This window comes from Ambystoma mexicanum, chromosome 4p (assembly GCF_040938575.1).
Source record: "Ambystoma mexicanum isolate Mex_15411 chromosome 4p, UKY_AmexF1_1, whole genome shotgun sequence".
Taxonomy (NCBI): domain Eukaryota; kingdom Metazoa; phylum Chordata; class Amphibia; order Caudata; family Ambystomatidae; genus Ambystoma; species Ambystoma mexicanum.
Genome location: NC_090927.1, coordinates 277,598,265 through 278,448,159, shown reverse-complemented (window position 1 = coordinate 278,448,159; position 849,895 = coordinate 277,598,265). Strand labels below are relative to the sequence as shown.

Here is an 849,895-nt window from a genome sequence, read left to right as displayed (position 1 = left end):
TTTCCTGCACGCTATTACCTTGTGGTGTTAACATGCAATGCAGCGTGCTAGCGAGATTTCGGCTGGGATTTCCAGCAGTAGCATTATTTGGGTAGAGCCGTATTAGCATTAACGCCAGTAATGTGTGTGTGTCTGCCGATTTGTGATACTGTGGTTTCTGTGCAACTAGTCATGACGGTAATGCTATTAACGCTTGACGTTAATAACGCCCAGATACTGCACAACTCACGATGAGGCCCGTTGTCTATTTGAAACCCCAAGAACTCGATGATGGGACAGAATAAACTTGAACATCCTACATTGTTGGTGGAAATACAGGTCCTGCAGGAGGATGAGAGGCAAGTAAACATGTTTGGAGCTCTTAGACTCACTCTAGGACATCATCATGCTGTCTAGTGAAATGATCATCTGCGCCCCATTGCCTCTGTGATTGGCTACCACAAGAATCAAAGGTTTCATAAAGCACTAAGCAGGGAAGGAAAGTACAAAGGGAATACTCGCAAATTCCCTGTACTGACTCGCAGAAACCTCCTGTGGGAAGTATCTACTCAAACTACTGTCTGCTCCCTATAAATCCAGATGCACTTACCAGTCCCCATCTTCCAAAATGCTCATGAGCACGTGACTGCCTCCAAATGCAACACCTGGTATGATTCTGACCTGTCCTCTCTGAAATGCAAGTGCAGAGTTGCTGGGCGGATGTGGCGGGCAACAGGCAAATCCTCTGACAGACTGGCCTGCCGCCTGCTCCAAAGGCATTACAGACTCTCCATCCGCTTGAAGAAGAGGACCCATATCCAAGCCTGAACCTCTGGGGCCACTAACAACAAGGCCAAACCATTTAAAATCTGGAACTAGCCAATCCTACTACAGTCTCCACTTCTCCCCTGCCATCCCTGACCCTTTGTACTTGACTGACCTCTCACTTCTTAACCAAAACTCAGGACATACTCTCCTCTACACCCCTCCCAGTTCCCTCCCCAGCTCTCAGGACTACCTTGGCCCTACTCTCCATGTTCCTCCCACTGTCCTCTTTCTCACCCATATCACCTGATGAAGTCTCTATACAAGTCCTCTCTATGAAAGTCTCCTCCAAACAGATGCTCCCCTGCTCCTCCAGAACTATCAAGGACAGGATTGACTGCCTTGTGCCACTACCCCTCAAGCATCCTCTCCTCATAAAAACCTCTGCTGGCTCCTCCTGCCCATCTCCACTACTCCTTTCCTGGGCAAACTCCTGCAAGAGCTGGTAATCTCCTAACTGATCCAACACAATTAATCTTTTGGTTCTCTCCATGACCACCAGTCTGGTTTCAGAGCAGCCAGAGGCATGGAAACTGCTCTACTGAACAACTGTGATTACTTGCTTTCAAATATAGATTCCCACTCTCCATCCATTCTTATCCTTTTGGATCTTTCCTCTGCCTTCGACACGCTCAACCATGCTACCCTGACAAATTGGCTCTGTGACACCCTTGGCATCACAGGCCTGGCACTGGACTGGTTTGACTCATTCCTCTCTGACCGAACTTCCAAGGTCCAACTGGGACCTTTTCTCTCCCCTATCACACTCTCCACCTGTGACATCCCTCAAGGCTCTATCCTCTTGCTGTGGCTTTTGAACATCTACCTCGCCCCCTTTGACCCACTGATCTCCTCCTTCTCTCCTCGCTTCCAGTGTTATGCAGACGACGCGCGTCTCTCCTTCAAGCTTCCCTCTACTGCCTCTTCTTCCTCCTCTCTCATCCCGACTGTCTGACTGCTAACCAGGTGTGCTGCCAATGATCTCTGCCTTCATGCTAGTAAGACTGAGATCCTTCTCATTGGGACCCTCATTGGGACCGCAGCTCCCTCCTTCACTCCTAACCTCTTGCTGTCCTCTATGGGTCCCCTGCCCTTATGAGGAAAAAAGACCTTAGTGTCCTCTTTCACTCCTCTCTCTCTCCTTCGATCCTCACATTGCAGACCTTCCAAGAAGTCTCACTATTAACGGCACCTCCTCAGAGGTATTCTCACTTCCCTCACATTCCCCCAGAAACTCAATGTCAGCAGAGCTCTGGTTCTCTCTAGGGTGGACTACTGCAAAAGCCATTTCCTCAAACTTCCTTTATCCCCCCTTTACACCCCTCAACCAATCCAGAATGGGAATGTTAGACTTATCCTTGGCCTCAAGCCCAGGGACCGCATCTCTCCAGCCCTAAGATCTCTACACTGTCTCCCGGTTGCGGCTAGGATCAAGTTCAAGACCCTCTACATCATCCACAAGGCTTTCTGGGGCCTGGTACCCTGCTACATCCAACTCCCTCTCCCTAAATACTTCCCTACAATAGTAATTTGGTCTTATAGCTCCAACTCCCTGCAGATCACACGCTTCTCTGAGCAAAGAGTGGTGGTAGATCTCTCTCCTCTGCAGAAGCCTCCTTCTGTAAGGGTCTCCCTGCCCCTCTCATGCTTGATCCGGATCTCCTTTAGTTCCGGAAGCGCCTCAAGCCCCGCCTCTTCTCTTTTTCCTTCCCTTTCCCCCTCCCCTGCTAGCACCCCTGTCTGCCACAGTGACTGGCTGCCATGTTCCCTCTGAGTTATACAGGGCACCAGGCACCCCTTGCCCACTCCACCCCCTCCTCACACTTAAAATGTGGACCCTCACCACCTGCAGACCATGCAATCCCTGGCACTTGCCCTCTTGGCATCCACTTAGCACTCGCCTAGCTCCTATGGCCCTCATCCCCCCATCCTCCACCCCCTTCTTTCACTTGCACTCCCTCCTCTTTACCCTGCACATCCCCTCCCTCCCTAGCAATTTGCATTCTCGCAGACTTGCACTTCCCTCCCCCTCGCCCTTGCACTTCTCTTTGAGAGAGAGGTAGGATAGGTGATAGTGTAGCAATTAGAATAGATATGAGAGAAGGAGAGCGCAATGGTAGCAAAGGGGTGGGGGGGAATGGACAGAAGAATGCACAAGGAAGTCAGGAGTCAGGGGTATAGGCAATGAAAGTAACAGTAGAAAGACCTCAACATTTTAAAAAAGCAGCAGTGTCTACGGAAAGTATTTGGATTTGACTTGCAAATAAAGGTCAAAAGCCTAACATTTGCTCACAGTCAGTAGAATTCAAAACACCTATATTTGAGTTTCAAGACAAAAGGCACAATTCCTAACATTTGAGCACAGCCAGTAGATTTCAAAACACCAAGATTTGACTTTCAAAATAAAAGTAAACATTCTAACATTTTAACACACAAGTGGGATTCAAAACACCTAGATTTGACTTTCAAATTAAAGGTAAAAATTGTAACATTTGAGCACAGCCATTTGTGAAAACCCTAACATTTGAACCCAGTCAGTAGAATTCAAAACACCAAGATATGACTTTGAAAATAAACGTAGAGGTAGTAGTCCTAACAGTTGAACAGAACCTGTAGAACCAAGCTGACTCTTTCGAATAAAGTGAAAATGCCACAGACATTAAACAAAACAAGCAATTTGTTGAGCAGTACATAGATCGACATTTTGTAGGCCACATTAATAGGTTACAGGCTGAGGTTAGGCAGGTAGTAGATTAAAGCAGAGTATGGGATTACAGAAGTAGAGATACATGGGGTGAAAAAAGTAGCATATTGACCAGTAGAAGTTAAAAAGATTAGTGCAGGCCAGTGTGAAACAGAGTAAGACAAGACCAACCAGGGGACATATAGAATGGAGAGGTCGGTAGCAAAGTATCTTGTAAAGTCAGTGGTTCAGCGCAGGTAGGTGGTAGTTACAAGTCACGCATAGTAAATAGTGCAGGGAGAAGTCAGGAAAGTCTGGCAGCATTTTAAAACTCGGTGAAGTTGGGGCCATGCACCTAGCAGCAGTGGGGTGGTGATCGCTTGGCAGAGAACAATTAAGGTGAGGATCTGAGGCAAGCCGGGTGACCAGGACACTGAATCCTTGGTGAATGCAATAAGGGAACTGCTACAATCACTGGGGAGAAAGTTGGGTGCCCAGATGCAGCACTCACCTGCTAGCCAGAATATGGTTGTAGTGAACAGCAAAGGATGAAACTCTTCAAGAGGCATCAGTACAGCAGGCAGGGCAGAGGGCGGGCGAATAGGGTGAGCAAAAAGTTGGGGCGGCCCAGGTGCCATGGCCGGACAGGCCAGACAGAGGTGAAACAGGGCCTTAAGTGCGGGTCTTGAGGAGGGGGCCGGCTTCACCAGCCGGCATTCCCTCGATTGGTCTAAGGAATGAAATGCAGCCAATCAGGGTCACATGCAGGCTCCGGGGCACACAAGTGAGGCAATTCACTGACAACAAAGGCAGCCATATTCATGTGGATAATGCAGATCGAAATGCATCATCAGCCCAAGTGGGCTTAACTGGAACTGTAAGCTCAACGGCATCCCATGATCTGCAGAAAAAGGCGGGCAATGAGGATTGCGTGCAGCCACAGTCCCCGGCCTGCACATAGAAAAGAAATCTATGGCCCCTCCCCCATGTGCCCCAAATGAGCCAAATGAGGCCAGTGTACAGAAAAATATATATATTTATTTAAATTATCAGTTTAATGAAAATTGCACTAAAATTAAACATACCACTTTCTCCGTGGTAGTTTGTTACTGTTAAACACACTTTTTATACATTTGACTTTTGTCTCAAAAACCTGGAACACAGGCTTAATAGACTGCTCAAAACTCTTCTCCCATGAACCCAGTTGTATGTTGAATTTCTATAATAATAATATGGCACAATACTAGACCTTAATCTTTAATGTTTCTTACTGTGAGTTTTAGTGTTCAAACATAGGCTCAATTTTCATTTTATGAAAACTAGTTCACATTCAATGCTTGATACATGGGGTCCCCTGAACACTCAAAATGCTAGCAGTTTAAAATTACAGATTTGTAAAATACATGTGGCAATTAGAACTCTGTTTCCTTTTCACCCAAAAGTAATACCAACATTTTTCTGCTATGAGGGTCACTTACCCACTCTCAGAAGAGAGTGTAAAATGTTCAATGGAGAATTTCACTAGTTTCACTTTGTTAAACTCTTCTCCCCCAGCACCAACATCTGTGCAGCAGTGATTTGCAACACCTCTCTGTTTAAAAGCCAGGTCCAGAGAGTGGGGATAGTCTAGAAGTTTTGTTTTTCAGACCCCCACCTCACTTAAAGGCCTGTGTTGGGGAAGTAGGACAGTAGGACAGTAAACTTAGTGGGATTCCCACGAGTAGGTAGCACATGCTTGACTCATTGTTTACTGGCACATGTTGGCACATGCGTGACTCATTGTTTATTGGCCCATGTTGCCATCCGAAATGTTAACTTTCCACTAGGGATTTTAACACGGCCACATGCCCGCCTCTATCCTGCTTCTCACTCTAACATGTTTAGTATATACCTTGACTGTATATTTTTTCATACGATTTGTCTCCTCTAAGATGTACCCTTTCCTGTGGAAAGTTAATGTGTAACCTTTATAACCATTTTGTTTAAAATATGCGCCCAGAAGACTCAGGGCAAGGTGCGCAATACAAATAAACAAATACAAATACAAATAAATGAGCAGATGATTATTATTATTTTTTTAGACACGTATATCTTTTATTTAAAAGTGATTTTTGGGAATGAGTTTCAGTGGGGTATTTCATTTGGGGACAAGTATCTTTTGAATTGAAAGGCAAGGTTTGGTGGTGGAACAAACACCTTTTTGTTTTAAAGGCAAGAATTGGGGATGGTGCCAATTATAAACTTCATTTTGTATATCTTTTGTTTAAAAACAAGTTTTGTTAAGAGGTATCAGTAGGGCATTTTGCTTTAGGGAAGGGCACCGCTTTTCATTGGAGAAGTCAGGGATGAACAGGAAAAATCAATGCACCCCAATTAGTTTAAATTACTATCTTGTATCTTCCCACTTGGAGTGCAGGTGGATTTTTGAATTCTTCTAAACTCCCCCCTGCGTCAATCTATTTGGGAGCTATTTAAATTAATATACAGTCTAAAATGCTAAGGGTCTACACAATCCCCCCTCCCACTAATGGAAGAGAAACCACTGAGGAAAGGGAATAGGTGAATTAAATAAATCCCCATGCTGACATTTTGTTGGACAATCTACTTTTGGAAATCTTTCGGCTTGGGACTCATGGAGACTGAGCAGTGCTTTGCTTTTAGAGAAAACAGGATTCTGGCCAGCACTTCAGTCAATAGGATCCCATCACAATGCTCCCTCTCTTACTCCAGGTAAGTATCACAGTCTCTGTTTTCTAGGCTCTCCAGCGATGGAAATCTCCAGCCCTCTTCCAATATTTCCACCCAGATGAGGTTTCAGCAGAACTCCTTTGGTGATTTCTGGGAGCTGTACCCCTTTTTCCATAGTCCAAGACCTTTTTACTCTCTAAGCCCCTCCCATTGAAAGTGAATATTAGGTGGTGCTAACTTATGATCTCACAACCAGGATTGGACATTTACATTTCTCTCCACCCCCCAAGTCCAGCCCTTCACCAAGAATTGGTTCAGGAGTCTAGAACTGAAATATTGCAACTCCCCTTTGAGATTCACATGTTTTTCCCATGTACAATTTATGCCAAAAAGTCTCAACATTTTGTAATTTGCCAATTAATGCCATGATATATAGATATTAATATTCCTCTCCTCATGACGGAGCAGTGCATCTTACTTATATTTTGTCACCCTATTGCACAAGCGTGCTATGATTTTCTGCCCTTTTCATAAAAAGTATGATAGCTATGAACATGCAATTTCATCTCCAGATACCTAATTTTATGACCCACTAGCGGGCCAATTCTTAAATTCAGGTCATTATTGGAGCCAGGAACACATTTTAGCTTGCTTTTGCAATTCCATAAATCACATGTGGATAATTTTATTTCAACAAAATCGCCTTGAAATTAAAATGACATATGAATGCGTGCAGTGTGACTTATCGTAATGGGAAATCTACAGCATGTATATAAATCCAAAACCCCATTGCTCCATGGAAGTTTCATTTCTCTGCAAGCATGTGAACAGAGACACTTGGGATGAATGTTGGTTTAAGGCCGGGGTCAAAGCCATTAGTCTTTTGTTCTTTGAAAGTTGATGGGCTTTACAGATCCTTATCATGCAGCAGACAGTTCACTTCTGCCCTGGAATGCCTAGAGGCCATGCTGACATCTGGCATTTTCTCCTGCAATCTGCAGTTGGCCACAGTTTTCATCTAAATCCTTTTATTTCTAAGCATTTTTCTCATTTAGGGCAGGGTCTGTGTTGATCTGGCCCTGTGGCAAATGTTTTGGGTGCACATCAGCTCACAGAGATTTCCCTTACCGATAAGGAGCCAGGCAGGTCTTGAAAATATGCCCAACAACAAGATACAGGGCCTGTCTCTGGCCTAAATGAGATTTACATGTGACCTATAAAAACAAAATAGCATTTTTCAATTGTTGCTGGTATTTTGCATGTGAAGCATATTAGACATAACATGCAGATGACATTTGGAATATGTGCTTTTATGTATTGATAATGTCCTCTTTTAATTTTTATGTAATGATGAATTGTTTTTATACTTTTATTGTCTAATTGTAAAGTGTCAAAGTTTTTTTGTAACTAAATAATGTTTTAATAAAAAAAATGTTATTAGACATTTTAATACATGGCATCTTGATACCAGACCGAGTCTTATTCCTGATACATTTATTTAGCAGAGGACATTTTTTTCTCATGCCTTGATTTAAAACTGCAAAACACACATGCACGGCTATTTTAGTTTCAGTATTTCAAAACCCTGCTTTCCATTTAGAAGTGGCCTTTGATTTTTGCTTGCAAATGTGAATTAAAGGCTGCTTTTTTCAGTTGGACCTTTCCCTTTGTAATAAAACATATGCCTTTTGATTTCCAGTCCTTGGCCATTCACATAGTATTTCCATTTTATCACACATCTTCCTTGTGTTACTTGCAGAAACACACACAGTCTGCATTACTAGACCAATTTCTTTGTGTGGAAGTTATTTTGAATCAGGTCATTTTTCAGTTCAGTCATTATAACCTTTCAGTTATATTTGTTTGGGCTGCGATTACACCCCATAACCCATTCCACGGGCTGGAAAGGGTGGTAACGGCCCAGGCCCGAGTTAAGGACCTCAGGTTTGAGAATGTTAATAATGAAGAATTAGGGCACATTTAAACATAATGGATCATACATAATGAGCTACAGGTTAAAGTGTGCCTCTGCTGTGGAGGTTAGCTTAGTAACAATTTTTCTCCCAAAAGGTTTGTTGAAATGAAGTTTATCCATAGTCAAAATAACAACAGTTATACTAACAATACCATGTCTCTCCTCAGTGTGAAACAGCATGATTACCCTCCTTGTGAGCACCATCTACTGTATGGAAATAATTCAACCAAGCAGCTCCTTCTGGGACCAAGCCTACAAACAAAACTTCTCCATCGACCCCAAGTATGATGTAAGGCATTTATATGTTTCAATGTTTCATGGAGATTAGTTTATAAAAGTTAAATTAATATATATTTACTTTCATGAGGCTGTGGGGTCAAGTAAAAGAAAAGGTGTTCTGTGCTTGCATAGGAGACATGTAAGTAAATACTACATTTCCATTCTGTGGACATGGAGACTCCCTGCTTTGGAGCAGTGCAAATGCCAAATTAAAGAGCAAAGGGGAGCATTAAGGATGGGACTGCCACTGTTGCAAATTCAACAATGACTGACAGAGGGATTTGTGTGTGACTGAGGAAGTCTATAGACTCATTCCTGTATATCTGATCTCCCTGTCGGATACCAGGTGCATGGGAATATGGATGCTGCCATGGGTCTTTTAGAATTCTCTGGCAAAACAGTGGCTGTCACTGAAAATACACTGACTGACCCATCATGGGTAGAGGACTTTAACTTCAGCCCTCTTGCATGTGGGATCTTTGAGACAATGCATACGTGTTAGAAATGCACCCAGCACTTAAGCAATACATGGAAAGACTGATTGCCATGTATGTAAAATAATCCGTTCTTTCTTGGTATCTGCATCCCAAATCTGCAGTGTACACCTTTGCCCACTTCCATATGATCACTATTTTCTCAACGTTGTAGAAAGCATTTTAACTGGGAAAGCATGAGTAAAAAAAGTTGGAGATCTTGCACGACCCCAATACAGCTAGCACACTGATTGTCAATACTCAATTTCTTCAGGTTGCCTGCCAAGGGAGTTTATGAAAGCTGGCCAGGTTAAACAAGGTCTTTGTTGTCACCTGATCAGAATTCTCAGGTAAGGTTGTTGGAGAGGATCTGCCATGTAGATGCCACTCCATGGGGGATATCCAATTCTCTCCAGTGCAATCTCCGTAGATCGTGTGTTCTTTTGCCTCTGTCTTTTGTTTAAGATGGCCAAGCTTACTAATAGGGATAATTGTCCTAGCCAATTGGGCTCCATCAGACTTTCGTATCCAAACTCTGCAATTCAGGTTACGGTTCCCTCTTGAACTTAGACGGATCAGACGTTTAAAGATGCTCCTTCCACACTATATCAATTAAGTTTAATTATCTGAAGTTGACGTTTTCCAGGCATACTTGGATGGACTATCACGCACACTATTCAAGATCTTTTCGATATCTACTTCCAGTGCTTCATTAGGGAAGCCTTGTGGAGAAAAAGCAGGAGAAAGTGCACATAGCAGTATTATCACCTGCTGCATCCAACTCCCATATTTCGGCCCCATATGCCCCAGTACCCACATATTTTACCAAGAAGACTGACTCGGCCATGGTAATGTATGGCTCCCATGTTATAGTTTTGGGCAGCTTAATCCCTAGGTATGGAAACACATTCCCTTGCTCGAGGGCCTTATGCAGAAACATTGTGTGTGATTTGCACTTCACTCTAGTAACCCCAAGCACCATATCTTTTGATTTAGCAATGTTGATCACCAGACTTTCTTCTTTACAGTATGCTTCCATAGCCATGAGTTGGGCCTGAATGGACTTTGGTGTGCTTGCTAGGACAGGGGTCTACAAACTTTGTCTCTCCAGTTGTTTTGCACTACAACTCCCATCATCCCTAGCCAGCATAGCCTATGGTTAGTGATCATGGAGGTGGTAGTCCAAGACATTTGTCGAGCCAAAGGTTGCAGACCCCTGAGCTAGAAGAACTGAATCATCTGCATAAAGAAGCAGCGGAATTTTGCGATCCTTCACACTTGGGACGTCCTACGAGGCTAAGAGCACATTCTCCGCCATATCATTTATGCAAAGACTGAACAACATTTGCGCCAAAGGGCAACCTTGTTTTACTCCTGGTGTTGTGGGAAATATACTGGAAGGGTTCCCTTGAGTTCCAAACCTGACTTGCAAGGTGGTGTTGGAATATGAGTTTCGAATTAAGGCTGAGCAGACAAAGGTCCATCCCCGTAGCACTTAATTTTGACCACATCCTTTACCTGTCTAGGAGGTCAAATGCTGAAGGACGGTCAAGAAACGCTGCACATAAGGGACTTTGTTCACTGATGAGCGCTTATGGATGGTTTGATACAAGACGAAGATCCAGGACTGGATCCTCCCTTGACTGCAGACATCAGATCTTTATTCAGGGTCCCCCAACCCCAGCCCTGTAAAGAGAGTATTCGAGTTTCAACCTGGAGTGCATGCATTTCACCTGCCTCCAAGTGTCCTGTGAAGGCTGACTGGTGTGATTTGCCCTGAAAAGTCCTGTATCCTGTATAGAGAGGTCCCACCTGTGGGGTAAAAACAGAATGTGAAGTATAATATGATGTGTGCACCTAGGAACTTCTGGTAGTAGCGCCTGGCCTGAATGAGTTGGAAACCGTTTTGAATTGATGCATGTTAAAGTGAAAAAAGAAATGTATTTGCTGCACGTTTTATATTCTGTCAAATTAGCACTATTACAATTGTATACTACTTACATGCTATGAACCTAAGGCGGTTTATAATGATTGTCCCTCCTACTTGATTACAAGGACAGGCCTAAAAGACAATTATGTTACTTCCCTTGCCCAGGCAAGTTGTAGCCACTAGCTTTGCATTCGAACATGGCTACCCGGGTTAAAATGGAACACACATCGGCCTAATGAATAGGGTAGTTTCGCTTTCATGAGATCAAAGAAATGTCCACTCACTTGTATTGAAAGCTAAGTATACGACCTAGTTAGACTCTCGGAAGAGGGAGCTTTACGGTAAAGGGGTCTTTCTGTGTCTTTTGTGATTGTCTCTTGCAGCACTGTGGAGTAAAAGTTCTCCTGAATTTGGACTGACCCAAGGCTGTGTTTCATTTAAACAACACATAAAATCACCCATTTCGAGGCCACAACACCTCCCCTCACACTTGGAATGTTTCTATTTATTTATTTATCTATGCATCCATTTATTTGGCCTTTGCAGATGCACCTTTGAGAGCAAGCTGCTTTAAAGCACAAAGCGCAAGGTCGCGGAAGCGAAGGGAAGAGGGACTCTGTTGTGTGTTGTGATCAGTAATTCTGGTGTGGCATGCTGGTGCTAGGTGCTTGAATGATGGCACACATCTTGCTGTGGCATGATGAGAGGATGTCACGTGCAGCCTCTGCTCAGTGTTCTGCGGTTGGGGTGAGTCTAGAGAGTATTATGGATTTTCCGTTGGTTTTCTCTGTCAAAATGTAAATTCAGGACTTTGCTTATCTGGAACTAAAGAGGAATAAAAACGTACTACCTTTTCAGGCTGTTTTTGCACTTTCCCCTGGTCATTTTCCTTTACTGTTGTATATTGGTAGAAGAATACATGAGTTTGGTATTTATAACACGATTCACTCTAGCAACCCAAGTTGAGGTTAAATCACCTTTTTTTCAGATTGGTATATATTTACACTTTTTTTTGGAAACAGATTAACATGTCTCAATTAGCAGCACCTTTCAAATTGGACTTTTCAATTAATGTATTTATTTTGAAGTCTTCTAAAAGGGCTAGCATTTGTATTCTTTGTTGGAGTTGTAGGAGCGAAGCACAATGAAGAGTTTGAATCATTCTCTCTTTCGTAAAAGCCCCATTATTGAAGTTGAGAACAAAGGCATTCACGCCAAGCGGATAATAGTTTAATTGTATCAAGCTGTAGGCCAGCAAAACTAGAATAGAATGTGGACGACAGAGCAAGCGTTGGGCTGCGCCCGTCCTGGAGGACAAACCCATAGGAGCCAGGTTAGATGGTTAGAGCTGCCAAAATGCTGGGTCTACATTTAGGGCGGTAGCGCCCCCCATTTGAATTGCCAGACGGCTGGAAAATAGAGAACCTAAATCTATCAGAATTAGGCCAATTTATGTGGTCCTCGAGAGAGGGAAGGGAGGTGTGCTGCGGGCAGCGAGCCAGTAAGGGGGAGCGAGGAGCAGAACACCTGTGGGATGTTTTTACCCATGCATCCAAGCCCTACCATAAAACTGTGCAGTACTGGCATGGAAAACATCATGATGGCCAGAACTCCCCAGAGAGTGCACAGGGAAAACATGAATAATAGGCTGCCACCCATTTTTGCCTATGTTGTGAGCACAGGAGGGCACTGCCTAAAACCACCATTGGGCTACACACAAAGTAGCCTGAAACCATTGGGAATGGCAATGCTGATTGCCAAAAAGCAACTCAGAACTGTGGGGAATTCATTTTCTTAATCCCAAAAATGGTTGCAATACCGGTACTCACCACTATCAGAAAGCCGGCATTTTAAAACCACCAGACTTTTGTGTAAAACTGAACAAATGAAACAAAACCAGGCCAAGGAAAGACTTGCTAAGAGGTGGATACAATGTAAAACTATATTCTGAAATGACTTGAAGGAAGTAATTATTTAATGTATATGTAAAAATTGTAAGTTTGATTTAAACTGGGAACAAAAAGTGACATTTAGCTGAAACCTGGCTTAATGAAACTGGATTCTGCCTGGCAACTACCCCCGACAGGAGTAGAAACCTGCTCAGCCACTCTTCCCAGGCCTGGCTGCATCCAGCTGCCCCTGCCAAAAGGAGCTCACACCTCCCTGATTGAATTAAGGGAGGGGACCTGCAGAATGCAGGAGGTTGAACAAAGCCTTGTCCTGGACTCAGGCAAATGTTATATTGGGGGGGCCGTAAAGTGGCTTCCTCTTGGGAAAACTGGGAGGGGCAGTGCCTCTCCTAGCAGCTGAGCTTGGGGGAAGTGTATAAACCAGTTATTCCACCCTGTGATGTGGGAAGCCACACCCCTTTTTGACCAGGGCATAATTTTAAAAAGATAGATAACTGTTAGGCGGAAACCTGTGCAGTTCCCTCTGGGACCACTGCAAAAGATTTAGGACTACAGGTGTTTGGCAGTAAACCCACTTGGTAGCAGTCTGCACCACACAGATTCACTGTTGGTAGCTGTGGCTGAGCAGTCAGACTTCTCTCAAGAAGAGTTAAGCAGTATGTGGAGTATACAAGATAGGGCAATTCTTCACAGTAAGACAAGCAAACACGCAACGAGGCTCAGTGTAAAGATATTAAGGTATTTATTTATAACGAAACATCTATCAAAAACACTATGGCACTATCACGGCAAACAAATCAAACACAATTACTCTACGAATGAGAAACGATCAATCCCCCTAGCAATATTTCGACAAGTCTAGGTTTTACCGGCACCACTTATTTACAGACAGAGGTGTATGCCTCAACCTAGATGGCACTCTAATATTAGTTAGGACGGGAGAGAAAAATAGGCAGGTTCTGGAAGCAACACAGTTCAATACTTCACGGGAAAAAAATGCAAGGCAAGAAGGTAAGAATCACAATAGACCATAAAGTTCAGAGGCCAGGCCCACTCGAAGAGAGGCAAGGCGATATGTCCCAAAAGTCTCTAGTGGAAATGCGTTTGAGTCTTTGCGGCAAATTGTTATCGGCAGATTGAACCAGTTCAGAACAATACGGGAGAAAGCTTGGAGGCGAACCAACAGAAAGGAGAGGAAGTGGTGAGTCGGTTCCGCAGGGCTCCACCGGAGGTGTCGTCGTGCAGGTCGGCTCAGCGTTACCCTCGTCAGATTCTTAGGTCCTGTGGCGACTTCTTAAAGATCCAGTCCCAAAAGCCCTGCTTTTATGCAGAAATCCCCATTCATTCAGCCTAGCTGTCAATCAACACTTGCTAAGTGGTAAGCGGGGAGGGTCACCACTTGGGCCAATCACTCCAGAGTGCGACCGGAGTTGGCAAGGCAACTCGGTCCAGGGTGCCTAAACCCCCTCCCACACCCCTGTGGTAACCCAGACAGAATGGCACCACTTTGGAGGGTCTCTGTCCAGAGCCCGCCAAAAGTGGAACAAAGGGCTCAACCTTTGGTTTAGGAGTCACAGAGACGAACACAGACGCCATTTTAAAAACCGAGTTCTGGCAGAAAATACCATCCGATAAACTTATTTACGATAAGTAGACCGGTGGCACGTTAGAGATTAACGAGAAAAAGTATCAATCTCCAACAATGGGACGAATCCCATAGGGTCATGTTCGGGGTCAAACATAACAAGTAGTTTCCACTGCCACCAGCCAAAAATCGACGAGGGGGGACGGGACAGTGCCCCCTCGAGTAACAGATCCAGGAGTAATCGAATTACCCCTACTAGTACGTCCACAATAAAATGGTTTGTACTAGTTCTGTTAGTAAATTTAGGTCTAGTAAAGCCAATGGTGACTTTACATGCCCGGGGAGACAGTAGTCAGTCCCTGGGTATGGAGTCTATGGTGGGTGTCCGCTAGGACGCCCCGGTGCTACGGCACATAGGGTGCGGTGTAACACACATAGAAAAACATATGAGACCCTATGTAGTAAAAGACCCCATAGCCCATAGAACACATGGACATTCAAAGGAATTACACACATACATGTCCAAGAGCGGGAGAAAAGAGTCCCACTCTTGGCCGGATGGAAAAAAACAAACTCCAGAAATCCAGCAAAGCTGCTGGGGGACTCACTAGGTTAGGAAATTCAGCCTAAACAGAGAATTCTCCCTAACAATAACTCATAGTGCGGACTGGTCAAAATTATATAAATAATCCCATTATTCTTATGATTTTTCGGTGCACATTCTAAGAGGGGTTAGGACCCTGTGGTATGTTGCTGGGGATAGTAGCGGAAAAAAGGTTGTTACTCCAAATGTCTGCATGTTAAAAATCTGACACTTTATCATCTGTAACCCATATCCCTGGTGCACATTTGTGTAAAATCTGGAAAGGTTTAGAGGTCTTTATCTGGATGAAAAGGGGAGAATTCTGTCATCAGTGGACACGACATCGTACAAAGACAGGGATCGGATGGTTTGGTGCTACAGAAAATATGTTAACTGGACCTATAATATTAGAAACATGGTACATAGATAAATATGTATTTGGGTCAGAAATAGATTTGTGTGCAAATTGACCAGGGGAGGATCCTCTGACCCATAAACAGACCTCATCATGATGACAATCCATTTCCTTCCCCCAATCATGGGAGAGGGGAGAATTGGGCCAATGACAAGTAGAGAGGGGCAGGCTCAGTTATGCCACGCACACACCCACTTCCAAAACACATAAAAAGAGACTGCTGGGACAGGTAGAGACATTCAATTCCATTTGCTGCGGAGCATGCTGACCGACGACTTCACATCCAGAGATCCAACACTTAGACTTTCAAGCTAAACATAGACTACAGAACTTTGAACCTAGAAGGCCCACTGCAAGCAAAAGTATTCTCAGCAGGCCTTCAGAATCCAGCAAACCTAAACAAACTATTCAACAGCCGGGCGAGCTGTTTGAATTTTTGCCAAGAATTTTTGCAAGAACCTGTAGCAGTATCCAGAAAGCAGTGCTCTATCCGGAACCCGAGAGAACCACAAACCAGACCGTTGTGAGCAGATCCGGTGCTTGACAGACCCAGAGAGCAGAGCTGACCCAGATAGCCGGGACTTCAGAACCACCCGCCGGAAGTCCCGTCCAACCTGACCAGACCGTGACGAGGCCTACTTGAAATTGATATTGTGAGTACCTAGCAGAACTGTGCAGAACCAATCTCTTAGTTAAAATAATCTAATCCAAACTATTTTAACCTAAGTAGAACAGCCTCCTAGAAATCATGTCATCTGTCATTTTTAAAGCTGCACAACTGTCACCTGTCAATTCTGTCAATTCTGCAGCTGCAAGCTGTCACCTGTCATTTTGAGTTTACTTGTTTACTTTAAATCCGAAAATCTACCTTTATTAAATCGTCCGTATCTCTTGAACCGTTTGGGCTAGGAACGAAATTTAACTTTCATCTGAAAGCTTAGAATCCTACTCCCTATACTTGTTCCGTAATCGCGAGACACGCACTTACGAAATTTACCGTGATTTGCGATTTGGCTTAATTTCTCCACTTGTCAAAATAGCAGCTCCATTCTTTATTTTGTTAAAATCCGTTTGCAACTTGGTAATAACTCATAGAGCATTGCTAAAGTGAACCTGAACTAATACCAACACGCATCTCCCACTCACCCTGAATCTCTAGAGGGAATTAAAATCAGTTGCCACATTTTCCCATCCATTGCCATCACATTTAAAAAGCATTTTGGGCCTGTGTTTCCTCTAAGCTTGCTGGGGGGAACTGAATTTCGTATTGTATTTGATTGCATTCCTGAGAACTGTGTGCTCCTCTTTCCATCTCCTTCCATTTCTTACATTGCATAGGGGAGGGGGGTGAATTGCCAGAGAAAAAGTGATTATCTTATCTTTTGCTAAAATCATATCAAGTATTTCTGTACTGCATTTTATTCCTCATTGCATTTCCTTGAAACCATAAAGCATTTTCAGCTACCTCATCCTCTATACTACTCCTAAGTTATCAAGTGTACCACTGTAACATTACCCATTGTGGATCCACATCATATGTCTCAGTGTACTATCAGATATTAATATATTATAAACGTGTGATAGATATATATTGTTGAATTGTCCAAATAAACCTTTTAATTTGCAAAACAAACCTACTTCTTGGCTCAGTGGGGTCAGGGGGATTCTAAGAGGGGGGTGTTATACAAGGGTTGTCATCCAGAGTACTGAACTGAACATAAAAATACATCTATAAGGGTTTTCCTCAGCATCCCAGACTAGGCAATGACTTAGCTGTAGTGTTGATTGAATATCGCTTACACACCCCATGATTTGTGATATGAAGAGCAAGAGGTGATGCTAACGTATCTAGTCCTGCAACAGGGAGGCATGGCTGGGGCGCCTGCGTGTCTGGTGTCTGGTTTCAACAGAGGCGCATTATCACTTCAAAGGACAAATTTGACCTCAAAGTGGTCCACTGAACTCATGCTAACGACCAGGTGCACACCTGGTGATTAGGCCAATGGGGAGGGCAACGTCTAAAGGTAATTTGCCCATCCAGTAGCTGGTAAGCAAGGTGATGGACTAGGTGAGACATGTGTTTAGGGGCTCGGGTAGATTTGGATGAGGCCAATTGGCCAAGGGACCATAAGGGACAATGGCTTTCTTTAAATCCTTGTACTTGCTTTGAACTAACAGAGCGCTCCATATCAGTTTGGTTCTACGGGACCTTCTGTCACCTTTTTTATTTTTGTATACAAAATAAATATTGTTTTCCTTGTAAAGAGGTGCACTGAGCCTTTTTCCTTAGAGGAGTTAGGTCTTCCGCTGCTAAGCCATATTATCGGGGCCTATATTTTTCATGTTCGACTTCTTAGTAATGGGAAACTATGCATGTATTTCTATTTACATTCATCTTCTTACCCCAGTATATCTGGGAGAGGTTTTAAATATCCTTCAAATGGATTTCCAGCCAGAGATGTGAGATTCAATTTGATCAAAATATTACGTTTTCCCACTTCAGCTGTGATGTAAAATAGCAGCGAATTAGGAATAGTGTCAAGCTTGTTTTCCACACCCTTGTTCCTGTAGTGAGCAGCCTACAGTCTTTAAGTTAGTACAGCGAGAACTCTTTTTGGGATGTGGGCTGATTCTTAGATCTCTAGAGGTTAGGTAGACAAACATTACCTTGTTTGGCTCACCTTTTGTAGATTTGACGACCAGTCACAGTATACATGAAAAGTCAACAAAGCCAATGAAGAAAAATGTCCTGTTACTTGTCTTTTATTGTAAATTTTATGATGATGTGATTTTACATGTATGAATGTATTTAATAACATCTGAATAATAATGGTGGGGATAGAGCACCCAGAAGTATTTGAAAAGACAATAAAAGTAGGTATAATCCAGTGAAAAGAACTGGATTTCAATGAAAAAACAAAAACTAAAAACTGCTACTTTTGGTCAAATATTTCAATTGTGCAGTTTACAAAATGAACATAAACCCAAATTCATGGACATATAACATAAAGCACAACAACAATGCTTGAACTGTGCACTGTTCAGATGGTATTATCGTCGACACAACAGTGTTTCGGCCTAGGAGAGAGCTGGAAGGTGCAGCTTTGTGAGCAGGCCTTCATCAGGACGTGTGATGGAATGAATGGTTGTCCCGGGGTCTCTATCTATAAATAACAAATGGAGTGTGATGAGTGAACTGGTGACCTCGAATATAAAATGATCTTTCAAAAAGCTCCCTACGGATGCTTCATTAAAAAAGAAAGGAAAGCTCCAAACAAGTGGAGCCTGATTCTTACCGAAGACTTATCCAGTACAGGGGTAAGCGAAAATATCCATCATGGGTATAGATATCTGGATGGCAATAAATGCGCCATTGTGGAAACAAGTGTGTACCTGTAACGACATGAGAGGATCTATAAGGGTTCTGTGCAGATCCTGGTTCCATGCATAAATAATTGGAAACATAGGTAAAGTCTTACCTCAGGCGGTAAGTGGTGTCATCTATGGTGGTAATAGTGGAGACACCCACTGTGGATAGCGACTGCTAACCCAGATTGTCCATATGTGACAAAAACCTGTGTGAGACAAGCGCATATAGGTAAGGCTACTATGTGGCTGAGGCACGTGTCAGAAATGAGCAGAAAGTAACAAATCTCGGTTAAAAAGTCCAAGCCTCGCCACAGGTACACGGACTGGGAGGCGTACAAGACTTACCCAGAGTTGTGACACGAACGAAGCATATTATGTGACACTTACTTGCATTAATCAAGGCGTTCATCTGGGCTGCACGGCGCGGCGTCTCTTGGCGGGAGAGCTGCCAAGAAAATGAAACCGTAGCCATGACAACGCCGGGTAAACATACCGGTGGCTAGTCCTGATTGGGTAAGCGGTGACACTCCCCTGTTAGCGCGTCATCCGACGTACAACAAATCGATGGCTGCCACGGGCAACAGGGGGGCGGGCCCGAAGGCCGTATTGGCCTGAAGCACGAGAGATGATGAAGAAAAGTGCTGCAGGACGAGAGCAGTGCATGCTGATCGCATGTAGACTGCAGGGCTAAATTGTATCCGGCATCACGAAAAAAAAGTCGGAATCTGCCCGAATGACAGGTGTACATATGTGCTGTCGCAAAGCGCTATAAGCGCGTGTTGTGTTAACCAGCTGTGTGTAAAGAACAGCCAGATAGTCAAAAAAGGAAGTGTCAGCTAATCTACTACACGTGTATGATGGAGTAAAAAATAAAAAATACTAAATACGTGGACCAAGCTGTTATGTTAATAGTGTGCCCCCTGTTGGACGCGGTTTTATACGGGCATCTAACATCTTATATAAGCATGTTAGAGAAACATATGCTGGGGTGTAGAACCCTGTGATCCTTGATTGATAATATGTGTATACTAAATGGTACGTACTTTTTGTCAAACATTATACCTATGCAGATTAAGAGCACATATATAGAGAGCATTAGATGTTTTGTCACAATCTCTACACCATAGATCACAGGGCACAAAGCGCTTTCAATGGCAAAAGTGAACAAAAGATTCAAAACAACGACACGGTTGCAGAATCATGTTGGGTTGGACAACTGCGTGCTAGAAAACAAGTGTGCATTAATCCTCAATACATTTGTAGCGGTATACATTTTTCATTTTTTTTTCAGTCCCCAGGAGGACCAGTGACTGACACGTATGCGGACAGATATTCTCTCAGACTGCCATTCAAACCTTATCCAGTGAAGGTCGTTATGGATACAGGTGCTTCAACATTGGCCATGGACCCAAATACCCTGATGGATGATGTTGACTAATGCAGAGAAAACCAATGTGCTGACGTCATTAGAGACACCTCGACATAGCCCTGCTAGTCACTAAGTACACTCAGAGCCATGCACAAAGTTACACAAACACACACATGAATAAATGAAGAACATGCTGACACAGTTCTGTGGATAGAAGACAGATACATATACATACTGCATTAGCTAAGTGCAGCAACGCTGAACGCAAGGCAATGAAGAGATGCAGTGCAAGCTTGCAGATGCTTATCGAAACTAACCTTATGGAACTAGAGGATCACAAAAGGAACCTGGAAAGACCAAATATGACTAACCTAGGGAAAACATAGCATGGTATAGATATGTAGACATCATAGTATAAGTATAATGAGGATCACATAAGGCCACAAGCCGCAGGACGAGAGATGAGGGAAAGCAGAACCAGGCTGCACAGAACAGCAGTCCAGGGCTTGCAGCCATGGTCAGAGAAAAGCAACATATTCCAGACCTAAATTAACAAGGGGTAATCTGGTAAAAAGAGAATAAATCCTCATTAATTGCAGACCAGGAGAGCTCTATTTCATGGTCCTCAACCACGTGATGCGGCCGAGCTAGAAAATGGTTATTCACCCGCGCTGGGAAGACAAACAGTTCTCAGCAACACAGACATGAAGTGACACATAAACTTGTAAACAACGTTGTAACAGTGAGAGCTTTCTCACAGGCAAAAGTGGTACTGCTAACAGATACATTGGGAACACATTGTCCTTCTCATCACCTTGAAGAGGTGCACAGAGCGCTGAGAACAGAGATGGGCCTGGGGAGACTAGTTACAGACAGTCAGGGGACAGAAATCAAGGGGTGGATGGCAGTGGGCAAGGGCCTGATGGTCATCCTGCAACCCTACAACAGTGTAATAGATAGTTTATTGGGGTAGGGGCAGGCCAGCCACCTGACATCAGAGGGCTAATTAATAAGATCCATAGGGGTAATCTATGCAGTATACCACTACGATCAGCCAACCAGAAAGTGGGATAGGTTTTTCAGGGAGAGGCTCATGTTGTGATATGATATGATATGATATGATATGGCATTTATAACGCGTCTGTACACAAGTGTTTCAAGGCGCGACGAGGCAAGGGAGGGGGAACAAGGTAAAACAGACAACGATCTACCACCAACTTGTTGCTTGGAGAAGCGACTGACCCTGAGGGAGTTAGAGGCGGATGAGCGAAGCGCTAGAGAGGGAAGATATTTAGGAAGAGAGAGTTGAAGGTATTGCGGCCCCAAGCCCCAGAAGGCCTTGTGGACAATGCAGAGGGTGTTGAACTTAATCCTCGCAGCCACTGGGAGCCAGTGCAGAGATTTCAGTCCTGGAGAGATACGATGCCTGGGCTTGAGGCTAAGGATAAGTCTCACAGTTCTGTTCTGGATAAGTTGCAGAGGGCAGAGAGAAGAGGCAGGCAGATTTAGATAGAGGCTGTTACAATAGTCCAGCCTATTGAGAACCAGGGCTCTGGAGACATTGAGCTTCTGGGGGAAAGAGAGGAAAGGAAGAATACCTTTGAGGAGGTGCAGCTGGTAGTGTGACTTCTTAGAGACATCAGAGATGTGAGGAGAGAAGGAGAGTGTGGAGTCGAAGATGACCCCAAGGTTTTTGGCGTTGCAGGTGGGAGTAGGAAGAGGGCCAAGAGAGGCCGGCCAGAGAGATGCAGGGAAGGAGGGGGTAGGTGTGCCCATGAGTAGAATCTCAGTCTTACTGGCATTAAGGCAGAGGACATTGGCGGCACACCACTCCTGGATGGCAGACAGACAGTCAGAGATGAGGGAAGGAGAGGAGGAGGCAGAGGGCAGCCTGAAAATGAGCTGGGTATCATCCGCATAGCACTGAAAGTTGGGGCAGAGAGAGGCGATGCAGTGGGCAAGGAGTGCCAGGTATTGGTTGAACAGCTAGGGAGAGAGGGAGAGAGGTTAGACCCTTTGGGGACACCACAGGTAGAGAAAAAGATATCGGAGAGAAAGGACCGAAGTTGGACCTGGGAGGGTCGGTCGAAGAGGAAAGAAGTCAGCCACGCCAGTGCCTGACCAGTGATACCCAGGTTGAGCAGGATGGCATGGTTGACAGTGTCAAAGGCAGAAGAGAGATCAAGCAAGATGAGAACGCAAGGGGTGTTGGAATCAAGAATGGAGAGCAGGTCTTCACAGATGTTCAGGAGAGCAGTTTCCCTGCTTCTGGCAGCTCTGAAGCCAGACTGATGGTCATGAAGACAGCCAACAGATTCAGTGTGGAGATTAAGCTGGGAGATGGCAAGTTTCTCCAGGAGCTTACCAAGGAAGGGAGTGATGGAGATAGGGCGATAGTTTGCCGGGCAGGAGGGGTCGGCAGAGGGTTTCTTAAGAAGAGGGTGCACAAGGGAGTGCTTCAGGGGGGATGGGAAGACTCCAGTGGCAGAGGAGTGATTGCAGAAATCAGCCAGGGCAGGAGCCAGGGAGTCGATGTGGCCCTTGATAGTTTTGGAGGAACAGGGTTGAACCTGTTTCGACGAGATTTTCATAGATCGGACTTGTCTAGAAACCTCATCTGTAGAGAAATGGGGAAAGGAAGAGAAGATAGGAGGGGGGTTAGCTGCAGAAGGGCCAGTGGAAGAGCAGGAAATGGAAGGAGGGGGGGATAGGAGGAGAGTGAGGACAGGATGTCCTGACTTTTAGAAATGAAGTGAGAAGCCAGTGCCGTGCAGAGGGCCTGGGAAGGTACAGGAGAGGTAGAGACTGTGTCTGGATTGGCAAGTTTCTTGCAGATTTTAAAGAGTTCAGCCGAGTTGTTGGATGCCGCAGAGATGCGGGCTTGGATATGGGCTCTCTTCTTGGTTAGGACAGAGAGCCGGTATTGCCTTTGGAGCAGGAGGCAGGCCAGTTTGTCAGAGGGTGTACATGGAGCGAGCCTTTTCCTCTCAGCCACTCTGCACTTGCGTTTTAGGGTGGCGAGGTCTGAGTCGTACCATGAGTTGCACTTGGCCTTGGGCTTCAGGCAGATTCTCATGACAGGGGCAAGGATATCAAGGATATCAAGGGTATCAGATATAGCAGAGTGGAGCATACAGAGGACTGTGTCAGGGTGAGAGCCAACCAAAGGTGGAGGAGGGGGAGAGAAAGTGGCGGCGAAAGCCTCAACTGACAAGCGCTTCATGGGTCGGATGACCGAGAAGGTGGTTGGCAGGGATGGAAGTGGCTTGGCCTGAGGGGTAGGGAGGGTGAGGTGGGAGGAGAGGAGAAAGTGATCACTCCAGGAGAGAGCAGTGGAGAAAGGGACAGAGAGGGGAAGGTCTCATGAAACCAGAACATCCAGAGTGTGCCCTGCAGAGTGAGTCGGGCCAGAGGGGAGAATGGTGAGTGAGAGAGAGTCGCAAAGGTCACAAAAAAGTACTGAGGGAGGACAGGAGGCATCCAGGTGGATGTTGAAATCTCCAAGGAGGAGTTGAGTGGTTGAGTCCAGGAGTGAGGGGGAGAGGTCCACCCACTCAGAGAGGAAGGAGTAGAATTGACCAGGTGGCCGACAGATAGTCGCCACAGTAAGGGAATGGCTGGGGAGAGAGAGAGCCTGCAGACGAGACATTCGAAAGAGGAGTAGGACTGCATAGGAATGACAGAGGTGGGAATCCACTCTGGGAAGATCAGGGCTACACCTCCTCCAGAACGGTTGGACCTGGGTGCGGAGAGGATCTTGTAGCTGTCTGGTAGGAGCATGTCAAAGCAGGTGGTAGAACTGGCAGTGAACCATGTCTCGGTCAGACCAAGGACATCGAGGTCGAGTTCCTCCAGAAACCGGCAGATATCAGAGGAGTGTTTGACAGCAGAGCGAGAGTTAAGAGTGGCAATATGGCGGAGATTGCCAGCCTTGAAGGACTTCCGGGGAGGGGTACAGGTCTGAGGTATGACTTTCGGAGGTGTAGAAGGAGCCCGAGATGGAGCAGAGAGGGAAGGAGAAGGCAAGGTAGCGGAGGAGGAGATAGAATGGGGGGCGAGGTTGCCAAGGAAAGAGGAGAGGGGACTGCAGGAGAGGAAAGGAAATTGATGAGGTGCGGGAAGCATCTATCAAAGAGGTGAAGGTTAGCCTGAGGGCCTTGGACCAAGACTGTCCCATTTGAGTAAATATTAATGATGACCTTGGAGGAATGGAAGGAGGCCAGGAGGGCGTCCCAACGGGTGCCACCATTAATGGGAGAGGAGTTGAAAGGAGAGAGCACAGAGACCATATGAAGGGTCCATAGGTCTGGCGAAGAAACGACAAAGAGGATGTTGGTGAGAGTTTCCTTAGCGGAGGCACTGGTGTACGTGTCAGTGATAGGGAGGCCTGGGTTGGAGACCAGGATGTCCTTTTTAAACATCTTCCTACCAGATTTCGTGAGGAGGGCAGGATAGTCAATAGAGAAGCAGTTAGAGAAGATAGGGAGACAAAGAGCACCATGGAGTAGGTGGGGGAGGAGAGAGGTAAAGGTACTAGAGCAGGACTCTAGAGTAGACAGACGTGACAGTGAGAGGCACGCAGGTTGCGCAATAGGACAAGATGTCGACAATCAGGATTAAGGAGTTTACGTAATGCCCATTAAAGGACAGGAGCGAATACACAGCAAGATTTGAGGATCCTGAATAGAGGGAGGAAGGCCTAGGTTTCACAAAGCTATTTTAAATACAGAACAGTGCATATTATAACATGAGAAAAGCACAGTTAGATTTAAGAATCCTGAATAGAGGGAGGAAGGCCTAGGTTTTCAGAGCAATTTTAAAGTACAGAGCAGTGCATATTATACCATGAGAAAAACACAGCTAGAATTGAGAATCCTGAATAGAGGGAGGAAGGCCTAGGTTTCCCAAAGCAATTTTAAATACAGAACAGTGCATATTATAACATGAGAAAACACAGGGGCATATTATAACATGAGAAAACACAGCTAGAATTGAGAATCCTGAATAGAGGGAGGAAGGCCTAGGTTTCACAAAGCAATTTTAAATACAGAACCGTGCATATTATAACATGAGAAAACACAGGTGTATATTATAACATGAGAAAACACAGCTAGAATTGAGAATCCTGAATAGAGGGAGGAAGGCCTAGGTTTCACAGGCAGTTTTAAATACAGGACAATGCATATTATAACATGAGAAAACACAGCTAGAATTGAGAATCCTGAATAGAGGGAGGAAGGCCTAGGTTTCACAAAGCAATTTTAAATACAGAACAGTGCATATTATAACATGAGAAAACACAGGTGCATATTATAACATGAGAAAACACAGCTAGAATTGAGAATCCTGAATAGAGGGAGGAAGGCCTAGGTTTCACAAAGCAATTTTAAATACAGAACAGTGCATATTATACCATGAGAGACACAGCTAGAATTGAGAGACCTGAATAGAGTTTCTCAGAGCAGTTGTATAAGTACTGATATGCACTTTTTACATAAATGCAATGAGAAAGATGTTACTAGTCATGCTTACTAGAGTTTAAAATGTGTCTAAATATATGCCAGGGAATCATGCATAAAGAATCAATCCGATAGAAGGTTAAAAGGCTAATGTTAGCATAATAGAACAACCAAATTTGTTCTAGGTGGGATTTAACCCTGGAACTACCGTGATACACTTCAACTAAAAACTAATTCCCGGAAATAAGGAAAGGGAGATTCGCATTACATTCAATAAGGGTAAGAAAACAAATTTACATGCTTTTCTGACAGCCAAAAATTGTTAGGTCCATGCCATCCCATACTTACTTCTTTTTCTTTTTCGGATTGCACAAATTTAATTTTAAAAAACTAACATAGTCACTGTAATGGATTTATTTTTAACCATTTGAGGTAACTAAGAGGTGCTGCACTTTTAGGTGTTCATGCAATTTGAGAATGCTAAAAGGATATACTACACAGCCTAAGTCACTATTCTAACTACTAAATGTGTTACAAAATATGCTAAAATGCTATTTCATATGTTATATTTTGTGTTTTGTTTTATTACATGTTACGCTTGCATTCAGCCCGGATTTGAAAAAGGTGCCAATGAAACGCCGAAACACGTGTCATCCATATGGGCAGAACATATGTCAAATAAATTAAGAAAATATACTTGAAGAAACTTGACTACATGCTTTTATTCATTACCATTAGAAATTTGGCGCAAAGAGGTGTAGGCACAAACAAACTACTGCTTACTTCACAAACAGAGCTGAGGGACTCTATGTCTCCGTGTTGACCTACATCCTTGCGACACAAGAATAAAATAATAAAATAAGAAAACCATTGCCAACCTTAATAGCACTAACATACGGGTCGCGAGAGTACACCTTATGAGATCCCCACTCAAGAAGTTCCTCACTCAGTAGATAAGTACTGATGTGGTCAATTTTCAAACAACAAACATTAGATGGCACCATCTATAGGCGCAGGGTAGACAGAAAGGGAGGTGTCAGGCAACAGGCGTCCTCTACGGACACGGATGGGGACTGGAGGCAGGCAGGAAGGGCCACGCATGGGCGAGGGGCACCCGCGGCAAGAAACAAAAGAAACACACAAATCACAGATCCTGAAAGGGGCTCACCAGATGGGGGATGCAGGTGTTGCAGTCACCCGCTCAGCCGCCGTGAAAGTGGCGAGCGTGGTGACCGGCACAGTGGCTCACACAGCCCCAGGAACAGAGAACCAATCAGGAGGGGGGTGGGCGGGATGGGAGGCAGGCGGGAAGGAGGGGGGTGAGAGAGGGAGAGAAGAACAAGGAAGGGACTGGAGGCAGGTGGGAAGGCCCACGCACTGGCGAGAGGCACCCGCGGCAAGAAACAAAAGAAACAAACAAGTCACAGATCCTGAAAGGGGCTCACCAGATGGGGGATGCAGGTGCTGCAGTCACCCGCTCAGCCGCCGTGAAAGTGGCGAGTGTGGTGACTGGCACACGGGCTCACACAGCCCCAGGAACAGAGAACCAATCAGGAGGGGGGTGGGGGGGGATGGGAAAGTGACATTACTTTGCAACAAAAAGGCCTGACACGGGTTTGGTAGCGGTGATTCTGAAGATTTGTTAATGTCCTGTATGATCCTTGTTGGTTTTTGTAATAAACGACAGTTCTTACTTGCCCTGGGATGAGTCCTCCGTTTATTCTGGGGTGGGTTGTTAGGCCCTTGGAGCTGAACGCGTAAGATCATAGTAACCCCCAGACCTCTGGCATAACATACCACTCCAGCACACTCGTACAAAATGAGTCAACAGAGTGACTTGTAGATCAAGGTCCCAGAGTAGTTCATCAATAAGATGGAGAAATGTGAAATAACAAAAATGACTTCAATGACGTTGGCTGTATGATATGATATGGTATGATATGATGATATGATATAGCATTTATAACGCGCCTATATACAAGTGTTTCAAGGTGCGATGAGGCAAGAAGACAAAACCAAAACAAGAACAAAGTAGTTGGCGAATGAGAACCTAGAGGAAGGATGAGTGCAACAGAACCCACAGCAGTACAGAATAGGACAGGGTAGTCAGTGAGGCGAATACAAAAACAACAGAAAACCAACACAGGAGAAACGGCGAAAGCAGGCCTACATGAGGGAGGAATATAAGGAGAAATTAGGCAGTGTAAGCAAAAACAGCGAAAGCAGACATAGATGAGGGAAGAATAAAGGAGAAATACAGGCAGTGTAAGCAAAACAGGGCACTCAGTGAGGAGAAACAACAGCAATGAAGAGAGATGGACTAAATAGGCAATGATACGGCAAAAACAGGACAGTAGGACAATCAGTGATCAGGGCAATCCAGGCAGAGCAGAGGGCGCATGGGAGCAGGGGAGTGAGGGGTGGGGTGCAAGGAATTAAGCTGAACACGCGTTCGGGGAGCAGGAGGAAGTTGCGAGACACGCGGTTAGGGAGTTGCGAGGAACCGCGCAGTCATGGATTGAGAGTGACCACACGGGCAGTGCGAGGCAATGCGTGGACACATGGTCAGGGAAGGCACGGAAGTTGCGAGGACACGCAATGAGGGAGATGCGAGGAACCACGCAGTCAAGGATTGCGAGGGACCATGCGGAGAAGTGCAAGGCAGGGAATTGCGAGGAGGTTACAGGGACACACGATAGGGGGAGTTGTGAAAAACCACGCAATCGAGGATTGCAACGGAACCACACGGGCTAGGGCGTAAGGCAAACATGGGTCGCACAATCAGTGGATCGCGGGAGGAACGGAGGACATGTAATCAGGGGAGTTGCGAGGAATCACACAATCAAGGATTGCGAGGCACCACGTGAGCTGGGAGTGAGGCAAGCGCAGAGCACACGGTCAGACGAACGCATAGGGGTGACATGGACACGCAATCAAGGAATTTTGAGGGACCAGGCGAGCTACAGCGCATGCACAGCGGCAACGGGCAACGCACAGGGGGAGTGTGAGAGTTTGCGCAGTTGATGGGGGCGAGAACGTGTGTGAAGCGTGGGTGGAGGGTTTACCTTCGCAAACTACCAACATTCCCCATAAATATGAAATTAACACAATATGTGACACACTAAAGGAAATTCAGATCAAAGATGTCAACGATGAGTTCTTTGTACTTTTAATATTGTATTTACAAAGCAATGCTTTAGATCTGAGGAAACCCTTTATCAACAAGAAAGACGATGCTCCATGGCTTCATGCGTAGCACCAAGTTATGCAAATCTACTTACGGCATATTTTGAGGAGCAACACACAACAGCACACGTGTTGGGGTTGAATTTCTTTATCTGCTATCAATGCGTGATGATGTATGCATTGCATAGCCTGACATTAATGATAGATTTGATGAATTCTGCATTTAAATCGACCAGATTTGTGGTACAATCAAATCCAAAGCTTCAGAACCTGACGAAGTAAGATTTCTTGACAACACAGTAAGGACTGAGCATGCAAGGCGCCTGTTTGATGCCTGCATGGAATTGACTGGCAGACATAGACTACAGGAAGCAAGCAGTGTTCATCCAAATACTGTAATCAGAATTTGATTTAGGTTGTGAGAGAAGGATAATAAGAAGAAGATGTTGACATACACACAGAAATAATTGCACAAACTTTTCAAGAAAGTGAGTATAAAGTGGCTATGGTAATGGGTAGCATTACAAACTCAAAAATCATGACAGGAGACCAATTACGGACCATTAAAACCAACATAAGCTCATATTTGTAAGCCAATTTAGCATAAAGCATAAAATGTTGAAAAGGAAAATAAGCTAATATTGTATGTTACCTATCAGAATGAAGATAAATGCAGAGCTTTATTTCTGAGTCTGCCAGAATTTGCTTAATAGAGAGGCAGCAATTTACATGATCCTTTGGAATCACAGACACCAACATAAATCCCAAGAAGCAGCAATAGCACCACAGAGGATGGGCAAGTTCAATGCTTGGTGAGCACAAGTGGATACAACGTCGCCAAAGGGACATGTATATAGCTAATTGAGGAAGTGGAAAATCGATAATGCTCCGACATTAGACCACATATCTGACAGAATAGGCAGTGTATTGCATCAAATGCCCAGGGGGGCGCAATGAAGCATGCCGGACTGGGCTAGCCTATGTTGGAGAGCTCGCAAGGGCAGGGGATTTGTCCACAGGACAACATAAAACCCACATCCGAAAGAACGAACCAAAATCACAATTGGCCAGATACTTCATTGAGAATGGACACGCGCTGGAATGATTCAGATTACATCTACTTGAGAAACTGATAAGTGAAAGACTGGGAGCGTGAACATGAAAAATAAGAGACCTGTCCTGGATACATGTTCAAAAGACGTTGCAATACAATGGCTCTAATTATCAGTTTGATACCTCGTATCTCATATTTTATATGAGCACTCAGGACCTTCATGTCAAAGATGGTTGTTTCCCATAACAGAAGGTATTTCCAGGGACATCAGCACTGCAAGTCCTTGGCAATCTGCGGTTACCCCTAGGTGTACAGTATTAAAAGGGCGGACTTGATGAAAGAAAATATGCTCATCCCAGAAAAGTCAATGAAGCCCTTCACTATCATTCTGATCATTCAAATGCAATATTTCAAACACCTCCAAAATAAGTAAGCTGGGGGTGAAAATGCATAGTGTAGCATGGCTGATGACCAAAGAGTAACACGTTTCCTGTTGTAGTGCTGTCTTGTATGTAGGAGAAACAGAAAGACTACAATACAAATATGCTCCGGATGTCAAGAGACACGACAGATTTGAAACAGTGGCTACATCCAGGGTGATGTAGGCTAAATGCAAGCAGTCCAACCTGGCACGAGTGTGAAAGAAACGAGCATACTAATTAATGTTTGCCTGAGGCCCTCCACATTGGCCACACTGAGGGGGCTGGATCATTTAACACCAGCAGAAAGTAGTCCTATCTGAATTTGAGTGGCACAGAAATGGGGGGGTGTCAAAATATATGCGGAACTAACACAATTTTTTCCAGAATGTAATGTGTGGCTGTCAATTTACAATGGGCAGTCATCATTTGCTGTTAAAGAGTTAAATGGAGAATACACGTAGAACCGATGTGTAAGGCACAAGGCCTGTGCTGCAGTCACTGCAGTTAAACCACTCTTGTACACTATTCCGTTCAAAATGCATGGGGAGCATTAGTAGGCGGCATATATGGCACAACATCATTAAATGCATCACTGCTTATGTACTCGATGGCAATTCAGTCCGAAAGTGTGCATAACTGCACATACTGTGCAATTTAGTGTTCCTACAACCAGCACCAGCAAGTCTTTGACCATGATTTGTCATCTCTATTCTCAACAACGTTCGACCTCACAAACAGACACAGCACTTCTACTTCCAATGAGGGATACCAGGTGATGAGGGATTCTCAGTCTAACTCAATGCCAGATTTCCTGATCTGCAAAGCCACTATGCATACAAGCTATTCCCACTTGGCAGGGCCATAATATTAGGGAAGTATACGATACGTGTTGACATGCCTAGAATTATTTCAATCTATGTTCCAATTGCCAGTGAATGGGGATTTGTGGGGAGAAGCATACCATTGTGTGTGACCACATTCCAGATGATGTCCTCATATACTCACCATTTCATTCATTATCCATTGCTCAATAGTGTAGTGTGACTGAGGTAAAAATCACGTTATTAACCCCAGTGCAAGACTCCGATTTTATGTCCTTTTCAAAGGTTACCTAATCATTCATGTTACCCAAATTACTATCCCCGGCCATAATAAAGCCACAAGGAAGGACCTACAAACCTGTTCATATGTATAACCCAAATGCTGAGGCCATGTGGGAATCACAATGTGTACACATGCTGTGACTATGTTACTTTTTCCATCCCGGCACTGTAGGGGGCTTTTGAATCCCCAATTTCTCTTATTTGTCTTGGAACCCACATTTGTGAACTCAAGACTTAATACACACTGTAGGATTTAATCTGAGGCCCCAACAAACAGAACTGAAGGGCCCACTGGAAAAATGACTGGCCCACCTTCATAAAAAGACCCCCACCTGGAAAATGGGCATATTAAGGCAGACTGGGGGGGTTTCAGCAAGCAACTCAAGGACGTTCTATATGAAAAAGGCCTATCTGTCATTACAAATGGAAACGCAGCCTTTTACGTCACAGTGACAGAAGAAATTCAAAGGCCCTTTCACATGAAAAGCAAGATTTGCAAACTATGAAATGAAAATGGCTTTACATGTGCGTTTACAGTTTTAAAAGCAAGACATGAGAAACATGTTCCCCTGCTAACATAAAGATGTCAGGGAAAAGACTTAGGGCCCGATTCAAAGAACATTTTTCAATGGGATTGAGTCATCATAAAATGCTTCTGTGAATCAGGCCCTTAATATGGGTTGACAAGATGTAATGTATATTATGCTTTAATTGCAAAATACTGGCAACAAATACTGGCAACAAGGGAAAAGAAAAGACCACTTTGTTTCCAGGGATCACACTAAAATTTCATTTAGGTCTGAGGAAGACCCTTTTGCTTGTTGTGGGCAGACTTCACAAAGGACTCTCCTACTGCAAGCCTGGCTTTTGCATCATAGCGATTTACAACTACAAGTGTGGCTTTCTAAGTGTGTTGAAAACAAACTTTCCACAGAACGGTTGTCTCTGAAGGCTCATTTCCTTGAATGGCAAATGGCCTAGCCAGTGCATGACTGGAATGTGGGAGGAGCAGCAATGAAGAGAAGCTAAACTCTAATAAAATAGAAGAAAATTGAAGGTTTTTCAGATTAAAATGGTGGTCCACTTCAGATAACAGAACAGGATGCCAGATGGCAGCAGAGCCTTGTGACATCACAGGCCCTGCCTAGCTCATGATCTGCTGTGGGAGATCTCTGTGTAGCTGATGTCGCCCAAGCATGTACAACTGGCAGCCTATCAACTTCAAACAACAAAGAGGCTAATAAAAAAACAGTTCAGGAAGCTCTGTTCACATGCTGCCAGGAATGACAAATGGCCTAGAGGAAGGGGAGCTCACATTTGCATAACATGAAGATTTTCTATTGGAAGAAGGACTATCATATCTTCTTAATTTTTCTCAGCAACCAAGAGTCATACTGCATTCATTTATGTGTAATTGTTAAGATGAATTCCAGGCAATTTTGTTGAAATAAAATGAATCCACCTGTGACTTAGGGAATTGTAATGGCAAGCTAAAATGCGTTCCTGGCTGCTCTGAACTTGTCCCATATTTAAGATTTGGCAAACTGGTGGAGGGCAAAATTAGGCACTTGGTGAGTAAATTGCATGGTCATAACTTTCATGCTTTTTATATAAACATGGAAAATTGTCACACACCCGTACAACATGGTGCAGACGTACACGGCGGTCGTTTTATTAAATTCCACATAATAAGCTGAAGTGGAAATATATATATATATATATATATATATATATATATATATATATTTCTAATGGCAGTTACTAGTAAATTATGAAGTTTGCCACATAACTACTTTTTGCCAAAAAGTTGACATTAAAAAAGGGGTTTTCTAATGGGAGTTGCCATATTTCTGTTCTAGACTCTTAAACTAATCCGTAGAGTGAGGTTGGATTTGGGGGAGAGAGAAGGGTAACTGTCCAATCCTGGTTGCGAGAATTCTTGCAGGGCATCACCCAATATTGAAATCTGGATGGTGCCATCACTGATATATAAAGTGGATGCACTATGAGAGAAGGAGAGAGCTGCTAAAAATTACCATCTGACAACCTCAAGGAAACACCAAAGGAAGGTTGCTGAAATTGTACTGGGTGGAGCTGTCTATTGCTGGGGAGGCCTACAAGTTGACTGGGACCTATGGTGAAGAACTGGAGACCATCCTTGAGAGTGGAGTGACCAGACCCCTGCCCAGTCCTCCAAGAGGGTCCTGAAATGCAGCTAGCTTTCCTGACCTTTAAAGAGAGGTTTCAATGTGAGTAGAATTGAGCCCTTTGAAATCCTTTCCCTTTATAGTGGGAGGAGGGAGGGCAGAACTGTGTAGATCCTTAGCCTATTTAAGTAAAAATATTAATTTCATTGATTCCCCTTGGCACACTGTGATTTTTGTTAAAATTTGAAATTAACAAAGCTCGCTCCCAGTGTGCACTAAAAACGATGAGCTTTTATGTAACTGGATAATCCTATTTTTCATATGAACCCTGACTTCTTCTAGGATGAGGGGTGCCTTTGTCCCTAAACTAAAAAAATCATCCCCATTTTACCATTGAACTTCCCCTACTCAGGCCTTTAAGTGGAGGGGGAAAGCAAAATTCTCAAATCATCCCAATTTTCTGTCCAACTTCCCCAACACAAGCGTTTAAGTCGAGGGGGTTCTGAAATCCAAAATTCCCAAATTATCCCAATTTTTCTGTCCAACTAATCCAACACAGGCCTTTAAGTGGAGGGGGGTCTGAAATCCAAAATTCCTAAATCATCCCAATGTTTCTGTCCGACTTCCCCAAATCAGACCAAATTACGGGGGTGTCTGAAAAACAAACTGCTAAATAACCCTGTGTTTATTTTAAAGCAAAAGTGTGGGTGAAGTAATAATTTCCATAAGCATTTGAAAAAATCTGTAAACCAAACTGCTAGCCTTTTAAGCGTGCAAGAATATCGAAATTGCACAGCATTGCATATGTAAACTGATTTTGTTCATTGACCAATGTTAATTATTTCTCGAAGTGAAATCTCTAGAAAGTAAAGTATGATGATTGCATTTCTCCCAGCCCACTTGTGTGATTTATGTAACAGGAAAACAGGAATTTTAATTGTGTGCCACAAAGAAGGTGGCATGTGTAGTTTAGTGTGATCTCTATTAATTATAATTCAAATTAATACAAATATATTTCCTGTACACCGGCCTGGTTCTTGGCTCATGGGAACTCAGGGTGAGATCCAATGGGTATGAGATGAGTCGGAAATAGGGATGAACAAATAACTGATATCAAACAGTTTGTTGTGTGACACCTTGTTTGGGGAGGGAAGGAACGCTCCTGGTTGAGGGCGGGCTCTCATTAAACCATTACAACACACATAAATTCAACAGTTTTTATGCACTATTTTGCCCCATGTAGCATGAGTAATGAAAACCAGTGAACACTCCTCGCTGAAGCACCTCACATCTCTTTCAATCAATCTAATTGTTATGTTTTGTAATGTAATGTAATGTAATGGAAGTGATCTTGTATAGCACCCTTCTGCCATGTTGGTGGCCTCACTGTGCGTAGCTCTGTACAAAAGAATGTGGGGTCAATGGTGGAACAGAGAGAGAGACCTGTGGTCTTGAAGGGAGCAGCATGGAAGTACCAAGTTACTCTGTGCCATTCAGCTTTCTTTGGGTCAGGGAGAGAAGCTTGGGAGTATGTTTTCTTTTAAAGGAATTGCCGAGATGGGAAAAGACAAAAGGGGTTCTTTATGAATACCAGACAGGCTTCCGCCATGGCTCAACCACAACCCACAATATCAGATTGTTTGATAGGTTTAAAAAAGGGGCCATAGGGAAAGATCATCACTATACTGATGTATGTCAACTTTAAGCCAGCATTGAACCACGTTGATCGTGAGTTACTGTGGCAAAAGTTGTGTTGAAGATGGTATCCCCAGATCAGTTAGTCTATGCAATGCAGCTCCTACATATGAACACTACTTGTGCCTGGACAATTGAGGTGGAATGTCGGGATTGATTTATATAAAACAGGAGAGTCAAGCAAGCTTGTGTGCTGGCTCCCCTGCTGTTTAATCTTTACCTCAAATCTTGGCCGTTTGCATAAACCTGATCATGCTGTAAGACCTCACCATTAACCTATGCACTGTTTCTGATATATGTAATGCTATGTTATTGAATAGGTTTCTGATATATGTATTTGCACTTGCACGTTCTGAACACTTACAAGGCATAGTAGGTTCATCTTCCCCTGCCCACTGTCTCTTATTTTGTTTTATTTAATGAATGTAATTATTTATCATTGGTGTATTACATTGTCTTTCATTCCCTGCCCCTCCCTGTTGCCCGGTGGGGGCTTTGAAACAGTATTTTCTTGCAGTATAAGCGCCTAACAAATAAATAAAATAAATGTAATGCTATTCTTTTGAATATGTACCCAACCTGCACCCGGGCCCTATGTAACTGGTTTCCACAAGCACCCTGATGCCTGAGGGTTTGTGTGCGCTATACAAATGTAAAATAAATAAAACTAAACTAATATTTGATTTGAGTTCTAAAAATCAAATTACTATTGTTATTAGAATTTTCAAATTTTAAATACATTCCATAAGAAAATCGCTTCTTATGAAGGATCTAATAACCAATCAAATTTCATTCAATTTAAAATCCAAATCACATTTCAAATTTCATCTCTTAAATTTCATCAACAGTGTCCCATTTGCTTTCCAAGTAATAAATACATTAACAAGTATGTTAAAATTCATATAAAAATCAGTTTGATTTGTTAGATATCAAACTGTCAGATTATCAAATTTGCAACACTTCCCAGGGCATCTTCAACCATTGGCCCTTCCCAACATCTCTCACTTATCAATTTACAGTTATCAATAAAGTGCAAAATGCAGTGAGTCCATGTCCAAAACGTCTCTGACTTGATCATGTCATATTTATATACAAATGTGTCTAGCGTGCTCACGTAGAGGAGCAGGTGATGTCATCCCTAGTGCCTTCCCCCTCGCTGCAGTTATACTGGAAGAACAGCAAGAGAGCACATTCTGTCACGCCAAGTATCATCCCAATACTGCACCGCAGATATGAGAGACGCTATGAACTCAGTCTGCCGTATTGAATGTACCCTCTCACTGAAGTGGTGGAAGGATGTTGACATATAACATTGGACATAGAAGAGCTGTAAGTGCACACTGAAAACTGCAAAGTGACATCATAAGGGGAAGACACAGATATGCAGATACTTAAAGAATGAAGGTGCAATTGAAGTAACAGAGTAATCGAGTGTAAACAGTTGAAGAAATCGTCTATGTTGAAAAGATGAGTGAAAAGATGAGTGAGATGAAACTCAACAAATGTACATATGCAAAAATGCAAGGTAGATGGGACGTTTAGAAGATTGCTGCAATTAAAGCTATAACATGTATAGAGCGGCCATGATGAAAAGATTGACGTCGGATCATGTTGAAACTACCTCATATCTGTTTTACGAAGACCAAGCATGATACAGCAGGACATAACTGGAAAGTACAACGGGAGTTACCCAGGATAAGCTGAGAATAAAGGACGCATTTCTCTTAGATTAAGCAGAAGCAAAAACATCTGCAAGTACCAAGCATTGGACAATTAAAGATGTGAACAGCATATGTAAGGTGGAACGACCAAATCTCCAGAGGCCAAGAGGAGTAATAGCACTGAGCACAATTAAATCAAATAGCAGTAAACAAAAGGATGAAATTGACAATTTTGTGGTGTACCCTGACTCCCTACAAAGTCCCAGGGAAGAAAACCATCAGCAAGGTCAACTACAAAGGAGAAGCCTTGGCTTGTGGCCTAACTGATGAGAGATGGTAGGTTCATTGACCAAAGTGGGCAGTGGACTGACGTTTTTCTCTCACTGCACCTACGTTTTGTTTTGTTTGGGTGCTGCTATAGCGAGCCGAATGTCCAACGTGTGGAGACTATGCCAACCAATTATGAGTCGTTATGGAGCAGCATGCTATATAAACTGTTACAAAAGCCAATCTGTTGTTTGTATGTTGCTATAATCAGTATTATAAATTTTTGGGGTAGTTTGAGGCATGCTTACTTGATAAGGGGCAGCTGATTATGTTATTAACTATAAGTATATATGTTCCCTTAACCAGTCCCTCTCCTCAATAGGTTTTGTTGTTTGCCATATAGGACAACATTATAGCTGACTTACATTGAAGTATAAAGTCTTTGCATAATCAAATATTAGACGAGAGTGAGTGAGCTGCATTTCGTATGATCACCAGATGACCCTTGTTTGGGGCTGAGATAATTTATTATGGTTATTCCATTTGGCGCATATGATACACTCCAGGTGCAAGTGCACACTCATGTATACCGATCCCAGCATCCTACATTCGGTAAGCACGTGCTTTGCTGATTCTGGATGATTGAAAAGCTTACACAATCGACAAAACCTCCTTTCCAACGGTATACCAAGTTGTGTCCCTCGAAGTGTTAATAAGGGGAGCTGGCTTGTATGCAGCCGCAACATAAAATGTATTACAGCGGGGCTTTGGCTTAGTAATAAATACCAATGTGTTTTCATATATTGGTGGGATACCTGTGCCACTGCACTGTAGTTGTGTAGTTTGGATAGATATAAATAATTTTTATTCCAATTCCACAAATGTGCCTTTCTATTCAATTAGTCTTTAATTGCCTCGAAAGGTGTCCAAAATGCAGGCTCTGGCACCCGATTTATGGTTCTAAATAAAAATCCAGATATAATACTTCAAAGTTTTGCCCTCACCCAACCACTTCAGAATCAGAGTTCCAACGCAATTCCTTCAGTAAAGGACTATGCCCTGTGAGTGCAGGAGGTCGAAAAGAGGCTTTGTGAAGATGTTGTAAAGCCTCAGTGAGAGACACGACCCTTGGGGAACTCCACAATTTATCGAGGAGGGCACTGCTCAAGCGTTTACAGAGAATACTTTCATTACTCTGCCTTCTAGGAAGGATGTTATCCATGATGCTGCTTCTAATGAAAAGGCAGCTGCAGAGTTGAGGTGGTGGCATAGTATGTTCTGGTTGACTAAGCCGAACGTTGCAGAAAGGTCTAGTAGGAGCAGGACGGTGGGCTTTCCCTCGTCCCTGATCTCATCCATCTGGTTGTTAAGGTCTAGGAGCGCTGACTCCATGCCGTGGCCTGGGCGGAACCCCGACTGGCAGACTCCTAAAATGTGGTTTGACTCTAGATTACGTTGGATCTGGACATAAGCTGCTCTGTCGGGTATTTTTAGTAGGAATGCAACTGTGGTGATGGGCCTATAGTTATTGGGTAGGATTGGGTCAAGAGAGGTTTTTATTAGTAGGGGTTGAACCCAGGCTTCTTTAAGGCTTGATGGTACAAGGCCTGTTGTGAAGGAGGCATTGATGAATGCCGTCATGAGCGGTGTCAGAGCTTCCGCACAGTCTTTCATGAGGGGGGCTGGGCAGACATTCCCTTTGCACCTCGAGGACTTTAGGCTTTTCAGGATATGCAGAGTATCCGGAATGGCTATTTTGTTGAAGCTAAACAGAGAGTTGTTGGGGATGTCGGTAAGTGAAATGGTTGGCTATGGTATCCTGGCAGGAGTGTTTAAGGCTAGTTTGTTTGGCGAGTATTATTTTCTGCAGCATGTCAATTATTTGCAGCAAAGCATTCTGTATGCTGGTGCACTAGGCAGAGACTTTATTCTGGATGAAGACTTGTGGTACTGGAGCTTCCAGCTCTCTGAAGATGGTGAAAAGTTCTCTCGAGTCCTGATGATAATTTGTTTGTATTGTTTAGACAGGTGGTGAACTTCTGTCTGAGTGCAGCGGTAGGGGTGTTTTTCCAGCTAGATTCTGCAGGTCATTTTGTAATTCTGAGATCTGAGAGCACCTGGGTATACCAAGAGTTAGCATGAGCTACAGGTGTTTCTTTTTTGGGGACTAGAGGGGTAATAGAGTCAACAGCAACAGTTAATGTCCTGGTATAGAGATCAGCTAGGATCTGTGGATCTGAGACGTTCAGAAATTCACGGTTGAGGGCATTAAGGAAAGGGAGGAGATTCTCTTTGGTGAGTTTCTTGGAGCTGTGAGCCAATGACGGCAGTAGCCACTTGGCGGCGGGTTTGGTGTGCACATCAAGAGGGATCGAGAAGGCGATGATGTGGTGATCTGACAAGAACATGAAGTGTTAGACTTATTTGAAATATGGCAATTGAGGTCTGTTAGCCAGTCTAGAGCGTGCCTTTTAGTGTATGTAGGGTTTCTGATGCGTTGACAAAAGCCTAGGGAGGTTAGTGAATTAGATAGTGAGGTGGCATGTAGGTCAGTATGGTCATTAAGGCTGAGATTTACATTTCCCCAGAGGGTCACTTATGAGGAGAGCTTTATATTGTGACCTAGTGTCTGGAGTAGGTCTTCCTCGAAGGTATTGATGGCACCAGGTGGGCGATAGACGACATGGATTCTAATGGTGTTGGGGAGGTGACGGTCAGTTTTAGAGAGAGGATGTCCAGGATTCATTGAACGAAGTATTGAGTTGCCTAATGTGTATGTCGTCTTTGGTTATGAAGGCGGTTCATCCTCCTCTGGAGTTAGGTCTGTCACCCCTAAAGATGTTGTAGCCTGCAGGCATGGCAAGGGATATGGGCCGGGCCTGAGACTGTGTGTTGGCCAGTTTCTGTGATAGTGTCATGATGCCTACCCCCGGAGCATCAGGCCAGGCCCAGCACCCCTGGAAGCAGGCATCATGCCCTCGGGTAAAAGCCCAGTGGCCCCTTATAGGGACTCTTTGGACTCAGTCCTGGCGCCTTTGGCGCCAGGCTCATGTTGGACATCAGTCCTGGCGCCATAGGCGCCAGGCTCATAAAGGGAGGTGTTTTGTGCACTTACCTGATGCAGACCATGCTGCATGCTTCAGGCCTCCCTGAGACCTGAAAGGGACTATTTTTTCATAGGGACTATTTTTTCACTCGGGCGTGGCCAGGGAAGGATACATACCTAGTTGGGGAGGGATACATACCTGGGACTTCTTTGGAGGCTATTTAAGCCACGCCCAGACAGCAGCTCATGCTTCGCGTTGTTCTGCTTCCTGCAGCTTAACGCTCACCGTGTCTGCTCCTGCTCCTGGACTACAGCCACGCCCGTCTTGAACCTGGAAGACCTGCAAGGAAGGAAGAGAAGAGAAAGGTGAAAACCAAGGATTATTTCAAGCTTCTTACCTGCATCCGGAATCTTCTCGCCAGCATCCCTGAAGGAAGACTTCAATTTAAAAGCATTGCGTTGCTCGCTGCAGCGCCATGCTTCACTCACCTGTCCTGTCCTCGAGACATCTCCCGGCTCCATCGCGGCTGTCAGCATCGGACGCCACATCTCTGCACCTAGGGCAGAGAGGAAGAAACAAAAGGTGAGCAGAAGGACACACAGAAGGAAAGCCTGATTAACAGCCATAATACTTACTGGCTTTTCTTCCACATTTCAGGTATCGTACCCCGGCCCCTATGGGGAAAGGACTTGAGACATTTCAGAGGAATGATAAGGACATCTAGAGGGATCGCCCTCATTACTACTCACCTCAGCAGGTTAACCCCTCGACGCATCGCCTTCATTCTGCACCTGAAATAAAGGACAGATCACAGGTGAGAAACACAGCATAAAGGGGGCCTCACTTGAACTTTGAACTTTCATACTTACGGCGCATCGCTCAGGAAAGTCAAGTGGATTTTGCCAGCGCCATTCTGAAAACCAGTGAAGTAACTGGCGAACGCGCGCCCCTGCATCAGAAGCAGGATGGAGAGTTCAACCTTCCAAACCATAAGGTGAGCTTAAACCGGGTTTGGAGGAATAGAGAGGAACGGAGGGGGAAAGGGGGGAGCTAGCACACCATTCTGCAGACTGTTAATCCCCTTTCTCATCTGTAGAAGGATATTCCTACGGACCAAGGAAGCACGATTTGGAGGTCCTGTCCAATCGGTGTTCCGGGTCCTGCGCATCACGCTAGAAGAGGCCGCAGTAATCCAGACTAGATCAGCGCCCCCGTGGGAACCAGGTGGGCGTTACAGAACGCGAAGCCTCCCTACAAATTCCCACCCAGGCGCTATGGAAACTTCTGAGACTGACCAACTGGCCCAACTACTGGGGGAATTACGGGCCGAGGTACACGCCGCTCGTCAAGAGACTAATGCCCTCAGAAGAGAAGTGATTGTAACAAGGGAAAGGACTGATGACCTGGCTAGACAGCTTTTGCAAGGTCAAGCTGGACAAACTCCTTTACCCGGTTCCTGGGGGAACCCCACTCCTGTGGTTTCCAGTAACCCTGTGCTGATTAATCTACCTGCAAACATGCCGCTGGCCCCACCCGAACGCTTTGCTGGGGACCCCAAACGATTTGCCGTATTCATGAATCAGTGTCATTTGCACTTCCTATGCAGACCCGGGGCCTTCCCTAATGATCAGACCAAGGTAGCCTTTGTGTTGTCATATCTCAGCAGCTGTGCTGCCGATTGGTCAGTCCCACTGGTAACTCAAGATGACCCGATTCTTCGTGATTTTCAAGGATTTCAAACAAGCATGGAAAGGTTATTTGCTCGACATTCCCAGGGACAGGCTCTGGATGACGAACTTCTATCTCTGCGACAGGGCAATCAAGACCTTCTATCCTACATTGCAACCTTCAATAGACTAATTGTGGAAACTGGTTGGCCAGAGGATAAAAGAATCACGTTATTCTATCGAGGTCTACGCGGAGAACTTAAAGATGTCCTGGCACAAGTTGTAAATCCGCCCCAAGAATGCACTGAATATATAGACTTAGTCGTCCAGTTGGATCACAGGCTGCAAAACAGAAAAGCAGATCGGTCCAAGTTTGAAACCCGGGTGTGGGCCAAAACCCACGCTAACCCCAAGGGGGCTGATGCCTCGCAGCCTATGCAATTCGGAGGAGTTAAAGGACCCCTAACTCAAAAAGAACGGGAAAGAAGACGACAGATGCAATTATGCCTTTATTGTGGGTCCCCAGGACACTTTCTACGAGATTGCCCGGTTAAGCCGCCCAAGAAGGTGGTAGGAGCCGATGATAAAATCCATGGAAACTCTGTATCGGGAAACGACCACGCCCGGCAAGCGTAGGGGTCCGCTTGCCGAGCTTGAAAACTAACTCTCAGACCTCGCATTTCATTGTGCCAATGGTCCTCATAGATCCGGAACAGCCAAAACGGTTGCATGCTATAAAGGCATACATCAATAGCGGGGCTATAGGAAACTATGTGGATCGAGATTTGGTCTCTAGGATAAACCTCCCTCTGCGTCCTAAAACCAGCAAAGATGTCATCACCACTGTAGATGGAACCGAAATTGCCTCTGGACCGGTTACACATTCCACAGCTGAGGTGACACTTGTAGGTCCGGATGGCCATCGGGAGGCAGTTGTGTTTGATGTGATCAAGGCTCCACAGTTTCAGCTTATTCTCGGAGTCCCTTGGTTAGAGACACATAATCCTCAAATTGATTGGCGAGCGAAGAGAATAACCTTCCCGGATTGTGCACAAACCTGCTACCCAGAAAATCCAAAGATTAATCTAGCATCAGTAACCTTTGTCCCCGTGCAACTACCTCCAGAGTACCAAGACTTTCAGGACGTCTTCCAAAAGGAACAGGCCAACACGTTACCTCCCCACAGATCGTACGATTGCCAAATCGATCTGGTGCCCGGTGCACAACCCCCTTGTAGCAGGATTTATGCCCTTACTGAACCTGAGAATCTGCATTTGAGACAATATTTAGATCAATACCTCGCCAATGGTTTCATTCGCCCGTCAAAGTCCCTGGCATCTTCAGCTTTGTTCTTCGTGCCTAAAAAAGAGGGCGACCTTAGGACTTGTATCGATTACCGCGCATTGAACCAGATAACTGTTAAAAATAGTTACCCTCCGCCTCTGATCCCTGAACTCCTTGACCAGGTGAAGGACGCTTGCATATACACCAAGTTAGATCTCCGGGGGGCTTATCATCTGGTACGAGTAAAAGAAGACGACGAATGGAAAAAGGCCTTCCATACAAAATATGGACTATTCGAATACCAGGTGATGCCTTTCGGGTTGTGCAACGCGCCTGCTGCCTTCCAATTCTTCATGAATGATGTACTTCGGGAACTCATTGGTGACTGTGTTATCGTGTATATCGATGACATTCTTGTGTACTCCTCTTCGGAATCTGATCACAGAAAACATGTCAGGGCCGTCCTAGAGAAACTGCGCAAGCACAAACTGTTTGCCAAGCTGGAAAAATGTGTTTTCCATACCACCGAGGTTGAGTTTCTCAGATTCATCCTGACACCTAAAGGGGTCCGAATGGATTCACGGAAAGTGGATGCTATCCTCAAATGGCCATCACCTAGTTCAGTGAAAAGTGTCCAAAGCATGCTTGGTTTTGCCAACTTTTATCGCAGGTTTATCCCAGAGTTTTCACGTGTGGTGCAACCCATCACTGCACTCCTGCGAAAAAATAAACATTTTGAATGGACCGAGGAAGCCGAACAGGCCTTTCAGGAGTTGAAAGCTAAGTTCACGTCCGCACCTATTTTGAAGGACCCTCGTCCTGATCTCCCATATATAGTCGAAACCGACGCGTCCAGCTTAGCCATGGGAGCTGTCCTGTCTCAGAGAGACCCTGAAACCAACCAACTGCACCCTGTAGCATTTTGGTCCAGAAAGTTCTCACCGCCGGAGATAAATTATGCGATTACCGATAAGGAACTATTAGCCATTAAGTCTGCCTTTAAGGCTTGGCGGCATTATCTCCTCGGCGCCCGGCATACCATCACCGTGATCACTGATCACCGAAATTTACAATATTTAAAAACTGCCAAGGCCCAATCGTCTTGACAGCTCCGATGGGCTTTGTTCTTTGCTGAGTTCGATTTTGTAATCACCTACCGCCCCGGTTCTAAGAATGGTAAGGCGGACGCTCTATCCCGAATTGGAATGGAAGAAATGGACACAAACTCAGAACCTGTGCCGATAATTCCCGAACAAAGAATTTTGGGAATAACCACTTTACAAACCTTTGAAGACATTCAAACACGAGGGGGAATTACGGGCAGGATTGGATCAAAAAGGGGTCTAACTTTTCAGTCAAGGATGGCTTACCTTTCTTCCAAGGACGCTTATTTTTGCCAGAAAAGGAATTGCAAGAACTGGTTATTTCCCGTCATCATGACACCCTGATGGAAGGACATCCTGGCATTGCCAAAACTGAGGAAAAGGTTAGACGACAATTCTGGTGGCCTTCATGGCGAAAGGATATTAAATCTTTCGTGATGTCCTGTGGAGTTTGTGCCCAAAACAAAGGTCAAAAGACAAGACCCGCCGGTCTTCTTCAGCCCTTAGACATTCCACCAGCACCTTGGCACACCCTGTCACTAGATTTTATCACGGACCTGCCCTCTTGTAATGGTTACAATACTATTCTGGTCGTGATGGATTTATTTTCCAAAATGGCCCACTTTATTCCGTTGAAAGGATTACCTTCAGCCTTTGTTCTTGCCAAGGAATTCCTCGAGAATATCATCCGTTTGCATGGATTCCCATCCATACTAGTCTCCGATCGGGGAAGCCAGTTTATTTCTCATTTTTGGAAAAAGTGTTGTCAGCTGGCACAAATCGACGTAAGACTCTCGACCAGCCACCACCCACAGACCGATGGTCAGACGGAGAGAACGAACCAGACCCTTGAACAATTTCTACGATGTATGTTGCACCAAACGGAGGGTAATTGGAAGGATATTCTGTGGGTGGCTGAATATGCTTATAATAACTCGATACACTCTGGAACGGGTCAAAGCCCCTTTTTTAACCTATATGGGCATCACCCTCGTACTTCAGACTTGGACTCACCTTCGAGCCTTGAAATGCCCGCAGTGGATCATTTGCATTCTACGATAACTCAAGCCTTCAAGGATGCAACTGCACATTCGCAACATGCGAAAGAGAAATACAAAAAGAATGCGGATCTACATCGAAAGGAGGCGCCTCCATACCAAATTGGGGATCAAGTATGGTTGGCTACCAAACACTTATCGCTCAAGGGACCTCGAACTTTTAATCCAAGGTATTTAGGCCCTTACTCAATCAAAGCTATAATTAACCCAGTAGCAGTCAAGCTCGATCTACCAGCCAACATGCGGATTCACCCCGTTTTTCATGTGTCACTTTTGAAACCAGTACAACCAGGAACCAGATTAATAAAGCTACCAGACCCAATCCTGATAGATGGAGAGCCAGAATTCGAAGTAAAGAACATTTTGGATTCCAAAATCTTAAAATCAAAGCTTTTCTATCTAATTGATTGGAAAGGGTACGGGCTTCAGGAAAGGTCTTGGGAACCCAGTGATCACGTACATGCACCTCGGCTGGTAAAAAGGTTCCATCGGAATTTCCCAAACAAACCGAAACCTCCAGAAGGAACGACCTTGGGAGGGGCCTTGGGGGGGAGTGCTGTCATGATGCCTACCCCCGGAGCATCAGGCCAGGCCCAGCACCCCTGGAAGCAGGCATCATGCCCTCGGGTAAAAGCCCAGCGGCCCCTTATAGGGACTCTTTGGACTCAGTCCTGGCGCCTTTGGCGCCAGGCTCATGTTGGACATCAGTCCTGGCGCCATAGGCGCCAGGCTCATAAAGGGAGGTGTTTTGTGCACTTACCTGATCAGACCATGCTGCATGCTTCAGGCCTCCCTGAGACCTGAAAGGGACTATTTTTTCATAGGGACTATTTTTTCACTCTGGCGTGGCCAGGGAAGGATACATACCTAGTTGGGGAAGGATACATACCTGGGACTTCTTTGGAGGCTATTTAAGCCATGCCCAGACAGCAGCTCATGCTTCGCGTTGTTCTGCTTCCTGCAGCTTAACGCTCACCGTGTCTGCTCCTGCTCCTGGACTACAGCCATGCCCGTCTTGAACCTGGAAGACCTGCAAGGAAGGAAGAGAAGAGAAAGGTGAAAACCAAGGATTATTTCAAGCTTCTTACCTGCATCCGGAATCTTCTCGCCAGCATCCCTGAAGGAAGACTTCAATTTAAAAGCATTGCGTTGCTCGCTGCAGCGCCACGCTTCACTCACCTGTCCTGTCCTCGAGACATCTCCCGGCTCCATCGCAGCTGTCAGCATCGGATGCCACATCTCTGCACCTAGGGGAGAGAGGAAGACACAAAAGGTCAGCAGAAGGACACACAGAAGGAAAGCCTGATTAACAGCCATAATACTTACTGGCTTTTCTTCCACATTTCGTGTCGGCGCCGCCCCATTGGCAGGTACCGTACCCCGGCCCCTATGGGGAAAGGACTAGAGACATTTCAGAGGAATGATAAGGACATCTAGAGGGATTGCCCTCATTACTACTCACCTCGGCAGGTTAATCCCTCGACGCATCGCCTTCATTCTGCACTTGAAATAAAGGACAGATCACAGGTGAGAAACACAGCATAAAGGGGGCCTCACTTGAACTTTGAACTTTCATACTTACGGCGCATCGCTCAGGAAAGTCAAGTGGATTTTGCCAGCGCCATTCTGAAAACCAGTGAAGTAACTGGACGAACGCGCGCCCCTGCACCAGAAGCAGGATGGAGAGTTCAACCTTCCAAACCATAAGGTGAGCTTAAACCGGGTTTGGAGGAATAGAGAGGAACGGAGGGGGAAAGGGGGGAGCTAGCACACCATTCTGCAGACTGTTAATCCCCTTTCTCATCTGTAGAAGAATATTCCTACGGGCCAAGGAAGCACGATTTGGAGGTCCTGTCCAATCGGTGTTCCGGGTCCTGCGCATCACGCTAGAAGAGGCCGCAGTAATCCAGACTAGATCAGCGCCCCCGTGGGAACCAGGTGGGCGTTACAGATAGCTAGGGCATCTAGATTGTGAACTGTCAAAAGGTTGTGGAGGTCAAGTGCATGGGCGAGGTGTGAGCGTGCATTGATCAAGGCCAGATTGAGAGCTGGTTTAGCGGGGTTGTTAGTCCCTAAGTCTGTTTTGGGCAAGGCCAGAGTAATAGGGGCAAAGGAGTTGGGGATCATATTAGAGGCTGCAATGGCTTTGTTCAGTGGGTATACCTTGGGCATGGTTGGAGCATGAGGGGTAGTGTCTATGCAAGTTGGGATAGCATCCATATACGTAGTAGTTGGATATATGTTGGCATTGTTGAGAGGAGAAGTGCAGGGCATAGTTGTAGGAGTGGTGGCATTGGCAGCCGAGCTGTTGCCGATAGGAGTGGTGTTGTGATGGGTAGGGGGAGCGGCTGCACACATACCAGTATTAGTGGCAGTAGCAGTGGTATACATATCAACATTTGTGGCAGTATAATAGAGAGTAGGGTCACAACTGCAGGGGTAACAGTATTGGTGGCAGTAGCAATAGAACACATATCAACCCTTGCAGCAGCATCATAGTGAGTAAGGGAAGCAGCTGCACAAATAGGAGTATTGGTGGCAGTAGCAGCAGTATACATATAATCATTTGTGGCAGTATCATAGTGAGTAGGGGGCATGGCTGCAGGTGCAACAGTATTGGTGGCAGTACCAATAGAACACATATAAACATTTGTGGCAGTATACAAGTGAGTAAGGGGCGCAGCTGCACATATGGGAGTATTGGTGTCAGTAGCAGCAGTATACATATCATCATGTGTGGCAGTATCATAGTGAGTAGGGGGCACGGCTGCAGGCATAATAGTATTGGTGGCAGTAGCAATAGAGCACATATCAACATTTGTGGCAGTATCATAGTGAGTAGGGGGAGCATCTGCACACATAACAGTATTGGTAGAAATATCAGCGTATACATAGCAACGTTTGCGGCCATATCATAATGGGTGACGTGAGCATTGATACACATAGTAGTTGGGGGCAGTATAACATGCCAATGGAGAGAGGGCATCACACGTGGTGGTAGTCGGTTACAAGAAGAAGCCCCCTCGAAGAGCAGGACCCCAGGCAACAAAGACTTCCCCTGTAGCACATGGAAGCCCTCGAGGAGTCCAAAATGGCGGCCGCCGATTCAGCCAAGCAACTGCGGTACCAGCAAGCTCCTCTGCACTGCCGCCAAGCCCATTGGCTGAACCCTGCAACTTATGGTCAGGAAGCTCTCAGCGGGGAGGCGCAGCCGGCCAACATCCAACACCAGCATATAAGGCCATTCTCTGCATCAGCCTGCCTCACTACAAAAAGAAGCTCCCTCAAAGAGCAGGACCCCCAGCAACAAAGACTTCACCTGCAGCACATGGAAGTGCTTGGGAGTCTAAGATGGCCACCACCATTTCAGCCAAGCAACTTCCAAGCTCCTGTACACTACCTCCAAGCACATTGGCTGCATCCTGCAATGTATGGCCTGAAATCCCCCAGAAGGGAGGCGCAGTCGACCGATGTCCAAGGTCAGCATATAAGGTGGTTTTCTGCTTCAGCCTGCCTCACTACAATAAGAATCCCCCTCGAAGAGCAGGACCCCCAGCAACAAAGAATTCCCCTGCAGCACATGGAAATGCTTGTGGAGTCCAAGAGGGTTGCCGCAGTTTCAGCCAAGCAACTGCCATACCAGCAAGCTCCTCTGCACTGCCTCCAAGACTATTGGGTGCACCCTTCAACTTATGGCCAGGAAGCCCCCAGCCGGGAGGCGCAGCCAACTGATGTCCAAGGCCGGCACATAAGGCTGTTTTTCTACCTCAGTCTACCTCACTACAAGAAGAAGCCCCCTCGAAGGGCAGGACCCCCAGCAACAAAGACTTCCCCTGCAGCACATGGAAATGCTCGGGGAGTCCAAGAAGGCTGCCACCATTTCAGCCAAGCAACTACTGTACCAGCAAGCTTCTCTGCACTGCCCCCATGTCCATTGGCTGCACATGCAACTTATAGTCAGGAAGTCCCCTGCCGGGAGGCGCAGCCGGCCAACATCCAAGGCCGGCATATAAGGCCGTTTTCTGCCTCAGCCTGCCTCGGCCTGGATCGCCGATCCCATGACATTCCCGCATGTGCACAGGTCGTGCCTCACGACCAACAGGAGCACCTGAGGAAAGGTAAGGCTCATCCCTCTTGCAAGGCTGTGAATGCCCTGTCGGATAAGCCTATACGCACAACACATTCCAAGCCTACCCATGTAATCCACCTTCTTGTCGCACTCTGCATCCCACTGCCAGCCCCCACAACCTTCCTCCCACCTTTCGGCATGGCACTTGCAGCAGAGACCCCTTAACTAAATCTGACTCTGTACCTTCCCGTTGCACCTAGAAGAAACCCTCCAACTCCGGCTGTGCTTCCTGCGCATATAGGAATCTGCTCTAATCTGCTGACCAGCGAAACCATGAAACAAACCAGATACCAAAAAACTTGCCAGTCGCCCAAAGATCTCATCTCAGTGAAGCACACAACCTCTTGCTACACTCATATCCCCTCGACACATGTCAGAAACTGCAATCTGCGCCGAAGGACACGCAACAACCTTGTTCCACTCAGCCATTCATCCTTAAGTGCCGCAAACTCCCACCTGAGCCCATATCAACAGCTCCTCGCTGCGTCAGCAACCTAATCTGTGCCTCCTCAACTCTGCCGCTTCAACCGCAGCCACAAGTCTACTTCATGGAACCCCCATGCAACTACGAACAACAGCACCGTCAAGCAGTTCACCCAGCACAACACAAGTGCACCCCCTTGCAAAGCATCAGCACCTATGCCCAATGTTGACTCTGAACCCACTTTGACGACTGAGCCTATTTGTCATGCAACTCACAAGAATATTACCACTGTCTCTGTATAGATAAAATATGTGACTTAGCAGTTCGCGCTGGACTGACCCTTTTGGGGGAGTGGGAGGACAAGCCTGATTTGCATATGGTCTTCCCCCTTCTGTAATGGCGTGGCAGGCTGAAAAATGATGGTCTGGGGGTTGCCCAGTGCTGTGCCCGTGGTTATGATTTATTCAAAACCTTCTAGCCATCAACGTTTGGTTTTGTACAAGTGACCTAACCAGTTTCTTGGGCCCAAAAATGGCACTGAGGGGCAATTATGGGTCAATAGTACTTTCTTGGCAGTTCATCGGCATTGAATCAGGCCTTTAGCTGTTATGCGATTGGGTTGTGCTCAGTTTGGGTGCAGTAAATCATGTTGGTCCAAGCAGCAAGCTAGTGCCAATTCGGTTCAGAATCTGTAGCTCAGAGCGGCTTGAGGGCAGTGTTTGGCGATGCAAGTCAGAAAGCTCACCAGGATTGGTTCAGAGTGGAGCTGATTTGAGACTTGGAGTAACCGCTGGGTAGGTTTGATGCATGATGCTCCAGCATCGTGTGTCGAAGGGTCAGCGATGGATTGAATCAGTGATCTTGATGTTCCTGTGTGCAGTTCATTGAAGTAGCCGTTCACTGAAGTGTGGTTCAAAGTGAATCAGAGAAGAAGTGGGAGAATACTTCTTTTAAAGGCAAAAGGACACAGGTGATTGGACTAAAGGAAGCCTGCTGTAGTGATCCAGTCCCTGTCCTGGAAAAAATTAGACTTTGCCTTCTGACATCATACTCAAAGTGCTTTGTGTTATAGGAAGTAGAGGGGACACAAAGGATGAGAGATATAGAAAGAAAATAAGATGGTGGAACCTTCTTTCAACTGGTCAGAACTCCCCCTGTCTACACTACCTCTGCCCCTTCCCTTGTCAATAGCATCAAAGGTCCTTTTTTCTTAAGCAGCACCCTGGTGTGAGGCTAGTCTTTTTGGGACAAGAGTACCCTTTGATTCCTGTTTCCCAGGCCAGGTTCTGCTGGTAGGCTGGCTCACTGGAGATGGTGTTACCAATTCCCCAAAGGATCAAAAAGAGAGGCATAATCATCCACTCTCCTACCCTGTCAATTGGCAGGGCCAAATGGACTGCCCAGAATGCACATAAACCTTGCACAGCAGAGCTCACACTGCTGACACATATATGATAGTATATGAATGTGGCTGTAATATGTATGAGAGATGCTGGCCACCTTACCTCAGGTATGGCATATATTTAAAGTGTACAACTTTCACCACTCTAATAGTTATGTAGTTTGTGAACAGAGGTGCACATCTTCAATGCAGCCCTGAGCTGCAGTGACTCACCTGTCACCTGAACCTGCTCTGTGTCACGACAGAGCAGGCGCTGCAGACCTGGATACTGATTTAGCAGGGAATATATGTACACTATGCTTTTGGCATGGAGTTTGTAGAGAGGGGGTTCTGGTCATCAGATAACCCTCTCTGAGAGCGAATTACCTCCATAATTTTATTTTAAAAATGAAATCTACGGCTTTTACACACTTGGCAGATGACAATTCCACCTCTGCCTCTTCATCAAGATCGCTATATAGGCCAGTATCTCCATCCTCTCACCATGCCATTTTCTTAAGGTGACCAGAAGTCCCAGTTTTGTCAGGACTGTCCTGGAATTTGGCCCTCTGCCCAAGAGTTTTTTTTAAAATTTAAAACCCCATCTCAGTTTTGGGGAAAGGGAGGATGACAGTCCCAGTTTTTAAATGAACATTATTAGATTTCCAGAATTTTGTCATAGTTGGATTTCAAGGTCTAGGTCTACAGTAATAATGTTTTATAGAGTTTACCTACAAAAAAAAAACAAATTACATAATAAAGCCACATGACAGCATGTAAATCCTTACAGCAGCATGTTAAGCCAGAAGAATATCATTGTGGCTTTAATTTCCACATCCTGAATGGTAAACTGTAAGTCCCAGAATGCAAGATAATGCCAGCCTGAAAAATCAAATTAACCCCACGGTACTTTCAGTGATTTAATACATGTAATAAAAGAAGTTGTGTAATAAAGAAAGATAGATATGCAGATTCTTTGTCACACACGTAGAGCTCGCTGTTATTCATGATGTTGAAAACATTTGATAAGTGACTTAAAGAAACTTTATTTTTTGCTAGTAGACATCGTGGATGTAAACAAATCTTTAAATGGGTGCTTTGTGTTGCTCACTTTAAGTATCACAGATTTGCAAGGTAGCTGGTGCTTTGCGAGCTCTTTGAGTTGGAAATGTTCCATCGTGCATATGAAAGGCTCTGCCACTGATGAAAGAAATGTGTTAAAACCTGAAAAACCTAACAACCTGCAGAGCCATGGACGCGGTGTGTGTGTCTGCCAAGCTGTGACTTGCGAAAATGGCAGTGCTTGAATGTCGGCCCTGAGCCGATTCAATATTTGGCTCAAGAGAAAGAAAAACCATCAAGGACGCATTTTAACTAAAGGTACACTCTGTAAAAAATGAAAAGAACTAATGATATGGCATTCTAATGATTTATATTACACTTCCATCTCTGGTTATAGCCCTTTATGGTGAGCCACGACATCTTAGCAGGATGGTGGACAGGGGAGGTCAACTGGAACAGGTGGTGCTTTATGCCACACACCTATTGAAGCACTGCAAAAGTAGGTATTAAAAAAGTCCCAAAAGAAATATGCCCCCCCGTCGTAGTGCTGTCGGTAAGAGATTAACAATGCACAGAGGATTGTATTCCATGCTATGGAATAACTGTGATGAAAATACTACTGGCCAGCAGGGGTTCCATGTAATAATGTACCTGCAAAAATGTCGCCTGGCAAAAAAGTCACCCAAAAATTGCAATTTTTTGCAGGGACATTATTACATTGAACATGCAGGAGGGACCCCTCCTTTACTTAATCTAAGAGAAATATGTCATGCGTATGTAGCTTATCCTCTTTGACTCCCCTTGTGCCTTGCAGTTACCTCTTGATCCCAAGCCAAACAGATATTCTTTTTTCTTCACACAAAGCTGTTTATCTAATGCCTGTCAGCTTTGCAGCTCTCTCTTGAAGGCTTCTTGCTTATTATTTATACAGAGTCGACGTTCATCTTTTCATCATGGCCACTTTACTCACGTCATATTTTCTCCTGCAGCAAGCTTCTACATGTCTCAATTACCTTGCTGTTCTGCGTATATACATTTTCTGATTCTCTTCTTACGTATCTTTTTAGTATATTTGATTTCTTCATAATTGCATTCATGTTTCTCTTGTTACTTCAGATACATCTCCATTCCTTAAGTATTTGCATATCGTTTCAGTGTGCCCTCATGTCTTCTCTTCATGACATCACTTTACTATGGTCTGATTTCACTTATAGTTCTTCGATCTCCAGTGGTGGATGAAGACATCCTTCCACTATGTCAGTGTGAGGGTACATTTGGTATGGTTATCTGAGTGCATAACGTCTCTCATATCTTCGATGCAGTATTGGGAGGATGCCTGTTGTCACACACAACGCCTTTTTGTTATTCTTTCAGTGTGATGGGGGTGAGAGGGCGGGCACTGGAGATGATGTGTACATCTTCCTCTCTACATTCCCCCCTTGAGTCGAGTCCTCAACCACCTTCTCAATCGTCTTCACCTTTTCTCCACACTTTGATTTCTTCTTCGTACTCCTTAGGTTACCTGCATTCTTTATGTCCTCATCCACACTCCAGGTCATATGTCAAAACTCCCCAGTCGGTTGACAGAATACCCAACATCCTACGTAGGTCTTATTATTTTAGGGTAATAAAACTTTGTTCCTGGGGGTGCCAAGGGAGTTCCTTTTAGGTGCTCAAAGTTGTGTCTTCAGTCTGTATATGCTCGCTAGTCTCAGCATTCACATTGATCATTATCTTCATCCCAATAGCTTTCTTTGCTGTCTTCTTGCATAGTCTATGATTATTCGTATAAGACAGAATCCTAGCAATAATAACACTAGTATTGCTCCAAGCAGCTTGAAAGCATTTGCCAGCCAGGCTGGAACCCATAAAAACAGGGTTGAAAACTAATCCTCATCTTCAGTCTTGTGGGGTTAACAGCATAATTATTGCCCCTTCAGGGTTCCATTTTCTCCATCATGGGCTGGTGTGTCTGTGCAACAGGAAAGCGCGATCTTAGCGTACACTCCCCTTCCAGTGCTATAATCAAGTCCAACATGTACCTGTTCTGGAGGGTCATGAGTCTGACAGCTCTAATTTCTTTTCGAATCAAATGAAATCCTTTTATTGTCGTGTTTATTGTTCATAACAGCTCCCACCTGGTTATTTGTTCACTGCAGTCTGAATTACTGGCATGAATATAGCTGTAAATATCACTGCCATTTTACTGAACAGTTTATGCTCAGCTGAAATATGATAAGCTTCTATAGATTTTGCTAAGAAATAGTTCTCTCTCTTCAGCAGAAGGAGGTTAAGCAGCCTCTTCTTTCTTTGGTGTGTATCCATTATCAGAAAGTCTTCAATATGTAGATCACTTTGGGGAATCACCAATGTAGGAACATGCAGACCAATTTAGAGCATATTCCTCCCCAATTTCTTTTCAGCTGCATAGAAGCTCTGGATCCACATGTCCAATAATGGTCCATTAGCACAGCAGTTCCTCCATTCATTCATGGTACGTCAATTGTCTGCTTGCATTCCTTGTTTTCTCCAACTTTAGTCAGGCCACTGTTCCTGAAGCACACTGTGGCATTCTTCATTTGTGGTATGGATACATGTCCTGCTTCATTTTTGACCCATTTTAATAACTTTGCATACTTGGTCCATGATTTCAGACATTCATCATTCAGTACTTGCACTATCTGTACCGGTGCTGTCATCAATAGATTTGTTGCTACAGGCTAGCATTCCGTCTTCCCATCCTTTGCTGGTTGCTACTCATCCATATACTAATAATTGAGGTATTTCCCAACATCTTGGCAATCCTGCCGTTTCCCATGTGTCTGCACAACCCAGTCTCTTTGGTTCAACAATCCTTATCTGGTCTCTAGTCACACCACTGAGGGAAAACATGAGCATTTTGCCTTTCCAGTATGGGTCTTTTTCCATTTGCTGCGTTTTAATGCATTCATCTTCATGTTGGAATAACTTTCTTGACCTCTATCACGGGTGCCCATTTTCATTCAAATTGTCCTCTCATTGTGCACGCTGCTAGATGGCTGAGGCACCTCACATCATGTACAGGTATTTCCCTTGCAATAAATGTTCTGGCTGTGCTCATGGCATAAGGGATGAGAGATCACATGTAGCAGCTCTCATCTGACGTTCCCCTCCCCACCTCCTTCATGTGCTGATACCGCATGTTATTCTTTAAATGGGCTGAAATATCAAGATATGCATTTATATCCTAATGATCTTCTCCAGCATCCCTCTTACGTCGGGTCATTTGTTTAGAAAAATCAAGGAAAATATTACTGTGCTTTTGTTTGGGATAAAAATAGATGTCTCATTGCCTAACACGTCATCTGCATTATTAATCATTATTTGATAAAATGCTATGATAAGTAAGAAAAGACAAATCATTGTACAAAATGAGGTTACAAGAAGTATTCCAAAGAAATATATCGATCTTCTTGCTGGCAGATATTCCCTCATAATTTGGAAAATTCCCATTCTTTAATTCAAAGTCATTTGCTGTCACTTTTATAAACCACACTTTTTTTTGTCAGAAATTGTAAAATGATCGCAATAATGATACTGAAAATAATAGGACTGTTTTTAGGATTTCCAAAGAATGTAACAACACCAATGTGTCATCTTACTAAAGCCAGGTAAGACTGCACTATGTAAGTGAATACAGCATACAAGGATGTGTGCAAGGTTATTGTTATAGGCAACATAAAGTGTAGTGTGCTCTTCTTGTTTGTATTCGATCTCCAACACAATGTCTCTTTTTATCTGTCTAGAATTGTTCTGGAGCTGCTGCAAAAGTCATTCATCCTTTGCCCTTAGACTTGGGAATTTTAAAGGTTCAAAGTGTCTTTATTTGGACAAGTCTTTGTTTTGGTTCTTGGTAGCCGATCTTGTTGTCATACATTGAGCTTCATCTCTTGCTTCACTGTCAACGAGTGCAGGAGGGATCAGGTTCTCTCCTTTATTTGGATCTATGTCATTCAGATGCAGCTAGGCTCTTCTTTCTACAGGTTTTACTGCAATGGGAGTGACCCACTCTATTAGGTATGGTCCTTCAAAGCAAAGCTTGTTCCAAGTCCGTACAAAACTTCTTACAAGCACTAGGACCCCTGGACATAAAATAGGGTTTTTTGGCAGGTCACTGGGATCATCTGTTTGGCTGTCTTCTTCAATCTTCTTCGACCCTTCCCTACAATGATTTTTGATCTCTTGAGAAATGAAAGAAACAATAGCAGTCATATTTGTTAAATAATCATGCTTCTCATCAATTAATGTTTTTGCTACACTGTGGGCATCAGTTCCTATTTGAGTGGGAGGAGCAAGAGGTACTCTCATACAGTGTCCAACACCAACTCATGAGGAGTTAGGTGGTGATCTGAGCCAGGCTGATTCTTAAGTGCAAAAAAAGCAAGGGGTAGGCAATGTGGCCATCCCTTCTTCAAAGATATCTTGATTTTTGTTTTCCTTTCTTTAAGGAGTCCCTATAATCTCTCACAAAAACCATTCACCTGTGGGCTATAGGCAGATGAAAAAATGTGCTTTATACCTAATGAAAGAGTTATCTGTTCAAATAGTTCATTTACAAAATGCAGCCCATTATCAGACCGCAGGACTTCGCACACACACCCCACCTAGGAAACACCTCACATATGAGAAACTTGGCAGCACATGCGGCATCGGGGTGCGTGCATGGACCTGCCTCAATCCATCTGCAAAAGCGACATTCTACCACTAAAATATACCCATAACGGTTGCATGTTTGCAACATATCCACACAATCTAAATGTAGATGCTGAAAGGGACAAATAGGTCTGTGGATTGCTCCTCTCACTGTTCTCAAAGTGTGCCCTGCTGTGAATTCTGGCATACAATGCAGTTCAAAATAAACGGTGCCACGTGTTAAAATAAATTTGGTTTGGCAATCATGGCAGCAATATTTGCTAATTGTGTGCGTGAGATAGTGAAGATGCTCCAGCGCCACCTTCAATAATGCTCGAGGCATAATTGGCTTTCCAGTGCTAACTTGTCACCATAGAGCCTCAGAACACCCCTGTCTCTTATATAAATCCTGCTCTTCTTGAGGGGCACGACCTTGTAACTTAACTAACTGTACAATGGATAACATATTAAAACCTTCCTTCACCATCATCCATCGTCGTGACATTTGCGTAACACTTTCTACTTCAAAATCAGAAAAGTTTGGGAAATATGCTGCCCTTTTGGCTTCAGAATTTGTTACCGCAAGAAATCATGTCTGCCCTCTTAGTATGGGCTGCGCACTTCACCACAGCGATAGCCAATGGGAGCATTAGTGCCTTAAAGAGTTTATCCAATAGAGACACATGTTGCACTGGTGTGCCGTCTGTGCGGAGGAAGCCCCTGCTTTTCCAGCGGGAGAATCCTGCGTACAGTTGACGTCACATAGGCGGAGTCAGAGTACACTGTCACTTCCTCATCCTCCTATCTCTGGAGTGCGTTGATAAGTGCCACTCATTATGTAGCCTGTGCTGACCAATGTGAAGGCAGTCTGGCAATTGTCACTACTGCCGTTCCCGTATGCATTTCTCTCATCGTTTGATCAATTTTCAAAGAACCGTCAATGAATAGAATTTCCCCCCTTCCGAGACCATTTTCTCTAACATGGGGAATAGCATCATAGAAATCAGTATACGTTGTGCAATCGTGTACATACAAAAAATAGTCCATAGGTGCCCCGCTGCGAGAACGAACACGGCCCATTGACCTGTTCTTTGGGAAGGTACCCACTCGAGAGACCGCAGCCACACTTTAGCTCACTGTACCTTTCACAGATGGGAAATATCTATTTGCATATGAGTCTTTGTCCCACCCATATGGGCAGTCCAGCACCGAAATGAGTATTAGTGTGCCCCGTGCCCCTCTCAAGAACCCCACATGACATGCCATTGTATAATTAGTTCTTTTGAAAAGGTGGCATTCTGTCCCAGTGAGTTGTCTTTCAGGCGAAAGCACAATGCCCGGGGCATATCTATTAGGAATAAAAGTACCACACGCCTTTTGATACTGGTGCCCAGTCCGTTAAAATTCCACGTGAGTAGAGAACCACTCCCTCATGTGACATCCCTCCCCCTAATGTATAATGAAAATTGTCTTAGCCCGATTCCCTTCTTCTCCCTAGAACCCATCAGACCCCGGTTCCATACCTCTTCCCTCACTGCACTAAGATGCACTAAGCGAGACTGTCAACTGAAACCATCTTTAAGCCCCCCCTCTCAAGGAAAAAACCTCCCATTTAACATGCTGCACAAAGAAAGCCCCCCATATCCCACCCGGTGCTTACCCCCACCGTGAAGCATCTGTTGCCCAAACATTGTACCAAACTTGCAAAACAAAGTCATTCATATGTGGGGTGTCTGTTGTCGCTGCACCTGTTAGCCTCCATACGTGGTTTGCAGCCACCTGTGATCATTTCCCTGTTTTCGTCTTGTCTGTTCAGGAGCTGGAACTGTCCCAGCTACAAATCATACATTGTTCGCTCTGTCCAACAGCTGCACTGCAGGCGTGGGCTGTTCCACCGGGTGTGATTCGAATCGGACTGGGGACTGGCCTTGATCGGGTCCTCACCATGGTCACCCTGTTGGCAGCCATGGTATAGGCAACGACAGAATTTGATTCTCTAAAGGTGTGTGGTACCATCGTGGTACACCTTAAATTGTGCTGGGAAGAATAGGGCATATTTAATATCCAGCGATTGCAGCTTTTTCTTGATTGAGTCAAATGATTGGCATGCCTTTTGGACTTCCGTAGTGTAGTCTGGAAAAAATATGATTCGGTAGCCATTGTATGTGATGGGACCGTTGGCCTGTGCCATCTGCAGTATGGCGTCCCAGTCACGAAAAATCAGGAGTTGTGCGATTATCGTGCACAGCAGTGCCCCGGAACAGGCAGATCAGTCGGGATCCTGTCGGCCCGCTGTACTGAAAAGAATTTTGACGGTTTGTTTGGAGCAAACAGTTCTGCCAGCCACTGCTCCAGGAATAGCTCCATGCTTGGCCCCTCTTCCTTCTGCAGCACACTAAGGATACATATGCTATCACAGTGGGCCTTTCCTTCACTATCCTCCACTATGGTTTCCAAGTGCATAAGTTTCTGAGTGACCTCTGCTAGTTGTTCCTCCAGCTGCTTAATTGCATCTTCTAAGTCTGAGATCTGTTGTTCCATATCCCCAAATCTCGAGGCCAAATTTCTTAGCTCTTGCTACATGAAGAACACATCTGTGGAGAGGCCATCTATCTTCTCCTCAACAGATGATCTGGACTTCCCTATGGCTCCCATGATGTCACTGAGAGAGATCAGAGGGTCTTGCAACCCCTCTCCCATGCCCACCATCCCTGGGGTGTGAGTCGAGGAGCACTGGGGGTTCCCGCCGTATATTAGTCCATCTTGCTCTGTAGCACCAATTTTTTAGCTTTGTCTATGACCATTATGTTGCACAAGGTCCGTCTTGGGGGTGGTCGCTCTGTCACCCCGCTCACTCACACCCGGTCCTGGTGGCATGTGTATTGTACTCGTGTGCTCCAGTTCACAGGTTCGGAGATCTAGAAACTGTGGGGACCCTTCCCAGCTCCAGCCTCCAGTCTTTGGTTTTGTCCAGCATGGTAGCAGCTGGCTTTCCGACCCTGCTTCCAATGGCGTCGGCTTGGGAACTGCAAATGGGGTCCTCTCCTCCAATCCCTCACACATCTCCTGTGCCACAGGTGCCCTGGGTGTGCTAGTTCATGGGCTGTCTCAATCACTCTGCCTCTCTCCGCCCCAGCGAAGGTCCATGTGTGCTGGTCTTGGTTCTCAACTCTTGCTCTATGAGGGGTCCAACTTAACAGCCGAGAGTGTACGCTGTTGGACTCACCTGTTGCTATCCTTACATGCACAGGGCACAAGTCCTTGATTGTGGGAGCAGGCAGCCTATGTAGCCACTCTCTGCCAATTAATGGGCATGTAGCAGGTCCTGGTGTGGCAGATATGCACCACTCAACCCCGTGGCATAAAGCCCAACATGTCAGACCATGGTGTTGCCCAACGCGCCTCCAGTCCCCACTCACTCCGATGCCAAAGTCAGCAGGAAGTCCCTCGTGGCACTGTCGCCGGCCCCTACAATCTCCCTCTGTTCCACAGGGCACCAGGCCTCCTGCCGTGATGCTCCTGCCCTCTGTCACTTCCAGAGGCCCGGTCAGCATGCCGGCAGCCAAGTGAGATAAAGCGTGCCCCCCTGCTCCCACTTGCTGCGTGCCACCGGCTGCGTCTCTTGGTGGGCCCGCCACCAATGCTCACTGAGGGTGCATCGGGTCCACTTCACTCTCCGGGTCTGCCCCGGCTGCACCAACTCAGTCGGTGCCGTTGCGCCTACTTGCCTAAAGGCCGTGCGCAGGGTGGGTGAGCCCCGATGTGCAAGCTGGCCTCCGTTAGCCCAGGGGGGCCGCCTGGTGTGGAGCCCACTGGAATCTGCTTGCGGATACTGTGAGCCGCCTGCGGCTCCATCGGCAGGCAATCCTCAGACCAAGATGGCGCCGTCTTCTACACTCACTCCGATCAAGCAGTGGATAAGAGGTTTACTGACACTGATTTTGTTCGGGGTTGAAGCAAACAGTGTTTGCCGTTTCCCACCACCAGTAATGTAGAAATCCCCTTGCAATTTGTAGAGAAGGAGCCAAGTACCCCCACCGCAAGCATCGTGCCCATGTTGCCTATATGCTGGGAACAAGAATGTGAAATACGTACAGTGCCAATGAAGATACCAATACCAAGGAGAATCCTGGAAGCAAGGAGGTTCCCATTGAGAAAGCCATACCTGCATACACGATAATATGATGCTCATTTGAATGAAATCCCAGAAGAAGTGGGAGAAGTGAGGGAAAGGGAACAGTGGTGACGTCACACAAAACAGGGCTGATGCACCCAGAAGAGATTCAGAGGCAAGAGAACATAAACATTCTATAAGGGGTTAAGAAAGTATTGAAGATAAACAACATTTCGGGATCGAGATGAAGATGCTTATGCTACATAAATGATGAAGACATTAAGTCATTTTACACGTGTACAGATGCAAAGAAAAACAAGTAGACAAAGTTGTGTATTTGATGACGTTCATAGTGACCTATTTGAGGGGAGGGCTTAATTGCCCCTCTTGATACTAGAGACCCTATAACTTTCTTAGACCAGTATGGAACTTATACCTAGATGGTCCCTGAGACCCAATCACTTTCTCCAGTAAGTTTTTGTAGTATTCCACAGACGATGACATCAGCAATTATGAGTTTTTGCTATTTAAGATGCTTTTTTATAAGATTTGTTGAGAGAACACCATCGAACGTCCGTTGATGTGCGTTGTAACTCCCTGTTTTAGACAATTGCAAATAAAACAGCTTTGATTTGCCAACTTCCCGAGTTAGTTTGATTATTGATGTTTGAGTATCTTCTGCATCCCCATCCATCTCAAAGTATTTCTACTTTGTCTTAAAGGGCTGGGTAGAGCACCCCAGTTCAGATTTGTCGGGCAACCAGGATTTAATTTGCAGGATGTCAGTGGCCACCTTGGAGCAGAGGATGCTCAAGTCCTCATTCGCTTACTGCACATCAGTGCCCCAACTGGTGTTCATGTTGAACTGACAAATTAGTAACAAAGATTTGTAATCCTTTGGAAACAGTTGGTAAAGAGATACCTATCAAACAGCACATTGTTTATGAGGACTACTTTTGCCAGTAGTAAAATATTCAGATCTAAGTGAATATGACATTGTTCTGGCTTTTTATATATGGTGAAATATTGATAGAGGAGAGCACTCAAATTATCTCAAAACAAGTGTTCTGCTCTTTATATGTATACATCGGTGTCCAGCCAAAGGATTGAAAACAAAAGGATCGAATTCAATAGTTGAGAGTCAAAATCACCGGAAAAAAAAGGTCGAATACATTTTTTAAAATGTATTTTTTTTTTGGTTTCCGTTTAGGAAAAAAAAGTGTTTTTTATACCAAAAACAGGGGTTTGCGTGGGGGACCCCCCCCCAAAAAAATTGTTTTAAAAATTGACCTTTTTTTCCCCGGTCCTTTTGACTCTAAACTTTTACATTTCGATCCTTTGCATTTGATCCTTTCACCTATAACCGTATACATCATTATGAATAGCTGTGAGGTTGTTTGAGACAAAGTAGCATAGTGGAGATAAACATATAATAATCAGAAAGAAAGAGGGATAGCGCAGGATTAGATATAACATATCTACAATTTTCAATAAATGTAATTGAGTTCCCATGTTTCATTTGTTTCTCTTTATTCCTATCAATGTAACCTCTTTATTGAAAGCATATAATCCAGAAAATAACTGATTAGCAAAAGAACAGGGAACAAATGTACAGAAGGATGTTTCACATGCAAAACTAGTGCTACTCAAAGTAGCGGGCTTCACAAATGCAAAAAGTTAGGTTGAAATGAACAGAATCGATCTAGCAATTTCCAATTAATGTTCTGAATAACATCCATTGCAATCTCTTTTTGGTTGGAGGACGTTCAAGTGGTAACTTTTAAACGTTCCCTGCAACTACAATAACATGTATTAATGGTAGCACTCAATTTAATCGAGAAAAATTGTCCATATGGACGTTTTGTTCGATTTGGGTGTTACTGTTTTGGTGGCGGGGGCGAAAATACCAAACATGAGGAGTGGGTGTTGCGGGGGTGTCGCCCACTCCCCATGTTCGGAATGTTGGGGGTTGGGAGTGCGGGGGTCTCCCCCGCATCGTTAACAATGGCGGTGGGGGACAAAAACTGCTCAGACCCCTGTTTTTAATGAACGGTCAAAACGGAGGCCCAAGCAGTTACACTGCGGGCAATCCACCCGCAAACAAAATGTTCGCGATCAGACACACAGATCCGTATTAATGGCTTCTGTCTGCTAGTGCAAGGAACAAGTGAGATAAGCGGTCTCCATCTATCAACTCCCCCTACCCTCCTCATCAGAGGCCAAAAGAGGGACACTCTCCCAGAGAGGTTGATAGAGCTGATCAATAGGATTGGAGCAGAGGTATGACTTATTGGACCGCAGTCTATGTGCTAACAATAATTCAGACACATAATAAGAGCACAAATCCAGTTCTTTTTCCTCTGTTGTGGCTTTATAAAATGTTGAAATTCAGAAAATTACCAAACAGTTGCATTATACTGTACTACTTTACAGTGGCTTATACTTGAACATGGATAAAATACTTTTAATTAGCGACCTTGCACACATTAAATAGCTTTTCTAATAATAAGCTTCAATTACACATTTGTTGCAGGCTGGCCAGCACACAGTCTGATGAGGAAACATTGAATGTTTCTCTCACAATCCTTGGCAGTTAGGAGCCTGTTATCTGAACAAAAGTTCACTTCAAAAATGAGAATCCGCGTAAAATATAGACATTGAATTACTTTAAAAAAACAAACATATTTCTATCACACATTCTGAATTTCAACAATGTAGCTCTGCATTTCATCATCCACTTTTTAACAAAGCTTTGAATTTTAACTAGGGCCGAGGGTGTGAGACTCATGGGTGAGCCTCAAGCTGTGTCTATTAGATGTCAGTATTATAACGCAAAAAGCACATGCTAGCCAATTTGAATTTAACCCAGGTTTTATCATTTGGAGCACACCACAGCAATAGACTAAATGCAACGAAATAAAATCGACATGCTAATTCTACTAATACTCTAGGACCCAATAACCTACTCCTCGACTATTATTCAATGCAATTTAGTGCAAAACATTAGTGCAGTGGGGCAAAGTGACCCATTTCATAGAATGTAAAGATATTTGAACTGCGCAAAGCCAACTGGAAATGTAAAAAATGTGGAAGTAGATTTGTTTTGCAGTGAATATGTGACTGGGTTGAGATGCAAGTTTATTTATTCAAACTGACTCCATTGTTCATATATGAAAAAGGAGGAAGAGCACCAGATGAATGTAACATTTTCTCTTCAGTGCTGAAGTTTGAATCTCGGTCAAAGGCACAAAGGAAATCACATGCTATTTAATGGGCTGGTTTGTCAAGGGGAGGTTCTTTGAATGACACATGAGTTTTAGAAAAAAGCTTGAAGCAGAAAGGGCTGGGTCATTCACTCGCTCACTGACAAGCAGAAAGACTGAGAGGGTGTTGGTTCCTGGGCAGGCCGAGTTCCTGTTCTCTTGCCAGCAGTGCTGCAGGTTGACTTTCTTGTGGGCTATCTGTCTCTTTCCTGGGTTGGCAGTCATCAGAAGAGCTGCAGTCTCGAGCACCCTTATCTATGGTGGACTCTGAGTGTGGCACGCAGAAAGTCTGGGGAAGAACTTTGTGGGTTACTTCCAGGCTGAGTCGGAGAATATCGCCAGCTGGATCTAAGTATAATATAATAATTATTATAATAATATAATAATTATGCATTAATTGAGGAGCATTTTAAAGGGGATGTTTGATACTAGGTAACATAGGTTAAATAAGTTCTTTCATTTCTAGGCACTGCATAATAACATTTGTGTATGTAAAACTGTGTTCATATTTCTCCAATTTGTGCTGCGATAAAATTCTGAGTGAGTGGTTCTGCCAGTATTGTTGCAAAGTTCAAGGCCAATGACAGGCAGAACTCTGGACATTATCGCAGATAGAACATTGAAATCCATTGCAGGAAAAGCTTTCCTTATGTTTGAATTACAACGTGGGTGCACATGTCATTTTGTGTAACTTGCATATTTCTAGTTTCTAAGAAAGAATAACAACTCGAAAAAAAGGTCATTTAGTCTCACTATAATTTGTTTTACTCTGAGAGGCTGAATGAATGTTTTGTATTTCATTTGCATGGTTAATGTATTCTGGGATGCAAGCCACAAGGGCATAAAAGAATGGTATTGTAGATAAGAGGCCACAGGAGGGGATGAGTTAATTATTTATAGTGTACTAAATCCAGTACTTGTTTACCATTAGTGACCCTGGTAAAATAATTTTTAGGTAGTGTTCTGAAGTTAGTCTCACCACTAAATAAAATCATCCAATAAGTTTACCACAATATATTACCAAGAGCTAACAAAATACCACAATACCAAAATACCACAAAATACCACCAGATACTAAATATAGCCCGAAAAGATCTCTAACACATGTATGAAAGCTTGAAATGTGTCTTAATCTGTCCAAAACCTTAGCACTTAACTGCAGGAGTGGGCGGAGAAAACAATGTTTTCCTATGGGAATGTAGGATGAACATTTATTTATTTCATTTCTATAGCACACATACAACCCATGGGCATTGAGACATTGTTACAGGTACAGATTCTGATCATGATTTTGTAAAACATTACCAAGGGTAACACAGCTACATATTAACACAGGTACATATTAACCAAGTGACATTATCACACAGTGAGGTAGTGTAACATGGTTAGTTTTCTTAGTTTTCTGGCAGGTCAGATTGGGGGACATGGGGAGTTATGGGTTACGAGATGAGCTGAGTTTTGAGCGCTTTGTGGAAGACCCAGTAGGATTTTTCCCCTCAGGGAGTGGGGAGGGGGCAGTTACACAGTTGCAAAGTTAAGCAGCTAGGTAGGGGAAACTTGAGCCACCGGCTTAGCATCTCTTTACTTTGGGCACAAATAGGTGATCAGTGTAGGGTGTCCTGGTGGGTCTTGAGAAGTGAGTTTTGGTATTTTTTGGGAGAGGTATGCGACTGTCTTGCAAAGGCATTTATGGGCAATGGATAGAGTTTTGAAGGTGAGGCGCTCCTGGATGGGGAGCCAATGTAAGTCTCTTCTTGCTCAGGAGATATTTTCTCGTTTAGGGACATTAAGGGCTACTCTGAGGGCGTTAGTTTGGATGACTGTGAGTTTGTGGATGGTATCAGAGGTGGTGTCTATGAATAGAGCATTGCAATAATCAATCCTGGACCCAATGATTGCATGGGCAATGGTTAGACAACTGTTGTTAGAGAGGAAGAGTCTGGCCGCATTTAGGACATTCATCGCATAGGCTGCTGAGGAGGCAATTGCGCTTACCTGTCTGGACATAGTGAGTGAGGCGTTGAGGTAAACCCCTAGAGTATTTACTCTGTTTGAGACGGGAACTGAGCAATTGTCAATCAGGAAGGCGGTGTATTGGTTGTTGAGATTTTTTAGGGCATTCAGTGGGCCGACAATTAAGATATCAGTTTTGTCGCTGTTAAGGTAAAGATGGTTGGCTGCCATCCAGGCCTGTATTATGGAATAGATATTGTTGAGGGTGTTGGAATCATCTGCGTAGTTGCCTGAGAGTGGGATTTTGATTTGGGTGTCGTCAGTATAGTTGGTGTAGGCTATGTTGAGTGTGTCCAGGATGTTAAATAGGGGTCTGGTAAAGATGTTGTATAGGGTCGGGGAGAAGCATGACCCTTGCGATATTCCAAATGGGATGGGGGAAGGTGAGGCGTTAGTGATCTCTGAGAAGACCCTCATGACTCGTCCTTCCAGGCAGGATGCGATCCAGGGGCTGGCTGGTGGGGAGAAATTGGCATAGGTGGTGAGGAGGTGGCGAAGGATTTGGTGGTTGACCAGGTCGAATGCCGCTGATAAGTCTAGGAGGAAGGGCAGGGTTGCCCTCATCCCTAATCTCATCTCGCTGATTTTTTAGATTTAGAAGGGCCGATTCAGTGCCGTGGCTGGGGCAGGAACCCAATTGCCACATCCCCAGGATTTTGTTGTCCTCAAGGAACTGCTGAACCTGCAGGTAGGCTGCCCGATCTAGTATTTTTAGTAAGAAGGGGACAGTGGTGATTGGCCTATAGTTGGAGGGAATAGCTGGGTCTAAGGATGTTTTTTAGGAGTGGGAGGACCCACGCTTCTTTGAGGCTGGCTGGGACAGTGCTTTTTGGGAAGGAGGCGTTTATGAAGGCCGTGATGAAGGTGGCTAGTATCTCAACCCAGTCTTTGATGAGGGGCATACATCGCCTTTGCATTTTGAGGGTTTCAGACTTTTAATTAACTTTATGACTTCTGTTTCTGATAGGTCTCTGAAGAAGAACTGGGGGGGGAAGGGAAGGGGGGTGTGAAGCTAGAGCTTGTGGCTTTGGGGTCTTTGTGGAATTTGGCTTGTTGTAAGAGGATTTTCTTGTTAAGGGTGTCAATTTTAGCTAATAATGCTGCTTGGATGTCCGAGCACCAAGTTTCATCTTTAGTGATGGAAGAGAGGGCTGAGACTGGAGATTACAGTTCCATGAAGACGGTAAAGATCTATTTGGTGTCTGAATTACCACTGCTAATTCTGGTATCGAAGGATTTCGATTTTGCAGTGATTATGGTGGATTTATAAAGTTTGGAGATTCTGGTGAAGTCTTCTTTCAAGGTGTCAATGGGATTCTCTAGCTAGGTTAGCTGCACTTGCCATTTCTGATTGCATAGTTTTAGCAGGTGTGGGTAAACCAGGAGTTGCAATGTCTGATGGATTTGGTTTTGTGTGGAACTAGGGGTCCATGAAGTTCACTGCTTTCAAAAGGGTTGAGGTGTATATGTCCACTAAAGACTTGGGGTCAGTGGTGAATGGGTGCTGGAGGCATGGGTGTCGAGCAGAGATAGGATGTTATCTGTGGTGAGCTTTCGGGAGCTGTGCGTAACTGCAGGAAGTAGTGGATTGGGTACAATTTTGGGTTTTTTGGGCTGTGGGATAGAGAAGTGGATGATGTGGTGGTCTGACCACGAGCATGGGGTGATGGTGCTGGTAGAAACCTCACAGTTATGGTCGGAAATCCAGTCTAGAGTGCGTCCTTTCATGTGTGTGGGTTAAGTGATGCACTGACTGAAGCCTAGGGTATCAAGGGCTTTAGATAGCGACGTGGCTCGGGGGTCATTAGGGTCATGAATGCCCAGATTTAGGTCTCCTAGTAAGATCATTCTGGAGGAGGCTTTTAAGTTATCCTGAAGGATGTAGAGTAGGTTTGCCTCAAAGTTCTGTGAAGGGCCGGGTGGGCGGTATATAAGATGGATGGTGATGGAGCAAGTGGGTGAGGGTGGGAGTTTAAGAGATAAGAGGTCTGTGTTGCCATCGATGGAGGTGTTAATCTGTCTAAATGGAAGGGAGTCCCCAGCTATCAGGCCGAACCCACCTTCCCTGGAGGTGGGCTTGTCATTCCAGAAGATAGTATATCCAGTGGGGATGGCTAGGGATAGGGCAGGGCTAGAGGGCTCATGTAGCCAGGACTCAGAGATGGCAAGTGCATCAAGGTTGTGTTTGGTGATGAGATCATTTATATATAGTGCATGGGCAGGTAAGGAGCGAGCATTGATGAGGGCGCAAGTCAGGAGGGGCCAAATGACAGTGGTCAGAGCAAATTAGTCAATGGGGGTGACCTCTTTATGAGGGAGTTGGAGAATTGGGATGGGAGGTGACTGGTATCTAGGTGAGGCGTGGTTTGGAAGGCTACTGTGTGGTGTGGCCTCCCCATTTCTCTTGTTGAGATAATCATTGGAGTCTGCAAATGTTTGGGGCTTATTAGGTAGGGAGATGATGGAAGTCGTGCATCCTATATGTGGGCTTAGAGTTGACTTTTTAGTTGCCTTTGGTGGTCAGGGCGGCATACTATAGTTGGGATTTGCCCAGTGGATAGGGTTATGGCTGCCTGCCGAGCATGAGAAAGTTGAGGTAATTCCAACGGTAGAGCTATGGGAACAATTGATAATATTTATGGAGGGCAGCTGTGCACTTGCCTTGGGGTTTATGGAGGCAGTAGGTGGGTTGGAGATCACCACGTGAGTACTGGATGAGGCCACATTAGTGCGTATCCTGAGGCAACGGTTCCTCATTACTGTAGTTTGTGGCAGTGTCATCGTTAGGTTGAGGCAGGACCAGGAGCACAGTTTGTAATTCCTGAGAATTAACTTGCTGCCTGATGCTCTCCTGAGCAGACGTTGGCGAGGCGGGAGGCAGAGAGGTGGAGTGTGGGGCGGGCTTTTGGTGCTTGCAAAGGCATCGAGCTGCCTGCTTGTTTGCTCCTGTGGCCATTGCCTTGTGCCATGGAATGGGGAGGCTGATTGCAATATGCGCGCGTAGGGCAGAGGAGGTGGCATTATTGCGGATGCAACGGGGAGCGGATTGGCAGTGTTCGGCTTCGCCAAGTGAACCTGCATTCGGGTCCATGTGACCGTTGCATTGAGGTTTCGCTCCATGCGCATGCACACACCAATCGGATTGTGGGGGATGTACTTCCATTAGTGGAACTGGCGTGCGGTCCCCGGACTCCTTGCACTTTCCTACTGAAGCACTGGGAGGATGAGTTTCGTGTGGAATCCCTGCGGGCACCATGGGGGCAAAGGTATCACGCCAGATATTGCTTTAAGTGCAGGATATGTTTCTTGTCAGATGTGTGGCCACATTCCATGCAGCGTTCAGAATGCATATTTCTGCAGCCTTGGGTTGCAGTACATGACGGATCTCATGCTTCAGCAAGGCTGACTGGGCATCGTGGACTGGGCTGACACGACTTGCAGCTGACTTAAGGAAGGTGGAAGGGGGTGGCAGAGGGATAATAGCTGAACAATGGAGACGAATGATACGCTTTACAAGAGTTGAATTAATCTGTTCCATACATTGCAGATCATCTTTACAGTTCATGTAAACCTTAGCCTTACCTCCCTTTCAGCAGATGGGGATTAGTGTGAGATGTGCAGCATGTGTAGAATCGCGCTCGAATCGGCATACTCTCACTTAGCACTTAAGGGGTTAAGGTTTAAGAAAGCATTTGCCTGCTGAGCAGTCCCTCCATTTCACCAAATCTGTGAATCCATGTCCACTTACCCCATCTCCTCCCCATCAAACTAGAGGAGGCAAGGCTCTACACATTTATTTATTTTGTTTTGTATTTTATTGTTTAAAGCATGGACCTAGCTCGAGAGCAGCGGAGCACTCTACAGAGTGTGGGTAGCCGGCATTTGGGATGCATAGTACTGTGAGGTCCATGCGTCCGTAGGTGCGTCCATTGGAATTAGTCCTGGATCAGGTGTTGTTGAAAGATCCATGTTTCAATGTCTCTCACTCTTTAACCTTTCAGGCCAGAACACCAGCAGATACAGTGCTCTTTAGCTCTCTCTGGCCGCACTGATAAGTTCTTGTATCTCTTACATCAGTGGCCTGCAATGATATTGAAGAGCTTTCCGTATAAGCAAGTTCTCCCAAGAAGCCAATATGGGTTGGAAAACTTCTGCCACATCTTGCACTCTCCGACATTTTATGACTCACCCCCAGCCTTATTGACGTAGAAAGGAGAGCCCATTTGTTATCAGTGTTCTTATTTCCAAATATCCACTCCTCCTATCAATTTCACCAACACAGGATTGCCCGCTCAATATGTCCCATACAAAGAGTCCTCACACCTATCGTTCTATACTCCCTCTGACAGATGGACCATAGAGCAACTGGAGCCATCTACCCAACATAAGGTTCCTCTGAGGGGCCTTTTACAGGTGGGCATGTCACTCTGTCTGGCATATAACTGACTACCTTTTGCCGTCCTGGTCTCCAATACCGTGGGTGATTTCTATTTAATCAGGGATGCTGTAAGACAATCTTTAATCACGTTCTCTTTTGCAATCTGCATTCCATACATGCCTCTTTGAGGGGTTACTTTGCATGCAAATGAGAAGGCAAAGCATTCGGCAGTAGCCAAATAGCAAGAAATGAATCGGCCGTACCCAAATAGCTTTTCTTCACAGGCGGAATTTGACTTAATAATTATTTGAAGTAGATGTTTAGTACACCCATAGTCCCCACCCAAAAAGCTGGGCCATGTGTGTGAGCTGTGATGCAGATCGTCACCAGCTCCTATCATGGAAAAGATTCATGTTACTTTAATGGCGCATTTTAGCAGAAAAACCACTAATATATTTACAAATGGCAATGAGAACTACTGTAAATTGTTAATGTTTTAGCAGAGTGAGTGAGTGAGTGAGTGAGTGAGTGAGTGAGTGATCTCTGTGTTAAAGAACTCCCTCTGTGGTGATGGGCAGTACACGAGTATTTGCAGGGAAAAAGGTCAGGTGCAGCTTTGTCAATCTTGAAAGGAATACGACTTCTCAATAGAATACCGTCCAGATATTCCTCAAATGGCAATACTGGGCACCTGAGCAGTAAGAGAAGAGTCCACAATAAGATATGTGCATGCAACTCACACAACTAAGCTAGTTAAGGCTGTTGGCTTTTAATCCATCCAGTAAAAGACATATTTCTATGCATGGAAACATGACAATGTTCGCCCAATTACCAATAAGCTTTTTCCATACCTTGGACAGAAACTGGTTCCCGTGAGCAGGAGGAAATGTGAGCAGATGTTTACTTTACTTTTATACTTTAATTTATTTATAATGCGCAACCATGAACCCTTAGGCGTGAGATCTGCACATGCGTGCCCAGCACAAACACACAGAAAGCGGGAGTGCACATTTTGGGTAGAAAAGGATATATGTGATTAAATCAGAAAGAAAATGAGTAAATGGCCTTATTAGGAAATTATGCTTCTTGATATTTTGTATACAGTTTTATCAACCCTCTAACGTGTGTTTTATTTCCGATCAAACTGTCATGTTGAATGTATCATTGTTGGAAGTCATCAACAGTCTTCTCTTTCTGGTAGGCAATGGATGATGACCACCTCAGAAGCAAGAGGGCGCTGGCAGGTAAGATCACGCGCAGTCTCCCACCAACGTCTTAAAAAGCCTAGTTAGATTTCATGCATCTACACCCCTCCCCCCACGATTTCCATTTTGATGACGCATATTTAATCCATCAAATTTCACATATTACTATACTACCTACCAAGATCCATTGATTGACAAGACGTTGGCATTAAATGCAACACTCATTGCATGGGTCAAAATACTTTACCGCTGGCCCATTCTGCAATACCTTGGCAATATCTTCCCGATATCTTGGCTGTAGGACAACAGTGCATGTGAGTCAATCAGTAGTAATGGTATGCCTCAGGAAGGTCTTACTGTTTCAGAGAGTGTATGCAATGGATTTTCTGGTGCAATGTATAATGCATCGAAATGACGGCCACCAATGGAAAAAAGAACCTACGTCATACTGCGTCACTCTTATACCCCCACCTCCTACACTTACTGCTGTCATTGTACTCAGGCATATTATGTGCACCAAAGATCCACCAACTCATTAAAGGATATAAATATAAGCTATACAAAGGATTTATTAAAAGACATCCATTTGGAATGCTTTCATAGAACTGTTTCAGAACACTTTTTTCAAGTAAAATTATAATTAAGTAATACATATCTCCATTGCTGTTTTATTTACATATTCACAAAATACACAACAAGCAAATGATTGGACTTAAATGTATGACTTTCTGAGTTAATGCTAATTGATTTTCACACTTCGAGATTACTTCTTAATTCTGTTTTCACTTGTATTATTTCAATCTTTCTAGTCAGTTTATGATATGTTTATGATATGATGTGATATAGCATTTATAACGCACCTATACATATGTGTTTCAAGGTGCGACGAGGCAAGGGAGGGGAACAAAGGGATGACGGATAACGATCCTACTTGGCCAGGTGTCATTCAAATCTTGCAAGTGCGTGGGAAGGAGGCAGCAACAGTTAAATACATAGGAATAAATAATAACAATAAGTAAATGCCAGCATGTGGCAAGTGCATGGGTAAGTGCAGACATCAGGTGTCAAGAGCTGGAAGGGAGACTGTAGGGATACAGAAACAGTCCCCAAGTGCGGGGGTTGCCAGGTGGGCAGTGCAGGTGTGTGACGCTTGGCGCGGGAGAGACCTGGGCCTGCGGTCAGAGGGCATCCAGATAGCCAGTGCCTTACCGCTTACAGGCAGAAGGTCAGGAGAGGTGAAGAAAAAGCAGAAGCAAAGAGAAAGGTTTTGAGGTGCTTCCGGAATGGGAGATGGTTCTCCTCAAGTTTAAGGGGGGCAGGGAGGCTGTTCCAGAGGGAGGCCCCAGCCGAAGAAAGAGATCTACCACCAACTTGTTGCTTGGAGAAGCGACTGACCCTGAGGGAGTTGGAGGTGGATGAGCAAAGAGCTCCAGAAGGAAGATATCTGGGAAGAGAGAGTTGAAGGTATTGAGGCCCAAGACATCAGACGGCCTTGTGGACGATGCAGAGGGTTTTAAACTTAATCCTCGCAGCCACTTGTAGCCAGTGCAGAGATTTCAATCCTGGAGAGATACGATCCTTCGGCTTGAGGCCAAGGACAAGTCTTGCAGTCCTGTTCTGGATAAGTTGCAGAGGGTGGAGAGTAGAAGCAGGCAGAGACAGTGAGCTTCTGGATGAAGGAGAGGAAAGGAAGAATACCTCTGTGGAGGTGCAGCTGGTAGTGTGACTTCTTAGAGACGTCAGAGATGTGGGGAGAGAAGGAGAGTGTGGAGTCCAGAGGTTTTTAGCCTTGCAGGTGGGAGTAGGCAGAGGACCAAGCGAGGCTGGCCAGAGAGCTACAGGAAAGGAGGGAATGGGTGTACCGATGAGGAGAATCTCAGTCTTACTGGCACTAAGGCAGAGGTCATTGGCGGCACACCACTCCTGGATAGCAGACAGACAGAGATGAAGGAAGGAGAGGAGGAGGCCAAGGGTAGCCTGAAAATGAGTTCAGTGTCATCCGCATAACACTGAAAGTTGGGGCAGAGAGCAGCGATGCGGTGGGCAAGGAGTGCCAGGTATTTGATGAACAGCCAGGGAGAGAGGTTGACCCCTGGGGGACACCACATGTAGAGAAAAAGATAACAGAGAGGAAGGACCCAAGTTGGACTTGGGAGGGTCGGTTGGAGAGGAAAGAGGTCAGCCATGCCAGAGCCTGACCAGTGATACCCAGGTTATTACGGAGATGGTTGAGCAGGATGGCATGGTTGACAGTGTCAAAGGCAGAAGAGAGATCCAGCAGGATGAGGACGCAAGGGGTGCTAGAGTCAAAGTTGGAGAGCAGGTCTTCACAGATTTTCAGGAGAGCAAATACCATGCTTCTGGAAGCTCTGAAGCTAGACTGATGGTCGTGAAGACAACCAACAGATTCAGTGTGGAGATTAAGCTGGGAGATGGCCAGTTCCTCCAGGAGCTTGCCCAGGAAGGGAGTGATAGATATTGGGCGATAGTTAGCCAGGCAGGAGGGGTCGGCAGAGGGTTTCTTAAGAAGAGGGTGCACAAGGAAGTGCTTCAGGGGGGATGGGAAGACTTCAGTAGTGAAGGAGTGATTGCAGAAATCTGCCACAGCAGGAGCAAGGGAGTTGATTTGATAGTTTTGGAGGGGCAGGGGTGAAACTGTTTTGAAGAGACTTTCATAGATCAGACTTGTCTAAAAACCTCGTCAGCGGAGAACAGAGGAAAGGCAGAGAAGGAGGGAGGAGAGGTGGCTGCAGAAGGGCCAGATGAAGAGCAGGGAGTAGGGGGAGGGAGAGGAGAGGAAAAAGAGAGGACAGGATGTCCTGAGTTTTTGAGATGAAGTGAGATGCCAGTGCAGTGCAGAGGGCCTGGGAAGGGACGGAGAGGTAGCGACTGCGGCAGGATTGGCCAGTTCCTTGAAGATTTTAAAGAGTTCAGTTGAGTTGTTAGATGCCGCCGAGACGCGGGCTTGGATATGAGCTCTCTTCTTGGTTAGGACAGAGAGCCGGTATTGCCTTTGCAGCAGGCCAGTTTGTCAGAGGATGTACATGATGAACGGCATTTCCTTTCGGCCACTCTGCACTTGCGTTTTAGGGTGACGAGGTCTGAGTCGTACCAGGAGTTGCACTTGGTTTTGGGTTTCAGGCGAATTCTCATGACAGGGGCAAGGATATCAAGAGTATCAGAGATAGCAGAGTGGAGCCTGGAGAGGGCTGTGTCAGGGTGAGAGTAATTTGCAATATAAGGGGGTAATGTGACCCTCTTTTTTATGAGGGGGGCCTAAGTCATGAGGGGATTGGCTATTTGAGAAAAAAGGGGACTTAGGCAACCCCACCTGTCTGACACTGGCCGGGAATGGATCCAGAGCACTTTTAACAGATCACTGCAAGTTGTCTGTACATAAGAGAACACCCAATATGCATGTAGCACAATTACAATTTTTATTCATGTTATTCAAAAATAGCATAACACAGCTATCAACAAAACCTTTTGCTTGTCCGTAGTTACCGGGGATATTCAGTGTTTAAAGCATCTCAACAAAACCTCATCCATAATTCTTTGCATTCACTTCTTTGCAGTGTGGGTTAGTAAATGTAGTGACTTAGAATGTGGTCTGTTTGACCTCACATCTGTCTAGTCTAGGGTGAGAGTCAGCCAAAGGGGGAGAGGGAGGTGTGAAGGTGGCAGGGAAAGCCTCAACTGACACGCGCTTCATGGGTCGGATGACCGAGAAGGTGGGAGGCAGTGATGGAATGGCTTGGCCTGAGGAGTGGGAGGGTGAGATGGGAGGAGAGGAAACAGTGATCACTCCAAGACAGAGGAGTGGTGCGAGGGATAGAAAGGGGAATGTCTGAGGAGATCAGAACATCCAGAGTATGCCCTGCAGAGTGAGTGGGCCAGAGGTAAGAATAGTGAGTGAGATAGAGTCACAGAGGTTGCGAAATAGTCCAGAGGGAGGACAGGAGGCATCCAGGTGGATGTTGAGTTCTCCAAGAAGGATGAGTTGAGTGGTTGAGTCCAGGAGTGAGGAGGAGATGTCTGCCCACTCAGAGAGGAAGGAGATCTGACCAGGTGGCCGATAGATAGTAGCCACAGAAAGGGAATGGCAAGGGGAGAGAGAGAGCCTGCAGACGAGCCATTCAAAAGAGGAGTAGGCCTGCATAGAAGTGACAGAGGCAGGAATCCACTCTGGGAAGATCAGGGCTACATCCCCACCAGATCGGTTGGACCTGGGCGCGGAGAGGATCTTGTAACCATCAGGTAGGAGTGTGTCAAAGCTAGTGACAGAGCTGGCCATGAACCATGTCTCGGTGAGACCAAGGACATCGAGGACAAGTTCTTCCAGGAGGCGGCAGATATCAGAGGAGTGTTTAAAAGCAGAGCAAGAGTTTAGAGTGACAAAATGGAGAAGGTTGCCATCCTTAAAGGACTTCCGGGGAGGGGTACAGGTCAGAGGTACGCCCTTTGGAGGTGAAGAGGGAGCCCGAGAGGGGGCAAAGAGGGAAGGAGAAGGCAAGGTAGCCAAGCGGGAGGTAGAGGGGGGAGGCGAGGTGGTCAGTGAAAGGGAAGGGGGGACAGCAGGAGAAGAAAGGAAGTTGATGAGGTGCTGGAAGCATCTATCAAAGAGGTGAAGGTTGGCCTGAGGGCCTTGGACCAAGACTGTCCCATTAGAGTAAACATTAATGATGATCTTAGAGGAGTGGAAAGAGGCCAGGAGGGCGTCCCAGCTGGTGCCACCATTAGTGGGAGAAGAGGAGAAAGGAGAGAGTACAGAGACTATGTGAAGGGTCCATAGGTCTGGTGAAGGAATGATAAAGAGGATGTTGGTGAGAGTTTCCTTGGAGGAGGCACTGGTGTAGGTGTCAGCGATAGGGAGGCCTGGGTTGGAGACCAGGATGTCCTTTTTAAACTTCTACCTACCAGATTTAGTGAGGAGAGCAGGATAGTCTATAGAGAAGCAGTTAGAAAAGATAGGAGAGACAGAGAGCACCATAGAGTAGGTGGGAGAGGAGGGAGGTGGAAGGGAGAGGGGAGACACTAGAGTAGGCAGACAAGACAGCGAGAGGCAGGTAAGGTGAGCAACAGGACAATCTTAGGCAGGAAAGAAAACACACCTAAGTTTGAGAATCCTGAATAGAGGGCAGAAGGCCCAGTTTACACTATGCAATTGCTACATGGTACGGATACAGTCAAATTACAAACAACAGGGGGTGGAGGACCGCTTGTAGGTTCCAGGTGGTTGAGCAAGGTAATCAGAAGAAAGGTGTCTGGCAACTGGCGTCACCTGCGGACACCTGCAGACACTTACAAGGAGCCGCCAAGTAGGAGCTGCCCTTTGCCTAGGGGACCTTAGCCGTGGGACTGCCGGGCAGAGGCTGCCCAGGGAAAGTCAGAGATAAGGAAAAGGAGGCCAATCATTTGGGAGGAGGGCAGGAAGGAGGGACAGATGCCGGAGGAGGGAGGCCGGGACAGAAAAGGAGACACGAGAGGGCACAGCAAACAAACAATTCAACACAATATCCCTCAAAACAATGCAATCACAAAGCCCTGGAGGGCAGCAATTTACTTATGAGCACAGTTCGGTTGCGCTGCACTCACCTCGCTCGTCCGAGTTGGAAAAAGTTTAGTGCATTGCTGTGTATCCCTTGTGATTTTTAGTGTAATGCTGGCATCGTTATAGGTGCAATGCAAGTTGCATCTGATTATTTGCTGATGCAAATACCAATTAACTTTAAAAGCACCAGCGCAGGTCTGCAACCAGAGCCAATATATTTCAATATGTTTCCTGTTAAAGGAGCAGGCATTGCATTGTAAAATCCACTGCATCGGAATTGGGTTACAATTTAAAGAAACAGTCAAGCATTGCCTGCTTCAGAGTGAAGTTCCTGCCCCTTCTGCCCAAAGAACCTGTGTCCATTCCCACAAAACAATACTGTGAAGCTCTTCGCACTTTCTTCAAGACTGGCTTCTAGTCACGCACATTCTATCTGTGGCACAGGTGACAGGTGTACATCCTGTGTAGGTTTATGGGGGTCACCAGCAATTGGTATGAAGGGGCATCTATGTCTTTCATTGCCTCCTTCCTTGTAAATTGTTCAATTATTGGTCCTTTTCTATCCAATAGTGTGCCCCTAAACATGGGAGTCCAACATGGGGCCACACGTGACCTAAATGATCAACCAATACAATCTTCCTTTTCAAATCAGTTCATGACACTCAACTGAGGGGACAAGTATTGGGACTTGAACAGTCTTTAGGGTCCACAGTGCCAGGTGGGCAAGGTAACAAGTGTGCCTCGGATTGGCTTCTAGTCCTCAGTGTCAGTTACCTTAGTTGTTTAGTTTGCCTGGTGATTTGATGGCACCCGGTTGGGCTCTTTTACTGTAATGTATATTTGAAATGGTACCGAGCCTGGACCTTTCAGGAGCCGCAGTGCGACAAATAGATGGCTGGGAGGGCAAAATCTGTTTTTGCAAGTGAGCAGGTGGATACCCTTCAGCGGGGTAATCTAGAGCAAAGTGTGGACTGGAGGAGCATGAACTCAGCAGATGGCAAGCAATGCTGGTCGGTGTTAGCTGAGGGGCTGTTTTCACAGCAGGCTGCCAGTGTTCAAATGCTGATTCGGGTTTCTTAGGGGTGCTGGGCTTCAGCAACAATCAGATGTGCCCTCCTTGTTCAGATAACAATCTGGAATTCTGCTTTAAATATTCTTATAAACAGTATTGCTTTCTGCTATTCTTATTCTGACAGTCTGGGCAAACTTTACAAGCTACAGGACTTATGCTCCAAAGAGGCAGTCAAGCTCCATTGTTTTAGGCGGGTAACCCTAGTATTTCTCAGGCATGTAAGGGAAGGGTATTCAGAATGGAAGGAAGTTTGAGCATTGCTCATACCATTTACAGATACATTCAAAGGTGCAGGATTGGTGGGTTCCAAGTCTCCTGTCAGGGATGAGTGGGGGCACCTAAAACCTGTGGTGTCCTCATTCTCTGCATCAGTTGAAGGATGTTATGGTCTTGGCAGAGTCACTGGGTGGAAGGCACATGCCATACTGCCATAGCCAAAATGACGGAAGCCATCTTTGCTGCCTTTGAGATCAAAGAGCCTGGCCTGCGTGTCTCAATTCTTGCTTTACTCACCCCCTGCTTTACAGGCTCTCAACGTCTGTTGTGGTTCAGCCCAATCCCTCTCTTGATAACGAAGGACATTCTTTCTGGCTAAGAAAGGCTCTTCTTGGGTTGCACTACGTGAAAATGGCAAAAACGTCTCTTGCAAAACAAATATTCTTTCAATGCATTTTTGCACCTGAGCAATGCTTGCTTTGATGCTGATACAGAACATCGCGTAGCGTGGGTGCAGAAGGATGCCAAAACATGCCTGCGGTTGCTTGTTGTCTTGTGTGGAAGAGATGTGGCCTAGCATCCCGCCTGTTCAAAACCACAAGCAGCCACACATTTCCGGCCGCATTGGGCATCATCTGTCCTGTTCACCTTGGATCTCTAGCCATGGCAAGTTCGGGCCCACACCTGGGCATTCATGCCCCATTTGGGGTGACCTTAGCAAAACAGAAAAAAGAATACTGGAAGTTTTGAATGAGTCATAAACTCTGGCATTTCTTTGGGCATGTGGGCCTAAGCCTATGTTATCCCCGTTTTCAGTCGCATGGTCTCAGTTTCCCAGAGCAATGCCAGAGGTTATGTATGATTCATTCAAAAGCTTCCAGCCATCACTCTCCTCTTTTGACATGTGGACCAATGACAATGAACCACATAACAGTAATGCCACCTTTGTATGTGCCACACCAGGGTAGATTGCTCCTGCTTCTAAGCCCTGAAATAGTCAGTGTTATCATCAACCATGTTCATGGTACTTAACATGTCGACCCGGATGGAGAGTGAGCTGATTTGGCCTGCCTGCATTTAAATACAAGTCTTTTGAACTTAATGCTGATGTCTGAGACAAGTGGAGGACTGGCTGAGCGATCAGACCATCTTGCCCCAATATATATATATATATATGTTAGATTCCGGAAGGAATAATACATTGATGGGTGCTGGCTTCATTTAGGAATAATCATAATTAATGAAGACTACTTAACAAGAGTTATTATGGAGGAGACTCTAACTGTACCAGGCGTGCTTGTTTGTACATGTGGAAACATCTGTGTATATTCACCAGCCATCCCAAAGCTTTTTTGAGGATACTTTGAATGCTTTATGCGGGTAAACATAGTTCAACCCTATTCATAAGGGGTGACGGTAATTGTCAAGCTTCAGGTTCTAGCACTATAGTAACACCCATTGAAAAGAGTCAGGGTGGCAAAAGACCCTGATTTGGAGTTTATAGGTGAATGACGGGCATTTGCAAATGTATTTAAGCCTATCCTATAGTGCACTCCCATGTCTACTTTTGAAAGCACTTTTTTAAGCGCCCACCCATTTGGGAACAACATTTTAGAGAGCATAATTAGCCCTGGGAATAATCCCCCATTTTATACATAACCTTTTCTACTCCCTGTTATGTTTTCAAAACAATGATTAGGTCCCCAGAGCTCCAGTCTCAAAATATCCATGATAGAGTTGGCGTCACTGCACTTCAGAATTGAAAGATATATGTCTGTTGATTATAGTGTAGATACTTTGTGGTAAAAACTCCTATGGCCTTTATTTTGAAAATAAACCAGATATTTGGAAGGATTAACTACCAAATGCCTTGTAAGAGAAGCCACATGGATGGGTGATTTCTGGGGCAATTTACGATATCTTTACCAGTCTGTTGCTGTCCTCGAAGTATCAAGTGGTGAGTACTTCAATGGTTAAAACCAATACAAATGAAAGTGCCCCTTTAAAGGCTACAGTACAGGCTAAGTGTGTGAGTCTTTTCTTTCTACTGGAGGAGCACCAGTCTTGTAGATATGTTTGTAGGAGGACTTGGCTATCCTACTAAGAAGCAGTGCTTGAGTGACTTTGCTGGGAACCTGCTCACCAAGTTTCAAAATATGTTCAGGGATGCGTGAGTCAAGTAATGATAGCTGGTACCGCATGACATAGTTAATCGAGTTAAAATATGTGTGTGTGTGAGTGAGAGAGAGTGATGTGTGTGTGTTTGTGTGTCCTACAGGCACAGGTTCAAGCCTCAGAAGTGCCAACTTGTCCCGTCACCCTACCTCTGTTAATAAATTGTGTTTCATTACATTGGTTAATAACAATAGGAAATATTCCAGTGCTTAGAAGCGGGAGGAATCTGTCGTGAAGTACTAACCTATTCTAATGTTATACATGTATGAAGTGGCAATAGCTTGGAGTGCATAGTCGTACTGATGATGGTGCTTTCAGGTCAGCGATTGAAGAGGTAAAAGATATCGGATGCCTGTTTACACCCGACAGTGATCACTATCAAAATGGCGTCTCACCAAAAACAACATGCAATGCAAAGTTTGCATTCAATTGGGGGGAGAGTTCACAGAAACAAGATTCAAAAACGTGCAGGGCCAGACGTTGTAACTGCTTAAACAGCAACACAAATGTAGACTAATGCAGTGAAACTTGCACACTTTCATTTGTCAGAAACTCTTTTAGCAAAGGTTGTCTCCCCTATTCGGATGTATGACAGGACAAAGCGGACACAATACCTCGTATCTTGGTGTTTAAAGTATCTACTCACATAACACTGTGGAAACGCCCGTTGGCTTTGTCTGCCCGTCCTGTTTAGTTTTTGCAGTACCCCTCTCCCCTCTCCCTCATTGTTTCCTCAAATCCCTTGAAAGGTGCTCATGGCCTCTCTTTCACAACACAGCCCAGGCCAGGTACTTTGTCTCCCTTCTCCCCCCACCTCTGATGCTACCAACATTCACTAGGAATTACGTGGTTGCCCCCATGTCATTCCATGGAGGAAAACCACTTTTCAATGTTTGCTGAAAGCTATGATTATTTGTGTTGCAGTAGTCTTTGTGGGTGGGTTGCAAATGTTTCTACAGAAGGAAGACTCATGGTGAGTGATTTTACATCGGTCTGCAGCCACCTTAGCGCCAACATTAAGAAGTGGTCCATACGCCCCAGATGTAACTCCAGGATATGGAATGATAAAGAACCGGGCACTGGAGGTCTCAAAATCTGACACACATTTGGAGACAATGGAACTGTCAGCCAAAACAACTAAAATGGTGGAACTAGGCAACAGAAGCAAAAAAATATCCTAACTTTTTAATTTTGATAGTTAAGATTTGGAAAACTGCTGTACTGAGGCTAGCTAAACAGGCCAGCATGTACATGTTATGTTATTATGCTATGTTATGATATGTTATGTTATGTGGTGTGCTACAGAAGAGACGGAACAGACGAATATGTTCAAATCCTGAGCCTAAAAAATGTTTAAGAGAAAGGTTTTAAGCTGTTTATGGAAAGACAGTAAATTGGGCTCTCTGTGAACATTGTGGTGTATAATATACCAGATCTTGATCGATTGAACCGTAAAGGAGCACCCCCACCCCCCCCCCCCCCACCCTGCTTTCTTTCCTTTGTCTGGGAATAGTTCTCCGCCTGTCCTGATTAGACCACAGCGAGCGTGATGACGCGTGTAGGCTCAATTTAGTGAAGAGGGGATTGGCATTGGGATATTGAAAGCTTTTAAAAGCCAGACACATGATTTTAAGTAAGATCCGTATGTTCATAGTTAGCCAATGCAAGGAGCGCACAGCTGGGGTGGTGTGATCAGATTGCTTGTATCTCAATAGAATTCTGGCTGAAGTGTTTTGAACTCTCAGCAGCCAGGAGATTATAAATGTAGGGAGTCCCAGATAGTTACTGTTGTTAAAATCCAGGTGAGAGGATACCAAGGAGTTTATAGGGGAAAATAAGTAGAGGGGGGAGATTTTTATTTTTTCTAATCATGAAGAAACACATTTGTGTGACTGCTGCCACTTGGTTGTTCAAGGTTAGTTTGCGGTCCAAGATGATACTTAAGTTCTTGACCCGTGGTTTCGGGTCACGGCATTTCCCAAATGTGATTGTAAAACAGGACCATGTCGAGGAATTTGGTTTCACATGTATTATCAGAATTTCGATCTTATCTGGGTTTAATTTAAAACAACTGCGATCCATCCAGCATTTGACTAATAGCAAACAGCCTCTTATCTTGGCCGAGAGATTATCACCCCCCTCTTTAAGATCAACTAGAATCTGCATATAATTGGTGTAGTTGAAAAAATGTACTCCTGATTGATGTAATATTTACCTTTTATTTATTTAATTGTTTTTTTATACCACGCCTAATACCATACCTGAGTTTGGCTTCTATGCGCGGATCCGGAATTCAAACCTCTGTTGCTCTGCGTGGTCTTGCTTCCAAGAACAGCGTGTTACCCCTGTGCTATTATCCCTTCACCTCCATTAATAGTCGTGAATATAGATTAAAAAGGGCAGGTGACAAAGCCAATCCCTGAAGGACCCTGCATCCCAACCAACGGAAGGGACTTAGAGAAATATGGACCTAACTGTATTTGTTGGTAATGGTCTACCAGGAAGGACAAGACCCATTGCAGGGCATCTCCTTGAATTCCCAAGTTATGAAGCATCCAGAGGAAGATTTGATGCCATGTCGAATGGCACGGACAGGTCGAGCAAAATCATTGCACCAGTTTACTCTCTATCTGCTTTCCCTCTTAAATGATTCAGAATAGAGGTAATAATTAGAGGTAATAATTAGCTCTGTGCTGGGCAGTGGTCTAAAACCTAACTGGGCATTGTCTAGTATATCTGTTGTTTCCGTAAAGTTTTGGATCTGGGTTACCACTACCCTCTCCTTTGCTGACAGTGCTATTCCAGACTCTATCTGCATCTGCATGGCAAATGATTGGTGCAATTATCAAGTCAATGTTGTTCTGACTCTTTCAAAACCCAACATGAAGCAACACTATAGGACACACACTAAGACATTGCTGCTAAAGACACCAATTATGCATTCTTGCTTGATATATGTTTTAATTGAATGTTGGAATATAACTGTGATAATGTCTTCCGTGTTACACCCGCAGCCTCTGAAAATATGTATCGCTATGTATACTACAGTGACCTGCTCCTGGATGGATCGTCTGCTGCTCTGGCAGCAAGTTACCTTCAAAACATATCTTCACTACCCGTCAACTTCACCGTCAAAGGAGTCACGTCCTTCCTGAGTATCACAAGTGTTGAAGTCACCACAAGTAAGTATTACACTCTATGCTCCCTAGGTACTCCACTTTCTGATTCCTAAGTACTGCACTCTCTGATCCCTAAGTACTCCACTCTCTGATCCCTAAGTACTGCACTCTCTGATCTCTAAGTACTCCACTCTCTGATCCACTCTCTGATCCCTGAGTACTCCACTCTCGGATCTCTAAGTACTCCACTCGGTGATCCCTAAGTACTCCACTCTCTGATCCCTAAGTACTCCACTCTCGGATCCCTAAGTACTCCACTCTCTGATCCCTAAGTACTGCACTTTTGGATCCCTAAGTACTCCACTCTCTGATCCCTAAGTACTGCACTCTTGTATCCCTAAGTACTCCACTCTCTGATCCCTTAGTACTACACTCTTGGATCCCTAAGTACTCCACTCTGTGATCCCTAAGTACTTTGCTCTATGATCCCTACATGTTCCACTCTATGTTCACTAACTACTCCCGTCTATGGTGCCTAGTGCTCTCTGTTGGTTCTTTGTCTTGCTCCTAATTCTCCTTTCCATCTTGGGGGCATGCTTCATCAATCCATCGATGACTGTATTTGGAATACAACCACAGAACTACTCCTAGAAGGGAATTCACTTTGAAAAGGCAATGTGAAATACTTAAATTCTTTTCTTTTCTTTTCATATTATTTTTCTGGCTGTATGAATGCATTCAGCACTACAAGACTCATTGTTACATGTGTAAATATTGGATTCAAGGGCAGGCACATCAAAGACTTTAGCACGTCTAGAAAATAAGGAAATAAATACTAGTGGAGTATTCACCAACACTAATCATATCATCTTTCCGACCTTGCCTTGCCTTAAGCTGTTGCCCTGGTCCAAGTAGACAAGGACTGCTTCAGGTCTTCGCATCTAGATCCATCTAGAATACTTATTCTTATAAGACGGTAGTTACAACTATTAGACCCCACTAAACATTGTCCTTTCATTGGTCCATCTGCCTAATCTAATAATTCCTGCTCAACCCTAGTTTAGGCTGAGAGCCAGCCAGCTGATCATTATTAGAACAGCGCCTACGTGTGGCTGCTCTTCCTAGTTCAGGGAGCATGATCCTTGCAGCACTCACATGCCTCCAGTTTACTAGCCACAGATAAGTGATTAGATTGGCGGGCTATTGATGCAAGATCGCTGTGACCGCTCATCTTTTTAAACAAAATGTTTCTATTTATATTTGTTTTGGGGGAGATGGGAGACAGCACAGAAACAATTCAGTCAAGAACGGAGAGCACAGGTTGTGTACACTTTCCACAACAAATGCTGTGCATATGCAGGATTGCTGTACACTGTTTGGGACTACAAAGGTGAGGCGCCCAAGTCCCAGCCTCTGTTTAAAGTAACACTACGTATTTATACAATGTGGGTCTGTAGGCTCTGTGATAGGTCTATTGCGTGTATTCTATGAAAGGAAGCCAAGTGGCCACATAGGAGTGGTACCTCCCTTCCGTCAGGGCCGTAATCTTTCCTAATGCAAGCATTTGCCACAGTTTTCCCCACCACATGCTCAGGACTGGGCCGGTGGCAGTTTTCCAGTTCCGAGCCAGGGCAATTTTAGCTGCGAGCAAGAGGTGGGTCAGAAATGTTGCCCTGCCGCCTGTCAGGAGGTAAAGGCCCTTGCCACTATCCCCCAATAAAACTATCCGTGGGTCCAAGGGAGAGTCAATAGTTAGCAAGGTCCAAATATGGGAACAAACCTCCTTCCAATAGGAATGCACTTTAGGGCATTGCCACCACATGTGGTAGTAAGTTCTGCTCTCCTGGCAGCCCCTCCAACGGGTTTCGGGATAAGAAGAGGCCATTCGGTAGAGCCTTTCAGCGGAGTAGTACCATTGGCAATAGAGTTTCAATTGGAATTCTTTGTCTGCAGTGCACCTGGAGAATTTATGGTTTCGCTCCCATATATGTCGCCATTAGTCCTCCCCAATTTCCTTTCCTATATCCCTCTCCCACCCCACCATGCAGGTCAAGTGGTTTTCTGGGTCGAAGCAGTCCAACAGAGCGTAGAGGCCCGAGGTCCGTCAGTTGGTCGTGCCTGCCAGATATGTGAGCTCCAGCACGTTCAGAGTTCTATTAGCCCTTTGTCGGACCAATGGGTGGGACCCCCAGTGTCTCAATTGTAGGTACCTGAACCTTCCCCCCTCCCTGCACTCTTCAAGCATCAATGGGGACCCTTCATTGTATAGTTGTTGTAATTCCCTCAGCCCTCCTGTTGTCCTTGCGGCAAATGCCAGTGATTGCTTGCCTGGTGAGAATTCAGGGTTTTGGAACACAGGTGATAATGGTCCCAGTCCCACCCGGGTACCCCAGCATTTCATTGCTATGTTCCAGCATTTGAGTGTATGCAGGGTCGACTGTAGGAGCTCTGGTTGAAGCTGGCTGCTGTTTATTCTAACAAATGGTAATTGTCTTAGTGGTATAGGTGACGCTGCCTGTTCTGTTTGTGCCCACCCTGAGGTTTCCCCGGATTGGCTCCATGTGAAGGTGTGCGTAAATTGTGAAGCGAGGTAGTAGCGATAGAGGTCCGGGACCCCTAGACCTCACAGGCATTCCTTGCGCATCAAGACCTTCCTAGCCACTCTCGGTCTGTGGTGTTGCCAGATATAGGTTAATATTTTCCCCCGTAATTCATGTCATTTTGTGAGTGGCCAAGAAATAATAGAGGAGCCTGGGTATTATGGTAATTTTAATGGCTGTAATACGCCTGAGCCATGGCGTCGTTTGCTTGTGCCACCTCTTCCACCTCTGATTTCACCTTGGCAAATAGCGAGGGGAAATTGGCAGGAAACATCGCTTTGGTAGAGCTGGGAATGGTAACCCCCAGATACTTGATATATTGGTCTTGTTTCTATGTGATTGGGCATAGTTTCGCCAGGACGTTCGTGTCAGGTCAAACGATTTGGTGTAGTTCACCATAAAACCTGAGGCTTGCCCAAAGTGTAGTAGCTCGCTCATTAAAGCTGGGATCGACCTCTGCACCTCTGTGAGGGTAAGCAACACATATCGTCAGCATATAAAGATATTTGGTGCCGCCTGTCCTTACAACATATCCCTCGGATGTCCAGGTAAGTGCGCATCCAGGCCGCTTGGGGCTCCATCGAGGGGGTGAATAAGAAAGAAGAAAGTGGGCATCCCTGCTTCGTGCATCTGCCTATGTGGATGAATGAGGTGGTCCCCCCGTTCACCCGAATGCGAATTGTGGGGGCTGCATAAATGGCTGCGATCATTTGGCAAAATTGTGAGCTAGGCCCAACCTCTGGAGGACCTCTTTGAGGTAGGACTAGTCCAGTTGGTCAAATGCCTTATTTGTATTTGTATTTGTATTTTATTTATTTGTAAAGCAATCACGGCCAAGCCCTGGGGCAACTGGGTGCTGTAAAAGTACATGTTTCACAATCAATCAATGCTGTAAAGAAAAGGTAATACATGTTATAGGATATATGATAGTAGGTGAGGGGAAAAGGCACAGATGGGTGAGTTACATAATCACATATATACAGACACTATACATGTTACTATTCTAGGAACAGATATTGTACAATTTACAATGACAGTGAGGAAACATTCTGAAAGTGACTAGGCATGTTTTATGGGGTGGGTGGGTTGAGGTCTTGCTCGGTGAGCGAAGCCTTGACCTTATTTCTGAAGAGAGAGAAGGAGGGTTCTTCTCTTATGGACATGGGAAGTGCATTCCATTTTTTTGCAGCAAGAACTGGGAAACTAGCTCCACCAGCTCGTTGTTGGTTAAATCGTGTGATAACAACGCAATGTGTATGCACTGCTCTGCTAAGTCGCAAAGGTAAGTGGCGTGCAAAGGTGTCGCAGAGGTAGCTGGGTGCTTGGTTATTAAGGCATTTGTGAGTGAGTGAGAGCGATTTAAGGTCTATTCTTTGATATTGAGCCATTTGATATTCTGTCTAGCTGCAATGATGTGCTGTTTTCTTGGTATATTACATGCAGATCGGACAGTGTTATTTTGCATGGCTTGCATTTTGTTAATATTTTGTTGGGAAGTTCCTAAGTAGAGCGCATTGCAATAGTCAAGCTTGGCAAGTACTAATGCTCTTGCTACGGAGATACAGTTAGAAGTAGTCAAGTAAGGTCGACACACTGTGATGAGCTTGCAAATATACTCTGTGGATGATGCTAGGACACTGTTTTGTCTTGTGAGTGATAGTGCTGAATCAATGTAGATTCCTAATGTTTTGACGTCATTTGCTACTTTAATGATATTATTGTCAATGTTGAAGGATTTGAAGAGGGATCCTAATTTGTCCAGTTTTTGTGAGGAGCCGATAAGGAGTAACTCGTTTTGTCATCGTTTAGGCATAAACCGTGCTTAGCCATCCAAATTTGAATAGTGCTGTAAATATCATTGAGAGATTTACTGTCTGCAGCGTAGTCACCAGTGATAGGGATGAGTATCTGGGTGTCGTCTGCATAATTAGTCTATTTGACACCCAGATAAACAAGTATATCAAATAGAGGTTTGGTGAATACGTTGTAGAGAGTAGGGGACACACATGATCCCATGATTATGAGCATCGAGGGTCAGGAGGTTGGCCCCAGTTTTGGCAATGGCTGCTATTTCTACTAGGTTGAGAGCCTTTCTAATATTGACCTGAGTGGAGCGCCACCAGATGAAGCCAGTCTGATCTGTGTATATCAATGCGGACAATGCAGCATTAGCCTGGTGGCAAGGATCTTGGAGTACACTTTGGCATCCAGGTTGATGAGAGAAATGGAGCGATATGAATCAAGCTGGCAGGGGTCTTTATGTAGCCTCAGGAGAAGTATAGTGGAGGTCTCGGGCATCGTTGGTGTAAGCGTGCCTGTCTCGAAAAAATAATTTTACAACCGGGTCAGCTGGGGGGCAAATAACTCACAGTTGTCCTTTTAAAGGTTGGCGGTGAAGCCATGGCTGTGCTTTTCAGGGATTTGATGGCCACTGTGACCTCCTCACGCATTATGGGCTCTTCCATTTGTGTGAGTAGGGCCAGGGCCAGGGTGGCAAAAGTAATCAGTTCTAGATAGGAGGTCACAGTGTCTGGGCTTAGAGGGAAAGCTGCTGTCCCTTTCGTGTTATATGTGTGTACCCACTGTAATTTGTCCACCTCTGTGAGGAGGGATACACCGTCATTGTTTATTGTGTGCATATTATTGCAGGCCTTGTGTTTAGCCAATTTGTTTACTAGTATTTTGTTGGCTTTGTTCCTCCTAGTGTAATAGAATTGTTTGACCCTGAGGAGGGCCTAGATGGTGTGTTCCACCAGGTGGGCGGTAAGTTTGGCTCTCGTGATGTTCAAGAGGCAGCCATCCCTGCAGGAACCCGACTGTTTGTGTGTGGCCTCTCGCTGGTGCCCCTCCTTCCAGTGTTTGTCATCCCCGGGCCCTAGCCCGTGTGAAGGAAGAAGTAAGGCTCATGATCTCCCCCCTAAACGTCGCTTTCATGGCATCCCATACTATGGCCAGGGGCATGTCTCCGGTGAGATTGTGTTCAGAGTATGTGGTGATGGTCGAGCCTATCTCCCGTCGTATTAGCTTGTCCTTCAGTAACGGGCCATAGAACGTCCAAGGTTCACGGGACAGCAGGAACAAGCCGGTTATTGAAAGGGCGAGCAAAACTGGCGAATGATTGGAAGTGGAGATCACATGAATGGTGCTCTCCAGAATGCAAGGGGACACGGAGGTTGAGACCAATAGCAAGTCGATACACAAATAACCCTGGTGGAGGTGTGAGTAGTGAATGTCATTTCTAGCCGATGGGTTCCTAAACCTCCAGATATCCACCAGTCGCAACTTGTGCAAGAGACGCATCAGTGCCAGGGAGTTCCTGAAGTCTGTCCCAGATGCCGGAAGCGTTTTATCTACTTTGGGGTTCGGAGCTACATTGAGATCCGACCTATAATTAAAGTGCCTTGGATGAAAGTTTGTACTTTGCCCAGGAGATATTCCAAGAACAAGTTCTTCTTGTCGTTGTGAGCATACATTGCGACGAACGTGAATACGTTGCCTAATAGGGTGCCTTTAACCCCCAGGAACCTCCATTCGGGGTCCTGCAGGGTCCCAGATCATGCAAAGGGAGTAGCTTTGTTAAACAGTAAGGCCATGACCCACCTGTTTCCTCCACTTGTCGGGAAGTGTCCGGGTGTGAAATGACCATGGGTCAGCCTCCCCTCGTCCTCTTTCAGTAAATGGGTCTCCTGCAGAAACACTACTGCGGGGGAGAGAACACCCAGTCTTGACAACACTAATTTGTGCTTAATGGACGAGTTTAGGCCCTGGACATTCCAGTAGAACAATGGTCTGTGTACTTTCCTATGGGTCTTGTGTTAGCCATTGGGTATTTTGCGTGGGGACTGCAGACTGCAAACTGATCCATTTGTGACCCTTTTGTATCCCATCCCCAGCCTCCACCCTAACCCAACAAACATAACCCAACTATCCCCAACAAACATTATCCGCATCCAATACCAGCCAATAAGTGGCCTAAGAATCAGGTCGGGGGGGACCAATAACAAGGAGTAGCCTGTGGCATAGATTGAGTATTGACCAGGATCTTTTCCACAAGTGTAGCCGACGGCCCTCGCTCACAGGGGAGCACTGCTGCAGTGTTACAGAGCTGTGCATATGTTGACTAGGGTCGTCCGAGCCCAGACATTTCACTGGCGTCTCTGATCTCTGTGTCATCCGCAGGCTTTCGAGTCCTTCTTCCTCCTCCTGCTCATGCCTACTCTGGTCCACGGTCCCAACCTGGCTACCGGCCTGAATGGTGGGTCCGCTCAGGGGTCTGACCAGGAGTGGTTCTGGTAGTTGAAGTGGAGGGTAGTAGGGAATCCCGAACGGCAGCGCACTTCTCTTTCTCTCAGCCATTCTGTCAGTGGCCGCAGTGCCTTGCGTTTGAACAAAGTGATGCCCCCAAGTCCTGGTAAAGCAACAGGGTGTTGTCCCTGAAGCGGATTTCTCCAGCTTGCCTGGTACAGGTCAGGATCATCTCCTTTGCCTTGTAAAAGTGCACTCTTTTGAGAACCTCCTGTGCTAGAGCTTGCCGTTAAGAAATTGCCAGACGGATTTGATGTGTTTTTTCTAATTCTATTGGCTTATTCGCTGGGGTGTGGAGGATTTGCTGGAAAAGGGGTGTGTGTTGCTTCTAATTCGGGCTCAGGGAGGCCAGCAGGGACCCTTCTGATGCAAATGTTGTTTTGCCAGGATCGATTTTCAAGGAAGGCTACTTTGTCCTTCATTGCTTCCTTGCATTGGTCCCATTCACTGGTTTCATATGATTGTTTGCAGAGGATTGTTTCTATCTCCTCTACCCTCTGCTCGGTCATTGTCAGGTGTTTGTCTATGACCGATCCCTTTCACACCATTTCTGCCAGACTGTGCAGTCATGGAGCCAAACCCACCCCCCCTCCATGGATCTGAGCCACTGCTGTGGCTTCTTTTTCCCCCCTGTCTTGTGTTTGCAGCAACGTTGCAATGTCTGCCAATTTGGAGGTTTTGCTAGATTTTGCCATGCTATATGGGGTGGTGACGGGCCGCTGGTGACCCTATGATTTAAGTTTGCTGTGATGTGGTCCCTTCTGTTGCTAGCGGGGCCACTGGCAGTTAGTGGGGGCTTTGACCGTGTCCCAGGGGCCACTGTTTAGTGATGTATCGCCAATGTGGAGGTCCTAGTTGTAGAGCGGGCCCAGGCTGTTGGGGCATCTCTGAGATAGCGGCCCGGCCCTCTCTGAGGCAAGGAAGGACACCATGTGGGGCGCTAGGAGCAATGTTGGGGCACCGGAGGCTCCCATGATCTGAGCGAGTTCCTTGCTTCAGGGATCTTGGGAGCTTCGCAGCAGGCAGGTCAGTTGTTCAGCATATCTCGGGTCAGGAGCTCCAAAATCAGGGCTGCAACTCGCTCACCTCATGAGACGTACTGAGCCTCCGCAGTGAGTGGGTGTTGTACTGCAGGCGGGACAGCTGCCGGGCGTTGTACAGCGGGCGGGAGAGTGCTGGTGCAGCTGGACCCTCCAGGCCGCCCAGGTTGGGTGCTCTCTTCTTCGCCTCGTCCTGTACAAGGCGGCGGAGCACCGGAGCCTCAAATGGCTCCCCTCACAGGATGCTGCTCCAGATGTTCTCATGGAGCTGTATCTAGATGCTCAACCCATACACGTGCAGGTCCCACTGGGCTTGTAGAGTGGCGGTGGCCATCTATGCTGGGAGCTTGGTGTTGTGTGTCTAGAAGCCCCTGACTTCGGCCTCGCGCCTTGTGTTGGGTGCGGTGTGAACCCCAAATGGGGGCTCCCCTTAGGTTCTGGAGGATTACCCCCACTTCCGGCTCAAGTTTCAGGATGAATTCGGGTCTCCTGCATGCTCGTAGCAGGCTATTTCTCCTCGATCGGTTGGGAGCTCACAGGCAGCCATGTCTTTACATCGGGTGCCAAGCCAAGCCCCCCGCCCAGGACCGCTCATCTTTATGCAGAGGCCCCGCTGGCCTTGTAGATTGTTAATCAACAAGAGGCTCTATTCAAGAGTTTCACACCAACACCCATTGTGGTTTCTGGCAATAAATACATGCCTTGAAAAAGACCCATGTCTGGTCGAAACACCTGTTGGCTGAACTGTACAATCAAAATCAACATGATATAAAATGACAAGACGCTTCTGAATTTCTTACAAGGTTAGATAAGAATATCCAGTAAAAACTCTTCAGTGACCCAGCACCATTGGGACAAAAGTTCTCACCCAACCTTGTCCAAATCATTTTTCGAGATGCAAGGGCACAGTCTCACAAGAACCTAGTCACTGACAGCATGGTCCCACATATTATCCAGTGGTCAGCACTGTGATCTACGCATTCTAGTGCTCTACCATACCCTCTTCCTGAGCGATGGTGTATTTAACTGTCGATGGTGAAATCGTGATAGTTGTCATTCAAGTTCATGAGGGTGTTTCTGGTAACACAGAAAATCTGGATGGTGATTGACTACCAGTGTCTCCTGTGCTGGGAAGGTCAATGGTGATCGGAGAGTAACATGAGTCCATAAATGGCCCTACACAACCCAGGAAATCCCTGCACTTTTCTAGTGCCTAAATGCCCATTATAGGGCACAGCGTTCAGTTTATGAATGTATTTAGAGATTCATAAACCACTGCATATCCCTTGTCAGCAACCTCTGAGTGCTTTGGGCAGGGAGCCTTGACAGCGCGGGAGCAACAGGAATCTAGAGGATGTGTGATTGCCAACAGCAGCCAAAGTTAAATGTCATTGTAGAGTTTGACCACTTGAATTGGAAAGAAGTGCTTTGGGGAGGAAGTCAATTAATAAGCCAGACTTGGCCAATTGATCAAATGTATGAAAGGTGACATCAGCGGGAACAAGAACGATCATCACAGACACAGCAGTACGTTGAGAGGAATAGTAGGCCCATAAGTGACATATCCATAGACTTAGTGGATGTGGTCTGTCTTAAGTACACACCTGAACTTGATGAAGGTAGTTAAAGAGGGAAGAGCCATTTATATGAAAGATCTATCATAATATTTCTTGCACTCAGGGGAAGGAGGTTCATGCTTGCCGGTCTCAAGGGGCGTGAAGGTTGATAGGGTGGAAAGAGATTTTAAGGTAAACTGGTTTACGACCATGGAGGGCTTTGGGGACCAATCTTGAAATTGATTCTTCCTTTCTTGAGGAGCCAATGAAGGCCTTTTAGTGTGGGTGTGATATGGGCATTGAACACAAGGCTGGAGAAAAAACTTGCATTACGATTTGGGCATTTTGGCATTTCTTGTTTTTTCTGGAAGACTATTGACAAAGATCTGTTTAGGGTAGAATTTTTCATTTGTGGACTGCTGGGTTTTAACACATGTGGGCAAGAATCTGCATGTTATTTTTTATTTTAAAGCACACCATAACTGGTTTCGATACATTTTTATTAAACGGCTTGAATTATTTTTCTGCAACAAATTAGGAGCTGTTTTTTTTGCTTTTTTTAATCCAAACAGATTCTAAACTAATTACATGGGTCAACAAATGGAACATCTCTTACATTATATTATGCTATCCATGTGTACCCTTTACTCTGCAAGCTGGTATTATTTAATGTACATGTGCTTAATACATGTAATATTTACACCATGTAACCTTTATAACTAGTCCTGTTTGGGAGTCATGCCTTTTGCCCTCACTTACATTTTAATGGCTGGTGAAAGTTAGACAGTCAGGCTATGCGGTGCCAATCGGTGTGATTGTAGATAAGATTTTTGGTAAGTTCACAGTTTTAGATTCTCATTTATTAGATTCTGCTGAGAGATCGCGTCAAATTAAGATTTTGCATAGGACGTATTGGACACCTGAGCGGTTGATGAAAAGAGGAATGAATGACAACTCTGAATGCTGGGCATGTGTACATGAGATGGGCACCTTTGAACATATGTTGTGGGAATGTTCAAGAGTGAGAGGTATGTGGTTTGAATTTGGTCGGATTTGTGAGAAGGTTCTTGATGAAAGGGTTCAAATGGATTTTAAGACTGTTGTGCTGGGCAGTGATGAGGATCTGGATGAACTGAGTACTTCCCAGAAAAAATGGTTCTTTTGGGGTGCAATGGTGGGAAAGAGGTTGATTTTGAGAAATTGGAAAACATCGGCTCCTGTTACAATTGAGATGTGGATTGCAGAGATGCATATTTTAGCAGATATGGAAAGAGTTCTGTGTCAAAGGGAAAAGAAAATTGCACTATTCAGCAAGATCTGGGGTAAATTTCTTTTATTGTATTAGGTCTGATTTTATATAGGATGTGACTCTTTGGGATGGGATGTTTTTATATATAGTTTGATGTTTTTTAATTTTTGTTGGTGTTGCTTATTGTGTGTTGTTCTGTTATTATTCATGTATCACTATAATGAAAAATTTGAAAATAAAATTAACAAAAAAAAGATTCTCATTTGGTCATTAGTGGTCTCCACATAGCTTTCGAAAAATAGTTTTATGAACATTTTTTTTAAAATGTGTTTATTTATAAAATTTCACATATAGATAAACAAGTAAATCAATCAGAACAATTAATACAGCACTGTAAAATATACACAAAACAGCAGAACATTATATATTCATAACCAGCAAGAAATTAGTAAATATTCAGAAAGTCATCCCAAACCTTTCCATGCAATCTCAACTTCCCTTGCCTCTTAAAAACCACCTTTTCCAAGGACGCAAGGGCAGACATCCCCTCAATCCAATCTTCGAGAACTAGTGCATTCCGTGATTTCCAACCCCTCAAAACCAACTTCTTGTCCAGACTAGCACCACGGAGCAGAAACATTTTCCGTGACACAGAGAGATCCTCCAGCAACTCTCCCCCTCCCAAGATCAACGTCATAAAATCCAATTCAACATCCAGATTCAAAACACGCAAACAGACACAACAAACATCATGCCAGAAACCCCTTACACGCACACATTCCCACAGCAGATGTTCCAAACTTCCCAGACCATTCCCACAACACCAGCAATCATCCGAGTCCACCAACCCCCTTTTAAACATCAGTTCCGGACTCCAAAAAACTCTATTGAGGATCGTTATCTGTCTTGACCGTTCCACCAAATCGATAGCACATATTTTAACATTCGCACACATATTCAACCACATCTTGGGTGAAATCTGACACCCCAATCTCCTTCACCATTCATCTCTCAAGTCAGAATTCTCCTTATAAGCAGACACAATACAGTTGTATATCCTGCTAGCAATTGAACAACCACCTGGCTCCCTTTCTTTAAGAAAGAGATTAACCATTGAACTTCCTTGTTCTGCCACATCACCTATGCATCTTTTCAATTTTCTGAAATCATCAGATCTGAAATTGTCAATGTGAAACTTTGCTCGCAACTCACGCTCTCCAATCCACTCTCCATCCCCTAGGACATCATAAATCAGGAGAACTCCACCCAGAAACCAATCCTGCCAGAATAAATACTTACCCCCAACAGAAATCAACGGATTCAACCAAATGGATGCATGAATGGTCTTTGAAGCAACCAATCCCAACAATTCATGAACATGTCTCCACGTTTCTCTCAGAAAAACTGTCAAAGGCGATTTCTTACACAATTTGTTCGTTGCCGTGAGAATTGCCCTTGGAGGAAGCGGTCCCAACATACTTGCCTCAGCAATTACCCATTTATCAGGCAGATCCATCAAAAAAGGTACAATAAAATGACTTGAAAAGGCAAAATGATATGCCCTGAAGTTCGGTACCCCCAGGCCCCGTTTTTCCACTGGTAACTGAAGTTTCCATAATTTGCTTATTATCCCATAGAAAGGACTGCAACAAACCATCAATTTTCTTCCAATAATGGCCAATTCTCACCGGAAGCATACCTAGAAAGTAATTTATTTTCGGAGCTGCATTCATCTTTAGAGCGTTCACCTTGCCCCATAGGGACAAATGAAGCAAAGACCACCTCAAAATGCTCATTTTCAAATCACTATATACCTCATTCATGTTGACCACAACCATCTCATCTACCAGCGGGGTCAGCCACATACCCAGATATTTTAGTTTCGTTTCACACCACTGAAACCCAAGTCCAGTAATCATATTCTTATCACAGTATCCTGAAATCGGCAACACCTCAGATTTAGACCAATTGACCTTAAATCCTGCCACCGCATGAAATCTATCTAAAACATCCAGCAGGGCCGGAAGGGACACTGTTAAATTCTGTAATTATAATAGCAGATCATTCGCATAAAACTACAACTTTTGATTGGCACCATGAAAACTTAGACCCTGGATTCCCATGTCACACCTCAAGGCAATCGCTAATGGTTCCATGGCTAAAACAAATATCAGGGGGGATAAAGGACATCCCTGTCTTGTACCCCTCTGTAGTACAAAAGAGTTTGACAATTGGCCATTAGTTCTGACAGCGACAGTCGGACAAGCATAAAGCAAGGTAATCCATGAAATAAATTCCTCTCCCAAATTCATAGCACGCAATACTGAAAAAAGATAGTTCCAATCAACGCGATCAAATGCTTTCTCCACATCCAAAGAAAACACTGCCACATCATCCTCCATATCATGTGCATGTGTCATCAACAACAATAAGTTCCTAATATTATTAGATGTTCTCCAGCCGTGAACGAAGCCTGACTGATCAGTGTGCACCAACTTCACAAGAAGAGTCTGCAAACGCAGGGCCAATAATTTCACCAGAATCTTATTATCTGTATTAATCAAACTGATCAGACGATAGTTCGAATTCAAGCAACCATCCTTATCCTTTCTAAGAAAAACCGATATAATGGCATGACCAGTAGAAGCAGGAAGCAAACCCCCCACCCTAGACTCCATGAACACATCTCGCAGAAGTTCCACCGCTGAATCAGGCAAGATTTTATAAAATTCAGCAGGCAGCCCATCCGAACCAGGAGACTTGCCCGAGTTCAGTTTCCCAATCGCAGATTTCATTTCATCCACAGTCATAGCCTCTCCCAGTCTGGCTTTCTCCAAATCACTCACTCTAGGTATCTCCAACCCTTCCAAAAATGACTCATTTAATCCATTGACACCCAACTCATTCTGATACAGCTTCATATAATATTCCTTAAATGTCTCATTAATCAGTTTTGGATCACAAGTCACCTGGCCTTTCTCTCTTTTAATAGAAGTGATAGATCTTTCTGATTGCTGCTGTCTTAATCTATAGGCAAGCCAGCGATCGCATTTTTCACCATATTCAAAATAAGAACATTTCATTTTGAACAAATCTTTTTCAGACCTCGTTTTCAAAGTCTCATTCAACTCCCTCTGCAGCTCCCTAAGTGTTCTCCTTTTCTCCAGATTTACGGAATCATTTATCAAATCCTTTGAAAGCTGCTTAATACGTTGTTCCAAATACAAACTTTTTTTCTCCAAACATTTCCTCTTGCTACGTGACAAACCCAGAATCAAGCCCCGCATTGTACATTTAAATGCCTCCCAGACTGTTCCAACACCAATTCCATCAGTCCTATTTTCCACAACAAACTGATCAGCCTCAGATATGATTTTTTCCACAATCTTCTCATCCTGAAGAATTGAGGTGTTCATTCTCCAACAAAATGATCTGGAAGTATCAAACTGCAAACCCATTTTCATAAACACAGGTGCATGGTCAGTGACAGCAATACAGCCAATCTCACAGCTTGCCAGATTCAAGGTTGCTGAACCAGCTGTGAGAAACATATCTATATGAGAATGTGCACCATGAGAGCTAGAATAAAACGTGTATTCTCTCAAATCAGAATGATGTAATCTCCAACAGTCTTCCAAGGCAAATTCAGAGACCAGTGAGTTAAAAGAACAAAATGTCAGATCCCTTCTGCGAACAGCACAGGATCCACTACGATCTTTGACATTATCCATAACCAAATTAAAATCTCCCCCCAGAATAATATTCCGGCAAGCTAAATCCTGCAACATTTGAGCAACTGTTCCAAAGAATGAACCATCATCCACTGAGGGAGCATAAACATTGCAAAGAATAGTTTGAACCCCCTGAACCTCCACCAAGAGTGCAATGACCCTACCCTCCTTATCAGAGCGAGAGTTTAAGACTTTAATCGGGGCATTCTTCCGTATCAGAATAGCGACCCCTCTACTCCTGGATGAATAGCACGAGACAAAAAACTCCCCAATCCACTTTTTGCGTAACATAGTAACTTCATCCAATAATAAATGGGTCTCTTGAAGAAAATAAACATCAATGGGCATATCATTCAAACAATTAAAAATCGTTTGCCTTTTGAGTGGATTGTTTAGACCATTTATATTCCAAGAGGAAACAGATAACTGGTCACCCCCCCCAAATGGCACTGCAAGGGAAAGAAGAAGAAGACAACGAAAAACCAGGTCAAAAATTCTGTGCTCACAAAAAACAAACACCCGCCCCCACCCCCACCTGCAGAAGTATGAATCCAACGTCAACAAGAACTAACAAACCCCAAGCCACCCCCGGTACCCCTCCCAATCACGTATACAACATCCCCAACCAGAAAACACCAAAAGAGCTTGTGCATGACTTTAAAAAGTAACAAAGGCACATGTCATTGACACACAACCTGAATCAAATCCAAAGCATCCCAAATGGAAATGCAATAGGTAAAAATAAAATCCAAATAAAATGTGCATACCCAACTCATTGCAGACCAAAGTCAAAACATCAACACTAGAAAACCTGGGAATAAAAATGCCATCCCCCCAATATGTCATTACCTTTCTAAAACAGCAACAGAAAAAGCAAATGACAGTGCAGCAGTTATTAAGTGGTCAATCTCCATGATGCAAATCTCCGGCCCTGACCACACATTAGCATGTTGGTCATAACCAAAATGACATGGCTGTATAAACTGACCAATATACAAATTTACAATAAGTAAAAGTGCCCTCCATTCACAAATTTTGCGCATATAACGTGCAAAATACCCTTCACGAAGCAGAGCTGGAATGGAAACATCGTAGTCGTAATGCATGGCATGAAATATCATGATATAAAAGCAGCATATGTCTGTATGTCACATGCAGGTTTTACACCAGGGTGTCCCATTCCTTCACTCCCTCCCTCCTTTACTCAGACATAAAAGTTGGAAGAGGAGGCCCAGATACAGAAAATCCAAGAATCTTCATGACGACTCCAGGAAAGCAACTCCACATCGGAGCCCATGCAGTACCGTGAAAACAATTCCCAGATCAGACACCCAGTTACGATCCCGCAAGATGTCCAGTTGACCAAACATTGCAAACGCAGGCCCCTGGCAAACAACAAAGGCACTACATAGACAGCTGCATCTGAGGCTGCCTGCCCCGATTGACCGAACCGAAATCTGCAGCAGATGCATCATCATCAGCCGGATGGGGGCGAGGCATAGTCAGGCCATTACTATCACTCAAAGCCTGCACAAGTCTGGGCTCAGCAGCATCACACCAAGTCTGCCGACATACCTTGCGTGATCACACTAATAGCCCAACGGATGGTGAGATCAACATCAGCCGCCTCTAGAGGTCCGATCCCACATGCCGTGCCGCATTAGGAAGGAGGGGCACTGCCGAAATCCAGTCTTCCAGCTCTTCCACGTCTCGGTCGCGGTGCCCCTCTTCACAATCCGACATCCGTATCACAGAGCTATGATGCAGCACACAGTGAGACGCAATGACACGTGTCAAGAAAAGAAGTAAGGTCCTTTCCTTCAAAACACTGCATCAAGAAGGGAATCCAAACTGAGCCGTATGCCAGCATCGATTCCAAGTAAACTTTTAAATTCAACTGAATCTCGTACTCGGTGCCATTTTGTTGTTGTAAATCCAATGAGATTGGAAATGGACTTTAAACTGCGGGAGAGAAATGTCAGATTGGTAGGAGTGGAAGAAGATCCTGCAGTTGAGAATCTGATTTCAGCGGTTACTGGGATTTTTAAAGAATGTTTTGGTTTAATAAGGAAGAGGATATTGACCACGTTTATAGGATTGGTAAGCAACCAGGCTCGAGGCCTAGGCACATCATGGTGTTCTTTGTTCTGGCCAGGAAGAAGGAGGGTTTTCTGCTTGCTGCTCGGTCTAAGGGGTCTGCCTTCAATAAGGGAAAGCCTATTTTTGTCTTCCCAGATTACCCTAAAGAAGTCATAGTAGCTAGAAAGAGCTTTAAAGGTGTAAAAGACGTGGCAAAGTCCCTGAAAGTGAAGACTCTACTGAATAGATATAATTCTATGACTTTGATGCTGCCTGAGGGAGAGAGAGTTACTTCAGATCCCAAAGAGGCTTTCTCTTGGCTGGAAACATTGCGGGATAAAACTAACACAATTGCTGATAACATTAGCTTTCCCCTTCTTTTTCATAATCTTATTTTATGAACATTTTTTGTGATAACCTAAATTGTAACTAAGGCAAATGGCTCATGCATATGTTTTTGAAGCATAGCCACTGATATGTGCTTTACATGAATGTGGTTTGTTAACTCAGTGGAGTTCACGTGGACATCTTACTGGATGAAATACAAAAGCAACAGCACAATGACTGTGTGCAGAGTGCTTTAGCTTTGGGTGAGTAGCTTCTTTTCAACTTATCTACTCTAGTTTCGGGTATTGCAAACCAATCGAGAAAAAGGTACAGGGACCATTTCTCCCTATTAATGTAGATACACAAAAATCCTTTTGACACTTTTTTCAGAATGGAGGTCTTATTCTGTTAACAGCGCAATATATTTATGTTTTGGTTTAGTGTGTAACGTCACAGATGGCATCAAGACCTGCGAGTGCAATGATGGCTTCTTCTGGAACATCTCGGTGTGCTTCTTCTACCCGTCTTGCAACTTCACCGCTCCCTGTGCCTGTGTTGTGGTAACCGATGACAGCATACCTATTTGCGAGGAACCTTTTTCTGGTCCTATAAACCCAGGTAGGTATCATAAGCTTGCATGCTGTATTACAAGGCTTTCCAAGCTATGTGAAACATATCTCTTTGCTGGCTGGCTGCTGTGTGATCGCTAAATTCTTAGCAGAGGACTGGCACTGACGTTCTCTCAAAGAACAATTAGCAGTCACATTGGTTTTCATGGTGTTCATATCGATGAAAGTCTTGTGCAAGACACATGGTTAAGCTTGATAAACAGCAGAGCGAACAAGAAAAGCAAAAACCGGAAATTAGTAGGAAAAGGAATCACTGAATTGAAACAAGAGGAAACTATTGCCTTGTATGTCCTATGAGGCTCTGAGGAATTACAATTAGACTTAGGGATGAAAAGCTTCAATTAGCGACTTATGAAAGAAGATCCAAATGGACGACTTGACTAATGATACTCAGTGAAACACTAGTCTGTTCAGGTTCTTAAGGGGGAATGGGTGAAGGGAAGGTCACTCATATTCCCATGAGGCAAAGTATTCAATAATATTTGATTTTACAGTTCAGTTAAAGAATAGCAGCTGTTTGTTATGGTTTCAGAATCTATTTAATCATCTACTTAGTAGATAGGCACATTTTATATTTTTTACCAGGTGCTTTATTGTAATCTGTGTGATCAGAAGATTATTCATTTGCAAGTGTTTTTTTTTTTATGTAAATATGAAAGGTTGGCCAGATCTTTGTCCTAGCTTTGAAAATGAATATACAGATAACCTAAACCTGCCCAGCATGTACCTTCCCCTTATTGGTCTGTAAGCTAATTCAACGGGTTGAGCGCTTGCTACTGCAATCTATTTGTGATGTGTAGGTCACAGGTTCGAATCCTGGCATGGTCAACTCAGCCTTTGATCCTTCCAAGGTCGATAAATGAGTAGCAACTCTGTTTGGTTGATATTGTATGTACAGCATGTAGGCGTAAACCCTATATTAACACCACATCATTATCACTACACCATGATTTCTATTAACTTTCGTTAGAGCATGTTTTAGGATTTACTGTAAAATTATTTTAGTCTCTTACCTTGTCCTGTGTCAGGCAACAGCAGCCCATCAAGACCTTATTTGATTCTTTGCATTTTTACTGGTGTAGTTTTACTCTCCCATTATAAATTCAGCACTAAAAGTCATAGGGCTTCATCACGAGTTGGCGGTAGCCCTTGAATGCGGCGGTAATGCTATTACTGCCGCATTTAAGGGTCCGCCCAAACATTAGCTGGCAGCATTTACCCCCAGCTTTAAGCTGGGGGTAAAGGTGCGTGAAAAATGCTGATTTTCGGCACAATTACTGTGGGGTAATACAACCGGTGGTAATTGTGCCCGGAAATTCCCCATTGGGTCCATTACCCATTACAGTCCAACCCTTGATCCAGCACTAATAGCGCCGGACGGGTGGTCGGTAATGCAAATACAGTTGGGCAGTATCCCAGTGGGGATACCGCCCAACTCGTGATGAGGCCAAAAGAATGCAAAGCAACAGCGACGGGTGCAGCAGCATAATCTGCATTTTTTTTCTACTTTAAAAGAATGATGCATAATATATTTGTAGCAATGAAACATACATTTTTGTCAATGCTGGAAAAAACAAAAAAGTTGTGAGAGAAGAGTTTCAGAAGGAATGGGGAATCACTGACAAACAGCGATATTGAAAACAATGAGAACTCTTGAAAAACACCACCAGAATCAGAAAAACAAGACTGAAAACGGGAAACCTTAATAACAATGTAAGTTGAAGTTTTATTTTGGACTCATAGCTTCAAAATTAAAAAAAAAGACTAGTCCAAAAATATTGTGGTCCAATAGTTTTGTAACCGATTGCAGAGCTTGCATACGTAAATTCTCTATGCCCTCATTTTTGGATACTTAAAACTCCAAACTCAATTTGGTGCAAGTGATGTGATGGGCAAGTACTTCTCATCACTTGCAACAAATAAGTTGCGCCCATGTTCATGGCCATCCGAATATGTGCTTCATTGATGCCCCCGTAATTTGCGCAAATAAGAGGTGGCTTCTGCGCATTTGAATGCGCATCCAGGATTCAGGAATGGGATGCACTTTGCGATGTGCACACAGCCCCACCTGTTCGGAACAGATTGGGCCATGAATCATTGCTGTCCTGCTTGCACTTCGAGGCCAAAAATGGGAACAGAATATATATATTTTTTAAAATAAATTATTTTTGTCAACATTTCAAAATGGCCTCATTCCGAGTTGGGCGCAAAGGGATTAACGGCACCGGTAAGGACACTGGTGCCGGTAATCCCTTTGCGTCCTATTCTGAGTTCCCTTAGCGGGTCCCTTCCTTAACGCCTGGTCTGACCAGGTGTTAAGGACAGGACCCGTTAAGGGACTTTAGAGCTAATAACGTTACCGCAAATTGCGGTACCGTTATTAGCCACTTCCCCATTCCCATTAAGCCCTATGGGGGCTGAAATGGGAATGGGGAATGTATTTTTTAATGGGGATTTACCGGTCCCTCCAAGGTCGGAATGGACCGGTAAGTCCCCTTTGAACCAGGTCGGACTTGGTACCGGTATGGGAGGTAGTCATGGCGCAAATAGTGCTATGACTACCTCCATACTCGGAATGAGGCCCAGTCTCTTTAAAGGCCCATTTCTGTGAAATACGCTCCCAGCAATCCCATGGGTGATCAGAGCCTGCCAAGCCTTAAAGTTGGCAGAGCGCTCACAGCACTGATCTATGCAACAAGCTCGGCAATGCTTCTTTTGCACTGATGCGTAGACCACTAAAAATACTTAGGGTAACTTTGTGAACAAGGTGAGGGGCACATATCTCAAGTTGCTCAAGTAAAACAACCGCTTCTGCACTTTTGTTTTTACTTGTGGCACTTTTTGAGGATCTTTCCGTAGCATTTGCTCTCAACCCACATGAGTGTTTTCTAGAGGGGGAAGGGTACAGGTGAAAAACCAGATTCTACTGTTGCAATGTACTTCACGAAATAAGAGGATGATTCTTTTCAAAACAAAAAGAATGACTCATTCAGGGTAATTTATGGAATGAAAGTGCGCTAAAAAGGGGGGCGCAAGCGTGAAAATTGCAGTGCACGCGTGCGAAAGCCACGCACGCAGCCATTTTTTGATTCATGGAAGACACTGCGCGTGGCTTACCTGAGATCAGCGCTGAATCCGCGTGTGGCGCACACATAATTGCGACATCCCGAAGGCTGTGCGCGAGATGGCTAGAGTAGGCGCACACTGGGAAGCACACACACCTAAAAAGGGGGTGGAACACGCGGAATGGGGAACAACACGTGAAAATGTAGGTGTTACGGGGGAAGTACCGCTGCAAAATCCTCGCAACGCCCACACTCGTGCTAACAACACGTATTCATGGAATCGAACAGGGAAAACCTGTACGCCACAAAAGGCGCGCTAATCCGGAAACACGTACGCCAGGAGGAAGCAGGCGAAAACGGCCCTGCCCCGCATAAAAGTGCGCGCAAACAACAAATAAGCTCATACGCTATGATGAATATACTGTTCCTCGCAGCAGTGGTCGTAGGACACCGCAGGAGGAGGATAGCCAGGCCCCACATTTTTTTCTCCAGGACCAGCCTTTTTGGGATACCTGATGACCAGGTCTATGGCAGGTACAGGTTTCCACCCGATATCATCCTAGAACTGGTTGCGGAGTGGGAGGATTACCTCACATAACCCACCCTGTGCTCCCAAGCACTGAGCCCCTATGGAAAAGGTGCTCAACGTACTGCACTTCTTGGCTACTGGGTCATTTCAGCGGACAAGTGCCATAGTGGGGGGCGTCTCACAGGCCACCCAGTCATGCTGCCTACACCAGGTGTTGGCAATCATGACTGCACGCCCCTCAGTCCGCAGGCACATATACATGCCCAGAACACCCGCAGAAAGGCAGGCAGTGGTCCAGGACTTTTACGGGGTGGCACACTTCCCTAAAGTGCTAGTGCCATTGATTGCACCCATGTGGCTCTACGTCCTCCTAGGGCCACTGAGCACATCTATCAAAACCGCAAGCACTAGGATTCCATCAACGTGCAGGTTGTATGTGATGGCAAGGGAATCATCACCTCTTTATATGCCAACTATCCGGGGTCCAGTCATGATAGTTTTATATTCAGAATGTCACCCCTAAGCCGGGACCTGGAAGCTGGGAGGCATGGCGACACATGGCTCATTGGTGAGTAGAAATGCCTCTGCACATGCATGCATGTCAGACACTGACAAATGGCAAAACCCAACTAATGACAACCATTATCACCTCCCCATGGGGACAGTGCCTACCCTCTGAGCACCTAAATGATGACGCCAATACAGAACCCCACCACACCACCCGAGGTAAGACACAACGCAGCCCATATTGCAACTCGGGGCATAGTGGAGCACACATACGGAGTGCTGAAGTCACATTTCTGCTCCCTTGACCACTCTGGTGGCCAGCTGCTATCTGCACCCCCAGTAGCGTGCAGGATCATAGTGGCAGCATGTGGACATGGTGGTGCTCCCACATCCCCAACCACATGCACGCCTCTGTGCATGGGAGGGGTAAAAGTACGTGGTGAGGCAGCCCGTACCCGGCTTGTGGCAACTTTTTTCACCTAAAATCCCACCCCTGCGGAGAGCACACAGGCCTGGCACATACCAGCTGACAATTGATGATGACAAAAGGGACAGTCAACTGTCACAACCATACCAACCTGAGATTGTTTTCCTGGAAGTGCTACATTGTGTGCATCCCTAGCTACCTAAACAGACCCAATGCTGTGTCAGTAAAAGGCACACATTCATGCTGCATGAAGGACTACCCCCCTTGAAAAACAGCACACCAAATACTGGTATGTCACCCAACCACTCCCAAACCCCATCTCAGCCGCCCAAGACACCATGGCATGGCATGCAATGTCAAAGCAACCAGATTAATGCCCAACACATGACACAAGTGTCACAAAGTGCACCGTCACAAATGGAAACAGGCCACAGACAATTCCCTCTCATCTATGAAAAAGAAACAGCACACATGAACAAATACTTACCAGCAAGACAAAACATGAATACAGGACCCAACAGTGGCAACATCTGACAGTAACCTATCACAATAGTGCAAGTGTCACAACCTGACAAAGGCAGCACATCGACCCCTTCCATCTCCAGTGTGTTGCTGGTAGGTAAATGTGGCAGGGTACTGCATAAAACATGAAATGCATCTGCAATGGAGATGGGAAAGTTAAGACATGAAGAAGCTACATGCAAATATGCATAATGGGCAGTATGCAATACAATATACAAATCAACCATGCAGTGGACAAATCATCAGCAATCCCCACTAGGGGTGTATACACAGTTTGGACTACAGACTGGCCACACAACTGATGGAAGCCCAATGCCTCTGTGTAAGTTACTGCCACACGTTGCCTCCCTTGCGAGCCCATGGAAAGGGGATGCAGGGGTGGCAAATGTGTCTGGACCCCAAGCTTCAAACACAAACACAAGACAAGCCTGCATGGGCCCAGCTGGAACACACAGTGGATACCTACGGGTGTCACACAAAGCAACACACTGTAACTTGAATGTACAATAGAAAAAGGAATAATCAACAAAAAATGAAAATAAATAAAAATAAAAATGGAAAATAAAAATGAAAAATGGTCATGGGTCGACCAGGGAGGGGACCACCCAGGAGGGAGGAGGTGCAGGGTGTACCCCAAAACCTACATGCGTGGATGATGAGAAAAAGAACAAAAACCTCCACGGGCTCATGGCCTGCGCGGCTACCCGATAGTGAGAGAACTGCCGTTGCTGTCGTCACCCTCTGGTGCTACATTAGAAGGTGTGCGTGGTATGGGAGGCAGACCATGCAAAGCCCTGGCATGCCCCTCCATGGCAGAAAGCATGCAGGTCTGAAAGGTTTAGTTCTGCAGGATGATGGTCTGGAGATCCCCATGCAGCACCTTACTTGTAGCACAGACTTCTGCCCGCATGGCCTCACGTGAAGGCCGGATATCCTCACGGGTTGCCTGGAGCTCAGCTGAGATTGTGCGTGTTAGCTGCTCCAGCTGCTGTTCTGACCTTGTACTCTGGGACACCTCAAGTGCACCCACAGTGGCTCTGAGGGAGCTGTTTTCTATCCCCAGGGCATCCCTATGGGCCTGTGCCTCTACAGATATGGCTGTGCGCAGAGCCTCCAGTTTAGCCTGTTGGTCCCTGTTGGCAGCCAACATGTCCTCCCTGTGTGAGCGGCACGTGGACTCCGTTGCCTGCTGCTGGAGCTCCACCTGCCTTTCTGGGGGGAGAATGGAAGTGGCCACCCTATCCATGGCATGAGCCATCATCTCACACAATGCCCCCTGTTTTACTGCAATTGCATAAATGGAGTTCTCCCACACAGTATTGCCCAGTGGCGCAAGGCCCCAGCGTTGTCGGACATGACACCTTTTGCCCCAAGGTGATGTGCACCTTCCTGTGCTGGCATTGCCTGAGGCTGCAGAAATGCATTCCTCCTTTTATATGCTGCCTGTTACACTCACCGAATATCCCCGGGGGCGTCTGGAAGGCTCTGAGATCTGGAACCCTGGATGCGTAGTTGCCCAGTGCTGAATAATGAATCTTAGTTATCTGTAGGGTGAGCCATCCGTCCTGCGTTTCTTGTGCAGGGGCGCTTGATGTTTGTTGGGGAGCTGCCCGAGTTGCTTCGCTGGTGCAGTACGCCTTCCTTGGGCCCAGGCCTGCTGTGAGCCCGAATCTGCTGGTAGGCAGGTAGGTTTGTTGATTGTAAGTCTTTGTCCTTTTTATGGTGGGAATTCGTTAATGTCTTTATCTCCTTCTTTTCAGGTGCAAAGGTCTTGATGCTGGCGTGCCGGATGGAGAGGCATGTTTCTTGGTAAGAGAAAGTGTGAAGCGCAGCGCCTTTATTGTCTTTTAAAGCTAACCTTCGTTTTCTTCTTCTTCTCCTCACAGGCCGCTGTGGTGCTGCGAGTGGATGAGAGCACGATGAAAAACAGGCCCCTGGAATCCATTAAGGTAGGTACAGCACTGTTCGGTTGTTTAATATTGAAAGCGAACCTGAATATGTCTCTTTTCCTTTGCAGATGTTGCTGTGGTGCTCCAGATGGAAATGTGGCGTAGCGTGATGGAATTCAGGTAAGACTGATGGAATTCGATGTTTTGGAAGCATGCGTTCTAATATTGATTTTCCCTTTCTCGTTGCAGGTCGCAATGTTCGAACAGCAGCTATGGTAGTGGTTCGCCGGAAGTCCTTAAGCTAGTACTCACAGGTGAGTGATGTTTCTTCTTCTCTCGGTTTCCACAGATTGCAGCCCTGTTGAGATGCTGAGTGCTGGATGGTGTTTTCTCAGGTAAAACATAATAGTCTTGTTCTTGTTCTTGCAGGATTACAGGAAGATGTTGAAGACCAGGAGCTGGACACGGTGGGCGTCACGCTGCTGGTTGCAGAATAACATGAAGCGTGTTCTGCAGTCAGGGTGTGGTTTATATTTTGTCCCAGGTAAAGTAGTACCAGGGAAAGTAGTTCCAGGCCTGCCACACCCAAAACACTAGACCGCATGGCTTGGTTCTTAGAACTAGACTGTGTGGATGCTTCCATGTTGGATTTAAAGGCCCGTGTACATAAATGGGACCTAGTTTGAACAGCCCTTCCTTCCTACATATGAGCCTGGTGCCAAAGGCTCCAGGACTGGCTCCAGGAGCCCTTTTGCAGTAGTTTTAAGGCCCTGAGGGTTCAGGTGGGAGCCTGCTTGTGGCACAACTTGTGCCCCCTCACAGTGGTCATGACAGCACTCCCCACCAAGGCCCCTCTCATGGTATCCTTCCTGTCTGGTCTGGGTTTCGTGGGGTTATCCAGGTGAAACCTCTTAATCAGACGTGGTGCCTGAATATGTTCACTTGGTTCCCAAGTTCTGTCTTGAGGCCCGTACCCTTTCCAGTCCACTAAAAAGTATAGCTTAGATCTGGTACGTTTTGAATCCAGGATGTTTTTAACTTCAAATTCAGGCTCTCCATCAACTAGCACAGGTTTTGGTGGTGTTAAGACTCGGGTTCCTGGTTGTACAGGTTTTACAAGTGACACATGGAACACTGGATGAATTTGCATGCTTGATGGTAAGGCTAACTTACCGGATTTATCACCGATTCGATGGTATAGGGTCCTAGATATCTTGGACGAAAGGTCCGAGTACCTTTTATGGGAACATGTTTTGATGCCAACCAGACTTCGTCTCCAACTTGGTAATCGGGAGGTGTCTTTCGATGCCGGTCCGAGAATTTATTTTTGTCTGTCTTTGGCTTGCAGTAAATGTTCATTTGCCCTTTTGAAGGCTTGGGTTATGCTTTTGTATAGAGCCTTTACCGGTGGCATTTCCAAGGTCGTGGGGGAGTCTAGTTCAGAGGTACATGGATGTCTTCCGTATATTGTGTATAACAGGCTTTGTCCCGTACTGGTGTGTATGGAGTTATTGTATGCGTATTCCGCTATCCATAACAAGTCTTTCCAATTCTCTTCCACTTGATGCAGCATGCAATGTAGATACTGTTCTAATGTCTGGTTTGTTCTTTCTGTTTGTCCATCCGTTTGTGGGTGATGGCTAGTGGATAATCGAATATCGATTTGTGCCATGGTACAACATTTCCTCCAAATGTTGGATACAAATTCGCTTCCACAATCTGAGATTAGGACTGAGGGGAAACCATGCAGTTTTATAATCTGTTCAAGAAATACTTTTGCCAGACCGGTAGCGTTAGGAAGTCCTTTGAATGGAATGAAATGTGCCATTTTAGAGAACAGGTCTACAACCACCAGAATGGTATTAAAAACTTTACGGCGAGGTAAATCTGTAATCAAATCAAGAGACAGAGTATGCCAGGGAGCCGGTGGAATATCCAGTCATTCTAGGAGACCAGCTGTTTTCTGTTTTTGTGATTTATTCTGTGCACATATCCCACAGGATAGATCGAATCGAGCAATGTCCTTACGCCAGGTTGGCCACAAATAATTCTGTTTAACCTTGGCTAGAGTCTTAGCAATTCTGGGATGGCCTTCGATCAGGGAATCGTGATAACCAGACATGACCAATTCTTGCAGATCTTTACTTGGTAGATATAGTTGTTCTCTGAAGTAGGGTAATCCATCCAGAACCGTGTGATGTTCATTTTGGGAATTCCATTTCTGCAAGATCACAGGGTTCATTAAGGTTTGAATGTTATCTTGAAGTTCACCCAGAGTCAATGTGGTGGTGAGTCCCAGTAGTTTATCACTTGGGATGATGGCAACGGGGTCCAGGTTACTGTTCGTTTTCTCTTCAACACCCATACGAGACAAGGCATCGGCCTTCCCATTCCGAACTCCCGGTTGGTATGTTATTACGTAATCGTATTCTGCGAAGAATAGAGCCCACCGCAACTGTCGTGATGATTGGGCTTTTGCTGACTTTAGGTATTGAAGGTTTCGGTGACCTGTGATTACTGTGATGGTATGTCTGGCACCTAATAGATACTGCTGCCAGGCTTTGAAGGCTGATTTTATTGCCAACAATTCTTTGTCTGTAATTTCATAGTTAAGTTCTGGTGGTGAGAATGTACGTGACCAAAAGGGCACAGGGTGTAATTGGCCTGTCTCTGGATCTCTTTGAGAGAGAACTGCTCCCATAGCTACGCTGGAAGCATCAGTTTCCACTACATAGGGGAGATCAGGGCGAGGATGTCGTAAAAATTGGTGCAGAGGTGAATATTTTCTTGAGTTCTTGAAAGGCCTGTTCCGCCTCTTCAGTCCATTGGATTTTTTTGTTTTTTCTCAGTAGTGATGTGATTGTGTGGACTATCTGTGAGAAATCTGGAAGAAATCGGCAATAAAAAGTCGCAAAACGAGCATGCTTTGGGTTTCTTTAAGTGAAGAAGGTGACGGCCAATTAAGGATGACATCTACTTTGTGTAAATCCATCTTGACTCCCCTTGGTGATAGAACAAAACCAAGGAACTCAACTTCGGTGACATGTAAGGAGCATTTCTCAAGTTTAGCGTACAGTTTGTGCTGGCAAAGTTTTGCAAGGACTGAGCGAACATGTTCCACATGATCTCTTTCAGAGGGGGAATACACCAGGATGTCGTCAATATAGGCCATGGCACAGACATCTAGTAATTCCCGTAATACATCATTCATGAAGTATGAGAGCGCTGCGGGAGCGTTGCACAGCCCAAAAGGCATTACCTAATATTCATACAGGCCCTACTTGGTGCGAAACACGGTTTTCCATTCATCCCCTTTCTTGACACTTACAAGGTGGTATGCTCCTCTGAGGTCTAATTTGGTGTAGATTCGGGCATCCTGGACTTGGGCCAACAGTTCCAGGATAAGAGGCAACGGGTAGCAGTTTTTTGCTGTGATTTGATTAAGTGCGCGGTAATCGATGCAAGTCCTCAAATCTCCTTCCTTATTGGGTACGAAGAATAAGGATGAGGCTGCCGGTGACTTTGACGGGCGGATAAACCCATTAGCCAGGTATTGATCCAGATAGGATTTCAAGTGGAGATTTTTGGTTTCTGTAAGTGCATAAATTCAATCACAAGGAACCTGTGTGCCAGGTATCAGGTCGATATGACAGTCATAGGGCCTATGTGGCGGTAATGTGTTAGCCTGTTTCTTCTGAAAAACATCTTGTTAATCCTGTTTTATTTTTAGACAGGTGTCCTTTGGTTCCGCGATCCCCGATGCTATTCCTTGAACAGATTTCAGGTTTGGCTGTGGTATAGATTTCGGGTAGCAAGCGTGGGCACATTCGTCGGAAAAGGTCAGTCTCTTTGAACGCCAGTCTATGTGGGGATTGTGAGTTACTAACCATGGCATTGCTAAGATCAACCGGAACTGAGGAGCTTTGATGAGGTCAAACGTGATTGCTTCTTGATGTCCATCCTGACACAGAAGGGTTAATTCTGTTTTGCATTGGGTTACTGGTCCCGAAGCAATTTCTGTACCGTCAACAGTGGTTGGTTTTGTGCATAAGAGAAGTCCCATTTCTGTTGCCAGATCTCGATCTATGTAATTACCAACTGCTCCGCTGTCTATATATGCCTTTATGGCATGCATCCGTGATGGTCATTGGTGATTGATCAAGGTTACTGGTAGGGCGAAATGTGAGGTCTGTGACTTATCCTTCTTGCTCGACAAGCGGACCTCTACGCTTGCCGGACCTGGTAGTTTTCTGATTCCTTTCCATCATCTTCTTTCTCTGTAGCGCCTACCACCTTCCTTGGAGGTTTCACTGGGCATTCTTTGAGGTATTGACCCGATTTACCACAGTGTAGGCATAACTGTAGCTGTCTCCTCTTGTCTCTTTCAACCTTGGTTAAAGGGGGTCGTACTCCTCCAATCTGCATGGGTTCTGTGGTATGTTCTGATTGACGTTGAACATTATCTTTTGAACGTACATGGCACGATTTTCGAGTCTACTTCGGTCTGTTCTTCAATCCTTTAATCTGTGGTCCAACTAAACTACCAGGTTGATAAACTCTGCATAGTCTTTTGGTGGATCTACCACTTGAGCAAGGACATACTTTAGGTCTCCTTATAGCCCCGATAAAACAACATGGTTCTTTTCTTTTATGGCCACCCCGCTTCTACAACCAGTCTATTAAAGGTGGCAATATAAGTCAGCAAATCTTGATTCCCTTAGCGGCGGGACAGGAGTTCGTTATTAAGAGCTTGTCCATGCAAGAGTCGAGCAAATTACTTTTCCATCTCCTGTTGAAAACACCTGAAGTTCTGCAGCAATAGGTCATCCCGGCTCACTAAAGGTACCGACCAGTCTGCGGCACTTCCACTCAAATATGATAACATGAAGGCCACCCTCGCCTGGTCGTTTGGGAAAGCCCCAGGCCTACAAAGAAAATGGAGGCAGCACTGGTTCATGAATGTTGCGTATCTTCTTGGGTCTCCATGAAACCGTTCTGGTGGTGCCAGGGGTACTGCTCCCGGCAACGTTATCTGTACTGGATTGACTGATGATGGTGTAGTGACAGATTGGGTGAATCTGGGCAATGGAGCCTGCCCCACCTGTGTTTGTAGTAGCTGTTTGCTTAGTTCATCAGTACAGTCTTTTGTGACTATTAACTCTCATTTTAAGGCATCGGTTTCCTGCCTGGCTGCATGTACCTTGGCATGTAATTGTCCCAAAAGCTGGGCTAACTGATCAGTTTCAGATGTCTCCATGACGCCCAGTTGGATAAAGTTTAAAGGCTTTGTGTTCTGTTACGCTCACCTGATATCCCCGAGGGCGTCTGCAATGCTCTGAGATCTAGAACGCTGGATGATTAGTTGCCCAGTGCTGAATAATGAATCTTAGTTATCTGTAGGGTGAGCTATCTGTCCTGGGTTTCTTGTGCAGGGGCGCTTGACGTTTGTTGGCGAGCTGCCCGAGTTGCTTCACTGGTGCAGTACGCCTTCCTTGGGCCCAGGCTTGCTGTGACCCCAAATATGCTGGTAGGCAGGTAGGTTTGTTAATTGTAAGCCTTTGTTCTTTTTATGGTGAGAATTTGTTAATGTCTTTATCTCCTTCTTTTCAGATGCAAATGTCTTGATGCTGGCGTGCCAGATGGAGAGGCACGTTTCTAGGTAAGTGAAAGCGCGAAGCGCAGCGCCTTTATTGTCTTTTAAATCTAACCTGTGTTTTCTTCTTCTTCTCCTCACAGGCCGCTGTGGTGCTGCGAGTGGATGAGAGCACGATGAAATACAGGCCCCCGGAATCCGCTAAGGTAAGTACAGCGCTGTGCTGTAGTTTAATATTGAAAGCAAACCTTAATATATCTCTTTTCCTTTGCAGCTGTTGCTGTGGTGCTCCGGATGGAAGCGTGGCGTAGCGCGATGGAATTCAGGTAAGACTGATGGAATTCGATGTTTTGGAATATCTAATATTGTTTTTCCCTTTCTCATTAATGCAGGTCGCAATGTTCGAACAGCAGCTATGGTAGCGGTTCGCCGGAAGTCCTTAAGCTAGTACTCACAGGTGAGTGATGTTTCTTCTCTCGGTTTCCACAGATTGCAGCCCAGTTGAGATGCTTAGTGCTGGCGGTGTTTTCTCAGGTAAGACAGAATAATCTTGTTCTTGTTCTTGCAGGATTACAGGAAGATGCTGAAGACCAGGAGCTGGACATGGTTAGCGTCACGCTGCTGGTTGCAGAATAACACAAAGTGTGTTCTGCAGTCAGGGTGTGGTTTATATAGCCCAGGTAAAGTAGTACCAGGGAAAGTAGTTCCAGGCCTGCCACACCCAAAACACTAGACAGCATGGCTTGGTTCTTAGAACTAGACTGTGTGGGTGCTTCCATGTTGGATTTAAAGGCCCATGTACATACATGGGACCTAGTTTGAACAGCCCTTCCTTCCTACATATGCCCCTGGTGCCAAAGGCACCAGGACTGGCTCCAGGAGCCCTTTTGCAGTGGTTTTAAGGCCCTCAGGGTTCTGGTGGGATCCTGCTTGTGGCACAACTTGTGCCCCCTCACAATGGTCATGACACTGCGCCAGGAACAGGGGCAAATATTGGGGAGTGTGACCCTGCATCTGTAACCGCCACAGGCGGACATTCCAACTTTGAATGGGCCATTGAGGGGTCTACCCCCAGTGCAGGTGCGTTGGACAGAACAGCATCCTTGCCGGAAACACTCACCTATGACGGGACATTTGTCTCAATGTCTGATTCAGCACCTGTGCCATAGAGGTCATCAGAGGTGTACCCAGGGACACCCGTGGACAGGATGGTCTGTAGGACTAATGGATTTTTGTGCACCACCACCCCACATCCTCCAGTGGTGCTTGGTTGGGGCTCTGAGTACTCCTGCCCCCCCACCATCTCCTCCTCCTCCACAGCATCTAGTGCCTCATCACCTGTATAAAAAGAAAAGTAATGAAGACACACATGAACAGCATAGCCGACACACATAGGCATCACAATCTACACATCCAATACATTAATGAGACATGTCACACATGACACTAACTCTGGTACGCATGCAGTGGCAATGAAGTGGAAGGGGGCCCTGAAAGCAGACACTGATGACTCCAAAATGGAAAAGCAGCACGTGTGCTGCATGGTGCATAGCACCTGCATCACACATTGGCCTGTGAGTGGCATGGACAATCCACAAACATGACACATGCCAGCACACAGATGGCACGTAGCATAGCCATGCCAGAACTGACAAGGACACCCAGATGGTCGTAAATCACTACTGTCCCCCATCCATGTGAGACGCACATCATCAAATAGAACATGCAAAAGAGTGTGACAAAACACACATGTGTCACACGCTGCAACAACGCCAATGTGTTCAAATACAGTGATGGGAGGCACATGGATACAACAATGGTAGGTCACTTGGACATGACACAAGTCAATTGTCATGTTGAACATTCTAACAGGGCTTACAAGTGATCAAGTGCGCTGCATGTGTAATTGCACAGCAGTCATTCAGCCTGATTGATGAAATCATTTGCATAAAAAGTGAATATATGTGGAGCTTTGTGGGGGGAAAATCCCTGTCTGAAGTATGGTGATTTTGGGGCAGAACGGCACACAAATGTGCGTTTATCATGCAAACGATTACATCAATCAGGCAGCATGAATAGAAAAACTGTATTAAGAATGTTGTGGCATGATGCCAGTTCAAGGGCAAGTGTAGTCATAATGTGCAAAGTGTTTTCAGTGGTCAGTAGGGATACTGTGAAACCCAAACCCAAGGGTGGGTGATGGCTTGGAGGCACTACGTGGGTCACATATAGCAGTCATGACTACACAGCTTGACCTGGCACTCAAACAGAACGCATCACCCAAGCAACATACACATGGTCTGGACACACACGCATGGGCACTCACCAGACATTGTCTCAAGATCTGGTAGGTCTCCCACGCCTTGGATCTGATCCTCTGCGATGAACCCTCCAGAGATTGTTTCATGTTCTGTGAGTTCATCCTCCTCTGGTGGAGACCCACTGCCAGTCACCAGAGTAGAGGCGTAATTGGAAGCCAGCTTGTTTTTTGCTTGGCGTTTGAGGTCATTCCAACAGTTTGAGCAATCATCAGCTGTGCGCTTCACAAATCCCAGGGAACTAATCTGGTCCGCGATGCACTGCCAGTGGGCCCTACGCTGAGCAGTCATAGTCTTGCACCCTGCCGTCACCAGCATGTCGCGGCCATGTGCCGACACGTAGCCCCCAAGTGCGTCTACTTCCACATCATTGAAACTCTGCTTCCTTGACATGCCGGAGGGGTGAGCCATGTCTGGGGTCCCAGCCTGTTCCGCAAGAGCATGCTTCTTCCTCTTGAGAGGTGGGGCGGACCCTGAGTGGCTTACATCGCTCTGGTCTGTAGGGGCTGAAGCGCAGGTGGACTGGCCACTGGAAGCAGGCAATGTCACGATGACCAAATGTCTCACTGCAGGCATTGGCTGCTGGGTGCTGTTGCCAGGACCAAGCGGCACAACTGCCTTGGTGTGATGGTCTGGGACCAACACTGTCCCGGCTGGGTGACTCAGAGCTGGGGTGTATTGAACTGCAGCATACCCTGCAGCCTCCTCACCCTGGCTACTCGGGGCAGCATAGCAATCAAGCGAAAATGGACCAGTAGAACGGGATGACACTCAACTACTTCAATACATATCACATTTTAATCAATAAAACATAACAAAAACAATATATGTATCCTAAAAATCAGTAAAAAGACAATCAATTAATTCCTTCAATCACAACCACATACACAACTCATTCATACATTCATCTGTAAAAAAACATATGTAATTTCTAGACCAGTGTGTACTGATAATGTTGCCACACAAATTATTTCAATTATCACATTTGTCAGTGACCCAGTCCATAGTATCAGGTGTCGTCTTGCATCCGGTATTATATTTATCCAGATGGTTCACACAAAAAGATGCTTTGTTTTTGTTATGTGTTTATTGATTAAAATTTGATATGTATTGAAGTAGTTGAGTGTCATCCCGTTCTACTGGTCCATTTTCGCTTGATTGCTATGTACTATACCTGAAGGATCAGGGATTTGAGTGCAGGTCTACCCCTTTATTTACAATTTACTTGGGGCAGCATCCAGGTGGCCTGGTGACAGCAACTTTCACCGCCACACGTGGCTTGGACTTCGTGACACTGAAGTCGGCCTGTGAGTCATCCCGTGCCAGTTCGGTGACCAATCCGGTCTGGGTTAGCAGGGCCTGAGCTGGGATGGTGTCAGCTGCATCTCCCTGACCCATTGGGGGGCCTAAGTGTCCCTGAATGGTCCTGGACACACTGCCCTCTTGGGCCACCCTGCCCATGTTGGCCACCACTGCCACCCTGGCCACCCTGCTCATCCTGGCCACATCCCCTACCGCGCCCACCTCTTGGAGGTCAGCCACCTTTGCCTCCCTTACTACTTGGTCGCCTCCCAACTATGGCACTGATGTTCTTGTGCGAATGGGAGGTGCAGAGAACAATTGTCCTGGGCAATTGGGGTGAAGGGGGCAGCAGGGTACTAGATGGAATACGTGCTCTTGCAAGGCTGTCTGTGACCCCTGGGGGGAAATGACAGGACACACAATGCTCAGACACCCCAAATAAAAAAAATGTGCACGCGACTCCTCGGTAGCCCACGGGAGTGGAATGAAGGACCCGCAGTATGCTGTGGCACCCAGAAACACAGAAAATGCATTAGCGTGGTACACACAAGCTTCAATGACCTCTGAATGGGCACACGAACACAGGGGCAACCACAGTGGAAAAATATGTGCTCGCCTCACTGTCTGCCTGGAAAAAAGAACTGAAAAAGACGTGCGTGGGCGCATTGGCAACAACCCCGCCAAAAGAAGAATTGAGCTCAGTCTCAGTAAACAAGGAGTACGCACTGCAATCGTTGTGAAGTAATCGCTTGTGAACCGACAAGAAGTACGGGGATCACCCGCTTGCTCTCCACAAAAAGCACGTACAAGAAAATGGTGTCCTACGTGGACCTTTAACCCCTTCCCACAGAAACTCCCATGCGTGCCACGTCACTTAAGCGCTAACGCGCTAAGAACCTTCCTCGAATTACACGCATTCACACGCGGACGTGCTGTTTTTGCACGTGTGGATTCACTATGCACCCGTGCCGAGGGAAACGCCTGCGCGCGTCACGTCACTTATGCACTTACACGCTAAGGCCCTTTCCTCGGATTACACGCTGACATGCTGTTTTTTCATGTGCTAAATCACTCTGCATTAAGCTAGCTACGCGACAACACATGGAAGACCACGCTCCTGCCCAGAAGGCCATTTTCCTGCCTCTCAGAACCCCGAGCTGCCTCCCACGAGACTGCTGCTGCCTGCCTGCCTGCTGGCCACAGGCCCTGCTATTTGGTGCCTGCACATCAGTCCAGTTGCTGCGACCACCCCTGCTGGAACAGAAAACTCCTGACTGCAGTTCCATCGCTCCACAGCCCAGCACCAGGACCCAGTTACCCACCCACATCTGCCTCGGGGGTTGCCATGTTGGGTCACACTCCATCTGGGACAAGTGGCGACCCCTCAGCAGAGAGGCAGAGGGCTGCCAGATTCAGTGCAGGAGAAGTGGGCATCATGGTGGAGCAAGTCCTGGTGCATTATGATGCCCTCTTCGGACGTCCACGCGCCGACAAGGATGGACGAAGAGGCTCTGCATGGACATCATGGGTGCCATCAATGCACAGGGGGTGGCAACCCGCGACCTCCAACACGTCCATAAGTGCTGGGAGGACTTCAGGTCTAGGACCCTCAGGAAGGCCCGGCGCCTCTTGGACGCAGCGGATGCAGTGGGGTGCCGGGTCCACCTTACCAACGACCAAATGAGAGTCCTGGAACACATTCGCCCAGCGCTTCACCTCCAAGTCCTCGAGAGGCAGACCCGTCTGGAGTCGAGCGGTAAGTGTCCATGCGTACTCATTGGATGCAGTGCATGTTGAGGTGTGCCAGGAGTGTGCAGCTTGGACATATGTCTGAAATGGCCCATGTATTTATGTGTATGCGCAGGGACATGACAGTGCTGCATGTGAGTCCAGTCATGTGTGATACACAGCACTGGTGTATGTGTTCCAAAGCATGAGGCACAACTGCATGTGGAGATGCACACATGTTAGCATTTCTGTGTATGTACTATGCCATGGTTGGGGTGTGACACCTGGATGCTGGTTCCACCTTCATGTACGTGCACGGGGTACGTGTGTGTGTGTGTGTTTGACATGTGTGTGACTGTGATACGCCATGGATGCATGTGACACAGACACGTAGGTACCCGATTGGCAGATGTGACATAGTTGACGATGATTGCACTGTGACAGGTGGCGGAGATGTACAGATGCATGGCTGTTTGGTGGCATGTGTGCATGTGTTCCGCTCTCCCATGTTGCTAGTGACATCATGCCAACCTACGGATGTTCATGCAGTTGTTTGTGTATGGATGCTGCTGCCTGCTGCATGATTCCTGTTAATTTGTGCTTGTGTGTGGGTTTAAATGATATAAGTAGTGAGTGTGATGCCATCTGTGAAGTTTGACACTGCCACTCATGTGCACTGTCATGTGTGTAACAGACCATTGTACAGTGCCCTGATGCCTGTGTTCTGTCTCTCCCTGTCTGCAGCGTCGACTGATGAAGAGGGCGGAGATGGTGCTGTGGAGCACAAGGGCAGGGATCACACCGCCAGCCGGAGATGCGAGGCCCAGCTCCCCTCCCATGTACTGATATCTTCCGGGAGTGAGGAGTCTGGTGCTGTGTCCATGGCCGCAGCTGCCAAAGGCAGTTCCAAGAGGCGGAGTTTGGAGGTGGACTCCTCAGCAGCAGTAGGGGCATCTGAGCCCCCACAGGGGCCTACGGAGGAAGGTGGCACGGAGTCATCCAGGTTGGTGGGGGGGTTTGGTTGAGGAGGAGGCCATGGAAGCCCCACACACGGTGCCTGGAAGGGGGGATTCCACTGGTGCTAGTGGTGCAGTCTAGGGGCAGGGACAGGAGGCAGCACAGGCAGCCGCGGAGGTGCCTGTGTGTAATCCTGTCCCCGATCCGGTGACTGCATCATCTGGCACAAGCAGGGATGCCTCCGTCCAGACCCGTTTTCAGAGAGGGGATGCGCAAACAACAACTTGCCTTCCTCTCCCTGCGGACGTGGCAATCTGTGACCGGATTGAGCCTGTCCTAGCTGGTGTGCCGTTACTCCAACATGGTATTCGGGATGACGTGCAGGGTTCTCATCTGGACAATGCATGTCATTTTGAATACCTGTTTGGTCGGGTCGACCTACTAGGACAGGTCAGGTCGTCAGCACTGGGTTCATCCGTGTGCTGGATCTTCTATGCGCCAGTCATCCTCTGTGCCATCTTTCCACCCAAGTATCACCTGGGCCCCCTGTGGAGCTGCCCCTGAGCCAGCGGCCATGCTGGTAGAGGACACATCCCTGCCACAGTCGGGAGTCGGAGGTCCATCATGGGTGGCCACCCCACCAACTGGACCCCAGCAAATGGAGGATGTGCAGGCATCAACAAGCAGGCAGCAGCAGGAAGAGTGTGGGAGCAATCATGGATCAGCGCCATCAACATCCCGGGGGCAGGCATCATCCGGCGGGCAGGAGGACCCAGGATTGAGAGTGTCTTTGGTGTGGCAGCGGTTGGGCCAGCAAATAGATGCGGAGCGGCGGCGGGCAGAGAGGGCATGGCTCACAATGGCCAGGGCGGAGAACTCCATGCACCGGGCTTTGAGGAGGGCTGAGTGCCTTGAGGCAACTCGCAGGGAGTTGGAGGAGGCCATGGCTGCATCCCTGGGAGACCTCGAGGCCAGGGAACTGGCCTGCCTCCGGAACATCGACAAGGAGTTCAATGATGCCCTGGCCCGGGACATCAATAAGTGAGCCGTCAGACTAGCCCGCCGCCGTTGTATATAGTTATTTAGGTTTAGGTTTCATTTGGTTTTTATTATGATTTGGAGTCCACTGACTTCGCGCCACTTTTTGTATATAGTTGTATTTTGGATAGGGTTTTTGGTAGGTTTCCTTTTGTTTTCGGATAATGGACCCTTCAGGCTTTTGTTTACAATATTTCTGGACATGTACATACTTTCTTTCTTTAATGTTCACATGGAGTAATGTTTTTTTGTGCTTTTCAACTTAGGATTTCTTTCTATGGACTTTGGGTGTTTGTACTGGGGGTGGGAGGGGTGGTATTTGGGTTGGCATTAGGGCCATAGGTCTGTATAGTTATGGCGTGGTGTTTGGGGGGACATGATTCGAGGCCTGCTCGTAGGTTGCCATCAATGGGGGCGGGGTGGAGGGACATGTGTCGGGGCCTGCTGGCAGGTTGCCATCAATGGTGGTGGGGTCGAGGGACATAATTCGGGGCCTACTGGCAGGTTGCCGTCAATGGGGTTGGGGTGGAGGGACATGTGTCGGGGCCTGCTGGCAGGTTGCCGTCAATGGGGGTCGGGTGGAGGGACATGTGTCGGGGCCTGCTGGCAGGTGCCCATCACTGGTGGGGGGACATGAGTGGGGGCCTACTGGCAGGTGCCCATCACTGGTGGGGGGACTTGTGTCGGGGCTCACAAGTGCATGGTGCCATGTGGGCTACCTGCGGGGCATGTGCAGGGGTGATGGGCTGCCTGCAGGGCATGGGCAGGGGTGATGGGCTGTCTGCAGGGCATGGTCAAGGGTGTAGGGGGGGCCTGTGGTGTGGGCTGCCTGTGGGGCATGGGGAGGGCACACACTGCCAAATCGCATGTTATTCTCACTGGTGTACCCCAGAATACACGTACCCGGCTTGCCCCAGCGAAATCACGTGAAATGTTCATTCGCGCCACCCGGAATACACGTACCCCATTCACCCCAGCGAAATCACGTCTATAGCTCACTCGCGTATCCCGGAATACATGTACCCCACTCGCCCCAGTGACATCACGTGAAATGCTCACTCGTGCCCCCCGTAATACACGTACCCCGTTGGCCCAAGCAAAATCGCGTGTATAGCTCACTCGCGTACACCGGAATACATGTACCCCGCTCGCCCCAGTGACAATGCATGAAATGCTCACTCGCACCCCCCCGGAATACACGTACCTCGCTCGCCCAAGCAAAATCGCGTGTATAGCTCACTCGCGTACCCTGGAATACACCTACTCCGCTCGCCCCAGCGAAATCGCGTGTATAGCTCACTCACATACCCCTGAATACACGTACCCCACTCGCCCCAGCGACATCGCATTAAATGCTCACTCGCGCCCCCAGAATACACGTACCCCGTTGGCCCAAGCGAAATTGCGTGTTTAGCTCACTTGCGTACCCCGGAATACACGTACCCGGCTCTCCCCAGTGACACTACGTGAAATGCTCACTTGCGCCCCTCGGAATACACGTACCCTGCTTGCCCCAGTGAAATCGCGTATATAGTTCACTCACATACCCCAGAATACACGTACCCCGCTCGCCCCAGCGAAATCACGTGTATAGCTCACTCACGTATCCCGGAATACATGCACCCCGCTCGCCCCAGCAACATCACGTGAAATGCTCACTCGCGGCCCCCGGAATACATGTACCCCGCTTGCACCGTCGAAATCGCGTGTATAGCTCACTTGCGTAGCCCGGAATACACGTACCCCGCTCGCCGCAGTGAAATTGCGTGTTTAGCTCACTCGCGTACCCCTTGATTCGCACACCAGAGTGATGAGGACCCACATTCACCCCTGCAGGCAGCCCACACTACGGGCCCCCCACTACACTCCTGAGCATGCCCCACAGGCAGCCCATCACTCCTGACCATGCCCTGGAGGCAGCCCATCACCCCTGACCATGACCCGCAGGCAGCCCACACTACAGGGGGCCACCCTACATCCCTGGGCATGCCCTGCAGCCAGCAAATCACCCCAGACCAAGACCCGCAGGCAGCCCACACCACAGGGGACCACCTTACACCTCTGGGCATGCCCCGCAGGCAGCCCATCTCCCCAGACCATGATCCGCAGGCAGCCCATCATCCCGGACCATGCCCTACAGGCAGCTCATCACCCCGACCATGCCCTGCAGGCAGCCCACACCACAGGTGACCAGCCTACACCCCTGACCATGATCCGCAGTCAGCCCACACCACAGGGGACCACCCTACACCCCTGGACATGCCCTGCAGGCAGCCCATCACCCCAGACCACAGGCAGAGTAGGCCTATTCAAGGGGGTGCGCAAGTTGATTTCCACACGTTTTGGCTGCCACGAGTGGGGAACGCGTATCGAAGGGAGTGCGCGGGGAGATTTTCACACATTTTGGCTGCCGCGAGTGTGGTACCCGTATTCAAAGTGGTGCGCGAGTACATCTTCATGTGCTTTGGCTGCTGCTAGCGGGGTACGTGCATTCAAGGGGGGGCGCGAGTACATTTCCACGCGTTTTGGCTGCCGCGAGTGAGGTACGTGTAGTTTTTCACGTGATTACTGATTACAATGTAGCGGGCCTGTAAGCTAGTCCAGGGTTAGCATGGCCCTTTGCGCTGTATTGAGGATTTCAATGGCTTTTCCTTGCGCAAGGGGAGTTCTTGAGGGTGTAACTGGCGCTGGGGGATGTTCGCTACACCACGGCTCTAAATGGCTTGGGAAATCCATGAATATGTGGTGCGCCAGAATGCTGTTTAGTGCACATGGCTGGCGCACGCTGGCGCACGCTCCCTCTCGGCACTGCCCCCGTGCGCTGGTTCTGCGCTAAATTCTATGAATTACCCCCATTATGTCTTAATGATTATAGGGCCAAGCACTTGCTCACTTTAAGCACTAAGCGCAGTCCTCCATGTTGTACAAAACATGGACTTAGTTGAGTGCTTTAAAGAGAGTGAGTGCTTAAGAGTCTTTTTTGTCTCTCCATCAAGTCAACAGAACATAAAAGGGTTTATCTAACTTCCGAGTCTGAAAATCATGGCATAAACCCATAAAATGCTGCATAAAAGGAGACAGGAAGTTAAAGACTAACATAAATGGTTCAGTGCTTAAAATATGAATTCCTCTTGAGAGAAATATTCTTTTTAGAAAACAAATGTACTTTGATTGTGAGCAAGTCATCAACAAGACATGAAATAAGGGCATGTATGATGCGACTTTTCCGACATATGGCAACCGATAACCAGTTTGTCAATACCTACACAGCTTAAGGGAACACTCACATCTATCCGGTGCCGCTGCATCAACGCAATGTAAGATAACATGGACGCTGGTTATTTGCCACTGAATCAGTACCCCAGAGGTATAGAGCCATTAAATGAGCCTGGAAGTCCCCCTGAACGCCTCCAAGCTGCCGTTGCTGAGACACTGTTTCAGATGCCTTAGCATACAATAACAATGTTGTTTTCATTGTGATTGGTTTCTCTTCATATTCAAAAATTATACAAAAATACATCTTGTACTAAAATACATAAATACTTTCTTATCAATTCTATTAAAAGAGAAAAAAAAGAGAAAACAAAACAAAGTCAAAAAAGAATAACAATATTACATGTCATTGCAGCATACCAGATCCCTAATTCATCCTGTGTCATCTGGAGGATCCATCCTCAACTACTTTAATATAATGTACACCAATTAGCAAGCAGCAAAGCTCAAGGACCCTATGAACCTGCCATCAGTGTGTAAGTCCAGCATAGTGAGGTGTCCCTATAGATGATGATTTCCAGACAGATGCCCAGGATGACACACCTGTGAAGTGGGTTCATCTTAAGACCATACCATCCTTTCACATTTATCAGGGTGTTCCGAAAACGTTATCAATTGAAGATGCTTCAACTTCTAAATTCTGAAAATGTGGGCTAGTGCTTTACAGCTCTGTCCTGTCTTTGCAACCAATTCTGCAATACACTGTCAGGTACAGAACCCTCAGACCACTATTTTCCACAGACGGTTTTGGAATGTCTGAGCGACTCCTCAAACATTGACAATTGCATATGAGATCAGACAGCGATTTGCAGCCTGGAAAAATCTCCCCCGAGTGGCATATGGCATATAGTATATGGTTTAACCTATCTAGCTGTATTCACTCCTAGCTTGACGTCCACATTTTATTATATTTCAATACATTGATATAGATTTCACTAGAACCTCCCAAAAATGAGTATCTATTATGCATGAGGGATCATGTGTGCCCAGGGGGAATATCCTCAGCTAAAACTAGTTAACTTAAAGGCCAGATACCTCTCCAAACTGATTCCCGATTTCTAAGTGTCTAGCAGGTCTCTCTCTGGGTCCATCAAGTAAGGACTATGATGATATTATCATAAAGTGTAATGGTGTATCCAGTGGCTTGCACTGTCTCTCCTGATCCTGACTTTCCTTTCGGATTCACTGAGCCAAAGGCGCCATCACTACACCAAACAATAGTGGCGGGCTGAGCCATGTAACAAGAGACATAGGTAGTGCGGCCCTTTACTGTTCACCCTCTTCAACATTTGACAATTACTGTCAATGTTTGCCACCTGGGAAAGGCTTTCAAGGTTATCAATTTCCTAATGTAAGGCCCAAACCCCAAGTGTATCAATAGTTAGTATATCGATAATGAACAATCAAAGGCCTTCTCATGATTTATTGTGGCCACCCGAGCCCTTTAATTTGTGTCAAACAAACACAAAAATGCCACATATTTCCTGATGTTTCGACTAATAGAATGGCCAAGAAATGAAGCACACCTGGTCTAAGTGGGCTAATTGCCTCATCAGTGGGAAAGTGGCTAGGCGACTATTTCAGCCTGACTCTTATAGTCCAGGTTTCTGAGAGACAATTGTCTGTGTGAGCGGTACAGGGCTGAGCACTTCCCAGTTTTTGGCAGTGTTACAATTCAAGCCTTGTGTAAAGAGGGGGGAATGCCCCCCCCCAACAATTGCTTCCTCAAACACATTTGCTCTACATGCTCCAGCATGACTCATCAAAGGGCTTTGAAAATTCAACCACATCACCCTGACTCACATTGACATTCACTAGCTTCTGCTGCAAGAATGCATCACCTGTAAATCCTGCTGCATCGACTACAAAGAGGTCACCCGCAAGTCCCTAAAATGCCTTGCTGAGAAGCTCAGCACCTCTGGAGTCCTATGATCCATCAGAAGTAAGGACATGTGTAGACTTGAACTTCTTAGGTGCAGGGAGGAAATAACCTAAAGACAGGCCTTCTTTGTCTATCCCTCCAGACTCTGGAACCTCCTCACTATCAACACTCAAACTGCCCCTTCACTTCAACATTTTAGGAAAGTGTTCAAGACTCTCCTCTTAAAGAAATGGCTCCTCTCTAACACTTAGGTCCAGACAGACTCCACTCCCTACCTAACCTGAGACTGGGAGATCTGCCCCCCCTGTTTCCTCCCCTGGTTGCTTGTTGTACCCTTTCTAAGTAGCCCGTCCTTCCTCTGCCCCATTGTTAGCTCCTTGCTCCCTTGTATCTCTACTTCCCACCCCTTCTACTATGCCCTATGACTTGTAAAGCGCTCAGATGCTTCACAAAGCTATGCCCGCTTTCTATAAATAAATAACCTATTAATAATATTAATAAAAATACTTTTAAGATTCTGGAGGGCAGTGTTATGATATGATAGGATAGTTAATTTATATAGCGCCTATACACAATGTGTTTCAAAGCGCTTGAGAATGTTGGAACCATATCTTCTATGCCTAATATTGCTATGCCTATGCCTTCAGGCATGGGGCATTCCCTGATTGGATTTCTCCTATCACAACCATTATCTGTATCCCTGTGGCATTCTTCTCTAGCATCTGCTGCCCCTCCCATCTGAGTTTAATCAAATGAACCTCCTTCAGATATATAAGGATTTCATCAAAGCAAATTCCCCGGTTTTCAATTTCTTTTAGTACTCATCAAAAGTTGTAAGAAGGTTGCATCTGCTGTGGGTACGAGTTTTGTATAGCCTCAACACAGCTATCCATATCCTCACCCTCTTCCTCAACGAACCATGCCAACGCCCCAACCAGGGTTCTCACCCTTTGCATTTCTCCTCACCATGACAGCTTTTGCCATAGATTTATTTTCTTGTTGGGATACATGATCACACTTCTAGTTCAACTCTCTACATGTATCATGTATCCCTCTGTTTTCTGTTCCCTCATATGCGTGTTTAGCTATGTCTATGTCCCCTACAAACTTTGTTCTGCTAAGTATTGGCTTTTCCACAAACACGCACTTAAAACATTTTCCATGTCAGGTATAGAGATGGTGTCAAAGAACATCGTATCTATCCTTTCAACATGTTCCTCAATGTCAAGGTCCCATCTGGTTTAAATCTGCACTTTTGGTTGGACTCTGTCTATCTAATTTAAATACAATCTCAACAACACTATGATTAGATTGCATGTATGGAAGGTAGGTGCAAGGTAGACACAGACTTACTTTACATGTAACTTAGATAAACATATGCCTGATAATGGGCACCTTCCCATAGAACAGGTTCTTTGGTCGTGTTTGTTCTCAGTAGAGGGGCTAACAGACCTTTCTGTGCATTTGTATGTGAACGGTGTGGCCTAAATAAAGTAAACCTGATCTGATGAATGCAAATTGGCCACCTTGAATGCACTAAATGTGTCTCTTGCTTCATCACAGCTTTCGTGCATTATCTAGTTATATGCCGTCACCCGGCACTGATCTACCACATTATTAGGTCCATGCACATTGCACATGATTTATTTTACTGGGTCAAATTCATTACCTGTAGTTACCATATCAACTAATTTTCAGTCAGAACATTTGTGATAAATTGGCTTCTGCCCATCATGACTACAAGGAGGAGCAGAGGCTAGAGCACCTGCTCAACTCTCACACTGCTGCTAACCAAGGCCAACACAACTATAAAGTTAAAACGGACAGTTAAGAGATAACCTCACCTTTTGTGGTAATGTGGGCCCTGGGATGTAGAAGTACAGCAGTCGTTTAGTGGTAGAGCAGGTGCTGCAGACTAGGATACTGATACAGCAGGGCACAGGTACACACTATGCCTTTGGCATGAAGCTTATGAAATGGGAATCAAATCAGCAGATTACCCTTTCAGAGAATGAATTACCCACATGATTTTATTAATTAATAAACACCAAAAAAGCCAGCGATTTCACACCCTTGCCAGATGGCAATTCTTAACACGCCCTCGGCCCAAAAAAGTTCAGAACCACCTATCTAAGACCCAAGCTCATCCTCAAGGTGAGAAAATAACCAGTTGGCGTTTTCATTAGCATGTTGAAGTCTAAGCTTAGTATTGTAACTCTTTGTAGAGAGATGTCCCAATGTCCAAGCTCTAGACTTGTCGCGACCATGGGTCAGATTTTTTTTAACCCGATCATCACCTTTGAAGACAGGTAATGGACTGATCAGCAACATCTAGGCTCAGCTGTACTGAGTCCACTCAAATTCTAGTTTCATGTGTGCCTGTCTGTCTTTTATTTCCATGCCCGTTGTCTGGGAGTTCTGGAACGGGGCCTGCTTAAGCCAGTTTTCCATTGCTCGAAAGTTTTTTGGCAGCCAGAGGCTGTTGAGGTTTCTGTGGTGTCTACACCACCACAGATATGACATAGGGTCCCCTGACAGTTATAAGATCTTGTGGGGATTCCACCTGAGAGAATTAACTTTCCTCTCACGAGACCACCCAACTGCAGGAAGTGTATTTAAAAGGGTCTGTAGTGCCTCTCCTGTCCTATGACTACCTAGACAGGGCTGGACTGAGCACACAGTTTCCATCTCTGAATCCACCTAGGGATTACAGAAATTATCTGACAAGCTGTCAGATGCCCCAGCCACTTCTAATTTGCTATCCGGTATGTCAGAAACCAAGTCCGTTGGGGCACTCTTGGGGCCTGGGTGAACAACCAACTCCTGGCTCTGCGCCGACCCAGAATTCTTGGGATCCTTGTCTTTGTACTTCGCCTGTTACCTTTTTTTAGGAGTGTTCAGGACCTGTGCCCTGCACCTGCTCTGCTGTCTGCCTCAACAGACTCGCCAGAGTGGGACAGTCCCTCTGTTCCTGGCAAAAACCAACCTAACCTGGGCCTTTCCTGAAGACAATTCCTGCAGCTCTGGCAGGCCCTTCAGGTCTGAAGCTTCCATGACCGCGCTCTCAGGTATCTACTCTATGCTTATAGACAACCCTGAGATCACTAAATCCTGTGCTAAGTCCATGGTCACCACAGTGGCCTCAGAGTCCTCTCAGGCGACTTCAGGACTAGACTGCGAGCTACCAGTGAGTGAGACCAGTCTCTTGCACTTTCCAGCTGAGAGACCTTCTGTATGTGGAACTGGCCAGGGCTTTCACTCTCCACCTGTTCCCCTTGATGGAGTGGTTCAGGACCTCTGCGCTGAACATGCTCTGTGGTCTGCCTCAACAGACCTGCTCTAGTGCAACAGACCTGCTGTTCCAGGCAACAGTCAGCCTGACATGGGGTTTTGTACGATCGGACCGAAAAAAAGGTCCGACCGTACAAAACGGCCGAAAAATGCTACCACCAAAGGTTCGAACACCAAAAGCTCGAACCTTTGGTGGTAGCATTGCAGGTAAGTAAAAAAGAAAAAGGCTGCAGGGGTGTCCCCCGCAACACCCCGCTCACTATACTGTGTGGCATAGTGAGCGGGGTGTTGCGGGGGACACCCCCAGAGCACACCTGCAAACAAAAAAAATGAAACAAAACGGGGGCTGCCGGGGTGTCCCCCACAACACCCCGCTCACTATACTTTACAGTATAGTGAGCAGGGGTCGCGGGAGAAACTTCTGCAGCCCATGTAGTATGTAAGTGTGTTCGCATGACAAAGGTGCAAACTTTTGGTAGTTCGCACGTTTCTCATGCGAACATTCCGGCCGTGGCAAAATCTGCTGCGGTCGGATCACTTAGAATCTGACCTGGGACTCCAGCTGGCGACAACTCACGCAGTCCTGCAATATCCTTCAGGCTAAAAAATACCCTACCTGTCATCTCAGGTTTCCCCTCTTGCACTAATAGTAGGCAACCCTGCGATCAGTGAACCTAGTGCTAATACAATAGTCACCTCAGTGGCCACCAGGCCCTTTCTCGCAAGAGTAGGTGCCTAAAGGGACTTCAGTGCCTCGTGGACAGGGAGCTACCGGGGACACCAGTCCCTTGCGCTCTCTGGTTGAGGTAGCCTCAGGGCTGCTTCCCTCAACTGCTTCCTCATGTGCTGCTACAAAAGCTTATCTCTATTGACTGCCATGACTATCACTGGGTCAGGGAGGCTATTACTCAACAGACACCCTAGTGGAATATAGTTCTTAACTGCAACACAGTGCAGGGAGGTATTTATCCTCCAACTAAGCTATAGGTTTCCAAGGGGCAGTACAGCTATCAAACTCTCTCCCCTGCAGGCTCGGTCTTTAGGTAGACTGCCCCGCCTTCAGCATTCGCCTGACAGCTGTGACAGCAGCAGTGGGACACTTTTCCTTATTTCTGGCGACATGGTCAGACATATTTGACCTTGGCAGAAAATGGGGCGCCCTGAAAGGACCTGGTAACGTTCCCACTCAGAGTTAGGGAACCTTCTGTCACTCTCTGGCCTAGTGAGACTTGACTGATGGGGGCCTCCCTTTCAAGGAGACCATCAGCCACAAAACTCTGCTTAAGTTTCCCCTTGCAGGCAGGATTCCCCTCCCTATATGTCATATCTCCACACTGCAAACAACATCGGTTTGTGGAGGGTGGAGGAGCTTCAGTGCTAGATTTGAACTTGACGCAAAAATGAACGGAAAGAATATGTACTCTTTCCAACACTGGGGCAACGTTTGCCCCAGTGCTGGTTGCACATGCGTCAGTTCAAAGCTTCGATAATATCACTTGGCATAGGAAGAAAACAGCAATCGACTTGGTTTATGTGTTTAACATAAAGTACTCCAGCCATTGGCCCTGAACATGTCTGCTTCACTGTATAAATCAATTATGTTAACTACTACGCCCCACTCCGAATGTATCTCCATTTATGAATCCCCTTGAATTGTATCAGTCGCGTGCAGTGTGTTCACAGATAGCGCCTACCAATTACATATAGATAAATGGGAACATAGTATATGACAGGTTTGCGGCTTGAAAAGGGGCGTGTGAACCAATCACATGATAGATATGTTACGTTATGTTAAAAATATGCTCACGCGTAGGCATCTTGGCGCTAACATTAACCAGCAGTATAATAACTTGCCGTAATGAATTAATGAATTGTAAATTAATTGCAATGTTTTTTTGGGTTGTGTACATTGATCGAAAGTTTGATGGATTTATTTTCCGAATAAACTATTTGCACTACAAAAATGGCTATAAACGAAACCATGACAGTTTTGCACGGGCTCTCTTCGCATGTGTATGTCTATGTAGCGTGTTCGTGTTCCTTACCTTGAAGATTGATGGAGCCCCTTTCTGATTTTTCCTTACAGTTAACATGACAGGCTATTTTATCCTTAATCAGACTTATACGACGTTTCTGGCCGATGGCAAGAGTGAGCAGTACAAGGACCTGCAGTTTAATGTTACAGGAGCTGTAAGTATTTTTTTTTTTTCTTTTTTTTTAAAACCTTTATTTTTGATTTTTTTTTGGAACACAAAACAACTACACACCCACATTAGGGTGGATTTAACTCTGCGCCATGTCCCACTTCCCCCCATCCTCTCCTCCCCCCCGTCTCCCCGCTCAATTTTGTGACTCCTTTGGTTGTGCTGTCTTGTTCCGGTTACTTGAGACATGTGGACGGTGCTGCTAGCTCTGTGTCTTCACAGCTGGACTGTTCCTGTGCGGGAGGTGTCTACTCGAAAGTCAGGTGTCTCCTCAGCTTCATTTAGCAGGAATAGTACCAATGGGCCCCAGATGTCAGGTGGGCGGGCATGTAAGGGTAGTGATTTGATAAAGTCCGTTTCCACATCCTGGCAGTAAAGAATGTCCCTGCGCCAGGCGGAGAATGTTGGAGGGGGGCCGCGACCCCAGGCCATGGCCACTCTCCTGCGGGCAAGTGTCAACAGGAGTCCTGCCAATTTCCTTTACGGGGCAGAGAGTAAATTTGTCATACCAAGTAAGGCTGCAGTTTGGCTCGGCTGTATCTCCTCTCCAACTATTGCCGCTGTCGTCTCTAAGACTTGGCTCCAGAAAGGTGTTATATCGGGGCAATCCCATGGGAGGTGGACGAAGTCTGCTGGTTGTGTCCCACATCTCTCGCAGTTCGCAGCCGCCTCAGGGTGGTGCCTGTTAGCTTTTGCTGGTGTGTGATAGGTCTGGTGGAGGAAGTTGAAATGAATAAGTTTAAGGCGAGAGTTGAGAGCTATTCTTTGTGTCTGTTTCAGGATGTAGGTCCAGTCTTCGTCTGGAATAGTTCTGTGGAGGGACCTTTCCCATCTGGTCTTTGCCCGGATAAGGTTAGGTGTCGTATCTATAATGATGGATTTGTAGATTTGCGACACCAACCTGCCCTCGCCTTGCGCCTGTATGGCATTGTGTAGCAGTTGCCAGGTTGGGGATTGTCGGGGGAAGTCCGGCATGAGAGCTTGTAAAGTGTACCGGGTCCTGAAATATAGGAATACGTCAAGAGCGGTGTTGCCGCCTTTCAATTTTGCTTGCTGTGGTGTTAAAAAGCCGTTCTCTGTGAAGAGGTCTCCTAGGGTCTTTATTCGTAATTTGTCAACCCACTGATGAAATACTTTCTCAGATGTCAGTGGAACCCCAGGGATGAACTTGACGGGCAATAGGGGAGAGTATTGTGTTTGTACCCCATATTTTTGAGCTAGTCTCTTCCAGACTTTGTACGTTGAGAGCATTGCATTCATGGTGTAGTTGGGAACGGGAATTTGGCTGAAGACGACTGCTGTTAACAGGTTTGGTGTAGCCAGGGCTCGCTCCACCTGCACGTGAGGTCTGATTGTATGGGTGGCAGTGCACATCTTCCTGGTAGAGCCCCTTCTGGTTTTCAGTGTGGGCAACATGCCGCATTCTGTATGTTGGGTAAGTGAGGGCTCGCATCAGCATCCAGGCTTAGCTACATGGTATGAAATCTTCTAGGTTACCTTCTGATTTTGGGAATTTGTGATATCCTACGCAAACTCCCCAATCCTGAAAAAAACGCTGCTGATGTTCCCAGAAATTCTGCTGACCGAATAGTCATCGTTGTGTCTCAAGCATGTTTTTAGAGCGAGAAGGAGATGGTCATTTCTGTGTGCCTTTGCGCTCGACATGCACAAATATGCTAAGCTGTCCTCTTTCCCTTCCCTGCTAATCACCCCACTGTTGCTGGGACCAGTGGCCTGATCCTCATGAATCTCACAGGATCTCAGGCCCTTCCCCCGGTCAATACTAGCACCCCTCTGCCCACTGCACTGCCCTGGGGGCCCCTGCTTGGCAGCTCCACATCCCACCCTTGAGAGTCACCTGTAATATCACTTAGCCTGAGGTTCTCCTCCTTGGCTCCCCTTAGCACTTCTCTTCCGGGCGCTCCTCCAGCGCTTGTCCGCTCCTATGCTCCTCCTTCCACCCCCATCTCCTGCACTTCCCCTCAGTGCACTTGCGCGGCCGAATGCCACGAGGCCTAGTAGGACCACAACTGTATATTACTGTTTTTGCTGTTGTTATTATTTCCCCTGTTCCCTTCCCATTTAGCCTCGCAGCACTTTGAAACACTGTTCTGTTGTATAAAGCGCCTTAGAAATGTTCAATAAATAAATAAATGAATGGCCAAAACTTGAGCATAGCCCTGAAAGTGTGTGGGCTTTTTTTAAACCACTCTTGAGCACAGTTCTTTGAGTCTTGATACCGGTGTAGGGGAGACATTTTTCATTTCTACAGCTATTGTTGTCACTGGCTGTCGGATATGTTGTAAAAGGTGCTGTTCTCCTTTAAGAGAAACGTTAATGACTGAAGCACACATGCATGCATTCACCAATTGCTGGGCGAGAGAGTCAGCTGAGGGAACAGAAAAAAGGAGGCTTGGTGAACATGCAAGAGCTTTGCAGTAAAATAAATAAATAAATACATGGGGCTTTTATATGGCACTTCATGCGGTAGTCCAGCCTCAAAGCACGGAATCGGGTATCATATTACATACAAATTGTTATAGTGACATAATAATAACTGTTATTAGCTCTTTGTTGTCTGTGGTGAGCCTTGGTCCTTTCTGGCTGATCATGGATAAAAAGCAGAACTAAGCACTGACTATGAGTGTTTTAAACTGCGACAGACTTGCCAGGTGCTTGGACAGTCAGTCGATAGGTAGGTCCTCCCATAAGAATGCAGGAATGACGAACCGGGGGAAGAGGGAAGGGTCAGCATTATAGAGGGGTGCAAGTTGACAAACCAGAGGCTTCCAATATTGGTAGAATCACCTAGTCCAATCCTGCAGGTGCTGGAGCCAGACAAATCACAAAGAGACACTGGTAGGAAGAGACCTGCAACAGCAAACACAAATAAGAACAAGCAGTGCCTAGAAGCTACACTGCCCTGCTGAAGGGATGGCGTGTGCCTCTTACATAAAGAGCAGTCCTTTTGTCGTCTCTTGCAAAGGAATTGTTTGGGTGTGTCTGGTAGGAGCTGTGGGAGCAGTGTAAGATTGCTCTGCTGTTGTGTTGATGCATGCAAATCGCAATGAAATAGGCGCTGTGTGTGGGGAAGCTTCTACGTGCATTTGACATGTTGTCGTTTTGAATCTGGCCTGGGTGTACCCTGAAGTGGACATGCATCCTATGTATCTGGTTGAGGCCTGTCACTGTGAACGTTATTGGGCCTCATTATAACACAGTAAAGTGCTGGTAATAATGTTAACCAGCACTTTTTGTGGACCAGCCAACTACAAGTTGCTGGTAGGGATGGAGGATTTACCTCCAGCTAAATGCTGGGGTTACATCTGATGCCTACCGGCAGAAAACGGCCAATATTACCAGCACAGTAATACTGTTGCCGGTAATACCATCAAAATACCCCCATGGAGTCCTATGGGACGCCATGGAAAGGGGATTAACAGTTTAACCGGCACTTGTAATCTGCTGCTAATACTGACAAAGTGCCGGTAATGGTACTAGAGTTTGCCAGTGTCCCGGCAAACTTGTAATTAAGCCCGTTATTGTCTTGTGGTGTGGTCCGTTGGATAGTGTTTGTTTTAGGGTTGGGTGTTTGTTTGTGGTGACCCTGGCCAGTTTCTGCAATGTCAGGTTTGTACCTAGCGGTGACACTGGTTGTTTTTGATGTTAAGTGTTATGGTGAAATGTGATGTCAGTTAGGGTAGAAGGCTGAGAAGGTTTATCATCAAACATGAGCAAAACATCACACGTTTTTTAAATCAAGAAACAGACAATAATAGAGGTTTGTGGCCTAGGGTCTGTGTAATGCAGGCATGGAGCAACACACAAATCTGGATTAAAAATAGGCAGAAATCGATACGCTAAATATAGAAAAGCATAAAAAGGCGTACAAATCGGAAACAAGCATTCAAAGCTATAGCAAGGCAGCAGCATATGATATGATAAGTCATTCATAACGCGCCTGTACATAGGCGTATCTAGGCGCGACAAGACAAGGGAGGGAGGACAAGACAAACGATCTTACTAGGCCTTGCGTCATTCAGATCGTGCAAGTGCGAGAACGAGAAGTGCAAGGGGAAAGGAGGGTGCAAGGGGGATGGGAAAGCAGGCCAGCAATGCTCTGAGTAAGTGCAGCCAGGGCAGCGCGGCTGTGGGTAGTACAAGGAGAACAAAGGACTGTAGGGTTACAGTTATAGCCCCTAAGGGCGTGGTAGGCCCGGAGGCAGTGCAAGGGTGACTGATCAAGAAAGAGCCTGGTACCCAGTGAGTTTAAGATCCTAACATACAAGTCAGTTCTCCTCCTCACAGTATGAAAGAATCTAGTCTGCCAAAGTGTCAGGCGATTTCTTTCTTACTCAGACTATATTTTAGAATTGCATTAAGCTTAAGGTGATTTAAAATCTGTTTAGATCATTCCAAACCCCCAAAGCCATTTTGAGAATAAAGTGTAGTGCGCTATTACCGCAAAAATAAAGTTACAATTATTCTCCAGTTTATTAAGGTGGTAGTCAATTGACCTATGAGGCTGAATGCAGAGTCATCGAGTTGTGCACACCCGAAAAATGCAGGCTAGAAAAATAAATAACACCCCCTTCTTTCAATAGCTTCTTCGCCACGCTTTCTCACTTTGCCACTGTGACACTCCTTTTCCCTCTCTGTCTCTCTCTCATCTCTGAAAAACGGATCCATTCCACACCACGTGCAACAAAACAAGGATCGAACAATGGAAAATGAGGAGGATAATATGGTACTATGCTTGTTGCCTTAGGTGAAGAGGTAAGGATCCTAAGAGGCATGAACAGTTTGATTTAGAGAATGAGCTCTTGAGCTCTCTGGGGTATGAAGACCCCCACACTCTCATGTCATCATTCCCCATTCCTTAGCACACGGTGGGCAGGCTGAGAGCCATCGCCAAACTCATTCAAATGTGTTGTCGAGCTGATGAGATGAGGAGCAGGAAAGATAAAATGTGGAGTGAAGATTTCTCAAAGTGTCCCAGTAATCATGGTGCATAACAGACCCCTTAGGCCAGGGATCATTGGCCTAAGGGGGTTGTCGCGGCTGCAGGAAGGCAAAGCGAGGAATGCTAGAACAGAGTCGCGCCACTCTCATGTGAAATGCACAGTACTCCCCCAGGGTTTAGAGCGGAGAGCACTCATAGACGCAGTGAGTGTGTCGCTCAATGCCATGGTTGTCAAACAATCCCATCAGATCTAACCCAGGCTCACTCTGTTCACTCATACACCAAAATATTTACACGTGGCATCATTATCCCAATCACGCTGCAGGGAGAAGCGGCTACAACCCCTCCATTTTGTAAAGAGCATCCTCCTGTGCAAGCAGGATGTCGTTCTAGATGACTTTCAGGCACAGTTCGGAGGTGTTCTCTGCCTGAGAGAGGAAGAAGTCTGCTTGCACATCCATCCACCCAGAAGTTGAAGCCGCAAAACCTCTACATCCCCCTTCTTAGAAGTCAGGTAGAAGATGGAGAAGGAAGCAGGAAACAGGTAATTACTGAAAAGATGGTGGAGAAGGACAGGATATGTGTCAATACGAGGCTCAGAAATGAAACCGTTAAATGTGTACACCCACAATGGATAATGTGGCATAATGGCACACAAGGGTTTGTCAAGCTTGATCGTCAAGCTTGATCGTAGCTGAATACAAGACCACCTTCTTTGCATACATAGGGATACAAACATATAAAAGATTCAGCGTTTGGGTATTTTTAGCTACCGAATGTGAGTAGAAACCGATCAGAAAGGAGATGTCAGTAGCATGCGAATCTTCACAACCACCAAATGACAACACCATGAACGGTTGTTAGGCAGAATCACATGCAGTACCCTTTGGGACCACTACATGCAATTAGGACTACAAGTGTCAGTACAATTTCACCTTTGGTACAAGCCTATATTACACAGTATTGTGGCGGTAGTAGATGAGCAGCCAGACTTATCTCAAGAGTAAAGTGAGCAGTACAAGGGATTACACAAAGGACCAACAATTACAGTGATTCAAATAACCAGTTACTCAAAGTTTCTTGGTAAAAGAATATACATTTATTTACACAGTCGTTTGGAAAACATTACACTAGCAAGAGCAGCTCAATATCATATACTAATATACTACAAATACACAACCAATAAGTTACTGAACAAGTTCAGCTTCCCTGAAGTGGGAGCAAAATGGCACTTCAGTTATTTTTTAAAGGGGTAAAAAGACAAGGTTAAAAGAAATCAAGGCACAAATGCTTTCATAGGCAGGGCAAAGGGTTTCAGTTCACTACAACCAGCAATTCAATTCAATAGGCTGGGCCAAAATCAATGGTTCAGAGTCTTGTATAGGATAGCACAGTTCTGGTAGTAAACGGTTAAGTCTTTGCCACAGATCTTAGAAGAATTTGGTCAGACGAAAAGTTAGATGTTGGTTTAAGGAAGGGCAAGCCTTCAAAGTCGGGGAAGTTTCCCAAACTTTCACAGCGGCCGAAAAGATTTCCTGACCGCGTTTGCAGAGTACCCTTAAAGTGAAGAAGAGCTGTAGCTGAGGCAGTTGTTCCTGGCAGTTCCTCCATGTCTCGCTGTTCCTGGGCTTCAGTCGTGGGGACAAGAAGGAGGACATCGGAAGGTTCCTGCACTGCCCAGGGAAGAGGCCACAAGCTTGGCAAAACGTTGGTTTAAGATGTGGGTGTCTTAAAGACCACAAAATGGTATCCTTCCCACTGGCTATCTGGTTTTCCACAGCACTCTGCAGAAAATTCGACCAGTATGGGGACGGTGTCCAGGTGGCTTACGAGTTGGTTGTTCCCACCAAACTCAAGAGAAGAAGTTAACCTTGAAGGGCTTCTGGAGGGCTTGAGAGGACGTTCCTTGGAGGAGCTCCCGATGATCCGATCCTGATCCTGATCCTGAGAAGAAGTGACGGTTTTTGGCGGATTTTCGAGCCCACGGTGCATCTAAAGGCGTATGAAAGTGGGGGGCACACGGTGCGTGCCCTCCCCAATGGCGAGACTGCATATTCACGGAACTAGACCCCGAAGAAGGTGTAGTTCGCGCAAAGGAAGGGGAGCACCCAAGATGGCCGCCTGAGGACAAAGGGCCATAAAAGGTCCGACGAGTTGAGGAAGACAAGGTTGGTCAGAACGTGGGCGAGCCCAACCAGATAGACGGGCCGTATGCGCCTCGGGCTGAAAGCAAGAACATAAGGGCGAGCCCCCACTGCAGAGGCCAAGGATCGTGGTGGGCTAGCAGAGTGAATCCAGGTTCAGCGACACCTCGCTGCGAAGGGGCTGGCGAGCGAACCCCATGAGGATACAGCTGGGCGCGTGGGCCCAACCGACGCAACAGGATGTCCTCCAAGGTGGTGCGTTCCCGGATCAAACAGCCCACGATGGAGACCTATGATAGGTCGCCCTCGGGCGTGGAAGGGGGCAAGAGCAAAGAAACCCCTGCGGCGGCGGGGTTTTATCCAGGAGGTACTATCCAGGAGGTGCTGGCAGCAATTGCCGACCTGAAGGTGGCCTGGGAGACGAAGCTGGGCCTGGCCATGAAAGAGTTGCAAGAGGGCCTAAACCTCAAGATAGGAGCGGTCTGAACAGAAGTGAACCTGTTGCGCCAGGATGTGAGAACGATCGCGGAGCGCACAGGGGAACTGGAGAAGGAGTTGGCCCCGACAGTGGAGGCTTGCAATACACATGCCAAGGAACTACATGCCCTCGTGCAACGAGTGGGCAAATTGGAGGACAGAGCAGAGCAGGCGGAGGGGCGCGCCAGGCGCAATAACATTTGCATAGTGGAGGTACCGGAGGGAATGGAAGGATCGAACCCCACGGATTTTGTTGAAAACATGCTTTTGCAGGAGATTACAGGCAGAGAGCTGACCAAGGGGTTCGCGGTCAAAAGGGCGCACAGGGCCCTGACCAGGAGACCGGCCCCAGGAGCCCCCCCGCGGCCGCTGATTACAAAGATCTTGAACTATCGTGACTGCAAGAAGATTCTCAAATTTTTCCGGAAAGGGGGCACGATAGAAAGGGGGTCAGCGAATATAACAGCGTATCCGGATTACACGCTGCTCGTACAACGGAGTCGAATGAACTTTGGAACGGTTAAGAGGAGGCTCAGAGAAGCTACATGTTGCTTTACCCCGCCAGGTTAAAGGTGTTTCATAAGAACAGATCCCTCTTCTTTGAGACGCCGAGCGAAGCGATGGAATGGTTGGATATGCAAGGCCGACCCCAGGAATTGGATGCCCAGACAAAAGCGGATGGAGATAAGTAGCACGTTGCAGAGGCACCCGTGAGGCCATAGCTATGACATTGGGACTGGAATATAGTTTGATATTGTGCTTGTGTGGGGGAAGTCACGGCATCTGCCGGCGGTGTTCCGTTGAATTCACTTCTCCTAAATAGATGACTGGGAGCTCCTGGGGAGCAACCTCTGCACCCGATAGTAGTATATTTAGTTAGGTCACTGTTAGATTGGAGACACCCCCCGGGGTCCTTGTTCTTGGTCACGAGACAGGTCCAGACGTGGGTAGGTCTGAGATCCAGGGATGGAGCTGGGCTATTGTTGGGGGTTGGCGGGGAGAGAGGGGGGAGTTGTGTGCAGTGGTGTGAGGTTGGGGAAGGGGGGAGGGGGACACGGTTCGTCAACAGTAGGGAAAGAGCCAGGAAACGACCCTACATGGGGAACATTATGGGGAGAGATGGGATGGAGATAGACCGACCAGATGGCATCGGGTAATCTTAGAATTGTGACCTGGAATGTACGGGGCCTCAACAGCTACCTTAAACGTAACAAAGTGATGTTGTATTTAAAGAGGATGCGCGCAGACATAGCCTTGCTGCAAGAGACCTACCTCACTAGGGAAAGGCTGGAGGTGGTCGGGAGGAAATGGAAGGGCACTGTTGTGGGGGCGGCGTACTCGGCGTATGCCAGAGGGGTTGTCACCTGGGTGGCGCCCCATGTGCTGTTCCGAGTGCTTAATTCTATGGTGGACCCGGAGGGTAGAATGGTGGTGGTAACAGGTCTCTTGGAAAATAGAGAAGTACACATCATAAATTTGTACGCCCCCAATAACGATACATCGGCTTACTTTAGGATCCTCTACGGTAAACTTGGCCCCCTGGCGGGGGGCACGGTAGTGTGGGGGGGACTTTAACTGTACCGTAGACCTCAGAATGGATAGGTCCAAGGATAGGGCAGGAAAAACGGCACCGGTGGCTAAAGCGCTGAGTACCTTACTGAAAGACCTAGGCCTAGAGGATGCGTGGAGAAGGCTGCACCCCACGGATAGACAGTACTCACACTACAGAGCGCCACATGATTTGTACACAAGGTTAGACTACATGTTTGTAACAGCCGGGATAGTGAGAGAAATAGAAGAGCGGAATACAAAGCCCGAGTGTTGTCGGACCACTCGCCCTTGGTGGTAGACTGGAGACACCAGCCCCCACGACCGCAGATCCCTACATGGAGACTTAGGACCGAGGCTCTGCAGGATGCAGGGTTTTCGGGAGGGCCTGAGGGATGCCATTGAAGAATATTTTGATACAAATACGGGAAGCGTAAGCTCTGTGGGCACATTGTGGGAAGCGTTTAAGGTGGTGGTGTGGGGGGAAGCTATTTCCCAAAGTAAGGGGCTACGGGGGGGTCGAAAGGGAGCTCCGGGAGGCGGAAAGGGAGCTAGAGGAGCTCACGCATTGCGTGAGCACCGCTCATGATAACAGAACCAGAGCAGAGGAGCGACAATTGTCCTGCAGCGCACTCTGGGACAGACTGTGCAGACTCATCTACAGGAAATATACGGAGAGGATACATGTAGGGGGCGACAAGCCGGGCAGATTGCTGGCTTGGCTGTACAAGAGTGAGACCCCCCGCTCGGTGATTAGTGAGATTCAGGGCGAAGGAGGTAGCATATGCAACACCCAGAAAGAGGTAAATGAGGAATTCCTTACGTTTTACAGACACTTGTATGAGGACACAGGGGAGGATATGGGTCAAGACATACTGGACACATTGGGGGACATTGAACTGCCCACCTTAGATGATCTAGAATGTTCTGAGTTGGACGCACCCGTCACCTCGAATGAGCTGGAGGTAGTGATTTGGAACTTGCTCACTTGCAAGGCGCCGGGTTCGGATGGGCTGTCCAGCGAGTTCTACAAAACATACCAGCAAGAGTTGCTCCAGCCACTGCTTGCCACCTTTAACGAGGCCTATGAGAAGGGAGAACTCCCGTTGTCCCTCCGTGAGGCTGTAATCATCCCACTCCTGAAACCAGGCAAGCCGGCCGTGGAGCGCGGGTCTTACAGACCGTTGTCCATGCTCAACCAGGACAGCAAAATACTCACGGCGGTGCTGGCTAATAGACTGAAGAGGGTGATTAAGAAATTGATACATCCAGATCAGACGGGATATGTTCCGGGTAGGAACATCACCGATAACCACAGGAGGCTACACCATGTCATAGACCAAACTGAGGAAGACACGGGCGAGCTGGCTATAGTGTCGCTAGACGCGGTCAAGGCCTTCGACTCGGTACGATGGCCCTGGCTGAAAGCGGTCCTGAAAGGGTACGGAGTGGGACCTGGATAGCTCAGATGGGCCCAGTTGTTTGACAGCACCCCCATGGCGAGGGTCAAGACAGGGTCCACGGTCTCAGATTCTTGGCAACTAGGCAGGGGGACCAGACAGGGATGTCCCTGGTCACCTATGCTATATATACTGGCATTGGAGCCGCTGGCAATATGCCTGCGACAACAATATGGGGAGGTGGGCATAAACACGGTCAGTGGTGAGCATCTGATATCATTATATGCGGACGATATGCTCCTTTATTTGCGCTATTCTGAAGAAAACCTACAGTACGTCCTAGAAGTGATAGAACGGTACGCCATTCTCTCGGGGATAACGGTGAACCCTGGAAAGTCCAGCCTGTTCCCTTTGGGCAGATATAGGAATGTCCCGGTGCAGAGGCTGCCTGTTCTGCCAATACCGTGGCAGCCCGTAACATTTAGGTATTTGGGAATAAACATTTACCACAAGATCGAGACAGAACACAAGCACAACACGGAAAAGGCGATAGAGGGGATTAAGAACAGTATGGTATTTTGGTCCAGATTGCCCCTGACCATGATGGGGAGGGCGGCCTTGCTCAAGATGGTGGTCCTGCCTAGACTCTTGCACTTCTTTATAAACGTCCCGTTTCTGATACCCAGGAGCCTATTCACGAAACTCCACAGCGTGTGTAGGGGTTTTGAGTGGGGCAGCTCTAGGAATAGGCTGGCTCTGTGGAAGCTCCAGAACCCGTGTAACAGGGGGGGGATAGGCCTGCCTAACTTCGAACTCTATTATCTGGCGGGGCAGCTGCAGTACGTGGCCAGGTGGCTCTCGACTTAAGACTCGGCGGAAGCCAGGCTCCTGCGCGAAGATACAGCCCCATACTTTCTGATGGAAGTGGTGTGGTTGGGCAGAGATAAACTGGTGGGCAAGGGGCAGCTACTGAGGTTGGGATGGGAGATCTGGCACAGGACATGGAAGATTGGGGGGGACTCGGAACCATACTCCCAGCAGGCCCCTTTGGCGGCGCTGTGCGGGAGCGACTCTCAACTACTTGAATCGGTCCGCAGATACTGGGAACAGGTAGGCCTAGCCCCCCTCGGGGACATATGGCAGGAAGGGGAGGCGGTGGACTTTCAGCGGCTGCAGGAAGAGACGGGAGTACATGGTGGCCAATATATAACCTATACTAGGCTGGTGAAAAAGACTAGAGAAAGATGGCCTGAGACAATGCTCGCGGAGGATCCAGATGCCTCCCTGGAAACCATGTATGATGTATCGGAGGGCGGGCACGAAATATCGAGGATATATGAACTCCTGCGAGTAAGGGCAGGGAAGGAGTTGCTCCAATTGAGATGAGATTGGGAGGAGGAGGTGGGAGGACCCATGACGGATGGGCAGTGGGAACGGGCCCAGAGGTACCATAAAAAGGTGTCCCGTAACGCGAGATTCCAACAGCTTCAATTGTATGTTACCCATAGGGCTTATTTAACCCCCGGGAAGATTGCAAAGTTCGGGGGATCAGCTATGCAGCAATGCCCCAGGTGTTGGGAGGTGAACGCGGGACTGCTGCACATGTTTTGGGCTTGCCCGGAGGTGCATAGACTTTGGGATGAGGTCAAGATGAAACTGGCTGGCGGGGGGGTGGTGCTGGATATGGAATCGGCCTGGTCATGCATGCTTGGACTGTTCCCTAGTCCCCGGCATTTGAAACACATGAGCAAGATGAAGGACCTGGCCTATGTCTTGGCCAAACGTAGGATTGCCATGGGCTGGAAGGCAGCCCACAGACCTAGGGTGGAGTTATGGTGGACAGACCTCTTGAGGTGGGCGGAAGCTGAATCCGTAGTCTGGTTTGAAGCAGTCACCAGGGGGGGCGAAGAAGAAATAGGGCCCTTGCTGGCCTGGCGGCAATTGGTGGCCTCGTTGACAAACCCTCACCAGGGTGACAACGAAACGGAGGACCCGGTTGATGGCTGTCTAGGTAGCGTGCCACCCAATGATGTTCCCGTAAAAAACTTGTGAGAACCGGCTCTAGTTTAAAGGGGGAGGGGGGAGTTGGGGAGTTCAAAAATGTGTTGGAATATGATGCTTTCCATGTTTTGAAACAGTTGTAATGTGTTTGTTTGACCTTAAAAAATAAAATAAAAATATTTCGTTCCAGTGGTCGACTCTGCTTTCCAAGTCCCAGAAGCCTGCGTTTAAACAGTTTTCCCCCATTCATTGCAGCCTGGCTGTCACTCAAACAGCAGGGTGGCTGTCCTTGCAGGACAGCCAGCTGGCCAATCACACCAGAGTGCATTCGGGTGTCCTACGAGACTAAACACAGGGAGTTTCGGACACCTCCCTCACATCCTTTCCACCCCAGACACGCAGGTGCCAGAGGAGGGCTTCAGCACTGAAGCCTGCCAAAGGCCAACAAACAAAGGGACCAAACCTGGTTTGGCACGCAGAGTTGGACACTAGAAGGACCTTTCCTAAAAGAAATGGTGAAAAAAGATGACCAGAGTCTGTCTTTACTGATCAGATATCTTGCATCGAAAGACCCTGCATAACTCATTGACTCTCTTATCAAAAATCTCTAGCCCCACTAATGAGGAACTAATGTACCAAAGAAGGGGGTTCCATGATGCAATTAATTTTTTCACTAAATTGCACATGCATGTATATTTTGTTTTTGTTATTGAACTCAATTTGAAGTATTATTCGTTTTGAGCTGTTTGTTTATGTTGTAAATAGATGAAACTTGTCTGTATTACCTGTTTATAACTTGTATAAAAATCTGCTGATGTCTTTTACTTTTTAAAATACATTTCTTATCAACTTTTCATTTAAATGTTGTATTGTTTTGTTGAACTGTTTAGAACCAACCTCCTGAGTGGGTGGTAAAGATTGATTGAGCTGCTGATTCATTTTTCGGATTGCTAAAATTAAGCAACCCACTTCTGTTCCAAATAGCCCGAGATATCAGGCCAAAGAATTGTTTTGTCCTGCTTTTCTTGAATCTCTGTGGTTATAGTTACAACAGCGAGGGTACTCTTCTAGTTTTTATTGTCTTTACAGATAGGTCTTGGGCACCATATTGGAAAACATGGCTGACCCGAATTTTAGCTACCGGTGTTCGCGGTCGGGAAATAGCATGGTAGTTTGTTTAAAACCACTACCAGCTATTTAAAGTAGGAAAGGGTAACATCTGACTGTTGCATGAGTGTTCAGACTCAGGGGATGCTAGGCAAACCCTCCAGCACTCTATAGTAAGATAGTGTGTGCTGGGTCTGTATACTTAAAAAGACTAGTAAAGTCAATTTAACTTTACATGCTCTGGGAGACAGTAGTCAGTCCCAGAGAAGGTATTTAATCCTTGGGGAGTTTAAAAGACACCCCTGTGCCACTGCGCTGTGTGACACGTAAGAAAAAGATGATGCCTATTGAGTTGTTTAAAAACTCCATAACCAAAGAACGCAAAAGTAAAACACACATCAAAATGAAAAGTTCAAAGTCCCAAAATATAGCAAAAGAGCTGGAGGGCTCTAAGGTAGAGGGAATTTAGCACTTCGGTGAGAATTCTCCCCAACAACGGTTGTCTGCCAAACTGAAGTAGTTCCAAGATAATGGACTGAAAATTCCTCACAAAAGACATGCAAGACCAATGTGATCATGTATTCCCAGGAGACCCAAATAATGTACCATGACATGAAGTAAACCTCAACTCCATTTTCCTGCGGATAGTCGCATCGGGGATGTTTCTATTGAAGATTGTCACCCTCGTGCATCCACTGGGGAATCTGTTAAAAGATTATGTGACAGGGCACTGGAAAGATGCCACCAGCAGAAGAAACTGAACTGGTGGTGAACGTTGGGCCAGGTGAACCGGGGCAGAACTGATGCAAAGAGAGATTACTGGTGAACTGCAGTCAATTCTATACGCAGCAGAGTGCTCGGCCTAATGGAGAAGCTTATCTCCTATATAGAATAGAAGGCCATCATCATTCTGTGTAGTTCTAGAAATGTTCCCTATATCTCGTTGGCCCCCCTTTGGAGCGACCCTTCTTCTCTGAAGTTGACCTTGATGACTATTCTCTTCCTCAGAAGTGTTAAAGGGGGTGAAGGTACATTGCCATCTTCGTCTGGAGCTTTATGAATAGGCCTTGTTGTCTGTTCTTGCACCATGTGTGAGGAGACCATGATTTTGTCCATTCTGTCCTTTTATTAAGTGCTATTTGATTCAAATATATTGGGTGCTACTACTCTGCTCCGCCTCTGGAGACTCGGTTGATCCGTCTTGCAAATGCTTTCTGCATCTTCAATTGTCCAACACTTGACAATCACAATTATTCACTCCTTTACTTAATCTGAGAGAAACATGTCCTGCATATGTATCTTATCCTCTTTGAATCCTTTTGTGCCTTGCAGTTGCTTCTTGCTGTGACATCCTTGATTGTGAGCCAAACAAATATCCTTTGTTCTTGCAGAACTCTGTATTCCAGCGCCTGTCAGCTCTGCAACCTTGGTCTTTCTCCTCCTGAGGTTTCTCACTTACTAATATACAATGCCGACATTCATTTTCTCAACATGACTGCTTTACTTGCGTTATATTTCCACCTTTAGCAAGCTGTTGGGTGTCCTGACCCACGTTTGAGCTATCATGCTGCAACATTTGCAGCATGATAGGCTTAGAAAATCCAAGATGGCCAAAAAGCCCCCATGTGCGCCAGAATCCAGGAGAACCACGCAGTTTGTGCGCACACAAAAAGGGTTGCCTAATTTGCCACCCATTTTTGCCGATGTTATGGGCACAGAAGGGCACTGCCTAAAACCACCATTGGGCTACACACAGTAGCCTGAAACCATTGCAAAAGGTGCAATGCTGATTGCCAAAAGCAACCCACAACTATTGGGAATTCATTCCTTCAACGGGCACAAAATTATTTTACTGCAGAACCACACCAGTGCCATGTGCTGAACCTGGATAATATACTTCCATGTAAAATCTCTTGTTTGGAATGCATTCATTCAAGACTGATCCAAAAAATGGACGCAGTACCGATAAATACCTCAAGGCGGCGCTAGCGGTCTAAACTCTGACAGGGAAACTGCATGTCAGGAATTGCAGGAGAGGCCTTTACATCAAAGGCTGGGAGTTAATTAAAATCTTAACCACATGCTGTTCCAAGAAGACAATCTGTTTTAATTAACAGGCCAAAAGGCTGGGAACCCTTCTCACCTCAGGAAGCCCAGGAAACCACATGGTCATACTAACCAAATGCAAAGTGGCTCTCTGGTCTGCTGACCTCAGCCTCCCAGAGACCACACAATAGGCTCTTGCACTTGAATAGAATATGCTGATGTTGACTGTTGACTGTACACAAAGAGCTCCCAGCAGAAGAGACATGTGATCACTGACCCACCCAAATCTTGGAGGTGGACTCCAACACTCTGAGAACTGAATTGAAAGCAAAATATATATTTTACAGAAACACTGATAACTCTTGGTAACCGGATGACAGAAATGTGAAATGTGGGGAACCTTAAAATGAACACTTTGCCTACAATTCAAGCCCAAATTCCAATTTGTGTGATGTTCTGGGGCATAACCCCGCCATTTATTGACACCACAGACACTGTATTTAAGCTAGACAAATGGAAAGTTACTGAGATATGTGTAGTAGGGGGGTGTATATGTGTATCAATTTTAATGAAAAACCAATGTTGCATAACCCACTAAAAAGCGCAAAATATTGCCATTTCTGGATGCAAGCTCTTAGAAACATCAGAGTTTGAGCAGAGTATACCTCATGTGATATGTGATGGGTGCATGTAATTTCAAACCACTGTGTATCTATGAAATATGTATTTGGGTCAAATATAGATTTGTGTGGAAACTGACCAGGGGAGGATCCTCTGACCCATAAAACCTACAGCATCACTCTGACTCACATTTCCTTCCCCCAATCATGGGAGAGGGGAGAATTGGGACAATGACAAGTAGAGAGGGGCAGGCTTAGCTAGGCCCAGGCACACACCCATTTTCAAAACACATAAAAAGAGACTGCTGGGATAGGTAGGGACATTCAAAATCCAGTTGCTGCAGAGCGTTTTGCCGGACCACACAACATCCAGAAGATACCAGTTCCAGACTGACTCCAGCTACCTACTCCAGAACCTAGAACTTATACTTTAGAACCTAAATCGGAGGCCTAAAACCACAAGCTGAGTTCTCTGCAGCAGGCCTCAAATCACTGCAAGCTACTCACAGCCGGGTGAGCTGCTTGAATCCCTTGCCAAGAACTTTTGCCAGGACCAGAGCAGAGATCCACGAGCCGTGCAGAGACCGCTGTATCCGGACAGACCAGACCAGTGCCAGACCCGACCAGACCAGACCGTGCAGAACCGCAGACCCAGAGACCAGATCGCTGTGAAGTGCCGCTAGCCTGATTGATCAGATCGTGACGAGACCCAGACCTTCCAAATATATTGTGAGTACAGCTAGGACGGGGCAAAACTAAATCTCTTAGTTTAAAGTAATATAATACAATCTATTTAAACTAAGTAGAACTGCCTCCTAACTGTCACCTGTCATTTGTAAAGCTGCACCACTGTCATTTGTCAATTCTGCAGCTGCAAAGCTGTCACCTGTCATTTTGAGTTTACTTTAAATCCGAAAAACTACCTTTATTTAATCGTCCGTATCTCTGGAACCGTTTGGGCTACGAACTTGGTTTATCTTTCCTCTGAAAGCTTAGAATCTCAGCTTTCCAGCAAGCCTAGAATCGACTTGCTACTCCTTTTGCCGTAATCACGATTCACGCACTCGCGAATTTTACCGCAATTTGCGATTTGGTTAAAAATCCAGCCACGTTTAACCATCAGCAGTCATTTCTTTCCTTGCTAAAAATTCGTTTGCCTCTTAATCACATCTCTGAATCATTGCTAAAGTGAGTCTGCACTCATCCCAAGTATCTCCCACTCACCCTGAACCTCCTAAAGGGAATTAAAAGCATTTTCAGCATATTTCTCACTTCATTGACACCACATTCAAAGCACTTGGGCCTGTGTTTTAAAACTCATACCGGTTTCCTCTAAGCTTGCTGGGGGGAACTGAATTTCGTATTGTATTTGATTGCATTCCTGAGAACTGTGTCCTCCTCTTTCCATCTCCTTCCATTTCTTACATTGCATAGGGGAGGGTGTGAATTGCCAGAGAAAAAGTGATTATCTTATCTTTTGCTAAAATCATATCAAGTATTTCTGTACTGCATTTTATTCCTCATTGCTTTTCCCTTGAAATCATAAAAGTATTTTTGCTACTTTATCCATCCTATACTAACTCCTCATTGATTTTAAAGAAGTGTGCTCGTGCCAGATTACCCATTATTGATCAACATCATATGTCTAAGTGTACTATCAGATATTAATTTATTATAAAGTGTGATATATATATATATATATTGTTGAAAACCTTTTAAACTTGTAAAACAGAACTACTTCTTGGCTCAGTGGGGTCAGTGGGATTCTAAGAGAGGGGTGTTATATAGGGGTAGTCATCCAGAACTCATGAACTGGACATAAAGATATATCAATTAGGGTTTCCATTCAGTATCCCAGACTAGGCATTGACTTAGCTGTAGTGTTGAATTGAATCCTCTTACAAAGTGGGGGCTCGTCCGGGATATTCTGGGTTAGATTTACCATTTGTGCAGATTAATACAGTGTGCCATTGACCAGATACACATATCCGGTCGGGTCACCACGCTGTGTTACGCTGTAAAGCACTCCTCAAAGGAACGCTCTAAGGAAACGGTCTGTTTTGCAAAAATAAAATACAAACTTCTGTAAGTCAGGAAGGAAGTCAAATTCCAGAATGACAACACTGGTAGACATCAAAATAGCCAGAGAGCACGTCTTACATAAGCTATTTGTGAGAGGTGAGTGGACTCATCAGGACCAAACGGTCTGGTTGCAGGCAATCGCGCAACAGGTCACTGAAACAGGGTCAGATATATGGGGAGATCAGGGTCCCCTACATGTGGCCCTGAGTGAACTATATATGGCTCCTAAAGCCAAAGATGAACATAATAATATTGCCAGGATAGCGGCATATTTGTATCTATGTATGAGAGCCATGCAGGACAAATGTGCTGAAGGCCAAGATCTGGCAAATAGGCAACAGATGGCGTTAGAGAAGGCCCAATCTGATCTGGACTCTTCTGAGCAGAGGCTGCTCAGGAGCCAGGAGTCAGAAAAGGACAGCAGACAGTACATCACTAAAATAAAGGAGGATATGGATGTGCTGCAACAGGAAAAGGCGGACCAGGATACCAGATTTCTGGCCTTGCAGAAGGAGTACCAAGAAGGTTTGGACTCCCTACTGCAGAGCCAGAAAAAGCTGGAGCAACAGTTAGACTTCAATAGGGCATGTGCTGAGCAGGTAGTCACCCTGCAAAGCCACCTAGATAGGGAGAAGGCAGAGAGCAATAAACTGATTTTGAAAGACCGGGATACCCAGGCAGAGTTTGACCAGGAGCGCCAGAAAGCTGGTGCCTTCCAAAGGCAAAGGGACGACCTGGCGGCACAGATGCAGGCTCTTAGTCAGGAAAGGGATACCTTAGGCCAGGAAGTATGCCACTTAAAAAGGAAAATGGAAGAAAATCACTTGGCCCTCCAGAGACTGGGTGACCTCCAAAAAGAACATCAGAACTTGTTAGAGCACACCAGGAGGGTGGAGGATGCTCTGGCAAGTAAGGAGCAGGCCAATAGGGACACAGCTCAGGAGGTAACCCTCCTGCAGCAAAGACTGGCCCAGTACTCCAGGACCAATCAGGAGGCACAGAGAGAGAATCAGGCTCTCTGCCAGCACAATGATAGGCTCCAGCAACAGGGAGCCATGCAGGAGAGACTGATAGAGTCTAGTAAGGCCTTAACTGAGGAACTGAAAGCGCAGGCTCTTGCATTGCAACAGGAAGCAGTGGCGGATAGAGATGAGGTTCGCTGGGAAAGAGAAACTCCTGAGCATAACCTCAGGAGCCCTAGTACCAGAGGCCTTCATCTCTCTCAGTCCCTGGACTCTGCCACCCCCATGTCCCCTCGCGCACATGAGCCCAGGGCCACGGGGATGGCAGATTACTATCCAGCTAGAAGTATGGGGCTCATAGGCCAGTACCTCCCAGGAATGGATGGGCGGGTATCCGGGTATGGGCACCCAAACACAGTGCAATTTAGTGGGGAACCCCAGGAGAGTAGGCCCATTAAGGGCATCCTGAAAACCTCTGCCCAGTTAGGTCAGTGGGGGGGTACCCATCAAATCCTGGCAGCAAGGAGGGGTCTGAAGACTCCTCTGAGCATTACAGGACACAGGAGACCAGGTCCCCACATTCTGCCAGCCATTCCCTGGCTCGCAGAATCTGGGAAAACTTGGAAGATCAGACGGGCACCTCTGGGAGCAGTGCTTCTGAGTCAGAGGATGAATGGACCAGGGTTACCTGAACCAAAAAGGCCCATAAGGCAAGAAGGGCCTTGCTTAAGGACCCATTGAAGCAAATAAAGGCAATCAGGAGTGTCATCACTCCTTATCATAAGAACGCCAAGTATTCCGTTTGGGAGCACTTGGAGATCTATGAGCAAATGATGGAGACTTTCCATTTGAAGGACAGCAGTAGCTGCATCCAGTACGTCAAATCGACATTCTCCCCAGAATACTCCAGTTTCTTTGCGGGGCTGGAGGACCAAAATCATTTAAGATGGTCCACCTATAAGGCGGCCATCTTGAAACATTTTTCTGTTAACAGAAATGCTCAAGAGGCTCGCAAGGCAGCCTACAATTTGCAATGTGGGGAGGATCAGGCCCCACAAGAGTTTGTGCAAGAATTGAAACGTGCTTTTGCGCAGACCACCAGAAGGGTGCGCACGGATAGCAGAGAATTTATCAATACGTTTTTCCATGCCTTACCTAAATACATAATGACCCAGCTCGTGAGAGATTGTCATGAGAAAAGATCTTTAGACTGGGTCATTGAACAGGCTACCCGGATCTATGAGGTGCAGAAGCCTATCGAAAATAAAAATAACGCGCCGAAAAACCCCAAAACCAACAGCACCCCTGCTGCTGCCAAGGTGGCAGAGGTAAAGGTTGCCCCCGTTTTAGATTTGGAGATGGGGGGGCCTAAAAACCTGCCTGCACCAAATAATGCACAGCCCAGAAGGCCCTCGGCCCAGTCACAGACAGGGAGTCGAGGAGGTAGTCCCACAAATGGGGTCCCCCGTTCCCCTGACTATGTAAGTCCCCGCTATAAGGGAAACGGACCAATCCTGGGTTATGTGTGGACTCCTCCAGCCCAAGGAGGGGGAATCCAGCCAAGCACCTAACCCAGGGAACTTCCCTCCCAACTTCCCACAGGAGGCCAGAAATTCTACAAATCCTGGGCAGAACTTTTTCCCCAGGTATCCACCCAATTTCCCGCCCCAAAATCATCCATCCTTCTTTCCCCAATTCCCTGAGCCCAGAAAACCCAATCCGGGAGAGGGGAGGCCAAGGGTGGAGGGGAACCAAAATCTTCCCAACCAGGGGTACCACCAGAGAAGGGATAGGTACCCTTCCCGGGATCAGCCCAGGGGAGAAAATAGAGCCCTGTATCAGCCTGAGCGGGTTTCACAACTTGAGCGCCAGGTCCAAAATATGGCACGGGATCTGGGTCACATACTGAGGGCTCAACAAAACCCTCAGATGAGCATGCCACCGCAGAATGCCCCAAACTCTGGACCTGGTGCTCCAGAAGAATGACGGGGGCAGCACCCCGATAACCCACCGGTTCCCAGGGAGGAGGCACAAGGGGAAGGGGGGTGTAAAGCCTTGGAGGAAGCTTCCTTCCCAACTTGTAAACAGCCCCTGGAAAACCAGGAACCAGAAACAAAATCTCCTACCCCTGAAAGTCTGCCACCCAAGGAGCAGAGAGGCGGTAGGAGAAACAAAGGACCCAAACAGACCCACTTTGTGTAGGAGGTACAGGTCTTCCAATTTGAGGGAGAGGGATCCTCAGAAGATCCTGGGAAAAGGATCTTCTCCTTCAGAGATGGGGGAACTCCTCCCAAGGAAAAATGGGTCCCAAGGGATGTCAATTCAGACTGGGGAGATATGGAGACTGAGCTACGGCCGCCCATCATCTCATCCCAGAACCCACAATACCGAAATCCCCTGGTTCAAACCCATCCTGATGACTGCCTCCAAAAAGGGCGGGGCGGCCCAGAACCGGAACCAGGGGAACCCACAATGGCTCTGATCTCCAGTTGCCAACTTTTTCTTTCAGATTCCCAAGGCTCTCCACAGAATTCTGCCCAAATCTCTTCGCTAGCAATGTCCAAAACCAGAATATTAGCCCACCAGTTGTCCAAAAATGTGCATTATCTGTGCCCCCTTGAGGAGAAGGAGGGAAGATACTATGCCCCGGTACAAGTACAGGGGCAGGGTACAATTTTGGCACTGGTGGACACTGGATCCCAAGCTACCCTTCTGTCCAAAAGGGCCTTTGATGAACTAAATGCAGGAAGGGGGGAGAATTACCGTATTCCTCTCACCTCTCTTCCTGGACAACTGCAGAACTTTGACGGGAAGGAAATTCATGTCGAGGGGACTGCAGATTTGGACATCAAAATTGGGCGACACAAGGTGAAACACCAGGTCATAGTAGTGACTCCAGAGGGGACCCCTTGTTTAATAAGGAATGACCTCCTGAGAAGGTTGTCACCCATAATAGATTGTGTAAACAAGGTCCCCTGGACCCAGACTAGCCGACCAATAAAATTAAAACAGAGTGGCAACCATGTTAGTTTAAACGGCACCTGCCACATAGTTGAACAAAAATCTGACCAAGTAGAATTTCACTTCCAGAACAACCAAACTCCAGACGTGACAGTAATAGCAGTAGGACAACAGACTGGTGATGGGGGGTCCTCTCTATTTCTGAAAATCAACCTTCCTTCCAGTTTAAGGTGGTATTCCACACTGGAAGGAAAAACCCTGAAATTCTTTACTAATCCACAATCAGAAACTCCCACTCTTATCGTCCAGAAAGATGTGAAATCAGCTCAGAGCCTGGCTGATATTCAGCAAATTGGAGAGCAGTTGTTCATCCCTGTCCAGTTAAATGATGGGAAGGACTCTGTTCTCGCTCGAGTGTGTGTGAACAACGGTAAGAGCTTCATCAGCGAAGCCATGTTCCGCCAACTCCCAAAAGATCCAGCCATTCCCACATTCAAACTGATAGACAAATGGGAAATGGACCTGGAAGCACCTAATTCCAAACATCTCCTGCCAAGCAGGTGTATGCTCAAAATCTCCATTGGCAACAAGAGCATAGTCCGTAATTGTTGGGTCGTGCGAGACGTCACTGCCGCCTTTTACTTAGGCAGTGACATTCTCAATCGCTTTGCCATTAGTTTGGACCTAATAAACTTCAAAGCTTGGTCCCGATTAGCGGATAATCCCATGGGCTTTGATGATCCAGAAAAAGCATTTAGGTCAGCTCAATTGCTACCTTATGCAGTTGAAATTCAGATCAAAGAGGAAGTCACCATCCCAGAAAGGACCCGACAATTCTCCCTGGAAGTGAAAGTTAAAAGAGGACAACAATTGCAAAACCCTGATGCTTATATTCATCTAAATGCTTCTCTCCAACAGCAAGGGTTAGGGGTAAACCCAACACCATTAGTCAACATAGAACATGACACCATTCTAATAGAGGTGGATAACAGCGACTTAAAGAGTATTACTCTAGCCGCAGGCACCATTATTGGAATGGCGGTTGATGACCGACATTTTTCCATTGATCTAGGAAATGAACTGTTAGGACCAATCCCCAAGGACTGTTTTGACGGTGACAGTGATGACAATACAACACCAGACAGGATTTTTACCCGGCATGGGGGGAACTTCCTGGTGTACACTTCCTTCCCCTATGGTAAGGAAGATGTGACTTGTGAGTTCAGGAGGGATGAGGTGATTTTCCAGGTCCATGAGGGTTGCCTTTCCCACCTGAGGCCTCCAGTCCAAATCAGCACTCTGACCAGGGACTTCTGCACCCAGCTGGAAGAGGCCGCTGAGATAGCCAAACCAGAAGTCTTTCCAGGCTTCAGGCAGATGGTGGAAGAGAGAGTCAACCTAGCTGATGCCTGTGTGACTCTGGAGCAAAAGCAAAAGTTGATACAAGTTTTCTTGGATTTCCAAGATCTCTTTGCGGTAGACTCATATGACTGTGGTCGCACCGACATCCACACAACAACAATTCCCACGGACCCTGGAATGACTCCAGTGTTTGTGAAGCAGTATCGTTTGCCTCTCGCATCCATGCAGTCCCTTACTGAAATAATTAAGAACCTGGATTCCCGGGGAATAATCTGTCCAGTTCACAGCACCTTCAATAACACGGTGCTGGCAATATTGAAGCCAAACGGCCAGTGGAGACTCTGCGCCGGCCTCAGGGAGCTCAACAAACGGGTCCATACTTCCCGATGGCCTCTGCCCTACATTGACCAAGGGCTGGCCCAGATTCAGGGGTCACAGGTATTCACAGCAATAGACCTGACCAATGGATACTGGACTGTGCCTGTCAGTAGGGAGGACCAATACAAACTGGCTTTTACCTTTGGGGGCCAGCAGTACACATGGACCCGGACTCCCTTCGGATACGTCAACTCCGGCAATGAATTCAATATTTTCCTACATAAGGCCATGCCCGACCTGGGTGCGAGGGGTAACCTGGCTTATGTAGATGATGTCCTCATCAAAAGTTCATCTGTGGAGGAACACATGGTGGAGATCCGTTATGTTCTGACACAGTTGAGGGCCGCCGGAGCAAAAGTTTCCTTTCAGAAAGCACAGTGGTGTAGAACCCGTGTTAATTTCTTGGGGCATGAGATTACTCCTCAGGGTCTCTGTTCCCAAGAAAAGAAAGTGGAAGCACTCCAGAAACTCAAAGACCCCACAACTCTGCGGGAACTAAGGAGCGTCCTTGGACTGACTAATTACAGCAGAAAGTTCATTGAAGGCTACGCAGAGATCACTAGACCCCTGATTCATCTCTTGAAGGGGGGTGTCAAGTGGGAATGGTGTCCAGAACAATCCGAGGTGGTAAGACAACTCAAAAGAAGCCTCTGACAAGCGCCTTGCCTAACTTACCCTGTCAGAAACAAGGAGTTCTTCCTGGAGACGGGGTTCTCTAATACGTGCTTGACGGCAGTATTATACCAAAAGCATGACAAGGTCAATAAAGTAATCTCCTATGCGAGCAAAACTTTATCCTCTGTGGAGGAAAAATTCAACGATTGTGAGAAGGCAGTCCTGGCAACGGTGTGGGCATTGAAGAATTACCGCCCGTTTATCCAGGGGGAACACATCATAGTGGAGACTCCACACCAGCCTCTGCAATATCTCCAAAGTGACAGAATCTGGGCCGGAAATGTGAGTAATTCCCGAATTACTTCCTGGATTCTGTCAATGCAAGGCTTTCCTGTGGAGGTCAGATATGGCCAAAACAAGAAGAGTCCCCTCGCGCAAGGTCTGGCTGACTTGCATGATTGTGCCAGAGAAAACTGTCTCGAGGACGAAAGTCTAAAAATCAATGACAACATGGAGGCATACCTTAATTCCCCACACAAAGTCTTTGAAGAAGACAAGTGTGAGGGAATGCCCACTGTCTATGTGGATGGATGATCTTACCATGTTGACAACGACAGGGAGAAAGAACTGGTGGCTGGCGTAGGGAATGCATGGGTGAAGGAGTTCCCAGAACCCTCCGCTGGATACAAAATTGGTCCCCGAAGTAGTCAGGTGGCAGAATTGATGGCTGTGCATCAGGCCATCCTCACTGCTGTCCAGCATCAACTCCACGAACTGGTCATAATCACAGATTCGGATTATGTACGGAACGGGTTCGTGGAGCACCTGGTTAATTGGAAAACCAGAGGCATGTTATGTGCTAATAACAAACCATTGAAACATGGGAAGTTAATCCAAAACATTGATGATCTGGTCACATCGAATGGGATGACCATCTACTGGAAAAAGATCAAGGGTCATTCCAAAGTAGAGGGACCAGACAAAACTGGAAATGACTTAGTTGATCAGCTAGCCAAAACCGGGGCCATCCAAGGGGATCTAATCAAAATAGAGTCCCTGTTGGGGGAAATCCAGGTCACTGCTATCACTAGGTCCCAGACAAATGCTCACAATGATCTTTCAACTGCCCAATGGAGCAAGGAGACCCCTGATGCTGATTTGATTACAGCTCAGAAGGGGGATCCAATTATTGGTAAGTTTTACTAACACCTTGAGGACCCTGAGAACTTTCCCCTGATGGATATCGATTACATTGGGAAAGAGGACCTAAGAGTGTTGATGAAATGTCCAAAAAATGTTCCGGATCCAAGACGGTTTGTTGGTAAGGAAATCCAAAGCTGGCCACGATCAGTGGGTAGTTCCTACCTCATTCCGAAGCCTGATGTTAAGTCACGCCCATGATGCGGCCATCCCCCGTGATAGGGGCTTTCACACAACACTGGAAATCTTAAGAGAGGTTGCATACTGGCCACACATGGGGCAGGACCTTGACCAATACTTGAAGGGCTGTCTTGTGTGTGCACAATTTCAGCCATCATCCCTCACGCACCGTGCACCCCTCCAAAAGAGGGGGATGACACTGCCATGGTCAGATTTGCAAATCGACTTTGTAGGCCCTGTAATCCGCTCATCTAGAGGAAACAAGTACATGTTGACCGTTACATGCTTGTTTACCAAGTGGGTGGAATGTCTCCCAGCTCCAAATTGCAAGGCAGAAACAGCAGCTGCCCTGATGATTAACCACATCTTTTCCCGTTTTGGTCTACCTCAAAGGATTGAGTCAGACAGGGGTAGCCACTTCACCAGTGAAGTAATGACAAAGATGTGGGAGATACTGGGGGTCAAAAGGAAGTTACATATTGCTTACCGGCCAGCTTCTTCTGGGGCAGTAGAGAGATATAACCGAACCATTGTGAGCATATTAAAGAAGTTTGTGACAGATTCTGGGCCAAGTTGGGATATCCGATTACCTCTGGTCCTAATGGCCATCAGATCTACCCCTTCATCTGCAACCAAAATGTCACCATTTGAGTTGATGACTGGACGCAAGATGGTGCTTCCCCAGCATTTGCTCTACAGAACCCAAGAGCAAACGTTGATAAATGCCTCCACAACTCATGAGTATGTGGAGAATTTAAGGAAACACCTTCAGCATGCTTTTGCCTATGCTCAGCGGAATCTAGAAAGATCAGCCGAGAGCATGAAGACCCACTATGATTTAAAAACTACACGAAAGGAATATAAGGTGGGTGATCGGGCCTAACTATATAATTTCCAAAGGAACCAGGCCAAACAGCGAAAATTCTTGCCTACATGGAAGGGACCGTTTGAAATTATAGACAAGATCTCCCCTGTGGCCTACAAGATCCGCATCCCCAAAGGCGGTTTGGCAGAGGGGGAAGTCAAGTGGGTCCACATAAACCAGTTGAAGTGTTGCCATCCCAGGCACACTTTGCAGCAACTGGAGGAGCCCTCTGCAATCCGAGAGGGTACCACTCCAGAGTAATTCAATTCCAACCCTAAAAGATCCTACATATAGCCTATCAAATTCTGTGTTTCTCAAGTTTATGTGTTCCTGTCTCTTAATTAAAAAAAATGTGCATGTTCATATCTGTTCAGTTCTAAAATATATATGCCACCCCACTATATCAATGGTGGGGGAGAAATGTCCATGAATAGGTATTGCCGCTCTTCCTTTGTCGTCCTAGGAGAAAGAAAACCTGAAGACTGGCCAAGGAGGATGATCCGGAGACCAGGAGCAGAGACCCGAGGGGCCCAGTGTACCACCCAATCCTCCCATCAGGACCAGCAAGGAGAACTGATTGATTGACTGGAGGGAGGAAAAGATGCTGAACTGTGCCATTGCAGAATTGGAAGAAGATTATGCAGACATACCAGTGCGTGGGTCAAAACCTTCTGTGCACTCGACTCCCCATCGACTCAAATTCAAAGTGCAGTCGCGTGGGGGGCCTTGTTGGGTGTCCTGACCCACGTTTGAGCTATCATGCTGCAACATTTGGTGCTGTGGGCTTAGAAAATCCAAGATGGCCAAAAAGCCCCCATGTGCGCCAGAATCCAGGAGAACCACGCAGTTTGTGCACACACCAAAAGGGTTGCCTAACTTGCCACCCATTTTTGCCGATGTTATGGGCACAGAAGGGCATTGCCTAAAACCACCATTGGGCTACACACAGTAGCCTGAAACCATTGCAAAAGGGGCAATGCTGATTGCCAAAAGCAACCCACAACTATTGGGAATCCATTCCTTCAATGGGCACAAAATTATTTTACTGCAGAACCACACCAGTGCCATGTGCTGAACCTGGATAATATACTTACATGTAAAATCTCTTGTTTGGAATGCATTCATTCAAGACTGATCCAAAAAATGGACGCAGTACCGATAAATACCTCAAGGCGGCGCTAGCGGTCTAAACTCTGACAGGGAAACTGCATGCCAGGAGTTGCAGGAGAGGCCTTTACATCAAAGGCTGGGAGTTAATTAAAATCTTAACCACATGCTGTTCCCAGAAGACAATCTGATTTAATTAACAGGCCAAAAGGCTGGGAACCCTTCTCACCTCAGGAAGCCCAGGAAACCACATGGTCATACTAACCAAATGCAAAGTGGCTCTCTGGTCTGCTGACCTCAGCCTCCCAGAGACCACACAAAAGGCTCTTGCACTTGAATAGAATATGCTGATGTTGACTGTTGACTGTACACAAAGAGCTCCCAGCAGAAGAGACATGTGATCACTGACCCACCCAAGTCTTGGAGGCGGACTCCAACACTCTGACAACTGAATTGAAAGCAAAATATATATTTTACAGAAACACTGATAACTCTTGGTAACCGGATGACAGAAATGTGAAATGTGGGGAACCTTAAAATGGAAACTTTGCCTACAATTCAAGACCAAACTCCAATTTGTGTGATGTTCTGGGGCAAAACCCTGCCATTTATTGACACCACAGACACTGTATTTAAGCTAGACAAATGGAAAGTTACTGAGATATGTGTAGTAGGGGGGGTGTATATGTGTATCAATTTTAATGAAAAACCAATGTTGCATAACCCACTAAAAAGCGCAAAATATTGCCATTTCTGGATGCAAGCTCTTAGAAACATCAGAGTTTGAACAGAGTATACCTCGTGTGATATGTGATGAGTGCATGTAATTTCAAACCACTGTGCATCTATGAAATATGTATTTGGGTCAAATATAGATTTGTGTGGAAACTGACCAGGGGAGGATCCTCTGACCCATAAAACCTACAGCATCACTCTGACTCACATTTCCTTCCCCCAATCATGGGACAGGGGAGAATCTGGCCAATGGCAAGTAGAGAGGGGCAGGCTTAGCTAGGCCCAGGCACACACCCATTTTCAAAACACATAAAAAGAGACTGCTGGGACAGGTAGGGACATTCAAAATCCAGTTGCTGCGGAGCGTTTTTGCCGGACCACACAACATCCAGAAGATACCAGTTCCAGACTGACTCCAGCTACGTACTCCAGAACCTAGAAGTTATACTTTGGAACCTAAATCAGAGGCCTAAAACCACTAGCTGAGTTCTCTGCAGCAGGCCTCAAATCACTGCAAGCTACTCACAGCCGGGTGAGCTGCTTGAATCCCTTGCCAAGAACTTTTGCCAGGACCAGTGCAGAGATCCAGGAGCCGTGCAGAGACCGCTGTATCCGGACAGACCAGACCAGTGCCAGACCCGACCAGACCGTGCAGAACCGCAGACCCAGAGACCAGAACGCTGTGAAGTGCCGCTAGCCTGATTGATCAGATCCGTGACGAGACCCAGACCTTCCAAATATATTGTGAGTACAGCTAGAACGGGGCAAAACCAAATCTCTTAGTTTAAAGTAATATAATTCAATCTATTTAACCTAAGTAGAACTGCCTCCTAACTGTCACCTGTCATTTGTAAAGCTGCACCACTGTCATTTGTCAATTCTGCAGCTGCAAAGCTGTCACCTGTCATTTTGAGTTTACTTTAAATCCGAAAAACTACCTTTATTTAATCGTCCGTATCTCTGGAACCGTTTGGGCTACGAACTTGGTTTAACTTTCCTCTGAAAGCTTAGAATCCCAGCTTTCCAGCAAGCCTAGAATCGACTTGCTACTCCTTTTGCCGACATCATGATTCACGCACTCGCAAATGTTACCGCGATTTGCGATTTGGTTAATAATCCAGCCACGTGTAACCATCAGCAGTCATTTCTTTCCTTGCTAAAAATTAATTTGCCTCTTAATCACCATCTCTGAATCATTGCTAAAGTGAGCCTGCACTCATCCCAAGTATCTCTCACTCACCCTGAACCTCCTAAAGGGAATTAAAAGCATTTTCAGCATATTTCTCACTTCATTGCCACCACATTCAAAGCACTTGGGCCTGTGTTTTACAACTCATACCGGTTTCCTCTAAGCTTGCTGGGGGGGAACTGAATTTCGTATTGTATTTGATTGCATTCCTGAGAACTGTGTGCTCCTCTTTCCATCTCCTTCCATTTCTTCCATTGCATAGGGGAGGGGGTGAATTGCCAGAGAAAAAGTGATTATCTTATATTTTGCTAAAATCATATCAAGTATTTCTGTACTGCATTTTATTCCTCATTGCTTTTCCCTTGAAATCATAAAAGTATTTTTGCTACTTTATCCATCCTATACTAACTCCTCATTGATTGTAAAGAAGTGTGCTTGTGCCAGATTACCCATTGTTGATCAACATCATATGTCTAAGTGTACTATCAGATATTAATTTATTATAAAGTGTGATATATATATATATATTCTTTAAATTCTCAAATAAACCTTTTAAACTTGCAAAACAGAACTACTTCTTGGCTCAGTGGGGTCAGGGGGATTCTAAGAGAGGGGTGTTATATAGGGGTAGTCATCCAGAACTCATGAACTGGACATAAAGATATATCAATAAGGGTTTCCATTCAGTATCCCAGACTAGGCATTGACTTAGCTGTAGTGTTGAATTGAATCCTCTTACAAAGCCTCGGCGTTGTCTTGTCTAACTTGTGCTTCTGCGTTTATACATCTACTGCATCTCTCATTACTTATTTTCTAAGTGTATATGATTTTCTCCATGGTTGCATGTATGTTTACTTTGTCACTTCAGTCACATCTTCACTCCAGATATTCAAACTTCAGCTTTAGTGCGTCCACGGATCTTCTCTTCTTCATGACGTCACTTCACACCTGTCAAACATTACTCATATTCTTGTATATCCAGTGATGTTTGCAGACTCATGTCTACTGCATCAGTTTCAGGATACATTTGGTACGGTTGTCTGAGTGCATAATGTCTCTCATACCTTTGATGTGGTATTGGGATGATACCCGGTGTCATGCCCAGTGTTTTCTTGTTGTTCTTCCAGTATGATGGAGGTGAGGGAAGAATAGTCAATGGTTTAGTCATACAACCTGCGCACCTCCTGATGGAGGTTAGGGGCGGGTTCTATAAACAACGTGTACATCTGCCTCTCCACACTACAGAGGATTTTCATTGTTTCCAAGGGCACAGGTTGAGGATGGAACAGGAGTTTTGTTTCCGCCTCCCTTTTGCCTTCACCTTAAAAAGCAAATTGGTTTTACGCAAGCATGAGATTTTCATGGCATTTGCCTGCTTTTTGCACCAGATAAAAGCAAGTGGATTCCAAATGAAATCAATGTGAACACCACCTGCCATACATGGCAGGTGTCATCTTCTCTGTTTGCACTCTGAGTGCAAAAGAGAAACGTAAAGAGGTTTCTTCTGTCTCATTACACTTGTTTGCACATAAGTGCAAACTTAAGGAGTCCCTGATGGGCAATTTACGCAAAGGAGCAAAATGAGCCCCACAGTGTTTGTAAATGTAAGAACTAGTACTGAATCTGATGATTTGCGAATGTATTTTCTAATTGCCCATACAACTGCCTTTCCTTTGTCCTTGAAATGACGCAGCTAAACCTCTACTTGTGTTTTTTACAGCTCATCAAAGGCTATGCAGGAAATAGCCAGCTCATGAACGTAACTATTCTTGGCTTCCGGTGAGCAAAGCATAAACACATTGGATTTTATCAATGTCCAACCATCTCCAAAATGTAGAATGCTGTGTTCATTTCTCTGCTGTCATTTATTTCCCACCTCTGAACAGAGCACACGAGAGAGGGACGGTGGCGGACTACTCACTGCTGCTCAGAGCACCTATCTCCATCGCCCTTTTCCAGGCAAGCCAGGACGCCGCCTACGCACTACTCCCTAATGTGCTGGAAACCAAGGCAACCACAGCAGGTAAAGCTCTAACATCTCATAGTCCATTACAATTGCTACCACACATTCCATGATCATTGAATGATGTGCACATCTTAAGTGCTTGGGGTTTCAATATCTTCAACAACAGGGCGATTGCTGCATGAGAGCAATTGGGTTAGGTGTGCAAGGAGTTCAGACACAGAATAATTAAACAGAATCATGCCCAAGTGATTTGGAAAGTGTCAAAAGTGTTGAGGCTTCCGTTCGAAAATATATTTCTATTAAATTAATACTTTTGGAGAACAACCTTCTCAATAATATCTCGTGCATTAATACTGACTTTGTATTAAAAACTGGCGCTATGTTATTTGCCTCCATTTTTTTTCAGGCCCTGATTATGGGACGCATTACAAGTTTGGCAGTGCAGTACATTTTTGGTGGTAACAACATACCACTTTTTTAGTGGTAACAGAATCACCACCAACTTTACCACACTGCTGAACTGCAAAATTGGAGTTGGACGATTTACCTCCACCTTTTAGCTGGAGATAAATCCTCCACTTTGCATCCAAAAACTGGTGATTTATTGCAGCAGAATTACCACTTGTGATAAATCCGATTAACACCACCTTACCACCACCTGGAATCCTGTGGTAAATCTGCAGGACCCAGTAGTGATACCAGTGAAGGAGTTTAATGAGTTGCTAGCTCAACAGGAGGTAATACCCCCAGCATGTGCAGAGAGTTGTTGAAGGAAATAACACCAATGGAATTAGCCCTGAAGATAATTCCTTAAGTTCCAACGAAGTCCTGTGGGACTTGAGAAGAGGGATAAAATGCAGCTCATCCTCGGGTGAAAATTCCACATTTACTGGTAGACTATGCACCTGTATGTCTATTTGGAGGAATTACCACAGATAATAACTCCATCATTTTTCCTCCTTTTCTGCTGTTTTCTAACTTTCTTTCTCCCCTTTTCAATTGCTCCCCTTTTCTATTTTTATCACCCTTCTTTTATTCCTTTTGCAACATGTCATTTTATTATCTGTCCTTTTGTTTTCTTTAGCCTATGTCCTTTATTTGGGAGAAGGGGCACCCCGTACCCATATACTGCCACTCCCTCAACTTCACCAAACCCACATTTGTTTCATTCCCCTTCCACTGGATTTGTTAGAGTCACTTATCTGAGCACAAGATACATTTTAGAGGCATATTTTCACGATAGCATGTTGCAGAGGTTGCACGGGGCAAGTAAATTGGGTACATGAAGAAATTAAGAAATCAAAGCGTTAAAGTCTGGTGGGATTATTTTAAATGACGCACAAACAGTGAAATAGTGGTATTTGAAAGGTTTTATGATAGTGACCATGTTTTAACATTGGTGTATGCCTATGGAGTTAAAAGTGAGGGCTCAGCATTGGCACTGCGCCTCATGGTGTGAGGGCATATCTCATTTTGAAGATTCTGGTGGATTCCGCCCACTTTGGGTGTATAGGGTGTCCAGAGGCAGTAATCAGCACTAGTGATTTTCGAATGACTTAGTTGGCCATATTTTAATGGCAGGCAGATGCAATGGTGAGCACCATGGTTTCAGTATCGCATCCATACAATGCCCTTATTTAAGAAGAAGACACCTTATCTCACTATGTACATTGATTCCTTGATTAGATGTTTTCCTGGCTTTTCACGAGTTTAGGGTACTCTCGTGGGTAATACCCATCATTCACCATAACACTGGCATGGAAGTAGTTTGCAATTTCAAAACCGGTTTGAATTCCAAGACTATGGGTCTCATTACACGGATGGCTATTAGCACATTGGTCCATGCTGGTAAAATACCGGCACCGCCATGGTGGAAAGGGGAATTACTGCCCTATTCCAAGGTTGGTGGGGCAGTAATTCCCCCTTCCCCCATTGCCCTTCCCCATTCCCATTTTTGCCCCATAGGGCTCTATGGGAATGGGGAAGGTGCTAATTATGGCACCGCAAATTGCGGTACCGTAATTAGCTCCCTTGTCCCTTTGCGGGTTGGTTTTTAACGCCTGCAAAAAGCAGGCGTTAAATTCCCCAACCCGCAAAGGGAACTCGTAGTAAGGGGTAAGGATTTACCGGTACCGGTAAAATACCGATACCGGTAAACCCTTACCGCCTACCGTGTAATGAGGCCCTATGTCTAAAGAAATGCCCAGTACGTCCCAGGGCAGCGAAAAAAAGGAATCAAGATACCTCAGATCTTAGAGTTGAAAATGATGTGTTATGGTTATGGCTAGCTATGGGTCTTGCTGATGCTACATTGTTGATACCCCAAATATACATGTGATTTGCAAGGCTTGCCAATTCCAATGACTAGGTAGAAGATCAAGATCTTGCAGCTAATGTGGACTCACTTAAGCACATTGCTGCTCATCATGCACTTCCCCAGTTTGCCGTCGTCTCATCGTTGATGACAAGAGCAAAGGTTGACCTGAACAAACAAGTAATACTATCCGTTCCCAGTTTCAGTCTTCTCGTGCTAGCCTGCGACCATATGTGGATAAACCATAATAGTAGGGCTAGTCATAAAGGAACACCTGCTTTGGAGACCACTGTAGACATTTGCGGTTGATGGCCCCTGCGACATGGACGGCTTCACAGAGGGACTAATCTGCATCTGATGAAGTAGAGGACTACTTGGTCCAGTTTAGGAAGGTTGCAGGAATCAGGCACGATGCCTTAGCAATGGTTCTATCAAGCTGTCCCCCACATTTGGCAAAGGGTCTGACAAAGAACTATCTTGCTTCTTGAGGTAGCATCCCAGATACTATATGAACTGTGTCCTAGCGATGCATCTTCAGAGGTCCATGATTCCTGGTAATGGCTCATGCATCTGCATCTGTGTGGCACATGCATGTGCTAAGGAGAACAGGCGCCCAATTCCCAGAATATTTAAGCTTGTATCTTTTTCATACAGTATGGATGGGGCATGCCTGGGCCAAAACGTCATACTGGCCATTCAGGAAACAACTCAAAACGATACTGTTCAACTGAAACCATTCCTCTATCATCACTATCTGACACTCTCCCTCACCCCTTTCCTCATCCCTCGACCACTTTCTGTAACCACTGCCTGGATACCTATGGGTTTTGCGTGCTTTACAAATGCAAAGATAAATAAATAAATAAATAAATAAATAAATAAATAAATAAATAAATAAGAGTCCCTTGCTTTGAGAGATTTACATTGGCAATAGAACTAGGGGAGTGGACAGAGGCTTGACACGCATTGCTGATCTCCCACAGTACAATATCCTGCAGGCAGCAAACAAGACCTCTTGAAGTACTCTCAGTTCACCTCTTAATAGTCTATGACTATACACCAGCAGTGGGGAAAAGCCATACAACACTGGAAATGAGCTAAAGACAAACTAATGTCAAAACCATGGGATCTGCACAATTATTGGAAATGTAGACCCGTTGGTTATTTTAAAAGGTCAGCGATGAAGAGCTGAGAAATCAGGATGAAATAATGTCAAACTCTTTATTAAAGAAATTTAAAAAATGAAGTGCGAAAAATAACCCAGTGATGAAACATTATTTCATAACTATTTTTTAATATAGACTCAGTAGCTAAAAGGAGGTCAATGTATACAGAAGTCTGAGATATTAGCAAACCATTCTCCTAATACAAACCAACATGTTAGGGCAATGATCAGCCCACTGCAAGATGCCTTAACATATAATATTGAGGCACCTGCTCTCAGTTGTGTTGGGTAATAATTTTCTCTCTTTCAAGTCTTGTGGGGATTAAAGAAAATGCACTTTAGCTTTAAATGTGATGAAAACAATTGCACTTCAACTCCTCAGAAAAACATCTCCAGCAAATCAGGCATGTGCACATTCGAAATTATTCCAATCTTGGGACTAAGTGGATGGGTTTGAATGCTTTCATATGCCTTGGAAATGTCCCAGCACTGGCGGGGATGCTGTCATTGTCTGGCGGGATTGTTGTCAGTCTCCAGCACCTTTGAGATGATGTTTCCCGGGAAATCACTGCTGGTCTTCACAACGGACCTCAGACCATCAAATTCTTCTATACCCAGCTTCTTGAGGATCAGGTGGCTTTGCTTCCAGAAACTGCAACTTTGCCTCCATTTTCCTGAGCTTAAACAGCAAGGCTGGCTAGGGCCTCCAAGCAGCAATGGTACTAGATAACATTTCAAAACCTGTAGTGCAACAAGCAAGTAAGTGATTCTTAGCAGAGAGCGGGAGTTTACAAATATCTTCAGAAGGCAGTTACAGTTATGTATTTACAATAAGGCCAACTAGGCCCAGGCATATGGCGTTAGATTGCCACTGGAAACATATTTATATAGCAGTTTATTTAATTTTACCTGCCATTTTTAAAAATTAAAGTTAGTTTTGTTTCTTGGAATCTGGCTGATCCACAAGAAAGTGTGAGTGATTTCAAGCTGTTAGCAGTCACTGCACTCTGACTACTTTATATTTTTGCTGGTCAAACTTGTATATGATATGATATGATATGATATGATATGTCATTTATAACGCGCCTATACACAAGTGTTTCAAGGCGCGACGGGGCTAGGGAGGGGGAACAAAGGGAAGACAGACACCGATCTTACTAGGCCAGGTGTCATTCAGATCGCGCAAGGAAAGGGGGAAAGGGAAAAGTGCGTGGGGGAAGGGAGAGGGGAAGTGCAGTACATGGGGTAGTAGAATAAATAAGATGAATAATAAGCGGCCATCTGGTGGCAAGTGCAAGTTAAGTGCAGACATAGGTGCTGGTAGGGGGACTGTAGGGATACAGAAAACAGTCCCCAGGTGCAGGGGTTGCCAGGGAGGCAGTGCAGGTGTGCAACTGGCGAGGCCTGGGCCCGAGATCAGAAAGGGTGGCCAGGTAACCAGTGCCGTTTCAGCCAGGAATTCAGCAGGGGAGAGGGGGAGAGAAAGCAGAAGCAAAGAGGAAGGTTTTGAGGTGCTTCCGGAACCGGAGATGTTCTCCTCAAGTTTCAGGGAGGCAGGAAGGCTGTTCCAGAGCGAGGTCCCTGCCGAAGGGAGAGATCTACAACCAACTCGTTGCTTGGAGAAGAGACTGACCCTGATGGAATTGGAGGCGGATGAGCGAAGAGCTCGAGAAGGAAGATATTTAGGAAGAGAGAGTTGAAGGTAATGCGGCCCCAGGCCCCAGAAGGCTGTGTGGACAATGCAGATGGTTTTGAACTTAATCCTCGCAGCCACTGGGAGCCAGTGCAGAGATTTCAGTCCTGGAGAGATACAATCCCTGGGCCTGAGGCCAAGAACAAGTCTTGCAGTCCTGTTCTGGATAAGTAGCAGAGGGCGGAGAGTAGAGGTAGGCAGATTCAGAAAGAGGCTGTTACAATAGTCCAGCCTAGAGAGAACCAGGGCTCTGGAGATAATGATCTTCTTGGGGAAGGAGAGGAAAGGAAGAACACCTCTGAGGATATGCAGTTGGTAGTGTGACTTCTTATAGACGTCAGAGATGTGAGAAGAGAAGGATAGTGTGGAGTCGAAGATGACCCCAAGGTTTTTAGCCATGCAGGTGGGAGCAGGAAGGGGGCCAAGAGAGGCCCTCTTCCTAGATATTTACAGAAGCTTTATTGTTAAAGGGACCTTTGATTAAAAATCATTTTTTTTTAAAGAAATGTGTACCAAACCCAGCATGCATTAGGTATTCAGTGAATCAGTCATACAACTCTCACATACATACCTGACAGATATACACCTCTTTGGTCATTATGTTCCTAGAATGCTCCTTTATATGCAAAACAGCCAGAACCTCATTGGTTTAATTGGTGCCACTCCCCATTATCATTAGAGTTCTTAATAAACAACATACATACACTGTGTTATGCAATCACTTTTATGTTCAAATACACATTACATGCATTTTTTATACCATTGAAAAATGAGGGGTTTTCCTCCAGAAAAGTAAAGGTTAAAAATGATTAATCATTTTACAATATTAAACGCATGCCTATGCTTAATACAAGCACAGAGATTCCACAGGTGGACACTACAATGATGTTCAGAAGCAGGCACTACTTCTGCTCCCCGGCCCCCACACTGCAGAGGCCTGTTGATGCCCATATGGTGCAAACAGGAAATAGATTGTACAGAAGTTAAAATGGCAAAGAGTAAATCTAAATGTGCAAGTGCATCAAGAAGCCTGTGAAATGATACCCAAAGCCATAGAAGGATGAGAGAGAAAATAACTGTGTGCTAAAGGTACACACTGTTTCACAGGTGTAAAGAAGAAAGGTCTGAGGTGCCCCGTCAAGATATCCATTCAGCCACCTTTACCGAAGCTGCCCAGGCAAATGGCACCCCTGCTGGGTTCATCATGTGTCTTTGATGGCATTCAGCTGCTCTCTCAGTACCACCAGTAGAACTGAAAAGAATGCCACACAATGCATAACAGTTACGTTTATAAGTAACCTTTACATTAATTAGATTTAAAAAAAAAATATGATTTTTCCTGTAAAGCAGTTCTTTAAACAGCAGAAAGTCTAAATCCATAGACCACAAATCTCAAAATGTTCCGTTTTATTTTAGAGTCTAACCAATTCTAAGAGTTAACAAAACTTTAAAATGACCTCAAACGTAACCTGGCAAGACAAATAGCCTAAACCACACACAGAAAGGTAACATTGTGCTGGAAAGCCTGACACGTTAGTTTCCCTTTGGGGTGTTGGCTATTTTGTTGAATGGCACAAACAACAATGATGTCAAAAGTATCTTGCACTTAATTTGTTATAAAATCTGACAGCACCGCACAGCTACGAGGAATGCTGTTTCTTCCGACCCATGAATGCTCAGGGTCGCCCTTATCCATTACTCCACCGTGAGAATGCACAGCCAAATGTTCCAAGAACCGCCTGCAACTGTCTTTACTCCACTGAGGTGTTTATGCCACGCAGAGTTTACCAATTCCACTCGTGATTTTGCCATCTATCTTTGGCGTTCCAGCCCAAGGGATTGGATATACATGGGCTGCAGCAAGTAGGAACTTGCCTTGTCTTCTTTATGCCCCCTGCTAACACCAAAGCTGTAACCACCCAGAAGAAGATTTAGTTCTTTATTAAATCAACATTTTCTAAGATACACCTGAACCATGTGCACATATTTCATGATTTGATGTGAGTCATTTATAATGCACCTGTACACAAGGGTTTCTAGTAGCAATATGTGTAAAATATAACATTTACCAAGACTACATGTAGAAATGTAGTTATGTTGCCAGAAGCAATCATATTACAGACCAATCTAGGTACTCCTCATGGGTTTACAGCAGGAGAAAGCAGATATTAGTATTAAAAAAAAATTCCTTCTTTCCAATCCTCCCTCACTTGTGTCCAGTTGGCAGACAGCTTATGTTCTGCTCGCTGCCTCTAAAAGAAGTAGGCAGTTGGCCTCAGCAACTACCTCTAATACACTCAACTGACTGCAGAACACACTGCCATCACCAAACTTGGGCGGCAGAGACATGAAAACACTCTTTCAACTACCATTGCATAGTAGATAGCAGGTTTAACTTGGGATTAGAAATCCCTTCAGCCTTAAAAAGTTCCTTATGTTGTTACCCTCAAGGTGTATCCAAATGATGGCAGGCACACCGAGGGGCATTATGTTATGGAAGGCAAGTAAGGCTACAGTAACTGCCCAATGGTAAATTACCTTAACACTTACACGGTAGGCGGTAAGGGTTTACCGGTACCAGTATTTTACCGGTACCGGTAAACCCTTACCGCCTTACTACGAGGTCCCTTTGCGGGTTGGGGAATTAAATGCCTGCTTTTTGCAGGCGTTAAAAATCATCCCGCAAAGGGACCAGGGAGCTAATTACGGTACCGCAATTTGCAGTGCCGTAATTAGCACCTTCCCCATTCCCATTATGCCCTATGGGGCAAAAATGGGGAAGGGCAATGGGGGAATGGGGAATTACCGCCCCACCAACCTTGGAATAGGGCGGTAATTACCCTTTCCACTAAGGCGGTGCCAGTAGTCCACCGCCATCCGTGTAATGAGGCCCTTAGTCCACACATATTCTGTTACAACAAGAACTTTAAACACTTTACAATTGGGTGGCAGTCATGGGATGACCGCCTTCCTAAGAGAAACCTCCTCTCTGGTGCACTACTTCCAGTTAAGAGAATTAAAGTAACTTGGCAGAGAGCCCTCCTTGCTGCGATAAGTCCAACTACCAGAAAGGCAGACCCATTCTCTCCCATCAGTCTGGGCAATTGATTACCAGAGCAGCAGCTTCAGGTGGGAACTTTTCCAGATGGCACAAATACACTGGGGACTAGAGCAGAGACGCAGCATTTCTACTATTGCTCACACCATTTAGCAACACGTTTGTAAATGTCTAACTCAAAAGAAACAGTTCTATAACTTTAAGTCATTCTTCTGAGGATAGTTGGGCAAACTGCTACCAAGATCCTTGTTAGCTATAATGTGCAAGCACAGGTGGTTGGTGGGGGGGGCTGTAGGCATCACAAGCTGCTGCTATGCAGCTAGCAGAACAAATATTAAATAATAATCTAAGCTCCCCCATGACTACTGACTTACTCTATGTGTGCTTTTTAAAACAAATTGCTCCTTTACACCTAGATGGCTGCTTCATTAGACTGTAACAGAGCCAAGCGATGGGTACAACTATAGCACCTTGGGGAAAAGGCAGGTATGTTTAGCTTGCTCGTTGCCACCTGCTCTTGGCTGGTCCAAGCAATGCAGGCACATTATCAATGTTTGTTTATCAGGTTTATTCAACGGGAATATGGGCATTTAACACGAGCCAAAGACCTGGGATCTAATTGTGAGGAATTGCCATCTGGCAAGGGAACAGAGCCCTGGCTTGTTTTTATGTTTGACAATACATAAAATCATGTGGGTAAATCCATCTCCAAAAGTGTAATCTGCTAACCAGATTCCCCTTTTTGTCAACTCCATGCCAAAAGCATAATGTTCTTGAGCCCTGCTGCATCAGTATCCTGCTCTGCAGCGCCTACTCTATGCATGGCATGGAGCAGGTTCAAAAGTCACAAGATACCCACTTGACAACGGCAGGGACAGCCAAGCCTCTGCAGCACTGGGGCAGCATTTAAGATATGCCCCCCGTGTACCAAAACTACAATAATCATAAGTAACTCATGCTGGTGGCAGGGTTAACTCTAAAATAAAGCTATGCTTGAGTTTAGGCATAGTGCACAGCAATACTCATGATCATGGCTGCCACATCCCAATTGATTTAGCACATGTTTCAGCTCCTGTGAGTCAGCCCTGCTGTGGAAGGCGATGTGTATTCTGGTCAGCCGGGTGGAGACTGACAAATATCATGACAGAAATCTGGAGGACCGGGCCTCTTCTTTGATCTCTTGGTGAGGACAGGTACAACCCTCTGGCAGAAACAGCCTCACAGCAGGCAGCTGTCCTGGGCCTGGGCATCAAAGGGGCACACCCTTTCAAAAGGAGCAACCCCACACCAGGGTCCCGCATCTCTAAAGCCTTTGTTCTTAGTGAGAAGGGAGGAGGGCTGGGTAAGAAAAGGCAGGAGTGCTCTGGTTAATGGAAGGAGGCTTCCCTCTGCTTCTCTTTCTCTTTCCTGTCCCCTCCACTTCCTCTGGAGCAAAGCACCATGGGTGTGACATCAGATGGGAAAAGTCCACTCCTTCAGAGAGCAGGGATTGGACCACTAAGGTTGGTTAGCTTAAAGCCATTAACTGGGGGCTTTTGTCTTTAAAAGAAGGGGTCTCCAACCTCTTTGACAGATTCTCGCAGATCCTCTCGGATCCTCTCAAGACCTGGAAGAACTCACTGGACTTCCTTTGGGAAAGTTGTACTTTCCAAAGCCTTTAGCCTGTGTTGAAGAAAGAGGCAACAAAGGCAGAAGGTAGATATGTCCACTAACCACTCACAGGGCACATCAGGAGTGGCCTATGATGTGGACCAGAACCTCTACTCGTCAACTCTTCAATGTAATCTCCTAACACTGAGAGAGGAAATCCTGAATGGTATCATCCTGAATGGTATCATCCTGTCCTCGAGTTCCTCCGAGTGGGCATCATAGCAGCCGGAGGGCCAGACCAGCCAAAACTCCCTATTCTACCATACCGAACTGGTTGCTCCGTGTTCACCACATTATAACATCTTGATTGGACATTCCCTTTATTTTGGACAGTATTACTGCATGGTTTGGGTCACTACTAGTTCACCTTCACAGCATTCATAAGAGCATAGCCTTCCCTGAGCCCATGTTGCCGCAAAAGGTGAAGGAGGTACATCTCTTGACTTCCCCTGTTTGACCATTAGGATTGCACTGCGTTTTGGTTTGCAGAAGTGTAAGGGTTGAGTGGGACTCATACTTGTACTCCAGTGGAGTGGATTCCAATTTGTCACACTAATCAAAAATATTCAATACCATCCCATTAATTATGAGGGATTTCAATTGAGCAGGAATGAGGCAAAATAACAGGGGATTTGCTGTAAAATAGTCTTGTGGAATGATTTTGGAGTTGCTGAGCATTATAAATTGGCCAAGTGTAGATCTGGGTAAATCTCCTTAGCTATGAATCCACCAGCAAATCCCCACGGGTTCAAACGCTGGATTCAGCTGCATCTATCAGTGGTTACAGGTCAATTGATGGTCGTACAAGAATTCAGATAATCGCACAAGTGTTCGGGTACTCACATGAAATTTTGGACAAACTTTTGATGTTATGGTGTGATGTGGGTACTTGTGCGAGGATTCAAGTGAGTGCTTAGCCTATAAAGGAATAATGAACTTCCTATTTCCTTTGTAAGTAGAGTTTGGCTGCAGGTAAAGGAGGCAGGGTTGGCCCAGACAATCTGGAATGTTAGAATGGAGATTAGTCAGGAATTTATTGTGTTGCCAAGTTGATGCATTGTGTATTGTGTGTGCTGTGTGTTTTGTATGTTTTGTGAAACCTTTGTTATTTTGGCTGATAACCTTTATTTTTCTTATAGGTTTAAAGTTACAGATGTATTTTACCTACTGGGTGCTCTACTCCAAATGTATGATATAGTTAGGGTTTTGCAGTCACCAGTACTTCAATCAAATACTGCATCTGCCCAGTATAAGTCAATAATGGAGAAAGGGTTGAAGAAACACTCCTCCAACACATTTTTTCTTCTTTCCTTTTTTTCTTCTTTCTTTCTTTTTTTCAATTAATTGCATAATTAATAATACTGATACCACCATCCAAACTGCCAGTAAAACCTGTACCGGTATTACCAGCCCCGCAGATAGCATCGCCGCTGGAATGGAAAGGCTGTCATTGGCAATTTTAAAAACACAATCTACCCTGAATCCCCCAGTTCCTGCAGCCATCTAGTCCCAGAAGTGCTGCTAAAACATGTCCCAGCAAAAAAAGTCCCAAGCACCAGATCTCCGGCTCTGCAAGAGTAGATTTTCAGAGGCAGAGCTCATTGCATTGAAGATGCTGTGATACAGCATTTTGACAAACCTTTTGGGAGTAAGCACAGGAAGACCAGCATGCTGAGGAACAATGCCATATGGGCAGATGCCATGACGGCTGTGGGAACTGTCCCCCGCAGTACCAGGGACTGCCATAAATGGTAAAGGCAAGGGGCCATACCCTCATTGCAAAGCACAGGAGGGAGTGGGCCGTCACCGGAGGAGGCACAGTGGACCCCTCTGACTCATGCCCTGGGAGGAGTTGGCCAGCAGCATCCTTCACATGGGGGCATTGAGGGAATAGGGAGCACAGAGGCTGGAGCAGGGACACAAGGTGATGGCGGAAAGTCCAACTACATGTACATGTCCATGTGGTCCCCAAGTGCATGCATCCACCAGCATAGATGCACAGAATGGACATGGGAAATGAACCGACACATGGCAGACACAGCAAATGGCCAGGAGGGCACACACGTGTGAGGGGATGCAGGTAAACGTACCATAGTACGCGCAATGTAGCCGAAATATGCATGCATGCACATGGACACATGATAAGCATCCACCTCCTGTGCCATCAGGGGAATCTTCAGAGGAGTCATAATCCATAGAAGCTGTGGGTATCCAGAGTCACATGCAAGTGGGATAGACATAGGTGTACATCATGGTGATCTGTGGAAGCATTGGCAGTAACAGCAGCACCACAACTGACAGTCCATGCATGTAGTGGGATGTGTGATGTTGCATTCTGGTACCTGTAGTCCATTGTGTGGGGCTGGCTTATTGAGTAGCATTTCGTGGCCATTCACTGATGAATTGTGGGCCATACCCTACTCCTGTGGGTAGCTGCCTTTCATGTGTTGGGTGTGCACATGGGTCCTGCATGAATTGGGCATTGTTAGGGCTGCAATCTTTATGTGTGTGTGTTCCCCCGCATTTCATGACACCTGTACAGCAAGGTTAGTGTGATGGTACATGTACTCACCCAATATCCATGTCCATTGGCCCCTATGTCCGTCTATATATGCTGGCAGTGTGCTGTGCCGAAAGACCATTGCATCATGGGTTGATCCGGGGAACCAGGCACAGCAGTGGGTGATCGTGAGGTCGGACTGACAGGTGACCTGGACATTTAGTGAATGGAACTGCTTCCAGTTGCAGTAGACTTCATCCGAGGCCTGGGGTGCCACCAGTTTTACATGCATGCAATCCAGGGATATCACCACATTGGGCATGCAGGCAATGGCATTAAACCATGCCTTTGTGCCTTTCACCTGTGCCAGGGTGGTGGAAAGTGCTGCCCCACATGGCCCAGGAGTGCGTCCGGCACCTAACCACACCCTCTGGAGAACTCAGGCTTTCGAAATGCCATGCAGCTGGCTCACTGTGGGTTCGGAAGTGCCTGTGCCAAGGAAATGCAGGTCCATCACCAGCTTTAACAGTGCTGGTGTGGCTGTCCCGATGCGGATCCTGCTCCCTGTGTCTTCTGGGATCAGGTTGAGGAGATCTGCAATGCTCTCTCTGTTGAGGTGGTACAGGGTGAGGATTTGCATTTCAGTGAGGGTCCATGGTGTGGCCCTTACACGAAGTATTGGCGCATGCCTTGTGTGGTATCTCCTCCTCGGAATGCTTTTCCTCCTCCTCTCCACTGCCTCTTGTTCCCTGTGGTGGTATTGCAGCCCCTGCAGCTGCACGTTGGCCTGGAGCAGCTGCATGTCAATGCTGACTGCGATCAGTGGCAGCATGGTGGTGTGTTTGGGGAAGGTGTGGGCCTTTTGTACTCTTTCAGGGTGTGTTAGGTGCACCTGGGTGTATTGGGTGCACCTCTCGTCTCATTTCCCACACCTGTATGCATTTACCACCTGCTTGCAGGTGTAGGTATCTCTGGCTTGCTTTTGCTGGTAATACCAGCAAATATCAGCCAGTTTTACCGGCAAATTGAATCTCATGATATGCCGGTGATTCTATTGTGCCAATATTACCAGAGCAGTTTTCCAGCCCATCTGGTATTTTTGTTGCCAGTATTACCGGCGCCAGTAATTCCAGATGAGTTGATGCTGACGCTGCTAATTCTGGCAACGGTGTTCCGACAAACTCGTACTTGGCTGGTCCAGTAAAAGTGCTGTTAAACGGTATTACCGGCCAACTTGTAATGAGGCGCAAATGCCTTTTAGTGGCCACGAAAAATAATAGTTGCAAAGAATAAATCTAATAATTCTTGGTAGGCAGGATATTACATTCAGTGGCTGTATGTGACGGTCCTTTTTTAGTTGCAGGGCCAAATTCTTGTGACAAGTTGTGAAGTTATGCATAATAATTCTTAGAATTCTTTTGAAGCCGCAGAGAGCATTCAGTATGTGTAAATGTGTGGGATTTCTTTTAACAGCCATACAAAACACTAGTTTCAGAGAAAAGTAGTATATTCTTCTTAGTAGGCAACAGATAATACTCAGTAGCTGTAAATGAGTGTGTTGTCATTTTGTGGTCATACCTAACATTAGTTAGTAGCTGCAGAGAAATAGTCTTATAATGGTGGCAATCAGGAGACAAATATTTTCAGTGGCTATAAGTGACTGCCCCATACTGTCACAGAGTGCACTGAATGTGGAGCACAAGACAAGACTAGGCTAGTGCCAAACTACAGAGTTTTTACTATAGCAATTGCTGCACATTTTGGGTTGTACAGGGTTGGTAATGGCCCGCCAGCCCAGGCATAGGTAGGCTTGAGGAAAGAGAGGGCCTCTGTGAGGGCACTGGGCGGTTAGTACCCCTTTACACCTTTGAATGCAGGGTGATAGCTATTTGCAGCCTTCAGCTTCCTCCAGGGTATGAATAGTTTTGAGTGTTTTGTCCTTTTCTAGTTCCATGGCTGGCTGGCGCATACAGTGATTGGTCAGGGCAGGTGGAGGTTGAAGCACAGGGCAAGCAGGTAAGTGCATGGATGTGGGTATTCAGGATCCCATTGAGGTCATGATGACGGACGAGATGAGACACTGTTCAGGGGAGCAGATATGGAGGGACCAGGGGAACATCTTTAAAAATAAGACTGGATATGAGGGATCAGCTCTCAGGTCCAGTTAACACAGGAAATGGTCTTAAACAGGGCTGTCCACTTGTGCCAGCCCAGTTTAACTTATTTATTTTTGACTTAAAAGAAACTTTAAAGAATGTCAGGAGCTTTCCACCTAGTATTAATGGTGACACTATACTGCAGTATGAGCACAACTTAGTCCTAATTGATCAAACACTGGTTGGGATGCAACGCCAACTAAGCGCCCTACAGGACTAAGTTGACCTAAATGGCCTGAAGATCAACACCTCTAAATCAGGGATATTAATTTTGCAGTCAGCAGGTAGGAAATAAAAGTGTTAGAAGCTCCTTGCACCTTAATAACGAGACCCTTATAAGAGTTGATTCCTTTGTCTATCTTGGGATGTGTTTAAACATCAGTCAGAATGATGGCCCTAGGGAAGCAATTCTGTGAGCAAAAGTTTAAAACCTGGCAGCCCAAGGACGGGCACTACTGAAAAATGATGGTGGGTTATCGCTTTCGTCTGTCATCTCTTTCTATCGCAAGGTCATTCCTATATTAAATTATGGTGCAGAGGCCTTTTTTTGCTTTCCCTGGAAGATTATGGTTGGTTCTCGAGGGCATCGTTTGGAAAATGGTCTTCAATATTCTCAAATGTTTTCTAGTTCAGGTTTTAAGATTGGTGCTTGGTGTAATCTTATTGTATGCGATGTTCGTATGGAAAAGCCTGGCTCTATACCGCAAATGTATATTGCCCGAACCAATAAGAGGCTTATGTATGATAAAAAGTGCTTTTGTAGAATGAGTACATTCTGGTAGAGTTGAAGAGAGTCTGCTGTGCAATTTCGGGAAACTTAGGCACTTCTGAGGATCTAAGGAGACTTTAGTGTCAAACCTGGCAGCCGTAAAAAAAGACATAAATTATGGAGGCAACATTGGATAGAGACGAAATCGAAGAGACATCAATATAAGTAGTAGACACAATCCTATCTAGAAAGAAGGCAATATAATACCCTCCCTAAATATCTGTCCAAGTTCCCAAATAGTCATTATCGCGCAGATTACATATGATTTCATATAAATCTTTATCCTACTAAGGAAATGCTAGTAGTACGAAATGGACATGGTGATAATGACTCCACATGCAGACTCTGTAAAATTAAGGACGGTAAGGCAACTCTTAAACAGCTTTTATTGTTCTGCACCATATTAATAGAATATGTCTAGATTTTTAGGGATGTTTTTTGGTGAATCTAGTTCGTTATCAGTGGACGAGTGGTGGTTCGCTTTCATGTGTGGGGAGTGGATGTCTTTCATTTTTTTTAAAAAGAAGCTTGGAGCAATTTAACCTGAACCAGCTGTGCACGCTATTGAATTAGCAAATGATTGTTTATGCAAAAGTAGGATGTGCAGATAATGCTGCGGGTGGTCGTCCAATGAAGGACCCTATGTCCCAAGTGTCCTCAGTAACTATGAATATAACAGGTACACAACCACACTGTGCTAGAGAGCCACAATTGGGTGTGAAAAAAACGATATTTAATCTGAGAAAAACCGCCGACACGTGTTTTGACCTCATGGTCTTCCTCTGGCAAAATTCGTATTGGTAGCACCCATCCGTTGAGTAGAAAAGTGTTTGAATTATTTGATTAACTTTTGGGATTGTTCAAATGAATTTGGGGAGAAGAGGAAAATGTATTTTGCTTTTGTACTTAAGTATTTTGTATTTTTATTGTATTGGTCTTAAGTTGTATTCATGGTGAAAGATTTATTTTAAGCCAACCACCAATACAAAAATACAGAGTCTTTTACAGAGTCCAAATGGTTGCCGTAGTCAGATCTTGCTTGTGTGTCCACTCCATGACCCTCCGTTGGGTCCAGCAACCACTGTTGGTTTCCATGTTCCGGTAGGAGAATTTGTCACATATCTCCCCCTCTACCTTGTAATGCTTCCTATATTCTGGGTGCATGCATACCACTTAAGTGTTCCAAGGACCTCCCCCTTTAGGAGCATTTTTGGGTGATGCTTGGGTCTGGGTGGCAGACCCTACTTGCCTATGAGATGTCTCTTAAGGTTTTATTAGCCACCCTCTATTCCTGTTATCAACTATGCCTTGGACGTTGACGCAATAATTTGGCCTAACCAGGTTCATACTCTCTTGTGCCTGCCTATTTATAGAGGGGAGAGGATGTTGCCTACCTTGTCAGGAAGTCCATAGGTCACTCAAGGTCTAGTGGAAGAATCCCATCCAACCAGCCAGAACAGTACCCTTTCTATAGAGTTCCTGGATCTGAGCCCCCTTGAACCATTCTCAAAGTGGGCAGGATTGTCCCAAGGATGACCGATCTGGTAGGCCATACAGCATTGAACGTTCAACTGCATGATCTCCTTATGGGGTGTGGCAGCAAATCCAGACCTTTGGGTAAATGTCCTAATCACCATGGACACAAATGATGAGTCCAACTTTTCTGGGATAGACCTCCTGAGATTTCACCAAGTCCACTATAATTGCCAAATGCGTGTAGTCCCTTGAGCAGTCCCTTGAGTAGTCCTTCTTGTTGTTGTTGTTGTTCTTCTTCTTCTTCTTCTTCTTCTTCTTCTTCTTCTTCTTCTTCTTCTTCTTCTTCTTCTTCTTCTTCTTCTTCTTCTTCTTCTTCTTCTTCTTCTTCTTCTTCTTCTTCCTCTTCTTCTTCTTTTCCTCAGGAGTAGCATCATACTACTGGTGATTCTGGCAGATTGGTTTACGGTTATCTTGTCTCTGGTAGTGAAGCACATTTCAGCCTATTGGTATTGGATGAGAACAGATAATTCTTCCTCATTACCAAGGTATCTCTGGCTTTGCTGGTTCTCCCTTCCAGTGTACTGGAATCCATGGACTGAAGGCAAGTTGTTTCCACACTGTTATCATTGCATGGTTTCTACTAACATACATTTGTCATTTTCTGTAGGGAGGGCCCCTCTTTTACAGCGTCTTTTCCCACAGCACCTTATCAAAGACTAATCCCAATGGAAACACAGACTAATGAAGAGACTGCAACACTCAGTACTGGGCTACTGTTAAAAGACACCAGTCCAAATGTTAGCTACCCCCACCCTGTACAGTGCTGCACTACTCTTGAGCTAGGTCTGCGCTTTAAACAATAGAAATAAAATAAATAATGAGGAGCCATCTGTCATAATGGTTGCAACTGACATCCAGGGTCAGGTCGGTCATGCCCTTAGATTCCACAATTTCACCTTTGGAGACACTTTTCCTCTTACCACATCCTAAGAGGAAGAAGAAGAAGGGGAACAGCCTCGTAGGGCTTCAGCCCATAAAATATGAAATCTAAGTCGAATAAAAGCAGCAGCGGCTCAAGAAAATGTTTGTGATCGCTGTCTTTACCGGCGATTGTTTCACCTTGTGTGGGGACCACCCGGTCATGTCAACAAATAAGAAAAAGAAATCCAAGTAGAACACAAACAAAATCAAGAAAAACAAAACTTCTACGATAACAAAAACTACTGTCTCTGCAGTGGGGGCATCTTACATTTCCTATGGAGAGGAAACACTTCCCTACAAACAGCTGGGGTGGAAGAAAGGATTGAGGCTGTTTCATTTGATGAGGATCTGATGAATATGTCTATTTATGATTCAGGTATGTGCTCCTTGCAGATTGTACACAATTGTTTGTGGGCCAGCCTCCTCCATCACTGCATTGGGGATGAGCAAGTGGAGGCATTGTAGACCTAGCCTTGCCTCGAATAAGAACTCAATCAAGACTTTGGGGGAGGAGATCAGGTCTGCTGAGTCTGATCTGTTTTTCATTGGGATGGAAAGCATTTTTAAATCTGCCCAAGTACCTGTCTTAAATCATGGTAACATTTTGAAATTGCTTCACTCAGTACCCTACTTAAGAAATATTGTTTTAGACGACATTGATCTAGTCTAGTTTATAAATGAGAATCATACCGACTTAGTGATGATTTATTTAAAGTCTAAATTGGTTATGGACATGATTCTAGAATCCATTACTCTCTTGAAAATGGATTTTGTTTTATTTATACAATCAAACTTACCGGACTAGTGCATGAAGCCTTGGGCAGTCAGTCATGGTTTAGACAATCTTAACTGTACTGATTCTTTGATAGTGTTTTGTAACACTGACCAAGTCAGTAAAACACTAATTCGCCTTAATCAAGGCCCTGCTGTTCAACCACAACCTCCTGAAGGCTGGGCCTAGTTGTCCAGTACCTTGGTTGTGAACAACAATCAAAAACGTAAACCTCTTTTTGCCTTTAATACTTGTTTGGACACCATACATATATGTTCCTGGAACAGCATGGTTTTCACACACCTACCGAGGGTGGACCATCAAAGTCCTAACCTTAATCATTTTGATATTATCTTATTACAGGAGGTCTGTATGAGGGATGCTTGTTTTATTTATGGCTATTCTACTTTTCTACAACTGCCTTTAAACGACCAAGGACGAGACCCTTTAGTGGGCTTTTGATAGCAATTAGCAATAGACTGCCTTGTTTGGCACAAGTCCTCCATAATGAGATTCCGGGCATGCTGGTTTTAAGGGATGCCAGCTCCGTCCAATATCTCTGGGAGGAGCTACTTATTATTCATTTGTATTTGAATCCTTCTTCCTCTGGGTGCGAGAAACTCCTGGTGAACCTCTCTAAAATGTTCATGAACTGGAGTAATGTTCCAGGTAGTGGTCATGTTTTGATACCCGGGGACTTAAATTCTTCATATGTGAGGAGCTGTGATGTTTTGGATAAGCCTTGTGACATTCTACATAGTCCCTCTGCAACCAATGGTCATGGGAATATTAGTATATTGATGTTGACGAGGCCAGAAAATCCCAGATAGGCACAGAGGTGTCGAACGTAGTCCAAATCAGACAAAGTGCAAGACAAAACCCAGCTTTATTTGCATCGAGACAAAGCCGGGACAGCATAAAAGTATTAAAATCTTGCTGCTCTCAACATGTTAATCAAAACCAATTGCTTAAGTATTAAAAACATGTCATCAATAATGTCACAATATGACATCAGTTCACAAAACGTATGGGGAAAGGGGATATGTTAGTGGGTTTGGCTACAAATAGATGCCATAGGGGTTAAACATTTCATTGGGTTACAAGTATCTGATGGCTCCACCGGGAACCACTCCTATACTGATAAAGGTTAAAATACATAAACTCTATGACAAGTAGCTGGTTGGCGTAATATTTTATGGGTGGGGTGACACCAAAGATTTTGATAGGTTGGCTCCTTGCTAACCAACCTTGGACACTTGACAGGTCATCAAGATATGAGCCAAGCGTAGAGTGCAGGAACGAGGCCCATGGATTGCTCTTCTTCATATTAAAGGTTACCATCCCTCATTCTCATGCCACGAGACCAGGCAATTCATTTGTACTTGGCCTTGTGTGTGTCACGACCCTCGCCCAAAACCCCCTCTGGCAAACCCATTGGCCAGGTGGAGTCAGGACTCGGGCCTCTAAAGCCTGGCATCCTCTTCAAAAGCCCTCCTGGGGCCAGTCCTGGCACCTATGGTGCCAGGCTCATACACCATGAACAACAATGTGCCTGGGAACTACTTTATTGTATTGTCAGCCAACATGGAGGCATCCACATAGCTTGGTTCCTAAGAACCAAGCTATGCGGTCTAGTGTTTTGGGTGTGGCAGGCCTGGAACTACTTTTCCTGGTACTACTTTACCTGGGCTATATAAACCACACCCTGACTGCAGAACATGCTTCGTGTTACTTTGCAGCTTGCAACGTGACGCTCACCGCGTCCAGCTATTCCCTTGAACCTCGGAGAAGCAGAACCTGCAAGGAGACAAAAGGAACATCATTAGCAGCAGCATTTTACCTGCAGTCTTCATCTTTAAACACTCGCAGCTACTGAGAACAGAGTCTGCACGCCTCACGGACAGAACAACCTGAAAGAGGAAGGTAGAGGCAACATTAAAGAAAGCTGTAGAGATATTTACAAATTACGAACTGCTCCTCAAAAGGCTTACCTGGCTGGTCGCCTCTCGGCTGGCATCACTCCGGACATTCCACTCGCGCTGAAGAACACCACGACCTACAAGGAAGGAAAACACAGGTTAGCAAAGGCATGACTTCTCAGCGCTGCGCATAGCGCTTACTTACCGCATCATAGCGCTCTTAGTGCGCCATCATTTACCAGCGGGACTCAACCATGCCAGTTCGCTGCGCTGAAGCTCTGCATACCTAAGGGAGAAAAAAGAGACATTTTAAACAAAAAAAGGCATGCAGGATAGCAACAAAACTAAAGAACAGCAATAAGACCTACCTGAACAATATCAGACGGGCTGGCATCAGTGAAGTAACTGGACCGCACTCGCCCATGAAAGACAACGCGCCCCTGCAAAGAAGGCAGGACGGAGAGCACGCCTAATACTACCACAAGGTGAGGAGAGAGCGCCAGAGGGACTGAAAGCATACGGGGGTGGAAAGAGGATACTTACCCCAGTCGGTCAGTCTTGAACACAGTCCTCCTGTATTTTCAGGCAGAACATTCCCCGCAGACCACGTCAGGGCAAAGCTGAGAAGCATACCAGTGAGTAACCCAGCTGGGTGGCGTCCCTGTGAATACCAGGTGAGCATAACAGAGTGGCACCTGTGTCTGCGTGAGTACTACAGGTGTCCTATCTATGTTCACTTCTAATGAATTGCCAGTTTTCTCTGTGTATGGGTCACGTGTTAAGAGACCATGGGCCTCACATGACTGTCTGGAAGTAAGGATGCTGGTAGCAATGTACCGGCACCCTTTCCGGACTGCCACACTCAGACTATGCGGGTGGGGGCCGTTACGCCTGGCAGGTCTGACCTGCCGGGCGCAATGACCCCTAACTGCAGAGTTTCACTGAAGCATCCGCACTGTTAGGAACGGTGCCAGTGCTTCCGTGAACCCATTCCGGTGGAATCCTATGGGACTCCATGGGATTCGGGACTTCCCGAATCTGCTGCCTGATATCCCGGCCCGTAATGTGGCACCGGGATATCAGGCAACAGATTCAGTGTTATTAGGACAGCGGCAAACCGCCAGTAGCACCAGTGGGTTACTGCTGTCCTCATAATGAGGCCCATGTATGAAATTGAATAACCTTCTATTTACGGAGGTTTTAGCTAATATTAAGGTGTGCGTTGTGTTTTCTCTAACCACCTGTGACACTTTTGAGTTATTCTTCATGAAGCCTTATGGCTTATTGTTTTAATGCACCTGGCTAACAAAGTCTGGTTGTGCTCTTATAAAACCTTAATTAATGTGGGAGTATACTGCTTACATTATGGGAATTGTTACCTCATGCCTTTGTTCCGCTGTCCCAATCCTGCTTTATTTCTCTCTAACCTTGGCACTAGTTGCGAGCCACTGTCTGAGCTCTGCACATATATATGTGTTTTTGTGGATTCAGCCTTTTGAGCTTTTCCAGGAAGCTTCGAGGGCTTTGCTATTTCTGAGACATGGTGTGGCTTCAATCTTTAAAAAGATGACTGCCCATTATACTCTTGTTTCCCTGTTAGCGAGCTCTATTTGCGTGTTGTTCATGTTGCATTTACCTTATACATTGGTCATGTTACTGTTCTTCATGCCTGTGGATGCTTATGTTAGGTTTCTTCACGTCTAAATCCATATTCTATCTATTATACGTGTTCTTCATGTTGAGTGCATGTTTGCATCGTGTCTAATGAATGCGCTTTTAGTGTTAAAATGTTAGTTTAAGTGCTTTTGTCATCTTCTGCTTACATTGTCCCCAAGCCCTGCTGTACCAGTGGGGGATAAGGGAGGAAAGGCCATCTCAGGGAATAATGTCTCTCGCCTTTGCAGTGTTGGTGCGAGGAAGGGGCAGAAGCTATGGATGACGTATTCATCTGCCTCCCAACACTGCAGAATTATAATCTCATCCCTCTAAATGGAAATGTACAGGGTGATGTCCCGGGTAACATAATCTTGAACCTTCCATAATTTGTCTGTGGGTATCTGACACCGTTTTTCATTCCTGTGTTTGTTTCCTAATTATTAATACAGATCGAGGTGGCAATAATGTTTTATCTGGGGCTTTTAGGCTTTAGCTGATAAGGTCTTATTGATATATGGGCCCAGTTGATGTTAAGACTAATGTATCCAGAAACTGCTTGTCTTGGACTTCTAAGGATATTCAAATATTTAATAGACTTTTGTTTGAAAGTACTGAGTTTCTTCCCAGGGTTCCACAACTTCCTTTTTTATCTTTGGAAGAACACCCAGACACTGTTTTTGGTACAGCAAAAAATGCTGTATTCATCTTTTTGTTTCGTCTTTAAAATCAATTTTAGGCACAAGTTCTCTTATGATTCAGCGACTGTTTCTATGCAAAAAAGAACTAAACAACAATTTGCAAGCTCTTAAATGAAACCGGGTGGGGTCCAAAAGACACTTTTTACTACAGAGGTATATGAATTGGGTGAAAGCCCACAGAGCTTTGATGTTGCATAGGTATAGAGTGCATATGCTCAATATTCTGGTGAAGCAACAGACCCATTCCTTTTGGAATCTGGTGAGTACACATTGAGGGCCCGATTCATGGAATTATTTGCACAGAAAATAGCGTGCTTGTGTGCCAAACTGCGCACAAACCCGCATTCGTCGATTCATGGAATCGAATGCGCTGTACTTTTCCAGAACTTGCGTGGAGTTGGTGCAGGGCCGGCACGTCACTGCGAGCCATCGAGTGCCTTGCGTGAGACACCACGCAGACCATGGGTGAGGCCTGCATAGAGGGCGGAGTAGAGGGTGGAACATGGAAAATGGGTAAGAACATGCAAAAAAGTGGGCGTTATGAGGGATGGCCCGCAGGCAGTCCCTCACACAACCACAATTGAACGGCACGTATTCATGGAATCGAGCGCACAACCTCTTGGCAGGGATGTGGCCACTCAAGTCCTTCATTCTATCGGCCACCCGAAGGCGGGCGTAAGTACACTTGCACATAGGAATCGCAGCACAAAGGTGGGTTTGCATATAAGATTTAGGGGTGCGTGTACACAACAGGTGTTCCGATTTTACTTAGGGGTGCGCGTAAGCAGTATAGCGGGGTGCAGGAACGGTGTACGGGGGTTCGCATGCAGATTATCTCAGTGTAGACCTAGTTATGATTTTTCATGCGCATGTTGTCGGGGTGCCAGCAACAGCTACCGGTGACCCTGTGTAGGGTCCCCGAGTTGCAGGCCTGCTCGCGGGGGTCCCCACGCAGTGTTTGAAGGGTGTGTGTATTCGCACCCAGGGGAGCGCACAAAGCTAGCTGTTCTGGCAGTTTATGCTTTGCTTGTGGGCTTGTGGGCGTGTTGGGGCGTTCTATCTGCAACTTGCGAATATGGTTACTTTGCACAGTGAAGTCCATGAATACGCAGGGCGTGCATTTTTTATTCTGTGTGCACGCTTGTGCAGTGTCCTTCTCGGCGCAAGGCCCTTGCAGGATTTCTACACGCATTTCCATGAAATGGGTTCATAATCTGTCAACATTCTTCTCATCTTAATACCATTTATGAATTAGTTTGGATTCATCTTTTTGGAAAATGATATGCCAGTAAACACGAGAAGGACAAATTGGATGATATTATCATTCTGATTCAGAAGCTAAAACATTCCTGTGCAGCAGGTCTGAATGGTTTACCTAATGTGGCCCTAAAGTATAGTCCGATTAAGTGGGCCTCAATTTTTTATGCTCTGTTCTCGACTGTCCTTGTGAACAAAGCTACACCTAGATCGTTTTTATCATCCTATAACCCTGCTGGAGACTTGTTCTAAAATCTTCTCTCCTTGGTTCTGAGGCAACTGGATGCCTGGGCACTCGAAGTAGGAAGATTTGATATATATCATTCTGGTTTTCAAAAAAAGGTGGGTACTGGCCTCAAAGGTCCTGTAATATCCCTCTTAATCCAACAATCCACCATAAAGTGACAACCCTTGTATATATTATTTGTCGACCTTTCTAACACTTTGACAATGTTAAGAGATCCACGTTACGGAATAAACTTGCTAGTTGGGGTTTGACTGAATCTTTGTAAGATGTGGTGGTTAGTCTGCATAATAAATCCTGCCTGAAAATATAGCTGCATATGCTGAGGACTATGTCTGGTACAGTTCACACCTTTGATGGTCTTCGGTAGCGGTGTGTATTAGCACAACATTAATTCAACTTTTACTTCTCCGATTTGAGTCCTCACATCCAGAAAGCCAATTCTTTTCCTCCCAAATTTGGCTCATTCTCTCAGCAATGTATCGCTTGTGCTGTTGTCATAGTGCTTTTCAATCAAACCCTGATTGGATTACAAAGATCCATTGATGTGTTTGAGGATTTCTGTAATAATAACGATTTAAGAATAAACAAAGCCAAAACTAAGGTCTTAATATCAACGACACGAAAGTCCTCATCGTTTTGCTGATACCTTGGTAAGACTAGCTTAGATCTTGTTAAAGAGTTTATATATTTGGGTTTTCAGATCTCGTCAACGCAAACTCTGGAAAACACATGTAAAAAATGATGATTGAAAGTTCAGATGTTTGCAGCACAGATGATAAGGCGTGACCGTAAATGTGGCCGTTAATCTGCGTTGCCATTGATTCAATATTATAAAACCAAGCTGGTGCCTTCTTTGCTTACTGGTACTGACATTTTATATCTGAAGGATTCCCCTGGCAACAAGTTTGAAGGCCTCTATGGAGGTGAGCATTGGCCTTATCGGGCTCCAGGCTAGAGGTGGGAATCAGCTTTGAGTTAGGATTCACCTCCTTAAGTGCAAAAATTCAATTGCAAAAATGTATTATTGCAGAAGATAAGGGTCTCTTCTGTGGACTCTTTGTTTTCCTGTGAATAAATAAATACAAAATCAAGATGATCAGATTTGAATTTTTTTAGTAAAGCCTGGATCAGAAAATTGTGCCCTCTTAATTTTGAAATCCCAACATAGCAGCTTTAGAGATGACTGTTTTTGATTCTACAACATCATCGGGAGCGCTAACATGACACCACACGGTCTTTAATCTCCAGTGGAATCTCAGCAGGTGGCATCACACACATTTGAGATTATGTGAAAAAACATCACTAAACATTCATTTTCGCAGAGGAAATTGAAGGACGTGGATTACAACAAATCCTATGATAAGTATACAAATAATATATACCTTCAGATTCTGACAGCCATAAATAGAATGCAACCTGCGCAGACCCTTGAATGACTACCGCGCAGACGATCACTGCGCGTCAAATGTCTGTCCATCGACTCCATGCCTGTTACTGTGTCATGAGCATGGTGTGCAAAAACTCCCGTATCACTGCTGCCCGGGACCCAGTGCTGCATAGGATATAGGAGGGGTCGCAATTGTAACCAGCTAGCGATACCTACATGATGCCCACGCTCTGACCAATCGGGGGCACATCTAGACTCCACTTCCCCCATGAGTGGAGTTGCTTTATTGGTTAAAATGCATTATTTCCACACTTGCTGTTCTTCATGTAAATAAAAAGGGAATGCAAGAGTGTGACGAGTGGAATGCTGATATTCTTGAGTGTATGTTGCTAGTATGTATGTACGTATGCAGAAATGTGTGTATGTATGTGTGGGTTTTATAAAGTTCAAACCCAGCTGGGAGGCAACAGAGTGATTTACATAAGGAAGTGCACCCAGGGGTTACAAGTAAGGGTGCAGAGTAGCAGAGGATGGATGCAGGGGTTCCAGAACCAGAGTTAAGCAGAGCGAAGGAGCTGCATTAAAGAGCTCAGAATCAGCGTCTTTTTAGGGATCATTTATTGCATGGTTTGAAGACTGCACTCTTGATGTACTTTATTGGCTGGGTCAAACCAATTAAAGCACCAATTCATACCAAATTAAGAGGCCATAGCTATTCAGTTGAAGAAAAAATGCAACCTATTTCCTAGGTCGTGCTCAATGTCTCTAATTGCTACTTAAGTCTACGTTGAGTCTTGTTTGGTGCTTTCGAACTGCTCTCATATATTATATTACAAGGAGTGAGCCGAGCATGTTCAGTGTGTTGACGTCGGAATTGTGCAGCTTGAGAAAACCTAACACATTTGCATCACGCTGTAGGTTATCTTCAATGACAGTTGTACTCTTTATTGCAGAACTGTCTTCTGTCCAATCTGAGGACAATGTAGTGAAGTACCATCAGAGGTTTGTCTTGCAATGTCAAATTGATGGGCCTGGGGCGATGGTTACCTGGCTGCTGAAAACCAACACAACGACCAATTCCATTTCCAATTTCGGAAATGCGCAAATAACATTGGCTTCTACGTCAAATCGAACCAATTCCAATCTCACCATCTTAAGAGCAGATCAACTGTGGGAAGGTAAGTCACGCCCAAGAGGACATGGGCTTCTCAGTAGACCTTGATGGAAAGAGTAGACATCTCCCCAACATCACAGACATGTTGTCGGACAATGTTCAGTTATTTACTCATACACATTTAGAACATTCCACAGTGTATTTGCTTTTTCGAAACGGGACACATTTTCTTGTGCGTTTCAGAGTGTTTTTGTCAGATTTGAATGGAAAATGTATCATTTTAAGATGTCAACATTAGAGTAAAGTTGCATACAGTGGGCCTCATTATGAGCTTGCCGGTACAGTAACAACGGTATCGGTAAGCTTGCCGGTACCATTGTTACGGACCAGCAAACTACGAGGTCTGCTTGCGGGTGACTTTACGCCTGCCAGGTCTGACCTGGCGGGCGGACCGGCACCCGCGAGCAGCCCATGTCGGATGCACCGGCACTATTCACGAATGGTGCCGGTGCATCCGGCCTCCCCATTCCCATTCAGTGCAATGGGAATGGGGACTAATTTTTTCTGGTACCCGCAAATGGACAATTACCGGGTCCGGCAGAGCCTTAATGACCCGGTAATTGGCCATTCCCGGGTGCCGGGAAAAAAATGATACTAGCAGTAGTCATGCCGGTAAAACCAGCATGGCTACCACCGGTCTCATAATAAGGCCCAATGGGTCAATTCACAAAGACGCTAGACTGGGTTACTCTGACCTGTCCTTGATTTCCCCCTGGAGATGGATATGCTAAAGCTACTCAGTGTAGCTTCTTCTGCCATCCATGCATCTGTCCTTTGAATTGATGTTAGTTATATGCTAGATGTTATTCAGAATAGAGTATACGTTCTTTCACATTCACAGACTGGGACACCTTAGAGTGATGTTCGACCCCATTGGCTTTGCTTGCTGTTTTACACAGTGACTGAACTTAAAGTATCTTACTTTGCCTAAAGGATAAACTTTGAGGCACGGGTAAGACATACTTTATCTAACAACTGGGACTATTACCTAGAAGTCCCTATTAGAAACAGTAAATAACACCTGTCTGCAGACATTGGGCCCCATTACACGGTACGCGGTAAACCATGGTGCTGTTAGCACCATGGTTGCCGCCGGTACCATACCAGTACCACCATGGAGGAAAGGGGAATTACCACCCCATTCAAAGGTTGGCGGGGCGGTAATTCCCCCTTCCTCCATGGCCCTTCCTCATTCCCATTTTTGCCCCATAGGGCTCAATGGGAATGGGGAAGGAGCTAATTACGGTACAGCAAATTGCGGTACCGTAATTAGCACCAAGGTCCCTTTGCGGGTCCCAACTTTAACGACCGGTCTACACCAGCCGTTAAGGTCGGGTCCCGCAAAGGGACCTCGTAGTAAGTTGGTAAGGGTTTACCGGTACCTGTGCCCTTACCGGTACCGGTAAACCCTTACCACCTACCGTGTAATGAGGCCCATTGTAAATGGCAGGGATTAACAAAGGCGGTTATTACCAACTTTGTTATAAGGTACTAAACCTCAGGCAGGTCACATTGCCTGTAAAAGCCATATTTTGATCCTGTTGAACATTTTTACATCTTTCCAAACCCAACAAGTGTGTTTAAATGAAAGAAAATGTCTTCTATTTTCATTCATTACCTTGCCTTGATCCTATTTTATTGGAGCAATGGGCCTCATTCCACGTTTGGCGGTATTCCCACAGTATTTCCATGGAAAATCCATGAAACATACCAGCACATGTGCCATTGAATTACCCGCTGGATCATGAGTGGCGGCATGGCAGTGTTGATCAATATTGTTACAATTAAGAGGACTGATTTGTGGATTTTACGAATGTACTGTGGACAATAGTGCCACCTGCAGTAAATCCACTGCTTTATGGTCTGGAAGTGGAGGGTGTATTTAAAGGCAAAACTCCTAGTTTGGCAGTGTGATAAAAATGGCAGCATCTGTGTTACCTCCAAAAGGAATGGGGGTAATGAAACCAGCAATTCTTTACCGCCTCATCAAACTTGTAATTGGGCCATGTGCCGTTTGACTCCACAGCCATGATTTTCCTTTTTCCAAAGGCTCTGCCTCTTGCCCATAGGGGATTACCACCTATGCGTATCTCTGTCATCTCTCCCTACCCCTACTGCCATCCTTTTTTCTTTGCCTTTAATTCTAAAACTTAACTTTTTGTTATAAATGAGCTTTGCTCATTTCCAGACAGTTTTGTTCAGGAAATAAAAATGCATATTTTATCTATAAGCTGTTTGCATTGTGCCTGTTGTTCCTCTCACTTCCTACCTTAATTTTTATGAACCATGGTTTACTTTAAAGGTCCGGTAGTGCCTGTGAGAAGATTACCCTGAGTTCAATTGTGGTGGACACTAAGATGTTGTGCGGCATAAAGCCTTTGAGTCCATGCCAACTCATTCCTCTCAGAACGATGCCTCATTCCTATTAGCCTAAAGAACTAGCACTGAGATGAGCAGAGTGGGACCACTTAACAAAGAATGTATTGTAAATAATCTGTGCGTTGCGTGTGTGAGGATGGGTGGAGTGTTAGTTCTGTTGACTGGGTGTTTTTAATTTGTGAATGTGTTGCATGTAATGGAAGAAGTGGTGTTGTGTCTGGTTTGCCTGTCCTGGTGGCCATCATGCATCAGAAATGGTTGGTTATCTAGTGAATAACCGCTGAATGATTTGCATGAATATTCAATGTGTATGTCAGCTGAGGGCTGATCTAAAATAATTGAGATGGGTGGTGGGTATCTCCTGTTCTTATGTAACTTAAGACACAACTAGTAACTACGAGTCACCCCTGTGAGCACAGTACCCTTAAGTAAAACATACTTAAAGTAACTTCCTTGTAAAGTTGCCCTACTGTGACCAAGACATTAGTAGTCAAACATTGTTGAAGTACCTCAACATCAAATGAGTGCCAACATAGCTTTTTAGTTACAGTATGTTCTCTCCTTATCTGCATTTTAAGACATTTTATCATGACTGCAAGGGACAGTATGGAGGATAGTATCCTACACAGGAGGCTTACTCCTATCATCTCTTAGTGAGGCAATGTTGCACAAGCAATTTACATTTGTAAATCTAAATGACGGGCCATTCAATGAGCTTCCCTGTCTGTATGTTTATTTTTACCTTTACACCATTCTTTTTTATCTATGTTTGATGTTCATGTAAAATCCTATTTTTCTTGTTCTACCAATGCACGCTGACATAGTGCTAATTGGAAGTACAGATTACAGCAAGAGTCCGTTGCTTCTTGAATCACGGCTTTTAGTCTAGTGTCTGCCTTGCACTAAGAATGTAGCACCAGTTAGAAATAGTGTCAGTGCTACTGTCAGGCATATTGCTTTTCTTGGATCGATCGTAGATTGATGTGTAGCACTGCGGATGGCTAACACCATAAAGACTGCGTTCCTACAAGATCCTTTGGAGTTTGTGCCGATTACAAATATTGATGGAGAGGCCTTGCAGATGTTCCAGAGTCCTAAATGAACACTGCAATATTGTTAGGCCTCAGAATTAGAACACATTAGAGCAAGTTAGCAAAGTTAGCACAAACAAGTAGCCATATCTTCCACATGAGAAATCATCTGCCATGTAAGAGATTAAAGCATCAAGCACAAATCAAGATTTTAGAGTTCATAGGGGTGTTTTTTGAAGATGGAGTTATACTTGTCATTAGCTTTCCACCCACAAGCAAAAGGACATGCCGAAAGAACCAATTAGATGTCCAAACACTAGTTTCAATGGTCATCAAAATCAGGACTCCATCACAACCAGTTACAGGGATTGCCTACATTAAGGCTTCACAAGTGGCTATTGGGATCTCATTATTCTTTTGTTTGGATCTCTTGTTGCTCATTAGTACAGCAGCACAACAATGTACCTCATACGTGTACTTTTGAATATTTGCAGATTATGAGAAAGAGTTATTCAGAAGTATGCAGATGCTATGGAAAAACCAGTAGCACAGTCCTTAGACTTTGTGGATTCCAGAATCCCAAAGGAATTACATTGTGGCTATGAATATGGATATATCTTACCATTGGTGGGTCCACTCTATCTTTCATGTCCCCCTGTTAAAATCTGCTGATAACTCTCCAACTAATTTTCCCCCGCTCAGTGGGGATGGATGGAACTCAAGTGGCTGACATACAAAAAACAATTAATTCACAAGTCTGCAGGAGATTTCCATATTTACTTTATTGGGTGACATTATTTTATACATGGTGAATGAGTTATCTGTGCAAATGGCCTTACCAGCGAGTTGTCGGTTGACTGAATAAAGTTGCCTATGACACATTGGGCCTCATTATAAGTATGGTGGTACAGTAACAATGGCGCCGGTAGTGCTACCGGCGCTGTTGCTACCGTACCGCCATACTACAAGTTGTGCTTGCGGGTCTCGCTCTGCCCGCCAGGTCGGACCTGGAGGGCAGTGCGGCACCCGCGAGCGCAACTCGTGGATGCACCGGCACTGTTATGACCGGTGCCGGTGCATCCAAGCTCCCCATTCCCATTCAGCCCTATAGGGCCGAATGGGGATGGGGAGTCCCTTATCACCGGCACCCGCGAATGGGCAATAACCGGGTCCGCCTAATTCACCATGACCCGGTAATTGCCCATTCGCGGGTGCCGGATCCAGATTCGAGTTTGGGGGTAGCCTTGCCGGTTTTACCAGCAAGGCTACCTCCAACCTCGTAATGAGGCCCAACTTTTAGGACAACTACGTGCGCTATAAAACAGAGCTTTGCCATCAAAATCAACTAATGTCTATTTGAAAAGTTTGCATGTTCCCTCGACCCCGCTGATATCTCAACTACCACTGTTCTTTTTCAAATGCTGAGTGATGAAATGTGTTTTGGGCAAATAAGGCATTTTGGTTACCTGTTATCTACCAGGGGTTTTTACTTTACTCAAGAAAATTGTGGCAGTGGAACCCATTCTTTATCAGTTGGATAGTAAATGTAAGGACACATGTTTACTGGGGTGATTGACCCTTTTGGGAAACTGTTCATATTACTGTATGCAGTTATATCTACAGGGTCATAATCGATCTGTAATGTCATCTATGATAATCAAAAAAATGTAAAGTTACTCAAACCAAAAGATTGGGTGAACACTACATGACTTAGGCTATTGGCAATATTTGCTTGGGATTTTAATGCAATAGTGCACTTGGAGGAAGCCTCACTGCCTGATTCTACTTATTTGTGAAGATGATTGATACCCAAGACCTATTAAATTATCTCAGAGAAGAGCAGCTGCGCTTTCTAAGTCGAAAACATTAATAGTGAATGTTGGTGACGTTGAAATCATAGTCCAATTGAAGAGCAGCAACAATCCCACTATACTAGCTGGCTTTTCCATAGTATAGGTAACAATCCAGAACCTACAGTGGACAGCTGGCGCGGCAGCACTTGTTAATAACCACAGAAGGACTGCACTCGGATGAACTTTGAAGGAAGCTGCCATCAATGTTTTACCCCATGGCTGATCACATGAGTCGCATACTAGAATCAGAGACTCATCCTTCCAATAATGGTTAAACGACATTCCATGCCAGAGACTGAGAAACTGTTCTGGCACTTTATGAACACACTTGACATTACCAAGTAGAATGTAGAACTGCTAAGGTTTGCTTGTCAATCCTGCATGGGTGTATGAGGTGGGGAGCAGAGGGCACCAATTTGTAGCACAGTTATAGTTAATTATGGACAAAAAGATGAAAAGTAATCAGTTATGGAATAAATTAGGTTTTGCATTTGCAAAAAAGAGATATTGGGCCTCATTCCAAGTGTGGCAGTCCGGGAACAAGGGTGCCGGTAAGCTTACCGGCACCCTTGTTTCCCGAGACTGCCACACTACGAGTCTGCCTGCGGGGGCTGCTGCGCCCAACAGGTCTGACCCTGCCGGGCGCATCGGTCCCGGCAGTCATAGTTGCCATGGAAGCACTGGCACCATCAGCCACGGTGCTGGTGCTTCCGAGTCCCCATTCTTATGGAGTGATCTGGGACTCCATGGGAATGTGGACTTGCAAAATGCGGCACCTGACTTCCCGCGCCGCCTGGACTTGTAATGTCCGGGTGGCACCAGGAAGTCAGGCACCGGATTCAGTGTTACGGGGTTGGCGGCAACCCGCCTACAGCCAACATCGTAATGAGGGACATTTTTTCTATCCGTTTATACAGTAGCTCAAAAGCTCACATTTTCTGTAAAGATGTACTTGCGAATGAAAGATTTTGGCAAACAATTTTTCTATTGTGCACAATTCTAATGTAGATGCCATACCCTGCAGCGTTCACTTCTGTATAAACATGCCTGTCCTATTTGGCAATGGACGATGTGACTTTTTTTACTCGAGACACACACATTTCTCACCTAAATTGTGGTGGGAAAGTTAGCAAGGGGGCGCAGCGAGGGAGTTCGAAACAACCAAGAAGAGTTTTAGGGGGTTCAGCCAACATGATCATTTTTTATAAAATGGGATGCATTTTATAGCACACTTTTTTGCGAAGACAGGGCAAGAAAGACATACAATTTACAATTGGCCTGATAAGGGAACACATGAAAAACCCAGAGGCCACCGTGACATCTGGTCATCCAGAGTATTCAGGAGCTTGATAAAACACATGTTAATGCTGACTTTGCTGAAAATTGACACTGTAAAACATAATTGCATACTGTTGGTTGCTTCAGGTTTAGTCCATGCCATATATTGCATTCACTGACCCGTACTGCCCTATTTTGTTCACCCTGACCCAGTTCTGCCTCACTGTAGTTCTCACTGCCACAGTTGTAATGTAATTGGTTATTTTTATCGCGCGTAATACCCAGAGGTTTCTAAGCGCAGAGCTGGGGATTGAACCTGTGTTACTCCGCAGCGTCTTGGTTTCAAGGCGAGCATTGCCCCTGAGCTATCCTCTCGAGACATGAATTCCATCTCATGTTTCTCCATTGTCATTTGAGCCACAATCGGCCTCATTAGAAGTTTGGTTATAGCTGTGCCCTTATTAAGGGCATGGCTACCGTCAAACTCGGTACCGGCCCCGGCACCCGCGAATGGGCCATTACCAGCCCATTACGAGATGAATGGGCCGGTAATTGCCCATTACCAGGTGCCAGTATGGCCAAGCTCCCGATCCCCATTCTGCCCTAACGTGCTGGTGCAATCACAAGTTCTGCTCACGGGTGCCGGTCTGCACGCCTGGTCAGACCACGTGTGCAGTCCGGAACCGGCAAGCAGAACTCGTAATGTGGCGGAGAGGTAACAACGGCGCTGGTAGCACTACCGGCGCCATTGTTGCCTTTCCGCCACATTCGTAATGAGGCCCAATGTGTCTCTATCTCGTTGCCCCCAAAACATGTTCTTTTGCACCTCGCTACCTGTAAAGGATATCCGTCTCATTTTTGCTTTAGCTCATCAGCTTTGAGAGAGACATGTGGGCGGTACAGGTTAAATAAATAAACAAATATGTATATATTTCTAAAAACAGAACAAAGGTGCTTTGCTGCAAGTGATATTATTATGGGAACCTACAAAACCACAATTTTTATAAACCACCTTTTCAAACATGGCAATTAGTAAGCCCATGTTTTTTTACAGAAATGGTGCAGGCTGGTCTTTACAATGTACACATGTTTCAATAGACTGCTTTCTGAAATGGAGAATGTGTTGTATTAGTTAGTAGCTGATATAACCGATGTTTCCCAGGCTTTCATTCCCTCATAGGTACAGGTAACTAAATGCAAAATGTGGTGCAGATTGGTGAAACAGTGTGCAATTGTATAAAGAACAACGCTTTGCCAACCCACAAACCCACAAAGGCATTTTGGCTTTTGCTGAAATCCGGGGAAGGTGGTGGGGTGACCAGATGGCATGTAGCCAGTGATGTCCATAGGGTCCTAGCAGTTGGCTCTGCAAAATGTGGTGCAGATTGGTGAAACAAAGTGGAATTGTATAGGGAACATACGCAAAAACACAAACCCATAAATCCACACCAGAAGCGTGTCCCTTGCAGTAAGTACCTTTGCATTTTTCCATGTGCAACTATAAGAGCTCAATACATGAGATTTAAACTGAATCATTATCACACAAATGAACGCTGGGGTAATTGGGTTAATAAACTTTATTTAATGCAAGATGTGAAATGTCGATTTCCCGGTTGTCAAGAGTCTCTGGAGACACTGAAACATCTGATTTTGGAATGTCAACATTTTAACTCAGTACGTTCTATGTCTTTAATGAAATTTGTAACAGTTGATGTTGAAGAGTCCAAAGAAAACTTGTGGAAAAGGCTGATGAATTGTAATTATTATCCGATAATATTTGCATTAGGACACCTCCTAAGGACTATTGAAAAGGAGTTGGCCCTGTATGCCTGTTGTTAGTTAATGTATTGGATATGTTAAGAATTTTGATACAAAAGCTAAAATAATGATTTTTTATGAATCTTTAGTGTTATGAAAAGGATATGAACAGTTTTAATTTTGTAAATAGATAATGGATTTATCAATGGAAATATGAGTTTTTGGAAAGGTTTTACTAACCAAACACAATAAACCTAACAGGTGACTGTACAAACTTTAGTGTAGATTGTTGAATAGGTGTTGAATTGTATGGGGAACATACGTGAAGCTGCAAACGTACACATTTCAACTTTTGTGCTGAAATCCAGGGGAAGGGCAGGGTTGTCCAGATGTCATGTAGCCTGTAGTATCCGGAGGATCCTAACATGTGAGTGTGCAAAATTTGGCGCAGATTGGTGAACCGGTGTGGAATTGTATAGGGAACATACGTGAAGACACAAACACACACATTTTCACTTTTATATATAGAGGTTTTCTATTGGCAACATGGCTAACAGGGTTAAACCTTTCTGGGCGATGGCATTTCTTAAGAGTGCCTTGATCCACTTCACAGTAGCAAAATATCACTCCGCCTCTGCAGTTCTCATGGGGTAAGGAGAGCCCTCAATAACTTCATAGTCTATATACTTTGCAAATTGTTATTAATAAACAACTTTAACAGAGCAATAGTGTCAGCAGGAACTGTAATTATGGCCTTACGTTATTGTGACCTCAGTGAATAATCTTTCTTTCTTTAGTATGGGGAAACGCTGCAGAGTTTTCTCTGTCCTCCAGAAGGGTATTCCCCCAAAATACTGTAAAAAAAAGCTGAATGTGCAATTACTGCACATTCGGCTTGTGAAAAAAGGCCCATAATGCCTAACATGGCAAACAGAGGTTGTGGGGGTGTCCCCCGCTCCCTTGTTTGGCATTATGGGCTTCAGGGGTTGCCGAGATGTCACCAGGGTCCATGCCATAGGAAGCAGGGAAAAAAAAGAAAAAGGGACCCTGCAGCGTCAACTCCGGCCCACGTTAGTGGGAGGAAACTGACGCTGCAGGGGAGTGTCGGCGGCACACTGCTGTGTGTGCCGCAGACAATGGTAAGTGGGGGGAGAACGGGTAATCGGGATGGCGGAAAGTGATCTACGTGATTAATGTGCAAGGGGATCTTTCCATTCAATGTACCCTGTAATAAAATGACGCTCCCTAAAAGACCTGTACATGCGAAGTGTTCAATGATGCCCTTTGCATCTCGTGTCAACGTCTCAATTGCAGTTTGGTAGTTTGCAAACACTTATTCGCTGACAGCCCTGAATTCAAATTGACAATTGTATCCACCACGTTATTGAGCGCTTGAAAAAGTTTACAGTACCCTTTTGTGTGTAAACTGTATCCATGTCTTACTCCTATAGTTGGCTATTCAGTATGTGCACCCGGGGTATTATATCATAACATAAAGAACCAAAGAAAGGGAACTGTGTCATCGAGTGGTTGGACATACTCAGATGCAGGGTCACCTTTCTGACAGGTTTTATTGCTGTGCAAGCATTTGATTGCATCTTCTCTGCACACATAGTTGACAGCAATAGTTCTAATGTTGAAGTTCCAGCGAGTTGGTGCCCAAGATGTGAGTCTCCTCACCACTACTCACTGGGGAAATGGAGTCCTTCTGAGAGAATGGGAAAACAATGTGGGCCATCTAAATATCTCAGGAATTAAGACTCCGGTTACTTTTGACACAGCTTGCTGCATTCCCAGATTGAGTTGGTGGGCATGCATGTAATGTGCATGTGGATACAAATCCCTAATTCTTTCTTAAGACTCCCACCTGATGCTTCCGTATTACACTGGCTTCATCGTATCCACTGTGCCAAATTTCTCTTCTTTCTCACAACGCTCTGGGAAAGCATGGTACATTTCTTCCCTTAAAGTTGTGACATTTGTGTCAGCAGTCATTACAACCAACATGCCTTTCAACTACTGGGCCAAATGGCTGCGGTGTGTGGGATGTTTCAAAAACTGTGCAGTACTGGCATTGAAAACATCATGATGGCCAGAGCTTCCCAGAAAATGCCCAGGGAAATGCATGAAGAATAGGCTGCCACCCATTTTTGCCAATGTTATGGGCACAGAAGGGCACTGCCTAAAACCCCATTGGACTACCCACAAAGTAGCCTGAAACCATTGGGAATGGCAATGCTGATTGCCAAGAGCAACCTAGAATTGTGGGGAATTCATTTTCTTAAATCCCAAAAATGGGTGCATTACCAGTACTCACCAATATCAGAAAGCCTGCGTTTTAAAACAACACCAGACTTTTTTTATTTTGTGTAAAACTGAATAAATGAACCCAAAGCAGGCCAAAGAAAGACTTACTGAGGGGTGGATACAATGTAAAGTTATATTCTGAAGTGACTTGAAGGTTTATAACAAGACTGGCTGAGCTGTGGATTTCAGCAGTTTAAGTAAATTTGGACTGAAAGACACTAAAAATCTAAATGTTTAAAAGAAATGAGTGACCTACTTTTGAGTGTCACATAGGTTGCAATTGTTTAAATGTCATAGTTTTAAACTTAGAATCAGCATTCTAGCTGCATATGTAAAAATGGTTAGTTTTATTTGAATGCAGAAAACTGGGTAACTAAAAGTGACATTAGCTGGGGCCTGGCTTAAGGAACTGAATTCTGCCCACCAGCTACCCCCGACAGGAGATGAGACTTGCACAACAGCTGTGTTCCCAGGCCTAGCTGCCTTTTGCTGTTCCCACCAAAAGGGATATGACACTTCTCTGATTGAATTACCTGGGCTCTGCAGGAAATTGAACAAAGCCCTGTCCTGACTCAGGCAAATGTTTTATTGGTGGGAGTCGTAAATGTGGCTTCCTCCTGGAAGGAAAGGGGAGGAGCACTACATGTGAGAGCAAGCTGGCTTGGCAGAACTGGAAAAACTAGAAATTCAACCTTGTGCTGGGGGGAAACCACACCCCTTTGGGGCCAGAACATAACTCTAAAAAGATGGATCATTCATAGAGCGGACTTGTGAAAATTTTATAAATGATACCATAATTCTTGTGATTTTTCTGCCCACATTTTAAGAGGTTTTTAGAACCGGTGGTATGATCTGGGGGCAAGCTAGCAGTTAAGAGGGTATTACTTAAAATGTATGCATGTTACAAATCTGACACTTCATCAATTAATGTCCATACTCCTTGCGCACATGTGTGTAAATTTGGGTTAATGTCTGATATTGCAAAACCAGTTAAAAAGTGCAAATGTTGCCATTTCTCAATGCAAGCTCTCAGGAAGAGCAGATTTGGACAGGGTATACCTCCTGTGATATGTGATGGGTGCATGTAATTTTAAACAAATGTGTACCTGTGCCAATATGTCTTTTGGGTCAAAATATAGATTGTGTGTAATTTTACAGGGGTGGGTTCTCTGTATCATAAACAGACCTCATCATGATGACACTTCATTTCATTCCCCCAATCAAGGGGAAGAGGATGAAGTGGCCAATGACAAGTGGAGAGGGGTAGGGTCTAGAAAGCTAGCCTCTCCACCCACTTTCAAAACACATAAAAGCAGACAGTCAGGACAGATAGGGACATTCAATTCCATTTGCTGCAACGCGCTCTGCCGGACCACACAACATCCAGAAGATACTAGATTCAACACTTAGACTTTAAAACTCCAAAGAACTTGATTCAGAACTCAAAGCAAGGGCCTAAACCCACAAACTGAGAACTCTTCTCAGTGGGCCTCAGCATCCAGCAAACCTAACAGCGATAGCAGAATCCAGGAGCCGTGCAGATCAGCGCTGGGTCCAGAGAAAGCTGTGCAGAAAGATCCAGAAGCAGTGCTGTAACCAGAGAAAGCAGAGCAGTATCCAGAACCAGAGGCAGAGCAGAGCTGACCCAGACTGCTGTTCGCAGAACCAGAGAGCTGACCCAGAACGCTGTGCTCAGAGACCGTCCGTGGCAAGTGAAGAAAACCTGACCAGATCCGTGGCGAGGCCCATTCTATTTCTAAATATATTGTGAGTACCTAGCAGAACTGTGCAGAACCAATCTCTTAGTTAAAATAATATAATTCAATCTATTTTAATCTAACCAGAACTGTCTCCTAATTGTCACCTGTCATTTGCAAAGCTGTCACCTGTCATTTCTAGTTGCTAGCTGTAACTTGTCACTTTGAACTTTTAAAATTTGAAATCTGAAAAACGACCTTTACCATTTCGCTCATATCTCCGTGACCGTTTGTCTTAGAGACTTGCAGTAACTTTCCTCTGAACGCTGGGAATCTTGGCTTTTCAACGAACATAGAACCCGCATTCCTATTCCCTATACTTTTGCCGCAATCGCGAATAACGCACTCGCGAATTTTACCGCGATTTGCAAATTTCTCCACGTGTGAAAACAGCAGCTTCCTTGCTTTCATTTGCCAAAAATTCGTTTAACCTGCCAATCATTCCTAGAACATTGCTAAAGTAAGCCTGAACTTATTTAAACCAACTAATCCTCAACCTGAACCTCCAGAGGGAATTAAAATCATTTTAGCACATTTTCCAATATATTGCTATCACATTTTAAAGCATTTTGAGCCTGTGTAAAACCCAAATCTTTTCTCCTCTAAGTTTTCTGGGAAACTGGAACTCTGTATTACATTGTGATTGTATACCTGAACTGTGTGCTCTTCCTTCCATCTCCTTACATTGTATAGGGGGGGGGGGTGAATTGCCACAAAGGGAAAGTGATTACATTGTCTTTTGTGAAACCATATCAGTTTATCTTCTATACTGCATTTCATTCATTCAACCTTGCATTTCCTTGAACCCTATAAAGCATTCTCTACCACATTATTCTTCTGTCCCTATTTACCAGTGTGCTACCTTATCCATTTCATGTCAAATCCTTAGTGATTATAAAGAAGTGGGCTAGTGCCAGATTCTCCGTTGTTAATCTTTATCATATCAGATTAAGTATGATATTCAATTATTAATTTATTATAAAGTGTGATATATATATATATATATATATATATATATATATATATATATATATATTGTTTAAATTCTCAAATAAACCTTTTAACTTGCAAAACAGAACTACTTCTTGGCTCAGTGGGGTCAGGGGGATTCCAAGAGAGGGGTGTTATATAGGGGTAGTCATCCAGAACGCATGAACTGGACATAAAGATATATCAATAAGGGTTTCCATTCAGTATCCCAGACTAGGCATTGACTTAGCTGTAGTGTTGAATTGAATCCTCTTACAGGTGTGTGGTATGAAATGCACTTAACATAGCATTCCCAGCCTTATAACAATGGATGCACACAGACTAGATAGATTTACACATGACATGTTTCTTGATTTTTTCAAAACTCGCATGTTTGTCTATGCTGTATCACCACCAAGAAGTAGTCAGTCAATCAATGTTTATTTTGTATAAACCATTAACATCCATCATAGAAAAACAATTGAATACATATTATAAAAAGAGAAAATACCAACAAATAAAAAGAAAATACATGTTATCAAAAGTTAAAAAAGAAATTTCATAAAACAGAGTCCCACCACACAATACCTATCTTCCCCCCATAGACTCTTTCACAAATGACACAAGATCACACCAAAAAAAACACATCTATTGAATTAATTATTCAAATCATTGCTTCTGCACCATTACTCACTTTATTCTTTATAAAGTGTGATTTTAACCATTTTTTTCTTCGTCCGATATTATCCTTACACTCACCCCAACCCACATGGGCTTTTCATGTCTGTGCGCAGCCATGGGGTCCTGGAACACATTGGTAGAACATTTTACGTTATAATAAGGATTATTCTTCTGCACTCCTGCAATGTCACCTTTGTGATAAGATTTCTATCAATTCTTCAGTCACAGTTCTCCCTATACAGTTTAATTGTTGACAGTTTTGACAAATGCCCCTGCGAGCGCTCCCACTCCTCTTTCTTGGCGTAACACACAACCATGCTCCTTCTTTGCCCTTTAGATACAGTGCGTAAATAGTTTAAATCACCTATATCCCATCTTTATTGCACAGCTATCCCCTCTGTGGGCCATGTGTATTTACCTCCTAGAGGGGAACTTGTCATTTCTATCAGCGCATTATTTATGGTTGTAGTGTCTATATGAATTTTCAGAAATTTCTGAAGGAAACGACTACGTGCCTGGCATGCCATACTGAGAACACCATCTCTCGGTGCAGTGCTGCCCCAGGTGTCGCTGGTGAAAGCCCAGCCACTTTCCTCAAGAAAACATCCTGCGCCACCTCCAATTTTGTGCAAGTCGCATATCCCCACAGCTCACGTCCATATAGTACAGCCATTTTGGTCTTACGGTTCAGTACTTTGGAGCCCCTTCAACTTACTTCCAACTGCTTGACTGCCTGATTTCAAATCAGGGGCAGTCCATCGACTATTCTTTGAAAAGATTATCCCAAGGTATCTGTAGGAGGTGACCTCCTCTATTCTTTCCTGATTGATGCTCCACTTCCCCCTGTCGTTTGCCTCTACCGAAGGTTATAATTTTTGTTTTTGACAGTTTTAGCGACAGTTTAAGGTTTTTAAAGAACTGCTCAGCGTACTGTAAGCTTTGCTGCAGACCCCCCTCTGTGAGATCAATCAATGCCGTATCATCAGCTATAAGACACTCCTTTTAGCTTCGCTGGAATTACCTTAGCGGACGACTCATGCGGATTAAAGCCATATAGAAACAGGGCAAATACGAATGAGCCCAGCGGGCAACCCTGTCAGACTCCTCTCTTTGTAACAATTTCCCTTGAGTATTTGTTCCCACCCACACCCTGGATTGCTGCCGAGGTATTACCATTACCAACTGGATCATCTGCAGCAGTCCCCGAGGACCCCTATTTTGGCTAGTTTTTCCCATAGCATACTCATATCAACTAAGTTGAAAGCTTTAGCCAGATCGAGAAATGCTACATATAACTTTCCCCCTCGTATCCTTGTATATTTTTCTATAATGGTCGGCAGCACACAGCACTGGTCCAATGCCGAATATCCCTTCCTGAATCCCACTTGGTTATCTGGCATTTTCCCCTGCTCTATGGCGGACTCTAATAGGCGGGCCACGCAGCATTCTGTAAAGATTTTGCTTGCAATATCAGGAAGGGAGATCGGCCGGTAGCAGCGCGGGATCCATTACTTTACCCTTTTTGAAAATTGGTACAAGGAGCCTTCTCTTCCATGAACTTGAGCATTTCTGTGCGATCACTATTTCATTAAAGACTTTTGTCAGGGCTTGCGCACATCATTCCGCTTTCCACAGAAAAACTTCTGGTGTCAGTGCATCCGGGCCGGCCACTTTATTTCTTTTTAGCTGTGGAATATAGACCCGGATTTCCTCTTGACTGACTGTTAATTTTTCAGCTGGGCTTTGCCCTAAATAGTTTACACCACTTTTATCTACAATTGGATCGTTAAGTATTCCTTCAAAATGTGCAACCCATCTTTCTGCAGGAATAGAGCCAGTATCCCCATTTTCGTTTTCCCCGAATCCTTTTGCCACCAATCTCAAGAATGCCTTCACATTATTTTCTTACACTATGTAGGTGGTTCCATTGTTTCTCTATGAATCAATATTTGTTATCCCTAAACAGTTTTTTATACCCGCATTTTTGTTAATTGAGGGCAGTTGCCTGGCTATTGCCCCCACCTACAGCCTGAGTTAGTCTCCTTTTTGCATCCCTATACTGTGTATCAAACCAGGTTGCGTCTTATGACTTTCTCTTTTCCGCGCCATGCTCTTTTCCCACAGGCTTTGCCAGTCTAGCCCTCATAAACTAGATAATGTCTCCATACTGTGTGACAATCTTTCCCTGATCGGACTCATTGACCATTTTCATTATCAGCCCTTGCATCTCTTGTCCCTGGAAAAGGTCTTCCAACTCTGCTCTCTCCACTTTCCTTATACTGTTGTGCATAACCATCTCGATCTTAGGCTGTGAGACCTCCTCCCTTGCCTCTTTTCTTTGCCACACTACCACAATGGGGTTGTGGTCGCTCTAAGGTCTTTCTACAATTTCAAATGATCTTACTTTATTAAATGAAAGTGCTTCTACTACTGCATAATCTATAATTGATTGTCTGCCCCTGACTCAAATGTGAATTTTGGATGTATATTTCCCATGCATCTGCCGTTCAGCTCGAATAGTAGGAGAGAATGCATCAAGTGTGCAATCACATTTCCCCTTGCATCATTTATGCGATTTAAAAAAATCCTTTTTCGGAAATCCCCCATCAGTCTTCTATCTATGTCCCCTCAAGCATTGCCCATGCGTTGTCCCCAACATTGCATTCAGGTCCCCTATTAAAAACAGTGTTCCCGCCGGCACTGATTCAATCACCGATCTTATGGGGCATTCTTTCCCAAACATTATTGCCTCCTGGGCTTTTGGCGGGATGTAAACATATATATTGGATAGGCTCTGATTTTCCTTTTGTGTTGCTGCGGCAATGTCAATATACAGGGCTTACTCATTTGCCTGCCTGCACTTTACAGCCAGCCCTATCGATTGGTTTGTATCATTATGGCTAACCCTTTTCTCCACCTGCCTTTCTGTGATTTGCATGCATTTACTGCATAAATATTGAATGCGGGGTAGAGTTCCTCCAGCAGACTTGGGTTCTCTAGCCAAGTTTCCTGGAGGCAGATTATATCGTATTCACCTAACCACTGAATCCACCCCACATCATGGGCCTTGTTCTTTACCCTCGCTACATCCCAGCTCATTATCCTCAACTGTTTTTCCTTCCATATTTTGTCTTCTGCTCTTTTATGTATGGGATCTCTTGTTTCATTCGCATTCTGGCGCAGACATTCCCCCATTCCCCACCCGCCGCACAGCCTTATGGATGACCTGGCTGTACGTATACAGCGGTATACCATCTCCGACGCATGTTGTGATATTAGGGCCTGACCGGGGTTCTCCCTTAAGAGCCTCTCTAATTCCCTCCTAGAACAGTCTAACAGGGACAGTTTGGAACCTATAGCTCGTTGCCTAATGCTGGGATCCTCCGTCTTACCCTGAGTTTCAGGGGGACCATTTAACGTACTGTACAAAGTATCATGAATTTGACATACTTTGGCTTGGTTATCCTAATTTACCAATTTCCTTCTTAGTGCTAGGGCTTCCTTGCAGTTTAATATGCACAATCTAACGAAAGGGTTTAGTAAACAGAGGCGAATACTACACCCTCCAGAATACATGCAGTCAGGCAGTATCCTTTCAGCAGAGAAAATGTTACATGAGATATCGTTCACATCAATTATTGCGGACAGTTCTTTCACTAGAGTTCTTTTGTACGAGTTCTTGTTGCCGTGCGTTCTTTCCATGAACGTGCATACCAAATTCATCTTTGTCCATTCCTCTAGGGGGTCGGCCTTTACACCTTCCTGGTCTGATAGAACTCCCTTATACTTCCTGTGCTCCACCACTGGTTGCCTTGTGTCGTTTCTTCACGGGCATTTCTGTCGTCGTAATAGTTCATCCATCTCTTTCCTCCAGTTTTTACATGACACTTCACTCGCCCCCCTCTTTTACAGTCTCAGTGTAGTCCTCTCTGTTTTTTAGTATGTCCTGTATTTGCCCTTCCGGGTGGTACTGCCTTAGTACTGCATGCACCTTGGGGGAACTGGGAAAACCAAACAAGACATTTCTAGACGTGTTCCGAGTCAGTGCCTCAATTTTACTATACCAGAGTGCAGCAAAATAGCTGGTATAATTCTTGCCACCCTTTCTTTCTTATTGTTCAGTTTTGAATGCGGTCTAATCAGGTCCTAAAGGTTTCCCCTGAAGTGGATCTTTGTGTGTTCGTCCCAAGAATGGCATCAACAGCATTTTGTCAACTGCATTAATTTTTCCAACTTCCAACCAGGGGATTTAACTACACAACTAAGGTTGTGAAGCACTCGTAGCGAAGATCGTTCCCTTTTGCTGTGTTATGTGGCATGCAGGGTTCAGAGGCTGCAGCAGGGTTCCCTCTGGGACATGCCTGTTGATGAGCAAAATAAAACATAAGCTTCAAGGGTTACCGACAGCAAGCACTGCATTGGTTATTGAAATATTATAAATATTATATAACTTAATGAACATAACACTCACAGTGTACTATTTGTACAAAACACAGCTAGGTAAATTATGTTACAAACCTTGAAAGATGCTGAACACATTGTCTGCACCACATTAATTAAGATGTATACGATTTGACCGTGGCAGAATTCTTTGTGGCCGAATTGACCGTGGTAAATTCGCCCGCAAAAACAATTTTGCCGTGGCCATAACCGCCCAAACTTTAACCCCCTCATGGCCCCAATACATCATCCACCCACCCCCTACTTACCTTTTGATGTCCGGTTTTCTTCTGACCCTGCAGCGTCCGTTTCGTCCCTTCTACGCGGGTCAGATCCAAAACTGCAGGGTCCCATTTTCATCTTTTTTCTTTTTTTTTTGTCCCCTGTCTCAAAACCTCCAAAAGCGAGTGAGGGACACCCGTGTTATCCCCAACGGCCATCACTATCAAACATGAGGAGCCAGAGACACCCCTACAGCCCCCAGTCCACATGTTTGGTAGTGATGAACCATTTGATCATTTTGAATCGATCGACTGGTACTGGCCGAATTCGGCCAGATGTACCAAACGATCAGTTCAAAACGATCAAATTGGGTAAATCCATTAATAACACCAAAAAAGCAAGAAACAGGTGTTGGGTTGCTGTTGCTTGGTATCAGTGTTCATATGAGAAATGCCTGATTGTCGGTGCTGATATGCTTTTGTGAGCAGGACCTGGACGATATGCATGTGGAGTATTGAAATCTGGCAAAGGAGTGGAAGCCCTGGGTCTTTTGACTTTTATTAATGTTAAAATGATGTGAGTAATCCATCTCAGGAAGGGTGCTCTGCTAAACAGCCCACCCTTTCTCTTAACCGGATGCTAAAAGCATAGTGCACACCTGTGCCCTACTGTATCAGCCTCTTGATCTGCACTCCCTGCTCTCCAGTGACACAGAAAGGGTTCAGTGGTCACAGGTGCCCTATTTGATAGCTGCAGATTACAGTAAGCTCACTGCAGACAGAGGTTGCATTTGTATCTGCATATCTGACCCAAAACCATAATAATTATGATACACTACCTCCCGGTGACAGCGTAATGTTGAAATATAAGCCATACCTGGTTTTCGGTATGGTAGCTGGCAGTTCACATAATTATTAAAGCCACATCTGATTTGTAGCATACACATGCCAACACAGTGAGCCCAGACCAGCTATGGAAGGGTTGTGTGTCTTCTAGTCAGATTGCCTGTCTCTGCTCAGCCAGCAGGACAATAGGCAAGAAGACTCTGACTCTCTCTGATCCTTTGTGAGGTCAGGTAACACCTCTCTTGAGCCAGTCAGATCCCAAAAGGAGCCTGCAGGGAAATACGCTATAAAGTGGCACACCCTACACAAAATAAAGAGCCTCACACCAGCGTGTTGCATATCAAAGAGCCTTTGCAGTTGCATGCTTGGGAAGGCGGTGTGATTAGACAGTCAGATGGAGCAGAATTGAATGGAGAAAGGATTTTGCCTTCTTCATTTTCTATAGAATTCTCTTTCCGTCCTGTTCCCTACACACCCTGCACTGTAAAGCACTTTGGGCATGGTGCAAGAAGGGACAAGTCACTTCTCATTACATAGATTGGACCACTTGAATTTGGCTTGCATTTACCCAATCATGGGTGGCCTTTTGCCTTTATAAGGAAGAGGTTTCACACGCCTTCCTAGATTCATTTTGGACCTGCGGGCACTATAGGAATAATTTGTTTGGAACTCGTAGGGTGCGCAGTCCTTTCCAAAGTCCCCCAGGTGTGAGGTGAACAAATGTGTTCAAGGAAGAGGCAACCTCTATTCCCTACCCATTGCAATGGCACATTGGGGGTGAACTGCTGTTGGACCAAGCCTTGCCACTCTGCCTATTGCACTGGTACCCAGGACCCCACTGGAGCTGAAGGACTCCTGCAGGTAACTTCCAGCCTTTTCTGTGGGGGAGTGAAGAGAACGAGGACTAATCTTGGCCCTGAGCCCCTGGATTCGGACTCGGAGCAACAGAAGCAAAACAGCTGGTTTACTGCATTCCACAGCATTTTACCATGAGTGTCAAACGTTTTTGTATAACTATGAACCACCAGGACCAGCAGTGCTGCTTTTAGCACTTCTTCGAACCTCTTTGAATCACTGTTGCTACATTCTTCGGACCAGTTCCATGTTTCATCACACCAGCTCAGCGTGTCACCAGCTCCCGCTCGAATAAGAAGTTTCACTGCTGAGGCCTTCAAACCGCTGTACAACCAACAGTGCCGCGAAACACAAGCATCTTCATCATCAAACCAAGCTCAACTGTCAGATTGGCCCTAGTGGCCTCATTGATCCACAGCATTCAAATGTTCCATCAAACCACACTGAACTTCATCTCGACGCAGACCCGACACCGACTCCCCATGTGGATCACTGCGGCTCGCCACATCAGAAACTGGTTCGATTCGCCGCTTGCACAATGTTGATAAGCCTGGTTCAATGTCGTTAAACTCCAAGAACTGAAAACGTTTCTGTTGAGAGGCTGCATCCCTCTTGGTCCACTTTCGGGTCCCTAGTGAATGTTAATCCACCGATTTGCACCTTTTGCAACAAGACATAGGGCCTCATTACACGGAAGGTCATAATCCATGGTGCTGTTAGCACCATGGTTGCCGCCGGTACCATGCCGGTACCACCATGGAGGAAAGGGGAATTACCACCCCTTTCCAAGGTTGGCGGGGCGGCAATTCCCCCTTCCTCCATGGTCCTTCCCCATTCCCATTTTTGCCCCATAGGGCATAATGAGAATGGGGAAGGAGCTAATTACGGTACCGCAAATTGCGGTACCGTAATTAGCACCAAGGTCCCTTTACGGGTCCCAACTTTAACGGCTGGTCCACACCAGCCGTTAAGGTCGGGTCCCGCAAAGGGACCTCGTAGTAAGGCAGTAAGGGTTTACCGGTACCAGTGCCCTTACCGGTACCGGTAAACCCTTACCTCCTACCATGTAATGAGGCCCATATACTTTTCTGTGGCATTGTTTTCGATTAATTGCCTTTCACCCCGGCTGCATTGCCCAGAGTTCTTGCATCACCTTCATTTAACATATTCTGTGTTCTTTCCTCAAGGTTGGTTTGTTATAATGTTTGTATATACAGTTGTTATTGCATATTGGTGTGCTTAATTAAAGTAGATAAATTTGTGTAGAACCTTGATTGGATATTCCTTTATTTTGGATTGCTGTACTAGTGCTGAATGGGCTGCTAGTGTAATCACATCCTCTCCCCTCTTATGAGTATAGCCTGCCCTCGGCCCACATCACCGCTATAGGTGATGGAGGTATATCTCTTGACTGTCCCTGTTTCACCTTTATGATTGGGATCAGTGTTGGTTTGTAGCAGTGTGAGGGCTGAGCAGCTGGTTCAACCACTACTCATTGTTGTACTCCTGCAGGGCAGTAGTCATTTCGTCACACTGCAAATAGATACTTCTTCTGTCTGGTAAGGCAAACATGATTCCATACCGTCTTGAGTGCGCACCATTCCTTGTAACATATTGGGCCTAGTTTGCTCTTAAAGGAAGAGCACTGTCCTCACATTTTTAGCAAATGTATCATAAACAAATTGAATGTAGAGTTCCTACCGTCTGTTACCAACATAACTTCTGAAAATAAATGTTGGGTAAAAATTACAAAACCTTTTGTCTCTGCTATGCCACTGTATAACTCATGTTATATATGGAGTAACCATTAACCTATACATGTGTTTTTTCTTTTACTAGCAAAAACTGTGACGACTGAATCACTTTTAGGTTGTTTGTTTTTAAGTTTTTTTTAAGGGAGATTTAAGCGCCTAGATGCTTTTGAGTTATGTGCGCTATATAAATGTCAATTTTTAAAAACAAAAAAAATACATGAGTTGCTCAGGATCAAGCACACATTGGTAAAGCACCTAATAACTATCATATCCCTTCCCAGCTCTAGGTGCACGACAAGATTACAAATATTAGTGAATCTTGGGCATTTAAGAATTAAAATAACGCACATGTTTTGAAGGGTTGACTTGCAGAATATAGAAATCACATGATAAATGAAATCTGTCCCCAAACGAGTAGATTAAACGTGTTTTTTTTCAGAAAAGGAGAAAGTATGCCTGCAGCTTTATTTTCCCCATTCAAAATGAAAGACTGCATGTATCAAAATGCAAAGATGAATTCCTGATAGACAAGCATTTCCCTGATTGAAATTGGAATGTACATCTTTTGTGATCAAAAGAACTCCGTGGCTTTTGCAGAAATACATTCTGTCTAAAGAAATGTTTTACAGCCGTGTGACTTTATTAAATAATATTCTGAAACTATGCTTGCAGTGCCGGTGGAGGCAGGACGCAAAAACTTTTCAAAGTCTTTCCAGTTGTATTTACCTACAACCAGTTATGTCTTCCAATGCACTCTTGCAGTGAAGCATCAAAAGCCATGCAGGTCAACATAAAATGACGTCAGAGCGAAAAAGTCACAGAACAGCGTGCGCACCATTTGCATTGTGCTGTGACATCACACATACACAGTAATAGCAATGGGCACGCAAAGTATCTTCAGGCTGGTCTGTGTGTTCAGTGTGCTTGACGCTCTCGCCTGCTCCACTGTCACCACCTGGCCCTCAATCTGTGCTAAATGCAACCGATCCAAACATGTTGGACTTTAAGTGAGCCGGGGCCATGCCGGGCCCCCTCGGTCCCACACAACATTGGCGGGAGGCATTATCCCGCCGCGGCTGCAGCAGCAACGGGAGATGCGTCCACCATTTTAATGTCAGGCGAGCTGACAGAAGTGCCAGCCAGGCACAGCGTTGCTGTGACTGGCTGGCACTTCCGTCAGTCACTGTAACTTCCTTTGGTGACCCCTGGGATCACCAAAGGAAGTTACAGTCCCTTTGTTTCCCCAGGTCGCCGAGGCGTCTTTCACACTCTGCGAACCTGGGGATTCCTGTGTTTCTGTCTTTATAAAAGATGGGTTGAAAAGTAAACAATTCAATCCATCTTTTATAAAGGTTTGCTGACGGACAAAGGCGCCTCGGGCTTTGTCCGTCGGGAAAGCTTTATAAAAGATGGCTTGAATTGTGTACTTTTCAAGCCATCTTTTATAAACAGAGAAATCTTTAAAAAAAGATGGTTTGAAAAGTACACAAACCATAAGGCACGCACACAAATATATAAATGTTATATATCTGTGTGTATACCTTACTGTGGTTTGTGTACTTTTCAAGGCTTCTTGAAGTACACAAACCATAGTAAGGCACTAAAACAAATATATAAATGTAGGCACTTTTATATTTATGTGCGTACGTTACTATGGCTTGTGTACTTTTCAAGCCATCTTTTATAAACATATTTCTATGTTATTAAAAGATGATTTTCATACTACACAAACCATAGTAAGGTAAGCATACAAATATATAAATGCTTACATGCATTTATATATTTATTTGCGTGCCTTACTATGGTTTGTGTACTTTGTTAGGCCACGCCCATCCCACAAGCCACGCCCCCAAACGAGCCCCCAACCACCCCCCCAGTTCTTACCCCACTTAAAGCCCTGGTTGTACTTGAGAACATCCTGCTAAGCACCGAGAGGAGGCCCTCATTCCCCTGCCCAGCCCTCACAGTGCAATGTTACATTATGATCGTACTGACAAATGATCGTACACTTTTTAAATTGCCCCTATGTATATACAGTTGCTTATTTGGGCGCGTGTGGGCTGTGCAGTACAGTGGGGAATTGGGAATGTTCAGCGCTGGTACAGCCACTTCCGGTCCAGCCTGGAGTAGAGCTTGACAACGGGTTGTGGTGGAGATCAATGAGCAAGATTGCAGCCAAGCCTCGGCAGTGGACTCGACGCTAGCCCGTGGCTGCATTACATATGTATTCTTATTGATTTGTTGAATAAACCACTCAAGTCAAAATTGTTCAAACGAAGGTAGACCAAGAAGACACATAATTATAATAATTCACTCAGCGCTACACACTCATAGGTCTTAAAGCGCTCAAATAACAGACGACATTATTAGCCCAAAGAGCGGCACTCAATTTATCTAACTTGGAAGGACAAAAGGCCGAGCTGACTTTGCCAGGATTTGAACCTGCCACAGCAGGCTGCACACCGATATCAGGGGCGAGATGTATTGATTTCTTGGAAAATATTTTACCTAATGGAGATTTTACCAAATCTATTTCACCGAAAAACCGAAACACGAAATTTACTTTTTACTTTTTCTACTTTTTTTTTTTACTTAATACGGGGGAGACTCCCTGCAGCCCCCTCTCACCCTCCCTACCCTAACTTATACCCTTACCCTGCACCTCACCTATTATGCACCATACATATACCACTTTACCTACCATTTTTGTGAAATAAATTTGGTGAAATCTCATTAGGTAAAATTGTATGCAATGTATACGCACTGTGCTATCTAACCGCCATATTTCTATAATGTTTTACTTGGTTAAATGAAATACGCATCTGGCAGGAAGTCCTCCTTATTTTCACTGCCAATCTTTGGAGTGCTTAGAAGTAGGCTGTGTACTATATAGACACCCCATCATGAGGCACAATATAAGATCTGGACACATGGTCACAAGCACACTATTTATAAACCCTGAATGAATGACTGGATCAAAGGCCGGTTTATCTTCTGTCCATAGTTGGTTTTCACAAGTATTTTGTACCGCAGTCCCTATAGCCCCTAATATCATTCCCATGTTTCCTCTCTGAGTTCATTGAATAAATTGCATTCTCTTTATTATGATTATTAGGGTATTTATAGAGTGTGGACCGAGCTTCGGGAAGCAACAGAGTATTTATAGAGTGTGGACCAAGCTTCAGGAAGCAACGGAGCACTTTACAATCATAGGGGGAAGAAAACAGTGAGGAAAGCGGAGCAGAAGGGAGCAGGAAACTAACAGGGGAGGGTGGACAATTGGAAGCATGGGGGGGGAGACAGTGGGGGGCAGATCACCGAGTCGTGGGCAGGGTGTGTGGACGTAGATGTAAAGGAGGACCCATTCCTTGAAGTGGAAGATCTTAAGCTCTTTCCTGAACTGTAAACGTGATGGGGCAGATCGGATGTTGACAGGGAGGAGGTTCCAGAGTCTTGGAGCACAGACAGAGAAGGCCTGTCTTCTGGTTCTTTCCTTCCAGCACTGTAATCATTTTTAGGCACGTGCTGGCTTTTGTCCCATGATTTATTTTTCCTGGCAGATTTTAGCCCGAAAAGATTTTCCTTTGATTGCATTAGAAACTACAAGCGCCCAGCCCACTGTTGCTGATACAATAACAGGTGATAACGTGTGCCTTGCCCTTTTAGCCCATTTTCGCTGCTGCAATTTTTGAATGCAAGCAATTATACGTGATAAATATGCTTACACCACAATTCAACTATCTGCAGGGAGAGCTGCTACCACTTTGTATGTAGCCACATTCCTCGCATCATGCAGTCTGTCACTAGAGTGAGTAGTGATAACCAGTGCCTGCAGAACATGGTCTCAGCCTCATCTGAACAGCGCTTGAGTGGGTCCTTCATGTCTTTACCAGATCAGAATCATCACCATGTCTCAAACCAGAAATTAAATGAAGCGCTTTATTTGCACCAACAATATTAACTTAAAGCACTATCCATAGAAATCCTTAAAAACAACACAGTTAAAAGCAGGAAAATTCAATGTGCAACTTAATGTACTCTCTGAATGCAACTTTGATAAGACAGGGAGGGTCCTATAGTGTTCATTTGTTGACGTCAGAGCACACGTGCTGTCCTAAACACAAGCATAAATACACATTTAATACCAGCTTTGTCCATGTGGATTAAGACAGCGAGACATAACTCCTGAGTTCCTGTCCTCGTGAGAAAATACTGCGATCAAGGGCTCAAACCACCTAGCAGGGGAAAATGTGTTCTCCTGGATGAAGACAAGGAGGGAACTGAGAGGGTGTGGGTTTGATTATCGGGGACCCAAACTGTGTCCCTATTTTATCTATTTATTCAGCATTTTTTTAAAGCGCTTTAAAGCAGGCATCGAGGCGCTGTTACAGGAATTGTTTTTTTTTTTAGTTGTGTAACTGTTTTTTTTGTCTTAGTTGCGCAAGCTAAGCGCGGACCCGGGGATCGAACCTGTGTTGCTTCCAAGGCGAGCATGTTGCCGCGGAGCTATCCTCCCCTATCAGTGAAGTCTTACCTGGGCACATCTTTTTCACGCATGAAGGCCACCTTGAAACTGTAAAATGGCCATTGGATGTCTACTGATGTTAGTCCCTTCAGCCCATCCACTTTTCATACAGCATGCCGTGCATGTTAGGACTGTGAAAGTAGGTGCCAAGCTGGGAAAGGTACTTTTTAGGCAAATCATAGCCTTGGATGTGTATGCACACATGTCTTGCTAAATGACATACATTCCATTTCACATACCAAACTGCTGTGACATCAACTGCGGGAGCACGTGCCCGGTTGCATCTATGTGTGTAAGTGGTCTCAGGTCTGCGTGAATGGTTAATACATGTCCCACTGCTTATCTCTGCTACTAGGATTTCCTCGCTTTGTTTCAGGCAGCAGGACAGTGGAGCGAAGTGAGCGTCTGTGCCATCAATCTCGTTGCTGCGCAGACACTAATGACATTTTGTTTTCAACGTCTTGGCTCGTTACTCGGTCAGAAATGTTCTGAGTCTCATAGGTTATGTGCGAGTCTACACCTGTCATTTTTAGGTGGCCGCATTGCCGGAGACGGAGGGCAGCGCCCTGGCAACCACAGAGAGGAACCACCACTGAGTGAACTATCTCTCTACTGCGCTTAGGAATTAGCAACTGGGTTATAACGATTCAAACAAGAAAAACCTGCATATACCTAGATGACTCCTAAAGAATGATTCAATGCTGAGCAGGTGCACACATCGAAACCCCTGCGTACTGTAGAGGTGCAGGTAGACGCTATCTTGCCAGATCCCACCCCCTCACTGCCGTCATACTGGAACAGTCAGACAAGAGCAATAAATGGGACCTCCTGCATCGTTGCCATACTGCATTGAGAATATGAGAGTCGGTATGCACTCTGACAGCCATACAGACAGGTGGAAAATGTTAGACCGGCAACATGCTGACTGCCTTGCCTTGCCTTGCCTGTGATAGCATCGGCCCTGTCCCTGGGCCCTGTACACTGTCTGCAGCATGCAACCGGCTAGCGCCAGCAGCAGAGAGACCAGGCGGCGCAGCGCTGTGAAGTATGGGGGGTCAGGGCTGCGTCATGCTGCTCACGAGTGGCATCATGGACGTGGGCACAGCATAATGGGCATGGGTGTGGCAGCGGCGTGTGGTTGTGGCAGGGAGCGAACGCTGGCAACTGTGCCTTACGGAACAAGCACTGCAAGTGCCCCTCTTGCTCTGTCTACTGTGCGTCGGTCGTCGGACTCGATACTCAGGGATGCGGATGAACCAACGCTGGTCTTGTCTGGCTCTGAACATGAAGAAAGCAGATTGATTCAGGTGAGCAGTGACAACTGGGCCGACCGGAGCAGACATGATTAGATTATGCAATGAAATAAAGGTTTAGACGCGTGACCTGCGTTCTCTTAAAATTTATCATAATTTCTTGCAAGAACATACATGAGGTGCAATGAAAACACCAGACAATGGAGCACAAATATACATAACTGGGCTCAGCAATGCCCCATGACCACCCAATGAGGATTGTTCTGCATGTACACTATGGTGCCTTGCATGCACTGCAGTATAGCCTGGCACGCCATAAGCCCTTTCCCCACGTTCTTGTGAGTAGGATGGCCTCAATACAGGCTATGTGTCCCTACCAGTGCCACAGTGCCCTATCGTACATATGTCTTTCAGAATTATAGCATTTCTGACATGTCCCTGTATATCTACAGATGTCTGCCTGGCCCTGGATGGACACAATCCTTGCATTTCGATCGGCAACCTTTTTACAGAACTTGTTTGTAGCCCTAATTTGTTTTTGGATGAGTGACTCTAGCAGAGACTATAGTTGCAAAATGGACCTCAATTTTCACATGCATTCGCGATGCGTTTATTTGCAGTCTGGTCTTTGTGCAAAGCATGGGTGGATGGGTGACAAGTATAAACCCAGAGAAAATAGACTGTGATCAGTGGGGGCAACACCATTGAGCTGATCGGCTCTAACCACCCCCCACAAATATTGGGCTATGTTCTCTGGTTCTGGCTGACCTACAGAGCCTTGACAAGACAGAACAGAAAACAGACATTAAACGGCGCCTGGGCTTCCCTGTTAACAAAGGGAAGGCCCGGCAATTACTAACCTAAAAGGTTTTACCGTCAGCACCTGCATTCATATGCGTACATTTTTGGGCAATTGAAATTGTGATGTGGGGTTAGCACTTACATGCCAGGGGAGTGATTGGAAGGGTAGAGAGGGGACAGGGGACCACACCTTCTCACAGCAGTCCTTAAGTGGGCGCTTTCAGAGGTAACAGGCAGAGTTTGCAACTTTTGACACTGAAACTTCATCAGAATAGTCTCATTGGAATGTGTAAAGAAGTACAAAGTCACATGCATTCCTAGATATATGTGTGATTTATATGGCTGCGTCATCAAAGCCATTATGTATCATACATGATGGCTTTGGTGACCCAGACACATGTTTTATGGTTTATCAATAGCTGGCCCACCACTACTGCTCCTGTGTTTCTTGGGTTTATGGAAGGTTTTGGAGAATCACTCACTGTTTTTCACTATTTTAGGTGTTTTAAAAATAAGAGACATATTGCAAAGTATTGTTGAATTTATACATATCATAGTAAGTAAATATTGGGACAAGTTCAGTACTTTGTACCAGGTAGTGCTGCTTATGTGCTTACAGGTGTCTAGTATGTATTACTAAAATAGTTTTCCTACTGTCTGTATTGCCTATATATAATTTACAGAAAGGATTAGATCCAGATGCCTCAGTATTACATTTGTTGTTGCTATAGTATCGTTGACTTGTTTAATGAACCTGTATTTATGAAACACAGAGGCTTTAATGTGACTTCTGAAACCGAACACTGTGAGTGGACGTGAGGGCGAGGAAAGAGCAACGGGATCCATCCACAGCAGAAGACATGAGCAATGTGTTAGGTGGAGGTAATGGGTTTGCAACAATCGTTAACAAAATGAGGACGGTTGGTTGAGAACTGTTCGGATCTGGAGTGGGGGCGGACAATCTGACAGTTTGCCCACGGTGGCAAAATTCCTTGCACCGGCCCTGCATACAGAATGTACCCTTGCACTGAAAGTGTGGAAGGATGTTGCATAGAAGAATGTTACATGGAAGGATGTCGCTTGCCAAGATGTCAAAATGCATCAATGAATACTATGGACGGACGTTAAAGTGAGATCTGGCGAGGACAAAGTGATGTCATAAAGAAGATATATGAACCTATGCTAAAACAATATGAAAATACTGTGAAGTATTGATGTAAATGAAGCACTAAGAGTAACGTGTTCCTAAAGCTAAAGTAATCATGGATCTAAAGGACATGAAGTAACTTACTGACCAAGAACTGTAAATGCGCAGTAACACATGGTAGAAAGAAAACATATAGAAGGTTGCTATAAGTGAATATATAATGGTGCAAGGATGGCCATAGTAGGAAAATGGATGATGGCTCACGTTGAACTTCACCAAGCTACCACAGAGACAGGCCGAGACTGTAGAATCAGGAGGCATGGAAAAACAGCTCCTTGTTCAGAGCTGACGATGGGTCAAGGTTGGCCCAGAAGTAAGGATGCCATTTCTAAAGGATAAGCACAGAGCATATACTGAGTACATGGATAAGCCATGAATGTGGAACATTTTTCATAGATGAAGGGAGAAGAAAACATCTATGAGAGCCAAACTGCTGGTCAATTAAAAGCATACAAAGTTCATGTGAGATAGAGTGAGCAAATCTCTAAAGGCTAAGGGGAGCAACAACACTCTGCATGATTAAATCAAACAGCAGTGAATAGAAGGCTGAAAAGGACAAATTCGTGGTCTCTTCACACGTGACTCAGAAGTCGAAAACAAAGGCTATTTTTTAGAACCTTAAGCTAAGATAGTGGTGTGCTAACACTCCCTTGAATTTTCCAGGACAGTGAGCTGGCAACAAGGTCAACTACAAATGGAAGACATTGGCTGATTGGGAAAATGGAGAGTAGTCTGATGAGATTCAAACACTTAAGTTTCATTTCACGTGTGTGCTGCTAAATGAGCCAAAAGTCCAAGGTTGGGATAGTATGCCAAACAAGCAGTGGGGCTGAGGGACAACCTAATGTGCAATGTAGTATAGACTGATCTACTAGTGTTTTGTTCACTATAATCAGTACTACACATATTTAGAGGTAGTTCAAGATGTGCCCTACAGATAAGTGGTAGCCAATGATGTACTAATCCTTACATGTTCTATACGAAGATATGTTCCCTTAAACCAACCCCTTCCCTAGATAGGTTTTGTATTTTGTAACCTAGAATGACATCATAGATGACGCATATTGAGGTATAAGACCTCCATGCAATCAAGCTGATGTGTGAGCATGCATGCATCAGTCCGATGTCTGTCAGTTTGTCCTGCTTTATTACATTAATTATAAAGTATTACTTTGCCATATTCTTTGAATCTGTCCGATTATTTGGTCCGAGATCCTTAATGTAATTCCATCTAGCACAAACAGACACTTCAAGGTGCTAGAGCACAGTACTGAGAATGGCTCATTCATCTTACTAGATTCTAAAGACAACTACATTCTGGAATGGTGTAGGAATAGTCCCAACTGACAAATAAATAATGGCTGGGACCATTCTGTAAACAATCTTCCAATTTCCCTCCAGCACCCAATAGGAACAGTATTTAACAAGTTGTATTAAGCTTTGGCTCATGGAAACCTATGCATATTCTGTAATGGCATTGGCAGCCTGCAACAACATAGAGGATGTCCTTGATTATTAAGAAATATACTGAAATAAAAGAAACATATCAGAGAATTGCTTCCAGGTTCACTGCAGTTCCTGGTGCACTCCGAGTTACTCTCCCAGACCCCTTAATTATGTGTGTACATTTAGTTCCATTCTTCCAGTATAATATAATACCTTTCTTCTTTATTTACTTCCAAGGAAACCTCTGAATGAATCCCAGACCAAAATTCCCTGGGAGGCAGCCCGCTGCGCCATTTATTCAGCTTACCTGATTAGTTTGTGTCAGTTTAGCTCCTGTGTGTTAAGGAATTGGTAAGTGGATCAATACATGTTATGTTACATTGTGTTAAGGTTTTTTTAAACTGCCAAAACACCACCATAGCAGTCTCAGAATTCTTGACTTGTCTGGAAAATGTGGCGTATCATGGCCTCTCTCAGGGTATCCAGACTGTAGTCTGTGGAAGGAATAGGAAGAACAGGGCCAGATGAGAGGATGGTAAAGTGGGTCATGAATTACAGAACATAGGTGAGGAATGTGGGGAGGAGAGGGATTGTTATCGTATTGATGCATGTGCATCCTTTGGTCAACACTGTGTCAATTATGAAGAATGTATAATACTTATACTTAGATTTCATTGTAACTGAATTAAATATGGGGGCAGTGTCAAGCAATCTCTATCTCTTCTCTCTGTATATAAAGCAGAAAATCAGTTAGTTTTGTTCCTTATACAGTTCCACACCCTTCCACGTATCTGCACCACATTTTCATAGTTACCTGTTAGGACCCTCCAGACATTACTGTCTACATTACATTTGGACACCCCACCCTTCCCACAGATTTCAGCCCCTTCACACATGAGACGGTCTCCTGAAATCGTCGCAACATCAATGTGGTCGTTGAAAGAACTGACAAAGCTCATTTTAAGCATGTCGATGCAAGGAACAAAACTCAAAATTTCCCTATGGAAACTCAAAAAACACATTTCAAGGCCCTTGGCTGCACTGTTTTCTGAGATATTTCCACCTCAATGCACTGCATGGAGCCAGGGTGAGGCAGCATATTGGGAGAGCATACAGAACGTCCCAATATGCTGCAGCACGCCAATTCTCGTCTCCTCTCCACGTCTGCTCTGGGATATGTCAGCCAGCCACATGTGCCCATTCTCAGTGCAATTTACTTTGGAATGGAAAGCACATCAAATGATAAGCGACTCAGAACAGCGGCCTACAGGATCATTGATTTCCAATAATTGATGAGAGTGTTATCATGTCTGTCTACAGAACCTGTGCAGAGTACGGGTACTTTTGCTAATATTTGTATAATGTTCTTACGGTGTTTGGTTGCATGATGGGCTCAAGAAGAGCTCAAACTACCTGATTGTATTTTGTTTTTTATTGTGTTTTATATATCGCCTCAACCCAAAGCGCTGTACAATTTAAAAACAAAGTACGGTACAAAAATAATGGTAAGTACACTTTAAAATATCACTGCTGGTAATCAGGGGCTATGTAGGAGATGAGTTTTCAAAGAGAGACGGAAAAGAGAATAAACAGTGATAGAGCAAATGGAGAGTGGGAGAGCATTCCAATGTAAAGGAGCAAGAAGACGGGGAACATTCAGTCTAAACTTTAGAGACAGGAAGAACGGAGAGTGTAGAAATATAAAAGTGAAGCTAGATAGTCAGGTGCAAGCTGGTAGAGGGATTTGAAGACTAAGCAAAGAAAGTGAAATTTGAGTTGAGAGTGAAAAGGTAACCAGCCAGTGAGGCAAGTGAGGAGGAGATAGAATCTCGATGAGCGAGAAGACAGAGTAGACAAACAGAGGAATTATAGATTGATTTCAAGAGAGCAAGATGAGAACACAGGAGACCAAAAAGAGTGTTAGAGCAGTAGAAGAGTTGTGAAAAGATTAAGGAAGAAATAAGAAGTTTAGTAGCTTGTAAAGTGAGGAAAGGACAAACTCTACGGATATTATAAAGATGGAAATGACAGGAACGAGAGGTAAGATAGATATGGTGAGCAAAAAAAAGATTAGAATCAAAGTAGAGGCCAATATTACAAGCTGCGGTAGAAATAGTAAGACTAGCTGGAGGAAACAATATGAAAGGAGGTGGTGGGTGAGGGGAAAGAGTGTTAGCAGGGAAGAATAAAACCTCAGTCTTCCCTGCATTTCGAGTGAGGAAGTGGGAGGCCATCCAAAATTTGATAGCAGAAAGACAGGCTGTAAGAGTGTGGTGGATTTCAGGAGTGAAGGACGTGAAGGATAGAAAACGTTGTGTATCATCGGCGTAGAAGTGATAAGAGAGACCAAAAGAAGAGATTATGGTTTAGAGTAGTGAAGTATAGAGAGAGAAGAGAAAATGACCCAAGTCTGATCCTTGGGGAACTCTGTGCTTAAGAGGGAAATGTGAGGAGATCTGGCCAGCCCAGGAGACAGAGAAAGCTCTATTAGAAAGCTAGGAGGAGAACCAGGAGAGAACAGAGCTCCTAAGTCCAAAGGAAGAAAGATATTCCAAGAGCAAGGAATGATCCACTGTGTCAAAGGCAGCAGATGAGTCGAGCAGAATAAGAAAAGAGGAATGTTTAAAATAGCAAGCTGAGAAAGGGAGTTAAGTACTCAGATCAGAGCAGTCTCACTAGAGTGACGAGGACGGAAACCAGACTGAAAACGAGGAAGAAGAGATAGATAAGTGACAAAACGTTGAAATCAGAGAGTACACAAGATGATCTAAGATTTTAGAAAGGTAGGGTAAGAAGGAGATGGGATGGAAATTTGAAACAATAAGAGGATTAGCTGTGGGCTTTTTCAAGATAGGGATAATAGTTGCATGTTTGAAGGCGCTAGGAAAAACAGAGTGCTGAGACAGATATCAAAGAAATAGACAAGATACGGTATAAGAAGGGGATAAACCTTGGGATTGAGAGCAGCTGGAATAGGATCAGCAGTAGGAGTAGCAGTGGGATGAGCTTTAGCTAACAGAAGTAGCACATCAGAGTTGGAAACTGGAGAGAGGCTAGAGATGAGAGCAGATGTAGTAGAAGGGGGTGAGAATACTGTGGTTGGGGAAAGAGAGTTTAGAATGTGTTGACGCAGAGAATGAACTTTACAGGAAAAGAAGTAAGTGAATTCAGTTGCGGACAAAGTAGAATTGATAGAGTGAACAGGGAGAGAGGAGCCATGCAAGAGTTTGAAAAAGACTTCTTGATTGGCAATTGGGTGTGAAGAAGGTCAGAGAAATAGTCACGTTTAGCGGATATAAGACAGTTATCGTAGAGGGCATGATAGGAGAAATAGGCAGAGCGATTGGATGAAGATCTTGTTTTGAGCAAATGCCTTTCCAGCCTACCGAGAAGACGTCGCAAAGTGCGGAGATGAGGGGAAAGCCAGGGTTGAGAGAGTTTATGAGTGGGCTGGAAAGCAGACAGAGGGTAAGTTTGATCAAGACCAAGAGAGAGGGATGATGAGAGAGCAAAAAGGTTCAATGAGGAGGAAAGGATAGTAGTGCACGTGTCATAAAAAAGTGAGGAGTTGAAACTGCGTAGATCACACTGAAAAAATGTTTTTGGTGGAAGAATAGTACGCGAGATCTAGGGAATAGAGGACAGAAGTGAAACAGAAAGTTGGACGGGTAAATGTATTTGACTCAGTTTGTTGTGTAAATACGACCGTTAATCAGATCTGCAATGGTAATTCCTGGAGAACTACCAAGTCTGTTGAAGTTGTGATGTTTTTGAAGGACATAAGGGGAGCAATGGGTGTGCTGGTCTTTCAATAGCATTCAATGTGGTGTTGCAAGCCTGGTGTTCAGGTGAGAAGGTCATGCTTCATGGCTAAGGCGCCTCATTAGGGCTGTCATTCTGGGTGGTGCTACACAATGGGAATGAGTGGGATAAAGCGGAAGGTTAATGTATTCCTGTGTCGTCAGGTGGGAATGATGGAAGATTGACATTCATGTTGCCGTTTCCTTCAGGATGATCCCACTGCATAACGACTCCATATTTATATCGTGTGAAATTGAAGATTGGCCTATAGTAGTGAATGCATAAGAGCATAACGTTAGATATTGTGCTCTGAACTGTGCTGTGATGTTCAAATGAAGCCAGCAGGCCCCTTTCTGAGATCCTACCTCGATGTGCTGCTGAACCATATAATATTTCACCTGTAATTGTATACACATGAGCACACGTCCTGTTCATCCAACCGTGTAAACAATTAAAGCAGCCAATTAGTGCCTATGCCACGGGACATTTTGTCTGAAATATTTAAGCACTTGAGCACTTTGTCTCAGCACTGGTCAGATGTTTAGTGCCTTACTCAGTGTCATGGTGTCATTGTGAAAATCATGTGTCATAGTTGCTACCTGGGCGTATTTACAGCAAACTATGGGGTCAGTATGGGTTTGACAGTAAACATGGTGGTAATTCCGTAATATCGATGTGCTCGGCGGAATTTCCCCGTATTATAAGCCCTTGGCGGGGTACCACTCAACCTGGCAATAATGGTACTGTGGATCATAAAATGTTTCTCAGCATTCATTTAATTTCAATCTTTATTACATCACATTTCTCCATTAACCAAATGAACACTGAAACATTACACTGAAAACCTAAAAACTACACTCGAAACACTATAAACCCAATCAAATATTAAAACCTGGCATTATGAAATAAATGTAACCGCATCGAAAGAGCCTCCTTCACAAATTCTTATAAAACATACATAACATTTATATCATCACTATTTATTATAAACAATAGTGCATCCCGATAAGCTCTAATATATGAAGGTTTGAACATTTCCTATGCAGATCATTTTGACAAAACAGTAGAAAATGACACACATGCTCAACAGTCCCGGTTTTACAAAAACATTTCTTGTCAGAGGCCTTTCTCTTTGATCTGTGATGTTCTACCAGGTCATTGGCACCGATCTTCTGCACTCTGCAGATTTTACGGCGCATGTTTTGCCTCTCTGCATCGTTTTTGCACACACCTTTTCAGGGACAGCAAGGTGCTCACTTGTTGTCTGCGTAACTCGTGATCCTGTGAAGGTGCTCAATGTTTTTGAGGTGAGACAGAGTGGTGAACTGAGTAGTGTCCACAATGTGTATCTCCCAGCTAGCCAGTAATATAAGGCCTTTCCTATACCAAACATATTCATTGACCACCGGGACTATTTCCCCGATTTCGTTGGTCATGCTGGGATTTTTTTTCCGAATAGCCCAGGTAGGCCTTTAGAAAATAATAAGCAAACCTCAATTTCGCCTGGTATGCTATGCTTGGAATCCCCAGTTCTAATCGAAGCACCTTTTTAGGGGTACTTTGCTTTGTGGAATGCTATGCTTGGAATGCCCAGTTCTAATCGAAGCACGCTTTTAGGGGTACTTTGTGGAATGCTATGCTTGGAATGCCCATTTCTAATCGAAGCATGCTTTTAGGGGAACTTTGTGGAATGCTATGCTTGGAATCCCCAGTTCTAATCGAAGCAAGCTTTTAGGGGTACTTTCTGCAATGCTATGCTGGGACCCAGCATTCCTGGGAATGCCCAGTTCTAATCGAAGCATGTTTTAGGGGTACTTTGTGGAATGCTATGCTTGGAATGCCCAGTTCTAATCGAAGCACGCTTTTAGGGGTACTTTGTTGAATGCTATGCTTGGAATGCCCAGTTCTAATCGAAGCATGCTTTTAGGGGAACTTTGTGGAATGCTATGCTTGGAATCCCCAGTTCTAATCGAAGCAAGCTTTTAGGGGTACTTTCTGCAATGCTATGCTGGGACCCAGCATTCCTGGGAATGCCCAGTTCTAATCGAAGCATGTTTTTAGGGGTACTTTGTGGAATGCTATGCTTGGAATGCCCAGTTCTAATCGAAGCACGCTTTTAGGGGTACTTTGTGGAATGCTATGCTTGGAATGCCCAGTTCTAATCGAAGCACGTTTTTAGGGGTACTTTGTGGAATGCTATGCTTGGAATGCCCAGTTCTAATCGAAGCACGCTTTTAGGGGTACTTTGTGGAATGCTATGCTTGGAATGCCCAGTTCTAATCGAAGCACGCTTTTAGGGGTACTTTGTGGAATGCTATGCTTGGAATGCCCAGTTCTAATCGAAGCATGCTTTTAGGGGAACTTTGTGGAATGCTATGCTTGGAATCCCCAGTTCTAATCGAAGCAAGCTTTTAGGGGTACTTTCTGCAATGCTATGCTTGGAATCCCCAGTTCTAATCGAAGCAAGGTTTTAGGGGTACTTTTTGCAATGCTATGCTGGGACCCAGCATTCCTGGGAATGCCCAGTTCTAATCGAAGCATGTTTTTAGGGGTACTTTGTGGAATGCTATGCTTGGAATCCCCAGTTCTAATCGAAGCAAGCTTTTAGGGGTACTTTCTGCAATGCTATGCTGGGACCCAGCATTCCTGGGAATGCCCAGTTCTAATCGAAGCATGCTTTTAGGGGAACTTTGTGGAATGCTATGCTTGGAATCCCCAGTTCTAATTGAAGCACGCTTTTAAGGGTACTTTCTGCAATGCTATGCTGGGACCCAGCATTCCTGGGAATGCCCAGTTCTAATCGAAGCATGTTTTTAGGGGTACTTTGTGGAATGCTATGTTTGGAATCCCCAGTTCTAATCGAAGCACGCTTTTAAGGGTACTTTCTGCAATGCTATGCTGGGACCCAGCATTCCTGGGAATGCCCAGTTCTAATCGAAGCATGTTTTTAGGGGTACTTTGTGGAATGCTATGCTTGGAATCCCCAGTTCTAATCGAAGCAGGCTTTTAGGGGTACTTTCTGCAATGCTATGCTGGGACCCAGCATTCCTGGGAATGCCCAGTTCTAATCAAAGCATGTTTTTAGTGGTACTTTGTGGAATGCTATGCTTGGAATCCCCAGTTCTAATCGAAGCACGCTTTTAGGGGTACTTGGTGGAAGGCCTAATAGATTTTTTCAAATCTTATTTAGAATCCCCTCAATCTGGGAGCAGTTGGAGAAGCCCCAGATCTCACTTCCTTATAGCAAGTCAGTGCATAGCGTGGTCCTATAAACAATGAGGCATTTGTCAAGAGGACGCGCACCTTACATGTGACAAAATCTAAGGAGACCCCCCTAACCTAGCTGCCACTTTCATAGTGATCATTTTCATGTGCCTTGTCCATTTCCAATTTTGTGCAAGAAGTAAGCCGGGAGAGCAGTAGGACTCAACCTCCTCGATGTGAGCCCCTCTTAAGAACTATGAGTAACACGTTCTCACTGCACAAACAGCACTACTTTAGTTTTATCCATGTTCAACGTTAAGCCATGCCCGCTGACGTATTCCTCTTTATAGGTAAGTCCTCGTTGCAGTCCTCCAGGTGTCAAATCTAATGAAGCTGTATCATCAGCGCATAAAAGAGCCACAAAATCAATGCTATGCAATGGTATGGGATTAGCCATTATGCCTGAATGAGAGGGGGCAAAATCTGAAAGGAATACTAAAAATAACAGCTAGGTTAACGTGCAGCCTTGCGTCACCCCTTCCTCGCTAAACCCAATATATCTAGCGCTCAAACCCCTGCCTGTATTGGCATCCACCCGATGTTCATCAAAGACAATCCCCTGAAAATGGGGACATTTGGGCCTCATTAATTCCTCCCGATATCCATCCATCCCCCCGGCACCAGCTTCCAGAATAATCTGCAATCGTGTGTATACAGTGCCATCTCTAGCCGACCCACTGTTTGGTTTCATAATCCATTCTTTTCTTTTTCAATCATTTTTTGTTATCCTTCTTCAAGCTGAACAAAAGCCTTGCCGGAGTGACCCCCACATTAACTGCCTCATGCATTACATATTTCATAATTCGACACCCCTTCCCATTTTTAAATTAGGGCAATGATTAATACTGCTTAAAGAGCTACCCTTTGACTGAATATTTTCCATGAGGGAGTCGCACCCCTTGACCACTGTTGTACTGTCAGAGTCGGTGGACAGAACGAAGGCTGCATTTCTTAAAATTTCTGCAGACTGTATAATTCCCTCAATTTCCTCTTCGCCCATTCTTTTTAGGGGTATCTTGTTATTCCTGTTAGTTGTCATTTGCAATGTAGGATTTTTAGAAAGCAGATATTGGACTTTCACTGTGTGGGGAAGATGCTCACTGTACACATGGTTTATTATCGAAAAATTAGTCACTTGAGGAAACAATCAAAAATCGACTATGCAGTATTCTATAATTGAGGATGACCTTCCTCTTATGTATGTCTCGGCAGCTTACCGTCGGGGCATCTTCAGTTAAGCTCAATCAGAGCGTGTGCTTTCATAAATCGATGTAACATCCGCCCTCTACAATTCAATCTAAAATTAAGTGATGATTCACTCGTCAGGATCTGACAAGATTCTGCCAAGAGTTCTCCCTTGTCAAAAATGTCTGGCATAACACTCAGTGTGGCATTTAGGTCACCCAGGATTATAATATTCTCTCCTGGTTCCAGTTTTACCAAGTGTTCTAACATCTTCACCTGATCATGTTTAATAGAACAGCTGCTTTTTGCTGGAAGATAGACATTAGCAATTCTAAAGCTTGTGGTTCCATCCGAACCACCCAACATTATTACAATTACCTGCTCCGAATCAACTGGGAGCCTAGCTATTTTGAACGGTAAAGAGGCGCAAGCCCAGGTAATCAGTCTCCCACTCGAGTGACCCCTTACATTCTTTTGGACCAAATTTGCAAAGGCTAAGTACCCGTTTAAGGAGAGTACATCAGTGGCCCATGTTTCCTGTAGACAACTAACTTCAAACTGTGTGATATAAAACAACCACACCCCATCAGCAGTTTGTCTCAAAGCCCTGCGATATTCTAAGACTGGTGGTTTATAAAAGTAGGACAATGACCTGTCAGAGGGGTTACCAATGTGTGGGGTGAATGTACATACAGCTAAGTACAGTATCAAGAGCTTGTCTGGAGGGGGTGTAGCCTTGATCTTCCCGGAGTGGATTCCTGCCTCTGTCATTCCTATGCAGGCCTACTCCTCTTTCGAATGCCTTGTCTGCAGGCTCTCTCTCTCTCTCCTGCCCACTCTCTTACCATGGCTACTATCTATCGGCCACCTGATCAGACCACTCCTTCCTCTCTGAGTGGGCGGACGTCTCCTACTCCCCTCCTGGCCTCGACCCTTCAACTCCTCCTTCTTGGAGACTTCAACATACAGCTGGATTCTGCCTGTCCCTCCTCTGGATCGTGCAAACACATTTAATTGACTGATGTGCGGTTTCAAAAGTTATAGGCCCCCTTTGTAAGTATCAAAAAGTGCACTGACACATTGCGCAATAACCAAATGTACATTACTACTGCACCATTTTACAAAAGAATTAATGAAATAATTCACATGTAATAATAAAATGCACACATACACATAGGAAATGCATACAATGCAATATGGCTGCACAAAAACATTGCATCAATACAATCATCTTGCTACACACAGATCATGATTGTAACCATCTCCCCCCTCTGACAAATCCAAGCTTCTTGTACTAATCCTAGCTAAGTTGACAACATTGTAAATAAAAAGAAATCAAACTAACATTAAAGGTCACTCCCCATATTTCAGAGGAAACAGTCAGTTCATGTTACAAAGGTATACAAAAATACTGCAAACCCACTATGTAGTTACTTCAATTTGTATTTACGTATACTTCTACAACAATCCACTCACTCACAAACAAAACAGCCTCAAATTAAAAAGAAAACATCAAGTGCCTTCATTCATAAATGAGTAAATAAGTGTGGAAAAAGCTGTTACAAATGTAAGGTTACTATCTATAAATTATTGACGTATATAAACATTCGGAATTCCAAAGTTACGTTTTCACCTACTAAAAACAATAAACATAAAATCAAATAAAACCAACATTAAAACCAACATTGTTGGAACCTTACACCACCCTCACAAATTACAAATAAAAAAGTAACATAAGCAAATAGGTATCGTTACAAAGAACTCCAACAACAAAATACATTCAAAAACATACAATTAACGATTAAATTCAAATAGTATTATTATTATTATAATTATTATTATTATTATGTTATTCATTGAGTGCAGACCTAGCTTCGGTAATCAAGGGAGTGCTTTACAAATCATAGAGGGAAGGACACACGAGGGAAGCAGAGATACAAAGGAGCAGGAAGCTAACAAAGGGTGAGGCGGAGGACAGGCAATTTGGCAGCAAGGGATCTACAAGCAACCGGGGGGAAACAGTGCAGAGCAGATCAGCCAGTTTTAGGTAGGAGGTGTGGACCTAGGTGTTAAGGGGGAGTCATTCCTTGAAGAGGAGGGTCTTGAACTCCTTCCTGAAATCTAGAAGGGAGGGGGCGGGTCTGGTGTTGACAGAGAGGAGGTTCCAGAGTCTTGGGGCATAGACAGAGAAGGCCTGTCTTCTGCTTATTTCCTTTCTGTACTGGCAGAGTGCAGGTCTGCACATGTCATTACTTCTGGTGGAGCATAGGCCTCCTGAGATGCTGAGCTTCTTATTCAGGTAGCTTGGGGATTTCAGGGCGACAGCCTTATAGATGATGCAGTGAGCTATGAAGATGATACGTGCTGGCAGTGGGAGCCAGTGCATTTGCATATGGGTCAGGATGATGTGGTCTAATTTGTGGGGTCTAATTTGTGGGGTCTTTGGATGAGTTGTGATGCAATATCCTGAAATCACAGACGTATGATCACACCTTATCTTAAAGGACCTCAATACATACTAGAACAATTATTACATCACTAGCTTAAAAAAGTAAGCTTCACTACTGTCCTCATACCATACTTCAAAACAAACAACTACCACTAACATGCAAAGTGCAAACAAACACACACATAATTTAAATCCTCTAGAATAATCCTCCAAGGAGACCTGAACCTTGGCCTCAATAATCCGTCTGACTTGTATGCATCCAATGTAGCCAATCCACTCAGTGCCATGGGCTTCCGATACTGTGTCCAGAACCCCACACATAACAAGGACCGCACAGTAGACTGGATAGCTGACCTCAATTGCCAGATAACCATCCTAGACAATACACCTTTTCTCCTGTCGGGCCACCACATACTCTCATTCACCACTTCGCTCCCTTGAGCACACCACTCATGCTCGTTCCTCGCTGCCCCCTGCCTGGACACGTAGCTCTCGTATTCCCACTAAAGAGAGCATTGCTCCCCTACTGCATGCCCTCCAATCCCAACACCTGCACTCTAATTACCCCTCCGCACTTGCTGACCACTATACAAGTACCCTCACCTCAGCTGTGAACATAGTGGCCCCACTAGCCCTGGAAAATTTAAAACAGCTAAACATTCCAACTCCTGGTTCACCACTGAACTCATGGAGCTAGGCAAAATTAAATGCCTGGTCAAAGCCATTTAGAGAAAAACACCTATAGACTCCATAAAATTAAAATTTGCTGTGGCAGCCAAACAATATAGATTAGCTATCATAGCAGCCAAAGCTACTACTTACAATCACAGAATCGCCAACGGCAAATCAAACACCAGAGAGATTTTCACAATCATGAGGGAACTAGAAACCCCAGCAACCTCCCCACCCCCCACAATCAAAGATGATGCCTGGTGTTCTTCAATACAAACAGCTATGACCGATAAGAGTGAAACCGTACACCAAAAAATCACCCTCAAGATATCCCTACTGAAACCCTTGGCCATGATGAAGCCCACTGCTCTCCACTAAGTAAACACCCACAAATCCAACCAACTCCCTCTGTTTTACCTCAGCCCCATTTCCGAATCTGAGGCAGCCTCCATCCTAAAAGGACTAAAACTCTCTAGGTCTAGAGGCGACATCTGCCCTGCCTCAGTTATTAAAGACGGTGCAAACAAATTCATCCCTTTCATCACAAAATGTATCAATGCCTCTTTTTCCTCTGGCCTGGTCTCAGATAACCTCAAAGAAGCCTAGGTACTTTCTTTGATTAAAAAACCCTCACTCGATCCGGTCGCCCCCAACAACTACCAACCCATCACCACTGTCCCCTTCCTCCTACAAATCCTGGACAGAGTCGCCTATATCCAGATCTAACAAGTCCTGGAAACCCACCACATCTTGGGTGTTCATCAGTTTGGCTTCAGACCTGGTCATGGCATGGAATCAGCACTAGTTGATCTTAAAAACCAGCTTGATGAGATCAGGGATCAGTGGAAATATGCCCTCCTCATGTATGTATGTATGTATGTATGTATGTATGTATATAGTCTTGTATAGCGCCGGAAGCCCGCAGGCATCAGGGCGCTTGACATAAAACAATACAACCTAAGGTTTAATGGCTAACACTAATCCTATGCTGCTAGGACAAAACTGATTTTCCTTTTCTGCAAATTCACCTAACCAGATGTGTCTTCAAACCTTTCCTATAACAGAGAATATTTTCTTCTAGTCTCAACTTAATTGGGAGACTATTCCATTACTGAGCCGCCAATACGACAAAATATCTGCCCCGGCCTGCCTTTAATTTCTGTTTTGGTACTGTAAGAAGCCCTTTTCCTACTGAGCGCAGATGTCTCTGAGGAGTGTAGGGCACAAATTGATTCTTTAGGTATTGGGGGGAGTGACCGAACAGGCACTTGTGAACTATGGTCATAGCTTTAAAGTTCACCCTCTCCTCCACCTTGCCAATGCAAGGCTCTCCTTGCCATGGTCACATGGTCATTACTCTCAAGTCCCTTCACATTTTCAATGATTTGGCATCTTGCCATATCTTTCTTGGTGGCTTCTAACAGTAATGCATTGCCATAGTCCAATATGGATAAAACCATTGCCCTAGCGACTGTGGCTATATTAGCCTCATTCAGATCGAATGGCCCTCATCAGGTGTAGATAATATGCCATATTTCTTTTGTAGGTAGTTAACTTGCGCCACTGAGCTGACTGAGTGATTGACCATCATTCCTAGGGTCTTAACCTGATTAGATACTTGGATTTTTGCTTCATTTATGGAAAAAGTCTTATACTCATCTCATAGCTTGGCTTTGGTCTGATTAGTTCCAAAAATAAAGAGTTCTGTTTTGGAATCATTGAGACATATCCAATTCTGCTGCATCCATAATTCTCTTTTGCTGTACACTCTTGCTATCTTCTCACTATCCCTGATGTAATTACCCTCTAGTTCAATGATTAGCTGCGTGTCATTGGTGTAGTTTGTAAAAGCATGCTGATCTCATCTAACACATTGCATAAGCTTCTCATATATACATTAAATAGCAGTGGCAAGAGGCTGGCTCCCTGAGGAACTGCAAATATTATTGATATAGCCTCGGAGACCAGGTCCCCCCAATGCACTCTTGCTTGGCGCTCTGTTAGGAATGAAAGAAGCCAGTCCAGTGCTGCCGCAGAGCATCCTGCTGTGCGTTTCATCGCATTTACCAGTATTTGATGATGTACCAAATCAAATGCCGCCCTGAGGTCCAGCAGTATTAGCATACCTGCTTTGCCCTTATCAATTAAATCCAACATGTGGCTTTGAAACATAGCAGTTTCTGTGCTATGAACAGCCAGAAAGCCAGATTGCCAGATTGTTGTTTATGTAGTGAGTCTAAATTTTCTATGTCTTTTTGTAATTGACATGTTGCGATTTTATCCTGAATTTTAAGGATGAAATTTGAGTTTGTAATGGGGCAGAGATTGCCAGAATCCTTAGGGTCAAGGCCTGCCTTTTTAACTAAGGGCGTGATGGTCACTTTTTAAAAATCTTTTGGTACTGAACCTTCTCTAAATGAGGAATTGACTATTTTCACAAAGATTGGGGCAAACAGTTCTTTATTCTCCAGGATGATTTTGGAGGGTAAAATATTTTCTGCGCATGAGGTGGGTTTCATGTGTTTGAATACATCTATCATTTCTGAAACGGAGATTGTGGTAAAGTTGAACAAGTCTAACCCAGTCTGTTTAGCACTATCTTTTCCTGGTGCTGATGTACCTGCATGTACTCTAGCCTTAATTAAGTTTTGCCTTGCCTTTAATTTTTTGGCTGCAAAGGCGTTTTGCACTGCATCACAGTCTTCTTTTGTAGGTGTAAAGGGAGGCGTAAGGGATTTGGGTTTCTCGTCATTTTTTAGGATTTCGAATATCTTACTTGTGGCCTAAGCTGCTAATTCAATTTCCTTATTATAGAAGTTGGCTTTGGCCTCTCTTATACCATCTCAGTATTTTTTGTTAGCGAACTTCCAATTGTCCTTGTTTTCCTTGGAATGGCGCTGTTGCCATTTTCTTTCAAGATTTCTTTTTTCTATTTTAAGTTTATCCAGTTCACTGTCGAACCATTTCTGGTGTTTGCACTCTTTCCTAACGTTGTTGGTTTTCAATGGTGCTACTCGTTCCACCAAAGCTTGGATTTTAGTTGTGTATTTATTTCACATAGTTTCAAAGCTATCATTATCCTGTACAGATGACAGGATATCATCTAAGCAGGTTTGTAGTTGTTACGTTTTCAGATTTTTAAAGTTCCTGCTCACTACTTTGATATGTGGATTGTGATGTTGTTTATTGGTCTCCAACAATACTTCAAAGGATACCATAAAATGGTTGCTCCATATGCATGGCTCTGTGGTTATTAGCTTAAACTGGAAGTTTTGCGTTAGAACCCAGTCCAATTGGTTTCCTTGAGGTGTAGTAGGCTCCTGATTGACTATACCGAAATCTAAGTTTTTTAATGTATTTTCCAGAGCAATGGCGTCTTTGTCTTTGGCATTCCCTCTCCAATAATTGAAATCTCCCATAAGTAAAGTAGATGAGTTCCTGCTCTTGGATCTCTCAGCTGCCTTCGACCTAGTCAACCACCAGATCCTCTGCCAATATCTCACCACCATCGCACATTTCTCGCAGTAAGCCACCGGCTGGATGACTTCCTTGCTCCAAGGCTGATCCATGAAAGTATTCGCAGAGAACCGCAATGCCTTACCGGCCCCCATAACCTGCAGAGTTCCCGAGGGATCCTGTGTATCTCCAATATCTCCAACCATCTACAACATCTTCACTATACCCCTCTTTGACTTACTTGATTCAATTGGCATCTCCTACACAAACTATGCTAATGACACTCAAATTCTCCTACCACTGTCTGGCAACTACACGGAAGACTCCTTAGCCCTGAACAATGTCTATTCCACTATTCAAACATGGATTGCCACCCATCTCCTCTGTCTTAATTACAACAAGACAGAGCTCCTTCTGGTGGGTCCGCCTTCTGGGATCAAGAAGCTGAATCCCCAATACACATCCTTCTGCATTGATCGCATCCAAATTCCTGTATCTGCATCAGTAAAACACTTGGTGTGCACCCTGACACCACACACTCCCTCACCCGCCAAGTGAATGCCATCGCCTCATCCTCGGCACACACTACCAAACTGATTAACTCAGTTAGGCCCTTCCTCTCCCAAGACACCTGCCTATTGCTCGTGACATCATAGGATCAAGACTGGATTACTGCTATGCCCTATTTGCTGGCACTTCTTTCCGGAACATTGCAAACTTTGGGTGATCCAGAACAATGCCATTTGAGCGGCGCTCAACATCCCAAGACGCGAGCATATCTCTGCTGTCAGGAAAAATGCCCACTGGCTCACAATCAGAGAGTGCATTATCTTCAAGTCCCTGTCAATCACGCACATGTGCCTATCTAATTCAGCCCCAGCCTACCTATCCCAGAAAATCATCAGCGATCAGTCTAGCAGACCCTGCAGAGCAGCTCACTAACTATTGCAACCAAACTACAAAAGAGCTAAATCTGGAGATGCCAGCTTCCCAACCTGCACAGCTAAACAGTGGAACTCGCTCCACTCTGCCCTGAGATCAGAGAATTCAGACTGGACCATCAAGAGAACCCTATAAACGTGACTATTTGCATAACTACTGACATTGGTTGATGAACTTCTTTTCTCTCTTCTCTTTTATCCTGAGAACTGATTTATGAATGTGCAACCGGTTTGCAACAGCGCCTTGATGCCCCAGGGTTTAATGCGCTTTAAAAATGAAAAAAATAATAATAATAAATTAACTGTTTATAACAAAAAGCTTTTACACCAAATTCAATTAGAAGCTCATTAAAATTGCAAACACATCCTGATAAAGGGTGCAAATATGAAACATATAATATAACCAAAATAAAATGGTGGAGAGGTTGGTGCATTAATCAGAAACACATTGTATTGAAATATGCTCTGTGAATGTCAGTGCAATGACTTTTTTAGTGGTTAACATTTCTTATTATTTCGTTCATTTATTTTTTGAGCAACACACAATTGTATTTATTTGAGTTTAAACAGTTCTTTTTAATTCTTCGCTTTATTATACTGTAGGTCTGTCTTTGAACGACAGAGTGATCTGACATAATGTATCTCCATCTACTCTTTACATGTCATAATATAATTTGAATTCATGTTGAGAATTACTTAAGGTATAAAAAAATTAAAAATGTATGTTGTTCTCAAAAAAGTAAGATGAAACAAAATTAAAGCACAAACTCATTAACACTGGAGGAAAATCATTGTAAATTGTAGAAACATAAAGCATAAACTACATACAATTTTTAGATGCTTTAAAAATGTTAAACTATTGAAAAAATATAAAGTCTTTATAATAGAAACAGGAGTTTTAATAGTTCCTGGGGTTCTGGAAATGTATGCAAAACATGTCATTTTATGATGTTATTGTTTTATTTTGTTTACACATTCTTTTAATTTCAAAGAACTTTTACTTGAATTTCGTGGCACTTTTTTAAAATAAATGTTTTACAATTTTTTTTAAGTTTCCAAAGATCTGTAGCAATATATTTCAATATTTAAAATATTTTTACATCTACAATAATGTTTTGTGCTTGTAATTTTAAAAGGATTTCACTAAAACGTCCAGTCATGCGTACCCATTTGTTTTTTTTTTATTTAAAGTTTATGCCTTCATATAAAGCATTAGAGAAATGAACATATGAACTTTGCACACCTCAAGTTGTAAGGCTCATTAGTGCTTAAGCACAAAGCAGCGGTTATGCTTGCCATTGGTCAAGAACGCACATCACTGACAATTGATGAAACGCTAGCAGAATGAAACTCACCACAACGCCTCCCAGTGGAGGTGGAGGTGTATCGTAACCCCGTAAGCAATGCTGCTTGGAATGAAATCTTAAAAGTGTGACGAATTCCTAGGTATCATGACTAGTTTTGATGGGGAAGCCCCTTTCCCCAAGGCCAGGGAGGTGAGGCTGCTACCGGATAATCCCCCTGGGGGTGGTACTAAGAGGGAGGATCTCATGGGGAGCAAAGCCCCCATTGAGAGTGGTGATAATCCTGGGAAAACGCAGTACACCTTTGACCCTCCCACCTCTCCTTATCAACCCTCTCCTACCACCCTATCAGGTACCCCATGTATCCTTCCCAAGTAGGGTTTACTGGGAAGGAAAAAAATCCATAAAGTGTGTTACGGCAATACAGGGACGAGGAAGAGGCCAAGAGTAACGAAGATTAATGATGCAAACCAAAGCTCACACTCTAGTCTCTCAAGTGATCAGATTGGCCAGCTGTCGCTCAAAACGAGCGAGGGAAGGGAACAATGGCGTCTTCATCTTGGTACAGACTGAGAGCTTGGCAAACTAAGTGCAGAGGGAGATGGTGTTGTCAGAGGAGCACGTCCGTGAGAACCCAGCAAAGTTTACCAAAGACAAAGAAATACTCTCGCTGCTAACTGGGGGTGCTGGAGCACAGAGAAACCAGTGTAGAACTGCTGAAGAGAACTGTGGGAGATCGGAGAAGGGATCCAGAGAAGGCACAGAAGATCCCGGGAGACCCAGAAATAACAGGAGGACAATGACCAAGACCCTGAAGATACTAGGGTGGCTAAACCTGGGGTTGGCGAGACCCAGAGGGTGCAAGAAACATTAAGAAAAGTATGGACTGACCTATGTGAATATTCACCAAGACAAAGTGCCGAGGTGAAGGGGGTCTGGGACCCACACTGGGGGACTACATACAAACAGCACTAAAGAAGAATGCGTACCGTATATATGAAAGTTGAACACATAGACCTTGGCAGGAGAGTAAACCAAGGCTGTGGGTCGGAGTGAATGCAGATAAAGAGATCTGTTAGAGTAAATGTATTGTGTACCCCACTTGGCAGGAGAGTGGATCAAGTGGGTACAGTAAGCAGGGTCTGGGAGCTGTTGCAAATAGGAGGGAGATCCAAATTCTTCCTCCTTATTGTAGTATATGGTAGCCGGGTGTGCTCAAAAGGGTCTGGGACCCACAACACAGCTTGGAAAAGAGTGTCCAGGTTGTTCCTATTGTGAGAAACCCAGGGGTATGCTCCCATGTGGACCACAAGAATCCTCTATACAGGTGCCCATGGCACAGCCATCACCTTTGGATCCAGACCTTGGTGGTGGACCAGCGCGGGAGTATCACTTGGGTAGAGGAATCTGGAGTTGCATCAAGGAGGGTACCCTGGGCGAGACACAATATCCCTACGTCTCAAGAAGTGAGGAAGGTGAAGTCACGGGGGCTTTTGTGGGGTATTGTCAACCAGACCCTGTCTTACCCCTTGACCTCCCCTCCAAAGGAAGGAAGATTAAGAAAACAAACCTTTCCTTTCATTCCTGACCGTCTTTCCCAAACAATTTACTAAGACAGGAACAACTACCCATTCATTTCAGTTACCCTTATACTCCCCATCAGAGGAAGTTAGGAACACCACTCCTTTTCTATCATACACAAAACTGAAGCCCTGAGGTGTGAACAGTGCCTACCTATTATCAAAGACACAACTCCCCCTGCCCTCTTCCATTTAACACAGGACGAGGAAGAGGTGACTAGGAAGGATGATGTTTTCCTATAAGAACAACCTGATCCAAGTAAGGGAAACCGACTTTAGAAAAAAACAATGTTCCACTAACGAGGGTCAGGCCAGCCGAGCCCAGAACTCACACCACAGGTGTATAAAAGGTGGAGTTCCTGGCAGAACAACAAGCAGCAGTTGGGAGAACTGAAGGGAGGCTGTGTGGCTGAGTCCAGTAGGGTAACCCTTCTCAATCCCAGCCCCACATGCTACCTGGGCAAAATCAGAGCAGGACAACAGAACGCTGACCTGGTGTGGGTGGAGACTTATAGCGTAGCGAGGGAGACAGAGCAAAGGAGGGCTGCTCCCAGCAGGCCAGGTCCTGGCCAGTGATGCTTCCCCTTGGGCAGATGCTGGTCTCCAGAGAGCCAGAGGGGCAGGCGGTGAGACCCTGACCTCAGTCCACAGATCATGAGTTGCTGTCTGCTAGTGCTCGCCACCTGGCTCAGTGAAAGGGAAAAGCAACCCAGCGGCGTGTGAGGGGCTGAAGCAGGACAGAGATAAAAGTGGATATTATAAGTTGAAAGCGGAAAGAAGAAAAGGAAGTATTGCATTCTGGGAGATGTAGTGAACTATACATCGAAGTGGTCCTGTGGAGGTATTTGCAAAACCATTGCACAGTCAAAAGTATTCTATAGGGAAAATTGTGTAGGGGAAGGTCACCGCCCAGCCGAGGGAGACATGCAGTGCAGTCGAAAGAAGTGTGATTGAAGGTGTGAGCCCGACCCGAAGTGTAATAAGCTTGGGGAAGGGAGCTCCTGCAAGTAACGTGAGCCTTTTTGTTGTGAAAGGTCTGAGCCCGACAGAGGGGGACCACCATGAGCTTTTGTTTGAAGAGGTCTAAGCTCGACAGAGGGGGACAGTGTGATCTTAATGGTGTGCTGTGAATCCTGAAGAAAAGGAACATGGTTGAACTTTCAAAGGAACTTTGTTTTTGTACACATCCAAGGCACCCTGCAAGAAAGAGACTTTGTTTTGGAAAGAGACTTTATTGTGAAAAGGCCTGGGTTGTGCCCTGAGCTGAATCCTCGAGCCGAAGAAGCTTATGTGTTCTAAAGCCCAAGTGTGTCGCCTTGTCCTTTGCTGAAAACGTTGGGAAGGGACACTTGTTGCTCAACTATCCTGATATACAATTTCTGAACACTATTTTCTTTACATTTACATGTTCCCCGCACATATTTGTTATTATAGCGTAAGGGCAGGGAATAGGTTGTTAGTATAGGACATTTTCTGTTGACGGACACTACTAGGACTGTGTTATTTATTAGTTGCTGCTTGATCGTGCTCCCATCCTTAGAGATGCAACCTCATTGTTCAATAAACACCCATGAACATTGAATCTCTCGTGTCTGTCTCCACTTGTGATACCATGGCCTTCATTACGAGTTCGGCCGGTAGCCATGCCGCTATGGGCGGCATGGCTGCCGCCGAAATCGCATCTGTGTCCGGGTCCTCGGAATGAGTACTTACCGGGCAATTCCGAGTTCGGATGGCCCGGTAATTCCTCCCTCAAGGACCCGGACACGGTCCTTCCCCATTCCCATTCAGCCCCCATAGGGCTGAATGGGAATGGGAGAGGGAGCAAACAACGGGCCATAACGAGATGGCCCGTTGTTTACTCCCTCTTCCCCTCGCGGGACCCGGTAAGCACGCCTGGTTTTCCCAAGCGTGCTTAACGTGTCCCGCGAAGGGACCTCGTAATGTGGCGGAACGGGTTGAACGGCGCCGTCACCTTTTACGGCGCCATTTAACCCGTTCTGCCAGGGTCGTAATGAGGCCTCATGCCTCCCTTGTACCATACATCACTGCTCCGGGAAGCCAGATTAACTCAATAGGGTCTGGGACCCATTACTTTTTGACCAAGAGAAGAAAGACATTTTATGAACCCTAAAGAGAATCAAACGGAAGGGAAACAACCCCATTTGAACTTTGTGGAACTTTATTTGTCTGGAGCACCTTTTTTTAACTTTAATAGAGAACTACAAAACAGGACTGTAGGTTGCCAGCCGAAAGACATTTTCCCTTTTCACTTTATATTAAGTTCAGTTTCCGATGGATAGGTTTGGATTTGGGCACAGCACAGTGTACTTTACTTTGGACATTCTGACACGGGTTATTTTGTTAGCTATTTTTGTTGAGACAGGGGATCCCCTCCTAGACATACGGTTAGCTAGTATTTTCTCCAAAAACCCTGTTTTGGTTATTAATAAAAGTCTTTGCCCATCAACATGCCACCCTTGTGTCGAGTCCTACTCCTACACCCTCATATATGGTGTCAGAGTGGGATCTGTCCTGGTTCATACAAATCAAGGAACCCTAAAGTTTACCAAACTCTGGACTTAAGCCTCTACCCCCAACTGTGGTTACCAGAGAGTCCATCAGCTTTGACCTTCGTAGTAGTGAAGAATAGCAAAATAAAAGAGGGGATGACTGGAAGGTTTAGAATCAATCTTAACCCCTGGCATTGCTCTGGGCAACCCTCCAGACCATCCTTTTTTGCCTGCCAAGCCCTTATAAAAAGGGGAATGACCATATGCAAATCAGTTTTGGTCCCACCTTAAAAGGGACAGTCCAGGGCGAATTGCAAGGTCACATCCCTCCTGCAGAAGACCACAACCCTCCCATACATTTTTCAACCTCATTGGACCTCCTCAGTGAGGAGTAGCTTTTGTCTCTAGGCCCAGGGTGCACGAGACCCACATCTGGGCATACCTTTCCCACTCAAAAGACAGCCAAAAGACATTTTCCCTTTTCACCCTATATTAAGTTTAGTTTTTGAGGGATAGGTTAGGCTTTGGAGACAGGATGGTGTACTTTACTTTGGACATTCTGACATGGACAGTTTTGTTAACTACTTTTGTTGAGGCATGGGAACCACACAGAGAGGCAGAACTTGCTAGGATTTCCTCCAAAAACCCTGTTTTTGCTATTAATAAAAGTCTTTGCCCATCAACATGCCACCCTTGTGTCCGAGTATTACTCCTACACCCTCACACCACATATACTAACCAAGCCTTGGCCCCTTTTTATCCATTTTTAAATGTGCATCCATACAGACATGATCCTCTCGTATAGGCTGGTGTTCTGTATGCAAATGGATGACAAGCAGATTCCCCTCTGTTTTCGTGTGTGTTCTGGCATCTAAGAAGACATATTGACTGGCTGCATTGTGAGGGTCAGTGACTTGATATTGCATAGTTGGTTAAAGCTGAATCTTTCAAACTCTGACCGGATCTTCTTTGGAGGCTTCACAGGCCTGTGGACCGCAGAGCTATTACATAAATACGGATGTGCTGCTCCGAGCCTTTCCATCAGGTGAGGAGCCTGGGGTTAAGCCAAGGGTGTCCGGGGGAATACTTTATGGTACTGCTTCTTTGACTGAATTAGCTACTGCCATGAGTTGCTGATTTGTTGATTGCTCTTGGATGCCTTGTGTCATGCCACCTCACAGTGAATCTGGTTTGCTGATACTGTGAACAAAATAAAATAAAACAAGCTAAACTTAAATGAAACTAGTATAGGGAATGCCCTATGAAACTGTTTCACTCTATTCTTTTTAGCTCTCCTGTGCCAATAAAGAAGAGGCCCAGGTATATGCAAATATGTCGCCACCTCCATTCCCAAAACAAAAAGTCTTGACTAAATCGCCAGACACACCATTCTTCTGCACAGGAACACAAGTAAACCTAGATATGTTTCAGCTTTCAGGGCCCTCATCACTGAAGGGCAGTTTAAGTTATTCACTGTTGCAGTCAGGGTTCAGGCAGCGGCATGGGAAGGAAACGGCCCTGCTCAACATAAATTCCAGACTGCTTAAAATCATGGACAGAGGGCAAACTGCTATACTCGGCTCCTTGCCTTATCCACGGCTTTTGACCTGGTGGACCACAAGCTGTTGGTCACCAGGCTAAAGGATGTGGCGGGGTTCTCGGAAAATGCCACCCTCTGGATTAGTTCTTTTTTGAATAACAGTTGGTGTAGCGTGTGTAGCAAGGAGGCAGAAGCTGAACCGTCACTTCTGGATTATGAAGTGCCACATGGGGCTTGTTCATACCACGCCCGTTATAATATTTTTACGGTTCCCTTCTTCGAGCTTCTGGAAGAAAACAAAATTGGCTACACTACCTATGCGGATGACACGCAGTGTGTCATCCCACTGTCTGGCAAGAGGATGAAGAGTCAGTTAACAGAATATACAAGTTTATTCAAACCTGGGTGGTAAATAATGGCTTGGCTCTAAATAAAGAGAAGACAGAACTGATGATGATAGGCACAGGATGTGACATTAAAATTAAAGATAAAGTGAAGACGCTAGGAGTCTCCTTGGATAAGAACTTGAATATGCAGGCCCATGTGGGCAGCTTGGTCATCGACCGCCTATCACATTAAATTGTTAGCACAGAATTGCCTTCACATCTCCCAAATCAGTTGTGAAATACTACCCAGAGCCATCATAGCGTCAAAAATTGACTACTGCAGTAGCCTGCTTGTGGGCATTGCAAATTCAGACAGCGCTAGAATGCAAACTGTGCAAAATATCACTATTACAGTGATTGTGGGGCTCAAGAGAAGGGACCATGTGTCTGAAACCAGATGTAGTCTGCACTGGCTTCCAGTCGAGGCCAGAATTCAATTTCGCCTTCTCCTGATCACACACAAATGCCTGACTGGGATTAGTCCCTATACAACTAAACAACTCAAGATAACTGCGTGTAAACTTATGCACGTGCAGAAATGCACTTTCCTACTCGCAGCTCCGAGAGCTTGGAATGCCATCCCGCCCGATCTTAGTGCAATCGGCGCCACTCCAATATTTAGAAAAAATGTAAAGACCTGTCTGTTTAGGTGATGTTGAAGGGATTGCTCCCTCCTTCCTCTGGGCTGTTTCGTATTTCTGATAGCCCCACTGTTTGTACTACATGGTACTTGTTGTCTGCGCCGTAAGCCTCCAGGCCATTTGGTGCGCTATATAAATATTTTATAGTAAAATAAAAATGCTTCCCCAGGTGCAGGACCTCCAACATATACTGCACCTTTTATTTGGGCACCATTTATGTTTTAGAAAAGTCAGGCCAGGAACACTATGAGCAACTTTTACTCCGGGGTGTAAGGTAAATGGGAGGTGTAAAAGCCTTACGTAAGGCTTGCATGCCTTCCATTCATGCCACGCCCCATTTTCCTCAATTTATATGGCAGAGAGGAGGGAGTGGAACGCACCTTGCATTTTCTCTGCTCCCTTCCTCTCTCCGCCATACAAATACTTAAGCATTGATTTGAGCTCTGGTGCGTTGTTTAATAGTGATCCACTATACTCTGCATAATTCATCATCTCTAGGTTCTATAAATAAGGTATTTATTTTAATTTTATTTATTTTACATTTTTAAAGCGCTCACACAGCCCGCGGGCATCGAGGCACTGTTCCAGGAATGTTTTTTTTTTTTGTTTAATTTAGTTGCGTAATTGTTTTTGTCTTAGTTGCGTATTTATAATGCGCTTAAACACCTAGAGGTTTCTAAGCACAGACCGGGGGGTCGAACCTGTGTTGCTTTGTGTCGTCTTGCTTCCAAGGCGTGCACATTGCCGCTGAGCTATCATCCCGCCGATTTACGTGGTGTATATGATGGGTCGGTAGTTTCTATTTTTTTCGTAAGCTTTTATCGTTGGGATTTTATATTCTAATGCTCTGCATTGTTTCATAGTGATGAACTATGGAAAAGAGCGTGTTTTAAATACATTTTTGAAAATGTTGATAACACATGGATATATATTTTGTCAGTTGATGTCTTTCTATTGTGCTGTGTTAAAGCTTTTTAAACTATATGCACAGCAAAAAAATAAAAATAAAAATATGCCTGCATTTGTGCCGGCATGAAAATGTTTGGGATCCGAGCAAAAAGCAGGCAGACTCCATAGGGATCCATTGTAAATGCTGCCAGACCTATATACATGGCAGGCAGCGTTTACTCAATTTGCAAGGCGGAGTGCACAACTTGTGAAACACAACCACTGGCGTAACAGGGGCCCCCGCAGCCCTCGCGGGGTGGGGGGCCCCGCTAGCACATGTCCTGGGAGGGGGCCCCACCTGAAAAAAATGAAAAACAAATATTTTTTTTTCAAAATCTTTTTTTTTAATTTCTTTTTTAAATCACTTTGCCTTCAAAAAAAATTATTTCTGTAACAGAAATAATGTCTTTATGAAGTCAGAGTGACTTCAAAAAGAAACAATCAGCCTCATTCCAAGTTTGGCTGTAGCCTTGCCGGTAAAACCGCCAGGCTGCCACCGAACTTGTGCTTTTTTCCAGCATCCGCGAATGGGCAATTACCGGGTCATTACGGCCCCGCTGGACCTGGTAATTGCCATTTGCGGGCAGCGGAAAAAAATGCTCCCCATTCCCATTTGATCCCCATAGGGTTCAATGGGAATGAGGAGATCGGATGCTTCATTTGCAAAGTGGAATAACACTTATAATACTGTGCTTCGTTTTGAGGTAGATTATGTATAATGGCGCTTGCCGCACTATTCTTCTACTTAGCATTGCAAGCTGCATTGTTTTCTTAGCTTTCTTGCGGTTCCAAGCATATGTACAGGTGTTAGCTGGTTGAATATCTTCATCCTGTTTACAACTTAAGCTTCTTTGTATTTCAACATTGTTCTCCCCTTTTCGGTTCATGATATCCTTATTCATGGCGTTTCGTCTCTGAGTGTCATTCTCGTGTTGTCATTTCTTCTATTTCTACGTCAGTCCGGGTCCTCGTGACATCACCATTCCTCTTCCATGAAGACCTTTTTGGTTTCTTCCGGGACTGTACTTAGGTAATCTTCATTTCGTCTCATTTGCTGGTCAGGTTTCTTTAATGGATACCTTACTGTCCTTAGTTTTCTTGGTATTGGTACTTCAATAGGTGTTGCTCTCTTAATAGGTACTGGGCAGAGCCCTACTGTGGCTCTCTGCTGATTTATCTGCTCATCATACGCCACATATTTTGGTCTGAACGTTCCTGGTACTTCAAAATGGATGATTGGAGTGCAGGCTTTTTTTTTTTTTTATTTTTGTTTATTTGTTTTGGTAGCAAAAATAAATTTACACCTTTACAAATTATACATAACACATATAACACATATAAAATCTCATAATACAAACGTTAACACACAAATAATTATACAGCCAAGCAATACTAAAATCAATATCTCATTAAAACATTACCTAATGCATCAACAAGAATCCTCAAAGTCGCCAACTCATAGAATCACAAAGTCACATAACCATCGCTGCATCGCCGAGTCACCACCTCGCAGAGTCACGATGATACAGAATCACAGAGTCACAGAAAAGATCAGTGGGACTAAATAGCAAACCTAACCCGTCCTAACCTACCCAACCTGGTGGTGGTACTAGGGCATCACAAGCCTCCAGCAATATAGTGGCAAAAACCACTATTCATCGAGTATGCAAAATCTCACAGATATAAAAGTTTACCCACTCCAGAAGGTCCTATTGAGTGGCGTCAGATGTTCTTCGATTATTGCAACGAGTCTAACGGTTGCTAATATAATAGAGTTGGAATTTCCCTGCATACATCGCAGCCATACTAGATGACATTCAAACAGGGAAAACGAAGAAAGGTACTCAACCAAGCAGCGTTGTCTCTGCCTGGAAAAAAAGTTACAGTACATGAAAAGATGAGGCAGGGTTTCAGGCTCAGATGAAATTAGACAAAATCTGCAACCCTCCCATTTTGCCAGTGTCCTATAGCCATTCCAATTTCTAATGCGAGCACCCGTCTGGATAAGATCCATACGGAAACGCATATAATGCCTTCTTGCTCCTTTGTCTGGAAAAGCTAGAATGTAAGGCAGCCGAGGTGCGACTGCATGTCTAAAAGAGGCATATGTAGTGAAGGACGGGTAGCGTCCAATACGATCGCAATTTTGGGCCCAAGAATTTTTAAAAAAACGCCTTTTGACTTTGGCAGGGTTATTTACCAGGTCATTCTGCGTCATATTCAGAGAGATTAAAACCGCTTGTATCTTATCTTTCACGCTAGTGATCGAACTGGGACACTTTCCGGCTATCATTTCCTGGAAATCCTCATAGAGTGAGTTAGGGGGAGGGGAAATCATTTTGGAGAAGGCAGATACCATCCGCCAAGTTAGTCTGTCTTCTAGTGGATATAGGCCCAATTCATGAATGATTAAAGCATTCGGTAAGTAACCGGGCAACCCCAAGATGTTCTTCCAAAGTTTACCCTGTAAGATGTTTAAAAGGGGCCCCAAATTCAACAAGCAGGTGTCTAATGCATAGAGAAGGATGGGCTCTATCTTCATGGTGTAATATTGTATCAGAGGCAAAAGAGAGTAACGACAATATTTGATGAAGATGATTCTCATTTGGGCCAAAAGGGGATTAAACTTTGCCATCAATACGGAACGCCACTTATTAACTGACATTCCATTCGATATATGGTAGCCCAAATACTTAATCTCATCTTTTCTCAAGATCACGTGAGCATTTATGGTAAAGTTGAATCTCGGAGGCTTTTTTTTGGCAGAGAAGACCAGTATATGCGATTTAATTGAATTAATAGTCATGTTGTTAAGCTTACAATAGTCTCCAAACAGATTTAATTTGTTTTGGAGTCCAAACGGCACTCTGTCAAATAATATGATGTCGTCGGCAAAAGCTAGCCAATGAAGCCGCATAGAACCCAGTGTAACCGGAAAAGAGTTGGAACCCTGCCAGATCTCCTCGACGTCGGCAAGGTAAAGATTAAAGTGCAGGCTTTATTTGGGACCTCCTCTACACTCTGAGTTAAGTAAGCGTACAAACATTAAGGGCCAGCTAGTCCAAATTTTGTCATAGGCCGTAGCTGCATTCTATTGTGAGTGGATGGATAGCCGTGCCTGTGGCAGGTGGCCACCGAAGTGGCGCAATTTAACATACCAAGAACACAGATGGAGCTTATTTTTGATGTCCCTGTGTTGTCAGAAAGTCTGTGGAAAAAAGTCCAGCTACCCTCGTAGACTCTTCTAGGAACTATGAGGGGCTGGGGGACTTCATGGTGAGCCCCTGTCCACTGTAAATGTCAGCACTGCAACTGCACAGAACATATTAATGCTGACTGTCTCTATTATATATGCCAATGTTTTTTCACACAGTCTGTGCCCACACACAGTCTTTGCCCAGACATATGCCAGTAATAGTGGCATTACCACTGTAAATCCATTTCATGATGATGCCCAGAATACATATCAACATGCCACTATATTCACAGATGTGTTATTTTTAAATGTACATTGTCAATGTGGTTTTGCCAGTGTCCTTGCTCCAGTGTCCTTCCTCTCTCCGGTCAAAGGCTCCAATCTGTCAACACCAATGAAGCAGTCAGCTAAGGCTACAGTGGGGGGCCCAGAGGGAGGGAGATGTAAAAAATAATTAAAGCACTAGAGATGTCATGTCCAAGGTGTGGGTTCAGGGGATGGTTGCTTGAGGCATTTACAAAAGGTATATGAATAAATATAAGAGATCAGAGCTAATATGCCACCACAATCACTGAACACCTCCGGGCTCCAGGCCCAGTGAAAGTACAAGGCCAGGTTATCTGGGAAGGTCAGGGGGCATGTCAAGAAGTTCCAATGACTTTAATGCCATGCTTGGGTTGCATGAATTGTAGTTTGCAAAATGTTTGAGACCTTCCTGACTGCAATGCCAATGAAAGTCAGGGGCTACGTGAGCAGTGGAGGTGGGCACACTGCAACCAGGGGGGCAATTGCTGCCCATAATCCACTATCCCTGCCAGTGCTCCTCCAATAGGCCTTACACATCAATTTTAAGAAGAAATAAAACAACGCCTACCCCCAGAGGTTAACAATGCGTAAACACTTCTCTTGCTGGTGCATGGTGCATGTCCAGCTGCATTGTGCCATGCTCCCATGTACACCTGACTGGCTCTACATGTGGAGAGTCTTTGAGGAGTCAGTGGGTCATCAGAAGGGAGTCCCCAAGCAATTGACTACACATTGTTGGCCCTGAATTTGTGCCATTGACTGGATTAACCTAACATTGCATAATGTAGCAGGACAACGAATAAAAGCCCTCAATTAATTATTTAATTAATGATTTGAATGGATATGAAAAAATAATACAAACGTATTTGATATTTCCAAAGTAACAAATGTTGCCTGTAGTTTTTGGGTGGGCAAGGTATGACAACCAACACCACTTCTAAATCATTCTTCCACCCAACTTAGCCACAACACATCTCGACACACGACTCCAACACCGAAACAACATGTTAACAGAATAAAGGTGGGTCACCCCAAAACGAATGTGTCTACAGTAAATGTCCCTAAACACCAGCCCACTGCAGATATACGACGTAACTGTCCAAAATCTCTGTGGACACGCTTCTGCCAGGCAACACAAACAGCCACACAAACAAATCACAATACCAAGCCGGAGTGCACACTATGCACTGCTCCAGATAACTTGCAAAATACCTAAAATTAACTTCCACACAGAGACCTACCTTCTCAGATCTGGTACACTGGAATAAAACAACATTGCTCTGTTCCTTCGACTTCTACATCAGTGATCCACCCTACCTCTTGCGCTTGCAGATGGTGAGGTGCCAATAGACCATGAAATGGACAAAGTCCTGCTAACATAATTCACTCTTTCTTCTGTGGGGCAGAGCTCTGCCTGGCTCAGGCTACTCAAGTAGCCGTAGCAGAGGAGGAATTAAATGTTGTTTACGGTGCAATTATTCTGCTATGCTCAAAATCTGTGGTGCCCTGGCTGACTGATGGGAGTTCATATCATCTCACCAAATCAAGTGATATAAAATGAGCCAGCGCCAGAGCGACAATAACACAGTTCTATGAGACAGCCAAAGGGGTCACTAGCAGAGAAATATGAGAAGACACAATTTTTCTTCTAAAACATTATATTTGCTCCATTGAATGGAAGCCTTTTAAAAATAAATCATTTTTAGGGACTCCCAATGTTTGCAGATAAGACACAAAATTACATCATTATTTCAGGATCATACACGTTGGTTAAGTAGTGAAGCCAATACTTTACACTGCTCTGCAAGGTAGGCACCTCACCACATACCTTTTTTCAAGAACCACAATACCTTTGTATAGAGAATGCTTGCAAAGTACACACATTACAAAGTGAAGTAACATAACCATGTACAAATCCTTCTAGAAATATGTTAAACGAAAAGAGAACACGTGTAGCTTTATTTTCCACATCCTGAATAGAAGAATACAAGTGAAAAGTATTACAAGCATGAAAATTCTCCTTTGTTTTACACCACTATAAGTTTCGCACTTAGACACGTAATATAGTGATTGTTTAGTACACACATGCAAATTGTTTTCATGCAAGTGCCAAGAAAATGTACATTCTCACAAAACAACTAATTTTTTGCGGGTCAAAATAGCAGGCATCATGTATATACTCTAAAACTTACAAAAGGTATTTTACTTTGTGAATCGCTTTAATTGATTTGAAAGAAGACGCATATTTGCTAAGTAACTCTCCTGCGGCCTTTCAGATGGAAATGCACCATTATTTCACATGATATAAAAGGCTGTGCTGATAAGAGAGAGGTGTCAACTACGTCATTGCACGGCCCTTGGTAAGGTGCCTGCTGCGCAGCAGTGACCGGGACTCTGTGTTTCTTCGGCCTGTCTGCATGAATACTCTGAAGGCAGCAAGGTCCTCCACAGCTGGGGTGGGGAGGTGCAGCGATTCTAAAACACAATGGAACTCATTTTGTCGAAGTCTTTTACGCCTTCCATTCCCATCACAACCCATTTATCCTCAATTTGTATGGGGGAGGAGGGTCGAAACACAAGTTGTGTTCAGTGGCGTAACACAAAATGTGGGGGCCCCCTGCAAGCCACGCTGAGGGAGCCCCCCCATCTCGGCAACAAATCACAGTCGTGCCACACTCTGGGTCGGCCTAGATTGTCACGCTTGCACAATACGCATGAACGTGCTGCTGAAGGGTATGCCACACACTGTACTAGGAGAAAGATATAAATATGTGTTTTAATGCAATATACAGCACGCTTTCTGAGAATAATTGGCCAAAAAGCCAGAGTGTTTGCAATTGTTTTGTAGGGTAACACCAATCCAATATATGCAAGTCACCAATGGTGCACAGGAACATTAATGCTTTGCTATTAAAAATTCCATGCCACATTGAAAACATGTCCCACTGGCTGCACAATGTAGACCAGTGTAGACGCGTTATGAAATTACAGTAAGCATGCCAGGCCACATTTATACAGACCTAGACTGGATGCACAAAATTGCCTGTCGAAGCAGTAACACTCATCAAGAAGAGAGCACACATTGAAGCCCGGGTCTCTGCTGCCTCGAACAACACGGCCAAACTCTTTAAAATCTTCATGGAACTGGTCAATCCTGTTGTGGTCTCCACCTCTCCGGTTCTCTCCCAGGCCCTCTGTATGGCTCTGGCCTCTCACTTCTCAGCTAAAACTCAGGACATCCTGTCCACTATCTTCTCTTCCTCTCCCTCTTCCTCTCTCAGCACCCCTTTGGCCATCTGTACCTCTCCTGCTCCTTTCTCCTCTTTCTCTCTGACAACACCTGACACGGTTTCTAGACAAGTCCGATTAATGAAAGTGTCGTCCAAACAGGTGCTCCCCTGCTCCTCCAGAATCATCAAGGGCCATATTGACACCCTCGCTGCACCTTGGCCAATTTCTGTAATCACTCTTTCACCACTGTAACGTTCCCCTCTCCCCTTAAGCACTCCCTTGTGCACCCACTCCTCAAGAAGCAGTCTGCCGATCCTACCTGTCCGGCAAACTATCGCCCAATCTCCATCATACCTGTCCTGGGAAAACTCTTGGAAAAAAGCTGGCCATCTCCCAGCTTACTCTCCACGTTGAATCTGTTGGTTGTCTCCATGACCATAAGTCTAGCTCCAGAGCTGCCAGAGGCACGGAAACATCTCTCCTGAATACCTGTGAAGATCTGCTCTCTAACCTTGATTCCAGCATTCCTTCTGTCCTAATCCTCCGTGATCTTTCCTCGACTTTCGACACAGTCAACCACGCCATCCTGATCAATCGACTACGTGAGAACCTGGGCATCACGGATCAGGGTCTGGAGTGGCTGACCTCATTCCTCTTGGAGTGCCCCTCCCAGGTCCAACTTGGTCCCTTTTTTTCCATCACCTCTCTCTCTCTTCCTGTGGCATTCCCCAGGGCTCTATGCTCTCGCCCTGGTTTTTCAACCTCTAGTTGGCCCCTTTGGCCAACCTGATCTCTACCTTCTCCTCTAACTTTCAGTGCTATGCGAATGGCACTCAGCTTTCCTTCAGGCTCCTCTCATCTCTTGCTCTTTCCTGACTGTCTCTCCGTGATTCAGGATTGGTGGACCTCCAATGATATCGACATTAGTGCCATTAAGATGTGATCCTTCTCATTGGGACCCCTGCCCCTGCTTTCACTCTCTCACTCTGGCCATCCACCTTGGGCCCTCTTCCTTTGCCTTCCTGCGAGGCAAAAAACCTTTTGTCATCTTCGACTCTACTCTCTCTTTCTCTTCTCACATCTCGGACGTCACCAAAAGGTCCCACTACCTACTAGCTGCTCCTCCTCAAAGGAACTCTTCCCTTTCTCACTTTCCCCCAGAAGCTCACTGTCTCCAGAGCCCTGTTTCTCTCTAGGCTGGACTATTGCAACAGCCTCTTTCTCAAGCTGCCTTCCTCTACTCTCCGCCCTCTGCAACTTATCCAGAACAGTACAGCGAGACTTGTCCTTGGCCACAAGCCCAGGGATCATATCTCTACAGCCCTGAAATCTCTCCACTGGCTCTCGGTGGTTGCAAGAATAAAGTTCAAGGCCCTTTACATTGTCCACAAGGCTTTCTGGGGTCGGGCCCACACTACAACCAACGCTCTCTTCCAAAATACCTTTTTTCTCTAGCCCCTCCACCGCCTACCTCCAACTCTCTAAGGGCTAGATGCTTCTTCAGGCAGAAAGTGAGGGTGGTAGATCTCTCTCCTCTGCAGATGCCTCCCTCTGGAATGGCCTCCCTGCCCATCTCAAACTTTAGCGGACCACCTGATGCCCGGAAGCAGCTCAAAACTTTCCTCTTCTCCTCTGCTTTTGCTCTCTCCCTCCCCTGCTGACCTACCTGACCTACCTGTCTGCTGTACCGACTGGTTGCTTGGCTACCCTCAGAGTCTCACTGAGTCAAGACTCTTTCTTGATCAGTCACCCTTGCACTGCCGATGGCCTACCATGCACATAGGGACTGTAACTGTAACCCTACAGTCCCTTGTTCTCCTTGCACTACCCAGAGCTGCACTGTCCTGGCTGCACTTACTCAGAGCATTACAGCCCTGTTTTCCCCGCCCTTCTTCCTTGCACTCCCCCCTCCCTTTCCCCTTGCATTTCTCATTCTCGCACTTGCACGATTTGAATGACACAAGGCCTAGTAAGATCATTTGTCTTGTCACTCCCTCTATCTTCACTCCATTGCTTGTCGCGCCAAGAATCACTTGTGTACAGGCGTGTTATAATACACTTCTATCATATCATTTTATCATTTTATCACAGATGCTCAAACAAACATACAATGCTGCAGTAAGAAATGGCTAGACTGGCAGCACCCAAATGCCAATCTAGCCGGGTAATTACACTTAGCAGGACTGCTTTACCAGAAATGCGCAGTTAAAATAAAGTCATACCAAATTGAGGAATAACTAGACTGGCTGCACCAAAATGCCCCTCTAGCCACTAATACCACATATCATGCCTGCTTAGCCTGGACATGGACAACTATTATGATATATCGCACAATCCCACCTCCCACACATGCCCTCTCCCTCCCATGCCCTACCCCAACCTCCAAAATCAGCTCCTTGGCCCAGAATTACCTTAACGTCCCTCCTCCTTGTCCTACGTTTGAGGCTCCTGGCCTCATAGGTAAGTACTGGGATGAGAAAGAGTGGGATTAGGAGTAATGAAGATACGGGTAGCTAAGTCAGGCATTGCCTCCATGTACCTCTACCTCATCCCAGTGCTTGTGTATGAGGCAAGTACTGCCTCATACACAATTACAGGGACAAGGAAGAATAGGGCTAGGAGTAATGACAATTACCAATAAGTAATTAAGGCATTAAACACAAGTAGGGTCTTAAAAATATTCAGTTGACTGGGCTGCAGCACTCGCCCCCAGTAATTTTGGGCTATGTTGACTCACCCTGGCTGACCTTCAGAGCAGTTGCCGGACAGAACAGGACACCAATGTTAAACGGCACCTGGGTTAACAAGGGCCCAGCAATTACTAACGTAAAGCATTTCACTGTTAGTACCTACATTCAAATGCCAAATCTTTTAGGCAATTGAAATTGTGATGTGTGTTTAGCACTTTCATGGCAGGGAAGTGATTGAAGTGTAGAAAGGGAACAGGAGACCGTTCATTCTCACAAACCGTTCATAAGTGGGTGCTTTCACACTTAAAGGAGAGAGTTAACTGCTTGTAACATTGAAGCTGCACTAGAATAGTCTCATTAAAATGCGTAAAGAAGTTAGATGCCCCCACACAAAAAAGTTTGCCTCCCCCACCACCCGTGAAGTTAGCGCCTCCCCCAACATTTGAAGCATCAGCCCCCTGAAATGTAGGTTTTGTTGCACCCCTGAGCAGAAGCACAAACACCATTCACCATATACACGCATGCATATACACGCATGCACAACAGCCATCCTTACATTTAAGTGTGCACTCTTTCACCATGCAGGCACACCCAGGCACCCACCCATACATTTCACCGTACACACACACACGCACACCCAGTCACCCATACATTTGTGTGCACCCTTTCACCATACACTCACAGACACCAGTCATGGGGTTGAGGGGAGCCCTATTACTTCAAAAAGAAATTGGGCCTCAGTATAAGTTTGCCGGTCCGGTAACAACGGTACCGGTAACCTTGCCGGTACTGTTGTTACCAGACCAGCAAACTATGAGATCTGCGCGAGGGTGCCTTCCCGCCCGCCAGGTCTGACCTGATGGCTGTACCGGCACCCGTGAGCAGAGCATGTCGGGTGCACCGGCACCATTATGAATGGTACCTATTAAGAGAGCAAAAAGAAGCACAGTATTATAAGTGTTATTCCACTTTGCAAATGAAGCAGAATCAACCCAGGTTACTAATGGCCGAATGAGCAGAGATTCATATTCTAGCAAAACGGGAAGAGACGCTGAATCGAAACTCGGCAGATGCAACTCGTGCCAGGAGAGCCAAGATCATAACAATAGAAGGAACAAACAGTAGCTACATATAATTGAAACTTAAGAACAGAATATCCTGTCTCTGAAAGGTCAAGATAAGGAGGCGTAGGCAGGTGGCAAGCTGAATAAGAATCAAATGCACAAATTGAGAGAACCTAGAAAAAATCCACGGTGTGGGAAGCACGTGACCAGCCGAGCGAGGAGAAGCACGGGTTCACACCTACGCCTGGCATCCACTCAGGCAGAGATATCAGAACTTCCCCAGACAGAAGATGTAGTTTCGAGGCCAATTGACCATAGTTGCTGAAGCGATGCTTGATTGTAACCTTAATTGGAGAAAGGCTGGGTAACTAGGGGGCACCCTGCACCTGGCTGACCATTCTGCGTGCTGCTAAGCAAAGTGGAAATGTATGCATGGGGTTGGTGCCAACCCAATCACAATGGACCAAATAATCTAGGGTCCTATAGTTAGTAGAAACAATGGGACGTCATACTTTTAGTGACGTCTACAGTAGTCATTTAATTTAATTTAATTTATTTACATTTATAAAGCGCTCACACAGCCCGCAGGCATCGAGGCGCTGTTACAGGAATTGTTAGTTTTTCTTAGTTGTGCAATTGTGTTTTTTTCTTTGTCTTAGTTACGTATTTATAACGCGCTTAAACACTCAGAGGTTTCTAAGCGCGGACCCGGGGATTGAACCTGTTGTAGCTTTGTGTCGTCTTGCTTCCAAGACGCGCACGCTGCCGCTGTGCTATCCTCCCGTCATCTTTGAAGGAAGGGCTTAGACACCCACCTGACAGTATTTACCCAATCCCCTCACTCCGTTACCATATACAGATATAGTACCTATATTAAAGTTACCTTTTCCTAACCAATAGAATTGCATATTAACTTTTGTGTGTTATACGTCAATTATGATGAGTTTTTAGTATAAATGCTACGATTTTTATGACGTTTATTGGAGTTGAAGCGAGAAGGACGATCGCATCACTGCTGATTTCCATGACCCCCCGTTTTTTGTACTTGTCATTAAACGGACTCCCTTTGCCAAACCATTGAGTTGTCCTTATTGATTGGTGTTGGAGTAATAAATCTGCACCCCCATCCATCTCAAGGGTGCAGCTATCTCATCTTAAAATACTTCGGAGTAAACCTCGGCTGTTTGGGCAGGCCGGGGGTCTCCGGAGTACACTTGGTAGCAGAGATTGATGGTTTATCGATTATCGACTATTGATTAGAAAAAGACACCCATTGGCCGTCGACATAAAGTAACTCTGGGACTTTGGCAATATCACAAGTGTTTTGCCATTCGGCTGAGTAGACCGTGAAGCTCCCCGTAGACAGTGGTAGTGTAAGAAAAACTGCAGACCAGGGCCTGAAGGAACCCGTGTTCTCAGCGCTATTCCTTCCCATTCCTACGGGCAGCTGAGCAGGTGAAAAGACAAAGAAGGCGGTAACAAAGGCGGTGATTCCGAGGGTCCAGAGAAGAAATATGAGAACGGTGAGTAAAAAAGATTGAATGTTTTGGCAAAAGTGCATGCTTTAGAACAAGTTAAGAGAAAAGGTAACGGAGGGAGGTGGAAAAAAACAAAATATAGTTAGAAGTAGAGAAGAATGTATATATATATATATATATATGTATAAGGGGATAATGACTCAAGAATAATTAAGTAAATAAAGGTTACCGGGAGGACACACGAGAAGAGAGAGGTTACCGGGGAGGACACTCGAGAAGTGAGAGGATTTGCCTTATTCCTTCGCTTTTAATACAAGCGGCTAGAAGGAACGTGTACCCAGAGTCCCAGCTAAAGGGGGAACGATTAGACTACCACGACAGTTAAAGACGTTGTGAAAGGGGTACATTTAGACTCCATGAAGGGATAATGATTAGAAGCAGAGATACTTGTGACCAGCTGGTGTTCGTTTTTAGTCTGTTAAGCGTCTGTCTTACATGTTTTTTGTTGTGACGTCATACATCGAAAACATTTCTTGGAGAAAACTGATTTTAAATTTTATGCGATTCAATTGCTGTGTTTGGTGCTCGCTCATATTGTTGGAACTGTTTAAGCCACACGAAAGTGTTGACATGTGTTATGCAAGAGGAAAGGGAACAGATTTGAGCATGGAGGACATTGACACACTTATGCAAACAGTTGCCGAAACACGCACCCAAACTGAAGAAATACAGTACAGAACGGGTTAAAAGAACCGCCCACAAGATGTTTATGCCATGGCCACAGGGTGGGTCCTTATCTAAAGCCGCTTGCAACACAAGACGACATATTTGCATGCCACGTACACGGGCAAAAAGTTAGACAAACGCCTAGCTATTTTAGAGCTTTGGAAAATGTATGAACAGGGAAAGGAAGAGGAGCCGCCAATAGATTGGATACTTAATATATGCTCAGAGGGGGGTGAGACGCCTATTGCACCACCCAACCCATCCGAAACAAAGGATGAAGAAAGTAAAGACGAGGAATTATACTTGCTGAGAGAACTTAAACCAGCCACGGGGTATGGCAACCCTTCGTATGAGTCACCTACACCAACTAGTGATGAAAATCAAGGGAAAAATATTACCTCCACAGTCCCAAGGGACAAGTAGAGACGCGATGACGAAAGAAGGGATCAAGCACAGACAAGCGCTTCTCTCGACAAAGAGAGAGAAGGGAAGAGATTGAAGGGAAACGAAGATAGAACTGATGAGATAGCATTCGCAAAAAAAATGGATTGGAGGACAAATTTTATTGAAAATTGATTTTAAACGGCATTGATAATGTAAAACAAAAGGAAAGGATAGAGGATGTACAGAGAAAGGGAAAAGAGAAGGAGTTGAGAGACAAAAAAATAAGAAAGAAAGACAGACAAAGGCGAGAACAGCTATATCGTGAAGAGCAAGAAAGACAGCTCGATCGCAAACAAAGAGCAGCAAATTATCATGACAGACAGGAAAAGCAAATGTCAGAAGAAGAACAAAAAATACGAGAGAAAAGAATAAAGAGAAGAAGAGATGAGGAAATTCAAAGGGCAGATGAACGTAGAAATGAAAAGAAAATGGAAGAACAAAGAGTAAGAGAAGAGGTGAGGAAGCGCAGAGAATTAGATGATGACATAGAAAGTAAGCAGAGACAGAGGGCACGTGATCTTTAATATCTGGGGAGAGATGTTAGAAATCTCGCTCCAGTAGTAGATTGGGAAGACATAGAAGAATGTTTTCCTGCGTACCAATCAGCACCAGGCACGTCTAGGGCGAATATGGAAGATGACTTCGACACTAGAAGCATCGGAGAAACGATTGATAAAATGTATGATGAAATAGGGCTGGAACAAATACCCTGAGGGGAGGGGGAAGACGAGCGCCTAGAGAGCACCCAGCTCTACGACACTGAGGATGTCACCCGAAGTAGTGGAAATAGGGAACTATCCCTGGATATATTAGAAATCAGTAGAAACAATGAAGATACAAGAAGTTGTACGAATTGGGGGCAGACAATGTCTGACTCGGAAAGGGAGGACTCCCAAGAGAGAAAGTAATAAGATGGTTAGACACTAGTAAGTATATACCAATGGCATCAGAATCAGGGACACAGTTAGATCAGCATGAAGAAGTATCACACGGTCTGAGAGGTGTGTCTTCACCGCCCTACGTGGACAAACTTAGGTCCCTACAGACAGGCGATGATGAGGGTATACTACCCCTGCCATAGATAGAAGAACCATAAGGGAAGAGAGAGAGAGAGCTATACATTCCAGTTTCCGTTGCTCGAGAAAGGGGGGGTAAGACCACAATATATTCCATGGCCACACATGGATTGAGAAAAACAAGTTTACAATGCTGACATCGGGAGCCGGAAAGTGGATACATGAGTTAGAAAAAATGACAGGAGGGAACACATTAGCTATAGGGGATATCAAAGGTCTCCTAATTGCCATACTTGGTGAGAGAGCAGACGATGTGTGGGCACGAGCAGGCTACCCTGGTGTAACCACAATTAATACCGTGCATGACGGAGCTCCATTTAACAATTGTAGAGCCGCAGTATGGAAAGTGCTTCGAGTGCTATACCCAGAAACTTCAGATATGGGAGCTATAATGACACAGAAAATTAAGGAGTCTGAGGATCCGTTAATTTATATACAGAATTTTCAAGACGCATGGGTGCTCGAGACTCATGAATCTTGGACGAAACCTATACCTGTGTTCTACCATATATTGTGCCAAGGGTTGCCAGAGCCGGTGCAGAAACAGCTCAAGAAATTGGTGGGAATTGAGGCCAAGCCTTGGGCGGAAATACAGCTGACCATCGCACACTATTGCAGATTGCTGCAAGAAAAGAATCGCAAAAAGGAAGCTGCACATAAGGGGGAGGAAGCGAAATTGGTGCAGAAGAAATGGTCAAAATATCCTCTTAAGGGAGCCCTGATAACTAGCGCAGCTGAATCAAGCATGCAACAGGTGAATAATCCACAGCAGAATAATCAGGGCAATACAGGGTTTTAGGGGAAGAGGATGGCAGAGCAATCAGGGAAGTTTCCAAAATAATCCAGGAGGTTTTCAAAATATGCCAAATGGTACTCAACATATTTCAAACGGGCAAATGATCCGACCACTGCCAGTATGTTGGCTGTGTGGAATGACAGGGCACTTAGCTCGCACATGCAGAAACTAAGACATGATGCAGAATGGCCAAGGAACAGGAGCAGGCATGGCGAATCCACCTGCAGTTTTACAGCAGGGTAGTGCACAGAATCGCACGCTGCAACACCAAGCACCAGGAGCACAACAAGGCGTGCAAACTCAGAGCATGGGGAATTTTCCACAAGGACAATCCCAACAGGAACCGGTGCAACTATCACAGACGATGAGCACAGGGCAGACTACGAACCCTGGAATGGGAAGTAACAATGTTAATGGGGGAAATCCACCAGCACACAGTGGGCCAAATTTGTATATGGACTAGGACAGCTCACTGGGACCCCTGATGTGTTCTATCCTATCAGTGACACCAGACCCTCACAGGGAACCTGGGGTGGATGTCGTTATAGGGGATAAAGAATATTCCTTCCTAGTTGACACGGGTGCAACACGCTCGTGCATACGTGAAGGCAAGTTTTCCTTGTCCGACAAGGCCATAAATACTCAGAGTTTTACAGGAGCTACAAGTCGTGTTCCCTTCACAAATGCACTTCCAGTCTCCCACAGGAGAATGTGAAATGAGTGTGCCTTTACTATATTCGCGTCAGACCCCAGTAAACATTTTGGGTCGAGATTTAATGACAAAGTTAAACATGACAATCTCGTTCACGGAGGAGGGTATAATATGTTCAGCTCCAGGAATGCACTATTCAAATGTATGCGAAATGATCAGAGCATACGCAGGATACACAGCTATGAGGGCTATACAATTAGAGCCAGAAATATTTGCATATGGTATGCGTGTGCTTATGGCAGGATTGCCAGGCCTTGCAGACAGAATCATGAGAACCCCTAATGAATTCCTATTCAGGCCAAGAATACCGATGCATGAGGAAAAGGGACAAGTATTTCCCTTGATGATACACACAGCTGCAATACGAGGGAGGATGGTCTTGATTGACGGTTATGATGACGAGGGCCGACAATGGTGCGCAGTAATTGCCATTGAAGAAGCATATCGATTGACTGACATCACTAATGACGGTCTGTTTGAAGAACAAGCAGATATGGGAGAGACACTGGTGGAAGTGGGTCTCACCTTTTGGGTAAAAATTATCAAAAGAGAAGTACCTCAGAGAATGATGTTGGCACAAAACCATCCTGAATATTTTGATGACGACATGGCCCAAGTGCGTGTTTCCATATGGACCACAGGACCATATAACGTAGGCCTTTTGAAGGGGGTTGGAGAAGTGAAGATTAAATTGAAACCAGGAGCAATACTACCAAAAGCCCGACAAAATCCCATGTCCAGAGAGGCAGATGAGGGGATTTTTAAGACAATTTCTGCAATTATAGAACAGGGCATTTTAGTGACGTCAGAGTCGTCATGCAATACCGCAGTTTATCTGATCAAAAAATCAAAGGGAGGGTCTTGGAGGCTGATTCAAGATCTAAGGCCAATCAATTATATTGTTGAGGCCGAGTTCCCTCTAGTCCCAAACCCGTCTACAATTCTATATAATATACACGTTAAAGTAAAATATTTCACGGTGATTGACTAGAAAAATGCATTTTTCTCAATCCCGTTGCACTGTGACTCACAAGATCTGACGTCATTCTCATTCAGACAGATACGTCTGAAAAGCACTAGACTACCCCAGGGGTATTATGAGTCTCCATCTTGTGGGATGTATTGACCCACTCTGCTATACTATGCGGCCTCACTCTCCTATCTATGGCGCGAGAAACAGCAAAATGGCGGCAAAACCCTTGTGCTCGCCAAAACCTCCAAAACCGCATTTCAACACACACAAAGATGGCTGCACTACCTGCCACCCATGGTGCATGTGTGGTGGAACAGAGCACACGATGCAGAAAAAGTGCCAGTGGGCTCCATAACAAGTAGACATAGAGTGCAGAGGGAACAGCAGCGCTTTGCAAGTGAAACTCCAAAATTTGCCTGTAAATGACAATTACTTTGCTGCTGAAACTTCAAAATGCCTGTACATAACACTTTTCAAACACTCAAAATCTTGCTTGGCGCTAAAATTCAGTTAATCTAATGAAGCACAGTGAATTTACAAGGTCCTGAAATGTTAAGAGCAAAACATTTTCTCAGCAAAACTGGATTGCCTGTGAATGACAATTCCTGTCAAAAATCTATGTGCAGCCACACTGGGCTACCTGTGAGTGACAGCCCCTGTCAAATGGGCTCTCCTGATTAAACTGTAAAGTTGTCTAAAACTAAAGATCGGCCTGATTAGCAAATATAAAAGGACTTTTGCTGAAAGGAACACGGATCTCAGTTGTTTTGATCCCACAGGTTTAAATCTAAGAATGTAATGTATCTATGTCATCTGATACAACAAGTTTGTTTTAGGCTGACTGGGCCTGCAAGAGGTTGAAAAACAGGTTTCCACCCAATTGGAGGGCCTTCCTCTCAGCAGATGCTCTATGTCACATGATAATTGTGGGGTAGGCCAGACACTTGTCTGCAGCCAAGGACTGAACAATGGCTGATTCTCCAGGCCAGGAAATGGATGTGTGAAAAGGTCATAAACTAGGCTTGCAGAAGGAAATCCCAAAGGTGGGGGCTGCTCCTTGAAGGAAATCCCAAAGGTGGGGGCTGCTCCTTGACTCCAGAGACAGACAAAAGGATGACCATTTGCTGCTAAGAATATGTAATGAACATTTTTCTAGAGCATTATAACTCGCTATCCGAAGTGGTGAAAAATCTAAAAAGGGCAGATTTGTTAGTCTAATTTTGGGCCCTACATTTCAAAACGTGGTGGAACTGTGTAGCATATTCTGAACAGGAATGGCAATATATGTGGTTTTATGTGAACTGTATTCATGCTAGAATTGTTAAACTTTGCACACACATTCCTATAGTAAATACGCATATTTGTGGAAATTTGGAGAAAGTTTGGAAAATGCTTTCATGGCGAAATGGAAAAAATTCTGCAGAAAGGCGAAACAAGGTCTCACAGCTCTGGAATTTTGATGAACAGATACTCCATAAAATATGTAATCCTTGTATGTGATTTTCATAGTTGTGATTTGTGCGCCCTGAGGCCCGCGGGCATGCTGGCACGTTACAAAAATTTAAATAAATAAATAAATAGAGGTTACAAATGTATTTAGGACAAAAGTTTGATTTTGATACTAGTGACTAAGGGAGGTTTCTAAGGATTGTAAAAATCAAACCCTAAACTTGACATCATCTGGCTTTGATCCAATCACTCGGATGCAAGGTGGAGATGAGGCTCTGATCCAATCCCAGTTCACAGGGGCAAGTTTAGTTAAGCAGGCCCATACACCCATTTTTGTGATGTCATTTGAAAGAATAAATAGAGACAGCTGGCAACAAATAGACACACTCTCTCTTCTGATTCCAGCGAATCACTTTGTTCCAGCATTCAACAGCCGGGCTTCCGCATCCTTCCAGACCCAGATGCCAATGACCAGGCCAAGCAGTAGCTCAACCATTTTCAGCTAGGCCTCATCCTTAACTAATCCTTACAACTCAGTGAAGTGTTTGTGGTGTAGGGAAGCATCCTGAAACTATCTGGCTTGCTACCATAATGCTTGCCTGATGAACTCACAATCCCGCTGATCTGAAATATCCAGAAACAAGAAGTGTAGTTCCGATGACCGGCCTAGCCGATCCTAGCTGATGTGCTGTCCTTCCTTGATAGACCCGATCCATTGACCAGAATCTTGACAGGCCTAAAATCGTAACTCCCAGTGGATTGTGAGTCTTAAAAGGACGCTAGAGAGCATTGTATTCCTTGCTTTATCTTGTTCCACCCCAATTTCTGAACTATCCATACTTTCATAACCAGTAACAGTGTCAAAATGTTAGTGCTATCTTATTCTGTCTAATTGCTAAAGCGTCATTTTCATAGTCATCTTTATTTGTGTAACTCTCATCCAAAAATCCCACTTCGAGTGTTTGGACTGGTTCCGCCGGGGAAGGCGCTGGGGATATGTTACTGAAGTCATGAATCAGTCTCAGAGCTTCGTCCCAACCTGGTTGTCTAGCCTGCATGCTCTAGTCTTGAGTAAAAGCATGACCCATATTTTCTGATTTTAAACTGAATTTCTTGTCCAAATTCATGTCTTTATTTTTGAAAAACACCTCTCACTAAAACCTCTATAACTCCCTCAGTTTTAAATATAGAAACAAAATTTCATCCCACTGATACCTAACATCCTTAGCTACATTCACAACCCACAAATCGCATAGTAAAAGTTTGCCACAAATTTACATTTTGCTACAGTTTTACACGTGTGAATTGTCTTTAAATTATTTTCCACTTTGCTTGGAGATTTCAAATGTTTTCATTTGATTAAATAATTGCTTTTGCTTGCTCGCATCTGTTCAAACAAGCTCCCGTAGAATTTTATAACAATTTAAGCATTTTTGACCACATTTAGTGTTTTTGCTCAGCCAGTTTCAAAGCCATCCTGACAGTTGAAAAGTCAAATCTGTTTTTCTTTTGTGTTTAAGGGGGGAAGGTGGGAGTGATATTCTGTTTGGTCTGTATTATTTCTGAGTACCTGCTCTCTCCTCAAATCTATTTAAATTACCTATTGGTGGGTTGAGGGGTGTAACAGGGGGAACCTCTAACCATAGCGCTATCTGTTCCAAACCAACCCAAAAGTATCCTTTTCTGTATGGCATTCTTTTTGTGTTCATTACCTGATTCCCAGTGTATTAAAGATGTTATTCAGTGTTCTGTCACCCATTGGTGATTGTTGTTACCTATTAAAATACATTGTGATTTAAATTCGAAACAAATAAAAAAATATTTACCGTTCCAAAATAGCCTGATTCCAGGTTCAGTGTGACCGGGGGGGGGGTATTTTGAGAAGGGTGTGATATAAATGGTATATCATTCAGAATACTGAACTTATAGACAAAAATAAATAAGGGTTTCATTTGCACCCTTCATGCTGGGCAAGACTTGGGTGTGTGCCTGATTGAAATTCCTTACAATCTATTTTTAACAGAGTCCTGCAGATTGACTTGTGCACTATTGCACTAAAAAGTGTCATCCTGCAATACGTGGATGACATCTTAATTTGCAGCACCACAGAAGAGCAATACAGGTACGATTCTGTTCAGCTATTGACTATACTGGCTGAGAAAGGTTATAAGGTTGACAAGGAACAGTTACAATATTGCCAACAAGAAGTTCTGTACATAGGCCAGCTGATCTCACAAGAAGGAAAGAGAGTGACCCCGGAAAGGGCTGAAGCCATGCTGAACACGGCTAAGCCACACACGATAAAACAGATGGCAAGCTTTCTAGGCCTATGCAACTACGTTAGGGCATGGGTCTTCGACTATAGCTCTTACACCAAGGCTTTACTTCTGGCTCGAAAGAAGGCCCAAGTGACGAAAGAAAAGATTGAATGGTCTGAGACCATGGAGAAAGGATTTGCTGAACTCAAAAGAGCTATTTGCACAGCACCAGTTCTAGGGATCCCCAATTTTGCAGATGAATTTTACCTGTTTTCACACACGAATGGCAGCGCTATGAGAACCACATTGGTGTACAAGCCCCTGGCACACTACAGTGGAAATTTGGACCCAATAATGAAAGGTCATTTCCTGTGCGAACAAAGTTTAGCTGCCGCAGCGTTCGCCATAGAGAAGGCTACAACCATTGTGATGGGATGCTCCATGACGCTGTACGTCGAGCACTCACTATTTGCCATTCTAGAGAAACCAAAGGGCACATTGACATCTGAGAGAGCTTCTGCTTATGAAGTGATCATATCAAATCCATTGATTAAGTTAGTCTGATGCAAGATAGTGAACACAGATATGTTCATAGCTGAGCCAGTCACTGAAGGAGAGCCAATACATGACTGTGCGAACTATGAAGAATTCTATGATGAAATCTCCAGGGTGAAAGCAAATGCCTTGGCAGGAGGAGAGATCATCTTCATTGACGGGTCTTCGAGGATCGATCAAATTGACGGACAAAGATATGCTGGCGTTGCTGTGGTGAAGCATACAGCGAATGGAGAATTTCGAGTGCTTATTAGTGCACGAATACCATCTCATTATTCAGCACAGGTTGCAGAATTATTGGCGTTGATACGCCAATATCAACGCCATTGAGAATCACGCAGACCAGGAAGTAACTGTGTATAGTGACTCCGCCTATGTGACAGCAACAGTGCATGCAGGCTTAGTGCGTTGGAAAAGGAGGGGCTACATCCAAGCGGATAGCACGCCAGTGCAGCACGCAGCCTTATTGGACAGACTCATTAAGGCACTACAGCTATCAGTGGGCATAGCAGTTGTGAAATGTGCCGCCCACATGAAGAGGACAGATTTTATCTCACACGGAAATCAAGCAGCAGACACGGACACCAAGCGTATGACATCCAAAAGTGAAACGATCATGGAAGTGGAAGTTATCCATGCCAACGAGCGATTGATGGTCACACGAACCGCACCTGAAAGTTACAGTAATTTGGGGCAAACACAGCTAATGGAACTCCAAGGGGAGGCACCACAGGAAGAGAAAAATATCGAGGGTGTTCTTTAAAACCCTCTGACAGCTTTTGGCAACAAGACAGCACTGGTATACCAGTAATGCCTGTAGCCCTATTAAAGATAGCGCTGGAGCAGTTACATTATCCAGCACATATGACAAGAGAGAATCTAGCAGCAACTCTCACTGAAGACTGGTTCATGCCAAATTTAGCTGAGCAGGTTGCATCATTCTTTATAGTGAACGGTATAATCTGTGAGCAATTCACAGCTGGGCACACATTAAAAGTAATAAGAGGAGTCATCCCAAGGCCAAATGGGCCTTTTCAGCACTTGCATGTCGATTACGTCGATATGATTCAAGTACGTAACGGGTACAGATACTTTATTGTTGTGGTGTGTCCATTATCTAGATGGATTGAGGCAGGTCCACGTACACACCCAGACTCTACCTGTGCAGCCACATTTTTTGTGAGAGAGGTGTTCCCCAGTTGGGGGGTGTGTGAAGTCATGAGATCAGATAACGGAGCTCATTTTGTATACGAGACATTTGAACAATTTAGCTTGCTGCTTGGTATAAAGCACAAGTTCTCATCAGCTATCATCAACAAGGTAATGGAATCTGTGAGAAGTTCAACGGGTTGTTAAAGGAAAGGATAGCCAAGTTGAAGCTGACTCTAAGAAAGGGATGGTTGCACTGCCTACCTTTGGCACTATATGCACTTCGGAACCAACCCGGTTCTGACCATCATCTTACGCCACATAAGATAGCCACAGGAAGAAGAATGAGAACTCCCTTGACACCCCGAGATAGAGCTAGATGTGATGCCCAGTCAACAGGAGAAGTTTTAGGGTCTGAGATGCAAAACTATCTGAACTGCATGACATCTTGCCTTACTGTAATTTCAGACCAGCTGCGGCGACGACGAAAGGGGTGCAGGGCAGCACGGAACACAGAAGGAGATACTACTACAGACACAGCTCAAGGACTTTGTGTACCATCCGTTTTCCCTGGAGACACCGTTCTTGTGAGGAATCATACAAGGAAAAAGTGGGAGGAGCCAAGATTTAACGGTCCCTTCATGGTGGAGGACTGTACCCCATCCGCAGTGAAAATACAAGGCAGGAGAGCTTGGATTTGTGTCGGCGATATCAAACCCTACATCAGAGAAGGCCCCCTGCCTGCACCCCAACGAGAAGAATCGACGAGCTATGGGTAAGAACCACAGCACATGCAGACGAGATCCATGACAAGGAAGCAGGACGCATGACCAGCCCAACAAAGACAAAGAACGTTTTGCAAATTGTGGCTTAAAATTGGACACTTCCTCTAAGCTAAATAGGGGGATAAGGACATAAAAATGGACACTCTCTGCATCCTAGTTGCCGGGTGAAGAAGAAAACTGCACGCATAAGCCACAACACAGTCTGTTGACTTTGAACTTTGGACTGAGGCAAACTTGAGCCTTGATGAAAAAAGAATATGCCAAATTTTGACCCAGCACACTTACATTGGAAGAAAACACAGTATCCCGACTCATTCCACACAGAGACCCTATTCAGAATCACGTATGGTGTCCCGCAGTAGCGACATCACCAAGGAGGTGGTCACCTATTTTGATCTAGTGCTAAGATCATACCCGTCATTGTTAGGGAGGCTCACCAATGTCAATGACTTTCTTCAAGATCCTGAAAACGAAAAGACAATAAGAAGACTGCTTACTGTCATTGCCGAACAATTTCTCTTACTTCCTGAGTACAGTGAGAAAGAACCAAATGTCCCAAACACAGATGGAAATAAATGAGCTTATCAGCACATTGTTCTTTCGCATAATCGAAGATTGTCCTACTCTTGTCGGAAGAACAACAGACACACTCACATTTCTTCGAGACCCAGCAAATACAGAACATTTAAGCCAACTTTTAAATAAAATCATGATCCTAGACGCACTCCACGTGACCGGACAGTGCAGACAGTGTTTACATCAAGGAGAGAACATATAATCATGAACCTCAGCAAGACAGGACGAATGTCCCTGTCACCAGAGGACATCAGATTGGCTCTCAACGTCCTCTTTCGCCTAGTCAATGACTTTTCAGAGCTAGTGGGGAGACTGATCAATGTTGACGTCCTCAAATTCATCAGCGATCCAGCTTATGTGGCACAGATGGGAATGCTCTTGCATGGAATTGTGCTCCAAGTAGAACTCTCTAACCATCAGCAGAACTAACTGAGGAGATTCTAAAAGCCTTCCGCCGAGGGACAGATCGAGGAAGCAGTGTAAAGGTCTTCACTTATTGCATTTGTTGTTATTTTGTCCTTATTTCTTCATACTGATCAGCATATAATATGTCCTCAGGACTGAAGCATATCCAAAGAGTGGACTGGGAGCTTACTTACTTTGAACATGCACAGTAAAAGGACTTACTGAAGTGTTAATTAATTTTATTTTTTCCATAGTCTAGCAGAGGAACTGTATCCTGAAATAAGAGACAATACATCACCTGCAAGAAGGGGGACACTCGTGGAACACTTGAGACCCTTAACCACAGAGTCCTAAAGACAATATTGTGTAAAGGAATACAATAAAACATTGACATTTGGTGAATGATCGAGAAGGGGATCCACAGCAGCAATCTGCTCCTCCAGCAGGAGGAGAGACAACCACGCTTCTCTGGAAGTAAATGCTGCCGCCTCATATACAGGGGCATAATGTATTTGTGTATCATATTCATCATTCTTTTACTGTCATTAACAATCAGAACTGCATTTTTTTATAGGTGCACAAAGCATTCCATTTCCAGTGCACCCACCTAATGATGCACGCATGAAACCCACAAAAGCACCCAGACCTTACATAGTAATTCCAGTCCCTAGAAGATCTGACGGAGGAATGAATGAACTTTAAACAGATGTGATTAATAATGACACACACACACTTGTGGTAACAAACAAACAGAAAAGCCGGAGACAGGGTCAGCAAAGAATGAATGAAGAAAGGTTACTGACAACCACACGCACGCAAACACGGAATGCACATGAAACAGGCCTAGTGTCAATGACTGCAGAACCACAAACCAAAACAGTAGAGAAGAAGAAACTTCCTGCCAAAAGAAACTCCACAGCAGATGTTGTGAAAAAACAAGGAGAGATAGGAAGAAAGCCAACAGAAGCAGTCATATCAGAAACCCTTCAGAAATCAAGAGCCAACTCAGAGGAGCTCTCTGCGCAAACACAACTGATAGTAGACTCATTATGGCCATTCATAGCCAAAGCAAGAAAAACACAAGAGGAACTGAAGAATAAAACTGCAGAGACTGTATTGCCAAACATATATGTTTCAACACAGAAGACAAGTACCAGTTCCACAGTACAACCATATATTAGACCAATGCAAGAATGGATACGAACATTTCTAGCCCGACAGAAAAGGATGTATGAAGAGAAGGAAAAAGCTGCCAGACTCTTATCCACTCAAATGGCGCAGATGAGGAAGCCTGCACTATGGCCCGGGATACCTGAAGATCCTCCAGCAAGAAAGAGCCATACAGATGCATTTAGGGATGTAGTTATAGCAAACTACAGGAGAACACTAAGAATCAAAAGAAGCATGCGTGGAGATGACAATGAACTAAACGACTACCTCGACAGCACAGCACATTTGGAAAACAACATTTGGTACCAGCATATGAAAGAAGTTGGAAGACGAAATTCAGAAGGGGAATGCTTTGTTTGTGCACTCCTACCATACAGCATGGGGAAATCTAAGATCTTCGTAGCTGTAGAAATAGATATCCAGACATCACATTGTCTGTCACACGTAGCAATGTGCAAGACCAGAGGCCAGTTCATGGGTAGTGATGCCTCATTAATTTGGGCAACTGAAACAGCCTATGCCGATGCAGATGATTATGTTCAAGACATAAAGACAAGAAACAGAGCTCATACCAGGAATCATGTGATCAGGTACGAGAAGCCTGCAGTTAAGGGAGCAGGAATAAGATGGGAAGTGAAGCTGAGACTAAGGGCCTCATTACACGGAAGGCGGTGATCCAGGGTGCTATTAGCACCCTGGACCATGCCGGTAAATTACCGGCACCGCCTTGGCGGTAAGGGGATTTACCGCCCCATTCCAAGGTCGGTGGGGCGGTAAATCCCCCTTCCGCCATTGCCCTTCCCCATTCCCATTTCTGCCCCATAGGGCTCTATGGGAATGGGGAAGGCGCTAATTACGGCACCGCAATTTTGCGGTGCCGTAATTAGCTCCGAGGTCCCTTAGCGGGTTGGTTTTTAACGCCTGCAAAAAGCAGGCGTTAAAGCACCAACCCGCTAAGGGACCTCGTAGTACGGCGGTAAGGGTTAACGGTCACCGTTGCCATTAACGGTGACCGTTAACTCTTGCCGCCGTCCGTGTAATGAGGCCCTAAATGTCCAAGGAAAAACTCCAGAGGAAGCTCCAAAGTGGAAGAATAGAGCCCAAAGGCAGATTTGGGGGACAGTGCTTTCACCAGATGGGTGGGAAAAATGAGTGGTGATTTGCAGAGCCTGGGTGAGCACTGGACTCTACAAAGGAACTCTTGACATCCTGCAGAATGGCTGCCAGCCATTGTGGCTGAAACTTGCAAAGCTATTGACATGGGTCAAAGACAGAGGAGGATCCTTGCAGATAGTGCCACTACAAAGCCCAAAATTCTGCTTCAGGAATAATGGTACTAGAAAGATTGGAGAAAATAAAACTGTGGATGAGTTTTTGACGCTCCAGGAATGGTGCATGGAACTGCAGTAATTATGGCTCATCATTGGGCATGCAAATCCAAGGCATACATCAGACTGCCAAGAGACTGGGGAGGTATATGCACAATACTGAATGTGCACATTCCAGCATTAGTGATACAGAACAGTGACCTGAATATTGACAGTTTCCCAAGAGCAGATGCTCACCTGAGGAAGAACCGATCTGTGGAACTGATAACTCGGATGAAGAGAGAGAATTACTTCTCTACTAAATCGGAAGAAGCATTTCATGCAATCCCATATGAACACAGGCTGTTCAGCCTCACCTCATCAGTGTTCACAACGATTTTTATGCCAAGAATCCAAGTCGGAGTAAATACTAAATGGTTGCATATAACCAGATGGGAGTTACTGCAGACCATCAAAACAACCATAAAAGGATTCAATGCGATTAAGGAAGAGTTAAGAGCCATCCGACTGATGACTCTTCAGAACAGATAAGTCCTTGACATGATCACTGCCATGGATGGAGGAGTTTGTGCAAAAATTGGAGAATCATGTTGCACATTTACACCATCTCACGATGAGGAAAATGGAACCTTAACTGAAGCCATAGGGATGCTAACAAACCTGCAGAACCAGATGATCAATGAAACAGATGAAGTTGATGATTATAGCTGGTTTGGATCACTGTTTTCATGGGTTCCACAATGGATGGCAGATGCATTCAAGTTCTTGGAAGCCCTGCTAGTGATGATATTGCTAGGATTTTGTGTTATCAAGATAATAATCTCGTAATGCCAGAAGAATGCGAAGAAAGCCATAGGGATGAAGATCATGATTGATGTCAAGCCAGGATGGAAGCCCAAAGACCTGACTGATGAAGAAATAAGAGACTTTGTGAAGGCCAGTATTTACGCACCAGAAGGAACAAAGTTTCCCTATCCCAGGAAGCACTGAAATTATGTGGGAAGATGGGTTTACTGCAGCCCAAATGGACAATGCCAACTAATGACATGGAATAAAGACGAACATGTAAGGACAGCCGCAAGCCTGAAAGGAGTAATAAAAATATGGACTCCAAAGAGACACTTCTTCAAACCATCATGTACAGACCCCGAAGATGAAGAAGGAATGAACCCAGGCGATGGAGTGAAGATAAATACAAAGGAATCTAGTAAGTTAAATCGAAAGACGGAGGTGAAAGTGGTTGATGAATCGCCCAGAGGGGGGAGTGTAGAGGAGTTCTCAAATAAAGCCTGCACTCCAGTCGCCCATTTTGAAGTACCAGGAGCCTTCACACCAAAATATGACGTATGATGAGCAGATAAATCAGCAGAGAGTCACAGTAGGGCTCTGCCCAGTACCTATTAAGAGAGCAACACCTATTGAAATACCGATACCAAGAAAACCATGGACAGTAAGGTATCCATTAAGGAAACCTTACCAGCAAATGAGACGAAATGAAGTACAGTCCCGGAAGAAACCAAAAAGGTCTTAATGCAAGACGAATGGTGATGTCACAAGGACCCGGACTGATGTACAAATAGAAGAAATGACAACCCGAGAATGACACTCAGACGAAACGCCATGAATAAGGATATCATGAACCTAAAAGGGGAGAACGATGTTGAAATACAAAGAAGCTTAAATTGTAAACAGGATGAAGATATTCAACCAGCTAACACTGGTACAACTGCAAGAAAGCTAAGAAAACAATGCGGCTTGCAATGCTAAGTAGAAGAATAGTGCGGCAAGCGCCATTATACATAATATACCTCAAAACGAAGCACAGTATTATAAGTGTTATTCCACTTTGCAAATGAAGCAGAATCAAAAGGCTGAATGTGCAGAGATTCATATTCTAGCAAAACGAGAAGAGACGGTTGAATCGAAACTCGGCAGATGCAACTCGTGCCAGGAGAGCCAAGGTCATACCAATAGAAGGAACAAAGAGTAGCTACATATAATTGAAACTTAAGAAAAGAATATCCTGTCTCTGAAACGTCAATATAAGGAGGCGTAGGCAGGTGGCAAGCTGAATAAGAATCAAATGCACAAATTGAAAGAACCTAGAGCCGAGCGCAGAGAAGCACGGGTTCACACCTAGGCCAGGAAGAGATATTAGATCTTTCCCAGACAGAAGATGCAGTTTTGAGGCCAACCACAGTAAAATAATTGACACATAGTTGCTGAAGTGTTAATTGATTGTAACCATAATTGGAGAAAGGCGGGATAACTATGGGGCACCCTGCACCTGGCTGGCCATTCTGCGTGCTGCTAAGCAAAGTGGAAATGTATGCATGGGGTTAGTGCCAACCCAATCACAATGGACCAAATAATCTAGGGTCCTATAGTTAGGAGAACCAATGGGACGTTGTACTTTTAGTGACGTCTACAGTAGTCATCTTTGAAGGAAGGGCTTAGACGCCCACCTGACAGTATTTACCTAATCCCCTCACTCAGTTACCATATAAGATATAGTACCTATATTACAGTTACCTTTTCCTAGCCAATAGATTTGCATATTAACTTTTGAGTATTATACATCAATTATGACGAGTTTTCAGTATAAATGCTATGATTTTTATGAAGTTCATTGGAGTTGAAGCAAGAAGGACGATCGCATCACTACTGACTTCCATGACTCCCTGTTTTTTGTACTTGTCATTAAACAGACTCCCTTTGCCAAACCATTGAGTTGTCCTTATTGATTGGTGTTGGAGTAATAGATCTGCACCCCCATCCATCTCAAGGGTGCAGCTATCTCGTCTTAAAGTACTTCGGAGCAAACCATGGCTCCATGGGCCGGCCGGGGGTCTCAGGAGTACAAGATTACCCACCAACACCCCTGACATCAGTATGAAGCAAAGACCTAAGAGAAATCCGGAGAAGCTGGACACATAGCAAGTCTCTAGCACTTACGCCATCTCCTGACCCCTCTCAGCACCCATCCACATGCCTGACCTTCGTGGGTTGCTTCTACTGGAGCCTAGCCAGCCCTGCTAATCCTTATCTTGGGCAAATGTGCACACGTATTCTAATCCTGGTCCCTGATCTCCAACACTCTGGACTTCGGTCCACTAAGGGCGTTCTCACTACCAGCGCTTTGCGACTATAATAATGGTAAAAGGTGCTAGATGGCATAAATCATAGCTATCGGCACCATGAACATGTGCTTCACAGTGGCAGTGCATGGCATATATTTTAAAAGTGTTTCAAGGTGTCAATCAGGGTCACAGACCAAGGGGCAGAAAAGAAGCCTGAGAAGGGCCAACAAGGGATGGGATTTCCCCCAACAGTTGTTGAACTTTACGAGAAGCCTGATCAAGGCCAGAGAAGGGAGATATTCCCAAATCTTCAAGGTCAGAAGATTCTAGAACTGTCTTTTGGGCCGGGAGAGACCCAACTTTCATTTTAGTTTAAACTTAGATGTGAGGGACAGAGTTAGGATTCGGACATTGAACATTGGGACTTTTGCTTTGAACACTCTGGCATTAGCTATTTCAGTTCAGGCAGGGAAACCCGTCCTAGAGTAGGGGTAAAATAGGGGTTTCCTTTCCATTCTACACTTGAATAAAAGTTTCTAATAATCCGTGTCAGAGTCTTACTTCTGCACCCTTACAGCCTTTAAAATCAGGTGTGTGGCACACTTTATCTCCGCCCACAAATGGTAGTAGATCACACGCTCAAATGTCATGACCTCGCTGTGATGCTGCACCTTTCAAGATTGTTGCGAATCACCAGTGAAGTACATCACCGTATTGTAATGCCTACACATTATTTTATTTGTCCCATGTTCACCTGCTCATGAAGAGAAACCATGCTCTGCTCCAGTGCTTTCCTATTCACAGAGATAGCGCCATCATTCCATGGAGATCTCAGGCACTCTATGATCTCTATGTCCTTCGTAGATCCTCATATCTACGAAATATTGTTAATCAAATTGACAAGAGCACTGATGAGAGTATATCACACCCTTTTCTTATTTATGATCAACATGTTTTAGAAGTATTTTTGATGTGTTGTATAACTTGTCTAAATAATTCTTTATACCACCCAGGAACGTATGTTTGCCAGTTTTATCTTGGCTCAGTGGTACATGAAGACAAGAAAGATATACAAGTTGTGCTACTGCCCGCTGAAATAATACGATCCCCAATTCAGCAAAGTGTTAGGAGCAAAAATGGGTCCCTCTTATTGGAATGCTGCATCCAAGATGATGGCGAAAGTTATACCGTCGATTGGTCATATGCCAGTGAAAAGAAACCAGCAGTACAAGGTTAGTCAAATATGTTTTAACGTTCAATATGACCTTGTTGCATTCTTGTCTATTTTTCATTGAGCATTTTTACTGCATAATTGTGTTTGGAATCCCTGGCAACCCTTTGAGTATTGACGCGTCTACGCCCATGATCACTTGCTTATCCTCGCATGTAGAGAAAGTAAATACTTTGAGCCCAGCTGACATTGATGCATTGCACTGCTTAGATCTTCTTCTCTGTATGTTTTCATCAGACAGTCTACTCAAGTGAATTACTATAATGCTGTATGCACGCAATCGCATTATAGCCAGTGTATGTGCATGCCCAATCCCTGTTTGCCCATTGGCAGACACTGTGCATGCACATAGGTGCCATAAGGCAACCCCAGCTAGAAGCAGTCACACTTAAGTAACATTAGTGAGCCTAACTCTAGGCCGTGTCCCTCTGATTGTTTGTAATCTTTTCACTACAAAAGCTTATGACATTTCTTTACACAAAACAGCTCATCTATTTCTATGAAATAGGTGTTTTTTTGTTTTGGGATGGGGAAAACTGTGCTAGTGTTTCCAGCAATTGGTATGTTACAAGCAGAGAGAAAATGATAGGAGAAATCCCATGAAGGAAGCCTAGAGCACAAATGACCACTTCTTCCTGTCTCCATCTGTCTGATTCAGTGAAGAGTAGGCTCCTTGTTTACACTTCAATCTAAAAGCATTTTTCCGCTGATGCATCTAGTATGGTATACATTTGCTTGAAACAGTCCTTGAATTCTACCCTCGACAACCGCTTCCTGGTTCCCAAGATCATCAATTGTTGCTTCTACATGCCCGACTGCTTCCGCACCGTTGCATCATGGACACCCACAAACTACATCACCAGTCTCTTGGAAATGTCCATAATGCAGATAGTCCGGAGCTTGCTGCCCACCACATCTTTGCCTTGAAGAGAAAAAATCGTATCTGATCACTTGGGCTTTGAAATCATTCAGCTGGCATCCAATGAAACAACACATTGATTTTCAGACTCTCATGGTCATGCACCCTTTCATCCGACAACCTCTGACGTCTACTTCCCATAACTTGCTGGTCTGGCACCATCAAAATATGCACGTTGCAGGGTAAGAACGCTACATTAAGACTCCTCCCTGTGGAACTCACTACTGCCACATGTTTGCTTCGTATACGACCGCATAAAGTTCCATAGTGCGCTAGAGACAGAATGAAGTGAACTAGGACACATTCGTACGAGAACGAGAACCGAAGCTTGGGATTTAACCCGTGACTTGAAACACAAGACAGAGATAAAAACGAGAACAAGTAACATTGGCCCTGATTTGAGAAAGACGGAGAACCCGTCGAAACACGTGTTACCACAGAGGGCACTGTTGTGATAATAAAAACTCCCAATAACTACATTGGGAAACGGAGAAAGGAGTGTTATGTGATTTTTGCACTCTCAGAAAGACGCGGGCGCATGGGCTTAATGCTCAAGTAACTGTCACATTTTTATATTCCTGAATTCGTTTTCATCCGTTCTCTCCTTTTCATGAGCTTTTTAAACATATCTCTCTAGGGCAAACCTAAGTCAAGAAACACGTTTTATTCGGTATACACCATTAACACTACAACATGACACTCTAACCTATATAGTAAAATATGTATACAAATACAGAAAACTTCAACAAAAACTCTAAACCTTGTTCAAAATGTCTCTTTTACAAATGTTAAAACATTGTACATACACTCCTCATCAATAGAATGCATAAATAAAAGCATAGCGCCAGTACAGGATCTGTTACAGTTCTTAAGAAAATGTGGCTTAAGCCATCCTCTTCTTAGGTCATATAAAACTTGCAAATCAATAAAAAATGTAAAGGATTCTCGTCCTTACCGAGCCCACAAGTGTATTGCCTTTGTGTGCCCTTCCAGCTTGTTCTAGTCTTCACAAGGAGGGGATTTAATCTGATCACGAGGACAACCCTCCTGTACCCTTGTGATCTCATTTTAGTTACAAGGTTCGGTGTTGTTACATTGGTACAGGCCTCAGTATAGAGCCTTAGAGATGGCAACTTCATAATGAGCAAGTGGGTACTTTGCTAATCTTCCTGTGCAGCCCTCTTCTTAAGCAACCTTTTCCATTGCCATTTTGTCATGGCGCTAAGGGTCTCTACCTCAGTTAACTTCTTCAAATGATACCATTGATTCTTTCCTTGTGCAGGAGATAATTATAGGCATTCCCTATATTGGGATTTGTTGAGGAATCCAACTGCACTTTAAGAAAGAACTGTACAAATCAGTTCCATGCCTGGCAGCTTGTAGTAGACACACCTAATTCACGTCGTAGTGCATCTCCAGGTGTTGCCAGCGATAATCCTACATGTTTCCTTAAAGCCATATTTTGTATGACCTCAAGCCGTGTGCCGTAGGGAAACCCCCATAGCTCGCTTCTCCCGTGTAACATTGCCATGTGAGTGTTAAGCTTTGACACTGAGAGGCATTTATGCATCGTAAAGATGAAAAGGGGTGGAGACCTTAAAGCTCAGCCTTCTTCACCGTCAGCTTTCCATGCATGTTCCAGCTGCCGTCTTGCCAGAACTCCTGCCCCAAAGACTTGTAAAGGTTAACTACCTCTATTTCATTTTCATGAATGACCTATTTACCCAGTGTCCTACCTTTTCCAAAGACCACCATCTTTGTTTTTGATACATTTAATTTCAGACCGTGGTCCCTGAAAAATGCACCTCCATATACAAGACTCGGCTGAAGACCCACTTCTGTGAGATCATGGTGTTGTCAGCGTAGAGGAAGACTCTAAACTTGGTCCCATTTAATTGGGCGGAATAACCTTAACTGAATCCTCCTGTGGGTTAAAATCCAATAACAATAAAGTAAATCAAAATGGGCATACGGTGACCCCTCTAGTATTACAGAGATCCTCTGAATATTCATTTGCCGTTCTAGAAGTGTCTACATGTACTCACTGAATTAGCTGCAGGGACGACCATTTGATCTAATTTCTTCAATAGCAGATTCCTATCAATCAAATCAGAGGTCTTAGATAGGTCAAGAAAAGCTGCACATGCCTTACTGCCTCTGATCTTAGTATATTTCTTCACTATGGTATCCAACAGCAGGCATTGATCTAGTGTGGAGAATCCCTTTCTAAAACTAGCTAAGCTGTCTGGTAAGACGTTATTTTCTAAAGCCCAGTTCTGCAGCCTCGTTGTCAAGCAGCCTGAATATATCTTACTCGGGACGTCTAATAATGATATTGGTCGATATCAGTGGGGATCAGCTAAAGCACCCTTTTTTAAAGAAAGGAACTAGCAAACTCCTCTTCCATGATACTGGGTATTCATCTCCTGGAGTTACTGCATTAAAAATGTGCTTTAACACTGGGGCCCACCAATCATAAAACCATATATATAATTCAGGCCTTACCCCATCAGGGCCTGCAGCTTTGCCAATTTTCATCTCCAGGATGTGGATGACAATTTTGTTCTGTGTGAAATACATCTTTTCAAGGGTACTCAATTCTTTGGTTTTATTCTTGGAGACCTCAGGTTCTGCCTTAAACAGGGCCTCTTCAAAATGTGCTATCCACACTGATGTTTGATATGGAGCCTGGGTCTCCTTCACCTTTTTCCTCAAACCCTCTTGATACCACCCTTCAGAAGGAACGCGTTAACACTACTCTCCTATATTTCCCCGTCCAGCTTGTTGCATTGTTTTTCAGTGAATTGTTGCTTCTTGTCCTTTAACAGTTTCTTATATATGGCCCAAATATGAACAGTGATGTTTTCTTTCATGGCTTACGTCGTAAACTGTTGTCTATGGGAAATACGAGAGATTTGTTGATTTGTGGTGACTTTAATCTGGTGGTTGATCTAGCTCTAGATAGGAGTTGCTAAATGGGCAGGGATGGTAGGAAAAGAGACAGGGATTCCCTACACTTGTTTATGGATGATTTTGGATTGTCTGATGTTTGAAGGTTGAAGAACCCGTGTGGGAGGGAATACACATTTCACTCCAGTGCACATGATATATATTCTCGTTTAGACATCATGTTGACGAGTGGTGCGGTGACTCAGAACGTGGAGAATTTTGTGATTGACTCTATCGTGATTTCTGACCACGCACCTATCATGTTAGATATGTCTCTTAATTATGCCTCTATTAGATCCACGGTTTGGAAGTTCAACACTATGATTATGAAAGAGGAAGGTTTGAGGGAAGTGTTGGTGAAAGAAGCTGAGGAGTATATTAGAACTAACATGAATGGTGAGGTGGGAACCAACACAGTGTGGGAGGCATTCAAATGTGTGATGCGTGGTGTGGCAATGAAATTGTCTGGAATTCATAAGAGGAAGAATGTTGAGGAAACTGAGAAGTTGAAAAATTCAGTTAAGGTTCTGGAGAAGGGGATAATGTGTAGATTTGATGCAGTGATTTCAACCAAGTTACTCAAAATGAAATATGATTTGAACAAGATTTTGAGTGAAAAAGCAGAGTTCATGATGTTTAGAACCAAATGCAGGTATTATGAGGGAGGTGAAAAGTGTGGCAGGCTACTGGCCCATAGACTGAAACAGAGGGAGGCGAAAAGAACAATTAAAGCTATTAACGGCAGGCAAGGTGTGACCAGAGACCCAGTTGAAATGAATGCCGTATTCAGGAACTTCTATAAAGACTTGTATAGTGAACAATCTCTAATAGAATCAGACCGGATGAAGCAATTTTTTGAGTCTATGGACTTAAGACACTTGTCGCATACAGAGAAAAATATTCTGGAATCAGAGATCTCTCTTGATGACGTGAAAAAGCCTGTTTGGAGGCTTAGTTTTGGGAAGAGTCCTGGCCCGGACGGATTCCCGATCGAATTCTATCGAGGGATGCTGGAAGAGGTATTGGACCTGGGATATTTAAAGATAGTAAACTGAAGGGTTTGCTACCAGCAACTTTGAGACATGCCACAATATCACTTTTTCATAAACAAGGTCATCCTGAGCTGGATGCTAGTAGTTATAGGCTGATCAGCCTGTTGAATTGCGATTCTAAAATTCTGTCAAAGATCCTGGCGAGCAGGTTGGAAACGATGCTTCCTAGAATAATTCATCCTAACCAGGCTGGTTTCATTAAAGGAAGGCACTCCTCTGTCAACATGAGAAAGCTGCTGCTTACTCTGGAAGTATGTCAAAAGAACGAGTTGGAGGCTGTTGCCTTGTCTCTGGACGCCGAGAAGGCATTTGACCCTGTGAGATGGTGTTTTATGATGAATACCATGGAGAGGATGAATTTTGGTCCTGAGTTTTTAAGCTGGATTCAATTGTTGTATACAAACCAGACTGCGGAGGTCAACACAAATGGGGTTATATCGGAAAGTTTTGAACTGCAACGAGGGACTAGGCAAGGCTGTCCTTTATCTCCTCTGCTGTTTATAATATCCATTGAACCTTTGGCAGAGGTGATTAGATCTAATGACAAGATAGTGGGCGTCAATTACAATGGAGTATGCCAGAAACTATGGCTGTATGCCGATGATTTACTGTTGGTCATCCAGGAACTTGTGTCTTCTCTTCCAGTAGTGATGGTCTTGATTGAAGATTTCGGCCTGTTGTCAAATTATAAAGTCAACTGGACCAAATTGGAGGCTCTACCAGGTTCACACTTGACTAATTGTAGAGAACTTGTGAACATAGGTTTCAGATGGTGTCTGACACAAATGAAGTACTTGGGAATTTGGATCTCCGGGAACCTGAGGACCATGATGGACCTGAATTTGGATATAATTCTGCAAAAATTAAGATTGGAATTGGACCGTTGGAGTGAGCTTGGCCTATCCATTGGCAGGAAAATGAATGCTATTGAGATGATTTTAGCTCCAAAGTTAAATTACATTCTGAATAAGATCTCCCTTGTAAACGGATTTGGAAAAAGATTTCAAGTATTCTGCAGACCTTTTTATGGAGTAAGAAAACACTGAGATTAAAAATATGGAAGTTGCAGCTGCAAGAGGACAGAGGGGGATTGAATGTCCCAAATTTTGAACTATATCATCAAGCATTTTCCTTGAGGCATGCCCTGCCCTTTTTGGAAGATATGGAAGATGAATGGGCCGTGGCTGAGGCAAAGGGTGCTGGCCCCTTGCGCCCTGGGGCTCTCCTTTCCACTGTCACGAGAGATCGGGAAAACGTTTCTGTTCTAACAAGTTTCCTTAGAACCAACGGAGATCATATGAACAGTCTGCCGGGTTTATGCCTGGTAAGAAGGGTATGTCATCAATCTGGTTGAACCCGGATATCAAACTGAACAATAAGACCTTGTTCTGGCCAGAGTGGTTCGCAGAAGAGATTGTTAAAGTCGAAGATCTTTTTGATGGCACCACTTGGAAAACATTTTGGATTTTGAAACTAGAGTTTGATTTACCTACAGGTACTTATGACGAATACAGAAAGTTAAGGAGAGCAGTGAACATTCAATCTTTGGTTATCTCCGATTTGGCTCTAACTATTCAAAAGATTGGCAGAAGTGATCATTCAGCATCTAAAATGTATAAAATGTTGATTGGTTTCACTAATGCTAATGCGGAGCTCCAGGACAAAAGGTCTTGCTATCTGAGAGAAGAGATGACTGCAGAGAGGCGGAGTGACTTATGTAGGAATATTAAAAGAATTTCCCTGAATGTTGGAGAGAGATCCAGACAAGTAATGCTCTTGAATAGAGTTTTCTGGACACCAGTAAGACTTAAGGAATGACATTCAACAGAGTCAGACAGCTGTTGGGATGTGGTCACTTTCGTGGCACTATGGAACATATGCTCTGGGAGTGTCACAGGGTGAGGAATTTCTGGTCGGATGTGACAAGTTTGATGAAAAAGGTTGTCAATGCAGATTTGGAATTTGACATTGAGACTCTAGTCCTTGGGGAATCCACCATGCTGGACAATTTAGGGAAACGTCAGATTATATAGATTTTACGTGGGGCCATGATGGTGAAAAAAATGATCCTGAGAAATTGGAAATCAGATGTTCACCCGACCTTGAACGTGTGGATGGAGGAGATGTATCGCACAAGCAATATTGAAAATGTGATATATTCTGTGAAAGGGGAAGGACGTATTTTTGATAAAATATGGAAGGTTTTTTGGATAAGGGCTAGTAAGTCATTGGAGCTTCCTGTGTCGAGTTAACCCGTATTCAGATAAGTAGACATGCATGTTTCAATTTACTCATCATATTTATTTATTTATATTAAAATAGCGCGCAAGCAGCCCACGGGCATTGAGGCGCTGTTACTTGCAGAAAACTTAGTTACACAGGTACAGGCATAGTGGCGGTTGTTGATACATTATGAATACTACAGAACATCCTACTGGTGTTACAGACATTGCAATTGGTCATTGTGTTACAATTTATGCATTGGGTCATGTGGTGAGTATTCATGATAATGTGCGGGGCCTTATGTGAAGAGCATAGTTTTCATAGCATTGCGGAAGGTGGTGAGGTAGGCCTCACCTCGGATCGTGGGGGTTAGAGCGTTCCAGTGAATGGGTGCATGATAAGGGAAGCTGGATCCGCCTGCTATGGCTTTTTTTACTAGTGGCACAGAGAGCATGTTGGTATACGGTGATCTAGTTGGCCTGGTGGTGGAGACGGGGTGGATTCTTTTTGAGTGGTAGGCAGGAGCGTTGAGGTGAATGCACTTGTGGGACAGTGTCAGAGCTTTAAAGATGATCCTTTCCTTGATTGGGAGCCAATGCCTTGGGCTGCCTGGAGAGCATTGTTTTGCATGACTTGTAGTCTCTCTAGGTTTTTATTGAAGGTTCCTAGAAAGAGTACATTGCAGTAGTCTAGCCTAGAGCCGTTGATGGCTCTGGCTATGTTGGTGCAATTCTTTTTGGAGAGAAAGGGTCTGACTTCATTGATAAGTTTAGCATGATATGCAGCTGCAGAGGCTATTGCATTGACTTGTCTGTCCATGTATAGGCTAGAATCCAGGTAGACTCCAAGAGTTTTGACAGAATCTGAGACAGGAATTTTGATGGTGTCGATGATGAAGTGGCTAAATTGTGAGTCTTGTTTTTTTAAGCAAGTCGGGACAACCTACCAGGAGGAGTTCAGTCTTGTCGGAGTTGAGGCATAGTCCATTGTCTGCCATCCAGGCTTGGATGGTGTTGTAGAGGTTGTTGAGGGTCAGGGAGTCGGTGTCATAGTTTCCAGTGAGGGTGAGGGGGATCTGTGTATCGTTGGCGTAGTTGGTGTAGGAGATGCCCATAGCGTTGAGTAGGAGGAAGAGGGGTCTACAACGTGTGAAAATGTTGTAAAGGGTAGGGGAGAGGCAAGAGCCTTGGGGCACACCGCAGAGTATGATGGTTGGTGAGACGGAGGCTAGGTCGGAGAATACTTGCATGGTTCTGTCTTGTAAGAAGGAGGTGAGCTGTGGCCTCTGGGGAAAAGTTGGCAGTGGAGGAAAGGTGGTGGCAGAGGATGTCATGATCTACGAGGTCGAAGGCCGCAGATAAGTCAAGGAGTAGGAGAAGTGCTGGTTTACGCGTGTCTCTAGCATCGTCCATCTGGTTTTTCAGGTCAAGAAGGGCGGTTTCAGTCCAGTGTCTGGGGCAGAAACCAGATTGGCGCAGTGCAAGGGGTTTGTTTTCTTCAATGAAGTGTTGAACCTGCAGGTAGGCTGCTTTGTCCAGTATTTTGAGGAGGAATGGGACAGTGGTGATGGGTCTGTAGTTGTTAGGGGAGGTGGGGTCGAGTGTTGGTTTTTTTAGGAGGGGGGGGACCCAGGCTTCCTTGAGGGAGGTGGGGACTTTTCCTGTGGTAAAGGAGGCATTAACGAAGGCTGTAAGGAAGGGTGCTAGCGCTTCAATGCAGTCTTTGATAATGGGGGCCGGGCATGCATCCCCTTTGCAATTTGAGGGTTTGATGTTCCTCATTATGTTGATGATGTCTTTTTCCTGAATTGGTTTGAAGGAGAAAGGTTGGGGAGGGTCCGGGGCAGGTGGTGGGACAGGGATATGTTTATTAGGAAGGGCTTGTTTGGTGGCTAGTATTTTGTTTTTGAGGAGGCTTAACTTGGTTTGCATGCCCTTTTGTATGTCATCACACCATGGTTTGTCTTTGGTGAAATTCTGGGGGGTGAGAGTGGGTGTCTCGAGTTCCCTAAAAATGGCGAAGATTTCTTTTGTGCTAGATTGAGCTTCCGAGATTCTGGATTCAAAAGATTTGGCCTTTGCTTGGGTGATTGCCTTTTTGTATTTGATGGATTGAGCTTTAAAGATCATTTTAGCCTTGTCAGTGTGGAATGTTTGCCACTGTGTGAGTGCCACCTTTTTCTCATTGCGGAGAGTAAGGAGGTCCTGGATGAAACATGAGTTAGAGTGGGTAGTGGGTTTAGATTTGCGGGGTTTGAGAGGGGCAATGGAGTTGATAGCTGCTTTGATGGCAGCTATCAAGTGTTTCTGGGTCTGAGGAGAAAGGTGGTCTGAAGGCTGGGCCTTGGAGGAAGGGCAGTAGCCTTTCCTTTGTGAGCTGGCGGGAGCTTCTGGCGAGGCAGGGTGGGAGGGGTTGGGGCGGGGTGGTAGCGGGGGCGCTAGTGGTGAGGATGCTAAATGTGATGATGTGGTGGTCAGACCATGGGGTGGGAGTGTTACCGGTGATGATGAGTGGGCAGTTATGCTGTGCGATCCAATCCAGGGTTCTGCCCTGGGTGTGAGTTGGGCTAAAGATGGTGTTCTTGTAGCCCAGAGCCTTGAGCGCTGAGTCAAGGGAATTGGCTGCTAGGTCCTTGCTATCCAGGAGACCTAGGTTGACATCCCCAAGGAGAATGGCTTTAGACTGTTTTTTGAGGTTGTCAGAGAGGAGGTGAATGAAAGAGGCTTGAAAGTCTCCTGTTGGGCCTGGAGGGGGGTAGACAGTGTGCATAGTAATGGTGCAGTGAGGAGAGAGGGTTAATTTGACTTGGAGGTAGTCGCTGTTGTTGTGCATGGATTTCTCTACCTTTCTGATTGAGAGGCAATCTCTGGCAATAATTGCTACACCTCCACCTTTAGAGGGGCGATCTTGCCTACTGATAGAGTACCCAGGGGGTAGGGTGAGGGAGAGTGCAGGGCCTCATGCAACCAGGTTTCTGGATCACTATAAAGTCGAGGTCATGGGTGGTTAGGAGGTCGTGGATGTCTAGAGCATGAGCATTGACTGACCTGGCGTTAATCATGGCGCATTTCAGATGGGGTTCAGAGGCGTCTCAGTGGAGGTGAATGGGGGGGTGAGGTGGAGGGCATGGTTGTGCTGTGGGAGTTGCACACCACAGATTTTACACTGGGGGGCTCATTTCCAGTGGTGGTGGGCACATGTGAAATAGCATTTGGCATAATAGCATTCAAAATAGTGGTAGAAGAATTGCACATCACATATTTTACACTGGGGGGCTCATTTTTAGTGGGGGTGGGCACATGTGAAATAGCATTTGGCATAATAGCATTCAAAATAGTGGTAGAAGAATTGCACATCACAGATTTTACACTGGGGGCTCATTTTCAGTGGTGGTGGGCACATGTGAAATAACATTTGGCATAATAGCTTGTAAAATAGTGGTAGAAGAATTGCACATCACAGAATTTACACTGGAGGGTCCATTTTAAGTGGTGGTGGACAGCTGTGGAGTCATACTCAGTATGGATGCGGTACGTTTGTAAGTGCGGTCAAATACTCAATTAGCCGCTATATTGGCAGTCCTTGTGATGGCTGTGGGCTTGGAGGTTGGGCGGAGAAGTCTGGCCTTGTAGGCAGATAGAGCAGGTTGCACGGTACGTGAGCATAGCCTGGTATTACGGGTGCTCGTGGGAATGGGCTGTGATCTAACAGTGGCTTGCATAGTACGGGCACGTAGTCTAAAGCGCCTTGCGGTACAGCATGGGTTAGCAAGTAGATTGCAATGGTTGTGCTTCTTACCTTCCAGAAGCGGCATAGGTTTGGGGTAGACATTAGATGAGATTGCACATATGGCTGGTGGTGCATCCATGGAAATGGGGGCCATTTTGTATCATGTCTTTTGCTTCTTGGTTTGTTGCTATGCCAATGTTTTCTAGAAGGTTGTTTTCAGGTCAATGTTTTGAATTGCTATTGCTTTTTGACTTTTGCATCACACCATTTCTGCCCCCCCCCCCTTTTTTTTCCAATATATTTTTCATTATTATTGTATGGATAATTGTCTATTGTATCTCTTTGGTACATTGATTTCTTCTGTTAATATTTAATTAATTGGTTTATAAAGAAAAAAAAACAGTTTCTTATATTGTTTTTTTTTCATGTAACCTTTTGGGTTACCCTCCGTCGACTCAGAGTTGAGCACCCATTTGGCATGCCTACAGTCTGCATCATCTTTCCCTTTGCGTCCATGTGGAGCTGCTGAAGAGAGCAGCAATTTGTCATGATCAAAGCCCAAAGGCTGCTCGCAGGAGAGACTAGTCCTATCCGGGTCATAACCCTCAGAAGATTAGCACATAGCTGGTGCGTTTCACCGTCCTGGAGAATACTTGACAGCTGTTTTGGTTAGACCTGGAACCTGCTTTTGTTATAATGATCAATACATATTTCGAAGTTTGAGTGCTTATGTTTTACTACCAGCCCTGGAAGGGTACTCCGTGCCAACGTTACCAGGCCCTTCCTCCAGCGCCCCTGTAGTGGCCTTTCTGCATTTATCGAGGATACCTCAAACCCGTTAAAAAGTTCCCTTAGAATGCAGTCATCCTCCAACCATGTCTCCTGAAAACAAATAACAAAAGTGAATAGCCATTGGATCCACCTATTCGCAAAGCCAACTTGCACACTACATCTTCCACATCTTCCACAGAACATGCAAACAGACAGGTTCCGAAGTGTTGAAAAGACTTTGCAGATTATGTCATTCACTGCCAAAGTGAGTGCTCTCATAAGTCTTCACAAGAGTTATATTTATTTATTTATTTGTTGTGTATTTATATTGTGCATATACAGCAAATGTGACATTCGGATTGTGCATGTGCAGAACAGGAAGTCCAGGGGAAGAGGGCAGAAGTGCATGTCCGAGCGGAAAGTGCTAGGAGAGAAAGGAAGTGCAGGTCGGAGTGGAGAGCGCGCAAGTGCTAGGGGGAAGAGGCATGGGGGAAGAGGGCCCCTGGGCTAAGCGAATGCTCAGGGGAAGCCAGGTGGACAAGTGCCGGGAGAATGCAAAAGTGCAGGGGAGTGAAGTCCACAAGCAAGTGCTAGGATGGAGCTGAAGGGCACAAGGTGATGCAGGCCAAGCCAGGCTAGTGTAGGTGAGGGACCCCTGGAGGCCGAGTGCAGGTTAGGCAGTGGGGGGTTCGATGGGGTAGAAGTGCTGGTGTAGACTGGGTGAGGAGGGCCTTGTGCCCTTTAAGAATAAGAAGGAACCAGGCAGCCAGTCACAATGCGTCAGAGGGAGGATATTAGCAGGGGAGAGGGAGAGTGAAGGAAGAAGAGAAAAAGAGGGTCTTGCTTCCGTGAGTACGGGCCTTGAAAGCACAGATAAGATTCAGGTTCCTCCAGCCTTGGAGCGTGTCAGGCAGCAGTGCTGAACCTTGATTGAGGAGATGCTTCGCCCTGCTAATACTGCCTGCATCTGTCACAGGAGGTGCCGTATTTGTACAGCTATGGCTCTCATTATAGCGCACTGCCTTATTGTCTGCTGCGCTCTGTTGCACGTCAACACTTTCCAAATCATATCCTTATGGCCCACTGGGTTGTTTAGGGCTTTCCGTACCACTAGTACCATTCTCCACATGCTCCAGAGTCTGACAGGTATCCGCTTTATCCTGTATGGATACGTTTAGATGCTTGGGTACCCCAGTTGAACTCTTTCCACACTCCTTTGGTGAGTTAGAGTCTTGCTTTCATCAGTATCATGATGAACTACCCTTAATTCTGGAAATTTCGCCTTCATCATTGGCACGGTCAGGCATACTCCACCAACCATTGTTGTTTCACCTCTCTGGTCTGTATTCCAGTCAGATTGAGACTCCTGTAATCCCAGCAGAACACCCGACAGCCGCTCAATAATTCGATGCACTCATTCAGCAGCGATTCATCCCTACCCCTGAGCACTTTCAGGGCCTGTTTATCATGTTTCAAGTCCCTGAACATGTCATCTACTCTTGCTGCCCAGGCAGGAACTGAGCCAGAAATGTCCCCCTCTATATATCTTTGAGATCTACTGTCATCCATTATTCCAGAGTTTTGAGGGGACAGTAAATGCCGACTTGAGGCATATTCTGTCCTCCCTTCTTGTGCACCTGAAAGAGAGGCAATATCTTCCTGTTGTATTCATATTCCTATTGTTAATGTTCATGGGGCTCCCTGACTGCGTCTGCATAGAATGTTTGTGTGGAATGCTATTTGGATTGTTGGGGGATTCGGAGTGATCGTTGAGAGAGGCATGAGGAGTGGATGTATGCAGTCGCAGTGCGGAGCGCCGGGTTTATTACTTACTTGAAAATAAAGCATTTTCTATGACTCCCCAGCCTCCGTATATGCTTCATTTTGGCGACGAGGATGCCCGGCATCCCACGAGAACCCACTTTGAAGAGAGAGCTGGAGCTCCGAACGGACCGCATCCGCGTTAGTTTGTGCTGAGAGAAGGAGGGCATCCCATAAGCATTCAAAGCCATTTGTCAAAGGCAAGTGTTCCCGGGTAAATAAGGGAAGTTTCGATCGAAAGTGCGATCGCTTCCAGTCATACGCGTGCAGCATCGCGTGTATTAGATTAAAGGACCTTTTGTTGGCTCGCGCTCACGTGATCGTGAGCATTTTCAGGACCAGGATCAGCATCGCGCTTCATAAGAGTAAAGGACCCTCCAGCGCTCACGTGATCGCGCACTTTGTGGACCAGGAAGTCTGGGGAGGACGAGGATTAGGCACCTTCATCCTCGTCCCAGTACTTGAAAAAAAAACATTTTTTTTCTTTCCTCTTCTCCCTATATGAAGATTGAAAAAGGGATGCCCACATAAAGATTATCAAAGATTTGCAAGACAGTGTCTTAGTAACTCCACACCTCCACACTTGCACAACTGTGGAGAGGCCATTTGGATTACTAGAATGCAGGGCAAGTATTCAGCCTCCAGCAAGTTTTTTGCCGACTCCAGGACAACCAGCAGTTGTCTGGTCAGAGTGGAAGGAGTTTTGGTTAAACTATGTTCAACCTGTGGAACATGAAGAACTCACATCCCGCAAGAAGAAGCTGCTTTTGTTGCATGCCCTTGGATTAGAGGGTCAGAAGAAGTATAGAGAACTTCCAGAATTGACGAGAGATGAAGCTGGAGATGCTGACGAACATGACAAGGCCATAAAACAATTGGACAAGTACTATGCCCCGGAAACTAATGTGGCTAAAAATAGATATACATTTTACACCAGAGTGCAAAAAGAAACGAGAGTATTGAGGAATAATTTTCAGCATTGAGGGTCTTATCGCGGACCTGTCAATTCGGCAATGGCATCACCCTTGATGAATTAATACAAGATCAGATAATTATTCACTAAAAAGATAATATAGTTCAAGACAGACTGTGGATGGTTGGCAATCCATCACTACCGGAGACTATAGCCATTGCTAAGCGGGTGGAGCATAGTCAATTATGCTCCAAGGAGATGAAAGACAAGAAAGAAGAAGCTGTACAGAGCATGCAACGCCACACTACCAAGGTAGTACAGGAACAAGAGGAACAAGGCCAGGTTAATGCACTGCGATCCAAAGACAAGATGGAAGCCACTCCAGGAAAGAACAATAAAGCAAAAAATCCAGAGTACAGAGGAAGTTCAAATAAAGGTCAAGGAAGAAATTGGTCAAAGAATGAACCTCGTACACAGTATGATCAAAGATTTCAGAATGCCCAACCAAGAGATGGTAACAGATGTTATAACTGTGGCATAATTGGTCATTATGCGAATGCAAAACAGTGTCTGGCACTGGGACAGAAATGTGGAAATTGTGGCATAAAAGGTCATTTTGCAGTTGTTTGTAGAAAGAAGAAGAAAGTTTCTGTCATCATGGATGAAGAGGAAGAGTCAGAGGAAGAAAGGGTGTTCTTCATACATGAACCTGTGGAAGGAGAATTTAAGTACCCGAGTTGCGTGGTGGTTCTAGATAATTGGAAGCTTAGAGTGAACGTGGATAGTTGTTCACCATGGACAATTATTACTAAGAAAACATGGCAGAACCTTATGACACGTGGTCTCAAAAGCGAGTTCATTTCACCAGACATTAGAAATCCGGGTGGATTTGAAGGATCTAAGATCAAAATGATTGGGTGGTTTTCTTGTATCATTCAATTTAAAGACAGACGAGCCCAGGTTAAAGTTTATGTGGCAGAAAAAGGTGTGAACATCATAGGATGGAGAGACCAAGCTGGTTTGAGAATCAGGTTAGATCCATGTACGGAAGAACAGATTCTGCTGGTAAATAGTAGTCAACAACGAAGAAAGGAAGTGTCAGCGGAGAAAAATAAAGTTAAGTCAAAGTTGGGCTTATTAAAGGATTTTGCGCAGAGAATTTGCCTCAAGAAAGGAGCTGTACCTGTTAGACGCACAAAGTCTAGACCGGTTCAATTTGCCATTGCTGACAAAGTTGAGCAGGAGTTGACATTGTTGGAATCTGAAGGTGTTATAGAAAAAATTGAGTCTTCCGAATGGGTGAGCCCCATTGTTGTGGCACTGAAGAAAAATGGCAAACTCAGGATTTGCGTGGATTTGAGGGATGTCAACAAGAACATAATAACTGATATTTTCCTTCTTCCCATTATTTCTGAAATGTTGAATTGTATTGGAAATGCGGATGTGTTTTCTACGTTAGATCTCTCAAAAGCCTATCATCAAATTTCACTTAATGAGGATTGCAGAGACATTACAGCTTTTATTACGCCACATGGTCTGTATAGATATAAACGCATGCCGTTTGGTTTAGCATCCGCGGCAGCCGTATTCCAAAGGGTTATGATGCATGTTCTTAAGGGTTTAAGTGGGATCTTTGTGTATCAAGATGATATTATTGTGTTTGGAAAAGGAATGGAAGAACATGATAACAGGTTGAAAGATGTGTTGAGAAGATTAGAAGATGTTGGTTTGAAAATTGAGCAAAGCAAGTGTAAAATTGGAGTTGATGAAGTAGAATATTTAGGACATAGTGTAAATGGCAAGGGGTACTAACCAAAAAGGGATGCAATGGAAGCCATTAAGGAGTCTCCTAATCCAAAGAACAAAGATGACTTGAGATTATTCTTGGGGTTATGCGAGTATTATAATAGGTTTGTTAAAAACTTTGCGAGTGTCACAGAGCCGCTGAGAAAATTGTTGAAAAAAGATGCTAAGTTTGTGTGGAATGATGATTGCGATAAGGCGGTAGGTTGCATAAAAACAGAAATATGTAATTCTTTGGAGTTAGGAGGGTTTGAGTTTGGTAGGATGACTAAGATCACAGTGGATGCCAGCGGGAATGGTTTGGGAGCAGTTTTATCACAGATAGATGAAGATGCCAATGAGAGAATAATCAGTCATGCCTCAAGAGCCATTTCAGATGCAGAGAGTAGATATTCAGTAATTGAAAAGGAATTACTGGCTTGTTCTTGGGCGGTGAATTATTTCAGGAAATATTTGTGGGGAACAAAATTTGTGATTCAGAAGGACCATAAACCATTGATTGAAGTCCTTACGGTCAAAGGAATGTGCAAGGCCTCGCCGAGATTGGCAAGACTTAGTCTTAAACTGCAAGATTACAACTTTGTAGTGAAGTACGTGCCTGGAAAAAGGAATGTTGTTGCTGATTTTCTATCAAAATTACCATTGGGAAGTGGCCAGACAATGGTGGAGATGGATGATGAGATGGTAGCTGTGGTGTTTGAGGTCACGTCCAGGGATACCAGGATTGGGGAGTTGAGCAAAGATATTGAACTGTTGCAAATCAATGAATACATGAAATCTGGATGGCCTGAAAAGAAGGCAGTTAGCGAAGCATGTTTGAGATTCTGGGAGGTGAGAGATGAATTGTCAATAGAGGATGGATTTCTAGTGAGGGGGGAAAAACTAATTCCCCCACGTAAATTATATGATGAACTTATTGAAAAAGCACACCAGGGTCATCCTGGCATTATGGCCACAAAGAACAATGTGAGATTGAAATACTGCTGGCCAGGTATGGATCTGATGATAGAGAGAGCGGTTAGAAATTGCTGGCCATGTCAGAACAGTGACAAGAGTTGTAGAGTTGTCAAGTCTAAACCTATTAGCATTTGTAAGGGTGAAGCACCTTGGGAAATGGTAGGGATTGATATTGTTAGGCCATATCCAAAGTTGATTGGTGAGAAGAAGTTCTTGATAGTGTTGGTTGATTACTACTCAGGGTGGCCTGAAGTCAAGGCAGTGAGTAAAATTGATAGTCAAGAGATAATAAAATTTATTATGCAAATTTGCAGGAGGGAAGGATTTCCCAAAATAGTCATTAGTGACAATGGAGTTCAATTTAAAAGTAGAGAAGTGAGAGATTTTGCAAAGAGATCGGGAATTGAATGGAGGTTTTCAGCTTTATATCATCCACATACCAACGGATTAGTGGAGAGGTATAACCGTGTTATTGTGGAGGCGGTAGAGTTGGCTTTGAGTAATAATGTATCAGTGGATGAGGTTCTCAAGGAGAGGATATGGAGTAGTAGGATGTCTGTTAAGAGGGGAATGGATGTCTCTCCATTTGAATTAATGAGGGGAAGAGCTCCTAATACTTTTCTTAATCCAGAATGGGTTAATCACAGGAAAGCTTTACATAGTGGAAATCATAGTTTGGTCAGACATCGGGTTAAGAGTAGTTTCCCCACAGGAGAGCCCAAGCTGAAAATCGTACCAGGAGATTTTGTGCGAATTAAGTTTGGTAGAAACGTGAGAAAGGGTGACCCTAAATACAGCAGTCCGGTTGAGGTGGTACAAGTGTTCAGAAGAGCTGTTGGAGTTGCTGGTGGAGCTGTGTGGAATTGGGATAGGGTCAGTAAATGGATGTGGAAAGGGAAGCATGGAAGAGTTGGGAAATTTGGAAGTGAGAGAAGAGCGACAGATTTGTTTGGCGATGATCACATTCAGTATGAGTTGGAGGATGTGAATGGGGAGATAGTCAGACCAGCTCGAGAAGCAAATATCTCTCAAAGTGATGATGTTCCTGAACATAGTTTTGTGCGTAATACAAGAGAAAGACGATTACCGTTTTGGACCAGAGATTATGTTATGCAAAGTTGAATTCTAAATTTTTTGTTGTTTCCTGCTGACTAATATTATAGTAATTTCATTTGGTTTCCAGACTGTGTATATAGTTAGTTATCGCTGTCATGTATAATTATAAAGGTAACTTGTTTGCTTTTCAATATTTAAAGGAGGGGGGTGATGTTGTATTCATATTCCTATTGTTAATGTTCATGGGGCTCCCTGACTGTGTCTGCATAGAATGTTTGTGTGGAATGCTATTTGGATTGTTGGGGGATTTGGAGTGACCGTTGAGAGAGGCTTGAGGAGTGGATGTATGCGGTCGCAGTGCGGGGCGCCGGGTTTATTACTTACTTGAAAATAAAGCATTTTCTACGACTCCACAGCCTCCGTATATACTTCACTTCCCTAGTGGATAGAGGCGGGGTAGTCACCCTGTCAACTCCAGGGGCCACATGGTCCGTAACATTGACCATAGCTCTAGGGATGCCCCATGTGGCCATCCTGCCCGTAATTATTAAGTTAACAACAGGGATGGCTGCTAACGTTACTATTGGCACAATATTGTATTGGCCCACTACCCCCTGGCTGATGTTAATAGGACAGAGCTGCTGTTCCGCATGGCCCCTGGCATATCCCCGCACTCACAAAAGAGAGGCAGGCTCCCGGGTATCTGTTGCCTTCTGACAGTTCTCATCATATAGACAGTCAATGGTTGTATGTGATATTTACGCATTTTAAAGGCCGAACACAAAACAGACCGAATTTTTTTCAGCCGATATTATGTGGCCTTTAAAATTCTGAAATATGACATTTTCAATCTAAGCCCCTCCCCTCCATGACGACGATCCCTCCCCCACCCTCTATCAGTGGATTTCTTGAAAATTGGGGGGTTGCACCACAAAACCCCCACTTTCATCACCCACCACCCTCTTCCAGCCTAACACATTGCCCCTCCTCTCCCATGCAGTCACACACTCTCTCACACACACACACAAACAAGACAAAAAACACACTTACCTTGCTCCTGCAACTTCCCTTGTCTGGCCGCGCCTGTCAGCAACTGCGCACACTCGTGTGCGGCAGCGGCATGACTGATTGATTTAAAAAGACCATTTGGAGCGGTCTCTGAGCGGTCTTTCTAAATCGGGCTTTAATGTTTTCGTTTAGTGCCTCAAGTAACGATCTTTCATATGGAGTGTCCTGGGATACGACAACAGGCTCTGCATTTGCTGAGGATTTGTTCCTTAATCCATTGCTGTCCACAGCTGCACCATGTATAACAGGCTCTGAGTGAGAAGCCTGTATAATGCCTGTGTTCTTCATAGCGGCTTCCGTCCGCTCAGTTGGGCTCGCTGCGTTCTCCATATAAGCTAATAGGTTTCCATCCCCTATATCTTTGGAGTTCATATTGGATGCAGGACCAATATTTGTGTGACTGCACTCTACTGGGTCCAAGTTAGGGTTAAGGTCATTGTTAGAATTCTAGATCTCCCCACCTGTTTTATAATACTTCTCCAACATCTTCTGGCTCCTCAGTGCCCACTTAATTGTTGATTGCGTGTATTTATTTTTTCGTAACATGCATATTGGACAACTGTGTAGGTGGCTTAGTTCTCCTAACCCTTGCAACAGAGGCCCTCTTTGTTTCAGTTGGCAGTGCCAGCTGTGCCAGATTGTGTTGGCCTTATTAAACTGTTCCTACTTAACACCGTTTACTTTCACTGGTTACAAGTGAAAACGTACCTGGCAAAATGGAGGGCGGAAGTATGTTATTAGGACCTAAAGCCGTCGGTCACGTACTAGTGTTCAGATGGCCACCCCAAGTCAGCTCAAGTGGATACATTAACAGCCAGAACTCGCCCCCACTGCCACCACAGTCCTTATTTCATAACATCAGCAGCAAGACGAACCAAGTGGTTAATGACTGGTATTTCCACAGGCTGGGCCAAGCTGTGTTTACTAAAAGACAGCAGAGCGCTCTAATGCAGCGGGGCCAGCCAGGCCGCCTGATGCATAACGCCCAGACCAGGTCAAACCCCAGACACCCAGTGCTGTCTATTGCCTCCAGCTCTGCACAACAAGAGGCCAGAGGAACATCCGAGCCCTAGGTCCTCCCTTATACTGTCGACCAACACTGACACCAGCTCCTATGCAAAACATGCACATCCCTGTGGAACAGCCAGGGGTGTTGTTAGGTCTGGAAAAGATCAAGGGCTAAGCTAATGTCGGGATTGGTGGGACTCGGGGCTAGCTATAGCCTTTTGGTTGTAGCCCCTGAGCTTCTATCCGGGGCTACAACCAAAAGGCCCGGGGCTATAGCGCCCTCAGCCCCCCCTAGCAACGCCTCTGGGAACAGCCAGTACTCCTTTTCAAAAAGCGGGTTGGCAATCCTGGAAAATTTGGGAAGTTGGCGACAAAGCACAGGGCACTGCCCCAAGCAGCACTGAGCAGCTCCACTGTTTCCCAGACCGTCCATAGACCAAAAACTCACCCCCAAGCCTAATGCATTGCCGGTCTTGTGGTGCACTCCGCTCATTCCGCTTTGTTCACCGGTGCAGAAACACCATGTCGTCTCCCACACTGTACTTGCTGTACTCACAGGGGTCTGATCCAAGGAAAGGACCTCACACGACGTACTACTTCGTGGCAAGCAGCACTGATTCACTCCTGCGCGGCCGCTTCCAACACCATCAGCAAGCTTATCATGGTGCTTGAAAGGAAAATCAGATTTTTGTTCCTGCTCCTTCACCTCATGACTGTCAAACAGCTACTATTCATTATCCTCATTTTCTTCCCCTCACTTCTTCCACTCATATACATGACATTTTTCCTCATTAACCTCGCTGATCACATTTCTTCTCTTGCCGTTTCCCACTCATTCTGTTTTCTTACCTTTTACGCGAATAAAATCCTTCAACACTGGGTTTTTCCTTTTCCTTCTCCTTGCTTATGCTTTTTCTCCTCTCCATTCCATTTTAACCCTGCTATCCGTCTGCTTCTGTACCCTTCTGATATTCTCACCCTCTTTTGCTGCTCTTCGATAACTCTGCTTACCTGCTCTTCTTCAGTTTCTTCTGGATGGTATTTAAGTGTGTTCATGGTCTTGCAGTATCTCATTATTCCTCTCGTTTCCATGTACTCTTCTAGCTGCACTCCTTGCGGTTCCACTCTTTCCTTATTGGCTGCCTCATGTCCCCACTGTGCCCAGTCCCACTTAAGCTCATTTTATCCCTTGTGCCCCTGATTGATGGAATGGTCCTGCTTCCCCATTTACGTGTTTTCCCCACACGTTCTTCCTTCCGCTTCTCTTCTGTTATTCCCCAGTATGAAAAATGCATCATAATTGTGTTTGCTTGTATTTTTTATGTATTTGTTACCGCTTATTTGCAATCCTCTGCACAGCACATCATTACAACACTCTATAAATTAAAATAAATACCCCACTTGACAAAAAGTACTGCTTCATTTATGTCATTTTATTTTTAATTAAAGAATAATTGTATGCCATTTTCTTCCATAATATCTTCCAACACAGTTTCATCTACAATATTTTCCACTACATCCATCTGTACCCTCCTAGGGAAAAAAGTGATGGGAGACAAGTTCTGTGTGTGGATACTTAATACTTAATACAAGATATGTTGTAAAATGGAGTATAAACTGCAGAAAATGTAATGATTGCATGTTTTAGCACAAAGCTTGCAATGGGGTTGCTTAGCGCATATACATTTCTAAATCTCCCTTTGACAATACATTGGAACAAAGGTGTTTTTCAGAGGGAGTAGGTGGCCTCTTTTTTGCTAAAGAAAAACCAACTCTCAACCCCACTGAATCAAGGAAGAGGATCAGTCCGATGGCTGCATAAATTCGCTGAATGAGCAGGATTACGATACTCATCGCGAGGACCCACAGTGAAGAATTGATTGATATCTGAATTGTTGTAACTTTTTGCACAACTTACTTTCCCTCCTCAAAGCAGTGGGTTAGATTGGTTGCAATTCACATCAGGGTGGTACTTCACGGAGAACACATTCCACAGTACAGAAGGACCTTACGAGTTAAGTGAGTACATTTAGAATTAGTGGAGTGCAAGATCCGATCCAGTGAGAGGGAATGAAAATAAATCAGGGATAGTTGCAATGGGAGAGGGGGAAGGGGACTCTAGCCAATGTTTTGGCTCAAGAGGGGGACGGTCAGAGGTCTGAGTCCACGGCCACCGTCTAGATCCAATTATGCTGGTATTTGGTGTGTCAGGGGCTCAGCTTTGCAGGTGGTCACCCTGCTAGAGGTTTTAAGACTTGACAGAGGTTCGCTGGGTACACTTTCAGAAATGTAGCAGGTGCACCACACATAACTTCTCATCACATGATGTATCGATCAGATTCCCCAAGCCTCAATTAAACATACATATAAAACAATATTCTACCACCAATAAGAGAAATCATTCTCCCTGAAAACCTGGAGTATCATACTGGGCTTGCTTGCATAGAGCAATGCGCGTCAACTAATGGGGCCTTTCTATTCGTGTTTTGGTTGCAGGTCCAAGGACCGATCTGAAGTGTTATCAGTTGGCCACTCCAGCTCCAGAGGATGATACAATTTACACTTGCAGATTTACAAATCCATGCGACCAGGAGAAAACGCACTCCATCCCCATTGCAGTCATAAAAGGTACGGCTTGCTTTTTAAGAGAATCTCATTAAGAGTTCAGCGTTTCAAAGATCTGCAAGGTCCCCATGTGGTCAGCATCTACTGTATTTTCTTCACAACCGATGTCAAACGTTTATATGATTTTAATTTTCTCCACAAGCAGTTTTGTTTTGGGTTGTTCAAGGTTTACATTTTGAACAGACTGTATGCATATCATCTGAAAATTAGGTTAATTAGATTAAATAAAAATCAGAAAAAAATGAGGACTTGACATAAGAGTATTGAGACATAACACATAACATGAATTTTGAGTAAAGTAAATTGAAAGATCTATTAGTGAATGAAAACACAACATGTTTGTCAAGGGTATGGTACATGTTCCTATCAGCCATCACATCGGCGTCAATGCAAACATAGTGCAAGTCTGTGTGCACTGAAGCACTTTACATACACACACGTGGTTGCATAATTCTGCCCATCGTGCTTTGGCATGACAGCCTTGGGGTGCCTTCTCAGTGGTCGTGCTAGCGAAAGACCCAGGAGCATTTTAAAAGCATTAAAATAGAAGCCTTGCATGAAAAGGGAAATGCAGTGTGTGGATAAGGGTATTGGGAATACCTGGAAATGTGCTGCAGATCTCTGAGGTATCAAATTGCAAAATGTCCAACACGCCGAAACCAGTGTACTTTGTTTTGGCCAAATGAGACTCAGCAGCAGTAAAAAAAAACACTGTTCTCTTAACTAAACATTAAATCACTCCTCAATATATTCTGGAGCTGTGAACATCTATGCCAGGGGTCTGCAACATTTCACTCTCAAGATGTTGTTGAATTGAACTCTCATAAGTCCTAGCCAGCGTAGTCACTGGTGAGAGATCATTGGAGTCCTAGTCCAAAACAACTACAGATCTGCAGGTTTCAGACCCCTGATCTATACCCATATAATACATGAATGTAAATGCAAAGTGCTTTGTTTAGATCATTTAATGGTAATGTAACCTTTTTATATTTATTTCAAGACAAGTTTTGCGAACGTGATGAAAATGGCTGGGACATCACAAAAGCTGGGATCTCGTCAACCATAAACTGTCCAAGTGACAAAATTGGAAACATGACAAGGAATTGCTCATCAAATGGTGTGTGGCTGCAGATTGTTGATAACTGCATAAGCAAACAACTGAAAGCAGCGTTGGATAATGTAGCCGTGAGTATAGATTATGTACTTTCCTCACTGATGCTGGTCGTAAAGTTTTGTCATGTACACCTCATCATGTATTTCTGGATTTCAAGGATTTGTAGTGTTAGAAAGAAGATGGAATTGCAATGTTCCAGAAAACATAAATCAAGGACTCTCATCAGATACAAGCAATCTTTAGCAGGGGTAGGCAAAATGCAGCACTCCAATCCATTTAGGCAACGACTCCTCTACATTGACTATACTGGCAAGTTCTGATAGGAGTTCAAGGCCAAACTATCTAAAGGGCTGAAAGTTGTTCACCACTGTTCCACGGTGTCCAGCCATAGAACAAGCAGGTACAAGTTAACCTGGATTACTTCAGTGTCAGGACCCTGTCATCTTGCCAGCAAGGACTATTCCCAAAAGGCATGTGGAGTCCAGTTATTAGGTGTTTATGTGCCTGAACTATTCAAGTGTCCTGAGACCAATCAACAAACCTCCAGTGTAAATGTTGAATTCAATGCAATTCCGGAATCCACTTCTGGGTTTTGCAGAACCGCAATGGTGCACTGTGGTCCCAACCTTTGTGAAATTTGGAACATGGACATGAGCAAGGCCTGTTATAGATTTAGGTTTCATTCTTGCTTGCACCTCCACTGTGCATGGCTCTTGCTGCTTCTCAGTGTGCTTCCTGTGTAAAGTACAGAACCAAACTTCAGTCCATAAACCGTTTCTGTCTCCGCAACCTTGCCTTGCCTCAACCCATGCAAAGGGCACAGTCAGGAAGCAGAGTACTATTTGCCTGAAGCTCTCTCAACAGGAATTGTTTTCCCCTGTGAGCAGCATGCCTTTAAAAACCCAGATATTGACCCTCTTTGTTTGCTTGTTCTGTTTTGTTTACAGAGCCAACAGCACTCCATTCCAACCTGAGGCCTGTATCACCAACTCCTTTTTAGTTTGGGCTATTAGGTGGCGCTGTAAGCGCTACCTTAAAAGCCAAAACTATTGTAATTAACATAAGAGCTTCAAATATGGGCTTTGGAAGTGGGCCTGTAATGCTTTTTCAATAGAGACGACATTTGAGGAGGGATACACAGTTGTAATCCCACCCATTCCCTGCCCCTAGCCAATGTAATGCCTATGGCTAATCTCACCCATTCCTGCCCATCTCTGAATTCTTTGATTTTGAGTGGGCTCTACCATGGAGGCAGCCATCTGGATGACTGTCTCTAAGGAAGCTCTCTGGAAACAAGCCAGCCATCTTTGAATGGTAAATATACCATGCATCTTCCAAACAAAATGATACATTTTCAGACAATTACTACATTTTTTCCATTTATATTTTGATTTATATGTAGAGCGAATTTCAAATATATGTAAGATATGATTTCACAAAAATACTAATAAATGTTAAATTTCAAATATATGTAAGATACAATTTCACAAGAACACTAATTAATGTTAAAAAATGTATTAACCCTCCTTTTAACTTATAAAAATATTTCTTGTGTTTCTTTTCTTTTTACAAGCATACATCCTGATTTAAAACTGCACATTTGTTTTTCACTGGCAAAGCATGGATAAGCAGGGGGAGGCTTTGAGTGGTGCTCGATGTCCATGGAAGCTGCCCAAAGCTTTGTCTCCTTGCGCAGGGTTCACAGAGGGATCCCCTCTTGTTTTCAGTCCCTCCTCTCCCTGGATTCTACCATGCAATTGCAGAGGAAAGCAGTTCCCTTTAATGAAGGTCACAACAAAACGATGGACTAGACCTTCGTGCACCTCTGTGCACTATAGAACTCGCTTGAAGCAGGCGCACAGCAGAAGTTAATCCGAGCACAGGGGAAAGCAGCTCACTTTAATGAAGCTCACAATGAAACAATTCCCACATCACCGTGCACCAGTGAACTAACTCTAGGCAGGCGTACAGCAAAGTTAAACCGGCTGACAACGCCTGCTCCTCCCCTCTCTCCCTGATCCACTGTAGCACAAAGAAAGGGTTCCTTCCCGAAACCAGCAAAAACAGCACGCGGCTCCTGTAGGCTTCTGGGAGGCTCTGTGTCTGCAGACAGGTAGGTGAAAGCTGCTTACGACGACCAAATGCATCCCACACGTGTTGGTTGCTGACTATGAGCACCTGTCTACTCACTATCAGACCTGTGTGTTTTGAGGGGATGAGGGCAAGACCGTTAAAGTGCCAGCATGAGAAGGTGGCAGGCAAGTGAAAGGCAGGCTGCTGTCATGCATTGTGTATATGTCAGCCAATACCTGGGTGGCGTGAGCTATATTTTTTTAAAGTGCTGGTGTTTTGGAGACAGTGTACCTTATGGGGCGTGCCATGGACTTCAAGATTCTATTGAATCTTCAAGATAGATTTTATCTATGTTTTTAGGGTGCGTTTTCATGGAAATGTCCTCACAGTGTCACTCTTGTGGCTAGTACGATTTGGCAGAAAGGGTGAGAAAGACATAATTAAAAATCTCATTACTAGGTCGACAGGATGACATCCCAATGGAATGCCACGCTCGAGTCCAAAGCATTAATGTAACGCGCAATTGCATTCTGGAAATTGGAGTCTGAGTTTAACTTCATTTTGAACAAATGGTACTTGTTTCGTAAGTTATGGTGATTTTTTCACAGATCGTCATTGCCAGTTCAGAATTTGAGCTGTGCCAACCTTATGTCACGGAAATGACTTGGATTCTTGTTTTTTCTTCCTTTCTTTAAAATAAAAGCTATTTTGCAAAGTGATACATTACCACACAACATGATGTAAAGACTTGTCACATTTGTCAAAGTGCCTGTATGTGCACTCATTTCCTTTGTAGCATTTTAAAAATACAATTTCACCAGATAACTCGGGCATTCTCAGTAAATATTCTGTATGTGTCCCTGTCAGCATTTAAGATAATTAAACCAACTAATGCTGGGCTTGTTACTGCCTTCTCTGTGCTGCAGCACACAAACATACCCATTGTTTCTGCCGCTCTCGTGCCATACATTCGCATTGCAGCGTCTTTGTCATGTGGACTCAGGTCCCTTCCTGATCACTGGCAATGTAGCAGAACATGAAAGGACGATCATTTTCAGCAAAATGAGCCAACTTATTATCAGAGCAAACAAGGACTGATATTGGGCCTCATCACGAGTTGGCCAGTACCGCGGCAGTAATACAGCTGGGACACCGCCCAATGGTACTAGCGCTACCAAATCTTGGTCTGGCACAATCACAAGATGGTGCTCAGGAGCTCCATTACAGTCGGCGGTAATTGTGCCAAAAAACAACCTGAAACTTGCCATTTATACCTCCAGCAAAAAGCTTAAGTAAAATTGCAATTTTCGACCCAACTCGTAATTTGGTCAACCCTTAAATGCAGAGGTAATATCGTTCCTGCTGCATGTAAAGACTCAGGCCAAATTCGTGATGAGGCACATTGTCTTTATACGAAGCTGATTAATCGACAACAAAATGTCTGCACTTTCAGCAAATGGCTCAAACCACCGTAATGAAGATGCTGTTTATTATTGTAACCATGTAACGTTCAAAGAGACTGCAACATTCGCCCAGCCAAAAAGCAGGGCAGGAACCAATGGCGGACTGGTCTATAGAGAAGTCTGGAGATTTCCTGTTGGGCCGCTGCACCATCATGAGCCCTTTTACTAACAGCACTGAGAATTCTTTAGTTTGGGCTATTAGGTCTTGTTCTGTTATGAGGCCCGGTTTACAAGCTCTATTCCCACCTTGAAACATTAGCAAAATTGTTCTATAGCTTGAAGACTGTTCTTGTAGAATTCTTGCGTGAGTCACAATAATACGGGTCCCTGGTGTACCAGGCAGCACTACTTATAGGTTTGCAGTTTAGACATATCACAAGTTCTGTTCTTTGTTGCTATAAGAAATACCCAAGTTACAATTTTCCAGATATTACAATAATATTCTGTTTTCCCTTAGTTGTTATGAATATCCTTGCTACAAGATAGATTGCTATCAGTTTCTAGTGTTGGTGCCAAAATGTAGTGTAGGGTTCCCTATTCATTACAGTTAGTTCCAGATGGAGAAATAGCTACGCTGTTTAAACCTGTTTCCTGCTTGTTATTGTTATCGATGCCTGCCTGTGCCTTCTTTTGTCTTGTATGTCCAGCCCCTGATTAAGGTTCCATTGGCCCATTCAATGGCTCCAACATCCATGCCCGCTTTTCCTTAGAACTCTGTTGGATTCCTTCTTAGCTTAATTAGACCATTCCAATCAATGTTCTCTTATCATTTGTATCTGTTTCCGTTTGCTGCCTACCTTTTAGCAAGGGTGCCAGTAAGTAGGAGCTTCATAGTGCCCTGTGTACATGGACAGCCATAGCTCTCTCTCTGTGTAAGGATGTTGGGTCACTGTGCAAGAGCAACGGCTGCAATGCAATTTGGTGATCTCTCTGCAAGTTCGATGTGTTCACATTCATTCAACCAAACCTGTAATTTCTTCCTTGGGGGTTTGCCTCATGAGCTCTTCATCCAGGCGTTCACTTGTTCAATTGTGTTTGGCTTTTGTTCTAGCAAGATTGTGTGTGCCGCCTCTTTGTGTGCTCTTTACACTGCAGGTTTCAGCCAGCTCCAGTTGCATACTCTAGTCTGGTTCTTATCTCAGTCCAGTTCTGTGGGGCACAAATACAGCCCAAGTGTTTGAAAGGCCACGCAAGGCCCCTATTGGGTGAGAGAAATAGGCTGCTATGAGATTTATTGGAAAACGAGGCCCAGCCAAAACTTTTGTTTTCAAACATGAGGCCTACTGAAGGACAAAAAAAGAAATGGGCCTACTTCAAGTGAAGGAGAAGGTGCCCAAAAGCTTAAAATGATTGTGCACGCCTGGTGCATGGAAAAATAAGATACCTGCGGCTGGGAATGATATTATCCTAAATACATGGAAAGCTACACTTTCTACTTAAAGAGACAGCTAGCAGCATGTGCAATATCCTTATGCAACATGAGACTGTGATTCAGGAATCCGGTTGAAACCGAATCTATGCCATTTTACACGAGGGAAAAGAGCGTTTATTTTCAACAGCCTAAATGGCATTTAAATGGAAGGGCTTATTTCATTTTTCATAATTGAACACTGGTGCTCTCTGTGAACTGGCCTATTTGGTGAATTTCTGAATGTACCTCAGGATTAATATTGTGGAAGCAAAAACTATATGTTATAAACAACAGGTTTGAATGTAATTTACTATGCAACTGGTTGAGCACAATGCTGTGCAAAATGTCGAAAGGTAAAAACCTTTGGTTGATCTAAAGCTGTACTTTCAAAAGCTTGGATGCAGAGGGGCTTTTCCACTGAAACGAAAATGTGACCCATGACCTGTTGTTTTGGGCTCTGTAGCAGAAAGATGTCTGGTTTTCAATTTAAAGAGAAAAAATACAAAGAAATGATGGAGGAGAGATTTCAACTATGGTGATGCAGATAACCCGGCTTGCAATGATGACCTTAAGGTCAGGTCTTCCCATAAAATGCGCATTAAGCCTCAAACAACGTCCTTTGAAGCTCTTGAGGAGAGCTAGAATAAACATGGGCTAAAAGTCACATGCCCTGTTAGTGCATTTGTACTCGAAATCTAGAAATGTTGGGGGCTATGAAAGTGAGTGAGGCTTGTGAGGCAGAGGTTTAATTAAAAGAAGAATACATTTTGTTCCATAAAGAGGGCAACGTACATGCCACAAAGCTTGTTCCGGACGTTTATTAAAGGTGACAGAAATCTCCTTTGAACCATCCTAAAATGATTTATGTGAGATAAACATAGCAGAAGTTATTAAGAAAAATGTGATTCTGGCTTTCCCATGATTCCAAGAAATTTGAAAGTTGGTGTGAGGTGAAGGACAAAATTAACGTTTGATGAAGTGTCATATTTGTCACTAGTACGGTCCACGAGGAAATGAGGAAATTAAGAAAAACTGTAGCTCCGCCCAGGAAGGGCGTGCTGACTTCCAATTAGCATCATCTGATACGACCTTAAAATGTAGTTCATAAAAATATATACATATATGCAATTATCTGAAAAATGAGGGCAGTTGCCATGCTGATAGATTAAAAAGAGCTGAAAAATGTAACTTCACCTGTCATTTTAGAATGACGTATCATTCTCCTCACTGAGTTTACATAATGCACCCCTCTCAATTTCTGATCCTATTAGCAGCCATAGGATCAAGATTTGTGGATTTGTGGGAAATTATGATGATGTAGGAGTGTCACGCTCCTATAAGAAGGCAATTTTGCATTAGAACTGGGCTTTTTGTGAATTATTCCAGGAGAGAGTTGCTGCTGGACTCTTGTGAGGAACAACTAGCAGAGAGGACTCAATTCTTGTGTTGGAGACAGTGGATGGGAAATAGAAAAGCTAGCTGGGAACCACACCAGAGGTGCAGAAGGAGTCTGGGTGTAGGAGAAAATCCTTGACTGCAAGCCCTTGACCAGACCTGTGCTGTCCTCGGAGGAGCCCTGCTGTTTTCCCTGACCAAAGCCTCCCATGTAAGTAGATATCCCAAAGCCATCAATTGTGTGGGAAGTCACCTGCCTTTATCCCTTTTCATTGGTGGGTCAATAAGCCTTTCGCACAATTTATTAAATTCATTCAAAGTAAATATCCCTTTGAAAACCACCCTCTCTGTTGAAATTGCAGTGTTTTTGTAGCAGCCATCCTTAAACGTTCCATTAAAGTGTGGGGAGCGGGGACTTTGTGTAGATCCTTAGCACATTTGATTAAAGTAGATCAATTAATTCCCATACAGTAATTCACAGGATGAGTGTTAGAATTTGAAACTAACAAAAGCTCATGCCCAGTGTGTTAGAGCCGGTATTGCCCAGTGACGTCATTTCACGAAAATGCCAGGGGTAGCGGAAGTGACATCATACGACCCTTGAACTGACCCCACGCCAAAGTGATATCACGGGAAGCGATGGAACACAACCTCTCACCCCTTGACAAAACAGGAAGTGGCATCACATAGCATTGTTCCTAAGTACAGTACGAAAAATATGGTTACAATATCACTAAAATACAATATATATTTCATACAAGAATGGATCGCCATATGTATTGTTAAGATCAATGTGTATAGGCCCATATTACCATATTACTGTGAATCCAAGCAGACGTCCATGTCCAAATGATAGCAATGTTTTATTAGATAGCACTTACGCTTAAGCGCTTTATATAGAACAAATATACCTACAATATCACCTGTGTTGGTACTTATTTATCGACCTCAGAAGGATGAAATGCTGAGTTGAGCTGTTTAAGAACAGACTTAATCAGTGACTCACCCCATGAAGTGTGCCTGAAATAAACCTTTTATGAGTCTAGCAATTATTGTATAGAATTCCAGAAAGACACATTATTTGGTATTCCTATTGTTTCTTATTTAGGGTCACTGCTGAAAGGGTTAGAACTGTAGAACCCCTATTCAATTTGTGCCCTTTTTTTAAGAGGCCTGAACAAGAAAGCCATTCACTCCAGAAGCAAAGAGCCACATGGAGCTGGCCACAGCCCAGGAGCTTGCATTTTTTTTTTTTACTTTTTCTTCTAGGGGTAGCAAGGACGACCCCAGGGAAACCAAGGGAGACCTTAGGGGTCGCAGTTGCTACCTCTGGTGACCCCTAAATGACATCCCTGGTATAGCCTACAACGACTTGGGTGACTGTTTCTGAAATCCTTGACTTCCACATAGAAATGGTGGGGGGTGGGGTGTCCATAATCCCAAAAAGAGATAATCCACAAAACACCTACTTTTAAGTCAATGTGGAGGGTGCAGACAGGTATTCATCTCATCTGTATGTGTGTTGAAAAACGAAATTCCCCTTTCATTTAAAATCAGAATTACAAAGTATTGTTCTCATCCGTATGTGTGTTACAAAACGAAATTTCCCCTATTGTTCCCATTTTTCTCAGACCCCAAAATACCAAGCCGTGCCTTTTATTTTCATGTGTGTTCAAAAACGAGTTCCATTTGAGTCCCTTTTTCCCAACCTTGCCCTTAAATAAAAAGCTAAAAAACGATTTTTCCCATTGAATTCCCTTCACAAATAGCACCTTTTTAAATCAGCAGTAAAACAGTGTTTCCATTGTGCCCTGCACCTTGCCTTTCAATCAAAGGGGTCATATTAAATTGAGGCCTGGAGCGTGGGGGTTTATGGAAGAAAAGTATTGTTTCAAATTAAGTCATTTCTGTGGATTTTGTATTGTATTGCAAATGTTTTTATTGGTTAAAGTGAAATGAAATCTGTTGTAAGTGGTTATTGCAGGCTTTGCAATTTCATCTGTGTTGTTTGAAGGATAGACCTATTGTTGCGCTATTGGGTGTTGACACAGCATTGGTGGCTGATGTTAGTCCGTTTGTCAAACCTTGATTAAATAAATAAATAAATACATATTCTTACTATACACCAGCCTGGTTCCTAGTCCATACAAGGTATTTTTTGGGGTTGGGTGTGAGATGGGTTGGAGGTTCACCAAATTGAATCTGAAATAAAAGCGCTTTATTGTGCGCCACCTTGCTTGAGGGGAAAGGCACTCCCTGAGTTGAGTGTGACTGCATAATAAACCGCGACAGTCCAGAAGGTATTGTTCAGTCTTGTGATATTATCGTACCCCTGGCTTACTGCTCTGCCAGTAGTGACTGTTGTGTAGTATATGCCAAACCATCACCCTTCCCAAATTCGTGTGTGGAGGCCTCTCTCACCTTGCTTTGACCCAATGGTACTGCCTCTCATTATGCAATACCTGGGTCTTCACACAACAGATCCAGAGACTGAAAAACCACAGCCAAGACCCTTTTATGTGGGATGCCATTAGCACGGAATAGAGGACCAGGCATTATCCAGACGTCAAATAACAATGTATCTCTTCCAGGGCTACTATGAAAGGTCTGCCAATGATCAGCCCTACAGTGCCAAGAAACCATGTTTATGGCCTTCATGTGCTTTACAAATAGGATAACACACCTTAAGAAGAGTAAAACTATGCGATGAAAAAGCCTTTAGCAATTATTTGCTTTTTTAATATTCATGTAAAAGTTGCAGTGGGGGATACATATAATGAATGTACCTTGGTATTTATAGGTTAGGTAAATTCATATATTTTGAACACTATATTTAGATAACAAAAAACGAATGTTATTCCATGTATGAGATAAGTACACACATTGAAACTCCTCCCAGGCAATATTCACCTTGCATATGCCCTGCACATATTAAATTGTCTCTTTGTGTTCAGTGACAGCTATTTGTTATAGCCTAGTGCCTAGTTTCGCTCTAGCGCTTAGCTTTACATCTGGCTAGATGAGCTGTGTATATGTGTGTGAGAGTAGTGGAGCTTGGAGTGTTGGTGTGAGGCCTGGAACAGAGGGAGCATGAGGGTTCCAGGGACAACGGTTGGGGACAGGCAGGGAGAGAGCCAGAGCAGGTAGAAGCATATTTCCTGTTCTCCAGTCTCACTTTCCTAATTTGAACTGTAACATTAAAGATGTTTACCTTTTTCTACATGCCTGGCTCTGGAGTGGTTCCAGTGTGTCTTGCCTAAGTTAATGCCACTCCAAGATACATCATTTTGGCGACGAGCACTTTAAGAACCCAGTGGAAGGTGTGAAAGGGGATGTGTGATGGAGATGGAGACTCAAGGAGAAGAACAACTGTGGCCTCACACGAGATGTCAATCCATGTAGGGAGTGGAGTCCATGGAAGTAAAGCAGAGGCCATAACAAGTGAAATCCAGAAATGTCTGTGCTGCTTGAGGACAGGTATAAGTCTTGCACTATGGGGGGAACATGAGGCTGGAGCAGAGTACCCATGCAGGCAGCCAGAAAATGAGAGTACACACTGCCAGTGTACATATGAAGCAACGGGCAGCAGCAGAGGCCGTGAGCGAGCTGTGGCGTCAGGCTGGAACGCAGTGATTAGACCCGGCGCCATAATCTCCTTGTCTGTGTTCGGAGAAAGGGAGATTAAAGGAAAGGCCATTAGAACATGCGCACGTTACGTGATGACATTCACGGAACTGGCGAACATTTGCATCTGGGAATGGAATCATGAAGATGTCCTCGGGCTGCGTTATGAAAGTTCACTTCGTGCGATACTAGCATCCAAGAATGAAGACGAACGTAAAGTGAGAGGAAGCAGCAGAAGAGGCAATAAGCGGTGACTGTGAACCGGAATATTAAGAGAAGTTTGTAGTACATTTAATTTGAGGTATGCACGTATTAAGGAACTAAGCGGCCGTGTCAGCATCAATGTTTAAAGGATTATGGTAATGCTTTTATGTGTTTTCCGGGATGTTGAGTGAAGCAGTGAATTAAAGACATGCTGGCATCCGGCGCAGTTCTTGTCATTGCGGCGCACCAGCTTAATGAGGACTAACATTCTATAATTATTTGAAGATGAACTGCAATAGTGCAGGAAGCAGCAAATATATAAGAATCATTTTTGAAGGAGATTTGGCTGAACAACGTGGTATTGGAATATTTTAGTGTTTTAAACTTACACGCTTAATAATAAATAATAATACGTTTTCAGGAGGATGTTAATACAGTGCGCTGCAGTGCAAGTAAACACATGGGGCCAATAGTGAATTTAGAAGCAGTTTTTATGAGAGCAATGCTGAGTGTGCAGGGTTGTTGCAGAATAAATACAGTTTGCAGGTATTATTTTTGAAACAATGTATGAGTAATGTCGTGGGACATGGATATTGATTCAGATAACATGGGGTCAGATTCAAAGTATATGATGCAGAGTATGAGTGCAGTGTGTGCTGTCTTGAAATGATGTTTAAATGCAGTCAATGCATTATTTAAATGATACATGCACATATTTTAATTGATCCTGTATGGCATGAATAATGTTGAACTCTTAGATGATGATGCGCAGGGTTTTGAAATTGGATGAAAAGTTTTTCTTAAATGAGGATAATTGGTTTTTAAAGGTGAAATGTCCACAGAATTATTTTTTAAATGCAGTTGCACATATATTTCTTAAATTAGGAATGTTTTTTGAAATGATGACTGTACAAAGAGTTAATTCGGATGTTTTAAAAATGTAATGTTATGTTAGTTTTGCACACACGTTCAGAATGGTGCTTGATCACCACCATGTCTGTGAGTGCTGTTCATCCTTTGAACATATGTATATATGTGTGAGAGTAGTGGAGCTTGGAGTGTTAGTGTGAGGCCTGGGACAGAGGGAGCATGAGGGTTCCAGGAACGACGGTTGGGGACAGGCAGGGAGAGAGCCAGAGCAGGTAGAAGCATATTTCCTGTTCTCCAGTCTCACTTTCCTACTTTGAACTGTAACATTAAAGATGTTTACCTTTTTCTACATGCCTGGCTCTGGAGTGGTTCCTGTGTGTCCTGCCTAAGTTAATGCCACTCCAAGATACATCACTCTTGTTATTTGCCAAACTCATGGGGTTTTACTTTGATATATGTTGGAAACAGGAACACATGCAGGGAATGATCCAGCCTCAGGAGAAATGTCATTCCCCCTCACTCCTCCTGCCTACATTTTGACTTATTAAATGTTTTATGGCGAAAGCCCCCCTCCAGCCCCACCCCCAATCCCCTGCTGCTGGAGTCACCCTAATCAGCTGCCGAGGTTTGCGCTACTGTGGCACTGCCCCTGGTTAGCTGACACTGCCAGTATTGAAACCTTTAGCCGGGAGGTTTCACCTATCCTCTGCAGAAGGTGTTTCATGCTGCTGAGCTGATCTCTCGTCCCTGAAGAGATTCCTTGTGCCCACAGCAGGCCCAGAGTGGTGCTGCCTTTGACACTGCTGAAGTACTGCATCTGGCGCCAGTCGCCGGGCCTACTCTCCACAGCGTTTCCCCACCATCTCAGGATGCTGCCAATCTTCTTCATGAGACCTCAAAGGGGGTCTCTGCTAAATCGGTGGCCAAGGGCTCTTCTAAAGCGGCTGAGGAGAGGAGGATCAGATCACCATCATGGCGGGTCCGCTCAGTGCCATATGATCCATTAGGCCAAGTAAGCACCGGCCTATGGGCCCCACTCCGTTTAGGGGCCCAGCGACGATGGATCAGAATAAAGTGGTGCAGAAATTAAAAATGTATTAGGAGATTATTTTGCGGGGGGGTGGGGCCATCCACAGGGGTTAAACCGGCTCTGGCTCCACTCTATCTACCATTGTGGCCTCACCCAAAATCTTTAATTGTTGTAACATAATTCTTGTACTGCTGCATTATTAACTTATAGTTAATGCTAGTGCTCTAGACTCGTTCCTGTTTTTGCCATCAGTGGCCTGCTTTTCGGATGGAATCAATACATTCTTTTAACTAGTGGATTTTCCAATTTGTGTTCACATTTCTGGCTTCAATCTCTAGGTGAGTCGCCTCATTACCTTTCCTTAAAGCTGATGCGGGTGGCGTAGGTAGGAACCAACCGAAGAGCATGGCTCCATGATTGCTCCTAGTTTACCCTGCCGTCGAGGGGAATTTTAGCAGCATACAATGCAAAATCAGCTGTGAAAATATACCTACTGCAGCATGAACATCTGCTGCCCCCGAATCGCCGGATCTAAAGATATGTAAACCGGCTCCCTCAGCGATATCGGCCTCTGAAATCTGCGCCCAGCTGGCGAAGCAAAATTCAAGATGGCGATCGGCCAGTCTGGACAGTCACGGCCACTGAGGGGGAGGGGCCATGCTCTCCTTCGTGGCCCGAGCTGGCACTGATCTGCTCGACTGGGGCTGCGGGCTGAACACGGACTGCCGAGCCCACGGCTGTTGGAGGAGGGCCGCTGCCTGTGCTGATTCGCCCACGCAGCTGACAAGCACCCGGTGCCGGAAGCCTCCCGGTGCCACGCCAGCTGAGGCCCGCTGAAGCCCGTCGGGCAGAGGAGTCTTTGGAACCCCGGCGCCCCATGGGGGGGCCTCCCTGATACCGCCCCTGCTGGAACTTCGGACCGGCCCCTCCTGCCGGAACCTCAGACTTGCGATGTGGGGCGATCGGGGGCAGTGCCCCCAGGAGGATTTTCTCCATTCCTAACCTGCGAGGTCTGACCAGGCGGACCTGGGAGCGCGGCGTACCGCTCTGCGGCTCCCAGGGGCCTGGCCTGAGTCTCCATCAACTGCGGGCATGCCCCTAAGTTCCTCGACACACCGTGGCACGGAGCTGCCCCGTGGGTCACGGCGGGGTGGCAGAGGGGGCGGGGAGCCCCGCACTCATAAACCCAGCCATTCAACCCTCGCGGTGAGCGCCGGGGGGAAATTCCAGACGGGCAAAGCACAGCAAACCCATAAGCGCCATCATCACACGCACCCCCGGCGCTAAGAACGGGGAACCATATTCTAGCGACACCCGGTGCCGGACCGGAGGGGTGGCATCCTACACCAACCACAAAGCAACAGCATCCGGAGCTGGGCTAGAGGTACAGTGGCCCTTATCCAACGGGCCCAACGGGGGATCTGGTGCGTCACCACATCGTCACACCAGCGCACCGTGAGGTCACATAGGGGGCGCCGCGACAGGGGACTTCATCAGGGGCAAGTCGTTAGTGCAACTCATGAGCATAATCCACCCAGGAAGCACCACCCTGCGGACCCCAGCGGCGGCACACGGGGCACGCAACCCACACTAACAGTAAACAGTCGCGCCTGGGGTGGAAACCTCAGGGATCAAGCTTGGTGCACGCAGCAACCAGCACCAGCCCCTTCCCAAGCGCCCCGTCCTTTGAACACAAGGCGACAAGCTCACTACAGCCACTTCCACCCCCTGCCGGCACCACCATGTCAAAAAGTAGCAAAGCGTCAAAACAAGCGGACATTGCAGCAATGATGCTCGCCCCCAATCAGAGCAAAGCAGGAAAATCTAACCAAGCGCCGATGCTCGGATGCTTATCATGGCAAAGGATCGCAAAACAAGAAACAAGTTATAACACAGAACTTTATCCAAAAATTGGGATAAAAAGGCAAACCCTGAAAAAATAAAATAACCATCAAGTTTATTTGTTCATCTATTTTGAGCCTGTCAAAATTAGCTGGATATATGCTAAAATCACAAGAATGCAAATACATTTCCTCTCCTGATGAACCATTGTTAGCAACAATGGGGAAACACGTGTTGAGAGAGATATAGTTAGGCACAGATAATCAGTTTAACAAAAATAATTTTTCTTGAAGAAGCTACTAAACTATAGGGGTGGAGTTAACACCTAATATCAAGTTGTATCAAGGATTGAAATGGTATGAAGTAAACACAAAACTGGAACAATTTTTGTTTGAATGTTCTTTAATCTATTGTGCAAAATAAAAACAAAATTGAATTGACTCACCTTGAACATATTCTTTGAATAAGGTTGGCGCATTTGAGTAACTTTTCCAAACTTCTTTTTTTACTCAAGCGCCGAGTGAGACGACCGGCAGCGCCCGCACCACGGAAGAGCCGCAGGTTGAACACTTTGCCACCAAATCAGATCTGAAAGATCTCCTGCTGGTACTCAACAATGAGATCCAGAAGGGCACAGACGAGGTAACCACGAAAATAGCCTTGATCGATAAGAGAGTGGAGGAAGTGGAAAAACGCACTGAGGAGGTTGCAAATAGCTTGTGCGACAACACATATGAATTGGACCGCGGCCTGAACAGGATAGCAGCCCTAGAGGCAAGATGCGAGGCGCTCGAATCCAAGCAAGAGGACCCGGAGAATAGGTCCCGCCGGAATAACATACGCCTCTGCGGGATCCCCACCACAATAACCGACGACAAGCTCGAAGGCTTCACCAAAGACCTGTTCAGATTCATAATAACTCTACCGGATAGCGCTCCTCTAGAAATCGACAGGGTCCACCGCACAGCACCAAGGAAAGGATCATCCTCCCCTCCGGACGTCATCGCCCAGATCCACTTTTTCAAGGTCAAGGAGGAGATAATGAGAGAGGCCAGATCCTCAAAACAGATCATTTTCAGAGGTGCCAACACTGCACTGTATCAGGACCTGGCGAGCACGACCCTCCAGAAATGGAGAGCCCTCCGCAAACTAACGGAATGGCTGCAAACACGGAAAATTCAATATCGCTGGAGCCATCCAACAGCCCTAAGCTTCGAATGGGAAGGAACCTGCAAGCTGATCCGCAACCCAAAGGAGGCAGACCGTTTTCTAGGAAAAGGATCCACCGACGGGGACTCCGAGCCAACGGCGCACTCCCAATCACAGCCCGGCTCGCCATCGCCCAACCGCTGGTCACGTGCCGGCAGGCGCTGCAGCCCATGGAGCCCCTGGAAGCAGCAGGACCCGAACTGACCGAGGGGCCCTAATGCTCCGCCCGCTTGCGATGTGGAAGGTTAGTGTGTCACCCCCCGGAATACCGCTGGGACACATGAGCACCGACACCGCAACGGATCCCCCCCTTCTCATTCGGGTGAGAGAGGTAGGGACCTCTGATACCCACGGGGATATTCGTATGATCGCAGCTAAGGACACAATCCCACACCAACCACTATCTACTCCGGCCATGAGCCCAATACGCCTCAACTCAGTAGTTTCTCGCTATCGTTACAAAGCACATCTCTCGGCGGCGGGGTTGACTAGTAAACCCACGGATGAGCTTTATGGTCTCATCCCAACAGTTCTTGGGGTGTAGGGGGGGTTGTTCAAGGGCCGGGGAACAGTTTGGAAGCCCAATTGCCCCAGTTAACAGTTATAGTCCCACACATAGAGATCGGCAACAACGGCACATCAACACATATGCACGGGAACCCCACTAAGGCCCCCCCGCTACTGCGCAGCACTACTCGCACATAACTAGGCACTCCCTCATAATCAATGGGCCCGGACAACATTAGAGGGGTTCTGATCCTGACCTGGAACGTCCAAGGTCTTAACTCACTGAGGAAGCGCAAATCTGTGGAGAATAGACTAGCATCGCTAAGTGGGGACATAGTGATTCTCCAGGAAACGCACCTTTTGCCAAGCAATGAGCACCAAATCAAATTCAAGCGTTTCAAGCAAGGCTTCTTCGCCTCCAGCAGGGAGAAAAAGATGGGGGTGGCAATCCTGCTAAGCGATACATTTCCTCTGACCAACCCCACAGTCAAAAAAGACCCAGCCGGCAGCTCCTCATACGTGGACACATTGCCGAACAGCCAATTACAATCGCGGGGATCTACGTCCCCAATGCAAACCAGGACAATTTCATCCTGGAGCTACTCCCCCTGTTGCTAACTTTCACCACAGGATACCTCCTCATTGGGGGAGACTTTAATGCTGTCCCAGATCCCGTAAGGGATAAATCACTGCCCCTGTCTAATCCAGATATCACCCGGGGTCTGGCGCTAGCCAACCTACTAAGATAGTCGGGCGCAGCGGACATTTGGAGGGTAGCTAACCCAGAGACCCGCGATTACACATATTACTCAAACGCACATGGGGGCATTCCCGAATCAACCTCTTACTAGCCACCAGCACTCTATTCCCCTGCTTTAGCAACATTGGACCATACATGCATGGTATCCGACCATGCGCCAGTTTCGGCGGACCTTTCAATTCTGGGGGGTCCCGACCCTCCTCCCAGATTCTGGAAGCTTAATGATACCCTCTTGCTGGATCAGGCGATAAGGGGGCAGGCGGGAAGACGCCCTGGTCAATTATTTTAAGGAAAACCAGAACCCCGAAGTCACAAAAGGGCTACAGTGGGAGGCTATGAAACCGGTAATAAGGGGGGTGTTCATCAGCGCAGCCGCCGAGCAAGTTAGAATTTCCAAGCTCCACACGCAAGCTTTAGAATCAAGGGTCTCCACGTTAGAAAAGGAATTAAAGGCCCAATACTCCAGAAAGGCTGGCAGGGAGCTAAAAAACGCCAGAAGGACGCTAGAGATGCACTGGGCCCTCGGCACCACAAAGGCCTTGGCGTATACAAAACCATTCTATTATCAGAAAGGCAACAAGGCAAACCGGCTGCTAGAATACAAATTACAAAAGACACACAATAGGAATAACATCACAAATCTTAAAGGGCCGGATGGGAAGAACAAATTCACTACTCCAGACATAATAGAAACTATGGTAACCCATCACAAGTCGATCATGCAAGGGCCGCCCTCATCCCCGGAGAAAAGGCCCCAGCAGAAACACTATCATCATTTCGCGCCCCAGCCACTACTGCCTCCCTCGACTCCTTAGAGGCTCCGATTACTACGGAGGAAATCCTAGACGCCATAAAATCACTAAAGAACACTGCCCCAGGCCCTGATGGGGTGACGACCAAGTTTTACAAAACATTTGCACGCGTCCTAATCCGTCAGCTATCACTGTTGTTCAACTCCTTGCTGACTAATAGGAAGATAACAAACTCTATGGCCGAGTCAACCACCATCCTACTTCAGAAACCGGGGAAGGACCCTGAGCAGGCGGCCTCATATAGGCCAATAGCACTGATGAACACCGAGGGGAAAATCTATTCCAAAGTGTTAGCAACCAGACTGGGCAGGTTCCTCCCCGAGTTAATACACAAAGATCAAACAGGCTTTATCCCGGGCAGAGGGACATACGACAATATCAGACGAACACTGAACATTATCGAATCTCCGAACAGAAAGGGGACTCCGCTGCTAATCATCTGCATCAACGCACATAAAGTGTTTGACCTAATAAATTGGGACTACATCGGGAGCACCTTAACCCGCATGGGACTGGGTCCTAACTTGATAACCTGGGCTACGGCAATTTACGCGTCCCCCTCAACACAACTCTGAGTCAATGGCAGGAAATCGGAACCCATCCCCATATCCAGAGGTACTCGCCAGGGGTGCCCTCTGTCCCCTCTAGTTTTCCCCTGTCCATGGAGCCGTTCACCGAGAGGATTCGCCTAAATCCAAGCATCAGGGGGGTCACTGTGGGTGGGACAGAGTACACTCTACGCAGACAATGTCCTCCTAACCATCACTGACCCGGACACATCGCTGCAGCCCCTGCTTGAGGAACTAGAGTCATTCGGAGAAATCTCTGGATTCAGAGTGAACTATGATAAGTCCTCAGCATTACCGATCAACTTACCAAGGCGTCAGAGAGACACTCTGAGCCCCGAACTCCCCATCCCAGTCCCAGACCCCGTATGGGATAAATCACTGCCCCTGTCTAATCCAGATATCACCCGGGGTCTGGCGTTAGCCAAGCTACTAAGAGAGTCGGGAGCAGTGGACATTTGGAGGGTAGCTAACCCAGAGACCCGGGGTTACACATATTACTCAAACGCCACACGGGGGCATTCCCGAATCGACCTCTTATTAGCCACCAACACTCTATTCCCCTGCTTTAGCAACATTGGAATCCATACATGCATGGTATCCGACCACGTGCCAGTTTCGGCGGACCTTTCAATTCTAGGGGGCCCCGACCCTCCTCCCAGATTCTGGAAGCTTAATGATACCCTCTTGCTGGATCAGGCGATAAGGGGGCAGGCGGAAGACGTCCTGGTCAATTATTTTAAGGAAAACCAGAACCCCGAAGTCACAATAGGGCTACTGTGGGAGGCTATGAAACCGGTAATAAGGAGGGTAATCATCAGCACAGCCGCCGAGCAAGTTAGAATTTTTAAGCTTCACACGCAAGCTTTAGAATCAAGGGTCTCCATGTTAGAAAAGGAATTAAAGGCCCAATACTCCAGAAAGGCGGACAGGGAGCCAAAAAAAAGCCAGAAGGGCGCTAGAGATGCACTGGGCCGACCGCACCGCAAAGGCCTTTGCGTATACAAAACAATTCTATTATCAGAAAGGCAACAAGGCAAACCGGCTGCTAGCATACAAATTACAAAAGACACACAATAGGAGGAACATCACAAATCTTAAAGGGCCGGATGGGAAGAACAAATTCACTACTCGAGACATAATAGAAACCGTGGTAATCCATCACAAGTCGATCATGCAAGGGTCACCCTCATCCCCGGAGAAAAGGGCCCAGCAGAAACACTATCATCATTTCGCGCCCCAGCCACTACTGCCTCCCTCGACTCCTTAGAGGCTCCGATTACTACAGAGGAAATCCTAGACGCCATAAAATCACTAAAGAACACTGCTGCAAGCCCTGATGGGCTGACGACCAAGTTTTACAAAACATTCTCACGCATCCTAATCCCTCAACTATCACTGTTGTTCAACTCCTTCCTGACTAATAGGAAGATAACAAACTCTATGGCCGAGTCAACCACCATCCTACTTCAGAAACCGGGGAAGGATCCTGAGCAGGCGGCCTCATACAGGCCAATAGCACTGATGAACACCGAGGGGAAAATCTATTCCAAAGTGTTAGCAACCAGACTGGGAAGGTTCCTCCCCGAGTTAATACACAAAGATCAAACGGGCTTTATCCCGCTCAGAGGGACATACGACAATATCAGACGAACACTGAACATTATCGAATCTGCGAACAGAAAGGGGACTCCGCTGCTAATCATCTGCCTCAATGCACATAAAGTGTTTGACCTAGTAAATTGGCACTACATCGGGAGCACCTTAACCAGTATGGGACTGGGTCCTAACTTTATAACCTGGGCTATGGCAATTTACGCGTCCCCCTCAACACAACTCCGAGTCAATGGCAGGAAATCGGAACCCATCCCCATATCCAGAGGTACTCGCCAGGGGTGCCCTCTGTCCCCTTCTAGTGTTCGCCCTGTCCATGGAGCCGTTCGCCGAGAGGATTCGCCTAAATCCAAGCATCAGGGGGGTCACCGTGGGCGGGACAGAGTACAAAGTGGCACTCTACGCAGATGATATCCTCCTAACCATCACTGACCCGGACACATCGCTGCAGCCCATGCTTGAGGAACTAGAGTCATTGGGGGAACTCTCTGGATTCAGAGTGAACTACGATAAGTCCTCAGCATTACCGATCAACTTACCAAGGCGTCAGAGAGACACTCTGAGCCCCGAACTCCCCATCCCATGGGCCAATGCCACATTGGAATACCTGGGGGTCCAGATCCCTAAAACTAGCGCCCTATTCGAAAAATATAATTTTCCGCAGTTATTTAAATGCTCCTCACGGACCTGAAACAGTGGAACAAAAAGGAGATCTCTTGGCTGGGCCAAGCGGCAGCGGTGAAAATGAACTTGCTCCCCAGAGTGTTATATGGTTACCAGTCAATTGGTCGAAAACATTTGGTCGACAGGACAATTGGTCGACACCATTTGGTCGAATGCCAAATGGTCGAATTTTTTTTTTTTTTTTTACCCCTTTTTTTTTTTTTTTTTGGGGGGTCCCCCCCCCCCCCAACCCCCTTTTTTTCTTTTTTTTTTTTTTTTTTCCCCCACACGAAAACCCACAAAACACATATATAAAAAAAAAAAAAATTCGACCATTTGGCATTCGACCAAATGGTGTCGACCAAATTGCAGTCGACCAGTTTGTTGTCGACCAATTGACCGGACACCTGTTATATCACTGCCACGCACTCCCAACCCGTATCCCAGAGTAGGACCTAATTTCCTTGCAGCGGGAAGTTATGAAATGTATCTGGGGCGGAATAAGACCTTGCATCGCAAAGAAAATAATGACCCAGAGTCGCCGACTGGGCGGGCTGGGGATCCCGGATATTACTAGATACAAGCGAGCGGCCCAACTCGCGCATGCCTTTGCCTGGACACGCACCGAAGATCGTCCGTGCTGGCTGCAGCTGGAAGAGGCATGGTGCAAGACTCCCCTGCCCGACTTGCCGCATATACAGTCCTGGCAATCCTCCTCCACCACAAATCCGCTACCAGCAATATGCAACACGGTTGCCAGCTGGAAGGCCGCAGCCGGGAAAATGGGGAACCAAAAGTTCACTAGGCCCACTGACACCAATCTGGGGCAACCCAGGCTTCTCCCCTGGCCTCTGCAAACGCAGCTTCGCCAAGTGGAGGGAAGGTGGTCTCTACAGGATCTTGGACTTTCTGGAGGAGGGCCAGCCCCTCTCGTTTGCGGACAGCAAGGTGAGGTTTAACATCCCTGAGGAGGAAAGGTTCCGCTACTCGCAGATCTGCCACTGGATTTCTCAGCGCATTGTCAAAGAGCGCGGCTGCAGGGCTTAACGCCCCTAGAACTCACACTGCCATCCTCCCCTCCCAGGGTCAAGATATCCGCTCTTTATAAACTTTTGGAAAAGACTAACCCAGAGTCGAAGGAACGATACATACTGAACTGGGAGAGGGACCTGGGTGCCCCCTAGAGCCAGAAACGTGGAGCAGTATATGGGCAAGGCTGCACAAAAGTACCCAGTGCATTACCAACAGGGAAGGTGGATATAAGGTGTGCTACAGGTATACTATCACGCCAGTTCAACTGTTCAAATCGGGTGTAAACTCATCACCGAACTGCTGGAGGGGCTCTCTACAAAAGGGATCACTATTCCATCTCCTATGGGACTGCCCAAAGCAGCACACTACTGGAAAGGGGTGCTGAACCACGTCCAAGCAATCATGGGCCTTAACATCCCGTGGGACCCCCGAATCATCCTGCTGGGGGACACGGGGGACGGTGAGCTGGCACTTTCGGGGGAACATGGCCCGTCTGTGCACACAATTGCTAACAGCAGCCAAGATAGCGCTCGCCTGTCTTTGGAAGCACCCCGAGGGCCCCACTATTCCAATATGGTGGGCCAAGTGTTGGGACATCGTCATAGCGGAAAGGATTACAGCACTTCGTATGGGCAATCTCAATACCTTCCGGAACACCTGGGCCCCATTCATGGCGTATGCAGAACGCTATCCAGCTCTCACGCAAATGCCCCCTACCACCCGCTGGCTAGACTGAACTATAAACTGACGCACCTTCCCCGAGCCAGGCCCCTCCCTGCTGGTCTCCTGATCCCGCGGACTAGCAACGCATAGAACGAACTATGTGATAACGTATGATTTTTTTTCACCACTGCAATGAATTGTGCCATCTTAAGCCTTTGCCAATACTGATGTCTATTGTTTATTTGTTGTCTTTTTGGTTGAAAATAAACTATCCATGTTGGAAAAAAAAAAGCTGATGCGGATCATAACGTCTATAGTTATCGCGGCTTGACTCAGGCCCATACCATTCCATAGACAGTATTGTCTTCAATGTAACTAACAAGTGCCTGACTGATATTTCCTTCGTCGACTCGGTTTCTTAGAAGAAAATCATTCCTCTGCTGAGTCTTTAACTCTTTTCTCACCCCACCCCACAGATTCTGTTCCATTCATACTGTCACATGGCCAGATAGAACTTTACATTCTGCCTTCACTTGGCTTGACTTGCACCACTGTAAAACATCAAATCAGAACATAATTTGAGAGTATCCTTTATAAAAGTGGGAGTTTTGACTCATCCAGGTGTGGCGGGTGCCAAACGTCCATTAGAGCGACATTTTCTAAACCTGTTAACTACAGTGAGAGGGCCTGTGCAGAGTACATTTATCCTTGGGTCTGACGTTTATATCCTAGGGTGAAGCACTGAATTAAAGTCTCCTCTCGTGATCAATCACACGCCTCATTTCTGACCAGGTGAACAATTCAAGTTAGGCATAGGTGTTAACAGTTGGACGTCCTGGTTTGCCAGGGGCAACTCGATTTACTCTGCGCATCACGTTACTTTGCCCCGCAAATTCCATGAAGACGTGGAGCCTGCAAAGAAAACTTTCCACGCTGCAACTTACAAAGTTGTTTTGGGCGCAAGGGATTTTGCAGGATTTCTGCGCACTTTCTGTGAATCCGGCCCTAAATGGATTTGCTCAATCTCTAGAAGTGTTGAAATATTAGCTTCTCTAGCACCTGGTAATGAAGGAGTTAAAGCAGATCACCTACCGCATGAATTACAGCAATAGCAGCAGCAAAGGCTCTAGAGCACTAGAGCAGGCTGCCATTCCCCCAGCAACGACCTTCCCAAAATCAGCATTATTTAGCCCCCAAATATCAGCTTGAAAAGTGACCATTTATCACATTTCCACACTTTTGTCTCTGAACACCAGCTTGCATTGTTTCCAAATAAACATGTTTTTCTACCAAATACCAGATTGCCAAATAGATTAATTATTTTAATTATTAGCAGAAAGGTTAGGATGCTTTAGAACAACAACACATGTTCCCAAATCAGTAATGCCCCCACAGGAACTAAGGAGGTGGACGTAATCCCACCCCTGACACCAAGGACTGCAGTGATTCTACATTACCTACGCAGGAGTCGAGATCGCAGAGGAATGCCCCAGACCAAGGAGACGGCACATGCATGTTCGTTCCTGTAGGACGGAGCCAATTCCATGAGTTATTCAGATTCCGGGATCTATTTACTTTAATTTTATTTTTATTGGACATTTGTATGGTGCCTATACATAGGTGTTTCCAGGTGCCATAAGACAAGAGGGGGGCTAGGAGGGAACATGGGAAATGAAAGAATAGAGCAACAAAGAAACGAAGGAACGGTTATATTGGCCTTGTGACAATCCTACAGTGCAAGTGCATGACAATGTGATAAGTGCAAGGGTATAGGGGGTAGAGGGAGAAGTGCACAGTGGGGTATCCACACGGGTGGGGACAGGCAAAGTGCTGGTCAGGCCAAGGCATCAAGTGCCAGGGAAAAGAGGGTGAGAGGAGAGGAAGAGTGCAGTGGACATGGAGGACTAAGTTGGGATAGTCTGGAAAAGAGAGCCCGAGGGCAAGTGCTGGCAAAGGATGCTGGATGGGACTGGTGGGGGGGTGGTCTGGCCCCTGTATGACTAGGAAGGGACCAGGCCCCAGTTTCAGCGACAGGTGGAGAGTTTAGCAAGGGAGGGAGAGAGGGAAGGAAGAGGAGAAAAAGGAAGGTCTTTAGAAGTTTCTGGAATTTAAGAAGATCCGGCTCAAGTCTGAGGCGTGGAGGAAGGCTGTTCCAGAGGGAGGCGCCAGCCGAGGAAAGGGATCTACCTCCCATTCTCTGCTTGGAGCAACGTTTGACCTGCACAAAGTTGGAGCCAGAAGACAGAAGGATTCTAGCTGGGAGGTATTTCGGGAGAGAGAGCTGGATGTAGAGAGGTCCCAGGTCCCAGATATCCTTGTGGATGATGCATAGGGTTTTGGATTTGATCCTTGCAGTCACCGGGTACCAGTGGAGATATTTTAGGGCTGGAGAGATTCGGCCCCTGGGCTTGAGGCCATTACAAGGCTATAACCATGAAATTGAGTGCAAGAACCTACCTTGCCGTCTCTTCAGGAGCGCCTAAGCATGCAGGTCCCAGGACCGTTCACACCTGCCACTTTGAGATTAGAACCTAATCCTTAGTACACGGGCTATCAAGATATCTTTTTTCACAGCTGCAAGAAACGGTGACTTGCTGTGGCTGGAGATGGGTTCTGAGAAACCAATGGATAAGAACTAGAATGGTTATGCGATTTCTAGTCTCTAAAACAAAGTATGTCCTTGCTGCTAAAAGAAAAGTAATGAGAATGCAGTAACACTCGTCTATACTAGAAAACTCGATATTTCTGCACACAGAGATGTCAAGGACATAGAGCAAAGGACGAAAACCAAAGAAAGCTGTTTCAATTAAAGGTTTATGAAAGACTGTCAAATACCAAGTAGTTTTTGGCTGGCATTGAAGGAAGCTGATTGGCTCACAAGGAAACAATGGGTACCACTGCGAGTCACTAAATGGCAACATGCTGTTCTATTACTACTAGCCTGTCATAAAGTCGTTTCCCAACTAATAGATTTGCTGTCAAATTATCAAACGGAATACCACAGTTCGCGTGGTCTTTTATGGTAAGGAACAATTCTTCTCACCGCAATAAGAGTTGATTATCATTGTTTTCAGGTGTTGGTCACAGTTACGATATACAGAAGTATTTGTCATTACACCCAGGAATTCCCCGGGAATAGTAGAAACTGTAAGGATGTTCTTCTTTGGGTTGAGTGTTGCCTGTTACACAGTGAATGGGGAACCTTCACAATGGACATCTTGGATGACGTATTGGCATAGAATGACTGTTAAATATCCATGATCTTTTTACAAGATATATTAATATGCTGTTTTTTACACAGATTCTGCAACAGGGTCTGGGAAGTTCACAAGAAAGGGTACCCCAAATTATCGGTGCAATCTCTACATCCAACTCATCACCAATAACTAATGGTGCAGAAGTGAACGCAATGGTGAAAATTTTGGGGAAAATCTCAGACGTGTCTTCCACTGGAAACAATACATTTGGCACGAACGTTGTGAAAGTAAGTTTAATGGCATGTGTTTGTCCTTCAAATGAATACATAAAAAAACAACACATCATTAGATACTAGGCACTGTGGACAACGTGAAACATTACCTGAAAACGTCATTCTGATTCTGATGACGGTGGGTGAATCGCTGGAAAGAGTGTAATTGATTGCGTGTCCACATGGAAGTGATCTTTCCAGCATTGCTGATCCGTCTCCATACATGACAGGGGAGGATCAGACATTTCCAGCTGGTCTGGATGGCAAGGTGCGGAAACCTGGATGGATTCCCTTGTTCTTGTTCCCGGCCCCATGTGCATTTGTTGTATCCGCTGTGCTATTTTAGAACATTGTGGATTTCTTTATTTTTATTTATTTATTTATTTTGGTTGTTTTAAGTTTTTATTCCATTTCAACATTACAAAGTTCAAACATCACAAGTGAGCCATACATTACCTAAGCAAATAATTAACAGCATATATAAAAAATAAATCAACAGATGCAGGAACTAAAGAAAAAAGAAAAGAAACCAAGAGGATAGAAGAAAGAAAGTCAGAAACCAGGAAAGGACAGAAAACCAGAAAACTATTGGTTAGCCAAAGGTCAACAATGCAGAATCAACGAAATAGTGAACCAAAAAATTACAGGCATAAATAAACATTTCTCAAACAACATTGTGGATTTCAACGGATCGCCTCAGATATTTCCTGATGCAAGAAAAACAGGCAGTTAGGGAACATCATGCAGTTTTACATGGATTTGGTCGGGGATCCCCACCGACATCAAACATTTCAAGAGGACCCTGCATGGGAACCTCAGAAGCTGAGAAAAAGCACAAAAAGCCTTTTTTGTGGCTTTTTCACTGTATCCACAGCTATTGTAAAAAGGGTGGGATGGTTTTGCACCCTTATATTTGCTGCACAGCTGGTTTTAATACATGAGCACTGAATAAAGATCCTCGATTGATAATGAACTGCCCACTGCAAGACATGCATAGAAGCATGCAGAAGTTAATTTGCAGTCTGTCATATTAGACTTTGGGCCTGGTTACAAGTTGTGTGGAATGCGTTTAACGGCACCGGTAATGGTGCCGGCGCTGTTAAACGCATTCTGCACTATTATGAGGTTCCCTCGCGGACCCGATGTGGATGTCTGGTTTTACCAGACGCCCAGAGCGGATCCCGCGAGGGGACCAGGGAGCTAACAACGGGCCGGTCGTAATCGGCCCGTTGTTAGCTCCCGCACCCATTCCCATTGAGCCCTATGGGGGCTCAAATGGGAATGGGGAAGGTCCAGGCCCGGGTTCCCTGAAGGAGGAATTACCAGGCCCTCCAAACTTGGAATGGCCCGGTAATTCCCCATTCAGGAAACCCAGACCCGGACCCAATTTTGAAGGAAGCCATGGCGCTAGTAGCGCCATGGCTACCTCCAAAGTTGTAATGAGGCCCCTTATCACAGTAAACACAAAAAGGCATGGATGGATAGCTATGAAACCCTCATACCAGCTCAGACCTCCTCTGGGTGACCATATACAAATCTATTTTGACCCTTCCCCAAAAAAGACCAGTACCAACTGCAGGTCTAAACACCTCTCCGCGCGAACACAAGTAACCCAATGGTTGCGATTGAGTCAGTGGATAGCACAGAGGCAATGCGCTGGTTTTGACAGCAAGACCACGCAGAGCAACAGAGGTTTGAATAACGGATTTGCGCTTAGAAACCAGACTCAAGTACGGTATTAGGCGCATTATAAAAAAAATTAAATAAATAAAATTCAAAGATTTTAATCCGCCATTGTTTTCCATCCCATAAACATCTAAATGTTGACTTGGGCAGAGAAGGACTGGAGAGTGCAAAAAAGGCAGGAATGAAAATCTTTTAAAAAGTAAGGTTTACCTATATATGTATTTTCAAGTCTGGAAATATCTGAATATTTTTTCCATCTAAGGGAAACACTCTGCTTCTTGGGAAGAGTGCAAATCATGACATTGTGCACTGTCACTGGAAACAATAGTTTTAAGCTTAAGGACTCAGCATAAGGGAACATTTGGAAGCTACTAGCCAATGGTGGACGGTGTCCCAGTCTTGTGGAGGTAAGGACCAATTGCCGGGTTGCTGAGGATCTGAGGTAATACTTTGGTAATGGCTGGCATCAGTTCAAGGGGCTAGCATATGGTTTTGTTAAGAATGAGTAGTCTATTCCCGAAATGAAATGGGCCGCTGGTAGTGTAAGCCTGTCTGCCAAGCCGTGCTGGTAAAACAAGAGAATGTGAACATCTACATCCCAGTGTTGATTAAGGTGCATCAGGTAAAGAATGAGGGGCCAGAAGAAAGGGCCCATGTAATTGAGGAGCATGGCAGCAGTCAGGTTTATGAGACACTGCACAGACTCCTGCATCCTTAAATCCGATAGAGGTCAACCAGACTAAGGGGGTCATTACGACTTTGGAGGTAGCCATGGTGCTATTGGCACCATGGCTGCCTCGAAACCCATGTCCAGGTCCGGGTAGACAGAATGGGGACTTACCGGGTCATTCCGACCTTGGAGGACCTGGTAGGTCCCCATTCTGGATACCATTCCCCATTCCCATTTGAGCCCCTACAGGGCTCAATGGGAATGGAGAAGGAGCTAATAACGGCCCCGCAAATAGCGGGCCCGTTATTAGCTCCATGGTCCCCAGCTGTTCCTGGTGCAACCCGCTAAGGGACCTGGGAATGTAGCGGTAGGGGGTTAACAGCACCGGCATCCTTACCGGTGCCGTTACCCCCTACCGTCTTACTCGGAATGAGGCCCTAAGTCACATGACAGGCTGACTCAGCATCTGTCTTGGAAGACTATCACAGGAACATGCTTGTCAGGGAAGGCTATGACCAGTTCTCTGTGTGGGGACAAAATGATCCATCAGTGAGTACAAGAAAAGGAAGTTATAAGGGAACATTGCCCACTCAGATGAAAGCAATAAGAAGTCTGTGGTAGAGCTGGAGGAGCCAGAGTCGGCTCAAACTTAGAGCCAAATGCTTGACTCTGGCTCGGCTAGAGTTGCTTTGTGAAAGAAGAGCCCAACTGGAGCCACACCAAGCATGACCTCATCCACGTTTAAAGTTTAAAGTGTCTCTACCACCCAGTACCAGTGAAAAGAAGTGCATGGAATCATCTACTTGCACAGACTACTTTGTTTATCTCTAGCTACGAATTGCATGTTTGGTGGAAACTAAAGATACAATGAGAGCATGTGTGGGTTGAAACCTGCAACCAGAACAACTGGCTTCCACGTGTGACCAATATGTGCCATCCTGGGCAAATCAATGTACTTAAATGGGTCATATTTCCTTTGGCTGCCACAATTGGGATCGCTCATAAATGATTCTGTTAAATGTGCACTACAAAGAAATCTGCACTCATATATAATATATGAAACTACAGTGTTGTGTGAAGAGTCGTACGGTTCCCTCACTGAAACCTTGCCTAAAGACTCCTCCCAGGTGGTCCGGGAAAGCCAGAAGCTTTCTGATCCTGACCGTGAGGGTGGTTGGTGTACTGCAGGAGGATCACCTGGGAGGAGAGAAGGCCCAGGGTGGTGAGTAGATCCCGTGGGGTGACACACTGTATTTGTCCTGTGACAAGGAAAACCTTTTCAAGTTTCCTAAACAGGTAATGGCTAATTGTCATCGTGGTGTCCCTGACATACATATGGAATATGGGGTACCGGACACAAGTATTATACAATCTGAGAAAGCCTTATCAATAGCAAGATCCTTTAAAGTTATTCAGGATACATACCTTTCTTATTCCCAAAGGTATAATGTAAAGGAATCTGGAAATGTTGCCTTCAATGTATTGTCTTCCCCTGTACCAGCCAATTCAGAAGGTTTACTTTTAAATAACCTTAAGGAAAGTAAACCTACCCTTAAAATTAAAAAGCAATCTAAGAGAATAAAATTTGTTGTTGGGGACTTCATGTCCCATAATACAATAAGTACTGGGACGAGAAATAGGGCTGAAGAAGTATGTTGTCAGCACAGTCAGGCCATTGAGCCTAACAGGCAAAACCTTAAGGCACCTGAGAGGCATAAAAAGCCCCCTAAGGTGCAGGCAATGGACAGAAGGAGAGGAAGGAGCTGGAATTGTAACTGGAGTGCATGCAGCAGTAGCAGAAGAAGTAGAAAGAATAAGGCACAGAGCTGGCAAACCAAGCAGAAGTGGGAGACCCACAGGCACACCAGGAACGTGGATACAGCAGATTTCACCTGCTTGCTCTGAGAGGGTGCTGATCCCCCAAACTCTGAAGTGCAGAGGCTGCGCAGCAGAAGATCTGCAGAGAGGCTGTCTTTCCCCATATGAGCCTGATTGCTGTATTTGCTGGAAAAGAAATGTGTCGAAGACCGAAGCGAGGAGCTGTAGGCAAGTCGGAGGTCTCAGGAGTGAGCGGGGCTCCTACACCGAGTGGCCATATCAGAGACACCTGATCATAGGAAGGGTGTGGTTCCCTGAAGAGCCAGAAGTAGTAGAAGTTTTTACCCGAAGTGATGGAACTCAAGCAACCTGCAGAACAACAATACCAGAAGCCAGTGAGTTAAACCAGGCATACTGATTCCTTGTGCGAACACTGCTGGCAACAGTATCCAGTCTGTGTTTCACTTGCATAAGAAGTAGAAGCAAGCTGAAGTTGGTTGATGGATTCGCTGACAAGGGAACAATGGAAGTAGCACTCGCTTCTGAATGGAAAGGTTTTCTTTTCCTCATGTAGAAGCTGAATGTTGCCGGAACACCGTTGTTAAACCCATAAAGTCTTTAAACTTTGTGAAGGAGTGGTCGCATGTACCTAGTTTTGTTTCCTAGGCGCGAGTGAACATTACAGGTTGCGTGTCTTTCATTAAGCAGAACGACAGTTATGAAATACCATTGTTAAACACTTAAAGCTTTGAAACTCCATGAAGAAGCGGTCGTGTGTGCCTAGTTTCATTTTCAAAGTGCAGAGTGAACTTCACCTCGGTATTGAAACAAACAATCATTGTTACAAGAAGTCAAGTGTTTAATTACCAAACGCCATAAGTGCAGTCGCGCTGTTGGCAGATCCTTTCAACCTTCTGCCTCAGCTGAGTGGAACATGCTTCCAAAGGGCCTGAACCTTTACCCCAATTTTCTTAATTTAGGAAACAGCTGACAACATTTCTTGTAAGAGAGTATTTCGCTTAATTATTATGCACCTCACTTGAGTCTGATTTCTTGATGATGGGTCCTTTGCCTCGCTACTCTTGTGTGCTTTGTCTGTTCTTTTAATGTCCTTTGCGTTAGCGCTTTGACTCCCATGGCCTTAAGCGCTCTACAAATAAATGAATAAATAAATACAAATATATACATAAATAATGCTTGACCGCCATAAGCGCATACTCTGATTTTGCTGTGAGCATCTGGTTGAGTTCAAATGTCATATGAAACACCATCCCGGGGGTACTTTCACTTCTATTGATTCAGCGTTCCATCTTTTGTGCTATGCACTTTTTTTGTCTCTTTTATTCTTGCGCGAGTCAGAGCTGATTACTCTTTCACTCACATAAACGTTCAAGGGTTTCCATGTCATGTGGGCACCAGTCACAGAACCAGTATTTGTCTCCAAGAATTATAGGTTTCTTACAGAATGTGCCCACCGTTTATTTCTTGATTAAACTTATATTGAACCTACATATACAGTTGTTTCCTGAACTATTTGACATCCTGAAATGGAAAAGGTTCTGACAATGTAACACGTTATGATTGAGACTCTTTTAGCTGAAGTTGTTTCAAGAGTGAAGAAACAAGGAAGACCTCTAAACTAGAGAAGGTGTAATCCCGCTCGTAATCTTTAATGGGTTGATGATTATCCATCTGTAGTGCACTCCTAAGGGTTCCATGTCATTTCATCGCCTGCAATGTCATCCCCTGTCATTTTAACGTGCACATTCCATCGAAAATGCTCATACCCCCCTCCCACACTTATTTTTGGCTATTGCCTACCCACCTAAACCCTTATCTGCCCTTTCCCACCCCCCCTAAAATATTTCAATGAACATATTTGCTGTAATATGCACGTTAAAATGCTATTCTAGGGGATGAAAATGCAGCCGATAAAAGGACGGTGTAGCCTCCTAAGTGCCAGTTTACCTTAAAGTGTCCTTTCTATAGCATCTGAGTGCAGTGACATAACTGATCTATCCAAGGACCTGCCTTTTGTCAGTGTACATGTCCCAAAGGTCAATCCCGTCACCCACCATCACTGGACACCGTCTCTGTTTCTCTTCCTGATGTCTTGCTTTGTAGGCATAATTGTGCCTTACCCATGAGTTCCAGGCATAAGCGTAGCTTATCGTAAACTTTGAGCTGGAGCCAATTGGGGTTGACATACCTAATTTTCACAGCTTGTGTCACAAGGGCCTTTTCACCTTCCTGCCATTCTTTGTTGAGCTCTTCTCTATCCGCAGCCTCTTTGCTCTTGCCCTCCTCCTACCCCGCCTCATGCCACACCACTTGCGCATTCATCCTCACTTTGTGATCTCCACCCCCTCAAATTGGGACCTCCCCACCTTCCTGTCCAAGGGTCCTGAGCTCTTCCCTCTCCACAGCCTCTCTGCTCCTCCACAGTGTTTGCCTCTCCTTACCACCACTCCATGTGTTTGTTGCACCTCCCTCTGTGGCTTCCACTCCTTCAAATGGTGGTGTAAGATACCCTATGCCCTTGCCAGTCATGCCTTTTCAAACCACCCTGCTCTTGCTAGCTACCAACTTAAAGACTTCTGTACCTTCTCCTGATGTTCTATTCAGGCTCCTCATGATAACCTCCTCCAACCTCCTCCTGGTGTTCCTTAACCTCCTCGTACTGATACTCAACGAAAGCCTCCTTCAGATGTTCTAGATACTACTTAATATCCGCCTGCAATGTCATCCCCTGTCATTTTAACGTGCACATTCCATCGAAAATGCTCATACCCCCCTCCCACACTTATTTTTGGCTATTGCCTACCCGCCTAAACCCTTATCTGCCCTTTCCCACCCCCCCCATCCTCCAGATGTTCTAGATACTCCTTAATATCCACCTGCAATGTCATCCCCTGTTATTTTAACGTGCACATTCCATCGAAAATTCTCATATCCCCCTCCCACACTTATTTTTGGCTATTGCCTACCCGCCTAAACCCTTATCTGCCCTTTCCCACCCCCCCTAAAATATTTCAATGAACATATTTGCTGTAATATGCACGTTAAAATGCTATGCCAGGGGATAGCATTTTCCTTAACCTCCTCGTACTGATACTCAACGAAAGCCTCCTTCAGATGTTCTAGATACTCCTTAATATCCGCCTGCAATGTCATCCCCTGTCATTTTAACGTGCACATTCCATCGAAAATGCTCATACCCCCCTCCCACACTTATTTTTGGCTATTGCCTACCCGCCTAAACCCTTATCTGCCCTTTCCCACCCCCCCTAAAATATTTCAATGACCATATTTGCTGTAATATGCACGTTAAAATGCTATGCCAGGGGATGAAAATGCAGCCGATAAAAGGACGGTGTAGCCTCCTAAGTGCCAGTTTACCTTAAAGTGTCCTTTCTATAGCATCTGAGTGCAGTGACATAACTGATCTATCCAAGGACCTGCCTTTTGTCAGTGTACATGTCCCAAAGGTGTAACATTGGAACAGTTGGCGTTTGGGATTCTTTGAGAAAATTGTCTCAAAGACCAGGATTTTCTTATAGAAAATAATGGCCCGTCCACTAACTTTCTTGTTAACCAAATGTGAGTTTCTTGTATAAAAAAAAATACATATGGCTTATTTAATTGGGCCATTTAAAAACGTTCTTTTTTTATAATGGACTGATGATGAAAATGAAATGTTACAAAGTCTGACATCTTTTGAACAAAAAGCGTGCTGTCTTTAAATGTTAAATTCCCCGTGTAATTTAAAGGATACTCAAATACTCATAAGTGAAGAAAAAGAATTACAAAACAGGTTTTATTTAGCACAAACACATCTCACTACCAGTCAACAATCAAAACATAGCAGTCTCTTCTCTACATTTTCACAATTTGTTGACTCCTGTTATGGTTCAAAGGGGGTTTGGTCAAACCCGTCACCCACCATCACTGGACAACGTCTCTGTTTCTCTTCCTGATGTCTTGCTTTGTAGGCATAACTGTGCCTTACCCATGAGTTCCACGCATAAGCGTAGCTTATCGTAAACTTTGAGCTGGAGCCAATTGGGGTTGACATACCTAATTTTCACGGGTGGTGTCACAAGGGCCTTTTCACCTTCCTGCCATTCTTTGTTGAGCTCTTCTCTATCCGCAGCCTCTTTGCTCTTGCCCTCCTCCTACCCCGCCTCATGCCACACCACTTGCGCATTCATCCTCACTTTGTGATCTCCACCCCCTCAAATTGGGACCTCCCCACCTTCCTGTCCAAGGGTCATGAGCTCTTCCCTCTCCACAGCCTCTCTGCTCCTCCACAGTGTTTGCCTCTCCTTACCACCACTCCATGTGTTTGTTGCACCTCCCTCTGTGGCTTCCACTCCTTCAAATGGGGGTGTAAGATACCCTATGCCCTTGCCAGTCATGCCTTTTCAAACCACCCTGCTCTTGCTAGCTACCAACTTAAAGACTTCTGTACCTTCTCCTGATGTTCTATTCAGGCTCCTCATGATAACCTCCTCCAACCTCCTCCTGGTGTTCCTTAACCTCCTCGTACTGATACTCAACGAAAGCCTCCTTCAGATGTTCCTTAATATCCTACTGATATTCAACTCTCCATCCTCCAGATGGTCCTTAACCTCTCCCACCTGATACTCAAACACAACCTCCCCTAGATACTCCTTAATATCCTCCTGATACTCAAATCTAACTTCCTCAAGATGTTCTTTAACACCTCCTAATACTCAACTACATCCTTCTTCAGATGTTTGTTTACACCCTCTACCCGATACTCATTCTCTCCCTCCCATCTGAAGCCTTCTGCCCTCCAAACCCCCTTCTCTCTATACTACCAACACACTCCAAACTCCTGCCACAACTTCCACCCCCAAACACCCACAGGCCTACATCCCAAAATGGGCTTTTCATACTGACGTTTTTCCATCTCATGGGCCATATTCTGGAAATTATCCTGAAGGTATGTTTGTACACTGACAATGAGACTCATTGCAACCATGCAAGTCCAGTAGCCATTATTACCGGACCGGCATAGTTAAAGTTGGCAGGACGGGTGCCTTTCCGCAAGCCAGGTCTGACCTGTGGGCGAAAAGGCACCCGCTCGCAGACTTTGACGGTACTACCGGCACCATTATGAATGGTGACGTTGCTACAGTCTTCCCATTGAGTCCTATGGGACCGGCAGGGCTGTAATGCCCGGTTGATTACCCATTGCCAGGCACCGGAAGAAATACACAACTCCATTTTAACCGGCACAGCTACCGGCAGAGTTGTAATGAGGCCCACTGATTTGTTATTGGTCATCAATATTTGTTCAGTTTGTCTACGGTCTATAGAATATATGTGTGCAGTCCCTTCTGCCAGCGTGTGCTGGGGTGTTAAAAGCCAACTCCACCACTTTGGATTGACGAATTAAATTGAAAACGCATGTGCGGCTGCCTGCCAAGCTCCTGCGGGGGGCCATGTCTGCTTTGGCTCCTGCCTCAGCTGCAGCAGGGACTGGGTGTTCGTCTTCTCTGATTAAGTAAGTGCGGGAAAAGTGTTCAGCTGCAGTAAACTCTATACAGGATCAGTGATGGCTGTGATTTTGGTACTGTGATCCTTATCTGCAGAATGGATCTATTGAAAGGGCTGGTGTTGTTTCTGTGCTGCATGTGACTTTCTCTTGCACGATGGTGGGTAGTAAGTGCATATGATAACTGACTCGTCCCCATACCTGCCCCAAGAAAATCCTCCACCAAATGGTGAGCCAAGGGCACCTTACACAGGTCTACCTGTGGGCTCGTCTGGTCGGGAGCTCCAGCTGGTTCTGTTTTTAGAGTTCTCCTTCAGGGTTACTTCTAAACCTAAAGTGAGGAAGGTAAGACACACTGATGGTGGTTTTGGAAAAGATAAAATTGATTGCAGGAGATCCGCTGAAGAGTGTTGGCCTTTCAAACTCGGACTGAAGTGGGATCAGGAACGCATTTCTAATCCAGTCTGACATCATTTCAGCGGATATGTGTAGAATACAAATGTTTCCGCTAACGATTACTTTAATATGAAAGAAGTACAAACACCTCACAACAGTAAGTGGGTCATTGTGAAACATGCTGATTGCTTGCAGGGAACCACCAATGATGACACTTACATGTTGCTGGCCCCCGGCATAAAAAGTGGAGCATAACTGTGGAGAGTAAATGGAGGTGAAACTGCCTTCACTTTTCACTTTTCCTCTCAATTGCGAGAGATATTACGGCTCCCACAAATGAAGCTCTGCAGGCAGCGTTCTATAATGGATTTCTATGGAATCCACATGGTCTTCAGCAGGTGCAAGCCTAAGGCGTATCCCATACCTGCATGAAAATGTCACGAGATTTTCATGCAGGCGTGAAAGCGATCAATGCCAATGGAATGCGCCTGCAATTGCACTTGCTCAATAGCGGGTCGATTCCATTGGAGTCCATTCCAAAATTTGCGGCATCGTCTTCTTTCGCTCAAAGCAGAGATTAAAACTGAAGGCATTGGGCCTCATTCCGAGGTTGGAGGTAAGGTACAAACCATGCCGGTAATGATTTACCGGCATGGATTTCCGCTCCATGCCATTCCGACCCTTCAGACCGTAAATTACGGCACCGTAAACAACAATGCCGTAATTTACGGTCATGGGTCGCGCGCGCACACCACCATGGCGTAATCAACGGCATGGCGTAAACCGGAGCTGATCGCAAGTAAGGAGCACACGTAAATAACGGTCTCCTTAAGGCCGTAAAGTACCTTACCGGCATGGAGTACATACAGGAATCTCAGAGAAGGAGTTAAGAACACTGAGCAGTGGTTTCCACAGCCACAGGTGCACACAATCAGCACAGGTGTAGCCAATGGAGTCTGGCACAGCACAAAATGAGCATACCCACACACCACACCCTCTTCCACACCAAGATGATACCAATAGTAGTGGCACAACTGGAGCTGGAGGCCTTGCTTGCAAGGCAGTAACAACAACAACCACAGCCCCAACCACAGAGGACACACAGGAGGAGACGGAGGGTGAGACAGGCCCAGCATGCACCACCAGTGCATCCACCGTTACCACGCCGGCAGCCCCCAATCCCTCGCATCTGAGCCACCTCCTTCAACCTAACACCACATCAGATCCACACCCTGTACCGGCTTGACCATGACACCATCACCACCATAGTGGACCTGATACATGACGACATAGTGAGTTTCATAGAATAAAGCTCTGCCATCCCCCCTCCACTGAAGGTAGTGACTGTGCTCCACTTCCTTGCCACAGGCACCTACCGGCACACAGTGGGGCACATGCATGGTATATCACAACCCTTATTTACCCGGATACTGAACCAAGTGCTGGATGCCCTCCTCAAGCACACAAGGGACTACATATACCAACCACGGACTCCCCAGGATGCAAATGTTGCCTTCCATGCACTGTGAGACATCAAATGACACCTGCGCAATGATCAATGTCCACTCCGTTTTACATTATGAACAACCAGTGTATTGAATAATTGTCATGAAACGTGTACAACAAAAGCTCCACCAATCTCCCCCTCCCCCCAACTCGCAAACACACCCTCACTCCCCTCCCCCTCACCCACAACAACCCCAGAATAGTGCCATAAGGCCAACATAGGCCACATGTGTGTGCCAGCATGTTCAAGGCGTGCCCCCAGAGCCAGGGGGATCCATGTTGGGCCGGCGCAATGTACGCAATGAGCGTCGGAGCGGGCTGGTCTGGGTGGAGGAGCACTGTGACGGTGTGTCCTCCCGCTGGGGCTGTCGTGTGGGAGGTGCAGCTTCCAGGGCATCCGCGATGCGTCCCAGGACCGCACACAACCTATTGCTGCTGTCAGTGACCGCCTGACGCATCTGCCTTAGCTCATCCACCCACTCCACCCTGGCCTGGCGGGTGTCCTCCATGAACACATTGATGAGGTCCGTCAGCTGATGTGCACGTGGTTCATCAATGTATGTAGGTACATTCCTGGCGGGTCTTGGGCCTACCTGCCCTGGCATGGCCTCAACTGGTGGAATAGGTCCAGGATCTGCCGGAGCACTACGGCCAGGTGTTTCCTGCTCCACAGAGTCACTGCTTGATGGCAGGGGGACATTGGTGGGCTCCGGGGTGTGGACTGTGGGGTAAAAGTCCTCCTCAGTGGCACCACAGATCGATAAGGGGCTGTCCAAATTCTCCTGGGTGGCCGTAGCTGCCAACTCCCCAGCAATGCTTGATTCTGCGGACCTTGGGGTGTCTAATGTGGCAGGTGCCGAGGCAGGGAGGGATTGTGGTGGTGCATCCTCCACTGGCGTTTGTGATGCCTGGGTTGTTTTCTTATTCCGTGCTGGAATGCTCCGGGACCGGCCTCTGCACGTGGAGGTGGATGGACGGGTCGTCTGGGTATCCCCGCTGTCATGATCGGTGCCTGTGGGGGTAGAGGAGAGGGACAACATGAGTGATTGTATGATGCGCTAATTGCATAGATCGCTGCATTCACATTTCTGTAATTTGGGGTTTGTGGCCCTCTGGGCGTTGCAACAGTACTAGTACATATGAAGGTGAATTGAATGTATGCATGTGTACGCATGTGTCGGAGTGACTCATCCTGCCATAGTAATGTGCAGTCTGGCTCACACACTGCCGAACCTGATACACAATGTGCATGATGGAATGTGCAAGTTACTGCACTATGGCTGATGTGTGTTATGTACTTGCACTTGGCCCTTGATTGCGTTGCAGTTGACTCTGCATTAGTTGGATGGGGGGGTGGCTACATGACAAGGTGCCTTTTATGGCCCTTTGGGGAGTCTACATCATGCAATTGCCATTGGCAGTGTTGACTTTGGACACTCACCTCCATCGGCAGACGACGTTGCCCCGCAGTCCATTTCACCGATGCCCTCTATGCATTCCGTGCCAATCATTGCGGCGCATGTCTCCTCCCATGGCTCAAGTCGCACAGGGGAACTTGGGCCCCCTCCAGTCTGCATGGCCTGACTCCTGTTGGCAGTGAGGAGTCCCCGCACCCGCACCCGCAAGTCATCCCACCGATTGCGGCAGTCCTTGGGGGTGCGAGGGGTGGAGCCTACAGCGCTCACCCTTTGGGCGGTTTCTGCCCAGATGTTCTTTTTGCGGATAGTGGACTCCCTCCGCATGTCGGGGCTGAACACCACGTCAGCGTGTTCTGCCAGGTAGTCCACCATGACCTGGAGCTCATCAGGGCAGAATCGCTTCTTGCGGAGCCGGTCCGCAGACTTCTTAGGTGCTTTAGGCATAGTTCCTGGGTTCCTGATGCTTTCCCCAACTTCGGATTGCTCCCAAGGGTGCTGCCTGATGAGGATGGCAATGGATTGTGTTTTTAAAGATGGCCGCCGCGCTCCTTCCCGTTCCTGTGCGATGACGTAATTTCCGGTTCCGTTGTTTTGCGGTGACCGTAATTTACGGGATCCGTATATTACGGTCCCCGTTATTTACTGTCGCTGCTGCTTCCATGGCGGTGTTGTAATGTACGTGTCGCAGCAGGCCGGTAGGGGTTTTTCGGGGGGTTTTGCGGCATGCCGCTAGGTACTTTTCCGGCATGGCGAAAAGGAATGGGACGCAATTAGCGGTCTGTCACCTTGCCGGAGTCGTACTTTCCGCCATGCCGGAAACGACCAGTACTTACCTCCAACCTCGGAATGAGGCCCACTGTCTGCAAATTACACATTGCTGGTGGTGTTATATAAGGGATTCTTTTAGAATCCGACTGCTTTTGAGGAGCTGTAAATGTGAAGCGCGGTGTTGAGCTTGCATGGAAATGTCATGCATGTGTAAAAAGCACGTGCTCCGACAAGAAGGAGGAGGAAAGCAAAGTGGAGATGCACGCTGTGATTTGTTGCCCTTCTACGCTTGGAACGAGCTGGAAAATAGGGCATGGTATTTAATCCAGTCTTAAAAGGAATATACCTCGATTTTACACCTCCATTTATTATCGCAAATAACCCCACGCGTCTGCTGATGTACGCGTGTTGATTCAATCACTTCCGCCTCTTCAAGATGGAAAATGAATGCGCCCACTTGTTAGACAACAAGACCTCATTCCATTTACAACTTGCAGCACTCAGGACCATGGCGCAGCACTCAGGACCATGGCGCAGCACTCAGGACCATGGCGCGGCACTCAGGTCCATGGCACAGCACTCAGGACCATGGCGCGGCACTCAGGACCATGGCGCAGCACTCAGGACCATGGCGCGGCACTCAGGACCATGGCGCAGCACTCAGGACCATGACGCAGCACTCAGGACCATGACGCAGCTGTAACTACTAATTTCTGTTCAAGCTCCATGATAAGACGTCAGTCTTGCAAATTCGGCTCTGCCTGTGAGCATATGGCATCAACTGGAAATCTGGTCACTCTTGAGCCAAAGAAATGTCAATACCCTCCAGTATGGTTACCAACATGTGGCAACTGATGAGCAACAGCTGGCAAAACCACTCTGGCCTGTGAACAGTACTGACGAGATGGCCCACGCTATCTCAATCAAGTGCAAGGGCAGAGATGCCAACTCCTTCCAAGTCACTGGTGGCGAGATACAACCTTTTATGACATCATTATATAGGCCATCATTACTTCATTAGGGCATGGCATTTGTTACTTTCGTTCAGCTCAGGGGCAACTCGTTTGTCTTGGAAGCAAGACAAAGCAGAGCAGACCGAATCCCGGTCCTGCACTTACAGACTGGTCTCTAGTTGGAAGTGCTTTACAAAAGCTTAATTAATTAATTACACAGTATGTTACAATCTATAGGACATCATTCTATAGGATGGAAGTTTTCTCCCCCAATTACTGACCCATGGAATTTTCCCCACATGTCAGAGATATACGACTTGCAGTCTGGGTGCTGACTTAAGATGGTTGCTTCCCAACTTGGGATTTTCCCATTGCATTTCTCAGATGGATGTTGTGTATTCCAGGTGGACCATTTACAGGCTGGTGGGATGACGGTTGTCTCGACTTATTTTCCCTTCTTTGACGTTTCCATTGCAGTAGATATCTTGAAACCTTCTGGATGGGTCTGAAGGCCCTGGATCTCCTGCTCCCTGTAGGAGATCATCCCCCTTGTGCATGCTGACTGTGTAATCGCGATCTTCGAAAGGATGAAGACCATTCCTTTTAGGATGTTCTGAAACTGGGGATATGAGCCCTATTTTAGGAAATGTCATGTTTCAATAATCTCCACTTTGCCACCGGACTCAGTTATTATACTGGATTTAGATAGCTAGATCTATATTATCTCCTTATCTCTATTATGTTAATAAGCATAATATATAGTTCACAAAGACCCTGCAGCTACTCTGAACTGTGCTATGTGATTTAGAACGAGAATAGGGGACAAACTATGACCGTCATCTAGAGCAGGCACTTTCAGCCTTGCGAGGATATGCAGTTCCTATTTTCACTGCTAAGAAGGTCTTCTTTCCCAATTGACTTTACAATGCATCCAACTCCATCATGGAAATCTATTGCGCTGTGCAAGTTCTCTCCTCACCAGATTTGACGGTTACTCCTATTATTCCCTTGCAGCTTCTCTGTGGTTTCCTAGATTTGTTTTTTTCAAGCATAAATCTTCACTTCTTTGAAGACATAGGTGCTTACGAACTAATACTCCCCCATTTTTGTTCTAGAGCAAATCCATCCCATCGCTCAGGTTTAAGTTTCATCATTTTCCGGCGTCACTATCACGGAAACTCATGTCTTATTACACCAGGCAAACAGTCTGGTTCACCATTAGATACATAGCCGGCTAATATATTTAAACTGATTCCTCCCTCCATGCCTTCCGTAAAAATCTCAAAACCTCCTTCCTGAACTAACCCCCTCCATCCCTCGCCATTTTCTCTCATGCCCCCACTGCTCCCAACTGCCACTGTATACTGTAATGTAATTTTTTTATTGTATACTATTATGTAATGTCATAAAGTGCAAATGATAATTGTAGAACACTATAACTAAGATTGCTCATTCGCTGTAACAAGTGCCACAATGCTTGGGGCTGCTGTGCGCTATACAAATATGAATTAAATAAATAAATACATATGGCATAAAATCAAACTCTATAAATGATTCTTTAATCATGGCCAGAGGCCCTGTGGAATTTAAAAAACAAATCGTTGCTGTCTTTTAAAAGTAAGCACACCTGAACCCAGCAGAATCTAGCAGTTTCTGTTCTAGTTCTCAACTTCCTTTTCCTGTTAAAATCCTGTAATGAGTGGTGGCCACAGCTTTATCAGTACCGCGACTGTCTTGTGTAGTCCATGACAAGCCGCTGATTGCGCAAGAGTAGTCTTGACTTTACTCAACCTTATGACCGCTTTTGACACCGTTGACCATGAACTGCTTGCCCCTCATCTCTCTAATCTCGGGGTGGGCAGCTTGGCGCTAACATGGGTCCACTCTTTCCTTTCAGACGGTTCCCAAGCTGTATTTCAGACTCATTTTTGTTCAGGCTGCTCCTCCCTGGTCTGTGGTGTCCCAGAGGGGTCAGTATTGTCTCCTTTACTATTCAACATGTATGTTACCCCTTTGGCCCTTCTAGTTGAATGCTTTGGATTCAATTGTTTAGTGTCCGATGATGGAAACCAGATTCCGTTGCAAATGGACGGGGGCTAGCAGGTACATGCAGTTGTCACCAGGCAGTTGGTGCCTGCACATGTTGTCACCGCCTTAAGATGAATGGCTTAAAAGCAGACATCTGACTCCATACCATCATCTGCAGCTATCGTTCTCAGCATTCTGGCCCATGCATCCAATCCTGCTCCTAGCTGTAAAGTGAGTAACATCTGACTCCACCTTACTGCTGCCTGCTCATATTACACCTGCAGTCCAGGTATGTTCTTTTCCATATTCTCACCTTGTGTTGTGTTCTTCCTTTTCTGTCCTTCTCAGCAAAAGTTACAGTTATCAGCAATGTCATTTCTAGTCTTCTTGACAAGTGCACCTATATTGTTGGTCCTTTTCGAATAAGTCATGCATCTGCTTCTAGAAAGTGGTTTAGATGATAATAGGCATTCACCCAAGTCACCATGCTGCGCGAGCCAATACGGCTTTCGATCGGTTGCCGATAGATAAGCATTTGTTTTTTTATTTTATTTTTTACATTTGTGGACCGCTCAAACCCGAGGTATCATGGCATTTGTACAGTTAACATTTGTTATGTTATGTTATTTGGCATTTATATAGCGCTCTATGTATCATTGGTATGACCTAAAAGCGCTGGTAGGTTGAACGCCCTCGGGAACCGTAGTTCTGGTCAGTAGAGAGAGATAGTGTCTTAGGGTGCGTGGGTGCACCAGATAAGTGTGCAGCTGGTGTAATTGCCGGGTGGAAGCTGTGTTCTAGTGTTTAGGTGTGGTGCTGGAGGTGTCAGTTGGATGTGTGCAGTATGGTGGGTAGATATCCAGACTGGGCTCTAGCTGCATTAGGCCTGAAGGACGCACATGTGAGCAACTATGCCGGAATGTGCTCGGCTAGCTGCGTTTTATTAGGGTGAAGAGGTGTTGATGAGGTCGTATTCATATGTGGACAGCTAGGCCGAATTAATCAGGGGTATAGCTGTGTTCTAGTTGAGTGATGGTGTATAGAAGAGAGTAGTGTTGTGATGTGGTGGTTATCTTTAGAGCGCCCGAGAATAGGCACGTGAACAGGTGAACAGGATGGTGGGAACATAGCGACAAACAGACACTTAGAGACAGGGGCGATATGGGTATATAGGGGCGGTTCAGATATATAGCATATATAGGGTGGATACAGATATATATCGACAGTATGGGGAACAGGGGGCAGGGTGCACAGTGATACACGTGTGGGCCGAATTCCATGGAATTCTGCTCATTCCATCTGCCTTATTCATTCTGTCCACTCTATCTATTCCATCCACTCTAACCATACCATCTATTCCACCTATTCCATCCACTCTATCCATTCCATCTATTCTATCCACTCTACCCATTCCATCTATTCCATCCACTTTATCAATTCCATCTATTCCATCTACTCTATCCATTCTGTCCATTCCAGCATCTCCGTCCATTCCGTCCTATCCTATTTGGGAAAGAGTACATGAAAGCAGCAAGCAGCAAGACGCAAGTAGTATGGATTAGTCGTAGTCGTATTTGCTGAACAGCCAGGTTTTAACAAGTGTTCTGAAAGTCAGGTAGGCACATTCATTTCTGATGTTAGGTAGAATGATTTGATATGATAGGTTATTTATAACACACTTAATACCCAGAGGTTTCTAAGCGCGGACCCTGGGATCGAACCTGTGTTGCTTCTTGTCGTCTTGCTTCCAAGGCGAGCGCCTTGCCCCTGAGCTATCCTCCCGAGTTCCAGAGTGAGGGGGCAGAGACCACGAAGGTTGCGCCTCCCATTATTTTGCTGTGGAATCTGGGAGTGAAGAGACAGAGGAAGGAGGATGATTGGAGAGGGCGCACATGGCATATTGAGACAATACAGCTGTTGAGATAGAGGGGGACCTCTTTGTAGTTGCATCTGTGTGCGAAAGTCCACATTTTAAATTCAAAGCAGGTTTGGATGGGGAGCCAGTGTACCTTGCGTCTGGGGCCGAGATGTTATCTGAGGGCCGTAGACCCAGAGCAGCCCAGAGGGCTTTGTTTTGCAGCAGTTGTAGTTTCACAATGTTTTTTTAAGGAAGAATGTGGACCTGTCTGTAACATCCTGGGGAAATTGAACACATAGGGGATTTTTTTGTGTTAATGATTTACTATCCTTTCTGTCCTTTCTGTCAACCCTCGATATATCAATCCCAGAATTGGTGCGAATGCTGTATAGGTTTTGCTAGGTTGCATGTTCTAAGATAAATACAGCAAAAGGTTAAACTATAGGCATGTCAAAAAGGTTCCCTTGGACACTGCATAGCTAAGGACAAGACAAACATAATAAATCCTAATGTTGCACCGTTCTTTGATAAAAAAAATGATACTAATTTTTTGTAAAATGGTCTCTCTTGAATCTCTGATTGTGAGTTGAAGTAAGTGTGGTGGTGTGTGTGTATGTCTGTCTGTCTGTCGGTCTAAATGGGGGACTATGGTTTGTCTAATTGTTTTATTTTCTAGCAGGCAGTTATACGACATTACATTGCCATTCCTGTTTACACCCAGTCTCATCCTCTCTGTCTATGACTACCAATCACTGTCTGCGTATAATGAGAGTTCCAAAGAACATAACTACGACTAGAAGGACATGAACCTTTCTTGTGACGAAGCTAGGCTTGGCAAGAAATATATCCTGTTGATATGATATGATATGATATGATAGGTTATTTATAACGCGCTTAATACCCAGAGGTTTCTAAGCGCAGACCCAAGTATCAGACCTGTGGTGCTCTGTGTTGTCTTGCTTCCAAGGCGAGCATGTTGCCCCTGAGCTATCCTCCCGAGAAACCGGTATTTGTGGAAATACACTGATTAGAACTGCTCAGACAAAATATTCTGATCAATGTATTATTCAATAGACATCTGAACGAAATCTCACGTATGGAATGGTTTGAGTCTCCTGTTTTTCTATTTGCATTATATAAAACATAATTTGCTTAGTGAGGAATTCTAACCAATAAAACCTGAAGTGGGAACCAACTTATAGGCCTGAGCAAGTTGAGGGCCGTTAACAAGGCACCTCACACTGTCAGCAACCGGTACAGACCCCGCTGAGAGGTTTGTAGCCATTAGTATTTGAGAGAGGTGGAGGAAAGTTGGACAGAGCATTGTGAAGGTGCGGGCAAAAAGATCGAGCTATGCATTCACGGCACCAGGAAGTCCAATCACATGACAGGCAGTATTATTGCTGCAGAGCAGGGCCACATTAATAAGAGCAGGGAAATTGGTTGTATAAGGATGCAGGCAAACCAGCGAGAAGGGAAGGCAGCATGCTGGTGACATGCTCTAAGGAGCACCAGCTGACCACAGAAATGTGAAGAATGTGGAATGCCTGAGCCTTAGCAGTAGGTAAGGCTCCCAAACCAAACAATCAGGATGGCTTATGGTCATAAGAGAATGCTAAAATAAGATATAGGCAATTGGATGGCCTACTGGACGTAAAAGCCATTGGAGATAATTTCTAGCTTCAACCCAGTCCTGATAAGAGTATAGTTTTTCTTTAAAAAAAGACTGTAGGAGAAAAAGAGTTAGGGAATCTACAACTAAGTGAGGAGAACTAATGTGTGCAAGTTATAGATGACTTGAAAATAGAGTTGGAAATAGAGGTGGTATATGATGTCTAGACATGATTGAATGGGCAACACTTTCAATATCAATTGACCTGTTTGGGAGTTACCTAAAGCACACATTAGAGGCATGTCATATGAGAAAAAATATTTCGTTTCAAGTTCTAGATACTATTGGATTTGCTTCATGAATAATTATAATCCTTCTCATCAAGTTTCTATTGATGGAAATGTTCATGCTATGATGAATCTTGATAATTCAAAAAATAGATGGTTTCTAAAAATCAGAGCAATCACCAAAAGGAGGAAATCTAAAAAGCGACATTGGAGATGTGGCTCGGAGACATGGTCAAACGGTTGGCTTTAGTGGTTTTAACAGAGAAATGCAGAAATACATTAGGAAAGTATGATTTTATCTGAAAGAGGTGAATTTTAGACATTTCATTTATTGGTGTGGGATCTTGAATAATCTCTTTATTGCTGTGTTACCTCCGGCACTTTGCTTGGTGAATCAATGTTGAGACTTTTTTTAACTGTTTTTCCCCAATGTAAAGGTATGGGCCCTCAATCCGAGTTTGGAGGTAACCATGGCTGCCTCCAAAATCGCTCCAACTCCGGCCTGGTGAATGGAGTAATTACCGGTCCATTCCGAGGTCGGCGGGACCGGTAATTCCCCATTCACCAGGGTCATTCCCCATTCCCATTTGAGGGAAGGGGGAAGGCGGCGATAACGGTACCGCAAATTGCGATACCGTTATTGACCCTGGTATCCCTTTGCGGGTCTCGTCCTTAACGCCTGCTAAAACCAGGCGTTAAGGACGGACCGGCAAAGGAAACTCGTAGTAGGGTGGTAAGGGATTACCGGCACTGGTCTCATTAACGGTGCCCGGTATCCCTTACCGCCCTACTCGGAATGCGGGCCATGGTGTTTAACGAATTATAACTTACCCAGAATTGGTCAATGCAGATCAGTTTAGCTGAGCCCTGAACAATCTTCTAGCTCATGAAGCACAAACACACAATCCTCACATTATCTCTGGGCAAAGTGAAGAATAATATTTTGGTGGTTTGTGTCACTATTATTATCCACATGTGGTACTCGGTTTTGTTGATTTTGTGGGAATAGCGGTGGGTGGGCTGAGTCGGCTGACTCGGGAATCAAGTATATGATGCACTGCAATGCTTACACTACCCCATCCCTCCCAGGGATACATATGTAATTTGGAATAAAAGTTTAAATGATTTCATAAAAGATTTATATATTGCCAAATTTACTTCAATTGATTATATTCAACTACTGCCAATTCATCAGGAATTGGGATTTGGTTTCTTTATGTTACAAAAAGGAAAAAAAGAGAGTTTTCAACTATGTACCAATTTGTCAATCAATTTCAAAGAAGTCAGGGGGCATAAGTACGAACGAATGAATATTACTAAAATTCTAGTAATGAGCAAAATGCTTTCGAGAATAGGAGAGATCTGAAGACCTGTGACATGGAGGAACCCATGAGAGGTCCCTTGAGGAAGGAGTGAGAAACCTTCCTAACATGCCAGTAGTTTGATTAGAAGCAAATGCCACAGAACAGACTAGGGTTGAGCTCCTAATGTTTAAGCACCATGGTGCATACTATGGTAGGTTTCCATCAGCGCAGTGCAATTAGGCAGGGTAATTGGAGCAAGGCAAAACCTAGGCAGGGTAATTGGAGCAAGGTACAACTGCCCTGATGCAACAGTGCTTTGAAGCAATACCTATTTAAACCCAGACAATTTTATCCCATGGGCAATTGCCATGCAAAACTGAACTTGCATCAATGAAAGATTTCTGTATTAAGGCCCCCATGTAAGAGGGTACAACAGCCTTGTGTGAAGGCACTGTGACGGCAACTCCAGAACACTCTGCCATAATGTGGAAGTTTATTTTTTGGACTTGGAAGACGATTGCTCTGTATATTAAAGAGAGAACCAAAAACCTTTTGAAACCAGCTGAAAAGTCCTTTCCCAACGTATTGGCCACACTATTTTATTTTACCATCATAAACCTTCTTCAACCAATTGGCATCTTCCTTGTTTGATCTCACACCATCCAGCTCCCGCAATGCTGAGGAAATCAACAACTGTGTGACTACCACAAAGTCGACCAAACAACTCCTGTCCAACCCATGCAAGACGTCTTTTTTCATGTCTATGCTGCAATCAGGCGTTTTTTGCCTCGACGAACAACTTGCCCTTTTAAAGATATCAATGTTATTGACCCTGAGAGAAAACATTTATAAGAAAATATGAGGGTGCAATTTGACATTTCGTGAACATGCAGTTCTTTCAAATAAATGAACACAATGCTTGTCTCTGTAATGATTTCCCACATGTGTGTTTGAAGCACTGAGCACTGAATTACGCCAATTAGTTCAGTCAGGAAGTATTACCAATCTTTGGCAGTTGAGCCTCGATATCATTCTGATGGGCATCGGTCTTCTCTAAAGAATATGAAATTATCGGTCCCTTTCACTTGTTTTGCGCCCTGAGGCCCAAAAAACGAATAAATAAATAATGTTTTCATATGGAATAGAATATTTGGAGCTCCATCACATGATATATTGGAGAACAAATTTGCTTTTTTAGATCTGCTCATTTATCCGTGCCCGCATTTATCATAGTGCATACAAACATGGGTGTGTGGAAGCCACTTGGTTTCCAGAACTTTCTTCCTTTCATGAATTTAAATATTGGTCACTGAAACAATTAATTCTTAATGCAATCATTTTCTGTTTTTCAGAATTTTCTTTCTGTTGCGGGGGAAATCACTGGTAGCAGTTATGCATCTACCTTATCCAACGGACAAGGGCCTCCGGCATCCGGCATGCTGAAGTCTGTGGAAACGTTCAGCCAGCTACTGAAAACAGACAACCAGACCTTCGATATCGAGCTGCCAAGCATCCAGCTGAAAGGTTCTTCCTTTGACACTGGGTGTGATCTGAGTGCATACCAGAAGACGTTCAACATGAATCTTACTGTCAGCATGTTCATCGATGAGGGCACAATTGCCAATCTCTCCAATCAAGGTAACCTCACCATAACCAGCGTGGCGTATGCCACGATGGGCAACCTTCTACCCATGAACCCGGGAAAATTTGAGAATTCACAGATGAACAGCATTGTCCAATCCACGTCCATTAAAATAAACAACTTGAATACTAACATTAGTGATTTTGGTGGGATAAATATGACTTTCAGCATCAATAGCACACATGCAAGAATGGTGCAGCACTGTGTTTTCTGGGACTTCAGCCTTCCACCTGCTGGAGTTGGAGGATGGTCTGATGCAGGATGCGTGGGGTGGTCAGACGAGAATTTCACATACTGCACTTGCAATCATCTGACGTCCTTTGCCGTGCTGATGTCGATAAACCCAGAGCCTTTGTTCCTAGTCGATGAGATCACATATGCCGGCCTGGGAGTTTCCATCGTTTCGCTTTTTATCTGTCTTACTATGGAGTGGCTTGTGTGGAAGTATGTGGCCAGAAGTAACATTTCCTATTTCCGCCACACGGCTCTGGTGAACATTGCATTTTCACTGCTCTGCGCAGACATCTGTTTCCTGGCGGCGTCATTTCCTTCGGTTAAAGGCAGGAAGTTCATCTGCCTGTCCATCACGTTCCTAAACCATTTCTTCTACTTGTCGCTCTTCTTCTGGACTCTTTGCCAGAGCATGATGCTCCTCCACCAGTTGGTTTTCGTCTTTCACCATCTTCGGAAGAAAGTCTTTCTCTCGCTCTCCTTCTGCTTGGGCTACGTCTTCCCAGCGGGAATTTCTGCTGGCACCTTTTTATATTTCTACCCAAGGGACAGGTACACCCACCAGTCAATCTGTTGGTTGAACCCAGACAGCGGGGCTATCCTCACATTTGCCATCCCAGCTGGTTCCATCATTGTCATCAATTTCCTAACCCTGATCGTGGTCATCTCCAAACTGATGAGGCCCTCGGTTTCAGATGCCAGCCACAGTGAGGACAAAGAAACGGCTAAAAGTATTATGAAAGCGATCCTGGTCCTTACTCCTGTTTTTGGTTTAACCTGGGTTTTTGGATTTGCTTTGCTAAAGGATCTGGATCCGTTGACAAAAAAAGTTTTTACCTATGGATTTGCAGGGATGAATGCGTTCCAGGTACTGCATCTTAGGTGACTAGATCACTCGAGAAAATCTGTATGAATGTCATACTTAAATGAATGGATGAACACATGAATGGATAAGTAACTTTACAAATGAATGCATGGGTTGAGGCATTTATGAATCAGTGTGAGAAGTGTCTGACCGACCAGTCTAATATGGTAAACCTCTACTATCTGAATAAGCTTAAGATGTATACATTACTGAAGTAGAGACCTGTTTCCTTGATAACTTTCTATGTTCTCTTCCCAAGGGTTTCTTCATATTGGTGACCACATGCTTTACAGAGAAAAAGGTATGTTTGGTAGCAAGAGTATTTTCTAATTCTTGAAGATGATAATGTCTGGCACAAATAAAAGCTGTCCAGTTCTTTAGTGGGCCAGTTGTTTTTGGGAACATTTCTAAATTGGGGTAAAAAAGGCATGTCTTAAGCAAGGGCACTTCACCTGAGAAAAATGTGAAAAATACGAAACAAGAGATTTTACATCATGTTAATGTGAAAGAAGTTGGAAATGCTGATACTGATATAGTGAATATTTGTTCCAGGTTAAAAACAAAAACATAATTTCTCTAATTTTATATTGAGACAGGAGCTTTACTATTCTTTCAGGAGATTCTGACCTCCTACAATAGTGTTTGTCTGCTAACTGGCCAATAGGGGTACTAACACATGTTCCTAATACTTTGGGAGAGCTAGCAGGTGTCCTATCAGCCTAATATCTATCCTCGTATCACAAGAAGCCTAATATCTATCTTCCTATCACAAGAAGCCAGAGAAGATTGACCAATCAGAGGCACTTAGTGTCTCATTTCAGAAAGGGGTGGAAATACTATCGCTGGTGGTAAGTAGTACATACCACTCCCGTTAGACGAACAGCAATTTCAGAAGGCATCCATTTTGCTACAATGGAACAACTGCTCTGCTGTGTTACTGCCCATTTACCACCAAATTACCACCACTAGTAAAAAAGAGCCACCAACCATGTCCTTCAAAACAAAATATGGCATCTACAAATAGTGGTATTTAACACCAAAAATAATATCATACCTGGCATGGTCATAAAGGTTGTCTTATCACTTAGATGGCAATGTCGGATGATATTTCAGATCTTATTTTAGCTAACAACCTCTTAGCCGTCACGAAAAGCTGGATGTACGCAGCTGCAGAACCATCCCTCTCAATTGCCATCCCGACAACTACAATATCTTCTGCATGAACAGACTGATCCCTAAAGGAGGAGATGTAGCCATCATATCTAAGAACCACCTGGCTATTAGAGAAGTGCCCAATCAAGTATTCCACTCTCTCTATAAGATTATCCCTATCCCTATCCAGTACCAAAACACTAGCCATCCATACCATCTACAGACCACCCTGTCCCTCGCTATTCTCCTCTCAAATGACACTAAACCATCGTCCAGAATCATCCTCATGGGAGACATAAACCTAGGCTTAAACGACCCATCGGATAACAACGCGATGACTCTAGCCAACTCTAACGGAGCACTGGGGTCAACCCACCACATCACAGGCCCCACACACAACAAAGGTTGCATGCTAGACTGGCTGGCCGATTTGAATTGCAAACCCTAATCATCTCCCCCTCCCCATGCCTGTGGTCTGACCATAACATCATCTCGTTCACTATACCCAAAAACATCCAAACTTGCGTTGCATTGCAAGCTGCACCTACCTCCTTTTCCAGAAACACTTGCATCATCAGTCCCATTGCTGCAACCCTTACTAAACTACCAACACTCAGTCAGCGACCCTGTGTCCATGGTAGAACTCTACAACCAAACACTCCACCTAGCCATCAATAAGATAGTGTAGATTGTTCTGTCGGGATCTATGTTGGTACAACCTCTTCTGTTGGCGACCTCAGTTTAAATGTTTTAGGCATTTCAGCCGTGTCGCATCTTTTGTGGCACTTGTAGGAGGAAGCAATCCCCTACCTCCTTGGTTAGACACAAAAACGAAATGATCTGCCACAAGTTGTTTCAAAAACACAAAAAAGCCCTTTATTCCTTGTTAAAACAAAAAAGCCTTTTATTCCTTGTTTACACGTGTTTCGGCTACTCAAGAGCCTTTTTCAAAACAAATAGGGCATTAACCAAAAACTAATCATATTCTGTGTACAATATTGTTTAAGGATATTCATATGTTGAACCCCACAGAAAAACAAGAACAAACAGAGGATTGTTTCACATAATTATGGAGAATAAACATTAGAATTGTATTTCACCAAAAGACATTTGTCAGTCATTACAAACAAACATAACATAAAACAGAGAGAAGAAAAAATAAAATGAAAGAAAAATAAAAATACATGAAAATAACAAACAGAGAAACAAAGAAAAATGTTTTAGCATAATTATTCTTAAATGGTCCTCGTTTACACTATTTATTCCTAGTTCAAAAACTTCTTTTATCGTAATTCTCCTTAGTCCTTTTTTATGTCTTGTATTGTAATAGACATTACATTATTCAGTCTGGATTAAAAGCATCTTCCATTTGACACTGTCCATTTGTGCACTAGTATAAGCAAATAATTAAAGAAAAACAAACAAACTCTCTTACCTGTCTTTGTATCTCTCATAAATCCCGGGTAAATCCCTATAGTCAAGAAAATGCAAAATAGATTTGCAATCTAGTTGTATACTCATCATTGAACCATTTATACACACTTTTTTTTGGCATCTTACATCATGTGCTCATAATACTCCCCTCCTTTTGGTTTTTGCCAGTACATCATGAAAGGGAGATGGACGGTCCTCTTTAATATTACATGCGCATAGTTTTTAAATAAGGTGAGTAACCTAAAATGTGCCTTGTTTTTATGCAATCCTAAGGTCATATTTTTAAATATACCTGTTTCTTCCATCTTTCCACGTTAGTTTAGTGTAATCCCGTATTGTGTGCTCCGCATTAAATACTCATCGTTATTATTAAATATAATTATTTAGTGCATCCCTCCACGTTAGTTTCGGGCATTCCAGCGTTTTGTGCCTAGTCAGTAACTAACAGATGATCCGTGTGTCCCCTTACGCATACTCTGGAGCTCGTATGCGGGCATAGAAAAACATCTCCTCTCCCCCATTCAGAAAACACACGCTGTCTGCTTACCTCGAGCTTGTTTCAATCCAGTCTCCTCGCGTCGGCCTCACACAGTAATGGCCCGTCGCGAGGATCTTCCATGTAATCTATAATGTCACCATGGTTACAGAGGCCATCCTTCCTCTGTTTCTACATCCGTTTTCATGGCGGCCATATTGGAATGGTTTAAAACTTACGACCATCCATTCAAAATCACATTATTATTCCTTGTTCACGACAATGTGCATTTTTCATATGTCGGCCATCAATCGAGTGCAAATATGATATTTTGAATACCTAATTTCTAAAATGAAACCCATTTTAAAATTCTCATGAATTAGACATTTCTTAACAGTCAAAAACCATATTAGTGTTCTAATCCTTCGTATACACTCATTTTATTCCCCAATATTACCATGCTATGTCGGATCATTTGTATGCCATATAGTCTCATTGGTGCATCCTAGAAAAAACACATTAGTCTTCTATGTGTCAGAAATAATTCTGAATAAAACAAAAATATATATTGGTGCCAAATGTACCCTACTAAAATCCACATCCACTTTATACTTAAACTCATTCAGGTCGAGGTTTCCCTCCCAAGAAAAAATAGTTATATGTTATATAGTTATGTATCATTATGTTCAGATACTCCGCTTTCAGATTACCCATCCATACATTATTTTCTATTTTGTAAAGGTAACTATGAAGTCAATATCTGATAGGAAAGCATCTATATTTTGCCCTTCCCACTCACTACCAGAGTACTAGGAGTACAGATATACATATTTGTGATTTTCCACACAATAACATCATGATCAGATGACACACATTGGGGTTAGTTACCCCCACAATAAGGTCATATTCAGATGATACACATTTTATAGTTTTTTGTCCGTTTAGGTTCATAGAAAATGTCCCATTTCATTATCATGATTCAAACCAAATTCTATTGTCCTGAATTTACATATCAATCTTGCTTCCATCTGTCTCAGCTTTTCTTCCAGGTTTCCACCTCTTTTTCCCATTTTTACTTTCTGTAGTCCAATAAAGCTTAGAGTCTTTTTATCTTCCATCTGGTGTTTGAGCCGCCAGTGTTGGGCCAGTGGTAGTGATGCATCCTGGCTTCCAATTGTTGAAAAATGTTCCCTTATGCGAGTCCTTGTTTCCCTAATCGTGCTTCCAATGTAAATCTTTTTGCAGGAACATATTATTGCATATACATTGTATTTTGAGCGGCAGTTTATATTCTCTTTCATTTTCATTTTTGTTCACCTTGATTCCACAATTTGAGTTGCCACTTCATGTGCAAACTGGCACATGGTACATGTGCCACATTTTCGGAAACCAGACACCCTTGTATCCAACCATGTTCTGGTGGGTTCAGGATTCACATCTGGTAGGAGTGAAGGGCTCAAAGTCATTTCAGTGTTTAGCCTTACGGTATGTCATTTTGGGCCTCTCACCAATATCAATAAGATAGCTCCGCTGAAGACACGCGAACCCAGACAGCAAGCCCACCTAAACTCCTGGTTCACCGCTAATCTCAAAGCCTTATGTGCCACCAAGTGAGCCGCTGAGACCCAGTTGATAAAGTCCTCGACAGCCGCCAACAAAGAACACTCCCTCTCAACAGCCAAGTCATACAAACAAGCCATCCTCCTAGCCAAAAGCTCAACCTATAACGAGAGTATACAAAATGCAAACTTTGTCCCAAGAGAACTCTTCTCCATCCTGTGAGAACTCGAATCACCCATTGCTCCCCCTGATAATTGCCTTAAAGATGCCACCTTGTGCTCCAATATCCAAATGTCACTACTGGATAATATTGCTCTCCTCCAAACCAAAATCGAGGAGAATAACACAAATAAACTATCAGGAACAGAAATACGGTCCACACCTTGTCCTCCACCTCCACTCTCCCTCCTCCCCTTCGACTTTCACTGAGTCTCTATGCTAGAAGTCACCAAAATAATCAGAAGCCTGAAACCTTCTAAATGCTAAGGCACTATTTGCCCAGCCCCCGAGCCCCCATCATCAAGGACTGTGAGGTGGAGCTTGCCCCCTTCATCGCATCACTCATTAACAACCCCTTTTCTTCAGGCAATATCCCCACCAACCTCAAAGATGCGTGGGTCCTCCCACTACTAATGAAGCCCACACTAGACCCGAAAATTCCCACTAACTACTGCCCCATTACAACAGTGCCCTTCCTACTCAAACTAGACAGAGCAGCTTATCTTCAAATTCAAAAGTACCTGAAATCCAACAACTTCCTTGGTCTACGGCAATCCGGTTTCTGACTAGGACACGAAACCAAATCAGCACTCTTGGACCTGAAAATTCAAATGGATGAAATCATAGGCAAAGGGAACCTATCCATCCTCCTCTTACTCGACCTCTCTGCAGCTTTTGACTTAGTGGAGCATAAAATACTATGCCACCATCCTGCTACAGCAACCTACTTTTCCTCCAAAGCCACAACCTGGATAGAATCCTTACTGTCCAACCGAACAATGAAGGTCTTCTCCAAGACCGCCATGGCCCCACCAGGGTTAGTCACCTGTGGAGTCCCTCAAAGCTTCTGTATCTTCCCTACACTGTATAACATTGTAAAAAAGCCTCTCTTCGACCTACTGGATGAACAGGGTGTTTCCTACACTACGTGGATGACACCCAAATCCTCCTGCCCATCTCTGGCAACTACAATGGCGACAACAATGCTCAGAGCATAATATACCAAACAACGATGAGAAGACAGAGCTACTCCTTGTAGGAACTCAAAACCGACTTAATAAACTACATAAGGACTACAAGTCCTTCACCATAGATGGTAACCATATCCCAGTCTCCAAAAAATTACAAACTTTGTGGGTCTACCTGGACTCTTTGCTCTCTCTAACAAGAGATATGAACACAATTGCCTCCACAGAAGCATCCACAACAAAATGTATCAATGCCTGCAGGCCCTGCCTCACCGCCGAGAGCTGCATCACGACAGCCAGAAGATTGATTCTCTCCAAAATGTATTACTGTAATGCCCTCTTTGCAGGTTTAACCACCCACAATATCAAAAAACTCCAAGCAATACAGAACAATGGCCTAATAGCAGCCTGAACATACCCAAAAAAGAACACATCCTGCCTGCCAGAAGGGCAGCCCACTGACTGTCGGTTCGAGATCGTATTGTGTTTAAAACCCTTTCACTAACACATACATACCTGGCCAAAACAGCTCCTCTATACCTTTCCAACAAATTCATTAGACTTACTAGAACAGCCCAATGCCACCTCTTCTCCAACCCCAGATTCAAACAAAAAAAGTCTGGTGGCCGAAGCATCACAGTGGTAGCACCTTAACACTGGAGCACACTCCCGCTAGCACTAAGATCAGAGTCATCCCTTTGGTCCTTTCCAAAAAACCTCAAGACATGGCTATTCACACAAGACCAATGGGATATCACCTTGAGTGTACACCAACGCTCATCTTATCTGGGCACTCTCCCATATAACCAGCCACCAGATCAATGTTTAATGTTTGCAATTATCTGACCGTTTGCTGTGATATTATGTCCTTGATGTATATAGCGCACAGAGGCCCCCGGGCTAGGAGCGCTCTACAAATGCTAAATAAATAAACAAATACATGTAAATTGTGTCTTATGTGCTGTTATGCAATGAACATCAATCATAAGGAAGTTCTTTAATGTGCAATCGGCCATACACCCAGCACCAGGAATTAAGATGTGTTTTTGCCAATGTTGTTTTGTATGCAATTAAGAAGTGGAAATGGGAGGGCCCGTGGAACACATTATCTTCACTTGTTATATGTGAAAGGGCATCTAGTGTACACAGGTATACTCTTCTGGATAGAGAATTTTTAAATGTGCTATTAATCAAGAATGTAAATATTGGACATTCCTATTTGTTTTCTAGGTCAGAGATGCTTTCAGCAAACGAATGGGATCTACGGTAGGTTTTAATCCTTATTCTGTTTTCATTGTTTCCAATAAGCAGCCTCGGGGTTTTCTACATCTATTTAATGGCTTTCACAGATTACATGGTCAATTGTCCGATCCTTAAATACACATGTCTTTGCTAGACCCACCATTCTGCCGTCAGTTGATGGTATGAGAAAGCCAAAAGTCACAAAAAGAAGAAAATACACGTGATTGCATATCTTCCATCCCAAACGGTAGCCCCTGAAAAATTGGCTCGTTTTAGGGTCACTGGCCCTCATTATGAGTGTGCCGTTCTGGGAAAAATGCTGGTAAAACATCTGGTAATACCGGATCCAGCATTTGCCCCAGACAACACCCTCCGACTTTGCCAGTAGGGGCAGTGAACTGCGGCAGGCCTGACCTGCCAGGAGTTCAGGCCGCTACCAGCAAAGAATTGCCCCTATCACTGGCACTGCTACTACCAGTGCCAGTGATAGGGGCAAGCCCATTCCATGGAGTCCTATAACACGTAAGATCGCATATGTCTGGAGCATTATTCCTCCATGAAATATTTACTTGGGAAAGGGGCACTTGCCCAGTGTTATAATACTGATTATAGGTACGATTTGCACAAATAGGGCATTTGCCCACTTATGATTTGGTTGCTGCCGTTTTGCTCGTAGCCCTTGGCTTGGAAGTACTTGCCCTATGTGGGGGCGTGTGTCTAGTAGCGGCCATCTGAGCTGCTTTTAGTCATCAAATGATGAATAGGCACACTTGTACACATATGTTACACATCGATTGTTATTTAATAATAATTTTTAAACTAGCAGTTTCGTGCGTCCTCACTGTCGAGTTTTCATTACGATAGTCATTAAATGTGTTTAGTGATTTCCTAGCACGAAACTTTCACATAACTTGCTATTATACGTACCTTACTCATAGGTTTTTGACCATTCCAATATGGAGGTCATTGCATTGGAAAGATATCACCACTCTTACTCGTAGCGGTCACATGACCGTTGTGCACGTGATGAGACTCGAGTGGGGACGCTCTGGGACTGCCTTTTTTTTTTAACTCTATGATGTGCTTGCCGCATTTGGATTTTATAGGTCTGAGGATTTCTGAGCATTCAGGCGGAACGCGTGACTTTCTTCCACCCGTGGGGTGAGTGCTTTGTGCAACCTTACGTCTGTCACAGGGATGAATGATTTCATCTCTGTTTTTTGTAATGTGCTGTATTATGCAATAATAAACATGACATTTTAAATAGCTAGGTTTTGTGTGCTGGAGTACTTTTATACATGCCCACTGGGTGGTTTTTTGCAGTGTTACAACCGCGCAGGGGCTTGTGTGTTTTTTTCATATATATATATATATATATATATATGTGTGGGGGTAGACACCCACCCCCCCACCTTACACCTATACATTTTTATTAACTTTACTCCCTCCCCACATATACATTTGCGAATAAACAGGGGTCAGATTTTTGGTGGTAGGACTTTTCTACTTAGGTAATTTCGTCCTAACCCCCCGTAATATCACAGTAACACAGTGATATTGGGCGCCAGTAACGTTAAGGCGAGTCTGCTGGTAACCTGCCAGTACTGGCAGACTCGTAATGAGGGCAACTCTCTGGAGCTGGATAGCAGGGGCCGGATTACAGACACCTTGCATCCCTGAAAAAGTGCACGGATTAGCAGTAGGGAAAAGTTTACCCTAGTGCCAAAAACACTGGGGCCATATTAGAAAAACCTTATTGCCCTTGGGCAGAAAACTATTTTTTTAATGCATTAGTGCAGCAGGGCATTGTTGCCCCAGCGCTAATACGGAAAATTAGCACTAGTGCAAACCTGGAGAAAAAATCAATTGGAAGTATATGGTTTTTGGGGGGGCGCTGTTGCGCACTGAGAAGATGGCCGCTTAGACCCGAAGCTCCCGCGCCGCCTTCACATCCTGCGCTGATAAATCCGTCCTTGGGCTGGCTGAATCGCTGTAGATTGGTGTACCGGTTGCGGCCGGGCTCGGGCGTCATCTGTGAAAATTTGAGCCCCCGGCGGCGCTGCGTTTACGAGCTCTGCCCCTGCAGAGTTCCACCGGCGCGAGCGGCGCTTCCGAGCCGAATCCTGGTTCCAGGTGAACTTACTCGACAGTCGAGGCTGCAGGGCTCTGAGGGCCGCTGCTGGGCGGGGCTTTCTCCTTGGCGCCGGATTCCGTATCCTTCTGTGAGGATGCTCTGGAGACTCGCCGCGGCGCTGGATGGCCTACCCTTCCCCGGTCCTGGCTTTGACCCGACGCTATCTGCTGGACCACCTCTCCTGATTCTGGTATTGTCCGACTCTCGCTGGTGCTTGATCCTGACGCTGCCAATCCGGCGAAGTAAGCTGTTGCCGTGTGCGGAACCCCGCCGGCGCCGCTGGGTCCGTAACCCCCCGGGCTTTTAATCCCCCCTTTGGACGAGGGCCCCCCCTGCTGCACCACCTGCCCCTCCGAGCCCCTCCGCTTGTCTGCGCGGCTGGGTGCCGGCTACACGACATACGCGGACCGCTGGGCCCACGCTCCTCTCTTTTTATTTGGGACAGAGTCTGCTCCCTGTGGGGTGGGCCGCGACCCTACTGAGATCCGTTGCCAGGTCCAATACACGTACAGTGAAGACACAACAATGGGGGAGTCTGGTAAGTCAAACAGAGCCACCAAGACCCCTGGGGGCAAGAAGAAGGGCCCCATTGACACATTTACCAATACGGCTATCCAAACTGTGGCAACTTGCACGCAGCCAGATGAGGAAGAACAGATCGAAAGGGATGTGTTGGACAGGGAGGATAAACTGGCCACGCTAGTTCAGAACGGATTTTTGGCAGTGAATACTAAACTGGACGAGATAGTAGCTACCATAGGCTCACTGAAGGCCAGGATCGATAAGGAGAGTGCGCGGGTCACCGAGGCTGAAGGCAGGATAAGTGCTAATGAGGATACTATTGGGCACCACAGCCGTGATATATCTTATATTAAAGACACGATGAGCAAGCTCCAGAGCAAGTGTGAGGACCTCGAATCCAGCTCCAGAAGAAACAATGTCCGCGTTGTAGGTGAGGCCGAATCCTTCGGCAAGGGCCAGATGGAGAAACACATGGAAGAACTGTTTAAATCCTTATTTGGGCCTGAGGCACTGTCTGAACACTTCCTTGTTGAGAGGGCGCACCGTACCACGGTCCTGGCTTTGACCCGACGCTATCTGCTGGACCACCTCTCCTGATTCTGGTATTATCCGACTCTCGCTGGTGCTTGATCCTGATGCTGCCAATCCGGCGAAGTAAGCTGTTGCCGGGTGCGGAACCCCGCCGGCACCGCTGGGTCCGTAACCCCCCAGACTCTTAATCCCCCCTTCGGACATGGGCCCCCCCCCCTGCTGCACCACCTGCCCCTCCGAGCCCCTCCGCTTGTCTGCACGGCTGGTGCCGGCTACACGACATACGCGGACCGCTGGGCCCACGCTCCTCTCTTTTCATTTGGGACACTGAGTCTGCTCCCTGTGGGGTGGGCCGCGACCCTACTGAGATCCGTTGCCAGGTCCAATACACGTACAGTGAAGACACAACAATGGGGGAGTCTGGTAAGTCAAACAGAGCCACCAAGACCCCTCAGGGCAAGAAGAAGGGCCCCATTGACACATTTACCAATACGGCTATCCAAACTGTGGCAACTTGCACGCAGCCAGATGAGGAAGAACAGATCGAAAGGGATGTGTTGGACAGGGAGGATAAACTGGCCACGCTAGTTCAGAACGGATTTTTGGCGGTGAATACTAAACTGGATGAGATAGTAGCTACCATAGGCTCATTGAAGGCCAGGATCGATAAGGAGAGTGCTCGGGTCACCGAGGCTGAAGGCAGGATAAGTGCTAATGAGGATACTATTGGGCACCACAGCCGTGATATATCTTATATTAAAGACACGATGAGCAAGCTCCAGAGCAAGTGTGAGGACCTCGAATCCAGGTCCAGAAGAAACAATGTCCGTGTTGTAGGTGTGGCCGAATCCTTCGGCAAGGGCCAGATGGAGAAACACATGGAAGAACTGTTTAAATCCTTATTTGGGCCTGAGGCACTGTCTGAACACTTCCTTGTTGAGAGTGCGCACCGTACCCTTGCCCCGGCACCCAAGCCGGGGGCACCACCACAAAGCATAATTGCTCGTCTGCTGAACTACAGAGACAGGGACACAATCCTCCGTTTGGCTAGAGAGGCCGGCACATTGCATTACGAGGGAAACCGTATACATATCTATCCTGACTTTTCCGCCTCTGTCCAGGCTAGCACACGGTCATATGAACCGGTAAAGAGACTCCTTAGAGAACGGCAGATCAAGTACGCCTTGATGTTCCTGGCCAAAATGAGAATCCAACATGCTGGAAGGTCGCACTTTTTTGAGAACCCTTCTGAAGCACTATCCTACATCGAATCTTCTATACCCCTCCCTCCGAGGGGGGAGCGACCTGCCCCGAACAATAGACCCCGGCCGGCGGACTAGGAATCACATATTTTCATGATTTGGCATTCAGTGGCTTTTTGGCCTTTGTGATGGGAGATAACAGTCAGCCATCTCCTGTGTGAGGTGGCGCTGGTGGCCGGGATGGCGGTCATGTGAGGCAACATGGCTACCCCGGGAGTATTCCACAAGTTTGGGATTGGTCACTGTCGAGTTGGGGTAGACGGTGAGGGTGGTGGGCGGGGTGGAATGGGGAATGTTGGGGACTGTTTTCTTCGAACCCCACGGTTTGTGGTTGGATGGTTACCCAGCTGCATGGGTCTTTGTTGCTGGAAAGTTTTGTTGGAAAATGGTCATAAGTTACGGTTGAAACAAGTGGTCTGGAGAGCACTGGCATGGTCCATTATGCCTGACTTGACATCTGAGGGTCTTGGGTTATTATCCTCACAATCGTTTTGCAAGGTTCTGCTCACGCTTTGAGGGTTAAACTTGTAACATGGAATGTGAGGGGTCTAAATAATCGTTTGAAGGCCAAGAAGGTGGGAAACTACATGGTCAGGCATGGGGCTCAGATTATTATGCTGCAGGAAACCCATACTGTTGGTTCTGATAATGATTTACTGTTGCCTGGCTGGGGCAAGTCCAGGTTCTGTACCAACTACTCATCCCAGCCCAGGGGGGTCGCTACGCTTATACACCCGAATCTTGGGCTCCGACTCGAAGGCCATAAACTGGACCCTCAGGGTAGGTATGTTCTGGTCTGGGGCATGATCGCTGGTCAGCAGATATTGTTGGTCAACACATATGGGCCGAACATCGATGACCCTGCCTTTTATACGGATGTATACCAACAGATCTCTGCAATAGATAGTCCTAATATAATCTGGGGAGGGGATTTTAATATTGCTATGAACCCGGGACTGGATAGATCCAGCACGATTATTAGAGCGCCAACCAGGGCTGCCCTCACTATGCAAAGTATCCTTTAGCAGCTCTCCCTAGAGGATGCCTGGCGTGTCCTCCACCCGACTACGAGGGGATACACGTACTATTCATCGGTTCATGATTCCGAGTCCAGAATCGACTACTGGTTTGTCTCCCCCTCCTTGATCGCAGGAACACAGGCATGTGAAATACTGGTTCGCATGATGTCTGACCATGCCCCTATAACACTGGAGGTCACTTATCATAACTGCCCTAGACCCTCCAGGAGATGGAGGATGCCTGGGGGCTTGCTTAGGGACCCCGGGTGGTGGAGGCACTGCACACAGAGATTTCTGAGTTCCTCGAGATTAACATTGACTCAGTCGATAAATGCTCCACTGTGTGGGAATCCTTCAAGGTTTGGGTCAGGGGTACGCTACTTTCCAAATCTGTGGGTCTTCCTAAGGGAGTGCGGGCTGAACTAGCCCTGACTGAAGGCAAACTGAAAGTTCTGGAGGACACTTATGCTCGCACCCATGACAAAGCCTTGTTAGCTGACATACAACAACATCTCCAAGAATTTAACAAACTAGCCTCCAGGGAAGTGCAGTTCATTGCCGCACCAATCCGAGCCCGAAGATATGGCGAGGGCAACAAGGCGGGTAGGACACTCTCTAATCTACTCAAACAGGACAGGCGCACTAATCAAATTACCAGCATACAGAAACCCAACGGTGCGGTTTTGGTTAACGAGAACGAAATTAATGCTGGGTTCGCTGGGTTCTACGAACAATTGTACAAAAATAGAGACACTAAGTCGGCTACTGAGATAGGGGCATACCTTGCGGCATTGTCGATGCCGAAACTCCAAGAAGAGACCCGCCTGACACTGGACCAACCTATCACTGCAGATGAGATCTCTGAGGCGATTAAAGATTTAACTTCTAATAAAGCTCCAGGGTTAGACGGCCTGGGTGCAGAATTCTACAAGGAATACAGCGCTGAGCTTGTTCCATTGTTGCTGCGGGTCTGGGAAGAATCCCTTGAATGTAATATATTGCCTACATCCATGAGAGAGGCGTTGATAACTGCTCTCCCTAAACCTCGCCGCCCTCCACAGGATATCCTATAGACCGCTATCTCTTATTAATATGGACGCCAAAATATTCGCCAAGGTGCTGGCCAACAGGCTTTTGCCGGCGGTTCCGACACTCGTTCACCCGGATCAGAATGGGTTTGTCCCCGCTAGATCTACTGCGCTTAACGTGCGTAGGCTATTTGGCATAATGGCCCAGATTGACCCGGGAAGAAACGCTGTGGCTGTCTCATTAAATGCTGAAAAGGCCTTCGATTCTGTGTCCTGGGCCTACTTACTAGCAGTACTTGAGGCATTTGGGATAGGCCCGAACTTCATCAGGTACGTGAAGTTGCTTTACACAAAGCCCGGGGCCCGGGTCCTAACCAACAAGGCAGTTTCAGATATGTTTCTTCTGGGACGGGGCACTAGGCAGGGCTGCCCGTTTTCACCTATACTATTTGCCCTAACAATAGAACCAATGGCAATAGCGGTCAGACTCTGACATTCCAACAGGGGCATTAACCTAAAGGGGGCGGTTTGAGGGTGCATGGATCACCAAGAATTGGGGTGCATGAGACACCCTGATATTTGTTAGTGTAAGAATGCCCCCAGATTTGTGGGAGCAGAGAACACACTGGGAAATGGGGGTGCAGATGACATCCCAAGGTTTGAGGATTCAGGGGACACTCAAGGGTTAGCAGTGCAGAGGATACTGCAAGATTTGGCGGTGTATCAGACACCTCGGTTTGAGGGTGCAGGGAACAAACCAAAATTTGGGGTGCAGAGGTCACCCAAGGTTTGTGGTTTCAGGCGTCACATTAAGGCTTGAATGTAAATGATACCCTCACATTTGGTGGTGCAAGGATGCGTCAAGATTTGAGGATGCAGGCATCCTCCTAACATTTAGCATTGCATGGGATACCATGAGGTTTGGGGGTGCAAAGAATACACCAAGGTTTGGGAATGCAGGGGTCATGCAAACACGTCATGACACCCTGAGAGTTGGCAGTATAAGGGACGTCTGAGATTTGATTGTGATCGGGATATCCCATGGTTTGAAGTGCAGGCATCACCCTGAGTGTTGATAGTGTTGGCGACCCCTGCAATTTGAGAATGCAGGGGAGCCCCAGAGATTTGGTGATTCCAGAACCACTCCAAAAGCTGCAAGAAGGAAAAGAAAGTAGAAGATCTTGGAGTGGAGACATCCATACAGAAACTAAGGAACCTTAATAAACTAAGGTAGAGGAGGTGTAGGTTTGGCTGGACCAGAAGGAGAGGTCAGATATTGCGAGAGAAGGGAAAATTAGAGTTTGGCCAGGGAAAGCTGACCTATTACAGGGTCCTCATATGGGGGAGATTAGAGGGAATGTCGATTTACCCAGAAGGGTTGAGTGGGCACAGATTTATATATCAATAGTTTAAAATTGGTTCTTATGCTCTTGGGTGGTTATTTGCTCCGGTCGCCAGATTTCGCCCCATTTGCAATGTGGGGTGATTCATTCTAGTCGCCAAGTGTTTGTCTGGGTTGGGTATCCAAGGCAGCTGGAAGTACCTATGTGGGAATCCACTCAATTCTGTGGCAGTCTTTATAGGTATAGGTAAATAACGAATTATCAAATTGTTTGGACATTTTCATAAAAGGTAGTCTATATTCTACACGTAGTTCAGAAATTGGCTTGTTGCAAATGATGTCCTATGCATTTTGGTCAACTTTGACCATCTTCAGGGACTGTATCAAAAAATATGGGAAAACATATACAAAAACCATATTAAGACTAATCATTACATACAACTGTGATAGTTTTGCTTTGTTCCATGCTAGGTTGATTCTGCCTTTGATATTTACCATTGGTATTTTGCCAGGCTTCTTACTTCTTCATCTGGTATTTACCAAACTGTAACATGCATATGGTCAGGTATCCTCAATTCATCTGTAATACATTTATAAATTCACTAGTGTTACAGACTCTTTCAAACTCTTAAGTTGTACTAATATAGTCACCGTGTCATTGTTAAAAAAATAATAACAGTGAGGGTCATACCTTAATCTGCAAAAGTAAAGGGTTTTCCAAAAATCCAAAACAGGACCTGTTGTCAAAAAAATATATGTTTGTATTGTACATAAAGTACCCCCATATTTGATTCAAAGTTCAAAAAAATCCACAATGTCAAAGATTCTCTTCAACAAGAGTTAAGGCTTACCTTTTTTCTTATGATATCTGTCAGCAGGACACCAGACTTGCAGCGATGCGCGTGTCTGTGTGTCCTGCTTGTTTATATATGTTCAAAATGTCACTGCTCTGTCATTACTTGGGTCTCTCTCCAGAAACCTATCGCGGCATGGGATTGGCTGTCAGGAGCATGATAACTTATATGTGTACATATACATGTTATTCTACTGGTTCCATGTCAGGTGGCTGGCCTTTTCCATCACTGTTCCATCCCTGATCTACTAACTGTAACATTGTTGCAGAGTTATGGACTTACCATTGGTTTTTGCCCGTTGCTACCCACCCCTATGGTACTAAACTGTGAGTGGCTAGAGCTGACGTCCCCAGGCCTGGGACCCGAAACGGTTCTCAGCACACTGTGCACCTGTTCAAGGTGATGTGAACGATTATGTGTCTGTATTGTAACTTGTGTGCACCACCTTTGCCTTATGAGAATATTCTCCTGCTTGGCGCAACACTTGTGGCATACTTGTTGCAGTCTGTGTCTGGCTGCCTGGGATCGGCTTTCCTTTCTCACCACTGTTCACTGGCCATTGTCTGCTTCTGCTGCATCACGTGTTTGAAGACCAAGAAATTGAGCTCTGCAGCTCCGAATTATGAGTATTTTATTCCCTTTTCTGCAGCTGGTCCATTTGTCATCTGGGGATTGGAATGTCTCTTGTATCTTTTGGCATTGGCTGCGGGTCCTGTCTCACACGTCTTGCTCTATGTCTAGCCAGAATCAGCTCAGCTCGTCCCTTTCTCAGTGGTCTGAGGCCTGCTGTAACTTTCCTAAACCTTATAATGCGGTTTCTACATTGTCCACGCTATACTATATTCTCCATAGGTTAGTCACACTTAGCTCTGACAGGTCCCACACTTGCTCCTACAGTTCCATGGGGTTATTCACATTTAGGCATCCGCAAACTTTGCTCAGGATCTCTTGTGCCCTGTGGTTTCTGCATCTGGCTAATGGCAAAAATAATAAAAGCAATGACAGTATGTGTATGTATCTTTCCTCTAACTATAGAACTGTACGCTCGTGTTCTTCATGTATTTGAGTTTGTGTTTGTGCCACAAAGTGCAGATTGCACGTGTGCTTCATGTCTAACGCTGCCATGTCGTGGTGTCTCTAATTATGTCAGCAACATGGCTTCTTGGTGCTTAGTCCAGGATGTCCATATAGGTGTCTCTGACCATGGCCTGCAGCTCTTCATTCACGCATGGATAGATTTTTACAGCAGCTGATCTATATGGCTGGCTGAGGGGATACCTCTCAATGTATTTATCGATCATTGGTCCGTTAGGAATTTGTCCGAAATAGAATGGATGATTGCAGTGTTTTCTTGCCTTTTGTCTTGTCATGAATTTGATGGGAGAGGGGGTGGTGGCAGGATTCCGACTCCCTCTTCAGTCCCCTCTCTGGTCGACCCAGATCACAATAAGTCAGCCCTTTAGCTCTTGTTTGCCATATCTTCGTTATCTCTCCAAGGTGCCCATTGTAATTTGTGTGATCATCAAAAGACCAGTTCATGTAACAGAACACTCCTTCGGGGTTACACCACACCCACTTCCCTTCATAATACTTTGCATCAAATGGGTTGTCCAGCTTCATTGCCCAAAGCGGGAACAGCTCAGATGTTGCTATTCTCTCCCTTATCCTCTTTCTTTCTGCCACAATCTGATCCTTTGCTCCTCCTATATTCACATCCATCAGGACCTGCATGCTCATAGCTTCTTACGCCATCTTCTTACACCTGGTGAGGCATATATTTATTCCACACGTTGAAACTCCTGCCCGTACCAGTGCTCCCATTATCACGTTTAGTTCTGTATGATAGCCATGATGGCATCCATGACCATACATACGCTATCCAGCTCTGGTCCTTTCCTGTCCCCTTTGCTTCTTCTTCCATCTTGGCATGCATCTGAGCCAACTGGGTACTGGTATCTTCATCGTTGGCAGGTGGGAATGTGCAACAGGAACTCCCTATCTTTGCGCAAACTCCTCCTTCTGTGGCTGTGAGGAGGTCCAGGACGTATCTATTCTGGAGTGCCACCAACCTTATTGCTCAGAGACCTGTTGAACCCATTCACTGTGGAGTTTATTGTCACCATCAGCTCCCAGCAGGTAATCTTTAGCCATTTCGCAATCGTGTATGACTGTAAATCTGGTGTTATTGATGCGAAGAACATTTGTTTCCTGCTGAACAGCCTGTGTTCTGCTGGAATCTCATCTAATGCTGTCTCTGATGCTTCTGAGAATTCATTTACTTCTCTCTTTACTCTGCTCAATTCAGCTTGCTTCTCGGTCTGATTGGTACACATCAATATTCTGTCATTAGTTGTGCCCCGCAAAGATGTGAAGCTCGATGAGCTCCCAAAAATGGACAATAACAAAAGAAGGATTGGTGGATGCATTACTAACACCCAGTTGTTCAGCTTCCGGTGCTTATAGGTCCCATAATTATGGTCATATAGCAAAGATTGGTGCTGTGTAACAGTAACACCTAGAAATTTAATCTCTGTAGGGGACAATGAAAACCACATAAGGTCCTGCTGGGCTATCGTAGCATCAGTCAACGGGAACAGCTCAGACTTAGCGCAGTTGACCTTGAGTTCAGACATGTCCCTGAAGAGTTGGACATCCTGCAGGATTGGGGCCAGGTTCACAACAGGGTCACAAACGTTTAGCAGTGTGTCATCTGCGTATAACAACACTATTTTTGGGGCACCCGTGAGCCTAACTCCTCTGCACACGTCATTGACGAATCCGGTCGGCCAGGGGCTCCATAAGCACAGCAAATATCAAGGGCGAGAATGGGCAGCCCTGCCTGGTCCCCCTAGCGATGTCGAATGGAGCAGACAGCAGTCCGTTTGTACAGACCCTGGACATAGGGAGTGTATAAAGCATTTTCACCCACGAGATGAAGCGGGTACCAAAGTTGCCCTTCTCAAGTACAGCCCACAGGAATCTCCAAAACACTGAGTCTCTCTGGACATCAAGTACCGCCACAACTGCCTGTGTCTCCGGGTCTATCCGGGCCAAGATGTTGAAAAGCTGCCGCAAGTTGAGTGCTGTAGACCGTCCCGGCACAAATCCTGTTTGATCCGGGTGTATGATATGTGTCATATATGGGGCAAGGCAAAGGGCCAATACTTTAGCAAAGATTTTCACATCGCTGTTCATCAGTGAGAGGGATGGTAGGGGCCGCACTGAGTGGCCGGCTTATCTGCTTTCAACAGCACAATTATGACTGCTTCCCATAGTGTAGGGGGTAGGATACCCAATATGTAGGACTCGTCCCATATGGCAGCCAATCACAAAGCCAGTCGGGTTTTAACGCACTTATAGAAGTCCATGGTTAGGCCATCTGAGCCCGGAGCTCTACCCAATGGAAGTGCTTCAATAGAAAGCAGTATTTCTTCCCTGGACACCAGCCTGTCCAGAGCGTCCCTGGCCTCATCAGATAGCACCGAGAGCGGAAGGTAGTCGAGGAATGCCTCCAACTCCAAAAAACTGGCCAGAATTCTGCCAGGCTGTTCGCCTTCACCATACTGCCTTGCAGCTCCCGGGTCATCCAGGAATTTGCGCTCTTGGTCGGCATGACTCCTAAAGTTATGCAACGCATCACCAATCTCGTCTAATGCAACTGTGGAAGGGGACGATGCAAATTGCGTCTCTAGTCGGGTGAGCAGAGTTTCACACTCCCGGATATCAATGAAAATCCCCTTGATAATTCCAGACTTTTTAGAAAGGGCCATGGCCCGAATGCATACCTTAAAGGCATCCCAAAGCACAGTATTGGAATCGACAGTCCTGGTATTAAGGTAAAAGTATTCATCAATACATGCCCCAATTTTGGATTCAAAGACCGGGTCCAATAGTGCCTGTGGCTTGAGCCACCACGGACGCCTTATCGCATGTCTTTCATCCCATGCTAATATCACAGTCACCGGAGAATGATCAGAGTAGGACCTAGGTAATATGGCTGCTGCTTCTGTCTGCCCAAGAAGGCTGTCAGACACCAACCATCTGTCAATTTGCGAGTGTGAATCATGTACAGAGGAATAAAAGGTGTATTCATGAGGCAGCAGATGCAGCAACCTTCAGGCATCTACAACCTTGGCAGCCCTGGACAACTGCAGGGCTCTTGGACCCACTCCTATCGATAGCAACATCTGTTATGGTATTGAAATCACTCCCCCACAGAATAGATATTAGGGGGTACAAGGTTAATATATCAGCTATCTGTGTGTAAAACTCAGGATCATCCACATTGGGACCATAGACATTAACTAGAACCACCTCCCGTCCCAACAATGTGTCATGCAGTAGGACGTATTGCCCCAGGGGTCTATGTGCGCAGACCTATGTGGATACCTAACCGACTTATGCAGGAGGGTCATAACTCCCCAACTCTAGGTGGAGTACGTGGTATAATAACGCTGTGTTCCCCAGCACTTAGAAAACCGGTCGCAGCTCAATGCTAACACATGCGTCTCCTGCAGAAACATGACACAGGCTTTGGGCCGATCAACGTAAAGCTGGAGTTTGTGCTTTTTAACCAGGTTACTCAACCCGCTGACATTCCAGCTCATGCATAGCAGCTCTTCACACCCCATCTAGATGGAGCACAAAAACATTCAGCAGCCCAAACTGGGCAGAAAGCAAGCCTATCGTCCGCATTAATAACACAGGATATGTTTCACACCCCATCCCACTGTGTAAGTCAAGCAATTTATGTAACCCATGCCCACCTCCATCCCCACCCTCTCCCACTCAGAGGAATGAACCCCTCAACCCCAACCCTCCCACCACAACAACAACAACCATTGCAACTTTGCATGGCGGGCTGCGCGCTGACGGCAGCGCGGGTTCAACAAAACAGAACATAGCAGAGATACATAATCAGGTGTACAGAACCAATTAACACTGTAAAAAATGTAGAGACAGCAAAGGCCCCACATGAGGATCCCTTTAGTATGAAATCAACATATTGACCGTGCCCACCAGAGGAGCACCGGCCACATCTCAAACCAGCCATGTCAGTACCACAGTATCTACCCGGTAAGCTTTCCTCTAAGAATTGTATGGCTTCCTCAGAGATAGTAAAGAAGTAGACCCTCTCAGAATGTTCAATCCGGAGTTTAGCCAGATACATCATGGCATACTTGACTCCCAGGTCGCGCAATCATTTGTTGTCAGATAAGAAGGTTTGCGTTCTTGCTGTACTGCGACTGAGAAATCGGGGTAGAGGTGGATTCTGTCGGATCCCAGCAGCAGCTCCTCCTTGGCTCTGGTGGATTGCAGCAGCACATCCCTGTCCTGATAGTTGGCCCCGGGCTTAGGTTTCGCCGCCAGGGAGCAGTGTGCTCACTCATTCGCAAATAGTGGAGATAGTTAGGGGCCATCTAGGAAAGACAGGAGGGTGTGCTCTAGGAAATCCTCCATAGGCTCATTGATGTTGTTCTCCGGCACCCCGATTATGCGCAAGTTGTTGTGCTTAGATCGGGTCTCTAAGTGCTCATTCTTTTTGGTGATGGCTTGCACCTGCCTCATCAATGAGATGACCTCAGACCTGAGCGCTGTGATGTTGTCCTCCGCTGAGCTCACCCTAGTTTCCACTTCCGTGATGCGGCTATCTGTTTCATCCATGCAGGCTTTGATGGAGCTAATTGTGCCCTCGTGTCGTCCAGTTTAGTATGCAGTGCTGTGAACCCCTCTCACATGTATTCCATCATGCACTGCAGTTCTGTGGGCTCTCCAGATGTCGATGGCTGACTGTCAGCTTCCACGACAGCCTCCAGGGCCTTGGACGCCACTTTGGTGAACATGTTGATGGAATTTGTTTCCCTCCGGAACCTTTAGTCATGGTAGCACTGTGTTATACACATGGGAAAACAGATCGGGATGAGGCACACACTCAGGGAGCAGCAGCAGCAGCAGCTTCTGTAGTCTATGCCCAGGAGGTATTCCCGGTAGGTTATGGGTCTCACAGCACAAGGGCCACCCAGCCCCCCCTTCGTATCGGTGGGCTGCACCAAGCAGCCTCCCACAGGTAATTCCACGCTACATGTCTCCGGGGAGCCGGGACATCCCCCCATCAAGGCCGCAATAGTGTTTTAGCAGCACAGGGCACTGGTCACCCAGTGCCAGGTATGCAGATCAAAAACACTGGTTGTGCCGTAGATCACAGCCCAGCAGCGCAGCAGGTCAGGCAGAGCCAGGTGGTGCATCCACTATGTGGGGGGAGAAGACATGGAGCCCAGTGTAGTCTGTAGCAAGTGTGATCACCTCGCCCACTCACCGCATTGTCCGGTACCCGGAGGTGCACAAGCCGTCCTCAATTTTATCAGCCTGAGGTCGGCTCCCCAAGCCACTTCTATCCAGGAGTCAAATCCACCAGCAAGGCGTGGGGGGCGATCCAGGGGCCACCTCCAGGCAGCGCTCCCCGGCCGCCCCAGCGGCACAGACAGAGCAAGGTTTTGTTGGATGGTGTACACCACAGGTTGCAGGACGCACCGTGGAAGGTCACCAGGCTGCAGAGCTCGCATCTCAGGTGGCCATCTTAGTTCATGCGCAACAGCGCCCCCTTAGAGCACTTCCTTCTGACAGTATTGTAACTTGGACTTGTACACCTTGTATCCCTTGTCAGCTAATATAGTCAGCCTACACTAACCTTCTGTCTGGCTGCAAATCAAAATGTTGTCTACATATTGCAAAACTGTGCTCTCCATCTGTAAGCTGCTCAAGTCTACCTGTATCACTCTGTGAAAGATAGAAGGTGACTCCTAGTACCGTTGAGGAAGTATTGTATGTTTCCACTTCTGGTTTCATTACATAAAGCTGGTCAAGTCTTGTGAGTCTGGGTGTAATGGTACTGAGAAGAACGCATTCTTCAAATCAATGACTGTGAACCAGGCGGCTTCTGCCAGAATACTGCACAGAATTGTTGCTAGGTTTGCGACTAAACGATACTCTGCTTCTACAATGTGGTTAAGAAGCTATAAATCCTGTATGAAATGCCATGACCCCCCCTTGCCTTCCTCACTGGGTACACTGCATTGTTGCATGGGGACTCTGATGGTACAAGAATGCTTCTCTCTATCAGTGCTGTGATTGTCTCATAAATGCCCTCATCCGCCTCCTTTGTTAGTGGGTACTGTTTCACTCTTGGTAATATGGCTCATGGTTTCAGCTTGATCTTTACTCCCCCTATGCTCTTTAAGTGTCCCAAGTCATAGGCACTTGTCTATAGGATGCTGGGTACCTTGTAAATTGTATATAAGGGCTCCTGGAAAAAAAAAAACTATTCTGCCCAGGAGGGCTCAATTGAGAACAACAAAATGAAATGGTTAAGTGCTCAATCCCCTCGCTGCTCATTCGCCATTTTCATCTAGAAATAAAAAAAAGCACCACTTCTCGTTGTTTTTAGGGTACTTCTATTTATAAATGAAAATATTCAGTTGCTGGTGGTTTCTAGGTTGAACATCATCCGTTTACAAAGTAAAGCAAATAAATTTGCACAAAAACAAAAAGTGGAACACACGCAAATACTTGCACGTACAATTATACACGTAACATAATGCTGTTGCTGCTGTCGATAAGTGTGGAACAACGACAGGGGTTGATACATATACACAAATTTAAAAAACAAGTATACAAACTTTGTCACTACATAAACAGTGGTAAAACATGTGACACCGTGGTTTACAAAGAAAGTTTCGCCTCGTGAGGATGGGGTGGACAATGTTGTCAAGATGTTCAAGTAAAGCTGAAATGGGAATCGAAGAGCGTAAGAGGACTGCTTGTGTATAATTTCAATGTCTGATTGAATCATATGGTGTCTATTGAGTAAATAAAAGGCACTGCTTACCTGTGGGTTTAATTAGCCACAAGTATCCCCAACAGAATCGGGGAGGATTATGGGACTCGTAGTGTCTCGTGTTCGGCAATTATAATTGGGTACCTAATACACACAAAGGAGAAACAATGGACAGCTATATTGTCTCTGTTGTCCCCATAATAATCAGACACAATTGAGTGACTGGCCAGAACTTACATTTTTGGCGAAGCATTGAACAAACGATCGCGTTGGACGTGTGAATCGCCTGGTCTATGGATCGCCTTGTTCAAGATGGACTGTCTCCTCTTAAGTGAGAAGTAGTTTGGGACGGTTGGAGGTTATGACAAAACACCATTTTGTATGGGTGTATACCAAATCTAGTGCGCATACCTTAGTGTGGTACTATTCCGTCTATCAGGAGCCAAGCGCCATACAATCCCTCGGAGTAATGAGGCTGGGCGGTGAGCCGGAGCTGCTGTACGCTGGTAAAACGGACTCCCTCAGGGAACAAAACCAAAAACACGTTTGAGTCGCAATGCGAATGCTGTTGCTAAGACACCCAGTGGTAAAGTACTGGCGGCCATGTTGGGAGGGGCAATTCCCAAAGCTGGCATGTCATAACAGTATCTTTCTTATGCTTGTACCCAAACCTAAACCAATTAATTTGAGAGGGTTACCTAGTCGAATATATAAAAGTGGAATCATTTTAAAGGTTGTGTACATCCGTTGCCATGGCAACGGTACGGAAGCACATCCCTTACAATAAGCCACAAAGGAAAAGGCAGAATTTCTGTTTTCAAGTCTAATGTGCCTGATCTTAGCCAGTAGCTCAATTCTGTGTGAATTTTTTTTTTTTAAGCCGGTGTATTGCGTACGTGTTCATAGTAACAGCAAGGTTGCCTGCCGTCCTCTGGGAGAGCCGAATGTTAATTTTGTTGGCCTCTGGTTGTTCCTAAAGAGAGAAAAGTGAGAGCCTGTACCTGGTGTGGCCAAAAACTGTCTGTTGGAAAGTAATGGCTAAGTCATGTGTTCACAGGGTCCATTAGACTAAGGACAGAGCGGTGGAGGGGCTATATACATCTTGCAACACAGTGGTATAGTCCTGGTTATACACGGGTGTTCAGTAACCACAAAAAAACAGATGGATACATATGTGTTAGAACAAACTCATAGGAAAAAGCATTCACATAAGGATGTCCTAACAGATGATGCTATCATCAATAGGGTTATAACATTCACATTGAATAGTTCAGTTGGAAACCATGTCCCTGTATATAAGGCATGTGGCAGTTCATTTGTTAAAAAATGCAGCGTACTCAGTAATCAAAAAACATGGAGTGGGCACATACATATTAGAGTGGACCTATAGGACCGGGCATTCAAAAGCAGATGCACCTACAGATGTAATTACCCTCCATCTTACTCTTGTATTTACATGGCATAACTGAGTTGGGCATGTGTCCACCAGACATGTAGCAGTTCAGTGATCTCAGAGACAAGATTTATGAGCCTCCTGAAAGATGGAAAAGTAGGCACCCTCAGGTGTTTCTCAGTCTAAAGATATTTTGATCTACGAATAAAAAGGGTTTGTTCCTAATAACAGGACTGCCGGACAAATGAAAAAAACAATCTATTCCTTGGCCAGGTCCTCCTCACCGAATTGAGGTGGTGCCTCCAGTGACATTGCCATCCTCTGTGGTACCTCCCTGTAGTGTATTCTTTACCATTAAGTCACACTCATCTCAAACCCCATCTCTATTTCTAGTCTCTCTTTTCTGAATAGCTCTTATCTGTCACAGTGGTCAATCTGCACCCTTCTGCCACTGCAATCCCTGCTCTCCATGCCCATCCTGTGTCATCCAGCCCATGTATAGCTATCCCATCCTTTCTTGTGACCACTGCCTCTATTTCTATTGGCACTATGGTTCCCTCTTCCTCCTCCAATGATAGCTCAGGCCTGAATACGCATTCATTTGGAACCTGCCACACCTTCCCTGCAATTCCTGGAAGCCATGCAATAGCAATGTCAGTCCCATACTGGAACATTTCTCGGTCCACTGGCCCCCCCTCTGTACTTTGCATCCACAATAAGCTTGAATAATCTGTTTTACATTTAGCATATGTATTCTTTGTGTGGAGCACACTATTCCCTGGTCTGTGAATGAAATGGTCATGTTCAGTCTGTTCATACTGTCTCGTCCCAGTATGTTTACAGGTGTCTGTCGAGACTAAAGTAAAGACAGTGATAGATTGTGATCTCCTGTAGAAAGTGAAATTTTGGCAGTGAAAGGAAGCACTTCCCAAGCCCCAGAGAATCCTTGTGTGTTCATGGCATCGCCTGACAACTTAAACGCTCCTTCCCAAATGCAGGACTTAGTCGCCTCTGTGTCAACAAGAAAGGAAAAGGTTTTGTCGCTTATCGCCACCCCTACGCAATGTTCCTCCGTGGAGGTGGGTGTGATGGACAGGATGGGACACATCAAGTTTGTCTGTGGGCTGTCCTATTGAGGGCATAAGGATATCCCATTCCCTGAAAGGGGGTTGTTCCGCACCATGGTAACTCCTCCCAGTTGTCTAACGGGAACCGTTGCCATGGAGAACACGTGTGCTACTGTGTCATTGCTCTGTATCTGCGCCAATTGCTGTGTGTGTCCTCAAGCCTGTGGTGCTTGTAGATATTGTGGTACTAGCGCTGGCATCTGTGGTATTTTTGTTTGCATCTGTGGTGCTTGTACTTATTCTTGTGGCATCTGCTGGTGTGTGCCCTGCATCTGTCCTTGCTGTTGTTGGTCCTGTGTGTAGTAGTCTTCCTGGTCCCTTAATAGGGCTGCTGGCCCTCGACTCCCCAATTCTGCTGCATCCCCCTGCTCCTACACACTCTTGAAAAGTGTCCTAAGTTCCCACACGTCTAACACTGTGGTGGCTCTCTCCCTTGCCCTTGGAAACCCCCTGAAAAATCTCCTGGGCCCTGCTGCACCTGCTACCCATATCCCAGAAATCCTCCTCAAAAGGCCTCTTCTTTATGATGCATCTGTTGTCCAAACCTGCACCTTCTCTGTGTCCCCCTCTTCCTTGAAACCCTTGTGGTGCATTCCCCTGTCCCATGAACCCTCCCACTGTGGGCAGTGCGAACTGCTGTGGTGGTGGTTGTTGCTGCTGCTGCTGTACCTGTGGGGAGGGGCTGGTTAATACCGCCCCCCCATCGCGTACTTCGATTGTTTTTCTGCACTAGTTTTGCTTCATCTATCTACCTGTCCTCTGCCTTTTTCTTAAGCTTCTCCTGCCATAGTCTACATGGGTGAACTATCGGGAGTTGTATTTCTGGCCATCCTCTTGCTTCCATTCCTACCAACTTCTTTAGATTTTAGTGGACGGGCTCTGGGAGCCCCTGCACTAGTATGTTATAAGATATTGCTACTGTTTTGTCCTATGGCTCTCGAGTTTTGAGGCGCCAAAGCTCTTGAATCTCCTGAATATACTGCAAGGTGTCTATGTCTTCCCTCATTTTCCAAGACATAATTGCTCCAATGTCCGAGGTGTCTGGGTACTGTGCCCTTAATGCTCGCCATAAGGCCGCTCTGCAGTTTGCGAACGGCGAACCATTGTGTGCCGTGTTTTGGGTTGTCACTCCAGTGAACCCTTCCCTTTTCCATACATCATCAGCAGCATCTCCGAGGATCGCCACTAGTAGTCATTTTACGTCTCCCACTGCTAACCTGTTTCCTGCTGTCATCCTTTCCATCTCAAAAATCAATTTTGCAGCCCCGCACTCAATGAGGGTAGTCTACACCTCGCATTCAGTTTGTTCGCATGTTTCCGTGGAATGTCCTGAGGTCGTACCCCTACCCTCTCCAGTAAGGGCATTTGTGTGAACCCCTCCTCCTCATGCGTGCCTCTAGTCAGTCTGACCTGCCTGTCTCTTCTCACGCTCTAAATGCCTGCGCATACGTCTATCGGTTCTAATGTGGGTACCCAGATACTGTTGTCATAACTCCTTGTTGACCTTCCGGCTATAGCAAGCCATGGCTATTTCACCCTTCCTTTGACTGGGAGGTCTCTAAGCCTATCCACATATGTAGTGACGTCCTGTAGGGTGTGTAAGTTGTTCACCAGCCGTGTCTGCTCATCTGAGCTGCCCCCTCCATCTCCCTCTGTATGTGTCCTAAATTCCCATAACACCCGCTTGTCTGCCCCCGTCCCCGTAGACTGAGCTCGATACTGCTCCCCCTTCTCGTCCCCACTGTTCCTGTCTTCATTGTCAGACCCTGAACTCGTGTTACTGCAGAAATTGTCTGCAAAATTCAGTCCCCTGGATGTCAAGTTTGTGTTGTTTCATGCTGTCCCTCAAGTTGTACCTGCTTCCTCCCCACCAGGCCCCTAGGCCTGCTCCATCTCTTTATGCTGTGCTCCTGCACCGTGACCGTGTGCTATCTGATTCTGTTTGCCTGTCCTCCTCCAGTCTGTTGTTTCCCTTGTCCATGGCTCCTTGTGTATTTACTGCTCTTATTGCTCACTCGTCCTCTTCCCTGCGTGTTTGTTCCCTTGCCAGTCTAGCCAACCTTAACTTCCCCTGTTTCCTCTCAACCAACTTGAGTTTTTGCCACTCTGCTATTTCCCTTTGCCTCCCGATCTCTTCCACTTCCCTTGTCCCGCTGCTCCTGTTCTGCTCTTTTCCTCTCTTTGCAGTCCTTTTCGATCCTCTCCTCTCTTTCCCCTTCCATGCACTCCTTTTCCGCCTCCTTTCTTCGTTCCCTATCCTCCCTCTCCAACTTCTCTTCTCCTCTACCTGCCTCCCTGCCCTCCCGCTCTAATTTCTCCTCCCATTCCCTCTCCCTCCTATTTGCCTCGTCCATTATCTAATGCTTTGCTGCTTCCCTTCAGACCCTCCATTGCCTTACTCGCCGCTTCTGCCTCCCTGTCCGTTTTCCCTTCCAGCTTCAGGAGTATCTGTCCCCCTATCCACTCCTTAGTGGTTATGCCCCCGACCCCCTCCTTCACGCCCCTCTGTGCCTTGCTGCTCACCTCTCGTTCAATAGCTGGCTGCCCTGCGCTCCTCGGCCCCTTCTCCTTCGTATATGGTGGTGGCTTATATGTCAGATTTGAATACCCCTCTACTGCTCTTAATTCCTGTATTGGGTACATCCCTTGTTCATCGTTCCTGTCATCGGATACTACACTCAGAGGGACACAGGGAGGAGCGGAGGGGGCGAGTCCCTTGCTCCGTAACCTCCTTCTGGCTCAGCATCCACTGGCGCCTCACTGCATTCTCCTTGCCCTCCTGAAACATGCACCACAACTTGAATATGGCCATGCGTTTTGTTAACTTCTTCCCCTTATAGGAACCCTGTATGTGTCTCAGTAGTGATTGCTGCATGTCTACTTCTACATGGCGGCCATGGTTTAGTTAACTTTCCCTCTATACTTTTGGACCATTCTATGCTATATTTACAAATCTTCTCCCTATAGGGTGGGAGTATCTTACACAAGTGCTGAAGGGGCGTGCCCCCCGCACTTCCCTTGGTACAGGTTTATTGCCTTACCTGACCTCAAGGTACAATATAATGACAATACTTTTCAAGTCACTATGAGCCTCTCTGGCTCCACAACTTATTAGGCGTGCCCTGCGCACCGCCCCTCCTTCATAACCACTGCCTCCTCAGGCACACACACAATATTATTGCGCATGCACCTTCCGCACACCACCACTAGTTCACCTTGCCTTCCAATCCCACGTTTCCAATACTAGCTTCTCACTGTCGCATGCTCTCCGTGTCCTATGTGCAAACCTATGGGTGATGTCACCAGTTTACTAAACAAGATAGTGCTAAGAAAAATCTAATACCGCGCGCACACTGTTACAACCCATTACTCCCAAAAACACGAAAGAGCTGTCTTCCCGCCTCCAGTCAGAGTATATGTATATTCTCTTGTGGTCGAACTGTACCCGCTGCGTCGCCTAGTGTGCAAAACATCTCACTCCAGGAGACTTAACCAGTCAACTCACCTTACGCAATCTAGGCCAGCTTTCCTCACTAAACCTTACGGAGATACTATCATCTATGACCCGATCTAAAAATACCTAACCCACAAGAAAACTAGTATTTACATATCTTTTGTCGGCCATGCCCTCAGAGTCAATAGTCTAGGTTATTCCCCAGAACTGTTTACCTCTAAGACCGAATGTGCCCTAAACATAGAAAAAGGACTACTACCTCCGCTCCTGTCTCTACTCACTTAGACAATACTCGACGATACTTTGACAGTACTCCATGATACTAAGCAATACTCCATAATATTCAATACCCTCCCTCACACCCACGGTTGCCGTTTGACTGGGTCAATACATACACTCCGTGGTCTGCTGATGGTGCTCGGCTGCCGACTCCCCCAGAAGGTGCTCACTTCCCCATCCTGGTCTGCATGGATTCCTCGCTGACTTCGGGCAGGATGATTTCCAACTGGCTCCTGACGTCCTTTCTATGGGCACGTGTTTCCCGTCTTCTCGAAATATGCGAAGGTCCTGTAGCCTCTCAGGCTCTGCGACGGAGGAGACGACCTGGTGCCGGCTGGCGCAGCCAACCATCAACTCTGCAACCAACTTGTTGGGGAAAACTCCCAGGTATGCAAGAGTGATTCTGAAAGTTTGCGGACTTGGAGGGCCCAACACCCTCCCCCAGGTTACACAGAGGACTCAGTCAATGGCCAGTTCAAACTGCAGTTTATTACAGCCAAAACCAACAGGAATCGATACAAGAACTCAGAAAAATTCCAGCATGTCACACTGTAAATGGCACGCAGGCCACTTTTGTCTTGAAAACATGTCTGTGCTCCATCATTACTTGGACCTCTCTCCAGAAACCTATTGCGGCATGGGATTAGCCATCAGGAGCATGATAACCTATATGAGTACATATACATGTTATTCTACTCGTTCTTCCATGTCAGGTGGCTGGCCAGTTCCATCCCCGATCTACTAACTATAAAACTGTTGCAGAGTAAGGGACTTACCATTGGTTCTTGCTCATTGCTACCCACTCCAAGGGTGCTAAACTGTGATTGGCTAGAGCTGACTTCTCCAGCTCACTGTGTACCTTTTCAAGGTAATGTGAACGATTATGTGAATGTATTGTAACTTGTGTGCACCACCTTTGCCTTATGAGAATATTCTCCTGCTCGGCGCACACACTTGTTGCATACTTGTTGCAATCTGTGGCTGGCTGCCTGGGATCGGCTCTCCTTTCTCACCACTGATCCCTGTCCATTGTCTCCTTCAGCTGCATCAAGTGTTTCGAGACCACGAAATTGAGCTCTGCAGCTACGAATTATGAGGATTTTATTCCCTTTTCTGAAGCTGGTCCCTTTGTCATCTGGGGATTGAAATGTCTCTTGTATCTCTTGACATTGGCTGCGGGTCCTGTCTCACACGTCTTGCTCTCTGTCCAGCCTGAATCAGCTCAGCTCGTCCCTTGCTCAGTGGTCGGAGGCCTGCTGTAATTTTCCTAAACCTTATAATGTGGTTTCTATATTGTCCACGATATACTATGTTCTCCATAGGTTTGTCACACTTTGCTCTGTCAGGTCCCATAGGTGCTCCTGCAGTTCCATAGGGATATTTGCGTTAAAGCTTCTGCAAGCTTTGCTCAGGATCTCTTGTGCCTTGCGGTTTCTGACTTTCTGCTTTTGGTCAACGGCAAAAATAATAAAAGCAGTGACAGTATGTATATGTATCTGTCCTTTAACTATAGAACTGTAAGCTCATGTTCTTCACGTATGAGTGTGTTTGTTTGTACCACAGAGTGCAGATTGCACGTGTGCTTCATGTCTAGCGCTGCTATGTCGTGGTGTCTCTAACAAGGTCAGCAACATGGCTTCTTGGTGCTTAGTCAAGGCAGTCCATATAGATGTCTCTGACCATGGCCTGCGGCGCTTCATTCATGCATGGTCTGTATGGCTGGCTGAGGGGATATCTCTCAATGTATTTATCGATCATTGGTACGTTAGGAATTTGTCCGAAATAGAATGGATGATTGTGGTGTTTTCTGGCCTTTCGTCTTGTCATGAATTTGGTGGGGGGGTATGGCAAGATTCCAACTCCCTCTTCAAAGTCGACATATGGCCACTTGTGACAATTTAGAGGGATCATCCCCCTACTACACACTTCTCGTAATATCACCTTGATCACAACACAATGCAATGGGATCAATCCAGGAACCTGGAAATGTTCAATCCAACTTTCTCAAAACTATGCTTCCAATTTCATCATGATATTTCAGCATCAGCCTTCATTACTTCTATATTGAAGCCATCATAGAGGTTACTGATGTAGCAGAACTTTCCATTCAAGAGCCCTCTCATTTCTTTAAGCAGTGAGAAACTGCAAGTAACAGATTTGCTAGTGTTTCCAAGGCTACCTGTTTTTCCTAGACAACTTTCTACCTTATGGACTCCCGGATGCCTCCTGCGCATAACCAGAACCCATAATATTTGCTGCCTTCCCCACCCTCACAAAATGCTTGTTCAATGCACCCTATGAAAATGGATGTAAGTAGCATTAAAGCAATTTGCAATAAACAAAAATAACATAAATAGCAATCTCAAAAAGGACTGAAGAGCGTTATTTATCTCCAATACAACCCCTAACGTCCCCCAACCCATGTGTGTCGCCATAAGCAAGTATTGTTTTAACCCAAAAGCATGTAGGTCCATAATCATGAAAGGATATGTAAAAGAACACCCTGTGCTTCTGTTAAGTCCTCTTTTGATGATTAAACTACTATTGAGGGACTTTTTGGTTGATACCCTTTTGTTGTACTTCGCGACCTTAGTTGGGTTGTAAAGTTCTGTTATCCTTGAGTAGAATGAGTGCGTAATGGCATTTGTTGCATGGGTGTGAGCATCTACGGAGTCCAAGAGACCCTCCACTCTGTTGTTAGATCGCAAAGAATTTTTGATGAGCTTACACCTTCAAATGCACCAATTTATATCATTGTCAATAGTAAAAATTCAAGAATTGTTCATAAGAAAAAAGACTTCTTTATTTTGTGCTTTTGTAGCCCTAATCCACTAAGGGCTGCAAAAGCACAAAATAAAGAAGTCTGCACATAAATTAATACTGGAGTTTTTTCTTATGAACAATTCTTGTGATAGTATGACTTCCTCTCCCTAAATGCTAACTGAAACAGAGGCTACAAGTCTCAGAAGTCAAAGTATTGTTGGCTGAAATGTCAATGAAACCTAATGATGGCCCTCAAGTCATAGAGCCAGTAGTAGTCAGTCAATCTATACTAAAATGTGACTAATGAGGTCATGGATTTTACCAATTGGACATCTCGCCTCCGCATTGAGAACAACTGGACATATTTATACATATGTGGCGAAAAACCCATGAAAGAAAAGGCTTTGCTTCTGGAAGAGCTGCTCAACAAGCACCTTCCACTAAACGTTTGGAAAAGCACAAGAAGTGCATAACCCTTGCACAGCTGTAAACATGTAATCACAGGTACATGTCCTATGAGAAACTTATCAAACACTCAAAAGAATCCTGGCACCCATAAATGTGCATGTGAGAGTAAACACAGTCCCTTTCAGGTCCCAAGTCAAATATCATATGTAGCATAAATCTGCTGGACATACATATTTAAATATCATTTATTTTTGATTTACAACACTGAAGTGCATATAATCATTTTTCAATGGTAATGGCTGTGATGAGATCACCTGTTTGTTACCCCTAAAGGAGGGCTGGGTAACTTTAGGGATTAGCGGTGCCATCCATACTGAGATCCAACCCCTGTACTACTATGGTTGAGTTGGGGGTGAAGTTAGCGCATACAGTTCTACAAAGACCCCAGTTTAGTAAGTGGGGGAAGTATTTATGAATGGGTAGAACAAGACTACTACCTTAGTCCCAGGGCCCAGCAATGTGTAACCCTGGATACAGAAGTCGACCCCACAATCAGTATTATACACACAAAGCATTAGTAAGTGAGCTGTCACATTGGTCGGCGTATAGCCAGGGGCCCATACTTCGAGCGGTAGTAGAAGATCATTGCACGCTGAGTGAGCAAGCGCTGGTATAAATCCTTGACTATAAGCCGAACAGGAAAAGTACAGCAGACATCAAAATACCAAGCAACGGAAGACATCAAAATACCAGCAATGGATGCTCATGCTCCATGCAGTGATGCAAACAGAGAGAGGAGAAAGAGAAACGCAAGGGGAAGCCGACCGCCTGATTACAGCATGCCACACACAGGGTATTTGTAACTGTGTGGGGGTCCTGAGGCGGGATGACCCAAGTGGTACACAGTACCTGCAAGGAAACATATACACCTGCTACATTTGGGTAGGAAGTGGACCCATTAAGTTTGGGACAATCACGCCACACCAAGCGTCTTCAACCTGCGGCTTCCATGTGTTTTTAGATAACCCCTGAGATCCCTCACCATTAGCTATGCTGGCTAGGGCTGATGGGAGTTGTAGTCCAAAATATCTGGAAAGCCAAACGTTGCAGACCCCTTAGCTACACAAACGCAATGAGAGAAACTGACCTGCAAATCGAATCCTTCATGATTGTATTCACTCTGCCCACACCTGTATACATTGTGTTCTTGTGTTTGTCAATCCAAGAAGATGAAGTGATGAGAAAAAGATAAGAAGAAGACGAGCCAGGTGATTAGAACTTGTGATGGACAAGTCAATCAGAATCAGCGAGTGAGAAAGGGAGTAGGCCAGGGGAGTGCAACCAGCGGACCTCCAGATGTTTGGACGACTACTCTCATGATCCCTCACCTAAGACTATACTTGCTATGTCTAATGGTAGTTATAGTTCAAAACATTTGGAGAGCCAAAGGTTGCAGACTCCTGGAAGAGGCTATGCCAGTTGAGCATAGCTGTAGGGGAAGCCAGGTGTAAGACTCAGGCTAGACTGAGAGGCTTGTTGAGAACCTGGGTCTAGAGGCTGGCAGAGAACACACCTGAAAATCTCTAAGCAGTAACAGCCTTCAACCTAGACCCTGATGGGAGTTGCAAGGCCACTGGCCCAACTAAAGACACCTTTGTATAATTTGGAGAAGCAATGCAGGAGAAAGTGAATCCTACCTGAACATACCCAGTTGGGAGAAGAATACCTACCCACAGAAGCTGCAAAGAACCCCTGAGGAGTAGAAGGGGTCCCATTCAGGGCTTGCTCAGGTAACTCATGGAGATCCCATTGCCTCTTCCTGCCATTGAGGGCCAAGCCACAGAACATGGCCACTCCAAAGTTTGAGACCACATCAATCCCAAGACATGGACCAATCCAGTAGAAAGACCCCAGGCTATGACAACAGTGACTTCATCATGAACAAGGTGTGCTGGGGCACTTTGACTGTGAGCGACTAACTGCGAGTGACTTGCAGATCATGGTCCTGGTCCAGGAGTTATATTGATGTTTGCACTCTGGACCACTAATCCTTTGGCTTTGGTCCCTCCTTGCACTGTTGTACTGACATGTACCTCCTTCGAATTGGCAACACATACTCTAGACCATCCTTCAAGCTAGCCCTGTACTTGCTGAATAAAGTTGTTTAAACATAGAGAGAGAGAGAGAGAGAGAGAGGGAGAGAGAGAGAGATAGAGAGAGAGAGAGAGAGAGAGAGAGAGAGAGAGAGAGAGTGACAGCGTGTTGAGCCCTAAAACAGGACTATTGAACCGCTCTTCCTCATTTCTGCCTCTGTTTCCTGGGAGCTAACATGGCAGCAATAAGTGACAAGGACCTCCAGGTACAGGTACACTGGAAATCCAAATTCCTTGCTTCCATTCCCACCTCACGTAATAGTAAAGGCCCTTCAAAATCAGAGCCTCTCCTGGCAAAGGGCGGTGCCCATTCATTAACTCTGTTTAGTACAGGTATTAGCGAATAATGCATATTTTACATTGTGATGAACTAATGTTGTTTCTTTATTTATTTAATGCAGCCATCAACAGTATCCACGTCGGAAGCTCCAACTAAAATGACGTACAGCAATTCGCTGAAGAAATAATCAGGATGGGTATGTATGGGATTATTTTTCTATTAGATTTCTTGATTTTGATGCAAATACAAATACAGTAAATGATTTGATATCTAGTCTCAACGTAGAACGAATGGTGCCCCATATCAACTTTATCTGGATAACCGAATAAAGGTACCGTGGGTAGCAGACAGCTAGGAAACAAAATAACCAAGCATTGGCAATGCCAAAGGTTTGGGCTTTTGTGTAGGCATAGGAAAAGCACTTGCCAGGCACAGTCGTAGGGGTATTAACTGGGCATTGATGGTAGAAGGGGCAACATGGTGTTTGTACCTGGGGACCTAACAGCAGTGCCTGGCAAATGCCTAATGCTTATACACAAGCCAAAACTGTTGCTTTGCCAATGCTTGTTTTTAACATGACTTCAGTGAAGGACACGCAGAGTGCTTATAAATCGAGTGGCTGACGGCAGACCTGGTTGACATTTTTATTATTACAGTAGCAGGTTTTAAACTCCAATTAAGTCATTAACTCTCAGAAGACTGCTTTGGAAAAAACACTGGCAGGCACTTTGAGTGCGAAGTTTGATGGTAAGGCTTGATTAAAGCGAGCTTAAAGAGCTCCCATGGGGAGGTGTTTTGGGGGCGGGGAGGGGCAGGAACTGGGTGGGAATAGCCATAGGGATTAGCATGGCCATCAGCAGTTAATGGTTAGGCAAATAACCAAACAACTGCAAGCTGTGTTTCACTTCTCATATAGCATTTCACCCTAGCTGGACTCTAATGCAATAGTTTCGGCTTTTAGGTGTCTCAAAGCGCAACCTAACAGCCAAAACTAAAAAGGCTAAATAACTATTCTTGCTGGCCGTGTGCTCTGTTCACTGGTACTCTGCTATCTGGAATCTCGGTTATCCTGCCTCCAAACTTTCCAACTGTATTTTAACAGGAATGGGATTATAAGTGGCAATGATGGGTGCCGGTTGATAGAGTGCTTCGTTTGATGGGGTGCCGGATAGCAGAGCTTTCACTGGGTTATTTATATTTCTTAGCTTTTTAAAGACAGATAACCTTTTTAACCACAGAAACTTGCAACAGAAATACTGTATTTGGACATTTGCCGTCAATGGCATCATTTTTTAGATGAATGATTGCATGTTTGTTGGTGCAAACTATCCAGTTTGTACCCCATTGTTAGTGTTTATATGTAAATTCCCATTGTGAACTGGATTGGAAAAGGTATCACAGCTGACATATCTGAGGGCAGTAGAACACACAGTGCCCTCGCTAAACTTCTAGCGCTCTAGATCTTAAAGCAGAAATGCAAAAACAAAATAACTGGCCAATCTCTCTCTATAAGTCTTCAAGTGTTTTATATTTCTATGTATTCAGCTATTGTGGAGCACTTCCTTACAAAGGAGTAGTGCAGGGCTACGCAGAACATTGGCCCTTATTACGAGTTTGGCGGTAATTCAGCAGTAAATCCACCAAAGTACCACCACACTTACATTTACTACCACTCTATCCTGTGGGTTTACCACAGGTTTATGAGCGGTGGAAGGGCTGCGTAAATCCCCATTCCAGAGTCCTTTGGATTCTATAGGGATTTTGGTGTATTTCCTGCTCACAGTCATTTTGCAGTTTTGTTTCACCTTAAAGTGATGGATTTTACCTCTAGCATAATGCGAGTGGTAGATTTTTAATTTGTATTGTTTAAAGCACATACCTAGCTCGAGAGCACCATAGCCTGTACCGATTTTGGGCAGCCAATATTTGGGCTGGCATCTTTTAAGAGCAGCACAGTAATGTATGTTGAGGTCTGTCCGTCGGTATGCACCTCCAATGTAATTAGTCCTTGGTCAGGTGTTGTTGAAAAAGCCATATTTTGAGAGACAGACTCAGAATTTGGCGGTGCAGTAAAAATGGCAATAATTAGGTTGCCGCCTAAAAAAGTGGCGGCAATGAAGTAACTATCACTTTCTGACCACACAGCCACACTCGTAATGGGGCCATTGTTAAATCAGAACAAAAATATGAAAACATTGTAAAAATGCATGTGAAATGGAACACAATTATAATGTGAAAATTAAAACAGCTGTTGAAGGCACAATGAACAACTAGAAATATAGAATGTTAAGAAAAAGAATGGACGCCCAAAGTCTTTAGGTCATGCCAAAAAGAAACATGGCAGCAGATAAACTGGATGTCTGGAGTTCCCAAATGCCCATTTATAGGAGAGCTCTCTGGCTGCATTTGAATCTCTCAAGAACACATTAAAGTCTGACAACCCGAACAACTACTGTGCCATAACTGTTCTCTCTGGCCTCTTAATGTAAATTACCAGCTATGGGCCTCTTCACGATTTGAGCAGCATCCTAACGGTATTCCCGAAGGGATACCGCCCCCACTAATAGCGCTACCGGCAACCTGTCCAGCGCTTTTAGCGCCAGATTGCGCGTTTGGTGGAACCGGTAGTTCCCCATTCCCAATTGGGCCCATTTGGGTATTCCCCATTGGGGAATTTTTGGCACTATTACCGCTGGCGGTATTACCGCGCGGTAATGGCATCAAAAATCAGCAAATTCTTGGCAGATTTCCACCCAGCTCAGAGCTGGGGGTAAATGCTGCCAAACCCATGATTTGGTGGACTCTTAATAATGTTACTGCCGCATAATAAAGGTTACCGCCAAACTCGTGATGACCCATAATGTGTGCAATAACAATCTCATGAGGCAATACAAGTGTCTTGTCTTCCTGCCATTGTGCAGCCCCCAAACAGGGATTCTTCAAAGAGTGGACCTTCTACATTTTAGACTGACGATGGACTTGCCTCCTCATACCCAGGAAACTGGCTTCTGCATTGAAAAAGGTGGACAAGTCGACCTTCATTAAAATCTTTACAATCTAAATAGCCACGGGTGGCACATGCACTGCTCAAAATGGTCTCCTCCTTCTTGCTCAACTGAATGTAATGAGTTACATGTTCGGAATCCAAATCCTTCCCGATCCCCATGCCATATGGAGTGTCACAAGGTTCGCCCTCTTCGCCAGGTTCACTGGCAGTTACAGGAAGCCTCAGAGAAATGTGATTGGAGGCATGTATAGCTTAGCATATCAGTAAGTAGTCTGTACCCAGCTGTTTTCTTAAGTCTCAGCTCCATGTAAAATCATCTTCCACTTTGAGCGCAAGAGGACTCTGCAGATTTGGGTTTTTCACCACCATTCAGATCTTACCCAAATAAGACCCAATTTCTGTTGTCATCTTCCATGCCTCTTTGTGTCCAGTTTTGGTCATCAGAGCTATCAGCACCCAGTTTATGGTAGTGGTGGTGTCTCAGCCAATCAGCGCTTTCAAAAGGCGGGCCTTACCTCATAGTACTCCCCATCGTTCTTTCAAGACCCCTCATGTGCACACAACCAACGCTTTCACTTTCCTCCCTCGCCCCCACCGACTACCTCCCCACAAACTTCAGGGTCCTCTCCTCTTCTCAGCCTGTGCTCCCCCTCCCGCGGCCCCAGTCCTGTACACCTGCACATAAATAACCCACCTGCAGGCCTTGACATACTCGATCACACGCCACTGGCCCCGCTCCCAGTGCAAAGGTTGATGGGACTCAATGGTGGCTATTTTCTGTGTTCTTCTTTTTTTAAACTTGTGAAACGGCCAACTTTACAACTTGAAAAAGAAGCTATAAGCACTCTGGAAAATGTACTGGGTTGCTAATAACTATAAACCCATCAATGAGGGACGGGCATTAATACTTGCAAAAGACGCCAGGCCCATGTTAAAGCCCCCACTTTGGTCTGGCCTTTACTTAAGGCCCATGTCGTTACCACGCGGCATTGCCCCCAACCTTGGGGGATATTGCTTAAATGTCAGAGGGAATTTGTTTGATGGATTTGACTGGAGCAAGATGGTTTAATGATTTATGACACTGCAGGCATATTGCTATATTTAATTTCCCCACTGCCATACCCTTTCTTACATAGGGGCTAGATTTGACATTTTAGGGCTGAAATTGGAGCACTAATGTGACTCTAATGTTGTCACCATAGGCAACTGCTAATAATTGCCTTACTGTAGCAGCAAACCAGGTCTAGTGAAAAGTCATTGGATTACGAGCTCCACCTGCATAGTAAGACCAACAAGTGGATTATCAATGATATCACCCAGGAGAGAGGCTTGCAGACCGATACACAGGCTCTCTCTCTATGCCCAGGCTGTATTACAGTAACTCCTCGCTGACAGATCTTGCATATCAGCATCTCCTGGCCATTAGTGGACTAATGCATGGACCATAGGGGCCTATGGTCACAGGTTCGAATCCCAGCAAGTCCACTCAGTCTTTCTTCTTTCCAAGGTCGATAAAACGAGTACCATTAAGGTGGATAACAATAAACATGTTATCTGTCAATAGCGCCAAGAGTCCGCTCTGACAGTGAACCTATGCTCTACAAATAAACCTGTTATGTTATCTCACCCCTAGGAAGCAGTCGTGGATGCTACCGGTAGGTTGTTTTTGGGCTCTTAATGTATTTATTTGCAGGGTATCGAAACCTAGCTTGAAAACTAGAAAACAGTTATCTGCACCAAGCAATGGTAGAGTGATTACTTCAGGCAGAGAAAGAAAAAATCAATGTGGGACGGTACAGTACGGTGGGGTGGGGTGCTTGAAGAAAGGACAGAGCCAGAAATGTAACAGTTATTGATAGGCTGTTTTCAAAAATACTCCAATTTCTTTAGCGGTCCGATAGTTCGCTGGAAATCGGAACAGCCTCAGGTGACTGAACTCAGAGCCCTGTGCTTCTTCCCAGTAACCCTGCCAACCTTCCAGTTTCCTGTTAGGGTTCCAGTTGTGTTGGCATCAAGGCCCCTCTTAATTGAGTGGTAGATTTATCTGGACATTAGCTGCATATTCCGTGCCTTCCTCACTCCCTGCCTGTGCTCTGGCTACCTCAAAAGGGCAGCACAGGGCACCCTGAATGTTTTTAAATAAGAAACACATCTCACATCCTGGGAGGGAGGTTACCTTTCTGCACAAATAGCCGCAAGGTTTAGGAGGCTCCACCTCTTCTGGTGTAGAGGTTGTAAGGAAAAAAATCATGAAACATTAGCATCCAGTCAATGTCAAATCTCAGAATGTGCCGGTAAGGGAGTGGCAAACGTGTGCGCATGCGTGTAACTTGATGTGTTTAACGCTTCGCTTCTGGGGTGAAGGATGCACTGTTAAGTCAACATTTGCAGATATTGATATTGACGACCGAGTGCTTCTTAGATGTGTTTGTTTATTCTTTCAGCTGCTAAATATCACTGCTGGTTAGCAGAACTCCAATCACCACTTATGTGTCATTACGCCGCCATGTCAGGTCTCCTCCACAAAAAATCCGGTTGTAATAATCGATGTTTGTCACTGCAGAATTGTTTGATTTATCCTGTGCTCACGGCAACTTCAGACACGCAGTGCCCTGACCCCATAAGGTCAATACCCACCCTTTACCAACTCCTATAATACAAAGATAAATACATAATCATGGTGTGTACCAGAGTAGTAGACAGTTCCAGGCCAAGTGGGAAGTAGTGGGCCCTGGGCAGGCTGAGATGTGCCTAGAAAGGTTCTAGAATGTTGATAGGTCTATATTATGGTGGCAGATACTTGAGATTAAAGTTGTTCAGCTGGATCTTGTGTGCATTTTCCTGATTTGCAGTTTCAAGATTGCATTCTACCATATCCAACGCTGTGATACCTCCGACTCTGGGCGTTGCATAAATGCAATACATGAATAACTAAAAATACATGTCCATTCCCTTGTTTCAGTCATGTGCCCTTTGCAGGGAGCTGTTCCCTCCGCCCCCCCCCCCCGTTTTTCTTTCTCATTGACTCCCTTAATTTTCCTCGTCAACCCTGTTCCCACCCATTTTGTTTTGTTCATTGATTTCCTTTTGGGGAACACGGGTCATGGGATTTTGTCACTTTTCCTGTTCAGCTGTGGCAGTGTGCGTCGCCTGAAAGCAAAGCCTCTAAGCAGCTGAGTCTAGCTTATGAATACACGTCTTAAAATCACAAGGAGTATCTAAAATAGTAAGTAAATGGCCAATTAGAAACAAGAGGAATATCTGGAAAGTGCAGACATCTATACCCGAAAGAGACATATAGCAATCTCAGCCTTAGTGGAATATGCCTAAGAACATATACATTAGATTTCGTTGATATCATCGGAAGTGGTGGAGGTTTGTCTGGTTGCTTTCTCTCCAATACCTTTGGAAGTCTATTATCGCCAGAGTCTGTCTTCTCTATCTTCAGTTGATGCATCACACAGCCACAATAAAAAAAAGAAAAAAACAATGCCATTATGTGGGAGTGTGTCGCATGTGCCTGAGGAATGCTAACTTGCCAGTCAAAGGGGAAGGCTGCATAGAAGCAGTGGCATGAGGCCATGCTGGGCTGGAGAAGGGAATGATATGATATGATATGATATATAATATGATAGGATAAGCCATTTATAACGTGCCTGTACACAAGTGTTTCTAGGCGTGACAAGACAAGGAAGGGTAGACAGACGAGGACAAAACAAACAATCTTACTAGGCCTTGCGTCATTCAGACCGTGCAAGGGCAGGGGGGAGGGAAGAGGAGAAATGCTGGGGGGAGAGGAGGGTGAACTGGCAAAAACGCAGGGAGGCAGTGGACAGTAGGGTTGCAGATACAGTCCCTATGTGTGTGGGAGGCCGAGGGGTAGTGCATGGGGCTACTGGTCGTGCAGGAGCCTGTGTCCGTTAATGTCTTTTATAGAGCTTCTTTGAGGCTACAGCGAGGATGTCTGATCGAGGAGCTAGAGCAGGGGTCTGCAACCTTTGGCACTCCAGATGTTTTGAAATTCAACTCCAATCAGCCATTACCAGCACAGTCAATGGTGAGTGAGCATGGGTTTCACAGCCCAAAACATCTGGAGAGCCAAAAGTTGTAGACCCCGATCCAGAAGAAATGCTATGATTTAATCTAGAAAGTGACATTAGTGCACAATATTTGCGCATCCATGCACATATCCGTTCACCTACCCAACAATGTAATAATCCTATTTAGGGTTTCTGATTAGTTCTTATTAGTTTTTATTAGTTATGTTGTGAGCAAGCAGTGCCGTGCAATACATATCCATACAGAGAGATTGACTAATGCAGGAGGGAGACTGAACTCTGTGAATGAGGTACATGAATTATACCCATAAACTGTTGCTCTGAAGGACTTTGGTGAAAGATTAACGTTGGCCACCTTCTAGTGATGGTTGTGTAAATGAGCACTAAATGTCCGGCTATGAAGAAGGCCCTTGGCCGAAACACGTGTTGCTAATGGACAACTGCTAATGGACAACGAACGGACAACCAATTAAAAAACTTAATTTCTAATGGACAGTTAACGGACAACCAATTAAAAAACTTAATTTGACACTGGCGCAAACTGTTGTATGGCAGTTATTGATTTTGTACTCTAAGAGGCGGTGGGAGTCCTCTTTAGCCACACGTACTGCGACAGCAAATACTGCTAAGTTCATGAAACCTGAGCTACTCGCGCACTCTTAACCCCTCAACACTACCGCACAACAGAGCATATCCGTACAATACAACTTAACACCATTGTATCTGAGGTTGGCCAATGCTTTAGAAGTTAGAGCCTGGGAGAAGGATGGGTTTGCATGCATCCATAACAATTCCTACCCCAAGGTTAAGAGCATGCAATATATGTGATGGTCTGTGGTCATGCCACGTTTCCCCCGTACCAATCAGCAGCAGAATCGACTTACCACATTTTGGCGATCTGCTCCTAAAGAAACATAGGGAACAGCTAAAATGGCACCACCAGAAAATATCCAAAGAGACCTTTGACAAATACAGACCATATCAGGTGCGATTTAAGAAGTGGTTTCACCTGTGAAAACCCTGGAACAAGGCAAAGTTTCAATGTGCTCACAGGCTTGATTCCGCACCTTCACTTTTTCCCACTCCATTTGTCAAGTAGATGCAGATGATGACGTGTGTATTTATTTGAAGAACAGGCATGTCAATTTTAAACAGAAATTACTTACAATAACACATTTACAGATTGCAGACGCATTTCCACAAAGGGTGCCTGTACAATAACACAAATATGAGAACAAGTGGTGAGCCAGTTTAGAAAGTGGGGGCATATAGCAGGGACAAAACAAACAGAAAACTATATATATAAGAAAATCGGTCACTTACCAAGGTAACATTAAGGGGGCTACTATTTTCATATACAAAACAGCATTATTAAGCATCAGTGAAGGCAATTATGGAGACAGCTAGAGAGTCAACATAGTTACGGCTAGGTCTGCTAGCGGTCCCCAATACTGCAGGTAATTGTCATTCTAACTGGGAATTGATTTTTAAATGTAGTGATCCCTGCCTTATCAGCATTTGGCCCCTTAGGGTTAGTAGCCCCAGCTCCAGTCTAAGGAAAGCAACAGAAGTCGAAGGGCTTAATTTTAGTATCTTTTTCCCAAAATCTCCCACGATTTTATCTAGCCATTTCAGCTCCCCCATTGCCAATGCATCTAAGCCATATGAGACCATGGGGCAGAAGCACTGTCTATAGAGGGTAATTATGCCCTCTAATGAATATCATTCCCATGCAGGTCCCTCCTGCGTTTCCTAGGCTTATTGGCAGGTGGGGTGCTTTTCATCATAGAGATCTCAATACACAGTGCTTCTAGAGCGTCCTCTTTGTTCCCTGCTGCAATATTATCTGAATCCTGGGACATCAATGATACCTCTGATTCATCTGAGGAGACCAACATCCTCACTCCTGCTCCACTCGGCACTGTGGCATCCCCCCTTGACTAGTATACCAGGTAGGGCATCCAAAGCTCTAGCCGAGTGGAGCGCTAGCGCCATTCTTTGAATGTCTGAAGTGCCGATCCCTGTGATGTGGGGTTTAGGCACAGCAGGTTAATCAGTGATTATATTGGCTATTGTAGTCATTGCCAGTTTCAGTTCACGTTCATAACTGTGCACATGGCAAACAGAGATTCAATTGTAGATAAAGCTCTCAGCATGGGGTTTAACAAGTATGCCTCGGGACGGTGTTCGTGGCCTGGCGACATGCATGTTGCCTCGTATTCGTAGTTTGCTTCAGCGGATGCCTTTATGTCAGCAGCCAGTGCTTCCAGGTTTGGGCTGCTTGATAACTTCACCAAACAAGCAAAATGTAGCGCCAAGAGAGTTTTGCTCAAGAGTTCTACAAAGGTTGAGCAATGAGCCATTATTGTCGAAGGACTGCAAGGAACTATACGATTGCTTGTCGGGTTCAGCAGTCATATATACATGGGGGTTATCTGATGTAGTGTAGTGATGTAGTGAAACAGAATATCGTCTTGCACTGTTTGTTTGATTCATCGGATTGGGCAGGAAAAATTGGGAATGCTGCCTGGTAGGTTGGCCCACAGCCATAAGGAATCCTGTTATATTGGACTGTGCATTGAAGAAAGTACCATTAATAGCACCGCTGTCTTACTTACCTTTCTTAGTTTTGGGTGGGTCCTTCTGAGTCTTACATGTGTTCATAGGGCTTTGGGCTCGCTTTCCCAGCCTGACTGATTCACTACGTAGCCCTGCCCTCCGTATGGGCTTAATCTTCATAGTGTTATTACACAAGAGTGGGCTAAATATAGTGATATCAAGTGTGGGTGAGGTTGGCGTTGGACGGTCAAGATAGCACGTTTAAGTGGAAAATGGTGATGATTTACAGTGTGCCAAATCGAGAGGAGCCTGTGTGGCTGGCGGCAATAATACACCCAACGCTAGAAAGCAAGCTCGGGGAGCATCAGCCAGCAGCACTACAAGGTCACAGTTCAACACGTTAAATACACTTACTTTCTAATCTGGTTCTCCCTCGCTCCTCATGCGGAAGCGAGAACAGCGAAGACAGCACTCAAACTGATTGCACGTGTGCCGACTTCGTGTGGCCCACCCCTTTAGTACTCTTCCGGGTGGGGGACGCAGGACTTACTGGAGCAGCCAATGGGATGAATGAACTTTGTTAGTAGGGCCTATCCCGGCCCGTAGGTATCACCAGCTGGATGGTTCAGCACGGGTGTAGGTTCCTGTGATGTGATGCAGAGGCCGAAGCAAAAATGCAACCAGGCGAGGGACAGCACTCGCCTGACAGCACTCACACTGACTGCACGCATGCTGGCTGCCCGCTGGCCACCCCTTTAATACTCTTCCGGGTGGGGGAGGTAGGTCTTACTGAAGCAGCAAATGGGATCAATTAACTTTGTTCATAGGGCCTGTCATGAGCCGTAGGTATCGCAACCTGGAAAGTTCAGCACGGGTGTAGGTTCCTGCGATGTGATACAGAGGTTGAAGCAGAAAGACAACCAGGCGAGGAAAAACGAAGACAGCCCTCGCCTGACAGCACTCACACTGACTTCGCATTTAAACACTAAACCAGGTACTTATTAAAAACTTGATTTTGCAGTGTGGACTGTAAATTACAACCACAGTCACTGTATTTCATGTCATGAAAAGATTTTGTTACGAGATCAGAAATATTCACATATATAGATTGGAAGATATAACATTCTTTTGAAATATCCAGAGTATGATTTTTGTTACATCGTGTACACTTATGGTTCTACTCGTAAGAAATTCCTATATATCTATCTACATTAACGGTTTCCTGCAGTAGTACAACAAAGATAGACATTTAAGAAATCTTGACTATCTTCCTGTGTATTTTGGGAAAATTGTTGACTTCCCCTTGCAACAGCTACTACGTTTCGTATTTATATTGCCTAATGTGCACTGTCTGGTCTTTTATGTACAGATATTTTAGGAAGTGAAAGTTCCACACATAGCTGCTTGTCTAATATTGAAGCTATTTCTTGCATCAGTGGTGTCATTTGAAACAACACACACAATGTTGCATTGGAATAGCAGTCAACTCCTGTTTGATTACTAAATCTACAATGGGAGTATGTCATATTTATATGACTTTCCAACACCGGTATACTCTTTGGTTTTTATTATTAAGAGGAACCACTTTATTTGAATGTAGCTTCACAGGTTCCTTATTTTTCCTTACTAAGTGCTTAGCAGGTACAGGTATAAGGTCAAGGTGATGAGCATACAGAACACATAATCTATTATATTCTTCAATGCAAGAAATGGCAGCTGTCACTTTTGTTTCATCAAACATTATTTTAAATAAACCTTCAATATTGTTTACTCGTGACCGCTACATATGACATTCCTTCTTGGAACACTGTTCATACAATATCAATAAGTGCTGCTTCTAAAGTCAACCTTGTGATTTATGAATAGTAATTGCATATGCATATCTTTTCACAGAGGTATCCTTAAAAAGCATGAAGTGTGCAGAGGTATGAGGAATCAAATTAGATTTGTCTACACAGTCAAACTTTAGTTTAATATGTTCAATATTTATACTGTGAGGGAAAGTGTGAAATGCAACCACTCTTCCCATTGCTCCATTGACCAATTTCTACATTCAAGTTCCTCTTTGTCATTACTCGTGCATTGATGCACAGTTTTAAAACCGATTCTAGGCCTGCTGTTTGAGAAATTGAACTGTTTAATTGATTGAATCAAGCCTTTGCTCTTTTCTCTAACTTTAATGGCATAAAATGGCCATCTTAAACATTGCACAAATCTATCTCCACAATATTTTGCTTCTTGGAGAGCATCATTTAAGAGTAGAACTTGTTACACTTTCCAAGTGTACACCTTAAAACACCACAAGAATATTTTTTTTTCCTGAAGAGTAAACGCGACATAACATGCAGTGCAATCTGCATGAAACATGTTACAAATCAGTCTTCCTTTTAAGACTGCTTTCACATTCTCCTCAAGAATACCTATACGAATCTTATTAAGCATTTCGCATACTCTAAGTCTACAGGTTGCCTCATATTATTGGTAAATTCCCTGCAATTCAAAACAATTCCAAAGGTTAACATTACCAATACCCCCTAGAGCCTTTTGACTATCCTTAGATTGCAGCAGCTTGAAAACTGGTTGACCTTTAACAGGAGTTAATCTTAACAAGTCTCCAAAAACAAGTACATGTTTACCTCCAATAAAATGTCATAATCAGTCTTCAAAATCGCTTACATTCACAAGTGAATGAAAGATAGCATCAAGTTAGACACCATGCTTACTTCATTTGCAATCAAGGTATTTAACTTTGTTATATCTTTTCCTACTTCTTGTGCCACACTTGATACAAGTTTTCAATACTCTAATTTATTGTCATGCTCCAATGGTGGCATTAACAATCGATGTAATGTAACACCTCCTACATTGAATGCTGCTAAACTTGTTGGAGCAGTTACAATACATGACAGAGAGCAATTGTTTACATTTTGTACCATAGCTCTTAATGCATGAATTAAAAAAGATTTCCCTGTTCCGCTTGCCCATGAACATACTTGGGAGGATAGCTTAGGGGCAACATGCTTGCCTTGGAAGCAAGACGACACGGAGCAACACAGGTTCTATCCCCGGTTCCCCGCTTAGAAACATCTGGGTATTATGCTTGTTATAAATAACCTATCATATCATACATCAATAGATGTTGGTATTGGACAAAGAAACATTCATTCTTGTCATGTTGTAAACTGTGTAAGAACCTATCTTTGATTTTGAAAAAAATGACCTCCTGCTCTACTTTGGGTTTATTTACTAATGTATCATAATTTTCATCTGCAACTTTAGTTTGTTGCATTGCACTTTCTACTTCTTCCATGGCAAGTGCAACATCGGTTTGAATAATTGGCTCACCTAGCACATTTTGACTTCTTAGTGCAGCATCTTGACAGCGCTCAGGAGTCTCTTTTGCAAATTCAGCTGCCAAAAGTTCTTCTTGACGTAGTTCTTTTTCCAGTAACTAAGTACTGCAAACATTTTGGATCTCTAATTAAGCATTTTTGTTATGAAAAAGTAGTTGTTCAAAAGTTTTAAAAATGTCTGTACTATCGGTACTTTCAGCTAACTGCTGAATTTCACCGAAAGGCTTCAATACCCCTTTTCTAGTAGTGGCTGGGCTAAGACTTAACCAAAGTACATTGATGATACGTCCTTACAGAGGCAAAGTAGTTAGCTGATCTGCACCTTCGTAGCTTCCACACTCTATTTGTGAGTGCCATTTGTGACCAAAGCTCTTAGAGGTTTCTGACTAAGGGCCGCATCACGAGTTGGGTGGTATACTGGCAGTAAATATGCTGTGATAGTCCCTAACTCAATTAGTGTTACAGCAACTTAGTCTGGCACTATTAGCGCCAGGTCACAAGTTGTGGTACTGCTGTAAATCCCCATTTATTCTGAGTCCCTAGGACTCTATGTGGCATTTATGGCATAATTATTGTGGCACTAATTGCGCTGCTGTAATTGCACCGCAAATGCACAGAAAGTCTGTGCATTCACCCCAGCTCAGGGCTGGAGGTGAGTGCTCTGACTATCCCCAAACTCGGGATTGGGCAGAGAGGTAATGCGGTGGTAATAGCGTTACCGCTGCATTTCTAATGCTCCGCCCAACCCCTGATGAGGCCCTAAGACTTTTATCCGCTAAGTCTACCCATACATCAGCTGCATTGCTCTTTTCAGCTTTAGTCATGTAGGCTGTAACATAATGAGCAACAGCTGTTGCATCATCAGCAATCTAGTGTGCATCAGTATTTGAATTCCAAAGTTGATGACAGGATTGTAATCATTAATGTATTGGCATTCCTTATCTCTTTTTAAATTATACCTATTGCTCTGTCACTTGCCAGTAACATGGTGTCAAACAGATGACATTAAACTATTTGCTCGACTAACTGTTGTCACAGGCCTTGGAAAACAAAATCTGCACTGAGTGTAGTACTTGTCTTTACTTTTATGTTTTCTCTGACAGTACTTGCCACATGAGTGCCTTTGACATATTTACACCTTGTTCCATAGATCAGCATTCACGTGCTGAGGGGAATAGAACAAGTAACATATTTTTATATAAACTTCATCACACAGCCACCACTTTCTTTACCAAACTGAGGAGCATCTTTAATCCACAAAAACATATGTATATGTGTAGCCCCATCTGCCTGGTACTATTTCCACCTAAGGAAATGTTCCACAGTGCCTAGTGGACCATTTTCTTTCTTACATATGAAGTGTTAAGCGGCACAATATCAGTGAGGAAAGAATCATGATACACTTACAGAGTCATGGAACACAATTCTTCTGGTGCCATGTGTTCTATGTCTTTTTCTGTGGATTACTTTCACAAGTCCACTGTGCAAGATCATCCTAGCCATACTCAGTGCAACTTAAAGTCACAAACCAAGTTGGAGGGCCCATGTTTCTGATCATGCATTTAACCTCTGAGCATCTTCTGTACAAATATTCGTTAGTTCCTCTCATTGCAGCAAGGGTGTTGGTAAGTTTTCCTTCTAAAATTTCATTTTTTTGTTTTATCTATTTCAGCATCTTACATGCAGAAAGATTTTGAAATCTAGTTCCAGTATGTAATTTATGAGCTACAACATAACACAATATTGAAAATCCACTTTCATACAATAAGTGAAAAATATATTCTACATTGTTGCGAAATTGGGAATCGTCAGACATACATTTTGGTATGACGATTTTATGAAGAAGAAATTGGAACCTTCCGATCATTCAATTTGCCTCCTGTGCCAGTAGGAAAAGCATAGGGAAACAACAAGCTTCTAAAGTTTCTTCCCAGACAGTGGTTGGTGCACCTTTTGTTGCTTTCATTTAGTATAATTCTAAACTGTCACCCATGACTTCATGTGAGTGGAGACGATGAATAGTGTAATGTTCATACAAACTATTCCCTTCTGCAACAGATAGACGTTGGAACTGACCTTCGCTGCTTTTGTTTGTTGACTCAACATCAAGCATAGACAAGTCTGGTACAGTCAGACTGCCTTTGTACAAATCATTGTGCTCCTATAGAAACGTTAATGCATCTTTCACCTTTCCGAAATCTATTAACTGTTGTGAAATGTTCTTATCTTTTGTGGAAACAACATTTACTAAAACAAACAAAGATTCTGCAATATCACGCTTCACTTCTAGAGTGTTCCTATTGCATTGCAAATTGAGAGGTAAATACACAACTTCCCCTCTCACACCTTGCAATAATGATGTTTACACAGATTTTACATCTTTGCTTGCAAATTAACAATAAGTTGGAAAGGATGACTATTATGCAATGCAATCCCTTCAAACATGTTAAATTTGTGAAGCACAATAGGGATATCCGGAACTACGATGTCTTTCAAAACACTTCTAGGAGGAATACTTTTTCTATTATAAAATCTGATGCAGTGTCTACAAACATATAGGGCCTTTGGTGTATGAGCGCAAAGCACAAAGGGAGTACATGGATAAACTCTTAATGTGGGACATTCTTTATAGATGTTATGTTATGTTAAAGGTACTTATATAGCACACCATCACCAACGGAATTGGTCCGCAGGCGCTCTTGCGGATCTGTAAATAGGAAGGAGGGCATGTAGGGTTAGTAGGGAGGAGGGGAGTAGGAGAGTGGGAGAGGTGGTGTGCTGTTGGTAGCTTCAGCTCAGTATACACTGGGTGCTGGGGTTTGGTGCAAGTATCGGATCGGGCAAGACCTTGTGTGCTGTAGGTGCTGTTTATGTGTTGTTGATGCAGTGTGGTGAAGTGCATATGGATTGCTGGGAGAGAAATGGTTGTGTGAATTTTGTGTGGGTTAAGTATGCAGAAAATTGAGGGTTGGGATTAGAGGGGTCTGTATCCTGATTCCGGTACATAGTGGTGGTATTGTCCGTGAAGACCCTCACCACTTTGCCCTTGAGGGACAGAAGAAAAGACTTGAGGGCCCAAAGCACAGCCCGTAGTTCCAGGACGTTGATGTGTAGCCCCTCCTCCTCCTCGATGGAAGAAGATGAAAACATCTGATAGAAATGGAAGGATGACATGGACACATTTGTGGTCTCTTCAGATGTGACTCAGAAGTTGAAAACAAAGGCTATTCATTAGAGACTTAAGTTAAGATAGTGGTGTGTTCAAACTCCCTTGAATGTTCCAGGACAGTGAGCAGCAACAAGGTCAACTACAAAAGGAAGACTTTGGCTGATAGCCTGCTCATGAGCGATGATGGACTAATTGGGAAAATGTGGAGTAGTCTGATGGGTTTCAAACACCTAGGTTTTGTTTCACATACGTGCTGCTAAGGAGCCAAAAGTCTAAGTTTGGGATGATATGCCAACCAGTCAGTGAGGCTGGGGGACAACCTAACATACAAAGTTGCTGTAGCCAATCCTCTGATATTTTGTCCACTATAATCAGTACTATAAGTGGTTAGAGGTAGTTCAGGGCATGCCCTACAGACAAGGGATAGCCAATGAAGCGATAATCCTTAAATATTTTCTAAGTAGATGTTTTCCCTTCACCAATCCCTTTCCTTGATAAGTTTTGTATTTTGCCACGTACAATGATGTAGATGACGCATATTGAGGTATAAGACCTCCATGTAATGAAACTTGGTTGTAGGTGTGCAAGCATCAGTCCGATGTCTGCCAGTTGACCCTGCTTTATTGCACTAAGAATAAAGTAGTACTACTTTGCCATATTCTTTGAGTCTGTCTGATTATTTGGTCTAAGATCTATTATTGTAATTCCATCTAGCAGAAAAGATGCTTCAAGGTGCTAGTGATATGATATGATAGGCTATTTATAATGCACTTAGTACCCAGCGTTTCTAAGCACGGACCCGAAGATCAAACCTGTGTTGCTCTGTGTCATCTTGCTTCCAAGGTGAGCACATTGCGGCTGAGCTATCCTTCCAAGACCATTGTTAGCGGTGCAGATCGTCACGGTTACAGTCTAGTCAACCTAGACCAGATCCAGAACCCCGGACGCTCCGATAGTCCTGCCATTAGTCAGACAACTGCAGAGTTTCCTGTGGATATCGGTGCAGAGAGCCACATGTGAGGAAGATTTTGTTGGCAGGTCTCTCTTTGACAAAATTCTTGTCCGGTCCCCGCTGCTGCCCCGTGGATGAAAGGCAAACTGGTCAGTTGAGGGTGAGTCTATGCCGGAGGACTCAAACTGAGTCACGGATGTAAGTAGAACAATGAAAGTGGCAAAATAGGGGGAGGGATTGTGTTGTAAAAAATAAGTGTAAAAAGTCACTGGATTTTTTGGAGATATTGCAAAGAGAAATAGATGTGGTGATTCCTGGTTCCAAGGGGACATAAGGATATGCACTAAGTTATTAAAGATTCCTGAGGTAAGGTCCGCAAAAGAGTGTGTATCAAACTCCAGATTGGAGTGAAACAGAGACCGGATACATTTACTAAAGATAATAAAGAAAGCCATACACTGTAAAAAGAATTTTAAAGTGCACATGTGTGGGGCTATAAAATTGTCAATATGAATCTTTTTTGTGTTTAGAGTGAGGGATATAAAATGATAGTAAAAAATTAAACAGATTGGTGACAAATTGTGACAAAGAGATTGACGTCAATCAGAAAGGGAAAACTTAAAGGAAAGTAATATATAAGTAGAGACTCATAATATACTACTAATATAAGAACAATATAACAAAAAAAAGATAGAAAGAGTAAATGTAGAAGGAAACAAAATATCAATGCATAGATTCTTAAAATAAAGTGAGCAGTTAATATATATCCCGATTGGGATTATAAACCGTGATTGATGGTGTCTACGCCAATTGATCGGTGTGGTTTATTTAATAAAATAATGAACCAAATAAAACAACAGGTAAGTATTGATGATCGAAACTGATCTGTCATAATGGGGGATAGACCTCTTTTACATTTATGTAGGATATTACCGAGATACACAGCGAAATTAAGGAAATATCATTCAGAATGGGTTAGAGGCACGACCAATAGGACACTCATAACCTGGCCTCAGGAGGGTTCGCTGTCAAAAGATGTACTGCGGCATATGGTGACATATTTGCATGCCACATATAAGGGAAAAAAGCTGCAGAAAAGATTGGCCATTTTAGAATTTTGGAAAATGTACTATAGTGAGTCAATCAGCATAAAGGGGAGGATAAAACGCCTTTGGCTCCCCTTTGGCTCCCTTTCCCCTCCTGAAGAAAAGAGCACAGATACAAAGGAGAAGGGATTTTACCCTTTGAAGGAATTAAAAGCAGCAGCAGGGTATGTTAATCCAAGGTATGCGCCCCCCGCTTATAGCAGCAAGGATAATGTGGGAGAGAGCAAGTGTAGAGAACGTAAAGATATATCAGCATGCAATTAAAGTATACTGCGTGATGAGAGATGGGACAGGCAAGATAGACAAATGGAGATAGAGGAAGAAGCAGGAAAACAGAAATAAATAAAAGATACATTTAAGGAAATAATGATACTACAGAATAAATGGATGAGAGGACACATATTGCTTAAACTAGATGACAAGGGTATTGATGGGGTTCTAGAAAGAGAGGAGAGAAAATAGCGACAAAGGAAAAAGAAGGAAGAAGAAAGAGCATACAAGGAAAAGAGGGACAAAGAGTGTAAGCGGAGTGAAGAACGAAGAAGACATGAGGCAAGAAAAGAAAAGGAGAGGTTAGAAGAGAAGAAACGGGAAGCGATAGAAGCCAAAAAAATGAAGTACATAGGTTTCAAGGAAGACGAGAGAAAGATGAATTGAGGGAGATGAGGAGGAGAAATCCATAAGAGCATGGGATTAAAAGACGGTGAAATTTAATATTTATGCCATAGGAGCATAGTACTGATTGATGCACAAGAATGATTGAAGGAGGAGAGGGGGCCACAACAGCCCCGTAGGGAGCTGCAAGGAATGCCGCGATCAGCATTGGCTGGTGGTCAGGATACAGAGGACATAGAGCAAAGGCTTGGAAAGCTATATAGGCAAATGAGGGACAGAGGAAGGTCTGAAACCCAAGAGAATATAGAAGGTTCCCTATTAAAGGGAACTAAAGGTAGATCAGGTGACATTATAACAGACGAGTATGGAACATTATCTTTAAACAGATCCTATCTCAACGACGCAGAAGGAGACAATAGTCATACAGGCTGCGGCATAATTATGTCAGACGAAGAAAGGGAGGAGAATAAAAGGGCGCGAAGAGAGGGTGCATGTAGGCTTTCAAAAGAATCGAGTGTCGAAAAAAGGGTAAAATTGTCAGACTTAAAGGACCCTAAAAGAAGGACATCAGAATCAACACCCCATGTTGAGCAACCGCAGTACAGGGGATATATCCCAGCCATATGTAAGCAGGTTAAGACCAATACCAACAAGGAAACAGATGGGCAAGGCTAGCTCTGCTGAGAAGACATAGGTAAATATGATTATGAATCAGGATTTTTGCGATTCCCATTATTAAAGAAGGGGGAGAACGACCACAATTTAGACCATGGCCGCAGATGGATAAAGATAATTTAAGGTGTAAATTGTGGAGTTTGACTTCCGGTGCGGGAAAATTGATTTATGAATTAGAAAGGATGACATCAGGAATGACATTAGCTATAGGTGACTTAAAAGGACTGCTAGCTGCTTTTCTGGGAGAAAGAGTTGATGACATTTGAAAGCGAGCAGGATATGAAGGTGTGACTGCTCAAAACACGACACATGATGAAGCGCCATTTAATAATTGCAGAGCAGATGTATGGCGATCGCTCATAGTGCAATATCCCGATACATCGGATATGGGTGCGATTGTGACTAGGAAAATGGGAGAGGATGAAGATCCTGTTGCCTTTATTCAAGACATTCAGGACAGAATGCAGCAAGAGATGTGTGAACCGTGCGATAAAACAGTAGCTTTATTTTACCACATTTTGTGTCAGGGGCTGCCTGAGCCAGTGCAACAGCAATTACAAAAACAAGTTGGAATGGAAGCAAAGCCATGGCCAGATATACAATTGACTATCATACATCACTGCCATTTAGTGAAGAAAAATAAGAACAAAGCAGAGAATAGAAAGCAGGAGGATGCAAAGTTAGTTCAGAAAAAATTGTCCAAAATAACCATTGAGGGAACGGTATTGACAAGTAACGAAGGAGGGGTGACACAGCAGACACAGTGAGGGCAGAAAAATAACACTGGATATCACACAGATCACATTGGGTACAATTTGTGGCCAAGAGGAAGAGGGAATGTGTCTAGACGAGTAGGACGAGGTGGACAGCCACAACAATGTTGGAATTGTGGGAGAATGGGACATATAGCTAGGACATGCTGAAGCAGAGGAGGCATGCAACGGAATCGGCAAGCTTCAAGAGGGGGAGATGGGTTATGCTGCTCAATATAAAACAATACAATACAGAACCACAGGATTATTATGGTGAAGATCACACGTATGTTCAGACACATACGCTGCAACCCCAACAAATGCAGCTAGCACTGCTGGAAATGCAATTGTCGCAAAGGGCAGCCACAGCAGGCACCCATGCAAACACAACAGGCACAGCTGCAGCAAACACCAATACAGCAGGCCATGGTACCACAATGGAACATGACTTCTGGAACACAGTAGGTACCTGTACCCAAAATGGGGAGTGTAACTGTGATAGGAGGAAATCCTTTCACAGGTACGGGGATACATTTATATCCACAATAGGACAGCCCACAGAGTGACTTGATGTGTTCAGTACTATCAGTGGCACCAGACCCACAAGAGAAACCAAGTGTCAAGGTAACGATAGGAAGCAAGACATTTTCCTTTTTAGTAGAGACTGGAGCAACGTGTTCTTGTGTCCGCGAGGGAAAATATCCAATGTCAGGAACTGCCATGAATGCTCATGTGTTATATGTCAATGTTATTGTTATACTCTAGAAAGACGCGATTCAATATATTGGGAGGTGACTTAATGACAAAGCTTAACATGATGATATCTTTCACCAATGAAAGGGATACACTATATGAATGTGGGAGAGTTTATATTAGTCTTTCCAGTCCAGAAAGCATTATGAGGAGTACCTTTAGATCCAGAAGTATTTTTGTATGGAGTGACTATTTTATTGTCGTTGTTACCCAGGTTGACAGGTAAAATATTGAGAATACCTGATGAATTTTCGTTGAGGCCAGAAATCCCCATGGACGATGAGGAAGGGCAGATCATTCCCTTACAAATAGAAGCAGCAGTGGTCAGAGAAGAAAGAGTGATGCTTCATGGGACAAATGATGAAGGGATGGAGAACAGTGATAGCCCTCAGTGAAGGATGTAGGTTGACAGATTTGACAGACAAAGAACTGTTTAGAGTTGACTATTCTGATGATGAAGTAGTGTTTTTTTTATAAGTATCACTTATTGGATTAAAGTAAAGAATATAGAAATATCACAGAAAATAGCACTGGTAAAAAGAAGACCGCCATTTTTTCAGGAAGACTTAGAGAAGGTGCCAGAGATTTTGTGGACCAAGAGCCCATATAATGTGGGATTATTAAAAGGGATAGGGGCAGTTAAAATTAAATTAAAACCAGGCGCTCTTTTACCACGAACAATGCAATAATCCATGTCTAGAGAGGCGGGTTATATTTGAGACCATTTCCGCTTTAATGAAGGAAGGAATATTGGTGCCATCAGACTCATCATGTAACATGGCTGTTTACCCTGTGAAAAAATCAAATGGGGGGGCGTGGAGATTTATCCAGGACCTTCACACCCTAAATAATATAGTCAAAGCTGAGTTTCCTTTAGTTCTAAATTCTGCGATGATACTGTGTAACATCCCGTCCACGGCCAAATATTTCACAGTGGGCGATTTAAAAAATGCATTCTTTTCGATTCCCCTTCATGAGGGCTCACAAGATTTGACTTCCTTCTCGTATAGAACGATCGGCCTGAAACATACTTGTTTGCCTCATGAGTGCTGTGAGTCCCCTTCAATTTTTAACAGAGTCCTCCAGATGGGCTTTAGTAGTGTCCAACTCAAAAGTGTAATACTTCAGTATGGTGAGGGGTGTCTTTGTTCTCAAATCAGTCCAGTCTTTTTGTCCAACTTTCCCCTAACACAGGCCTTTCAGTGGAGGGGGGTCTCAAATCCAGAATTCCCTAAATCATACACATTTTTCTGTCCGACTTCCCCAACACAGACCAAAGTAAGGGGGGCCTGAAAAACAAACCGCTAAATCACCCTGTGTTTATTTTAAACCAAACATGTGGGTGAAATCATAATTGCCATATGTATTTGTACCAATCTTGAAACCCTACTGCTAGCCTTTGAAGCCTGCAGAAAAATCAAAATTGCACAGCACTACATTTATAATTGTTTTGGTTATTGATAAGTTTAAATATTCCTTAAAGCGAAATTTGTAGAAAGTAAAGGATTGTGATTTGTGTTTTTTTTAAAACTAGTTTGTATAATTCATTTGAGTAACAAGAAGTTAATGGTGAGCCACAAAGGAGGTGGCACGTGTAGTTCAGTGTGATTTCTACTACTGTTAATTTAAATAAAAACAAATATATTTCCTTTACACCGGCATGGTTCTTGGCTCATTGGTAGCTCGGGGGAGGAATCCAAGGGGCATGATATGTGTTCAAAGTAGGGCTGAATAAAAGAATCTGTTAAACAGTTTGTGCTGAAACGCCTTCAGTGGGCGCGAAAGGAACTCCTTGTGGTGAGGGTGGCTTCTCAATAAACTGTTACATGATCTCTCACAAAGGAAGAGAAGTGACACCTGAAAGAACAGAAGCAATCATGAAAAGAGTAGCACCTAAAAGAATGAGGGAAATGCAACAGTTTCTAGGTCTATGGAATTATTGCAGGGCTTGGGTTTTTGATTACAGCACATACATTCAACCAGTTTCAAAAGCACTTAAAGAAGTACAAGTAGATAAGAGCACAATGACATGGACAGATGAGATGACTGAAGGGTTTGAAGAATTGAAAAAATCAATCACTACAGTCTGTGTGTTGTGGATCCCAAATTATAGTGAGGAGTTTTTTTAATCCTCCCATTCAAATAGAGAAGTCATGACAGCAGTTCTTACACAGATAACGACACTAGGACATGGACATAAACCATTGTCATACCACAGTGTGATTCTAAATCCAGTAATGAAGAGACACTATCCCTGTGGGCAATCCTTAGCTGCTGCTGCATTTGCAATTTAAAAAGCTTCAAATATAATGATGGGGGGTGTTCAGTAATGTTATTTGCAGAGCATGTATTATTCGCAATTTTAGAGACACCCAAAAGTACACTGTAAACACAAAGAGCATCGCGGTACGGGGTAAATATTTCCAACCCTGTAGTTACAATTGTTAAATGTAAGACAGTGAATCCAGCAACGTTTATAGCAGAACCAGTAGGAGAGGATGATTATGTACATGATTGCACAACGTATATTGAGAATTATAATGAAATCCCACAAGTTAGAGAAAATGCCGTTGGTAGGGGTGATGTTGTCTTTACTGGTGGTTCTTCAAAAATTGACCACAGGACTGGGGAAAGGTATACAGGTTCAGCAGTAGTAAAACTAAATATGGAAGGTGAATTTGCAGTGTGGACATTTACATTTTCTGTAGTATCTTGATCTGTCTTTGAACATTATTATTGAAAATAGATGACTGTGAAGTTTGAGAAAAAACAGGACTGCTGGGTCACTTTCTAGCTTGTCTTGATAAAGGTAGATGTAAGAGTCAGTTTCATCAGACCTGATGGCCACTAAAGACAATATCGACTCCCTCGCTCCAGTCTTTGCTAATCTCTGCAATCTCTCCTTCTCCACTGAAGTGTCCCAACTGCACTGAAACACTCCCTTGTTCACCCTCTGCTCAAAAAAGATTTAACTTTCAGTGCTATGCAGATGAAACGCAACTATCTTTCAGGCTACCCTCAGCCACCTCCTCCTCCTCGCTCATATCAGACTGTCTGTCCACTATTCACTCATGGTGTGTTGCAAATGACCTCTGCCTCAACGCCACTAAGACTGAGATCGTTCGCATTGGGACCCCTGCTCCCACTTTCCCACTTTCACTCTGGCCGGCCTCCCTTGGCCCTGCACCTGCAGCCAACTGCAAAGCAAGAAACCATGGGGACATCTTTGATTCCACTCTCTCCTCCTCCTCTCAAATTTCAGACATCTCTAAAATCTCTAACTACACTACACCTCCTCAGGGGTACTCTACCCTTTCTCATTTTTCCCCAGCGGCTCACTGTCTCTAGAGCCCTGGTTCTCTCCATGCTGGACTACTCCAACAGCCTCTTCCTCAACCTCCCTTCTTCTGCCCTGCGCCCTCTACAACTCATCCAGAACAGAACTGCAAGACTTGTTCTTGGCCTCAAGCCCAGGGACTGCATCTCTCTGCACTGAAATCCCTCCATTGGCTCCCTGTAGCTTCAAGGATCAAATTCAAGACCCTTTGCATTGTCCACAAGGCTTTCTGGGGCCTGGGACCCAACTACCTTCAATGCTGCCTACCTAAATATTGTCCCTCAAAAGCCCTCTGCTTATCTACCTCCAACCTTCTGCGAGTGAGCTGGTTATCCAATCAGAGATTTGGTGGGAGATCTTCATCCTCAGCAGGTGCCTTCCTCTGGAATAGCCTCCCAGCTGCCCTACGTCTTGAGCCGGATCTCCTGAAATTCCAGAAACTCCTCAAGACCTTCCTCTTCTCATCTTCCTTCTCTCTCCGTCTACTCTGCTAACGTAGTTCTCTCACTCCTATTCCTTACAGCATGCTGACTGGCCGCCTGGTGTACCTCACTGGTCCCCGGCACCCCTGCCAGTCCTCACTCACACGTGCCTCAGGGCCCTACACCCCACCCACACTCAATGCACTAAGAAACTAACCCAAGAGAATCGCTCTCTCTGCACTTACCCCTATCTCAACCGACCAGGTGGACTTGGCCCTCCCCTCCCTGTGACCCTCTGTGCACTTGCTCAATCCGTATGCACCACACCTGAAGATTGTCTGTTTCTCCCCTGTCTTCACCCTTAACTGTACTGTTAAAACTGCAGAATCGCTGTCAGGCCTATTTGCTATATTCCATACTGTTAAATCTATTTTGTGCACTTACTCTGCCAGTGCAGACTTTTAGCGTCTGAGATTTTCAAGGGCTCTGAGTGACTGGTGTTTTTTCCCTGCGTTCCCACCCTCCTTGAGCGCTTTGAAACACTTACCTGTGCATGGGTGGTATATAAATAAGCAATACCAATACCAATCATATACGGATGTTGGCTGCACCTCATACTACACTGAGATACCTTTTAGTTAAACTGCGTGAGTGCAAAAGACCAAGTATGTCTCTTGCGGTTTAAATCAAACACTTTTGACTGGAACGATAGAAAGTTTAGTTTGTACAGTGCAAATGATAAATATCATTCATATAAAAGGTTATGTGTACGTAGATGAAACACTTACAGGAAGTGGAAATGATGATCCATCTTTTCAAAGGATCTCATTTTTCAACAGTTTAAAAGAAGTATTGCAATGGTTGAGTTGTCTGCGATTCATGGAAGGCCCTGCGCGTGTTTTTACCGGGATGTGCGCCAAATCCACGCTTACCTTACACGTCACTGCAACTTTCCAAACGCGTGCGCGATAGGAACTGGGAAAGTGCACAACTTTCGTGCACACACCTAAAAAGGGGGCGGAACACGGGGAATGGGGAACAATGCGTGAAAATGTAGGCGTAACGTGGGAAGTACTGCTGGGAAACACACGAAACGCCCACACGCTAGTGAACAACACGTATTCATGGAATCGAATACGGAAAACCCGTGCACGTCAAAACACATGCACAAATATGTCCACCACACGAAAGCAGGCAGAAGCGCCCCCGCACAGCATAAAAGTGCACACAAACAACAAACAAGCATATACCGCTTTGATGAATGTCCCATTCCTCACAGCAGTGAACAGTATTCTCCTCCTCCTGCGGTGTCCCAGCAGTGAACATGGGACACCGCAGGAGGAGGAGAATAGCCGGGACCCACATTTTTTTGCCCAGGACTAGCCTTTTTGGGATGCCTTATGACCAGGTCTATGGCAGGTATAGGTTTCCACCTCATATCCTAGAGCTGGTCAGGGAGTGGGAGGATGAACTCACATCACCGACCCTGTGCTCCCAAGCATTGAGCCCCTTGGAGAAGGTGCTCAATGTACTGCATTTTTTGGCCACTGGGTCATTTCAGCGGACAACTGCCATAGTGGGGGGCGTCTCACAGGCCACGCAGTCACGTTGCCTACACCAGGTGTTGGCAATCATCACTGCGCCCCTCAGTCCGCAGGCACATATACATGCCCAGAACACCCGCAGAAAGGCAGGCCGTGGTCCTGGACTTCTACAGGGTGGCAAACTTCCCCAAAGTGCTTGGTGCCATAGATTGCACCCATGTGGCCCTATGTCCACCTAGGGCCACTGAAAACATCTTCTGCAACCGCAAGCACTGGCATTCCATCAACGTGCAGGTTGCAAGGAAATCATCACCTCTGTCTATGCAAACTATCCTGGGTCCACCCATGACAGTTTCATATCCAGAATGTCCGCCCTGAGCCAGGCCCTGGAAGCTGGGAAGCATGGCGAAACATGGCTCATAGGTGAGTACAAATGCCTGTGCACATGCATGCATGTCACACACAGACAAATACACAAGCCCAACTAATGACAACCATTATCACCTTACCAGGGCACAGTGCCTACCCTCTGAGCACCTACATGATGACGCCAATATGCAACCCCACCACACCATCCCAGGTAAGATACAGCGCAGCTCATATTGCAACCAGGGCCATAGTGGAGCGCACATTCGGAGTGCTCAAGTCACGCTTCCGCTCCCTCGACCGCTCTGACAGACAGATACTATATGCACCCCCAGTAGTGTGCAGGATCATTGTGGCAGCATGTGTCCTGCACAATGTTGCAACATGGCATGGCGTGGCTACACCTGAGATGGAATCTGAAGAAATGACTGAACAAAACCTCACACCCTGAAAACGGAGACCCAAATGCATGCCACCAGTGGTGCAAGCAACAAAAGTCAGAATACCTGTTGGCATGCACATTGGACAATAGACAATTGGCATTTCAAACACTGTGTGCTGCGTGTGTGTCCCCTGCAACACACCGCTCACCGGACAGCACAGTGAGTGTGCATTGCATTGGGGAAACCCCTTGAGCATCATGACTAAAAAGTGCAATCAACCAAATAGACTGTCATGCATGTACACGATCAATGATTCGGAAGTGAACATTGAATTGTCGGGACACAGCATGCCTGAGAAGGCAATCTGGGGGCATGTGTGCATGGTGTTGATGTAGTTGGTGTGGGGGTGTGTTGCCTAGGTGTTTGTGTCAGTAGGGACATGCATCAAATACATGCATGTGAAATGAAGTGAGCCTCAGTGTCCTGTACACAGCACATGTGAACATTGCCCTCAAGGACCCCCCTGTGTGTTAAACCACACTCATCCCCTGGCACCTCAAAGTAAAGCCCAACATAGGATCAGCCATTGACCAGTAGAATATATCATGTACAGAGTACCCCACATCGACAATGGCTGACAGTGAGCAATCACTGATTCTTTGAAAATCCTTATAGGGCCTACACACAAACATCAAAGCGCCTCAAGGAGGGAGGGAACAAGGAAGAATAACAGTACATTCCAACAAGTCTTTCAAACAGTCCAGAATGTGAAAATGAACTATCAAATCAAAGTACATATTACAAGTGCCTGGAACAATAAAGGAGAGTCTAGGGAGGGAATGTGGGAAAACAAAACTAGTATAAACATTGCTATGCCTGACGGCAATAGTTGCAGTGCTGGAGTCACATACGGAGGGGGGTGAGGGAAGAGGAGGGAAGAGGTGAGGAGAGTAACAAAACAAGTGGAAGGTTGACAAAGAATCAAGATAGTGCTGGGGAGGGGGAGAAGAAACACAGAAGGGAAAGGGGGAACAGACGACCTGTAATCAGTGGTGGAGGGACTGATGATAAAAGTAAGTGCCAAAATAAAACTCTAAAAGGTGAAGGTGGGGGTTGGATGGACAGGGGCAGAGGGGGAAGTGTCTGCAAAGAATAAGCGGCTACGTATCACCATGCATTTAGTATTTTTAGTATTTTATTTATTTCTATAGCGCGCCAGGCCCAGGGGCAACCGGGCGCTTAACTTAGTTACAACAAGATGAAAGCATGACAAGGCAATGTGACAGAGTATTACAGGAGTATTACAGGAAGATTTACAAAATTTACAAAATATACATTCAAGCGAATATCGATAAGGCAGTGATTTACAGGATAGTTAATAAAGGATGCAGAGTAGGTCAAAGTGCAAGTAGGGCAGTAAACTGGTGTTAGCTGTCTTGGGCGGATAGCCAAGCTTTGGTAAGGTGTTTGAATTTCAGGAAGGAAGGTTCTGCTCTAAGGTCATTGGGGAGTGAGTTCCAAAGTTTGGCTGCCAGGATGGGGAAGCTGGTTCCACCTGATCTTTGGAGATTAAAACGCGGGATGACAAGGCAGTTGGCTTGGGCCGCTCTGCGAGGTCTGGTGGAATTGTGGAAAGAGAATCTGTTTGCCAGGTAGCGAGGGGCTTGGTTGTGGAGGCATTTGTGTGTGAGAGCCAGGGACTTCAAGGAGATGCGATGTGGGATAGAGAGCCAGTGCAGGTTGCGCCTGGTGTCAGATATATGCTGGCGCCTAGGAATGTTAAGGGCCGCTCTGATCGCATTGTTTTGGACAATTTGTAGCTTGTTTAAGTTGCGGAGATTAGCACCTAGATAGAGGGCATTACAGTAGTCGACCTTGGATAGTACGAGGGTCCTGGCCAAGGTTACGCAGTTGGCAGTGGTTAGGAACGGGCGACAGGCGGTGATGAGCTTGCAAGTATACGCTGCTGCAGATGAGACTGCGTTGGACTGTCTAGTCAAGGATAGTGTTGAGTCGATGTAAATCCCTAGGGTTTTCGTGTCCTTAGCAATAGGGATGGTGTTCCCATCAATGGTGAAAGACTTGAAAGCAGGGTCAAGTTTAGTGAGTTTTTGTGGTGAACCAAGAATGAGGAGCTCTGTCTTTTCATCATTTAGGCAGAGGCCGTGTTGGGCCATCCACGCTTGGATGACCTGGTAGATGGCGTTGATGGCGAGGGAGTCAGTTGTGTAGTCTCCTGTGATGGGGATTAGTATCTGTGTGTCGTCAGCGTAATTGGTATACGTGACGCCCAAATGGTCCAAAATATCAAAAAGGGGTTTGGTAAACACGTTATATAACGTGGGCGAGACACAAGACCCTTGAGGCACACCACAAGAGAGCGGAGCGGGTGGTGCGGCCGCAAGTGGGGAAAACACGCGCATTGATCTATTATCCAGGAAGGATCTGAACCAAGTAGAGGCATTTTCTGAGAAATGTGCGGCTGATTTGAGGTGATGGCAGAGAATTTTGTGATTGACAAGATCAAAAGCAGCAGAGAGGTCCAGGAGAAGTAATAACGCCAGTTTGCCTTTGTCTTTGAGATCTTCGATCTGCGTTTTTAAATCGATAAGGGCGGTCTCAGTGCCATGGCGAGGCCGGAACCCTGATTGCCTGAGTCCCAGAAGTTTATTTGATTCAAGGTATTCCTGAATTTGTAGGTAGGCCGCGCGGTCAAGGATTTTTAGTAAAAAAGGTACAGTGGTAATTGGTCTGTAGTTTGTGGGTATGCTGGGATCCAGGGTAGGTTTTTTCAAAAGCGGGATGACCCACGCATCCTTAAGATTGTCCGGTACAATCCCAGAGCTAAAGGAGGAGTTGATGAGCGTAGTGATGAATGGTGCTAGGTCGTGAGCTGCTTCCTTAATAATAGGTGCAGGACAAAGGTCACCCTGACAATTGGACAGTTTAAGGCTAGTGATGATCTTTTCCACTTCGAGAATGGAGAGTGGAGAGAAGCTAAAAGGAGTCAGAGAGTCTGTGATAGAGAGGTTTATGGTAGGTATAGGGATCTGTAGAGGGTTGGATTGAAGGCTAGATTGTTTGTTGTTGATTTTAATTTGGAGAGTGGCAATCTTACCTAGGAGAGCTTCTTGGATTTTGGAGCACCAGGTGCTATCTTTGGTACAGGTGTCAGGTGGAGTAACAGGAGTTTCAAGTTCTTTTAGGATTTTAAACAATTCTTTGGTGTTAGATTTGGCTTGTTCGATGCGTTTGTTGTATGTGTCTTTTTTTGCCTGGAATATAGCTTCCTTGTAGTTAAGGGTGGCCAGGAGTACGCGTGATTTGCTAGCTAGAGAGTGATTGCTTCTCCAGTGGGATTCTGCAATTCGTTTTTCTTTGCGTAGAGCTCTGAGATGGGGTGTAAACCAAGAGTTTAGGTGGGCTCGAGGTTTAGATTTTCTCAGTTTCGAAGGTGCAATGGTGTCTAAGGCTATAAGCATGGCCCGGTTGAATGTGTCGACCAGGGCCGTAGGGTCAGAGCATGAGGGATCCCGGTCATTGAGAGCTGGAAGGAGGAGGGGGAGGAGTCTATCGCAGGTAATGTTGCGTTTGTTACGGGTGGCCATAGCCGGGGCAATGTTGTGAGGGAGGCTGATAGGTTTGGACTCAATATTGAATGTAATTAAGTTGTGGTCTGTCCAGGCGCACTGTTGGTTAGAGGTGATGTTGATGGGACAATTGATGGCAATTGGGGTAGTGCTGGAAAAAGACAAACAAAGGACAAGGAGGAGGGAAAGGGTGATGGAGAGGGAGAGGGAGGAGAGAAGGGAGGAGAGGGCCATGGTCTAAATGCATGAAGGGGGATAGGGGGAAAGAAAGCACACACAGGGGGCAGAGGGAACGAAGACGTTGCAGAAGGGGAGGGGGTGTGATGGTGAAGGGGGGAGACAGAGGGAGACTGTTAGGGGCAGGGGAGATAGGGGGACAATCAAGGGACCCTTAAGGGTGGTGGACAGGGCTAGACAGGGCCTCCATTGTGGGCCTTTGGTAGTCGTGGCAGGCGCCAGCCTCCTGGTTGGCCGGATTGTCAAAAGGGCCAAGTGCAACCAATGAGAGGGGGGAGCAGGTCCAGGCCACTAACATGACAGTCAAGTCAAAAGCAATGCGGCCATACTACAAATGGCACAACAAAACACCAGGCATGGCTGCAAGATGGCCAAAGCAGAGCAAGCAAGGAATGGGGGGCCATTGAAATGCGCGGTGACATGGATAACTCAGCGTGCAGCCTTCATGTGGCATATCAAAATCACTGTAGGGCAAGTGCCCCAATGCAAACATTGTCAGCACACGGACCCCTCCTACCATCAGTGTGTATTACACAGCCAAAGGGTGCATGGTACCACCTACAGCAGGAAGTGCATGAATATAGACAGTCAAGTCATAAAAAATATCATAAGCAACATGATGAAATGCACAGTCAACAGAATACTCACCAAAGTGAAGTGCAGACATGCATTGGAGAAGCCATCCGGAATACCCACTAGGGGTGTACACACTAGTAGGACTGCAGGCTTGCCACAGATATGACAGAAGCCCAATGCCCCTGTGTGATATGCTGTCACACCGAGCCATCCTTGCAAGCCCATGGAAAGGGAAAGCAGGAGTAGCATATGTGTCAGGACCCCAAGCAAAACACACACCACAGGTAGAGAGGGATATTGAAGAAAGAAAGGAGCCAAGTTGTAGCTGGGAGGGTCACACACGCCAAACACACGTCATTGAGTAACACGCATCAATACTCACCGGACAATGCATCATAATCCATCCTCTCTCCCACTCCACGGATTTGTTCTTCTGGAATGAACTCTGCAGCGATCTCCTCATGCTGAGTGAGTTCATCCTCCTCTGGTGGTGGCCCACCACCAGTCACCAGAGACATGGAATAATTGGAGGCACGCTTTGGTTTTGCACTGTGTTGGAGAACATTCCAACACTTGTAGCAGTCCTGAGCCATGCGCACCTGGAATCCCATGGCTGTCACACCATCTGCAACATGCTGCCAGTGGACCCAACGCTGGTGATGCGTTGCATGGCACTGTGGGCCCACAAGAATATCGAGTTGGTGTGCCGACACGTAGTCCACAAGGAAGTCCAGTACCTGCTTGCCGAAAGGCTTCTTCCTCGACATGCCAGAGGCCGGAGCTGTGTCTGGGGTCCCAGACTCTTGCGCAGGAGCATGCTTTCTCCTTTTGGGCGGTGGTACTGACCCTGAGTGGCCAACGTGGCCCTGATCAGTGGGGTCAGTAGTGCAGGTGGACTGGACCAAGGCAGTGGGTGTTGGTATGAGGACAGAAGGTCTGGCTTGGGTCTGACTCACTGCTGGGGTGGTGTTGGCAGCAGATGTCATAACTGCCCCAAATACGTGTGCCCCAGTCACAGCTACACTGGACCCACGTGACCAACACCTCCGGACAAGATGGAAATCGTCCTGGGAATCCTTGTCACCCAACGCAACATGCGCTGGCCAATCCCAAGCCCCGGTGGTGGTGCCCACAGCTGCACCCGCAGCTACCACCACCGGTGGGCCCGTGACAGCAGATGTAAGTTGCTGTTCGGTCATATGGGCACCAGGTTGTGATGCAACAGCTGCATCACCAGGAGCCACAGGGAGTGGTGGCATGTCTGCACCAGCACATGACTGGGCATGCTGCCACAGTGGGGCACCCCTGCCTCTTCCCCCTCTGTAGCCACCATGGCCACCCTGGACTCCCTGTCCCCCCTGGTTTCCACGCCCATGTGCCCGACCATGCACACCCCTGGGAGGATGCCCAGCTTTGCCCCCCTAACCCTTTGGTGGCCTCCCAACCATGGCACAGATGGTAAATAGCCGATGGGAGGTGCACTCAACAATTGTCCTGGGCAATAGGGTAGAAGGGGGCAGGGTACTGGATGGAATAGGTACCCCTGTGCTCCTGCAAGGCTGTCTGTGACCCCTGGGGAATGACGGGTTGCGCAACGCTCAGGCCCCCCCAAAATCTAAAAAAATAATTGAAAAAAATATACTTTTCTTTTATTTATTTTTTATTAAAATGTTTTGTTTGAATTTTACAAACTTTTCATTTTCTTTTGTTTTGCAGATATATTACATTAAAGAAAAGAAAAGGAGAACATTATTCAGAAAACATTATTTGCTTGCGTTTCACTCGTTCAGCTTGTTTTCTTCGTTGATTTCCAGCCAGAATTTGATTATTGTCAAAATTAGCCGTTTGTCTTGTCCTCTTAATAAATTGTCCCATCTTTCTTGAGTTGTCAATTGTTTATGCGATATCCCAAAGTAGTCTCTGTACAAGGATCTTTGATCCTTCAGTGTGGGCAAATCATGATCAGATGAAATAGAGTTTCTGGGATGTTTATATCTTTACAAAAGCGATAATCAGAAATTACTTTGTTTGATTTGTCCGTCATCGCTTGATATTCCCGGGTCGGTAAGATGTTAAGCCGGAAACGTAAAAACAGATCACGTATGTTACGATCTGGGAAATAATTTAAGTAACCTGGCAACTCATTGAGCGCTCTTGTTTCAGTTTCACATTTTAAATATCGTTTGTATTTACTTTGTTCAGCGATGGTTTTGATCCAGTCATTGGTCTGTATTTTATGCTTTGCATACTGTGGCTGTTGATCAGCATTTCCTCAGAGATATCTTCAGCTTGCATTTTCTGCTTGATTTCAGAAGTCCATTTAGTCAGGGCTGTGATATTAAATGCTGAATTCTTTTCTCTCAGGATTTCCAACAATGGTATTTTGTCCTCGGAAATTAGTTTCCTGAAGAGATCCATTTGCTTCCAAAGCACTATGGATTTGATGGATTGGATAGCTAATTCATAGCAGATTCTTGGCATTGGAAATGACCTTGGAAGAGATAGTGTTTTCCTCCAAAATAATGCTTCATACCTGGGCCAATTCATTGTTTGTTGATTGATCAGTGATTCGGTGGCATACGTCAAAACCGGGATTACTTTTTGCTTATACAAAGCAATTGTAGCTTTTGTTAAGTACGTTCCGTATTTTCTATGGAAGAAACAGCCCTGTCTGGCCAGAGATCTAGCTTTTCCCTCAATATGGTTCTTCCATTCTTGTTCATTTAAGAACGGATTAATCATTACACCCAGAAATTTAATTGCCTTGGTTATCACGATCTGTTCTCTTACTAGAGAAATCTTTAAGGTATGTCGTTTTTTGTTATTTTTTTGAGAGGTAAGTTTCATTACCTTAGTTTTGTTGCTGTTTATCAGCAGGTCATTTTCCAGCATGTAATTTTGAGCTTTGTCTAAAGATTTTTGTAGGCCTGATACAGTTTTGTCTAAAATAATGATGTCATCGGCGTATATTAGCGTTTGAAGAGGCTCGTTGTTAATCTTTGGAGGATTAGCCGCTATGTTTTGGATTTGTTCACCAAAGTCATAAGTATACAGATTGTAAAAGCAGGCTGCCAAGGGGCATCCTTGCTTCAAGCCGTTACAGGTAGCAATGGAGTTTGTCACCATCCCGTCGTTGGTTAACCGGACTCTGACAGAGGTATTTGAATAAAGTTGTTTGATCGGGTTCAGAATAGAAGGTAGACATCCCCAGGCTGTGAGTTTAGACCAAAGTTTCTGCCTGTTAACCGAGTCAAATGCCATATTTAAGTCTATAAAGACTGCATATACTTGATGCTTCTTACTTATCGCTTCACATTTTATCAAGTTCAATAACAGGAGGTTGACATTCGTTCCTATTTTCTTGACAAAACCAGTTTATCTTTTTTCTTGTCTTGCATTCTCCTCTGCCCAGGTGTTAAGCTGTTTTACAAGATAGCCAGCGAATAGTTTCCCTAGGGAATCCAGTAATGCTATAGGTCTGTAATTTACCAGATTTTTACGATCACCAGCTTTGTAAATTGGAATCAGCACAGCCAACGTCCAACTGTGAGGTATTTTCTTTGTGTTTTCAATAAGCCGAAGAAGAAGGATGAGGAAGGCCGCCCATTCATTTGGAGCTCCTTTGAGGTCAGCATTTGATAATCCATCGGGTCCGGGGGCCCGAGATGGATTTAGGGCCATGATGGTGTTTCTTAGGTCTAATATGTCCCAGTTGAAATTCCAAGCACCATCTTCTTGTACTAAATCAATTGCACAGACATTGGATTTGGATTATAAAGAGTTGTAAAATGATTAATACATTCCTGAGCTTCAACTTCTTGAATCATAAGAGATGCTTTTGGTGAATCATTTAGCAATGACCATAGTTGCCTCGTATTTTTCTGTTTGAGCACAGCTAGAATTGCTTCTGCATCTGATTGTTGTATTAGAGCTTTAATTGCTTTGATTGCATTTGAATATTTTTGTGGTTCTTTTTTTATTTCTATTTCAAATTCAGGTTCTTTCTTTTTTTTTAACTGCCGTATTCGTTTTTGGAGAGATTTTTTCTTCAGCATAATTTCTATTAAACTGGTGTCTATGTTTGTTTTTTGTTTTAATGCTCTTGGGGCATGGTTGATGGTATTTCTCCAGTATCCATCCGTAATTCAATTTTAATTGATCCTGAAGCAAAGACTCCTCAAATACTGATATTAAACCAGGTATTTGATGACAGAGTTTAGTGAGACCATTATTGATCTCCAGGGCTGGTAAAGTTAATCGCGGATACTTTGATCTTACTGTGTCCCATGTGATTGATATTTGGTGATGGTCACTAGTAGGCTGTGGTACGTTAGCAGTGGAGATAATTAGGTTCCGTATACCTTCCGATATGAAAATGTAATCGATGATTGATGTTGTTTTTTCTCGAGACCATGTCGGAAGAGGCACACCTTTATTATTCACTGCAGGCGCAATCAATGATATGTTACGCATGGATAGTTCTTTAACCCATTTTCTAGCTCTGTCTGACAATGCTTGGGAATCTAGTTTTTGTCCTTCTCTACTGAATAAGTGCATATTAAAATCACCTGCAATGATAAGTTCAGCTCGGTTGTAGGAGGAAGCTATGTTATCGATTTCATCACATATGGAATCTAAGAATTTGTTGTCACTCATTGCAGTCGGATTCCAGTAGATATTGAAGATGGTTATGTAGGTGTATTTTGAACATTGGTCAGGATCTTTGTTGGCGGTAGGTATGAGAATGGTCATATATTGTGCCCAAGAGTGAATGTTCTTCCTTGATATTATTGACCACAAAGGAGTGATTTTCATGATGATCAACATTCCTGATGCTGGTCTGCCTTGTTGTGCAGTAATTGCAGGGTTCATCAAGGTTATAAATCCTTCGCAAACCACATCTTCATTTAACCAGGTTTCCTGCAAGCAAATTATGTCGGTTTCTGCAAGAGCTAGTGAGCCTTCATTAAAAAGGTGTTTGTGGCCTCTAGTGTTCCAGGAGTGTTCCAGGAGCATAGAGACGCTATACTCAATTTGGTAGTTGTTCCTGTTGATTGTTATAGATAGGTTTTCCTATTTTGACTCCATTGTTTATCTCTCATGTTGGATCTTATTTTATTTTCAGGATTCCAGTATTGGTCACGCCATATATCTTGCCTCTTCAAGGCATTGTTTGTGTGTGCTGAATAATTTTCTCCATCAGTATATCGCCACTTTGAAGCCGAATCGTTGGAATTCTTCTGTGTATGTGTATTTGTATCAATTGTTGTTTATTCGTTTTATTATTCTGTTGAGAATCAAACGTCACAAGTTTAGTGCTGCATTTTTCCCGAGCCATTAAACTTGATACAAGGATTTCGTCAGCTACAAAACCCAACGTCGCTAATTGTTGCTTGGTAGAGAGTACAAGATGCATTATATCTTCAGTATAGAAGTCAATCTGTGCTATTTCCATTTGTTGTTTATTGGGGAAAAGGATCACCTCAATGTTTCGGGAACCAATCTGAGCCAATTGTGGAATTGCATTTAATAGACGCAGAACATTGGCTCTATTCAATATTACAGGCTCATCAGGATTTGTCGCAATTGGAGTTAGAGATACTCTGAAAGCAAAGGATGTTTTTGTTGGATTGAGAAAAGTTGGTCTTACCAAGGGTGGATCTATTTGCACAGGTTGGATCTCATTAGTATTAGAACTCTTTTCCACTTCTGAAGTTGACCATAATTACTTATTTGACACCTCTGAATATGCCAGAGAAAAGTTGTTTATTGAATCCTGAGTGGAAGAACTCATATATGAAGATTCAGAGAATGATTCATTACATTCATCAAGGACAATTAAAACACCGTCCCGGGGGTCTGTAGAGATGGAGTCATCATTGATTGAATCGTCCTCAGTGCCACTATCAATCACTAGCGAGGCTTTAGTTGCTTTAGGGGAGATGTCTTGCTTAATTACCGCCAGCAAAGCATCTAATGGTTCATGCTGTGTCTGCTCATCGTATTCAGTTGTCGTGCTCAATACTTTCACAGTTGGAATAGTTGCAACAACAGCTACCGGACTTAAGCTCTTTACAGACGTTTTTGTTGCATTTTTATTTATGTTCTCTGTCAAAGATTTTTGCACAGATTGCATTTTTCTCAGAAATGCCCGTGAGCCTGTTTGAGGTTTTTTTGGGTTTTTTCTTTAATTTGTTTGGTCTGAAGTTCCTTTCCCACAAGGCCTTGTTTGGTGAGATCAAAAATATCAAACGGGATACATATTGCCGGTTCAGCATTAGTCTTGCTCAGTATTTGAACAGGTTCCAATTTTCCACTCATATTGCGTCCACTGATCTATTATGAGGACATCTGATTGTGTAGTGATTGGAGTTTGGGTTTGTTTAGTTGTCCAAGACGGCTGTGACGACACCTGAGAATGTTTTTTGACTTTTTCATCCATCATTTTCTTAGTGATTGTAGATACTGTCTCCATCAAATTTTGTTTGTCCGCGCGGTCAACTCTCGCAACCTCCGCCAGTCGACTTTGCCATGATCTTGAAGCTTCTGCTTCATATTTCAAACGCTCCTGGATGGTTCCAATGAAGCTTTCCAAATGGGTTTGCTTAGTCATGATCATGGCTAGGAGAGTAGCTTGATCCTTAGTCGAGTCGACCATCGCTTCTTGTATTTTAAGAAAAGGTATCATAGCTACTGATAGTACAGCTACTAATGAGATTTGGAGGTCAAGCATCGTAGTTGGTAATCTTTCTGGTACCTCTGGAGAGTTATTTGATGCTTCAGAGATCTTATATGAAGAAAATGATTCACCCTCCACTAGATCCTGTGTGGGCTTTCGGGAGCTTTTTAAGGGCACCTGAGATCCTTTAGGTGCAATAGGTGTTGATGTGTTGATCTTTTGGATTGGAATCTTATTGAGGATCTCCCCAAATACTTCCTCCCTTTTATCCTGAGAATCCATAATCGCATCAATCTCGGTTATGTCAAGCGAGAGACGTGCGATGCGAGCTGACAATGGTTTAGAATTTTCACAGTTAGTCGAGTCTGTCGGTTGGTATGTCGATTGCTATTGTTGTTTGGCTGCTTTGGCTCGTTCTCGAAGAGATGGTGTATAAGAAGCGTCCTCAAGGTTGGATTTACAAATTGTTTCAATAGGTTGGCGAGGATGCATTGTAGCGGTACAGGATTGTGTGGAGGAGTCGGATGATATAGATTCAGGGAAAACATCAGATGTTGGTCTATACACATTGCCTTGGATATTCAATTTCATATCTGTTTGAGAAAGATCCATGGGTGTTGCAATTTTAGGCAATTTAAAAGTGGAGATAGGGCAGATGTGGAGAGGAAGGACATGATTTAATTGAGCTGACGGTGGAAGGACCTCAGGCTCAATATTTTGCGATATAGACACTGTTGGTAGTATGTGTACAGGTTGTGGCAATATTTCAAATGGTTGCACTACCTGGTCTTCTGATTCATGTAATTCTGCCGTCATAATCACCTGGGGATTAGAATTTGATTTGGGTGTTTGCTTTCTTTTTATCTCTGTTGAAATCAAGCCTTTATCGACCAACGCTACTGTTTCTTCTAATTTCCCTTGCAGTCGGGTTTGTGGTTTTGTAGGTTCCATTGAGTACTTGTTTAGGCAAAGAGAAGTACCAGCACTAAAGAATGTATAGTTAAAGTGTACCATTATGATGGAATAGCCAGTACTTACCGCCGCACCCAGCCGCACAGCAATAAACAGCCGCGCCCTTGACTCCACCGCGGGCTTCACACCACAAGGGTCGCGGGATACTGCTTATGAAGGTCACTTCCTGTGGGCGTGGCACTAGAAAGTCAGGTGACGCTTGTCACGTGATGAGGAAGCAAGCCGCTCGCTTCAACTGCTGTCGGCTCCTGCCGGCAGACTGATGCGAGTTGGAGCGGGGCTTCCCAGTATCAGAGGCACTTTTCCTGGTTCAATCAGGCGAGTTTGGGCAAGTTCAAAGAAAGATATCCGCCCAGCCGCACAGCAATAAACAGCCGCGCCCTTGACTCTACCGCGGGCTTCACCCGTGGCCAAAAAATAATTGACAAAAAATGAAAGCCAAAAATTACAAAACAAAAAAAATGTGCACTCGACCCAGGTAGCCCACGTGCATGGATTTAACCTCCAGCAGTATGGTGTGGCACCCAGGGACACAAAAAACACGTACGCGTGGAACATACGGGCTACGATGACCTCGAAATCGGTATGCGATGCACAGGGGGAACCACAGTGGGAAAAATAGCGTGTGTGACTCACCGTCTGCCTTGCGTGGAAAGGAAAAGGCAACACCCCGCCAAAAGAAGAGGTATGAACTTCAAACGCTGTGAAGAAATCACGTGTGATTCCAGAATAAACACACGCGTGGGTTTCCACGAACAGCACGTACAGTGGACTGCTGGCCCGCGCTCTCCTTTAACCATGCTGAAGGCAACGCCCTCGTGCTAGGCAACGCCCACGTCATTGGCGTGCATATGTGCTAAGGCCCTTTCCTCGAATTAGACGCATTCACACACGGAGGTGCTGTTTTTGCATGTGCGGATGCACCCGTGTCGAGGGAAACGCATGCGCCCGAAACATCACTTGTGCGCTTACACGCTAAGAGCCTTTCCTCGTATTACACGCTGATGTGCTGTTTTCCGTATCAAGCTGGCCACGCAACAACACATGTGGAGGGGGGAAGGTGTGGCCCTCCCCATGCCCCGCAGGAAGCCCACACCACAGGGAAGCACCCTACACCCCTAGGCATGCCCTGCAGGCAGTCCATCACCACAGTCCATGCCCCACAGGCAGCCCATCACTCCTGGGCATGCCCCGCAGGCAGCCCATCACCCCAGTCAATGCCCCACAGGCAGCCCATCCGCCCTGCCCATGCCCCGCAGGCAGCCCATCACTCCTGGGCATGCCCCGCAGGCAGCCCCTCACCCCAGTCCATGCCCCGCAGGCAGCCCATCACCCCTGGGGATGCCCCACAGGCAGCCCATCACCCCAGTCCATGCCCCACAGGCAGCCCATGACCCCTGGGCATGCCCCGCAGGCAGCCCCTCACCCCATTCCATGCCCCGCAGGCAGCCCATCATGCCAGACCATGCACCACAGGCAGCCCATCACCCCTGGGCATGCCCTGAAGGCAGCCCATCCACCCTCCCCATGCTCGGCAGGCAGCCCATCCACCCTCCCCATGCCCCGCAGCCAGCCCATCCACCCTCCACATGCCCCACAGGCAGCCCACACCACAGGGGGGACTTTTTCCATGCAATTTCGCTGGTGCGAGTGGGGTACGCATATTCCTAGGGGTGCGCGTGGAGTTTTCCACATGATTTCGCTGCCGCGAGCGGGGTACGCGTATTCCGAGGGGTGTGCGGGGAGTTTTCCACGCGATTTCGCTGGCGTGTGAGTTATGTGTGGTGTTTTTAGCGCATTTTTCGTGGTTGGGGGGCTGTATTCTGGTCCACTGGCCTTTGCTCCATGTAGGGGATTTGTGCAATGTTTTTGGCGCACAGGGCGGGGTTGGGGGCATAACTGGTGCTGCTGCACGGTCGCTGCGCCACTCTGTGCCACGGCTAGTTATGGATGTAAGAATCCATGAATACGCTGTGTGTGAAAATGGGTTTTGGTGCACGCAGCTAGCACACGCTGGCGCACGCTCCCTCTCTGCGTTGCCAGCGTGCGCTGCTTCTGTGCTAAAAGCTATGAATTACCCCCATTGTATACATGCCAATTCCACTGTCAAAACAGGTCAAAATGAGTTTGTGATTGATGAATATCTTTCAGTGATGGGTTGCAACTGTTTTAAAATATTGAGTGGCCATGATATGATGGTTATTTATAATGCGCTTAATAGCCAGAGGTTTCTTGTGCGGCCTCGGGGATCGAACCTGTGGTGCTGCATGTTGTCTTGCTTCCAATGAAGAGCACATTGCCCCTGAGCTATCCTCCCTAGACGCATGCCCACCGGACATGGACAAACGCTGTGGCTAGTGCTCTGGTGACTTCTAGAATGGACAGGGCCATGCCCACCGGACATGGACAAAGGCCATGGCTAGTGGTCTGGCAGTGTTCTACAATATACACTGGCCATTTGCGTAACAAATCTATGTAATAACAAAACCCTTGAAATTCAAGGGAAGTTTCAGTTGCAGGAACGCTACAGTGTGCAATACATTGTAACGAAACCTTTGAAATTCAAGGAAAGATGTTAATTGCATGGATGTTAAGGTGGAAACCTAACGCAACAACACCCCTAAAATGTAGCTAAAGCCACATTAACTTCACGCCCCTGTTGCACAGCCTATAACCACAATGATGACATCACTGTTCACAACAATAATTATATTGTATATAACTGATTGCATCAAAATGGCATAAAAGTGTAATTATCTTAATAACAATAACAATTTAGGCCGTGGACTTGGCCATGACCAAGGCTGTAGTCACTGGACATCACCAAAGGACAGAGCTAGTGGTCAGTTAGTGTTTCAAAATACCAATGTGCATGGTTAAAAGTCATGCCTAGTAGCCCGTCACTGTTTTAAAATATACAGTGGGCAATGTTAAAAGCTGCAGTCAGTGGCCATAGCTAAAGGCCATAGCAAGTGCCCATTAATATGTTAGAATGTACAGTCGGCACAGCCAAAGGCCATGGCCACTGGCTAGTATTATGTGGAAGACCATGCCTAGTGGCTGGTTAGTGAACATAATATAAAGTGGGCTTGGCCAGAGGCCATTGCTTCTGGAATCTTAGTATTTTAAAATATACAGTGGACAATAACAAAAGATGTACAAACTGCACATGGTCAAAGGCCATATCTAGTAGCCCATTCATAAGTTTGAATATGTAGTGGGCACAGCAAAGGTGGTGGCCACTGGCCAGTATTGTGCTAAAGACCATGGCTAGTAGCTGGTTAGTTTATATAATATACAGTGGACACGTCCGAAGGCTGAAGCCGCTGGTGAAGGCCAAAGTCTATGGTTGGTGGCCTGTTAGTATTTTAAACTATACAGTGAACATGGCTGAAGGCCGTGGCCAGTTTCCATGACTGAAGGCCATGATTAGTGCCCATTAATGTGTTAAAACATACTTGGTCATGCTTAATGCCGGGTACTGTTGTAATGTAATTAGTGATGTCATCAGTGATGTGATCTGTGATGTCATCATTGTGGGCATAGGCTGCGCAACAGGGGACGCGAAGTTAAGTTGAATTTCAGGAGTTTTGTTGCATTAAATTCTCACCTTAACATCCACGCAACTTTATATTATATTTTCAGTGGGAAGTGTTGTAAAAGGCATGGTTAGGTTGAGATTCAAAAAGATCATAAAAATCATACAAACCAATTTACAAAGTTATTCAAGAGGAGTAATATACACAACCTCTTTCTTACAAATTCAGTGACAAGAACTGTTGTGAAAGCACTACATTTCTTAGGATTTACTTAAAGGGACATAGTTTCAAAACCCCTGAAATTCAGTGAAAAAAACGAAGTTAGGGGATATTGTGGCCAAGCCATGTTTGTAAAAAAGAGGGATTTTTAATAAGTGGTGTTTAGTGCAGTAATATTTCGAAACACCTTCAGTTATAAAAAAAAAGCTTTGCAATTCAGTGAAAAAACGTTTGTTGAATGAATGTTTTCGTTGATCTTGCACGTTTAAAACCATGTGAATTCAGTGAATGGATGTTTTGGTTGCAGTGCAAAATCTAAAAAACAGAAAATATTGTCAGTTATGGCAAGGTATACAACCATAACAAGTGCCCACACGATGCTCTGTACACACCAACACTCATGACATCATAGATGACATCACAAATGGCATCATTAATGAAACATCCAATCTGTAGCCATCCCAAACAGAAAGTGCATCTGGCAACGGTGTAGAAGCTATGGCTTTTTTGATGCAGGTAATTCCATCTCAGAAAGGGTGGTCTGCTAATAAGACCCCCTTTCATACGATCCATTCCAAAAGCATAGTGCACACCTGTGCCCTGCTGAATCATTATCCTGATCTGCAGAGCATGACCTCCAGTGGCACAGAGAAGGTCCAGAGGTGACAAGAGGCCATTTAACAGCCACTGTGAAAGGCAAGTCACTTCAGCAGAAAGGCTGCATTTAAAGTCTGAACCTCTGTCCCAAAACAACAAAGTCATGAAGAATTACTACTCCCATAATTAATTGTGTGGCCTAAAATATTTCTTACCCCGGTTGGGACTGCTGTGGATGGCACACCCATGCCAATCCAGTGGTGGTTGAATTTGATTTAATGAAGCCCGGTTGGGCATGTAGCATCCAAAAGGAAAAGCAAAGTGACTGGTAAGTGGTTTTGCTCCACCAGTAGGGTGAATATTATACATGGAAATGCTGTCTTCACATCCAGAACTTGGTTATCTCGAGGCGATCGGAACACTGCATAATTAGTTGTATGTGCTCAATCTCTTTTAGTTAATCCGTCTGTGGTGTCAGGTGTTTGGCATGATTATACAGCCTCCACTGTCTAATTATCTTACTCTTCAGTTGTAGCTGTAAGTGTTGAGTAGCCTTTCTGCTCCATGGCCTGCAGTTCCTTTATGTTATACCACCATCTCTGTGTGAGTCAGTGAGACACTAGTCTAGTTTGCGCATGCGTGCACTGGGGTTAGCGTGCAATACTGTCTGCATGGTATGGCAGAGTCTGAATCATGCTGGAGGCATGGTCTGCACCTGCGTTGATTGTAGTGTCCCTCAGGTTTGAGGGTGCGCGTGGCTTATACTGGATTAAAAAGTCTGGAAGGGAGCAGTGGTGCATCACTGGGAATGTTCATATTCAATGTCTATGTGCTTGTGCCCCTTGTCATAGATGACTAGCCTTTTTAGTTAGTGTGTACTCATTGCACCTTGGAATGTGCATGTACCTGCCGTGGACCGCATTGGGTTGGCCAAATAAATGAATGGAGAGTTTATTTGAATATTTACAAGGTCTAGCATGATGGAATACCCAGCGCATGTGCTAATTTACTATTTATGTGTTCCCCGTGGTGATCGCCCACATAGGGTGTTGGATCAGGTACAATGTAATATAAAGATTATGAATTAATTGTTTTGTGGTGCAGGGGATGGTGGATGCAGACATAAAGGGCAGCTACATTATCCTAATTTAAGCATATAGAGGTTGAGGACATGATTAGTATTCTCTAATGCTTGGGTTCAGGCTGGTGCAATGTGTCACTGTCCTGGGTGGCAATGCCTGGTTCATCTTGGCTTCCCCCCTTGTGTTTAAGGGGAATCCTTATCACTAGTGCTGGATTTGCCAGTGCTTCCTGGATTTAGTGTCTTGTGTTTTATTGGGTGACAGTTGGTTGTGTAGGTTACACAATTTTTGTCAGTGGTGGGTCAGTATAGATCTGCAAGAGGCTGTTTCAGGTTGAGTATTACTGTGTGAAGACAGCATAGGAACTATAATAGAATTCCCCATATCAACGGGTGCAGTCATGCAGTTGGGATGATCTGTGTATAGAGCTGTTCAGACAAGCTGGTACTGCCAGCCTACAGGGCAGGAGACTGAATGACTGGGCCTCTTTTGTGATGCTTTGTGAGATCTGGTAACACCTCTCCCCAGCAGGACAGCCTCCCAGAAGGCGCTGTACTAGGAAACAAAAATCAAAGGGCACACCTATCCCAATGGGGCTAGCCTCACACCGGGGTGCTGCATACCAAAAGAGCCTTTGATGCTACCGACAAGGGAATGGGCAGAGTTAGTGCAGACAGGGGGAGCTCAGCATAGGTGGAGGAATATTCCACCATCTTCTTTTTCTCTATATCGCTCTTTCCTTCCTGTCTCCGCCACTTCCTTTAGCACAAAGAGGTTTGGGTATGATGTCTGAAGGCAAAAACCGCTTGGTCAAGGACAGGGATTGGGCCCCTTAAAGCAGGCTTGCATTTGTCCAATCACCTGTGAGCATTTGCCTATGAAAGAAGTGTAGAGGAGCAGCTACATGCCTCTGCAGGAAACCCTGCCCCCCTACTTCCTATATGCAGGTAGCCTGAGATTGTGCCGTGTTTGACACCAGCAGTTGTGCCAGTACCACAACGTGTGTTTAAAAGAAAATACCCATTGAGACAACCCTATCAAATGTATCCCCGAAGTGATGACAACCTAAGGGAGGCACTCCCTTAAGGAATATGAAATAAAGCTGAGAAGAGTATGAATGACGTCTCCAGATAATGGCTGAAGAAACCTAATAACGAAGTAAATAATCAAGTGAACTTTTAAATACGAGAAATAAGATTATACATGCACTAAGAGCTGCAGGGAATCAACTGTTCAATAATTGTACGGATGCTGAAACGCAAGTAGACTAAGTCATTTTAGAGGCTTGCTATACATAGTGAATAGAATGGAGAGGAAGGTGCCCTTGTATAGAAGCTGGGCATCGGTATCATAAATATAGTAAGCCAAAACCCATGAAGAGGAAAGGGAAACACTATGTTGCAGCAAGAATATGCTGATTTGTGGAGCTGCATGGCAAGGTTGTGTGGCCTGAAGTCCAGATTGAAGCAGCCAAGGTCGGCTATCTATTCTGGAAAGAAGTGAACGTACGAAGGATGAATCATCTCTTGCTAAGGTGCAAAGAAAGAACATTCAAGAGTGCCAAGTTTAATTCATTTAAGACATTTAAAAGCTGCAAAATGGACCAAATAGTGGTCTCCTTTCACGTGAGGCAAGGATAAAAATAGAGTTTGAACTTGGAGTCCGAGAACACGATATTGAGTGCCCTCACTCCTGTGTATTATCGGAGACAAGGATACTCTGCAAGGCCAAGTTAAAAGACAATCTTGGGTGATGAGAGCTGTGAGTGATTTCAATCTGGCACACACCCAAGTCACGCCCAGCATGTAGTGTGCAAATGAAACCCTTATTTATTTTTATCACTAAGTTCAATATTCTGAACGATATAATACTCATATCACACCCTTCTCCTGAGACCCCCTCGTCCACCCGGTCACACTGAACCAGGAATCAGGCTAGTTTGCAAAGGTAAATATTTATTTATGTAGTTAGAATTTAAATCACAATATATTTGAATAGGTAACAACAATCACCAATGGGGTGACAGAACACTGAATAATGTCTTTAATGCACTAGGAGTCAAATAATGAGCACAAAAATAATTGCAGCATCGAAAAGAATACTTTTGGGTTGATTTGGAACAGATACCACTATGGTTAGAGTTTCCCCCTGCAGCACCCCTCAACCCACCAATCGGCAATTAAATAGATGTGAGGAGAGAGCAGGTACTCAGGAATAACACAAATCAAACAGAATATCACTCCCACTTTCCCCCTTCAAACACAAGAGAAAATCGGAATTGACTTTTCAACTGTAAGTATGGCTTTGAAATTGTCTTTGGAATTGACTAATCAAAACCCCATATGTGGTCAAAGATACTTAAATTATTATAAATACCTATGGGAGCCGCTTTGAACAGATGCACACAATTACAAGCAATGATTTAGTCAAAAGAAAACATTTTAAATCTCAAAGTCAAAGTAGGAAATAATTTAAAGCTAATTCACACGTGTAAAATTTGTCTGAATGTCAAATCGTGGTAAAATTTCCTTATGTGATTTTCGCTATAATGGGTCAATCGCACTGCGGTTTAAGGTTCTATGGATAGCTAAAGATTTTAGGTACAAGTAGGAGTTGAAATTTCGCTTCTATCAAAAAAACGGAGGGAGTTATAGAGGTTTTAGTAAAAGTTGTTTTTGCAAAATAGGTGCGAGAGAATGGAAAACAGAAATTCGGGTTTAAAACTACAGATCCGTTTTCTTATACTATGTTAAAGACTACAAAAAAGAGAATGCCACACAGGAATCAGTTATTCACAGCTGCTCATAACTATTCATGTGTGATACTCTAGTTTCCGTTTGGTTTGGGAATTATTTTTCTTAATCAAATCAATAAGAAGTTAGGGTTTAGTACACAGATGAGAAAAAAAGTCAGCGCAAGCATAGTTCTAACAATACTATGGTTCTGAATTAAAGATGGGATGGGTTTGAGATTGGGATCATACAATGCAGATATATTATGGGTCACTGTTGTTCCTATTAATACTTACAGAATAAGTTATTAAATTGGACATCAGTTCTGGTCATGGATTGGGTCTGTTAAGGAAGGACAGCACATCAGGCGCGGGGCTGGATCAGCTAAGCCGGTTACCGGATTTGCACAGGATCTGCCCTTCTTGTTTCTGAGTATTTCAAATTACCGGGATAGCGAGTTCCTCAGGCAAGCCTTGTGATAGCAAGCCAGAGAGTTTCAGGATACTAGTTCAGAAGGCTTTCCCACACCACAGCGCTCCACTGGGTTGCGAGAATAAGTTTGAGGATTTAGGCCTTGCTGAAAGTCAATAGTTCTCCACTGCTTGGCAAGAGTCTTGGCATATGGATCTGGAAGGAGGTTAAAGCTGGATGTTGAATGCTGGAACAAAGTGCTTCGCTGGAATCGGGAAACTGAGTGAATCAGTGAGTCCCTATGTGTTGTGAGATGTCTCTATTCATCCTTTCAAATAACATCACAAAATGGGTGTATGGGGCGGCTTAACTAAGCCTGCCCCTGTGAGATGGGATTGGATCAGGACCTCATCTCCACCTTGCATCTGAGTGATTGGATCAAGGCCGGATGATGTCATATTTATGGTTTAGCTTTATAGTCCTTAGAAACCTCCCCTCGGCCACTAGTGTCAAAATTGGATTTTATTCTAAATACATATTTCGACATTGGTCACCTCTACACAAATCACACACAAAGATTCCATATTTTATGTAGCATCTGTTCATCAGAATCCTGCAGCTGTGGGATCTTGTTTCACCTTCTACAGAATTGTGTCCTTTTCTCCATGAAAATGTTCACAAATGTGTGTGTTTAACATAGGGTTGTGTGTGTACATTTTCACAATTCTAGTATTAATACAGTTCACATAAAACCACATATATTGCCATTCCTGTCCAGAATATGTTACACAGTTCTACCACCTCTTAAAACGTGCAGCCAAAAATTAGACTAACAACTGTGTCCTTTTTATATTTTTCACCACTTTGAATAACAAGTTATGAGTCTCTAAAAATTGTTCATTGTTCATTCTTAACAGCAAATGGTCCGCCCCTTTGTCTCTCCCTGGAGTCCAGGAGTAGCCCCCTCCTTTGGGGAATTCCTTCCAGGAGCAGTTTACGACCCTTTCACACGTTCGTTTCCTGGGCTGAAGGATCTGCCATTGTTCATTCTCTTTCTGTAGACAAGAGTCTAGCCTAACCCACAATTATCATCTATCAGTGAGTTTCTGCTGAGAGGATTTCCCTCCCCTGTTTTTCCATTTCTTGCAGCTCGGCCAGGCTAATTTATTCTTAATTTCTTAAAGGCCAGCAGAAACCAAATGTACTGCATCAAATGACATAAATACATTACTCTCTTAGCTTTCACTCCGTGGGATCAAAAACACAACTGAGATCTGTATTCCTTTTAGCAACAATCCTTTTATGTGTGCCAATCCAGCAGACTTTTAGTTTAGATACTTTGAAGTTTCATCAGGAGCTCATCTGACAGCTGTCATTCACAGGTAGCCCAGTGTACTGCACACAGATTTTGACAGGAGCTGTCAGTTAACAGAAAATCCAGTTTGTCTGAGGAAATGTTTTGCTCTTTACACTTTAGGACTTTGTATATTCGCCATGCTTCATTAGATTACATGAATTTTAGCGCCAGGCAAGATTTTGAATGTTGAGAAGTGTTGTGTATAGGCATTTTGGAGTTTTTGGCAACAAAGCAAATATCATTTATAGGCACATTTTGGAGTTTCATTTGCAAAGCGCTGCTTCCCTCTCTGCACTCTGTTTGCTGGTCATGGAGCCCACTGGCACCTTTTCTGCAGTGTGTGCTCTATCCCACCACATATGCACCCTGGGTGGCAGGTTGTGCATCCATCTTTTTGTGCGTTTAAACACGCGGTTTTGGAGGTTTTTGCGCGCACTAGAGTTTTGCCGCATTGTTGCTGTTTCTTGCACCATAACTATCAGAGTGTTGCCGCATCAGATAGCAGAGTGGGTCAATACATCCCACAAATCCCCCCTCCCGACTTGGTTTTGACCTCCCGTAAAGCGGAAGTCGGGAGATTGGGATGTTCCTTTCTGACTATGTGGAGAAATTCAGTTGCTTCTCCCGTCAGTGATTGAGGCGACACACTCTCCTCGACGGTTCAGGTTAGGATGGAACGATACTCTGGATTCCTTGGGTTTTTCCTCCCGGTCCCCGGGTGGTCCTCCTTGGTGATTCTTGGGATGATTCTTAGTCCAATGCTAGAAAACAGAACATAGCATGGTTAATGAAATTTTACCACTACTGTGTACAAGCATCTTCGGGGAATGTCAGCAGTGGTAAAGACACTTGCATTCCTTAACAATTGGCAATATTCCCCATCTATGTTTACTAACGATCTTAACAGGTGGATTCTGTAGATGAGGCCTGGGATGGTCACCTCTCCTCCATTTCTGAAATTCGATTTCCTACCGTAGCACTAGTGCTGACCGGAAGGCTTCCTTTAGGTTTGCCAGGACCCTGAGGTTTACTCTCCAGTTGGGACCGGGCTTGGCAATTACTAGGGCCAAAATTAATCTCAAGTTGGTTGAGGAGGTCACGGCTCATATAAAAGGTGGAAGGAACACCTCGCACAACCCAACAAGTATGTATTATGCTTTTGTCATCCCTAGAAATTTTGATCATACAACTGCTAAGCAGAGGATGTTTGGAGCGGGGCGTTTCCAGGTCCCATACCCATTGCTGCACTGACTCTACGGCGGGTATGGTCTGGTCTTTTGGGAGTTTTTTGAATAATGCTTCGCTGATGAAGCTTTCTTCGCTATTCATTTCAACTCGGGCGAGGATAGACTCCTTCCCGTCATTTAACTGAATCGGGTGGAAGAGCTGTTCACCCTTTTCAGAATACCAGCTAAGTTTTGTGTTGGTTTGATATCAATTTTGGCTATGGACTTGGGATTTTCGGATTGTACATCAGTATAAAATTTCAATATATCTCCCTCCAGGGTGGAATGCCACTTGAGACTGGAAGAGAGGCTCATTTGCAGAAATGGAGAGGAGTTCTCATCACCGTTTGATGGTCCCACAGCTATGACGGTGACGTTGGGTGTGTCATTGTTTTGAAAGTAGAACCTAATTTGGTCCGGTTTTTGTTCAACCATTTGGCATGTTCAATTTAGACTAACATGGTTGACGCTTTGTTTTAATTTAATTGGCCTGTGAGTCTGGGTCCAGAGGACCTTGTTTACACAATCTATGAGGGGAGACAGCCTGCGGAGGATGTCATTCCCTAATAGCAGGGGGTTCCCTCGGGCACCACAACTAGGACCGGGCGCTTCATTTTGTGTCGCTCAATGTTAATTTCCAGCTCTGCAGACCATTCCAGAGGAATTTCATTCCTGTCAAAGTTCTGGAGCTGTCCAGGGAGAGGGGTGAGAGGGATTTGGTATCTCTCCCCCTTCCTGAATTTATCTGCTCAAAGATCCTCTTTCACAGCAAAGTTGCTTGGGATCCAGTGTCCACCAGTGCTGGAATTGCACATTGCCCTTGCACTTGGATGGAGGCGAAGAATCTACCTCCCTTCTCCTCCAAGGGGCAAAGGTAATGGGTGCTCTTGGTAAGCTTGATGGTCAATTTGCTCATTTCTGACTCTGACACCGGAATAGTTGGGTCAAGAGACGGTGTCGAAGTTGAAGAATCTAGCACAGAATTATGACACACCGCTATTTGTGGAGTCTCGGGCTCCACTTGTTCTGTTTCTGGGCTGCCCCCGCCCCTTTCTGGAGGCTGTCAAGTGGTTGTTGAGGTTTGAGATTCCTCTTGAACTGGTCTGGGTTGCTCCCCCCTTCCATGAGGCGGTCCCCAGAATGGAGTTGGCTGGTTTGGGAATCTGAGCACACAGTTCATACTCAGTGATTTGAGGAGTCTCGGGCTCCTCCCTTTCTGATTCAGGGCTGTCCTCCCCTTTTTGGAGACCGTCCTCAGAATGGATTTGGGGAGCTATGGACTCTTCTTTCTCTGGTTCTGGGACGCCCCCCCCTTTTTGGAGGCAGTCCCCAGAATAGGTTTGGGCATGATCCTGTGTGGGAGCTTGGGAATCTGCTAAAAAAACAGGACAGTTGGATAGGGGGGAGTTTTGGGCTCCCCTGGTTCTGATTCTGGGCTGCCCCCCCTTTTTAGAGGCAGTCACCAGAATTGGTTTGGGCAAGGTGATTTTCTAGCTGATCCTTCTATGATGGGCGGTTTAACTCGGTCCCCACATCTACCCAGTCTTGATCAGGATCTCTTGGGACCCATTTTTCTTTGGGAGGAGTTCCCCATCCCTGAAGGAGAAGAACCTTTTCCCAGAATCCTCTGGGGACCCCTCTCCTTCAAATTGGAAGATTTGAACCTCCTCCAAAAAATGGGTCTTTTTAGGCTCTTTATTTCTCCTACCTGACCTCTGTTCCTTAGGTTGCAGTCTCGGGCTCCACTTGTTCTGTTCCTGGGCTGCCCCCCCCTTTCTGGAGGCAGTCAACAGAAGTGGTTTGTGAGATTTGAGATTCCTCTAGAACTGGTTCTGGGTTGCTCCACCCTTATAGGAGGCGGTCCCCAGAATGGAGTTGGATGGTTTGGGAATCTGAGCACGCAGTTTCATACTCAGTGATTTGAGGAGTCTCGGGCTCCCCCCTTTCTGATTCGGGGCTGTCCTCCCCTTTTTGGAGACAGTCCTCAGAATGGCTATGGGGAGCTATGGACTCTTCTTTCTCTGGATCTGGGCCGCCCCCCCCTTTTTGAAGGCAGTCCCCAGAATAGGTTTGAGCATGATCCTGTGTGGGAGCTTGGGAATCTGCTAAAAAAACAGGACAGTTGGATATGGGGGAGTTTTTGGCTCCCCTGGTTCTGATTCTGGGCTGCCCCTCCCCCCCTTTTTAGAGGCAGTCACCAGAATTGGTTTGGGCAAGGTGATTTTCTAGCTGATCCTTCTGGGGTCCAATGATGGGTGGTTTTAACTCAGTCCCCACATCTATCCAGTCTTGATCAGGATCTCTTGGGACCCATTTTTCTTTGGAGGAGTTCCCCCATCCCTGAAGGAGAAGATCCTTTTCCCAGAATCCTCTGGGGACCCGACTCCTTCGAATAGGAAAATTCAAACTCCTCCACAAAATGGGTATTTTTAGGCTCTTTATTTCTCCTAACTGCCCTCTGTTCCTTAGGTTGCAGACTTTCGGGGGCAGGAGATTCTGGTTCCAGTTCCTGGGTTTCCAGCGGCTTTTCACAAGTGGGGAAGGAAGCTTCCTCTAAGGCTTTACACCCCCCTTACCCCTGTGTCTCCTCCCTGGGAACCGGTGGGTTGTCGGGGTTCTCTCCCCGTCATTGCTCTGGAGTACCAGACCCTTGATTTGAGGAGTTCTGGGCCTCCATGTTCATCCGAGGGTTCTGCTGAGCCTTCAACATGTGACCCAGATCCTGTGCCAAGTTCTGGACCTGGCGCTCCAGTTAGGACACCCGCTCTGGCTGGTACGGGGTCCTCTGGTCAACCCTAGGTTGATCACGGGAAAGGTAACTATCCCTTCTCCCATAATACCCTTGGTTGGGATAGTTTTGGTACCCCTCCACCCTTGGCCCCCCCTCTCCTGGATTGGGCTGTCTGGGCTCTGGAAAGTGGGGAAAGAAAGAAGGGTTGTTTTGCGGGTTGATGTTTGGCGGGTACCGGGGAAAGAAACTCAACCCGGCATTTGGAGGATTACTGCCCTCCTGGGGAAACCTAGGAGGGAAGTTTCCTGGGTTGGCAGCTGCCTGGTTGGATCCCCCCCTTGGGCTGGGGGAGTCCACACATAGCCCAGGATGGGTCTACTGCCCTTGTAACGGGGGCTGATGTAGTCAGGGGAGTTAGGGGTCCCATTTGTGGGGTTACCTCCCTGACTCCCTGTTTGGGAATGGCCCGAGGGCCTTCTGGGTCTTTCGTTAGTAGGATTTTGTGCAGGAATGTTTTTAGGCCCCCCCATCTCCAGATCTAAAATGGGGGCAACCTTCACCTCCGCCACCTTAGCAGCAGCAGGGGTGTTGGTTGGTTTTGGGCTTTTATTGGCACTTTTATTTTCTACTGGTTTCTGCACTTCGTAAATGCAAGTTGCTTGTTCAATGATCCAGTCTAGTGATCTTTTCTCATGAAAGTCCCTCACCAGCTGGGTCATTATGTATTTAGGGAGTGCATAAAAGAAGGTATGGATGAACTCCCTACTGTCTGTGCGCACCCTCCTGGTGGTCTGCGCAAAGGCACGTTTCAGCTCTTGTACAAATTTTTGTGGGGCCTGGTCTTCCCCACATTGCAGATTGTAGGCCGCCTTGCGGGCCCCTTGAGGGTTTCGGTGTATTGAAAAATGCTTTAAGGTGCCCGCCCTATAGGTGGACCATCGTGAGTGGTTCTGATCGCAAAGAAGCTGGAGTATTCAGGGGAAAATGTCCACTTGACATACTGAATACAACTTTGGCTGTCCTTCAGGTGGAAAGTCTCCGTCATTTGCTCATACAATTCGAGGTGCTCCCAAACTGAATATTTGGCATTTTTATGGTAGGGTGTTATGACGCTCTTAATAGCCTTGATTTGCTTCAGGGTATCTTTCAGTAGGGCCCTCTTAATTTTGTTGGCCTTTTTAGTTTTGGTCACCCTTGTCTACTCATCCTCTGACTCAGAGGCACTATTACATGAGGTGGCTGTCTGATCCGCTAGGCTCTCCCTGATTCTGCGGGCTTGGGAATGGCTTGTAGAATGCGGGGGTCTAGTATCTTGAGACCTGTGGTGCTCAGAAGAGTCTTCTGGCTCTCCCTTGCTCCCAGGATTGACTGAGTACGCCCCCACACTGCCCTAGCTGGGAACAGGTTTTTAAGATGCTCTTTGTGGGCCTAGTTTCAAGGAATTCCCCACCAAATTCACTGGAGTCTCCCTGATCAGAGAGGCTGGCCCTAATATTTGGGAACCTGTACATAGATGCCCGCCCATCCATTTCTGGGAGGCGCTGACTTTCAGTCCCACATCTCCCATCGTGTTGAAATCTACCATCCCTGTAACCATTGGTTCATATGAGCCAGTGGACATGAGGATGGCAGAGTCCATGGAACTGAATGGATTAAAGTCCCTGATGCCAGGGGTTCTGAGGTTATGCTCAAGAGTTTCTCTTTCTCATCTTACTTCATCTCTTTCAGCCCCTATTCCCTGATGACATGCCAAAATCTGACCCTTTTGCTCCTCTATTAAGGCCTTACTGGTCTCTATGATTTGTTCTTCCATGGCTATCTGTTTGTGGAGCCTGTGATTTTTTTCACAGAGAGCCTCATTGGCTCTCTGTGCTTCCTGCATGAATTGGGAATATTGGGCCAATTTTTGCTGCAGGAGACTCACCTCCTGAGTTTGGTCCTTATTGATCTGATTGTTCTTTGCCAAAGCATCCTCCACCCACCTGGTGTGCTCTAACAGCTTTTCATAATCAGTTTTTATTTCCCCAAACTCCTGAAGGGCCAGCTATCTTTCCTCCAACTTTGTTTTTAAATGGCTAACTTCCTGGTCAAAGGCGTCCCTCTCCTCACTTAGAGTGCCCCTCTGCTCAGCCAGTTCATCCCTCTGTTTTTTAAATGCACCAGCTTTTTTGGCGCTCCTCCATCAAACTCTGCTTGGGATTCTAGGTCTTTAATAATTTTATTATTTTCCTCTTTCAAGGATTCCAGGTGTTTCTCTAAAGTGACTATCTGTTCTGCGCATGATCTGTTAAAAGTTAATTGCTGCGCCAGTTTTTGTTGACTCTTGCTCTGCATTCTTTTGCAGTAAGAAAGCCATATCCTCTTGGAGTTTGGTGACATTCTGCCTAGCCTCTGTTTCAGATTCTTTGCTATCCGGACCCTTTGCTCTGCAGAGTCCAGATTGCGCTGGATTTTCTGCAGTGCTTCCCCTTGCCTCTTTGTCAAAGCTCTATTGTCTGAGTACTTTTCCTGTATGACTCCTATGTGAAGGTACAGTTAGGCCACTATTTTGGCAATTTTACACTGCGCCTCTTTTATTTTTGGGGCCATGTACAGCTCGCTAAGTGCTTGATGTAACGGACCCTTGCCCTGTCAGGTATCAAGGTTGATTTCAGTGATTTGTTGTTTTAATCTCTGCAGCCATACCTGTTCGTCCTGTTCTGGCCATTCACCCATGACAAACAATATGTGCAGGAAGTGTTCCCTAGCAATATTAATTTCCACTGGGGTCGCCATTCCGGAAATATTAATTTCCTTCTGACTTATCTCAGGGTTACTTTACCTTTGAAAACAGGCCCAATTCCTTTGAGTATTTCTTTTGAGGGGTGCTTGGACAGTGTAGCACAGTATGGTAACCCCACAAGGTGTATGTACCCCATCCGCTAGCACGATGTATTAGACTGTCATGAGTGGTAAGTCAAATTCAGGATCCCGCATGAGCCCCCAAGCTGTAAGTGATTTCAATCTGGCACACACCAAAGCCACGCCCAGCATGTAGTGCGCAAATAAAACCCTTATTTATTTTAATTTAATTTTATCAATATTGTAAACGATATACCACTCATATCACACCCTTCTCCTGAGACCCCCCCGTCACACTGAACCAGGTATCTGGCTACTTTGCAAAGGTAAATATTTATTTATGTAGTTAGAATTTAAATCACAATATATTTGAATAGGTAACAACAATCACCAATGGGGTGACAGAACACTGAATAATGTTTTAATGCTCTAGGAGTCAAATAATGAGCACATTAATAATTGCAGCATCGAAAAGAATACTTTTGGGTTGGTTTGGAACAGATAGCACTATGGTTAGAGCTTCCCCCTGCAACACCCCTCAACCCACCAATCGGCAATTAAATAGATCTGAGGAGAGAGCAGGTACTCAGGAATAACACAAATCAAACAGAATATCACTCCCACCTTCTCCCTTCAAACACAAGGGAAAAACGGAATTGACTTTTCAATAGTCAGTATGGCTTCGAAATTGTCTTTGGAATTGGCTGATCAATACACCAAATGTGGTCAAAAATACTTAAATTATTATAAATTCCTATGGGAGCCGCTTTGAACAGATGCAAACAATCACAAGCAATGATGTAGTCAAAAGAAAACATTTGAAATCTCAAAGTCAAAGTAGGAAATAATTTAAAGCTAATTCACACGTGTAAAATCTTTCAGAATGTCAAAACGCGGCAAATTTTTCCTTATGCGTTTTTTGCTATTACGGGTCAATCGCACTGCAGTTTAAGGTGCTATTGATAGCTAAGGATGTTAGGTACAAGTAGAAGTTGGAATTTCACTTCTATCACAAGACCTGAGGGAGTTACAGAAGTTTTAGTAAAAGCCGTTTTTGCAAAATAGGTGCGAGAATGGAAAACAGAAATTCAGGTTTAAAACTACAGATAGGTTTTCTTATACTATGTTAAAGACTACAAAAAAGAGAAGTCACACAGGAATCAGTTATTCACGGCCGCTCATAACTATTCATGTGTGATACTTTCTGTTTGGTTTGGGAATTATTTTTCTTAAGCAAATCAAGTTAGGGTTTAGTACACAGATTAGAGAAAAGTCAGCGCAAGGATAGTTCTAACAATACTATGGTTCTGAATTAAAGATGGGATGGGTTTGAGATTGGGATCGTACAATGAAGATATATCATGGGTCACTGTTCTTCCTATTAATACTTACACAATAAGTTATTAAATTGGACCATCGGTTCTGGTCATGGATTGGGTCTGTTAAGGAAGGACAGCACATCAGGCGCAGGACTGGATCAGCTAGGCCGGTCACCGGATTTGCACAGGATCTGCCCTTCTTGTTTCTGAGTATTTCAAATCAGCGGGATAGCAAGTTCCTCAGGCAAGCTTTGCGGTAGCAAGCCAAAGAGTTTCAGGATACTAGTTCAGAAGGCTTTCCCACACCACAGCGCTCCACTGGATTGCGAGAATAATTTTGAGGATTTAGGCCTTGCTGAAAGTTAATAGTTCTCCACTGCTTGGCAAGAGTCTTGGCATCTCGATCTGGAAGGATGTTAAAGATGGATGTTGAATGCTGGAACAAAGTGCTTCGCCAGAATCAGGAAAGTGAGTAAATCAGTGAGTCCCTATGTGTTGTCAGCTGTCTCTATATATCCTTCCAAATGACATCACAAAATGGGTGTATGGGCCGGCTTAACTAAGCCTGCCGCTGTGAGCTGGGATTGGATCAGGACCTCATCTCTGCCTTGCATCTGAGTGATTGGATCAAGGCCGGATGATGTCACATTCATGGTTTAGTTTTACAGTCCTTAGAAACCTCCCCTCAGCCACTAGTGTCAAAATCGGATTTTATCCTAAATACATATTTCTACATTGGTCACCTCTACACAAATCACACACAAAGATTCCATATTTTATGTAGCATCTGTTCATCAACATCCTGCAGCTGTGGGATCTTGTTTCACCTTTGTACAGAATTTTGTCCTTTTCGCCATGAACACAATTTCCAAACCTTCTGCAAATCTTCACAAATGTGTGTGTTTAACATAGGGATGTGTGTGTACATTTTCACAATTCTAGTATTAATACAGTTCACATAAAACCACATATATTGCCATTCCTGTGCAGAATATGTTACACAGTTCTACCACCTCTTAAAACGTGCAGCCAAAAATTAGACTAACAACTCTGTCCTTTTTATATTTTTCACCACTTTGTATAACAAGTTGCACATCTTATTCACCCATATTGATATACATGGAGAATTACCGCCATCCTGGAAAGCTAGTAATATCTTGACAGTGCATAAGAAGGGTGCCTGGGATAATCCTACTAACTTTAGAATGCTTGCGATGCTTGATTCAGCATCTAAAGGTTTTTCCAAGGTCCTCCTATATGAGCTAAACTCATGGATTAGTTCCAATAGGATTCTTCCACTAAATCAGATTGGTTATCGCCCCAAATCAAGCACCTTACACAATTTGTTAATATTAAGTTCCGCTATTGAACATTCTTGGGAGCAGCGGAACCTTAATGTTTATTGTGGTTTTATTGATTTCTCCGCTGCTTTCGATACTATATGCAGGAATCAGCTCTGGCGTAAACTGACAGCATGGGGGATTCCAAGTGGCTTGCTGCGCATGTTGATGTTACTCCATGCAGATACATCGGTGAGCGTACGTCTTAACGCCTTGGGTAAATTATCCAAATCTATACCCTCTAATCGTGGTGTAAAACAGGGTTGCATGGTTGCTGCAACACTCTTCAACCTGTATCTAGCCGATATGATTGTCTCTTTCAACATCCATGCTGCAAATCCCATTAAAATAAAGAATGTGACTATTGGTTGGTTAGCATATGCAGATGATCTCTTACTTCTTGACTACACCACAGCCAGGTTAACAATTATGCTAAATGCTCTAGCCAAATATGCGTCCAATAATGGTCTCATTATTAATAATCAAAAAAGCAAAATCATGGTTTTCACCAAGAAATCGAGGCCGAAACGCTTTAACTGGTCCTTATCTGATGCCCCATTAGAACAAGTTTCGTCCTATAAATATTAAGGGATTGTCATTGATGAGAAGTTAAAGTGGGACCTGCAATTGGTTGAAATAAAATTGAAATGTGAGACCTCTACAAACGCATTAAGTGCATTTATTGGTAGGAATAATGGCTACAGTGCAGCGGCAGTTTTATCTATATATAAATCCAAAATAATTGCCATAATGTCCTACGCAATAACGATTTGGGGTTACAAATTCCAAATTGAACTAATTCTGCTTGAAGCCAAATTATTGAGGCGTCTGCTCCGACTACCCAAAAACATAAGCATTCAATATTTGTACCTCGAATTTGACCTAAAGGGCATATGGAATGTCTACCTATCTCAATGTGTGCTGTTCTTTCAGCGTTTAACCAGTGTCCCAACTGATACAATAATGGTGCCTTACATACAAGCATTTTTAGCCTTGGATGCCTTTAAACCAGTTGGCACAATTGGTACATTGAAAAGCACTCATAGCCAGTGGCTTAATGCAGAAGGAGATTCGATTGACACAGGTAACATTAAATTGTGGCTCAAAAAGAAATTGGCTATATTGGCTTTCTATCATAATATGAACCACCTTGAATCTTTAACATCTGCCAAAGATTTTTGCCAATATAGACGAGTACGTGTAGCCACTCCGAGATATATATTGGCATATCCAAGCCCTAATATATTTCGGGTCTATCTTTTGTTGAAATTCAATACATCTGTGGCATTATCACCTAAATGTTGGTCGAATAAAATTGAATACAACCATAAATATTGTAGATTATGTGGCAATTTACTAGAGGAATCACTGTTTCACCTATTAATTATATGTGAAAGCTTAAATTGTTTCCGGCTGCAATATTTTAAATCATACACCAATGCTGTCAGCATATCTGATTTTCTTCGATTATGGTATGAATTTCTACAAGGCAATGACATTAACTTGATCTATTTTATTGTTAGATTTTATATGCACATTGTTGAGATTTTTAAATGTTTATACTGAGATTACCTGTAAAACAACGCAATGTATTTTAAGCTGTCAGCAATGATTTATTGGTTAATTGTAATGAGCATGTGTTTTTAAATCAAATGTTATACAAAACTTTGTGCTATATGTATATTCAATAAAAATTTCAATTCAATAACAAGTTATGAGTCTCTAAAAATTGTTCATTGTTCATTCTTAACAGCAAATGGTCCACCCCTTTGTCTCTCCCTGGAGTCCAGGAGTAGCCCCCTCCTTTGGGGAATTCCTTCCAGGAGCAGATAACGACCCTTTCACACGTCCGTTTCCTGGGCTGAAGGATCTGCCATTGTTCATTGTCTTTCTGTAGACAAGAGTCTGGCCTAACCCACAATTATAATCTATCAGTGAGTTTCTGCTGAGAGGATTTCCCTCCCCTGGGGAGAAACCTGTTTTTCCACTTCTTGCAGCTCAGCCAGGCTAATTTATTCTTAATTTCTTAAAATCCAGCAGAAACCAAATGTGTTGCATTATTACATTACTCTCTTAGCTTTAACTCTGCAGGATCAAAAACACAACTGAGATCTGTATTCCTTTTAGCAACAATCCTTTTATGTTTGCTAATCCAGCAGACTTTTAGTTTAGATACTTTGAAGTTTCATCAGGAGCTCATCTGACAGCTGTAATTTACAGGTAGCCCAGTGTACTGCACATAGATTTTGACAGGAGCTGTCAGTTTACAGAAAATCCAGTTTTTCTGAGGAAATGTTTTGCTCTTTACACTTTAGGACTTTGTATATTCGCCATGCTTCATTAGGTTACATGAATTTTAGCGCCAAGCAAGATTTTGAATGTTGAGAAGTGTTGTGTATAGGCATTTTGGAGTTTTTAGCCACAAAGCAAATGCCATTTATAGGCACATTTTGGAGTTTCATTGGCAAAGCTCTGCTTTTCTCTCTGCACTCTGTTTGCAGATCATGGAGCCCACTGGCACCTTTTCTGCAGTGTGTGCTCTATCCCACCACATATGCACCCTGGGTGGCAGGTTGTGCATCCATCTTTTTGTGTGTGTAAACACGCGGTTTTGGAGGTTTTTTGCGTGCACCAGAGTTTTACCACCATTGTTGCTGTTTCTTGCACCATAACTATCAGAGTGATGCTGCATCAGATAGCGGAGTGGGTCAATACATCCCACAGAGCTGTTGGGCTAATTGGGTGGGGAAGTAGAGTCAGGCCTATCTCCCTGCACATGGGTCTGGGTTTACGTGCTGCTAAGTGAACATGATGTTCCAGACATTGCACAAGCGTGCCTACCAATTGTGGTGGTTCATAAAACAAAGGACCTTATAGTTTAAAAAACAATGAGAAACTGTGTATCGATTGTTTCTGAAGAGGGCATGTTTTAGAGGAAGGCATATGTTGTCCATCTGACAGTGGGCAGCCAATTACAATCCAAGTTCCTATAGATAGTATACTTAGATGTTCCCCTTAATCCAATCCCTATCCCTAGTAGGTTTTTCATTATTTGCCACGTAGTATGACGTCACCTCTGATGTATTTTTGGTATATAACCTTTGTTTTATGAAAATATTGCTGAGAGAAATTGAGCATACATCCGATGATGTTCGTTGTAACTCCCTGTTTTAGACAATTGTTAATAAAGCAGTACTTTTCCATCTTCCTGAGTTGGTTTGGTTATTTGGACTCTGTGTTATTCTTTGTGAACACATCCATTGCATGCACATTCCTAAAGGGCCCTAAGCTCACGTGGTAGCAGAGGATGGTTCAAAAGATCCAAACTAGTTCTGCTCCAGATTTTTGGATGATCGGGCATCCTCCGCCATTAACTGGAAGATCACAGAATTTCCTGTGGAGAGCAGCCAAATAGAAATAAACTTGCAAGAAAAATCAAGACAGTGGGCAATTCCTGCTTTGAAGAAATCCCTGCCCAGTTTCCACGGGCGCTCTGCAAACAGAAGGCCCTGTTTCAATTACCGAATGGTGAGTAGAATAAGGGGAATGGCAAATAAGGGGACGGGATTGTAATCATTTTGAGTAACGGAAAATAATTGTAGAGATAAGAGATACCGCCTAGAATTCCTAATTCAAGGGAGTTAGAAGGAGACAATTCAAATCCCAATGGGGGTAGAATGAAATATAAAACGTGTAGTCAGGACTACGTAAGGTGATGTCTCAAACCCTGATTAGGATCAAAAGTAAAGGTGAGGAAAGAAGTGATCATGGTGTTGTATAAAGTGTAAATGTTTAACTAGTCTAAATGTTTGTTGAGTAAAATATCGAATAGCGACAGAGATTGTGAAGAATTGAAAAAGTAACAGTGAGTAAAAATAATGTGTAGCAAAATGATTGGTGCCAATCAAAAGAAAATATAGGACATCGAACTAAGCGGATTGAGCAGCGATTGATGGTGCTTGCTCATATTTGTTGTTTTAAAACATTGAAAAGTGGTGATTTAAGCCAAGGTAAAAGTTTTATTTAACGGTCTTGTAAGTATCGACAGTCAATTGAGACTTTTCATTATGGGGGATAGGCCTCTCATGCACATATGCAAGAAATTTCTGAAACATTAGCCCAAGCTAAAACAGTAGAGTGAAGAATGGGTAAAAGGCACCGCAGAAAATATGTTCATGCCATGGCCACAAGGGGGATCACTGTCAAGATCGGTATTGCAACACATGACCACATACTTGCACGATGCGTACAGAGGGAAGAAATTAGAGAAAAGATTACTGATTTTAGAGCTCTGGAAGATGTATCAAGAGGAAAGATAGACCAAGAGCGAAAGAAGAAAGGAATAGAAAGGAAAGAAAGAGAGAGGAGTTAGAAGCACTAAGACTAAGGCGCAAAAGATTGCAGAGACGAAGAGAAAAAGAGGAAAGAAGGGAAGTAGTAAGGAGAGGAGAAGAACGAAGGCAAGCGGAAGAAAGAATTAGAAGGGATGCAAGAAGGCAAAGGGAAGTAGATGAAGAAATAGAATGAAAAAGGAGACAGCGAGGTCCGAAAAGAACAAATGAGGCTAAGCCTAGAAATACGATGGGACAGAATGGAAGCGATTCTTCCAATAAAAGAAGTAACGCCAGCAGTCAAGAGTTGCGCTAGAAGAAGAAAGATTCAATGCAGAAAGCATTGAAGAAAGGCTTGTTAAGGTCCATCAACAGTTAAGGCAAGAGCGAGTACGGAGCTCGAAGGAACAATGATCGATCCCCAGTACTGCAATTACAAAGTGAGGAAGGAAACTTGTTTAGTGATGAACATAAGGCATTGTCTTTACGTATACTAAACTAAGACAAGGGTGAGGGAGATGATAGTCACACTAGTTGAGGCCTAGACGTGTCAGACGAGGAAAGAGAGCCCAGTCTTGGGGCAGAAGGAGGGAGAGCGTGCACCCGTGAAGGAAGTCTGCAAATGGATAATGAAGTGAGATGGTCAGATCTGAAACAGCCTAAAGATAGAATGCCAGATCCCATAGCATATCCTGAGCGTCCCAGAGGATGATCACATAGTGAGAAGGGAGAGTCGCCATGATATGTAAGTAGGTTAAGGTCATTACTGACAAGAAGACAGGCAGGGATGATTATCCCTGCCATGGATAGACTAATAGTGGGATCCGACTATGAGACAGGGTTTACACAGTGTCCCATGTTAGAAAAAGGGGGAGCAAGACCGCAATACATTCCATGGCCACAGATGAATAAGGGTAACTTAAAATGTAAGCTCCCTAATTTGACTTTGTGAGCTGGGAAATGGATAACGGATATTCGGATTAGAGAAACTGACAGGAGGAATTACGCTGGCCATACGAGACATAAAAGGTCTCTTGACAGCCATTCTTGGAGAGAGGGATGATGACATATGGCAAAGAGCAAGATGTTCAAGTGTGACTGCACAAAACAGCCCATGACGCAGTGCCATTTAATAATTGGAGAGCAGACGTTTGGAGGGCTCTCACGGTACAATATCCTGGCACATTGGGGATGGGTGCAATTTTGACACGTTAAATGAAGGACGATGAAGACCCTTTTGCTTACATTCAGGATATTCAGGAGAAATGGCAGCTTGAAATTCGCAAGCTGTGGGAAATGAGAGTGGCATTATTTTATCATATTCTATGTCACGGGTTGCCAGAACCAGTACAGAGGCTGATGAAAAAGAAAGTAGGGATGGAAGCAAAGCCTTGGGCTGAGATGCCGCTGACAATAGTGCACCATTGTCAGTTATCACAAAAGAAAAACAAAAAGATAGGTGAGAATAGGAAAATCAAGAAAGCCAAGTTAGTTCAGAAAAAAATGTCAAAATTTGCCTTAAAAGGGGCGGTATTGAAAAGCAGAGAAGGAATGGGAATGCAGGAAGCAATGGGTACATCACAGGCAAATAATCTGTGCCCGATGGACAAAGGTAGGTATGGGTTTACGCCACAAGGCAGACGAATGAGGAAGAGGAGGCGCATTTCAGAATAACCAAGGTGGGTTTCAAAACACACAGAACAAAAACCAGAGCACTCAAGGAGGATGTAATCAAGGAGGGATTAACAGAAGAGCTCCTCCCGTATGTTGGAATTGTGGAATGAGAGGACATCTTGCGTGCGTATGTGAGAGCCAAGGGAATGTACAAAATGGGCAGTTTTCTAGAGGGGGGACAGCTTATCCTCTGCCATACAGCACATAGACCAGAGAGGGCTTTGCCCAAGATCACACATCTTATCAGGCACAAGCACTACGAGTACAGCAGGTGCAACAGCAGGGACAAATGAATCCACCACAAGGGCAGTTATAACAAGCTCCTATGCAGACACAACAGTATGCAAATACAGGACAAGTATTGACACCTAGAATAGGAGGTGTCACTGTGGTAGGAGGAAATCCTTTCACAGGGATGGGATGAGCTTGTATCCACAATAGGACAGCTCACAGGGTGACCTGATGCATTCAATACTATCTGTGACACCAGACCCCCAAGAGGAACCAAGGGTCGATGTGACGATAGGAGGCAAATTCTTTTCTTGTAGACACTGGAACAACTCGTTCGTGTATACGAGAGGGAAAATATCCAATGTCAGGTATTACTATGAAAGTTCAAGTGTTTTCTGTAGCTATGAGTCAAGTTCCTTTTACAGACAAATTACCAGTCTCCATAGGAGAATGTGACATGCCCATTCCCCTATTATACTCCCGACAGACACTGTTAATATTTTAGGAAGAGATTTAATGGCGGAATTTACATGACGATTTCATTTACTGATGAAGGAATTGTGTGCTCCTTTCCAGGAATACACTATTTTAACATGGGAGAGTTTATATTGGCGTTCATAGGGCAAGTGGCTCTACGAGGCATTCCAATAGATCCAGAGATTTTTTTATATGGGGTAAGCATTTTACTGACGTGGCTACCTGGATTGGTGGGAAAGATTGTGAGGATACCTGATGAGTTTTTGTTCAGACCATGAATACCTATGGATGAGGAGGGTGGACTATTTCTATGGAGTTGGAAACAGCTATAGTACGAAAAGAAATGGCAATGCTCGAAGGAGTAGACGATGAGGGTAGACCATGGAGAACAGTGATAGCTCTTGAAGAAGGGTACAGATTGACTGACATAACTCCCGATGATATGTTCGGAGAAGACTGAAGCGATGATGAAGTAGTGTTCTTCACGAGCATTACATACTGGATAAGGATCGAGAAAAGGGAAGTCCCACAGTGAATGACAATAATGTGGCAAAACCCAGCATTTCTTCAGGAGAATCTTGAAAATGTGCCAAGTGCACTATGGACCACAGGCCCCTATGACGTAGGTTTATTGAAGGGCACAGGGGAGGTTCAAATAAAGCTGAAGCCCAGGAGCAATTTTACCCCAAGCAAAACAGTACCCCATGTCTGGAGAGGCTGATGAAGGTATATTTCAGACTATTTAATTGATACAGAGTTTCGTAATCCGGCAACAATATTGTGTAGTATCCCAGTAGAAGCTCAATACTTCATGGTGATCGATTTAAAAAATTCATTTTTCTTGATCTTGTTGCATAAGGACTCCCAGGACTTGACTTAATTTACTTTTTTTCAAAAAATACTAATACACACTAGGCTGCCTCAAGGGTGCTCTGAGTCCCCATCGATCTTTAACAGAGTTTTACAGATGGATTTAGGCAATATCAATCTCGAAGGTGCGGTGATACAATATGTAGATGACCTATTGATAAAACAGAGGATGAATGCAGGCTTGACTCTATCCGATTAATGACTATTCTAGCAGATAAGGGATATAAGGTGGACAATGAGAAATGACAATATTGTCATGAAGAGGTGTTATATATAGGTCAGTTGATTTTGCCTTAAGGAAAGAAAGTGACACCTTAGAGAGCTGAGGCAATCATGAAAACATCAAAACCAAACACTGTGAGACAAATGCAACAGTTTCTGGGGTTGTGCAATTATGTTAGAACCTGGGTGTTTGATTATAGTAGGTACACACGGCCACTTCTGAAACCGTTAAAGACAGAACAAGTTGGTCAAACAAAACTAGAATGGACCGAAGAAATGGGGGGAGGATTTGAAGTACTGAAAAAAGCTATTTGTACAGCCCCAGTTTTAGGAATTCCCAATTATGGTGAGTAATTGTATCTGTTTTCACACACAGATGGGTCAGTAATGACAGCAGTGCTTACACAAAGAACCACATTGGGATACAAACCTTTGGCATATTATAGTGGGATTCTAGACAAAGTTATGAGAGGACACTTCCCTTGCGAACAATCTTTGGCAGCTACCACATTTGCAATTGAGAAGTCCACAAATATTGTCATAGGCTGCTCTATGACCCTTTATGTGGAGCATGCTCTAATTGCCATTCTAGAGAAACCCAAGGGCACATTGACATCCCAAAGAGCATCGGCTTATGAGGTAATGATTTCCAACACAGAGATTAAAATTGTAAGATGTAAAATAGTGAACCCAGCCACCTTCATAGCTGAACCCATAAAAGAAGGTGATCATGTACATGACTGTGCCAATTATGTTGAGTTTTATGATGATATACCCCATGTAAAGGAGAATGCTTTAGCGGGAGGGGAGATTATTTTTATTGATGGTTCTTCAAAAATGTACCTGACTAGGGGGGGGGCATTCAGGCGCTGCAGTAGTAAGACACAGATTAAATGGTGCATTTGAAGTACTAGCGAGTGCAGAACTAAGGTCTCACTTTTCAGTGCAAGCAGCAGAATTGGTAGCACCTTTTGTTGTGCTTGAGAAAATAAAGGACAGGAAGTGACGGTGTACAGTGACTCTGCCTATGTGACATCAACCGTACACGCAGGGTTGGCATGTTGGAAGAGGGCGGGTTACCTCAGCGCAGATGTCTCTGCAGTACAACATGCATCCTCATTGGAGAGACTTATTAAGGCACTACAACTCCCAGTAGCCATAGCGGTCGTTAAATGCGCAGCACATACTAAGAGAACAGATTTTATCTCTTGCTGGAATGAAGCCGCAGATGTAGAAGGCAAAAGTGTTGCATATTGTCCGGAAATTTTGAATTTTGATACTGAGAGTATTAAAAAGAACTCAATTTCAACTATGTTAGTACAAGAGGGGTTTCATAAATTGTCAATAACCCAATTTATAGAGATTCAGGGAAGCGCACCACAGGAAGAGAAAGAACTGTGGCAACAAAGGGGATGTTCTTTATCCCCCCTGGAAGCATTATGGTGACAGGACAGTACTGGAAAGCCAGTAATGCCAGTAAATCTATTGAAAGTTGCGCTTGGACAGTTGCATTACCCTGCGCATTTAACTAGAGAAATTCTTGCTGCTACGATTGCAGAAGACTGGTTCATTCCTAATTTGTTGTAACATATTGCATTGTTTATGGTGAATTGCATCGTGTGTCAAATGTTTACTGCTGGGCATACACTGAGAACAATTAGAGGAGTAAAACCTTCACTGAGTTGTCCATTTCTGCATTAACATATCGACTATGTCAATATGCTGCAGACATATAATGGATATAGGTATCTATTAGTTGTGGTGTGTCTTTATTTTTTTATTTTTTTTATTTTTGGTTGGTTGATAAATCAACCTTTCAAATATAACAATATAACGATTATTTAAGAACAGTTGAGAGCAATTTGCAATGTACAATATACATAGTACAATTAAAATTGCAAATAAAACATTTTTTTTCCCTAGCTTTTGAGCAGTGCATATTTCAATATTCGTAATAATTCACGGGGTTCTGTATTCAAGTCTCATTTAAGTAGGTTTATAATAACTTTCAGTTTCACCCAACAACACTATATCCAAAAATGCCCCTTATACCTCCTTCTAGAATAAGAAGTGATGCCCAGAGTGTAGCTATTACTGTAGGTGATGAGATACATGATTATTTGACATGTATGACTGCTAGTATTTCTTTCATTTCAGATAAAGTCAAGCGCCAGTGGGGTTGGTCTGAGAACACGGAAGAAGATAGTTCGGCAACCAATCCAAGTGAACTATTAACATCACCTAAGGTATATGCTGGGGACCTAGTGTTAATTACCTGGAAGTGGCATGAGCCACGTTTCCATGACCCTTTTTATTGTTGAGGAAGTGTCCTCTTCTGCAGTTAAAGTATAAAGAAGAAGAGCTTGGTTGCACATGATCGACGTGAAGATTTATAAAGGAAAGGCCTTCCCTCCCACCGTTGCTGATCCAGAAGCAAGACAAGAAGAAGAATCTCCACATGTGAAAACCCGATCGGTGACTAAGAAGAAAGACAATAAAACAACAAGGCATTAATGCATACTCTATTTTGGACTCGAATTCAATAGACACTCCATATATATATTTTAGCAGAGAATGAAAGGGCTTGGAAGAGAATTCCAGGAATTTTGAGATTAACTTTTAGAAATACATTGCAGCAGAGAATAATGCATCAGAGTTATGCCTAAATGTCAGTTCTTGATCAGAAATCGGAAACTAGCCCAGTATCTACATACATTTCGTGGAAAATATCTGTTTTAAGTAATCAAAAAATATTGTACCTGCCGACAGTGATGTTCATTGGCTTGTGGTTGCTGTCTTTGTGTTCATACTTCAATCTTACCCTGCTCTTGTTAGAAGAGACGTTAATATTCACTCTTTCTTACAGGATCCTAAAAATGGTCCAGTGATAAGAAGACTTCTTATTGCTGTAATTGAACATCTTGTACAGTTGTAAATATAAAGAAAGAAACTCAATGATTGTATTAAAAATGATTAATGAAGAAAATGGCATGGTTATAGAGAATGAACAAGTTCAGCACGCAGTAGGATGGCCCGAGAAATGATTGCTCAGGTTTTTATGCATGATATATATTTGCATGATCATTCTAGTTGTCTTTCTGTTCCTCATTTTCCCAGTCTCTATAATCTGAAGGAGTTCCTATGGTTATCCCTACTGTGAAAACAAATACATTTCTATAAGTATATTGGGAGACACAAAAGAGATGCAGGGGAAGATAGTGAAGGGATAAATACCTATCTAGATAATACCGCTCACATGGGTAATAACATGTGGTACCAACACATGAAAAAGTGGGGGGAAAAGCATCTAAGGAGGGTTGCTACGTCTGCTCTCTAATCCCCTATGCCATGAATACAGTAGGGACTTTCATTGCAAAAGAGGTTCCACGATGCTAAGTGCCTCAGCCGTCTTGCAACATAGTGTTGGCTTATGGCCCTTAAATAGGTAGCATCTCATGCAGTAGATGGAATGCAGAGTAACTCTTGCACCAAATAAACCAACTCGGGAAGAAGGCAAATTCTTTTAACTGTTTTAATATGAATTGTGTAAAACAGGGAGTTACAACGGACATCAACAGAAGTCCCTCAGTGTAAACGTTCAGCAAAACATTTCATAAAAAGTAACATTTATATAATAAGAATTCATCATACGTGACGTCATAATACGTGGCAAACAAGAAAAACCTATGGGGTGTTGTGGTTGGCTTAAAGGGAACATCTAAGTATAGTTTCTATAAGGGATCAGGTTGTGATTAGGTCTCTACAGTTAGGTGGACAACTTATGCCCACCCCTAGTGCAAGTCATCGTCAACAATTATTTGGCATGCGGTACACCATTTTCTATCAAACTATAAGGCTCTTCCTTATATGGCCTTCTATAATTAGTTGGCACGCTTGTCCCCTTCTCGAACATTTGGTACACTAGCAGCACATAAACTGGTACCCCAGGTATCAATGGGTGTACTTGACTGTGTCTCCCCACCCAATTAACCCAACATCTCTCATTGTCCATGTCTACTTCCATGGAGATTGCCTTTGAACTTGGCCTTGCAAAGTATCCTTGCTCCTGGGAATATAAGGAGCAAGGATACTTTGCAAGTTAAGTTTGGAGCTGCATGCCCACCTTCTAATTCTTTCCATAGCCCATTTGGCAGGAGACCGCAATTCAGCTCCTTTTCTAACATTAATTGTAATAAATAAATAAACCTTGGCACTCATAGTGTTCTTTCTCTGCACCTTAACAAGGGATGATTCAGCGTCTCACGTTCACTGTTCTTCAAGGATAGATAACCAGTTCTTGGCCGCTCCAGCTTTTGACACCAGGCCAGACAGCCTTTCTCGTCTCTCCTCGATTCCAACTGCTTTATTGCTGTGACACAGCTTTCGATCCTTCTTTTTTAGTGGGTCTGAGCTTACTAAGTATGTGACACTGATGTCCAGATTCTATATAATGGCAGCACCGCCTGCAGTCTATTTACTATTTAAAACCAGCTTCTAAAATGACTTGATTTACTTGTGTTACTGTATCTGTACAGTTATTGAATGGCTTGCATTTTCTGCACTGCTTTTCACATGTGCAATCTTCACTTTGCACATGAAAGTTTACGATATTCTTTACTTCGTCGTCAGATTCCATGAGGTCTATACATCCTCTTCTTCAGCCAATCTTCTCAGTGCTTCATGCTTGCTTCTTGTGACATCACCAACTACTCTTTCTGTCGTCCTCATATTCCTTTGGGGATTGCGTCCAAGAGATTGTCATCTCTACGAGGATACATCAGATAGAGATTTCTTAGTGGATACCTTTCCTCAAAGACTCTCCCTGGAATAGGCACACTGACTGGTGTCATGCATGGCGCGATTTCTGGCTTCCAGCATATAGGAAGGATGGGAGCAGGACTTCTTGCCGAGACATTCGGCTGCTCCTCTACACTCCCCCTTTTGGTTGATTCATCGACCACACCTTCATTAATCTCTATATTTTGATTTCTTCTCTTGAAGAAGTGCTTTTCGGAGTCCAAATTTTCACTACTCCCTTCAGCGGTCCTGCTGATTTGACATGATCATCTACGCTCCAGGTCATGTAGCTGCACTGTCCATTTGGATTACAATAGACCCATTGTCCTACATACTTCTTGTGATTCCTTGGATGCAGGAACTTCGTTCCCTCAGGTGCTAAGATGCTGGCCTCTATATATTTTCTGATATCTTTATCAACTCTTTGGGTCCAAACCGTGACTCAACATCAATCATGATCTTCATTCCTTCTGCCTTCTTTGCTGTCTTCTTGCACTGTGTAATTATTACCCTGATCAAACAGAATCCAAACATTATCATTACAAGCATTGCTCCAATAAACTTGAAGATGTTTACCATTCATTGTGGAACCCATGAGAAAATAGATGCAAACCAACTGTCGTCTGCAACATATTCGGTCTCTTCTTCCATCTGATTGTGCAGGTTAGTCAGCAACGTTATTGCCTCTGTCAAGGTCCCATTCTCGTCATCATGAGAAGTTATGAAGGTGCAACATGATGGCCTGATTTTGGTGCAAACTCCTACATCCATCGCTGTGATCATATCAAGGACATATCTTTTCTGGAGGGTCATCAGTCTTTTGGCCCTCACTTCCTCTTTGATAACATTGAATCCCTTTATGGTAGTGTTGATCGTCTGCAGGTGCTCCCAGCGAGTGATTTGCAACCACTTTGCATTGCCCATCGTCTGGATTCCAGGCATAAAGATAGTTGTGAACATTACAGAAGTCTGGCTGAACAGCCTGTGTCATATGAAATAGCATCAAAGTCTTCTATCGATTTAGCTGAGAAATTGTTCTCCCTCTTTGTTCGGTTGAGAAATTTGAGTGCGCTTCTCTTTCTCAAATAGGCATCCGCTTTTGGAAATTCACCAATATTCAGGTCACTCCTTGGGATCACTAATGCTGGAACATGGACAAGCACTAAGAAAGATATCCCTCTCCATTCCTTGGGCAACTTCATGTAGGCTCTGGACCCAGAAGCCCAATATGGATCCATCAGGACGGCTGTCCCCACTCCCATTTTAAGTATGTCAACTATAGTCTTGGAGCCTCTGTTATTTCCCACATGATTCTTTCCTTCTCTTCTGAAGCATAACGTCTCATTTGTCAATGGGATCACAAACTTTGGGCCTGATTCATCTTCAACCCACGTCAGTAGTTTGGCATACTTGGCACACGACTTCAAACATTCATCATTCACTTTCTGTACTTCTTGTATATATTCATTCTTCAGTAAGTGAGCAGTTCAGGACATCAGCCCTTCTTCCCGTTCCTTCTTGGATTTCACTTGTCCATAGATTAGCAGCTGAGATCATTCCCAGCATTCAGGTATCCAAGGTATCTCTGTTTTATCAGGCAAGTTCAGTCTCTCCATCTCTTTAATGACTGCCTCTTCTGGTCCTGTCACTGGATCCGTAAGCATTTTGCTTTTCCATGCAGGTAGTCTGTGTAGTCTCGATATAATCATCCTGAAATGGAAACAACCATTTTGCTCCACATCGCAGAGCGGCCGAACTTCCTTGAAACTGTCCCCTGGTCGTACATGCTGTGAGATTAACAAGTAATCTGGCATCGTGTTCCGGAATTTCTCAAGAGATCAACGTTTGTCCGGTATTCATGCATAAGGTATGAGAGTGCAGACGTAGCAACTCTCCTTAGATGTTCTCTCTCCTTTTTCTTCATGTGCTGGTACAACATGTTATTACGCAGGTGTGCTGCACTATCTAGATAAGTGTTTATCCCATCATTGTCTTCCTCCACGCTCCTCCTTTGTCTCTTTAACCAAATGGTTGCAGTCCATGGAAACATCTCTAGAGCAGCTTTACTACGGGAAGACAACACAAGGGTTTTTGGTTCATTGAAAATAGGCAAATCTACAAGAGTTCCTGGAGTGGGGAAGATCAAAGAGACATCTGTCTGATTTGGACCAATGAAATAGAGAGTGTGAACCAGGAGAAACAGGAAGACAAAGATAGAAAGTGAACATGCATATATTACACACCAGAATATTAAAACACACCACTTGTGGCTTTCTGGCATTGGTTGGGCATGCTCATTCCCCAAAATCATGCCAGCTTCAGCATTCCTCATTTTTGCTGTAATTATTTTGAGGAAAAACAAACACTTTACTCCTGAAGTTGTAACACTTGTTCAATTATTGCGATTAGCATTCTTCTGATTACTAGCCCATTTTTAGGATCCTGTAAAAAAGTGTGAATATAAACGTCTCTTCTGATAAGAGGAGGATAAGCTTGAAGGATAAAGGCAAAAACAGCAAGTACGAGACAATGCACATCACTATCTGTGAGGGCCATAGAGCTAGCCAAATAAATACTATTTTTTTATTATTATTTTTTTATTTGTTTATGACTCGACAAGTCTTTACAAAAGTATTAAAACATACACAAAACACATTATTTTCCACCAATGCGACATTTTAATCGTACACATTATATACTAAACATTTAATTTCACTCACATTGATTGAAACACTCTTGCTAAAACCTGGCTTCTCAACTCCCCCCTTTCTATTATTGGGACTATGTTGACTTATATGTAATGATTTCACACATTTTTAGCACGCGTACCAACGCTGATGGTAATGCAGCGTTAGTGCCCAATATTAGTCCGTCTCAAAAAAAAATCTGAAATAAGACTTTCCTCATGACGCACAAAGCTCCTGAAGAGTATTAGACGTAAGTTCCTGGTCCCTTCACCTTCCATCAGCAGGTGCCTAAGGGTTTGCTTTGCTGGGTTGCTGCAGACTATGCACAGCTGCTTAGTTCTGTCTCCTTGCTTTCGCCTTTCCAGAACATCTCTGCAGTGGACCAGGTTTAACCTTATCCTTAAAAAGTTACTCCGCAACAAACTGTCCAGAAATATCATGAGATAACTTGAGAGGCAACCTAATTTTTTTCTCACCCTGTAGAAAGGGATTTGCAGGAGAACAAATTCTCACTTTCTCAATTGTTTTTATCCAATAGATTGATTCTAGCTTCTCCTTGATTTTCCAAGGATTAGAGATAAGGGTGTCTATATCCAGGTCAATGTTGGAAAGGGACTCTCTCACGCAGATCTAGATTTTAACATATGGTGCCTGACGTCGCCATAAAGGGTAGTCTCTTTTCCAATGATGACCTCCTTATATAAGGAGATTAATCTCCAATTTGCCATACACCCCAGAGATTTTACTCCAAGCTCAAATCTAAGACTCCAACTGGGCGTGCAGGCTGGGAGACCTAGTACCCTCTTCCAAAGCCGCCTTTTGAATACACCCCAATCAATAAACCACAGCCGCGGTATGGCCTCCAGGCCATCGAGAATTACGGGACTATTTTTACAAGATATTATCATACCAATGGGGAAATGGAGAATTTACAGAACTTGGTTCAATTTTAGCATCTGCGCTGCACCCTGTACTATCTTAGCTGCAACCTCAGCCTCAGCTTTAGAAAGGGTGGGAGAGGCGTGAATATTGTATCCCAGTTATTTAACCACCTCAACCCTTTGAATCTTTTGTCCGTCTAATTCCTAGTTTGAGTATTTGACTTTTCTTTGGGGGTGTTTGAAAACCATGATACTTGATTTAGGGGGATTTATAGAGAGCTTTTTGGTACTTGCATACTCACTTAGCTTAGTCAACAGACGCTGTAGCCCAATTGGCGTCCTATCCAGCAACACTATATCATCTGCATAGGCCAGCCAAAAGATCTTTCTTCCATTCAGCACAGGGCTGGCCAAAGCAGATGGTTCCAGTGAGATGCCCATGTCAGCCAGGAAGAGATTGGAGAGTTTGAAGAAAAGGGGGCTCCTAAACACCCTTGCCTTACCCCCCTTTCTACCTCAATGGTTTCCGAGAGGTGCCCCAGCTCATTCAGGCAAACTCTTATCTTAGTCTCTCTATGTAGTTCCACCAACATTGCAATAAGTGTTTCAGGTAGGCCCCAGTGCCTCAGTTTTTTCTGAAGTAGTGCCCTATCCACTTGATCGAAGGCTTTTGATAGATCGATCCACGCACCATATAGGGGCAACGATCTATTGCCTTCTGTATGGTCACTTACTAAATTGAGAATATGGCCATTTAATGCTGTTGACATGCCTTTACGGAAACCGGTTTGGAAGCGGGACAAAATGTTACAATCTTCTACCCACTGTGTCATCTCATTTAGTGAAAGCTTCATGAAGATCTTACTTTCTATGTCGAGCAGAGCTATAGGTCGATAGTTAGCTGCTGCTCGATGATCCCCACTCTTGAAAAACGGTATCACCAATGCGGTTTGTCAGGACGCTGGAAATAAGCGTCTCTTAAGGATCTCATTATATAAGCAGAATAGTAGATGTGAACACATTTTTGGCTCGTTTTTTAGTATTTGATATGTCAGGCCATTGGGGCCTTCAGCTCTTGAGGCCGAGGACTTGATAATAATCTCCTCAATGTCCCTTTCATTAAAATTCAATTGCCAAGATGTATGTGGTTTCATTGCAAACTGGGTACCATTGTTATCTTTAAAGGTTTCTGTTAGATACTCCAGCCACCCTCTCTCGGAAACAAGGTTGCACAAAGAACTGCCAGTTCTGCCCTCGAATTGACTAATTAACGCCCAGAAGTTCTTTGTGTTCCATTCTCTAGGCAGTTTCAGCACCTGCTCCCCATCGTTCTGCATTCGAGAATCTTTTTGGAGAAACAATCACGATTTATAGTATAGTATTTATACAACTGGAAGACTATTACAATAGTCAAGTCTGGAGTTGACTAGTGCAGTGGCAAGCAAGGCGCAGTTATTGGTGGAAAGAAAGGGGCAAATATAATTATTTCACTTAGTGAAAAGGCTGCTACATGAGCAAATAAAGGAGACGTGTGGCCGCATTGATAGCTCGTCATCAAGAATGACCCCTTGCGTCTTGACCTTTTTTAATACTGGGATGGTGTTGTCATCAATAGTAAAGTTGGCATAGGCAGGATCTAATTTGCCCAGATGAACCTCAGAAGCCACAATCAAGAGCTCTGTCTTTTTACAGTTAAGGGCGAGTGAGTTGTCTACCATCCAGTCCTGGATGGCTTTATAGATGGTATTTATGCGAGCCGAATCCTGCTTGTACGTCCCACTAAGCTGGAAAATGACTTGGCTATCATCAGCATAGTTTGTATACCGGTCCCCCAATGCATCCAGCATGTCAAGGAGTGGTTGAATGTGAGCGATCAGATCCATGATCTGTTCCTCGAAATGTGGCCTTACTCTGGCGGGTCTATATAGGGTTAGCACATGTAATGAGGAATTCTCAGAGGTCTTGATTTTAACCCATAGCGATTCACAGTCATGGGGAGTGATATGCAGGATAATATGACAGTCAAGTTGGTCCTTACACATGAGGGCCACCTTTCCCCTTTACTATTTTCTCGATTGGCTCTGAAGATCACATAGTTGGAGGGAAAGGATAAAGTAGCATTGCTGGGAATAGCAGTGTTTATCCATGTTTCTGTGAGAGCAAACATATCAGGCCCTCTTTCAGACAAGTGGTCATCTACCTCAATTCCATGTTTGAGTAGCAACCTGATATTGAGGAGGGCGAGGGATAAGGTCAGATAAGGTGCACTATTGTTACTAAACTGAGCGTGGGTCTCGAAATTGTTGTGTGTACAATTCGCCTCTGTGTCACTGAATGGACAGAGTCCATCAGGGCAGACTTGAGGAGCTATGGGGTACATACTGCCAGAGGAAAAGGAAAGAAAAGGGATCACAGACCTGGAGTCAGAGAAAGTGTGAACGGTGTACAGGGTCTGATGAGGCCAGTGGAACATATAGACAACAAGTCCCAGAGTAGGCAAACAATCTGCCTTACCTTGTGATGGGTTCACAAACACACCCAAGTGCCGTCAGGCTAGCTAGAAGACCGGCACGGCCAACAAAGTTCAGGGTGACGACGGCAATGCACAGCGAGGGCTGGCAAAGACCGGCTCCTCCTCGCAAAAGCGCCAGCACTGAAGCACCTGAGGTTCAGTTATACAGCAAAGGTGTCTGGGAAATGAAGTTCCCAGACACAAGTATACAGGCAGAGCACGCACACGTGAGAGTACTTATTCTCTGTGTCATCCAGCCGAAGCCCAAGCATACAACATTGTAAAAACAAATTCTTAAACAACGGAAAGGCAAAGGTTAATCAAGGTAATATGCACAGATCACTAGGGCTGAATATAAAGCCTAGCAATGACTCAAAGCGGACTATTACGAGTTTCAGTAATGAGATACAAGTTCCTCTGGTGGCCGCAACGGCAGCCGAACCAGGGTGTAAAGATGAAACAACAAAGGATCTTTCAGAATAAATACCGTGAGAGGTGGGACCGGTGAAGACCGGCTCCTCGCCGCAGAAGCACCGGGGCTGACGCGCCTGAGGTTCAGTTATATAGCAAAGGTCTGGGAAATGCAGTTCTTGTGGGAGGTGTAGGTTCATGTGGCACAAAGTGCATTGGACATCCGTATCTTATTGGTCCTTTACACGAAAGTCCCTCCAACTGTCTGATGAAGTCTTCATTCCTGTAGCCCTTTACATGGTGGGGACGTATTGGAATCCACACTACATCATCATCACTGCTTCCGGTTGGGTCAGGCATGTTATCCCCATTGTATCCTTACCTATACATTGTACCCTTACCCTCTGTACCTTTGTGCACTATACTGTCACTCTTTATATCCAACCCATCCTTTCCCTCATTTTAAACCTCAGTCACCCTACCCTAGTTTTAGATCTCCCACCCAGTGTATTTTCAGCCTGTGCATTGTCACCCACCCTTCTGCATTCTGTGTGCCTATAACCTTTCAATGTATCCCCACCAACTCTACTTCCACCCATTTACCTCATTGATGTATTAGTGTATATTTTTTTCTCCCATCGACCCAATGATTTATTTATTTATTTTAATATTTAAAACGCGCCACATGCCCATGGGCCTCAGAGCGCACAGCCACCCTACACTAGTTTGCTAGTTAGTTGATTACTATGTGTGAAGAGAACAACAGTGTAGTATGCACAAATGTTGTATCATATATATAGTGTATATGATGCACTGCATATGAGGGTCAAAAGAAATAAACTGTATTTTATTGTATTTCATGAAGTGTGTTCTCTAACTAATGTATTCTTTTTTTACAGAGAGAAGGATACTACTGTATCTCACCCTCTCTAAATCCACCCAACTTTCCCCCACCCTCTCTATCCCAACCACTAAACATACTACCCCCCCCTCTTTATCCTCACCCACCTTAAATAACCCTGACCCCTGGCGACCCCAAAATGACCTCTCTTCTGAGGCTACCATAGTATCCAGCGAGATGCTGAGCTTTGGGGGTGTGGTTAATTGCAGCAACGACTGGAGGTCATATCCGCGGCTATGATAGGCCCAATCACAGAGTGGCACACCCAGGCTGAAGTTGTTTTTGAAACCTTCAAAAGGACCTTATAAGGGAATTGCAGAGTTTGATACATTGGCCCTCATTACGACCCTGGCGGAAATCGACCGACCGGACCGCCATAGCGTAAATAGCGTTTCCGCCATTGCACGACGGAGCAAAGTGCGGCTCATTCCGACCCATCGGGCACGAGCACCACGCCATGGCGGAAGTGCAAAGTCCGCGTTGGCGGAAATGACCCCAAAACGGCCCACACCGCCGCCGTACGGCGCCCTAGGTGCAATTCCGCCACCCATCTTAGCGGTCACCGCAATGAGCGGCAACCGGAAAGTACGGTGACCGGAAATATACGGAAACGGAAGTAAAAACATGGTCCCGGAACGGGAAACATCACGCCGTACACCTATAAAAACACTATTTCCACACAACCATTAAAAACACTACCCTGAGACACATCCCAACCCGTTAGCCACCCTAGTGAAACCAAGAATAATGGGAAAAGTAGCGAAGAAAGCGTGCGACCGCAAGCGGCAGGTCCACTTCTCCCGTGAGGAACTCACCGTGCTCACAGAGACCCTCCAGGAGAATGCTGCCGCCGTCTTCTCCACGCAAATGACCAGGACGGCACTTGCGAACAAGAAGGCCATATGGGCCCTGGTGGCACAGCGGGTAAGTGCGGTGGGGACCGCACCCCGCAACCCACAGCAATGCAGAAAGCGATGGGACGACCTGCGGATCCGCGTCCGTAGCATACTTTCTGCCAACCGCAACATTGCCACAGCTACCGGTGGGGGATCGGAATCACCCATCAAGTTGACCCCCTGGGAAGAAATCTGTGCCTCCACCATTGGAATGGAGAGTATAGAGGGAGTCGGAGGGATGGAGAAAGGAGTGCAGACAACCGAAGAATCAGGTAGGTGCCCCAAATAAAACAATGCCAAAACCACAATGTCCAATCATGTGAAGTACCACGTGTCCACATAGTGCAACAGTAACACATGTCCAGGAGAACGGCCACATGCATAGGCCTGATAGCACACTTCAAAAGTCACATTAAATACATAAATAATTAAAAATCCTAAAAACACCCTCTACACGTGCAGCAGGCACACCCTAACTGCAGGCTGCAAAACAACTGCACCCTCACTCCACACACAAATGAAACCACCTCCAAGGCCCCAACCCAAATCACCCTCAGGTACCACCCCAATGCATGTGATACATTGCCATTCCAATTTCCACAGACCCATTTATAACGCTCGCCCTCCTTTACTCCACCACAGGGTCCGATTCAAACGACGAGCTCCAGGACACCCCTACCAGCACACCTGCAAAGAGGGCCAAGACCAACGGCCAAAGACCCTCCACCTCAGCTGCACGCATCAAGACACGGCAGCAGCACAAATCGAGTGGCAGCACACAGGAGGGAACTCCAACAGGCACCCCAGCAGCCAGCATGCCCACAACAGCACCACCACAGGTCCCCCCAATGGATGCCACAGTAGGCACTGCTTCTGGTGGCAGCAGCACCATAGGTGACACTGCATTAATGGCAGCATGCTCCGACACAGAAAACGGGGATGTCGAAGTTAGATCCATCCATGACCTGTCTCAATCCCCCTGTCTGTTTCATCCCGTACACCATGAGGATACCACGCAGGGGCACCCCCAAGACGACGACTGGCCATCCCCCACAAGCCCTGTGGCAAGGCAACATGAGGTGACCAGCCCCTCTGTGACACCACCGCAAATGGCCATGGCACAGCAGAGGCAACAGTCCCTCGACCAGGTGATCGTGCAACAGCAGCAACTGGCCACGCTCCTCAAGGACCATGCTGATGAATGTGGGGGTACTAAGGCAGCCATAGAATCATCAACTGAGACACTTAGGGCAGAAATGGAGAGAAGCACAGAGACACTAAGGGCACAAATGGAGAGAAGCACCGAGAGCCTGAGGGGGGAACTGCATGCGACGTCCAAAGACGTATGTGCTGAACTTGCCGCTGTGCGCCGTGTGCTCACTGAGCTCTCACAAACCCTTAGGGACATGCATGGACGTGAGCAGGCAGAGACATCATCCGTTGCAAGTTCCGTCCAGGGCAGCCCCCAACGTAGATCTGGGAGGAACCTGCGCTCAACAGGCAGGGGTGCCCCTGATACCCGGAGAGGGGGCTTGCAATAGCGACTGCCCACTGACAATGAGCATCTTTGGACACTGGTGTTCGGGGGGGAGGTAGGAGGGTGGAGGGGGTGTGTTGGGCTCACTTGGGTGGCGGGTCGATAGGGTGTTTAACATGATATCACATATGCCATAAACAATGAACGATCATACAATGAGATGCGTGGACATTGATCTTTGTGTACGAGGCCATTATAGGCGTACAGTCCATATTGTGCATGTTCCAGACACACACAGTGCCACAAGTCCCGTGTCCATGTATCAGCCACCAGGCGTGAGTGCTAGAAGCATGCATCTATGATATGCTGACGAATGTCACGGCCCTCCTGTGCCTCGCAGACTCCTTGAGGTGCTGCCACATCCCCACCCTCATCATGACCATCTTCAGGTGCTTGCAGTTCTGCGTCAGGGGGCATGGGCACATTTCTACGTACGCACATGTTGTGTAGCATGACACATGCCATGACCATCTTTGCAACCTTCTCATGTCGGTACAGGAGTGCCCCGCCAGACCTGCTGAGGCAGCGGAAACGAGTCTTCAGTAGGCCGAATGCCTGTTCAATGACTACACGGGTACGTGAGTGGGCATGGTTGTAGTCCTCCTCATGCTGGTCCCGTGGGTTGCGGACTGGTGTAAGGAGCCATCTCTTCAGTGGATACCCGGCATCACCTGTATGTGGACAATGAAGGTATTTTGAGGAATGCCATTGCTACGTACGCACCCCCCCCTTCCTGCCAGGTCATTGCCGCATCACATACCCCACACTATCATGCTTGAAATGAGACTCACCGAGTAGCCAGGATCTGTTCCCTGCGTGTCGCTCCATGTAGCGTGGTATAGTAGAGTTCCTCAAGACCATAGAATCATGGGTTGATCCTGGGAATCGGGCACAACAATGTGTAATGATCCTGTTGGAGTCACACACCATTTGTACATTCAGGGAATGAAATTGTTTTCGGTTGCGGTACTGGGCCTCCATGGCATGTGGGAAAACCAATTCCACATGGGTGCAGTCGATGGCACCAATGCAACCCGGTATGCCGCCAAGTGCATGGAATCCCACTTTTGCGTTCGTAATTTCCTGCTCCGAGCGTGGTAGAGAGATGTAGTCGTCTGCGTGCTGCAGGAGGGCATCGAGCACTTGCAATAGTGTCCGTGAGAACAGTGGCTGTGAAATGCCATGCAACTGTCCGACTGTGTGCTGGTAGGTGCCTGTGGCCAGGAAGTGGAGTACAGACACCACCTTCAGTAGGGGTGGGATGGCGGTTGGGCTATCTATCATGCTGACAAGGTCAGCCTGTGTCATGTCCACAATGGCGGTTATGGTGTCCCGGTCCAAACGGTAGAGGGTGTGGATCTGCTCATCAGTGAGGTTGAACGGATGTGCTCGGAGGCGTGGGATTGCGGGCTGCCTGCGTGGTGGTAGTGGCTGTGCTGGTGGCCCTTGCTGGCCCTGCCTTGCCCTCCTCCTCCTCCTGCGTCTCCTCCGTGCGGCCGGTTGTAGTCGGTGTTCGTCTTCTTCTTGAAGTTGGAGTACTTGCAGTGCTATCAGGTCCCCCAGGGCCAACATGGCTAGTCCTGCCGGTAGCATTTCGGAGTGGGTGTGGTTGTGGGAGGGGGTTGGGTGTGCAATTTATGTGTTTCCAGGCTGTATGGCCTCCACCTGTGGTGATTCATTCCACCTGTGCAAGCTGCTCTCCCCTTTGGGCGAGCACGTCCCGCACACAACGCTGCAATTCGATGAATGGCATCTTGCCATTACAATCATGTATTTGTACCCGATGGCAGTGTAACATTGGTTGATATGTTCATTCTGCTTTGGTCCCATTGTTTTACATACTATCTTTGCAGTCGCGAACAGACTTGTGAAGGGTCAGTGGAACGTAGTACTCAAGTAACGGTGGACCCTCATGCAACACTGCACCGAGGTTCACCGACGGGCGGGGCGTCCCATTTGTGAGTGAAGGCAGTTGCCATTTTCACACACAGCCGCACTAGATGGATTAATTTGTGATTTCAAGCGGCCACAGATGCCTTTTCGACGTGATGTTGCAAATGAGGAATTCGAAGGACGGCGCTTTCGGTTTTCAGCTAGCGGCGAGGAGATGCCCACAGGTCTGACTGCAAATATAACGTTCTATTGTTCAATGTCCTTGGGACAGGGGCCATGGCGAGGATGCAATGATTGATATGAATAGTATGGGATGCGCAATAGCGAAGTGGGCGATAAGGCCGGACGTTCCCAATTACATGTTGCTTCACAACACTGGAATTACGGGCTGGGGCACAGTGGATTTTGCAGGCTGCATTACGCACAGACTCAATGGAAGTTTCACATGTCATTTGAGTATGGAAGCAGGCGTTTGTGATAGTGTTTTCACCTCGATATAGATAGTTATGATTCGCTAGTGGTTTTTGGTTGGTGATGATCCTTTGGAGTGGGCTAGCATGCATATGGCTGTGGATTTGGTGTGATCATTGAAGTGAGTAATTCAAATGTAGTTCTGATGGCCATACTATTCTTTTTCATTTCGTTTGGGTGACAGGTATCTCCTCCCCTTTTGCCACTGCCATCTGTATGCCACCCTGCAGATGGATTTTACTCCCGACACCTGCTGCTTCGTGTTCATCAGTGGAGCAGCATTACGATCTTATGGGACGATCGCCAATGGGCCACATGCCCTTACGCAGTACTAGTGGCTAGGAGCAACATTTCGGCCTTTCAGCTGGACTAGTGCCTCCCTATTGGGACGGCCCTGCGGGTCGAGGCGCTTCCATGTTGCCTTTTCGTACGAGAATGTAGCCCCTGTGTGCCATGAGGGTACAGGGCGTCACACAAGAAGTAGCTGGTCATTTATTGCGGATGCAGCCCACAATGGTGAAATGTATTTTGGAGTTCATGGCCTGATGGCTGTATGGGCTTGGTGAATTTGTTGTGCATTAGATTCCTATTCTGATATGAACCGTGTAGCGTTCTTCTTTGCAGGTGATGTGTCATATTCCTATTTGGGGAGCGATGTATTGTGAGGAGATCTGCATTGGTTTCCAGCTTCGGAGTATGGTTGCGTGGTACTGTGCTGGGCGCGTTTGCCTACGAAGCCCAGTGAGGTCAGGGATGAGGGCTGCCAATGTGACTGTTTTGATGATGTGATGCTCAGGGGCGGGGGAATGGCTTTTGTGTAACAGATGCCGGTCAGCCAGTTGGATTGGTGGTATGATGTGATTATCAGAATATGGCTGGTCACAGGTGCCTGTGTTTGCGTGCGTTTCTTGGAGGGAGACTGAGGTCATGTCCATTTGTGTGGCTTCTGTATTCGTGCCATCTGTGCCCTGCAGCTCCCATTGGCCCCTCTTGAGATTCATTTGTTCGTTGGCAGGCATGGATGACTTGTACATTTCACTGGTTGCATTGTGTGGCTTCATTGCACCTACGGGGAGTTGTACAATGTGGCCAGGGAGCGGTGTACAGGCACTCAGTAGGGCCGTTTACGGTTGGTTCGCGATGCCGTACTTCTCACCATGGCGGAATGGTACTTTCCGCCGTGCTTGATGGCGTTAGGTGCATGTCCGCTGGGGTCAGAATTCGCGTACCGTTGCGCCATGGTGGTAATTGCGGTTTGGCATGGTGCGCGCGCGCGTACTTGGTGCAGTTAGCGTTGGCGTTCACTGCAGTGTCGCTAATGGCATCGTACTTTGCGGTGACGGGTCATAATCGCACCGAGCGCTATTCGATGGCGGTATTGCATTTCCGCCATCGTATTTCGATTTCCGCCAGGGTCGTAATGAGGGCCATTGACAGAATAAAAAAGTATAACATCAAAGCAAAACTCTGAATGTGCTGAAATACTACACTCAGTGTACCCCAAAACAGTTCTTTTAATGACTACCTATTAACAGGCCGATTCATGGAATTCCTCACAAAAGTGTCGCACGCGGTTGGCGCACAGCGTGCCCGTGTGAATGTCTGCGCCAGCCGCGTGCGATAAAATCAATTTCCGCGCACAGCGTATTCATGGATTCTCACCTCCAAAAGCAGACCTGCAGCAGCGCCAGTTACGCCCCCAAGAACGCCCTTGCGCAAGGAAAAGCCATCAAGATCGCAAAACCATCGCAAAGGGCCGTGCCAACCCTGTACCAGTTTACCGGACTGGCAAACAGCAAACGCAAAGCGGGGAACGCGTATTACGGGTTTCGGGAACACGCGTGCGCTAGAAGTTTCACACGGGATCTGGCCTGGGGGAGCATGTGCGTGTATTTCAGGGGTGTGCGAGAAGTTCAATACGCGAATGGCCTGGGTGCGTGTATTTCAGGGGTGTGCGAGAAGTCCCACACGTGAATGGCCTGGGCGCGTGTATTTCAGGGGTGCGCGAGAAGTTCCACATGTGATTGGCCTGGGCGTGTGTAGTCCAGAGGTGCGCGAGAAGTTCCACACGCGATAGGGCCTGGGGGAGCGTGTGCGTGTATTTCAGGGGTGCGCGAGAAGTTCCACACGCGATCGGGCCTCGGGGAGTGTGTGCGTGAATTTCAGGGGTGCGCGAGAAGTTCCACATGCGATTAGCCTGGGCGCGTGTATTCCAGGGGTGCGTGAGAAGTTCCACACGCGAATGGCCTGGGCACGTGTAATTCCGAGGTGCGTGAGAAGTTCCACACGCGATTGACCTGGGCGCGTGTATTTCAGAGGTGCGCAAGAAGTTCCACACGCGATCGGGTCTGGGGGAGCGGGTGCGTGTATTTCAGGGGTGCGCGAGAAGTTCCACACGCGATTGGCCTGGGCGCGTGTAGTTCAGAGGTGCGCGAGAAGTTCCACACACGATTGGCCTGGGCGCGTGTAGTTCAGAGGTGCGCGAGAAGTACCACACACGATCGGGCCTGGGGGAGCGTGTGCGTGTATTTCAGGGGTGCGCGAGAAGTTCCACACGCGATTGGCCTGGGTGCGTGTAGTCCAGAGGTGCGCGAGAAGTCCCACACGCGATCGGGCCTGGGGGAGCGTGTGCGTGTATTTCAGAGGTGCGCAAGAAGTTCCACACGCGATCGGGCCTGGGGGAGCGGGGTACGTGTATTTCAGGGGCTCGCGGGTGGTTTTACACGCGATCGGGCCTGGGGGAGCGGGGTACGTGTATTTCAGGGGTGCGTGAGAAGTTCCACACGCGATTGGGCTGGGTGCGGGTATTCCAGGGCTGTGCGGGAAGTTTTACACGCTCGCCTACAACACGTATTCATGGAATCGAACGTGGCCAATCCGGAAACACGTACGCCAGCAGGAAGTAGGCGTACGTCCACCCGCACAGCATAAAAGTGCACGCAAACAACAAACAAGCTCAGACGCCAGGATGAACATACCGTTCCTAGCAGCAGTGGCCGTGGGATACCGCAGGAGGAGGAGGAGGATAGTCCGGGCCAGAACTTTTACACCCAGAACCAGCCTTTTTGGGATGCCTGATGACCATGTGCATGGGAGGTACAGGTTTCCACCTCACATAATACTCGACCTGGTCAGTGAGTGGGAGGATGACCTCACATCAACCACCCTGTGCTCCCAAGCACTCAGCCCCCTGGAGAAGGTCCTCAATGTACTGCACTTCCTGGCCACTTGATCATTTCAGCGGACAAGTGCCATGGTGGGGGGGGTGTCACAGGCCACGCAGTCACGCTGCCTACACCAGGTCTTGGCCATCATCACTGCACGCCCATCAGTCCGCAGGCACATATACCTGCCCAGAACACCTGCAGAAAGGCAGGCTGTTGCCCAGGATTTCTACAGGGTGGCACAATTCCCCAAAGTGCTAGGTGCCATTGATTGCACCCATGTGGCTCTACGTCCCCCCAGGGCAACTGAGAACATCTATAGAAACTGCAAGCACTGGCATTCCATCAACGCCCAGGTAGTATGTGATGCCAAGGGAATCATCACCTCAGTATATGCCAACTATCCAGGCTCCACCCATGACAGTTTCATCTACAGAATGTCTACCCTAAACCGGGACATAGAAGCTGGGCGGCATGGCGATACATGGCTGCTTGGTGAGTATAAATGCCACTGCGCATGCATGCATGTCACAACCCCACTAATGATACCCATCACCACCTCCCCAGGGGACAGTGTCTACCCTCTCAGCACCCACATGATGACGCCAATTCGGAACCCCACCACGCCACCCCAGGTAAGATACAACACAGCCCACATTGCAACCCGGGGCATCGTGGAGCGCACATTCGGAGTGCTCAAGTCACGCTTCCGCTCCCTTGACCGTTCTGGCGGGCAGCTGTTATACGCTCCCCCAGTTGTGTGCAGGATCATAGTGGCAGCATGTGTCCTGCACAACGTTGCAACACGCCGGGGCCTGGCCGTGGACATGGTGGTGCCCCCACATCCCCAACCACATGCATGCCCACTGCGCATGGGAGGGGAAAGGGCACGGGGTGAGGCAGCCCGTACGCAGCTCGTGGCTAATTACTTCACATAAAATCACACCCCTGTGGAGTGCACACAGCCCTGGCACATACCAGCTGACAATCAATGATGATTGTAACTGACAATTATGATCTGGCAATATACAGTCAACTGTCACAACCATACCAGCCTGAGATTGTACATCTGGAAGTGTTCCATTGTGTGCTTCCCTACCTACACAACCACCACCAATGCTGTGTTCAAAAGACACACTTCTATGCTGCTAAAATCAATACCCCCTTGCAAGACACAACATGACAACAGTGCCATGTCACCCAACCCCTCCCCAGCACCGCCACCCAACACACCATGGCATGACATGTCATGTGAGAGCAAACAAAGTCATCCCCCAAACATGACACGTGTCACAAAGTACAGTGTCCCTAATGGAAACTGGCCACACACAATATGCCCACATAAATGTAGAAACAACAACACACATGACCAAATACTTACCACAATACAATCGACATAGCATAAACATTACAGTACTAAGGCAAAGGATACGTAGTCTTACAACATGAGAATGCCAGCACATCCACCACCACCAACTGTACAGTGTTGTTGCCACGCACATCTGGAAGTCCACTGCTCACAACATGAGCGCCATCTCCAAAGTGGACGGCCTTGTGAAGACATGAGGAATGAACCTGCAAATTAGGAGGGAGACATGGATGCACAAGCACACATCAATACACCATGCAGTGCACAATACAACAACAATATGCACTAGGAATGTATACACAGCATTGACTACAGACTGCCCACACATGTCGTGGGAGTCCAACGTCACTGTGTAAGTCACTGTCACTTGGGCACACCCTTTGCAAGCCCATGGAAACGGGAAGCAGGAGGGGTGTGTGTCTCACGAACCCAAGCATCTAACCCAAACTCAGGACAAGCCTGCATGTGCCCAGCCGGGGTACAGTGGATGCCCACAGGAGCCACACAAGGCAACAAACTGCAACAAAAAATCAAATATCAAAAATCAAAAATGGCCATGTGTGGGCCATGGGGGTGGGGGAGGCCACCCAGGAGGCCCGAGGACAGGGTGCCCACCAACAGCCAGCTGCGTGAATGTTGCGAAAAAAAAACACCTCCATGGGCTCATGGCCGCACGGCTACTAAATTGTGGGAGATTCACTGCTGGATTCGCTCTCCTCAACCTCTGCTGCTGCTGCCACAGGAGGTGGTGGTGCTATGGGAGGCAGCCCACGCAAAGCCCTAGTTTGGTCCTCCATGGCAGCAAGCATGCGGGTGTGGAAGGCCTCGTTCTGGAGGGATATGCTGCGTAGATCCCCATGCAACACCCGACGTGTTGCCCGGACCTCTGCCCGAGTTGCCTGCATCTCTGCTGAGAGCGTACGGGTGACGCGCTCCAGCAGCTGTTCCGTCCTGGTGACAGTGGAAGCCTCAAGGTCCACAAGAGTCTGCCTGAGGTGCCGGACCTCTCCCCTCAGGGCTTCCCTCTGTCCCTGGGCATCTATAGAAATTGATTCCCTCAGATTGTCCAGGGCAACCTGTCTGTCCCTGTTGGACGCCAACATGTCCTCCCTGACTGATTGGCAAATGGAGTCTGTTGCCTGCTGTAGTAGCTCCATCTGCCTTTCTGGGGGGACAATGGAAGTGGCCACCCTCTCCATGGCTTGAGCAATCATTTCTGATGATGCCGCCTGTTGGCTGGCCATACCGTAAATGGATTGCTCCCATGCGGTATTGCCCGGTGGTGGACGGCCACCGTGTTGGCGGGCACCACACCTGTCTGGGGCAAGGCGAACTGCGCTTTGCTGTGTCCGCACTGCCTGAGGCTGCAGGACTGCATTGCCCCTCTGAACCGCTGGCCCAGGAACAGGATCAGATGTTACGGAGTGTGGCCCTGCATCTGTAACCACCACAGGCGCACCTACCAACACTGACATCCCCATAGTGGGCTCTACCCCTGGTGCAGGTGGGTCGGACAGAACAGTATCCCTTCCATGAACACATACCTGCGAATCCACATAGGCCTCATCCGAATCAACACCTGAAAAGAGTTCTGGGGAGGTGCAGCCAGGGACACCCCTGGACAGTATGGCCTGCAGCAAGAGACGGTTCTCCCCCACCACCAAACCACGTCCCCCACTGGTGCCTGGTCGTGCTTCAGATCCCTCCTGGGCCTGCACCATCTCCTCTCCCTCAACAGCATCAGGTGCGTCATCCTCTGCAAAAACATGAAAGACAAAAAATGGAAACAGGCATTAGCACCATGGCACGCTATTAGTCCAGACAAGCTGCAGTATTAGTACTTGATTCACACATGTCCCACATGACTATAACCCTCCCATGCATGCACTGTCCATGAGTTGGAAGGGGAGGAAAATGTCAGACACTTATGACACCAAGATGGCAGAGCAACACATCAGCTGCATGCTGGCTAGCAGTGCCATCACACATTGGCCTGTGAGTGGCATGTCCAATACACATACATGACACATGCCATCACACAGATGGCATGTACCATAGGCATGTCATATATGTGACAATAGGGCAGAGTGATGCGCAGTAGAACCAGGTGAATTTCTATTATCAGCCTGCATGAACACAGCTAAATACGGAACAATGTTGTAGCAAGATGCTACTTCAAGGGCAACTGGCGTGATGTAGTGCAAAACGCCTACTGTGGCCAGAAGGGATACTGTAATACCCAAATCCCGGGGCGCCGAATGCATTGGATGAAGCCCATGGGTGGCCCAAAACACTCAGGCACACACACCCTGACCTGGCACTCAACCAGAACCCCTCCCACAAACAACATACACATGGATCACACACACATGCATGTGCACTCACCGGACAATGCCTCGTAATCTGGCAGTTCTCCCACACCTTGGATCTGCTCCTCTGTGACGTAGGTCCCAGCAACATGCTCATGTAGAGTGAGTTCAATGTCCTCTTGTGGAGATCCACCTCCAGTCACCAGAGTTGCGGCATGACTTGCGGCCAGCTTTTTCTTTGCTCTACGCTTAAGGTCGTTCCAGCGCTTGTAGCACTCAACAGCTGTGCGCCTCATAAACCCAAGGGCACTTATGCTGTCCGCGATGGACTGCCAGTGTGCCTGACGTCGAGCAGGTGTAATCCTACACCCTGAAGTGACCAACATTTCGGCGTCATGTTCGGACACATACTGCACAAGTGCATCCAGTTCAGCATCATTGAAGCTAGGCTTCCTTGGCGTGCCGGACCGTGTAGCCGTGTCGGGGTCATCAGCCTGTACTGGACGAGCACTCTTCCTCTTTCTTTTTGTGGGTGGTGGGGATCCGGAGTGCCCTACGCTGCTCTGGACACTAGAGGCAGGAGCACCGGTGGACTGTGTACTAGTAGTGTGCGATGGCACACTGACCACATGACTTTCTGCAGGCATTAGCTGAAGTGTGATGATGGCAGGGGGAACCTCAGTCTGATGTACCGGGACCAACACTGTCCTTGCTGGGAGAGTCAGAGCTGGGGTGGACGGAGCTGCAGCTGCCCCTGCAGCCTCCCCACCCGCCTACTCGGGGCAGCAGATGACATGGCTGCCCCTGTACCACGTGGTCTGGTGACACTGGCTTGCGCCGCCACCCGTGGCCTAGACTTGGCGACCTGGAAGTCAGCCTGGGAGTCACCCTGTGCTAGGTCAGGTGCCACAACGGGCCGGTCCAACAAGGGCTGAGCAGGGATGGTGTCAGCCATGTTTCCCTCAACCATGGGGGGGGATGTGTGCCCCTGACTGGTCCTCCACACGTGGGGGGCTAGGGGGAGTCTGCAAATCCTGGCCATGTCCCCTACCGCGCCCACCACTCCCACCTCTTGAGGCTCGGCCACCTTTGCCACCCTTACCACTTGCTCGCCTCCCAGTGATGGCACTGATGGAGTTGTGCGTATGGGAGTTGCAGTGGACAATTGTTCTGGGCAATTGGGGGTCAAAGGGGTAGGGTACTAGATGGAATTCGTACCCAGGTGCTCTAGCAAGGCTGTATGGAACCCCTGGGGAAAGATGACGGGTCACGCAACGCACAGGCACCCCTAAAACAGAAAATGACGTGCACGCGACCCCTCGTAGACCACGTGCGTGGGAAAAGGAACCTGCACTACGCTGTGGCACCCAGAAACACAAAAATGAACGTATGCGTGTCACACGCAGCCTACAATGACCTCTGAAGGGGTACGCTACACACGGGGCTAGCACAGTTGGTAAATACGTGCGCGACTCACCGTCTGCCTGGGAAAAGAGTGTGAAAAATACGGGCGTGTGCGCGTTGGCAACACCCCCGCCAAAAGAAGAATTGTACACTGCCTGAGGAGACAGGACAAAAGGAGAAGTCAACGTTGTTTGAGGAAACAGGTCGAAGAGAAAATCAGAAAAATACTGACAGGGGTAACAGGGAGTACGAACTAGAAACGCTGTGAAGTAAATCGCGTGTGAACCGACAAGAAGTACATATTTCACCCACTCGCTCTCCACGGGAAGCACGTACAAGGAAATGACGTACTACACGCACCTTTTAAACCCCACCACACGTCCAACGTCACTTCTGCGTATACGCACTGAGGCACTATCCTCCAATTATGCGGGCTGATACGCGGACGTGCAGTTTTTGGTCTTGTAACATTCCCCCGGGTGCAGGGACACGCCCGCACGTGTCACGTCACAGACGCGCCTGCGCTGTCAGGGCCTTTGGTCCAATGGAATCGCGTACACAGGCCAATCGCGTGTGGAACTTCTCGCGCACCTCTGAAATACACGCGCCCACGCCAATCGCGTGTGGAACTTCTCGCGCACCTCTGAAATACACGCACACGCTCCCCCAGGCCCGATCGCGTGTGGAACTTCTCGCGCACCTCTGAAATACACGCGACCAAGCCAATCGCGTGTGGAACTTCTCGCGCACCCCTGAAATACACGCGCCCAGGCCAATCGTGTGTGGAACTTCTCGCGCGCCTCTGAAATACACGCACACGCTCCCCCAGGCCCGATCGCATGTTGAACTTCTCACGCACCTCTGAAATACACGCCCCCAGGCCAATCGCATGTGGAACTTCTCGCGCACCCCTGAAATACACGCGCCCAGGCCAATCGCGTGTGGAACTTCTCACGCACCTCTGAAATACACGCGCCCAGGCCAATCGCGTGTGGAACTTCTCGCGCACCTCTGAAATACTGGCGCCCAGGCCAATCGCATGTGGAACTTCTCGCGCCCCTCTGAAATACACGCGCCCAGGCCAATCGCGTGTGAAACTTCTCGCGCACCTCTGAAATACACGCGCCCAGGCCAATCGCATGTGAAACTTCTCGCGCACCTCTGAAATACACGCGGCAAGGCCAATCGCGTGTGAAACTTCTCGCACAGCTCTGGAATACACACACACGCTCCCCCAGGCCCGATCGCGTGTGAAACTTCTCGCACACCTCTGAGATACACGCACACGCTCCCCCAGACCCGATCGCGTGTGGAACTTCTCGCGCACCTCTGAAATACACGTGCCCAGGCCAATCGCGTGTGGAACTTCTCGCGCATCTCTGAAATACACGCACACGCTCCCCCAGGCCCGATCGCGTGTGAAACTTCTCGCGCACCTCTGAACTACACGCACACGCTCCCCCAGGCCCTATCGCGTGTGGGCCTTCTCGCGCGTGTAGAACTTTGGCGCACATTTTTTTCCTGCGCAGGGACGCTAACGCCTGCTTTCGTGTGGCAGACATGTATGGGCCTGTGCGCGTCTTTGGCCGTGCGCTGTTTTTCCCTATTCGATTCCATGAATACGTGTTGTAGGCGAGCGTGTGGGCACTTGCCTCCTGTACTTCCCCCGTGACGCCCACATTTGTACGAGTTGTTCCCCATTGTGCGTGTGACGCCCCGTGTTATGCCTACTTTTGTTATGTGCGCCGCGCTATGTGCGAATTCGCTGTGGCCTTATCGCACGGCGTTCGATGACCTGTGCGCCAGCGTACGCCAGCTTGCGCCGCGCACTTTTTCAGCGCACATCCCACATTTTGCGCGTGCACGGACTTCCCTGAATAGATGTGCGATGTTTTCTGTACGATAATCGCACTTGCACTGCGATTTTCGCTATTTCACTGCGAATCGCACGTTTTCGCACGCGTGCGCACATTAATTCCATGAATCGGCCTGTAAATATATACATATATCTGTATAAAAACATATAAAACATTATTTTTTTAACCATCATCTTGTAACCGCAACTATAAAAGTCAATGAACTCCATGCGGCTACAATGAAACATTCTGAACAATACATTTCAGTAACACAAACTGCCTAAAATAGATCACATAAGATGTTGTGAACTTTTAGGGCAGTTTGTGTTTTATTTGGTCTATTTTTGAAAACTTAGAGGCTGGCTCTTAAAAGGGCTGTTTTTGGGGAGATGGAAGGATGAGGACGGAACTGGGAAGGGAAGAACATTAAGGATGAAACACATAACAAACATTTTGAAAAAAGGGAATATATATTGTTTGGGTTTTTTATTTTATTTTTTCTTGTTATTTCTTTTTTTGAAAAAAAGGGCTGAAACAAATTGCCACTTTAAAAAAAACTAGCGATGACAATGCACCTGATGTTGGATGAGAACCATTTCCCAATGGGCTAGTGTGGCACCTCCCGGGGCAACCCAATAGTGGCATATAGTGCAGAGAATTTTAAACTCTGCAAGATTGGGTGCTGGTAATAACAGCAGGTGGGTGTTGTGCTCCACTTGAAGAAGTTGTGCCTTGAGTGGTGGTGGCTGGATTTGAAGTTGAAGGAGTTGTAGAGAAGAGGTAACTGGAGGAGATGACGAAGGAGATGCAGAAGAAGTAGATGCACCTGTAGAAGCATGCCGATGCAGTGATCAAGCCCCATGCATTTTCACCTTGTGGTGTTCATGGGCTTTTCTGTAGTCGTCACCCCATCCACGCGTACCAGATGGTTGATTAATAGAGGTGCCCAAGCTCTGTGATGCGACAGTTGATGGTCCTCATCGCAGAACATTTTTGCAAAAGGTGCACTGCACCACATCTATCTCCTTCAGCGAATGGTGCTCCTTTTCAAGAAAGAATCTCCAGCTATCTGAAGTTCTTTTTCATGGCACACAGCTTCTTTCATGGTGGTGATGGTGTTAACACCCATATGACGTCATCATCACTGCTGTCACTTATGCCAGACAAGATGTTAATAGTCTGGCAACGGAGGAAAATATTAAAAAAGAAAAATGACAAAACAGAAACGGATAATGCCACCAAATTGGAAATGTATAAAAACAAAATAACAAATTAAAACAAAGAATTGACAAAGACAACAATTAACAAGTCATGGGATAGGTGTTTAGGAAAAAAAGCGGGGGAAAAGAATGGGAAAATAAGATATAATCAGCTAAAAGTACTTTGCGTATAAGTGAACACCTGTATGCTGCCATGGACTGCAGTACTTTTCCATGGGGTGCAGATTATTATTCGTGACTACAATAAAAGCCAATCGGGCAACGTGTTTAGTGGCCGCATCTATAGAATGTGTAGACGGCCTACGCTCCTCGCACTGTCATTGGACGAGGCTGTTGACACAGCTATTTGTCATGTGTACCCGCATGCCGCAGTTTGCGATTTGATTGGCCAATTCTTGATGAGCGGATTTGGTCATAGGGCGTTGGCGTAGCTATATGTCATGTGTGCCGCCATGCCACAGCAAGTGTTCTGTATTGGTCAGCAAATGCGAGTAGCCCCGTCAACAAATCACGCCACCTTATTGGGCCTTCCCATTGACGCAGGTTCTAGCCATGTGCGCCTGGGCATAGCCACGTGTATGGAAGTCACGCTATGAATGGCTTTCGGTGTAGCCAAAGGCATCTGTTTCACTTTTTCTCATTACTTCTTCTTCACACTACTGAGAAGGTTGTCTGTAAAACAGAAGAAGGGTTTGAGCAAACTCCTCATTTTTTTCCATCCTGTTTTGACCTCCTATGTCCATTAATCTCTTTCCTTTGTCCTTTCATTTGTTCTGTTTGTCAGTTCATTAGTTTAGTTAGTTATTTTTTTTCAAACTTTTTCCATTTTAGGTGACAGAGTCCTTTTGTGTTTTTTTCATGGTTTTGTGTTTTCCTCCTTGGGCCCACATTTAAATATATCTGGGACCAGCAGTGATGAGGAGGTGGTGTGGGTGTGTACTGCCTTACCTTCAGGTAACAAGCAGTGTGCCCAATAGTTGGCAGTATTTTCGTGTCGAGGATCAACGGAGTAAGAAGCAGGTTGAGGTAGTTTAGTGTGAACTTTCCAATAAACCATCAAAAGGTTTAGGGACCTCTACTTTGATTCAGCATCTCGTCCATGTGCATTGGGAAAATGTGGAGGAACCCTTCAGGAAGGCTAATTTCCATCATAAGATGAGAGCCAATGGTCCACAATCTGCATGCCGGTATCTGCCTGCTTTAAGCATCTTTAGGCCACTGCATTACACTTCTGTTGCTTCCTCTGTTCGATATCTACCACCGCCCAACCTCATTTCATCTTGCCTGCACCCGATCTGCTGGACTGCATGGTAATGTGTTTCAAAAAGCCACAAATGGGTTGTGGTGGGAGATACCATCGGAGAAGGTTGGGGATGGGCCATTTCAGATAACCAGGCCAACTGCCACCGCTAGGAATATATATATTTTTGTAAGTGTGCATTTGAAAAAGAAAAACACAAAAAAACTCACAAAACAAAAAATGCAAATAAAAATAAATTCCTTTTCGTACCCTTTGTTGCATGTGTGAATTCTAATGTTGTTCCCTTTCCAGTTCCACCCTCCTCCTTCCCTCTCCCTAAAATGGCCCTTTTAAGGGCCAGGTTTTCAGTTATAAAAACACAGATTGTATAAATGGATTAATAATCCTTAATTGGTACTTTTAATACATTGTGTTAAAAAGCACATTTGTTAATGCTTTATTATGATATGCAATGTTATGTCTCATAGCCACGGCTATGAAAAACATTTAACCATCATTTTTTTACATATGTATATAATCTTTAGTTGCAGAGATGTCACGATGAGCAATACAGTGTAAAAAACGTTGAAATTCAAGGAAAAAACTTCAGTTGCAGGGACTTTAAGATGAGAACTTACTTAACACAACAAAACCCCTGAAATTCAACTAAAGTCACCTTAACTTCGTGCCCCCTGTTGTGCAGCCTATTACCCCAATGATATCAATGATGACATCACTAATGACATAATTAATGACATACACACAAGTCAATGTATTACAAATCGGATATTATTTAAATATTACTTTGACTTTGTACAATGTGTGTTGTATTTCAATTTTAACATGTTATTCACTTACAAAAGACATACAGAAAGAAATATACATCTATGGACATGTTTTCAAGCAAATATTGGATTTTAAAACTTCATTTCTATTGTATACATATATAAATTTAGAGTGCAAATTACATTTCTTTGAAAACCCATGTGTGAAAATCTTAAAATATATCCTAATACTTATTTTTCTTAATTTAAAACGTAGTAAATAATTTCCCTTTCTATTTATGTCTACTGATTCTTTTTGTAGATTTATATACAATTTATATTATAGGTGCAGACTGTATAAGCAGAGTGTTTGGTGTGGAAGACAGAAGCACAGAGAGCTTTCCTTCCATTGGATTTGTCCAAAGACATTTATTTTTGGAACCAAGGACACTGGCCCTTTAGCACTGCTAAGGCTATAACTCCCAGAGGGCAGCGCAAAGCACATTGCGTGGAGTGTGTATGCTGGGTTTTGGTGTCCAGTGTGCGAGGCTTACGGCTGCCTCTCTTTTTGAGGGTCTTTAAAACACAAGCAAAACAAGGTAATACCATCCCCAAATATCTAACATACAGCCGCTGATTTTTATCATTTTTTTCTTGTGGATACCGTGCTGGTAATATTGGATTGTGAAACATCAATTTTAGGTGGCCCGCCTTGTGGCTTTTGATTGATTGACTTGATGGATTTACTTTGCCGCCATTATCTGCCCAGCATCGCACACCACTATTCCTTTTCCCCCAGTGTTGATTCTTGATATAAAAACGCCCGTTTTTTTTCTCCACATTCCACGAGTTCCTTCTTACTAAAACTACGCGAAATAAAACATGCCTGGAAGGCAGCCTCAAAACTTAGGTCCCCAAACTCACAAACTGGCAAACGTTACCAAAAAGTGGTCACAGGAGTGGAGGCACGGAAGAGAACCTCGCCGGTTTTGGCAGTTTCCCTTCCTGAAGAAAAAGATGACGTGACAGTTGATACCCATATCTCTCTTCCTGCCTTGGGGGAAAAAACTGCCTATTATCATTCAGTAAAGGGAGTGGGGCAAAAAAGAGCGTGACAAAAGTACAAATCTGGCCGCTGATAAAACAAAATCGGATTACGGTGATATTGACAATAACTCCTTGTTGGGCTATGTTACATGCTGCAGAGTGTCATGGGGAATAGCAGGGTGCAACCCGAGCCACCTAGAGAAACTGGGAGCCAGGTTATAACCCAGGCAACTTCATCTGCTCCTACTCACCGTTCCCCCTGTCCAGCTGACTTGACTCAGCGCCTGTCAGTTTCACCAAACTTGCTCCCTAACACGCCTAGCGATGATGTAAATCAAAATATCACATGATGTCGACAATGACCATCAATGGAGGCTAATGACTCCCCCATCGATGTGGTGCAGTTTGCCATAAAACATTTTTTAAAACTGTGCAGTCTTATGCTTGATGAAGTGGAAAAACTAGGCAAGTTTATGGACTCTTTTAATGACAGATTATCAGCCCTGGCCTGTCACAAAATGCCTCCTAGTAACCCAAGATCAAAGCCGAAACATATTGGAAATCTAGCTCACCTGGGTGTAAAACGAGACTCTCCCTGCCCGCAACGTACAATAAATCTGACTGAAGATACCAACTTGGATACTTCTATCTACATAACCAGGAAAGAAAGATGTTTGGCAAACATCCCAAGGCTAGGCAACAGGTTATATCTATATCGCAACTACCAATGTACGCATGGTTGTCTGCTCTGTCATATTTGTATGTACCATGGATACACAATGACGCAGACAGGCAAGGTTGCACATACCCATTTGTATATGGACGTATGCATACACAGATACTCATGTTAACGCATCCTGACTTACCAAGACCACTGCTATGTACTTGATGTACCCTGTATCTTGTATTTCGTCCTTACTGCAATCACCTGCTCTACGGACTCACCAAGACCATTGTTATGCACTTGATGTATCTGTTATCTTGTACTTTGCTCCTATTGCAATTACCTGCTCTAAGGATTGCTACCTTCTACTGTAACTAAGCTTTAAGATTTCTTGTTTCTGTTGCGCCCGTCTACCTAAGAGCTTGGTGCGCATTACCAAACAAATAAATAAACAAACAAACAAACAATGTTGTCTAAACCCCAACCACCAGAACAATTCAATTCCACCACTACCTCGAGTGTACAGTGCAAAGGTAAGAAAGACAAGAAGAAGGCGGCATGGAAAAGAAGGAGGCAAAAAATCGGCTGGGACTTTGACCAGCTTGCTAATTGGAGACGTGGCATGCCCGCAATCTCAAGAATCAGGACTGGAGTTGGCCACATCACCAATGGCCTTAGTGGCTCGATTGCCATTATCTAGGGAAGTTATGCAAGCAGGCTCTTTGCCTGACCAGTATATCCCTGGCCAAACTGAATGAGTTACACTCTCTAGCCCCGCATTACCCTTAAGGCCTGGACTATCTATTATCCTTGACCCAAAAATAGCCCCATTTGGCCGAGGGCCACAGACCTTTTCAGACAAATTTACTAATAGATCTTATGTGATGCATGTTTGTAAACGAGCCATGGCCCTGCATGTTTTGTCATATTCGATTTCAACGCGGTTGAACCTGTTAAAACTCAGGGGAGTAACTTTGTGCAGGTCCATTGTATAGCCACTGAGGGTTCGGCCCTAGCGAGAGCCCACCAGGTTGAAATTGTGAACGTGGGGTATGTAGTTGATTGCCCCTCCCATGTCTGTCCTATACAACAGGCAACAGCCATGGCTGCCACTTGGTTGGCAAGAGGGGTGGCAATGGCTACAATACCTGGGGGCTCGGGAACAGACCAACTAAACCATCATTGCCCGAGGATGCAATGGGCTGGGAATGGTTTAGGACATTTATGTTGAGACATTTGATGGAGCCAAACTCAACTGATTATTGAAAGTGGCATCCTTGAACACATGTGACCATAGTCATATTTTGGGCCCCAAAGGCTCTTTTTCTCTCCTGCAGGAATAAGATATACTTCTTCTGCAGGAGACATGGCTCACTAAAACAATATATCTAGAGGGCTATATGTTGTCCCAGTCGATGACAATGAAGGGGATATGTGGCCGTCCTTCTGGTGGACTCATTATTGGGATCAAGCCGAACCTCCCAGTACAGAGTGCAGAATTGATCTTGAGAACACCCAATGTTCTGGGAATCAATGTGGGACTGGTAGGGGGGAGATTACGAAAATATTACTGATTAACCTATACGTGCCTCTGTCTATAATAAACCTGGATGACATCCATGAAGGTATCGATACTATATGTGCTGGTTGGTTAGCGTCAGCAGCCCACAAATTAATTCCACTTGGTGGAGACTTGAACGCAGATTGTAGAGACACTGATATTGGATGTGCCAACAGTTCTGTTGACCCTGTTAGCATTATGTCCAAGAAATGTGGTAACACAAAGGGGGCATAGTGGGTATTCTTCTTAAATGAGTGGGACCTAATAATGTGAAACAGCTGTACACTCAGAGATAGGCCCGGTCAATGTACATGGAAGATGAATAAAAAAAATCATCTACCGTTGATTATTTTTTCGCCAGTAACACTTGTGTGGAAAAAGTAAAATCCGTAGGAATCTGGGGCACAGATTATAGTGACCACTCCCTGCTAGGTCTTTCATTATGCCTGTCAAACTTGAGCCAGCGTTTGGTTGGGGCAGAGGGGTCGATATAAACCATGCAGGTAACAGGGTAGGCTGGATGCCCAGGAATATCGATAAAGCCTCCAGAGCTGCTAACAAGCTACTAAAATATAAATTTGATCATTTGAGTCATCTGGTGTAAATAGTATGGGTGAGCGGCTGCCGTCATTGGCATTTGAAACTGGGTCTTTACCACACAGGCATATTATTTATAACCCCCAACATAACCACGTTTTTGATGTTGAAATTAGAGAAGCTAAACAACACATGCAATGCCTTATCCGAAAAGTTGGGGACCACTAAACTATTTAATGTATTCAATAATGTACTCATTTAAACAAAACGTTATATTGGAGTGTTCTTGTTAATACAACAACCTAATACTACCTACTCATAGGAAATGGGTGGAGCATGCACTACATAAGTACAACATGTTTAATCTGGTTATACTGGTCAGTAAAATAAACAAACTGTCGGTAAGGAAAATCACCAGGCCTACCTTTCTCAGTGAACAGAAACAAGTGGACTACACTTGTGATATCATCAGTGATGTCATCAATGACATTTGTCATGTTATCTTTGATGTCCTGTATTTTGGTTTTAGCAGTGAACGCTGATGGCGCGAGTTATGGTTGCTTAGCTTACCATAACTGGTGAATTTGTATGGTTTTTTGGTTTTACTTGCAATTATACCGTCCCTTTAAAAAAGTGTTTTCACTGAATATATATATATTTCAAAAGAAGGAGGAAAAGGCGAACCGCACTCCCGCAGGCACATAAACTAGTGCCAAGTTCAAAAATAGTTGGACAAAACACACCGGACACAGTAGAAAGATTACTGATGTCTTTAATGTTTTACAAAATTTTAAAAAATGCATCGGGCAGAAACAAATGCACAACACATGAGCAGCACATAGAAAACAAAACAACAGCAGGACGCCTGGGTGTAGCAGCATGCAAACAACGCGTTTTGCGCTATACTGAGCGCTTGATCACGTGAGGGGGAGTGGGTTTGGCAAAAGTAAATACACTTCAGAAATGCAGTCCCTTAACTATGTCAATGGCAACAACTGTTAAGACAACATGAGGAAACAAAGGCGGCCATATTGGAAGGTAGTAAAAATACATGCAAAGTCAGAGAAATGAAAGTGTTAAAAAAGTGTTTTCACTGAATATATATATATATATATATATGTATATATATATACACACATACACACACACAACAAGCACTCTTCGTAAATATACAATTACTAGCCCATTATTTTTGCTCAAGTCTTTCTGTTACATACACCGCTGGTTCAAGGCATGTAGGCTGTGAGTATTTTCAAAAACATAGGGCCTCATTACGACCCAGGCGGTAAGTTACCGCCTGGGTCGTACCTTTACCACCATGGCGTAAACTACGGACTTACCGCCCCATTCCGAGGTTGGCGGGGCGGTAAGTCCCCAATCCCCATTTACCCTTCCCCATTCTCATTTTTGCCCCCTAGGGCATAATGGGAGTGGGGAGGGAGTTAATTACGCCACCGTAAATTACGGTGGCGTAATTAACAACAAGGTCCCTTAGCGCCATGGATTTTAACACCTGCTAAAAGCAGGTGTTAAATCCTCCATGGCGCTAAGGGACCTCGGAATCAGGCGGTAAGGGTCGGCGCTGTTTACGCTGCCGTAAACCCCTTACCGCCTGGGTCGTAATGAGGCCCATAGTCTAATAATTCTTTAATTTCCCTCATGTCATCTCGATATGCTGTCTCCCTTGTAATCAATCCCGGATTCATTGTGGTACCTGGTATTCCTCTTCTGAGGGAAGTCTGTTCTATGTTCTGGGTGTTCTTGGGTTCCTTTCAGTTCCTGACAGTATATGTTCCTATGAGTGTTACTGTTATTTGCATTTAGTTGATTTCATTTGGGAGACTTTATTGGTGCTGAGGCGGTTCCCAAAGAGGAAGCACTTCCCTTTGCACCCGGGGAAGGGCCAGTAGCCAATCAGATGGCTGGAACAGCAGGTGAGAATGTACATTCTTCGCTGCTGTTCCAGGCACCCCAGGCCCTTGCCATTTTTGTTTTTTGCACTTTTTGGTGGTGCAAGTCACCAAAATATCGTCAAAACCATTGCTACAGCAAAGAAAGGGGTTCCAAGACGTAGTCTTCTGGTTGGCATGACAAGTGGAAATGCTTTGCCATACAATGACCAATGCACCAATGTTCTTTTCTGTTGTACTATGCAGATGTACTCCAATAGTGGCTTGTTTAAGGTATTTTCAACGAGTCAGGAGTACTGTCACATGTCATGTGTCAGTGTGGCTCGCGGAGTGACTTGCAAGACGGAGACTGACTTTTGTTTATTTGTGAGCCCGCTCTACCTGCTGAGGATCTCTGTGTCTCTCAGGACACATGAACTTAATTCACGAGGCAAACGAGCTGCCTTTGTTGTTTGAATGCACCCTGTTCTCCATATGCAGCAAAGTCTGTGAGCCCAATCAGGCATGTTCGGCACACCTGCAGCCCCCCAGCCCATCCTCGCACGATCAGTGCTTGTACAACATCGAGAGGTAAGGAACTGGGCTCGGGTTACTGGGGCAATGTTTATTTACCAGTGCTGCCTCTCCTCTACTCACCCTGCACCCGCAGTTACTGCTCAGGTCACCGGTCGCTGGTGTCAGCTCTTCTGTTAGGATCCGCAAGAGAAAGCTCTTGGTTTCCTCTACATTTCTTGTTTAACCTATGAAAATGTCTCGGCCGATTCCAGGCGTTAGTGCCATTAGAGTAATATCTTTCTTAAAAACAAACTAGAAGGACACCAGTCAGTTTGCTCTTGCACCCAAATGCAGGAGTCAATACAATATTTTGTCAATTCTCGTATTTGACTGGATGGGCTCCAATAGGCCCTTCCTTTCAAAGCTTAAGCACACAAAAATAAGCAGCCTGACTTTAGAAACTTCTGCGTGCTCTTCAGGAATCGCAGGTGCACTTCCTGCGTGCGGTCCCCGTTAGGGGTTCCCACAGCTGAAGAAGGAATGGCTTCTGATTTAAAAGCTATAGTGAAAGGATTTCTGTTTGGAGAAATAGGGACATGTGCATTATATATTTGGGAGCTATCGAAATACAATAGGTACTTTAGTAACGTCACATATTTTAAGATTTGCCTTTGAGTCCCGGATTTATGGCTATGGTGGCTGGAAATGTCCAATTTCTCCAAGCTTCATCATGACTGTCTCTGTATTCTGGGTTTTGGATCATCGGGGGGCGGCTTGCTTTCTGCTCCTCTTGTGACATGTTTAAATCTGGAACTGTTACGAGTCACTTCTTTTTCTCCATTTGCAGCTGTTATCATAGTTCCTTTTATAGCAACTACTTGTAGTGGCTCAGGTGAGAACTGCGGGTCTGTCTTTTTTGTTACAACTTTTTGAACCCACACGTCGTCTCCTATTTGGAACTCTTTTGTCTGCACACTAATTCTTCTGTCAGTCTGCTCCCGTGTTTTTTCTTTTGTTTCGTCATCTCGTCTGATGTCTTCCTGGTCTGCCTCGGGCCATGCTGATGGGTTCTTGAATAATCTGGTCCTAACCTGGTACTTCATCATGAGTTCTGATGAGGTTCTGTTAGTGGCCTCATGAGGCGTGTTTCTGTAGTCTCTCAACATCCTGTATAGTGCTTGATGTCGGTCGGTCCGTTCTATGCGTGCCCTTTGTATGGTCTTTTTGATGGATGCCATAAACCTTTCTGCCATCCCATTCGCCTGTGGCCATCTTGGTGTTACTCTTTGGTGGCGGAAACCCATGTGTTTTGCGAACACTCCAAATTCATGTCCGTTGAAAGGTGCGCCATTATCTGATTTTATTGTGTCCGGTATCCCTCACTCGCTAAAAACCTCATCGAATGTGGCAGCGACATGGGCAAATGCTGTAGACTTGACAGGTTTCACGATGGGAAACCTGGAATGTTCATCAATGAATACAAGTAGGTAATCACCTTCCTCCCGTGGTCCGTAGAAATCGACCGCAACTCTTTCCCATGGATGTTCAGGAATTGTGGTTACTCTGAGAGGCACTGGGGTTATGGTTTTGCTGTGCACTGGCATTCCATGCAGTTCTTGACCCACCGGTCGACCATATCGTCCATGAAGGGGAACCAGACATTACATCCTAACTGTCTTTTTGTGTTCTCCAGTCCACAATGACCTTCATGAGCAGTTTTGATGATTTCTGAGTGCAGTGTAATGGAAATGACTATCTTGTAACCTCGTAGCAGAATGGACTTGTCCTGTACCGCTAGTTCAGCCTGAACTCTGGCCAGTCTCTCGATCTCATCTATGCATGCCCCTGGGTGACTTTGGACTGCTCTGCGTAAGTCTTTCCATTTGTCATTTTCTGTAAGGCTAATTGCTTGAGCCATGGATGAGTCTGCGGCCGACGCAACAGCAATAGCTTCAATGGATATTGCAGACGGCAGTGCGTTTGCAGTGACGTAGATGATATATTCCGAATCACCTTGCCTTGGTGTTAGGCTGCCAACCGGGTGCCTTGAGAGGTAATCCGCGGGGTTATTCTCACCACCTGGTCGGTAGATGATGTCAAAGTCGTACTCTTGTAGGCGGATTCCCCACCTTTCAATTCTGGGGGGCATTTTTGTACGCGGATTGCCAAAGAGGGATAGTAGGGCCTGATGATCTGTGAATTTCTTCCCAATAATAAAATTGTGAAAGTGCTCACACGCCCAGACAGCCGCCTGGGAGAATTCTGGAGGGGCCAGGGCGCTGCTGGCATATGCAACCACATGCCTTGGATGAGTGTCTTGTCCACTGGTTTGGGCAAGGATGGCCCCTAGACCCACCGGACTGGCATCGACCACTATTTCATTGCGCCACTCGGGGTCAAATTAGGCTAGTTTTCTAGCTTCCGTCAGGGAGTGTTTGATCATGTCGAAAGCCAATTGGCACTCATCAGTCCAGGTGAATGTGACATCCTTTTGTAGTAAGTGCCTGAGGGGTTCGGTGATGGAGGCAAAATGTGGAATGTGCCGCGCACAATATCCAGCCATTCCTAGAATGATCTTACGTCTGCAACTTGAGTCGGTTTTCCTAAGTGAAAGATGGTCGAAACTTTGTCCGGTTCAGGGGTCATTCCATCCGCTGAAAAGATGTGGCCAAAGAACTTGAGTTTGGCCTTACTGAAACAACACTTCTCAATGTTGAGGGTTAGTCCGTCTTCCTGTACCGCCTTGCACGCGTTTCGGAGGGCTTCATCGTGTGCACTGCGTGACTTTCCAAAGACTAAGATGTCGTCACTGTAATTGATGGTCCCCTTGATGGGACGTATTATCTGTCGGATTGTTTCATGAAAAATTTCAGCGGCAGAGGAGATCCCAAAGTTTAACCGCTTGTAGCGGAATAGTCCATCATGTGATGCGAATGTGGTGATGGGTTGTGGGTCAGGGTGAAGCACGAGTTGGTGGTAGCCCTGAGTGAGATCCAATTTAGAGAAGAGAACCGACTTGTTTAGTTGGACTTTCATGTCCTCGATTTTTGGACCAGGATGACGCTCCCGCTGTATGGCTGTATTGACAACCCTCATGTCCACACATAGCCGTAGACGACCACCCTCTTTTGGAACGATTACGAGAGGGGAAACCCACGACGTAGGGCCAGTGGCTGGCTCAATGATGTCATTACATAACAGTTGATCCAACTCTTTTGAGACAGCCTCTTGTAGATGGAACCCTACTCTGCACGGGTGTTGCGGGACAGGTCGGATAGCTGGGTCAATGTGTAGCTTGATCGGCGGGCCTTTCATCCTGCCTAGACTGTGACACAGCTGTGAAAATGTTCTGATAATGTCCTCCTTTGTGATGGCGGTGGTGTCTACATTGTATATATGTCCTTGTTTCTCGATATGTGTCTCTGATGACTTGATGACATCACGGTCTCGGATGGGTATGTTGATTAGTCCTAGACATGACACTGTTCTGTAGCTCAGCAGACATCGCCCTTTGGTGGGGCTCCTGATGACTTGAATGACTGTGCTGGTGACCTTGTCACCAAATGTGAGTCTTCTTTTGAAAGAGCCTTCACTGTGCAACGGGGCATCTGCTCCCCATTGATATAACTTTGAGGTTGATGGGGTTAGTGTAGGCTTGTTGTGAAGTAGTTGAAATTCCTTATCCTCCATTATGTTCACTGTTGCACCTGAGTCAATCAGAAAACAAAATTGTTTATTGCCAATGTCTATTTGTATTCTGCGTGCCTCCTGAGCTTCCTCCTCATCCATAATGAGATTGACGAACTCATCCTGGGCATACAAGTCGTATTGCTCACCTTCATAGTCGAAGTTTCCTTGTGTTTCAACCGGAGGTCTTTGTCGCACCTGAGGTGGGCCGTCATACTCATCACACAGTTGCGTGTATTGTTCTTGTGCCCTATATTCCTGACTGTCATCCTCAGGGTATACTTCCTCTACCACCCGCACATACCTTCTCGGGCCTTGCTGGTAGGAACGCGGCTGGTGAGTTTGACTTGGGAACATTCTTTGAATTGTTCTGTATTGCGGGGCTGCACCCATGCGTGGTGTGGGATACGATTTTCCTTCTCTACACACAGACTGAAAATGTCCTTCCCGGCCACAGTTGCCACATTTTTGGGAAAGAGCAGGGCAAACCCCAGCATGCGGAAAAACCATCCCACATCTGTAACATTGCCTTTGCATTCGTGGGGTCAGTGTGTTACTTGTGATACTACTTCTTTCATTACCCTTGAAGTTGCTTGCGTGGATCGCTGCTATGATGTCACTTTTGTCTTGTTTGGTGGCTGTGTTGCTTGTCATGTGTGAGGCATGTTTCTCCACTCTCTCCAGTATTCGTGCCATCTCACTCACTTCCTCAATGGTGACAGGTTTCTTCAGAAGTTGTTTCTGTAGTGCAGCCGAAACACATCCTTCAATCACTCTGAGTCGAATCGCATCATCTAGCAAAAACGCATCAAACTGACAATGCGCACCTTTGACACGAAGTCTTGTGATGAACTCATTTACCGTATCGTCATTGCGCTGTGTACACTGGTTGAAGACATATCTTTCATAATCCCTGTTGGGAGCAATGACGAGCCGTTTGTTTAGTGCCGTTATGAGGCTCGCAAAGTCAGTGATTTCCGTTGGTGGAATGGTTTTGATCAGCGTCTTTATTTCAGTGCCCGCCGTATTAATAAGCATGCTTCGCAGGCGTGGGGAGGTTTCTTCCCCTGCAGCATCTATGAAATTATTGAAATCCACTAGCCATTCCACCCACCTTGGTCCTTTATCAGCTTGAGGTGTCATTGAGAAAGGCAGGGGCATGCGCCATGTCGTGGCAGTGGACCTTGTGACTGTTGGTGCTGGTAGTGTGCTGGACGTCGCTTGGTCTCCCCCAGTACTCATGATTTTGTTGCTTGATGCTTCACACAGTATCCGCTTTGTGCTGCTCTTATTGTTGTTCCCCTTTGGCTTGTGGTTGTGTTCCGGCGTTGTCTGGTGGTGGGATCACCCCAGTTACTTCATGCGAGTCTGGATTGCAGGCACTTGTTGGTGGTGAGATCACCACAGTGTTTTCCTCGTAGGTCCAAAAGGGGGTACTGGGATGAAGAAGATGACAGTGGAGGAGTGAGGATTAGGAGAGAAAAAAAAATCTTTTTTTCAAGCTTAGCAGGTTGGTTGGAAGGTGAGGACACAGCAGGATCGCCGTGTCAATTCGGAGGTAGGAGTGTCCAGGATGCATGGCGGGATCGCACGTGTTTGCAGACGAAAGGGAAAACACTGGGTGCGTCGCATGCAGGAGCGGAGGATCAATGGCTAGTGGGATCACTAGCGTGTGGAGGAGGAGGACTGCTGGTGGGACGTACCTCATTGGCAGTTGTTAGGGGTGCTTGGAATGTTCCCCAAATTAAACGCAGACACCAGCGTAGGTTCACAGTACCTTCTTTATTCAATTACAAGGATTAAGTGCCGTATCGCTGACAACCCCCCAATCTCCTTACGTCATCCTTGGTGACGTTTACCTGTGTGGGAGCTGCCTTAAATGGGCTGCCACCCACAACAAGGTGTGAGCCCTGTACAACCCCGCGCCGGAAGCACAACACGTGCTGTAACTTCTAGCTTTTTAACATCTGCGTTTTTAATATAAGAAATGTATTCATTGTTTGTTTTGGACAGACGATTAAATGCATGCGATTTGCCATTTTTGGGGCTGTTTTTTGCAATGTGATTAATTGAATAGCTAAGCCTCCAAATATTTCACTGAACTGTTTAGATGTCTTCAGAAATACAAAAATTAAATCATAAAGTCATAGCTACATAATTAAAAACAGAAATAATATGAAAATCAAGTTTTTTTATAGCACGTCCCATTGAGCTCCACCGTCATCTAAACAGTGTAATAGGGGCTATTATAGTGCTTTGAAGCTCTGTGGAGGCTTGTATCGAGGTATAAGTACGTACTTTGCATCAATACAAAGAGACGCATTTGAGATGCAATTTGACTGTGCTCTGAATCACGTGAGCAAAGTTGGCTGCCTGCCATAGCGGTTATTTGAACTCTGTGCTGCCGGCAAAGCAGCTTTTAATGAAGCTATGTTGATGTTTCACCAAGGCAATGCAACATTTCTAGGAAATGATAGACATGGGAAGGTTATTGATATATTACATCACGCATATATATGACGTATATAGAAATCTGAGGAGATTACAAATCTGGGTATATTGATAAATGTTTCGGAGCTAACAGTGGTTAAACACGTATTGGCAATGTCTGTTTTGTTTTTCATGTTTTAAGGCCCAACCAACTACCTCCATGCCCCACCCCCCTCCCCGACCCCTACCCACTCATCCAACCCACCACACTCGCTACCCCTCCCCTCTCTCTACATCCACTCACCCCCTCCACTCTCTCTATCCGTTCCCACTCAACCTACCCCTAAGCTCTCTAACCCCACCCTACCCCATTCACTCTACCCTCACCTACCCCCACCCTCACTCCCTCTACCCCATTTTCTCTAACCCCTGCCACCAACCCCACCCCTCTCCCTACCCTCCTTACCCCCTCTCTCTACTCAACCCTGTCCCCTCTCTCTCTTTACCCTCACCTATGGACCTGCACCCCTCTCTTTCTGGCCCCACCAACCCTACCACCTCTATTCCCCCATCCACCCTACCCCCTCGCTCTACACCCTCTTATCCTTCCTCTCACACGTGCTTTAATTCTTAGTCTACAACTCTCGCCCTTTCTCGCTCATATGTCCTCTTACCCATCATCGATGGCACCCTTTATCAATGGCTTCATCCCTTGCTTGTTTCCCCTTCTCATTCTCTTGCACACCTGCACATCCCTTATCGCATCCTCCTTTAAAACTTTAGCCTCTCCTCCTTGAAAGTGGTGCCTATAAATGCATAATGCAAAGAACAACAGTAAACGCCAAAACTATTGGCATTGCCAATGTATTTTTTTTATGTGAGGCAGCAACATGGAGCCTCTTGCTGTTGCCTCCCTACCTTCCCCCCAACTTCCAAAATCAAGGAGGCCCCTTCCCCACACCCTCACCAACTTACCTGCGGGACCAATGCTTTGAGCTGCGGTCCCTGCACTCTTTCCGATCCTGGCCACCACCACAGAAATGGAAGAGGAACTAAGTCCCTTTTCCCTATGGCGGCGACCATCTTTTTGAACGTATTCTTCCCTCAGGAGATTGGCTGCACAAGCAGCCAATCTCCCGAAGGTGAGAAAAAAAAGTGCACCTTGGATGAACCTCGGGGTGCGAATGGCCTTCACACCCTTGGCAGAGGTGTGGACATGGTTGGTAACAGCCCACAGCCCTCACCTACCATAGCTCAGGCTGGCGGGCCGTTAGCGGCCATGTCAGCCCCCTAGCTATGGGGTGAAAGCCATATTCTGTCTCCATCCTGGGATAAGCCTTTGTGGATTGTCATTCATATTCTGTAGCTCTGAGTCCTTGGATCCATGTGTTATGTTGATCCACTTTGTGGATGGGCTAGAGTGGGACTCTGACCTTTCTGTTTCTGTTTTGGGGTAATTCTCTGATGCTCGGTTGGGGGTGCCATTCTGTTCGTTTGGGGATCCCGCATTGGTCGTCAGTCGTCTTGTTGTTTCATTGGGACCGGCTTTGGGTGTGACTTGTTGGAAAGGTGCGTCTCAAAGACTCTTGATCCACGAATGTGCCTTTCAGTAGCCTAGCAAATATTTTCATTCCTCTTCCATTTAGCTGCATGTAGTCATATAGATGCTGCATTTCATGGACTTCATGATAGTGTTCAATGTGCACTCCCCGTATTACTGAGCAAGACGTTGGTATCTCTTGGTTGATGTTGCATACCAGGTGACGGCTGTGGTCCCATCATGGATAGCAGTCTAAAGCTCTGGGGCATCTGCTTCTTGGTCTGAGCCAGGCCCTGGATTCTACCTAATACCAATAAAATGTCTGCCAGACATAACTGTATGTTTCAGTGCGGCTCCCACTGCACTGGCACTGCCAGTTCCTGTGCACCTTGCCATAGGAAGGTAGGCTGCTACTGTGACTCCCAGCTATGCCTGTGTTCCCTACTACGGTACTGGATGCAGAGATATCTCAGCTTGATTTGCTCCTGTTTTCCCATCCAATATGACGTATGCCATTGTGGCATCCCAGCCCTCATTGGCTAACCTTGTTCTGACACTGGCTTCTACAGCCCAATTGCCATTCTAAACCGTGGGTCCCAGAATAACATACATGCTCTCTGTGGCTTTACAGAGAGACAGCAGGGAGCTGGAAACACATGTACAGCATGCACTAGAACAGTGAGACAGAAAAGGGAATTCTCAGCATCACAGGGCAGATAATTGACTCTGATGTCCCTCTAAATACTACTCAAAGATCTCTGGCAGAGAGCTAGAGTGGGATGAAGGCAGACCTCATGTCTTTTGTTGATGACAGTTGTTGCTATTTTATCACTCTCAGAACGTTTGAAGGCAGCATCAGCTATCCTGAGATTTGAGCCTCTGACCTTCCTGCTACACGGGGCTATGAAGCCAATTAACTCACTTATTGAACTAAGTGTCCACTCAAATCGACATTGTTAGATCAGGAAGGTTCACAACTACAACACATATACTATCATTTACATTTCTATGCCTGACCTCCTAGGATGTTCTGAACCATCTCCTCATTCGCTATCACACCCAAGAAGGTGCACTACCCTCCTCCTGTAGAGATCACCATACAGAGGAGTCTGGTATTGTTTAGCATATTGTGCTTTTTTGCACACATGATCTGCACTGGTGTTAAAGAAAAAGCAAATTCACAAACATATCCACAGCAAGGTCCAATACATGGAAAATAACATTATGGCACTGATTTGCACTGAAAAGAAATGAACGCTTTGTATATTCAAAATAAGTGTTCATTGTTTTGAAAAGGAACCCCCTTCCTGGAGTTGCAGGCAATAGGATGATCCAAACCCTTCTTCTGTGTTGGGCCTAGACGTGGATTTCCAGGGCCCTGTATCCCAAGACTCACTTCGGAGCTAAGTCTTTCAAGCAGAGAGGACAGTGGGCGCAGCCGGCAGGGAGAGTTGGAGAGGGCTCCCTGGGTGTTGGTCTTATCAGTTTTCCCCTTGGTTCTTCAAGGCTGAACTCTCTGATCTCACAGTACTCTCTCTAACCTGGGCGTGTTCCTCCTCCCAGTGTGTGGCCCTGCCTAGGGCTGACAGGACCCACTAGAACCTTCCTGCTCTGACTAACTACTAAGCTACTCCCAGCCTTCACCTTGGCCCCTCCTTCACAAGCTAATATTATCCTGTCTTCCTCCTCTCCGATTGTTATCACTGGGTCAGTCTTGGTTTCTCCCCCCACATTTATTAACTCAAACCCTCAAGCTACTCCGGGATCTAGCTTCTCCGGAGTATCCCCACCTCTCTGTGATGTTGCACTTCCAACCTTATTCGTACCACCTTCTCTACCATCTCAACCTTGTGAAGTTCCATCCTGCACCTCATCCATTTCACTGTCTTCTGCTGTTGTTAGCTCCTCTGTGTCATTTCCAGCCTATGATGTGATCACCTCCTCTTGGCATTTGGGTTTCACAATTTCTTGAACACATATTCGAACTACTCCATCCTGGATTGTGCTCCCTTCTCTTGATGTCATCACCTTCACCTTCAAGCACTCACTTTTTGAAGTTACCACCTCCTCCTTTAACCGCCCTCCTTCTGAAGTTACCACCTCCTCCTTTAACCGCCCTCCTTCTGAAGTTATCACCTCCTGCTTTGCCTTCTTAACTCTCACCATCTCCTCATGTTCTATTTTTCCTTCTGAAGTTACCACCCCCACCTTTAACCTGTTTTCAGTGACCACTTCCTGCTGCTCTCCACTGCTTCCACCTCTACCTGTGCCCAACCCTCCATCTCTCCAGCCTCTGCTTCTTCAAGTGCCCTTCAGTCCACGGAGTTCTCCAAACTTGTGCCTCCTGCTCCCACACTGAACAACTGGGGTTGTGTGCTTGTATACTGTGTTCCCGCCTCCCTTTGTGGGACTTTCAGTGAGAGTCAGTCTGCACTTCGACCTGCCATTGGTTGGGGGCTGGGAATGGTTGCTGTCCTTGAGTACACCGGGGGTGTCTGTGTGCACAGAGGTGGGACAATCCTATAACTGGACTGTCCACCATATTGGATGTTAGTCCTCCTCTTCTGAGACTCCCCGGTGCTGCCTGTGCTGTGATCTCCTGTATTTCCAGAGTGTGAATTGGGTGCTAGAAACATTCAGGGTACACTTGGGGGGAGTTCATAGAGGGGGCTGCAGCTTCTATGAATTAAGGTCTTTGATGCATCCTGTGAAGCTGCAACTGTATCTACAGAAACGCTATCATCGCTGAGTGAAGGAAAAGGTTTTCTTCTAAAGGGCAATGTGGAATTTTTCATGCTGGAGATTCGGATCAGAGGAAGTTTCGGATTCTCCCAATGGAGGAGGGAGTGCATTAATATTCCCCTGCATACCCCGACCCTGATGGTTCGGCAAAGGTCCAGACTTTTGGCTCTGTCCTATCTAAACTGGTAGACAGAGCTTTTTTTTTTATTTATTCGAATTTTTGTTTAGCGCTGGCCCTACCCAGAGACTCTTGGACAACTCCAGGCCCACAGAACTGTCCTGCACTGCAGCACTGTGATTTACCCCTGCCATGTGACATGGAACAAGGTAGAATCACCAGGGGGAACCGCCCTATGCCGCCTCAGCCCCCAACAGCAGGTATTCAACTTCATCATAAAACACACAGGAGTTCTCCATACATACAATTGCAACTTCTTTGTCAACTTTATACATATAAATCAAAGGAAATCCAAAAGAGTAGAACACATTATTGGTCAAGCAAAGGCAATAAATGTATTCAGATATTTGAGAAACTGTGCATCATAAATCAAGACATCACTAACTGGTGCATGATATAGATGCAACCCAGATTGAGAATATTCCGACACATGGTGTTGGCAAGGTGTGTGCTGGCTGCTAGTGTACAGGAGTAACTTTCTTCCTGGGGAGGATGATATGTCAAAAGCTAGACATTAATTCCAGATTCGCTTAGGGGTTAGGAAGTAGAGGACACTCCCTTGTACCAAAATCTCTCTATTTTATGACATAGTAACTGGTAACACAGGCCTTGTTTGGGATTGAACAGTGATGCCTGTAAACCACTTTAGAATCTTACAGAGCAGATAAAACAGAAGGTGTACAGGTTTTTATCTTTTATTTGACCCTTTTTGTAAAATCGCACGTTTCGAGATTTAATGTCTGCAAACGTGTAAGGTGACATCTTGCCGGTTCAAAGGTCATATGATGTCATTTTCATGTGATATTATCAATGGAGACACATCCAGTGTGATGGCAGATCCTACTTCTCCGGGATTTTGGTGAAATGTTCTCCATGTCTACTTATGAAAGAAGAAACGAAGAACAAAGGGCACCTAGCTTGGCCATGACCTACCCAGGTGGAGATGCCTACAAAGGTTGGGGGTGGGCTATATCTACCTCTGTGATATGCAGCAGCGATTATTTGTATGATGTAAAAACTAGAATTATTTATGACAGAGGTTCTGCCTACAGTTGATTACAATAGTCAGTTGTAACATGAATATTTCTATTTTAAGCATGAATCTTCTGATATTATAAATGGCTTCCTTTACCAATTGGAGGAAATGTTTCCATGACAGAATCTCTTATTTTACCTCCTGACAGTTCCACTGTTCCGTCATTTCCGTCATTTGCCAGAGTGGAGAAGAAGCTCTGGGTCCATCGATGAACACTTCCGCGTCTACCATTCAGCGGCGACGCAATTTCCTTTATAAAGTACCCGTATCCGTGTGGAAGAGCGGGGAACAGCGGTGGGAGCGGAGCGTTGCTATCGTGCCTCGTTAACTCCTTGTGACATCACAGGAAATATCTGGAAATTACCTGCAATCAAAGTATCAGTTCAAGATGTAAAATAATTATCTGGTTGCAAGAGGTTTATGAAAATGTTAATCATACTGTACCAACATTCCCATTTAAACGATATGATGCAATCTCCATGAGCATTAGATGTTTTAAAAGCTTCAATATTAGGAAGAAACGGACTAAAATCATTGGTGACTGAAGAAGGGATTGTCCTAGACAAGAACTTACCCCAGTATTTATTCATATATTCTTAGAAAGAAGAGCCTTCTTTATTTGCATTGTCTAGGATGTGCAGAAGCAATAATGAGCTCCAGGGGTAGCTCTGACCGTGTAGTGACAGCATCCAGAATGCTCAAACCCTTTGCAATCTACCTTGCACAGACCAAGCTAAAATGGCTGTCACAAAGGGGCCCAGGTGAATGTTATTCAGCAATCCCTAATGATGTCATTGATAATTAGCAATGTCCTCCGAGTTGTACCGCACAAAAATGAACATGATGCATAAACGAACACACACGATCCCAACGGACAACACATACACTAACCTCATCACAACATTCAACCATTAAACATCGACCATACAAAACCTCGTGCTTGCTCATCAATAGATGCTTAGCAGCAAAGCAGATTTCATAGAGTGCAGAGGTGTTAAGGCTGGGGTTGCACTCGGTGCATTTCTATGTATTTGTTTTTAGATTAGGATCTGTGCACTGGGTACGCCCATCCCGTAGTCCTTAAGGAAAGAGGAAACCAGAACTAGAAGCCTTTCTCATTCCCAAACGCGCACATTTTACTTAAAGTACGGATTCGGGGCTTTTGAAATCGCTTTTCATGTAGCAAGAGTATTGTTGCAAATCCACACAGTTATTTAAAGCTGTACATATTTTCATGAAGAATTCCACATGTCCACAGTGGACAACATGTTTCGGGGAGTCGGGAGGGGGGCTTTTGGCAGGTGCTGCAATAAAGGCAATCAATGCCTAGAAAATCATGATAAATGATGAATGGTGAAAAAATAGTAAAAAGTACTTGTCATCATTGAACTCCCGGCCTCCCTAACATGGCATGAAGGTGTTTAACCAACAACCATTGCCAACAGTTTGGGCTTTTGTGTGGGCATGGGAAAGGCTCTTGCCAGGCACTGCTGTAGTGGTATTAACCGTCCACTGACGGTAGCACGTGTCTTGCAAAAGCTTAATACTTAAACTCAAGACAAAACTGTTGGATTTGCCAATGCTTGCTTTTAATTAACAGCACTTCAGTGAAGGACAGACACGCAGAGTGCTTATAAATCGAGAGGCTGAAGGCAGACATGGCTAAGACATTTTTATTATACCAGTTGCAGGTTTACAACTTCAATTAAGCAATTCCCTCTCAGAGAACCTCTTTGAAAAAACACTGACAAGCCTTCGGTGCAAAGTTTGATGGTAATACTTGATTAGAGCGAGCTCAAACAGTTCCCATGAGGTGGTGTTTTGGGTGGTGAGGGGCATGAATGGGTGGAAATGGACAGGAAATAGCATGGCCATGGGCAGTCAACGGGTGGGCACATAACCAAACAACACCTACAGACTGTGGAGCACCCCCTGTATGTCATTCCTACCTATCTGTGCTCCAACGCAATGGTTTCGGCTTATAGTGTCGCATGTGACATCTAATAGCCCAAATTCCAAAGAAGCGGGAAGAATAAACCTTTCATTAATGCACCACTTACATACAACTATTTAAGCGCTACTGCTTCATCCTGCTCCATCGCTTGCCAGATGCCTCCCTCACATCTCTCGGGTGTTACACGCATAATCACTGTTCATAGGAAATTTGACCAGCTCACCTCTACTCCTTTTCATAGAACATAAAATGAAATGATGTTTAAGAAGTGTTACATTAGCTGCAAGGCCCTTGAGCAACAGCAAGAAAGACTACCATACCAACGCATGTACATCCCATGGAGGATATAGAACAACCAATATCCAGTTCATCGTCTGATTGTTAGTATGGCAAGCCATAAAAAAAAATAACAACCCAGAAACAAACTTTCTCTTACTACGTTCATAAATTGTGGAACAATTTGTCCATAAACCCAGATGTCAATACACACATCCCAGATTGCAGACCATACAAAGCCCTTCCTAATGGCATGTGTTTGCAATGATGACTATATATTTTCTGTTCACTTCTGTTATAACTTTGTTCTGTGGTTTATTGCCTACAACTTATGCTGCATCTCCAATCACTACTGTACTCTTTGAAATGTCTAACTCTAACATATGCGCTATTATCTCCATATACCTGTTATTACGTACAGTGCCTAAACACATTCCTTTAAAAAAATCATGTATTAAATAATTGTTGATCTGCGGTTTAGAGAATTGCTTCCAGAAGTTACATTAGTCATGACAGCATACGCAATGGCCAGAAAGCTCATTCCCTTTCACAAGAAAAACCTATTTTATGGAAGAAGTAATCAGCCAATCTTTGAAGTGCCCAGAGTGAAGTCGTGGACATGGTTGATGGTTGTTAGTGATACCAGACTGGTTGATGTCACTGCCTCAATTTTGCAGTTACTTGACGGCGGAAGGTGCAGCTAAATTACGTGATTTGATGTAAGTGTTTTATGAAACAATGTATACTACAATTGCCTAATCTGCATAATGGGTTGAACGCTTGGAGAAGGTCCTAACACTGGAAAAAAGAAAATTCAAATATCCCCTTTTCCAACACATATATCATAAGTGATGTCTTCTCAATGCACCTGGGCATTGAGATCCTAAACCCCAATCAATGGTCCAGTTTTCCGTGTAAAACCCATGAGGCTTTGTTTTACACTCCATTAAGGATATTCCTTACTATGGATGGAAATTGATTGTTAGATACTGCTCATTCGGAGGTCCATGCACTGCCCAAGTGATACAGATATTAATCAGTTAAGAAACACTCAAAATATGAAATAGAACTAATGTAAACTTCAGAGACAACTAGGGGAACATTCTACTGTTGACACTTTGTCATTGACGGTATCAATAGAGATACTATCCCTGTACTGTAAAAATTGCATAGGCACGAAGGTTTGGCATGAATGTTTATTAAACCGCTAGCACGAATGGTTGGTTACCAAAAAACATTACTATGAGGGTTGAGACGATGAACACTTGTTGACCTTTCCTTTTTTTAATGGTGGGAAAAGGAGCATAGTCCACCGCACAGCCATCTCAATGTGCACTCTTTTTAATCTGGTCCGGGTATCTTCACCTTTTTTACTTTATGGAAAGTATGTAATAAAATGCCACAAGAGGTATCTTACCTTAGATGTCATTAGTCAACAGATCGCCCTTGATGAAGCACCATATGCAGGACACCAATTGACAGAATTTTGTAAATAAATGGGAAATTATTACCAATGTATACCTGAATATTCTTACAAATGCATATTAAAACACTTTACTGGACGCTTGTCGATGTGACTCATTTTGATACTCGGAAGACTAATGCCATATGTGGGGACAATTTGCTTCCATTGGTGGCTATAGCTGGAGAAATCCTCAGATCCTTGTTGTTTGTATTTAAACATTAAGCAATTTTCATTAACAGATATTTCCACTAATCATCACTCTTCCTGAGGACTTGCACCTTTTTCTGAAATCATTTTGCTGGTGGCCACTCAAACCACCTTGACAAAAACCCAACACCAATAACCACTGGTCCCGACACATGATCAGCCAAGATCACGTGTCCATGAATGGTCAAGTCAAGGACTGATCTGGTCTATGCCTGAGCAGATAAGACCTCAAATTAGAAATGTACCCTTCCGGCAGTCGTCTGCGGGTCTGTCTGACCAGGTCCTGGCTTGGTTCTCTGACGTTTTGGCTGAGCGTTCCAAGTCTGTTTTTCTTGCTCCCTTTTGCTCTCGGTCTGTCACCTTGTCCTACTGAGTCCCGCAGGACTTTGCCCTATCCCCCACTCTGTTCAACATTTATATTCCGCCACTCCTCCGCCTTATCCATTCCCACGGCTTCTTGTGCTACTCCTAAACCGATGACACACAGATCATGCTTCACCTGAATCTTTGCCGGCCTGATACTGATACATGGCTTAAGGGGTGCCTTGAGGACCCAGGTTAATGGATGGCTGAGAACTGGATGTTTAGAATGTTTTAACTTCAAAACTGTGTTAAATTCTGTTTAACCTACTTTTAACGTATCTCATTCTGACTAACAGAGGTCAGGCAATGCACACAGTCCATGCCTGAATTCCTCACCAAGCAATTTCACAGGCCCTCCCCAAATGACACCACATCCTGAATTCTACCACCACCATCAAGATGCTGTATTGTTTGTGGTGGCAATGCGGCCCTGACAGTTGATGGTGCCCCTGCGACAAAGATGGAGTGTCAAGTAGCTGTTGGAGCTGGCCTAGAGTCAGGGTGGCATAGGGATTACTTGCTAGAGTGTGAGCAGCAATGAGCTGGAGTGTCATCTGATGCTCTCTTGCAGCCAGAGTACCCGCTGGAGGAGGGAGTGGCAGGAGCTATGTGTATGACACATGCAGTGCTCTCCTTGAACACATCATTGTGCCACAGACAACAGTGCTTGAGCATTGAGGAGGTGCCAACGGCACAGTTACTTGGGTTACCCTGATGAACTGACATTTGGCAGTGGTTGCATATTACAGTGCCTGTCTCCCTCTTACACTCACACCTTCTGTCAAGATGAAGAAGCCCCCCCCCTCCATGACCAGATGGGATATCTAATCTGATTTCACCTTCTTAAGGAAAGCCTGTAGACATTGTACCCCCTCTGCAGATGCAGGCAATGCTACAGTGGTCCTGGTCTCCTCCTGGGACATCTGCTGTGGAAAAATCTCTGGCTCCTCCCGCCTGGTGCTCTCCGCTCCCCTGCAGCACCACGACCCCCCTGTACCTTCTAGTCTACCTTTTGTCCCCCTGCATCTCTATGGCTACCTCTGCCTGCTGCTGCACCTCCTCCCCACCTACATCAAGATCAAGGGTTGTGCCGGTAGTACTTAATTGACTATGCAGTAACCAAAACTGTCTCCAAATATGGAGTCGCTTCCTCATCCTCACACTCTCCCATGCCCTGTTTATCCATTATCTCCCCATGCTGAAAATACTCTCCCCCTCCTCACCCTCCATCTTAAACTCCATCTTCCCTGCCTCAGGGTTTGTCTCCTCCTCCTGTGGTCAGATTACAAAATTGTTGCACCGGTGCAAGTGCAACAAAGCGTGTCCTTTTGCAAAAACATTGGGACCACATTCAAAAACATTTGCACCATGACAAGTGCCATTTATTTGTCATGATATAAGCACTAGGGCAAAAATTGCCCTACTGAAAAAAACATGCACTTTCAATTAATTTTTGCGACGGGACAAGGTTGCCCTAGTAGTAATACCATTCCATATTAGCACTAGGGCAAACTTTGCCCTGCTGCAAAAATGCTCTTAACGTGCATTTATTTTTGCACTGGGGCCATTTTTTTCCTAGTGCATATACCGTGAAAAATGTCACTTTGCAAATGTTTTCGAATATGGCAACAATGTTTTTTGCACTAAGGAAAACTTTGTACTTGCACCGGTGAAAGGTTTCTGTAATCTGGCTCTCTGGTGACTAACTTAGTCCCTGATCTAGAGGTTGAGGAGCAGTCTAGATCCTCTGTATTACCCAAATTGACCTTTTACCATTTACCTTTTGTCCTAATTGACCTAATAATAGTGGTCCGAATTGACCTTCTGCACAATTGACCTTTACCTTTATTCCGCTTTTATATATATGTGTGGGGTGGGTTTGGGGTAATAAATAATATAATGGTATTGGGTAGGGGCTTGCAGGGGGTTTTGTATTGAGTAGGGGTTGCATGGGGGTTTCCCCCCGCGTATATGTCCTAATTGACCTTCATTTCACGATCAATTTTTCAAAATGATTCATGCAAGACTCATATGGTGGGAAATAGTTCTCAAACCTCACATGCCGTAGAGAGGGTGATTGAGCACATCCCAGAAGACCTCTCAGGTTCACACACAATGATGTCTCTACAAAAATAGGAAATGAAAGGTGTTAGGAAACCTTTTGTCTTTTTACATTTTTGGGCTGACTGAATGCGTAGAGGGAACAGGGGTAAGCCTGGGAGGAAATTGTTTGGACTTTTTACTTATTTAAATTTTTTATTTTTTTATTAAAATGTTTTCAGTACACATGGAACATTCATTTACATTATAATTAGAAATAAACACACAACGTAATTCCAAATAATCGCACAGTTTGCAGCTCTTCTCACTACAAATTAATCGGTAGGGTTGGTTGCCATCATAGATTACATCACAAAATACTCTACCCGGCACGCCAACTCTTCCTTCCCTCTCCAAGAGCAGGGAATTGGTGCACTTTATTGTGAATGCCCTACGCAGTACCCACCAGTTCCTCTTCCTCAAGCTCAGCTGGCTTCTTCACCATGTCCAGTCTGTCAAAGATTACAATCAAAAATGTTGCCAACGCCAGCGTAAGTGACAGGTGGGCAGTTGTCATGCGTCTGTGCCACAGGCCAGCTGTTATAAGACATGAAGGGGAGTCGATGAAGGGAAAAAATGTTGTAATCCTCTTCTTCAATACCATGGGCAGTGCATCACCAGATGTTGCAGCAACTCTATTTCCCCTCCATACGATCTGCAGAGTCTTCGATTCTCAGGAATCCCAACTTTGAGCCCCACCACTTCTAAGTTCGGCAACCAGTTAAATCCGAATTTGAGGTACCAATTTCTCAGCGTGGCCGATGGGACTTTTTTGAAATACAGTCTAAGCTCACTCGGAGCCAGATACCAGACTTCCTGCCCACAATACCTTTTCAGGTATCCTATATTTTGGAGATCTGCTATAATGTCTCATCTATTAACCTTTGATTTGAGTAAGTCATCTGAGAACGGCCCCTGCAGGTCCAATTGTTCCATAAATTCCTCACACCTTTTCTTAAATGTACGTAAGAAGGGGTTTATTGCCTTACCCATGGTGGTATTCCGATAGCAGTCAATCTGCGACCGTTCTGCTCTGGCCATTTCAAAGAACAGGGTGAGGCTACATTTCATCAGCTGTGCCCAGCACGACACTAGCCCCAGTTCCAGTCTCATTAGACTCACTGGAACTGAGGTGGGGAGCCCCAACACTCTCTTCAAAATTCTCCCTTCCTGGATATCAAGCAACTTCCTGCTTTTACTGTGAGTCAACTCGACTCCATACAGGACGATCCCTGATATCTTGGCCCTTTTTACATTTTATCTTTACAAGGGAGTAAGAAATAAACTGGAATATTAGAGAAGCCTAAAAAACACACGCAGACACAAGATGATAAAACATGGTTCAAGAAACACTAAAAAACACACGGAAATGCCTCCAAAACAAACCTATACTTGCCAAAAGCACACCATACCTCCTCCAAAACCAATGCCATGAGCCTGTCCCATCAACTCCTAAAGCAACAGCCAATCAAAACCCACAAAAGAAGCAGAAGGCAAGTTGGACCTTTTAAAAAGGTACTCAACAGTTTTACAGTGCCTCAAGGCCTCTGATTTGCTGCTCGAAGTCTTGTCTTGCTTCTCTGGCCCTATGATTGGACAGCGGGCCTCAAACCATGCCTTTAAAATGCAACAATATTTGACCTTTTGGAAAATTTGCAGGAATTGCTCTTACTGGGTGGCTCTAACCCACCAAGAAAAGCTTGACCTTACTGCTGGAATATTTTGGCAAGTTAGAGCACTGCTAGAGAGCACAAGATTGTGTGGAAATAGGTATCATACTACACCTTAGGTCGGAGGTCTGTTGTCAACCCATGAGGTGAACAAAAACAATAAGCCCATATGGCACAGAGTTGTCAGAACTTCTGGTGCGACATACAAGGCCCGGAGTGGTTTTGGGCACTGGGGGTATGAAACTAAATGTCAAGGTAAGATAAAAGAATGTCAGGTTTAGAGAAATGCAGCTTCAACATGATCGCAATTGAGGCCATGATGCACTGGATTGATGCAAGACTGGACTTGGCCTTCTGGAGGGGTGTTCATTATTACTGTATTTCATTTTTATGATTTTTTTTACTTCCTTTTTTTCTGGTGGTTTGACTTGTGTTTTTCTGTGATGTACAGATTTTACTTAATTATGTGTTTCTAGAATAATAGTTACTTCCACCATGATGCAATTGTTGGTCTCTACTAGTACAGCTCTTGAAGGTTTATATGTTAATCTCTGGCAAGTTAAATGTTAATTTTATATTTGCACACAAAGTCGCTGAGTGAAATAAGTGAAACTTAATAATTTTATTGAAGCATGGGTATTGTGATGATGTCACTGTGACACGACCAGCAAAGGGAGATTGGGAGATTATGGGTGCTAGGGGAACTGCTTGGTAATGAGACCCGGGAGAGGGCCAATTAGGGATCCTGAGTGCTTCCACATTTCTCCCTATGCCAGTAAGAGAAACCAAGAGCTAAGGCCTCATGCAGATAGATGGGGGATAATCTATAGCCAGGTTTGAGAGCTTACCCACATAGATGCACAAACTGGATGATCAAGCTTGCCATGCAATGTTCGACCACTGTAGTTTACAATTATTAGCAAATACTGCATAAGTGTGTGCAAGTTAAATCAGTTTAAACATGAAAATGAATTACTGCTCACAGAAAAATGTCAGGGAAAAGACATTATGTGCATGTTGACAAAAAGCAATGTACATTATGCTTCACGTACAAAGCACCAGTGATGTTTGAAAAGCCATTTTGATTTCATGGAAAAATGTCAGCCCAAGACAAACCCTTTTGCTGGCTGTTGGACACTTCACAAAGAAATCTTCCCCTGCCAGTCTGTATGTCACATCTCCCATCGAATTACCAACTGCAATAAAGTGTCCTGCTAAAGGTGTGGAATTTCAGTGCTCTCCAGACCTGCTGGCTCTGAAGGCATTGACAGAAGGAGAAGTTCCCCTTGGCTGCAGCATGACTAATATATGTGAAAATGGGGGGGCAGCAACTTTAAAGAGCAAGCTTTCAATACAAAGAGACTGATTTAAAAAAAAAACTCTGGGTACAGGCTGACCCAGTGAAAACAAATGTCCGGAAGGCAGGAGAATGGCCATTTGTCCCATATGAAGATTCACAATTAATTTAAAATTACTGTTATCATTTAGGCCTTATTCTCAGCAACCATAAGGTGGATTTTCTTCAGCTATGTACAATTATTTAGGCAATTTTAAGGCAATTTTGGATATATAATATTCCTCCACCTGTGACTCAGGGTACTGTCATGGCCATTTTAACGAGGTTTCTGGCTGATCTGAACATGTTCCAAATGTGAGAATTGGTGTGCGGGTGGAGAATAAAATTAGGGATATAGGTAATAACACACATATGCCGGATTATCTAATTCTCGATGATTAGCTGAATCAGAAAATATATATATTATGACAGTTGCTAGTAAAATTATAAAGTTGTGATACCTAACTAGTTTTTACCAAAATTTTGAAAGGAGACCAAATGGCTATTACAAATGGGAATTGCCATATGTTGCTCCAGACCACTAAAATAATCCTGACTTGGAGGCTGGGTTTGGGAAGAGAGAGAAGAGTAACTGGCCAATCCTAGTTGCAGGAATTATAGCACGGTACTTCCCAGAAACTGTAAAATTAGTGGTGTAGTTGCTGCTATATAAGTCGAACTGCACTAGGAGGAGGAACACACACAGACAGAGGGACAGACAGAGAGACAAGGAAGGCTGGTGAAACTTACCATCTGAAATCTGTAAGGAAACACCAGAGGAGATGGCTGAGAGTGCATCTGGGTGAAGCTGTCTATTTCTAGGAAGGCCTCAAAGCTTACTAGCTCCCATGGTGGAGAGCAGGAGGCCATCTTTGAGAGTGGAGAGACCAGACCCATGTCCTATCTTTCCAGAGTGTCCTGAGATGCAGCTGGCTTTCCTGAACTTAAAACCGAGGCTATCTGTGTAAGTAGAACTGAGCCCTGGGAAACCGAATGGTGGGGGAGTCTGCTTATCTTGAATCCTTTCCCTTTATAGTGGTCGGGGGGGCAAACTGTGTAGATCCTTAGCCTATTTAACTAAACATATTAATTGAATTAATTCCCCATTTGGCAGAACACTATGGAGTGCATTTTGTTAAAATTCGAAATTAACAAAGCTCACTTCCCAGTGTGCGCTGAAAAGTAGAGCCTATAATTTAATTTAATTTTAACTTCTTTAAGGAAGAGGGGTGTCTTTGTTCTTAAATCAGTCCAACCTTTTTATTCAGATTCCCCAACACAGGCCTTTCAGTGGAGGGGGGTCTGAAATCCAAAATTCCCCAAATAATTCAAATTCTTCTGTCCGACTTCACTTCCCCAGAACAGACCAAAGTAGGGGGTGGGAGGTCTGAAAAACAAAACGCTAAATCAACCTGTGTTTATTTTAAAAACCAAAACTGTGGATGAAATCATAATTGCCATATGTTTTGTACTAATCTTGAAATCCTACTGCAAGCCTTTTAAGCCCGCAGGAAAATCAAAACAGCACAACACTGCATGATAATTGCTTTTGTTGTTGATCAGTGTAATTATTTCTTGAAGTGAAATTTGCAGAAAGTGCAGAATTGTGGTTGTCTTCTTTCCAACTCACTTTTGTGATTTATTTATGCTGAGAGAAGTGGATTGTATGGTGCCACGGATAAAGTGGTATTTGACATTTTCGTGCTAATTTCTATTACTTTTATTTAAATAAATACCAATATATTTCCCATACACCGGCCTGATTCCTGGCTCATTGTTAGCTCAGGGGGAGGTATCCAAGGGGCATGGTATGCATTCTTAAGTAGGACTGAAGAAAAGAATCAGTGAAACAGTGGGGGTCATTCCGAGTCGGGCGGTAGGAGATACCGGGCACCGGTAAGGAGACCGGTGCCGGTAATCCCCTACCGCCCGATTCCGAGGTCCACTAACGGGAACCATAAGGGACGTGTGGACAGACCACACGTCCCTTATGGGTCCCGTTAGGGGACCAGGGCGCAAATAACGGGCTTGCCATTCGCAAGCCTGTTATTTGCGCCCTCCCCATTCCCATTGACCCCTATGGGGGCTCAAAAGGGGATGGGGAATGGTTTGTTCAATGGGGACTTACCGGTCCCTCCAGGGTCGAAATGGACCAGTAAGTCCCCATTGAACAACACCAGACTCGGTACGGTATGGGAGGCAGCCATGGAGCTAATTGCTCCATGGCTACCGCCATACTCGGAATGACCCCCAATCTCTTTTTTGGGGTCGTAGTGGCTTTAAAATGTCCTTTTCAGCCTGTGCGCTAAGTTGTTGTCAGTGGGTTTGCATTACAACTTCTTGATTGAAAACGATGTCCCAAATCCTTTTATGTGTCATTCAATTCTTCCTCTTCTGTGCAGATTTGTCTAATTCTCGGTTATTGTCAATGTTGCAGCGATGCAATTAAATTAGGAGGATGATATGATGTATACAGTTCAAAGGTGTGCCAATTGGTTGTTTACGATATAGTTTGCATGCCAAGCCATCGTGTAACTTATATATCCAGTTATCCAAACTGAAAGGGATAGTGAATCTCAATAAGTGTGCACTGCATTTATTATTGATCACAATTAATAATAGATAGTAATAATAATAATAATTTATATAAGTAGCACTATCGACCAAATCATTCTGCATTGGATATCTGTATAGACAATTATCATCCCGCACCCGAAGTTAGAACTCCTCTATTAACCTGTGAAGGATAAAAGGCTGAGTTGCTTTTTAACCCGCTGACATTTTTTTACCAGTTGATTAAAGAGGTTCAGATGTAGTTGGAAACTTTACAAGTAAGTTACATCGAAACGTCTTCTAGTTTGGAAAAGCATGATCCTTAGAAAACTCGACAAGAAAAGAAGGAACTCCTGAGTGAAATAATTGAAGTAATCCAAAGCCTTTTTGCACATATATGTGTATGTCAGGTCTGTCCTGTGCTTTCTTCTTCATTTCAGGGTCTCCGGGCACCGCATGGCATGAGACTGGGCCAATTCCCCATCAGGCCTCTCAGACAGTCTGCAGAGTCGCACCTTCCCCAGGCAGCAGGGAAACAAGAACCAGTTCACCTCCTCTGTCCATTACTCTCCTCTCTCCAGCTTCAGGCGTGCCCAGGTACTTACCTGCATTATTGCAATATTTGTTATTTCACCAATAACCCATCTATTGGAGAGCATGCACATGTGAACATGCACAATACATACAAGCTGCACTAAAGTGGCATTCACAGGAAACCTCCCCCTTCAGGTAGTAACATGCCTGTCGCTGAAGAATAGCATCACTCCACTCGGTGTGATGCACTTCTTTACAGAGACACCAATAATTGGAGCTCAATGGTGTGCTTGGGAAGCAGACAAATGGAGACCCTGGGCAGACACCTCTAGGTCTCTTACATTGAAATCTTAATTGGAACCCAACAAAAGCCCCACAGATAATGACTTGCTAGCAGCCATCCAATCAGGATCCGGCCGTCTCTCGCGCCAGGAGATCTTATCACAGTGCTGGCTGCACGTGTATAGACTCTCAAAGAAAGCCTGTTACAAAAATGGCTCTGCTGCACCAGGGTCAGCAAGCAGGAGTCTCTTCCGGTGGTGGGTCACTTTAGGTTTTGCTGGGTGCCAAACAGAGGCCATTATCCCAATGAGATTAAGTATTATAATAATAATTATTATTATGATTATTATAATTTTTTTAGTTATAAAGCTCTTTATGATGGGTTCCCCCAGCTTCTAAGCACTAATATAATCAATATCACTTTTATTACCCATTAATGGTAATCAGTTGATTGGCCTAGGGGCCGGGGTGAAGGGCTGAATTGGCCTGACTGGGGTATCGAATTCATGATGCACAGAATCACCCAGGTCCTCTACTTTCCCGGAATGTCAAATGTTGGTGACTGAAAGCCAGAACTGACTACATTTGATCCTAAAAGCATTGGATTTAGAGGGCAATATACAGACCCAACATTGTCTCCTGCAATAGTCCTCCACAAAGGATAACGAAAACACACTTGAGTTTGAAGTTTATTCAGAGTTTACTTCTCATTAGTAGTAAAATGTCTGCAGATCAATCCCTTCAATTTATTTAGACTTGAATTTATCTTCTTTTTAACATAGTAAGTATAACTATGGTCATCATGAATGATCCAGCCATTCCACCCGAGATGATTCCAAGAACATTCCCGTGGATCCGTGTTGCCTGGCATCGCTCCCCGGTGTAGAAGACAGCTTGCCCTGATGAGCATCTGTGAATGAAAGAGAAGGGTGACATTAGTTCATCCTAATCAGATTACCTGACGTGTACACACTAGGATACTGTATACAGACAAGATCACTTCCCAAGTCAAGTGAATAGTTTCATTTTGCTGTCAAATTTCCACGCTGAACTGCAAAGTATTGAAGATATTGGTATGCTTCCCTTGCAAGAACATCTTTAATATTAATCATCTTTTCTCAGGAGTGGGCCCATGATTCAGTCCCAGTATATTGCCACTAGTTACTAATTAGCTCCTAGGGGAAGTGCAATTTCAATTAATACATATCTTCCTCTGGCACCATTTAAAAGTGGAAATGATCATTGAGAATATTCTGTCAACAGTGCAGGAGGCAACACTGATCTCAAGCAAACCTCTGAGACATAATTCATAGAACATATAACTATTACCTTTTAACATTTTGTACATAAAATCATCTCAAAGCCTAATTTGTGGTTCATAGTCCCAAAATAGTTTCAATATTACAGCGCACAGAGGTCACTGCCCCGATGAGCAGAGGGATTCTATATAGCTTAACAATCTAATATTGTTTGCATGTGGGATAAAGAACAGGATGGTTAGTGTCTTTTTTGCACACTTTTATTTATTTAACTAACTGAATACATACGCACACTCACTATAGTTTCTCTTATACATCACATAGTACATATGGATCCCACATTCTCCTGAAGAAGGGTAAAGACCTAAAACATGTAGCGACACATAAAGGGTTTCTGTAACTGAGTGGAAATGTTGTTATATAGTTACCACAATATATTGTATATGGTTAAATGGAAAAAGTTGTCAATATGAAACGCATAATTTATATATTTGATATGATATGATACAGTATTTATAATGCGCCTGTACACAAGTGTTTCTAGGTACCACAAGACAAGGAAGAGGGACAGAGGGAAGACAAGACTACGATCCTGCTAAGCCTTATGTCATTAAGATCATGAAAGTGGAACAACAAGAGTGCAAAGGGTAAAGGGAGAAGTTCAGGGGAGAGGGAAGGGGATAAGTGCAGTCAGGGCACCAATGCTCTGAGTAAGTGCAGACAGGGCACTGCGGCTCTGGGTAAATGCATGGAAGCCAGGGGAAGTAGGAGTTACAGATACAGCCCATAAGTGTGCAGTAGGCCCAGAGACAGTGCAGGAAGTCTGGTCATGGAAGAGACTGGTACCCTGTCAGACTCTGGGGGTACCCAGCAACCAGTCAGGGTAGGCAGACATGAGAGCAGGTTAGAAAGGAAGAGAGAGAGAAGGCAGAGGAGAAAAGGAAGGTCTTGAGCAGCTTCCGGAACTTCAGGTGGTCAGGCTGAAGTTTGAGAGGGGCAGGGAGGCAGTTCTAGAGGGAGGCGCCTGCAGAGGAGCGAGATCTACCCTCTGCCCCCACTCTCAGCTTGGAGAGACGTCTGACCCTCAGAGAGTTCGAGGTAGCAGAGAGAAGCGCTCTAGAAAGAAGGTATTTAGGCAAAGAGAGTTGGATATATTACGGGTCCCGGCCCCATAAAGCCTGGTGGACGATGCAAAGGGTTTTTAACTTGATCCTTGCAGCCACCGGGAGCCAGTGCAGAGATTTCAGGGCTAGAGAGATGCAGTCCCTGGGCTTGAGGCCAAGGATAAGTCTTGCAGTCCAGTTCTGGATTATCTGAATGGGGCGAGGAATAGAGTTAGACTGATTGAGAAAGAGGCTGTTGCAGTAGTCCAACCTGGAGAGAACCAGGGCTCTGGTTACAGTGTGCTTCTGGGGGAAGGTGAGAAAAGGTAGAATATCTCGGAGGAGGTGCAGCTGGAAGTGGGCCTTCTTGGCAAGGTCCGTGATGTGAGGGGAGAAGGAGAGAGTGAAGCTGAAGATGACCCTGAGGTTGTTTGCCTCCGATTACTCATTCATGTATGAATGTATAGAGATTCTATTAGGTATGTTATGTACAAGATTGTGAGTCTTTTCCTTGTCCTCAAGCCCTGGGATCCTATCTCTCCAACACTGAAATCTCTTCATTGGCTCCCTGTGGCTGCAACAATTAAATGCAAGACCCTTTGCCTTGTCCACAAGGCCTTCTAGGGTCTGGGTCCAAAATACCTTTAACTTTCCCTCCATAAACACCTTCCCTCTCTAGCTCTTTGCTCCTCCACCTCCAACTCCCTCGGGGTCAGTTGTTTCTCAATGAAAAGAGCTGGGGTAGATCTCTGTCTTCGGCTGGTGCCTCCCTCTGGAACAGCCTCCCTGCCGCTCTCAAACTTGAGGAGAACCATCTCCGGTTACGGAAGCACCTCAATAACTTCCTCTTAGCTTCTGCCTTTGCATCTCTTCTCCCCTGTTGATCTGTTTTGCTTTGGCATCATGCACCTGGTTACCCTCTGATTTCGGACCCAGGTACCTGCTCACCCTGCCACGCACCTGCACTGCCTCCTGGCAACCCTTGCACTTGGGTCTGTATCTGTAACCCTACAGTCCCCCCTTTTTCTGCACTTATCAGGCACCCTCTTCCTGCACCTTAAACCTAGCACTTGCCACTTGCTGGTTGCACTACCACTTTGTTGTTATTACTTTCCCTTGCTTAGCACTTTCCACGTTTCCCCCTCCCTCCTGCACTTTCCCCCTTACCGCTCCCCTGCACTTCCACGTTCTCAATGTCACTGGGCCTAGTAAGATTGTTCTTTTTGTTCTTCTTGTTCACCTCCCTTGCCTCGTCGCACTCTGAAACACCTGTGTATGAGCGCGATACAAATAAAATATCAATGTACTTTGCTTGAATTAAACAAACATTCGTTACCAGCTTTTCGTTTTTTTACTTGTATTAAAAGTATATGTTCCTTTGAAAGAAAACAGAAAGATTCAGGTCTAAATTGCACTAAGCAGTTATTAATTACTAGATAGTAGTCCTTGTTGGACACATGTAGAGGAATCTATACGATTACTGCGACCCCCATCACTGCGACCCCGAAATTTCGGACTTTCTTTTTTTAAATTCGACTCCCTTTACACAACATATATATGCAGTGGGAGATCCCCCACAGCTCCTCCCACTTGCACTATATACTCTTAACCCCCCCCCCCACATATATATGTGGTGTAAAGGGGGGGCAAAATAAGAAAACTAACCATTTTCAGAGGTCCCAGTGATGGGGGCGCAGTAATGGTATAATCTTCGTGTAGAGTGTAGCATTGCTCTATAGATATGTATCTGGAGGGTTTAGGTGCTTATGTTGAAGGATCATGTATGCCAGCACCATTACCTAAATGTAGTTTTGTTTATCATCTGTTAAGTGTGGTCTGCGGCCCAACAATAAACTGTGAACTATAGTCGCTGCCAGACACCAAGCTGTGAAAACTCCCCTTACGGTGTAACCAAAGAAGTGAGTTGAAAATCACACAAGTAGATATCATTTATTCATGTATACCATGTACAATATGGCAGCATGACGTGTAATCCAAATAACAAACGAGTGCTTCTCTATGGAACACCCAATGATTGACAAAAGAGTACACAATGGTTAATAATCAAACACAAGCAGATGTGCTAGTTGCGCCACCAGACCGCAACATTGAGAACATCTGCCTGATTTATCTCAGGTGGCAAATGATGGGGGCAAACACCCCCAGAACCCTATCCAAGATGGGGATGGGCAAGAACAATGCAAGTGAAACAAGAGAAACAGCCATGAAGGAAGTTATCCCCACATAATGACTGGTCAATAATAGCGGATTTGCTTTCGTTTGCATCATCATGCTTTCTCAAATCACGAGCCCAACCACGCTTAGAAGACATTTCCAGTAAAACAAGTGACTACGTGTGACACCTAAGAAGTGCAGGCATTACACGAGGAGCTGCAAATCTTGAGGATACTTTGGAGAAGGCTTTTTGGAGGACCTGCATTCGGATAAAAGTACCAGAATCTCCACTGCACAGTCTACAGCGCCTGGAAGACCCTGTGAGCAATGGGGGTGTGTGGATATCTCTGCGAGATGTCAGTGACATCGGTCATTTGCAAGTGTCTGGATATCCCTTAGCAATCAGGCAAGGTCAGTGATTGATCTCCAACCAACATCTCTAAATCTGCTAAAGGGGCGGAGGGTATTTGTGGGGGAAGCCTGTCTTCTTTATATAGACTTGGTGGTAGCTTTACTTGCGCTTACGTTCTGATGAGGGTAGAAGCAATGAAATTCCATGCAAGAGATGTGTCTACATATTCCGTAATGAACGGTGCCGGTACGGGACCAGCACCGTTCATTACGTGATGCCCTATTACGAGGTCCGCTTGCGGGACCCGCTCAGAACGTCTGGTCAGACAATGGAGAAGATAACTATCCGCAGTGAGCAGGGTCTTTCCCTGTGTGGCAAAGACCCCGTTTTGAACCTCCTCATTGGCTCATTGGCTAGGAGACTGCCACACCCTCCTAGCCGGGTGCTACTTGTCAGTATAGCTTCTTGCAACAGAATATCTTTTGTAGATAAGTATAAACATGAAAAGAGTTTGCATTTCCAATGGCCATACTGTACCTGCAGCTCGCCTTCCCATTCTCATTCACACAAATGCCACCGTTCTGACATGGGTTCGGGTCGCATGGGGCGCTTGAAAAGAGTGGCTGATTGATGATTTCCATAGCATTCCCAGCTGACCTACGGTATCTTTCATGACCACCCTCTTCAAATCTCGGTTCAACTGTTCTGATAGGGACCTCTGATTTAATAAGCGGTGTAAGATCTTGAAGAAGAAAAAAAACAGAGTTAATATTAAAACAGAGAGAAATTGGGAAGCGTATAAAATATATTTCTTTATGCAGTCCTCAAATTTAACAGTTTCTTCAGACATTGCAAAAGTGCAGAGGCACCCATTGTGAATCCTTAGTCTCCTAATAATATATGGGATACATTACCCCCGTCCATACATTATAAAGATGTTAAAATTCAATGAGGTGTCTCATGACCAAATAGAGGAATGAGGCCAAATGTTGAGTTCTTTTATACAGTCCAAGGTGACTTGCAATAACCTTTTTACTTTCAGTAAGGGGTATTTTATTCCTTATAATACACGGCCACACATTTTCATCTCTTTTACTGACCTCTTGCTTAATTTAATGTAAGAGATCTTCAATTAGCTAATCCACATAATCAATGTAGAATGTGTTTGGATATGAAAAAGCTGACAAGAATCTTCTAATGTTTTGCAGAAAAATTGTTTAAGCCGTTAAATGAATGGAAACATGTTTTCATGTTGTGCTTTAAAATAAGTTAAAACATGCAGATTCTTGCTCAAATGTGTGAATCTTGATCAGTGCACTAATGAAACAATCTAATATAGAGGAGCTTACCCCCCACACCTCTTCTCAACAGGCAAACAGGGGAATAGGATATTAAAGGCTAAAACCCCTCTCTCCTGTCCAACATTGTAAAAAGCAGTAGTATTGGATGTTTAGGTAGTTAAGCTGCCTTTATTCAAGGCAAAGTACATTGAAAATAGGGAACACTGGTAACATATGACATAAAAAGTATGTACGCACAAACATTAAACACAGAATATAGATTTCTGGTGTATAGGTTAGCAAAAGATAGCCAATTCATTACAAATGGCTGTAAGCCTCAGCTCTCAGGGAAATTCAAAAGTGCTGAACGCACACAATATAGTGCTGTGTGCAAATTTTTCTTGACAGAAGCCAAATGACAGAATATGTAGTTTTAAGTGTTGTGGCTCGTAGAGTGAAACCTGGCATGACAAGCTGCAAAAGATAAGGTGGAGAATTGAACCAATAGCAAACCAGACGGTCTATTTATATGTTGAACAGAATGTGCTAAGAAGTCTGGAACAAATGTGGCATTCTCAGAAACGTGTTTGGCTCAGTTTTTAAAGTTGCTTGTCATCCAGGAAATGTGGAAAATAGCAAGTCATCCTGATCAGGAAGAGTTTTTGTCTAATTGGACACAAGTGATACTGTGACCTTTTCATTAAATGGCCAATAAGAACATGTTAAAATCTAAGGTGCATATTAGCATAAATTGTTGTGCAATCTGATACCAGTGTATACAACTCATGGGATATGTATTACAAGATTGAGATGTTCCCTTCTCAGCTGTAAAGAGCAGTGAATAAAGAAATTCAATCTCAGTCGGCTGCTGTCTCTCCTCCTCACACAAAAAGTATGTTTGCTTGCAGAATGGCAGGCTGCAGAGAATTATAGTAGAGAATTAATCTTTTAACACAACCATAAATTGTTCCTTGGCAATTACTGTGTGCAAAGTATCACAGAAAACAATTTTACAGGCAAGCAGTTTGAAAAGATAATCACAGCTTTAATTAAGTGCTGCAGTGACAGCTGGAGTTCTGCTCTGTGCTGGCTCAAGCAGCCAGCATTCTGATATCACAACTGAAGCATAATAACAGATCAGTTGTAACCCCTCCATGCTGGTTCCAATAGGCACAAGGACATGAAATGTGCATGCATGAATTTCAATTGCTTTCCATTTTTGAGTACAGGATACACATTAAAATGCGGGAATACTTCCCCTCACCTGGATATTCACAATTGCGCTGTGGAGGTGGGAGGATAAGGGCATCCGTATGGACACATTCTGATGCCATTTGTGAATCTGGCTAATTTCTTAAGATAAAAAAGCTTGAACTTCCCCTTTACTTGAATAAATAAATGTTTGTAAATCATACCCCCTGCATTCAACATGTGCTTCGAAACCTAAGCACCATCAGGGCTTAAAATTAGGAATTTCCTGCAGGTGATAGGATCTTAGAACTATCCCTCTGTACACTCTACTTGCTGTAAGTCCAGATGGCTGTGAATCTTCCCTGAATTGGTTGATGACAGTAGCTCACTGAGGAATGGCTACATTTAATTCACAATGCTGGAAGACTACTACCTAGTATATATATCAAGTCATCTTAAACCCACACAGCTTTTCAGAAACCTGAAAAACCTGTATGCATAATGCTCTAACAATGTCTGTGCATTGGCGACTGAGCATATGTACAGATATCCTTACCCTCATAGCTAGGATCCCCACCTGTGAAACGCTTAGTGGGGCGATGAAACAGTACCCCATAAAATTAAAGCAGGATGGCCCTAGGATGCCTTTGGAGTGACAGATGTCACAGCTCTTGTATACAGTGGTGTCTTCCGGTGTCTGCCTTGTTAGCACGCAGCCTGCAGCTGTAGACCTGCAGTGACTGATCAGGTAAGTAAACTCTGGATGTGTTCTCCATGAAAGTCAAATCTGGGTGTTTTGTATTGTGCTGTGCTCAAAAGTGTGCCTTTTTCCCTTCTAGGAAAGTTGAATCTGGGTGTGTTGTATGGTGCTGTGCTCAAAAACCAACATCCCCGCCCCTTTCTGGGAAAGTTGAATCTGAGTGTTTTCGCATTCCATTAACGGTGGCATTGTTGCTGGTTTTCTCTAGGCCTCCACCTAGATCCCCCCAACCCTGGAAGGCATGCCGTTCATTGTTGTAAGCTACTTGTTCCCCCCCCCCTGTGTCTTCCTTTGTGGTGACCCCAGGCCCCCTCCTCCTTCTCCCTCTGTGCATTCTGAGTTGTGTGCCACAGGGCTGTCATCTCTCTCTTCTCTCACCCCATTCTCCTCAGACATACCTCCTTTGCACCCCCTATGGTGCTCTCTGTCTCGCCTATCTTCTCTAACTGCTACTCTATCTCTTACCCTATCTCTCTCACTAAGTCTGGAAGAAAGAAGTTCAAGAGGGACATCCTGGTCTCCAACCCAGGCCTCCCTATCGCTGATATCTACACCAGTGCTTCCTCCAGACAGACTCTCATTGATATCCTCTTATTCGTCCCATCTCCAGACCTATGGACCTTTCATATGGTCTCTGTTCTCTCTCCTTTCTCCTCCGCTCCTATTAATGATGGCACTAGGAGGAAGGTCCTCTTGGCCCCTTCCCCTTCCACTCCAAGACCATCATTAATGTCTATTTGAACAGCACTGTCTTGGTTCAGGGCCCTCAGCCCAATCTCCTCCTTTTTGATAGGCGTGTCCCATGTCTTATCAACTTCCTCCCTTCTACTACTCCTTCTGCCACCTCTCTGGCACCCTCATCTTCCTCCTCTGAACACCCCCGGGCCCCTCTACCACCTCGGTAGAGTGTACCTAAAGCCTGTACCCTTCAACGGATGTCTTTCAAATGTGGCAATCAGCTCCACGTTGCTACTCTCAGCTCTCGTTCTGCTGTCAAACCCTCCTCTGACATCTGTCACCTTCTCGAAGAACATTACCTAGATGTCCTTGCTCTCACCAAGGCATGGTTTATGGCCAGTTCTGTCACGAGATTCAACACTCTCCTCCCTGTTGGCTACAAGATCCTCTCCGAACCCAGAACCAGTCGTCCTGGAGGTGGAGTAGCCCTGAACTTTCCGAGTAGTTCACGGCCTCTGTCATCCCTACGCAAGCCTACTCCTCCTTTGAATGCCTGGTCTGCAGGCTCTCTATCTCTCCTGGCCTCTCTGTAATTGTGGCCACCATCTACAGGCTATCTGGCCAGGTCGCCCTCTTCCTCTCTGAATGGGCCAACCTCTCATTTTCCCTTCTTCCCTCTACTTCTCAACTTCTCCTCCTCTGAGATCTCACCTGGATGCTTCTAATCCCTCATCTGAGCTTTTCTGAAACCTCTGCAACACTCTCTCTCTTCCCATTCTGCCCTCTGGCCTGACACACTCTGCTGGACATACTTTGGATGTTCTCATCACCTCAGACATCCCCCTCTCTAACGCTCTCACCACTCCTCTCTCTTGGACTGACCACTTTCTACTCTCCTCTCATCTGAAACTCTCTTTCCCTCCTACAAAGACCCTGCCCAGCACTGCCACCTATCTGTGCAGTCATTTGTCCCATGAAGCATGTGTCAGTGGATGCCTTTGCCTCTACTTTCTCTGCTCCTCCTACTCCTGCGGCTGACTCACATCCTGACACAGCCCTTTCTAATCTGCATCTTTCTATTTCCAGCACCCTAGACATCTTTGCCCCTGTCATGAGAATCCAGCTGAAGCCTACCTACAAGTGCAACTCTTGGTCTGATTCCTACCTTGCCTTCCTGAAACGCAAGTGCAAAGTGGAAGTGGAGGGCTTCTGGTGCATCCTCTGACAAACTGCCTGCCGTCTGCTCCAAAGGCAATACAGTCTCTCTGTCCTGTCCAAGAAGAGAGTACACATTCAAGCCCATGTTTCTACGGCCTCTAACAACACGGCGGAACTCTTAAAAATCTGCAAGGTACTGGCCAATCCTGTTGCAGTCTCTACCTCTCCAGTTCCCTCCCAGGCCCTCTGTATGGCTCTGGACTCTCACTTCTCTGCTAAAACTAAGGGCATCCTGCCCTCTATCTCCTATTCCTCTCCATCTTCCTCTCTCTGCCCCCCTTTGGCCATCTCTCCCTCTCCTCCTCCTTTCTCCTCTTTCTCTCTGACAACACCTGGTGAGGTGTCTCGACAAGTCCAATTTATGAACATGTCATCCAAACAGGTACTACCCTGCTCCTCCAGAAACATCAAGGACCATATTGACACCCTCGCTCAGCCTTGGCTGATTTCTGTAATCACTCTTTCGGCATTGGAACTTCTCCCTCTCACCTTGAGCACTCCCTTGTGCACCCCCCCCCCCCCCCAAGAAGCTGTCTGCCAGTCCTACCTGCCCCGGCAAACTATTGCCCAATCTCCATCACCCCTTTTCTGAGCAAACTCTTGGAAAAGCTGGCCATCTTCCAGATTACTCTCCACACTGAATCTGTTGGTTGTCTCCATGACCATCAGTCTGCTTCAGAGCTGCCAGAGCCACGGAAACTGCTCCCCTGAACACCCGTGAAGATCTGATCTCTAACCTTGATTCCAGCATTCTTTCTGTCCTCATCCTCCTTGATCTTTCTTCTGCTTTCGAAACAGTCAACCACACCATCCTGATCAATCGACTCTGTGAGAACCTGGCATGGCAGATCAGGCCCTGGAGTGGCTGACCTCCTTCCTCTTGACCCTTTCTCTCTTCCACCTCTCTCTCTACCTGTGGCATTCCACAGGGCTCTATACTCTCACCCTGGTTTTTAAAACCTCTACTTGACCCCTTTGGCCCACCTGATCTCTACCTTCTCATCTAACTTTCAGTGTTATGTGGATGACACTCAGCTTTCCTTCAGGCTCCCCTCAGCCTCCTCTCCTCTCTCGCTCATTCCTGACTGTCTATCCGTAATTCAGGATTTGTGCTAATCCAAAGATCTCTGCCTTAATGTCAGTAAGACGGAGATCCTTCTCATTTGGACCCCTTCCTCTGCTTTCCTTCTCTCACTCTGGCCACCCGCCTTGGGCCTTCTTCCTTCACCTTCCTGCGAGGCAAAAAACTTTTGGTGTCATCTTCAACTCCACTCTCTTTCTCTCCTCACATCTCGTACATCGCCAAGTAGTCCCACTACCAGTCGCACCTACAAAAAGGGACTCTTCCCTTTCTCACTTTCCCCCAGAAGCTCACTGTCTCCAGAGCCCTGGTTTTCTCTAGGCTGGACTACTGCAACAACCTCTTTCTCAATCTGCCTTCCTCTACTTTCTGCCCTCTGCAACTAATCCAGAACAGGACTGTGAGACTTATCCTTGGCCTCAAGCCCAGGGACCGTATCGCTCCAGCCCTGAAATCTCTCCACTGGCTCTCTGTGGCTGCAAGGATCAAGTCAAGACCCTTTGCATTGTCCACAAGGCTTTCTGGGGTTGGGGCCCGCACTATATCCAATGCTCTCTTCCAAAATACCTTAATTCTCGAGCCCTTCACCCAGCAACCTCCAGCTCTCTAATGGTTAGATGCTTCTCCAGGCAGAGAGTGGGGGGTAGATCTCTCTCCTCTGCAGGTGCCTCCCTCTGGAATGGCCTCCCTACCCCTCTCAAACCTGAGCCGGACCACCTGAAGTTCCAGAAGCAGCTCAAAACGTTCCTCTACTCCTCTGCTTTGTCTCTCTCCCTCCCCTGCTGACCTACCTGACCTACCTGTCTGCTGTACCGACTGGTTGCTTGGCTACCCTCAGAGGCTCACTGTGTATCAAACTCTTTCTTGATCAGTCACCCTTGCGCTCCCTCCGGGCCTACCACGCACTTAGCGGCTGTAACTGCAACCCTACAGTCCCTTGTTCTCCTTGCACTACCCAGAGCTGTGCTGCCCTGGCTGCACTTACTGAGAGCATTGCTGCCCTGTTTTCCCCTCTCCTCTTCCTTGAACTTCCCCCTACCTTTCACCTTGCACTTCTCGTTCTCACACTTGCACAATCTGAATGACACAAGTCCTAGTAAGATTGTTTGTCTTGTTCTCCCTCTGTCTCGCCCCCCCCCTTGTCTTGTCATGCCTAGAGACACTTGAGTACAGGTGCGTTATAAAGGACTTATCATAAAATATATATTCCCATCCGCATTCTGAAGCTACTGCAGCCAGTTTATATGGTTTGTGATTACAATTACCTGAAAGTGACAGTGCTGTCAAAATGAAATCAGCACCAATCCTAGCCTGCATCATGTACTTAGTGATTCACACATGCAACCCTTTTATCACAAACATATTAATCAACTTTAAAGATCTGTGGTCGTTTGTATGCTCTCAAAGTACTCCTTGATTTCATGCGGCCAGGAACCCATGTTGATGCTATTTGTCATCTTCCCCTTGCTCATAGGCCTATTTCAAAATATTACAATAGGAGTGCATCATACATATATATATGTTTTGATAAAGTCCTTTTGTAAATATGACAAGTGCAGCATTCTCCTTATGACTACCATATAAATTGAAAGTGATCATTAGAAATTAACATTGTAAAATATTCAAATGAGGCAGTTTCCAATTTTAGTATAGTTGAATCATTTATTTGTTTGTTTCTTTAATAACTTGTTTTGCAAAAAGGCAGACCACCTAGATATTTGTGTGTTTTCTCCAGCTGTATTGCTGTCAGCAACATCCGGAGTGCCTTTGGCAAACTCACACCCGTCATCGAGGCCCTCTTCCACATAGAATGAGACAGTCATAACCATAGACAGTGAGAGAGAGAGAGAGAGACAGAGAGAGAGACAGAGAGAGAGACATAGATAGCGAGAGGGAGAGAGAAAGAGTGCGAGAGAATGAGAGTAAGAGAAGAGAGAGAGAGCAAGGAAAAGACATGGAGAGAGAGAGAGAGGGGGGGAAGAGAAGAGGGAGAGAAAGAGAGAGAGAGAGAGAGAGAGAGAGAGAAAAAGAGAGAGAGAAAGAGAGAGAGAGAAAAAAAGAGAGAGAGATCGGAATATGGAACACTGGAAACAGCTGGTACCTTACATTTTCTGGACACAGTTGGAGTCATGTTCAAGTCCCCCAGTTCAAAAACAAGTGGTAAAGGCTGGTGTTGCACATTAATGCCCGTCTTAATGCCTTTGTTCAGATGTAGGATATTGTCTGCTTTTGAGGCAGGGCAGTGAATGGACTAACCGTGTTTGTCATGCATCTCCACTCAAATGATGCATGGTTTAAGGCCAGCATGAGATCTTCATGGTGGTGTTAGAACCAATGGTTTCCAAGGGTACCTGGTGCTAGTTGTTTACACCTGGTAGCATCAGGCAGATTCCATAGGAAGCCATGGAGAAGGCCTCCCACAATCGCTACTTGCAAGAGCCATGATACTTTTTTCCAACGCGCAGAGGAAAAGAATGGCTATTTTACCTTGATTTACATTTTCGTTTTCGACTATGTGCTAGAAATTATTAAAATCACACAGAGTGGACATTTTTCACGATGATATATGTAAGTAGGCACCTTCGTGTAATTTACTCATATAGTGAAAAGGACCTTGGTACGTTTCCACAACCTTTACAGTCAACCTTGTGCCATGAAGTACTTGCAACACAGAATCCACCTTTTGGGAGCTGATGGCTGAAGAGTCAAATGACACCACAACACACTTTATGCTCAGCCTCTCCCCGCCCCCACACATCACCAACGTTTAATACACTGGATGTAATAAGGAGTTCATGAGCAATGAGAATGCAGGTTGTCACTGAAATGGGACACCACAATAGAGTCAAGCAGGGAATACAGCACATGCCTTAGCAATTGCTAAGAGGTACAGAGTTATGAGGAAACAAAGAATTCACAGGTAAGAAAAAACCACAGAGGAATATAAAAGTGCTGTGAAGAATGTACCTTGAAGGCTAAACCCAGTTTTAACTTCTGCGTTTTAAAATACCATGGATGTTGGCATTCTGTATTACAAGATGGTGAATGAGACCGAGAGGGCATAAATGCTTATATTGTGGTGGGAGAAAATATGGACCTGGTAGAGCAAAGGTAAGAAAGACTATCAACACCCGGGGTAGGTTCGGAAACTATCAGGACTGATCAAAAGGTAGACTAGATCTACAAGTGGAAGCCTGCTTTCAAATACATCAAATGGCTGGTCTGACTTGCTCCTGGCATTTCTTCTTTCTCCCCCTCTCCTACCACCAACTATTTAATACATTTAAAAATGTTCACCGACAGGCCCACTCACTTCTGCCATTTCCATCAGTCACTATGGAAATAGAAAAAGGGCTCCTTCCATAGCTCCCTCTGCCATTTCTAGTGAGGCCACCTTGTTTGTAGTTTTTCCTTGGGTGGTTGGATTTAGGAGTGAAACATTTTGAATTTTACCAGTGAATGTATTTCTCTCAACAAAAAGAACCTGCAGTGATAACTGGCCTTGAAAGCTGTCTGAACGGTGACATTTAACCACCTTACATGCCCATGCAAAGGGCAACATGGCAAAGGCACTAGTGGTGCTTGTCTATAATCTTGACACGAAAGTTAGAAGCATTGGATATTGCTTCACAAGAAAGTACCGAGACATAATTAACAGAACCAGAAATATGAAATGCAGATCACAAAACTTCAACCTAAAAAGAGAAGGAACATTTCTGATTGGAAGAAATTAATTAATATATTTATGGGAAAATAAGTGGAGTCGAAAGTCTTGTTCTATTTTATGGAAGAAAATGCTACAAAAATCTCAAATAACTCTGCTAGCGGAAAAGTATTCAGCGATTTACTCTGAAAAAAGAACCTACATTCCATCAGAGGACAAATACCTTTACATTCTTTTCCACATTAAGGAGGTTCCCTTCCTTTGCAATTACTGCAGACAATAAAATACATGGTGAATAGTTCCCCTGATGACAGTCAATATTTCAAGCCTATCATACAATTAAAGAGACGATGATGATGCCATCAGAGTAGTGCACTGTCCGAAACTTCTCCATCTCTGGAATTGAAAGCAGAAAGATTATAGCATAAAGATCAGCTACAGATACATCAAGAGACTTGGAAGTCTCTCGATAAACTGTATCGGCAGGAAATTCTGCAAGCCAAGAAAAGTGTTTTTGATCATCAGGGCCAGACTGCCGAGAATAACTTTAAGAATTTATTTGAAATCTTGAGAGATTTAGAGAAACTCAGGTCTTTGATTGGCCGGTTTTCCTCCCTCACCGATGATTGTGAAGCGGTGCAGACAGTATTTGCTGTTAAGATCTTGGCTGCCCATTCCCAAATCAGGGAAAACTTAGCCAACTCTCCATCGGTCCCTTGCACTCGTAATAAAGTTGAAAGTAATTGGGAGCAAAGCACAATTTATTCCTTCAAACCTATCTCTGAAGGTTCTCTTGTCAAGCTGCTAAGTAAAGTGAAACCCACAACTTGCAAAGCAGAATTTCTTGCTGCTAAAACAATTTTGGAACATCTTAACCTTTTTTTTTGCCCTTCTTGGTTCACTTTCTCATCTACATTTAGGGATAGTTGTATACCTAATTCCTAAAAAAAAAAAGTGGCAGTAACCCCACTGTTAAAATAATCAGTGTTAGATCAGAAGGTCTATTTCAATTATAGCCCTATCACTAATGTTCTATTCCTCATGAAGGTGGTGGACAAGGTGGCCACCTCACAACTGCAAGAACATTTGGAAAAGTCAGAAATCCTACATCCTAGGCAATCAGGCTCTAGACCTCACCATGGCACTAAAAGTGCCATGCAGGATCTCCAGAGCGAAATGCTCAAAATCGTAGACAATAGTAAAGCCAGCTTGTTGATGCTTCTAGATTTATCAGCAGTTTTCGACCTCATGGATCACAGGAAACTAGTGACCGCCTGAAAAACATTGCTGGCTGCTCGGAGAAGGCAGCCCTCTGGATTGAATCTTTCCTACACAACAGGTTGTCTACAATCATCTGGGGCGAGGCCAGATCCAAGCCAGAGAGGCTGCAGTGTGGCATACCTCAGGATGCTTGTCTTTCACTGGCGCTCTTCAATATATTCTGTTGTCCTTTGTGCGATCTTCTTGACTCACTGGTGGGAGTGCATTTTTCAAACTACGCTGATGACACCCAGCTGATTATTAACCTCAGTGGGAACTGTGAAGAAGACCAGGACCTTATCACTAAATCTACAATAGTATTCAGAGCTAGATGGCAAACAATGGCATGTATCTCAAAGCAGCCAAAACGGAACTATTGATTTTTGGATCCACCCAGGCACATACAAAATTGGACGGTGCATACTCAAGCTTCGTCATCCAGAATCAGCCCATAAATATTGTCTCGAAAGTTAAAACTTTAGGAGTCATTTTGTAAGCTTCAATTAAGTTCATAAACTGAAGTTCAACACACTATAAATAAGGCACAATATTCTGTAAGATTGCTTAAATTAGTCAGACCTTTTGTATCTGAGACAAATTGTACCACCATAGTTAGGGCTCTGGTTATGCCATGCATTGATTATTGCAGTGTACTCCTGGTTGGCGCCTGAAGGGGTTGTTGGCAAAGGTTACAAATCCTGCAAAACGATGCTGTGCGCATCATCAAAGGGGTCTCAAGAAGAGAACACATTACTGAGCATTGCAAAGGTCTGAACTGGCTTTCAGTGGCAGCCAGGGTCCACTTTAAAGTCTGCACTATTGTGCATAAGTGCCTATATGGTCAGGCGTCCAGTTACCTTCTGGACGCAATCAGTAACTAGATCCAGTGACCTTGTTCACCTGACCATTCCGAAGAGTAGACGAGTAAAGGGTCTGGGGAAATCCTTTCAGGTACAGGCAGCATATCTGTGGAATGGTCTTCCAAAAGACCTAACTGTTGAAAAAATGTACTTAGCTTTTAGGAAAAGGCTGAAGACAGTTCTTTTTGAGTAAACTCCCATATAATCTGTGTACCTCTCTCTCTTTTCTGTTTCTGTGCCCTGATGCCTGCGGGCTTTTGGCGCATTATGAATACAAAAATAAATAAATAAATACATCTCTTCTAGGCTTCTTCAAAAGGAAAGAAAATGAGTAGTTTGCCTTCCTGGGATATGACAGACTACACTGTGTAAGAAGTAAGATGCTGTTACAAACTTTGTAGAGTCCATGTATAACATCTTTACAGGTAATCATTTCATCTTTTTAACAAACATTAATTTATTTGTAGCTATGTCAAGTGAAGACAAGTCCTGGCGCAATCTCAGTATTCAGGAAATGTGGGTTTTGTTATATTATGCATGCCATTTTTTACCAGATACTGGTACTTCCATATAAAATATGCAGTTTGTAAATTAATGTAGAGGTGGTAGATGTCACAGAAGCCTCAAGAACCAACAAACGTGTGCGGAAGGTTCAAGGGTTTTTGTTAAGGATTCTGCAAAGAGGCTCACTAAGGGCCGACCCTCTTTTTCTCATACTTCGTGGGCTTCCTAGGTGGATCCTATCCAGGTGGTCCCAGAAAAATCACTATGATCTTTACTACTGAGTTAATTGCCTTCCTTTTACTTATGCTCCACTTGCCCTTTACTCCCACGCCCTTGTATTTGAGCTTATCTCTGTTTTATAATGTGTCCCAAAGTTAGCGTTCATTATTATTACGACTTGCACTCCCTATAATTCAAGTACTCTAACATTGGGTTTTGGAACTACATTACCCATATTACCTAGCGGTGCAGACCCTTGTGACGTCACTCTCCCGAGAACGTAGGCCTTAATTTATTGACAAGCGGTCTGCGGGGGAGGCTGCTTGTCTCTCCTTCCGCTTGTGCAGATAGACAGACTTGAAAGTATCCCGTTAGATGGATTTGATTCACCACAAATCACATCCAGCAAGGCGTACTGTAAGTTTCTTCTTAGCCCAAAATATGAGTCTGAGTTGCACAGTGAGTTATTCCAGAGAAAGGCTTATGGCTCTCCGACATATTCCTAGATCTCTGTCATAGTGGAGCTTAAATAAGATCTGTGCACATAATATATACAGAGACTTGCCTGAATACACAAAGGGACTCATCACAACTTTGGCGGTAACCCTTAAATCCGGCGGTCGCGCTATTACCGCCAGATTTAAGGGTCCGCCAAATCAGGACTTCGGCAGATTTTGCCCCAGCTCTTGGCTGGGGGAAATCCGCCAATAATTTGTGCTATTACCGCCGCCGGGAAATCCGCTGGCGATAAGAGCGCAAATTTTCCCCATTGAGCCCAATGGGGAATGGGGCATTCCCGAATGGGCTCAATGGGGAATGGGGAATTACATTACCGCCGAACTTGTGATCCGGCACTATTAGCGCCAGGGAGTTTGGCGGTAGGGCTAATACCGCCAGGGGTAATACCACCGGTGTTACCGCCAAAGTTGTGATGAGGCCCAAACACTTTTACAGTCTCAACGTTGAATCAAGCTAAGGTATACTAGTCAACACCGGATCAGCAGTTCTACATGCTTCCGAGTTATTTGACCTGGTGGAACAATTTGATCTGGATCTTTGTTTATTACCGAAACCTGGTTTAATGACACATCCCCTGCATTTTTTTTCGCCTTGAATTCCCCAAGACTACACTATCCAATTTATAAATCGCTCCATGCATTGAGGTGGTGGGATTGCAGCAATTCTTTTTAAACTTTTCTTTATTCAACTTGGTATCACAGGTACAGGTGAGTTACAATCAGAGCACGTACAATCAAAGGAAAATATAGACAGTACAGATAAGTAGAGTGAATGAAAAGATCATTCAATACACATGGGGGACACGCACAGGGCGGGCAAAGGGCAGAAGAGTAGGCAATTCAGGAGATATTAGGGGAGTGGCAAGGGAGAGGGCTGGGGACGCAGGGTCAGAGTCCGTGTCAGCAGGGGACATGAATGAGCGAAATCTTGACCAGATATATAGATATGGAGTGGGCGGGCTGTTGTATGGCCCAGGATTCCTCGGTGTCTGGAGCCCACGTGACCGCCCTGATCATTGTACATGAGTAGGTGTAGTAGGGCGTAGCCAGCAGAGTAGGATAGAGCGTACTGCAAGCAGCATACAGAGGCCAGCCAGTCTCCTAGAGTTACGGTGTAGTTCTGGGAAGTCGTGGAAGAGACACCTCATTGGGGAAGGGGTAATAGGGTGGTCGAGGATAGTTGAAACGTTGTTGCATACTGCGTGCCAGAATTGAGTGAGTCGAGGGCAAGACCAGATCATATGAATATAGCCAGCGTCGTCACATCCGCACCTGGGGCACCTCGGGGAGAGCTCATTGGAGATGGGGTGGAGTCTGATCGGGGTGTAATGGTACCTGTGGAGCAATTTGAATTGGATCATTTTAAAGCAGGAATTAAAGGAGACCCCATGGGTGCGTGCGCACATATGGGCCCATCGTTCGTTGGTCATTTCCAGTCCGAGGTCAATCTCCCAAGTGTTTTTTAATTTGGAAAATAGGGGGGGTGATCTGGTCTGCACCAATGTGTAGAGTCTGGAGATTTTGCCCCTCATAGAAGAGGGTGAGGACAGTTCCGTGATCGCAGGCTCATCTGGTGGTAACGCAGGGAAGGTCGGGTATTTGTGCTTAAGGATTTTCCGGAGGGCTGAGTATTGGAGCCAAACGGAAGGTTTCCGCCTCAGAGACGGCGGAAGGTCCAGCCACTCTATAAAAATGCCCTGTTCTAAAATGTCCCGGTGCAATTCGTAGCCAGCTTCTGCCCACCGGCGAACGACGGAGGGAGGAACTTGTGGGACCTCTGGTAGGAAGTTCCAGAGTGGTAAATTACCATAAAAGGGATGGGTGACACCCAGTAATTGCCACGTTTTTGATAAAGCCAGTGATGTACAGGTCGCTGGGTCAAGTGAGTTTAGCATCTTTGGCATGGGCGCGATCACCAGGGAACGGATGTCGCGGTTGCTCACTGATAACATTTCGAGCCTGACGTGGGGCGGAGGATCTGAGGTGTTCAACCAGTATGCGGTATGTTGAAGTTGAGCCACCAGCCAGTACACGAGGAGATCAGGAGCCCCGAAGCCACCAGCCTCCATCGGGGCAGTTAGGGTTTTAAGTTTTAGTCGGACCCCGCCCGAATGCCAGAGGAAAGTGTTAAGAGTGCGTGTCAAGCCCTGAAAGGACTCGCTACCCGGCCACTGTGGGATGTTGGCAAATCTGTATAGGAGCTGGGGTAGTACTACCATCTTCAATATTCCTATTCTGCCGGCCAGTGAGAGCGGGAGTTTGCTCCAACCCTGTGCCCTTACTATAAGATTAGTGAGGTATTTTTGGTAATTCTCATCGAAGATCCGTTCAGTTTGGTGTGAGACTACAATACCTAAGTAGGTGAAAGCAGATGGGGCCCAGGTGAATCCCAGGGTGTCTGAAGGGGGGAGTGTGCTGGCCGTGAGCGGAAACAGGGTCGATTTAGAACAATCCACTTTGAGACCAGAGATACGACCAAAAAGGATGACATCTTCCAGAATCAGGGCCAGATTAGTTTCAGGGGAACGGATGAAAAGGAGGGCGTCATCCGCATATAAGGAAACTATGTCCGAGGAACCTGAGGTACGCAGAACCCTCTGCGCGTGACATTGGCATAGCATATCCGCAAATGGCTCAATTGCCAGAGCAAAGATTAGAACGGAAAAGGGGCAGCCCTGTCTCGTGCCCCTCGCTACTTGAAAAAGGGGGGAATACCAGTCTTCAGTGCGAACTCTGGCTACAGGGTTGGAGTAGAGTAACCAGATCCAAGAGAGAAAGGTGGGGCCGAATTTACATTTATCAAGCACACACCAAGGATACTTCCACGAGACGGAGTCAAAATCCTTTTGCATATCAAGTGTCGCGGCTACCGCATGGACATCTGGGCTCACCCTGCTTATGATGTTTAAGAGGCGCCTCAGATTCAAGGAGGTTGAGCGTCCCGGGATAAATCCCACTTGATCAGGGTGCACAATGTGTGGCATATAGGGCGCTAGGCGTAAGGCGAGTAGTTTGGCAAAGATCTTGTCATCACAATTGATAAGTGAGAGTGGGCGGTAGGAGCCACATTGAGTGGGGGGTTTGCCAGGTTTTAGCAAGACTGTTATTATTGCTTCGCGAAGCGAGGGGGGGAGCTGACCTATTTCCACTGACTCTTCCCAAAGGGCCATCAAGCGAGGAAGTAGGAGCGATTTAAAGTGCTTGTAAAATTCGATGGGAATTCCATTTGATCCCGGGGATTTTCCTGAAGAGAGCGAGTCTATAACTTCCAATAGCTCCTCAGGGGTGAATGGATTTTCAAGGGAGCCAATGGTTTCGGGGAAAGGAATAAGAGGGGGAGACTATCCAAATAGGCATCAATTTCCGATGTTGTGGCGCTGTCTGTTTGAGCATATAGAGATTCATAAAAGGAGAAGAATTTGGAATTAATATCTTGGGGTGAGGTGGCCAGGGTACCATCAGGCCTCTCTATTCCGGAGATGGGTGGGGCTCCAAACTCTCGGTGGAGAAGCCTAGCCAGGAGGCAGCTTGGGTGCTCGCCCTCGCCGTATTTCCTCGCGAGGCCTGGGTTATCCAAAACCCTTAGTTCACGATCCGCCAGAGAGCGGAAGGTGTCCAGATCTGTACCGATTATCGCGAGGGTTTCGGGGGTTTGGTGAATCAGGGTCATGACCCCCGGCTCTGGGTAGAATAGGTAGTATAATACCTCTGAGGACCCCATGCTTTAGCAAACCTTTCACAGTACTCAGTGCGGGCATGTGTTTCCTGCTGAAACAGGATCTTAACCCCATGATGTCCGGCCTGGAGCTGTAGTAGCCTCATTTTCTTATGGTTTCCCAGACCCCGAACATTCCAGCTCATGAATGTCAGGGTGTCCTCACTCAACAGACCAGGGGTAGTCATCAGGGATTGTAGGTGAATGGCGTAGTGCCCCCCATGATCTGTATATAGCGCAAATGGATCTGCAGTACCATTGGCTCCACAGCGCCCTGCACTCTACCTCCTCTGTTGATACCAAGCCTTTATTAACATAGAACCCAATTCCCCCCACCCCCTCCCACATCCCTCTCCCAAACAGAGGAATGATAACCCCATAACTAAACAACCAAATCCAAACCAATGGCATCAGCGCCTGGGGGGCCTGTGAACCTGCCTGACGGTAACGCTCCAAATCGGGAGGCAAAATTAGGATAAACTTGGTGCCCAGGACTGTTGTCAAGTGGCACCCGGGGAGAGTCCCCCCAGGGTAGCCCAGGCACTGTTGCACGATCAAGAAAAAGATTGCTCAAGACCGGGTTCATAGGTTCATAGACAGTCGGATCTTGACAGTATATGAGTTCAGCTACACACATGGAGAAGGTGTCATAATAGTAGATGTAGAGAACGGTCCCCACCTACATCCTCACAGCTGGAAGTCTATACTATAGTAGCTCAGTGTCTCAACACATGGACAACATAATCAAGGAGCTAAACATTAACCATATTTCTTACGAATGCGGCGTTGCCGTGATAAGCCAAGAACCCAATCATGAGCAACCAGTTAGGAACATAGTGAGAGCATCATACATTGCAAAGATCCTTCAGCCAGGGAAGCGTTCATCTAGGAATTTGGAGGCCTCCTCCGGGATCGTAAAGAAATTCACCCGGTTAGAGTGTTCGATCCTCAATTTAGCAGGGTATAGCATGGCATATTTGACCTGTAGATCTCGAAGCCTCCTCTTCACCGCCATGAAGGTTTCGCATCTTGCTGGACCGCCACCGAGAAGTCCGGGTAGAGGTGGACCCTTGCTGCGCCCAAAAGAAGTTCACCCTTGATTCTTGCCGCCCTGAGGAGGGTGTCACGATCACAGAAATTTAGAACACGAGCTATGATGGGGCGTGGTGGTGCGCCCGGTCTAGGTTTTGCCGTGAGGGCTCGGTGTGCACGCTCGATTGCAAACTGAGGAGAGAGCTTTGGAGAGTCCAGTAGTTGCAATAACATGTGTTCGACGTAGTCCTCCATTGGCTCCTGTATGCCGTCCTCAGGTACTCCGATAATACGGAGGTTGTTGGGCCTCGAGCGGGATTCAAAGTCCTCATTTTTCTTCTCAACCTCAGTGACCTGGCCAGAGAGAGCCGAGACCTCAGCCCTGAGGGAGCTCAAGCCATCCTCGGCAGTGCTCACTCATGTTTCAACCTCAGTGACCCGGCCGTCAGTCTGTTCTATATGGGCCTTAATGGAGGATATAGTGCCGTTCATGTCGTCCAGCTTGCTATGAAGTGTGATGAAGCCCTCCTGGATGTACTCCATTATCTTTAGGGACTCGGCCGGGTCTGCTGCCGACGTGTTGGGTGATTCCTGGTCAGGTGCCTCCCCCGCAAGGCCCGCCAAGGACTTTGTAAACATGTTGATTGAAGATTGCTTTTTTCCGGCTCCCTTGGTCATGATGCCAGGAGGACAGTAGGATCTGGGACCCAGGGGGGCAATTGGGGTATCGGGAGAGGTTGATGACGCAGGAGGGACCGACAGGCGTTCAGAGTGTTCTGTGCGATGAGGGGCCCTCACAGATAGGATAGAATGCCGTGTTGCAACCGTGTGCGGCGGCTATGCTCGCCGTCGCCCGCAGGGCCGAGACTCCGGAGGGTTGCAGGGCGGTCGGCGGGAGAGGCCACCGGGCAGGATCACGCTTGGAACCCTGGGCAAGAGCCGAAAGTGGAGGGGCAACACAATGCAACAGTAGATGCGGGGGCCACAGCCGAGGGCTCCGCTGGGGTAAAACCAGATCAGGTGGCCAGGCGGACATGGCCCCATGCGTATTGAGTATGGGCCGCCAAGGGCCAGTAGGCCTGGTCACGCCGAAGAGGGCAGTGCGGAGGATCACAATTTTTCAGAGCGCACAGTTAATGTTGGCAGGACAGTAGGCCTTCGATACAGAGGAGATCCATTGCTGCACAGAAGCTCAGGTGGTCATGGTGGGCAACGGGGCCAGAGGTGCAGCACCACCCAAGAGGACCTCAGGCTGATGTACGAGTTGCAGGGGGCAGCGACTGATGAGGCCCACACCGGGGGCCAAGGTTGGCCGTTGTGTGTCAGTGTGGAGGATCGGAGGGGCCCAGTATCTGCCGTGGGTCTCCAGCAATCAGAGTGATCCGCCGAGCGTGGGACTCCACCTGATGCCACGGGTGCCGAAGATCTGAGGGGCAGAATCCGTTTGCACCCCAAGGATGGCACTGGAGCATCCACCAGGAGGGGGGCAGGATGCCCTGTGGGTCTATGTGACTCACCAACGTCCAGTGTGAGGAGGTGTCCCGCGAGTCGGCCTCCCGCCGAGGGATCTCCAGAGAACAAGTAGAAAGCAGCACCGAGGAGGGGCAGCGGAGCAGCCCGCTCTAGATGTGGAAGCGGTCCTCGGGTCCAAAAAGGGGGCTGGTGCTCTAGGCCGGGCCGTCACAGGGGCATGGAAGGCGGGGAAAGCGGTTGCATCGGAGCGCAACACACCCCTCCCCCACGGCAGGCCTCAAAAAAGCTGTGGCGCGGCCGTCTCACCGCTCCAGAGCTGGGAGGTGGGAAGGAGCGGCGCTGGCTCCCGGTCCAGACTGCGGGTGCCGTATCTCAGCTGTCAGGCTGTCCCGGTCAGTTCATTTAATCAGATTTTTTCTTTTAATTATGCTAGGACGACACATAGTACCAATCAAATGAAGTCTGTGCATGTGGCGCTGTTGCGCGGCGCGTAAAATGGCCATTGCCCGAAAGTGCTACGGCAGAGTCTCTGATTTATGGCCACACATCCTGCACTCCAGTCTTGTTGCTGTTAAATATATGGTCGGAATATTGTGCCAGAACTCTCGCTGCACATGAGGATGCCAGCATGGTCCGTAGGGACCACGTCGTTCCTGAGAAACCAGCAAACATCTTGGGGTCCCTGAGTAACGAGGCCTCGGCCCAGCGTCCGGCCCATCCCCCACCAACTGCTTACCCAGCGCCAACTGCAGGATCCCGCCCAGGAGATTTGGACGAGCTGCACCCCAGCGAGCTTCACGTCTCCTGTACCACCCAACTATGACTGCAGTGGAATCTGACTCCAGCTTGCCAGCCTGACCCCCTTCGGAGTGTGCACCAGCTGCCCGGCTGACCCAGCGGTGTGCCAGGCTAAGGGGGCTGCGGACTGTGCCTCCAGCCTCCGGCCCACAGCGCATAGGGTGCCCTGGCCACCCACCCCACACAAGGTACCTGAACCTGACGGCCACGCCTGCGGCCTCCTCCGTGCTGCTCTGCGGGCTGCGGGAGCCCTGTTGGCTTTCCAGCCTGTGTGCTCCGGCTTGGCACTCACTCTGAGGCATGGCGCAGCCCTCCCCTGGTCGGGGCTTGAGGGCCCAGTCCCCTGGGTAGCCTGCAGGCACACACACGCTTGAGGGAACAGAGTGTCGACTTGCGACCCAAGACGTGGAATTCCTCCCCGCTACCCAGCCCCATCAACGTGGGACCCCAGTGGGAGGCGCCACTCAAGAGGCCTAGAGGAGATTGTACAGCAGACCGCAACATCCAGCTACTCCCCGACGTTCTTTGCACAGTGAGTCAGGGGGCTGGGAGGATGGAATCCATGCCTGCCACCCCCCTATTTATTTATTATTTATTTATTTATTCACATTTGATTAAGCGCACAGGCAGCCCATTGGGCATCGTGGAGCTCATTACAAAATTTGACAATGACTTATTACAACATACAAGGAAGTCATTACTTAGGTACGATAGTAGAAATAGCAGATATAGATAGGAAGGAGAACGGAGGAGAAGGAGTTAGTTCAACAGTGTAGTTTTGAGTTTTTTTTTAAAACTGAGAGTGAGGTTTCTGCTCTGAGTGTGCTGGGTAGAGCATTCCATAACTTAGAGGCAATGACGGGGAAGCTTATTCCTCCAGCTCTGGCTTTTTTGATGCACGGGACTCTCAGCTGGTTGGTGTGACACTGCCTAATGGGTCTAGTGGATGGAGTTCTTGTTATAGTGTCAGATAGATATGAGGGGGCTGCCAGATTGATGCATTTATGGGCGGTGGTAAGAATTTTGAATGTAATACGCTCTTTGACGGGTAACCAGTGTGCTTCCCTTCTGGCTTGAGAAATGTGGTCTCTCTTGGGTATGTTGAGTGCTGCTCTTAGTGCATTGTTCTGGGTGGTTTGGAGTTTGGTCATGTTGGCGTTGGAGGTGCCGGCCAGCAGCGCATTACAATAATCTAGTTTAGCTCCAATGGTGGCTCTGGCGATTGAGAGGCAGTTATCTTTGGTTAGGAATAGTTTGATGGCATTGATATGCTTTGTACTCAGGGCTGAGGCCGATACGATAGCCTTGACATGCTTGTTCATGGAGAGGGAGGCGTCTATGTGGACTCCCAGTGTTTTGACAGAAGGTAAAACTGGAATAGTGCAGCTGTCAATGCAGAAATTGGTATATAGTGAATCAAGGTTAGTGAGTGTGGATTTTTGACCAAGGATGAGAATTTCAGTCTTGTCTCCATTGAGACATAGACCATTCGTGGCGATCCATGCTTGGATGGTTGCATATATACTTTGGAGGGTGGCAGAGTCCTGATGGTAGATTCCTGTGAGCGCGAGGAGCACTTGGGTATCGTCCGCGTAGTTGGTGTACGTGATCCCAAGTGCGTCCAGTTTATCAAAGAGGGGTTTGGAAAAGAGATTATAGAGGGTGGGAGCTGTGCATGAGCCCTGCGGGACCCCATTCTTAATGGTGGTGAGCTCTGCACTTGCAGTGTTGGAGAAAACTTTCATCATTCTTCCTTCGAGGAATGATGTGATCCATTTAGTGGCCTGTTTGGAGAAATGTGCTGCCTGGGTGAGGTGGTTAGTGAGGATGGCATGGTCGACCAAATCGAACGCCGCAGAGAGGTCGAGGAGGAGCAGGAGCGCTGGCTTGCCTTTGTCCAAGATTTGGGTAATTTGTTTTTTTAAGTCAAGTAGTGCTGTTTCGGTGCCATGACCTTTTCGAAATCCCGACTGCCTTTTTCCTAGGACAGAATTTTTTTCCAGGTAGGACTGTATCTGTATGTGTGCCGCTTTGTCTAAGATTTTAAGGAGAAACGGAACCGTTGTGATGGGCCGGTAGTTGTTCGGTTGAGCTGGGTCAAGGGAAGGTTTCTTGAGTAGCGGCCGCACCCATGCCTCCTTAAGGCTGTTTGGGACTTTGCCCGTCTTGAATGATGCGTTAATAAATGCTGTGATGATTGGCATATATCGCCTTTGCATTGAGACGGTTTGAGCTGTTTGAGGATGCGCAGAACCTCAGATTCAGTGACCTGCGAGAAGTGAAATTTGGGGGAATGCTTGTCTTCAGAGACACTGGTGTGAGTGGCTTGCAGGGGGGGAAGGGCATTGAAGTGTTCTGTTATTTTGAATTGAAGTAGATCTATTTTCTTTACCATGGCTGTTTGGATGCTATTGCACCAGGCTTCATCCTTGACGATCTTGTCAGTGCAGATTGGAGGTACGTTAAGCTCTTTGAAGATGGTGAATAGCTCTTTTGAGTGGGAATTAGTTTCTGAGATGCATTTGTTGTAAGTTTCTGATTTAGTCTTGAATACGGCATTTTTGTACCTCTTAGAGATACTCAGAAAGTTAGCTTTGGTGATGTCATCGGCATTGGCCTGCCAAGCTTTGAGTGCTAGGTGCTTGCTATGACGTAGGTCTGATAGCTCGTCTGAGAACCATGAGTTGGAGTGAAGTGATTTTTTCTCTTTTTTGTTTTCAAGCGGGGCACAGTGTTAATGGCGTGTGTAAAGGTGTCATTGAAGATTGCTGCTAGAGTATTAGGGTTGGTTGAGAAAGGATGTGCCAGGCAGGGAGTGTTGAGAAAGGGGCGTATATTGTCAGCTGTACGTTTTTTGGCACTTCTGGCTAGCTTAGCTGGTGCATGTGTTAGAGGTTTGGAGTAGGAGGTGATGGGGAGGCGGAATTGCAGGCAATTGTGGTCTGACCAAGGGAGGGCTGTATTGGAGTTAAGGATGGAGCCACAGTTGTGGTCTACTATCCAATCTAAGATACAGCCTTTATTGTGTGTTGGATCTGTCACTATCTGAGTGAATCCTAGGTCTGTGAGATTTCTAGCAAGGATGGCTGCTCCTTTGTCAAGTTTATCATTGAATCCTAGATTTAGGTCTCCTAGGAGCAAAGTTTTGGTCGTTTTTTTAAAGTTATTTCCAATGAGGTGATTGATCGCTGCTGTGAAATTGTTGATTGGGCCAGGAGGCCTATAGATAACATGAATGTTAATGGTATCTCTCAGGGAGAGTGCTATTTGTGCTATTTTCCCTCAGCTATTTTCCCTCAGCTGGGAGAAAGGAAGGCCCTCTCCCCGCTGTCTGAAAGGCCCTAGCCACCTCCACCCCAGCTGACAAAGCCACTGCCTCCCACAGAACATGTAGAGTGGGCACAGTAATGCAGGGCCAATAATTCTGCCATAATGAGCCCCAACACCATTATTCGCCCCCATGCCCCAGACACGCCACAATCCTTAGCGGCCTAGCACTGAGGGGGACGCTGGGCTGGGCCCCACCATACTCCTTTTTCTGGCCGAAGGCTACACCTTGGACTGCCAACCTTGTATCAACACCCTCAACACAGCCACCCATCTAATGTCATAGCTAAGATACAGGGGTGGTGCGCTTGCTGCTGGCGCTCACCTTCCCTGTCAAAGGATATATGGTGACCAATTGACGCTACAGAGGCTCTACAATAACAAGCAGTGCTCCAGTTGGACCTTGACTGGTTATCCTGGGCCCCATAGGTGCATAACATCCTTCCCCTTGGTCTGTCCCCTGCTATAAGCATCACATTTTCGCTGATGCTGCACCATCAACCCGTAAAGGCATTCAGAGACCCCTGCTCAGTTGGAGCCCCGCAGTCCCCTTGGGTAATCTACAGGAGACCTCTTCCCACCTCAGACGGCCCGCGGGCCTCAGGGGCATAACAAACAACTAATCTGCGTGGAAACCTTGAAAATGGGCAACCAAAAGAAACAGTTGAAGATGGACCAATTTGCTAGAACAGACCGAGACCCTCCACAACATGAGGATGACTCTGGCCCTTCTCAGTTGGACATTTCGGCCCTTAACCAGATTCTATTAGCGCTAATAAGCAGTACGGACAATTTGGGTGCTAAAATTGACGCGCTGACATGTAAAGTAGATGTTTCTGCAGTCCAAATTGGCAAACTGTGCGGCAGAATATCGGAAGCGGAACACCGGTTTGGGGACGGTGAGGACAAAATTGCGGAGCTTCAAAGAGAGGTTGCGTCCCCACAGCAGATGGTAAAAAAGGTAGTGGCCAAGAAGTATGACCTCGAAGGGAGAACGAGAAGAAATAATACAAGAATTACAGGGGGTAGCCGAGTCCACCCCAATAGAAAAGTGGACCCTGCGATGGCTTTCGGCAATGATACAATGGTTCCCGGACTTCAGCCAGCAGGTCCAAGATCAGAGAAAACCCTTCCAAACAGCAAAAAACATCCTGAAGAAGGACATACACTATTCAATGATGTTCCGTGCTAAACTCAGGATTGTACACGAGAGGAAACTGTGTTTGTTACATCTCCAGAATCTGCAGAACGATACGGCTCAGAAATTCTGGATCCAGGGGACTTCCACTGCCGGCCCTCTTGATCTGGCAGGACGAGCTTCCTCTTCTGACTTGCAACTAAGTAGCGGGACCCCTTTGGCACCAACTGGGGTTCAACATGGCAACTACTGGAATTAACTACAAGTATGGAAACGTTAAGGTGAATGACAAACGTGGCAATGAGCCTCTCACCAAAAGGATGCACAATGGCCGCCGGCATCCCCGTGCCCAGTGACAAAGTAATCAAATTAGGGTTTGATGTTCAGAGTTAAATGGGAAGGGGGTGGGCTGATTTGGCTGGTAGGTTGGTGTTTCTGGCGTGGGTGGGAGGTGGCAGGGGCAGTTTGCAGTTTTACACAAGTTGGCATTCAAGGTTTAGAGGGGAGGGGCGGGTGGGAACTTTCATCCAGGACCCTCAGGTCACTTGCACAAACAGAATTTGCTGAGCACCTGACATATTACAACAAACCCAGAAATCATACATCATATCCTTCAGTCACTAACCACAGTCCTAACATAATGTAAAGCACCCCCAGGTGGTAGACACTACATCCAATACAAATATAAACCTTGGTCACATGGAACATTCGGGGGTTCACCAATGGGAAAAAGACACGCCTCAATTCAAACTATTTCAGGAATTACCACGTTAATGTTCTTTGTATTCAGGAAACTCACATAGGGAAGGAACAAAAACTCCCGGTCTTGCTGGTTGGGGTATCCATAGGTATGGCTCGTCCTACACCACCCGCTCCTGGGGTGTAGCAATATATATACATTGTTCATTGGAATTAAAGCTGCACAAACTGGTAACCGATGAGGAGGGTCGATTTGTCCTGGTAGCTGGGGAAATCACGGGGCGGTCTGTGCTATTCATAAATATATATGGTCCTAACTATGACTGCCCGGAATTTTTCCAGACTTGCTCAGAACACTTCACAACATTCCCTGGAATATGAGGTGGTATGGGCGGAGGATTTTAGCTTGGCCCTGTCGCTAACGCGAGGCAGGTCCTTATCCCAACAAGCGACTCTCACTCGGGCGGCCCAGAAATGGACGTCCATTGCAGCAGATTACACCCTGGTCGACATATGGCGCCTACATCACCCAGACATTCGCGAATTCACTTTCTACTCGAGCGTACATGGGAGTTCCTCCAGGATAGATTATATTCCTATGTCCCCAGAACTGGCACAGGTGTCCCAAAGGGTGCAGATTTTACCCCGGACTCTGTCTGATCACTCCCGATCCTGGTCCAGTTCACTGGTCCGACCACCTCCCACAAGCAACTCCGGTGGAGATTTATAGCCCAAGCGCTAGAGGACATAGTATTCCATGAAGACATCCGCCAAGCTATCTCCGAATTCTTCCAACTGAGCCTGGACTCCGTCTCGGACCCCAGGGCAGTCTGGGAAACGTTCAAGGTGTATATTCGGGGCAGGTGTATTTCCCAGAAGGGGGGCATTCTAAAGAGTATTCGTGGAGCCATTGCGTCCAACGAAAAAGATTTTAAAAATATGGAGATCCGTCAAGCCCTGAAAGACTCCCCTGAACTTCAAGCTGATCTGGAGGCTAAAAAACAAGATAGATACAGGAAGAATAAATGACACGTTCCGAAAATACTATGAGAAGCTGTATTCGACCCACAGTGCAGCAGGGCATGATAATATAATACAATATTAAGATAGGATAGCCTTGGGTTGGCTGGACCCGGAGGATGGTACGCGGCTAAATGATCCCCCACGGACAAGGAATTCCTTAAAGTAATCCGCTCCCTTCCCAATGGTAAGGCCTCTGGGACTGACCGCATCACTGCCGTACTATATAAAACCTTCCCGACCCTACTCATCCCCCACCTGTGCAGCATGTATGAGGCGGCTGTATCGACGGGGGTTCCCCCTGAATCCACCAGAACAGCTCTAGTGACGGTCCTGCTTAAACCAAACAAGGACCCCAAAAAATGGTCGTCCTATAGGCCCCTATCATTGGTGAACACCGATAAGATCCTAGAGAAACTCTTAGCCAACAGGCTTTTACCCCACATACCTGGCCTGGTCCTCCCAGACCAGGCAGGATTAATACCAGAGCGATCCACACAGAACAATCTACAGAGATTATTCACCCTGATGCATAATGTGAATCCGGCGATCCCAATAGCAGTAGCAGCATTGGATGCCGAAAAGGCATTCGACTCTGTTGAATGTACATTTCTGTTTGAGGTTCTCCGGCGCGTCGGCATGGGTACTGCGTTTCTATGGGGGGTCCGGTTGCTATACACTGCCCTGTGCGCCCTGGTATTCACCAACGGCAATCAATCCAAACCCATTCACCCATCTCGGGGCACCAGACAGGGATGCCATTTTTCCCCCCTCCTATTCGCCTTAGCTATCGAGCCAGTGGCATGCACCCTGAGGGAATACCACGCCCACAGAGGAGTTACAGTCCGCTCTCACATATCCATTGTCTCTTTCTACACGGACGATCTGTTAATATACGTTAAATACCCGCAAATCAACCTGGATCTCGTGGTGTGAGAGATCACCACATTTGGAGCCCTCTCTGGCCTCCGAATCAACTAGTTCAAATCTGAGATACTCACAGTCAGTTGCCTGGTGTCCGCAGGGTATTCGCTATCTAGGCATCCGAGTGTCCACATCCCCAGCCAGGCTATATGAGGAGAACTACATCGCGGCCCTACAGTACTTGGAACATAGGGTGGATACATGGGTGTGCCTTCACATTTCCCAATGAGACTGAATTTCACTTTCTAAGATAGTGATACTACCAAAATTCGTATACGTCTTTAACAATGTCCCAATATGGTCCCCCGTGACCTTTTGGAACTGACTAAAGAGCATGATGACCAAACTGATTTGTGCCAGGAAGCAACCCTGCATCTCTCGTGACACACTATGTCGTCCAACCTCCAAGGGAGGATTGGATGTCCCTAACCTCTTTCTATACTACCTGATAGCCCAGGTTCAATTTGCCGTCAGGTGGTGGTCCCCCACAGATGACCTGCCCCCCTCGTGCCTTGAAAATGCCATCACCCGTCTGGATGATCTCAGGGGAATCCTATGGGCCATGCGGGAATGACACACGAGGGCTGAAGTACAACCTCTGGATATTACCCTCAGGGCATGGGACTGTCTGGCAAAATGGGCTGGATTGGGACAATGGTACACCCCCACCATGTCAATATGTCGTGTCCGAGGCATACCACTTACACATGAGGCAATTTTTATACAACATTTCACAAACCTACAGATCTACACATTAGGAGATATAGCCCCTGAGGGCAAATTTATATCGTGGCATTATGGCATTATGTATTGTTGTCTATGCAGAAATAATAAAAACAGTTTTATAAAAATGAAGTCTGTGCTCGGGTATTGTGAGAAGGAAGATCTTAAGATCTTTGGGTCGAACCTAGCACATACCCTAGCATCTATTAATGTCAAGTAGGGCTGTGATGAGTTTCTCAATCATGGCTCTAAGGAGCTGCAATTAACTTGTGAAGACACAGCCCCTTGTCAACTCAACGCACTAAAAAACAGTCAAATCCTTTGTATTCTTCGTCCCTAGCCACGTTAAAACAACAGTGTCGCAAATGAGAAATTGAATGGAAGAAAGCCAATGAAGCAATCTCCTGGAAAAATGCAAAAATTGCCATAATGGTATAAAATCGCAATTTATTGAGCACAAAGTTCCTTCACAACAAAATTCAACTCTCCTTACAAAAATCCAGAGAACTCTTTTCCGCTATATCAAAATGTCTTATCCCCAGTAGCATCTCGTCTGGCAATACACCTTCAATGCAAGAGCTGATGCCTTCAACAAGTTCTTTGTGAGTAAAGTTAAAACCATTCAGGAAATATTGGTCAGGTCCTGGTGCAGCATGAATCTTTGTTGGATACTCCCTCTCAGGTTGATGTGCAATTTGACTTTAGTCCAGTTTCCCAGGAAACTGTCACCTCGCTCTTAAATAACTTGAAACCTACCAATGACCTCCTATATGCTCTCCCGGCATGCAGAGCACATGGCACATGGCTTAGTTTATTACAGATTTTGTTAACCTCTCCCTATAATAAGACTCAGTGCCACCTGAATTGAAATGATCAAAGGTTTCTCTGTTGCTGAAAAAGCCTAGACTCAATACTAACGATCTCCAGAACTATCATCCAGTGGCTGATCTTCCCTGGCCAACCCAAATCTTGGAAAAAGTAGTATCCTGCCAACTTCAGGAACATGTGGAAAAACATTCCATCCTTGACAATTTTCAATCTGGATTTCGACCTTATCATGGAACTACGACTGCCTTGGTGGTTGTCTGGGAACATATCTTAAAACTGGCTGATGATGGAGACCTAACATTATTGGTGATGCTTGATTAATCGGCAGCATTCGTCGCAGTGGATCATAAGATTTTACTGTTTCGACTGGCTTCGGTGTGAGCAGTATGTGATCATGCATTACATTGGTTCAGATCATTCCTTTCTAATCGTCGCCAATGAGTCAAAGTAATAGGACATCTTTCCGACGCAATCAAATTGAGTTGCAGAGTTCCTCAAGATGCTAGTTATCACCTCTGTTTTTCATTATATATTTACAGTTATAAATGATTATTTTCGGAAGATTTGATCCAGGCTTTCACTCCTATGTAGATGATACTGAGATCTATGTGAGAATGAGCAAGACTGTGTAGTCACTGTATAAGAATCCTAATAAAAACAGAGTTGTTTTTGTTTGGTCCCAAATATCTTCTTGTGGATCACTCTAGGTACCCACCTCTACCTTGCATCCTTGGCTCCCAGTAGGCTTTTGCTTCCAAAGTCAAACATTTAGGGTGTATATGGCTGTCCAACCTTGGAGGTGAGCAGCAAGTTGGAACCAAGGTACAATCAGTGTCCTAGTCTCTTTGTCTGCTATGTTGTGTCATTCCATTTGTTCCCAAATAGATAGGACTGTGATAGGAGGTTTCATAAATTCCAGATTATATTATGGAAACAGCACCCTTGCAGCCATTCCCAATAGACAATGGCCCGTCTCCAGCAAGGACAGAATGCAGCAATATGCCTGATATTTCAAGCTCCTAACTGGGGTACCATGGGAAATGTGTTCAAATAGCAAGGATACTGGACATAAAGGATAGATTGGTACTGAATGGGGAAACGTCTTAAGGTTATTCCAGCATTTACCCAAGTTGCGTTTATTGCATTCAAAGGATATGGAGTCTGTACAATTCATGTGTGAGTCTCGTCTCGATAGGGTCAAATAATTCCTGGTGTCTAAGATGGTAAAGGACAGGTTGATGAAGGACGCTGCGCTCCTTCTGCCCCTAGGATTCGACTTGATTAATGACCATCAGGGCCAAGGGGAGTTCTCAGTGGATCAGATAGGGAGATTGCAGGCTGATGGGGGACCAGGGTCAAAGGCTAAACCTGTGGCGACAAGCCCACCATGGGAAAGAAAGGTGGGTGACTTGGTGGCTTTTCAATCTCCAAACATCTAATTCCGAAGGGATGAGAGACCAGCCTTCAAAGTAACCGTCATTGGCCTGAGGCACAGGGAAGAATGGTGGAGACTATCACCAGTGGCCCACTATGGGGGAGGGATGGGGAGTCCTGGGACTGGTTGACCACGGCACTGGCCCCTGACAAAGGCAAATGTTAACTAGAAGTGGATGAGGCCCCAAATTGTTGGTCATTGGGCTCCTGGAATACACAAGTGCACACACATGTATTGGGGAAGGGGAATTGTGATTTTGAACAATTTGACATTTTGTGTTTCTACAAATCTTTCTCTTAAAGAAACCCTGCCTGGACAGCTATTCCGTTTTCCTAAATCCTGCAAAAAAAGGGCAGAAGGGAAGGCGGTCACTGGACTGTCAATGGCAGTCAGATCAGGCATGGGTTTGAGAGTGCTAACTACGCTCCAGCCTAACCCATTTACCCAGGCCTTATTGATCAGGTTTCCAGAGACTTCCAGAACGAAGCAAACCAACTTGCTACTGTTGAATGTTTACTGGCAACCTGAAGCCATTTCCCCCAAGACTTCTTGAACGATCGCCAAAGCACGATGGACCATTGTATCGAGTTAACTTCAGAATATGTTACCATTGTATGTGGAGATTTTAATATGCCCTGTCCAGGAGTTAATGCTGGATGGGGTCGAAATGAGAGGCAGAAACAGAGGGTGGTGAGTGAGAGACAACGGCTATGGTGCATTCAAAGGACTGACATATCCTGAATGGGCAGGTTAGCGGTGACATGTCGAGCAAAGCAACTTGGAAGAGATGGGCCTCCACAACAACCATCTACCATATTTACATCTCAAGTAACCTCTTTTCACAGCTAGTCATCTTAGAGGTTATTTTCAACGGAAAATAGTGACCACAATATTTTGCAAATGACCAGGTGGAATGAATCACAACAAAAGGAAAACTTGTGGGGCCCAGTTGACATTGAGGTTTGCCAGGGCCGTAACTGACTTAGAATGAACCCAGCCACAATTGCTAATCTCATCGAGAAACTTGAGGTGGTCACAGTAGCCACCATAGTTGGTGAGGATGCATCCTTCATAGGATACCCAGTGCTCTTAGTTGAGTTTGAAGAAAAGGCAGGGGTGAAAAAACCTAAAGACTTCCAGAATAAACTCACACATGACAGGGAAATAATATTGGCTGGACGGGCATTGAGGATGGATTTAAAGAGAATCAAGATGGCACTGTTAACAGCAAGTCCCGAAACGGCGAGTCTCTTAAAAGCATATCACCAGACATATAGCAACTGGACTAAGTCCAGGAGGGCTAGACTATTGCAGACGGATGCAGAATCAATGTTGATGAAAATGAGTTCTACAAATCCAGGTGAGATCTGGAAACTCATTAACTCAACTGGCTCCTTACAACAGACCGTCCAACTGAACGTCGTTTCAGAAGACGTATGGGTGAGCCATTTTGAGCTGCTGTTTTACACATCTGGTAGTTTACTAATGACCGAAAACACAGAGATAAGGGAGGGTTGGTCCACTGAGTTCGATGAAAGTGAGATCTTACGCAAATAAAAAAGGTGAGTGAATCTAGGGCCCCAGCGCCAGATGGAATCACTAACTTCATGATAAAAAAGGACCCTATATTGTGGTCTGAATTTATAGTGGTATTAAGAGGGAGTCTTGCAAGGATCAGCTTTCACCTTGACTTTTCAATGTGTACAAGAGACCTTGGGCCTTTCTCATAGATAATTACTAATCATGTTAGTAAAATTCAACTCATAATACTTTTACAGAGGGCTCATCCACCACCAAATGAATCTATTGAATTAATCTATCTACATTCACTTGTCCCGATGGGCATTACCCAATTTCTACTGTTAATGCCAGACACCTGGCCTTTTCTATTCCAATTAATTCTATTTTTAGGCCCCCAACACATAGTGGTCATCCCCTTCACCAAATGATTCTGCCTTGAATTCTACCATAAGACAGACCTACGGGCACAATAAACTTTGCTTGTCATAATTAGATCAGTGCAATAGCATCAATTCTGGTTGTCCCAAAAAAATGAATACAAGAATATACACGTGGACTGTGCAGCAAGGATTGGCAACAACGTCTACAAAAATAAAACCACATGATTCCGGCAACATATCTTCAATTCTGCTTCCCAATTAAGCAAAGGATTGCCTTCAAACATCTGGGAGTCACACATACTAGCCAACTAATCCTCAGTATCCTGTACAAAGAATTAACATTATAGTCACTGAAACAGGATATACCCACAAGAATATTAAGAATGAATTCAAAAGGACGACAAAACCATGCCAAGATCAACAGAGATTGGTGTATTTTAAGGACACTTACCGACAAAGCCTTGAAAGCATGGAGCATGCAGCTGGCAAATCTAGGACCCCAACAGGACAGTCTGCATTGCAGAACAGCTGTGCAAAATACTAATTTTACAGCAAACCTTCCCCGACCACACAAGACTCCAGCGCTGCCTGATTCTGAATTGTGTGTGATCTGTCATGGCATTATCACCCATTGTTGTTCTAAATTGTGACTAACATACTGTAAGGTCAGGTTCACAATAAACAAACATTGGCAATGCCAACATATTGGGCTTTTGTGGTGTATCTGGGCATGCAATAGCAGTTCCTGGCAAAAGCTTAAACCTTATGCACAAGCCAATAATGTTGGCTTTGGCAATGCATGTTTTAAACGGGAATTCAGTGGCTTTGCCAATGCACGTTTTTAACAGGACTTCAGTGAGGGACAGGCAGAGTGCTAATAAATCGAGTGGCTGAAGGCAGACTGGTTAGACATTTGTACTGCCGTGTTAACTATGAAGACACATGGCTCAGGTACATGGCTGTGGCACCCCCACACTGTCCTCAATGGTAGAAAAGGTGAGAGGTCAATTAGGACACGCTGGTCTCAGCTGCAAAATATGGACTGGCCTAGACACTGGTAAGATAGTCCCTGTCCAAGGTAAGCCTATTATTTATTAGGGAAAGCCCCAGACCCTGTAACAAGGATAAACCCCTGGTTTGTGATTATTCTTCTAAGTGCAATACATACACTAAACTTCAAATTCCCCCAAGTGCAACACATTGATCACCTTCATAATTTGTTTAAGTGTGATACATTGCATACCCTCAAATTCAGCAAGGTGCAGTGTATTTGCTACCCTCATAGATCTACCGTGTGCGACGCATTGGCTATGCATGTATCTATGTGCAACACATGATGCAAGTCGGTTTACTATAACTGGCATCACTGGACACTAGGGAAGCTTGCAAGGGTTATGCCAGTCAATGTACTAAAACTGGCATCACCAGGGAAGCATTCAGGGTGAAGGATGCTGCCATGGGGCACTAAGGAAGCTAGCAAGGTGATGCATGTCACTACCCTAAAACTGGCTTCACTGAGCAGAGGGGAAGCTTGCAGGTGATGAATAGCACTGCCCTAAAACTGGCTTCACTGAGCAGAGGAGAAGCTAGCAAGGTGATGCATATCACTGCCCTAAAACTGGCTTCACTGAGCAGAGGGGAAGCTAGCAAGGTGATGCATATCACTGCCCTAAAACGGGCTTCACTGAGCAGAGGGGAAGCTAGCAAGGTGATGCATATCACTGCCCTAAAACTGGCTTCACTGAGCAGAGGAGAAGCTAGCAAGGTGATGCATATCACTGCCCTAAAACTGGCTTCACTGAGCAGAGGGGAAGCTAGCAAGGTGATGCATATCACTGCCCTAAGACTGGCTTCACTGAGCAGAGGGGAAGCTTGCAGATGATGAATAGCACTGCCCTAAAACTGGCTTCACTGAGCAGAAGGGAATCTTGCAAGGTGATGCATATCACTGCTCTAAAACTGGCTTCACTGAGCAGAGGGGAAGCTAGCAAGGTGATGCATATCACTGCCCTAAAACTGGCTTCACTGAGCAGAGGGGAAGCTAGCAAGGTGATGCATGTCACTGCCCTAAAACGGGCTTCACTGAGCAGAGGGGAAGCTAGCAAGGTGATGCATGTCACTGCCCTAAAACTGGCTTCACTGAGCAGAGGGGAAGCTAGCAAGGTGATGCATGTCACTGCCCTAAAACTGGCTTCACTGAGCAGAGGGGAAGCTTGCAGGTGATAAATAGCATTGCCCTAAAACTGGCTTCACTGAGCAGAAGGGAGGCTTGCAAGGTGATGCATATCACTGCCCTAAAACTGGCTTCACTGAGCAGAGGGGAAGCTAGCAAGGTGATGCATATCAGTGCCCTAAAACTGGCTTCACTGAGCAGAGGGGAAGCTAGCAAGGTGATGCATATCACTGCCTTAAAACTGGCTTCACTGAGCAGAGGGGAAGCTAGCAAGGTGATGCATATCACTGCCCTAAAACTGGCTTCAACGAGCAGAGGGGAAGCTTGCAGGTGATGAATAGCACTGCCCTAAAACTGGCTTCACAGAGCAGAAGGGAAGCTTGCAAGGTGATGCAAGCCAGTGTACTAAAACTGGCATCACTGGGCATTGGAAAAGGCTTGCACTTCAGTGAAGTCGGTGTACTATAAGTGGCATTACTGGGGAAGCTTGCAGGGTGACACATGTCCATGTTGCAATGCTGTCTTCACCGGGCACGGGAAAGGTTGTAAGGGGAAGCATAATGCTGTAGTGTTGTGTAATCATTGGGGATGCTTGTAAGTGAGGGAAGGCAATGAACCGAACGGCAAGCAATTGTCTTTCTGGCTGCTACTTTAGATTTAAGTCTCTCAAATCTGTAGAGTCACGTTAGCAAGGGAGGCGACATGGTCACGTCTGTGTGTAGGTTTTAAAAGGTACAAAATCTGGCAGAGATGTAGACAGTGAACCGCCCAGCAGTATGACATCACATGCAGCAAATGGGTGCGTTAAAACATATTTTGGATCCATTCCGTACCTTCGAAATTTGCAAAGATGATCAGATCATCATTTTTCAGGAAGCTCCTCCGACGAAGTTGAGAGTGGGATATGAAGGTGCTCCACCCCCGGTCAATACTTCGGTGACAATTGCACTCTGGATCATACGTTCCAACTAGAGATGGCTTTCCCCAAACAGATGTATTTTTCCCATCTGTTGAACGATACAATCATTAAAAAATTATAGTTTGAAATATCAATTCATGACTTTGTCCAAATGTAGTATCTAAAGACAATGTTAGACACAAAAGTATATTTGTGGATTTTACATTTTATTTTTTTAAGTTTTCATTTTTTTCATGTCTGAAGAGTGTATGCACCTCTAATAATAATACACTTCAGCTGCAAAAGGAACACAAAAACAATTTGAAACATTTCTTCACACAACGTTACTGGAAGCACTACTTTATCTGCTTTATTCCTGAGTTGTCCTTTAATCTTGTTTGTGTCTTGATGTTTAACAAAATATACAGTGTATTTCTGGATGTCATTGCACTGCTCTGGCTGAGCAAAGCGTCTAGTCTCTTGGTCTCCTTGCTTCTTGGATGTTCATATGGGGTTATATGAGGGGATCGATGGCTCGATCAGCAACGGGCTCGCCTCTGTCATGGACCCAGACTTCGACATTGGTATCCAAGCAGGTCGCATTCATCTTTCCAAGGTCCATACATTGTGTGTAATAGAGGAGTGCAAGACCAGCTAACACAAGTGGGAAGACTGTGGCCTACAGAAGTATATGAACAACCTTATGGTCAATAGCCAAGGTCCCATTCATCTCTCCGAGGTCAATACATTGGCCCTCATTACGACCCTGGCGGATTTTTTCCGCCATCGACGGACTTTCCGGCCATGGCGCAAAGTCCCTTTACGCCATGGCGGATGGCGGACTTACCGCCCCATTCCGAGGTCGGCGGGGCGGTAAGTCCCCATTGACCCATTTACCCTTCCCCATTCCCATTTCGGCCCCATAGGGCTCAATGGGAGTGGGGAAGGAGTTAATTACGCCACCGTAAAATACGGTGGCGTAATTAACACCAAGGTCCCAGAGCGCCATGGATTTTTCCGCCCGCAAAAAGCGGGCGGAAAAATGACCATGGCGCTCCAGGAACTCGTAGTTGGCGGTAAGGGGTCCGCGCAGCTAACGCTGGCGCAGACCCCTTAGCGCCAGGGTCGTAATGAGGCCCATTGAGTGTAATAGAATGGTGCTGGTGCATCTGGCCTCCCCATTCCCATTGAGGCCTATGGGGTTTAAATGGGAATGGGGATTAATGGATTCTGGCGCCTTGCAATGGGGAAATACAGGGTCCACCAAGGTTGTAATTGCCCTGTATTTACCCATTGCCAGGCGCCAGAAAAATATGCAAGTTCACCGGCAGCCTGCCAGTTTTACCGGCAAAGCTACAGCCAAACTTGTAATGAGGCTCATTGTGTGTAATAGAGGGGTGCAACATCAGCTGCCACAAGTGGGAAGACTGTGGAATACAGTAGTATATGAACAACCTTATGGTCAATAGCCAAGGTCCCATTCATCTTTCCGAGGTCCATGCCTCAGCACGAATTGGGCGGTAACGCCGGCGGTATTAGCCCTACCGCCAAACCCCCTGGCGCTATTAGCCCCGGATCACGGGTTTGGCGGTAATGGAACTCCCCATTCCCCACTGAGCCCATTCGGGAATGCCACATTCCCCATTGGGCTCAATGGGGAATTTTCGCGCTCTTACCGTCGGCGGTAATAGCGTGAATTTTTGGCGGATTTCCCCCCAGCTCAGAGCTGGGGAGAAATCCGCCGAAGCCCTGATTTGGCGGACCTTTAAATCCGGCGGTAATAGCGCGACCGCCGGATTTAAGGGTTACCAGCAAACTCATGATGAGGCCTATAGTGTGTAATAGTGTGATGCAAGAACCGCTACCGCACGTGGGAAGACCGTTCCATGCAGCCGTATGTGAACAACCTTATGGTCAATAGCCAGATAACAGAGAAACATTATCCTCTGCATACAACGTGAAACATACTCCCATCTACCGTAAATGCACAGTTTATCGACAAATAAAGTGTGTCTGATTCGAAAGAAGAAGAAAGAATTGCAAATTACTCATGCTTTAAACTGGTGAAAATCAGGATTTGTACCAGGGCAAGTGTAAAGAAACAATTAATCATAGTCTCACTTTATCCTAAAAGAGTAAACCTCAGCTTGTTTCAAACATAGGCTTTCATTTTGGATTTACGCATGTGTGAGTTCCCTGCCCATGACCTGTACAACGACCTGTGGCAATAATGGTTCACATTTCTGTGACTTACATATAAGGGTGAGTAATATACGCTTGGTAGGGTACACCTGTAGGGATTTACATCTATTTAAACCATTTTCCCTTGTGTTAAATTGTTAAATAAAAAAGTCTCAAGTTAAAAAAGGTCAGTGATCTAAATAAGTCTGCGAACTGAGAACAGATACAACAAAACCTATGGTCTACCCTTAACTGCCAGATAAATAGTTACACGTAAGAAAAAGGAGTGCCTCAAAGAATGTTAAGTTTGACTAAAATGTACATCTTTCCCAAATCACACACGATTCACTCAAAATGATGAAATGCCAATGGGAAGGATGGCGTTATAAGACTTTTAGATCTTCACTTCCATTTTCCGAATATTTGCCCAGTGAATTGTTCGACTTGGTGCCCTGCTCTTGCTCAGCCTTTGACACGACACAGAAGCGTATAGGATGTAGGGGCTCTTCAGACATATTAAACGTGAACATTCTAAGATTTGAACGACATGAAGCCAAACAGTGTTCAAAACAGCTGAGTGTCCTGAGCTAAAACCTCAAGGATCAGAGAGTGGCACAAAGAAATAGCTTTCAGCCAGTGTGGCATTCCGTATAACATGAAATGGAAATGGTGAGGTATTGGGAAGTCATTGATGCGGCATTGAGATAATGATCAGATGGTATTGAGATGGTATTGAGAAGTCATTGAGATGATATTGAGATGGCGCTGATAACGATCATTTAAAGGTATTGAGGCGTTATTTGGAGAAGGGCCTCCATCCTGTGGAAACTGTGTGATCAGCTGGAGATATTAAAATGCCTTCTCTAACCCCTTCTTTCCCCCTACTTGCCTTCCTACCAGCAAACATTTACTATACCCCGTCCACAGTCTAGTCAATCCTGTCCACCACAAAGCTCTTTTTCCATAAGAGATTGGTAAGTTTACTTGCATCAACATTTTTTTAAATGTGTATTATTGATTTGTTTGAACAGTTGCTGTTTGTAATAGCCCTGTAAACTGTATTGGAAATAGACTTAAAAATACAAAAAACAAGTTGTCTCTGGCAATGCCCCCAACTTACTTGTCAGGCTCTAGCCAGCACACAGTCCCTACTGGCTGCTATCTCTTGGTAAACAATTGCGACCAAGTGCCATGCTGCCATCTCACCATGAGTCAGCAGCTGAAACAATGAAAAAATACCCAGGGCCTGGGAGTTTCTTCTTTTTTTTTTTTTTAAGAGGACCCTCACTTCAAGTTGCACAATATACTCTCCGAGATCATAGGGTGATGGAGAGTTGCATGGGCCAGAAATCAACATGGAGAGGCATATGTGAGCAGAATTGAGCTCTCTGCGCCACATGGGACATTGCAGGGTCCACAGGGGCACATAAAGGGAATGCATATGTTACTGATGGTGACATGCAGCAGATTCGAGGTTCTGAGACCTACAAGAAGAAGACCTGGTGCAAAGATAACAACATGGAGCAGCAATGAGGAAGCAAGCGCCATGAACATGTGTTTGACAGTGGCAATGCTGGCATATATTATAAGAGAGAAGACTCATTTGCACCCGGGGAGGGCGAACCAACGAATCAGGTAACTGGAACAGTGGGCGAGAATACACAATCCCCGCCTACTATTCCAGCCACTGAATGCCTTCCCCGGGTGGTGCCATTTTTTTTTATGTGGGGAGGCAACAGGGAGCCTCTCTCTGTTGCCTCCCTACCCTCCCACCCCCAAAACTATCCAACCTCCTCCCTTACTCCGCACTTATCTGCTGGGGCTTTGTGCTCTGGTCCTGGCACTCCTCCCTTCTTGCCGCCACCATGGAAATGGAAAAGAGACTTAGTCCCTTGTTCATATAGCGGCGAACATCTTTTATATTTGTTCCTCCTCGGGGGATCGGCTGTGCATGCAGCGCGAATCTCCAGAGGAAAAAAAAGAAAGCTGTTTCCACCCCGGCTGAACCCTGAAGTTTGAATGTCTTTCATGTCCACTGTGGGTGGAGGACACAACCTTTAATGGCCCACAGCCCTCGCCAAGGTCCTTGCTTCACTCGGGCCTACTTTGGCAAGGGCTGGCGGGCCATTAGAGGCCATGTCTGCCCCGCACACCGGTCATGAATGCCACATTATTTTTTTTATAAAGAACAAGCATGAACTGGGAAACCACTGGCATATGTTTGGGCTCAAGCAGCAAGGACATGTATTTTTGCTGTGGCAATTGTGGCATATGTTGATGAGACAGGACTCATGTTTCTCTTTGGGTACAGTCAGCAGGAAAAGGTTTGTGTGTACTAATAGCTACCTGGCATCTATTGGAGTAATGTATGTGTTGCCCCACAAAAACAATTTGATGGCTTTTAACCTAATTTTTCTGTAATGTCAACCAATTATCTTAAAAATATCCTGGGGTTAGATTCATTTGATCTGATTTACTGTACTAGCTCTTTCAGAATTTTAGAAAAAGATTTACCTCCACCAAAAATAACTAGATGCTTTATTCTTAGTACTTGTGTTGGGAAGGGGGCGACACCGCCCCAGCCCCCTAAGCGCTTTAGAGTGAGGCGAGCGGCAGTCGAAAAACTACGATGGGCCGGGGGGGAGAGGTGGACAGGGGTATGAGCCCACCCCAATATAATCAACCCACATGGTATAGCATAAGGTGCATGCAAGGCTGCCATTTTGTATAGGTGTTAGTGCATTAACCATAGTGTGAAGACAACACCAGCGCAGCGAATGCAGCATTTCATGCAGCCCTAATTGCGACACGAGGGAAATCTCCAGCCATGCCTGAGCTCCCATGAGGACAACCCACACCGCCGACCGTCATAAAGCCCATGAATTGTTCTAACAAGGTTGCACAGATATTTTTCTATCCGTAAGGAATGTGTCCTGCAAGGCTGTGATCATAGACCGGCGCCTAGTGTGCAGGTTATCTCACACTGGCCAAAGCATGAACTGGGCCATCCCCAGGCGACCATGAGTTATAGCCCATATAACTGACTAAACCTTAAGATCCCTGAATTCCATGGCACCAGGTGCCCTTTGACCACCTACCCCAAAGTAACAAGTCCTGAATGTTCAAAGAGAACAGACATTGCATGTCTTTGAGGTACAATTATATGATTTGTATTGCAAGGTGCTGGGAGGGATAAATGAAAGTTCAAAGCGAGGGTGGAGACCTTGGAGCAGACGGTGCAGAAGGGAGTGAGTGAAATGTGTGTGCGAAGGTTATAGTGCCCCAGAACCTCCTTTGTGCCAGTCTTAAAACATACCAGGTGAACAGTACAATGATAAAGTAGCATTGTGTTAGGAGTGTAGTTAGTTTGTTCTTTGACCGTCATTGGTGAGAAGTAGATGATCTCCGCAGCACCCACGTGATGGAAGACAGACAGACTGAGCTGGAACCAATCACCTGGCATCCCTTATGGGGCAGGCAGCTCCTGTATAGGCGCACACCAACCAGCTGCGGAGGTTTTTACTGTGTATGTTTACATCATTGATGACAATTTGTTTCTTTATAATATTCTGCGTGCATCATTTTTCAGCAGAACGTTCTCAGCAGCAGAGTTCTTTGCTGTTGCTGTATTCAGCGTGTGAGATTAAAACTTGTTATCCTTACAAGATTGACTTGGGCCTTTCTTCCCTACTGGGTTGTATTCTCTCTGGTGTGAGCATTCAGGGACTCGCCTTCAATTTGTGACCCTGATGTGACCCTAGCGCCCCCCCGTATTTGCGGAGGCTTCCAAGCCGCTTCTCCCGAAGGAGGCGCGGCCACCGACAGCAACCGGTCCCGAAAAAACACATGTTCCAAGTGGTTTAGCAGGAGCCATTTTAAGAGAAGTCCTCTTTGCTCTTTGAAGCGGGGCACGCCTCTGAGTTCGGGTGAGCACGCACCTGTGAGTAGACTCTTGTAGGCAATTAGAAGTAGGGGACAGATGCATGGGGAAGTGTGAGAGCTGTGAACATGTGGAGTGCAAGGTTGTTCATGTTATGTGGGTGTGGTTTGTGTTATCTCTTCTTGGTGTTTGTATTGTGAAGAGCTTATTTTGATAAGACATTATAAGGTATAGCAAAGGTAAGGCAGGGAGCCCCTCCTCGGAAGGGGAGGGAAGGTGGTACCACGATAAAATATATTATTTAAAGGAGGAATACGGAAATAAAAGGAGTGGTCTCATATAAGTAGTAGGCCTGGAATGAGTAGCAGCTGTTACTTTAACTTGTTATTTTTGTTTATTGTATTTGTGTTTTATTGGATGACGAACAGGCCATGGGGTGGGCGGGGGGCAGAAATTGTGTGTGTCACAGTGTGGTGTGAAATTGGATGGTTTTGTTGAGTGGTGTGTGTGTTTCCCGGGAAAGAGGAAGAAAAGGGTGAGGGGTGATTTTTCTTTTTTGTTGTTTGTTGTCGAGTGTCATAAGCAGTGGCAGCATGTGCAGCGCGTCAGCAGGGCTTTGTGGTGTTAGTAAGGCACAGACAGCACTAGTATGGGGGAGGAATGCCACTAGAGTATTTGTGTAAGGTCCTGCCACTATATCGTGATAGGGTGGAAAAATACCATAAGCAGTGGATCACGGAGATGGGAGGGGGAGAGGATGTGGCCAGAGCAGGGCTCCCGCAATAAGAGCGTCCTGGAACACATGTCCACATTTCTAGTAGCTAGGTTTAAGGGGAAATAGCTACAGAAGAGAAAAGAAATTCTGGACCTCTGGTGAATGTTTGAGGACTCAGAGGACCAAGGTGACAAAGCAGGGTGCAGATACAGAAAGATGGAAGGTGTCGGAGGGGAAAAGGAGAGGGTGGGATGTCAGCAGAGCGCGGGGTATTATATCCCTTGGCAGCGTGTCCCACAGACGGTTAAACAAATCCATCTTATGTAACTACTGTGGTAGGGACCCCTTCAGTACCTGTAACACCACAAGCTCCCATATGCACACCCACCCGAAGTATCAGCATCTGCGGTTGTCATGTCAAGGGAGTTTGAAGGTAGGTTGGCAGAGTTGCTGACAGAACTGAACAGGATACAGGCATCCTCAAGAGTAGTGAGGTATGTAGGGGTGTCGGGAGATGGGTTGGGAGAATGAAGATCAGGAGAGGTGCTGCTCAGGATGTATACTGAAGGAATAAGACATGTATGTGTTGAGAAGGAGGGAAACAAGGGTGAGTGGACATTTCTCGTACAGGAGAATACGGCGGTGGGAAAAAATTAGAGGGATGATGACAATGATATGTTTGATGAGGGTCAGGGCAAAGAAATAGAAAGGGGTGAAGAGACATTTGAGAGTACCCCCCAAAGAGAAGGTTTGTGGGGTGCAAGTTGAGGAATAGGGCCAGCTGGATGGCGGTGAAGAGAAGGGGAGTTGTGAAAAGGAGTGTGGGAAGTGGGGCAAAGATGCAGATGCCCCTCATACATAAGGGGCAGGCAGGACACAGTATGTGCCCTGGCCTCAGATGGATAAAAACAATTTGATTATGGCCCTCCCACAGCTCACAGCAGGGGCAAGTAAGTGGATATGTGAGTTTGAAAAGCAAACAGCAGGGGTGCCCCTGGCAATAGGGGACATCAAGAGTCTGATGGTAGCTATAATTGGGGACCAGGCGGGAGATATGTGGGTAAAAGTTGGATATCCGGGAATAACCCTGGGGGAAGATACACAAGATGGAGCATCCTTCAATAGAATCAGAGCACTGGTGTGGCATGCGCTACAAAGGGCTTTCCCAGACACCCCTGCTTTACAGTCCCTGATGAAGTGTACAATGGGTGCTGATGAGGACCCAGCTAAATGTATTCTTAAATTACAAAAGATTGGATCGTTCAATACCATTTTTCTATTTTATTGTAAAGAGGGGCTTGCCAAAGGGGGTTCAGAAGGCGTTAGGTAAGATTGTGCGGCGTGGACAACGAGTGACAGTCCTGAGCTGAGCTGCCTGAGAGTCTGTCTCTCCTTTCTACTGTGCCTGAGTGTTGTGGGAGGACCCACAGCATAAAACCACTTTACACCCGCGGAGCGGCCACTGAGTGGACGATGAGTGGCAATTCTGCAGTCATGACTGTCAGGACTGCCAGGGATAGCAGGCCAATGGACCTGAATGTGACCAGCAAAGAGGATGAGGAAGGCCGGTGCTTAAGGAGTTTGATGCTGAGTTCGAAGCTGCATGTGAATACTCCCACGGACCACCTTGAGACCCACATAAACATGCAAGAGCCGAGTTGCACATTGGATAGCCTTAATGAGGCGGACCCAGTTTTACCATCATCACCAGTAGCGGAGAGCGGCGCCCAAAAACAGCCGCCATCGGCGGTAGACAACATAGAACAAAAAAACCAGCAGCAGTCACTTACGTCGGCTGAGAGACAACTGCAACGAGTTCCGGCTTCGGCTCCTGACCTGGGCTCACCCTGCACAGAGCGCCTGTGTGCCCCGTGCCACACGCCGGCGGCACTCGGAGGATGGCCCCCGCCTGAGTGGGAAACAGGGGAAGGGACGGGGGGGGTGCAGGGCAAGGACGGAGAGAAAGCTGTCCACGCAGATTTGGAGAAGAAAACGCCGGGAAGTGTCGGTTGGGCTCCGGCAGCCGCTCAAGATTTGGCCATACCTCCTCCTCCTCCCATGCAAGCCCCAATCCGGGTGGAGGCGTTAATCCACACGGATGCAGAGGGGGCCTCTGAGATTGAGGGAGAGCAGGACAGCATAGAAGCTGATGGGTCTGTCACCAATGCACCAAACCTAAAGAAAAGATCAAGACTGCAGGTTGCAGCAAATACAAAAACAAAGAAACCTTTGAGACATAACAGGAAAAACCTGCGAGCATGTAACTTTAAGGCAAATGTCCAACACGCCAAAATAGCTCAGCAAATTAACTCCACTATGTCAACGGCTAAAGAAAAACAAGTAAAAAGATATGAGGCGCTACCAGCAAGAAATCCGGTAACAAACTACTTTCAGGCACGGGCAAGTGCCAGACCTGTAAACAGACATCGCCCGCTGAAGTTATCTGACATGGAAATCCTTGAAGCTATTAGAGAATGTCTACCTTTCTCTAAACAACAAAGGCTGGACTGCAATGAAACCAACTTGCAGAATGCTATACTAATTTCGACGTCAGAAGCGAGTGTCTGTCCAACAAATCAACAAGATCTGGGAGAGAGGGGAGGTCAGGTGCAAAAACAACAGTCGCCCCCTCCAACGGCTCCACAAGAACAGACGGTCTTAAACCTTACCCCAAATAAGCAGACAGATAAAAATGAGGGAGAAGAGCTGGAGAAGCCTGACGCAACGACACCAATGGGAAAAAACCCACTCACACACCAAAACGACAAGGAACCTTTACCAGGGATGGGAGAAAATATAGACAGAAACATCCGACCAATGGCAAATATCCAACTAGACCCGGACGGGGGGACCATTCCTGAGAAACATAGCGAACTGATATTAGATGGAGAAATCCCACCGTCTCCACAGGGAGAGCAGGACGCATTGCCAGAAGGAGGAAATTATACACCAAAAAGCACCACTTATATGATTGAGCCCAAGAAAAAAGGCTCGCCTATGACTGCATCGCAGTCGAGCAAGACAATGGACGAGATAAACTCAGAGGATTTACAAACCTCGTTTAACAGGGCAGGAAAACTCCCGGTACAAAGCTTGAGGCAGCCCCACCACTATCATCAAAGTTCCTGGGGGATTGAAAATCATCTGTCTTCCCCACGACTAGAAACAGAAGGAGCTCTCTGGAAATAACCAGGCCAGTAAAAAGCCTTTGGTCAAACTTGGTAACATCTACAACTGACTCTCCAACAAGGAGATTTTCAGCGCAGCAACAGCCGCCGAGTCCATTGGACACTTCCAACAAAAAGATAGACTTACTCTCCATCATGTCATCTGTGACGATAGCGCCAGCACCATTCATGAAGCTTTATGAATCTGTAGCAGACTGGCTCAAGGATCACACAACTTTACAAGCAATGATTCATAGCACGGTCATCTTCTTAGAATCTTATATTATTGCTTATATTATTGCGTTGGAATCAAGAAAAAAAAACTTCTGAGTCCAGCCAGGAACTACTTCTCACAAAGCCCCCAAGAGCACTTACATGGTAAAGAGCAGGGGGTGGTCGGCAACACGACAGGTACACAAACCACTACAATGATTGATTTAACAATAAACAAAACAGCAAATGATGGAACAAGCGTGCAAGCAAACACGGAGTTCCCGACGGGACAAAGTGGAAATACAGAGAACCCATGTAGAACTGAAAACATGCAGAGCCCCAGTGTGGGCCATCAAAGCGACGGACAACGTCCAAAACCACTGGGAAGAAAACAACTTCGCTCAGGAAGAAAAACCTGGTATTCAAACGGCAGAAGTGATTTTTCAGTTCTTCACACATCCAGGTAGCCAAAAAGAACAACAACAGACTCCTGCGCTTGAGGCAAACGTCCAACAAAACAAAACACAAGGAACTTTGAAAAACAACGACACACCATCACCTATAACCACCAACAACTTCCTCGAAAATGATGATCTGATGAACCTGAGCCAACATCTATCAGACCATTCTCTGAAAGAATCAAATGCGAATAAAACCAGCAAGTCAACGATCATACAAATCACAGACAAAACAGACACACCAGAGGTAACTCGGGAAAAAAGGAAGAGAATCGGGAGAGCCTGGTGTAAAAGATCAAATAAAAAAGTAAATTGGACTCAAGATACTCTGAGGCAAACAAATTTAAAACAGAGGATGAAAGCAACGGAAAAAGATACAGAAAGGGATAGAAAGAGATCATGTGAAGAATAGATCATTGGAAGACCAGAAAGAGAGAAAAAGCAGACTTCCCCGAGGCTTCATGATCTCGTAGATGAACAAACAACGAAGAGACAGCGACATGAAACCTCTCGCAATCAGGAGGGCCAACGCGGAAAATGATATAGCCCAATCCATCTAACGCCAGCCCAACATCGCACCAAAACCAAGTCCGACAGGTCTAGAGAAAATGAAGGGAAGTTCTATCAGACACCCAAGGAACCGAGGTCAATGGGCCCACACTATAGATCTAGGACACAAATGTATAATGAAAAACCAAGAAAATGGGAGCAAGCAAAATGGTTAATTAAACTAACGCAAGTGGAAGAAAACAACGATAAGATAACACTGAACAGGAATTCAGTGCTAACACTCTTCAAACATATTCGAAACCTGGACCACATCAAGACAGAAGACCTTTTAGTGGTGGAGCCCAGCCATAAATACAGCAAAGCTACAACTTTTCTGCATATCGCCTCAAAAACGCTAAAAAACATCATTAGTGACAACAAAAATGAACTATCAGAGATGAGATACGAGCTAAAAGTATACCCAGTAAACAGCACGACCAAAAGGTCACTAAGCGGCAGGGGCAACACGGAAACTGAAAATTACAGAAAAAGGGAAAAAGAAAGCGTTAGTCCATTATATCACCCGAAGAAAAATAACAAATGTACTACGTTAAAAGACAAGAAACGTGAGGTACAAGAGCAAGTAGTGCATAAATGGACGTCTACTAAACAACACAGTAACAACACCAGGTCGTCTAAGATCAGTGATATAAAAAGAAACCTTACCTCCAAGAGATCCAGTTCACAAGTGGGGCCGATTAAAAAAACAGAGAGTGAAACGACAAAGAAATGTGCGCCAATGAAAGGGATATGGTCCTGGCTGCCAAAAGCCTTGACAGCAAAAAAGCAAAAATAGCAATCCATGGGACATGAGCACATCTACGAAGGAAGACATTGCTTAAACCAGCAAAATAAAAAGATAAAGATGTGCTCATAGAACACGAGAGGACATTCTCATCTGCAATCCGCCGGTGACATGGATATTGGGTCTTACGAACTAATAAGCCTCCAGTAGGCCTGGCTGACAGAGCAGCCTTCAATGTGGGGGTATGAGCTAATCCTCGCACCAGCAAAACAAGGCAGACTAGGAATACCATCATCTGAGCTGCTGATTGCTTGTAAAAACGGATGCGGAATCCAACTAGAAGAGACACTGATTAGCAATCTAGCGATATTGATGGTCAAAGCATCATGGACACATCAAGTAAAAAAGAAGGCAGTGTAGGAAAAAACAACACTCATAATAGTAAATACCTACTGGAACCCGGCCACCATGGAAACAACAGCCTACCTGGAAAAGGTAAAGGAAGCAATAGATGAGGCCCTCGCTGGATATCTGCCAAAACACTTCCTGATCTGAGGTGACTTAAACGCCATTTGTCCAACAACAACAGGAGCGGAAAAAGGGCAAGCAAATAAATCCACAGCTGGACAGCGTGGGAAATTATGGTCACGGCTGATGGATTCAAGAAATTTACCTAACTTGAATGATGCCTTCCCAGATCCTAATCGCCCTCCGTCGTGGGAAAGAAATGACGCAAAGGCTACAATTGATTACATGTTTGTATCAGAATCAATTCTGGCAGGGACAAAATTCTTTGAAATAACCAGAGTCGTCGCCAGCGATCACAACCCCCTTTCTACTACCTGGGAGGCAATAGCTCCACCAACTGATCTCATGGAAGCCAAGATAGATATCAACGCGCAGGGAAATCAAGTAAAATTGTCAGCGGAGTCAATTATGGACCTAGAAAACAGATTCAACACCATGATCAATACAAACTGCTCAAACAAAACAGACTATACTCCACTACTAATAAAGTACAAAAAAACCTTATCTTCGAAAAAGATCTGCGGAGAGTATCCAAGACATGTGTTCGATAAAAGCCTGGTCGATAAACAGCGAGAGTTGAGGAAAATTCAACGCAGAGCAAAACTTACCGCAACACCAGTGGCAAAGAAAGAAGCAGAAACTGCATCAAAACATTACAAAGCTTCGGTCAAATCACATTGGTTAATTCTCTATCAACAGGACTCTGAAAATATCCTAAACACTATAAGTGGCAAAAACACAAGAGAATTTTGGAGTAACCTGAGAACTTCTTTTGACGGTCAAGAAAAATCTATAACAAGTGATATCGGTGAACACACCTGGATAAAACACTTTGAAACCATGTACTTAGCTCCAGTAACTACAACAACCATGCATACAGGGGCGAAACCCGCACCATGGGTAAGAGTGGATGACCCAAGCGAGATCTGAGCTCGGATTAAATCCCTGAAGAACTCTAGAGCCCCAGGACCAGATGGGGTTACTAATGTAGACCTAAAAACAAGCCCAAATGAATGGGCTAGTCTCCTGCGCAAAATCTTTGGGAGATGTGCGGACTTGAAAACTACTCCGCCCTCATGGAAATCAGTAACAGTGGTTCCGATATTTAAGAAAGGCAACAGAAAAGACCCAGCGAATTATCAACAAATCGCGTTGCTCGACGTTATGGGTAAAGTCTTTGGTTCCATGATACTAGATAATTTCAAGAGCTAGGCACAAAATGCTCCCTGTGAAGACCCCTTCCAAACAGGATTTAAGAAAAATGTAGGCACAGCAGTTAATATATTGCTACTGAGCGTCCTGAAAAACAAAGTTTTGGAAGGAGGACCAAGAATCTTCATCGCATTCATTGACCTCACACAGGCCTTTGACCGAGTGGAAAGATCGAGACTCTGGTCAAAACTTGAGGCGTGGGACTGTCACTCCGCCCTGTTGGATCCAATTAAGGCCTTGTATACCGATACCAGCATGCGTATTCGCTTGGACCAAAACGGATTACTGTCAACCTCGATTTCAACATCACGAGGCGTAAAACAGGGGTGTCCGCTGGCATCGGCACTTTTTCTGGCATTCATCGGCGACATCAAGAGTTCAGACACAGAAATAAGAACATTTCCACCAAAACTATGTAAAACACCGATAACGAGGCTACTCTAGGCGGACGATCTAGTTCTACTGGACCACACTCCAATAGGGCTGCAACGCCAATTAACTAACCTACAAAGTTATATCCAGGAAAACGACTTGGAAATTAATGAAAAAAAAACTAAGTTTTTGACGTTTGAAGCTTCCACAAGAAAAAGAGAAAAAACACGCTTAAACCTTGAAGGTACCCCAATTGAAAAAGTTCTAGACTTTAAATATCTAGGGGTCATACTGGACTCGACAAAACAGGACAAAGCGATGCAAGACTCATTAAGATCGAAATTCAACAAAATGGCGGCACAAGCTAGAGCCATAGATAAAAAAAATTGGCAGATACTCAATGATCCCAGTACGAGAATTCTACAGAAAGAAGGTGATTCCCACATTAACATACGGAACTGATGCTATGCTAAACCTACCAGCGAACATCTGGCCAAAAATGGAAGCAAAATTTTGGAAGAAAGTCCTCACCTTGCCAAACTCCACTCCAGGTGCATCCATCCATCGAGAACTGAGTCTGCCCTATTTAAAAAGCGCAGTGGAGTAGTCTACATTAATGTTGTACAGGAAATGTCGGATGGCTGAACCTCTGTCAATTTATAACATAATAAAGCAAGAAATGGAGAGAAACAGCTGCAAAAGGCTATCACATTGGAAAAAAGAGAACATCAAAGTCCTGAAATCAATAGAGTCTGATGAAGACACACTAATTAACAACCCGAGAAAAATTCTAACAAAATTAAAGGAGCTAGATTGGATAGTTACACTGGAAGCAGCAGGAAAAAACAAACTTACAATACATCTGCCTCCAAACACCAAGAAAGTAAACGAGCTCCTAGAATACCTCAAAACATTCCTATGTAAAAAGGGTAGAGATTTGCTCTTACGCGCTCGCCTAAATCTGCTCCCAACGAATGAGATTTTGGCCATCAGAGGCAAATCCGTACCCAACCTCTCCGCTTTTGTGGCACAACAGAAAAACAAACCATTCAACATCTACTTCTAAAATGTGCCAGCAACCAACACAAGAGAACGATATCTAAGACACATCTTTTCGGACTTCATTATCTTAGATGAACCGACGTGTTGGGCTCGATTGATCGGAGGAGACAAGACACAGTGGCTAATAGCAACTTACAAAATACTTGAAGCAGTAAACCTGCCGAGGCCATAGCCGACAACGAGGGCACATTTTTAGAGAGAGTCTACGAAAAAGCTAATTTTGTAAAAATCCATTTTTTGACTTAATACAAATAAAAAAAAATGTTAAAAGATTGTGGGTATCGAAGCAAAGGGGTAGCTGGAGGTATAGAGCATAATAGTGCACCATTGCAAAAGAGTCAAGGAGCGGGAAAGGGAAACAACCCAAAGGTGCCAAACAGAGGAAGCAAAATTGGTAAAAATGAAATTGCCAAAAGTTGTTCTTCAGGCACCTGCGTCAACGCCAGTACAGGTAGAGGGGACAGAGCACCCAGCAGGTCATGAGCTTCACTATTGATGCACTCTGGGCTGAAGGAGGACAAGGACAGTGGGGCGCGGGGCAACAGTATCCTGGCCCACAGTTGAAGCACAGAGGACTGCAGCAAGAAAGAGGGGGCTTCTTAGGAGCAAGAGGAGGGGGATTTGGACCCAGAGGGGGTGGGTTTGGACGATCACAATGTTGGAATTGTTTATGGTGAGGGTATTTTGCAAGGGAATGCAGGAGCAGGTCTGCAATGGGGTGTAGTTGCCGGTCACTGCATCAGGGCCAAGTGCCCCAAGTGCCCCAAGGACTAGGGTATCCACAACAGGGGCAAGGGTATCAAAATCAAGGGTATCTACAGAGGCAACCCCAGACATACAACCAGCATCCTTAAGTATCTGATATACAGTTACGGCGCCCGCCGCAGCAACAGGAAAGCAGTGTGGCCCCAGTCATTAGGGTACCAAGTCGAACCACCGCCCCCTTTGGAGAAGCAACATTGAGGGGGTAACCCCTTTTCGTCCCCCGAAATGAACACATATCCGATTAGCGCAGCCGACAGAGAGCACTTTCGTGTTTCGGTCTTGTCAACGACCATCCACCCTGAAGAGGAACCCTTGGTGGGTGGAGACAGGAGACAAACAGTTCATATTTATGGTGGACTCTGGTGCGAAGATATCGTGCATCATGCAAGGGAATTTCAGATTATCAGACAAATATATTGACATGCAGGCATCCCCTAGTATCTTCTGAAAGTTCCCCTGTCAATTTGCTGGGCAGGGACCTGCTCAGCAGAAAACAATTGTATTAGAAAAAGACTGTCACAAGGGGACCTGCTCAGCAAATTAAACATGAAAATATCATTTACAGATCGTTGTATAGTATGCTCCACCCCTGGAATGTGCGCAATATGGGCAATGTTGATAATACACACAATGACAAGGGAGGTGGTGGTCTGCGGGACTCCTGTGGACGCGGACATGTTTATTTGTGGTATTACTGTGCTTATGGAGGTGGTGCCTCAGAATGCTAAGCAGTGTTGGCGAGTACCCACAGAATCATCTTTCGTCCAGTTGTGCCAACTGAGGTGGTGGCAGGAACAACATTGTCGCAGGATTTACAGGGATTGTTGGTCTCTGACAAGAGGGTTATCGTGCTAGGAATAGACAAGGACGGGTTTGAGTGGCGCGTAGTGCTCTGTATGGATCCAACAGTACAGTTAATGGACGTGACGGATGACGAGCTGTTTGAGAACAATGACAAAAATGGGGAGATAATATTAGAGATTTGTATCCCCTGTGACATAATGGTATAGTACCAAAGTGTGCAGTGCCCCCTGATGGCACTAATAACTCCACCTCTATTCCTTGTTAAAGATTTAAAACATGTGCCTTCACAGTTGTGGACTACAAATCCACATGATGTAGGACTACTGAAGGGCTTGAACCATTTGCATATGACACTGAAGCCAGGTGCAGTGCTACCCAGGGTAAAGCAATATCCATTATCAAGAGAGGTGGAGGAGGGTATTAGAAAAACAATACAGGCCCTACTGGACAAGGGGATCATTGTGCCATCAACATCTCTGTGTAACACACTGATGTACCCTGTCAAAAAATCAACAGGGGGAAAATGGAGAATGATTCAAGACTTGCACCCCAAAAAGAATTTCCAGTCGTCCTGAATCCTGTGACAATTGTATGCAATATCGCTAAAATGGCCACATACTTCACTGTAGTAGACTTGAAAAATGCATTTTTCTCGATTCCGCTATATCCTGCGTCGAGGTACCTCACGGCATTTACCCATGGCCAGATGCAGTTTGAACAAACTAGGTTACCTCAGGTGTACAGTGAGAACACAAGCATATTTAAAAGAATACAGCACGCTGATTTTGGGAATATTCAGGTGCCTAGCACGATTGGACGATCAGTATGTAGTGACAGTGAGCAGCACTACCGAAGGGATTTCATTACACTCCTGCAATTACTAGCCTACTAACTCGCCACCAGAACCACTAGATCCTCCAACACCCTATGCTTGTCAGTGCCCAGATTCCTCTTAAAAAGAGCTGTAGGAGCTAGCTTCACAGTACTTGCCTCCCAACTCTGGAACACCCTACCACTCAACATTAAAACCATTGAGTCCTTCCAGATCTTCAGGAAACATGTTATCGGTTGGCTCCTGAACAATGAGTAGCTCCACCATATGCTCAAATATACGTGAACTCTGCAAATTGTTGTATTGGTAACTTTAGTACCTCCCAATATGGACGTACCCCTGCCATTGCTCAACAATGTCTGTATACTCTGTAAACTGCTGTATTTTGAAATTGTATACATCACAATTATGTAACCGTCATCTAGGACAGTTCATTTCAGCAAATGGTAAAAGGATACTACCAGATAGGGCAGTGTCAGTATGTGCCACCCCGAGACCTGCCCCGTTTAAAGAAATACAGAGGTTTTAGAGCTATGCAACTACTGTACGGCATGGATCTTAGATTACGCATCATATACGAGACCGCTTCTGCTGGCCCTTAGGCAAGCACAGACAACAAAGGATCATAAGTTACAGTGGACTGCAGATATGATCAAACAGTTTGACGATCTAAAAAAGTCATTAGTTCAGCACCTGTACTGGCCACCCCAGACTATACACAGGAATTTTACCTGTTCACACATTCGCAGTATTGACACAGAATAGTACTATGGGCCAAAACCCGTTGGCCTATTACAGCAGCACACTGGATTCAGTAATGATGGGGAAGTTCGCGTGCAAACAAGCTTTAGCAGCTGCTGCATATGCAATAAAAAAAAGTTCTACTACTGTAATGGGGTGCAAAGTTACGTTGTATGTGGAACATTCTCTATTTGCCATCCTAGAAAGGTCAAAGTCAACCATGACTACACAGAGATCTTCGACGTCCGAGATTATTATCTCAAAACCCCACATTCATGTGGTTAGATGCAAAACAGTGAATCTGGCCACCTTTCTAACAGTTATGCCCACTGCCAAAGATCTGATGGTGCATGACTGTGCCACATATGAGGGGGAGGAGGATGATATCCCAAAGCAAATGATTGCGAATTGGTGGAGGGAGAGGTACTCTTCGATGATGGGTCATCCACTATTGACCAGGAGGATGGACAAAGACATGCAGGGGCAGCTGTGGTACGACTTGAGGAAGGGGAGTACGAGACAATGGTTATGAAAAGGTTTGCATTGCATTATTCTGCACAGCATTGAGAGCGTCTTGAGGGTGCCATGTCACAATATATTCAGACTCAGCATATGTCACAACAACTGTGCATGCCAGTCTATCCCGCTGGAAGAGGAGGGGATTTCGGAGGACGGATGGATCCACACTGCAGCCCACACTAACGGGACAGACAAAATATCGGTGAGGATGGCAGCCACCGACGGGGCAGCCAAAATGGTACCGTATTAGCCAAATTAAATGCCTGCTGAGTATATTGTAGCCACCCATCAGCCAGTGAGCATCCAACACCTTATACAGCATTGCCTATCTCCCAGACAATAGAGTTACAGGGTATGGTACCAGAAAGGGAAAAGGAATTGTGGCTACGAAGGGGATGCAAGCAATCCCAATAGATCTATTATGGAGACAAGAGAGCTCTAGAAAGAAGGTGATGCCCCAGGAGCTGCTATCAGTAGAATCTGTACAGTTATACTATCCATCCCACAGTTCGAAGCAGTTCATCGCAGCAGATATACAGGGGGACAGGTTCATACCAAACATCCAGGAGAGCATCACAGAAATGGTCATACACTGCACCACATGTCAACGTTTCAGTAAAGGAATGATATTACAGATGTTATGGGGCACATTACCCTGCCCTACTGGGCTGTTCCGTGAATTCACATAGATTATGCTGATATGGGTGAACGTTGCAATGGCTACAGGTACCTCATAGTAGTGGTTTGCCCTTTCTCAAGGTGGGTGGAAGCAGGGTCTTGTGCACATCCAGATGCCAAATGTGCTGCTAGATTCTTGGTATGCAAGGTTTTTCCCTCAATGGGGTGTGTGCAAGGTTTTAAGATCAGATAATGGGACGCATTTCTTCAATGCACTGTTTCATCATGTCACAGCACTACTTGGCATTAAGCACTGGATGTGTTCAATTTACCACCCACAGGACAATGGTGTTGTGGAGAGAATCAACAGGCTCCTCAAAAGCAAATTGTCCAAACTGTGTACCACATTGAAAAAGAACTGGGAGCGTACATCTCGGGAGGATAGCTCAGGGGCAACGTGCTCGCCTTGGAAGCAAGACGACACAGAGCAACACAGGTTCGATCCCAGAGTCCTCGCTTAGAAACCTCTGGGTATTAACTGTGTTTTAAATAACCTATCATATCACTGTTTGCCCATGGCCCTCTTCAGTCTACATAGACAGCCCAGCAAAACCACCATTTGTCACCTCATGAAGTGGTAACTGATCGGCTTATGCACACACCCATATCCCCTGTAAGAAGAGCTTCAGACGCACATAGGGCAGCAGCGATGTTAAGTGATGAGTTCAAAGATTATTTGACCACACTAACGTGAACAATTAAATGTGTCTCCCAACAGATTGCACCTCCCATAATTGAGACGACAAATGCACCAGACGTAGCAACCACGAGGGCAACAGATCCTGAGTGCATGACCACACAACGACTGCTGCCTGGTGACTTTGTGTACATTTGCAATTTTGTGCATAGGTGGAACAAGCCTTGGTGCCACAGGCCCTATGAGGTGGTGGTGTGCAATTCCCTCGCTGTTAAAGTAAAGGGCTTGCAATATTGTGTACAACTCTCCGATATCCGCATGGCACCTCCAGACAGCACGTTGGCACACCAGTTATCTTAAAAGGAGGGGTAGTAGTACCTGCACCCTATCTACCTCAGCGGCCTGGCCAGGAGCGATACACGTGCGGTGTCACACTATGTTAATGGGCCAAAGCCCAGATGCTAGCTCCATATCCTTCTTTTTTCGGGAGCTCTTTATCTGTGTCCCTCTATCTCTCTCTCTCTCCCCCCTCCATTAATCTCTCTCTCTCTTTCTCCCTCTCTCTTTGTGTAAAAGTATGTCTTGCACGTCTCTCCTTTTCCTTGTGTGCATCTTTTTGCTTCCATTTCAGGAGAGAAGATATTTCCCAAATATATATAATTGGTCATTAAGTAGGGGCCAGAATTGTAGATGCAAGAATGACAATATATGGGCCTACGCTTACTATTGTGGGTTGTCCATCATTGCAGGTCTATGTATGATATTGGGGGGAGAATGTTATAGGGGGAGGTCCTATAAAGGGGGGAATGGGATTGTATATTCAAATGGGACACTACATATAAATGTTAATAATATTGGTGGATTTACATATATTAGTAGCAACATGAATGCTAACAATAACAATGGAAATGAATATAGAAGTAACAATAGTGTTGATATAAGGGTTAGTGATGATTCTAACAGGTACAATACGACAGAGAGAGTACGGCCATAATTGGCAATGGAGATAACAGTGAAAAGGTTGTTAGTAAATCCAAGTTTGTTAAACAATTCGAAACAATCTGATGTTATTTTCGATAGCACTATTAAAGCTGGCACCCCTGAGAGTGTGTATAGAATAATGAAAAGGGAATTATGGAAAAAGTATGATATGTATCAAGAGTTCCGTTTGGATGCGTTTGAGGATATATGCCATCCAGAGTTTACCACCTCGTGGTATACTGACGAGTGTTGTGGGGATAAACATTGTGAATGGAAGATGTTATGTGTGTTCACTCATTCCACACGCGTCAGCGGCTCCCAAGGTGTTAGTACCGCAAGCAGTCCCAATTATAGAGGCACAATGCCTAGTTCATCTTGCGCTATGCAAAAGAAAAGGAATTTTCCAGGCATAAAGTGTGCAACTACAATTGGTGGGTCCAGATCTTGTCAAGTGCAATGACAATCCAAACAACATCAAGTGTGTGGAGTTTCCTTATTTGATGGTGAAAGGACACAAACATGTTGATAACAAATTGCAGGACATCACACTACCTTGCCTGGCAGAAGGACTGGTAACATATAAAAAGGACATGATAGCACGAGTGGACAAAGTATGTGCACAAACATGGACTGATCACATCACAAAGCTGGCGTGGATTACAACAATGGAAAAGCCGCTGTGAGTGCAAATGGAAGAAGTATATGGACTATGTTTCTGCAGCAAGGGTACAGTCTTTGTCGGCTCGAACGAACATTGCAATAAGACTCTCTTGATTACAGAATGAAGAAGGGAACAGCGGCTGTGATGGATTACTATTGGGTCTGTGGCCAACAAGCTTACTTGCACCTCCCGCCATCATGGAAGGGCTGTTGTTCACTACCCACGCTGCACTCAGCGCTAAAAGTAATCCCAGAAGAACACCTGAAGGGGGAGCACTGCCTGCTGAGGAGCCAACTAGCCCTCCCGCCTTCGAAGAAAAAGAGAAAAACCTGTTGTCCAACCACTAAAGAGGACGAAAAGATAGAGTTAAATATCCAAAGAATCTTCCGTATTGCTTGCTGAAATACCAGAAGAATACATGCTCTTCAGCTCAGCAGAATCCTTTTTCGCATCTTTACTGTTGCTGGGAGTGCAGGCCATGGCAAATTCCATATGGTTGCAGATCGTTTGAGACTTATGACAATGCAAAACTGCTATGTGCTGGACATGTTAACAGCAATGGAGGGCAGGGTTCACAAAAAGTTTGGCTAGTCCTGTTGCATGATCGTGCCTTCAGAGGATGAGAGAACGTGTTGTTATCCCGCATCATTGCATCCATCCATGGCCTGGTTGTTCACATGAAGAAGGAGGGAGGCGCATAAGAGAGTGACTGGTTCACCATGGCATTTGACTGGGCCCCTTCGTGGCTCAGAGCGATCATGAAGATGTTGATGCCCATCATCCTTGTTATTTTCTGCACCTATCAACGCGGCCTTCAATGTTGTGCCAATATGGCAACCAATAGCACAGGAATTATGGTTTCAGTAGGGGTTTCAAAAGCACCTTGCAAGATATTGAGGTACAGACTAATCTCCTACGGTATGGTGCTTAGTCTGAAATGCTCCCCATCTCGTATGGAAATGAAGTTAATCACCTATACCATACTCTCATTACTCAGTCCCCTGATATAGAGAATTATACAGCGGTTTGGGTGGACCTGGCAGGGGATGGGGATGCATCTATATAGCTAGCTCACCTGAGGAATATGCACGTATGGGGGTAGAGTTTGCGGTCAGTATGCAGGGCCTGGGTACCAATAAAGGGGACACAGCCATATGTACAAGCAAACAGTGGGAGCAGAGGGGTATTAAAGAGTTGGTTACTGTAAAAGTAATGAAAGGGGGGAATGTTAGAAAGGGGTTGTGCCCTCCTATCCCTCTAAGCGCTTTAGAGTGAGGAGAGCGGCAGTCGAAACACAGTGATGGGCCAGGGGGCAGGGATATGACCACACCCCAATATAATCAACCCACAGATTATAGCCCAAGGCGCGAGCAAGACTGCCATTTTGTATAGGTGTTAGTGTATTAACCATAGTGTGAAGACAAGGCATGTGCATCGAATGCAGCATTTCATGCATTAGAACCTAATTGTGTGACAAGGGAAATCTCCAGCCATGCCTGAGCTCCCATGAGGACAACCCACACGCCCGACCGCCATAAAACCCATGAATTGTTCTAACAAGGTTGCGAAGATGTTTTTCTATCCGTAAGGAAAATGCACCACAAGGCAGTGATCATAGACTGGCGCCTGATGTGCATGTTATCTCACAATGGCCAAAGCATGACCCGGCCCATCCCCAGGGAACCACGAGTTATAGCCCATATAACTGACTGAACCTTAAGATCCCTGAATTCCATGGCACCAGGTGCCCTTTGACCACCAACCCCAAAGTAACAAGTCATGAAATGTTCAAAGAGACTGGACATTGCATGTCTTTGAGCTACAATTATATGATTTGTATTGCAAGGTGCTGAGAGGAATACATTATAGTTCAAAGCGAGGATGGAGACCTTGGAGCCGGATGGTATGGAAAGGAGTGAGTGAGAGAAATGTGTGTGAGTGAAAGGTGTGTGTGAAGGTTATAGTATCAACGGACCTGTGCCAGGCTTACTTTTCCCCCATCTCACCTTGAACACTTTAAAAATTACCCACGGTTTACTACAAATCCTTTTCTGTTGAATAACCCGTGGAGTGCATCAACAAATCGCTTTTCACTGAAGGTTATAGTGCCCCAGAACCTCCTTTGACCCAGTTATAAGACCTGCCAGGTGAACACTACAATGATAAAGCAGCATTGTGTTAGGAGTGTAGTTAATTTGTTCTTTGACCTTTGTTGGTGAGAAGAAGATAATCTCTGCAGCAGCCACGTGATGGAAGACGGACGGACTGGGCTGGAACCAATGACCTGGCATCACTTATGGGGCCGGCGGATCTTGTATAGGCGCACATCAACCAGCCGCGCAGGTTTTTACTGTATATGTTTACATCATTGATGACGATGTGGTTCTTTATAATATTCTGCTTGCATCATTTTTCAGGAGAACGTTGTTAGCAGCAGAGTTCTTTGCTGTTGCTCTCATCTGCGTGTGAGATTAAAACGTGTTATCCTTACAAGAACGACGTGGGCCTTTCTTCCGTAGTGGGTTGCATTCTCTCTGGTGTGGTTGTTTAGGGACTCATCTTCACTTGTCTAACCTAGAATTTGATATGAATTACTGTGAATGATTAGGATGGTCTTACCATGCATCTTTGTACACCTGCTCTTTTATACAATATTCTTGAGTTATTATCTCTCCTTCCTTGCACCCATCAGTACCTCCTCAGTTCTTCCCTGTTGCAATGATGCAGCTTATACACAAAAAACATACATATCACCCATAAAAAATAAACTAAATTAACAAGTAAGAGCAGGTGCCTCAGATTTAGCAATCTATCAAATCCAGCCTTCATAAATAAAACACTTGAAAGAACAGTGGCACTGCAAATGTAATAATACAGTGATGCTAAATGTCACCAATGAACTCTCCTGGACACAAGAAAATAATTTGTCAGAGCACTGGTCAAAGACCACTTTTCATCAGCCTTTAACAACAATTGTAAGGGAGTTTCACAAGGCTCCTGATGCTCTCATCAAACGTGTCTCACGTTCCTCAAATCACTACACTGGTGACTTCCAAATCATACTGAAACTAGGGAATGAAGCTGGTGAACGATATAATATTCCGGTGGCCTAGTCAAAATGTATGACTGTGTGAACATCATTGACGTTAGACTTAGTTAAGCAAAGATGAAAATCCAAGTCTTCGTAACCGCAGCTCCTAATGCCATACTCATTTCCTGGCCTTAAATGATGGGTAGTAAGGCCAGTTGACTAAGCTAGATTTATAGGAGAAATATTTTACACCGACTTAACCTCCACCCCATAGATGAATGTAGCACTACATAATTAGCTTATTAGAAACATTCTCCGGTTTCCACAACTTCACCTTGATGTGGAAACAGTAAATTCAGTAATCCTCACGAGTGTTGGACTGGCCTATTGGGAACTCTGGAGATTTCCCAGAAGGCCTCGGCAAACTGGGCCTCTTTTGTGTTGCATTTCCAAATTTTCCCATAGGAAAAGGTTTGGATTTAGTGAACATATGTAATACGGGGCCACTTTGAAAAGTATTTCCAGGGCCTCGTTTGGTTCCCAGTCCACCCCTGATCCTAACACAGCTGGATTAAAGCAACAGTTTGTCGCTCGTCCGCTGAAAAAGAGACCAGCTAACTGTGGCCAATTCAAAATAGGGCGGTCACAATGATGATAGACCTCATAGTGTGTGCTCTTGTTTCTTCAGTGCCGCAGTTGTTACCCTGGCTCCAGTTTGACCCACACAGGGTTTTCAAGACGTTATTAAACGTCCACGTTGCCTATGGTTTGCAGGCCCCAAATAACTGTCCACCATATTCAACCGCTGTTACGAAAAGCTCTGCATTACTACCACCACAATATGACCTGCGGTGCCTACATGTTGCTTCCTCGCGGATCAAATCTTTGGAAATCCTTAAAACTGATGAGACTGCTAGTGCATTTTTTCAACAAGAATTTGCCAAAAGGTATAAGCCGCTAAATCATTATTCTTTTTAAATGCTGCATAGTATCCTCCAGCTTTGAAAGGGGACTGCATGCAACCTTCAATTACCCATATTAAGCCACCAACACTTGCCACTCTACCGTTTCTCCCTCCCCGCACCAATCCTTTTTCTGTTTTGCCCACTCAACATCCTTAAGTAACTCCTTTGCATGCGCACATTACAAATTACCAATAAAATAAAAAATCATCATACTCGCAATACATAAATAATAAATCAATCAATGATGCCTAATATAGAGAAACAGAGCAGAGTGTGTTGGTCTCTTGGGGAATATAAAAAGTCAATACCCGGCTACAGGATTAAACGAAGAAAGAACGGCAAAAGGCTCACTTATCGGGTATGTAGAAAAAGTACAAAGCAGTGAATAAACATTCAGAAATAGAAGGAGGTTGATGTTTCCCTAAACAGGTACAAATAATTAAGCAATGTGGCAAATATACTGTCGAATCAAGACCCTCCTTTTCACCTACTGTGACAATTCGACTTACCATTCAAAACGTGGTCCTTGCTCGTTGTGAAGATCCTGCTCAAAGACATCCTAAGTTTGACATCCGGATCCTGGTCGAGCACTGTCAGAATGTTCTGCCTGTTCAAAGCCGGCCATTCCATGGCCCCGTCGTTCTCACCGCTGCACAAATGGAAAGAAATGCCGGTGTAGCCATCATAGGTAGAATAGTTCTGGCCGTGGGGATACAAAGAGATCCCGTAAGCATAGCCTTCTGGGCTGTAAAAACAGGGGCTTTGTTTCAAATCACCTTTCGTAGAAGTGTTAAGGACTTGGCTGTAATTCCGAATGAGCCACACGGCACCGGGACATGCCGTTTCCGTGAGTGAGATATCATCAATTAAGATTTTGCCAGAAGAGCTGCCACTAGTTCCCCCTATTGCTTGGAAGACATAGCGGAACTTTGCGTTCACATTCAGGGTGACGTGGGCAATTTTCCACTCATGATCATTGTCGCCTAAGGAAAGAAATGAGTGAAGTGTTAGCATCATTTCAGATACACAGCCTAAGGTCAAGCAATTGAAGAGGTTGTTTGGTTTTTCAATGAAGACACTGTATATCAAGGATAATAAATCCCCAAACGTAACCGTTGCAGTACAAAATAGTAACAGGACCACATATTTGATCACATTAATATCGGTGGGTATGGGCTGCCAGTTGGCATCAGAATGGACTCAAAACAGCAAATTCCCACAAACCAGCTTCCTATCCTTTTCACTAAGAGCGAGTGTTCACAGATACCAAAGTATCAAATCATGATAACCCCCTACTCAAAAGAAGGCCGAATCACCATGTAGTTTATCAAAAAATATACATATTTTAATTTTTAGTATTTTCAACAACATATTATACTCAACAATCTTGTACTAAAAACAATTATACAACAACAACATTTGGAATTCATTTCTCTATTTGTATATGGCTTGTCTATCTGGACTAGGGATTCATATATCGAAACCCTTTCCGTGCCCCACTCGGGGGTCTGTGTGTTAACCCTCAATGATATTATTTATGCCCTTCCTAATTTACATGGGCAAGGAGAGTGTGCCAACACTGTGTTCATGTGTTTCTAGGACCAGCATAAGTCTCAATTGCTACAGAAATATATATACGGAATCATCCCCAATACATATTCTGCTGGTTCTGTCTTCAGGGCACTTGTATTTTCCAGTGTGTCACTTATAACATTGCGTGGTACCAGCCATGGTTCCAATAATTCTAAAGACACAAAAAAATTAAAAACATATAAACATTCTAAAAAAACATGGTAATGTAACTTAAAACATGACATTTCATACATTGGATCTGTATCAACTTCATCTCTATTTTCTAATACCAGTGAAAGGATATATTACATAGTAGTATCCTTGTACACCACTCAAATTTCATTTCTTTAACATACGGTCTCTTTGTATTTCGCATATCTATATCTTTCTCTGAACATTTGCATATATATCACTTATAGCCAATGTAATTGTTATATCAACATTCCTCAGAGTTTACATCCTTTTCTTTACCGTTATCATTGAATGTTATAAACCCCGGGTAACTTGTGATTCAAACTTCATCGTAATTTACCTAGAAATGGCCTCGTTTGCCAAAATGTTGGGCGGCCTGTATACTATATCCACCTCAGCGAGAGAGGTTCTTCTCTGTGTCACCAAAGTGGCTATTCTTGCTGTGTGAATTCGGCCTCAAGCCGTGTAATTCTAAGACAAAGAAAATACATTTCCCCAGGTTTAATCATTATCACTTAATGGGAATGGGACACTTCGTATTTTCTTTCACCCGCCTTACCAGTTTAGAGATTTTCAAGATTTATCTGGGTGTAACTAGCTCCACGCGGGAGAGTCCACTTTCTCACTGAGTTCTCGCTTTACGTGTGCCGGTAGTTTTAATGCCTGTTGGATCAGAAGGGGGAGAGGATTCAGAAACGCATGATCGTCCGTATCTTGCGACTCCCAAGCTTCTCTTTCATGGTTCTTACCTCGTCCAGGAAAAGCGTGCTCGCACTATTATGTCCGTCAGTGGGTACACCTGCAACGTCTCCAGTGCTGTGTGCCCGTAAGACTCCCTGTTCCAGTTTAAAGGCTAAACAGCGTCATGTCACGTGTGACGTGCACGTACGTGTGCGTGCAAGGTCACATGATTTGCGACTCTCTGCCATTTTGGACCGGGGAGCAAAATATGCCGTTTGTGCATCGGCCTCGGCACAACCCCATAAAGGATGGCAAAAACCGATTCCCAGAAAGGTCAAATCTGGTGGTATTTACTAAATACCTAGATGGAGTCTAATTGGCACATAATACCATAAACAACCATAAGTGATTTTGAATGGCGAGGAAAAAGGTTTTTATAACCCACTCACCCAAAGTAACTGCTGGCAATGGTGTGGGAGCCAAATATGCGCCCCAACACTGATGATTATATTATGTGCCCAACAAGGAAAATCATTGTATGGGTGCATCTAGCCCGGCGATCAAGGCGCATGAAATATTACCTTGGCACGGACCAATATATATGCCCATCATCATTTACGTTTTATACGTTGGGCATCTCTTCACCTCCATATATCCCATTGGCTATCAGCCTGTTATTTTTTAGAATGAATAAACAGAGCCCATTCAATGGAAATATTCAAACCAGCTTTGACCGTATCTAATGAATAAATCAATTTCTGTTCGGCCTGCCTGAGTTTGAGATCTCTATCTCCTCCTCTCGGTTGTGGGAGAATCACTTCAATAATGAACCAATGTATATCGTCCGCATTATGGTGAGCACCTTTAAAGTGTGCCACCAAAGGTTTTTCAGGAACCTGATTTTTTACACAGGACCTGTGTTCACAGATCCTCTGTCGTATCGGCCTTTTAGTTTTCCCGATGTACAAAAGGCCACATGGGCACCTTATTCCATATACCACCCATTTCGAGTTGCAGTTGGTGAAATTTCTAAGTTCCCACTTTCTACCTTTGAGATCTACATGTTTCATATTAGAAGTAAGTTTACATACTGAACAATTACTGCAGGCATAATGGCCCACTACTGGTGGTAGTTGCCATAGTGTCGACTGTATCGTCATCCCAGTCTCCTTGGATTTTTTATAGGTATGGACCAACTTATCTCTCAAATTTGGCATTCTGCGGAACGCGAAACGAGGCTTGTTGATGCTAAAATCCTCGGTATTGATGATGTTCCAATGTTTCAGTATACATCTGCGTAAGTCATTACTAATAGGGGAATATGTGGAAACACATGTTATCTTGTTTTCTGCAACTCGTATTTGTGGGACCAGACAATCCTGTCTCTGGATATTCTTCGCTCTTTTCATTGACCTGCGTACAATGTACGGAGGGTAACCTCTCGCATGAAGTCTGGCTGATAGGTCTTGGCTGTTGGCAACAAAGTCTTCTCTACGGGTACAATTTCTTCGAATCCGAAGAAATTGACCGAATGGTAGATTCTGTCGTAAAGACTGGGGAAGGAAACTCTCAAATGATAGTAAAGTGTTCTTGTCCGTGATTTTTCTAAACAGGGTGGTGCCGAACTTATTGTTTGTGTCTTTAAAGATCTCGAGATCTAGAAACGAGATCTTGTTCATATCTGAACTCATAGTGAACTTAATGCACTGTTCCTGTGTGTTAACCCAGCTGAGGAAGGATCTAAGCTCTTGAGAAGTGCCCCCCCACAGCATAAACACATCATCGATGTAGCAGACCCACAATTTCATGAGATGTTTGAAAGGATTATTCAGTGAATACACTGAATGTGTCTCTAAGTCGTCCATAAAAAGGTTGGCTAAATCGGGTGCAAAGGTGGAACCAATACTTGTCCCATGTTGTTGTAGATAGAAAGTGTTCTGTTCGAGGAAAAAGTTATTCGTGAGGGCCAATCTAATGCATTCTAAAATGAATGCTGATGGAACTGTTTTGTCCTCTCTTTGTTCTAGATATTTTTCCATAATATTTATACACTTCATTTGCGGGATACTAGTATATAATGCTTCCACATCAAGAGTAACTAGGATATCGTTGGTATCTACATTGACAGTGTCTAATACCTTAATCATTTGTGAGGTGTCCTGAATGTATGAACGCATAGTTCTTACAAAGGGTCTCAGGAAAAAATCTGAATAAACTGAAAGTGGTTCTAGAATTGAACCAATCCCTGCCACAATCGGACGGCCAGGGGGGTTTTCAGTGCACTTATGAATCTTTTGGGAGACAATAAAAAGCGGGTGTGATGGGATGCTGTTGTATCAAATAAGCTTTCTCATCCACGTCAATCCACCATTCGTTCTCTGCATGGATCATTAAGCTTTTCATCTCCTCTTGGATCCTAGGTGTAGGATCGCTTGGTAATGGTCTATAAAAAAACAATTTACTCAACTGTGCCTCCACTTCGGTTCGGTACTTCTCTACACCCCACAACACTACACCTCCACCCTTATCTGCTGGTTTTATCACACAATTACTGTTATCAGCTAAGTTTTTCATCGCCAGTCTCTCTTCTTTGGACAGATTATCTTTGTGCATGTTTTTTGTCTTGACCAGAGTTCTCATCTCTCTGATGATTTTATTTTCAAAACTGATTATCTCCGCAGAGACTATAGAAGATAAAGGGGTGAATGTGGACGGAGGTTTTAATCCTGTAGTGCTGCTTTCTCGTGGTTTTGAGTCGTCAGAGTCTTTGAAGAAATATTTTAGGCGAATAGTTCGAAAAAAAATTCGCATTTCGACTTCAGTTGTAAATAGATCTGCTTTATTCACAGGTACAAAAGAAAGGCCTTTACTTAGGACCCGGATTTCTGCTGGTGTAAGGATATGATTGCTTAAATTAAAGATAGGGATCACCATGTCGGTGGTCCCGGCTGCCATTGGCGTGTTCGCATCCCGTGGTTGCCTGGTTGGCGGTTCCTCCCTCGTCTGCCCCAGTTCTGAAAAGGGCCCCTCTGTGGGTTGCCTGTGTTAGCAGGCCCTGTACTTGACCCGTCATCACTGCTATTTGACGAGTTTGAAAAGGTGACAAACTTCCTAAATGGGCGTCTGTTGTTAAAGCCCTGGCTCTGACCTTGGTTCATATTGCTTTGTGTGAAGAACCCGGGAACTAGGTAAGGGTAAGTAATCTCTTCTTTATAATTTTGTACATCTTTTTTAAATTTCCATAATTTTTTGTCCATCGTGAAGGTCTTAAACTTCCCCATATCCTCTTCTATTTTCTCTAACAGTGTTTTTACATCAGGGATTACGGACTCATCTTGAATCTTTTTCTCTAAGGCTGCTAAATCTGATTTTTGTTTCTTAGCTTCTTCCTCTGCCGTGGATATCACCAGAATAATCCAATCCCGGGAACATTTATTCCCTACACCGCTAAAATTTGCCATAAATTTAGGATTGTCTAAAAAGACCCTGGGTATATTTTTTACCTGAAGGCCCTCTGGGATAATCCCTGCCTTCAGATATTCCACCATCAACTGGCCATGAGACTCTGTTCGAATTAGTTTTTTAACTTTTTGGGTCAAAAGATCCAAATCATTGGGATTAGCTGGTGTGGGATTGGTTGTTGCCAGTGTGGATTGTCCGAGGATCGACGGCAGTTCAAAAAAATTCTTGAATTCTTCATCCGTAAAGGAGACTATATTTACATTTTCCATTATGACAAACAAATTAGCTCTACCAACCAAAGGGTTGTCCTGTATCATCCGTCCTTATGAGCTACAGATAGTACTCTTTTTAGGGGCTGGGTGGGTGAGGACAGTTAAATATCAAAACAGCAAATTCCCACAAACCAGCTTCCTATCCTTTTCACTAAGAGCGAGTGTTCACAGATACCAAAGTATCAAATCATGATAACCCCCTACTCAAAAGAAGGCCGAATCACCATGTAGTTTATCAAAAAATATACATATTTTAATTTTTAGTATTTTCAACAACATATTATACTCAACAATCTTGTACTAAAAACAATTATACAACAACAACATTTGGAATTCATTTCTCTGTTTGTATATGGCTTGTCTATCTGGACTAGGGATTCATATATCGAAAACCCTTTCCGTGCTCCACTCGGGGGTCTGTGTGTTAACCCTCAATGATATTATTTATGCCCTTCCTAATTTACATGGGCAAGGAGAGTGTGCCAACACTGTGTTCATGTGTTTCTAGGACCAGCATAAGTCTCAATTGCTACAGAAATATATATACGGAATCATCCCCAATACATATTCTGCTGGTTCTGCCTTCAGGGCACTTGTATTTTCCAGTGTGTCACGTATAACATTGCGTGGTACCAGCCATGGTTCCAATAATTCTAAAGACACAAAAAAATTAAAAACATATAAACATTCTAAAAAAACATGGTAATGTAACTTAAAACATGACATTTCATACATTGGATCTGTATCAACTTCATCTCTATTTTCTAATACCAGTGAAAGGATATGTTACATAGTAGTATCCTTGTACACCACTCAAATTTCATTTCTTTAACATAAGTTTATTGTCTCCCAAAGATTCATAAGTGCACTGAAAACCCCCCTGGCCGTCCGATTGTGGCAGGGATTGGTTCAATTCTAGAACCACTTTCAGTTTATTCAGATTTTTTCCTGAGACCCTTTGTAAGAACTATGCGTTCATACATTCAGGACACCTCACAAATGATTAAGGTATTAGACACTGTCAATGTAGATACCAACGATATCCTAGTTACTCTTGATGTCGAAGCATTATATACGAGTATCCCGCAAATGAAGTGTATAAATATTATGGAAAAATATCTAGAACAAAGAGAGGACAAAACAGTTCCATCAGCATTCATTTTAGAATGCATTAGATTGGCCCTCAGGAATAACTTTTTCCTCGAACAGAACACTTTCTATCTACAACAACATGGGACAAGTATGGGTTCCACCTTTGCACCCGATTTAGCCAACCTTTTTATGGACGACTTAGAGACACATTCAGTGTATTCACTGAATAATCCTTTCAAACATCTCATGAAATTGTGGGTCCGCTACATCGATGATGTGTTTATGCTGTGGGGGGGCACTTCTCAAGAGCTTAGAATTCTTCATCCGTAAAGGAGACTATATTTACATTTTCCATTATGACAAACAAATTAGCTCTTCCAACCAAAGGGTTGTCCCAACCTCAGCTGGGTTAACACACAGGAACAGTGCATTAAGTTCACTATGAGTTCAGATATGAACAAGATCTCGTTTCTAGATCTCGAGATCTTTAAAGACACAAACAATAAGTTCGGCACCACCCTGTTTAGAAAAATCACGGACAAGAACACTTTACTATCATTTGAGAGTTTCCATCCCCAGTCTTTACGACAGAATCTACCATTCGGTCAATTTCTTCGGATTCGAAGAAATTGTACCCGTAGAGAAGACTTCGTTGCCAACAGCCAAGACCTATCAGCCAGACTTCATGCGAGAGGTTACCCTCCGTACATTGTACGCAGGTCAATGAAAAGAGCGAAGAATATCCAGAGACAGGATTGTCTGGTCCCACAAATACGAGTTGCAGAAAACAAGATAACATGTGTTTCCACATATTCCCCTATTAGTAATGACTTACGCAGATGTATACTGAAACATTGGAACATCATCAATACCGAGGATTTTAGCATCAACAAGCCTCGTTTCGCGTTCCGCAGAATGCCGAATTTGAGAGATAAGTTGGTCCATACCTATAAAAAATCCAAGGAGTCTGGGATGACGATACAGTCGACACTATGGCAACTACCACCAGTAGTGGGCCATTATGCCTGCGGTAATTGTTCAGTATGTAAACTTACTTCTAATATGAAACATGTAGATCTCAAAGGTAGAAAGTGGGAACTTAGAAATTTCACCAACTGCAACTCGAAATGGGTGGTATATGGAATAAGGTGCCCATGTGGCCTTTTGTACATCGGGAAAACTAAAAGGCCGATACGACAGAGGATCTGTGAACACAGGTCCTGTGTAAAAAATCAGGTTCACCATAAAGCGGACGATATACATTGGTTCATTATTGAAGTGATTCTCCCACAACCGAGAGGGGGAGATAGAGATCTCAAACTCAGGCAGGCCGAACAGAAATGGATTTATTCATTAGATACGGTCAAAGCTGGTTTGAATATTTCCATTGAATGGGCTCTGTTTATTCATTCTAAAAAATAACAGGCTGATAGCCAATGGGATATATGGAGGAGAAGAGATGCCCAACGTATAAAACGTAGAAATTTGATGATGGGCATATATATTGGTCCGTGCCAAGGTAATATTTCATGCACCTTGATCGCCGGGCTAGATGCACCCATACAATGATTTTCCTTGTTGGGCACATAATATAATCATCAGTGTTGGGGCCGCATATTTGGCTCCCACACCATTGCCAGCAGTTACTTTGGGTGAGTGGGTTATAAAAACCTTTTTCCTCGCCATTCAAAATCACTTATGGTTGTTTATGGTATTATGTGCCAATTAGACTCCATCTAGGTATTTAGTGAATACCACCAGATTTGACCTTTCTGGGAATCGGTTTTTGTCATCCTTTATGGGGTTGTGCAGAGGCCGATGCACAAACGGCATATTTTGCTCCCCGGTCCAAAATGGCAGAGAGTCGCAAATCATGTGACCTTGCACGCACACGTACGCGCACGTCACACGTGACATGATGCTGTTTACCCTTTAAACTGGAACAGGGATTCTTACGGGCACACAGCACTGGAGACGTTGCAGGTGTACCCACTGACGGACATAATAGTGCGAGCACGCTTTTCCCGGACGAGGTAAGAACCATGAAAGAGAAGCTTGGGAGTCGCAAGATACGGACGATCATGCGTTTCTGAATCCTCTCCCCCTTCTGATCCAACAGGCATTAAAACTACCGGCACACGTAAAGCGAGAACTCAGTGAGAAAGTGGACTCTCCCGCGTGGAGCTAGTTACACCCAGATAAATCTTGAAAATCTCTAAACTGGTAAGGCGGGTGAAAGAAAATACGAAGTGTCCCATTCCCATTAAGTGATAATGATTAAACCTGGGGAAATGTATTTTCTTTGTCTTAGAATTACACGGCTTGAGGCCGAATTCACTCAGCAAGAATAGCCACTTTGGTGACACAGAGAAGAACGTCTCTCGCTGAGGGTGGATATAGTATACAGACCGCCCAACATTTTGGCAAAACGAGGCCATTTCTAGGTAAATTACGATGAAGTTTGAATCACGAGTTACCCGGGGTTCATAACATTCAATGATAACGGTAAAGAAAAGGATGTAAACTCTGAGGAATGTTGATATAACAATTACATTGGCTATAAGTGATATATATGCAAATGTTCAGAGAAAGATATAGATATGCGAAATACAAAGAGACCGTATGTTAAAGAAATGAAATTTGAGTGGTGTACAAGGATACTACTATGTAACATATCCTTTCACTGGTATTAGAAAATAGAGATGAAGTTGATACAGATCCAATGTATGAAATGTCATGTTTTAAGTTACATTACCATGTTTTTTTAGAATGTTTATATGTTTTTTAATTTTTTTGTGTCTTTAGAATTATTGGAACCATGGCTGGTACCACGCAATGTTATACGTGACACACTGGAAAATACAAGAGCCCTGAAGACAGAACCAGCAGAATATGTATTGGGGATGATTCCGTATATATATTTCTGTAGCAATTGAGACTTATGCTGGTCCTAGAAACACATGAACACAGTGTTGGCACACTCTCCTTGCCCATGTAAATTAGGAAGGGCATAAATAATATCATTGAGGGTTAACACACAGACCCCCGAGTGGGGCACGGAAAGGGTTTTCGATATATGAATCCCTAGTCCAGATAGACAAGCCATATACAAACAGAGAAATGAATTCCAAATGTTGTTGTTGTATAATTGTTTTTAGTACAAGATTGTTGAGTATAATATGTTGTTGAAAATACTAAAAATTAAAATATGTATATTTTTTGATAAACTACATGGTGATTCGGCCTTCTTTTGAGTAGGGGGTTATCATGATTTGATACTTTGGTATCTGTGAACACTCGCTCTTAGTGAAAAGGATAGGAAGCTGGTTTGTGGGAATTTGCTGTTTTGAGTATTTAACTGTCCTCACCCACCCAGCCCCTAAAAAGAGGACTATCTGTAGCTCATAAGGACGGATCAGAATGGACTCAGACTGCTGCGAGTCAGTAGTTTAGTGAATCCCTTAGCCTTGGATCTATGGAAAATGCCAGCAGGCCACTTTTGCAGAGACGTGGTTTTTCATGCCCGGTTTTGGGATGCAGTCCATTTTTCTTGGTCCCTGCTCCACTGCCTAACCCTCATATTGTGCAGGGTACCCCTCCACAAGCCCTCCCTGTCGGCCCCTCCCACTCTCCCCCACCCCATCCTTCTGTTGTGCGGGGGACACCCCTACAACCTCCAATCTCCAACTAGGCCCTGCTCCTTCACACCTCCCGCTGAACCCGTCCCCTTTTTCCCTGTCACCGGGCCCTCCCAACATAAGAAACCTGATATCCCTCCACCACTGTTCCACTCCTTACCTCCACTCCTTACCTCCACTGCTCTGGATTCTGCTCTGTCACCCAACCATGCGCGAACAGCGCATGTGTCAATTCATGAAAGGCCTTGGTGCGTGCAAGCGGCCTGCCAAGGAAATGTCCTACCACAAAAAAGGGCTGTCCCTTAGCCTTCACTAATTGATAATCAGTGTTCCCTCCCCCCAATCACTGTGAAGTCACTCCCTATCTTCCCAATTTAGTATGTCCACACACATTGTCCCAAGCAATAATAACACCTCCCAAGATCTGTAAGGCTATTAGCACACAGTGGTAATAGTAATACATGTTTTCTAGTTTTTGTGGTGAAGTAAATTGTTACTTTAATAGTGAGTAAACAGGCAAACTTAAATATGTTTTTATTTTGTAATTTTTAATTAAAGTTGTCTTCAAAAGTTAAGCATTTAAATTGCAAACTTGGTTATAATAGAGCTGGTTTAACATGAGTATGCATTAAGAGCCATGTAAAAGTAAACCATTGTAATATAAGAAATTGAATGCATTTTCCAATCTTTTAGCTTTCTCTTTGTTCTGTTAAAAAGGATGTTGCAGCAATGCTCCTCCCAGAGAGGAAGTGACTTGAAATAAATTTTTACTGGAAATTGTCTTATTGTTTCCCCATTTGCTTTTGAAGACAGAATGTTCAGAATGCAGTCAATACCAGTAGTTATTGATTGCACTTTAAACATTCTGATTGGCTGAGAGGAGGTCAATAACGATCTCCATGTGCTAATAGTGTAAATTATTAAGCAATCTATCCACCAATCAAAACGGCACATTGCAAGGAAGCAATGACAGCCACTATAAGTTAAGTAGGTGTGTTGACATTTCCATTGCAATAACAAATAGGCAGAAAATCCACATCTATTTGAAAAATATTACCAGTATCTGTCAGCGCTCAATAAGTTAAAAAGGCATTGATGACCATTATTCCTGAAAGCACACAAAAAAGTATTTCCAGTTAAACATAAGGGTTTAGAAATGTAATATTGAGGGTGAGCATAGCTTGCATATCAGCTGTACGTGTTTACAAGATAGAATGCTCAAATAATTGAATGAAAAATATAGAAAATGAGTACCTGCCAAGGGCTTACCTGCCTGACAAGGCTCCGATGATGCAGCGTCCCGGAGTTCTTTCCAGCGAGTGGCCGCCGTGAAAAGGGAGAAGGGACTACATGGGGGCCATTTTGTTTGTTTACTTTGTTTTCCCTTTCATCTTAATGGCTGCCTTGGAAAGAGAGTAGTCCCTTGTTCCCAATCCCTGGCGGACATTTGGTTTTGCTTTTTTTCTCGAGTCAAGAAACGGTTGCAGTGCCGTTTCTCAACTCGAGAACAATTGCTCTTAGTATCCCAGTGAGACGTGCCGGGGTACTAAAGGCAATATAACCATCAGAGGGGGGTACCAGTCGGGTAATGCCCCCCTCCTCAGGTTTTATTACCTAAGAAAACAATCTTGAATTTGAATTTGAAAATGCGCAATTGGATTCAGAGGTTGTATAAAAGGGAAAGAGTGGTGAGGCAACTAGGAACAGTATTGTCATGTGGGTCGTAGGCAGTATGTTTTAAAGAAATTGGGTAAACAAAAGCTACAGGCTGTGGTATGCTGGGTAAAGGATAGGTGGAGAATGGGTTTAAAGACACTTACATGCCAGTTTATTGTCGAGTTTTGAAACCATTTTCAAACCATTCATTAATACATTTCTGATGTGTTTCATTAATTTTTACTTTTAACATATTCTCATAAAACCGCTGGCACATAGAGAAGTTGAGAGTAGGTGTATGGTTACTTCCTCTTTGGCCTCGCATTTTCCTACAGGATGACTAGATATCGGGCACCACTTCTATTTCAATCTCTATTTCTATGTTTTATTTATTTCGGTTTATAAAGCGCACCTATCACCTAACAGGCCTCTTGGTGATACTAATGCACTAAGTGGTGACATAGAAACTGAGTATAGTTGGGGAAAACGGTCTTGAATTCTTACGTCAAAGATAACGGATTCAGATGGCGTGTTTTTCCGGTGGTTGACCATACCAAAGTTTCTGAGTCCATCTTTCTGATGTTGGCCATTTCAAATTTAATCGTTTTTTTGAAAATGGGAAACTTTGGATTGGAGGCTTTTGTCAGAGCTGTGTTTGTATAGTTTGTTCCATAAGAATATGGATCACAGTGTGTCTAAGGACTCGTGAACCAAGCACTGTGCTCTGTAGTTTATGTAGTTTAGGACTGGCAACTAACTACCCTGATATGGCCCTGTGCTGTTATATCATCAAGGAGTGCCGGCCAGAATCTACACACGCATCCATGCACACTGCATGCTCACACGGGGTTCCTTGAGACAGGTAAGACCTGTTGGGCTTAACAATTATTCATCAGAGAACCCTTTTGAAATGGCTGCCTCGTGTCCCTCGACTGCCACACCGGCTGAGTGCCCAGCCGATTGCCCATCTCCACCTACAGCCACCCAACATGTGTTTCCTTCTCCAGGGAGCCGGCAGGTGATGCCGGCTCCCTACAAAGTCCCACTGCTAAGGATTATGGTCTCTTCCCCTGTCAGGCCATGAAAATGTGCCAGAAAGATCTGCCTTTCATGCATGTGATCATTTGCCCTTCAGGTGCAAAAAGTATGCTCTCTTTGTCTTCTAACCTCCCACGCCCTAGGTGGTCCCCCCTTTCAGATTCCTCCGGCAGTGCGCTGTCCCGTTCGGACTATGCATAACTAACGTGCCCCCCCATTTCAAACAGGCCCAATCATTGAGACATGGCCTCAAAGAATCTTGTGCGGCTTAATAGTGAATTGCACAGGCAACACCAGGCGAGCACGCCTCAATTCATGCACCACGCATCCTCCGTTAGCTCAAGCCAGTCCATTTACTATTTTGTTCAGCAATGAGCACCGACGGGCGCATACAAATTCAATAGCTCACACCCCTCTCCCCCTGCCAACTCCTAACGGGGCTCCTCAGCTGACACTGGTGGTAACCGCATGCCCATATTTGCCTACCGTGACACCCATCACCTTGACCCCTGACTTAGCCACCTCCGAAACTCCTACACCTCACCCACAGAGTGGCACTGTGGCATCCCAATCAACAATCAAGCTTTAACCTGCACACCAATGCCAATTTGCAAAGACTTTCCTCACAAGCATTAGTGACTTGATGCCTAGACCTACCTCGACCACCATTTGCTGCCCCAATTTACGTAATGTGTCTAGCACACCTAGGAGCTGCGTCGCAAATGATGACATACCTATCGCCACCCTAGTGGCTCCCCAATTATGTATGGCAGCTGCACTGTAATCATGTACTATCTCTAACCCTGTACGGGTCTCCTCACCCCTACACAGAAATTGCAGCAAGACTGACACTTCCACTCTTACCCACACACAGTAACCCCTAACAAACCCCACAGTTAAATCCTTAAAGGGATCTCTAGTCAATGCTAGGTCGATACTTGACATCTCAGCCCTAATTCACCTCTAATAACATTGATCAATTAGTCATCTCAGAAACGTGGTTCACTCTGCATCGGGCCCGGCCCTATCCATAGCTATACCACTCAAATATACCATCTACCATAAAGACAGAGCAGAGTCTAGAGTTGGAGGGGTTGCCCTCATAGCAAGAGATTCTCTCCCCATCAGAGAAATCCATAACTCCACCATTTCGTCAGGAGAACTACTGACCACAACTTTAAGTCTTACACACACCTCTGCGATAGCTATTCACCTGGTCTATCGGGCAGCAGGCCCACTGCTTTCCTTTAAAGAGGATATCCTGCAGCTCCGCTCTAACTCCAAACCTTCATCCAAGAACATACTCCTTGGTGACCTCAACTTAGGTCTGATGGACGAGACAGACACAAGATGCATCTTCACTAGCCAGTTCCCTTAAGAGGCTAGTCTTCTCACAACGCATCCTTAGTCCCACGCACTCCAAAGGCTGAATCCTGGACTGGCTTGCTGACCTGAACTCTAAGGTCGAAGTCACCTTCAATCTGCCCTGGACTGATCACAATATTATCGCATTTTCCATACCAGCCTCTAATCTCCCACCTCCTATGGCACTGCCCTTGCCTCCTACACTAATGCGAAGCTCTCACAACATAACAAAACCTGCATCTTGCCACGGCTGGTCGAGCTTTCCCCTTCACAGTCACTTGCTAGTGACCCTGCCTCTCAGGTAGACACGTATAACTTAACCCTCTCACGGGCTTTCAACATTGTGGCTCCCCTCACCGAACGTAAAGCCAGACCTGCTTTGCACCTCAATGCCGGTTTTCTGCCGACATCAAAGCTCTCGGCCTGAGAAAACCGTGAGGCTGAAACCAAATGGAGGAACAATCCTTCGGAATCTAATAAAAGCCAGATTCACGTCCTTAGCGGGGGAACACAAACAGGTGATACGCTAATTAAAAAGCACTGCCTACAATAAGAGAGTCGCTAATGCAAAATCTAGCTCCCGTTAGCTCGTCGCGATCCTGCGCGAGCTTGAATCTCCTCCGCCACTGAGCTTCCGGCACTCACAACAAATTGTACCTCTATTTAACTTCAAACCAGTCTCTGAAACTGAGGTTTTTCAGATCATCAAAGGCCTTAAGCCTATTGCCAAGGGGACGTCTGCCAAGCCCCTGTCACCAAGGACTGTTGCCGAACCTCTTGCACCCTTCATTACAACCCTTATCAATGCCTCATTCACCACATGCTCAGTGCCAACCAGCCTAAAGGATGCATGGGTCTTTCCTCTGTTGAAGAAACCAACACTAGACCTAGCCATCCCAACAAACTACTGCCCAATCACCACCGCCCCTTCCTCCTCAAATTCTAGGCTTGTGTGGCATACCTACAAATCCAGCTATACCTACAATCCAGCAACCTCATAGGTCTGCACCAATCTGGCTTCTGGACAGGCTATGGCACTGAATCTGCATTGCTGGATCTAAAAAACCAATTGTATGAGATCAAGGATGCCAGCAATTCAGCTCTCCTCCTTCTGCTTGACTTGTCAGCAGCCTTTGATCTCGTTGACCACCAAACCCTGTGTCAACACCTAGCCTCGGCAGCTCACTTCTCTGCTGAAGCTATCTCCTGGATCTCCTCCTTTCTGTCTGGCAGATCCATGAGTGTCTTCTCAGCCAATGCCTCGGCCCCCTGCACCCTTCACCTGGAGCGTCCCCCAAGGCTCGTGTGTCTCCCCCATCCTATGTAACATTTTTACCAAACCCCTATTCGACCTCTTAGATGTCTTGGGCATATACTACACCAACTACAAGGATGACACACAGATCCTCCTCCCTCTCACCGAAAACTATTCTACTGACTCCAACACCCTGCATTTTGTCTTCCAAACCATCAAGTCCTGGATGGTCTCCTACCTTCTCTGCCTCAATGACGACAAGACCGAAATTCTGGTCAGCTTGCAAGCTTTACTCAGCAAACTTGATTGTGCCTACAACTCCTTCACCATCGGTGGCAACACCAACCTAGTGATGGTAATACCCTGGGTGTTTACCTAGATGCCACCCTGTCCCTTAAAAGACAGGTCAGCGCTATTGCATCCTCTGCTGCACACACTACCAAGTTAATTAATTCCTGCAGACCCTTTCTGTCCACTGACAGCTTCCTCACAATTGCCCATGCACTCATTGGTTCTAGACTGGATTATTGCAATGTTTTAATGCGCAGGTAACTCCACTCAGAACATTACCAAACTCCAAATCATTCAGATCAATGCACTTAGGGGTACGCTAAACATCCCCAGGCGTGAGCACATCTCAGTCGCTAGAAAAAGTGCGCACTGGCTACCGATTCATGAGTGCAATATCTTCAAAGCCTTAGCCATCACCCACAAATGCCTCTCGAACACTGCCCCTAGGTAACTCTCTCAAAAACTCAATAAAGCGCAATCATCAAGGCCCACCCGCTTCTCTTATACCTAACGACTGACCACCCCAAAATTCAGACTAGAAACTTCCGGGGGGATGAGCTTCTAAGAACTAGAACTCTCTACCCCTGAAACTAAGATCAGAACAATCATACTGGGCCTTCCGAAAACAACTTAAGACTCAGCTTTTCTCCCAAGGCCCGACACTTGGCTGAGCTACTTAACAATGTCTATGAACTCAAATTTATATTGATTTGCTTGCTGTGCTAATCCTGTAACCAGCACCTCGATGCCTCTGGGCTTAGAGCGCTTAACAAATGTAAAAATAAATAAAATAAATAAATTCAGTCCTCGTAAAGCTAAGGAGATTTGCTAATGTCTCTTCATTAGACAACATGCCTCTGCCTTCTAGAGTCTTCTGGAGTCTCTCGATCGTATTGATGGACTGTTTTTCAGGGGCCACAAATAGGAAAGTATATGATGTAACAAGATAGCAGAACATAAGAAATTATGTAAACTTAACATGTCTGCAGAACCAAGGGCATTTGGAATTTCTAATTTAATCTATCTTTACACTCAGATTTATTTACCAGAGTTTTTGTTTGTGAAAAATATCCCATACAGGATGGGCTGAAAGCAGGGCCCCAATTGTTTGTCAGCTCCCTTAGTGCCTGGATTTCTGTTTTTCGTTTTTATCCAATCAGTTTAAATCCATTATGGAAAATCCAGCAGTGATGAAAGTTTTAAAGTTTTTGGCTGAAGTCTTCAGAACCCCATCCAAAGAGAAGGAGCTGGGTGTTATCGGCTTATGTACATACACAGAGACGGTGGGGGTTAAAGAAGACGGCCAAAGGTGCAACATTAAGGTCATACAGTAGCAGAGAAACAGCAGTGCCCTTTGGTACTTTGCAAAACAGAGACATAAAAAACATTTCATATAGTGGAAGTGCCACAATATCCTAGAGATGATCAAATCCATTCCAGACGGTTCTCTTATATGCTTGTCTGATACAGGTAATCCAGGAGTAGTCTGTGATGGACAATATTGAACATTGCAGACCGGCCAAGCATTATCAGGGTCTCCTGCTGTTGGTATTGTCCCTAATATCTTTCATTTCCCTGGGCAGGATTCACTCGATCACAATGCCAGGAAAGACCCCTGCCTCAAAGACATGTAAAAGATAATTTTTTTCTACATTATCTTAGATTTGTGCCTGCAGCTGCTCTCTCCATTGTTATACTCTATTAGAGAAACAGAAGATGGGCCTGAAGTTAGCTGCTACGAGCAGTCAAGGCATGGTTTCTTTAGGGGAGGCCTTGCTATTGTGTTATTTAGGTCATTCAGTGATAGATGAATTTATTATAAAATGAAAAGCTTGTATTACTATGGGCACCCTATGATTTAGAGTTATTACTGGGCATATGTCTGAAGGGCACCCAGATGTTTAACTCCTCGTGACCAGTTGCACATAAAAAATGTCACTGGGCAGGAGCACAGAGGAAATAGCTTTCAGGCCAATTCGTCTAGATTTCTCGTGGGTCATCTCATCACAGAGACCTTGAACCATGTAATGGAACTTTGCAGCCTAACTACTGCGGTCATCCTTTAAAGGAATATCTCAAAGCCAACATTATACCTTTGGGCTTGAGAATCCACATGGCTCCTGTCCTGTTTCTGGAATACGGGTATAAGGTTGCTTTTTCAAAAATTGCAACAAAATGCAGTCGCAACCTCAGGTTGCACTCAATCAATACTACATCTAAACTGGCCAACAAAATTACCCAGAAACTAGAACTGCATGACCGTGCCTTCGCCAACAGCATGATCATTGTGGACGCTGCAGGAAAGCTCACAGCCATCAATCGAGACGTTGATGATTTTAAGAACTTTAACCTTCACAAAGAATTGCCTAAACTCAATTGAGACACTGCAAATCTTTCAAGAGAGACAGTATATACATACATATTGCCAGATTACCATCCTCCCACATATAATCGTACATTTTACTGACCCCTGGAGAGTAATAAATGTTACATTTTCCAACACTTCAAGCTCTTCCAACGAAGAACCAACTAGTTCAAAACTTTCAAGACTAGCCTGAAACATCAACTGGGCCTTCTTCAGGGCGAGGGCAATAGCGGGGCCGATGCCCACCCTTTCGGGGACAAAGGAACAACCAGAATCAGGGGGACCAGAGCATGTTCAACACAAGGCACCCCAATTACCCGAGATAGATTTACCAATCTTCAATGTATCATCCACGTGTCTGACAGAACCTCAATTAGACTTCTTAATGAAAGGATTATGTTGTGTACCTTCCCACAGTGTCTCAAAAGACAAAGTGGAGATAGAGATACATGTTTTATTTTCAGGAGGGTTACATTAGCTGCCTACTTTATGACTAAACCAGATCAGAGGAATTGGCTAATACAAAATTCAGACCACTGAGTACTTTTACTCAATCAGACTCTGAGATTCCGCCGGAGATTGAAGCTTTTGAGAACATGGTCCTCAGAGATTTACCTCAATCACTTTCTGACTTTCCTGCCCTCCAAGCAAAAAATATATCTCCAAGGGGACTTGTTACGCTCACCTGGCTCCCACAGGGGTGTTGAGCGGAACTGGACAGCCACGGTCTCCACCAACATGATGCGTAGTGCAGAGATGACTGACTGGACTGGCCCACCTAGCTTCGTCTGCTTGACCCGTAGAAGTAGTCTCCTAAAGACGGGTAAAGGGAATTAGCCACCCGTGGATTTAAGTATTAACACCTCACTGCGTCCCCACTTATAACTTCTGACATTCCCTTTCACAAAGCTCACCTTATAGTTTTGTATGATGAGCTCTCCATCCTGCGAAGAATGCAGGGGCGCGTTGATGGCCAGTTACTTCACTGGCTTGAGGATATTGGAAGAGTTCTGGACAAATCTCGGCTCCAAATCTCCGGGCGAAAGGCCGTAAGTATATAGTTCTAATGAGTTCAAAATGTCTGATTAATCACTCTTGTCCAATTCCTTGTTTCTTTTGCAACTTAGAACCAAAAGATGATCGTCTTGTGGCAGCTGAAAGCGTTCAGGTCTGTGTTTTGTAACACTGTCCAGTAAATGATGCCAAGGTTTAACTCGCTGCTTTCTCTTTTCTTGCAGGTGCAGCGTAGGAAGATTTGGCGTGCTGGTGGATAATACCTCCTGCGGTAAAATCAGGTAGGCATATGGTGGCAAGAGATTGTCCTTGTTTGTTAGCTTGGCTCACCTTGTTGTTTTCTTGTCCCCCTTAGGCACTGGAATGCGGCCATAGGAAAGCCGAGACAGACCAGAAATTATTGAACCTGGAACAAAAAATTATTTTTAAATTGCAAAGTAATGTTCTGGGGCTCAATGAGAGTATTGATTGGCATCTGGTCAGCCAAACATAAATGTTTTCTGCTATCTGACTATTGTTTGCAATTTTGGCTGTGTTTTGAATTTTTTTGAATTTTCCTTATTTTGTGCCATCTATATTTGCAAAAATTTGCATATGTCTGTTGCTTGATTTTTGCAATGCTGTGTCGATTTCTTTTGAATGGTTTTGTGCCCCCCAGTGCACTTTCTTCTCAACACTGCTTCCCCTTGTTGTTGGGTGGTTTGATGCAAAGATGGCCGCTAGTTTTTTCTTACCGGCTAGTACCTAACTGAAGAGTGTAGTCCTTCCTTAGTGTTCACTAGGAAGATTGCATATAAAAGATGGCCGCTGTATTTTCTTGCCGGCGAGTATTTAATCGAAAAGTATAGTCCTTTCTTAGTGTTTACTAGGAAGTGGTGAGCGTTTTGCTGCACTTGGTGAAAACACATGCTGGTGCTGCACGGTCTTCTTTCAAACCCCGCGAGTCATTAGCGAGGAGTTTGTTTCTCCTAATCTAGAGGTGAGCATGTTGTTCTTGAACTTTAGTAGCTACATTACTTTTAGTGATGTTGGTGGCTATTATCCCTTTTCCGCAGTTTTTGACTTACTGAACGTTGAGGTGTTGTGTACTATCTCTCACTACTTGGTCACGTTCAGCATGTTTTTACACATTTAATGGCTGTGAAGACCGCTGGTGTATGGCACTACTGTTTGGAAGCATGAGCTCTAATGCACGACCTAGGCTGGGCTTGAAATGGTTTCTTTTCTTCCCTTTTTTTACACATTTGGGAGCCGTGGTGTATCAGTGCATTTTAATGCTCTTTGAGATGGTTGGTGACCGCCCTTCTTATATTACAGATTGGTTCTGCGTCCACTTTTGTAATCATCTGCAGACTTGGTTGTCATTACAAGGGATTTCCTCCCCTTGCCCCACGTTGTGGGTGGCTTCACTTGCGTGAAGGTAATTTTTATTTAATATATCCTGAGCAATTCATGACTGTTGTCCTGTAGTGATCTGTGGCTCATTGGTAGTGTGATGTGTCCTTTCTAGGTGTGACGATATTTTCAGCGAATTGAGACGCGTTTTGAAGTATCTTGGTTTTTCGATGAAGAAAAATTAGCCTATCTTTCATTTACAGACGTGCGTTGAAGATTCACCACATTAAGGTAAATCTAATTGGTTTAATTTCTAAACCTTTTTGTGGAATTGTTCTCTTGACTGAGTCAACTCCACTTTTACATTTGGTAATACCCCCTCCCCTGGGGATCTGATTAGTTTCCTCTGTTTCTCTTCTTTGCAGGCTGGTTGCCTGAAACTACCCATTCAACACGGTGTTGAGAAGAATAGTGGATGTTTTAAAGGTTCCCCTGAAGAATGTTCGCCCGAAAGGGGCTTTAATGAACAGAAACATGTTGGGATTATATGTTGTTTTAGTGACACATTTAGGTTTTTTCTATGTACTGTGATATGTGATTTCGTCTGTGTCCATTTGTAAGTGGTTTATTTGAAATTTAGCTTTTTAGATTTTGTAGGTTTTAGTGGTAGTTTTGTACACTGTGTTAGGTGTGGGTAGTATCTTATGTTTTAATTTAAATATTCTCTATTAAACAAAAATGTTTTTTGAAATTTGGAATGTTGCACGCAGTCTATGTTGTCAAGACCTGTAGTGCCGGAGAATCTGTCAGAGGTGTCTAATCGTTGGGGGAGAAGGAGGGGTGGAAGTAGAGAAAGTTTACCATCTTATCCTTCTTTTATAATATAATGCAGAATAACGCGAAGCATGTGCTGCTCTTCGGGCGTGGTTTAAATAGCCTTCAAAGTAGTCCCAGGTAAGTATTCCTCCACAGCCACACCCGAGTAACAAAATAGTCCCTAAGATAAAATAGTCCCTTCAAGCCTCACATGGGCTTGGATGTTTGGATCCCTTGCAGCATGGTCTGCATCAAGCAAGTGTTAACATATGAGCCTGGCACCTATGGCGCCAGGACTGATGTCCCATATGTGCCTGGCGCCATAGGCGCCAGGACTGTACCCAGATAGTCCCTAACAGGGGTTGCTGGGTTTGCTCCAGGTAACATGATGCCTGCTTCCGGGGTTGATGGACTTGGTCTGGATGCCCGGGGGTAGGCATCATGACAGCACTGCCCCCAAGCCCCCTCCTAAAGTCGTTCCTCCCCTTGGCCTTGGTTTGTCTGGGAAGTTCCGGCGGAATCTTCTCACCAACCTAGGTGCATGAACATGGTCACTAGGTTCCCTTGACCGTTCTTGTGGTCCGTAACCTTTCCAGTCGATTAAATAAAAAAGTCTTGACTTAACCATTTTGGAGTCCAGGATACTTTTCACTTCAAATTCGTGTTCCCCGTCTATAAGGACGGGGTCAGGTGGCTTGGTTAGTCTTGTCCCAGGTTGTACTGGCTTCAGAAGTGACACATAGAAGACGGGGTGAATTCTCATACTAGCAGGTAATTCCAATTTGACGGCCACCGGGTTGATAATGGCCTTAATAAGGTATGGTCCCAAATATCTAGGGTTAAAGGTCCGCTTTCCTTTTAGAGGTATGTGTATTGTGGCCAACCAAACTTGATCCCCAATTTGGTATTGTGGAGCATCACTTCGATGCTGATCAGCGTTTTTCTTGTACTTTTCTTTCGCATGTTTCAAATGTTCAGTTGCTTCCTTAAAGGCTTGTGTAATAGTAGCGTGCAGATGGTTCACTGCAGGCATTTCTAAGTGTTGAGGCGAGTCAAGTTCTGAGGTTCGAGGGTGGTGCCCGTATATGGTATAAAAGGGGCTTTGTCCAGTTCCAGAATTAACAGAGTTATTGTATGCATATATCGGAAATCCATAGAATGTCCTTCCAATTACTTTCAGTCTGGTGTAACATACAACGCAGGTACTGTTCAAGAGTCTGGTTGGTCCTCTCCATTTGACCATCGGTCTGGGGATGGTGACTGGTCGATAACCTCACGTCGATTTGCGCCAATTGACAACATTTCTTCCAAAAATGTGAAATGAATTGACTACCTCGGTATGAGACCAATACGAAGGGAAATCTGTGTATTCGAACAATGCTTTTGAGAAACTCCTTGGCCAGAATTGAAGCAGAAGGTAATCCCTTTAAAGGAATAAAGTGGGCCATTTTGGAAAAAAGATCCACAATAACGAGAATGGTGTTAAATTCATTACATAGAGGTAGGTCTGTAATAAAGTCTAACGATAAGGTGTGCCATGGTGTAGGTGGAATATCCAAGGGTTGTAAAAGGCCAGCCGTTTTTGTCTTCTGACTTTTGTTTTGGGCGCAAATGCCACAGGACATTAAAAATGACTTTACGTCTTTTCGCCAAGTCCCATATGAGCCTGGCGCCATAGGCACCAGGACTGTACCCAGATAGCCCCTAACAGGGGTTGCTGGGTTTGCTCCAGGTAACATGATGCCTGCTTCCCGGTGCAACGCTCACCTGGCTCCCACGGAGGCGCTGACCTGGTCTGGATTGCTGTGACCTCTTCAAGCGTGATGCGCAGGATTTGAAACACCGACTGAACTGGACCCCCAAATCTGGCTTGTCTGGCCCATAGAAAAATCTTTCTGTAGGTGGAGAAAGGGGATTAACTGACTGCAGAGTATTGTGATTGCTTCCCACCTCCCCTTTGCTCTTCTCTGACCACCTCCGAAATCCCCAATCAAGGATCACCTTAATGTTTGAATGGATGAGCTCTCCATCCTGTTTCTGGTGCAGGGGCGCGTATTTGACCAGTTACTTCACTGGTTTCGGAAGGCGAAATGCCGTAAGTATGCAGTTTAAAAAGTTCCAGAGTGGAGTCTTCTCTTTGTTTGCTTTTCTTAACCTGCGATCTGTCCTTATTTTCAGGTGCAGAGTGGAAGTGATGCTTCGAGGGATATTGCCGAAAATAAACTCAGGTGAGTTCATGATAAAATGATCCCTTTAAATGTCTTTGAATCCCTCTAGTAATGTCTTTCTTTTTTCCCCTTAGGGGCCGGGGTGCGGTACCAGGCCAAGAAGCAGCGCCGACCCGAACTGAGGAGTGGTTCCGTCAAATATGGCCAGGTAAGTCTTGTGACGGAAAATCAGGCTTTCCTCATTTGTTCCTCCTGCTCACCTTTTGTCTCTTCTTCTCCCCTGCAGGTGCAGAGATGTGGCGGAATGCCCAGAAGGTCACGGTGGATAGTGAAGAGCCCACGTGGCAGGTGAGTGATGCGCGGCGCTGCTACAAGTAGCGCGATGCTTTTAAAGAATGTCTATCTTCAGGATCGCTGGCGTGATGATTCCGGAGACAGGTAAGAAATTAGATTAAGTTCTTGGTTTTCACCTTTTCTCTTCCCTTCCTTCCTTTCAGGTATCCCAAGATCGAGGCGGGCGGGGCTGGAGGCAAGATGCAGGAGCAGGCATGGTGAGCGTTCCGCTGCTAGATGCAGAGCAACGCGAAGCACGTGTGGCAGTCCAGGCGTGGTTTAAATAGCCTTGGAAGAAGTTCCAGGTAAGTATTCTTCCACGGTCCCCACCCAAGTAAAATAGTTCCTTTGAGAAAATAGTCCCTCCTAAGCCTCATTTGGCTTGAGGCTTCATGCAGCATGGTCTGCGTCAGGTAAGTGCACCAAACACCCTCTTTTATGAGCCTGGCGCCTATGGCGCCAGGACTGATGTCCAACATGAGCCTGGCACAAAAGGCGCCAGGACAAAGTCCAAAGAGCCCCTATTAGGGGCCGCTGGGCTTTTACCCGAGGGCATGATGCCTGCTCCCGGGGATGCTGGGCCTGTTCTGGTGCTCCGAGGGTAGGCATCATGACACGGGGTTGATGGACTTGGTCTGGATGCCCGGGGGTAGGCATCATGACAGGACTGTGGGACTCCGGGAATTGCAACAAAATAGCTTCATTATGGTAAAACCTGCCGACAAAGGCGGGAGAATCGTCATAATGGATGTCATTCAATATGAATGGATGTCAGGAATTTGATATCTAACACTAACACTACACCTGCATCAGCATTGACCCTGCATATTCCCTAATAATGCACCTTCCACAGTTATGTATGGAAGGCTGAAACAGTGGTTTTCTGTCTCAACAAAGTAGCAATGTTCCTTACTCCCAGGGATGTCCGAGTCCCAGCGATCTATGCCCTATGCAAAATTCATAAAAGTCCATTGAACCCACCAGGACATCCCATTGTCTCCCTGTGCAGATCTGTGTTCGAACCAGGTTGTAAAATCTTGACAGTTTTCTGCAACCTCTAGTTAAGAATTCTAGATCCTAGCTTAAGAACACCACCGCAGCCTTTTGACTGGAAGGACTTTGTTTTGATGAAGATCATGAACTATCGGTGACTTGTGACATAAACTTGTTGTGCACAAACCTTCCCCAAGACGAGCCCATCAGGGTGATCCAATCCAAGGCCGTAACCCACAGTTCATTCCAACAATTTTTTGGATTAATTTCCTTTGCATCATGGTATGTGAACATTTCTTTGTGTTTGGCACTGAATTCTACATGTAGAAAAAGGGTACAGCAATGGGTGTGGCTTTCGCTCCCAACCATGTGTACCTGTATATGATGGAATGTGAGGATGTACGCATTTATTCCAATAACCCTTTCTCTGACCACATCAAACATTGACGCCACTACATTGATGATATTATTTTCTTTTAGGACAGTTCTGAAGATAATTTACAAACCTTCTTACTTTGGCTGAATGGCCGGAATAATTTTCAATTAACACATCAGTCAACTAGAACTGAGCTGCCCTTCTTGGACGTTCTTATTAGACGTATCAGTGGTAGTATTTATTCCACTTTATTTATTAAACCTACTGACAGATACGTCCTGCTGTTATTCAATAGCAAACACCTCAGAGCCAGAGAGAAAATGTACCTTAAAGTCAGTTCTTGCATGTGAGAAAGAACTGTTCTTTCAAAAATTACTATAATCAACAGTCCAATATGTTCATCAATGAACTCTCAGATTGAGGCTATCTATCTAAACTACTTAAGCACGCTGCCAAACGAGCCTAGTACACAGACAATACAGGAAAGGCCTTCTATATCACTTCCTTCCAGGACAGTGACAAGTGACCGTTTAGTGTGTGTGACCACTTTTTCAAGTAGCACATCCAGGATCAAAAAGGTGATAAGAAAACATTAGGGTTTAGTTTGCAGCACAGGCTGCACCTCGCAATTGCCCCTCTTTGCTCTCAAGAAAGGACACAATATCCGTGATAAGCTGGTTCATTCACACTTTCACATTTGGGGCTTGAAAATTTGACCAGTGTCTGGTCATCACCTTGTGGAAACTGCAGTTTTTGCTAATTTAGCCTTACAGCAACCACCTTGAACTATGCCTATGTGAATTGGACATTAGACCAACATACGAATTGTAGTACCACCAATGTGATTTACATGATCCAATGTCCATGTGAAAAGTTATACATAAGGATGACCACCAGAAAAATGTCTACACGCATTTGCGAACATCGGTCATGGATTTGCAAAACCTGCACCCCTAGTGCAACGCTACATTGACCATGTCCATTCTGACTGTGACCTCAGATGGATGGTCATTGGCCACGTCATTCCTGACCTGAGGAATTATAGCTCATTTACTTGTCTGTTTAGGTTTGAACAATAATAGATTTTCAGGCTCAAGACCCATGAGACAGGTATAAATGAGGAAATCCATTGGACATCCTTCACCTGAATACACACGTGCCCTGCACCATTCTACATAGCAGATTCCTGCATCAAACATATCTTTATTCACCACCCCCAATTTAATCACCTTAGACCAGTTTGTGACCACTAGTATTGGCCCAAACTACAACAATACACCTAGGATAGCTGGCCCCGTCTCCAGACATTTTTAGGTAAATGGATGAAAGAAGGATACACAAAAAATAATATTTTAGTTATACATTATCACGTAGAACATCCTTTGTTCAGTTAGTCTTGGTCCTAACTACTAAGTATAGTCATGCCTGGATGGTTCACGCTCTTCAAAAGCAGTTGAATACATGCAGTGGCCTAATGCAAAGATGTTAGGGTCCTCGCCAATATGGCCACCGGCCGTATCCAGTGTTAGCAGGATACATGATGGGTAACGTGATGCATCCTCTGTATGACGCAAACATTGCCCATTTAGGAACACTTTAAGGAACCCACTAATATAGAATCCCAGCTCATGCCAGGTGAATACAACTCGAGTGAAGGTTACTGTTTAAGGCTGCAAGGTAAGGCAAGGAGAGAGTACCGGGCGCTGGTCTGGAGCACGTGCAGGGCAATGTTATTCTTTTGAGTGTACACCAATGGACATGTCCTTTAACTTTAACTTTAATATATTTATAAGGTGCACTAGGTGACCCTAAAGCTTACGGGCACCAACAGACAGAATAGGACAAACAACGAAAATACATACAGTACAGGGGAGCTATCACAACTGCAATAGAAGGGAGCCTATCCAAACAAGAAAGTCTTAAGCTTTTTCCGGAACACATTCGTGGGTTGACTTTCCCTCAAGTCAAGTGGAATGGTATTCCAGGCTCTAGGAGTGGTCAACAAAAAGTCGCAATTCTTCACTAATGACAGTTTGCAGGGTGGAACTTTAAGCTGGTTCGTGTTACAGGATTTCAGGAATCTGGTACTGGATTTGTTAATCAAAACCTCACTCAGATATAGAGGACATAAACCCATCAGACACTTATGGGTTCTCACTAAGAGGCGAAATTCAATTCTTGCCTCTACTGGCAACCAATGTAAATTGTGTCTAGCCTCAGACACATGGTCTCCCCTCTTGAGACCCAAAATTACTGTGACCACACTTTTTTGCAGTGTTTGTAGTCTGGCATATTCTGATTTGGAGATGCCAACTAGCAGGCTATTACAATAGTCAAGCTCTGACCCTATAATAGCTCTTGCTATGGTTTTGCAGTTTTCTTGAGAAATATAGGGGTGAAGTTACGCCAGCAATTTGATATAGTAAGTGGTTGAGGAAACTAAGCTGCTGACATGGGCCTTCATATTCAAGTGTTGGTCTAGATAGACCCTAACGTTTTAACTTTTTCTTTGGTCTTAACATCACACCCTGCCACTTGAAAATGGCAATAGTCTCATCCCAGTTTATCGATTCTTCCTTTCGTGCCAATCACCATTAACTCAGTCTGTTTCTTGTTCAAGGCCAAGCCATTGTTTATCATCCAATTTTGTATAAGCTCATAGATCTTGTTGTTTATTTTTTCATCATCGAAATGATTGCCTGATAATGGGATGACACATTCAGTCTCATCGGCATAATTGTAAAGGCAAACCCATGTTCTTCCAACAGATCAAAGAAAGGCACCGTAAATATATTATAAAGTGAGGGTGATAAGCAAGCTCTCTGAGGTACGCTGTATGCCAATGGAGTAGGTCGTGCTTCCACATCCTTGCTGCATACTCTGCACCAGCAGTTGCTCAGAAAAAAGCTCATCTATTGGACTGTGTTCTCTGAGAATCCTGCCACTTCCCCTAACCTGGCTGCCATCAACTTGTGGTCCACCAGGTCAAAGGCAGCAAACAGGTCCAGAAGCATAAGCATTGCGATCTGCCCCCTATCCATGATCTGTAATAACTTCAAATCCAGCAAGGCCGTCTCTGTCCCATAGCCCTGCCTGAAACCGGACTGCTATTTGTTGAGGATCTGCTGGGCATTCAGGTGAGCATTCAAATGAGAAGCAATGACTGACCAACCAATCTTGACACTGGAGCCACAAACAAACAAAATGCAATCTTGTGAGATTATCCCCCAAGAAAACACACCATTAGCAGCGGGACACCCCAACCCGCAGCACTGGCATAAAAAAAAACAAAGGGCTCAGAAAGCATCTGTGAACAACTACATTCCCACTGCTAAAATCGGAAAGAGTACACCACCCCGGCCAAAAACAGAAAATCTAGCGAAATCTTCGTGATGGCACACAAAGACTCTCCTTAAAAAAACAGACTTACTGACTACTATGTCAGCCCTCACCATCGCCCTAGCACCCTTTAGCAAGCTATACGAAACGATAAACGACTCCATGAAGGACTCCATAACGGTAACAGCTATGATGCATTCTAAGCTGATATTTGTAGAAGGTTTCATAACGGCACTTGAACAAAATAACGCTGACAAAGAACACTGCTGGGAGGAAAGACTCTTGGCACTCGAAGACAAAGCCAACCTACAATCTGTGTCCAATGCATTTCCACCACCACAAACAAAGTCATCCAAATATACAAACATACATCAGATGCCTCAAAAAGAGACTGAGATCCTGGCGCCTCCGTCTGTAGTGAGAGTAGGATTTACAGTGGAACTGGACGCTGTAAGCACTAAACAAGTACTCCAAAAGAAATTAGTCACGAATACTCCAGCTATATTCAAGCTCGCTAAACCGTCGACACAATCACAAAGCAAACAGCAAATAACAAAGACCTCACACCCGTCCAGTACTCCAAAGGACTCCATACAGATAGATCCAGAAGTGATTGACCTCGCGAAATCACCAATAACTCCCAAAGACTTCATGGCTAGCTCCTCAACGATGAACTTAATGCTTCACCTCGACCAAGACAATGACCGAGATTCATCTCTCAACTCAACACGTAATACAGGATTGGCATCTAATGTAGATACGCCTACCATCAAACCTTGTCAAAGAAAGAACGCTCCCTTACCTACCACGCCAACCAGACCATCAGACACCAAGACAGAAAATTCTGACCACAACTTAGATGCACAAAGAAAAAGAGCCAAGCTGACACCAACCACCAAAGTCACTGAGACAACCAACACACCCAAACAAAGTGGATCAGTACACAGTACGTCAGAGAGTCCTACAAAAAACCGAGGAGACAAACAACAAGCTCAACCAGTGTCCTCTACACATCCATCACAACCGACCCAAACCCGCACTTTCAAGATCGAGCAGCTAGACGCTGGGCGGAGCTTCCTGATACTGAACAGAAAATCAGTACTTGAAATATTAGGTAAAGTGCAGAAACTGTGCGCGCTGAAATCAGAGGACTTTACCCTGATCAAACCATATGACAGAAATAAGAAAGCCAAAGCGTACCTCCACATAAAAACATTGGCGCTGCTCGAAATCAAACAAGACGTCTACACTGACCTTGAAAAATTGGGCTTCTGCCTATTAGAACTACCTAAACAAGCGCCAGCCCCTCGGAAGGCCCCCTCGCCAAGACACACCGAACCATCAGGAAACCGATACAAGTCCAGAACGGAAGAACTATACAAAAATAAAAGATGGGACAGTCGGCTGAACACATGGGAAGCAACAAGACCAAGTTACCATGGCTCAGACTGACGCAATCACGAGAGAACCAACTATAACCGAAACGATCATTTTGAACACGGCAGTGGAGGAAGACTGAGGTCAGATAGGAACCTCGACCACCCAAGAACAATAAGAGCACAGGACTCCGCAGAACCCAGGTCCAAGCGGGAAGAAGCCATCAATCAGACACAACAGAAATTGGTGAGACGGTGCGAGCCAGCGGAAAAAGACCAAAATGAAGACCGTGGCCCAGTAGGACCTTGGAAGTGGCTGAGAAACGCTCTAAAACCCGACTCAACGAAATAACGAAGGACAGAGGGCGACCAAGATAGAAACAACATGCGCCCTCAACTCAACGCAGCACCAGAAATAACACTAACCATGGGTTCCTGCAACACGCAGGGACACGACCCCCTAACAAACTCTGAAACACAGGATTTCGGAGTTTTTGCCATAATATGTCTCCAGGAGACCTGGTTGTTGGAGAAGGCGGCTTTGGACAACTATGAAATTCAAATATCGCCAGCAGTTAAAGGCCTTTTTGGACGCCCATCCTCTGGCCTCTTAACAGCCACACGCGCAGGGTCAGGAATCACTGTCGAAAAAAAGTATTAGAGGCCTATGGAATTTTGGCAGTTCTAACTACATGGAACCACATAAAACTGGGCACAGCAAACTGGATCACAACGCATCTAGCGATTATAAATCTTTAATGGAACCCTCAAAGAACAGAAACCTCCCCGTTTTGTGCAGCCTCTCACCACCACTCGACCCCACCAGCTGTTGAAAGAGGCGAGGCCTGGATGAACCTAAAAAATTCAATGAACTTCCACAACGTCGCACTACTTCGAGGTCACCAACCTTCCCTTCCAACATGGGAACGGGTCAACTCAGCAACCACTCTAGACTACATCTTTGTGGCTCATGCCCTGCTCCCATACATTGACCTCTTTGAAGTCAGAAGAACAAAAGAAAGCGACCATAACTTACTATGTATGTCATGGACTACCACCTGTCCGCAAAAACAAGTGTATGAACCAAACGTCGAACCATTCGCACAGCATACACGCCTAAAAATAAAAGCAGCAGACTTAAGGCACATAACAAACGTATACACTCCCTCATCCCGAACCAACACCACCAGAATAGCCGTGGCTAGACCGAACTACATAACGCTGCTGCTTCCATACAAAACAGGAAATATGAGAAAGAAAAACAACATCAAGAAAGACATACACGAGTATGATAGAAGGCTGGTAACCAAAAGAAGAGAAATAAGAAAATTAAAGTGAATAACCAGACGCATAAACTTGAACAAAGCCAATATCATACTCGAGGAAGCTACAAGGAACTACAAGGCATGGGTAAAAACCCACAAAGCAAACCTATATCAAAATGATGCAGAGAAAATGTTAAAGGTGCTAGCCTCCAAAAACTCCAGAGACTTTTGGGCAGTGATAACAAGAAAAGATCGGCAAACAAACAACCACCTCATCAACACAGTACTGGCATCTGTCTGGATAAGCTATTTTACCAACCTATTCGCCCCTCTGTCACCAGAGCCAACGACACCCGAGTATCTGGCCGAAATCAGATGGGCCGATGCAGAGGACATCAAAACAGCAATCCTTAAACTCAAATCATCGAGAGCACCGGGCCCCGACGGCCTCTCAAACATCGATCTGAAACGTCATCCGGTGGAATGGTCTGTCTTCATAAGCAAAATATTTGAGCAATGCAGAAAGTCCAAACAGATCCCGGCATCCTGGAGCCACGCAGTGGTGGTCCCCATGTTCAAAAAAGGCAAGAGAGATGACCCGGCGAATTACCGCCACATCGCACTATTGGACATCATTGGAAAAATCTTCGCCACCCTACTTCTAACAATATTCCAAAAATGTGCCAGAGCACCACCATTCTCAGACCCATTTCAAAGGGGCTTTTTGAAAAACGCCAATACCAGTGTCAGCATCATGTTACTGAACATAATTAAAAGCAACATCAGGACAGGAGCACCAAGGGTTTTCTTAGCATTTGTGGACCTGTCACAAGCTTTCGATAAAGTGAATCAACAAAAACTATGGAGCAAACTGAAAGCCTGGAACTGCCCGCCCGAAATACTAGATCCAGTGATTGCCCTCCACACTGACACCAAGCTAAGGGTGCGGCTAAGCCAACAAGGACTGCTATCAGAGGATATCAAATCAGAATGAGGTGTAAAGCAAGGCTGCCCTCTGGCCGCCACACTTTTCATAGCCTTCCTGGAGAACTTCCAAAACACTGAGGAGACCCTGAGGGCATTTCCTCCAAAAATCAGCCAATGCCCTATATCCCGAATTCTTTACGCAGACGACCTGATCTGACTGGACCAAACACAAATTGGCCTCCAGCTAACCAACCTGGCCAAATACACCGAAGAGAACAACTTAGAAATAAACATATCCAAGACGAAAATACTGATCCTGGAAGAAAATCCAACAAAGAAAACGGACAAATGGCACTGAACCCTCAACAGCACAAAAATAGAAGTAGTTCCACACTTCAAATACATGGGCATAATGGTGGACGCTTCATGAAACGAAAAAAGGATGCAGCAGGCCCTGTGGGACAAAGTGAAAACTTTAACAACTCAAACCCGACCGATAGACAGAAAATTCAGAAAATTCTCTCTAACACCAGCAATTCAATTCTACAAATCGAAAGTAGTACCTTCGCTGGTCTATGCGATGGACGCAACTTTAAATATCCCGCCCACACTTTGGTTAAAGCTGGAAGGCCACGTATGGAAATCAGTCCTGGGACTCCCAAAGTCAACCTTGATGGCAGCCATCAGGCGTGAACTGGGCCTTCTCTCTCTAGCAGTGTCAGCTGAGCAAAGCCAAATGCAACTCTTCAGAAAAATCCTAACACCAAACAGTTTGCCAATTTACCAGATCATCGGATTCGAAATTAAAAAAGGTTGCTGCAAAGCTTTGAACCTTTGGGAACGTAACTTAAACAACAAACTAAAAGACTTAGCCTGCACACAAGAAGACCTGATCTGCAATCCACAAAGAGTTAAAACAAAAATGGAGAACCAGGATTGGATCATTACGTGCGAGAAGGCAACAGCAAACAGACTATTAATGCACCTACCACCGAATACACAAACAAACTAAGAACACCTCTTGCATATAGCTCAAAATTTCCAAATAAAGCGCTTCAGAAAATGTTCATGAGAATATGCCTCAACCTTCTACCGAAGCAAGAAATCCGCTCAATCAGGTCAACCACACCCTCAGACAAATGCAGATTGTGTGAAGAGGACTCTGAACAGGAATCTATGAGACATCTACTAAAGAACTGGCCAAAAACAAGGAACCTGCGTGTAGCCTATCTATCACCTCTCTTTGGAGAAGCAAGTCTAAGGTGTTAAGGGACTTCAATTCAGCACTCCAACTAAGTCAATGCCTGGTCTGGGATGCGCAAGGGAAGCCCTTATTTATATATTTTTATGACAAGTTATAATCTGGATGATAAACCCTTATATAACGCCCCTCTCTTTGAATCCCCCTGACCTCACTGAGCCAAGAAGTAGGTTTGTTTTGCAAATTAACGGATTTATTGAAAAATTAAACAAGATATATAAATATATCACACTTTTATAAATAAATTAATATTTGATAGTACGCTTATGAATATAATGTTGATCAACAATGGGTAATGTTACAATCACACACTCTTTTCAATTACTTAGGAATGAGTATAGAAAGGATAAGGTAGCAGAGAATACTTTTATGGTTTCAAGGAAATGCAATGATGGAAAAGAATGCAACACAGGAATAACCTTGATATGATTTCAACAAAAGACAATGTAATCACTTTTCTTTTGACAATTCACTCCCCCCTTATGCAATATAAAAAGATGGACAGAAGAGCACACAGTTCTCAGGAATACGATCAAATTCAATACCAATTCCAGTTCACCCCTAGCAAGCTTGGAGCAACAGGGATAATTTTAAAACACAGGCAAAAATACTTTTAATGTAATATGCAAAGAATGGAAAAATATGCAAAAATGATTTTAATTCCCGATAGGAGATTCAGGGTAGGTGACAGCTACTTTGAATTCGCTCAGGTCAACCTAACAATAATTAATGAGGGATTATGAAGTTGAAAACAAATTTCAGCAATGCAAGCAAAAGACAGCTATTTTTTTGACAGGTGAAGAAATGACAGGTGAAAAAGTTTGAGCTAGTTTTCAATTCGCAGCACTTTTTCCGAATGCCTCGAGCGCGATTACGGAAAAACTATAAGGAGTTTAGGCTTGTTGGAAAGCTTAGATTCTTAGCTTTAAAATGAAATTCAAATCTCGTTCATAGCATATGCGGTTCAAAAGATACGGACGATTTTGTGGAGATAGATTTTCAGAAGTAAAATTAAAGTTTCAGAATGACAGATGCGCTGTGGAAGGTTTTCGATCAACAGGATGGACACACAATTCTGTGATGCAGTTCTAGATAGGTTGAAATGGTTTGAATTAGATTATTTTAAACTAAGAGATTGGTTTTGCACAGTTCTGGCTGAGTACTCACACTATAAATTTGAAATAGGCCGCCAGGGTCTGGTCAGGTTTGGACTGGACTCCTGGCGGGTGGTTCTGAAGTCACAGCTCTCTGGGTCAGCTCTGCTCTGCTGGTCTGGAACTCGGCACTGCACGGCGATCTGGATCTCTGGTTCTGCTGGTCTGGATCAAGTGGATTCTGGATACAGCACTGCTTTCTGTGTGTTTCTGGCACAGGGTTCTAGGCCAGAATCAAACATCTTGCCCGGCTGTTGAATAGTTTGGTTAGGTTTGCTGGATGCTTAGGCCTCTGATAAGAATTCTGCTTTTGGACTAGGCCTCTCTGCTGCAAGTTCTGAAATCTGGAGTCTGGTTTTCTAAGTTATGGAGATGGTCCTTCTGGACAAAATGCTTTGCAAGAAAATGGAAAGTGAGTGTCTTGCATGTCCAAAGCAGTCTCTTTTTATGTGTTTTGAAAATGGGTGTGTGCGTGGGCATAACTAAGCCTGCCCCTCACCACTTATCATTGGCCAAGATCTCCTCTCTCCCTTGATTGGGGGAAGGAATGGAGTGTCATCAGGCATCAATTTTATGGCATACAGAAAGAACACTCCCCTTGTCAATTTTCACACAAATCTATTTTTGATCCAAATACATATTTATCTATGTACCATTTTTCTAATATTATATGTCCAGTTAACATATTTTCTGTAGCACAAAACCATCCGATCCCTGTCTTTGTAAGATGTTGTGTCCACTTACGACAGAATTCTCCCCTTTTCATCAAGAACACAACCTCTAAACTTTTCCAGAATTTACACAAACATGCACAAGGAATATGGGCATCAGATGATAAAGTGTCAGATTTTTAACATACAGACATTCGGAGTAATACCTTATTTTCCGCTACTACCCCCCAGAACATACCACAGAGTCCTAACACCTCTTAAAATGTGCACAGAAAAATCACAAGAATAATGATATTAATTATATAATTTTGACAAGTCCGTACTATGAATTATCCATATTTTTAAAATGATGCTCTGGCCCATAGGGGTGTGGTTTCCCAAAGCACATGGTGGAATTTCTGGTTTATCCACTTCCTCCAACTCAGGTTGCTCACAGAGGCACGGCTCCTCCCAGTTTCTTCCAAGAGGAAGCTATTTACGACCCCCCCTAATTTAACGTTTGCCTGAGCCAAGGAAAGCTCATTGTTCTGTTCCCCTGCTCCCAGGTGCTCCTCCCCTATTCAATCAGAGAGGTGTAATCTCCTTTTGGTTGGAACAGCAGAAGGCAGCCAGGCCTGTGAATGCAGTTGCTGGGCAAGTTTCAACTCCTGTCGGGGGTAGTTGCCGGGCAGAATTCAATCTCTTCAAGCCAGGCTTCAGCTAAATGTCACTTTTGTTCCAGTTTTCTTCATTAAAATCAAACTTAAAATTTTTACACATGCAGCTAGAACGCTGATTCTAAGTTTAAAACTATGACCTTTAAACAGTTGCAACCTATGTGACACTCAAAAGTAGGTCACTCATTTATTTTAAACATTTCGATTTTAGTGGTTTTAACTCCAATTTCAGTTAAGCTGCTGACATCCACAGCTCAGCCAGTTTTGTTATAAACATTGCTTTGGGCTCTTCATCTTTCCAGATTTTGTATGCACACAAGACTACATTCTCCCAAATGTCTGCTGGTGTTCAGTGAAATTTTTGAATATCTTGCATGTTTAAAATAGGCATTTTTAGCTTGCATTTCAGAGAAACAAAGGTGATTTCAAAGCGCTTTTTGAGCTAACAGGCACTACTGTTTTTCCTTTGGCACCACGTTTCACTCATGGTGCTTCTGGCCCATCACGCTCGCACTGGTGGGTGGCAGGTCAGGCGACCATTTTGGTGTGCGCAAAACTGCCAGCTTAAAACCGAAATCGACAATTGTGCCAATCTTATCTTCAGAAAATGTAATTGATGTATTTCATAAGGCAGTCAGCAATAACATACGGAAGAATTATTTAAATAAAGACAACCTATAACCTAACAAAAGAAGAAAAACAGGCAATTAAAGATTTGTCTAAAGATAAGTCAATAATAACCAAAGCAGCAGACAAAGGAGGAAAAATTGTCCTATTTAACAGAATTGACTATATCAGAGAAGGATCTAAACAACTTAATGTAATGGAATGTTATGAGAAGCAAACCAATAATCCTATTCCTGACTTGGAAATTCTCTGGAATGATAAGATTAAAACCTGGCATGAACAAGACCTATTAAGTGATAAGGAATATCAAAGTTTGATTTGTAAAAATTCTATCATGGCAACAATATATTTTTTGCATAAAGTTCATAAAACCTATGAAGATTTTCCACCAATTCGACCTATCATAAATGGCATTGGCTCAATAACAGAAAAAACTTCACAATACATTGATTCTCATCTACAACCGTTGGCAGCAAACTTAGCTTCATTTGTCAAAGATTCAAAACATATCATACAGCAGTTAAACCTAATACCATGGGAACCAAATTACCACTTTGTCACATTGGATGTAGTACAACTATATACAAGTATACAACACCAAAAAGGCCTGGAAAGCACAAGGTTTTTTCTCAAAACAAGATCTGTTTCATTTCTTGAGCAAAACAAAATGATAATTGAAATGCTACATTTTTGTTTGCACAATAATATATTCCTCTTTGACAATACCATCTTTAAACAACTCCAAGGAACTGCAATGGGGTCAAAATGTGCCCCTCCTTACGCAAATCTTTTTATGGGTTTTTGTGAATTGCAACATGCTTGGAAACATCCACTTTTCCATACAAACATCACATTTTGGGGTAATTTCATAGACAACATTTTATTAATTTGGGAAGGATACATGAAAGATCTGGACAACTATGTAACTCATCTCAACAACTCTTTTAATTTGTCATTCACAAAATCAGCCAATGCCACAAACATAGAATTTTTGGACGTTGAACTTTTTGTTGAAAACGCACAAATCCAAACAAAGTTATTCACGAAACCTACAGCTGGAAATAGTCTTCTCTATGCAACATCTCATCATCCAAAACACACTGTGCACAGTATTCCATATGGGAGGTTGGCGCATTTGAGTAACTTTTCCAAACTTCTCTTTTTTTACTTAAATTGCATCTGTGTAGCAGCCGCACAGTTTTGGGATAAACTCATGCTGACAACCTAGTACAATCACTTCGAAGTGCACATTTAGTTTACCTTGTTTTACAGCCACAATTAGCGCCGCCAAGGGAACACTTCTTTACTCAAGGCTGGAAAGGTTTTTTTCTAATACAAAACATTTAAGAAGGCCCCAGGCAGACGCTATAAATTACAACAATAAAAATAAAATGGAAGAAGCTTTCAATTTGAGAGAAGCACAAGCGAACAAACATTTTCTAAGACATCATTAAACTAGTCCTTCCTCCTCAAAATAACAAAACAAAAATTCATTAAAGTATCTATTTGAATAATTAGAAAATCTGAGCAAAAAAGAATTAAATAAATGGTGGGAGATAAAAACTTAATGTATTTGGAGGTCAACAGAATCCCTAGAGGCCTCCGGATTTGCATTTTCCCGTCTTTTGAAGATGAAGACATCACAGCCCTAAATGATTGGGTAGAACTATTACATAACACTTCTAAGGAAATGATGATACGGCTTATAAATCAAGCAGCACTAACCCACAAAAGAATTATGAAAGACATAGAAGACACAAAAGAAGTAATTAAGGAACTTCAAAGTCAAGAGATCACATTTAAGAATTATCAGATCCTGGATGAATTTTTAGGTAACTATGAGAAAGAACTCAAAATCAAGAAACCAAGAACCTTTATCAGAGATGAGAATGATTATATCAAAAACAGAATATTCACCTCCAGCTTCTTTTCCTTTGCAGATGGGGAGCCGGTGCAAGTGGATCTAGGTCACCTGGCCTAAGCCCCGCCCACCTGGTGCCTTCCTGCCTGCTGCTGTTTTTCACCACTTAGCAAGCCCCGCCCACCTGGTGCCTTCCATCACCATCACTGTCTTGTGGCCAATGCTGGATTTGACTTTTATGGACTTCATTCATTCACGGTGTGTCACTCTTTCTCAACTCTCATGCTGGACTTCCTTTGCATCTTGTACTCATGGTGGCCCTGAATCATTCTATTCCCATCTTCATCTTGTATCCTGGCTTGTAACATTATGTGTTACTACTGACTTCGCCAATTGTATTCGCTCTCCACTCTTGCTTCTCCACTCTTTTTGACTGCTTACTCTCTGTTCTCTCCTCATTTCCCTTCTCCCTTTTCCTATCTCATCCCCTTACTTTCTTCTATGCACTTACTCTATCAGAATTGTCCCTGGACCTAATATGATAACAACCTCATCTGTTTCCTCCACCCCCCATTACTGTTTTTTTCCTCCCCACCACCCCTCCAGCACTATCTGAAATGTCGTCAGGCCTAGTATGATAGTCACTTGTTTTGTTCCTCCCCTCCCTTTCTGCACCCCTCACCTTTTGTTTTTCTCCGGCTCTACCAGAAATGTCGTCAGACCTAGTACGGTAGTCGCCTGTCTGTTTCCATTTCCTTCCCACTCTCCCCCTTCCTTCCTTATCTATGGCTTAGCTCTTGCACTATCTGAAATGTCGTCAGGCCGAGTACGATAGTTAATTTCACATCCTTACTGTTCATGGCCTGTAAGAATGTGGTTGTATTTTCCCCTGTTCCCTCCCTTGCCTTGAAGCGCTTTGAAACACATTGTGTATAGGCGCTATATAAATAAACAATCATATCAAATAATCAGACCTTCCAAAGAAAATATGATACCGGTACTAAACAACAACCCAAAAAAAGCAAAACCCCGTCCTCAAGTAATCTTTCCACTCCATCTACTTCTGATGTAGAAACATCAAGTGATAAGGAAGTACCCATAGCGAAACCTATCTCAACAGCAGCTATCCCTAAAATTGACATCACAACAGAGAAAAATCAAGTTCCCAAAACCAAGATATGTCCTTTTTTGGAGGAAGTACAAAGATACAGGATCAATTCGCGAATAAGCAATCCAATGTATCGCGGACCGCCAAAACAACAAAGATCTCAAAATACCTCTCACCAAAACACCATAGAGGTAGTAGAGGAGGAAGCAAAACAAGGAGAAACAAATCAAGGAGTAGAAACAAGAGCACAAAGACAAGGGAAGAGAAGGTGAACCTCATCATAAATTTATCAGAATATGAAGTTACACCAGCATTAACTACAGCTTTAAGCAAGGGACTCTCTTTTAGTCCAACGTATAAAGGAGATTATTATCAGCTACAACTAGACCTGTATACATTTTGCAGGAAATTAAAGTTGAAAAAACATTTTGAGGAAACAACTTTCAAAAAGACTATTTGTCAAACAATTTCTCCATCACAACTCACAGAAAAAATGGTCAAAGACACTGTGGACTTATTGAATATTGAAGAGGATCATCAGGGCTGTTTCTGCCTTGCAGTTTGGGGCCGGGAGACATTCCACACATTTAGTAAATAAGCATGTCACCGTCAACATGTACTTATTTCCCCTACAGGAGCGAATCACGGGGCCAATGAAGTCTATTTGCAAAATCTAACCATGGCAGTGTCATCCCTCTCTTTTGGAGAGGCGCACGGTGTGTGAGGGATGTTGGCTGAAATTGTGCACACACAAGACAACCCTTCAAGTATAGATCAAGGTCCTGCCCCATGTGTGGCCAGTATGCAACCTCTCTTAAGATATCAAGTGTTGTATGAAACCCCTATGACCGGCGGTGGCCGCATCATGGGTGTGACTTAACATCAGACTTCGGAATGAGGTAGGGACCACCCACTGATCATGGCCAGCTTGGGATTTCCTTACCAACAAACCGTCTTGGATTCTGAACATTTTTGGACATTTCATCAACACTGTAAGGTCCTCTTTCCCAATGTAATCGGTATCCGTCAGGGGAAAGTTCTCAGGGTCCTCAATGTGTTGGTACAACTTACCAATTATTGGATCCCCCTTCTGAGCCATAATCAAATCAGCATCTGGGGTCTCCTTACTGCATTGTGCAGATGAAAGATCATTGTGAGGATTTGTCTGGGACCTAGTGATAGCAGTGACCTGGATTTCCCCCAACAGGGACTCAATCTATATTAGATTCCGTTGGATGGCCCCGGTTTTGGCCAGCTGGTCAGCTAAGTCATTTCCAGTTTTGTCTGGTCCCTCTACTTTGGAATGACCCTTGATCTTTTTGCAGTAGATGGTCATCCCATTCACTGTGACCAGATCATCAATGTTTTGAATTAACTTCCCATGTTTCAAGGGTTTGTTATTAGCACATAACATGCCTCTGGTTTTCCAATTAACCAGGTGCTCCATGAACACGTTCCGTACATAATCTGAATCTGTGATTATGACCAGTTTGTGGAGTTGATGTTGGACAGCAGTGAGGATGGCTTGATACACAGCCATCAATTCTGCCACTTGACTACTTCGGGGACCAATTTTGTATCCAGCGGAGGGTTCTGGAGACTCATTCACCCATGCATTCCCTATGCCGGCCACAAGTTCTTTTTCCCCGTTGTTGTCAACATGGTAAGAGCATACATCCACATAGACAGTGGGCATTCCCTCACACTTGTCTTCTTCAAAGACTTTGTGTGGGGAATTAAGGTATGCCTCCATGTTGTCCTTGATTTTTAGACTTTCGTCCTTGAGACAGTTTTCTCTGGCACAATCATGCAAGTCAGCCAGAACTTGCGCAAGGGGACTCCTCTTGTTTTGGCCATATCTGACCTCCACAGGAAAGCCTTGCATTGACAGAATTCAGGAAGTAATTCGGGAATTACTCACATTTCCGGCTCGGATTCTGTCACATTGGAGATATTGCAGAGGCTGGTGTGGAGTCTCCGCTATGATGTGTTCCCCCTGGATAAACGGGAGGTAATTCTTCAATGCCCACACTGTTGCCAGGAGTGCCTTCTCACAATCGTTGAATTTTTCCTCCACAGAGGATTAAGTTTTACTCGCATGGGAGATTACTTTATTTACCTTGTCATGCTTTTGATATAATACTGCAGTCATGCATGTATTAGAGAACCCTGTCTCCAAGAAAAACTCCTTGTTTCTGACAGGGTAAGCTAGGCAGGGCGCTTGTGAGAGGCTTTTTTTGAGCTGTCTTACTGCCTTGGATTGTTCTGGACCCCATTCCCACTTGACCCCCCCCTTCAAGGGATGAATCAGGGGTCTGGTGATCTCTGCGTAGCCCTCAATGAACTTTCTGCTGTAATAAGTCTGTCCAAGGAGGCTCCTTAGTTCCCGTAGAGTTGTTGGGTCTTTCAGTTTCTGAAGTGCTTCCACTTTCTTTTCCTGGGGACAGAGACCCTGAGGAGTAATCTCATGCCCCAAGAAATTAACACGGGTTCTACACCACTGTGCTTTCTGAAAGGAATGTTTTGCTCCGGCTGCCCTCAACTGTGTCAGAACATAACGGATCTCCGCTATGTGTTCCTCCACAGATGAACTTTTGATGAGGACATCATCTACATAAGCCAGGTTTCCCCTTGCACCCAGGTCGGGCATGGCCTTATGTAGAAAAATGTTGAATTCATTGCGGAGTTGAGGTATCCAAAGGGAGTCCAGGTCCATGTGTACTGCTGGCCCCCAAAGGTAAAAGCAAGCTTGTATCGGTCCTCCCTACTGACAGGCATGGTCCAGTATCCATTGGTCAGGTCTATTGCCGTGAATACCTGTGACCCCTGGATCTGGGCCAGCCCTTGGTCAATGTAGGGAAGAGGCCATCTGGAAGTATGGACCCGTTTGTTGAGCTCCCTAAGGTCAGAGCAGAGTCTCCACTGGCCGTTTGGCTTCAATATTCCCAGCACCGGATTATTGAAGGTGCTGTGAACTGGACGGATTATCCCCCAGGACTCAAGGATCTTAATTATTTCAGTAAGGGACCCCATTGATGCGAGAGGCAAGCGATATTGCTTCACAAACACTGGAGTCATGCCAGGGTCCGTGGGAATTGTTGTTGTGTGGATGTCGGTGCGACCACAGTCATATGAGTCTACCGCAAAGAGATCTTGGAAATCCAAGAAAACTTGTTTCAACTTTTGCTTCTGTTCCAGAGTCACACAGGCATCAGCTAGGTTGACTCTCTCTTCCACCATCTGCCTGAAGCCTGGAAAGACTTCTGGTTTTGCTATCTCAGCAGCCTCCTCCAGCTGGGTGGAGAAGTCCCTGGTCAGAGTGCTGATTTGGACTGGAGGCTTCAGGTGGGAAAGGCAGCCCTCATGGACCTGGAAAATCACCTCATCCCTCCTGAAGTCACAAGTCACATCTTCCTTACCATAAGGGCAGGAAGTGTACACCAGCATGTTCCCCCCATGCCGGGTAAAGATCCTGTCTGGTGTTGTATTGTCATCACTATCACTGTCAAAACAGTCCTTGGGGATTGGTCCTAACAGTTCATTTCCTAAATCAACGGAGAAATGTCGGTCATCAACTGCCATTCCAATAATGGTAGAGTAATACTGTTATCCACCTCTATTGGAATGGTGTCATGTTCTATGTTGACTAATGGTGTTGGGTTTACCCCCAACCCTTGCTGTTGGAGAGAAGCATTTAGATGAATATAAGCATCAGGGTTTTTCAATTTTTGTCCTCTTTTAACTTTCACTTCCAGGGAGAATAGTTGGGTCCTTTCTGGGATGGTGACTTCCTCTTTAACCTGAATTTCAACTGCATAAGGTAGCAATTGAGCTGACCTAAATGCTTTTTCTGGATAATCAAAGCCCATGGGATTATCCGCTAATCGGGACCAAGCTTTGAAGTTTATTAGGTCCAAACTAATGGCAAAGCAATTGAGAATGTCACTGCCTAAGTAAAAGGCGGCAGTGACGTCTCGCCCGACCCAACAATTATGGACTATGCTCTTGTTGCCAATGGAGATTTTGAGCATACACCTGCTTGGCAGGAGAAGTTTGGAATTGGGTGCTTCCAGGTCCATTTCCCATTTGTCTATCAGTTTGAATGTGGGAATGGCTGGATCTTTTTGGAGTTGGCAGAACACGGCTTCGCTGATGAAGCTCTTACCATTGTTCACACACACTCGGGCGAGAACAGAGTCCTTCCCTTCATTTAACTGAACGGGGATGAACAACTGCTCTCCGATTTGCTGAATATCAGCCAGGCTCTGAGCTGATTTCACATCTTTCTGCACTATAAGAGTGGGAGTTTCTGATTGTGGATCAGTAAAGAATTTCAGAGTATTTCCTTCCAGTGTGGAATACCACCTTAAACTGGAGGGAAGGTTGATTTTCAGAAATAGAGAGGACCCCCCATCACCAGTCTGTTGTCCTACTGCTATTACTGTCACGTCTGGAATTTGGTTGTCCTGGAAGTGAAATTCTACTTGGTCAGATTTTTGTTCAACTATGTGGTAGGTGCCGTTTAAACTAACATGGTTGACGCTCTGTTTGAATTTTATTGGTCGGCTAGTCTTGGTCCAGAGGACCTTGTTTACGCAATCTATTAGGGCTGACAACCTTCTCAGGAGGTCATTCCCTAGTAAACAAGGGGTGCCCTCTGGAGTCACTACTATGACCCGGTGTTTCACCTTGTGTTTCCCAATTTTGATGTCCAAATCTGCAGTCCCCTCAACGGGAATTTCCTTCCCGTCAAAGTTCTGAAGTTGTCCTGGAAGAGAGGTGAGAGGAATATGGTAATTCTCCCCCCTTCCTGCATTTAGTTCATCAAAGGTCCTTTTGGACAGAAGGGTAGCTTGGGATCCAGTGTCCACCAGTGCCAAAATTGTACCCTGCCCCTGTACTTGTACCGGGGCATATTAACTTCCCTCCTTCTCCTCAAGGGGGCATAGATAATGCACATTTTTGGACAACTGGTGGGCTAATTTTCTGGTTTTAGACATTGAGAGAGAAGAGATTTGGGCAGAGTTCGGCAGGGAGTTTTGGGAATCTGAAAGAAAAAGTTGGCAATTAGATATTGATGCCGTTTTGGGTTCCCCTGGTTCTGGTTCTGGGCCACCCCCGCCTTTTTGGAGGCAGTCACCAGGATGGGTTTGAACAAGGGGTTTTCGGTATTGTTGGTTCTGGGATAGAATGATGGGCGGCGACAGCTCAATCCCCACATCTACCCAGTCTATGGATGCGGTTTGGGTTCCCCTGGTTCCAGTTCTGGGCCGCCCCCCCCCTTTTTGGAGGCAGTCACCAGGATGGGTTTGAACCAGGGGTTTTTGGTATTGTTGGTTCTGGGATAGAATGATGGGCAGCGACAGCTCAATCCCCACATCTACCCAGTCTGGGTTGGAATCCCTTGGGACCCATTTTTCCTTGGGAGGAGTTCTCCCATCTCTGAAGGAGAAGATCCTTTTCCCAGGATCCTCTGAGGATCCCTCTCTCTCAAATTGGAAGACCTGTACCTCCTCCACAAAATGGGTCTGTTTGGGTCCTTTGTTTCTCCTACCTCCTCTCTGCTCCTTGAAGGGCAGACTTTCAGGGGTAGGAGATTTTGTTTCCGGTTCCTGGGTTTCTAGGGGCTGTTTACAAGTGGGGAAGGAAGCTTCCTCCAAGTCTTTACAGCCCCCTTCCCCTTATGCCTCTCCCTGGGAACCGGTGGGTTATCGGGGTGCTGCCCCCGTCATTGTTCTGGAGCACCAGGCCCAGAGTTTGGTGCATTCTGTGCCGGCATGCCGATCTGAGGGTTCTGCTGAGCCCTTAGCACGCGACCCAGCTCCTGTGCCATATTTTGGACCTGGCGCTCAAGTTGGGAAACCCGCTCAGGCTGATACAGGGTTCTGTTTTCTCCCTTAGGCTGATCCCAGGAAGGGTAGCTATCCCTTCTCTGGTAGTACCCCGGGTTGGGAAGATTTGGGTACCCCTCCACCCTTGGCCTCCCCTCTCCCGGATTAGGTGGTCTGGGCACAGGGAAGTGGGGAAAGAAGGATGGATGATTTTGGGGCTGGAAGTTGGGTGGATACCTGGGGAACAAGTTCTGCCCAGGATCTGGGGAATTTCTGCCCTCCTGTCGGAAGTTAGGAGGGGAGTTCCCTGGGTCAGATGCTTGGCTGGATCCCCCCCCCTTGGGCTGGAGGAGTCCACACATAACCCAGGATGAGTCGGTTCCCTTGTAGCGGGGACTTACATAATCAGGGGAGTGAGGGACCCCATTTGTGGGACTACCTCCTTGACTCCCTGTCTGTGACTGGCCCGAAGGCCTTCTGGGCTTTGAATTATTCGGTGCAGGCAGGTTTTTAGGCCCCCCATCTCCAAATCTAAAATGGGGGCAACCTTTAAGGTGTGCTGGTTGATTCGGGGCTTTTATGGGCGTTATTTTTATTTTCCACCGGTTTCTGCACCTCATAGATGCGGGTTGCTTGTTCAATGACCCAGTCTAAAGATCTTTTCTCGTGAAAATCTCTCACGAGCTGGGTCATTATGTATTTGGGTAAGGCATGGAAAAACATATTAACAAATTCTTTACTGTCCGTGCGCACCCTTTTTGTAGTCTGTGCAAAAGCACGCTTCAATTCCTGCACAAATTCTTGTGGGGCCTGATCGTCCCCACATTGCAAATTGTAGGCTGCCTTGCTAGCCTCTTGGGGATTTCTGTGAACAGAAAAATGTTTCAAGATGGCCGCCCTGTAGGTGGACCATCTTGAATGATTTTGGTCCTCCAGCCCCGCAAAGAAACTGGAGTATTCTGGGGAGAATGTCCATTTGACATACTGAATGCAGCTACTGCTGTCCTTCAAATGGAAAGTCTCCATCATTTGCTCATAAAGCTCCAAGTGTTCCCAAACAGAATACTTGGCGTTCTTGTGATAAGGCGTGATGACACTCCTTATTGCCTTAATCTGTTTTAAGGGGTCCTTAAGCAAGGCCCTTTTTGCCTTATTGGCCTTTTTGGTTCGGGTAACCCTGGTCCATTCATCCTCTGACTCAGAAGCACTGCTCCCAGAGGTGTCCGTCTGATCTTCCAGGCTCTCCCGGATTCTGCGAACCTGGGAATGGCTGGCAGAATGTGGGGACCTGGTCTCCTGTGTCCTGTGACGTTCAGAGGAGTCTTCAGATTTCTCCTTGCTGCCAGGATTTGATGGGTACCCCCCCACTGACCTAACTGGGCAGGGGTTTTCAGGATGCCCTTAGTGGGCCTACTCTCCTGGGGTTCCCCACTAAATTGCACTGTACTTGGGTGCCCATACCCGGATGCCCGCCCATCCATTCATGGGAGGTACTGGCCTATGAGCCCCATACTTCTGGTTGGATAGTAGTCTGCCATCACTGTGGCCCGGGCTCATGTGCACCATGGGACATGGGGGTGGCAGAGTCCAAGGACTGGGAGACATTAAGGCCTCTGGTACTAGGGCTCCTGAGGTTATGCTCAGGTGTTTCCCTTTCCCAGGGAACTTCATCTCTGTCAGCCCCTGCTCCATGTTGCAATGCAAGAGCCTGCGCTTTCAGTTCCTCAGTTAAGGCCTTCCTAGACTCTATGAGTCTCTCCTGCATGGCTACCTGTTGCTGGAGCCTATCATTGTGCTGACAGAGAGCCTCATTTTCTCTCTGCGCCTCCTGATTGATCCTGGAGTACTGGGCCAGTCTTTGCTGCAGGAGGGTTACCTCCTGAGTCCCATCCCTACTGGCCTGCTCCTTTCTTGCCAGAGCATCTTCCACCCTCCTGATGTGCTCTAACAAGTTCTGATGCTCTTTTTGAAGGTCACCCAGCACCTGGAGGGCCAAGTGATTTTCTTCAATTTTTCCTTTTAATTGGCAGACTTCCTGGCCTATGTTGTCCCTTTCCTGACTAAGAGCCTGCATCTGTACCGCCAGGTCGTCCCTTTGCCTTTGGAAGGCATCAGCTTTCTGTCGCTCTTCCTCAAATTCTGTCTGGGTATCCAGGTCTTTCAGAATCAGTTTATTGCTCTCCTCTTTTCCTCTATCCAATTGGCTTTGCAGGGTGGCTACCTGCTTTGTGCATGCCCTGTTGAAATCTATCTGTTGCTCCAGCTTTTTTTGGCTCTGCAGTAGGGAGTCCAAACCTCCTTGGTACTCCTTCTGCAAGGCCAGAAATCTGGTATCCTGGTCAGACTTTTCCTGTTGCAGGATACCCATATCCTCTTTTACTTTAATGATATACTGCCTACTATCATTTTTCTGACTCCTGGCTCCTCTGCAGCCTCTGCTCAGAAGAGACCAGGTCAGATTGGGCCTTCTTTGGCATCTGTTGCCTATTTGCCAGATCTTGGCCTTCAGCACATTTGTCCTGTATGGCTCCCATATATAAATACAAATATGCTGCTATCTTCGCAATCTTGTCATGCTCATCTTTGGCTTTAGGGGCCATATATAGTTCACTCAGGGCCACATGTAATGGACCCTGATCTCTCCATATGTCTGACCCTGTTGCAGTGATCTGGGGTGCGATTGCCTGCAACCACGCTGCCTGGTCATGTTCAGACCATTCACCTCTCACAAATAGTTTATGTAAGAGGTGCTCTCTAGCTATCTTGATGTCTACCAGTGTCGTCATTCTGGATATTGATTTCCTTCCTGACTTACAGAAGTTTGTATTTTATTTTGCAAAACAGATCGTTTCCTTTGAGCGTTCCTTTGAGGGGTGTTTTTACAGCATAACACAGTATGGTGATCCAACAGGATTTATGTATCCTATCAGTTAGCACACTGTATCAAGCTCCACAAGTGATATATCTAATCCAGAATCCCTGGCTCGAGCCCCCAATCTGTTAAGGGACTTCAATTCAACACTCCAACTAAGTCAATGCCTGGTCTGGGATGCGCAAGGGAAGCCCTTATTTATATATTTTTATGCCAAGTTATAATCTGGATGATAAACCCTTATATAACGCCCCTCTCTTTGAATCCCCTGACCTCACTGAGCCAAGAAGTAGGTTTGTTTTGCAAATTAACGGATTTATTGAAAAATTAAACAAGATATATATATCACACTTTTATAAATAAATTAATATTTGATAGTATGCTTATGAATATAATGTTGATCAACAATGGGTAATGTTACAATCACACACTCTTTTCAATTACTTAGGAATGAGTATAGAAAGGATAAGGTAGCAGAGAATACTTTTATGGTTTCAAGGAAATGCAATGATGCAAAAGAATGCAACACAGGAATGACCTTGATATGATTTCAACAAAAGACAATGTAATCACTTTTCTTTTGACAATTCACTCCCCCCCTTATGCAATATAAAAAGATGGACAGAAGAGCACACAGTTCTCAGGAATACAATCAAATTCAATACCAATTCCAGTTCACCCCTAGCAAGCTTGGAGCAACAGGTATAATTTTAAAACGCAGGCAAAAATACTTTTAATGTAATATGCAAAGAATGGAAAAATATGCAAAAATGATTTTAATTCCGATAGGAGATTCAGGGTAGGTGACAGCTACTTTGAATTAGTTCAGGTCAACCTAACAATGATTAATGAGGGATTATCAGGTTGAAAATGAATTTCAGCAATGCAAGCAAAAGACAGCTATTTTTTTGACAGGTGAAGAAGTTTGAGCTAGTTTTCAATTCGCAGCACTTTTTCCGAATGCGTCGAGCGCAATTACGGAAAAACTATAAGGAGTAGAAAGTTGGAAATCTCGTTACTAGCACACGCGGTTCAAAAGATACGGACGATTTTGTGGAGATAGATTTTCAGAAGTAAAATTAAAGTTTCAGAATGACAGATGCGCTGTGGATAGTTTTGGATCAACAGGATGGACACACAATTCTATGATGCAGTTCTAGATAGGTGGAAATGGTTTGAATTAGATTATTGGTTTTGCACAGTTCTGGCTGAGTACTCACACTATAAATTTGAAATAGGCCGTCAGGGTCTGGTCAGGTTTGGACTGGACTCCTGGCAGGTGGTTCTGAAGTCACAGCTCTCTGGGTCAGCTCTGCTCTGCGTTCTGGTCTGGCACTCGGCACTGCGCGGCGGTCTGGATCTCTGGTTCTGCTGGTCTGGATCAAGTGGATTCTGGATACAACACTGCTTTCTGGGTGTTTCTGGCACAGGGTTCTAGGCCAGAATCAAACAGGTTGCCCGGCTGTTGAATAGTTTGGTTAGGTTTGCTGGATGCTGAGGCCTCTGAAAAGGATTCAGCTTTTGGACTAGGCCTCTCTGCTGCAAGTTCTGAAATCTGGAGTCTGGTTTTCTAAGTTCTGGAGATGGTCCTTCTGGATATTGTCTGGTCCGGCAAAATGCTTCGCAAGAAAATGGAAAGTGAGTGTCTTGCCTGTCCAAAGCAGTCTCTTTTTATGTGTTTTGGGTGTGTGTGTGGGCATAACTAAGCCTGCCCCTCACAACTTATCATTGGCCACGCTCTCCTCTCTCACTTGATTGGGGGAAGGAATGGAGTGTCATCAGGCATCAATTTTATGGCATACAGAAAGAACACTCCCCTTGTCAATTTGCACACAAATCTATTTTTGATCCAAATACATATTTAACTATGTACCATTTTTCTAATATTATATGTCCAGTTAACATATTTTCTGTAGCACCAAACCATCCGATCCTTGTCATTGTAAGATGTTGTGTTCACTTATGACAGAATTCTGCCCTTTTCATCAAGAACACAATCTCTAAACCTTTCCGGAATTTACACAAACATGCACAAGGAATATGGGCATCAGATGATAAAGTGTCAGATTTTTAACATACAGACATTCGGAGTAATACCTTATTTTCTGCTACTAGCCCCCAGAACATACCACAGAGTCCTAACACCTCTTAAAATGTGCACAGAAAAATCACAAGAATAATGATATTAATTATATAATTTTGACAAGTCCGTACTATGAATTATCCATCTTTTTTAAATTATTCTCGGGCCCAGAGGGGTGTGGTTTCCCAAAGCACATGGTGGAATTTCTGGTTTGTCCACTTCCTCCAACTCAGGTTGCTCACAGAGACACTGCTCCTCCCAGTTTCTTCCAAGAGGAAGCCATTTACGACCCCCCCTAATTTAACATTTGCCTGAGTCAAGGAAAGCTCATTGTTCTGTTCCCCTGCTCCCAGGTGCTCCTCCCCTATTCAATCAGAGAGGTGTAATCTCCTTTTGGTGGGAACAGCAGAAGGCAGCCAGGCCTGTGAATGCAGTTGCTGGGCAAGTTTCAACTCCTGTCGGGGGTAGTTGCCGGGCAGAATTCAATCTCTTCAAGCCAGGCTTCAGCTAAATGTCACTTTTGTTCCAGTTTTCTTCATTCAAATCAAACTTACCATTTTTACACATGCAGCTAGAACGCTGATTCTAAGTTCATAACTATGACCTTTAAACAGTTGCAACCTATGTGACACTCAAAAGTAGGTCACTCATTTATTTTAAACATTTCAATTTTAGTGGTTTTAAATCCAATTTCAGTTAAGCTGCTGACATCCACAGCTCAGCCAGTTTTGTTATAAACATTGCTTTGGGCTCTTCATCTTTCCAGATTTAGTCTGCACGCAAGAATTCATTCTGCTAAATGTCTGCTGGTATTCAGTGAGATTTTTGAATATCTTGCAATGTTTAAAATAGGCATTTTTAGCTTGCATTTCAGAGAATCAAAGGTGATTTCAAAGCGCATTTTGAGCTAACAGGCACTGCTGTTTTTCCTTTGGCACCACGTTTCACTCATGGCGCTTCTGGCCGATCACGCTCGCACTGGTGGATGGCAGGTCAGGCGACCATTCTGGTGTGCGCAAAACTGCGTGGTTTTCCTGGATTCTGGCGCAAATGTGGGCTTTTCGGCCATCTTGGATTTTCTAAACCCACAGCACCAAATGTTGCAGCATAATAACTTGAATATGGGTCAAGACACCCAACAAAGGGAAGCAGACATATGGTGACATCGCCTAATAGCGAGGGAGAAAACGAGATGGACCATAGTAACTGTCAAGATCCTAGAAGCTGGACTGAAAATGACAACAGGTTCGTCAACGTGAAACCCGCAGACAAACAACTACGCCAGTAAACAACGACGTGAAAACCGATTGTCGCTCCTCCCTAGGCTAACCGCTATACACTTAAGATGTCTCACAAAGAACGCAAAACTTGTAAAAATCTGAAAGATTATACACAAGAAATTTTAAAACAAATAAAACAAAATGAGCAGCAATTTGTGTATAGGCTACCCGGTCCAGAATTTTCAATAGAAATAGTGTATTCGTAATGGGACGGTAATTACATGGCATTTTAGGGCACAAACCTGGTTTTAAGGATAGTTGGCACTGTATTTGCTTTAAAAGATGCATTGACAAACTTAGAGAGTGTTCCAATCAACATACGGGTACATGCCTTAATAACAATATCAGGGCAAAGATCCCCATCCTTATTTATGTTCTAGTTGTGTTTTCCTCTTTAGCACTTGCGCCGCCAGAGGAGATTCATTCCTGAGACAAGTCCTTTCCGGTTTCGGAATTCAGACACATGATTTATCTGTTACATAGTCAGCAAGGAAGCTGTGTTATACTCAAGGGGCAGCCTTTATAATGCTTTTTGGTTTGGTCTTGCTGTGCCTGTATTTGATAGTCACTTGTTGGTGGCGCCACCAACAGCTCTGCTAGAATCTAATCCTGATTTAATTGACAATGTGGTTTTGAATCTTGGTGAGTACTGTATGGTGAATGAACAGTGGAGTTATCTGGTATTTAGGCTTCCAGAAGGTATCGGCAGGGTACACCATGTGGTTATAGCCAGGTTGTCATGGTAGTTTCCCCTACATGTATTGTTTTGTAATGTGTGATGCAATTAATCTCATTTATATATGAAAAGTGCCTATACTGGTGACAACATTTCTCAATTGGGTAGTTGGGGTGTGGTTTATGGAGATTCTGTGGAGATGTTCATGCAAACTCGTGGCTGTTTCATCTTTATGAGTTTCCAATTGTATATATTGTTTTTTCCACAGTTTGTTCAATTATCACCATCTTGTTACGAATGTCATTCACCCTGATGAAGACTTGGCCTTAAACATCACTTTGGTCACTAATAGCCGAAATTCTAGTAGGCAAGACAAGAATGTTCTTTAGGCCTCTCTGCAGTGTCTTTTGTTCAGTAACAGTTTTAGGATAGAGGCAGATTCAATTGCCATTCTACCCTCTTAATAAATTGTCAATGCAGCCCTAGTTGTATGACCGACTGGGGTCTTAGGGCCTAGTGCAAACATATTTTAAGCTTTATGTTTCATTAACATGTCCTTATACTTTACATGTCACGTCTGTTTTGGTGATGGTAGCACTCCCTAGTCGGTTTTGTCTTTGAGGTGGTTCTGCAGCATCATTAACACTATGCCCCAGCAGGGGCTTGCTTTAGTTGGAAAAATTGCCTGTTAGGTCATTTTGTATTAGGTTTCACCCAGCATTGGGAAATTGTGTTTAGTTAGCTTTGATGTCTTTTCATTGAGTCTTGCCCAAACCAATTCTGAGACCATTCTATTAAATTATTCCTTTAGAAAACTAAAATCAGTTTCCAATTTTCTTCCTAATTAAGTTTAATACATTGACAGGAATCCTATTTCGCTTTGGGCATTGGTTAAAATCCGCTTTGGGTTCCTGCAAATCATTGCGGCCCTCCTCCTGTATGACGGTTAACTACTGCAGGAGAACATAATTCCCGCAAAAATCCAAATGTTCCCTTAGTTGTGATGATTGTTCTGTTATGTGCCTAGAGCAATATGCTAATTTTTTATTTGCAATGATATGTTCATATGACTCTCCTATCCTTTTTCAGGTAGTTCCCGTTAATTATACCTAAGCCTCATTGTTTCTTGTTCCTGGATTTTTTTTGTCTGTTTGGTTAGTGCTTCTGTTCTCCATTGATGCGTTATAGCTTTATTTCAGGTTTGTACCTGTTTTGGCGGAGCCAACTTCCCATAGCATAGTTTAAATTTGCATGAAAGGAGTCTAAGGCTGTATTTGTACCGGGGTTGTGTCTCCATGGGCAGGCACAGAATTCAACGGCTAGAGTCTCTGTTCTACCAACAGCGAATTTCTTCGTTTGTACTTTTATGAAATCGAAATTTAGATAATTCATCAAATTTGGACAGCAACAGAATTGAAAAGGGGTCACACCATATGATTAGAGCTGTAGAGTCACCCTCCCTGTTGAGTTTAGATTTAAAAAAAACAATCAAGCTTGTGCCCTGGCTTAACCTTTTTCAATAAACAGATGTATATCAAGGTGTTCAAGATGCGTAGTCACGCTGATAACCTTGGAATTCGTGATACCTCAACCCATAGGTGACCCTATTAAATGTATACATTTGTGGTGATGTCTTGGAAGGTTTAAACATGGGACATGGATGAGTGCAGTAGATGATAGATCAGGAGTATGAGTAGATTGAAAGAGTGTAACTGATGATACTGTAGTATGTATGGTGAAGTGGGTCATACATGTAATGAACATTCTTTTGTGATCAAAAGAGCATTGTTCCTCCTGTATATAAATATAAATAAATACTTCTGATTTGTTTGGAGACAGGGATTTCTTAGGCCACCTCATTTCTGCCTGTGTTACTTGGTGATGTGCTTCAGTTGAGAATATCCCTGATGCCATGAGGGTAGTGTTGTGCTTTGTCTTTCACACAGAGTTAGCGACACAGAGAAAAGCAAACTCACTGTTTAATGTTCCTCTTACATATCTACTTTTATCAATGTGTTCTTTGTATTTAACTTTTTCCTTCTGCTACTCTGTGCTGTGCATAGTTTTCTCAGCATGTCAATGCATCTCCTTGTGCTGCTGGATTGTAACTAGCATATATTGCCTTTAGTAAGAAAGCATTTCTGCAGTGTTAGTCTTTGCCAGTTGGGTGTTTGTTTCTGTGGGTGTTCATTTGATAAATGTGCACTGAGCGCAATTTCAGATTGTGGCTTGGGTTTGTGTTAAGTATGGGAGGTGATGTTCACTGTTGGCCATTTTCATGGGCAATTGCATTGGGCTGACTGTTGATTTCAATTTGGGCGGTGAGTGTGGTTATGAAACGCAATGGTAGCTATGAGTATGTGGGTGTTAGATGATTACCCCCTAATCACATGCAGATTTCTGCATTTATCACTTAATCATTTGGAAGGTAATATTTTCTGGACTAGCACATAGTCGCTGGTTTTGTAGTCATACGTTTTGGTGACTTGGGTTTCCTCAGTCAGGCTCATGGCTTTCAGTACTGGGAACACATATTCCCATTTAGTTTCATGAATTTTGACTTATGTATAATTATTATGTAGTTAATTGCCAGGCATTACGAATTTGCCAGTTATTGCCATCATTGATCCTGCATTGCTGAATTTACATGGTGTTGATATGATATGCTTAATAAATAACATCATATGACAAGTATTGCTATCATATACCATGGTGTGAAAACATGACAAACAGCAGTTCATATAAGGTAAGGTAAGTGCTCTTATAAAATGCCCTTCTGGAAAAAATGTTGGCCTCCTCGTGCATTGCTCTGTAAGAAGGGGGGTTGTGTGTTGTTAGTCGGATAGTGAGAAGGGAAGATGTGGAAAATATGCAGTGTTGATGATTGTAGGACAGAAGAACATGTTACTTTTCTACAAACTATGTGTTTTTGTGCTGGTATAGCTGTAAGGGTGATCCCCAGGTTTTGACATATCGATTGAGAAAGTCGTTGTTGATAGGAAAGGGTAAGGTAGAAGTCTGTTAAGTCTACATGACCTGGTGGGTCATCTGAAGGGAGTTAATGAAGAAAAATGTGTTTGTTCAGGATAACAGGGTGAAGGGGAATGGGGCGGTGTTGGGGTATTTTCGCTTTTTGGCTCTTGCATGTAGTTTTTGTCGAGCTATTCCATTGTGGTTCAATGATTCACACCCAGGGGCTCAAACTGGTGAGGGATATCATGAATGCTACTCTGTAAAGGTAGTTGGGATTCTAAGAGGATTGCAGTTTGAAAGACTGAGTGATAATTGTATTGATGTGTTATTTTTCCAGATGGCCTCCATATAAATAAGGTGAGGATCTAGGTGTAGTTTTTCCTTACTATCAGGAGGAAAAGGGTTGCATATGGCAAAATGACATCTACGAGTGACCTACTAGATCTCTTGTTTGGTATATTTGGGTTTCGGTTTTAGGGGCATATCTGATGCATACTTGTCAGTGGTTGCTGTTTTCTTTCATACATTAAAGCTGTTTCCTGAAGGATAGGTTGCCCACTTTCAGGAAGAGATGTTTTGTTGGTGTGTTCCAGAGTTTCGTACCAAGGAACGAGAATGAGGATTATGCTTTTTATTTGTTATTGAAATTCCTGACTAGGACTATTGCAGTTTTACTGGACTTCAATGTTCGGTTAGGCGTGTAGTGCAGGTACCTCCTTTTGTTTGAGTAGGAGTGTAGTGCTAGAACTTCCTTCTAGAGAAGAGACCCCCCCCCCTCCATGGTAGGAGTGATGCTGATGCACAAGGTTTTGAAAGGGATCCTTTTCTTGATAGGAAACCAATGGAGAATATGTAGTGCTGGTGGGATGGGCTTGAATGTCTTCATTCTGAGGGGTAGTCATGCCACCACATATTGGAATCTTTGTAGTTTCCTCATCAGGTAGTCTGGGAATCTCAAATAGAAATAGAGGTTGTTACCATAGTCTAGTCTGGATAATAGTAGTGAAATTGTGTCCATGGTTCTGTGCGTTATTGTTAAGAAGGGCAGGATACAGTATAGAGTGTAGATTTGGAAATGGCAGCTTCTGACCAGCAGTTCAAGGGTGAGAGTTCTGTCCGTTGTTGTACCAAGATACCTTACTGTGGTGGAAGGTACTGGTCCAGGGCCCATCTTGTCAGTTAAAAAGGAATTTTTGTGGTGTTGGGCATTGTTGGATTGGAGAGCATCAGTTGTGTGCACCACATGTTTAAACAACTGGAGCATTTTTTGAAAGGTTGTTTTCAAGTTTGAAGATTATTTGTGTGTCATCTGCATAGTTGTAGCAGGGGATGCCATATCCACTGATTAGATCTAATAGGGGTGTCATGTAGATGTTGAATAGAAGAGGCTAGAGTGTGGATTTGTGGGGTACTCACAGCTTAGTGGGCAAGGCTGGGATTTGTAGTGTCCCATGATGGTGGCTTTCGTTACGCCAGCGATTGGTAGCACATTGCCAGATACTCACTAGAATAACCAGGTGCTGCCATCAAATGCCCAAGTATTCACACCATTGCCAGATACTGTCATCAGATGGCAAGGCAGACACATTAATCTGAATCACTGAATCACTATTTAATGCCCAGTGTGAGGAACCAGGAATGAAACGTGAACACAAGGACTCATAGTGATTGCTACTAACCTTTATTGAACTAATAGAAGGGTTGGTAAATACCTCACTATCCCTGTTCTAGGAGGTATTTCCCTCCGTCAACCAAAACGAAGGGGCTGTCGTGCGTCAAGAAGTCCAAGGCAACATGTCCTGTGTCTGAAATCCTATCCTAGCCCTCACACTCTAAAAGTAACTATACGCTGCTAAGGGTATTGTCTCTGGCCTTGAAAGTGCACAAATGTTCAAGTTCAAAGGAAAAGGTTAATGCCAACAAAAAACTTCCAAATGGATAATGTTCACAGTTCCAGGGAATTACTCCCTTCTCCAGGTTTCTTTCCGCAACACAAACAGTTCAAAACAATTTAGAATCTCACTCACATGTGTTTTCCTCGTAGTTCCCTTTCCAGGTCCCAGACTTGCAGAACATCTGGCATACTCTCCTGCCAGGGTTATTTTACATTTAATATATTTCAAGGTTCTAAGGGCATGGGTCTTCCTTGGGATTCTCTTTCTACACTTGGCTTTGCCTGGTGTACTCAGCTGCCAGGACTTTCTCATGTAGTTCACTTCACAAACTTGCAGACTTGACTTTGCCTGGTGTACTCTCCTGCCAGGGCTTTCTCATGAGGTTCACTCCATGCCCTTGCAGACTTCGCTTTGTCTGGTATACTATCCTGCCAGGGCTTTATCGTGTGATTCACTCCACACACTTGCAGACTTGACTTTGCCTGGTATACTCTCCTGCCAGGGCTTGCTCATTTGCTTCAATTCTCACACTTGCAAACTTGACTTTGCCTGGTATACTCTCCTGCCAGGGCTTTTGCATGTGCTTCACTTCTCACACTTGCAAACGTAACTGTGCCTGGTATACTCTCATGCCAGGGCTTTCTCATTTGCTTCACTCTGCGCACTTGCAGACTTGACTTTGGCTGGTATACTCTCTTGTTTTCTTGCACCTTTTCCATTGTTTCTCCTACCGTACCTTTCTTCTGCTCAAAGTCTTGCGTCCAAACCCACTGATATCGTACATCTCCTTGCAGGTCAGTTTTCTCATTTGTCTGTTAATAGGAGACTTTTAGTTGAAAGAGAACGCTCCATGGGTCATAATGCAGTACACAGAAGGGAAAACTCTGTTCTCCTGGTGGGATAGTACTTTCTTTTCAAAGTCCATATTTCCAGTGGACTGTCTCAAATTCCAGAGCAGAGAAATGGGGTGATCTTGCCATTTCACGTTTGGCGGTGTGATTTCCACTCAACCTTCTGTTGGAGGTCAGGTTATAAGGCCAACCACTGGGCAGACGGGATAGTGAATTTACCCCAAACCTAAATTGAGGTGACCACCTCCGCTAGGTTTCAAAGTGTTCCCCAGCGCCCCATCCCCCCAGCCTTAGCAAGTGATGGTGACTTGTATTAGCAGCTTATGTAATAAGAAACTCAGAATTGCACAAGTAAAAAGTTGGTATGACTCTGGTTGTGTTAACCCTGAATCTGCCAGCACTTTAATACCGAAGTGGGCTATGACCCCAGCAAAGTCAGGGAGTGGTGTATATTCACATATAACTCACATTGAGTAAATGTGCTCGCACCACCTGGGAGAGATGAGTGGGATTGTTTCCTCCAACTGGGATTCTGCACTGGTGCAGACCCTTCACTTATCATGCAAGAGTGGTTTGTAATTGTGACAAAATAACTACTGCTTTGCACGAGCACATGGATGAGTAGTGACTAAAGGGCCTACATAGCCCTCGCATTCCTACAAAACAACAGTGATCCCAATGTTAAATTGAAATATCTCCTTCACCCTTTGTGGTAACGTGGCCCAGGGACAAGCCATACTCTTATGAAGGGTGTGAATGTGATCACAATAGCAACCCAAAAATCAATAGTACAACAGTCCAAAACAAAGGAATGCCCAATCAAGGTTCTATACAAATATATACTCTATAATTAAACACACCAATATGCAATAACAGTACTATAGAAATGCTAACATAAACCCACCCCTGTGGAAAGAACTAAGACTATGGGGAATGTAGATGAGGAAAGCACTTTGGGGAATGTAGCAAGGATGAAAGTCCATACATCACAGTGTCACCAAAAAAGTTATGTCCTGTTGAAAAAGCTGCAAATGGGTGGGTTAGCAGACTCTAAGGTCCCAAATTGGACCAAGGAGGCTGGGGTCTCTCAATAGTATCTTTCTCAGTTCTTAGCAGTCCGACAGTGTCAAACCTGGCTTTAGGCTGCTGTCTTTGTGGGTAGACCCTGGTTCGGACACAGCAAGTTGTGCTGGTTCATGCAACAAACTAACATCAAGTCAGTTTGAAGCAGTTAATCAGTTTGGATGGCTCACCAGGGTCGGTTCAAAGATTGAGTCATTTTGAGAAGTTGATAAAAGCTAGGTCAGATATGTGAGTGACATGATGCTTCCAGTGGTTTGAGTTGAGGTCCGGTGGTTTGAAGCTATGATCATGATGGTCCGATCCAACTTTCGAAGAGGCAGCAGTTTCCAGTCATTAGCAGCAGTGAGCTGTTCATTAAAGCCCAACAGGTGACATGCTCAGTTGGGCACAACGCAGCATCGTGCCAGTTCGATGAATGCAGCAACAGCAGTTTGAAGAAGTAAAAAAGACAGCACTGGAGGTCCTGGTGGCTTGAATGCATTTGAATGCGGTCGGTCTGGTTTGATGCAGTTTGAAGCAATAGAATGTAGGAAATCTACTACTTTGCTTCTTATGGTGCTGTGAGTCCCAATCCAGGGGCCTAGGAACAAGAACGGTCCCAGTTTTCATTTCTCCCAACCAGGGGGAGGCTAGCTAGACCCTGTAGGAGTCCTTTGTTAGGGAGAATTCTCCAAAATGGCTGATTTCCCTTACCTACTGAGTACCTCAGCAGCTTTGCTGGATTTCTAGGATTATTATTTTTCACATGGCAAGAGTGCTAGCGTTTTTTCCCACTCTTACATGTGTTTTGCTGTGTGTGTTATACATTTTTATGTGTTCATGGACTATGGAGCCTCACCTACTCCATAGGCATCATCTTTTTACTGTGTGTTACACAGCACCTTCAGTGCAGTGACACAGAGTTGCCTTTTTCAGACTTCCCACTCCGACTCCATTTTCTGGGACTGACTACTTTCTCCCAGAACATGTAAAGTTGCCATTGACTTTATTAGTCTTTTTAAATTCACAGACCCAGTACAAACTATCTTAAATAGAGTTCTGGAAAGAGTTAATAGCTATCCCTTTTTGTCTGTTTATCATAGAACATTTTTTTTGTTCCCTTTTCATTAAGATTTGGCTGGTGGCAGTGGTAACTACCCTATTTTTCCTACCGCGGTTATTCTAAATAGCCCTAGTATTGTTTTAGGCTATCTTGGTAGCTTCGAACTTAAACCCGCTGGACCATATACGTTTTTATACGGTTCCGGCTGGGTTTATTCACCATTTCTTTTTGTAAAAGTCTTTCTCGTGTTTTTCTCTGCGCGCCAAACCAGGTTTGGTTCCTTTGTTCGCCGACCTTTCACGGGCTTCTGCACAGAAGCCCTCCTTAGGTGCCTTAATGTCTGAGGGGGACAGGATGTGAGGGAGGGGTTTGAGACTCCTTGCACAGGGTCTCCTTTGAGACCCATGTCACACTCTGCTATGATTGGCTGTGGTGACTGACCCGGCGGGACAGCCACCCTGCTGTGTTATTAACAGCCAGGCTGTGGGAATGGGGGAAAACTCCATAAAAAGCAGGTCTCTGGGACTGAGACGGCAGAGTCGCCACTGTATCGTGAGAACTGAAGAGAAGCTGACAGAAGAGGACCTCTACCACGACTGAACCTCCCGGTAAAGCCCTGCTGCGGGTTCGAATCTTCAAACTTCGACGACAGGGAAGATCTGCAAGGAATCTTCTCCCCTTGAGCTGGTGGGAACAACCAGTTCACCAAATTGCAAGCCAGGCCTCCCTCCTCTGCTCGAATTTGCTGTACAGAGCTGCAGTGAACCGGCTAGCCAGGAGGAACGGACCCTGCTTAGGTTTTAAGGAGCGCCCTTTTTATACCTTGCTATGCTCCGCTGCTGGTTTCTTCCCTGGGCAGTGCAGGACCCTCTAGTCTTCCTCCTTCTTGTCAGTCCGACAGTCGCTTCAGGAACCGTGAGCCTGCAGGATCTGCCAGGAACGTCTACCTCAGCTACAGCATTCTTCTGCTCTAAAAGTTCTGTGCTAACCCGGTTGTTCATTTCGTTCGACCGCGGTGGTCGGAAGACCCCTCCCCAGTACCTATTTTGTTAGGAGCACCAGGAACCATGGGTCGCTGTGCCTTCCATCTCTGTTTTAAGGGTGCACTAGCAGCCAGGCTGTGGAAACTCAAAAAAGGCCCGTGCTCGTGGTGCCTATTGTGTGTATCAAGAGAGATTTGTTTTTAGTTTCCACTCTTTCGGCGCGTGTGCTGTTTAGTACACTTAGGTTTACTCCTTTGCTTTTTTAACCAATTAGTCAACCAATTCCCCTCTGGGCTTGTCCGGGGTTCCATAAATGAGGGACTGAGCATGCTTTTAAGTGTGGATGGCTGACAGTAGGAGATTTTAGGTTTCTCCGATATCCATTCTCTTATGTCCTGGTCTACTCCCAGAATATGCCAATGTTTTTTAAGTATTTTTTGGATTTGTGAGCTGTCCTGTCTCACGTTGTTTCGCATGTTGCAGCTCATTTCTGGGGATTGTGGTCACTTGGTCGTAGCTTTCGAAATGTTGGATGATTTGTATCCTCTTTTCAGAAATCTGTCACGTAGTAATTCACATTCTTCATTATATGAGTCGCTTGTGCTGCAGTTTCTTCGAGCCCTTATTATTTCACCCTTAGGTATGTTCTCAATCACATTCTTTTTGTGGCAGCTAGTAGAGTAGAGGACCGAGTTGACCTCAGTGGTTTTTCTGAAAGTACAGGTCTCTAGTCCAGAGGTTGTAGTAGTTATCCTGATGTCAAGAAAGTCGATGGTGTGGTCACTTTCTGTTCCAATTAGCTCTATTCCAAAGCTGTTGCAGTTCAGATAAGTCTTGTATTCATCTAAGACCGCTTTTCCACCTGTCCAAATCAGTAGAATATTGTCTATAAAGCGGTACCATTTTAAGATGTGCTTCTTGTATTTGTATTCTCTGAAAGCATGTATCTGTTCGTATTTGTGCATGAACAGATTCGCAATTGAGGGTGCATAGGTTGCCCCCATGGCGATGCCTTTCTTTTGTTTATAGTATGTTCCATTGAACAGAAAAAAGCTATTAGCTGGAGAAAATTCAAGAAATTCCTTGACCATTGTTAGGTGTTGGTAATGGGAGGCAGAGATTTGTGCAAATGCATAATCAGTTGCATCCAAAGCATGTTTATGTTCAATTGCTGTGTACAGCGCTTTGACATCAAGGGTAACGAATAACACCCTGTCAATGTAATCACAAATGGTGGATGCCCAACCTGGGGTCCCTACACTCACCATGCATTTATCCATTGTTATGTACGAAAAACTAAATTGGTAGCATAGAAAAAGACCTTTTTATGTCGAAACACGTGTCGGCACCACTTGTTATACCATCAATGGATTGGCGCAGGAGAATAAACTTTTGAAAAAATGAAAACCAAAGGTTTTGTGGACCTACATTCTTCATGCACCTGAAAAGAAAGCAAAGGAGCAAACCTAAGTATACTAAACAGCACATGCGCCGAATGAGTGGAAAGTAAAACAAATCTGCCTTCCCAGCACCTTAAGAGGTTTCAGGACCCTCAAAAAGCATGATGGTACCCCTTGGGCTACCTGGGTATGTGAATGTTTGAAGAACTTAGATGGCTGGGTTAAAGGTTACAGAGTGAACACTTATGAAGGTATGAGAAATCTTGTTATGTTGGAATCCATTTATGATGCCTGCTCTCCTGAGCTCAAACAGCACTTGGATGATTCTAAGAAGATAGATCCAAAGTAGTTAGCTAAGGCTGCTGACTTGTGGGTTGCCAACAGGGCTACTCACAATGATTCTGGGGCAACTCAGAAGAAGGATGAGGGAAAGCAGCCAAAGAATGATAACAAGGAGAATTCTAATACCTCCCATCCAGAAGAGGGCCCCAAACATAACCAGGGTAAGCCACATGAGAAACCAAATAGGGCTAGGGAATCCTCTGGTGCCCAACCAGAGGGAGGTCAGCAGAAACCCCCATTCCAGAGAGCATTTGGTAAATGCTATGTTTGTGGGTCAACTGACCATGTGAAAGGAGATCCCAGATGCAAGGGTAAACCTGCAGGGATCAGCACTGCCTCCTTAGCCTTCTCCCCAGAGGATGAAGTACAAATGGCGAGTGCCCACTTTGAACTATTTGCTGAAGCACCCTTGGATCTTCAGGCAACTGTATCCTTAGAGTCCATGGGTCTGGGTAATAAACAGAATATGGATGTGTACAACTCCATTCCAGAAAACTCTAGAGGGTATTATATGGACAGTGTTCTTGTCAATGGCCAGGAATCTCCTGCCAGGAGAGACACTGGGGCCAGCAGAACAGTAGTGGTTGAAAGCTTTTTCAATCCTGAGGATGTTGCTAAGGCACCCAAAGTTCCCACTAAATTTTCTGGAGGCCCTGACCAATTGGTTCCAATTCTGCCAGCTCTCATTCAGTGTAATAATATGACAGTGATGATTCTAGTCAGTGTCCAGAATGAGGTTCCTCGTAGAGTCCTGTTGGGGAATGATCTAAAAGCTCTAGAAGACGTATCCAGTACCCCCAGGGTAGGGAGAGTAAACAGAACCAAACCAAATGGGCTAGAGAGGCAACCTTAAGAGACCACTCTGAGCCTGTGGGGAACTCTAAAGAGAACCCCACTGCAAGCCCTGGTGTTAGTAAGTTGACCTCTAACCCAGGCAAATCTGAGGCTAGTATAGTAGGGAAATGGGAGCCCCAAGCAAGCTCCATTATTGCCCATCCAATTGTAAAATCTTTGACTACCCCTGCTTCTGAGGAAGAGGTGGATAGACAAATTGGACCCCTCTCTAGGCCTGTGAGAACTGGTAATTCTCAAAGCTGGTGGAAAACCAGGAAAAATAGGTCTAAGGCTAAACACCGTAAGACTGTTGGAGCTTCTACTGAGGACTCCAAGGAAAATCCTAGTATTAGAAGAGAAACTTCTAAAATAGGTAAGGTCAGATCTCAGAGGAAGTGGTAGCATGTACCTTGCTTGACCACAGCCCCTCCAACCAAGATACCTGAGACGCAACCTGCTCTTGTGAGAGAGGTGGTGAGGAACCATGGAGGCCCCTCTGGATCTAAGGGATCCCTTTCCAGGGACCCCTTGAAAAAGCCTATTGTAGGTTCAGAGGTTGTTACAACTTCTGAGGGACTGTTAGAACAGATCCCCTATACATTTAAAAAGACAGCTGTACCACAGCAGGTTTGTAGGTCATATAGTCTACAGATGAAAACCATTGGTAAAAAATGTCCTAGCAAGGGTTGAAAAAGGTTGCTGGTGTACTCAGCAGGCCATTTAACCGACTTGCACAAGGAGATCTATCCTGGTGGGGATTAAATCCTCCTGTCTCTTAGTCTGTGGGGTGCGGCGAGTGTTAGGGAGAATTTTCCAATATGGCTAATTTTCCTTACCTACTGAGTCCCTCAGCAGCTTTGCTGGATTTCTAGGATTCATTGTTTTCACATGGTAAGAGTGTTAGCGTTTTTTCCCACTCTTACATGTGTTTTGCTGTGTGTGTTATAGATTTTTATGTGTTCATGGACTATGGAGCCTCACCTACTCCATAGGCATCATCCTTTTACTGTGTGTTACACAGCACCTTCAGTGCAGTGACACAGGGTTGTCTTTTTCAGATTCCCACTCCGACTCCATTTTCTGGGATTGACTACTTTCTCCCAGAACATGTAAAGTTGCCATTGACTTTATTAGTCTTTTTAAATTCACAGACCCAGTACAAACAATCTCACATAGAATTCTGGAAAGGGTTAATAGCTATCCCTTTTTGTCTGCTTCTCATGGAATATTGTTTTGTTCCCTTTTCATTAAGACTTGGCTCATGGCAGTGGTAACTACCCTATTTTTCCTACCACGGTTATTCTAAATAGCCTTGGTATTGTTTTAGGCTATCTTGGTAGCCTCCAACTTAAACCCGCTGGACCATATACGTGTTTATACGGTTCCGGCTGGGTTTATTCGCCATTTCTTTTTGTAAAAGTCTTTCTCGTGTTTTTTCTCTGCGCTCCAAACCAGGTTTGGTTCCTTTGTTCGCCGACCTTTCGCGGGCATCTGCACAGAAGCCCTCCTTAGGGGCCTGAATGTCTGAGGAGGACAGGATGTGAGGGAGGGGTTTGAGACTCCCTGCACAGGGTCTCCTTGGAGACCCATGTCGCTCTCTGGTATTATTGGCTGTGGTAACTTTCCCGGCGGAAAGCCACCCTGCTGTGTGATTGACAGCCAGGCTGTGTGAATGGGGGAAAACTGCATAAAAAGCAGGTCTCTGGGACTGAGAAGGCAGAGTCGCCACTGGATCGAGAGAACCAAAGAGAAACTGACAGAAGAGGACCTCTACCACGACTGAACCTCCCGGTGAAGCCTGCTGTGGGTCCGAATCTTCAAACTTCGACGACAAGGAAGATCTGCAAGGAATCTTCTCCCCTCAAGCTGGTGGGAACAACCAGTTCGCCAAACTGCAAGCCAGGCCCCCCTCCTCTGGTTGAATTTGCTGTACAGAGCTACAGAGGAACGGACCCTGCCTGGGTTTCAAGGAGCGCACGTTTTATTCGTCGCTTTGCTCCGCTGCTGGTTTCTTCCCTGGGCAGAGCAGGACCCTCCAGTCTTCCTCCTTCTTGTCAGTCCGACAGTCGCTTCAGGAACCGTGAGCCTGCAGGATCTGCCAGGAACGTATACCTCAGCTACAGCATTCTTCTGCTCTAAAGGTACTGTGCTAACCCAGTTGTTCGTTTCGTCCGACCGTGGTGAAAGTGTGTGAAATCTTTCGCCAATCCGAGGGCTTGTCCTTCTGTATTCTTTAAAGTAACTTTTCGTCCGACCAACTTCGTTCTAAACTCTTGGCAAAGACTTAACCGCAAACTACTCTGAACTGTGTGATCCTCTGCAAAGACTTTGGTCCATTGACTTTGGGCCAGGCCCCCTGAATTTGATTTCCTCACTGGTGTTCTTTTTTCTAGATTGCCCTGCTTACTTACTTGTTGGTGCTGTTCAATTTCTGCCTAACTTTGTCGTTCCCTCCCTTTTTAAATAACTGGCGTGCCATTTTGCTCACACTTCATTTTGAGCCTAACTTGTCCAGAATCTATTGGGTGTGGTGTAGTGTATTAGTAACGTGATTTTTCAACTGCTTAATAATAGTGAAATGTTTTATAACTGATGTGTAAATAAATGTATATTCTTTTACTAAGAAACCTTGAGTCAGTGTTTGTTTGAATCATAGTAATTGCTGTCCTTTGTGTAACTATTGATACTGCTCACTCTACTCTTGAGATAAATCTGGCTGTTCAGCCATCGCTACCACTTTACTGTGTAGTACAGGCTTGTACTAAATGTGAATTTGTACTGTCACTTGTAGTCTTAATTGTGTGGGGTGTTCCCAAAGGGCACTGCATATAATTCTGCCTAACATCCTTCAACTCTAGTGAGGGGCTTGGGTATCAGTGCAGCTGACAAGGAGGCAGGTCTTGGTACAACAGCAGATCTCCCCCAATATTCCCTGGGAATGGGTAGGGAACATAGCTTGCCTTTGGCTGTGCAACACTCTATCTTCACCTCAGAGAGAACTGCTCTTCCAATAGAGGTCCAATGAATTCTTCTTGCAAGTCCAAAAGGAATGAATTAGTTAATTAACCTTTTTAGCATGCTTAATACTAGAGACCAGTCTCTAAGCGCAGGACCAGGATTCAAACTTGTGTTGCTCTGTGTTGGCTTGCTTCCAAGACAAACGTGTTGTCCCTGAGCTATCCTCCCGGCCGGAATCAAGGAAGGAGGGTGAAGACCAACCAGAACTGAAGCTTGCTTTAATGGTCCAATCCCTGTTAAGGTAACATGTCACTTCTGCCTTCTTGCATCATACTTAAAGTGCTTTGCTGTGCAGGATTCTGGAGATCAGGAAGAAAGGAGAAACCCACAAAAAAACACAGATGGAGCAACTCTCCCTCCATTCCATTCAATGCTGCTCTTTCTGTCTAATCCCGCTTCCTTCCTAAACCTGCCCTTCAAAGGCCCTTTGGAATGCAAGACCCCGGTGTGAAGCTGGACACTTTGTTTAAGGTGTGCCACTTGGATGGTTGTTTCCCAGGAGGCTCGTATTGAGAGCTGCCTGGCTATAGAGTGGATCAAAGAGAGGCAAAGTCTTCCTGTCACACAGTTGTATGTTATGCTTTTGACATGGAGCGTTCTGAAAGGGGGTTCCTATTAGCATACTACACTTTCTGAGATGGAATTACCTGGATCATTTCATTATTTAATAAAAATAAAAAACCTTACCAGATAGCATTTCCTCACAGTAATGGTCAATGTTTTTTGCCCGGTGGTTACTAACCAGCTGTCACTATGGTAAGAAGCAGACAGAACATTTTTCCCACGACATCTGTCTTCTGTATAAACCCCATTAATCTAGAAGACGTATTGCACAGTGAAGACGGGCTGGAATACATGGGCTATATGGGCACAAACAAATGAAAGTGACTTTGAAGGAGTTTCAAGTGTCGGCGTCTTAGTCAACCTGGGCCATAACATAAAATCTCATGTAAGAGAGACATATGGAAATATCATCGAATCCTATCATTCCGGCGTGAAAAAGAAAGATTCAAGTCCACTTCTTTTCTTTTCTTGAATGACAGAGCAAGTCTGCATCAGTGCACAGCATAGTCACCACTCGTTCGTTCATTTCTGCCACTGGATACCCAATGCAGCCCTCACATCCAAAGATAAACCCCAGTTTTCAATTAGGGTCATCAAAACAGTGATATCCCTCAGGCATTAATCACATCTTTACCACTTTTCCCCAGGAGGGAGGGAATGGGGTGAGAAGAGAAGGCAAAAACAAATTTCACCAGCATATTCATTCAAAACAAGCGATAAACAGGTCATCCCTGCAACATGTGGCCCACTCCTGTACAATCAAACCTTGACTGGTGCTTCTCATGTCTCTTAGTCCAACCCCTAATTTTCTCTATGGCTATAGCAACGGATTGGCAGCCTCCTCGCAGCCCACCTGGCAGTTGCTCTCAGAAGAACCTATAGGGAGTTGTTGGGGGAAACTCAACTGTCACATCTTGTAATGTTATCCTCAAGACACTGTCCCTAACATCCTCCCTGACTTATTAGGTAAGCGGGAGTCCAGGAAGTCACCCACCACATTGATGCTTCAAGTACCTGACTCACCGCAGTGATCCTCTTGAATGTTCCTCAAAAGCAGAGATCCTGTAGGTCCACTCAGCACACACAGCCTGCCACTCTTCAGCCACCTTCTGTGCCGTAGCTCCACAGCGAAGTCCAGGTAATTCACACGCAGTCCTGGTTCTCGGTGGGGCTCCCAAAGCCCGCACCACACCTCCTTCTCAGACACCTCTCACCATCATCTGTGATGGCCCAGGTTCCCTTACGGTGGACTACACACCACCACTCCTGATATCCAGCTTTCAACCTGCGCTTACGCAATCCAAGCAAGGAAGGAGCAGGGCCCAGCCACCTCTCAGTTTTCCACAGCGCACCCCTTTAGCACATCTCCAGTGCAAGCACCTAGAGTCACAGGGAGAGGACAGGACAAGGCAACACCTTCATCCAGACTTCACCGAAAAGCCCCAGAAACGGAGCACCACACAAAGCTATAAAGGGGCCAGGTTTGTGCCGGACTGTGGCTTGCTCTGGCACTCCAACTAAAACCCCCTTACAAAATCTAAAAAATATGCAATATGTCCTACCAGGTTTACCAAAATCAACCCCATCCATTGATTGCTAGCAGCTGCCAGCTCTTTTAAATCACTTTGAAAGAGGTTATATATCTATTTCCGATTGTGTTGTATAGGAAAGAATTGCCTTCCCTTTTGTTCACCTAAATACTTAAAATTAAAAATATTTTTATTGTGTGCTATTTTAGATAAATATCGATTGGTCTGTGATGGAAAGAAATACACGTAGGATCAGTAAATGTGTGTGTTGCTATTTGGGAGAATAGACATACCAAGAGGTTTATATTTGCCCTTCTCCTTTTTTGTGATGCATGTTAGCTGGCTATAACAGTGTCCCAGCCCACCATGAGACAGGCCCATGGCCGAAACAAGAACGCAAAATGCTTGTGTGGGCCCGTTTTGTGGGTCGAAGTAGGACAATTTTTGGTCAATGTGGGCCAGTTTGATTAATTACTTCACTATGCAGCTAATAGTTTCGACCAGTGTTGCTGAATGAATATTCTTTAAACTACACAATTTGCATCACATTTTTTTTTTTAAAACTCCCCCTTGGATACTATTTAAATAGTGTCACAAAAGGAATGAATTGCCATTTACAAATGTGGGCCACTTTTTCATTGGTGCCCGAGACAATGTTATGGCCCAGTCCGACTCTGCCATGAGATAATGGCATTCTCAGCCAGTTGCATACTAGAGGCTGAGTGCCGCTTACCGGAGCTGGACCAAACCCACTGGCAAAGCGAGTGATAAGCTTATAAGTAGTTGTGACTCCAAGCAATCCTAGTTTCTCAGGCCTCATACATTTCAACGCCCCAGCTAGTACCTTCAGTCAAGTCTCAAGGAGCCTATGCAACACAACAAAGAACGGAAAATGAGCTGTGATTTATTAAAAAGTTTGCTATGTACTTACAACCGTATTTAGTTATGTAAACCACATGAAGCAACAGACGATACCAATGGTGTATATAAAATGACTGTGTTATCCGGTTAACAAGGCTCGATTTACAATACCTTGCAATCAGGGAAACATCCGACCTGCCAGGGGGACTTTGCCACAAAGTCCTAACGAAGCAATCCGCACAGGATGGATCCGCAAAAGCGTTGCATTTTATTGTCATTAAAAAGAGGATTTGAGCAATGCATTGTGTATTTGCTGGACTACAATTAACAGTCATACCAATGAATTAGCATATAGCAGACAGTTTTTGACCAGAGTAGCACTTGGCAAGTATGTAGGGGGCCAACTAATCAGCCCTCTGCAATTGTGAGCCGAATCTGGCCCTGGTGGCATGCATGTGTTCCGAGGGAGCTGAGCTCTCCTCCCTAGCACAGCCCCCCCTCCACTGCGAGAAATACGCTGCTCTTTTGACCACCGTCTCACACTCCCAACCACCTTTGCTCCCTCTCGGCTGACACAAGCCGACTTGCCATCCTTGCACCCAGACTCCAAAATGGTGCATCCACCTTCTCTGGGCGAGATGGAAAGAGAAAAGGGGCTCTATTTCAAAAACTTACCTTTCATTTTCCTGGCAGCTATGTTTGCTCAGGTTTGCTATTCTTTGATGAATAGGCACTCGGCAACTAGAAAATATTTTTTGGAACACCCTTTGCACCCCGGACTTGAGGCCTGGGTGCTAATGGTACTATGTTTACCAGCGAGGACTGACCCAGCCAGTAATGGCCTTAAAGCTTTGTGTGGCTTTCACTTCTTTTGGGCCTTTTAACTTGGACTATGACAGCAATAAGGCCTGGGGGCAGTGCTCTCACAACATGATGGTGCCCCGGAACCTATGTTGGCCTAATAGTCAGTAGCACTCAGACCATTGCAAGTAAACTGATCCATTATCAATGCTTTTGGGGGTGCAGCATTTTAGGCAGTCCCTGGCTGGTCATATATTTCTCCCTAGGGGTGGACCATTGTGTTCTTTTCCAAGTCTTAACCGTTGGAGTGCACCATTGCCTCCAGATGTCAAGAGTTTATGGGCCTCATTACGAGGTAGGAGGTAGCCATGGTGCTATTAGCACCATGGCTACCCCCTTACTGCATACCGGGTCCGGGTTCTCAGAATGGGGACTTACCGGGTCATTCCAACTGTGGAGGACCCAGTAAGTCCCCATTCTGAGAACCATTCCCCATTCCCATTTCAGCCCCCATAGGGCTCAATGGGAATGGGGAAGTAGCTAATAACGGTACCGCAATTTGTGGTACCGTTATTAGCTCTGAAGTCCCTTAGCGCGTCCCATTCTTAACACCTGGTTAGACCAGGCGTTAAGGAAGGGACCGGCTAAAGGACCTCGGAATATGGAGGTAAGGGATTACCGGCACCCTTACCGGTGCGGGTAATCTCTTACCTCCCACCTCCTAATGAGGCCCAATGTGATAGCTGACTGCCTCTCCGGGCTAAGCCCCACCGTGAGGGAGTCTGGAGCATTTTGGATGTGGAAGAGGACATCTTTAGCCTAGGTTTGTGTGTTTAGTGGTGGGGAGATAACAGCAGAACCTTTGGTGACAAGGTAAAGGCATATCTGTGCAATGGCTGGCCATCATTGTGTAAAGTCTGTGAGGAGGATTGCAAGGCCTTCCATGTGGTGGCTGATGACCTTGCACACGTGGGTTCACTGTTGATGAGGGGAGAGTTAGTGGTTTCCACTTTGCCTCGTCAGGGGTGTATTAGCTCCTGCAGGATATTTGGGACTATCATCCACCAGGAGGGCGGTCTAAGAAACGATGTGGTGACCTGGGAGTGCCCGTTAGGGTAATTCGAGGGGACACACATGGAGTGACTGCAGTAATGTGAACAAAGTACTTAAAACCTTAACGTCTCCCCTCATGCCTACTCAGGCACCTAGAGGGCATCAAGTTGGCCTCGGACATGATAGGACCGTTTGAGTCATTACGGAAGAAAAATACAATAGTTAATGTGGACGATTCCTCCAAAAGGCTTGAAATCAGATTCTGGGCCCAGCCAATTGAATGTCTGCAGAACGTTTTCAGCAGAGAGGGAGCTCCTGAGGCTCTGGTGACTAACAGCTGTGCACAACTTGTTTCCTAAGAAATAGCAAGCTTTCTGCAAGGGCGGGCCATTGCACATTGTGCCATTTCCCTGTAACACCCAGACAGGAACAGCTTAGGAGAACATTAGAAGAGTGCAGTCAGCTAGCCCTGGCAACTCAGTAGGATGTAGACACTGAAGTTAGATATGTAATGTTACAATGCATTTGTATAGAGCCTCCTACCATAGTGTATGGCTTTGAAGCACTTTGCTGTCAGAGAGGCAAACGAGGAGGATGATAGAACAGTCAGTAGTGGTAGGGAGGAGCAAAGTCTGGCAGATAGCTGGGATGAGGGTGAGGGAGAGATTAGATGCACAGGAAGGTATGAGAAGGAAATGTAAAGGAACTATGGCCCTCATTACAACCTTGGCGTTGGACCATGGTGCTACACCATGGTCCATGCCGGTAACTTACCGACTCCGCCATGGCGGAATGGGGAATTACCGCCCCATTCCGAGGTTGGCGGGGCGGTAATTCCCCATGCCGCCATGGCCCTTCCCCATTCCCATTTTTGCCCCATAGGGCTCAATGGGAATGGGGAAGGCGCTAAGTACGGTGCCGCAAATTGCGGCACCGTACTTAGCACCAAGGTCCCTTTGCGGGTTGGTTTTTAATGCCTGCAAAAAGCAGGTGTTAAAATCGCCAACCCGCAAAGGGACCTCGTAATCAGGCGTTAAAGGGTTAACGGCGCCGCCACTTTTACGGCGCCGTTAACCCCTTAACGCCAGGGTTGTAATGAGGGCCTATGTGTACAATTGGACTGAATTTAGCTGGGATGCAAATGTATTGTTTAGTGGCCCCAAAGTCCCAAACAGGCCCAGAGGAATCAGAGTCAATCCAAACCAGACTCAATGGGGAAGCAAGCACATTCACATCGAAATAAAGCCAGAACAGCATACAAGCATTGAAATCTCATCGCTCGCGACATACTTTTATTGGGTTACACATATCTGATTGCTCCACCTGGAACACTCCTATATTGATAAAGAGTAAACTATATCATCTTCACGGCAAGGGGTTGGTTGGCATACTACCTGATGGGCGGCATGTCTCCAATGATTTTTATAGGTTGGCACATTGCTAACCAACCTTGGACTCTTGACCGGTCATTTGCATTTTTTGTTTTTGTCGGGGTGGGTTTTGAAAATGTACTATTGGAAAATGTATACATTGTTAATAAAAACAAAAAAAGAAAACACCTGAAGACCTGGCTCTTTAACAAACTTTTTTTCACACCCTGCATCCGTGATGAACTCTGCGTTTCCTGCACCCACCACCTAGATGCCCATGGATTTTGTGCGCTTCTGCAAATGTAGAAATAAATAAATACATTATCGGGGGTATGTCTTGAAATTACTCACTGCATGATGAGCCTGGGCTTGTTGAAGCAAATCCGAATTTGCTGAGTTTGCAAAAGCTCCCAGAAAAGCAAGCAAAGAAAGCTCATTTTTTGGTTTCCTCATTTACGTTGTGGTTACCAAAACCCTACACTTGTACACAAAGTGCTTATGGCCAGACTTTAAAATGGCCTCAGCACGTGTTGGGCTGTATCCCGGCTGTAATACCAACCGACTGTAATAGCCTTAGCACCCACCGATCCGGCAATATTACACTCGCCACAGGTTGGCCGTTAACAGTAAATCCCCATTCCCCTTTGGGTCCATTGGATCCAATGGGGCATTTTCGGTGCTAATACTGCGGGCTAATACAGCTGGTGGTAATACTGCCAAAAACAGGACGCTAAATGGGATTTTCAGCTTCAGTAAAAAGCTGGAGGTAAAACAGCCCATTTCGTGATAGGGCCAGCCCTTAAATATAGTGGTAATACCGTTACCGCCGCATTTACACAATGCCAATTCTGTCTACAGACTAAACTGCAGAGTGATTAAGGTACATGTTTTCATGGTCATCATGAATGACAAAGCAGGCAGTTTGGGAGAACTTTGAGAGGGCTCAATTCATCCGCAAATCAAGATATGACAGTGTCCATGGGTCAAAGAACCTGCATTCAATGTTGGAAAAGTATTGTGTCGGATAGCAGAGTATGGAATGTAGAAAAGCTGGCAAGAATCCATGCATTCCAGTTGACCAACATTAGCCAAAAGGAACATTCCCCCATCATGAATTCCAAGACAGGCACTTCCAGCTGATAAGATGTTCTGCAGCAAGACTAAGAGGTTAAGCATTGGGTAAGGACAGAGAAAAAGCCCCAGTGAGCCATCAAGCAATGACATGTGAAATCTGGATAGCGTGGAGTCTGTTTCATGAAGGGTCACGGTTAACAGGGCAGGTGTTAGGACAATCCTCTGGTACCAGGATTTAGTTATCCCTGATTAGGATGCATCCTTTATTGTCTCTGTTGCTGTTGCAATAGTTTTAAGAGTCTTATTTTACCTTTGCAGGTACTGTATATTGCTTGTGTTTAATGTTTCATAGTTTCTTTTGGAAGGAAGAGTGTATCACAACCCCTGCCTCTGTCTAGTGACATTGAGGGCATGTCTGCTTCACGGATTTCTAGAGATGTAATAGAATGCTTGGAGAACTACAATAGGCCAGTGGTTCAGAGACACTGAAAAGGGAAACTGACTCTTGGTGTATTAAATCCACAAGCTAGACCTTTGCTCCATGTTTCCATGCTTCACATATCAACACAATGGGCCTCATCACGAGTCTGGCGGCAACCCTTAAATGCGGTGGTAGCGCTATTACCGCTGCATTAAAGGGTCCGCCAAATCATGGCCTTGGCGGATTTCCCCCCAGCTCTCAGCTGGGGGGAAATCCGCTGCAAATTTGCTGGCGGCAATAGCGCAAATTTTCCCCATTGGGCCCAATGGGGAATGAGGAATTCCCAAATGGCCCAATGGGGAATGGGCACTAATGGGGCCCTAGGAACAAGAAATCTACTTTGATTGTAAGGGAGTGGGGTAAATAATGGCAAAAATCCTTGCACAGGTCCTGTGTCTGTAGTAACATCGTGTGAGCTCAAAGTCTTAGGTATGGTTCTTAATTCAGTTCTTAGGATTTATGAGGGGGGACATATTTATGTTTACTTCTTTTTGGGGGCAAAATATTGTGCAGCTCCACTAATGGAATAAGCGTACCTGTGATTGTAACCAGCAGTGCGCACAAGTGTCATACAGGACCACTGTGTGTGGTGTAATATCCTTTGCGCCAAGCTTGAGTGAAACATCTTTCAAAGGCAGTGCATTAATCTGTCAATAAAGGACTCACCCTCCATAGTGTCTGGTTGCCACCCTGCCCATTCGGTGCAAAAGCGCAAATGGTGCAATCTGCAGAACAGCAATAGCACGGCTGTCTATGACACATTTTTTCCTGTGCAGGTGCAAATTGCAATTTGCGCACATGTACGTTTGTTGCAAGCAGTTTTAGTATTGCACAGTATTAGTATCCTGCGTGAAACGCACGTCACATGACCCCGGCGCTTCCAAATGCATTCTCAGTGAATGATAAATACCTGCAAACGTCTGGACTTTATGCAGTTTGCGAACATTTCCGGCTCCGTCATCCTTCCTTATCCAAATAACAAGTTTATCTGAAGCGCCGCCGGTGATTTTGTAGAAAAACTGCAGGCACTGCTCGGCCCTCTTTGGGTACAGGATGCGAGATTCCAGAAGCGCGCTGTCCCCGGCGTTTCCAACACTGGTGCTGAAACTCATGAAGTAGCCTCCATCTGCAGAGAGAGAAGTGTGCTTTCTAGTTACTTTCTACAGCATTGCCAACCACAGCAATGGTGCTCTATACATAATATGTGGGATAATGTACCCCCTAGCATACAGATTAAGGATATTACAAGTGGCCAAGGAGTTTCCTGACCAAATAGAGGAACGAGGCTGAAGACCCAGTTCCTTTATAAGGTCACGGAACTCCAAGGTGACTTGTGATATAGGAACGAGGCTGAAGACCCAGTTCCTTTATAAGGTCACATAACTCCAAGGTGACTTGTGATATAGGAACGAGGCTGAAGACCCAGTTTCTTTATAAGGTCACGGAACTCCAAGGTGACTTGTGATGTAGGAACGAAGGCTGAAGACCCAGTTCCTTTATAAGGTCACGGAACTCCAAGGTGACTTGTGATATAGGAACGAGGCTGAAGACCCAGTTCCTTTATAAGGTCACGGAACTCCAAGGTGACTTGTGATGTAGGAACGAGGCTGAAGACCCAGTTCCTTTATAAGGTCACGGAACTCCAAGGTGACTTGTGATATAGGAACAAGGCTGAAGACCCAGTTCCTTTATAAGGTCACGGAACTCCAAGGTGACTCATGATGTTGTCTTTATATATGATAGGGGACATTCTATGCCTCATAATACGTAGCCACACACTGGGCCTCATTACGGCCTGTGTGGAATGGGTTAACGGGTCCCGCTAATGGGTGCGGACACGTTAACACCATTCCGCACGATTACAAGGTCCCCTCGCGGGACCTGGTAAGGAACACCTGGTTAAACCAGGCATCGTTACCGGGTCCCGCGAGGAGAAGAGGAAGCTAACAACGGGCCGGTCGTAATCGGCTCGTTGTTAGCTCCCTCTCCCATTCCCATTGAGCCCTATGGGGGCTCAGATGGGAATGGGGAAGGTCCGGGCCCGGGTTTCCAGAGGGAGGAATTACCGGGCTCTCCAAACTCGGAATGGCCCGGTAATTCCTCATTCTGGGAACCCGGTAAAGGAGCCCAGTTTGGCGGCAGCCATGGAGCTAATAGCTCCATGGCTGCCGCCAAACTCGTAATGAGGTCCACTGTCATTCCCTTTAATACCTCGTCTCTTGCTTGATATAAAGTATGAGATCTTCTATTTGCTGATCCATCTAAATAATATAGAATCTGTTTAGATAAAAAAATGCAGAAAGCAATGTGTTGCAGAAAAATAGTTCAAGCAGTCTAATAAAATGGGCAACATTACGACACTGGCAGCAGCGGTATGAACGATACCGGTAAGGTACCGGCAACGTTGATACCGGGCCGCCACATTCCGAGTTTGCTCACGGGTGGTGGTATGCACATCTGGTCTGGCCAGACGGGCATACCGGCTCCCGCGAGCAGACCAGGATGCTAACAATGGAACCGTCTTTAACGGGTCAGTTGTTAGCATTCCTCCCCATTCCCATTGAGCCCTATGGGGGCTCAAATGGGAATGGGGATGTACCGGGTCTGGGTCCCAAAAATGGGATTTACCGGGCCATGATTTACCGGGCCCGCAAATGTCGGAATGGCCCGGTAAATCCCATTTTTCGGGACCCGGGCCTGTGTTTAGGGGTAGCCATGCCACTAAAAACAGCATGGCTACCTCCAAACTCGTAATGAGGCCCAAATGCATTGAAAAAACGTGCTTTAAAATATGTAATGACTAAAGAATAGGGTAGCACAACCTCCCTCTCCATTTCCATCCAAACTGTAATAAAAGAAAAGAGGATCACAGCATGACCTGGTGCTTCTGTAATTGACTGGCTCTTCAGCGGGAAAGTAAAGCTGATTTAGTGTAAAGGATATGGCTGCCATCTGTGAGTGAAATGAGGTGAATAGTATAAACTGTGTATTGCACAAATAACTTCATTTTAGGAACGGCCAGAGAGAGAGAGAAGCTTTTTTTCGAGAACCAATTTTTAAACTGGGAAGTACACTTTTTTTTAAGACAAGCCAATATGTGTTTATTTAGTTGGAGCCTGAACGCAATTGGAATTGTAGTATTAACTAAGTGTCGTTCTCTAAAACTCGCAGAGTTGAGGTTGGTGAATGTGAAATGTGCTCTCTTTTCAGATGAGTAATGAGTGCATTCGTATTTGTGTGGTTGGCCTGGTTGGCCTTTGATCAAGAGAAGGGATAATGAAGTGGGTTGAGTGATTTTATTTTGTTCATTGAGAGAATGGGTGAATAACCCAAAGTTTTGCACAGAAATAAAGCATCATTAAGTGTCTGAGGATTGTAGGTGCTATGTTGTGTTTGTTTGGGCACAGAGAGGTTTTCCTAGGAATTATTTGGAAAGGTCAGCTTGCTTTGCACTGTAGAATGTAAACCAATAAAAACTAAGTTGGACCAATCGGCTCTAGTGACATCACCCCCATTTGAGACTGATTTTGGAGTTGAATTGCTAAGGAATGTATGTTATGGGACTTGAATGGAAGGAAGTTTGCTCTTGGCACTGTAGGAGACTGTCACCTGGATCCCAGAGCTTTGAGGGAGTACCACCTGCAATTCCTTCAGGATGGTAGTGTGACATCAGAGTGAGACTAATTAGACAGTGGCTTTCTATGTACCGGCTCCTGTCAAGATTAAAGAGACAGCCAGGTGGTCATAGCAAGCAAAGGGTGCCCAACTTCCATCTTGTGTGGTGAGGGGAGAATTCGGGGAAAGCAGCAAAGCTGAGGTGCATCAACAGAACCCGGTGCCCTTATGAGAGAACAGCAGACCAAGATGAAGGATTACAGGGAAACGTTTGGCAGGTGCAGAGAATGTACTAAGCATTCCACCTGAGAGTGGGATGTTTGCAGCGGGGGTTATGGCATTCATGGAATGTACCCTATGCGATCCTTATGTAACGCCTGCAAGAACTGCAATTAATCTTTCTGTAGCGCGTTTATGTGCAGTTTATGAAAGCTGATCGTCCATTGGATGAAATGTCATGAGAAGAAGAAAAAAAAAGATGGAAGCGAAAATGCTGCTGTGTGTGAGCAATTGGACCAAAGCTGTTTATCTCGGCTTCAATGACAGAGATATTGGGCCTCATTACGACCCAGGCGGTAAGTTACCGCCTGGGCCGTGACTTTACCAGCCATGGTGGTTGGCGGACTTACCGCCCCATTCCGAGGTTGGCGGGGCGGTAAGTCCCCAATCCCCATTTACCCTTCCCCATTCCCATTTTTGCCCCATAGGGCATAATGGGAGTGGGGAAGGCGTTAATTACGCCACCGTAAATTATGGTGGCGTAATTGACTCCATGGTCCCTTAGCGCCATGGATTTTAACACCTGCTAAAAGCAGGTGTTAAGTCCGCCATGGCGCTAAGGGACCTCGTACTCAGGCGGTAAGGGTCGGCGCTGTTTACGCCGCCGTAAAACCCTTACCGCCTGAGTCGTAATGAGGCCCATTGTGCCAGACCTCCCAATCAGGGAGTAGGGAGGATGTTAACTTGTAGAAAAAATAAAAAAGGATCAAAATATGCAGTTTGTTGTACATACACTGAACTGCAATAAATGTGCCTGTGAATGGCTGGAGAGGGGGGGGGTGATTGGTCCATCTCAAATTGGATAGGATAAGTGATGCTCGCGATGCAAATCCCACCAACACCACATTGTAAAGTGAGGGAAGGTTCAGTGGGGGAAGGTGGAAGAAGATTTTGGGCCTCATTCCGACTCAGGCGTTAAGGGGTTTACGGCGCCGTAAACGGCGCCGACCCTTAACGCCTGATTACAAGGTTCCCTTTGCGGGATGGCTGTTTAACGGCTGCTTTTTTGCAGCCGTTAAAAGCCATGCCGCAAAGGGACCTTGGCGATAATTACGGCATCGTAATTTACGGTGCCGTAATTATCGCCTTTCCCCATTCCCATTACGCCCTATGGGGCAAAAATGGGAATGGGGAAGGGGCCATTGGTGAATGGGGAATTACCGCCCCACTCACCTTGGAATGGGGCGGTAATTCCGCCATCCACAATGGCGGAATTGCAACCTTAGCGACATGGACCATGGTGCTAATAGCACCATGGTCCTCCGCCAAGGTTGTAATGAGGGCCTTTGGGCCTCATTACGACCCAGGCGGTAAGTTACCGCCTGGGCCGTGACTTTACCACCATGGCGTAAACTACGTTTACGCCATGGTGGTTGGCGGACTTACCGCCCCATTCCGAGGTCGGCGGGGCGGTAAGTCCCCAATCCCCATTTACCCTTCCCCATTCCCATTTTTGCCCCATAGGGCATAATGGGAGTGGGGAAGGCGTTAATTACGCCACCGTAAATTACGGTGGCGTAATTAACTCCATGGTCCCTTAGCGCCATGGATTTTAACACCTGCTAAAAGCAGGTGTTAAAAACGCCATGGCGCTAAGGGACCTCGTAGTTGGCGGTAAGGGGTCAGCGCAGCTAACGCTGTCGTTAACCCCTTACCGCCAGGGTCGTAATGAGGCCCTTTGTCTCTGCACTGGCTCCCAGTGGCTGCGACAATTAAGTTCAAAACCCTCTGCATTGTACACAAGGCCTTCTGGGGTCTGGTGCCGCAATACCTTCAACTCTCTCTTCCTAAATATCTTCCTTCTCGAGCTCTTCGCTCATCTGCCTGCAACTCCCTCAGGATCAGTCGCTTCTCCAAGCAACGAGTTGGTGGCAGATCACTCTCTTCGGCAGGGGCCTCCCTCTGGAACAGCCTCCCTGCCTCCCTGAAACTTGAGTAGAACCATCTCCAGTTCCGGAAGCACCTCAAAACCTTCCTCTTTGCTTCTGCTTTCTCTCCTCCTCTCCCCTGCTGGATTCCTGACTGAAATTGCACTGGTTACCTGGCCACCTTTTCTGATCTTTGGCCCAAGCCCCGTCAATTGCCCACCTGCACTGCCTCCCTGGCAACCCCTGCACCTGGGGACCGTTTTTCTGTATCCCTACAGTCCCCCTACCAGCACTTATGTCTGCACTTACTTGCACTTGCCACTAGCTGGCCGTTTTATTTTTCTTATTTATTCTTCTTTCCTATGTACTGCACTTTCCCCTCTCCCTCCTCCCTGCGCACTATTTTTTTTCCCCCTTCCCTTGCACTTGCGCGATCTGAATGACACCTGGCCTAGTAGGATCGTTGTCTGTCCTCCCTTTGTCGCCCCCTTGCCTCGTCGCGCCTTGAAACAGTTGTGTATAGGCGCGTTATAAATGCCATATCATGAATTTGCCCTTCCTTTTGTTTGTTTAAATCCTCTTAAATGCACGATGATTGGTATGCCCTATGCCTACAGGATGTGGAAGCCTGCACATTTTTGGTACAGCATGGCTTGATCTATAACGCAACCTCAAACTTGTCCATGTCATGCAACGACTCCAATGTGACTCGTCTACAAGGCACCAACCATCGAAATGTTTTCTGTATCAAGTCAAACAAGATGCCTTAATACACTCCTGTACTTGCCATTTTACGGCCTGTTACCAGACACATATTGTCACTGGGCCTCATTACGACCCGGGCGTTAAGGGTTAACGCCGTCGTTAACCCTTAACGCTTGATTCTGATTTTAACAGCTGCTTTTAGCATCCGTTAAAATCCATGGCGCTAACCTGCCATGATGCTAATTACGCCACCGTAATTTACGGTGGCGTAATTAGCGCCTTCCCCACTCCCATTATGCCCTATGGGGCAAAAATGGGAATGGGGAAGGGAAAATGGGAAATGGGGATTTACCGCCCCACTCACCTTGGAATGGGGCAGTAAATCCGCCATCCACCATGGTGTAAACATAGTTTACACCATGGTGGTAAAGTTGGCGCAATTAGAGCCTGTGTCGTAATGACCCCCCCTGGCACGCTTCACGGGAGACAATGAGGTCTTTGGTTCCCAGGTTTTCTGTGAATGGGATCGACCTGGGGTTTGTTCTTGAGAGTTGCAATTGTCCTGGGAACATTGGTACCTGTAAGATGCATCACTAGATTAACTATCTGACAACTTATGTTTCCCATTGTTCTCAATATATTTGTGAAAAGTGGAGGCTAAATGGAATGGACTGATTGTTGTAGTCAAGAAGTCTGATATCAGACATGGAAGATCAGGCACCTTGTGGACTATGATATTTCAATGTCAGAGAGTATATTAGAAATGCTGTGTGTTGGACAGCAATTGAACTGCAAACAACACATGCATCTATTATCAGTGAGGTAGAACCGAACATCGATTTAGTCAGCAAACATGTGTCCATATATCAGCAGGCTATTATTGCTTGGAGATGAATGACTTCAAATTGTACAAATACCATTTCACTGCTCCCCCAGTCATAAGTCACAATACAAAGCATTTTTCTTTGGTCTCTCACCAGTCCGCAACCAAGGCCCATACCCGTTCTTCACCTCAGACCCTTTCGTGCTTCTCAGTTTCTCAAGATTGGCGGGTTCGGGTGGAGAAAAAAAACTAGGTGTTCAAGAAGTGTTAAACAAGTGATGCTTATGTTATTCTGTAGGTTCTTACCTCTACATTGTCCCAGCAAGGTATGATCGTTCATGCCTCCTGCAGTGCCCTTCTCGTGCACCCAGTCTCCATTGTCGTTCGCGCCCTGAACCATGCCACAAATATTTATATATTCAAATGCACACTGATCCAGAAGTGTGAGAGAAGATGCTGGAAAAACATCAAATACACAATGTTAGATGGACCATAATGAGGCAGGCTTTTCAGATACAAGAGGGGATTGATCATTAGGCTAAGAGGTAAACCAAACACTGATAGTGCTGTAGCAATTGCGTTTCCAGACGAATTGCTGTAGACTGAAAGGTGTGCTATGGTCATGGTGTTCATTCCGCTGTGTAATAATGTAAGACGTGGGCCAATAATGCTCATGGACTTTGGATCCTTTCTGCTGTGTAATAATGTAAGCCGTGGGCCAATGATGCTCATTGACTTTGGGTCCTTCCTGCTGTGTAATAATGTAAGACGTGGGCCAATGATGCTCATTGACTTTGGGTCCTTCCTGCTGTGTAACAATGTAAGATGTGGGCCAATGAGGCTCATGGACTGTGGGTCCTTCCTGCTTAGTAATAATGTAAGACGTGGGCCAATGATGCTCATTGACTTTGGGTCCTTCCTGCTGTGTAATAATGTAAGACGTGGGCCAATGAGGCTCATGGACTTTGGGTCCTTCCTGCTGTGTAATAATGTAAGACGTGGGCCAATGATGCTCATTGACTTTGGGTCCTTGCCGCTGTGTAATAATGTAAGAGGTGGGCTAATGATGCTCATTGACTTTGGTTCCATTCCGCAGTGTATTCATGTAAGACGTGGGCCAATGATGCTCATTGACTTTGGGTCCATTCCGTGGTGTCTTCATGTAAGACCTAGGGCCAATGATGCGCACGGACTTTGGGTCCATTCCGCTGTGTAATAATGTACTACATTGGCCAATGATGTGCAGGACACCATCTCAAGGTATAAAAGAACACAGCTTGATTTAGCTTTTTCCAAAAAGCACCAGCTACATGATACTGGTAAGGAAAGCTCAACATCGAGCTGCAAATCCTTTCCTCCAGCAGCCCAGGTCACTCAGAATACTCACGCAAGCTTCACACTCACAGCATTCCTAGTGAAATTACACAGCGTGTCACTCACAGCTCCTCCCGGTTACAGCCACAGAAGACAGGAGGCAGCTTTAACTATTTAGGAAAAAGTACAACATAACCAAGTACTTCAAACCTTCATATCACACGCCAGCATCGCTCAGAACTCTCATCCAACACATAAGGTAAATATAATGGGGAACACATAAAAAAAACAAGCCCATCACTCATATTGGTACCCACTCACCTCCTCTACCACACAAGGAATCCACAAGAGGAATGTGTTTGTTTGAAAGTATAAGACCACGAAAATGTGGAGTAGACTACCACCTTATTTGTATGCCTTAAAGTCCATCATGTCCTTTAGGTACCATTTACAATCTTTGCTATTGAATTTGCAGCTAGGATCAGCACCCAGAGACCCCCAAGTATCAGCGCACTACATATGTGTTTTTAATCAATTACACAATTAAATCCTGGATTAAAGTAAATATAAATGTTTAGGCCCCCACTGCCACCTTAAGAGGAAGATTGATCTAACACCTTCACTGTCTGATTGGTCAGTGAGGGTATGGGGGTGACCGTGTTTGGACTGGTCAGAGGATGTGTCTGAATATGAATGGCTGACAATGACTCATATTATGCAAAAGATGTCCCCGTGAGAGGGGGACATCTCTCTAGGGGAAGCAGGCATCAGGCGTCAGGCGTCATTTGTCAGAGAGTTTTGAAGGACCATCCTCAGGAGTTGCTTTACTCCAAGAGGTGGACTTGGACTAAATTAGCATGGATGAGCCTTTGGTTGGGATCAAGGTGACCTTGCCAGTCTGGCGGGGGGTTGGGCGTTGTAGGGGATGTGAAGTAGAACATGAGCCAGTTGGATGATCCACCCCCCACTGAAGAGAGCAATGTGAGCAGATGTGGCTGTTTTGACAATTTCCCGCTAGTCCATGGCATGTTTCAATAGTCCCAGCATTTGCTAAAATGGAGAGGGGTAAGCTTGTCCAAACTACCTGATTAAAGTAGGATTTCCCAAAGAGAAGTGATTCATGCCCAAGTGAAGTTCATTTTATGGCAATTAATGGTGATGATTGCGGCAAGCCTATGCTCGTCAGCATTTTATTTATTTATATTTATATTTATTGGTTATTTATAATGCGCTTTATACAGCAAGAATTATGTTTCAAGGCGCATCAAGACAGGGGGAACAGGGATGAGGAAAGAAGTATAAAAAACAGTAGGGGAAGTAGGGAAGAGGTGCGCAGGGGAAGTGCAGAAAGGGGAGGAAGGGATGAAAAACAAACAAAAGCGTTCCTACTAGGCCGTGAGATGAATTGGATTGTGCAAGTGCTGAAACATGAAAAAGGGGAGGGGGGAACAGAGGTACATTAAGTGCAAAACAAGTTAAAGAACAGGCCGTCCTGGGACACAGCCCATCACCACACAGTGTGCTAGGTTACAGCAAGTATACAGAAACAAGTAGGAAAAGTGAAAAACATTGGCCTGCCTCAGCTCAAGGTGCAAGGGCCACATAACGTATGGTAGTCAGTGGGTCAGATGCAACATTAAGCAGCAAAGCGGATACAGAGATAGGCAAGGGTGACAACATGAGTGTACAGAATTAAAGACACCTTGAGCTGCGTGTCAACATAGGAGCTATATGACGAGAATAAATTGTCAATCTAAGATCTTAATGAAATGCCTGGTATACAGCGAACTAAGAAGGTGAGGTGTAGTCTTGTTTTTTATGATTATTCGTTTTTATGGGTGATTCACTTGGAAGTTGGTAATAAAATCAAGGCGGAGGTACTAAGTTGTGGGATTAGAGGCAGCCGGGTTTACAAAATACAATTTATATTTAGGTTACCGCACAGGAGCCTGCTAACAACCTCATTCCAGGACATCACCCTTCTTGTCCGTGAAGATATTGCCCACCTTCTGGGTATGATATTTTATTTATAGCGTGCCTATACACAAGTGTTTCCTGGACAGGTGATACCCAGTCACCAGAAATACATATAGGGCTAGGAAGGAAAAAAGGCATTAAACTGGAGAGCATAGGTATATAATCATAAAATAAATAAATACATTAAATAAATAAAGGAGATTACTTTAAAGGCAAACAGGAATTACTAGAAGGTAGGCATAGAACCCATAGAGGATCAGTGTGGCCTAGCCGGATATGCATAGATAAGCTATGGCTACGACTTTGACCGAATGTGTGTCCATGGTGCCTCAAGCAAACAAAGAGCTCCCTGTCTCATGTCTTTAAACCAGGCCGGCCTGTCAGCATCATTGTGAGAGTCCATTTGCACACACTTTTAGGTGCTTGAGCGGTACTTACGGCAGTTATACATGCGGTTAAGTCGTTCTATGTCGAGAGCACTAAAATCCAAGCGCTGTCCTATGATGTCGTTAAACTCAGGTATTTTGGCAGTGATCGTGGGAACACTGGCATTCTTGTTGAAGGAGAAAGGGCCGTAGTGCATCACTGATTCATAATCATATGGAGTGTTCAGGTCGGTAATGAAACTATCATCATATACGTTGAAGTTGTGTCCCATGCCTGTGTAAAGATACAAGTTTAATACAGAAAATCTTGCATTTTTAATTATTCCACAAAAAACAGAAGTCATTTTCTCACATGTGACTGTTAATTAGGGAAAGCTCTTTAACACAAGATCCAGAGACGGTCCTTCAAATCAATGTTGTAACACACATACAAGCAATACAAGCAAGGTTCTTTTGGTCCACTCCTTTAATTCCACTCCATGTTTTCAGTATTCCCACACAGCATGTATTTGTATACAGTAAACCTAACTGGAAGTGGTTTATACAGTCAGTGGTTATCATGCTGTGGTTGTTGATTTGAAGGACCAGTTTATAGGGTGTGCCAACTGCTCCCATATCAACTGAATAAAGATAACATGATAGGCAGATCAAATCAGTTCACTCTCCCATCCATCATTGCAGAAATCAGGATTAGAGTGACTTTATTAAAAGTAGAAAGTGCACATGGCACTGCACATATGTGGGTTGGATGGCCTAGGAAATGAAGGGTACTTTTAATGTTACACACACTTCATAAGTGCACAAAGATACACGGTGAGAGATGCTTAATTAAATAAATAATAGCTCCCTCAAGGAGAATACAGTGTCAGACAAAAATATATTTAAAAATGGATAACTCATGTGCAAAATGGTTTCCAGGCCTACGCCTGGTGCGGAGGACTATGACCTATGCCAAGAGTTTTCAGACAAGCAACAGGCTGATACATTGAAGATAGTCTTTGGCAGCCTCTCGCAGTGAGGTAATTAGGTTTGTTAGGTTAAGAATGGAAATTGGCAGAAAAAGCAGACAAGCTTGTGATGAGGCCAGATAAGTATCTATGCTCTTATTGAAGAGTTTTTTGATTTTGAGGAACTTTTTTGTACAGATATCATGTACTTGTACCTTTGCGACCTATTTTGAAAATGCTCCTTGTACTTTTTGATTCCTCCCTTAATGTATTTCTTTATTATATTTATATTTGTCACATGAGTGTAGGCCAACACGGAGACACTGAGTTCCTCTAGTTTTTCTTATTGAAGAGGGCACAACGTGTATCATGCAGACTATTCTGAGATACCAGCTGTATTATTTTGGAACCATATAATAGAGTATATATATATTTCTCCAACAGTATAAGGCACTAACTAACTTGGCAGCACCTAAGCAATAAGATAAGGATTAGATATCAGTGTGTGGAAATGTTCTTGGCAAGAGTTAAGCACTGTCATAGTTGTGTCCAGCCAAGTCTAAAATAAGCATATCAGTTGCGTCAGAGAAATTTGTGCCAGCTATGCGAATGTGGGCTTGTTGTACATAAAAGTTATGCTATCCAGTGATACGGAAGGAATTTTTCTTTCTCTAAAGGGACCTATCAGAAGCAAACCATGTACAAGGTGGTCATTTGCATAAATATGTTGCATCACCTAATAAGACTTTAAAAGCAGGTTAAAGGCAAAATGTCTTTGAGTGTGTCCTGGTATTCCAACTATAAAGGCTATGATGAAATGCTCCCAGGTGTCTGATTTTCTCTTGTCTCTCTCTGAGGAGTGTTCATAGATGTCTGGTGCTTGATGTTAGATGGGGAGCAGGGCCCCAGTTCACCAGACCTGGAGACACATGATGTAAGTCCAGCGTCAATGCATGGTAAGCAGAGTGCAATGGCAAGATAACTCAAAAGGTATGTGGAGCTTAGTATGTCTGTGCATGCATGTGGGTGCGTGCATGCCTGTGTGTCTGCATGTATGCTTGTGCATGTGTGCTTGTGGGTGTGTGTGCATGTGTGTGTGTACATGTGTGCGTGCATGTACATGTGTGTATGTGTGTGTGTCTGTGTGTGTGTGTATGTGTGTCTGTGTGTGTGTGTGTGTGTGTGTGTGTGTGTGTGTGTGTGTGTGTGTGTGTGTGTGTGTGTGTGTGTGTGTGTGTGTGTGTGTGCATGTATGCCTGTCGATGTGTACTTGTGGGTGTGTGTATGCATGTGCGTGTGTGTGTGAATCCTTCATGTTCCCATTCAGAAAGTAAGCAGGACTTGCACAGATTGGGAAAACCGGTTTAACAGCGTATTACTTATACGTCAGCTTTTACTGTGGGCACTTGGCCCATGGGAACTGGGCCAATACCATGAACTCTGTGGACATAAACAATCAAGCAAAAAACAGTACAATCACAGTCTACTGAGATGTCAGCAAATAATAAGATTTAATACATTCTTCACTGAACACTTAATACAGAACAGTCAACTGAACTGCCCAAACATTTAAGACCTAACTTTGATGCAGACAAAGTTGTCTCCAACAGTAAATTAAAATCATTGTGTGTTTCATTGATTTCATGTACTGTGCTCGGGGCCGAAGTGTAAATGTTGGCACTGCTTTCCCCAGTTGCTGCATGTACCGAATCTGAATTAATCTCCACCCGCATTGAACTTTCATGAGGGGCAGAAATATTGGAACCCCTGTGGATTTTTCCTGATTTTTGCAGCTGCAAAAAGAAGATGAGATCCATAATGATCCCTGTAACTGCCATCCATCATGCACATACATGGTGGGCAGCCTTTACGACTGTTTTTGTGAATAGGTGTAAAACTGCACCAAGATTTATCTGCATTACTTATACCCATTCAAATACATAATCAAAAAAGCATGGCGAGGGCCATAGACATGGATGTGTATCATTTTAAACTTCTGGATGGTGTTCCAACCAGAAGGGGTTAATTGTTTTCCAAGGGGTCCTCAGTGATGCAATCACCAAGAGCACCATCAGATTTACTTTAAAGCTGCCAAGGGCGCCTGATAATGGGGTCTAAAGTTCGGAGTGAGAAGCTGTTGAAGAATTGAAAGTGTCACATGTGAAGTAAGAAGACATGAAGTAATGTAAGAGGGTGTCGTAAACTGCGGATTTATGCTTTAGCCCGTTGGTTCAGCATGCTAACCCATGGCACAAATAATGAGTCAACTTTAAAAATGATGCAATTAGTATAATCCTCTTATTAAGAGGACCATTGTTTGAAAAATCTCATATAGCCCCCAGGTTACCTACATACACCCCCACTTTTGGACAATGATCGCTGCAGAGATGAGGAAGGAATACGTATGAGTCCTGGCCAGAACACTAAAATCTCCGGACCTCTCTTGCTTCCCCTGGGACACCCGCATCCTGCATCCTCTCACTACTCCATGCCTTTCCTTAGATTGTGTTTCCCCAGATCTTCAAAGTGACTGTGTGGGTTTAAAGGTTGGTCATTACTAACCTCAACTGTGGCATCTGCTACAGGTCACCCCTACTTTCCTAAATCAGTTTCCAGTGTGGACTTGGCATCCACAGTAATGTGGGGTCCAAGAAGAAATGCGGGAAACAAGGACTGCAGAAGGTGACTGTAGCATAGACAGAGGCAATCAATCTATAAGACTTAAACCCCTAAAAGGAACAGTCTGTCTCTAGGGTTGTAAAGGTTCATAAGGAGGCATTAGAAACATATGGGGAACATGAGACCAAAATAGACAATGAGATTTTAGTTGGGAACTGGAATATATTCAGACATCAAGAGCCGCAGAAGATCAAGGGAGGAGGACTTTGTTTTCCAGCATCAGATGCGTGTGCATATCACACATGAAGATTCATGGTCCTAGGATTTGCCTGAAGCAGGTGATGGTGAGGTATTTGACTAAGGAGTATCACGTGTCCTCTGTTTACATTCAGTAAGAGGGAGTGCGTGCTCTCCCACCTCAGCTATGTACAGAGTAGCCACAAAGTGTTTAGAAAGTGGCAGTGAGTGGCATCATCATTACTCATCATTTCCAGCAAGGCAGAGCTTTTCTGATAGAAGTGAAGAATCAACTGAGCATGATCCCAAATAAAGCCTGACATCTGTGCTTCAGTGTATCATCACTGTGGTTAAAGGACAAATCAGTATTCCTGATTGTTGCTGTTTCTCCAACATCCCTTTGAAATTGGCGTCTCCAGGATATGCAATTTCTAACATCCACATACATGCTAACATTCTAAAGCACCTCGGAGGTAGATTCCATAGAGAAATAGGGAGGAATTTAATTTCACAAAGGAATGCATTGAGGTTTGAATTATTCCAGATGTGAGAACGTGAAAAATAGCAACATTTTTCAATGTCAAATCAGGAGTCTCCCGCCTAAATCTGGAGGGTTGGCATATATGGCTGGATGGCTGCCGATGTGTTCTCCTGGTTCACAAATCTATCCATGGTAAGGCACCACGGTATCTATCCTCCTCTATCCAACTCTACAAGTCTTCTCGTAATCTCTGCTCTGCCTCCTTGACTACCTTTGTGGCTCCTCACCCTCCCTGTGCTTCCTCTCCGGCTCTTTCTCTCTTCTTGCTCTACTTTTATGGAATTCTCTTCCCCCGGACATACGAGAAACAGTCCAAATGGATTTGTTCAAAACCAAAGTAAGAGACTATCTCCTCGCCTCTCAGTTACCCTCTTAACCTACCTCTCATCTGCCTACTATTATTTTTCCCTCAACTCTAACCTGCCCCTGTCCATCACATCCTCTGCCTCCAATGTAGCACTTCACAGGCATGGTCACATCCCGAGCATAGCAGGCTGTACTGCCTACCTGTGCTTGAAAATGTCCAATGTTGGTTGTCCTTAATCTATGTATGTGCACTTATGTATTGTCCCTGGTGACTGTTCCATTCACTCCCCTCTACAACCTGGTCAGAATGTCCCTCGAACACACCCCATTGTAAGAAGCTCACTGCTTCCCGTCAAATCTGATTTCTTATCTATAGTACGTTCTTTTGTGATGAAAAGAACATTGTTCCTCCTGTAAATAAATAAATAAATACAAATAAAATTAAATAAATAAGTATGCATACACTGGCAGTCTGAGAGGAGGAGGGGCCAAAGACTTTGATATGTGCGACAGCTAAGATCCTATGACAATCTGATCAGGCACACCTCACAGAGGCATACCAAAAGCTCATAAAAGATATCCATGGATTACAACCCTTCATAGTGTGGGAAAAGCTTAAAGCTGTCTGCATGGTGCGTGCAAAAAGCAATACAGTTAGAAGAATAAAGAATTCTTCTTATTCTTAGGGTAGTTATTGAGCGTGGATCTAGCTTTGAGAAGCAATGGAGCACTCCACAATAACAGGGGGGGAACAACATGTTGAAGGGAGCAAAGAAATAAAGGGTTGATAAGCTAACAACAGGGGAGAGGGAAGGTGGCCGATTGTCAGCAAGGGATCTATAAGCAACCAGGGGACGAAAGAGTGCAAGGTCCAAAAATGTTATTGAAGCAAGAAAAAATGCCATGAACTACTTCACAAATCTGATAAATGAAGGTGGCACTAAATTACCATGGTTTAAGCACATACAAATGTATTTAATTAAGGTAGGCCAACATGAGGCCTGGCAGAACCCCGGAAGCATCACAAAAAGCTCACGTTGAGCAGTAGAAACTGCTGTTTATACATGGGTTGATGTGCATTATGCTATTAAGGACATAGGGCCTCATTGCGACCATGGCGCTAAGGGGTTAACGGCGCCGTAAAAGGCTGCGGCGCCGTTAACCCCTTAGCGCCTAATTACGAGGTCCCTTTGCGGCTCCCGACCTTAACGGCTGGTCTGGACCAGCCGTTAAAGTAGGGACCCGCAAAGGGACCTTGAAGGTAATTATGGTACCGCAATTTGTGGTACCGTAATTACCGCCTTCCCCATTCCCATTGAGCCCTATGGGGCAAAAATGGGAATGGGGAAGGGCCAATGGTGCATGGGGAATTACCGCCCTGCCAACCTTGGAATGGGGTGGTAATTCCCCATTGCACCATGGCGGACTCGTTACAATACCGGCAGCAACTATGGTGCTAATAGTGCCATTGGTTACCGCCGGTGTTGTAATGAGGGCCTTAGAATGCAGGCAGGGCAGAGATTATGTTTTAAAAAGTGTGGCCGTGTTGTTAGATGCCACAGAGATGCAGGATTGAATGTAGACTCTTTTCCTGGAGCGGATGCAGAGTCTATATTGCCTTTGAAGAAGGCGGCAGGCCAGTTTGTCAGAGGCTGCAACTGAAGATCCTTATTTCCGCTCCGCTGCTCTGCACTTGCATTTAAGGGCAGCCAGATTGGAGTCGTACCAAGAGTTGCACTTTTGTCAGGTGACAGCACCAAGAATGTAAAGAATGTTGGAGATGGAACGGTAAAAATTAGAGAGGGCTGTATCAGGATGGGAGTCAGCCACAGGAGTAGAAGGAGGAGAGAGGTGGAGGTAAAGGCAGCCACTGACACTCTATTCATTGGTCGGATGACCTTGAAAGCAGGAGGTGGAGTAGGATGTGCCATTGCTAAAGAAGAATAGAGCTTCAAGTGAGTAGAGAATGATCAGTCCATGAGATTGAGGTAGTGAGAGGAATAGAGAGTGGGATGTCTGTGGAGATGAGAGCATCCAGGGTGTGGCCAGCTGTGTGCATTGGACCAGAGGGTAGAATGGAAAGAGAAAGGGAGTCACACAGATTGCAGAAAGGTCCTGAGGAGTCTGGTGAGTCAAGAGTCAGCGGGAGGAGTTGGGAAGAGGAGGAGAGGAGAGGCCAAGTCAGCCCATTCCAAGAGGAAGAGGATGGACAGGCCTGGCGGCTGATAGAAGGTTGCAAGAGTAATAGAGGTGAACGGGGAGAGAGAGCCTGCAGACCAGGATTTCAAAGGAGGAGTAGACCTGAGTGGCAATAATGGAAACAGGGATCCACTCAGGAAAGATCAAGCCTACTCCCCTTACTGTCCTGTTGGGCCTGGGAACAGAGAGGATCTTGTAGCCTTCGGGGAGCAGTGTGTCAAAACTCGTGACAGAGCTATCCTTAAACCATGTCTCAGTAAGAGCAAGAACATCAAGGTCCAGAAGTTCAAGGAGGCCCATGGACGGCTCATTGTTCATTAAAGAAGTTAGCATCCCTCATCCCTAGGCCATGATATCTTGCAATCTCTTTGTATTTGACCCTGTGTGGCGCCTTGTGTCTGTGTGTACATGTAGGGAGTATAGCAGGTGTTCTATCTGTGTTAGTTTCTAATTAATAGGCAGTGTTTTTCAATTATGGGTAACGTGTGATGGGACTGTGTATGAAATTGAAGTGTCTCCGATTTATTGGGATTTCAGCTACTACTAATGCGTGTGCTGTGTTTTCTGTTGCCACCGGGGACACTCTTGAGTTATTGTTAATGGGGTCTTTTGACTTTCCGTGTTACTGCACCTGGCCTGCAAAGAAAGGTTTGTGTTCATATAATGTTTAAATAATCTGGGAGTATCCGGCCGACGTCCTGGGAATTTCTACTTGTGCCTTTGTTCTTCTGCTCTGACCCTCCCTTATTTTCACGCAGCCTTGAGACTAGTTGCCAACTCCTGTCGGAGCTCTGCACAGATATGTATTTTTGTGGATTCAGCGTTTTGATTTCTGTTAAAGTCTTGAGGCCTTTCGTTTAATTAAAAACATTCTGCGGTTTCCATTTTAAAGAAGATGGCTGCCCAATTACACTTTTCTATGTTAGTGAGCTATATTTGTGTGTCGTTTATGTTGCAATCGTCTTATACATTAAGCATGTTAGTGTTCTTCCTGTCTCGTGGATGCTATGTTAATATTCTTCATGTATAAATGCATATTTTACCTAGTGTAAATGTTCTTCATGTTGAGTCCACATCTGCTTTGTTTCTAATGCATCTGTTTGTTACTGTTACAACAGTAGTTTGACTGCTTTTGCTATCTTCCGCCTAAATTGTCTCTATGTCCTGCTCTACCCGCCTGGGATAAGTGTGGTACAGTGGCCTCAGTGAGTAACGTTTCTCACCTGTGTGGTATTGGGCCTGGGGAGGGGCAGCAGCTAAAGATGATGCATTGATCTGCCTCTCAACAGTGGCATAGGCCTGTGTAGCAGGCAGTCATACTTTTGCCTTTAGGCATAGTCTTTCCAAAGAGTTTGGAATCGTTCCAGAGGGCTGAGTCTGCATGTGGTGTCTGATCTGACTTTCATGGGTCAGTATACCAAATGCAGACTCAACCCTCTGGACAAATTCCAACCTCTTTTGAAAGATTAAGCCTAAAGACAATTCTGGGCAAAAGAAGGTCCTTAGTGCTCACTATAAGGTTTTCTTTTCAGAGGGAATTGGCATCTGGCAGTGCTTTGAGATTTTTTGTCACAACCTAGCTACTGTTGCTTGACATGTGATCTGCTGATTCATTTCTGCCATCATCTACCAAGCTGACATGCACACATTAGAATTCTTCCATGCTCTGTCTAGTGCCGCTTGTTTGACTCTTGTTTCAAGCTTCAAGCATGCTATATCTGATTCCAGTCAGCGGGCTGAATATTGCTCTAATCTGAATGCAATGGTTTTTATCTATTCCCTGATTTTTATCAACATTTTTCTTACCAGAAAAGGATGACCTATTGAGCTATTTTGTACACCCGGGTTGGGATGCTGGAAGGGACTAAAGACTCAAAGGGGAAATTCCCAAATGGGGCGGAAGCCTCTCAGTCTAAACATCCACCCTCTTTGGAAGATCTGGATCCAGTAGAAGACCACAGTGAGCAGTCGAGGGAACATCTGGAACAGAGATGCCAATGCAGAGAACAGAAGAGTATTGCTCCCATCAAGGGGAATTTAATAGCTTAATAGTAAATGCTGGTCAGTGACAAAAAGCAGGCACACCCAACTGCAGCCATGCTAAAACAAGAAGATCTAGTAACGCATAGCAGAACCTGTATGCATCCCCTCGCCTTTCCCTGCATGCACAATGTGCACTCAGTGTGATGGTGGTTTTCCTCCAGGGCACAAGTGATGACGGTTCCATGTGTTAAAATCGTGGCAAAAATGGCCGTGAACACAAAATATTGCGGCATTGTGGTTTTGACGCTGCAATCCATGTAAAGGATGCGGGGGACACCCCTGCAACCCCCGGACCCATTAAATCATTTAAAGGGAGTGGGGGACACCCCCGCAAACCCCCGCTCCCTTTAAATGGTGTAATGGGGTACACCTTTAATGGGTCAAACCACAGCATTTTTGCCACGATTTCTTTTACAGGCGATATTTTTGCCGCAATTTTATCACTGCGTACCGTGATGACAATGTATCTCTCAATATCAGGTTTATTCAGTGGCGGAGCCAGGGGGGCAAAGTAGGCGCTCCCCCCTCTGACTTCACCCTGGTGCCCGGTGAGACCCCTCTGGCTTCCGCTAGGCCTGGGCTGGGGCTGCGCGCATGCCATTAATTTCAATGCGCATCCCGGCCTCACACACGCGTCGCACACACTGTCTGAACAGCAGAGCAGAGCGGGTGCACGGCTTCGCCAGGCTGCTGCTTACTCAATCAAAATAAAATGTGATTGTGAACATGAACACAATAGTAGAAATGTGTGTGGGCTGACACCGACAGTAACTGGCCTGGCTGCTTATTTCAAAATTGTTTGAATGTGAAGTTAGTTTGGTTACGATAGCACTGCAATATGTGACCAGTGGTGCACCACCAGCAGTGACTGCTTTTGAACACTGAAACAAACAACGAGCACACAGTAGCAGCGCCAGGGGGCTGCGGGTTGGCTGCCTGGCTGATTGAGGTTCCAACTGCCACAATTATCCATTCTACCGGACCGGCCCCCTCCCCTTCCTGGACGCGATCATTATCATGCCGGGACCAGCTAGAGGCACAGAGTTTCAGTTTGATGTTAGGGTGGTGGGGGCCCGGCGGCGCCGGACTGGGAGGACGTAGGCTGGGTGCAGGTGATGATGCATTGCATGCAGCCAGACAGCCTGGTGATGCTCATGCATTGCAATGCATGCAATGCATGAAAATGGCACTATGGTGTGAAAGGACACACTGCTACCTGAGCAGTTCCATTTCCCCCGTGGCCTGACCCAGGCCTGTCTGGACGGCAGATCTATGACCGACGTGCAACCCAGGCACATTTGTTCCAAATGTAGCCATTCACAGCGCAGAAAAAAACTGAACTGCCACGTGCCTTTTGGGCCACTCCACGTCCAGACATGCACTGTGACACACAGAGTAGTCAGTCCGCCGCCAGCAGCGCCCCCCCCAGCCCAGCCTGCCTGCCCGTTCCCGTTGTTAGTACCGTCAGTTGTGCCACTGGCTTGCTGCTGTCCTGCGCCCACTGCTCTGGCTGGTCCTGGACTCCTGTCTGGACCTGTGGACCGTTATCAGACCCGGCCGTGTCCGGGCTGACTCGTGATTCGTGAGTGACAGTGACTGACTCTCGTGCCTGGCGCCTGCCCTGCAGCCTAGATGCCCCTGCTGCAGTACCTGCGCCTGCTGCCAGCCCTACCCCACCCAGGAAAGCAGCAAGTAAGTGGCTCTTACAAAGGGGCCATTATACACTGCAAAGTGCAAGCGTGTGTTGCTGGAATTGGAAACCTGGCACGCACTCATTTTACATGCATTAGGTGCATGCTGCATTGCCATTGTTTTGAAGCTGCTGCTCAACGGGTGCATCTCTCATTTACTTGCATAGTCATTAACATATTGCTTTCACAACGGATTCAGTTCAGTTAACTACTCTATATGACTGAGCATGGGTGTGTGTGCAGTGTGCAGTGTAATGGGCAATTAGATGGATGGATGAGGATTATAGATAAGATAAATCGAGGGATAGAATATAGAGACGCTGGTCTATGTACTATCTATCTATCTATCTATCTATCTATCTATCTATCTATCTATCTATCTATCTATCTATCTCAGTCTGTCTATCTGTCTGTTTACCAGCCCAGGCCCAGCAGCCATCTAGTTCAAATCTATTAACGCGTCTACGATGTGCAGTGTAGGTGTGTTGCTGCTCTTGGTGTGCTGGTGTCTATGTGTGTTTAATAGAGCTGGTATGTCGCAAGGTCGCCGTCACGTTTGCAAAGTTGAAGGGTGACAGGCCGCGGGCAGACGCTAGGAAACATTTTTTTGAGAAGGGTACGCTGAAGAGCCTGGCGTGAATATCATTTTGTATTTATCCGCTGTTATTTAAGGGAGTATTGAATAGTTCCACAGATTTCGGTCTGTGGGCGCCTTGTGATCGCCCTGCCCTGCCCTATCACAAAACATGCACGGTATGGAGATAACAAGCCGCCTGGTGTGCGGCCGGGAGTTCATTTCAGAGGCAATGGCATATCTATTTTTAATAGATGGTGGTGGGATTGGAGATGTGAGGGCAGTCGCACGCCAGGCCCGGTCTTAGGGGAGGGCGGGCCGGGCAACCGCCCGTGGCGCCACACCCCCAGGGCGGCATTAGCCCCCCCCACGCCAGCTCGGGAGAGTCTTTCAAGGGCTCCCCTGTGCTGGCGTAGTGGGAGAAGGTGCGGCAGGCGGGCTGTTGCTATTAAATGTGCCCGCTGCGGCAGAGAGCATTTAATAACAATAGTGTGCGCATGCACCCTATTCATATAATTTCCTTCTCGCCATAGCAAGGAGGTTTAAAAAAAAAAGTGGCACATCCTGGCATGCCCCCCTCTGCCCCGCCCCCCGTTGACCAGGGGCGTAAAGGGAAGGGGGAGGTGCCTATTCACCCAGGGCGCTGCTGCCCCTAAGGCCGGCCCTGTTGCACACCATGTGAAGCTCTGACTGAGGATGAAGTCACACTTTCTGTTTGCACCCACCGCCAGTCGGTTGTGGTTGCTTGTTGCAGGCAGCCCTGAATGAGAATGTTACACGGCAACACAGTGATTGGAAAGTGGTGGCAGGCCTTGTGCTGCTGTGCTTGCCATATGTGCATATGAACATTTCGCACTGGTGGCTGTGTGCTGCGTCCTTGTGTATAGACGACGTGTGGGCATTTCGAATACAACAGATCGATGCCTGTGGTGTGTGGATGTGACAGTGAGACACCGGCCTGCGTGTAGTGTAGGAGTCGTCGCTCTCGCCAAGTACCCTAGACAGATTTACCCTGATATGTTTCCCCCACTTATTACTGGTGTACTCTAGATGGTGCAGTGCTGGGTCTTGTTGTGGGGCTGAACTGTGAATCTTGGGGTAGGAAAACGGCATCACCTAGTCATATTTGTGGTTGAACCGTAAAGTGATGTCCCGTTTTGGGAATTAGCAGTTTGCAGACAGCGAAGGAAAAAAACAATGCTGAAACATACTAATTATAGTATTGTTTTAATTTATAATTGAACATCAAATAAATGCTGCAACATACAGACATAATTCAGGAAAAAGTATACCTCGCTAACAACAGTTCCTTGCTATACCTGCAAAATTAAGGAAATGGTAGTGACCCCGACCCCTCTCTTACCCGACCGGTGCGATCGCGGCACACCCTGAGGAGCACTTCGCCCCCCTGGCATAAAATCCTTGCTCCGCCATTGGGTTTGTTCCCACCTTGGAGGATGCCTCTGCTCTCATTCTACTTTTAACCATAAACACACAGCACCACCTCCTTCGTCTGTGTTGTTTTCTGGAAGTGCTGTTGTCAGGAAAGACTGGGATGACCCTAGCAAATGGGCACCTTACAACTCGAGTCTTGCCCACAGAGAAAGAGAGTGAGACTGAGTCAAAGAGACAGTGGAGAGAGAGGGCGAGAGAGAGACAGCAAGCTAAAGAGAGTACACAGACACAATCAGTGCATGGCACGCCTGGTACAGTTAGTATAATGAAAATAGAATAGAATCGACTTAACTTCCGCAAATGGAAAAGGATTAGAAGAGAATAACCTATTTCATAATTGAAGGGATGTTGGAGTAGTTGCAACTAACCTGCCTCAATTTCATCCCACCAGATTTCCACATAATCATCACGGTCCGTTCGGGATTGCTCGTGGTAAAATCCCAAGGCGTGCAAGATCTCATGCTCCACGATTGCCTTATGATCACACCTCTCCCCAATGGAAAGGTTTTGCCCTGTCCCTAAATCTCCAACTTGGGACCAGCACCTATGAAAGAGACAAAGAAAGTTACTTATTTAATTGCATTTATTAAATTTAATCAGGCAAGATTTCAATATATAAGCCAACGCAATTCACACCATCCTTTGACGAACAATTACTATAATATAACTAAAGTGAATTCACCTATTATCGTTATGGGTGACTTCAATCTTTGGGCAGAAGACCCCCTAGTTGTTCCTTTCACCTCAATTCTCTCAGCATTGGAAGCAATTGGCTTCACCCAACAGGTCAATGCACCAACTCACTCAGGGGGCCATACCTTGGATTGGCTATTAGTGCACATAATTCAAACCCTTGCCACCAGCACCTTGGCCTGCCCATGGTCTGATCACTTCATTGTCAATTCGACAATCATACTACCCCGCCCTCTTTTACAACTTGATCTAAAACCATCATCAGAAATGTTTAAAATGTTACACCTATATCCTTCTCTGCTCTGTTATCCAATAAATTAGGTGATATTAACTCACATGATGGAGACACATCCGAACTTTATACGTTTCTATCCTCCTCCATTAATGATACCATAGATACCATGGCCCCAGAAAAAACAAAGATCATTAAAGCTGAAGCTACTAACAAATCTTAGTTTTCTGACAGGATTGTTGTAGCCAGACAAACTAAAAGAACTAATGAGCAAGAATGGAGGAAGAACCCATGTCCTACCTACCATTCTGGAAAATACAAACAATCTGTTAAAAAATGCAAGAGAATTATAATTGAGTCTAAAGAGAACTTTTATAACAACGGTATCGATAATGCTAAATCTAGTTCAAAATAACTATTCTAAGTCCTGAAAGACTTTGAAGATAACACCTCTCCCTTTCCACCTATCCTCAGGGATAACACATGGTGTCAACAAATTCAGGGCAAATTTACACACAAAGTCACAGGACATCGTCAAGCTATTGCCAAACAACTAGCCAACCTCGGTGAAAATGTTGGCTTTAGTGCAAACTGCCAAAGTAACACTCAGGTTGTTAACACATCCGTATTTGAATTTCACGCATGCAATGAACAAGAAATTAAAGATATTATAATTACTATGAAATCTACCTCTTGTATTGGCGATGCGTGCCCTTCTGACATGCTAAAAAACTCCTTGGACGTGCTCTTACCATGGATCACGAAACTTGTCAACTCCTCCTTTCAGTTTGGCATAGTGCCCGAGGCTTTGAAGGAAGCCTGGGTTATGCACCTTTTGAAAAAGCATTGCTTGACCCTTCCATGTCCAAAAACTACAGACCCATCACAAACGTTCCCTATCTTTTGAAAATCTTAGACAGAGTTGCGTACATTCAGCTGCAGAAATTCATAGAGTAACAGAACATCCTTAATCCAAATCAGTCTGGTTTTAGGGCACAGCATGGTACTGAAACGGCCGCCTGGACCTTAAATCCAATATCACTGATATCATTGAAAGAAAACACACCATGCTGCTACTACTATTAGATTTTTCAGCAGCTTTCGATATCATTGACCACATCTTTCTTCACAATAGACTACTATCATAGGTAACTATTCCACTAATGCAGCAAAATGGATTGCGTCCTTCTTGGGGCCAAGAATTTCCAGAGTGGTAGTGGAGAAATCGCAGGCCAAACCCATATTAAATACATGCAGGGTCCAGCAAGGTTCTTGCCTTTCCCCGTTGCTTTTTAACATTTATATTCAACCTTTTCTTGACCTTCTTGAGGATCTGGGTGTCCAATTTGCAAACTATGTGGATAACACTCAGATCCCCTTTGAACTCTCTGGCAACTACCAGAAGGATGTAGATGCCATGAACTGCATATATGCAAAGATTCAAGCATGTGTGGCGACTAACTCACTGGCTATCAATTATTCTAAAACTGAGTTACTCATTCTGGCATCGGGCCCAAGACTAAAGAGTCTTGCACAACAATATTAATCCCTTATTATTGTCAGGAATTCTATTTCCATGGGCAAATCTGTGACCTTGGGAGTGACCCTTGATGCTAACCTCTCCGTGAAAAATCATGTCTCACAAATCCGCTCTTTGTGCAGTTATGTGTCTCTGCTGAGCCTGTCACCTGCTGGTATCAAATCAACCGCTCGACACTGGGACCCAACTGAAACCACTAGACAGTGACTTACTTACTCAAGCTAGGGGTTATGACTCAACCCGCCTTCAAACTGCATCTTCACCGAATCACACATAAGAGCCCCAAGATCATCGTTTTGACTAACTGAAACCATTGGAGCATCACTCATCAACCCTTCCTGGCAGTTACAACCCAACTTGACCCGGGTCAACCTCGAACAGATCTTGTTAAGCATCCCGACCTGCATCGCCAAACATTGACCTTTGAACCAAACAAAGCTACCGCATTTGAACCTGTTCGATGCCCGCATGCTGCTTGGGCCCACACAATCCAACATACTGAAATCACTCATGGTCTGCTCGCACCACTGCTCGAAGCAGGTTTTTGAAGCTGGTGACAGTCGAAAGACCAGAAAAAAGGTACCAATAACTGCCCCCTTGGTCCATTTGGGTCCAAGAGACTGGTTAGGTCACTTGGCATCTTTTCCATCCAAAGACATATACATTTTGTGGTTTATAATTGGCCTAACAGCCGTGTATTCATTCTCAGAGTGCTATGTTCTTCTTTCTGGTGCATCTTCTCTGTTCTTTCCACAGGATGGGTTTTGTACAGCGTTTTATATGTAGTTTTCTTGCAGATGGCGCGTCTGATTAAAGTATATATATTTTTATAGAACCTTGATTGAACATTTCCCTTATGTTGGACTGTGTTGCTGTGTTGTTGGACTGTACTGCTCTTGAGAGCATAGCCTTCCCTCGGCCCACGTTACCACAAGACGCAAAGGAGATATATCTGTCCCTGTTTCAGCCTTATGATTGCCCTCGGTCTTAGTCTGTAGAAGTGTGAGAGCTGAGTGTACATTTTAGCCTCTACTCATCCTTGTTCTCTTGCAGGGCAGAAGTCCACGTGGCTCCTTGGCCTCATTCCTAAACCAAGAACACCGCCCTGCAAGCATTCGCTCCAACTCTTGACGACTCTTTCATGTCCATGCAGCCTGGCCGTGGCGGGGTTAACGTTCAACCTAACAGAAGAGAGACGTTTGTTGCGGAAACAGAGAAAAAGCAGACATGCGCAGAAAGGGGCTAGTGATGCTCACGGCAGTTTCCGGGTTGTAGAGATTAAAGAAATTTCTCATTCACAACGCCTCCGTGTTATTTGTACACACGTTCACTCACAATTGTATTAGCAAGTACCCACACCACAGTCTCGTTCTATTGAATATGACAATTTGGCATTAGAAGCTCCCATCAAGCACCATTACCTTCCCCTCCCCTTCACACTCACTCTCTGCTTTGCTTGCCCTAAACTGTAGATCTCCCCAACAATACCCTGTTTGCCTTATATTAATATCCCATTCTTGCTCTCTACTGGCCTCAACTCCAGCCTCAACTCGAAAAAATGTGCATATTACACAAAAACTCCATTCCCATATTTGCAAACTATGCTTGACTCTCCAGTCCATGCTTGATTTTCCCAGTTGCTTCACTCTCAAACAATGACTTTGCCAACCTGCTTCTCCTCTGAAAAAGCTAAAGCCTTTTAAACACTTCCATTTCTCCCCCTTTTCCCAACTTCTCCCCAGGATCCCCGGATGCCTCCACCACCAGCTCTTCACTCTCAGAGTCTCAGATTTCACTTTTACCAGCCAAACTGAGCTGACACCCATCCTTCCCATCTTCTCGCTTGAAACTATCCTGTCCTCTGGGATCCTCCCAGCCTGCTTCAAGGTGGATAATGCCATCCACATCCCAAGGAAGCACACTGCTTCCCACAGCGTCCCAGCTATCAAACTATAGCTGTACTCTGGCATCCTCCCAGCCTGCTTCAAGGTGGATAATGCCATCCACATCCCAAGGAAGCACACCGCTTCCCACAGCATCCCAGCTATCAAACTATAGCTATACTGTGGGATCCTCCCAGCCTGCTTCAAGGTGGATAATGCCATCCACATCCCAAGGAAGCACACTGTTTCCCACAGAATCCCAGCCATCAAACTATAGCTATACTGTGGGATCCTCCCAGCCTGCTTCAAGGTGGATAATGCCATCCACATCCCAAGGAAGCACACTGCTTCCCACAGCATCCCAGCCATCAAACTATAGCTGTCCTCTGGCATCCTCCCAGCCTGCTTCAAGGTGGATAATGCCACCCACATCCCAAGGAAGCACACTGCTTCCCACAGCATCCCAGCTATCAAACTATAGCTGTACTCTGGGATCCTCCCAGCCTGCTTCAAGGTGGATAATGCCATCCACATCCCAAGGAAGCACACTGCTTCCCACAGCATCCCAGCCATCAAACTATAGCTGTCCTCTGGCATCCTCCCAGCCTGCTTCAAGGTGGATAATGCCATCCACATCCCAAGGAAGCACACTGCTTCCCACAGCGTCCCAGCTATCAAACTATAGCTGTACTCTGGCATCCTCCCAGCCTGCTTCAAGGTGGATAATGCCATCCACATCCCAAGGAAGCACACCGCTTCCCACAGCATCCCAGCTATCAAACTATAGCTATACTGTGGGATCCTCCCAGCCTGCTTCAAGGTGGATAATGCCATCCACATCCCAAGGAAGCACACTGTTTCCCACAGAATCCCAGCCATCAAACTATAGCTATACTGTGGGATCCTCCCAGCCTGCTTCAAGGTGGATAATGCCATCCACATCCCAAGGAAGCACACCGCTTCCCACAGCATCCCAGCTATCAAACACATCCCTCTTTCCCCAGAACTCTAAGCCTTAAGGTTTTTGAACCTTTGGTGTTCAAAAATATCACTGCTTGATGGGAAGCTGACAAACTCAATTCCCCTCCCAGTCTAGATAGAAAGAGAACTCACCCAATGCTTCTCCCTTCTCCCGGCTGCCAACCAATGCCATCTCTCTTTTATCCTTATCTGATTCCGGTTTTCCTGCCACATTTAACATTGTCTCATCTCTCCTTCCTCAAACCTCTATTGCAATTACGCTTCCAGGACATCCCTCTGGATTAGTTTGTTTCCTACCTGGCAAACCGCTCCTTCTCCATCTCCTCTAGTGACAGCCACCCTCCAACCCCTTATAAGTTGTACCCCAAGAATGTGTTCTTGACCCCCTTTTCTGTACTCTCTAAACCATCTACCTCATCAAACTCTTCTGATCCTTCGGATTCTCATATCGTGTGTTTGTTGGTGGTACTCCACTCATCTTCTCCATCACAATCTTTTCCATCAAGCCATCCACTTGCCTTGCAGACTAATGGTCTGCCATGATAACTGGATGACACTTACAACCCTTGAACCCTTAGACAAATCATTTGATCAGCCACTAAAACCACACCACATGTCCCCTCTCCTCATTGCTTCCCCAAATCGTCCTCTCCTGTCCTACCATGGCTCCCAACCTAGAGGTGCCCTTCAGCAGCAATCACACACTGCAATACGTTATCACCACCACTGTGACAGTGTCGGTTGCTCAACCACCTGAACATCAGCAAGACACCTTCTCAGACCACATTACTTGCGACTAAATCTCGGATTTCTGTCCTAGCCCTCCACTAGCTGGCTTGCTGCTCCAGGTCCCCCACTGGACTACCTCACTACCTCTTTGCTACTCTTGATGAAGTACTAAACTTTGCTGCCAGCACCCTCTATGACCTCCCACACGTTTTGCCCATCTCTGTGCACAGTGTTCTATCCAGAGCTGCTCCTTTTTCAAATGCCTGGACTTCATTTTCAAATGCGTTGAGGGGCTACTCTCCCCTTATCTAGTAGAAGCTGTCTCTAGATACTCTCACCCGCCGCATTCCCAAACCTTTCTCAACATACGTACCCCAGCCAAGCCAATGCTCCATCACATTTTCACAATTTCACCCTCCTAGCCCCAAGCCAATGAAATTCTCTGTCCAGAGACATCGCGAGCACCCCGACTGTGAATTGCCCTAAAGATCTGCCTGCTCCCTCTAAGAGGCCACCGAGCCATTTGCAATTAAACCATTTCCCCTAATAATTCACTAATGATTGTGCACTTTGTCTAAAATTGTATACGTAGTAAATGTGCTTCCAAAGTTATATGTAAGGTTTGTCTGTGCTATCTGAAAGTCTTGCGTAGGATCAAGTTGGGGGAGTGGTGTACGCAAGCCAATAGGAACTGCATACTGATTGGCTGCGGTCACAGTAATATCCCTTTCTTCATGGCAATCTGTAAGTTTCCTGAATTTACCCTCGAGTTTGAAATTGCTAGTGTCCCGTTCATTATTTCTTTCGGCTCCACCGCTTCTACTGCTTTTGTTGTTTTTCTCATGATTATGTTTTGTTTACCTTGCATGTTTGTATGTGTGCACTGAGGCCCATGGGCGTGCTGCGCAATATATAAGAATTAAAATAAATAAATAAATATCCCCATTTAACATACATACCTTCTCCATCCAGCATATGTATCAACCATAATGACGTATGTTACTTGAAAAACTCAGGAATGTGGCGTCATCCCTTCCCGTGTGCTCTCTTTTGCATTGCTACTGGGTGCAACACTTAGTTCAATTAATACAATAAATGTGTGTGGGGGTGGGGTTATATGTGCACAGTTCATATCTGTGCTAATCATACAATGTACATGGCAGAAAGATGATCATAACTCCGGTTCAGGTGTTGAGTTAGCATTCACACATGTATGCTCAGTCACTGTAGGCGGAAAGGGGGAACACGCTGCAGGTCATTCAAAAAGCAGTCAGTCAGCTGACAGAAGAGTCACCAGAGTGTATACACCCTGTTCTAAATGTCATAATGGCTTCTGCTTGAAAACCATGATCAATTCCATACATCAAAGCCCATTAACAGCATGCGGGCTAAGTATATGATTGATTACTTGTAACTAGTTAACTACAAGTAGCGCTGCATTCCAAATACCCCACTGAGCTCCCAAAGCAGGACACCTGTGGTGGAGGGGGTCTTATTATCCTCCTCAATTGGGTATCCATGTTTCACTTCAGCAGTTTGCAGACATGGTCCCCAATTGGAGAACAGCCATGTGTGCGGTTAACCTAACGTTCCCAGCACGTGATTCCCAGATAAAGAGCGGATGGTCCAGAAAAAGGGGGAAATCCTGACGTTATTCCCGGGAACTCTTTTTGTTGGACATGTACCTATCAAAGCGTGCCCCTTTCCACAATTTCTGGGGACAGTGACTCTGTTTTTGTCAAGTGGTTTTGCCCTTGGATATGAATCAGATTCCCGCACACCTCAGGGACCCTCTATCATTGGACTCCATTCCAGGACCCACGTGCCACATTTTCCCCACTAACACACCCTAAATGGAAACGTCACGCACGAGAGCGATTAGGAAACATGACCACTCCCGTACAAATGTACAACCAATATGCCAAGCTTACACACAATGGTGTTAGGTAGCACAGCACAACATACTTCAGTATGTGTTCAATATCTATGAAGGGTACCTTTAGATGTGTAGGGAAATTGTATACGTGTTCCCCATAGATTGATACTGACCTCCAAAATCACAATGACAACAAAACAACAAACACAATGTAATGCTGCACAAAAGTGCAAAACAAATCAATGGACCAAGCAGCATGGAAACACACACTTAAAAGCAATATTCAACACTTAAACACAGCTTTAAGTAGGAGGTCGTAGTTATGCATCAGGGAACAGCTGACCAGTCCATTAATGGGTACCTTTAAGAGCGTCATCCAAACAATGTGATTAGCGAAAGGCTTAGAATCCATCTTCATCAATGGCAGTGCTCTGAGCAACCTATTGCGCCACCTTTTTAGCCTGTCTCCGTCACTGCACAAGGGCTCCGGCCATATGCAAATCAGGCTGGTCCTGCCACTGCTGACACCCAATGAGGCCAAAACATATCTGGGGCAGCTTGATGTCTTGTTCAGGCTGGACCCGCCCTACTGGAGAGGGGCCAACCCAGATTTGAATATGGTCTTTCCCCTTCTGTAATGGCAACGGCAGGCTGAAAAGCAATGGCCTAAGGGGTTGCCCAGAGCAATGACATTATGATTAAATCAACAACTTCCAACCAACAACCTTTAGTTATGTAAGATCTCTGGCAGAGACACAAAGCTTTATCTAGCCAAACCTAAATAAAAAAAAGGGGGGAAGCGAGCAGGTGTGGCTTTCCATGTATACTTAATTTTATGGGTGGTGAAGACAAACACAAAAGCACATTATAAACATTGTAACAACCACTTAGTAATATCTATTCAGGGCTTCCTATAATGTGACAAAGTACATTACAGTGAGTTCCCTCTCATTACCCGGCCATAAAACCGTCTGGCTGGGCAATCTCAAGCTCTCGCCAGACTTAAAAAGAATGCGCACGCGCACTGAGGACTGGGGCTACAAGGCTCCCTCATTTTAAATAAAGCATTGATTATGCCCCAGGCCAAGGTAACATTCACAGCAGAGAATCCTGCCTTCGTGAAGTTCTGAAAACCAACCGCAACTTAAAGTGTGCCTCAGGCTTACCCATTGAGCTTTCGAAAAGTGATGTACGTTTTCTCTCCTTCATATGGTTTAAAATCAACGCATGACTTCAGGCGGAACATTTCAAAGGCCTTCAGTATGACCCCCTTGGCATTAAGATCTGCAAGACACAATCCACCTCGTGTTCAAAGGGTGCAGAGTCCATGGGGCAATGTTAAGACTGGGCGGCGCTATAACACCAAGCAATCATTCGCATCGGACTTCTCTCTCTTTTAAGGCGGGTTTCACAATGTTTACGTAATATGTTTTGCACTTTTAAATCAATTTTCCATGGCGAAATTAATACACACACGAATACAAGTCCGATTGCCAAATATTTCGACAATGCAACCAATGAAACTCTTTATTAATAATGACTGCCTAATGTAACAAGAGGAGGGTTTCCTTCAACATGCCAAAGGGTCCTCTATCTGTTTTGTTTTTTTATTTAAAATAACTAACATGCATTATAAAAGCAAAAATGAAAAGAACATCACAAGAGCACTTGGTCTGAAAAGTATCTTCTTATATAAAATGAGGAAAACACAACCTTAATTTGCTTTCAATGGTGGAAAATCGAGGTGGGTGATTACAAATATCTGTTTATGATTGTGGGGCCTCTATGGAACCACTGCAGAGAACCCTCAGGGGCATTCGAGGTTATTTATTCATTTAAGGGCGTTTGAAAGAATTAACATGGATGCAAGCCCCTTAAGAGCACTATTCAGTCGCATCATGCTTGAACGCATTGCTGCTTAATGGAGCGCGTTGTTTCACTTGATTTGTTCATTCAAGCAGCGCAACTGTCCATGTTTGTACTTCTGAGCACATTGAGGCTCATTATAAATTCCCTGGTATTCCAAAGGTAATTCCAGTGTGATACCGGGAAACTATTGGACCGCCTCTGTTGTATCCCAGTGTTACCAGGATATTACGGGCGGCAGAGACTTCGGTAGCTCCCCATTCCCATGTAGTCCCAAAGGACTCTACAGGATGGGGAAGTCGAAATCACAGGGCCTGGTATCACCGGTACCTGTGATTGCAGCAATTGTCTGCTGCTAGAGGCCTGAACTACCGGCCGGTCAGGCCTGCGGCTAGGACACAGCCCCCACTAGCAGACTTGGAGTTTGCCAGTCCAGAAAGGTGACGCTACACGCTGTTACCAGCACCTTATTTCCAGACCGACAAACTCGTAATGACCCTCATTGATTTCAGAAGTCCCTGTACAGCAGCTGAATGCAGTTGAAACCATTTGCAACGGGAATTTCCACCAGTGATAGCGTGCTATTCATGTTTAACAGCCTTTATCTACCGCCAACAGAACCCTTGATTGCATGCAGTAAAGGAGAACCCTGTACTGCTGAACCCGCTCATGCAATGTCACCAATAGGATTTGCAAAAGGTTTTTCAGGGAAGAGTTATAAAGGAGCCATCTTTACCCAGGCTGTCGGTCAGGATATATGGAATGGGGAAAGTCCATCTGTAGCTCTCGTTCCTCAGCGCGTTGCGCCCGGAGGGCTGTTTAAAGGAAAGAAAGATGTTAGCATCCAATGGCATTAGGCTTCAAGAGTTTCAATGCTCTTTCTTTGGGAAGCATCCCATTGTACTTACCGGCAACGCAATATCACCTTGAAACAGCGACTCTCCCGATGCTAGAACATAGAAAGAGATTTGTGTTATTACAAATGTAAAATTTCACTGATTTGATAAAGACACCATTTTAGAACATGACTTCTGCAAGATTTCAATCTCTAAGGGCCTCATTACACGGTAGGCGGTAAGGGTTTACCGGTACCGGTATTTTACCGGTACCGGTAAATCCTTAAAGCCTTACTACGAGGTCCCCTTGCGGGTTGGGGATTTAACGCCTGCTTTTTGCAGGCATTAAAAATCCAACCCGCAAAGGGACCAGGGTGCTAATTACGGTACCGCAATTTGCGGTGCCGTAATTAGCGCCTTCCCCATTCCCATTATGCCCTATGGGGCAAAAATGGGAATGGGGAAGGGCAATGGAGGAAGGAGGAATTACCGCCTTCCCAACCTTGGAATAGGACGGTAATTCCCCTTTCTTCCAAGGCGGTACCGGTAAATTACCGGCATGAACCATGGCGCTAATAGCGCCATGGTTTACCGCCTACCGTGTAATGAGGCCTTAAGTCTTCTGCTAGAAGAGAAATCTTATCAGTGGAGGGTCGTGAATAGAGGGTGTCAGGGCCGCCGCCCCATATATTTTTGAGACCCACTGGGTAGCAAACGCTATTTAAGGGGTTTCACACAAAAATACACATTTTTCATAATGGAACAATTATTTTTAGGGCTCAGTCCATAATGCAGATAGAGTTTTTACATTTGCAAATAATCTAACAATGTTTACATTCTTTGCAAATGCAGAGACTGGTGGTGTTCCCAATGCCACGCCCAGCACTGTCCATGGAGCAGGACCGGCGAGACAGACGCCCGTGCACGGATCCATGGACAGCCCGTGAAAAGCAATAGAAAGATCAGCACTGACGTCATTGATCTACAGCCATGGGCGCTAGAAAATCTGGCGCGTGGAAGACGTGAAACATCTTCACGCCTCCCTCTTCCTGCCTATATCAGGCAAGAGGCGGAGTTAGAATGTGGACTCCACCCCTGAGAAGAAGCTACCATCCATCGTGTGGGGTCAGATAAGTGCAATTTAAAACATACAAATGATTTATATGTCTGTATGTGTGTGTGAATGTGCCTAGCCTGTGTCAGTGTCTGTATGATTGCGTAAATGTGCATGATAAATTGAAACAAGCACACATGCCTGATTTCATTTCTGCGTGAAGTCAGAGTAAGTTCCAGTTGTGGCACCCAGAGCTACGGCCACACTGCGCATGACAGGAACCACTAAGCCCACCCTGCTTCCTGGTTCCTGTGTGCGTGGTGAAGTCTGGAGCAGTAGCCGCGGAGGACTTCCTCAGGGAAGATGGATTTGGTCCGGGCAGGATAATATGACTAATTCAAATCTGATCACATTTACAGGGATTGATCTAGGCAACCTTAAAACCTTTTTCAAATATAAACTTCCAAATGCTTAAAATCCTCATCTGAAAAACAGTGATGCACTTCGATTCCATACGTCAGTTCCGGAATGACTTTAGCTTTGTAGAATGTCAAGAGGGGCACAATAGAAAATTTGACATATCTGAAATTAAAATTCTTCATTTGGGCAACGAGTGAATGAGCCTTTCATAAAAACCTGGTAAAACATTTTTTTTCCGGGGTTTGAAAATAAATTAAAACCTATTTATTTAAAACTATCCACTCTCTCAATTTTTCTACACCTGAGCCACTTATTTCTCTTTTTTCGCTTCCGGCCAGCTGACAATACTCTTATCTGTGTTTTGCTTGCATTTAACAACAATTAATTATTTTTACATTACTCATTAAAACTGTTAAGTAAGTGTTGCTAGCCAACCTTGTTGGAATATAGTATTATAATGTCGTCCGCATAAGTCAGCCAGTGTATCTTTGTACCCAAAACGGAAGGTGCTTAAAAGGACGCCTGCTTCAAACAATCCCCCAGATTGGCCAAATATATATCAAATAAAAAGGGGGCAAAAATACAACCTTGTTGAAGGCCTCGAAAGGTGGAAATAGTGGCAGATAACGTTCCTTCTGTGTTCAGCCTGACTTTTAGCACCAAGTCTTCGTGTAGGTAAATGAGGACTGCTAATCGGCCAGATGGCAATCCCCAACTCTCTAATTTTAACGATTTACTGGGTCAAAGGCCAAAGAGAGTTCTACGATGATCACAAACAGGTCCTTCACTACTCCTTCCAGGCTAATCGCTAAGTGAAGTCCATCACCCACCCACGACTGAGATTCCAAACCCCCACTGAATCCTACTTGATTCATTATGAAAAGAAATGTTTCTTTCTCCCAGAACTGAAGGGCACTTAGAACCATAGAAGCAAACATCTTCCAGGCCACATCTAATAATGCGATAGTCCTACAGTTCAAAGACGACCCTCTGTCCCCTTTTTTAAAAATAGGGACTATGTGGACTATTTTCCAGGGGTACGACGTCCTTTCATCGCGGGAAGTTTTTTGGCAGGGTTTTTTACTGCAAATTCTTTTACGAAAAAATCTGTCCAATTTTTTAGGGGAGGTTAGAAAATTATATATATGGGGTGTGGGTGTTTAGGAATACATAAAACATTAAAGGGAATAGGTGGGTTTGGGGGAAACCCCCCAAATAATTGTAAAAAATTTGATGGCGTTTCCATAAAAAGAATCGCAGTAAAAAACCCAGCGAAAAAACATCCCGCGATGAAATGACATGGAACCTAACCAGGAGCATGGAGATTTTTTCGTTGAGATGATTGACTCAAAATTTCTACGTAGTATTTCCGCCCACATTTCCGGGTCTCCTTTCATTACTCTATCCCACAGGTCATTTGGTCCCGGTGCTCTTGAGTTGCTACTAGGAGTTTTGTGATTTGCCCTATTGTTGGATTCAAGGACCAGGGTACAGCTTTAATTCTCTCCCAGCCAGACTGCCTCTGGAACAATATGAGCAAGCCAGTAAGTGGCATAACATGATTTTGCTCAGTATGGTAGTCTTTAGCACAATGTAGCATGCTAGTCTCAGGCACAGTTTAGTTTTGGTGTGCAGGCGGATTCCTGGCGTAATGTGGCTTCAGGGGAGAAGCCTGGGTTAGTGAGAGGACTAGTCTTTAACACAATCAAGTTTTGGTGAGCAGGTTAGTCTCTGGCACAATCTGTTTTCGATGGACAGGCTAGTCTCTAGCACAAGGAAGTTTTGATGAACTGGTTGGTCGCTGTAAAAATATAACTGGTGACCATGGTGCCTTTAGCACAATATGGTTTTGGTGACAATTCTGGGCGCAGGAAGCGACAGAATCCGTTTTGGGTAAGGAGGCTGCCCTTCTGTAGAATGCGGTTGGAAGAGCAGGTTGGTCTCAGGAGCAGTGATGGCCCATTGATGATGGACGATGGGCAGTGCATCGCCCATTATAGGTGGGCCGCCGCCAGCGATTGCAGAGTGCTCCAGGGCAGTCAAGCTGATATGGCTCGCTATGCAATCAACGCCACCTTCTGCTGGCAGGGGCAGCAGCCCTGCTGACCCCTATATGTGAAATACCACAAGCCACACACGAAGACCTGCATGCCACTTGTGAGACCATGCCCTTAAGAGGGCATGAAGATGTCTCATGTAGATGTTTCCATGGCCTCCTAACCACCAGATGGTGGTGGAGGTCAGAGAGAAAAGTACTTCCCTCCCTGCTTCCTGCACTGGGCAAGTATCCGGAGCCTGAAAGGAGCAAAGTCGATGAACTAGGAGCAAAAAAAGAAGTTTTGCTAAGAAAAGTATTTGGTGCTTGGCTGAGTGTATGTGTGAATGTTCGACCATTCATATCAGAAGAGAACTGTGCTCTCTTGTCCACTGCACTGATAAATTCAAGATTGGACTATTGTAGTAGCCTCTTGGTGGGCACCACAGCCTCTAACATCCAATCTCTTCAAGTGGCTCAAAATAATGCTGCGCGTAACATCTTTAATCAGTCTCGTCGTACACATATCTCCACCTTCAGGAAAAAACTCCACTGGCTTCCCGTCAAACATCACAAATGCCTTAGTCTAAGTAGTCCCACTTATCTGTCATCCCGTATTAGCACCAAACCTAATGTGAGGAACCTTCGCTCTTCCTCTGTGATCATTCTCAAACATCCTAAATTCAGGACAGCCAAATTTGGAGGTACTACTCTTGATGCTCAGGGTCCCCTTCTTTGGAATACACTGCCAGCTCGGATACGGCAGATCCAGAGCTACACCATGTTCAAACGTGCTATAAAAACGAACTTCTTCAACTTGGAATAACCCTCTTGACTCTTCTCTCATTCTGCCTCATATGCCTGTTTGTCTTTGTCTTGTTCAATGTGCGCCCTGAGGCCCGTGGGCATGTTGGCGCGTTGTAAAAAATTAAAATAAATAAATAAATGTTTGTATATCTGTGTGTGGCGGGAGCAATGGGACCGATTTGGGGGCAACAAGGGTAACATGGTGCACAAGTGAGGAGTGGGAGCCTCATTGGGCAGAAGTGAGGCAGTGAGAGCCAAATGAGACAGTGTGATTCACGTGGAGCAGAGCCGGGGTAGTGAGAGCTTCTGGGGCAGAATTGGGGAAATGAGAGTTACCATAGGGCAAACTAGTGGGCAACGTCTCCTAGTATGAGAAGCATTGTAATATTTCATTTGTTGCCAGGGACATCAATTCACCAAAATGCCACGGGTAGCGGAAGTGACATCGCACAACCCTTGACCTCTGATGACATCACAGGAGGACGTGATGTCATCTGACCCCACCCTGAAGTGACATCACAGGAAGCGATGGAACACGCCCTTTCACCCCTTGACAAAACAGGAAGTGGTATCACATAGCATTGTTTCTAAGTACACTATGACAAATATGGTTACGGTATCACTGTAAAGTGATATACATTGCACACAAGAATGGATCACCATATGTATCGTTAATATCAGTGCGTATAGGCCATATTACCAAATTACTGTGAATGCAAGCAGACGTCCAAGGCCAAACGATAATGATGTGTTATTATATAGCACTTACGCTTAAGTGCTTCAAATAGAACCAATATACATACAACATCACCCAACCTGTGTTGGTACTTATTTATCAACCTCAGCAGGAAGAAAGGGTGAGTTGACCTTGCTGGGAGTCGAACATGCAACCTGCAAATCATACACACATTGCAGCAGCAAGCGCTCTAGCCACTGAGCTATTTTACCAGCTATTGCTATCAGAAAAGCAGCCACTCCAGAAACAAAGAGCCACATGCTGCTGGCCACAGCCAAGGCGCCTCAATTACAAAAAAAGGTTATTTTATTTTTATTTTTTAGGGTTAGCTAGAGAGACCACAGGGGTAGCAAGGGAGACTTCAGGAGTTGCAGTTGCAACCCCCTGGCGACTCCTTAATGACGTCCCTGTGTGTTCCCTGTAAGAAATGCTTGTAAATCCTAAATTTGCACACAAAACAAAAAGTGAGCTATAAAATGTATCATTTTGGTCCATTTATTTCAAAAGAATTTCTCGGTGGGAGACACCCATCCCTCCGCCCGCAACCCCCTCATGTCAAAGAGGAGACAATAATCACTTTTTACCGTTTAAAATGACCCCAAGCGCCACTGTTTCAAAGGCTGAGGCTGACATTGCTTTGAAAGCCTCCATTCTGTACTGGCAGCTCAATTTTCCAAACAACACCCAAAGGCTGTGTATGCCGTCTCGCATCTTTCTAACCAGTTGCTACATTAGCTCCCATGCCAAGATTCACCACACTCGGTGTCACATTGTAACACCTATGGGGCAACAATAACAAGCATTGGCAATCCCTAAAGTTTGGGCATTGTGTAGTCGTGAAAAAGTGGATTGCTAGGCCCTGTCGTATTAGTATTAACTGGTCAATGATGGTAGCAGACGCAAAATGGTGCGGTTACCATGGCATCTAATGGCAGTGCCTGGCAAATGTCTAATACGTACACACAAGTCAAAACTGTTGCTTTTGCCAATGCTTGTTTTTAACTAGACTTCAATGTAGGACAACATAGTGCTTATAAATCGAGTGGCTGAAGGGAGTCCTGTTACACCAATAGCGAATTTACAGCTCCAATTACGTAATTAACTCTCAGAAGACTGCATTGAAAAAATACTGGCAGGCACTTTGAGTGCATAGTTTGAGGGTAAGGCTTCATTTAAGTGAGCTCAATGAGTTCCCATGAGAAGGTGTTTTGGGCAGCAAGGGTCGGGAACGGGATTAGCATGTCATGAGCAGTCAATGGGTTGTTATCTCAACTTCCACTGTGAGTGATTGGAGTCAAAAATTCTTACTTCCCTGTGCCTCCGTCTCCTTGGTGTTTAGAACAATGCTGTACACATTATTCAGCCATATAACACGCCCTCCAATCAGGTAATCTGGCCCTTAGGGTTTGTTTATATAGATAATTTAGCTAGCCTTGAGATTTACATTTCAAAAGCACAATCATGTTCACACACCTGGCCTTGAGCATTACATGTAGGCTAATTGTAGGCTAATTGTACCCCCTAATTGTAGGCTAATTGTACCGCCAAGAGGGTCTATGGCATAAGGTTGAAACCCACCTCTGTTTATTTCTGGGATATCTGCACGGAATTCGCCTGCATCCACATCGCGCTCTGTGGGAAACCAATGAAAAGCCGAATCAGAGTTACTATGGAGACAGGCGGGAGCACACGCCAGCGCTTGCGAGGCTCTCTGTCTTCCTTACCGTGGATTTGGGGCGGGCGGCTGACCTGAAACAGAGAATCAATATTGTTTTTTTGTCTGGTTGTTATTTCTTGCAAGATTGCTTTTGTGACTAAGGCTTACCGAGAATGCACTGGAAGAACCAAATATTAAAGTGAATCCCAGGAGCGGTAAAATCCCAGCGGCAACCATCCTTGCTTCACAGGGGGGAACAGCCGGTCTCTTTTCTCTCCGTGCATTTTATAAGTCAGTAGTTGAACTTTGAGCGAGTTTTCCAGCATGAACACATGAACCCAATAAAATGATTATCTACACTTTGATAAGGCATAGCTTTTACGTGTTGATGGCGCGTTGCCTTATCATTAGCCTAAGTGCATTGCTTATGGGTGATTGTTAACCCTTAGCGCACTCCTGTGAAACAAAAGCAGCAGGAGCCCAGAGCAATCGGAATCAGCCAATAAAACGATCTGTTTTTGTGGCGCCCCTTTGAGCAGTTTTGGGGACATCATAGCCCCGGGGACATTATTCATCAACTGTGGTAGTCACTGCCAAGTTTGGGCCTCAGGAGAGTGAACGACCGGGCCGGCGCTGCTGGAACTTGAACCCGTGACATGCAGCAGGAACCCAGGATCACAGCAGCAGGTGCTCAGTTTGATGAGCTATGTGACCTGCATGTGATTCCGAGGTGTGCAGGGGTGTTGCTGGCTTTTAATCATAGGCAAATATATTCAGACAAAAAAACAAAGGTTTGCTTTACCCTAACTGCTCGCCCCACCAATTGCTTGATTTCTCTTTTATCCTATGGTAAACACATGCAATTGATCACCCCTCCACCTCAAAATGAAACTCCGCAAACTCCTCTTCTACCATTTTACCTTTTTACCCCCAATGCAGTCCTTGTTCTCATCTGTTGAATGGATCCCCCAAAAACCCCTTTTCTACCCATCCCTCCACCCAGGCTCCCAACCCCACCACCCTGTGGTTCATCATCCCTTACAACCCCAGCTCTAATCCACCCTGTCGGTTGCCTACTCCCTATAGGGCCCCAGTCCCCCAGCCTCCTCTCCCCGCCCAAACATCTCCACGGTCCCACACCATCTCAGATCTACTGCAGAGTAACGGCAGCCCCTGTTACCCCTGCCCCACCTCCGGCCCTCCATCTCTACCCCTGGACCAACGATGCATATCCCGCATGATGCGTTCCCCAACAGCCTGCCTCTCCTGCCCCCTCCTCACTGGGAAGGTTTGAGTCCCTGCTCATTACTAAGGGCTTGATCAGTTGGACAGGTCCATCTTTTTCAAGTGTCTCCCATTCCAAACTGACCACTAATGGCAATCATTTCCTGCAGTGAGCTGTTGCGCTCGAGCAAAAGGCCCAGGATCCTTCTACCTGTGCCTCAACAAAAGCCTAATCTGGCGCCTCAGGCTACACAATTGAACCACACATGCACTATTTCGACTTTTATTTTCAAAAACACGTGCCCAAACCACTGACAATTTTCGGGAAAGCCTGCCTCAGGTGAGAGGCACCGGAAAAAGGGTTGAAAAAGCTGAGGGAATGGGCTTTTGTTGAGGCACAGGTATAATACTGATAGGACTTAGTTGAGGAAAAGGTAAACAAGAGGTAGACAATTGTACTATCTTGTATCCCCTAACCTTCGTACAGGTTAGCCTGTAGCTGTTCGAGTGAGTGCTGGAATGCATGCATGGTATGGAAGATTCCCTCCAAGGGGTTCCCGGAGTTACAGTTGGAAGAGTCACCTGGGTGGTGGGGACTAGTGGGACCTCTCCTTCCACTTACGCTCTACTAGTCACCTATGTGACTAAAACTAAAACAAAAGCAACCGGCTTGTACCTATATTTTTTTATTTCTATCGCGCCAAAGCCTGACATCAGGGCACGTACACTGAGACACGGACAACAAAATAGCACGAGACAATCAGTTCATACTGGCTAAGAAGTATCATCTACCTGAATAATAGCGTTTTCAGTTTTTTTTCTAAAGATTGGAAGGTTAGACTCAAATCTTAGGATGCATGGCAGCTCGTTCCATTTTACAGGTGCTTGGACTGCAAATGAACGTCCCAGTCCTTTGACTCTCTTAGCACCTGAGTGACTAACCAGGACATGGGCTTCGGATCTCAAGGATCGGCCTGGTTTATAAGGAAATAGCTGCTCTTTCAGATAATCTGTGCTGAGACATATCTTCGTGTTTTATTCTCTCAGTTGTATTGTTTAAATGTCATGTGTAACTAAGCTGTGAATATTCTTATGCTATGCGCCCTAATACCCATGGGTCTGGTGCGCAATACAAATACTAAAACAAACAAACAAACATATAAGTCACGGATGTTCTTTTACTACACTGGCGACGAGTGGTCCTTGCGGGGCCCTGGAGACGGATCTGCCATGCAGTTAAAGGAATGGTTTGGTCAGAAATGTTTATTGTCCCTACGGGTCGGCCGTGTGTTTTTAAGCCTTAGTCGCTCGATATTAGAAAAATTTCCAATGGACCTTACCCGAGTTTTCGTCCATTAAACGCACGCGAAAACAGGCAGCAGGACGCAGCCATTTTGTGATAATCCTATCACTTGGCCCATCGCCCTGGGTGACCTGCTTTTGCGGCACTAAATCATATCCCCCGCCCCTGAGCCTGACATTATCAAAACATTCATATTCCCCGCCTCTCTCCATGACGTTACTGTGCTGCGTAGGCAAACGCACCCAGTCGTCTTCTACGCGACTTCACACAGAACCCGGAAACCAACACAGATCAACTCACAACACAGCACGCCACAATTCGGAATATGAAACTGTACTTTAAAATCAAACAGCAATACGGTACATTTGGTAAAGTTCATTTATTTGACATTAAATGTTTAGAGAATATTCAGCAATTGGCATATTAAATCGGAATGGAATTTTTTTCTTTGCTCTCGATCCGCAAATCCTCTAAAGTTTATCGTGAGTCACGCGCTGTTCCTTTATGGTTTGCAGGGTGTTGGTTTTCGTTAAAAGAAGCACTTTGGTCGCACGGTGAACCGCAAGGCTGTTCCATCAACTAGGCACTAGGCCACCGTAAAGAGTGATATGTTGCTTCTAGCCGCTAGTACTGCGTAAGGGCATAGGGGCCCTTGGCGATCGTCCCGTAAAATAGTCAAAGTAGTGCAGTTGTTTACAAGAAGCTGCAGCTGGCGATTAAAGAGTCCGTCGGCCGGGGTCTGGAATACATGACAGTCGCAGTAGGGTAGGATGCACCTGTTTTGAAAACATAAAAATTGAAATTAGTCTCACCAGCCGATCTTTATTACTATTATTCATTTTATTAATTATGGCCGAGCTGAAACTATTTGCTTGCGAGGATAGTGCAATGGAGTATGTTCGGCTCTAAAAGCAATGCGAAAACTGACGAAAGAAATCGTGGTTAAGACACGATGTAATGATTTATTAGCGTTGAACCACTGAGAAACAACTGTTTGTCTACATGCGTGTCGAATGGGCACATGCATGCCCATGTGCCCGGTAGAAAGACGATCCCACAAATGTTTAACTTGCTCTTCATTGTAATATGCCACACAGAACAAACAAGTACAATTTAACCTGCCTTTAACGGTACGCTATTGGTATTATATTCCGGTATAAAATCGTCTAAATAGTTACTTACATTATATTTGCCATTTCCATTGTGTCGGCATAATGCAGTCCGTAAAGTCCACTCTGTTTGTGCTAACGATTTTTCATATACTGAACTAACATGAAACTCGGTGTAGTTTCAGAATTTTCAGCCTTATCGTCTCTTACGTTATTGCACCCCTCCTTCAAATGAAGTCCTTTCAGCATGGGCCCTGTCTCTCAAGGTAAAAAAACAATGGAACCTTATACTGCCAGTGCGAGTCGTGGGCACCTTCCGCCCGCGAGCAAAAAATCAAAGCCGCTGACCTTCACTCTGCATGAGCATAAATTCTTACTTTGCAACATCCCGTGTAAAGCCATCTGTGAGAACTTGAATTTTCGACTCCATCTTTCTAGTAGGCCTCAATGTGCTAATGCAAACTGGCTTCTCTCCCATCTGCAACACCTCACTTGGCGCGTTCTAATGTCAAATGAGAAATTATATCATGCCTCCTATCGCAATAAATATATGTATATTGGCCTACTCCAAGCTGCTTATAAGTCGCTTGCGAAGAAATCCGTGTTGCAAGGTCCTGACCTTCGAATTAATGTAAGCCGCCATTTTAGGTCAATCCGCCATTTTAGGTTTGCTTTGTAAAGTCACCCTGTGAGTTAAAATGGTGGACGATGTCATTCCGAAATACAGCATGGCTGTCTTGACCTCTGTATGTAGCCAATATGTAACTTGCCTGCAGGCCACTTGTTGAGGTCGTGAACTGAGACCATGTCCTTCGTTGACCTGTGTGTAAAGGATTACTCGTGCAATGAAACTAATCCGCGAGCATATGTTAAGAACAATGTATTCAAATACTGAACGTAGAACACTTGTTTTACTACATTGTATTAATGTTTGATAAGACCTGCATGGGAAATCCAAGAATACACAGTTGCCGTATAGGCTTGTTGATATATGTATTAAAAGCAAACCAGTTATATGCGGATGTGCGAGACTTGGCATGAACCCTATATCGGTGATGTATTAGTGGAATATTAACCCGAAGTAGGGCTGGACATCATGCTCACAAAGAGTATAAAAACTGATGCATTCTAATGTACAGTGTCTCTCACTGAACACACTAAACCACGCTGGAGTTTGTTGTGTTGCACTGAGGGCCGATAGCTATCTGATTTTGCTCTGTTCTCCGTAACTGGATTCAGTATAAAATAAAGTACTTTGTATGTTCCTTTGTAACCCGTGTTCGGTGTATTTCCTTTTGGGGTACTCAGCCTCGATATTTTGATTTTGTTTTCACAGTTGGTGCCTGAATGGGGACCCTCAAGATTGATGCCGGATTGTTGAAGGTTGACGCAGGCTATCGTACCTGGATCGGACGGTGTGACAAAAAGGGGCCCCAATGAATGAGACGTGACACCTCAGCAGAGCTGCACGACCCGATCCCTGGACGACTGGACGATTAACTTTTGGTCCGAGACGGCATCTTGACGAGGGTCCACTTATCGAGGTGGGCAGATTTGCCGAAAATCACCATACACGAGGTAAGATTAGTTAGGTAAGATTCTTTGAAATCCGATCGGACCTCCTTAGGTTTGTTCAGGTGAGTCGTGACCCGACTCTTAATTCAACCCTGATAATTTTAATTTGGTGCATTGTATCTGCAGACACAATTATTGACCAGGTAACACCAATAATTTGATATGCCTGGGAAATTGTCTGCCTGCTTCAGGGCGTTGTTCCGCAGCGATAGACAATCTTTGGAATTTAGCCGGCCCGCACCACAGGAGGGGTTGCCGGCATGTACTATGTACTGTAAGCATGGCATTGGAAGTAATGTATTTAATGACATTTTGCACAGACAAACCAGACATGCCTCCGAACTTCAGTGGCCAATCAATGGTAGTTTTGAAATCCCTCGTATTGAGTATTTAGAGTCAATTCTACTAAAGAAGATGGCTAGACCTGCAGCATTTGATGTTTTGCAGAGTTGGAAAAAAGAAGCGTTGCAGCAACTTAAAAGTAGAGAAAAACATGCGCGCCGTCATAAGACGAACGCCGAAAAAGCATTATTGTATGACCAAGATAAACATTCTGAATCGACTAGGAATATGAATAGGGCTTTCTCACTTGGAATTCAGAAACTCTATCCTTCCAAAGACCTCCATGCTTCCGATGAATTCATAGACAAATTGTTAAATGAACAAAGGCCTGGTGCCTCTTCGCCTCATCTGTACGTTCCTCTTCCTGCTGCTTAGCCTCTTCCTCCTGCTATTCCTGCTCTACCTGCTGTTGTTCCCATTGTTCCTGCTCCTCCTAATGTTCCCCTTCCTCCGGCTCCTCCACCTCTTCTTATCGCACTAGTTACAGTACCTCCATTGAATTTGCCTGCTCCCTCTCTTCCAAGTGGTCCTGAGCCGCTTGTAGTCGATCGAGGTGCAGGGTCGAAGGTTGTCACTCGCAAAACTGTACCACCAGAGAAGAAACGTGATTTCATTGCATGGGCTGAGCATTGTATGGAGAGGGATGATCAAGCTAATGTTTTTGCCACACTTTGTAATATGGATAATTTTCCTGAGAAAAATGTTTTTATTGAAGGTTTAGGGATTCATTTATGTGTAATGTGGGGAAAATTAAATAATACAGATCTCCCGCAAGGGTTAAGGGATCTAAATACTTTAGCGTTTTCGAGAGACACTGTAGAGAAAGTAAATGAGCATGTCGAGAGGTTATTTGGGTATAGAAAGGAGTTATAAAAGTTGCAGAATGAGGATGACGAGGGGGAAAGTATGTATGTGCAGAAACGGTTCCTTCCTTGTCGTAAATCGATATTTGAGGAAGCACGAATTTGTACGAAGGACAAGCTTAGATGGATTTCAGATGTGTCGATAACTCCAGTTGAAGTATATGACACATATAGTCAGTATACGCCAGAAATGCAGAAGAAAGTGATACAGGTAATGATAGAGTACCGACAGGATGATTGTAAAAAGAAAGATTAGTTGTCCCACGAGTTATTGAGTATTTACAAAAGAGCTTTTTCACTTGACACTTCTTCGACTGCTTTAGCGCTCAATTTAGCTCTGTTGCCTAGTAAGCGTTCGGAGCCACCTACTTTTCAGTTGCCCATGAGAGAGGTTCCTCCTCATTTGTCCCAAAGGTTGCGATTGCGGCTGATGCTGCACGGGGTATAGTCGCTGTGGACTTTCCTGCACATTATGTATCACAGTTCGTTCACGTCCCGTTGTCAAGACAGGAAGTCAATACTATTAGCTAATCTATTCCTGATATTAGGAAAAATCCGACAGGATTCTAGAGTCCATCTTGCAATCCTCACTGTTCACCTTAGGTGATATTGATTTGTTGTTCCCTGTACTCCTGCCCGTAGATTTGTGGAAACAAGTTAGACCTATAGACGACGTACCAGGTTTGGGAGATAATGGGTGAATATAACTAGACTCGATGGAGAAAGACCAGCTGGTGAAAGACCGCCTCAGGTGATATTGACTTTGCCTGATAGAATTATTGCAAAATTAAAAACCATAATTCCAGAGAAAAGAATTATTTGGGACAAACTTACAGCCTGTGTCCAAGGAAAATCTGAGGGTGCTACCGAGTTCTTTAATCGGTTCGAACAGGTATTCTCGGATTTTAGTGGACAAGACCTAGGCACAGAGTCTGGGAAAAGGTTATTTGTGGACAAATTTGTGCGTGGATAGCTGCCTGACATCCAGTCACAAATTATGGCTTCTGAGAGCACTTGGCAGGCGAAAATCGCAATCAGAAGTACTGCACATGGCTCAGTACTACGAGAACCGTGTCAATAATGAAAAAGATAGAGTTGAAAAACGAAAAGGTGATTTGAAGACTAAAGTGCTATTACAGCAAATTGTTAGAGGCCCCAGAGGGGGTAGTTCTCAGATTAGAGGTCAGTATGTCCCGCAAGGGAATGTGCCCTTCGGTCCTGTGAACATTAACCAGTGCGCCTATTGTCGTAAAGAGGGTCATTGGCGTGCACAATGGCCCGTCCTTTGACAAAGGTCGAACAACACATTTCGGAATATGGGTAGGCGATCCAGAGGTCGCCCGGGTTAGGGGGCCCTGGTAGAGGTCAGTTTACACAGGATCCTCAGCAACCTTTTTCACAGGATAATCAGACTCCGAGTGTGGATACGAGGAACATATTTGATCATCCTTCTGCTGCATATTTATCTGAAGAGCTTCCTTTTGATGACATTCTGTTTCATTAGGATTGCCCGAAGCAGGGTTTGGAACCTACACCCTTTCCCGTCAATCAGAAAGGTCCCTATGTTGAAATGGTGGTGGGAAATAGGAAACATCTGTTTATGATAGACACTGGAGCACAGAAGTGTTCGATTGATCATTTGCGGGTTCCAAACATTCCACTGTCGGGGCAAACCAATGTTTCTGTAGGGTTTTCTTGCACACCAGTTGTTTGTCCGGTTTCTTCGCCGGTACCCATTTCTTTGGGTCCCTTTATGGACCACTGTCCTTTTCTGTTGACTTCGAATTGTGGAGAGAACCTGCTGGGGTTGAATCTGTTAAAAGAATTAAATGCAGTGATTTATTGTTCTTCTGATGGAGTGCGCTTGACGATTTCACCACAGCAATTTTCTGTCTCGCAATTCTTGACTAGACCTTTGCTGCAAGAATTCATTAATGTACCAAAGAGCTTATGGGCTGTTGACGACAATGATGTCGGTGTTTTACAGATTGAACCTGTTAAGATAGTTTTGAAACACGGAATCGAGCTGCCACGCATTCCCCAGTATAAGATTTCAGTTGAGGGCGAGCGAGCTTTGAAATGCATTGTTTCCGATTTTGTGCATCGCGGGGTGATTGAAAAAATTTCAGGAAGTTTGTGCAATAGTCCAATTTTGCCCATGTACAAAAAAGGCGATAATGCAATTCCATTCCGTTTCATAATTGATTTACGTGCCATCAATAAAGTCGTCACTCCACAATTTCCAATTGTGCCTGATGTGACGACAATATTAACCATGATTCCAGCTACAGCTACTTACTTTAGTGTTGTGGATCTAAAGAATGCTTTCTTTAGTATTCCTATACACAAGGAAAGTTGATACTTGTTCGCGTTCACCTTAGGGGGACGCTCGTTCACATTTACTCGTGCACCTCAAGGGTACACAGAGAGTCCTAGCATCTATAGTAGGGCTTTGAAAGAACAGCTTGATACCCTTGAATTGCCCTCTACTTGTACATTGCTTCAGTATGTTGATGACTTGCTTTTAGCTGCTGACTCTGAGAGCGCCTTTAAGGAGGGCACTGTGTTATTGCTTATCCATCTAGCTAAGCATGGTCACAAAGCTTTGCTTAAAAAATTTCAATATTGTTGCCAGGAGGTCACCTATTTAGGCTATCTCCTGTCAAAGGAGGGAAGAAGATTGACACCTGAAAGAATAAAACACATTTCTGGCATGTCTGTCCCAAATACACAGAAGGAAGTTAGAGCCTTGATAGGTATGGCTTCTTACTGTAGGTTGTGGATCCACATTTTTCACTAGTGATCAAACCAATGTTGGCTTTGACAAAGAAGGGCATTTCTTGGCCATTGCCGTGGAACGCGGAATACCAGCAATCGTTTGACTTGCTTAAGACTGCATTATGCTGTGCACCAGTTTTGAGCACACCAAACTATGAAAAGGCCTTTGTGTTGTTTGTGCATGAATGTGATGGATGTGCTTTGGCTGTATTAACGCAGGACCATGGAGGGAAGAATAGGCTGTGCGGTTACTTTTCTTCTGCCCTTGATCCTTTAGCATGCACTTTGCCAAGATGTATGCGAGCTGTCGCTGCTGCTGCTGCGTCTGTAAAACAGAGTGAGGGGATGGTCCTAGGCCATGATCTAACCCTGATGGTGCCTCACTCTGTAGATGTTCTACTGAACCGAACCCAAACGCAACACCTCACTTCTGTACGGTTGACAAGATATGAATTGATCTTGTTTGCTCCTCACATTCTAATTAAGAGGTGTGTTCTTAATCCGGCTGAACTCCTACCTTTCCCGCAAGATACTACTTGCGGCGATGAAGAGTCACATGACTGTCTGTATACTACCGAACAAGAAACAAAGGGTAGAATTGATTTGAAAGACACTCCTTTGGGTAATCCGCAAGGAGAGCTGTTCTGTGATGGCTCCTGCTTCAAACCGACGGATGGTACATCCACAGCTGCTTATGCAATCACCACATTAAGCACGGTCGTGGAAACCAAGAGAATTACGCATAACTCTGCTCAGGCCGCAGAGATTTATAGCATTGACCCGGGGCTGTGAACTTTCCGAAGGGCTTACAATAAATATATATACTGATAGTCAGTATGCCTTTGGGGTGGGTCACAACTTTGGGAGACTTTGGTCAGAGAGAGGGTTCCTAACTTCACATAGCACTAAAATCCAACATGGCTACCTAATAGTACAACTACTCTCAGCGCTTGCACTCCCTACTCAGTTAGCAGTTATGAAATGTGCAGCACATCGAAAGATTACAGATGACATAGGGAAAGGGAATGCTTTCGCTGATCAGATAGCTAGACAAACGTCTACCAATCCCCTTATGGAGATATATCTGTCAAGGGAGACTGTAAATGCTTATGCAATGGATGAAGGTGTTGGGTCTGTATGGGATATCCAAGCTGATGCCACGTTAGAAGAATCCAAGAGGTGGGCTGAAGGCTTGGGGAAACTTGATGATGACGGGTGTTGGGTAGACATAGCTGAAGGGAAATGGCTACTCCCTGACGCGTATATAATGATGATGGTCATCATGACCTATGGTCCTACGCATGTATGTGCCCAGAAAATGACAAAAATGTTAGAGAAAGTTTGGGCAAATGACAAAATTTTGAAAATTGCCCAGTGCTACGTCCAGGATTGCATGATTTGCCTACAACACAATGTGGGAAAGGGGACAGTAACTCCAAGGGGAAGTTTTGGGCCACCCTCTGTCCCCTTTGAAGTTATCCACTTTGACTTTATTGAAATGGAACGATGTGACAATAAAACATATGTGCTGGTGGTCATCTGTGCTTTTAGTTAAAGGGTTGAGGCTTTCCCCGTCAAAGATGCTACAGCCATGGCTACTGCGAAAACCATGTTAAAGGAGTACTTCCCGCGGTTCAGGCTACCAAGAGTCATCTGGTCGGACAATGGTCCACATTTTTTCGCTGCTGTAATTCTGCAGATATGTGCGGCATTACAGATCGACAAATGGTTCATTCGGCCAGACATGCTCAGAGCGCTGGACTAGAAGAAAGACACAACGGTATCATCAAGAACAAGCTCGCTAAAACGTGTGCCGGCACCAAACTAAAATGGCCGGACGCCTTACCGATCGTGTTATTATCCATGCGTACAACCCCTCAAACTAAGACTGGGCTCTCTCCATTTGAGGTGGTAATGGGGAGACCTGCCAATATCTTTAACCTTCCTAAATGTAATTCACTAAGAAATGTCAGAAATGTATTACTTTCAGATTATTACAGCCAGTTGACTAAAAACCTGTATTTGATTTATCACCAGGTACGAGAAGCTTTACCTGTGCGATACGAGGGCCCGGGCCACACTATACGGCCTGGAAGTTGTGTGCTCATCAAGGCATTTGAGCACTCTTCCTGCCTTGCGCCTCACTGGCGTGGCCCGTTCCAGGTCCTGTTGGTCACCCAAATAGCAGTGCGGGTCTCTGGAAGAAAGAACTGGATCCACACGTCCCACCTCAAGAAACTTCCTCACCCAGTGCCACACGTTACAGAAGAAACAGAACCCCTCGCTAATGCTGCAACCAATGATCCCAAAGCAGTAAATAGCGGCGAGAGTGTGACAGAGAATCTCTCTGAGCCCGTGAGGATTCGTGAAGCTGCCATTTTGTCTCCACACTCTCCAAAGGTTTTGCATCCGGAAACTGCTGTTTCAAATTCGGCATCTTGACTTGTCTCTGATACGTTGCTTCCAACGGGAAGTGATGACACATTGTTTCTGGATCAATCAGTACCGGGAAAATTAAGGTACAATCTGTGTCCAAGAAAATAGACTTACGATGCGGTTTTTGCTGTGCATCTGATAGACTTACGGCACGGTTCGGCTGTGCATTCGAAGAAGGAAAGGATCATCGAGGGCTTGTTTTTGCCCAAATTTGAGAAAGGGGATTCTGTTGGCTAGGGTTATGGAAGGACAAAGAAGTCGCGCGACCGGGAGGTTGCCAGCAACGAACATTGGGGTTTCCGTTTGAAGACTACAATGCCTGCCACCGCTACCGCTTGTATGGGACTTGTAAATGAGGGGGTGACCAACCGGGACAATGGACAATATGCCTGGGCCCCGAAAACGTATTGCTGTGTTTTTATAATGATATTTGGGTTTTTAATAGTCACTGTTTTAGGATTGTGGTACCTTGAGGAAATGTATCCTTCAGAATCCTTGTTGCCCACTGAAAATGTACCTGCTGTTCCTACTCCCTTTGTACGTTTGCATACTCTGTGCCCTAGGGACTCTCAGCAAAGACAAAGGTACCACAATAATACTCTACTACTTATCATGAATGCTACGCATGCCATTTTTAATAAGTCTAACTGTTGGGTCTGCTCACATCTATCGCAACATGGGGATAAGGGGATAGGTTGGTATATTCATCCTTTACCTTTGACAACTACTTGCTATGCTTCTCTTAGAGCACTGTTCTTTTGCCGTTGGAATGATAGTATCTCAGGGAACTTTGATGGCCCCAATTTGAATAGTTTTGGGAAACGTGTTTTGACTCCCCTGGGATGCTCGCTTTTCGCATACAGGAGTAAACCTAACATTGCTTCTATTAGGTCTTCTGATAGATTGTCTCGTCCTTTTCATTCTTTGATTTCCTTTAAGATAACTCCGATAGGCAATAAGGATGCCATGCCTCCTTCTTACACTGTTAATCATAGCCCCGAGTCAGTTTCTTTTTGCATACAGAGGAATGGAACTCAGTCAATGGGAGATTTTCGAGGTTGTGCCAACGTTGCAAATTTGACTGGGGAAAACAGACCTTTGTATGTAGGCGAACCTATCTACTTTGTCTGCGGTAATGTAGCATTCCCATGGTTGCCCAGGGATTGGCAGGGAACCTGTTATTTAGGGATCCTGTTAGCTGGGGTGTTTATAGCTAGTAGAAAAGAAGTTTCAAAGGCTCGTCCACGGCGGGACGAGAATGGTGATACTCTGGCACAAATCTTGCGAGATATAGCAAAATCAGTTGTGCCATTTTGGGGGCAGATAGCAAATTCCGAAGATATCAGAAGACTAGCGAGAGTACTGGAGAGAACCATCAACCGGACCACGGACATACTCTATAACATGATATTAGAACAAAAGGCGATAAGACTAGTAGCACTACAAAGCCGGATGGCATTAGATGTCATTCTGGCTGAACGTGGTGGAGTGTGTAAATTAGTGGGGTCCGCTTGCTGTTTTTTCATACCAGATTCCTCCCCAACCATCTTCAAGGCAATACAGAATCTACAGGTCCTGAGATCAGAAGTGCATGTTCCCGAGGGAAACTGGGATCTTAGCGCTTTGTTTTGTGACTTCTTGCGATCTTGGGTTTGCAAGGGACTTTCGGTCTTGCTGATTATTTTGGGAATCCTGTTGTTTCTTTGTTGCTGTATTCAGTATCTAGCAAAAAGAAAGAGGTGATGGCTGGAAGGTTTAGAATTAATCTTAACCACTGGCAATGCTCTGGGCTACCGTCCAGACCACCGTTCTTCGCCTGCCAAGCCATTTCAGAAGGGAAAGACCATATGCAAATCAGGCTTGGCCCCACCCCAAAAGGGGCAGTCCAGCCCGAACTGCTAGGCCACATCCCTTCTGCACGAGACCACAAGCATCCCCAAACATGTTTCGCCCTTGTTGGGGCTCATCAGTGAGGAGTAGCTTGGGTCTCTAGGCCCAGCAGGCACAGGACCCACGTCTGGGCATACCCGTCCCACTCGGGGTGACATAGCAAAAAGAAAGAGGTGATGGCTGGAAGGTTTACAATTAATCTTAACCACTGGCAATGCTCTGGGCAACCCTCCAGACCACTGTTCTTCGCCTGCCAAGCCATTACAGAAGGGAAAGACCATATGCAAATCAGGCTTGGCCCCACCCCAAAAGGGGCAGTCCAGCCCGAACTGCTAGGCCACATCCCTTCTGCACGAGACCACAAGCATCCCCAAACATGTTTCGCCCTTGTTGGGGCTCATCAGTGAGGAGTAGCTTGGGTCTCTAGGCCCAGCAGGCACGGGACCCACGTCTGGGCATACCCGTCCCACTCGGGGTGACATAGCAAAAAGAAAGAGGTGATGGCTGGAAGGTTTAGAATTAATCTTAACCACTGGCAATGCTCTGGGCAACCCTCCAGACCACCGTTCTTCGCCTGCCAAGCCATTACAGAAGGGAAAGACCATATGCAAATCAGGCTTGGCCCCACCCCAAAAGGGGCAGTCCAGCCCGAACTGCTAGGCCACATCCCTTCTGCACGAGACCACAAGCACCCCCAAACATGTTTCGCCCTTGTTGGGGCTCATCAGTGAGGAGTAGCTTGGGTCTCTAGGCCCAACAGACACGGGACCCACGTCTGGGCATACCCGTCCCACTCGGGGTGACATAGCAAAAAGAAAGAGGTGATGGCTGGAAGGTTTAGAATTAATCTTAACCACTGGCAATGTTCTGGGCAACCCTCCAGACCACCGTTCTTCGCCTGCCAAGCCATTACAGAAGGGAAATACCATATGCAAATCAGGCTTGGCCCCACCCCAAAAGGGGCAGTCCAGCCCGAACTGCTAGGCCACATCCCTTCTGCACGAGACCACAAGCATCCCCAAACATGTTTTGCCCTTGTTGGGGCTCATCAGTGAGGAGTGGCTTAGGTCTCTAGGCCCAGCAGGCACGGGACCCACGTCTGGGCATAACCGTCCCACTCGGGGTGACACAGCAAAAAGAAAGAGGTGATGGCTGGAAGGTTTAGAATTAATCTTAACCACTGGCAATGCTCTGGGCAACCCTCCACACCACCGTTCTTCGCCTGCCAAGCCATTACAGAAGGGAAAGACCATATGCAAATCAGGCTTGGCCCCACCCCAAAAGGGGCAGTCCAGCCCGAACTGCTAGGCCACACCCCTTCTGCATGAGACCACAAGCATCCCCAAACATGTTTCGCCCTTGTTGGGGCTCATCAGTGAGGTGTAGCTTGGGTCTCTAGGCCCAGCAGGCACGGGACGCACGTCTGGGCATACCCGTCCCACTCGGGGTGACATAGCAAAAAGAAAGAGGTGATGGCTGGAAGGTTTAGAATTAATCTTAACCACTGGCAATGCTCTGGGCAACCCTCCAGACCACCGTTCTTCACTTGCCAAGCCATTACAGAAGGGAAAGACCATATGCAAATCAGGCTTGGCCCCACCCCAAAAGGGGCAGTCCAGCCGAAACTGCTAGGCCACATCCCTTCTGCACGAGATCACAAGCATCCCCAAACATGTTTCGCCCTTGTTGGGGCTCATCAGTGAGGAGTAGCTTGGGTCTCTAGGCCCAGCAGGCACGGGACCCACGTCTGGGCATACCCGTCCCACTCGGGGTGACATAGCAAAAAGACAGAGGTGATGGCTGGAAGGTTTAGAATTAATCATAACCACTGGCAATGCTCTGGGCAACCCTCCAGACCACCGTTCTTCGCCTGCCAGGGCATTACAGAAGGGAAAGACCATATGCAAATCAGTCTTGGCCCCACCCCAAAAGGGGCAGTCCAGCACGAACTTCTAGGCCACATCCCTTCTGCACAAGACCACAAGCATCCCCAAACATGTTTCGCCCTTGTTGGGGCTCATCAGTGAGGAGTAGCTTGGGTCTCTAGGCCCAGCAGGCACAGGACCCACGTCTGGGCAACCCGTCCCACTCGGGGTGACATAGCAAAAAGAAAGAGGTGATGGCTGGAAGGTTTAGAATTAATCTTAACCACTGGCAATGCTCTGGGCAACCCTCCAGACAACCGTTCTTCGCCTGCCAAGCCATTACAGAAGGGAAAGACCATATGCAAATCAGGCTTGGCCCCACCCCAAAAGGGGCAGTCCAGGCCGAACAGCTAGGCCACATACCTTCTGCACGAGACCACACGCATCCCCAAACATGTTTCGCCCTTGTTGGGGCTCATCAGTGAGGAGTAGCTTGGGACTTACCAGACCGAAACACGTGTCTGGGGTTTCTGTTGGTACTCTTGTTCAGAGGAGAATTGCCTAGCATTTCGGTACTGGACTGCCCCAGGGCAGGACAAAGACTGATATGTTTGGGATATTTCTTCTCTGTGAAAGATAGTGAGCTAAAGACTCTGGGTAAGTCCCTCGCAACCAGGACTAATGTCTGGCAGAGGGACTCACAGGACCCCCCTTGTTAATTTGCATATGCAAGTAACTTTGGGTCTCACCCTAAGTTACTAGGGGAATCCAGACGTGGACCCCTTGCTCACTATTCTTAGAGAGGCACAGATCCACCCTACTGATGAGGTCCTACCAGACCGAAACACGTGTCTGGGGTTTCTGTTGGTATTCTTGGTCAGAGGAGAATTGCCTAGCATTTCGGTACTGGACTGCCCCAGGGCAGGACAAAGAATGATATGTTTGGGATATTTCTTCTCTGTGAAAGATAGTGAGCTAAAGACTCTGGGTAAGTCTCTCGCAACCAGGACTATTGTCTGGCAGAGGGACTCCCAGGACCCCCCTTGTTAATTTGCATATGCAAGTAACTTTGGGTCTCACCCTAAGTTACTAGGGGAATCCAGACGTGGACCCCTTGCTCACTATTCTTAGAGAGGCACAGATCCACCCTACTGATGAGGTCCTACCAGACCGAAACACGTGTCTGGGGTTTCTGTTGGTACTCTTGTTCAGAGGAGAATTGCCTAGCATTTCGGTACTGGACTGCCCCAGGGCAGGACAAAGACTGATATGTTTGGGATATTTCTTCTCTGTGAAAGATAGTGAGCTAAAGACTCTGGGTAAGTCTCTCGCAACCAGGACTAATGTCTGGCAGAGGGACTCCAAGGATCCCCCTTGTTAATTTGTATTCAGTATCTACCTAATATATGTTCGATGCTAGGGGGATGTTGCGCACAAGCGATAGGTACGATAGGACATAAAGTGTATGCCCCAGATAAAACTTCCAAAGAATATGTGTTGAAAGAAATTTTAGCGAATTACCTAATGGCACTAGATATTTCCGACAGCGATTCAGGGTGCTGATGCATGGAGTTATTTGCAAGGAGATCCAAAGTAGTTTTAGCACTTGGCATAGGCCAAAAGGAGGGTTTGTCAAATGAGAAATTATATCATGCCTCCTATCGCAATAAATATATGTATATTGGCCTACGCCAAGCTGCTTATAAGTCGCTTGCGAAGAAATCCGTGTTGCAAGGTCCTGACCTTCGAATTAATGTAAGCCGCCATTTTAGGTCAATCCGCCATTTTAGGTTTGCTTTGTAAAGTCACCCTGTGAGTTAAAATGGTGGACGATGTCATTCCGAAATACAGCATGGCTGTCTTGACCTCTGTATGTAGCCAATATGTAACTTGCCTGCAGGCCACTTGTTGAGGTCGTGAACTGAGACCATGTCCTTCGTTGACCTGTGTGTAAAGGATTACTCGTGCAATGAAACTAATCCGCGAGCATATGTTAAGAACAATGTATTCAAATACTGAACGTAGAACACTTGTTTTACTACATTGTATTAATGTTTGAGAAGACCTGCATGGGAAATCCAAGAATACACAGTTGCCGTATAGGCTTGTTGATATATGTAATAAAAGCAAACCAGTTATATGCGGATGTGCGAGACTTGGCATGAACCCTATATCGGTGATGTATTAGCGGAATATTAACCCGAAGTAGGGCTGGACATCATGCTCACAAAGAGTATAAAAACCGATGCATTCTAATGTACAGTGTCTCTCACTGAACACACTGAACCACGCTGGAGTTTGTTGTGTTGCACTGAGGGCCGATAGCTATCTGATTTTGCTCTGTTCTCCGTAACTGGATTCAGTATAAAATAAAGTACTTTGTATGTTCCTTTGTAACCCGTGTTCGGTGTATTTCCTTTTGGGGTACTCAGCCTCGATATTTTGATTTTGTTTTCACAGTTGGTGCCTGAATGGGGACCCTCAAGATTGATGCCGGATTGTTGAAGGTTGACGCAGGCTATCGTACCGGGATCGGACGGTGTGACAAAAAGGGGCCCCAATGAACGAGACGTGACACCTCAGCAGCGCTGCACGACCCGATCCCTGGATGACTAGACGATTAGCTTTTGGTCCGAGACGGCATCTTGACGAGGGTACACTTATCGAGGCGGGCAGATTTGCCGAAATCACCATACACGAGGTAAGATTAGTTAGGTAAGATTCTTTGAAATACGATCGGACCTCCTTAGGTTTGTTCAGGTGAGTCGTGACCCGACTCTTAATTCAACCCTGATAATTTGAATTTGGTGCATTGTATCTGCAGACACAATTATTGACCAGTTAACACCAATTCTACTAATTAACATCTCCTCGCAATACAAAAAAGATATCATCCTGGCCAAACAAGAAACCTATAATAATAGGATCACCCAATCCAACTCCAGCATGAAGGAGCTATTCTCTATCCTAAAGGAATTGGAAACTCCTATCACAGTACAGGATGACTCCAGTAAAGACAAAACTTGGTGCACAGACATACAACTGGCACTAACCAACAAAGTATCCAACCTCCAAACAAAAATTGCCCTAAAGAAAGCCTCACTGCCTACTCAACCTCTGCTAGTCAAAATTCCCACATCCAAACCTAAAGAATCCACCCAATTCCGTTTCTCCAAGGTCTCAGTAATTGAGGTGGAGAAGACCATTTTGACTCTCAAACCTTCTAATTGCAAAGGCGACCAATGCCCCGCACAACTGATCAAGGATGCGGCTAGGGACTTAGCCCCCTTTATTACAAAACTTATCAATGCCTCCTTCACTACGGGCACCATCCCCCGCAATCTAAAGGAATCTTGGGTACTCCCCCTCCTAAAAAAGCAAACATTGGACCCCAACATTCCCACTAACTACAGGCCCATCACCACGGTTCCCTTCCTACTAAAAATATTAGACAAGGTAGCATACACCCAAATCCAGAACTTCCTTGAGATGAACCATCTCCTTGGCACCCGCCAATCTGGTTTCCGTCCGCAACACGGCACAGAGACTGCCCTTATTGACCTAAAAGCCCAAATAGACTCACTCAGAGACGAGGGAAAACTAGCTCTCCTCCTCCTTCTAGACCTCTCAGCCGCCTTTGATCTGGTGGACCACAAAGTCCTATGTAATCACTTGGACTCGGCTGCCCACTTCTCAGAGGAGGCTATAGTCTGGATTCAATCATTTCTTAGTGACAGGACTATGAGGGTGTTCTCCCCCGCAGCGGCAGCAGACCCTATCCCAATCACTTGCGGTGTGCCCCAGGGATCCTGCGTCTCGCCGACACTCTATAATATCTTCACCAAGCCACTCTTTGACGATCTTGATAATCTGGGTATCACCTACACTAACTATGCAGATGATACTCAGATTCTCTTACCACTTACTGGGGATTACATCGAAGATCTGGCTCTGGTGAATAGAGTCTATAGCATCGTTCAAGCATGGATGGCCAACCATGGCCTATGCTTGAACGATGACAAAACAGAGCTCATCATCCTGGGCACGGCAGCCCGCATCTCCAAACTTAACCAAAACTACTCCGCCTTCATCATCGATGGTAACACTATCAAGGTCGCCAGAGAAGTAAAAACCCTAGGTTTTTACCTTGATGCGACACTATCTTTCACCAAACAGGTGAACTCACTGTCATCATCCACTGCCTATACATGCAAGTTAATACGAGCTGGGAAACCATTCCTTTCAGAGGACAGCTGTCTTATTCTAGCTAGAGCCCTCATTCTATCGAAATTAGATTATTGTAACGCCCTCTACATAGGGACTACCAAACAAATCATCTACAGAATCCAAGTGCTCCAAAACAATGCACTTAGAGCGGCCCTAAGTATCCCCAGAAGTGCACACATTTCAGAAATAAGTCGAAAACACAAATGGCTTTCCACCCAAGAAAAAATCAACCTTAAATCTGCTTCCCTTATCCACAAATGCCTAAACAACAAAGCTCCCCGATACCTCTCAGAACGCTTCAACAGGAAAAATCCAACGAGACTCACAAGGACAGCCAGCCCCAACTGCCTCCTAGTGCCCAGATTCAAACTAGCCACCATTGGAGGTTCCAGCTTCCCAGTTAAGGCAGCACAGTTATGGAACTCCCTACCTCTTGCACTCAGATCTGACCAAACCTTCAATAACTTCAGAAAGAACACCATAAAATGGCTTATTGAGAATGCGACATAGCGTATGTCACTTTATACGTAACGTCTTTTATAATGCTTGTGCTGACCTGCTTTTACTGTTCGATCGCCATAGATTTGACTGTTTAGCTACGCCTTATCTGCACGTGCACTTGCCCTACCCTGCAGATTCGAAATGTCCACTATGCCTGTAACCTGTAACTTGTAACGTTAACTTATCTGTAACCTGTAAACGTTAACTAAGCTGTAAACCTCCTTGTTCTCTTGCGCCCTGCTACCCAAGGGTCTGGTGCGCACAATAAATAAATAAACAAACAAACAAACAAACAAACAATAATTTGATATGCCTGGGAAATTGTCTACCTGCTTCAGGGCGTTGTTCCGCAGCGATAGACAATCTTTGGAATTTAGCCGGCCCGCACCACAGGAGGGGTTGCCGGCATGTACTATGTACTGTAAGCATGGCATTGGAAGTATTGTATTTAATGACATTTTTCACAGACAAACCAGACATGCCTCCGAACTTCAGTGGCCAATCAATGGTAGTTTTGAAATCCCTCGTATTGAGTATTTAGAGTCAATTCTACTAAAGAAGATGGCTAGACCTGCAGCATTTGATGTTTTGCAGAGTTGGAAAAAAGAAGCGTTGCAGCAACTTAAAAGTAGAGAAAAACATGCGCGCCGTCATAAGACGAACGCCGAAAAAGCATTATTGTATGACCAAGATAAACATTCTGAATCGACTAGGAATATGAATAGGGCTTTCTCACTTGGAATTCAGAAACTCTATCCTTCCAAAGACCTCCATGCTTCCGATGAATTCATAGACAAATTGTTAAATGAACGAAGGCCTGGTGCCTCTGCGCCTCCTCTGTATGTTCCTCTTCCTGCTGCTTTGCCTCTTCCTCCTGCTATTCCTGCTCTACCTGCTGTTGTTCCCATTGTTCCTGCTCCTCCTAATGTTCCCCTTCCTCCGGCTCCTCCACCTCTTCTTATCGCACTAGTTACAGTACCTCCATTGAATTTGCCTGCTCCCTCTCTTCCAAGTGGTCCTGAGCCGCTTGTAGTCGATCGAGGCGCAGGGTCGAAGGTTGTCACTCGCAAAACTGTACCACCAGAGAAGAAACGTGATTTGATTGCATGGGCTGAGCATTGTATGGAGAGGGATGATCAAGCTAATGTTTTTGCCACACTTTGTAATATGGATAATTTTCCTGAGAAAAATGTTTTTATTGAAGGTTTAGGGATTCATTTATGTGTAATGTGGGGAAAATTAAATAATACAGATCTCCCGCAAGGGTTAAGGGATCTAAATACTTTAGCGTTTTCTAGAGACACTGTAGAGAAAGTAAATGAGCATGTCGAGAGGTTATTTGGGTATAGAAAGGAGTTATAAAAGTTGCAGAATGAGGATGACGAGGGGGAAAGTATGTATGTGCAGAAACGGTTCCTTCCTTGTCGTAAATCGATATTTGAGGAAGCACGAATTTGTACGAAGGACACGCTTAGATGGATTTCAGATGTGTCGATAACTCCAGTTGAAGTATATGACACATATAGTCAGTACACGCCAGAAATGCAGAGGAAAGTGATACAGGTAATGATAGAGTACCTACAGGATGATTGTAAAAAGAAAGATTAGTTGTCCCACCGAGTTATTGAGTATTTACAAGAGAGCTTTTTCACTTGACACTTCTTCGACTGCTTTAGCGCTCGATTTAGCTCTGTTGCCTAGTAAGCGTTCGGAGCCACCTACTTTTCAGTTGCCTATGAGAGAGGTACCTCCTCATTTGTCCCAAAGGTTGCGATTGCGGCTGATGCTGCACGGGGTATAGTCGCTGTGGACTTTCCTGCACATTATGTATCACAGTTCGTTCACGTCCCGTTCTCAAGACAGGAAGTGAATACTATTAGCTAATCTATTCCTGATATTAGGAAAAATCCGACAGGATTCTAGAGTCCGTCTTGCAATCCTCAGTGTTCACCTTAGGTGATATTGAGTTGTTGTTCCCTGTACTCCTGCCCGTAGATTTGTGGAAACAAGTTAGACCTATAGACGACGTACCAGGGTTGGGAGATAATGGGTGAATATAACTAGACTCGATGGAGAAAGACCAGCTGGTGAAAGACCGCCTCAGGTGATATTGACTTTGCCTGATAGAATTATTGCAAAATTAAAAACCATAATTCCAGAGAAAAGAATTATTTGGGACAAACTTACAGCCTGTGTCCAAGGAAAATCTGAGGGTGCTACCGAATTCTTTAATCGGTTCGAACAGGTATTCTCGGATTTTAGTGGACAAGACCTAGGCACAGAGTCTGGGAAAAGGTTATTTGTGGACAAATTTGTGCGTGGATAGCTGCCTGACATCCAGTCACAAATTATGTCTTCTGAGAGCACTTGGCAGGCGAAAATCGCAATCAGAAGTACTGCACATGGCTCAGTACTACGAGAACCGTGTCAATAATGAAAAGATAGAGTTGAAAAACGAAAAGGTGATTTGAAGACTAAAGTGCTATTACAGCAAATTGTTAGAGGCCCCAGAGGGGGTAGTTCTCAGATTAGAGGTCAGTATGTCCCGCAAGGGAATGTGCCCTTGGGTCCTGTGAACATTAACCAGTGCGCCTATTGTCGTCAAGAGGGTCATTGGCGTGCACAATGGCCCGTCCTTTGACAAAGGTCGAACAACACATTTGGGAGTATGGGTAGGCGATGCAGAGGTCGCCCGGGTTAGGGGGCCCTGGTAGAGGTCAGTTTACACAGGATCCTCAGCAACCTTTTTCACAGGATAATCAGACTCTGAGTGTGGATACGAGGAACATATTTGATCATCCTTATGTTGCATATTTATCTGAAGAGCTTCCTTTTGATGACATTCTGTTTCATTAGGATTGCCCGAAGCAGGGTTTGGAACCTACACCCTTTCCCGTCAATCAGAAAGGTCCCTATGTTGAAATGGTGGTGGGAAATAGGAAACATCTGTTTTTGATAGACACTGGAGCACAGAAGTGTTCGATTGATCATTTGCGGGTTCCAAACATTCCACTGTCAGGGCAAACCAATATTTCTGTAGGGTTTTCTGGCACACCAGTTGTTTGTCCGGTTTCTTCGCCAGTACCCATTTCTTTGGGTCCCTTTATGGACCACTGTCCTTTTCTGTTGACTTCGAATTGTGGAGAGAACCTGCTGGGGTTGATTCTGTTAAAAGAATTAAATGCAGTGATTTATTGTTCTTCTGATGGAGTGCGCTTGACGATTTCACCACAGCAATTTTCTGTCTCGCAATTCTTGACTAGACCTTTGCTGCCAGAATTCATTAATGTACCAAAGAGCTTATGGGCTGTTGATGACAATGATGTTGGTGTTTTACAGATTGAACCTGTTAAGATAGTTTTGAAACACGGAATCAAGCTGCCACGCATTCCCCAGTATAAGATTTCAGTTGAGGGCGAGCGAGCTTTGAAATGCATTGTTTCCGATTTTGTGCATCGCGGGGTGATTGAAGAAATTTCAGGAAGTTTGTGCAATAGTCCAATTTTGCCCATGTCCAAAAAAGGCGATAATGCAATTCCATTCCGTTTCATAATTGATTTACGTGCCATTAATGAAGTCGTCACTCCACAATTTCCAATTGTGCCTGATGTGACGACAATATTAACCATGATTCCAGATACAGCTACTTACTTTAGTGTTGTGGATCTAAAGAATGCTTTCTTTAGTATTCCTATACACAAGGAAAGTAGCTACTTGTTCGCGTTCACCTTAGGGGGACGCTCGTTCACATTTACTCGTGCACCTCAAGGGTACACAGAGAGTCCTAGCATCTATAGTAGGGCTTTGAAAGAACAGCTTGATACCCTTGAATTGCCCTCTACTTGTACATTGCTTCAGTATGTTGATGACTTGCTTTTAGCTGCTGACTCTCAGAGCACCTTTAAGGAGGGCACTGTGTTATTGCTTATCCATCTAGCTAAGCATGGTCACAAAGCTTTGCTTAAAAAATTTCAATATTGTTGCCAGGAGGTCACCTATTTAGGCTATCTCCTGTCAAAGGAGTGAAGAAGATTGACACCTGAAAGAATAAAACACATTTCTGGCATGTCTGTCCCAAATACACAGAAGGAAGTTAGAGCCTTGATAGGTATGGCTTCTTACTGTAGGTTGTGGATCCACATTTTTCACTAGTGATCAAACCAATGTTGGCTTTGACAAAGAAGGGCATTTCTTGGCCATTGCCGTGGAATGCGGAATACCAGCAATCGTTTGACTTGCTTAAGACTGCATTATGCTGTGCACCAGTTTTGAGCACACCAAACTATGAAAAGGCCTTTGTGTTGTTTGTGCATGAATGTGATGGATGTGCTTTGGCTGTATTAACGCAGGACCATGGAGGGAAGAATAGGCTGTGCGGTTACTTTTCTTCTGCCCTTGATCCTTTAGCATGCACTTTGCCAAGATGTTTGCGAGCTGTCGCTGCTGCTGCTGCGTCTGTAAAACAGAGTGAGGGGATGGTCCTAGGCCATGATCTAACCCTGATGGTGCCTCACTCTGTAGATGTTCTACTGAACCGAACCCAAACGCAACACCTCACTTCTGCACGGTTGACAAGATATGAATTGATCTTGTTTGCTCCTCACAGTCAAATTAAGAGGTGTGTTCTTAATCCGGCTGAACTCCTACCTTTCCCGCAAGATACTACTTGCGGCGATGAAGAGTCACATGACTGTCTGTATACTACCGAACAAGAAACAAAGTGTAGAATTGATTTGAAAGACACTCCTTTGGGTAATCCGCAAGGAGAGCTGTTCTGTGATGGCTCCTGCTTCAAACCTCCGGATGGTACATCCAAAGCTGCTTATGCAATCACCACATTAAGCACAGTCGTGGGAACCAAGAGAATTACGCATAACTCTGCTCAGGCCGCAGAGATTTATAGCATTGACCCGGGGCTGTGAACTTTCTGAAGGGCTTACAATAAATATATATACTGATAGTCAGTATGCCTTTGGGGTGGTTCACAACTTTGGGAGACTTTGGTCAGAGAGAGGGTTCCTAACTTCACATAGCACTAAAATCCAACATGGCTACCTAATAGTACAACTACTCTCAGCGCTTGCACTCCCTACTCAGTTAGCAGTTATGAAATGTGCAGCACATCGAAAGATTACAGATGACATAGGGAAAGGGAATGCTTTCGCTGATCAGATAGCTAGACAAACGTCTACCAATCCCCTTATGGAGATATATCTGTCAAGGGAGACTGTAAATGCTTATGCAATGGATGAAGGTGTTGGGTCTGTATGGGATATCCAAGCTGATGCCACGTTAGAAGAATCCAAGAGGTGGGCTGAAGGCTTGGGGAAACTTGATGATGACGGGTGTTGGGTAGACATAGCTGAAGGGAAATGGCTACTCCCTGACGCGTATATAATGATGATGGTCATCATGACCTATGGTTCTACGCATGTATGTGCCCAGAAAATGACAAAAATGTTAGAGAAAGTTTGGGCAAATGACAAAATTCCGAAAATTGCCCAGTGCTACGTCCAAGATTGCATGATTTGCCTACAACACAATGTGGGAAAGGGGACAGTAACTCCAAGGGGAAGTTTTGGGCCACCCTCTGTCCCCTTTGAAGTTATCCACTTTGACTTTATTGAAATGGAACGATGTGACAATAAAAAATATGTGCTGGTGGTCAACTGTGCTTTTAGTAAATGGGTTGAGGCTTTCCCCGTCAAAGATGCTACAGCCATGGCTACTGCGAAAACCATGTTAAAGGAGTACTTCCCGCGGTTCAGGCTACCAAGAGTCATCTGGTCGGACAATGGTCCACATTTTTTCGCTGCTGTAATTCTGCAGATATGTGCGGCATTACAGATCGACAAATGGTTCATTCGGCCAGACATGCTCAGAGCGCTGGACTAGAAGAAAGACACAACGGTATCATCAAGAACAAGCTCGCTAAAACCTGTGCCGGCACCAAACTAAAATGGCCGGACGCCTTACCGATCGTGTTATTATCCATGCGTACAACCCCTCAAACTAAGACTGGGCTCTCTCCATTTGAGGTGGTAATGGGGAGACCTGCCAATATCTGGAACCTTCCTAAATGTAATTCACTAAGAAATGTCAAAAATGTATTACTTTCAGATTATTACAGCCAGTTGACTAAAAACCTGTATTTGATTTATCACCAGGTACGAGAAGCTTTACCTGTGCGATACGAGGGCCCGGGCCACACTATACGGCCTGGAAGTTGTGTGCTCATCAAGGCATTTGAGCACTCTTCCTGCCTTGCGCCTCACTGGCGTGGCCCGTTCCAGGTCCTGTTGGTCACCCAAATAGCAGTGCGGGTCTCTGGAAAAAAGAACTGGATCCACTCGTCCCACCTCAAGAAACTTCCTCACCCAGTGCCACACGTTACAGAAGAAACAGAACCCCTCGCTAATGCTGCAACCAATGATCCCAAAGCAGTAAATAGCGGCGAGAGTGTGACAGAGAATCTCTCTGAGCCCGTGAGGATTGGTGAAGCTGCCATTTTGTCTCCACACTCTCCAAAGGTTTTGCATCCGGAAACTGCTGTTTCAAATTCGGCATCTTGACTTGTCTCTGATACGTTGCTTCCAACGGGAAGTGATGACACATTGTTTCTGGATCAATCAGTACCGGGAAAAGTAAGGTACAATCTGTGTCCAAGAAAATAGACTTACGATGCGGTTTTTGCTGTGCATCTGATAGACTTACGGCACGGTTCGGCTGTGCATTCGAAGAAGGAAAGGATCATCGAGGGCTTGTTTTTGCCCAAATTTGAGAAAGGGGATTCTGTTGGCTAGGGTTGTGGAAGGACAAAGAAGTCACGCGACCGGGAGGTTGCCAGCAACGAACATTGGGGTTTCCGTTTGAAGACTACAATGCCTGCCACCGCTACCGCTCGTATGGGACTTGTAAATGAGGGGGTGACCAACCGGGACAATGGACAATATGCCTGGGCCCCGAAAACGTATTGCTGTGTTTTTATAATGATATTTGGGTTTTTAATAGTCACTGTTTTAGGATTGTGGTACCTTGAGGAAATGTATCCTTTAGAATCCTTGTTGCCCACTGAAAATGTACCTGCTGTGCCTACTCCCTTTGTACGTTTGCATACTCTGTGCCCTAGGGACTCTCAGCAAAGACAAAGGTACCACAATAATACTCTACTACTTATCATGAATGCTATGCATGCCATTTTTAATAAGTCTAACTGTTGGGTCTGCTCACATCTATCGCAACACGGGGATAAGGGGATAGGTTGGTATATTCATCCTTTACCTTTGACAACTACTTGCTATGCTTCTCTTAGAGCACTGTTCTTTTGCCGTTGGAATGATAGTATCTCAGGGAACTTTGATGGCCCCAATTTGAATAGTTTTGGGAAACGTGTTTTGACTCCCCTGGGATGCTCGCTTTTCGCATACAGGAGTAAACCTAACATTGCTTCTATTAGGTCTTCTGATAGATTGTCTCGTCCTTTTCATTCTTTGATTTCCTTTAAGATGGCTCCGATAGGCAATAAGGATGCCATGCCTCCTTCTTACACTGTTAATCATAGCCCCGAGTCAGTTTCTTTTTGCATACAGAGGAATGGAACTCAGTCAATGGGAGATTTTCGAGGTTGTGCCAACGTTGCAAATTTGACTGGGGAAAACAGACCTTTGTATGTAGGCGAACCTATCTACTTTGTCTGCGGTAATGTAGCATTCCCATGGTTGCCCAGGGATTGTCAGGGAACCTGTTATTTAGGGATCCTGTTAGCTGGGGTGTTTATAGCTAGTAGAAAAGAAGTTTCAAAGGCTTGTCCACGGCGGGACGAGAATGGTGATACTCTGGCACAAATCTTGCGAGATATAGCAAAAATCAGTTGTGCCATTTTGGGGGCAGATAGCGAATTCCGAAGATATCAGAAGACTAGCGAGAGTACTGGAGAGAACCATCAACCGGACCACAGACATACTCTATAATATGACATTAGAACAAAAGGCGATAAGACTAGTAGCACTTCAAAGCCGGATGGCATTAGATGTCATTCTGGCTGAACGTGGTGGAGTGTGTAAATTAGTGGGGTCCGCTTGCTGTTTTTTCATACCAGATTCCTCCCCAACCATCTTCAAGGCAATACAGAATCTACACGTCCTGACCTCAGAAGTGCATGTTCCCGAGGGAAACTGGGATCTTAGCGCTTTGTTTTGTGACTTCTTGCGATCTTGGGTTTGGAAGGGACTTTCGGTCTTGCTGATTATTTTGGGAATCCTGTTGTTTCTTTGTTGCTGTATTCAGTATCTAGCAAAAAGAAAGAGGTGATGGCTGGAAGGTTTAGAATTAATCTTAACCACTGGCAATTCTCTGGGCTACCCTCCAGACCACCGTTCTTCGCCTGCCAAGACATTACAGAAGGGAAAGACCATATGCAAATCAGGCTTGGCCCCACCCCAAAAGGGGCAGTCCAGCCCGAACTGCTAGGCCACATCCCTTCTGCACGAGACCACAAGCATCCCCAAACATGTTTCGCCCTTGTTGGGGCTCATCAGTGAGGAGTAGCTTGGGTCTCTAGGCCCAGCAGGCACGGGACCCACGTCTGGGCATACCCGTCCCACTCGGGGTGACATAGCTTAAAGAAAGAGGTGATGGCTGGAAGGTTTACAATTAATCTTAACCACTGGCAATGCTCTGGGCAACCCTCCAGACCACTGTTCTTCGCCTGCCAAGCCATTACAGAAGGGAAAGACCATATGCAAATCAGGCTTGGCCAACACCCCAAAAGGGGCAGTCCAGCCCGAACTGCTAGGCCACATCCCTTCTGCACGAGACCACAAGCATCCCCAAACATGTTTCGCCCTTGTTGGGGCTCATCAGTGAGGAGTAGCTTGGGTCTCTAGGCCCAGCAGGCACGGACCCACGTCTGGGCATACCCGTCCCACTCGGGGTGACATAGCAAAAAGAAAGAGGTGATGGCTGGAAGGTTTAGAATTAATCTTAACCACTGGCAATGCTCTGGGCAACCCTCCAGACCACCGTTCTTCACCTGCCAAGCCATTACAGAAGGGAAAGACCATATGCAAATCAGGCTTGGCCCCACCCCAAAAGGGGCAGTCCAGCCCGAACTGCTAGGCCACATCCCTTCTGCACGAGACCACAACCATCCCCAAACATGTTTCGCCCTTGTTGGGGCTCATCAGTGAGGAGTAGCTTGGGTCTCTAGGCCCAACAGACACGGGACCCACGTCTGGGCATACCCGTCCCACTCGGGGTGACATAGCAAAAAGAAAGAGGTGATGGCAGAGAATGGTGATACTCTGGCACAAATCTTGCGAGATATAGAAGGTTTGGAATTAATCTTAACCACTGGCAATGTTCTGGGCAACCCTCCAGACCACTGTTCTTCGCCTGCCAAGCCATTACAGAAGGGAAAGACCATATGCAAATCAGGCTTGGGCCCACCCCAAAAGGGGAAGTCCAGCCCGAACTGCTAGGCCACATCCCTTCTGCACGAGACCACTAGCATCCCCAAACATGTTTTGCCCTTGTTGGAGCTCATCAGTGAGGAGTGGCTTAGGTCTCTAGGCCCAGCAGGCACGGGACCCACGTCTGGGCATAACCGTCCCACTCGGGGTGACATAGCAAAAAGAAAGAGGTGATGGCTGGAAGGTTTAGAATTAATCTTAACAACTGGCAATGCTCTGGGCAACCCTCCAGACCACCGTTCTTCGCCTGCCAAGCCATTACAGAAGGGAAAGACCATATGCAAATCAGGCTTGGCCCCACCCCAAAAGGGGCAGTCCAGCCCGAACTGCTAGGCCACATCCCTTCTGCACGAGACCACAAGCATCCCCAAACATGTTTCGCCCTTGTTGGGGCTCATCAGTGAGGAGTAGCTTAGGTCTCTAGGCCCAGCAGGCACAGGACCCACATCTGGGCATACCCGTCCCACTCGGGGTGACATAGCAAAAAGACAGAGGTGATGGCTGGAAGGTTTAGAATTAATCATAACCACTAGCAATGCTCTGGGCAACTCTCCAGACCACCGTTCTTCGCCTGCCAAGCCATTACAGAAGGGAAAGACCATATGCAAATCAGGCTTGGCCCCACCCCAAAAGGGGCAGTCCAGCCCGAACTGCTAGGCCACATCCCTTCTGCACGAGACCACAAGCATCCCCAAACATGTTTCGCCCTTGTTGGGGCTCATCAGTGAGGAGTAGGTTGGGTCTCTAGGCCCAACAGGCACGGGACCCACGTCTGGGCAACCCGTCCCACTCGGGGTGACATAGCAAAAAGAAAGAGGTGATGGCTGGAAGGTTTAGAATTAATCTTAACCACTTGCAATGCTCTGGGCAACCCTCCAGAGCACCGTTCTTCGCCTGCCAAGCCATTACAGAAGGGAAAGACCATATGCAAATCAGGCTTGGCCCCACCCCAAAAGGGGCAGTCCAGGCCGAACAGCTAGGCCACATCCCTTCTGCATGAGACCACACGCATCCCCAAACATGTTTCGCCCTTGTTGGGGCTCATCAGTGAGGAGTAGCTTGGGTCCTACCAGACCGAAACACGTGTCTGGGGTTTCTGTTGGTACTCTTGTTCAGAGGAGAATTGCCTAGCATTTCGGTACTGGACTGCCCCAGGGCAGGACAAAGACTGATATGTTTGGGATATTTCTTCTATGTGAAAGATAGTGAGCTAAAGACTCTGGGTAAGTCTCTCGCAACCAGGACTAATGTCTGGCAGAGGGACTCCCAGGACCCCCCTTGTTAATTTGCATATGCAAGTAACTTTGGGTCTCACCCTAAGTTACTAGGGGAATCCAGACGTGGACCCCTTGCTCACTATTCTTAGAGAGGCACAGATCCACCCTACTGATGAGGTCCTACCAGACCGAAACACGTGTCTGGGGTTTCTGTTGGTACTCTTGTTCAGAGGAGAATTGCCTAGCATTTCGGTACTGGACTGCCCCAGGGCAGGACAAAGACTGATATTTTTGGGATATTTCTTCTCTGTGAAAGATAGTGAGCTAAAGACTCTGGGTAAGTCTCTCGCAACCAGGACTAATGTCTGGCAGAGGGACTCCCAGGACCCCCCTTTTTAATTTGCATATGCAATAACTTTGGGTCTCACCCTAAATTACTAGGGGAATCCAGACGTGGACCCCTTGCTCACTATTCTTAGAGAGGCACAGATCCACCCTACTGATGAGGTCCTACCAGACCGAAACACGTGTCTGGGGTTTCTGTTGGTACTCTTGTTCAGAGGAGAATTGCCTAGCATTTCGGTACTGGACTGCCCCAGGGCAGGACAAAGACTGATATGTTTGGGATATTTCTTCTCTGTGAAAGATAGTGAGCTAAAGACTCTGGGTAAGTCTCTCGCAAACAGGACTAATGTCTGGCAGAGGGACTCCAAGGATCCCCCTTGTTAATTTGTATTCAGTATCTACCTACTATATGTTCGATGCTAGGGGGATGTTGCGCACAAGCGATAGGTACGAAAGGACATAAAGTGTATGCCCCAGATAAAACTTCCAAAGAATATGTGTTGAAAGAAATTTTAGCGAATTACCTAATGGCACTAGATATTTCCGACAGCGATTCAGGGTGCTGATGCATGGAGTTATTTGCAAGGAGATCCAAAGTAGTTTTAGCACTTGGCATAGGCCAAAAGGAGGGTTTGTCAAATGAGAAATTATATCATGCCGCCTATCGCAATAAATATATGTATATTGGCCTACGCCAAGCTGCTTATAAGTCACTTGCGAATAAATCTGTGTTGCAAGGTCCTGACCTTAGAATCAATGTAAGCCGCCATTTTAGGTCAATCCGCCATTTTAGGTTTGCTTTGTAAAGTCACCCTGTGAGTTAAAATGGTGGACGATGTCATTCCAAAATACAACATGGCTGTCTTGACCTCTGTATGTAGCCAATATGTAACTTGCCTGCAGGCCACTTGTTGAGGTCGTGAACTGAGACCTTGTCCGTCGTTGACCTATGTGTAAAGGATTACTCGTGCAATGAAACTAATCCGCGAGCCTATGTTAAGAACAATGTATTCAAATACTGAACTTAGAACACTTGTTTAACTACATTGTATTAATGTTTGAGAAGACCTGCATGGGAAATCCAAGAATACACAGTTGCCGTATAGGCTTGTTGATATATGTATTAAAAGCAAACCAGTTATATGAGGATGTGCGAGACTTGACATGAACCCTAGATTGGTGATGTATTAGCAGAATATTAACCTGAAGTAGGGCTGGACATCGTGCTCACAAAGAGTATAAAAAACCGATGCATTCTAATGTACAGCGTCTCTCACTGAACACACTGAACCACGCTGGAGTTCGTTGTGTTGCACTAAGGGCCGATAGCTATCTGATTTTGCTCTGTTCTCCGTAACTGGATTCAGTATAAAATAAAGTACTTTGTATGTTCCTTTGTAACCCGTGCTCGGTTTATTTCCTTTTGGAGTACTCAACCTCGATACTTTGAATTTGTTTTCACACTAAGGCCCCCAAATTTGTCCTTGTTGTCTGCGAGCTTTGCAGCCCTAGAGAACCATAACTATGGAGACATTGACTTTTTGGGGGAAGGTCAGGAAAAGTATAAAGTACCCAAGGAGTTGAGTTGAAAGTGAGATTTATTGTTTGTTTGTTTTATTATTTGCAATGCGCAAGCCTCCCCTCAGTTAACAGTGCGCAGCATTTACATGAGATTGCAAAGCTTAGTTACAGCAACAAAAATATATACATACACATATTGACAAGGTCAGCGATATGAGGTGAATAGAGAGAGAAGTCAAAGATGACACCCTGGTTGTTCGCCACCCAGGATGGTGAAGGGAGGGGTTAGGGTTAGCATACTTTGTATGTACATTGTACAATAACATTTGTTTCAAAAATGATTTGTACTTGTCAACAAGCTCTGCTTTGGGTGGACATGGCACAGTGGCAATGTTTGGTGGCAATGCATCAGTGTTCTGCACAGAATCACTCAAAATTCCATGTCTGTGCTTCTCTAGTACATTAACAATAAGGCCTTTAACAAAGTCGAACTCCATTTCCTCATATACTGGTTTCACCACCCATTTCTTACTTCTTTTTGCAAAGGCCGTAGTGTAGCGAAGCATCCCTACATTTCCCATAGTCCTAGATTGTTCACGGCACACATTCTCATTATGGGCCAAGACCGCTAGGAGAGTCCTATGTTTCATGCCCTGTATGCCGAAATGCAATCGCTTTGGCCTGTACTTTAGGCACATATTGTGGAACACCTCCAAACCTCCGTGTGACAGAATTCTGTCAGTCCCCTCAAATCTCTTGATAGAGTTTTATCAAAAATAATCTTCTCAATGGCTTTGTGTGTAGGTGAAGATGGAATCAACCACTTCTTCTTCCGTGCCTCCTCTGTGGACAAAGGGCCATGTTCACATTGGTAGAAATGTTGATTTTCTGTCCAGCGGTGAACGTTGGTATAGTGGTGCATCAGTGACCTCCATTTTTCAAGTAGGATTTCCACTGACCCTTAACAAGTTTTGGAGCTCCACCAAAGATGGTTGCTGATAGACTGGAACCACTGTGAAATACTTTCCAAACCTTTTTTTTCCCCTGCAGCCGAGATTTTCTTATTGATTGATTTAGCAAGATGCCATAAGTCAAATTGATGTTTAATATGTGGGAACTGCTCTCCCATTGTCTTGGCTATTGAAACGTGTCTGTCCATGGCTATGAGGTCGATGTGCATTCCCCTCGATTGTAGATATTCCAATGATTTTATAAATCCTAGTTTCTCCATGGCCACTGAGGATTTACATTGGGACACCTGCACGACCACCGAACTCACAATTTTCTTACTATCCATGTCCTGAAAGTGGTAGGTGCAGTACTTGGCAGAAAATCCAGGGCTGTCGCACTGTCCATCGCTGGCTAGCCTGAATCGTTTGCCTTCGAATGTACTTTCTAGAGACAATTGTTAAATTTTCCAAGCATCGCTAATGGCCGGAAATAGATAATCATGTTGGAATTTGTAGTACTGCATTTTAGAAATGAAATGGAGTCCCACAAACTGAAAGAAAGACTCTAACTTTCTAAAACTAGACCCACTAAAAAGTGAGGCAGCTGCACAGTTTCCCCAGCATCGGTTGTGCAGACCATGAGAACTTATGATGTAATGTACAGGCGGCATGTATTTTGACGTTACTGCCTTGTGTTTGATGAGTCACATGAATCAATGGCTTCCCACATACTTCCCACATACTTCCCCTCTAACAGAATGCCCACATTTCAGCATACTTATAATATCCATCAAACAACTGTCGAATACTAAGTATTTGCCCTCTTTCGTTAGACTGTCATCCTACATCACAGTTGTTTCGGACTGCATTATTGCGGACATATCACCAGAATTGAAACTAATATCGCTGATATCAGGTTCTGATGCGTTGGTGAATAGTGCTGCTGGTTCATACTCTGTCATTTCAACATCTGTTACTTGAACATTGATGGGAGAACACAACAATGTCGACAGCTTTTTGAGTGGCATTTTTTTTTTTGCTGGTGTAGATTGTGTGAATTGATCAGCGACTACTTCAGAGCTATCTTCAATACATCCAGTATCATCTTCTTGTGATGGTGCAGTCGCACTGTAGCAATTGGACATGAGCATCTCGAGTCTGAACACGCCGCGCCTGAATTAATAGTTCCTCCATAGTGTAAATGGTCTGGCAAGCAACATCTCTGATTTGCTTCACTGTCTGTGTATGTATAGTTTGTACACCCACAGGTAACTAGAGGACAGATTGGAAAAGGGATGTTCAGTTTAAACACAAGATAAAGTATAGTACAATTGACAGAAAAAAACATAATATAGTCCCCAGCACAAAACGATTTCTAAAATATGACCTGTTTGTAATTAACCTTATTTTTGTTCCTTTTCTTTGCAACTTTCTTGACTCAAACTTCAACATCTGCCCGCTGTTGCTCTGATTCGTTTCCGCATGTCTTCCCTTCCTCTTGCACTGCAACGACTATATTTTCTGGATCCGCATAGACAGCACGGAATGACGCTCCATCGACTCCCTGAAACATAGTACTTTCATTACTATGTATCACAATATTGAAAACATAAAACACACGTGAGGACGACCACACAGGTACATCTCAATAGCTAAACACAAATTAAACATTGTGTAGAACAATCAAACGCCGATTCGTATACGCATGGTCCCGCTTCCACTTCCCCTGGAATTACCTGAATGTAAGGCTCCGCATCAAGTGCAGGGGTTAACGCTCCATCTACTGCCTGAAACATAGTACTTGCATTAATAGGGATTACAATATTGAAAAGATAACACACACTTGGGGTTGACCGCACAGGTACATATCAATGGCTAACCACGAATGAAACATTGTGTAGAACAATCAAACGACAAGTATTCCAGCTCTGATGATCTAGTTCGATGGAGCTGTCAGTATCCAGACCTCGTGCTGCTGAAGAATATCTATGGATGTTGTCAATGTGGTGGACGCTTCAGCATCTCCCTGAAAGACAGTACTTGCATTAGTATGGATAACACTAATTATAACTGAAAACAAACACCAGGGGACGACAACTAAGGTGTATATCAATTGGAAAGCACTAACCAAACATTCGGTAAAATAATTACACGATACAAAAAAACTATTACTTGGCATATATAAAACAAGTCTGTAGCGGAATAGCTAAGTAAGATTACCTGATACGCGCTAGAAGTGGTTATTAACTGCGGGTACGTCACGGATGTAGAATATTCTTGCTTCAGATTCAATGGAAAGTCAAGCAGTTGTTAAGGTAAATTATTGTTTGATAATGAAATGCCAATATTAAAAATTGCCATGTAAGCCGACAGAATACTTGAGAATAATGCTACTGAAAATGCGCAATATAGTACAGTTCCCTGTGCCCATAAATAGATTTCCTTTGGGGGTTATAAAATCAAAAAATAATTTATTGATAAATGTCATTATTCAAAAACTATACACTCATATCAATATCGAAAGTATTACAAGGGACACAACACCTAAAATATCAATGAATCCATTCGGCTACCTACACACTACCGCAAGGCATAAAGCTAAATCCGGACACTTGACTCACCAGTGGCGGAATGTGGACGAATAGAGTGGGAATAGCGTTTGCGAGCAATTTTCGTGTCGTTAGCCGTTTATTCTTCTTTGTTGCCCACGATGTGGCGTACATGTTCGAGGAAAAGTGCCGGCTGCAGATGCGGTATCGATCACCCCTCTTGTCCTCAAAGACTTGTTGGACTCTACTTTCAAGCTCATCCAGTGGATATCCGCAATGCCTGACCCATTCTCTTATTCGATCAACAGTTTTAGGGAATACATGCATTGTAGTGCCTGCAGATTTAGCATGGGTCTTCGAAGGGCAACCGCTAATCGAACAGGCAGGCCTTGTTGAAAATTCTGAAAAGTAAATATCAAGATTATTATAAAACCTTGATGAATAAAAATGTCATAAAAAAGTAAATGAACCATACCATGTTCAATGCAAGGTTTGTTTTGGTCGCCGGAACTATACCAGTTCATCAAGTGCGGCTTAGTATTTGCATTACTTTCACAAATTAAAAAATGATGGAACTAAACTCTGAACATGTGACTCTTCCCTTGGATGTACTGTCTTGCACGAGAAGGAAACATGCTTATATTATAGACAGGACCCGTGAAGGATGCAATTCGATGACAATTTACACAGATGAAAATAAATAGATCTATTGATAGCATAACAATTGAAACTCAAGTCAATAGCAATGAGACCAATGAACATAGCACTATTGAGTACTCTACTCGCAAATAGATAGAAATTTTAAAATGACCGAAATATGACTGTGATACATGGCCTTACCTTGACCAACAAACAGTTACATTCAGCAAGACCAGTAGTTTGTGGCAGGAGAACAGGTAGATGGCCACAGCTAGCACACTGACGAGTTTGCTCAAAGTGCTCACAGAAGTTCACAGATAGCACGACGACGAGCAGATTAGCATCGATCTCAGTGTTCCTCAGGTAGCACGTTCAGGAGTTGACTTGCAAAGCACAAAGATGTTCTCATGAGACATATCAAGTGGTTTATAAAGTATTAGGGCCTCATTACACGGTAGGCGGAGGACTCTACTTGGTCCATGCTGGTAAAATACCGGCACCGCCTTGGTGGAAAGGGGAATTACCGCCCTATTCCAAGGTTGGCGGGGAGGTAATTCCCCCTTCCCCCATTGCCCTTCCCCATTCCCATTTTTGCCCCATAGGGCTCTATGGGAATGGGGAAGGCGCTAATTACGGTGCCGCAAATTGCGGTACCGTAATTAGCACCCTGGTCCCTTTGCAGGTTGGTTTTTAACGCCTGCTAAACAGCAGGTGTTAAAGTACCTACCCGCAAAGGGACCTCGTAGTAAGGCGGTAAGGGTTTACCGGTACCGGTAAACCCTTACCGCCGTCCGTGTAATGAGGCCCTTAGAAACAGGGGTGTGTTTGTGAATGAATGACGTGTATATGTCCTGGTATTATGTGGTTTGCCGGGGGCGGCCAGCATAAGGGCGGGGTCCCGGCCGGAGACACAGGGTCTAAAGAGGCCATGTGAGCAATGGCCCCTGGGCGTGGGATACCTTTTGAAGTGTACATGGTGTTTGGCAACTTGGCCGTTTGCGCCCCTGACAGCACACCATGGCAGCGCGCATCCACTGGCGCAAAACGCCTTTAATTGAGGGGGGGTGGGATGGATGGGCCTGGGGCATGCAGATAAGGCACAGGAAGACTGCTGAATGGAGACACACCTATGTGGATTGCAGGGGGGCAGCCAGCGTCAGGGGAGGCCTGCCTGGAGACACGGGGTCTAAGGAGGCCATGTGAGCGATGGCCCCTGGGCGTGCGATACCTTTGAAGTGTACATGCTGTTTGGCACCTTGGCTGTTTGCGCCCCTTACAGCACACCATGGCAGCGCTCATCCCTGGGTGTGAACTGCCTTTGATGGGGGGGGAGGTGGATGGGCCGGTGGGCGTGCAGGCAAGGCACAGGAAGACTTCTGAATGGAGACACACTTATGTGGATTGCAGGGGGGCGCTAGCGTCAGGGGAGGCCTGCCTGGAGACACGGGGTCTGAGGAGGTCATGTGAGCGATGGGCCCTGGGCGTGGGATACCTTTTGAAGTGTACATGCTGTTTGTCACCTTGGCCGTTTGCGCTGCTGACAGCACACTATGGCAGCGCTCATCCCCGGGTGCGAACTGCCTTTGATAGCGGGGGGTGTGGATGGGCCGGTGGGCGTGCAGGCAAGGCACAGGAAGACTCTTGAATGGAGACACACTTGATTCATTTAAAAAATCGAAACAACCGTTGTTAAAATATATGTCGTGTTTTATTTTGTTTCTTATTTTGATGGCACAAAAATACAAAAATGTACACATTGTACAGGTCAGGTTGCAGCACAGCGAGGGAAAATCCCCTGTAATGACCGCTGTCACTGGGGAAAGTTTGTCTTATGGCAGCAACGGCACAGGCGGGTATTACTCTTCGAACGCGGTGTCCAAGTCTCCCGTGAAGCCACCATGTAAAGGAACGATAGGCCACCAGCCTGTACCACCTGTGAAAAAGAATGATACAAACTGTTTTTAAATGACCAAGATAAGTTTATTAAACCTTTGTTGTCAATGACAATTCTTGTAACTAATGGCATTCTGCTCGGACAAATGCTATCTAGACACTGCACGCTATTGAACGACTTTCATGCGTTATAATGAAATGTAGATGTAATTATGAATATAGGAGACGACCATGAAATAGTAGCGGCATCACAACCAGAGTATACTTACTCGTTACTCGGATTACGAGGACGAACAGTTGCGCGATGTTCGTGCATAAGCACCATCATTATCCTCAACAAGGACCGTGTAAGGCAGGCTGCCCTGAAGTCTGACAGCTCGGTGATGCATTGCGGCCGTGGCTCACCTTCCGAAATGTAGGCCACACATCCCGAGTTTTCACAGCAGCAGCAGTTCTCGTCCTCGGTTGGCATTAGCTCGCACCGATTGCATGTGCACCAGGTGGAAACACCGTCCATGCGACTAGGTCCAGTGTCTTCATCCGTTGATTCGTCCTGCCAACTGCCATCCGAAGCCCCATCGTTTTCGCATGTTTCCCTTTCCAGTAGTTCCTCCTCGGTATACTCAGGCTCGTACATGTAGGGCATTGTTGTAGCCATTGTGTGGTAAACAAACTAAAATAATTTATAGCGATGGTACAGGTGTTCAAACGGGCTACAAGCGGTGAAGGTAGCTGACCAGAGCACAGAAACGAGTCACAGAATACTCAAAGTAACAGAGAGAGAGGAATGGAATCGAAAATGTGCTGCTGTATGTTGTCAAATGGTCTGTTTATACTTATTGAGTAAAGAGGCGTCCTGCCATTTCCATGGCGACACGTCAATAACTGAAGCGCAGCGAATGTTGACATGAGACGCGCTTTGGCGTTGTGAAATGGGCGGTACGCGTCTGCTGATGTTAGGCTCAGGGGCGGGGGATATGATTTAGTGCTGCAAAAGCAGGTCACCCAGGGCGATGAGGCATGTGATAGGATTATCACAAAATGGCTGCGCCCTGCTGCCTGTTTTCACGTGCGTTTAATGGAGGAAAACTCGGGTAAGGTCCATAGGAAATTTTTCTAATATCGAGCGACTTAGGCTTAAAAACACATGGCCGACCCGTAGGGACAATACAAATTTCTGACCAAACCATTCCTTTAAGTATCTGTGAAGGGGACTATGGTTTCCAGATGTCCAGGTTTTGCCAGAACTGTCCTGTTATTTGGTGCTCTGTCCCCCTTACTCAAGATTATGTTTCACTGGAAACTGCAGTGGTCCCGGTTTTTGTAGTAGGTCTTCATAACTGGCAGGCCGGAATGCACAATCTCGCACAGAAGAAATGCTGTATTTTACAAATCAAGATAGTGTTAGTTTATGATATATGAATTATATTATGTGTTTCTTTGAACAGTAACACTTAAACCCCCTTCTCCTCCAAACGCTACTGAAGTGTAGTGCCTTGACAGCCACTTTCACGAGTTAGTCCTACTTTTATGTTAGTTGCCCTGTCCTGGTTTTTTACTTTTTAAATCTGGTCACCCTAAACGGGACAGCCAGATGAAAAGTCCCACCGGCCCATAAAGGAAGGCCAACCAACAAGGGATAACATCAAGATAAAGGTAAATCTCTGTAAGCATGTCAAATCGCTATTAATTAAAGAGATCCTGGGATGTATGAGAATGTAAAGCGCCTTAAACAGGTTGAGCGCTGGAAATTCAAGTAGGGCAGAGCGTGGGAATTTCAAACACCTGGTTCATCATCAAGGAAGCTTAAAACAGAGTAGAAGGACAGCTTTCAGCCAAACGCTATATTGTAAGCAACTGATGCAATGGCAATATATACATCTCTGCACAGTATGTTGAAGAAGAGCGCGGATAATAGCGGGTAACAAGAACGTTGCCTATTAAAGTGAAGATATAATAAAAGTGGTGTGCTGCAGTGGATAGGGTATTAGGCCAGCAGCAACTAATATATATTTGTCTGGCAGCGGCTGTTTACAGTTTAAGTTAACAAACCCTGCTGGATATGAGGGTGCAGTACCAGCTTGATCAAAGACCAGAAATCTAAGCGGAAGAAGGGTGGCTGTCTATGCGAACCTATGTTGCAGTGTTTGTGACAGTGTGGGAGGTTCCGGAGTTGAAGGCGAGTGTACCATTTACCTGGCTTCAGCCTCGCATTTTCTGTTGGTGCTGAAACTCTGTTCCCTGCAGCAATCTTACGGTTGGTGGAATAGTGCTCCGTCGTCCCCTGCAGCAGAGGCTGCAATGGGGATGGCAGTCATAGCACTGGGGAAATGGTGAATGCTGGAAAACTGGTTTGCGTTCTGTTCGTTGAGGAATCCCATGCCCACGAGGGAGTCAAGGAAAAGCTGGCATAGGAAATGGCCTGCTAACATGCATAAAGCTTGTTGAGGTCACTGTGGTGCCTGTATCTTTAAGGGCACACACGCGGCAGAGTGACAGAACTCCGCCGCGAGTGGAATAAATGGGGCGGACCTGGGATCGCCAGTGCGATCGTGGACCCCGGTCTGGCGTGTTCTGTGTGCTGGGGCTGCTCACAGGCCGGGTGGGCATACCAGCAACATTCCACATTGGCGACGGGGTCGTACCGACGCGTGAACCTGCAGGGCTGAGGCCGTGAGGTTCCTCAAGGACATCTAGTCGAATTCATGCCGCGGAGTCGGCGATCGCAACGCGGACGGCCGTCATTTTGCCTTACACTTGGTGGAGAAGGTTGCAGCTCCCTTGGGGAGTGCTCGTGCGCCTCCCACATTCATTTTTGGTATCTCCCTCTCCCACAGAAGGGGGATGATATTCCACTGCTTACAAACTGAATTTGAGGACTTTTCAGAACTTTTCTCTTCATTGTTGAGGTGAAGAGAGGTGTAGCCCATCCATTTCAATTTTTGGGTACTCTGCTTGAGCGCTGGGGGGTAGCACATCCTGGCTGTTTGGACACTGTTTGAGGGGTGAATATTTACAGTACGTCAGATTGTGGGATGAGACTGGCCTGGACTCGGGAGAGGAAGGGTTTCCTGCATATATTTGTACACTGGGTGCATTCTGCCTTGAGGAGAGCCAGTGTGAGTTACGTCCCCAGATTCCTCGTGCGCTTACCACCATGGGTGAACAGGATGATGGTGCAGGAGCACAGGCGCCAGCAGGACCTGCAGCCCCAGTGGGTGCATGTGTGTCGTGACAGCAAGGGGTGCTTACACCGATGCCCGAATTTGATGTTTCTGGGGCCCCGTCAAGCCTTGGACCGAGGAGGAAACTCTGGATAGACCATCTGGACATGTATTTCCGGGCCACGGGTGAGACTGATGAAGAAAGTTAGGTAGCCACGCTTCTGTATTCGGCAGCCCCGGCAGTGCACAACATTTTTCAATCTTTGCAACCAGTGAATGCATCATATGCAGAGCCCAAGAACGTTTTCCATGAACACTTTATGCCACATGACAAAGCGGACTATGAGCGTTTTGTCATGTGCAGCACCAAACAAAAAGATGATGAGTGTCTGGACACTCTTTATGGCTGTCTCCGGCGAATGTAATTATCGTGTGCCTGGGACAACGATCAGGTCATGATCAGAACACAGCTCATTCAGGGCTGTTCGTTTGGTAAGCTTCGAAGGCAGGTGCTATGTGAGCCTGTCCTCACGTTGCCCCACATACTGGTGTAGGGACGGTCCCATGAGGTCTCTGAAGTGAGGGAGTCGAAAATGGATGCAGCCATTTGGCCGAGGAAGACTGATGAGGTGTGTGCCGTGGGCCGAGGTCAAGGAGGGAGAGGTGCCCGTTGACTGGGTGGTGGCCAGTGTGACAGAGGGGGCAGGACTCTGCAGTCGTGACTGAAGTGTGGGTATGATCTCCCACACCCGACGGAATGCCCTGTGCAAGCGAAGGCATGTGGACGCTGTGGCACCCGTGATCACTATGCCCGCATGTGCAGGGCACCGGTGCTGGTGGTGGTGCAGAGAGGGCCAGTACGGGCAGCAGACGGGCTTTCTTTCGACAGCAGAAGGGCTGACTCAGGAAGCAGAGGAAGAGGACGATGAAGAAAATATATTTTTCATCTCCAGCGTTAGTGCGTTGCACGCCATCACCAGTAGGTAAACACTGTGTTTGGTACAGGTCAATGAGTCAACAGTGCCTGTGCTGGTGGACACGGGGGCTTCCATGAACATGATGGCAAGAGTACATTATGATGCCATGTTGGTGCCGCCCACGCTGCATAAGCCGAGAGCGCGGTTCTTTACGTTTGGCAGTGAGCAGCCTATTCCACTGGCGGGAGAGTTTGTTGCAAAGGTCGAGCATGGAGGCACGTCTATGAAGGCCTGCTTCTATGTGACAAGTGTAAGCAACAACACTCTCCTGAGCTGTGCAGCGGCCGAAGCATTGGGCATCGTAGGTTTCGCGTATGGGGTATATGTGGAGGACGTGCAAGGAATTCTTACGAAATACCGTCAGCTGTTTGAGGGGATAGGCTGCATGGCTTCAAACCCGTGAGGCTTCATATCGATGAATCCATACAACCAATAGCCCTCAAGGACCACAGAGTCCTGTTCCACCTGTGAGACCTGGTGTATAAGGAATTGGAAAATCTGGTGTCACTGGACATTATAGAGAAAGTGAATGGACCTATGCCATGGGAGTTGCCCATAGTCATTGCACGGAAGCCGAAACAACCTGATTCGGTGAGGATTTGTGTAGACATGAGTTTCCCAAACAAGGCCATAAAGTGAGAGAGACACCTCAAGCCCATGTTCGATGACATCTTTGCGGAACAGCATGGTGCCAGGTTCTTCTCAGAACTCGACCCGCGTGCTGGCTATCATCAAATTGTGTTACACCTGGACTCAAGATATATCACCACTCTCACCACACACCAGTCCTGTACCGTTACAAACACCTAAGCCTTGGTGTGTCATCAGCGGTGGAAGTCTTCCAGAACATCATACGAGGGGCTCTGGCAGGTGGTGTGTCACCCAACCCCCGGAAGGTCAAGTACATTATGGAGGCAAGACCTCCGGAGAATGTGAATGAAGTCTGAAGCTTTTTGGGGATGGTCACTGCGGCCGGTTCATCCAGAATCGGACCTCAGGTCGGAGCCCCTGCAAAGCCTCACTAGGAATGACTCGACGTGGCAGTGGGACCCGCTAGAACAAGCAGTGTTTGTGGACGTAAAAGGGGCACTAACAGTGGAAGAAACAATGGCGTTCTTTGATCCATTGTTGTCATCGGAGGTGGTGGTTGACGCCAGCCCGTTTGGTCTAGGTGCAGTCCTTACCCAGACGGACGCACAAGGCGAGCGCATGCCGATTACCTATGCGAGCAGAGCCCTGTCCGAGACGGAGCAGTGATATTCGCAGATTGAGCGTGAAGCCTTGGCAGTCCTGCGGGGTGTCAGCATTTTCGACTGTACATGCTCGGCCGGCTGGTGACTGTGGTGACATACTCAAGCCTCTGCTCCCGATCATGGCTGGATCGTCATCGAATCCCCCGGCCGGCATTGAAAGGTAGATGTTTGCGCTCCTGGAATATGGTGTCTCTCTGGTGTATCGCCCGGATAATAACAATGCAGCAGATAATTTGTTGTGGCATCCAAGGTGTGGTGTGGAGGAAAAGGAAGACATCAGTGTGGGAGAGGCCGAAGAGCATGTGCAGCTGCTTGTTCAATCAGCAACCCCAAACTCAGTGCCACTACAGGAGCTCGAAAAGGCAGCTGATGAGTGCTTCCAGATACTAAAGGCGGCGCTTCAGCAAGGGTCATGGATGTCGATGATGGACACCGTGGCGCAAAGAACCCAAGAGGCGCAGGTAACGCTAGAACAGTTGTGGAGAGTAAAGGATGAGCTGAAGTTCATGGAGTCAGGGCTCTTGCTCTGGGGGGACCGCATAGTGGTACTGATGTGCAAGATCCAGCCAGTTATCGAACTGGAACACCAGGGACACCAAGGGATGGCAAAGACAAAAGCGAGGCTATGCCAGAAGGTGTGGTTCCCCGACCTTGAGAAGCGTGTGGAGGAGTTTGTTTCGGCCTGCGTATGGTGTCAGGCGGCTGCTCCGGTGCAGAGAGAACCCCTCATCAAGCCATGCCCGAGGGACAAGACCCTGGGAAAATGTGCATGCAAACTTTGGGTCCACCAGCAGAGACACTCACTTCCTAGTGGTGGTGGACGAGGGGTCACGCTACCCTGAGGTTTGGTTCATTGAGTCACTGTCATTTGACAAGGTGGCAGTTGTCCTGGAGAATATCTTTGCCACGCATGGGCTGCCACAGACCCTGTGCTCTGATAATGGACCAACGTTCCAAGGGGACGGTTTTGTTCAGCTGATGGGGGAGTATGGCATACACCACAGGAAGTTCACACCAGTCTGGCCCGTGCAAATGGCGAGGCCGAGCGATTCATGAGGACCCTCAACAAAGTGTTCCAGATCGCTCATGGACAAGGCCAATGCCTACAACGGGCTATTTTAAAATGACCGAAATATGACTGTGATACATGGCCTTACCTTGACCAACAAACAGTTTGATTCAGCAAGCCCAGTAGTTTGTGGCAGGAGAACAGGTAGATGGCCACAGCTAGCACACTGACGGGTTTGCTCAAAGTGCTCACAGAAGTTCACAGATAGCACGACGACGAGCAGATTAGCATCGATCTCAGTGTTCCTCAGGTAGCACGTTCAGGAGTTGACTTGCAAAGCACAAAGATGTTCTCATGAGACATATCAAGTGGTTTATAAAGTATTAGGGCCTCATTACACGGTAGGCGGAGGACTCTACTTGGTCCATGCTGGTAAAATACCGGCACCGCCTTGATGGAAAGGGGAATTTCCGCCCTATTCCAAGGTTGGCGGGGCGGTAATTCCCCCTTCCCCCATTGCCCTTCCCCATTCCCATTTTTGCCCATAGGGCTCTATGGGAATGGGGAAGGCGCTAATTACGGTGCCGCAAATTGCGGTACCGTAATTAGCACCCTGGTCCCTTTGCGGGTTGGTTTTTAACGCCTGCTAAACAGCAGGCGTTAAAGTACCTACCCGCAAAGGGACCTCGTAGTAAGGCGGTAAGGGTTTACCGGTACCGGTGCCCTTACCGGTACCGGTAAACCCTTACCGCCGTCCGTGTAATGAGGCCCTTAGAAACAGGGGTGTGTTTGTAAATGAATGACGTGTATATGTCCTGGTATTATGTGGTTTGCCGGGGGCGGCCAGCATAAGGGCGTGGTCCCGGCCGGAGACACAGGGTCTGAAGAGGCCATGTGAGCAATGGCCCCTGGGTGTGGGATACCTTTTGAAGTGTACATGGTGTTTGGCACCTTGGCCGTTTGCGCCCCTGACAGCACACCATGGCAGCGCGCATCCACTGGCGCGAAACGCCATTAATAGAGGGGGGGTGGATGGATGGGCCTGGGGCGTGCATATAAGGCACAGGAAGACTGCTGAATGGAGGCACACTTATGTGGATTGCAGGGGGGCAGCCAGCGTCAGGGGAGGCCTGCCTGGAGACACGGGGTCTGAGGAGGCCATGTGAGCGATGGCCCCTGGGCGTGCGATACCTTTGAAGTGTACATGCTGTTTGGAACCGTCGCTGTTTGCGCCCCTGACAGCACACCATGGCAGCGCTCATCCCTGGGTGTGAACTGCCTTTGATGGGGGGGAGGTGGATGGGCCGGTGGGCGTGCAGACAAGGCACAGGAAGACTTCTGAATGGAGACACACTTATGTGGATTGCAGGGGGTGCTAGCGTCAGGGGAGGCCTGCCTGGAGGCACAGGGTCTGAGGAGGTCATGTGAGCGATGGCCCCTGGGCGTGGGATACCTTTTGAAGTGTACATGCTGTTTGTCACCTTGGCCGTTTGGCCCCTGACAGCACACTATGGCAGCACTCATCCCCGGGTGCGAACTGCCTTTGATAGCGGGGAGTGTGGATGGGCCGGTGGGCGTGCAGGCAAGGCACAGGAAGACTCTTGAATGGAGACACACTTGATTCATTTAAAAAATCGAAACAACCGTTGTTAAAATATATGTGGTGTTTTATTTTGTTTCTTATTTTGATGGCACAAAAATACAAAAATGTACACATTTTTCATCTCCAGCGTTAGTGCGTTGCACGCCACCACCAGGAGGTAACCACTGTGTTTGGTACAGGTCAATGAGTCAACAGTGCCTGTGCTGGTGGACACGGGGGCTTCCGTGAACATGATGGCAAGAGTACATTATGATGCCATGTTGGTGCCGCCCACGCTGCATAAGCCGAGAGCGCGGTTCTTTACGTTTGGCAGTGAGCAGCCTATTCCACTGGCGGGAGAGTTTGGTGCAAAGGTCGAGCAAGGAGGCACGTCTATGAAGGCCTGCTTCTATGTGACAAGTGTAAGCAACAACACTCTCCTGAGCTGTGCAGCGGCCGAAGCATTGGGCATCGTAGGTTTCGCGTATGGGGTATATGTGGAGGACGTGCAAGGAATTCTTACGAAATACAGTCAGCTGTTTGAGGGGATAGGCTGCATGGCTTCAAACCCGTGAGGCTTCATATCGATGAATCCATACAACCAATAGCCCTCAAGGACCGCAGAGTCCTGTTCCACCTGTGAGACCTGGTGTATAAGGAATTGGAAAATCTGGTGTCACTGGACATTATAGAGAAAGTGAATGGACCTATGCCATGGGTGTCGCCCATAGTCATTGCACGAAAGCCGAAACAGCCTGATTCGGTGAGGATTTGTGTAGACATGAGGTTCCCAAACAAGGCCATAAAGTGAGAGAGACACCTCACGCCCATGTTCGATGACATCTTTGCGGAACAGCATGGTGCCAGGTTCTTCTCAGAACTCGACCTGCGTGCTGGCTATCATCAAGTTGTGTTACACCTGGACTCAAGATATATCACCACTCTCACCACACACCAGGGCCTGTACCGTTACAAACACTTAAGCCTTGGTGTGTCATCAGCGGTGGAAGTCTTCCAGAACATCATACGAGGGGCTCTGACAGGTGGTGTGTCACCCAACCCCCGGAAGGTCAAGTACATTATGGAGGCAAGACCTCCGGAGAATGTGAATGAAGTCTGAAGCTTTTTGGGGATGGTCACTGCGGCCGGTTCATCCAGAATCGGACCTCAGGTCGGAGCCCCTGCAAAGCCTCACTAGGAATGACTCGACGTGGCAGTGGGACCCGCTAGAACAAGCGGTGTTTGTGGACGTAAAAGGGGCACTAACAGTGGAAGACACAATGGCGTTCTTTGATCCATTGTTGTCATCGGAGGTGGTGGTCGACGCCAGCCCGTTTGGTCTAGGTGCAGTCCTTACCCAGACGGATGCACAAGGCGAGAGCATGCCGATTACCTATGCGAGCAGAGCCCTGTCCGAGACGGAGCAGTGATATTCGCAGATTGAGCGTGAAGCCTTAGCAGTCCTGCGGGGTGTCAGCATTTTCGACTGTACATGCTCGGCCGGCTGGTGACTGTGGTGACATACCCAAGCCTCTGCTCCCTATCATGGCCAGATCGTCATCGAATCCCCCGGCCGGCATTAAAAGGTAGATGTTTGCGCTCCTGGAGTATGGTGTCTCTCTGGTGTATCGCCCGGATAATAACAATGCAGCAGATAATTTGTCGTGGCATCCAAGGTGTGGTGTGGAGGAAAAGGAAGACATCAGTGTGGAAGAGGCCGACGAGCATGTGCAGCTGCTTGTTCAATCAGCAACCGCAAACTCAGTGCCACTACAGGAGCTCGAAAAGGCGGCTGATGAGTGCTTCCAGATACTAAAGGCGGCGCTTCAGCAAGGGTCATGGATGTCGATGATGGACACCCTGGCGCAAAGAACCCAAGAGGCGCAGGTAACGCTAGAACAGTTGTGGAGAGTAAAGGATGAGCTGAAGTTCGTGGAGTCAGGGCTCTTGCTCTGGGGGGACCGCATAGTGGTACTGATGTGCAAGATCCAGCCAGTTATCGAACTGGAACACCAGGGACACCAAGGGATGGCAAAGACAAAAGCGAGGCTATGCCAGAGGCTGTGGTTCCCTGACCTTGAGAAGCGTGTGGAGGAGTTTGTTTCGGCCTGCGTATGGTGTCAGGCGGCTGCTCCGGTGCAGAGAGAACCCCTCATCAAGCCATGCCCGAGGGACAAGACCCTGGGAAAATGTGCATGCAAACTTTGGGTCCAACAGCAGAGACACTCACTTCCTAGTGGTGGTGGACGAGGGGTCACGCTACCCTGAGGTTTGGTTCATTGAGTCACTGTCATTTGACAAGGTGGCAGTTGTCCTGGAGAATATCTTTGCCACGCATGGGCTGCCACAGACCCTGTGCTCTGATAATGGACCAACGTTCCAAGGGGACGGTTTTGTTCAGCTGATGGGGGAGTATGGCATACACCACAGGAAGTTCACACCAGTCTGGCCCGTGCAAATGGCGAGGCCGAGCGATTCATGAGGACCCTCAACAAAGTGTTCCAGATCGCTCATGGACAAGGCCAATGCCTACAACGGGCGATGTACCAGTTTCTGAGGGAGTACAGGGCCAACCCTCATGCATCAACTGGAGTAGCCCCGTCGGAAGCAATGTTTTGACGATGCCCGAGTGGACTGATACCTGAAGCGGGGGAGCGGGAACCAGCGGTGATCGACGACGCTCAGGTGGAACGAGAAAGAAGGACAAGGACGAAAGTGGAAAACATCAAAAGAGGACTCAGACCCCATCAACTGATCCCCGGCAATGATGTTTTGGTGAGGAACCGTCATCCCCAAGGCAAGCTATCACTGATGTACGAACCTAATCCCATGGACGTGGTGGACGTGCATGGCTCTATGGTGACCACGTCGGATGGAACGGCCACTGTCACCCATAAATGGCAGTTTCTTTAAGAAGGTGGGGGAGACCATGCCAGAGGCAACCCTGCGACGAGACTGTGGCGAGGTACCGGACGAGGGTGGTGGCCCAGGTGAGGAGAGTCCGATCTGGGAGGCGGGCAGGAGCTATCCCGAGGAGGGCAGGGAGGGGGAAGTCTGCCCATCTCAGTGACTACATGTTGGACCCCTGAATTGGCGTGCCCAGACCATGGACTGAGTACGGACTTGTGGGCCTGGGACTTAAGTGAAGAAAAAGGGTTGTTTTGAGTTTGCAGTGAAATGTTTTGAGTTATATGTGTGTGCCTCCTATTGTGTTTTGTGTTATGAAAAAGGAGGAGTGTGGTACCTGTATCTTTAAGGGCACATAGGCGGCAGAGTAACGTAACTCCACAATGTGTGCAGAATAAATGGGGCTGTCCTGGGGTCGCCAGTGCGACCGTAGAGCCTAGACAGTGAATACCATGTCTGGCGTGTTCTGCGTGCTGGGGGAGCTCACGGGGCCAGAATGGCATACTGGTAACATACCACAGTCACATGCTTCCATGCTGGGGCGAGGTACCTGTGAAGTGTCAGAGGAACCGACGGTCCCATATTGTAATAGCACAATTGTGCTTTGCTGGTGAAATACTGTGAATAAGGTGAGGTTGCAGAACTGGTAAAGAGAACCCAGAGATAAGGTACTTTGAATGCTTATACGTCCGGCTCCAAAAGCACGTGATCATTTCATTATGTGCTGTTCCAAGCGCACATGACCTATTTATTCAAGTTCACCAAGCCTCGGACGGTTTTCCACAATAAAGCTTTACAAGCCTTTTGTTTACTTGTCCATTTGGGCGGCAGGCTGAGCTGCCTTTCCCCAAGGAAGTCAAGCGGTTTGGTAAATGCAGCCTATTACCAATGCACGTTTAACGTATAAGGGCCCGATTCATGGCATTTTTTGTACGGTTCAAAGTGACTTTGCACTGTTAAAAAGTGACTTTACACTGCCGACACAAACCATGATTCATGGGAATGTTCAAAGTGTATTTTTGCAGTGCAAAGTCAGTGTCAAAATGAATGACTTTGCACGGACTGTGCACTGCAAAAAACACTTTGCACAGTTCCATGAATCAGGGTATAAAGAATTCCATGAATCGGGCCCTAAGTTTATCTTTGCTTGTTGGGGGTTGCCTGCCTTTAGAGTGAAAGGTATAGTGCGTCCATGCTCTGCATTAGTCATATCAGTTGCTTTGTTTTCTTTTCACACAGCATGGACTTTGAGCACTAGGTCTAGGTTGCATTTTAAAATGAGATGTACAAAGCTGCGTGTTTGAATACATGTTAATGTGTTTAGTCCTAACTGCTGGAGGTCATTTCAGGTTCAAAGTCGACCACGACATGGACTTTTAGCACAGATTTACATTTTGAAAGTAACGCCATTGTTGAGTGTGTTTGAGTGGTTGGAAAGTAAAGTGCTCATGTATGCTTAGTATTAACAATTTGAGGATTTACAGGTTTTAGAGTTGTGAAATACAAGGACATTTTTTTCTCCTACCTATGTTTATTACAAATATTAGCTATGTGGATTTGCTATGTGCAGTTATTGTAGCTGTGAATTGGAATGTCCAACTTTAAGATGAGTAATAGTGACACAGGCCATATTTTAAAAAAAGGGGGGTCTTTCCAAATGTTGATTGGGAAAAATCATTATTGCAGCAAAGGTCGTGCATTTGGTTAAATACATACATTCATATGGTTTATGTTGCTGCTATTTTGGTGTCCTCCACTTAAAAATATTAGTGTTTGTAAGGGACATGAGTCAGTAAATTTATGCATTTATATGGTTTATTTATTTATTTATTTTGTATTTATTTTTATTTATTTATTGTGTGAATTAGTTTATACAACAATCTTTATACACATATATGCATAATCCACTAATACAATAATGTTGCAGTGACATAAAAGAAAAGAAAAGAAAAAAAGACAAAACACATTTAAAACAGAGAAATGTCATACAACGGTAAAAGCGACTTCAATAAATTAATTACATTGATTAGCAGCCTATCATTCGGGTTATTTAATAGATTCCACCACAAATCTTCCGAAGTTAAAAGTGGGCGAGTACTAAAATAACATTTAAAAGTCTCTTCACGAAGACCAGTTAAAACTGAACATTCAATAATAAGGTGCTTCAAGGTTTTACCACTTAGTTTACAACAACGACACAGACGATCAGTCAAGGGCAATCCTGACCGACCACCTACGACATCATTGATAGAAAGAAGATTTAATTGAATACATAGCCAAAAGTTTCTAAGATGTTGTGAAGCATGCTTGATTATATGTTTCTGCTGAACATTAACTGGTTTAATATCCATAGAAAAATGTTCAAACACGTTAAACGAGGGAAGAGTATCCTTGTTTTTCATCCAGTCTTCTTCAAATAATAACTTCTTTACCGTGCCTGGATTGTGGTCTAAATCCTCCAAAGAAATACATTTATCTGTCACCACAGCCAGGACAGAATCCACCCAAGTTTTTAGAACCACACAGTTACCCTGATTGAGCAGTGCATTGAGTTGAGTAAAAAGGGTGGCTACTGGAGGAAACATTTTTAATCGCAAAAGGAGTATTCTTCTCCAGTCCACCTTCGTATTAAGTGAAATAATGCCCAAAATATGTTTTACCGGGAGATTGGAGTACCTCCTGGAAGATTCAGAAATCGTTTCCATACAAAAGCCTCCTCTTTGGCCAAATCCAGGTTAGCCTCTCTGACCTCTGCCCCATAAATTAGTTTCGGAAACAATCACCTGGTTATAAAGTTTGAGAGCAGGTACCATTGAAAAGCGACCACATTTTCTATCAAGTACCCGAAGTTTAGCTGCCGCTGCAATCGCTCCTATTCTTAATTCATCAGTTGCAGGCGATGATGACCATTTTGATCTAATGGTCACGCCAAGATATTTAAACTCGGTCACCACCTGTAGCCTCTTTCCGTCAATATACCAACCAAAGTTAGACCTCCCCGATAAGATCTTTCTACGGTTAAAGATCAGAAGCTTGGATCTCTTAACACTGATGTCCAGACCCAGGTCCCTAAAGAAATTCTGAGCCTGCAGAAAAGACTTCTGGAATCCAACTGCTGTTTAATCAAGTAAAACAAGATTGTCTGCATAGAGAAGATACTGAACTCTAACCTGGTCCAACCTCTGGGGATTACCGCCTGGCCCCTCCAATGCTGCCCTGATTAACAGGATGTATAGGTTGAAAAGAAATGGGACAAGAACACACCCATTACGTAGCCCACGATCCACAGTGATCCACCCTGAATACCCACCCCTCTTATCCAACCTGACCTTGATCTTCAAAGCTTTAAGTAAGAATTCCAGCATCAGAACCAAGGCCTATGGGCAACCCCACAACCGAAGCATCCCCCAAAGCTTATTGCAAGCCACACAATCAAAAGCCTTGGAAATGTCAAGAAATGAAAGATTGATTGTGCATTTTGTTTGAAACGCCTGGTTTTTTAACAGCTGTAACACCAAACAATTAAGGGCTATACTTGTACTCTTGCAAAAACCGGATTGATTACAATCCAGCTTGCTGGCGGTGGTAGCCCATCTCTCCAGTGCATGCAGTAAGAAGCCAGAAAATATTTTATACAAGGCATCCAAAAGATAGATAGGGCGATAATTCCCGGATTTGTCCTATCACTCTTTCTGTATATTACTACAACAATAGCCTCTCTCCCAAGTACTCCTCATCAGATTCAATAGAATAGGTTGACAGAGAGGAAATATTCAATACCACCTCAGAGTCTTCAGCCTTCTTTGGTTTGGGATATGCTGTTATCAAGGATTTTTTATTTACTTCTTGTAAAACCAAAGAAGGCTGACCCTCAGACTTTATTGGCCTCAGTGGCTGAATCTTACCCTTCTCACGGACACCTCCCACCTTAGATAATGAAACCCGTACCTGATCATCCTGATCCTCTCCTTCCTCGGATATTATTTCAGTCTGAGCCTTCAAAGATCGTAAACATGTTAGGGAACCTCTGTTATTCTTGAAAGGTGCCGAATTGGTTTTAGTAATATTCTTGACTTTCTTCTTCCTTCTGCGGCCAAACACAACAGGCACTTCTAAAGCATCCACAGTAGTCACCCTAGAAGGAGGAGCCATCCCACATACTTTGTCTGGTACTGCTTGAAAGGGGACAGTTTCAAGAACTGCTATAGCATGTGGTTCAAGGGCCTTAGGTAAGGGGCTCTGACAGAAAGCCCCCTCTCCCCCGTCTAAGCCTGCCAACTTGTTTATTTTGGTAGAATACGAGGAAGAATCAGCCCGGGAGGTTTGAATAGCAACAGACACTGAATTCACTATTGCCGGTACACCACCAAGCAATACATTTTTACAGATTACCCCTGGAGCAATCAATGCCACAATAGATCCCTCAACAAAGTTCACTTTGGCAAGCAAGTCTTTTAGCGAAGATCAGACTTCTCTTAGTTCATACATATTCATGTTGTGTCCACGGTCCATTGTGTCCGTTATCCTGGCCAGAACCAGAAAGGAAAAAGCGTCCACTATGGGCTCCTCCTGCACCTGCAGATCGTGACCCATAGAAGAACACTCTTTAGAATTACTTGTAGGCCTCGCATCCATATTAGGTGATGAACAGTATGTGGCGGCAAGCCTTGACTGATTGAAAAAGGTGTGACCATCCGGTAATGGCGGTAATCCGTGGCAAATAGTATGTAACTTATCCGCCTCCAATGTAGGCGACACAGGTAGGTGAAAAGTTGCTTTATAGAGTTTAACCTCCTCCATGCCTCGCAAGCAAAAGGGAGATCCATGAAAAGATTGTATAATAGGACTGCCCAAGGAGAGGCGCACTCTTTTTGCAAATTCTGAGGACACTGCAGGTTCCAAAATGGACACATCCGAAATAAGGTTAAATCCCACGCGATCCATCAGATCCTCAGGATCCGCGTGGGTTAATGAGACTGAGCAGTTTGTATTGGTTGGCACGTCAGCAAGTTTCCTTAATGGTGAAGGATTGTGCTGTTCCAACTTGGAAGACCATCCTCCCATGCATTTGTCTGGGGTTTCCAACTTACAATCTGTAGACTTACCACTGCGCAAGCCCGGCATAGTCAAAAAGCAAAGCAGCTGCTGGCAAGCACAAGGTTAATGAGCGGAGTGCTAATAATTCCCTGTTTAATGCTCCACAGCAGGCACTCCTTAATCCTTCTTTAAGTAATAGACTATTTAGCCAAATGCAAGTCAGAAGTCGTAATTCCTATCTGAGAGCTCAAAGGCACCCAGGCCTGCAGTCACTCTCTGATCAATTGCAGTTAAACCACTGTTAAAACTCAGCTAAACACTTTCAATAAGTGCTGGTGTCTATTATTGTACAGACTTCACAATTCAGAGCTGTAAACAATGTAACAATCTGCTCAACTCCTCACACCAAACACTCTGACGCACTCTCCACATCGCACTGCTTCCTGCAGCGGTTTTTATTGTGGCAGTGTAAATACTGAAAACAGACTCTGTTGCGTAGTTGCAGCAAAATGTGCAGGAACAATATAACAATCTGCTCAGCTCCTTAAACTAAACAGTCTGACGCACTCTCCCTAAACTTATATGGTTTATGCTGCTTCGATGTGGGCAACCTCCACTTAATAAGTTAGGTCCCATGGGGTGAACTGGGCCTCACCAGGCATGTGAAATTGTTCACGGCCGTGGCATTGGGGGTGGGGCAAGAGACTAATCGCTGCAAATCGGGGATCACCTACAGCACTGAGTCTAGTCCGGTGGTCAAACTAGGTCACCAGGTGCACCTCTTTGGAGCGGCGAATTTATACGGCAAGAGGCTGCCCACGCAAGTTCCAAAAGGTTTGGGGCAAATGGATGGACGAGCAATGAAAGCCCTCCCCTCCTTCCCTGTCTTCATTTTTCTCTTCCCCCCTCCCCTCCCTTGCCCACCTCTTCCTCCCCTCCTTAACCACTGGTGGAATCCCTCGTCCGCTGCTGGAGCGGACTCGGTGCGTAAATGACAGCTTGCACTATGGAATTAATTGTCCTCTGTTGATTTTCTACATGTATGAGTTATGCACTTGTTGAGACAATAAAATATGTTTAAAAAATATATAATTTAGGTGGATGATGCTTGAAAGTGACACAAGGCAGTGCATACAAGCATGGTTTATGCTGCTGCAATATTGGTAGCCTCCACTTAACAATGGGAGTGTGTTTTTTTTAAATGACATGAGTCAGTGCATACACGCGTTTATAGGGTATGCTGCTGCGATGTTTGTATCCTCAATTTAACAATGTAAGTAAATAGTGTTTGAAAATGACATGACGGAGTGCATTCACGCATTGATAAGTTGTATGCTGCTTCGCTTGACTTCCATTTTCAATGGCTAGTCAACTTGTGTGCATGCTGAGAGAGTGGTGTTGGTGTAGTTTCTGGCATCCAGAGAATTGTGGTACTGTTTGTGGGTGCTTCCTCGCCTGTCATTTAGTCTATGTGGGTCATCTATCTATGTGGTCCCTGTGCTCTGTATCCGGTTGGGGCATTTGTTCTTTTAGTTCTATCTGTCCCTTACCCCTTACCAGATGGCAGTGCGCCTGCTGAGCTTTTGTTCTCCATCTCTCTACGACGTGGGTATGATCACTCGTGTTTCTGTGTTTGGTTGATAGGGAGGTGTGTGTGGTATCCTGACCCTATCTCTGTACCTTATTCCTCTGTAGGTTTTTGTTGTGGAAGAAAGGGAGGTGTGTAGTGTCTTGTATCTCCTTTCCTTCCCTTCGTGTTGGTTAGCTTCTAGTTGTGATGTCGGTGTGAGTGCTGGAATGCATGCATGGTATGGAAGGTTCCCTCCAAGAGGTTCCAGCAGTTACAGTTAGAAGAGCTACCTGGGTTATGGGGACCAGCGGGTCTTCTGCTTCCCCTTTATCTGTAACCTATGTGACTAAAACTTAAATAAAAGGAACCTGCTTGTACCTACATGAGTCATGGACGTTCTTTTACTACAACAATGTAAAAAGAATTTCATTGAAGGAGAGATGGATGGAAGGTGAGACATGAGAAACAGCACACAGTGCAGGGATTCAGGGTATGGAGCATTCCATATCCCCACCCATCATATTCAGTGATTCTCTGAATAACGATGATGACGATGAGATAAGGATTATGACCCATCCAAGTACAGGTAGCAGCAACATGGGGGAGGAAGAAGGCAATGCCACAGTTACAAGGATGGGAGAGAAAGGCAAAGCTACACATCCAGCGGTGTACAGTGTCTTCAAACCACAATCCCTTAAGATCTAAAAGTCCAAATGTTCAGTGTGTGGTAGCAATGTCACCAATGACAGTACCACAACCACCACCCCTACCACTACCTTCAGAGTCCGATGCATGGAGTAGGGTACATTTTGGCCAGTTACAAAACTTCAAGGTGTGAATTGTTTCGAACCAGGCCAGAGATCATTTCTTCTTCTCTTCTCCTCACCTCCCTTAATTTATCTTCCTCACGCCTTCATTGCAACCTACATACTTTCATTCTTTGGGCTTCTATCTCTTCTCATTTCTTCTCTTCTAGCCTCTCCGTTTCTTTTCTTGCCTCATATCTTCTTCGTTCTTCCCTTTGCTTGGCCTCTTCATCCCTCTCATCCTTGTGGGCTCTTTCTTCTTCCTTCTCTTTCTTTTTTCACTTTTTTCTCTCCTCGCTTTTTCGAACACCATCAATACCTGTATCATCTATTTTAAGCAATATTTCCCCCGTCCATTCATTCTGTACTATTGTTATTTCCTAAGCTTTGTCCTTTATCTCTTTTTGTTTCCGTGCTTCTTCCTCTATCTCCATTCGTCTGTTTTGTCTGTCCTTTCATCACGCTGTTTACTTTCATCGCGTGCTAATATATCTTTGCGTTCTCTGCTCTTGCTCTCTTCCGCATTATCCTTGCTGCTGTAAGCAGGAGGGCACATACGTTGGATTACCATACCCCGCAGCTGCTTTTAATTCTTTTAAGGAATAAAATCCCTTCTCCTCTATGTCTACATTCTTCTCTACAGGATGGGAAAGGGTAGCCAAGGGCGTTTTTATCCTCCCCTTTATGCTGATTGAGCATCCACCTTGTTTTAGCAGGATCATCCTTCTCACTTTGGTACTTTTTCTAAAGCTCTAAAAGGCAAGTCTTTACTGCCATTTTTTTGACTTATTTGTGGTTTGCAAATATGTCATCATATGCTGCATTTCATCTTTTGACAGTGAACCCTCCTGAGGCCACGGCATAAGTGTCTTATAGGTCGTTCTTGTAGTATTAGTATGTTAAAAGTCTCCTCTTGACTTTTTCCCTTCTTGATTTGCGCCAATCTCTTGGTGAACATTTTCACCAACCTCTTTAATTTGTTACTATTATTTTATATTCATCAGACTAGACACAACAAAAGATTTATTTTATCAATTTTATAACCCCACACATGTGCACTTTAAAAAATTGTTTACTGCGTACACCTTCCTTTACTATCTTAGTAAATGTATCCCGTCTCCATTTCACTCCAGTCTGGATTTTGATACGCACTCTTCTGCAGGCCTTGCCTCAGAAATCTTTAATAACGTGGTGTGTACCCTTCTGTCCCCTTGGAACCAGGACTCGAGGTATCTATTTCTCTTTATAATTTTCCCTAAAATTCCTGTTACCTTTTTACATGTATTATTTACAACACAATCCCTCCCCCTATTTTTGCCACCTTCATTGTCCTACTCACATCCGTGATTCAGTTCGAGTCCTCTCACATCGGCTCTCCCCTCAACCGGCCAGTTCACCTTCTATCCACTGAGCACCTGCGGGACCAGACAGGAATTTCATCAAAGATGGACCTGCCAAACAAATCTTCTTAACACGTAACTCTGCACATGGATCTCCACAGGAAACTCTGCAGTTTTATGGCTAATGGCTGGAATAGCCGAGCGTCCGGGGGCATGTATCCTGCCTAGGTCGACTAGACCGTAACCATCCGCACCGCTACCAAATTGTGCTGTAGCACCTTCAAGCATCTTTTGTGCTAGATGGAATTACAATAATGGTCACCAACGAAATAATCGGACAGACTCAAGGAATATGGTAAAGTACTACTTTATTGTCAGTTTAATAAAGCAGGGAGAACTGTCAAACATCAGACTGATGCATGTACACTCACAAGCAAGTTTGATTGCATGGAGGTCTTATACCGCAATAAGCATCATCTGTGATGTCATTCTACATGGCAAATTACAAAACCTATGAAGGGTGGGGATTGGTGAATGGAACATATCTACTTATAGAACATATAATCATGCCTGATTAAAATTATAACTCATAATTTCCAAGTACTGAAGCAGTAGTTGTTACACTTTTTATACATTTGTTATTTATTTCATTTGGTGGTAGTGCTTCATTGGCTACACCTTGTCTATAGGGCACACCTTGAACTACCTCTAAATGCATACAGTACTGATTAGAGCGGATAAAACATCAGTGGATTGGCTCCTGCAGCATTGTGTGTTATGTTGCCTCCCAACCCCACTGATTGGTTGGCATACTATCCCAACCTTGGACTTTCGACTCCTTAGCAGCATGTACGTGAAACAAAACCTAAGTGTTTGAATCCCGTCAAACTACTCCCCATTTTCCCAATTAGTCCATCATCTCTCATCAGTAGGCCATCAGCCAAAGTCATCCGTTTGTAGTGTTGGGGGAGAGGTGGTATATCCCGCCCCCCTGCACCATTCCCGTACCAGGTAAATGTTGTGTAAACAAACGGGGGAGAAATCTCCACCCCTCCTGTACATATTTGCATCACCCATATTGCATATATGTGTGTAAAAGTGTAACTAATGCTTGTAGTCTGAACTCCATTTTGTGCCTTCCCAAATGCCATCTTTTTCCAGGCCCTCTGCCTCTCTGTCGAACTGTCCACTCTCCCTCTCCCAGCACCGCGCACCTCCAGCCCCCGCCACCTCCACCCTTTGTCAGCTCAGCGCAAATCATGTTCTCACGGAAACTCAGCCATTCATTGTTGCCATTAGCAAGTATCAAGCACTGACAGAAGGCGATCATCTCAGAATGTGAGACCAAGGCCTGCTCCAAATCCAGAGACCCATCCATCTCTGCTGACCGACTCATGCCCTCTCCACCCCCTCCCTACTAAGCCATGGTCCACTGGCCTCATGCCCCCTATTCCCTTTGAATGCATCTGCCCACCAGACCCTTCCCCCGGACCAGCCTAAATCACCCACCATATACCTAATCTAGAGTGGTCATATATTCTGGTAACACGAACATCTATCCCCAATGCGTTTGAAATCATGAGACCCCAGGGATCGCAATTCAAAGATCAAACCTTCTGATGAGACACCTGGAGGAACAACCCCTAACCCGTGCCCCCATAAAAACCTGGGTTAGAATGTACCTATTTCACAAAAAGAGCCCCCTTTTGATAAAATGGTTTATGCCAGTCATTATTCCTTGCATGCCAAGTTTTGTTGTTTAATTTAGTCAGACAGCTCTATGTCATCTTTGCGAACCTCAACCAACCTTCACCCTGCTAGGATGAGCCCAGCTGACCACGTGCACTGGGCTTCATTACGAGGCTGGCGGTAGCCGTTCCTGTAGTACAGGCACGGCTAACGCCGGTACGCCATTTTTTTCCGGCACCCGCCAATGGGCAATTACCAGGTCATGCCGAGTTTGGCGGACCTGGTAATTGTCCATTCGCGGGTGCCGGTAATAAGGGACTCCCCATCCCCATTCGGCCCCGTAGGGCTCAATGGGAATGGGGAGGGTGGTAGCACCGGTACCGTTAATAACGGTACCGGTATTACCATCAAGTTCTGATCGCGGGTGCTGGTACGGCCACCTGGTCAGACCAGGTGGCTGCAAGGGCACCCTCGAGCAGAACTCGTAGTATGATGGTATGGTAACAACGATGCCGGCAGCAATACCTGTGCCGTTGTTGCCTTACCGCCATACTCGTAATGATGCCCACTGTGACTGATGGAGAGACAGCAGCCAATGGAACCCAGGCATCCCCTATGGAGCTGGGATTAGTATATGTGCCTAGCCAACCACGTTTGTTAGTTTGTAACATATGTATAATGTCACCTTTGATGCTTGGTGCCCTTTTTTTTGTGCTGCCCGTGTATCTGTTGGCAGAGCACTCTTGGGCAGCAGAGTTCTTTGCTTGTATTTATTTACTTATATACATTTTTGTTTACTTGCAATTACTCTCCTGATTTCATTCCCTACTTGGGTGTGTATACTTTATTCTGTCTATTTGGACACATGCATGCTAAGGTGCCAGCCTTCAGTAGTTGACCTTGTTGCAGCTCACTGTCCTGAAACATTCAAGGGCATGTGAGCACACCACTATCTTAACTTAAGGCTCTAATGAATAGCCTTTGTTTTCAACTACTGAGTCACATGTGAAGAGACCACAAATGTGTCAATTTCATCCTTCCATTTACTGCTATTTGATTTAATTATGCAAAGTACTGTTGTTCCTTTTGGCCTCTAAAGACTTGCTCACTCTATCTCATATGAACTTTATACACCTTTAAGTGACCAGCAGTTTGTCTCTCACAGATGTTTTCGTCTTCTTCCATCAATAAAAAATGTCCCACATTAAGAGCTTATCCATGTACTCCCTTTGTGCTTTGCGCTCATCCCCCAAATTAGCATCTTCGCTCAGGGCCAACCTTGACTCATCGTCTACTCACAGGGCTGTTTTCCTACATCTCCTGATTCTTACAGCCTCTGCCTGTCTCTTAGGTAGCTTGGTTATGTTCATCGTGAGCCAGCATCCATTTTCCTAATATGGCTATCCTTGCCACATTATATATTCCACCATAGCAAGCTTCTATACGTTACAGTACAGATTTGACAGTTAAATCTCCCTCCAGGACCATCTGAAATGTCGTCAGGCCTAGTACAATAGTTGCTTGTTTTGTTCTTTTCCTTCTCCCTCTACCCCAACCCCCCCACCTCTTGCACTACCTCAATTGTCGTCAGGCATAGTAATGTAGCCGCTTGTCTGTCTCATTCTCCTTCCCACACCGTCCCCTCGCTATCACTGTTCAAAAGCTCTTACTGTATCACTGTTGCCTGACTTGTTTGATAGCAGCTTGTTTGTCCCCTCCCCCTTCCATCATTTATTTTCTCCTCCCTCTCCCCCTCAAGCACTATTTGAAATGTCATCAGGCCTAGTATGATAGTTACTTGTTTTGTCCTTCTCCTCCCTGTACCCCAACCCCCATCCCAGCTCTTGTTAAATTCTGGTACTACCTCAATTGTCGTCAGGCATAGTAATATAGCCGCTTGTCTATCTCATTCTCTGTCCTTCCTCCCTCCCCTCCTTATCAGTGTCTAAAGCTCTTGAACTATCTGAAATGTAGCCAGGCTGATTAGAATAGTTAATTTACATTCTGAACGTATCAAGGACTTATAAGAATGTCACTGTATTCTCCCTTGTTCCCTCCCTGCCTTGATGCGCTTTGAAACACATTGTGTATAGGCGCTATGTAAATAAATAATCAATTCAATTATTCATTTTCTTTAGATACATGATTACTTTATCTGATGGTGTATAGAATTCTCTGATGCTGTATATAATTGTCAGCAGATGTAACATCAAAGAGGTGGAAGCAGTAACATACTGTGAGACAAAAGTGACTATTCTGATAGTACCAACAGTATGTGGTTGTTGGAAATAGAGGCAACAGCATAGAGAAATCATCCTGACAAATATACCAAATGTAGAGTTGCAACCGAAGAAGTTGTAAAGAAGTGTATTTTTTGGAACTGTGGCAATTTATCCAGAAGCAGAGACAATTAATTATCATAACCAGTATTACCATTGGTGCTATTTTCTTTCAGGAAGTTGGAAGGGGATAATTTCACCCAGGAACAAGGAATTACTACCAGTGGATTTTTGTTTGGTGAACATTTGCTTTGACTTTGAATTTACCGTAACTGGGTTGAAACCTTTCTTTTCTTTTGTTGAACATCTTGAAGTGACCTTAAAGCCTGGGGAAGGGATCTTACACAGGAGAGGGGAAAGGTATGCTGATACTGTGTTAATATTTTTTCTTATATTGTGTTGTTATATAATTTCCTTTGTATATTGGTTGTTTAGTGTGAAGGCCAGTTTACCCATGCTAGAGATTGTCCCCTTATCCTTTAGATTAGGTAGGGAATTCCTGAGTAGAGTTGGGAGAGCAAGGTATTTTCTCACTATATTTTCTTTAATAAAATGGCATATTTTGAGAAATCTACAAGCAGTGGTCAGCCTTGTATTACTGACCCCTCACATATGGTGTCAGCGGTGGGATTGGAATCAGCTGATACAAACTGGGGATCCAAAATGTATTTGGCAGACTGTAATCAAACTGAGGCGGAATCAGAGATGGGTCGGTCTGAGCCTTTTCTCCCTTCCGGTGCCACTTGTATTTCCCATTCAAACCCTGGTTCTCAAACCTCCCTTACTAGGGAGGAAAGGAGCTTTGATTCCTTTGCCATCAAAGGAGCTGGGAAAATAATAGAAGTTCCTTGTAATCAGTGGCCTCTTAAGATGAATGTAGGAATACCATTTGTTTAAGTTTAAGGCTTGGCTATTCTTCCAAAACGTCAATATGTTGAAGGGAATGTGTATCATCTGTGCTGCCCTCAGAATCATGTGATACCAGGAAAGGACAAGTTGATAGTGTTACTAGAAGTAGAATTTCCCATGTATATCTCTGCCTGTAATATACCTGAACAAGGACCTACATTTAAGATCTATGCCCTTATATGTAGTGGAATGAAATTGAAACTTATGGCTCTCAATTTTCCAACCTCTACTCATAAAATACACTGAGGAAATATTTAGGCAGGTTGATGTATGATGTAACTTGGGAGTCATGGTATCAGTAGAGAAATCCACCTGCAAATGCTATGAATGACGGTGAATTTCTTTTTTCTACTTGTGAACTTTCTAACACCTTTTCTAACAAGATCTAACAGGAGAATTGCCAGAATACCATTTCATATTGTATGAAGAAAGAGAGTGGCTGCCCTAACCTTGAAACCCTGTGAAAAATAAAAAGGACACATGTTCAGACTAACATGTTATGCTGTTTTGACAAAGAAACTAGTTGCCCGGAACTTGAACCTCTTTAACAAGAGCGATCAAGTGATACTTGGAGTGCGGATGAAAAGCTAAACCCTGAAATGTCGAGGAGACTGTCCAATTTAGTGATAGAAGATCACAGGGCTGTGCTTCTTCCTCTCTAACTAAAATTGTTTCCACACATGAGGGGAAGATAGATCCTTACCTCCAGGTTTTGATATATCTCAAAGATCTAATTCTAGAAGTTCACAGGAACTACATTGGTATCTCATGAACCAAGATGTTTGCGATGTGGAAGTTTGGACGGAGGACATATCGTCCATATTGAGTCTTGAAAGATGAGTGGGATGAGGAAAACCAGGCAGTCTCTGAAGACAGTAGGTCATCTTTAAATCTGTCTAAATACAGACCAGGCGATCAATCATATGACATGTTGTGTGCTGGAGAAAAGACCACTTATGGAATATCTGTGGTATTTCTGGGTAAAACCATTTGGGCTCAGTTAGGCACTGCAAGTAAAAATTCTGCCATACAAAATAGTCTTCTTCTATCTAGCTGGAAGCCTATGGGCTTTAAAGAAATAAATTGTGTGCATGGGCAGATAGAAAAGCATCCCTTAACCATTCTTGATGTTACTATTCTAGGGAAGAGTTGTTCAATATTAGTGTCAGTAATACCAAATCTTCTGATATCTTTGGTTTTGGGTAGTGAAATTCAATGGTTTGATGAGTGGATTTTTCATACAGCCCAAATAAAATTAAGACCTGAGACAAAGTATGTTAATCAAAAAGAAGGGAAAAAGGATTCATATTCCCGATGTGATTCATGGATCTGCGGACACTTCTTTAACAATGATCCAGTCACGGATTGGGACGTTGGTGGGCCTACTAAAAATGCACGGGAGGAAGACGTAGGAGAGGAAAAGGAACATAGAGCATCAGGTCTTTAGGAGGGGGGGATGTGAAAAATCCTGCGGATCCCTCACTGACACCCTGTCAAAAGTCTCCTCCAAGGTGGCCGGGGGAAGGCAGATGTTTCCTGATCCCAACCCTGGGGGTTGTGTACTGCAAGAGGATCACCTGGGAGGAGACAGGGCCCAGAATTGTGAGGGAATTCTGTGGGATGGGACACAGTTTTTTCTCTGACAAAGAGACTCTTACCAATGTACCAAAGGAGATCATAGCTTATTGTCATTTAATGTCTCTCAGCCTTATATGAGACCTAAAGTTGTGAACTCTGGGATCTTAGATTCAGAGCACATTATATCAAACGCAAGACTCTTGTTGGTGTCCCAAACTTAATACCCTCCTCAATCCCAAATGCGCAAGGTAAAGGATTATGAAAAGATTGTCTTCTTTACACCATCTTCCTCTCTAAAGTTAAAACTCACAGCCTCTCTGTAAGAAATGTTAAGGGAATAACATCTACCTTTAAAAAGAATGTAGAACTACACGTCCCAGAATCCTAGAGGGACTGAGATGAAGAAGAGGGCTGAAGAGGCATGTAGATGTAGTAGTGAGGCAATTTGGCCGGTATACATTGCAGGATTCAGGCAATTGAATCTAATGGTTCACACCTGAAGCATATTGCACAAGCGGGGAGGAAGCATAAAAGGCCCCAGCAAAAAGCAGGAGAAGAAGGAGATGGACCACGGACTGGAAGGAAGGCTGTGGTAGCAGTAGTAGAGGAGAAGCACAAGGCTGGCAAAATAGAAGGGTCACAACAGCACAGAGACAGCGGATTTCACTTACAAGCTCTGAAAGAGCCCTTTTCTGTCATACTCTCAATTTCAGAGGCTGAGCAGCGGAAGACGTGCAGGAGGCTGAGTTTTCTCCATGTGAGCCGTGTTGGAGTGATTGCCGAGTCATAGAAGGGCAGGAGACCACGTTTAGAAACAGAAGGCAAGCTGAGGGTCTTGGGAGAAAAGGAAACTACCACATCAGGTAGCCCGATCGAAAACAACGATGCTGGAGATCGGTGTGGATCACCAGCAAGCCAGGAGTAGCAGAAGAAGCAGAGGAAGTCAGGGAAGCAGTACGACCCGCATGACCAGTGTCACTGAAGTGAAGCATAGTGTTCAGGTGCACTGCGTGAGCCTTTGCCACTAACTGTCACCAGCTCCTAATTGAATCGTGTTAGAGTTAACACAATGAAAACCTGTTTGTTATAGCAGACGTCTTCCCATAAATGGGATTGTAGCACTCGCACATAACGCTGCAGATCATTGTTCGTGTGAGAATCTAAAGCACTTGAAACCCCATTATTGGTGTATCTAAGACTGTTCACTGTATAAAGAAGCAGTCGCGTGTCTCTAATTAAGCTGAGAGAACACTTCCTGAATATTACCCAATAATGAACCTTGGTTGAATACGAGTTACAAGTAGCACAGTAAACACTATAACAAAGAGATTGTGTATGCTTACTTATCATTCCCGAAGAAAGTCTGAACTTCATTCTTTATCAGTACACAGGAAGGCAAGGTTTCATACAACTTTGAACCTCCAAAATGTATTGAAAGGAAAGTTACATATGCCCTATTATACTCTATACTACATCCACAATTGACATTCATTTTATTTGAAGAAGTAAAGAGACTAAAAACTTTGAAGAGAAGAACAAGCAGTGCTCAAGCCAGTAGTCCTTCCCTTTTCAGAGCGTAAACTTGTTTTTCTAAGCAGTAAAGAACCACCTAACTGTCTTGTAAAGCTATTAACAAACAAGTGGCATAAGAAGCAAATATTCCATTGTTCCCTGAAGCTGAAAGCCTGGCATTTAAACTTCTGGGTGATTCCTTATGTTGCTATCTGGTGGGACGTTGGGAACAAAGCTGGGTAAGGGGAGACACATGCTTGGGAAGAATATTGTAAAGCAGAAGACGACCTGTGGTGCAACAGACTGCTGACTCTAGAAGGGATAGAGTCTTTTGAGCAGAAGCAGGTTGTTATTGTGGTGGTTAGATAGACTGAAGAGGCAAGGAGGCTGCCTCTTTTAAGAAAGCCATTAAAAAGAGAAGTGTCTTTCCTACCTGTAGAGGTTGGATGCCTGATTAAAATTATAACTCATAATTTCCAAGTACTGAAGCAGTAGTTGTTACACTTTTTATACATTTGTTATTTATTTCATTTGGTGGTATGTAGATTTGTAAGTATATATAACATCAAAGTGGTGGAAGCAGTAACATACTGTGAGACAAAAGTGACTATTCTCATAGTACCAACAGAAGAAGTGTGGCTGTTGGAAATAGAAGCAGCAGCACAGAGAAAACATCCTGATAAATATACCTAATGTAAAGTTGCAACAGAAGAAGTTGTAAAGAAGGGTCTTTTTTAACTGTAGCAATTTAGCCAGAAGCAGAGACAATTAATTACTACAACCAGGATTACCAGTGGTGCTATTTTCTTTCTGGAAGTTGGAAATTGGTCTTTTCACCCATGAGCAATTAATTGCTACTAGTGGATGTTTGGTTGATGAACATTTGCTTTGGCTTTGAACTTTCTAGAACTGGGTTGAAACCTTTTTCTTTTGTTGAACATCCTGAAGTCACTTTGGAACCTGGGGAAGGGATTTTATTTATTTATTAGATTGATCAGATGAAAGGTGTTTTATACACCAGAATTGTGATTCACAGCACCACAAGGCCAGATGGGAAGGGAACAGGGGAAATAATCACAGTTGCAAAACGCAACAATAATATATATACAGTAGTGATCCTACTAAGCCTTCTGGCATCCAGCCGTGCAAGTGCATTGATGAGAAGCGCAGGGGAGGGTGCAAAGGGGGAGCAGAGGAATGGACAAGTGCCGGTGGAGGGCCCAAGAGGAAAGCGCCAAGGGGAGCCAGGAGGAGCAGCCCAGGCTGCATGCTAGTACAGGCAGTTCTCAAGGGTGATATGTGGAGCCACCAGGCAGGGTCCCGCAGGGCAATGCAGTGGGGATGTGCTGGTAATGGCTGGGAGTAAGGGCCTGAGAGCCTGTGGTTTCATGAGGATCTCGCCACCGGTCACAGCGGCAGTGGAGTGATTAGCATGGAACGGAGAGAGGGAAAGAGGTAGAGAAGAGCAGAGTTTTGAGCAGTTTCCGGAACATAAGTAGGTGCGGCTCAAACCTGAGAGGAGCAGGGAGGCTGTTCCAAAGGGAGACACCAGCTGCGGATAGAGAGGTCTGCCCCCCCACTCTCTGCTTAGAGAAACATTTGACAATCAGAAAGTTGGAATGAAAGGAGTGTAGGGCTCTAGCAAGGGAGTATTTAGAGAGGGAAATTTGGAGATAGCCTTGTCCCAGGGCCCAGAAGGAGTTGTGGATGGTACAGGGGGTCTTGAATGTGATCCTTCCAGCCGTCGGGAGAGATTTTAGGGCTGGAGAGACCTATGGTTGGCCTCAAGGCCCTGGGTTTCAGGCCAAGTATAGGTCTTGCAGCCTTATTGTGGATTAGCTGGAGGGGGCGAAGAGAGGAGAGAGGGAGAATGAGAAAGAGGCTGTTACAGTAGTCTAGCCTGGAAAGGATCAGCACTCTGGAGACATTGAGCTTTTGGGGAAAGGTCAGAAAAGGAAGAATTCCTCTGAGGAGGTGGAGCTGGTAGTGGTACTTTTTGGTAAGATCCATGATGTGAGGGGTGAAGGAGAGAGCAGAGTCAAAGATGATCCTGAGGTTTTTAGCCTTACAGGATGGAGGGGGCAGAGGGCCCGAGGAGGTTGGCCAAAGGGTAGGAGGAAAAGAAGGAACAGGTGTCTCCCGATGAGGAGGATCTCCATCTTACTGGCATTAAGACAGAGATTGTTCACTGAACACATGCCTGAATGGTGGATAGGCAGTCGGGGATGAGAGAGGAGGATGAGGGGGAAGTTGAGGATAGTTTGAAGAAAAGCTTTGTGTCATCGGCATTACACTGGAAATGAGGAGAGAAGGAGGAGATCAGATGAGCAAGAGGGGATTTTACCCAGGAGGGGGGAAAGCTATTCTGACACTGTGTTAATATTGTTTCTTATGTTGTGTTGTTATAAAATGTCATTTGTATATTAGTTGTTTAGTGCAAGGGCCAATTTACCCATGCTAGAGAATGTCCCTTTAGCCTTTAGGCTAGGTAGGGAATTCCTCTGTAGAGTAGGGCAAGCAAGGAATTTTCTCCCTATATTTTCTTTAATAAAACGGCATGTTTTGAGAAATTTGCAAGCAGTTGTCTGCCTCACATTACTGACCCCTCACAATGCCCATTGCTCAAGATGAATGAAATAATGTTTGGATGAAATGGATGAGAGGAGGCAGTAATAAGCTGTGCGGCAGGGGGATTTGCAGAGTTCGATGAAGAAAAAATCATATGGCACGTGAACATAAACTGTCTTACCGTATTGCCCACATATGTGTCCAAATTAACATGATTTGAAACAAAAGAAACCCCAGTGAAGGTGCAAGCAGCAGACGAATATGATTTCTGTTTTTGAACACATTGTAACAATATCTATTGAGGAACACTATTAACACGGGAACGACCTTCTCCACATAGTGAAAGCGCCACACCAAATACCGTTATTTCTGTAACATTGAGTTCACTTGGCCGGTCTGAACAATACATAATATCACCACATTCTCCCCCTGTGCCACACTAAGCCAAGAATCTGGCCGGGGTATTGAGATAATAGATATTTTAATTTACTTGAATTAGATGTTACGAAACTCACACTGAAATGTCAAACACCACTTTATCCATGGCACAACACAATAAACTTCTCTCAACATAAATAAATCACACAAGTGAGTTGAAAAGAACACACATCACAACTCTTTACTTTCTACAAATTTCACTTCAAGAAATAATAAGCACTGGTCAGTGAACACAATTTACAAATATAGTGCTGTGCAGTTTCGATTTTCATGCACGCTTTAAATGCTAGCAATTTGGTTTTACAGATTCGGACAAATACATATGGCAATTATGAGTGCACCCACATGTTTGGCTTAAAATAAACACACGGTGAGTTAGCAGTTCATTTTTAGACCCCCCCCTACTTTGGTCTGGGTGGGGAAGTCTGAAAGAAAAATTCAGATGATTGAAAAATGTGGATTTCAGACACCTCCCCTCCACTGAAAGGCCTCTTTTTGGGAAATGTGGTGAAAAAGATTGGACTAACGTAAGAACAAAGACACCGCTCTTCCTTGAAGAAGTCAGTTAACAGGACAAAAAGGTTACCCAATTAAATGATAGGCTATAGTTTTTCAGCACAAACTGGGAAGTGAGCTTTGTTAATTTAGAATTTTAACAAAAATCACCATGTAGTGTTCTGCCAAAGGGAATTAATTAAATTCATATTTTTAGTTAAATAGGCTAATGACCTACACTGTTTTGCCCCCCTCACCAATCCACTATAAAGGGAAAGGATTTGAAGCCAGTAGATTCCCCCACCTTTTGATTATAAAGGGCTCAAGTCTACTTACATTGAACACCTTTCTTTAAAGTTCTGGACAACCAGCAGCATGTCAGGACCCTCTGGAAAGGTACGGCAGTGGTCTGGTCACTCCACTCTCAAGGATGGCCTCCTGCTCGCCACCATATGACCAGTCATCTTTTAGGCCTTCCTAGAAACAGATGCACTCTCAGCAATCTCCTCTGGTGTTTCCTTGCAGCTGTCAGATTTGTTTGTTTGTTTGTTTATTTGGTATGGCGCGCAAAACCCAGAGGTAACGTGGCGCAACAGAAGGCATGGAGATAAGGCAGGATAGGCACAAAAATGTACATATTTACATACAGTAATTACAATTCCGAAAGGTTGAATGGATAAAGATATATACAATTCAGATAGAACACTTAGATAGCTTTGGTCTGTGGGTATGATCAGTCGTGGGGATCATTGGATGGTAACCAGCTAGGAGATTGCGCCTGAAGCTGTGGTAGGATTGGTCAGCTCTAGTGTTGAGTGGGAGGGCGTTCCGATGTATGGCTGCCATGACAGGGAAGCTACTGCCGCCTGTTTTCTTTTGTCTGAATGTGAGTACCTGGAGTTGGAAGGAGTTAATTGTTCTGATGGGGCGGGTGGAGGTCTTTTTTATGATTCTGGCAGTGAGGTAGGAGGGGGCTGTGTTGTTTAAGCATTTGAAGGTAAGTGATGCTGTTTTGAGAGTAATACGGCCTCAGATTTTGAGCCATTTGTATTCTCTTCTTATGTTGGATATGTGTTCTTTGGAAGGTAGGTTGAGGGCTGTTCTGAGAGCATTATTTTGAAGTGTTTGGAGTTTGTTGATTATGTATTTCTTGGCTCCTAAGTACATGACGTTACAATAATCAAGTTTGGAGAGTATTAGGGCGTTGGCTATGATGATGCAACTGGCTTGGGAGAGGAATGCTCTACAAGCTCTGATTAGCTTGCAGGTGTAAGCGGTGGAGGAAGCAAGTGAATTGACTTGTTTATTTAGTGATAAGGCTGAGTCTAGGTGAAAGCCTAGGGTTTTCACTGTTTTGGCGATTGGAATGGTGTTACCGTCGATGTTGAACGCTTTGTAGCTAGGGCATAGTTTTTTTAGGTTAGCGTTGGAGCTGAGGAGTAGGATTTCGGTTTTCTCATCGTTCAGGCAGAGCCCGTGTGTGGCCATCCATGCCTGAATGATGATATATATTTTGTTAACCAAGGCCGTGTCCGAGTCATAGTTGCCCGAAAGGGGTATGAGGATCTGGGTGTCGTCAGCATAGTTAGTGTATGAGACACCCAGTCTGTCCAACTTGTCGAATAGGGGCTTGGTAAAGATGTTGTAGAGAGTGGGGGAGACGCAGGATCCCTGAGGCACACCGCAAGTTATGCTGATGGGGTCTGCTGAGGCTATTGAGGAGAAGACTCTCATAGTGCGGTTGTCTAGGAATGATTGTATCCAGTTTATGGCCTCATTTAAGAAATGAGCTGCTGAGGCCAGGTGTTTGCACAGGACTGTGTGATCCACCAGGTCGAAGGCTGCCAACAGTTCGAGGAAGAATAACATGGCGCTTTTTCCTTTGTCATTGATTTCATTGATCTGGGTTTTTAGGTCGATGAGAGCTGTCTCCGTGCCGTGTTGTGGTCTGAAGCCTGATTGGTGTGTGCCTAGGAGTTTGTGGGTTTCTAGGTATTGCTGGATTTGTAGGTAAGCTACTCTGTCTATTATCTTTAATAGGAACGGTACTGTGGTGATGGGCCTGTAGTTGGTGGGAATAGCGGGGTCTAGAGTTTGCTTCTTGAGCAGAGGCAGGACCCAAGATTCTTTGAGATTGTTAGGAATGGTGTTAGAGGAGAAGGATCCGTTGATCAGTTTGGTTATAAAGGGGGCTAGGTCCCTGGCAGCGTCCTTAATTATTTGGGGTGGGCAGTTGTCTCCTTTGCAATTCGATGGTTTAAGTGAGGCTATGACCCTTTCAGTTTCTAGGATAGATATTTTGGTGAACCTGAATGGATTTGGGTTGGATGGATTGGATGTTTTAGCGTGGTGACTGGGTGAGGATGTGGTTGGGTTTAAGGAATTTTTTTTTGTTTGATTTTGGATTGGAGCGTTTTGATTTTGTTAGAGAGAGCGTTTTGTACGCTGGTGCACCATTGCTTGTCCTTGGTTATATTGTCAGGCGGGGGTATGGGGGATTCTAGTTCCCTTAGTATAGCAAATAGCTCTCTTGTGTTGGAGTTGGAATTTTCTATTCTTTCGTTGAATATGTTCTTTTTGGTGAGAAGGATTTCTTTCTTGTACTTATTGGATAAGAGTTTAAGTTGTAGTTTGTTCTCTTCTGTGGGAGTATTGCGCCATTGGGATTCTAATTTTCTTTGCGCATTCTTAGTTCTTTCAGATGGGGGGTGAACCAGTTGTTGAGGTGGGCTTGTTGTTTGCTTTTTTGTATTTTTAGTGGGGCAATGATGTCAAGTCCATTTTTCATAGCATTGTTGTAGCTTTCTACAAGGCATTCTGGATTTAGATTGTCGGGGAGGGCATTCAGGGTGGGCAGTAGGAGTGGTAAGAGATTGTCGGGAGTTATGTGTTTTTTTGCTCTGGTAGGTAGGGGTAGTGCCATGGTCTTTTCTTTATTGACTTCTTTATTAAGTGATAATGTGAAGTCAATGAGGTAGTGGTCTGTCCAGTGTTGAGGGGTGGTTTTGATAATGGTGGTATCGCAGTTCAAAGTGGCGATCCAGTCCAGGGTTCTGCCTTTATTGTGGGTGGGGGTGAGTACCTTTTGGAGTAGGCCATGTTCGGCTAACATGGTGGCTATGGCTTGTGCTGACTTGTCGTCAGGGCCGTTCAGGCCAAGATTTAGGTCGCCAAGTAAGAGTAGTTGAGAGATGTCTTTTGTGTTGTTGGCTATGAGGCTAGATAGGTCTGCTTCGAATGAGCCAATAGGGCCAGGGGGCTTATATATGAGGTGGATAGTTAAGGTGCGACAATTGGAGATGGGTAGTTTTGCTGTGAGGAGTTCGCAGGATTTGAGGGGGGCTTGTTTGAGGAGTCTTAGCTCTAGGTTGTTCTTTGCTATGATGACCAGACCACCTCTTCGGTTGTTGGGTCTATCCAGTCTGATTATTTGGTAATTTTCGGGGATGGCTATTGAGAGGGCTGGGCCTGCGGCTTCATGCTTAGATGGTAAGTTTCAGCAATTCTCAATGATGGTAAATTTCAGCTGCTCTGTCCCCTCCTCATAGTGCATTCCCACTTGTATAGCAGCAGTGACACCATCAAGTTTACAATCTTGGGGGAGTACCCTGCAAGTGTTCTCACAAATAGGATTGAACAGTTACCCTTCCCTCTCCTCTCTACTCCAACCTAGCTCTATGGATTGGTTTAGAAGTCTGCAGAAGATATATGGCAATTCCCATTTGTAATCGCCATCTATTCTCATGTCAAATTTTGGCAAAAACTAGTTATGTGGTAAAACTTCATAATTTTACTAACAGCCGCATTAATATGTATTTTTTCAGATTCAGCTAATTATAGGGACATAAAATGACAGCCAAGTCGGCACCATTTTGCATGGCTTTGTGACAGTTTTCTGCCACTTTCACAAAAAGTATACCCATTAGGAACATGCAATATATTCCCCATATTCCTAACTCCCAAATTTGGAACATTTTCAGATCTGCCAGAAACTGTTACGCTCACCTGGTATCCACGGGGACGCCACCCAGCCATATGGATGCTGGTATCCTTCTCTGTGGTTCCCAGATGTGGCCAGTGGGGGAGGATCTGCCTTATTGTTGATTCAGGTGTGCTCTCCTTCCTGCCTTCTTGGAAAGGGCGCGTTGTCCTTTGTGGGCAGATTCAATCTAGTTACTTCACTGATACCAGCCCTTTTGAAGTTTTTCAGGTAGGTCTTATTGCTGTTGTATATTGTTGTTATTCCTGCATGCCTTTCTTGGTTTAATAATATATCTTTCTCTTCCTTAGATATGCGGAAGTCCAGTGTGGTGCATTGGCTGAATTGGGTCTCGCCGGTTGTGGAATCAGAAAAATACAATATTAAGGCTTTTACACCATGCAAAAGGAAAATACACCAACACAGGCTTGTAAAGATTCCCAGAATCTTTATTACAAAACTGAACAGTTATAAAACAAAGTACACAAATATCTATTTGGCCGTCAATACATCAAAGAGACCTCCAGCAGGGTTCAATGTGAGCAGTGAGCAGGATTTGCTAGCTGGACATCGGTGTATTTATACATTTTCGTTATAACGATGTCCAGCCTCTTTCAAGTTAATCATGTACTGGGCTAGAGTCACGCCAGGTTCATTCCTAATTTACATATCTCGTGCATGTGGTTTACTTTTTAATACATTTACTAACAAACATTATTATTCTCTAAGTTTAACGTTACACTCTTTACACATTGCTTTAATACAGATCAAACAAACGTTTCGCATGTCGTATTTTGGATAGCGTTATTGTTCTTGTATACTTGTAGGTTAACATCGTTGATTCAAGTAATCCCCTGATCCCGAGGTCAACAAAGGACAAAGTCTACATGACCCTAACATGTAGCCTGAAGGCAGGTTGGACATTAACTATCCTACAGAGGTTGAAGAGGTTAAGGCAAGAACAAGAGCACACAAGACGGCCATTTTAGACCACAGGGTGACTTTGTACAATAAACTAAAATGGCGGCTCTAACCTAAAATGGAGGCTTGATTCACTTGAGGTCACGACCTTGTAATACGAATTTCCTCGCAAAGCAACTGGGCATATGCCAACATGTACAATGAGGACGAAACAATATTATATCAGTTCTAACAAACCCTCCTTTTGGCCTATGCCAAGCGCTAAACTACCTTCAATCATTTTGCGATTAACTCCACATTTCAACGTCTATACACCCCGAATCATTGTCGGACATATCTATTGCCATTAGATCAGACACTAGAGTTTCTTTCAACACATACTCTTTGGAAACCTTATCTGGGGCGTATATTTTATGCCCTAATACACGTGTTGCTTGCGTGCAACACCCCCCTAATACTGAACATATACCAGGGAGACACTGTATACAACAACAAAGGAATAGAAAACTTCCCAAGATAATCAGCAGGGCCGAAAACAACTTCCATCCCCACGACTGTAGGAGGTCCCAAAACCATGCACTAAGTTCCCAGTTTCCCGCAGGAACATGCACTTCTGAACTAAGAACATGTAGATTTTGGATAGCCCTAAAGATCGTTGTAGAGGAGTCTGGTACGTAAACGCAGCAAGCGGACCCCACTAATTTACATACTCCTCCACGCTCAGCCAGAAGGACATCTAATGCCATCCGGTTCTGAAGAGCCACTAATCTTATCGCTTTCCGTTCTAACGTCATATTATAGAGTATGTCAGTGGTCCGGTTGATGGTTCTCTCCAATACTCTCGCTAGTCACCTGATATCTTCTGAATTCGTAATTTGCCCAAAAAATGGCACAAAGGATTTCATGATGTCCCCTAGAGTTTGCGCTGGAGTATCCCCTTTCACACCTCGTCGTGGACGAGTTTTCGAAATTTCTGCAGTACTGGCAATAAATACCCCAGGTAATAGAATCCCTAAATAGCAGGTTCCTTGCCAATCCCTGGGCAACCATGGAAATGCCACATTACCGCAAACAAAATAGACAGGTTCGCCTACGTACAGAGGTCTGTTCTCACTAGTCAAATTCGCAACGTTGGCGCACTTTCTAAAATTACCCATTGACCGTGTTCCTTTCCACTTTATGCAGAAGGATACTGAATCGGGGCTATGATTAACAGAATAAGATGGAGGCGTGGCATCCTTATTGCCTATAGGAGCCATTTCGAAAGAGATTAAAGACTGAAAAGGACAAGACAATCTATCAGAGGGTTTAACAGAAGCAACGTTCGGTTTGCTCCTATTTGCAAACAGCGAGCATCCCAGGGGCATCAAAACACGTTTTTCAAAACTATTCAAATTTGTACCATCAAAGTTCCCTGAGATGCTGTCATTCCATCGGCCAAAGAATAGTGCTCTAAGAGAAGCGTAACAGGAAGTTGTCAAAGGTAGGGGATGAATATACCAACCTAGCCCCTTATCCCCATGTTGCGGTAGATGTGAACAGATCCAGCAATTGGTTCTATTTAAAATTGCATGAGTGGCATTCATGATTAACAAAAGGGTATTATTCTGATAGTTCTGTCTATGCGAAGAATCTCTAGGCGATAAAGTATGCAATTGCACGGAAGGAGTGGGGATAACAGATACATTTTCAATAGGTAAAAAGTCCTCTAGCGGATATGCTTCCTCCAGATACCATAACCCAAAACCAACAGTTACTAAAAATCCAGTTATTATTACAAAAAGGCAACAATACACTTTGGGGGTCCCATTGCATGCTTGATCATTGTCTCTGCTAGTCACATATTTATCTAAAAGTTTGGTACGAGCGGAAGCGGGTGCAGGCATTGTAGTCTTCAATCGAAAAAACATCAATTGTTCGTTTGCTGGAGACTCCAGTCGCGCGTCTTCTTAATGTCTTTCCCACAAGACTCTGTAAACCCATCAGGACGACCCATAGTTTCAGGATGCGGCTCAATCATTGAACCACTATCCAAATTTGTAGACACTTTTCTGCATCCAATCAGCATCCATACTCCAACCTACCTCCGGGACACCACCCATACAATAACTATCTTTGAAGACTTGGAATTCAATCCTTTGGAACAACTGCTGGTTAGTATGGATATCAAATCGATGTACACCAGCATTCCCCAAGAGGATGCAATTGAATGTATCAGGGAATGGCTTATCCTCAATCCTCCCGGGACCAGGACCCCAGTGAACTTTATTGTTGAAATCATGACGATTGCTCTTCAACGAAACTTCTTCACTTTTGACAATACCATATACCTGCAAACAAAGGGAACGGCCATGGGTGCTGCGTTTGCACCTAGTCTAGCTATTTTGTTCATGGCCAAATTTGAGAAAGACTTTGTATTCTCCCACCACAATAACTGGCAAACTAACATCAGCCACTGGCACCGCTATATCGGCGATGTTATTTTCATCTGGAACGGCAGCCTAGCCAAACTCACCAACTTCTGGAACTGGCTAAATTCCTGTAATTCACATATCCAGTTCACGATTGAACAAAGCAACCATGAAATAAAATTTCTGGACCTATCGATCCGCTTTGAAAATGGAAAGCTAGTATGTGATCTGTATCGAAAAACCACTGCCCGCAACACTCTCCTTCACTACACCAGTAATCACCCGGCACATACCAGAAATAATTTACCATATGGACAGTACCTAAGAATACGTCGAAATTGCGCTTCCCTAGATGACTACAAGAACCATGCCCAGAGCTTGACCACACGCCTCAAAGCGAGGGGCTATCCTAAAAAACAGCTAGATCTAGCTAATAAGAGAGCCCGGAACTGCAACCGTGAAACTCTTCTCCAATTACAACGAGATAACACAGATCCTCCGGATAAACAGCTGACATGTGTAGTTACCTTTGGAGCCCACACTTCAAAAATCAAACAGATTATCAACAAACATTGGCACATCGCCCGCTTGAACATGCCTGGAGACCCTGCTCCCAGATTTGCATATAAACGAGGAAAAAACCTAAAGGAGCACCTCGTACATTCATTGTTTCAACCTGTTTCAAACACCACCCGCACCCTTCGACCTTTGCAAGGACACCACCCTTGTGGTAACTGTGTTCCCTTTAAATTTACCAAAAAGATGAGTTCCTTCCAAATTGGTACACGTAACTGGATACTCAGAGACTTGACTAACTGCAAGAGCCAAAATGTAGTCTATTGCATAGAGTGCCCATGTGGCCTTCGATACGTTGGCCAAACAACACAAGCCATTTCCACCAGAATATCGGAACACAGATCAAAAATTAGATGCAAAAACATAACTGCACCCCTGGTTGAACATTTTCTGGACTTTAACCATACCCCCAACAACATTCTGTGGTGGGTGATTGAAAAAGTCAAGGGAGGACCTGATATCCACCAAAGCCTCATGAAAAAGGAAGCACGATGGATTCACAAGCTGGACACTTATCATCATGGCCTAAATGAAGTCTTCCAACCCATTACGTAACGACTCATAATGGTGGCCGAATACTCTCTCAACCCTATACAACATGCATAATCGCAATATGTTTTAGGCAATGTGTTCACGGCCTTTAGGGTCGGACATTAGTGATTTAATTCCCTAATTAATTCCCTAACCTGACATACGAACCGCACTGCGATATATTTTACATACACACGAGTCACCAAGATTGGCAATTAAGCAAATATTGCTGCACTGAATTATGCGTATAAGCTTCTCTTATTCTGACCATCCATTTACTTTTTAACACAAACCAAACTTGCGAACACGCACTGATGAAGTTTCCGTTTCTGACCTACCACCACACTAATTAACAATTGTAAGGAATGCCCAGTATGCGTAACGAAATGGAATTCCCTAGTCAAACGCCAACAAGCAAGGGGGCATGCGCACCGTGGAAACACCTGCCTTGTCAATAATGACAAAGTTCGCAGTGCGCATGCGCTGGTGTTCCTAGCAACGACCAGTTTGCTTTCCCTGCGGACGGACCTCTCCTTCCACATTCCTGGCACCACACGTCTCGCTGATACACCCGCGGCAGAGACCTCGCAGACTGAAGCTGCGATGCAGCATGACTCAGCACTGGAACAACAAGGTGAGCCTGAAGCCGCTGACTCATACGCGTTCGCGTGTCGAGCTAACGACACGTGTGCGCGCTGACCTGAGAGCGATTCCCGGTACACCACACTTACTCTTGAGCCCAACATCCAACCATGAACACACCAGCACCAAACTAACATGCGGACAATAGCTGATGTATAGGACGCTCTGTTCTTTACTAATCCTTTCACAACATAAGCAGATTCTCTCCATAGGGTCACATAGCCTCCAACTGCTCCTAGTCTGCTAGCTGCACCTAAATATACGGGCATGCAACGTGGCACCTGACTTGCAAATGAATAAATAATCCAATATCCTAACATAAAAGTAAAAAAGATGTGTTTCCAACTGTACCATATCCCATCTGCCGCCTAATTCTAAAGCGTGATAGCGGCCTCTTTGCATGACTCTACCAATAACCCCTGGAACAGTAACTAAACTGACGATTCCTCGGATCTACAACGGTTTAACCGTACCTGTTCATTTCATACAGCCTCGAGACCACTCGTGAACATTCTGTCATTTTTTGGAAGCTTGCAAATCTGGACCGGGTACCTGCATTCATGGTCCCGGCACAAGACGGTCTCCTCCTTTCCACGAACTGTGGCCACACCAATGCGCTTGAGCAAGCACACACCGGCAAGTAAGTTCATAAACCGGTCACCACGAGAACAAACTAAGTTGTAACCTTAGCCCCATTGACTGGGTCTCTTCTGGTATTATAGCCACTCTCAACAACATTTATGTCACCCCTTACAGGGTCTCTGATTTTCAGCCCTGATGAAGGCGGACTCTACCTCAACCCACAACCGCCGAAACGTGACAATTACAGGGAACAGTGATATACCTGTACAATAGCCAAGTTGAAATCTCTGCTACAAACCAACTTCTGATCACGTTGGCTAATGATCGGATATCTTGTGTCAAAAGACCCTGCATCATTCATTGACTTTTCAATAAGGAAATAATTCTTAACTAAACAACTTTCGAACACTAAATATGGGAACTTATGATGCATTCAAATCACTAGTAAAAGTATATATGCATCTATAACTTGTTCCCTACTTGCGGCACTACTCCTCTAGAGATATTGGACTTAATTATCTCGCATTATGTTGTTTGCACATGCTAACTGTTATTAATTTGTTTTCACATGTTAATTGTTCTCAATTTGCCCTCACAATGTGTTGAATGTCCCTTTCTCGAATGTAAACAGTCATTCAGAACAGATTTATGTTATTGTGTATTTTTTGTACCTACATATTCTAGCCACTCACTTCACAAAACAGTAAAATATATTTTATGTACTGCTCGTACATCTTATTTCTTTACAAATTGTATAAAAGTTTTGAGTTGAGATTATGGTAATATATACCTAATGTTTAATTAATTCCGTGATTGCTAAAATTAGGCAACACATGTCTCGTCCTCTTTAAACAACTCAAGAGAACAGGCCAAACACTCCGGTTGGCCTGTTTCTTTTGAAACTTTGTGGTTACTTCAAAAGAGTAAAGGTACACAGCCTGTTTCATAATTTCCCACAACCCTTAGCCAACAGAATCCTCCCGTCCAGTCGGGCCAAAAGGCAAGCCCTCAAATGATTTTCCTCAATCGCACAGTCAGGCCGTGCTGTACGTCTATTTCCTTGGACGTAAATTATATTTCACAATTTCTGGTGAGAACAAAGTGTCGTCACTTCCTACTGGAGGTGGCGAGTGAACGGAAATGGGATCAGAAAAGGATTGATTCGGAAGTTCCACTTTTGGAGAGTGCGGAGACAAGATGGCCGTTTTGTCTGGCCTTGCAAATTCTGGAACTGTCTCCGATACTCTCTTGTCGGTTGTTGCTGTTACAGGCACGTTAGTTACAGCAGTGTGAAGGGATTCTGTGTCTTCTGTATCGTATGGCACGGGCTGCGGGATCCGTTTGGTGTGCGTCGCATGGATCCAGTTCTTACCACCCGCTACCCGCACAGCAGTCTGGGTGACTAGCAGGACTTGGTAGGGACCCTTCCACCGAGGTGCAAGGCAAGACGACCTCTCAAAAACTTTCATGAGGATCCAGTCCCCCGGTCGTAGACTGTGACCAGGACCCTCGTATCGTACAGGTAATGCCTCTCGCACCTGGTGATAAATTGAAAACAGATCTTTAGTCAACTGGTTACAGTAATCTGAAAGAAGCACATTCTCTATATCCCGCAACGAACTGCTTTTTGGCAAACCCCAAATATTAGCAGGTCTCCCCATTACCACCTCAAAGGGAGAGAGCCCAGTCTTAGTTTGAGGGGTCTTTCTCATCGACAGCAGCACGATCGGTAAGGCGTCCGGCCATTTTAACTTGGTGACATCACACGTTTTAGCGAGCTTGTTCTTTATAATGCCGTTATGCCTGTCCACTAATCCAGCACTTTGGGCATGTCTGGCCGAATGGAACCGTGTATCAATCTGTAATCCTTTGCATATTTGTAGGAGTACAGCAGCGACAAAGTGTGGCCTATTATCCGACCAGATGACTCTCGGCAGCCCGAACCTAGGAAAAAACTCTTTCAACAGAGTTTTTGCTGTGGTTATGGCCGTTGCATCTCTAACCGGGAAGGCTCAACCCAGTTACTAAAGTCACAAATGACAACCAACACATATTTAAGATTATTGCAACATTCCATTTCAATAAAATCAAAGTGAATAACCTCAAACGGAGCAGAAGGTGGAGCGAAACTTCCTCTAGGAGTCGAGGTACCTTTTCCTACATTATGCTACAAGTAGACCATGCACCCTTCGACAAAGCGCTCCGCAGTTTTGAAAATCTTATCATTGGCCCATACAATGTGTAGCATTTTTGTGAAATTACGCGCACAGACATGTGTCGGACCATGAGCCATAATAACCATCATTGTAATATAGGCTTCAGGGAGTGGGGCGTGGCCTGGAGCCGATGGCGTGCAGTGGCTGATCTGCCGAGCTCCGGACCGAGACGCCGTTTCCTGATCCTTTTTCTCTGGCTTAAGCGTAGCACCAGCCCACGGAAAAGAACGAACTGGTGAGGGAAGCGGACCCTGATACGATCCGCCTGTTGGTCCAGCGAATCGGACCTCCTGGAAGGCAGAGGAGGCCCTGGACCGCACTCCCTCCCATGCTCCGCTCGAATCCAAGATGGCGCCCGCGTCACCTAGCGGAGCCTCTGTGCGGAGCGCCTCCAACAATGGACTTTTCTGACCCGGCAACGGAGTGGAGCGGAGAGGAGGCACAGCACAGGGGAGCGTCCCCCGGGTGATACACGACTGGAGCGAGCGCCAGACTTGCAAGCCCTGGCACTCCCCTCTCCCCACAGTGCGAGGACTGCCGCGGCAAGTCACACGCGCCGTCACTGGAAGTAACACGTGGGCGCCGCCGTAGCCGTGGGTGGCCCGCTGAGAGAGACCACGGTCCCCGAACCAGACTCCCAAACGGCGAACATTTCTGAAGCCGGGGATACTCGGGCGAGGACACGGCGACACTCCCAGTCCCTGGTTCCCCGGAGCCACAACCGACTGCTGCGCAGCTTACCTCACAAAGACGGGCACTCGGAGGAAAAGACAGAGGTGCCACGGAACACTCCAACAGAGTAAATCCACAGGATAAGGTGTGTGCGACCTCACAATACCCGCGATTGGGTTCCCTGCTTACCCCCATCCCTCCTGCATCCGACTTATTGTCAAGGTACCTCGGGTGCCTAGTTGGTAACCTGTATCTAGGGGTGACAACCCCCACCCCCCCGGCGGCAACCCGACTTCTGAGCCCCAGGGGTAATACCACCAGTAGACCCGAAGCTAGGGGGCAGGACATTTGGGACTGGGCGAACGCACAACACCAGCGAGAGTCACCCCTGATTATGCCCAATTAACTGTATAGAACTCATCGGGCACAGCTATCTTGGGTTCCCCACTTCAGGCCCCGCATCGGAGGGGGGCCTCAACTCATATCCCCGCCGGCTACCCAGCTCCTGTGGCCCAGGGAAATCACTACCGCTACCTTAAGATGGCCGCCAAGAATAAAGCGAGAGCCGCCACCATGGACTCCTTTGTTTCCGCCAAGACAAAGACCCCCACTCAAGCCAGGTCCAGCCCCACCAAAATCACCCAGACAAATGAGGGGGAAGCCACAGACAACCACTCTCAAATATTGGAGGCCATTGCCTCATTAAGGACGCACATAGACTCCAAAATCGATGAGTTTAAAATAGACATCCAACTTATTCGCCAGGATGCACGCAACTTAGCGGAGAGGGTAACGACCATTGAAAACACAACAGAGGAAATGTCCGGGGCCAGCGCAGCTTTACAGTCTGAAGTCGCAACTTTGAAGAGGAAAGTAGCTTTCCTAGAAGAGAGGGCGGATGAGGCCGAAGGCCGGGCCAGACGGGGCAACATTAGGATCCTGGGTGTCCCAGAGGGAAGTGAAGGTGCAAACACCACATCCTACGTCGAAACCCTTCTGCTACAGGAGATAGGGGCCGGAAAGTTGACACAGGGATTTGCGGTCGAAAGGGCCCACAGGTCCCTCCAGAAGCACCCCCCCCAGGCTCGCATCCACGACCAATAATAGCAAAGATACTGAACTTTCAAGATAGAGAAACTATTTTAAGACATTCCAGGGAAGCAGGCCCTATTGAACGGGGGGACTCTAAAATTACCATCTACCCAGACTACACTCAGAAGGTGCCAAGAGAGAAGAAACTCATTTGTCCCGATAAAAGCAAGGCTTTGTCAATTAAACCTAAAATACAGGTTGCTCTACCCGTCGCGTCTAAGAGTCATTCATAATGGGTGAGTGATATTCCTCGACAATCCAGAGGCAGCCAACATGTGGCTAGAAGATAATAATCTTGCCGATGGCAAGGACAATCCACGAAAAGAGGCCTAACCCCCTTAGATCTTACCATTAACCTACACGCAACCGTAAAGAGCACAGAAAATGTAAGAAGCCGGATATCAGAAGGTAATCCAATCGCCAGTCTATCACACGGAAACGGCCACGTTCGCCCCCGCCGCCCGGCCCTAGCCCTACCCCCAGCTTAGAACCCAGTTGGGCCAGACATCCGCCTGACCCAGCTCGCGCCTGACTCCTGGATGGGTTTAGACGGCTCGAGAGCGCCTGAGCACCGCATCAGTGTTGTAGTCGCTGGGCGCACCAGTTTGTGTTTTGTTATTAGTTCCATTAGTTACACATCCTTCGATTCTCTGCTGCTAAAGAAATTTGAGATGGATGCAAGATATGACCCAGGAGCACAGGAACCAGTGGTTTCCTCCCTGCAGTCCGCTTACCACGGATTGACGCTGTGCCAAGCCCCACGGATGGAGCCTAGTGCCAGACCGGATACACGGAATCAATGGCGTCACAACTCACTGTGATGACATGGAATGTGAGGGGGATGGGCTCATACCTCAGACGGAATCGCATACAATCTTACCTCAGGAGGAAGAAAGTCTTGATCGCAATGTTGCAAGAGACCCACCTTACGGAAGAGGCCATGTCCAGAATAGCAGACCGATGGGCAGGGACTGTGAGAGGGTCCCCCTATTCCAAATATGCGAGAGGAGTACTAATATGGGTAAACCCGAACGTGCCCTTCCAGCTACAGGGATGTGAACTCGACAAAGAAGGGAGGTATGTAGTAATGTGGGGCACCATTGAACAGACTCTGATTTGCTTGGCTAACTCATACTTTCCATAGCACAGAATACCGTCACACCTCAGCGCAATGAGCGCAAAGTTGGCACACCACCATAATCGCACTTTCATATGGGGTGGGGACTTCAATTGTGTCATGGATGCAATCATGGACAGATCAACTCCTCCGTCCCAACCGAGCAACCCCACAACTCGCGCCCTGAAGGAAACACTTGAACAACTTAACCTAGTGGACATCTGGAGGGAACATCACCCATCTGAAAGGATCTACTCCCACTATTCAGCCCCGCACAGAGTCCACACAAGAATTGATTATTTGTTCATTGACAAGGAGCAAGTCCCGTTGGCAGCAGACACAGGGTACCTGGGGAGAACCATCTCCGACCATTCCCCACTAATCTTGCACTGGCACCTAAAGGGACCCAGACCCCCGATCCCCATGTGGAGGGTGCCTACTGCGGCACTCAATGACCCTGAGTTTGGAGAAGACCTTGCTGAGAAATTGGAAGAATATCTTGAAATTAAAAGGGCTCGGTGTCCACCTGGAGCACATTGTGGGAAGCCATGAAGGTGGTGACCAGAGGAGAAATCATATCAAAAGCCGGCGGCACTCGCAGGCAATTAAAGATGACACTTGAGGCTCAAGAATCAGAGATCTCCCGCCTGGAGTCCACCTCCGACATCTCCCCAGAGGTTGAGAGTAAGCTGAGGAAAGTTCACAAAGAATGTCAGCTATCATGGGATAGACTGGAGAAATTCGATTTTGCAACATACACTACCAGATCCCATAAGGAGTCAGACAAACCAGGGAGATTGCTGGCCTGGCTGTGCAAGCGAGAACACCCCAAGCACCTCCCAACGGAGATACGGGACGAAGAAGGGATATCCCACACGACACAATTAGGAATCAACGAGGCATTCGCCAAATTCTACACCAAATTGTACGCCCATGAGACCCAAATACCCACTGAGGACATAATAGAAACACTAGAGGAGATAGACCTCCCCCAAATATCCACCGAGCAGAGAGACGAGCTGGAGATGGGGATTATTCTTGAAGATGTGAGAGGGGCAATCAGGTCGCTTGCCACCAGCAAGGCCCCCGGCAGCGACGGCCTTCCGCCTGAGTTCTACAAAACATACAAGCCTATTCTCACCCCAATCCTTCACAATGTTTATCAGGAGGCATACGCAAACGGGGTCTTGCCCAACACCATGAAAGAGACTATAATCATTCCCATACTCAAGCCACACAAATCACCCACTGACTCTGAATCCTATCTCCCTTTGGCCATGCTAAATTACGACAGTAAGATTCTCACATCTATACTGGCCAGCAGGCTAGCAAGAGTCGTAGGGTCCATAATCCATGAAGACCAGAACGGATTTGTTCCAGGGCGCAATACCACAGCTAACCTGAGAAGGCTTCAACACATTATGGCCGAAACTTACCAGTGCGAAGAAGACCTGGTGGTACTGTCGCTTGACACTATCAAGGCCTTCGAATCCATCTACTGGGAATGGCTTGTGGAGGTTTTGGAAGGGGCTTCATCAGATGGATCACGGTTCTCTATAATTCCCCAATGGCAAGAGTAAAGACAGGCAGAATAGTATCAGAATCCTGGGAAATACAGAGGGGCACAAGACAGGGGTGCCCACTCTCGCCCATGTTGTATATACTGGGACTGGAGCCAATCGCCATATACTTCAGGCAACAGTTCTTCGACGCCGGCATCAAGGTGGGCAATGTCTATAATATTATATCACTATATGCGGACGATGTCCTTCTATACCTGAGGAACCCCGAGGCCAATACACCAACAGCACTAGAGGTACTCGACAATTATGCGAAATACTCTGGGATACAATTCAGCAGACATAAATCCTCCCCATTCACCCTGGCGGGCCTACGAGGCACAGCAGTGAATGATCTCCTGTCTGTAGGGATTGAGTGGCAACCGGATAAGTTCCGGTACCTAGGAATTAACGTGAGCCACACTCCGATGCTTACACATGAACACAACACCGAAGTTGCAATCACAGGCCTTCGCCGCTCCATAAAATTCTGGTCCAAGCTCCCACTAGCAATGGTAGGCAGGGCAGCGATTGGCAAGATGATAATACTCCCCAGATTCCTTTATTTCTTCGTGAACATTTGCCACTACGTCAGACCGCCCTTCTTCAAGAAATTGGAGGCAATCATCAAGGACTTCTTGTGGGGACCACATAGACACAAACTATCATTGTCTATCCTATCCCTGCAACATAAAGAGGGTGGAATAAAACTTCCGGATCTCCAGTTGTACTATCTGGCTGCCCAGCTTAGCCACATAACAAAATGGCTCTCGGATGAACCTTTGGCCGAATTGGGGCTACTGAGGCAATGTTCGACCAAAATAACCCCCAAGGAAACTCTATGGCATCCATTACGACAGTCCCCGGAAACCCCACTGGTAATTGAACTAGGCAGGAAGATATGGGCCAGGACCTGCTATATCCAGCGGGTGAAACACCCGTACTCTCCGGATAATCCCATCTTGGTAGATGTGTGCAGAACGGAGGCAGACCTCTCTACAGCAAGGAGGTGGGAAGACGCTGGCATATACACATGGGGTGACCTGTTTGAAGAAGGGGAATTCAGGGACTTCGAATCAATACAGGCCATAGAAGGAATACCTAGGGGTCAGTTTCTCTGGTACCATCGGCTCAAACAGACCGCCAAAAAACAGTGGAACAGCTGGCCAGAGGAACCCACCCCAGACCCATTGCTACAAGAAATGCATGACCTTACGGATGGATGGAGACCAGTCTCCAGGCTCTACAATAGGCTCAGCGACAAACCTAATCCTAAAGGAGAAGCGCTGAAGGCGAGATGTGAAGCAGATCTTGAAATCCCACTCACGGATAAAGAATGGGAAAGAGTATTAATATTCCCCAAGAAAGTGTCAAGAAACTCCAGATTCGGTCAGATTCAACTAAACGTCCTTTACCGGACATACATGACCCCCCACAGGGTCGCTTCCTTCAACAAAGAAGTCTCTCCGGCATGCCCATGGTGCGGGAACGATAAAGCAGATATGATCCATATGTTCTGGACCTGCACAGATGCCGGAATGGGAAGGTATGAATGGACACCCGGCGAATGCCTATTAGGGAATTACCCCAGACCAAGTAAACTCAAACACATCGTGAAGCTGATGGACATCTAATGCATCCTGGTTAAAAGGACCATAGTGATGGCCTGGAAGACGCCAGCAGGCCCCAGGCATGAACGCTGGCTGAAGGAAATGGAGAGATGGACGGCTGCCGAAACCAAGGCCTGGCAGGATGGAACCATATCCAGTGAAGACGCGGAGAGCGGCACCTTAGACTCATGGAAGGCCCTCCTGAGAGACATATGCTTCAGCGCAGACTACAAACCTCCTTGATAACCCATAGTGCTATACTGTAACGGATTCCCTGCACCAGCAACGAGACGACGGATCCTGAGTGCGATCCCCCCCCGCTTCCTGAAGCACTAGAACTTGGTTTCAACCCATCCATCCACACGATATACACAGTATCATATGAAGACTGTTGTTGTTTTTTGTTGTTTTTCTTCTTTGTTCTTTTTCTTGTTTTAATTCTTATGATTGTACCATTACGAATTTTTCAACAAACACCAATAAAATACGTTTGAAAAAAATAGGCACCAGGGAGTAACCATTTTCCTTCAACATTGTTCACCCAACACCCATCATCATCCAGTCTTCCTGCACCCTCGACCCATCTCTTAGTTTCCTCTATAGTAGCATCTGCTTGAATGTCTTTTACAGAATCAATACTTTCACCCAAAGTGCAAATATTTACAGTTTCTCTTACAGCATACATTTCTGAACTAAAATCAGTGGCAGTTTGTTTAGCTATCTGATCAGAGAAAGCATTCCCTTTTCCCACATCATCTGCAACCTTTTGATGTGCTGTACATTTTATGATAGCTAGCTGAACAGGGAATGCGAGTGCCGAAAGTAATTGTACTATTAAAGTGCCATGCTGAATTTTCGTGCCATGCGAGGTCAGAAAACCTCATTCTTTCCAAAGTCTACCGAAGTTGTGGACCACCCCAAAAGCATACTTACTATCAGTATATATATTTACTGTAAGCCCTTCTGAAAGTTCACAAGCTCGAGTTAACGCTATAATTTCTGTGGTCTGCGCGGAATTATGCATAATTCTTTTGGTTTCCACAATCGTGCTTAAAGTAGTAACGGCATAAGCAGCCGTGGATGTACCATTCGGAAGTTCAAAACAAGAGCCATGACAAAATAGCTTTCCTTGTGGGCTATTCAAAGGCGTGTCTTTCGGGTCGATTCATGGAGCAAACGTGCGCCGAAAATCCCAGCGCAAGCAGGCGCAAGGTAGCGCAAGCGCGAGAAACGCAGCACACGCGCATGTGTGCGATGCAAGGAAGACGCTGCGCGTGTTTCCCGCTGTCAGTGCGCCCAATCCAGCCATGGCGCACGCAGGCATAGACAGCGTGCGCTAAGCGCACAGCAAAAGCGCACATAGCGTGGCACACACAACCAAAGTGGGCGGAACAGTGGGCGTAACATGCGGAATGGGGAATAACGCGTGAAAAAGAAGGCGTAACTGGGGAAGTACTGCAGGGAACTACACGGACCGCCCACACGCACGCGAACAACCCGTATTCATGGATTCGAATACGGGAAACCCGCGCACGGCAAAAGACGCACACAGGCGTCAACGCGTCCGCCACACGAAGGCAGGCGGAAGCGTCCCCGCGCACAGTATAAAAGTGCACGCAAACAACAAACACGTATATACAGCTACGATGAATGCCCCATTTGTCGCAGCACTGATCGTGGGACACCGCAGGAGGAGGAGAATAACCAGGGCACGCATTTTCGCACCACGGACAAGCCTTTTTGGGATGCCTGACGACCAGGTCTATGGCAGGTATAGGTTTCCACCCCACATCATCCTAGACCTGGTCAGTGAGTGGGAAGATGAACTTACATCCCCCACCCTTTGTTCCCAAGCATTGAGCCCCTTGGAGAAGCTGCTCAATGTCCTGCATTGTTTGGCCCCTGGGTCATTTCAGCGGACTACTGCCATAGTGGGGGGGGGTCTCACAGACCACGCAGTCACGCTGCCTACACCAGGTACTGGCAATCATGACAGCGCGCCCCTCAGTCTGCAGGCACATATACATGCCCAGAACACCTGCAGAAAGGCAGGCCGTTGTCCTGGAATTTTTCAGGGTGGCACACTTCCCCAAAGTGCTTGGGCCATAGATTGCACCCATGTGGCCCTACGTCCACCTAGGGCCACTGAGCACATCTACCGAAACCGCAAGCACTGGTATTCCATCAATGTACAGGTGGTATGCGATGCAAAGGGAATCATCACCTCTGTCTATGCAAACTACCCTGGCTCCACCCATGACAGTTTTATATACAGAATGTCCGCCCTGAGCCGGGCCCTGGAAGCTGGGCAGCATGGCGACACATGGCTCCCAGGTGAGTACAAATGCCCTTGCACATGCATGCATGTCACACACACACACACAAATAAACAAACCCCAATAATCACAACCATTTACACCTCCCCAGGGGACAGTGCCTACCCTCTGAGCAACCACATGGTGACGCCAATCCGGAACTCCACCACACCACCCCAGGTAAGATACAACGCTGCCCATATTGCAACCAGGGCCATAGTGGAGCGCACATTCGGAGTTCTCAAGTCACGTTTCCGCTCTCTTGACCGCTCTGGCGGGCAGCTACTCTATGCACCACCAGTAGTGTGCAGGATCATTGGGGCAGCATGTGTCCTGCACAATGTTGCAACACGGCAGGGCGTCCCGGTGGACATGGTGGTGCCCCCACATCCCCAACCACAGGCACAGGCGCTGCCCATGGGAGGGGACAGGGCACGTGGCGAGGAAGCCCGGACCCAGCTTGTGGCCACATTTTTCACCTAAACTCCCACCCCTGCGGAGTGCACACAGGCCTGGCACATACCAGGTGACAATCGATGATGACAAAGAGACAGTCAACTGTCACAACCCTACCACCCTGAGATAGTTGCTATGGAAGTGCCACATTGTCTGCATCCCTAGCTACCTAAATACAAGCTATCCTGTGTGACCAAAAGGCACACATATGACATGACATGATATGGCCTATACACAAGTATTTCAAGGTGCGATGAGGCAGGGAGGGGGGGAACAAGGGAAGACAGACAACAGTACTACTAGGCCAGGTATCATTTAGATTGTGCAAGTGCAGGGGTGGGTGTGGGGAAAAGTGCAAGGGGAAGGGGAGGGGGGAGTGCAGTAAAGGGTAAGTAGACCAAAAAACAAATACATAGGCCAGCTGGTGGCAACTGCAAAGGTAAGTGCAGACAAGTGCTGGGAAGGGGGGGCTGTAGGGATAGAGAGACAGTACCGCAGTGCAGGGGTTGCCAGGGAGGCAGTACAAGTGGAGAGTGGCTGGGCCAGGGACCGAGGTCGGTGAGAGTGGCCCAGTTGCAGATCCAGTGCAGTTCCAGTGAAGAATTTTGCAAGGGAGAGGCAGAGAGAAAGCAGAAGCAAAGAGGAAGGTCTTGAGGTGCTTCCCGAACCGGAGATGGTTCTCCTCAAGTTCCAGTGAGGCAGGAAGGCTGTTCCAGAGGGAGGGCCCTGTCGCGGAGAGAGATCTACCCCCAGCTAGTTGCTTTGAGAAGCGGATGACCCTGACATGCAAGGTGTGAATCACACACACCTGCAAAACAGGCCATGGCCATCACTGTTATGTCACTCAAACCCTCCCAAACCACAACATGACATGGCAAGCAACACCCATACACCAACACAGTAACAATAAGGTACACATTGCCATGTCCAAAATGTACAGTGGCATCAGACAATGATGCCTGACCTGGAATCAGATGAAATGACTGACCAACAACCTCCCACCCAAAATAAGTCATTTCCAAATGCATTACAAGAGTTGTAGAAGTAACATAACAATGAATGCCTGTCTACATGCACATTGTGCATTGCAAAATCAACACTGCAGCTTCTGCGTGCTGTGTCCTACTCCTGCAACACACTGCTCAGCGCACAGCACAGTGAACAGCCATTGTGTGTGATGAACACCCTGAGCATCACATCTAAGCGACAGACCACATCAAAAAGCAAATTAGGCATGTACAGGATCCATAATTGGTCACAGAACATGTGCTGCAGGGACACAGTGGGCACCAGAAGGCAAACAGTGTACACGTGGATATGCAAGGGTGGTAGTACATGTAGTGCATCAGAGTGCAAGTGTGTGGGTCAGCAAGGACATGCACTCAACATATGCATGTGCAATCAAGTGACCATCAGTGTTCTCTACACATCACATGTGAACATTCACCATGTGCACACCCCAGCATGTCAAACCACAACTATCCCCTCGCACCTGAAAGGTAATCACAACACATGAACAGGCATTGATCAGCAGAACACAACATGTACATAGGATACCACCATTACAATGTCAGGGTTCCCATCACACTGCAGGGCAAGGCAACTATCAACAACAACCCCCCCTCCCTCACAAATGACCATGACCCACTGAACAACTGCACCTGGGTCATGGAGCCTTCAACCCTCAAATCCACCTGGCCACAGGATCACCTTTAACCTTCGTCACCATCTCCCACCTTGTGTGTAAAAAGGTGCCTGCACCCTCAGAATCCACACTCATTTCCAAAATCACAAAATCCAAGGCATAAAAACGAACCAGAACACCCTCCAGTAGATGACATGACGTAGCAGTACCTCACAAAGGCCAAGTACTACCACAATGATGCAACAACCAAGGTAGCACAGTAAAACAATATCACAACAGGATGTGAAGCATGTGTGGTACATAACATAGAATGATGCACCATGAACGGATGTGTACTGTCACAGGTCCCGTGTACAGGCGCGGGAGTGTCACGAAACAACCACCCCCACCGTGTCCCGGGTGCCTGCAAGGTCAAACTCACACAGGCCCCTGAGACCCTGGTGGGGAAGGAGGTTCAGGGATATGCAGTCGGGACAGGTGTTGGCACACCGGATAACTGGAATGAGTGGCAGGAGAGGGGAGAAGGAATGGCACATGAAAGTAGGGAATGCACGAAAATGTACTACCTGCATGAACACATACACAATCCAAACAAACTTGGACATCATTGTCATGGCCTTCTGTAGTCCAGGCTTAGGAGTGGCACGAACCAACCACCCCCTCTAGGGTTTTGGCGCCTGCAAGTTTGGGGCTTACACAGGCATCCGCAACCCCAGCGGGGAAAGAGGGTTAGGGAACGTTGCTTGGATAGGTACGGGAAGCAGGAACACCGGGTAGAGGGTACAGGGTTCAAAATTGCATAGGATTCTGGGTTATTAGGGGGAAAAAAACATACCAAATTGAATTACACATACATCCATGCATTAGTGCACCCCCCAGCAAGGCTATGCAGAGCAGTTTGAAAGAAAAACAACAAGACACTTAGCTCTGGTTTTGAGTGCTGGCCTCCTGCCTGCGCACTCTCAGGTCCGGTTACAGGAGCACTGCAATGCTGCAAAGAGAGCCAAGGTCAACAACCTGTACGTGCCAATTACACAAAAACACACCACCAAACATGCCCCATAGCAACAAACTACTCTACAAACAGACAATCTGGTGTAGATGCTTCGTACCCATATATAACATTACCCCTGTGATGGGTCATACACAGTCAATGCAGTAAGTCAGCCGCTGGTGGGTGCGTGGCAAATGGAACACCAATGTGTCACAATTCACACAACATGCAATGTTCCCTGGGTAAGCAGACAGACCCATATAGCAAGCCATGACTTCAGAGCAAGTTGTGTACCACCATGACCGAAACAAAGTTGGCAGTGCATTTATCATAATGTACATGGAAATGAAATGCACTGCACCCGATTATGTCCCTTGCTGTATGTCCCTGTGAGCTGCCCCTTTCCATGTCTCGGAAGGCTACATGGTTGATACAAGTGCCTCAATGGACATTGGTGTACCGGAGGGTATGTGCCACTGCCCCTGCAGGTATCCCAGACAACCTTACATTCAACAGCCATCAGTCCACCAACACATCTGAGCTGCATTGTGTGCTTCAACACCAATATTCGTCCAAGCTCACCCTCAGTGCTGTGACTAAGCCTGCATGTGCAACTCGCCGGGTGCAAGCTTTGCTGTGTTGTGTTGTGGCCCCCCTGTGCTGCTCACCTTGCCTGGAGTTCCTTGGAACACGTCAGCAGTTCTAGGATGTAGGTCTGCAATCCCTGTGCCTCTGCTTGTGCACACGTGTGCATGTGGGCACCAACAAACGTGTCCAGAATTCCGTCGTCCAATGGGCCATGTCTGCTGGCAAAGGTGCTCTGGAGGCTCATCCCCCTGCAGAAAGGGCATGAAACACATGATTAATGCTTCAAAGTCATCTGTGTGTGTCTCCTCAGGCATCTCATTACTTGACCATGTCAGAGAGTCACATCATAAATCACACCATCAGTCCGTCTTTCACATCCAAAGTGTGGAACACTATCTACAGCATGAATTGCAACAAGCACGTGTACAGTAAAGATAAGAAACATACTACACAATGCATAGCAATGAATGTACAGTCCAATGCCCTTGTGTAAAAGGTTGTGACACCGAACTATCCTTGCGAGCCCATGGATAAGGGAGGCAGGAGTGGCATATGTGAGTCAAGGACCCCAAGCAGCAAACACATACACAAGACAAGCCTGAAGGGCCCAGCTGGAACAGACAGTGGATGCCTTCAAAAGCCACAAAGCACCGCACCGTCACATGAAAGCACAATAGACAAAAAATTTTAAACTATATTAACTAATTACACTAACTATGGAAAACCTACATTACCTAATTAAACTAACTATCAAACAGAAACTTAACTAACTAAACTAAAAGAAAAATCAAAAATGGCCACATATGACCCAGGGGGGAGGGGAGGCACCCAGGAGGGGGGAGGTACAGGGTGCTGCTCAACATCCACATGCGATGATGCTGAGCCAAAAAAAAAACCTCCATAGGCTCAACGCCTGCACAGCCCGACCTATGTGGGAGATAGATGGTCGTCCGAGTCTGGCTCAACCTGTAAAGAAGGACGTGGCACAGTAGCCTGGCCACGCCTAGCCGCAGCTTTCCCCTCGTCGGCAGCAAGTCTGCCGGATGGGTGAGCCTGGTTCTGTGTGGCGATGTGACGTAGGTCTGCATGCAGAACCTCACGTGATACACGTGCTTCCTCTTGCAAGGTAGCACGTGTAACACGGAGTTCCTCCTGCAAGGCCTGGCTGGACAACCGCTGCACCTCCCGGCAAGCCTGTAGCTCAGCCGAGATGGTACGCTCAAGCTGTGCAAACCTCTCCTCTGCCTGCTGCCTCTGGGACATCGTAAGGACACCCAGAGTGGATTTGAGGGAAGCATACTCCTCCCTCAGGGCATCCATGTGCGCCTCTGCGTGAGCAGCAATTGCTTGACGCAGAGTCGACATTTCAGCCTGGCGTGCCCTGTCTGAGGCCGCCATGCCCAGCCTGAACGAGCTGGCCGTGGACCGTGCCGCCTGCTGCTGGAGAAGCACCTGCCTAGCAGGGGGAGCACAGATCGGGCCACACGCTCCATGCTCTCAGCGATGTTCTCCATTGCTGCCCCCTGCCGTTCTGAATTGACAGTCATGTCTTGCTCCCACTCAGTATACTGCGGTTGCGCGCGGCGACCGCGTTGCTGGGCTTGACCCCTGCGGGACCCAAGGACCGGGGGTCCTCGCTGTGTTGGCACCGCTCGCGGCTGCACAACTACATGCCGCCATCGACGTGATGTCCCAGGCACATCAGTGACTGGTGTGGAGGTTGACCCTGCGTCCCGATCCACCACGGGCGGAGGAACCAAGACTGTCTGATCCCTCAGTGCAGGTGTCTCAGACAGAGGAGTGTCCACATCAGAATCACTCACCCCTGACACATGGACTTGATGCTCATCCAACTCAACATGGATGTCAGAGTCGTCATCAAGGCTGGACTCATAGGCAGCCAGAGACAAGATGGACTGTAGCACTTGGGGGTTTTCGTGGCCTACCACCCCACGACCGCCACTAGTGCCGGGTTGATGTAGTGGTAACAACCCTGTGTCTGGCATGATAACACCATCCTCCGCCTCCATTGCGTCATCACCTGAAAAATAGAGAGAAAAAGGTCACTACACATGTCAGAAGCACACAACACACACACACACCGACAGCAAACGCATCAGGCAGACATGTGACACACAACATATAACCTGGCATGCATGCTGGGTCAACTTTGAATTGCTTCTGTGATCAGACCTGTTGAAAGGTGGCAGTTTCCATGGAAGTGGGTCTATGCAGTGCAGAAAATGTGTACGCCACTCACTACCTACATGTACAAGGACTCCATGGTGTGTGCCAGGAAATGTGAAGGCAGTGCAATGTCAAATTCAGACATCACGTGCATTGTGCAATCAATGTGTACCATATCTAGAAGCCAAGCACCCCTCCACCCCAGTACCAAAGCAGGGATGCCTAGCATGGTATCAAAAGGCTGACCATACACCTGTATATTGACAGGCAGTGTTGACTGGCATCAACAGCTTAATGTGATTCAAGTGACAACACTGCAAATGGTGCTGGGACAGTAGGCAGGACACATGATGAAAACTCTGGATTTCGCCCATGTGTGAAGAAGACACAACAACAGTTGGACAGAGTCATTGGTCATTGAACAGGCTGAGGCCTGTGAGCCAAACAGATTGTCAGACCCTAAACATGTGTGCAACGCAGGACTGAGCCACAGTTGACATGGGAAGGCTGATGAGATGGCAGGCAATGTATGTAACCAAGGACTTGTATTACAGTGATCATCCAGTCAAGGACACATAGGGGTATGCGTGCAATGCACATGGAGCATGAATGGGCACTCATGTCCCTGCGGGACATCTGACCTATGCACAGTACAAGTGAGATACCCTGCATCAAGTACTAAGGCTGTACCACACGGCATATGTTTGGCAGATTCTACGCTGGAAGTTAGCATCTACACAGGACGCATGAACAAGAAAGTACACACTGGCAAGATTGAAGAACACCAGTGCAAAGGTGGAACTGGGGTGCAGAGTGGCGGAGGAGGGGCAAGGGAGCATGCCTACATGGAGTCCCTGCATGCAGGCAGAGGAGACATGCATGACGGAAGCATTGCATTACTTACACATCAGAACCATGTACACGTCACATGTAGTGGCAATCATGCACAACACATCCCACAAGTGAAACACACACGTCCTCAACAAACACTCATCAACACTCACTGGACTGGGCATCAAAGTCCAGCATCTCTCCCACTCCTTCAACCAATTTAGGTGGTATGAACTCCACAACGAGTGCCTCATGCGGAGTGAGCTCTTCCTCCTCTGGTGCAGGCCCATCGCCAGTCACCAGAGTCAAGTTGTAGTTAGAGGCACGCTTAGCCTTAGTGCTGCATTTGATGTCATTCCAACGCTTTTTGCACTCTTGCGCCGGGCGCACCTCATGGCCGAATGAACTGACATGTTCCGCAACATGCTTCCAGTGGGTGTCACGTTGGGCAGCCGTAGTCTGACTATTGGCACCCACTAGCATGTCACGGCTGTGGCCCCGCACGTAGTCCACGCGGAAGTCCAGTTCCTGCTTGCAGAAATGCTTCTTCCTCGACGTGCAGGAGGTCGTGGCTGTGTGTGGGGTCCCAGCCTGTGCTGCAGGTGCAACCTTCCTCCTCTTGGACTGTGGCGCAGACCCTGGCTGGCTAATGCCGCCCTGACCAGTATGGCCAGTGGGTTCGGTGGATTGAGCCAAGGGAGTGGCAGGTGGCGGGATGACCAAAGGCCTGACTTGTGTCAGTGGCAGCTGGGTGCCCACTAATGGACCCTGCGCAGAAACATCAGCTGTGGCAGGGTCATTGACCGCAACGGTCCTGGTTGGCAGACACACAACCGGGGTGTTGTTGGGTGCATCTTCCCCTGCACTTGCCAACACCCGGCTGTTCGGGGCAGCAGATGACATGACTGCCCCAGGGACACGTGTCTTGGTCTGAGCAGCCCAGCCTGCCCCTATGGTTTCCCTCCTGGCCTGTTGGAGATCTACCAAGGGCTCCTCAAGTGCCAACGCAGCCTGCGCTGGCAGACCCTGAGCCTGGGTGGCGGTGTCCACAGCTGCACCTGCAGCTACCACTACCCTTGGGCCCGTGGCAGTCGATGGAATGGACTGCTGGGTCACACGGGCGCCAGTGCCAGATGCAGAAGCTGCATCCCCCGGAACCTCAGGGGGTGGTGGCATGACTGCACCGACACATGGCACAACATTGTGCTCAAGTGGCGCACCCCTGCCTCTTCCCTCTCTGTGGCCGCCCTGGACACCCTGGAGTCCCCCTACTCCCTGGTCACCATGGCCACGTCCCTGACCACGCCCGCCACGAGGAGGACGCCCAGCTGAGGCGCCCCTCACCTTTGGTGGCCTCCCAACCATGGCACAGATGTAGTAGTGCCGGCACAGATGGAGTGGTGCCAATGGGAGGTGTACACCACAATTGACTGGGCAATTGGGGTGAAGGGGGTGGGAAGCAAGATGTTAACAGCCCCCCTGCACCTGCAAGGCTGTATGTGACCCCGGTGATGTAGTGACGGGTCACGCAACGCTCAAGCACCCCAAAACTGCAGTAAAACCGTGCACGCAACCCTGCAGCCTACGTGCGTGGATTCAACCTCCCGCAGTACGCGGTGGCACCCAGTAACACGAATAACGCATACGCGTGGGACACGCAGGATACTGTGACATCGAAAATGGGTGCGATACACAGGGGCACCCGCAGTGGGAAAAAGAGCGTGTGCCACTCACCGTCTGACTGGCGCGATGCAGAAAAACACGTGTAGCCAATACCCCCGCCAAAAGAAGAGATACGTCTTTGATAGCTGTGAAGTTGTGATGGCACGCGAAACAACAGGAAGCAGCAACACACGTCCGTCTCCACGAAAGGCACGTACAGCGAACTGCTGGGCCCGCTCACCTTTAACCCGTGCTGAGGGAAAAGCCCGCACGCGTCACGTCACTTAAGCGCATGGGCCCTTTCCTCAGATTACACGCTGACGTGCAGTTTTTCACGCGCGCTGAAATGCCCATGCACGCCTGTGCGCGTCACGTCACAGGGGCGCTTGCGCTTGAGGGGCCTTCTGTCCAATGAAATTGCGTATGCGTGCAGACGCGCTTACGCGCTAAGAGCCTTTCCTCGAATTACACGCTGACGTGCCGAATTTTCACATGCCAAATCACTCCGTATCAAGCTGGCCACGCGTAAGCAAACGGAAGACCACGCTCCTGCCCAGAAGGCCCAATTACTGCCCCCCAAAGCCCCGAGCACGCTCCCACCTGCCATCTGCTGCTGCCTGACTGCCTGCTGCCCACGTGCCCTGCCATTTGCTGCCTGCACATCAGCCAGGGGTGCTGTTGCTGTGACCACCCCTGCTGGAACCGAAGACTCCCGACTGGGATTCCATCGCTCCACAGCCCAGCCCCAGGACCCAGTTGCCCACCCACTCCTGCCTCTGGGGTTGTCATGTCGGGCACTGCAACATCTGGCACCACTGACAACCCCCGGTCAGAGAGGCAGAGGGGCACCAGCTTCAGTGCCAGGGAAGTTGGTGTCCTGGTGGAACAAGTCCTGGGGCAGTATGATGCCCTCTTCGGAAGTTCCCGCGCCGACAAGGAAGAATGGACTCGGATCTGGACTGACATCGTGACTGCCATCAACGCGGAGGGGGTGGCAGTCCGCGACTTACAACATGTCAAGAAGCGCTGGGAGGACTTCAGGTCCAGGACCCTGAACAAGGCCTGGTGCCTCTTGAAGGCAGCGGATGCTAAGGGGCGCCGGGGCCACTTGTCGGAAGATCAGATGAGGGTCCTGGAACGCATATCCCCAGCGCTCCACGTCCAGGACCTTGAGAGGCAGACCCGTCTGGAGTCGAGCGGTAAGTGTACATGCATCATGATTGTGAGCTGTGCGTGTGGTGATGTTTCAGTAGTGTGCAGGTTGCACATCTGTTTGTATGGGGTCGAGTATGGGTGGGGGTGTACAGGGCCGTGAGGCTAACACATGTGAGGGCTGTAATGTGTGAGACATGGATGGTGCTTGTGTTGGTAGGCTTGCATGCCAAATGCAGTTGTGTGGGCACACATGTTTGGATGAATGTGTATGTAAGTAGACATGTTCGTGATGTCATGCATGTATGTTTTTTCAGCTGTATGTATCAGCACTGTGTACATGTGCATTTGTGTGTATTTGACAAGGGTGCAACAGTGATGCAACATGGATGCATGTGACAGCGGGATGTGGAAGCCTGTTTGGCAGATGTGACATGGATTCCCATCTGAACACTGCGACACTTGGCAGAGGTGTACACATGCATGCAAGTGTGGTGGTGTGTGTACATGTGTAGTGCACTTCCTGTGTTGCATGTAATGTCTGGCTCAGCTTTGCCTGCTCATGCTGTTGTATGTGTATGGATGGTGCTGGCAGTTGCGATATGGCTGTGGTATGGCTCATGTGTGCGAGTTGAAATTACATGTGTGTTGGGGATTGTGATGGCATCTCTGAGGTTTGCCAATGCCACTCATGTACAACTGTCAAGTGTGTATGTGTCCATTGTACAGTGCCCTGATGCCTGTGTTTTATTTCTCCCTGTCTGCAGCGTCAACTGATGAAGAGGGCGGAGAAGGTGCTGTGGAGCACAGCGGTGGGGATCCCACCGCCAGCCGGAGACGCAAGGCCCGGCTTCCCTCCCATGTTGTGATCTCGTCGGGGAGTGAAGAGTCCGGTGCCGCGTCCCAGGCCGCAGCTGCCGGGGGGAGGTCCAAGAGGCAGAGGTTGGAGTTGGACTCCTCGGCAGCAGAAGGGGCAGCTGGGACCCCACAGGGCCCAACGGGGGAAGATGGCACTGAGTCGTCCAGGTTGGTGGGGGGTTTGGTGGAGGAGGTGGCCGTGCAAGCAACAGAGACGGGGTCTGGAGGTGGGGATCCCACTGGTGCTAGTAGTGCAGTGCAGGACCAGGGACAGGAAGCAGCACAGGCCGCCGCGGAGGTGCCTGTGTGCAATCCTGTCCCTGATCCTGTCCCTGCATCATCTTGCACCAGCAGGGATGCCTACGTCCAGACCCGTTGTCAGGCAGGGGATGAGCTCACGACAACTGGCCTTCCTCTGCCTGCGGACGTGGCTATCCGGGTCCGGGTTGAGCCTGTCCTGACTGGTGTGGCGTTGCGTCAAGGGGCCATGCGAGGTGACCTGCAGTCTTTTCATGAGGAGACTGCACGTCATCTCGAATGGCTCGTTGACCGCATCGGCCTACTGGGACAGGTCACCCAGGCCGGATTCCTCCGTTTGATGGAGCTTGCTGCGACCCTCTCCTCAACTGAACCCCCTATGCGCCAGTCGTCCTCCGTGCCATCTTCCCACCCATCAGTCACCTGGGTGCCCTGTGGAGCTGCCTCTGACGGTGCGGCCAGGCTGGTGGAGTAGGCACCCCTGCCACAGTCGGGAGCCGGACGTCCAGCAGGGGTGGCCACATCAACGACTGCACCCCAGCCAGCAGAGGATGTGCAGGCAGCAGGAGGCAGTGCACGGGCAGAGGCACAGCAGCAGCAGCAACGTGGTGGGAGCCATGAAGGCTCGGGGCCTTCGACATCGGAGGGGCAGGCATCGGCCGGAGGGCAGGAGGACCCAGGACAGAAAGTGTCTTCCGTGTGGCAGCGGTTGGGCCACGCCATAGATGCGGAGCGACAGCGGGCGGAAGAGGCACGGCTAACGATGGTCAGGGCGGAGAACTCCATGCGGAGGGCCCTGAGGCGGGCCGAGTGCCTCGAGGCAATCTGCAGGGGGTTGGAGGTGGACACGTCGATGGCCCTGCGGACCCTCGGGGCCATGGAGGAGGACCGCCTCCGGGACATTGAGCAGGAGTTCGATGATGCCCTGGCCCGGGACATCCAAAAGTGAGCCGTCGGACTAGCCTGTTGCCCTTGTACATAGTTATGTAGTTAGTGTTAGGTTTCCTTTGTTTTTGAATTATTTTTGGACCTTTTGGACAATGGGCCACATTTTTGTATATAGTTTTTTTTTATTAGTTAGTGTTGTTAGATAGGTTTCATTTCTTTTGTTGGGATAATGGACGCTGGATTGTTCATCTGTACATAGTTCACTGTTGGATTTTCTTTTTATTTGACAATTTACCCATGGAGCAATGGCTTTCAATTATAATTTTCCATTGGATTTTCTTTTGTGGACTGTGACTTTGGACACCATTCCTTTGGATCATGATTTTTGGTTTAGCTTTTTTTCACGGACATGCTTCTTTTCATTTTTTTATATTCCCATTTCTGTTTGTTTATTTTTGATTCAATTTATGTTTCCTTTAATACATATTTTTTTTATCAAACTTCAATGTGTAGTATCATCTCATTGGTTTCATGCATATCATGATATGGGTTTTGAGATTCACTGACACCCATTGGGTGTATGTGTGGGGCATGTGTTCATTTCCAAACTTGCAATTGGTGTTCTTTCATGTTACTGCCATTTCTAAGTGGGTGGATGCAATACTCGGGTGGGTGTTTTGCATTTGGAGGCTGACCATAGGGACCAGGGATCTAGATTGTGATGACATGTTGGCTGGGGAACATGAGTTGGGGCCTGGTGGAGGCTGCCCCTGCACTGCTGGGGGGTGGGGGTGATAGGGGATATGAGTGGGGGCCTGGTGGAGGCTGCCCCTGCACTGCTGGGGGGTGGGGTGGTGGGAGACATGGGTGGGGGCCTGGTGGAGGCTGCCCCTGGTGGCTGGGGGTGGGGGTGATGGGAGACATGGGTGGGGGCCTGGTGGAGGCTGCCCCTGCACTGCTGGGGAGTGGGGGTGATAGGGGACATGTGTGGGGGCCTGGTGGAGGCTGCCCCTGGTGGCTGGGGGGTGGGGGTGGTGGTAGACATGGGTGGGGGCCTGGTGGAGGCTGCCCCTGCACTGCTGGGGGTGGGGGTGGTGGCAGACATGGGTGGGGGCCTGGTGGAGGGTGCACCACAGTGCTGGGGGGTGGGGGTGGTGGGAGACATGGGTGGGGGCCTGGTGGAGGCTGCCCCTGCACTGCTGGGGGGTGGGGGTGATAGGGGACATGAGTGGGGGCCTGGTGGAGGCTGCCCCTGGTGGCTGGGGGTGGGGGTGGTGGTAGACATGGGTGGGGGCCTGGTGGAGGCTGCCCCTGCACTGCTGGGGGGTGGGGGTGATAGGGGACATGAGTGGGGGCCTGGTGGAGGCTGCCCCTGGTGGCTGGGGGGTGGGGGTGGTGGGAGACATGGGTGGGGGCCTGGTGGAGGCTGCCCCTGCACTGCTGGGGTGGGGGTGATAGGGGACATGAGTGGGGGCCTGGTGGAGGCTGCCCCTGGTGGCTGGGGGGTGGGGGTGGTGGTAGACATGGGTGGGGGCCTGGTGGAGGCTGCCCCTGCACTGCTGGGGGGTGGGGGTGGTGGTAGACATGGGTGGGGGCCTGGTGGAGGCTGCCCCTGCACTGCTGGGGGGTGGGGGTGATAGGGGACATGAGTGGGAGCCTGTGGAGGCTGCCCCTGGTGGCTGGGGGGTGGTGGTAGACATGGGTGGGGGCCTGGTGGAGGCTGCCCCTGCACTGCTGGGGGGTGGGGGTGGTGGTAGACATGGGTGGGGGCCTGGTGGAGGCTGCCCCTGCACTGCTGGGGGGTGGGGTGATATGGGACATGAGTGGGGGCCTGGTGGAGGCTGCCCCTGCACGGCTGGGGGGTGGGGGTGGTGGGAGACATGGGTGGGGGCCTGGTGGAGGCTGCCCCTGCACTGCTGGGGGATGGGGGTGATGGGAGACATGGGTGGGGGCCTGGTGGAGGCTGCCCCTGCACTGCTGGGGGGTGGGGGTGGTGGTAGACATGGGTGGGGGCCTGGTGGAGGCTGCCCCAGCACTGCTGGGGGGTGGGGGTGGTGGTAGACATGGGTGGGGGCCTGGTGGAGGCTGCCCCTGCACTGCTGGGGGGTGGGGGTGATAGGAGACATGAGTGGGGGCCTGGTGGAGGCTGCCCCTGCACTGCTGGGGGGCGGGGGGGTGGGAGACATGGGTGGGGGCCTGGTGGAGGCTGCCCTTGCACTGCTGGAGGGTGGGGGTGATGGGAGACATGGGTGGGGGCCTGGTGGAGGCTGCCCCTGGTGGCTGGGGGGTGGGGGTGGTGGTAGACATGGGTGGGGGCCTGGTGGAGGCTGCCCCTGCATTGCTGGGGGGTGGGGGTGATAGGGGACATGAGTGGGGGCCTGCTGGCAGGTGCCCCACAGTGCTGGGGGGTGGGGGTGCAGGGGAACATGAGTTGGACATGCGTTGGGGCCTGCTGGCAGGTGCCCCACAGTGCTGGGGGGCGGGGGTGGTGGGAGACATGGGTGGGGGCCTGGTGGAGGGTGCACCACAGTGCTGGGGGGTGGGGGTGCAGGGGAGCATGAGTTGGACATGAGTTGGGGCCTGCTGGCAGGTGCCCCACAGTGCTGGGGGGTGGGGGTGCAGGGGAACATGAGTTGGACATTAGTGGGGGCCTGCTGGCAGGTGCCCCACAGTGCTGGGGGGTGGGGGTGCAGGGGAACATGAGTTGGACATGAGTGGGGGCCTGCTGGCAGGTGCCGCACAGTGCTGGGGGTGGGGGTGGTGGTAGACATGGGTGGGGGCCTGGTGGAGGCTGCCCCTGCACTGCTGGGGGTGGGGGTGATAGGGGACATGAGTGGGGGCCTGGTGGAGGCTGCCCCTGGTGGCTGGGGGTGGGGGTGGTGGGAGACATGGGTGGGGGCCTGGTGGAGGCTGCCCCTGCACTGCTGGGGGTGGGGGTGATAGGGGACATGAGTGGGGGCCTGGTGGATGCTGCCCCTGGTGGCTGGGGGGTGGGGGTGGTGGTAGACATGGGTGGGGCCTGGTGGAGGCTGCCCCTGCACTGCTGGGGGGTGGGGGTGGTGGTAGACATGGGTGGGGGCCTGGTGGAGGCTGCCCCTGCACTGCTGGGGGGTGGGGGTGATAGGGGACATGAGCGGGGGCCTGGTGGAGGCTGCCCATGGTGGCTGGGGGGTGGGGGTGGTGGTAGACATGGGTGGGGGCCTGGTGGAGGCTGCCCCTGCACTGCGGGGGGTGGGGGTGGTGGTAGACATGGGTGGGGGCCTGATGGAGGCTGCCCCTGCACTGCTGGGGGTGGGGGTGGTGGTAGACATGGGTGGGGGCCTGATGGAGGCTGCCCCTGCACTGCTGGGGGGTGGGGGTGATAGGGACATGAGTGGGGGCCTGGTGGAGGCTGCCCCTGCACTGCTGGGGTGTCGGGGTGGTGGGAGACATGGGTGGGGGCCTGGTGGAGGCTGCCCCTGCACTGCTGGGGGGTGGGGGTGATGGGAGACATGGGTGGGGGCCTGGTGGAGGCTGCCCCTGCACTGCTGGGGGGTGGGATGGTGGTAGACATGGGTGGGGGCCTGGTGGAGGCTGCCCCTGCACTGCTGGGGGGTGGGGGTGATAGGGGACATGAGTGGGGGCCTGGTGGAGGCTGCCCCTGGTAGCTGGGGGGTGGGGGTGGTGGTAGACATGGGTGGGGGCCTGGTGGAGGCTGCCCCTGCACTGCTGGGGGGTGGGGGTGATAGGGGACATGAGTGGGGGCCTGGTGGAGGCTGCCCCTGCACTGCTGGGGGGTGGGGGTGGTGGGAGACATGGGTGGGGGCTTGGTGGAGGCTGCCCCTGCACTGCTGGGGGGTGGGGGTGATAGGGGACATGAGTGGGGGCCTGGTGGAGGCTGCCCCGGGTGGCTGGGGGGTGAGGGTGGTGGTAGACATGGGTGGGGGCCTGGTGGAGGCTGCCCCTGCACTGCTGGGGGGTGGGGGTGATAGGGGACATGAGTGGGGGCCTGGTGGAGGCTGCCCCTGGTGGCTAGGGGGTTGGGGGTGGTGGGAGAAATGGGTGGGGGCCTGGTGGAGGGTGCACCACAGTGCTGGGGGTGGGGGTGCAGGGGAACATGAGTTGGACATGAGTTGGGGCCTGCTGGCAGGTGCCCCACAGTGCTGGGGGGTGGGGGTGAAGGGGAACATGAGTTGGACATGAGTGGGGGCCTGCTGGCAGGTGCCCCACAGTGCTGGGGGTGGGGGTGCAGGGGAACATGAGTTGGACATGAGTGGGGGCCTGCTGGCAGGTGCCCCACAGTGCTGGGGGGTGGCGGTGATAGGGGGCATGAATGGGGGCCTGGTGGAGGCTGCCCCTGGTGGCTGGGGGGTGGGGTGATGGGAGACATGGGTGGGGGCCTGGTGGAGGCTGCCCCTGCACTGCTGGGGGGTGGGGGTGATGGGAGACATGGGTGGGGGCCTGGTGGAGGCTGCCCCTGCACTGCTTGGGGGTGGGGGTGGTGGTAGACATGGGTGGGGGCCTGGTGGAGGCTGCCCCTGCACTGCTGGGGGGTGGGGGTGGTGGGAGACATGGGTGGGGGCCTGGTGGAGGGTGCACCACAGTGCTGGTGGGTGTGGGTGGTGGTAGACATGGGTGGGGGCCTGGTGGAGGCTGCCCCTGCACTGCTGGGGGGAGGGGGTGATAGGGGACATGAGTGGGGGCCTGGTGGAGGCTGCCGCTGCACTGCTGGGGGGTAGGGGTGATGGGAGACATGGGTGGGGGCCTGGTGGAGGCTGCCCCTGGTGACTGGGGGTGGGGGTGGTGGTAGACATGGGTGGGGGCCTGGTGGAGGCTGCCCCTGCACTGCTGGGGGGTGGGGGTGATAGGGGACATGAGTGGGGGCCTGGTGGAGGCTGCCCCTGGTGGCTGGGGGGTGGGGGTGGTGGTAGACATGGGTGGGGCCTGGTGGAGGCTGCCCCTGCACTGCTGGGGGGTGGGGGTGATAGGGGACATGAGTGGGGGCCTGGTGGAGGCTGCCCCTGGTGGCTAGGGGTTTGGGGGTGGTGGGAGAAATGGGTGGGGGCCTGGTGGAGGGTGCACCACAGTGCTGGGGGGTGGGGGTGCAGGGGAACATGAGTTGGACATGAGTTGGGGCCTGCTGGCAGGTGCCCCACAGTGCTGGGGGGTGGGGGTGCAGGGGAAAATGAGTTGGACATGAGTGGGGGCCTGCTGGCAGGTGCCCCACAGTGCTGGGGGGTGGGGGTGCAGGGGAACATGAGTTGGACAAGAGTGGGGGCCTGCTGACAGGTGCCCCACAGTGCTGGGGGGTGGGGGTGATAGGGGACATGAGTGGGGGCCTGGTGGAGGCTGCCCCTGGTGGCTGGGGGGTGGGGGTGATGGGAGACATGGGTGGGGGCCTGGTGGAGGCTGCCCCTGCACTGCTGGGGGGTGGGGGTGATGGGAGACATGGGTGGGGGCCTGGTGGAGGCTGCCCCTGCACTGCTGGGGGGTGGGGTGGTGGTAGACATGGGTGGGGGCCTGGTGAAGGCTGCCCCTGCACTGCTGGGGGGTGGGGGGGTGGGAGACATGGGTGGGGCCTGGTGGAGGCTGCACCACAGTGCTGGGGGGTGGGGGTGCAGGGGAACATGAGTTGGACATGAGTTGGGGCCTGCTGGCAGGTGCCCCACAGTGCTGGGGGGTGGGGGCGCAGGGGAACATGAGTTGGACATGAGTGGGGGCCTGCTGGCAGGTGCCCCACAGTGCTGGTGGGTGGGGGTGGTGGTAGACATGGGTGGGGGCCTGGTGGAGGCTGCCCCTGCACTGCTGGGGGGTGGGGGTGATAGGGGACATGAGTGGGGGCCTGGTGGAGGCTGCCCCTGGTGGCTGGGGGGTGGGGGTGGTGGGAGACATGGGTGGGGGCCTGGTGGAGGGTGCACCACTGTGCTGGGGGGTGGGGGTGCAGGGGAACATGAGTTGGACATGAGTTGGGGCCTGCTGGCAGGTGCCCCACAGTGCTGAGGGGTGGAGGTGCAGGGGAACATGAGTTGGACATGAGTGGGGGCCTGCTGGCAGGGGCCCCACAGTGCTGGGGGGTGGGGGTGGTGGTAGACATGGGTGGGGGCCTGGTGGAGGCTGCCCCTGCACTGCTGGGGGGTGGGGGTGATAGGGGACATGAGTGGGGGCCCGGTGGAGGCTGCCCCTGGTGGCTGGGGGGTGGGGGTGGTGGGAGACATGGGTGGGGGCCTGGTGGAGGGTGCACCACAGTGCTGGGGGGTGGGGGTGCAGGGGGACATGAGTTGGACATGAGTTGGGGCCTGCTGGCAGGTGCCCCACAGTGCTGGGGGGTGGGGGTGCAGGGGAACATGAGTTGGACATGAGTGGGGGCCTGCTGGCAGGTGCCCCACAGTGCTGGGGGGTGGGGGTGATGGGAGACATGAGTGGGGGTCTGGTGGAGGCTGCCCCTGCACTGCTGGGGGGTGGGGGTGGTGGGAGACATGGGTGGGGGCCTGTTGGAGGCTGCCCCTGGTGGCTGAGGGTGCAGGGGGACATGCGTTGGTGGGCAGTAGTGCAAGGTGACATGTGGGTTGACTGGGGGGCATGGCCATGGTGGATGGGGTGCCTGCAGGACATGTGCAGGGTAGGCCCCTGTGGTGTGGGCCACCTGCAGGGGCCGTGGAGGGTGTAGAGGGAACACCTGGGAGGACCCACACGTGCAATTCACGTGTGGTGCTCCCCGCGCACCCCTGTAATACACGTACCCTGATGGAATCCGTGTGATACTTTCCGCGCACCCCTGAAATACACGTACCCTGCTGATTTTGCGTGTGATACTTCCCGCGCACCCCTGGAATGCACGTACCCTGATGGAATCGCGTGTGGAACTTCCCGTGCACCCCTGATATACATGTACCCTGCTGATATCGCGTGTGAAACTTCCTGCGCACCCCAAGATACACGTAGCCAGGACATTCGCGTGTGGAACTTCCAGCGCACCCCTGGAATACACGTACCCTGCTGATATCACGTGTGAAACTTCCCGCGCACCCCGAAATACACGTAGCCAGGACATTCGCGTGTGGAACTTCCCGCGCACCCCTGATATACACGTTCCCTGCTGAATTCACATGTGAAACTTCCCGCGCACCCCTGATGTACACGTACCCAGCTGAAATGACGTGAGGTACTTCCCGCGCACCCCAGTGATACATGTAGCCCGCTTGCGTGCTGGTACAGGGTTAGCGCAACCCTTTGCGCTGGATTGGGGATTTTGATGGCTTTTCCCTGCGCGAGAGGCGTTCTTGGGGGGGTAACTGTGCGCCACGGCTGGTTTTGGTAGCTCGAATCCATGAATAGGCTGTGCGCGGAAATGGATTTTAGCGCATGCGGCTGGCGCAGGGATTCGCACGCGCACACTGTGCGCCAACCGCGTGCGCCACTTGTGCGCTAAATTCTATGAATTATCCTAGTCTCTTGTTCTGTCGCATAAAGGCAATCGTGTGACGTTTTGTCACTTTCAACAGTATCTTGCGGGACAGGTAAAAGTTCAGCCAGATTTAATACACAACACCTCTGAATTTGAATGTGGGGGGCAAACAAGATTAGTTCATATCCTGTCAATCGTGCAGAAGTGAGGTGTTGCGTTTGAGTTCTATTCAATAAAATATCTACAGAGAGAGGTACCATTAGGGTTAACGCATGACCCAGGACCATTCCCTCACTCTGTTTTACAGACGCAGCAGCAGCAGCAACAGCTCTCAAACATCTCGGCAAAGCGCATGCAACAGGATCAAGGGCGGATGAGAAATAGCCGCACGGTCTATTCTTCCCTCCATGTTCCTGCGTTAACACAGCCAAAGCACATCCATCACGTTCATGCATATACAACACAAAGGCCTTGTCATAATTTGGAGTTCCTAAAACCGGCGCTGAACACAGCGCGTATTTGAGCAAATCAAATGCTGTCTGGTGTTCCAAAGTCCATGGCAATGGCAAAGAAATGCCCTTCTTTGTCAAAGCCAGCATTGGCTTAATCGTTAACGAAAAGTTAGGGATCCACAATCTACAGTAAGAAGCCATACCTATCAGGGCTCTAACTTCCTTCTGCGTATTTGGGACAGACATGCCAGAAATAGTCTTTATTCGTTCAGGTGTCAACCGTCTTCCCTCCTTTGACAGGAGATAGCCTAAATAGGCGACCTCCTGAAATATTGGAATTTTTTGAGTGAAGCTTTGTGGCTATGTTTCGCTAGATGACAAAGCAACAACACGGTACCTTCTTTACAGGCACTCTCAGAATCAGCAGCCAAGAGGAGATCATCTACATACTGTAGTAACGTGCAAGTAGTAGGCAACTCGAGAGTATCGAGCTGCTCTTTTAATGCCCTACTATAAATACTTGGACTCTCAGTGTACCCTTGTGGTGCACGAGTGAATGTGAACGAGCGTCCACTTAGGGTAAACGCGAACAAATACCTGCTATCCTTGTGTATGGAAATACTGAAAAACGCATTTTTAAGATCAACAACGCTAAAATGAGTGGCAGAAGCCGGAATCATGGTTAGTATCGTTGTAACATCAGGTACAATAGGAAATTGAGGAGCCACAATTTTGTTAATAGCGCGTAAGTCAATTATAAACCGAAAGGTAATTGCATTATCACCTTTTTTGTATACTGGCAAAATGGGGCTGTTACATAGGCTACCCGTAATTTCCTCAATTACTCCACGATGTACAAAATCAGAAACTGTACATTTCAAAGCCTGCTCGCCTTCAACTGAGATCTTATATTGCGGGATGCGAGGCAATTTTACTCCATGTTTTAGAATAATTTTAACAGGTTCAATTTGAAGAATGCCCACATCATTATCATCAATTGCCCATAAGCATTCCGGAACATTACTGAATTCTGGCGGTAAAGGTCGAGTCAAAAACTGAGAGGCGAGTGATTGCTGAGGTGAAATTGTTAACCGAACTCCGTCCGGAGAACAATGTATTACTGCATGCAATGCCTTCAACAAATTTAACCCCAGCAAGTTCTCCCACAGTTTGTGGTAAGTAGAAATGGACACTGCTCCGTGAAGGGACCCAGTGTTATCAGTACTGGCAAAGAGACCGGACAAACTACAGGTGTGCCTGAAAACCCTACGGAAACGTTGGATTGCCCTGGCAGGGGAATATTTGGAACCCGTGAATGGTCAATGGAACATTTCTGTGCTCCCGTATCTACTAAAAATAGATGCTTCCTATTTCCCACCGCCATCTCAACGTAGGGGCCTTTCAGATGAACGGGAATAGGCGTCGGTTCCAAATCCTGCTTCGGGCAATCCTAGCGAAACAGAATATTATCAAAAGGAAGCTCTTCAGAGAGGTACGCGGCAGAAGGGTGATCAAAAATGTTTCTATTATCCACATTCGAAATTTGCTTATCTTGTGAAGGAGATTGCTGTGATTCTGGTGCAAACTGACCTCTGCCTGGGCCCCCTGTACCTGGGCGACCTCTGGATCGTCTACCCATGTTCCCAAATGACCTTTGCTGCAAGATCGGACATTGTGCGTGCCAGTGGCCTTCCTGTCGACAATAGGCACACTGGTTAATGGTTACCGGAGCCAGGGGTGTACTTCCCTGTGGAAAGTACTGACCTCTAGATTGATTACCCCCTCTAGGGTTTCTAACAATCTCTTGTAATAGGACTTTTGTTTTCAGGTAACCCTTTTTATTCTCAAGTTTTTCCTTTTCATTATTCACACGATTTTTATAGTACTGAGCCATACGCAGTACTTCTGATTGAGACTTCGCCTGCCAAGCGTTTTCGGAAGACATAATCTATAACTGGATGTCAGGCAGCAATCCAGGTACAAATGTATCGACAAACAGCCTTTTCCCTGACTCTGTGCCTAAGTCTTGTCCACTGAAATCTGAAAATACCTGTTCAAACCGATTGAAGAAATCGGTAGCACCCTCAGACGTTCCTTGGACACAGGCCGTAAGCTTGTCCCAAATGATTCTTTTTTCAGGAACTATAGTTTTCAATTTTACAATAATCCTATCAGGCAAGGTTAATATCACTTGAGGCGGTCGCTCGCCAGCTGGTCTTTCTCTATCTAGCCTAACCATGTTACCCCATGTATCTCCTAACCCGGGTACATCATCTACAGTCCTAATCTGTTTCCATAAATCAACTGGCAGGAGTACGGGAAATAATAAATCAATATCACTTAAGGTGAATACCGACGACTGTAAGACCGACTTTATTTCTTTATAGAACCCGGTCGGATTCTTTATTACATCGGGAATAGATTGCTTTATGGTGTTCACTTCCTGTCTTGAAAACGGGACGTGAACAAACTGCGATACGTAATGTGCAGGAATGTCCACCGCAAGTATTCCTCGCGCAGCATCGGCCGCAATCTCAACTTTCGGGACAAATGTCGGAGGGACCTCTCTCATAGGCAACTGAGAAGTAGGCAGCTCCGAATGCTTACTAAGCAACAGAGCCAAATCAAGCGCTAAGGCAGTCGAAGAAGTATCAATCGAAAAGGCTCTCTTATAAACACTCAAAAATTCTGCGGGACAACAAATCTTTCTTTTTACACACTCATTCTGCAGGTATTCTACCATCACCTGTATCACCTTCTTTTGCATTTCTAACGTATACTGACTATATGTGTCATATACTTCATCTGGAGTATCGACATATCCAAAATCCATTTTATCGCATCCTTTGTACAAATTTGCGCTTCCTCACCTTCTAATTCACGGCGAGGAGAAAACCGTTTCTGTAAGTACATAATACCTAAACTACCACCATCTGCTTCCTCATTCTATAACCCTTCCAACTCCTTCCTATACCCAAAAATCTTCTCGACATGCTCGTATACTTTCTCAGCAGTATCTCTGGACAATGCTAAGGCGTTCAAATCCCGTAACCCTTGTGGGAAATCTACATCGTTTAATCTATTCCACAATGTACTCAAATGAGTCCCTAATCCTTCAATAAAAACATTTTTCTCAGGAATACTTTTTAAATTTTCGAGTGTGGGAAAAAACATCAGCTTGTTCACCCTTCTCCATACAATGTTTAGCCCAAGCGATCAATTAATTCTTTTTTTCTGGGGGCAGAGGATTACGAGTCACAACCCTTGGTCTCGCTCCCTGGTCTACTACAAGCGATGCAGAATCACTTGGAAGAGGAAGAGTAGGCACATTCTGAATATCAACAGGTGGAGGCAAGGGGACAGGCAAAGGAGCGACGGCTGGAAGAACAACAGGAAGAACAGCAGGGAGGACCGGAGGAACTATAGGAGGGGGAATAACAACAGGAAGGGGCAAAGCGCCAGGAGGAGGAACGTACGGAGGTGGCGCGGAGGCGCCGGGCCTTCGTTCATGCAAAAGTTTATTAATCAATTCATCTGACGTATGAAAATCTTTTGAAGGGTACATTTTCTGAATGCTTAATTGAAACGCCCTGTCCGTGTTCCTAACTAACTCCAATTGTTTATTTTGATCATATAACCGTGCCTTTTCGACACTTGTCATATGTCTACGCATATGTTTCTCTCTACTCTTTTGTTGCTGAAAAGCTTCTGTTTTCCAACTATGCAATGCGTCAAATGCTGCAGGTCTAGCCTTTTTCTTTACTAATACAGACTCTAGATATTCTATACGAGGGATTTCAAAACTACCATTGGTTGGCCACCAAAGATTAGAATTATGTCTGGTCTGTCTGTGCCAAATGTCATTAAATACTATACTACCAAAGCCTTTCTTACAGTACATAGTACATGCCGGCGACCCCTCCAGTGGTGCGGGACGGCTATCTTCCAAAGATTGTCTGTCGCTGTGGAATAATGCCCTAAAGCAGGCAGACAATTTCCCAGGCATATCAAAGTTCTGGTGTTACCTGGTCAAGTAATTGTGCTCGCGAGTACAATGCGCCAAATTCAAATTGTCAGGGTTAAATTAAGAATCGGGTCACGATTCACCTGACCAAAGGACTGGGAGGCCCGATCGGGTTACTAAGGACAATGCTAAGGACCCACGTGTCTGGTGATTTTCGGCAAATTTACCCACCTCGATATATGGACCCTCGTCAAGACATCGTCTCGGGCTACAGCTCACCGTTCAGGGATCGGATCGTGCAGTTTTGTTGAGGAATTCAGCTTCAAAATAAAGTAGTTCCCCAAACACATGTCTTCACTGTGTATGAGCCTGGCGCCATAGGACTGGCTCCAAGAGGGCCTAGGCAGTGGATGCCTAGGTTTATTGGAGACCCGAGCAAAGACCTCTCCTGGCCCATGGGCTTGCCAGAAGGGTTTTTGGATGTGGGTCTTGACAGCACTCCCCCCCAAGGCCCCTCTTATGGTGTTTCTTCTGTGCGGTCCAGGTTTTGTTGGGAAGTTCCGATGATATTTTTTGATCAGACGTGATGCATGAATGTTCTCACAGGGTTCCCAGGATCTATCTTGGGGTCCAAATCCCTTCCAATCGATTATATAGTACAGCTTGCCCCTAGAATACTTGGAATCCAGGATACCTCAGACTTTAAATTCTGATTCTCCGTCAACAAGTATGGGCTTTGGTGGTGTCCCAATCCATGAACCGGACTGCATTGGCTTTAAAAGGGACACATGAAATACCGGATGGATTTGTAGGTTAGGTGGTAAATCTAGTTTGACGGCCGCTGGATTGATAATTGCCTTGATGGTATAAGGACCTTAGTACCTGGGTTGAAAGGTCCGGGTTTCCTTGATGGGTACGAATCTAGCGGCCAACCAAACCTTGTCTCCTACCTGATAGTCAGGGGCTTTCTTCCGGTGTTGATAAGCAAATTACTTTTGCTGTTCCTTGGCGAGAATAAGATGTTCTTTGGCCTTTTTGAAAGCCTGAGTGATGGTGGTGTAAAGAGTTTTCACTGCTGGCATATCCAAACTGGCTGGGAGATCCAGTTCAGAGGTACGTGGGTGTTTACCATAAAGGGTTTAAAAGGGTGTTTGTCCCGTACTTGAATGCAAGGAATTGTTATATGCATACTCGGCTATCCATAGTTTGCAGTTTCTTTGTTCATGGTGCAACATGCACCGTAAATACTGCTCGAGAGTCTGATTGGTCCTCACAGTTTGACCGTCCATTTGGGGGTGATGACTGGTAGATAGCCGGACGTCAATCTGCGCCATTGCACAACACCTTCTCCAGAAGTTGGAGATGAACTGGCTACCTCGATCGGAGATCAGAACTGATGGGAAGCCGTGTAGTTTAACAATACCTTCCAGGAATACTTTGGCTAAAGTGGATGCATCTGGGAGGCCTTTGAGCGGAATAAAGTGTGCCATCTTTGAGAATAAGTCCACGTCTACAAGAATAGTGTTAAACCCTTGACTGGGAGGTAGGTCAGTGATGAAGTCGAGGGAAAGAGTGTGCCATGGAGTGGGAGCAATGTCTAAAGGTTGTAGAAGACCGGATGGTTTTTGTTTTTGCGACTTATTTTGTGCGCAGACTCCGCAGGACTGAATATATTGGATGATGTCTTTACGCCAGGCAGGCCACCAGAAGTTCTGTTTTACCTTAGCTAGAGTCTTGGTGATCCCAGGGTGTCCTTCGATCAGTGAATCGTGATAACCTGAAATGATATGGTGTTGTAACTCCTTGGTGGGTACATACAGACGATCCTTAAAAAAGGGTAAGTGGTCTTTGATGGAATATTGTTCCCCTTGCGATTGCCATACAAGGAAATCATCAGGATTCGTGGTATGTTGAATCTCGCTTCTCAGTTCTACTTGAGTTAAGGCTGTCGTGAGGCCCAAGAGTTTGTATTCAGGTATAATGGGTACTGGGTCTAGAGTCATATATACTATGTCATCAGTGCCCATACGAGATAGTGCATCAGCTTTTCCATTCGTGACCCCTGGTCGAAATGTGATGACATAATCATATTTGGCGAAGAAAAGGGCCCACTGCAATTGACGTGAGGACTGGCCTTTAGCTGTTTTAAGATATTGCAGGTTTTGGTGGTCCGTGATAACTGTAATGGTGTGTCTGGCCCCCAGAAGGTAGTGCCGCCAGGCCTTAAAGGCGGATTTGATAGCCAAGAGTTCTTTGTCAGTGATGGCGTAATTAATCTCCAGAGGTAAGAATTTTTTTGACCAGAATGCCACTGGGTGTCGCTGGCCGGTTTCTGGATCTCTCTGTGAGAGGACAGCTCCCATTGCCATACTGGAAGCATCAGTTTCCGTGATATAAGGGAGATCTGGGCAGGATGTCGCAGGATTGGCGCGGAGGTGAACCTTTTCTTGAGTTCCTGAAAAGCTTTTTCTGCTTCTTCGGTCCAGGCACATTTTTATTGTTTTTTCATAACAATATGGTGATCGGGTGTACAACCTGAGAGAAGTCTGGTATGAACCAGCGATAGAAGTTTGCGAAGCCCAACATGCTTTGTACCCCTTTCAATGGCGTTGGTGATGGCCATTTCAAAATGGTGTCTACTTTATGCATGTCCATCCTGATGCCTCCTGGAGTAAGGATAAAACGTAAGAAACTCAACTTCAGTGACATAAAAAAACACATTTCAAGTTTTGCATATAAACGATGTTCACAGAGCTTGGTGAGGACTGAACGAACGTGCTTGATATGATCTTGTTTCGAGGTTGAGTACACTAAGATATCATCTATGTACACTAGGGCGCAGACATCAATTAATTCTCTCAAAACGTCATTCATGAAATATTGAAATGCTGCTGGAGCATTGTATAACCCAAAGGGCATGACTTGATATTTGTGCAAACCGTATTTGGTACGGAAAGCAGTTTTCCATTCGTCTCCGCTTCTGACTCAGACCTGGTGGTACGCTCCTCGAAGGTCTAATTTGGTGTAAATCTGGGCATCTTTGACCTGGTCCAGCATTTCAGGGATAAGTGGCAAGGGGTAACGGTTCTTCACGGTGATCTGTTTTAATGCGCGGTAGTCAATACAGGTTCTTAAGTCCCCTTCTTTTTTCGGTACAAAGAACAAAGGACTGGCTGCAGGGGACTTCGATGGACGGATGAATCCGTTTGCAAGGTACTGGTCTAAATAAGACTTCAGATGAAGGTTTTCAGGTTCTCTAAGAGCATAGATTCTGCCGCAAGGGACTTGTGCACCTGGAACAAGGTCAATCTAACAGTCATAGGGCCTGTGCGGCGGCAGCGTGTTTGCTTGGTCCTTCTGGAATACATCCTGGAAATCGTGGTATTCCTTAGGCAAGGTATTAGTTACTCCCAGGGTTGATGCCGTCGCTCCGGGAGTCGTAGAGATACTGAAGGCAGGTTTCTGTTCTTGATAATAACAGGCTGGGGAGCAGTCACTGGGGAAGGTAAATTTCCATGCCCGCCAGTCAATCAAAGGGTTGTGAGCAACTAACCATGGCATCCCTAGTATTAGCTGGAATTGAGGTGCCTTGATGAGATCGAACGAAATAAGTTCCCGATGTCCAAGATTACCTCGGCTGTGCATTGGGTTACGGGTCCGGAAGCGATTTGTGTCCCATCCACAGTGGTTACCTTGTCCGTAGTTGGCTTGGAACATAGGGGAAGCCCCATCTCTGTTGCCAGGTCTTGATCTATATAATTCCCAACTGCTCCGCTGTTGATGTATGCTTCAACGGCATGCATTCTTGATGACCATTGGTTGTTAATCAAGATCACTGGTATTGCAAAGTGTGAGGCAGTGTCTCTTTCCGCTCACTCGACAAACTGACCTCTGCGTTTGCCGAGCTGGGTAGTTTTCCGATTTCGATTCCTTCTCTTCATCTTTTTCTGTGGCCCCGATGATCTTCCTTGGGGGTTTTACTGGGCAGTCCTTCAAGAAATGTCCTGCTTTTCCGCAATACAGACATAGTTGTTGTTGTCTTCTTTTATCTCGCTCTTGTTTTGTTAGTGGAGGTCGTACCCCTCCGATTTACATGGGCTCCACAGTGTTTTCTTGCACTCGAGTTGCGTTGTCTCTTGGTCGAACATACACGGCCCGAGGGTCCATTTTGGAACGGTCTGCTTTTTGGTCTTGCAACCGGTGGTCTAGTTGCACGACCAAATTTGTGAATTCAGAACAGTCTCTGGGAGGATCAACCACTTGGGCTAGAAAGTCTTTTAATTCGCCTCGTAAGCCCCGATGAAACAACGTGGTTCTTTTGTTTTCAGGCCACCTAGCTTTGGCAACCAATCTGTTGAAAGTAGCAATGTACGTTAAAAAGTCCTGCTTCCCCTGTCGGAGGTAAAGGAGTTAATTGTCTACTGCTTGTTCTCAGGTATGGCAAGCAAAAAGCTTTTCCATTTCCCTCTGAAACCCCCCAAAGTCATGTAACAAAGTATCATCATGGGTCACCAATGGCACCGACCAATCTGCTGCGCTACCACTCAGGTATGATAAAACAAAGGCTACCCAAGCGTGGTCATTTGCGAATGCTCCAGGCCTGCAAAGAAGTTGAAGGCGACACTGATTCATGAAAGCTGCGTACTTCCGTGGGTCGCCTGCAAACCTCTCCGGTGGTGCCAGAGGAACTGCTCCCGGTAACATGATCTGTACCGGAGTGGAGGTAGTGGATGGTATGGTGGGGTTTTGCATCGTTGGATTACTTCCAGGCAGAGGTATCTGTCCGGCTTGTGATTGCAAGTATTGCCTGCTAATCTCTTCAGTGCGCTCTTTGGTCACTAATAGGTCTCTCCGGAGGGCATTAGTCTCTTGTCGAGCAGAATGAACGTCAGCACGAAGTTCCCCTAACAATTGGGCCAATTGGTCTAATTCTGATGCCTCCATGGCGCCCAGGTGAATTGGTTTGGCAGGCTTAGCGTTCTGTTACGCTCACGTGGTATCCACAGGGACGCCACCCAGCCGTATGGACGCTGGTATCCTTCTCTGCAGTTCCCAGATGTGGCCAGTGGGGGAGGTTCTGCCTTATTGTTGATTCAGGTGTGCTCTCCGTCCTGCCTTCTTGGCAGGGGCGCGTTGTCCTTTGTGGGCGGATGCGATCTAGTTACTTCACTGATGCCGGCCCTTTTGAAGTCTTTCAGGTAGGCCTTATTGCTGTTGTATATTGTTGTTATTCCGCATGCCTTTCTTGGTTTAATAATGTCTCTTTCTCTTCCTTAGATGTGCGGAAGTCCAGTGTGGTGCATTGGCTGAATTGGGTCTCGCCTGTAAATGATGGCGTGTAATGAGTGCTATGATGTGGTAAGTAGGCGCTATGTGCAGCGCAGTGATGCCTTGCCTTTGCTAACCTGTTTTCTTTTCTTTTGTCATAGATCGCGGTGTTCACCCAGGGTGTGGAATTCTAAGACAATGCTGGTCGAGGGGTATTAGGCAGAAACCTGTGCAGTTCCCTTAGGGACCACTGCAAAAGATTTAAGACTACAGGTGTTGGCAGTAAACCCACTTGGTAGCAGTCTGTACCACCCAGATTTACGTGGTAGCTGTGGCTGAGCACTCAGACTTCCCTCAAGAAGAGTTAGGCAGTATGCAAAGTATACACAATAGGCACTTAGATACAATAATACAAGCAAACACTGACCAGAGCTTTGGTATCAAAGTATATCATTATTTATTTAAAAATACACAGTTGAAACACTCCAGCACTCTTATTGTAAAATATTCTAAACACAGTTACTATTGTAATATATACACCCCTTTTTCCTTATCAGATAAGTTACAGTAAAACACCACTTATTTTCATACAGAGGTGAGCGCTTAACTAGATTGCACTCCGATAAGTTTGTGAGAAAGGGAGGGAAAAAGACAGAATATGAAAAGGTACACCAATCTACGATTCAGGAACACTGTTAGCAAGGCAGAGAGCAAAAAGTCACTGGTGAGCCAAAGTCCAAAGGCTGGGCCCACCCTTAGAGAGAGCAGAGCACAAATGCGGCCAAGATCACACAGTTACACTATGCTTAGAAAGTCTTGCAGAGGGTTCACAAAGGGTTTAGAGAGGCTTTAAGAAAGTTTAGCCAGGGTGTCCCAGACTAACCCAGGTTCGAAAGCCGGGGGCTAAATCTACCCCGTACAGTCGGTAGCAAGGGAAGCCAGGCGGGACACGGTACCTTAAGTGGGAAGGATCCTCCAGCGGTGGCAGTTGTTCCTGGTAGTGGATGCAAGTTGCGTCCTCGTCCAGGGGAAGAGAAGATCTCGACTTGGAGGAAAGATGAAGGTCGTTGCACTACCAGGGAAGAAACCAGCCGCAGAGTTTTCTGGTTAAAGGTGGTACCTTTGTTTCGCGGTCGTGGTAAGACGTGGTATCCCGGTTGCCGGGGTGGTTAGCACGGGGAAGGCGGCCACGAGGTACGTCGGGAAAGCGAAAAGACGGTGAAACTGGTTATCCCCACCAGTCAAAGGAAGAAGACTCTCCGGCGGGAGATCTGCTCTGTCGTTGGGAAAAGTGGTGAGACAGTCCAGCAGGGCTCCACCGGTGGTGGTGTCATGGCAGGTTGGCTTAGCTTCTCCCTCGTCGGATTCTTAGGCCCTGTGGTGACTTCTGAAGTTCCAGTCCCCAAAGCCCTGCTTTTATGCAGCAAACCCCCATTCACTCAGCCTAGCTGTCACTCAAACATGCTAAGTGGTGAGCCGGCCGGCTCACCACTTGGGCCAATCAGGATGGAGTGCGACTTGAGTTGCCTAGGCAACTCAGTCCAGGGTGCCTAAATTCCCCTCCACCCCTCCTAAGTACCCCAGACAGAGTGGCACTACTTTGGAGGGCTTCTGTGGAGAAGCCCGCCAAAAAGTGGAACAAAGGGCTCGACTTGGGTTGGAGTTACAGAAGAGAACACAAACACCATTTTAGAATCAAGTTTTGGCAAAAGATACCAACCGGAGAATTAATATTAATTAAATAAACCGGCGGTATGTTCGAGGCTACCGTAAATAATTAAATAAAGATAGTAGCCTAAAACAATGGGAAATCCCATAGGAAAATATTCGCGGTTGAATATAAAAAGTAGTATCCACTGCCACCAGCCAAAACTCGATCAAGGGGGACGGAGACGTGCCCCCTCGACTAACAGACCCTGGGGCAATCGAATTGCCCCAGCCAGTACGTCCACAATATGATGGTTTGTACTGGTTCTGTTCAGAATTTAAGACTAGTAAAGTCAATGGTGACTTTACATGCCCTGGGAGACAGTAGTCAGTCCCAGGGTATGGAGTCTATACTGGGGGCTCACTATGACACCCCTGTGTCACTGCACTGAGGGTGCTGTGTAACACATATCACAAAACACATGAGCCATATGGAGTAAAAGACCCCATAGCCCATTAAACACATCTAGATTGAAAGAAACACACTCAAGTCATGTCCAAGAGTGAGGGGAAAAGAGTCTCACTCTTGGCAGGAGAAAAAAATAAACCCCAAAAATCCAGCAAAGTTTCTGGGGAACTCACTAGGTTAGGAAATTCAGCCATACAGAGAATTCTCCCTAACACTCGCCCCCCCCCCCCCAGACTAAGGGACAGGAGGATTTAATCCACTCCTGGATGAACCTCATACCTCTAGTCGATGACATACATCCTAGAGAGAGTCCATCAGCATTTTGATGGTGACACCCTGACCTGTGCTCAATGGTGAAATCAAACCCTTGCAGACAGATTGACCATCTCAATAGTTTTGGATTTTCCCCCTTCATTTGCATTAACCATCTCAAGGGTTGGTGGTCAGTCTGAATGACAAAAGTAGAACCATACAAGTATGGCCTAAACTTCTTCAGTGCCCACACAATAGCAAAGCATTCTCTTTCTATTGTTGCCCACCTTGTTTCAGGATCCTTCAGCTTACGGCTGATGAAGCAAATGGGGTGCTCCCTACCGTTCTCATCCAGTTGGCTTAGAACTGCACCTATACCTACATTGGAAGCATCAGTTTGTACAATGAAAGTTTGGTGGTAGTCAGGAGCTCTCAATACTGGAGCTTGGCAAAGAGCTTTCTTCAGTTTTTCAAAGGCCTGATTGCACTCATTCCATTTGACCTTTTTAGGGAATTCTGGAGAGGAGATTACATTCAGTGGAGAAGCTATGGTCCCATAGTTCTCAATGAAATTCCTGTAATACCCAGTGCGGCCTAGAAAGGCTCTCACTTGGGTTTGAGTAGTAGGTGTTGTCCAATTTTGCACAGCTTCAATTTTGCTGAGCAAAGACCTTATTTCTCAACCTCCTACCTCATGCCCAAGGTAGACCACCTTACTTTGACCTATCTGGCATTTACTTGCCTTGATAGTCAAATTGGCCTGTCCAAGAGCCTGCAAAACATGTCCTAGGTGGTTCACATGATCCTCCCAGGAGTGGCTGAAGACTGCAATGTCATCCAAGTATGCCATGCAGAAGTCCTCCATCCCAGCTAGAACTTGGTTCACCATCCTTTGGAATGTAGCAGGTGCATTTTTTAATCCAAAAGGCATGACCTTAAACTGGTACAAGCCAACTGGGGTGGAAAATGCAGTTTTCTCCTTGGCATGGTCGGTCAAGGCTATTTGCCAATAGCCTGACGTAAGGTCAAATGTGCTGAGGTACTTGGCTGCACCAAGTTTATCCACCAACTCATCTGTCCTTGGTAAAGGGTGGGCATCAGTCTTGGTGACTGCATTAAGAAGTCTATAGTCCACACAGAATCTCAAGTCTTTGGATCCTGCCTTTGGTACTAACACAACTGGGCTAGACCATGGACTAGTAGAGGGTTCTATTACCCCGAGATCAAGCATCTTCTTGACCTCCCCCTTGATATGGGTTCTCACATTTTCGGACATTCGGTACCCTCTGCTTTTGACTGGCAGACAGTCACCAGTGAGTATCTCGTGCTGTCCCCAAGGGGTCAAGCCTGGTGAGAGTGAGAACATGGAGGAAAACTGATTTAACATAGATTTGCACTCCTCTTGTTGCTCAGGTGTCAGATCTGAAGAGAGATTGACTCCTTCAATTTTTTCATCTAAAGGTACACCTCTGAGGAGATCAGGGAGAGACTCACTCTCTTCTTCCTCTGCTGCTGAAGCTAGAAGCAAGGCTCCTACTTCAGGTCTGGAGATGTACGCTTTCAGTCGGTTGGTGTGGAAGACTCTAGGAGCTTCCCTGGGTCTGCCCAGATCCACCAGATAGTTGACCTCTCCAAGTTTTCCCACAACTTTGAAGGGTCCCATCCATTTGTCTTGCAAGGCCCTCTGCCTTGTTGGGAGCATAACAAGAACTAGCTGGTCTTGAGTGAACGCAACCATGTTAGCCTTTTGATCATGCCAATGCTTGACCAAAGCTTGTCCAGCTTTCAGGTTATCACTAGCTTCTGCCATCATGTGTGGCATTCTCCTTCGGAGACCTATCACATAGTCAGTCACTCTGACTGGCTTGAGGGGAGGAGCGCCTTCCAACCCCTCTTTAATCAATGGACCTCTGACCGGATGGCCATAGAGAAGTTCAAAGGGAGAATAACCTACTCCCTCTTGAGGGACTTCTCTATAAGCAAAGAGAAGGCATGGCAGTAGAAGGTCCCACTTTCTTTTCAGGGGTTCCTCTAAAGCACCTATCATGCTCTTCATGGTTCTGTTAAATCTTTCTACCAGTCCATTGGTTTGGGGGTGGTAGGCAGTTGAGAACTTGTAAGTAACTCCACAGGTTTTCCACATGGCTTTCATGTAGTGGGACATAAAGTTTGACCCCCTGTCGGATATTACTTCCTTAGGAAACCCAACCCTGGTAAAAATACCAAGGAGGGCCTTAGCCACAGCCGGAGCTGTAACAGTTCTCATAGGTATTGTCTCAGGGTATCTAGTAGCTTGGTCTACTACAACAAGGATAAACCTGTTGCCTGAGGAGGTAGGGGGACCAAGGGGACCAACAATGTCAATCCCTTCCCTCTCAAATGGGACTCCCACAACTGGGAGAGGCACTAATGGTGCCACATTCTTGGCGCCAACCTTACCAGAAGTTTGGCAGGTATGGCAGCTCTTGCAAAACGTATCTACTTCGGCCCCCATTTTTGGCCAATAGAAGTAGAGTGAGAGCCTTTCCTTGGTCTTCTTGAAACTCAAGTGACCAGCCAAAGGAATCTCGTGGGCTAAGTGCAAGAACTGTTGTCTGTTTTCTTGAGGTACTACAAGGCGTTTGTAGTCTCCAGGTTCAGACTCAGTTGGTTCACTGTAGAAGAGGCCATCTTCCCAGTGCAACCTATACTTCCCAGGCTCTTGCCCATTAGCCTGAGCAGCTGCCTGTTGGTGGAGACCCTCCAGAGTTGGACATTCTCTTTGTCCCTTACGGAAAGCTGCCCTGCGGGGTCCACCTTCTGCCAGTAAAGGCTGCAGTTCAGGATGGTCCTCAGGGTCTAGATCTCCAATAAGTTCTTGGCCTCCCACTAGCTCTTCTTCAGAGTCTAGTTCAACCATACAGGGTTGTACCTCCCTCTCAGCCTCAGCTGGAGGTGGAGTTACAGGTGTAACTGTTGGAAGCACTGAAGTGCTTGCTGCTGACTTTTTCCTAGGAGTCTTGGGTTGCCCCTTTGCTCCTGATCTGGTGGTTACTGCAGTGAGTTGTTCCAGTGGTAAAGGAGTGATCTCTGTCATCATCTCCTGAGATAACCCTCGCAGGGTTTTCTCTCTTGCAGGTTTTGTGAGCTCCTGTAACCTTTTACTAGGTGGCCTGGGGGTATGGGACACAACTCCAAGAGCTTTCAGGTCATTTCCCAACAGAACACTACCTGGCACTTCACATTGTACACTGACAGGTATTTCTACAGCCATGTCATTACACTGGATGAGAACTGGTAACTGGGGACACATCTGCACAGGCCCTCCAGCTAACTTGGTGAGGCATTTGGGTGCCTTAGCAACATCCTCTGCCTTGAAAAATGATTCATCCACCACAGTTATGCTGGCCCCAGTGTCTCTAATGGCAGGAGTCTCCTGACCATATACCTGGACACTGTCTTTATAATACTCTTTAGTATTATCTGGGATAGAATTATACACATCTAAATTCTGTTGTTCCCACAACCCCAGAGAGACTAAAGAAACACTGGCTGAGACTCCAATGGGTTCATCAGCCAGCAGTAGAAAGTTTCCACTTGCCATTGGGACTTCCTCTTCTGGAGCGAAGGCTAAGGAGGCAAGTTGGATCCCTGAAGGTTTACCCTTGCATCTGGGACCTCCTTTCACATGGTCAGTAGAGCCACAAACAAAGCATTTACCAAATGCCTTCTGGAATGGAGGCTTGTTCTGACCTCCCTCTGGTTTGGCACCAGAGGAGACTCTATTCTGCTGTGGTTTCCCTGGTGGCTCACCCTTCTGGTTTTGTTCGGGGCCCTCTTTGGAATTTGCAGTATTAGAATTCTCTTTGGAGTCCTTTTCAGGCTGTTTCCCCTCATCCTTTTTCTGAGTTACCCCAGAATCCTTGTGAGTGGCCCTGTTGGCAACCCACAAGTCAGCAGCCTTAGCTAGCTTTCAGGAATCTAATTCCTTTGAATCAGCCAAGTACTGTCTGAGCTCAGGAGAGCAGGCATCATAAATTGACTCCAACATAAAAAGATTCTTCATACCTTCATAAGTGTTCACTTTGTAACCCTTAATCCATCCCTCTAAGTTTTTCAACCCTTCACTCACCCAGGTAGCCCAAGGGGTACCATCATGCTTTTTGAGGGTTCTAAACCTCTTAAGATACTGGGAAGGGGTCTTCCCAAACCTAGCTATCAGAGCTAGTTTCACACATTCCTACTCTTTCCTATCCTCCTCCTCCAACTCCATTACCACATCAGTTGCAACAGGGGGAAGCCTAGAGAACAACCAGGTGAGTAAGTCATTTCCTGTGATGTTCTGGAGCCCATGATTATATTCAAACAGAGACAACCAATCCAACACATCCAACTTAGGCTCATACATACCAACCAACTCTTTAGGCATCCGGGGTCTTTTAGGACTGGAACTTCTAGAGGAGCCAGAGAGAAGCATTTTCGACAGATAATTTCTTCATTTCTAGCTCATGCTTGAGCTCCATTTCCCTTAGCCTTAGTTCTTGATTCATTTCCTGATGTCTCTGTTCAGCCAGAGTATTCAGTCTCTTGAACTCTAGTTCAAGTTTCATTTTCTCTAATTCGAGATATTGAGGACTTAGTGTGGGACTTGGCAAAGGCCCAGTAGGTACAGCAGGTAGAGCAGACAGAGGCCTAGAGGGGACAGTCACCCTCCTCTTCTGACTCTTCCTCAAGATTATCAATACTTTGATCAATATCAATTTCTATACTGTTATCTACATTGTCTGGCATGGTAGGTTCCTCAGACCCATCATCCAGACTTTGGTTAGCTAACAACCTTTCTATTAATTCCATTTTCTTGCCTTTAGTCAGGAGGTTCTTATGCTTACATAATACTCTTAAACAATCAGCAGTTTTTGTAGCAAGGGACTCTTGACTATAGGTTTCCATAGTTGACATGTTAGAAAGATTACTTTTTCAGTGCTAAGCTTTGTGGTTAGTTGCACTAAGGTATCCTAAAGCACTCTAGAGTGTATACTCAATACAAATCCCACCGCTGTACACCAGTGTTAGGCAGAAACCTGTGCAGTTCCCTTAGGGACCACTGCAAAAGATTTAAGACTACAGGTGTTGGCAGTAAACCCACTTGGTAGCGGTCTGTACCACCCAGATTTACCTGGTAGCTGTGGCTGAGCAGTCAGACTTCCCTCAAGAAGAGTTAGGCAGTATGCAAAGTATACACAATAGGCACTTAGATACAATAATATAAGCAAACACTGACCAGAGCTTTGGTATCAAAGAATATCATTATTTATTTAAAAATACACAGTTGAAACACTCCAGAACTCTTATTGTAAAATATTCTAAACACAGTTACTATTGTAATATATACACCCCTTTTTCCTTATCAGATAAGTTACAGTAAAACACCACTTATTTTCATACAGAGGTGAGCGCTTAACTAGATTGCACTCTGATAAGTTTGTGAGAAAGGGAGGGAAAAAGACAGAATATGAAAAGGTACACCACTCTACGATTCAGGAACACTGTTAGCAAGGCAGAGAGCAAAAAGCCACTGGTGAGCCAAAGTCCAAAGGCTGGGCCCACTCTTAGAGAGAGCAGAGCACAAATGCGGCCAATATCACACAGTTACACTATGCTTAGAAAGTCTTGCAGAGGGTTCACAAAGGGTTTAGAGAGGATTTAAGAAAGTTTAGCCAGGGTGTCCCAGACTAACCCAGGTTCGAAAGCCGGGGGCGAAATCTACCCCGTACAGTCGGTAGCAAGGGAAGCCAGACGGGACACGGTACCTTAAGTGGGAAGGATCCTCCAGCGGTGGCAGTTGTTCCTAGTAGTGGGTGCAAGTTGCGTCGTCGTCCAGGGGAAGAGAAGATCTCGACTTGGAGGAAAGATGAAGGTTGTTGCACTACCAGGGAAGAAACCAGCCGCTGAGTTTTCCGGTTAAAGGTGGTACCTTTGTTTCGCGGTCGTGGTAAAACATGGTATCCCGGTAGCCGGGGTGCTTAGCACGGACAAGGCGACCACGAGGTACGTCGGGAAAGCGAAAAGACGGTGAAACTGGTTATCCCCACCAGTCAAAGGAAGAAGACTCTCGGGCGGGAGATCTCCTCTGTCTTTGGGAAAAGTGGTGAGACAGTCCAGCAGGGCTCCACCGGTGGTGGTGTCGTGGCAGATCGGCTCAGCTTCTCCCTCGTCGGATTCTTAGGTCCTGTGTAGCCCCCAAAACCCTGCTTTTCACTCAGCCATTCACTCAGCCTAGCTGTCACTCAAACATGCTAAGTGGTGAGCCGGCCGGCAGAATCCCACATTCAGATCCCATGCCCACCCAAACGATTTAGGCTACGGAAAATGTATTAATGCATGAGAAAGTGAACATGTGCCGCTGCAAAGGATGGGATGTGTGAAGTGGTAATAACAACCATAGTTGCTCTGTAACAGTCATGAACCCGGGTAGAGGGCACGAGTACCACTGAAGTATAGTATATGAAATATAGTGTACAACAGGGTTGTCAAACTCCAGGCTTCGAGGGCCTGATCCATGTTGAATTTCAGGATACCTCTCATTAATATTCATGAGAAATTTGCATACAATGGGCCTCATTACGACCCTGCCGCTAAGTGTTTAACGGCGCCGTAAAAGGCTGCGGCGCCGTTAAACACTTAGCGCCTTACTACGAGGTCCCTTTGCGGGACCTGACCTTAACGGCTGGTCTACACCAGCCGTTAAAGTAGGGACCCACAAAGGGACCTTGGTGCTAAGTACGGTACCGCAATTTGCGGTACCGTACTTAGCGCCTTCCCCATTCCCATAGAGCCCTATGGGGCAAAAATGGGAATGGGGAAGGGCCATGGTTCAATGGGGAATTACCGCCCCACCAACCTTGGAATGGGGTGGTAATTCCCCATTGAACCATGGTGGACCCGTTACAACACCAGCACCAACCATGGTGCTAATAGCGCCATGGTTTAGCGCCGGTGTTGTAATGAGGGCCAATGATTCTAAATGTATGCACATTTTTGGTCGGGAATATTAATGAGGGATATCCTGAAAACTCATCAGGTTTCCGGCCCTTGAAGCCTGGCATTGGACAACCCTGGTGTACAAGATGTAAACATAGGCCCTGATCCCTGACATGAGAAATACTGCCATATTTGAAGTGATGCCTATTATGTTGCAAGCCATGTTGAAAGAAGCGGCATAGTGTGGTAATGCGTTTTGAATCACCTTCCCATCCCAAGCCTCAGCAATGACACTGAACACAGAGGCCTTTAAAAATATAATTGTATCGAGCTATGGCCCTGCAAAATCAGGAAGGAATGTGAATGGCCGAGCAGAGGCCGGGCTGCACCCATCCTGTAGGATAAACACATGGGAGCCGGGGTAAAGGACTTGAGACCTAGATGTAGAGCATTAGCGCCCCCCCCAGAATGATGGTTATCCCATTTGAACTGCCAGATGCCCATGAAACAGAATACCTAAATCTATCAGAACTTGGCTAATTAGTGTGGACCTCGAGAGGCCCAGGAGAAGTTTCAAAGAGGGACAGCTAATATGGTGGAGTCAGGAGTGCAGTATCCCATAATTAGTGATATGAGGAGCAAGGGGTGATGCCAACCAATTTAGTCCCACTATGGGGAGGTATGGTGGCAAGCCAGTATGTATTCTAAAGGGCTAATTTGACCTCAGGGGTATCCACTGAGCTCATGTTAATGTTCAGGTGCATACCATGTGACTAGGCCCATGGGGAGAGTAACATTGTAGGAGGTCAGCTAATCAGGCAGCAGGAAGCCAAGGTGACGGAGTAGGGGACAACGTGTTAGAGGGCAGGAGTAGATTAGAATGTGGCCAATCAGTCGAGGGAATATAGGGGCTGGTAGTATGCATATAGGTGGTAGCCAGTGAGGGTGGGGATGAACACTGTATACTGCGTGCACTATCAATGACAATTTCTTTCGTTCTAATGCTATGTTTTCTTTGACCTAACAGAGAGCTCCGTTGTAGTTGGGTTATATGGGACCTCATTTCACTTGTTTTCATGCAAAGAGGTCTACCAAGCTTTTTCCTTAGCCGATTGTTTTTTACTTGTCTGGTTGTCTGGAATTCTGCCTTAAATAAGGAAGGAAAAGAGGGAAAGGTTTTCACAATGGGGTTCTGATAGTCCAAAACATTTCATAGGGGGTTTCTGTTTTTCTATTTGCATGGGAGCTGTAAGAGAAAGGGAATCAAAATAACAACAGACACAAAGGAATTCACAAAGGATTCTACAAAGGGTTTATTTTTTATTTTTTTAATGATTTAGGTCTCACAAAGGCATTTATAAAATGAATGTATGTCTTTACTAACAGAGCATTCACTTCACCATAATACATTCACTGGGTCACATTTACTTCTCCATACCTTTGCTTCTTCTTTCACTTTGTGCACCCTATATGCCCTTCTTTTTTATGCCATATTCTACCCCCTGCAGCCTCTTAACTCCAACCCTAACCTTTATCTAACCGTAACCACATGTATTGCCCAGGAAGATGCAGACCAATTAAAGGCATGGAGAAGTAAATGTATGGCAAAGTAAATGTCTGACAAAGTGAAGGTAGACTCAGTCATTGTAGGGGATGTTTTCTAGGCAAAGTAGCAGGGAGGGATAACTTTACAAATTGTTTATTTTTTTACATGGAAGAATGAAAGGGGAGAGAAAGGTAACAAAAAACAGATTCGGAAAATGAGTCACAAAGGGTTTAACAAAAGTGGCGTCAAAATTTAAGACATTTCAGAAAACAAGCATAATACAAAATAAAATGACAATAACAAAGAATTAAATGAAGAAAATGAACAGGAAAAAGGTTCTCAGTGGCTACAACTCAAGCTCTTCGGATCATCTACTGTGTGGATCAGTCCTGTTCCTGCATCTAATAGGCCTGCACAACCCATAACCACAGTTCAGAAGTGTGATGGACCTTTTATCAGCCTACCGATCCTCTGTAGAGAATGGGGGGCTCTGATTGGTCAGTCAAACCTCTGCAGGATGGTCAATGGTTCTGACTGGTACGATGATGCATGTCCCATGTGAAGAATTTCTTGCTCGGGTTTGGGCCATATTTTAGGCTTCGGAAAGTCCCTGTGGGATCTCAAAGGGACTCTGAATAACACCAGGGATATTCGTCTCATCTCATATGAACTGTTGGTGGGAGTTCAGCTTCTTTTTTACGTGGAAGTGACTGGCAGCAACTTGAGGTTTGTTGTGTGGTTGGACGAAGTGGAAACTATGGTGCCCAGGAGGATAGTGGTGATTGGCAGCATGTTGCAGGTGCCTGGAGGTCACACTTGTCAGCTGTGCTAAGGCTGCACAGTATTTATCAGGCGGGCTGCATCTGTTGCTGTTTCAATGTTAGTACTTGCCAGGGGTCATTGAATATGTTGATGTTATGGCCAGGTCACAGCTATAAATGTTTTTCAAATTCTAGTTCTTTCACATTTGCATTTTTGTAGATACACTTCTCTTTCTATTTTGGGGGAGGTTTCCAACTAGCCCATACCTGTCCAAAGCCTTCTACACCCCAAAACCTCTTATTAATCCTTTAACACAACCCCATGTAACCTTTGTGGCACTTTCAAAATTGCTATTTCTAAATTCAATGTGTAATCAGGGTGCTTTCCCTTGTGTCAAGAGGCAAATGAATGTGTCATTCATGGTGTCGGCACATCCACCGCCTCTATATCATAGAAACGAGGAGAGTATGTCATTTATAGCATCTTCCCCTTCTCCGTCGTCTATACCGCAAATATGAAAGACGCTACTTACTAAGACAACCCTACCAGCCTTATCCTGGAAAAATTGAAGAAGAGATAAATCTGCAAGCGTAAGAAGAAATGTACATGCTGTAACTGAAGATGACGAGAGCAAGTGACGTCACTGTCAAAATGACACACGTAGATGCACCTCAGCTGGTGAAGCTCTGCTGGCTAACGAGATGGTGTTGAGGTGATACGCGGAGGCGAGAATCGCTCATGCTGATATCCGCTTGGCTTTATCTGAGGTCAGAAGGCATATGGAAAAGCTTTATATGGAGCAGGAGCTCAGGTAAGCACAGCAGGATCCATTCCCAGAGAGAGTGAGGGTTGGTTAGCAGGGATAGCTGAGCTTCAGCTTGGTGGTGGCCACCAGGCAGCGAGTATGCCAGTTGTGTCAGTATAGGGGTCCGACACCGGGGCAGCCTCCATGCCTGGAGTCCCTTCGGCTTGGGTTGAGCAGTGTTATATTTTCTCTACGTGGATTGGTAAACAAGGCGAGGAAAAGGGACTTTTGTGAACTGGCTGCACCTACTGCCTATTGCTGTGACTAGAAATGGACAATGCTTTGGTGGGAAAAATAAGCATCATTATCATATCGTAGATTGTTCATGCCTTGTGACGCACTTGAAAGAGACAGTAAATACTTGTGCACTTGCCCAAAAGAAAGTCTAATGGGGAAGAAATCAAGGAGGCGTCTATGTGACGGGATTATTTGACAGCTCTGTCATGGTGTAAATAATTAGATTCTGTAATTCTCTACCGGCCCTTTAAGGGTCCACCATACCTGAGGTCTTGCACAACATCTGTAGTGGTTGCTGCCTTGCAGAGGACAATGACTGCTGACAGCGAACATTAGATGACTTGATGCCTGTAGTGACTTGCACTGTAGGTCTGAGGGGCTGAGGGGCGTACCAGTAGAAGGCCCCCAGTATGTTGGGGGACTGGTCTGCAGCGTTATCTGGGTTGCTCTTACCCTCTGGTGCTGTTGCGGCTGTCCTGAGGGTTGCAGCAGTTTCCTTGTGGTGGTGGGTAGAGCCTGGAGCAGTGGAATGACCATAGCCTAGTTTGTGGTTTTGCGTCTGACATGCCTGTTACCGGATTGAGCTGTTATACAGTTTTTTGTGAAAACAGGGAAATAACTGTGAGCGGGAGCTTGCTTTACTTTTTACCCTTTGGCTTTTAAGGTGTACTTGGTTTGTTCCAACACTGAAATGTCTTCTGTTTTTGCAAGGTTGTTCTTCTGCTAAAAGTCAAAGGGTAGTCACAGCACACACAAACTTTGCAATGCCCTCTATAGAAAACTGGGCTTGCGCTCCACGCACAGTTCCCTGGACCACCAGGTGCGTTGGTTGAAACCCCCTCATGCTTGGTGGCTGTGGAGAGGACGCGAAGTTCAAAGGACCGACAGAACAAGAGACAATGTAGTTTGCTTGCGAGCACTCAGCAGGTCCTCAGAACATTGAAAAATGCAAAAAGAAATCTTCAGACTGGCTCCTGTGCCTTCATCACAACATTGTGGCAATGACGTGAAATCCACAGCACCGGAAAGGTCACTAGCAGAAAAGAAGTGAGAAAGAAACTGGACTGCAAGTGCCAGGGATGAAACACAGAAAGAGGACTGACTTCCATCCACAAGGATAAAGATAGAACCTCCATAGTCAGCAACATAACTCAATTGAAGAGGGAGGCACCAAGTACAGTGGCAGATGGTGGCAGAGGGCCTACCAGAGCAAGCGAGCCAAGGCAGACCTGGATATGGTCCTGATAAACAAACCAAGAGAGCCACACCACCACCAGCTGTGAGTGGATATTTTAGTTAATTGTTTTCACGTATTGTTTTAGTATCTTGTGTCAACTTGTTATTTTGGAGAAGTTACTTTATCGTATTATTATTGATTTGTTATATAATTCAATCATTCATGCAACTGCCCCCTGAACCCTACCAGAACCAACCGTTATTTGAAAACACTGGAAACAACTGTTTAATACACATTTAATTTCCATTGAGGGCAAGAACTTTGGCCCAGAAGGTAAGCAGGATATACTCTCGAATTGTTTGGGTGTTGAGGGACACAGGATATATGAAAATCTGGAACAAATCCCTGTTGGGAAGGGAGCATAAAATGCCCAAGATGTCTGCCACTAGAGAAAGCGTTAGAGTGACATTTTGGACCACGACAAAAAATGTTGTGATGGAACACAATTTATTTTTCTCCTGCAGTTAGGGTGTGAAAAAGAAAATGAACACATTTATGGCAACCGCAAGAGGCCTGGAAAAAGGACTGTAAATGTGGCCTCCTCAGAAACTGCCTTATCTGTGATCAAGTAGTATGCTGTACAAAAGATTTTAAAAAACTGCAGGAAATGCTATTAATCATCGAAGACCAGAACAAGCAGTAGCAATGGCCAAAATATCAATGCAATCGACTGAATGTGCTCTAGTGCTGGCTGGCAGTGGGAAAAGTGATGTAAGCCAATGTCAGGCAAAAGGGCCCAAAGAAGGAAACCACAGATGCAAAGACAAGAAAGCTGCTCCCAGAGCTGAAGAACAGAGAGCAGGCGCAGAAGAAAGAGCACCCATTGTAAAGAAAAGATGTTGTTGCTAAGCCTGTGGGAATTGTGATTATTTTGCTAACAGCCCCAGGTGGCCCACCAGAGGCACCATACGCAACAGATGTTGAAAGAGAAATCACCCAGTCAAACTTTAGAGAACTAACACTGCTAACTCTATCAGATATTATTTCAATGAAAAAATGCACCTAGTTAGAGAGGTCATGAGTGATCTGTTGCTAGCCACAGTAGATGACGACAGCATTGCAGCCCTATCGTGCAATGTCAAAAGTGTGGGACACACATTACAGATGATGGCAGACTCAGGTTCCAAGCAAACAGTTATAAATGCAGACACTTACATCAGACTGGGGAGTGACCTGAAAGAGTTAATACTTCCAGTTATCAATTCCAAAGCCTACGAGGGAGTAGCTGTAGATGTTTTTGGGTCTAGAATGTTGGTATGCAGTGATAAAATCGCTGCAAAAATGTCACCTGTACGAAGAATCGCGGCAAAAATGCTGTGGTTTGACCCGTTAAAGGTGTTCCCCTTAAATTGTAAAATGGGTCAGAGGGTTGCGGGGGTTCCCCCTGCTACCTTTACATGGATTGCAGCGGCTAAAGCACAGCCTTTTGCCGCAATATTTTGTGTCCAAGGCCATTTTTGCTGCGATTTTAACGCATGTAACCGAATGGTTGACATAGAACTCAAGGAAAGGAGAATACTTTGTAAATTGTACGTTGCAAGGAAAGGGGCACCCCATTGAGTTGGCGCCACCAAAAGAATCTTAATATACTCCAAGATCCCAATGCAATAGAACCAGTAATGCAGATACAATTTAATACATATGACGAATTTCCAGAGGTTTTAGCTCACAGCTGGGGTGCCTGTAGCAATTTCAACACAACATAATCCTGACAATGGAGGCCAAATCTGAAGCACACCGAGTAAGACCTGTACCCCTCATTCTCGAAGGACAACTTAAAGAGGAGTTGAACAGACTGTTTACTGACACAGTGATAGAAGAAGTTGAAGCCACAGAGTGGGTTTCCCTGATTTTGATATCCAGGAAACAAGATGGGTAGAATAGAATGTCTGTGTAAACCTTAGTTCCTCGAATGAAAGAATAAGGGTTGACCTTCGTCCCTGGTCCAGAGTTCAAGGAATGATTTTGGTCCGGATCGGGTGAAATATTTCTCAACGTTGGATTTATCCAGCTTGTATCACCAAATAGAACTCCACCAAGATTCAAGACATTTGGGACTGCCTTTGGAGTGTATAGGTTCATAAGGATGCCATTTGGTCTCGCTTCAGCAGCTGCTGTATTTCACAAGTTTATGTAGAAGCTACTCCATACCATCCTAAATGCAAGATGATTCCAGAGCAACGTAATGATATTCGCAGAGGGCTTGACTGACATGACAAGTATCTTAGGTAAGTGCTAACCATCCCAAGACAATCAGGCTGACCATTAAGGAAGAAAAGTGTCAGCTTAGAGGGCAGGGTGTTTACATCGGGCAAGTAATGAATGACAAAGGGATTCGCCCCAAAACTCAGTCTAGTAGATGCAGTGAAAAGACTCCCTGCAACCAGGGACAAATATGCTCTAAGAGCGTTCATGGGGCTAGAGGAATATTATTCAAAAGGGTTAAAAACTTTGCAAGATATGTCCCTCTGTAAAAACCACTAAAGAAGCATACCAACTTTGATCCAAGTTACTGCACACTTCCTACTACTGATTGCAAGCAATGTGGGGGGCAAGCAGATGGGCTTTAGTGTCCAGGGGTTTAATTTCACAGTGGCACAAACCCATGGCCCCAAAAACCTAGTGGCAGACGGCTTGTTGTGTCTCCCACCAGCCAGAAAAGCACATGGAGTGATCAGAGGATAGCACAGGGGCAACACTCTGGTCCTGGAAGCGAGACCATGCAGAGCAACAGAGGTTCGAATCCCAGATCCGCGCTTAGTAAGCGCGTTATAAAAAAAACAATAAAATAAAATAAATAAATGGAAGATGAAGAATGGTCAACAGGAGGTCAAGTAGTGGCAGGGAACATCGTGGATTTGGAAACATGGCAAGGGGAGAGTGGGCTGGACACAGAATTATTGATCATCCAGTACCTGTTGGTAAGGGGTAGCAGCAGCGAGATGAGTTGTGGATGGAAATATGTATCCTTTTCTGGGTTGGAAAGATAGCGCAAATGTAGATGGGGGTTAGGTTTTGGTATTCATCAAGGTGGGGGGAAGTGGGGATGTTGCAGAGGCCTCCCCCTGCTTTTCTTGCGGTGAAATGTGTACAAAAAAAGAAAAAATGTTATATTGGAACAGATTTCCTCGAGGAAATATCATAGAACCTCAATAGCAGCCTCGGGATTGTTCCCTTGCATGGCAAAGATTAGGTTTTGGCGATATCAAGAAGTTCATATTTTTTCTGAAGCTCAAAAGCAGTTCAATTTACTGTACAAAAGAAGCAAAATATCTTTTTACCCTGACTTCGGTACAGAAACATGAAAACGGACAAAATCCTTTGAAAAGGTGAAGAAATTGTTACACTCCAAAAACATCTCCTGTGCCCGATTGTCACCAAAGCAGCTGGGTGTAGAAATAGAAGGGACGCGTCATTTCTTTGTCGATCCTAAGGAAGCTCTTCGCTATGTTGAACGAATTACTTAATGCTTTGCAGTGGTTGGGCCTCTGAGGAACAATGTTAGTTGTGCTGAGACCTATTTGTTTTCATCTGTTTGGGTTTGGATTAATGGTCCTCTTTTTATGACACATGTGTTCTCCTATTAAGAAGCATCTGGGATTCGGGGGACCTCTCCCACAACCTGCAGTTGAGTGGCGGCCGAACACCAGGGCTCCCAGACTTTCTCAAATCCTACTCTTTTGTTGTCATTCCATTGACATAGGTGGGTTAGTACTATTAAATATGATAACATAACGCGGCGGGTAGAGGGTGGCATGCAAAGTGAACCAGCGGTTTATGTTTCTCGACCAGGATTGCTGCAATCCCAGATGAGGTTGCGTGATTTCATGGCTAGGATGGAGGGGGTTTGGCACATTTAGAGATTGATGCATGAGACAAATAATTCTACGTATCACATGCTCATGGCGAAGCACAAACTGAGTGGAGGGTAATCGATATCGGTTTCATACCATAACATGGCAACTTTGATGATGGGTTATAAAATGCTATCCTGAATTGCTAAAGGTATTAATGGAATAAGCCCGGATATGGGCGCACATTCGGAGAAGACACACTGACAGTATCATGCTCGCCCTTGCACAATCTGAATGATACAAGGCCTAGTGAGATCATTTGTTTTGTCCTCTCTCTGTCTTTCCTCTCTTGTTGCGCCTAGAAACACTTGTGCACAGGCGCATTATAAATGACTTATCATATCATATATCATATCAGGAAACACAACTTACAATTGAGCACAGTAAAATGAGTAAGCAGTGGAGGTGAGGGAGGTACTTAGGTTAACTCGTTCTTTCCATCTTCTTCAGGGGGAGTATTATTGTGGTGGAGACAGGATACCTCTACATTTCAAAGAAGTGATACGTGACACAAATGGTAGGTATATATACTGGAGTAGTTTACTGGGTGACACATATGCACGAAACATTGATTATCCCCAATTCTTCAGCTGGCCTTCATTTTGAGAAGATATTTGGACCATCAGTTGCTCTGGAATGAGACCTTATGTGTGTTTTGCACCTGTAACTAAACACATCCCGTATAGGTGGTAGAGCGCATGGACATGCTTCCAACACTATTCAAAATTAAGGGAACTCATCCTTATTGAACTATGGGGTCTCTTTCATCCAGCGGATAGAGGATATCTCAGTTACTCATTTACACATCAATCCTATAGCCAGATTGATTTGGCGTTTGCCCGTAATAGGTGGCAGCGAAGTATTTAGATACATCGTTATCGGATCATGCCCCACTGCTGATTAATGTTGAGTGGTGAGGCATATGAAACCACTATCAAGCAAGCAATAAATAATATATTTTATGTTAACGCGGGCTGTATTGATGATTTAGGACTGAAGAGGCAGGCCTCTAAGGTTATACCAAGGGGTAGGTGCATTCCCACTACCTGTACCATTCGTAAAGTGTTAAGCAAGCAGATACACCGACTAGAAAAAAGGATTAAGGGACTGGTAAGAAGGGCAGCTGGCCATATTACATTACTGAATCGAATTGCATCTCATTGAGAAGAACTAATCGCATTATATGAATGAGTAGAAAACCATGACTGCAAGACGTGTGTCAAGGCAGCATAGTGAGGTGGATAAGGTGGGGGGGCATTGGCAAGGCTGGTCCACAGCGAGAAGGTTAATTGAACAGGAGTAGGTGCAAATAACCTGCTGGGCAACATTATTCAGGAGCAAATGCAAATAAGCAATGTTATTGTGAGGTTCTTTAAAAACTGTAATTGAAGCAGGCAAGAGAAGGCCTAGTCAACGTTAAGGACTTGTTAGATGAGGCAGGCTTACCCGTATTATCCATTGAAAACTGGGATATACTGGATGCTCCTCTCCAATTGTCTGAAATTAAGTGGGCACTGAACATCATGAGAAGGGGAAACGCCCAGGGGTGGATGGCTTTGCTCTTGAATTTTACCCACTCAGTATGTCTCTGTAAATTCACTCTCAAACAGGAAAAGTTGCACTGAATAGATTTAGAGTTTAAGAGAAACACCAGTGAAATTCTAGCATGTAACATCAAACATGTTTAATTAATCACAGTATCTGTAATTACAAGGATAGATGTATATTAAAGTACCTTTAAACTCAGGGGGAGCCTCACATTGCAAAACGGTGCATGTCCCTTTAATGGCACTTTGTTTATGGAAGCTTGCAGGGGAGGTGGGCCCAATCAGGAAGCTGAACACAAAGGGAACTGTTTACTGCATGCACCGCGGTAGGGAGACTAACGGAAGAATTCTGCATCGATAATGGGGGCAAACCTAATTTACAGTAACAAAAAGAAATAACCTGCACTGATTTTACACATGAAAGTCAATGCAAAATGTAATGTTTTTAAGGTAGTCCACATCTGATATTTATCTGTAGGTTTTAATAGCTTGCTCAGTATCCAGGGACTTCGTTTCGGGGTCACCAGAGGTCGCACCTGCGACCCCTGTGGTCTCCCTTGTTACCCCTAACAAAAAAAATCTTTTTTACCTTTATTCTTTTCTTTTTTCTTTTTTTTTAAATTGAAGCTCCTGGGCTGTGGCCAGTGCCATATGGCTCTTTGCTTCTGGAGTGGCTGGCATTTTTGTTCATGCCTCTTAAAAAAACAAGGGGTTCCACAAGTGTAACACTTTGAGTACTGACCCTAAATAAGAAAGAATAGGAATAACAAATCATTTGTCTTTATGAAAGTCTATACAATAATTGCTAGACTCATTAAAGGTTTATTTCAGGCACACTTCAGGGGATGAGTCACTGATTTAGTCTGTTCTTAATCACCTCAAATTTACAATGCAGACAAACACTTCCAAAAACCATTTAGAGTAGAATAAGCATCCATTTCAAAATATCTATTTAGTTTTTCGCAAGTTGCAGTTGGAGCATTTTTTCTGCCATTGTCTCTGTCACAATCATCACAAGACATTCCATCTCAGTGTCCTCGGTCACTTGACAAAATCCTTCTGCCTAAAAACTTGTGTACAGTGTAGAATTGTTTGACCATAGCACATAAAGTGGCCCTTGATGTCATTGTGCCACAATTAATGCTTTGTTGTAATGTGTCTATCTTTCATATCTCCCTGGCATGCTCTTCTGGATGTTTGTTTGCATTTATGAGGTAACGAGTGCCCAGAGTATGGGATGCCGTGTGAGTGTGCTGCTTTCCCTGTGCTACTCTAAATTCCGTAATACACTGTATGGTATGTATTTTGCCAACCTCTTAAGCCTGGAAAATAGATCCACGCAGGCTTGACATGTGACCAACTTTGCACCAGACCTGCAGATGAACTGGCCTGCTGTTAAATCTCAGTTACCAGTTTAATGGTATCCACTACAGAGTGTAATTTGCTTTCTGACTTTGAGAACATTCAGACATTAAATTGTTCATTTTACTATAGCCATTAAGATAGCTATAGCTGGCGAGATAGCTCCGTGGGTTGAATGCTTGCTACTGTGACGTGTGTGTGATCTACAGTTTTCAGTTTCGAAACCAGACAAGGCCAACTCAGCCTTTCATCCTTCTGAAGTTGATAAATGAGTACCAACAGAGGTTGGGTGATATTGTATATATATATTTGTTCTAGATAAAGCGCTTAAGCATAAACCCTGTATAATAACACATCATTATCATTTGGCCTTAGACGTCTGCTTGCTTTCACAATAAATTGGTAATATGGGCCTAGCGATACATATGGTGATCAATTCTCGTATGAAATGTATATCCCATTGCAGTGATATTGTAACCATATTTTTCATAGTGTACTCAGGAACAATGCTATGGGATGCCCCTTCCTATTTTGTCAAGGGGTGAAAGGTTGTGTTCCATCATTTCCTGTGATGTCGCTTCCGGTGGGGTCAAATGACATCATTTCCTGTGATGTCATCAGAGGTCAAGGGCCTTGTGATGTCACTTCCGCTACCCCTACCATTTTGGTGAAATGGCATCCCTGCGCCATACCTCTGCTTTTGAGATAGACATTGGATTATTTTCATCGTTCAAATTCTTGTTTCAGCTGCAGTGTTTTGAGGAATTTCCAAAGGCTGGGATGTTTTAGGCCAATGTTCTGAATAAATGAGTTGTACCTGCCCTCTGTTTCATTATTGGTTTTAGTCGTTTCATTGGTAGTTTATTGGTTTCACCCAACATTCTATTTATAGAGTCGAACATATGCTGTCTATGCGTTTTAGTTGAAGGAGATTCCTCCTCCTCTGGAAAATGAACACCTAAAGCCTGCACTTATAATTCCACTGTTCATCAAATGCTCCCTTAAACGTACATCAGCATTGAAGGCACTGCCAACGTTACAAGTAATGACTTGGTTTTTCACGCTGTGTTCTCACCTGGCGACATTTTCATTGGGATGTTGTAACATGGAAGAGGATGTTATAGTGCATATTTAGACTTTCTGGCTCCCAAACATCCACGCAACTGTGGCTCGACCAGTCCTCTATGATTGACCAATGTAGATAGTACGTTTTTGGTGAACATCTTGGCTGGCGGGTTATTTTGTGCAAGGTGTAAAATTGTGCATGGGTACAAAGCTGAATTTATCCCCCTGGGAAACACCACGACAAACTCCAGGAGCCCTTTCTTGATTATGGAACGTACAATGCAACGACAATGGGCTATAGCCAGTCTGCAGGCAAATGCAGTGGTTGATTGTCTCGACTGGTACTTTATGTTTGAAGTATTGAAGAGGATTGTGGTGGGTCCTATGTTTCTTAAAATTGATCCAGTTATTGTATAGTTACCCAATGCCGAGAGCAGGGAGAAGAGCATGTTTCCTTGAAGTGGATAGTTGACCGGGGCACGCGACAACGCCATCATTTGTTTCCATGGCTTCTTGCAATACTTATGGAACCCTTGGCTTGCCTACAGAGAGAGACATTTCCAGAGATGGACTTCTGTATAGCCAGGCAGTCTCATGTAATATCACTCTAGCTGATGACATTTTGTTATAAACGCAAGATCCGGAACTCACATTTCCAGAAATGCTGGAAGAAATAGATGATTTTGGGTTGGTATTGGGTTTACGAATCATTTGGGAAATGTCCTTGTTGTATCCCATGCTGGGCATAACGGTTGACCAATTACTAGCCTTACCTATCGCTACAAGCTTATTACATTGGCACCTTTTCAAGAGAGGAGGACATTTATGATAGGACTGATGGAAGGATGTTAACTAATTTGGAAAAGTAATTGATTTTTAGCTCAAGTTCCCAATGTCTCTAACAAGTTGAATTTTGCTTGGGAACATTATTATGTTGTCTCTGGTTCTTTATGTATTCCAGGGGTTTTCTTTGCTCATATTGCCAGACGTATTAAAGGGCAATAGGTTGCCCAGGATTGGCCTGGATACCTTTACATTGTCATATAAGGAAGGAGATGAGGAGGCACCTCATTTTGAAGCTTACTATATTACATGCTTATTGCAGTAGGTGGTGCCCCGGATTGAGATAAATCGGGATGATATAGTCACTTGACTTATTAGGGCCTTGATTGACCCAACAAACCTTCTTAACATTCATATTTCATTGTACGGGCAGGTTCTCAGACTCCCCAAGCACTTGCAAGCAATATACAAGGTTTGGAAGCGATGTTCAAAAAAAGAAAACCTCATAATGATGAATATATGGTGTTCCCTCTCTGAGTAAACACTAGGCCGACTGTAAGGCGTGAGTTTGAATATTAACTGTTGGGACAATGGTATCAAGATGGTAGATGCCTGGGCTTTAAAGCTCTCTGTGCTGATGTAAGTGTGGATAGAGCTACTCTTCTCACGCCTGCTGAGTTGACTGCTTGTGCCGGACGGAACTCGTCTGAATATGTCGCTGGATACTTGCGGCAAGCGCGTTACCGAATCACATACAGTGTGTGATACCAGAAAACAAAAGGCAATAATTGCAGACTGAGAGGTGGCAAGTGGATTTGGGTGCCCATCTTGGAGATGCAGAATGTCTGAGGGTGTTCATTAATTCTAAAAAGGTGACCCATAAATTGCACTTTTAACCAATGCACTGTTTACAACGGGCATATTTGTCTCCTGTCATTTTTCACAAAATCATCCCAGATACGGTGTGGACATACTCCAGTGTCTTTCGTGCATAGTGTCCATTTATTGAGGCATTCTGGGTAGGATGGTTCGGGTACTTGGTTGTTTCTCCAGATGGGCACTGGAAATGTCATGGCCCTCTCATCAAGGACATGTGGTCTACTGATTTGATGAAGTGGACTACAGCTGAAAGACACATCAAGATTTGGAAGAGGGATTATGGGGAAGATGGCACTGTCCCCAGTTAAGGAGTGATGGATGGAGAAGGAAGATTAAAAATTAGTAGAAGGTACAATTCCAAATACAGTTTACATTTTTCGAAGTATTTTCAACCAAATGCTCATACATTGTTTTTTTTGTTCATGCATTGGTAGGTTACCGGATGTCACTGAAGATAGGTCAAATTTTAGTAGGTGGCGATTTTAATGACCTTTGGGACGGGACCTTGGGCAGGTCAGTTGGGCAAAAGGAAAATTTGAGAGCAAATGTTTGATTGGGTACCCTGAGAAGTACTTTTAATCTGGTGGATTTGTAGAGGGGGTGTCACTCTGGTACAAGGGAATATGCATTCTACTCTCCAGTTCACCATACTCATTCAACATATTATTTTATATAGGGTGCTTTTCATGGAGTTTGGACTGATAGCCATTTCGACCATAAGGATTTGTCTTTAAATGTAGTGCTGGGAAACCAGAGAGGGTTCAGGGCTACTGGACATTTCATGTCTCGTCGCTTAGAGTGGAGGCAGTCTCTTCATGGCTGGGAAAAGAGATTGACGAGTTTCTTAAGGAAAACAAGCGCCAGCTATTAGTCATATTTGTAAGATGAGGTGTGATGAAAGCGATGCTACCTGGTAAAATTATTAGCTCTGCCTCAGATAGGAAGAAGGTTTTCGGAGAGGAGGATAAAGGATTGGTTGAGTTAATAATTGCTGATGGGGAACTATCTGCTGTCACAGAATGAGATGAGATAGATTGATTATGGGCAAATGCGGCAATAGAAATATTAGAATACTAATGTATGTCCTGTATACTTATATCAAAAGGGAGGGGGCGGCCTCAAAACTATCTATTAATGCAGAGCACATATCTGACCATGTAAGCTGGGTTTTCCCAAATTATGCTTTTAGAAAGTTTGGATTTGGGAAGAGATTGCTGGGGCTACCTGCTGTGCTGTATTCCGATGCATCTGCTTGTATTTCCACTAATGCAATCCAATCTGAGAGACTTAAACTAGGAAGGTGTACAAGGCAAGGTTGCCCGTTTCCCGCCATCTTAATTAATTTGGTGTTAGAACCTGTGCCAGCAGGTATTCTTCAAAAGCAGGCTATTCAGCAGTGCCCCCCTAATGAGAGCAAGGTTTTCCCCCATTGAGTGTGCTGGTTGCTGTCGGAAGCGGCATTACAGCACTTGTGCATTACTGCATTACGGTTGTGTGAAGTGCGGCTTGACGGCTCTCCAGGATACGGGTCACAGCGCACGCCTATGCGTCTATTGTTGGGTCCCTTTCTCTAATCCGGAAACCATCGGAGTGCTCGAGTGACGGAGCGGTTGTGTGGCCGAGAGCGGGTGCTAATCCTCTGCGGATCTACGCCGGCTGACGAGATCGACGGTTTTCTGGTGCCGCTTTCTCCTGCTACGCTCCCCAGTGTATTTCAGTCTCCCAGCTGACTGTGAGGCTGCGATTACTGTGACCCCTGCGGTGTTGCCGTGTTGCCTGTATTCTGCCCTCTGCATCATGCAGACACAGTGACACAGTGCAAGTCTTAACCAGAAGAGTCTAGTAATAACTCTGTAATATCTCTGTTCGCTATCTGTTTGGCACCAGAGTAAATGCCTTATGTAAACTAATAATTAGTGGTTCTGTGACCTGTGGATAGGATCCTAGAGGCAGTCTGTGCTATATATGGCACCTGAATATTAGCTTTAGTTAGTTTGTTTCTCTACTGGCGACTGTGGTCCTTGTCCTAATCTGCGAACCAGTGCCCATTGACTGGACCGGGCTTAATCACTAGGCTGTGAATGGCCTGATACATAATATGTTGATTATTGGTGACTGCTGATCTGCTGATCTTTGAACCAGTTCGCTGCCCCTTGGGGCTCAGAGCACATAACACAGTACCTGTTAACTGGTGACTGCTGATCTTTGATCTTTGAACCAGATTGAACATCTCTGTGTGATTTGGGCTATTGTGATCTTGTGCTTACCCAAACCTCTGTATAGGTGTGACACCTTATTATCATGAAATTAAGAAGTAAACTTAAAGGTGGTAAAAAGAGCAGGAATGATAATAAAGACGTGGATATGGCGGAAGCAAGCACTCAGAAAGTGATTAATAAGGACGACAAGATCACTGACTTCTTCTGTGACCAAATAGCGGTCGCACAGATTCATTTGGATCCAGCTGAGGCAACGTCATCTCTGTGTGATGTGGCGTGCACTTCGCTGGAATTTGATAACAATAACTCATTACTGAATCTCTGTTATAGCCTGGAAGGACAAATTACAGAGTTGGAAAGGCGGAAAGATCCCAGCCCTATTCCAGTGAAGACTGTTGCTGTCCTGACTATTTTGGTAACTGAAGGATCTATATCTAGTACTCCTCCTATTGTCATCAATGACAGACTTTTCTGCTCCCCTAAACTTACAGGATTAGCACACAGTCTGACTGAATTAGGAACTCAAGAAAACGTTTCATTAGAAGCAAACTCTGATTGTATGAAATGTAATATTGAAGCTGTAAGTGACTTCAATTCAGCACTCTAACTAAGTCAATGCCTAGTCTGGGATGCCCAATGGAAGCCCTTATTTATATATTTTTATGACAAGTTCATAAATCTGGATGATGAACCCTTATATAACGCCCCTCTCTTTGAATCCCCCCAACCTCACTGAGCCAAGAAGTAGGTTTGTTTTGCAAATTAGAAGATTTATTTGAAAAATTGAAAAAATATATATATGTCACACTTTTATGAATTAATTAATATTTGATAGCACTCTTATGAATATGACAGTGATTAACAGTGGATAATATTACAGTAGCACAATTATTGAATTACTTAGGAGTTGGTATAGAAAGGATAAGGTAGCAGAGAATACTTTTATGGTGTCAAGGAAAAGCAATGATGGAAAGAATGCAGCACAGAAATAAACTGCTTTAAAATGAAAGTTAAATCTCGCTTCTAGGACATACGGTTCAAGAGATACGGACATTTTTGTGGAGGTAGATTTTCAGAAATGAAGTAAAGATTCAGAATGACAAATGACACTTTCACAGCTTTGAAATCACAGAATGGACACACGATTTCTATGCAGTTCTGGACAGGTGGATACTCACTCCTAATTTTGGACTGGAATAGGCCGCCACTGGTTCTGCTCACAGCATGGCCTCTGGTCTGGCACTGCACAGCTGTCTGGTCTGGTCTGCTATCGGCACTGCACAGCGTTCTGGTCTGGTCTGGTCTGCGGTTCTGGATACAGCTCTGCTTTCTCGGTCTGGTTCTGGCACAGTGGTCTTGTCTAGGTCTCTGGTTCCGGCAAAAGTTCTTGGCAAAGAAGCAGAAACAGCACAGCCCGGCTGTTTTATTCTGTTGTGCCCCTTGGAAGTCTGGGGTAAAATCAGTTTGCAAGATTGGAAGGCCAGCTGAGAAGAGTTCAGCTTGCAGTAGGCCCTCTGCTTTAAAGTTCTGGAATCTGGAGTCTGGTTTTCTTGTGCAGAGCGTCCCGCCAATGTTCAGGTGATGAGTGAATCTGGAAGTCCCCCACTAAGGCTTGCCATCCTTACTTATAGCAGAAATTTCATCACCAAAATGGGTGTGTGCGTGGGCATAACTAAGCCTGCCCCTTACAACTTATCATTGGCCAAATTCTCCTCTCTCCCTTGATTGGGGGAAGGAAATGGAGTTTCATCGTGATGAGGTATGTTTATGGGTCAGAGAATCCTCCCCTTGTCACTTTGCACACAAATCTATTTTTGATTCAAATGCATATTTATCTATGTACAATTTTTCTAATATTATATGTCCAGTTAACATATTTTCTGTAGCGCCAAACCATCCGATCCCTGTCTTTGTAAGATGTTTTGTCCACTTCTGACAGAATTCTGCCCTTTTCATCCAGAACACAATATCTAAATATTTCCAGAATTTACACAAATGTGCGCAAGGAATATGGGCATCAGATGATGAAGTGTCAGATTTTTAACATACAGACATTTGGAGTAATACCCTATTTTCCGCTACTACCCCCCAGAACATACCACAGAGTCCTAACACCTCTTAAAACGTGCACAGAAAAATCACAAAAATAATGATATTACTCATATAATTCTGACAAGTCCGCACTATGAGTTATCTATCTTTTTAAAATTATGCTCTGGTCAAAAAGGGGTGTGGCTTCCCACATCACAGGGTGGAATAACTGGTTTATCCACTTCCCCCAAGCTCAGCTGCTAGCAGAGGCACTGCCCCTCCCAGTTTCTCCCAAGAGGAAGCTATTTTACGACGCCCCCAAGATAACATTTGCCTGAGTCAAGGAAGTTGCATTGTTCTGTCCCTTCCAGTTCCCAGGTCCACTCCCTTAATTCAATCAGAGAGGTGTCAACTCCTTTTGGCAAGGGGCAGCAGGATGCAGCTAGGCCTGGGAACACAGCTGTTGATCCAGTTGCAACTCCTGTCGGGGGTAGTTGTCAGCCAGAATTCAGCTAAATTTGTTCAGTTTTACACAAAAGTCTGGTGGTTTTAAAACGCCGGCTTTCTGATAGTGGTGAGTACCGGTATTGCAACCATTTTTGGGATTAAGAAAATGAATTCCCCACAGTTCTGAGTTGCTTTTTGGCAATCAGCATTGCCATTCCCAATGGTTTCAGGCTACTGTGTGTGTAGCCCAATGGTGGTTTTAGGCAGTGCCCTCCTGTGCTCACAACATAGGCAAAAATGGATGGCAGCCTATTCTTCATGTTTTCCCTGTGCACTCTCTGGGGAGTTCTGGCCATCATGATGTTTTCCATGCCAGTACTGCACAGTTTTATGGTAGGGCTTGGATGCATGGGTAAAAACATCCCACAACAACTGAAGTGTAGTAACTGATTACGGACCAGCAATAATGTCATTTTCCTATTACAGGATAGTAGTCATCTCACAACCAGCCTGTAATGAGAAAATAATGTAGAGACTTTAATACAGGTATTGCAAGCTGCCACGTAATATAAGTATATTGCATAATGTTGAAACCTATATAGTGAGAACAAGTTGTTTGAACTACCCTAAGGGGCAAATAACTCTACTAACTGTTGTATCCTGCATATGTATAAATGAGGTCTGAGTCAGTGTAAGAGCTGAGTTGGAATGCTAGGTGAGCTTGGAGTGTTGGGGCACCTAGGGATTCCAAGGGAGACGGTTAGGGACTGTGAGCTGGGCAGGGAACCAGGGAAGAAGCTACTAATGATCTCTCTCTCCTATACTATGAACTGGACCTGTAACCAAGAGAATAAAGCATGTTCCCTTTTCTACATACCTGGGTCAGCCTGGTTCCTGCTCCTTGTTATCACTGGCTCAGGGTAGATCCTGCAGGAGGCAGGATACATCACTAACATATATATTTTGGAATTGTAATCCAGGTGTAATTTCTCGAGAGACATCGTTGACCAGAACGTGCTTGCGCTAGGGGTTGAGTTACCACTGGAACCACTGTTGGTGGTTTTCAAGTTTATTCCAAAATTGACTACTCTGTCCACCCACACCTGGCGGCATGCTGGGCACTGACTTGCATCAAGAAGGGCATTCTAAAATTGCAGAAGACAAACATGCTGAAAGCGTGGAGGATTGGGTCATGAGTAGGGTCCAGCTGTTGAGGTGTGAAAGGACCATATATGCCTAAAGGGAAAAGGTGTGGGAATATAACCTCGTTGGGGTATTTTCAATAAACTGCATGTGTGATATCACAAGAGACTGAATGTGCACTCTATATTTGTTGAGCTTCTTGCTGCTGACGAACATGAAACCTCTTGGGTTGCATCAAACACCCCCTTACACACCTTTTTTCCTTTTATTCTTCTCTGTCGTGTCTTATGCCCTCAATTTGTTGAGTCCGTTCCCGCCTTGTTAGCCTACCCAGTGTTTGTTTTGCATAATCCTCTTTCCTTAGGATCTTATGTAGGACTGTACTCTTCTTGTAGTGCAGAGATGGAATTGGCTCTGTTCCGAGTCAGCGCTTGCAGTTATTGTTAATTTGCTCATCTTTACTCCAAAACAAAAACAGAAAATAGGTCAACTGTTCAGAACTAAGACATGCACGGTTTTGAACACTTTATTTCGCAAATTGCATTGATCACTTAAATACTGCCAGACATCTCTGCTGTACTTCATTTATTATTATTTATTATTATTACTTGGGTGCATTGCTATAAAACCATTAACTCAGAGATGGACGAGTCAAAACGAGATGAAGTAATCATGCTTAGTGTACATTCTAGTCTATAATAGCAAGGTATGCACGCCTTCATAAACTGCCAATAAGGAGACGGGCACCCTGTGCTGGGAAATGTGACATTGCTTGAAGAAGAAACACTTCTGCAATAAGACAGGCTCATTGCAGGCTCCATGAAGGACGATCCCGGAAGGTTCTTCTCAAGTCTGCGCCCAGGCTTCCGACTTGAGCAGAGGAGTTAAATCTGCCAGAAAAGACAGGGCAGTTAAAAGGTACAGTCCAGCTTTATGGTACACTTCAAGCTGACAACCGTATTAAGAGTACTGATGTTTTATTTTTACTTTTATTTATAAGTAGTGCATAAAGACATCTGGGCCAGAGTACAAAGTGCACGTATAATTTTGCATGGTATCAGCACTAGTGCAAAAAACTGCTCTACTGCAAAAAAAAGCATTATTTCAATAAATGTTTGCACCAGTTATACTTTCCATAAATATGTATCATGCACAAAAGTATACAACAAGCACAACTGGTCAGGGTCCTTTCGGATAGACAATGTACTGTATTCACACTGATTCTTTATTCAGACATTTCTCCAAAAATGTCATATTGCTTATATTGTTTAAGTGCATACATTGAAGTCACAAAAACAATATATAAACTTCGCAATAATCCATCACAACATCTCTCAACATTTTTATACAAGGACTGATTTTAAAAAAAATAATATTTATAACAACCATTTATGACAAACGTTTAGAAATAGACACAGGAAAAGAGACACAATATATCTGTGGATTCACCACTGTGTTCACTATATAGGAGTTGCTGTGTACATCATATATCCCCATTATCATCCCTTTATTGGATGTATAGTTTATTTGGGAGTTATATTTCAAGGCATCTACCAATGCCCCTAGACATGGTCAGAGAATGTCGGCGACACAATGTGTTTTGGCCTCATAGAGATACTTTTATTGTTCACATTCAAAGTATTGCAGCCTTCATCAGGACGGTGACATTGAAATGTCTCCACTGAATGTACTCCTGTGTTCTTGGGATCTATAAAAATACAAATATAAATCGTCTTTGTGACTTCCTGAGGTGTGTTTATTTTAATGTTTATCCAAAATATTTAGATCCACTAGTTACTAGGCTTATAATTATGTATTATGTCAATGTATGCTACATCCGGCTGACCCTTGTAGTCTCAGATTTGTGTCAACCCTGGTAGTAGTGTTTTCCTACTGTGTGACAGTAATGTTTCTATTCGCCTCATTCAGTGAAGATTTTCATTTTGGGGTGCTCTCCTTTAGAGGGGTTCCTTTTGTTGTCAGGTCGGACTCTATACTGTTCCTGAAATAATAGAAGACTCACTTCAGCCTTCCCCTATGAATGTATTTTATTCTGTTGAACCAAGGCTACACACTTACCTAAATAAATTCGTGGGACGTTAGTTGTCTTCTTGTGTCACCATACTGCGTGCCTAATTGCTTCAGTATGTGTTAAACATTTCATTGTCTTCAGATGGTGGCGGGTCAGCCACTCATATTTCGTAACAGCTCTATGATGATGCGGTTATTGGGTGCTCGACAACCCAGTGAAGAAAGTGGCGGGACCATTGTTTACGTGATGCTTTACTGCCACTGCACCTTGTTGACAATATAAAAATGAAACATGCAGCATGGTTGGAATCATGTGAATCATGGCGTGCATTCCTTTTGAAGGTATTGGTTTCATTTAAGTGAAAGATTAGTATCAAAGATACCAAAATGTGATGTCAGTTCACAATCTTATCATGTTTAGGCTATTATTAGATCGCTGTGTACGATGAGGGACAGAACGCCAAATAGAAGCATATTCCTACACGCGCTCTATCTATAACGCTTGCCTTGGCAGCTTAAGGACCGCTTTGAATGGTATCCGTGACCCGTGTTGGCCTTACACTGGGTTATTTCCTTGCACATTTATTAACTCTCTCATAAAACATAGATGACAGACTACTCAGGAGCAACGTCATTTACTTCATGCTCCATGGCGGCCATTTCTAAATGGGTTTATGCTCTATCTTTAGTGTGAGATGCATCTTGAGACATGCGTATCTGTATCTGACTGATGTCAAATGAATCCGTGCATCATATCTCCAAAGAATACTGGATGTATATTATTAGCATGTCAAGATATTAGTGCACTTCTCTGTATGTGTAAAAGGCCTGGTGTGTTAATGTGAGCGTGTCTTGTCTCTCCCTATATGGTGCCATACTAATGGCTTTGTTTGAGATGATGACCAATCAAAGTATTTCTAGCTAGTAATATTGATTTGTATTTATAGAGTATTTATATATATACATATATATATATATTACATGACCACGATAGTGGCCATGTAGTTATGGTTAAATTGGTGTTTCCATAGGAAGAGCACTTTTTGGGCGGCTTAAAACTTCGCTCCCCCTGGACGAATCCTCACCAAACTTTGCAACAAAAAAAAAGTATATGGCCCACTCTGAATTTCTTCGCAAAGTTTCGTGAGGATTCGTCCAGGGGGCACAAAGTTATAGGGGGGGGTCCCAAAACTTTTTTTTTAATATATATAAGTAATGAATGAGATCATGTAATCGACTGACTAAGGAATGTCTAAATGTGTGTGCTGTTCACTACCGTATTAGTTTCAAGGTTTATGCATGACAGGTGCACTCATTCTATTTAATGCATACAAAGCGCAGTTGATGCCTGGCCTTAACTCATGAGAATACCCATTAGACGATCAAGTCGTTCCATTTTATACCAAGATTGAGATCTCGATTTACTTAAATTCAACTTTGCTCTAGTCTCTTCAGTTGTTTATCCAAATTGACACCTCTCAGGTGTGACACAATCTTCTGTGCGATAAACCATTTAGTATGTTTCTATCTTTTGAAATGTTCAGCTAGTGGTATGTCGTGCACTTGGTTGCGAATGCACGACCTGTGCTTGGATATACGTTGTTTTTCTGGTCTGATAATTTTGCCAACATACAGCAATTTGCAGGGACATTATATGATGTAAATGGTGTTGTTGCCATTGCAGTTGGTGTGTCCTTTTAGGCTCCACGTGATGTCATTGTATTCAAAAGTATGTCTTTTGTCTGTGAATTGACATGGTACATAGTGGCCACATTATTATTATCCTACCACAGGCACCCCCCAATTGGTCAGTACAGAGTTCTCCCTTTGTGCATTTTTATATGGCTGCACTAGTCTTTGTCTCAAATTCCTACTTTTTCCCCTCTGTGAAGTTCCTGGATATTTAATCAGGTGCCATTTCTTGTGTACAATTCTTTTCAAGATGTTGCTTATCGGGCTAAACCTGGTAACACAGACCAGTTTATCTATCAGTATTTGCAGCTCTTTTTTTCTGTCTGCTTGATGTTAGATTTCGCTCTTGTAAGTCTTTTGCTTGTTTCTCAAAGTCTTCTTTGAGTGTACACTTTTGCCTGATTTTTAAAAACTGTACATATGGTAGATTTAATGTTAGCCCTTTAGGATGGAAGCTATCGAAGTGAAGCATGCTGTTTCTGTCTGTCGGCTTTCTGTACAGGTCTGTGTACAGCCTCAGCCTCTTTTGCATATGAGCAAGTGTAGAAAGTTGTGTGCCTAGAAAGCTGTGTGGTGGTAAACGTCATGTGAGGGTCACAGCAGTTTAACCAGAGATAAAAATGATCTAGCTGTTCTTGGTTCCAAGTCCATATCATATAGATATTGGGCCTCATTAGGAGTGTTGCAGTACGGCAACAACGGCGCCGGTAGTGCTACCGGCGCCATTGTTACCTCACCGCAACGTTCTGAGTTTGCTCGCGGGTGCTGTTCTGGACGCCTGGTCAGATCAGACTTCCAGAGCGGTACCCGCTAGCAGACCAGGATGCTAACAATGGTCCTGTTATGAACGGGACCATTGTTAGCATCCTCCCCATTCCCATTGAGCCCTACGGGGGCTCAAATGGGAATGGGGAAGTGCCGGGTTTGGGTCCCGCGAATGGGAATTACCGGGCCAGCAAAGGGCGAAATGTCCCGGTAATTCCCATTTTTTGGGACCCGGACACGAGTTTGGGGGTAGCCACGCCGGTAAAAACGGCATGGCTACCTCCAAACTCGTAATGCGGTTCATTGTCTATATAGCGCTTCCACACAGAAACTAAATGCTTGTATGGATTAGTCTCCACATATATGAAGGTGATTTCAAAATGAACCATACATAACTTAGGCTATATCTGAAACAAAGGTATCTCCCATGCTAACCCATTTAACTTGTTTGTATACCTGATTTTTTTGTGGCATTGTTAAACGAATACATTCCAAGAGGAAGCCTGTCAGGGCTGTATACGGGTCCGGTTTCTCATCTAAAAATTCCCCAAGCATGTGTAAACAGTCCATCTGGGGTATCCACGTATACAATGCCTCTACATCAAGTGTCACAAGAATATTTGTTTCTTGTACAACAATTTGATCAATGATGTGTATCATCTCTGTAGAGTCCTACCCAAAGGATGGCATACTTTTTGTGAACGATTTAAGGGCGTTATCTACATATTTGACTTCTTCATGTTTTCTTACATTTTGAATTTCTTCTTGAAGCCTAGTGGTTGGATTATTGGCTCAAACTTGCCAAAAGCTTTTAGGAAGCGCTATCAACAGCATCAGCCATATGGCATCATAAATAAAACCTACCTAGCACCAAGCACCACTGGAGGAACTTCCTTCTTCTCACCCGGTAAACTATTGTTTGACATGAGCTGCATTCTTACATTTTCAATCAAGTTGCTTCCATTTTTTGTGTTTTGAGAAATGGCTAAGGCATTCATTTTCTCTGTAAAATAGTCCAGCATTCCAAAATCAATCGCCATAAAAGGGGAGTACTTTTAGACCTCAGCCTTGTTTCCAATTGAGGCCATTGTATGTTGCCCATAATGTGTGAAATGTGGTCAGACTCTGAGGCCAAAGAAATTGAGTGGGCTGTGCTGTGTAGTGCTGCCCTGAAAGGTGTCAGAGAGCATTCTGGAAGACCAGAAGAGCTGCATGGCGGCAATGCAAACTGGTCTTTACTAATACAATTAATACCGTTAGAAAACAGCAGGTCGCAGACAGATTTGATGTGGTCCAGCTTTTATCATGAGTCCAGAATAGACATTAAAGATTTTGATTGCATGACAAACTCAGAAGCCACACCTATATGGACAAGTTCTTTCAAGTCCTACCATCCATGACTGAACAGGTTGATGGCATGCCGGGGCGCATAGTTTATTAATCTTAACTTGTGTTGGGTTTAATTGTACAGTGATGGTCATTGCTGGAAATGGAAAAAATTGACTCTGGGAGCTCCCCCCCCACCTCCCACATGGTATGGTGCGGATATGTTGGCAGGGCTAAGGGTTGGAGTCCGAGCCTAGGTTAAGCAGCACCCCACCTCTTCCAGGAACCCAAACCTGGTGATTTGCATAAAAACAAAGAGTATATTAGGAACATAAGAATGGCCACATAACGTTATATTAGAAATAGGTCTGTGACAGTGATTCAGCAATGCATGACACTGCACCACAGT

The 849,895-nt window shown here is 45.4% G+C and overlaps 2 protein-coding genes across 2 annotated transcripts; one reads left to right on the top strand and one right to left on the bottom strand.

Annotated features, from left to right (window-relative positions):
• Positions 1-8,326: 8,326 nt before the first annotated feature.
• On the top strand, positions 8,327-504,978 carry LOC138452822 (adhesion G-protein coupled receptor F3-like). The gene is made up of 17 exons (XM_069605163.1): positions 8,327-8,439; positions 71,853-71,895; positions 83,885-84,052; positions 101,318-101,494; positions 131,913-132,016; positions 163,693-163,751; positions 262,868-263,186; positions 274,056-274,158; positions 277,312-277,530; positions 300,295-300,426; positions 301,424-301,608; positions 326,577-326,759; positions 349,925-351,313; positions 351,570-351,611; positions 358,349-358,384; positions 386,865-386,939; positions 501,335-504,978. Exons 1-16 carry the CDS (start codon positions 8,329-8,331, stop codon positions 386,928-386,930), a joined length of 3,336 nt encoding a protein of 1,111 aa, XP_069461264.1. The 5' UTR covers positions 8,327-8,328; the 3' UTR covers positions 386,931-386,939; positions 501,335-504,978.
• Positions 504,979-514,602: 9,624 nt separating this feature from the next.
• Positions 514,603-736,885, bottom strand: LOC138452821 (meprin A subunit alpha-like). Its single transcript, XM_069605162.1, has 13 exons — positions 736,761-736,885; positions 695,729-695,817; positions 689,171-689,211; positions 688,999-689,077; positions 687,563-687,680; positions 678,831-679,006; positions 665,903-666,124; positions 662,480-662,629; positions 655,794-656,009; positions 580,338-580,811; positions 554,068-554,241; positions 519,353-519,557; positions 514,603-514,836 (listed from the first exon to the last, which is right to left on the bottom strand). Exons 1-13 carry the CDS (start codon positions 736,883-736,885, stop codon positions 514,689-514,691), a joined length of 2,217 nt encoding a protein of 738 aa, XP_069461263.1. The 3' UTR covers positions 514,603-514,688.
• Between the last annotated feature and the right edge of the window lie 113,010 nt (positions 736,886-849,895).

Coding starts and splice junctions, on each gene's coding strand:
- LOC138452822 (XM_069605163.1), top strand. CDS start 8,329: ATGATTACCCTCCTTGTGAGCACCATCTACTGTATGGAAATAATTCAA. Junction 351,314..351,569: donor CAGGGATGAATGCGTTCCAG/GTACTGCATCTT, acceptor TCTCTTCCCAAG/GGTTTCTTCATATTGGTGAC. Junction 351,612..358,348: donor CATGCTTTACAGAGAAAAAG/GTATGTTTGGTA, acceptor TTTGTTTTCTAG/GTCAGAGATGCTTTCAGCAA.
- LOC138452821 (XM_069605162.1), bottom strand. CDS start 736,885: ATGGGATTCCTCAACGAACAGAACGCAAACCAGTTTTCCAGCATTCAC. Junction 689,078..689,170: donor AAGGTGATATTGCGTTGCCG/GTAAGTACAATG, acceptor TCCTTTAAACAG/CCCTCCGGGCGCAACGCGCT. Junction 656,010..662,479: donor CTTGCTGGGACAATGTAGAG/GTAAGAACCTAC, acceptor CTCTCTCTGCAG/ATGGAGGCTACTTCATGAGT.